We start from the raw sequence: 1,153,433 nt of genomic DNA on the forward strand, positions 1-1,153,433 counted from the left end.
TTATATACTCCACTCTCCAACCCCCTATACAAACTCCTCTCCTCCCATCAAAACTCCACTAATAATTTCCTCCAGATATATATTAAACATTGTTGGTGATAAACAACAACCTTGTCTTACACCTCTCCCCAGTTCAATTTCTTCACTCATCACACCTCCTATTCTTACTCTTGCTGTCTGGTTCAAATATAAACTTCTAATTAGCCGTCTATCCCTCCAGCCAACTCCATGTTTCCTTAGGATATCCATCAGTTTGTCCCATCTGACACAGTCAAAAGCCTTCTCAAGATCAATGAACACAACATACACCTTCCTTTTCTTCTCCATGTACCTCTACCCTATCACTCTCAGTAGCCCAATGGCATCTCTAGTTCCCAGTCCTCATCTGAAACCAAATTGTTCATCTCCTATTATGCTTTCCAATTCAGCTCTCCATATAGCCTTCTGTTGAGCGTCCTCAGCAAGACTTTAGCTGCATGCGATATCAGGCTCACTGTAATATGTTCCTCATACTTTTTGCTGCTCTTTTTCTTTTCTATAGGTATTAAGATACTTTCTGTAAAGTCCTTTTGCCATTTTCCTGTCATATATTTGATTACACATTTCCCTTCTATCTCCAATGACTTTAACAGTTTCGCAGGAATCTCATCAATTCCCATTGCTTTCCATTTGCCATCTCCTTCATAGATTCTTCAATCTCACTAGTTAGTATTGCATTTCCTTTGTCATCATCTGCAACTTTATCTTTTTCTTCTATCCCAAGGTATTCTTCACTTGGTCGGCTGTCTACAGCGTATAGAAATTCTATACATTCTTCCCATCTTCTCATTATTTCTTGGGGTTCACTCACCATTTTACCGTCTGCTGCCTCTACTTCCTTTAGTCTATTGTCGTTTCTCTTTCCCCTGAATGTCAAATCCATTGCTTCTTTGTACATCAAATCATATTTTCCTTCGTTCTCTAATTTCTCTATCTTGTCGCTCTTTTCTGTCAGCCATTTCTCCTTTGCTTTTTCTGTCTCCCTTTTTAAATCATTATTCATTATTTAACCTCTTGTTGTTGCGCTTCCCTTCTTCTTGTTTGAAGTTTTCCATTTCCTGCCTTGGTTACCACATCTGGTGTTACCCATTCTTTCTTTACCTTTTTCCTCTCCTTGACTCCAAGCGTTTCCTTAGCTGACTTTTTGATCCAATTTTTAATCGATCCCATCTTCCTTCTGTGCATTCCGTCTCCCGTCCTTCCATCATGATTTCAGAATATGCGTTCTGTAATTTTCAACAATTACCATTGTTTTTCAGTTTCTCAGAGTTAATGTGCTCTCTCTTCGGTCCTTTCCAGGTTCTTTTCAATAAAACTAGAACCTCAGCTACTACTAATATGCGACCTGAATTTAATATCTGCCACAGGATAGCTTATGACACTCTTTAGGAAATTTCGGAATCTTTGTTGTATTATTACGTAACCAATTTGATATCTTTTGTTGCCAAATCGAGATATTCTAGTATTCCGTCGTAAGAGAATTAAAAATTTGTAACTTTCTTTTCGCACCGGAGCTTAAATTGCGGAAATGTACTACTTAGCGTACAATGCGCCTTAAGACATCGTCAGCTGGAACAGAAGATGAGCCAGTCATGACTTTCAAGCTTCTTTGTTCGCCGTGACGATGTAATTCAGATATTTACGCTCTTAAAATATAACCTAAAGAGGGTGCAGTTCAGATCTATTGAATATACATGGTACAATCAGATTAATGTGACCAGGGCCAACTTTCGACGTCAATGTGCAGTAGGCACTGATATACGGCTGGTGGCAGTACTAGCAGTGGAGGGTATATAAAGCGTGTCCCGGAATGCACGAAACAGTGCAGTCGTTGTAACAATACGGAAACGGTGTGAGATATCTGATGCCCAGATGGGCATGATAATTGGACGAAGAGTGGAAGCATTTCCGAAAAGGCTATGTTGTAAACTTTCCGCACGCCACCGTGATTAAAGTATACCACGCATGGCAAAATGGCGCTATTTAAAATAAGCATCGAGGCATCTGTGTTGCAACACGATCCGTTGATGACAGGGCTGAACGACGGCTGCGGAGATGTGTGATGGCGAATAGACGTGTAACTGTTGACGAACTGAACCAAAGGCTATCAACAGCGTCTCCTCAAGGACTGTTCAGTGAACGTTGCTCCGAGTAGTAGGGCAGTGGGTTTAAAAGCACACTTTTGATATCAAATTGGTATGTAAATTAATTAAATTGATCAATTAATCACCCCCACACCCGACCACACCCACCCCCACCCCCCAGATCACGTCACCTGTTTTTCTCAGCTGCATGTGTGCCCCAGCCTCCTCAACACCCCTCAACACCCCCAGCAGTCTGGAGGGGAAAAATGGCTGGAAGAGGACTCATATAGGTACAAAAAGGGGGTCACTATACTTTCAACTACCTGGTTTCAACTACTTTTCAAGGTCATCCGACTACCCACTTCATACAGCCGAAATATATGCCCATGGATCATTGTATGTAGAAATGTCTTAGGACTTTTGGTAGGTTTACGAATAAGACAAGCAAATATTCTAGTACCAAATCTATATTAACTTTTGCATGTACATTTACACACAGAAAACAACTCTTTCCTTGATTTTGTTAGATGTAGTTTTAATAATGTCAAATTTAATTTTTAACTTATAACTTAAATCCACATATGAATCATATATTTCTTTCTCCAGCCAGTAATTTGACAAAGGCATAGAGGGTATGTTTTCGAACTCCAGAACATATCAAACTTTTTTTCTGTAATCTACCTCTTTTATGGCTTTAACAGTTAGTTCTGTTCCTCCTGCCGGTTCTTCTACACGATAGCATTCGAGAATTTTAATTTTTTCTCGTATTTCCTGCATGACACTGTTGTTATAACATCATACATCCTCCAGGGCGTAGGCTGTCAGTTCTTCTGCTGCAGATTCTTGTGGAGTTTCTGTATAGAGCTTTAAGTTTATCCGTTTCTTTTAAACTCTGCAAACGGTTCTTCTGTTGCTAAGTGTATGACAGCAAGCCCACCACATTTCAATAGAATGTATCCCTCTTTTTAAAGCACATCCAAGGAGGAATGGAGTTTGATAAACAGATTTTTCGTGCGTCCTTTAACATAGTAAACATGCTCCAGTCCATCGTTTCCGGCCAGTAATCCAACATATGGCCACTTACTACTGCTCTTTACAGTAAACGCTATTATCTTGTATTCCCCAGCCGTAGCTAGATGTGTCCATACACTGTGTTTAAAACCATACGTAAACCTAGCCTGCACATCTGCTATAGCTTTTCCTTTTCAATTTGCAGGTTACATTCTTCCTTTACAGCAGTTGTCTTCTCTGCATACTCTAGTTTTCTTTTCTTTACTTCGATGTCTTCCATTTCCAGTTTCCTTTTCTGCGCACATAACACACTAACTGTACTTAAAGATGTGATTTCTTTAATGGGAAATTGTTTAAGTCTGTGGGATACATTTAATCTTTTTCTTAGAACTTGTGGGATAACGTTGCTCGTGTCAACCAGTCCCAATTCTGCAATACCTATATCGGACAGTATTATGGGGAACAGTATTAAAGACTGAGAAAAATAAGCTTCTCCTGCTGTAACATATCACTTCTGTATAATAGTTATATTGTCTTTATTGGAATTAGGGTTAAGAATCTCCATGTAGTTTATAAGTAGATAATTAAAACTGTATGCGAACAGAATATAGGCGATAAGCTTTTCTCTGTCTGGAGTACCTGGAAGACTTACTTGTATGACCTGTTCAATACGAGTGCTGGTTTTTTCACGACAGTTTCGAAGTGTAATTGGATATGTGATGTATTTTTTCCATCAGCTGTGATTGCGTGTATTGGCTCCGATTAGCTGGGATGTAGAGTGATTTTTAGTAGGCGTCTGTAGCGGACTCCGATGTCAAACAATGACAGATACTGTATGCTTGCAGGTAATACACATTTTAAACTACTCTCTGCCCAACACCAGCATCTAAGTCAGTTGAACGTATTTCCTACCAATAAATAAATAAATATAGTACCTTACACCCCAGCCTTTTTCCCGCCAGCTTGTATGTGTAGGATAGAGCTTGAGTGTTTCTGTTGCTGGTTTCGAGTGATATTGCGAAATTTTTTGCCAGCAGGATAACACCAGTTGTATGGTATCGTCAGTTTTTGTGGCGTATTGCGCTTTTTTGCCTTCGTTGTCTAGCGCTATGCATATAGTTGTGTAACTAGGCCCGATCTTTATGATTAATTACGTAATTAGGATCGATATTTGGGTCAGTTTCGAGTGGTATTGCGAACTTTTTTTCCCAACAGGATAACACCAGTTGTATGGTATCGTCAGTTTTTGCACTGTATTGCGATTTTATGCCATCCTTGTGCAGCAGTATGCATATAATTGTGTAATTAGGACTGATCTTCGTGATTAAATATGTAATCAGGATCGATCTATGCGTCAGTTTCCCGACGAAAATAGATAAAGTATACTAATATAACCTTCCTCTCCCGCATCTGGACAGTTTCCATGTCTTAGGAGTTGCATTTGGGCTTTCCATCCAGTCGAATCAGTGTTAGAGTCCAGGAGAGTGCACCGCCACTTTTAATTTCCTGCCAATTCCAACCGCCTCTGGTGATTTAGTTGTGTTAGGGGGGTGCACTTTGGCTTTCTGCCCAGGAGGACCAGGGTTCGAAATCTGGGAAAGGTTCTGCCAGTTTTTAATTTCCCGCCAATTTCCGGGTGAGCGGTGGGAAGGGATGGCAGCACAGCATTAGGGCAAAGAAATTCCCGCCAAAATTCGAAATTGCCGCCAAAATTCAAAGTATCTGCCATTAGGTAGGGTGGGGGAGGGGTGGCGGAGGGGGGATGAGGAGGCTGGGGCACACGTGCAGCTGGAAGGAACATGCGACGTCACCTGTGGGTGAGGGTGGGCGTGATCGGAGGTGGGAGTGGGCGGGGGTGATTGATTGGTCAATTTAATTCAAAATTGGCTCTGAGCACTATCGGACTTAACATCTGAGGTCATCAGTCCCCTAGAACTTAGAACTACTTAAACCTAACTAACCTAAGGACATCACACACATCCATGCCCGAGGCAGGATTCGAACCTGCGACCGTAGCGGTCGCGCGGTTCCAGACTGTAGCGCCTAGAACCGCTGGGCCACTCCGGCCGGCGGTCAATTTAATTAATTTGCATATCAGTTTGATATCAAAATTGCGCTCGAGCCGCCTACTCCCTACTACTGCTCCGTATGGGCCTCCGCAGAAGATGGCTCTTTCATGCACCCATACTGACTGCTATCTTCGGCAACGAAGGCTGGAATTTGCACGCCAATACCGCAACTGGACGTCGACAGACTGGCAAAAGGTGGACTATTCAGATGAGTCACGTTTTATGCTCCATCGGATGTACAGCCGTTGGCGTTTACGGCTTAAGACGTATGCTAAAATCGTCGCTAAGGGTCCAGATCGGAGGTGATCTCGTCACTGCGCAGTGAATCAACAAAAGTATGAATCTATCCTTGAGGACCATATCCACCCTTAATAGTTCGCTTCTCCTCGACACGATGACATGTACTGGTAGAACAATAGAATGTTAACTCAGAGCTCACTGTGGATGATGTGGTTCGAAGGGCACCAGGACGAGTTTAACGTACTCCCCTGGCCACGAGACACGCGAAATTTAAACCTAGTCGAGAATCTATTGCTGTTGAATTTATGGCCTTTAGATTCGACTGATTTACCGTGAAACCGAAGTTTAACGGATTCCTTTTAGCACACATACGGATGACCTCACACTAATTGTAATTTAGTGTCAACTGCCAATTATTAAGGCTTTTGACAGGTGGTACCGTTTTACTGATTGTACAGTGTAAAATGTGAGTGAAAAACCTACAATAAATACCGCATCGACGAGTACGATATGAAAATATCAGTTAACATAAGACATCCGGAATGTAGTGTAGTAAACTGCAATTAGTGCTGGAAATACAGGTGATCAAAATTAATGTCAAAAGATTACGCACACGTGTAAAGCAGTAGAATGCTCAAAATGCGTACTGAACAGTGCTGCGAATATTCGCCAAGGTTTTCAAAAAACCGTAGTTCTGCTATGTGTGTATAAAGAGACGTTTTCCTACTTGAAATAGCGTACGTGATTCGAAGTTAACTTTCCACCCACACTCACGCAATCCGCGTTTACCCTTTCGCTGCTAACAAAGCCCAGTATCTTGGTAACTGTTAGAAAACAGTGCCAAAAAGATGTAATTTATATCCTGTTTTACAAGGCAGCAGTACTGATGGAATGAATATGAATCCACATTAGAAAATCTATGCCACATTCATATACACTTCTCACTATACGTCTTTGCAATGAAGATTCAGCATTTCTGAACGCTTGAGCTGATAGAGATAGAACACAGACGAAGGAGGAATATACAAGAAAGATGTAATAATAGGGATAACACAAGAGAAAGAACTCTTTTTTCAATTAAAAGACACAGTAGCGAAATACATAATTCCTTAGATTTAACAAATGGTTCAAATGCCTCTGAGCACTAAGGGACTTAATTTCTAAGGCCATCAGTCCCATAGAACTTAGAACTACTTAAACCTAACTAACCTAAGGACATCACACAAACCATGCCCGAGGCAGGATTCGAACCTGCGACCGTAGTGGTCGCGTGGTTCCAGACTGTAGCGCCTAGAACCGCTCCGCCATCCCGGCCGGCTTAGGTTTAGCAAATTTAAGATTCTCTCAACTACGAAGTCATTAGTAAGGTAGCGGAATAATCATCTGTCATCGTCACTCACGTGGAAGTTTTATAGTAACCGAGGGTAAGATCGTATTTTTTTTATGATGGCACCGTGATGCACAACGCCTTTCTTGCAGTGTCTGCCACTGGAATTTCATGAGCATTTCCGTTACACTTTGGCGTTTGTTAATCGAACATATGAGTAAACGTGTAGGTCTTTCAGGAACTTTCTCTATTTACTCTACAAGTTCTAAATGGCAACATTTCATATTAAAGAGCAATAGCGAAGTATCGCTCGAACGAGGGTTTCGTAATGTTTACCTTTATGGGTGGACTCTACTCCCCAAAGGCTCTTCAAGTGAATTTCAGAGTAGCATCTGCCTTCCATATTACTTGGTCCTTCTGCTATAATCCGTTCAGTACGTATACTGCCAGATATATAATGGATCTGACTATTTCCAACGACTGTTCGGCAATGATCATACAATAGCGTGTCTTTACCCTATTTATGAATACGTCTGTTCATGTTGAATGTCAATTGTCAGTCCCTACAACGAGTGCTTGGTACATGACTGCAAGTTGGGGGAACATGATGGCAAAAATCGTAAACGTAAGCTTATTTAGTATGGGTGACGCAAATGAAAGGATAATGGCCGAATTCACTACCTTTTAAATTTACACTTATAGCTGTCGCCTCGTTTTATGTTCATAAATTGGCGCTCTCGCAGTTTATAGTTCTATCTACTCTGGAAATATCTATTTAGGTATGGATCCTCCTGGGTTAGGGTGAACGTTCGGGCTTTTACGTGACAATTTATTGCGGCCACTTGAGTAAAACAGAATCTACCGTGCTAATAATTTCCTTTCGCCAGGAAGTGCTGAATGCACGTACTCTATAGCGTTACGCCCACCCTGGCCATTTTGTGTTGCTGACGTGCATACGGGCTACATTTTGGACGCGGTCCAGATTATCCTGGCTGTGTTCCATGCTGGAAGTAGGAATGAATGTACGGCCACAGCGGGCAAACACCCTCCCTTCGATGCATAATTTTCTCTCAGCACTGTATGTTTTTTTTCGTCTAATGCGCGGACAAGCAATTGTAGAAGCTCCCGAAACTCGGTGACGCAGATGTTGCTGTGGCTGGCATCCGGCATTGAACAAATCAGTAACAACATAAAAAAAAATTACTGTAAGTTCCCCACCTGTGTTTGCCGTCTTACTTTCGTAAAATTTTGGAACCATACTGTTTGAGTAGTAATGGGTCTCACAACTGCCGATCATATTTGTAGCTAGCAATGACTTTATGCCTTAAGAAATACAATATCGGTTGGAGTTCTTGTACAGGATTTTATATTATTATTGAGAGGAAAAATTGAAATGAGGTAAGTTTAAGAATTTAGTTTAACTATTCTTTGGGTTGTATCATGCAGATCAGTGTAAGAATGACAGTTCTGATTTTTGTAATGGCCGGATCGTGAAAGGTTGCCAGAAAAACGTAAATAATCAAAAATTTTGTGAGTATTATCTGTAAGCAATGCAACTTAGGCAGAGGCGCACAGTGCAAGCCGCTTTCATCAATCCATGAAGGGGTCACACGCATTGAGAAACCGCTGATTTCATGCGCACTGATTGCGCATCATCCATAAGCAAACAATCTCAGCGCCGTATATAGATGCCTCCAAACGTCAAGCAAAGCAAGGATCGGCAGAGTTGGAAAGTTCGAGAGTTCCAGCAAACAAGATATCCAGCGACAGCCTACGGCAGACGCTATGTAAGTGAGCAGTCACTCAGTTAACTTTGTGCACTAAGACGGAACTTGCAAAGCTGGCTTCTGCGGGCTTCTGGGCTAGGGTTATTGGTCTCCTCGCACATTTGTCCACACGTCCATGCGTCTGTATCTCACATTGTGACGACTACTTGAACCTAATGGTTCAAAATGGTTCAGATGGCTCTAAGCACTATGGGACTTAACATCTGAGGTCATCAGTCCCCTAGACTTAGAACTACTTAAACCTTACTAACCTAAGGACATCACACACATCCACGCCCGAGGCATGATTCGAACCTGCGACCGTAGCAGCAGCGCGGTTCCGGACTGAAGCGTCTAGAGCCGCTCGGCCACAGCGGCCGGCTTAAGGGTTCCACTGGAAGAATAGAATATGTCAGCTCCATACTTCGTGGTCTGAAATACCATACACCACTGTGTATATTCGAATCTTAACAAAGACTGAGGCCACGTGGTCATTTTTTCTGGTAATTGATAGAATCTAGTAAGCCTACTGTGTATTTATAACTCACTGTTTGTGCTCTTCTGCCTGCTCCCTCGTCACTCGTGCAAAAAAAAAGCAGGCCAATAAGCCAACTCAGAGTATCATTTTACGATAGCCACCATATGTACTTCCTTAGTCTAACATCCGAGTCATTCAGAACTGTCTCCAACCACAGTGACCTGAAAAATTACAATTTGACCCCATCGCTGTTCACTCCTGCACGCAGCCGCTAGCGTACCAAGAGGTGGACGGCCAAAAATCTCGCTTCACCTCTCATCTGAGCGTGAGAGTGTAAAGTAAGTACATCGTGACCCACTTCGAGCTACGATACTTTCTAACTGCGTAGTCAATTACTCTAGATATGGGGTTATTAGTCATCTCATAATCAATTTAACGTCAGTTCGATTTGATACTCCAATCTCTCGTGGTCACAAGACTGCAGAGTAAATGTTCCAAATCTGTTCAACAGTCGCAGTATGTCCGTCACAATTGTACTCCGGTACATAAGAATTTTGAATCAAATCCGGTAAAGCGTGACACAGCCGTAATAATATGCGGTATCTCAGTTCGTGTTATATTTGAAACAGTCGGAAGTATAAACTTTCACCCGAGGCTAACCATTACAAAAATGCGTCTACCCTCATTCTGTATCTCTCACATATATCGGCCGTATTCTAAGATATCACTTCCCAGGCATCACTCCTCTAACGCGACCACGCATCTAGCACTCAAAAACAACAAACCATCAATGTCGTTACTTGACGACAATACCCGAAGTCGCACTAGCCTTATGGTAGCTCTAAAGTGGGTAGAAGAAGTATTGCGCCTCAATTAAGTGTGACCGAATGCGGTGCGCTTAGAATGTCTATGAAGTGGCCGTGCGGTTCTAGGCGCTACAGTCTGGAACCGAGTGACCGCTACGGTCGCAGGTTCGAATCCTGCCTCGGGCTTGGATGTGTGTGATATCCTTAGGTTAGTTAGGTTTAAGTAGTTCTAAGTTCTAGGCGACTGATGACCTCAGACGTTAAGTCGCATAGTGCTCAGAGCCATTTTTGTCTATGAAGTGACCAAGGATAGTAAATAATGTTGGGCAGTAAGCGCTCTGCGCTGCCCCGGACTGACGTTGTGACGTCAGCGTAGGAACAGGCGCTCACAAGCTTATATAAAACTTTAGCTGTCTAAACTGATATTCTGCTGCTAAAATGTTACATGTAAAACTGATTTGTTATATTCTAAAGTATCTTGAGCCTTACGCATCGGTACAATATCAGATCACAAGCACACTGACACACACACTTGAGATGAGTAACGTTGGCTCAAATAAATCAGAAACTATTAGTTTAATCACACTGACATAAATTTACATAAGAGCATAGCTGCTGTAAAATGCGATTATATACATAAAAATCAAGTTTACATACCAATTCTCCTCTGCAGTGAAGCTACCAAGCAGTGTTGTAAATACGAAAAACCATTCGTAACATTAGTCATGTAAAGACGTGAAAAAATTCGGGATATGTTTACAAACATAATATAACACGCAACTACACTCTATATACAAGGGTCCAGTCAAAAATGTATGCACCTACATACACGACTTTTATATACAAAGCAGTTGAGACTACTACTGAACTGATTATTGTGCTGACATATGCCGTTTTCTCCCTTTTTTTGATGACATTCTTACTCCTCTTTTAATGAAATCTAGCGCAAACGAGTAAATGTGCAAGTTCTAGTGTAAATTCTAATTATCTCTTAGTGTACGTTGGCGAACCGCTCACCAAGTGTTGCACGCAACTTACTAATAATGCCTCTTTCTCTAGACAAATGAAGATGAGCATAAGTCGATTCGAATTCGCTTATTGTCTCAAGCCATGTTTCTGAAGGCATAAGTAAACTTCCCCTAGTAATCATGTACAACCAGCTGACAGACTTTCCTCTTTCCCGGATGAGCTACATATACGGCAGTGTACGGAATTCCCTCCTCGGTAAAGTCCGAACACACGGATACTGAGGAACTCTCATAATTTTCTGCATTCAGAGGTATCCCCTCAATTTCTTTCTGCCCTTCAACCGCTGAAAGTGTTTCAGACAGATCGGGAAGAATTCTGCTGAACACTGCTACAGTCACAAATGTTCTTCTTCATCAGGTTCATCAAAAGAGGCGTTAGACGGAGGAACATCGAAAGCACTTACACTTAACAATAATAGCCTATCTAGTTTTTATACCTACTGGAGTTGGATGGTTGTAAAAATATCCCAGACCCCTTACTAGAGAAAAGAAGTTTTCCAGACAGTCCTGATTCAGCCTGGCGGTAAGTATATATTTGTCATCGTATTCTATTAAGTCACTGAACAGAACTAAAAGTGACCGAATACATTTCATGAATCCTTTCTGAAAAGATAATGTATGTTTTGATGATGCAACGCGTAAGCTCTCACAGTAATTGCAGAACTTGCGCAGACATTGTTCTTGTGCTTCGCAATGAATTCCGAATTCACATGCTGGAGGTTTCTTACTTTCTAATATCCTAGAGTTGAGGACGTGTCCTTCTGATTTGTACCGAACGTCCTGATAAGTCGTGTGAGATAGCAATTCGGCTGTTAAACGCACTCCCTGTTGGTCTCTGCCCTTAACAGTCATGTGCTGCTGAGTTCACTTGGGCACATTTTCATCTCGCCACTGTCTAGAATCAAAAGTCTCTCGAATACGGATTTCGTCACTGCCTTATTTTCTACAATAACGCCGCCGTTCAGCAAATGATTCCGTAACAGCTTCAGCAAGTGTGGGACATCAGCGAACCCCTACACAAGATTCCGTGTGTCGCTAGGATAAGAGGAACAACCGTTTACGCGTGTCACGCTATGCTCGTTCCAAACGGAAACCTTTTTTGTTCCCATGTCGGCTACGCAAGTTACAACCGTAAGGCGGCAATGATTTTATTCAAGAGGGCAACCGTCATGCGAATATCAAAATCAAAATAAACGGGCTGTTTCCAACTTGCAAACAGCCCATGCACTATGAGAACTGAAACGTTACTATGAGGTCCTTGTTGATCATACCAAAGCCTGCTGTCAATGTTAATTTCACCGAAGGACAAAATACAAACACGTTCCCGGTCGGTGAATGTTTTAGCCAGCATTTTCATCATAATTAAAACATCTTTCGAACTGCCAGAACTGCAACGATAAGAGCAGTTTATCCAGGCCCTTTAACTTTAACTATAATAACGAAGAACATAATATTAACATTGAGGTTTGACCCAGTACTCCATTTTAAATATTATAAGGCATCTCATTAAAACCGGCTCTACGTATTGAGGATCACACGTTACAGTTATGAGTTTTAATTCGTATCCAGATAGAATTGGTAAATCCAAAACTCAGGTATGCCCATACATTAACCTACACGAAAAATAAACCACCTGTCCTATGCAAAAACATGCGTGGTCTTGGTATAGGCAAAGCAAAAGCTGCAACTGATCGCACTGTTCTAGGCGAAGAACTGAATCGGTACTTCACATTAGCTACAACCGCTACTGAACCATAACTAAACATAGACTCATTGATTACTTCATGGGGATAAAAGATCGTAGCCAAGATAAATTCTATCTAAAGATGTTACCTGCAGTAGTCCAAACGACCACACTTGTTACTGACCCACTGTTGCCCACTATAACATGTTTCTTCAGCCACTCTTTAACCACAGCCTTTTTCCTCGGGCCTGGAAACAGGCCACTACCAAAACAAAAGTTGCCAAAGCACCCTCCGATTATTGACCTATTCGCATTCTTTCTGCACGCTCAGAGGCCTTAGAATATATTGTGCACGAACAGCTAACAAACTACGAAACTACAAACAACCTACCTGACGAATACCAGTCAGGACTCCGTAAACATTACAACACAACGTGTGCCTTAATAAAGGTAACAGACGATATGAAGCTTGCCATTGGTGCACAAGACCATCACATACTTCTTAGACTTCAGCAAAGTCTTTGACAGTGTCGACTTCGACATTTTATTTGCCAAAGTTAGCAGCCAAAATTTCTCTCAAAGTGCAATGCAATGGTTTCGCCCATACCTGACTTCTCATTAGCAATGCATCATGTCCAGCAGCATACAGACACAGTCGTGGCAGTTGTTATCAGGCGTTCGCCAGGTTTCCGCATCAGGTCGTATAGTCTTACCGTTGTATACCAATTTGTACTACTGCAAATATCGCACATATGCTGATGAGCTTCAGTTGTATCTAAGTGCAAAATTAAAGAACTTGAAGATAGCTATCAAGAATTTCAGTACCGACCTATATGCACTATCACAATGCGAACAGTGTATAGGGTTGTAGCCCGACCCATCCCAAACTCAAAGGCTCAATAGCCCAAAATATCGGAAATCCCTACCATATTTAAACCTCAATGGGAAAAATAACAATTTTTCTCCCTCAGCAAAGAGTCCAAGAGTAACAATAGCTGAAAATCTAAATTGCACTGAGCACCTAACTGCATGGTGCAAGAAGATATCAGCATCTTTCTAAACTCTACAAAAGTACAAAAAGCTCCTCTCTCTCTTGACATGAAAAATAAACGTGTACAGACACTTATCCTTTCAATAATTGATTAGAGCCATATTATCCTGCAAGGTCTTACTTAGGAAAGTTCACGGCGCTTGGAACTGGTTGTGAATGCCTGCGTTCGTTGTAACTGTGATGTTTGACTCATTTATCATATTTCACCTTCATATGCACATCTATCCTGATTGCAGACAAGTGCAGAGATTTCCATGCTTCCTGTCTTCTGTAATGTTTTATCAACGTGCACTGTGCCCCACATCTCTCCTTGAACTTAACGTTCTTGTCTGAATAACGTGGCAGAAACACCCGTTCCCATCAGAGCAAAATCTTTTCTGTCCCACTCTGTCTTTCAGTCACTTTCTACGCAGGAGGAACTCGACTCTGTAATAAGCCCCCATATTATATTAGAAAACTGAAGAATATCTCCAGTTTCAGAAAACAGTTAATGAAATGTCTATTAAGGCAACAATAATGATTACCATTGTCACTGTACGCTCTGATTACCCTTGCACGCTTCTTCAGCCAGACTTTCCCCATTTCCCAGTATTCCTAGCTGGTGCAGTACATTTAAATTTGCCTTCCCCAAAGCTCGCTGCGTCAGAAAACATTCTTTTTCTATCTGCCACATTATTATTGTCATCTTTATTCTCATTATTATTATTATTGTTATGACTACTAGTGGCAGCAACAAGAGGTAGTACAATATTAACTTATCAGTTCATAGTCAGTATTATTTACTCACACCATCAATATAGACACTCGGATAATTTCAGTACTATTTGTAATATTAAAATCGTTATTTATTCGATAACTATGATGTAGAAAAGGTACTGTACATGTAAAACCTTGATCCGATGTAAGATATTGCCAGATGGCGCTGATCTGACCAGGCTAAATAAGTAAATAGTAAAAGCGTAATTTGTGAAATCCCAGGAAAGGAAGAGACGAAACTGGTTGCAGCTGAGGAAACTTATGCACACCATACCGTGAGCCACAACACAGCTACAGTTCTATGGATACCACAAATGCCTTTGGATACATTTTGGTTGTCAATAAGCAGTGAATCCCCAACTATCTCCATGATGGCAGTTAACGTATTACTACCAGTTTGAACTACGTATTTGTAAGAAATTGGCTCCTCGACGTTGACTGAAATTAAAGCGCCAGAGAGAGAGAGAGTCAAATCTATCGATGAAGAAATGGGGATTGCTTTTCCAACGATTCTGCGACGAATCAGGCGTCCGTGTGCAGCTAAGAAAGCTCAAATATCACATTGTAGGTGAGAATAGTTATTTACTCTGAAATTCCTATTATAAATGACAATAATAACAATAATAATTATTATAATAATAATGGATTAAATAAACATGTAATAATTCCCAATTATATTAAGTTCCACGCAATTTTGAGGGGGCTGACATTTTGGTGTAACGTGATAAGGTTAGGCCCGTCTCAATGTACCGTGAGTAATTAAAGCTTCCTGAACACTGGTGCTACAATCGAATTACGTGTTTCCAAGTTTAGGTAAACACGTTCTCTATTTCTTGCTCCGCCAACCGCTTTTCTTTGGATTGACTTATTTCGACAACGGCACCTCCACACCGGCTTTCTTGATTGTGCACTTCTCGTTGCAATTTTTGTGTCGACTGTTAAGCTCAGTAGTAACTTAAGAGGTAGCAGTCCACGTATTAGATATAATAAACACTCATCACTACCTCCGAAAGTTCAGTTTGTCTTTCACTATTAATAAACCCCGAGTTCGATCCCAAGCCTGCCGCGAATATTGGTCTCCCAGCTGACAATCATGGCATTTCTCGGGTATTCATTTTGTTAATTTTCTTGTAGAAACGAAAACAAAAAGTGAACCGTGTTTGTTGTGCAAATCCCGGATGGTTTCTGTACGCTGGGCGCAGTTGTTTCTCGTGTCTACGACGCGATTTTGTAAATGTCTCTGTGCCAACGTCTCTTCATAGCTCTGTAGATGGTGATCGTTTTCGCCTACAGCTGTTTACTCTTCGCAGTTGGAGGCTGTCAAAAGCGCAGCCACGTGCGAGGGGATTTCCGTAAGTTGAATCGACTGATGGAGTGTCTTTGTAGCAAAGAAAGCATGTATTAAAACTTAATGCATTATGTGGCATTTTTCCACGTATATCAGTGTTTATGCCTTCATCTCTTGAACTAAGTAGTGTACAATGATATATTTCTGGAGGTACATTTACTGGAATATATGGATACAGTCTGCAAAATGTGTTGCGAATAGAGTTATTAGCAGAGAAATAATAAATTTAAACATCATACAAAATGCGGCAGTTTTTCGCGTATATCGGTATTTATGACGTTATTTCCTGAACTATGATACATGGTTCTTACCTGACAGCGAATTTTTATCATACAGTAAGGGATATCTGTACCAAGTTTGGTTGAAGTCGGTTGAGAAGTTTAGGAGGAGACGTGGAACACACACACACACACACACACACATCAATTTTTATAACTTTTATAGATTACGGATCACAAGGACACTGAGCGATGGAAGGTGGTTGATTTTAGTATATGTAAGAGTGTATTCTAGTTTTATTAAACTGAAAGATTGAAAGACAAAGCTGTAAATGAGTGTAAAGTTATTGGGAGTGGTGCAACACCGCAAACATAACATGCACCGCCTGCGGCAAGGCTATGATCAAATTTAGTGGTTCTCAGCATGGGTGGAATCACTCCCTGAGGTGTAAAATATTTCAGAGGGGTAAAAATAGAACGATCATTACTATTATCATAATTTATTAAGACTTTAATATTAATTACGTAAGTTAAGATTTTTTTTTCAAATTCTAGCATTAATGCTGGACAGAGTACGAGGATCTTACAACTTGTGAAATGAATGTATGATCATGATCCTCAGTGAGTCCATCCACAATACACTTACTTTATATTTTGCACCATGCATCTGTGACACTAAAATTGAGACATATTCGCGACATGTGCTTAAATATCTCAAGAAAAAACCTTATACAAATTGTAGCTACTTCCATCAATGGATCAGAAATTGAGTCACTATTCACTTTGCGACAGGTAAACGAGCTAAACGATAGTACAGCACAACACGACAGTAACTATGTAATGACTGCTTAGTGATGGGAACAATAGAATGAAAAGCCGGCCGAAGTGGCCGTGCGGTTAAAGGCGCTGCAGTCTGGAACCGCAAGACCGCTACGGTCGCAGGTTCGAATCCTGCCTCGGGCATGGATGTTTGTGATGTCCTTAGGTTAGTTAGGTTTAACTAGTTCTAAGTTCTAGGGGACTAATGACCTCAGCAGTTGAGTCCCATAGTGCTCAGAGCCATTTGAACCATTTGAATAGAATGAAAACAATCGACTCATTCGGTTGTAGTTACATGTATTGGTTGAATTATTCATTCATTCTTTTCAGTGAAACTACTCTGTGGGAGCAACCAAAGGAAAACAATCGTTCAGTTGCTCGGACAACTCATTCATTCTTGTGAATGAAACCTGTATGTGGGAGCAACCGAAGAAAACAATAGTGTAGGTCGGTTCTAATTTCACCTCTAGGTTGGATTATTATTCATTCACTTTTTTCGAGTTAAAGCAGTCAGTGGTAGTAATCACCTGAAAAGATTCGATACCGTTGTAGCATCTTAGAGTTTTAGATGGCCAACCCATCCATTCATTTTTCTGAGTGAAACCAGCCTGCAATAATTTAATTAGATGTACTGACAGAGGGTGGTCCTAAGTGAAATATCTCAGGGGCATGCCAAAGTTAAAATAAGCAGGGTACACGTTCATTTAATTATGTTCTGAATTGAGTAATTTTTCTTTTCATCTTTTAAAACTAATTCACGTATTGTTGAGGATTAAACTGTTCCAGGTGCCATTAACATATAACTAATTAACCCCACGTAACACTGAGGTAGGCCTGGAATCACTTAAATTGCCAATCCTAGACAAAAACTTCGAAAACTCTGCCCATCTGGGTCAAATCGGATTATTCTCCTGGACACAAACAGTCTGTAAACGATAAGTTGGTCGATGGCCACGATGTTACGAGGGGAGCTGGGACACGAGATGAGAATGTTTTCTCGCTTGTGTCTCAGTACCGACAACGTCAGCGGGCGCACGTCTCCATCCGACCGGCAGATGTAAATTACACATGAGGGTGACAAGGATTTGTGAAGGTGCTTTATAGAGACGTTCATGCTCAGACATAGTGCTAATTTGCAATAACGTATACGAACACAAATGAAATCAGTTTTATACAGATCAATATGTAGAAGGCAAACAACTTTCAGGATATTCAGTTGTCCGGCGGGCGGGGAGATGCTGCGGTGTATGCTATCGCCCTATGTGCGCGGCCTCTCTCTGTCTCAATAAAGTAGTAAAGAAAATACAGTGTGCTCCAAAATTGTCTTTACAACTTTGATCGCATATGTTTCAGAAATGAGGATAGGTGGAAAAGCGCGGTTTGCGGCATAATCTACTTACATACGTGAGATTCTATCTAGTAGCAGCTCAACAGAGTTCATTATGTTAAGGCGACCATATTTTCTGGAGCCAAATTCGGGACACAATAAATATTTTGATATTGCAAAAAAGTCTTAATTGAATGTAACAAATGCAAACTATCACATTAATCTGTTATAAAAAAATCATTAATTTATATTTTATTAGTACCTTGTGAGATGAAGGAGTGCGAGCAAACGTGTAGTGTTCATCAGTGCTGTAAATTTTCTTCAGCATGTCTGTATTCTTCAACAGCATTACGATAACATTCAACTCAAGTTTCATCATAATTTATTCTAATCACTAACATTGCTTTCGTAGTTTCTACAACAAATTGCGTTTTGACACTGCTCCATACGTTACTCAGCTGGGAAACTATCCTTTCAGCATCAGCATACCAATACAGGTGAAATGAACGTATAAATATGGATAAATCATTTCATAATTGTTCAATCCAGGACAAACAGATCTCCCGAATTACTTTCGAAAATATTCGGGACAGAGCTAGTAAAATCGTGACTGTCACGAAAAAAGGGAGGACAGAGGGATGGATTGACACCTCAAATGCGTGGGCCGTCTGTAGCACACAGGTTATCTAAACGATATTCCAGTTCCATGTACGGCCTGTGCAGTATGCTATTGCTGCTCCCATGGGAGTTCACAGTTCGAGCAAGTCCTGCACGAAGAAAAAAAATGTAATCCGGTTCCGCACGACCCAGGGCTCTATTATGGTCTGTACGACCATTCCACACATTGTGCAGGGTGGGGAATCAAAAATTAACATGTGAAAATAAGAAAAAAAACAGTTTTACGCGTGTGTGAACATTCTGCCGTAAAACGCACTTTTCTACCAATTCCCATTTCTAAAATATTTGTGTCAGAGTTGTAAAGATCATTTTGAAATATACTGTATGCTTACAGGAGAGTGTCTTATAGTGCTTGCTGCTGCGTTTTTAAAAGACTAAAACGAAGACACTACCTACTGTTCGGCCCTCCTTTACTGCATTTTAACTAACGTTTATTACAATCTATTTCGAATCAATCGAATTTCCACAGACACGAAAAAAATCCATGTTTACCCAAGACTGTTGCATAAAAATCCCTCGACACGTCTCTGGACGTCCTCAAAATTAGGACCAGTCCGGGGAAATCCGGATGTATGGCAGCCATAACTGGGGATGTATACAAGAGCGCAATGGTTCACTTAATGATATATGGAGAAGAAAGGAATCTTGACTCGTTTTAGCGACAGTTTGCATTCCTTTTTATAGGCAATGTCTGATGATGTCCACAAATTCATAGTCATTTGAATATTGAGCCATTTATAGGTTTGGAAGGTAAATATTTTGTACAGAAAATTACGTCGCCAGCTATATATGAGACACCGACGTTTTCAGTTTTACGGGTAGCGGGTAGTGTCGTCGTTACTAAACATTCACAAGCACAAATTTTCGGGACGTTAGGAATCTGGATGGGGCTAAGAGAGGTTATTTAATATTTATTTGCCCGTTTTAAAATCGTTTTTATTAAAAAGTTGCTGTGTTTAAATACTTATTTTCTGCTTTGTGAAATTTTATGTGTGCGAAATTTTTCAACTGATTTAAAACATTATCATGAGATTACAACAGACATGTGGTAAAATTAAAGTTATTTCTGTTTCTCTTCAACTGAGCCAACCAATATATTGCTTCCTCATAGGAATATCTCGTGAAAAGACCGCGAAAGTAAAAATGAGAGATAATAGAGCTCACAGGGAAGCTTCGCAGCAGTCGATCTTAATTGCGAAATATTCGCGGCTAGCACAAGAAAACACGGAAACAGAAGTGGTACACCAAGTACATAAAATCTACCTCTCACCAGAAGAGAAGGCTAGTTAATATTGCATTTTCATCCATTTCTGGGTTAAGTTGAAAGTTTAGAGTCTGTTGCTTGTAAGGAAGCTAGTTTAAAATCCATTGCAAAATTTATACCGAACACACAGACGGACAGACCGAAAAACAAAGTATCCTCCGCCAAACATCAGACTCTAAGGTTAGCTAATATTGCAGTGTCATCCAGTTTTGAGTCTCTGGCTTATCGAGAAACTAGTTAAAAATCAATTGCAAGATTTGTACCGAAAAAAACAGACGAGAAACGGAGCAATTAAAAACGTGATAATAAGTCATAATTCATTTATATATACACAAATCTGCAGTGCACCACGAGATATTAAACTTTTAAAATGAACAAAAAATTCATATTTAATGCCACAAGTACAATAATTCGTATTTAAGTAAGTAAATACCTACATTTTGAATATAATTTATTTTTAGAAATATTATTTTCAGTCTCATCTCCTTGAAATAAGATACTTCATTTGTCTCTAAAAATGTTGTCAACCCTAGTCGTGGTTCAAATATAACTGAAAAGGCTGAAAAAGATGTAAGTAAAATCATTGAAACCCGATGAGCGAAGGAAAATATTCATATAACTGTCGCAACCGACAGAGACCTGTTTCAGTCGGTTGTCTCGCATTTAGTAAAGCAACTCAAAGCCGTGAGTGAGTGAAAACGTTCATCTACAGTATCTGACATGGCCACAGGCACTAGTTTCATTTGGTTATACAATGAAGGCTTTCACGACCGAAAGTTTCAGCTGCCGAGAAGTCTTCCAGGTTATAAGGCCGTGGTCCATGCAACTCTTCTATCCCTGACGTTTCGTCCAAAGCTACGGTGGACATCTTCGGAGGCGCTCCTGGTTGTGCTGAGTCTCGCCAGTCAGCAAGTGCCGAAAAAACCGACTGATCGAAAAAAGAATCGACTGACCATTCGATTGTTATAAGGAGTCGACTGCCCCATCACATTGAGCCAGGGCCTTCACAGTATCACTATTATTATTAATGGGGGTGATCAGACACACTGTCAGCCTAAGCTCTTACGATCTCTGCCAATTCGGAGGTGAGGGTTCAAGCAATCAAACATTCAAACAGTAAGTGTAGTGCACGCATTTTAACTTGGTTAATCTTAAATGTCAGTGCAGGATATTGGTGAAGCTATCACCGTTAGGGCGAAGAGCGGTCCAGAGAAAGAATGTGTCTAACGTCAATATGGACTGTTAGCTTTCTTGTCTAATGTTGATGATGGTGACGGGAGCGGTGGGGCTGCTAGGTATTTCCTCATCTTTCTCAGGGTAATGGTCTTAGAAAAGTTCGGAACTACTGATCCAATGAAAGGTGGGTAAATTACATATGAAACCAGTAGGCGCAACATGAATAATACCTCCGGACAGTAGTGCATGAATCGCCCAGTGGAGAACTTATCGACAGTGGGTGTCAAATGGTTGCTGATGACGACAATGATGATGATCAGTCCAACCTTAGGGTTGATAACCAAAGCAAAGAGAAGACCCAGCACTGGAACGACTTTGTAATTAGCATCGCTCTTGGTTTACTCACGAAGTAGCTACATTTTTCGGTGTCTGACAAGTTCCTGTTTTTCATTAGTCGCTTTTGGTTTCATGGGCATACAGCGATTTATGATTTACACACTAACGATAGTCAGCTGTGTCTTATCCTAACTAACAATATGAGTGCCATTACTGAAGAAAAAGAGACCAAATACATTTATATGATAAGTAGTATAATGTTCATAAATTAGTAGTAAAATATGTGTATACATGCACTACAAAATGAATGTCCGTATCATTTTCCTTTTTGACAGGCCAGTAAAAACGATCCAAAGACGGGAATGCCCAAAAAATATTGGTGGTTTTCTGGAAACTGTTTTAATCTCTCAAGCTTGTCTCCTTCATGATTAACCTCGGTTTTCCAGATTTCCAAGTGGTGCTTCCATAGTCATGTTGAAAAAAACATCGACATTTTCATACATTTTACAATTTTCATCCATTTCTTAACACCACTATGAAGAGAGGGAAGGCAGATGTTCCTCTCTGAATTTTAGTCTGTACATCCGTGTTCCGGTACGAATCAGTTTCTGCTCGCAAGTAAGCTTGCCGCATTCTGGAGCGCCCATGACCGCCTTTTGGTGTACCTTCTCTTTCGTCCGCCACTACCTTGATGTGAAGTTATGCCTTTTTTACAGTTTACAAGAGACGGTTGGACTTAATGTCAAACTTACTTGTCAAAACTTGACTGTAGTACAGACCCTGATGCGTTCAGTGAAAAACTCTGATTGCTGAGCACACGGTAGGGGATTAGCACATGGCACTCTGGCAAAATGGATTGCTTCCATGACTAGGTGTTGTTGGCGTTCTAGACTATGGAAACAGCGATCGTGTGAGACCCAACTCGCCTTATTTGTTCATGAGACCCAGAAAATATTAGATACAGGCTCCCAGGTAGATGCTATTTTTCTTGACTTCCGGAAGGCGTTCGATACAGTTCCGCACTGTCGCCTGATAAACAAAGTAAGAGCCTACGGAATATCAGACCAGCTGTGTGGCTGGATTGAAGAGTTTTTAGCAAACAGAACACAGCATGTTGTTATCAATGGAGAGACGTCTACAGACGTTAAAGTAACCTCTGGCGTCCCACAGGGGAGTGTTATGGGACCATTGCTTTTCAAAATATATATAAATGACTTAGTAGATAGTGTCGGAAGTTCCATGCGGCTTTTCGCGGATGATGCTGTAGTATACAGAGAAGTTGCTGCATTAGAAAATTGTAGCGAAATACAGGAAGATCTGCAGCGGATAGGCACTTGGTGCAGGGAGTGGCAACTGACCCGTAACATAGACAAATGTAATGTATTGCGAATACATAGAAAGAAGGATCCTTTATTGTATGATTATATGATAGCGGAACAAACACTGGTAGCAGTTACTTCTGTAAAATATCTGGGAGTATGCATACGGAACGATTTCAAGTGGAATGATCATATAAAATTAATTGTTGGTAAGGCGGGTACCAGGTTGAGATTCATTGGGAGAGTGCTTAGAAAATGTAGTCCATCAACAAAGGAGGTGGCTTACAAAACACTCGTTCGACCTATACTTGAGTATTGCTCATCAGTGTGGGATCCGTACCAGGTCGGGTTGACGGAGGAGATAGAGAAGATCCAAAGAAGAGCGGCGCGTTTCGTCACTGGGTTATTTGGTAACCGTGATAGCGTTACGGAGATGTTTAATAAACTCAAGTGGCAGACTCTGCAAGAGAGGCGCTCTGCATCGCGGTGTAGCTTGCTCGCCAGGTTTCGAGAGGGTGCGTTTCTGGATGAGGTATCGAATATATTGCTTCCCCCTACTTATACTTCCCGAGGAGATCACGAATGTAAAATTAGAGAGATTAGAGCGCGCACGGAGGCTTTCAGACAGTCGTTCTTCCCGCGAACCGTACGCGACTGGAACAGGAAAGGGAGGTAATGACAGTGGCACGTAAAGTGCCCTCCGCCACACACCGTTGGGTGGCTTGCGGAGAATCAATGTAGATGTAGATGTAGATGTATGTCCAGCAATTTTGAGGCGTATCCTTTGAGACTACTAAGAAGCACATGGCTGACAGATCAGCAGTACTACAGAGAAATGATCCAGATTCCCGGAAATTGTTTGATTTATTATCGTCCGCTGATCCTTATCCTGTTGAGGGGGCTGTAATGTCCTTTAATTTTGGGATTATATGTAATGAAAGTATTAATTGCCACAAATCTGGTGAAACTGGGAAGTCACGTATTAGAGGGACTTCCATAGTGTGGAATTTATAACTACAAAATGAGTTACACTCATAAAAACTATGAGTTCTCAAATCAAAATTCACGATGGATTTGTCGCTTCTAATGCTGGAAAGATATTTCGCATACTTGTTCCAAAATGGGAGTTTTGAATCAGAGTAGATTTAGATGAGAATAAGCAATGAAAAGCCACCCACTCTAACCTACGAGGTCACAGATCGTTCTTAGTTCACATATCGCCTTCTGTATCAACATCTATAGTCAACAACCGAGTTTACATAATGTGGCGGAATTTTCTTCTGGTACCCTCAAGCCTTCCCTGTTCCATAGCATTTCAAGAGCGATTGTCGGTAAACTTCAGTATGAAGTCTACTTTCTCAGATTTTCTCATTGTGGTCATTTCGAGAAACGCATGTTAGAGAAAGTAATGTGTTATCCGAATCTTCCAAAAACGTATACTCTCGGAATTTCAACAGTAAACTTCCGCGAGATTCACAACGCCTCGCTTGTGACGTCTGCCACTGAAGTTTGTTGTGCATCAACTAAACGATTCCGTAACGAAACGCACTGCTCTCCTTTGTATCTTCTCTATCACTTCTATTAACCCAGCCTGGTAACGGTCACAGAGTGACGAACAATACTCAAGAATCTGTGGAACAACTGTTTTGTGAGCCAGTTCTTTCATGGATGAGTTACATTCCCTACCATTCTGCATTCTATAGCTTGAATCTGCCTTTTGTACGACTTGTTTTGTGTGGCTCGTGGAAATGATGGTGTGGCTGGCCAGGAGACCCCATCGGAGCTTTATGACCGCCTGGTTCAAGTCTTTCTATTAGACGCCACTTGGTGACTTGCACGACTTTTGTGATGAAGAAGAGATGAAATGATTAGGGCAGCACACCCAGTCCAGAGCGAAGAAAATCTCCAACCGAGAACCCCACAATCTAAGCACTAGACCACTAGCTGCAGACTTTATGTGATCGTTCCATTTTAGGTCTCTGTGGATGGTGTTCCCACTTATTAGACGGCAGCTATCGCTTTGAGTGACGGTTGTAAGAAGTGTGTCAGAACTCTTCATTACATTGACTGAATATTACACTGAGCATCGAAAACAATATAGCCAAGTTAAGGCTATTCTTTGTATTGTGTAAGATTCTGCGATTCTCTACGAAAATAAATAAGCATTCAGATATCGATGGTAACAGTACGAGGGCGAAACTTGGGGGCCCGATTCTAATCTTTGTTGTGAGACGAGGTCTGTCTGCGAGAGTAAAATTTCAGTAGTGTTGGTCGACAGCTCGGAGACAGAAGATATGTCACGCTGCCCTCACGTCGGTGATGGCAAATTTTACCACACTCAAGGCCTGATTTCATTTATATAGCCAGTAGAGATTTAGATGGCTAAACTACGCTTGAAGATGGAATTCAAGAAAAAATTTGCAATCATAGCGTAATAATTTGTTAATGTGGCACTTAGCCACTATTGATACGTGTAAGGTCATTGTCAGGTGTTTCGCCATTATTAGTACTTAAACTATTATTGGTCATGAGGATTTCTGAAGTTTCTAAATAGACTTCATTTATGAAACCCTTTCCATATTCACAGACAAACATAGGTGTTATTAGTTGTAGGTATGTTGCTTGACATGGACCTCTACTCCTGTTTATGCGCAGTATGGTTATTTACGAGTACAGTGAGGGTCTATTGCTAGTCCCTGCATCAGTCAAACCCTTTGCAGGCGTTTCTTGCGTTTCGCTGAAGTCTTCTGACGTTGCAACTTTCCCAGAGACAGCTGCGTCTTCTGTGAAGAGCTTCATAAAATTTCCTGTGTTAACCGCTACCTTCTTTATATATAACGAAAACGGTCAATATAAAGTCTGTTCAAAATTAATTAAGGATGCACACATCGGAGGCAGCACGTGGAGGCGTGAGGCGTTGTTGCCACGTTCCGCGCTCAACAAATTTGTAATCTTCCGTTCGTGCAACTCGCTCAAATACTCAGGCAACTCACTTTACAAATATGGAATTTGCATCAATGTGTTCTGCTGTGCTATGTTTTCATTCTAGTTTTATTTGTGCCTAATTATTAAGAAGATACAAGGAATAGTCTATGCAACTGAGTTTTTCAACGACTTTTCCGAATTTTCGACATGTGGGATATTTTTTTGTTATTGAAGTTAATTCATCACATTAAGCGAATTAAACACTAGGAGTAAATTAAATTTTCATCCATTCCAAACCGGAACTCTATCATAGTTTCCTATTGTTGTTGTGGTCTTCCGTATTCATCTCTGAATAACTGCTACGACCTACAACTTTCGCAGTCTGCTTACTGTATTCATCTCTTGATTTCTCTGTGCGATTTTTATCCCTCACTCTTACCTCCAATACTAAACTGGTGATCCCTTGACGTCGCAGAATGTGTCCTATCAAGTCAAGTTTTGCCGCAAACTTCTTGAATCCCTATTCTGTCCAATACTTCTTCGTTAGTTGCAAGGTTGACAGATCTAATCTTCAACATTCTTCTGTAGCACCACATTTTATTGTTTATCGTCCATTTTTCATTTCCACACATGACATCCCATCGTTGAACTTCTGTAATTAGTGTATGATTAATTCAATACTGTAATGAATTGTAATCTCTGTAATACGCAAAATATGAGCAAATGATATGTTTTGTCTTTCTCACATAATCTCTTTGGTTATCTTTGAGGTCGAATAATTTTGTTTAAATAATTTTTTATAGAAATGTCAATATGTGCAAAGGTTCTGTTTTATTTAATATGTTTGGTTGTTGTTAAGTAAACTGCTGACCTTCATCTAGGGTTCTTAGTTATTTTGTATGTAAAGGGTGTTGTGATTCCCCTCGGGAATGGAAGCATGTAGTGCGTGCAAAATGTGGTGGGCATGGATAAATGTCATCACACATGACTGTCAACAGTTGCAGTTCTGAACTTTTACTGCAGTGAAACACAAATTTGAGATATTTGTAAGATCCTTTCATCAAACAATATTTATTTTAGCACACTCTATTGCCATATTAATTTTAATATGCCTTTAATAAAGGACACTCGGTAAACACTTTAGCGTGGGAGTGACCCTAAGTGGAAATGTGATGGAGGGATAAAAAATCAAGGTAGGTACATAAATCCAGTTATAAATTACCTTATATTTTAGCACACTAACACATCCAATGAGCTGATCCTTCACTGTACATTACAATAGTTCTTCTGTTTTATTACAATGATTGCGCAATGTGGTAGCGATTGCATGTTGGTAGGTGTGATGTCCAATTTATGATTCTACAGTGAATCTTAATAGTAATGTTATAAAGACTATGCAGTTTGAATAAGCCCTGAAAGTAATAGTGTGTATGGTTATCTGTTTTATTTATGCAAAATAGTTTGTTCTGCTCTGTAAGATCCAACCTTACCGTGAACATATGCAGGTGTCAGATTTCATCGCACTCTCGAGTGACAAAAGTATAGGCTGTATTTGCCCATTGAAGTTAATTATTTTCAGTTCTTGAATAAGAATGTTACTCATTCTCTAGCCTAATTAGGTTGGCGACCGTTTTCTTTATTCTTTGAACAGTGAAGATAGGTAAAACATTGTTTGTTACTGTTTAAACAATTACGTAATTTTGACTTACAGTTCCGATAAGCCACCACCGTTAGGTACTACACGGTGAACATAACAAATTTCCTCTCCGAGGGTAACACTGCTCTGCTCCTTTATACTATAGTTGCTTGAATAAAAATAATTTCATTATACAAACTGTCTCCAGCTTTGAGGTTATAGTATAGTAGTAGCGGACGGTAGTGTTATACATGGCTTTTCCGTGACAGGACTATTTGTTCTGTTCGGGCATAGTGCGTAATAAACCAAATTTGGTATTTGATTGCACAAGTTACGTTAATCCAGCTGCAGTGCTATAACTTCCTAACACTTAAATCTACAGCCTATGTTAACAATTTTCTTTAGAAATGCTTTTCTTTCCATTGCCAGCCTACAATTTATATCCTCTCTACTTCGATCATCAGCAACTATTTTGCTGCCCCAATAGAAAACTAATCTATTGCTTCAAATGTCTCGTTTCTTAATCCGATTCCCTTAGCATCACCTGATATAATTCGACTACATTCCATTATCTTTCCCTCCAGGGAGTCCACAACTCTTTTGTTGACACATGTGTGCCGAGCACGGGATCCCGAGCTAGTGCAGCTCTTTCCTTTCTGGGCCCCCCGCCCATTCCCTCCCCCTTCTCTCTTTCTTTGGGAGTATGTTTTGTGCCTACGTCCGGACACTGTCGCTTGTGAACGTATGATGTGCTTTCTCTTCTTTTGTCTCTAACGCGGAAGGTCTCTGTCCTTACTTTGTCCTCTTTTCCTTGATTCTTCTCTTTACATTCTTCTCCACTGCGGTGTTTGAAAATTCTTTTCTTTATTCCTCCCTTTCTCTTCCTTTCCTCCCTGTGGGTGTCTGAAGGCCGACCCACGAGTTCCCACGCGTAGCCGGTGACGGGGTAACGCGTAATTCCCTACGCTGGGTTGACAAGAAGGAGACGTACCACCTGGTAAAGGCCAGGCCCAGGGAGGTGTGATTACCCGAGCTGGTACCTTCTGAACGTGCCGATTGGTCCCTCTGTCCGTTTCTCAGACGGTATGACCTGAGGTGTGGACAGTCACCTAAGGCCGGAGTGCCCTCAGAGAGGACCCCCACTAGGAAGGAACGCATCATCAGAGACGCCAGTAATGAAGGGGGATACTTTCTCTATGGTTTCTTCTACTTCTACAACTTCTGCCCACAAAAGTAAGCTACATGAGTCTCAGCAACAGAAAATTCTTCCCTCATTGCAGTAGTTCCTAGTTGTTTCTCGTTTGATAAAGGTCACGACTTCACAACAGCAAATCCTTTCATTATTTAGAAAGATGTCGACGCAATTGCAGGTCCTGTAAAGTCTTGACCCCGATTTCGAAATGGCACATTGTTGTTAGAAACAGCCCTCCAGATACAAAACTTGCTGCGAACTACACTTGTACACACCTCCCCTGTCTGGGTGGAAGCGCACCAGAAGTAAAACTCATCGTGCGCGGTGGTTCATACCCAATCACTCGACCGATTATCAATTGAGGACTTTCAAAATTACCTGTCTGATTGGGGAGTAACGGCTGTACATCGAGTAATGAAACGGTTGCAAAAGAACTGACACAGATCCGCACTCTCTTCCTGATGTTTGCCAGACTTCAGCTTCCATCGAAAATAATTTCAGTTCGCTCTTAATCCCCAACCCTACGCATTGCTATCAGTGTCAGAGCCAGTCAGCCAACTAGTCATGTTCCATTACAGCCAAATGTTTTACCTGTGGCAGGTATGCCCATGAGAGTAATTGTCTACCCTCATCCCCTAGCTGCATCAACTGTATGGGCGACCACGCTGCTTCCTCTCCTTTAGAGATTGTCCTATTTTTAAAGATGAAAGAATAATTCAGGAAACCCGAGTGAAGGAAAAGGTGTCTACCTTTGCTGCTCGTAAGTTATCCGTCAGTAGAAAGCACACTGAGCTCCCAGTGGGTAAATAGATCACTGTTTTCCCCTCTCTTCAACCTACTGAGGAGGTCACCACACAGACTTGCTATCTCACCTTTAGCGCCATGGTCATCAGATCGGCCAGTCCACACATCGCCCATTCCACCTCCCCACTATCACCCACTCAATCTAAGGCTCAACCTTCCTCAGCTCCTGCTAAATCGTGGGCCCCAAAATGGGACGCTCTGACTTCCAAAAAACATCCTACTAGTGAATACTTTTACATACTGAGGCCTCACAACCCTCCACTCCTCCTTCATCTCAATGTCCTGCTTCCAGGAAGGATCATAGGAAACACAGTTACCCTCCTTCTCCGCCACGGCGTGTCTCTTCTATAGCGCCACCCAGCAATAGCCACTGTTGGTTATCTTCCATGTGGCCAAGACCCACCACTGGTGGATGATCAACCAACCAATCACTGGTGGCAGGAGGTGTTCCCAAACAACCAATGGATCAGGATCTTCTGCCATTTTACACTGTTGGCTATTGGCTCTCAGCGGTTGCTGAGTTGACAGCCACCATGGTGAGATTTTTCCTTTTTCATCCACCCTATGACAATTATCCACTGGAATGTCCACAGCATTCGCGCCAATCGAGATGAACTGTCGAACCTTGTATGATCCTACTACCCAGTCCTCTTCTGTCTTCAGGAAACAAAGCTACCTCCCCAAAACCGCTTTCTCTTCCTTCATTTCCAATCAGTCCAGTCTCATCTCTCCTCTGTTGCTAGCATTCTGGCACACAGGGGACTTACGATTCTCCTCCATGACTCTATCCCTTATCACCCAGTCCACTTACACAGGTTCTTCCAAGCTGATGCTGTATATCTCTTTCTGGATTCACCTTCTGTCTTTGCAGCATTTACATTCTATCATCCACACCAATGGCAAGAGCGGATCTCCTTCATATCCTTGGTCAGCTCCAGCCCCCTATTTGCTTGTTGGGGACTTCAACACCCACCACCCACCTTGGAGATCTCTGCGTCCTTGTCTGAGAGGCTCCCTAACTGACCTCTTCCACCAAGTGGATCTTGTTTTCCTCAGCACTGGAGAACTTACAGTTTTGTCTGCCTTCACGTCAATCTACTCTCATTTGGACCTTTCATTCGGTGCTGTTCAGCAAGCTCAGCACTTTGAATGGTTTCCTTTTGCTGATTTATACTCAAATGACCATTTTGCATATGTGTTCATGGATTACAGCTATGACTGCCGTCTATACGCCCAAGATGCTGGAAGTTTTCCAAGTTGATTGGACACTTTTCTCCTCTCTAGCAACATTTGATGACTTTCAGTTTCCTAGCATCGACAATCAGGTCACGCATGTTACTGAAGTTAATCTTACAGCTGCCCAACGTTCATTACCCCAACCTCCCCTTTGCCCCAGCGCCCCCAAGTTCCTTGTGGAGCAAGGCGTGCTGTGATGCAATACATGAGCAAAGATGCGCTCTTCGCGTTTTCCGCCATCATCCTACATTGGCCAACTGTATCCACTATAAGCAGTTACATGCGCTATACCGTCACATCATAGGCGATAGCAAGAAAGCAAGCTGGGACTTCTTTACCAGACGCTCTAATAGCTTCACTCATTCATCAATCGTTTGGAGTTGAATCCGACGGATATCCGGGACATCCAGTTATTGCCCGATCTCTGGGCTAACTGTCTTGCAGGATATCTTAGTGGATCCAGTCGCAATCTCTAGCTTATTGGGCCGACACGTTGCTGAGATTTCGAGTTCTTCTAATTACCTACCAGCCTTCCTCCCAAAGAAACGGGTAGCGGTAGAGTCACCACTTGCTTTTTCCTCTCAAAATCGCGAAAGCTATAATGCAGGAGATCACACATGTACTCACCTCCTCTCACTCTTCTTCTCCAGGACTGGATGGTATTCACATCCAAATGATGCTGCATCTATCATACTTTAGTGTGTGCTACCTCCTTCGCCTTTATAAGCGACTTTGACAGTACCTTTCCCAGAATATGGCAGGAGCCTATTGTCATTCCTATTCAGAAACCCAGAAAGAACAAAGATCTCCCCTCCAGCTATCGGCCAATTTTTCTCACGAGTATTGTTTGTAAGGTTTTGGAGCATATAGTAAATCGTCGTTTAGACCAGGTTGGAGTCCTGAAACCTTTTAGCAACTGCCCAATGCGGTTTCCGAAAGCATCATTCCATAGCTGACCATGTTGTTGCTCTCTCCACTTACACCATGAATAACTTTCACAGAAAATGCCAAACGGTAGCAGTATTTTTTGATCTGGAGAGGGCATATGATACCTGTTGGAGGACAGGCATCCTCCGCACACTGTTCTCTTGGGGATTTCGAGGTCAGCTACCACTTTTCATCTGAGAATTTATGACAGAGCGCACGTTTCAGGTGCAGGTGAACACTACTCTATCCCACACCTTTTCCCAAGAAAACGGAGTGCCCCGGGCTCCGTGCTAAGTGTTGTACGATTAGGCATCTCCATAAATCCAATTATGGATTATCTCCTTCCCGATGTCTCAGGCTCCCTCTTTGTCGACGATTTTGCGATCTACTAGAGCCTTCTTGAACGATGTCTTCAGGGATGCCTCGATCGCCTCCACACATGGAGCATCAAAACCGGCTTCCGATTATCTCCCAGTAAGACCGTCTGTGTAAATTTTTGGCGTCGTATGGAGTTTTATCCACCTTCCCTACACCTAGGTCCTGTTGCCCTTCCATTCACCGACGTCGCTAAATTCTTGGGACTTATTTTTGGTAGAAAACTATGCTGTTCTTCACACGTTTCATATCTTTCGACTCGCTGTCGGCGATCCCTCAACACACTCCATGCTCTGAGAGGTACCTCCTCCACCTATATCACGCCTTAGTGCCCTCGAAATTGGACTATGGAAGTATAGTTTATTCCTCTGCACGGCCCTCTATTCTTTGGCGTCTAGATTCTGTCCACTACTGTGGATTGCATTTAGCGTCTGGAGCTTTTTACACCAGCCCCATGGAGAGACTGCTTAACTTCCGCTGTCCAGTGGGCGAGCTGTCCTTCTGATTCGTTTCATTAGTCTCTTCCATGACTGCTCATCTGACCCATGCCTTTTTTCCGTGCTGTGTTGGATTTAGCCATTTCTCTCTGCTATCACTGGGAGTCCGCTTCCATCAACTGCTACATTCCCTTTCCTTCCAGTTTCGTAAAACCTCCTTGTCAAATGGGAGTACGGCGCCACATTGGCTTCACCCCCAGATCTGCCTTCTCCGTGACCTCTGACACCTTCCCAAGGATAGTACCCCTCTATACTTTATCGTCAGGCATTTGCTGATCTATGCGCACAAATAGAGGTTGCCACATTTATTTACACTGACAGCTCCAAGATCACCTTTCGTGTCGGGAATGCCTACATTGTTTGCGACACCTCTATTAGATTTTGGTTTCCTTACCAGAGTTCGGTTTTTACTGTGGAGCTTTACGCTGTTCTCCAATCTGTCCAATACATCCGTCGCCATCAGCGGATACATTATATTATATGCTCGGAATCGCTCAGATCTCTTCTCAATCTCCAAGCTCTTTATACCGTCCACATTCTCGTCAAGAGAATTCAGGACTGCCTCCACATGCTCCACTTGTGGGGCACCTCTGTGGCATTCCTCTGGATCCCAGGACATGTTGATATCCCCGGTAATGAGGCAGCCGATATAACGGCAATAGATGCTGTCCTCTTCCTCGGCCTGGTGTTCGCATGGTTTCTCTTTGCTGATCTACAGAGTGTATTATGTCGTCCGTTGCTGTTTTATGGCACAAAAATTGTTCTGCGCTTCCCGATAATAAATTACGGGACATATCGTCTCTTCCCTGTGCTTGGACCTCTTCATCCCGGCCTCGTCGTCGGGAGGAGGTAATTTCAACTACACTCCGGATTGGGCACTGTCTTTTTAGCCATCGACATCTTTTAACTGTCGATCCTCCCCCGGTTTGTCCCCACTGTTCCCCGATATGGATGGTGAGACATTTTTCTACTTCAGTGCCCCTACTTTAATCGGCCACGCACCCGTTTACAGCCGTCGCCAGATTTATGTTCGCTTTTGGCAGATGACACGCTCTCAGTCGATCGCGTCCTTCAGTTTATCAGTTTTAGTGAGATGATATCGGTCATTTGAAGCTTTTTTTGGGGAAAACAACCCCCCTTGAATAGCAGTTTTCTAATATTTCCTTCCGTTTTTAGTTTCCCTCCTTCTTGAGTTTTGCTCCCATTGCTGCTGATTCAAATTTCGGTTTTTTACCCCTCACTAACACTCAGACGCCCAGACTTTGCCTGTCCCCTCGAACGCCCAGAGGGGTCATTTTGTTTGTGGAGCTTTTTCCACATTTGTATTTATGGTAACGCTAGGATGAAGGGAAGACATTACTAGCAAATTTTTTGCTTTCTTTTCTTGATAGACTGTCGAGGAAATCTCGTCTTGTTTTAAAACTTTTGTTGAATACAGAGGACTCTTCAAGGACTTCAGAGCACGTGGTCTTTCTCTTCTTTTTCTATTTACTGTTCCTACTATCGAGGCTGATTTTTCTTTCAATTTTTTGGCTAGTTTGAGTGAAGTGAAGTAATTGTCCTTACAGACATTTCTACCTTTGCCCAGAAATTGTTCCATAAGACACATCACTATATAATCTGGAATACTTTCGTCTTGGGCTCGTACAGTATTCTTATCATGACAAGAGAAACCATTGAGTATATACTTGCTTTCAACATCTACAGATAACCTGTATTTTTGCCCATACATCTCAGGCTTTGAAGCCATGAATTGTGTGGATGGGCACCTAGTTTTCCTTGAGAAGAACTGCTTGTCTATTGCTACGTCACTTCAAGGTTTGTAACACAGTGTATAGTTTTCTATGAATTGTTTCCAGACAGCAGAAACCAATGCAAACTTATCATTCTGTAATCGTACAGAGTATGTAGACTTGTCGTTTAACCTCAGGCATCTCATAATGCTACAGGATCTATTTCTGCTCATGGTTTCCTTACAAAATGGTGGGTCCCAGAAATCTGACCATCAGCTGTGAAGGTCTGTACTTCGGCAACCACTCATACCACGAGCGTAGATAATTGCAATAAATGCTTCTAGTTCTTCCATGGTCATTGACCTCGGCTGCGAGAGTTCCGGAACCTGTAGATAAAATTGGAATAGAGATCAACCCAAACATCATTTGCGCCCTTTCTATTGCTCATGATAGCCACACATTGCGTGTTGTAGGACCATACAGCGAGACCTTCAGAGGCGGTGGCTCAGATTGCTGTACACACCGGTACATCTAGTTACAGTGCATTAGAAGATATGTTTGATTATATAATTGTGTATGAACAAGTGCCAAGCACTTGATACAAGTTCATCGCTTTTTGCATGTGGTGCAGGTCCTGGACATTCTCTCAAAATATTGTGATGAGGAAGATGCCCACCTTCTGAATTAGGCACTGCAGCTATCCAGACTGTTCCATCTTTATGTCTTTCATCAGACGATGAAGAAGCAGTCACTTGTTCTACACTCTGAAGAACTGGATTATCTCCTCTTCTGTTGCACGATTCTTTTCGATTTATAGAGCACGAATAGTAGAACAAATGTAAGAAGGCCACCATAAAATCTTAATTAAGTACAGAAACACTATACATAGATAAGACTATGGTGATTATAAATTAGCACCAATAATAATAATAAACTTCCATTATCTGTATCTGAAGAATCAGAATTACTAGTATTAGATGATTCGTTTTCTCTCTGTGTCTGTGGTAAAAATTCTTCCTCTGAACCGTCAGAAAAAAGTTCGACATCATCTGAATCACACTCCATAACTCTTTGCATCTCTTCAACTAGTAAATACTCTTTCCGATTATTTTCAGTCTTCAGCTCAGTATCACCTTTGAAAGACTGATTCTTACAAGGGAATGACAAACAATGGTGAACCGAGTCCATTGTTGTCATTTCATACGGCCATAATATGAGCGAAAGTAAATTTTTGCACTACAGAGTAAAGTAGCCGAGGCTTGAGGATGCATGAGATACATGTATGGAATAACTTCTTTCTAAATGGAATAGCTTCTTTCTAAAGGGGTCAATATGACTCTTCTGGGCATTAAAGGTAAAAACGGAAAAAGTGATAATGAATTAGGCGAAATGCCCTGTTTTTTTAACATAATGAAACGACAAGTCAAATAAATAGATGTCACGAAAGTAAATGTCGCTTGAATCATTCTTCAAAACATTTTAACCCCTCTGGGGGTTCGAGTGCTAAACCACAGCATGGCGCTAATGACTGCAGCAGTTTTGCGCCCTAAAACCGTAACAAAAAATTCCATTATCTTTGATTTTCCTTTGTTGATGTTCATCTTATATCTTCCTTTCAAGACACTGTTCATTCCATTCAACTGCTCTTCCATGTCTTTTTCTCAGTTTGACAAGATTACAATATCAGCAAACCTCAAAGTTTTCGTTTCTTCTCCCTGCAGGTAAAGTTAAGAATTTCCTAACATGAGATAATTTCAGATAAATATGACGCAGAATTGTCCGCTCCCACATCAAGTACTAAGTGGTCGGCCATATGATTTCGTTACAAGAAGGGGATCGCTACTTTTATACAGTAATTAATCTGTAATTAATTTTTCTGATCCACTTACATGTTTCTCGTTCAACAAAATATAACAATTACGCGTGTTTATCGCAGTCAGGAAAGTATGATAAATAGGCCAGCCACTATTGGGAGAAATAACAAAAAATACAAAAAATTTACTTCAGTACTGCACCAATTATATAGTAAACAACAATATTTATTTCGCACTAGGTATACGGAATTCCTGAGACAAACTTCATTGCTTGCTGATACCGCCTTCTTATTAAAATGTCAAAACTTACGAAATTATAATTTCTTATGTAGCTACTTAGCATGCGAACTGAGCAATTAAAAATGCAGATGTTTCCACCTATACATCATTTCTGTGGTGATAAAGGAGAAAACTCCTCTTATATCACTCTCGTTGCTATGACAGGTGCTTGAAATATCACTATTCCTGTTTTATGTAATAAAATGAGAAAACTGGGCCTTGGAAACTTCCTGATTCTTTATCGGTTACTAATAACAAGCTGAGTGTGGGAATTTCGTTTCTGCGATTGCAATCATAAAGATGACACTGAATCGCACTCTCGACAATGAATCTATATTGGTGATACGTTTATCTATACAATATTCTTCAAGAGTTTGAAGCGTCGATGTTATTCCAGCTTCTTCTTATTTCTCGAACATTTCCTTGCCAATCTTCACAACAGCCTATTTCGTTTATGTTGAGAACTGCAGCAGTTCCATCGACTGCATTGTTAACAGAGAGCAGCGGGCCGCTATTAGGTTATTCAGCCTCCAAGCAGGCACTTAATGCGGAAAACATTTCTCTTGACTGACATCTTTCGGCAATCGCCTGGCCAAGAAATACGCGAAACTTTTCGACTTAAAACTTTCGACGAACTCTTTGCTGACATTGATTAGTACCCCACAACATGAAACAGTAATAAGAAATAAAACAATAACTCGTGTCGCGTAGATCATAGAGTCACATGTGAAATCCATTAAAACAGGATGGGAAGAGAAGGAAAGCGTGGAAGGGCTAACATAGAATAGCAGCGTCATTTGTCGTTTGAATAGTTAAATTTCTTTAACCACCACTAAATAGCGTGAGTAAATAAATACAAAAGTCACAAATAATTACGAGCGACAGGGTAAAGATAATTAGTTGCTTACAGGAATAATCGGCTTTAAAAATGATTTTATCTTAACAGGCCACAAAACACACTGCCAGAATAAATATAAAACAGTAAAAAGAAAATTTTAATCAAACTGACCCTTAACACACCAGAGGGCAAATAAATTGCTCAAATCAACATATAATCTACTGTCAATTTTAGCAAGCACCAAAACACCATAATAGATTAAGGTTGTCCCCACTTGAGGCAATTACAATCCCAATTTATGATGAAACCAGTAATTATGGTTAAAGTATTTGGAAATATTCGCATAACATAATAACCAAGACAGTACCCTGTGCTTAAGCAAGCTTAGAAAAAAAAAATTAGGCGCCCGAAATTCATAATATGGGGAATACAAGCATATTCCAAAAGGAGATGTACAACTTTAAGTAAAAAATCAGAACATCAAGTAATATAGTCAGCACTTAACGTAAAATTTATTAGCAGGCAGCGTGCACCGGCAGACTAAGGCAATCTCGGACGCACCGCAGAGCCAGCCAATGAACACCAAGGCGGTGCATAACAGCAACAAGCCTCCGCGGCCAACAGCCACTCAGAAACAGAACACAAAGCTCAGAAGACTAAGTAGGGCTGTTAACAAACAACACTTAGCTGAAACATAGGCCAAACAAACAATTTGAGAAAGTATTAATAGCCACCTTCTCCAGAAATGCCCAGTATGAGGCCTCTTAATACGCTACGAAATTTCAAAAAATTTTCTTCAACCAAATTTACAAAAATCAAGAACGCATTGTAATGGTTAAGGTAATGTCTCTTAAACTAATCAGCTGAATAAAATGTGATACAGGAAAACTTAATAAATTCTCAGAGAACAAGAGCTGGTAGTAATTTAGCCAAACCACACGACAAGGAACCTTGCGTGAACCAAATGGTTACATAAGGAAACTGACAAGCTTACCTCTACCAGGCGGAACTTAATAATCAGATCTTACAAGCAATGCTTCCTGATATTTAGACATGGAAATGTACAACATAATTTTAACATATATATTAAACACAGGAAATTTCTGTTAGAGTAAAAAGTATGAAATAAAAGATTAAATTCAAAATCCTTAAAAACATTTCAGATCATAATTAAGCCTGCAACATTTCGGCCACCGATTATTGTCACAACACTTTTCCAGTATAATGCGGCGCAAGAAAGCAGACAGCCATAACAATGGGAAAAATCTATCATTAAGTTTAACCACTGAATTTAGTTTTTCGAACTGTGTATAGCCAACACAAATGCACCACAATGACTCTCTCAGTAGTACACAGAAATCCCCATCACAGGCACAGTCATATATACAGCCAAATATTCTACTGATCATAAATATAAGTAATGTGAAGCAAAAGCAATCATATAGTTACACTCAAACAAATAATTCAGTAAGCCACAATGAACAGGCAAAGAGGTGGGCATATAGTAGTGCGAGAAATACTAACCACAAACACACGATGTAGCAGATACTTGATAATCCCGGAAATATCCAGTCTCGCTCAGCATGGAACAACAAAGTCGAACGAATCAGCAGGTACAAACAGTGCCATTTACTCCAATTTCACCAGTTACACAAAGTCTTCACATAAGCAGAGACGATATATCCGGTATGTAAGGAGATCGGCCTGTAATGCCTTCTATTCCGCTGTTTGGCTCTTACTGCCCGCCAAAGCTTCTCAAGGCGTATTTTAGGATTCACTCCGCCAGAGATAATCAGCGACAAGCTACGATGGATTCACGCTGCCAATAGTAGCGCCAGTGGATAACGCCCGAAATCAAGGCACGCGAAATCGATCATAAGCCGCCCATGGCTCAACATGGTGCAACGATTACACCCGATAGCAAACTGCCTGAAAATGAAACACAGGGCAAACGGGAAATGTTGTGGTGGTGGGCTGGAGGTCTGTTAACTTCGGCATGTTCCTGCGGCTGCAGATATTATTGTGTTATTGTGTGATTAGCGAAATGCTGTGATGTCTTCCGTACGGGCTCCTCCCTCCCCCTCGCCCCCCACCTCCACCACTACTACTTCCGCTGTAGCTGTCAATATTAAAGGTAGTTTTGTACACACCACTCTACGGCACTTCCTTGGGTTACGCCTGACATCACATTAACATTTGTCGATTTCGTTCTGTTAAGAATGGCGTGTTGAGTTCTATCTGTTAGGAAGTTCACAAGAGGAAGAACCAATTCTGAGGAGGAGTGGAGGAAGTAAGCTCCGCCCATCGATTTCAGCAAAAAGGCTGTCGAGTGATAAGGGGCAGTGAAGGAGGAACAAGTCACGCTTGCGTCAAGTAGTGCTCCCATTACAGTTGCGCTCGCATGTCAGTTTATGCTCGAAGTGGTGTTGACAATGCCATCTATTGCCCGCCGTACTACTGTCAGCTGCTGTTCATTCCATGTATGCGAAAGTAAAAACTGAGACAACGGCCTAACTAAAGTTTACAACATTCGTAAAATCGGAACTGGCAGTTCAATGTTGAATAATCGTGCTCGAATCCCGTATCGTTTCTCATAAACAATTCGGAATTAACAATAGCCAGTAGTGAGACATACATTGTGGCAATAATGACCGTTGTTATTGCTGCTTTAGTCACGTGATGGCTCATAGGAAATTCTTTATCACTCATAAACGACTAACTGCCCACCAGCGTAAAGGATTGTAAGACGTATTAATAGCTGGGACTAGAACCTAAACATCTGCATGTGTGGTTTCAAAACGTCTCCTCATAAGGGAAACAGTACCAGAAATTCCTCCAGTCAATAACGGCAGTTTCAGACACACACATAAGATAGCCACTTTAACGTAATTCAGAGAAAGGGGAAGAAATTCAAAGCACTGTCGACCTGAATAATTTGAATTGAAATTTACCTCTTTTATTGCGAGTTTATGGTGGTTTCCCAGCATTATTTTAGCAAAGTTGCCAAATTCTTCTCACAGTGCTGAAGCTTGCTTCTGTGTACATCACTGTTCGTTTCATTGACTGAGAAAGAGGGCGGAGCAACTCTTTATTGTTGCTCCTCTGCTCACAATTTTCACTGACATTAATAATTATTGTAATTGCTGCACTCCGTATCGTTCGCTTGCTCTCTTCCGACGAGTGGAAAGTGCATCTGCCGCTACCAGTGATGGGCCAGGAACCGCTTCGTCACTCGGCAGTAAATATACTAACATGCGACATAGCACAATACGGCGCAACAATCACATCACAATGGCTGATTACGCATTGTTCTGTATTAAAATCGCTGACGTTGGCCACAGCCGCACACAAAACATTAGCGGGCCGAAGTCGATCGATTTCTACCACCGTCTCACGAATGAGAAGCGGGAGCTCCCGTTCTCCTCCTTGCGAACCAACTATAATCTGTGTCACATATCTCGTCCGATACTCACTAAGCTATTACTTTAAACGGCAGTGTGGGACTTTATGGAATGCCTTCTGTAAGTGTGGGAAATATCACATCAGCCGGGGCCCCGTTGATTGTGTAATTCATGTTGATTGCTATAGAGAAAAAATTCATTCCCCAAAATCGTCTTAGCAGGGGAGCATCACTCACGTTTCATACCTGTAGTTCTGATTGTATCTGTCAATCCGAAACAGTTCTGATGCTGATGCCATAGCACACTACAAGAAATACTGCAAAATATTAAAGACTGTAATACGAACATCAAAGCAAATGTGTTACAAGGAAAATATAGTCGTATCAGATAACAAAATAAAGACAATATGGTGAAAGAGGAGACCGGTAGAACCAGACATGAAGAGGGATAAATAGCATTAAGAGTAAATGATACATTGGTGACATATGTGTATAGTGTTGCAGAACTTTTCAACAAACATTTTATAACTGTTACTGGAAAGATGGGGTTGTCAGGTTCTGTAGAAGCTGCTATGGAATACCTCAGACCAGACATTTCAAGTAACTTCCATAATATGAATTTGAACCTCACTACCGCAGCAGAAATAATGTCCATCATAAAATCTTCAAAATCAAAAACATCTAATGGGTATGATGAAATATCAACAAAGATAACTGAAGAATGTGATCCTGAGTTAAGTAACATATCAAGCTATCTGTGTAACCAGTCGTTTATCAGTGGAATATTTCCTGAATTGTTGAAATATGCTGAAGTTAAGCCACTGTTTAAGAAGGGAGATAAAGAAATAGCATCAAATTTCCATCCAATTTCACTTTTGCCAGCATTCTCAAAAATTGTAGAAAAGGTAATGCACAATTGGCTTTATAACCACCTTATCTCAAATGACATACTGTCAAAGTCGCATTTCGGATTTCAAAAGGGTTCTGATATTGAGAAGGCTACCTACACTTGCAGTGAAAATGTGCTTAATTCACTAGACAAAAAATTTCAGGTTATTGGTATATTTTGTGATTTGTCAAAGGCATTTGACTGTGTAAAACACAATATCCTTTTAAGTAAATTAGAATATTATGGTGTAACAGGAAATGCTGCATAATGGTTCAAATCTTATACCTCTGGCAGGAAACAATAGGTGTTATTAGGAAAGAGACATGTATTAAGATATCAGGCATCATCCAACTGGGAACTAATTACATGTGGGGTTCAATTTTAGTGCCCTTACTTTTTCTTGTGTATATCAATGACCTTTCATCAGTAACATCATCAGATGCCAAATTCATTTTGTTTGCCGACGATACAAACGTTGCAATAAATAGCAAATCAAGTGTAGTCTTAGAAAGATCGGCTAATAAAATATTTGTGGACATTAATCATTAGTTCCTAGTCAATTCTTTGTCACTAAACTTTGAAAAAACACACTACATGCAGTTCAGAATTTGTAAGGGGTCTCCCATGAGTATATTCCTAACATAAAATGACAGGCAGATAGAAAAAGTGGACAGTGGTAACTTCTTGGGATTACAGCTTGATAATAAATTCAACTGGGAGGAGCACACCACAAACTGCTGAAGCGTCTTAACAAGTCTCTCTTTGCAATGCGAATTGTATCAGACATAGGGGAATACTATGCTTACTTTCATTCCATACTGTCATATGGAATTATTTTTTGTGGTAATTCATCAACCCAAGCTAAAGTTTTCCAGGCATAAAAACGTGTGGTAAGAGTTATATGTGGTGTGAACTCAAGAACATCCTTCAGAAGACTGTATAGGGAAATAGGGATACTAACTACTGCTTCCCAATATATTTATTCCTTAATGAAATTTGTCATTAAAAATATATCACTTTTTTAAACCAACAGCTCAATTAATGGAATCAATACTAGAAATAAGAATAATCTTTACACTGATTTAAAGTCACTTACTCTTGTACAAAAAGGTGAGCATTATTGAGGAACACACTTTTCAATAACTTGCCAGCAGCCATAAAAAGCTTAACAACCAATGAAATTCAGTTTAAGAGAAGCCTAAAGGATTTATTGGTGGCTATCTTCTTCTACTCCACTGATGAATTTCTCAGTAGGACCAACTGATATATATATATATATATATATATATATATATATATATATATATATATACACAAAATAACTTGTGCACCATTTCAGTGCAGTGAAGTGTTCTTTGTGAATAAGTGTATGTGTGTGTGTGTGTGTGTGTGTGTGTGTGTGTGTGTGTGTGTGTGTAAGTACAAACTAACTACTGCACCATTTCAGTGTAGTAATGTGTTAAAAAATCTAGAAACCAGCCTCGATTGCGAAAAAAGCACCTAGTGTTAACCTAGGTTTCGGCGTAGATAACTACACCTTCTTCAGAACAATAAAACCCACAAGTGCCTAAGAAGACCTTTGTCAATGATTAAAAGAACACCATAGCTATACATTTATAAACGAGAAAAAGGAAAACACAAACAGTACATATGTACAAAGTCAAAACCACTACTTAACTTAATGGTGTACGCTCCACCTCACACCGGCCTATGTTCGATGGGCCATGACCCGCCATAAACTGCAGTTTATGGCCCATCGAACATAGGCCGGTGTGAGGTGGAGCGTACACCATTAAGTTAAGTAGTGGTTTTGACTTTGTACAGATGTACTGTTTGTGTTTTCCGTTTTTTCGTTTATAAATGTATGGCTATGATGTTCTTTTAATCATTGACAAAGGTCTTCTTAGGCACTTGTGGGTTTTATTGTTCTGAAGAAGGTGTAGCTATCTACGCCGAAAACTAGGAAAACACTAGGTGCTTTTTTCGCAATCGAGGTGGGTTTCTAGTTTTTTTAATGTATTGACCAACGATTTCTGACGCGCTGCGATGTTGAAGGTTATTAGTAATGTGTTCATTGTAAATAAGTACTGTAGTAGTTCTATTACATGTTTATTACCTCATAAATAAATAAAAAGATTTTTTATTTTAAATTCAGTGCATTAATGTTTGTAAAATCACTCTTTCATATAGCGTTCACTAAAAAATGACGATCATTCCACTTGGGACCTGTGGAAGGTACAGTCGTGCTCAAAAGTATCCGAACGACCTGAATTGCATTTCGCCTGATTCGCATGCAACCCACATAACGCAGCTGTCTAGCAGGTCCTCTCATCGCTCCTTGGTACAGTCGTTTGACTATTGAAAATGGCTCCAACTACTCATCACTAGAAAACTCGGCTCTGTATCGCAATCATTCAAGATGTAAAGTAATACCACGATACTACAAATATCAGGGAACGCCTTATCACAGATAAGACTGTCCTTAAGGCTTGTAAGCTCACATTTATTGCAATAAATGACATACCTGAAATGTTACCACTCTCATTATTACGTCAGATAGGTAATGCACGTAGTAAGTTCGTCGTATTCATGATTTCCTCTTCAAAGCAACATACAGTACTTGTTATTTAACACAAAATGACACTAAAAATTTAAGTTATTCACTGGCAGCTTGTTGAGAACATGTATGAACTTTAAATGACACGACGAACCGTCTCGTTCTGCATTTGGATTCAAAACCAGGTCATGCAGACTAAGACTTCGACACTGACGGAAACTAACATTCATTCCTGACTAGGCATAAAGAGAGTGATATACTTCGATTTTAGACAGTATCAGTTAGCAAATATCAACTTTAAATTACAAAACGTAAGCATTTTTAACGGACGCGAATTCCTACCCAGCATCTATTGTTCCTGTTAACGAACTACGAGAGATGTTAAATTTTGCTTCTTCACAAGTAACTTACTTGAAATGCCTTGATGTAAAGCTTTGTGTTGGACAGTGATTCGAACCCAGAACCTAATCGGATTGTTATCCAAGCACAATAAACTGTGACATATCGGATTTTCTCGGCAATAGCTAGATGTATTAACTGAAATGACGAGAAGAAATATTAATTTTTTCCTTCCCAGGACTGTAACCCGGAACCTATCGCTGTTATTTATTAGAGAAGACGAACGTTAAATATGGGTTTGTTACATCAGCAGCGACATGTGAGCATGTTTGAACTAGAAATAATATGACGAAGAGTTCAATGCTGACTGGGAATCGAACCCCACACATACCGTTGTTGACTACACACAAAGAGACGTCAGCTACAGAATTTTTCTCCACCAGCAGCTGGGAATAACATCCTTGAACTTAGAGTGATCTCTCAAATAGTTCTGTGTCCCACTGGGAGTCAAAAACGTCAGATATCGTTAGTGTTGACAACGAATGAAAATGCATTAAAAATCAAAATTATTATCCATCAGCAGATAGGTGTTCTCATACTAGAACTTGATATTACATAATGAAAGCTTTAGTGCCGGGCCAGCATTCGAACCCATTTACGCGCAATATGTGGAGATGTTGAGGAATCTGCGGTTTTGAACAAATTGTAGTCGAGTTGTATTGTCACGAAGGGAACAAATTCCGCGTTAAGGGCGGTCTGAGTTGCATTCCAAGTTCAGAACCAATTTTATCGACATACAGAAACTCAAATAAAAGATGGAATAAGGGTCCTGTGACCCTACATAGCGTTTGTTTCGTCACTATAAATAAATAATTAGTATGAGAAAGGTTACTGGTGACAGAGTTCCCACATTTGTCCAGTCCTGACTTTATTGTGGTGAAACCTAACGACTACTTGGTAGATAAGGAATATCATGTTTAATGTGAATTTCAGACCATAATGCCATTATATCTTCTTCACTTGGCGTAGCCAGAAGAGAATAGAATCTGTCTCTCCCTATTAAAAATCATGGGCGGAAGTCGGAATCGAACCCAGACCATCATCGTAGGAACTTATTATCAAATCAACTTGTTATTATTTATTTTTTAATTTTTTTAAATTTTTCGGGCCTCCTTCCTCCCCTTCAGCCCGTCCTTCCGCTCGCCATTTGTGCCTTCTTCGGCTAGCTTCTGTGCTATGATTGTTCCATAAGTGATAGTTGACCGACGAAGTAAATGTATACAAGTTGTAACCTCCCCACAGAAATTTCGAAAGACAGAAATATAATAAAAGAGAGCCAAGCGTAACCTCCCTAGCAATTAAACTTAATGACAATAAAAATGAGAATCGCAATCTGACTCAAGGTGTAAGCTCTCACGAAAATAATGAAAAACAATTCAATGCTAATGAGACTTCAGTGACAATGTAAACTCAATTAAACCGAAATATCGGTCTTTGGCCCCGTGCAAAAAATCATAATTAATTTCTTACCGCATTCGAAACTGCATGTCAAAGTTCTGCTCTTATTGTTGGCCACGGCTTGGAGGAAATGCATTGCAAGTATTATTTTTTATTATTTTTTTATTTTTTTGAAATTTAACTGAAACTTTTCTTTAAAGGAAATGGAAGGAAATCGTTGGTTCAATCAAATGGTTCTTTTGTTAAAAATTGCTTTGAAATCAGAATTATTATTGGGGCACTTGTTGAAAATTAATTGCAATAAATAAACTTTACATTATCTGATGTGCGCAATGCAGCTAGGTTACCTTAATTAACAATATACCTCATTCAGCATCTTGACCAGAGACCCATGTCGACGCCTGCGACTGCGTCCCGCTCGCGACCATACTCGACCACTAGTGCTAACTGACTGCCATTCGCAACTGAACTCGACTACTGCTACCGACAGAGTGCCACAGACAACTGCACTGGCGACAGACTACCCACAGACTACCGCTCGCAAAACTCGCGCGGTCAAGCGCAGGCTAGGAATGACAAATAGCTCTCTGGTCAGAGACTCTGCAATGCCTCGCCATCACCGCCACACAACATACGTGTTTCATAACCCTCCACTGGGGGGGCAAAAATTTGGAAGCGATGGTGAGTCATTTGGACTTGCCATCGCAAGAAATTTTTTTTTAACTAATTAATTTTACAGTTACAGCATATATACAGATATAGTACATGAATTAAATGTGGTGCACATGCACCGAGTACAAAACATATTAGACAATGACAAAATGTGAGTCCAAAACATATTAGCAAATCAGAAAAATGTATATACAAATTATTTGATAGGTAACAAAAGTGCATACGCACTGAATAACTCTTTAGCATTTTCAGAACAAATAAACAGAATGGCAAAAAATCATGTTGACAAGTGACATGAGTGCACATGCACTGCAGTTCAGAACATATCACCAAATGAGGAAATGTATATACAATAAGTAACAAATGACATAAGTGCATACGCACCGAAGTATTGAACATATCAGGAAATCACAAAATGTATACAGAATGAGTACAAATCATATTGAAAAATGAGAAAAGTGCACAGGCACTGAAGTTCAGTAAAAAGCATATTAGCACATGACATAAGTGCACATGTACTGTAGTTTAGAACATATCATCAAATCAAAAAAATGTATAGGTCATGAATATAAATGATGTTAGCAAAAAATGATCTTCACTATGTGACAAGAATTAGGATAGGAAAGGGAAGGATTGCATCATGGTTGTAGCACTTTAGATTGCACATAGCTGCTCTGAAAGTCCATATCTTTCCACAGAAGTACAACACCAAGTGACACAATTTGAAGTTCTTTTTCCATTAGTATTTATCAGCGTAGCCAAGACACTGAAATGTCGTAGTAATCCTCCATGTTATCATTTTGGCAGTACATCAGGTACACCAAACAGTGGGACCATAATAACGTCTTCATCGCTCACGGTGGTGGACAGCATGTCGTGTCAACACCACGCTCTTACAAGTCACACCAACGTAGAATTAGTGCAGAAACCAAATATAGTGCTCCATGATCATGAGGATGGACAAGGCAAATGGATATTACAGTAATTACAGGTAGTTAGGTCAGAAGGTGAAGGACATTAAGTCACAGACTAGTCTTGATTAGGAATTACATTAGTAGTTTGCGGCATTCATAGCCCAGTTATTGAACATTTCTATACCATGTATTTAGTATTACAGAAAAATGTTCATAAAATTAAATTATTGGCATCATGGGTAATCGTATTACAATAAATAGCGGCAGTCTTTGGCCAGTTACAAAGCATATTTAGTATGACAGAATAATGTTCATCAGAAGTCTTCATTAAAAAAAAAGTCAATTATTGGCCTAGCATTAACATAATACATTGGGTTATACAAATTATTGGCACTCATTGGCCAGTTATAGAACATGAAAAATCATCATTGAAAACAGGAGCTAATTAATGGCATAATTAATAACATAATTCATTTAGTGACATTAATTATTGGCACTCAGTGGCCAGTTAGCAAAATATGAAAAGTGATAATTCATTAAGTTATATTAATTATTGGCACTCAGTGGCCAGTTATAGAACATGAAAAATCATCATTGAAAACAGGAGCTAATTAATGGCTTAATTAATAACAGAATTCATATAGTGACATTAATTATAGGCACTCAGTGGCCAGTTATAGAACATGAAAAATCATCATTGAAAACAGGAGCTAACTAATGGCATAATTAATAACATAATTCATTTAGTGACATTTATTATTGGCACTCAGTGGCCAGCAAGTATTGAATAGTATAAAACATTGTTCATCATTCAGTATTATTCAGATCATTAAGAAGTCATTATTAAAAATCAATTAATTACAGTCATAGCATTAATAATCATGGGCATTATAAGTAGTCTCATTACAATAAACAGTGGCAGTTATTAGCCAGTTACAAAGTATTATTTTATATATATTTTTTGTATCATTAAGAAGTCATTACTGAAGTGACGTACTATTCAGAGCTGATCAGCATTACTCAGAGCTCTCTTAAACTAGTAACATTATTTGGGACTGGTAATACATTTTGTTTTTGTGCTAGCAATGCATTGCTTTGGGTAATTATAAGGGAAAACAAGAAGAAAAAAATTTGTTTCTGGTTTGTTGGTATAAATGAAAATGTGTAACGTCATCCGTCATAAGTCAGCTCTGGCAAGATTATGAAACAAGTAGAGTATATGTAATCACATTCATAGATTTAATGAACAACTGTTTATAGCACATTAATCTCATAAATAATGTCTCCTGCAAATCATACACTCCTGGAAATTGAAATAAGAACACCGTGAATTCATTGTCCCAGGAAGGGGAAACTTTATTGACACATTCCTGGGGTCAGATACATCACATGATCACACTGACAGAACCACAGGCACATAGACACAGGCAACAGAGCATGCACAATGTCGGCACTAGTACAGTGTATATCCACCTTTCGCAGCAATGCAGGCTGCTATTCTCCCATGGAGACGATCGTAGAGATGCTGAATGTAGTCCTGTGGAACGGCTTGCCATGCCATTTCCACCTGGCGCCTCAGTTGGACTAGCGGTCGTGCTGGACGTGCAGACCGCGTGAGACGACGCTTCATCCAGTCCCAAACATGCTCAATGGGGGACAGATCCGGAGATGTTGCTGGCCAGGGTAGTTGACTTACACCTTCTAGAGCACGTTGGGTGGCACGGGATACATGCGGACGTGCATTGTCCTGTTGGAACAGCAAGTTCCCTTGCCGGTATAGGAATGCTAGAACGATGGGTTTGATGACGGTTTGGATGTACCGTGCACTATTCAGTGTCCCCTCGACGATCACCAGTGGTGTACGGCCAGTGTAGGAGATCGCTCCCCACACCATGATGCCGGGTGTTGGCCCTGTGTGCCTCGGTCGTATGCAGTCCTGATTGTGGCGCTCACCTGCACGGCGCCAAACACGCATACGACCATCGTTGGCACCAAGGCAGAAGCGACTCTCATCGCTGAAGACGACACGTCTCCATTCGTCTCTCCATTCACGCCTGTCGCGACACCACTGGAGGCGGGCTGCACGATGTTGGGGCGTGAGCGGAAGATGGCCTAAGGGTGTGCGGGACCGTAGCCCAGCTTCATGGAGACGGTTGCGAATGGTCCTCGCCGATACCCCAGGAGCAACAGTGTCCCTAATTTGCTGGGAAGTGGCGGTGCGGTCCCCTACGGCACTGCGTAGGATCCTACGGTCTTGGCGTGCATCCGTGCGTCGCTGCGGTCCGGTCCCAGGTCGACGGGCACGTGCACCTTCCGCCGACCACTGGCGACAACATCGATGTACTGTGGAGACCTCACGCCCCACGTGTTGAGCAATTCGGCGGTACGTCCACCCGGCCTCCCGCATGCCCACTATACTCCCTCGCTCAAAGTCCGTCAGCTGCACATACGGTTCACGTCCACGCTGTCGCGGCATGCTACCAGTGTTAAAGACTGCGATGGAGCTCCGTATGCCACGGCAAACTGGCTGACACTGACGGCGGCGGTGCACAAATGCTGCGCAGCTAGCGCCATTCGACGGCCAACACCGCGGTTCCTGGTGTGTCCGCTGTGCCGTGCGTGTGATCATTGCTTGTACAGCCCTCTCGCAGTGTCCGGAGCAAGTATGGTGGGTCTGACACACCGGTGTCAATGTGTTCTTTTTTCCATTTCCAGGAGTGTATATTAAAAAATGGATTATTAAGCTGAAAAGAGAAATGCATTTTATGCTGAAAAGTAGTGAACTTCGAATTAACAGGTAGTCAAATGTGTATAAAAAATGTGATCCATAGCTGTCCTTTCCAAAACCTTCAGTCATTATACTATGCAATATAACACCTGCTGTCAAAACGAACTGCAACAAATACTTAATTAACTACATAGCATAAATATAACTTCAACATTATCCTCATCTGCAAAGAAAACTTCATTATCCATATCATCATAACTCCATTATCATCATCACCTGTAAAGAAAAACTTCATTATTCATAGTAGCATATCCTTCATCATTACTCTTCATCAGCATCCATTATCATCTGCAAAAATCACTTCATTATTCATTACACAACTATTCCTTATCTCTAGCATATTTCATCACTTAAAACTAAGATGTGTAGTTCTGTCTGACAGCTTGCATCAATCACCTTGTATTCTGAAAGAAAAAATCAGTTAAGACTGCTATTCTACGATGTGTATAGTATATTCTTGTTAATGCTTGTTAATCCTGATCCATTTACTCTTCCTCGTAAAGTTATTGCATCTTCTTTCGATCATTCCGTAGGTGAAGTTCCCATTTCTGTGTAATTTATTTCCTTTACACGTTATTTTTTTCTGAAAATGATGAACAGAGATTAATATCGTGCATTTACATCATATACTCACTAAATAATGGCTGGTTTAAGGTAACACAATTAAGCATACAGCATAACATGACAGAAAACGTAATATGTCAAAAGCATAGACAGTGTTCAAAGGCAAAAATGTACAGAGAATATCACAATGCAGCAGCAAAAAGAAAAATGTAAAACAGTCACGATGTTGAGATATCATAGGGCAAAAAATGTCAAAGTCAACTGGTGTGTGTTATACCTTAACTATTTCACAGTGCATACAAACAAAACATGAAAACAATCGTACATACATAAGAAAGACAAAATGTGACGTTCGTTGTGTTCAGCTTGTGTGCACAGTCTGATATATAACAAGAAAAGCGACCTGCTAACCTTACCTTGCCGGGCACTTGCCAAGAAAAAAATACGATAATCATCAGTAATTAGTCATATGAATATAATTGCATAAGTGGTCATAAAGATTAGTAAATGGCATCATAACATGTTACATCATAAAGTGGTTTCATTCAATAAACGGTTTAATGTTTGAGATATGGTGATTGCCTTTGGATTTTCTGGTTCTCAAAGTTTCGACGTGTACAACATTGGGGTGAGGAATGCTGCGAATCCGATATGGACCTGCGTATAGACGTTCAAATTTACTGCACTTACCTTTTATTCTGCTGGATAAATAGTGTGTACGTACTAATATCTTCTGTCCAACGTGAAAGTCACGGCGTGTACAAACCTGTTTTTGCTGTCTTCTCCGGCGCTCTGCGGCACGTTTGATGTTGTTCAGCGCAATGTTAATTATTTCATGGTGACGTAGGCGACGACTGGTAGGGAAGTTTACTAATTCTTTAATTTTGTTTGGTGGTTCAACGTTTTTCAGTATATCAGACGGAGATAGCATAGTGGACTCATTTGGAATCGAATTAATTACATCTTGGAATGAGAATATGTGTGTGTCCCAATCAATATGTCTTTTGTGACAGTATATTCTACACAGCTTGCCAATTTCTTTCATTAATCTTTCACAGGGGTTCGAAGAAGCATGGTACTTGGATATATAAATCGGAGAAATGTTTCTAGCTCGTAAGATACGTGTCTGTGTAGCAGAACGAAATTGTGATCCATTATCGGAAATTACTTTCAACACATGCCCTACATGAAATAGAAAATGTTTTACAAATGCTTTCGAAACAGTTTTAGCTGTAGCTTTGCGTAACGGAGTGAAAGTAACAAATTTTGAAGTGAGCTCAACAGCGACAAATATGTAGCAAAAACCTCTGTTAGTTCTCGGAATCGGACCAAAAATGTCTACAGCTGCCATGTGTCTTAATTTAACAGGTACAATTGGATATAAAGGAGGAATATGTGAAGTGGTGTCTGACTTAGCTTTCTGGCAAATTTTACAGGACGCTAAAAGTCGTCGTATACGTTTCTCCATGTTGGTAAAATAACAGTTCTGTCTCAGTATAAGAAAACATTTTCTTGCTCCGTGGTGTGCGTAACTTAAATGAGTGTACCAAATTAATTTGTTAATCAGTTCGTCAGGAATGCATAATAACCAATTGTTGCTGTCAGGATGAGAGCGGCGAAACAGAATGTCATTGCGTACAGTGTAATGGTTTCTAATCGTAACATTATTCCTATCTTGCCAAAGGTGTTTAATTTCTTTCCACACGTTGTCTTTATTTTGCTCTTTTGCTATGTCCTGTAATGACGACGAAATAAAATTTTCAAATGCAACTTGCTGAATGTACATGACACTGAAATTTGCTTTGCAGAAGTTGGTTGCTACGTCTTCCTGATTGTTGCTGAGAGAACGCGATAGTGCATCTGCTATAACATTTTGTGTGCCGGGAATGTAAACTATTGTAAAATTAAATTCTTGTAAATAAAGTTTCCATCTACTTAACCTGTCGTGAGTGAATTTAGCCGAAAGTAAAAATTGTATCGCTCTGTGGTCTGTGTAAACGGTGGTGTGTCTGCCATAAAGAAAATGCCTAAATCTCGTGAAAGCCCATACAACGCATAATGTTTCAAGTTCTGTAACAGAATAATTTCGCTCAGCAGGTGACAGAATGCGACTTGCAAATGCGATGTTTTTAATTACTGTTGAGCCATCTTCTTCAATTTCCTGGAAAATATGTACGCCTAAAGCGGTGTTGGAACTGTCGGTGGCAACGGAAAAATTTCTGGTAAGGTCTGGGTGCGATAAAAGTGGTGCATTCAACAAAGCATGTTTCAGGTTCACGAATTCATAGTGTGCTTGCTTATCCCATGACCAAATAGTGTTTTTACCTGTTAAATGGCCTAATCTAGGTGTGTCTAAAGCAGAATGATGAATAAATTTGCGAAAAAAGTTAATTAAGCTCAAAAAACTGCGTAATTGCTTCTTCGTTGTTGGAATAGTAATGTCACATAGAGCTTGAAGTTTTTCCGGGTCAGGCGCAATGCCTTCTGCTGAAAGTACGCGTCCAAGAAATTTTATAGAAGTTTTGCCAAAGTGCGATTTACTAAGATTAACTGTGAGTCCTTGTGCATGGAAAGTTTGTAACAGACGTTCAAGAATCATATTGTGTTCAGTCCAGTTAGCTTCTGCGATAAGAATGTCGTCTACGTACGTCGTGATTCTGTCCTTAAGTTCTGTCGGAAGTATAGTGTTCAAACGGCGAATAAAAGCTGCAGAAGAAATAGTTAAGCCGAACGGTAATTTACAAAATTGATAACAGTCGCCAAAACAGAGAAAAGCTGTATATTTTCTGCAATTCGGATGAAGCTGAATTTGCTAAAATCCCGATTTCAAATCTAATGTGGAATAAATAGCTGTACCGTGAAATTTCTGTAGGAGTTCCTCTAATGTCTGGGGTCGATCAGTTTCATTAATAATAATGTCATTAATGTGACGTGAATCAAGTACAAGGCGAAGTGACCCATCTTTTTGCTTAACAATATGTAGCGGGTTTATGTACGGACTAACTGCTGGCTCTATAATTCCTTGGTCGAGCATATCCTGCAATTCTTTTTTAACTTGTTCTCGGTGGATATATGGAATGGGATAATGCTTTGCTTTAAATGTATCGTGCTGTTTGACTTGAAATTCATACATAAATCCGGACATGGTACCAGGAATGTTGTCAAAAACTGGAGCTTGCTGTAAAAGAATTTTGTTTAGCTGCGTGCGTTCGTCGTCTGTATTTGCACTGCTTTGTGTAACTTTATCAGAAATCATCTGTATTACGTCGTAGTCAGCTTCGTCTGGAGTGTTATAGTTGTGTACATACGTATCCGTGAACAATGTGGGATTACAGTCTATGTTACGTGACACGGAAATGACCTCTGTGCGATTAATTGTTTGCTCTTCCGCAGATAAAGAGCGCTGAAATTCTAAAGCCAATTGTACATTTTCATCCTTTAACATTAAATAACAATTCTCAAAATCAATGACTGCGTCGTGTTGTACCAGAAAATTCGTACCTAAAATAACGTCTGTCGTCAATAAAGAAACAATCCAAAAATTTGAGTGAAATGTGTGACCTGCAATACAAAATGATAAATGCGTCTGTAATTTAACGTCTACTCCTTTACTAGGTACTGCTCCTTTCACTTTTGTTTTGCCTAACGGTAATGTCGGATACGTATTCTTTTTATTGCACTCGTTGAAAGTCTCCTCATTTATTACTGATATAGGTGATCCGGAATCAATTACTGCTGAAAATTTCGATGAACCAATTTTAATTTCGATGACAGGATGTGAAATGGTTTTTTGAACAAATGGTCTTTCCTGCAAAAGAGTGTCTCGGATGTCGTCAAAGGTAATAACATTTTCGTGAATAACATTCTGTGTGTCTAAAGTAGTGCTTGTATTATTGGAAGATGCGACCTGTACAGTATCTAGTCAGATTCTATCTGATGTGTTACTATTTTCAGCTGGATGTTGTGGCATTTCTACTATTTGAACTGTTCTATTACTTCTTCCAGACGTATTACGTTCTGTATGGTACCTACTGTCGGGTTCATTCATGAGAATATGTTCTTGTTGATTACTTTGTTGCTGGTAAGACCGACTGTTATTATATGTACGCTGATAATTGTGCTCATCGTTTTTACGTCTGTCGTGATAGTCATTCCTATACGGTGCATTGCGATAGGAATTGAAATACTGTCTTCTCTGTACGTAGTTGTTTCCTTGCTGCCGTGCGTTAGTATTTGTTGGATCTGGGACTATACGTGCACGCGGCGGAACTTTAAAGCCTGGTTGACCCTGTGCATTACATTGTTGGTTAGGTATGCTAACCGGCTGGTTTTGATGTTGTTGTTGTGAAACACCTCTATTGTTACTAAAGTGTGGTTCCTGTTGCTGAAAATTTTGACGATATTGATAATTAGAATTTTGTCTGTTATTAAAGTTCTGGTAGTTATCGTTCCTAAAGCGTCTGTTACTTTTACTATTGAAATTACGTGGCTGATCGTAATTGCTGTACGTTTGTTGGCCTTGGTTGTTATATGTGAAGTTTTTGTTTACAAAAGAATAATCAGATTGTTGTACTTCCAAGAGCTGTAAAAGATCTCTAAATGCTGAAATGTTTTCTTTTTACTGGCCCGTTAGAAGTGACACTCGTAATGACCGTGGTAATTTGGAAATGCATAATTGTATAAGTGCAGATTCACTGTACGGTTCACTCAGGTATTGGTTTTGTTGCACCATGTGCTCAAAAAATTGCGTCACACTGGGAAAATTTGAGTTCTCGTAATTCGGCAAACTAATTAACTGATCTTTAATTCCGCGCTGTGTCGTTTTCGACCAATACGCAGACAGAAAAGCATTCTGAAATTCCTCTACTGAGTAGCATTGCCTCGCGATCGGTCTCATACGAGTTGCCGGTTCTGGTATGATTTTTTAGTAATTTCATTGAAAGCTTTGTTGCTTTGGTAAAAATAAAATTGGTTCTTTTTGTCGTGACAGAATAAATTACTGTTAATCACACCAGATTTGTCGGAGAACAGCAGCAACATGTGTAATTGATCCAGCTTTAAGAAATTCTATTACCTTTTAGCGGAAAATTCGTGCGGTACTCTCCGACGTTAGAAAAGTCGTGGTGTTCCGTTCGGAGCAGGAGGCGGCTGTCTTTTCTCCTTCGCGATATCGAAAATTACTAAAAAAAAAATGAACAGAAATTTTTTTTCGGAGGAAGATCGCGCGGAGAAAACAGACGGAAGTTACATGAAAGAAACCTAAGGGACCAACTAATTGGATTTGTACGAACATATAAACGGAACTGAAAGAACTTGGAATAAATACTATAACGATGTCGTCACGACAGCCTCCTGTTCCGACAGAACACACGCTGGATCATAAGCTGCATAAATCTTTTAAACAGAAAAGATTATCACAAGTATAATTAATGAAAATAAAGTTGAGAGATTTTCTTTGAAATTAAATAAACTTCAAGGCTTCAAGTATTATATTATGAAACGGAAACTTACATTAACATGGCCACCCATTGTGGCGGTGGAGCGAATTTTTCACGATATACATTCTCGCTTGTTTGTGGCTACATATATTTTTAATCACTTAAACTCTTAACTTTACAATAAAATGATTATATCAGTATGGAGCACAATACTTTTGCGTCCGACTCGCAACACATTCACAGAACAGCTAGAGAGCGGCGCGGCTCCCTGCAGAAGTAAAAAATTGGCAATTGTTATTTTGAAACATAGGTGCATCGGGGTTTTTTTACTGATCGATAGCAGCGTATAACAGTTTATAGCTATCGTGATATTCTGCGCTTTTCAGGAGCGCGGCAAAGATATCTGGTTACAACATTCATTGGTATATGTTAGAAGTTCGCACATACTGACGCGAATACAGAAAAAAAACTTTTACATATTAAAAATCGCAGTGATAAAGGCTGTAATGTCACAATGCCTCCCATGTGAGGCATGATGATTCCGGAAGGATCATCAGGACTCACATGTAGTTTCAAGACATTACTGTGTTTTATCATCTGTTTACTTTAGTTCTAACATAAAATTGGAATGAGTTTGTCATCTAGTTATTTTATGCTTCCAGTACAGTTATGAAAACAAATGTCTTTCAGTGTCTTTTGTGCACTTTGGCACTTCTCTCAGTTCATTGTAAGGTGTCCTTGCACTGTCATCTTAATTGCTGTTACTGTGAAACAAAATATGACAAAAAACAATCTTAAGTCTAACACACACAAAGATAAGTGAATAATACTCTACATAGAAAACAAAACATGTCAGTAGACAAACATACACAGATACATTGAAATAATTACTTAAGCAGTCCTCTAAAATTGTCTGTGACCTGTTTGGTCTCGTAATGTTTTTTTTTTATCCGTTTCATTAGATTCTTTTAGAATGTCGTTGTTAATCAGGACGTTTCACTTGACACTACACTGTACACTTTTATTTGTCACGCGCTCACTTAACCGGAGTCTGCAACGTCTATTCTCGTTCGGTGAGCGGCGTCGTCCGAGAGGTCACGACCCTGGGTAGCGTCTTTTTTGTGTTCGCTCGTGTTGCCTCTCTAGTGTCTCGCATCAAGCGTCATGTCGTTTACATGCAAATAAACAGAAAGAAACCTGTGTTAGGTTCGTGCTATAATGTAGACTTACAGGTAAAGGTTTTATAGGATTCTGGACAGGATTGATAACCTTCCCTTCCAGTTAACGTTCAGTGCTCAGTAATGCCTTGTCTTTATTTAACTATCTATCGCAAAATATCCGACGTGACTGATTAAATGGAAATTAATTTGAAGCTAAGACTTCTCTTTTTACAGAATAAATAAAGTTCATAATTAAGTTTCACTGTGATAGCTTTAGCAATGTCTCTTGCGTAGTTGTGAGACGGAAAACATTCTAAGGTCAATGACACGCCTCCACAGCGCGCGCGTCGGTTGTGTTTCAAATGTTAATTGTTGAATTCAACTGCAAGTAGCTCCGAGCTGTTGCCGGTTACTAGTCCAGTGCAACACGCGCTCGTGTATGCTCGTATGAAGTTTAACGTGTGTCACTCGCGCTCTGCTAAAATGAGAACACGCGGAAAACACACGTCTAGTGTCCTTTCTCCGTCGTCGATCGGCGTATCGAAAACTTGGTTAGAAAATACCACCGTCTGTTTCGAGGATTTCACACGACAGTCCCTGCGACCTGCCATGCTGCTTACACACAGGTCAGTGAAGCCAACGTTTTACATATAGTTTGCAAAATGTTTTGCTGTGATCGCTGTCACTACCTGCACTTGCGTGTACACATGTCACTGCACACGTATTTTGTACACTTTATCACTCGCATTTTGTTTAGAACGTCTTAGAGTGTCTGCAAATTCACATCTCCCATCTCGCATTGTGATTTCACAGTTCACAGTTCAAGTTACTCACAGGTAAATACATTACAAGATTAAACAATGTCCATAAATTACATACATACATTTCTTAAGTTTGCTTACAGTCACAAAATTCTGTTAACCTTTTCAGTCACGCCACGCCGGATTAGCGTATTGAATACCACTACTTGTGCATCAAGGCACGATTATTTCGGTTATTCTCTCTCCCTTTTACAAAGGTAAAATTTTTTTTTTAAAACAAATCTTTTAAGCAGCTTGTTATTTCGTTTCTCTTCAAAATTTAGTATCACTGTTTATGTAGAGCACAGATTGAACAAATTCTGTCTCTACTGGTCGAGCATACTCATGCATTTCTCTCCGGAAGATTCATGCTTCATAAAGTTACTGGCTGCAAGTACTACTCGCGGAATGTATTATAATCTCTCAACATTGCTACTCGCGATACGCGATTGGAACAAAACTTTCGCTAACGGATCTCTCCCACTAATTTCGTTTCCACTTCAACCGTCTAAAGAGCACTCAGATGAGCCTGTCAAATTCTAATCCTCACTTTTTTTTTAAGGGGGTAGGATGGGGAAGTGGAAGATGAGAGGATCAAATATGAACATAAATACACTATATACATATACAAATTCTAGCACAACTACACTAGGATATTTTTGTGCTTAGATGCATGACATGCGTCACGTGTGCCTTCAAGTGGTTATTCTTTAATCTAATATCAGATCTTAGTTTTATTATTATAATGTGAGTCATATCTGGTGACAGCTTTCTAGTTTCTCACGCTTCCTTCTGGGCGATTGTCGGGCTTGGCTGTGAAATAGCTAATTACTTTAGTGCATCTTACATGTTTGAAGAAGAAACGTTTACCATCAGGAATACTTCAGACTTGTCAGTACGACGTATAGGTTTCCATGTAGTGGCACTCTCGACTATATGACCTAACAGCTGTTGTAAAACAGAATAAAGGAAATGCTTTGTTGCTTAGCTATTAAATCTTTATGAGGCTTACTGTTCGTAGATGATACTTTGAATCTGAGATTGAATCTCCTGAAAACTATCAAACACTACGTGATACTCTCTCTCTCTGTTATTTACTGCTTTTGACAGTTCAAACACTTGGCTACACAAATCTGTTTAATTCTGAAGATCGCGCTAACAAAAGGTATAGTTCATGGCGGTGTTACAATAACGCACAGTTTACACGCAATAAGCTGTACTCTGTACACTTAAAGACTAACATTCCATCTTGAGGGCTGAAAAAGAAATTGCTTAACCTAATATTTCACATACATATATATATTCATTGGAGTTGGAAGGTGGCAATCTGCTACTTCCTTCCGTATCTCCTTTCACCAATAACGGCATTCCTCAATGCCAACAGCCAACTTGGACTGCTTACACCTATGACTAACTTAAAACTAACTGAGAATCTGTCCTCTCAAATGGAATGTGCTTTCCTTTTCGTACGCCATAATAAATCAAATCTTCAATTACCTCCATAGTTTTTCGCCAAAGTGTGAGTACTCGTATTGGTGTGTTTGAATACCGAAGTGTTTCACAGGTTAAACCTTAGGCTAATGTTCCTTTGCTCGTTACTTTGCCTCGTTATACTTCTTGAGATCCTGGTGGTGATACAATCAAAAATGGTTCAAATGGCTCTGAGCACTATGGGACTCAACTGCTGAGGTCATTAGTCCCCTAGAACTTAGAACTAGTTAAACCTAACTAACCTAAGGACATCACAAACATCCATGCCCGAGGCAGGATTCGAACCTGCGACCGTAGCGGTCTTGCGGTTCCAGACTGCAGCGCCTTTAACCGCACGGCCACTTCGGCCGGCCGGTGATACAATCCTTTAATTCTGCCAAATGCTGGATCCGCTATTAGATAACATCCTGTATGTGGTTTTCTAATTACTACAAATGGTCCGTCGTACAATAGCCTCCATTTCCGATTTCTTTTCAACAACTTCGATGGCTTAAAATGTGTCCGTAAAAGCACCTTTTCATTAATATCATATGTAAGAGCCTTAGATACTTTCTTGTCATAAGACTTCTTGCGTAGATTCGCCTGTACAGCTAAGGATACCAATGCTTGCCTAAGTTTTGCATCTAAATCTAATTCTGGTTCTACAATTTTAGGTATGGGATCTAACCATTCATTTCTTTCCCGATGACTCGTCATTAATCCGCAGCATCCCCAAGGAGGCGAAAAGGTGCTGCCTTTAGTTTTCCGCTTTCTTGTGATGCGACTGATTCGATTCTTCTGTCACATCACTTGACCACTCTCGCTGGTTTTTTACCCATTGTGTTTGTTGATTTGTATCAAACCCTTGTTGGTAATGCACTTGATTACCAGGCTGAAAAATCGGTACATTACTTGCCTGCGTAAAATATACCGGTGGATTGTATTGTTTTCTTGGTTTATTGTTATTGTATCTAAAGTCCTGTTGTGGTGGCGTGTACTGTTGTTGTTGCATGAATGGTTGTTGCTGAGGCGTGTATTGCTGTTGTTGCTGATGTTGTGGCTGCCCATAGGGTTGTGGTGGAGGTAGCTGACCTCCGCAATTTTGATTGTTGCAACGTTTACCCTTGTATTTGTTCCCATTCTGGTAGAAGTTACTACCGTTATTGTTTGATTGGTATGGGGCATTCCCGTAATACTGTTGTTGCGTGTTGTATATTGGATTGTACCGTTGGTTGCCGTAATGCTTGTTTTTGTGTTTACCATTACGGTAACCATTGTTTCGGCCTCTATTGCGGTTATTATACTGTTTGTTTCCGTATTGTGTTTCGTGTGAACCATTTCCATTACTACCGTTTCCATTCGAATACGTGCCTGCGTTGTTGTTCTTACGGTTAGCATTCGCACGCGCGTCTTCGTGTATAAGATCGAGCGAATCAAGGACGGATAAAAATGCGTCCTGATCTTCCTCTGACACGTTCACTAATTTTTCGCGTATGGAAATGGGTAGTTTTGACTTAAGGATCATAATAACATCTTTTGTTGTTATGGGAGTGTCCCAATATTGTATCTTTCTCAAGTACTTTTCAAAGTACCGGCGAAGTCCGCCACTGTTCGAATGGAAAGGTTCGGCGTTATAGACCTCTTTGCGTAGGCGTTGCTGAACACCTGCGCTCCAAAATTTGCTTAAGAAGTTTTTCTCAAACTCGCTAAATGTTTTGCACTTATCAACCATCTCGGTTCCCCATATAGCACTTTCTCCTTGCATGTATCCGGTAATGAATTGTATTCTCTGTTTGTCATTCCAGGCAGCTGGAAAGACTCCTGAAAAGTTCTTTAGGAAAACGACTGGATGAATATTTCGCTTTTCCGGTTGGAATGGTTGAAAAACTCCGTGTTTCAATACACTCTCCTCTTTCATGAGGGTTGTGAGTGTCAATTGTTCAGTGTTGTTGTTGTGTGAATCGTTAAATTCATTTTTCAGTCGCGGAATGTACTGTGGTGTGTTGTGTTGTAGTGTTGTCTGGTATTGATGTTCATCTGGCTCAGAAGGTAGTGAGTGTTTCCCGTCACTCTGGTTATCATACTGTAGTGTTTGAATTTGCTGTTTCAGGTCGGATATCTCATCTGTTACTTGCTTCCGCCATTCCGGCAAATCCCGGGTAAACACTCGTCTAATTTGGCCTAGTTCAGTACAAACAGTGTCTCCTGAACTGCCGGGTGCAGATAATATGTCTAAGGTTGCGGATTTAACAACATCTTTCAAGTCACGTGTAACCTTCTCCTCAACTAGCTTCTCTTGTACATCAATCCATTCTTTGTAATGTTCGGTAAGTGCTTTAGTGTGCGAAGCAACACTACTGTTAACTCTTTCGTCAATAGTTCGGTCCGAAATGTCATTCGCCATTGCACTTACTTTTGATTCTACAGTGGCTACCGCTGTCGCTAACTCGTCTACCTGTCGTGCAACTGTTTTATACGCAAGTTTTACCGAATCGGTTTCTTTGCGACACGCTTCGATTTGAGTTGTGAGATTCTGACCGATGTTCTCAATTTTGTTATTCAGAGTGCTTATCTGGGTTGTCAAAGTGGTTACTTGCTCCGTGACGTCACCCTTAACCGAATCTATCTGTGCCGTGACGTCACCCTTAACCGACTCTATCTGTGCCGTGACGTCACCCTTAACCGAATCTATCTGTGCTGTGAGAGAGCCTACTTGCGTAGTGAGGGTACCTACTTTCGTATCAATGATGGTATTTACATCATTCCTAACTGAGTCAATCTGTGTTGTCATATCCGTTTTCAGCTCTCATAAAAACTTGTCTCTGTCTTTCTCACGTTGTTCGCGATCACGTTCGCGCTGTTCCCTCTCCTGTCTGTCTAGTATCAATTCCTGTAACATTTTGACAATGTCAACTGATACCGTTATCGGGGAGGTGGGTGTTTCCTGCTGAGTGTCGTCCACGTTAGCTACCTCTTGTCTGTCGTCTGTCCTGGCCGTCGTTCCGCGTGAGCGGAGTCGGTAATGTTTGTTAACAGTGCCGTCGCTTTCGTCTGCAGAGTTCGCGCTCGATTGTCCGTCCGCCATAATGAAATTCAACTATTGCCAACTTAAAATGGGTACTGCCAACTGAAATTCTGATTGTCAATTATTCTTGCCGCGCAAGTTAAAGTCGCGGCGCGTTCGTCAAATGTCTAATGTTACGTGGGTAATAACTGACACACGTCTGTAGCAAAAAGACAAGATGGAGTCAACGCCGTTGAAACAATTGATTGCCAACGCTGTTACACAGAAAAGACTGAAATGGCATCCATCTTGAACTTACACGAGAATACTAACTACAGTATAAAACAAATAGGCCAAGCAAAAGGTTACAGAAAAATGTTCAAATATTTACGTAGAAAAAAATGGTTTTTTACGTTAAGCTACAGAAAGGATAGAGTGAGGTCGAATTTGAAGGTCAATGAGCTACTCTTTAGGCAGAACTATGGCAAACGAAAATTTGGTACTCACTCGGCGTTGTCTTCAAAACTGCAAATCTGCGTCTTATTAAATCCCAAGATATTTGTGTAAATACCGCGTCCTTCAAGATTGCGTATATTTATTGCTCATCCGTAATTTTATGTAGCATTGGGTTCCAAAGAGCGATACATGAAATAAGACAATCATATATCAGTACCGTGACACTTTCAATATTTTAGTCAAGTCCCTGTTCGGGCGCCAGATCTGGTATGATTTTTTAGTAATTTCATTGAAAGCTTTGTTGCTTTGGTAAAAATAAAATTGGTTCTTTTTGTCGTGACAGAATAAATTACTGTTAATCACACCAGATTTGTCGGAGAACAGCAGCAACATGTGTAACTGATCCAGCTTTAAGAAATTCTATACCTTTTAGCGGAAAATTCGTGCGGTACTCTCCGACGTTAGAAAAGTCGTGGTGTTCCGTTCGGAGCAGGAGGCGGCTGTCTTTTCTCCTTCGCGATATCGAAAATTACTAAAAAAAAAATGAACAGAAATTTTTTTTCGGAGGAAGATCGCGCGGAGAAAACAGACGGAAGTTACATGAAAGAAACCTAAGGGACCAACTAATTGGATTTGTACGAACATATAAACGGAACTGAAAGAACTTGGAATAAATACTATAACGATGTCGTCACGACAGCCTCCTGTTCCGACAGAACACACGCTGGATCATAAGCTGCATAAATCTTTTAAACAGAAAAGATTATCACAAGTATAATTAATGAAAATAAAGTTGAGAGATTTTCTTTGAAATTAAATAAACTTCAAGGCTTCAAGTATTATATTATGAAACGGAAACTTACATTAACATGGCCACCCATTGTGGCGGTGGAGCGAATTTTTCACGATATACATTCTCGCTTGTTTGTGGCTACATATATTTTTAATCACTTAAACTCTTAACTTTACAATAAAATGATTATATCAGTATGGAGCACAATACTTTTGCGTCCGACTCGCAACACATTCACAGAACAGCTAGAGAGCGGCGCGGCTCCCTGCAGAAGTAAAAAATTGGCAATTGTTATTTTGAAACATAGGTGCATCGGGGTTTTTTTACTGATCGATAGCAGCGTATAACAGTTTATAGCTATCGTGATATTCTGCGCTTTTCAGGAGCGCGGCAAAGATATCTGGTTACAACATTCATTGGTATATGTTAGAAGTTCGCACATACTGACGCGAATACAGAAAAAAAACTTTTACATATTAAAAATCGCAGTGATAAAGGCTGTAATGTCACACGGTTCGCCGTCCAAAAAGCTGCAAATAAATTCAAGTTTATGCGTAACAGGCCAAGTCGGTGGAAAAGCAAAGCTAAATTGCTGTATCCAATCCAATGGGTGAATCTGTGTTCTGTCATTCCTAAACACTTTAAATTTCCTCACTGATAGAAAATGTTTGTAATCGAAATTATCATCTCTGTATGACGGAACAGGTTCATGATTGTAAGAGAATCTGTTGAACTGTGGTTGCTCGCAATCTAAGTCCCGTACTCTCTGAAGATTACCCAAGTTATACGCGCTGCGTGAGTCTGACAAATGTTCACTAACTGGCGTCTGCTGTGATGTGTTATTAACTGAAATATTTTTTATCTCTGTTACCTCATGCTGTAAATCTGACAAATTTCTCCGTAATGAGTTATTAGCTGAACCGATCTCATTGACTGTCTGTTGTAGATTTTGGAATTCCGGTGTTTGACTGAATGAAACCGGTGAAGTATCAAAATGGCTCTGAGCACCATGGGACTCAACTGCTGAGGTCACTAGTCCCCCAGAACTTAGAACTAGTCAAACCCAACTAACCTAAGGACATCACAAACATCCATGCCCGAGGCAGGACTCGAACCTGCGACCGTAGCGGTCTTGCGGTTCCAGACTGCAGCGCCTTTAACAGCACGGCCACTTCGGCCGGCGGTGAAGTATCGTCTGATTTGTTGTCATTACCACTTTCTATAACATCAATACGACTGGCCAATTCATCATATTTTTCAGTCAGTATTTTTACCTGCTCATCAGTTTTAGTGTCAGAGGCATTAATCTGTTTTTGCAATTTACGCGTAGTTTCATTCAGTTTTTTAACGTCAGTTTTGACGACATCTGAATCCTGTGTTAGTTCTAATTGTTCGAGTCTATCGGTCACTGTTTGAAAATCGGTTGTGTATGTGTCTGTTTTCGATTTAAGGTCAGAAATTTCGTCACGTAATTCTGTGTTCGACTGTTTGATGGAATTAATTTCGTCGGACACTGTAGCAATATTGTTGTCTACATATGTCTTCGCTTTCGCGAACATTTTACGTTTGTCTTCTTGTCTCTGAGCAGTGATTGTTTCCATGACTTGACGTTTTACTTTATTTTGATCCTGAATAAATTTGCGGAAACGCGTATCACTGTTTTGTATGTGGTGACTAAATCGCTCGTCAATTTGAGTGTTCTCCTGTTCGAATTTCGCGTCAATCTTTTCATCCATTGTGCGCGAAAGTTCTGCTGTCATTGCTTTAAACTCGTCGCGTAATTATGTAGCTTTTTCAGAGCATTGTTTAGCGACTCCGTTAATTTCGTCTCTAAGTGTTTCTGTTGCGGCTGTTTGCATTTCCCTTAATTCCTGAGCAACAGACCTAATTTCTTCGCTACTTTTTCTTGAACAAGCCTCAATTTCCACGCGCAACTGTTCCTTAGTGTCATGACACTGTGCGGCAACGGCTCTAATTTGTTCACTAAGCTGTCTGGAATTGTCGTCTAATTTTTCATTTAACTGTCTGGAATTGTCGTCTAATTTTTCATTTAAGTGTTGTTTGAGTTTTTCGTTATCTTGTTTGACCTGTTCACTAAGTTTGTCTTGTTTTTCATTATTTTCATTAAGTTGTTTAGTCATTTGTAGCAACAATGCCATAATTGGATTCGACACAAAATTAGCATTTCTATTCTCTGTGCTGTTTAATGGTGGATCTGGAATTGTCTCGCTTTCTGTAACCATTTGGTTATTCTGAGATTTACAAAAAGGTTTGCCAGTCAAGTGTACACCGTCAGTCACTGTTTCGGAATTAAATAAATCCGTCCTACTTTCAGTACACTGTTCATTTTCACTAGAAAAATTTATCTGTACATTATTTGAATTTTCCAAACCGGTTGTGTTAAGCTGGGCAGCACTCATTACAATAGAGCGTCCCGCGTCATCAATTGTCGTCAAATTAACAGAGGAGACAATTGAGTTCGTTTGTTCATCATTAAGATAAAAGTCATCATTAGTGGTTGGAATGCACTGATTGTTAGTGAACGCAGGATTGTCATCATTACACTGCGTGTCACATGTCCTATCGGTAAAGTTGTTTGAGTCGGTAATTTCATTCATAATACCTCGCGATACACTATTCACAGTCTTTCGCGGCATTTTTACAATAGTCACAATTATTTACAAAACAAATATGCAAAAATGCAAAAGGCAACAAACACAAATACAACAGAGCAACGAATTGCCGTTGACGTGTAGAAAGAAAGTCACAAGATTAGTAAAAGCGTTGCGCCAAATCCTAATTATATCTAAGCAAATAAGAGCAGATATCTGACTGTTTTCCAAAAGATTCTCAACGAAATACGATCCTGGACTGGGTGTCGCCAAGTGTAACCTCCCCACCGAAATTTCGAAAGATATAAATATAATCAATGGGAGCCCAGCGTAACCTCCCTAGCAATTTAATATAATGACAATAAAAATGAGAATCGCAATCTGACTCAAGGTGTAAGCTCTCACGAAAATAATGAAAAACAATTCAATGCTAATGAGACTTCAGTGACAATGTAAACTCAATTAAACCGAAATATCGGTCTTTGGCCCTGTACAAAAAATCATAATTAATTTCTTACCTCATTCGAAACTGCATGTCAAAGTTCTGCTCTTATTGTTGGCCACGGCTTGGAGGAAATGCATTGCAAGTATTATTTTTTATTATTTTTTTATTTTTTTGAAATTTAACTGAAACTTTTCTTTAAAGGAAATGGAAGGAAATCGTTGGTTCAATTAAATGGTTCTTTTGTTAAAAATTGGTTTGAAATCAAAATTATTATTGGGGCACTTGTTGGAAATTAATTGCAATAAATAAACTTTACATTATCTGATGTGCGCAATGCAGCTTGGTTACCTTAATTAACAATATACCTCATTCAGCATCTTGACCAGAGACCCATGTCGACGCCTGCGACTGCGTCCCGCTCGCGACCGTACTCGACCACTAGTGCTAACTGCCATTCGCAACTGAACTCGACTACTGCTACCGACAGAGTACCACTGACAACTGCACTGGCGACAGACTACCCACAGACTACCGCTCGCAACACTCGCGCGGTCAAGCGCAGACTAGGAATAACAAATAGCTCTCTGGTCAGAGACTCTGCAATGCCTCGCCATCGCCGCCACACAACATACGTGTTTCAAAGTAAACAAAATCCCTTCTTTTGGGGTTGTGGAACGAAAATAGGTCCGCTACATTCTTCCATCATTGTGCGGGATCGATTTTTATAGGAGAGCCAGGCGTACTTTAGCCTGCTGGCGTATCATGTTTGCGTCAGCAACCTATTAGTGCTGCTACACGAGGGCAAAGGGTAAACGAAATAGCCACCTTGTTGGCGTAAAATTAATGAGAAACTTAATAGATGATTTCATAAAGGAAAAAAAAGGAATCCTGAGATTGAACAAAATATCGTTTTGATTGTTCTTCGGCTCTGTCGGTAAGACAATGTTCGGTTCAAGAAATTTGCGTAATTTTCTTTGTATTTCTTTTGTCGTTCGAGCTTTTGATGTTCTGTTATCACGTACATCCAATAATTTGCTTCACTCCTCGTCATAACCGTTGAGATGTAATGGACTGTCAGTCCTTTGAGCCAGTTGGCTGACCTTCTTTTAGTGTTAGGATATGGCACGTCATCAGGCAGAAGGACGTGTGTCGGTGTAATCGTGTTAGGTGACGTGCGGAGCACATGTGCTAGTTTTTGCCTAAAGAGATTCCACACGTGTTTCACATCGTCCCAGACGAAGCGATGTTCTTCAGTATCGGCGACATTGCAGGTGGAACAGTTTGGTGTGTGTGCCAGACGTATCGCGTGCAATTTAGAGTTGTTGGGGACTTTTCTATTGACTGCGAGGTACCACGTCGATCGCACATTGGATGGTAGATGGGGGTCAGATATGTTTTCCCATATGTTTTTCCAGTTATAATGTCGAAACTTGTTTTCTATCCGATTGCGCAATTTTCCTTCGAGCAAGGTGTTGTAAACCTCCTTAACCTGATATATGTCCTTCTCCGGTATTCTATGGCGTACATAGCTGTATTCCACAAGAAAATGTTTATAGTGGTACAGCTCGTGGGAGATGCGATGCACATCGATTGGTGGATCTCTGCTGACTGGGGTGATTTCACGTAAGAGATGAGTCACTAAGGTCCGCGGTGATCGTTGCCACTGTTTATAAGTTTTGCTAACGTATAGCGCTTGCGCTTTAACGTAGATGTCTGTCAGATGTAGCCCTCCATTGCGTGTCGGTAGCGTAAGGTATCATATGAAACCTTAAATATCTGACCTCTGCTGACAAAATAACCAAGCGCTGCTTGCATTTAGTGTGCTATGGTTCGTGGCAGAGGCAGCACTTGAGCAACATAGTTGACTTTGGAAGTTATGTAGGTATTGGCTAGTTGCACTTTTTGTATTGCATTTAAATTACGCAAGCTGTGTTGTTTTATGCTTGCCCGTAATGTGGCAAGTAATTTTCTATAATTGAGAGCGGCCGTGCGGCAGATATTACTCGTATATTCTATTCCGAGGCATTTTATTTTTTCCACAGTGTTGATACGTCCAGCGGCTCTGATCTCTATACCCCGACCAAGATTCATAATACCAGATTTATTGCGGTTGAGTTTAGCTCCTGACGCCAGTTCGTAGGTCGCCACAACTTCAAGAACTTTTCCCACCTCGCTTTCATCAGTCACAAGTACCCCTACATCGTCCGCGTTGGCTTGACATATGATCTTCTGTCCGTGTATATGTAGTCCACGGAGTTGCCGAGTCAGGGATACTAAGAGAGGTTCAAGCGCAATCGCGAAAAGCGTCATGGACATGGGGCAACCTTGTCTTACCGAACACTCAATATTGATCGTCTGACTGAGTTGTCCGTTGACACTGATTCTTGACGTGCTATACGTCAGTATGTTTTTCACGGAGGCTATAATTTTCTGTGGGAAGTGCATGGATGTCATACACCTGAACAGGTACGAATGATTAACTTTATCAAAAGCTTTTTCAAAGTCAAGCGACATCAGAGCACAGCGAATGTTGCAGGCTTCCGATATCGCTATAACGTCTCTGTAGTCGCATAAGGTCTGAAATATCGTTCTATCCTTTCCCACACTTGTCTGGTAAGATCCTGTCACTGTACGAATAACTGAATTGAACCTTTGCATCATGATACGGGCGAAGATTTTATAATCACTGTTGAGAAGTGTTATGGGTCGAAGATTCTCCATGGTTCTGCCTCCTGGTGTTTTGGGGACTAAGACCACTGTACCTTCACAGAATTCCTTCGGAAGGTCAGTGTCGGCATTTAGTATTTCATTGCAGACGAGTGTCAATTAGGCAATTATCTGTTCGAGAAAAGCTTGATAAAATTTTGCGGGCAGCCCATCTGGTCCAGGTGATTTATTCTTTGGGCTCCTCGAGATGGCATCTTCGACGTCTTCGTCCGTTATTCTTGCTGCGAGCACATCAGCTTCTTCTGGAGTGAGTCGCTCTGTCGTCCTAGCAGTGAGAGCTTTCTGCGCTGTTTCATCTGTCTGTGTATTGGCCAGCAATTCACGAAAGTGTCGATGGATCTCGTCTCGTATTGCAGCTTGATCTGTCAAGAGTCTCCCGTCTGAAGTTTTGAGTTCCGTCAGAATTTTCCGTTTTTGTCTTTTGCTCTCTTGAAGGATGTGGTACATCTATGTTGTTTCTTCTCGTGTACCGTTCTGAAAACGCGTTCGTATTTTACAGCCTTCGAGATGGTGTCTCTGCAGGGTGGGCAATTTTGCTTTTATTCTGTTGATTTGCCCATAATTTGTTATGACTATAGCATCCCGAACGCACAAGTTGTAACCTCCCCCTCACTTATCGACCATAATGACAGTGAAAAATTAAACCACGTATACCTAATGGAAATTTGGGAAAAGCAATCGTCACCGAAGTTAATCTGTCGGTAAAGAGGGAGGAAAGGGTTACATCTAAATGAAAGGAAAAATGCAAATGAAACTGGTGGAAATTAATTTTTAAAAGGGGTAAAGTTAATGAAGAAAGTAAATGTGCGGCCGTTACGTTAACAATTATCTAGCGGTAATTAGATATTTGAGATTTGGGGGAAATTACGGTCGCCAGTCCTAAGGACAATTACTATAGTAACTGAAAAAGAAAGGTAATTACACATATAATTAGCACTAGAAGCGTGGCAACTGAAGGTTGACACGTGTAGTGTGAAAACTGAAAGTTTGTCAGAAGTAATAACTTTCGCTGCACTGTGACTTAATTTAGCAAAAGAATTAATAAAACCGGAAAACTGAAAGTTAATTTAGTGACTGAAATTAATAAGAAGCTTTCTTTCTTAAGCACATCGAAATTCAGTAAAATACGGTTAGTCTTGGACTACCTCAACAAACATTTCAAAAGCTACTTGAATCTACGCAATTTAGAAATAAGAGATTTAGCTTTGAACTTGAATTAAATGATTCTGAACAATTAACAATAGTAAAATTTAGTACGTACCAAGCTGAGCTGCAGTCACAGGCAAGCTAAAATACGGTAACAAAACTCGCACTCTTAATTTGTGCTTGCGTAATCTAAATATTGTAGCCAGCTATGAATACTTAAACTGAACTTTGAAATTAAAGCAGATTGTACTTTAATGCTGGCGTCTGAATTTCAACGACACTCGGGTTCATTTCGGAAAAGGAAGGGACCCTGCTTGGTAATGCAATTGGGACAATGAGCAACAAAAGTTCATGCTAAGTTGCTGTAGTTTTGCGAGGCAAATGGAACAGTTTGAAAAGCTTAGGTCTGCCATACAGTTCTGAAACTTAACGTGCTTTTAGTCTTCCCTGTTGGTTGATTGAGGGTTTGATGTCGTCGATCGAGGAGGTGGCGACAGTCACTCATTGTCGGCCGTCACTGTTGCAGAAGCTAGATGCTGGCGCGCCTTCTTCTCGACACGGTCACCAGGCGAAACGGGCTCTAGATGTCCGCCAGCTAATGCTTCCCGTCCGCGACACCATGTCAGAAACTATCATCGCAAGTCGAGGGCAATTACATGCTGCTGCACCCGGAAAGCGCGGCAACTCGCGGGAGCGTCACACAACACCTCCTCCACTCGCTACCCCAGCCAGACTCCCCCTCATGCTCTGCCCGCGCTCCACGCGGCAGAGTTAACACCACCAAAGATCCTACACACTTTGATTCTTCACACGACCTATCGATGTAATCGTTCGTTCGATAGCAGTTTTCCCTAGGCAAGACCCAGCGTAAAAATACAAATAATATTTACGAAACAAACCAATTATACATCGACATAAATGCATAAATACATATATATATATATATATACAAATAGTAAAACAATTACAATATACGAAGACACAGAAATGTTATATATTCAGGTAACAAATATAAGGAAAACAAATTTATAGTACAATAGATGGAAATAGGAGGATATGCATTTCCGGCGTTACACGTGCCCCACATTGTCTGAGGATGTTCGTGTAACCAAAATAGACTCAGAAAATGTCCCAAAAAAGAAACAGCGGAAATGTATATGCTCAAAACATCATCAAAATTTAGCATTCGTCTAATTAAGCATAAATCAATTTTTAGACCATAATAATTGAGTGGAGACATTCCTAATCTTATACCACTCTGTCATCTTGCACAAACTAAAACAGGTTGACAACATATTAAAATCCATAGAAAACGTAGAAATTGGTTTAGCTATTCCAAAATCATTAAAATTCGTAACACTATCAAGAAATGGAATACTATTTACAAAATTAACCAGAGTACATGGTCATAAAAAACAGGTAGATCAAAATACGCAAATTAATTATTAATTACATAGAATACACATTTTATATAACCTTTTCATAATAATTGTCTCGTCATAAGAGTCCAATTAAAATAATATTCAGCAGATCGAAAAAACCATAAATATTGACAGCAGAATTCTTTCAGCTGTCCGGGAAGAAAAACAACTCCGCCTTCCGTACCCGGCAAGTACAAAGACTGCCGACAGCGGCACAAGAGCCGACAGCGACTCCGCCTCGCCAGTATTGTTGCGCCCGCCTGTGTGACACGCTTGATCTCACTCGCCTGTGTAACGGCATTTCCAAAACGTCCGTTTAACTGAACTCTTTCGGAAAAACTCACTCCCGAGTAATCTCAAGGAGTCCATTAATACTATCACAGTGGATAAATCAACACTGTCCATCATCACACGCTTGTATTAGCCTGAAACTTAAAACAGCGTCTAAGTACATTGCCAATGACTAGTAAAACACATATTCATGGAACCTTACAGCTAGTTACAAAATCATATTTACATTGCTTAATCTACTGTGACTCAGCTGAAAAATTAAACTAGCAGCTTGGATTTTTAAATTGATTAATATTCAGTAACTCTTAAATCATTTAATCAACATAAATTACTTATTAATTACAACTTCTTTAATGACCTCTAGGTCAGGCAAAAGCATCGCCACATGGCACATCCTTAAATCTTACACTCTATATCTACATACTGTACAAATTACCCTATCTGTGGTACTAATCAATCCTTGGTTGGTACAATTTCAGGTCTACAATGTTCCGTATACCTAATAGCTTTCCAGAGCTTGGATACTCTAAGCAATAAGCATTTGTGTGAGGTATACCAATGACTTTATATGGTCCATTATAAACAAACTTAAATTTAGAGATTTCATTGGCTATCTCGCTCGATTTCTCATGAGCTTTTACAAGTACTAAGTCTCCGATTGCAAACTTAGCAAAACGCGCTTTAGCGTCATGACGACGTATGCGAGCATCGGCTTTAAGCTTCATTACTTCTCGCAAACGATCTTTTTTCACGCCAATACTAATGTCAATCCGTGGAGGGAATTTGATTATCTCTTCCACTAAACTTTTACTTCTGTCATCCAACAGGATTTCCTCTGGAGAAAATCCCGTCGATTCATGTCTCAAGGTGTTCATAATTCTCTCAAATACTGCTACATATTTGCCCCATGCCCTATGGTTGTGATGGCAATAGGTACGGCACAGTCGGCCTAGCTCGCGCATATACCTCCCAGCGGGATTCCCAGCCGGACAATAAGCTGAAATATGGATCACCTCGACCTCATTACTTTCCATGCCTTCATTCCACAACTTTGTAACCTCCCCACAAAAATTTACATGACAGAAATATTATTTAGGAATGCCAATGGACATTGCGCTAAGTGTAATCTCTCCACTGAAATTTTAAAGACAGAAATAATAAATGAATAGGAGCCAAACATAACCTCCCTAGCAAATAAATTTAATGACAATAAAACTGAGAATCGCAATCTGACTCAAGTATAAGTTCTTCATAAAAATTAAGGTCCATTCAGTGATAAGAAAATCTCAGTGATAATAATGATTCAATTAAACCGAAATATCGGTCTTTGGCCCTGTGCAAAAATCAAAATTAAATTCTTACCTCATTGCAACACCTAGTCAAATTTCTGCTCTTATTGTTGCGCACCGCTTGGAGGAACTGCATTGCAAATAATAATATTCCCTTTTTTTTTTTCTTTTGTAATCTAATTGAAAACTGAAACTTTTGTTTAGGGGAAGTGGAACGAAATAGTTACTTCAATTAAATGAAAATTTTATGTAAAATTGCTTTTGAAATCAAAGTTATTACTGGGGGCACTTGTTGAAAATTAGTTACAATAATTAAACTTTACATTATCCGATGATTATCTTAATTAACAGTATACCTCATTCAGCATCTTGACCAGTGTTGCCGACAGACCACATCACACAATCCCACTGGACTGCTACCACTGACCGACCGCTCTGCATGACGACTACTAGCGTACTGCACGCGACGACTACTGACAGAGTACTGCTCTCAACTAGACAGAGCTACAGACTCGCAACGACTGACTGACAGACTGAGAACCGCTCGCAACGCTCGCGCGGTCAAGCGCATACTCTCTGGTCACAGATGCTACAATGCCTCGCCATCGCTGCTATGTTACATACGTGTTTCAACTTAGAAGTAAATTGTGCCCCATTGTCTGATAGAATCGCCTTGGGCTTACCAATATGAACAAAATAATCGTTCACAAGCTTGCTATAGACCGCTTTGGCTGTAGCTTTCCTAATCGGGTATAGTTTGATGAACTTGGAAAAAGCTTCTAGCACTACTAAAATGTAGGCAAAGTTTCCTGATGACTTGGGCAAAGGTCGGTACAAGTCCACGCACAGTAACTCAAAGGTGTCGTTAGGCCTTATACTTTGCATAGGACCACGACTCGTACAGTTGGTAACCTTCACCTTCTGACATAAATCGCAAGTTTTCACTCTGTCAGTAACTCGTTTTAACATGTTGTTAAAATGCACTACTTCACTCAGCTTTTCCGTACATTTCTTAGGTCCACAGTGACCATACGCCAAATGGTAGTAGTCTATTATTTCCGTGACGTATTTGGTGGGCCAGCATACCCGCCAAATATTACTATCTTCACCTTTACGTATGTACAAGATCTGATCGTATATCTTGTAATACTTCCTTAATTTCTCTCCTTCTGGACTCCTTTCGTCATATCGGGTTTTCACCAAATTTAAACAACCGTCCTCGTTCTGATGACGACGTAGATTCTTACAGACGTTCATTATTAATTTACGTTCCTCAACTTCTTTAAAATAGTATAATTTGACCACTCCATCTGACTCATCTTTCAATATCTGTTGATTAGACTCGGGCAACCGCGACAGCGCATCCGCTACACAATTGTCGGTCACTTTTACGTAACAGATGTCATAGTTAAATTGCTGTCAATACAGCGACCACCTAGTCAGTCTTTCGTGAAGTAGTTTACAATCCTTCAGATAAGTGAGCGCCTTATGGTCCGTATGAATAATCGCCTTACGGTCCCAAAGGTAGCCCTTGAACTTCTTGAATCCCCACACGATAGCGAGACACTCTTTCTCAGAAATCGTGTAGTTTCGCTCACTTTTTGATAAAGTTCGACTCGCGAACACTATCGTCCGGTGTTCCTTATCCTCTCCTTTACCAACTTCTTGGAACAGTTCTACCCCCACCCCGTAATTCGCCGAATCCGTTCCCAGATGGAAGGGTAGCGATAAATCAGGATGAAATAGTATGTTAGATCTTAACAACTCGTCTTTTAATCTCTCGAAAGCGGTCTCACACCCGTCAGTCCACACAAATGGAACATTTTTGCGTAAGAGGTTATTCAAATTTTCATCATTAAACACTTGTCCTTTTACAAATTTACGGTAAAATTCTGCGAGCCCTAGAAAACTTTTTAACTGTTTCCTAGACTTGGGTGGAGGACAATTCCTTATTGCCTCTAGTTTCTCTGGGTCTTTCGTAATACCAGCAGTGGTAATTACATGCCCTAAAAATTTCGGTTCCTGCTTCACAAATTCGCATTTCTTTAGCTTTAGAGTCATTCCGCCACGGCGCAATGCTCTAAAAACTTCATCTAACAGGTCACAATGGTCATGCCAAGTGGCATTGGCCAACAATAGGTCGTCAACATATACAGTTAATCTTGAACTCAAAGCTGGTCCTAGCACTTTATCTAGGGCCCTGATGAATACGGACACAGATATATTAAGTCCAAACGGCAGTACTCTATACTGATAACACCTGCCCGCAAACAAGAAGGCGGTGTATGGCCTAGATTCTTCTTCGAGTTCTATTTGCCAGTAACTAGCCGTCAGATCGAGGCTAGTCATCAACTTAACGTCACGAAAACGTTGCAAAATCTCCTCCATACTCTCTGGTCTGTCTGTTTCGCGTTGAACGACCCTATTCAACGTGCGTGCGTCAATCACAATACGCACACTACCATCCCGTTTTGCTACAATGACCAAACCGTTATTGTATGGACTCGTACTTCTTTCAATCACTCCCCATTCGATCATCTTATCTGTCTCCCGTTGCACTGCTTCCTTTGTGGACAGCGGTATAGCATACGGTCTCACGAAGAATGGTTCGTGCGGAATTACATGCAACTTGCATTTATATCCTTCCACAAGTCCCGGTTTGTCTGAAAACACACTCTTATTCCTCATTATTACTTCATACAGGCCTCGTCTTTGTTCGTGTGTTACGTTTGACACACCGGCTACAATACTTTCCAATTCACTTCCTACACTATTGTCAATGCCGAGATTCCTCACATTACAGTAGTTCAAATTCATACCTACGTCAATACCATTCGGCCAGTTAACAATGTGTATAGGCTGGTATTGCCTATGCACACCGTCTCCTGCCTCGTCAAAACTAACTACTATTGTTTTATCTTGGGACGTACATGTCAAAGTTTTGCTTTCGCAATTAATCACTGCACGGTACTTTAATAGCCAATCTAACCCGATAATTACTTCCGTAGTTAAGTCTGGCACGACGACAAACTCTTGCTCAAATCGTGTCCCACATATCTCGAAGTTGACAAAAATCTGTTTTGTGACCTGTTTACTGGCCTTCCCAGTAGCACCGATAATTTTCACTCCTGTTACTGGCATAACTACGATGCCGGGTCCGTCTTTCAGTAACTCAAATATTTTCCCAGATACAGCACTCAATTCTGCACCGGTGTCAATCAACTCGTTTAGTTGTAGGTCGTGCATATTAACAGACACTACTATCTGTCTACACTTGTCCTCGACTGTTTCATTATTTTCCCACAGTAAATCCTCGTCTATATCCAGGTCATTCCAGAAAAAACCATCCGGCTTTGATCCTAAATCCGGTTTATCTGGCGGCTTTTTCAGCCTCTGTTCACATACAGTTTTAATTTCAACACGTCTGTCCTGAGGCTTAGTCTGTAGCTTCGCCTCCAATACCGAAACCTTTTCCTGTAACTCGTCAACTAGTGAGTGTTGCTTTGCTATCAATTCACTAATTGTCACCTTCGTTGATTCCTCTTTAGTCAGATTGATCTCATCTGCCAATCTACCTGGAGATATATGCCCAGTAGTATCTGCAATTACTTCCTCTAGATCTGCGCAACCCACACTGCTATCGTCTGACCGTATAATGTCAGCTCTAACCTCATACACGCTGTAATCTATGTGCTTTTCTACCAATTGTGTCCGGCTATCACTAAAATTTTCGTAATCTTTCTCCTTAATACTCTCGCAATGTTTAAACTGGAGGTTTGCGTCGGATGGGTCGGCTACTTCTACCACTATAACTTTCGGTAAAGTCTGCCGGTTAGGGCCAGAACTTTCCGTTACTACTTCAACATCTAACTCCTGCGGGACGAAACACGACGAATCTTGCTCGTGCTCCCCATTAACATAAACTATTTCTGGTAAAGTCTGCCGGTTAGGGCCAGAACTTTCCATCACTTCACAGATACTATCTTCCTGTGGGACGAGACGCGGCAAATTCTGCCCGCGCTCTCCATAAATACTTATCCCGTACAGGCCCCTATAATCTCTTAGTTCGTCGTATAAGCGACCGAACTGCCGTAACCAGACCTCATCCCTCTCTGCATCCCCTCGCTCAATGACGGACGTGTTATCCGACATCTGATCTTCTCTCAACAATTGCGAATCATTCTTAAACTCAATCTCCAGTTCCGCAGTGGGTATTACAGCTGCCACTTTATAATCGATTTCCGGAACACTACTTAAATTGTTCTCACTGACACTGAATGTATTTTCTACTTCCGTGTCTACAACTGATCTACTACTTGTGGGTGCATTCCTTTCTCCCAACACTGGCACACTCTCCCGCCGTTGAATATTCCATACGGAATTTTCATAACGACGACACCTGGGTTTTCTACTGTTATTGGGCCGCCAAAATTTCTCCACGCCCGGTCGGCCCCTCACCGGCGCGGCTAATGGTTTCCCCGTCTCGTCCCAGCAGATACGCTCCCCGGATGCTGCTGAGGCGGCTGATCACACCCTCTGGCGTTATTACTATTCTGTGAAGCCCGTATCACGTTAGTATGATACTGGTTTCCGTCAGTCCTGTTATTATTTGCATTGTACCGATTGTTATTACGGTCCGAAGCATTATTGTTATTGCTGCCATGGTTGCGGTATGCATTATTCCCATGGTTATCGTGGTTGTGGTTGCTGTGGTACCCGTTGTTGTTACCACGGCTTCTACCACTGCCGCGATTATTGCGCCAATTGTCCTCGTCCTCCACTCTTTCCAGGAAATCATTTATTGTCCTGTAATTGCTTCCTACGTAGCGTTTTGCATCATCTGGAAGCCTTTTGTAGAGTTCCCAGACTATTTCGGATTCCGTGCGGCGATCGCGCAAATATTCCAACTTGCGGATCCAGCCCTCACAAAACTCCTTCATCGAACCGCGCGAATTCGCATCGAAAGGCCTCGATACGACAAATTCGCGCGACACTTTGCTGTTTTTGCTCTGACCAGTATTCAGCCAGAAACAAATTTTTAAATTCGTCAAAAGTCAGGTTCGTAATGTTGAGGTTTAAGCCCCAACGCTTGGCATCACCAGCCAACACATCAATAATCGCATTAATTTTTCTCTCATTAGTCCATGATCTGGGTAAAACTCTTTCACAATTCTTAATGAAATCCGTCGCGTGTATACCGCCCTTTTTCAAGGGGTCGAACCGCTCCTCTTTCGTCAACAATTCCGAACTATGTGCATAGATTGGCACATAGCTCTGTTTTTCGTCAAGTTTCTTTTCTAATTCCGACACTCTCGTAATTACTTGGCAAGTGGTTGTCGCAAGCGTTTCTACTTCCCTTTTTTTTTTTTTTTTTTTTTTCCTGCAGGTATTGTCCGCCGCTCGTGGTCTCGCGGTTGCGTTCTCGCTTCCAGAGCACGGGGTCCCGGGTTCGATTCCCGGCGGGGTCAGGAATTTTCACCTGCCTCGAGATGGCTGGGTGTTTGTGTTGTCCTCATCATTTCATCATCATCCAGGAAAGTGGCAAAATTGGGCTGAGCGAAGGTTGGGAAATTGTACGGGCGCTGATCACCGCGCCGTTGAGCGCCCTACAAACCAAACATCACACCATCATCATCGCAGGTACTAGCCTGCTTCGTCACTTTGGTATCTACTTCGGATACTAAAGCCTTTAAAGTTTCCACCTTCTTTTGATCCTCTTTTTTCACTAATTGAATTTGTTCCGTCACCTTATTCTCGATGATCGGAGCAACTGATTCTCCTACACTTTTCTCGATTCTGCTAATTTCGGAGTTAAAACGAGTATTTATGCTCGCAATTTCCGCCTGAACGCCTATCATTTCCTGTTTAAGATTACCGATTTCGGTATTAATTACAACAATATCTTCTTTGATTTTATCAACTTTTGTGTTAACCACTCCAACATTGTTGATAACAACGTTTATAGCTTTGTTCTGATTGTCTAGCATCCGTTCAAATTTTTCAGACTGAGCTTCTTGCTTGGCAGCCCGAGCTTCTTGCTTGGGAGCCTGAGCTTCTTGTTTGGCAGCCTGATCTTCTTGCTTGGCCGATTGACTCTTGATTTCGTTAATCAAAACATTCAATAAATCTGTTACATTCCCGGAAACTACCGGTTTTACTTCCGTAGCGGCTTCCTCTTTAACTGTCCCCCCGTATTCGTCATCAAGGGATTCAGATTTGATTTTCACTTCCGATTCCGAAACATTTTCTAAAGTTTGGAATTCCATTTCTGCTCTTTGTTGCGTTTCGGCGGTCGCGTCTTTCATGCTCGCCGCCTGCCCCTGAACAATGGGTACCGCGGTGCGCGTTTCCCACTGTTCGACCGATTGTTCCGTATCAAAGTCTACCAAATTTTGGCACTTGTTGCCTTCACTCATTTTAATAATTTTCAATATAAATGCCAAATCTAAAATATAATTAGGATTACTCCCACTACTTATTGTCGCTGACGTAACGGCCTGTACGTAACCAGTACTTTGTTACGAGATTTGCACCATACAAAATTCGTGTCCAGAACAACCTCAAAACTGAAGATTGTCCTGTCACGGTCGCCACGTGTAACCTCCCCCTCACTTATCGACCTTAATGACAGTGAAAAATTAAACCGCGTGTACCTAATGGAAATTTGGGAAAAGCAATCGTCACCGAAGTTAATCTGTCGGTAAAGATGGAGGAAAGGGTTACATCTAAATGAAAGGAAAAATGCAAATGAAACTGGTGGAAATTAATTTTTAAAAGGGGTAAAGTTAATGAAGAAAGTAAATGTGCGGCCGTTACGTTAACAATTAACTAGCGGTAATTACATATATGAGATTTGGGGGAAATTGCGGTCGCCAGTCCTAAGGACAATTACTATAGTAACTGAAAAAGAAAGGTAATTACACATATAATTAGCACTAGAAGCGTGGCAACTGAAGGTTGACACGTGTAGTGTGAAAACTGAAAGTTTGTCAGAAGTAATAACTTTCGCTGCACTGTGACTTAATTTAGCAAAAGAATTAATAAAACCGGAAAACTGAAAGTTAATTTAGTGACTGAAATTAACAAGAAGCTTTCTTTCTTAAGCACATCGAAATTCAGTAAAATACGTTAGTCTTGGACTACCTCAACAAACATTTCAAAAGCTACTTGAATCTACGCAATTTAGAAATAAGAGATTTAGCTTTGAACTTGAATTAAATGATTCTGAACAATTAACAATAGTAAAATTTAGTACGTACCAAGCTGAGCTGCAGTCACAGGCAAGCTAAAATACGGTAACAAAACTCGCACTCTTAATTTGTGCTTGCGTAATCTAAATATTGTAGCCAGCTATGAATACTTAAACTGAACTTCGAAATTAAAGCAGATTGTACTTTAATGCTGGCGTCTGAATTTCAACGACACTCGTGTTCATTTCGGAAAAGGAAGGGAGCCTGCTTGGTAATGCAATTGGGACAATGAGCGCATTTCCGGCGTTCAAAGTCACTCAGACAGCTGAAGTAAAAGTCTAATGTCCGCTTCCGACAGGTGACTTTTTCTCGTGGGGAAAGTTTTCATTGTCTTTATTATTGCGGGCTTCGCGCAGTTGCGCAGTTTAGCCACCAATTCAGCGCCGTACCGTACAAGTGGAACTTCCTTTCACATTCTGCCCAAGTGGTGTGGAAGGCGGCGTGACATCCATGATCCCAAAGATGAGCAACGTTTAGCTTCCACTGACCTCTCGCCCTGTCAGTTCCTTGTTTCTCTAAATTTATCGTACATATGTACGCGATATGATCAGAGAAAAAAGTGGGCCATAGCTCGGACTGCAAAACGTGTCTCCTTAAATTGGATGTTGCGTAAATCCTGTCGATACGACTGGCAGGATGGCTGGTGATATAGGTGAAACCTAGCTTATTACCATGTTTTAGTTCCCAGGTATCAAACAGATGAAAGTCTCTGACGATGGTCTCCAGCTCCAGAGATTTGTTAAAATTTGGCGTCTGATCTTTGGGACTCAGCACGCAATTAAAGTCTCCCGCAAATTTTATTTGTTCAAATCGCACCGCGAAAAGGGGGGCGATGTCCTCCTTGAAAAATTTGGCCCTGCGGCGCTTGTTTCCGGTTCCTGATGGAGCATATATGTTGATAAACCTGGTGTTGTTTGGGTCAAATGGTTCAAATGGCTCTGAGCACTATGGGACTTAACATCAACGGTCATCAGTCCCCTAGAACTTAGAACTACTTAAACCTAACTAACCTAAGGACATCACACACATCCATGACCGTGGCAGGATTCGAACCTGCGACCGTAGCAGTCGCGCGGCTCCGGACTGAGCGCCTAGAACCGCTACACCACCGCGGCCGGCTGGTGTTGTTTATCGTGACAGCGAGACTTGTACTGTTCGGAAGTTTCGCCACGTCTGTAAGTAGGATCCCCTCTTTAGTCATAATCGCTGTGCCGAGGTTATTGTCATTGCCAGGATTGATGACGGCGTTGTAGCCAGTGATGTCGTCCAAACGGATAGCCGTTACTTCTTGCAGCATTAAGATGTCAACATCAGCGGCGTACAGAATATCTTGGAGATTTCTCAGATTGAGGGTGCTGCTAATTCTATTTATATTCAAGGTCGGAATTCTGTACGCCTGCAAGGACGTCATGAAGACTATACCGTGTCAGGTGGGATACTGTTTGCCAGGTGAAGTGGATGTTTGCTCCACTTAGAAGAAGTCGGCATCATCATCTGCTGCACGAGCGTCTTTGATGGTGGTTTGTTGCCGGGTGGCCACATCTTGTCGACGGTCGGGTGCCGTCCGTCCTGAATGTTGTGGTATGTCAGCCATCTCTGCATCATGGCTTTGCTCCTCCATGTCATCCGCCCAGTCTCGCGTGCACGTAACTTCCCTCGTGTCCGTTTTTGGTACAGGTGGAGGATCCTTCGGACTAGCTGTACAGTCTGGAATGTGGATTCCACGGTCGGGTTCAGTGTCCTCATTTCCGGTCTTCTTTTTTGTTGTTCGATCTTCCAGAGGAGTTGCTTGTGTCGTCTCCGCCAGTTCTTAGCCTATCTGTTTCGCCTTTTCACGCAGGATTGGCGCGATTTCTGCTGCTCCCGACGGGCTATTCGACGTTTCTTCCGTTTCCTTGGCGAAACAGTTGTAGGCTGCTGGTCATTATCCTCCGACGTTGCAACCGTGTCCTCTTTGTGTTGCCCGACTTCTTCAAGTGGTTTGCACATGCCTTCTTCTGCCGTCTTAGCCTGGTATTGTTCTGCACGCCTGTCAGTTTCCTCGTCTTGTGAGTGTGCTGGACCTGTAGCTTCTGTGCTGCTAGTATCCATGGCTACGTTACCATCGGAAACGTCGGCAGAAGCGACTACCGCCCTGTCGAAACACGTCTGGGGCGACGTCACTGCGAATGGCGGCGGCGTACGTCACGGGTAGCGTGGCCATCTGACCAGGCGGGTCTCGCTCCCCAGTCGGCAGTTGCGTCACACGCCGTTGAACACACTGCGCGCGGACGTGTTGGGTCGAACCACAACCCGAGCGGGTTCTCGGCTGGCCATCGTAAATGATGATCGCTCGATAGCCACCAATCCAATCTTACCTTGCCTGACTCCATTTCATACTGGATACTTCTGCAAGCTAGACCATTTTTCGGCGACATTGCTGATAATGGCGCCATAGTCTCTCAGTTTGTTGTTAACCTCCTCGGGCGTTATTTCACAGGGGAGCTCAAAGATACGAACCGTTCTTATCCCCATTCCTGCACGCGAAACCGTGACCTGCCCTACGTGTCCGTCTGAATGCTTGAATTTGGCCACCTCACCACATGCTTCTACAATTTGGTCGCACTTGTCAGAACCGGATAACTTAAGGAACACAGTCGGACTGACAATCGACAGGTGAATTCCAATCAATTCATCCACTTTGATCTGAAAAGTTTCTTCGATAAATGCCTCAACTTCGTAAGATTTAGGTCGGGCGTAGTTCGGATCGAAAATCAACTTCATAATATCGCGTCGCGTTGTCTGTTCCATTATGTCATTCTAGAAATGTGTTTGTGGACTATGACTAACGCAGAGAGCGCGCACTCACCACACAGCGCCGGCCGCTCACAGCGACGATGTAAACACCGCGACAGCCGCTCCGCGCGTCCGCACAGCACGGCCGCCGGCGGCGGAAAGGACCAACAGACCACCAAATAGTATTCTGCGAGACTCATTTTTCTTTCATAAAACCGTTGCGGCACACTCGATGAGAATTCTGACACACAGGCTCCTGTTGTGGTTTGCAGCATGTTCAGTATATTCATTTACTTGGCTGACCGAATCGCCATGAACTAGCTGTCTCGGCTACCCAGTGCATACATTCGACTCTATTTTGCTCAAAAAAAAATGGTTCAAATGGCTCTGAGCGCTATGGGACTCAACTGCTGTGGTCATCAGTCCCCTAGAACGTAGAACTACTTAAACCTAACTAACCTAAGGACATCACACACATCCATGCCCGAGGCAGGATTCGAACCTGCGACCGCAGCAGTCGCACGGTTCCGGACTGCGCGCCTAGAACCGCGAGACCACCGCGGCCGGCTCTATTTTGTAATCACCGATATAAAATCATGTAACTGCCAACTACACAGAACTGCCAACAGTGTAGGATGCAGAAATTTAAATACGAAGTGTTCCTTTCCATTTGAGATACTCTATTGCGCTATCTGTTTGTTGAAAACGTCGTGCAGTGCAAAAGAAAAGCTATAACTGTCTGTCTCTCAGAAGTCTAGATCTGGCCATATGCATTATCTCACAGCACTGTGGAATGCGGAAATTCTGGAGGAACTATTGTTGACTTCTGGAGGTGCTGCAGGTAGATGACAGCTAGTAGCGTCACGGTAAGTCTCACGCACTGTAGATAAGGTGTCGCGAGTTACATTTCATTCGCTGCTACATTTTTTACAACGCAATTCTGCTGTCTGCTGAAGTTACCAATTTAATGGAACTTTGAACATAATTACCTTCACTTCTAAACACAAAGTAGCCGCATGTGGAAATAGGGCTAACTTCTGCGACATTTTGTTCTTTTCAGGTTTAATAGACGGCCAGGCAGCAGATGCATCTCGAAGCTTTTGTATTATGTATAGGGAGAGCGCATCGTGCCAAAATAGTCAGAAAAGTGTTTTTTACATTAGCTGTCGTCTGGTAGCGGCATTTTATTCTTCTTCAAACCTTGTTTGACAGCTTTAACTCAGAACAAGTTTTCTACCTGCAGTCTGGAACCGCAAGACCGCTACGGTCGCAGGTTCGAATCCTGCCTCGGGCATGGATGTTTGTGATGTCCTTAGGTTAGTTAGGTTTAACTAGTTCTAAGTTCTAGGGGACTAATGACCTCAGCAGTTGAGTTCCATAGTGCTCAGAGCCATTTGAACCATTTTTTGAACCAAGTTTTCTACATGCTTGTAATCAATAAACTGCATGTGCAATATCAGACTGTTACGTATCACATCAGAGAATTCGCATATATCATTGATGATTAGTTTCTCTCTCATGTTCAGTATTGTTTAAACAACACTAAAAGAAACCTTACTAAAATTGTGCCCGGCCGAAGTGGCCGTGCGGTTAAAGGCGCTGCAGTCTGGAACCGCAAGACCGCTACGGTCGCAGGTTCGAATCCTGCCTCGGGCATGGATGTTTGTGATGTCCTTAGGTTAGTTAGGTTTAACTAGTTCTAAGTTCTAGGGGACTAATAACCTCAGCAGTTGAGTCCCATAGTGCTCAGAGCCATTTGAACCAACTAAAATTGTGCACTGTATTAAAAGAAATGAAATAAAACTACCCACGATAACCTTACGACGAAAGACTGTTTTGATAAAACAGAGCATCTGTACACAAGCGTGCCTGTATCGTCCCGAATTGGTAAAATACTACTCACTTAGATTTCGATTGGGTCTGTGTTTGATTGGTATGCTGTGTCATACTCAACAGGTATGCAAATGCGGCATTTCATAAATAAAGTTATGTATTCCTAGAGACCCAAACTTTGCTTGTCAGCAGGGGAACGAGGCGTTAGCTGTTGTGCAGCATTGTAAGTTTTTCACCATTGCACTATGAGCTGAAAGTATTTTCTTGCGATTTCCTAATCGATGTTCGATCTAACTGCTTGTAGCTCTTTCACAGAAGGGATAAAAACGTCACATTCAGCGAGACTTGAACCGCGAACCAGAACAGACGCTTTTTCAGAGGTCAGCACGTCGCCACAGAGCTAGCGAAAATGTATGTGTTGCCCATTTCCTTTACGAGACCAATACTTTCTAGAACTCGTAAACCGCTATTTAAAGGACGAGTTTAGTTGCGATTTACACATGCAACGACTTTCCTGGGCTGAAAACCGCAAATTAACAATCTTTTGTTACGCCTGAAGCGATAATAACTCAGATTAATCAATGGAAATGACAGGAAAAATCAAGTGAACTTTGAGGCTTAATTCCGTGCACACCAGGAAGCAACTCGTCGATCACAGAGTTGCCAAATATACCTTGCCTTGTTGCCAAATCTCAGTTACAGTACTAGCAGAAAGAAGACGAACCGATGTGATCCTACAGCGGGCTGAGAAGTGACCACAGCTGGCCTTTCAAAGACACGGCTGCGACGGCCTGGAATACATAATGCGTCTGATTCGCATTTCTGTAACCAGGTTTAGGGACTGGAGCGTAGTTACTAATAATACTCAGAACTGACTGCAAACTAAGCATCATATATTAGTAACTCACATAGTTGTTTTTATTTTTCTTTCGTAACTGTACTCAAACCTAAGAAACTCATTCACGAACGTTTTCGTGCCTCGCCGATAGTCGAACACACCAAACAAATAAAAATAAAATAAGAATCTGTGTGTGAGTGTGTGTGTGTGTGTGTGTGTGTGTGTGTGTGTGTGTGAGTGAGAGAGAGAGAGAGAGAGAGAGAGAGAGAGAGAGAGAGAGAGAGATAGAGAGAGAGAAACAGAGAGAGAAATAAACATAAAGAAGAATGAGAGAGAGGGTAAAAACTTTTTGTAAAGAAATTGAATACCGGTATGTAAAGAAATATTTCATTAAAATAACACTTTCCACATCATTACGAAGTGTCGTATTCATGATCTGTTGTTGTTGTTGTTGTTGTCTTCAGTCCTGAGACTGGTTTGATGCAGCTCTCCATGCTACTCTATCCTGTGCAAGCTTCTTCATCTCCCAGTACTTACTGCAACCTACATCCTTCTGAATCTGCTTAGCGTATTCATGATCTATGGAACAAATATTAATCCAATCTAATCTAGGCAATCATATTGCTCACTAGCCGTGAAGAGTCATGAATTACCGAAATTTTCGCCTATATCAGTAACCAAATCTAAAATAGCTCTGAGCACTATGGGACTTAACATCTGTGGGCATCAGTCCCCTAGAACTTAGAACTACTTAAACCTAACTAACCTAAGGACATCACACACATCCATGCCCGAGGCAGGATTCGAACCTGCGACCGTAGCAGCCCCTCGGCTCCGGACTGAGCGCCTAGAACCGCTAGACCATCGCGGCCGGCAGTAACCAAATCTAAACTTGAAAATAAAAGACGACAGTGTTTGTAATAAACCGGGATTCCTATCAAGACCCTTTCATCCCTGTTAACTAACCACGAAAGATGTCTCATATACCTCCATTCGGAAGTAACAAAGTGTGTATGCATTTAGAGATGAAGCGCATGATGTGAAGTTCTGAGACGGAGGTACGAACTCAACACGTAATCGGATAATTAACTAAATAAAATCAAAAGTTACGTATCGGTTTTTCTTACCAGCTGCTAGATGTTTGATCTAAAATAAGGGTACAAATTTTTGTGCCTGAGCGATAATCGAACCGCGCACCTACCGTCCGATCTAAAATAAGGGTACAAATTTTTGTGCCTGAGCGATAATCGAACCGCGCACCTACCGTCCTTCTTTATCATCCACGAACATAGCTTAAGTAACACTTGCTTACTCACCAAAAGTAAGATGTGTGCGTGTTTGACCAGAAATAACGACACCTATTGCGATTGTTGGCAAGACATGAACAGACATTAAAAATGCACGTTAATGTTCACTAGCAGACTGGTATGCATGTGATAGGGCTTGAAATGAAAATATGGATATTTTTGTACTGGATCGGGAATCAGACCCACATACTTTACCTTTGGAGGAGACCTAGAGAAGACTGCAGTCTTGGAAAAAGGAACGAAATGATTGAGCTATCCTGTTCCGAGAGATTCAGATCCTCGAAAGAGGAGATACGAATTCGAATCATAGTCCAGCACCAAATATTTCAACGTCTCTAGTTCAATAAAGTACAAGTAAAATAAGAGCGCTGTTCCTTTAAATGGCTATCGGTTCATCAAATAAAATAAAATTTGGTAATGTCAGTAAGTTCACTGGTGACAGTATTTCTGTTTACAGTGACCTCCGCCTACGTCATTTCCCAAAGCAAACCGGCTCTGTCCAGCTGGGAATGAAGGAACGTGGTTTTTAATGTGGATTCTGGATTATAACGTGTTTCTCTTGAGGTTACCATAGGTAAAGTAAATCTGTTTGTGCCTCTTAAAAGTAAATGCTTGTACCCACGCATTGCACTTGTGATAGTTCGTTCCACCAGACCACATTTCCCAAGCCCAGGGTGTGTTGTAACGGATGATGTGCTTAGCTTACAAAATTAGTCACGGTGGAAAAAATGCGAGTCTATTAAATGGTTAAGTAGAAGGAAGCTTCTGACGCGGAGATTATGCTGTTCTCACGTCAGCACTATGTAAAGACTCTTCTAGGCATCATAGCCTCGATGTGAAGCCATTTTGAAATTTTCACTAATTCAGGAAATATCTTAGTTCGAGAAAATCCACTGTGAAGTGTGAAGTTACCGGATAATTCAGTTATTACCGTAATTATTACTATCATTTTCTTCATACAGCTGCTGGAACACATGTGCTTGAGGATCATTTAATGCCTTCTGGTCATTATGGAAGTAGTTGCCCAAGAACAGGTTCTTTACCTGTCTACGGAATCCTTTTCATGTTAATATCAAACAAGAGCAATTACTCGTAGATTACATTAAAACTAAAGTAATTGATGAAGACGTTACTTGATAACAAAAAAGGGCTGCCTTTCTTAATTTACTTGCGCCTAGAAATGGCTGTCGAATACTGCCAAACCAAAAGCCAAGGGATCTTACTGCCTTCCGAAGTACGTTGCTGTCAGGAACTCGCGACACCTTATCTACGGTGCGTGAGACTTACCGTGACGCTACTAGCTGTCATCTACCTGCAGCACCTCCAGAAGTCAACAGTAGTTCCTCCAGAATTTCCGCATTGCACAGTGCTATGAGATATTGCATATGGCCAGATCTAGACTTCTGAGAGACAGACAGTTATAGCTTTTCTTTTGCACTGCACGACGTTTTCAACAAACAGATAGCGCAATAGAGTATCTGAAATGGAAAGGAACACTTCCTCTTTAAATTTCTGCATCATACACTGTTGGCAGTTCTGTGTAGGTGGCAGTTACATGATTTTATATCGGTGATTACAAAATAGAGTCGAATGTATGCACTGGGTAGCCGAGGCAGCTAGTTCATGGCGATTCGGTCAGCCAAGTAAATGAATGTACTGAACATGCTGCAAAACGCCACAGGAGCCTGTATGTCAGAATTCTCATCGAGTGTGCCGCAACGGTTTTATGAAAGAAAAATGAGTTTGATAGAAAATGATTTGGTGGTCTGTTGATTTGATAATAACTTCTTATGATGATGGTCTGGGTTCGATTCCAACTTCTGCCCATGGTTTTTAATAGGGAGAGACAGATTCTATTCTCTTCTGGCTACGCCAAGTGAAGAACGTATAATGGCATTGTGGTCTGAAATTCACATTAAACATGATATTCCTTCTCTACCAAGTAGTCGTTAGGTTGCACCACAATAAAGTCAGGACTGGACAAAAGTGGGAACTCTGTCACCAGTAACGTTTCTTATACTAGGTATTTATTTATAGTGACGAAACAAACGCTATGTAGGGTCACAGGACCCTTATTCAATCTTTTATTTGAGTTTCTATATGTCGATAAAATTGGTTCTGAACTTGGAATGCAACTCAGACCGCCATTAACGCGGAATTCGTTCCCTTCGAGACAATACAACTCGACTACAATTTGTTCAAAACTGCAGATTCCTCAACATCTCCACATATTGCGCGTGAATGGGTTCGAATGCTGGCCCGGCACTAAAGCTTTCATTATGTAATATCAAGCTCTAGCATGAGAACACCTATCTGCTGATGGATAATAATTTTGATTTTTAATGCATTTTCATTCGTTGTCAACACTAACGATATGTGACGTTTTTGACGCCCAGTGAGACACAGAACTATTTGCGAGATCACTGTAAGTTCCAGGATGTTATTCCGAGCTGCTGGTGGAGAAAAATTCTGTAGCTGAGTATGGGACTTAACTTCTGAGGTCATCAGTCCCCTAGAACTTAGAACTACTTAAACCCAACTAACCCAAGGACATCACACACATCCATGCCTGATGCAGGATTCGAACCTGCGACCGTAGCGGTCGCGCGGTTCCAGGCTGTAGCGCCTAGAACCGCTCGGCCACCCCGGCCGGCTAACATCTCATTGTGTGTAGTCAACAACGGTGTGTGTGGGGTTCGATTCCCAGTCAGCATTGAACTCTTCGTCATATTATTTCTAGTTCAAACATGCTCACATGTCGCTGCTGCTGTAACAAACCCATATTTAACGTTCGTTTTCTCTAATAAATAACAGCGATAGGTTCCGGGATGCAGTCCTGGGAAGGAAAAAATTAATGTTTCTTCTCGTCAATTCAATTAAAACATCTATCTACTGCCGAGAAAATCCGATATGTCCCAATTTATTGTTCTTCGATAACAATCCGATTAGGTTCTGGGTTGGAATCCGTGTCCAACACAAAGCTTTACATCACGGAATTTCAAGTAAGTTACTTATGAAGAAGCAAAATTTAACATCTCTCGTAGTTCGTTAACAGGGACAATAGATGCTGGGTAGGAATTCGCGTCCCTTAAAAATTTTTACGTTATGTAAATTATAGTTGATATTTTCTAACTGATACTGTCTAAAATCGAGGTATATCACTCTCTGCATGTCTAGTCAGGAATGACTGTTAGTTTTCGTCAGTCACGAAATCTTAGTCTGCATGACCTGGGTTTGAATCCAAATGCGGAACGAGACAGTTCGTCGTGTCATTTAAAGTTCATACATATTCTCGACAAGCTGCTCGTGAATAACTTAAAGTTTTAGTGTCATTTTGTGTTAAGTAACAAGTACTGTATGTTGCTTTGAAGAGGAAATCATGAATACGACTAACTTACTACGTACATTACCTATCTGACGTAATAATGAGAGTGGTAACATTTCAGGTATGTCATTTATTGCAATAAATGTGAGCTTACAAGCCTTAAAGACAGTCTTATCTGTGATAAGGCGTTCCCTGATATTTGTAGTATCGTGGTATTACTTTACATCTTGAATTATTGCGATACAGAGTCGAGTTTTCTAGTGGTGACTTGTTGGAGCCATTTTCAATAGTCAAACGACTGTACCAAGGAGCGATTAGAGGACCTGCTAGACAGCTGCGTTATGTGGGTTGCATGCGAATCAGGCGAAATGCAATTCTGGTCGTTTGGATACTTGTGAGCACGACTGTACATTTGCTTATTTGTTTTAGTTGTAAATATTTGTCATGTATTACTGTTTTTCTGACATCTTTTACGTCCTGGAGGACCTCCTCACTATGGATCAATTTTAATGAAAGTAAATCTAATCTAATTGACGTCAGCGATAAAGGCCTATAATGATGTGCATCTGACAGCCAACACCTCTCGAAAGCGTCGCTACTGGTCTGCCATAAACTGCTGCTAGAATCGAGAGGGGGTACGGGGTGAGCCCTGGGAGCATCGCTCACGGTCACGAGCAGAGTTTAGCTTCCGCGCCGCCCCCGCTGCTGTTTACCCGCTCACCCCCCCCTCCCTGCTGCTGGAGGGGCGGCAGCTCTCAGCTCTTTGCGGCCACTCTGGGCACTTTCTGGCAGCGCCGATCCGTCCATTCCCCTCTCCCCTCCCCCCTCTCTTCACCCTTCCTGCCTCTTCGCCGACGATCAGGCCGATAGGAGGCAACAGGTCCCAGAGAGAGTGGACTGCTCTGCAAGGCGGCCACTCTGCACTGAAAGCCCGGCCAGCTACCAGGAAAGCCCCTGCTGAGGGACTTTGGCCTTACCGTGAATGATGGGATCCCCTCTTACCCTGGTCCTTTCACTATCTGCAAGTCAGCGGACGAGCAGAGTGCGTCTAATAAGTGAAATGTTTTCTTCTTAAGCCAGTTTAAATTTTTATTCCTCGTCGAAGACGGAACAATCAGCGAATTTCTGTCAGTGAGAATGATGAGTATGATGAGGATGATAATTCTTTTATTCGTATTTTATTCCTTGGAAGTCAGATCACACATTCATACACCATACAAGCTGCTGTTGTTTCGATTCATAACAGTTTGGAAGGGGAGCCGTTACGGAAGGATACTGTTACTTTCTTCAATTAATCATCGATCTCTGTTGCATTGCACCCTTTTAGCCGGAGAGTGCAACCATACAGTCCCTACCATAACAATATCACGCAGCTTATCGTGAATAAGCCACCAGGCTGAGAACATACAATAGCGGAATCGGTAAAGAACTCAGCCTGAACTGTCCTCTACAAGACACAACTCTGCATCACAGTCACCGTGTATCTGACACATTTGCGTCATCTCTGAACCCAGTCATTCAAACCACTTGGGAAAAATTTAGGGTTTTGTTTCTTGAGCACTTATTTTAAAGGACCAGATTTATAATGTTATTATTACAGCCCACGCATTTGTAATAATTTTCTTCATAGTAATGCCTATTATAATTGGTGGATTTGGTAATTGACTTGTACTATTAATAATTGGTGCACCAGATAGAGCATTCCCATGAATAAATAATATAAGTTTTTGATTACTACCGCCCTCATTAACCCTTCTTCTTACGTCTTCTATAGTAGTAACGTGCTGATACCTCGAACCCAAATAAAACCAAAAGATATAATAGCAAGCTTAATAAAAAATATAAAAGAAAAAGTTCACCGCCTAAAAAAATTAAACCTAATAACATTCTTACAAAAAAAAATTCTAGTATACACAGCTAAAAAAATTAAAGTAAAACCACCTGCACCGTAGTCAATATTAAAGCCTGAAACTAACTCAGACTCACCTTCAGCAAAATGAAAAGGGGTACGATTAGTCTCGGCTAAACAAGAAGCAAAACAAGAAGCTAAAGCTAAGGAAAAAGAAATAATAATAAATAAGCAGTAAAGTTGATAATTTATAAAATCAAACATGTTAAAACTACCAATTAAAGTAATTAAAGACAATAAAATCATAGCTAAACTAACTTGATATGAAATTGTTTCAGCAACAGAAAGGAGGGAACCTAATAAAGAATAATTTGAATTAGAAGATCAACCAGCAATTATAACAGTATAAACACCTAATCTAGTACAGCATTAAAAAAAACAAAAACCCATAAGAGAAAGAACACATATAAGTTAAGTAAGGGAAAATTACTCAAACAGCCAAAGAAATCATTAAATTAAAAACAGATTGCGTTGCGCTAACAAAATATTGTGTGTCAGCTTAAGCACAGTCATGTATAATTGTTCAAAAAGGGGACGTTACATATGTTAGCGCAACGCAATCTGACTTTCAATAATTCGTACAAAAGAATGGGCCCTGACTAACATTAAACTATACCTTTCACAAATCACTTACCTCACAAAAATCTTCGCTACTCAAGCTACTGCAATACAGCGAGCGCCACTACTGCCAGCTAAATAAAAGATTCAAACTACTGAAGGCACTAACTACTGATAGGGATAGTTAGCAAATGAAAGATATTAATAGAGAACAAACAATGTATTTACCTTGATATCATCATATATAAATATAGCAGTTCATGACAAATTTCAAAACTCCGCCATCTCTCTCCCCACATCCACCACTGCTGGCGGCTCACCTCCAACTGCGCAACGCTACGCGCTGTTCACATCCAGCTGCCGCTGCCCAACACTACAATGGCGAGTATTACAACAATGCAAAGCAGCCACAGACTGCACACAGCACATCCAGTGATTTTCATACAGAGGTGGCGTTACCAATAAAAAAACCTAAACAGCCTACTTACAACGTGTCTGGCGGAATGGCTTCACATGCAGATGAGATGTACTGCTTAGGCTGTTCCATTGCTTCTGAATTCTGGCGGTACACCTGGTCTTTCAAGTGTCCCACAGAAAGAACTCACAGGGGTTCATGTCTGGCGAATAGGGAGGCCAATCCACGACGCCTCCTGTATGTTTTGGATAGCACAAAGCAATCACACGATCATCGAAATATTCATTCAGGAAATTAAAGACGTCGGCCGTGCGATGTGGCCGGGCACCATCTTGCATGAACCACGAGGTGTTCGCAGTGTCGTCTAAGGCAGTTTGTACCGCCACAAATTCACGAAGAATGTCCAGATAGCGTGATGCAGTAATCGTTTCGGATCTGAAAAATGGGCCGATGATTCCTTTGTAGGAGATGGCGGCCCACGCCAGTACTTTTTGAGGATGCAGGGACGATGGGACTGCAACATGGGGCTTTTCGGTTCCCCATATGCGCCAGTTCTGTTTATTGACGAAGCCGTCCAGGTAAAAATAAGCTTCGTCAGTAAACCAAATGCTGCCCACATGCATATCGCCGTCATCAATCCTGTGCACTATATCGTTAGCGAAGGTCTCTCGTGCAGCAATGGTCGCGGCGCTGAGGGGTTGCCGCGTTTGAATTTTGTATGGATAGAGGTGTAAACTCTGACGCATGAGACGATACGTGGGCGTTGGCGTCATTTGGACCGCAGCTGCAACACGGCGAACGGAAACCCGAGGCCGCTGTTGGATCACCTGCTGCACTAGCTGCGCGTTGCCCTCTGTGGTTGCCGTACGCGGTCGCCCTACCTTTCCAGCACGTTCATCCGTCACGTTCCTAGCCCGTTGAAATTTTTCAAACAGATCCTTTATTGTATTGCTTTTCGGTCCTTTGGTTACATTAAACCTCCGTTGAAAATTTCGTCTTGTTGCAACAACACTGTGTTCTAGACGGTGGAATTCCAACACCAGAAAAATCCTCTGTTCTAAGGAATAAATCATGTTGTCTACAGCACACTTGCACGTTGTGAACAGCACACGCTTACAGCAGAAAGACGACGTACAGAATGGCACACCCACAGACTGCGTTGTCTTCTATATCTTTCACATCACTTGCAGCGCCATCTGTTGTTGAAAATTGTAACTACTGTAATTTCGAAAGTTTGTCCGCCTGAAAATGTACTGTTGTCAAAAGCATATTGCAACAAACGGTGTATTTCTATCGCTGCTCGTTTAGTTTTTATTGCCGTTTCAAATATACCGGTCATTTTTGAAACACCCTGTATAATTGAGCTCATCCATGAAGGAAGAGTATGGGGACATTGTAACGGACATCAGCAAAGTGCGTCGTTGGGCGAAGACGTTGGGAAACGGAGAAACGGACGTTGCAGACAAATTGCACAGACGCTCTTCTACAACGACTACCGGGCGTGAGCCAAAGCCGCATTCGTCGGTGAAGGGAATCCGACGCCTTTGTCCCAGGTACGATGCCAAATGTCACTTCATTCATCTTCTTAATCCACCACCATGCACAGGAGTTGTATTGTTGCCCGTAATGGACGCCTCGGAGATAAGCTCATCTTGTGGACACAGCTACGAATTCAAAATTTCTGGCAGATTGATACTGTGTGCCAAACCGGGACTCGATCCGTGGGCCCTTTCACTTTTAAGACGAGTTCGGTGATATACTGTTTGGGTCGACACAGACCGCACAGTTGCCTCCAAAAAGGCAGCTGCCAGTTGTACTGCGTTCTCCAGCTTCTACCTACAAGTCATGTTTATGAGGTATCGGTCACCATCTGGTGATCTGGTGTTGTTCAACGCGTGAGACAACTAGGAGGCAATGTTTTGAACTGTTGAAATGACACTGGTCTTGTGTACGCAGATTCGGCTAGCAACTTCCCGTTCTCACAACCCTTACTGCCCGAATCTGGTTGGGCGAGCACGGTGGGGAAAGCGGTTATAGTTCAAACAACCGGTTACCGCCTTTGTGGGTTTTTTTCCACTCCAGATTAACCTGACTGTTAAAACCGCCTAAATAATCCGTTTCTCAAATAACCGATTTTCGTTTTTTATATTCCAGTTATTTCCTGTAGTAAACATACAAACCTAACGTAGATGAAAAACTTATGATTCTCACAGTTTCAAGATACATAGAATTAAAACATTAAATTAAATTGGCAAATAAAAAACATCTTGGTCAGTCCGCTGTTCGCTGCTTATCTCGAAAAGTGATAAGTCAGTTTATACTACAAAAAAAAAAAAGACATGTATTCTCCTACTGATTCTAATTTTTTGAAACTCTGCTCAAAAATCATGTTGCAATGGAGTATCGTACCACCATTTGGGTACTGTTAATAGACAGCGCTGAAGGGTGAAAATTGAGGTCGAAAAACGCTGTTTTCTTTCGTTAATCTGCATATACAAGCATATTACATAGACATGGGCTTCAGATCACTTAATTTATATTTTTATTGTATACTGTGAATAAGTTTTCGTATATACTGTAACCAAGTTTCCTTCGCCTTTTATTATTTCATAGAAAAGGCAGATAAATCTAGACTAATGTGATGAAAGTCATTGGGATAGCGATATTCACGTATACAAATGGTGGTATACAAGTTATGAAGGGGCAGTGCATTGGCGGCTAAAACTGGTCCGATCATTGTTCGAACACGCAGCTATGTTGTGGGAAAGGCCTCAAATTCGCTCATCGCAACGCTGCGAAGGATCCAGAACCGAGCTCTGAAGACCGCTCTACGTCTTCCAAGGGAATAATCCACTCGCCTACTGCACAGTTACACAGGTATCCCGTTCCTGCAGGATCATCGCGAGGTCCTTTCAGAGAAGGCTGGACAATCTCGCAACCGGCTCGTTCGTTAACTGGGCCACCAGCCGCACCACAGGCCAACCACACGTCGGTCTGAAGCGCTGCGAGAATAATTCTCTCGTGGAAGACACACCAAGGACACACAAGGACACCCAAGGACAATCCGTATAAGTAGGGCTTAGCAGGAGCAGCATTTTCAAGCTTACACTGCTCAACATGCCGAGCAAGGAAAGCTTGCCACTGGAGCTTCAGCGTCAGCGGAGCTATCATTTGTGCTCAGGTGATTCGTATGAAAATGTTTCCGACGTGATTGTGGCGGAACGACTGGAATTAACCGACTTCGAACGCGGATGGTAGTTGGAGCTAGACGCATGGGACATTTGATTTTGGAAGTCGTTAGGGAATTCAATAATCCGGTATCCAAACTGTCAACAGGTGCCGAGAATACAAAATTTTAGGGATTACCTCTCACCAGGGAGGACGCAGTGGCTGATGGCTTTCACTTGACGATCGACAGCAGTGGCATTTGCGTGGAGTTGTCAGCGTTAACATACAAGCAACATTAAGTGAAATAACAGTTGAAATGTATGTGGGACATGCGACGAACCTATCCCTTAGGACAGTGCCGCGAAATTTGGCGTTAATGTTCTATGGCAGCAGACGATCGACGGGAGCGTCTCTGCTAACAGCACGACATCATCTGCAGCTTATCTCCGGGGCTCGTGACCATATCGGTTGGACCCTAGACAATTAGTAAACCGTGGCCTGGTTAGATGAGTCCCGATTTCAGTTGGTAAGAGCTGATGGTAGGGTTCGAGTGTGGCGCAGACCCAACGAAGCCATGGATCCCAGTTGTCAACATTGTGCAAGCTGGTGCCGGCTCCATTTCTTGTCGGCTCTGTTTACATGGTGTGGACTAGGTTATGTGTTCCAGCTGAAACGATCATTAACTGGAAATGTTTCTGTTCGGCTCCTCGGAGACGATTGGCTGCCGTTCGTGGACTTCACGTTCCGAACAACGAAGGAATTTCTGTGGATGGCAATGCAGCATGTCGCTGGGCTACATTTGTTCGCGACTGGTGTGAAGAACATTCTGGACAGTTCGAGTGCATCATATGGCCGCCCATGTCACCCGACGTAAATCCCATCGAACGTTTATGGAACGAAATCGTGAGGTTAGTTCCTGCACAAAATCTTGCACCGGCAACACTTTCGCAATTATGAACAGCTATTGAAGCAATGTTTCTGCAAGGGAATTCCAACGACTTGTTGAGTCCATGTCACATCGAACAGCTGCACTAGACAGGGAAAAGGAAGTCCGACGCGATGCTTACAGGTATCCCATGGCTTTTGTCACCTCAATGAATAATCTTTCGAAGCAGATGAAGCATTTTACCTCTTTCCTACTTGACTCCGTAAAAATATCTCCTAACGAGGGTTCGTGCCATTCTGCAATAAAATGGATGTCCAGCAACGACAGCGGGAAGCTACCGTGGAGGCCAGGTAGGGCAGGTCTGCACGCTGCACGTACACGAGCGACTTGACCCACGACACACGGGAACAGGGACATACTTGTGTGAACAATGCTATACCAATTCTCACGCCTTGTATTTGTTGCTCGTTTCTGTTGGCATTGCTATTACAATAACACTGATCGCTTTTTCCATGCTCTATAATAAAGCAATATTTCAAACCAATATATATTTAACGAATAAAACTTACTCTTTTTTGAAAACAGCATTTAAAAACGGATTATTTTAGCACTGATGCTATGGCTAACATATTAAGTTTCTTGCTGGGTTATTAGTAAAAAAATTTAAAAAAACCTTGTTATAAAGGAGACCACAGAAATACCGTAGAACTCAGCACGCGGTCTGGGCTTGAAATAATCCGACGAAGCAGACCGGGAGGTATGTCCAAGGAGCATTGTCCCATTCTCTATTGGACGTACAGTACTTTCTGCTAGACTGCCCGGAGATAGCGATGACTTCCGTTCACCTCCATTTGACAGATGTCTGTGCTTAGACATTTCTTATGCTGAAATAAGTATCGAGAGAGATGACTTGTCCATTAAAAACTATACGAGTCACGTGTGTGGTACAGAACATTCTTGTTTGTATAAAACAACGCTCTTCGCCTATTTATAAGTTACGAACGGTAGTCAGTCTAAGGAAAACAACAGATTTTTATAAAATGTGTTATTTCACGTGCATCCCAAAGAAGGTCACGAGGATCTCAGTTCTCGAGCATTCCATAAAATAATTCCAAATACTATACATTTTTATTCTTTCATAAACGATTTCACTGATATTTTAATCACCTTTTGATTATAATTCTTTTTAAACATGAATTTTCAGAAATCTTTTAAAATAAAAGGTATAATATTTTACACTTACGCGGTATGAAGGAAGGATTTGCATATCATCTTAGTGTTCTTTATATATACGAGTTTGGAACAAATTGCACATATGTGAGTAATATCTGGCGTTTCCCAAGGGGGTGTTATTGGCCCACTGCTGGTCCTAATCTACGTTAATGAATTAGGGGACAACCTGAGTAGCCCTCGTGGATTGTTTGCAGATTATGCTGTTATTTAGCGTCTAATAAAGTCATCAGAAAATCAAAAATAATTGAGATATTATCTCCATAATATACCTGTATGGTGCGAAAAGTGATAGGTGAATGTAAATAAGGGAAAGTGTGAGGTCATCCACATAAATTCTAAAATGAATCCGTTAAATTTCAGCTACGTGGTAAAGACATAAATCTAAAGACGGTCAATTCAACTTAATACATAGGATTACGATTAGGATCAACTTAAATTGCAACCATCATATCCAGAATGTTGTTGGGAACGCCAACCAATGGCTACGTTTTATTGTCAGAACATTAGAAGACGCAACAAGTACTAAAGTGATTGCTTACACCACGTTTCCCCGTCTTCTGTTAGAGTACTGCTTTGCAGTATGGGATCCTTACCAGACAGGATTGACGGAGGATTTCGAAAAAGCTCTTTTTGTGCTATCGCGAAATAGCTGACAAAGTGTCCGGGGAAAGATAAGCGAGTTAAGGTTGTAACGCCGGAAATGCATATCCTCCTATTTCCATCTATTGTACTATAATTTGTTTTCCTTATTTTTGTTACCTGAATATATGACATTTCTGTCTCTTTATACATTGTAATTGTTTTACTGTTTGTATATATATATTTATGCATTTATGTCGATGTATAATTGGTTTGTTTCGTAAATATCATTTGTATTTTTACGCTGGGTCTTGCCTAGGGAAAACTGCTATCGAACGATTACATCGATAGGTCGTGTGAAGACTCAAAGTGTGTAGGATCTTTGGTAGTGTTAACTCTGCCGCGTGGGGCGCGGGCAGTGAGAGTCTGGCGGGAGTAGCGAGTGGAGCAGGTGTTGTGTGACGCTCCCGCGAGTTGCCGCGCTTTCGGGGTTTGGCAGCATGTAATTGCTCTCGACTCGCGATGATAGTTTCTGACATGGTGTCGCGGACGGGAAGCATTAGCTGGCGCACATCAAGAGCCCATTTCGCCTGGTGACCGTGTTGAGAAGAAGGCGCGCCAACATCCAGCTTCTGCAACAGCGACGGCCGACAATGAGTGACTGTCGCCACCTCCTCGATCGACGGCTTCAAACCTTCAATCAACCAACAAGGAAGACTAAAAGCACGTAAAGTTTCAGAACTGTATGGCAGACCTCAGCTTTTCAAATTGTTCCATTTGCCTCGCAAAATTACAGCAACTTAGCATGAACCTTTGTTGCTCATTGTCCCAATTGCATTGCCAAGCAGGGTCCCTTCCTTTTCCGAAATGAACCCGAGTGTCGTTGAAATTCAAACGCCAGCATTAAAATAATATAATTAGATTTCACTGCTTTAATTTAAAAGTTCAGTAGCTGGCTACAATATTTAGGTTACACGAGCACAAATTTAGAGTGCGAGTTTTGTTAGCATATTTTAGCTTACCTGTGACTGCAGCTCAGCTTGGTACGTACTAAATTTTACTATTGTTAATAGTTCAGAATCATTTAATTCAAGTTCAAAGTAAAATCTCTTGTTTCTAAATTGCGTAGAGTCAAGATGCTTTTGAAATGATTGTTGAGGTAGTCCAAGACTAACCGTATTTTACTGGATTTCGATATGCTTCAGAAAGAAAGCTCACTATTAACTTCAGTCACTAAATTAACTTTCGATTTTCCGGTTTTATTAATTCTTTTGCTAAATTAAGTCAGACTGTAGCGAAATTTATTACTTCTGACAAACTTTCAGTTTTCACACTACACGTGTCAACCTTCAGTTGCCACACTTCTAGTGTTAATTATATGTGTAATAACCTTTCTTTTTCAGTTACTATAGTAATTGTCCTTAGGACTGGCGACCGTGATTTCCCCCAAATCTCAAATATCTAATTACCGCTAGTTAATTGTTAACGTAACGGCCGCACATTTACTTTCTTTATTAACTTTACCCCTTTTCAAAATTAATTTCCACCAGTTTCATTTGCATTTTTCCTTTCATTTAGATGTAACCCTTTCCTCCCTCTTTACCGATAGATTAACTTCGGTGACGATTGCTTTTCCCAAATTTCCATTAGGTACACGCGGTTTAATTTTTCACTGTCATTAAGGTCGATAAGTGAGGGGGGAGGTTACAAGGTGACAATCATTAAAACAAAGGTGATTCTGGACATGGCGAAATTCCATGTCAACTTTCTCCTCCAAATGTGAAAATATTGTGTTGACGCCCATTTACATAAGGAGAAATGATCATCGTAATAAAATAAGAGAAATCAGAGCCCGCATGGAAAGATTTATGTGTTCGTTTTCCTCGCGCACTGTTCGAGACTGAAATGGTACAGATATAGTCTGAAAGTGATTCGTAGTCATCTAGATGAAGATACTCTGTAATACTTGTTGTCTCTTGCACATGGATATGTGTGACGCCTTGCTAGGCGGTGAAAGCTGTTTCTTTTCCTCACTTTCCAGCATACTGGCGCCAGTTCCTTTCCCTGATAGACAAAGCTTTATCGGCAGTCGTAGATTTCGATTTACATCGTGGGGTCTCTTTATTTTAAATTAATAATGTCTCTTATATTTATAATTAATTATTTCTATTTTATTTAGCTTTTGTTTTACTTGAAATATATGCAGGGTGTTTCACAATTCACGTTACACGCTTCTAGATGTTGTGAGGGGACTTAGTACCTGACGTTTTACATAGGGACTCATGTCCAGAAACGTCATCCAACGACGCTACAGAGCGTCAAACCTATAGGCGCCGGCACCTGCAAATGTGTACTTGTATATACAGGGTGATTCCGTGATGACGTTAGAAACTTTCTAGGATGATGGAGGATAAATGTATCAATTTAGGTGTGACTCCCTGTACCTGAAACGAACAAGTCGAAAGTTGTAAACGAAAACAGATCTGATACCTTTTACAGTAATAGTACTATTGTTGCTAAGACTTTAGGGCAGGCAACTTTCAAAGATGGTGGTATGGACGAAAACAAGGAAAAGTAGCTCAGTAAACATTGGCCCTAAAATGCATTCCTGAGGAGCTATGGGCAGTTGTTCATCTTCGGTATTGTGAAACACATCTCTTCTATCGAGCTGTTTGTTAAAATACTTTTAATTGTTGTCTTGTTTTGTTGTTGAGTTCGAAAAGTGGCAAGGGTAAGATCTTATAAGTCACCAGAAAGAGGAAATCCCTCAATAATTGTTAGGATCAGCTTTCTTTCCTTTTTTATGTAGCAGATGTATTAATGTCGACGTCCATTCTGATGGTATGCTGTTTGTTTCTGTAATTCCGTCATTTGTTCAGTGGTACTATCCAGTGAGCAAGCAATTACAGCAATGTCATCTACAAAAGCTAGACAGCCTATGACGATTTTATTTGGAACGTCGTAATCGAGTATTCCTTCAGAAGACAATATATGTCTTCTGATCACAATGCGTCTGATTTGCAAGAAGCGGCGAAGTAGTCAACGTCTGTTCACCAAAGCTGAGACCGAAAAATATTTCTTAGAGCTAACAACCCTTTAGGGGACTTGTTCCCTTAACTCAACAAGCAATCAGCAATGAAGATGCACTCTGTTAGAGATTTTACACCCTGGAGCACCCAGTCTCCCACCTCCTAGGAAAAGAACAGCAGGCGTTCGAATCCTGGGGCCCTACGGCATCGTGCAAAGAATGAGTCGGAGCGTTCTGAAACCTGGCAGAAACAACAAACCCATAAAATGAAACACAGAAACATAAATTACCTATCAAAACTTAAATAATTTTTCTAAAGGAAAACGACTCAGTTAGAACATCACATGAAGGTACAAGACTTACGGACGATGTAGATGGATTTCGGATATTTAAGGGAAAACTAAGAAAATGAGTTATGATGGATGTCTCCCTATTCGGAACAGCCTTCACTGTAAACAAAAACATATTAAAATTAATGACAGAATTTAAACCAATTAATAAAAGACTTTCCACTTTAATATTTACATCATCAAACAAAGTTTACACTATTTTAAATACACGTACACCAACAAAGGAGAAAAAGAGAAAATAGACAGAGCATACAGAAAATTTTTGGCTAAAATCTGCTTAATGTGTGACTCAATTGACGTTTACTGATCTTTTGTATATTGTACTCTGATATTTTTGAAACATTTTGATGCAAATTTACTTGCATCAATAATTTTTTCCTGTTCTTGTCCATTCTATTTGCGTTCCGGATATTCCAACCTCGTTTCCTCTCGTAATTAACTCATCATAATCCTTATTTTACCAATTTTGTTCCATTTCATTTTAAGAGGGATCGTTTATACTGCCGTCTCAATAATGTCTTTTTGAAGTTGTTTCCTACATTTAAGTATTCTTTTTGCAACTGCATTTTTTAAACATTTTCTCTAAATAAATTCTGTATCTTAAACTTTCCGGTTTGGTTGTGGTTCTTCTTCCTAAATAGTGGTCTAACCTTGAATTTAATGATACGTAGGTCTGAATCGAAGTTTGCGCTCTTGGAAATTTTTACACTGAGTACCTTCATTGCAAAGTGTCTACTGATAACAAAGTGATAGAGTTGTTATTCACCAGAAATCGGATTTGGTGATACCGACGTAGTTTGTTCTCTTGGGTGTTTTTTGAAGAATGTAGGTTTTATTACTATGTTATGCTACCTGCATAGACTTAAGAGTCTTTCTCCGTTTGCACTGGTTTTTCTATGTGCAGAGAATTTTCCTACTGTTGATATATGCTGACATTCATTTCCAATTTATGCCTTAAAGTCTCAAAGTAGTAATACTGTGTTTTTCTATGGAATGTGGTCTAGGATGTTGGACACATTTTGTCAAAAATTTTCTGCTTGCTCTTTCTATGTTCTGTTTTTCTCCTTTGTTGCTGCATGTGTATTTAAAATAGTGTAAACTTTGTTTGATAATTTAAATGTTAGTGTGGGAAGTCCTTTATCAATTGATTTAAATTCTATCATTAAATTTAATATGTTTTTGCTTACAATGAAACCTCTTCCGAATTGGGGTACATCCCTCGGAACTGTTTTTCCTGGTTTCCCCTTAAATTTTGAAACATCGCCTTAGAAAGATTTATAAATGACAGTGCTGGAAAACCTCTTACGTTATTTGATTTTCAGACAGCTGAGCAAAACTGAACGTACTTAGACATTTATCTCTTTACTTATTCTGATCATGACTAAACTGACACACAGTATTTTTAGCGCAACGCAATCTGCCTTTCAATAATCCCTACCAAAGAATGGCCCTGACTAACAATAACCTATACCTTTCATGAATCACTTACCTCACAAAAATCTTCGTTACTCGAACTATTGTAATACAACGAGCGACAATACTGCCAGCTAAATGAAAGATGCTAACTACTGAAGGTACTAACTACTGATAGGCGTAGTTAGCAAATGAAAGAATTTGATGGAGAACAAACAATGTATTTACCTTAATGGTGTTCAAAAGTCATAATATATATATCATTTCATTACATTCAGTCTTACAAATTTCCTTTTTCTGACGGACACACGTCCAGATCGTCCGCTCTTAAAACTCTGCCATCTCTCTCCCCACATCCACCACTGCTGGCGGCTCACCCCCAACTACGCAACGCTACACGCTGTTAACAGCCAACTGCCCAACACTACAATAGCAAATGTGCCAACAATGCAAACCAGCCACAGACTGCACACAGTACAGTCAGTGATTTTCATACAGAGCGCTACGTGGCGTTACCAAAATAAAAACCTAAACAGCCTACTTACAATTTGCGGAATCCATCTGTATCGAAAGGATGTTCTTCAGTAAATCTTGATTCTTGTGCTGCTGTTATGATTCTATCTTTTTCCTTTAGAAAGTTTATATAAGTTTTGTTAGGTAATTTATGCTTCTGTGTTTGATTTTATGTTTTTGTTTGTTTCTGCCGGGTTTCAGAACGCTCCGACTCATTTTTTTCACGATGTCGTAGGGCCCCAGAATCCGAATGCCTACTGTTCAGTACCTAGGAGGTGGGAGACTGGGTGCTCCAGGGCATAAAATCTCCTACAAAGTGCATCTCCATTGTTGATTGCTTGTTGAGTTAAGGGAACAAGTCCCCTAAAGATATTACTCAGGGTTGTTAGCTCTGAGGAGTATGTTTCCAATCACAGCTCTGGTGAACATACGCTGACCAATCCATCGCTTGTTGCAAATCAGACGCATTATGGATTATTCCTTGTGTTGCTTCTTCCACTGGTTCCACCGTTTCGAGATCCGTTCTTTCCGCCTTCACAAACGTTGAAGACTTTAGTATAAACCTAGCATGAAGCTCTCACAGGCAGCTGTCACCCAGGCCAGGTGAGCCCTGGTCTTTCTTGGGTTGTTTTGTGCTCTTCAAATCATGGAACATCTTCTTAGACCTCACTTCATGAACACGCTAGAAGAGGAAAAGTGATTACTAGGTCAAAATTAACTTACGTTACCCTTATTTCTCAGAGAAAATTTCTGTGGGAAGCCAACAAAATATCATCGCGTATGTTACTGGCTTAGAGGCTGGAGCCGCGTGGCTGGTTCGAACGCACTGATAGCAGATAGGCGCATCTCTCGGCATGGATCATAGCGAGAGCCTGTATGACGGTGCGTACCCGCTTATCTGCTAATCCCACGAGCTGCATAATACCGACGCTTTACGGCGCTGCCGCATACTAGCCTCATCTCAACCCACGCACGCACGCGCGCTCACACACACGCACACACACAAAGAAACGCCCGAGCGTGTACTAGATAGGGCCTTGGGAAGTTGCATGTGGCGCTGAAAATCCCCTTGGGAATATGCATGTGGCGCTGGAAATCCCGAAATACAGCCCACAACAAGAGTTTTTCGAGCCTTACTCATTATATATGCGCCAACAGGGAATGCAGAAATGGAGGAGCGTAGATTTTGTAATGTAAGTTCGGCCTGATCTGCGAGTAGATGAGCCAGTGGTCTGTGCCTGCTTATGTATGTGAGAGAGACAGTGAGTGAGTGGATACAGAGGTGGCGTAGAAGCGTCAACAGGTCTGCCTAATACGCATTTTGCAACAGCAGCTTCTGTTTATAATGAAACCGTATTTCTCCTATATAATCACGCAGACCGTTCGCTGGGTGCAAGTCTTCCGATTTGACGCCACTTCGGCGACTTGACGGATGAAATGATGACGATTAGGACAACACAACTCCTCCAGTATATTGACATGTTTTTATAAAACTGATCTGAAGATGGTCATTACAGGCCGAAACCGTTAGTCTGATGACAAGAACTTTGTGACCATAGACGTGAAGTAAAGTAAATTTATTGTAAGGACACACTATCTGTCCAGAAGTATCCCAGAACATATTAGTGGCCATTAATATGGTGTGTAACAACCGCCGGCGGTGGTGGCCGAGCGGTTCTAGGCGCTTCAGTCCCGAACCGCGCGACTGCTACAGTCGCAAGTTCGAATCCTGCCTCGGGCATGGATGTGTATGGTGTATGATGTCCTTAGGTTAGTTAGGTCTAAGTAGTTCTAAGTTCTAGGGGGACTGATGACCTCAGATATTAAGTCCCATAGTGCTCAGAGCCATTTGAATTTGTAACAACCCTTCGTCTTGATGACGTTTTGAACTCTGCTGGGGACACTTTCAATTAAGTATGTGAATCTTTGTGGAGGAATGGCAACCCATTCTTCCTAAGGGCCAGAGAAGGCAGTGATGTAGAGCGCTGGAGTCTGATGGTCAGTCAACTTCTAACTCATTCCGGTGCTGTTCCACTGGACTGAAGTCGGTCTTCTGTGCAGGCCAGTCCATTTCAGAAATGTTGTTGTCCACAAACCACTGCCTTGCAGATGCTGCTTTATGACAGCGTCCATTGTCGTGATGATACAAATAATCCTCGTCTCCAAATTGTTTCTCTGCTGCACGCAGTTCACAATGCTGTAGAGAGTGTTTATGTTCTTCTGCATTCAGCGTTTACTTTATCAGAATAGGGGACCACATACCAAACACGGGAAATATCCCTACACCTTAAAATTAACTCCTCCCGACTTTACTGTTGGCACCAACATTACGGCAGCTAACATTCTCCAGGCATTCTCCAAACCAAAATCATTTCCCTCAGGATTTATCGTTGTTCTTCACTCCACATCACCCGTTTCCTCTCATCGGTATCCTGTGGCGTCATATAACACCATCTCAAGTGTGGCTTAACATTGACTACAGTAATGTGTGGCACGTGGAGAGATGCCCAATAATTTTACCGCAGTGATGTACCTCGTTGCGCTCATTTATTGCCCTAGATGGGCTGCTGGTAGCACTTTGGAACTCACGAGTGATTTACCAGCTGATTCCAAGCGATTTTTACAAGAACCCTCCACATTGCTCTACAGTTCCTGTCAGTCGATAGATGAAGCCGGCCTGGTCATGATTTGGCCGTGGTTGTCCCTTCGCGTTTCCCCTTCGTAATCGCAAGACCAACAAACCACTTGGGCAGCTTTAGAATGGTTGAAGTGTCCCTAATGGATTTATCACTCAGGTTACATTCAATAACTAGTCCACGTTCGATGTCACTGAGATTTCCTGAGAACCTATTTTGCTATTACTGTGTCTATTGATAACGCAGTACTCTCTGCCTGCCTCCATTCTGATGTGTCCACCTCTCGTGACATCTAGTCGTCAGTTCCTCATTATATAGTGGTGCTCGGATACTTTTGATCAGGCAGTGTTCGAGAATCACTAAAATTTACTCTTCCCAGCTGTAAGTTCAGTTTCAGTGACAGCAGAAAGTAGCAATGGATTTGGTCGTCCTCACTGGAAGGAAATATCTTCTTGTTGGATTTTATTAACCATGCTTAACAGTAGTTGAAAGGTGGCTACACTGTGCCACTGCGCCAGAGAGTGCGCCAAAGAGTACTATTAAGCCGCCTCCACAGTGCGTGTTACGAGATCGTAGAAGTCAGTGCTTGTGAAGAGATCGTAGAGGACAGTTTTGTCGAGAGCTCGTGGTTGTTGTGAAGTTGGAGCAAGATGTTGTAGTAAAGAGTATAGTTCCATGTCTTATGCAGTTATTTGATGGGAGAGATAGCAGGTGTTATTGTAATGAGTGCATTTCGTCAATATATATGAAGGTAAAATTTATAATGTTCCTTTATTAGTTGTGTATCTGAAATAATGTGTCACTACAGGTTCAGTCAACAAAGCATCTGGCTCGTGTTCTTGTATTAGAGTGAATTTTGGTTTTCTTGCGTAATTATAGTTTTTCTAAATTTCTTTTGTCACGTCGGTATAATTGGTATTTAAGAATTCTTGTCTTGTTTGAGAAGAACCGTGCCAGATGTGGACGTTGAGTCACACTCCCACATACAGAACAGTTACTTTTGTGCTTATTGGTTTTGTTGGTTTTTTTAGTTGCTGGGGACTTAATTAATTAACTGTGTTTACTGAAATTTTCTTACATTGTTCTCTGCAGTCAGATAGCGTAACAATTCTAGTCAGGGCCAACCGATTACGAGACTTACGTAATCGGACAGACAGCTACAAAAATCATTTTCAATTATATATATTAAAATAAGCCCCCATGCACGTGGCGACCCTGCCAGGATCGTCCCTTGGAATTTTTCTGATTGTGAAAATTGTAGACTGTAGTATTGTTGTAGTAATTTTGAGTTTAGTGATTGTAGTCTGTATTGAGTGTGTAGATTTGGTAATTGGCATTCTTCTAATGGTATTTTTCAAAATTTAATTTTTATTGCCTTGTATACGCGTTTGACAATTTTGTGTAATTATTTCAATTGTTCGTTAATCGTGTTTGAGGGAGACATCTAGTGTGAATAGTATTGTTGGAGATAAAGAGTCATTGTGTGTAATTTTCGTACAGTGACGAATCTTTCGTATATTTTGTAAATGATTACGCGATCTATGAAAAAGGCGAAAATGATGAATAGTGAGAATAACGAAATTGTTGACATGGCGAACTCGCCAACACAGGAAAACAGTATGGTGGATGATGGAGTTGAAAACAATGTAATAAGTCGGGAAAATAGTCCAGAACCATTTCAAAATTTTTCTCAATCAGAAAATTTGCAGAATACGAGATTAATGACAGAAGATTCTGGAATAGTATCGAACACAGATAGCCTTATGGCTATGCAGAAGGAAGTTAGTTTTGAGGGAAATGTTAGGGGCGAAAGGAATTTCGAAAAAGTTAGTACGGAGCAGTTGATGAGTGCAATATTAAATTTGGGATCACAGTTACGATCTGAATTAAAAACAGAGATAGGAACAATTAAAACACAGATGGGAACAATGGAAACACGGTTTGGATCTGAATTAAAAACAGAGATAGGAACAATTAAAACAGAGATGGGAACTTTACGATCTGAATTAAAAACTGATATGGGAACAATGGAAACACGGATAGATTCACGAATAGGGACATGTTTCAAAAATATGAAAGATGAATTAAAGAAAGAAATCAGGGAAGAAGTACAACCGATTCTGAATTCTCACAATAATAGATTAATTGCAGTAGAAATCAGACAAAGGGAACAGGATAGAGAACAGGAAGAAAGAGATCGCGTGATAGTACAGAATTTTTCAGAGTTAAATTTACAACGTGCAAAGGATAAGGAAGAAATATTTGAGAGAATCGAAGGATCCGTACCAAATGACAGATTAAATAACCTAACACAACAATATGAACAGCTAGCTACCAAATGTGACAATACTGAAACCCGAGTCGCGACACTTACAGAAGACGTAAATAAACAGAAAGAACAATTTGGTGACTTATCGGAAAGAGTGGAGGAAATTTCAGATAAACTGACAAATCTTAGTTTACATGGGGACAGAGATTCGGATGATACAGCTCCATTACCATTTGCAGAAACCGAAGAATACCAGAACATAAATAAGCATGTTGAAAATCAGGGAAAATTTAATGAACGCGTGAAAAGGGAATTTGAGGCATTACGAAAGCAAGTCAAGCTGATCGAAGGGGAAATTGTAGGAAAAGATAGCAGAAGAAATTTGGAATCACAGGTAGCAGAGGGGTTTGAAGAAAATAATTTGTTTCATTTACGGGATGCAACAAGAGAGCGCCAGGCGCGCGAACTTTACAATAATCGACATTCGGACTGGGACAGACGCGGTAGGTCTTTGTCGCCACGAGGCGAAAACTTTGACTATAAACACTTTTTGACTGTTCGGAAATTTAAGATCTTCCGTAACTCTAAGAATGACATACATCCATGTGCATGGCTAGATCAATTTATGTACGCACTTCCACCAAATTGGCCACTAAGTCACAAACTAGAATTCATGTGTGGATATTTAGAAAACGAACCGGCGACGCGGATGCGCGCACTCATTAGAGATTGCAATAATTTAAATGATTTTTATCATGCATTTCTATCGGCATATTGGTCCGAAAACACACAAGACAGAGTCAAACATAGTCTGATTATGCAGCGTAATTTTAAACAGTCTGAGTTCCGCACGCCGGCAGAGTACTTTGAAGACATGATTCGAAAGAATCAGTTTCTGTCCAACCCTTATAGCCCGACTGAATTAATTCGCATTTGTTTAACTAAGTTGCCACAATCCATAAGACAAATTGCTTTGGCCGGAAGATGTAAAGATGACATCGAGACTTTTAAGACTTTGTTGCAAGAACTTGAGTATGACAACGATGACGGGACCTCTTGTAACTTTTTCTGTAACAGTAATTATAATAGACTTTCAGAGAAAATTGATAGTGGTCGGAACGGACGTTATAGCGGTAATTTTGAGAACGATAGACGTAACAGACAGGACAATAGATACCAGCCCTATGACAATAACAGACGTTCTAACAGAAATTACACAGACAATAGCGGTAATTCGTACCGGAATGATCAATCATACGGAAACAGTAATCGGTATCATCAGGACAGAAATCATTCATACAGTAATAGAAATTCTTACTACAGAAATAGTCAGGGTAGTAGATACAACAATAATTTCAGAAGTGACAGTCGAAATTACACAAGGAGTAGTTATGCAGACAGACAGGAAAACAGAAATTTTAATAACAGACACAGCCAAGAATTTGCATCTGACAGACAGGAGGGACCTAATTGGCATCCTCCACGTGACAGAACTTCTGAGAGACAAGTGCAAATCGTTGAAATTGATCCGCGAAATGACGCGAATAATCAAAGACGTGACGTAAACAATCGACAATGACTTGTAGCTTCGGCTTCTGGCAGCAATATAGACGGTTCAGAAAGTAATGACACTACGACTTTACACTACGTACGCCTGGAAGACATGAGAGACATTTTATTAGACGAAAAGGAAAATAATGTAGACGCATTTTTACACCCTGTTATTGAAGTATGTGTGGGTAAGAATAAGTTCACTGCAGTATTAGATTCTGGGAGCCCACTGAATGTCATTAGTGAATCAGTTTTTCGTATATGTGAAAGAACTATTGCCTGTCCTGTGTTACCTATTTCTAAAACTACAATTCGAGGTGCTATTTCTGGAAAAAGTGTGGAGGTCAAACAACAGACCAATTTAAATTTCATTTGTCAAGGATACGAATTTTCTGCTAATTTTATTATTGTTCCATTACTCAGTACACAAATTATATTAGGTATGGAGTTTCTTAACGCACATAAGGCAATTTTGAACTTTAAAGAAGGAAGTGTAAATTTGACTGTTGCTGGAATGCCGAAATGTTTAAAATTTTTCGAGTGTTTAACAAGATCTGAACCAGATGCAAAATGTTTAAGGTTTCTTACTTCTGATGTTTTCGTTGAGCATTATGACGACAATGTGTTTATTCATGATAATGACAATAGATACAGAGACGCGATGGATGATATAATTAATAGCGAAGAATTAATTAATGAAAAGGTTAAGAAAGCTGAAGTGCCAGATGACGTTGCAAGAGAAGAGCTGCACCACATTTTGACTTCAAATGCTACAGTGTTTAGTCATCACACAGGAACTATAAAAGGCTTACAATATTCATTTAAAGTAAAAGAACACACACCATTTCGCGGAAAAACGTACGCTATTCCTTTGGCTTACAGAGACAAGGTTAAGAATGAACTTCAGTACATGTTAGATCAGGGCATTATTGAGCCTGCAGTCAGTCCTTATACTAGCCCATTACACGTTGTTCTAAAAAAGGATGGGTCAATTCGTTTGGTTCTGGATTCCAGACAGATAAATAACATCATCATTCCTGAAACTGACCGCCCACAAAATTTAGATGAACTTCTTCAACATTTTCATGGAATTAAAGTTTTATCCACGATTGATATGCGCGCAAGTTTTTGGCAAATAGAACTCCACCCTGATTGTAGAAAATATACTGCCTTTTTAGCTTTTGGTAACTGTTACCAATTTCGGAAATTACCGTTTGGACTTACTGTATCTTCAGCAGCATTCATTCGTAGCTTAAATGAAATTTTACCTGTTTATCTTCGTGACAATATTACTTCTTATGTTGACGACATTCTTATTGCTAAACGTTCTTGGAGTGAGCACAACAAAATTTTGGACTCATTATTACGTATCTTTGCAAAAGTTGGCATGACAGTGAACTTGGAAAAATCTGAATTTGGTCGTTCAAAGGTGAAATTTCTCGGTCACATTATATCTACAGAAGGTATTCTTCCTGATCCAGAGAAACTAGATGCTATTCGTAATTATGCTGTTCCTACCACAAAACGTGATGTTCGTAGTTTCCTTGGTGTCTGTAATTTTCTTAGACGCTTTGTTAAATTGGACGATTTGGCCACACCTCGTTTATGTGAACTATCTGGAAAGAAATCTAATTGGTGTTGGGATGAGGAAGCTCAGTCAGAATTTGAACAGCTTCGTGATGCTTTAGTTGCTGCTCCACTTCTTTCACATCCGGATTTATCTAAAGAATTTTGTTTGGCGACGGACTCATCATACAAAGGCCTAGGTGCACATTTATTTCAAGAAATAGAAGAAAACGGCGTTGTAGTCCAGAAAACTATTGCATTTGGAAGTCGTGTTCTTTCTAAATCAGAAAAGAATTATTCGATTACAGAACTTGAAGCTTTGGCTGTTGTTTGGGCTTTCACAAAATTTCGCACATTTTTGTTTGGCAGACATACTAAGGTTTACACCGATCATCGAGCTCTGGAATTTCTTATGTCAACAAAATTAACTCACGGCAGATTGTCACGATGGGCGTTGTACCTACAGGAATTTGACTTTAGTATTGTTTACATACAGGGTTCTTCAAATACTGTTGCTGATGCTTTATCACGTGCACCTATGGGTTTGAAACAAAGTGCTGAAGAGGACTGCAAAGAAAACAATTTTTGTTTGATGTATATTCAAGGTGTTGCTTTTGAGAACTTTATTTCGTCTTCGCTCCAGGATATCGCTAAGGAGCAAAATAAGGATCCAATCTGGAAGGACATTAAGGAGAAGTGGAGGAGAAAGGAGAGCGTGGCGATTAGACAGCATTATTTAGTTCGCAATGACATTCTTTTTAAACGAAAATCGGTCGACAACTCCGTTTGGTTAGTTTGTATTCCTGATGAGTGGGTCAATAAATTGATTTGGTATACGCATCTCAGTTATGCACACTTTGGTCCCCGAAAATGCTTTCACAAATTACGAGAAAATTGTTACTTCAGTAATATGGAAAAACGTATTCGATCTGTTCTGGCCAAATGCAAATTATGTCAAATGGCTAAGCCTCCAACGATTTCTCACAGAGCACCGTTGTTTCCCATTATTCCAGCGAAATTAAAGGAGATGGCTGCAGTCGATTTGTTTGGTCCAGTGGTTCGTTCTACTAATGGTTTTGCGTACATTTTCGTAGCAGTGGAACTGACATCAAAATATGTGTGTTTTACACCTTTACGCAAAGCAACAGCTCGTTCAGTATCTAACGCTTTCATCAAACATTTTCTTAAAGAAGTTGGTCATGTTGACAAAGTTATATCAGATAATGGATCACAGTTTCGCTCTAAAATTTGGCTTCGTACTCTACAGCGTCGTAAAATTAAACCAATCTTCATCTCACTTTTTCACCCTCAATCTAACGCTTCAGAGAGATGGATGAAGGAAATCAATAAATTGTGCCGTCTTTATTGTCATCAGAATCACAGAACTTGGGATCAGTATCTTCATATTTTTCAAAACATTCTGAATGAACTCCCTAATGATTCAACTTCTTTACCGCCTATAATGATATTAAAAAACAAAGCACCGACAAATCGCATATCTGAAATCGTTCCTTTTCCGCCTTCACGGAAACTGCGGCATTCTGAAGTTGTCAACCTGGCTCTACGAAATATTGCGTCTGCGGCTGCAAGAAGAGAGAAATCAGCAAAACGTCCTGGTCGTTTAAAAATCTTGTCAGTTGGTCAAAAGGTGTTAGTTAAGTCTCACCGTTTGTCTCATAAAGGAAAAGGCTTGTGTCGCAAATTTTTTCTGCTTTATAACGGTCCATATAGAATTCGCAAAATTATACATGATAACACTGTTGAAGTAGAAACTCTTAAATCACGACGCTCTAAAGGAATACATCATATATCAAACGTTAAAATTTTTGTGGAATGACATACTTGTGAGAAACTAACAGCTACATGTAAACATGCGGAGAGTACAAGGATACCGCGCTGTGTTTTGGCGGCGGCACATACTCAAAGCAACAGTCAAGTCTGCGCGCCGCACAAGGCCGTCGTTGACCGAGAACAATAGCTTCCTATGTCACGCGTCTACAGCTGATCGAGCGCTCAGTGCGAATGCACTGACAGACGTAAACAAATACTCAGTCTAATTTCTCCGACTAGATTCTGTATAAAGCTATAAGGACTTGTTGAATTGTGTTATTAACATTCAGTATTTTTCAGGATACGGTTGTATAAAGTATTTAAGACCTTCAGGTAAATTTTGTGCGTGTCCGACGTTAAGACGACTTGCTATCGAGAAAATTTCAGGAAGAATGTAATTTCGAAGAAGAAACTAATAAACTAAAAAAGGGTAACTATTAATTGAGTTTATTTTTCAGGTAACAAATTTCCACTTAGGTACGTACTTTAGACGTAATTTGCTGCTCGCGATTACGTGATTCATACTTTGTGCTAATTTCATGTTCTATGAATTTACTTGTGAAGCGACATGCTTGCATACATTTACTGATTTTGACAATTATTGATTAATGAACTGGGTTGTAACTTGTGTATATTATGCATCGCTTGGCTGCTATGCTTTTTCACTGATGTCATATTTTTCTATTATGTGCCTGCTGTGCTTATTTATTTAAATTATAATTGTTATCTGATTAATTGTGCTGACTATGATTATGTATGTATGTTGTACTTTGTGATTTATCTGCTTGCGCCTCCATGTTTACTTGCTAAGATGACATATGAACATTTATTTGCTTATGCTGATATGATGCTAATGACTTGTTTATTACGTAAGATATATGTTTACTGCTATGCGTATGGATTAAATATTTACACATTTCTGTTTTGTTGCCATAACTGCTCTTTAATTTGGTGTATAGAAATGCTGATATACTGTGTATAAGCATAGAGTTTAGGTTACACTGTGGTATTAATTATAGATTGTTCGGTTGGCAGAGCCTCGTTGTAGGAATTGTGCTGCATCCACTTGTTGACATTTTGTTCTCTACTGGTATATTTACTCGCTATTGCAAGTTTTGCTTACGCTCAGTGCCATATATTTTTAAGATAAGAAAATTAACTGCTATAATTCGACGAACGACATTAGTACAAGAAAGTCATTCAAGTCACATGAGCTAAAGTTTTATGGAAGCTGTATAAATTTATGCAAATAGGAAGGAGGCTAACGACATGACAGACCTGAAACTAGGTTTGGACCATTAACAATTATTAGACTGCATTTTTCGTAAGCAATTGAAATAGGAAGTGACACTTGACACAAAAAATACTCCACATGTTTGCTTCTGCTATGATTCTTGAAGTGGGTACACACTGTGAAATATTATGATCATTCACACTCCGTAATCGTACTTAATTACTGAGAGTTATTCGAACTAAGTCTGTTAGAGGTCAGGTATGCATTTCTTTTATTTAATGATGGACAAGGAACCAAAATGTATCTTATAATTTATAATGAGTAGAAAATTTGGGTCAGATGGATTACACAGAGGTTGTGTGTTGGCAATGTGTCTTCAGATTGTATGAGATGATGAGGTTTGCATTAGGATTTTATCTGTACTTGTTCAAGGAGACTGACTAGAGGAAAGAGTTGTTATGGAAGTGAAATGATATTGGTGCTGAGGTTTATATGTAGCGACGTATTATTGAGGTATTGAGAGTATATTAAGTTGTTGATTATTGGAGTTTTTGTGGACAAGAGGTAAGATAAATGATATTGATGATAAGAGTTATATGTATCGACGTATTGAAGAAGTATTAGTGACGTATTGAGATTATGTGATGCTGTTGATTATTGGAGTTTTGGTGTATAAGAGGTAAAGTAAGTGAGGAGCATATTTTTTTTGTTTGGTCTTATGGAACAAAGAGGATGAAAATAGCAGACTAGAACACTAAAATAGAAGGAAGATAGTCTATACACACACTTTGTTAAATCACTAAGCAGTATATACTTTTTTTTTTGGAAAAAGGAAGTAATTGCATATCGTGGCTCACTGACAGTTGTTCAACAACAGTACATTTTGATCTGGCTTGGCAAACATTGGTCTTGACATGATGACTATGACATTGACTAACTATTATTGACTTATACATTGCTGCCACTACTACTTGATACACATGATGAACATCAGATTTTGACAGAATTACATTTACACAGTTAACACTATTCAATTACACAGTAGTACTTAAGGTGGATGAGAGATGAGTGAGTGTGTTCTGTGTGTTTTCCTTTCCTAATCCTACCCACCTATCTCCTAATTATTATTTTATTTGTTTGTAGTGGCTTGCACTGACACCCATAAATATTATAGGTTTACTGGTATTTGTGTATTGTAATAGTTAATAGGACAATTATCTGACATCATTTGTGTGTTTGTTATGATTTGTATCTTACTGTAAAAGCATTTGTATGTGCATTCAAACTATTGTTCATGCCTGAACTGTCTGATTAGTGAAGATAAATATTCTGAACTGTTACCTGCACTTTTCAACATGATGTGTGACATTTGGTCGTGTTTAATTTCTGCTGATGAACAGAGTGATCAGTGCTAGTGAATTTGATGGAATTGCTTCTGCTGAGAGATGTGACTTTTTGCTATCTGCACCTGCTCAACATTGCTGGGTGCTAATGATGGACTGCTTCTACTGAAATAATGTCACTTGTTGCTGTCTGCACCTGCTCAACATTGCTGGGTGCATCTAATAAACTGTTTCTACTGAAATGAAGTCACTTGTTGGTGTGTGCACCTGCACTCAACATTGCTGGGTGCAACTGATGAACTGCTTCTACTGAACTAATGTGACTTGTTGCTGTGTGTACCTCTTGAACTTTACTGGGTGCCACAGATGGAACTGCTTCTACTGAAATGATGTCACTTGTTGCTGTCTGCACCTGCTCAACATTGCTGGGTGCAACTGATGAACTGTTTTTACTGAAATGATGTCACTTGTTGCTGTCTGCACCTGCACTCAACATTGCTGGGTGCAACTGATGAACTGCTTCTACTGAATGGTGTCACTTGGGGTGTCTGCACCTGCTCAACATTGCTGGGTGCAACTGATGAACTGTTTTTACTGAAATAATGTCACTTGTTGCTGTTTGCACCTGCTCAACATTGCTGGGTGCAACTGATGAACTGCTTCTACTGAAATGATGTCACTTGTTGGTGTCTGCACCTGCTCTCAACTTTACTGGGTGCCACAGATGGAACTGCTTCTACTGAAATAATGTCACTTGTTGCTGTCTGCACCTGCTCAACATTGCTGGGTGCAACTGATGAACTGCTTCTGCTGAAATTATGTCACTTGTTGCTGTCTGCACCTGCTCAACATTGCTGGGTGCAACTGATGGACTGCTCCTACTGAAATTATGTCACTTGTTGCTGTCTGCACCTGCTCAACATTGCTGGGTGCAACTGATGGACTGCTCCTACTGAAATGATGTTACTTCTTGCTGTCTGCACCTGCTCAACATTGCTGGGTGCAACTGATGGACTACTTCTACTGAAATGGTGTCACTTGTTGCTGTCTGCACCTACTCAACATTGCTGGGTGCAACTGATGAACTGTTTTTACTGAAAAGATGTCCCTTGTTGCTGTCTGCACCTGCTCAACATTGCTGGGTGCAACTGATGAACTGTTTTTACTGAAATAAAGTCACTGGTTGGTGTCTGCACCTACTCAACATTGCTGGGTGCCACTGATGAACTGCTTCTACTGAATTAATGTGACTTGTTGCTGGGTGTACCTGCTAAACTTTACTGGGTGCAACTGATGGACTGCTCCTACTGAAAAGATGTCACCTGTTAGTATCTTTTTTTTGTATAAACTAATCATTGAAAGCATTTTATGTGAACATTTGTATAAACTGATTTTTTGTATATTGTGTAAACTATTATGTAAAGTCACATGTATGAAAAGAAGTTGTATTGCTTACTGTATTTCATATATTAGGTTAGTAAAAGGTCAGTGCAAAGCCAAAATTTTAACTAATTATGTGATGTTTAGGTATTAATATTATCTTTATTTTTGTCTGTATTATTGTGGACGAATTTGGTGGTATTTTCACCACCAATGCTGGCAAAAATACCATCAAATTCTGGCCTGTGGAGGAGGGGCATATGAAAGGTGGCTACACTGTGCCACTGCGCCAGAGTGTGCGCCAAAGAGTACTATTAAGCCGCCTCCACAGTGCGTGTTACGAGATCGTAGAAGTCAGTGCTTGTGAAGAGATCGTAGAGGACAGTTTTGTCGAGAGCTCGTGGTTGTTGTGAAGTTGGAGCAAGATGTTGTAGTAAAGAGTATAGTTCCATGTCTTATGCAGTTATTTGATGGGAGAGATAGCAGGTGTTATTGTAATGAGTGCATTTCGTCAATATATATGAAGGTAAAATTTATAATGTTCCTTTATTAGTTGTGTATCTGAAATAATGTGTCACTACAGGTTCAGTCAACAAAGCATCTGGCTCGTGTTCTTGTATTAGAGTGAATTTTGGTTTTCTTGCGTAATTATAGTTTTTCTAAATTTCTTTTGTCACGTCGGTATAATTGGTATTTAAGAATTCTTGTCTTGTTTGAGAAGAACCGTGCCAGATGTGGACGTTGAGTCACACTCCCACATACAGAACAGTTACTTTTGTGCTTATTGGTTTTGTTGGTTTTTTTAGTTGCTGGGGACTTAATTAATTAACTGTGTTTACTGAAATTTTCTTACATTGTTCTCTGCAGTCAGATAGCGTAACAATTCTAGTCAGGGCCAACCGATTACGAGACTTACGTAATCGGACAGACAGCTACAAAAATCATTTTCAATTATATATATTAAAATAAGCCCCCATGCATAGTCCTCCCCCACCTTCATAGTTGAAGTCATTAGCGCACATTTACAAGATGACGCTCGTTTCTGAGATATACGAGGGTAATCCCAAAACTATGGTCTTCTATTTTTTATAAGTTTATAGACCTGTTTATTTCTACAATGGTTTACAGCAGTTTACAGCTTGAACATTTATCTATTTTACGACATAATCACCAATTCTGTCGATGCATTTTTGTAGACGCTGTGGCATTTTTTGTATGCCCATGTCATACCAGCTCGCCGCCATGCTGTTCAGAAAGGTATGAACCTCTTCTTTCACCTCGTCGTCGGAGCTAAATCGCTTTCCGGCCAAATGTTTTTTTAACCTAGGGAACAGGTGATAGTCATTGGGCGCCAAGTCAGGACTATGGGGTGGTTGGGTGATTATGTTCCGCTGAAACTGTTGCAGGAGAGCAACGGTTTCACGGGTGATGTGTGGGCAAGCGTTGTCATGGAGAATGTGTACGCCCTTGCTCAACATTCCTCTTCTCCGGTTCTGAATTGCCCGTTTAAGTTTTTTCATAGTCTCACAGTACCTGTCAGCGTTAATTGTGGTCCCAGTGTGTATAAACGCGACCAAAAATATTCCTTTCCTATCCCAAAAAACGGTTGGCATGACTTTGTGGGCAGATTGTGTTTGTTAGTATTTCCGCGGCTTTGGCGAAGAAGGATGCCGCCACTGGCGTGATTGTTGCTTGGTCTCAGGTGTAAAGTGGTACGCCTAGTTTTCGTCCCCCTTGACAACTGAGTCAAGAAAGTTGTCCTGTTCGGCTGCAAGGCGGTGAAGAAATGCGCGGAAAGCATCAACTCGTTGTCGCATGTGATCTTCAGTCAGCATTAGTGGTACCCATCTTGTGCACACCTTGCGGTAGTTCATTGTTTCCGTTGAAATTCTGTGAGCGGTGCTTCGGGAAACCTCAGGAACCAACGCGCAGAGATCATCTAGGGTGATCCGCCGATCTTCACGCATTCTTTGCTGAACCTTCAACACTGTCTCCTCAGAAATTGACGGTCTCCCGCTCCTTTGTTCATCGTGAATTTCGGTCTGAGCAGCTGCAAACTCTCTCCACCACTTACGAACATTTTTGACATCCATGCACCACTCACCATACATTTCCGTCAATTGGCGATGGATTTCAATCGGCGCAGTGTCCTTTGCGTTCAAAATCTCAATAACTGCGCGCAAGTCGCACTTGGTAGCGGTAATATCCAGCGGGAGCTCCATTCTCAACGGCTGCCAAGCCAAGACTGAGCGCCTCAGCGCGGCGTGTGCCACGTTTACACAAAGCGCGTGAAGCACTCTTCATAACAGTGAGACCAACTGCCGCACAAACAGAGTTCTGTACTTACTATGATCTGGTCACATACGAGTGGGTTTTAGCTACGAGCTACGGAGATTTACGGCGGATTCCTGAAGACCTGCAGCCCCGCCTATACGTTAGTGGAGAGACAACCTTGAGACTACGATCCGCAGCTCTGGAAACTGCCGATCCGGCCTCTCAGCAGGTATATGCAAAGTGGGATTTCTGCGACAACGTGTACGGCAATACCCCCTAAACCATTGCTGAACTGAAAACAGCAATTCAGGAGGTCAGCGACAGCATCGATGTTCTGACGCTTCAGCGGGTCATGCACAAGTTCTCTATCCGTCTTTGTGACATCATCGACAATGATGGCACCCGTATAGAACATGCAATGACCTAAATGCGAAGATCTGTAGTGACGTGTATATGTCGAATAAAGTGTGTGCACGCCGTAGTTTGCAACTAATTTACGTTTTTTTCCATAGACGAGTAGTTCAATAATTGTCACCCTGTACTTTCAGTGAGACGCAGTCGCAAATCATTAAATCCGTCGGCCATGGCCTCTGGCCTATCGTCTATGGACGGCAGTCCTGGATCCGCGGATAATTCACGAAAGCCCGGTGAGCTGCCGGAACGGATCCGGCCGGCGGGCAAATTGGAGAGCTAGATCCGACGAGCGAGGACTGCACGTTGGTGGGAAACTACGGACCTCAGGTCGGCGGGCCAGATCCATCCTGATTTAGGTTTTTCGTGATTTCCCTAAACCGTTTCGGGTAATGCCAGGATGGTTCCTCTGAAAGGGCATGGCCGACTTCCTTCCCATCCTTCTCTAATCTGGTGGGACAGATGACCTCACTGTTTGGTCCCCAACGAACCAACCAACCAGATTCATCAGAGATACCCCTGGAACTGGTACGTTGTTCTGGTACATGGCACAAATCTGCTCGTATGCGACCAAGTGATAATTGGCATTTGGTCGGCAAGGGTAAGCACTCATAGCATGGAATTGCTAATCACAAGAATGACCTTGCAGTATCTCGCGGAATGAGGACTTATGAGACTATTTGATGATGGTCCGTCCGTTGGATTGGCGCTAATACTCAATGGAGACAGTCCCATGTCGCGAAGAATAAGTTCCGATGAAGCAAAGCCCTTCCAAACTGAGCGTTTATGTCAACCCATCGAGCCCTCTCAGACATCAGTTGTTACATTTCCACTGGATGTCTGTTCCTGGATTAGAATTCATACTGGGCTTCCTACAGACCCATTGTACACCTGAGGAGCTTGTGGAGCAGACATCACAGACATTATGTTAGGCAAATTGTTCGGTTGTTGTTGTTGGCGGTGTATTTATCTTCAGTCCTAAGGCTGCTTTGATCCAACATTTGAAGCTAACCTACCCAGTGCAAGCCTCTTCATCGTTGGATAACTACTGCAGCATACATGGAATTGCGCCCCCTGATCAACTTTAACTCCTCCACATTTTCTTTAAAAAAAAGTGTATGAAATGTTATGGGACTTAACTGCTGAGGTCATTAGTCACTAAGCTTACACACTACTTAACCTAAATTATCGCAAGGACAAACACACACACCCATGCCCGAGGGAGGACTCGAACCTCCGCCGGGACCAGCCGCACAGTCCCTGACTGCAGCGCCTAAGACCGCTCGGCTAATCCCGCGCGGCTAAATATTTTCTTCCATAACCAAAATAACCATAGGCTGACGGCCCATAATGTTTCCTATCAACTGCTCTCTTCTTTTACTCACGTTGTACCAGAAAACTCTTATTTCCCCAATTTGTTTCAGTATATCTTAATTACGAATTTGATTAGCTAATGTGATTTTCTGGATTCTTCTGTAGCACAACAACTCAAAAGCATTTCTATTCTTTTTTCTCCATTAGTGTGCATCGTCCAAGTCACATTTCAACAAATACATTCAGAAAAAACTTCCTAACACTCAGTGCAATGACTCCAATCCTGCATGTATTCCACAATGCTGATATAATATCTCCATACTTAGCAGTCATACACAACTGCACGCTCGACGGAACATCCATTGCTAAGGACGGGTAATCTGCACAGGCCACGCCAATCAACAAAGAAATCAATAGAAAGTAATCCGCTGGAAGTATCATAGATGTCGATTTGAAGTAAGATTTTGGAACACATACCGTGTTCGAACATCATGAATTATCTTGATAGGAAGGATCTACAAACAAATAGCCTCCACGATTTAGGAAATATCGTCTTGTAAAACACAATTATCTCTTTATCCAGACGTTGTAATGAGTGCAATCAAAAGGGGACCTCAAACTGATTCCATATTTCGAACTATCCAGAACGCTTTTGACACCTTTCGTTGCAGGTGGCATCTAATCAAATTGCGTGCCTATGGAGTATCGTCTCAGTTATGCGACTGCAGTAGCAATAGCAGTACTAAAAGTTCTTAAATCCCTTTGTATAACGGCACTGGATGTCTTAACATTACAATTTACGAACAGAAAAAGTAACGTAATTCTTACAGACAGGCTTTTACATACTTACAGGTCAAGTGTGACAAGGATGGGACAGGGAGTCGGCCGTTTCTTTACAGTAGGAACCATCCCGGTTTTTACCCGAAGTAATTTAGAGAAACAATGGAAAACCTAAATCGGATGAAGACCGGAGGCTGCACCCTCTCGAATACCAGGCCAGCTTGTTTAAAGCAGTATACCTTACTCCACTTGTCCCTAGTATACTATAATGTTTTACAAAGAAGTTATTTAATCATGTATGATGCTAGTCATTTCTCACTCCCAGCCACTGCACACATTGTACTCTCATTGTTACGCTACACACATTATCAGCTGCTGTCAGCATCATAGCATCTATGCGTGCTTTCCACTTTGTGCATCGCAACTTCCCAGTTGCGTCACTGACAAACTGAGTCAGAATCTCTTTATAAGAAATGACATGAGCGCAGAAAGTGGATGTGTTCGTGTTTTACATTGCATAGCGTTTGGAGCAAGCTTTTGCAGAAAAGAAAAAAAAGAAGGAAAATAACATAGTATGGAAGTTACTGAGTAAAACAGCCTTGGTTGCGAATATATTGCTTTAATGACGTGTTTCGTCTTTGCAGGGCATCATCTGATCATCAACAAAAAGAATAGAGAGAAAATAATAGTTAAAGTGTGGTCCTATCATGCACGGCTGTAATAAAATATCTAAGGAAAGTTTATGCAACATTAAACGAAAGACATCCGTATGCTTCATGCTGTGCAGTAACCATACGTACGGATCGAAATAACCGGAGCATGTGCCTAGACAACGACCAAGCATTGCTAAAGAAACCTTAAAAAAAAGAATAAATGACGTAGTGGTAAGTCAAATAAAATGTTAAAATACAAAACAATATCTTCGGTTCAGTCATCACAGTAGGTGCAGTGGTGCAGCTTCAGGATCGCACTTACAGAATGGTGCACATCTTGTTTCTGTAAGCATAGTGCAGGGAAAACCACCTATCACAGCAGAATACGTCGAACATATATACAGTTGAGCGAGTGCCACATACATTTAAGTAGCGGCACAAGCAGATGGTGTTCATAAACAGTTCCCACACCACAATTAAAATTTACAATAAAATTCCAAAATTAAACTGTAGAAGCGCAATGGATAAAGAACAGTTTTGAAATAATGAGTGCGACGGGGTATATATTAAAAATTAAAAGAATTTAAAAGAAACAAATTTGTATAACATACCAACAATTTCCGCAGATACTTTCTTATAGCCTTGCATCATACAGCCACAGCTTAACTATTATTTTCCCTTTATTCTTTTTGTAGATAATCTAATGATGCCCTACAAAGGCAAAAAGCAGCATTAAAATAATATTTTCGCAACCAAGACTGATTTATACAATAATAATCTTTGTACAGTTGCTGTACCAGTCGACCAGACGAAGTGGGAGATTTTTTTATGTTATGAAAGTTTTATGTGGGATGTTAGATGTTTCATTATCAATATTACATTTTTTACCTAACCTCTGCTCTAAGCAATCCTTGAATGTGTAGAGTGTAACAGGTACTTTGTAGCTGCTTTTTAAGTAATCTCTTCATTATCCTTCGGCAATTTATTGCGCAATTGCACTCCTTGATAGGAAATACTGTCTTGAGTTTTATTTTTATTCTTTCTTGATAAATGCACGTTAAGTCTAGCTTTTGTTCCATGGTCAGAGACAGAATTATTTGTGCAATAATTATCAATGTTATTTTTTATGTATACAGCTGACTAGGAAATGTTCTTACACGGTGTAGTTAAATTATCCAGTGTTTTGAAAAGATCTTTACAATGAGCTTGAGTACAATTTTTTGTTATTATTTTTACGACCCGTATGTATAGCTTAAAAACTTCGTTCATATTTTGTGCTTTTGTCCACAGAAAAGCTAGCATAGCTAAGAACTGGGTATACATACGAATAGAAGGTCACTAAAAGGCACTGATTGATTCACTCTTATGACAAGACTCTAATAGGGACATAACATTGTGCCGAAATTCTGTTTGCAAGTTCCTAGATTCGTGATTTCCTATCTGGAAGTTCATAGTAGATAGTAAACGACGAAAGATCATCGAGTAAAACAGGAGTGTTATTTGGTGCTCACGAAGTACATGGTAAGCCCTCTGCTATTCTTAATCTAACCAGGATGTTTCCATGGTTATGTTACAAAATTACTTAGGATGATGGAGAAGGATAAATGTTTCAATTTGTGGTAAGATTCGGAAACGACCGAGTCGAAAGCTATAAGAAAAATCGTTCTCGTGCTTCTCAGAGTGGAATACTTGTGCCGGTATTGTTGTTGCTAAAATTGTAAGCTAGGCGTCTTTCATAGGTAGTACTATGGACCAAAAAAGGAAACAAACGTGTAGTAAACATGGGTTCTAAAATGGATATCTTAACCCTCTCGGTCATGGTGTCCTCATGTAAGGACATATTAAATAAATGCTTAGTATATTAAAATTAGTTAAATTTTACCATTTGTAATTGTTGTCCTCATATTATCACACGCAGAGATTTTTTTGAGAACAGTATTGGCATTTCCAGTCAATCTGTCGTAGCACAAAACAAAACTGAATGTGTAGTGTCACATGGGCACTTCACAATAATCTTTGTACCTCCCATCAGCCGGTTAATATCTTCTGAGTTTAGATAAAAAAATGTATTTGTGCTTAGAAATGTGCATTTTTGAAGGTGAAAACCAAAGATGTCTTTCAGAACGAAAGATAAGTGACATAGTGATTAAAATTCTTCTGGGTATTATGCCACGTCATTGCTAAAAACTAACAACAATAACAAACTATGCCGGCCGCGGTGGTCTAGCGGTTCTGGCGCTGCAGTCCGGAACCGCGGGGCTGCTACGGTCGCAGGTTCAAATCCTGCCTCGGGCATGGGTGTGTGTGATGTCCTTAGGTTAGTTAGGTTTAAGTAGTTCTAAGTTCTAGGGGACTTATGACCTAAGATGTTGAGTCTCATAGTGCTCACAGCCATTTTAACCATTTTTTTTAATAAACTGAAACCGACGTTTCGGCCGAATTGCAACGGCCTTCCTCAGGGCACGACTGGTTTTGCATGGGGATAGGTGCTTCTATTTATTACAGACTATCGATGTCTGGCGTCACTGTTGTAAAACTTTTAATTGGTCCTCTAATATGATTGGCTAGTCTTGACGTAAGGGAAGATGGAAGGAACGAGGCTATTCGTGGATGTCCATGTCGTCAACGATTGGTAGATGTCCGCCAATCAGCATTCGGCTTCTGGTCGGCAAGATTTCCTCCTGGTGTGCACGGAAGTGGACTGACAGTTGCTCTACAGCTGTTTGTGCAGATACATCCGTGTCCAGTGGAGCTTCTGCCCTGCGACCGCTCGCGGCCCGTTGCACTGGGATGGGCGGCAGCCTGGACGCCGGGACTTTGTAGCCATCTTCTCTGTTGATGTTGTCAGGCTGCTTAATAACTTCGATCGCCTCCCGTATTTTGCGTTCACGCATCCACGATTCTTTTGCCAGTACTCGAGCTTCCTGGAACCTGATACGTTGTCCACAGTCACAGTGGTCTTCCGCTATCGCCGATTTATTATGTTGTTGCAATCGTACATAGCGTTCGTTTTCTGTTACTCGTAAGCTGACAGGTCTCCCTGTTTCTCCTGTGTCTGCAGCTCCGCACTCACGCTGTAGTTCGTAAACACCTGAACTGTCAAGATTGTTGACTACATCCTTGGTGGAACCTATCATTTCGTGGATCCTGTGACTGCTTCGAAAAATCGGCTTGAAACCTCGTGTTCTGCTCCCTTTGGTTTTAGCTACCTTTCTTATGATGTCATCATAGCCGTTGGAACGAAACGTGTGTTGTACCTGCTTTATTTCTTTTTTGATGTTATTTTCATCGCTTATCCGGTAGGCTCAGACAGTTATCGTATGCAGAACAGAATACTTTCGAGCTGGGTGGTGGTGTCTCTCCGCGTGCAGGTACCAATTAGTGTGCGTTTGTTTCCGGTTCACTTTGTGTCCCAGTTTACCTTCGGCAGCTCTGTATACTTCCACAACCAGAAATGGCAACGTACCATTGTTTTCAGTCTCATGTGTGAACTTAATATTTTTGTTCAGGCGTCACTCCACCAAGTACAACGTGTCGAAGCAAAAAAGGTAAGGCAGCAAACTGTAAGAATTTTACAAACAGCAAACCCACCCGGAGCCAATATTGGGAAACTTCCTCCAGCACTTAAATAGCACCTATCCCCATGCAAAACCAGTCGTGCCCTGAGGAAGGCCGTTGCAAATTGGCCGAAACGTCGGTTTTAGTTTATAATTGTTGTTACTTTTTAGCTATGACGCGGCATAATACCCAGAAGAATATTTATCACTATGACACCGGCCGCGGAAGCCTACGTTCTTAGATAAGTGACATGTTTATAACTTCACACATGTCTCCGAATGAGTCTATTGTGATTGAAAGATTGTAATAACATAGAAATGTAGGGCATTATTTCGCTGTCTTTATAGTCATCTTTCGGTGATTTCACAGTTCAAGACAGACACGGCCACATACACAAGAAGAAGTTACAGAGCTCCTTAAATCACATGAAATTGACAATCCATCCGATTATCCCGGCGATAATTTTGAACAAGAGGACAATGATGGAGGTAATGTTAGACTTTTATATCATACGGTATATTGAAAGCTGAGTAGCCTGGCTGCAAAGCCCGCTAACTGCATAACTATCCCCGAGATAATCACAAAACACTCGTCCCATTCAAACGACAATGCATTGGCAACGAGCATGTCATAGTTGCTAGTGAATTTGTTACAGCGCAGCCAACCTAAAGCTCAACAAGAAACGTATCTATTCTAATAGTAACAGACTGAAAGATAGCTTTGAATGTCCGGATTGGTAACCTGATGTCTGTTCACGTGCTTTGCATCCGGACATGACAATGCGACAGACACGCCTATTGGGCACTGGGCTTGCACCCGAAGAAAGCATGCAGTTAGGTGCTTTTGAAACCGAACACGACTTTTGACAGCCGTTTTCGATGGTTTTTAGCCGGTTTTGAAACATGAAGCATATTCCATCCTGTAGACCCTGAAAAAAATCTGTACGGCCGTGTGCTCACTTCAAAATCGACATGAATTTTTCAATGTCAGTAAACTTCACCAAAAGCCGTATACTTTAAGATATTTTAGTTCATTCTGGAAGCAACTAGTTTCGGCAATTCATTTTGTCATCTTCAGGCCCCATATGCTTTTATTCAAATAAACGAACTTATCGTATAGCGCTATAAAACACTGGGTATCATGAATTCCAATCGTTATGCAAATGCTTCATTTGTGTAATTTATGTATTTCGGTGCAATAAAATAAAATAAAACACTTTGATTTTTCGACTTATACTGCACCCACTTGAACACAATGTCCTCATTTTGGGGACGCGTTATATACCCCCCTTGGGGGGGGGGGGATCTTAGAATATTTTATAAATCTGAAAAATCATAAATTAATTCGAAAAACTGAATAGCAAAGCCATGACTTTTTCTTCAAGAAAAAAATTATTCGTGAGCGAAAGGGTTAATAGCTATAACGTTTTCGGACCACAGTCCCTTACCACAGACTGATACATTTTCCCTTCTCCATCATCACTGAAAGTTTCTAACATCACGGAACCACCCTGTATAAGCGATATACGACACAACCTGAGCAGCCATTTAGTATTTGCAGCTAGTGCTGTCATTTGTCGTCTAGTAAAATCAGAATATCAAAGCCAATTTCAGAATGATTTAGACAAGATACCTGCACTGTATGAAGTGGCATTTGAATCTAAACCGTGAAAACTCCTTTTATGAAGTACTGCTGCGCAGTATGGGGCCCTTACAAGGTAGGATTGACGGAGGATATCGAGAAAGTTCAGAGAAGGGCAACACATTTTGTAGTATCCAAAAACAGTGGAGAGGGTGTCACGAATGAGGCAGGCGAGTTGGAGTGGCAGTCATTATGACAAAGGCGTCCTCTTTTATCGAAATTCTAGTCCCCCACTTTCCCATTACAATGCGAAAATATTTATTTGATGTCGGCCTACACAGGGAGAAATTAACAGCGCAATAAAACAAGAGAAACCAGAGCTCGCCCGGAAAGATTTCATGTTCGTTTTTTGTGCGTGCTGTTCGATAGTCGAACGGTAGAAAAACAGTCTAAAGGTGGTTCAATGAACCCCTTGTCAAATACTTAAATGTGACTTGCGGGGTAGCCACGTAGATGCAGTTGAAGGATATAAAATTGTACTCTCTGTAAGTTGCTCTCTGTATTTTGTTTCTGTCTGAAATTTAACCCAACTTTATACAACCTAATATGAACTGAACTGTAACTTATCTGAATGCAGCTTGACTTTGTATTAAATGCACAACGGAAGTAAAACAATTATCTGGCCCCAATCAAAATATCCACTTACCTCACTTATTGACAGCATTGTCGCAGACGTCTCGAAAGAACAACAGCAAACAGTTCAAACTGTTGCACGTGGTAATCCGTAATGACAGACAGTGGGGTGGGGAGATTAACTATTGCTATGAAAAGATATGCCAAGACAACGATTTTAGAATGAACTAAGTATATTAAAAAAAGACTGAGTAATACTTCACGTGATCTTTACACACAACATTGGTCTGAACAATACTATCCTCACAAAGGAACCATGATTTAAAAATGGTAAAAACTTAACAGAGAATTTTTATAAAAATTAAACAGATTAATCAATTAATAAGTTACTCCATGATTCTGGGAAGTGGGGTGGTCTTTCTTCAGGTCCGAGCAAGGTAACTAGCTGACAATAATCATTCCTAGCTGCGCAATGCTGCAGTCTTACCTCAAAATTATTCTCTTCAAAAATAATAACATTGTTCAAAATATATATTCCTTTTACCTTTCAGTGTCTATATTATATTCATCCTTGCTTTCCTTTATTAACCTAACAGATACAATCACAAGACCACACAGCAGCACTGAATACATCCATCATTTACCACACTTCAGTAAAGAATGTATCAGACTGCACAGAGGCAAAGATTATGCCACAAGAGCAAATATTGTTTAACAGTAACGTAACGTGCTCTGTTTTCGACGTGCACATCGATGACAAACAAAAACGAAATGACATCACCAGCTCTCATATCCTCCACCGTCCCCCTGTATAATTCTGTACAAGGGTCATTTCAAACTGGAATGGGACGAGAACAAAATTCTGAACATTATGGATACAAACATACAAAATATGTTACAAATACAAAGAGAAAAATAGTTTTACAAGAATATGAGTTAAAGAACTACAAGTAAAAAAATGTATACCAAAGGCAAGAACATGCGAATGGTTAATCGATAGAATGCACCACTGGTTCAGCCATTCACGATGTGTACGAGAACGATCTGCACAGGAGTATTTTGAAAGATTGTATGTCATATGCTGTATTGGTGATATACACTGTTTTTGTAGCACACAGGAAGTATGTCATAATGTCTATATCAAGACGGACAGTTCTGAAACACATTCACATGTGCCAGTATTAATTTGCATGATGCAAGTAGGTAAAGAGTGTCCTTGTCGCAAACGACCAAATTTTCTTTAGCTCGTTGCGATAATGTCAATGTTGAGGGAACTTGTGTGGAAGCAGACTCAGTAAGTCTAAGCACAGTTCTCAGCTGACAACCCGCCCCCCTCCCCCCCCCCCCCCCACACACCCACACACAAAGAGTAAAAATGTCGTAGTATCTGCCTGAAGCAGACTGTAGATTCATTGATAACTCTACAGCCATTTTGTAGTATCGAAGAGTTATTTATGAAAGTCAGTTGCAGCGTGTATCAGTGAAGTATGCCAACATGTGATACACATTATTTCAGTATACAGGGTGGAGAAAAATTGTGTCACGAAATTTTAACACTGGATAGCTGATGCTAGTGGGAAACAAAATTACTAATGTTGGATAGGTTGACAACGCACGGTTTTTAAACTACACAAATTTGCCGCCACGCCCTCCGATTGGCCGCGGGATTGCCCCGTTTCCGGATGTTCTGGACAACGCATAACTGCGAATGCTTTGCCTGCCGGACATCGCGATGTACCTAAGGCGGCCCACAGGCTCGCTGGTCCCGCGCCAGCCTTCCACTCTGGGGTCGAATCCGCAGGGATCCCGACACATCCACTGTATGTAGTTTCGTGATAAGACATACCGGGAACAAACCCGTCAACAGCTGTTAGTTCGTGTACAGAACGTCTTTTACAAATTGTGTAGCAGGCCGCTGGTGGCCGAGCGGTTCTAGGCGCTTCAGTCTGGAACCGCGCGACCGCTACGATCGTACGTTCGAATCCTGCCTCGGGCATGGATATATGTGATGTCCTTAAGTTAGTTAGGTTTAAGTAGTTCTAAGTTCTAGGGGACTGATGACCTGAGATGTTAAGTCCCATAGTGCTCAGAGCCATTTGAACCATTTTGAACAACTTGTGTGGGCCCTGAAAAAGAGCCTTTTTCGTAGTGAGGACATTGTTTACTTAAAACAGGTGCTCGAACTGGCGACCCCCTGATGCGACACAGGATTGGTAACGTCGAACGGTGTTTTTCCGAAATCTTTTAAAGATTGCTCGCGTTGCCCTGATGTGATTGGCAGTATGTTGAAAGCGATCCATTAATTCCTCTTCGTTTCTAGGTGGTTCGCGTCCAGATGGGTGAATGAGAACCATGAAGAATTCCCACAGGAAAAAGTTCGGTGGCGTGAGGTTGGTGATAGCGGGGGCCATGTCGTACGAACACCCGGCCGTCGAAGAGTTCATTTAAATATCTGCCCACAGAACGACTGTTACTTGCGGGCGCCCCATCATGCTGTAACCACATGCGTAGCCGTATGTCCAGGGGAACATCTTCCAGCGGACAGGGTAGAGTTTCTTGCAAAAAGTGAAGGTAATTGCCCCAGTAGGTCGAGCAGGTAGACGGACCGGCCCAATCGGATAGTCACCCACAACGCCTGCCCAAATGTTGAGCGAAAATCGTTCCTGATGTCCGTGGACGCACGTGACGTGAGTATTTCCCCTTGCCCAGTAATGAACACTCAGAGTGTTGTAAAGGCCACCCCAGTGGGAGGTGCACTTGTCAGTAAACAACACAATGGCGAGGAAGTCGGGATCCCGTGCAACACGTCGCAGAAACTACCAGCAAAACTGTAGCCTGTGTTCATAGTCCGCCACAGGATTTAGTTCTTGGACAGGGTGGAAACTAAATGGATGCTGGCGGTCATCCCTCAAAACCTCCGAAATGGAAATGTAAATGATATGTGACTAGGGCCTCCCGTCGGGTAGACCGTTCGCCGGTGCAAGTCTTTCGAATTGACGCCACTTTGGCGACTTGCGCGTCGATGGTGATGAAATGATGATGATTAGGACAACACAACGACCAGTCCCTGAGCGGAGAAAATCTCCGACCCAGCCGGGAATCGAACTCGGGCCATTAGGATTGACATTCTGTCGAGCTGACCACTCAGCTTCCGGGGACGGACAAAACCTCCGAAACTAACCGATGACTGACCCCCACGTCATGTTCAACCACTCGAGTACTTGTCTTGTAGCAGGTGCTTCCTCGAAGTGCTCGAGAACAATCCCTTCTAATGCAGCATCCCGTCGTGTTCCAGGTCTTCCAGCATCACCATGATAGCCCGCTAACGAGCCTGTTTCGCCAAGTCCAGGGTGAATTGCTGTAAACGTTTGGAGGTGTGGGTGGCATCTTGGTGGGTACCGTTCCTCATTCGGCTTAGGTCTTTCAGTGCTCTGTTAAACTCTTCACGCAGTATCACATCTCCCATTCATCTTCGTCTACATCCTCTTTCATTTCCATAATATTGTCCTCAAGTACATCACCCTTGTACAGACCGTCTATATACTCATTCCACCATTCTGCTTTCTCTTCTTTGCTTAGAACTGGGTTTCCATCTGAGCTCTTGATATTCATAGAAGTGGTTCTCTTTTCTCCGAAAGTCTCTTTAATTTTCCTGTAGGCAGTATCTATCTTACCCCTACTGAGATATGCCGCTACATCCTTACATTTGTCCTCTAGCCATCCCTGTTTAGCCATTTTGCACTTCCTGTCGATTTCATTTTTGAGACGTTTTTATTCCTTTTTGCCTGCTTCATTTACTGCATTTTTATTTCTCCTTTCATCAATTAAATTCAATATATCTTCTGTTACCCAAGGGTTTCTACTAGCCCTCGTTTTTTTACCTACTAAATCCTCTGCTGCCTTCACTATTTCATCCCTCAAAGCTACCCATTCTTCTTCTACCGTATTTATTTCCCACATTCCTGTCAATCGTTCCCTAATGTTCTCCCTGAAACTCTCTACAACCTCTGGTTCTGTCAGTTTATCCAGGTCCCATCTCCTTAAATTCCCACCTTTTTGCAGTTCTTTTTTGATTCTTGAACCAAATGTTAGCTATGATTAAGTTATACTCTGTGCAAAAGTCTGCCAGGCGGCTTCCTCTTTCATTTCTTAGCCCTAATCCATATTCACCTACTACGTATCCTTCTCTTCCTTTTCCTACTGTCAAATTCTAGTCACCAATGACTATTAAATTTTCGTCTCCCTTCACTACCTGAATAATTTCTTTTATCTCATCATACATTTCATCAATCTTTTCGTCATCTGCGGAGCTAGTTGGTATATAAACTTGTACTACTGTAGTAGGCGTGGACTTCGTGTCTATCTTGGCCACAATAATGCGTTCACTATGCTTTTTGTAGTAGCTTACCCGCTCTCCTGTTTTTTTTTCATTATTATACCTACTCCTGCATTACCCCTATTTGATTTTGTATTTATAACCCCGTATTCACCTGACCAGAAGTCTTGCTCCTCCTGCCACCGAATGTCACTAATTCCCACTATATCTAACTTTAAGCTATCGATTACCCTTTTTAAATTTTCTAACCTACCTGCCCGATCCGTAGAACGCGAGTTTTCTTTCTCCTGGATATTTGCCTTTGTGGATGGTTTAAAGGCGAAGTCTACAAAGAAAACATAAACTCAAGAGCCGATTTGATCGTTCGGATTATGAATAGTGCAGCCATCATAAAAGAACGCAAGGACGACCTCAGAAGTGCTACACGTGGTGTTATCAAGAGAAGTCAAAAGTGCATTGAAGTTGGTGGGGGAATTTTTGAAAATCAACTTTGAACGAACTTATTTGCCTTTGCTTTGAGTTTGTAAGGGTTACATACTAACAGGTGTATCTCTGTGCTTAATAAAAAGTGGACACATTTATATGGATTTTTTTTTTTTTTTTTGCAATTCGTCTATACCACCACCTGCTAAAACATCTACTGTTCATCCTGAAACTCCCTGTACATGCATATACGGGTGCTGTCTGTTCTTCCAGACATGTCCGAAAGAAAAGACACTACGAACCGGGTTCGAACCCGCTCAGGCACAGATTTTCATCTGCCGCCGTAGCTGTGTTTTAACGCGCTGTGACAGCCTGGACATCTGTCCTTCGATATTTGATTGATTAACAAGGCTGTGTATTTCGTTCGTAGTGTCTGTTCTTCCGGACACCGGACATGTCCGAAAGAACAGACCCCCCACCCGCCTCCAACACACACACACACACACACACACACACACACACACATACACACACACACACACACACATATTTCTATCTTAAGTGCTATTCGGAAACTGTTTGGCAACTCAGTGGTAGTGACGGACTGGAGCTGCATTAACCTTCTCATTTCACCAGATATAGTTGTAACTTTGCGAAAAATTCATGTTTAATAAGTGACAGCGATTCGGAAAATTTACGTTTGCGAGATGGTTACTTTATGACTTAATTAATGTGTCTCTCATCGTTTACTTTGTGGGAAACATGCTTTTTTCTGCCCTAGCCTATACTACAGCAAAGAGTGAATGCTCACACTCATCCCGCTGGAAAAGTATATTTCAAGTCAGATGGTTTTGCTCCTCCTCTGTTGTCATTGATAACAATCACAAGGAAATTAAGCAAAGAAATCCTACGAAGCCCTTGAGTACATACTACTGTGCTGTACAGATGAAAAAAGTAATTCTTCACAGTTATCAGATGACAGATGGAGTTTGTCAGATTCCACTAATTATGACAGCATTATTAATTGTTGGTTCACAGGCGCTTTTCTAGCGCTTATTGTAACTACAGGGTGTTTCAAAAATGACCAGTACATTTGAAACGGCAATAAAAACTAAACGAGCAGCGATAGAAATACACCGTTTGTTGCAATATGCTTGGGACAACAGTACATTTTCAGGCAGACAAACTTTCGAAATTAAAGTAGTTATAAGTTTCAACAACAGATGGCGCTGCGGTCTGGGAAACTCTATAGTACGATATTTTCCACATATCCACCATGCGTAGCAATAGTATGGCGTAGTCTCTGAATGAAATTACCCGAAACCTTTGACAACGTGTCTGGCGGAATGGCTTCACATGCAGATGAGATGTACTGCTTCAGCTGTTCAATTGTTTCTGGATTCTGGCGGTACACCTGGTCTTTGAAGTGTCCCCACAGAAAGAAGTCACAGGGGTTCATGTCTGGCGAATAGGGAGGTCAATCCACGCCGCCTCCTGTATGTTTTGGATAGCCCAAAGCAATCACACGATCATCGAAATATTCATTCAGGAAATTAAAGACGTTGGCCGTGCGATGTGGCCGGGCACCATCTAGCATAAACCACGAGGTGTTCGCAGTGTCGTCTAGGGCAGTTTGTACCGCCACAAATTCACGAAGAATGTCCAGATAGCGTGATGCAGTAATCGTTTCGGATCTGAAAAATGGGCCAATGATTCCTTTGGAAGAAATGGCGGCCCAGACCAGTACTTTTTGAGGATGCAGGGACGATGGGACTGCAACATGGGGCTTTTCGGTTCCCCATATGCGCCAGTTCTGTTTATCAACGAAGCCGTCCAGGTAAAAATAAGCTTCGTCAGTAAACCAAATGCTGCCCACATGCATATCGCCGTCATCAATCCTGTGCACTATATCGTTAGCGAATGTCTCTCGTGCAGCAATGGTAGCGGCGCTGAGGGGTTGCCGCGTTGAATTTTGTATGGATAGAGGTGTAAACTCTGGCGCATGAGACGATACGTGGACGTTGGCGTCATTTGGACCGCAGCTGCAACATGGCGAACGGAAACCCGAGGCCGCTGTTGGATCACCTGCTGCACTAGCTGCGCATTGCCCTCTGTGGTTGCCGTACGTGGTCGCCCTACCTTTCCGGCACGTTCATCCGTCACGTTCCCAGTCCGTTGAAATTTTTCAAACAGATCCTTTATTGTATCGCTTTTCGGTCCTTTGGTTACATTAAACCTCCATTGAAAACTTCGTCTTGTTGCAACAACACTGTGTTCTAGGCGGTGGAATTCCAACACCAGAAAAATCCTCTGTTCTAAAGAATAAACCATGTTGTCTACAGCACACTTGCACGTTGTGAACAGCACACGCTTACAGCAGAAAGACGACGTACAGAATGGCGCACCCACAGACTGCGTTGTCTTCTATATCTTTCACATCACTTGCAGCGCCATCTGTTGTTGAAAATTGTAACTACTGTAATTTCGAAAGTTTGTCCGCCTGAAAATGTACTGTTGTCCCAAGCATATTGCAACAAACGGTGTATTTCTATCGCTGCTCGTTTAGTTTTTATTGCCGTTTCAAATATACCGGTAATTTTTGAAACACCCTGTATGTTTTAATGTTAGAGCTGGAAGAATTGAAACGTCAGATTTTCGCCAAATGGAATACTCGAATTCACCTTCAGTCTTCTCGTTTCGATCAGTGGCAGAATATCCTTCAGAAGAGATGACAACAGGAAGCCAGGTCACGCCTGTCTTCTGGTGGGTGTGCCAATGGCGGTAATCTCAATAACAATATTGTATAGCAAAGATAAGTTGCCAACTCATCCACTGGAGAATCTCCAAAATTCTGACTCGCGTCTGGTGAATACCCTTTCAAGAATTCGGTCCAATTAAGATAGTAAAACACAACTTGTTGTCGCAGTTATTAATTTATAGCGTTTCGTTTGCACTAAGTGCATCGATGTATTACAAGTAATTATACTCTAGCCCCTTAACCTAGTTACAGAAATGAGAATAAGACACACTGACGGCCGGCCGGTGTGGCCGAGCGGTTCTACGCGCTTCAGTCTGGAACCGCACGACCGCTACGGTCGCAGGTTCGAATCTTGCCTCGGGCATGGATGTGTGTGATGTCCTTAGGTTAGTTACGTTTAAGTAGTTCTAAGTTCTAGGGGACTGATGACTTCAGCAGTTAAGTCCCATAGTGCTCAGAGCCATTTGAACCATTTTTGAACTCTGTGACCGACTAGGTACTTCCTTGATGGCACAGAACCATCCTACTAAATTCACTTGATATTATCGTGTCATTTCAGTTGAATAATGTGAGTGATTTTCTCTTGGGATGTGATACATCAGTTGATGCTTTTGATTGCACGAAACTCTTTCCATACGGGAAATAAAACTACTCTCGTCTCTATGTTACGATTTATCTGCCACAGCAGCCAATAAGTGAGACGCATATATCGCACCTCTTCGTTATCTTCGAGGTAACGTGTTTGCCTATTAGATTTCACCTGGTTTCGTTCGCCTTTCGAGACTCGCTGAAAACCAGTTTTTTATTTCTTCTGTAGCAGAGCTACAAGCAAACAGATAGAAACTCAGGAAGACAACGCTCGAGCAAAATTCATGTTGCTACTTTCAGTACCCCTTAGTATCAGAGCGAAAACCTTATGGTACTGCAAAATTTATAATGCCACTGTTGTTTTCTGGCGACATATTTTTTGTTGTTGTAAATACATAATATTATCCATAAACTGCCACATTTTCATAATACCGGGTGATCAAAAAGTCAGTATAAATTTGAAAACTGAATAAATCACGGAGTACTGTAGATAGAGAGGTAAAAATTGACACACATGCTTGGAATTACAAGGGGTTTTATTAGAACCAAAAAAATACAAATGTTCAAAAAAATGTCCGACAGATGACGCTTCATCTGATCAGAATAGCAATAATTACCGTAACAAAGTAGGACAAAGCAAAGATGATGTTCTTCACAGGAAATGCTCAATATGTTCACCATCATTCGTCAACAATAGCTGTAGTCGAGGAATAATCTTGTGAACAGCACTGTAAAGCATGTCTGGAGTTATGGTGAGGCATTGGCTTCGGATGTTGTCTTTCAGCATCCCTAGAGATGTCGGTCGATCATGATACACTTGCGACTTCAGGTAACCCCAAAGCCAATAATCGCACGGACTGACGCGCACAAGAGATCTTTCAAGCGCCTAGCAATATGGGGTGGAGCGCCATCCTGCATAAACATCGTACGTTCCAGCAGGTGTCTATCAGCCAGGCTGGGGATGATGCGATTCTGTAACATATCGGCGTACCTCTCACCCGTCACGGTAGCAGTTTTACTGTTCAGCACCATCTGTCGGACATTTTGTGAACTTTGTTTTTTTTGTTCTAATGAAACCCCATGTAATTCCAAGCATGTGTGTCTCTTTTTACCTCTCTGTCTACATTATTCCGTGGTTTATTAAATTTTCAAATTTATACTGACTTTTTGATCACCCTGTACTTGAGTATGATACAACACATGAACTAAATACAGAACTTTTCGAAGTAAAAAGTCGGTAATATCCTATTAATTCGGTTAAAATAGGCACCATCGTCTTACAGACATTTAATTCTTTACTAAGATAGACTGCCGTCATGATGTTACTGTAGTAAGTTGAATTTAATTTGTATTAATACAGTGAATATTTTAATCGAGTTTTCTAGTGGTCTACTGAACACAACGGAAGTAAAGAAAAATTAATCAGAAACAGTGTATTCGTTCACGTTATCGAAAACAATCTGACAATGCTAAAGTGGTTTACAAATTTTACGCCTGTAGAAACCTACTGGTTCCAACGATGTCATTAAACCAATATAGTTTGAAGAGCATTTTCGTCTAGAAATGAATTGCCGTGACGGTTTATCGATCACGAGTGGGAAAGGTAAAGTTTTACGAGTATACGATCTGAAGAACAAGTGCCTGAGATATGACTTCCCTATCAGTGCAAGTGCCTGAGAGATGACTTCCCTGTCACTCTCCTGAGTAGTTTTGTTTATCAAATCAACAGAGTGCGTTATTATGCAGTAGCACACGTGAAGCAGTTTTGTCGGTCAATTTTCTTACACTGACCGACAGGTGTCTCAATTGTCGGCAACACTTCCAGCCGTGATGGACACACCCTTGGGGAAGAATTTGTAGTGCAGAACACAATTTTGGAGCTATCAGATGGATAATATTATGTTCACACTGTTCTTTACTCGAGTTTACGTCTTTTGGTAGGACTCAGTCTTCCATTTCTTCTTAGTAAGTTAACGGTAAAGGCATAATAAATTGTCACCAGTAACAGTATTGCACAGGAATGTTGAATGACCGACCTGACGACATTCAAGCAAAATTGCAGTGATAGTCACTTCGTTGATTGTCGTTGTTTCGAATTAGAGCATGCAGTACTCCTACACCAGACTTCTGAACCTTGCCTGTTAAATGCAAATGTCGCAAGATGTCAGTAGTCGAGTCTTTTGTAATGTGAAAAATCATTCATGCCAGAACGATCTTTATTGAAACAATAATGTCTGCTTCTGGCGAGTATTTTTCCCAAAAGCACTTGCTCCACAAACAGTTCTAATCTTTCGAACTGCTGCCTCTCCATTCACCCCTCTGTTATACCAAAAGTAAATATTGTATTGCAGATGTTACACCTTCTGCCACTTGTCACCCAGTTTCACAACGCCTGACCGTAGTTCATGATTTTCAAGTACGCAAAATCCAATACATAACTGCAATATGAGAACTACAATTTCAAATTCGAAAACGACAGTTGATACACACACTGACAACGTAGCGCCGCGTTCACCTGGGCGGCGCCCGATTTCAGGCGGCGGGTGGCGTCTGGTCGGTGGCCGGTAACCGGTGCAGCGTGAGGGAACGCTCGAGCGTAAGCTGTTCTGATCTTTGATGTAGCCACGAACTGTCCTGCGGAATAGTGTCTGGAAGTATTTGTTGTTACTGGTGCGTAGAATGTGAAGAGAATTATCTTCGATGCTCAGTCAAACTCATAACCTTAGACAAGGGATGAAATGCGTTAAAAAATGGAAATACGTTTGAACGCGAACACGCAACTGTAAGTTTATAATGCACGATGATTATCAGTTTTTTTATCTCATTTTGTTCTACATTGTTCGTTGGATTTGTTTGGGGTGGATGTCCGATGACACTCATTTAAGTTCTCCGTTGATCTATTCACTTAGTTTTTGGTTACACAGGGTAGCTAACCCTATGACCGAACACGCTGCGCCACCGTGCCGGCTCAATTGACTAGGGTCTGGTACAGTGCGACAACATGTCGGAAGTAGAGAACTCTTCCTCCTGACATTTGCGCATATTACAGTGTTGCCAGATTGTGCGGATGGCGGGACTTAGTATTGTCAGGGGCGGTCGGATTTATTGGCCTCCTTAAGTAACGACTCGGACTTAGTCTCTGTGGCGGCCGGCCGGCGGTCAGTTTTTATGTCTAAGACTGTACATTCCATGTAGACTTACCAATCGGACGACAGGGGCGAATAGCTTGCCTTCTCCCGACCGTCCGAGTAACAAATGACCTTCGCAAACTGAGCTCGCGTGCTTTCCCACCCCAAAGACAGCCGCTTCAGTTCGGTGTCAGTTTGAAAAAAGCCGGAACATATAATGCATATAATCACTAGTTGCAAGTGTGCCCGAAGGCATTCATTTTCACATCGGAAAACTATTTCCGCGTTCGCCAGGAAACTAATGTTCAAATGGCTCTGAGCACTATGAGACTGAACATCTGAGGTCATCAGTCCCCTAGAACTTAAACCACTTAAACCGAACTAACCTAAGGACATCACAGACATCCATCCCCGAGGCAGGATTCGAACCTGCGAGCGTAGCGGTTGCGCAGTTCCAGACTGTAGCGCCTAGAACCGCTCGGCCACTCCGACCGGCGAAACTAATGTGAATTGACCTCCAAGGTCACATTATCTCTGAGTAAATGACTCGTTTTTGATGAGGTCTGAATGACTGTCTACGTGACCACTCCCCCTCCCTCCGTTTTTTAACAGCTTGGGGTGAACGACGACGCCAGAATATTATGGGACGAGTTTGACTGTCGTCTAGATGTTCGTTGGCGTCATGGAACATTTATGAAAGGAAAATGAAAACTTTGATCCTAAACGTAATTGTTAAATGTTTCCCCAAACTTGTATGCATCTGGATGTAAAAGGCTGATACGTTTTTAAAAATTCTCGTTCTCCCCTTTGCACTACCTTCTGCAAGTCTCTTCAGTTCAGAGTGTGTTGTCAGTCTTAGGTCTCGCTTTATCCGTCTGTTGTACTGAAGTCTTCGTCTTCCTCGTGTATTCTACCGAATCAGTTTTCCTACTAATACTTGCACAGTATCAACACTATTATTCAATCAGTCAGCTAATTTATAAAAATTCTTGGTTTTAAAGTTTGTTGCAATGTAACTGTGATATAAAATTAAACTAAACTAAACCTCCGGTCGACCAAGCCATGAAGTCCCAACGGTACCGACCGGCCGTCGTGACATCCTCACCAACACGCATCACTGGATGCAGATATGGAGGGGCATGTGGTCAGCACACCGCTCTCCCGGCCGTGTTGTCAGTTTACGAGATCGTAGCCGCTTCTTCTCAATCAAGTAGTTCCTCAGTTTGCTTCTTAACAATTGAGTGCACACCGCTTGCCAACAGCTCTCGGCAGACTGGATGGTCACGTATACAAGTGCTTGCCCAGTCCGACAGCGCTTAACTTCGATGATCTAACGGAAACTGGTGTTATCAATGCAGCAAGGCCGTTTGCAATATTACTGTGCTATGCCATGTTTGTAACTTATGTTTTAAAATTAATGTGAAATGTATAATTTACTAAATAATATTTCGTCATGTATTAAGAAATGAAAATGTTCGTATATGTAATTTTATATATTTGTGCAAGCTGTCATTTGTACACCCTTAGGGACATTGTGTGGTATGTGTTACATAAAAGATGAAGTGCTTTTGGACTGTACGGAAGTTACTAAGGGAAGCGTAAAAGGCGACTTGGGTTTTTTGCGCGCCACCAGCAGAGCGAGTGGGAGAGAGAGAACGCAGTCTTTTGGCAGCAGTGAAAGAGGCAACATTCGGACGGAGCAGGCAATGTCTTGCCTGGAGCCTCGAATGAGCTATAGTGCAAGTTGTTGGACTGTGTTATGAACTTCAAAACGACGCCAAGAAGAATTAATTAGTCTAGAGTTCAAGAAACATGTACGCTGCACCACGGGTAGTGTAGCCGCCGTTACTGTCTGCCATACCCAGTGACTACAGCAAGCAGGTTACGAACTGCGTAATTAGAATTCTACAAGCTTGAAACATTCATTTAAAGTTAATTTTTTTAAATAATTGTTGTGTTAAGAATAGAATTAGGTTCACCCTCTTATTTTATTCCTAATCATTCATCTACATAGGGTCCTGACCTGGCGTTTTATTATCAAAATGGCTCTATGCACTATGGGACTTAACATCTGAGGTCATCAGTACCCTAGAAGTACTACTTAAACCTAAATAACCTAAGGACGTCACACACATCCATGCCCGAGGCAGGATTCGAACCTGCGACCATAGCAGCAGCGCGTTTTATTATCCCGAGTAAATCTATTACAAAACATTTGAAGTGCTTTATTCAGTGTCTATAAGCACTTATTTTCATCTTTGAATAAATGTATGAAAATAATTGTTGTGGACTAACTTTTAAAGTGCACGTAATCGTACTGTTTGATATACGCAGTAGAAGTGCTGAAGTGAAATTTTGCCTAAGTATTGAAGTATATGTTTTGAAACAAATTTAACGATTTTAATATTGTTACTGTCTTTGTGGTATTAAGTAAAGTGAAAGTGAGTAAAAAGGTTTTGCTAAAAAGGTGAAATTGTTATGCATAAATACTGAGGTTTTGCAAGTTTAAGTTTTAAGTTAAGTAAAGATAAAATTATTTCAGTTCTAAACGAAATTTAGTAAAGTAAAAAGAGCTATAAAAAGAAAATTGCTTATATGGCAAAAAAACTGACGTAGGGTTGCATAAAATACTGAATGACAATATGGAGTGGCCACACCCTGTGTTTGGTTTTTGACAGATCATTTGTTAAGAGAAAGGTATAAACAAAGCGTCTTAATGAAATTAAATATATGTATTATGCTGTCAGAATATTTGAGTACTTTACTTTCTTGGCTGTAAAAAATGTAAACATGTTAGTCAATTTTTTTTAGGAAATAGTGATGATTAAAAATTTGTGGCCTTTCTAGGTCTATATATGTACGTGGGTGTAGTAGCTAAGAGACTTCTGTGTCTTCCTCAGAACCATATCCTGAAAAGATATATTTATTTGTGAAGTTATATTAGCGAACAGCAGGAAAGTAGGCCAGAATTCCTTCTCTTGCTTTTCCGAAACTTAACCATTTCTTGGTCTAGACAGCCTGTCAACCGTAAATCCATTGGACAAACCACTTAATAAACTTGGTACAGAAAGGTCCTAGATTCAGTATCAGTATTATTCCATTTTTACTGCGTTTCTTTCTAACAGCTAGGAAATTCTTAGGAAAGGAACTGATAGTCTGATTTTCATATCCGTTAGTCATACATCACGGTCAAAATCTGTAAAATGGGTAACATTATACTACATTTGTGGAAAGTAGAGATGTTCATGACGTGTATACTACATGCACAATTCCACGTATAAAAGTGTTACACGTGGCTTTTCCTGCGAAAGGACTATTTGTTCTATTGGGGTATAGTGTTATAAGTGGATAACATATTTTAGACAGGATGCTCTTAATTAATTATGCAGTGTGCCTTTTAGTGCTCCTTCATTATGACCCAACAAACAGATGTAGAAATTTGTATTACAGACCTTCTTAATCAGCGCCCCAGCGTGCTTCTGGCAATATGTTATGGAATTTCTTCTAACAAAAAAATTTATGAAGTGTGATATACGGACAGATGTCGGACATCAGGCCGCGTAACACCAGAAAAAATTTGTACGTATACTCACCGGGGATAAGTAGGGTGGCGAGAGTAGCATACGAGGTTATAAGCCTGCTGCCTGCGCTGTCGGAGGTTTTTCGAGAATCTGTATCACAGGAAACTCCTTGCCGTGCGCATCCTCTTTTTATTCTCCTTTGGCGTTAGTGCGCAAAACAGCTGCCTTAAGAGCCCAGATGATGACTTAAAATGGGCCCTTTTTCTTCGGAGAGCACTCCATGGTTCCTGAAGTTATGTAACGCATTGTAGCGTAAAGAGGATTAGCGAGCGTGTAAAACTGTGCTAAATACTGCCAGTGATACTTTAACTCTCTGTTGAAAAGTAACAAACAAAGTAGAAAGTTAAATTAATGAACACTTACAACAACCATCCTGTTTAAGTAGGCCGTTCGTTAAGTGTTTCTAGTACTGCCTGTGTCACAGCCAAAAACTGAATCCCTTTCACTATCTTACGACGGCAAATAGAGAGTAGAACACATTCTATACAGGTGTCTACCATATCCTGTTATAGGTCAGCCGACAAACACACATTAAAGCGTAAGCGGTTAAAAAGCTGAGATTGGGTTACGTAGCGACCGCCGTCAGTGTTTCATTACAGTGAGAACAATGCTGCGGGGTTGCCACATAACAGATGACGCTGGCTGAGACGGCAATGCCCTATATGTACTGTAGTTAGAATTACCTGCTCGCGACGAAACGGACGACACGAAAGCCAAAAATGGTTCAAATGGCTCTGAGCACTATAGGACGTAACTTCTGAGGTCATCAGTTCCCTAGAACTTAGAACTACGTAAACTTAACTAACGTAAGGACATCACACACATCCATGCCCGAGGCAGGATTTGAACCTGCGACCGTAGCGGTCGCGCGCTTCCAGACTGTAGCGCGTAAAACCGCTCGGCCACCTCGGTAGGCTGAGTAAGTCCCCTTGGGCTTGTTTCCACGGAGACAAGACAGAGATTTCCCGCATTATTAGGATTGAAAAAAGCATTTTACCACGTAGAGACAAATGGTTAGAAGTGTACTGCCGAGGCCCTCGCATTTGTAATGGGACTGGTAGTGGGATCTTACACATTCTGTCATATCTTCTTTCCTTTCTACCTACTCAATCTGTAGTTATATTCTTCTAATTTCTCCAGTATTGTTTTCAAATTTTTATTTGTTTCTTAAAATCATCAGTGTGTACTAGGAGACAATAAAAACGCCTTGTGTACTACTTCTAAAAGAATCTAATGCAAAAAACCGTCTAGGTGATAGATCATCATTAATGATATAATATGTAAATACAAATTTCTCCGGGTTCCCGGGTTCGATTCCCAGCGGGGTCAGGGATTTTCTCTGCCTCGTGATGGCTGGGTGTTGTGTGATGTTCTTAGGTTAGTTAGGTTTAAGTAGTTCTAAGTTCTAGGGGACTGATGACCTAAGATGTTAAGTCCCATAGTGCTCAGAGCCATTTGAACCATTTGAACAAATTTCTCGCATGCCGTGGCAGCCTAATCTGCCTGACTTACGCGGATGTGTAGTTTTCGCTTCAACAGTGGTCCTGCTTCCCAAAATTTCGATTGTCTTCTATGGACAGGAAAGGAAGCCAGCTATCTGGAGAGCTACTGGAGACAGGTGTGGCGGTTTTGCACCGCAGTGCAGTGAACTTTCGTTGCAAATTCCGTATGTTTCCTTGCGTTATTATTATGTTTTATGTTTCACTTATTTATGACCACAAACGTATGTATTTCAATTCTCATATGGATTCCAGTTTTGACGTATGATAGTCTTTGACTTCCCGTAATGCTGCTATTATACCGGTGTCGATGGTAGTAAAGCTAGACATTCATAGACATATTAGAGTGGACACACGTAACTGTTCTGTACAGGATCCCACAGAAGACAGTATTTACCGCCTTACTGGAACAGTTGCCGTAAAACGGACCTTTACCACGTAATTAACTTGCAGCACTCCACGTTGCCTTACCGTATTCTAACCCTGGTAGCGTAATGTCCTCAGGTCCTTATGAGAGGATTTACAAGCATAGACGTTATGTAAGGCTGTAGTTTTCCCTTTTGTTGATAAGTAAAACTCGATGATAAGATCATCTTTAATCAAAGTTATCACAGCTGTACATCACTTTCGGGCATTGTTCGTCTTTTATTGAATATACTGAAAGGAGTCCGTTATTTTCGCACCTTATTTCATAATTTTATCTTTCCCTGACTTATTTCTCCTACACAAAATTTATGTCAGGTATATTTTTGTCGGTCACATATCGATGTTTTAAGGAGGGTTTTCTGCTGGATATCTGATTTTATTACACAGGCTGAGCACAAAGTGTTGCCCTGAATATAACAATTTATAACAGAATAACCGTTTGACACAATAATTTACATTTGACGCCGTTACATAGGTTAGTGTTACTAGGTTTTAAAGATCACTTACGTTAGTAAACCTCAACGTGTGCTCCCTTGGTAGCTCGAATATCGAAGCGGTATTTCAGTTCCCGCCAGGTGTTTCGTAACTTGTGTTCTCTCGCAGTACCCACAGCGGCTTGTATCCTAGTCTTCAGTTAGTCGACATCAACAACTAGTCTTACGAAGACTCTGTCCTTGATATACCCCAGAAAAAAAAGGTCAACGGGCGTAATGTCTGGAAAGCGGGGTCGCCAGGGTGTTAGACCGTTCCTCCCAATCCACCGATCCGGAAATGTTTCATCCGGGAAATCACACACTATCAAAGCCCAGTGTGGGGGGGGGGGGGGGGGCTCCATCTTGCTGGAACACCAGTTGCTGACGTCGACGAACCGAAGGTTATGGCTGGCCGTTGTGGCCAAGCAGTTCTAGGCGCCTCAGTTCTTAACCGCGCTGCTGCTACGGTAGCAAGTTCGAATCCTGCCTCCGGCATGGATGTGTATGATGTCCTTAGGTTAGTTATGTTTAAGTAATTCTAAGTCTAGGGGACTGATGACCTCAGATGTTAAGTCCATAGTGCCTAGAGCCATCTGAATCATTTTGAAGGCTAGGATACAAGCTGCTGTGGGTACTGTGACAGAACGTATGTTACAAAACACCTGGCGGGAACTGGAATACCGCCTCGACATTTTCCGAGCTACCAAGGGAGCACACGTTGAGATTTACTAACGTAAGTGGTCTTAAAGAAACTAATAACACTAACCTATGTAATGGCATCAAATGTAACTTATTATGTTCAAATGGATATTCTGTTATAAATTTTTATAATCAGGACAAGATTTTGCGCTCACCCTGTACACACAGAGTGATTCAGTTGCCCCTACCCCTAGTTTTATGCACCTGCAACACCTTCAAATACCACAAGCAAATGTTCGTATTCTCTTGCTCACTACATGCAAATTTTGTCCCACAGAAATTATGAACAGGACCGTTTTGCAGGAAAGTTAATATTTTCTACTGGAATACGTTTCCGCTAGAGGCCATAGTTTTCAAATTATTCACGAAGATGTACAGAACTTAGCTCCAAATGCGTTTTTTAATAACTCGAAAACCGTGGCCTCTGGCAAAAACGCATCCCAGTAACAAATTTAACTAAATTAAACTTCCGACGAAAACGCCCTATACATTTTCCTATAGGACCAATATTATGAATGTGGGACGCAAGAAAATAGGGAGATCTCGTATGTGGATTTTGAAGGTGTTGCGGCTTGCATAAAACCTGTCGGTAGAGGCAACTGTATCGCCCTGCTTATATATCATGACCCAGAGCAGTCTCCTGCAAGAGATGATAGCATTGCAGCATATCTTCCACTTACAAGAATCCCCACTCTTTCGTACCATGAACTCCGCCGAGAAGTTCGTTGGCTTTCTTTATGCCTGCGAAGTACGATTATGTCTCAGCGGCAGAAGCGAGCCTTTCTTCCGATTTTAATTCCGAGTCTTTTGATTGGCCCTGTAGAATCCCGCACAGATTCTTCTAGAACTTTCTGGGAGTTTCCTCTGTTCAGAAGGACCTAAGGGCAATGGCCGACCGCGCTTATTCAGCCCCCTGGTTGGCTTAGCGGTCCACGCTTTTTAACAGGCACCAGGAAATGAAAGTTGCCCCCCTCCATAACCAAGTGATTCTGGATACTGTGTTTTAGAGATGTCGTAAATTTTTTTCTCCAGAAACACTTGTACACGTGCAGCCGGTAAGCGCACACGTTTCTGATGGTGTTAGATATCAAGTACAGTTGATATTTTGTAAGTTAAAGTACGTATCAACACCCTCAGGCGTAAGGAGAGATTGGTTTTACTTATTTTTACTTTTGCGAGTGAAATTTAATTGTTTCGAATTATGAACTCGAATTTTTACGTGACTTTGTAACAAGTCGCGTCATCGCTATGAAACCAGTGGGTGATTTTACGCTAGATCTCTTTTGCGATCCTCGGACACAACTAGGTGGTCGTAGTGCCAATGCCATTTGCTCTAATTTCAATGCTGAGCGATAGCTATGATTTTTCTGCTGCCATGGTATCGTGCACCAGGTGGCCACTAGCCATTCACATTTTCGCAATATTATCCATAGACGGAAGGACGTCAGGCCCGTGAGTCTATCGAAGCCCAATAGTCGCCTTATCAAGTGAATAATCCGTGGCTCCCTGGAATTTAGTGTTATCACCATGGGCTGTCCTCTCTTATTAATTTTCTTATCTCTGGAATCCCCATGTGAGTGCATGATTATAGATTCATTCTAAAGGAGATCATTCTTCAAAATGTATGAATTCCCCTGCTAAATTAACGTGGTCCCTCCTTTTTGTGTACGTAAGATACTAAAATAGAATGAGCTTATCTCTGTCTTTGCCTATACCCAATACGTTATCAAGTTTGGTAATAAATAACCAATTTTCTGATCACAGCCACTTTAAGTCTGTTTCGTTTCATTTTCCTTACAGTTTTGATAATTATGCATTATTGGCCGGATCTTAGAGTACCCATTGTGTTTATCTTGTTGATTTTGATCCTTTGGATTAAATTAATTAGTAAATGTACGTCCTAAATATGTTCCTTTAATATATTGGAATCTTGTACGACCCTTGCACATACAGTGAACGACTTATCCGCCCACGAGACAAGATATGGCCAATGAAACCTAACGCGGTGTACCAGCTTAAATACAGTAATTCCATTTTTTTCCCGCAACGGGTATGGTCGGGTTTGTCAATGGAATTACAGAGCAGCACTCGACGGAAAATTAATACTCACTCCCCCTTTCAACGTTTCGCTTCTAAACAACCTGCAGAGGGGCAGCAGCGCTTTCACTACGACTGTCTGATCTGGCTATGATATATTGGCATAAACTGTCATGTCTTGTTGGTATTGTAAATGGCTGAAAGTAAACCACACCCCATGTTTTTCCCGAGGACATGTGGCTCTATTGTGTGCTTATATATGGAAGGATTCTCTTGGTTAAAATATTTCGGAGACAAAACAGTCACCATTCGGAACTACGGGCGGGGAATATTCAAGAGCATGTTGTTATCAGGGAGCCTACGCGTCGGAGTGTGGGATGGTAGATCCCTTAGACAAGTAGGGCTTCTGGTTGATTTGATGCGGCCTGGCATGAATTCCTCTCCTGTGCAATTCCCTTCTTCTCAGACGAGCACTTCCGCCACACGTTCCCAATTACGTGCTGAAAGTATTGTAATATCTTTCGTCCTCCACAGTTTTTACCTCCAAAGTTCCCTCTAGCACCATAGAGGTTGTTCCCGACGCCTTATCACCCTGTGCCTTCTTCTTGTTAGTCACATCTCAAACGTGTCGATTCTCTTCTGTTCCGGTTTTCCCACAGTCTCTGACTCTCTTTCATACAATGTTGTGCTCCAAACGTACATTCTCAGAAATGTCATCTTCATATTAAGGCCATGTATGATACCAGTCAGTTTCTCTCCGCCAGGAATGCCTTCTTTGCCTGTGCTAGTCTCCTTTTTATTTCGTCCTTGCTTGGTCCGTCTTGCTTCTGACGTAGCAGAATTCCTTAACTTCGTCTACTTTCGAGGTTAAGTTTCTTGATGTCCTCATTTTTACTACTTCTCGTTACTTTCATCTTTCTTCGATTTACTCTCAGTCCACATTCTGTACTCATTTGACAGTTCATTCCATTCAAAAGATCTTGTAATTCCTCTTCATTTTCACTGAGGACAACATTGTAATCACCGAATCTTGTTGGTATCCTTCCACCCTGAATTTTAACCCCACGCTTGAACCTTTATTTTACTTTCGTCATTCCTTCTTCTATGTATAAATTTAACAGCAGGGGAAAAATAGTGTCCCTGTCTTATACCCTATTTAATACAAGCACTTCACTCTTGGTCTTACAGTCGTATTGTTTCCGAATGGTTCTTGTACATATTGGTCCTTACACAAAGGTGCTCCGTACCAAAAAGTTGCAAAAACGGCCGCGCGAAGATTCTATTATTCAGGGGGTCATACCTTGGGTTCTACTGATCGCAGAGGTAAGCAGTTAAGAGTTTTGAGTAGCCCTTGGTCTAGTGACCACTTGTATATATGTCGGGGGAACGCGCGTACTGTAGGTATCTTACAGCATTGGGTCGAAACTTAAACATTACACACTTGCTCCAGCCCAGGCAAATAGAGAAAATCGCTTGGTTCGCTTGCATCGTCTATGGTAGACCATAGGAGGCTTATAAAAGCCATTTCTTCTTGGGCGGTTCCTGAGAAAATCCCGAAAAACTATGACTTTTGGGTACGAGAATTACCAATTGTGGTGATGGCTTCTTCTATAAACTGTCTAAATTTTTGCCATATGTTCTTAAGATGATGTTCTCGAGGAATCTTGTCACATATTTCAGTATCACCATGGGTTACCAAGATCTACAAGTTAAAATTTACTGTACTTACGCATATAATTTGCGACCTGAGGCGTAAACACAATTTAAATTGACTTAGAGAACACATGACAAGTATTACAGGGTCATCCAAAGGGTTCTGAAGTCACCAAACTACGTTTTTAGTCAGCATTTTTCCATCGATAAAACTTCAAAAAAATGGTTCAAATGGCTCTGAGCACTATGGGACTCAAGTGCTGAGGTCATTAGTCCCCTAGAACTTAGAACTAGTTAAACCTAACTAACCTAAGGACATCACACACATCCATGCCCGAGGCAGGATTCGAACCTGCGACCGTAGCGGTCTCGCGGCTCCAGACTGCAGCGCCAGAACCGCGCGACCACTTCGGCCGGCGATAAAACTTCAAGCTTCTTGTGTCTGTATGATGGGAAATTCAAACAAACCAAAACAGACACCTTCCAAACAGACCAAATGATTACGACCGGCCGCCGTGTCATCCTGAGCCCTTAGCCATCACCAGATGCAGATACTAAGGGGAATGTTGTCAGCACACGATTCTCATATCCATTGTCAGTTTTCGTGACTGGTGCCGCTACTTATCAATCAAGTAGCTCCCCCATTGGCCTCACAAGGTCTGAGTGCACCCCGCTCGCCAAAAGCACTCGGCAGACCCGGACGGTGACCCACCCCAGTGCTAGCCAAGCCCAACAGTGCTTAACTTCAGTGATCTGAAGGGAATCGCTGTTACCACTACGGCAAGGCTGATGGCAATGGGATCTTCTCGCCTATATAAATATACCTGAACGGTGCTGTAGCGACAAGAATGGACTAAAAAGGATTTTAATATTCCAGAAAATAACTGAAAATAACTGCTAAAATTCTGTAAAACTGGAAAGAGTGCAAATTCAGTAAACTATTTGTAACAAGTTGTTCACTATCTTAAGATACAGATCATAAGGCGGGAGTTTTCAACGATTTGTGATCGATAATCGAAGTGTCCAGAAAAAATGGAAAGCAACCGATTTTGTGTTAATCTTATTTCATGGATACTTATTTGTTGCCTATATGTGTCGAAGTATATAAAAGTGCCAAAGTATATAATTAACTGTCAAAACGTTGCTCACCTAAAGAATTCGTTTTATACAAGCATCACATCGTGTAGGAGGGAAAAGAAGGCAATCAGAGAAAAAATTCTCCTCCCGGAGCACAAGAAAGGCGAATATATTCCTCTTTAAGAGTGAAAAGTGGGCAGCTAGCTGCCTCATTCCTCTTTCCGCCGTCCCGACTAAAAGTCTGGCATGCGAACATATTCGCATTTCTTATGCTGTAAGAGAGCAGGAGAAAGGAAGTGATGATGAAAGAGAGAGAGAGGAGATAGTGACAGTGGAAGAGAGAAAGTGGGAGAAGAAGAGAAAGAGAGATGGATGAAGACAATAACTGCAGGATCCAAAGAGAGGGAAAATATTGATGGCCGGTGAGAGACAGCGGCACTAAAAGAGAAAGAGAGGTGGACTGGGAGAGAAGCAGTGGGGTCAAAAGAGTGAGGAGAAAGTGGAAATGAAAAATACAGATGAGTGGAGACCATACATGGGCTTGGGGGTCTGAGCCTCCCAGTCGGGAAATAAGTAAGGTCGCATTTTGGACAGAAATTTTAAGCATGAGTATGTAGGAGAAAAGTAAGTTGGACCCGGCCAAGAATTTTTGGCAGCCACGGTATGTTGCAGAAAGGGGAAGTGGTAAAGAAAGATAAAAGGAAAAAGTGTAAGTGAGAGAGCAGACAGTGGTAGTCTGTCGTATTTTATGCTGAAATGTACAAAAAAACTACCGTAATGAAAAATGTTCCTATCATAGCACAAACAAAGGCGAGTATGTCCAAGGCAGAGTAAGGTATGTGAAAGAAGGGAATCAAAGTTATTTAAATCTAAGCATCTTGAGATATTCGCGCTTTTTTACTTGTTGATATTAGTGTTACTACCCAAGGCATGTAATATAATGCATTGTGTCGAGTAAAGTATCATGATACATGATGTCATGTCATATTACACTTGCCATCATGTTATCCATCACGGCATTTGTCATGTCGTGCAATGTTACACAGCATGTCATTTAAGTTTTGAATACATGCATCCCCTCTCTGGGATACTTCCTATTGTAGATGCACCCTCACTCTAGGATAATTCCTGTTGTAGATGCATCCCAATCTCTAGAAGCACATAAATGTGTGCCTGTTTTTTCTTACAGCCCTCAATATACATGTAACATGCGGAGAAATATTCCCCTCGATGGAAAAAGTAACCTCTCCCCTCACCCATAAATAGAAAAAACTATTTTAGCGTCGCCCCCCCTCCAGGATAAATTCACCCCCAGAAATTTTATTCCCCCAGAAAAAGTCTTTATGTTGATACATGTATGTTCTTAAACCACATGGTATTATATACAGCTGCTGAATCTTCTGGCTTTTGGGCACAGCATCAGGGATTTTAGCCAATAGATTACAAGAACCAGGTGCACCGACAGCTTCCAGCTAAGAGAGCTCACTGCACCGGGGAAGTAGGGATAACTCGTAAAAAAGCGCGAATATGTCAAGATGTTTTGACTGAAATGTCTTTGAAGCTGCCAGATAAGTCGAGAAGCTAGTTCTGTTATATCCATAACTCTACCCAGGACATACTCGACTTTTTGATGCTATAAGAGCGTTTTTCATTCTGGTTCCCAACTTATACTCTACCATAATTGACACATTAGGCCGCCATATCTTGGGAAACAATATGGACTCCGGTGACGACGCATCCGGTATAGGTTTTTTAATTTTCTTTCGAACAATGTTACTTGATTCCAGAATGAGATTTTCACTCTGCAGCGGAGTGTGCGCTGATATGAAACTTCCTGGCAGATTAAAACTGTGTGCCGGACCGAGACTCGAACTCGGGACCTTTGCCTTTCGCGGGCAAGTGCTCTACTGGCAGAAGTAAAGCTGTGAGGACGGGGCGTGAGTCGTGCTTGGTAGAGCACTTGCCCGCGAAAGGCAAAGGTCCCGAGTTCGAGTCTCGGTCCGGCACACAGTTTTAATCTGCCAGGTAGTTTAATGTTACTTGAGTTGGGATTGTTAAACTGGCTCCTCTACGGTTGCGTCCATGGTGTGGTTAAACCTGTACAGTATAGCTTATGTCTGCGCAGAGTACACAAACCTCACCACCACGTCAAGGTTACATACTTGTGGGAAGTTTTTTTAATTTTTTAATTTTTCATATTTTTGTTTGGTGTAATTTTTATTGTATTGTTTTATATTTTTACTTTTGTTTATTTTTTTAATTATTTGTTTTATACATTGGTGTGCAAAATTAAAGCAACAAACGTAATGGTTGCGTTTATTTTGCCACAAAACAGTATAAACAGGTGACATAAAGCAGAAACAATGTAAACAACACAGGTCGTGAACTACTGTAACATGCATAACGGAATACAAAAATGTTCTTCGTTTTTTCCATGTTAACGGATTTGCACACACATTCCGACAGTTGGCTAATGTGCTCAGTGTGGGTTTGACAATCTCTGGCAGCAATGTAGGTCTGACAATGATAGGGCTTGCTGTGAATGTTATCAACCTCATGTTGATGCAATAACGCCCATTCTTCAAAAATGGTTCAAATGGCTCTAAGCACTATGGGACTTAACATCTGAGGTCATCAGTCCCCTAGACTTAGAACTACTTAAACCTAACCAACCTAAGGACAGCACACACATCCGTGCCCGAGGGAGGATTCGAACCTGCGACGTAGCAGTAGCGCAGTTCCGGACTGAAGCGCCTAGAACCGCTCGGCCCATTCTTCCCGCAGAGTGCTCGCATTTCTTAGAGAGTGGTTGGTGGATGGTGACGTGGTGCAGCCCGTCTACCAAGTGTTCCCCGGACATGCTCTATGGGAGTCAAACTGTGAGAGCGAGCAGGTCACGCCATGCGTCGTTTCCAAGGAAACGTCAACCACCCATGCTCTAGGAGGTCGAGCAGTATCGTCCATTAATACGAAGTGTGGGCCCACAGCATCTCGCAGTAACCGCACATGAGATCCCAAGATCTGACAGCAATTAAACTTTGCTGATTCACCTGCACAATTTCATGACGATGTGTTCGAGTGGGCAACATAATCCCTACTCACACCATTAGCGATCTTCCTCGATATCGGTCTCTTTACACAATGTTTGGCTTCCAAAATCGTGTTCCACATTCCCTCCAGATGCGAATCCGTCAAGAATCACTCTCCAGACCAAATCGGGACTCATCTGTGAAGAGAAGATTGGCCTACTGTTCGACCGTCCCGGTGACATGTGAAGGACTCGACTCTAGACATTCCCTTCTGTGAAGACAGGTCAGAGGTACACATATAGCAGGACTCCGACAGTAAAGGCCACTCTGTCGAAGCCTTCTTACACCGTTTATCTCGATACAACAGTCCAGTGGATACTGGAAGGTCAGATGCCAGTTGCCGTTCAGTACTAAGGTGGTACCGTCGTGCCTTTACTGCAAAATAACGGTCCTCTCTTTGTGATACCACACGTGGCCGGCCCTGCCCTGGTCTTCGGAATACAGTTCCGGTCTCTATAAACCGTCGCCACGTCCGAGAAACAACAGAACGATTCACATTAAGCCATCGGACCACATCAGTTTGCGAGTGTCCTGCTTCCACTCTTCCTATGACAATCCCTGTGCCATACTGCACCGTCTTTGACTGCACACAGCGACTGTGGATGTGGGGCTATACGGCAAACAATACCCGGTTTGATAGATGCCTTGATGCCATCGTTGTTGTGGTTGTCCGTTGACCACAATGCCATCTTCCATGCAGAACGCGGTCGTCCTGACATCTATTGACAGTTTGTGTGATTATACCGTGAATTAGACACAGAACGGGGAGATAGCGGTTTGTTGCTGTAATTCTGGAAATTTTTGTAGTTGCAAACATTTCATTCATGAACGCATACATTTGAAATATAACCGTAAATACTCACTACAGCGCTAAAAATAACATCAAACGTAAATTGTTTATTTAGTGTGTACAGTGATAAAAATTGAAAATTAATAAACCGCTGCTGGAAAAAATCTCGTGAATAACTTTGGCGCGAAATGCTGCAACAAGCAATCTCAATTAAAATGAGTATGATTGGGTGAAATAAGCAGAACAAATGCAAAACGTTGTAGGCACAACAAAATACCATCAACTTTTCAATCTTGTTCGACAATTGGCGAACTTAGCTTGTTTTGATGGAAAGTAAATTTTCCATAAGATAACATAGTAGTTTATGTAGAAAACGCAGTAAAACATTTTCTGTTGGTTAGAAATAAGGCGATATTTCTTCCGATAATTATTTTTATATCACTTTTCCTGTCACTTGAATCTTCTGCTTGGTCGTCGATAAAGCTTTAAATGCTCGAACAATGTATCACTCTGTACCGGGCTGGACGTCATTCTGGTTTGGTGCATGCATTGTTTTGCGCGTCCAAGATTTTTCAGTGACTTTAAGCGACTGGTGAAAGAAATCTTAACGTATAAACAACGGAACGATAATCAACTGTAATAAACAGTTTTTTAAATTAGAACCAAATGCAGCGCCTAAAATGCAATACCTTTCTACGAAACGCTGTTTCATGTGCAAACAAGGGATTTTTCGCACTGAAAACCCGTACGATGAATGATTTTTGGAAACGTTTCTTATATTTACGATCACATTGTACTTCTTACTATCATCTGTTTCATTTTAAAACGTCTCATAACATCCGATTCGCGTAAGACTGGATTTTACTGCATTTTGTGGGCAACTTTAGATCGCTATATCGCGGCAACGGATCAAAGTTTGACAAAACAACAGAGCGATCATTAGTTACATGCATTTGCCTACCTTCTTATAAAATTTGAAACGATTCGCAGAAGTCTGAAACATAGAAGCGGCGCGCATAGAAGTACCGACAAAAGCCTTTTGTTTGGCACAAAAAATCCGAATGAAGCTAGACTTTTGAGAAAGTGTTTCAAATTGTGTGGTAAAATTGCATTTTTTAGTTATTTGATTCGCTTTAAACAGTTTCAGTTCATGTAAGAACGAATTTTACGTGCTTCATTTAGCTCGACTTTAAACCATCGTAGCCGGCAGCGGTGGCTGATCGGTTGTAGGCGCTTCACTCTGGAACCGTGCGACTGGTACGGTCGCAGGTTCGAATCCTGCCTCGGGCATGGATGTGTGTGATGTCCTTAGGTCTAAGTAGTTCTAAGTCTAGGGGACTGATGACCTCAGATGTTACGTCCCGTAGTGCTCAGAGCCATTTGAACCATAAACCATTGTATCTCGTTGGTAGATAAAAAGAAATTCTTTTTGACTTTATCCATTTGTCTACTTTTGCGCAGAGTTTGGACCTGTTTTTACAGGTTTAAAGGGTTCAAGTGGCGCGCTTCAAAATCCCTTGAGTAAAACGCATTTATGCACCTAAAATCCAAACGACCGAAGATTTTTTCAAACTGTTAAACTAATGTTAGATTTTGGTCCGATACGCCGGTGGACCAAATTTGAACCATCAGTCTCGCTCCAGTCCAGAGTTATTCAGGGGTGACTCTTTTTGCATGGAAAATCCTAACGGTGCACGTACAAATGGTGCCATTAACTGATCATTAACTTCACCCCCGTTAAAATCTTTTACCAAAGAACTTAATCGATTCGCACAATGTGTTCTGGGCACCAGCTCCAGTTCGTCTGGTCCGGGATGTATCAAAAACTTTCTACCCCGCAATTCTACGCGCTGTAACTATAAAATTTGACCGTGTCCAAAATTTACCGAACAGTTGCTTCGCTTGTTGTAGAAAAATCATTAACACACATCAACACAAGCAAACACGTTCCCTCAGTGACTCTGGAATACTTGCAATATGGTAAAGTTCCTACACGTAAGGAAAGTTTTTTCTGCAGGAATCTGTCCAGTTTCAACCTCTCCGCTGCCTTTAGAACTCTGCCAATGAAAATCCACCTACTCTGGTGCGATTTGTCCAAGTTGACTGGCTCTGTGTCCGCTCCGTAGCTGAGTGTTCATTGTAGATGAGTGCCATGCGTAAGATCCAGCTGCAATTCCCGGCACTACTAAGGATTTTTCGTTGGTGGGAGGTCAGGAACGGGATGCACTCAGACTCGTGATGGCAGTTGATTGGCTACTATCTGGAAAGTCGGCAAACTGGCGGAGTGAGCGGTGTGCTGACCATGGGTCCCTCCACAATGCATGCGTATAACGCTGCAGAGGATGACACGGCAACTGGTACACATCCTTTGGGCACGGCGATGAGCCGATGAGCAGATTCTTGTTTTTTTTTTTTTTTTTTTTTTTTTTTTTTTTTTTTTTTTTTTTTTTGGCTCATCATTCGCCTGACTGGTTTCATGCGACACGCTACCACGAATTCCTCCCTCTTCATCTTCATCTCGAGTTGCGCTTGCGAACTACGCCATCAATTATTTGCTGGATGTATTCCAATCTCTGTCTTCCTCTACAGTTTTCGCCCTCTACAGCTCCCTCTGTTACCATGTAAGTTATTCAGTGATGTTTTAAGAGATTCCCTACCGTCCTGTCCCTTCTTCATCTCAGTGCTCTCCATATGTTTCTTTTCTCACCGATTCTCCGCAGAAACTCTCATTCTTTACCTTCACTCCACCTAGTTTCCAACATTCTTCTAAGCACTACATCTGAAATGCTTCGGTTCTCTTATGTTCCGGTTTTCCCACCGTCCACGTTTGACTACCACCCAATTCTGCGCTCCTAGCGTACATTCTCAGAAATGTCTTCTTCAAATTAAGGCCTATGTTTGATTGAAAATTTGCGGTAAGTTCCTATGGAACCAAACGGGTGTGGTCACCGGTCCCTAGGCTTACATTCAACTTAATCTAACTTAAGCTAACTTACGCTAGCGACAACACACACACACACACACACACACACACACCCATGCCGGAGGAAGGACACGAACCTCCATCGTGGGGAGCCACGCGAACCGTAGCAAGGCGCCCAAGACCCCGTGGTTATCCCTCGCTGCGTTTGGTTGACTTCTCTTGGACAGGAATGCTATTTTGCCATTGCTAGTCTGCTTTCTACATGCCCCTTTTTTGGTCATGAGCTATTTTGCTACTAAGGTAGCATAGTTCCTTAACTTCATCTACTTCGAGATCACCAATCCTGATGTTAAGTTTCTCGCTGTTCCCATTTCTGCTACTTCTCATTGCTATCATCTTTCTTCGATCTACTCTGAATCCATATTCCGTACTCATTAGACTGTTCATTCCTTTCAGCAGATCATATAATTCTTCTTCACTTTCACTCGGACAGCAATTTTATCCGCGAATCTTATCATTGACATCCTTTCACCTTGAATTTTAATGCAGCTCTTGACCCTTTCTTTTGTTTCCGTCTTTGCTTTTTCAATGTATAGGTTCAATACTAGGGACGAAACACTTCATCTCTGTCTGATATACTTTTTAAACCGAGCACTTCGTACTTGGTCTCCCACTCTTATTGATCCCTCTTGGTTCTTGTACATATTGTATATCATCCGTCTTCCCCTATAGCTTACCCATACGTTTTCAGAATTTCGGACTATTTAACATCGTCGAACGCTTTTCCCAGGTCGACAAGTCCTATGAACGTGTCTTGATTTTTGTTTAGTCTCGCTTCTATTATCTACCACAACGTCAGAATTGCGTCACTGGTGCCTTTCCGTTTCCTAAAGCCAAACTATTTATCATCTAATACATCCTCAATTTTCTTTTCCATTCATCTGTATATTATCGTTGTCAGCAATGTGGATGCATGAGCTATTAATCTGATTGCGCGATAATTCTAGCACTTGTCGGTTCCTGCAATCTTCGGAATTGTGCGGACGAGGTTTTTTTCGAAATTCAGATGGTATATCGCCAGACTCATACGTTCTACACACGAACGTGATCAGTCGTTTTGTTGCCACCTTACCAAATGATTTTAAAAATTACGATTTAATGTTGTCTATCCCCACTGCCGTACCTATCTTAATCTTTAAAAGCTCTTTCAAATTCTGATTCTAAGACTAGATCCCCCATTCCTTCTACAAGGACTCCTATGTCTTCTTCTATAACGTCACCATGTTTCAACGTACTCTCTGCTCCTATTGTAGCTTTTCGAAGTGCGTGCTTTGCTAACGCGTGGAGTGAAATATTGTATAATCCAATGCAGACTATACGCTAATATAGAGAAGAAAGAGGAAAGCGTATAAACCCTGTTTATGTCATTTAATATATAAGGAAAAACAAATAAAAAATATATTTTTTTATACTACTGCAGGAAGTCAATTACGCGTGCAAGTGTTATAAGAATTGTAAATGGTCAGATATTATTTGCGGTAACGGTTTTCTGAGAGAAGTATTATGCTGTGAAGGCAATTTTAGTTCAGTATTTGCAGTTACTGGAAAAGTTAAGTGTTTTTGTTACTTCATGATGTTGCGTGGATAACAATGAGAAAATTTGGTATGAACTCCACAGTTTTATCCAAGGAATAGTTTTGAAAAACATAACAATCGGAGGAGACATACCTAACAAACTTCGGTGAAAGAAAATTGGGTGTGAGAAATAGCGGATAATTATCCCCATGTGGGCTACTCACAAACGTATTTTTGTGGCTGTAATTTTGTTAAATATTTTCACTGTAGTCTGCATGTTCAAAGTCATGGGTGTTACACGGAACAGCCAAAGAAACGGTACACATGTCTAATATCGTGTAGGGCCTTCGCAAACACGCAGAAGTACCGCGACATGACGTGGCATGCATGGACTCGACTAATGTCTGAAGTAGTGCTCGACGTAATTGAATTAATCCTGCAGGGCTGCCATAAATCCGTAAGAGCACGAGGGCGTGGAGATCTCTTCTGAACAGCACGTTGCAAGGCATCACAGATATGTTCAATAATGTTAATGTCTGGTTAGTCTGGTGGCCAGCGGAAGTGTTTAAACTCAATTCTGGACGTGTGTAGCATTGTCCTGCTGGAATTGTCCAAGTCCGTCGGAATGTACAATGGTCATGAAAGGATGCAGGTGATCGGACAGGATGCTTACGTACGTATTACATGTCAGAGTCGTATCTAGAACTACCAGGGGTCCAATATCATTCCAACTGCACACGCCCTACACCATTACAGACCCTCCACCAGCTTGAACAGTCCTCTTCTGACAATAAAGGTCCATGGACTCGTGAGGTTGTCTCTATACCTGTACAGGTCCATCCGCTCGATACAATTAGTCCGACCAGGCAAGATGGCGAGGCATAGAGACTTATGTCGTGCAGTCATCAAGGACACACGGCTGGGTCTTCGGCTCCGAAAGCCTATATCGATGATGTTTCGTTGAATGATTCGCACCCTGACACTTGTTGCTGACCCAATATTGAAATCTGCAGCAATTTGCGGAAGGGTTGCAGTTCTATGACGTTGAACGATTTTGTTCAGTAGTCGTTTGTCCGTTTCTTGCAGGATCTTTTTCCGGCCCCAGCGATGTCGGAAGTTTGATGATTTACCGGATTCCTGTTACTCACGGCACACTCGTCAAATGGTCGTACGGAAAATCCCCACTTTATCGTTACCTCTGAGATGCTGTGTCCAATAACTGGTAGGTCGACTATAATACCACGTTTAAGCTCACTTTACTTGATAACCTGCGATTGTAGCAGCAATAACTGATCTAAATGCACCAGACACTTGTGTTATGTAAGCGACGTCGACCGTAGTGCCGTATTCTGCCTGTTTACATATCTCTGTATTTGAATACACATGCCTATACCAGTTTCTTTGGCGCTTCAGTGTATGAAGATGTGATAGCAAATACGTGTCGTTTTCTTGTTAGGTGAACCGCTGGTCGTCGACAATGTAGAACAAAAGTAATTCGTACTGATGGACGTAATGTTTATTATCGTCTCTGCCTGTAATAAACATTGGGAATGGCTATTCGGATATGGAACACGATTCTGAATTTGTGCACTGGGTTGAAATCACTCTTATAATCATTGTTTTCATATTTTTCCCCAATAAAAGGCACATTAAGACTGGTACACAGTTCGAAGTTCGAACCTGATTTTAAAATTAGTTCACTCTGTATCTCTGTATTTCTTCAGTCACCGCTTTGCTATTTCTCCTCGATACACCAGTTCACGACAGGAAGCACATCGACACGTTGGAATTTTTAACCCTGTGGTTCGCGCTATCTCTCGCATAGTCTCTTTAGTAGACGGTTTTCTGCAATATGTTTTAGTCGCAGGCCTTTAAGTTGTTGCGTAGCAACTTAATCCTGGGTGTATTACATTTACATACATTTTGTTCACTGTTAGGGTTCCGTAATCGGTCGGTAAAAGCTGATCCTTCATAGGATCGCTCACTCGTCAAAACCTAAGGTGGTTCTTCTCGTTGATCTGCAATGAAGAAATTTTAGCAACAAGTAAAGTTTCACAGTACAAGTAAAGGAAAAAAATCCTAAAGTCATTAATTTGTAATTATAAAAATATTTATTTTGTCATTTGTTATAGACGTCAGACTTTAATTTAAAACCATGAGTAGTCCTGCATTCAAGCTGACGGGATCACAGTGGTGAAAGTCGAACACCAGGGAAGGAATTACTTTATTACACAAATAACGCATTTCGGAATTTATGTCATCAGGTATCCAAGAGCGATTACTGCCCGTAGATAAGGCGTTTCAAGACTTCTGTAAAACGAATATTCACAGACGCGCATAAGTGCGGTAACCGCTCCGGGATATCTCATGTCGGATAAATTACAAAACGTATCAAATGAGCAGTAAAGTCATTCCTGGCCTTACGGTTAACTTTTACCATTGTCACCCAGTCAGACTTAATGGAGCACTGCTGATCATAATAATAATCGTCGCCTGTCTGCTGCACGACTTTATGTCACATTTATATTACACGAATCAAAATATTCTCTAAAGCCTTGGAGTTCCAGGGACTGATATCTTGCCAATATCAATATCGATAACAGACAAAAATGGTCAAGTTTCCCAGAATGGATGAACTATCTTAAACGTCCCCTTAGAAAAATTAGTGAATTACTGTGCTGAGAAACCTCTTACGTTATTTGATTTTCAAACACCTGAGCAGAACTGAACGTACTCAGACATTTCTCTCTTTACTTATTCTGATCAACACTAAACTGACACACAATATTTTTAACGCAACACAATCTGACTTTCAATAATCCCTACAAAAAATGCCCCTGACTAACAACAAACTATACCTTTCATGAATCACTTACCTCACAAAAATCTTCGTTACTTGAACTACTGCAATACAGCGAGCGCCAATACTGCCAGCCGAATAAAAGATTCTAACTACTGAAGGCACTAACTACTGATAAGCATAGTTAGCAAATGAAAGATTTTGATAGAGAACAAATAATGTATTTACCTTAATAGTGTTCAAAAGTCATAAAATATATATCAGTTCATGACATCCAGTCTTACGAATTTACTGTCTCTGATGGACACACGTCCAGATCATCCGCTCTCAAAACTCTGCCATCTCTCTCTCCACATTCACCACTGCTGGAGGCTGACCTCCAACTGCGCAACGCTATGCGCCGTTCACATCCAACTGCCCAACGCTACAATAGCAAATATTCCAACAATGCAAACCAGCCACAGACTGCACACAGCACAGTCAGTGATTTTCATATTGAGCGCTACGTGGCGTTACCAACATGAAAACCTAAACAGCCTACTTACATATGTACATACACAATTAAGTTTGTTTGAAGCTCTCAGTACACCAGTCCTATGCTACAATATACCGAAAAACAGTCTATAAGTCCGCAATTACAAATTCGCCATCCATGCCCGCGCACCGGCCAGCAACGAAATCTTCCGTAACAGCCAGCCCTGTTACAGCACAAGTCGCACCCTATCGATTCACATCCAAACGCTCGCTCGCGCAAAACATTATTATAGTTAAATCTTACAATATGTTTTGAATTTAAACATATACAAATGAGTTTCAGAGTAACTAAGAATCAACACACATTGTAATAATGCACTGTGTTTGTGCGTGTGTGCTTGTATGTTCCGCAACCCCTCCTAAACCACTGAATTGATTTGAACCAAACTTTGTACAGATATACTTTATCGTCAGGAGACAATCACTATGGGAGTAACGACCACCTACCTAGCAAAGTGGTTTGTATGTTCCGCAACCCCTCCTAAACCACTGAATTGCTTTGAACCAAACTTTGTACAGATATACTTTATCGTCAGGAGACAATCACTATGGGAGTAACGAACACCTACCTAGCAAAGTGGTTTGTTTGTTCCGCAACCCCTCCTAAACCACTGAATTGCTTTGAACCAAACTTTGTACAGATATACTTTATCGTCAGGAGACAATCACTATGGGAGAAACGACCACCTACCTAGCAAAGTGGTTGGGGTGAGGGTGAAAAAGTAGCGTAGCCCGCTCCGCCTAAATTCGCAATCTTCAGTCACCCAGTACTTGAAAATAAGAGCACTTGGCGACTTGTAATTAACTTTACACATAACTTCAAATCTCTATGAAATTTTCTCTCGCTGACAGCCCGTACCAAATGATGAAAGGAAAAAGTCTATCGCTTATTACTTTTTCTCTGTTCACGCATTAAAAGTACCGCATGAGGCATGACATTACAATTTATTACTTCTTTACTACTACCTAAAATGACGACATATTTTGCGAACGGTATGCATATGTACCACTGAATGTAAATGGAAAATTATATGATTGTATGACACGTAGTTCCGGAGATATGAACGCATAAACGATGAGATGCGTGACAAACTACCGCATCATGCATGACGTGTAAATTTATTACTTCCTTGCTACTAATCCTACTCGCAATAAATTTCGCAGACAGTATTCACTAAGCTGTTAAATGTACCTACAATATTATATTATTGTACGAGAGATAGTTTAGGAGATGCTAAGTTATAAAAAGTGACATGCTTGACAAACTGCCGCATCGTACATGATGTTTAAATTTATTACTTCGTTGCTAATAATTCCATTTAGCAACACATTTTGCACAGTGTCTCCACATATGCCACTGAATGCAGTTACAAAATTATACCATTGTAAGACACCTTTTTGAAGAGATATAACCTCATAAACATTAAGCACAAGGCCAGACGCTGCCTGGGAAGGCAGCTCAGCTGTAAGTAAATAAATAACTGGACAGCGACGGGTTTCTTCGCTAGTACTAAATAAAAAACACTGAATAAAACAAAAAACCCATTCATTCTCTGGCAGTTACAGAGAATACGGAAGTTGTAATGCATTACATTATACTCAAATATTATTAGACGAAAAAATATATCTAGAAATTTAGATCTGTAGTGTTACCTTCACAAGTGGCAGCAGTATTGTAACATTTTTTCCGTTACAGAAAATTTCATGGTTTTGATGAACTCAAAGTTAAGTGCTGGAATTTAAATTAACTATTTTATACCTCTCATATAAGTTCGCTGAGTCAGCACGAAACATAACGATGTGACTACAGCCTTGTTTAGGACACTCGACTCACGTTCGAGGGGGGGGGCAACATTTACCTTTTACCTTTTAACGTGGTAGCAGTAAGTTATGAGAACATTTCTCTTGCAGGGCATCAGCGTTCTCCATAAAAAATTTAAAATTTAATTAAAAACCGTCTTGAGTGCAATAAAATATTTATTGGTAATGCTAACGACTTTCGGTCAAAATGTGACCGTCTGTAGACCACATACACTGAAATAAAAGCATGGAATGGATTTAGAGGAAATCTGATAATAGCAGTAAAATATAAAATGCATAAAATACAACCGAAGTTAAAAGAAGAAATGATACCCTTGGTAACAGGCAGTGTCGGTGAACGGAGCAGGTATCGTGGATCCCCGAACGTCAACTGCTGAAGAGAGTAACGGAGTTGTTGATTAAGTAAGCGATGTTGTGTCCACCGCATTGCGTCAGTATAAGACAGTCAGCCTTTCAACAAGTAAAACTGTCATTACAGTAAGATATACGCAGAATAGTTATACAAAAGCTAATTACAAATTCAGAAATGGCCATATCACGTTATATTAAATAGTTGCTCTAAACGCGACTCGTCAAAATGTGATAAAAGTATATACAAGAGAGACAACCTATGTCAATCGACTACAAAACGTAGATTCTATGTGTGAGGATTTGCAGAAAACTCAGATCGCGTGCCAGCTTCAGTGACGTCGATGGTTTCTATGAAAATTGCGTGGTAGTACGGTATGCAACATTCAGGGCAAGACGATTTGGAAGTGCTCACATTCAAATAATAAATCTTATATTTCAGCGTATATGGCCCGAACATGGTCACATTTTGATCGAAACCGGTTACCATTGCCAACAAATATTTATATTTTTAATTCAGTTTTAACGTGTTATCCCTGTATCGTTCAACGGAAAGTATACTGCATGATTGTTTCCTCGTCTTTCTCCCACTTCGAGCTTGTCAGCGTCTCTAATGACCTCGTCGTCGACGGGACATTCAACCCTGAACTCTCTCTCTTTTCCGGCATTACACAGGAATGGGCTAACTTTACCGCTACCATAAAACTTGAATTGCACGTGTGAGGCAGCAGGTTACTATTATCCCTATTAGTGTGCCATTTAATGGGTAGCTGGGCTGCTAGAGCGCGAACACTTGTGCTGTCGTGGTGGTTCGCGGCGCCGCAGTTTCCTGCCCTGGTGCTAACGAGAGAAGGGGAGCCGTTCTTCACCCTCGTAACGAGGGCCGTACTGTCTTCCCCCGTATGCCTCTGGCAGCCAGTAGACATTACGTCTGCGTGTGGCCACCTCACACCCACCCACGCACCCACCTACACACACACACACACACACACACACACACACACACACACACACACACACATATGCGGACCACTTCCTACGCCCCCTGTTCTGCGGCCGTGCTTCCAACTCCAGCTAGCAGAGACGCTGCGTATACAACCACGCTTTCGATTCGTACCTTATAACTAAAATAAATCGAGCTTTGGTACATCTTTATGTTGTTTGTGAGGATCCACGTCTAAAGTAGTTCAAGAACCCATTGCGTATGTTTCACCACAACCACTCTTTACGACCTTTCATATTTTCACCAAGGAACACAATTAAGGGGTCACTTTTTCGAAACCCCGTAACTGTCTCCCGTTGCGACGCAGAGGTTTGAACTTTGACCCAGTGGTACCTACAACCTTCCTGTGTAATGGCGTAAGGGTGCGGAGGCCTGCGACGTCACCCATGGGTTCGGCGATGCTACGAACAGCAAGGTGTTAACACACGCGAAAATAAAGGCAATACGTAGGTAAGAGATTCCTGTGAGCAGTAAAGTGGGTTAATGATGTCACATTGACACCAAATTTCACCACATTTCTGCCCAATGCCCACTGTGGACGTGTCACACGATGGAAAGGTCGTTACATCCCCTCTTAGCGACGTTTTTCCCCGTTCTTTTGACGCCTCTGCGGTGGAGGTCAGAACCGCGAAACTCAGCGTTGAACGTTAAAATAACGCTGTTTTCTTATGGGTGGCCGAGAAAAACGTTTCAAACACACCCCAGCGCAGAACAAACACGAAAATGTCTGAGGGTGTGGCATAAAGGGCGTCAGTGGAACCATACCTTTCCTTGGGGCGTTGTTTATCAGTCGAAAACGACGGTTTGCAGTCCCATAAGCAACAGGACGCCGTTCTTGATAGCCTTGAGACACTGAACCTCCACCTCGCCCCCCCCCCCCCCCCCCCGGACGATTCAACGCTTTTGCCCTGCGACCCCAGTGAAATTGATAATACCTTTTCCAGCGTAGCCCGACTGCAAGCTTGGCTCAGCTTTACAGCGTGAAACCACTAGGGGTTGTTGGAAGCGATTCGACGAAATTTAAACTTAATCCGAAACATCGAAGGGAATTTATGCTTTTATAGCTCTCCCACCCCCTCCTCCCCTGTTTCGCGCCCTCCTCTGGCGTGATGATGGGGTAGGGACAGGAAAGAGGGGGGGGGGGGGGAGGTTGTCCCACATTGACACATACATGAATACAATTCCCTTCCCCATTTCGGCAAAACCCTCAGTGCTCCACTCCCACCTACGTTCGGATTTTTAAAAATGTTTGTGTACGGAACAGTCATTCACTGATTTCTAGCCGCCGACGTGCCAGGCAACCTTTGCGACATCCTTTAGATTATCCACGCGACCAGCAGGTGCCAGTTTAGCGACGTAGCGCCATTCACCTGAGCAATTTCGAAATGGATTTCTGTCCCGCCGGTGCTTAGGAATCACTGAATGGCTGTCCCTGTACAGGAACATTTTTAGTGCCCAACAAAACTGCGTGCGTGGCACTGAGGGCTATGCAGAACTGGTGTGTCTTAAACCCACACGTCCATATGTCAGATCGGTGTCAAACGTTGTATGCTGATAGAGTATCAACCAAAATTCCGATTTAGTTCGAACGGGCGTAAACGGTAATTAAAAGTAACACCAGAAGTATGGAGAATATCAAAAACATAATTGTCAACAACTCGTTCGTGTTGCTTCCGTGGGGAAGTGATTGACCGTTAGATTTTCGTATAAAGGTTCAGGAGTTTTATCCCCACAGAATACGATTTTTTTACTGTATTATACGTGAATGGTGTTATATGAGAAAACGTGTTTATAATGTGTAAAAGCACTGTTTGGAGTTTACAGCAATGTTCTCTTGGCGGTCTCCTTTCGCTTCGCGCCGGCCGATGTGGCCGAGCTCTTCTAGGCGCTACAGTCGGGAACCGCGCGACCGCTATGGTCGCAGGTTCGAATCCTGCCTCGGGCATGGATGGGTGTGATGTCTTTAGGTTAGTTAGGTTTAAGTAGCTCTAAGTTCTAGGGGACTGATGACCTCAGAAGTTAAGTCCCATAGTGCTCACAGCGATTTTGAACTTTCGCTTCGTTGAAAATAGTAACGTATACAACGCATTTGCACTTTCACAAATGCATCACACGTGCAGAAGTAATAGTAAAAATAATAATTAATAATAAACAAAATAACAAGATCAATAATAAGTCCATAAGGTTCAACTAACGAAAGCAGCCTGCCAAAAGAACATTGCTACAAACTCTGAAAAGGCCTTTTACATCTCCGGGGAATGTTCTCCCATGTAACAGTTTCACACGTAAACAGTTAAACAAAATTGTCATCATTGGCGTATGAACAGCTTAATCTTCTCAACCACGTGAGAACAGCAACACAACATCTTACATACGTTCTTTTCCTGTGCTCCGATGATACTTTTAATTACCGTTTATGCATGTTCTACTCGATGACGGCACACAGCATGAACTAAATCGGTATTTTAATTCATATTCTATCAACATACAAAGATTGGTACCGATCTGAGTGTCTGACATCTGAAGTTCGGGTGTTAGACACGTTGCCGTTTATTCACGCATGTTTGAATACCCCAGACCCACATTGTAACGCCACAAGAGGGCGCGAAACATGAGGGCTGAAAAAGCACAAACATCCTTTGATGGTTCGGATTACGTTCAAATTTCGCCGAATGGTTTTCAACAGTCCCTGATGATTCCAAAAATTGCAATCGCGCGACTCTCGAAAGGGGAGAGACCACGTTCCATGAGGCTGCAGGTTCACGATGCCCTTAGAGAATCGTTTAATCGTCTATGGAGTATCAGCAGTGTCAAAGGTTGTCCAGAACGCCGTCCTGTTGCTCATATCACTACGATCTGTCATTTTCGATACCGAAATGTATGGTAATCAGTGCCCCAAGAAAAGGGGTGGTATCGTTGACGCCCTTTATCCAACTCGCTGATGCCTTTTCTTGTCACTTCTGCGCGGCGGTGTGTCTGAAATATTTTCCTCGGCCACCCATAACAAATACCGCGTGATTTCAACACCGGGTGTCGCCGTTCTGATCTTCATCGTGGAGGCGTCAAAAGAAGGCAGAAAATGTGAAGAGGGGATGTGGCGGCCTGCCTATCATGTGACACGTTCACGGTGGGAATTGGGCAGAGTTGTGGTGAAATGTGGTGCCAATGTGACAACATTAACGCACCTTACAGCTCGCTTGAAGTTCTGAGCTGTGCCTTCTCACATTTGTCGACACCTTGTTACCTGAAGCATGGCCGATCCCGAGGGTGACGGTAGAAAGCTGTAGACACCTTTGAGCCAAATTTCAAATTTTTACATCGCAATAGGAGACAATTACGGGGTTTCGAAATGTGACCCTTTGACCTTTTAAAGTACGCTAGTTACGCTGTCTGATATTTCCTGAACAGTTTAATATATCGTATTTCTCTTTACACCTAATTGAATTGTGAAAAAAATCCTAACTAAATGACGCAAAGTCGCTAATCATGGCTATATTAATTACATAGATGTCGGTACCAACTTCCCTTTTTCAAACGGAACCATAATTATCAATGCTGTGAATATACTAGTTCTAAAGGAGACAAAATCAATAGCATTTCAGATTTCTAAATCTCATTAGGTGTTTTTACACTGTAACTTACAAAGTAGGAACTGAATATTTAATTAGATAGAAACATTAGTCAAAAAATGGTTCAAATGGCTCTGAGCACTATGGGACTTAACATCTGTGGTCATCAGTCCCCTAGAACTTAGAACTACTTCAACCTAACTAACCTAAGGACATCACACACATCCATGGCCGAGGCAGGATTCGAACCTGCGACCGTAGTGGTCGCGCGGTTCCGGACTGAGCGCCTAGAACCGCTAGACCACCGCGGCCGGCGAAACATTAGTCATTCTACATTTTTACGATCTTAGTTTAGTTATTTTCCAGAGGGATAAAGGAAGGAGTTTTGCTCTTTTATGTACAGCTGGAACATTTCGTAGTTCCAATTTCAGCTTGTACATCGAAGAAGCTATGAAGAAAATGAAACTAGAGTTTAGAAGAGAGATAGAAGTGCAAGTAGGGCAGACGCTAGTGCTACGTTTAGAAGACTCTGGCATAATGTAAGAAAGACCTTTCAAAATTCATTGACAGCATACTGACTACAGAACTTAGCTTAAGTTTGGCCAACACGTAGACAAATGTGATGAAGGGTGATAGTAAAAAGGAATAACTACTTATTTAACATTTACTCTGTGAACGATATGAAACAATTTTTGTGTGCGGGAAGCAAGATCACACAGAACTGCACATCAGAAGTACGTTAGCACAGAAATACAAAGTTTTCTTCAATATTAGATGTTGATAAGTAAGTGAGGAAAAGGTACTGAAAGTATTGCGTCTCGAATAGTGTATGAAAGTGAGTCGTAGACTACTGGAAAGCCGGATAGGACGGATCTGAGAGCATTTACAAGAACAGGTAATGAGAGACCCTTACAAGAAGAAGGAACAGGTCGGTTGGTTGCCTGTTACGGCAGCCAGCTTACGCTGGAAACTGGAAGGAATAGTGTAAGGGAAAAACAGTAGTTTTTGTGGCTGAAGTTGACGATACCGCCACACTCACAATGACTGTTGTCTGCTACTACGATTAGTTCCGCCGTTGTGCTTGATAACGGTGTGGCGGTGGCAGCTATAGTACATTGTCAGGAGCGTCCCACCGAGTGTGATAGGACAGCCACAGTTCTCTATGTACATAAAAAATGTGATGGACAGACTTTCACAACAAATCTCTGTGTCGAAATTCAGTGGAAAATCTAAGGAGATTCCGGCTTTGTAAAGAACACCACCGGCAGGACCTTCACTGTGCAGTAGCAGCGGAAATGCACAGAGATGAAAAGATTAGAAAAAGAAATGAAAGAAATGTACGACAGCATTAAACCAGTGAAAAAACTGATTCGTTACGGAGGAAACTTGTACAGAAGCGCTGTGTGTAATGCAAGAACAGCCCACTCGGCCTGTTACTTTCGTCTCCATATGACTGTTATCCAAAATGAAACATCAAGAAAGGCAACCAAAATAAAAAGAAAATGTTTTCAGAATATGAAGACGAAAGAAAACTTTATTAAAGATGTAATGCTATTATTAGTCTTACAACAAAGAAAGAACTCTGTTGTGAAAATGTAATAGTGTACATGTAACGAAATCAAGGAAAACTTCCAATACGAAATTTAATTAAAGAGGAGGTCAAGAGGTTCCGAGACTGATTTTATTTCTGGTCAACAAGAGACGTCAGCGCCGTAACTACGGTAGAAGTTTGAACTAACAACCGTAAACAACAGCTATGTATTCGACCAGTATATTGTGAACATGCAGTGTGAAGTGGTGGTCGTGCGACCGCAGCGTCAACATTGCTGTGTCATGAATCGGAATGAAGCAGCGAGCCAAACATCCCCAAATCAAGTGTTCAAGATATTCTCCAGGGTGTTTTGAAGAAGAGAAAAGTTGTGCAACGTCTGTTCCACACACTTTGACTTCGGAACAAAAACGGCGTGTGTATGCCAGTCGCAGACATTTTTTTCCGTAAAAGTCATCACGTTTGACTTAGTGATATCAGTACGAACCTACCACAAGACGATAAAGTGTAGGACGGGTCTCTGATTGGTCGCCAAGACCGAAGAAGGTGCGAATGTGACACGCGATTTGACAGCATCCCGAAGGACTTTTCTGACAGTATCGCATTGCTGCGTGAACGTTCTCTGCACTACACGCATGTCGGAGGAACTACGTAGGACACCTGAAACATTAAAACCACCATCTCCACATTCCTCTGGTTTTTAAACCTCCAGTAGTCGCACGCGGACTGATAGTCGTCGTGAATGTATCTTTTCCCTAGCTTGTCATCCCTCTGAATCTAGGAATCACATGACCCGTGTACCTTACCGTTGTCAGCAGTACTACATTGCTGCTTTATTTCATTTTGAATAGAGCAGGGGTGGTGAAATGATCAATGATTGCGGACTCACAGACCCATGCAACCAGCGGCGTTCGAATAATTTTCATTGTTGACTATAAGAGGAACAGTAAAAGGGTAGTCATTGTAACCATATTATAGTCTGTTGTCAAAGGGTTTCTTATTATTGCGGTGTTATTTTCTGTTACATTGTTGTTTTTTTAAACAGTGAGTTAACTGTTCTCTTTATATAGTTTTGCGGAAAGGAGTTTCCACTTGCAGTCACGAAGCCAAGTAAGCGTTCAAAGCGTTCAGATTTGCCTTCGGAAAACCTTGTACTCTTGTACCATCCATTCGGAAGAAAGGAAAAAATATTGTACTTGTCTCCAGTCTCCACCATGATGACAGCGTTCATGAAGACAGAGACAAAACAGAAATGATAGTTACGTACAAGACGAAAGGAGCTACAGACATGTGTGGCAAAGGTATGCTACCCACAACTACGCAAGACATACTAACGCATTTCTTATGGCCATATTTTATAACCTGCTGAAAGCTGGGGTTATCAATGCTTTAGTATTTCATGCTGCTAACAGCCCAGACTAGACGAAGAGATTTTCTGCACCTGTTGTCTCATCAGCGTGTTTCAGGACAGAGATGTTGTTAAAATTTAAACATATAAATCATATATTTATAATTACACTGCTTATTTTTATTTGTAAATCTACATTTATCTCCATGAGGACCGACGGGTCCGCAGCGATTACTAATGGTACAAATCATAGCATGACTACTGCAGGGGTAATCCAGCCTCGAAACTTTATGGAATTACTGAGTACATGAATATATTCATCACCATTAAAAACACAGTAATTAGAAGTATAATATGACAAATGCAGCTATTAGAAGCCTTCCCTCAGAAATGGCAGTTCCAGTGAAATTTGAGTCAAATCCTTCCGGGAACGGGGCAGCCATGGACAACTTACGTAGGTCTGCAAATCGCGGAGGAGTCGCTTTCGCCGGCGCCCACTTGAATTGCGCGACTAATTACGGCTTCTCTGTCTGTCAGCAGTCGTCTCTGCCTTCGTTGGCATTAATTAGAGCTAAAGAGGCGCGCATTTTTCCCAGTAGGTCTCTGGAGTTCCGCCGCTGTTCCCCACCTAGATCAATTCCCGCTCCGGGAACCCAGGAAGGGAGGAATCCAGTTACGTCGCGCAGGGAGCACCTACCTCCCCTCCTTAAACTACCGCTGAATTGCAGATATGGTGGAGGCGATATTGGCATACCCACCGCGGGAAATATGCGTTTCATAACGCATCTTCCAGTGGCTCCCATTTGCCCTCAACTGGACTTCCGTGCTCTGGCAGACACGGGACAAATATCGTGTGGGGGCTAAAGCACGCAGGTGAGCTGTATTTATCTCTAATTCATTAACAGGGGAGGATTCACTTTAAGATTGCCAAGCGGATTCGAAAGTGAAGTTTGTAAATGGGCTGAACCGTTGGGTCGACAGTCGGCTCTGACATTGCCGTACAGTTCCTTCCTGCCTATAACGGGGAGAACACGGCAAGTGCCATTGCCCGCTTTCCCAGTAACATAGCTCAGTGGAGAAGGAGTCAAAACAAGCGAATACGTTTCTCGGCTTATCCGTAGATACTCTACAGTTTCTGAGAGAACGACGGTACAAGCTCTTGAGAGACTTAATACGCTTTTCAGCGGACAAATACATCTTACGAAGCTGTGCCACCGTGGCCAGCGCTGGAGCTTCGCGATTTTGCGCTCTATGTTTGAAACTCCATTATTATCTTTGTTTTTAATTTATATACCCATGTCCATAGAAGATTACTACATCTACATCTACGACTACATACATACTCCGCAATCCACCATACGGTGCGGAGGGTACCTCGTACCACAACTAGCATCTTCTCTCCCTGTTCCACTCCCAAAAAGAACGAGGGAAAAATGGCTGCCTATATGCCTCTGTACGAGCCCTAATCTCTCTTATCTTATCTTTGTGGTCTTTCCGCGAAATATAAGTTGGCAGCAGTAAACTTGTACTGCAGTCAGCCTCAAATGTTGGTTTTCTAAATTTTCTCAATAGTGATTCACGAAAAGAACGCCTCATTTCTTCCAGAGACTTCCACCCGAGTTCGTGAAGCATTTCCGTAACACTCGCGTGATGATCAAACCTACCAGTAACAAATCTAGCAGTCCGCCTCTGAATTGCTTCTATGTCCTCCCTCAATCCGACCTGAAGGGGATCCCATACGTTCGAGCAGTACTCAAGAATAGGTCGTATTAGTGTTTCATAAGCGATCTCCTTTACAGATGAACCACATCTTCCCAAAATTCTACCAATGAACCAAAGACGACTATCCGCCTTCCCCACAACTGCCATTACATGCTTGTCCCACTTCATATCGCTCTGCAATGTTAACGCCCAAATATTTAATCGACGTGACTGTGCCAAGCGCTACACTACTAATGGAGTATTCAAACATTACGGGATTCTTTTTCCTATTCATCTGCATTAATTTACATTTATCTATATTCAGAGTCAGCTGCCATTCTTTACACCAATCACAAATCCTGTCCAAGTCATCTTGTATCCTCATACAGTCACTCAAGGACGACACCTTCCCGTACACCACAGCATCATCAGCAAACAGCCGCGCATTGCTATCCACCCTATCCAAAAGATCATTTATGTAGATAGAAAACAACAGCGGACCTACCACACTTCTCTGGGGCACTCCAGATGATACCTTCACCTCCGATGAACACTCACCATCGAGGGCAACGTACTGGGTTCTAATACATACTACACGAACGTTTTCCATTATATATTGAAATCTTATTGTCTTTCTTCGTCAACTAATTCTATATCTGGCGAATGAATTAAAAAGAACAATAAACGAATGAGAATATTATTTGAAATTATTTTCGATGAAATCCCGTAGAGTATCTTGATTCATCATCAATTGCAAGTGCCAGTTTTCGGAAAAGTGATCAGTTATGAGTGGTTTGTCGCGAAGTCATGGCCAACGTGTCAAATCTTCGGCTGTATTAACGACATTCCTTTCCCGAGTAAGGTTCATGAGAAGAAATGGCACTGTGGCAAGCCTGCCTTGGTGCGATGCTGCCTGTGTTTCGAATTTCTGTGTTTCATATGTTTCTACGATCGTCATCATATAAAGGAGTGCACCAAATCTTCCTGAAGAATAAACATAAGAACGTCACATAAGAATTGATACTAGAATGAAATACAAGAATATGACAATTTTAAAAAAATTGTAACCCATGGAAACATTGCAACTGACATATATTACACAATAAATATGTGACACTGTGAAATCCAGCCGTAATTTCTCAATTAATATTAACTTTATAAGAAACATCCGTGTAGTAAAGTTCTACGGACATGGGTACAGAAATGAGAATAAATAAATAAATAAATAATCGGGTTTCGACAAGGCTGAGCAAAAATGAAAGGTCTCGATGCTATCCGGTGTGCCAAGATTGCAGCTGACATTTTCGTGCGCTAAAAGGAACCTAAGTTACGTCGAAAACTTTGACCGTCGTTTTCTTAGAAATGGTTTAGCATTTATAGATAAGCCGAGGCAGGTGTTTGCTTATTTTGACTCCTCCTCAACTGAGGCAAATTTCTAGGAGCTCGGGTTATGGCACTTACCGTGTTCTCCTCCTAAGTTGTGCAGGCTACATGGTTCTCACTGTTCCTGCGTTTCCTGGTTTGTTGTGCCTTCCATATTAACCTAACGTTTCCATATTTCTTACGTGTTAGCATGTTAGAGTTTCGGCCTACTCAGCTATGACAGTCCTTTATTGCCAGAGCAGATCCGGGCACCGCGTGGTACTCCATCTGTGCGGTTGGTTACCTAGGTTTGATACTAGCCTATTTACAGACTGCTGCGACTTGTCATAGAACAGTTGTGCAGTTAGTTCGCTCACATATCTTATCACAGAGATGCCAGTGAGCTCGTATAGCTCCCGCGTCGGGAAGCGGCGCGGAAGATGCTTTGCTAACCCTAGTACTCCACCTTGCATCTCTTGTAGGCGGCGGATGCCGCAGTCAGCTGTTTATCCCCATACCACGACCGCATATTCACCACTGAACGAATCAGCGTGAGATATACCAGATGTTGCAGTGTGAGGGTTGGCCAATTCAGGGTTTAGTGTTGGGTATATCGGCTGCAGTCTGCCAAGCGCTTTGCCCCTGACTTCTCTTATGTGTCGTCCCGAGGCGAGGTGCCTAACGACAGTCCCGCCAGAATATTCTGCAATGCGAGACCTTTGGATGGGAGCTCCCATGATCCGGACTGGCTGAAGGCAGTAATGCATCTATTTCTCTGATATTCATCGTCGTTTGAAATTCGTGATCCTTACTCCGTTTGTAAAACTGAGGACCAACAAAAATTCCAGCTTTAGAAAGTGTTCAGATGTGTGTGAAATCTTATGGGACTTAACTGCTAAGGTCCCCAGTCCCTAAGCTTACATACTACTTAACCTAAATAATGCTAAGGACAAACAAGGCCGGCCGCGGTGGTCTCGCGGTTCTAGGCGCGCAGTCCGGAACCGTGCGACTGCTACGGTCGCAGATTCGAATCCTGCCTCGGGCATGGGTGTGTGTGATGTCCTTAGGTTAGTTAGGTTTAAGTAGTTCTAAGTTCTAGGGGACTGATGACCACAGCTGTTAAGTCCCATAGTGCTCAGAGCCATGTTTTTTGAACAAACACACACACCCATGCCCGAGGGAGGACTCGAACCTCCGCCGGGACCAGCCGCACAGTCCATGACTGCAGCGCCCTAGACCGCTCGGCTGATCCTGCGCTCCAGCTTTAGAATTTTCTTGACTGATGAAGGTAAATTTCTTAGAAAGATTAAATATACTTAAAGCAGAATCCAACCTTTGCGAGAGCACGTACAAAGCGCTTCATGAAGTCCTGTTTGACAAGTAGCATTAAACACTGCTTACACTTCTCATACAGCAGGTAACAAATAACGATCTAGTCACTGTCGTGAATTGCTACCGGTGCAACGTGGTATACTTCATCGTGCCTTAAAAACATTTAAAACATGCTGGGGAGTAGATACACCTGGAAAAAATCGGAAGATACAGGAAGGTTCTAGTTGCATTACACCACACTCAGACAGATGGTCAGAAATCAGACGTTGCATTGTAGAGTGTACGCAGGAGCACATACACACTCGAATCACGATATGGTAATGATGAAGAGATGACTGAAGTTTAAGACACTAGTCTGGAAAAATCATTACGCAAAGACATTGGATTCTGCAGTGCTAATGGATGATAAGGTACTGCGGTAATGAATACCTCATGCGGCAGGCCAGTTGAAAAGGAATGGACATCTCTAAAAGGGCAATGACAGAAGATAGACAAACGTTCGTACAAGGAAGGTAACTGCGAAGAAATCTTGACTACCAATAGCGATACTTCAATTCAAAACAATGAAGTCCTGAAATATCCCAGAAAATTCAGGAATACAGAAACAGAAGGTACCGTAGTTAGGAAAGAAATGAAGGGGAAGTGCAGGGAAGCTAAGGCGAAATGGCTGCGAAAAAAATTGCGATGAAATCGAAAAAGAAATGTTTGTCGGAAGGACTCATTCACCATGTGTAAATATCAAAACAACTACCGATGAAAGTAGACATTACGAGTGCAATGGGAATTCCATTGTCAAATGCAGAAGAGAGAGCGGATGGGTGGAAATGGTAGGGGTGGACTTGTTTGGTGACGTGACAGAAGAAGATATTGGAATCAATACGGAAGAAATAGCGGATCCAGTATTAGTCAGAATTTAAATACCTATGGAAGACTTGGTGTCAAATAACGCAGAAGGCATAAATAACATTCCATCAGAATTTCTGCAATTGTTGGGGGAAATGGCAACTGAAGTTGGTGTGTAGATTCTATGGGACGGGCACGCACCATTAGAAAAAAATGGCTCTGAGCACTATGGGACTTAACATCTGTGGTCATCAGTCCCCTGAAACTTAGAACTACTTAAAGCTAACTAACCTAAGGACATAACACACATCCATGCCCGAGGCAGGATTCGAACCTGCGACCGTAGCGGTCACGCGGTCCCAGACTGAGGCGCCTAGAACAGCACGGCCACACCGGCCGGCGTACCATTAGATTTTCTGCAAAATAATATCCACATAGTTCCGAAGATAGCAAAGACAGATAAGGGAGAACCATCGCACAATCAGTTTAACAGCTCCAAGCTGGTGACAAAAATGATTTACATAAGAGTGAAAAAGAAAATCGAAGATCTGTTAGATGACGATCAATTTAGCTTTAGGAAAGGTAAAGGCAACGGTCGAATAATGCCCCACTATCGGTCGAACAAGGCTTTTCAGAGTGGACTACACTTCCTGAGGATTTTTCTAATGGCATCTGCCTTACCTGCGAATAATTTTATGTGGTCGTTCAACTTTAAATTGCTGTGGACGATTACTCTCACATATTCGATGAATGTAGACACTTCCAGTGACGGTTGTGGAACAATGTAATCATACAGTGATGGGCATTACTGCCTATTCATGTGCAATTCGTTACAGATGTTTATGTTGATGATCAATTGTCAGTTTTTGTACCAAATGTCGATCGTCTGCAGGTGTTTATGCATTTCGCTGCAGTTTTCTGGTTATACGGCTTATGTATATACAGCAGCATCTACACTATGTGATGAAAAGTATCCGGACACCTCCAAAAACATACGTTTTTCATATTAGGTGCATTGTGCTGCCACCTACTGCCAGGTACTCCATATAGTGACCTCAGTAGTCATTAGACATCGTGAAAGAGAAGAATGGGGCGCTCCGCGGAACTCACGGACTTCGAACGTGGTCAGGTGATTGGGTGTCACTTGTGTCTGTACGCGAGATTTCCACACTCCTAAACATCCCTAGGTCCACTGTTTCCGATGTGATAGTGAACTGGAAACGTGAGGGGACACGTACAGCACAAAAGCGTACAGGCCGACCTCGTCTGTTGACTGACAGAGACCGCCGACAGTTGAAGAGGTTCATAATCTGTAATAAGCTGATATCTATCCAGACCATCACACAGGAATTCCTAACCACATCAGGATCCACTGCAGATACTATGACAGTTATCCGGGAGGTGAGAAAACTAAGATTTCATGGTAGAGCGGCTGCTCATAAGCCACACATCACGCTGGTAACTGCCAAATGACGCCTCGCTTGGCGTAAGGAGCGTAAACATTGGACGATTGAACAGTGGAAAAACGTTGTGTGGATTGAAAAATCACGTTACGCAATGTGGCGATCCGATGGCAGGGTGTGAGTATGGTGAATGCCCGGTGAACGTCATGTGCCAGCGATGTAGTGCCATCAGTAAAATTAGGATGCGGTGGTGTTATGGTGTGGTCGTGTTTTTCATGGAGGGGGCTTGCACACCTTGTTGATTTGCGTGGCACTATCACAAAAAAATGGCTCTGAGCACTATAGGACTTAACTTCTGTGGTCATCAGTCCCCTAGAACTTAGAACTACTTAAACCTAACTAACCTAAGGACATCACACACATCCATGCCCGAAGCAGGATTCGAACCTGCGACCGTAGCGGTCACGCGGTTCCAGACTGAAGCGCCTTTAACCGCACGGCCACACCGGCCGGCCGGCACTATCACAGCACAGGCCTACATTGATGTTTTAAGCACCTTCTTGCCTCCTACTGTTGTAGAGAAATTCGTGGATGGCGACTGCATTTTTCAACACGATTCAGCACCTGTTAATAATTCACGGCCTGTGACGGAGTGGTTACACGACAATAACATCCCTGTAATGGACTGGCCTGCACGGAGTCCTGACCTGAATCCTATAGAACACCCTTGGGATGTTTTGGAACGCCGACTTCGTGCCAGGCTGCACCGACCGACATCGATACCTCACCTCAGTGCAGCCCTCCGTGAAGAATAGGCTGTCATTCCCCAAAAAACCTTCCAGCACCGGATTGAACGTATGCTTGCTAGGGTGGAAGCTGTCATCAAGGCTAAGGGTGGGCCAACACTATATTGAATTCCAGCATTACAGATGGAGGGCGCCACGAACTTGTAAGTCATTTTCAGCCAGGTGTCCGAATACTTTTAATCACATAGTGTACTTCGAAAAATCTCATGGAATTTTCGTCGTTGTCTACTAGGTCATTTATATACACTGCCGGAAAATAATTAGTATACCTTTTGTGGTTTTCCAGATAACTTATGATAGTTGTTGCAATAGTGCTTCTTAAGTACATGAAATGATGATATTTACACATCAATAGCACAAGCGGGTCGGTGGTACCAGGTATCGATTCACGCTGAAACACCCATAACAGTACGTTTTTCATCCTCCACTGGCGGAAATGCGGTCGCTAACTCTGACATCCAGTCGATCATACAGATTGCGAATATTAAACTGGTATACGTTACGCCACGCCCGCTAGACCCGTTTACGTAGTTCTGTCAGAGTTGTTGGTTGACGAGTGGCAGTAGTAACTTCTCGTCCGATCATATCCCACAAGTGCTCGACTGGAGGCAAATCCTGAGATCGTGCTGCACGTCTTTCAGAGCACATTGAGTTTCATGGGAATTATGTGGGCGAGCGTTATCCTGTTGTATCATCACATCACCTTCTTGTTGCAAGAACAGCAAGAGAGCAACTCTAACAACAGTCTGCACGTACCGAGCGCTGATTAGTGAGGCCTCTAGAAAAACCACGGGTGAAGGAGAGTTGTAGCTTATCGCACGCAAGACCATAAAGCCTGGTTGGGGCCAGGGTGTCTTGGACGAATACACTCTACGAGACAGGGCTCACCCTGTCTATGTTGAAGGCGCAAACGACCATCACTCGCGTGCAGGTAGAACCTGCTTTCATTGCTGAACCACAGCGCGTCATTCCCTCATCCAAGTTATGCTCTGTAGGCACCAGTCGACCCGTAGACGTCGATGCTGTGGCATGAGTGCAAGATGGGCTAGAGGTGTGTGTGCCTGTAGTCCCAGTCCTAATAACCGGTTCGCAATAGTCTCTGTTGGCACGTCTGGGCTCACAAGTCCTCTTATCTGTACTGTGGTAGCTGTACGATCTGGCACTGCTGCCAATGCAGTGATTCTGGTTGACGTATGTGCAGCGTTGACATACAGATCCTCATCTGCGGGGGTGAGAATGAACAAGTGACCACTGATACATAGTCGTACAGCCGACTAAGCAAATCCAACTTATGTGGCTCTTCTCCGAAAAGACCATCCTGCCACTCAGAAGGCCACAATTTGACCCCTTTAAAACTCTCCCATTTGGCTGTAGGAAGCGCGAGTGCTTCTGTGTGGTGTGGTTGCCTTCTTGCTTCACACTTTTGAACCACCCTGAGCCTTCCTTCTGTGACCTTACCGTATTAAAGAATAGACAGGGGGCGCTCTGGTAGCTAAGTCAATACGCTATCTGTTGGCGGATGAAGTTGAAACCATTATCAGTACGTCTACTGTCGACCATGTGGCATATGCCGTCATCAGATCAAAATCCTACGTCGTATTTCCAGGTATACTAACTTTTTCTCCAGCAGTGTATGTTGTGAAAAGTAATGGTCCTACAATAGTCCCTTGGGGTACGCCAGAATTTAATTTTAGGTCTGAAGATTTCTCTCTGTTCAGAAAGACATACAGTGCTCTGTTTGTTATATGCTCTTCAGTATCTTCATTGCAGTCACAAAGCTGCTCTGATATTCCGTGCGCTCATATTTTGTTTGTTAAACAGTCGTGCGGAAATGTATCTAACGCCTTCCGCAACTTAAGAAATATGGTATCAATCTGGGCACCTGTATGTACTGATTTCTGGGTCTCGTGGACGAGCATAGCGTGTGTTTCACACACACACGCACAAAAATAAAAAAATAAAAAAATTCAAATGGCTCTGAGCACTATGGGACTTAACATCTGAGGTCATCAGTCCCCTAGAATTTAGGACTACTGAAACCTAACTAACCTAAGGACATCACACACATCCATGCCCGAGGCAGGATTCGAACCTGCGACCGCAGCGGTCTCGCGGTTCCAGACTGAAGCGCCGAGAACCGCTTGGCCACTCCGGCCGGCGTTTCACACAACCTTTGTTATCGGAACACATGTTGTTCCCTACGGAGAGTCTTTTCTATCTCCAGGAATGTCACAATTATGTGAACATAAACAGGTTCCTAAATTCTACAACAGCGCGACGTAAGTGTTTAAGGCCAAAAGTCTTTTGCATGTATTCGACGACCCATCTTGAAAACGGTAATGACATGTGGTCTTTACCCAGTATGAGTTTTCGCTATTGGTTCCGATACACCTTGCACAATGAAGCATCCCTTCAGAGCTGCTTGGCGTGTACTGATATGCAGGTGCCAGCAGCAGGCCGGGCCAGGAAGGTGGCGCGGCCTTAGGGGACCCTGGTTCCCTGACCAGGCGCTGGTAGTGTCCCTGGTGCGGGGACGCCTTTGGACACGGCCCGCGGCGGGCTCGTTGGCTCGAGAGCGTCGCCTGCTCCTCTTTTAGGCCGCCGCACGCCGCGACGCTAATTACCGTCCGCGGTGACGTCAGCAGCGGGTGTCACACGCCACGGCGGCGGGGCGACTACCGGAGCCGTGGGCGTCCCCGCGCGCAGGGCCGCCAACCTCATCCCACTGCGGCCGTAGCCGGCGGTGCCTTTCTGGTGCACAGTCATTAGGGCGTCGTTTGTGGCCAGCCTGTTTGTCCTCCCTGCGGGGGCCATTATGGCAGGCGAGGCGAGGCGCGGTTTTAATAACGCCGCCCGTCCACCGGTCCACTGCTGCCGCAGAGGACGGAGTGAAGACGACGCAAACACCGTTGTTCGTACAGTGACCAGGTGACTATTGTCTGGAGGCTGCAACATAACGATGACCGACCAATGCCGCACTTCTCTTCCTATCGACTGCTTTGCTGGCGGCTCCCTCCAACGCTCTCTGTCCTGCAGATGTAATTTTCTTCTGCAATTTTAATCTTTCATTCTTGTTATTGGCTCCCTGACGAAAATACTTGCCGGCCGATGTGGTCGAGCGGTTCTAGGCGCTTCAGTCTGGAACCGCGCCATCGCTACGGTCGCAGGTTCGAATCCTGCCTCGCGCATGGATGTGTGTGATGTCTTTAGGTTAGTTAGTTTTAAGTAGTACTAAGTTCTAGGGGACTGATGACCTCGATTATTAAGTCCCATGGTGCTCAGAGACATTTGAACCATTTTTTTGAACGGAAATACTTGTATAGTACATCATGTGATAAGAAGTATCCAGGCACTGAATTGTTTCCTTCTGTGCTACTAGTTAATTTTTGAAGTACTGATAAATTTTAAATTATTTAACAAAGCGATCCACTACAGCATCCATGGAACCAGATTTCCGTATCTTCTGCTTTCACTGGGCCAACTAAGTGAATTTGCTTCCGTAAGTTTTCCGATACATTATTTTTGAATGATTTGGTCATCAGTGTGCTTGGTGAGACGTGTCTGCGTTTAAACATTGTGTACAAGTTTATCGGAGTTCGTAATGAAAATGAACCCTTCAGTAAATGAACAACGAACGATAGAGGGCTAATGCCGCTCAATCATGGAGTCATCAAACTAACCTCCTCTAGATCGGTTACAACGGGCAAGAAGTATTTCCATAATTCAATTAATATTAGAAGAATAATAGAGAGATGCAATTTTGTGATATGATGATGTGGTTGGAGACCGTGGCTGTTATTTGCAGATAAATGTTGATGGTGTCGAGACAGCAACCAGCAACAAATTTATTTTAAGTTCCTTTATTCAAAAGGTATCGTTACCGGTTTCGAATCATTACAATTCATCTTCAGATGGCTTTCATGCCTTCATTAGAACTTGTGGAGCGTTTTTCATTGATTAGTTGTCGTGAAACGTCGGTCTGGAGTATTTGTTCTCATAGTTTTCGTCCAACATTGATGTTCGTAGTTTCCTCCACATTATCTTCTTTGTGCACACAAATTTGTATCATTGAGCACTTTAGATTTGTCACACAATGCATTTCCGCCACGTTCTTATCGTTGCACACGTAAATTTGTATTATTGTGCACTTCAGATTTGTCACAGAATATATTTCTAACATGCATCGCATGTTTTGATAGATTTATCTATCACTTTAGACTTGTCACAGAATACATTTCTAACATGCAACGCATGTTTTGATAGATGTATCTATCGCATATTTTGATAGATACATCTATCAAAACATGCGATGCATGTTAGAAATGTATTCTGTGACAAATCTAAAGTGCTCGATGATACAAATTTACGTGTGTAACGATAAGAATTTGGTGGAGATGAATTCTGTGACACATCTAAAGTGCTCAATGATACAAATTTGCGTGTGCAAGAAAATAGTGTGGTGGAAACTACGAACATCATATATTGGATGAAAACTATGAAAACAAATACTCCAGACCGACATTTCACGACAACTAATCAATAAAAAGCGTTCGACATGTTCTAATGAAAGCATGAAAGCCATCTGGCGATGAATTGTAATGATTCGAAACCGGTAATGGTACCTTTTGAATAAAGGAACTTCAAATAAATTTGTTGCTGGTTGCTGTCTCAACACCTTCAACATATATCAGAATAATAGATTGTTTAGTTACTGAAATAAAAAATGTTTCAGATTACATACAACATCATTATTCACAAAAGTGACGCAGTACAATGGCTTACATTGTCCAGAAAGGAAAGAAAGATAATTTTTGAAAAAAAAAAAACAAAGAACGGTTCTCTGTTACGAAGATTGTTAGCGTCTGAAGACGAAATGTAAATTTGTCATGTACCGAAGGACCACGGTTTTAGGAAGACTTTGTAAGGGGTTGGAACCACTCGTATTGCAATGAATGACGACAGCTGAGATATTTATTGGTTATTGGCAATTAGGTTAATAATTACAAGTCAAAATACATTTGCTGTTTTACGGTACACGTCGCGTAGCCACGAGCTAAGGACAGCCGACCGGCCGAGAGTCCATTCACAAATTGTCCTCACCCTTGCACCGGCGAGTATACCGTTAAGTGCCATTGGAGGAGTGGCCTACCGCCAGTTGTCCCTTTGGTACAAATATCCCCAGAGAGGGCAGCACTTTCCAGTGGTTCAGTCGAATATAGCGACCGAACAGATAATTTTCATTTGAAAGCAATAGATATAACATCGCTGTTTTATATTTACTTCACTTTAATAAAATGACATTACGCTTCGCATACTCTGTGTCTTAACCATTAGATAGTAGCTCACAAATAACAATTTATAGAACAATGTTGTGTAGCAATAGATCAGTGTTCGACATGATGGGGGTCATACCAAAGCAAAGAAACGCTATATCACTTCTTACTTGTAGAATCAGCACACCCTCCAGAATGGAGGATACGGGTTGTGTCAATTCATCGCCTTTGTCAGGGTTGAACTCTGCTGGGGACACTTTGAATGATGTGCTTGAATGTCTGTGGAGGAATGACAGCGCACTCTTACTCGAGAACCGAAACCAGAGAACCTAGTGATGTTGGAACGGTGAGGTCTGGAGTAAAGTCGACCTGTACGTAATCCCAGAGACGTTGCATTGTGCTCATTCTGAGACGGTGGGCAGGTCAGTCCATTTCAGGAATGTTACTGTCCAGAAACCATGATAGTATGCATTGTCATGTTGACACAATCATAGCCTTGGACCTGTTCTACTATATGCACTACACAAAGCTGCAAAATGTATCTGTATCCATCTGCATTTAGCGTTTTATTAAGTGCAATAAGGAGAACACAAACTACGAAAAACACCAGCTACTCTGTAGGTCTGTGTTGGCAGGCTACGTTCTCCAGACATTTGTCAAACCCAAACTCTTCCATCGGGTTGCACAGTGTATAGGGTGATTCAACACCCCATACCACTCTTTTCCATTCATCCTGTGTCCAGTGATGTCGCAGTTTATTCGACCTCAAACGTTGCCTAGCACTGAGTACTGAAATGTGTAGCTTGTGACAAGCTACTCGACCATTGCACCCTATTCTTTTTAACGCCCTACGCACAGACATTGTGTTAACTTGATTGCTGTTAGCACATTGGAACTTACGATTGATTTCCTCCCCTAATTTCATCCAATTTTAGACATCCACCCTTCGCAGTACTCGAAAATCCCCGTCCGTTAGCCTGCCTGTCTTTGTTTAGCAGTGATTGTTCCTTCGCGTTTCTACTTCACAATGACATCATCGTCGACTTGAGCAAGTGTAGAATCGTTGAGATGTCCCTGATGGATTTGTTCTTTGGTTACATCCAATGACCGATCCACTTTCGGAGGCACTCAGTTCGCTGCTTACAACACTATACTCCTCGTCTCCTTTAACTCGTATACTGGCGCACCTGTCTTTCTTGACATCCCGCATTCCGACATCCGACACAGTCTCCGTTCATCGAGTAGGCAGAAACAGCAAAGGAAGAAAAGACGACAGGAATCAAAATTACCGGTTTTCATACTGAATGCATATTATTTGTCGATGACGTAGCAACCGTGGAAGACTCAGAGAAGGAACTTAGGGTCTTAAACGAAGAGATAATAAAACTCAAAGTAAAAATCAACAACCTCTAGAAGAAGCTGAAGTTTATTGCGCCTTCAGATACATATTGAATTAACAAACAGAGCTGGGAAATAAAAATGTCCTTGCTTGTTTTAGATATTTAATGTAGTATGTTATAATTGCACACTTTTACTGTCACCCTTTCGTGATGTATACAATCCACTACAGTGCGTGAAACGAAATATTGACTAGTATCGCTGAATACTTGATCTCCGACATGTATATTACGTTGTAATCTCCGTTTAATCTGAACCTCTATGTCAAAATATAGCAAGTATAAAATGTTAACAAACTACAGAATTTGGTTGAAAATATTGTTAATCCCAGTTTACATTCTTCTCATTACGTTGTATTACGTTTTGTGGATACTTGAGATATCATAATGGCGAAATTGCGATCCTAAAGTGAAACACTAATAGCCGACAGCAAGATGACTTAATTTAATTTTTTTTATATATGTTGTACTTTTTGCACATCCATCTTCGGAGATAGTTATGAAAAACAATATAGTTGGTGGCTGCTCTTAACCACACGCTCACAACTATCCTACAAACTGGTGTTGTCTGCAATGTTGTTTGTCTACATTCACCTGTGTCAGTTTCGCTATTAATTATGATAATTTCTGCATGGAGGCAATGTATCGATTTGTGAAGGTTGTACGCTCTGGTAAGGGTGCCATGTGCTAGAGATTTACAGCTTTTCCCCAATGCTGTCCTCGTAATAAAGCCATTTCATATATCGGTTGCTTCCACCAGCTAACGTTGCTTCTTGCCTCGAATAAGTCGTGAATCAACAGGCATCTACAGAAGGACCTTATGCTAAGCCGTGTTAAACATTCCGAAACTCTGCCATTCTGCTCAGAAACGACGAAATAAAAAGAAAGGGGAAAAAGAGGTAAAGAAACGAGTGGTCCGTCCTCCGGTGGCTGGACCCTTGGCAACTGTCCCGGGAGAGCAGTTCTGCCGCCAGCGAGCGAGTGCAAGGGGAATTTATCTGCCAGCCGTAAAAGTGCTTGCGACGGGGCTAACGAGGGGACGAGGGCTGCGACGGCCGAGTGCCGATTGGTCAGACAGACTCCGGCGCTGGAGACGCGGCTGGAAGCTCTCCAGCGGTCATGGCGGGTCACAGCTGTCGATAACAGCGGAGGCGACGTGGGCAGCCCGCAGCCACTGCTCCGCCCCGCTCTTTGTAGCCGATCGATAGTCAGCTGTTCACGCGGCCGGCACTCGACCGAAACCTGCGGGGAGGGTCCCAACAGCGGGGGCCGACTACCTCCACGAAGTATGGTACAGCTAGTAGCCATGTCCATATATTCCACTTTTCAAGAGCCGCTAGAATATTTCATACTGCCGCTGCTCTCACGCTGTGCGGTACAGAACCAAAAAATATAGGCGCTTACACGTGCCTAGATGGTAAACTGCTACCATACAACAGAAAATATAATTATTTATTTACAGGAGTTATCGAAGAGCTAATCTGTTAAGTGAAAAAATTATAGTTCTGAAAATAATATATGGTAAACTAGCTGAGTACCCGGCGTTGCCCGCCTGGATGTCTTTTTATTCTAATTTTCTATTGGTCCATTCTCTTCTCTCTGTCCATCTCCACAACCCTCTCTCTACGTCAGCCTCCACCACCCCATACTCTTTGTTCTCCTTCCTCTCTTTTCGTTCAACTCCTCCATCTTCCTGCGTATCTCGTCCTCCTCCTGTCTCTGTCCAACTCCTCTTTCATTTCTCAGGCCATCTCCTCCTCTCCCCTCAATTTGTCCACTTCTCACTCCCATATCTTTGTCCACCTCGTCCTCTTCCTCGTATGTCTACCTGCTTAGCTGAGTAGTTACGTGCTTGCCTCCCATGCAACGAGCCCGGGTTAGATTCCCGGCCGGGTTGGAGATTTCTTCCACTCGTGGACTGAGTGACACGTTATCCTCGTCATCGCCGACGAGCACGTCACACAAACTAGCTCCACCTGCAATAAAACCCGCCGGTCGAACTTCCCTGGTTGGGGCCTCCTGGCCAATAATGCCACACGGTCATTTAATTTCCTCCTATCTGTGCCTATATCCTCCTTTCCTGGCACTGTCTGTCCATCTCCTCGTCCTTCCTTTTCTCTCCACGTCATCACACTCACCCCACAAGGAGGCTGATGATTCTTGTTCCTACACTATTTATTTCCGTGTTTAACATACATCACGCGTATTGTACACATTTTTCACCTGTATCTCTAGCAAATTTCACCCTCCAGTTTCGTTTTCATGCAGCTCAAAGTTTATGACGATTTACCTTCTGAATTATGTGCTGTGCAGTGACATAATTTTGCAGGTAAATCCAGCGGTATATGTGCCTAGTGTCTGCAAAATATTTTGTAAATATAATTAATACTTAAGAAGTGATAAACTGTAACGTCATGCATGATGTAGCAGTTTCTTAGGAATCTCGCTGTTTATCGCGTCATATCTCCTGTTCAAATGTGTGTGGGTTCCTAAGGGACCAAACTGCATAGGTCATCGTTCCATAGAATCACGCACTACTTAAACTAAGTTAAACTAACTTATGCTAAGAACAACACACACACCCATGCCCGAGGGAGGGGAAGTGGGCGCGTAGCCCGTGACAGGACGCCTCAAACAACGCGGTCACTCCGCGCGGCCATATCTCCTGAGCTATATGTCGTACAATTATATATTTTTATAGAAACGTTCTGCAGAATTTGTGACTACCGTCTAAGAAATTTGTTGCTAATACAGTTAGTAGGAAGGAAATAATAAATTTAAACCTCTTGCGCCATACGGCCGCTTTTCACCCATCTATGTGTTTATGGTGTCATGCATAAAAACTAAACCAAGTGTCTTGCAATGACGTAATTTTCTGGTTCATTCAGTGGTATGTGAATACTGCCTGCAGAATGAGTCATGAATACAGTTAGCAATAAAGAAATAACAAACTAAAACTTCATACTTCATGTGGCAGGGTTACTGAATGAACAGTGAAAATCTACACATGTCAAAAAAAGTTTTGCATCACCCAGGTTCCCAGAACTCCTGAAGATAGACGTTGACTTTGGATACTGTATCACAGACACAGTCAATTTGACTATTCACAGATGTCCCTAAACCCCTCCAAAGATGTAAACAACCATGCGTGAGCAGCGCCTATTAGACGGAGGGGGTCCGACAGCCGGTCAGTTCCAGTCATTCGACCAGGAACGAGGTACACGGCTCGTGTTGTTTGTACTCCAACCATGCCTAGACGGTCAATACTGCGTTTCTATCGCGTCCGGATTCTTACTTTGTGTGAGGAAGGGCTCTCAACAAGGGAAATATCCTGCCGTCTCGGAGTGAACCAAAGTGACGTTGTTCGGACATGGAGGGGATACAGAGAGACAGGAACTGTCGATAACGTGCCTCACTCACGCCCCCCAAGGGCTGCTATTGCAGTGGATAACTGCTACCTACGGATTATGGTTCGGAGAAACACTGACAGTAACGCCACCATGTTGAATTATGCTTTTCGTGCAGCCACAGGGCGTCTTGTTATCACTCAAACTGCGCGCAATAGGCTGCATGATACGCAACTTCGCTCCCGACGTCCATGGCCAGATCTATCTTTGCAACTACGACACCATGCAGCGCAGTACAGATGGGTCCAACAACATGCCGAATGGACCGCTCAGGCATCAAGTTCTCTTCACCGAGTGTTGCATAGGTCTTCAACCAGACAATCGTCGTAGACGTGTTTGGAGGCAACACGGTCAGGCTGAAAGCCTTAGACACCCTGTTCAATGAGTGCAGCAAGGTGGAGGTTCCCTGATGTTATGGGGTGGCATTATGTGGGCCAAACGTACGCCGCTGGTGGTCATGGAAGGCGCCGTAACGGCTGTACGATACGTGAATGCCATCCTCCGGCCGATAGTGCAATCTTATCGGCCGCGTATTGGCGAGGCATTCGTCTTCATAGACGAAAATTCACGCCCCCATCGTGGATATCTTGTGAATGACTTCCTTCAGTATAACAACATCGTTCGACTAGAGTGGCCAGCATGTTCTCCAGACATGAACCCTATCAGACATGCCTGGGGTAGATTGAAAAGAGCTGTTTATGGACGACATGACCCACCAAACACTTTGAGGGATCTACGCCAAATCGTCGTTGAGGAGTGGGACAATCTGGACCAGCAGTGCCTTGATGAACTTGTGGATAGTATGACAAGATAAATACAGGCATGCATCAGTGCTAGAGGATGTGCTACTCGGTATTAGAGGTACCGGTGTATACAGAAATCTGGAGCGTCGATGTCAGTCACAGAGTCCTCATAAGTCAGGGATGTTGTGGAGAAGTGAAATTGTGCAACTGGTGTCTTTGATGTAACCCGACAGGTAAATATTCCACAGTATTAGGTCCGATCACGCGGGCGCCCGTGCCCGCAACTGGGGATTGGCAGCTGATGCGTCAGGGTAGCTCAATATCCAAGAAGAACTCATGAGCAACGTTTGGGCGGTGCGTTTGTATGCCCCCTCTACTATTATACTGCTTTTTTGAAGTACATAGGTGATTAATACTGGTTGTAGTCCGACTCCGGACACTACTAAGTAGCCAGTTATTGAGGGCGAACTTACTCCCGTGGCACATTCGCTAATAATTAAATTTCTGACAGTGCGCCTAAGACATATGCTGTACCTATTCTCCCGCACTATTTTATGCTTCTGTCCCTTCCAAACTATTCGTATTAATAATGAAGTGGTTGTAATACGTAAACACTTCTATATGACACAGTTAATTTTATTCCACGTCGAATTTACGCAACATCTCCCTACTTGTTCGGACTGCTCTCACTCTACAATTGCAATCACTCATTTATCACGAGCCAGTATCAATTTATCATTGCCGGTGCAATGCTGTACGATCGCCTTTTCATTACGTAACATGACGATATTTAATTAAGAGCTTCAGAATTCTCACTTGGCTGAAACACCGAAGCACTCGACTCGCGTTTTAACTGTAGTGCGACTATTAACATAATCTTCCCAAAATTTAGTTCACTTTTATGCGCTATGTCCAGAAGCGCAGGCGCTCGAGATCTGTCCTGTAAGAATGCTCCGGGAGAGAGAGGTTTTCGGGAAGAATGCTCCGTATCGTCTGACTTATTCCTTAGAGCCAAAATATCTCCAGGCGCCAATCTCTCCCTTCGGAAATGATGGAGCATCCACGTCAGCAATTCCGCTGCGCCGTAGGAAAAGAGCGTAACGGTAGAGTCGATCCTTCAAATATTGGATCGATGTCTATATCCTTAGACGGTGGAATACCATTCCCTTGAAATATGAAATTACCACTGTCCCCTTGCAATTGCGACACGATCCACAACTGAAGCATGTCTAGAGAAACAATGTCCACTGACCTTTGGGGCCCCACGACATGTTCAACGACAATGGGCAGGCTCTCTCCTCTCCATGTTCACACTTTATGCCGGGAAAAAGGGAGCTTCACCACTGAAAATCAACCTGCGGGTGAAATCGCTCTCTTCCACTTTTTCCGTATCTGTGCAGAACTTTTTCCTCAAGGGTATGTCACCATGTGTAATGACTTTGAGCAGTTGGATGCGATGTGGCCCCATTGTGAATGTATAAAATTTTCCGACCTTTTGCCCACTATTGCAAGTGGCCATCCTCAGGGCTATGTGCTGAGCTGACGGGTAGTGGCCGGAACTTCGGAGAGTTTTATATACTGAGAGTGCGGTCAAAAGCCCAGAAGAATTTTATTGACAGTGACAACTGCCGTGGAAGCCTACGTTTACATAAATGCGGTATGGTTTCTTTTTCAGGCGTTTTCTCAGCAGTTAGCTGTGGAATGCTGATAGTAGCCCTAAGTATAAAACATCGATCAAAATTATATTATCCTTGAAACTTCCTGGCAGATTAAACTGTGTGCCCGGCCGAGACTCGAACTCGGGACCTTTGCCTTTCGCGGGCAAGTGCTCTACCATCTGAGCTACCGAAGCACGACTCACGCCCGGTCCTCACAGCTTTACTTCTGCCAGTATCTCGTCTCCTACCTTCCAAACTTTACAGAAGCTCTCCTGCTAACCTTGCAGAACTAGCACTCCTGAAAGAAAGGATACTGCGGAGAAGTGGCTTAGCCACAGCCTGGGGGATTTTTCCAGAATGAGATTTTCACCCTGCAGCGGAGTGTGCGCTGATATGAAAGTTCCTGGCAGATTAAAACTGTGTGCCGGATCGAGACTCGAAATCGGGACCTTTGCCTTTGTAAAGACTGGAAGGTAGGAGACGAGGTACTGGCAGAAGTAAAGCTGTGAGGTCCGGGTGTGAGTCGTGCTTGGGTAGCTCAGATACGCCGGCACGGTAGCTCAGCGTGTTCGGTCAGAGAGCCGGTAATAAAAAAAACTGAGTGGAAGGACCAACCACCGAACTTTAACAGGATGTCTTGCGACGTCCGCAACGACCAAACACAACGATCAATAACGAACAACATGCAAAAAAAAAAAAAAAAAAAAAAAATGGTAGAGCACTTGCCCGCGAAAGGCAAAGGTCCCGAGTTCGACTCTCGGCCGGGCACACAGTTTTAATCTGCCAGGAAGTTTCATATCAGCGCACACTCCGCTGCAGAGTGAAAATCTCATTCTATATTATCATTTCCCCTAAAATTATTCTGAGCAACTCTATGTGTGAATGGTTGCGAAAGCATACTTGACATTTTAGCAACAAATAGTCCCTAGAAAATAGGGAGCATCATGACGGATGCAAGGATTAGTGGCTAGAAGGTCATTGTAGCGAAAGTCATAACAGCCAAATCCACCAAAACTAACCGCAAACTGTATCTACTTAAAAACTGAATGACACTTTCCTAAGACACGATCTCGATTCTTTCCGAACTAACTACGAACGTATAGAGTAGATGTGGCGCAAATTCAAAGAAATATTGTCTACAACGATGGAGATCTCTATACCAAATAAATTAATGAGGGACGAAACAGAACACCCCCCCCCCCCCCCCCACCCGCCACACACACGCACAAACCAGGTCAGAAGAGTTTTGCAGAAACAACGGAAAAATAATGAAAAATTAAAAAAAAACAAAAAAAAACAAAAAACACAAAATCTCCAAGATTGACGAGGTTTTACTGAACCTAGAAATTTAGCGCGGACTCCAATGCGAGACGATTTTAACAGTTTCTACATCGAGGCAGTGTTTGGAAACCTGGCAGGAAATCCAAAAAGATTCTGGTTCGTATGTACACTACACCAGCGGCAAGGCGCAATCAGTACCTTTACTGCGCGATAACAATGGTGACGTCACTGATGATGATAGTTCCACTAAAGTTGAGTGACTGAACACGGTCTTCTGAAATTCTTTCACCAAAGAAGGCAAAGTATATATTCCAGAACAAGTACTTACATGACACCTAGATATCCTTGATGTAGCGAAGCAAAAAAGCAATAAAGACAAGGCCTCCAATCCAAACTGTATACCAATTAGGTTCCCTTCAGAGTATTCTGATACAGTTGCTCCATACCTAGCAGTCGTGCACCACCGCTCACTCGACGAAGATCCGTGCCCAAGACTGGAAAGGCACGGGTCACACTAACGCTCAAGAACAGAAACAGGAGTAGTCCGCTGAATTACACACTCCTTTCACTGACGTCGATTCCCAGTAGAATTTTGGAATGTATACTGTGTTCGAACATTATGAATAATCTCAAAGAAAACGGTCTATTGACACATACTCAGCACGGATTTATAAAATATCGATCTGACGCAACACGATTAGTTATTTGTTCTCATTAAGTAATGAGAGCTTTCTACAATGGATCTCAATCTGATTTCATATTTCTGGATTTCCAGAAAGCTTTTGATATTGTTCCTCACAAGCGTACTGGGTATCGTGATTTCCTGTGAGAAAGGTCACTGTTCGTAGTAATTGACGCAAAGTCACAGGAATATTATAAGCCACATGCTGTTCCTAAACTATATAAATGATTTAGGGGGCCATCTGAGTATCCGTCTTAGATTGCTTGTGGATGTTGTTGTCGCTGACAGCCTAGAAAAGTCGTGAGAAGATCAAAAGTAATTCCAAAATGATTTACAAAAGATATATGTATGTAGTGAAAAGTGTCACTTGAGTTCAGAATGCATGAGGTCATCTGCTTGAGTTCTACAAGGAATCCGTTTAATTTCGGTTACACAATAAATCACACAAAATCTAAAGGCTGTCAGTTCAACCAAGTACCTAACAATTGTGAACAACTCAAAATGGAACTATCACACAGATAATGTCTTGCAGAAGGCGAACCAAAGGCCGCGTTTCATTGGCAGCACATTCAGAGGATGCAAGAAAGTCTACTAAAGGGATTGGGTACTCAATGCTTGTCCGTCCCTTGCTAGAGTATTACTGTGCGGTGTGGGATCCTCACTGTATAGGACTGACGGAGGCATCGAAAAAGTTCAAAGAAAGACAGCTCAGTGGAGGGAGTGTCACGAATATGATGCGCGAATTCGTTTGATATTCATTAAAACAAAGGTGTTCTACGGTGCGAGGAGATCTTGTCACGAAATTTTTATCTCTAATTTCTCATATGAATGCAAAAATATTTTGTTGATGCCAACCTATATACAGGGTGTTTCAAAAATGACCGGTGTATTTGAAACGGCAATAAAAACTAAACGAGCAGCGATAGAAATACACCGTTTGTTGCAATATGCTTGGGACAACAGTACATTTTCAGGCAGACAAACTTTCGAAATTAGAGTAGTTACAGTTTTCAACAACAGATGGCGCTGCGGTCTGGGAAACTCTATAGTACGATATTTTCCACATATCCACCATGCGTAGCAATAATATGGCGTAGTCTCTGAATGAAATTACCCGAAACCTTTGACAACGTGTCTGGCGGAATGGCTTCACATGCAGATGAGATGTACTGCTTCAGCTGTTCAATTGTTTCTGGATTCTGACGGTACACCTGGTCTTTCAAGTGTCCCCACAGAAAGAAGTCACAGGGGTTCATGTCTGGCGAATAGGGAGGCCAATCCACGCCGCCTCCTGTATGTTTCGGATAGCCCAAAGCAATCACACGATCATCGAAATATTCATTCAGGAAATTAAAGACGTCGGCCGTGCGATGTGGCCGGGCACCGTCTTGCATAAACCACGAGGTGTTCGCAGTGTCGTCTAAGGCAGTTTGTACCGCCACAAATTCACGAAGAATGTCCAGATAGCGTGATGCAGTAATCGTCTCGGATCTGAAAAATGGGCCAATGATTCCTTTGGAAGAAATGGCGGCCCAGACCAGTACTTTTTGAGGATGCAGGGACGATGGGACTGCAACATGGGGCTTTTCGGTTCCCCATATGCGCCAGTTCTGTTTATTGACAAAGCCGTCCAGGTAAAAATACGCTTCGTCAGTAATCCAAATGCTGTCCACATGCATATCGCCGTCATCAATCCTGTGCACTATATCGTTAGCGAATGTCTCTCGTGCAGCAATGGTAGCGGCGCTGAGGGGTTGCCGCGTTTGAATTTTGTATGGATAGAGGTGTAAACTCCGGCGCATGAGACGATACGTGGACGTTGGCGTCATTTGGACCGCAGCTGCAACACGGCGAACGGAAACCCGAGGCCGCTGTTGGATCACCTGCTGCACTAGCTGCGCGTTGCCCTCTGTGGTTGCCGTATGCGGTCACGCTACCTTTCCAGCACGTTCATCCGTCACGTTCCCAGTCCGTTGAAATTTTTCAAACAAATCCTTTATTGTATCGCTTTTCGGTCCTTTGGTTACATTAAACCTCCGTTGAAAACTTCGTCTTGTTGCAACAACACTGTGTTCTAGGCGGTGGAATTCCAACACCAGAAAAATCCTCTGTTCTAAGGAATAAACCATGTTGTCTACAGCACACTTGCACGTTGTGAACAGCACACGCTTACAGCAGAAAGACGACGTACAGAATGCCGCACCCACAGACCGCGTTGTCTTCTATATCTTTCACATCACTTGCAGCGCCATCTGTTGTTGAAAATTGTAACTACTGTAATTTCGAAAGTTTGTCCGCCTGAAAATGTACTGTTGTCCCAAGCATATTGCAACAAACGGTGTATTTCTATCGCTGCTCGTTTAGGTTTTATTGCCGTTTCAAATATACCGGTCATTTTTGAAACACCCTGTAGACAGAAATAATCATGGCAATGAAATAAGAGAAATTAGAGGTCCCGCGGAAATACTTAAGTTTTCATTATTCCGCACGCTGTTAGAGAGTGGGATGGTAGGGAAACAATGTGAAAGTTGATTGATGAATTCTCTGTCAGGCACATAAATGTGAGTTGCAGAGTAGTCCTGTAGTTGTAGATACAGAATTCATAATTCGCATCTGGCACAAGACACTGATTTTTCTGGGCTTCTGACGGATGTTTCACTGATCCGATCAGCCTTTTCTATAGGTGACGGTAGCCACCCACTATTTTTCCCTCTACTAGGACATACTGCTTCCCTAAATTTCCGTGCCTAATCGTAAGTCGATTGTCTGATAGGAGCATTTTGTTGAATGTGGTCCTGATTCCGCTCTTACAGGAACTTCATCAAGCAAAAGGCCTTCTACGGTGGTCCGGCCGCTGCGTTGCTGGAAATCACATGGAACGCAACAGATCAGTTTAGATAGCAAATTGAATGGTTCGACACCACAAATCTTAGTTCAATTAGGACGTGTAGTCACCCAGATTACGTTGTGGAACAGTACTGCAAATAAAATGTCAACTCCAGTATTCTCTATCTTGTGAATGTTACGTAATGTACATTATCTTTAGACAACAATGCACAACGTCTAAAGAGCTCGGTTATTTGGTAGGAACTGAAATTGTGACAGTCTTTTTACAAGCTCCTCATTTTCAATTGTCAGGCAAAGTACCTCTGGTAAAGTTTAGCTTATCTTGTTGGCTGCTACTACTGATCTGCATGATGTATTTGTGTACCGATGTTCTCTAATGTTCGGGATTATTATGAAACATTATAAGTTATTGTGGGTCAGGAACTATAAGCAAACGACTAAAACCTACTTTCTGGTTTAAATGTCTGGTAATACTGATAAAAAGATCTGTTCAGTCCTAAAATGTAGTAGGAGTCCTGTACTTAATTATTTAGTGTGTAATCAATAAAACTGTAAAATACACTTTTTGTGTTGCATATTTGATGTAAATTCCTGTGATAACTATTATCTAAATTTTGTATATTGGTGGAATAACAGCAGTTGTAACATTTCCAACGGTATGTTATATTAACAAGATGTGATGATATTTAATAATAAAAAAAATTAAAATCGTAAAATCAACGATATCAACAGTGTTCCTATTGTCATGAAATATATATAGCAGGCCTCGATTTATGAGAGGTGATGGTCCACTATTGATCCGACTTCCGCAATGTACGATCTGTGTCGCATTCTGGATTAAAAAGTTTCTCTGCGTAACTTGACACGCTATATTGACTTCTATTTCTATATCCAATACTCAAAACGGGTCCACTACATAAAGCAAGACAGAAGTTACGTAGCTGAGGCACCTCTCACATCAATGCTGACTATATTTCGTCTAGTTAAAAATCGATTACAACACGTGAGAGTCTTGTTTTATGATAAAAAACCGTTACGTCGCACACTGTAAAAAATGTACTACTTGAGTTGCTGTTTCCATTCATATATCGTCTGCGTGTTTAGAGTTTGTCTGATTCAAAAGGTAACGTGAAGCTCGGATACCAAGCTACACGCAGCTTTAATGTAATCACAGGAATGGCACACGTAGATGATGGGTCATTGATATTGCTCAGTCTGGCTGCGGAGAAGATAAAGAAGGAAGCTTTCAATACGAATTTGGAAGGCACCGAGGTCTGAGAAAATCACACGTCTTACACAGACCTAAGGGACGAGCGACCGCGTGGAGGTGGAAGCGGCAAAGATCGGTTTCTTGGTGAACGAAACGAAGCCGCGCATCTCGTGATGAACAAGACTCTTACCTGTTCGAGAGAACCATTCCAGCTTCTGGTAGTCGGAACCTGATCTTACAACAGCGTTCATTATTTTAAATATCTGATAATGATCTTTATTGAGGACGCGTTGTGTGAGGCTCAGATCAGAGAGAGATTTTTCTAGTCGAACACAGATCATACTTCAGTCTGAGTCAGATTTTTTTAATCACGCAGCCCGCTAAGGAATTTAATACTCCAGCTGTACAAAACGCTGATCCAGCCCGTAGAGTTATATGCTTGCGAAATTTGGAGTGTCTGGATAAAAGACTTAAATAATCTTCTCGTTATCGAGTAGAACTTCTTGAGGAATATCTTTTGTCGGTTATAGGACAGAGCGGGGAATGGAGGATCCGGAATAGTTGTCAGTTGAATGAGATCAGCAGCAACATATATATTGTAGTTTTGATGAGAATCAAAAGGTTTGTATGGATAGGTCATATCGATCGATGACCATTGAAATCCTATTATTTCACACCCGCGGAACAAGGTCACTAGGCAGACCAAAGAAAAAGTGGAGAGACGGAATCCATGAAGACTTTCTGCTGATTCACATAGGTGGTGAGTGGCGGTAGAAAGCAGGAAACAGAATCTGGTAGGAGGGAAATCTTGAAGCTCGCTCGGTCGTCTGGACCTGATCGTGCAAAGGAGAAAAATTTATAAGAGGTTTGACAAATGTGAAAGTGGGGAAATAAGCAAGGAAGAAGGCAATTTATCACTGAACGAAACGATAAAAGGATTGATGAAGTACACACACAGAATAACGATTTGATGTTGACTTCCACAACCTGATACTGGAACTGGAGACGCTAAGCAGAAGTAAAACAAAAATCATTCAATCAGTTCGATGTCAGTCCATCTTCTTCCAAGGAAATCACAGGCAACGCGGTTATGTCCCATCGGTCAGATCACGGAGCGACCGATGTTGCCTAAAGCCAAAATAACTAACATTAAAAAAAGAAAAGGACAAGAACAAGTCGGGGCTCTCTCCCGTTGGCGCGAATAGGAGCGCGAATAAATTATTCTACGATTCTATCTGTGCAGTGTGAGTCAGTATCTTCTTTTTTTTTATGGTGACCTAGTGGAATCTAGAAGGCAATGGCTAACTCAAGTGAAAATGTGAACAGTGTAGACTGCATGTACTCTGAATGAATTTTATATCTACGTAACGACATTTTCATGAACACAGAATAAACCCTTTGTTATTTATAAAATGTTTGGAGGTCACTTTTTTTATCGTACTCTCCTGCCGTGCAAAATTAAGAAGGAAAATAACTTTCGCATGATATGATATTTGCAATAAGCCGCTAGATGAAACTGGGACCATAGATGGAACTTTCTACTGCAGGACAGTAAAGAAGGTAAGTGGAAGAAATACATAATGGGACGAACAGAAATGACACTTTTTATTCAAAGATAATAATTACACTGAAGTCACTGCGATTCATTATGGTCCCGGGCATTACGAAAGGCAGGACACGGTTCTTAATAGCGTATGTGTGTGATCACCACGGACAGCAATGCATGCTCTGCAACGTGCTCTCATGCTCGCCATAAGGTTGGTAAGGAGCTCTTGTGGTAGTGCGTTCCATTGCTCCAGCAGTATGGTTGACAACTGGTGGAACATCGTGGGAGCATTAGCACGTCTCACCAACGCATCCACATGTGCTCGGTGGGATTGAGGGTCAGGGAACGTGCAGGCCGAACATCCCCTCGTTGCAAGAGCTCATTGACCTACTTTGTTGGAAAACAAAAAAAAAAAAAAAGTCGGGACCAAATGCACGCCGGAAAGGACACACATGGAGAAGGTGTACAGTGTCACAATAACGTTGACTGCTGACTGTACCCTGTTCAAAGATTTGATAGTCAGTAAACCCCTGTAACTGTAGGTCTCCCCACACCATAACACATGGAATTCCGAATCGATCATGTTCTATTGTGTTCCTGGGTGCATTACGTTTTCCCATCTCTGTCCATATGAGGGTACGCGCACAACCACGATGGAGACCAGTGCCTGTGGTTTGGAATGCTCTCAATGCACGTGAAACAAAGAAATGAGCAATACTAAACGGCTGGACTATACTTGTCACACTTTGTCCTATTCCCGATGGTTCTTCCCCGTGTGAGTGCATCCAATTACTGTCTTTGGGCCATTTTGTAATGAGGAACACCTCTACAGTCCACCGTAGTTGCTATCTGAGTGACACATACTATCTCTTTTCGTTTCTTCAGCTGCCTCTTGTTGCGAAGCCTGGCTCATTGCCGCTATAGTCAAGCTGGCTTCACAGCATGTAGTATTCAGATATCTGTGCGCGACTGGAAGACCTCTAGAAACATGCTCATACATTTTCATTTATTTGCAGCGAGTTATGTCACTTTACCTATTTCGTCCTTAAATTTTGCAGAGCAGTGTGTGTTCGTTCAGACAGTAGCAGATTCAGAAGAAGAGTGTCTTATAAATACACTGTTAGAGGTTATTATAGTGACACATCTGTCGCGGGAGTAAGTTTCGTATATAAGCTCCCAGTGTTACAGTGTACTTACGGCGTATGTATGAGTGGTTGCCAATGTAGTTTCCGCAATGGAAATATCACGATTATAAAAAAATTAGGTTAGTTAGATTTAAGTACTTCTAAGTCAAGGGGACTGATGACCTCATATATTAAGTCCCATAGTGCTTAGAGCCATTTGAACCATAAACAAACTAAAAGCAGCCCTGCCATTGACAATTTACACCTAGAGGAATACATTATATGAGATATCTAGTCGTAATGATATCCTGCTCTATCTTAATTAGGATACTCGTAATGTTGACTGGCTATCCAACTAGAACGAATAACACTAGATACCAAAAAGTTATCTCCAAACAACAGAGGAATGAAATAAATGTATATAGACATTGTAACCTTCATCTAGTTTTGAGATTGGGAGAACATCGGTGACTTTTCCCCACCACCACCACCACCACCACACCCACCCACCCATTTATTACACGGGAACACTAGGTTGGATCTTCCCCGGTAGCTGAGTGGTCAGCTCGACAGACTGTCAATCCGAAGCGCCCGGTTTCGATTCCCGGCTGGGTAGGAGATTTTCTCCGCTCATGGACTAGGTGTTGTTGTCCTAATCATCATCATTTCATCCCCATCGATGCGTAAGTCGCCGAAGTGGCGTCACATCGAAAGACTTGCAGCCGGCAAACGGTGTAACCGACGGGACGCCCTAGTCACACGACTTTTTTTTTACTAGTTTGGATGAAACTGATTAGCCCAGGGAAACAGAAGACTTCCACCATGACTGGCACTGACAGTAAAGAACTCAGAGAACAAGCAAATGGAACACAAGACATTTACTGTGTCTGTTTCCCTACCTGCAGAGCCGTGGTATGTATATCACCGGATACAATGCCGAGAGACGTGGTTCAGCAGTGTCGATCTGCTCGGTGCCGTCGGTCGCCGTGCAGAGGATGTACGTTGTGAACCTATACAGGGTTATTACAAATGATTAAAGCGATTTCACAGCTCTGCAATAACTTTATTATTTGAGATATTTTCACAATGCTTTGCACACACATACAAAAACTCAAAAAGTTTTTTTAGGCATTCACAAATGTTCAATATGTGCCCCTTTAGTGATTCGGCAGACATCAAGCCGATAATCAAGTTCCTCTCACACTCGGCGCAGCATGTCCCCATCAATGAGTTCGAAAGCATCGTTGATGCGAGATCGCAGTTCTGGCACGTTTCTTGGTAGAGGAGGTTTAAACACTGAATCTTTCACATAACCCCACAGAAAGAAATCGCATGGGGTTAAGTCGGGAGAGCGTGGAGGCCATGACATGAATTGCTGGTCATGATCTCCACCACGACCGATCCATTGGTTTTCCAATCTCATGTTTGAGAAGTGCCGAACATCGTGATGGAAGTGCGGTGGAGCACCATCCTGTTGAAAGATGAAGTCGGCGCTGTCGGTCTCCAGTTGTGGCATAAGCGAATTTTCCAGCATGTCCAGATACACGTGTCCTGTACCATTTTTTCGCAGAAGAAAAAGGGGCCGTAAACTTTAAACCGTGAGATTGCACAAAACACGTTAACTTTTGGTGAATTGCGAATTTGCTGCACGAATGCGTGAGGATTCTCTACCGCCCAGATTCGCACATTGTGTCTGTTCACTTCACCATTAAGAAAAAATGTTGCTTCATCACCGAAAACAAGTTTCGCACTGAACGCATCCTCTTCCATGAGCTGTTGCAACCGTGCCGAAAATTCAAAGCGTTTGACTTTGTCATCGGGTGTCAGGGCTTGTAGCAATTGTAAACGGTAAGGCTTCTGCTTTAGCCTTTTCCGTAAGATTTTCCAAACCGTCGGCTGTGATACGTTTAGCTCCCTGCTTGCTTTATTCGTCGACTTCCGTGGGCTACGCGTGAAACTTGCCCGCACGCGTTCAACCGTTTCTTCGCTCACTGCAGGCCGACCCGTTGATTTCCCCTTACAGAGGCATCCAGAAGCTTTAAACTGCGCATACCATCGCTGAATGGAGTTAGCAGTTGGTGGATCTTTGTTGAACTTCGTCCTGAAGTGTCGTTGCACTGTTATGACTGACTGATGTGAGTGCATTTCAAGCAAGATCATACGCTTTCGCGGTTCCTGTGGCCATTTTGTCTCACTGCGCTCTCGAGCGCTCTGGCGGCAGAAACCTGAAGTGCGGCTTCAGCCGAACAAAACTTCATGAGTTTTTCTACGTATCTGTAGTGTGTAGTGACCATATGTCAATGAGTGGAGCTACAGTGAATTTACGAAATCGCTTCAATCATTTTTAATAGCCCTGTATATTCTGTCTACACAGTGGGAGTAATACACCGTCTGCAAACTCCTCGCGCTGAAACTAGTTCAACGCGACACAGAACACAAGTCGATATTTCTGTTTTCTCATAAACCACGAACAGAAGCTCAAATCTTTGTCGTAAAGAAGCACTTTAGTATGCCTCAGACTCCACAGGGAAGCAAAGAATCGTCTCTGCCTACAGAGAAACTACTTAACTCGCTCCTAGTGGCAAAACCGATACTCAGAAAATTCTTGTCAACGAAGTCTCTAAGTCGCTCCCTGTCGACAACCGCGAGACAATTCCCTTACACGCCGTAGGCCGGATATCAGCTAGGCTCGCGGCGTCTGTGTGTGCTCTCCCTGCAACTAATCTCTGTGCCCGTTACGAAAGCAGGCCTCCCACTACACTGGTCATGAAGCTTCCAGCCAGTCGCCTGCAGTTCATACTCCGTATAAAACACTGTTTTAGAACATCATAAAACTTCCCATATAAGAAGATCTGCGAAAGGTCAACTCGAGTCAGCCGTTTGTGACCCCTCGTATTCCTCCGTATTAAAAGCAGGCCCTCTTCTCTTGTCAGACGCTATCGCTCTTCTCTCCCGGCTGCTGCCTCTGGCTTTTTTTTAGCGGCAGGAGTGCGTCTATCCTCATTTCGCCAGACTCGACCCAGGGAGACCGCTGCCGCCACACTGTTCTCTGTAGAGCGGTAAAACATCCCTCTATGTGGAACATAACATGCCTAATTTGGCAAACGCCTTTGTGTCGATGGCCGCCTCCTCAGGAATGTGTGTCGGTCACCCCTCCCTGCTACCAGCGTCCAGCTCAAATTACGAGGATAATCCCAAAAGTAAGGGCCGGCCGATGTGGCCGAGCGGTTCTAGGCGCTACAGTCTGGAACCGCGCGACCGCTACGGTTGCAGGTTCGAATCCTACCTCGGGCATGGATGTGTGTGATGTCCTTAGGTTAGTTAGGTTTAAGTAGTTCTAAGTTCTAGGGGACTGATGACCTTAGCAGTTAAGTCCCATAGTGCTCAGAACCAAAAGTAAGGTCTCCTATTTTTTATAAGTACATAGACCTGTTTATTTCTACAATGGTTTACATCAGTTTAAAGCTTGAACATTTAGCTATTTTTCGACATAATCACCATTTCTGTCGATGGACTTTTGTAGACGCTGTGGCAGTTTTTGTATGCCCATGATATACCAGTTCGCCGCCATGCTCTTCAGAAAGTTATGAACCTCTTCTTTCACCTCGTCGTTGGAGTTGAATCGCTTCACGGCCAAATGTTCTTTTAACCTAGGGAACAGGTGATAGTCACTGGGTGCCAAGTCAGGACTACAGGGTGGGTGGATGATTATGTTTCACTGAAACTGTTGCAGGAGAACAACGGTTTGCCGAGCGATGTGTGGGCAAGCGTTGTCGTGGAGAATGTGTACGCCCTTGCTCAACATTCCTCTTCTCCGGTTCTGAACTGCCCGTTTGAGTTTTTGAGTCTCACAGTACCTGTGAGCGTTAACTGCAGTCCCAGCGTTTCAGCTCCGACGACGAGATGAAAGAAGAGGTTCGTAAGTTTCTGAACACCATGGCGGCGAGGTGGTATGACATGGGCATACAAAAACTGCCACAGCGTCTACAAAAATACATCGACAGAAATAGTGATTATGCCGTAAAATAGCTAAATGTTCAAGAAGTAAACTGATGTAAACCATTCTAGAAATAAACAGGTCTATGTACTTATAAAAAAAATAGGAGACCTTAGTTTTGGGATTAACCTCGTAATTCTCAGCGTATGCAACACTACAGAAAAATGTTAGTGCGTGGTGATATCCATTAGCAACCACAAAAATGATCAATCATCCGATCACTCGTTGTCAATCGCGATCTCGTATCGAATAAAATGCATGTACGAGATGGTATAGTATTACATTTATGCAGGCAAAATATTGTGGCCTTACACGTTTGTCCGGCAATGCTGTTTATAGAGGGTCTGATGGGGAACCAATACGACAGCAGATAACAGGTCAAACAAATGAACAGTTAACAAAATGATCACTTACACTGTTATGAAGTGCACCGCTCTCCCTTGGATCCTCTATATTTCCTTTATGAATCCCAGCTGGTAATGGACCCACGCAAACGGCAAATACTTAACTGTGTGCAGAACAAGGGAGTTGTGAGCTACCTCCTTCGTCGGTGGATTACGTTTGTTGAAGATTCTTCGAACGAATGTCAGCCTGGCATATGCCTCTTCTGCGATTAGTTTCATGTGTACGTTGCACTTTACATCGAACCGTGCGCATACTCACTCATGCTTGTTGAATGTGACTGCATCCAACGATAGTTCGGCGCTTGTGTAACCATACAACGATGGGTATTTCTGCACATTTCTGAGCAACGCCTTGCATTGCTTTATACTGAAGGCTGCCATTTTCTGCACCATCCATCATCTGCAGGTCTTCCTGCATTCGTTTGCAATTTTCCAATTCTACAATTTCTTATTATAATGCAACTTCATCAGTGAAGAACCTCATGGATCTTCTGGCGTTAGGCAATAGGTCATTTGTACTGACAGACAAAGAAAGTCAAGCATCCAGAAGACACGGTCATATGCCAATGTAACTTCGTACACACCATCGGCATGCACGTACATGCTTAAAATTCTAAATCTCTGTGATAGGTAGAACGGTCACCAGAGTGCGTTAGCCGGCAGAAGTGGCCGTGCGGTTAAAGGCGCTGAAGTCTGGAACCGCAAGACCGCTACGGTCGCAGGTTCGAATCCTGCCTCGGGCATGGATGTTTGTGATGTCCTTAGGTTAGTTAGGTTTAACTAGTTCTAAGTTCTAGGGGACTAATGACCTCAGCAGTTGAGTCCCATAGTGCTCAGAGCCATTTGAACCATTTTTTGAAGAGTGCGTTAGTGTTGTTTGTGACTGGCCTGCTAGGGTTTATGAGACGCGTATGAGACGCGTAAAGAGCGTTATATGTTGAGTCATCACTGTTAGGAGCACGGTGATACCACGTATTCATATGAGTCAGCGTTCTCAATACGTGACAGAGTTTGAAAGGAACCTAAATGCGGGTCTCCAATTGGCTAGCTGGTTGGCTAGATTTGAGGGGTATTCGGATGTAACAATGGTCCGATGTTGGACTGCATGGAACCAGCGAATGGGCATGCTCGTCGTGAAGGCTCCGGTCGACCACCACGCCTGATCATCACAAGGAAAGACCGCCGTATTCTGCACCAAACACATCGTAACACCTTCACATAAGTACCTGCTGCCTGAAAACAATTACATTCTCTTTTCCTAATAATTTCCGGGTAAGTAGCCGGATCCCGTCGACATTCTGTCACGATATTTCGGCCCAGAGACGTCCGGCCATCATCGGGTGAGTACACAACTACTGAATAGCCCAGGTGCAGTCACGGTATTTATGCCGAATCTCGCGCATGCGAAATGTACTGGCATCCTACAGCGTATGCGACAGGTGATGACATGCGCGGCATAGCCGAGTTGTACGTGCTACCGTCGGTGGTGAAAGTAAAAGATCATCTAGTCATTGAGTATCGAATGACGCCGTCGATTCCGCTGTGATTGTATAATTTTAGTAACTGGATTCGAATTTTTATCCATCTGAGAGCCGTTGTCACGATTTATAAGATTATCTGCAGAGGACGCACTGAGGACGCTGATGACGACTTTAAATCAACTGCGTTCCTTCCATACGCCGGGAATGTGTCGTCGAAAATAGGCAGATTACTGAAGAAAAATAAAATCAAGGTTATCTTCCGTCCACCAGCAAAGAACCAGGCCGTGGTTGGACCCGTTAAAGACGATTTACAACTGAAGAAAGCAGGCGTCTACAAAGTTCCCTGTGATAGTGGCTCTGCATATATTGGCCGGACGACAAGAACTGTTCATGAACGATGTACAGAACATGAAAGATACACCCGTCTGCGGCAACCGTCAAAATCGGTAGTAGAAGAGCACTGTATTTCTTTGGGACATTCAATGGAATACAATGGAACAAAAATTTCAGCTGCGGTTTCCGGATTTTGGGATTCTGTTACCAAAGAATCAGTGGAAATACGTCTTGCCGATGATCTTATAAATCGTGACAACGGCTTTCAGCTAGATAAAAATTGAAATCCTGTTATTAAAATTATATAATCACAGCGGAATCTACGGCGTCATTCGATACTCAATGACTAGATGATCTTTTACTTTCACCACCGAGGGCAGCACGTACAACTCGGCTATGCCGCGCATGTCAACACCTGACGCATACGCTGTTGGATGCCAGTACATTTAGCATGCGCGAGATTCGGCATAAATATCGCGCCTGCACCTGAACTCTTCAGTAGTTGTGTACTCCCCTGATGATGGCCGGGCGTCTCTGGGCCGAAATATCGTGGCTGCATACCCGGAAATTATTAGAAGAAGAAATACGCCGGGAAAATTTCAGAAGTCACATTAATTACAGTCTCCTTGAACGTTCTGTGTCATCGTGATTACCATCCCATATTTAGGCTGCCGACAACACAAACGGAGTGGTGCCGTAACTGGGAAGCATGAACTGCTGATGAATGCCGTTGCATTTTGTTTAGCAATGATTCTGCATTACTCGGAATGATTATCGGTTGCATTTCCAGTTCTCGTAATGCTTTCGAGAGGTGCAGTAATGTGTTGCTACTGGAGTCATGGTGCGGAGGCCATCGGGTATGATGACTTCTCGGATGCTAATGACTGAGAGAACTTTAACGGTGCAACGCTACGTCACAGATATCGTGCGTCTTCGCGTGTTACCTGTAATGCGACAGTACTGTGGTGACATTTTCCAACAGTGCAGTGGTCGTGCACACAGGGCACGTGTCTCTATCAACTGTCTGCGTGATGCTGAGGAGTTCTCGTGGTCATAAAGATCCCCACATCTGTTCCAGATAGAGCGTTTGTGGGACCAGCTCCGGCATCAACTCCGTCCCAGTGCCATTTACAACAGTTGTGGGCCAGCCAGCCTCAGGAGAAGATACAGCGGCCTTAGGAAACCCTTCCCAACCGAATCGGTGCACGCATCCATGCCAGAGGGGGTGCAGCTCATACAGGAAAGTGGACTCATACCGCCAAGTTCTTTGCACAGGGTGTTCCAGGAAACATGGTACAGAGTAAGCTGTCGTCGTGGAAAAAAGACAACATGCAGCAACATGAACCCTCTTTTATTGAATAAAAATATGAATGACATTTAATGTTCAATGCGCTCGAAATACGAGGGCTATCCACAAAGTATTTTACGTTTTGGAATTAAAAATAAATAAAGTATTGGAAATTTTTTTATTATATACAGATGAAAGCCACACTTAAATACTAATTTTCTACATAGTTGTCATTTAAATTAATGCACTTATCGTAGCGATGGACGAGCTTAGAAATTCCTTCGTCGTAAAATTCGGCCGCCTGCGCCTTCAACCACGTGGCGACTGTCTTTTGGGACAGAAAAGGTGTGATTTTTGTGGATTTCCTGGAAAGAGGCACTACAATAAACTCTCAAAGGTTTTGCCAAACTCTGCACAACCTCAGAAGAGCAATACAAAACAAGCGGAGGGGAAAGTTGGGCACAAAGATCATGCTGATTCACGACAACGCCCGGGCCCACACGGCAAATGCCACTCGTGAAGTTCTCGAATCTTTTATGTGGGAGTTGTTTCCTCATCCGCCGTACAGTCCCGACCTGGCACCGAGCGACTTCCACTTATTCCCAGCAATGAAGAAGTGGTTGGCTATGCAGCGTTTTGATGACGACGCACAGCTTCAAGAAGAGGTAACCATGTGGTTGAAGGCGCAGGCGGCCGAATTTTACGACGAAGGAATTTCCAAGCTCGTCCATCGTTACAATAAGTGCCTTAATTTAAATGGCAACTATGTAGAAAAGTAGTATTAAAGTGTGGCTTTCATTTGTACATAATAAAAAAAATTTCCAATACTTTATTTTTAACTCCAAAACGTAATGTACTTTGTGGATAGCCCTCGTATCTACCATCCTCGGCTACAGTGGTATACAGCCGGTTTCGGAACTCTGTCATAACGCGCTGGGGTGTGACGGGACCAAGCGCATCAGTCTCGCTTCTCATGTCCGATTTCAGGTTCCCCAGTGACTTATGGGGATTCTTATAGTTTCTGACCTTGATATAACCCCATAAGAAGAAGCAGCACGGATTGAGGTACCCCATCCTGGGCCCCGCCAATTTCTCTGCGTCCAGTGCAATGAAACGTTCACCAAACGTCGTTTCAAGCCACGTGAAGACTTCAGCAGTTCTAAGGGGACGACCCCCGTCCTTCATGAAACAGTACCTATGAGTAATATTGTGACGTTCCACTTCTGGGCTAAAGTGCAGTTCCAGCAACTCTCGATACTTCACTCCCGAGACGATAATGTCGATGAATATCGGACCATGATACGCTTCCACGATAGGGCATACCATATCGTGACCCTTTTGGATGCCGTGGCGACACGACACTGAGATGCTGATTTTCCGTCCCCCAGTGGCACTAGTTTTGTTTGTTCACGCAACCGTACAACTGAAAATTGGCCTCATCACTGAGCTAGATCTTGAATTCGCTGATGGCACCATTTTCAAGTTCCTGGGTGATGTGGTTTGCTCAATCTCTCCGCCGCACAGTGTCCTCCACCTTGAGAGACTGGCACATTTGGATTTTCTAAGGCGCAACCCCACCACTTTCGTGAGCCTTTGTAATGATGTTTTGGATGTGCTTAATTGTTGACACGCTTGTCGAGTGGATGTGACTGGCTGAACCTCAAAGAATGCGCGGACACGCTCCCTATTGCCATAGGTAACTTTTGTATCCCGCCTGGATAGGCGGCGTGTGGATCTGCTCCTGTGAACTACTTCTGCAAAATAGGCCTAGAGTGAAGGACGCGAGTAGGAGGAGGAAAGGGTGAAGTACTTCGGCACTGCAAGTAAAGTTGAAGCACCTTTACTGGTGTATTAAAATATACAACACGTTACTTAACTTTTGGCACAGATGAGCACGTAATTGCCAAGCCGTTCATGTATCGAAGCTAACAGTTTCTAGAAGTTACAAAGGCAAAGTCTGTAATGGCTAGCCCCCCTACAAGTAGAAGCTAAGTTGCTAGGTCGTCTACTCTTGATCAAGTGGCCTGAATCTGGAGCGGCGCTCGTTGAGCTCCACAGCGTCAGCTAGAGAGCGCTGTGGTCGGTGCTGTTCGTCCGCTTTCGTAGTGCCAACCTACGAGAGCTCACCTACGTTGTCGCATCGTAGCTATCGATGCCACAGCGGATTTTCGTCCAGACGCCTTGCTTCTTGCATCCCAAACACTCTCAGGACTGGCCATCAACCTGTCAACAATGAAAATCAGTGTGAGGTGATGACCAGAACATCGACCAACTAATGGTTTCAAAACCACTGCGACTTTCGGGTACTGTAACCTACCGCGCGATAACCACTTCACTAGGTGTCCTTTTCTTTCTGAACTTTGACAGATATGCCCGTCGAGTGGCTATTTGCATAAAATTTTCTTACGACAAATAATCGTTCTTCCAAAGTCAGTGATTCCATATTTCCGGTAATCAGGTATCCACCTCAAATGTCAGTATGTGTGCTATTACAATATGGAAGAATTATACTTATATCAGTACATGTGAAGTCAGGAACTTAACGTACTATCTATCATGTTTTTTGGACCATTCCATAAATTAGAGAAGATTTAGTAATCGATGAAATAAAATCACATCTCTCTTAGCCTTTGAGCTTTCATTACGTACCTTTCTTCCCTCCTAGTTGGTTCACTGTATTGTCAGGTAGTATATCTCCACCCACAGAAATTCTGGGATTGTTCCGGGATGTTGTCTGGGTATTCTGGTACAAGGGACCCGTGATCTTCGATGGATTACATTTCGTTTATCTTTGTGTTTGAACTGTATTGAAAATATATGCACAACAATGCAAATATCGACGGAATTCGCTATCGTCTTATCTGGAAACAAGTCACTCGCTGTACTTGCTGTTTAGAACAGTAATTCCAACATTATTTTTCGTCTTTAAGCTTGTATTCACTACTGCCCGGTTGCGTCTTGAGTTTGTTTTCCTGATATTGTCAGCTGTACGCTAACTGTGATACACGACATTATGGAGACATCTACTGACGAAGAGTTGGCCAGTGTGCACCTTGTGTGTAGGCGTTCACTGAATGCAGTGAACTGTTCCCGCAGCGATGGCAACCACCTCACAGAACTTTTGCATCTCTCTGACCGCCCTTTCATCACTCTGCGTTTTCGGTCGAATATTAACCCCATTGTGCAGTTGCGCATGGCAGTGGACAGCTATTAATGTCGCTTCTTTGGAGCTGTTAATCAGTCCTGATGCTGCAAATGCACGCAGTCCACTCCAGTGGACCCTGCGCGCATTTGCAGCCTTTCACACAAACACTGGTAACTGGATGGAGATACTGGACACCACTGGTCCTTTATAGCAAAATATCACTGAACAACCGTCGAAAATTCTGTCTTTGAAATTAAAATTTATCCTTTATAGAAGGCTAAATTCCTTCGTTTTCAGCTTTTCAGCTGTTTAATACGTCATTAATATCAGATCTCTAACCTTGGTGTTCTGCAATTTCTCGTACTTTTCGTCTAAGGCGAACTCTAGATTGCGGTTTATTGGTAGAATTCTGAAGCGATACAGTCCTTCAACAAAGGAAATAGCTTACAATACATTAGTTGGACCAGTCTTAGAGTATTGTTCTTCTGTTTGAGTTCCCAAAGCATCTCCGTAATACTTACATGTTTTTCGAACCTACCGCTAACAGTTGAGTCTGATTCAAGAGATTTAGAAGGCAAAAAGAAGAGCGGCAAGATTCGTGACTGGTACATTTAGCCATCACGAGAGCGTTGCAAATCTCGTAGAAAGTTTGAAGTGGGGCACACTTGCAGATAGACGACGCGCTAAACGGAAGGGGCTGCTCACTAAATTCCGAAATCCTATCTTCGCCGAGGATGTAGAGCATATTATTACCACCAACTTTCAAATCGCTCAATGATATCCATTCAAAGATGAAGGAAATTAGAGCTCGTACTTTCAGACAGTCGTTTTTCCCTCGCGCGATCCGCGAGTGGAACAGAGGGGGGCGGGAAATCTGACTTTGGCGCGGATTGTGTCCTCCGCCACACACCACTTGGTGGCTAGCTGAGTATATATGCAGATGTAGATGTAGATGTTATGTCCATTTGCCACCGTTCATTGGCATCGAAGCAATTCAGAAGCAGGCTGCTAGGTTTGTTAGCGGTAGGTTCGAAAAGCACGTAAGTATTACGGAGATGCTTTGGGAACTCAAATGGGAATCCCTGGAGGGAAGGCGACGTTCATTTCGAGAAACACATTTGGGAAAATTTAGAGAACCGGAAACTGAACCTGACTGCCGAACGATTCTACTTCCAACAACATACATTGCGCGTGAGGGCCACGAAGATAAGATACGAGAATTAGAGCTCATTCGGATGCATATAAACAATCACTTTTACCTCAGTCTATTTGCGACTGCAACAGGAAACGAAATGACAAGTGGGGGTACAGGGTGCCCTCCGACGTGCACCGTACGGTGGCTTGTGGAGTATCATTGTAGATGTAGATTCAGTTTAAAAAGCAGGAGACTTCTTATCAATCTCCTACTAGCCTGGACGAAGTTTTATAGGCGATCAACAATCCTAGAAGTAGTTTTTGGAAACGCACATTCTTCTAAATTACTCATTTAAATCAAATTCCACAACATAACTATTTTTTAAAAGCCATGTTAAGAGAAAAAACCTCTTTTACAACACAAGTCTGAAACAGATAACGCGATATGAGGATTCATGTAGCAACGTATCAGGCACGAAATTCCATCGAAATGTCTGTGCAGACACGTTATCACAGTACACTCACGCGTATTTGAGGAAACTAATGTAACTGACTAAACTGCATAACATCAATAAACCCACTACACAAAAAAACCGGTTGGTTTTATTCAATGGCCGGCTCGTGTGGCCGAGCGGTTCTAGGCGCTTCAGTACGGAACGGCGCGACCGCTACGGTCGCAGGTTCGAATCCTGCCTCGGGCATGGATGTGTGTGATGTCCTTAGGTTAGTTAGGTTTAAGTAGTTCTAAGTTGTAGGGGACTGATGACCTCAGATGTTAAGTCCCATAGTGCTCAGAGCCATTTGAACCATTTTCTATATCCAGGAAGGCCCGTACAGGACCTCCAACATGCGGCCGTGCATTATCCTGCTAAAATGCAGGGTTTCGCAGGGATCGAATGAAGGGTAGAGCCACGGGTCGTAACACATCTCAAATGTAAAGTCCACTGCTCAAAGTGCCGTCAATGCGAACAAGAGGTGACCGAGACGTGTAACCAATTTGCAACACATACCATCACGCCGGCTGAGACGCCAGTATGGCGATGACGAATACACGCTTCCAATGTGCGTTCACCGCGATGTCGCCGAACACGGATAGACCATCATGATTCTGTAAACAGAACCTGGATTCATCCGAAAAAATGACGTTTTGCCATTCGTGCAACCAGGTTCGTTGTTGATAAACCATCGCAGGCCCTCCTGTCTGTGATGCAGCGTCAAGGGTAACCGCAGCATTGGTCTCCGAGCTGATAGTCCATGCTGCTGCAAACGTCGTCGACCTGTTCGTGCAGATGGTTGTTGTCTTGCAAACGTCCCCATCTGTTGACTCAGAGATCGAGACCTGGCTGCACGATCCGTTACAGGCATGCGGATAAGAAGCCTGTCTTCTCGACTGCCAGTGATACGAGGCCGTTGGGATCCAGCACGGCGTTCCGTATTATCCTCCTGAACCCACCGATTCCATATTCTGCTAACAGTCTTTGGGTCTCGACCAACGCGATCAGCAATGTCGCGATACGATAAACTGCAATCACGATGGGCTACAATCCGACTTTTATCAAAGTCGGAGACGTGATGGTACGCATTTCTCCTCCTTACACGAGGCATTACAACAACATTTCACCAGGCAACGCCGGTCAATTGCTGTTTGTGTATGAGAAATCGGTTGGAAGCTTTCCTCATGTCAGCACGTTGTAGATGTCGCCACCGGCGCCAACCTTGTGTGAATGCTCTGAAAAGCTAATCATTTCCATACCACAGCATCTTCTTCCTGTCGGCTAAATTTCGCGCGTCTGTAGCACGTCAACTTCGTGGTGTAGCAATTTTAATGGCCAGTAGTGTATTACTGCATAGCTGGTGGTCACCTTTTATTGATAGTTTAGTATATACATGATCACAGCTGTTTTTCTCAAAGAATATAGTTACCTACGTCTGTGACCACAGGGACCTGTTTTACAATTCACTACAACTTGGCCTCTGAACTCCTGTTATTTGTCATCCACCTTTACAAAGAACTCAGTTATTTACTATGTAGTTAAAAAGAATTTTCAAACCTTGCTTCTAGATCATTTCAAGATGGGTTAGGTAATGAGGTAAGTTCTTGATTCTCTTTTGAACTGGTAAGGACTTCCGATTTCTTACGTTATAATCAGCAACAATAACCATTAAGGAATAAATGTACTGAGAACAGAACTTAAGAATTATCATTCATTTACTGTAAGAACTTCGTGACCCAGCGTCCAGACAGTATAAAGGACCATACATTGCATGACGGGAAACAATGATTGTCACAATAACAAAATTTTACGCAATTACGATATACAACAACGGTTTCTGTATACCATGTGGTTTTAAATGTAGATAACAATTTGAAGAATAACAGTTATAATAATAGTTTTCACACACCACTACTAATAAATCAAAATTATCTGGTTTTGGAAACTGTATATAATCTTCAAGATGTATGGAGAATCTGACTGCCTATCTGTGAACTATCGTGAGAATTATAATAGAAAAACAGGAAGGTAGTACGAATGGATGACAAGCGAAAAGCGGCAAGGACTGTATTCCGAAGGCTAAACCAACGACTGAGAGCTGCAAAATGAATCACAGAACCGACAGAAATTGCGAAGATTGCATCAGCACAAGTAAGGTTTACAATTTATTCATGAGGATCTTGCCGCTGCAAGTGTGTAAGATAAGTACAAGACAACATATAAATTTGATAACAATGCAAATCCGTTTCCGCTTGCGTAACAATATGTACATGATAAGGCCTCTGAACTGGCCAACATACCTCAGAAGTCTATTGTTTACTGCTATTCGAAGTAAATTTTAGAGTTTATACACAACATCGTTCAAGAGTAGTGAACAGCACCTGTAGGTATCTTAAACACCACGGTACCTATGTGAAACTTCAGAAAAGTCTTTATAAAAAATCGCACAGATTTAGAAACAAAATCAAGAGAAAATACGTAAGCTCGGTAAAGTACATTGGAATTCGATTAATGGATTACCTTCTTAAAAATTCACCTTCACGCATGATAACGTTTTGGCTTTTGCAAGGACGGAAGAAACTTTATCTCTCCTAATAGTAACATTTTACTCGTACCTTTAGGTGAGTTTTAAAGGTAACTATGTTCTTACGTTTCATCGACAAGCGTTAAAAACGAACATCTCTGATGCGGTGTTCTCCGATACTGTGTATCAAAAATACTGAAATTATTGGACTAATGCACAATACAACATCTAGGAGTAAGTCGCTGAAAATAAACCTTGAAATAAATGACATTTTGCTTTAATGATATTGGTACACGACTTCCAGTAAAAACGTACAGTTTTATTTATATGTCTATTTAAGCCGGCCGGTGTGGCCGAGTGGTTCTAGGCGCTTCAGCCTGGAACCGCGCCACCGCTACGGTGGCAGGTTCAAATACTGCCTCGGGCATGGATGTGTGTGATGTCCTTAGGTTTAAGTAGTTCTAAGTTCAAGGGGACTGATGACCTCAGATGTTAAGTCCCATAGTGCTCAGAGCCATTTCAACCATTTTGTCTATTTAAAATAGTAGTGACTTTTGTGTTTCTATAAACGAATATACTGTAAAATAGCGGTAGCAAAAGTTTTTTGTTATTAATCGTCTCTGAAAAATCATCTTATTACACAACAGACCAGTTTTAGCAGAAAGTGATGAGAAGTAGTGGGGAAGCCGTAATAAAGCACTGCATTAACAAGTGCATGTTGATAGCTGCAAAAAAGGCGACACGTGGTACAGAACAAAATACACCTAAGGGGAATTCGACACTAGGCTAGCGCCTCACTAAGCGGAAAACTGCACCGCACGCCACTAATCACCGTAGCAGGAGGGTCGATGTTACCACACTAGGGCAAGTCTCTTGTTATGGATGATGTGATTGGGGGCCAGTTCTTAGCGAAAAAATGCAATATAAATATACATGATGAACTGAAATAAATTCTCAAATCAGCCGGAATTGGGCACTGATAAGAATTCAGTGGCATCACGTGAAAATTTGTTGCAGACCAGAATTCGAATCTGGATATTCCGCTTTACGCGAGCGAGCACTTTAATCACTTTGGATATTCAAACGTGCTCTCCATCCAACCCAAATTCCCACCTTGTCGCACACTATTTATGTAGCGCCTTCTTTCCACCAAACTCATTGCTCACCACCTCACGTTGAATTCCTGAAAGATTTCAGAAGAGAGAGTCCATCCGCATTGAAAAGATACTGGTGACCGTCAAGCCGTACATATGTGTGGAGTCTGTTCTTTAGGACATATCCAAAAGAACGAACACCACAAGTATGTTAATACAACTATGTTGATTTTAAGGTGGAGGGTAGTCCCTCATCGCCGGAGTCCAGCAGCACCACCATGACGCCGAATATCTACGCTGGACAGTGAGACGATTGGGCAAAGCCCGTAGCAGCCGTTGGTTCGAGGCCAGACAGCACCTGCTGCTGCCAGAACTAAACTCTTCACGGGACTTGGTGGCACAGCCCCGCCAGCCTGCCACCTATGCTTACTGCCACCAGCACTAAAATTCTAGTGGAACTTACAATGAACCCCTCGAGTGCAAGGTCGCAAAAGACCAATTATGTTTACGGCATTCGACGCCGCACATATTTTCTGTCATGCAACCACAGTATTGGCTGTTAATGACAACAGGGGAGCCAGATTGAGCGTGTCCAAAGGTGAGCACAGCTTGAAGCAACGGAGCATAGTTGAAATGCTTAGTCGACGTTTAACTCACAACAGTGCTACAGTGCTAGTGGTGTTGATACTAAGCAGAGCAATGGCAACGATAAATAAAGCTGACATTGCATTACACCTGCAACAACAGTTGCCGAAGTTGACATTTAGTCAGAAAGGAATCCAAGGAATTCCGCAGAGCGAGAAAGAAGTGGCACATGAAATATTAGTGTTTCCACCAGATCAATCAGTGGAATGTCTGGTGTCGTATATGCTCGACTGTGCAGAGAATGTACGTGAGGAGTACAATGATGACGATAGTTACTTAACAAGAGAAAGTGATACTAAAACAGGTGTCAAATCATGTAGTTCATCGTTCATGTCGGACAGGTAGCCACAAATCCCATCTCCAGTGAAACGTAGTAAAGGACAATCTTTGTCCAGGGAGCTGGAACTCAACATAATTACGTACATGGAAGATCACCCACAGCGTAGTAAGAAAACAACTGTGAACAGATCTCGGATAAGTCCGCAGCAGTAGCACCGCGTACTGTATAAGAGAAATTGCAGATATTTATGAGAGGACGAGGCGCACTTGTTACAAAAAGTAGTGTTTGAGCGTTTCAGGGATGCTTGATATAATTTATAAAATGTGCATGAAAGTGACCTACTACTATACACACATCAAATAGCGTGCGACGTAGATTACAATGATTTCAAGGAAAGCAGTGGATGGTTGCATAAATTAAAACAGGGGTATAGAATTGGGATACAGAAATTTCAAACAAAGCGTCAACTTGATGATGCACAGCAAACTGTGGAATCGGCCCAAAAATTTGTAGATGAGATGAACAAACTTAGCCATCTTTCTATATGGAATTTTTTTGCAACTGCGACCAATCGGGATTTGAAGAGGAAATGCATATGAAAGGAACCCTGGAAATAAGAGATACCAAGAGACTTGTATCCAGGTCAGCAAATATCAAAGGCTTAACACATTCGTACACAATTATACCCGTTGTTACTCTGGATGGTAAACTGGTTGGAAAGTATGTTGCGAGAGATTGGATGTGCTGTACCCCTATGATTCTTTCTCATGTGCGTGATCGTGCATGGGCAGTAGGGAATATTTACGTCACAGCAAGAAAAGCGGGAAAACGGGCGTAAGAGAACTACTACTATGGTATGAGTACTGATTCTGGCTAAAAGCTGAGCTAAATAACTTGCTTTTTCTTGATTCCTGGTCTGCATATAAAGGTCATACTCCTTTACAGCAAGCCAACCCTCCTCAAAAGTGTCTGACGTCGTCATTCATAATACCTGAATCCACTGGAATAATTCAGCTTCTCGATGTTTGTTTTTTCCATGCTTATAACGTTCTACGAGTCGGGGCGTGGAAAGTCAGAAGCTTGAACGTGGTAGGGAAACTAGAAAATCTGAAAAGGGAAATGCAAAGGCTCAATCTAGATACAGTAGGGGTCAGTGAAGTGAAGTGGAAGGAAGACAAGGATTTCTGGTCAGATGAGTATCGGGTAATATCAACAGCAGCAGAAAATGGTATAACAGGTGTAGGATTCGTTATGAATAGGAAGGTAGGGCAGAGGGTGTGTTACTGTGAACAGTTCAGTGACCGGGTTGTTCTAATCAGAAACGACAGCAGACCAACACCGACAACGATAGTTCAGGTATACATGCCGAAGTCGCAACCTGAAGATGAACAGATAGAGAAAGTGTATGAGGATATTGAAAGGGTGATGTAGTATGTAAAGGGGGACGAAAATCTAATAGTCATGGGCGACTGGAATGCAGTTGTAGGGGAAGGAGTAGATGAAAAGGTTACAGGAGAATATGGGCTTGGGACAAGGAATGAAAGAGGAGAAAGACTAATTGAGTTCTGTAACAAGTTTCAGCTAGTAATAGCGAATACCCTGTTCAAGAATCACAAGAGGAGGAGGTATACTTGGAAAAGGCCGGGAGATACGGGAAGATTTCAATTAGATTACATCATGGTCAGACAGAGATTCCGAAATCAGATACTGGATTGTAAGGCGTACCCAGGAGCAGATATAGACTCAGATCACAATATAGTAGTGATGAAGAGTAGGCTGAAGTTCAAGACATTAGTCAGGAAGAATCAATACGCAAAGAAGTGGGATACGGAAGTACTAAGGAATGACGAGATATGCTTGAAGTTCTCTAACGCTATAGATACAGCAATAAGGAATAGCGCAGTAGGCAGTACAGTTGAAGAGGAATGGACATCTCTAAAAAGGGCCATCACAGAAGTTGGGAAGGAAAATATAGGCGCAAAGAAGGTAGCTGCGAAGAAACCATGGGTAACAGAAGAAATACTTCAGTTGATTGATGAAAGGAGGAAGTACAAACATGTTCCGGGAAAATCAGGAATACAGAAATACAAGTCGCTGAGGAATGAAATAAATAGGAAGTGCAGGGAAGCTAAGACGAAATGGCTGCAGGAAAAATGTGAAGACATCGAAAAAGATATGATTGTCGGAAGGACAGACTCAGCATACAGGAAAGTCAAAACAACCTTTGGTGACAGTAAAAGCAACGGTGGTAACATTAAGAGTGCAACGGGAATTCCACTGTTAAATGCAGAGAAGAGAGCAGATAGGTGGAAAGAATACATTGAAAGCCTCTATGAGGGTGAAGATTTGTCTGATGTGATAGAAGAAGAAACAGGAGTCGATTTAGAAGGATAGGGGATCCAGTATTAGAATCGGAATTTAAAAGAGCTTTGGAGGACTTACGGTCAAATAAAGCAGAAGGGATGGATAACATTCCATCAGAATTTCTAAAATCATTGGGGGAAGTGGCAACAAAACGACTATTCACGTTGGTGTGTAGAATATATGAGTCTGGCGATATACCATCTGACTTTCGGAAAAGCATCATCCACGCAATTCCGAAGACGGCAACGGCTGACAAGTGCGAGAATTATCACACAATCAGCTTAACAGCTCATGCATCGAAGCTGCTTACAAGAATAATATACAGAAGAATGGAAAAGAAAATTGAGAATGCGCTAGGTGACGATCAGTTTGGCTAATAATGGAAGCAAGGCTAAAGAAAAATCAAGACACTTTCATAGGATTTGTCGACCTGGAAAAAGCGTTCGACAGTATAAAATGGTTCAAGCTGTTCGAGATTCTGAAAAAAGTAGGGGTAAGCTATGGGGAGAGACGGGTCATATAGAATATGTACAACAACCAAGAGGGAATAATATGAGTGGACGATCAAGAACGAAGTGCTCGTATTAAGAAGGGTATAAGACAAGGCTGCAGCCTTTCGCCCCTACTGTTCAATCTGTACATCGAGGAAGCAATGATGGAAATAAAAGAAAGATTCAGGAGTGGAATTAAAATACAAGGTGAAAGGATATCAGTGATACGATTCGCTGATGACATTGCTATCCTGAGTGAAAGTGAAGAAGAATTAAATGATCTGCTGAACGGAATGAACAGTCTAATGAGTACACAGTATGGTTTGAGAGTAAATCGGAGAAAGACGAAGGTAATGAGAAGTAGTAGAAATGAGAACAGCGAGAAACTTAACATCAGGATTGATGGTCACGAAGTCAATGAAGTTAAGGAATTCTGCTACCTAGGCAGTAAAATCACCAATGACGGACGGAGCAAGGAGGACATCAAAAGCAGACTCGCTATGGCAAGAAAGGCATTTCTGGCCAAGAGAAGTCTACTAATATCAAATACCGGCCTTAATTTGAGGAAGAAATTTCTGAGGATGTACGTCTGGAGTACAGCATTGTATGGTAGTGAAACATGGACTGTGGGAAAACCGGAACAGAAGAGAATCGAAGCATTTGAGATGTGGTGCTATAAACGAATGTTGAAAATTAGGTGGACTGATAAGGTAAGGAATGAGGAGGTTCTACGCAGAATCGGAGAGGAAAGGAATATGTGGAAAACACTGATAAGGAGAAGGGACAGGATGATAGGACATCTGCTAAGACATGAGGGAATGACTTCCAAGGTACTAGAGGGAGCTGTACAGGGCAAAAACTGTAGAGGAAGACAGAGATTGAAATACGTCAAGCAAATAATTGAGGACGTAGGTTGCAAGTGCTACTCTGAGCTGAAGAGGTTAGCACAGGAAAGGAATTCGTGGCGAGCCGCATCAAACCAGTCAGTAGACTGATGACCAAAAAAAAAAAAAAAAGAGAGAGAGAGAAAGACATATTATCGCACTATCTTCAGCTACACCTTAAAAGATAGCCAGTTTCACGATAGGACGACAGACTGTTTCGCATTCAGTTGTTTGCTGTTGCATTCCATCAGTTCTCACCACCCCATTACACCAATATGATTCTATACTGTTGAACCAAAACATTATGAGCTCCTGCTTAATAGCTTGTGTGACCGTCTTTGGAACGAAACACATCACTCATTCTACATGTCAGGGGTCCGACAGTTAGTTGGTAGGTTTGTGGAGGTATGTGACATTAGATGTCTACACACAGGTCATATAATTCGTCCAACAATGGGCCGCTGACTTGAGTACGCGGTGATGGCGCCCGATAGCGACCCAGATGGGTTCCATAGGATTTACAGCGGGTGAATTTGGTCACCGAGACATCAAAGTGAGTTCACTGTAATGCTCATCAATCCACTGTAGCACGTTTCTGGTTCCGAAACAGAGACAATTATACTGCTGAAACAAGGCATCACCGTTGGGGAAGACGTGAAGCATGAAGGGACGCAGGTGTTCACAGCTGTCAGTGTGTCTTCAATTGTATTGTGTATTGTGTATTAAACCGGAGACTTAGAAATGACGGAGAGGCTTCGTCCCGCGATAGCCCTGAGTGATTCACAACCCCACCACAGACTACAGCAGTCCACCCACCCCACTGCCGCATCACACCGAATCCAGGGTTGGTAACCCCACATGTTTGTGTGTAGACAATGTATGATGTACGCGTACGTGGAGACAGTGTTTGCGCAGCAATTGTCGACATAGTGTACCTCAGGCGGAATAAGGGGAACCTGCCCGCATTCACCAAGATAGAAGATGGAAAACCGCCATAAAAACCATCCATAAGCTGGCCGGCACACCGGACCTCGACACTAATCCACTGGGCGGATTCGTGCTGGGGAAGCAGCACGTTAGACCACTTGGCTAGCCAGGTGGGCTGTGTCTTTAATTACTACCACAGGTCCGATGCAAGTGCAGAAGAATATCTCCTATAGCACAATACTGCTCCTACCAGTCTGTGTCCATGGCATGCTGCAAGTTTCGAGCCACTGTTTACGTCGATGATGGCGTTTGTGGAGACGATCATTGAATCAGGCTAGCAAAAATGTAATTCGCCTGAAGAGCCGACACGTTTCCATTGATCGACGGTCGAATCCCGATGGTCTCATGCAGACTACAATAGTAATTCACGATGTCGTTGGGTCAACATGTGAACAAATATCGGTGATACGCTGTGTAGCTCCATGTTCAACAACATATGATGAATGGTTTGCTCTAAAACAATTGAGTGTGCACCAGCATTGTGCTCTATTGGAAAGGATGCCACAGATCATCTTCCATCCTACTTTACAGAGCAGACAATCCTCCGAACCCCTCATTTTTTGAAAAGTCGTTGACGTCCAACCATTACCATCTAGTGGTAGTTTCACTGTCCTCCTATCACTTTTCATAGAACACGTGAACATTTGATCAGCTTCGCTGTTTGTTCACAGGCTCTGTGTAATAACAACTTGCCATTTCTAAAAGTCGCTTATCTCAATGGATTCCCCATTTGCAGCTCATATCTTGGCTAGGGTGACACCCCATCCATATCTGTTCTGCTTACACATTTTTGTTACCACGTCACGTGCTCGCAATGTCACCAGGCGGCATCCAGCATCGCTGGGCAGTGGTCATAATGTTTGGGCTTATCAGTGCATATGCATTCTTTAGGACTCATTACCTAACTGAACATCCTGCATGGTCTGTTACTCCTAAGGATTTTGATGGTGTAAACCTTTGTGATCACTGTAGCAAAGAATTTTTCATTTGGTGTCCACTGTGCAAGTTAATGGTTTCTTTGAACATTTCTTCACTGTCGACAATGTCCATTATGAGAAGTGTAATACATACATCCCATAGATGGTCATGTTCGGGGTGAGTTATTAGCAGTTAATATTTTTCCTGTTGTAAGGCGTCCAGATTTTATGGACCTTACATGAGCTTGATCCATAATGACAGAACGATACGGTATGATATCCTCAGAAAATAATAATTACATTATATCAACAAAAGGCAATTGCAGTTGATCTCATGTACCGAAAACTAACAAACCTATCTCCACCAATATGGACATTGGCGTGGAACAAACAAGTTAAAGTGAAACGCATTTTGGAGACAAACTGAGCAGGTGGCTAATGATATCGTAAAACACCCATTTAGCAAGAGAACGGCGACCTTTAGCGCAGAAAGGGATCAGGCCAGAACAATACATTATTCCTTATAATGTAAATAAGACTAGGACTGAGGGTAAGTGGCTGCACGTCATTAACAGGGTTAGGCTGCGACCCAGCAAGAAAAATAAAACTGTTTATTCACCCCTAGGAAGACGGTGATTGGCTGAAGCCATACTTGGTGACGCAGATGAGACACGGTGGGGCTCGGCTCTGAGCACTATGGGACTTAACATCTGTGGTCATCAGTCCCCTAGAACTTAGAACTACTTAAACCTAACTAACCTAAGGACATCACACGCATCCATGCCCGAGGCTGGATTCGAACCTGCGACCGTAGCGGTCACGCGGTTCCAGACTGAAGCGCCTAGAATCGCACGGCCACACCGGCCGGCCCGGACACGGTGGGGAAATCCCTACTCTATAAAAGCATTTTGAGACCTAAAATTTCTATCTCCCTCTCATCTCGCGGCAGACCGCACAGGTGTGTGGAAATAAGTCAGGCCGTTAGGAGCTTTGCTTTCTACAAAGTGAGGACGATATACTTTATGTATCATGGCGACACATAGCAAAGCGGCAGTTAAGTATTTCTGCCAGAATTTTTGTGGGCAAAGAAATTGTGTACGTCGCTCCAACCCATAGCGAGTGTGCAACAGCCATTATTTAGTCTAGACGGTTCTGCGAAACACGGGAAAGTTGGGACTGAGCGAACTCAGTCAAGGCCAGGGTAGGGAATTAGTGTTTCAGATCAGCATGGAGACAACGCCATTGCAGATGGCGCTTGGTAAAGTACCATCGTGCATTAGGCCACAGTAAATGTTGAGTTTAGATTTTGCTCACTCCAACTTGCGTATGCTTTGACCATTGAATATCAAAAGCTAGGATACTAACCTACCCTCACATTGAGTACATGATAGCTTTTTCATACGTTCAAAAAGTAATTTATTCTCCACCAACTCAGTGCATTGGCCAGCTATGACAACGTAGATTTAAATGAGCTGATGAGGATTTTTAATAAGCATTCTTTCCTGTGATAAAAATTGTCATGTGTAGAGATAACGATTAATAATCATCATTTCAGTATGCCCAAGAATTAAATATTTTGTTATTTAGTGACAAAATTAATAGAACATGATTGTTGTGTATCACTTGGCCCCTGAAAGCAACAGTTGATAAATTATATGTAGAAAAAAAGGGAATAGCTGTGTTGTCTTTCTAAAACACGGAATAGCTGTGTCGCCTTTCTAGAATAGGCTCCAGACTTTCACTTTTATTAATTCAAGCATTCTAGGTACGTGACAGCAGCATTTATAATGATTTTTGTTACGATTCACAACTGATATTAGCTGCCTTACAGGGCCAGGTTCATATTTATTTAGAATGTCTGTTTGACACCCTGGGCTTGAGAAAACAGTTCAGGTGTTTCATCCATTTGTGTGCTAAGTGGTTAGCTAAGTTTGCACACCTTAGTACACTCACTCTGCGGATACAAAGGTCGGACATACGACACTGTTATAATTGGTAACACACTTGCAAATGAGCCTTACTAAAGACTAAACTTGTCATCTCGCACTCAAGGGGTTCCTTGTTAGTATCTTAGTGCCAGCCTCCATCTGACTCCTGCTATAGGGCTGCAAGTCGAAGCCAGCACACAGCCCGCTCCCTGCGCTGTGGATGTAAAAGCCTGCAGGGCCAAGGAACTCCCAGGCTCAACGTCATTGACAGTAGCAGGACGCCACTGATGTTATGTCCATCGTCTCCAGAGGCTACCGTCCTGCCACGGGTCGCCTGTCAGCATCACATGGTGCCTAATCAGCATTCAGGGTGGGAGCCGCCACCCATATGTCATTGCCTGCCCCGGGCCACAGCGTGAGGCGCATTTACCTCAGTGAGCTGCGAAACATAATGTTATGGAATTACAGCAAGGTGTTCTTTATTATCACAAGTGTTTCCAGTGGGCCTACTGGCCTGTCATTACCACCCATTCACCCACTTGAGTGCAACAGCACTCTTCAGAGTGGTGTCACAGTGGTTGTCACCTCCAGGCACTCTTCAGAGGGGTGCCATTGCCGCCACAATCAAGAGCAGAGTGTGGTCCACCGCACAGAGGGCAATGTGTGAGCTGCAGCCTACAGTATCGTCGTTAAGGCTGAGTGCGATCATTTTCGTTCTTGTGAGGTGACAGTCATGGTATCGAAATTTAGTTGGCGTGATTGTACAAGAGTTACCTTCGTAAAATTCGAGGAAATAATGAGTATGTCGTTGCTTAGGGGCAATGTTACATATGAACGGTTAGTGACTGTGTGTTTTACACAGAGTAATCTCCTTGGGCATTCTATGTGGACCGAGCGAGGTGGCGCAGTGGTTAAACACTGGACTCGCATTCGGGAGGACGACAGTTCAATCCCGCGTCCGGCCATCCTGATTTAGGTTTTCCGTGATTTCCCTAAATCGCTCCAGGCAAATGCCGGGATGGTTACTTTGAAAGGGCACGGCCGACTTCCTTCCCCATCCTTCCCTAATCCGATGAGACCGATGACCTCGCTGTCTGGTCTCCTTCCCAACCCAACCCCCAACCCCATTCTATGTGCTGTGCTGAAGATGTAGCAGTGATGTGGTTTGCCTTACATGTAATTGGTTTTGGCACACAGGTGGACAATGGGGGAAGACCATGTGGTTCATAATTATGCAGAAGTACACTGGAAACACAAGAAGATGCGGAGTGTTTTGTCTGTGTTAGCGATAATTATTGTTTTTGTGTTATTTTTGATTTATTATGAGTCGTAAAAATTAGTAACTGTGAGAGAATAGAAAAACTATAGGGTCATTAGTGAATCGCGTAGCTAAGTTATGGGGAGATCGAGTGACAACAGATAATAAACTGGCAGAGAAAAATCGGAATATAGAATTTGTGAAGTCAAAGACTCTTCGAGTGGTTCCAGCTGTTGCTAACCTTGTTTTTCCCTTCTCTGGTAGATCGTCTAAAGATGTGTTACCATTTGTAGAGGATCCCGAGTAATCTGCTGACATAGGGATTGGCTGAATAAACTATTATTGCAGACTGCAAAGTTGTGTTTAATGGGAGAGGCGAATTTGTTCCTATGATGCACGGAAGCGTTAGCAGTGCAGAAACAGCAGAAACAGGTGTCGGAGCAGAGATATAGGAAAAAACTGCCACCACAGCACCATGCAGCGCCGTACAGATCAACCCCACAGTGACACCGAGGTGGGTACTCGCGATGGATGAGGTAACCACATGTGGCCAATGCGGAGCCGGCAGAAGACAACAGATTCCCTGCGAGAGGACTGCATGGAAGACTTCCACTCATTCGTTGTCTCCTTAATGGCACGCAGTTTGTTGTGTGTACTGTTATGACATTCCGTATCCCAAAGCCGAAAAACCCTGTGGCGTAAGACAGAACGCAGATCGGTTTCAGAGATGCCCATCTCCAGAAGCGGTTTCCACGTATCCTGTTTGGCCAGCCTGTCGGCAAGTTCGTTACCTGGGATTCTGACGTGTCCTGGGGTCCACACAAACACCACTGAACGACGGGCTATTCCAGGGCATAGAAGGAATCCTGAATGTAAGTAACCAAAGGATGGCGAGGGTAGCACTGGTCGATTATTTGTAGGCTTGTAACAGTTTCATGTCGCTGTGCTCTTTGCCCATTTATTATTGCATATATACTTGCTTTTATCTTTATGTAAATTTATATGTACACGATGAACGAATTAATTTGTTTATTTTGCTATATAATCAATTATGTATATTATGTAAATGTTGTTGTTCTTGTTGTTGTGGTCTTCAGTCCTGAGACTGGTTTGATGCAGCTCTCCATCCTACTCTATCTTGTGCAAGCTTCTTCATCTCCCAGTACCTACTGCAACCTACATCCTTCTGAACTTGCTTGGTGTATTCATCTCTTGGTCTCCCTCTACAATTTTTACCCTCCACGCTGCCCTCCAATACTAAACTGGTGATCCCTTGATGCCTCAGAACATGTCCTACCAACCGATCCCTTCTTCTAGTCAAGTTGTGCCACAAACTTCTCTTCTCCCCAATCCTATTCAACACTTCCTCATTAGTTATGTGATCTACCCATCTAATCTTCAGCATTCTTCTGTAGCACCACATTTCGAAAGCTTCTATTCTCTTCTTGTCTAAACTATTTATCGTCCATGTTTCACTTCCGTACAGGGCTACGCTCCATACAAATACTTTCAGAAACGACTTCCTAACACTTAAATCAATACTCGACGTTAACAAATTTGTCTTCTTCAGAAACGCTTTCCTTGCCATTGCCAGTCTACATTTTATATCCTCTCTACTTCGACCATCATCATTTATTTTGCTCCCCAAATAGCAAAACTCCTTTACTACTTTAAGTGTCTCATTTCCTAATCTAATACCCTCAATGTCATCCGACTTAATTCGAGTACATTCCATTATCCTCGTTTTTCTTTTGTTGATGTTCATGTTATATCCTCCCTTCAAGACACTATCCATTCCGTTCAACTGCTCTTCCATGTCCGTTGCTGTCTCTGACAGAATTACAATGTCATCGGCGAACCTCAAAGTTTTTATTTCTTCTCCATGGATTTTAATACCTACTCCGAATTTTGCTTTTGTTTCCTTCACTGCTAGCTCAATATACAGATTGAATAACATCGAGGAGAGGTTACAACCCTGTCTCACTCCCTTCCCAACCACTGCTTCCCTTTCATGCCCCTCAACTCTTATAACTGCCATTTGGTTTCTATACAAATTGTAAATAGCCTTTCGCTCCCTATATTTTACCCCTGCCACCTTCAGAATTAGAAAGAGAGTATTCCAGTCAACATTGTCAAAAGCTTTCTCTAAGTCTACAAATACTAGAAACGTAGGTTTGCCTTTCCTTAATCTAGCTTCTAGGATAAGCCGTAGGGTCAGTATTGCCTCACGTGTTTCAATATTTCTGCGGAATCCAAACTGATCTTTCCGAAGGTCGGCTTCTACCAGTTTTTCCATTCGTCTGTAAAGAATTCGCGTTAGTATTTTGCACCCGTGACTTATTAAACTGATAGTTCGGTAATTTTCACATCTGTCAACACCTGATTTCTTTGGGATTGGAATTATTATATTCTTCTTGAAGTCTGATGGTATTTTGCCTGTCTCATACATCTTGCTCACCAGATGGTAGAGTTTTGTCAGGACTGGCTCTCCTAAGGCCGTCAGTAGTTCTAATGGAATGTTGTCTACTCCCGGGGCCTTGTTTCGACTCAGGTCTTTCAGTGCTCTGTCAAACTCTACACGCAGTACCGTATCTCCCATTTCATCTTCATCTACATCCTCTTCCATTTCCATAATATTGTCGTCAAGTACATCGCCCTTGTATAGACCCTCTATATACTCCTTCCACCTTTCTGCTTTCCCTTCTTTGCTTAGAACTGGGTTTCCATCTGAGCTCTTGATATTCATACAGTAGTTCTCTTTTCTCCAACGGTCTCTTTAATTTTCCTGTAGGCAGTATCTATCTTACCCCTAGTGAGATAAGCCTCTACATCCTTACATTTATCCTCTAGCCATCCCTGCTTAGCAATTTTGCACTTCTTGTCGATCTCATTTTTGAGACGTTTGTATTCCTTTTTGCCTGCTTCATTTACTGCATTTTTATATTTTCTCCTTTCATCAACTAAATTCAATATTTCTTCTGTTGCCCAAGGATTTCTACTAGCCCTCGTCTTTTTACCTATTTGATCCTCTGCTGCCTTCACTACTTCATCCCTCAAAGCTACCCATTCTTCTTCTACTGTATTTCTTTCCCCCATTCCTGCCATTTGTTCCCTTACGCTCTCCCTGAAACTCTGTACAACCTCTGGTTTAGTCAGTTTATCCAGGTCCCATCTCCTTAAATTCCCACCTTTTTATGTAAATATCGCTAAGTAATCGCTGAGGGAATGTTAGGGAAACGGTAGGTTTCTGTCAACGAATAAGTATCGTTGGGGTAGCGGCGTCTCTGGACGCGGGAGGATGTTACGTCAGAGCGCGCGGTACACAGAGAGAGAACTCTAGTATGAGACTTGGTGAATTGCGAACGCATGGATGGCGTGCACTGTACTGGAGGAGTGATTGTTTAACGGCACGTTGCAAGTGATGAGCGTGGGCGGTGAAAATATTGGCTGCAGCAATGTCAAGAACCCGCCACGCCAATATCATTGCCAATAACTCCAGTGCTCGTTAATTATCATGGAAGGAGCCAGCAGCAGTATCGTTGTCAGCAACTTCGTCACGGCGAGAGTGGACTGAAGTAAGATTGCTGCATCACAGCTTATTGTCAACTAGGTTTGTAAGGGCGTTACTCAGCTTTGTGGTGTTTTGCGAGTGAGTAATTACCATAGTTCAATCAAAACTGTTTACCCGTGATTATCCTAAAATCATTCACCAAGTAGGTTCCTGTCCTGTCCTATTGTTACAATAATCCGGGTACCGTTTATGAAAAATGAAAATTGCAGTGCCAGTTAATTTTGCTTATGAACTAAATGATTCTGTTAGATTAAAGATTTGAACTTAAAGCATTCAGTAATTTCAGTCTCACTAACTTTAAAATTGAGCTTTAATCTTAGGCGATCTAATTGTTGCAAACAGTAAATCAACTAATCAAATTAAAATGATTCCTGGCACTATGAACCAAAGCACTAACTAGAATTAATGAGTGAGTGCAAATGTCAGTGATTATTGTAATTTGTTGTTAGTAAGGTTCTGGTTCACATTTTGACTTGAAGTCGTGCTAAAGTATAATAATTACCTTTTGATACAGTAATTATCAATTTCTACTTCCCTGTTCAGAAGTCAATAGAGTTTCTTTTAATTATTTTTGCCATTTTCCAAAATTCATATGAAAATAGCAGTCGTTATTGTGAGGTAGCGCCATTGTCATTTCTTTTGGAACACGGTCTAGATGTAATCTTGTATGTTTTCAAAATTTCAGCTCTATTAGTTAATGATATTTCTAGTGCGAACTATTTTCTTTCTCGCTTTATTACGTACATGTTTCAATTGCCTTTTTTAACGTGCTTGTAGCCCTCTGTTGCCGCGCGTGTTCGAGTAATTCTTGACATTGACTGTTCGGCTCATTAATTCACCTACCAAACAGAAATTTTGCCCAATTGGGTTGGCGACCGTATTTCTTTTAGCTATAATTATTTCAGTAACTCTTATTATTCTGTTCCAATCCACGTGGTATCCCTTCTCGTTGACACAGTACGTGAATGATAGCATAAACCTTTCGACCAACCATACTATATTTTACAGTAATTAAGTAGGCGGTATAAGTTGTCCTAGAAGGCATCTTGTTGTTAACCTCCTCCTCATTTATCGCCTTTATATTGAATCTTCGGACGATAGCCTTTTGAAAATTTTATTCCAATTGTTTGGGCACATGCTTACACGGTCATATATTTCTAACATTGTCGATATAAGGGAAGGGGGACGTTACAGGCTGCTCAAGGAGTCAGTACACAGGAGAAATGACTTGCCAGGGCATGAGTGTATGTGCGCAAGAGCACGAGATATTGCCGCCAGCTCTGCAGTGACACCACTGCAGCCATCTGGCAAGGAGTGCTGTTCAATAAGTCCTCTATGAACATACGCAAAGCCTACATGACCATCAGCCATCGAGCTCTCGGTGTAAGCCACTTCATGGCCCCAGTACATGTCGAGAATCGAGAGAAAGTGATAGCGAAGAGCCGCAGGGTTAACAGAGTACTTAGGGCCATGGGAAAGGTCCAGAAGAATCTGCGGCCTAGATGTACACCATGGAGGTGTATGTGAATGGACCTCGAGGAGAGGTAGTAACGGGAAGGACTCCAGTTCAGGCAGAAGGGATCGGACTCGAACCGCAGTCGTAAGCCCTGATCTGGGCCGACAATGCTCCTACGTACGTGCATGTATTGGTCTAACCGCGGACTTCTAGTACTCAGCCACACACAACTGTTGTCATCAAAGTGTATGGGCCTGCAGATAACGTTGATGCAACGTCGAAACTAGTAGCCAAATAAATATGAAATCTTAAATACAGCTAGAAGAGTTTCATTTTCAATAAAAAAATTATACCAGCTGATGTCCCACCATTAATTTTATAATGGATGTACGAAGAATAATGCTTTTCGTGCACCCACAGTACGTCGTGTTCGGACTCAAACTGTGCCCAATAGGCTGAATGATACGCCACTTCACTGACAACGTTCGTGGTGAGGTCCATGTTTGCAACCACGACGCCATGCGGCGCGGTAGAGATGGGCTCAACAACATACCGAATGGACCGCTCAGGGTTGGCATCACGTTCTATTCGCCGATGAGTGTTGCATATGCCTTCAGCCAGACAAACGTCAGAGACGTGTTTGGAGGCAACCCGGTCAGGCTGAACGCCTTAGACACATTGTCCAGCGAGTGCAGCAAGGTGGAGGTTCCCTGCTGTTTTAAGGTGGCATTATGTGGGGCTGACGTACGCCGCTGGTGGTCATGGAAGGTACCGTAAAAGCTGTGCTATAAGCGAATGCCGTCCTCCGACCGTAGTGCAACCATATCGGCAGCATATTGGCGAGATATGAACGACAATTCGCTCCCCCATCTTGCAGATCTTGTGAATGACTTCGTTCAGGATAACGACATCGCTCGACTAGAGCGGCCGGCACCAGACATGAGCCGTGTCTAACACGCCTGATATAGACTGAAAACGTCTGTTTATGGACGACGTGACACGTCAACCACTCTGAGGGATCTACATCGAATCGCCGTTGAGGAGTGGGACAATCTCGACCAACAATGACTTGAACCTCGTGGATAGTATGCCACGAGGAATACAGGCATGCATCAATGCAAGGTATTAGAGGTACCGGTGCGTACAGCAATCTGCACCACCACCTCTGAAGGTCTCGCTGTATTATGGTACAAATGCTCTGTCCGCTCAAGATCTTTTACACAGATTAGCTGCATCTCTAAAGCTGGAGAGCATTTGAAGTCCAATAAAGAAATTCCATCGGCCGCAAAGGAGGGGTCTTCGGACTTTCCAGGATCGCACCTCAGGGACGATATAAACCAACTGGGAAAAACGTTCGTTAAATTTTGTTGAGCCAAAGTAGAGCTCCATTACTAAATAACTGCTACTAACACTGAATACAACGATTTGCCATTCATAAGTAATTTCCCCCCCATATTTGTAAATCTCTGTCCAGATTGACCTGTAATAGTTATAACTCGAAACTTTCAGTCAGATTAAAACTCTTTGAAGGACTTGGACTCGAATCTGGAACCTTTGCCTTCTGAGAGCAGAGCTCATACCAACTGAGCTATCCGGGTACCATTCACGACCGCCTCACAGCTCCACTGTCTGACATTTAGGAAGAACGGAAGCTGTGTCGTACTTGAACCGAGTTTGAACAACGAAATCATTTGTCCCTGGATGACATTCGGTCGGCTACAGCTGATCGCACAATATGTCGATCTTTACGGACGTCTGTAATACGTGAGCGTACAGATCCTCGTCTACAGGAGTATAAATACTCTACAGACCACTGTCGAAATCAGCGGCACACCAACTATAAATTCTGCATAACAGGTGCAGACATAAGTCAGTGCGTCCATCCTGCTTCCAGCATACACACAGCGTGATCCCTTTCAAATGGCTGGAGCTTTTCAACAAGATTCTGTAGTCGTCAGTGGGGCACAGCTGTACCGTAGAATGAATGTCATGAACACCGTTCACCTGTAAATTCAGTCACAGTTAAAGTCTGAAGAGCCAAAACAGAGAATTAACAGAGAGTCCTGATCGTCGATGACATATTGTACCCCCTTACAAATGAAAATGCTCCTTGGGAGTGATGCTTTTTTTCCGACTTTGTACATAAAATATCTACTGAATCTAGTTCTTCGTCCAGATTTTGTTAGGAAAACACAGCTGTATATGATTAAGTATTTCACAGCATCAATCCCCTTGTTACTCAAATTGATACTGTTCATTATTAAATAGTAATTTGGCTGTAGACTGTGGGCAGCGCAGAAAAGTTCACTTAATAGGCTCATGTTAAGTTTTTGCGCAGATAACTGTACAAGATTTGTATCTTTCTGGAGTGATTTGTAGGTGTACAGAATTTAATTGTATTATATAAATGATCCATTTGTTAACGGTCACATCCAGGCAACTTATAAAAGTAGATGTGTGTGTGTGTGTATGTATGTTCCACGTCTCCTCCTAAACCAGTGGTCTAATTTCAATCAAACTTGGTACACACATCATATACAGTCTGGAGAGGAACACTGTGAGGTAAGAACCACCCATCTGTCTAAGGGATGGAGCTGGGGGTGAAAAAGCAGTGTAGCCCACGACGCGAGAATACCTATATTTCAGTCGTGCAATATTTGAGAGAGCCGCGCGGGATTAGCCGAGCGGTCTGAGGCGCTGCAGTCATGACTGTGTGGCTAGTCCCGGTGGAGGTTCGAGTCCTCCCTCGGGCATGGGTGTCTGTGTTTGTCTTTAGGATAATTTAGGTTAAGTAGTGTGTAAGCTTAGGGACTGATGAAATGGTTCAAATGGCTCTGAGCACTATGGGACTTAACATCTGTGGTCATCAGTCCCCTAGAACTTAGAACTACTTAAACCTAACTAACCTAAGGACATCACACACATCCATGCCCGAGGCAGGATTCGAACCTGCGACCGTAGCAGTCGCGCGGTTCCGGACTGAGCACCTAGAACCGCTAGACCACAGCGGCCGGCAGGGACTGATGACCTTAGCAGTTAAGCCCCATAAGATTTCACACAATTTTTGAATATTTCAGAACGAGGACACTTAGAGACTTGCAACACACTTTACTCACAACTTTTAAATTTTATGGAACTCTTTCTCACCGAAGAACACCACAGAATTTTGACTACAGTTTCACTGTTCATGTGTTAAAAGTGCCACATGAAGCACGACGTTTTAATTTATTACTGCTTTACTACTAACTGTATTCGTGACAAATTTTGCGGGCGGTATTCACATATACCAATGAATGTACCAGAAAAATTAGATCACTCGACAACACAGTATCCAGATATTCCGCTGAATGTAACTAGAAAAATGCATCATTGTACGACACATAGCTCAGGAGATATGACTTCATGAACACTGAGATGCGTGAGAAACTACAGCATCATGCACAACGTTTCAATTTTTTACTTCTTGCTACTGAATCTGTTAACAACACATTTGAAAGACAGTTGCCAATATACTACTGTTAGTAAGTGAAAATTTACTTATCTTATCGTACAGAACGTAGTTCAGGAGACGCAACGCCATACACGTTGAGGTGTGTGAAAATGAGTGAAAAGGAATTGCAGAGCGAAATTCGCTGGGCATAAATGTGGCTGGCTCTGAGCACTATGGGACTTAACATCTGTGGTCATCAGTCCCCTAGAACTTAGAACTACTTAAACCTAACTAACCTAAGGACATCACACACATCCATGCCCGACGCAGGATTCGAACCTGCGACCGTAGCAGTCGCGCGGTTCCGGACTGAGCGCCTAGAACCGCGAGACCACCGCGGCCGGCGGCATAAATGTGAAATACGTGTACACATTCGCGTGAAATACGTTCAATGTTTGTGAAATATAATTAAAATATGCGTATTTGAGCAAAGCAACGCGTAAAAAGCTCATCCTAAACCCCTCAAATTTGGTACAATCTGGAAACAGACAGCTAGCGTGGGGGAAGGAGAAGAGAGGCATAGAGAGGAAGAGGTGGAGATGGACAGAGGGAGGGAGGGGAGGAGATGGAATTTGGGAGGAGGAGATAGACAGAAGAGAAAGGAGGAGATGGACAGAAAGGAGAGGAGCAGACTGACAGAGAAAGGGGGAGTGGAGAGGTGGACAGACAGAGGGGGAAGGAGATGAACTAATACAAGATTGGAATTAATAGATACTCGGGCAAAACCGGGTACTCAGCCCGTATATGGCGGTCAATTAATATTGCCAACATAGAAAAGAAAAGACAACTTGTGGGGCGGCGGTTAAGTTGTAAAAATAAATGAATTGCTGTATAAATGCTTGCATGTTGAATCAGTTTCAGGCTTTTAGAATGTTGTTAATGCTATCTTTCGCCGTTCTCAACACTGGCTCTCTATTTACTTTTTAGCACCCAGAAAGTGATTTAACAAACGTGAAGCCTGTAACTAGAGTTCCTAGTGCCCACTTCATCTGAGAATACGATTATAGCTGCAGCTTATAGCTCTGAGGAATTAGGAGATTGTCCGGGATTTCTAATCAAAAACGGTTTTCCAAAATAGTTGAGTATATTCTGAAATTCACTGATAAAAAACACAAGTATCCCTACAACCTAACTAACAGAGCAGTTCAGAGTCTAATGCGCTGATGCAACTATAAATGTCCGAATTAAATGTTAAAAAGAATGCTCGCCATAATTTGATGAAAATATTTCATCAAACGCCACGCTAAATATTTGGTAGAATGTCTGTCCCGCGACAGCACGTGAAAATACGACAGTACGCAAACTGAAGCTAGATAATGAATATCATCCCAGAATTAACACTTCACTTGAAATGTTTTCATGGTTCCGCGTATCTCTAGTAACTTAATACGGCACCCGAGGCTGTTTGTAGCAGTGATACCGATGCGACGCGACTCCCGACACAGATGGAGTGTCATTCAGCGTCTGGAGAGAACTGGGCCCTTCTTCCTCCCGCAGCGTTCTTATATATAAAGCCGCGGTGCGGACGGCTAAGGGAACGCCTGATCAAATCGGCTCTACCGACTAGCCGCTGGGCTAGTAACGCACCACTTCAAGTTACATAATAATTTATAGCTTCTTTTGCTGATGGCCGATGAAGCTCTTAATTTAAACGTGCATTCAGCACGCAGGTAAGTATTGATAATAAAATTTTGACGTGGCTAAGTTAAATATTTTGAGCGAGAGAATTAATTAAATTACACTGCATGCAGTAGATGAGCTCTGAACTGACCCTTTTGAGATCCGCTATCGCTATAATTTTATAGGTATTCAAAAGAAACTTTACACATCTTCATAATCATAGCGGACCTCCAACCTATTTAAATCTAAACATCCTAGCCTTATTTATTAGCCTACTTAATCTATCTTGCTTCCTTCAGTTTTGAGACGAAAACCAGAAAATCATGAATTTCCACTAAAATCTTAACTTGTGAAATCCAAAGTACTGTTTTTATTAAATCATTATGAAAGATGAATCTAAGTATAAATTTTGAAGTCTCTAGCTCTTTTCTGTTGCGCCAATGATTTTTTCAGAAAAGCGTCCAAATTTCGAAAATGGCTGAAGTTATCGAACTGATATTTAATACACATTAATTTAGTATTATTCCTGACATGCTAGAAAAGTTTTAGGTCATTTGCTTGATTTTTAAGGTATTGCGCAACATTTATGACGTCAGAGCTAGTTACAGCAGACTGGCTGGCACACAATGGAAACTGATGTGAATTTACTACAGCGTGAGTAGGCTGCTTCCCTACAAGCTCAGTCGATAAGAGGTTTGCCCACGAAAACTAAGGTTTCGCTTTCGATTTCGTGTCTGAAAATATTTTTTATCTGCGAGGAAGTTCTTAAACAGCATGCACATGTTTTTTTTCTCAGTGTATGATTGTAAAAGTGACGTCTGAGTCAGCAAACAGTTGCTCCTGTGTGACGGCGAGACCGGACAGTGTTCGTGGCGCAGCGGGCTGTTCAGTTATGCAGACAGGTAACTAGGGTCGGGTTGCCCGTGGACGCGCAGGACGTCTGGTGGGAGGGGAAGTCCATTCAGCTGTCGCCGCCGTGACAGTCCGGCCTGATGTACGGCCAGGCGTGTGCTGTAGGCTACACTGATCCGACCCAACGTAGGGAAGGAGGACGTGGGGGTTGTCGGATCCTGTCGTTTCCTCCGTCTGTTTATTCGCTTGACTTGTGTTGTATCAGAAGCGGGAAACGAAAGCCATTCGACAGACACCCAATTTTTTGTCTGCAGTGGGAACATAGAGCTCGTAATTTTTGTGTCACATTATTTATCAACAGTGAAAAAACCTTCGATAATGCAATATCTGCGCTCTGAAACAAGATTTTCTTTCTCGTTCTTAATCCTGAGCAACATTTCTTCGTGACACGTGGTCATTCTTTGCATTCACTCAAGAGTACGTACATGTCGTCTTATGTTTATACTTGAAACACTGAAAGTCACATGCTTACCATTTACGACGTCCCTAACTACAAATTTAGTAATAAGTGAGAAGTATAAGTGAGTATTTAAAGTGACTTACGCAAGCTTCAGCTTATACAGCGTCCGGAGCGCGCTAAAGTGTAATACAAGATAAATAATTTGTCGGAAATGTAGATGCCATACTGAGATTTAGCTTAAGGAAATGTAACTCGTCCACGAAGGAAGTGACTTACAAAACGATTCGGCAGTATGGTTTGTCAGTCCGGGGTCCTAATGAAGTCAAATTAATGGAAGAGGGACATCAACTCAAAGAACGGTGGCGCGTTTCGCCACGGGGTCGTTCAGCCCTGCGTGAGACCGAACTGAGACGCTCAAAAAACACTAATAACAGACTTTATAAGAGAGGCATTCTGCATTAAGGAGGTTTACTAATGAAATTCTGAGACATTATGTTCGAAGAAGAGTGTCGCAACACATTACTTTCTCCCACACAGGTTTCGCGAAATGACCATAACACGAGAATCGGGTAAATTATTGATGATCCAAATGGCTCTAAGCACTATGGGACTTAAAATCTGGGTCATCAGTCCCCTAGACTTCGAACTACTAAAACCTAACTAACGTAAGGACATCACACACACCCATGCCAGAGGCAGGATTCGAACCTGCGACCGTAGCAGCAGTGCGGTTCCAGACTAAAGCGCCTAGAATCGCTCGGCCACAGCGCACGTCGGTAAATTATTGGCTATACAGTCTTTTGAGAATAACCATTCTTCCCAGACGCCCATTGTGAATCGAGCAAGGGGTCGGGGGAAGAGACAAGTGTTCCTCAATTAACAGTCACCACATACGGTCCTTCCTTGGCGCTGATCAAAAGTATGTGGACACCCGTGTGTAATGTCCGCTCACACAGTGAGTGGTCAGCGCGGCGGATTGCAAGGGGCCTGGATTCGATTCCCGGCTGAGTCGGAGATTTTCTACAATCAGGAACTGACTGTTGTGTTGTCTTCATCATCATATCATCTTTATCGAGACGGAAGTCGCCCCAGTGGCGTCAACTTAAAAGCAATTGCACCAGGCGACCGGTCTACTCGACGGGAGGCCCTCGCCACACGACATTTCTTTGCCCCTATGTAGTGCGTACTTGATCATGACATTTCACGAGAGGCCGGTATAAAAGGAAGCGGCGAGTACAGTGTTGTCAGTAGAGCAGCAGTAGCATCAGAATTGGTCGGCCAGGAGAGTTCGGTGACTTCAAACGTGGACTAGTCACTGGATGTCACCTGAATAACACATGCGTCAGGGACATTTAAACCCTTCCGAAGCTACCTAACACGTATATAGGTGATGCGATTGTGAAGTGGAAACGCGAATGAACGGCCACAAATAAAATAACACCAAGCAGACCTCATGTACGTACTGATGGACAGGTGCCGTCGAGCATTCCGGGAGCTGCTAGGAAATATCGCGTGGAATCAGCGGAAGAAATCACTCATAGCTTCGAAAGTTTTACTAGCGCAGTGACTCTTCATAGACAGTCAAAAAGAATAGGGCACAATGATCACACAGATCCTCATAGCCACATACAGACATCAAAAAAAGTTTTGCATCACCTCGGTTCCGAGAGTTCCTGAACCTGTACAGAAAATTGGAATAGAGATCAACATAAACATCATTTCTGCCCTTTTAATTGCTCATGAAAACCACGCATTGCAAGTTGTACCACCATACAGCGAGACCGTCAGAGGTGGTGCTCCAGATTGCTGTAAACACCGGTAGCTCTAATACAAAGTAGCACGGCCTCTTGCATTGATGCATGCCTGTATTTGCCGTGGCATACTATCCACAAGTTCATCAAGGTACTGTTGGTCCAGATTGTCACACTCCTCAACGGTGATTCGGTGTAGATCCTTCAGAGTGGTTGGTGGATCACGTCGTCCATAAACAGCCTTTTTCAATATATCCCAGGCATATTCGAAAGTGTTTATGTCTGGTGCCGGCCACTCTAGTTGAGCGATGTCGTTATCCTGAATAAAGTCATTTGCAAGATGTGCACGAGGAGTGTGCGAATTGTCGTCCATGAAGACGAATGCCTCGCCAATATGCTACCGATATGGTTGCACTATCGGTAGGAAGGTGGCATTCACGTATCGTACAGCCGTTACGGTGCCTTCCATGACCACCAGCGGCGTACGTCGGCCCCACATAATGCCACCCAAAACAACAGGAGCCTCCACCTTGCTGCACTCGTTGGACAGCGTGTCTAAGGCGTTCAGCCTGACCGGGTTGCCTCCAAACACGTCTCTGGCTGAACGCATATGCGACACTCATCGGTAAAGAGAACGTGATGCCAATCCTGAGCGGTCCATTCGGCATTTTGTAGTTCCAAAGATGGGCCTCACCATGGACGTCTGGCGTGAAGTTGCGCATCATGAAGCCTATTGCGCACTGTTTGAGTCGCAACACGACGTCCTGTGGCTGCACGAAAAGCGTTATTCAACATGGTGGCGTTACTGTCAGGGTTACTCCGAGCCATAATCCGTAAGTAGCGGTCATCCACTGCAGTAGTAGCCCTTGGGCGGTCTGAGCTAGGCATTTCATCCACAGTTCCTATCTCTCTGTATCTCCTCCATATGCGAACAAAGTCGCTTTGGTTCACTGCGAGGCGCCTCAATTCCCTTGTTGAGAGCCCTTCTTGGCACAAAGTAACAATGCGGACGCTATCGAACCGCGGTATTGACCGTCGAATCATGGTTGAACTACAGACAACACGTGCCGTGTACCTCCTTCCTGGTGGAATGACTGGAACTGATCGGCTGTCGGACCCCTTACCCCTAATAGGCGCTGCTCATGCATGGTTGTTTACATCTCTGAACAGTCAAAGGGACTGTGTCTGTGATTCAATATCCGCTGTCAACGTCTATCTTCAGGAGATCTGGGAACCGGGGTGATGCAAAACCTTTTTTTATGTGTGTGTTTCAGTAGTCATTACTAAGCGGAGCTAGGAGTATGTGACGAAACACACATATCATTCAGTCGCAATCCCATTAGTTTTTATTATAGACCCAGTCATAAAGCAATATCTGTAAGGGAATGGTTTGTGATTCGTGTACAAGAACATTTTTGAAGTGGACTGACCTGCCCAGACTCCCACCCGGAAACCAGTGGCATACCTTCGAGATAAATTGACTTCGCTCCAGAACCCAGCGTCAAGCATCTCTAGCTTCTCGGGTTTCTGGTCCTGACGATGAGTGGAGTGTCATTACTCGACAGGCAATCAAACAGCTGATTGAAATTGTCTGCACCATAGTTCATGCCGCCAAAGGACGAATGGTAGATAAGTTCTACATTTATGGCCACTAACAAGTGTCCATATACTTTTGATCAGATAGCGTATATTCGCTCTTGTTTGCTGTCTAGGAAATATATTGTGGCGTTGAATTTTAATAAAAGAAATACAATGGTTGTCCTTGTTCACTGTGGCCCTGCCCGATGGAAGCATCTAATGAATTAGTGCTTCGGCAATTTTGTACCAGTCGTACTTGTTTTACTTCGGCACTTGCGCTGAGGATGTCTTCGATCCGGGAAGCGCATATAACGTCTACATACTCCTGTCACCAACATCCCGTTCTTTTCGGACTACTGTATCCCTGACGCAACTCTTGTCAACAACAAAAGTAGTTTCCTTGCAAATCAGGAGACGAATGCTCTCTCTGCTGCCAGCAACGAAGCGGCAACAAAGCAAACTTCCTTTGATGGTTGGGTTAAAGATAAAAAAAAGTGGAAGCGAACGAGCACCAGCGACTGTGAACCAAGGACGACCGAATGCTCCCGCTCGCGCTCACCTGCCATTTTCACCACACGGAATCCTCGTTCGTCTGTGTTCGATTCAGCGTAAACTAGGGTAGGCGAATGGGCTGTAACGTTTTCTGATTGGTTCGGAAGAGGAGGAAAATTGATAACGACTTCTCTTTCGGAAGTTGAATAGTCAGTTAATTCATATCGGAATTTCCAGTAGAGACAGGAAAACAAATAGGTAAATCAGAAGACAGACTGTGGTGGAAAGTGTGATTGTGAAAATCGAATCGGGGTGTGTGGGAAAGGGGCATGCAACCAGAGAACGACCTAATCGAAAATTAATATTATAAAAACATATTAAAAAACTAAAAACCCGCCTCGATTGCGAAAAAAGCACCTAGTGTTAACCTAGGTTTCGGCGTAGGTAACTACACCCTCTTCAGAACAATAAAACCCACAAGTGCCTAAGAAGACCTTTGTTTTGTGGGTTTTATTGTTCTGAAGAAGGTGTAGTTATCTACGCCGAAACCTAGGTTAACACTAGGTGCTTTTTTCGCAATCGAGGCGGGTTTTTTTAGTTTTTTAATATATTAACCAACGAATGCTGACGCGCTGCGATGTTGAAGATTATAAAAACATTCAGATTAGAGATGGCGAAACTCGTTCATCCTTGAGAACTAGTACACTGGTGATCGAACTTTTTTGGGAACTGTTCATTTTTAGTCCTTCACTATTCATTTGTGTTTGGTATATGGTTCTTATGAAAAATTGAAAATTAGTAGCATAGGTGACTGAAACTGGAAGGCGCGAAGAGGGGGCACTCCCCTCCCCCCTGGAGTTTTCATTCATAACAGAATTCTCACACACTTGTAATTTTCGTGATTCTGCAAAACCTATTGTGATATCAACTGTAGCGTTATGTGGCTGATCGAAGTGAAATAATATAAGGTGGCACACGAAAAACCAGCCCCGAGTACAGTCTGCCCGCCAATTACACACGATTTGTTGACCGCTACGAACAGAATAAGTAAACATGTGATAATTCGGCAACAAAGCAATAACAAATAAGCTAATTCAAACAACAGCTTCGAAACAATAGATGACGATTGGCAGTCTAGTACTCGGGACCGATTTTTCGTGCGCCGCCCTGTACCACTGAAATAATATTGTAGAAGTTATCATATTCTGTTAGCAAAATGTGGCACCAAACGCTCGAGTATGGAGCGTGGGCTTCATTCGGTTGTACAGGGTGTTTCAAAAATGACCGGTATATTTGAAACGGCAATAAAAACTAAACGAGCAGCGATAGAAATACACCGTTTGTTGCAATATGCTTGGAACAACAGTACATTTTCAGGCGGACAAACTTTCGAAATTACAGTAGTTACAATTTTCAACAACAGATGGCGCTGCAAGTGATGTGAAAGATATAGAAGACAACGCAGTCTGTGAGTGCGCCATTCTGTACGTCGTCTTTCTGCTGTAAGCGTGTGCTGTTCACAACGTGCAAGTGCGCTGCAGACAACATGGTTTATTCCTTAGAACAGAGGATTTTTCCGGTGTTGGAATTCCACCGCCTAGAACACAGTGTTGTTGCAACAAGAAGAAGTTTTCAACGGAGGTTTAATGTAACCAAAGGACCGAAAAGCGATACAATAAAGGATCCGTTTGAAAAATTTCAATGGACTGGGAACGTGACGGATGAACGTGCTGGAAAGGTAGGGCGACCGCGTACGGCAACCACAGAGGGCAACGCGCAGCTAGTGCAGCAGGTGATCCAACAGCGGCCTCGGGTTTCCGTTCGCCGTGTTGCAGCTGCGGTCCAAATGACACCAACGTCCATGTATCGTCTCATGCGCCAGAGTTTACACCTCTATCCATACAAAATTCAAACGCGGCAACCCCTCAGCGCCGCTACCATTGCTGCACGAGAGACATTCGCTAACGATATAGTGCACAGGATTGATGACGGCGATATGCATGTGGGCAGCATTTGGTTTACTGACGAAGCTTATTTTTACCTGGACGGCTTCGTCAATAAACAGAACTGGCGCATATGGGGAACCGAAAAGCCCCATGTTGCAGTCCCATCGTCCCTGCATCCTCAAAAAGTACTAGTCTGGGCCGCCATTTCTTCCAAAGGAATCATTGGCCCATTTTTCAGATCCGAAACGATTACTGTGTAAGTGGCGTGAATAAATGGACGCTATGTGCAAGAAGCATGAAGCGCCCTTTGAATGTATCCTGATAGCTAAAAGAGCCACGCGCACTTTGAATAAGAAAATGCTACTTGACACTGAAATCAATATAAAAGGTAGGGTCGCCACCAACTCTAGCCACACGACAAAGAAGAAGTAGCACTGAGTCGGAAAATTACTTAATTTATTAATAAGGAAAACTCAGAAAAGAACATTCATTGTAAAGTCATTGATAAAGAATGGGATGTAGTTATTAATATGATCCAGGCATTCTTCCCGTGAATCAAATATTGAGTAAAGTAAATAGGTCGTGAACACCATGCGTAAGTGCAGCCTGCAGCAAGATTCGTGAAAACACGATCTATTCCAGAGCATTTGTTTCAGATAAAAAAAAGGGACACTAATCACTACACGTGTGCACATGGAAACGCTATAGGTGGGCCAACAAGGAAAACTACAAGGTAAATGGCGAAGGTAACGGCGACGTAACATCGGTACACAAGATAAGATTGAAGGCAAAATTATTTATTCCTTAAAACATTGATGTAGTGCATCTATAGACTGCTGTTGCATGCTAACTATGTACAATTGCTTGTGAAATACTATACGTTTCATAACAGACTCGCGTGCCCACTCGGTCCGCGGAGACAATTTCTATGGACCGTGGCCAAATTTTAATCACATGAGACAAAGAAAATTCACAAATACACAAAAATTACCAAGATCCGGAAAAGATTAGAAGCATACACACACAGTTGTAGGCACATAAACACTCACACTGAACCGAGGGCACTTCAACATATGCAACTCCCTTGTGCTGCGTTCCTCTCACGGATCAAAGTCAAGACTGCATTGGGAATCAAACTGAAAGTCTACAAAAGCCTTGCATTCCCTGCTGCAACCCAGCAAGTAAATCTTTATAAGACGAAATTCGAGACCAAAAGCTAAAAGCTCCCCTCTCTATGTGACAACGCGCCACGCGGTCAGTCCAACTCACCCTTCTTCAACTGGAGCACAGCTGTGTACGCTTCCCGTACCGGCGGCAGACTGCCTCCCGCTTCTCCAGCCTCTTCCACGCTCCGCGTGGACCGGAAAACCCCAGGATGCCATTTCCGCCACCAACCTAACGCAGGTGGATTTCTCCCAAGTAGCGGAAACCTCTTTGCCGACTTGACCACTACGGAGTTGGCAATGAAAGGTGGCTACAGGACCCTTTCATCACCCCAAACGTCCCGGAGAAGACTGTGCCGCGAATTTTCTCGCCATGCTAGGATATTCGCCAACAGTCTTCGAAACAAACATACCCTAACGAGTAACAATTGCAACAGTAAATAGCAGCACAAAGGAGTTGATTAATCTCTTATATCCAAGTGAGCTTTATCTGACCTTAGTCAATAATTGTGACCTCATGCGGTCCGCAAAGCAAACAGAACAAATTAAATTAAGCGTGATATACTACGCTAACAACATGTCATCTGACCTACTACGACCACAACCATGAGATATTATTTTAAAATTGCTTTAACCAACTATCAAAAGTTAACATAGAGACATAGGTGAACAGGTACATAATATATATAAATATATAAACAAATACAATGATGCAAAATCATTATCACGAACCAAAGCAGTATCATCTGGTGCTGACATATATAAAAACATGCAAGTGAAAGTGCAAAATACAATATTCACAACAAATACAGTGATACAAAATCATTAATGAACCCAGTGGTATGACAGCTGGTAAATAATCACCTATGGAAAATAAGACATGAGTACAAAAACACATCCAGAAATCAACTCGTTGACACGCTGTCATTTTTCAGTTTCGCCACATGGTTGTTTCACTGGGTATTCTCATTAGGTGCTGGGGTGGGCGTCTCTTCTAAAGGCGACTTGGAGGATAAGCTACTAGGGGACCACAACGCTGAACTGGGGAGGTCGCAGCGGCGTTGATTGTAATGTCCGTTGTAACCCAGGTTGTTCATCCTAGACAGCACCCCGCGACGTTGCCTCGTGCCCGTTTCCACCCTCTGCGTCCATACTGTGGGATGGTTCGGCGTTGCAGATTTGCAGGACATCGCCACTTGTGGGCCCTGCCTCATCATCGAGAAGGCGGCTTGGCGGTCGTCGTCCGTGTGTTGTGGAGGAATATGTTTTACCGACACACGCCCCCGTCTCCTGTCGTGTCAATGGGGAGACACGCGCTCTTCTGCGTCGCATCGAGGTCGACGTAAACTCGTGCGGGTGTCGGGCTTGAGACCCGCTTATCACCTCTTTGCACCGTCTCAGCTGATGCGTCAGTGGTGGGACCCGCGTCCCTCCGGGCAGTGGGCGTTACCTCATCGCAGCAGCCGTCTGGACTAGCGGCGCTCAGGGATCGGCGGCCTCGCCTGGTGTGCGTCATACTTTCCCTTTCGCTTGTCAGATGACTAGCGCATGGGGTGGAACGCCGGCCATCAGCTGGCGCTGCCGTGGTGACACGCCTGCGGACTCCGGTGTGAGCATGCGCCTGGGGGAAGACCAGCATCCCCTCCCCTCTGACGGGGAAACAGCTGTGACCGCTCGCCGCATCACTGCTTCGCCGTTGATACCAGGGTTCGGCAACGTCTGCCGGTGGACCAAGCCCTGTGCTTTCTGATGCGAAGGCTCCCTAGGCGGCCTTGCACCCACTTAAGAACTGCGCTCACAGGGATCGTTACAAAATATCATGTGTACAGATTACCACAAAATCTTCGGAGTTTCTCACTCCTGATCAATACATGGAATAGTGCCCAAAATTAACTTGACAAAAAGGGCCTTCTTAACATTACTAATAAAAAAAACAATGAAGAAAATTAAATAACCAATATTCAAACAAACAAAAAATCCTTTTTATAAAATATAGTTCCAGCATTACATCTGCTGTCAATCATTCAGGGTAGATCTTGTACAAGGTTTGGTCAGGATTTGGATAGGATTTGGCGCCGCTGCTAGCTACAGACACAAAACTCTACCTGCTCCTAACTACGCTCTCACACACAATCTACACAGCTCGTACTAGTCACCATCACCATATAGCCCGACTACAATTCCCACATATAAACAAAATATTCCTTTCAACACCAATACCCATATCGTTGTTCATTGACTGCTCCTCCAAGGTTTGCAGAACATGTTTGCTGATCTGTGAAAAATTTCTACGGACATTGCATAATAAAAGTTATGATTAATGAGACACAGAAGGTTCATTCAAGTCACATCTGGAATGGTAAATGTTTCAACATCTATTCATCAGACTAATGCAAAAGGTCAGTGGGCATAAAAATGAAAATAAAAATCATCCTATCCTATTAGCAACACATAAACACTTCGTCCTATAAGTACATAAAAAAATACTGTCAAAAGAAATCCATTGCCCAGGGCCATGAGTACCCAAATTACTGCTATCATAAGATACTCATAATGATTACACACTTACTCACCACATGTCCCCAGGGGTCCTCACCTACCGTCATGTTATTTTAGCTTGGAGGTAGTCGCATTGATTCTCTATTAAATTTCAAGCTGCTTGTGGTTATAAGCTGTTTCCATATACATCTTCTGGGGTTTCACACCCTGGTGTCCTCAACCGTACCTGGTAGTATGTGACGGCAAGTTACACTTTCCAAATATCTTATAAGATGGCAACTCTGAAAATCAAACACTATTAATCTCCCTTCATACACAAGTCCTTCACCTACAAGTCACCAAGTTGCATCATTAACATCGCAGTACATTTGAAAAATCTCACTGAATCATGCTCACCTAAGGGGAATAAGAACACTAAAACTGTAATTTATCATCAAGAATTACCTTACGACCATTGACTCGCCACGCCAACACACCCGATACCTTTTTAGTCATCAAAGAACGAAAGCCATCTTACTGTAATAGGAAACGCTTCATATGAGCCTCATAATCATTCACATTCAGATGTTTTGAAACTGCACAACACTACTCCTTTCTGCTGACAAGAAGAAATAACTACACACATATTGGGGGACCCTTTACAATACACAGAAGATATACACTTTAATTTTAATCACACCAGTGTGAATCAAAACATTGGAAAATATGCACTGTAATTTTACTCACAAAAGAATGAGTGCGAAAAAGCATATGGGCAATACGTCATTCCGACCTCCGAGGGGCAAGATCTTCTGCTTCTTATTCAATGTAAGGTTTTACGTTGGAGATGTGGTGCAGGCCCTTCGACTTTCGAGAGCGGAGTGTTTCTACTTCAAGCGCATTCGGATGTGGAATCCGCTTGATTCTGTACGGCCCGTTGAATAAGAAGAAGAACTTCTTTGACAACCCAGCCCGTTTATTAGAGAGCTTGTGCGAGCGTACAAGTACTTTCTGGCCCACGTGAAAAGTTATATTCCGCACCTTCTTTTTGTAGGTTCTTATCCGAGCCTCGGCGGCACTCTTTATATTTTTCAGGGCAAGCTCCACAATTGCAGATCTTCGTAACCTGGGTCCTACTGGCCAGGGAACCACCTCTTTTATTTTACTCGGAGGCTCCTTGTTTTTCAGGACCAGAATCGGTGGCAACGTCGTCGAGGAATTTGGCAACTCATTTAGTATGTTCTGGAAACCGGCTAGTTTCGTGTCCCACGTCCGGTGGTCACGGTGGCAGTATAACCTACACAATTTTCCAATCTCCTTCGTCCACCTTTCACAAGGATTTGCTGAAGGGCAGAAAAGGGATATAAAGATCGGTTTCACTCGCTTTCTCCGAAGCATATGCTCCCAGTGACGTGACCTGAATTGTGGCCCGTTGTCCGAAATCACACGCTTCACAGTGCCAACCTCCCGTAAGAAGTGATTTGCGAACGCGGCAGCTACTGCCTTCCCGGTGGCCCTACGCAGCGGGGTGAGGCAGACGAATTTTGACGTCAGCTCTACTGCCACAAAAATGTACGCAAATCCGTTCCTAGAACGCACTAGCGGACCGAATAGATCTACGGCTGCGAGATCCCTGAGTTTATTGGGAACGATCGGGTGTATTGGTGCGGCAAACGACACCGTGGGCGGCTTGGCTTGCTGACAGGGCTTGCATACCCTAATTACTTTACGTATACGCCGAAGCATATTATTAAAGCAACAGGTTTCCCGCAGCTTCTCCAAGCATTTCCTCGCACCAAAGTGACCGTAGCTCAAATGCACGTACCACACGAGCTTGTTCACCAGTTCCTCCGGAATCGCTAACAGCCACCTGGAGTCATCCAGAGCTCGCCTCTTAAATAGGATGCCATTCCGGATAATATAATACTGCCTGATGGGCGGGTGGGATTTATCATGCCATTTCTCTTTGATGTCACGCAAGACTTCGTCCTTGTCTTGTTCCGCCCCGATATTGCCTAGTGACGTAGTGACATAATTCTCGAATGCCACTTTTGGAAGGTATAACACACTGAAATTGTTTTCATCAATAGCGTTATCCTCAGCATGGGTGAGCCCGATAGGCATCCGAGATAGAGCATCAGCAATGATGTTCTTGTGCCCCGGAATGTACTCTATCGTGAAGTGGTATTCCTGGAGGAACACCGTCCACCGTCCGAGTCTACCGTGATTGATTTTGGCGCTCATTAGGAATTGTAGTGCTCGGTGGTCACTGTACACCCTGGTCGTGCGCCCGAACAAATAGTAACGGAACTTCTTGAGAGCCCAGACAATCGCCAGAGCTTCAAGCTCCGTGACAGAGTAGTTCCGTTCACTCCGCGAGAGCACACGGCTGGCGAACGAGATACACTCCTGGAAATGGAAAAAAGAACACACTGACACCGGTGTGTCAGACCCACCATACTTGCTCCGGACACTGCGAGAGGGCAGTACAAGCAATGATCACACGCACGGCACAGCGGACACACCAGGAACCGCGGTGTTTGCCGTCGAATGGCGCTAGCTGCGCAGCATTTGTGCACCGCCGCCGTCAGTGTCAGCCAGTTTGCGGTGGCATACGGAGCTCCATCACAGTCTTTAACACTGGTAGCATGCCGCGACAGCGTGGACGTGAACCGTATGTGCAGTTGACGGACTTTGAGCGAGGGCGTATAGTGGGCATGCGGGAGGCCGGGTGGACGTACCGCCGAATTGCTCAGCACGTGGGGCGTGAGGTCTCCACAGTACATCGATGTTGTCGCCAGTGGTCGGCGGAAGGTGCACGTGCCCGTCGACCTGGGACCGGAACGCAGCGACGCACGGATGCACGCCAAGACCGTAGGATCCTACGCAGTGACGTAGGGGACCGCACCGCCACTTCCCAGCAAATTAGGGACACTGTTGCTCCTGGGGTATCGGCGAGGACCATTCGCAACCGTCTCCATGAAGCTGGGCTACGGTCCGGCAGACCGTTAGGCCGTCTTCCGCTCACGCCCCAACATCGTGCAGCCCGCCTCCAGTGGTGTCGCGACAGGCGTGAATGGAGGGACGAATGGAGACGTGTCGTCTTCAGCGATGAGAGTCGCTTCTGCCTTGGTGCCAATGATGGTCGTATGCGTGTTTGGCGCCGTGCAGGAGAGCGCCACAATCAGGACTGCATACGACCGAGGCACACAGGGCCAACACCCGGCATCATGGTGTGGGGAGCGATCTCCTACACTGGCCGTACACCACTGGTGATCGTCGAGGGGACACTGAATATTCCACGGTACATCCAAACCGTCATCGAACCCATCGTTCTACCATTCCTAGACCGGCAAGGGAACTTGCTGTTCCAACAGGACAATGCACATCCGCATGTATCCCGTGCCACCCAACGTGCTCTAGAAGGTGTAAGTCAACTACCCTGGCCAGCAAGGTCTCCGGATCTGTCCCCCATTGAGCATGTTTGGGACTGGATGAAGCGTCGTCTCACGCGGTCTGCACGTCCAGCACGAACGCTGGTCCAACTGAGGCGCCAGGTGGAAATAGCATGGCAAGCCGTTCCACAGGACTACATCCAGCAACTCTACGATCGTCTCCATGGGAGAATAGCAGCCTGCATTGCTGCGAAAGGTGGATATACACTGTACTGGTGCCGACATTGTGCATGCTCTGTTGCCTGTGTCTATGTGCCTGTGGTTCTGTCAGTGTGATCATGTGATGTATCTGACCCAAGGAATGGTTCAATAAAGTTTCCCCTTCCTGGGACAATGAATTCACGGTGTTCTTATTTCAATTTCCAGGAGTGTAGTTTTCCAGGTGGACGGGTCCTTTCCACCATCCGTCTGGAACAACACCGCTCCCAGCCCCGTCAGTGAACTATCTGTCATCAGGCAAAACTCCTGATTCAAATCCGGATGGGCGAGCAATGGAGCGTTAACGAGTGCATTCTTTAATTCGTCAAATTCGCTCTGTGCTTGTTCGTCCCACATCCAAACGGTGTTCTTACCCGTCAGTGCACATAAACGAGGGGTGGACAAAACATTGAGATTTATAAATCTCTTGTAGAAATTGCAAAGCCCCAAATAACCCCTGAGCTGACGCTTTGACGTGGGCGTTGCGCACTCCGCAATTGCTGAAATTTTTTCGGGATCCGGATGAATTCCATCCGCCGACACAATATGACCCAGAAACTTTATGCTTTCACGCCCGAACTGGGATTTGTCCAGATTCACGGTCACCCCCGCTTTCTCGAATACTTCGAGCAATCGATTTAGAACCCGGTTGTGTTCCTCCCATGACTTCTCTGCAATTAGAATGTCGCCCACATACACAGTTACGCGCGCTCTTAGGTCGTCAGGTAGTATGCTATTCAGGCCTCTTATGAAGGCGGCTGAAGAAACATTCAACCCGAAAGGGAGACGTTTAAACTGGTAGCAGCTCCCATAGCAGAGGAAGGCAGTGTATTGCCTGCAAGACGGATCGAGCATAGTTTGCCAATAGCTGTTTCGGAGGTCAACGGATGACAAAACTTTCACGCCATGAAACCTTTGCAGCAGTTCCTCCAATCCTTCTGGCCTATCTGTCTCAGACATGATTACCGTATTTATTTGCCGCGAGTCCAACACCAAACGCACGGACTTGTCCCGCTTTGGCACAACGAGTAATGGCGAGTTGTATGAACTCCTAGCTCGCTCTATTATACCCTGCTCCAGCATCCAACTTATTTCGGCTTCCACACTGCTCTTGTGCACCAGTGGGATTGGGTAGGGCTTAACAAAGAAAGGAAGATGCTCGCGCACCGTAAAGCGGTACAGAAATCCATCAATTGCCCCCGGTGAATCCGAAAATATTCGGGAATGGCTTCTCAGAACGCGACACAGTTCCATACGATTCGCTTCCGAGGCTCCCGCACCAGCAATACACCTTTTCACCGCGCTCGTGAAAACATCGTTCCTACCATACTCATTAGGTTGTGAATCTAGGTCACTAATCAGATTGACCAAAACCTCCTGCCCAGGTCGCGACTCAGTCCTAACGTGAAATTTCAGACAGCTCACCTCAGACTCCTTGCGCAAAACACATTCCTCGAAAATTAGACTGACAGGGTTGCTCCCGGCAATGATAGTCATAACACCGCCAGCCACGTCGATTACGGCGCGGTGGGCATTCATGAAGTCAGTCCCCAATATCATCGCCACGCTCATCAGCGGCATCACAAAAAAATTGAATTCACACTCATGTCCTTGACAGACGAAGTTTACTCGAGTCTGAACTTTAATTTTAACACTTTTTCCACATATCGCGCCCCTGACTGTAGTTCCTCTCACCTGGAAAGTTGGCCAACTCCCCGTTTCCTCAGACTTCCGAAACGCCGCCTCACTAATCAGCGAAAAGGGGCTGCCTGTATCGAGTACACATCTAAGACTGACTCCCCGAATGTAAACAGACACCACTGGGTTTACCGCGGGCACACCAATACTGTGGTCCTCCCTCAACAAATCTTCCCTAATATCGTCTTCCTCTATCAAATGCACATCAATATCACTGGTCCTCATTAAGTTGTCGCCAACCGAGTCAGCCGGTAGTCATTGATCCCTTTGATTAGGGTCATGTGGCGGATTGTGACGCGGGTTTGCGGGACGAATTTCAACACCCAATGGCGGACCACCCGTACTGTTTACAGCACCCCTGTTGTTGCTTGTTCGATAATTATTCTGTGGTCGGTCACGACTACCGTTCCTAGGTCCGCTATAATTACTCCAATATCTCTGCTCATTACCATATCTTCTAAACTCCCGGGGGTGTCTTTGATTTACTCTCGGCGAATGATGACGATTGGCATCGTTCGTTCTGCCCGCGTTCCGTGAGGAATCGCGACGCTGCCAACGCTCGCGCGCCCTGTAAGTCTGAGGCGACTCGTTACGTCTGGAGTGCCACCTGTCTCTACGGCTGCGGCTTCGCTCGCGCGGCCGCTGCTCGTAGGCGCTCTGACCGTAATTCTGCGTGGTGCCATTCGCATCGCACTCAAGCTCTAAAAGGAAATTGCGAAACCCCTCTATGTCATCCTTACACCGTCCTGCAAGGATAACGTGCCGCAACTGCATTGGAAACTTTCCCAGGCAAATACGAATAATTTCTGCAGGTCCATAAGGATCGTCAAGATGTTCATTCGCCTGCAGCATGTGCTCGAACATCTGCACAGGGCTGGAGAATTTTGACCTGTTTAACTCTGGTAGCATAATGAGTCCGTGTTTTACACGACTTTGCGCTGCCACTGACCAATATATCGACAGGAAGTGTTGACGAAACTCCCCAACAGTGTAGCAATTGCGTGCAATTGACCTCATCCGCGCCGCTGGCTCACCTTCGAGGTAGCCGCACATATACTCTATCTTGTGCGCACTGGGCCACGTAGGAGGGAGGGAGAACTCGAACTGCTGTAACCAGGCCCGCGGGTGAATCCCCGTAGCCGAATTACGGAAGACTTCAAACTTCCTCATGGTCAGAAAATGTTTAAAGTCAAATTCGTGAGTTTCCCTTGGCGAACGTTCCTGAGGAGATCCGCGCCGTTCCCATCTGGTACGAGATCCGTGATCATGACGATGATCAAATTCGCTATCGTTCCCGGAATCATCGTCGGAATAATGGCCCTTTCGTTCATTTCTTTCAACTTCATGGGCCTTTAACCCTTTTAGGTGAAGTTCTAAACGGGCCATGCGCTCACATATTCCCTCGGTAACCCCTCTTTGTTCTATTTTTATTTCACACTGTCCACGCGGACATTTCGTTATCGACCGTATTTCGTCTGCATCCGCTGATGACGAGGTAATCGTTTCCCTATTATTGTCAGACTTACGCGCCACTGCGTCTGAGATCCTGGCTATTTCTTCTCGCATCTCTCGGTGGGCCTTGTGTTGTTTTGTTTGCATAAGCCCTTGCTCTCGCTCGAGAGCTATTATCGCCTGGCTGAGGGTTTCTACCTGCGCGCTAAGGTGGACCGTGCACTTAGCCGCAGTGTCCTCTATTCGGGACACAAGAGCCGCGTGGTCACTCTGGCATTGTTCTGCTAACGCGCGGAGATCCCTGGCGGAATTTCGTCCTACTCGGGACTCAAGAGCCGCTTGTTCACTCTGGCATTGTTCTGCTAGTATACGTATATTCCCAGCGAACCTTTCTTCTTGCTCCATCACCTGCTTGCTAATGACTTGGTGCCCCTCTTCTAAGGCGGAGATGCGTTGGTCAATGATCTCCAGTTTCTCCCCAACACCCTGTACTATTTCACTACTCAATCTTTTATTTGCTTCCTCGATATCCCTTTTATTACTGTCTAGTAATTGCCGTAGCATAGTCTGTAATGAATTTGCATCTATCGACTGATTCGAAAACACGACAGCGGGCTCAGGACTGACAACACTTGTGCTTGCGTTTTCTGCGTTTCGTTCCTGGTCGGACTCGACGTTCTGATCTCGTCCTTGTTCAGAGTTGTTGTCTGACTGGTTTTTCCGATCGCGGCTCCCTGAACAGCTACGCGTCTCCATCATAAGGATAGTTACTCCGTGCTCCAAAATACAAGAATAGTACCAAAGTCTCCTAATGGACTCACAGTCCCCACAAAGCACCCAAGATTTACTATATGACACCGATACACGCCACAGGACAAGAGTCAATCCACACTTGTAACACAATTGAATACTAAATCACAATATCTATACAGCAATACATATACAAGATAAAACATGTAAGAAAATGCACACCTATATCATAAATTCACGTAAATTCTGTATCACAGAAAGACAAAATACCAATTAGCACATCCAACCGAAAATAACTAATCCTCACTGCGCATCAGAAGATCTCTGGTTTACCGAAATCCGTGAGCAGGGTAAGCCATGTGTAAGTGGCGTGAATAAATGGACGCTATGTGCAAGAAGCATGAAGCGCCCTTTGAATGTATCCTGATAGCTAAAAGAGCCACGCGCACTTTGAATAAGAAAATGCTACTTGACACTGAAATCAATATAAAAGGTAGGGTCGCCACCAACTCTAGCCACACGACAAAGAAGAAGTAGCACTGAGTCGGAAAATTACTTAATTTATTAATAAGGAAAACTCAGAAAAGAACATTCATTGTAAAGTCATTGATAAAGAATGGGATGTAGTTATTAATATGATCCAGGCATTCTTCCCGTGAATCAAATATTGAGTAAAGTAAATAGGTCGTGAACACCATGCGTAAGTGCAGCCTGCAGCAAGATTCGTGAAAACACGATCTATTCCAGAGCATTTGTTTCAGATAAAAAAAAGGGACACTAATCACTACACGTGTGCACATGGAAACGCTATAGGTGGGCCAACAAGGAAAACTACAAGGTAAATGGCGAAGGTAACGGCGACGTAACATCGGTACACAAGATAAGATTGAAGGCAAAATTATTTATTCCTTAAAACATTGATGTAGTGCATCTATAGACTGCTGTTGCATGCTAACTATGTACAATTGCTTGTGAAATACTATACGTTTCATAACAGACTCGCGTGCCCACTCGGTCCGCGGAGACAATTTCTATGGACCGTGGCCAAATTTTAATCACATGAGACAAAGAAAATTCACAAATACACAAAAATTACCAAGATCCGGAAAAGATTAGAAGCATACACACACAGTTGTAGGCACATAAACACTCACACTGAACCGAGGGCACTTCAACATATGCAACTCCCTTGTGCTGCGTTCCTCTCACGGATCAAAGTCAAGACTGCATTGGGAATCAAACTGAAAGTCTACAAAAGCCTTGCATTCCCTGCTGCAACCCAGCAAGTAAATCTTTATAAGACGAAATTCGAGACCAAAAGCTAAAAGCTCCCCTCTCTATGTGACAACGCGCCACGCGGTCAGTCCAACTCACCCTTCTTCAACTGGAGCACAGCTGTGTACGCTTCCCGTACCGGCGGCAGACTGCCTCCCGCTTCTCCAGCCTCTTCCACGCTCCGCGTGGACCGGAAAACCCCAGGATGCCATTTCCGCCACCAACCTAACGCAGGTGGAATTCTCCCAAGTAGCGGAAACCTCTTTGCCGACTTGACCACTACGAGAGTTGGCAATGAAAGATGGCTACAGGACCCTTTCAACTGCATCACGCTATCTGGACATTCCTCGTGAATTTGTGGCGGTACAAACTGCCTTAGACGACACTGCGAACACCTCGTGGTTTATGCAAGATGGTGCCCGGCCACATCGCACGGCCGACGTCTTTAATTTCCTGAATGAATATTTCGATGATCGTGTGATTGCTTTGGGCTATCCGAAACATACAGGAGGCGGCGTGGATTGGCCTCCCTATTCGCCAGACATGAACCCCTGTGACTTCTTTCTGTGGGGACACTTGAAAGACCAGGTGTACCGCCAGAATCCAGAAACAATTGAACAACTGAAGCAGTACATCTCATCTGCATGTGAAGCCATTCCGCCAGACACGTTGTCAAAGGTTTCGGGTAATTTCATTCAGAGACTACGCCATATTATTGCTACGCATGGTGGATATGTGGAAAATATCGTACTATAGAGTTTCCCAGACCGCAGCGCCATCTGTTGTTGAAAATTGTAACTACTGTAATTTCGAAAGTTTGTCTACCTGAAAATGTACTGTTGTCCCAAGCATATTGCAACAAACGGTGTATTTCCATCGCTGCTCGTTTAGTTTTTATTGCCGTTTCAAATATACCGGTCATTTTTTAAACACCCTGTAAGTCGGTCTGCCTTCCACAATAATGAACATGTTCTTTCACCTTGGTTCAAAGAAAGACGGAAAATGGCCACTCGTGCGTGCCGTGCCGACTTCCTTTGCATGTGTAATAACCAAAAAATCTTGCCTTTTTACAAGTATTTCTTCTGTTGTTTATCGAAATAGTGGAGTAAGCTAATATGCCGTTTTGTTACCTGAAAAGATGTATGTATTACATACAACGTAATTTTTATATAATTTACGTAATTATAAAATACATTTTAATTACTAGTCGTGGACGCTCAATACAGTACGAAAAGAACAAGAAGTTCAGAGTTCAACAAAGGTTTGAAACTGATCTAGAATGGGCGTGCGCAGCGAACGAAACGAACAACAACTCGATAATGAACTAACTATGAGCAGTTGGCAATGGAAATGCGTGCGACGCACCCGAAGAAGGAGTCCGGCCGAGTGAGATCGAGACCGAGACATACGGGATTGGGACGGAGGCTGGAACGAGACCGGCCTACGTGCCGTTGCCGGAACAAGACCGACCATTTCCCGTTCCCGGGAACTATAAGTAGAAAGCCGCGGCCGAAGTGAACTCTGAAAGACCGTTCCTCAGAAATAGTTCCTCGCTCGTTCCGTTCATCTTGGTGAACCGTTCCTTTGGACCCGTTAGTTCGCGAACGACCCATCTCTAGTTCAGATAGTAATGCTACTTTTCTATGTGTTTAAGGTTTATTAATTTCTGCCTGAAAACTGTGGAAAGAAAATCGTTCTTTTCCTTTTTGTGTAAGCGTGCTACGTCCACTTTCAGTGATTATTAATAAGGAACTGAACTCCGACTGCCCTGTCATGCTCAGCCGATAGGCGTCAATTGATACATAATAATATACATTTCTTTCCTTCGCATCGGTTTCGAGAAGGTATGAACAGCTAAACTAGACGTTATCAACTTTACTTGAACGATTTCTGTGTGTATTTCTACACCATCAGCTTAATAAATCATGGGTCCAAAATACTGTTGTGAATTTGTACAGCACTTGTGCAGAATGGAACGGCTGGTAGAAGCCGATCTCGGCGATGATCAGTTTGGGTTGCAGAGGAATCTAGGGAAACGTGAGGAAATACTGTTTCTACGACTAATTTTAGAAGACAGAATGAAGAAAGGCAAACAGACATTTACAGCATTTGTACGGAAACCAAACTGCTCTTCTGGTAGTTGAAGGACATGAGAGGAAAGCAATAGCTGAGAACGCAGTGACATACGGTTGTAGTCTCAAAGCAACATTACTCACTCTATATATTGAGCAAGGAGTAAAGGAAACCAATGAAATATTTGGAAAGCGATTATAGTTCTGGGCGAATAAATAAAAAGTTTGAGGTTGCCCACGACATTTACATTCTGTCACAGAGTGGCACCATAAGTTGAGACTCAACAAAAATAAAATAAGGGTTATGGAGTGTAGTGGACGATGCTGAGGTTAGTAGATTAGGAAAGTGACACTGAAATTATTAGATGCGTTTTTGTGGCTCAAAATGGTTCAAATGGCTCTGAGAACTATGCGACTTAATTTCTGAGGTCATCAGTCGCCTAGAACTTAGAACTAATTAAACCTAACTAACCTAAGAACATCACACACATCCATGCCCGAGGGAGGATTCGAACCTGCAACCGTAGCGGTCGCTCGGCTCCAGACTGTAGCGACTATAACCGCACGGCCACTCCGGCCAGCCATGCGTTTTTGTGTTTTGTCAGTAAACGCCTATAGTGATCTCATACGAAAGAGAGGAGGAAGACTGGCAATACCAAGAAGAGCATGTCTGAAGAAGAGAAATGTGTTACCAGCGAATATAAACTTTTAGGAAGTCTTTTCTATGACAATGGAGGGAAGTGTAGAAGGTAACAAATACAGAGGGATGTCAATGTTTGACTACAGCAAGCTGATCATGTGATTTCCAGTAGATATGAAGAGATGAAAAACCTTGCACAGTATAATGTACTGCGGTTGGCAACAACGAAGCATACTTCGGACTCAAGACCACAACAACAACGCATATTTGAAATAATAGTAGTTGAAATTTCAGGCTGGCCGCGGCGGCCGTGCGGTTCTAGGCGCTCCAGTCCGGAGCCGCTCTGCTGCTACGGTCGCAGGTTCGAATCCTGCCTCGGGCATGGGTGTGTGTGATGTCCTTAGGTTAGTTACGTTTAAGTAGTTCTAAGTTCTAGGGACTGATGACCACAGCAGTTGAGTCCCATAGTGCTCAGAGCCATTTGAACCATTTTTGAAATTTCAGACTGCGAAAGGGTAAAGGGAAATATCCTTAGCATCATACGCTATAAAGCAGTTCAGCTGATTAGCATAGCTGCCAGGACATGAGTGCCAGTCACTCCAGTAGATGTGGGTGGAATACAGACTTCCAGCGCTGACAGCGGGGATAGTAGGCCCCTGTGGGCACGGAGCTGTACCACTCACACGCAAACGCACTCAAGAGCTCTGACAGCTGTGCAGCTGTGGGGGCGTGGTCGCCAAGCACGCTCTTGCTGGAGTCCATACATCAGAAGGGAGGAGATGGCTCACTGCTCGGCCTGCACGCGGCAGTACACGTCACGCTGGTGTCCAAAGCGAGTTTCTGGCAGGCGTGTCTCTCGAGGTAGGAGGGGGGGCAGGTGGCGATACCGTTCTCGGTCCTTTGTGACCTCTGCGATCAGTGAGGTAAATAATCATCACAGAGAGGCTGTTTATACGTTGACAGTGCTCTGGGTAGCAGGAATAGCTAACATTGGCCGCCATGTCTGGCAATTTCAGCGCACTGAACGTACTAATTAGGTGGGTGCAACACAAGCTTTGTCCTGTGATTAGAATCTAACGTCAAAGTTTTTTTCCAATCATAAACCATGCCCAGCGTAAGTTCGTAGTGATAGAAAGGGCAGTAAGTAATTATAAAAACGTCAATAGGGACGAATAATTTTCTCTTGAGATTGTACGTTGACGTATTCACAATATTGGGACCTACACCGAGTTTATCTACTGGTATTCATCTTTTGGATCTGCAGCTCTCGTCCTTCCATTCCGCATTTGCAGTTAAATTATAGGATATGAGTTCCGCCTTTTTGGAAACACACTGTTTTTTCTTTCTTTTTACCCAACAATGTTTCAGCACCTCTGTGCCATCGTCAGAGGGTCTTTTGTTTATTGAAAAAAGTGATATTGCATTATATAGTTTTGCAGGACCAGCTCTATAGTGGCCTGCACTGATAGCTTCTCTTGTTTTGTTGTGACTGACCTCTATAATTTACTTACTGGGTTTGAAAACCGGATTGTTTGCTCTGAACCTGGGGAGCAATGTCAGTATTAAATAGTGACAAAACTGTTTTTATAACAGTACTTCACTTGTGGGACACATCAGGTGTGCAAAACTAGGTGAATGGAAAACAGAGAGAAAGAGATGAGACAAATTTACACAAAGTTAACATTTTTTTTAAAGGATAATGATGGGTTTCCTAGTAATTTGACCCACATAATGTGGTAACATAATCTCAGCTATAGTTTGATCTTGAATAACTGTAGGTCCAGTTAAGAGGTCACTTTTATTACTAAACTTGTAAATTACTGTATACAATGAATGTGTGTTATTTTAACGGTCTATTGATAACTATTTTTTTGGGACCGTCTAATTGCAATTGAATATAACACTTTCTGTGCCACACGCATTTCGCCTTTACTGTTTGCAAGTTATATTTACTGGCCAGGAATTTGTACATATTTTTGTTTATGTTATTTACTTTACCTTCCCGTATATAAACAATTCTCGAATATCCTGCTGTTCTATGACGCAGTGATAATTTGAAGTCCTACTTGCAGGTTTAGTGCATGCTCATCTACATGTTGTGTTTCAGTTCCTTTGTTGTAGCTGTCCATCTTTTGATAACTGACATTTGAAATTTCGTTTATACACCACTGGGAACTGAATTCATGTTTTGATGTTTTGTTTTGTATGGTGGTGTCAACTGTCGAATGTTATTACTACTGAGTGTGTTTTTGTGCTGTCAGTGATCTGTGTGTGTGTGTGTGTGTGTGTGTGTGTGTGTGTGTGTGTGTGTGCGTGGGTGTATGAAATGGTAGTTGTTTTGCTGTGGTTGGGTGCGGATAAATAAGGGTGCCTCCCCTAAGTGTCGCTAAGTGAATTTTCTCCAGTGTTTCGGTAGATATTTGGAAATCAGTTTTTGCATTCTGTAGCCCAAGTCAGCTCACACAAATAGTGCTCCTCACGTCTTTATGCGATGTCCAGTGTCAACAGAAAGAGTCGGTTTGTTCCCCATTACAAACAGAATTATTTTTAAATGGGAATTTTACGTGCCCTTTGGCTGTTGCGTTCTGTTCCATTAATTTCTGATTATGCATGTTTACTATGTGATTCACTGCTGTGTATGTGTGTTCATTTTTATCTATAAATGCAATGAGGATTGTGGGATTTTCTATGTTCTGTGCTGACTCTAAATGAGCCGCATGCAGTATCATATTCAGGTACTATTTTTTTCGAATAAGGCATCTTAATTTCGTTTAATAACGAATACTTGTCTCCGCATAATTTCGACTTTTGTACCAATGTAGGACTGTTTTTGACATTTGTATTAATGTAATTTGGAATTAAGTTGCTCTCTAGATGCTGTATCGTCTTATGCACCCTCAGATGTGTTTTCTTAAACTTGCTGCACTTGTTGACGGGGAATGATTCATGTAACTGCTATAACATCTTCAACTTCTCTTGTCTGTCACCCTCAGCTGCGTATAATACTATGGTATGTTCATTACTACTACTACTACTACTATTACTACTATTACTTCTACTACTACTCTGGGACCGTCTAATCACAACTGAATGAAACACAATTTTTTTGCCTTTATTCTTTGTAAGGCATTTTCCATGGGCTGTAATATGTACATATTTGTAAACACACACACACAAACACACACAAATCGCAACACCCACATGGAGTTGCGCGGCATAAATTTCGCTTCAGTTACACTGTGAGGACGCATATCAGGTTTGCTTTAAACACACGTTATAATGGTCGTGCGTGTTAATTATCTTTGAGATTAGACATTGGGAGTTGATGTTACCCAGGAATTCGTTTATCAACATCTCATTGAGTTTGAACGAGGTCCTGTAATATGGTTGCAAGGAGCCGGAAGTTCCTTCTGCGATACTGCAGAAATAATTGGGAGGAAAACAGTCAATGTACATGATTACTGGCAGCGGCAGTCACGATAATGTACGGTCACACGAAGACTGGACTCGCGGCGGCCACATGGCACAGCCTAGAGTTAAGACCATCGTTTTCGGCGTAAGGCTCTTGGCGAATCGCACTGCATGTGCAGCAGCAACCTGAGCAGATGTCGACACCACAGTGACACAACGAACTGTTACACACTGATTACTTCAAGGATAGCTCCCTACCAGAGTACATTCCACCAACTCCAAATCACCGCGCCAAGCGAGAGCTCTTTGGAGGGCAGGGTGCAGGTCTGTTGCGTTTTCTGATAAAAGCTATTTCTGCCTTGGTTGCAGCGATCGCCATGTTTTGGTTAGGAGGAGGTTAGTTGAGGGCCTGCAACCAGTCTGTGTATGTGTGTGTGTGTGTGTGTGTGTGTGTGTGTGTGTGTGTGTGTGTGTGTGGTAGGCACGCTGGACCTACAGCTGGAGTTATGGTTTGTGGAGCGATTTTGTACAACAGCTCTTGCTCTCTCGTGGTTATTCCACGCACCCTGACCGCAGATTTGTAAGGTGTGATGACTCGGCCTCTTTGCTGCCATTCATGAACAGCATTCCACAATGTGTTTTCCAACAGAATAACCTCGCCCACATACCGCTGTTGTAAATCAACGTGCTCGGCAGAGTGACGACGGTTTGCCCTGGTCTGTTCGATCACCAGATCTGTCTCCAATCGTACACATACGGGACATTGTCGGAGGATAGCTCCAGTGTCTCCACAAACAGCATTAACCTTCCCTTCACTGACCGATTAAGCGTAGTGGGCAAGGGACTCCATCCCACAAACTGACATCCGGCACCTGTATAACGCAATGCATGCACGTTTGCATTCAACTTTCTGGCGGTTACACCGCTAATTAATGTACCAGTATTTCTCATTTGGAATGGCTTATATTGCCCTTGAATTAGCCTGTGATCTTGTAATGTTAATCACTTAAATATGTTATAGGCAAATGTATTCCCGAAATTTCATTACATTAACTATTTTTAGTGGTGCGTTTTCAAATAATAACAAAAAATATCATTGGCATTTTTTCCGATCTGTCTGTGGTATCTCACTCGCTGAATCACAGTGTTCTCCTAGATAAATGGAAGCTTTGTGGGATTGATGGTACAGTCAACCAAAGGATAATGTCATGTCTAACCCAAAGAGACCACAAAGATGTTGTTAGTGATTCAACCAATATAGTCTGGGGACATTCTGCTGACTGGGGAGGGATCATGTATGTGATTCCCTAAGGCTCAGTGTTAGGTCCACTATTGTCCCTCATTTATGAAAACGATCTTCTGTCTAATGTACATCAAGCAGATTACTTCTTTTTGCAGATTACACTAGTAATTAATCCAAGCATACACAAAGGAACAGAAGAAATGGTAAACACTAATTTTAAAATTATTATTGACTGGTTTTCTGCAAATTATCTCACCCTATATTGTTTAAAGGCACAACATATTCCTTTCTGCACCTCTACATGGTGAGGTAACAATACATGCATGGAAACTTAAAAATTCTTAAGTGTCCACAATGATGAGAACTTACACCAGAAAAACCACGTTTTGGAACCCCTAAAACAACTTAGTTTAACCACATTTACGCGTAGAATTACTGCAATTCTTGGGGAGAGACAAATCAGTAAGCTGATACATTCTACGTATTTTTATTCCATAATATCATTTGGAATATTATTCTGTGGTGACTCATGTTTAGGAAAGAAAATCTTAATTTACTCAAAAACGTACTCTAAGAATAATATGTGGTGCTGACACGTGATCTTCTTGTAGCCATCTGTTTAAGAAGTTGAACATTCTGACTACTACTACTAAAATGTAGACTTTCACGGCCAGAAATATCATGTCCATTATAATTATCCGGGCTGTTGTGCCGTAGTCGGTTGATGAATTCTGTGTCGATTCCCAGCGTTTCCTCTCCGACTTCGGGAGACATCTTCAAGAGGGTCCGTAGCTCGATGGAAGGTCCAATCGAGCTACGGACCCCCTTGAAGTTGTCTCCCGCAGTCGGAGACGAAACGTTGGGAATCGACACGGAATTCATCAACTGACCACGGCATAACAGCCTGGATAATTATAATGGACGTTCTGACTACTGCTTCACTGCATATTTATTCCCTCATGAAGTTTGTTGCAAACAATCAGTTGCAGTTCAAAAGGAATAATGATATAGATAACTACAATGACACAAGGAGACCTGACATTCATTACTCCTTATTGAGGTCATGTGTAGCGCAAAAAGAGTCGATAATGTTGCAGCTAAAAATTTTGATCGCTTAACCAGGGATATGAAATCTCTGACCGCTAAATAAACTTTAAAGATCAACTGAAAAATGTTCTGCTTGACTACTCCTACTGTTTTGTAGAAGTATTTTTATTATTGTATTGTATACAAGGAGGTGTGTAGGAATTACCTACCTATTTAAAAAAAACTATAAATACTCAGCATGTAAGTATTTTTACAAATTGTGACTCAATCCACATCATTATATTTTATTTTGCATGTGATCCATGGAGTGTGAAACTAACTGCTAAGTGACTAACAAACTTTCACACCCATACCCACTCACCCACCCACCCACACATCCATCCACCCACACGTCTACCCACCCACCCACCCACCCAAACACACACACACACACACACACACACACACACACACACACAGCAGGTTACACAAATGTATGAATACGTGAAGTAACCAAAATGATTGAGCAGACTGCACATCGCAAAGAATACGCTTAAGATGATGTAGTGCATGACAGGCACATTTCATAATGCGAATTAATTCCCAAAACGCATCGTTTCTATGGCAGCAGTAAATGCTATTGTATAACAAAATCACTTGTTCCTGATGGAAACGAATCTGAGCAAAATCATATGATTTCGTGCTGGCAGACGACTAGTGGCACCCGAAGTGATGTTGGAAGCTGTGCTGACTAAGTTTCTAGTTAGCTTCAAGTATAGTGGCACGATGGCCAGTCTATGTTGTTTATGTAGCAGTAGTAGTAGTAGCAGCTTTATTCATCCGTAGATCTCTTTTTCCAAGGATGTAGGACATGTCAAAGTATTTTCAAGCTAGACCAATTTAAAATAAGCTAATTCGTATACACATATATTTACGGACTTCTAGTTAGAGGTAATCATCAGATTTTACTCCTGGTATACAATAAATTTTTTTTTACAAATGACTTATTAAATAACGTAATGCCACACTGTTCGCTCATATCTCACTATCAGTCACTGCACACAATATACACACATTGTTTCATAACACTTCACTCACTACACACACACACATACACACACACAAACACACAAACACACACACACACACTGGTGATCTCTGGGCCATTTTCTCTACCCCAACTTTCCATTTGCTATCCTGAAAAACTGAGTCAGCGCACATCCATAATGAGTGAGATGTTGAGCTCAGAAAGAGAAAGAGGTGTTAGTATTGTGCTACGCATAGCTTGAGGGGAGAGTGTTTCTAGAAAGGAAGAGAGCAGAAAAAATATAAAGTGAAGGTGTTATGTGGAATGTTGGATGTTTTATAATCGTTATTATTATTATTATTATTATTATTATTTATTTGTGTAACATTTTTTCATCAAACCCCTACTCTGTTTTATGTAAGTAATCCCTCAATGTATAAAATGTATGGCATAACAGGTACTTTTTAGCAGCCTTTTTAACTAAGTATAGTTTTGCAATTTCTTTAATCTTCTTCGGTAATTTATTGTACAGTTTTATTCTTTGATAGAAAATGCTGTTTTGAGTTTTATATTTATTTTTTCTTGGTAATGTAACGTGATTCTATCTCTTGTTGCATGGTCACCGACACGATAAGACACTGCATGTTACACACTGATGGTAGGATTCTAAGGGCATAACGTGCTGATGATATTCTGTTTGCAAGTACCTTTGTGTGTTCACACCACTTCAACTGAGAATAAATGTTCGTTCCTAGAAATTTTTCATTTGTCACTGAGTCTTTAGAGCTTCCATCTACATTTCATTTAACATTGTCATTTTTCCTATTCAAAATGAAATTCATGGCATTAGTTTTCTTTATGTTTAATGTCACTTTATTGCTTATTGACCAATCGTAAACTTCCTTTAGAGTTTCATTTGCTTTCTCAGCAAGGAGTTATCTTGTTTTCTCAGTGACTATAATATTGCTGTCATCAGCGAAGACAATTTTTTCACCATGAGTAGCACTACTGGGAAAGTTATTGATGTATATTAGGAATAGTATTGGTCCTAATATGCTACCTTGCAGAACCCCTATATTTATCTATTTTGGATCTGGTAAGTGTTTTACCAAATGTCTGGATATATTTGAAGTATGTGTTATCTCTGCTCTTCGTACCCTATCTGCTAGGTATGATCGACACTAGTCATTAGCTACCCCTCTTACTCCTAATGCTTCTAATTTATTTAATGGAATCTTGTGATCGACTGTATCAAACGCCTTAGAAATATCCAAAAATATGCCTGTGACACACACATCTTTTATCAAGAGCATCAAATACAACTTCTGTGAATTCTACTATGGCTGACTCCATATTTCTGACACTTTAGAAACCAAACTGGGATCGCTTAAAAGATTTATTTATTCAGGTATTTCATTAATCTGTCTTTCATAATTGCTTCTATTATTTCTGAGAACGCAGACAGAAGGGAAATGTGCTGGTGATTCCTTTCTTAAGCAAAGGTACAACTCTTACCCGTTTTAGGTGCTCTGGAAATGTCCCTGATGTGAAGGATTCATTTATTATATTTGTTAAGGGGCCTTGTATAATCCCAATACATTGTTTCAGTACACACAGTGGTACTTCAGCTAAACCTACTCACTTCTTATTTTTTAGTTTTTTGAACAGTTTTATTGACTTCATTCTCTGTGTTTGGAAGTAACATCATTGTATTTAGTGCAACATTACTTACAGGTGTTATTTGTTGTGGGGAATTTTTGCTGTAACTTCTCTGCAATACTTGAAAAATGTTCATTTACATAGTACACTAAGTGTTGTGGATCATTTATTACCTTATCCACCTCCCTTAGGAGTATGTTATTCTGCATTTGTTTACCTTTCCCTATTTCCTTTTTTATAACATTGGCGACTGCTTTGCTTTTATTCTTTGCATTATATATTATTTTGTCATTAAATGACTTTTTGCAGCAATCTGCACCTTCCTGTCTTTTTGTATCTAGCCGGCTGCAGTGACAGAGCAGTTCTAGGCGCTTCCGTCTGGAACCGCATGACTGCTATGGTCGCATATTCGAATCCTGCCTCTGGCAGGGATGTGTGTAATGTCCTTAGGTTAGTTCGGTTTAAGTAGTTCTAAGTTCTAGGGGACTGAGGACCTCAGATGTTAAGTCCCATAGTGCTCAGAGCCATTTGAACCATCTTTTTGTATCTATGATAGAAATTTAAGAATTCTGGATCATTGTGACTCTTTTTCATGGAACTGAGATGTTTGGGAGGAGTGTTTGGCAGGAGTTCTTAATACCTGCTGTTATCCATCTGTTTTAGTGAGATGTTGACAGACACATGCATACTTTTGGAAATGGTTTTTCAAAGTTCAATTTGAACAATGTGGGGAATTTAGAGAATTTATATTCACATTGATTACCTTTCACACTTCATCCAAGCTTTGTTTTTCTAGTTCTTTTGAAAAATCTTTTATTTTGATTTCTGATAGATGTTTTTTGTAGGCTTGTAGTTTAGGGAATGATTCGATGCCTGATTTTATTGTTGTTATTTGACAGAGATGGTCCGATAGTCGGAGATCTTTTGCAGCTACATCACATTTTTCTCTGTCCATATTTGTGGCTACATGGTCAATTGCTGATGCAGTCATTGTAGTAACCCTTGTTGCACTATTGACCAATAGGGACATGCCAAAGTATTGAAGGATGTCTATGAAGGTGCTGTTGGATTCAGTTATGATATTAGTGTTGATGTTAATGTCCCTACACTGATTGTATTGACCTTTGTACTTGAGACTTTATCTAGAACTTCCGTTAATTTATTGAAAAAAGTGTCCACACTACCACTGGGAGATCTATACGCACACAAAATCATTACTGTCTTGGTGATATCAAGCCCTGTTAATTCAATATCTGATAGTTCAAAGTGTTTCTCTTCACTTACTGTAATGAGGTCATGTATTGATTTTAAATGTGTTAATTTTCTGATATAAATGCATTATCCTCCACCCCTTGAAGTAGTTCTGCAGTATTAGTTTGCCCTTTCATACAGTGATAATACTACATGTTGGATTTCTGTGTCTCTACACCAGTGTTCAGTAATACAAACTACGGTGCAGTTCAAAGATTGGAGCTCAACTTCTAATAGTTGTATTATTCCATGTTTTGATGGAGGATTGTTAAGTTGTGAATTGCCCTATGTTAGCCTTTCCAATGGTTTGCTTTTCATTGTGACATCTGGTACGTGTGATATTTGAAGTGTGAAAATCTGTCTTGTGAGTGATTGTTTCAGTATTTTTTAAAGTGCTGGAGATATTCTGAACCTGTTGTCTGGATATATCCTACATTTCCTACCTATGACAACAGGTATTTGACCATGTGTGGCCCAAGATCCACCCCTATACTTTCATTAATCAGCTGTACCAACCATCCCTTGCCAGTCCTGTTTAGGTGTAGGCCATACCTAGTGAAACCCCATCTGTTGATAGCTCCCGCAGGTACCAGAGAAACATGAGCAAAATTGGCTGTCCTCAGAGCCATCCCTAACCCCCTATTGGTTCGCCTCACAGCTCCATCAAGGTGTGGTCAATCATGACGCTGGAACAGCTCAACAAAGTGTACATTGGTGCCATGAGTCAGGGAAGCTATCTTGTCCAGATCACCACCTACGTCATATACCCCATTCCTGTCCAAACTGTTTCCCACCCCACCCACTATCACTACATGGTCCTCTTTTGTAAAGTACTTACATGAAGACCCTAGGTCCTCTATCACATGTCTTAGCCATGCATTTGGCTTGAAGATACTGGTGGCCTGGTACGCTGCCCCTGCACTATCCTGTAATTGAGGTCCTGCAACTCGCCCATCGATGCTAAAGCCTATCGATGTACCTAGCAGCAGCACTTTCTTCTTCCTAACACTTTGTACATGCCTAGGTTTCTTCGCCTCTGTTGAAGTGTGCTGCACATTTCCTGCTCCTCGTTCTACCTCTTCTCCACTTAACACTGGCAGTGATATGTATGACGTTGCCTGCTACAGGGTGTTGCTGTATGATTGACACTTTAGAATCAGAAACACAATATAAAGCTCCTAAGGTGCCATATCTTTGTAAAAATTAAGCATATAAGATGAAAGTACTCAACGAGACGGAAAAGATATGCCTATGCTGAACCTTGTAGCACCGTTTTTTTAGGGGCCATAAATAGGCATGTATCATAATAAATTAAAAATATTGATAATATTGATTATATTAATGTACAGAGCTGTGCGATGGCCCATAAGAAGTGTAATGCAAAGTAGAATGACAGGCAGGTACCAAGCATTAGGAATTAACATTTATTTTTGTGTTATTGGTACTTGCCACCTGTTGCATGTAATTTTAGTAAAAATATTGTTAACATTGGAAATGGAAAACTGATGCATAATGATAAAGTAAGAACAATAAAGGTCGATTGATATGCTGCAATCCATGGTGCATTTAATATGGTTCAAGAACATCAGTATTTAGCCATATAAGGAAAAGTGAAGCTGGTGATTTACCCTTCCCCTACGTGTGATACTATAACAACTTTATACTATTTTAAGTGAAGTTATTTTCTGTAAACTTCTACACTGCAGTACATAATTTCAGTGCTGTACAAACCGTACAAGAGGGATAAATCACGGATTATTTATAAACACACGATAAGATAGCATATGGGAGCACTCATAATTTGATATGTATGACATATATGTCAAGTGAAACACTTTTAAGCGCCGAAGCTAAATGTGATTTAAACGGTACTGGGGAACAGTCACATGAGCTGTAGGTAGGGTAGAAAAGCACTTACGCAGGCAGTCTTTTGCTATGGCAACAGTTGTTGGCGGTCATGTTTGCGCCTTGAGATGAGTGGTGAATCAGTCTCACCTCTGGAATCAGAGAAATTCTACTTGCTTGGTAAGTTACGAGACACAGAAATATTACAGCTGCTGTTGGACTTTGCAATATTTTTTAAAAGTCATTGGAGAAATCCTGATAGTTGCTAGGTCGTGGGACATAGAAATATTTCTACTGTTGCTGGAATTTGAAATATTTTCGAGTCTCACTGGACTTGGAACCAATCCCGACTGTCGCCAGACTTTGAATTACTTCTAAGAGTCGTCGAACTTCGAGATATACGAAGTTAGTTAGTTAGTTACATGTCCCATTGATCAATAGCACGGAAAACCGTTATGATGTGGAATGTGTCAAATGCACAAGGAATGCGCACAGGAAACAAGGTTTTTTTGTTTACATTATAGTGTTATACCCAAATATTTCTATTATCTATCCCATTCCCTTAAATGGCACAAAATGCATACATTATATCTCCAGATTTATTTACTCATAATCAAGAATTCATCTATGGTATGGAAGGAGTTGTCAAGGAGGTATGATTTCAATTTGTTTTTGAAACTATTACTGCTGTCTGTCTGACATTTTATTTCATCTGGTAATTTATCAAAAAGTTTTATAGCAGCATATTTTACCCCTTTCTGTGCCAAAGATAGTTTAAGTAAAAGATAGTGTAGGTCTTTCTTTTTTCTGGTATTGTAATCATCTATGTCGCTGTTGATTTTAAACTGGTCCATGTTATTGAGAAAAAATTTCATTACTGTGTAAATGTACTGTGAAGCAGTTGCAATAATTCCTAACCTTTTAAACAGATGCCTACAAGATGTGCGATTATGAACCCCACATATTATTCTAACTACTTTCTTTTGAGCAGTGAATACCTTTTGCTTAAGTGTTGAGTTGCTCCACAATATTATTCCGTATGACATCAGAGAGTGGAAGTATGTAAAGTATGTTAGCTTACTAATTTCTACATCCTCAAAATTGACAATTATTCTGATTGCAAAAGTTGCTGAACCTAGTCACTTTAGGAGATCCAAAATATGAATTTTCCAATTAAGATTCTCATCTATATGTACATATAAAAACTTAGTATGCTCTACCCTGGCTACTGACTTCTTTTGATGTGTTATGTTTATTGAAGGAATTAAACTTTTTACAGCAGAAAACTGGATGTACTGTGTTTTTTCAAAGTTCACAGCAAGCCCATTCTCAGAAAACCAATTAATAACTATTCCAAAGACCTTATTTGTATCATTTACTATCAGATTTTCTTTAAGTGGATTAATAATTATGCTCGTATCATCAGCAAACAGTGTCAGTTCAGCATCTTGTTTCACATAAGAAGGGAGCTCATTCACATATATCAAGAACAGGAGGGGACCCATGATCGAACCTTGTGGAACACCTAATGTAATTTCACCCCAGTTAGATGAAGTGGCAAACTCCTTTGTATCACTTGAAGCACTTTTTGCTTCCTGTTCTGTAGGTATGACTTAAACCACTCATATACTGTTCCATTTATACCATAGAATTGTAATTTCTCTAACATAATGTCATGGTTCACACAATCAAATGCTTTGGATAAGTCACAGAATATTCCTACTGGTGACATTTTACTACTTAAAGAGACTATTGTGTGGACAGTGAAATTGTATATTGCTGTTTCAGTGGAACAGCTTTTCAGATATCCGAACTGTGATTTACTAAGTATCCCATTACTGTTGAGATGGCTAACCACTCTTGAGTAAATTACTTTCTCCAAGATTTTTGAAAATGCTGCAAGCAAGGATACTGGCCAGTAATTATTGACATCTGCGGATTCCCTCTTTTGTAGAGAGGCCTGACAATGGCATATTTTAACCTGTCTGGAAAAATACCCTGAGTCAGTGATGCATTACATATGTGACTCAAAACATCAGCTGTAATTGCTACACATTGTTTGAAGAACTTGTTAGAGATGTCATCTACTCCAACAGAACATTTATTTTTCAAAGATTTAATAATTTTCGTTATTTCACAAGAGTTTGTTAGATGAAACTTAATCTGATTAAAATTTTTGAAAACTGACACTTCCGTTTACTGCCTGGGTTTTTCTTTTGAACTACTCTCACCAATTTTTTCTCCTACGCTTAAGAAGTGATTGTTAAATACATTGGCTACCTGTGTACTGTTGGTTAAGATGGTCTCATTCTCCTTAACAGTAACACGACCTACCCTAGTGGTTACTTTTCCTGTCTCCCTTCTAACAACATTCCATACTGATTTGATTTTATTGCTGGAGTTGTTAATTTCTTCTCTAACATACATATATCTGGATTTCTTTACAACTTTTCTCAGTATGTTACAATATTTTTATAGGGTAAATCTACTTCTGGATCTTTACTAGTTCTTGCTGTCTCATACAGTTTTCTTTTTCTTTCTGAAGACACTTTAATACCTGTAGTAATCCAATGTTTCTTTGAAAAGTTTGTGGTGTTACATTTAGTAATTTTCTTTGGAAAACAGTGTTCAAAAAGGGACATAAATTTATCAAGAAATATGCTGCATTTATCATTAGCAGATGGCTGATTATATACATCTTCCCAGTTTACATTTCCTAAACTTTCTCTGAAGTGATCTATTGATACCGGGTTGAGAACCCTCACACTTTACGAAGTGGGAGGGGGGGGCTTCGATTTTATGTAGGCAGCTCTGAACGTGGAAATATTTCGGACGAAATTGTGACCGTCAGTAATTAATATGAACTGGGAATGTTACAAGGAACAGAACGATCGTGTATTGACCACTAACCATTGAAACTACATACGATTTGCGCTGCGCTGTTGTGTTGAGGTATTAATTAACCGTTTTTTATTTAGAGATGCTTGTCACTACATTTTATTAAGAAAGGCATGACAATTACAATAACTGATAACTTCATTAAATTTCGGTGAGGATGAAAGTGAAAGCTTCATAAAGTACAAAGAGGGAATCACGTTGCCAATGTGCTGGAGGGATCTCGGAAATGTCACGTGTGGCCTATGATATTATCTGATTCGCCTTTATGTCGGCTCTGATGTGAATGAGAACAGTACTGCCTCCTTCTTGCACGTTCACGAATAACAGAGTACCTTAACACAGGTAATGGATAAACTCTGTTGTGTAAACGCCTGGCTACGCGCACAGTCTGTCGAACAATTCTTTTACACACGATTGCTTTCCCGGTTTTCAGTGCACAAAACTTCGTTACTGCCTGCTAAATGGGCTCTAAAAAGCGCTAATTAAACACGTAAATCTCGCGTGCCTGTTTTACGGCTCCTGTCGCCGGACAGAGCCAATTGCATTCTGGCGGACACGTGGTCACATTGAAGGAGGTTAACGTTCCCCGCACGGCACTTCCGCCGTACTTGGGCAGATTGGGGTTTGAAAAATGGCGGGATTAGCACCCGTTAGCCACGCCCAAGGAAGGACATAAAAGAAGCGATAAAAAAACAAAGTAGGACTATCGCGGCCAATTAAACTGAAAGGACAGACAGTAATTTAAAACATAATGACATTAGATCGGCGCCTTCTGTGAAATTTCAGGACAGGGAAAGAGCACAGAACGTTTTAAAGACTCATCGGTTACGATGTATTAAAAATGGTTCCACATTTCTTGCTTCAATTGAACTGCTAAATGATTAAGGGCATGTACTCGAAACAGCTTAACTTCAGTTTCCTATAGTCGGGTACGACGCAGCTCAGAAGTTCTCTGTCGAACATCTTGATTAGCAGCTAATAGGAAGAACTGTAAAGTAATTAAGTGATAGCCGTGTGACTTTTCCGCAATGCCTACTTTGTATTAATACTTCCACCATAACCTGCCGGTGTGAATTTTCTTCTAACATCTACAACGGTTATAAGGTTTTCCGAAAAAGGTAAAAACCTTTTCATAATTAGTGAAGTATTTTCCCGTAACATAAAAAGTATCTCAGTCAAAAGAATTAAGCAATGATTTTGTCCCATCAAAAATTGAGGCGTTGACATATGAAAGGCAGTAACTGCCAAAAGGAAAACTTTTCAGAGAAACGAAATAACAAATTTATGACTTCGTTTTCACTAACATTATTACAGAAACTGCTTCGAGCAGAAGACGTACACTCATTACGTATGACATTTTTGTAAATGAAATCTCGCTTTCTGTACATAAAACATACAAAATCACTGCTTATCCAAGATCATAATTACTGTTATGTGTATTTTATGCACAGAATTTGCGGCAAAATGCATGATATTTCTCATCAAGGAACTTCAACATATTCAGAACAAGTTTTTTTCTTTCCTATTTTATTTTTACTTCGGAGATGAGCGGTGATATTGCAAGATTTTGCAAAGACTGTTAACTAGTGATAGACCTGAATGACTGTTCTTTCTTGAAAATTCTGTGCTCCGTCCACATTTGAATGACATTCAATGACTGTATTGTTTTTTGCTTGAAAACCATTTCTTGACAGTCTAATCCAACTGAGGGAGCTGATTCATAAAGGAGTTGTGTTCAAAAACTTACAGCATTCTGCAGGAAATTCAAAGATGGACTCCGCCTTCATCATATTAGGTCTTACATCTTTAACACTTCGAATTATTTCTGCTACGTGTTCATTGTCATGTGTTCCTTTTTTCTTTTCTCAGTGATGCCGAATGCCTTATAACAGAGCATGTAGAAATGTACTGAGACTACAAATTTCAACTTTTTTTTCGTCGGTATACTGAAAAACACAGGTCTGTATCGCAACAAACACCGCTACTTGTTATTATATCGTGGCAGTTTTAGGTGGGGAGTGATTTGAACTACGCTTGCTTAAGATACCGGTGGAGGTCGGGTCTGAACTACCACTGCCAACCACAGCAAAAAAAATGGTTCAAATGGCTCTGAGCACTATGGGACTCAACTGCTGTGGTCATAAGTCCCCTAGAACTTAGAACTACTTAAACCTAACTAACCTAAGGACAGCACACAACACCCAGCCATCACGAGGCAGAGAAAATCCCTGACCCCGCCGGGAATCGAACCCGGGAACCCGGGCGTGGGAAGCGAGAACGCTACCGCACGACCACGAGATGCGGGCCCAACCACAGCAAACAATTGCGCTGTAACCACTACCAAATACACTATTAGCCATTTAAATTGCTACACCAAGGAGAAATGCAGATGATAAACGGGTGTTCATTGGACAAATATATTATACTAGAACTGACATGTGATTACATTTTCACGAAATATGGGTGCATAGATCCTGAAAAATCAGTACTCAGAACAACCACTTCTGGCCGTAATAACGGTCTTTATACGCCTGGGCATTGAGTCAACAGAGCTTGGATGGTTTCTACAGGTGCAGCTGCCCATGCAGCTTCAACACGATACCACACTTCATCAAGAGTAGTGACTGGCGTATTGTTACGAGCCAGTTGCTCGGCCACCATTGACCAGACGTTTTCAGTTGGTGAGAGATATGGAGAATGTGCTGGCCAGGGCAGCATTCGAACATTTTCCGTATCCAGAAAGGCCCGTACAGGACGTTCAACATGCGGTCATGCATTATCCTGCTGAAATGTGGGGTTTCGCAGGGATCGATTGAAGGGTAGAGCCACGGGCTGTAACGCATCTGAAATGTAACGTCCACTGTTCAAAGTGCCGTCAATGTGACAAGAGGTGACCGAGACGTGTAACCTGTGACACCCCATACCATCACGCCGGGTGATACGCCAGTATGGCAATGACGAATACACGCTTCCAATGTGCGCTCACCGCGATGTCGCCAAACACGAATGCGACCATCATGATACCGTAAACAGAACCTGCATTCATCCGAAAAATGACGTTTCGCCATACGTGCACCCAGGTTCGTCGTTGAGTACCCCATCTCAGGCGCTTCTGTCTGTGATGCAGCGTCAAGGGTAACCGCAGCCATGGTCTCCGAGCTGATAGTCCATGCTGCTGCAAACGTCGTCAAAATGTTCGTGCAGATGGTTGTTGTCTTGCAAACGTCTGCATCTGTTGACTCAGGGCTCGCCGACGTGGTTGCACGATCCGTTACAGCCATGCGAATACGATGCCTGACATGTCGACTGCTAGTGATACGAGGCCGTTGGGATATAGCACGGCGTTCCGTTTTACCCTCCTGAACCCACCGATTCTATATTCTGCTAACAGTCATTCGATCTCGACCAACGCGAGCAGCAATGTCGCGATACGATATACGGCAATCGCAATAGGCTACAAGCCAACCTTTATCAAAGTCAGAAACGTGACGGTACACATTTCTCCTCCTTACACGAGGCATCACAACATCGTTTCACCAGGCAAAGCCTGTCAACTGCTGTTTGTGTATGAGAAATCGGTCAGAAACTTTCCTCATGCCAGCACGTTGTAGGTGTCGCCACCGGCGCCAACCTTGTGTGACTGCTCTGAAAAGCTAATTATTTGCATATCACAGCATCTTCTTCCTGACGGTTAAATTTCGCGTCTGTAGCACGTCATCTTCGTGGTGTAGTAATTTCATTGGCCAGTAGTGTACTATGTGTACTCCAATTTATTTTGTGTTGTGGAATGGTTGTTTTCTTTTCTTTCTTTGAAATGAATGGAGACACTAATCCTGGTTCATAAGGAGATTCGAATGCGTCTCTCACCAAAACAAAAGGAATCAGTGATCCATATGACCGTTACGTCAGTCCTGCTTTCGTCGAAGTGCAGAAGACGGGCGTAGGGTGACAGCCCTTCGATAGGGGCCTTATTGCCAGGCACCGCTCCACGCCCCTCGAGCAATCTTAAGTTCTCGTTTGTTTACGATCGGAACGACCGCCACGATATACTGTCCGTATATACACACTATTGTCGAGGCACTGTAAAGCGAGCTACTACCTTGTCCACGCCAACAATTCTGCACGTACGACTTACACTATGTAGGGACTATGTTTTCACCTGTTATATCTAGACATATTTCCATCTCTGCGCCTTTTGCATGGCCCCATACTACCTTCTGTGTAAAAACTCAAATTTGGAATTTTTGACAGTTAGGAACTTCCCCATGTCAGCGTCGCAAGTGTACACTTTTCCGCTATGCAAACAGGAAGTAAGCAAATGAAAATATTCCTGATAAACCCTTTTGGTGACGTATCGCTGCTCATACAACCAATAAAACTGTAATGTGTATCACAGACAGTATTTCTCGCTGTGAAGTGTACTTTGAGCGATTTGCTTAATACATCTAGATTTCCATCTGCTTTTGAACATTGCCTAATAAAATCTCTACCACGGAACGATGAATTATGTTTTTAGTACCCCACTCCATGGGTGATGCACGCTACAAGAAGAGAGACGTGCTTAGGTAATCAAGAACAATAAAACTTTATTACTGTCACACAGAATACAGAATAATGTTAGGTACTGAATGGCGATTGAATACCCTGAGGCATAGCGCCTCACCTCGTACTTACTGTGAGCGGGCAGAAGCCCTGTGAATAGCGTGCAGTATGAGTCACGTGCAAGACACATGGTGTCAGATGCCCGAGTATTCGAGCTGCAGTCAAAATACTGTCATTTTTATTTGCAGTTATGTTTGATTTTGTTATCGTTTATTAATTACTGTTATCATTGTGCTTAGTCATGAGAGTGGTGAAGGTTTGGATGTGAAATAATGTTTTATGTGAAGTTTTTATGCTATAAATTGAAGTAACTGGTCTCGTGAGGAATGTTCGAGAATGGCGTATGTGTCAGTAATTAGTACTGGGGAACTTGTTATAAACTATTTCGTCAGTTCATGGTACTGGGGAAATGAGATAATGATTTCAGTAAAGCACTTTTTTTTTAGAGGAAGTTAATTTTATATTTGTGGGTTTTCAAAATTTATTCACGCTAATTTACTGTTCTGATTCAGTGACAAATTTTGATTGGTTCTGTGTACATGCGCGGGATTGAGCGGGTTTGGTGCTGCTTTCCAGTTGTCTATGATGTTTCTCTGCCAATCAGAAATTAGCTTATTCGCTCGTATCTTCGGAACTAGAAACTTCTTTCGTGTAGAGAGATGAGTAGAGTGGTGAGATCTATTGATAGGGGCTCCCATGAAAATTATTAATATTGCGATATTGAGGTACCAGAATCTTTGAGAAGAGCCGTAAAGTGTGGAAGAGAGTTCGATTTAATGCACGGTGTGAAATTCAGACTTTTGGTGACATTTTAACTAAATCCCGCGTGCCGTGTTGCTTACTCACGAACGTGAACATTTTGTTACGTGAGGCTGAGTATAGCAACCTTTGACAGAGCTATTCTGGAAGAAACAATCCGTTTGTAAACTCTCTGTTGAGGATAACTAATAATTACCATAAACTGGCTACGGCTATGAATGATGTGTGTGTGTGTGTGTGTGTGTGTGTGTGTGTGTGTGTGTGTGTGCGTTTCAGACTTCGTACAGCTTTAGTTTAAAGTCCTACATTTCGTGTATGTTTGTTTCTTAATCAGGCACAGTTCTGCGTTTTATTAACTGTCTACAGCGTATTTCCACTGTCTTTAGTACGTATAGGAACTGTGATTGCTCTGTTCACGTGTGAGCTGAGTTGGTGATCCTTTGCTCAGAGCTGCAAGCGGTGTTGTCTTTGGTCATGCAGCCGGAGGCTCTTACCAATGGGCACCACAGATGGGGAGGCCGGACGTATTCACCAATGAGTCCACAGCTGTGGGCGCCCATATCTGATATTGCCCTACACCCGTGGTCGAGAGGGAGATCGTTCTAAGTTGTGACAGTCTGCAAAAGGCTTTCCAGGGGGCCGATCGAACAGCCTCCCCAGTTCGCCTGATGAACAGGTTTCGGGTGCTATTTGTGGCAGAAAAAGATGCAGCCGCTCGCCCTTTTCCAGAGGAGGCCTCTAGGTCCACATGGTCTGAGCATATACGCAGGATGAGATTACGGGTAGTTATGAGTGCCAACGTATGGCACGTAGTGCGGCCTCTTAGGGATGCTTCCGTGGTGGAGAAGGAATCCAATGTGCACTCTGTGTGCGTACTGCGGGGTGTCAATCGAAATGTGGAATGGATGCTCCCGGATGCTGTGAAGAGCTCAGTGTGCAGCCAGTTGTAAGTGGTGGCTCATGTCGGTACTAACGACGTGTGTCGCTCTAGTTCCAGCTGGCTAGCTGAAGTGATAAAGACCTCCAGGTTTGCTTGCGAGATGAAGGCGGGACAACCATCTGTAGCATAGTCTGCAGAATTGGCTGTGGTCATTTGGTACAGGGCCAAGTGGAGGGTCGAGGCTCAGACGGTTCTGCGACTATGTAGGGTGCTGATTCCTTAATTTGTGCCTTAGGGTCGTAGGTTTTCAGGTTCCGCCTAATAGGTCAGGGGTCGACTATACGCAGGAGACGGCTGAACACGGCTAGGAAGGGCTGTGTGGAGAGGACTGGGCGGTTTTTTTAGTTTGAGGGTCTTGGAAAGCTATAGAAAGGTTTCAGCCTAAATGGGTGCAGGACAGTCACAGGAACGAACACCTAGAAGCAATCTGTATTGTAATTGTAAATTAGCGCTAATAGAAAGCAATGAAGCACAAATCATTATGGATACAGAAACCTGGGTAAAGCCGAAAATAAGTTCAGCCGAAATTATTATGAAGTATCTAACCGTATTCAGAAATGATAGGTTAAATACAGTTCGTGGTGGAACGTTTATTGCTGTCAGAAGCAGTTTATTTTGTTGTGAAAATGAAGTACGTAGTTCCTGAGAGTTAATATGGATAGAGTCTATATTGACGATGGAAATAAATTAATAATTGGTGGTTTTTACCGACACCCAACTCAAATGAATCAGTTGGTGAACAGATCAAAGAAAACTTTAGTCTCTTTTATAATAGGTTCACTGATCATACAATTATGGTTGGTGTTGACTTCAATCTATCCCCAGAATATCGGCGAAAATATGTGCCTAAAATCGACGGTAGGCATATAACGTCGTCCGAAGTCGTATTGAATGCTTTCTCAGGAATTTATTTTGAACAATTAGTTCAGGAGCCCACTAGAAATGTAAATGGTTACGAAAACATACCTGACCTCTCAGCAAAAAATAATCCTAAGCAGATAAGGAGCACCATGATTGATAAAGAGATTAATAACCACAAGATTGTTGTAGCAGGGCTGAACACCGTAACATCCAAACCCATCAGATATAAATGCAAAACAGATGTATTAAAAAAAGATGAAAATTCGCTTGACCCCTTTCTAAGAGACAGTCTCCTCTCCTTGCAATCTTGCTATGTAAGTGTAGGCCAGATATGATTCGAATTCAGAGAAATAATATCGATGGCAGTTGAGAGATGCATGCCAAAGAAATTAATAGGAGATGATACTGACCTCCATGGTACACAAGACAGGTCAGAACACTTTTGCAGAAGCCATGAAAAGAACACACCAAATTTAAAAGAATGGAAAGCCGCCAAGATTTGCGACGTTTTACAGGAGCTCTTAATTCAGAGTGAACGTCAATACGAGATGCTTATAAGGGGAGTTACTAAACACGGTTTTCTAAAATTCTTTCACAAACATGACGATGTATATATTCCAGAATTCCAATCAAGAACTGCCAACGTGAGTAACTCAGAAGTAGGTGTCCTCGGTTTAGCTAAGTAGCTTCAGTCACTTGAAAATGCGAGGCCTATGGTCCAGAATGTATATCAGTCAGGTTCCTTTTAGAGTATGCTAATACATTACCTCTATACTTAGCTATCATATACAACCGCTCACTCGTCGAAAGATCCGTTCCTTAATAGTGGAAAGTTGTACAAGTCACATTAATACCCAAGAAAGAAAATACAAGTAATCCGCTGAATGAGAGACCCATATCACGATTGTCATTTTGCAGTAGGATTTTGGAACATATGCTGTGTTCGAATATTAAGAATTACGCCAAAGAAAGCTATTTATTGACAAACAGCCAACACCGATTCAGAAAGTATTGTTCTTGTGAAACACACATCTCCCGAAGGGGATGTCAAATTGATTCAAGTTTTTGGATTCCCAGGAGGATTTTGATACAGTTCCTACATCGAGTGAGAAGTGAAAAGTAAAAAATAAAAAAAATAAAAAATGATACAACTGTTCCACCTCACACCGTCCTTCCATTGCTGTTCCTCGCAGTTGTTTCACAGTGTTCACGCAGTCGCTACCTTCGGTTCCACAGAGAACAATAGTCTTACTCATCATTTGACCTTCATCATAACCATCACCATTTTCATGCATCATCAGCATCACCGTTACACTATAACGACGTTCGCATAATCACTGGCGGTTTTATTTTAGTGATAATACGAAATCATCTATGAAGTTTTAAAAACCGCTAGTAATGTCCACCAGATGGTTTTTAATAACTTTCTTTGTTATCTATTTTTTTTTGTAAAAAAAGTGTGTTTCACAAGAACGATACTTTCTGAATCCATGTTGGCTATTTGTCAATAAACGTTTTCTTCGAGGCAATTCATAATCTTAGAAGACAATATATGTTCCAAAATCCTACAGCAAATCGACATTTGTGATATGGGTCTGTAATTCAGCGGATTATTCGTATCTTCTTTCTTATATTTTTTAAAGAAAAGTCATCACTTATTGTTATCTATTTTTATGTATTTTAAGCATCTTTTCAATTTTTGAAGCCTACCGCTGAAGAGCACTTTTATCCACTGCCAGCCGGACTCTTCATGAGGCTTCAGATTGCGATAAAGGGAAAAAAGTGGCACAACGGTGGTTTGGCAATGTCCAAAGCATGTTACTGCATGTTTTAATAGCTGTCCTCCATCCTAAACATAATTTTTTGTGGTGAATTTTATAAATGTAGAGCCTAAATCCTTTTGTCTTTGGCTCCAGAGCCACTGCACAATCCTTCACTCAGAAGGATGGATGTGCTTCAGTACCTTATAAATTTTCTTGCAGAATGAATGTGTTGACTATTGTTCATTTTAAACTCAGTAAATGTTGAATTTCCCACCATGTTCCAACTGGGTTAAAATATAATTGTCCCTCTTGCATTTTCAAACTTCCTCGCCTTTTTAACTTGCGTCATATAGGCTGCGATTACAGCGCTATCAGAAACAGCATACTAGTGGCAGAAATTGGAATAACAATACTGCACTTCCGGTTAGACAGCCGAGTCGGCTGTATTTGTGCGGTCCCCTCGAGCGCGGCGAGATAGCTGTTGGCTGTTGCGGGGGCACAGCAGTCAGTATTCCACTGAGTGGGACTCGGCGCTCGCGGTCTGACCCTCTGTGGGGGGTAGTGGCAGTGGTGCTGGTGAATCAGCTGCGCTCGGCGTGATGTGGGACCCAGGGTCCCTCCTGGTGTGGTATTTATTTGAATAAAGGTGTAAACTTTCCTATTCTATTCCTACTACAAATCACGCAGTTCTGAAGTCAGAGCAAGTTAGTTCTCGGGTTTCAGCCCTAGGGTGAATATTGTTTAAACTGTGGTGTGCGAGAGGTGACGGTGGGGACAGGGGATAGTTTAAGCATAGCGCAAGTGGATTCTGAGTCAACTAGATTCTCAACTGTAGTCACAGGAGTGGAGAAAACCAGTGATTTTTCGATTTGTCGCTGTTTCAAACTTAGCACAAGTTACCTGCCAAACATGCAGGCTGCATGCACCTTGTGGAGAAAACGGTTCTCAGGAGTGTACTTTGCGAGATTATAGATCACGTATTTATACGAGGTTTTGTGGAAAATAACCTATTGGAGTTGACGACAGGATATTTTCCCACAGAAGAACTCGTTTTACTTCCGAACTGTGTGGGCGTGGAGAACGTGATTTCACCTAGTCAGTAAATTATGTAAATCACACACAATGCTCTTTCTAATCCGTACGGCTGGTCCCCGCGAGGTTCGAGTCCTCCCTCGGGCATGGGTGTGTGTGTTTGTCCTTAGGATAATTTAGGTTAAGTAGTGTGTAAGCTTAGGGACTGATGATCTTATCAGTTAAGTCCCATAAGATTTCACACACATTTGAACATTTTTGTACTAATCCGTAAACATTGTAGGATTAGACTGTACATTTTTCCACATATCCTTGTAATCATCAATAACCAAGCTGTTACGCGTAAAAGTGTGGTAACTTGACTAAGTGCGATATAAATGTAACTTGCGTGGTTTGATAGCTGTCCTATTCAATTTATGCTCGGGGCAAAGCTTAGACCAATAATGAATAAGAAGCTTTAATTCCATTGGTAGGAGATGAGAAACTAATGGCGGACGGCGCAATTTACGCGCACGACGCTATCAGACATTTAAGTACGCCAGCTCATTTTGAAATTAACACTGCACGTGCCATTCTAACAGTTACCTCCAAAAGACCTAAAAAAACATGCAACTGCAGCAGAATTAATTTAAAACAGAAACAGTTTAAGTACAGGAACAATGATGAGTCAATAAAGCGACATTAAAAATCATTGATTCACTTCCAGCTATTTTATTTGCGTAGCGAAAACTAACAGAAGAAAATGAAAGAATAAATGATTTTATAATGAAACAACCAATCTACAATCCGAACTGCTGAATTCTGTTACTAACTGGGGAGAACTCACAGCATTGCAGCTTATCTGTTCGTTGTGGAGAGGTGTGGCGGAGTGTTGAGACGATGGCAGCGCTCGTGATATTGCAGGCAAAGTTATTACAGCGACTTCGTTTGTCGTACTTTCACGGCGAAGTATGCTGGTGAAGTCTCTTCTCTGTTATGCTGCAAGGTCAGTTGCGGTGGCGCTTAACAGGCCACTGGCTGAATAGACGTAATAATTGTTGGTCATAATCCACAGGATTACTACGTGCATGTCATTATACACATCGAGGTCTCGTTTCACTACATTACACACTGTCCGTGATGATTTCCGACCGCGATACAATTGATCGTCATGTTTGTATATAATTAACGCGATCGCGAACTTGGTCAGTAAAACCGTTCTTACACCTGATCCACGATTGTAGTTATTTTCCCCACGACAGTTACGGCTTCAAACGCTCGGTTGCTAGCTGAGAAGACAAATATATCAGAGTTTTATAGAGTCTTGGCTCTCGCGATTTGGTTAATTGTAAATGGAGTGTAAAAGCAGTTTCACTCACCCGGAATCGGTAACTACAGTAATGGTCATTAAAATTGCTACACCACGAAGATGACGTGCTACAGACGCGAAATTTAACAGATAGGAAGGAGATGCTGTGATATACAAATGATTAACTTTTCAGAGCATTCACACAAGGTTGGCGCCGGTGGCGACACCTACAACGTGCTGACATGAGGAAAGTTTTCAATCGATTTCTCATAAACAAACAGCAGTTGACCGGGGTTGCCTGGTGAAACGTTGTTGTGATGCCTCGTGTAAGGAGGAGAAATGCGTACCATCACGTTTCCGACTTTGATAAAGGTCAGATTGTAGCCTATCGCGATTGCGGTTTATCGTATCGCGACGTTGCTGCTCGCGTTGGTCGAGATCCAATGACTGTTAGCAGAATATGGAATCGGTGGGTTCAGGAGGGTAATACGGAACGCCGTGCTGGATCCCAACGGCCTCGTATCACTAGCAGTCGAGATGACAGGCATCTTATCCGCATGGCTGTAACGGATCGTGCAGCCACGTCTCGATCCCTGAGTCAACAGATGGGGACATTTGCAAGACAACAACCATCTAGACGAACAGTTCGACGACGTTTGCAGCAGCATGGACTATCAGCTCGGAGATCATGGCTGCGGTTACCCTTGACGCTGCATCACAGACAGAAGCGCTTGTGATGGTGTACTCAACGACGAACCTGGGTGCACTAATGGCAAAACGTCATTTTTTCGGATGAATCCAGGTTCTGTTTACAGCATCATGATGATCGCATCCGTGTTTGGCGACATCGCGGTAAACGCACATTGGAAGCGCGTATTCGTCAATGCTATACTGGCGTATCACCCGGCGTGATGGTATGGGGTTCCACTGGTTACAAGTCTCGATCACCTCTTGTTCGCATTGACAGCACTTTGATCAGTGGACGTTACATTTCAGATGTGTTACGACCCGTGGCTCTACCCTTCATTCGATCCTTGCGAAACCCTAGATTCAGCAGGATAATGCATGACCGTATGTTGAACGTCCTGTACGGGCATTTCTGGATATAGAAAATGTTCGACTGCTGCCCTGGCCAGCACATTCTCCAGATCTCTCACCAATTGAAAGTGTCTGGTCAATGGTGGCCGAGCAACTGGCTCGTAACAATACGCCAGTCACTACTCTTGATGAATTGTGGTATCGTGTTGAAGCTGCAGGGGCAGTTGTACCTTTACACGCCATCCAAGCTCTGTTTGACTCAATGCCCAGGCGTATCAAGGCCGTTATTACGGCCAAGGGTGGTTGTTCTGAGTACTGATTTCTCAGGATCTATACACCCAAATTGCGCGAAAATGAAATCACCTGTCAGTTCTAGTATAATATATTTGTCCAATGAATACCCGTTTATCATCTGCATTTCTTCTTGGTATAGCAATTTTAATGGCCAGTAGTGTATAATTGTCAGTGCCGGTTGAGAAACCGTCTATTTAGTAATACTCAAACCGTACGATCTTTCTGTTGGTAATGATCACTTCTACTTTCATTACACACTGCGACGGCAATCCCAACCGTCTGTCGTTAAGTTTCGCGATGCACTGTCTCGGCAAATTTTTGCATCTCAAATCAACAGCTAGCGTCTCGCCATATTACCGCACACACGCTGACTGACTAATATTCCGTCACATGCTGCTCCACTGTCACCCTCAATGCTTTCACGCCCACGATTTACATAGAAGTTCTTCACATCACAGTTAGTATTAAAAATGCATATAAAATAAGCAAAGAATTAACGTACTTTCCATATTAAAGTAATAATAAGGAAACAAATTTCTCCTTTAGAGAAGAGGAAATAAACCGCAGTTACGTCTTAATATTATCCAAGCTTAGCTATATTACTCTGACCAAGATAAGAATCAGTCAGAGAAAGCAAAAGAAATGATAGAAGATGGAGAAAAAGTTTATCTATCGCTTGTGGCTATATCTTCACAACTGGAATCCATCAGATCCTCCGCACAGGATACCCACGTCATAGGGCTGGGGTTGTATAACAACCACTCAGGCTGCATCGGAGCCCTCAGATCCGCCATCTTGGATTCTGGCGTCATAGAGCTGGAGAAAAAGCAGGAAATTCGACAACCATGCAGGCTGCACCTGTATCCTCAGATTCACCATCTTGGATCGTCGTCTCGGTTTCTTTGAATTTCACCCCAACAGGACAAAGTTGCATCACCCGATCGCTGCCTTTTTAACTGGACTCCTAGCATTGACGTCATAAGAGAGGGAAGAAACCTTGTAATTTTCTGGAATTCTTGCACTTTATACATATGGCAAACCCCTGTGTCAAATGGGTGTAGGAAAAACGTGGCAATAGTGTATGACATCATAAGGGGAAGGGGGATGGAGGGGTGGATGAGGAGGTGTAGCGGATGATGATGCAGAGCGAGGGGAGAATATGGCAGCAATGCAGATGGCACCTGTACTGGCCCAGCACACTAACAACTTCTGTAGGCCTTGAAATCTGTGAGAAGTATTATGCCGTAAATCTATTTTTTTTTTCTTTTTTCGTGTGGCTGGGGCCTCCCGTCGGGTAGACCGTTCGCCTGGTGCAGGTCTTTTGAGTTGACGCCACACTTCGGCGACCTGCGCGTCGATGGGGATGAAAGGATGATGATTAGGACATCACAACACCCACTCCCTGAGCGGAGAAAATCTCCGACCCAGCCGGGAATCGAACCCGGGCCCATAGGATTGACAGTCTGTCACGCTAATTATAGATAACAGATATTGCCTGATTATTACGAAATCATAAATATATGTAATTATATGGTATTTCTTACTTGATGATAAGGTATTAACGCAATAATATATTATCATAAGAAATGTTCCTATAGTATACTAAAATAACATAGGCATATGGTATCCTCAAATTTTTAAGCGGAGAGCACATGCAGGCAGTAGGTCGGAATTCGATATCAGCGTGAAAGTAAATAAAGTACCGGTATATTAATGATTACCGAGATTAAGAAGACATAAAAATTATCGACCCTTTGCGTATTTTCCCAAAACATTGTTCTCAGCTCTCGAAGAGTTTATGAAATATGAGTGCACGCGACGCGTAGTGCCCTACTTTAGCGAAGTAGAACCCTCTTGTGTGTCGAGTTTAGATGCATACGGACAGATACCACACGAAGGAACAGGACCGAACACTGGGAATCATAAAACATGTACAGCAGCTTGCTGTCCGTGTGTGTGTGTGTGGGGGGGGGGGGGGGTATGTGTATTTGTATGTGCGTAATGTCGTATATGTATGTGTAAGGCTAGCACTGAGTGTCCCGCTGTGTGGCTGTTTCCCACTGTTTGTCGTCTGTCGACGGGTGGGGTTCAGTCTCCACTTCCTGAGACACCAGAAACATCGTGCGACTGCTGCGTCTACCAGAAATATAGGCACGAGCACACCAGCATCTTCAGAATTGGTAGCTTGCTTCACCGCCATTTGCCCGGCCCGTTGAAATTATGAGAGACAGAGATAGACAAAGAAAGAGAGAGACACATTCAATACTGTTGATATTTCTACCTGAGTTCTTAGTAACATTCCACTGATGACTTTTAGCTTACGTATGTATATGTTAATTGCAGTTGTCCTGTTGGCTGAGTTGTTTCACCTTAATTAATCGAGGCGTTTTCAGTGACCTGAGAAACATGTACATTCTCATTTACATGCAGCACAGTTTCTTGTGCTTTTCGGCTACAAATAGTTCTGATCCCAGAACTTTCTTGCTGAATACACATGTTCTGATATTTGCAGTTCGTGTTGGTTTCGTCCATATTTGTGCTGCCTGTTCTTACGGTGAAGCTATTCTCAAATGGTTCAAATGGCTCTGAGCACTATGGGACTTAACTTCTGAGGTCATCAGTCCCCTAGAACGTAGAACTACTTAAGTCTAACTAACTTAAGGACTTCACACACATCCATCCCCGAGGCAGGATTCGCACCTGCGACCGTAGCGGTCGTGCTGTTCCAGACTGTAGCGCCTAGAGCCGCTCGGCCACTCCGGCCGGCGAAGCAATCTTTGTCAGCGTAACATACAAACTGTAGAATGTATTTATACTATTTCTATGGTCAGGATTTGGTAGTGAATTGTTTATTTGTATTTGATCATTTATCGGTTATTTCCTATTTGCTGTTTCTTTCTGGATGTGGTAGTACTATGCTAATGGAATGAAAAGTTTGTTATGATTTTTCATGCTCATAATTTCCATGATTTGCTCTATATTTATGGGAACTGTGGTTACGTTGTTTTAAATGTTCTAGAAATGTGGAATGACTAATATCACACTGGGATCTGTCATTTCTCTCTCCACAGCTTCAAAAGTTCGATTCCGATTAATACCTCTGTGTAGCCGCACTAAATTGTTAATACGTTTGTTTTAATGCCACCAGCAGCTTCTATAGCCATTATTACATTGAATTCCTCCGTCTTAAATGAAATACGAACTAAGCTTGTCATCAGACGCTTTTCCCTGATTTGTCACCTTATTCGCAATGTAACATTCAGAAAGTATAACACATCTGTGTCTTTCGATTAGGATAGTACTACCACACCCAGAAAAAAACAGCAAATAGGAAATAACCGATAAATGATCAAATACAAATGAACAATTCACAACCAAATCCTGACCATAGAAGTAGTATAAATACACTCTACACTTTGTACGCTACTGCTATATTTTAGGGATACAGGGTACTTATAAATGGTGGAAACATGGACATTTTTTATGATTTTATTAAATTCTATAGTCTTTCCAGATTATATATATATACACCAAATTTTAAAGTTACGCTCATGTATACCGCCACGCTCCCTTTATTTCTGTTACAGAAAGCAGTATTATTTTGAAAAGAAGTGTGAACTTTCTGCAACCAGCGGTTGTAGGTATGACACATTATTTATGTTGGTAACAGTGCAGGTTTCTAGTGTCTGTAAATGATTATCTTTGCTTGTATTTACTTCTTTTACACTGAAGCAGTTTGTTCACGTGTTACTGAATTTTGTTTTGCCCAAGTGCAACATATATTTGTGGAAGTACATATCCTTTAGTGTCCAATAAATACGAACTATGCCTCACATCAAGAAATTCAATAAAAGGAAATTCCGTGGTAACCAGTTCACAAACAAAGCAAGCCAAACTGTTGGAAGTATCAATTCTTCAGGGAATAAACTCCCACATGGCACGCCACCTGGTGATTCAAATTTTTTGTGTTAACAATGACGATGTTTGTAGTGGATTTGTTGTTGTTGATGTGGGCATTTTATCTTCTTCGATAAAGGGAGTGGCGAAATGTAAACAATGTGATGGTGTAGGCTGTCTGGAAATAACTGAATAACAAGCAGGAAGGGTTTAGCGTCAAAATTAGTTGTTCTGTGTAGATCCCATAATAAATCTACCTCGAAAATGACTTCGAACATTGTGCATAATTCATATGATGTGAATTTGAAATTAGTGTATGCGATGCATGCAACAGGAAAAGGAGGAAAGGCTGCTCAAACATTTTGTGGTTTGATGGACCTTCCTCCTCCTCTCAGTAGGTTCAGAAAGTACATAAAAATACTTTTAGGTGCCTTGATGATTGTGTCTAAATCATCAATGAAATGTACAGTAGAAGAAACTGTAAATATTAGTGGAACCAGGAACACTGGTGTTGCACTTGATGGGACACAATAACGTCGATTACATCGTTGTTGGTGTTGTAAGTGCTACTTCTCTGGAGAATGGAAAAGTTGTTGATGTTGAGTGCTTATCTAAATACTGCAACACCTACCATGGTAACACTAAAGAACATATTGAACATCAGTATTCAAAGAATTACACTGGAGGTATGGAGTGTGGTGGAGCTCTAGAAATATTTCAAATGTCGGTGCCCGTTTATAACGTTAGATATACGATGTACCTAGGTGATGAGGAATCTAAATCTTTCAATAAAATTAATCAGTTAAATTTTGAAAGTGATATCTTGGTAACAGAACTGGAGTGTTGTGGACATGTGCAAAAGAGGATGGGTGATGGATTGAGGAAGCTACGAAGAGAAATGAAAGGAAAGTTGCTATCTGATGGAAAATCTCTGTCTGGCCGAGGCAGATTGACAGAAACTGAAATAGACTTTCTTCAGAGTTATTATGGACTGGCCATTAGACGAACTGCTCCTTTTAATGATGTTACGGCAATGAGAAAAGCTATATGGGCCACCTACTTTCATACATTGTCCACAGATGACCACCCTGTTCATGGACTTCGCCCTAAAGGAGTAGATTCTTGGCATGGTTACCAAAAAGCAAACGAAAGTGGTCAAATATACCATCATAAGCATTCACTTCCTGAGCCTGTTATGAATTAAATAAAACCAATTTTTAGAGACCTGGATTGACCTTGTTTTGCTTAGTAAATGTCTTCATGGGGGCACTCAGAATACAAATGAAAGTTTCAAGCATTGCAGGTTGGAAAGATTACCCAAGAACTTTTTTGTAGGACTAAATACATTAAAGGTTGGTGTACTACATGCAGTGGTATGTTTCAGTGATGAGGTGATAGGAAGGTTGGAAGTCTTGAGAAATTTAAGCATAAAATGTGGCTTTAATATGGAAGATCAATTGCTTGCGTGTGACAGACAATGAGTGCATGAAGCTGAAAGATTCGCTCTTCAAGTTACCAAAGAAGCAGGAAGTGCTAAAAGGAATGCCAAGAGGAAGCATGAAGATGAAGAAATGCTGCATGCTGAAGACTATGCTTCAGGAATGCTCTGAAGCACAATTTAATTGGACTCATATCTTCATTCACAATTTCCCACAAGTTGTATTTTTGAGAATTCAGGTACAAATATTTCCTGAAGTTTATAAAGGATTCCAAAAGTCCGTACTTATGTAGTAGACTTAAGCTTTATTGCAGAATCAACTAAATTCGAGAAAAAATAACATTTTTATCATCAAAAAATTATGAAAATTAATATGTAAGATGTGATTCTTTTTATCCTTGTAAAATACATAATAGGTGGAATTAAATAGGTCAGCCATCATGTCATGCATACCATGTAAAAATATGGTGTCCTTCAAATGTATAACATTGAATTAAATAGTACCTCAATTTGAGGAAGCATTTTGGGAAAAAATTGCATCAATTTCTTTGTAATTTTTTAATAACCCTAAGTAGGTTCAAAAATATTCAAAATTTTTCCAATTTGTTTATAAAGTGTGTTGCACTACCCGATATCACGAAAAATCTGTAAAACATATACATTATAAACAGTGCCTGAATGAAATAGGTGTTGATTTTTACATAATATAGAGCCGGAAAGGTACCCTGTATCCTTAACTCGATATTCGTCGAAACATCAAAAAGTATTTTATTTAGTAACGGTTACGGTGTCACAACTGAGATGTTTTACCAACGTAAGCCAAAGCCGACAGGCACATACTTTCTCAGTTTATAGTACGTATGCGATAAATGAAAATTAAACTGTGAGTTAATATATTAGGGAGCACGTGCGACGACACTACGAAAATTTAGTAAAAGAAACAACTGAAAATAACAAAAATACGAGGAAAACACACCTGTGTTGAGTAGTCATCACATATCATCACTTAAGAGGACACGTATTGCGGTTAATAAACGTAAGGAGGAAATTGTAAATTCATTTCTGCAGTTCAAGACATGATCAGAAACACATATACTTAATAGCGAATATAGTAACATTCAGGAAGTAAAATCTGATTAGGTGTGGAAAGCCTTTCGATGTATATGGAAAAGAAAAGACGAACGAGATGGTGTTTCAACAGAAATAATCAAAGCTAACGAAAGTTTATCCGAAAATTGTAAAATTATTGGTGAATGTTTTTGAAAGATGAAAATTCCTAAAAGCTGACCAGTGCTATAATTACTCTACATAAGGAGACAGCAGCATGCAAGAAATAAGTAACTGTGGACCTGTCAGTCTTTTTTCCGTAATCTACAAGACATTCACTAAAATTGTTACCAGCCCGTAGAAGAAACGTTATGTTTTAGCCAGGCGAAAGGAGAAGTTCGTTGTGGAAGCAAAGTTTTAATATGTCAGTAGGTTTCAAAAGAGTGAACATTCCGCAGCTGAGTAAAGGACTCGTTATGAAAATCTGTCTGAATAGCCTTGGAGGAACAGGGCAGTTGTACGTCAATACTACAGCTACATAGTTCCATATCTGGATAGTGAGAAATTCGTAACTGAATTATTGATCAAGCATAGAGTTTCCGAATCATTAGATCTATTCAACCAACACCAGGTGAAGTTTTCAGATCCTTAAACTGGGAAAAAGTAAAAGGAACACGTGTCAGTGGAACTCTACGAACGAACTTGATTTTGGTGATAACGTTGTATTGATTTTCCTTAGTGCAGAAAACCTCACCAACAAATAGACGAACCTCCGACTAGTCTGAAAGTAGGTCTGATATTAAACATTTATATTACGAAACCGCTAGCCTGTAACCGAATCCTAGTTGAAGGTTGCCTATCCAATGGCTCCAAGGGGCAAGAAAAATTAGAATTTCGATATTTCGATTATTGATCGAATGTAAGAATTTAAAATCCTGTGGTGTTCTAATTATTAAGAAGTAAAATTAGCAAAATACTATTGTTAGTAAATGTGTGTGTGTGTGTGTGTGTGTGTGTGTGGAGAGCACTTGGCGACTTTCAGTAAAGGTTACACGTAATTGAAAATCTTAATCAATCTCTTTCTCGCTGACACTCACCAAGAAATGATGAAAGGAAAATAGTTTACGCTTTCTTCATTTTTTTTCCCGTGCAGTCAAACTTCAATATCAGGCATTACGTTGTAATTTATTACTTCTTTAGTGCAAACTGTATTCGCCACATACTTTGCAGGCTGTATCCACACATGCCACTGAATGTACCTGTAAGGTTTTATCATTGTACGACAAGCAGTTAAAGAATATGAAGTCATAAACAATGAAATGCGTGAAAAGCTAGCTTTTGCTTAAAATGGGGCGCAGTGAAAGTTCAACACCAGGCACTACTTTTTAATTCATTACATATTCACTAGTAACACTATTCGCAACACAGTTTGGAGATAATATACACAGGGCGAGTCAAAAGTCCTTGGACAGCTTCGTAAGTTGGAAGATTAAAGGGAAAATTGAAATGTGATGATGGGAACATAGGTTTGACGTGGGGCCGCAACTTGTGGAGTGAATGTCATTCATGACCGCCATCTTGAAATCCGCCATTTTGGATTCAAGTCATTTTCTTTAATGGGAATGACACATCAGATAACACTCGCTTGAGCTCTGGAATTGAGTGTTGTAATTTGTTTTTGTTCAAAGTTAATGTTCAAAGTTACCCTGATACCGACTCATGTCTCTTTGTTCCAGGTGATCTGAAATGGGTGTGACACGTGAACAGAAGATCGAAATCATCCTTATACCAGGGGATCGCAGCTACCGAACAATAGCAGCTGACTACAGCAGGCGGCACCCAGACAGAGAACTGGTATCGCACAGCACGGTGGCTCAGGTGATCACCAAATCCCGGGAAACGGGACGTAGTGGGCGACCAAGGACTGCCACCAATAAGGAAACTGCAACTGCGGTTTGTGAAAAGTCCTAAACGAAGTACCCGCCGTGTGGCCCTAGCATGTGGAATAAGCCAAACCTCCGTTGTCCGGATATTGCACACCAATAAGCATCATCGACTTAACGAGGATGACCCTGATCGCCTGTTGGAGTTCTGCCTGTGAGCTACTGAACAACACGAACTGGATCCTTCGTTTGCTAAGGGCATACTGTTCAGCGACGAGGCGTATTTCACTTTGAATGGGGAGGTTAATCAACATACGAGGGCAGTTCAATAAGTAATGCAACACATTTTTTTTCTCGGCCAATTTTGGTTGAAAAAACCGGAAATTTCTTGTGGAATATTTTCAAACATTCCCGCTTCGTCTCGTATAGTTTCATTGACTTCCGACAGGTGGCAGCGCTGTACGGAGCTGTTAAAATGGCGTCTGTAACGGATGTGCGTTGCAAACAACGGGCAGTGATCGAGTTTCTTTTGGCGGAAAACCAGGGCATCTCAGATATTCATAGGCGCTTGCAGAATGTCTACGGTGATCTGGCAGCGGACAAAAGCACGGTGAGTCGCTGGGCAAAGCGTGTGTCATCATCGCCGCAAGGTCAAGCAAGACTGTCTGATCTCCCGCGTGCGGGCCGGCCGTGCACAGCTGTGACTCCTGCAATGGCGGAGCGTGCGAACACACTCGTTCGAGATGATCGACAGATCACCATCAAACAACTCAGTGCTCAACTTGACATCTCTGTTGGTAGTGCTGTCACAATTGTTCACCAGTTGGGATATTCAAAGGTTTGTTCCCGCTGGGTCCCTCGTTGTCTAACCCAACACCATAAAGAGCAAAGGAGAACCATCTGTGCGGAATTGCTTGCTCGTCAGGTGGCTGAGGGTGACAATTTCTTGTCAAAGATTGTTACAGGCGATGAAACATGGGTTCATCACTTCGAACCTGAAACAAAACGGCAATCAATGGAGTGGCGCCACACCCACTCCCCTACCAAGAAAAAGTTTAAAGCCATACCCTCAGCCGGTAAAGTCATGGTTACAATCTTCTGGGACGCTGAAGGGGTTATTCTGTTCGATGTCCTTCCCCATGGTCAAACGATCAACTCTGAAGTGTATTGTGCTACTCTTCAGAAATTGAAGAAACGACTTCAGCGTGTTCGTAGGCACAAAAATCTGAACGAAGTTCTCCTTCTTCATGACAACGCAAGACCTCACACAAGTCTTCGCACCCGAGAGGAGCTCACAAAACTTCAGTAGACTGTTCTTCCTCATGCACCCTACAGCCCCGATCTCGCACCGTCGGATTTCCATATGTTTGGCCCAATGAAGGACGCAATCCGTGGGAGGCACTACGCGGATGATGAAGAAGTTATTGATGCAGTACGACGTTGGCTCCGCCATCGACCAGTGGAATGGTACCGTGCAGGCATACAGGCCCTCATTTCAAGGTGGCGTAAGGCCGTAGCATTGAATGGAGATTATGTTGAAAAATAGTGTTGTGTAGCTAAAAGATTGGGGAATAACCTGGTGTATTTCAATGCTGAATAAAACAACCCCTGTTTCAGAAAAAAATGTGTTGCATTACTTATTGAACTGCCCTCGTAATTGTCGATACTGGAGTGACACAAATCCGAACTGGGTTGCTCCGTCTCGAGAACATAGTCCAGCGAAGGTGATGGTGTGGTGTGGCATATGGGACACCATCATCATTGGGCCATTTTTCATTTACAACACGTTAACTGCCCCACAGTATCTGATGCTGCTGCAGGACCTTGTGTTCCCTTCCACACTGAACGCTGCCGGCATTTTCCCACCTTATTTTCAGCACGATGGAGCCCCTCCACACTATGGCATTGGTGTCCGTGAATGGTTGGAGTAACAACTGCCAGGGAAGTGGACTGGTCGCCGTGGTCCCGTGGAGTGGCCGCCCAGATCCCCTGACTTAACGCCCCTTGATTTTTATCTATGGGGACATCTTATGCAGATAGTGTAGGCTGAGAGCATCCGTGATTTGAGACACCTGGAGGAACGCATACGACACGCCTGTGACCAAATTGCAGGAGACACTCTCCTCCGTGTGCAGCGACTACAGTAGTGAATTGCACGGGATGGACAACACGTAGAACATGTGTTGGAGCAGTCGGTATGAAGGTAATTTCACAACTTTGAACATTAATAACCTCTAAACTGTACAAGACAGATAAAAACAAATTACACCACTAAATTCCAGAGCTCAAATCTCAAGCATAATTTCACATCTTTCTTAAACTTTTTCTCTCTTACGTGCATAAAGTCAAATATTCAATACATTAACTCACTTACAAAGTAATCATATATTTGAAGCTGTTTTATCCGTTAGAGTTAGTAGATTCTGTAAAAATCGGAGATTTACTGGCAATAACCCTGAAGTAATGGACACACACAATAGAAAAGTATGTGTTTTCCTATTTAAAACAGTGAAAAGATGTATATCGTTGTTCGCTGGGGTTTCTCATGGAGGGAATTCAGTCGTCTAGAAGAAAGGATGTTCACCCTCAGCGCACATTGGGCCCTCTGCGCATATGTGAGAGTCGTGTCGTTTGTGTGCATTGGTGGAGAGTAGGCGGATAGGTGTATAATGGAGCCTACTGTTTTTGTTCATTGACGATGATGAGAGAAGGGAAAGAGGGTGAAAGCCGGTGCCGGTACATAAAGTATTCCTCCCGAATAGCAATTAAGGGGCCACCGAGCCTAAACGATACTATCAGGCGTATGTATCACCATCAACATTGCAGCATGCGCTCACTTTTGGAGAGCCTGCGGAGAGGTTAGAAATTTAATCCAGAGCATGGCTGGCAAGACTGGTGACCAGGAACATTACGCCACCATCTCTCCTCCCCTTGCCGTCCAAACACTGGTAGTGGAAAGTTCATCCACCACCAGGATTCGAAAGGGGCTATGAGTGTCACCGCACAAACTGCGGGACTGCTACGGTCGCAGGTTCGAATCCTGCCTCGGGCATGGGTGTATGTGATGTCCTTAGGTTAGTTAGGTTTAAGTAGTTCTAAGTTCTAGGGGACTTATGACCTAAGATGTTGAGTCCCATAGTGCTCAGAGCCATTTGAACCATTTTTTTTGTCACCGCACAGGTATGGGTTTGCGACTTTGTCTACGGAAAGACGTTTTAGTATCGTTAAGCATAGAGAATGTTTATTTTGATGAAGCAAATAGCGTTTTGTAAAGCACCCTTTCACTTGACTGAACAGAATACTTACGAATAGCGCCAATTTGCAGTTTCGACGCAATGGCAGTGACACGTGGACTTCCAGTGAGAAAACCGTTCATAAAGTGAAGGTCTCTCAACCATAGAGAGATGCGTGTTATGAGTTGTTTGGAGGATCAGGAAAATGAACGAACAGACGAGAAATCAGTCTGAAGGGGAAGACTTTACCGCACTCTTCAAATAGTTGGGGGGGAACACGAGTATGAACGTCCGGTATGTTAAATCTGTTTTTGATACTGACATTACCAGTGGTCTTATTGCATGTCTTTAGATCTTCGCTTTCAGTGCCGGCAACAACTCAAATCATTCGCCTTCTAATGGCTGTGTTATGCTTTACAGCGTCAGCTGACCTCAGAAGGTAGCGAGTATCGGTCTCCCAGTGTTCTCTAGTGAGGTACTCAGGTGGCAGTTGTCATCTGTAAACGGTGTATTCAACGTAGCACATGCAATGCGACATCTTAATGCAGTGCAAGTTGTAAAGGCGGTCTGTTTGATCACAAAAGGATGGACTTCTAGTGGTGTTGCTGCGGATTACAGTGCCTCTGATTGTGTCACCGATAGGCTACATGGAGATAAGTCACTTCCCTATGCGAGTTCGGCAGGGTCGTCGATGCGTTATAACACCACGTGAAGACCGATGTCCGGCCATCTCTGCGTTGCGGCGTCGTACGGATATCCGCACTGCAAGGCGGTCTGAGAAGGGCCGCAAGAGTCGCTGTGTCCGATCATACCGTAACGAACAGGTTAAGGGAAAGGAGCTTACGATCCAGACGTCCTGTTCGAGTACCCTGCTTGACACAACTACAGTTCGCCTTTAGTTCTGCCGTGCCAGTGTGAACTGGAAACTTCGTCCCTGACGAAACTTGTTTTTCACAGACGAGTCCAGATATCCTCTGAAGCAAGGTGACGACTGTGTGTGTGTGTGTGTGTGTGTGTGTGTGTGTGTATGGAGACCCGTTCTAAGGAATACCTGCCGAATATTGTACAGGAGATCGACAGATTTCCAACGTTGTGAGATGTTACGGGGAGGTTTCAGTGTTGGCTGGTTACGGTTCTCGCCGTTGTCCATGGTCGTTTTGCGGCCAGGCAGCACATCGAACAGGTCCTGTTGGACCATGTGGTGGCTGTTGCATACGGTGGTGGCCTTGAATTCCTTCTAATGCCGGGGCCCGTGTGGCGCGAGTCAACCTCGACATTGAAGTAATGCAACGGCCGCCAGTAAGTCCCGACCTAAACCCAATCGTACGTATGTTGGACACGCTTGACAGACGTGTTCGTGGTCGTCCTGTCCGGTCAAAGCCTCTCCAAAAACTCTCATTGGATCTCATCGAAGAGTAGGAACGGATGCCACAAGGTGACCTCCGTACACTTGCACGGAGCGTGCTACGTAGGTTTCAGGCAGTGATGTACAGTCACGTAGAGGACACATGTTATTGAAGCTATCAAAGTATAATGAAAGGCACCCAGGATGGCGGGATGAATGATTGTTTCCACTCTATTTTCGACACGTGTCGGACATTTCAGTTCTTTTTATGTAAACAATCGAGGATGTAATAATGTCTTGTTCTGAATTTAATTTTTGAAAGGTAAAGGTATAATTTGGCAACATACCCAATCCCCAATTATTGCTCAGTGGAGTATAGCGGACGCTACCGAATTCATCTTTCCCTAATTCTTTTGAACGCTGTGTTACCGTAACGACAATACTCTGGAGGATGGCTGGGGATGCTGGCAGACGAACGGGTGGCTGAAAAATTATGAAATTCAAGAAGCAAAAACGACAAAGAGGATGACGTAATGGAATCTAGCCAGGTGACATTAGACAAAAAGTAAGCATAGCGTAAACGCAAATAAATGAAATGGGTATGTTGTGACTTGGCAAGACAGCCAAGCCAGTAGGAGGTGAAGCCTAAAGGCACGCGTTTAAGCTCACGCAGGCTGGCGTGAGGTCTGGAACAGGTAAAGTAATTGAGACTAGCAAGTAAAGTAGGTAGCTTCTTGAATACTTAACTTTAATCCATAATTGGTGAACATCTGTCTGACGGTACATGCATCACAAGATAAATAGCAAATGATAATGGCGCCTTGCTAGGTCGTAGCAAATGACGTAGCTGAAGGCTATGCTAACTATCGTCTCGGCAAATGAGAGCGTAATTTGTCAGTGAACCATCGCTAGCAAAGTCGACTGTACAACTGGGGCGAGTGCTAGGAAGTCTCTGTAGACCTGCCGTGTGGCGGCGCTCGGTCTGCAATCACTGACAGTGGCGACACGCGGGTCCGACGTATACTAGCGGACCGCGGCCGATTTAAAGGCTACCACCTAGCAAGTGTGGTGTCTGGCGGTGACACCACAGGGTAATGAATGAAACCGTTTGGAGCAGACATTTAGTAGAGGACGGTAGTCACCTCATAATGAAGACTTATACGTGGCCGGCACATAGGATCATAATTTAGCTACCATTTCGTTTTCGATGAGAACGAAACTGAAGTTATGTAACAGCAGCGGCCATCATTGCAAACAACCTCTGCGAACGTCATGTAAAATTAGACCACAGAGTGCATGAACTATTTAAAAGACGTCCTGTTGCGCTCATAACTGAGCAGGCTTTTCCCGTTGTTGCAATTGAAGCGCTACGTCATTGTCAGGTGTAAATAACTGGCACCGTCGCACAGTTATAAGTTCCAAGTAACCCAACGAACTTTCCTCTAGTTACAACTTACATCTGTGCCCTGACAGGGCACCAATTATTAATTCTTGATAACCAGATAAGGGCTAAACTGCAATAGCAAAATAAATCCTTCACAATGATTAGCGGAATACGATGTCATGTCACAAAAACAAACGTGTTAATAAAATAACAAAGTGAAGGCACCTCACTGCTGTCACTTAGGCACTCGATAAGTACCGTTTTTAAATGACATCATTCAAAGAGAATGACATTCAGAAACACAGAATATAAAAGCAGAGGAAGTAGCAGAAGGAAAGTGTTAAATTTAGAAGGATTCGAAATCAGCAAGAATAAGAGAACATCTGTGGTATGAAGGAAGGGGAAGGGGACTTGGTGGTAAGATTAAAGATTATTGAGGAAAATATAACACAAAATGAGAAGATATTGAGATTGTCACGTGGACACTAGTTGCCCAAAACGGAAAGAAAATGTGAAGGAAAAGCTAATGTATGTAGTTGTATTGTTTGGACTGTTAAGCTAGTGGCAGGAATGCCGCGCATTTTCTGCACACGGATTTGGAGGTAAAACGTAGGAGCTGAAGCAATCACATCATAGTACCACCTACCCCTTACGCTCTACCAATTCATACGCGTACATCCATCTACCTAGTCGGCTAGCGCCGCAACTATAGGGAGGCCAGCTTTTGGAAGGCCACTTCTCCCGCACGGTCTGCGTCCACATTCAGTGACTGATTTTTCCCCACAGTCTGGAGCCGTTTCAGTAAAATGAAATCAAGACCCACTGGAAAGCAGAGGCCTGTTTTACGACACGTAGGCCTCCGAACCGTCGCTCAGCTCGCATGGTAACACAGCGCTGTGTCATGTCAGATATGAGAGCATCTCTGTTTGCAACTGATTGCATCCTATTACCACCACATGTCGCTGTCCTTAAAAATACGCATCATGCTCCACACTGTTGCCTTCTATTAATAATGGTGAAACTGACGAGAAAAAAATATACAGTAAACAAGAGCTACAAAAGGCATACCATAGTTAAGCTATGAGTACTTGTTCATCATGGCTATTGTGAGACACATCCCTTCAACTGAACAAGGGTTGTAGTTCTGAAGTTATACATTTTGGAGCCACATTTAATCGACGTGTTTGTCTTGTTTGGCCTACAGTACTAAAAAAAATGTTCAAATGTGTGTGAGATCTTATGGGACTTAACTGCTAAGGTCATGAGTCCCTAAACTTACACACGACTTAATCTAAATTATCCTAAGGACAAACACACCCACCCATGCCCGAGGGAGGACTCGAACCTCCGCCGGGACCAGCCGCACAGTCCATGACTGCAGCGCCCTAGACCGCTCGGCTAATCCCGCGCGGCGCCTACAGTACTATCTCTTAAAATATGGAAGACTTTATTAATACCTTGTATATCATTTGAAAAGCATCTACCTGACAATTTGAGGAATAGATGCGCCATAAATATAAATTTAGATCTATGAGACAAACGAAGTCTCATAACTCTGACGTTGATTTAATGGTTCAAATGGCTCTGAGCACTATGGGACTCAACTGCTGAGGTCATTAGTCCCCTAGAACTTAGAACTAGTTAAACCTAACTAACCTAAGGACATCACAAACACCCATGCCCGAGGCAGGATTCGAACCTGCGACCGTAGCGGTCTTGCGGTTCCAGACTGCAGCGCCTTTAACCGCACGGCCACTTCGGCCGGCCGTTGATTTAATTTAGACTAAATAAAGTCGATGTATCGACTTCAGTTACCAGTATTTCGCTGAGTTCTAAGACTGCGAACCCAACTTAGTAGACTATGGGTATGCGAGTGCGTGACTTAGGAAGAACGTTACTTCTTTTACTCGTTGCTATCCACGTTTGGGAAGTCAGTCTCCCGTAATTTCTTTTAATTTAATGGAGGGTCTTTCCACTTCTATCTTCTCTTACTCAGCTTCTCATGGTTTACTGATTCTACTTGAGGACTTAACAGTCGTGTCGCAATTGCTGTTCACAGCAGGTATCGTCAGTCTTTACAAGGCTGTAGCCGCAAGTCCAACCATGTGGACACTTCCACGCACAAGCAACATAAGGGATGATTCAGCTGTCTCTACTGATGGGTTTTGTGCAACCCACAATTCCTTCAAATACCACATGCGAGATTTTAATATTCTCCCACTCGCTACATGCAAGCTAAGAGTCAAACAGAAAAAAGTAAGTAGGACCTTTTTGTAGGAAATTTAATGTAGTTAAATTGTGCAAAGGGACAAGTTTTCGCTAAAGATCGTAATTTTCGAATTATTCAAGAAAAACTTAGAAAAGAGACCTTCAAATGTGTTTTTCTTGAATTATTCACCCAGCGAGGTGGCGCTGTGGTTAGCACACCGGACTCGCATTCGGAAGGACGACGATTCAAACACGCGTTCGGCCATCCATATTTAGGTTTTCTGTGGTGTCCCAAAATCGTTCTAGTCAAATAGTGGGATGGTTCCTTTGAAAGGGCACGGCCAATTTCCTCCCCCATTCTTGACACAATCCGAACTTGTGCTCTGTCTCTAATCACCTCGCTGTCGAGGTGACGTTAAACTGATCCTTCCTTCGCTCCTTGAATAATTCTAAAACCGTGGCCTCCAGGTAAAACGTATCCCAATATTATATTTAACTTCATTAGATTTCCTACAAAGAGGTCATCTTCATCTCTTGTGTGGGATTAATAATTCGCATGTAGCGATCGAGATTATATAAAAATCTCGCGCTAGTTTTTGAAGGAGTTGCAGGTTGCATAAAACACCGCGGCAGGAGTAGCTGAATCAGCCGAAATAAAATGTTCAAACGTACCTACGTTCTGTATTTTAATTTAAAAAACGTACCTGTTACCAACTGTTCGTCTAAAATTGTGAGCCATATGTTAGTGATTATTACAACGCCATCTATCACAAAGCGAAGAATGTGGTCCAACTAAAACATTCATATTTCTTTACATACTACACGAATATGTAATAAAAATGGGGGTTTCTATTTAAAAAAACGCAATTGATATCCATTTGACCTACGGTAGCTCCATCTAGCGGGCCAACCATAGCGTCATCTGGTTTCCCCCTTCAAGCTAGACGAGTTTCGTTCTTTGTAGTTTCTTCGTTTGATGCTTATTTCGTGAGATATTTGGCCCGGTCACGATCAATAGACCACCCTGTATACAACCGCTCGCTCACAGAAAGTTCCGTACCTAAAGACTAGAAAGTTGCTCAAGTTACATCAATAGCCAAAATTGAAAATAGGAGTAATCCGCTGAATTACAGACCCATATCTATAACGTCGATTGGCAGTAGGGTTTGGGAACATATACTGCGTTCGAAAAAGTATGAAGTACCTCTAAGAAAACGGATTCAGAAAACATCGTTCCTGTGAAACACAACTAGTTCTTTATACTCATGAAGTAATGAGGACAGGGGATGTCCATATTTTTAGATTTACAGAAGGGTTTCGACACCTTTCAACACAAGCGCCTTCTAACTAAACTGCGTGCCTATGGAACATCGCTTCAGTTGTGCGACTGGATTCGTGATTTCCTGTCAGAAAGGTCACAGTTCGTAGTAATAGACGGAAAGTCATCTAGTAAAACAGAAGTTATATCCGGCGTTCCCCAACGAAGTGTTATAGGCCCTCTATTGTTCCTGATCCATATTAACGACATAGGTGACAATCTGAGTAGGTGCCTTAGAATAATTGCAGATGATGCTGTCGTTTACTGTCTTGTAAAGTCTTCAGATGGCTTAAATGAACTGCAAAATGATATAGATAAGATATATGTGTGGTATATATATACCTGGATCAAGATAAGTGTGAAGAAATTCACATGAGTGCTAAAAGGAATCCTTTAAATTTCGATTATGCGATAAGTCACGCAAAAATGAAGGCTGTAAATTCAACTAAGTACTTAGGGATTACAATTACAAATAACTTCAATTGTAACGATTACATAAATAATGTTGTTGGTAGAGGAAACAAAAGACTACGATTCATTGGCAGAACACTTAGAAGGTGCAACAGGTCTACTAAAGAGACTGCTTACACTACAGTTGTCTGCTCTATTCTGGAGTATTGCTGTGCGATGTGGGATCCGTATCAGGTGGGACTGACGGATGATATTGAAAAAGTTCAAAGAAGGGCGGCTCTTTCTGTATTATCGCGTCACACACGCTTGCAACAGCCGAGCAAATCGCTATTACAGAACATTGTCTTAACACCGGTCATCCTATGGAATACAACAACACGGAGATTCTGGATTGCACTTCCAGTTATTGGAATACTGTTGTTAAGGAAGCTGTTGAAATCAAACTATCAAGCAACTTTATAAACAGAGATGGTGGATTTTGTTTAAATGCTGCTTGGAATCCGGCTCTGTTCCTCATCAAAAAACAGAGGGACAGAATTAGTGCTACCTCACCTGTTGATTAATAATCACTAGCGATATTCTGATGTTGGTTATCTTTGTTTGTGTTGACACTTGTTCTGTGGGTGGTATCTTCCTTGTTTCTCCTCTGTGAACCGAGGTATTAAATTCCCTTTCACGTTTCCTCCTCCTTGCATTTGTGCCTTGAGAATGGCAAGGTGTGCTCCTGTCGAAATATCGGCGGTGGTCGACGACGTCACCCGGCAGCAAACCCGTAAGTTATTTGAACATTCAATTTGCCGGAAAAAGTTAAGGTATCACAATTCCCGTGATGGTTGACTTAAACTGGGATTTCTTCCAGCATACACGATAAAAAAAAAAAAAAACTTCATTCTTCCTACACTTCCCGTACACCATGAGCATGTCAGTTTCTTCAGCATCCGTAAATCCTATCGTCCACTCACGACCTGCTGCTTGGACATTGCCTAGCAAGTGGCAGTGCTCTCGAGGAACACACGAGCAGACTGTATGCAAACATTACAACATTATACCTAGCAAAGGCAGGTTGAATGGCAGAAACAAGTGTCAGTGTGGGAACTTTTGAAAGAAAGATATCTAGTAAACGACTCGCTCTAGAATCCTGCAACAAACACCATTGACATTATACACTACTGGCCATTAAAATTGTTACCCAAGGAAGATGACGTGCTACAGACGCGAAATTTAACCGACGGGAAGAAGATGCTGTGATGTGCAAATGATTAGCTTTTCAGAGCATTCACACAAGGTTGGCGTCTGTGGCGACACCTACAACTTGCTGACATGAGGAAAGATTCCAACCCATTCCTCGTACACAAACAGCAGTTGACCGGCGTTGCCTGGTGAAATGTTGTTGTGATGCCTCGTGTAAGGAGGAGAAATGCATAACATTACGTTTCCGACTTTGATAAAGGTCGGATTGTAGCCTATCGCGATTGCGGTTTATCGTATCGCGACATTGCTGGTCGCGTTGGTCCAGATCCAATGACTGTTAGCAGAATATGGAATCTGTGGGTTCAAGAGGGTAATACGGAACGCCGTGCTGGATCCCAACGTCCTCGTATCACTAGCAGTCGGGATGATAGGCATCTTATCCGCAAGGCTGTAACGGATCGTGCAGCCACGTCTCGATCTCTGAGTCATCAGATGGGGACAGTTGCAAGACAACAACCATCTGCACGAACAGTTCGACGACGTTTGCAGCAGCATGGACTATCAGCTCGGAGACCATGGCTGCGGTTACCCTTGACGCTGCATCACAGACAGGAGCGCATGCGATAGTGTACTCAGCGACGAACCTGAGTCCACGAATGGCAAAACGTGATTTTTCCGATGAATCCAGGTTCTGTTTACAGTATCATGATGGTCGCATTCGTGTTTGGCGACATCGCGGTGAGCGCCCATTGGAAGCGTGTATTCCTTAGCGCCATACTGGAGTATCACCCGGCGTGATGCTATGGGGTGCCATTGGTTACACATCTCGGTCATCTCTTGTTGGCATTGAAGGCACTTTGAACAGTGGACGTTACATGTCAGATGTGTTACGACCCGTGGCTCTACCCCTCATTTGATCGCCGCGAAACCCTACATTTCAGTAGGATAATGCACGACCGTATGTTGCAGGTCCTCTACGGGACTTCCTGGATACAGAAAATGTTCGACTGCAGCCCTGGCCAGCAAATTCTCCAGATCTTTCACCAATTGAAAACGTCTGGTCAATGGTGGCCGAGCAAGTGGCTCGTCACAATACGCCAGTCGCTACTCTTGATGAACTGAGGTATTCGGTTGAAGCTGCATGGGTAGCTGTACCTGTACACGCCATCCAAGCTCTGTTTCACTGGCCAATGCCCAGGCGTATCAAGGCCGTTATTACGGCCAGAGGTGGTTGTTCTGGGTAGTGTTTTCTCAGGATCTATGCACCCAAATTGCGTGAAAATGTTATCACATGTCAGTTCTAGTATAATATATTTGTTCAATGAATACCCGTTTATCATCTGCATTTCTTCTTGGTGCAGCAATTTTAATGGCCAGTAGTGTTATTTACCCCACTTTTAGTCTGTTAATGTCAATAGGCAGTGTTCGATTTTAAAAAAGTATGTTTACACAAAAAGTACACTTTCTAAGTATTATTACAGGCGGTTGATTGGTAACCAATACGAGCCCCTGACTTCCAATCCATTCTGTGAAAACCGCACATCAATAGCAATTTCCATTCCCGCAATATTTGCGGTGCAAGTTTTAGGCAATTCGCCCTGCATATTGGCGAATAGTTTCCTCAAAATCGAATGGGAAAGACTATGTATGGAGAACACGCGCGAATCCCAAAACAATGATTTTTATTTCCTTATGCGAAAAGTAAAAGCTATACCGGTAAACTAACTACAGGCAAAGATTTAGCTTTGCTTCAGCAAAATCAAACAGTTTTTTTAGGCAAATGGGATGACTTCAAATTTAGGTCACGCTTGTCGTACGATATGAGTTGCATGGAGCGACCAGCACTCCGTGTTGCGCCGGGCAGTACGACAGAGGTAGGTGTCGCTGTCGTCCCAGTGTCAACTAGTTACGTGTACATCTACATCTAGATTTATACTCCGCAAGCCACCCAACAGTGTGTGGCGGAGGGCACTTTACGTGCCACTGTCATTACCTCCCTTTCCTGTTCCAGTCGCGTATGGTCCGCGGGAAGAACGACTGTCGGAAAGCCACCGTGCGCGCTCTAATCTCTCTAATTTTACATTCGTGATGTCCTCGGGAGGTATGAGTAGGGGGAAGCAATATATTCGATACCTCATACAGAAACGCACCCTCTCGAAACCTGGACAGCAAGCTACACCGCGATGCAGAGCGCCTCTCTTGCAGAGTCTGCCACTCGAGTTTGCTAAACATCTCCGTAACGCTATCACGCTTACCAAATAACACTGTGACGAAACGCGCCGCTCTTCTTTGGACCTTCTGTATCTAATCTGTCAACCCGACCTGGTACGGATCCCACACTGATGAGCAATACTCAAGTATAGGTCGAACGGGTGTTTTGTAAACCACCTCCTTTGTTGGTGGACTACATTTTCTAAAGACTCTCCCAATGAATCTCAGTCTGGCACCCGTCCTACCAACAATTAATTTTATATGATCATTCCACTTCAAATCGTTACGTACGCATACTCCGAGATATTTCACAGAAGTAACTGCTTCCAGTGTTTGTTCTGCTGTAATATAATCATACGATAAAGGATCCTTCTTTCTATGTATTCGCAATACATTACATTTGTCTATGGTAAGGGTCAGTTGCCACTCCCAGCACCAAGTGCCTATCCGCTGCAGATCTTTGCATTCCGCTGCAATTTCCTGGTGCAGCAACTTCTCTGTGTACTACAGCATCATCCGCGAAAAGCCGCATGGAACTTCCCACTCTATCTAGTAGGTCATTATATAAATGAAAAGCAATGGTCCCATAACACTCCCCTGTGGCACGCCAGGGGTCGCTTGCATTATGTTTCTACGCCCTCCACCGATGCGGTTTGCCTCTGAATCGTATCGCACATCGTATCGCCTCAGTGTGAACCGCGCGTTATAGGTCACAGAGCTCCCACGGCAGTGAAGCCGGGCGAGTGAGTGTGGGCCGCCCATGCCTTGCTTTGTGCCCGGCCGGCGACGACCCCCTCGGTGTCAAATTCTCTGCCGCCGGTCGCTTCTGCGACAGCCACGGTGAGCCCCACACGAGCAGCACAGAGCAGGGGCTGCCGGCGGCGAAATGAAAAGGATACCATCCAGGCACACACACACACACACACACACACACACACACGCGCGCGCGCGCCGCGCGCGCCCAGGCTGGCAGGCTGGCTCCATTCACAGCGCGGCCTAGGAGAAGGTTTCATTTCGCAGCCACCTGCGAGAACCGCTTTCAGCGTACCGTGCTGCTCAGCGGAAATCACGCACCTCGTCGTCCCACACTTTCTTCTTTCTTTTCTTTTCTTTTCTCCATCCAGAGCCAAGCACTTCAAGGCTTAGAGGGATGAATTTCAGTTGCCGTCTTCACAGCTGCAACTACGAGAAGCAGTTATGGATTCAATAGACTACTAGCATCGGATGAAGTTTGATCGGAACATCAGTGCAGATATCTAGATAAAAATGTCAGGTCGCTACGAAAGTGTCGCCTTTTGCACCGAGCGAAGCGTCACAGCAGTTAGCACACTGGCACTCTTCTTCCTGTGCTGACTAGCGTTTCTCTTGTTTGCCTGTCTCATTCTATGGACGTACTGAACCGACTGTCCCATCTACTGAGTGGTTGTTCAGGTAGTCGTTTCCCTTGCGGTCGTGAGCTGGTGCTCTGCTAGCGCGTCTCCATCGATTGTAATCCCGATCGTTGTGAGTCGATTTTCGATGCCTGCTTCGCATCTTTGGCGGAAAGCTATTTAATTGCGGTGCGCGCACTCTGCAGGGGTACCCTTCCTACCAACCCTAACCCCATCTTCCTGCCTCCTCCTCAGGGGTCCCTCTCCTTCCACTCCCTTCTCCTGAGCGGCTTCCCCCTCCTACTCCCCCTCCCTCTCTTGTGCCCCTTTCAGTGTCTCTGCACTCCCTCCTGCCTTCTCTTCCCTCTTCATCTCCTGCCCCACCAATCTCTTGCCTCTTAGTGTACTCGCTGACGCCCCTACTCTCTTCATTCCGCCGCTTCCCCTGCTGCCCCTTGCTCTCCCCCCTTTTCCATCCTCTGTGGCCTTTCCCTCGGCAGGTCCCACCTGGCAGTTTTATTCTTCATCGTGTGTGCTCCGTGTGGGTTTTAAGTGTGTTGTTGTGGAGTGTTTTTAATACTGTGGCCGACTTTTAACCTGTGCATGTGCATTCAGTGTCTTCTCTGTGTTTTATGAATCGCCAACTGTGTTTTTTTATCTTTCTGGTGACTTTTTTAAGTGTCCCCCAGGAACGTCTCCATGTCAGTGTATCTTTTTTTCTCCCCTTACTCTGTTTTATATTCCCCTTTTTTTATCGCCTTATGTATGTAACATTTTATTCTTGTTTTAGTTGTCATGTCACTCGGATGAAGAGCAGCGGATTGTGCCGCTGGCAGCCCTACCCTTCCCATATGGGGCAGGGGAATGAAATCGCAATAAACAAAGGAAAAAAGCTCTGCAGGGGCTTGCTTGCGTTTGGGTGTCAGCTGCATGAGCGACAGTGACTATGGCGCTGGCAAGTGGCCGAGTCAGTACAACGGAGGAGCGTGGGCAGCTGCTGCGGTGTGTTTAGGCGTTTGAATGCAGATCCGTTGCCGACGTTGTTTGGGATGTCCTTGAGATTTGAAGTACAGATTTCCTTCTCATCTGTTACACATTACTCAAAGTGAATGAACTGGAGTCGTCGAATTGTTCCTTGGTGGGTTCTGTTAATTGAATACCCGATTGCACTGAAAACTATCTTGATTGTTTCAGTTACTTGTCACTTATTTGGTCTGGCCGCTTGATATGTTGACGGCATTTACGGGAGTGCTAGCTACGCACATAAAATAGACATGAAGCTGTGCTTACTGTGTAGCTAGAGGTCATCCCAAGTACTACTTAAGTCTGTGCCTGACGTTCAAGAGCCGGCCGAAATAATTTTCCTATATCCTTTTTCTTTATTATTACTTTATTTGTTTGTCTGCATCCCTTCCATATGATACTTCTAATTTATCTTCCTTGTTTTATACGCATTTGAGTATTAGTTAACGGCTATTGTCCTACATTGTTGTTACTAATGATGTAAAGAGAAGTATGTGAAAGGAAAACCAGTGACAGTTTATAAGCATGTACAACAAATATATAATTGTAAACGCCATAGTGATACGAGGCACTTTATATGTTGGAAAAATATGAAGACAAGGTATTATAAAGTATTTCACTGTAGAGCAAATTTCTGGGCCTTTTTGGCCATGTCCTCACGAGATCAGCACTAGCTGAATTTGCAAGTATGTCCGAGTAAACTGTCAGTCAGTATATACATATTCGTGCTATGTTCATTTGCAGATAAAATTTGTATGTGACAGTCTTATTAACGCCATCCAATTTATGCAGGTTCCCAGGCCCTTGTGTGTATCTAAGTACTTCTTCATGGCTGGCTCTAAGCACTATGGGACTTAGCATCTGAGGCCATCAGTCCCCTAGACTTAGAACTACTTAAATCTAACTAACCTAAGTACATCACACACATCCATGCCCGAAGCAGGATGCGAACCTGCGACCGTTGCGGTCGCGCGGTTCCAGACTGAAGCGCCTAGAACCGCTCGGCCAACTTATTCAAGGAAGAGTTTTCTACGTTATGTGATCTTTGTGTTCTATTTTCCCGAAAGATGATTGAAGATAAAAATGGTGCAAATAAGTGCTATGATTAGCTTAATTACTGTAAAAATTTCGTAGTTATAGATGCATTACCATTTTGTGACATTTTGGCACTCCATACAGTGTCATTTAACGTAATTAATTAGAAGGGAGATTAGACAATACGAATAAGGGCAACAGAAGACGTAAAAAGTATTGTTGGATGTCACGTCTTTCCATAACTGAAGAAAAAAACGAAATAAAGTGGAATTTGAGCTAAGACACTGTGGCGAAGAAGCACAACACTCGTTTTCCTCACATCTTTAAGCTAATTTCCGTTACGTTACTTCTGAAGGTGATCTGTCTCGACCAGCGAAGTAATAGTGCTCAATATACCCTAAGCGCTACATAGACTAAAATGCACCACCCAAAAATCACCTGACTTGAACTGCACGAGATGTTGCGGATAAAAGTTCTGTTCTGCGCATCCGAATGCTAATTCCATAGATATTTATACGCTATGAGTTCACATTGTTCCCTTATCGATGCATTTGATCGTTTGTCCCACATGTCCGTCCCTTGGATCTGTCTTAGTACCATCATTTATCCCGCCGTTAAATTTTCTTTTATCTTTTCCGTTTCTGTTCTAGTTTCCGCTGCATACGTCATAACAGGATGCACCATTGTCTTACATGTTTTTATTTTGCTCTCAGTTGTCATAAATTTGTTTCTCCATACAGTATTTTGCAGGCATATAGCTCCTCTTACTGGCTTTGTCACTTGATCTTTCCCTTCCGTGATTAAGTCTTTGTAACCGGTGATAACACCCCATAGATAATCAACGCGTATCACTTGTTCAGTAGACGCGCCATCTACTTCTAATTTACATTATTCAGGTGTTTCTGATATTATGATACTCTTACTTCTTGTAGATCATATTTCCATGTTATATTACTTAGATGTTTTATTAAACTGATGAGGTAAACTTTGTAAATTATCGTCATTACTTGCTTGCAGCACAGCATCATTAGCTCAATATTTACTATTTACCATTTCTCATTTTATAGTCCGGTTTCCTTCTTTCGGCATCAATGATGTGGTGCATTATTAAGATGAACATGGGTGAGCTTAATGGGCCTCCTTGTCTATTTCATTTATCTAGTACAGTTTCGCCTGTGAGTCTTTTGCATGTTTTCCTTCTTGCTTTATTACCTGTATATGCGCTGACGGAGAAAAAATCGCAACACCAGAAACATAATTAATGTACAGTAATGAAATTTCGGGATTACAGTTGTGTAGGTAACATATTTAAGTGAGTAACATTGCAAGATCGCAAGTTAATGTACGCATGAGATAAGCCACTGCGAATGTGAAATGCTGGTACATGTTATGTTATGTTGACCGGGGACCTAGAAACGACGGAGAGGCTCCGTCCCCGCCGCAGCCGCAGTGGTCCGCAACCCCACGATGACTACCGCAGTCCACTTCACCCCTCCGCCGCCCCACACCGAACCCAGGGTTATTATACGGTTCAGCCCCCGGTGGACACCCCCAGAGAACGTCTCACACCTGACGAGTGCAACCCCTACGTTTGCGTGGTAGAGTAATGGTGGTGTACGCTTACGTGGAGAACTTGTTTGCGCAGCAATCGCCGACATAGCGTAGCTGAGGCGAAATAAGAGGAACCAGCCCGCATTTGTCGAGGCAGATGGAAAACCGCCTAAAAACCATCCACAGACTGGCCGGCTCACCGGATCTCGACACAAATCAGCAGGGCGGATTCGTGTCGGGGACCTTCCCACCCGGATGCCGGTACATAATAACCGGTGTAGCCGCCAGAATGTTGAATGCAAGCACGCATGGTGCATGCATTGTGTATTACAGGTGCCGCACGTCAGTTTGTCAGATGTAGTTCCATGCGTGGAGCTCTTGGTCGGTCAAACCGGGACGGTTAAAGCTGGGCGTGGACGACGCTGGAGTTGTTACCCGATGACGTCTCATATGTGCTCACTTGGAGACAAGCCTAGTGATCAAGGAGGCCAAGACAACGTGTCGACACTCTGTAGTGTATGTTGTGTTACAACAGTGATATGTGGTTGAACGTTATCCTGTTGGAAAGTACCACCTGGATTGCTGTTCGTAAATGGCAGCACAGTAGACCGAAAAAGCAGACTGACGTACAGTTTTGGAGTCAGGGTACGTGGGATAGTGCTCCTGCTGTCATAAGAAGTCGCTGCAGATCGTAACTTCAGGTGTAGGTCCAGTGTGTCTGGCACACATACAGGCTGGTTGCGGGCCCTCAACTGGCCTCCTTATAACATCCACCGGCCATCATTGGCACCGAGACAGAACCGGTTTTCATCAGGAAACGCGACAGATCTCCACCCAGCCCTCCGACGAGGTCAAGCTTGACACCACGCACGTCGCAAATGGCGACGGTTTGGAGTCAGTGGAATGCACGTTACAGGTCGTCTGACTTGCATCTCTGCTTGAAGTAACCGCTTTGTAAATGTGGTGCCCACAGCTGCTCAAATTGCAGCTGCCAGATGAAGCAAAATGCCCTAGAGCAATACGCCGAACACAATGGTCTACCCAATGGGTAGTGGCACGTGGCCGTCTGGAGCCCGGTCTTCTTGCGACCATACACTCTCGTGACCACCGCTGTCAGCAATCATGTACAGTGGCTACATTCCTGCCAAGTCTTCCTGCAATAAAGTAGAAGGAACATTCAGCTTCTCGTAGCATTACTACACGACCTCGTTGAAACTCCTGACGTTTTGTCACTTTTGAGGCATTCCTGACTAAGAACAGCTCACCACGTCCAATCTCAAATCTAACTAATGCTCACGACTATTATAGTGTGTATTTAAAGGAGACTTGATTTGTATCCTCAAAGTGGCGCTATTAGTGCCACTGCCGCGCATGGTAGCCGCGTGGTCTAGGCGCCTTGCCACGGCTCGCACGGCTGCCCCCGTCGGAGGTCCGAGCCCTTCCTCGGGCATAGGCGTGTGTGTCCTTAGCTTAAGTTGGTTTAAGTTAGATTGAGTAATGTGTAAGCCTAGAGACCGATGACCTCAGCAGTTCGGTCCCATAGGAACTTACCACAAATTTCCAAACGAGCTCCACTCTCATGCCACTGAACGAAATCTGAAAGGACATCAGCTTTCAGATCTAGAAACACGCCTACCAACTTTCGTTTAAGTCGCACAACTCGTTCTTGCTGCTGCGACCTTTTTCCCTCACTGTATATCTTCAAATGGTCCAAATGGCTCTGAGCACTATGGGACTTAACATCTGAAGTCATCTGTCCCATAGACTTAGAACTACTTAAACCTAACTAACCTAAGGACATCACACACATCCATGCCCGAGGCGAGATTCGAACCTGCGACCGTAGCAGCGGGTTCAGGACTGAAGCGCCTAGAACCTCTCGGTCACAGCGGCCGGCTGTATATCTTCCATGATTTTCACAAACCCAGTGGTACTGTCTTAGCGATTAAGGTTTGAATTCTACCCTTTTTTTTCTAATCCTGTCAGAGGCTTTTGACAAGTCAACGAAGCGCAGGTAGGCTGGGTTATTAAATTCTGGGGATTTCTTCACAATCTTAAAGCGAAAGCAGCACATGTGGTGCTCCTGTTTTTCTTCAATCCTTGCCGTTATTCTGCTATTTCTATATCATTTTGCATTCTGTCTGTAATTAATGATGTGGTGGCAAGTACAGCAATTCCCGGATAATTACATAATGCTTATTTATATTCTTTACATAAACTGGAATTTTAATGCTTTCTTTTCATTTTCTTGGCATCCTGCCTTCCTTCATGACACACTGAAATAAAGTATGAAGCTATTGATAGAACACTTGCTCACCATATTTTATTAATTCATTGTATATGCCACATGTCCCTGGAGAGTTTCTATCTTTAAGTCTTTTTACTGCAGTGCATATTTCCTCCAAAAGAAGTATATTTATTTGTAATGTTTTGTGCTACTTTCACTGTGCGATAACAATGGTAATGTCACTGATGACTGTGCCACTAAAGCAGAGTTATTAGACACGGTTTTCCGAAACTCCTTCACCAAAGAAGACGAAATAAATATTCCTGGTTTCCAATCAAGAACAACTTCGAAGATGAGAAACATAGAAGTAGATATCCTCGGTGTGGCAAAGTAGCTCAAATAACTCAATAAAGGCAAGGCTTACGGTCCAGATGGTATACCAGTCAGGTTCCTCTCAGAGTATGCTGACAAAATAGCTCCATATTTAACAGTTATATACAAACGCTCGCTCACAGAAAGTTCTGCACCTAAAGACTGGAAAATTGCTCAAGTCATACGAATACTCAAAAAGAGAAATAGCAGTAATCAGCTGAATTACAGGCCCATATCACTAACGTCGATTGGCAGTAGGTTTTTGGAACATATACTGTGTTCGAACATCATGAAGTACCTCGAAGAAAACGATTTACTGACACATAGCATGGATTCAGGAAACATCGTTCTTGTGAAACACAACTAGCTCTTTATACTCATGAAGTAATGACGACAGGTTATGTCAAACTGATTGAGTATTTTTAGATTTCCAGAAGCGTCTTCTAACTAAACTGGGTGCCTATGGAATATCGCCTCAGTTGTGCGACTGGATTCGTGATTTCCTGTCAGAAAGTTCACAGTTCGTAGTAATAGACGGAAGGTCATCGAATAAAACAGAAGTAATATCCGGCGTTCCCCAAGGAAGTGTTATAGGCCCTTTATTGTTCCTGATCTATATTAACGACATAGGAGACAATCTGAGTAGTTGTCTTAGACTGTTTGCATATGATACTGTCATTTACCGTATTGTAAAGTCATCAGATGACTAAAATGAATTGCAAAACGATTTAGATAAGATATCTGAATGGTGGGAAAAGTGGCAGTTGAACCTGAATCAAGAAAAGTGTGAAGTTATTCACATGAGTACTAAAAGAAATCCTTTAAATTTCGATTACGTGATAAGTCACACAAATCTGAAGGCTGTAAATTCAACTAAATATTTATAGATTACAATTACAAATAACCTAAACTGGGACGATCACCTAGATAATATTGTGGGCAGAGCAAACCAGAGACTGCGATTCACTGGCAGAACACTTAGAAAGTGCAACATGTCTACTAAAGAGACTGCTTATACTGTTGCGACGGGATTTTCTCATGAAATTTAAATCACCAGTTTTCTCCTCCGATTGCGAAAACATTCTGTTGGCACCCACCTACATAGGGAGAAATGATCACCACGATAAAATAAGAGAAATCAGAGCTCGCACAGAAAAAATTAAGTGCTCGTTCTTTCCGCGCGCCGTTCGAGAGTGGAAGAGTAGAGGAACATCTTGAAGGTGGTTCATTGAACCCTCTGTCAGGAACTTTATTGTGAATAGCAGAGTAATCACGTAGATGTAGATGCTATGGTAAATTTCCACCTTTGTTACGTCCTTTTACTGCAGTTTAAAATAATTTTCCCACAGAATTTTGCTCGCATTGTATATCTGAATGTGTTCGTTAATGGGGTTAAAATCCATATCCTACTATCCCGATTTAGGTTTTCCGTGAATTCCCTAAATCGCTCCAGTTAAATGTCGGGGTGATTTCTTTGAAAAGGGCAGGAGCGATTTCCTTCCTCATCCTTTCGTAACCCGTGCTTGTGATCTATCTCTAATGATCTCGCTGTAGACGGGACGTTAAGCTCTAATCTTCTTCTTTGAAACGTAGCCGCTTGCTACTGAAACCAAAGTAACGTAATTTGAACACGAAGTAACTCTGATATAATTAGCGGTCAGACTTCGAAACTAGGTGTGTATTGCGTCATTGACAGTACCCTCAGTAATTGCCAGGTGTTAACTGATTTTACAGAACTGTCAGGACGACGATATTGATGGGAGCTATTTCGAAACGTGCTCCAGACGAGCGGAAATGTATACACTTCTTATTTCTTTCAGGCACAACTAGAGAAGAGTTTATTAATCCAGACTGGATTCGGCGATATGCGGAATATCTTCAGAATTCTCCAAGGCAACAGGAATTTCCAGAGCTATATTAAAATCTTAATTTGTCATGTTTATACTTGTATATTTAGAAATAAACCTGATTCTAAGCGGTTCTTGTTAACACGAATTTAAGCCTTTTTTACGACGATTGAAAGCCTGTTCTGTAATTTTCTCTAAATGAAATAAGAATACTTGTATAATACGTCTAGGTGACTTTCTTACAAATACGTAAACCTTCCTTATGTGCGCGAAACTTTACACTATTGTTCGTGCATAAGTTTGTAAACATTTTCTGAATCGCTATTTCATTTATTTTCGAGGGTCCGCAGCATGATGTTTTAGTAGCTACATGTATCGGGATGCCTACAACTGGTTACACATTGTATGTTGGCTGATTCTTGAAGTTGCTGATGTTCTGATTGGTTTTATGCAGCTCTGCGCCCTGGATTGTGCTATGGAATCCTCTTCATCCCTTCAGAGCTCCTGCAACAGCCATCCTCTTGAGCCTGCTGACTGCCGTGATGCCTTTGCCTCCTCTACAACTTTTACAGTTGACACTTCCGCCCATCACAGAATTAGCTGGTGCTTGTCTTATGGCGCATAGTGTCGGTGCCAAACGATATGTTTCCGAGTGCTAGACATGCGTACTAAAGACTGTTCTTCCCAGGAAGGTGCACGGGAACTGGAGCACAAATCAAACGCCGACCGGAGTGGCCGTGCGGTTCTACGCGCTACAGTCTGGAGCCGAGCGACCGCTACGGTCGCAGGTTCGTATCCTGCCTCTGGCATGGATGTGTGTGATGTCCTTAGGTTAGTTAGGTTTAAGTAGTTTTAAGTTCCAGGGGACTGATGACCATAGATGTTAAGTCCCATAGTGCTCAGAGCCATTCTTTTTGTTGTGTAGCAGAAAGTCTGTCGCAACCTGACGGGGGCGCAACATACCCATCTGAACCCCTCAATCTAGTAGGAAGCGATGTGGTATTTTGCAGGTCTACCGATTCTTTGGCACGCGAGCGGCTTCGTGCAGGGGAAAAAGTCGGCGACAGGATGCAGCTGAGATTTGTCAGGAGTCTATGGTTGGAGACAGTACAGAAAGACTCGGGCATCAGGCTATGGAGGCAGAAGTGAAGAAACGAGCTTCTGGTCTCGCATCTTTGTCTTATTTTATTGCATCTTTCAGAGTTTACATCAACATGCCGAAGAATACAGACATTGGGTCGTAATTTCAATGAGCGTAGAACATAGATGAGGCTTACCAGATAGTCAAGTTACTAAACAAATAGCTTATCTGCCCTGTCACTTTGACTCGAATCATGAAAAGAAGCCAGTTTCTTATTGCTCAAATCGAAACCTCAGGTTCCGTTACACGCCACACTGTAAGTGACAATCAGCAGTAATTAAAAGTAAGCCACAACAGACAAACTACCCACAGTCCAGTGATGCGTACAGGCAAGACTGCAAGTCCTTCTTAGTGTAAAAGCTTCACTGAATAGATTGTTCCACTCATATAATTTTCTACTGTCGGCTGACGGACTCCAGAGGCTCGTCTGCTGGCAGGAGCTCTCGAATTGTTGAACTCTGGCCTGATCGTCAACTGGTTGCCTCTTTACACTGTGTTGGGGTTGTTTGCTTATAGACAGTATGTGACCGCGTCGCATTCTTACCCGCAATTTGCAAGTAGCCACCTTGAAGTCAGCGATTTTTTAATGCGACCTCGTATTGGTAATGCGCTGTACCACTCCATCTAGGTTTCCCGGCTCTACCTGTTAAAATTCTTAACAAAATGACTTGTTATTTTTTGTCGTTGTTGGCAATTGGCAATCCTTTCATGATTCGGTCATTACAAGTCCTTCGTCTGCTGGTAAGGCGTTGACATGCACAATTCCAATTCTCTGTACAGTAGTTCCGTTGCCCGTGACTGAACTCAAAGTTCCACAAAGCTAACTCTCCTAGCCGTGAGCTGACGTCTCTGAAGCGATGTACATCACTGTACTGTGAAGTGGCCCCGCTGGCGTCGTCGTGACATAGGACTATGACTCGGAGAGAGATGACTACTGCAACTAGACTCGCTGGGCCTACTAAAAGTAACTCAGCTGCCGCTGCAGATGGTGCTTCTATATAATACGGTCGAGTCTCACGTCCTGGTGTCGTTCCACGCAGGGACAGCGGACCTGGCGCAGCTCGGGACACAAAGGCCACTGCACTTGCGTTGCCAACTTCGGAGTCTTCGACAATGACGGCCCCTCTGTGTGGTATCGATTGTGCAACGATACCACACATCATTGCCATACTATGTGCCTACACTCGGAACGAACCTTAAAAAGAGTATGTGAAAACATATTCCAGACTAAACGAGTCTCAAACAAGAAAATAATAGATTAACTTCTCATGGTCGGGAGTTCACAGCCATATAGAATCTTTTGAGACATCACATTCGCCGTTAAGTGGAGAAATTATTTATTTCTACATTCATCGGCGAACGCCGGCCGCGGTGGTCTCGCGGTTAAGGCACTCAGTCCGGAACCGCGCGACTGCTACGGTCGCAGGTTCGAATCCTGCCTCGGGCATGGATGTGTGTGATGTCCTTAGGTTAGTTAGGTTTAAGTAGTTCTAAGTTCTAGGGGACTGATGACCACAGATGTTAAGTAACATAGTGCTCAGAGCCAGCCACCGGCGAACAGGATGTCCTTCGTAAAAACAATACTTACATAAACAAAAGCATTGGTATTCGTAGGAGTTTATGTCTTTAAATTAAGAAATTCCTGAAATGCTGTATTTGCATGTGGATTGTCTTACGCATTTTCTTAATGCTAAAAAATAAAGGGGAAACTTTTAGTTACCATTTTCAATAGTTTCAAATAATTATTGAATGAAATAACAAATTTTTCTGTTTATTTATATCCACAATGCGTTTCAAAAGTTTAAGCATGCGTCATGAGGTGGATTTATGTGTGTGAATACGAAATGTATGTGTTGTGTTACGACTTTGGGGTAACCTGTGTCAGTGTCTAATGGAGAAACGGAAAACAATTTTTGTAGAACATGGTTTTGGGGGGGACTTCTGACTAAAAACTAAACGTAAATGTAAAAACAAAACAACTAAAGGAGAGTACGTGCAGTGGTCACATGCTCCTTTTTCTGTCGTAGTACGTAATATACAAACGGTCATATTTTGTATACAGACATGGTGTCTGGAAATTATTAGGTGCAAAGAACATACAGGATATTCTAAACTTGCCGCTACAAACTTCTCGGACTTGTGCGGAGGAATGAGTACATAATATTTTGAAGAGGAACCCATGTACGGAACGTCAACCAAAGACGCTACAGGGTGTCAAAGTTATAGGTGCCGATGCCTGTAAATTAATGTATATACAGGGTGAGGGTATCACAAACTTTCTAGGATGATGGAGGATAACTGTTTCAATTTGGGGGAAGGGTCTCTGTACCGAAAACGAACTAGTTGAAAGTTACAATCGAAAATCAATCTGATATCTCTGGCAGTGGTTCAAATGGGTCTGAGTACTATGGGACTCAACTACGGAGGTCATAAGTCCCCTAGAACTTAGAACTACTTAAACCTAACTAACCTAAGGACATCACATACATCCATGCCCGAGGCAGGATTCGAACCTGCAACTGTAGCGCCTAGAACCGCTCGGCCACTTCGGCCGGCTCTCTGACAGTGGAATACATTTATGGGTACTGTTGTTGCTGAGATTGTAGGGTAAGCAACTTTCAGAGGTGGCAGTATGGACCAGATCAAGAAAAAATGACTAGCCAAATAGGCTCTAAAATGCCTAACACAAGAGCGACGAGCATTTATGCAATAAAGGAGATGTGTTTCACACTTTCACAGATGAACAAGTACTCATGTCTGGTATGTGTTCTAGAGCTCATGCTTACTAGACACGTTTTTCGTTGTTTTGATCCATACTAACACCTCTGAAAGCACCGTGCAACAATAGTACCGATAAATCTATTCCACTGTCAGAGGTATGTAGATTTCGTCTCGTTCGTTTCCGAAACAGGGACTCTTACCTGAAATCGATACATTGATTCATTCATCCGTCTCCTTCATATTTGAAAGTTTGTAACATCATCAATCAATTATCCTGTGTATACATACATTACAGGCGCCGGCTCTTATAACTTTGACACTCCGTAACGTCGTTGGATGACGTTTACGGACATGGGTTACTATTCAAAATATTATGTTCTCACTCCCCTCTACAAGTCTTAGAAGATCGTTACGGGAGTTTCCGGGAACCCCGTGTAGCAAATACAGAAACATTATCTTGAAGTACAAAGACCTTGAAGCAAAACAACACTATTACTTCGGAGTAAGTTTCAAAGCATTGTGGAGATGTTCGGTTGAGTTGATGAATACATACGTTAGAGCTAATTTTTTTAGTGGTGTACACGTGTACATTGCTTAACTTTCGTTCTCGTTTATGTTATCAGGTTACATGCTGCAAACCTTAAGTGGAATAATTATACTGCCAAGAATGGTAAAATTATACATAAATAATAATTTTGGCCGTGATACAAAATGAGATTGTTTGTAAGAATTGCGAAAAGAGAGCTAGTTTTTAGTCAGAAACATCATCAAAACCATGTTCTGAGATGGTGTTTTGTTTCTCCACTGCACAGTGCCACAGGTAAGCCCAAAGTCGTAATACACACGTCGTACTGACACATATAAATCCACCTTATTATAGAGACTTAAAACTTTCCAACCCATTGCGGATATAAATATACAGTGAATAGTAACAGCAAACTTGTTTCATTCGATATCAATAACAGTCACGGTACAACCTGACGTAAAATGTTCAAATAAGTAATTTGATTACCAGAGACGCGTAAGTCAGCTTGGAGCCCTGACAGTGTTTACTTGCGAGTACGTACACGTTGGTCGTTACGGTCACGAGTGCTGCTCAGCGTTGTTCAGTCGTAGTATCTGAATCGACGTTGATTTGTCGTTTGCCTTCTAAGGCAGTTTTATTGTTTAGTGCGCGCCCAGTTGTACTGGGTCCATACAAGCGACAGGCATTAGTGTATTTTGTCTGCCAGCGCCCGGGCTACGTCAGTCGGGTCGAGTCAAAGCATGATTAAGGCCAAGGACAGGAATCCGCGACTCTTGCGCCGCCCCTTCGCGCGGCAATGTGACATCGGCCGCTCGACGGCCGTCCTGGAAAGCTGCCGACTGCAGCTGATACTGACACCAGCCAACGGGCTAAGGACCGAGCGCATCGTGCCGCCCGCCACAAGTCACCTCTAACCGCTGACAGTGATAACCGATTCACGTGAACCGTGTCCACAGCCTCGCTTGAGGAACCGATCTTCCTCTTCGTCATCCGACGATTCCCATAGCTGACTGGTGATAGACCTCTCACCTAGTTATGGTCAAGCCATGTTGGCCCCCAGCATTGATACAACCGACCGCCACGTCGACGCCCCGCCGGGTGCTGTTTCGTCTACACCATCTCGTCGGCCCAACGGGCCTTCTGGGGATTACAACGCTGTCAGTCCCCCCTGTGATCGAAATTCTAAACGCTCTACCACTCGCACCCGTCGCAGCGGCCGGGGTTCTGATTCAGATGCCCTGGAGCAGCCGCACCTGTTGGTGCCATGGACCTGGATATGGGCCCCCTCCCGACCCCGCTTCTCAGAATCCACCGCCAGCACCATCAAAAAAGGAGAAGATTCCTCCTATCGTTGTTTACAATCCCACAAACTACATTAAACTGAACACTGAACTGCAACGCCTTATTTCAGGCCACCTACGGGCATTTTACCAGAAATACCACGTCACTGCTTGACACAATCGGTGATTATCTCTGAGTAGTCTGTGAAATCTAGGGCTATGGACTACTACACTCATGAGGCTTCTGAAACATTAAAAAATCGTCATTAAAGACCTTCCCTGTGAAGTTACAGAAACAGACGTCAGGAATGAATTACTCCATCTCCAGTTCCTGGACCCTTTGGCCCACCAATACAACAAGAGGAACAATGACACCTGGAAATTAATGCCTATGTCCAACCATGTTGTCTCCCCTATTAAGAGGGAGGACATCGAATGCATTTACCTGATCAGGTATCTCCTGTGTACCAAGGTACGTATTGAATCATATGAAGGCCGCAACGGCCCCTCCAACAGTTGTATGTGTCAACGTTTGTGACACACCAGCAATTACTGCTCATTGCCTTTTTGGTGTGTCAAGTGTGCCAGCTTGCATGTGTCAGAGGACTGCAAACTCCCGGCCTTAGAAAGACCCACTTGTGATTGCTAATTGGGCACCTCTCACGATCCCCACCATCTAGCTTCCTGGAAGGGTAGCTCTGTACATCAGAAGGCTATGAAGTCTTCCCAAGAAGGCAACCAAGGACGCATATGCCGCCCCTTCCATTGTAGGACTGCACCCATTTCAGCGTCTTGAGGGGTAAGCCTGTCAACCATAACACCACTGATGCTCAGGCGCCTATTGCATCTGCGACTCAGGAGCCTACTCTGATTCCAACCCCAAAGACTACATTCACTGCTGCAGCTCAGTCTCCTCCTGCCAATCCGTCTTCTGTGATGCATACCAACGCCCACCAAACTGAAAGACTGTCTACAGCCTCCTCACACCCACCTGCCAAAGTGCCACAGTCCTCGATTGCAGCACCTTCTCTACCAGCCACTATGCCCACCCCTGACTGCTGCAGGGACTAGCAGCCCACACAGGACATTCCCGCAGTGGTGGAAACAGAGTATTCTTTCAGAGATGACATGCGGTTGATCCTCCACGTCATCTTTCTGTTCACGCAGCCCAACATCAGGGTTGTCATTCGTGAAACAGCTCAAAAGATCCATTGGCTGGAGGACAGGCTCACTAAGGTCATTGCCCTTGCTGACAGGCTCAGCCAGATTTTATTATAATGGTGAATCGCCCACCACACAACCATCAGCCCCCTCAGATCTAGTTGTCTGTATTTTTAATGCTAATGGTCTTAAAGGTATGGATACTGAACTGAACACATTCCTCTACAACCACAATGTGGACATTTTACTTGTCTCAGAAACGCACCTGAAACCCACCGACGATTTTCGTCTCCACAAGATGGTTTGCTGTTACACTGACCGAATCCATCGCTGTGGTGGGAGCACAGCAATGTTCCTACATAAGACACTTGTCCACAGTCGCGCGACGTTCTCCAATTACTAGAACATATAGAGGCTATACAGCAGGCCCTATTTCCACCCACCTTGGTGCTTTAACTTTTGCTGCAGCGTATTTGAGCCCTAACCTAACACTTCTTGAAGCAGACCTTGAAATCATTTGATAAACTCATTGTTGAGGAAGATCTCAATGCCAATCATCTGGCTTGGAATTCTCACATTGCTAATCCCAAGGGTAGACTCCTCCTTGACCTGGAAGATCCTCTGGTGCTGTTGGTCTATGGCACACACGCTCCCACCCATATACCAGTCCACTCTGACTGCCAGCCAGACATTCTGAATGTGGTCATTTTCAAGAACATTGTGGTGAAATTTTCATTGGAAACACTCCCCTGATCATGACCCCTTGCTCCTGCACCTTACTGACATTTCTCTGTCTTTAGACATCCATTCTATCTTGACCATCACAGATTAGGACAAATTTTCCTCGATCCTCAACAAGACCACTCGGCAACAACTCAACCTGACAACACCTGCCAGTCTGGTTAGTGCTCCTGATTACCTAACCACAAAAATCCAGAAGGCAATGGAGGCCTTTACTTCCATCGTGTCAAAGGCTTTAACTCCACTAGATGACTTGCCTCGCCTATAGTGGGAACTCAAAATCCAGAAGACCCGCTACCACAGGCTGTAGAAGCAGTTTCGTGATCTGTGGGATAAGCATCAAATGAAGCATCTCCAACGTGAATCTTGCTACTGGCTCACCGATTGGAAAACATAACAATGGGAGGGTAAGATGTTTGCCTTGCGCCTCCAACATAAATCCGAATGGGCTTTTGTCTCAACCCTATGGAGCTCTATAGTGAAGACCAACAATCCCATCAGCACAGCCGGCCGTTGTGGCCGAGCGGTTCTAGGCGCCTATGTCCAGCACTGGGCTGCTGGTACGGTCGCAGATTCGAATCCTGCCTCAGGCATGGATGTGTGTGATGTCCTTAGGTTAGTTAGGTTTAAGTAGTTCTAAGTTCTAGGGGACTGATGACCTCAGAAGCTAAGTCCCATAGTGCTCAGAGCCATTTGAACCATTTGAACCATTTTTTTGAACTGCTCTGCCATCGACATGCAGAATACGTCACCTACTCCAGTGCCTGCAGAATAAGGTGCTTCGGTGGAGCCTACATGCCCCTCCCCTCATGACATGGTCACTCTGAAGACGTCCATTCCAGAGAAGGCCAGCTGTCTCTATGCCAAAGTGGATGCCCTGTGCGACACGATCGCTGGCTTACAAATCATTGGCGCCATAACTCCCCGGCACTGGCAACCACCGCCCTGTTTCTTTCACCATCCTTGAGGAATCAGATTACAGCCATTGCTAACGATAGCCCTGTTGCTGCCACTAATGGAGAGTCACTCGATAGGTTTCGTCCATCGTAAACCACCGATGATGGTACCTAATGTAGTGTCACCTATTGCCTGCAACTTGAACCGCCACCGTCCGAGGGTGGTATGTGATTTCAAATCCCACATCAAACCATCAACATGCACTCCAGAGATGTCTTTTACCATCCACCAAGCCAGTAAGACCTTGATCTGCCGGTGACGCTGTATTTCAACCTCCCACACAAAAAAACTAAAGACACTGATGTTGTATGCACATGAAATAAGATGTGAATAGTGTGGCTGTGTTGTGTAAACAGTACTGATTTCCATTCCATGTTTGACTTCAACTGGGAAAACGAGCGCTACACATTCCACAAGACTACTTCTAGTGATCAATAAAAATGTGTTGGCTTCCCTAAAATCATTGAATACTGACTGCCAACAGCCAATTTCTAGTGCCACTTTTTACAGTGCTATCAACAGACCTAGTATTATAGAAGACGTAAAATGAGTGGGAAGAACATTCGGGACGTGCGTCGTAAGCGTACAAGTCCACCTGCAACGCCAGCGTGAAGTGTATGGTTACAACAAACTAATCCAGCATAACCAAGTTCCCGGTACTAGCGTGGGCAGGAGGTGTTACAAAGACTACAGTATATTGTAGTCGTTGGGCCTATTACCTACTTTTGCGCTAAATACATGTTCCTAACAAGTAGATCACTTCCACCAGTAGGTGTGGGGCGAATGGCCTGAATGCTCTTAAACGCAGTTGTCTGTCATTAGAAAAGGCGGTTATAGCTGAAACAACCGGTTGTGGGCTATACCGGTTGTTTTGTCTCCAGTTTAACCTCACTGTTAAGACCGCTGAAAATAACCGGTTTGAGAAATAACCGATTTTCTGTTTTTTATTGCTATTATTTCCAGCAATAAACGCAGTCTTTGAACAAAGACTGAAAAATCTGAATGAAGGCGAAGGAATAGGAGATCGATATGAGACTGAGGCTGCCTCATGGTCTCCAGTACAGGCGGCGAAGATGGAGACGGACGCGGCGGCGGCGAATGCGGAATGTCAGAAGTTGATTTGGTTCCTGCATTGTCATTTTTGGATGGCAACAATGTTTTCTCCTTATATGACTGTAAAATGTGATGGAACAATGTTTTCTCCCTATATATGATGCAACTCTTCCACCTGGAAGACAAGGAATCTATAGGAGGATGAACTGCTGAAGGACAACCACCAAAGTGCACGTGATCGGAGGAACATTGCTATGTCTCTACATGATCTGTAGGTATCTGATCACCAATATGTGCGTATGATGTCGGAAGTTTGCGTACCTCCTACCGTTTTTCATCTTACAAGGGAATGGAGTATTGTTGCTATACTTCTTAAAATACACAGTGAATCAAAAAGGACTTTACAACTTGAGGAATCGATAGCTGTGTCATTCTGTAGCAAACAAGCTTACGTTTGATCACGTGTTGCGTCAGTACCCCATTCCGCCACCAGGAGCGCAGCGTAGTGCACAGTTGGAATGGCCACTATCAAAAGTACGGAGCGTGATCGCTGTGTCTTTTGATTTCATGAAACGAACTCTCAGTTACTGTTCGGAATAAAATTTCGCACCTAATACGCTAAAAAAAAAAACTCCAATCAGGTCTACAATTTATTCTTGGGCTCAGAACTTTGTGCAGACGGGTTGATCACTGAGACGTGATAAATCACCAAGTCGCACGCATGTCACTGATATTGTGTGTCTGGATATGCTTGTAAACTTTTTAATTCCACAGGTCGACGAAGGTTACCTAGACGGGACGGTGCAACCCCTCATTTCCACACGGAAGCTTGAGGTTTCCTCGATAATCGCTTCCCAGGTCGGTGCATTGGCCCTGAAGGGCCAATCGCATGGCCGCCTCGCTCGCCTGACTTGACGCCACTGGATTTCTTTCTCTAGGGTTTCATTAAAGACCGGTTTATGTTCCTCCTCCACCAAACAATTTAGCCGAGCTGTAAAACCAACGATGTCCGAGAACGACAGCGAGGAACTAACGTGTAGACCAGCTGGGGGCAAGTGTTGCGCGTACACTTGTACAGTCTTACTGGCCACGCCACACGCCAACAGGTAAAATATTGTCTCTGCAATGCTGTACCGATTCTTATGTCAAGTGTCTGCTTCTAGTTCCTAACACGGATCCATTTTGCCATTTTCTGTAACACCCCCAATACTTCAAAGCATTGGGAATTTTGCGAATAAATATTACTCGTTCCTAAAAGAAGCTTTATTTAAAAAATAAATATTTTAGCCCTGCTTCTAAGGCAAACTGACGTGCCAGTTCTCTTACAGGGTTATTAGTAGAAAAGTGACTGTTGTAACCGTGATCAAACAAATACCGAAAGATATGGGTTATTCAGAACTTAAACGCCGTTTTCAGTTTCAAACAATGGGTTTTTTCCAACCTTGTCTCCCCACCGCAGTATCTTTTGAGTACCTGTCTTTCCCTTGCATCGAAAGGAACTCATCAATCAGCTATCCAGAATTACGAATACTTCCTTTCCGAACGAATAACATCTAATTTCTACCTGTCTCTCGTATTCGATGCAATAGGAAATCATTATGCAAATTTCAATAATTAATATTTTACTCGTCAAACAAAAATCACATTTATATTAACCAAAAGTCGTTATATTTTGGTTATTCTATTATATTAAAATCTCCACCACTTGGGATGTCATGCTGCATGCTGTTCGGTTACTGGGGTTCCGTGTTAAGTCCTGTCTGTTTGTCCGAGATGTTATTCCTAAAGTTTTTCCAAATTCATGACAATCAATTTTAGTGAACTGCCGTTGTTTGACCGTGCCATTATTTTAGCCACGCGAATTATTTTGTTTATACGACTAGCTCTTATAGCCTTGTTGTAATTCGGTAAACAAGACAGGATATTTTCTGTGTGGCATGCAGTCTTTCGGAGACCGGTGAGAGAATGCGTGGCAGTTAGAGATAAGACCCATCGCAGCGAAGGGCCTCCACATGGCTGTTGTGATGTCCTAGTTAACTTCCGAGTGCGCCGTAACTCCAAAGTCTTGCTTACGCGACACCGCTCGCTGTTATAATTTAGAGCTCTGTTGTTCTTTTGACTTCCATGTCTTAGTGGGTTGGCGACGGTTCTAAAACAGCTAACTGTCGTTACGTAAATGTCTTTTCTTGGTTCGTTTGGAAACTAGAACACACTTTCAACGTTTGAAACTTCATGAGTTTCATAAGATAAATTGGTTCAAATGGCTCTGAGCACTATGGGACTTATCATCTGAGGTCATCAGTCCCCTAGAACTTACAACCACTTAAACCTAACTACCAGAGGACATCACAGACATCCATGCCCGAGACAGGATTCGAACCTGCGACCCTAGCAGTCGCGCGGTTCCAGGCTGAAGCGCCTAGAACCGCTCGGCCACAGCGGCCGGCTTTCATATGACAGGAGGAGGATATTCATTCATTTGTTTTCTCGTCTTCTATCTCTCAACAGAAATATTTATCTTCTGTGTCCGTGTTGAAGTGAAATGCCCCTACCTGAAAGGGGGCAGCAACTGAAATAACTCAGCGTTTCCAAGTGACACTGTGAACCACAGTTCTCCAGCAGCAGAAGTGTTTGCAAACAAAGTTATAAATCTGTGCTGTAATCAATCGAGTATCATTTCACTGAAATCATAAATCCTGCACATGTCGCAAGTTTAGTGTTGAACATACTTGCTAAAGGTGTTACTGGAGCCCACATATAAACCGTTTTTTGCATGTCTATCTTCAAGGGAAAACATGCTCACGATGAGAAGAACGGCGTAACAGACTATGGTAAGCCGTACGATCAGATTCTGAACATTCTACAAATCCTAAACAACTAACTATTATTTAACAATGTGTAGAATAATAACAACTACCCGTCACGATAGAAAGTGATTACGACCGGTGGTTCACATTCATATTTGTGTTTCCGTGCTGGAGATCGCTGTTTAAATCAAAAACAAACAATGTGATGACAACTAAACAGGCATAAATGAAACATCAGTAAGTGGCTAAGCGACGAGAATTGTGAAATATTACAGTACTTACAAAACTGGAAATTTGTGGTAAGTTCCTATGGGACCAAACTGCTGAGGTCATCGGTCCTTAGGCTTACACGCTACTTAATCTAACTTAAACTAACTTATGCTAAGGACAACACCCACCCACCCGCCCGCCCACCCAACCGCCCGCCCACCCACCAACCCACACACACACACATACACACACGCACACACACACACACACACACACACACACACACACACACACACACACACACACACTCACACACGCACATACACACACACAGGCCCGAGTGAGGACTCGAACCTACGACGGGGTGAGTCGCGCGAACGACTGCACGGTTACCACGCGCGCCCACAGTACTTACATATAGCTGGTGTATCCATATCGTTTTCACATTGCATTTTTCACATTCTTTTCCACACATTGTATATTAGTCACCATGCTAATCACTGGTGTTTCCATATTATTTGTTAGATGAAATAGTGACCCTTTCGCTGTTAGTAACTTCAGAAGCACATGCACTCACAACATGGGACGTGTTTGCAACAGATGTCGCTTAGCCACTTCTAAACGCTTCATTTATATCTATTTAGTCATTATCATATTACTTGTTTTTCATTTAAAGAGTGATATTCCACACTGAGTGTGCAAATGTGTACATGAATTTAAACCACCTGATAACTGGCAAAAGCCCGAAGTCGGTAGTGTGTTAAATAAAATCACTTTCTATTGTGACTGGTAGTGGTTATTATTTAACGCCCTGTACAGGAACAGTCATGGAGTTCGACTGCATCCATTATGGATAAAATACATATTAAGTTACATATCAGTGTCGTGAATATCCAGTAGTGATCACACCATTGTATCAAAACATCTTTCACATGAACAGTCGGATCCTGATGCAATAACACTGAACCATATTTTACACCTGAATAATGGCGTGCTAATGAATTGTTTCTTGATATACAACGTTTTATCCTTTCCAGGAAGCTTGGCTAGCTCAGCAGTATATTAGCAGTACAGAAATTCGCTTTCATAACGCAACAGTTGTAAAAGTCGTTCGGATAGCACCCTAAAAAATACTACTTCTGGCGTATTTTCCTGTAATGACAGAGGAAAATGTGACGATCAAGATCTGTCGGCGAAGAAGGAATACCCACTCGTTGGGAGTAGCTACACCGCCTACTATAGTTTCAACATGTAGCAGTATACCCTTAAAAGTAAGTAGAAAACTACCATTACGAGGTGCGGCTAGAAAAAAACCGGGCTGATGCTGGAAAACACATTTATTTACAATTATTTACAATTTCATGTTATCTCCTTCAATGTACTCTCCTCCTCGGTCTCTACACCGCTCCATACGAATTTTCCACTGTTCATAGCAATGCTGCAGATCATTTTCGGTAAGTCCATACATTACTTCCGTCGCTTTTTCTTTTACTGCTTCAACAGTCTCAAATCTAGTTCCTTTCAAAGCTGACTTGACTTTAGGGAAAAGAAAAAAGTCACAGGGGGCCAAATCAGGTGAGTAGGGTGGATGATATAAGATGGGAATGTTGTGTTTTGCCAAAAACGTCTTCACTGACAACGCACTGTGAGCTGGGGCATTGTCTTGGTGAAGGATCCATGACTTTTTTCTCCACAAATCGTTCCGTTTTCTCCGTACTCGCTCACGTAGGGTAGCCAGGACGCTAATGTAGTAATGCTGATTCACTGTTTGTCCCTCTGGTACCCAATCAATGTGCACAATCCCTTTGATGTCAAAAAAAAAAAAAAAACATCATTGCCTTGAATTTCGATTTTGACATTCGTGCTTTTTTTTGTCGTGGAGAACCAGGAGTTTTCCAATGCATCGATTGGCGTTTAGTTTCGGGATCGTAAGTAAAAAACCACGATTCATCGCAAGTAATAACATTTTGTAAGAAGGCGGTATCACTTTCAATGTTTTCCAGGATGTCAGAACAAATCATTCTTCGGCGTTCCTTCTGTTCAATTGTGAGACACTTTGGAACCATTTTTGAACACACTTTGTTCATGTTGAAACTTTCATGAAGAATCTGCCTAACACTTTTCTTGTCAACTCCTGTTAACTCAGACACTGCTCTGATTGTTAAACGGCGATCTTGTCGAACAAGTTTACCGATTTTTTCGATGTTTGCATCAGTTTTTGCTGACAATGGTCTGCCAGTGCGAGTGTCATCACTGGTGTCTTCGCGGCCATCTTTAAATCGTTTAAATTACTCAAACACTTGTGTTCGCGATAAACAATCATCGCCGTACACTTGTTGTAACATTGCAAACGTTTCACTTGCAAATTTTCCTAGTTTGAAACAAAATTTGATGTTAAAACGCTGTTCTTTCTGTACACTCAACATTTTTCGACGCACAGACAAAACGTCAACTACTTAAAACAGACGCCACGGGCAGACTGAGTGCAGGAGGCAGATGAAACTCGAGCAGTAGGCGGAGCGAGAGTCACGTGACAGGCCACGCGACTTTCAGCCTTATTGCATTCGTTTTATTGTTTCACCAGTACTAGTCCGGTTTTTTTCTAGCCACACCTCGTATCTGTCTGTTAGCAGTATTTTCTGTAATGACATCATTGCTGTGTCCGTCCTCAAGTTGGCGGCTGCCGGCTGCTTCGACCACTTAGCTACAAAGAAAGAAAGAAGGAGAGAGAGAGAGAGAGAGAGAGAGAGCTGGGTGGGTTGATGCGGAGGAAACATGATATGTTCTTATCCAAACCGTTTCATCCACTATTTTGTACTGTTAAATAAGATTTAGGCCTGAAAACACCTGCTGGCAAAACACTTACTAAATCAAATTAGTTGTTATGGATAACAAGCTGGAATGTTGTCGTGAAATACTGTGCCGCAGGCTCCAACTTTCCGATGCAGCTTAACTGCGGATGGTGCGGAGAACATGATAAACGAGATCAGAGTTTCAGTTTAATCAAAAATCCGGTACTCAGTTTGTTAACAGCTCCTTCACCAGATAACACGCAGTGAATAATTGAATCATTGTGTCAAGAAGTTGATATTAAGCGCAGATTTAGAAAGACTTAACTTTAAAGGGGATGCTTATTTTCGAAGAGAAATTTTCAGCACAGATTAATTGATAAAAGGTAGCAAAACAAAAGATAGCTCATCATTTTGATGTGCAGCTCCTTCTGTTGGCCGTGTCTGCAGTTAAAATTGTTGGATGTGAGGCCCGCCAGTTATGCAAAACACCGTTTTTCTCAGTACCCAAATATGTTTCGGCACCACTGTGCCATCATCAGTAGGTTTTCATTTTTATTTATTCTGTAATGTGAACATTTTTGTTAAATGATTAAAAAATTATCCGCATCTCTTGTTCAAACAATTCATGCACACCAAATGTAAAGGTATTTACAAAAAGAAACGATCTATTGTTTGAACTAAAGATGAACATAGTTTTATAATCATTTAATAAAAATGTTCACGTTACAGAATAAATCAAAACTAAATCACACTTATGATGGCACAGTGGTGCCGAAACATGTTTGGGTACTGAGAAAAAACGGTGTTTTGCATAACTGGCGGACCTCACATCCAACAAAAGATAGCTCTCTTACACCTCTACTTGACGTCCAGGAGGAATGGCCACACTATTAACGCAATGGACTCGTTTTCAAGAGGAGCAGATTTGACAGTCTCTTCCTACTATCCTGATTTTAGGTCTCTTGATTTGCCTAAATCACTTCAAGCGAATCCAGGGATGGTTCCTTAAAAAGGCCACTGTTAGTGTTCTTCGAAGTAATGTTCAGCTCACAATTACGCTGCGCCTTCAAATATCTCGACCTGGACTAGACATTAAGTCATAATCTTTCGTCTTTGAATCAGTAATACTGCCAATCCTCTTCTGAAAGAACTGCCTCTTTGGTTTATCAGTTAAAAAACCAGTCAAGATCGCAATTATCATTTATTTAAGAAGAGGACCGGTTTCGGCTTCTATGCTGGTCATCTTCAGATGTAACGAACCATAAAGCAGTAAACGACTGTGAATTAACGCAACTGTTCCGCGCACCATTGGGTAGAGCCATATGGTGTGTTATATCTGAAGATGGCCAGCATAAAGGTCGAAAACCTTCCTTTTTTAAAAAATGATTACTGCGATCTTGACTGTGTCATTGACTGATAATTTGAAATAGCTCGCTTTCAAATCTTCTAACCATGTTTCGTAATATTAACCTTCCTTTATCTCTGCATCACCTTCATTTTTAAGGTATCGAACTTGTTACTTAATTTAATTCAGTATTCCTCCTTATTCTTACATAAAGTCTCACAATCTAAATTTCTGGTATCATGACTCATGAAACCGTTTCTTTATACTTTTCGGTATCTGCTTTTGCTGTACATCTTTCTCGTTTAAGATCAATTGGAGTTATAAACTGGTTTAGGACACTCACGTACTGTATTTTTTTATTGTTTGGTAAAACACAGTCGCTCTCATTTATGGTTTCATTGGTCCGCTCATACCAAGGCAATTTCATACTTCTATTCTTCTGGAAGGATGTGGTAAAACCAAACCAGTTCATTTCGTCCAAAACATACGCCAGGTAAACTGAAGAATCACATCATGGTGCTGTTCTCTGTCTTTTCTGGTATCTTATAAGAAGTTTCTCATAAAAGATCTCTTCCGTAAGTTTTGTCGTACTTCTTCAGGATTATCGCTCACATTCTCTAGATGTGGTTATCGCCTTCTGTATCCCTGTGTGGAGGTATTTTGTTTCCTCATCACAACGTGCACAGACCGTAATTATTGCAATAGAGTATCTTTTGTTTGTCTTTACAAAAGATCTTCCTCTTCTGCCTGATATTTCTTCAACACTAATAATGTTGTATAGGGTGAACCAGAAATGTACCGACAAACTTTCAGAAGTATTCCTGAGTATTTTGGTGTACGGTACACAACAGTCTCGGGCAGCTCATTGCAGAGTTATTACATTTTGTTTGGTTTGTTGCTCCAGTTAACGTTGCATCTATATTGCAATGAAAACAGTACAGAACGGGGCGAATGGCAACAGCATGCGCTTTGTATCTTGTTTCCATTCGCTCACGGTGCCTGCTGTTGACAATAATAATTCACTCGGTGAATTGTGACTGGAGGAACATACCGAATTAATCATATTTTCTAACGAGCTGCCACAGACCATGGGTACCTTACACCAAAACACTCAGAAAGTGTTCACGAACAACTTCAGAAAGTTTACCGGTAGAATTTGGGTTCACCCTGTAAAACACTGTAAGTTTTGGAGCACTATCTGGTGGAAAAGGAGACCTGTGGTAAAGACAAACAAATGATATTTTATTGCAAAAACTGTGGTCTGTGCCCATTCTGATGAGGAAACACAATAGCTCCATGATGAGTTGCAGAAGACTGTAAGGCGTCTGCATTTTTCGGACCTTACATGAGCTTCATACTTACGATACAGAATAAAATCCCCAGAAAATAACTATATACTGTTAACGGGAAGCAATTGTAATAATCTCGTGTACCGAATAACAGAACAATATCTACCCTTATAACGACAGGGGCATGCATAAATGAGATAAAGTGAACGCAGTTTGGAGGTGGACTGTGCACATGGCTAATGGTATTGGGAAACCCCAGTTAACATTAAGAAGGCTCAGCTGCAGCGCAGAAAGAAATAAAGGCGAGTACAATATAATACCTTTTAAATAAACACAGCTGAGATCATGGGTAGGTGGCTAGACAGCTTTAACAAGGCTGGCGGCGACCCGGCAAGAAAGATAAAAATTCACCTATAACGAGGAAGCGGTTGGCTGAAGCCGTACTTTGTGACATAGAAGAGACACGGCGGGGAGAGTCACGTCATATAAAAGTACGAGGGCGGTTCAGAAAGTAACCTCCGATTGGTCACAGTGCGGGTTGTGGGGGGAGTAGCGACGCCATCTGTGCGTTCACGCACTCAACAGGTCAGTCGGCATCAAGCCGTGGTCGAGTGAACGTCGTACCTGCGCTAGTTTAGTTTTTGTGGCAGTTTGAAATGTGTGCTGCAATAGAAAACCTCGCCAAATGTGAAGTGCGTGCTGTCATAAGGTTTTTTACAGCCAAAGGAACCATTGTTAAACAGAATCGTGACCGGTGACGAAACCTGGATTAAGTACGTGAACCCTGAGACAAAAGAACAATCAAAGATGTGGGCACATTCAAATTCGCCTACCAAACCAAGAAAACCCTCGCAAGATTTTTCTGCCAGAAAACTGATGGCAACGGTGTTTTGGGATGCCAAAGGGGTGTTGTTGGTTGAATTCATGGAACGTGGTACGACCATTAATCAAGACGTGTACTGTGAAACAATAAAAAAGTTACGACGGGCTATACAGAACAAACGCCGTGGTATGCTGACTTCCGGTATCGTTTTTTGCATGATAACGCCCGTCCTCACTCTGCTCGCAGAACAACGGCCCTTCTTGAGTCCTTCAAGTGGGACGTTATCAACCATCCACCTTACAGCCCAGACCTGGCGCCAAGTGATTATCACCTCTTCATGCATTTGAAGAAATGGCTCGGGTCACAGCGGTTTGATGACGACGAAGACCTCAAAGATGCGGTCACAGGCTGGCTCCAGGCACAAGCGGGTGATTTTTATGCAGAAGGAATTTCAAAGCTTGTGAAGAGATACGATAAGTGCCTCAATCGCTATGGAGACTATGTAGAAAAATAGTGCAAAGATGTAGTTGTAAGATGTATATATTAAAACATTTTTATTTAACTTGGTGTATTTTTTTAAAACAACCGGAGGTTACTTTCTGAACGGCCCTCGTATTTTTGAGAACTAAATTAACAGAGCTCTCTCGTCTTGCAGCAGGCCGCACCTATGTGTGGAAAAATAGAGTAGACGTTGAGACCTTTACGTCTGCGAAGTGAGAGCGGTACGCTTCACGTATCGTGGCAACAGATGTAAAGCGGTAGTTCATATTCCTGCGGGAATTTTTGAGGGCAGAGCATTGTGCACGTAGCTCTATCCCTTAGCGAGTGTGCAATAGCCATTATTTCGACTAGGGAAAATTTAACGTTCTACAGAACGCAGGGAAGTTGAGCCTGCGTGATTCAGTCAAGGCTAGAGTAGGGAGTTAGCGTTTCAGATCCAGCACGGAGACAACGCCGCCGCAGTTCCCGATTGGTAATGTACCAACACGCATTAGGCGACATTAAATGTTGAGTCGACAGTTTGCTCACTCCAACCTGTGTACGCTTTGAATATAGAATTTCAAGAGTTGGATACTAACGTACCGTCCAATGAGTGCATGTGAGTTTGATTAGTTTAAAAGATAAAATTTCATTCTCCACCAACTTAGTCCATTGAACAGCCACAACAAGATAGCTGTAAATTTCACTGGTGAAGATTCAATTGTTTTACTGGTTATAACATTCTCATATACATAGGGATAAAGACTCAATAATCACATATTCAGTGTCTAAATGTTAATTATTTTGTTGAGAGTTCAAAGTAATTGAACTTGCTTATTACGTATCACTTGAACCCTGAAAGCAGTGATAAATTAAATGTAGAATGAAGAAGGGAGGGGTTCTGTTTTCATTTTAGAAAGAAACTCAAACTCTCATACATTTCAATTTGTGCATTCTTGTTATGTCACAGCAGATTTTCTAATTAATTTGAGACGATCTACACCTAACATTAGTGGTATTCCAGGGCCAAAATTAATAGCTGTGTAGAATGTTTGTTTACCACCCTGGACTTGAGAAGACAATAAGATACGTTATCCAATTGCACGCATTGACAAAATAGCTTTACCTACCAGCATGTTACACAAAAAATGAATACACCTTACAAGACCATAACCACCTCAAGATAATGTGTGTGGTAATCCTGAAAAAGTAGGACAAAACTTACGGAAGATATCGTTTATGAGAAACTTTATATGAGATACCAGAAATGATAGAGAACAGCACCATGATGTGATTGCTCAGTTTTCCTGGCGTATGTTATGGACGAAATGAACTGTTTTGGTTTTAACATATTCTTCCAGAAGAAAAGAAGTATTAAATTGCCTTAGCAGGAATGGACCAATGAAAAAACAAATAAGAGTGACTACGTTTTACTAAAAGTAAAAAAAAATACAGTACATGACTGTTCTAAACCGATTTAGAGTTTCAACTGATCATAAGCGAGTAATATGCGCAGTAAAAGCAGGTACCAAAAGTGTAAGGAAAATTTCATGAATGACGATACCAGAAATACAAATTGTGAGACTCTACCCAAGAGTAAGGGGGAATAATGAATTAAATTAAGTGACAAGTTCAACAAATTAAAAAATGAAGGTGATACAAAGCTAAAGGAAAGAGGCAATTTCTTAGAAGATGGTTGGCTGTATTAGTCATTCTAAGAAGAAACATAACGGTGTAATGTATGATCAAGGTCCAGGTAACTAGAGACGCAGCACAATTCTGAAGGGGACATAACTGTAAAGACATCTAACAGATGGCTTTCTTTAAGGAACCATCCCTGAATTCGGCTCAAGTGATTTAGGTAAACCAAAAGACTTTAAATCAAGGTAGTTTGACGATACTAACAAATCTATTTGTTGGGTCTTGCCCACTTGTCGTTAATAGGGTGCCTACGTGATGCAGCACTCTCAGAATGCTATACAACGATTCAAACACATAACATTAGTAGCTTTATTTATATAAAGTAATTGACAAGACTTAAGTTTGGAGATTTACAAGTAGTAGTCGCAAACGAGGGGCGACAGGCAATATAATTTAGAGTCCATATTATGTCAACTGCCCAGGCAAGTTGACACACGTCACTGATAACTAACGTCCGCGATCCATTGCCGATCTGAGCGGCCGAGGCTATTTTTTTCCCTTCATTGTAATTTCATGCCTCAGCTGAGGCGGGCCGGTAGCGTCCTACATACGCCGCTCTTCGGCCATGCCGAGGCTAGGAGGAGCGACGTTTATATTCACTTGTACCAGATGTCGCTCCTGGCGCGGCGAGGTCCACTTCACGCACCATTGACCGAAGTTTCCTCACCACCTTTTTTTTCTGCTCTTGCGTTCCACATCTTCGTTCCGGCACTTGTGGTTACGCCAGAACACTGTTCATCCTGAGCGCTTTGATAGTGTCGCCATTCCTATCAGATGCCAAGTCGATGTGGAATAGAAGCTGTATTCTATTTTTCTATCTGTTATCTTTTTGGCTATCGGTGGAACTCTGGTTCATGCCGTGTAAATAGTTTCTGCCCCCAGTCGGCTCCTTTTTAATAAAACAAGTATCCAGATGTCGACCGACTTGTCTTTGTTTTTCTGTTACAGTTCTCGTATCTGTACTACACGGTCCAGACACATTAATGCGATCACGGCCTATATTCGACGTCAACATGAAATAACATAGGTCTGCAACATAAAAATTGTTTCAAATTTATCAAGTGATTTTTATAGTTTTTTCAACGCTGATTTCTGGAAAAATAGTGAAAAAATTCCATCACGTACAGTTATTTCACAAACTGTTTGTCTAGTTTTAGCTTTTTTCGGTGTTTCAGAACTCTTGTGAGTTTTAATTTTGGTTTTTAGGATCTCCATAAACTGTTATTTAGCCGTTTTTATACTATACATACGTAAAATAAAGAGTAATTAGGAGAAACGAGCAGTATTTTCATGGCAGTGCCTGTCTGTCGCGCTGTCCCAGTACCTCTCCACTCTGTGCTGTTCACGTGTTGTTCTTCAAATGGCTCTGAGCGCTAGGCGACCTAACTTCTGAGGTCATCAGTCGCCTAGAACTTAGAACTAATTAAACCTAACAAACCTGAGGACACCACACACATCCATGCCCGAGGCAGGATTCGAACCTGCGACCGTAGCGGTCGCTCGGCTCCAGACTGCAGCGCCTAGAACCGCACGGCCACTCCGGCCGGCGTGTTGTCGTTACTAGTGCTTTAAAGTAGTGACTGTTTTCTTGTGTTGTGAAGTTGTTTTATGGACAATGGACAATGGCTACCAGAGGATGTATAAACTCGCCAGATTTCGTCTGCTACAATTGTGGCAACTATGCCTTTAAAAAGCAACAAAGAAACATTTCCGATTTTGTTGAAACAGAATTTTTCGCCTATTTCGGTATTAGGCGATCAAGATAAGCCTTGGGCCCCCCACAAAGTATGTTCAGTGTGTGTTGAAGAACTGAGACACCGGTTCAACGTAACAAGCAGTCCTTACGTTTTGCAATACCAATGGTTTGGAGGGAGCCCAAAAATGATAGTGATGACTGCTATTTTCGTTCTTACAATCTGAAAAACAAAAAGGATATTTCGTACCCTAACATTCAGTCAGGCATTCGCTCTGTTCCTCATGGACCTGAAGTACCAATACGCTTGGCCGAGCGGCTCTAGGCGCTTCAGTCTAGAACCGCGCTGCTGCTACGTTCACAGGTTCGAATCTTGCATCGGGCATGGATGTGTGTGATGTCCTTAGGTTAGTTCGGTTTAAGTAGTTCTAAGTCTACAGGACTGATGACCTCAGACGTTAAGTCCCGTAGTGTTTAGAGCTATTTGAACCAATACACTCTCCTCCATATTCTTTGGATGATATTGATGATCGCGAGCCACTGGCTCAGCAAGGTGATAGTGAAGAAGAAAGAGAATGCTACGATCCTGGCACAACCGATCCCATTCCATTCTCGCAATCTGAACTGAACGATTTAGTTACAGACTTAAGCTTTCAAAAGAATCGGCAGAGGTTTTAAGATCTAGATTGAAAGAGAAACATACGTTGGCTATGGGTGCACCATTTTCTTCGTATCGATCGAGGGAAAAGGAATTTGTATCTTTCTTCTATCAGGAAGGTGACCTGGTGTTTTGCAATGATATTCCTGGACTTATGGCACGTTTCAAAATATAATATCCTCCTGATGAGTGAAGACTTTTTATTGATTCTTCAAAAAGAAGCCTTAAAGCAGTACTTCTACACAGAAAGCGAAAGCTTTATTATAAGGACTTTTGAGCTTAAAGAGAAATAGAAGTGTACTGGAAATGTAGTTTATAACATGATTTATAAATAAAATAATAACGTTGGAAAAAATGTTATAAATGCTTAAATTTTGTTATTATACCCAAAAATACTCCATTTTTAGTGAGAAAACCTGACGTGATAGAAAAAATAGATTTCATTTTTGAAATCAGAGCTGAAAAATGTCAAACAACTTTCAAAAATATTTTGTTTGCAGACCTGCGTAATCACTCAGAGACGGCACGAGGCAGCACTAGAAGTGGAAGGTATATAAAGCATGTCGGGGTTGGGTGGGGGGGACTCTCCAAACATGTCGTTGACACAATGCGGAAACGAAGCGGTTTATCTGACGTCCTAAAGAACATGATCATTCTCTGTGGGTACAAGGGTGGAAGCATTTCCAAAACAGCTAAGTTTGTAAATTGTTCGCTTCCCACCATACTTAAAGTACATCGTGCACGGCAAAATGGGACTGTCCAAAACCGTTACCGAAGCTGCTGTGGTGCAGGACGTTCCATAGATGGCACTGGTGAACAACGGCTGCGGAGACGTGTGTGGGCGAATAGAAGTGCAACTGACGAGCAACTGACAACTGAGATGAACGAAGGGGCTACCTACAGTGATTTGTAAACGACTGTTCAGCAAACGTTATGTATGGACCTCTGCACCACGTGCATGGTTCACACACCCTACTGACTGCTTTTCATCGGGGACGAAGGCTGCAATTTTCACTCTAATGCAGCAACTGGACGTCCACTGAGTGACGACAGTAGTATTTCCAGCTGAATAACGAAAGCTCCGGCTCGTACGGTGTGAAACTTCTGAAATCAAAACACCATGCGACAATCGTTGAAAGGGCCCAGGGTTGAGGACATTCCTTGGGTGATCTCGACATTCTGGAAGGCACCATGGATCAACACAAGTATGCATCTGTCCTTGAGGACCATGTCTACCCCTGCATGCAGTTTGTCTTTCCTCGTCACGATGGCATCTACCAACGGGTCAATCCAACGTGTCACATAGCTCGCAGAGTACGCCCGTGGTTTGATGAGCACCAGGATGAATTTGCCGTATTACCCTGAGCACCAGACTCCTCGGATTTAAACCCAGTGGAGAATCTGTGGGGCCGCCTCGATCGGGCTGTTCGCACCATGGATTCTCCACCCAGAAACCTGGCACACTTTACGGCCAGAAAAAGGGAATAAAAGTGAGATAGTGTTAATACTTTCACCCTTCTTTACCTCCTCTGCATTACTGCAGATGACGTCTCACTGAGCACATTTGTACTGTTCATGCAGTACACGTGAGGCGCCTAGTTGTTTCCACTGCACTGTGTGGAATACATAAGTTCTTGTACACTTCACTAACCTGCTGTCTTCATGATGATGATGTCCCCAGCGCAGAAAACAGCACGCAGGTCGTGGATTCTTTTTCTTGAGGCTGAAACTAACTTCGCAAGGAACTGCTGCTACGAGTAAACTATAACTCATTTGGGCTGCCACTCGCGTTTCTATTGATATAGACACGAGAAACTATTCTTGATCACAACGTATTGTTGTAGTTCTAATGGAATGTTGTCTACTCCCGGGGCCGTGCTTCGACTCAGGTCTTTCAGAGCTCTGTCAATCTATTCACGCAGTATCATATCTCCCATTTCATCTTCATCTCCAACCACTTCCATTTCCATAATATTGTCCTCAAGTACATCGCCCTTGTATAGACCCTCTATATACTCCTTCAACCTTTCTGCTTTCACTTCTTTGCTTAGAACTGGGTTTCCATCTGAGCTCTTGATATTCATACAAGTGGTTCTCTTCTCTCTAAAGGTCTCTTTAATTTTCCTAAAGGCAGTATCTATCTTACACCTCGTGAGATAAGCCTCTACATCCTTACATTTGTCCTCTAACCATCCCTGCTTAGCCATTTTGCACTTCCTGTCGATCTAATTTTTGAGACGTTTATATTCCTTTTTGCCTGCTTCATTTACTGCATTTTTGTATTTTCTCCTTTCATCAATTAAATTCATTATCTCTTCTGTTACCCAAGGACTTCTACTAGCCCTCGTCTTTTTACCTACTTGATCCTCTGCTGCCTTCACTATTTCATCCCTCAAAGCTACCCATTCTTCTTCTACTGTATTTCTTTCCCACATTCCTGTCAATTGTTCCCTTATCCTCTCCCTGAAACTCTGTACAACCTCTGGTTCTTTCAGCTTCTCCAGGTCCCATTTCACTATATTCCCACTTTTTTGCAATTTCTTCAATTTTAATCTACAGTTCATAACCAATAGATTGTGGTCAGAGTCCACATCTGCCCCTGGAAATGTCTTACAATTTAAAACCTGGTTTCTAAATCTCTGTCTTACCGTTATACACTCCTGGAAATGGAAATAAGAACACCGTGAATTCATTGTCCCAGGAAGGGGAAACTTTATTGACACATTCCTGGGGTCAGATACATCACATGATCACACTGACAGAACCACAGGTACATAGACACAGGCAATAGAGCATGCACAATGTCGGCACTAGTACAGTGTATATCCACCTTTCGCAGCAATGCAGGCTGCTATTCTCCCATGGAGACGGTCGTAGAGATGCTGGATGTAGTCCTGTGGAACGGCTTGCCATGCCATTTCCACCTGGCGCCTCAGTTGGACCAGCGTTCGTGCTGGACGTGCAGACCGCGTGAGACGACGCTTCATCCAGTCCCAAACATGCTCAATGGGGGACAGATCCGGAGATCTTGCTGGCCAGGGTAGTTGACTTACTCCTTCTAGAGCACGTTGGTTGGCATGGGATACATGCGGACGTGCATTGTCCTGTTGGAACAGCAAGTTCCCTTGCCGGTCTAGGAATGGTAGAACGATGGGTTCGATGACGGTTTGGATGTACCGTGCACTATTCAGTGTCCCCTCGACGATCACTAGTGGTGTACGGCCAGTGTAGGAGATCGCTCCCCACACCATGATGCCGGGTGTTGGCCCTGTGTGCCTCGGTCGTATGCAGTCCTGATTGTGGCGCTCACCTGCACGGCGCCAAACACGCATACGACCATCATTGGCACCAAGGCAGAAGCGACTCTCATCGCTGAAGACGACACGTCTCCATTCGTCCCTCCATTCACGCCTGTCGCGACACCACTGGAGGCGGGCTGCACGATGTTGGGGCGTGAGCGGAAGACGGCCTAACGGTGTGCGGGACCGTAGCCCAGCTTCATGGAGACGGTTGCGAATGGTCCTCGCCGATACCCCAGGAGCAACAGTGTCCCTAATTTGCTGGGAAGTGGCGGTGCGGTCCCCTACGGCACTGCGTAGGATCCTACGGTCTTGGCGTGCATCCGTGCGTCGCTGCGGTCCGATCCCAGGTCGACGGGCACGTGCACCTTCCGCCGACCACCGGCGACAACATCGATGTACTGTGGAGACCTCACGCCCCACGTGTTGAGCAATTCGGCGGTACGTCCATCCGGCCTCCCGCATGCCCACTATATGCCCTCGCTCAAAGTCCGTCAACTGCACATACGGTTCACGTCCACGCTGTCGCGGCATGCTACCAGTGTTAAAGACTGCGATGGAGCTCCGTATGCCACGGCAAACTGGCTGACACTGACGGCGGCGGTGCACAAATGCTGCGCAGCTAGCGCCATTCGACGGCCAACACCGCGGTTCCTGGTGTGTCCGCTGTGCCGTGCGTGTGATCATTGCTTGTACAGCCCTCTCGCAGTGTCCGGAGCAAGTATGGTGGGTCTGACACACCGGTGTCAATGTGTTCTTTTTTCCATTTCCAGGAGTGTATATACTATCTGAAACCTTCTAGTATCTGCAGGGTTCTTCTGTCTATACAAACTTCTTTCATGATATCTGAACCAAGTGTTTGCTATGATTAAGTTATGCTCTGTGAAAATTTCTATCAGGCGGCTTTCTCTTTCATTTCTTAGCCCCAATCCATATTCACCTACTATGTTTCCTTCTCTCCCTTTTCCTACTATCGAATTCCAGTCACCCGTGGCCTTTAAATTTTCATCTCCCTTCGCTACCTGAATAATTTTTTTTATCACATCATACATTTCATCTATATCTTCGTCATCTGCACAGCTAGTTGGCATATAAACTTGTACTGCTGTATTAGGCGTGGGATTTGTGTCGATCGTGGCCACAATAATGCGTTTAATGGTTCAAATGGCTCCGAGCAGTATGGGACTCAACTGCTGAGGTCATTAGTCCCCTAGAACTTAGAACTAGTTAAACCTAACTAACCTAAGGACATCACAAACGTCCATGCCCGAGGCAGGATTCGAACCCGCGACCGTAGCGGTCTTGCGGTTCCAGACTGCAGCGCCTTTAACCGCACGGCCACTTCGGCCGGCATAATGCGTTTACTATGCTGTTTGTAGTAGCTTACCCGCACTCCTATTTTCCTATTCATTATTAAACCTACTCCTGCATTACCCCTAATTGATTTTTTATTTATAACCCTGTATTCACCTGATCGAAAGTCTTGTTCCTGCTGCCACCGAACTTCACTAATTCCCACTATACCTAGCTTTAACCTATCTATTTCCCTTTTTAAATTATCTAACCTACCTGCCCGATTAAGGGATCTGACATTCCATGCTCCGATCCGTAGAATGCCAGTTTTCTTTCTCGTGATAACGACGTCCTCTTGAGTAGTCCCTGCCCGGATATCCGAATGAGGGCTATTTTACCTCCGGAATATTTTACCAAAGTTGATGCCATCATCATTTAATCATATAGTAAAGCCGCATGCCCTCGGGAAAAATTACGGCTGTAGTTTCCCCTTGCTTTCAGCCGTTCGCAGTACCAGCACAGCAAGGCCGTTTTGGTTAGTGTTACAAGGCCAGATCAGTCAATCATCCAGACTGTTGCCCTTGCAACTACTGAGAAGGCTGCTGCCCCTCTTCAGGAATCACACGTTTGTCTGGCCTCTCAGCAGATACCCCTCCGTTGTGGGTGCACCTACGGTACGGCTATCTGTATCGTTGAGGCACGCAAGCCTCCCCACCAACGGCAAGGTCCATGGTTCCATGGTTCATGTGCCGGGGGGGGGGGGGGGGGGGGGTGCAGTACAGGTAGGTTGTAGAAAATGGTCGCAAGTGTCAGTCGGGGGACCTCGACTTTGAAACTGTTCATCTGCGGATAATAAAGAGTTTTCAGAAACAGTAGTTCATCGCACGAAACGGTTAAATGTTTAATTAAATTACTGATAAGATAGTTTGCTTAAAGTCGCTGGCACGTAGTATTCTGTGAACTTTGACTACAGCCTGTTTGACACTTCCTATTCGAAGCGTCCAGAGGTTATAGAATGGACTTGAGACCCTTATCAAAACTTTATCTAGTGAGTCAACAACCCATAGAAGCCGGCAATAGGATCTGCGGAACAGCAACGATTAATGGTTATTGTCGTTAGGAGCCCTCGTGTAGGACAGTTAAATTCAGTTTCCCGAACTGTACCGCATCCAGATTCAAGACAATGGCCGGGAAAGGAGATCTACGAGACGGCGAACAAAGAGAGTGTAAGGGAGGGGAGGTTATAAACTACGTATCCCTGTATTATTCCATACAATGTATTATTCCATACAATCACGGATACCCAGGCAATGTTCTCCAGTTGTAGATTTGGTCTGGTTTTAGTTTCCGAATGGCGGGTGTCCATCGTATCGGCTACATATGCGGGATGTCATACGTCGATCTGACTCTTAGGATGTGGAGGACTGTTATACAGACTACAGAGCATAAGCGTCCCATTTTCTCATAACAACCACGGCGAGGTTTTAACTTCCCGCGAGATCAACCTGTCGTAGCGTTTGTACGTTGAAGATGATGTGTTGTTCAACTCACAAAATATCGGTGATTTTCGAAGACGTTATCCAGTTATCGAGTTTGAGATGGTTCTTTATAAAATGTACATCTTTTCCTTATTGAATTTAACGGTAGAGTCTAGCTCCAGTGCATATGTGCACCCTTCCTTCTTTAATACTAGTACGTATCACGAATTTCCTTTAAGTCGATATCGTAAAATGCGGATATCTTATAAAAGATGGGAGATACGAGAGATGTGTATATCAAATCAGAACTGTTGTGACACTCTTAGAAGTGTTTGCTAAAGCAAATGGCTCGAAGCAATATGGGGCTTAACATCTGAGGTCATCAGTCCCCTTGACTTAGAACTACTTAAACCTAACTAACCTAAGGACATCACACATATTCATGCCCGAGGCAGTATTCGAACCGGCGACCATAGCAGCAGCGCGGTTCCGGACTGAAGCGCCTAGAACCGCTCGGCCACAACGGCCGGCTGCTAAAGCAAGAACATGTATAAATTCTTCTACAGTTTTGTAGGCGCTGGTTCAATTTGTCTTGTCTTCCGACTTCTGCTCTGAAAAGTTGACTTATTCTGTAAGTGTCTCTGGTGTACGTAATTTTTTGCTGGCTGTAGAGATAGAGCTTCAAATCCTGAACAGTCAATAACGCTTTGGACCACCTTTGGCCCTTACGAAAGCTGTTATTCGGCTTCACATTGGCTGATAGATGTGTTGGATGTCCTCCTGACAGATATCGTCCCAAATTCTGTCCAATTGGCTCTTTAGACCGTTAAAATCCTGAGGTGTTTGGAGAGCCCTGCCCATAAAGCTCCAAACGTTTTCAATTGGGGAGAGTTCCGGAGGCTTTGTTGGCCAAGGTAGGGTTTGGCAAGCACAAATAAAACCATAGAAACTCTCTCCGTGTGGGAGCGGCTATTCTCTTGCTGATCTGTAAGCCCCCGATGGCTTGCCACGAAGGTGACAAAAAAGGGCGTGTAATACCGTCGACTATTACGCCTGGTTTTCGGGCCGTGTGGCGGGCAACAGTCACACTGGTATGCCATTACTGGTATGACATATGTCTCCAGACATATCGTCGCTGGTCATCGGCTCTCAGTTCGAAGCGCTACTCATCACTCAAGACAATTCTACACCAGTCAATGAGATTCCAGGCTCAAGACGTATCTGGAGACGCTCCAGGCAAGAGTAGGATACCAAACTGATTCGCCCGCCATACGTCCCAACAGCTAGGAGTGATGTGGTGCCATTTCATTTACAGCAAGACCCCTTTGGTTGTCATCTGTGGCCCCTTGCAGCAGAGTGGCACATTGACGGTATTCTATGCCCCGTGCTGGTCCCCTTCATGGCAAACCATCCTGGGCTTACAGTTCAGCAAGAGAATACCGGCCCAAACTTGGCGAAAGCTTGTATTCCTTTGGTGCTTGCGAAACTGTACCGTGGCTGGCAAGATCTCTCTCCCGAACTGAGAACGTTTAGAGTATTATGAACAGGGCTCTCAAACCAACTTGAATTTTGACGATCTAAAGTCCCAATTGGACAGAATTTATGCACGATATCCCTAAGCAGGACATACAACAACTCTGTAAATAAATGCTAAGGCAAATAACTGCTTGCATAAGGGCCAGAGGTGGACCAACGCGTAGTTGACTTGCTCACTTTGCCATCATCTTGAATGAAGCATTCATTTTTTCTGAAATTGTAATCATTTTTTTGTCTGCGCATATACATCACATTACATCTATCGATTTCCGTCCCTTTCTGATAATTCCTTAGTGGTGCGTCATTTTTTTGTGTTAGAGTGTATTTATTCATTATTTTTCAGAAACGCGTACTGTTTTCAATCAATAATTCGTCTATGAATAAAACACTAGGTGGCTTTAAGACAGATCGTTGGTCTTTTAAAGTATCTTGCAGTAATTTTGTGCAAGCTATGCTGTAATGCATTCCGTCATTGGTCTCCATACAATGACTGTTTCGATCTTCAATGCCAGTCAATCACAGGCGCCGCTATACTAATTTAATCGATGGTGGTAAAAGAAAAGGAAGAAATATTCTCATACAACGCTCAGTGCCGAATGTATGTACTTTCTTTTAGAAGCACGAATTTCGTGCGCTAGCAGAAAAGCACTCCACAATCAAATGAAGTGTTACCTTCGCGTGGCGACTGTTGTCGACGTGTGTTGTACATGTCATTTGATTTAATTAAGTCGATTAAATCGCCTCTCTGAAAACTTTCATTACTTCATAGAAAGCGGAGGAAAGGAACTCTTCATGTTATTTTAATTTTCAGAACGAAGAAAAAAAATCAAATTTCACATTTATACACAGAGCTTCACGCACATCAACACCACACTGACATTGAGTCTCACAGAAGTACGCTACTAGTCATTAGAACTGAAGACCCGACGCAACAAAGTGAAACTGGTGTAAGTGCACGAATGCTTCTATTTGTAAATGATCAGCATTTCCACAGTAACCGCACACAGCAGGTAAGGGTGACACTAGATATTTCCTGTTCTATGTAAAGATTATGTACCGCATTCGAAAGCTAGTTGTTACGAGAAGACGGCGTTACACCTCATGTAGGAAGCAGAAACTCATACGAGCACACGTCGGAGTTCGACAACAGCAGGATCGTGACCTAACAAACACACACAGCACACTCCGTCTTCAGGCCACAAGTGGCCCGTCGGGACCAACTGACCGCTGTGTCCTCCTCAGTTGAAGATGCGGATAGGAGGGGCGTGTGGTCAGCACACCGCTCTCTCGGTCGTTATGATGATATTCTTGACCGAAGCCGCTACTATTCGGTCGAGTAGCTCCTCAATTTGCATCACGAGGCTGAGTGCACCCCGAAAAACGGCAACAGCCCATGGCAGTCCGAATGGTCACCGGCGCAACCGCAGTGGTCCACATACCCACGACGACTACCTCAGTCCACTTCACCCCTCCGCCGCCCCACACCGAACCACTCTTTCAGGGTTATTGTGCGGTTCGGCCCCCGGTGGACACCCCAAGGGAACGTCTCACACCAGACGAGTGTAACCCCTATAGTTTCGTGGTAGAGAACGAAACAAATTCTATATCAAAAGATATCTTCTGTACTAATAACAAACTGTAAAATCATCGCGTCCATCTGTTTGAAGACGATAATCTCCAAACCTACTACATGAATTTTCCTGGTGTTTTCACAGGTAATTTGAGCTTAGCTTGGGGCAACGTATCAGCTTTATTTCATCATAATAGAATCACGGAAAAAATATTACAATTTAAAATTTTATCAAAAATTGTCTGCTCAGCCTACAGTTAGTAGCACTGATTTTTGATCCTCACAGCGTAGTTCACCAAAGAACCACTAGATGGCTAGTTACTTTTCTAATACACCAAAGCGCCAATACATGGCGTTGTCAGCGTTTTATTCAGTGGCAGATGAATTTTTGGAAGTTTACAGAATTAAGTGCCGCAATCTTATCTTCGCGAATACAAACTAACCGCCAACTTATTTGAGTAGCATATACAGATTTACTGATGATGCTTTCTGTATTAAAAGCTTAACGATAAAGCTTTGCGTCTTTATTTATGCTCTTTGCTAGAAAAAACGAATTTATCAAGTTTTTTGTGGTTATGGTGCCTACTTATTACATTTTTACTTAGTTTTGTTTACAAACAAACTTGCGTAGAAAATGATCATGTTTTTCTGAATGAAACAAAATGACTAAAAGACTGAGGACTATGGGGTCTCAAGAATCTAATGAAGATCGTGAGCCGACACCTGCTGCAGCTCCATAACATCAGCTTTAACTTGCTCTTAGGAAACTCCTTCCGAAAGCGAGGCGCGACTTGTGATCGAGAGCGTCATGCATTATCTCGCTCCTCAGAACCCTTCACTGATGGAAGCTTGAAGTTACTTCTCTCCAACACAATACCATTGAAGAAGCAATTTTGATCCGAAGTTGAGCAGGTTATTCCTAACAGTTTACCATTTCGCTTTGAATGTACACAATTCCTGTAGAGTTTAGGTTATGCCATGACCATACGCAAAGCGCAGGACAAGATGCTACATTTTGCTGGTGCGGACCTCATTGTCAGTGTCAGTCGCTTTTCACGTGGCGAACTTTACACAGGTTGCTGGCTCACATGTTGGTGAAGCAGACACTTCATTCACGTCTCCAGTCACAGCACTTCAAACGTTATGTACAAACATGATTTATAAGTCAAAAATAAATTCCACCCATAAGATGTCTTGGGCACAGCTATAAATGAATATCTGGGCAAAGCTAGGTTTCTCAGCTAGTTTAAATTGTATTATTGTCTACACCATCAAGAAACAATGGAGCTGTAAGCTTGTCTAAGGAAATCCGTATTAACATGGGTAGGAGGTGGACCATAAATTCAGTTCCATTTACAGATGCACTTCAAAGAAGTATTCAGCTATTGCTGGTTCACTGACACAAACCGTGCCGCAAGGAGGTCCAGAGGGAATTAAATAGTGCAAGGCGGGTTCCCACGTAATAGGGGGGAGGGGAAGGGGAGAATATTTACTTCAGTAATATAGTTTAACGGTTTATTAATTTTTTTTGACGAAAGGATATCGTTACCCATTTACCACCGCCTCAATTACCAGCAAGACTTCCGTAAATTTCGGTCATGCTGGTAAACAACATATGGACCACATGGACGATGCCCACCAAAAAACTCAGTCTCTCGAAAGATTACAAAACTGGCAGCATTTCATCTACACAGCCCGGTGCAGTACTAATGGAACCAGGGAAAAAAAGACCTGGGTGATTATCTACGTTAAAATGAATATGAATTACATTCACAAACACGTGGAGTTAGGACGTCAGTGACGGATCGAGTAATGAATTTACATTACTTTCATAGAATAGTGTAGTTCAAACTGTTCACGGTGCATCAGCGAACGTAGCGGTTGATGCTTCAGCTAAAAAATGGTTCAAATGGCACTAAGCATTATGTAACTTAACATCTGAGGTCATCAGTCCCCTAGACTTAGAACTACTTAAGCCTAACTAACCTAAGGACTCAGACACATCCATGCCCGAGGCACGATTCGAACCTGCGACCGTAGCAGCCGCGTGGTTCCGGACTGAAGCGCCTAGAACCGCTTGGCCACAACGACCGGCTTCAGCTGAAACGATTTAACTGAATTATAAAACGTGGCTGGGAGTATATGGCCTTTGGTCGCACTAATATATCTCATCACAACCTGACTTAAATGCGCGGATAAACTGATTAGCATATACGGTCGTTCAATAGAATGAAACTAGCAACAGGAACGACCTGAACTAGTACAATGCCCGGAATCCTTGAAGCAGGCCGGCCGATGTGGCCGAGCGGTTCTAGGCGCTTCAGTCTGAAACCACGTGACCGCTACGGTCGCAGGTTCGAATCCTGTCACGGCCATGGATGTGCGATGTCCTTAGGTTACTTAGGTTTAAGTGATTCTAAGTTCTAGGGGACTGATGATCTCAGATGTTAAGTCCCATTGTGATCAGAGTCATTTGAACCATTTGAACCTTAACGCAGCAACATGAACAAACCAAAGTTCAAAAACCTGCTCTCACAACTGAAACTTACACCAAATTGATTAAGTAAATCAATATGCTCCATCTGAGCTACTTCATAGCAATACAACTAATTATTAACACAATCAATCTGATTCTGATATACAAAGGCGTTGTTCAACAGCACAAAGCGGAGCGTGACAGAATCGTGCTTTACTCACCACGACCAGGGCACCGTTGTCGCCTCCGTTTGGTGCCTCAGCCAGGGTAACCTACACGGGGGAAGAGGACTGAAAGCCGTGGCTGCCACTACCTGCGCGTTTCATAAGGTTAGGTGACCATACTGTGTCCCAAAGCAACATCTCTGAAACTTCCCTTAAGACTGAAAGAAGTTAAGTTGGCACACCAAGTCTAAGGCACTACACTAGTATCTAGCTCGGAGAGTATTTGAAGAGTACTAGCAAACACAGCTATTCAGTTAACTGTCATATAAGATGGTCATGGAAAGAGAAAAGCGGACTGCAATGAGCAAAGAAATAAAGATACATCAAAGCATATTCCTTCGCCATAGGCTGGACAATCAAGCTGCAGCGATAAAGAAATTTGAAAGCAATTTGCTGCTGACAACAAGTTGTGGCACAGGTTGCACATCAAAAACCATGTGAGCGGGACACACTCTCCCCTAGCAAGATTTGTAGATTTTCAGATGTTTCTGATTTTTTTTAATTATATTTTATATGCCATAGTTAAACATCTGTCTGTAATTTACACAGTCGGTTCTTGTTCCTCTGTTAGAAATGGGTGTATTTTGTTTCCTCTAATTAGTATTCAAAGAAAACGATAGTTGGATTATCAGTTTCAGAAGCTTTTCTGTTTTTACAGCTTCGTAAGGCCTCTTGAAATTTCCTTAAATTCTATGTTATTAATTTTCGAAAGACATCTGTTCATTTCTCGTACTTTCTCATTCTCCTCTCCTTCTTCTTCTTCCGACGACAAATTTTTACACAACTCTGTCGAGTCTGCTCTGTTTAGAAGATGTAAGATTTCCACTGATGTCTCCACCGCTAGCGGGCTCAATTAAACAGCTCAGCTATAGGGACAAACAAAAGTTTATTGAACACATTTTCCAGAAAAACATTCTGCACAGTAAAACCAAAAATAGGACTGTTCTTCAATGAGTGACACAAAATGAGACTAGTCCTTCAGTACATGAAACGAAATACATGGTGGTTAATAAATAACAGATAAATAACAGAGTCACTTAAACTTTCAGAATTACAAATAAATAAGGTGCGTTGTACCTGAAGGAGTCCCACATGCTTTACTGCACAAGATTTTAAAGTCGTATGAACTTTGCCCTCCCCACATGAACCATGGACCTTACCGTTGGTGGGGAGGCTTGCGTGCCTCAACGATACAGATAACCGTACCGTAGGTGCAACCACCACGGAGGGGTATCTGTTGAGAGGCCAGACAAACGTGTGGTTCCTGAAGAGGGGCACCAGCCTTTTCAGTAGTTGCAAGGGCAACAATCTGCATGATTGACTGATCTGGCCTTGTAACAATAACCAAAACGGCCTTGCTGTGCTGGTACTGCGAACGGCTGAGAGCAAGGGGAAACTACGGCCGTAATTTTTCCCGAGGGTATGCAGCTTTACTGTATGATTAAATGATGATGGCGTCCTCTTGGGTAGAATATTACGGAGGTAAAATAGTCCCCCATTCGGATCTCCGGGCGGGGACTACTCAAGAGGACGTCGTTATCACGAGAAAGAAAACTGGCGTTCTACGGATCAGAGCGTGGAATGTCAGATCACTTAATCGGGCAGGTAGGTTAGAAAATTTAAAAAGGGAAATGGATAGGTTAAAGTTAGATATAGTGGGAATTAGTGAAGTTCGGTGGCAGGAGGAACAAGACTTCTGGTCAGGTGACTACAGGTTTATAAATACAAAATCAAATAGGGGTAATGCACGAGTAGGTTTAATAATGAATAGGAAAATAGGAGTGCGGGTAAGCTACTACAAACAGCATAGTGAACGCATTATTGAGGCCAAGATAGATACGAAGCCCACACCTACTACAGTAGTACAAGTTTATATGCCAACTAGCTCTGCAGATGACGAAGAAATTGATGAAATGTATGATGAAATAAAAGTAATTATTCAGATAGTGAAGGGTGACGAAAATTTAATAGTCACGGGTGACTGGAATTCGGTAGTAGGAAAAGGGAGAGAAGGAAACTTAGTAGGTGAATATGGATTGGGGCTAAGAAATGAAAGAGGAAGCCGCCTGGTAGAATTCTGCACAGAGTACAACTTAATCATAGCTAACACTTGGTTTAAGAATCATGAAAGAAGGTTGTATACATGGAAGAACCCTGGAGATACTAAAAGGTATCAGATAGATTATATAATGGTAAGACAGAGATTTAGGAACCAGGTTTTAAATTGTAAGACATTTCCAGGGGCAGTTGTAGACTCTGACCACAATCTGTTGGTTATGACATAAGGAGATGGGACCTGGATAAACTGAAAGAACCAGAGGTTGTACAGAGTTTCAGGGAGAGCATAAGGGAAAAATTGACAGGAATGGGGGGAAGAAATACAGTAGAGGAAGGATGGGTAGCTTTGATGGATGAAGTAGTGAAGGCAGCAGAGGATCAAGTAGGTAAAAAGACGAGGGCTAGTAGAAATCCTTGGGTAACAGAAGAAATATTGAATTTAATTGATGAAAGGAGAAAATATAAAAATGCAGTAAATGAAGCAGGCAAAAAGGAATACAAACGTCTCAGAAATGAGATCGACAGGAAGTGCAAAATGGCTAAGCAGGGATGGCTAGAGGACAAATGTAAGGATGTAGAGGCTTATCTCACTAGGGGGTAAGAGAAAAATTAAAGAGACCGTTGGAGATAAGAAAACCACTTGAATGACCATGAAGAGCTCAGATGGAAACCCGGTTCTAAGCAAAGAAGGGAAAGCAGAAAGGTAGAGGGAGTATATAGAGGGTCTATACAAGGGCGATGAACTTGAGGACAATATTATGGAAATGGAAGAGGATGTAGATGAAGATGAAATGGGAGATACGATACTGCGTGAAAAGTTTGACAGAGCACTGAAAGACCTGAGTCGAAACAAAGCCCCCGGACTAGACAACATTCCATTAGAACTACTGACAGCCTTGGGAGAGCCAGTCCTGGCAAAACTCTACCATCTGGTGAGCAAGATGTATGAAACAAGCGAAATACCCTCAGACTTCAAGAAGAATATATTAATTCCAATCCCAAAGAAAGCAGGTGTTGACAGATGTGAAAATTACCGAACTATCAGTTTAATAAGGCACAGCTACAAAATACTAACACGAATTCTTTACAGACGAATGGAAAAACCAGTAGAAGCCGACCTCGGGGAAGATCGGTTTGGATTCCGTAGAAATACTGGAACACGTGAGGCAATACTGACCTTACGACTTATTTTAGAAGAAAGATTAAGGAAAGGCAAACCTACGTTCCTAGCATTTGTAGACTTAGAGAAAGCTTTTGACAATGTTGACTGGAAAAACAATTTGTACAGAAACCAGATGGCAGTTATAAGAGTCGAGGAACATGAAAGGGAAGCAGTTGTTGGGAAGGGAGTAAGACAGCGTTGTAGCCTCTCCCCGATGTTATTCAATCTGTATATTGAGCATGCAGTTAAGGAAACAAAAGAAAAATTCGGAGTAAGTATTAAAATCCATGGAGAAGAAATAAAAACTTTGAGGTTCGCCGATGACATTGTAATTCTGTCAGAGACAGCAAAGGACTTGGAAGAGCAGTTGAACGGAATGGACAGGGTCTTGAAGGGAGGATATAAGATGAACATCAACAAAAGCAAAACGAGGATAATGGAATGTAGTCGAATTAAGTCGGGTGATGTTGAGGGTATTAGATTAGGAAATGAGACACTTAAAGTAGTAAAGGAGTTTTGCTATTTGGGGAGCAAAATAACTGATGATGGTCGAAGTAGAGAGGATATCAAATGTCGACTAGCAATGGCAAGGAAAGCGTTTCTGAAGAAGAGAAATTTGTTAACATCGAGTATAGATATAAGTGTCAGGAAGTCATTTCTGAAAGTATATGTATGGATTGTTGCCATGTATGGAAGTGAAACATGGACGATAAATAGTTTGGAAAAGAAGAGAATAGAAGCTTTCGAAATGTGGTGCTACAGAAGAATGCTGAAGATTAGATGGGTAGATCGCATAACTAATGAGGAAGTATTGAATAGGATTGGGGAGAAGAGAAGTTTGTGGCACAACTTGACTAGAAGAAGGGATCGGTTGGTAGGACATGTGTTGAGGCATCAAGGGATCACCAAATTAGTATTGGAGGGCAGCGTGGAGGGTAAAAATCGTAGAGGGAGACCAAGGGATGAATACACTAAGCAGATTCAGAAGGATGTAGGTTGCAGTAGGTACTGGGAGATGAAGAAGCTGGCACAGGATAGAGTAGCATGGAGAGTTGCATCAAACCAGTCTCAGGACTGAAGACCACAACAACAACAACAACATGAACTTTGCGTTAACAACCACGAATTAAGTATCTGTTTAAGTATCTGTTTAAAATCAAAGTCCAGATCCAAGAACTTTTGAGACCCGGCAGCAATGTAATATCTAAGTCCGACAAGGATAGAAGCTTTCAGTCTGACAATATGTTGTCAGCTAGAAGAACAACAGTGCAGTTGTACCAAGTCTCAACGAGCACGTCGCTTACCACTTAGATTTCTAGCTGAGCAGCCAGCGTTCTCTCGAGAAGTCGATGGCCCAATTCTTGGCGCGGCGTAGTGGAGCTCTTCAATTTGCTGGCTGTGACGGAACTCCTATCTGAAGTTCGTAAACCGGCCTTAATAGCCAACTCGCGGTGGATACGTCAGGACCTGTTTTCGCCACGTGACACGGCGGCTGCACGTAGAGGTGCGGTTTCTCAGTTACTTCTACTGTCGCCGTGTGCGCCACCTGGTCACTGTCAGTTTGGCTTTAGGACAGAAAAGGCACAAGAGAGCAGTTCTGACGTCGCGGTTGATAATGGAAACAAGACTAAAGAAAAATCATACACGTTCATAGGATTTGACAACGTGGAAAAAGCGTAAGACAGTGCCAAATGGAGCAAGATGTTTAAAAAATCTGAGAATAATGGGGATAAGTCATAGGCAAAGATGAGTGACATACAATACGTACAAGAGGTAAGAGGGAGCAATGAGAGTGGAAGACCAAGAACAAAGTGTTCGGATTGAAAAGGATGTACATTGAGCAATGACGGAAATAAAAGGAAGGTTCAACAGTGGGATTAAGATCCAATGCGAAAAAATATCAATGACAAGATTCGCAGATGACATCGCTACCCTCAGTGACAGCGAAGAAGAATTACGGAATGTGCTGAATGAAATGAAAAGTCTAATGAGTACAGATTATGGATTAAGAGTAAATCGAAGAAAGACGAAAGTAATGAGAATTAGCAGTAATGAGAACACCGAGAAACTTAACATCGGACCTGCGGATCATGAAGCAGATGAAGTTAAGTAATTCTGCTACCTAGGCAGTAAAGTAATCCGTGATGGACGGAGTAAAGACATAAAAAACAGACGAACAATGGCAACTAAGGGACACCTGTCCAAGAGAAGTCTGCTAGATCGTAGGGTTCGAGTATGACGCAGACCCTACGAGAGCCATGGACCCAAGGCACTGTACAAGCTGGTGGTGTCTCCATAATGGTCTTGTTTGTGCTTACGTGGAATGGACTGGGTCCTTTGGTCCAACTGAACCGATCATCGACTTGAAATGTTATTTCCGGCTATGTGGTGTGACCATTTTTAGCCATTCATTGACTTCATGTTCCCAAACAACTATGGAATGTTTATGGATGACGTTTGAAGGGCATTCTGGATAATTTGAGCGAACGATCGTCTGACATGAAACTTAATCGACAAGTCACTTTATGCACCAAATCCTGCACCGGCAACACTTTCGCAGCTTTGGAAGGGTATAGAGGTAGCGTAGCTTACTATTTCTGCAAGGACTTCTAACTTCTTGTGGAGTCCATTCGGGGTAATAGGAGCTCCGACACGGTATTAGGAGGTATCCCATTACTTCTGCCATGCTGTTCTGAACTACGTCGATACAGAGGGTATTCGACTGTTCCCTGGATAGCACTTTCTCTGGATCTCTCACTCACTGAAAACATAATGCCTGCCACGCCGCCTATTCGCAGCCACTACTATTGATGAACTCTGTCACAGAGCTGAAACAGCGTAGAATGACGTACTCATTGTGTCTCAGTTCCATTAGGACTGCCAAAATGAAATTCCAAGCTGAAATTCTACCTCGTGGCGAATTGTGGTGTTACGACCCTTGCAGGTTCAACAAAAGTCGCGAAGAACAGCAACCGCCCCGGCTGCGAATGTAACAGCATGAATCTGACACTCGTCAGAAAAGGACGATGGAACAGCAAGATAACATCAAGTTTTGTGTTAAGTTCTTTGTTTGCCGGCGAGAATGCCTAGAGCCAGGGTCGTGGTCGCTCCTTCACGTCAACGACCCAACCCACCAAGCGAGATCGTGTGCGAGATTTTGGTCTGTAAACGGATCATACTGCTGGATCACCCAGTCGACTTATGGTTATTCCCCCGAATGTACTTATCAGTGGTAACACACCGTTCCGCACATCCGAGAAAATTGTACTGCAGTACTAAATGATATTACAATAAAGGACTGCAGCGATTTATAAAACTTTGAACATAGCTGCTAAGGTTCAGTGACCGTGTCAGAATTATATTAGAACAAATAAGCCCTCGCTCACAAATATTACGTCAAAATTGACCAGGTTTCGACGCTACTATGAGCGTCGTCTTCAGAATAAAACTAACTGTTCTAAAACATATTAGGTATATAATACATTAATAAAATTAAAGTTTGTACTGACTGGAAAGAGATGTAGTACTTACAAGTCACATTTTAAAAAGTCTTGTTGCAACCATTGTTTACTCAAGTGCGAGTAGCCTTTAGCGGCTCGCCATCTTATTTACAACTATTCATGACGTCACCTTTCCGGCTTAGATTTTTTTTTAAATGTGACTTGTAAGTACTGCATCTCTTTCCAGTCAGTACAAACTTTAATTTTGTTAATGCATTATATACCTAATATGTTTTAGAATAGTTAGCTTAATTCTGAAGACGACACTCATAGTAGCGTCGAAACCTGACCAATTTTGACTTAATATTTGTGACCGAGGGCTTATTTGTTCTAATATAAGACTGCAGTGATTGTTTGAATACACTTTTAAAGAGATTTCAGCTGTTTGTTAATTCACGGGGAGACTAGTTCGAATAAGTAGAGTGATTTTGTGAACATAATCCATGACTTATTTTCCTAGCCTTAGGCCTAATACGTATTAGCCATTCAACCGCACTTTGACTCGATACCAGCCGGGTAAGAGCCACTGTAGACGCCAGATTCGGCAGCTGTGTGTGCTAAATTTCGCACCCAGTATACACCCAAATCACGAACAAGTTTAATGTGCCATGCTGTCTACGAACAGTATGGAAATGTTACGTTACTTGCTATCCCTTCAGTTGCTGCAATTGTAATAGCCTCCACGGCATTGCCAGAATGAGTCCAGACGTCATATGGTGTCTGAGGAAGCATGCAGAACTGCGCTCAGCTGGAAGAAGCCGAGCCGTGCCGTGGCCTGACAGGCGGCACCTGAGGAGGAGTCCTCCGTCAAGGCAGGAAACGCCGCCAGGAGGCGCGCCGCTCGCTTATCGGAAACTCTGGCGGTTTCCGTCCAACTCGGCTGGGCTGAGCAGCTTGCGGGCGCCTCCCCAGCAACAGCGGCAGCGGCTGTGCGCAGACCGCGGAATGCCGCCAACACCTGCTACCGGGCCGAGGGCCTGCATGCCGCCACCCAGCCGCTGTCACAAGTTCCTCATCACGCTCGACTTTTCATTTACACCGGAAGATCGGCGTGAGTGGGAAAGGGGACACTCACCAGAGCCTTTAGAGTCAAGACAGCCAGCACTGCTCGAAGCCAATATATCCTGCATATGCTACATACACCGCTGAAATGGCAGAAAGCGCTTAGTAGCGTTAGAAAAGCGAATTTGGAAAAGACTAACGAGGACCAACAGGCCAGGAAAGAAAGTAATGAACAGAATCTTAAAGAAATCAATCATCAGAGAAACCTCGGAGCAACTATGAAACGCCGGCCACTGTGGCCGAACGGTTCTAGGCGCTTCAGTCCGGAACCAAGCTGCTGCTACGGTCGCAGATTCGAATCCTGCCTCGGACGTGGACGTGTGTGATGTCCTTAGGTTAGTTAGGCTTAAGTACTTCTAAGTCTAGGGGACTGATGACCTCAGATGTTAAGTTCCACAGTGCTTAGAGCAATTTGAACCATTTTTGAGCAACTGTAAAATAAAGGAAAATATTACTTTTTGGTCACTTACTCGTATGTTAGACGCAATGAACTTTCTAACACATTTTGGGAGGTAAAATTCGGGAAAGAAATCGAAGAGAACCTAAAGAAGGAAACAAGTCACAGGTAAGTGGGAAGTAACAAAGTGCTAAAATTATCAAGACATGAATAGGACGGCACAGAATAGGGGAGAATGGTTACAGCTAGGAGGATAGAGTTCAGAAGAATACGATGATGATACTGATGCTACACATCTGGAAGTACGTAATTACTCATAGAGGCTCAGTTCTTCTCAAAGATGTGATTCGTTTCATTGGACTCACTTTCTCAAAACCCCGCCATGAATCTCATCGACAGTCTTGGGCTTTAGTTACAGATTTGTTCATGAACCATATCAATTCCAACAATACGCAACACTAAGCGCTCATCAGTCTCCAGAGAAACTGCTATCATTACCAGATTCAGACTGAGAACTCAGAGAGATTCTTTTGGTAAGCTAAATAGTGGTAAACATACCAACAAGACGCCCTGCTGGATCCACATCCTTATAAACTACACATACTAGGGCTATTCGGAAAGTGTGGAATGATCGGTAGCGAAATGGAAACCACTGCGAAAATCCGACGAGGCTTTTCACAGACTTTGGCAAGTGTCTCTAGCGTACCCGTCCATTGCATGAAGATGCTCTTTTCAGTTGTGAGCGGAGTGTGAGTGAGTAAAGGTGTCTGGATCACCAATGTCTCCCGCCAAATAGGAGAGCCCGCTGAGAGGCTTCGCCTTAATGAATGCAACCCGCCTAACACAACTGCCACGCACTTCCTTCTTCGTGGCAATTCCCAACCACACTCAGCAGGGGCAGTGCAGACGCTCCTGCAGCCTTTTCGATGGGAAGTGTTCGATTACTCACAACACAGCCCTACTAGCCGAACGGCTCTCGTATTAGGTGGCTGCTAATTTAAGACGTCAGGACGTCAAAGGACACTGCTTTTAGCATTGAGACAGTTGTTTTGGTGCCCCCTCCTCCCCTCTCAAGACAAAGCGTTGACCCAGACAGACAGAGCGTCACACTAGAGAGCGAAGCAACTCTCGCTTAAGCCCAACTGTTCTGGTGAGGTGTCCGAAGACTTTTGGTACACACTTGGTTTTAATGAGGCAAGAATGAATCCTTGCTAAAAATTACCACTGCTTAGACATTATGTCACTGAATGTAAATGTAAGTCATTGGTGAATTATTTGTGGTTCTATATTAAAAAATAAATCAAATATCTGATTTCAAAAGTTCTAGGCAATATATCTGTGATTGTTTAGCCGTGTCGACTACTTATTTTATTGCAATATCTTTTATAATTACGAGTAACGGGATTTGAAATGTTGTGTTACAGAAGGATGATGATAATTCTTCATGTCTATACCCTGATAGCGGCGTTTTTTTGTGCTGTTTATAAGCAAGGCGGGACGCCGCCATCAGCTGCATTCTTTGAAGTATATTTTTCATCTGGCATTCCTTAATGAGAACTAAATGGCTTATTATGTTCCCCAGCATCCTCTTTGTTTCCACAGACTAACTCATTACGTTTTACTAGGGGCTCGGTGCCTGAAATACAGTCCTGATCGTTTCATACCTCGTTCAGGAGGTGACGACTAGCCCTCAGTTACATCAGTCGTACGTTCTGATATTACAGTGATCTACTTCACAAATGACATGAAACTGAATGAATCTCCTATTCAGAGCATAATTCAGACCATATGAGACGAAGCTCACGCCGTAACATTCGTAACATTGAAGAAAGGGGAAGAACGAGATCCAGCAGTCATACATGGTAAGGGTCATATATCGTAGACACTGCAACAGTTCTGGTTGTTTATGTTAACGTCGCTATTCTAGTGAAAAACGTGTTTCGTAATGACTAACTATACTACGATCTTTATGGATTTCTCGTGTGATAAAATGACGAGATATACGAGTCGCGCTCAATAAGTAATGCAACACTTTTTTTTCTGAAAGCAGGTGGTTTTATTCACGATTCTAATACACTATATGATTCACCACTCTTTTTCCAACAAAACCCAGGTTAGCAGGAGAGCTTCTGTGAAGTTTGGAAAGTAGGAGACGAGGTACTGGCGGAAGTAAAGCTGTGAGGATGGGGGCATGAGTCGTGCTTGGGTAGCTCAGATGGTAGAGCACTTGCCCGCGAAAGGCAAAATTCCCGAGTTCGAGTCTCGGTCCGGCACACAGTTTTAATCTGCCAGGAAGTTTCGTATCAGCGCACACTCCGCTGCAGAGTGGGACTCTCATTCTGAAAACCCAGTTTCTCAACATAGTCTCCATTCAATTCGATAACTGGTCAAGAAAAAAGGGTATTGCATTACTAGTTGAAAGCCCCTCATGTCACGACAATAGTTTGGAAAACGAAACTCTTTTTGTTATCGTCTTGTACCAGATATAATAACGTAACAGTTCCGACCGTAGAAAGGGGATCTGCGTATTCTTCTGTGGTCTACTGGTGGAGTAAAATTCCTGCCGACGACAGTCACTCAGTGTTGAGGCTGTAGGCAACAAAAAGCTCTCACGACTGGCGATGAGCGAACTGCGGACGTCCTTCGACTCCATTTTTAAGTATTCGTCTGTGTGGGGGGAGAGGAATGGCAGCCCCTCCCTCGCCCCCGCCCCCTCGCTCCCATGACCTACGTGATTACAAGTGGCATTACACCACGTAAAACTTGAGAGATTCTGTTCAGCACTGCAGATCACCTTAAACACCGCAAAGCAAAGCTCCGAGTTCTGGTCCTAGACGGGCCAATCAAGGCCGACCGACCGCCGCGTCATCCTCTGCCAATGGGGTCGTGAGGACGTGGTACGGAGGTGCATGTGGTCGGCACATCGATCTCCTGATCGTTATCGGTTTTCTTGACATTATAGCCGCTGCTCCTCTATTAAACAGTTCAAAGTGGCTGAGAGCAACATGGTAGTACCAGGAATCGAACCCTGATCTTCCACAAAACAACCATACTCACGTAACACTGAGCTTCAAAAGTGGACTGCTGTGACAATCGACACTCATGCTATAACGGACACTCGACTTGTCATAAGAAGTTAAGTCAAAGTGTCATTAGATGGTTGGTTGGTTGATTTAGAGAAGGAGCCAAACAGTGAGGTCATCAGTCCAACCGGATTATGGAAGGATGAGGAAGGAAGTCGGCCGTCCCCTTCAACAGGAACCATCTGAGCATTTACCGGAAGCGATTTAGGAAAATCACAAAAACCTAAATCAATATGGTCGGGCGAGTGTTTGAACCGTCGTCCTCCCGAGTGCGACTCCAGTATACTAACCATTGCGCTATCTTGCTCTGTCTGTCATTAGAACTAGAGACAGTAATTATCTGTTGTGGTTGTGATCTTCTGCATTATCTCTGCATAACTACCACAACTATAATCCTTTGAACCTCGTCGGTGTATGTCAATGTTTATCTCCCTCTACAGTTTTTATCCCGATTAAGTTTCCTCCATTACCAACTTGACGACTCTATGATGTCTGAGGATGTGTTCTGTCAACTAACCCTTCTATTAGTCAGGTTGAAGCATTATTTTCTTTCTTCGTCAAATAGATTCAATATCTTGTCATTAGCTACTTGATCTACACATATAATCTCTGGAGCACCACGTTTCACTGATCTTTTCTTGGCTGATCCGTTTATCACTCGCATTTCGACTATCGCTCTCCGGATAAATATGTTGAGAAAATATTTCGTGACATTTGGGATATTAACAAATTTCTCTTTCTCAGAAGCGTTTTTCTTGCTATTGCCAGACTTAATCATATACACTTTGTATTTCGGATATCATATGTTACTATGCTTCCCAAATAGCAAAATTCGTCTACTCCTGCTTTCTCTCATATACTCATAGCCGCATGGTGTATCTATTGTACTCAAAAAGTTAGGAATATGTATGTGTGTCTCAGTAGTAAGTTATAAAATTTGGCACAATTATATTCTGTGATGGGGTTTGAGGAGCAATATCGCTGTGTTCTCCTGTACACGAAACAACAACGGAATGAAAAAGTAATGAATCATAAACAAACACATTCACACATATATGAATGTGAATAAAATGGCAGAAAACATGAAAGTGTTTCCAAACTACGTTGGAAATTGAGCATACTCCTCTGACACTACAGTGGTTCATGACAACGCACACGGTTTTAAATATTTTTTTATTCACATTAGGTTTTAAGTATGTTGGGCGTGTCATTCCTTTACGTTGTTGTGTAAAAGGCAGCCTTCCTTAGCCCGGAGATTAGCACTTGTCTGACAGTAGTTGCCCCATTTAATACGGACCCCGAGTACACTTCAACTCCCGATGTCTGCTGCCGACCCCAACAGGTTTTGTGCTTTGTTTGTGGCTGGCGTCCTGCTGATATGACCCAGTCACTGCTCACAGGCAACCTTCAGTCTCTCAACAAAAACGACTTCTTCGACGTCATGTACTTCACTCTGTTTCCGCTGACAAACACTTCGACTGGTAGCTTTTTACATCCATCTTTCTTGTTAAAATATATTGCTCTATATATATTAAAATTCAGGGAGAAGGAATAAAATGTTTGAGGTTTGCCAATGAGACGGTAATCCAATCAGTGACAGCAAATGAGATATGTAGACCAACTTAACGGGTGTTAATTAGTTAGTTGTACATTCATCCAAAGGTCGTTTAGAAAATGCTAACTAGACGTGTTAGATTACTTGAAAAACGAAACACTTAATTCACGCCTACAATAATATATCATTTATGCTATTACTTTGCACTACATCACTAGTTACTGTTATCATTCCGCAGAAACACATACATACACACACAGACACACACACACACACACACACACACACACACACACACTAACACACACGCACACAAACAGAAACAAACAAACTTACGCTTTCGGTTGGCATCATAACCTTGTGGATACACGCATTCTGTTGAACTGTTAGTATTATCTCCATGGCCCACCCGATCAAGATAAGTCGGCAACACAATGAGTGACGTGGTGAACTCAAGAAATTGAAGAGAGTTTATAATTGTGCACTACACATCCTGGGGATAAGATTTTGCACTTAGATGCATTAAACTATGACAGTTTACTGTAGAATGACAGTCATTTACTATTAGATATTAGTAACGTTTTGCCATTCCAAGCTCTGTTTTTAACACCCAATGCAAACGGAGGGGTGACGTAAGTTTAACGTGTGTGCCTGTGTGTTTGCATGCACCATCGTAGCCCCCAAACGAAAGGTTCGATTTTAATGCAGGTTTTTTATTAGAAAGATGGTTTGATCAGGAGGTTTCTTAGCTATGTTCCATGGACATTTGTTCAATCATTTAAATTTCATAAACTAAGTAAAAATGTTTTCCGCTAGCGCGATGTCTTGATATACGTTATGGAATACATAAGAGCTTCATCAAGTTAAGTAGTACCACATAGCAGAGCACAAAAAAGATCTAAATTAAATTCCGCAAGAACATATATTTATCTTGCGCGGTTGACCAACAATGATGATTTTTGTCATTTGAAGTCGCCCGTTTCAGCAACTACAAAGCAGAAAGTGGTTGATTGTGACTCAATTGTTAAAGATAAACATATGCTCTCGCAAGAATTTACTGTATTTCTTTTTGAGGTCTACAATTCGGTACTAAATTAAATTATTTTGCTCGAATAGTCTAGGTAGCCTGTAGCAAAAGAGATCAATGGCAGCCCACTTTCTTCCAACTTCATTCACAATTATTAACGCTGCTTTTGCATATGTTCCCTAAATCAGCTAAGTACATACTAAAACAAAGTCAATGAACGTATGTGTGAATTTAAAAAAAAAGGAACTACGTAAATCTAATAAGTGAAAAATATTCGCGTCGCAGTTTCGTGTTCCGCCGCGGAATCTATTTGTGTGAATGTGGGAACAGAGTGTCGATCGTTCCGTAATACTAGTAAAAAAGAAACCTCAAAAAAGTAAATAGCCAATATGTATTGCTCCATTAATATAAGTAGTAATATTTTGCGTCGGGTGACGGGTAATCAAATAAAATAAAAACAATAATTACCTCCAGAAATCATACAGCATGAAATTGCAATACAAGTAAGCTACCTATCCAATACAGGTAAATACCAAAACAACAACATCTAATCGTTGAGCCTAAGTCTTCATTAATTTACTCCGAAAAATTCGCACTACAGACACAACCAACAACGACGCGTGCCCTCACGCGATTGCCTGTGCGGGTCGCTACACTTATTCATGCTCTACATACCATGTAACTTGCACCGTGCCAATTGTGCTGTCCGTTTAATGAAGCGTGAGTTAGTACGCTATCATCAAACCGCTGCACGACACAGGCCTCGTAAGGTACACTAATGCATGAAACTAAGTTCGCATGTAATTATGGAAAAATATGGTGCAAAGTAAATAGGTAAGTCTGTTCTGTAGCTACGTAAGACTAATTGAAGACAGACTGATTTTCATATATTACATATGAAGTAATTATAACTTAAATAGCTATTCTGAGATGTGGATGCTGGACGGTCACGACTGTAAGAGATGATGTCAAACAGAAAAAGCTTATAACCAGCAATAACGAAAGTATGCTGTTCCAGAAAGAATAGCTGCTGTTAATTTTTTGTTTACTTAGAGCGGTCCCATCGACGCGACGACGCTCCCGTCAAATTATTACTTCTTGTCTTAAACTCTAAGGGCAATAAAATGTTTTTTTTTTACTTTTCGAATTTATTTGTGTCGGCTTTTTTAAATTATTAATTTACGTTTTATATCCAAATAACCCCAGAATTTTTAATATAAGTTATTTAAGGCGTGCACGCCAACAAACGTTTTGAATATTTGAAATGTATTTGTCTGTTCTATCTCTGTGGGCAATTTACTGTATAATTTTATTCCTTTCTATATATGCTGTTTTGTGTTTTTTGTTTGTTTACTTTTTGGTAAATGTAAGTTTAATGTGACTCTTATCTCATGCCCACGAATGCCTCCTTTCGTGAGACAATGTCTTCAGAAGAGGTTGTAAGATGGATGTGGATAAAAGTAAAACAATGATAATCGAATGTAGTTGAATTAAATTTGATGATGGCGAGGGAAACAAGTTATTATGCCAAACATTCTGTTTTGCTATTTGGGTAGCAAAATAGGTGATGTTGGTAGAACTAGAATGGTTATAAAATACAGACTAGCCATAGGATGAAAATAGCTTCGTAAAAAGGAAATTTGTTGACAACGAACATAAATTTAATTAACTGGAAGTCTTTTCTGGAGGGTTTGTATGAAGTGTAGTCTTTTGCGAATGTGAAACGTGGACGATAAACAGTTGAAACAAGAGGAGAATAGACAGTTTGAAAATGTGGTGCTACAGGAGACTGTTGAGGATTTAATGGGTAAACTGAATAACTGCGGACAAGGTATGGAATCGAATTGGGTAAAGAGAAATCTGTAGCCAACTTAACTAAGGGAGGTGGCCGGTTCACAGACCAAATCCTGAGGAAACAAAGAACCATTACTTCGTTAATGGAGGAAAGTGTTTCAGGAGGGGTGCGAAAATGAAACAGCGAAATCAAGGGGTAAATACAGTAAGCAGGTTCAGAACGATATAGGCTGCAGAGATGAGGAGGTTTTGCACATAGTAGACTAGTGTGGAGAGCTGCAAGTCAATCTTAGAACTGAAAACAACACCGACTACAACATATTAATCCCTCGTAAGCTTCATATCCTTCGGACATGTTTTGCTTCTTTATATAAATGTATTATGATGATCTTTATATATATACATATTGAATAAAGTGTGTGCATACCGTAGTTCGTAAGTAATTTACGTTTTTTTCATAAAGTTCACCACCGTAATTTATTTATATAAAGAAACAAAACATTTTTGAAGGATATGAAGCTTATATCTTTCGAAAATGTTTTGTTTCTTTATATAAATAAATTATCACGTTCTTATATATATTGATCCTCCAGGATATCAAGCACTCTCCTGCTTCGATGGAGTCCAGCTCTGTCTTGCATGAACCACATCTCGTCGAAAGCAGGGTCACTCTAGATAATTTGGATGAAATCATCATCCAAAGCCTTCACGCAACGTTCGGTAGTCACAGTGCCATCAATTAATATCGCACCGATTATTCCGTGATTGCACACTGAACACCACACAGTCACTTTTTGAGGCTGAAGAGACTTCTCGATCGCCAAATGCGGATTCTGTCTCCCAAATTGACGAACCCATCCAAATGAAAGTGGATTTCGTTGATAAGCCAATCCATATTATTCCCTATCAAGCCCCACAGCCAAATGTGCAATTTGAACAGCCTAATGCAAACCGTTCAGATAGGCTGTTCAAATTGCACAGTTGGCTGTGCAGACTGGCCATCAAAATTCCTACACCAATAAGAAATGCAGATGATAAAATGGTATTCATTGGACAAATATATTATACTAGAAATGACATGTGATTACATTTTCACGAAATTAGGGTGCATAGATCCTGAGAAATCAAAATCCAGAACAACCACCTCTGGCCCTAATAAGAGCGTTCATACGCATTGCCATTGAGTCAAACAGAGCTTGGATGGCGTGTACAGGCACAGCTACCCAAGGAGCTTCAACACGATACCACACTTCATCAAGAGTAGTGACTGGCGTATTGCGACGAGCAAGTTGCTCGGCCACCATTGATCAGGCATTTTCAGATGGTGAGAGATCTGGAGAATGTGCTGGCCAGGGCAGCAGTCGAACATTTTCGGTATCCAGAAAGGCCCGTACGGGACATGCAACATCCGGTCGTGCATTTTCCTGCTGAAATGTAGGGTTCCGCAGGGATCGAATGAAGCGTATAGAGCCACGGTCGTGACACATCTGAAATGTAACGTCCACTGTTCAAAGTGCCGTCAATGCGAACAAGAAGTGACCGAGACGTGTAACCAATGGCACCCCATAACATCACGCCGGGTGATACGCCAGTATGGTGATGACGAATACACGCTTCCAATGTGCGTTCACCGCTATGTCGCCAAACACGGATGCGCCCATCATGATGCTGTAAACAGAACCTGGATTGATCCGAAAAATGACGTTTTGCCATTCGTGCACTCAGGTTCGTCGTTGAGTACACCATCGTAGGCGCTCCTGTCTATGATGCAGCGTCAAGGGTAACCGCAGCCATGGTCTCCGAGCTGATAGTCCATGCTGCTGTAAACGTCGTCGAACTGTTCGTGCAGATGGTTGTTGTCTTGCAAACGTCCACATCTGTTGACTCATGGATTTAGACGTGGCTGCACGATCCGTTACGGCCATGCGGATAAGATGCCTGTCATCTCGACTGCTAGTGATAAGAGGCCGTTGGGATCCAGCACGGCAATCCGTATTACCCTCTTGAACCCACTGATTCCATATTCTGCTAACAGTCATTGGATCTCGACCAACGCGAGCAGAAATGTCGCGATACGATAAACCGCAATCGCGATAGGCTACAATCCGACCTTTATTAAAGTCGGAAACGTGATGGTACGCATTCCTCCTCCTTACACGAGGCATCACAACAACGTTTCCCAAGGCAACGCCGGTCAGCTGCTGTTTGTGTATGAGGAATCGATTGAAACTTTCCTCATGTCAGCAAGTTGTTGTTGTGGTCTTCAGTCCTGAGACTAGTTTAATGCAGCTCTCCATGCTACTCTTTCCTGTGCAACCTTCTTCATCTCCCAGTACCTACTGCAACCTACATCCTTCTGAATCTTTTTAGTGTATTCATCTCTTGGTCTCCCTCTACGATTTTTACCCTCCACGCTGCCCTCCAATACTAAATTGGTGATCCCTTGATGCCTCAGAACATGTCCTACCAACCGATCCCTTCTTCTAGTCAAGCTGTGCCACAAACTTCTCTTCTCCCCAATCCTATTCAATACCTCCTCATTAGTTATATGATCTACCCATCTAATCTTCAGCATTCTTCTGTAGCACCACATTTCGAAAACTTCTATTCCCTTCTTGTCCAAACCAGTTATCGTCCATGTTTCACTTCCGTACATGGCTATGCTCCATACAAATACTTTCAGAAACGACCTCCTTACACTTAAATCTATACTCGATGTTAACAAATTTCTCTTCTTCAGAAACGCTTTCCTCGCCATTGCCAGTCGCCATTTGATATCCTCTCTACTTCGACCATCATCAGTTATTTTGCTCCCCAAACAGCAAAACTTCTTTACTACTTTAAGTGTCTCATTTCCTAATCTAATTCCCTCAGCATCACCCGACTTAATTCGACTACATTCCATTATCCTCGTTTTGCTTTTGTTGATGTTCATCTTACACCCTCCTTTCATGACACTGTCCATACCGTTCAACTGCTCTTCCAAGTTCTTTGCTGTCTCTGACAGTATAACAATGTCATCGGCGAACCTCAAAGTTTTTATTTCTTCTCCATAGATTTTAATACCTACTCCGAATTTTTCTTTTGTTTCCTTCACGGCTTGCTCAATATACAGATTGAATAACATCGGGGATAGGCTACAACCATGTCTCACTCCCTTCCAACCACTGCTTCCCTTTCATGCCCCTCGACTCTTATAACTGCCATCTGGTTTCTGTACAAATTGTAAATAGCCTTTCGCTCCCTGTATTTTATCCCTACCACCTTCCGAATTTGAAAGAGAGTATTCCAGTCAATATTGTGAAAAGCTTTCTGTAAGTCTACAAATGCTAGAAATGTAGGTTTGCCTTTCTTTAATCTAGCTTCTAAGATAAGTCGTAGGGTCAGTATTGCCGCACGTGTTCCAATATTTGTACGGAATCCAAACTGATCTTCCCCGAGGTCGGCTTCTATCAGTTTTTCCATTCGTCTGTAAAGCATTCGCGTTAGTATTACGCATCCGTGACTTATTAAACTGATAGTTCGGTAATTTTCACATCTGTCAGCACCTGATTTCTTTGGGATTGGAATTATTATATTCTTCTTGGAGTCTGAGGGTATTTCGTCTGTCTCATACATCCTGCTCACCAGACGGTTGAGTTTTGTCAGCACTGGCTCTCCCAAGGCCGTCAGTAGTTCTAATGAAATGTTGTCTACTCCCGGGGACTTGTTTCGACTCAAGTCTTTCAGTGCTCTGTCAAGCTCTTCACGCAATATCATATCTCCTATTTCATCTTCATCTACATCCTCTTCCATTTCCATAATATTGTCCTCAAGTACATCGCCCTTGTATAGACCCTCTATATACTCCTTCCACCTGTCTGCTTTCCCTTCCTTGCTTCGAACTGGGTTTCCATCTGAGCTCTTGATATTCATACATGTGGTTCTCTTATCTCCAAAGGTCTCTTTAATTTTCCTGTAGGCAGTATCTATCTTACCCCTGGTGAGATAAGCCTCTACATCCTTACATTTCTCCTCTAGCCATCCCTGCTTAGCCATTTTGCACTTCCTGTCGATCTCATTTTTGAGACGTTTGTATTCCTTTTTGCCTGCTTCATTTACTGCATTTTTATATTTTCTCCTTTCATCAATTAAATTCATTATCTCTTCTGTTACCCAAGGTCTTCTACTAGCCCTCGTCTTTTTATCTACTCGATCCTCTGCTGCCTTCACTACTTCATCTCTCATAGCAAACCATTCATCTTCTACTGTATTTATTTCCCCCATTCCTGTCGATTGTTCCCTTATGCTCTCCCCGAAACTCTATACAACCTCTGTTTTGGTCAGTTTATCCAGGTCCCATCTCCTTAAATTCCCACCTTTTTGCAGTTTCATCAGTTATAATCTACAGTTCATAACCAATAGATTGTGATCAGAGTCCACATCTGCCCCAGGAAATGTCTTACGATTTAAAACGTGGTTCCTAAATCTCTGTCTTGTTGTTGTTGTTGTTGTGGTCTTCCGTCCTGAGACTGGTTTGATGCAGCTCTCCATGCTACTCTATCCTGTGCAAGGTATTTTCATCTCCCAGTACCTACTGCAACCTACAGCCTTCTGAATCTGCTTAGTGTATTCATCTCTTGGTCTCCCTCTACGATTTTTACCATCCACACTGCCCTCCAATACTAAATTGGTGATCCCTTGATGCCTCAGAACATGTCCTACCAACCGATCCCTTCTTCTAGTCAAGCTGTGCCACAAACTTCTCTTCTCCCCAATCCTATTCAATACCTCCTCATTAGTTATATGATCTACCCATCTAATCTTCAGCATTCTTCTGTAGCACCACATTTCGAAAACTTCTATTCCCTTCTTGTCCAAACCAGTTATCGTCCATGTTTCACTTCCGTACATGGCTATGCTCCATACAAATACTTTCAGAAACGACCTCCTTACACTTAAATCTATACTCGATGTTAACAAATTTCTCTTCTTCAGAAACGCTTTCCTTGCCATTGCCAGCCTACATTTTATATCCTCTCTACTTCGACCATCATCAGTTATTTTGCTCCCCAAATAGCAAAACTCCTTTACTACTTTAAGTGCCTCATTTCCTAATCTAATTCCCTCAGCATCACCCGACTTAATTAGACTACATTCCATTATCCTTGTTTTGCTCTTGTTGATGTTCATCTTATATCCTCCTTTCAAGACACTGACCATTCCATTCAACTGCTCTTCCAAGTCCTTTGCTGTCTCTTGACAGAATTACAATGTCATCGGCGAACCTCTTACCATTATATAATCTATCTGAAACCTGTCAGTATCTCCAGGCTTCTTCCATGTATACAACCTTCTTTTATGTTCCTTGAAGCAAGTGTTAGCTATGATTAAATTGTGCTCTGTGCAAAATTCTATCAGGCAGCTTCCTCTTTCATTTCTTAGCCCTCATCCATATTCACCCACTACGTTTCCTTCTCTCCCTTTTCCTACTACCGAATTCCAGTCACCCATGACTATAAAATTTTCGTCTCCCGTCACTATCTGAATAATTTCTTTTATTTCATCATCCATTTCTTCAATTTCTTCGTCATATGCAGAGCTAGTTGGAATGTAAACTTGTACTACTGTAGTAGGCGTGGGCTTCGTGTCTATCTTGGCCACAATAATGCGTTCACTATGCTGTTTGTATTAGCTTACCCGCACTCCTATTTTTTTATTTATTATTAAACCGACTCCTGCCTTACCCCTATTTGATTTTGTATTTATAACCCTGTATTCACCTGACCAAAAGTCTTGCTCCTCCTGCCAGCGAACTTCACTAATTCCCACTATATCTAACTTTAACCTATCCATTTCCCTTTTTAATTTTCTAACCTACCTGCCCGATTAAGGGATCTGACATTCCACGCTCCGATCCGTAAAACGCCAGATTCTTTCTCCTGATAACTATATCCTCTTGAGTAGTCCCCGCCCGGAGATCCGAATGGGGGACTATTTTACCTCCGGAATATTTTACCCAAGAGGACGCCATCATTATTTAACCATACAGTAAAGCTGCATGCCCTTGGGAAAAATTACGGCCGTAGGTTCCTCCTGCTTTCAGCCGTTCGCAGTACCAGCACAGCAAGGCCGGTTTGGTTAGTGTTACAAGGCCTGATCAGTCAATCATCCAGACTGTTGCCCCTGCAACTACTTAAAAGGCTGCTGCCCCTCTTCAGGAACCACACGTTTGTCTGGCCTCTCAACAGATACCCCTCCGTTGTGGTTGCACCTACGGTACGGCTATCTGTATCGCTGAGGCACGCAAGTCTCCCCACCAACGGCAGGGTCCATGATTTTTTTTTTTTGGGGGGGGGGGGGCGGGGGGGTAGATATAGGCAGTAATTACAATCATTACAAATTGTATTTTTTGGGTTGGCTGGTACCTGCGAATATCTGTCGCAGAAGCAAGCCATTAAAGTTTATTTTTCCCTTGGAAGTGGGTCAGGTACTGAAATGTGGACATGAGGGGGAGTTACGACCAAGCAGAATACCTCAGGCAGTAAATTATGTGACGTGTTTGTGGGAAGACTGTTAGACACAGAGAAAAAGCGCCTAACACACTCAAGTTGGTATACAGGGTGAGCCATTGGTAGTGACTGGGCCAAATATCTCACGAAATAAGCATCAAACCAAAAAATTACAAAGAACGAAACTCATCTAGCTTGAAGGGGGAAACCAGAAGGCGCTATGACTGGCCCGCTAGATGGCGCTGCCATAGGTCAAACGGATCTCAACTGCGTTTTTTTAAATAGGAACGTGTAGTACGTAAAGAAATATGAATGTTTTAGTTAGACCATTTTTTTCGCTTTTTGATAGATGGCGCTGTAATAGTCACAAACGTATAAGTACGGGGTATCACGCAACATTCCGCCAGTGCGGACGGTATTTGCTTCGTGATACAATACCCGTGTTACAATGGACCGTTTACCGACTGCGGAAAAGGTCGATACCGTTTTCATGTATGGCTATTGTGATAAAAATGCCCAACGGGCGTGTGCTGTGTATGGTGCTCGGTATCCTGGACGACATCATCCAAGTGTCCGGACCGTTCGCCGAATAGTTACGTTATTTAAGGAAACAGGAAGAGTTCAGCTACATGTGAAACGTCAACCACGACCTGCCACAAATGATGATGCCCAAGTTGGTGCTTTAGCTGCTGTCGCGGCTAATCCGCACATCAGTAGCAGACAAATTGGGCGAGAATCAGGAATCTCAAAACCGCCGGTGTTGAGAATGCTACATCAACATCGATTGCACCCATACCATATCTCTATGCACCAGGAATTGCATGGCAACGACTTTGAACGTCGTGTACAGTTCTGCCACTGGGCACAAGAGAAATTACGGGACGATGAAAGATTTTTTGCGCGCGTCGTATTTAGCGACGAAGCGTCATTCACCAACAGCGATAACGTAAACCTGCATAATATGCAACGGAAAATCCACGATGGCTGGGACAAATGGACCATCAGCCACCTTGGCGGGTTAATGTATGGTGGGGCATTATGGGAGGAAGGATAATTGGCCCCATTTTATCGATGGCAATGTAAATGGTGCAATGTATGCTGATTTTCTACGTAATGTTCTACCGATGTTGCTACAAGATGTTTCACTGCATGACAGAATGGCGATGTACTTCCAACACGATGGATGTCTGGCACATAGCTCGCCTGCGGTTGCAGCGGTATTGAATAGCATATTTCATGACAGGTGGATTGGTCGTCGAGGCACCATTCCATGGCCCGCACGTTCACCGGATCTGACGTCCCCGGATTTATTTCTGTGGGGAAAGTTGAAGGATATTTGTCATCGTGATCCACCGATAACGCCTGACAACATGCGTCTGCGCATTGTCAATGCATGTGCGAACAAAAAAAAAAAAATGGTTCAAATGGCTCTGAGCACTATGGGACTTAACATCTATGGTCATCAGTCCCCTAGAACTTAGAACTACTTAAACCTAACTAACCTAATGACCATGTGCGAACATTACGGAAGGTGAACTACTCGCTGTTGAGAGGAATGTCGTTACACGTATTGCCAAATGCACTGAAGTTGACGAACATCATTTTGAGCATTTATTGCATTAATGTGGTATTTACAGGTAATCACGCTGTAACATCTATGGTCAGAAATGATAAGTTCACAAAGGTATATGTGTCACATTGGAACACCGAAATAAAATGTTCAAACGTACCTAGGTTCTGTATTTTAATTTAAAAAATCTACCTGTTACCAACAGTTCGTATAAAATTGTGAGCCATATGTTTGTGACTATTACAGCGCTATCTATCACAAAGTGAAAAAAGTGGTCCAACTAAAACATTCATATTTCTTTACGTACTACACGAATATGTAATAAAAATCGGGGTTCCTATTTTTAAAAAAACGTAGTTTATATCCGTTTGACCTATGGCAGCGCCATCTAACGGGCCAACCATAGCGACATCTGGTTTCCCCCTTCAAGCTAGACAAGTATCGTTCTTCGTAGTTTTTTCGTTTGACGCTTATTTCGTGAGATATTTGGCCCGGTCATGATCAACGGACCACCCTGTATATTATGGTTACTAACTGTTGCAGCATCTGGACCTATATACCTATTCTAGTTCCAAAAGAATCATCCGATTTTTGAAAAAAATCATAACTATTATCTTATTTGAGATATGTGCGTGAAGAACGAACTGTCGGAAAGAGCAAACTCTCGAGTTTTACATGGTTCCCGCTAGGTATCACCAGTGTTCACCCACTTCAGTTCTAGTAAAAATGGTGTCGGGACAACACAAAGCGTTTTGTGTTCTACGTTTTGCGCAGTGCTGGTCAGTATTAACTGTTGAGTGTGACTTTCGTACTACGTATAGTGTGGATCCTTCTACAGAACAGAGCATTGGACGACGACATGAACAACTGCGAGTAACAGATTATTTGTATTAAGATAAATCGCCGGGCCATCTACGCGTGTCTGATACAGACGTTGAACGCATCCGCCATAATTTCGCAAAGAGTCCGCAGAAATCTGCTAGCTGTACAGCTCGATAGTCCAACAGGCCCCTGATGTCCGTCTGGCGTGTGTTGCGTCGACAATTGCACAGGAAATCATACAAGATTCAGCTACTGCAAGCTCTTTGTGAAGGTGACAAAGAACAACGTGTGGAATTCTGTAATTTCGTTCTTGGTAAGATGCAAGATGACAGTTTATTTCCATGCTTAGTGTTTAGTGACGAGGCAACTTTCCATTTAAATGAAAAGGTGAACATTCATATTGTGAGAATATGGGGTACGAAACAAGCGATTGAAGTTGTACAACATTAGAGGGACTCTCCAAAATTTAATAGGTTTTGTGCAGTTTTGGGGAAAAGGTGTATGATCCATTATTCTTTGCCGAGACCACTGTTACAGGAAGCACATATCTCGATATGCTTGAGAACTTTCTTTTCCCACAGTTGGAGATTGAACACCTATGAAAAGGTTTGAAAAAATGTTTTGAGTTCCCCGTTAATCAAAAAACAAATTTCATTGTATATTTTTGTTAGTTTCGGAAATATAGATGTGGCAAATCGGATAATTCTTATGTATAGGGTGGCCAGAATCAGTCTGAACAGCTCGAAAATGTGTTGGAGATAGGTTGTGCTGAAGAATAGATGTAATGGAAAAATTCTGTACGTTGCACCGTTTCCAAGTTAATTATTATTTAAGTTAGCCAATCCAACCACAACACACGCAGTAAGAAGAAAGCAACCGATTTTGTGACATTTTACAAGTTCCTAACCAGGAGCGAATTATGTATTTTCATATGTGTGCTTTGATAGTTTAATTCTTGAGTTCTGCATGTTAATTTAATGTTTAATAGACACAGTTCTCGCGTTTTCGTTTGGGTAGGGGAGTAACCGATGTTGTGTTCTTTTACAAGTTCCCAACCAAGAGCGAATTATATAGTGTCACCTGTGCGCTTTGGTAGTTCTTGAATCCCTGCGTGGTAATCTAATTTATTATACACAGTTGCTGCGTTTCAGTGTCTACAGTAGAGTTCTGAAGTATGTGTTTCGATCGTCATTTGTTTGTCTGTGTAGTGTAGTTTCTCCAGTTCCCAGTATGGATAGGGCCTGTGACTGCTGTGTATGGAAGTGTGCTGAGTTGGTGACACATCGCTATCAGCTCCAGATTGCGTTGGCTTCGGTGACACAGATTGAGGCTGCAGTGGACTGGCATCACTGGTTGACCGTGCGGATCCAATGAGCGTCCAGCTCGGTTCATGAGTCCGTTGATCCTCCGCGCCACTGACTGACCAGTGATTGCTCGCCTTGAGGTTGAGCCCTAACCAGCGACCGAGTGGGAGGTAGCCTCGTGGAGGGGGAGGGGATGCAGGCAGCGAAAGAGTGCCGTAGGGGCCACGTTTAAGGCCTCCCTGGTTAGTCAGACAAACAGGTTCCAGATTCTGTCTGTGGCTGACACTATCCCTCATTCGGGTGGAGTGCAAGATCTGGGTAGTCATATAGCATGGGATTATTGGTAATTGGGAGTAATTGGGAGCACCAACATTAGGGGGTTATGGGGTTTCTTAGGGACATGGCTACCAAGGTTGAGGTTGAGAAGAAAGCCAATGTGCACTCTGTGTACATACCGGCTGGAGTCATTCCAGACGTAGAATAGGTTATTATGGATGCCATGAAGAGCACAGGGGGCAGCCAGCTGCAAGTGGTGGCTCTCGCCAGTGACATGTGTCGGTTTGGATCGGAAGACAACTCTCTTTCGTTTTGAGCAGCTATCTGAAGTGGTAAAGGCTGTTAGTCTTGCTTGCGAGATGAAAGTAGAACTCATCTTTTCCAGCATAGTCGACAAAACCGATTGCGGACCTCTGGAACAAAGTTGAATGGAGGGTCTGAATCAGAGGCTCAGGCAGTACTGCGACCGGGTTTGGTACAGATTCCTCGACTTGCGCTATCGGGTGGCGGAGTCTGGGATTCAGCTAAATAGGAGTCCATTACACGCAGTAGGCGGCCACACGTGTATCGGGGGCTATGTGGCGTGGATTGGTCGTTTTTTTAGGTTAGAAGGTCTCAGACAAAAACAAAAAAGGCTTCAAAGGGTACTGATCGAATACAAGAAGAACGTAGATCCAGAAACCCTCGGTATAATAGTTGTAAACTGTCATAACTGTGTTCGGAAAATAACAGAGCTCCAAGCGCTAATAAAAAGCCCTGATGCTCAAATCGTTATAGGCACTGAAAGCTGGCTGAAGCAGGAAATCAGGTTCAGCCGAAATTATTACGGAGGACCTAACGGTGTTGAGAAAGGGTAGGCTACATGCGGTTGGAGGTGGTGTGTTGATTGCTGGTAGAAGTAGTTCATCGTATAGCAAAATTTAAGTAGTTAAAAAAATGGTTCAAATGGCTCTGAGTACTATGGGACTTAACATCTGAGGTCATCAGTTCCCTAGACGTAGAACTACTTAAACCCAATTAACTTGAGGACATCACACACATCCATGCCCGAGGCAGGATTCGAACCTGCGACCGTACCAGCAGCGCGTTTCCGGACTGAAGTGCCTAGAACCGCTCGGCCACAGCGGCCGGCTGAAGTTGGTACTTCCTGTGAGTTAGTACGGGTGGAGCTCATTCTTGCCAACCGGAATAATCCTTTTGCCAGACTTCCCAGCTCAGATGATACAACTGATGAAAGGTTCATAATTTTATGTGTTTTGTGACACTCAGCTGTCACTGGAAGGTAGTATAAGAAGTTGGAACGTGGTTCGTGGCCAAATAAACATAATTTTTCGGAACATTATGACGTGTTTCCAATGTACCACTGTTAATAATTTAATCCTTTAACGTAATAACAGAAGATTTGGATCTTAAATTTGCGTCCCAGTGTTTCCCCCAATGGCACCTTTCATCTTGGTTTGAGAAATCTCGTCCATCTATATGTGCATGTTATTCATAAGACACTGTATGATTTCCACCTTCGTACCTCATAGTGATGCTGCGCAGAGTTAAGTACGGAAAACTTTTGAAGCATTTTAATATACTATGAGTGCAGGAATGTTAAAACACCTGGAGAAAAGATAAGAACTGTTCTTTGTTGAACTTAACAGTTCCCTTTAGTCATTAACGCCATATTGAAGCACTGTCCAATCCTTGAGCACCCCATATAATTTTTCCGTCGTCTGAACACTGTGCAAAAAAAATTTGTCAAAGCATGATCACAGCACAGATGTAGTACCATGAAACGTAAAGAGATCTTACGATGTACGTACGATAACTTTCATTGAAATGTAACCACTGCCTGGCACTTCACAGTAATTTCTAGGGTACAAATGTAGACGCGGCTCTTCTCGCTTCCCGTGGCGTCGCTCGTCGCCCACGTAGCATCACAGACGCACAGAGCGTCGCCCTGTGAACGACTCCACCCAAACCCTGGAGCTGGAGCGCAGTCTGATAGGAGAGCCAGGGCACGGCTGGGCAATATATTACAACTTGTGGAGAGCGTGGCAAAGGCGCGGGGGGATCGTTACGCTAAATGGCTGGCGTGTAGGAGTGGAGCGCTGCCAGTCCGAGCGGCGGTGCGTAATGTGCAAGCGGTGTGTAGGCGGGTGTGTCTGTAGGGGGGGGCGGGGCAGAGGGGGAGAGCAGGGAGCATAAAAAGCGCTACGGCAGGGGAGAGGTGGGTGCGGCGCAGGTGAGCGCCACTCGGCCTCCGCATACAGATGAGGGCCGCCGCTGTCCGATGAAGCTAGCTGCCCGCGTAGCTCTCACATACTGTCCAGACACACATAGGCTCCAACTATAAGGTGCTACGCTACATTCCTGCAGATCTGAATCACCTTACGTGAGTTTATGTTGCTTCTAAGTAGTGCACCAAGTAGTAAATGAAACTAATTACATTTATTTTTTCTGTTACATATGAGGGTCATTTTTTTAAAATCTCCAGTCAGTCGAGAAATTACAACCACAGTGAAAATCCGGTGTAACTGTGGGCAGATCCATGTGTGGTGTGTGAAGTATACCTGTGTATCGCCTAACGTCGCACTTTCCCAATGTGAGCACACAGTCAGCACATAAAGATGCCTAGAACACCAGTATCTCACGCAGTGCCTGCCGAAAGGTTTCGCCTGATTTCCTGCAGCCCACATAACATGACTGTTATGCATTTACCTCATAACCTCTAGAGTCCTGAGGGTTAGTCCGAAGTCTGATTTTATTGAAACTTTCACAAGCGATAAGGACACAAATAAGTCAAAAATACAGAGAAAAATTTTATTTTCATTTTTACATATATTTTTCTGATGGTATCATATGTGATACCTGCTGTCTATGTTAATACAAAGTAACACATAAGAGTGTTACAACAAAATTATTCTTAACATATAAAATAATCATGTTTTTGTGTGAGAAACGTAACATAAGTTCAAATTCAGTTCTTGTGAAAAAGAGCAAAACAATTTCTTTCAGATGTAAAGTACAGGAACATTTGACAAGTGCTACATTGCACAAACGTTAGACCTCTACAACCCTCTAACATGCATTTTGATCCATTTCTCTGTATGTTGTTCATCATCTGAGGCATTTAATACCCTGAATGGCGAAGATGGTAAAGCTTTTGGTGCTCTTGCCTGTTGTGGTGATGGGCCTTCATCAACATCAACCTCGTTGACATCGTTACTCGAGTCTGATCTTTGCTCATTTTCTGGCACACCATAGAAAATAATATTTTGTGCAACATCAAGCTTGAAAGCTTGATATTCCATGATGTCTTTTCTCATAAATTTATTATTTTGCTTTGCTTGGCTATAATCTAGACAAGCAGCTGCAACATCAAAATCTATGAAGTGGTGGATCACATGCACTGTCCATTTGTTAGTTCTGCATCTCATTGGGTATTTTCCCACTACACTATCCAGGAGATCCACACCACCCATATATTTGTTATATTTGGTAACTGCATTTGGCTGAGGAATTTGGACATTAACCTTACCTTTCTTTGACCAACGTTGAATTTGGACAATGGGATGAACACCAGAAGCAGAATATGTAACGCAAATTGTTTTGTTGTCAAACCACTTCATTGCTGATATTTTTTATCACTCCTTACAAACTGGTCAAAAGAACCTCTGCCCCACCTCTTAAAATCTAAATCTCTCTCGAAATTTACAGAATTTGGAAGACGATTAGCCATGATAGTTCCTGTTGCTAAGATTGGCCCATGAGTTAGGAGATTATCTAGTAAGGGGACAGATGTGAAGTATCTATCAATGTATATTAGTCACCGAAGGTGGTAAGGAATCTGAAAGCCTTAGAACAACACGCCCTCCAATATCAATGTTTTCAGGAACTGGAATTTTTCAAGACGTGATATCTTTACCCTTTCCTCGGTCAAAAAGTCAAGTGGTATACCGTTGGATGTAGCTAGCACGAAGTTCTTCAAGCCAGCTGGGGAGGTTTACCCCTAGCATACTGTTTTGTTCTTACTTGACCTGTAAAGAGTATCATCTGCTCATCTATACATGCATGAGTTGGTCTGTGATGATTTCGAAATATAATTCTTTGTCTGTCAAAAAGTAGTCATATCTTCCGATAACTGTCACTTCATTTGGTTTCCTGTAATACAGCATTCTCATTAACCAGTTTCAGATTATTTCTTATCAGGTAAAACTTGTCCCTGCTAATTGTATCTGCAATCAGTGACCAACGTGTTCGCCTTTCCCAACACATTCTCAATTTAGGGAACCCCAGTAATGCAGTCAGTATACTAACTCCCCAAAACTTTCTTAATTCTGCTCCACTGTAGTCCATTGACTTTCCTGTTAGCCTAACATGACGTAAATGTATATAATAAGCCGTATCAGCAAACAATGTTTGGTCAAAATATAGAGTGAAATATTCAAACTGTGACTTCACAGTTGGAATTTCAGGTGTTGAAATTTCTGGTACTTCAAGCTTAAATCTAGAAATTAAAGTAAAATAACATAAATGTTTGCAAACTATACGTTAAACATGCCATACAAATATTTATCTAACAACAACTTACTCTGTCGTGTGTCTCCATTTTGCACCTCTGTGTTGTATCTCACTCAAAGGTACCCCATTGTCATCTGATTCGAATGATGACTCATCAGTTGCTGGAGTTTGTGAGCTGACAGCTATATCAAGCTCATCTTCTTCTTGAGACACTTCAAATTTAGAAATATTTTGATCTTCCACTGCCAAAAGTCCGGTATTTCTTCATCAGTTAGGCCTACAGCAGAGAAAAATGGGATTACTGGGTTCATTATTTTCATTGAAATAGTACAATAAATACCCAATATATTTACATGTAGGGGAAATACGTAATTTAATACAGGATAGCGACAGCAAACAGAAGAAAATTTAGCAATAAATGAAGACACAAAAACAAGTGCTACTATAACCAAGTAAACAATGACAGGAGTCCCGAGATATAAGGGAAGATACCTGCAATGAAGTACAACATTCTGTTAATGGAGAGTAGTTTTTCGGTAGAGGTATTTATTTACAAGATAAATGAATCATTTGCGAATATAAATATGCTTCTAAAGGTGTGAAATTGCAAAAGATAAGAATATTTACCATTTTTAATTCCCGACATGGTCTGCATGCCATCGTAATACTCACTTTCCAGCTGCTGCTGCTACCTACTGATGGCGTGAAGAAGTTTAAACAATGGACGAAAAGACAGACGCTCTCGCTAAAGCGGCCGAAGAACGCGTAAAAATATTTTAGACTAGAGGTATCACATATGATACGTACGGACGCTAGGGTTTAATTATAATTCTAGGCTGCACACTGCATGCACCAAGACGACGATCCTTCAGTGTTTTCGATGGAAGTTTTGATCACTCACCACTGGGGAGGGAGGATTCAACTGAATTCATGCAGCCCACGTAACGCAATTATGTGCTCTCCTCTTTACGACAGGTCTTGCCCACACACTGCAGGTGTAATGACGACACTCCTGCAGTGTTTTCGATGAGAAGTGTCTGATCACCCATCATGCAGTCAGGCCGGACTTAGCTCCCTCTGAGTTTCACCTCTTCGCTCACATAAACTGCTGACTATGAGGACATTGACAAGAAGCTGCAGAGCAGCAAATTTTTGAGAAGGCGATGTATTCTAGAATAGTATCTCACTCTGGCAACGATAATATCCTAAGAAAATCACAGTTTGGGTTTCAGAAGGGTTGCTCTACTGAGAGTGCCATTTACATGTCCACACACCAGATATTACAAGCATTAAGTAACAAAAAAGCACCAGGAAGTATTTTCTGTGACCTATCCAAGGCATTTGTAGCGTGTTTTATAGAATACTCCTAGATAACTTGAAGTTTTATGGGATTGATGGTATAACCAACCAATGGATCATGTCATCACTAACCAAAAGAATGGAGAAAGTTTTACTTTTTTACTTAGTAGTAATTCAACCAACAGAATCTAGGAATATAATTCTGACTGGGGAGAAATCACGTTTGGCGTTCCCCAAGGAGCAATCTTAGGTCCACTACTGTTCCTCATATACGTAAATGATCTACCATCTAATGTACAACAAGCAGAATTAGTTCTTTTTGAAGATGACGCCAGTATTGTAATCAGTTCCAGTATACACACAGAAATGGAAGAAATGGTGAACAAAGTTCTCAAAAGTATCATTGACTGGTTTTCTGTGAATGGTCTCACCCTGAATTTCACGAAGACACATCATATTCAGTTCTGCAGATCTAGGGGTACTGCACCAGTAATAAGTGTAACACATGATAAGGAAATAATACATAGAGTGAAAACTTCAAAATTCTTAAGTGTCTATATTGATGAGAATTTAGCCGGCCGAAGTGGCCGAGCGGTTATAGGCGCTACAGTCTGGAGCCGCGCGACCGCTACGGTCGCAGGTTCGAATCCTGCCTTGGGCATGGATGTGTGTGATGTCCTTAGGTTAGTTAGGTTTAAGTAGTTCTAAGTTCTAGGGGACTGATGACCACTGCAGTTAAGTCCCATACCTGAACCACTGCAGTTAAGTCCCATACTTGAACCATTTATCTAGAATTTAAATTGAAAAAAAAAAACACATTTTGGAACTCCTAAAACTACTTAGTTCAGCCACATTTGAACTTAGAATCATAGCAAATTTTGGGGAGAGAGAAATGAGTAAGTTGACATATTTTGCTTATTTTCATTCAGTAATGCCATATGGAATAATGTTCTGGAGAAACTCATCTTTAAGAAAGAAGGTCTTCATTGCCCAAAAACGTGCTGTAAGAATAATGTGTGGTGCTCACCCGCGGTCGTCTTGTAGACGTCTGTTTAAGGAGTTGGGCATTCTGACTACTGCATCACATATTTATTCCCTTATGAAGTCTGTCGTAAATAATTCTCTACAGTTCAAAAGGAACAATGAGGTACATAATCACAATATGAGAAGAAAAAATGTCATTCATTACTCGACATTAAGGCTGTCTTTAGCACAGAAAGAGTTGCACAACGCTGCAACAAAAATTTTTGACCGCTTACCCTGTGATATGAAATGACTAACAGACAGCAAGGTAAAATTTGAGAATAAACTGAAAAAGTTTCGCCTTGACAAATCCTTCTATTCCATTGAAGAATTTCTATGTTTGTAATGTCTAAAAGGTGGTGGGTAGGAACTGCTAACTCAATCTGTGTATCTTGTTTTCATTTCGGTGAAATATATGGTGATGTATAGAGTACAGATAGATGTACAAATAAATTTGCGATATGAATGTAAAATGACTCGTCCCACATCATGACGATTTATCATCCAAAATGATCCATGGAGCATGAAAGTAACTAACTAACTAACTAGCGTAGGGAAGTGGCGGAAGTCACAGGTGGCTGCCTTCTATGACGAGGGTGCTGGAAAGTTGGTACCACTTTATGATAAATGTCCTAGTCAAAGCAGCGATTATGTAGAGAAGTAGCTGGATGGTGTAATTTAATGTTACAAATAACACATTTTCGGGTTCTCCCTGTGATTTCCACTTCGCGGCCGATCGAAGGCTGAAAAGAATGTAACAGTTTTTTTCTGAAAGCAGGTTGTTTTAGTCAGGATTCCAATACATCATATTAGTCCCCACGCTTTTGGCTATACAACCCTATTTTTTACCATAATGTCCATTTAATGCGACAGCCTTACGCTACTTTACTGGGAGTGACTACGTGACCTCATGGTACCATACTACTCCACTTCGAAGTGTTCATATTCGTAACACGCAAGCAATACTGTACAGAACGTTCTTTGTTGCTCTTTACGGTCTTCTCTTAGGCGACAAGGAGCCCAAAGGGCACAAAATTTTGAATACCTCAACTGTGGATCAGCACTACCAACAGAGATGACCCGATGTGCAACATGGTATTTGACTGTGTCAATCAATCACTTCGAATGAGAGTGTCCACACATTGCGACATTGCATGATTCTCAGCTGTCCTGGGAGATCGGACAGGTTTGCGCGATCTTGTTGCGATGACAACAAACATCTCGCCCAAGGACTTAGCATACTTTTGTTCACTGCCAAGTCTCCGTAGACATTCAACAAGGGCCTGTGAGTATCTGCGATGCTCTGATTTTGCGCCAAAGGAAACGCTGCTTGGAAGGGATTTCCGTTATAATCATTCTGAAGGCCAGCTATGGCAACTTCGTATATCTATAGGGGTTGAAACGAGAATATTCCACAATGTTTCACCATTAATTCCGCAATGTTTCAACCAAAATCGACCGAGAAAAAATAGGGATTTGCATTACTCATTGAACACCCCACGTATTTTGGCGCCAACACTTTTTCTGCTGATCTTTGACTCAGTCACGAGAAGAGTCCCAGCAGGTAGCAGAAGAGGAATCCAGTGGGGGGATCCATGATTGTCTGGACGATTTGTTCTTTCTGGATGACATTGTTCTTTTTAGTTCAGGTAGATATGGAAAACAAACTCTCTAAAAAAAGAAGCATATATTCCTGGCCTCAAGATAAATATAGATGAAACAAAGAAAGTAAGAGTAAATTCTGCGAACATGGAACAGCCCCCTTTGGCGGCGGAGTAGCAGCTAAAGACTGTCAAATAATTCTTGTACGTAGCTAGTGGACACATGGCGGAGCAGGAGAAGGTATGAAGAACCACATAAACAAGGCAAACACTGTCTTCACATCATCATATCCAGTATGGCGGAACAGAAATATCACATGTAACACAAGAATTGGTATTTCTTAATACAAACGTGAAGGCTGTCCTTTAACATGCTAGTGAAAATATTAAATTGCACAAGAAACCACCATAAGAGTTATTTAGCTTACTAAATAGATATCTCCGGTGCACAATGAATATGTGTGCGAGTAATGAGGAGCTTTGAAGGAAAACGAACCAATGCATATAGAAGACCAGATACGTGAGAGAAAATGGAGAAGAATCGGGCACACGATTAAAAAAGTCAGATGGAGCAATCGACAAGAAGGTGTTATAATGGAATGACAAGGAAACAGTGAAGAGAGGCAGACCCAGAGGCACATGAAGGAGGACGACGAAAATGGGAACAGAGAGAGTTGGCAACACATGGTCTGAACTGTGAAGTAAATGACAAAAAAAGATGGCTGTTGGATTTTTCTGGATGCCCTTTCTCTTTAAGTCAAGTAAGCGCATTACTAAAAGATTCTAAAGCAGTCACCAGGTCATCTGTTCCCAGTTACAGGTTGCCAGGGTGAATAAAAATTTTATTTTCAATTTTTTACATAGTTATCGACAGAATTTAATATATGGTTCAAAAAATGGTTCAAATGGTTCTGAGCACTATGGGACTCAACTGCTGCGGTCATTAGTCCCCTAGAACTTAGAACTAGTTAAACCCAACTAACCTAAGGACATCACAAACATCCATGCCCGAGGCAGGATTCGAACCTGCGACCGTAGCGGTCTTGCGGTTCCAGACTGCAGCGCCTTTAACCGCACGGCCACTTCGGCCGGCCAATATATTAAAATACTGTCATAGTCTATGAGGTGCAATGTCAAAGATTTGAGACATTACGTGAAGTGAAGTTAGAAAATTTGTGTACGAGATCTGTTAGAAAAGTTTTTGCGAACACCTGATGGATTTGGATCTAGCGCACTTGCATGAGCTGACACTGAACCTTCACGCGTATGCGTGAATTGTTTCCTACCTATCGGTATCGTCGGCTGCTGGCAGGCAGCAGTTGAGTGAGGCAGTGTACCGTGCTCGCGTCGCTTTTTTATTGCATGAGAAATAACAAAACGACTGGAGCAGCGCTACAGCATCAAATTTTGACAGAAACAGGGCGAAAGCCAGGTGGAAACCATTCGGAAGATTCATACGGCTTTCGGTGATGATGCTATGAGCAAAGAGTGATACAACTGGTTTAAAGACGTCTGCTCATCTGTGAAGAGTGAACCACGCTCTGGTCGGCCATCAGCAGGCCGAAATGACCAGGTCATTGCCAAAGTGGACGCTGTGGTGATGCGGGACCGTAGTGCGACAGTCAGAGAAGTTACGGAAGAGTTGGGCATCAGCACTTTCCATTGTGACCGAAGATTTGTCGGTGAAGAGAGTGTCGGCGAAATTCGTGCCAAAGCTACTGATGCTAAAGCAAAAGTGTCTTCGTGTTGATGTGTCACAGGACATGCTGACTCCACAAACAGTGACCCCGACTTCGTGAACACCATATTCACTGGTGATGAGTTCTGGGTGTACAAGTACGATCCAGAAGCCAAATCCCAGTCATCACAGTGGAAACATTCCTCGTCACCGAGACCAAAGAAGGGATGCCAAGTGCACATCAACGACAAAACTATGCTGACCGCTTTCTTTGACTCCTGCAGTGCAGTGCACAATGAGTACACACCATAGAGTCAAAGAGTCACCAAAGAATAGTACAGGGATTTCCTCCGTCGCCTGTGTGATGCTGTGCTGCGGGCGGAAGAGATCGGACTTGTGGTCACAGAAAATTGTCGCCTTCATCACGACAATGCTTCATCACGTTCCTCGCACTTGACTCAGATTTTTTTTTCCCAAAAACCAGATTCCTGTGTTTCAGCTTTCCTGATTTGGCCCCCTGCGACATATTGCTATTCGGCAACCTCAAAAGGGCATTGAAAGGAATGTGAGTTCAGACAAGAGAGGACATTGTGGCAGCCACGAGAGCCGAGCTACACGCCATTTCGAAAGAGGCTTTTTCGGCATGCTTCCAACAATGGCAGCACTGCAGGGAGAAGTGTGTGGAGTTTCAAGAAGACTACTCTGAGAGTGATTACGTATCCAGTGCTCCAGGTAACCAGTTTTTCCCCGACCAAAGGTCATACGTCTTCGGATAGCATTATTTACAGCACCCAAGTTACCCACAATATATTCATCCAGTTTTTAAGAATGAGAGCACTTAGCGACTTCCAACAAATTTTAAACATTTTTCACATTTTTTGGAAACATTTTTCTTGCAGACACCCTCTCACATAATGATGAAATGGAAAACATTTATTGATAGCTCCAGTTTTGCTGCTGATGCAGTAAAACTTTGGTGTCAGACATGTACTTCTGTAATACTAAAACCGTCCATGACACATTTTGGAGACATTCACATATTCCCCGGAGTATACCCTCAAACTTATATCGTTATGCAACACATAGTTCAGGAGATGTGACGTCATACACATTGAGATGTGTGCAAAACTAGTTTTCCTTAAAGCGGTGCTGTTTCACACATGGGAGTCCCATTATTTGAAGAATCAGACGTGGAGTTACTGGTTGTTACAGAAATATGAAATGTATCACTCTAAGTGGATGGCTGTAAATCAGTTAGTCCATGTCCATCTGTCAAATTATAAAATCCATTGTATGTGTCAAGTTCTTAAGCACACCGACATTTGTACATTTTACTGAGGCAGAAATCAATTAAGCACACTGAAATTGATGCATTTTACTTTGGTAAAAATTCATTGTATGTTATGTGTGATTAATTGTGAAGAATATAATGAAGTTATTTCATAAGATTATTGCTACACACGATGATCAGCAGAGGAGTTTAAATATTTAATAATTGATCAGAGAAGGGATTGGACAACTATTAACAAACATTTCTGGAGAACTGATTTTACGTAATATTACGTGGCCATTGTTCCAAAACTGTGCATAACTTATGTAAAACCTGAATTAAAAAGTCAAATAAAATTAAAATAAATTTATCTCTACCAGTAAATTAAATGTGAAATAGTACCATATTTTTCCAGTATTTAAGTACCGTAAATTACAGTTTAGTATACTGAACTGCATGTACACCTAAGTACGAAGCCTCTAAGAAAGAAAGATGCATCTCGCCGAAGGCGAGGGTCTGCGCCGTGGCTCATAAAACCAGCGGGGGAAACAAGGCCCACCCACACACGCGTGCAAGCGACCAAGCCAGGCTGTCCGCCTGGGCAGAGCTTTTAAGGAAGCTGCTTGGCTAGACGCCGCGAAGTCACAATGCAGAGTATATCTCCAAGCTGTGTGGGAAAAATGGGAATTGTTCTCAGCGAGCCGTGTGCAGTCGGCGGATGCGTGCCATTTTTGGTAGAGTCCTGCGAGAGCAACTATTGTGGACAGAACTCCAGGGTCTCAGAAATGCATGGGCCGTTAAGATAGCAAGAGAGTGGAATGGCACCAGCAAAATTTACGGTACATTTCAAAACAATGACACAATGACACTGAGCTCAACTTCAGCAAGACTGAACGTCTAACGAAGTGTAACAACAGTTGCCATTGTAACCTGAATAACTTAGAAATTCATGGAGAAGAAATAAAAACTTTGAGGTTCGCCGATGACATTGTAATTCTGTCAGAGACAGCAAAGGACTTGGAAGAGCAGTTGAAAGGAAAGGACAGCGTCTTGAAAGGAGGATATAAGATGAACATCAACAAAAGCAAAACAAGGATAATGGAATGTAGTCTAATTAAGTCGGGTGATGCTGAGGGAATTAGATTAGGAAATGAGGCACTTAAAGTAGTAAAGGAGTTTTGCTATTTGGGGAGCAAAATAACTGATGATGCTCGAAGTAGAGAGGATATAAAATGTAGGCTGGCAATGGCAAGGAAAGCGTTTCTGAAGAAGAGAAATTTGTTAACATCCAGTATTGATTTAAGTGTCAGGAAGTCATTTCTGAAAGTATTCGTATGGAGTGTAGCCATGTATGGAAGTGAAACATGGACGATAAACAGTTTTGACAAGAAGAGAATAGAAGCTTTCGAAATGTGGTGCTACAGAAGAATGCTGAAGATTAGATGGGTAGATCACATAACTAATGAGGAAGTATTGAATAGCATTGGGGAGAAGAGAAGTTTGTGGCACAACTTGACCAGAAGAAGGGATCGGTTGGTAGGACATGTTCTGAGGCATCAAGGGATCACCAATTTAGTATTGGAGGGCAGCGTGGAGGGTAAAAATCGTAGGGGGAGACCAAGAGATGAATACACTAAGCAGATTCAGAAGGATGTAGGTTGCAGTAGGTACTGGGAGATGAAAAAGCTTGCACAGGATAGAGTAGCATGGAGAGCTACATCAAAGCAGTCTCAGGACTGAAGACCACAACAACAACAACAACTTAGAAGTGGGAGTAAGAAGCACAGCTGCGCTTCCAGAGGTCCACCCTTAGAGACCAGCACACAGACATAGATCTGGAGGGCGAAGACTAGTACACTGTTTTGGAGAGCCAAGTATAACGAATTTTCTAGCTGATTTACTACATGAAACGACATGGCTCCAAGCACTATGGGACTTAACATCTGAGGTAATCAGTCCCCTGGAATTAGAACTACTTAAACCTAACCAACCTAAGAACATCATACACATCCATTCCCGAGGGAGGATTTGAACCTGCGACCGTAGCAGCCGCGCGGTTCCGGATTTAAGCCCCTAGAACCGTCGGACCACAGTGGCTGGCTACCTGAAACGAGAGTGAGGGCGGAAGTGTAGCATCTTTTAAGCAAACATTTTACTGGTTGGAACTATCAATATTTAGGGACCCGAGTCTGCAGAAAGTTTTCGGATTTCTGTGACTTCATAGACCTACTTCCCCGGCAAGGTTCTCCAAGACTTCGAAGACGAGAGGCTGTCATATACCTGGTTTGAACATAGATGTAGACGCACGTTATTGGTACATAGACAATAACCGATTTCGCAGCTGCTTCAGACTCTATCTGCAGATCATGGGTGTGACGAGATCCAGTCACAACAGCTACGCTAATTGTAGGGAAAATCTAGTTATTTTTAAGGACGTTCAGTAAATTCTACCTCCACTCTGAAGGCTTATTTTAAGTTACAAGTTCAACATGCTTTCAACTCGGTCACAGATGCTAACTTGCACCCTATTGAAGCGCTTCCTATCTTTATACAGTAACCCTTGGCAATTACTGTACAACTTACCAGAATATAATTGTTTCATCTAGATATGCGTTCATTTTAGTCACATACCACATTCTTATTCAGTTTTGCCAAGGCATTAGCTTATTATTGTGAATGGTTGCTAAACCGTATCTTTAGCATTTATATGTAATGATGTGAGTTAAATCCTCCATTAATTTCGCAGTAGAATGAGCTCCTCTCACATTTGTTTGCTAGGTAACGATTTACTTACGTCAAATACACAGGGTTACAGTAATATATGCAATTAAACATTCAAATACCGAGTGGTTATAATTAAACTTTTCCTATTTAAAACGTTATAACACGGAAACTATTTACCTTACGAGTACCAAACTTGATAGCATTAATGTCAAGAACATGTGGAACAGAAATAATACAGATTCAGTTCAATTGAAACACTTTCAATGGGCTGCTACGGCACATCATACCATTACACCCGGTACATTTACTGCTACAAAAGGGGTCAAAATTGCGCCCATCAGTCTCCAGAAGAGTCTGAAAGAGGAGGATTACATTCTGCACAGTAGAACGAAGCATGTCCGTAGGTATACTGGCTAGCTCTCTTGATAAACTGCGCTTTAGATCAGCACATGTGTGAATCTTCCTCTGGTAAACCCTGTCCTCAGGTAGCCCCAAAACCAGAAATGACAGGGGGTGATATCAGGTGGTCCTGCCGGCCAGACGTTTGGAAACCATCGGCTGATAATACGATCGTTTCCAAATTGCTTCGGAGAAGCAGGTCGTGATGACCGGGTGTTGTGTGCTGTCCTTAGGTTAGTTAGGTTTAAGTAGTTCTAAGTTCAAGGGGACTGATGACCGTAGATGTTAAGTCCCATAGTGCTCAGAGCCATTGGAACCATTGGAGAAGCAGGTGATGTGCCGTGGGGCCTCGTCTTCCTTGAAAACTGTTGAGTTCCATGCGCCCTGCAGGGCGGGTATGACATGCTGGCGAAGCATTCCGCAGTAAAGCTGGCCTGTCACACTGCACGTCTTTGGTCCTTGACCGCCAACCTGCCTCCGTTCTGCCTGTGATGCTCGTTTTCTCACAGAGAGATGGTCTGATATCTGGTGCTTCGTTATTCAGAATTGTATGACGTCACTGGAATTGTCTGCTGCACCTATCCCTTTTGTCATACCGTGGATCAATGTGGACTTTTTCTTTGGGCTCATCTAGCACTGCGCTGCGGTACTGTAGCGCGGTTTCAGTGTGTACCATACCTGCAGCCGTGTACGTGAAAACAAACAGAAAATTAAGTACAGCAGTATTCTTCCAAAGTACTAACTAAAAGTTAATGGTTAAAGTACGAAAAAATTTATGTGTTGAAGGCAGTCGTGGTACTACTTCTTTATCCCACACGTTACAAAATTAGTGCACTTGGTACTCGAGGGACTGTATGACGTCGAAGTCGACCTTCCGCCACATATTCTGTACTCCAGAGTTGCTTTCTGGTTGGCCAACAGTTACACCGCAATAAACGGGCGAATGCAATGGGACTAAATGCAAACCGTCGTCGCAGTGTTCATTACGTGGTCACTATTTTGAGATACCTTTTATGCCAATTTTCTTCATAGTTATACCTGTGTCCTATTTTATTCAGCCATCACCACCAGTTCCTCTCACGCTCTCGTAAAGTATATATCATGGAATTAGAAAACTTCTTATCATCAAAATTTATTTCTTTGCCGTATTGAGTTTTCTGTGGCTATGCGAACGTATAGTGATTCTCTGATCGTGCTGCTCCTAAGGCATTCCGTTATCAAATATTGCTGCTGACATGTTATTGCTGAATTTTGGGTTATACAAATATCGTTGTTAGCTACGCACTTTGCTTGTTAAATACGAATATGTAAAGTGATTATTCGCTTGCCATCTTTGGATAAAATTGCTTTATTCACTCCACTGGCAGTGTAAGTTTTCTGTGAGCCGTCAGTAGCTGGGCGGTGCTTTATACCGGGTGGTTATAACTGAACCATCTCTATTTAACACGTTATAACACGGAAACTAATTAACGTACGATTAGCAAACTCGGTAGCTTTAATGTCCACAGTATGGGGTGCATGATTTCCATGCGTCACAGCGCCGTCGTTCAGTTCCAAATTTGGGAACCAGGTGCTGTGATCGGTCATCGTAATTCATAATCTCACACATTCAAATGCACTTGTTGACGTGTCAACATGAGCTTGGACATAAGGAACAGGGTATTATTGTTGAAGCTCTATTATCAAAACAAGAGTAATTCTGCAGATGCACTTCGAGAATATAGCCGGCTGAAAGGATTCCGGAAGGGTCCTCTTTCTCCACCTGCTTTGCGGAGCATGATGAAGGAGGTAGAATCAACCCGAGAACTGAGCGTCGCTCCGGGAAGAAGCCGACGACTAGTTGCACCACAAATGGTTGATGTAATCGCTTTTGCTATGGCACCAACGCTCCGCGCAATTCTCGATAGTCAGGCAGTGCGCGTGCTGTGTCACGACAGCTGAACATCCGGTGGTCCACTGCACGGAAGGTGCTTCGAACCATTGTCATGTGGTATCCGTACAAGATCCATATCATACAGCAGTCTGCACCACAGGACGCACATCGACGAGTTGACATTGATCTCCACTTTCTCACAAGGATTGAAGTTGACGAGGGCTGGCCCTGGACCATCCTATGGACAGATGAAGCTCATTTTTCTCTGGCGCGTGAGTTGAGCGCACAGAATTACCGAATGTTGGGACCTTCAGCTCCATTCACTGTGCATGAAGTTCCTCTGTATAGCGTCACCGTATGGCATAGCTTCACGACTACGTTCGTCATTGGCCCATTTTTTTTTAACAGGTTGGCGATCAAGGACCAAAGACGTGCAGTGTGACAGGCCAGCTTTACTGCGGAATGCTTCGCCAGCATGTCATACCCGCCCTGCAGGGCGCATGGAACTCAACAGTTTTCAAGGAAGACGAGGCCCCACGGCACATCGCTCGTGGAGTTCACCTGCTCCTCCAATGGTTTCAATGGCTCTGAGCACTATGGGACTTAACATCTACGGTCATCAGTCCCCTAGAACTTAGAACTACTTAAACCTAACTAACCTAAGGACAGCACACAACACCCAGTCATCACGACCTGCTTCTCCGAAGCAATTTGGAAACGATCGTATTATCAGCCGATGGTTTCCAAACGTCTGGCCGGCAGGACCACCTGATATCACCCCCTGTCATTTCTGGTTGTGGGGCTACCTGAGGACAGGGTTTACCAGAGGAAGATTCACACATGTGCTGATCTAAAGCGCAGTATATCAAGAGAGCTAGCCAGTATACCTACGGACATGCTTCGTTCTACTGTGCAGAATGTAATCCTCCTCTTTCAGACTCTTCTGGAGACTGATGGGCGCAATTTTCACCCTTTTTGTAGCAGTAAATGTACCGGGTGTAATGGTATGATGTGCCGTAGCAGCCCATTGAAAGTGTTTCAATTGAACTGAATCTGTATTATTTCTGTTCCACATGTTCTTGACATTAATGCTATCAAGTTTGGTACTCGTAAGGTAAATAGTTTCCGTGTTATAACGTTTTAAATAGGAAAAGTTTAATTATAACCACTCGGTATTTGAATGTTTAATTGCATATATTACTGTAACCCTGTGTATTTGACGTAAGTAAATCGTTACCTAACAAACAAATGTGAAAGGAGCTCATTCTACTGCGAAATTAATGGAAGATTTAACTCACATCATTACATATAAATGCTAAAGATACGGTTTAGCAACCATTCACAATAATAAGCTGATGCCTTGGCAAAACTGAATAAGAATGTGGTATGTGACTAAAATGAACGCATATCTAGATGAAACAATTATATTCTGGTAAGTTGTACAGTAATTGCCAAGGGTTACTGTATAAAGATAGGAGAATCGAAGCGATAGTGCAAATGATGAATATGTCACGCATCTATTTCCAACATTTTGCTCGAAATTTTAACCCGTGAAATATTGTCGCCCAGCGGGTTACGCGACCGCTTACACCAGTTCGAAAAGCCCGCCGAACTAGCACAGTAGTGGAAATTTTGCAACTGTGTTATCCCAATCCATGTGACTCCTTTAGCTGCCTGATCACCATGGAAGAGTGTTGGGTGCATCACTATGTCCCTGAGACAAAGGTAAAAGCGAGCAGTTAAAACCCAGCGATTATCGTGTAAGCTGATGCTGAGTGATTTTTGGTGCTACCTCGGTGTGGTGTGAATAAACTGTGCTTGTGAGGGGAATACTGTCACAGCTGAATGCTATCTGAATCTTATGACGAGGTGTCAAGGCGAATCTTTGTGGGAAGCCGTACAAGCGACTGTTTTTGCCTGACTCCAGTACCGCAGCTCATTCTGCATAAGACAGTCAGACATGCGACTTCCGTGGGTTGCCAGATGTTGTCTAACATGGCGCCCACTGAGCTCTTCCTCTTTCCTCGAATGGAGAAACCACTGCGTACCACGCATATTTAGAGTTACAGTGAGGTGGTAAGTTTCCCGAAGAATCGAAACGCAAACTTCTACAATCAAGGTCCCCGCCAAGTCATCCATCGTTGGGAAAAAATGTGACACACAGGAAGGTGAATACGTAAAGAAGGTTTATAACGTACCTATACTCTCCGTGACACGTGTACCGAATATTCCGCAATTAATGGAAGTAAGGCGCACGTTCGGAAGAACGATGTTTAATGGAGGAATATACGTAGTTGCATTATTATCGTTATCTTACGGTGTTTTGTTAAGTACAACAACGTAGAAAATACATACAAAGTGATAATATGTTAATGATTCACTATAGATAGTAATAATTTTGAATAATTAAGTGGTTGCATAAATTTAGATTGCACAATAGTTACGATCGACAGCTAGAGCTGCTCTCTACCGAAGCATCGTGTTAGTAATTTTGGTACGCCGTATAAATGACGCAGCAAATGGTAGGATTCTGGGTAGTACTGGTAGCATTGGTAGGGAAGACAACGTAAATACTTGTGTAAGAGGGAGACTGGGAGCCGACGACTTCTCCTTTGTTTTGTTGTTTGTTTGGAACCTAATTAGAGCCGCAAGTCATTCAGTGTTAGTTCGTTCCGTATTTTATATACATGCAGAATATAAATTGAATTTTATAAGTTATAAAAATTTGGTCATCGCGTAAGTTCTGCACCTTTATGTAACCAGAGCAGTCACTTTTGATTGCACAAACATAAAAAATATGTAACTATTGTTGCTATTTTGTACTCAGTGGAACATTCTTCATCATGATCAAAGGCAAGAGTTTTCTGATATTATTGATGAACGCGAAAATTGTGTATGAATAACAGAAATATGTTTTATAAGAGTTCTACAAACTACTGATGCAGTGTTTGATATAGTTCTGTTTCAAGTACTTTTTATTTTACCTTTTTATTGAAGAAATTGAGTTTTCTAGCGCTGTATGATAAATCTGTATTCTTTTTTTCCTTCTACTACAACATCCCTCTGTTTCAAGTTGCAGTTCAACAGTTTTCGAATAAGCCCTGAATTACATACTAACAATTTCGGTTTTGCTATAAACCCTGAATTAAATACAAACAATTTTGGTTTTGCTATAAATACTGTCTACTTTCAAGTGATAGACAGGAGGATAACTACACAAAACAAAAATGTTCCGTAGGTTACCTGGCCCACATGCTCTCACTCAGTTTCTAGGCAGTTAATCGCTTCTGGTCTTTAGGGGGAATCTAGTAAGACACTGATCGCAAATGCAAAGAAAGCGATCGTCATGAGGTACCACCTGTAAGGTATGCAACGCACCTCATCTACAGATAAGAAGGGGACGATCTGAACTGACCAAAGCTCCTAGATAAACTACTGTAGTCTAGACTTGCTTACGGTAGCGTACGGTAGTCTTACAACTCTATCGCCACCGTAGAAACGAGAAAAAGCTAGATTTGGTTAATGAATGATGTGACTTTGAAGTTACCCAATAACGTGGAGTAAATAACAATGCAAAAGATGAAAAAATGCACTAGTGTGAGCTTAGATGTTAAAGACACATGCATAATGAACAAATTAATGTAAACTTGGAATGCACTGATACTATAATTATGAACACCAACATATGTAGTGAACAGCAGCACTTCATGAAAGCTGGCCGGAGTGGTCGAGCGGTTCCAGGCGCTACAGTCTAGAACCGCGCGACCGCAACGGTCGCAGGTTCGAATCCTGCCTCGGGCATGGATGTGTGTCATGTCCTTAGGTTAGTTACGTTTAAGTAGTTCTAATTTCTAGGGGACTGATGACCTCAGAAGTTATGTCCCATAGTGCTCGGAGCCATTTGAACCATTTGAACTTCACGAAAACAGTACTGAACCGCATTTCTCACGGTAATGCTGTCTGTTTGAAAATTTGATAAAAAAACACTAAAAATAATTATTGTTCCTTAGGGGTTACTTCTCAAATTAAGTTCGTAAATTGTTTCATTTATAGCAACAAGCATTTAGCAATACTAATCCAACGAGGATATAAGCACATGAAATCACTTGCAAAACACAGTATAAAATCACAAAGTTACTTTTGTCATTGAAATATAAATCGCTTTTAAGCAACATTTGGTATGACTGATTATCTGCAGTAGTAATGCAACACTGAATGAATAACTAAAATTAATTCCGCCTTTGATTCCAATAACTATTTCAATGAAAGTTAACTGTAAAATTAAATCAGTTTTTCTTGTTTTAGTTATTTCTTTCACTTGCGCCTTTCTCGGAAATTTTGGTGAAAGGGTGGGACCCTGGTGATGGCGAATGACTTGGGTCAATTAGTTGTCCTCCCTAAGTTTATGATTTGAGTGAACAGCACTATAATTTAAAAAAAAATCAACTAATACTCTAGCTAGCCTTGTGAACAATTATAAAATAACTGCCTTAACCTTACGTTGCGACAAGTTGCTTATGGGGTGACATAATACTTTTTATGGTATAAATTATTGGTAACAGGATCTGCTAGATTAGGTAGCAACTTGAGTAATCTTGGGCCACATGGTAATCTTCCAGAATTACCAGATCTTCTTATAACCATACGTTGTGCCCATACATGTGCTCGCTCACTTATATATTTTGCCTTCCCACATATTAAAAAAAACCTTCATAACAATCTCCATTTGCCCTTACCGCATCAACACTTCACTTTGTCATCCTACTACAGTTGATTCGCAACTCTCTCCTTTGCTTCTACTACTATATTTGTGCTCACGCCAACAACGTTATTGTTACATTAAACGATACTCTTTGGGCTCCTGGCAGTGCGAATTTCCCTTACTTGCAAGCATCTTTACTAAATGGCTTTGACATAATTATTTCTTAAAAGTACCAGCATTATATTACAGTTCCATAAATAGTAATTACTGACAAAACTCATAAGTAGATCTAATAACAAGAAATATCGTTAAAATGGTAGACTCAAGTGACTGTAAAATACGTCAAGCACTGCATTGAGTGTTACAAAGAAGTTTAATGGTTACAGCTCGATTTTTTTGACATTGGAATTGAAACTTTTGCCCTTGTATGATTACCGTATCTACCATGGCCGGATTCTGCAGTAGCCACCTGGACTTCCGTCAGGCACTGTTTTATTGGTAATGTGGGTTTTTCAATCGAGCACATTTGCTTTTATAATTTAATTTATTGCTGTTATTTATTTTCGTCTGTGAGTCGACTGACTCGAGTGATGGCAGTCACTATTTTTAGGTGATTGTTAGAGAAGTGGAGTTAAGTGGAACAGTAATTGTGAAGGAAGGGGAGATTAATGTATACAATGAGTGAAAAATTTAGAACTTACTGGAATAAAATTTAAAAGTGTAATGGGATGTTGCCAAAGAAATACTTTTATCACAAAGAGTGACTGGAATAATTAAATAGTGGTGTCACAGTCAGATGTCATCTATGCTATGGCTTGCAGTATGGTAAATTACCATATGGTAATAATGAATCAGCTGAAAATGGCTACAGAGTCTAATTGGCAATAGTGTACAAAAGAACATTATAGAGCATTATAAAGGGGAACACATTATTCTTTAATAAATTTAGTTGGTTAAATGGTACTTTTTTACATTAAAATAAAGATTAAACTTGTATCAGTAAACAAAAGAGGCAAACAATCTTGAATTGTATTAATCACAGCGAAAGTGTCAAAACATTGTGATTATTATTGTGTATCTGACTTGTAGTGACCATATTTTACTATGTTCCAAATCGAAACTTAGAGAAATGAAAATAAGATGGTGAAGCTTTTATCCAGGATTCTGTTTGAATGTCACTGCCCTGAGCTGCGCTGAAATTAGTCAGACTCCTTTAGAAAAAGTATTTAAATCCCTATAACTAAGACACTATTCTGATTTGAACTCAGCATTATTTCGATGTACAGATATAATTTCTTGAAAAGATTCGATGTTAACATGAATTTACTATCAAAATCATGTCCTGAATCTGAAAATCTGTCCCTTTAGACCTCTGATTATGCACAACAGACGTAGTCTTTGTTCTGTCTGTTATGCATCCCACAATCTTGTTCAGTGACAAGCTTAGCTAATGTACTGCAGGAATAATATACTCCTGTTGGCAGCATACATGAGTCAGTTTGTTAGAAAAGGGGAGACTGTGGTCTTGAGAAATATATGTGCAAATGTGGGCTTGTGTTAAGGTAGCCTCTAAACTATTCGCAATAAATTGTTATATATTGTTAGTCATGTTACAAAAGGAAATTGAGTTTTAATTACAGAGACCACATGTTACTGAAAGTGCAAGCTTCACGAACTCTTACACGAATTATAATTATACAAGGCATAGAAGAATTCACTGAGAAAAATCATAAAAGACTACAAACAAATAATGTAGAAAGAATAACATCCATTTGGGTCAGAGCATGTGTCAAATAATGGATTAGCCATTGTAGCTTAAGATTCAAATTTCGGTCTTGTAAAACCAATTAATCGAAATTCTGCAACCATATTACGTTCAGAATGTAAATACTAGGCATTCACTCGCTCTTCTAAAGTTTGTCAAACAAAGAGAAATTTATTTACTGACTTTGCTCAGCCTGAATTAGGTATAGAATATAGACCCTTCTTCTACAATTGATGATAAGATTTATTTTGACTGATGATCAAATAGTAGTTAAACAGAAGCAGGTAAAAATGCAGGGTCACTAGTCAAAGAATCACATGTTTCAATCTTCCCATATTTACCTGTATGTGACCTCTACCCTCCAAATACATTCTTCATTACTTTTAATTGCTCAGAACTATGATTTTTATATTGAAATATCTACAGATCTCCAAATTTTTTCAGTCATCAAATTAGAGAGAAATACTGAAGGTTATGTATGCTTATTACTTTGACTGAAATAACGTGAATGCAGGTAACGAACTAGATTTATTTTATGCATTTGTTTCAATGCTTATTTATTCACTGGTCAGACCAAAGACGTCTTCATTTGCATGTTATCAAATTGTATTCTGACTTTTCAATTTTCTTGTTAGAGTTTGGTGTTCGTAGAGTGGAGCCAGTACCTTACTACACACGTGAAACATCTGATGATTGTAATACATTGCATAAGAACGTAAAAAGCAAATGATAGGTGATAACAACTAATTATGTCACATTATAGTAACTACAAACAAGTATCATATTCTTTTAGGCTATCGAGAGAGAAAAGGAGATAAATTATACAAGTAAACTGATCTTCACTGAACTGAAAATGATACGTCATCTTAAGGTTAAAGAATAAAATATTCATTTCTATCGCATACACCTTATTCACATACGAAAATACCCACGTATGTCAATCAAAATAAATTATTCATTATGTCACTATGTACTGATTACGACCCATCTTTCTCTCGTTAACATAAACAGAGAGCTATTTGTAGCTGAGTCATAACAGGAGTATCAGCAGCCATAGTAATACTGAAAACGGAAATAACAAGGACACCCTAGTGAAGACTGTGGAAAAGACGTTAATTAGAGAAATATGAACATAAATCTGATCAAAATATAAAATGAGAGACTAATAAATTTGAGGAGGGACAGAGGATGAAAAATACGGAAAATATTGATAAAAAAGGGAAAACAGTCTGAATTTTGTATTTGGTGGAATAGTTTACCACCGCACGAGAACCAAACAACAAAGAAGTAAGAACACGCTCGAAAAAACTGGAAACTGGGACGCAAATACAGTCTTCAAAGACAGGGTAGTATTTTAACAACAACTCGAAACGAAAATGACTAACTATGAACAAAGAAGGCCTTTACCAACTAAGGTATAGATCTTCATAAACAACCCATTGTAGAACTAAAGTTAAAATGAAGCTCTTGATATTGCCACAATAGCAGTGAAATGTTGAATCAAAGCTGGAAAACGAAGAAGTTGTAGTTTGCTCATGTCTGTGTCCTCAAAGTACTTAAAGATAAGGGAGGATGGAGGAAGAATGTGGTTTCACATTCCGTGAAAACGATGTCATTGAAAACAGCAGAAAAAACTTTGATTGGGAAAGGATGGGGATGAGATAGAAACGCTGTACCTTTTTGGTTGGATGTGATTTGAATCCGGGACTTACAGAATGTGCGGCCACTGTCTCAACTGTCCTAACGCCTCTATGTTTTATTGTTCCGGAAATACGAACTCAAGTAGAGATCCATTAGAAACATCAAGATGAGCGTGACAGAAGGACAAGCTGTACTCAGTAAGATTAATTGTGAACAGTGATTTTGTTTCGCTAAACTCATAAAGTAAAATTCATGCTCTGAACGGGCACTGATAACAATGCTATTAAGTGCTCTAATTCAACATCATCATCAACTGGGATCGAAATGCAACTCACTGTCTACCTTTAAAAACATTTTTCATCGGTTACCGAGTAACATAGGATCTGAATTTTTATAGAATATCGATCGCTAGAGGCCGCAGAACCAGTTGTTATGCTTCTCCTGTAGAAATCACGATCAGTTTGAATCTTTCTAATTAGGTCACCACCCTATAATTAAATTCTGGATTTCGGGACGAAGTTACACATCAACTGCTGAAAAAATCAATGTTTCTCAGCCATCATCTGCGTGTTCTTCCCGTTCAGTCGATCTGCAGAGGTCATGATGTTGCCATTGCCGAAATTGAGAAGTCCACGTCAACGGCGCTCGAGTAGCATACGTACACTCCTGGAAATTGAAATAAGAACACCGTGAATTCATTGTCCCAGGAAGGGGAAACTTTATTGACACATTCATGGGGTCAGATACATCACATGATCACACTGACAGAACCACAGGCACATAGACACAGGCAACAGAGCATGCACAATGTCGGCACTAGTACAGTGTATATCCACCTTTCGCAGCAATGCAGGCTGATATTCTCCCATGGAGACGATCGTAGAGATGCTGGATGTAGTCCTGTGGAACGGCTTGCCATGCCATTTCCACCTGGCGCCTCAGTTGGACCAGCGTTCGTGCTGGACGTGCAGACCGCGTGAGACGACGCTTCATCCAGTCCCAAACATGCTCAATGGGGGACAGATCCGGAGATCTTGCTGGCCAGGGTAGTTGACTTACACCTTCTAGAGCACGTCGGGTGGCACATGATACATGCGGACGTGCATTGTCCTGTTGGAACAGCAAGTTCCCTTGCCGGTCTAGGAATGGTAGAACGATGGGTTCGACGACGGTTTGGATGTACTGTGCACTATTCAGTGTCCCCTCGACGTTCACCAGTGGTGTACGGCCAGTGTAGGAGATCGCTCCCCACACCATGATGCCGGGTGTTGGCCCTCTGTGCCTCGGTCATATGCAGTCCTGATTGTGGCGCTCACCTGCACGGCGCCAAACACGCATACGACCATCATTGGCTCCAAGGCAGAAGCGACTCTCATCGCTGAAGACGACATGTCTCCATTCGTCCCTCCATTCACGCCTGTCGCGACACCACTGGAGGCGGGCTGCACGATGTTGGGGCGTGAGCGGAAGACGGCCTAACGGTGTGCGGGACCGTAGCCCAGTTTCATGGAGACGGTTGCGAATGGTCCTCGCCGATACCCCAGGAGCAACAGTGTCCCTAATTTGCTGGGAAGTGGCGGTGCGGTCCCCTACGGCACTGCGTAGGATCCTACGGTCTTGGCGTGCATCCGTGCGTCGCTGCGGTCCGGTCCCAGGTCGACGGGCACGTGCACCTTCCGCCGACCACTGGCGACAACATCGATGTACTGTGGAGACCTCACGCCCCACGTATTGAGCAATTCGGCGGTACGTCCACCCGGCCTCCCGCATGCCCACTATACGCCCTCGCTCAAAGTCCGTCAACTGCACATACGGTTCACGTCCACGCTGTCGCGGCATGCTACCAGTGTTAAAGACTGCGATGGAACTCCGTATGCCACGGTAAACTGACTGACACTGACGGCGGCGGTGCACAAATGCTGCGCAGCTAGCGCCATTCGACGGCCAACACCGCGGTTCCTGGTGTGTCCGCTGTGCCGTGCGTGTGATAATTGCTTGTACAGCCCTCTCGCAGTGTCCGGAGCAAGTATGGTGGGTCTGACACACCGGTGACAATGTGTTCTTTTTTCCATTTCCAGGAGTGTATGTTCTGATAATCCGCAGCGACCGCACCGTCTTGCAAAAGTCTGAACACAAGATGTGACTGATCGAACTGGCGCCATACACATGGAACTTCGTTAACAGTCAGTTGCCACATGGATGTACTATACGAACTGCAGAGACATAATTGGGACTAAGACTAAGTGCTGATAGCGTCCTTTCTTTCACAGCATCGTGTGCCTCCTACTACAAACTTATATTTAAATGGACTACCGGTAATTTAATACAAGGTAATTCAACACTATGTGTTTTTTATATTTTTCTGAATTTTAGTACAAAGCTGTTAATCACAGGCTGAATTAGAGTGTCTTATTCTACTATAAATTACAATTATTAGACTATGGAGTATAACATAGAGAAGGTTGCAACACTATATCTAATTACCTTTTGTTCTGAATTCAGAAAAAAAAAAAACCATTCCAATTTGTCTCGATCAGTGGAATAAAAGCAATAAGTTACTATAAATTCTCTTTGAAGATCAGCTGTTATTGTGCACTGTATGAAATGTAAAAAGGCGTGTCTTCTCTGTTAATGAGTCGTGAATGGAGACAGCTGTTACTATTCGAATATCTGGTAAAAATTTGGTATGGAATTACGAACTAGAACGGTCAAACAGGCACAGTTGAACGTAGAACAAATTGCAGTACTCTTTGTAGGTACAAAATTGGAAATCTATGATTTCTCTGTGACAATTGTCGATGAGATATTTGTAGGCCATAATAAGGAATAAAGATAATGAACGTGCAACCAATATCAGGTCGGATTAACCAGGAAGATTGAGAGTATGCAAAGAGGGGAAGAGATGAATGGAAATATTGAAAATCACAAGTCAGACTCTGAAAGAAACAAGCATTTACCACTTGAAAATCTGTTTATCGAACAGCAAAACCGATTTTAAGTAGACGGCGGTGAGGCAGGGGGTACTTTTCTCCATCTCCGGATGTACTCATATAACGGCAGCAAAGACTTTGAGTATAACACTAAGCCGGTAACAGGTTGCACAGAAGCTTATTGTAATCAAAAACAAATGAGGCCCCTAGAACCATTAGGGATTAAAGCACATTGTAGCCAATCTTGAGACTGTAGCTTGTATGCACGCTCCTGAAATCTGTTCATCTTACGGTGAATCCGGTTTAAGAGCTCTGTACCCCTACATCATATATATGAACATTTGCGAAAAAGCTGTCTCTAATATTCACTTCCATCCGGGCCCAAAGCACAGATTTCCATTTCTGTAAGAGCGCTCACTGGCTACACTAACGCCCATTTCTTCATAAAAGCTGGAAGGCCTTGAACACCATCATAACCTCATCTTCCATGGTTTCATATTTGTAGTCCGTAAAATGGAGGCTGAGAATTTCATAATAGAAGTGTTACCCATGTCACTACAAAACCAAAACTAGGTGTTCTTGGTAACAATGTATATTTCAGAACAACAAGTTGTCACGGACCGCAGTTTTAGGTTTCACATTTTTCACTCGTCTCGTGGGAGGCTTCCATTTTCTTCCATTCACATCAAGACCACAGCATTTCATTTCCACACATTTCGCAGATGTCTTGCAAAGTCTAGTGCCCAAATACTTAGGTGAAAAGCAAGTATCAATGTTGAGACACAAAGTCTTGACAAAACGACTACATCAAACTTGCAATACGTAGACTCAACAAAACTACTAGATTTCGATCTTAAAGTGAACCGACAGTTTTATCTGAACCTCAAGCCAGAGAAAGTGCTTCATGAAAATGACGATAACGAGAACCAAGAAGTATTGGGATTGGTTGTAATTGAGTGAGTGGTGCATGTAGTATGTGTTCTCTATGCTCCGATTCTAGTTTCACTTTAATTGCAAACTACACAAGAGTCAAAAAGACATTGTTGCCACTAGCCTGTGTATAAAAATTTTGTGAAAATAATAATGACAATAATAATAATAGTAATAACCCTAAATATGAACTGAAGTTGCATAGTATCAAAAGGGGAAATGATTTTTTTCGTAGCAAATACAGGACGCTGAGACTTAGTTAAAAAACAAATCAAAGCTATGGAACTGGTACTTTGCCTACAAATTTCTTTTTCACAAACATCTATTTTTCTCAAAACTTTGATTCTATGCTTTGGGCCCTTACGGTTGTCAGTGCCACAAATCATTTTTCCCGTACTACATTTGTGAATGTGAAGAGAAGAAATCGTATTACAGTGTAACAATAGCACACGATGTGTCTTCTTCTTATGTACATGAATGCTGTGTAGCCTTTCAGTACCACAGGTAGGCCTTAGAGTCGAGTGACGGTAATGTAACCTGTCTATTGAAAAAGTAAAAAATCTATCGATAAGAAGAAGCAGTTCAGACTAACTCCCGATGTCGGGTGACTCGAACTGCGTCCACTGCACCTAACAAGCAAGAGGAGACAATCACGTGTGCATCCGAGTATCATCGCATATGGCTAAAATCTAAGTATCACTATATTCCTTAGTAAGATTTCTTACAGAGGTAGGATACATCAGTTGATTACATGTAAAGTCGCCTTGTTGCAGTCTTGCTATTACATAGAAAATTCTTACAAAACCTACTACAAGCAGAGGTTTTATGCAGGGTAAAGATAGAAATTCATATGAAAAAATTTGATCTTCAACTACACATGTATACTGTGCGATATAAATTTCCTATAAAAACCATCGAAGATTCTGTGAGCCCAAACATTATAGCCACCTACTTAATGGCGTGTCGATCCCTCTGAGGAACGCAGTACAGCAGGGTAGCTGATTGGATTGGATTTGGCGAGTACTTTCCAGGTATAAGGGGAGTCGCGGCACCTCATGTCTACCCGCATATCAAACACTTACCGTAAATTACTGGCTGGTTGCTCGTGGACGCGGAGTTGGCGACCGATAGCATCACAGATGCGTTCCATCGGGTTCACATCAGGCGAATTTGGTGGCCAACACATCAACATGAGTTCACTGCCGCCGCACCACTATAGCACTATTCTGGCCTTGTGACACGGACAGTTATTCTGCTGCAAGCTGATGCCGCCGTCAGGGTAGACATGCATGAGTGGATGGAGCTGATCCAATATACTGTTCAGTCCACAGCTGTCATGGCGTATTCGATTACTATTGCACGACCTACCGAAGCTCAGGGCTTATCGGTACGCATGCGACACTATGAAGTATACGTACGAAAATATAACGCACAAACCGGAATTTTTCCGAGACTTATACCTTGATTATATTGGTGACAGAAAGGTAGGGCAGGCGTGTTGGATAGCCCTTGCGCTGTGAACCGTTTTTATACCTAACACGAGGATAGTCTTAGTGTAACTATCCTACAGTACAAAGTCAAATTTTGAGTGTTACACCCTTCCTCCGTTTTAGGTAGATAAAGCAAATCGGTTGATTCTTTTTTCACTATATGTGGCCTATGATACACCTTACGAGGCTTATGGTGACTCCTGAGGAAACATGGTTTTTGGGTACCAAAATCGAGTCGCAGATTTCAAGACGGCTGTACCCAGCAAATGTCTGAAATTTTTACGATATAGTCCTAAGACCCCGACCTCAAAAAACCTTGAAAATGTTCTTGATATCATTATCCGTCTCCTAGATACAGAAGTTCAAATTAACCATTCTTTTACACGTAAAATACGCACTTAAAATCCGGTGCGAAGCGAAAACGTAGTTTATAAAGTGACGTAGCACAAAGAAATAGGCTATAAAGTGTCTCCTCTATCATCAGAAGAGTTCTTGGAGCCCTATATTGAAGTGTTAAAGCATATCAAAAAATTTTCTGCACGAAAAATCCAATCTGAGACGTAAAATTTGTCTTGCGATATTTCAATTTCACACAAGTTAAGAATCGAAATTGCACTGCTCCAAACAGTTCTTTTCGTATCAATGACATGTCACATTGTAACAGAAAAAAGGAACAAACCAGCGGAAAAATACTCCAATCGGATCACAAAAAAGGCGACTATCATCCTGTTTCAAAAGACTGACTGAAATGTGGGGCACCAGCTGCCTCATCCTACCCTCCTTAGTAGTTTCAAAAATTTTCCCAAAAAGTTTTGCTACCGAACATATTAGCGCTTTTTATGCTGAGACAGAAGGAGACAGTGGCACTGGGAAAGAGTCGGAAAAGTAATAAATGCCGAATGTTAGTAGACAGTGACTTGCTATAAAGAGAGTGACGGGGACAATAGAAATGTGAGAGAGAGGGACACAATGGCAGTCGAACATTGTTGACAGTGACAGAACAGTCATAGGAAAAGAGAGAACGACACAGTGCCAGTGGAAGAAAAATAAACAGAAGCAGGAAGTGGAAGTGGGTAAGAGTCAGTGATAATGAGAGACAGAGTATGTGACAGTGACAATGAGGAAGAGAGAGAGCGACATTGGAAGGAGGCAGTAGCCGTGGGAAGGAATGAATAAGACAGTAGCAGTAAGAGAGAGCAAGAGGAAGGCAGCGACAGTGAGAGGAGGCAGAAATTGTAGCAGAGAACGAAGGCGTTGTCACTGTGAGACAGAAGACAGTGACAGAGAGACACAAAGAAATAATTACGAGTTGATCTCATTGAATGAGTGAGAATGTGCAACTGAGAGTGAATGGGTATTAGCGACTTTCAGCCATGGACTACTGGGTGTGAGCGAGTTACAGGTAGGGGAGGTTGCGGGAGTAAGATGTGAGTTGGGTGTCAAAAAGAGCGCGAATATGTTCGCATGCCACAATTTTTGAGAACAACTTAAAAGGTACTGAGAAAGGTGAATGAGGTAGTTGCTACCCCACTTTTCAGCCTGTCTTTTGAAACAGGAAGATATTAGCCCTCTTGTGGTCCGACTGGAGAATTTTTCCGATGTGCTGCAGTGCATAATACTACTGCCCACATTGACAAGCGTCCGCAGGGCGGTACATGTTTAGAGAAGTCGTTCACTTGGACGCTGGCGCATATGGACACGATTGTCAACGTGGGGTAACAGTAAGCGTTATTCATCCGACTAGGAGGCAAGTTTCCATAGATCCGCGGTGGAAACTGTGATCTGGCCCTTATTAAGATCGCATTGGACGGTGTCGCTGGGTCAACATGGGAACACGTTGGAGCATCTGCTGCGGGGCACCGTGTTCAAAAATATGCACTGAACACTGTGCTCTGAAACACTTATGCCTGCACCAGCATTGTACTCTGTCGTCAGATCTGCCACAGATCGACACCTATCCTGCTTTACAGAGTAGGAAAGCCTCCTACCTCCACGCTGTGCAATCAGGAGTGGACCTTCAACACCTGGTCCCCAACTACTGGTTTCACTGCCCTTCAAAGTCTTTTCGTTAACCCTCACGACTGCAGAACGTGAAGAGCCGTCGATATACGCTGTTTCCGAGATGCTCGTTCCTAGATCTACATCTACATCTACATTGATACTCCGCAAGCCATCCAACGGTGTGTGGCGGAGGGCACTTTACGTGCCACTGTCATTACCTCCCTTTCCTGTTCCAGTCGCGTATGGTTCGCGGGAAGAACGACTGTCTGAAAGCCTCCGTGCGCGCTCTAATCTCTCTAATTTTACATTCGTGATCTCCTCGGGAGTTATAAGTAGGGGGAAGCAATATATTCGATACCTCATCCAGAAACGCACCCTCTCGAAACCTGGCGAGCAAGCTACACCACTATGCAGAGCGCCTCTCTTGCAGAGTCTGCCACTTGAGTTTATTCAACATCTCCGTAACGCTATCACGGTTACCAAATAACCCTGTGACGAAACGCGCCGCTCTTCTTTGGATCTTCTCTATCTCCTCCGTCAGACCGATCTGGTACGGATCCCACACTGATGAGCAGTACTCAAGTATAGGTCGAACGAGTGTTTTGCAAGCCACCTCCTTTGTTGATGGACTACATTTTCTAAGCACTCTCCCAATGAATCTCAACCTGGTTCCCGCCTTACCAACAATTAATTTTATATGATCATTCCACTTCAAATCGTTCCGCACGCATACTCCCAGATATTTTACAGAAGTAACTGCTACCAGTGTTTGTTCCGCTATCATATAATCATACAGTAAAGGATCCTTCTTTCTATGTATTCGCAATACATTACATTTGTCTATGTTAAGGGTCAGTTGCCACTCCCTGCACCAAGTGCCTATCCGCTGCAGATCTTCCTGCATTTCGCTACAATTTTCTAATGCTGCAACTTCTCTGTATACTACAGCATCATCCGCGAAAAGCCGCATGGAACTTCCGACACTATCTACTAGGTCATTTATATATATTGTGAAAAGCAATGGTCCCATAACACTCCCCTGTGGCACGCCAGAGGTTACTTTAACGTCTGTAGACGTCTCTCCATTGATAACAACATGCTGTGTTCTGTTTGCTAAAAACGCTTCAATCCAGCCACACAGCTGGTCTGATATTCCGTAGACTCTTACTTTGTTTATCAGGCGACAGTGCGGAACTGTATCGAACGCCTTCCGGAAGTCAAGAAAAATAGCATCTACCTGGGAGCCTGTATCTAATATTTTCTGGGTCTCATGAACAAATAAAGCGAGTTGGGTCTCACACGATCGCTGTTTCCGGAATCCATGTTGATTCCTACACAGTAGATTCTGGGTTTCCAGAAATGACATGATACTCGAGCAAAAAACATGTTCTAAAATTCTACAACAGATCGACGTCAGAGATATAGGTCTATAGTTTTGCGCATCTGCTCGACGACCCTTCTTGAAGACTGGGACTATCTGTGCTCTTTTCCAATCATTTGGAACCCTCCGTTCCTCTAGAGACTTGCGGTACACGGCTGTTAGAAGGGGGGCAAGTTCTTTCGCGTACTCTGTGTAGAATCGAATTGGTATCCCGTCAGGTCCAGTGGACTTTCCTCTATTGAGTGATTCCAGTTGCTTTTCTATTCCTTGGACACTTATTTCGATGTCAGCCATTTTTTCGTTTGTGCGAGGATTTAGAGAAGGAACTGCAGTGCGGTCTTCCTCTGTGAAACAGCTTTGGAAAAAGGTGTTTAGTATTTCAGCTTTACGCGTGTCATCCTCTGTTTCAATGCCATCATCATCCCGTAGTGTCTGGATATGCTGTTTCGAGCCACTTACTGATTTAACGTAAGACCAGAACTTCCTAGGATTTTCTGTCAAGTCGGTACATAGAATTTTACTTTCGAATTCAATGAACGCTTCACGCATAGCCCTCCTTACGCTAACGTTCACATCGTTTAGCTTCTGTTTGTCTGAGAGGTTTTGGCTGCGTTTAAACTTGGAGTGGAGCTCTCTTTGCTTTCGCAGTAGTTTCCTAACTTTGTTGTTGTACCACGGTGGGTTTTTCCCGTCCCTCACAGTTTTACTCGGCACGTACCTGTCTAAAACGCATTTTACGATTGCCTTGAACTTTTTCTATAAACACTCAACATTGTCAGTGTCAGAACAGAAATTTTCGTTTTGATCTGTTAGGTAGTCTGAAATCTGCCTTCTATTACTCTTGCTAAACAGATAAACCTTCCTCCCTTTTTTTATATTCCTATTAACTTCTATATTCAGGGATGCTGCAACGGCCTTATGATCACTGATTCCCTGTTCTGTACATACAGAGTCGAAAAGTTCGGGTCTGTTTGTTATCAGTAGGTCCAAGATGTTATCTCCACGAGTCGGTTCTCTGTTTAATTGCTCGAGGTAATTTTCGGATAGTGCACTCAGTATAATGTCACTCGATGCTCTGTCCCTACCACCCGTCCTAAACATCTGAGTGTCCCAGTCTATATCTGGTAAATTGAAATCTCCACCTAAGACTATAACATGCTGAGAAAATTTATGTGAAATGTATTCCAAATTTTCTCTCAGTTGTTCTGCCACTAATGCTGCTGAGTCGGGAGGTCGGTAAAAGGAGCCAATTATTAACCTAGTTGGCCATATCAGTCTGCCTTTTGTCGAAGTCGCTTATGTCGGTGAATTTTCTCATTTTAAGGCCATGTCGCTGCTAGAATGAGTCCCCATTCGTCTCTAGTCCACCTGTGCACTTCCCTTAGCGCGTCGCGTGCTTCCAACGTCACCAGGCGGCGTTCAGCTTCGTGCTGGGCTGTGGTCTCAAAGTTTCTGTTTACCGGTGTATACCACTGGCTCCTGCTGAACGATGGGTATTATTGAATCATCAGTTTTCTTAACATCCTGTCCCTTCTCCTTAACAGTGTTTTCCACATATTCCTTTCTTTGCCGATTCTGCGCGGAACCTCCTCATTCCTTACCTTATCAATCCACCTAATTTTCAACTTTCGTCTGCAGCACTACAACTCAAGTGCTTCGATTCTCTTACGTTCCGATTTTACCACACTCAATGTTTCACTGCTATGTAATGCTGTGCTCCAGACGTACATTCTTAGAAATTTCTTGATCAAAATAAGGCGTATGTTTGATACTAGTAGACTTCTCTTGGCCAATAATGTCCTTTTTGCCAGTGCTAGTTTGCTTTTGATGTCCTCCTTACCCCATCCGTCATTGGTTATTTTACTACCTAGGCAGCAGAATTCCTTAACTTCATTTACTTCGTGACAATTTTTATATTGAGTTTCTCGCTGTTCTCATTTCTGCTACTTCTCATTACTTTCGCCTTTCTTCGGTTTACTCTGAATCATTATTCTATACTCTGCAGACTGTTCATTCCATTCAGCAGATAGTGCAATTCTTCTTCACTTTCAGGCAGGATAGCTATGTCATCAGCGCATTGTATCATTGATATCCTTTCACCTTGAATTTTAGTTGCATTACTGAACCTTTCTTTTATTTCCGTCATTGCTTCTGATTGAACAGTAGGGCCGAAAGACTACATCCCTGTCTCACACCCCTTTCAATCCGAGCACTTCGTTCTTGACCGTCCACTCTTATTATTCCCTCTTGGGTCTTGTACGTATTGTATATTACTCATCTATCCCTATAGCTAACCACTATTTTTCTACGAATTTCGAACATCTTGTACCATTTTACATTATCGGACGCTTTTTTCAAATTGACAGTTCCTATGAACGTGTCTTGATTTTTCTTTAATCTTGCTTCCGTTATCAACAGCAACGTCAGAATTGCCTGTCTCGTGCGTTTATTTCTCCTAAAAACAAACTGATCGTTATCTAACACATCTTCAGTTTTCTTTCTCATTGTTCTGTGTATTGTAAGTAACCTGGATTCATGAGCTGTTAAGCTAATTGTGCAATAATTCTCGCAGTTGTCAGCTCTCGAGTATTCGGAATTGTGTGGATGATGCTTTTCCTAAAGTGAGATGGTATGTCACCAGACGATTCATCCTACACATCAGGGTGAACAGTCGTTTTGTTGCCACTTCCCCAATAACTTTAGAAATTCTGGTGGAATTTTATCCATCCCTTCTGCCTTATTTCATCTTAAGTCCCCAAAAGGTCTCTTAAATTCTGATTCTAATACAGAATCCCCTCTATCCCCGATATCCGTCCAAAGATCTAGAGAGAGTTCAGTGAGTTCGAGCTCGGCTGTAAATAGCAGCTAACGACCAACAGTGGCTCACAGTCTGGTTGAAGCCCAGCAGAGTATTCACATAACAACAGAGCTCACTGGACATGAAGAAGACGGCTGGGTCGGTCTTCGAAATGTTGTGGAGAAAATGGAAATATCGACTCGACAAAACACCCGGAAGCATGCTATTAATGTTATGGTGTGTCAGTCATGCATCACGGTTTGGTACTGGCATAGGTGCGTGTGCAGATAATACGAGCCAGATGGGAAGTGTTAACCTGCGTATGTTTCGGTGTATATGCAGTACTGTGATGTGCAGTTATCTCTAGAGTCCGTCCCCTCACTTTCGTGTTTTAATGTGTGTTCCCATATTGTGGTGACCGTTACCTTCAAGTTATCGGCGTATTAACTATTCCCCATATGGAGACACTGCATCTTATGGAATACTCTCTTAGAATCACCTTATTGAAATATAAGATTATTTGAGCGCCGTTTGTGTGATACAGCAGTCGGCTCATTAAATCAAGGCAACTAGTTCAGTTACAACAGAAACAAAGTTCATCATTATGGAGTCAGAAACATGTGGCAAATTTTTCACTACGCTGGAGCAGTGGAGTGCCCACACGTAGTTCGTTGCATTCTTATTGTATTTGTAACAGACAGAAAATAGTGTCCAGACCCTGCCGACCATGTAACACATAGTGTGTAGCGTCTAGCTACTTACCCGTTAAAGATAATTTGCTGTCTCATTTCACCACAGTCTCGCAAAACGAAGAGTAACAAGTCTACCTAACTTCACGTAGCTTCATTAACCACCGAGATACAAGCGCTAACTTGCTTGTACGTTATTTTTGATAAATCCATGTTTCTTGTGCCAGAATATCAGATTTTTATGAGACAAATTCAGTGATACAGAGTTTATTAAATTCTGAGAGTGTGGCGGAGTAAAAATACTACACCGAGATGACAAAAGTCGTGGGATAGCGATACGCACAAGTTACAGATGGCGGTAGTATCGCTTACACAGGGTATAAAAGGTCAGTGAATTGGCAAAGTTGTCATTTGTATTCAGGGCATTCACATGAAAATTACAAATTCCGAACGCGGAATGCTGGTTGCCAATAGATGTATAGAACATTCTACTTCGTAAATCGTTAGGGAATTCAATATTGAGAGATCCATAGTGTCAAGAGTGTGCCGAGAATACCAAATGAGAAGCAGTACTTCTCATCACGGACAACGCTGTTACCGACAGCCTTCACTTAACAACCGAGAGCAGCAACGTTTGCACGTTGTTGTCAGTGCTAAGAGACAAGCAACACCGCGTGAAATAATTGTGGAAATCAACGTGGAACGTACGACGAAAGTATCCGTTAGGTGAAATTGTAGTGGTCCATATGCGTTCCGACCTGATCAACCAAAGCATTTTAGCCAAGAGAGTATTTGAAAGGCTGTGGCAAGTGCTGAAGCCTTGTGTGATACCAATGGATGTTAGCTGTTTCGACGTTGGCATCGATTCGTGCTACTCGCGAACCACAGGATAGGTCTGGAGACGAACGACGTGAGTGCCTTTGCTAACGGCACGACATCATCTGCAGCGCCCCTCTTGCGCTCGTGACCATGTCGGTTTTGACTCTAAACGACTGGCGAACCGTGGTCTGGTCGAATGAGCCCCGATTTCGGTCGGTGAGAGCTGATGTTAGGATTTGAGTGTAGTGCAGCCGCCAAAAAGACTTGGACCCCGTTTGTCAACAAGCCGCTGTGCAAGCTGGTGGTGTCTCCACAGTAATGTGCGCAGTGGCTACAAGCAATGGACTGGGTCCAATTGAACCGATCATTGTCTGGAAATGATTGTGACCATTTGGACCCATTCATGGACTTCATTTTCCCAAACAACGATGTCATGACACGAGGCCTAAACAGCCCGCGATTGGTTTGAAGAACATTCTAGACAATTCGGGCGAATGATTTGTCGACTCGGTTCACCCCACATGAGTCACATCCAACATTTATGAGACGTAATCGAGAGGTTAGTTCGTGTATGAAATTGTGCACCGGCAACACTTTCGCAATTATGGACGGCTATAGAGCCAGTAGGACCCAATATTTCTCCAGGGGATTTCCAGCGACTTGTTGAGTCCATGCTACTTCGAGTTGCTTCACTAGGCGGAGCAGAACGTGGTCCGTCGCGCTATTTGGTGCCGCATGACTTCTGTTACTTCAGTGTACATGGATTTTTGTGCTGATTGATTGACTCTCCAACCGGAAATTCACTCTGGTCTCCACTGAAACCAGAGCCATCGACGTAAGCCACACATGATGTTTACGCCACTTTCAACGGAGACAGTTCACTGAACGACTCAAGTATTTACTGAACGGAGAGTCTCCTTCGATAGCTTATCATACTTGCACCTTTAAACGTGATTGGGAAGTATTTCAATTGTAGAACACAAGACTGTCCGTGAAAAGCGTAATATATACTGTGCGATCTCTTGCTGCAAATAAATTGTAGTGGTCCATATGCGTTCCGACCTGATCAACCAAAGCATTTTAGCCAAGAGAGTATCTGAAAGGCTGTGGCAAGTGCTGAAGCCTTGTGTGATACCAATGGATGTTAGCTGTTTCGACGTTGGCATCGATTCGTGCTACTCGCGAACCCCAGACACCATGTGTCAATATACAGTACATATACCTACCTGTCAAAAGGTAATTCTGAGTAATTGCGCGAACATGACATGTACATCATAACTCGATTTCCTGGTGCTCTATGCTTCAGTCTGCAGGTCTGTGGAAGCGTATGAATACTTTTTCTTTCAGATAACGTACACGTGTAATACAACATGGTTTATTTTCTAACAATTAGTACAGTAAAACGGAACAGACAAACGGAACAACAGTTTACAATATATCATGGCTTTTCCATGCTGCACGATAATTTTCTGTTTCATTCATGCAGTCAGACGCGTTTCGTCTTTTTAACAAGGCGTCTTCTTTGCGAGTCCCAGTATGTAACATGTTTTTTTTTCGTTGTCAGATATTGGTTATAAATTTTATAAAAAGTTCATTGAAGTTTTTTATGTAATGAAACGGAAAAATGCTTCCAGTAATTCCATTTTTGGAAACAGTGTAACCTTTCTTCAGGTTGAAAGTTCAGGATGAAAGCCTCCACATTTTCATGAAGTCGCTGTGATTTCGTAACAAAATATTTGTGGACCATTTTCTGTGTGTAGACTGTCACTTTTATCTGTAGCCCACTTTCTCGGTTTTTATTTTCACTGGTTTTTGTAATACTGTGTAGCTGTGTGTGTGTGTGTGTATGTGTGTGTGTGTGTATGTGTGTGTGTGTGGATGTTTGTGTATGTGCGCGTGTGCGCTTGTGTGTGTGGGTGTGTGTGTGTGTGTGTGTGTGTGTGTGTGTGTGTGTGTGTGTGTGTGTGTGTATGGGTGTGTGTGTGTACATTTTTTATACAATCCCTGCTTAAGAGAACACTGGGATTTGTGGTCATCTGTAGGGATGCTTGTCTACTGTTGGTGTTGTTGTTGTTGTTGCGTTCGATGTTAATAAATTTGTGTTCTTTAGGAATGCTGTTCTTGCCGTTACCAGTCTGCATTTTATACTATCTCTACTTCGGAATAATCAGTTACTTTGCTACCCACATAACAAAACTCATCTCCTACTTTTAGTGTCTCGTTTCCCAATCTAACTCACTCAGCATCACCTGATATAATTGTTTTGCTATTGCTGATGGTCATCTTATATCCTCCTTTCAAGAGGCTAACCATTACGATCAACTTCTCTTCCAAGTCCTTTTTTCTCTTTGACAGAATTCTAATGTCATCATCAAATTTCAAAGCTTTTTCTTCACCCTGAACTTTAATTCCTACTCCAAATTTTTCTTTGGTTTGGATGTTTCCATAGCTTCAGACAGTGCTGCATAGTTTGAAGAGGTAAGATAGCAAAATTTCAAACAAAGCGCTAACTTGCCGATGCATGATAAACTGCGGAATCGAACCCAAAATTTGTAGATGAGACAAACAAACTTATTCCATAATTCACCCCAAAGAATTTGTTTTCAACTCCGACCAATCGGGATTTGAAGAGGAAATGCATATGAAATGCACCATGGACGTTAGAGATACCAAGAAACTGTATCAATATCAGTTAACCTCAATACTTTAACACATTTCCATATAATTGTACCGACTGTTAATTTGACGGTAAATTGAGTGGAAAGTTACTTACTGGTCTGCGAGAAGTTGGATGTGCTTTGGCTCCTAAGATTCTTCCTCGAGTGCGTGATCTTGCAAGGGCAGCAGCAAATATTTACTTTACAGCGAACAATAGTGGCAAAATGGATGTAAGAGAACTACAACTATGACATGAGCACTGCTTTCGGTCAATAGCTGGTTAAAATAACTTGGTGTTGCTTGATTTCTGGCCTGCGTATAAAGATCATACTCCTCTACGACAGACTATCACTCCTGAAAAATTATGTGACGTTGCAGTTCGTATTACCTGGAATCTTTGGACAAATTCAGCATCAGGACGTTGTTTTTTTTTCCTCTGTGCCTATACAACACATTATCCCACAATCTGCAGCTGCACCTTAAAGGATAGCCAGTTTCACGACAAGCTCATGACAGAAAGTTTCGCATTTGGTAATACGCCATCACATTCCATCAGTTCTCATCACCCTGTTACTCCAATATTATTCGATATGCGTTCTTTAAAAGTGGATACCTAGCTAATCGCCCTGCACGGTTTGTAACTCCAAAGGAGGTGCGAACCTTTATGATCACTGCGGTGTGGCATTTTTCATTCGGTGTTACTGGTGCAAGTTAATGGTTTATTTTGTACATTCTTGGATGTCGACGACGTCCATTTTGTGAAGTGTAGTACATACATTCTACAGAAGGTTGATCTCTGCACCTCCCGGAAACTCATTTTCTGTTGCCCTCCTGATGCATAGCGTGCGTCACTAGTAGCTAATAATTTTCCTTTCATAATTGTTCACACGACACTTTAAAATTAGCCTATCTAAAGACAGAACTTGCGACCTTGCAATCAAGCCGTTCCTTGTAAGATAAGAAGTAGGATTAATATTGCCTCACGAGTCCCTACATTTCTCTGGGATTTAACTTGGTCTTCCCTGAGATCGAGTTCTACCAATTCTTATATTCCTTTCTAACAAATTCGTGTTAGTAGTTTGCAACAATGATTTATCAAACTGATAATTCGGTAATATTCATTTCTGTTAGCACCGGAATTCTTTGGAATTGGAATTATTACGTTCTTCATGAAGTGTGATGATATTTCACCTGTCTCATAAATCTTACACACCGGATGGAAGATTTTTGTCATGGCTGGCTATTCCAAAGCTATCAGAAGTTCTGACGGAATGTCGTCTGCTCCCGGGGCCTTGTTTCAACTTGGATATTTCCGTACTCGGCCAAATTCTTCTCGTAGAATGGTATCTCCCATCTTATCTTCATCTACGTCCTCTTCCATTTGTATAATATTGCCTCTCAACTTCGTCTCTCTTATAGAGACCCTCTATACATTCCTCCTGCTTCTCAGCTTCTCTTCTTTGCTTAGTACTGGTTTTTCATCTGAACTCTTGATATTCATACACCGGCTTCTCTTTTCTCCAAAGTGCAATTTAATTTTCCTCTAGGCGGTATCTATATTTCCCCTAGTGAAATATGCTTCTATATCCCTACAAGGCCTCTAAACGATTAGCGCTTAGCCATTTTGCATTTTCTATCACTATCATGTTTGTATTACCTCTCACCAGCTCCATTTGCTGCATGTTTTTATTTTCTCCTTTCGTCGACTAAATTCCAAATCTCCTGTGGTATCCAGGGATATCTGCTAGGCTTTGTCTTGTTACCTATTTAATCTTCTGCCCCCTTCACTATTTCGCCTCTAAAAGCTGGCGATTCGTTTTCTACGATGTTCCTATCCCCTGTTCCAGTCAATCGTTGCCTAATGCTCACTCTAAAATTCTCTATAACCTTTCGTTCTTTCAACTTTTTCAGGGTTCATCTCCTTAATTTCCTCTCTTTCTCCAATTTCTTTAGTTTTAATCTACAGTTCATAACCAATACATTGGTGTTAGAATCAACATCGGCCCCTGGAAACGCCATACAATTGAAAATTTGGTCCCGAAACCTCTGCCTTACCATTATAAAATCAATCTGAAAACTTCCAGTATCTCCAGGTCTCTTCCATGCGTAAAACCTTCTTTCATGATTCTTAAACAAAGGGTATTATGTTCTGTGCAAAATTCTACCAGGCGGCTTCTTGTTTCATTCCTTTCCCCTAGTCCATATTCACCTACTGTTTTTCCTATTCTTGCTTTTTCTACTATGCAATTCAGGTTTCCCATCACGATTAAATTTTCCTCTCCCTTAACTGTCTACTATATAATCATTTACTGTAAACAGTGAGGGGTTAGTCATATTCACTTGGTCGTTTGGTAGTGTTTTTTCTGCATTTGTTGCGCATATGTGATAATTCCTTGTAAAGTTAGCAGGGGTCTTCCACTATTTATTCAAACTATTTTTATGTCTTTTTTTCACTAATGTGCAGCATGCAAAAGTAGTTTTTTAGTAAACTATGCCAATTTATCTACAGCTGCTGCAAAAAATGGTCACAACAAGACGTTTGTGATATTGGGCGAAGTGCTCTTCTGCAGAGAATATGCCCTGAGATCCTAGATTTGCAGCATAGCACTCTGCCCAGCCTTTTCTACAGGTAACTCCCATCAAAACTTTTAACAATAAATTGATGGTTCTGCTAGTAATCAAGACGTATTATAAAAGTTTGTGTTTGTATGTATGTCCTATATTCCATATCTCCTCGTAAACAATGGATCGATTTGAATCAAACTTAGTACACATACCACTTCTGTCTGGAAAGAACCAATATGGCCGTAATAACCACCTACCCCTCCAAAGGGTGGAGGTGACTGTGAAAAAAAAAAAAAGGGTAGCTCACGACGCGCAAACAGCCACATTATGTTCATCCAATGCATGAGAATGAGAGGACTTGGTGACTTGGAACAAACTTTAAACACAATTTCAAATTCTTACGAGACTTTTTTGTAGCTGACACCTCCCACAAAATGGTGTAAGAAAAACCATTCATCGCTCACTACATTTTCACTGTTCATGCAGTAAAACTGCCGCATCAGGCAAAACCTTTTAGCTTATTATTCCATTACTATGTACTCTATTGATAGCACATTTTGCAGAGAGGATTCACGTATACCACTGAATGTACCTGTAAAAACATGTCTTTGTACAGCCCGTAGTTGAGGCGATACGTCATAGACACTGAGATGCTTCAAAAACTGCCTCATCGTGCATGACGTTTTAGTTTATCACTTCGTTAGTGCTATATGTATTACCAACGCATTTCTCACGCAGCAACCACACATACCAATGGATGTACGTGAAAAATTATATCATTATATGACACATAGTTGAAGAGATGTAACGTCATTAACACTGAGCTGACTGGAGACCAAACAGCAGAGTGATATTCGATAGAGATACAGGTGAAATACTATTTTCTGTTTTTTTCTTTAGGTGTTAACCACAAAGTACCCACACGGAAATATTGTTCGGCGGTTGAGACGTTCATTCCTTGATATTTGGAAATTTGAGTACTTGTTGGAGGGAGAGGTAAGTACTGATTGTTAATGAATCAGTCACGTCTAATCTGCGTCTAGCTTTCGCCATAACGATAGCGGCAATGCGTTGCGCCCAGGCTTCCATAAGATACAGAAATCATTTAGCTCAGCTCTGCTGTTCCATGAACGTAAGTCAGAAAGATTGTGTGGATCTAGATACAGGTGTAAGCATCTCGTTACGTGTAATCAGTGGCAGTGAGATCAGATTACCGGTTGGGATTGTGTGTGTGTGTAGGGGGGCGGGGGAGAGAAAAATTTGGAAATTTGTGGTAAGGTCTTATGGGACCAAACTGCTTTTCCCTAATCTTACACACTACTTAATCTAACTTAAGCTAAGGACCACACACACACCCATGCCCGAGAGGGAGGACTCGAACCTCCGACGGGGGTCGGTGGAGAGAGAGACACCTGTCTTATCACTGTAGTGCTCCGTAGACAAGTCTCACAGAATTTGAGAGCGATCAGGTGCTGCACTGCGTTCTGCGCTTCTGAAGCTTTTAGTATTACTGTCTGTGGCCGCCAGTATTTTATCTTGCTAGAAGCTCGCCTTGATGCAGCTTGTTACACGTGCAGTAGCACATGGTACAAAAGTAGAGTGAGGTACAAGCAGCAGATGGTAAAGTACGTATCATTCCCGTGGAAGAGTCCGCCAGTTGTACTGAACTTGCTTCTGATTGGTGGGCACATTCGGGTGTTAGGCGCCAAAACGCCTAACTTGTCTAATTGATTATTTATGTACTTTTCATTGTATTTAATCCAGTTTTCCGTATGACAATCTCTCATGGTTACCCTACGAGTCTAGCGTTTTTGTTTATTAAATTTCACTAGTTTTTAGAACCATTAGAGTAATGATATTGCAAGCGAAGTGCTTCAGACACCTTGGGGTCGCTTTGGCGTGCCTGGAGACCAAGTACTTCCGCTGCGCTAGTCATTCTGTTTCGGGCGTTCTGGAGAGCCGCACGTGTTTCTCTGTATCGGACGGACATATCGTACTCTGTATCGGAAGTTGTCAGAAAAGTTACCGTACTATGAAGATAGCTATGTCGAGTGTTATAGAAAACAGTGTAAAAAGTGATATTTTAAAATATAAACAAACAGGATACATTAATGACAGGTGTCGCCTACATTCATTGTGAGTACTACAGATCTTGGTCTCTGTAGATACAGACACTAGCCTGGGCAGAGGCATCCCATAAAAAGCACAATCGAAATAAGTGTCCAAGGAATAGAAAAGCAACTGGAATCACTCAATAGAGGAAAGTCCACTGGACCTGACGGGATACCAATTCGATTCTACACAGAGTACGCGAAAGAACTTGCCCCCCTTCTAACAGCCGTGTACCGCAAGTCTCTAGAGGAACGGAGGGTTCCAAATGATTGGAAAAGAGCACAGGTAGTCCCAGTCTTCAAGAAGGGTCGTCGAGCAGATGCGCAAAACTATAGACCTATATCTCTTACGTCGATCTCTTGTAGAATTTGAGACATGTTTTTTGCTCGCGTATCATGTCATTTCTGGAAACCCAGAATCTACTGTGTAGGAATCAAAATGGATTCCGGAAACAGCGATCGTGTGAGACCCAACTCGCCTTATTTGTTCATGAGACCCAGAAAATATTAGATACAGGCTCCCAGGTAGATGCTATTTTTCTTGACTTCCGGAAGGCGTTCGATACAGTTCCGCACTGTCGCCTGATAAACAAAGTAAGAGCCTACGGAATATCAGACCAGCTGTGTGGCTGGATTGAAGAGTTTTTAGCAAACAGAACACAGCATGTTGTTATCAATGGAGAGACGTCTACAGACGTTAAAGTAACCTCTGCCGTGCCACAGGGGAGTGTTATGGGACCATTTCCTTTCACAATATATATAAATGACTTAGTAGACAGTGTCGGAAGTTCCATGCGGCTTTTCGCGGATGATGCTGTAGTATACAGAGAAGTTGCTGCATTAGAAAATTGTAGCGAAATACAGGAAGATCTGCATCGGATAGGCACTTGGTGCAGAGAGTGGCAACTGACCCTTAACATAGACAAATGTAATGTATTGCGAATACATAGAAAGAAGGACCCTTTATTGTATGATTATATGATAGCGGAACAAACACTGGTAGCAGTTACTTCTGTAAAATATCTGGGAGTATGCGTACGGAACGATTTGAAGTGGAATGATCATATAAAATTAATTGTTGGTAAGGCGGGTACCAGGTTGAGATTCATTGGGAGAGTGCTTAGAAAATGTAGTCCATCAACAAAGGAGGTGGCTTACAAAACACTCGTTCGACCTATACTTGAGTATTGCTCATCAGTGTGGGATCCGTACGAGGTCGGGTTGACGGAGGAGATAGAGAAGATCCAAAGAAGAGCGGCGCGTTTCGTCACCGGGTTATTTGGTAACCGTGATAGCGTTACGGAGATGTTTAATAAACTCAAGTGGCAGACTCTGCAAGAGAGGCGCTCTGCATCGCGGTGTAGCTTGCTCGCCAGGTTTCGAGAGGGTGCGTTTCTGGATGAGGTATCGAATATATTGCTTCCCCCTACTTATACCTCCCGAGGAGATCACGAATGTAAAATTAGAGAGATTACAGCGCGCACGGAGGCTTTCAGACAGTCGTTCTTCCCGCGAACCATACGCGACTGGAACAGGAAAGGGAGGTAATGACAGTGGCACGTAAAGTGCCCTCCGCCACACACCGTTGGGTGGCTTGTGGAGTATCAATGTAGATGTAGATGTAGAATCAAAGGTTCAAATTCGAGATGACAGCATAGAAGCCTCCCCCGAAGAAGATCCGACGACCGACGAACTATCTTACAAGAAGAAGACGACAAGTTGGTGGAAAGGAAGGTTAGGGACTCTTATTCAATCTTTACAGAACTCTCCAGCTTCCAGATCTGACTTCCAACACGACAACGTATAAAGTTTATAAGCTACACCTCACTTATGATGTCCTGTAGGCAAACGAATGGAAGCAGGTGAACAGCCAGTGGCAACCTGTTTCGTTCGCTGCTGAGAAATGATGACGGATATTAAAAGGTGGCTGTAGTTTTCATTAAGCTTATATCTTTGGCTTTACGCCGTCAACTATCGTCTGCTAACTCAGTCAAACAGCCCTACACCTAACACATGATTAGGATAGACCTCTGTGGCACCCAAGCTTAAGCTGGTATCAGCTGGCGACAGGAGTCTTGAGTATCACCTTGGAAGGAATTTATTGACTTCAACTCAAATTTGACATCATTTTGAGATGTACATGCTGTAGCGAAGTTGAATGAAACTGTACATCGACTTTCGTAATTGTTCGAGGTGCTAAATAGCAGTAGCCGTTTCAACAGAAAAATTAAAGGAACAGCTCATTATATCTTCAGCGTGTATATTTGTTACAGTTGTGGCAGGAATTGCTTTCTTTTGTTTTTTTGTAAGGCGAGAACCTGCCAACTTTAAATAAAGCATCTAAGAATACCGTTTGTGAACAGTGTATTATAAAGATGTAACGTTATTCCATTGTGGCTTATTGTGCAGTTCTCAAAATGAGAGAAAACTTTACTTCCATTCGAATGCAATTCAAATAAGAAATTGATATCGATGTTAAAAATAAGACACTACGTACATTAGGAATATCTGTGCACATTTTCAATAAAAGAACTTGGACGTTACGGTAACTTAACCCTGTCGGCAAGTGAATCCTCATTTTTACAAAATATATGTTCTGTGGTATGTACAAGGCCACTCCGAAGAACTTTTGTAGTAATATCTTGGCCATTTTATTTCTTCTTCTGATGGAAAAATAAACATGCCGTGACACTGTGTTGTTTTCGGATGTACTACACATGGAAATATGCTAGTGCACACACGCACTCCACAGTCTGGTATCTACAATTTGTCCTCATCGGGTTTAGCATTGAGATGGAGTCTGCACCATGATGCAACTTCGAGTAAAGAGAAAAAGAAGTGAAATTCCCAAAAGGTTAGACACAGAACATTTACAATTGTACATCAGCGTTTCAGCAACGGAGCCACAGTGACATATCCCTGAATGTTGACACTATACGATTCACAAACCGTATTGTTGGGTGCTTTTCGTAAAGTTGGCTCAAAAATTGTAGTGAATATACTCATTAAATGTATAATGGGCTGCTTCTTTAATCGTGTGCTAAAATGGCTACCGCAGTTTAGTGCCTCGAGCGGTCACAAAAGTCGATACACGACTTCTGTCGTCTTCAGTAGACCCCGTACACGTCATAACGACATCACACTTGCGTTTGAAGACATGGAAATAACTTTCTCCGCCACATTAGTGGCAGGTAGATCCTTTGGCAGTCCTGCGCGGGCTCTTGTTTCCTGTTGGTGCGTGGAGCAGACTGGACCACCGCTGTTGCCACCGCCGGCGTCTATGTACTCAATGTACTAGCGTGGTTGATAACTTTTGCGTGAACGCCCGGATTTCCGGTATTCTGTAATATGCTTAGGACACTGTAATAAAGACGCAAGTTTTTCGTTGTAAGCCAGATTATTCGTTAGAAGAATATCATTGATTTGGTAGCTGCTTCAAGTAGCCATATACTGCTAAGCACTGGTTTGGGCATGGCTATCTGGGTCTGCAGATGCATTTTCTACATAATCGCATCGTACTTATCATTGTAAACACCCAGAGAAATGGGTTGGTGTATACAAACTATGGTTGTGTAGTGTAGACTCGTGATCTTAGTGCACGAAGAGCCTAGGATTTCTGGCCACGCATGTGTTGAGGAAGCCATTATATCAGCCTTTTTCTGCTGAAGATGATACTGCGTCACCGATAGTCAAATCGCACAGTTGTTATTTTGGTAGATTTCGAAGAAGCCTACTAGTCAATGGATGACAAAAAACTTCACTGTTCGAACACAACTTGATAGACACATTCGCTAAAGTAAAAGTGATGGGCAAAATCTCCAAACGTGCTCAAATTAGAACTGGAGTAAGACAGGGTGATGGACTGCCCCACTCCTGTTCAATCTAGTACTCGATAAGATCATAAAAACTTGGCAGAAACAAATACCTGGAATAAGTACAGGAACAAAAGGTGAACTAATTAACATTAAGTTGCTTGCTTTTGCTGACGACCTAGCAATAATTACCCGGACTCCCTAGGAAGCCAACCAGTTTTATGAGATCGTCATCAAGACCAGACTCAAAACCTCTTACGAAGACTCTAAGAAGCCAAATCTAATATCAGTTGCAACCAATTCTGACAACATCGCACAAGTTAAACACTTCAAGTATCTGGTTGAAATTATTCGAAAAGCTAGCAAAGAAAGAGTATGCTAGCAAAAATTTGCAGAAGGGTTGCATAACCCTTTCCACCCTGAACATCTTTTTTTTTAAATGGTGAATAAAGTTGAATTCTCTGTACACTTGGGCATAGTAGACACTGGGAAAAATAATAAAAAAACTCCTCCATAAAAAATGTAGCGGGAAAACAACTAGCACAATCGTGAGGGTCAGGTTTTATTTCACCAAAATTATTCTCTGACTTCCTGCTATTTGTTTGATATTATGTTACCTGAGGAACAATTATGAATAAAAAATTATTCTTTCATTAATTTTATTTATCAGTTATTATAAAAAAATGTTACATAAATTGCAAATCATATTCTGTGACAAAAAAATTAATAATAAAATTTTTTTAATTTATTTTGTAGCACGAAGCCATGGTTCAGACTGCTTCACTTCTTGTAAAATGATTTGAAACAATCCTTTCCTTTTGCAAGACGTAAGTGCTGGATGCATTTTATGCACTTTGTCTTTGTTCTAGAACAGCAGCGCTCATACTGACATGTTCATAATGACAAAAATATCATCCACTGTCGGCCAGTGATCATACCCATCATATCGCTTGTCCAAACCTGGTTTCGGATGGCGTTCATAATCTTTTGCCTTTGTGGAGGTACTTAACGTATCATCTAACGGTGTTTCAAACTCTTCATCTCCCCTCTTTTTGTCTAGACATGACAGAAGAGCCTCAGCTAGAGACATTCTAAATTTCAACAGATCCATAATGTTCTTTTTGGCAGTCTGGTTTTCGCGACAGTGCTCTCTGTAGAGAAACCAGCAGTTGACCACTGAAAGGTCTATGAAATGCAGCAAGAACTTGAGTGTCCATTTTCTGATTCTGAACCACGTTCGGTATCACTCAACCTGCTGGTCATGAATGGCTACGCCAACCATATTGGCATTGTACTGCTGAATTACAAAAGGGCAATCTACATCAAGATAGTGACCCTCCTGCTTACACCACCTTTGAACTTTGCATTTTGGCTCAATGCCAGCACAAGTGGATGCTATCACGACCCTCTGACTGTCCTGCCATTCAGTAATTACTACAGCTTCATCTGCTGTAACATATGAATGACACTCTCCTCTTTTCATTCTTCCCTCTTTCAAATTAACATTCTTAATTCTGTTTACCATTATTGTGCCAGTAGCCTCAATTCCTTTCTCCTTAAGCTTTGCTAAGAGAGGAATTGTGGTAAAGTACCTATCAAAATAAACAGAACTTCCTTGTGGGAGAGTCTGTGTTAGTCGTAAAATAACAGAAGGGCCTAATCCTAATGACTTATCACCCAGAGGTGTAGTAGCCCCCTAATAAATTTCAAAATCCAACACTAAAACTGATCCTGCGGTCATGATAAAGTTTTTAAGGCCTACAGGCCTTGGTTTTCCTTTAACATATTGCTTCAGTTTGCAACGACCAGTAAAAGGGATTATTTGCTCATCAGTACTGTAGTAGTTAAAGCTACGAGGCAAACTGTGACATCTTCTTCTTACTGTGTTGACCACTGGCTGAACTTTCCACAGTCTATTAGTTTTAGCCTCTTCAGGTGGTTTTATAGTATCAACAAAGGGCACATTATTCCTGAGTGCAAGGAACCGGTCTCTAGACATAGTGTCACTAATAGCTGATAAAGAAATAGATTTCTTCCAGTGCATGGGTAGCCTAGGATTGATTATGCACCCTACCATCAAATTTATCCCAAAAAATACCTTCAGTTCATGAGCTGTAGTTCCTAGGGATTTCCCTGTCTTTGCAACACTACACATATTTGTATATTTCGCTGCCTCTTCAAAAAACTTTTCACTGAAATATTCACAGAAATATTCAGCAGGGGTTCCAATCGGTGAAGGACTCTAGAATTAAAAAGAAGATATTTTAGTAAGAAAATGGGAATGATACACGAAATTGGTACCTCAGATCGCACCTCTTTGTCACTGACCTCAACAGCACTGTAATTAATGTTTGGTGGATGAAACTTCTGAACAAAATTTGATCTCCGAAAAAGCATTGGTCTGACACCTTCTGGGACACTGTGTGAACTCCTGCGCTCTTCAGGAACTTCTTCGGCACTCAAATCAGCATCAGACGAGTCGTCTGCCTGCTGAATATTTAAAGGAGAAGGAAGAAACACGTCGTCTTCATCTGACGAAATGCCACTCAAATCCGAATCCTCTAATAGAGAACGGATTTGATTGTCTAATAAACCTGCATACAACAACGGGAATGTGCATAAAAACTCTCCCATTCAAAACAGTCTGAAAAGCAGTAATATAGGGAAGCCAATGACACAATCAACAACACCCACTCGAGGATGAAGTTTCACAGTCAACACCTAACCCGCCCAATCGTGCTAGTACAAATTTATCGCCCAATTACTGTACAGAGATATGAAGTTACTAATACTTATCAATATCAAAAAGTTGTACACACTATTACAAATAACCAGATCCAGCAAATCGCCGAAACAATTCAATTTAACTTAATTATGAGCTACTAAGCAGACGCCGGCATAATGCTCACTTCTCGATCGACTTAAACAACATGTGCTGCAATCTGTTGGCGCCTAATGGCAACATAAACATGAGAAACGCGTAGCGCACAACCTGCAAGATCGTTGCAGGTCGGTTGGAAGCAAGGCAAGAGATTCAGTTTGTCGTAAAAAAATTAAAACCGAACTCGCACGAACGTGTGGGTTCCGGTGGAAAGGGATAAGGCCTACAAAATTGGTCAGAATATGTTCAACAAGAAACCGCTGTCCACCAAAGAAAAACTTTGTCTCTACCATATAGTCGTTCTTGCAGAAGCACTGTACGCTACGTAGACGTCATCACTAATTACCAACATCAAAGACATGGGAAAAATCGGAAGGCAAATAATGAGAAAAGTATTTGGATTCAAAATTCATAATGGTATCGGGATGCCCAAAAGCTGAGAAGAACTGTATTCACCGACTGAGCGGTAAACCTCACTTGCACGGAAAAGATGTATGGAATAATACGGCACTAATGGACGACTCGCACTCGACAAAGAAAACGTTCTCAATTATCAAAGGAACTCGGCAGTCCAAGATACAGTGGCTGGTAGACACCCACAGTGACCTCAAAGAAATCCTCAAAGAAATCGGCTTTGACCCAGCTGCGACTGCACGGGCTATATAAGGCAGAAATTCAGTACACGTAACTTAATACCCATTATCGGGGCCCATGCATGTTTTATTGTTGATGTTTTCTAAAAAACTTCTCAGAAATGCAACAGAAAAAGCTATATACGAGGGTATGTCGAAAAGTTTCTAGCCTAACAAATAAAGAATGGCAGAAATTTCATAATTCCAATATATTTTTCAATATAATATCAGTATACACTAATAAAGCTGCGGGCGCGCTCAGATAACTTCTGCAAACTATTCAAATGCAAGGTCTTCGATTTCGACTCCAACCAAGCGTTCACAGAACCAGTCCTCCATCACCACTGTGAAATTATCGTCCTTTGAGGCCTTTTTTTAGGTTTGGTAAAAGAAAAAATCCGATGGAGCGAAATCTAGAGAATATGGCGGATGACGTGGAATTTCGAACCCGCTGTCACGGAGAGTTGCGAGGGCTTTGAGCGCCGGTGCGTTGTACTGATGCAAAAGAACTCCTCGTGCCAATTATCCGCACCTGTTTTTCTTGATCTCTTCTCCCCAAAGGGCGCAAGAGGGTGCAATAGTATGATACTTTGACAGTTATGCCCTTTTGCTAGTAGTCCACCATAATTACCCCTTCTACCATTACCGATGCCATCACCCTACTGGCTGATTTTTGCACCCGGAATTTGTTTTGGGTGGGGGATGAACTATGTTTCCATTGTAGTGACTGTTGTTTTGTTTCAGGATCGAAGTGGTGAACCCACATTTCGTCCTTTGTCGCATACCTTGAAAGAATGCCGTCTTCATCCGTTTCAAATTGCCAGACGATTTCTTCACAACACTGCACACGATTCCGTCTCTGATCTGCATTTGAAGTCTTTTAGGACCCACCGAGATGAAATTTTCCTCATTTCCAAAATATCTAAAACAATGTCATGAGCACGCCCATAGGAGACTCCAAATGTGCTTTCAAAGTGCTGCAACGTTGTTCGACGATCCTGCAAAATCGTATCGTGAATTTCAGTCATTGTTTCATCAGTGGCATGGGTGACAGGCCTTCCGCTCCTTGCCGCATCTTCCACATTCGTGCTTTCACGTTTGAAGTCGGAATTCCGGTTTTTCACTGTTGCATAAGACGGACGCATGTCCTACGCAATTTTCGTGGGCGTCCTTCCCTCCAAATGAAGATATTCAATCACAGCACGGTTCTTGATTCTCTCGATATTCGCCGGTTTGCTTACACTACGGTAGACAACACATCCTAGCGGCTAAAATAACGGAGCTGTAGCAGCGAAATTTGACTAGCGTACACACAAAGGATCACCATCAAAGTAGGTAGCGTTGTTTGTGCGAGACGTTTCGGTAACTATGTCGGGATAGAAGCTCTTGGTCCGCCCCTCATAGTTACAGTATGTGGTCAAAAGTATCTGAAGGCACCCCAAAAACATAAGTTTTTCATATTAGGTGAATTGTGCTGTCACCTACTACCAGGTACTCCATATCAGCGCCATTAGTAATCATTAGACATCGTGTGAGAGCAGAATGGGACGCTCGGCGAAACTCACGGACTTTGAACGTCGGCAGGTGACTGGGTGTCACTTGTGTCATACGTCTATACGCGAGATTTCCACACTGCTAAACATACCTATGTCTACTGATTCCCATGTGATAGTCAAGTGGAAACGTGAAGGGACATGTATAGCGCAAAAGCGTACGGACCGACCTCGTCTGTTGACTGACAGAGACCGCGGACAGCTGGAGAGGGTCGTAATGTGTAATAGGCAGACACCCAACGAGATCATCACACAGGAATTCCAAACTGCCTCACTATCCACTGCAAATATTATGATAGTTAGGCGAGAGGTGAGAAAACTTGGATTTCGTGGTCGAGCGGCTGCTCATAAGCCGTACATCACGCCGGTAAAAGCCAAACGATGTCGCTTGGTGTAAGGAGCGTAAACAATGGACGACTGAACAATGGAAAAACGTTGTGTGCAGTGGCGAATCACGGTACACAATTTGGAGATCCGATGAGTATGGCGAATGCTCGGTGAAAGTCATCTGCCAGCGTGTGTAGTGCCAACAGCAAAATTCGGAGGCGGTGGTGTTGATGATGTGGTCGTGTTTTTCATGGAAGGGGCTTGCACCACTTGTTGTTTTGCGTGGCACTATCACAGCACAGGCCTACATTCATCTTTTAAGCACCTTCGTGCTTCCCACTGTTGAATAGCAATTCGGGAATGGGGATTGCAACTTTCAACACGGTCGAGCAACTGTTCGTAATGCACGGCCTGTGGCAGAGAGGTTACACACTAATAACATCCCTGTGATCGACTGGCCTGTACAGTGTCGTGACCTGAATCCTACAGAACACCTTTCAGACGTTTTGGAACGTCGACTTGGTGCCAGGCCTCACCGACCGACATCGATACCTTTCCTCAGTGCAGCACTCCGTGAAGAATAGGCTGCCATTCCGCAAGAAACTTTCCAGCACCTGATTGAACGTATGCCAGCAAGAGTGGAAGCTATCATGAAGGCTAAGGGTGGGCCAACACCATATTGAATTCCAGCGTTACCGATGGAGGGCGTTGTAAGTCATTTTCAGCCAGGTGTCTGGATATTTTTGATCACATAGTGTACATCAGAAGGAAACAAGGTCGGTACAATTCGGCAACTATAAACGATAAAAATTACTTGCGAACGTCAGGAAATTCACCATATTGTCCGCTATACCTTGTCGAAAACCGCTTTTCGATTTATTTATCCATTCTTGATGTATTTCGGGAGACCTGTCTTAGTTGCTTCATGCCGTTTAGGCTGTCACAATCTATACAGTCAGCAGCAGTTGTCGTGAACAACAAGTGGTTGCGCCGTTGTCCACGGCAGCTGTTCCCCGTAATCTAAGTAGTGTCGGCTCGCCCTTAGCAGACCGTCGCGTGAAAATCGCCGTCCCCAAGGGTGGAGTACCCCTAGCATCAGACACGTGACATCTGCTCGCGACCAAACGCTCTCACGTCACGCGTCTTGCCCATACTGGAGGTGACTGTCACACCGGCAACCAGAACGAAGTGTGACGTCCTCTCAACTACAACACATGTTGAATTCTTCCATGAGCACCCTTCAATGCAGCTGCTGTCTTTAGTTAAGTTACGAACTGGAGGCAAAGAAGTCATATCTAGCAGAGGAATTCTTCGTGCTAGGAGCCACAACTAGCGAGTTTGCTCTTACAAAGCGGGACGGTGACGAAGCAATAGAGCCAGTGTAACGAAATAACAGGAGTCGTTTGTGCGAATCAAAGGCCCTGTTCTGGAAGGGGTAATGCGTCCTGTCAGACACCTTTCATGCTGAGTATTTGTGTGTGTGTGTCTGAAGCCTTTTGTCTGCCTCGAACGTCTGTTGTTGGCATGCTGCGGTAATCCATGAGGGGGTGGAATCTGTAAGCTATATCTTAGCAGGTGGGGAAATTTGGCGGCAGAATCGCTCACGAGCCCCCTGGCCGTCAGGCAAAGACCTGCCTTCGTCTTCCGCTTGCTGCTGTTATGTCAACGGGCCTATTCTACCTCGGAGTATAGACGCTTTGTCTTATGAGAGGGAACTGGGCGTAATCAACCAACTTCGTTATGGATTATTGTGAGACGGTTTTTGGCTCGCGTGTTTACGCTGCAGTTCCTTAGCTGTACATCACAAGATTTTCTCGATTTAAGAGTATTAGTTTTCGTTTCACGATATATTTTGTAATTGCGTTTAACGTGGGAAATGTAAGGTCTTTCTTCGCACATTCAACTGATATGGGATCCATATTGAATTTTACTTCAGCCATTCAAGACTTCAATGGCTCTGAGCACTATGGGACTTAACATCTATGGTCATCAGTCCCCTAGAACTTAGAACTACTTAAACCTAACTAACCTAAGGACATCACAAACATCCATGCCTGAGGCAGGATTCGAACCTGCGACCGTAGCGATCACGCGGTTCCAGCCTGAAACGCCTAGAACCGCACGGCCACACCGGCCGGCCTCAAGCTCCTGCACTCATCAAGTAATGTTTCAGGCATTAATGTTAACATCTGGCGTTTTTCATTTGTCTGTTGTATTCGGATGTAATGTAAAGACACATGATCTGTTGAATTGGATTTGTACATGAAGTATCAGTTCTTGTACTCAGATATTTGTGAAGTGATGTGTTGGTGGTGCTGTATATTAAACAATGCCGCCTTACATCTCTCCACGTCAAGCAGCTAATAATTTGTTTTCCGTGACAGTAACGAGTCCGACTGAGAACATTTATTAGGTATTCGTAGGCTGTACGGCTTACTACCGAAATTATTACTCATTTCAAACTATTCAACTACACCCAGTTTTAGCAACGTGCCGTACGCCAGAATATAACCTTAATCGCTTCACTCACTGAAACTTTAGGACTGCCAGAACGCTGTGCGGATTAATTAGTCCGAGAACACAATAGTGAGTGCGGCCGACCTTCGACAGAGAGCAAAGATTATTCTAAAATTTTGGACTCGATTAAACCAGGAACAATGCACAATCGGCGACAGGGGCGAAGTTAGCTGTTGGTCGCCCATAGTTGAGAAAAATACCTGCGTCCTTCATTTCGACATAATTAGCTTACATCTGTACTTAACTGAATACTAAGATACTAGGGCTGCTGCTGCTAATATTAATACTGATATTAATAATAATAATAATAAATACATGCACACTGAACTCACCACATTCACAGGCAAAGTTGTCTACGGCAGTCTTTCGTTGCAGCAAAATCGTCGATTACATCTTCACACTCTAGTTGTTATGTTAGAATTCAAGGAGAGGACGGCAAAACTTTTGACTGGATCCTGCGACATGGACTTCCTCACATAATATTTGAATCTTTTGAGGAGTTAGAAAGAACGCTTGACCGAACAACTGATATCAGTGGTTCAAAAAATATTGGTAGCTCTGTTTCCAAATCAGGAAACAGTTCTCGCACGTGGTTTTCAAATGTGTGTGAATTTGTAAGGGACCACACTGCTAAGGTCATCGGTCCCTAGACTTACACACTACTTAAACTAACTTATGCTAAGTACAACACACACACCCATGCCCGAGGGAGGACTCGAATCTCCGGCGGGAGGGACGCCGCAGTCAGTGACATGGCGCCTCCAAAAAACGCGGCCACTCCGCGCGGCTGTGACTTTCATGGAATACTCTACAGAAAGTATAGAAATAGAAGATTTCTATTTCGTTACGCTTCACGTATGCTTTAAAATGAATAAACTTATCACTCAAAAATTCTTCGAAGTCATTTTTGTAACGTTGTAGCAGTTTGCTACTACATTTCAATACCTCAGGGTTGTCTCGTCCAGGACGACGTCGATCTGCCGTAGAATTTTAGAACATGTTTGTTGCCCACGTATCATGTCGTTTCTGGCAACCCAGAATCTAATCTGTAGTAATCAACACGGATTCCGGAACCAGCGATCGTGTGAGACCCAACTCGCTTTATTTGTTCATGAGACCCAGAAAATATTAGATACAGGCTCCCAGGTAGATGCTATTTGCCTTGACTTCCGGAAGGCGTTCGATATAGTTGCGCACTGTCGCCTGATAAACAAAGTAAGAGCCTACGGAATATCAGACCAGCTGTGTGGCTGGATTGAACAGTTTTTAGCAAACAGAACACAGCATGTTGTTCTCAATGGAGAGAAGTCTACAGACGTTAAAGTACCCTCTGGCGTGCCACAGGGGAGTGTTATGGGACCATTGCTTTTCACAATGTATATAAATGACCTAGTAGATAGTGTCAGAAGTTCCATGCGGCTTTTCGCGGATGATGCTGTAGTATACAGAGAAGTTGCAGCATTACAAAATTTGAGTTAAATGCAGGAAGATCTGCAGCGAATAGGCACTTGGTGCAGGGAGTGGCAACTGACCCTTAACAAAGACAAATGCAACGTATTGCGAATACATAGAAAGAAGGATCCTTTATTGTATGATTATATGATAGCGGAACAAACAATGGTAGCAGTTACTTCTGTAAAATACCTGGGAGTTTGCATGCGGAACGATTTGAAGTGGAATTATCATATAAAATTAATTGTTGGTAAGGCGGATACCAGGTTGAGATTCATTGGGAGAGTCCTTAGAAAAAGTAGTCCATCAACAAAGGAGTTGGCTTACAAAACACTCGTTCGCATACTTGAGTATTGCTCATCAGTGTGGGATCCGTACCAGGTCGGGTTGACGGAGGAGATAGAGAAGATCCAAAGAAGAGCGGCGCGTTTCGTCACAGGGTTATTTGGTAAGCGTGATAGCGTTACGGAGATGGTTAGCAAACTCAAGTGGCAGACTCTGCAAGAGAGACGCTCTGCATCGCGGTGTAGCTTGTTGTCCAGGTTTCGAGAGGTTACGTTTCTGGATGAGGTATCGAATATATTGCTTCCTCCTACGTCCGAGGAGATCACGAATGTAAAATTAGAGAGATTCGAGCTCGCACGGAGGCTTTCCGGCAGCCGTTCTTCCCGCGAACCATACGCGACTGGAACCGGAAAGGGAGGTAGTGACAGTGGCACGTAAAGTTCCCTCAGCCACACACCGTTGGGTGGCTTGCGGAGTATAAATATAGATATAGATGTAGAGGATAATTACTTACGAGCTCAAAATTGCTATAATACTCTTCCAACGATATTTTTCTTTTCTCCAGTACAGATGTCAGTCTGCCTGTAGTAAGCAGGCATGTATTCACCCGAAGATCTTCCGTTTCTTCAAAAGTATAGCCCAGTAGGCTTTAAGTTGATCCTAACAGTTAACAGTGGGCTGGGTGCGACAGCTTCACGCGCCATACTTAACCAATAACGTAACGCGATTTTGCGAACGTCTCTGTGGCAACGCCTCAGCGCTGTCTCAGCTCTGTAGACGGCTATTGTTTTCTTCTGCTACCGTCAGCGCTTCGCATTTGGAAGCTGTCAATAGCGCTGCGAGCTGTCAGGGAACTCCTTGCGCCGTCCCGAGTGCAGCAGCGAGCTCAGCTGCTTCATCAGTTTTCAGTTTTCTTGATTTCTTTCCTTTCTGTGGATATTTTGTACGTATTTATCTTGCTCTTTTCGATGTTAACATTTTGATATGTGTCGTACATAGAACGATTCACTCGGATGTATTCATTTAAAGATTCGCACAGCTTTGTTATAGTCCCAATATCGGTGTCAAAACCTTGCAGCAACATCACTGACCAAAAATTTAGTTAATATTATTGCAATTTCCATACCTTGTAGATTGCTGTAGATCGCCTTGCACCTTCAAAAACCTTTCGGGCTTTATCATCCTGTATAACTTCCAGAGCTGATATTATTTCTAACCAGCTAACATGGAGCCACTATCAAGTATCGTCATTGTAATAGAACATTATGAAAGAGAATTCTCAGTCTCCCAAGATGTGAGTGATGTAAAAAATTGTAAGCTCCGTGTAAACATTGAGTTATGCTTTTGACTTAAAACATTTTCTGGGACTTGCTCAGATTCTTATGTCTTCCCTTTCTAGCCTCTCCTGTATTTGCTAATTCATTACTAAATTTACTAAGTAAATATGATTTGAACATTCAGTTGTGCATAGTCAAATGACAATGCAAGCAACGTGGCTGGTACTTACTCTGTTCTACGGGATTTTTAGGTAACTTGAGTTAATTATATCTGATTTATCCGAGCTTGTGCTCCGTCTCTAATGACCTCGTTGTCGACGGGACGTTAAACACTAGTCTCCTCCTATATCTGATTTAAACTGTAATACCTTTATTATCATCACTCTGTGACCTAATCTGGATTTTTAAATGTTTTCACAATGTTATAACGGTGAACAACGAACGAAATTGGGAATTGCTAATACTGTGATGCTATTGATCGACCGCCATTGCTACAGTCTTAAACACAAATTGCATGCCCAATAAAAGAATCTGCGTTTATTCAATATTCGTTTCACGAACTCCGATCCTTTTAAAAGAAGCATTGTTATGCAACTTATATACTTGCTTTGAAAGACTTATATTTCTTTCCACGGTCACGCATCTCTCTGTTAGTAAGGAACCGACAATTACTGTTTACGCTGATTTCCATTACCTCTTCCGTCATAAAAATGTTGCCGCTTTCTCTTCTTGTTAGCCAGTTAAAATGAATACCGTTCAATCTTTCACTCAAGAGGAGGAGGTAATAAATGACACCCTGGATAGCGTGCTTCTGAAGGTCGTTTTATGCGGATTGAACTATTTTATTTTGACTGAGAAATACTTCAGCGGCTCGTCGAATCAGAGAAGAAAGTGTAAATTGGTTGCAACAAATGGAAAAATGAAGCCACTTGAGGACAACACACAGCTGCCCGCTATCCTCCTAATTTAAGGGAGAGAACAGCACACAGAGCACAGACAGCAGGAGGGCTGATTTGCTCCATTCCATTTTGGAGAACAGAGTAAGTACCAGCCACGTTGCTTCCATTGTCATTTGACTATGCACAACTGAATGTTCAAATCATATTTACTTAGTAAATTTAGTAATGAATTAGCAAATTCTTCTGATTTGTGCCCTGAATTTGGGACAAAACGGATAAATCTTTCAAAAGAAAATCCATCTTTTGATAATACCTCATAACAAAAGACAGTCAACCCACATATGTAACATCGAGGACGGAGTCTAATATGGTTGAAAAATAGTTTTCTTCACTTCATCTACAACATACTTCACCACCTTTTTCTGCCAGAACTGATATAAACATTTGGTACGTTTGAAAAGAAGCGTATTATGAGCTCCTTTTCTTTGTTTCCGTAAAGTTTGGCTAGAAAATGATCGAATTGTACTATTAGCTGGAGCGAAATCTCGGAATTTCTACGATTTGTTGCCCAAACCCATAGCTGTGACTCCATAGAAAAAATTTTGATCACGGCATTAAGTCGTTTTAACACGTCCCTCCAATATTTTACTTCTGTTCAAGCTGACATGTTGGTTTCCTATCTATTCTCCCTGTGATTTCTCCTCTAGCATTTCAGTGGTTAGACACTGGACTCGCATTCGGGAGGACGATGGTTCAATCCCGGGTCCGGCCATCCTGATTTAAAAAAATGGCTCTGAGCACTATGGGACTCAACTGCTGAGGTCATTAGTCCCCTAGAACTTAGAACTAGTTAAACCTAACTAACCTAAGGACATCACAAACATCCATGCCCGAGGCAGGATTCGAACCTGCGACCGTAGCGAACTTGCGGTTCCAGACTGCAGCGCCTTTAACCGCACGGCCACTTCGGCCGGCCATCCTGATTTAGGCTTTCCGTGATTTCCCTAAATCACTCCAGGCAAATGCCGGGATGGTTCCTCTGAAAGGGCACGGCCGACTTCCTTCCCCATTCTTCCCTAATCCGATGAGACCGATGACCACGCTGTCTGGTCTCCTTTCCCAAACAACCAAAATCCTCTAGCATTTAAAAATAATGTCACATATTTCCCACGTTCATCCGGATTTTCATGGACAGTTAATCAGTTATTCTAGTCATTAAATCCCTCATTCGGTTTTGCAAACTGTGCTGTTCCATTGAACAATAACCAAGGGGCGCAAAATACACTACCCTTCCTTTGAGAGTATACTAAAAATAAAATTACAATGAAATCCAGGCCATTACCTGCTTACAGACCTTGATAAATATCAGCGGGGACAGTTGCAAATGTGTGCACCGCCGGGACTCTAACCCGGGATCTTCCATTTACATGGCAGACACTCTACCAGACTGAGCTATCGAGTACACAAAAGACAACCCCAATGCAGGGACTTATCTCTCGCACTCTCCACGTGAGATCTGCATTTCCAACATTCTGTCCACACACTACATTTGCAGTGCCCCTGCCCACTATACTCACTTCTCGTGGCAGTCAATCTACCGATTCTCTTAAGAGTTTGAGTAATGTGAGTGCATCCGCACTGAAGAAGATCATTGTCAGGTAAGTCTTATCCATATGAGGATGGTATCTGTTCTTCCGGATATATCCAAAAGAACAGATACCATTAGCCCGCATCTTGTGGTCGTGCGGTAGCGTTCTCGCTTCCCACGCCCGGGTTCCCGGGTTCGATTCCCGGCGGGGTCAGGTATTTTCTCTGCCTCGTGATGGCTGGGTGTTGTGTGCTGTCCTTAGGTTAGTTAGGTTTAAGTAGTTCTAAGTTCTAGGGGACTTATGACCACAGCAGTTGAGTCCCATAGTGCTCAGAGCCAGAGCCACAGATACCATTGGTGATCTTGCAGTTCTCGAAGAATTAATGATCTGGATTTCATTGTAATTCCATTCTTCGAGAGTTGCAAGATCACCAATTGCATCTGTTCTTTCGGGTATGTCCGAAAGAACCGATACCATCTTCATATAGGTAATTCTTACCGGCCAATGATCTTTTGAGTGCGGATGCACTCACTTTGCTCCGAAAGAACAGATAACATCCTCATATACTAAAAATAGTCTTTGTTGTTGGCCGGCCGGAGTGGCCGTGAGGTTCTAGGCGCTACAGTCTGGAACCGAGCAAACGCTACGGTCGCAGGTTCGAATCCTACCTCTGGCATGGATGTGTGCGATGTCCTTAGGTTAGTTAGGTTTAATTAGTTCTAAGTTCTAGGCGACTGATGACCTCAGAAGTTAAGTCGCATAGTGCTCAGAGCCATTTGAACCATTTGAACCATCTTTGTTGTTCACATTTTTCATGGGTTTGAAAAACAATCTTTATTTAAGTACATCTGACAGTCAGTATAATTCCTGTATGAACTACTGAAATTACAATCCACATTATGTGCCATATGAGCGTGTTTAGAGATTTTATCGTGAAGGAGTTTATTTATTATCCAGTTCGCAGAATCCTCAAAAACTGAATCATTATCAGCATTTGAGTCAACTAAAGTGATTGTTTCAGCTGTATTTTTATTTCTGATGGTGCAAACTCCTGACTCAGATAAACCACATGTTGCGCTTTTCTCGATACTATTCACTACACCATTGCACTCCGACGTCTCTAAATTCGAGCCCGAACTGTAACGTCTTCCAGAATATGTTGAGTTTCATATCATGTTGGAATAAATCATTACCATCCTATTGCAAGAACGGCAAAAGAACTGGTCTAACAACACACTGCACGTGCCGAGCGCTAGTCAACGTCCCCTCTAAATTCACCAAAGGTGAGCGTGAGTTGTGTTCGCCCGTGGCAGCTGAGTGGTACCGGCACGGTAGCTCAGCGTGTTCGGTCAGAGCTGGTTGGCATCTGTATTAAAAAAATGAGTGGAAGGATCAACAAAACCGAACTTTAACGACTGTCAATCCTAAGGTCCCGGGTTCGATTCCCGGCTGGGTCGGAGATTTTCCGCCCTCACGGACTGGGTGTTGTGTTGTCCTAACCATCATCATTTCACCCCCATCGACGCGCAAGTCGCCGAAGTGGCGTCAAATCGAAAGACTTGCACCCGCCGAACGGTCTACCCGACGGGAGGCCCTAGTCACACGTCATTTACATTTTACCGTAAGTTGTATCTTATCGCATCCCATACCATAAGACCTGGAGTGCGGACAGTGTGCCTTGGACGAATGCAGTTTACAAGACAGCATTAACCAGGTCTACATCGTACGAACATCACTTACGTGCATGCAGAATCTTCTTATATCGCCGAAGACCATGGCGTGCCATTCTAGTTTCCAAGTGATCCTCTGATGGCACCAGTCGAGCCGGGTATGTCGATGCTGTGGTGTGAGTGGAAGACGGACTAGAGGAGAGCGTGCCCATACTCCCACTGCTAATAACAGGTTCGCAACATTTGGTGTTGACACGTCTGGGTTCACAAGCCGTCTTATCTGCGCTGTAGTAGCTATACGATCTGCCACTGTTGCACTCACAATACAAGGAAACTGGCGGTCGTCTGTGCTGCATGGACGTCCAGAACCTCGTCTATGTGAGAACGTTCACATGCGCAACTGACACAGCATGTCCAACTTGTGTGGCAATTCTCAAAAATCATCCCACCACAGGGAAGACCACAACTTCATCCTATTTAAACTCGTTCAGTTTGCTGTACGAAGTACGAGTGCGTCTCTATGCTATGGTTGCCTACTTGCTTCACACGTTTGCATCACACTGAGCCTTCTGGCTGTCAGCATTCCCTAAAACTATTTTTCCAGCAATGTATTTAAGACGGCAATACAAATCCATCAGACAGGTGCATTAATTTGCCTTTGCTGTCAGACCAACAATGACCCTACCTTCAGCGGTGCATGATTCTTTTGTAATACTGGCTTCTAAGATCATAGTTATGACATCATTCGAGCTGTGAGTCATAACTGCCACTGTTCTCTTACTTAAAATGACCACGTATAAAATTTCAAATGCAGCTGAAATACAGTTGCATGCAATATTCACTGTATCATAATAAAAATCTGAGACTCCCACAGATTTCCAGATCCCTCTACATCCAAATAAAATTTATGACACTGTGCCGGTTGGTTTCCTCCTCCGGCAATTTGCATTACGCGCCGTTGCGGTTCTGTCACCGTTCCTCTGTATTCCACAGAGTGCTGGATGTGCATAGGTGCGCGAGGGACAGTGCGGTGTCGCTAGCGGCATCAAAGGTGACAGCGGTGAGTAGTGCAAGCTAGGCCCGGCGCTCAGTTGTTGACAGCCGGTGTTTACGGTCGCAGCGTTGCAAAGGGGGCGCCGCAACGAAGAGGCAAATTGCGTTGGCCAGGCAGGACCGTAGCTGCCGATAGTAAGTGTGTCCGTTGGCTTTAAGCAAGCTCTGTGGTAGTTTAGTTCTACGTTGATGTTCATCGTTTTGTTTACTAGTTGGATGGTCAGGATACTGTAGGAGTAACTCGTAGCCAAGATTTGTGGTTGGGCTCGGCTGATCGTTGTCGTTGTCCTCCTTCAATGTCTCCAGCCGGGTTCGGTAAAGTGGTGAAACAATCTACATCTATGTAGATCACAGATGCACCGCAAGCCACCGTACAGTGCTTGGTGGAGGGTACTCTGTACCGCTAATTCTCACTTCCTTTCCTGTTCCAGTCGCAAATAGAACGAGGGAAAAACGACTATCTATACTCCTCCGTACGAGCCTTAATTTATCGTATCTTATCTTTGCGGCCCTTATGTGTAGTATACGTTGCCGGCAGTAGAACGGTTCAACAGTCAGCATCAAATGTCGGTTCTCCAAATTTTCTCAATAGTGTTTCTCGAAAACAATGTGGCCTTCCTTCCAGAGATCCCCATTTGAGTTCCCGACGCATTTCCGCAATACTTACGTGTTTTTCGAACCTACCGGTAAAAAATCTAGCAGCCCGCCTGCGAATTGATTTGATGTCTTCCTTCAATCCGACCTGGTGCGAATCCCAAACACTCGATCAGTACTGAAGAATAGGTCGCACCAGCGTCGTATAATATGTAGTCTCCTTTACACATGAACCACTCTTTCATAAAATTATCCCAATAAACCGAAGTCGACTATCCCCCTTCCCCACCACAGTTCTGACACGCTCGTTGCATCTCATACCGCTTTTCAACGTTACGCCCAGATAATTAAACGACTTGACTATGCCAAGCAGGACACTAGTAATACTGTATCCCCAACATTACAGGTTCAATCTTCCTACTCATCCGCATTAACTTAGGTTTTTCACATTTAGGGTTAGCTGCCATTCATCACACCAACTGGAAATTTTGTCTAAGTCGTCTTGTATTTTCCTAGAGTTACTCAACTTCGACACCTTACAGTGCACCACGGCATCATGAGCTAACAACTGCAGATTGTTGCCCACGCTGTCCGCCAAATCTTTTGAGTACGTAGAGAACAACAGCGGTCCTATCACAATTTCCTGGGCCACTCCTGACGATACCCTTGTCTCTGGTGAACACTCGCCGTCATGGACAACATAGTGTGTTCTATTATTTAAGAAGTCTTCTAGCCACTCATGTATCTGTGAACTTATTCCATATGCTCGTGCCTTCGTTAACAGCCTGCAATGGGACACCGTGTCAAATGCTTTCTGGGAATCTAGAAATGTGGAATCTGCCTGTTGCCTTTCAATCATAGTACGCAGTACATCATTTGAGGAAAGGGGAAGCTGAGTTCCGCACGAACGATGTTTTCTACAACCATGCTGATTCGTGGACATAAGCTTCTCAGTCTCAAGAAAGTTTACTATATTCGAACTGACAATATGTTCAAGGATTATGCAGCATACATAAGTTAGGGATATTGGCCTGTAATTTTGTGCGTCCGTTATTTTATCCTTCTTATATACTGGAGTCACCAGCGATTTTTCCCAGTCTCTTGGTACTTTGTGCTGGGGGAGAGATTCACGAAAAATACAAGCAAGGTAAGGCGCCAGTGCCGTGGAGAACTCTTTGTAAAATCGAACTGGGTTTCCACCGGGACATGGTGATTTATTTGCTTTCAAATCTTTCAGTTGTTGCTCTACGCCAGGGATGCTTTTTACTTTGTCGTCCATACGAGAGTCTGTTCGATGGTCAAATGACGATATGTTTGTACGTGAAATTTGAAACTTCGGTTTTTCGTTTTGCCATCTTCAAATGACACACCAGACTTGTCAGCATTGAGCTGTATGGAACTCATAAATTCACTTAGCGATTTTACGTAGTACCAGAATTTTCTAGGGTTCTCTGCCAAATCTTTTGTTAAGGTATGAAGGTGGTAGTTATTGTGTGCTTCGCGCATAGATCTTTTCACAGGCTCACGAATATCTAGTAACCTTCGCTTGTCGTCGTTTGTGCGTCCCCTTTCGAAACTAGAGTGCAGCAGCCTCTGCTTCCTCAGCATTTTACAAATTTCGTTATTAAATCATGATGGGTCTTTTCCATCCCCTATCAGCTTACTAGGCACATAACTCTCCAGACCACGATATACAATCTGCTTAAACTTTGCTTATAATTCCCCCACATCCATCTTACTGGTACTAAGTGATGCCATTTACTATCTAAGTAAGAGTTTTTAGCAAACAGAACACAGCATGTTGTTATCAATGGAGAGACGTCTACAGACGTTAAAGTAACCTCTGGCGTGCCACAGGGGAGTGTTATGGGACCATTGCTTTTCACAATATATATAAATGACCTAGTAGATAGTGTCGGAAGTTCCATGCCGCTTTTCGCGGATGATGCTGTAGTATACAGAGAAGTTGCAGCATTAGAAAATTGCAGCGAAATGCAGGAAGATCTGCAGCGGATAGGCACTTGGTGCAGGGAGTGGCAACTGACCCTTAACATAGACAAATGCAATGTATTGCGAATACATAGAAAGAAGGATCCTTTATTGTATGATTATATGATAGCGGAACAAACACTGGTAGCGGTTACTTCTGTAAAATATCTGGGAGTATGCATGCGGAACGATTTGAAGTGGAATGATCATATAAAATTAATTGTTGGTAAGGCGGGTACCAGGTTGAGATTCATTGGGAGAGTGCTTAGAAAATGTAGTCCATCAACAAAGGAGGTGGCTTACAAAACACTCGTTCGACCTATACTTGAGTATTGCTCATCAGTGTGGGATCCGTACCAGATCGGTTTGACGGAGGAGATAGAGAAGATCCAAAGAAGAGCGGCGCGTTTCGTCACAGGGTTATTTGGTAAGCGTGATAGCGTTACGGAGATGTTTAGCAAACTCAAGTGGCAGACTCTGCAAGAGAGGCGCTCTGCATCGCGGTGTAGCTTGCTCGCCAGGTTTCGAGAGGGTGCGTTTCTGGATGAGGTATCGAATATATTGCTTCCCCCTACTTATACCTCCCGAGGAGATCACGAATGTAAAATTAGAGAGATTAGAGCGCGCACGGAGGCTTTCAGACAGTCGTTCTTCCCGCGAACCATATGCGACTGGAACAGGAAAGGGAGGTAATGACAGTGGCACGTAAAGTGCCCTCCGCCACACACTGTTGGGTGGCTTGCGGAGTATAAATGTAGATGTAGAAGATGTTAACAACTGCTTATCTGCTCTGTCTAACAGAAACACTCTCCTAGTCTTCTTGACTGATTTACTAACTTTGATAATCATTGTTCCTGTAATGACAACATGATCGCTAATAACAGTTTCTATAATGCTTTATCAATAAGAACTGGCGTATTTGTAGCTACAAGGTCTAAGATATTCCAATTACCTGTTGTATACGAGCTAACTGCTCAAGACAGCTTTCAGAAAACGTGTTCATAAGTATTTCGCATGACTGACTGTACCATACGCAATGAATCCGTAGACATTCCAATCTATACTCTGTAGGTTAAAGTCGCCTCCAACTAATATTGCATGATCTGAGTATTTACGCGCTATTGACTGTAAAATTTCTTTGAATGACTCTAGAACTGCCACAGCGGAATCGGGTGGCCGTTTCAACAATTAACATGGTTTCACCTACACCTGTTATACGCGAGCAGATGTCTTCACTGGCACACTCAATTACGTCCTCAATAGACACAATATTTTTGTCAACTGCAATGAACGTTCCCCTTCCAATGGCACCTAGTCTGTCTTTCCGATGTACGTTCCACAACTCACTAAATATCTTAGAGCTTTCCACTTCGGCTTTCAGCCAGCTGCGGGTCTCAAGAATAATTTGAGGAAGAAAACTTTTCTGGAGGGCAGCAAATTCTGGAACTGTATTACAAATACTTCGACAGTTAACTGATAAAATTATGCCCACCAAATCGTCTTTATTCTGAACGCCGTTTGACTTCCCTGCATATCAACTGTCTAGTGTTCATCATAGCACCTCAAACTACTGCCTAGCCTCAAATTCCGTCATGTGCACTGCACAAGTACTCTGCTACCTGAGTAGCTGCTTCCTTTGTGTAGTGCACCGCTGACCTATTAAGGTGAGTCCTAGAAATCCCCACATGATAACGAAGGTCTAAGAATCGGCAGCCAAGACCGTCACAGAGTCGACGAAGCTTTTGGTTGAGACCCTTCAGTCGGCTCCAAACCAAAGGATCTCCATAAACTCTGGGACCGATGCTGCAAATTGCGAGCTCTGGTTGCACCTGGCGCGTGAGGCCAGCAGTCTTCATCATCTCCGCCAGCAGCCTGCACGAACTGAGGATCGCCTCAGGTCTTCCTGGGGGAGGGGGGTGGGGGAGGGATGGGGAGGGGAACGATAAGGATCCATCCAGAGCTCCATCAGGACCGAGACGGCTTTCGCTTCCTGTCGTCTTGCAGGGGCCGACCGGTGTTGGACAGCCGAGAGAGCTTGTTTTTTTATTTGCTGAAACCCATTTGAAAAAAAATATATATATTTATTCCTATCTAACCTCGACACTTAATAATCCAGTCCTCCAGTCCTACGATATCGGGAGTAACACGTCGACTGAACAGGGCGGACATGAAAATAAAAGCCTTAAAATCTAGGGAAACAAAATTAACTACGAAAATATCAAAATATGAACTGTACAAAAAGTTATGTATAATAAGTTATTCAGTTCGATAGGGGATAGTACAAATGTGAAATGGATCCTATCAGGCGAAGTCTTTTTTGACGTTTTAATTAATTACTTGACTCGTTAATAGTACTAATTAAAACATAACCTTCCAGGTAATACTAGCTGTCTGATTCGAGGAATTTTTGTTCTACTAAATCAGCAGATGCACTTAAATTACTTCAAACGACATTTTTAAAAATAAAGTGTGAAAAAATAACTTGGGTTGTAATTTCGTGTCACACATGATTGAATTAGTTCATGTAAGCTGTACGTAACAAAACCTGTTGTTATTGTTGGTAAGAGGTGGTTCTGACTTTCAACAAAACTTAGTGACACAGTTTAAATTACGTCGTTTTCTGCTTTTAGATGTAAATGTGTCTACTGCTCAACCGCAGTTTCAACCATCCAAACCCGTACAATATCCGGCCGGATTGGCCGAGCGGTTCTAGGCGCTACAGTATGGAACCACGCGACCGCGGCGGTCGCAGGTTCGAATCCTGCCTCGGGCATGGATGTGTGTGATGTCCTTAGGTTAGTTAGGTTTAAGTAGTTCTAAGTTCTAGGGGACTCATGACCTCAGAAGTTAAGTCCATAGTGCTCAGAGCCATCTGAACCCGTACAATATACCGAGAGAAACATAATCTGAGAAAAACAATATGCATTAAAAATTTGTAGTCTATAACGATCACATACTCTAAAGTTTCGATGCCATACTATGGCGTAGAAGCATGTTAAAAGTAAATCCCTGGGCAGTCTGTAAAAACTGGGTGTGCAGATACAAGTGGCCTGGACGAGTGGATACGATTGGACGGAATTTGTGTCAGCATTAACGGAGGAGTAAAATACCTACAGTTACTTCCAACAGGATGGAACAACTGCCCACGCAGCTAGCCAAACATTGGAGCACGTTTACACAATCTTCACTCCTGACGGAGTCGTTAGCGGAGGTCAGTCAGGTTGTGGTCCTATCTGGCCCAGGTCACCTGACATGCCACTATGTGACTGCTTTGTGTGGTGAGCCTCCAAGTCTAATGTGTATCACAACAACTCTCATAGTCCTGAAGAACTGCAGCAGAACATTTCGGATGAAATTGCAGCAATTCCCGTAGCCCAGCGTCGATCCACCTTCATCAATCTGCTGACCAGGGTCCAAAAGCGCCAAGGGAGGAATGGTGGTCACTTTCATCGTCTGCTATTGTCAAGTTAGTAGTGTATTTCCTTTCTCTGCTGTGAGTTTGTACCCTCGAACTCTGTTCTTCGGGCTACTTTCATTTGTATCAGCTTGTATATCGTAGTTAGCCTACACACGTCAGATATAGTGCCAAGGATTCAAACTGCATGTGAGCACAGGGTGTCATTGTGCAATACACAATGTTTACAATAGACAACGATTATTTCTGTGATGTGACTAACCCGAAGCGTGAAACTGTGTTATTTACATGGAGGTTGACATAAAACCCTGGCTGTACAAGGTCAGTCAATACGGGACAAATAAGACAACGGTGAACGCACGTATTTACATCAAACAGAAACTACCATTGAAAGACACTGGGCGAGGAGCTAAGAGCGGAAGTGCCACACGACGAAATGAACATATTCACGAAAAAAAAGCAAATTTTTATTTGCTTAGACCAAGACTACATTGACTTAATTAAACGCCTATGTAACACAAATAGCCGTCAAAATTGTACAATAAAACCAAGTTGTTGAACGAACCAACAAGGTCCTTTACAATAAGCTGATGATTTGACCTGCAAGAAGTCGACACCGGCCAACACTATTGGAAAAAATGGAAATGATCGTATGGCGCCAGTGGTCGGGAGGTGCCAGACGGTAAGTTCGTCCGCCAAGTGCAAGACTTATTGAGTGCGACGCCACACTGGGCGACTTCCACGTCGACCTTGGGGATGACAGGATGATGAGGACAGCAAAACACCCAGTCCCTGAGGGGAGAAAATCTCCCACCTCAGCAGGGAATCGAACCCGGGCCCCCACGCGTAGAACTATTGGAGATGCAGCCCAGCAAGTTCGCGCTGCCACTGGCCGTACTACAACTTCCAGCCAAGCGCTCATTAGATTACATACAAAAATTTTACATAAGAACGAGTGCATTTTCTCCGGTGATTCTTAAGCCCCAATGATTAAAAAACATAAACCGCCGGAAACACTGACAACACAAAGAATTCGACAATATGATAATTACTCGAGTGAAAGGAAACAATTGAGCTTAATACAGTCTGATAAAATGAATAAGATAATAATTTACTGTTTAAATGGGGCTACTAGTTGCTTATAATGGTTCAAAAACTTCGTGAATGCCGTAAAGAAGTAATAACTGGCTAGCAGAGGTCTTCAGAACTCAGTATCTTAATAACAGTAACAATCTGAATGTCTTTGGCAGGGAGCCGACAGTCTTAGTCAGATGAATCCATCGTCTAAGGCAGTATAAATTAAAAGAACCTTTCAACATGAAATAAAATATAATTTAACTCGTAAAACTTTAAGCGGTAAATAAGTCGATAGAAAATTCCAATTCTCAATTTGCGTTGTGACATAAGGACGGCAAAAAATACTTCCAGCGATTCTCGCCTAAACTTGCTCAAGCAACAGCCATAAGCGTGCACCCCAGAACACACATATATTGTGTACAAATGTTGAAGAAGATGCTCAACAAATTAACTTGCTTCTTGTGTCGGCCAGGGTTACATAAGGTGGACTCCGAAAGCTTCTGCAGCCAGTCCACCAGTGCATCCGGCGGCTGCTTGCGACCGACTGTGCCACTTAAACTCAAACTTTCCAATTTCAGACACTTAGATCGGTATCAAACGTTTCGATAAAGTATTAACGAAAGAACCGATACACTTCGTGCTATGTGCTGACGTCCAGGAGAACAGTTTGTGTTATGTCCTGCCATCCAGGAGAACACGTGTAAACGATAATAAGTACCACATGACCTACGAAGTACAGGTAAAGCAAAATTGCGAGCATTTACTCTGTGTACGTCATATGGGGAAGTCGATAGAGCGTCTTACGAAGGGCCCCGGGTTTGATTCCTGGTACTGCTAGATTTTGTACTTAGTATCTAAGACACTATTATATGGCGCAACACGTTCCTGACATATAAAAGGACTGTTCGTAATTTATAGCAATTTTCTATCGGCAATCCGCTTTTGCTTCGTTTATTTGAAAGTAGCAAACCTACAGGGCACATTTTTAGTTTTACAGAATAAACACAAAGAATCGGAACAGAAGAATAAAGAAACAATTACATCAGTAGCGCAGAGGTATTAATAGTAATAATAATAACAACGGCGACAATAAGTGTAGTAATTGACTGCTAGATAGCAACACCGCAGTGCATCTATAAACTCTGAACAGTCCTTTTATATGTCAGGAACATGTTGTCCCATATCAAAACCTTCACACATATTGCAGTTCAAAAACTAGCATGACCATTGCTCGAAACCAGTAAGTTGTTTTTCATTCTGTTGTTAGTTTCTAGAAGCATACCATTATATGAGGACTGTTCAGAAAATAAGGTCCTATCGGGCGCGAAATGGAAACGACACTGAAAGTCCTATGAAAGAATTGCACAGATATGTTGGGTAGTGTCTCTAATATGCCCACCGATTGCATTACGTCACTCTTTTCAGTTCGGAGCGCGAAGTGAGTGCGTAAAGGTGCATGAAACAACAGTGTCTCCCGCCAAGTATGAGCGCCTGGTGAGAGATTTCGCCTGATGTCATGCAGCCCACACAACACACCTGCCATGCGTTTCTTTTTGCATTGCAGTTCTTGGCCACACGCTGCCGGGGCAGCTCCTGCAGCGTTTTCGATGGGAGTGTATGATCACGCACAATACAGCCCATAATTGGCTCGTCTTGAGTTACATCTCTACTCATATGAACCGCTGGATTTGAAGAGAACATTTTGGTAAGACAATGAACTGCAGACCAGCATAGGGAACTGGCAGAAAACACAGGCAACTCCTTTCTATCACGAGGATATTGTAAAAGTTGGTACAGCGGTACGAAAAATGTCTGTGTCGTATTGGCTTCTATGTAGAGAAGCAGCTGGTAGCTGTTGTTAACTGTTGCAAATAAACAAATAAATACGCTGGTTTCTATATGGTAACCGATCGGACCTTATTTTCCGAACAGCTCTCTTAAAATACAGTAGGGAACCACGGGCCGTAGAAATACTTGATTCTTGCTGCATGCGGCCCACAGGTCACAGTTTGACGGCCAATGAACTAAACGAAACCGGAAGAAGTATGGCATTAATAGAAGCAGGTAATTTGAAGAAGTTTTATCTTGTATCCAGAAGTGCGTATTACATCACAAGCAAACGCTTTACTAGCTAAAATTTTATGTTGTAATAAACAAAGAGCTTTGCATCTGTAGCAAGTGATGACGTATACGTCTGGTGCTTACAACTGGTCTTAGAATGATAATTAACAAATGAGCAGAGGATTCAAGAGAATTGTATACAACCATACGAAGAAGTAAATTCTAAACTAGGCTGCATTTGAATAACAACGTTTTATAAACACGGGCCCTGCCAGGAAGTTATCACTACCCCTGCCGTTCGCAGTGCAGCCTCCACCTCTGCCGGACACCTTGTAAATCGCCCCGCGTTCACCATGTACTGCACAGCGCCGGCACCTCCTCCCTCCCTCCCCCCTCTTGCCAGCGGCCAGAATCGCTTTCCAATACCCGACACGCCCGGCACATCTACTACTGCACCCATTTCGTAATAGACGACCCTCTTCTGTCTCCTGTACTACTCACAGACAGCGCCAATCTCGTAAAGGCCAACAATAGCTCCCGCTGTCCTAGTAACTTGCTGATGCACATCTCACAGTCTAGAAAGTAATTTTGTTTCTCAAGGTTTGGTAGAACGTTGAAGTGCAAAGTAGGATGTAAAGTGGGAATCATTTCTCTCAACAGGTCTGGACGAATGTCCACAGATTGGTTTGACCCGTGAGAGTGTTGTAGCACCGATAATGCAGATACAATACCTTCTGCAACATCCAAAATTCTTAGGCGTTAATATCCGGTTATAAGTTGTACTGTACTTCTAATTCTGAATCTGTAGCCTTTTGTACAGGAACTATGTTTAATTTGTAATTGTGTACTTGTTTCTCATCATCCGCTCATCAACAAATGGTTCAGATGGCTCTGAGCACTATGGGACTTAACTTCTGAGGTCATCAGTCCCCTAGAACTTAGAACTACTTAAACCTAACTAATCTAAATACGTCACACACATCCATGCCCGAGGCAGGATTCGAACCTGCGACCATAGCGGTCGCGCGGTTCCATACTGAAGCGCCTGGAACCGCTCGGTCACTCCGGCCAGCCACTCATCAACAACATCGTATGACTGTTAAGTAACAAAATATAACTAATACTGTAGAGGCATTGCCCAGTGACATTTCTTTCATAAAGTATGATTGACCTGATAAATAACTGCAGTAGTTAAAACTTGTGGGACAGTTGTGTTTTCATCGTCCTCAGACATTACCAGCCATGTCCCTTTCCTTTACATGCAATCACCGAGTGTCGTAAAAATATGAAAACTGATTAACTATTTACTATCAGTTTTGTTTGTTTGCTGATGACCAGTTTCAGTCTAAATTTCCTGCCTCAGTAACTGTTCATTGTCGTACTGCATAACAGAAGCATAACTAATTTACAGTTTTGAGTATTAACTTCAGTCACTTAAAGTAACGAAAAATTTCACTGAAGATGCAGCACAAATTAAAAGTGTACAATTTCTTTTACTCTGTATTTAGCTCATCGAGTGACTTCTGCTGTTTTGGTACGTATTTTATTGTTGTTATATTAAAAGTAAAATCAGTTGCTCATTTGCTTGGAGTAAATTCAATTCACTGTTTCAAAAATCAAAAGTAAATTGTTTGCCTTTATCTAAATTTTGCGTTATGTTACACTGAGGACACTGAAAGTCACTTTTTACATGACAGAGTTAAAGTTACAGCCTGTCATTTATTTACCGAGTACGTTCATTTAACTTTACTTGCACAATTTAGTCTTCCAGAATAAGTTACTGCAAACTCAGTACTTTCGAATCCATTTACTTTTTCGTGAACTTTTGTGCTGTGGAAAAGCGTGACAGCCGTCTGTTGCCACGCCAGTGATTATTTCCTTACATTTCTTTGCCATTACACTTCTCAACATTCTGCAGATTCATTGCCCTAGTGCGCTGGCGACCGTTCAATTAGTTCCTTTTCAGCTAATAAGTATATTTTGTATTGTTAGTATTTTTTGTATTAAATATTTCGCGGTACCCCTTTCCCTCCTGTGTGGTTCGTAAGCGACTGCACTATATTCCACCCATTTCAAAATCATCATCAGTATTTAGATTAGGTTTAGAAGAGATTCTTCCTTCAGATGGACCTGTTGTACACTTCCCTCCTATTAGCCTATATTAGTTTCCTTCTTCAACGATAGACTTACAGGTAGGTTACAGTGTATCACAAAGATGCTGAAAAACTGAACTGGCGAACTCTTGAAAACAGACGTAACGTATCCCGAGAGCGCCTACTTACAAATTTTCATATACCGTCTTTAATGATGACTCTAGGATTATACTACAACCATAGCCAACTTCTCACAACCCAGAGTCATCTGACAATGTCATAACGTCATGCAGCTGTCAAATAGATGACCGGCTTTCCAGAACGGCCATCCTGTTGTACGTTAAGAGCAAAACTGTTTTACTTGTTAACAAGTGTAAGTGTATGATTATAGCAGCAAAACTATTTTACTTTGTAACAAGTGTAAGTGTATGATTATAGCATGCACGCAAGAAAGAATTGAATGTTCTTCGTGTTTAAATTGCCATTAATGCAATTTTAACAAGCGTTGTAAAATTTAACACACAAAAACAGAAATGGTATAGAAGTCAATTATACGGTAAGACGTGTGGCTCAAAATGGTTCAAATGGCTCTGAGCACTATGGGGCGTAACATCTGAGGTCATCAGTCCCCTAGAACTTAGAACTACTTAAACCTAACTAACCTAGGGACATCACACACATCCATGCCCGAGGCAGGATTCGAACCTGCGACCGTAGCGGTCGCTCGGCTCCAGACTGTTGCGTCTAGAACCGCTCGGCCACTCCGGCCGGCTAAGACGTGTCATATCCACATCAATTAGGGCAATTTTGCTATTAACAGAACGAAGAGGTTACTATTATTCTTCCCTTTTTAACGTAGAGAGAACTTATTATATATACACGAAAACAAAATTTTGTGCAGCTCTAGAGGGCAGCATGACCAGTATGTACATACATTTTAAAAAGCAAGTTCTCCAATAATTGTAGAAGATGACAGTAGCTTCCTACTAGATGTTAAATTAAAAGTGCATCGGGTGGTTTGTAACATTATTACATAGTCGCTTAATTCATTAAAATTTCAATGGAAGTTTTCTGTGTGTTCACTTTAGGAAGCACTAACCAAAAGCAGCTTACTTTCAATGAGCTATTTTGACAGATTTCCTGGTGTCTGTTCGTCCATCTGCAATTACTCAAAACTAAGGCTCACAAATTAGAGAACCCAAGGAAAAAGTGCTACGTAAGTTCACTGATGAGCCTAAACATTATGACTAGCTGCTTAATAGCTTGTTTGTCCGTTTAGTGGTTTGTGGAGGTATGTGGTATTAGATTTCTATGCACAGGTCATGTAATTCGGTTAAATACGGGCCGCTGATTTGCGTACGTGGTGATGCCGCCCGATAGCTATCCAGACGGGTTCCACAGGATTTACATCAAGCGAATTTGGTCGCCGAGATATCAACGTGAGCTCATTATAGTGCTGTTCAAACCACTATAGCACGGTTCTGGTTACGAGATAAGGACAATTATCCCGGTGAAAGATGACATCGACGTCGGGGAAGACATCAAGCAGGAAGAGATGCAGGTGGTTCGCAGCGGTCAGAGTGTCTTGGATTACTACCACAGGTGCCATGCAAGCGCAGGAGAATGTCCCCCGTAGCACAATACTGCTTCCTGCATCTGTGGCACACCGAGCGTTTCGAGCCGCGATTCACCTCGATGACGGCCTTTGAGGAGACGACCACCGACCTAGTGTAGCAAAAAAGTGGCTCACCCGAAGAGCCGACATGTCTCCATTGAAAGACGATCGAATCCGATGGTCCCGTGTCCATTGTAATCGGAAATGTTGAGTCAACATGTGAACGTGTAGGGGTGATCTGCTGCGGAACTGTGTGCTCCGAAACACTTGTGCGTGCACCAGTTTACGGTAGAGATGCCACAGATCACCGTCTATTCTATTTAACAGAGCAGACAAACTTCTGAACCTCACGGTCTGTAAAGAGTCGTGGACATCCGACCATTTAGCGCCTATTGGTAGTTTCACTGTCCTACCTCTTTCCGTAGATGCTCACGATAGTAGCAGGTGAACAATCAACCAGCTTATCAGTTTCGAGATACTCGTTCATAGGCTCTGCGTTATAATAATCTAACTTATATCAAAGTCGTTTATCTCAATGGATTTGCCCATTTTTAGCCCATATCTCCGCTAGGATGACCCCCATCCGTGTCTGCTCCTCATACATATTTTTGTTACCGCGTCACGTACACGAAACGCCACCAGGGACCATCCCACATCGCGGTGGGCAGTGATCATGTATTATCAGTGTACATCTTCAATTCAAATAACTCCCATGGGAACTATATAGTAGAAAAAATTCCAACAGTACAGTTTGACATTAGTATAACCTGTATGCTTTTCTTATATCACTCTTCTTAAATCAGGAGATTCAATGAGCATAAACCAGAATCAGATACGTAGGAGCAAAATATAAAATTACTTGGAGACAGGATTGCAATACAAGTAAAACATCCCTATGTAACTAAATCTTTATTTTCCTTGAAATACATTAATCTTCCTTGTATTTTTTTTTTTGCTTTTTTTGACTGTTTGTAATAATTTTTTCGTTTGGTATAGTTTTTCCGCAGAATACTGAAAATGTATTGGCTAAATCATCAGACTTGTCACTCAGAGCATCACCACACCAACATTTATCATGAAGAAAGAAGTTTAAACTGGTTTCTGACAAAACTACTCCTTACAAAATTAACTTCAGACCCTAGCTTTGGTTACACACTTTTAAAAAGTGTGCTTCTCATGACTCTGCTATCGTTACACAAACACTACTCCAAGCCAGGTGGCACAACTTTATAAGTGCTGAGGATGGCAAAGTGGAGAATATCAAAATAAAGGCTCTAGCATTTACTTGACTGTACAACTGCAACACAAGTTTCACATGACTTTTTTTGTAAAGCCTTCTGTGATAGATACCCAAAAACATAAACAAAAGCAGGGTCATATTATTTTTGTTCATTACTTTGATACATGAATCTTCAAATTCTAGGTTTTGCTAGAAAAATGCAGTCATCCACGTCACCACAATCAGACATGAACATTCCAAAATCATCATTCAGAATCTGATGATTGAATGAAATGCTTCTACATCTACATCTACATATGTACTCCGCTAGCCACCAAGCGGCGTGTGGCGGAGGGCACAATTCGCGCCAAAGTCATATTTCATCCCCTCTGCTCCACTCGCGGATCGCGCGAGGAAAAAACGACTGTCTGAACGCCTCATTACGAGCTCTTATTTCCCTTATCTTTGAACGATGATCATTACGCGATTTGAAAGTTGGTGGTAATAATATATACTCTACGTCCTCGGCGAAGATTGGATTTCAGAATTTAGTGAGCAGCCCCTTCTGTTTAGCGCGTCGTCTACCTGTAAGTGTGTCCCACTTCAAACTTTCTATGAGAATTGTAACGCTATCGCGATGGCTAAATGTACCAGTCACGAATCTTGCCGCTCTTCTTTGGACCTTCTCAATCTCACGAATCAGACCCAACTGGTAAGGGTCCCATACAGACGAACAATACTCTAATACTGGACAAACTAACGTATTGTAAGCCATTTCATTTGTCGAAGGACTGCATCGCTTCAGGATTCTACCAATAAGCCGCAATCTAGAGTTCGCCCTACCTGTTACTTGTGTAATCTGGTCATTCCATTTGAGATCATTTCGAACAGTCACACCCAGATACTTGACTGATGTTAACGCTTCGAAAGACTGATCATTTATTTTGTACTCATACATTAATGGGGATTTTCCGCCTTGTCATACGCAGTAGGTTACACTTAACTAATATTGAGAGATAAGTGCCAGTCATTACACCACGCATTTATTTTCTGCAAATCCTCATTGATTTGTTCACAATTTTCGTGTGATACTACTTTCCTGTAGACCACAGCATCATCTGCAAACAGTCTAAGGCCGCTGTCAATACCATCAACCAGATCGTTTATGTAAATCGTAAAAAGCAGAGGACCTATTACTCTGCCGTGGGGCACACCTGAAGTTACTTTTGTTTCTGTTGAAGTTACCCCATTCAGGACAACATACTGCTCCCTGTCTGTTAGAAAACTTTCTATCCAACCTCATATGTCACTGGATAGACCGTAAGCGCGCACTTTTTGTAGCAAGCGACAGTGCGGAAGTGAGTCGAACGCCTTTCGAAAGTCGAGAAATATGTCATCAACCTTCGAGCCGGTATCTAGGGCCTGTTGTATATCATGCACAAAGAGGGCCAGCTGTGTTTCACATGACAGCTGTTTCCTAAAACCGTGCTGGTTTCTGCAGATGAGCTTCTCAGAGTCTAGAAAGGTCATTATGTCTGAACCCAAAATATGTTCCTTGATTCTACAACAAATCGATGTCAGTGAAATTGGCCGATAATTATGTGCATCCGATTCTCTACCATTTTTATAGATTGCTATGACCTGGGAGTTCTTCCAGTCCCGTGGAACTTCCCGCTGTTCCAATAATCTCTGATAGATAATGGATAAGAATGGTGCTATAATTATAGCATAGTCAACATATAATCTTACGGGATACCGTCTGGGCCAGATGCCTTCCTGACGTCTAAGGATCTTAACTGTTTTACAATCCCAGATACAACTAAACACTTTGTCAGCCATCCTTGCGTTTGTTTGATAATTGAAAGGGGGAATGGTGCTGCAGTCCTCTACCGTAAACGAGTTTTTGAAAGCTAGGTTTAGAATTTCGGCCTTCTGTTTATCATCATCAGTTACATTACTGTCAGCAAGAGAAGGTACTAAATTATTTGTAGCGTTCAAAGGTTTACGCTCGACCAAATTTTTTTGGGGTTATTTTTAGAATCTGCAGATAAAATACTGCTTTCAAATTCGTTAAACGAGACTCTCATTGTCCTTCTGACAGCTGCTTTCATTTCTCATAATTTATGTTTGTCAGCGGGGCAGTGACTACGTTTAAAACGACTGTACAAAATTCTCTGCTTTCTCAGCAACTTCTTAATATGTTTGTTGTACCAAGGTGGAGCCTTTCCCTCCCCTATACTTTTGCTAGGCACATACTTCTCTAGCACATGGTGGAGAATACCTTTAAATTCCGACCAAAGATGCTCAACATTTTTGTGTCCCGTGGTGATTGCTTGGAGCTGACTATGAAGATAATCATTAATGACACTTTTATTTGCTTTCCCAAACAAGAAAACTCTACGCTTTTTTTTAATTTTTTAGCGGCTTCCACTGACATAGAAGCCACAACGACATTATGACATTATGGTCGCTAATACCTTCTTCTAGATTAACTTCCTCAAAAAAATCAGGTCTGTTTGTCGCCAAGAAAGCCAATATGTTCCAATCTCGAGTTGGTTTTCTAACCAATTGCTCAAGGTTGTATGTTGAGAGCGCTCCTAGAACAACTTCACACGAATCTTTGCTTCTGCCCCCTGTGATAAAAGTGTAATTTTCCCAGTCAATGGACGCTACATTAAAGTATCCACCCATAACTAATGGATAATTTGGATATTTACTTCGTGTGTACTCAAGACTTTCCCTGAAACGTTCTGCGACGTTTGTTGCGGATGCTGGTGGTCTATAAAAACATCCTAATACATTGGTCAATACTTGTCTGATTGACAGCTTTATCCAGACTATTACACAGTCCGACGCAGTATCGATCTCAACTGCGTTCAAACAGCTTTCAACTACAATGAACACATCACCTCCAATAGCATCAGTTCTATCCTTCCTAAACATTTTCCAATCAAAGTTCAAAATTTCACTGCTTTTTATGTCTGGTTTCAACCAGCTTTCGGTACCTAACACAATATTTACATTGCTACTGTTTATTTCAGAGATTAACTCGGGGATCTTGCTACAGATACTTGGACAATTTACTAACATGAGATTAAGCATATTTAAATTCTTTGGAAAGACCTGTTTGGGCGAACTAACAATTTTTACAGTTGGCACACCCACATCAGTATCATGAACTGGTAATTTTTCGGGCCAGCGGTTTGTTTCCCATGGGGAAGAACCTAATCTAAAAAAAAAAAAAAAAAAAAACATGTGCACGCCACAAGTACTGTGCTACCCATGTAGCTGCTTCCCGTGAGTAGTGCACCACTGCTATCTAGGGGTGTCCTACAACCTTACACCCCATAGCGTAGGTCGAGGAATCTGCAACCATTTTCGTCACAGGGTCAACGTAGCCTCTGGTTTAGATTCTCCACTCGACTCCAAATCGGAGGACCCAGGTCCATCCTGAGTACGGTGCTGCAGATCGTCAGCTTGGCTTCCACTCCTCGAGAGATGGAGGCCACCTTCACCAATTTAGCCATCCGTCGGAAGGACCCAAGGATTTCCTCGGAACCCCGACAACAGGCATCGTTCGTTCCGACATGCGCAACAATCTGCAGCTGGCTGCACCCCGCACGCTCGATAGCCGTCGGAAGAGCCTCTTCCACATCCTGGACAAGACCCCCAGGCAAGCACACCGAGTCGACGTTGGACTTCTTCCCCGCCCTAGCCGCTATGTTCATGAGGGTCTCCATGACCCGCCTAACATTGGAGCTCCCCATAACTAACAAAACTCTATTCCCACGTACCTGTCCGGACCTTGCTGAAGGAGCAGCCACTATCCTGGCAGAAGGTGCAGTCTGATCCGGCTCAGCCTCCCCCCCCTCCCCCCAGCATCAGATAGCACACTGAATTTAGTAGCAAAGTGCATGGGATTTGGCAGGAGCCTGCGTCCCCCACACAGCCTTCGCCTTGAGGCTCGAGACCTCGACACAGTCTGCCACTCACACCGAGGTGAGAGTGGGCCAGCCGGCTCAGTGGCACCTGAGATCGGCTCAGTGAGAGAGAGCTGTGACATCCCCCCCCCCCCCCCCTGCACATCTAGTGCAGCAGAGGCTGCCCCAGGCACCCCATCCCCACCGCACCACAAGGTGGCACTCTGGAGCTTGTTGACTGTGGCCAAAAAAGCTTCCAGCTGCGTTTGGACTTTGGCCAACTCCTCCTGCATCCGCATACAACAGACACAGTCCCTATCCATCTAGCTAATACCTGATTTACTATAAAAAAAAATTATGGAAACCTACTGTCACACAAGGTTAACAGCTACACTCTAGTTGGCAGAATCGACACTCAATAATGAAAATAAAAAATTTATAGTAGAAGCGAGATCTGGTGCTTATTTTCCTGCTATGGGCTATTTAGTGAATACTAAATAAGAATAAGACAGTGACCTACAGTAAACTACTAGGGGCTATCTAGTGAATATTATAAACGAATTAAACAGTGACCTACGGTAAGCTGCACCTACTGATTATCCCTCGTATTTGTAATTTAAACAAGCGTTTACGTACACGCGAAAGTGATCTAATAAAACTATACAAAAGTATTACCTTAAATGTATCAAGTTTAAATGACACTAATAAACATAAACACTGGGTATTGTACACTGATAGATGCAGGTACAAAACAAAATCTTTACCTAACAATAAGAGTTCAGAATGTAAGGCACAAATACAAATTCTACTTTATAGGAACCGATGGGCTTACAGTACACGATTACTAAAGCCCACAACAAGCTAAGGAATTTAAGCAGACGGCGAGATGAGTTTTAGCTTTCTGCTAACTAAATCGTATGTAATAAGGGCTCAGACGTTGTATTGTAACACTGATTTACTCAGATATTGTAGTGTAATTTACCACGTATTATACGTTTGTTTAACTGTTAACGGTCGCAGGTTGCGCTAGTCAAACGTATACGAGTGAAGTTAGAAATCACTGCCAATATCACTGTTCCTAATAAAACGTATAAAAACTGCTACCTTCAATGTATCGAGTGTAAATGACACTAATACAGGTGAAAACTGAGTATTGTACACTAACTTAAACTGATTAACCCTAGTATTGATCATGTAAACAAACGTTTACGTTCACGAGAAAAATAACCTAGTTAAATGTATAAAAACTGCTACTTTCAACGTATCGGGCCTAAATGACACTAATAATCGCAAATACTAAGTATTGTGCACTGAAATAATTCATAATCCCGCGTATTCAACGTCAGTTAAGAATGTAAACAAACGTTTGCGGACGGCCGCTGTGGCCGAGCGTTTCTAGGCGCTTCAGTCTGAACCGCGCGACCGCTACGGTCGCAGGCTCGAATCCTGCCCCGGGCACGGATGTATGTGATGTCCTTAGGTTAAGTAGGTTTAAGTAGTTCTACGTTCTAAGGGACTGATGACCTCAGATGTTAAGTCCTATAGTGCTCAGAGATATTTGAACCATTTTTGAACCAAACGTTTGCGTACACCCGGAACTGTCCTAAATAGAAACTTCGCTTATCTTATTGAGACGCAAATAAAACTGAAACTTTTAATTTATCACGTGTATGTGACACTAATGCACGTAAATACTATAGAATAGACAACAAAAACAATTAATTACCAGCTAAATTACTTATCTTGTAACACAGCATGCGAAAAGCGCTCCCCTGGGTGCCGTGCAATTGCTACTGTCACCCATCAATTGCCAGCTCTATTCTGATCATTATTTTGTAGAGTGTAATGAAGCACTCCTCCACAAAAAACAGATGGGCCATGCAAAAACACCGGCCCACTAACATTATGAACATTAATGTCAATGTTGTCTACATATTTATAAACTGTATGGCGTGAACGCCTGCTCCTCCTGTAGTAACACTGATTCACTTCCGGTTGCGCAAGCGTTTACTGATATCGCGCGGCAGCAGGATGTTGATCATGATAGAGACATTATTGCCTGTCGTACATATCATATAGCTGAAGTGTTTAACAGAGATATGGGATCGTCCTACTTTATCTCTACAATGCCTCTTTTTCTTAAGGACTAATTCAGTAACGTAAAGCCCATAAACAAAATAAACTCTTGACACGAATGTGTCTGCGGACTGTATAATGCCATATATGACCTTAAAATGCAGTAAGCGTTACCATCTGGGAGGAATTTTGCTGTTTGACCGTCCTTTAATCTAACGGGCAGAGGCAATCAAACATAAATTTCGTAAAGATAGCAATTAGTAGAAAGCAGAAAGACTATAATTTAGAAAATAATGGAAGTAGAAAAACTTTAAGTAAATGAAACAAACTCTTGCAAAAGGAACTTTCATTAATTCTTTCTTAGTAAAGTGCAATGAACACCATAACGACCAGATGAACTGTGGGTAGCAGTAATTATCAACAGTATAGGTTAGCAAACACAGAAATGTAAAATAGGCTCTACCCTTGTTAACTACAATTATCACTTCAAACTTTGACTAATTCAGCACAAAAAATTGTTCCCAGAGACAACACGAGATTAAATAGTACCTGACAAGAGATCATGTTCAACTAACATACATATACACATCACATATGTAATAATATGACACTGAAATAACACATTTCATGTTCATACCACAGTGGCTATGTTACAGGTTCATTTGCAAAACCCAGATTCAAATTGACTTTCCCCTTCAAGTAAAGATTAAAGTGGGACCCCTTAAACTCTCCCTTTCTTTATAAGTAACTATGCTCACATTTCAGAAACACTTTGCATTACATAAATGCTGAACTACAACTCCACTTTAGATTATTTAGCCCTCAATGCTTTAAAACAATTAACACTAGCAATATTCTTATTAAGCTTTGGAAATAATTCAAGTTCAAGTGAAGTTTCAAATACGATCAAAATTTAAATACCTCATAACACCACTTGTGGAGAAAGTCATTCCAACTAACTACATTTATTACATTACATTTATCGTTTTCCATGGATCCCTTGGAGAAGGGTCCTTGGGATGTGGAAAGAGTCAAAGTCTTTTTCCCTCAGATACATGGAAAAAAAACCTTTGACTCTTTCCACATCCCAGAGACTCCTCTTCAAGGGATCCATGGAAAACGATAAATGTACTGCAATTATGTTCATTAGTACTAAAATTTGGCACTTTCAAATTAAAGCAGTTCATTGAAAATTATAACTTTTCGTCAGTTAAATATTATGTGCCTCTCTATTTGTCTGTGAAACAAATGATTTAACTAGCAACTTTTATATGCTTTAAAACTAAACTTAGACACGTTTAAATGAAAACAAATTAGCATTTCTTCATAATTATGATGCTCTGTTTTTAGCACTATTAGGATATGACCCTACTTGGTGTCATGAAGAGGTCAGTTCAAAGTTTAAACATGTATTTTGCAACACTGATTATTATTGCAAAAGCACTCACAAGCACACTGGTTCATACTGACATACGTATCTGTTTTCCAAAGTTGTTGCAGCAGTTGCGCAATATTGGTGGCAAACACGTGGTGGCTATCAAGTCTCATTCTGGCAGTTTTAAGCTCTATTTAATACTTCTTGGCAGCGTATTCACCATCTTCAGAGCTTTTTCAAATACGAAAACACGCCTTTTACAGCCGGAACCACATCCGAGGCCATTCCATTATAGATCTGGTTACAGAACGCCTCACTTGACACCTGCAGTGTTGACTATGCAACTGTTGGCCACTGAATGCCTAACGTGCTTCCTCTCTAGCCGCCCAGACAGACCGCCACTTCCACCTTTTCTTGCGCACCAAGCCTCTTCCGTAATGGATGGGGTTCCCTACGCCTTTTAAGTTACATCACATAATTTCCCTAAGTATGAACCAGTTTTTTACGTACAATTGTGTTTTTACAAACATACATATTTTATAAAATTCCATTATTTAAGCACACTATTGATTTAAACAAATTATACAACATAAAGATCCATTTCCCCACAACAATTCAAAGATTTAACTCCTACAGAATAAACACTCCGTACTTTTTATACACTTGATTACACTCTACTAACTTCTCACAATCGATAATGGTGTATAAAACTTGATAATATGCTTCAGATAGTAGATCTTTGAGGTTCGCCGATTACATTGTAATTCTGTCAGAGACAGCAAAGGACTTGGAAGAGCAGTTGAACGGAATGGATAGGGTCTTGAAAGGAGGATATAAGATGAACATCAACAAAAGCAAAACGAGGATAATGGAATGTAGTCGAATTAAGTCGGGTGATGCTGAGGGAATTAGATTAGGAAATGAGACACTTAAAGTAATGAAGGAGTTTTGCTATTTGGGGAGCAAAATAACTGATGATGGTCGAAGTAGAGAAGATATAAAATGTAGACTGGCAATGGCAAGGAAAGCGTTTCTGAAGAAGAGAAATTTGCTAACAGCGAGTATAGATTTAAGCGTCAGGAAGTCATTTCTGCAAGTATTTGTTTGGAGTGTTGCCATGTATGGAAGTGAAACATGGACAATAAATAGTTTAGACAAGAAAAGAATAGAAGCTTTTGAAATGTGGTGCTACAGAAGAATGCTGGAGATTAGATGGGTAGATCACATAACTAATGAGGAAGTATTGAATAGGATTGGGGAGAAGAGAAGTTTGTGGCACAACTTGACCAGAAGAAGGGATCGGTTGGTAGGACATGTTCTGAGGCATCAAGGGATCACCAATTTAGTATTGGAGGGCAGTGTGGAGGGTAAAAATCGTAGAGGGAGACCAAGAGATGAATACACTAAACAGATTCAGAAGGATGTAGGTTGCAGTAGGTACTGGGAGATGAATAAGCTTGCACAGGATAGAGTAGCATGGAGAGCTGCATCAAACCAGTCTCAGGACTGAAGACCACAACAACAACAAGTAGTCTGTACAATCCAGATCTTGCTTGTAAATTATCTGTCCGAAATTTCCAGTCAGAAAATACAGCATTTTGAAGTTACTGAAACATAACTGAATAATGCGAAGAAGATCTTCATTAGTGTGATACAAAGCTTTGAGTGTTTGTCCTGAAAGCGATGAACTCCTTACATTTAATCACTGCCACGGGCTTAACCAACGTTCAACATTTTCCAAAAATTGTAATCTAGAATCATTACCAACAGAACAGTGAACTGGGTTTCTCACGTTGACTGTCTTCCACTAGTATGTAATTATCAGTACAATCTAGGCTGTACCTTCACTCTGCACTTCCAAACACATCAAAGCAGCCACAGTTGTGTCATGAGAAACATCGTTTGCCAAGTTTACATTTTGACGTTCATTTGCAGTTAGAAACAGACGTCTGTAATTGAGCTTTAGAGTTGCTTTTATAGTGGTTGTGCCTAGATTCTACTCTGTGTAAGTTCAATACATCAAATAACTTAGCTTCTAATACTTGTTGGCAATTGTGATCAAATCAAAGGAATATATAGGTCTTCTCTGCATCTGCTAATTTTATCCAATTGTTTCTTATGTTCTTAAATAGCTGCATAGTACCATACATGACATATATGACATTATTCTTACTGTCAAAAGAAAAATGGAAGTCATAATTTCTTTCAGAGTTTTCTGCCAATTTCATAAAGTTTCTATTTACAGCACTGTTATCACAGAAGACAGTTATGACTTTAAGTCATAAGACGTTACATGCTGTCAAATTCCAAGCGTTTTTTCATGTACCTCCTGTCCCGATACATGTTTCACTAGAAGCAATGAAACAGTTTCATTGATGTTCCCCACAAATGCAGATGACTCTAGAAAAGCTAGAACTGTTGTAGCTTTAGTTCTTAATGAATTCTCAGCAACAACGGTTATAGCGCCTCCCTTGAACTGAAATTCTGCATTAACATAAATTTTGTCCAACTGTAAAATGGGTATTCTTTTCTCTTCAAGCAATCTGGCTGCCATAGTCTCATGAAACTGACAATTACTTGTTTTCTTCCGAAATGTTTAAGGAAGCAATAAGTTTTTGTATTTGATTTTGATGTGGTACACATAGAACAGAGTTTGATAGAAGATCGCTATATGCTGCACTGAAGTTTTCAGATATTAAGAAATAGTATAGCAACATATTGACCGAGTACCTTTCCTTTTTCATATCGCATAACATAATTTGCGCAAACAAAAAATTGACACAAGTACCGTTTCTATTGTCGTCAGTAAAACTTTACTCCAAATATTCAACGAAGTATTTTAATTTTCTGACACTATCACGCTCACAACTTTTACTGAATGCTTTATTGGCTACATACCTCTGTAGAATATTCTCTAACTGTGACGACCGAGTTATTTTGAAGTTTAGAGGCACTCTCCAATTCAGATCGTGGGCCCTTACAATATTATTGCCAACACACACTTGGACACATACAAACAACTGTCAATCTTTACGCTAACTTAAACTTTTGCACTGTCGTCCACTGATATTCTTTAGAAACATAACTTCTCACTTCGAACAATTCTAATTACGTTTTCACACAAGTCTGTAAAAAATTTAATAACGTCTGCTACAAGCCGTTATTTATTTCTCTTAAGGAAGTTCTTCCTCTTGCTTCCGACGTCTTTCATCTGGATCTTTTCTTGAGTCAGATTTATACGGTTTGCTATAATAATGCGGAAGATTGACGAAAATTCTTGTTATTCGGTCGTCTTTTAATTTTGGTCGAAATTTGGGGTATTTCTTCTTGTTTCCTAGCATATCTCTGAGAGCATTATAGTTTATTACATACCCTTCTTCGAAATGGTTAGCGCAGATCACAGATCTCTTGGAAGATAACGAGTCTTGGAATGGCTTTTAATCATCCTCTGTGCATATCAGTATCTGTTAGGGACCGAAACACCATGATATAGCTTTTATTACCAGTGGATCGGTAATTGCTTGAGCATCCTGGAACGCAATACTTACCTGGCATCTAAAAATATCGTTATACTATTGGTAATACATATTTTCTGTAGATAACAAACTACTATTCAGAAATGGCTCTGAGCACTATGGGACTTAACTTCTGAGGTCATCAGTCCCCTAGATCATAGAACTACTTAAACCTAACTAACCTAAGGACATCACACACGTCCATGCCCGAGGCAGGATTCGAACCTGCGACCGTAGCGGCCGCGCGGTTCCAAACTGTAGCGCCTATAACCGCTCGGCCACTCCGGCCGGCTAACTACTCTTCACTAGCATGTTTACCAAATGGCTTCACTCTCTGCATTATATTCACATATCGTTTCTATAAAAATATATCAGTCTCAAAACTGATCTTTGTAAACAGACCACCGATCATTCTTCGTTTAGGGAACAAGTTTATACAGTATCAAAAGTAGTAGATCTCATAGCAAATGAAGTCAAACATTCGATGTACACAGAACTGCAGCAGTTAGTAGGGCGTCTTCACAGCGTTGCCACTTCTCAATACTCCAGCTTGTGTCAAGTGGGCTATGCTACAACTCCCTAATCGCTCGATATGAGATCGTGGGAGCAAGATCAAATTACACTACAACCCACACGGAGACATTTAAACAGAAATTGTAACCTCCCCACAAAAATTTTAAATGACAATATTATATAGAAATGGAGCCAAGAAGCAATATCGTCCCCACAGAAATATTTAAATAAAAAATATAATAATAAATGGGAGCCAAGCGTAACCTCCCTAGCAATTAAATTTAATGACAATAAAAGTGAGAATCGCAATCTGACTGAAAGTATTAGCTGTCACGAAAATGATGAAAAACAATTCAGTGCTAATGAAACTTCAGTGACAATGAAAATTCAATTAAACCGAATTATCGGTCTTTGGCCCTTGTGCAAAAATCAGAATTAATTTCTTACCTTATTGAAACTGCTTGGCAAATTTCTGCTCTTATTGTTGCGCACGGCTTGGAGGAACTGCATTGCAAATAATGTTTTTTTTTTTTTGAAATTTAACTGAAACTTTTCTTTAAGGGAAGTGGAACGAAATCGTTAGTTCAATTAAATAAATTTTTTTTTTGTAAAAATTGCTTTGAAATCAAAATTATTATTGGGGCACTTGTTGGAGATTAATTACAATAAATAAACTTTACATTATCTGATGATTACCTTAATTAACAATATACCTCATTCAGCATCTTGACCAGTATTGCCGACAGACTACATCACACAACCGCACTGGGCTGCTACTACTGACCGACTGCTCTGCATGACGACTACTAGCGTACTGCTGGACGCAACTGAACTGAGCTACTGCTACTCGCGTACTGCTCGCAACACTCGCGCGGTCAAGCGCAGACTAACCACGGTAATAGGCTCTCTGGTCAAAGATTTTAACGTGCCTCACCATCGCTGCTACGTTACATACGTGTTTCATAACCCTCCACTGGGGGGGCAAAAATTTGGCAGCGATGGTGAGTCATTTGGACTTGCCATCGCAAGAAATTTTTACAATTTACAGAATATTCAAATTTAGTACATAAATTAAATGTTGTGCACATGCACCGAGTACAAAATATATCAGACAGAGACAGGATGTGAGTACAAAACATAGTAGCAAATCAGAAAAATGTATATAAAAATTATTTGACAGATAAAGTGCACAGGCACTGAAAAAATTCTTTAGCATTTTCAGAACAAATAAACAGAATGGCAGAAAATCATGTTGATAAGTGACATGAGTGCACATGCACTGCAGTTGAGAACATAATAGCAAATGACGAAATGTATATACAATTAGTAACAAATGACATAAGTGCATACGCACTGAAGTATTGAACATACAGAATGAGTACAAATCATATTGAAAATGAGAAAAGTGCACAGGCACTGAAGTTCAGTAGACAACATATTAACACCTAACATAAGTGCACATGCACTGTAGTTCAGAACATATCATCAAAATAAAAAAATGTATATACAATATAAAAGACAAGAGTGTATATATACTGTACTTCAGAACAAATCGAAAAAATGTCTTTAGCATTTTCTCAATAAATAAACATAATGGCAAAAAACTCATATCGACAAGTGACATAAGTGTACTCGCACTGGAGTTCAGCAAATCCAAAAAAATGTATAGCCCATGAACATAAATGATGTTAACCAAACAATGATTTTCACTATGTGACAAGAATTAGGATAGGAAAGAGAAGGATTGCATCATGGTTGTAGCACTTTAGATTGTACACAGCTGTTCTGAAAGTCCATATCTTTCCACAGAAGTACAACACCAAGTGACACAACTTGAAGTTCTTTTCCCATCAGAATTTATCAGCGTAGCCAAGACACTGAACTGTCGTAGTAATGTTCCATGTTTTCATTTTGGCAGTACATTAGGTACACCAAACAGTGGGACCATAATAATGTCTTCATCGCTCACGGTGGTGGACAGCATGTCGTGTCAACACCACGCTCTTACAAGGCACACCAACGTAGAATTAGTGCAAAACCAAAGATAGTGCTCCATGATCACTAGGATAGACAGGACAAATGGACATTGCAGTAATTCAGGGTAGTTAGCTCATAAGGTGAAGGACATTATGTCACATACCATTCTTCATTAGTAGTTTGCGACATTCATAGCCCAGTTATTTAACATTTCTGTACCATGTATGTAGTTTTACAGAAAAATGTTCATTAATTGTTTTACATAGAATCAGTAACTTTCTTTTCCTAGTTACAAAGCATTATTAAATCATCGCATTCTTTTCCAGTTACAAAGTATAGCATAGTTAATTAATCATTCGTCATTCCAATATAGTAAGAATCATTAGCCTTCTCCTAATTACAAAGCATTATTAAACAGTCGCATTCTTTTCCAGTTACAAAGCATAATTAAGAATCATCAGCCTTCTTCTAATTACAAAGTATTATTAAACAATCGCATTCTTTTCCAGTTACAAAGCGTAATTAATCATTTGTCATTTGAATATAGTAAGAATTATTAGCCTTCTCCTAATTACAAAGCATTATTAAACAATCGCATTCTTTTCCAGTTACAAAGCATAATTAAGAATCATTAGCCTTCTTCTAATTACAAAGCATAGCATCATTTGTCATTTCAATATAGTAAGAATCATATTCTTTTCCAGTTACAAAGCATAATTAAGAATCATTAGCCTTCTTCTAATTACAAAGCATTATTAAACAATCACATTCTTTCCCAATTATAAAGCATAGCATAATTAATTAATCATTTGTCATTCCAATAGTAATAATCATTAGCTTTTTCCTAATTACAAAGCATTATTAAACAATCACATTCTTTTCCAGTTACAAAGCATAATTAAGAATCATTAGCCTTCTTCTAATTACAAAGTATTATTAAACAACCGCATTCTTTTCCAGTTACAAAGTATAGCATAGTTAATTAATCATTTGTCATTCCAATATAGTAAGAATCATTAGCCTTCTCCTAATTACAAAGCATTATTAAACAGTCGCATTCTTTTCCAGTTACAAAGCATAATTAAGAATCATTAGCCTTCTTCTAATTACAAAGCATAGCATCATTTGTCATTTCAATATAGTAAGAATCACATTCTTTTCCAGTTACAAAGCATAATTAAGAATCATTAGCCTTCTTCTAATTACAAAGCATTATTAAACGATCACATTCTTTCCCAATTATAAAGCATAGCATAATTAATTAATCATTTGTCATTCCAATAGTAATAATCATTAGCTTTTTCCTAATTACAAAGCATTATGAAACAATCGCATTCTTTTCCAATTACAAAGCGTAATTAATCATTTGTCTTTTGAATATAGTAAGAATTATTAGCCTTCTCCTAATTACAAAGTATTATTAAACAATCGCATTCCTTTCCAATTACAAAGCATAGCATAATTAATTAATCATTTTCCAAGTGACATATTATTCATTGCTGTTCAGCATTACTCAGAACTTTCTCGAACTGGTATCACTATTTGGGACTGTTAATACATTTTTTTGTTAGCAATGCATTGCGTTGGGATCGATAATTAATTGCTGAGGCATAACACTATTTGCTTTTGACCTATTGCTGCAAATGAGGATAGTTAACGTCATCCGTCATGAGTCAGCTGTAGCAAGGTTATGTGACAAGGCAGTATATGTGATCACATTTATAAATGATAGACACAAATGGGTAAAAAAAATAAAAATGCAAGTACTAGAACAGGTATAATAAGTAACAGGTTTAGTAAGTATCATGAAAAACTTCTCCTGAAAAAAAAATACAAAATGGATTATTGAGCTGAAGGAAGAAACGCATACTATGCTGAAAAGTAGTGAACTTCGAATTAACAGGTAGTGAAATGTGTATAAAAATGTGTTCCATAGCTGTCCTTTCCAAAACTTTCCGTCATCCTACTATGCAATATAACACCTGCTGTCAAAACAAACTGCAACAAATACTTAAATAACTACATAGCCTAAATATAACTTCAACATTATCCTCATATCATCACCTGTAAAGAAAAACTTCATTATTCATAGTAGCATATTCTTCATCATTATTCATCAGCATTCATTATCATCTGCAAAAAAATCACTTCATTACTCATTATACAACTATTCCTTATCTCTAGCATATTTCATCACTAAAACTAAGATGTGTAGTTCTGTCTGACAGCCTGCATCAATCACCTTGTATTCTGAAAGAAAAAATTAGTTAAGACTGCTATTCTACGATGAGCATAGTATATTTTTGTCAATGCTTGTTAATCCTGATCCATTTACTCTTCCTCATAAAGTTATTGCATCTTCTTTCGTTTATTCCGTAGGTGAAATTCCCATTTCTGTTGGATTTATTTCTTACACGCATCATTTCTTTCTGAAATTGATGAACAAAGATTAATGTCCTGCATTTAAATCATATACCCACTAAATAATGACTGGTTTATGGTAACATAATTAACCATACAGCATAACATGACAGAAAATGTAATATGTCAAAGACATTGATAGTGTTCAAAGCCAAAATGTACAGAGAATATCACAATGTAGCAGCAAAATGTAAAACAGTCACGATCTTGAGATGTCATAGCGCAAAAAGCATGTCAAAATCAACTGGTGTGTGTTATATCTTAACTATTTCACAGTGCATATAAACAAAACTGGAATACAATCATACACAAAAAGACAAATGTGACGTTCGTTGTGTTCAGCTTGTATGTAGTGTAGTTAATCGAGGCGAGAATTAAAGACTTTAATGGAGAGAGAATTTGATAAAATTATTACGTCATTACATAGAGTTGCATAATTATTCATAAAATACGTAAGTTCATCTGGAAAAATATGCACGGTCTGATGTGTAACGACAAGAAAAGCGACCTGCTAACCTTACCTTGCCGGGCACTTGCCAATAAAAAATACGATAATCATCAGTAATTAGTCATGTGAATATAATTGCATTAGTAAATGGCATCATAGCATGTTACATCATAAAGTGGTTTAATTCAATAAACGGTTCAATGTTTGAGATATGGTGATTGCCTTTCGATTTTCTGGTTCTCAAAGTTTCGACGTGTACAACATTGGGGTGAGGGATGCTGCGAATCCGATATGGACCTGCGTATAGAAGTTCAAATTTACTGCACTTACCTTTTATTTTGCTGGATAAATAGTGTGTACGTACTAATATTTTCTGTCCAATGTGAAAGTCGCGGCGTCTACAAACCTGTTTTTGCTGTCTTCTCCGGCGCTCTGCGGCACGTTTGATGTTGTTCAGCGCAATGTCAATTATTTCATGGTGTCGTAGGCGACGACATTTAGGGAAGTTTACTAATTCTTTAATTTCGTTTGGTGGTTCAACGTTTTTCAATATAACAGACGGAGATAGCATAGTGGATTCATTTGGAATGGAATTAATCACATCTTGGAATGAGAGTATGTGTGTATCCCAATCAATATGTCTTTCGTGGCAGTATATTCGGCACAGCTTACCAATTTCTTTCATTAACCGTTCACAAGGGTTCGACGAAGCATGGTACTTGGATATATAAATCGGAGAAATGTTTCTAGCTCGTAACATGCGTGGCCATATGCCACACCGAAATTGAGATCCATTGTCAGAAATTACTTTCATCACATGCCCTACATGAAATAGAAAATGTTTTACAAATGCTTTCGAAACAGTTTTAGCAGTAGCTTTGCGTAACGGAGTGAAAGTAACAAATTTTGAAGTGATTTCAACAGCGACAAAGATGTAGCAAAAACCTCTGTTAGTTCTCGGAATAGGACCAAAAATGTCTACTGCGGCCATGTGACTTAATTTAACAGGTACAATGGGATATAAAGGAGGAATATGTGAAGTGGTGTCTGATTTAGCTTTCTGGCAAATTTTACAAGACGCTAAAACACGTCGTATACGTTTCTCCATGTTAGTAAAATAACAGTTCTGTCTCAGTATAAGAAAACATTTTCTTGCTCCGTAATGTGCGTAACTGAAATGAGTGTACCAGATTAATTTGTTAACCAGTTCGTCAGGAATGCATAATAATCAATTGTTGCTGTCAGGATGAGAGCGGCGAAACAGAATGTCATTGCGTACAGTGTAGTGGTTTCTAATCGTAACATTATTCTTATCTTGCCAAAGGTGTTTAATTTCTTTCCACACGTTGTCTTTATTTTGCTCTTTTGCTATGTCCTGTAATGACGATGAAATAAAGTTTTCAAATGCAACTTGCTGAATGTACATGACACTGAAATTTGCTTTGCAGAAGTTGGTTGCTGCGTCTTGCTGATTGTTGCCGACAGAACGCGATAGTGCGTCTGCTATAACATTTTGTGTGCCGGGAATGTGAACTATTGTAAAATTAAATTCCTGTAAATAAAGTTTCCATCTGCTTAATCTGTCGTGAGTGAATTTAGCCGAAAGTAAAAATTGTATCGCTCTGTGGTCTGTGTAGACGGTGGTATGTCTGCCATAAAGAAAGTGCCGAAATCTCGTAAAAGCCCATACAACACGTAATGTTTCCAGTTCTGTAACGGAATAATTTCGTTCAGCAGGTGACAGAATGCGGCTTGCAAATGCGATGTTTTTAATTACTGTAGAACCATCTTCTTCAATTTCCTGGAAAATGTGTACGCCTAAAGCGGTATTGGAACTGTCAGTGGCAATGGAAAAATTTCTGGTAAGATCTGGGTGCGAAAAAGTGGAGCATTCAACAAAGCATGCTTCAAATAACATTCTCGTGAACAAAATTCTGCGTGTGAAAAGTAGTGTTTGCGTTACTGTAATATGCAATCTGTGCTGTATCTGGTTAAAATCTATCGTACGTGTTATTATTTACGGGAGAATGTTGTGGCATATCCACTATATGAACTGTTCTGTTAACTCTTCCTGACGTATTACGCTATGGATGACACCTATTGTCTGGATCATTCATGATAATGTGTTGTTGCTGATGTTCTTGCTGCTGAAAAGATCGACTGTTATTAAATGTACGCTGAAAATTGTGCTCATCATTTTTTTTTACGTCTGTCATGATAGTAATTTCTATACGGCGCATTGCGATACGAGTTGAAATAGTGTGTTATCTGTACGTAGTTATTTCTTTGCTGCCATGCGTTACTATTTGTCGGAGCTGGGACTATACGTGCACGCGCCGAAACATTAAAGTTTGGTTGACCTTGTACACTGCATTGTTGGTTAGGTATGCTAAGCGACTGACTTTCATGCTATTGTGGTGAAAAAACATCTATTGTTACAGAAATGTGGTTGCGACTGCCGAAAATTTTGTACGTACTGATGATTACGATTTTATCTGTTATTAAAGTTATGGCGGTAGTTGTCATTACGGGAGTGCCTACTGAAAATTGTCACATTCGGTAAAAGATTTGTCATATCCGGTTTTCATTACATATTCTTAATCCTAGATAGAGCAATAGTTAAAGAGCAGTTTTGATAGATATAAAGGATAGTAGAAGAGAAGGCAGCAGTGCAGAAAACTAAAGATGAAACAGCACTACTACAGCTCGGGGCCCTATGCTCGCTACGGCACATATTCATTAAAGCGTAATGAATCCCCTGAGGTCATTTACGCACTGCAAATAAATTTTGGCTTTTGCGTTACAGGCAATTGCGGTATAAATTCAAAAGCAAATAGTTGTATCCAAGTTAATTCTAGTTTCTTCATTATAGGCAATGCTGTTGTAAATACAAAAATAAATTGTCGCATCTGGTTCAAAGCTAGCTTCTGCATTACAGGCAATAGCGGTGAAAGCATAAAAACAAATTGTCGTATACAGCTCAAAGCGTGTACCTGTGTTCTGTCATTATTAAATTCCTTAGATTTTCTTACAAATGCAAATTGCTCGAAATCTACGTTCTCGTCACTCAGTTTGATAACACGTTCAGGTTTGTGTGTGAATCTGTTCGTCTGTGTCATTTCAGAGTTCAAGTTGCGTAGCTTTTCAGATTTTAAGTCGCGTGGCTTTTCGGATTTTAAGTCGCGTAGTTGCTGTAAATTACTCACATTATACACGCTGCGTAAGTCTGACAAATGTTCGCAAAGTGGCGTCTGCTGTGATGTGTTATTAACTGAAATACTTTTCATCTCTGTTACTTCTTGTTGTAAACTCGACAATTTTCTACGCAACATGTTATTAGACGAATCGATCTCATTAATTGTCTGCTGTAAATTTTGAAGATCAGGTGTTTGGTTAAATGAAATCGGTGCAGTATCGTCTGATTTATTATCATTATTACTTTCAATAGCATCAATACGACTGGCTAATTCATCATATTTTTCAGTCAGTATTTTTGCCTGATCATCGGTTTTAGAATCGGACGCATTAATCCGTTTTTGCAACTTACGTGTAGTTTCGCTCAGTTTTTTAACATCAGCTTTGATGACATCGCAATCCTGTGTTAATTCTAATTGTTCGAATCTGTCAGTCACTGTTGGAATATTTACTGTGTGTGTATCTGTTTTTAATTTAAGATTGGAAATTTCATCACGTAATTCTGTGTTCGACTGTTTGATGGAATTAATTTCGTCGGACACTGTAGCAGTATTATTGTCTACATACGTCTTCGCTTTCGCGAACATTTTACGTTTGTCTTCTTGTCTTTGTGCAGTGATTGTTTCCATGACTTGTCGTTTTACTTTGTTTTGATCCTGAATAAATTTGCGGAAACGCGTATCACTGTTTTGTATGTGAAGATTAAAACGTTCGTCAATCTGAGTATTCTGTTGTTCGAATTTCGCGTCTATCTTTGCGTCCATAGTGCGCGAAAGTTCTACCGTCATTGCTTTAAACTCATCCCGTAATTGTGTAGCTTTTTCAGAGCATTGTTTAGCGACTCCGCTAATTTCGTCTCTGAGTGTTTCTGTTGCGGCTGTTTGCATTTCCCTTAATTCTTGCGCAACAGACTTAATTTCTTCGCTATTTTTTCGTGAACAAGCCTCAATTTCCACGCGCAACTGTTCCTTAGTGTCATGGCACTGCGCGGCAACGGCTCTAATTTGTTCACTAAGCTGTCTGGAATTGTCGTCTAATTTTTCATTCTGTTGTCTGACCTGTTCACTAAGTTGTTTGAGATTTTCGTCATTATTGTCAAGTTTCTCATTTAAGTGTTTGTTATCTTCCCTAAGTTGTTTGACCTGTTCATTAAGTTGTTGTTTGAGATTTTCGTTATCTTGTTTGTTATCTTCCCTAAGTTGTTTGAAATTTTCATCAATTTTATTAAATTTTTCGTCCTGTTCACTAAATTGTTGTTTGAAATCTTCACTCTGTTGTTGTAGCAATCTTGTCATAATTTGTTCAAAGCCAAAGTTAGCGTTTATACTCTCTGTGCTGTTTAGTGGTGGATCTGGAACTCTCTCGCTTACTGTAACCATTTGGTTACTCTGAGATTTAGAAAAAGGTTTGTCAGTCGAATGTACACTGTCAGACACTATTTCGGAATTAAATAGATCCGTCGTACTTTCAGTACACTGTCCATTTTCATTAGAAATATTTGTCTGAACGTTACTTGAATTTTCCAAACCGGGTGTGTTACGCTGGGCAGCGCTCATTACAATAGAGCGTCCCGCCTCATCAATTGTCGTCAAATTAACAGAAGAGACAATTGAGTTCGTTTGTTCATCATTAAGATAAAAGTCATCATTAGTGGTTGTAATGCACTGATTGTTAGTGAACGCAGGATTGTCATCATTACACTGCGTGTCACATGTCCTATCGGCAAAGTTGTTTGAGTCGGTAATTTCATTCATAATACCTCGCGATACACTATTCACAGTCTTTCGCGGCATTTTTACAACAGTCAATTATTCACAAAACAAATAATCACAAATGCAAAAAGCAACAGTCACTAATACAACAGAGCAAACGAATTGCCGTTGACCTGTATAAAGAAAGTCACAAGATTAGTAAAAGCGTTGCGCCAAATCCCAATTATACTTAAGCAAATAAGAGCAGATATCTGACTGTTGTTCAAAAGATTCTCAACGAAATTCGATCCTGGACTGGGTGTCGCCAAGTGTAACCTCCCCACAAAAATTTTAAATGACAATATTATATAGAAATGGAGCCAAGAAGCAACATCGTCCCCACAGAAATATTTAAATAAAAAATATAATAATAAATGGGAGCCAAGCGTAACCTCCCTAGCAATTAAATTTAATGACAATAAAAGTGAGAATCGCAATCTGACTGAAAGTATTAGCTGTCACGAAAATGATGAAAAACAATTCAGTGCTAATGAAACTTCAGTGACAATGAAAATTCAGTTAAACCGAATTATCGGTCTTTGGCCCTTGTGCAAAAATCAGAATTAATTTCTTACCTTATTGAAACTGCTTGGCAAATTTCTGCTCTTATTGTTGCGCACGGCTTGGAGGAACTGCATTGCAAATAATATTTTTTTTTTTTTTTTGAAATTTAACTGAAACTTTTCTTTAAGGGAAGTGGAACGAAATCGTTAGTTCAATTAAATAATTTTTTTTTTTGTAAAAATTACTTTGAAATCAAAATTATTATTGGGGCACTTCTTGGAGATTAATTACAATAAATAAACTTTACATTATCTGATGATTACCTTAATTAACAATATACCTCATTCAGCATCTTGACCAGTATTGCCGACAGACTACATCACACAACCGCACTGGGCTGCTACTACTGACCGACTGCTCTGCATGACGACTACTAGCGTACTGCTGGACGCAACTGAACTGAGCTACTGCTACTCGCGTACTGCTCGCAACACTCGCGCGGTCAAGCGCAGACTAACCACGATAATAGGCGCTCTGGTCAAAGATTTTAACGTGCCTCACCATCGCTGCTACGTTACATACGTGTTTCAACATTCTTCCGACGGTCCACACGTGAATGATAATGGAAGAAGGCATAATAAATGGTACAACGAGATGTATCCTGTGCCACGCACATTGCAGATGTTTGTAGGAAATAGAAGTAGATGTAAGCGTAGATGTAGACACTGTGAGTGAACGTAACTAGTTTTTCTCTCTAAACAAGGCCCAAAGTGCATACCGTCCACATTCAGACTTTCTATACTTTTCAGTCACCTTTAGAAGTTTCTATTACACAATCCACTAGTATATCCTGCAATTTTGTGTCCTGTGGGAACATGAAAGCAATGCGCCTCAACAACAATTAATGCAAAACTTAATTCAAATCCATTGACTTATATTCCCTAAATGAACATCCAACTGATCTTTTGCAAATAGGGCTTTGACATGGGGAAGGGAGCAAGTCACGAAAAGCGAATTTGACAGAACCAAAAAAATAGTTTTGACAACACGAAATACGAAGGTGTATTTACAAAATTGCTTCAGAAACTACAAAGTAACTTAAAATTACATTTACAGCGAACTGTCACATTTGTGTAAGAGATATAATTATGGTGTTCACAAACCGCGGTAAAATGCTTGATATTTGATGCCCATGATGTAGTGCAACGTCGCCAGGAGGTGTTTTTTTTTAGGATCACTATCATGGGCGTAATCTTAACAATGCTGAATGGTTGTATATTCCTTGTTATTCTAACGACATCAGCTATTTCGTCAAAAGTGACTGGTTGTGAAACCTTCTTCCTGTTCTCTGTTATGCTGAATTCTCGGTCACAAGGCACGTAATGAATGTCCCCATACTAGAAATTTCAAATCGACATTATCAACCATTCCGTTTACCACTGTGTGGATTAAAGTCATGAAAACTGTCCGATCTTTATTTTGGTCGGCGCAGTTTTCACACCATACAGTCAGTGACAGATATTTGTCTTCTGCTCAAAGCAGGATCGTCGATATTGCGCAGTCTTCTTTGTTATATCTACACTATGTTGATTAAACCGAAAAGGAAGTCACCTTGCGTTATCCAGTTTTGGTTCTAAAACTTTGACTGCAGCTTCCGTACGTCATTCTCTTCAAAACTATGGCAGTTATTTTTGGATTTACAAGCTGCCTGCACGAAGGAAATATACAAATCGGTTAAGTGACAAGAAACTACAAAGGTAGGCAATACCACTTCATGTAATCAAGTAAATTTCACTACAGACTAAAAACATGGATTACCAGTTTTTGCGGAACTAGTTTCGGAGTCATTTGTCGTATTAACATTTCCTGGTAACATTGCTGCCGAATCAAAAACATTGTAATAAACGGTTGGTCACAGAATAAAATCTAGTAACCCAGTGACTTGATGACTTACTCCCACATACGTGCAAGGTCACGTGATGTTACTACAAGTTTCCATTGCGTGTCGTTTGTAGGGAGGCAACCGCTCACAACTTTGAAATTCTACTGGTTCTATGCCTCTGGCCACATGCCTTACTACCCTTCCGATAAAAAAAAATAAAAAAATAAAACAACAAACGCACAGTCACCGGGCTCACAGTTTCTCGGTGTATGATGTATTCCGAGAGTCACAAAACGACTTATCGTCCGCTACTGGATCAATTGAAAATGTACGGCTTGCACCCGTCAGTCCACTAGGACGTCACAGCGCTCCAAGTCCTACTGCGGACGCTGGCCGAGCGACGTCGTGTACACATATCCACAGCAGTGCTTTCCAACATCTGAGTGGGGTCAGCACACATACAGAAAGCTAGATTAACTACATCGGAAACCTCACTGCAAGTTTACAAACTTGCGTTTCGCTGTATGAAAGAGCAGCGACAGGATATATCTCTTAGTGCCTTTGTTGATTCCGAATTGCCGTATTTTATTTTAGTGAATTGTAGTGCTCAGGCTACTGTCATTTATTCTGTGCATTATCAAGCAATTTTTTTGAGTCATCAGTCTTTTGACCGACTTGATACGGCCCGCCACGAATTCCTCTCCTGTGGCAACCTCTTCATCTCAGTGTAGCACTTGCAACCTACGTCCTCAATTATTTGCTGGATGTATTCCAAACTCTGTCTTCCTCTACAATTTTTAACCTCTACACTCCTCCAGTAACACGAGAGTCATTCCCTGATGTCTTAAGAGATGTTCTATAACCCTGTCCCTTCTCCTTATCAGTGTTTTCCATATATTCCTTTCTTCTTCGATTCAGTGCACAGGGCCCTCATTTCTTACCTTATCAGTCCACCTAATTTTCAAAGTTCACCTGTACCACCACATCTCAAATCCTTCGATTCTCTTCTGTTCCGGTTTTTCCACCGTCCATGTTTCACTACCATACAATGCTGTGCCCCAGACATACATTCTCAGAAATTTATTCCTCAAATTAAGGCCTGTGTTAGATACTAGTAGACTTCTCTTGGCCAGGGATGCCCTCCTTGCAAGTGTTAGTTTTCTTTCATGTCCTCCTTTCTCTGTCCGTCATTGGTTATTTTGCTGCCTAGGTAGCAGAATTCCTTAACTTCATTTACTTAGTGACCATCAGTCCTGATGTTAAGATTCTCGCTGTTCTCATTTCTGCTACTTCTCATTACATTCATCTTTCTTCGATGCACTCTCAATCCATATTCTGTACTCATTATATTATTCACTCCATTCAGCGTATCATATAATTCTTCTTCACCTTCACTTCTTTTATTTCCATCGTTGCTTCCTCGATGTACAGACTGAACAGTATGGGGGTAAGACTGCATCTCTGTCTTACTCCCTATTTAATCCGAGCAATTTGCTCTTGGTCATCCACTCTTATTATGCTCTCTTGGCTCTTCTACATAATGCATATTACCCGTCTCTCCCTATAGCTCACCGCTGTTTTTTCTCAGAATTTCTAACATCTTGCACCATTTTACATTATCGAACGCTTTTTTCATGTCCTATGAACGTGTTTTGATTTTTCTTTAGTTTTACTTCCATTATCAGCCCCGGTGTGAGAACTGCCTCTCTGGTGCTACTGCTGTTCAAAAAAATAGCCTAATAACTTCGTCTAACTTCCTACTAACAATACTATTTTCCCAGAAAAGGGTGGTATTAACTATTTCATTTCATTTGCTTTTGATATCTTTGACGTCAGCTTAAAGTCTCCTAAAATTTAAGTAACATGATTATAGTATCTCCAAAACTCTCTAGTAAACTATTTAAATTAAAGCACACATTAAATGACGTCATCACAAATTTCCCTTACTATAATGTGATTCCAAAGTCTAATTATTGCTCACTGGCGAGCATAGATACTTGTTACACCAGCAGCTTCGCAGATTTGCGTTTTGGTTGTGGTATTCCTTAGGCAATGCTTGAGCGCCTTTAGGTCGGCAGTCCTGCAGTTGCGGACGTCGCTTCACGCTGAAAAATATGGGTGATTTAAGAAAAATGCAGATCTCAGTGGTAATTCGGGATCGAATCAAGTTCAGTGGCGACAAGTGAGAACTTGTTTAGTACTGGGACTCGAACTCGGATTTCCCGCTTTTACGAGAGTGCTTCCCTTAACTGGCTTTCCATCCAATTCAAATTCTCTACATGTCACACACTACACATGTAGCGTCCACCGTCTGCCGTCCATTATCCTCATTTCTCGTACTGTTACCTAATTCCCGCAAGAGTAGTATTTTTTTCACTGGCTACCATTTTTTAAGTAGAAAGTAAATTGGTCAGTGGAAGAGAAGGAGCTGTCCAGTAGAAATAATATTAAATTAAATTTGTCAAGTACGATTCAGATCAGCTGTGTGTAAAGATAAAACTTGCGTTTCTGTAAAAGAGTATTATGATCTACATCATCGAAGCCCTTGCAGAGATCACAAATAATACCAAATGGTGGTATATTTTTAGATGTTGCTGAGCAACAGTCATATATTTTTTGAAGGAACACACTGTCATTTGACTGTTTTAGTGTTTCAGTGAGTACAACCCAGGTTTCGGCCTTCTATGTCATTTTCGAGTATTGGTTTTATGTCTTTCTTAAGGCTTATAAATCTGTCAAGAGAATGTACCAACAGCATTCTCAGTTGAGCAACGTTTCTGGAACCCAAGCTGTGATGCGTTAAGTAAACTGCTTGCACTTCAGTGTCTGACTACTCTTGAGAATAAAATCTTCTCCGTTTTCAAGCGTCGCCAGTTCCAATGATATTTTCGAGCTTTCGATGGCTCTGAAGCAACGGCGGACGTTTAACGCTTGTAGGAAGGCAGGGGCGGCAGTTTCAAACGTGGCGCCGGCCCCTCGCGCGATCTGACGTCACTCGCTTCCAAGGCGGGCCGGAGCTGCTATGAGCTGACCAACTCGTCGGTTCGGCCCTCTCAGATTGGTGTCAGCGGCCGTAATCATAGCTGTGAAAGCGTAAAATCGTGCCAGCCCCGGCAGTTAGCAGTTTTACTCCTAACAACGATGGCCGAGATGGCCATCGAAAGCCCGAGAATTTTATTCGAATTGACGCAGCTTGAAAACCGAGAATATTTTATTCAGAAATGCCGCCGCGAAAGACTCCGAGGACACATGCACTTTAACACGTCACCTTTCCAAATATTTTGGAAAAAGATATCCATAAGGTAAATGGAAGATAATTGTTTGTCTTGTCGCCTTTCTTGTGAAGTGGTTTAATAATTACATATTTTAACCTGTCTGAAAAAACTTCCTGTGGCAGTGATGCATTGCCCATTTCACTAAGGACATTACTTATTAAATTGGAACATTTTTTTTATAGTTCTGTTTGTAATTCCATCGATCCCACAAGAGCTTTTCTTTCTTAGAATTTTTATTTTTGTACTAATTTCAGAGAAGGATGTTGGTGGTGCTTCTAGTTGCTAGAAGGTTTGTGGAATGTCATTTGTAACATATTCTCTTGATTCTTCAACTACACCGTTTTATCCTATAATTGCTGCTATATTTAGAAAGTGACTGTTAAAAGTAAATGCAGCTTGTGAATTATCTATCATATCATTGTCATTTAGTTTGTTGTGCAATCTTGTATACTAACTGGCTGTCCTGCCTCCCATGTGAGAACAACGTTTCATATAGTTTTAATCTTATTATCTGCTTTGTTTATTTCTGTCAGTGCATGCGTACTTCTGGACATCTTAATGACTTTCTTAAAATTCTACAGTGTTTCTGGCAGTATGCAAGTAATGTATCTTGACTTACTCTGGCCTCTACGTAAATTTCCCTCTTCCTCTTAGATGACGTTTTTTTCCCTAAATTATCCATGTTTACTTGTTTTTCTATTGGATGTTTTCGATAATTTTTTAGGAAAGCGACTTTAAAATATTGACCCAAATTTTCTATGAAATAATTTGAATTTGACATTAGATTCTCTTTCCGCATATAACTCATCCCATACCACCCCTATTAGCTTACTTTTACAACATTGTATCTTCTTCTCATTAATAAGCCTCACTGCCTTGTATGAACCTGCCTTCAGATTGTAAGGTACCATACGGTTTCTTTCCGCTAATTGTACATCAAGATCAGATTGTCTGTTAAAAACTGGATATACATAGATTGTCTCAGCCTGAGCATTGTCTATAAAAACGTTATCGATTATTATATGCAAACACCCAAATAATAATTGTAGTTCATTTTTTGTCTATTTCTATTAAGAAATAGACATTCAATTTTCCACAAACTATTATTTGCATCTTTTTGTTTGATAGATACATCAATAATGAATCTAGATTTCTATAAACAGCTGAAAGTTTCCTAGAGGGAATTTGTAGACTGTTACAGTTATCAGAGAAGTATTCTGCATTAACAACTCATTATCATCAAGGTGCATATATATTTTTATATGTGTGGTGTCTGTTGTGTCTGACGTGTCTGAGAAAACAGGCACCACACAATAATGATGTATTAGTTTTGTATTTTCATAATGTGAGAAATTATTTTAATGTGTTTTTACTGTTCCCTAAGCCGTAAGGCAAATCTGTACACAAAGCGCGACCTGTAAGACAGATACGTATGCGCGTAAATGAATAACAGCTGCAGCTGTGGAGACTGATTGCATAAAGGGAGATCCTTACTGCACCATGACGGCTCTCCTCAGAAGCACATCCGTAGCGTCTCCATCCGGCCCGTCGGGGAATTTATTGGCCCAAGTATCGGATGGATGCCTGAGATGTTGGTCTCTAGTGAGGAGCATATGTGTGCATGCGTGGGCGAACTGACTGATTCGTGAATTCATCGACACTGTTCTATATCCACTTCCATCACCACTAAGCATTACATCTATCGCTGTCGCACTGTCTATACACTTTCCTCTTTCTTGTTTCCATCTCATTACTAAAATAGTCTACATGGAGAGATCTATAGGTATTAAAAAAAAGAGAGAGTCAAAGATTGAAGGTACACAGTTAATTACTTGTCAGTCTAAAAGGGTGCTGGGCGATCACAATAGGAAGGTAGACCTAAAATATTAGATATTGTAGCTGTAAATTCTACTAACTGTGTTGGGAAAAAAACTCCAAGCTCTTATAGAAACCATAGAAGATCAGATCTGTATAGATATGGAAAGCTCGCTAAAGCCAGAGATAATTTCAGTCGAAATTTTTACAAAAGATCTAACCATGTTCAGAAGGGATAAATTAAATACAGTTGGTGGTGGAGTGTTTACTTCTGCCAGAAGTAGTTTACCTTGTAGTGAAATAGAGGCAGATAGTTCCTGTGAGTTAGCATAGGTACACGTTATATTTGACAGTCGGATAAATGAGTAATGGACTTATTTTTACTGCACCCCCCCCCCTCGAATCCAGTGATATAATTGCTGAACAAAACAAAACTTGAGTCTCATTTCACACAAGCACCCCACTCGTATAATTATAGTTGGTGGTTACTGCAATCTATCCTCGACGTGTTTAAAGCCGGTGGAAAGCTTAAAACATAGCCCGAAATCGTACTGAATGTTTTCTCCAAAAAGTATTTTGAACAGGTAGTTCAGGAACTCACTCTAAGCGTAAACCGTTGCCAAAACATACTTGACCTCTTTGCAACAAATAATCCTTAATAAATAGGGAGCCTCACGACGGATGCAGGGATTAGTGATCACGAGGTAATATTAGCAAGACTGAATACCATAGCATCCAAAGCCATGTGGTCATTCAGATACTTTTAGTAATTTGGGTAACTTGCGGGGTGCATTTGATCAAAGGGTGGGAGGCTGGTCTGTTCGCTGCAGGGCACAGAATCCGAATAATTCCTGCTGGATGAGGGGAAGACAGGGGCTGGAGAGATGGAGCTCGATTCCAATTGGTCTCACCTCCCCCTGCCCTCTTCCTCTCGTGGGTGCCCCAGTGACCTCGCCCCTAGTCACCAGCAACCTTCAATATGACATGCACAGAGATAATGAGAGAGCAAAGGTCACTTGGAAGTTGTCTCGTGCGTCCACCGACCTTCTACTCGCATGGCTGCCTGCTAAGAGATCAACGCCATCTACAGCGTTAGGACAATTTTTTAAAACCACTATTCCGGAGTTCTCCAGAATTACAGAAACTGAGAAAATGAAATTGTAATATAGGGATGGGCAAAATAAAACTGACCCACAAAATATTTACAGTAAGACTGACGTGGAATTGTTCGTTATTAATGAACGTCAGAGAAGGTGCTGGAAACGACCACCGTTGATGTTGATGCAGCACTGTACTCTGCTTATAAAACTGAGAGACATGCGTAGCAGCTCTGCTTGAGGGACAGCAGCAACAGCGTTTTCTATGTTCTGCTGTAGCTGTCTGTGGCAGAGAGCCATCTGAGTACACCTGACCCTTTAATCTGCCCCACCGGTAAATGTTATTGGGAGGGAAATCAGGCAATCGAGGTGGTAAGGAGACTGCACTGCCTCTGTTGTTTTCTCGCCGAACATCTCGTGCACTCGTCACAAGGCTGTGGAGGCGATGTGCGCTGTTGCTTTGTCTTGATGAAAATATTCATACAGTCTTTCAGGTTCTACGAGTTGCTCCACATCTGACGCCCGTTATATACGATATGAGCAGAGAAAAAAAATAGGAAAAATCTTTCTGACTACATAAATAATGTCCAAGTCACACCGCTTCATTAACGAATCGTGCTTTCAGATAAAATGAGCGTCACATCAGTGACAGAGAAGACTACTTTAAAATTATTAATTACAGATATCGTACTTAGAAATATCTATTTCTCACACTGTAGGGTAGTAGATTTAGCATAAACTATTTTATTTTGAACTGGAAGGCTTAGTTAAAAAATGGAATGATCATGAAATTTCTGTTCGCACAAGATAATTAGCCTGACAAAACGAGCAGGTTCCATGTAATGTATGTAAGAAAATGTAATATTGTGATTAAACTAGGAGACCAGAATGCAATGGATTCCTTTTATCTTAACTTATTATTCAGTAAGTAGACATTCATAGATTATATGTCTGTACCGATACAACCAGAAGCAAAGCATAAGAACTGATAAGAGAAGAGTGTAAAAACGTGTGACAAAAAATGACAAAGATTTACGTTTTTATTCTGCTCTCGAAGATGAGAATTAAATCAACGTTATTCTAAGTCCAAGTAGCATGTGAGTCCTTTTCTTGTAATAACAAATCAACAAAACATCATCCTCTTTTCAAATTAACTTGTGCAAGACAAGGAAGAAAAGAAAACATATCATTGAGTCTTTTCAACATACTGTTTACGATCAACACAATTTGATGAAAGAGTAGTTATATGGTGCGGGCAGCAGACATTGCGCAGCAAAACACTGTTCTTGAGATTCTGAAGGGCTCAACTCTCTGCGAAGCACTGTGGAGTGCACGGCAGAGGGTACGTTCCACTGTATCATTTATTAGGGCTTCTTCCCGTTCCATTCTAGGCGCTACAGTCTGGAACCGCGCGACCGCTACGGTCGCAGGTTCGAATCCTGCCTCGGGCATGGATGTGTGTGATGTTCTTAGGTTAGTTAAGTTTAAGTAGTTCTAAATTCTAGGGGACTGATGACCTCAGAAGTTACCTCGTAACATACAGATACCTTATCTAATTAACTTTGCATTTCGTATTGGTCATCTGATGATTTTACAAGACGGTAAATAACAGCATCATCTGCAAACAATCTAAGACGGCTACTCAGATTGTCTCCTATGTTGTTAATATAGATCAGTTCGTACTTTGGGTAATAACCGTAGGTGTGGTACTGAGCCAAATGCTTTTCGGAAATCGTGAAATACTGCGTCTACCTGACTGCTTTGATCAGTGGCTTTCAGGATGTCATGTGAGATAAGTGCAGGTTGGGTTTTACATGATCGACGTATTCGAAATCCAAGCTGACTGGCATAGAGCAGGTTGTTCTGTTCGAGATACCTCATTATCTTTGAGATGAGAATATGTTCTAAGATTATACATCAAATGGATATCAAGGATATTGGACAGTTGTTTTATGGATCACTTCCATTACCCTTCTTGTAGACAGCTGTAACCTGTACTCTCTTCCAGCCAATGCTCACTGTTTTTGCTTCTGGAGATCTGCGATTAACAGAGGAGAGAATTCACGTGTGGTCCTCTCACTCACTCAAACCTAGTAACACAGCGAAGTACTCGAGATGGAGTGTGCAGGAGGTGCGCATGCGTAGATTTTTGACTGAAATGGGTTGGTGAATTTAACACAGAGTTTGCAACATTTCCTGTTCATAAATAAGGGTCAATCCTTGCCAGTCTTATAAATATTATCCGAGCCAGTTTTCCTTTCCCCACCCTGTACATTCGGTTCATAACGGACTGGATTGAAGGCGGCTGTAGCTGAAACGATAAATGCAGCCTCAATATACGTACGAATGCCTTTCTATAGGCGTAATGATGGACGCTAGGAGAGCTGAGATGGAAAATACAATACACACCGACTAGCAATTATCCACGTCTTTCGAAAATTTACTTCTTTGTTGTGTGCGAATCGTGCTGAAGCAAGAGTGCGTCCCATAGATCAGGGTTCAACGACCTCCGTGGTCGAACTGCGACGGGAGTCCAACAAAGGCCGCTTTCGCCGTCGCTACGGCGCGCTGGCGACGCGTCCGGGCCTCATCACAATGGAGATTCGTTGCGGACGTTGAAAGGCAGATTAGTCTTCGCTGATCGGTCGATAGGCTGCGAGAGCAGACGGACAGGGGCTTTAGGAATGTGTGCCGAGGTGGAGGGAGTAGGGGGGGAGGGGACTTGCTGGGGTGGACGAACGGAGAACAGGAAAGGCCGACGACCCTGGCGTGACAGCACTAGACAAATTGTTCACCTCCCCACTGCGTCAGACACCTGGTCTACACGCCTCTCACACTTTTTGCCAGTTTTAGAGGTACAATCTACGTGCAGTAGGTGGACCAGTCACCTTATCTCTCACATAAGTTTACTGTGTCGCATCCGTATTTTCTAAACTGTTTTGTAGACAATTTTCGTTTATGGTTTTCCCTCAGTTGCACATTTTTAATTAGATTGTGTGTGCGGTTCCTCTGGATCATGTTCTAATCGAAAACAACTAAAAGTAAATATCTACCGTTTAATATTTCACAATAAAGTGGAAAGAAAAGAATTGTACATAAATGTAGCGTTTACCTAAGTAGTCGTGTCAACAACCCGTCTCATCTGCTCACACCCAGAACCACAATCAGACTACTGTGTTTTGCAACTGCGGTCAGTTTTTAAATAGGAGTGTGTTGGATATACGGGACAGCGGATGAAGGCGAAATGGAGTCAGGCTCATGGGGGGGGGGGGGGGGAGGGAGGGGGGCCGGAAGCAGGGTGGGTATGTCATGAGTTTAACAAGAGGGGTCAAGCTAAAATTATGGAAAGTATGATTATGTAAAAATTCTCCTTCAGAACAATGGGTATGTAAATTGTAAACAGCACAAAATAGTGAAGTTATAGAATGGAGCGAGATGGACTGGGAGTGGGCAAGGAATAGTGGGAGGAAGGGACAGATTGAAGCGGGGAAGTTATGGGTTTAACAAAATAGGGTCTTATACTAAAATTGCAAAAAACTACAATATGCAAAAAATTCTTTTAAAGTACCACTACAAATGTGTAAAACCGTAAAAGCGTATAAAATAATAAATTGCGGAAGTGGAAAAAAGGTAGTAAAAACTAAATTAGTGTCTTAAGATATTCAAAGTGTGACACTTCTGAAGTATAAAGTCATTAGGTCTTACTCTGAAAGAATAAAAATAAAAACTGTGTAAAAGTTTTTCTTTCAAATATTAAAAGTATAGCCTTACAATAATGGATGTATAAATAGTGAAATACATAAAGATCATAAAATAACAAATTTGGAATTGTGTAGAGGACCTACAACTGCGTGAAGTGTCATTAAATGTCATAAATTTTAAAAATACTGGAAGTATAAAACCTACTTAGGTAAATTCTACATTTAAGTCAATTCCTTACTTTTCTACTCATTGTAAAATATTAGACGGCACATATTTAGTTTTACTTTGTTTTAGATCTGAAGATGATCAAGAGGGATCGAAACATGTAAAATAACTAAGATGTACAACTGACACGGAACAAAAAGTGAGAACTATTTTAAATTTCGATACAGGTCCTGAATCTCTCAAGACTGCTATGTAGGCTGTAGTAACTCGTTTTTATTTCCTAAACTCTTCTCTGAAACAATTACAGGATTAGCTCGAAATATCGGGGAATCGCTACCGTCTTTCTGATGTTCAACTCTTTGATCACATTTCACCATCATACGAACAACTATCTTGGCAGCATGCAGACGAGAGCAGAGATTTCCATGCCCTCTGTCTTCTCTGCTGTGTTATCAATGGACGCTGTCCTTCACATCTCCCTCGATATTAACACTCTCGTCTGAACAACACTGCAGAAACACCCATTCCAATCAGAGCAAAATCCTTTGTCTCCCACTCCATCGTTCATCGACCTTCTCATAGTCCTTTTCAGTAGCAGGAACCCGACTCTAGAATAACGTCCGCCATTATATTAGAGAACTAAATATGATTTCTAGTTTCAGAAGGCAAGTAATGATGTATCTACTAAAGCAACAATAAACATTACCGTTGTCCTTGTTCGCACTAGTTACCCTTGTTCATCCTTCTTTCCAATATGGTCTTGCTCATTTCTCAGTATTCTTAGCTGATGTACTCTCCCTAAATCTCCTTTTTCCAGAACTCGCTATATCAGGAGTAGTACAAGTAATGCCAATATTAAATTTGTTAGTTCATAGTCAGTATAGTTTCCTCACACTGCCATGCCACTTCAGACGCTCAAATCATTTTAATACTAGTTATCATACTAAAAGTATTATTTTTCAGGTAGCAGTGATGTAATAGATACTGTATGTGTGAAACCCTGGTCCGGCGTAAGAGAGTTTATAACACTCCCGTCTGCTACTACTGTACCATAACCTCAATGCTAGAAACAGGTTGTGACATAAAACTATTTTGTAAAAGCAACTATGGCACAAAGCAACAGAGCAGTGTTACCCTCTGAGAGGAATTTTGTTATGTTGACCGTGTTGTACCTAACTGAGGTGGCTTATCGGAAATGAAAGTCAGAATTACGTAAATATTCGAACGGTAACAAACAAGATTTTTGCCTATGTGCACTGTTTAACGTATAAAGAAAACGGTCGCCAGACTAACTAGCCAAGAGAATGATTAACATTCTCGTATAAGAAAGTAGGTATAAGTAACTATAACGGACAAACACAACCTAGACTTGGCCACACGCGAGTGCAATGAACTCTGACACACATATGTTTTAAGATTGAAGCTAACAACTGGAGCAGCACAAACTATTTGCAAAATTATAAGAGATACCGAAACACCCTATTACTTTCAGGCTTACATAAAGTGAATGGCCTTTATAACATTACTATTAATATGCACTTCTAATACACAAGATACACAAACACTTAGCAAACATGAGTATATAACGTTTCACAACTGCAGCTTTCTCACTTTTACTACAGCGAAACACAATACTGACCAAATTGCAAGAAACTGACTCACCGTTTAGAATTTACTACAGACAACAATGTGATCATTTGCCTTATAAGCCTCAGTCTTAAGAACTTTTAATTTTGAAGTTAGCAACAGCACTTTAAATAGCAGTTTTAATAGGAAAATTGTTTTCAGCAAATAACATTTACTTTAACTCACTCCTCACTCTCTTGCCACATTAACTTTAACTTTCTTTTTACTAAGTTCAAGAGACATTAATTAGCAAAACTCTAGGTTTTAATTTCTTTTAGTAAGGACACTCGGAGATCTCTTTAATTCAAACGGGGAGGAACCTGAGAGGTGTTACGATAATGAGAAAAATCAAGGTAGGTACAGAAATTCAGATATAAATTACCTTATATTTGAGCACAATAACACATCCATTAATCTGATCCTTCACTGTACATCATTATAGCATTACGATGCAATGATTGCGCAATGTGGTGGCAACTGCAAGTTGGTAGGTGGAATTGCAGGTAGAATTGTTGGACTCAGTCATTTCTTGGTGACGATGATAGATACAAATTCCAGAATAGTTCCAGCTATTTATCCATCCATCCGAGGCATTGAAAAGTAGCAGAAAAATCCTCTCTCGGAACCAGCACAATATGCATCTTTTACATGGCAGTGCACGGTTTGGACTCGTCTCCGACTCGTAGCTTGACCCCGACTGACTATCAGTTCCACCTTTTCTACATAGGCCAACCACAATTTGCGCGCGCTATACAGTTCCGTTCCCGAGGGGAACCACTACACCTTTTACATACAAACTAACTAAGAACCCTAAGTGAGGATCAGCAGTTTACATAACAGCAACCAAATGCATTAAATAAAACAAAACATTTGCACATATCGACATTTCTACCAAAAATTATTCTCACAAAATTACAATCATATACAGTAAGTTTTGTTCCCTCCAAATGGGTCAAAGCATTTAAACGTGAGATATACTACATCGCATAGAATCAAACCATGACTCAAAGTTTTTACAAAGAAAGGAGTATTCAGTTTCGTTTTATCTATTCAAACAAACACATTTACAGAAGCACAGCAATGTAACATTAAATGAAACAAAAGCAAAATAAATCAGTACAGCATTAGAGCTATGGTGTTACACATGCCCCATGTTTCGTTGAAGTTTCCTGTAAGGGATACTTCAAGGAAACATCCATAGCACCTACGTGGTGTTGGCAAAAAAAAATTATTCCATCCAACTTCAGTTGGGACCAAAAAATTACATATTACAGACATACAGTATGTACACTAAGAAATTTCATAGATTACTTCCCAAAAAATTTAAAAAAGTAAGACATTTACAGGAATTTCATTTTCACACTGGTTTAAGGAAACTAATTTTCATTGTGACACTAGATATCTTTAAGCATGTTTATTTCATACACACACAGTTCAAATAATTGACAAACAGTACACAAACCAATCTACATATTAGTAGAATAGGTAAAGCCTTTAAATAAAAAAAATAAACACATATACAATAGCACAGAACATTTTAACTTAGCAAAACAGAAGACTATCCCTCAATAATTTTAAAGGAATGTAAATTTTCACAGGCACACAAGCATACTCATGGTCACAGTACATTTTGCAATTAATGAAATGTTGAAAAGTTCAGTTTGCATCCACTTATGTACTAATATTTACAAAAAACAGCAATGAGAACTTTTTCCAACTGACTCTTTTAATACAAAAGTAACTTTTCAAGGTTTTCTAAAACAATTAACTTTAAAGCTGCTCTTCATTAATAGCAGTCCAAAATGTTTGCTGCACATAAACACATTAACCTATTCAGACCCTACCTTTAATCATTACTGCTGTATTTTTAAAACAAGGCAGTCCAAAACAAACATCTACATCCATTTGAATAAGAATACATATATATTTTATAATAACTTTTCACTGACTTCAATAAGAATAGTCAGTTCATAACACACTGATCAAAAAACCTAACTTACTTCACTGCTTGCCTCAGTGCTAGCAGTCCATGTTACACATTCTGCCCACTATTGGTTTGGCAGTCTTTATCTATAAACATTTAGGCACAAAAACACAATCTAGATTAAAAACCACTAAAGAAAACACATTTTTAAATTGACACACTGCCCCATCCTCTAGGTCTGGCAGTTCGTGGTCTAGTATGATAAAAACAATTATTATTATTATTATGTTAAATATATTTCAATTCTATCAATTTAAATCTTTGTTTCATACTAGAATGTCGTGTTCCCAGTTTGGCACAGCTTTGCCACAGGAGACACGAAAGCGGTCGAAGACGTCCGTCTTCTAGTCGGCTCCTGATCGTTGTCAGAAGGAGGCTAGTTTTTGATTACGCAAAGACTTCTATTACTTGGAAAAGAACAACCCGGATTTCTTTACGTAATCAGTATGAATTTTATAATTACCTAAGGGACCTTTAACAATGAACAGTAAAAAAAATGCATTTGCAAATGAAATCATTCATAAATGGGGCTGCTATGAGTTGTATAAAAGACAAGGGGCGGCCTTCTGTACACGACCAGGCTGCCGCAGTATTTTCTGCTGTAGTAAGGGCTGTTTGACATTTCTAAAAATAATATGGCATGGAGGTTAAAAAAAAGTATAAAGGAAAAGAATAGAATAAGAAATCTGGTAAACACTAAATATAGTCTAATAATTCTCACAAGCAATTAGAGCTACTTTATAGACAGCATAACTTACATAAGTAATTATCTAACTCTATGGTGCGATCACATTTCAGCCTGTCCTTTACTAGCCCCTACGTTCGCGTTTTTGTCACAAAGTACAGTCACTTTTCTCCTTCGTTAAAGACAATTCTTGCACTGTTCAACACCTCCGATAACAATAGCTTGCCGAGTTACAGTTTCGAACATAAATTACTTGAATGTTATTAATTAATAATGTTGTCCGCACGCTGGCAAGACCGCTCACTTTTTTAGCTTAAAGTCGACCTTCTTCTCGCTTTCACACCACAAGCAGAAATACATTTAAAAAAATCTGAAGATCAACCCAAGGTTTTTTTTTACTGTCATCTTTTATTTAGATCGAAGCGACACGTCGTTCAGCTTCTGTTAAAATGTGTCTTTGACTGCGCAATCGATGTATTAGCGTCCGCGCTAGATGCGCATCTTTACAGTAATGTTAATTATATAAAATAAATGTCTTTCATGTTAATTTATAAAATAAATGTCTTTCAAATAATATGTCTCATAAGTTGATCATTTAATATACAAATAGTTGAATGCCTTTCCAAGGGTACTCAAAGTTTTCATAGGACGGAAATACCAATAATATTACATCGCTTCCCGCGTGAGGAGTAATGAGTCTGAAAGATCGTTACGACTCACGCGCAATCGTAATATTATTGGATTCACGTACTTAGTGAATGAAGTATTTAAGGATCTCTCCTTGTAGGGTGCAAAACAAACATGACATAAGGCACATAGAATTATATACGTTTCACACTAAGTCGTCAAAACTAATCACAGTTGCTTGATCATTAACAAACTTGGTTGTAGCCTGATGCCATCATAAGTGTTCAAGGATTTAACATAGGTTCCTTTTCTGCGTGTTCTCAAGAATTACTCTCATTCAGTCAATTGAAACATTGAAATACTAACATAGATACCAGTATAAATTAAATACACATACAGATACATATATACATAAATACTGACAAGAAGAAAAAAAAAATCCTATTACAGTATTGGTGCATTTCCGCCAATTGTGAACAGAACATAAAACTTTTATCAGTCTTTCTCGTAGCGACGCCACTCTTCACTTTGTAGTTGGGAGTATTTCCTATGACTCGGATGATTTTCACAGGGGAATTCTTTCATCACCTGTCACTTTTCACTGCACTAAAACTGGGGATCACCTTTTCACACTCTGGTGGAAAACACTGGGGATTTCACTATGTGAAGCGGGAAGTGATATTTCTTGACTCGACAATCCATCGGGTCATGTCGGGAATCAGGAAAGTTGATGACTGGTTCAATGACGAATGAGTCAGTTTGGTGGCTGTCTTAAACTCATTCCAATTCATGTTTCAGCACATGAAAATACAGAAAAAAAATCTGTATTAGGACTTGCTCATTAACTAGCATCTTAATCTAAGGGAGTACAGAGTAAGAATTTAAGACAATAAAATTACTACATAGACTATGTACATATACATTATACGTATTATTCATATTTTGTGTCTAGGTTTTATATTCTTTCGTTAGCAAATATTAGCAAAACACGTTTCGTCTTGTACAGGTCTTTCTTAAGCAATGTATTTAGTAATATTGCCGTAGCAATTTTCATAGTTACGGAAAAGTCATCATTAGTGTCCTTTTAATGTAAATATAGTAAAATCGTGCGTAGTTTATCAACGTTTTATTATTTTTATGTCCATTTTCATCTCAAATCTTGAGCACGCTTGCGCCCGTTATAGAGAGGAATGCTTTAATTGTTGAGTGCGATCCAGCGAGCAGTCATTGAATGTTGCCACAGTGTTTCAAAGTCACGTGGTAACGAACTGGCGGTTTAACAGCGTTGGCAGTCCGCGTCCTGCACGAGGCAGATAGTTCAGTGGCTACCAATCGTTTTACAACTTGTGCATTTTGTTGAATCATGGGTACTGGAGCAGCTCGTCAAGGCGACATGGTCAACCTGGACGGTAAATTGACTGCACCAGCGACGAAGAACAGTCATCGATGAAAATGACTACTGTCACCTATTTCAGTGAGTACAATAGCTTGTCTATCCTTTGACTGATAGTCACTGTATCGTCGCTGCAACGTGAGAATACTTGTAATGCTACTTCACACGCGGAACATCACTCGTGTCCATAAGTTTATTACAGTTTTGATTCACACAAGAGATAACTAGTTTTCGTGTCCATACCTGTGTCAAATTACGATTTTACACACGTGTCTATCATTTTGTCACTGAGTCACACGCAGCAGTCCATACGTGTCCATATAGGTGTCTCTATACCACAGAGTAGCACAGGTAACGCTAAAATTACTTATCATAAAAGGATCATTTACAAAACATACATCGTTTTTTTTAATTACTGTCCAAGACCTAACGAGAAACGTGTTTGCTATTCTGAATGGTGCTTCTGAAGCACGTTAGATTTTATATGTATTTTAAATCTGATTCTTTTCCTTTTCTTATTGTTCTATAACAGCTTTTTTTTGTTTCTTTGTTCATTTACTCGGTTACATCAATAATCAGTAGAATATACCCTCTTTGGCGTGCCGAACAGTTCACGTTTAAAACTTCATCTAACAGAAATCGGGAAAATTATTCATATTTCCTAGGATGCTTTTGCTCACAGCAAATCAAATTTACATCACGTTTCGATAATTAACCGCAGATACGCATTAACCAACGAGCCACGATCGTCAATACACACAATATACACACGTCAAGTCTTTTGAACCAATTTCCAAATTTATTCCCCTACCGGGTAGGGTAGAGAGGTAAAAATGCTAAAGAAGAAAAATACAATAGGATAGTGCAAGGAAATGAAAGATACGAAGATAGATAATAGGTGAAATAATCAGTTAAGCAAATTCATTCTTCGGCTCCACCGTTTTTAGTGTCATCCACGTGGCATAACTTGACTTCAGTATTAAAATGTCGCACATCTCCGCTTCCAAAGCATCTTCAAATATATCTCAAAATCACGGCATGTGGACATAGCAGAAGAATATTAGCAGATTATCTCAGTCCTCAACTAGGTGTCTTAATATCGAAGGTTTCTGTATAATATTCGTGACATAGGAATAGTCTCTCTAAGTTTCTCCAATACAGGACCTAATTATTATTATAAATGCAAATTTCTTAACTGGTTGACTCATAGTAATAAATAAATTAAAGTTGTTCTCCAGTTGCGGGTACCATTATTCATTTCTTTGTACATTAACTATATGTTGCTGCTTATACTCGGTGTAATCTACAGATTACAATGTATCAGTTTTGCATCGTACATGGTTCTAGCGACTTAAAATATCAATCCTTTGAAAGCTTAACTTAGGTTAATACTTCACATATACGGACATTCTGGTCCGAATGAGGGATTTAATGAAAACCTTTACTACTTGGTAAAAAGTAGATTTGCCATAACTTAAAACTAAAGCAGTAGGTGGCACTTTGGCACATCCCTTACTCAATTCAACGACTGCAGTCTTCTATTGCTCAAGAAACTTAAAACTACCTTAAAACTAAAGCAAATCTTATTTTCCAAATACGTAGAGTACCTTCTTCAATCACTTCATATCTTTCAAGCTCCATCATTACTTTGTGTCCACCTCACTCAAATGATTACGTCACCTGCAGAATACATGTACATGCTGTTGACTCACATACTTTCTAAACAGATCACACTCATGTTTCAAGTTGCAGCTTAACATAATAAAAGATATTTTTTGTAATGTTTTTCATGGTACTTCTTTAGGTCTACATGGTGGTAAAGTCCTTTTATTCGTCCACTAACTGGATCTGCCAACACGTAACAACAAATATGCGGCTTCCTGACTACAACAAACGGTCCTTCGTATAGGTGTTGCCACTTACGATTTTTACGTAAGATGAGAGATGGTTTGAAGTGTGTCCTCAGAAGAACACGCTCGTTCAAACGATACGACAGAACTTTATTGACATGCCTGTCAAATGCCTTTTTTCTTAAATTGGCATGAGTTGTGAGAGAGTTCAGGGCTTGTCTTAACTTATTATCTAGGTTGACTTCTGGACCTTCTATCTTGGCGATAGGATCAGTCCATTCATTGCTTTCCCTTTGCCTTTGATTAGTTCTGAAGGTGTGAAATCGGTAGAAGTGTGCTTTTAGTTTTCCGCATGATCACTAGGTTGACTTTCGCTCAAAATTACCTTTGAAGTACCGGGCGGTACGCTCGGTACGAAATTTGCTTCCGTATTCCACCTAAGTTGCGAGCTATTTGCCGGAATTTCAGTCGAGATGGTGTGTGTTGGCGGGGTTGCTCGGGCATAATAGATGCGAGAATTTTGAGGTTCATGATTTTGACTTTGATAGTTAGTAAAAGGTGGAGGACTATTCCTAAAGTTTGGAGCATACTGTTGTTTGTATTGCTTGGAAGGATCTGGAGCATTTCTCCCTTGAGAACAGTGCTGGAATCTAGGCTGGTTACCATACTGCTGTTTACTGTTGGTGTTAATCCAACGTCCCTTTCCATTGAAATTATTATTATTTTGGCGATCGTTATTGTAGTCATAGCGATCATTGTAATTAACTGTTGAATTACCGTATTGCTGTTGTGTTGTCTGGTATATGGGGTGGTACCTGTTTTGATCCTGGAATTTATGTTTCTGCTTCCCGTTACGGCGACAGTAGTTGTTATTATCACACGGAACGTCGTGTCCTTTACTGTTGTTGGGTTGGTATGACATACCTGAGTCTGCGCCTACACCGTGCGGCTGTGTAGTGTGCAGGCCAAGATTACAATTACTCCGCGCACTAGCACGCACGTCTTCTTGAATCATGTCAAGGTTGTCAAGTACTGACAGAAAAGCCTCCGTGTCGTCGTCACTGACATTTACTAACTTCTCCCTGATTGATACCGGTAGCTGTGACTGAAGGATCATAATTACGTCCTTCGTGGAAACGGGCGTGTCCCAATATTGTATTTTTTTCAGGTATTTCTCGAAGTACCTACGGAGACCAGCACTTCTCGTGTTAAGCGGTTCAGCATTATATACTTCCTTTCTAAGGCGTTTTTGTATGCCTGAACTCCAGAATTTGTTCAGAAATTGCTTTTCGGAGTCAGCGTAATTATTACATCTGTCAATTACTTCTGTTCCCCTGACAGAACCCTCTCCTTGAATGTAACCTACTATAAAGCGCATACGTTGCTTGTCATCCCAGCTCTCAGGAAAAACACCATTAAATGACTTCAGAAAAACCATTGGGTGGATGTTGCGTTTCTCTGGCAGAAAAGGCTGGAACACGCGGTGCTTGAGAACGCTTTCTTCTTTCATTAGCTCGACAAGAGTTACTTGATCATTCTGGTTGCGTACTAACGGATTCTTACTGCTGTGTCCATGTACAAGTGGAGAGAATTCTACACGAGACACGGGATTATTATTGTATTCATGTTCTGAAGAAAGCAAGTGTGAATGCTCACTTCTATTGTCATTAGGAAAACCATTGACTTGTTGTTTCAACTGCTCGATTTCCTCAGTGAGGTGTCGTTTCCACTCGGGAAGATCTCTGTGAAAAACTCTACGAATCTCTCCTAATTCAGTGAGAATCGTATCTCCTGGTGTACCTGGAGCAGCTAAAACTTCAACTGTGGCTGACTTAACGGCTTCTTTTAAGTCGTGTTGAACCTTGTTTTCTATGTACTGTTCCTTAGTCTCGACCCATTCTACAAATTCTTTTCCTATCGTGGAACGTACGTTTGCTGCAGCATCATTCACTCTCTTTTCAATGTTTATTTCGGATAGCGCCTGTGTCAGGTCATTGACCTGGCCTTGCAGAGTGACGACATGGTCTGCAAGCTTGTTTACTTTAGTTCCGACCTCAACGGACTTTTTTGAAACTTCTGTTGTAACTGCCTGGCAACTTTCGATTTTTACTTTGATGTCTTTGTGCACGTTACCTACTGTGCTCTCACATGCATCTACCTTCTGCAGAATACCTTCTACCCTTTCATTAACTTTAGTACTTAATTCCGAGATATATTCCACCGTGACTGTCCTTATTCTTGCCTCTAGGTTGGCATCAATATTATCTAATCTATTTTTCATTGTACCAATCATGGTATTTAGGTCAAACCATTTTCGCTCTGTCTCCCGTTCTTTTTCCCTTTCTTTTTGTTCCCTTTCTTTTCTATCTCGTTGTTTTTGTAATTTATAAGCTTCCCTTTCCCGTTTCTCCTGTTCTCTTTCTTGAAAAAAAAATTCTCATCATTTCAACCATCAAATTTTCTCCCGCTTGCTGTGACGATGATTGCTGTGACGATACGTCACTCACATCACCATCGTCTGCCGTTCTCTCCATTCGCGAATCGGGTCTGCCTGTTCCCGTTCGCGAACGTAGTGGGTATGACTTGACAACTGTGTCATCACCGTCATCCACACTGTTTGTCGGCTTTCCTTTGTCATCTGCCATGTTTATTTTCAAGTTTGTGACGTAATTGCTCAAAGAAATATTTCGCGGCACGCCGATCGTCAACTCTCAGATGCGCGCGCTGATAGTCAAACGTTGTCCGCGGTAGCTGACAATTGCAGAGCTATACCGGGTAGAAGACAAGATGGCAGCTAACTTTGAAAATAAATGACAAACACCTAAAGACACTGAATCCAGCTATTATGGCATCCATCTTGTGTTCTTAACCATAGCAACAATGAAGATGCTCATAATACTAACAAATAAACTTTGCATGAAAAGATGATCAGAAATGAATTCTAACTACGTAAATAAGCAACTCTGCAAGGAAATAACAGCGATAGGATAAAATGAAGCAGTAAGGAAAGAAATTCCAGAAATCAGTTTTTTTTATACAAGACGCGAGATTTTATGCGTATGAAAACCGTACTTACATCAGTCGTTTTGCGCACTGCTGTTATTTTTCGAAAAAATTTCTTTTTAATACTTCCACGGTTTCGTTCAGTACTTCCTTTACGGCTTCCCGATGTCCACCGGATGATGTCATGAAAGAATAACAGAACAGATTAAAAAATTTTAACAGGTCCCTGTTCGGGCGCCACATCTAGTATGATAAAAAAAAAATTATTACTATTATTAGGTTAAATATATTTCAGTTCTATCAATTTAAATCTGTGTTTCATACTAGAATGTCGTGTTCCCAGTTTGGCACAGCTTTGTCACAGGAGACACGAAAGCGGTCGAAGACGTCCGTCTACTGGTCGGCTCCTGATCGTTGTCAGAAGGAGGCTAGTTTTTGATTACGCAAAGACTTCTATTACTTGGAAAAGAACAACCCGGATTTCTTTACGAAATCAGTATGAATTTTATAATTACCTAAGGGTCCTTTAACAATGAACAGTAAAAAAAATGCATTTGCAAATGAAATCATTCATAAATGGGGCTGCTATGAGTTGTATAAAAGACAAGGGGCGGCCTTCTGTACACGACCAGGCTGCCGCAGTATTTTCTGCTGTAGTAAAGGCTGTTTGACATTTCTAAAAATAATATGGGATGGAGATTAAAAAAAGTATAAAGGAAAAGAATAGAATAAGAAATCTGGTAAACACTAAATATATTCTAATAATTCTCACAAGCAATTAGAGCTACTTTATAGACAGCATAACTTACATAAGTAATTATCTAACTCTATGGTGCGATCACATTTCAGCCTGTCCTTTACTAGCTCCTATGTTCGCGTTTTTGTCACAAATTACAGTCACTTTTCTCCTTCGTTAAAGACAATTCTTGCACTGTTCAACACCCCCGATAACAATAGCTTGCCGAGTTACAGTTTCGAACATAAATTACTTGAATGTTATTAATTAATAATGTTGTCCGCACGCTGGCAAGACCGCTCACTTTTTTAGCTTAAAGTCGACCTTCTTCTCGCTTTCACACCACAAGCAGAAATACATTTAAAAAAATCTGAAGATCAACCCAAGGTTTTTTTTTACTGTCATCTTTTATTTAGATCGAAGCGACACGTCGTTCAGCTTCTGTTAAAATGTGTCTTTGACTGCGCAATCGATGTATTAGCGTCCGCGCTAGATGCGCATCTTTACAGTAATGTTAATTATATAAAATAAATGTCTTTCATGTTAATTATATAAAATAAATGTCTTTCAAAGAATATGTCTCATAAGTTGATCATTTAATATACAGATAGTTGAATGCCTTTCCAAGGGTACTCAAAGTTTTCATAGGACGGAAATACCAATAATATTACAGTGGCCACTTATCAACTTCTTGCCCCACAATGGCAAGTCCTTTGGCTACTGCTCACACAGCATATTTGGTAGCCCTCAACTTCAGGACCACATAATTTTTATTCTTTTGTCTTGTTTTGTTGCCCAACAACATATTTTTGAGCAGTTCATAATCATCATCTCCAAGTTTTTCATCATTCTATCATACTTTTGGTACAAATTGCCTTAATGGGATAAAACACAAAACCTGCAACTTTGAAACAGCAATTAGACACTGGTAATATTAAATTTTTCTTTTCAAATGACAACATCAGGTAACATATACATTAATCAAGAAACAATTAAATGTCATACTTGGGATCAAGTCAGGAATAAGAATTTCTTACTACTCCTTTACCATTGCTTTTCCACACACAGTTAGGTCATTACATACATCAAGTCCAGGACAATAATTTTATATCGTATTGCAAGTGCTTTTTGCCTTTGGCGGCACTAGACATATACATCTCACATCCATCTTACACACATTTGACAGGTTCATCTACACAGTTTTTTAACACACAAAGTTTTTCAACATCATATTTATCCCTATTTTCAAAAACATTTACATTTAGTTATAATATAGTATTCATTTAGTCTGTTTTCAGTATTCTTACCTTTTCTCATCTGTACTTCTCTTTCCAATTACTTTTCCATTACATTTTTTCTTTTGCAGTACTCACTATACTTTCATTATTCTTGGTCATTTTCTAGTGTACCCAATGTAATCATTCATTTCTATTTACAGAAACATTCACCTTTAGTCATATTATACAAGGAAAATTTAGCATTATTAATAATTTTTATCATCATTCAAATCCACTAAAAAAAATTAAATAAATATATATGGTTTGGGAACCACACTTTAAAATAACCTTCAACTAATGCTAATTTTCAAGTCTGAAGCAATTGGTTAGAATTGTGGCTTGAACACTGGGAGTTAGTTATTTTAAAGTTGAATTTACATTTTGTAAAACATGATTCAATATAAAAAGGGAAGAAAGAAAGAAGATAGTCAAAGTTCCGAATGAAGAAGGGGAAGGTTGCCAACACGAAAAGAAACGGAAGTAGTGCTGTCAACGACTCTGGTCCCTGGTGCTCGTCAGGCACCTGACAATGCAAAGAGTGCATGTCCCCTGAGGGTCAACAACCCTCATCAGAGGACATGTACCTTTAAACATACAACATGGTGCAAACATAAGCCCTTTTCTGGTCTTTAAGTATAATAGAAATTAATTATTGTCATATGGAGTTCTTTGCACTCTCATAGTTACCATAAGCATCATAATTCATAAAGTTTACAGGTTTCTCACACTACATGGCCCTCTCTTCATAATTAGACTGGCAACAATAAGTATCCAATTGAAAATGAAAGAATTTCTAAGCAAAGTCAAACAGTACACTACAGTAAATAAGCAACACCTGCCCCAGGTCTCAACTTCAACAAAACAATAACTCACTTTCAGGGAACACCCAGATACAGTAATAATGAAGTCATGCATTATATTAATAATATATATACATACATCCTGCCCCCAGTCTCTTTATTAACGAGGCAGTCTTTTATGATTCATAAAACAGGTACTCAAGTCTGGTGGCTTTTTAGGCCTCCTATCTTCTACATCTTTCACTATGCTATTCAGATCTTGCCAACGTTTTGTTTCATCGGGTGGCTTTTTAGGTTTTGTAATTTCAGAGTCTTTAGCAAGGCGCAACATCTCCTGTTCTGCTATTATTTTATCAGGTGGTTCTTTTTGTTCCTGTAATTCACACCCCTTCAAAACATTTGTTAAGGCTTGCCCCAGTATAGTATCATCTGGAGGTTCCTGCAAATTATGCCCCTGTGTTACATTGCTGAATAATTCATTCCGTTTTGGCCCAGTCCTACTTTCTGTATTTTGCTTTGGATAACTGTCACTAATTTTCTCATACCCTCTCTCAGTGAAAGTATATTCACTTTCTATCAGCAATTTATCGTAGATCGCTGGAAGAATGTAAAGTACCTAGCGACTGGAAGAAAGCGCAGGTCGTTCCCATTTTCAAGAAGGGTCATAAATCAGATGCGAATAATTATAGGCCTATTTCGCTTACGTCAATCTGTTGTAGAATAATGGAACATGTTTTGTGTTCTCGTATTATGACGTTCTTAGATAATACAAATCTCCTTCATCATAACCAACATGGATTCCGCAAACAGAGATCATGTGAAACTCAGCTCGCCCTATTTGCCCAAGAAATTCACAGTGCCGTAGACACTGGCGAGCAGATTGATGCCGTATTCCTGGACTTCAGGAAGGCATTTGATACGGTTCCGCACTTACGTTTAGTGAAAAAAATATGAGCTTACGGAATATCGGACCAGGTTTGTGATTGGATTCAGGATTTCCTAGAAGAAAGAACACAACATGTCATTCTTAACGGTTCAAAATCTGCAGATGTAGAGGTAATTTCGGGAGTACCGCAGGGAAGCGTGATAGGACCTTTATTGTTTACAATATACATAAATGACTTAGTTGACAACATCGGTAGCTCCGTGAGGCTATTTGCAGATGACACGGTTGTCTACAAGAAAGTAGCAACATCAGAAGACTCGTACGTACTCCAGGAGGACCTGCAGAGGATTAATGCATAGTGCGACAGCTGGCAGCTTTCCCTAAACGTAGATAAATGTAATATAATGCGCATACATAGGGGCAGAAATCCATTCCAGTACGATTATGCCATAGGTGGTAAATCATTGGAAGCGGTAACGACCGTAAAATACTTAGGAGTTACTATCCGGAGCGATCTGAAGTGGAATGATCACATAAAACAAATAGTGGGAAAAGCAGGCGCCAGGTTGAGATTCATAGGAAGAATTCTAAGAAAATGTGACTCATCGACGAAAGAAGTAGCTTACAAAACGCTTGTTCGTCCGATTCTTGAGTATTGCTCATCAGTATGGGACCCTTACCAGGTTGGATTAATAAAAGAGATAGACATGATCCAGCGAAAAGCAGCGCGATTCGTCATGGGGACATTTAGTCAGCGCGAGAGCGTTACGGAGACGCTGAACAAGCTCCAGTGGCGGACACTTCAAGAAAGGCGTTACGCAATACGGAGAGGTTTATTATCGAAATTACGAGAGAGCACATTCCGGGAAGAGATGGGCAACATATTACTACCGCCCACATATATCTCGCGTAATGATCACAACGAAAAGATCCGAGAAATTAGAGCAAATACGGAGACTTACAAGCAGTCGTTCTTCCCACGCACAATTCGTGAATGGAACAGGGAAGGGGGGATCAGATAGTGGTACAATAAGTACCCTCCGCCACACACCGTAAGGTGGCTCGCGGAGTATAGATGTAGATGTAGATGTAGATGTTTACACCTGAGAATTCATCTTCACTGGAATCATCACTACTCTCTTCCTCACCATCAGATTCACTTAAGTACTCGACTTTTGAACAACAGAGAAAGTTAGTATATTCATTCTGATCTGTATTCATATACCCTTCATCATCTGAACTATCACTGATTTCATTTTTGTCATCAGATTCGAGCAGGAAAGCAACTTTTAAACAGTGAGGCAGATTATCACTAGATGTTTCAGCCACTTCGTTTTTCGACTCATTTTCTACACAATGCATATCGTTTGGACACTCAGGCACTTCAGCTGCATCACTTTGAACGATTTCAGCCTTAACTTCATACTTAGTATAATCGTCATATACTTCGATAACCTTCATTTCATTTTCTTCCATGCTATCAGTTTCAGACAATCGTGCGAAATTCGTACTAGACCCTTCTGCATCAGAACCACAAAATACCTTTCCATCAGCAATAACTTCACCTGCACTGCTTATAATGTCATGTTCACTAACGTCCTCCTTTACATCATTTTCACCTATTATTAATTGTGCACACGTTTTTTGCGTGGCATATTGTGCCTCCCTTTCCTCTTTATTCATCATAACCTCTCCCACATCTACTTCTTTTACCTCATACACATCATTAACAGTGCCAATATTCCCCTTTTCACTCGCCTTTTCTGTCTCCCTTTCATTCTTTAATAAAGTCTTTTCGCACGATTCCGATACTGAGTTATCTTTATCATATGACATATTAACTTTATTTTCATTTCTACATTCATCTACTACTGAAACCGGCCAACGGAAGTGTCCGATCCCGCCTCTTCTGTTTCTCTCTACGGCAGCCGTCTTGTTCTGACGTCTGCCATTTGTGTGTGCTGCCAAGTGCAATGTACGCTGCTCTGGCAACCGCTGGCCCGAGCACGAACGGTCACGTGACTTCGCACTGGGAACGCCACTATGTATCACTCCGCGCCCGTCTGCTATAGGCGCGTCCTTAACCTTCCTGCCCCATAGTTTACATCTTTCCTTCTCGAATCTATATTTGACATCTTTTCTTTGGGCCCAAAACCAGTTTCCGCGTGAATCCGGCCCGTAACACACGCGATTTTCAGTTTTCCCTTTCGTCTCTAGTTTGGAAATTCCGCGCCATGTATCCTCTGCTGCGCGTCGTATAATTTCCTCTACCTCTCGCACGACCTCTTTGAACCGCGTTTACACGATATCTTTCGTTTTCAGGTCGTTCATTTTGGTCATTACTTTCTCGCAAATAATTTTTGTTATTGTGGGGACGAGATTCGCGATTTCTTCGCCAGTGATCTTCATCCTCGACCCTTTCCAAAAAGGCAGAAAAACTTCTATGGGTACTCCCAACATATCGTTTAGAGTCCTCAGTCAATTTCTGCCAAAGAACCCAAACGATCTCGGCTTCAGTTCTTCTTGCTCTTAGGTGTATTAGTTTTCTGTACCATGATTCGCAAAACTCTTTCATGGTTTGCCTACCTCTGACTTCATTCAGTCTGGCCATTAGAAATTCACGCCACAACTGGTCTTGTTTTTGTTCTGACCAGTATTCATCAATAAATTTTTGTTTAAAGGTTTCAAAAGACATGTGGTTAGTATCAAGATTCAACCCCACCTTTTTGCTTCTCCCATTAATGCAGTGATTACAACATTAATTTTTTCCTGGTCAGACAAATATTCAGGAAATTTTTTTTCGCAATTCTTTACAAAGTCTAGAGGGTGCCATCCGTTATGTCTCTTCGCAGGGTCGAATTTTTCCTCGCCCTCTAATATTTTACTGAAAGGGATTTTTTCAGTAAAATGTGTAGGGCCTGATTGTATTTTTCTTTCCAAGTCATACATTTTGTCTTGGATTTGTGAAGTGTTATGTTCACACTTATTTTGGCAAGTAACAATCTGTTTGGTTAATTCTCTACTTGTTTCTGTTACAGATTGTTTAATCTGTGCAAATTCCACGTTACATTCTGTTTGTATTTCGGATTTAATACCGAAAACCTTTTCATCCACTTTAGTACAGACTAAGGGTTCTATTTGACCTTGAATTTTAATTACTTCTGTGTCAAATCTTTCGTTAATGTCATCAATTTGTCCCTGTATGTTGGCAATATTGCCATTGATGACAGTAATTTCGCTTTTGAGGTTTTTAATTTCATTACTCACAATGTCTACTTTTACATCAACCTTCTCAATCTGTTTATTAAGATTCTTGCCCTGCTCTTGCATTTGTTTACTAATATCACTACCTAGTGCTGCGTTTTGCGCTGCATTTTGTTGTCCCAGTGCTGCAATTTGTGTTGCAAATTGCGCAGACAACATCCAGAACAAATCAGTTACATCTGGTGTCTTTTCACTTTTATTTTCTACCGCATTTTCGTGTTCGGGTCCTACTTCCCTTTCAGTTTTTGGTGATTCAAACATATCCCGCGATTCATCAACATAGCCACTGTCCTCCACAACATCACTCATATTGTCTTGCTTAGTACGCGCGACACACATAGCTTCGATCTGTTTATTGACGTCTGCGTGATAACGTACGTAATTTAACTCGCGCGTAATCCCATCTGTTGGTGCGCTGCCTGAACTACTCTCGATTGCCATCTGCTCTCGCGTATCTAGATTCATTTCTAGTTTCCTGTCCATTGTAATTACTGTTAAGTACCGATACCTTTTATTTTCAATTTAAGCTGAACTTTAATTATCCGTTCTCTCAAATAAGTTACAGGTTCGTGCCGCTGGACGTTTTGTGTTCACTCTATGTTTGTAAAATGCTAACTACTTATAATTTTTTCCGTCTGTAGGTGCAAACTGAACAACGTCCTGTCACGCGGCGCCACATATAACACTGCAACAGCATTTACGTAGCTTACGTAATCAAATACCAAATTTGGTTTATTACTTATTATGCCCCTACAGAACAAATAGTCCTGTCACGGAAAAGCCACGTATAACACTGCAACAGCATTTACGTAGCTTACGTAATCAAATACCAAATTTGGTTTATTACTTATTATGCCCCTACAGAACAAATAGTCCTGTCACGGTCGCCACATATAACACTCCCGTCTGCTACTACTGTACCATAACCTCAATGCTAGAAACAGGTTGTGACATAAAACTATTTTCTAAAATCAACTATGGCACAAAGCAACAGAGCAGTGTTACCCTCTGAGAGGAATTTTGTTATGTTGACCATGTTGTACCTAACTGAGGTGGCTTATTGGAAATGAAAGTCAGAATTACGTAAATATTCGAACGGTAACAAACAAGATTTTTTCCTATCTGCACTGTTTAACGTATAAAGAAAACGGTCGCCAGACTAACTAGCCAAGAGAATGATTAACATTCTCGTATAAGAAAGTAGGTATAAGTAACTATAACGGACAAACACAACCTAGACTTGGCCACACGCGAGTGCAATGAACTCTGACACACATATGTTTTAAGATTGAAGCTAACAACTGGAGCAGCACAAACTATTTGCAAAATTATAAGAGATACCGAAACACCCTATTACTTTCTGGCTTACATAAAGTGAATGGCCTTTATAACATTACTATTAATATACACTTCTAATACACAAGATACACAAACACTTAGCAAACATGAGTATATAACGTTTCACAACTGCAGCTTTCTCACTTTTACTACAGCAAAACACAATACTGACCAAATTGCAAGAAACTGACTCACCTTTTAGAATTTACTACAGACAACTATGTGATCATTTGCTTTATAAGCCTCAGTCTTAAGAACTTTTAATTTTGAAGTTTAGCAACAGCACTTTAAATAGCAGTTTTAATAGGAAAATTGTTTTCAGCAAATAACATTTACTTTAACTCACTCCTCACTCTCTTGCCACATTAACTTTAACTTTCTTTTTACTAAGTTCAAGAGACATTAATTAGCAAAACTCTAGGCTTTAATTTTTTGTAGTAAGGACACTCGGATATCACTTTAATTCAAACGGGGAGGAACCTGAGAGGTGTTACGATAAGGAGAAAAATCAAGGTAGGTTCAGAAATTCAGATATAAATTACCTTATATTTGAGCACAATAACACATCCATTAATCTGATCCTTCACTGTACATCATTATAGCATTACGATGCAATGATTGCGCAATGTGGTGGCAACTGCAAGTTGGTAGGTGGAATTGCAGATAGAATTGCTGGACTCAGTCATTTCTTGGTGGCGATGATAGATACAAATTCCAGAATAGTTCCAGCTATTTATCTATCCATCCGAGGCATTGGAAAGTAGCAGAAAAATCCTCTCTCGGAACCAGCACAATATGCATCTTTTACATGGCAGTGCACGGTTTGGACTCGTCTCCGACTCGTAGCTTGTCCCCGACTGACTATCAGTTCCACCTTTTCTACATAGGCCAACCACAATTTGCGCGCGCTATACAGTTCCGTTCCCGAGGGGAACCACTACACCTTTTACATACAAACTAACTAAGAACCCTAAGTGAGGATCAGCAGTTTACATAACAGCAACCAAATGCATTAAATAAAACAAAACATTTGCACATATCGACATTTCTACCAAAAATTATTCTCACAAAATTACAATCATATACAGTAAGTTTTGTTCCCTCCAAATGGGTCAAAGCATTTAAACGTGAGATATACTACATCGCATAGAATCAGACCATGACTCAAAGTTTTTACAAAGAAAGGAGTATACAGTTTTGTTTTATCTATTCAAACAAACACATTTACAGAAGCACAGCAATGTAACATTAAATGAAACAAAAGCAAAATAAATCAGTACAGCATTAGAGCTATGGTGTTACATGGTCCTCATGGCCCTAATCAGTTCGGGTTAAACAAATAAACAGAAAATACAGGAAATACGCGATATTGCCTATTCTCCTATTCGGAGATTAGATACATTATATGCTCGACGTAGTCTTTAAAATGCTTCACTGTCATATCCGTGATGCTCTTGTACAAAAACATACGGTTATTCTGAATTTATGATTTCTCGTCTCTCTTCGATCGTAACTTCTGAAAAAATGGTGGCATTATTCACTGCGTAGTGTTATTAGTTCTTCGCTCGTTGTGACTGTCACAGTGTATATAACACTACCACGTAACTATCCACACATTTGCATGCATTCATCGTCTGACTGGTGGTTTCTTAATGCACGTGAACTCTCATTAGGCCAAGGCAAATGTTCCACTCTTGGACAGTGGTGACGTTGGTTACTTCCGGCGGAAGCTGACCACCTTGTCGTCTGCAAACTTATCTGTCTGCCCATTACTTTTGATAGACACATTCGTTAGTTAGTTACATGTTTCATGGATCATAGAGACGATAAACGTTACACTCATTTAAAAAAGAGTAAAATTTATTTGTACTGCTACATGCTGCCAGTTACATAGATTTTCTGCATAATTGACTAATTATTCCTATTCAAGAATTCCTTTACGGGACAAAAAGATTCGTTAAGGAGAAACATCTTTAATCTATGTCTGAAAACATTTGTACTGTCTGTCACACATTTTATATCAATACGTAGATTCTCAAAGACTTTTATAGCTGCATATTTCAACGCTTTTCTGTACCAAAGTTACATTCGTGAAAGTGTAATGCAGATCATTTACCTTTCTAGTGTTGTATTTGTGAATACCTCTGTTGCTCTCAAGCTCATAGGGTAATTGGGCAATTCCACATGTCAGAACCTATCCTGATATTTTTCACGCATGAAAAATAACCCGAAAGAAATGCACTGTCAAAATTTTAACTGCAAAGGCGCACTGCATGTATTTTTTTAATGTTAATACTACTGATTTTTGCTCCGCGAAGACTCGCTTGTAACAGATTTATAAAGGCCTTTCTACCTAGCCCACGAATCGGAGAATAAACAAACGCTAGAGAACGTAGCGCCGTGTAGTTCGAAGTCCGAAAGGCACACATGCGAATTTTAAGCACTTGCACCATACCGAAAATGTCTCATATCATTAGTTTTTTTAATAACTTGTTCATATCATCAGCTACACTGCTGCAGATGTAACTGCTGCATAAGGTACTAGCAGGGGAAAGAAAATCAAGGCAGTTCATGTTGTTAAACTACAGACGACTTTCACCAATCGGGAATTTAATACGTTGATATGAAATATTTTATAACAATTTCTGTAGAACAGCTCCTACGATAATTTTTCAATAATGTATATTTTACCAGCAATGAAACTATACTTTGATTATTTCCAGTAGTTGTCACAAAAATGCGAAGTATCTATTGGATGACGCAAGGCTGAAAACATGAATTGGATTCCACGTTACTGTGAAATTGTGGAATCTGCACAAAGACAGATGCTATTAGCAAGCATATATGGGGAAAACACAAAGAAAATTAATTCAATTTCATCTCCTTTGTTAACGCTTTGCGAAACCGCAAAGGCAATTGCCAATATTATGGATACTAAACGAATTGCAAATTAGAGTTAATAGTAAATGTAAGCAACTGTGTCATGGAAGCTTTCAAAGGAAACTGAAATCCAATTTACAAAGTCAAATCGCGTTGTGCCGTGTTATCTTTTCACTGATGTGCTGTTGACCAGGGATATACGGCTGCCGTGTTGCACATGTGCTGTCTGCTACGGCTACGGCGGGAATGTACAAAGTACATACCTCTAGCCGCCTGGTAAACTACGAATTTGACGATTTCCAACACTTTTTAAGTACTTGCAGTGTGTCGTAGCAGCTGAACTTTTGACATTGTGTTTCTTACGGTGTATTCTTCTTGTATACAAAACTTCAGGGCAAGTTTCGACATCTCAGACTGGATCATTCCCTTTTCAGATGGACTCGCGCTAACAAAATGAATAAATGTACTGTCACGTTATTGTTAATACTCTCAGTTACTTAAAGAGATGCCTACACCATTTTACGCATGAGCCGAACACATAATTCCAGTCACTTTCTTTTGTGTTGTGACGACTTTTTGCCTAAGTAAGTAGTTACCACACAATATTATCCAGTAAGACATCAGTCAATAAAAATACATAACTGGTGATAAATCACTTAATTCTGTAGCCACAAAGTTGACAGTTATTCTTATGGCAAAAGTAATCGAACCTGAACGCTTTAGTAACTCTGCTGTAATGTTTTCCAGTGTAAGTTTCCATCAATATGCCCACCTAAGAACTTTCTAGGTTTTGACGGTGGAATACTGGGCTGGCTGCATTTCTTGATACTTCAAAGCAAGCTCATTAGTGCGAAACTAGCTAGTAAGTTTCCGAAAACGCTAGGTCTGGTGGTCTGCAGTTTTCGTTGCAGTCAGTTCCTTAGTTTTGCCCTGCGCTACCACACCCCCTGTCAGTTGGGTGCACCACGTTCCACATGCTGTTTCGCACGTAGGCCATAGGGCAGAAATGTTGCACGAAGTGCGGGTTCGAAACAGCTAAGCTGATTTCCAAATATCTTTGGAGAAAACAGACAATACCCCAGATTAAATAGGTAAATAAAGACAGGGTTAAAATAACAATAAGCTGTAAAAGCATAAATTATTAGGCTGAAAATATGGAAATTCGTAGGATTGGATATTAGGAAATGGAAGAAGACTGGAGCTAAATGTTCGGTGGAGAGGATGAACGCAAAAGCAAACACTGAAAGTTTGAAGAAAGGCTGGAGCAGGCGAAGAAGATAAGCTGAGGATAGAGGATTGAAACTGTTCGAGGTACTTAAGACGCAGGAACGGAAAAAACACTGAATTATTTTTCATAATAATGTTTATATAATAAGGAAGGACAGCGTCTGGTGGACCACAAGGGTCCTTAATAGCTTTGACACACAAACAAAAACAAAAATTGCGTACGAGAAATGAGCGCACGAGTAGAATACGCTCTTAACTGAGACTTCTTCAAAGAAGCCATCATGACTTTTGGGATTAACTAAGACGACAAACGCTGAACTGATCCGAAATGAACACAATACGTTGATGGAAAGAGACCGACAAATTGTCATCAGGATGCTAAAAGAAGATTAGAGTTTATCCTATCTAGACGATTAGCAAAATTAAGAAAAACCACTAAAATTGATTTCGTTATTCTAAGCTTCACTATTTTCCAATAAAACGAAAGGAGTCGCATATGTCCCACTGGTAGGAAGCCAGTTCCATTCACCAGCAATGATATGGGTATCTGTAAAATATGATGACTGGGTACTTCCACATAAAGATTATCTCCTTATTTCCAATTTATGTGAGCGAGTCGCGGCTACCATAACACAGTAAATTGAGTTTAAGATATTCGTACAAGGAAAGGTGCTTCGGCGGGAAGAAGCTTCCAAATTCCGCTTTAAACTTTGTAATATTATTACCTTCAACCTCAGATACGTGTGGTGAGTCTATTGAAAAATATAAGTTACTGAATACTGCCCGCAATTGGATCTATCCTTCACGCTAATTTTTTGCAGTACAAAACCCGTTCTTTTACCTTTCTTTCGCTGGAGGGATGCTGCTGATTCTTTTAAACGATTTGATCTCGTCAGCAACTAATCTCCAGAAGAACTTAAGTTTAATGTAATTACTTATGACCACTGACAAGATTACGGCACTTACATCTAAACAGACATCCTCTGTGAGTCAACGATACAATATGTGCAGTACATTTTAGTATTGATAATAATTATAGTAATGGCAATACTAGCAATAATAATAATAATAAAAGAACTGAGTCGTGGCGAGGTTGCTAGTGTCGGCTTTCGAATTCCTGGCGCCGGTAGCTCGATCTGTCGTATTATATCGATCTGGTTAGAGGCCACTAACATATTTGCTCGAGGTTGTTGATGGAGGACGGGGCGAGTTCGAGAGTGGTAATGGAGCGAGGGGGACGATGCGAGAGGTCCGCCCGGCGATTAAAACGAGCATTTCTGCAAGTGCTGATTCAATGCGACTTAACATCTGAGGTCCCCTAGAACTTAGAACTACTTAAACCTAACTAACGTAACCACTTTACACACATCCGAGGCAGGGTTCGAACCTGCGACCGTAGCAGTCGCACGGTTCCGGACTGAAGCGCAGAGAACAGCTCGGCCACCGCGGCCGGCATGTGCAAGTGCCTTGGGTGCCGGAGTCCAGTGAGTGGTTGCTGGGCATACTTGTGGGCCGATTTGAATCCGTGGCTGACTTCGAGTGCCGTTTTCGTCCGTAGCCTGGCCAGCCAGCCCTGAACGTGGCACCCCGATAAGAGAGTTGAAGCCAGTTTCGCTGTTCTAAATTCTGGGCCCCCTTTGCAACCCGCAAGCCTGATCTTTAATTCGTGAAATTCAGTTAAGTTTTGGATTTTGAGGTCTTAACTGTCATTTTCTTATTGATAACTATAGGTACGCAGCGATCATTGCGATTTCTTAGCTGATCTATTTCACCACCAGTTGGTACCTAGAATTGTGGCAGTTGGCCCTGTTTCAATTTGGTAATTTTACTTAATTGAAAGGTCTGCCTATTTTCTATTTTGTAATCTTACTTAACCTAGTTCTAAGCAAAGAAGGGACAGGAGAAAGGTGGAAGGAGTATATAGAGGGTCTATACAGGGGCAATGTTCTTGAGGACAATATTATGGAAATGGAAGAGGATGTGGATGAAGATGAGATGGGAGATACTACACTGCGTGAAGAGTTTGACATACTGAAAGACCTAAGTCGAAACAAGGCTCCGGGAGTAGACAACATTCCATTAGAACTACTGATAGCCTTGGGAGAGCCAGTCCTGACAAAACTCTACCATCTAGTGAGCAAGATGCATGAGGCAGGCGAAATTCCCTCAGACTTCAAGAATATAATAATTCCAATCCCAAAGAAAGCAGGTGTTGACAGATGTGAAAATTACCGAACTATCAGTTTAATAAGTCACAGCTACAAAATACTAACGCGAATTCCTTACAGACGAATGGAAAAACTGGTAGAAGCCGACCTCGGGGAAGATCAGTTTGGATTCCGTAGAAATGTTGGAACACGTGAGGCAATACTGGCCCTACAACTTATCTTAGAAGAAAGATTAAGGAAAGGCAAACCTACGTTTCTAGTACTTAGAGACGCGCAAGTCGCCGAAGTGGCGTCAAATCTAAAGACTTGCACCAGGCGAGATGTCTAACCGACGGGAGGCCCTCGTCACACGACATTTCATTTCATTTCAGATGAACATCAACAAAAGCGAAACGAAATGGAATGTAGTCGAATTAAGTCGGGTGATGCTGAGGGAATTAGATTAGGAAATGAGATAATTAAAGTAGTAAAGGAGTTTTGCTATTTGGGGAGCAAAATGACTGATGATGGTCGAAGTAGAGAGGATATAAAATATAGACTGGCAATGGGAAGGAAAGCGTTTTTGAAGAAGAGAAATTTGTTAACATCGAATATTGATTTAAGTGTCAGGAAGTCGTTTCTGAAAGTATCTGTATGGAGTGTAGCCATGTATGGAAGTGAAACGTGAACGATAAATAGTTTAGACAAGCAGAGAATAGAAGCTTTCGAAATGTGGTGCTACAGAAGAGTGCTAAAGATTAGATAGGTAGATCACATAACTTATGAGGAGATATTGAATAGAATTGGGGAGGAGTTTGTGGCACAACTTGATTAGAAGAAGGGATCGGTTGGTAGGACATGTTCTGAGGCATCAAGGGATCACCAATTTAGTTCTGGAGGGCAGCGTGGAGGGTAAAAATCGTAGAGGGAGACCAAGAGATGACCATACTAAGCAGATTCAGAAGATGTAGGCTGCAGTAGGTACTGGGAGATGAAGAAGCTTGCACAGGATAGAGTAGCATGGAGAGCTGCATCAAACCAGTCTTAGGAGTGAAGACCGCAACAACAACAACAATCTTACTTAACTGAAGCTGCTATGATTGTAGGGCTGCCTGTGTTCTATTCGGTAAATTTACTTAATCGAAGCTGTTGTTTTTATTGAAGACCTGCCTGTTCCCTTTTAATCAAGTTAAGAGATATTTAATAATGTGGGTTAGCTGAAACTCTCATTAATCAAGGTTAAGGTTGTGGGAAATCTTATGGGACTCAACTGCTAAGGTCATCAGTCCCTGAGCTTACACACTACTTAATCTAAATTATCCTAAGGACAAACACACACACCCATGCCCGAGGGAGGACTCGAACCTCCGCCGGGACCAGCCGCACAGTCCATGACTGCAGCGCCCTAGACCGCTCGGCTAATCCCGCGCGGTTATTAATCAAGGCCTACCTGTTTTATTGCCGTTTTATTGAGATCCGAAATCTGAATCAATCTGAAATTGATTGCCGAAGGCCTGTTTCAAAGGTATTTATGTCAATAAGGTAGTAACAGGAAATGACACATGATGGTACATGGGCCCTAACAACACAGGTTTTCCTGGGGTTGTAGCGTACACCCCTGGCTGAAGGGTATACAGAAGACACAATATCTGATAATATGGATGAAATAGATTATTATTATTATTATTGCTTTTGTTGTTGTTGTTGCTGTATCCAGGACTGTACAGGTATTTACGAATTCAAAACAAATCTGCAACATATTCACAAGACTTTCTATGTGTCTAATTGATTTTGAGGCCCACAATTCGACAGCCTTGATGACTGAAACATCTGTTGTAATCATGTCGTCCAGTGAGCACGCTTGGAGCAACTTAAGGCGGACCAAGGTGTGTTCAGCACCTTGAAGTTCTCCACATTTGCAGGTTGCATTTCCAGTAAAGTATTTTGCTCCATGTCTCTCCAGTTGGCAGTCCGTTCAGAGTCTTCCGCGTCTTACAATAGTTGGACACCAACAGTGAGCTCTTCTTTTAGGTTTCGGCTTTTACTTCTAGTTGCTTTCTTTCGCCACAGTGCTATTATGCGAGTGGCAGGCGATGATGTAATTGTTTCAGTTGTTAGACATAAGCTCTTTCTCGACAGGACGCATTAGTTCCAAATATGCGATGCCCTGAATCAGTATTATTGCTATTATTACTATGCGAATAATGCGTTTTCAAAGAAATTACGTAACAGACCCTACAAACATCGTACAAGAAACCAAGTAAATCATAAAAAGCGCGGCGATGAGATGAACTCATTGCAGCTTCAAATATGACTCGAGGAACATTATTATAAAAGTTACTACTGTTTTTAATTGCAGTAGACTACAAAATTAATAACAACTAAATAAGTGCAGCAATCTGAGCACATAACGTGTTATACGAAAACTGACAATGACAATAAACACCACAGCAATATACTTTTCAAATTTGAACGTATGTAAATAATGGCAGACGATTTTATTAAAGGCTTATATACAAATCTGTTAATACTACCAATCGTCTACATTCACACATAGCATGATGGCAGCATGAGTTTCCGAGAACCTTACCTTACTGTTCCTAGTGGATGAGTAACCAAAATCTGCTATTTGACAACTATTTATAATTTTCCCCTAAGCTTTGTCATGTAGAAAACCAGGATGCAGACTTGCTACATGAATTTCTTTAATACTGTATTTTTAATTTAATAAGTAGCTGGAAAAAGACTGCAATAATTTTCTCTGCTTCTTATTACCGTAAGAATTGGCTTTAAATGTGAATGGTAGTCTTTACAGTATTTGATGTGGATTTTGTGAATTACTTAGCAGTTTAACCGATTCTGGTCATACGTGTTTCTGTATTCAGTGTTCTGGTCGCACTGCGTGACTACATAACTAATTATCGTTTAATTCAGACGAAGAGAAAAACTTTAATAGAATAAAAATTCACTTCAGTTGTAAGTAATTTGTCTCTTTTATTGCATGATGAATTTCAGAAACTTAAAGCTTCATCATCATGTGTTACCAAATAATTAAAAATGCATGCATGTGCAGCAGTCGGGCCAGTCACGTAGGAGGGATCAAACTCATGCCAACGCCAATAACTGACAAGGAAGAGACCTCTTGTCGGCTGTCTAGGCGAAAACCCCAGTTGCTGTGCCTACGCTCCTATGAGTTGTTTGACGATGGGTTTGAGTCCTCGTAACTCAATGGCCAGACCGCTACATATTCATATTTTTCAAGTATTTCGATGCACCTGATGATGCAGCTTTAATTTTCCAAATCCGGCCGTTCAATAAAAGACGAATCATTTACAACTCAAGGAGATTATTATTCCATTACTATTGTTTAATTGTTCTCCGTCTGAACCCTCAGTGCATATGACTTCACCGTTATGAAGTGAATGAACTTCAGTTCATAAATATTTCTTTGGTTTACACTGTAACTATCTGAGTTTGTCGATTGCCACTCACCTAGTATTTTCTTATTTACAGTCTAAGACAAGAAAAGAAAGGGGGAAAAACCACGCATCACGAAGGAACTATCCGAATGGGACGGAAATCGGCAGATGTGATGTACATGAAGAGACAAACAAAAAATTACAATTTCAGAAAAATTGAATAAGTCAATAGCACAGAATGAGATTTTCACTCTGCAGCGGAGTTTGCGGAGATACGGAACTTCCTGGTAGATTTAACTGTTTGCCGGACCGAGACTCGAACTCGGGACCTTTGCCTTTCGCGGGCATGTGCTCTACCATCTGATCTACCCAAGTACGACTCAGGCGCCGTCCTCACAGCTTTGCTTCTGCCAGTATCTTGTTCCCTACCTTCCAAACTTCACAGAAACTCTTCTGCGAACCTTGCAGAACTAGCACTCCTGGAAGAAAGGATATTGCGGAAACATGGGCTAGCCACAGCCTGGGGGATGTTTCCAGAATGAGATTTTTACTCTGCAGCGGAGTGTGCGCTGATATGAAACTTCCTGGCAGATTAAAACTGTGTGTCGGACCGAGACTCGAACTCGGGACCTTTCAAGTCAATAACACGTTGGTCCGCCTCTGACCCGTATTCAAGCAGTTATTTGGCTTGGCATTGATTGATAATGTTGTTGGGTGTCCTCCTCAGGGACATCGTGCCAAATTCTATCCAACTGTCGCCTTTGAAGTCAAAATCCTGACCTGGTTGGAGGGACTTGGCTATTGAAGGGCCCTGCCTATAATGTTCCAAACGCTTTCAACCGAGGAGAGATCTTGCAACCTTGCTGGCCAAGGCAGGGTTTGCAAGCACGAACTCAAACCGTAGGAACCCTCGCCTTGTACGGGAGGGCATCATCATATTGAAATGCAAGCCCAGGGCGGTTTGCCATGAAGAACAACAAAGAGGGGCGTAGAATATCCTCGACGTACCGCTGTGATGCAAGGGTGCACCGCCGAAGGGGTCCTGCTGTTTAAGATGTGGCATCTCAGACCATCAGTCACGGGCCGCATGGCAGGCGACAGTCTGATATAAATCAGACCACCACTGTGTGGCGTGTCTCCAGTCATGTCTTCGCTAGTCATCAGAACTTAGTTCAAAGTGGAACTAATCACTGAAGATAATCCTAGTGCAGTCAATGTAGCACGCCGAACACTTGTCTGGAGGTGACCCAGACAGCGGTGGTCGACCTAACAGCCCAATTGGACAGAATCTGGCACGGTATCCCTGAGGAGGATATCCAAGAACCCTCTTAATCAATACCAAGCCGTATAACTGCTTGCATAAGGACCCTAAGAGGACCAAAGTGTTATTGACTACAGTTTGTGAAGCTCTTTCTTTTTATAAATCATCCAATTTTTCTGAAATTGTAATTATTTGTTTGTCTCTACATGTTCATTACTTCTACCGATTGCCGTCCCGTTCGTATAATTCTTTCACCATGCGTCTTTTCTTTTTCTACTCCTCTTAGAGTATATTTATAATTGCTCCTTCACTAATAAATAAGGTTTAAGGATTTGTTCTGTGTTAATTGTATGGGCCTTAAGGCGACGATGGAATACCGACCCGCTCATACAAAAAACAAGTGAAGCCAGCAATTAAGACGTGCGTTGCCCACATCTGCAACGATATATGAATCCGCACATACGGAACCGCAGTCGTGCTCGTAAAGTGAGGAAGAATAACTACAAATACTAGCAGCTTGTACGTCTGTTACGTTTGTGTGTATCGTTTGCAAGTATTTTAAGAAAAAAAAAGTTCTAACAAAGGAATTTTTTGAAAAAGCGACATTTTGTCAATGGAATGAGTATTTTATAAAAATGTTTTGTTTATTTATAGACCCAATCACATTCTTATGACACAGTCATAGCCGGTTTTGGCCATACAGTGACCATCTTCTGCAACAGACGCGTACTTCAACATTTACGGCGATCTGTTCACCTGAGCGAATCGTTTTTGCTACATACGAGCTTCAGCTGAGGATGGAGCCTTCCGGCGATCGAGTGTAGTGCGGGCCGCAGCAGATGTCAACAGCCTTTAAAGCGAAGGATCGTGCCATCCACCTCCAGCAGAGCACTACACTCGTCGTCCTGCCGCGTCGTCCCTGCCGTACTAATGGACAACGGCATAAACAGGCAATAGCCGGAAATACAGCGCCATGGGGCGTCAGAAATACACTCTACAAATGCTGCTACTTTTTTCATCTGTAGTAATGTTTTCTCCTTGTCCTTAAATGTTATTTCACTGATTTAACGATCTATTCTGTAATTTTAAATTTTATGTACATTTGACCTAAATAATAATAGTAAATTTGTCATATTTTAGACTTTTGAAAAATAAAGACTAACTTGTAGAGGACGCGTGCATCTCTCGCAAAGAGGGGGAACATAATCCAACAAACCTTTATGTCTATATACGACCGGTGTTTTACATTTTATAACTAATTTGACAACGCATGAACCTGTGTTCAGTGTATGCCGCCTTTAGCTACAGTCTGGAACCATGTGACCCCTACGGTCGTAGGTTCGAATCCTGCCTCCGGCATGGATGTGTGTGATGTCCTTAGGTTAGTTAGGTTTAAGTAGTTCTATGTTCTAGGGGACTGATGACCTCAGAAGTTAAGTCCCATAGTGCTCAGAGCCATTTGAGCCATTTGCCACCTTTAGGTATCAACTACATGTATTTCGCATACATTCAGTTAGATTACTAGTAAGCATGGTTAAATATTACACTTATTTTTTAGTTTTAATGTATATTTTCTTTCGCGTTGTTATAGAATCTGAAAATGGTCACTGTACGGCCGAAAACGGTTATGACTGTGTCATAAGAATGTGATTGCGTCTATAAATAAACAGAAAATCTTTACAAAGGTAATTTTGGTGATCACAAAAGATTAAGACACTGTCACCGACGTGAATGGTGTTGTAAATGGAAAGCAAACGCCTTGTAGCAGACCGGCGCAGAGCACTAGGTCAAGGGGCGGGAGTGAAGGCGAGGTCGGGGGCGAGAGCGCCCAAGCAGGCGCGCCCGCACAGTGCGGCGTCGAGGGCAGCGTCGCCTACGCTGCATCTCGCACTCGGCCGAGCTGAATAATGCAGCGAGTTTCCTCTCACGACTTCGCTGTGGCCGACAACACCCTGAGCGGGGCGGCGACAGGTGGGGTGGGAGTGGCGAGTAGACGGTAGGGGGACACACACTATTGTCTGCTGCCAGCGCAGTCTCGGAGGACAAAACACTGAATCGGCGAACTCTCTGGTCTTTAAACCGTTGTCCCAAGTTCGTTAGTTATACACAGTGTAGTCACATTAACGAGACCACCACCTATGTTCGACGTGAACGGGAAATAACAAATGACACACGACAGGGGGCTGCACTAGCAGTGAAGTGTATATAAAAACCAAAGATTCAGTGTAGAATTTTCTTGTTTGGGAAAGCAAAAAGCAGTGTCATTAATGAATATATTCATAGTCAGCTTCAAGTATTCACCGCAGGCCACAAAGATATTTAGCATTTTTTGTCGGAATTTAAGGGTATTGTCCACCATGTGCTAGAGAAGTATGTGCCTAGCAAAAATACAGGGGAGGGAAAGGATCCACCTTGGTACAACAAACATATTAGGAAGTTTCTGAGAAAGCAGAGAATTTTGCACAGTCGTTTTAAACGTAGTCACTGCCCCGCTGACAAACAGAAATCATGCGAAATGAATTCAGCTGTCAGAAGGACAATGAGAGATTCTTTTAATGAATTTGAAAGCCATATTTTATCTTCAGATTATAAAAATAACCCCAAAAAATTTTGATGGTACGTAAAAACTATGAACGCTACAAATAATTTAGTACCTTCTCTTGCTGATAGTAATGTAACTGATGATGATAAACAGAAGGCCGAAATTCTAAACCTAGCTTTCAAAAACTCGTTTGCGGTAGAGGACTGCGGCACGATTCCCCCTTTCAATTATCGAACAAAGTCAAGGATGGCTGACAAAGTGTTTAGTTGTATCTGGGATTGTGAAACAGTTAAGATCCTTAGACGCCAGGAAGGCATCTGGCCCAGACGGTATCCCCGTAAGATTTTATATTGACTATGCTACAAATATAGCAACATTCTTATCCGTCATCTATCTGATATCATTGGAACGGCGGAAAGATCCACAGGAGTGGAAGAAGGTCCAGGTCATAGCAATCTATAAAAGGGGTAGAAAATCGGATGCACACAATTACCGGCCAATTTCACTGACATCGATTTGTTGTAGAATCATGGAACATATTTTGAGTTCAGACATAATAACCTTCCTAAACTCTGAGAAGCTCATCTGCAGAAACCAGCGCGGTTTTAGGAAACAGCTGTCATGCGAGACACAGCTGGCCCTCTTTGTGCATGATATACAACAGGCTCTAGATACCGGCTCCCAGGTTGATGCCATATTTCTCGAGTTTCGAAAAGCGTTCGACTCAGATCCGCACTGTCACTTGCTCCAAAAAGTAGTCGCTTACGGTCTATCCGATAACATATGCGGTTCGATAGAAATTTTCTAACAGACAGGGAGCAGTATGTAGTCCTGAACTAGGTGACTTCAACAGAAACAAGCGTAACTTCAGGTGTGCCCCAGGGTAGCGTTATAGGTCCGCTACTGTTTACGATTTGCGTAAACGATCTGGTTGATGGTATTAACAGCGGCATTAGATCGTTTGCCGATGATGCTGTAGTCTACAGGAAGGTAGTATGATACGAAAGTTGTGAACAAATCAACGAGGATTTGCAGAAAATAAATGCGTGGTGTAATTAGTAAGTGTAACCTACTGCGTACAACAAGGCGAAAATCCCCATTAATGTACGAATACAAAATAAATACCCAGTCTTTGGAAGCGGTAACATCCATCAAGTATCTGGGTGTGACTATTCGAAATGATCTCAAATAGACTGATGAGATTGCCGACCGCGGTGGTCTAGCGGTTCTAGGCGCGCAGTCCGGAACGGCGCGACTGCTACGGTCGCAGGTTCGAATCCTGCCTCGGGCATGGATGTGTGTGATGTCCTTAGCTTAGTTAGGTTTAAGTAGTTCTACGTTCTAGGGGACTGATGACCACAGCAGTTGAGTCCCATAGTGCTCAGAGCCATTTTTTTTTTTAGACTGATGAGATTACACAAGTAACGGGTAAGGCAAACTCTAGAATGCGGTTTATTGGTAGAATCCTGAAGCGATGCAGTCCTTCAACAAAGGAAATAGCTTACAATACGTTAGTTCGATCAGTCTTAAGAGTATTGTTCGTCTTTATGGGACCCTTACCAAGTGGGTCTGATTCAAAAGATTGAGAAGGTCCAAAGAAGAGCGGCATGACTGGTACATTTAGCTATCACGAGAGCGTTACAAAGCTCATAGAAAGTTTCAAGTGGGACACACTTGCACATAGACTGCGCGCTAAACGCAAGAGGCTGCTCACTAAATTCCGAAATCTGATCTTCACCGAGGATATAGAGCATACATTATTACCTCCAACTTTCAAATGGCGCAATGATCACCATTCAAAGATAAGGGAAATTAGAGTTCGTACTGAGGCGTTCAGACAGTCGTTTTTCCCCCGCGCGATCCACGAGTGGAACAGAGGGGGGAAAATATGATTTTTACGCGAATTGTGCCCTCCGCCACACACTGCTTGGTGGCTAGCGGAATATAAATGTAGATGTAGATGTAGAAAACGTTGTCGTAATGAGGAATTGTAGCCATTTACCTATCTGACGTCCAAACGAACAAGACCATTGGTTTTCGGGTCAGGTGTGGAAGCATTTGCGAAACCTAGAAGTTTGTAAACCGTTTGAGAAGGACGCTACCGAAAACTGGTGTCAAGGCAAGTGTCATGCGCCACGGGCCATAGAAAATAGGGGTGAACGACTGCTGCGGAGATGTGTACAGGTGGATAGACGCGCAACTGTTCAGCAGCTGACCCCCCAGATGAACCAAGGAGATACCAGCAGTGGCTCCTCAACGACAGTTCAGCGAGCGTTGCTGTATATGAGCCTCCACAGCAGGCGCCTGGTTCGTGCATCCATGCTGGATCCTTTTCATTGGCAACGAAGGCTGGACTTCGCAAATCAGTGCTGTAGCTAGATGTGAACTGAGTGGTGACAGATGGCCTTTTCAGATGGACCGCGGTTTATGCTCCATCTGACAGATGTATGTTGGCGAGTACGTCGTGAAATGTCTGAAAGCAAATACAGGAGAGGGCGTTAAGGTCTGGGCAGTGTTTCCGTGGAATTCCCTGGGTCATCTCGGCTTTCCTGAAGCCACAGTGGATCGTCTGCTACTGGTCTATGTCTACCACTACATGCAGTTTGTTTTTCCTCAGTGCGTTGGGATCTACGAGGAGGAGGTGACGCATAACACAGCTCACAGTGAACATGCTTGGTTCGTACTTTCCACCAAGCTCCCCAGATTTAATCCAATCGAGAATCTGAGGGACTACCTTTATCGGGCTGTATGAATCACGGATCCTCGAGTGCGAAACCTGGTGCAGCTGACCAAGGCACGGGGGTCGGCGTGGCTGCACATCCCAGAACCTCACTGACACTCTTCCTACACGTTTCGCACAGTCCGCGCTGCAAAATGTGCTTATTCAGGAGTTTGACAGGTGGTCAGATTAATGTATCTGGACAGGGTAACAGTACATATCGCCGCTCAGAACCAGAGTATAGACGCTTCACCAGTCCTTACGAGCAGCTGTATGCTAATCGTCCTCCGAAAATTGGCGTCTTGATGATAACTGAGTGGGATTTGAACAGAAACACCAGCTTCAGTTATGTACTGACCAAGGTGGTTTACTCTTTACTCGATAGTACTTGTATCATTCACACACACCCATTACAAAAAAAGTCCACCCCCTGTAGCTGAGTGGTCAGCGCGACAGAATGTCAGTCCTAAGGGCCCGGGTTCGATTGCCGGCTAGTCAGAGATTTTCTCCGCTCAGGGACTGGGCGTTGTGATGTCCTAATCATCATCATTTCATTCCCATCGACGCCGAAGTCGCCGAAGTGGCGACAAATCGAAAGACTTGCACACGGCGAACGGGCTACCCGACGGGAGGCCCTAGTCACACGACACTTCATTACAGAGAAGTCTCATTTTCCACATTGGCCAGGATATCTCTTTGGGAGTTCGGCCGCCGTATTGCAAGCCTTTTTAGTTGACGCCACTTCGGGGATTTGCGTGTCAGTGATGACGAATATGATGATGAAGGGTACAAACCACCCACTCCCCGGCCAGGAATCGGACCCGGACTCCCATGCTTGGTAGGCGGTAACGCTACCGCTGCTGACGGGGTTCAAGAGAAGACGTCGGAATGAGTTTTGATAAGGAACCCCTTCTGTAAATGTACGAGTTGGTTACAAACAAAGTTTGAATTTCGCAGAGGCAATGATGTCTGACCTGTGCGGTCTACTAGAGCCCATGGCACGAGCAGTATTTCGTGTAGTCGGTAGATTCTCTCCATCTTCTTCAAAGACGAGAGAGTGGCGCGTTATTGGAGCACCACAGTCAGACTTGGTAGAGGCGAATGTATCAGTCCCTCGCAGTCGTTGTTGTAGTCGGATGAAAAGGGTACCTGATGTCACAATTAGAACAGACACTACCGACCGTGCCTCCATCTCAGTCCGTGTGTGTGTCGTGAAGCGACAGATTTGAAAGTGATCTGATCTTCAAACTTATTTTATATCCAAATTGTACACCTTTGGGCATGGGTTCCTTATCAAACCTTTATCTACTGAGTCACCTCTACAGCACCTAGAAGAGTGCAGTAGGGATTGTATATAAATTTTGTTCATATGTGGGTGCACAGTCTACAAAAATTTTGTTGAAGGGAACAGACTGTACAAATATCTCATTTATTCGTTGTGCGATTGGCCAGCTTCGACGCAAGGTCACCTTGCATATATTGTGCAACTGTTTAGTGTCTACATCCATGCAGTTTCACAGCCACGTTTGATGTAAACAGTTTCTTGTTTCTTCAGTTTTTCCCAGTTGAAAATACCTAATCTTCTATGACACAGGAGTCAGCTACAGAGAAAAAATTCCAGAAAGTTATCTAATCGATTGAAACAGCAAAAACAGCATAACACAGTAGGTACGCTTCTGACACAAATCGAACATTGGCCATCCCCCCTCTCTCCACAAAATGGTGGTAATTTCACAGTTTGAGCATCAGGTCTATAACAATTTTATTGTTCTTAGGTTGTGATCTTACAAGGGGAGGCCGCCAATTGTGAAATTCAGATTCGATTCATACTGCGCATAATAAAAGCTCATGGCCAGAGGTGTAATGTGGCAAAGCACCAATATGCACTTCTCAGCCGTTGTCGAGAAAATCGACAGTTAAAAGAAACCGTTGCGGTGAAATACTCTCGACGATTAATAATTGTCTACAGCGTCGTGGCGCAGCGGTAAGCGCTCGGGTTCGTAATCCGAAGGTCGCCGGATCGAATCTCGCGATATGCAACCTTTTTTTTAGTATTTGTTTTTTAGAATTCAAATATATATAATTCCCGGCAATCAGTTGCAACAATTATGCATATAATAAGTTGTTGAAAGTCGTTTGTCGTGGAAAAACTGGCGACATCATTATGTTTTCCGCAAACAAAGTTGTATTTCACAAATGTTATTAATTGTCTTCATAATGTTAACCACGTATGGTTAACGGTAGACGTAGAAACGATATTCCGAAACGAATACGTATAGCGTAAGTCAAACGTTCGAATTAGAATAGAGACCCCACGAACACAAATTTGCTGTGGCAGGTATGAAATATAAACTCCGTTACTCGCTCGTTACACTTGAATGACAGATGTTGAATGGGCCGAAACGAGCCGCCGCATAACAGCGTAGTTGCCTGCTAACTTCGAAAGAAGGTGGATGCGGTCCCTAGCGCAACTTATAACATTGTCGAAAATCAGTGCGGACGGGAGGGCTTTGGTACATCCTGTTAAAAAAAACGGAAAAATGGAGGCGGTACAATTGGAGAGCGATCCGCTTTCACCAACATGCATAAGCAATTCATTAATACTTTATATATATGTATATATATATATATATATATATATATATATATATATATATATATATATATATATATATATATATATATATTTGAATTACAAAAAACTAATAATAGAAAAAAATTGCATGGCGCGAGATTCGATCCGGCGACCTTCGGATTACGAACCCGAGCGCTTACCGCTGCGCGACGACGCTGTAGAGAATTGTTAATCGTCGATAGTATTTCACCGCAACGGTTTCTTTTAACTGTCGATTTTCTCGACAACGGCTGAGAAGTGCATCTTGGTGCTTTGCCACATTACACCTCAGGCCATGAGCTTTTATTATGCGCAGTATGAATCGAATCTGAATTTCACAATTGGCGGCCTCCCCTTGTTAGTTACGAGAAACATACGGAAACAGTGGCTACCACATGTACAGGCCAACAAATGATTACAATTTCAGGAAAACAGGATGATTTATTCAAGAGAAAGAGTTCATCAAGTCAATAGCGCGTTGGCCTAGCCCTGACCGTTATGTAAGCAGCTATTCGGCTTGAATTGATTGATACAATTATTGGATGTTCTCCTGATGGATGTCGTGCCAAGTTCTATCCAGTTGGGGTGTTACATCCTCAGAATCTCGATCTGGCTGAAGGATCCTGCCCACTATATTACAAACGTTTTCAGTTGGGGAGAGATCCACCAACCTTGCCGGGGAAGGTAAGGTTTGGCAAGAGCAGCAATAGAAAGTCTCGCCATTATCTTGCTGAAATGTCGGCCATGGATGGCTCGCCAGGAAGGGCAACAAAAATGAGCATAGAAAATCGTCGGCTTACGGCTATGAAGTACGTGTGCTACGGATGACAACTACATGGGTTCTGTTATGAGAAGAAATGGCATCCCAAACCATCACTCCTGGTTGTCAGGTCGTACGGCTAGCGACCGTCAGGTTTGCATATCACTACTGTTCGGGGCGTTTCCAGACACATCTTCTGCCTGGAATCTCATTGACTGGACTATAATTGCCTTTAGTGATGATTCCCACTTCGAATTGAGACCCGACCAGAGATGCCGTGTCCTACAGTCAAAAAGCCTTTACAGTTCTCAGTAAATTCAACTAAGGCGTTGAAAGTTTATGTCTATTTTTTTATACAAAATTTTCTTTTCTACTCCCAAGCATCAATGTTCTGTAAATTAGTCCACATATTTGTTCAACTGTATTAACTTTATTTTCAACGTGACAGTCTTCTGTTGGATGTATGTAGACATACAAAGTAACTGGGTATCCGCTCCAGAATTCATCTCTAGCGTAGCTCTCCTTGGCTCTTCTCCCCCCGCAAGTTTTTAAAGGAACCACCTGTGCTTCAATGAAATACGATAAACACGGTCTCACTTTCAGCAAAACAGAGCTATTTTTTTTAACTTACCTCAGTATGTTGCAGTGCAGTTGTGGTGACATCCGCAGGCTTTTATTTACTTCCTCTGAATATATAAAAGAGAAATTCTGTGAATTTGAATTTTGAGGTCACGAAGTTAATGCTATATGTCTACCGTATTTTGCGCTTCGGCTAACGCTCTGTTAAAAATACAGTATGACACACACAGCCCAGGCATGTTTAGACAATATCCTTATTGCAAATTAAGGCCCAAAATGTAATATCGGATAAACGTTTTTGAGGAAATAAACGTCAGACTACATCAACATTGATACACACCTCTTGTAGTGCGCCTGCTCTGAACCTTGAGAGACATGGTTTTATGTCTGTGCAACATCTTTCATTAAACCTTCTGTATTTTTTAAGAGTTGGGGAAGTCCCGCAATTGCGTGTACTTAGCTCACTGCGGTAAACAGTTTGCCATATTTCTACATTATCATCTTGTGCGTGTAATAGGCTTTGAATGTTGCTCCTACTTAAAGAGATCTGTTTAACTCCTTCTAACTCAGTTTGACTCTCCCGATGTTTGTTCATTCTTTAAAGTATTTTTGGTAGTCTGGCTTCCTCCATCCTACTCACATGCTCTTTAAAATTCCTTTCGTATTCTTCTACTCGTATTTGTTCGTTTAGAGACATAAATCCTAATTATGCTCTTATTCGTGTACTTCGCTTTCGATCTTGTTTTGTGTGTCCTGCTTGGTGTCTGAGATATCTCACGTTCACTCTTCGGATTCTTAGTGTACTTTTTTCTTTTTGTTGTCCAGGTTCTGCTTCCATTCATTACAATTCTAAGTGACCATATGTTGTAAAAAATTCCTGAGCGTCAATTTCTTTACTATTGTTTGTAAAGTTTGTCTGATAGTACCATTTATAATGTTAATATCTCTGTTATATTGAAAATCAGTTTCATCTTCATGTGATATAATTCACGCTAAGTTTTGAAAATGTGCTGCTTGCTCTGGTAATACCCACATTTGTACACTTTTGGACCAAATTATATCTGTCCTATAAAATACAATCAACCCTGTATGCTGCATGTTGTATGAAAAACTTATTTTTTCGTACATTATATGCTGTTCTTTATAGGTCATCCTCACTCTTTACAATAGTTACTTGGTTATCTGTAAACAGTGTCGTAAATATATACTCAGGATTGTTGAAATTGGAAGTGTACAATTGTAGTTAATTTCAAAATGTTTTCGCTTATGTAGATGTCAAAAATCCTGGGGGATAAATAGCGCCCTTGAAGATCTGTGCTGATATTCTCTATATATTAATCTCTATTGCCTTTAGCAGGTATATGTAAGCCGTCCTGCATAATGTTTACGACTTCTATTAAACGGTTAGGGAAAACCTTGCTGTAAGTATCTAGAACAGTTTTCCTCATTTAACACAATCAATGAAATTAACACGAGTAATGAATCAGTGAGGCTTATGTGTATTTTCGTATTGTGGTGCCTACTTTTTCAGCATATTGCTTCTAGCTCCTTCATCCCCTGAATCCTGGTTGATTTTATTGATTTTCGTCGTATTCAATAAGATGACCCCTCAATACTTTTCGCAATTTGCTCAGGCTCCTCTGTTCATTACACGGAGAATTTCTGCATGCTACCACTACAGTTGTTTGTTTTCCTTTCTCCATCATATGTTCACTAATTTTGTAAATCTTTTAATCCTCTTTCCTAGTAGAAATTTAGTAATGCACCACCAATACTCTGGCTGCCTGTACATTGTTATTGTTTTTGTATTTTGAAAATTGTACTGCTTCTTCCTTCTCCAATATTTTCTTCTCTACCTGCTCTTAGTCTTCTAGACAGATGTTTACAATATGCCAGCTAGTGTTCCTGCTGTATTATTTGGGATATTTGCTATGTCTCTTCCCTGAATGTTAGATGTTTCAGTTACGTTAAGCTGCTTTCTGGCCTTTGTGTACGTCTGCTTCAGTGTTAGACATTACGTATGTGCCCAGCTTTCTTGCTGACGATTACTAATTATTGGCTTAGCCACAAGTATCATACTTCTATAGAATTCTTTGTTCTTAGATGCTGGTTTTTTGTAGCATATTGCGAAAGGCTCATTCTGGCTGCTCCTTTTATTTCTTGATTCGATAACTTCATTCTCTCTCTCTTTCTCTCTCTTTTTTACAGATTGTCAGGAGGGTCTCTCCAGTTGCTTTTGCAATTGTGTGTCTGATATTTTTCCACTCCTCTACAGTGTCATTAACTGATTCAACTGAATTGTTGTTCGCCGACCGGAGTGGCCGTGCGGTTCTAGGCGCTACAGTCTGGAACCGAGCGACCGCTACGGTCGCAGGTTCGAATCCTGCCTCGGGCATGGATGTGTGTGATGTCCTTAGGTTAGTTAGGTTTAATTAGTTCTAAGTTCTAGGCGACTGATGACCTCATAAGTTAAGTCGCATGGTGCTCAGAGCCATTTGAACCATTTTTTGAACTGTTGTTCGCTTCCGACATAAATCTCGTAGTTGTTTTTCTTGAACAATATACGTTGTACAGCATGTACACTGATTTTCATTTCTGTTCTTTGCTCCTTGTTTGTCTTATTTTTTCAGTCACGCTTGGTAACTGTAGCTGTGTTGACATACGTTTTCCTAAAACAGCTGAAAATATCGAGTACTCGTTCGTGCTCGCGCTTGTCAGTTGTTTTAGGAAGCTACAAGTGAACGGATATTTGCTACATCTCGGATGTAGGCAGTAATCAACGAGACGGAAGATTCCCCTGTGGGTGCCCGCCGAACTGACTTGTCTCGCCCCTTGCAGACTGAGTGCTGCCATAACTCACGGGGGAGGTGCTGACGACGCACACACGCGGCACTAATGTGTGCTAAACTGGGCTGTACCGAGCTCAGCTCTCTAATATGTGCTCTGCTGGTCGGTGCTGAGGCAAGGTGTCTGTGACAACGCGCCCGGCGCAGCGCTTTCGAACGACAAACAAAAATGCGTAATATGAACAAACGGAATGAGAGTGAGGTAATCTCCCTGAGCCTTCGGTGCCGACCGAAAACACGACACAGTCGAAAGTGGTCCTATTTTTACGGTCATCTCAATAGTTGTTTATCTGTTAGTAAATCGGGTTTCAGAACATAGCAAAGAATGTTAACTTGCTGTTCTCAGTCATTTCCAAACGGCAGTTTAATACCACCAAATGCTCCGGGCGAACCAGGACTGTCCGATTTGCCATGTCAATTTTCGAGTAATTTTGGTCATAACTGTTAATGAAGTTGCGAATTTGACAAATGTACTCAACCCCCCTCGTATCGATATAACCATATTATTTCTAAGTCTGTTCTTGAGATCAGAGATGTTGGTCCGAGAGGTTCCTTCTTCGGTAGAGAGTAGCAGTGAGTCAATGTGTTGGACATTCCGGCAATGTACTTGGTTTGGAAAGGATGGATGCTGGGCTTCTTTGCAGTGGAGACAGCAGTACTTATAAAGGATTTTGCCATAATATGTTTTTGTCAAAAATGCTGAGTAAGTGGGATTGTATTAATGGAGGAATTATGTAAGCCAACATGTAAGGTGATCCAGTTGTTTTACATTTGTAGTTTCCTATCGTCAGAACAATGCATGGGATTGTAGTTTGGTGTAGAAATTTTATAATGCAATAAATAATTTTGTCTTATTATTGAAACAAGTGTCAAGGAAAGTAATTGTGCACAGGAAAATTATTAACGAATATTTTGCTAACTTGTCTAGTTGTGAGATCTTTATGAAAATATGTATTGTTGTTCTGGCTTAAGGAAAGATAGCTTAACTTGGAGTCTTGTCCTCACTTATCAGTCGATAATTGTAGTTCCTCATTTTTTCATTCTTTACGTTTGTGAATGCGTTTTGTATACTCCCGTCGCACATCGCGACTTGTATGCTGCAGAAGCACTTTTATGAAAAGTGACAAGATACCGTCTTGCATTTCAGATCGCAAGTGTGGTAAATGAAATTTGTTTTTCAACTGTTTCATCATTATCTTAATAGCAGCTGGTTGCGGAACAGACGAGCTTTCCGTTCGCACAGGTAGGCTAACAAATTTAATTATCGTCAAAATTCCTGTCCACTGTAAGGTAAAGGCATTTGTAAAAATATATCATATAATTTCAGAGGTTCCAAATCAGTTAAGGATTTCAGAAAAGTGCTATCTTGTGAGTTTTCGAAAATCAGATGCGTTAAATTTTATGTTCATTTACAGTGTAATTAAATTAACACTTCTAATACAGTCACTGATTGCAAGACTAAAGGTAAAGATTAATAATATTCAGGGCCAACATTTTAATCTGCTTACATCTATTGCTACATTTTCTAACTATTTATTTATCTTCTACCATACGTTTTCCCCCTTCTCCGATAATATTCCGTTGCAATTTGACGTTATTCTGACCAGTGGTGTTATTTCTACAGCGGTTTGAAAGTTTAACTTTAATTATAATCACCCTGTATATAAAAATTTATAAGATTGCTTTGGACACCACAGAAAATTATATTTAACCTTTATTTACATATTAAAATAAACATAAACAACCAGACAATCTCGAATATATATAAAAAAATTTACGATGCTTTGGACAGCACAAAAAATTATATTTAACCCGTAATTTCTGCAAAGTTTACAAAACTGCAAACTTTGGCGTATGTACGTAGTTAGGTGTTTTGACGCTATTTGGAATTGAGCGTATCTGTTTCAGCAAACAGAAATGTGCGCTTGTCGGTCAGTCCACATCATTTCCTTAAATTAAGTTAACGTTCTATTTATCATGTTTTGTTGGCGCCGCTGCGCCCATAAATTTAAACAGGATATGCTGACAAAGGCAACCACTTCGAGTGATGGAACACTTGTTTATTCCTCTTTTCTGGCGCATAAATTGCTACTGAATACATGCTTACACCCGGCACATTGGGACGTAAGCGCTAATGTTATGCCGACAAATGTGAATGGCTTGGGCGTTACTGTATCTGTTTCACGTTTTGTTTACGCACTCAGTGTAATGAAAACCTTCGAAAATAACCCCATGGACAGACAGTGGCTGACTGTGTTTAAAAAAAGTAATGAAGGAACAGAGCTAGTTTCCTTTACCAAGATTTCCTTCTTTAATTAACTTCGTATGAGCAACTAATCGAGTGGGAGGATGAGCGCAGCGTGCTGCGCATAATAAGTCGATATTTGCACTTAAGTATAAGATACTAGAAGATATCAGATAGATTATATAATGGTAAGACAGAGATTTAGGAACCAGGTTTTAAATTGTATGACATTTCCAAGGGGCAGATGTGGACTGTGACCACAATCTATTGGTTTAGAACTGTAGATTAAAACTGAAGAAACTGCAAAAAGGTGGGAATTTGAGGAGATGGGACCTGGATAAACTGAAGGAACCAGAGGTTGTAGAGAGTTTCAGGAAGAGCATAAGGGAACAATTGACAAGAATGAGGGAAAGAAATACAGTAGAAGAAGAATGGATAGCTTTTAGGGATGAAGTGGTGAAGGCAGCAAAGGATCAAGTAGGTAAAAAGACGAGGGCTAGTAGAAATCCTTGGGTGATAGAAGAAATACTGAATTTAATTGATGAAAGGAGAAAATATAAAAATGCAGTAAATGAAGCAGGCAAAAAGGAGTACAAACGCCTCAAAAATGAGATCGACAGGAAGTGCAAAATGGCCAAGCAGGCATGGCTAGAGGACAAATGTAAGGATGTAGAGGCTTACCTCACTAGGGGTAAAATAGATACTGCCTACAGGAAAATTAAAGAGACCTTTGGAGAAAAGAGAACCACTTGTATGAATATCAAGGGCTCAGATGGAAACCCAGTTCTAAGCAAAGAAGGGAAAGCAGAAAGGTGGATGGAGTATATAGAGGGACTATACAAGAGCGATGTTCTTGATGACAATATTATGGAAATGGAAGAGGATGTAGATGAAGATGAAATGGGAAATATGACATTGCGTGAAGGATCTGCTAGAGCACTGAATGACCTAAGTCGAAACAATTCCCCGGGAGTAGACAACATTCCATTAGAACTACTGACAGCCTTGGGAGAGCCAGTCCTGACAAAACTCTACCATCTGGTGAGAAAAATGTATGAGACAGCCGAAATACCCTCAGACTTCAAGAAGAATAAAATAATTCCAATCCCAAAGAAAGCAGGCGTTGACAGATGTGAAAATTACCGAACTGTCAGTTTAATAAGTCACGGCTGCAAAATACTAACGCGAATTCTGTACAGACGAATGGAAAAACTGGTAGAAGCCGACCTCGGGGAAGATCAGTTTGGATTCCGTAGAAATATGGAAACACGTGAGGCAATACTGACCCTACGACTTATCTTAGAAGCTAGATTAAGAAAAGGCAAACCTACATTTCTAGCATTTGTAGACTTGGAGAAAGCTTTTGACAATGTTGACTGGAATACTCTCTTTCAATTTCTGAAGGTGGCAGGGGTAAAATACAGGGAGTGTAAGGCTATTTACAATTTGTACAGAAACCAGATGGCAGTTATAAGAGTCGAGGGATACGAAAGGGAAGCAGTGGTTGGGAAGGGAGTCAGACAGGGTTGTAGCCTCTCCCCGATGTTATTCAATCTGTATATTGAGCAAGCAGTAAAGGAAACAAAAGAAAAATTCGGAGTAGGTATTAAAATCCATGGAGAAGAAATAAAAACTTTAAGGTTCGCCGATGACATTGTAATTCTGTCAGAGACAGCAAACGACTTGGAAGAGTTGAACGGAATGGACAGTGTCTTGAAGGGAGGATATAAGATGAACATCAACAAAAGCAAAACGAGGATAATGGAATGTAGTCGAATTAGGTCGGGCGATGCTGAGGGGATTAGATTAGGAAATGAGACACTTAAAGTAGTAAAGGAGTTTTGCTATTTGGGGAGCAAAGCAACTGACGATGGTCGAAGCAGAGAGGATATAAAATGTAGACTGGCAATGGCAAGGAAAGCGTTTCTGCAGAAGAGAACTTTGTTAACATAGAGTATAGATTTAAACGTCAGGAAGTCGAATCTGGAAGCATTTGTATGGAGTGTAGCCATGTATGGAAGTGAAACATGGACGATAAATAGTTTGGACAAGAAGAGAATAGAAGCTTTGAAATGTGGTGCTACAGAAGAATGCTGAAGATTAGATGGGTAGATCACATAACTAATGAGGTAGTATTGAATAGGATTGGGGAGAAGAGGAGTTTGTGGCGCAACTTGACAAGAAGAAGGGATCGGTTGGTAGGACATGTTCTGAGGCATAAAGGGATCACCTGCTTAGTATTGGAGGGCAGTGTGGAGGGTAAAAATCGTAGAGGGAGACCAAGAGATGAATACACTAAACAGATTCAGAATGATGTAGGCCACAGTAGCAATTGGGAGATGAAGAGGCTTGCACAGGATAGAGTGGCATGGAGAGCTGCATCAAACCAGTCTCAGCACTGAAGACCACAACAACAACATGAATTTTCTTGTACGAATTTTATGATACAGATGAAACATTAATTTTATGCGTATTTTAACTATTACACATGCCCATTCATTACTAATAGCATCTGAGACTAAATGAGCTGCTATGGACATAAACAGAAATATGTCAGTGCATATAGAGTTACTTTTCATAGCTAAGTACTACAAGGGTCTAACTATGATTATTCTACTTGTAAGAGGCGATTTAAGCTCTGAAGAAACATCGATACGTAGTATATAGAGAGCTTATATAGTACTACTGATTTATGTCACCGTATGGTCGTAGAAAATAGAATGAAAGGATATCAGTGACAAGAATCGCTTAAGACATTATTATTGTCTGTGAGAGTCAAGAATAACTGCGGGACCTCTCGAATGGAATGAACAGTCTGATAAGTGTAGATTATAGATTGAGGGTAAACGGAAATAATGAGTAGCAGTAGTGATATTATGGATAAACTTGACATATACACTGACTTAAAGAAAAGCCACCAAGATGGAGTTGTGCGACATAAACTAAAGTTGACAGGCGTTTTTCTACATCTGTAAGATGAAATATGTTCGAATTTGGCACCAGTCGCATAATATTGGTGCTAGTAGCGTCACTATGTGAATGCAAATGAGGTTTGTTTTAAATACGCGCTGTAACGGCTGTGAGTGTTAATAACCTTTTCGATTGGATGTGGCGTGCCGATGTTAGCCAACAATGCCTTTAAGGCGACAAAGACACCAATGTCAACATCTCGCAGGCTTTGAACTAAGTCATGTGATAGGGCTACGAGAAGCTGATTTTTTTGCGATATTGCAGAAAGATTTGGCATGAATATAGCCACTGTACATGATTCCTGGCAGCGGTGGTCACGAGAATGTACGGCCTTAAGAAGACGGGCACTGGAAGGTCACATGTCACTACCGAGATGGAAGACCATCGTGTTCGGCTTCTGTCTCTGGATCATTGTGTTGCATCTGCAGCAGCAATTTGGGCAGCAGTTGCCACCACTGTAGCACAATGAACTGTTACAAATCGGTTACTTCAAGGAAAACACCGAGCCAGATGCCCTGTAGCGTGCATTCCAATGACCCAAAACCACCGCAGTTAGCGACTTCAGTGGTGTCAAGCGAGATATTGGAGTGCAGGGCGGAGATCTGTTATGTTTCCTAATTAAAGCTGGTTCTACCTTGGGGCCAGTGATGGCCGCATGTTGGTTAGGAGGAGGTAAGTCTGCGTGCTAGGCACACTGGAGCTACAACTGGAGTTATGCTGTGCGATTTCGCATGGCAGCAGTAGCACTCACGAGGCTATACCAGGCATCATTACTGGAAATTTGTACGTCAGGCTCATGATTCGACCTGTAGTGCTGCTATTAATGAACAGCATTCTGGGGGGAAGGGGAGGGGGGTTCCAACAGCTTAACGCTCGCCACATACTGCTGTGGTAACCCAACATGCTCTACAGAATGTCGACGTGGTGCCTTTGCCTGCCCGACCACCAAGTCTGTCTCCAGTCGCGCACATATGGGACATCATGGAACGACAACTCCAACTGTAAGTAGGCTGTTTAGGTTTTTATATCGGTAACGCCACGTAGCGCTCTGCTTATGAGAGCGGAGTTTTGAGAGCGGACGATCTGGATATGTGTCCATCAGAGACAGTAAATTTGTAAGACTGGATGTCATGAACTGATATACAGGGTGACCCAGCTATCTTGTCCACCCAAAATATCTCTGGAACAATAACAGCTATTGGAAAACGACTTTCACCGGTATCAATGTAGGGCTGGGGCCCATGAATGTACATATTTGGAAACATTCTAAAACGAAAGCATATGTGTTTTTTAACACAAACTTATGTCCTCCAAACGTAAATCCGCAGTAATTATGTCGTCGAATTAAGACCTATGTTTGATACTAGTGGACTTCTCTTGATTAGGAATGCCCTTTCTTCCAGTGCTAGTCCACTTTTTATGTCGCCTTGTTCCGTCCGTCATGATTTATTTTGCTGCGTAGGTACAGAATTCCTTAATTTCGTCTACTTCGCGATCCTCAGTTCTGATGTTAAGTTTCTCGCTGTTCACGTTTGTGGTTCTTCTCACCTTTCTGCTATTTACCCACAATCCGTATTCTGTACTCACTATACTGTTCATTCCATTGAACAGGCCCTGCAATTCTTCTTCATTTTCACTCAGGATAGCATTAGCGAACCTTAACACTGGTATCCTTGAATTTTAAGCCCACTCTTCAAACTTTCTTTTGTTTCCGTCACTACTTCCTCGACGTATAGATTGAACAATAGAGGACAAAAACTACGTGCCTGCCTTGCAACGTCTTTAATCCGAATACTTCGTTCATGTTCTTCCAGGCTTACCTAGACATCTTTTTTGCACCATCGCCTTCAAAGTAGACTTATTGGAAGGGAATATATAGATCTCAAAGTTTCTATAACTTTTGGAAGTATTCCTTTGTTGTAATGTTTAATACCCGCTGCGACTTCGCTTGACTGTGCTCCTCTGAATCATGTTTCCGCCCCTTCAACTTAATTTTGTCCTTGGCGAGGAGGAAGAAGTCAAACAGAGCCAAGTCTCCTGAGCACGGTGGGAAGCGAACAACTGCCATATTCAGAATGAGATTTTCACTCTGCAGCGGAGTGTGCGCTGATATGAAACTTCCTGGCAAATTAAAACCGTATGCCCGACCGAGACTCGAACTCGGGACCTTTGCCTTTCGCGGGCAAGTCCCGAGTTCGAGTCTCGTTCGGGCACACGGTTTTAATTTGCCAGGAAGTTTCAACTGCCACATTTTTTCTTGTCTAAAGTTCGTAAATAAAGTAGGAAGAATGTGGTCGTGCGTAGTCATGGTGGAGTGAAGTAGTTCGTGCACTACCTCTGTGGACGATACCTCCTTGTGTCTTGCCTCAAACGTCTTAGAACATAGTGAAACTACTCATTATTGACTCTACCAGCAGAAGGGACGAATTATTCAGAAATAGTTCCGTTAATATAAAAAAAACAGAAAAAGGACTTAATGCTACTCTTGACTTGATTAGAATTTTTTTGCTCCAGATGGTAAAGAACTTTTCCACTGCAAAGGTTACTGCTTAGTTTTAGGATCATACCCGTAAGCCCAAATTTCGTCACCAGTACCACCCTTTGAAACAAAATATGAAACGTTTTGAGGCAGGAGTTTTAGTTCTCTGCAGTCTTCCACGTGACGTTGCGTCTGATATTCTTGAAGCATTCATGGCATAGACTTCGCATCAATCATTCCGATAGAAAAAGTTAAACGTGTACGTTATCTTACTCCCAAGGTGTGGCAAAAGTTTTGGGTGATCAGTGTACAATTTTACAGAATCAGATCCCTCATTTTCTGAACATTTCCTGGTACTATGGCAGACCGGCACGTCGTCATTATCAGTCTATATTCGCGTCTTTTTAAACGTGTATACCGGTCGTAAGTCTGCGTATGACGTAAAGCTTTGTGTGTCTTCCACGTTCGTTGCGTTTCTGCACCCAAGCTTTGCAAATTTAAAACAAAACTTTATATAGACACGCTGATCTTTCTCGTTAGCCATCTCAAGCTACAAACTCACGGGAACACGACAGAGGTAATAAGCTCAGCAACAGCTAAACAAACCACTGAGCTCGCAACCGCTTGGGGCACTGATTGAAGAATGATGTATGGGAAAAAACCTAGTGGGATTCCAGTGTAATCGTAAGCATTTGTGCGAGAAATTCAGATTTCGAGGATTTATAGAGAGCACCGAGTGATTTACCGTCAACAGCCTGACAGTCAAATTAACACAGCCAGCGAAAAGCTTACCAGTCCCGGGATGCGTTGCGTTGTACTTGACAGTGCTAAACCTACAGCTGAAATAATTATTTCTAGAAATTCGTGACAAAAACTCAGGTTCCTGGAGAGGCGAGTGTTCCATCATAACCACACGTACTCCCTTCCTTCCAACATCTCCCCCACTCTTTGTCCGAGGGTCTATATTTTTGTCACAAGGAAATGAAATAATATACTTAATTCTCTCGTAACCGTAGATACTGCTCCAGTTCACAGTATGTTTCGGTTTTGCCCAGTGGCTTGTTGTCACCCAGACGAAATGTAAATGCAACAAGAGAATAATCCCTGAGGCGCTGCGGTGCCTCCGCCGCCGGCAGCACGCAGGGGGAATAAAATTCAAACAGTCGCGTATTTCATCTTCCCTGTCATTTCAGTTTATGAACGTGGGGTGGTAAAGCTGCGTCAGGGTATTCAGAGCAAGATTTACAGCAGCACTCTGCGCTCCTAAAGTTAGTGCCAGAATTACAGTATACCTCCAAGGAGTCCGTCACTCCACTACGAACAGGTTCACCACAACGACGATTTTAATCGGAATTGAAAATACGAGGTGGCTTTTACTGCTATTACAATCTCTGTCACACTTCTCCACGTTACTGCCCTTGTGTTCAGTACAGTAGTAAGCACTTGTTTGCCTCTAGAAGATGACCTTTCTTAGACGTTTAAATTCCAAATCATCCATCGAATGTGCTCCATTCTCACGAACTATCATGTTTTTCAAAACGGGGAGGATAGGTCATAACACTTTAAAAATCATAATTAAAGACTATTCGTTAAATCAAGAACTCTAATCGTATATAACTCAGCACCACGGAGAAGTCTACAGCACTTCGACGTTACGAGTAATTCAGTTAAAGAGTGTTCGTAGTGTAAACAAACTTGCATGCTACGACAATAAGAAGTATTTTGCAAGCTCCAAGTTACGTAAGACTTTTATGCTGTGTTTAACTAAGAAGATTGTTGAAACTTATTTTGGCATGGGTAGCTGCCGGAGATGTTTCCGAACTTGGTTCCACAGTGGCTATTTTAAGGAGGCTGATGTTCCTCATTCCGTTTTGATCATCCGTGGAGTGTGTGTTTTAAGTGATTTTCATGCAAATTTTAACTTGTTTTAGGTCATATAGTCCGCTTTGGGACTGGCTGCGGTTGTGTTCGTGCCCGGCAGCCGTAGAGTTAATGGTTTAATCATTTGTCACGAAGAAATTATCTGATTGGTGAGGAAATCGGCATATGTCATGTATGAACCGTGGGACTACCCAATTATTTAGAAAACCAGAATTGCAATTTCACCACAGTTATTTAAAGGAAATAGGAAGCCCGGGATCACTGGTGATGGACAAGCTTGTGATTGTTTTACCATTTTAATTTGACTCAAAACAAACTTTATTATAAACTTCAATTCGGACATTTGCCCTCTTACTGACGCAATATACAAATCTTCAATTTGGCTGAATTACATAAACACGAATAAGAATCATTATTTTGCGTCCGCGACCAAAATCACTGATAGTAGGCACGGTGAAAAATCAATCGCACACAATAGTTCTTGTTTAACCATGTCTGAAGAGACTAATAACACTATATAGTTCCAACCAAAGTTACACAGCCACATAATACCATAACTTCATAAAGAACAAAGAGATCTTAATGCTTAATAAAACTGAACTGCCCACATAAAGGTCCACAGTGAAACATGCTTATACTAAAAATACAAAGTGGGCCAATCAAGGTCGCAAAACTTGCACACAGGAATAATAATAAGTTGCACGTTCATTAAAGATACACAAATGATTAACATAAGTCTTAAATAAGAAGGGCTAATAATAATTCAACCAATAAAATGACTTACAGAAACGTCAATATTAACAAGATGGCCTCACTTAACTAATGGGCATAATGACTCAGAATCATTCCCAAAGTGCACTTAACTTTGGAGAACAGCATTAAGACCCACAGCAGGGTTTGGAAGCAATAACGCTACGTTCGGCAGGCAATACGAGCGTTCACTCCCCACGGCTTGTGCACAAGGTCACATAGCAGGTGGTATATATTTGTATATAATCCGACCGACCCCACAATGAGCAGTCCTGACAACAATCTATAACCGCGCCGACGCCAGGGAACGAGCAGTCCTAACAAATGGCCTGCAGCACAAATAGATTACAATGAAGACACGGTCAAATCACAGCCACACTGGAATATATAATAAACACGCCCCCAAATTCTTAAGGAGCAATACTCTAACATTACCCGTCTCCCAACAAATTAGCAGGAAACTTAGAGATCACTTCCAGTTGCCTTAAGGCACTTTCAACATTAAATAAACATACCAAATGCTGCCGTGACAAATGATTAAACCATTAACTCCACGGCTGCCGGGCACGTACACAACCGCAGCCAGTCCCAAAGCGGACTATATGACCTAAAACAAGTTAAAATTTACATGAAAATCACTTAAAACACACACTCCACGGATGATCAAAACGGAATGAGGAACATCAGCCTCCTTAAAATAGCCACTGTGGAACCAAGTTCGGAAACATCTCCGGCAGCTACCCATGCCAAAATAAGTTTCAACAATCTTCTTAGTTAAACACAGCATAAAAGTCTTACGTAACTTGGAGCTTGAAAAATACGAGCTGGGAAGCTGTTCGGCGTCAGACGACGAACCCACCACAATTTTGCACCTCAAGGCGCCCAGTGATGGGCACCGTACATCCGGCGCGCGCCAAAGGACAAGGGCGGCGAGCACGGCGCGGCCCGTGCACCACGGTTAGGGACGCGGGCTTGTTTTCAACACAAGTTGACTCGTTGAACGCCGACCGAAGGGTCGCTCGTCACACGTTCACCCGGAAAACCCGCCGGGGGAGCAGTCAAAGATAGCAGGACAGCCGAATATCGATATCAGCGATGCAAGTCGAGCAGCCTAGCGTCAGCCACCACAGCTCAATGTACATGTACAGGAAAACAAATGCTTAGAATTCCAGAAAAACTGGATGATTTTTTCAAGAGAAAGAGCTTCATAAATCGAGCAAGTCAGTAACTCATTGGTCCATCTCTTGGCCTTAATGAAGCAATTATTCGGCTTTGTATTGATTCGCAGAGTTGTTGGATGTCTGCCAGAGGGATATCGTGCCAGTATTTGTCCCGCTGTAGCATTAAATCGTCAAAATCCCGAGCTGGTTAGAGGGCCCTGAGCATAATAAACCAAACGTTCTCAGCTGGTGAAACATCAAGCGACCTTGAGGCCATGGTAGGTTTCGGCAAACGCAATCACTAGAAACACTAGTCGTGTGCAGACGGGCACTATCTCCCCCAGAAGGGCTTGCGATGAAGCGCAACAGAACGGGGTGTAGAATGGAGTCGATGTACCGCTGTGATGTAAAGGTACCGCGGATGACAACCAAATGGGTCCTGCTTTGAAATTAAATGGCTCTGCAGACTATCACCCCTAGCTGTCAGGCGTTATGGCGGGCGACATTCAGGTTGCCACCACACCGCTGTCCAGGGCGTCTTTGCTGACCATCGGGGCTCAGTTCGAAGCAGCGCTCATCACTAAAGACAATTCTACTCCAGTCAATAAGATTCCATGCCCATTGTGGTCGACACCACTGCAAACGGGTTTCTTCATGTACTGAGACCAATGGCAGCCGGCACAAGGAACGCCGTGAGCTCAGCCCCATTTTTGTGGGTCGCCTGTTAATTGTCCTTGTTGTCACTGAAGACCAGTTGAACGTCGGATCGATGATAATGATGAATTCAGGGTTCTGAGTGCGTCTCTGACGATTGCTCGGTCCTCACATTGTCGTCTCTCTATGTCGACCGCTTCCATCTTGACGCTATGTTCGCCCATGGTTCACCAATTCCTGCCAACATCCTCGAATAGTGGCATCGCAACTCTTCAAATCTCGAGCGATTCCCCAATTACTCCAATCGGCTTCTTTGAGCCCAGCTTCACGTCCTTTCTCTGAAAAGCTGAGCCGGCCGGGGTGGCCGAGCGGTTCTAGGCGCTACAGTCTGGAGCCGCGTGACCGCTACGGTAGCAGGTTCAAATTCTGCCTCGGGCATGGATGTGTGTGATGTCCTTAGGTTAGTTAGGTGTAAGTAGTTCTAAGTTCTAGGGGACTGATGACCTTAGAAGTTGAGTCCCATAGTGCTCAGAGTCATTTGAACCATTTTGAAAAGCTGACATCTACGTACGAGTGTATTGTTCGTGCACCTATCTGCGAGGTAAAGTTACTATCCAGCTCAGTACACAGAATGAAACTGGCAGACTTTATGCCCCGGTATCGACATGGCCCCTGTTTACTATCCTTGCAGCTAAGTCGTGAAATTGCGCTGCAGCGTCAGACATTCATCAATCGGCCGCCAAAGTTTGACATTTCGCGTGTTCCGCCGGTACCTGTAGGAATATCAGTCTGTGACCAATTTATATAACTACTTCGTGGTGCTTCTTTCTTTTTGTCTTAGAGAATATTTTAATTATGTATCATGTGTTGCTTCGTACTGTTTTTCATTATGTCAGTCTGCAGGAATATCTTTGTGTATTTACAAAACGTCGTCGGTTGAGGTCAATGACCCGATTCATTCCCTGATGGGAGCCTCATGGCTCTGTCACTGTCAGAGTTGGTATGACGCTGAATATGTCTCACCTTCACAGTGCTAACCAAAACTCGGCCGCCAGAATTGGAAGTGGTTCAGGAATATTTTCTGAGTATTTTGGCATAAGGAACCAATGCTCTCCACGGGCTAGCTACAGAATATTCATGTCGTTATGATTTGTTCGGGTTGTTACTCCAATTACCATTTTCTCTCCGAAAATAGTTCCACAGCTATGAAGACGTTGTACTGCACAAGGAGGCTGTAATGTTCAATGATCACATTTATTGCGCTCTTCACAGAATCGTCAGTTTTTCAGATCCAGGCGTCTACAAACTTTCTTATGAAGATTGCAATAAATTTAATGTGCGACAAAAGGGCAGAAATTTCGGAATCAGATTTAAACAACATAAGAGAAAGCAATCAATCCACATTTTAATTGCATTTAAAAAGCTGAGAACACAAAGCAAAAAAAACTTTCAGCATACAAATTTTACACAAACTACGTGAAGGACACAGAATGAACATTTTAGAGTAAATAGAAATTTACACTCACGCAAAAAAATACGCAGAAGGCATTCTCAACAAACAAACAGATGTTAAACATAAGAAATACCTATGATATTTTATTAATTTTATAAAACAAACAGCGTAAATTATAGTGATAAGCACCAAACAATAGAAAGTTAGTCCTTTACTTAAAACCACAAAAATACTACATCCGAGAAACTAAATGTAATAAAAATTACATTTGAACATATAGCATCCGTTTAGACGAAGCTATCAAAACAGTCGTCAAAAGTAACTTTGTAAGATCAGGCAAATAAAATCTAATCCTACAAATAAGGTGGTCATATCATATCAAAGAGACAACCGACATTTTCGCTCCAAGATGCCACATTGACCTTTTCATACCAGCTAAGACGTAAGCAAAGCTGCCATATGTAGACATAGACTAATATAGACGTAAGGAACAATATTGTATCTATTACATCATCTTCACAGGTATTCTTTATAATGGCAAAATACCCTGTAACTTTTATCCCTAAGAGTATGTAAATAAATAGTGAAGTAACAAATGTACTTAAAACATGTCGTTTATAGTTAGTGTGCTGTGTCAATCTTACTGTACAACTGAGATTATCGAAAATAAATCCGAGGCAGAAAAGGATTACTCTTGTTAATAGCAAGTGCCATGACTGAAGGAAAGAAGTTTATTTGCAAATAAGACACACGTCGCCCAGTTATTGTTTTTGCAATGTTGTGCAGGTAGTTTCAGTGCAGTACAGATACAAAGATAAGTGGAGGAAAGAAATCAAACGAAATGCAATTACTCTGTAAATGGCCACCAGAGACCGTATACCAAAGTAATCAAAAATTACCTGAACAGTCTCCGAAATTTTGTCGGTGGAGTAGAATAAGGCGAGATCTCATATAGCCTACCCTATACGAATTGAAGAGGAGTACAAAGTGTAAAACCTAATTAGATAAGAAAAACACTGAAGCAATCAACTTTTGATTTTTCTGAGTGATCGGTATGCTGACAGGTACGCCTTACTCCAAAGACCTAATCCGAGAATCTTCATCTTCATCTCACATCCTCAGGTAACTCCTTCGTCCGTGCAGTTTATCTTTCGTCAGTGGGATGAAATGGAATTTTAGCTTGTTGCACATACTTATACTGACAATGGTACATCTACGTCTACATGACTACTCTGCAATTCGCAATTAAGTAGTTGGAAGAAGGTTCAGAGAACCTCTCACAGACTGTCTTTCTACTGTTCTGCTCTCGAATAGCACATGGAAAAAATCAATCTTTCACTGCCAACTCTGATTTCTCTTATTTTATTACGCTAATTATTTCTCCCTGTGTAGCTGAGCGTTAGTAGAATATTTTCGGATTCGGAGGAGACAGTTGCTGACTGAAATTTCATGACAATACCTCGCCGCAACTAAAAACGCCATTTTTTAAATAATTGCCTCTCCCCTATCGCGTCCTGTCTATCACACTTATTTGGGTTCCCTATGGTTAACGTAAACCATTCCATCCCAACTCCAGGATTAAGTTGACAGGACGTGGTCACCATCTTGCCCTTTGATTGCCTCCTTGTGTGTGGTGCACTAATTAGGGCCCCCTTGAGACACCAGGTGGATGACAGTTCAGTTCCCCATCGTATCAGTCATATCTAGGTTTGCTTTGTTTCACCTTTGTTAGAGCACTTGTGATGCTCCTCGTGGATGGCGGTTCAAATCCCATCCTACCGCTCATACCTAGCTTTGCTTTCTTTTACTTTTGTTAGGGCACTGGTGACACAAGATGGATGGCGGTTCAAGTTCTCATCCTACTATTCATATCTAGGTTTTCTTTGTTTTACTTTTGTTAGGTGATGCACTGGGTGGATGGCAGTTCAAATCCCCATCCTACCACTCATATCTAGGTGTGCTTTGTTCTACCTTTGTTGAAGCAGTTGTAGTGCACTGAGTGGATAACGCTTCAGATACCAAACCTATCTTTTATATCTAGGTTTGCTTTCTTTTGCGTTTCTTACTGCACTGGTGAGGCACTGGGTGGATGGCAGTTCAAATTCCCATTCTACCATTCATATCTAGGTTTCCTTTGTTAGGGTATGGATGATGCACTGGTTGAATGGCAGTTCAGATCCCCAACCTACCATCGATATCTAGGTTTGCTTTGTTTTACCTTTTTTTAGGGCACTGTTGACGCTCCAGCTGGGTGATGGTTCAAATACCCATCCTACCATTCAGATCTAGGTTGGGTTTGTTTTACTTATATCGCCTACGTTTCTCACATAAACATAAGGCCAACATTCATCTCCAGTCGTAATATGTGCTCCATCTCTAATGAACCCACTATCGACAGGACAGTGAATCCTATTCATACTTCCCTTTCTTGCCAGTTATTAAAGCACTCTTAAATGAATTATATTCAGATTTTTTCATCTCTAGTACTGCAACACTTGCCTAATTTTTCTCCATAAATTCTCGAAGTATAAAGAAACCAGGTAAACAATGCTTCTAACAAGGCACAAAAAATACGAATATGTTCCTCTTATTTTAAAAGAATCTAACTGAAATGTGGGTTACTAGCTGCTTCATTCTACCTTCCTCAGCAGGTTCAAAATTTTTCCTACAAATTTTGCCATGCGACCATATTCGTGCTTTTTTTAACTTGCGACTCACCTCTCACTCCCACAAGCTCCCGTATCTCTAACTCACTCGCACCCACAAGTCCATCGCTGTAAGTCGCTCATACCCATCCACTCCAAGCTGCCTATACTCACTCACTCATTCAGCCCAACTCATTGTCACTATCTCTTTGCGTTTCTCTCACTGTCACTGCCTCCTGTTTCACAGCCACAGTCTGCTTCATTCTGCCCTACGACTACTGTCTCGTCTCACTGTCACTGTTTTCTTCTTGCTCTCTCTTACTGTTACTATCTCATTCGCTCCTTCTCACTGCTGCTGTCTCTTCCATCACTCTCTCTCTCTCTCTTCCTCGTTGTCATTGTCACAAACTATGTCTCTCATTATCACTGCCTCTCAACCACTTCCACTTTCTTCTCTTTATCTTCCCCCCTCCCTCTGGCACTGCCTCATTCACTCTTTTCCTGGAACTGCTCTTTCACTGTCAACTATATTCTACTGCCACTGTGTCTCTCTTTCTCTCCACTGCAGTTCTCTTCTACGCTCTTTCTACACGACAACCAGTGTTACTATCTTCCAGTATTTCTTATCTTTCCCTCTCTTTCTTACTGCCACTGTCTCCTTGTCTCTTAGTATGAAAAGTGCGAATGTACTAGCATGCCAAAATTTTTGTGAACGTTTTTAAAGGCACTGAATAAGGTAGACTGAGGCAGATGGTGCCCCACTTTTCAGTCAGTCTTTTGAAACACGAAGATAGTAGCCTTTTTTTCTACTCGGATAGGAGCATTTATCCGATGTTTCCCTCCTCTCCCCTGCAGCAGCAGAACATGGAAAAAAATGTATTGGCACGTAAAATGTAGACTGATTACTTATGTGAAACTGAAATAGCTGGTACCTAATTTTACACATCAGACCCTATTTTGCGTGCAAAAAATTTTTGCATGAGCTTCAGTATTACAATTTCAGGTTCCCACATGATAATGGAAACACTGTACAGCATATTCCTTCCTGCTGCGTCATTCTGTAAACAGTGTTTTCGCCTCACGCCAGATTTCACGTGCGTATTTTAAGTGTACAAATAGGGTAATTTTGAACATCTGAAAATCGGGAACGGATTAAGATATGATGAATATGTTCAAGGCTGTTCGAGATCAGCATCTTAAGAAGACATCGTAGAAATTACAGCCATTTGCTGTGCACAGTCGTCTAGGAATCCTCGGTTGGGTTTTGATCGGCTGGTGACGCCGAAAATATAGCAAAGAAACCCCTTTTTGTGGGGTTTCCCGACGAATAACCCATGAACTAATGGTGTCTCCATTATTTTTCCTGTCTCTGTCTTCCTCTACAGTTTTTGCCCCCTACAGCTCTCTCTACTACCATGGAAATCATTCAGGGTTGTCTTAACAGATATCCTATCTTCCAGTCCCGTCTGCTTGCCAATGTTTTCCACATATTCCTTTCCTTTCCGATTCTGCTCAAAATCTTCTCATTCCTTACCTTATCAGTCAACTTGATTTTCAACATTCGTCTATAGCACCACATCTCAAATGCTTCGATTCTCTTCTGTTCCGGTTTTCCCACAGTCCATACAACGCTGTGTTCCAGACACACATTCTCAGAAATTTATTCCTCATATTAAGGCCTATATCAGATACTAGTAGACTTCTCTTGTCCAGAAACGCTCTTTTTGCCAGTGCTAGTCTGCTTTTGATGTCCTTTTTGCTCTACCCGTCATTGGTTACTTTGCTGCCCAAGTAGTAGAATTCCCTAACTTCATCGCTTTCGTGACCATCAATCCTGATATAAAGTTTCTCGCTGTTGTCATTTTTGCCACTTCTCATTACTTTCGCCTTTCTTCGAATTACTCCCTATCCATGTTCTGTGCTCATTCGGTTGTTCATTCCATTCAGCAAATCATGTAATTCTTCTTCACTTTCACTCAGGATAGGAATGTCATCAGCGAATCGTATGATTGATATCCTTTCACCTTGCATTCTAATTCCGCTTCTGAACCTTTCTTTTATTTCCATAATTGCTTCCTCTATCTACAGACTGAACAGTAGAGGTGAAAGACTACATCCCTCTCTTCCACCCTTTTTAATCCGAGTGCTTTCTTCTTGGTCGTTCACTCTTATTATCCCCTCTTGGCTCTTGTACATACTGTATGTTACGCGTCTCTCCCTATAGCTTACCCCCATTTGTCTCAGGATTTCGAACATCTTGCAAAATTTTACATTGTCGAACGGTTTTTCTAGGTTGATAAATCCTATGAACATACGTGCCACGAGTGTCTGGACTCTAGTGATCAAGGAGAACATCCTCTTCGTTTTTTTCCGTGGTGTAATGGTTAAGGAATGGAGAAGTGAACTTAAAATGCATAGCTTTCTTATTGTTTCACCATATGATTTCACTGCAAAGAAAAGACGACGAAATTTAGGAGATTGTTTACCTCGTCTATGAATCGGTTGTGAGAGTCGCAAGATGTGCGTCTCAATGCATATCGCTACACTGTAATCCAAATATTTTTCTTCTTCAGAATGTAGCGAAAGATATAGCGTCTTATTTCAAAAAAAAATTGTGTCAAACAAGTAAAGGGAATTTCCGGAGGGTGGGAGCATTATTCTTAAAGAGAGAACCGAACTTTAACTTTTTATCACCCTCCCCCCCCCCCAAATTCTCTCTCTCTCTCTCTCTCTCTCTCTCTCTCTTACACTTACCACTCCCTCACCTTATGATGCCATCCTCCAAAACATTGTAAAATATCAAACGGCTGTCGTTTAAATTATACTTTTTACTTCAGTTTTTCTCTCTCTCTTCCACTCGTCTTTTGTGTTCCTCATCTATAATTCCTCCAACACCTGAGAGTTCAGTCTTAAATCTCTACATTTTTGATTTTCAAAACATCTTGTTTTCTATCCTTTTTTGTCTCTTCTCTAGCAGAAATTGAACTATCACATGCATAGCTTTCAGTTTTACTTTTCTTATTTTGCAATCTTCCATTTTGCATCTACGCCCTCAGTCATGTTTCATGTTCTGCCACAGTTCATCCGTCCCATCCTTCTCTCTCTCTCTCTCTTCGTGTGGCTCTTTCTTCGTTCTCTGTCTGTCAGATGTAAGCAGAGACGAACACAAGTCCATATTCACTTATTATTTCTTACACAAAGACGCGCACACACACACACACACACACACACATACACACACACACACACACACACACACACACACACACAGGATTCGAGGGTGTAATTGAGGTCATATCATTTAGAACACAAATATTTATTTCTGTAGCACATCGGTTTCTTAAGAGAGACTTTCGTGATCCAAGGGGATTGGACAAGTTACTTTTGCGGTATGGTCAGACTGCTGGATTTTATGTTATGTTCCTGTGGCTATATACTGATGTTCGTCAGCTGTTTACGACTTTTGCAGGCTTGCGTTGTTATTTCGTGCAGAGGTGCGAGACTTCGTGGCAGCAGCTTCCTGTGGCGATGGCTGACCGTAAGTTTTGTGTAGTTGAAAGTAGAGACTGGTTGGACGTAGAAGAAACTACTGATGAACAACTATCATCGGAGGATTCTTAAAAGAAAAAGGTACTATATTTTTTCTGTGAAAATTGATGTGTTTGATTTTCCGTGGCTGTTGGCTCTTTCGTGTTGTGGACATTGGACCTGAGAACTTTTCTTTGTTGAGTTTTTGATGTTATTGCAGTCTTGTGGTTTGGAGCTGAGTGGAGAATGGTAGAGCCGTATGTTTCCAGTTCATTGGTAGCAGTTTGGAATAGAACGCATTTTAATTAGTTTCTTGTTTACGTATTTTAAAAGACAGAACCATAATTAACAAAACTATTTAATGTGAATATCATGAATCCTCAGACTGTAAAAATACGACTTTAAGAATTTCCCTACAATTTAGTAAAGGAAAATAAAATTACACTTACTCTTACTCTAAGTTAAGAAAGAGAGGAAAAAAGAAATTTAGTTACAAGGAAAACTATAGCTTTTAGCAAAAAAACTGCAAATTAACGAAGATGTTGAAGAACAACAGTGCCGGAGACCAGAGTACATGCTAAAGTGTGCAGCACCTTCCATAGCAAGGTGAGTCATAAGTGACGCAGCAGTGTGTTTATGCATGTCACACGCCGTAGTATACGCCGACCACCAACCCCACGGCCAGCTAACGTGATAAACACATCCAGTTACGCGGAAAGATGACGAACACCAGGCATTGGCACACCTTCGGAGAACATCATAATAGTAAAGAGAGCATTAAGGGAAAATTCATTCTGTTCTTTAAGTTCTGTCGGGGTCTTTTCTTTGGCAGCATAAATTTCTAGTTTTTCAAGCACGCCGGATTACCGTCCCTTGTTTATTGTCAGTACTAGTGACTTTGCGGTTGTGTGTTGGCAAACGTGTACCAAGTGCATTTTACTTTTGGTGAGTACATGTTCATTCAACTGAGTTTTAAACATTCGACGCGTATCTCAAATATAGTTCTCTTGACAGCGATTGCATGTTATCTTTTTCGTCTTTCAGTTCAGACCTGAAGATGATCTGCAGTACAGACACCGGCCGGGGCAGCCAAGCGGTTCTAGGCGCTACAGTCTGGAACCGCGCGACCGCTACGGTCGCTGGTTCGAATCCTGCCTCGGGCATGGATGTGTGTGATGTCCTTAGGTGAGTTAGGTCTAAGTAGTTCTAAGTTCTATGGGACTGATGACCACAGATGTTAAGTCCCATAGTGGTCAGAGCGATTTGAACCATTTTTTTTTGTTAAGTCCCACAGTGCTCAGAGCCATTTTTTTGCAGTACAGACTGAAGCCGGTGGTCGGAAATATACGATCGTATAAGATGCATGACACAGTGCTGTTTCTTAATTTCGTATTCATTGTGATGACTGCCGCCTAAAAAAATTATTGGTAATAAAAGAAGTTGTGATCCAGAAGGCGTTTATTTATTGACACCAAAGATAACATGGTGAGAGATGCCATCTCTTGACTGGCTCAAAGAAACTTTCGTTGTGTTAGTTGATGAGGGGACAAGAGCGCCCACACAAGACATATATTGTCAAACATGTGCAGCTGATAGACTGAGGACACTAGTTTGCAAGCTCGCGTGGCCAGTGCACTCGGGATACGTTTGAATCTGATATATCACATCACTGGGGGGAGGGGGGTGTTGTGTGCACTGTACCGATTACGTTGCTCCATTGGCATTGGTTTTCCCCATTAAGGAACAGTTTGTGGCCTAGGTACTTCAGGGTAATTGGAAATTTGAGGTAAGGTTCAAATGGCTCTGAGCACTATGGGACTTAACATCTGAGGTCATCAGTCCCCTAGAACTTAAAACTACTTAAACCTAACTAACCTAAGGACATCACACACATCCATGTCCGAGGCAGGATTAGAACCTGCGACCGTAGCGGTAGCGCGGTTCCACGCTTAAGCGCCTAGAACCGCTCAGCCACTTCGGCCGGCTTTGAGGTAAGGTCTTATAGGACCAAACTGCTGAGGTCATCGGTCCCTAAACTTTTTTTTTTTTTTTTTTTTTTTTTGGTGATCAGTCTACTGACTGGTTTGATGCGGGCCGCCACGAATTCCTTTCCTGTGCTAACCTCTTCATCTCAGAGTAGCACTTGCAACCTACGTCCTCAATTATTTGCTAGACGTATTCCAATCTCTGTCTTCCTCTACAGTTTTTGCCCTCTACAGCTCCCTCTAGTACCATGGAAGTCATTCCCTCATGTCTTAGCAGATGTCCTATCATCCTGTCCCTTCTCCTTATCAGTGTTTTCCACATATTCCTTTCCTCTCCGATTCTGCGTAGAACCTCCTCATTCCTTATACCATACCCAATGCTGTACTCCAGATGTACATCCTCAGAAATTTATTCCTCAAATTAAGGCCGGTATTTGATATTAGTAGACTTTTCTTGGCCAGAAATGCCTTTTTTTCCATAGCGAGTCTGCTTTTGATGTGCTCCTTGCTCCGACCGTCATTGATTATTTTACTGCCTAGGTAGCAGAATTCCTTAACTTCATTGACTTCGTGACCATCAATCCTGATGTTAAGTTTCTCGCTGTTCTCATTTCTACTACTTCTCATTACCTTCGTCTTTCTCTGATTTACTCTCAAACCATGCTGTGTACTCATTAGACTGTTCATTCCGTTCAGCAGATCATTTAATTCTTCTTCACTTTCACTCAGGATAGCAATGTCATCAGCGAATCGTATCATTGATATCCTTTCACCTTGTATTTTAATTCCACTCCTGAACCTTTCTTTTATTTCCATCATTGCTTCCTCGATGTGCAGATTGAAGAGTAGGGATGGAAGGCTACAGCCTTGTCTTACACCCTTCTTAATACGAGCACTTCGTTCTTAATCGTCCAGTCTTATTATTCCCTCTTGGTTGTTGTACATATTGTATATGACCCGTCTGTCCCTATAGCTTACCCCTACTTTTTTCAGAATCTCGAGAAGCTTGCACCATTTCATATTGTCGAACGCTTTTTCTAGCTCGACAAATCCTATGAAAGTGTCCTGATTTTTCTTTAGTCTTGCTTCCATTATTAGCCGTAACGTCAGAATTGCCTCTCTCGTACCCTTTATTTTTCCTAAAGCCAAACTGATCGTCACCTAGCGTATTCTCAATTTTCTCTTCCATTCTTCTGTATATTGTTCTTGTAAGCAGCTTCGATGCATGAGCTGTTAAGCTGATTGTGCGATAATTCTCGTACTTGTCAACTCTTGCCGTCTTCGGAATTGTGTGGATGATGCTTTTCCGAAAGTCAGATGGTATGTCGCCAGACTCATATATTCTACACACCAACGTGAATAGTCGTTTTGTTGTCACTTCCCCCAATGATTTTAGAAATTCTGATGGAATGTTATCTATCCCTTCTGCCATATTTGACCGTAAGTCCTCCAAAGCTCTTTTAAATTCCGATTCTAATACTGAATCCCCTATCTCTTCTAAATCGATTCCTGTTTCTTCTTCTATCACATCAGACAAATCTTCACTCTCATAGAGGCTTTCAATGTATTCTTTCCACCTATCTGCTCTCTCCTCTGCATTTAACAGTGGAATTCCCGTTGCACTCTTAATGTTACTACCGTTGCTTTTAATGTCACCAAAGGTTGTTTTGACTTTCCTGTATGTTGAGTCTGTCCTTCCGACAATCATATCTTTTTCGATGTCTTCACATTTTTCCTGCAGCCATTTCGTCTTAGCTTCCCTGCACTTCCTATTTATTTCATTCCTCAGCGACTTGTATTTCTGTATTCCTGATTTTTCCAGAACATGTTCGCACTTCCTCCTTTCATCAATCAACTGAAGTATTTCTTCTGTTACCCATGGTTTCTTCGCAGCTACCTTCTTTGTACCTATGTTTTCCTTCCCAAATTCTGTGATGGCCCTTTTTAGAGATGTCCACTCCTCTTCAACTGTACTGCCTACTGCGCTATTCCTTATTGCTGTATCTATAGCGTTAGAGAACTTCAAACGTGTCTCGTCTTTCCTTAGTACTTGAACTTCAGCCTACTCTTCATCACTACTATATTGTGATCTGAGTCTATATCTGCTCCTGGGTACGCCTTGCAATGCAGTATCTGATTTCGGAATCTCTGTCTGACCATGATGTAATCTAATTGAAATCTTCCCGTATCTCCCGGCCTTTTCCAAGTATACCTCCTCCTCTTGTGATTCTTGAACAAGGTATTCGCTATTACTAGCTGAAACTTGTCACAGAACTCAATTAATCTTTCTCCTCTTTCATTCCTCGTCCCAAGCCAATATTCTCCTGTAACCTTTTCTTCTACTCCTTTCCCTACAACTGCATTCCAGTCGCCCATGACTATTAGATTTTCGTCCCCCTTTACATACTGCATTACCCTTTCAATATCCTCATACACTTTCTCTATCTGTTCATCTTCAGCTTGCGACGTCGGCATGTATACCTGAACTATCGTTGTCGGTGTTGGTCTGCTGTCGATTCTGATTAGAACAACCCGGTCACTGAACTGTTCACAGTAACACACCCTCTGCCCTACCTTCCTATTCATAACGAATCCTACACCTGTTATACCATTTTCTGCTGCTGTTGATATTACCCGATACTCATCTGACCAGAAATCCTTGTCTTCCTTCCACTTCACTTCACTGATCCCTACTATATCTAGATTGAGCCTTTGCATTTCCCTTTTCAAATTTTCTAGTTTCCCTACCACGTTCAAGCTTCTGACATTCCACGCCCCGACTCGTACAACTTTATCCTTTCGTTGATTATTCAATCTTTTTCTCATGGTAACCTCCCCCTTGGCAGTCCCCTCCCGGAGATCCGAATGGGGGACTATTCCGGAATCTTTTGCCAATGGAGAGATCATCATGACACTTCTTCAATTACAGGCCACATGTCCTGTGGATACACGTTACGTGTCTTTAATGCAATGGTTTCCATTGCCTTCTGCATCCTCATGTCGTTGATCATTGCTGATTCTTCCGCCTTTAGGGGCAATTTCCCACCCCTAGGACAAGAGAGTGCCCTGAAGCTCTATCCGCTCCTCCGCCCTCTTTGGAAACGCCGTTGGCAGAATGAGGCTGTCTTATGCCGGAAGTCTTCTGCCGCCAATGCTGATTATTTATCAAAATGTAGGCAGTGGCGGGGATCGAACGCGGGACCGAAGACGTTTTGATTATGAATCAAAGACGCTACCCCTTTTTTTTTAATTTTTTTTTAAATGGAACTAAAAAAAAAACAAGTGCCACCGCCACTTTTTATCCTATAACAAAAAAAAAAAAAATCTGGGCCACTTCAGGCGTTGGCTCCTGACTAAACCTACCCCAGAGAGCTGCCTATATACCAGGGGAAATATGGGAAATCAAGGTTAGGGCTATCCTGAAAAACAAAACATAATCTTCCTTTTTCTGAATTTTATTTTAATTTTTGTTTGTTTTATATTTATTTTTTTTTTTTATTTTATTTTTTTTTTTTTTTTGTGTAATTGATCAGAGGCCTTCTGCGCCCCGCTGGTAATATGTTGAGTCACGTCTTCTCGAAATTGATGTGTTCCGTTCAATTGTTCAGAAATGTTCATTGGTCCAAACAGGAAACCTTCTTCTCTCTTGGCTTAACACATTCCAGCTGCGAGGCGGGTCGTGGAAAGCACTCCCAAGGAAGTTCGAGAAAAATTGTCTGTATTTTGGGTGACGGACAACGACATAATGACGGTCATTGAGGTATGTCCAAAAATAGAGTGCAGAGTCTACAGTTTGTCCAAATAAGTAGTGAATGGCATGTCCGCGAATCCAATTCACAGCATTGGTCTTTGTCCGAGGAAAATAGTCACGTTCCGGAAATAATAATGAAAGGGGAGTAATCCGATCCGGAATGTCCCGCGTTAGAAAAGCCACAATACGTCGAACCAAGTGCCAAACCTCCGCCGCCGGTCCGCAAACAAACCGATGTTCATCATTGTCTGGCACTCCACACGTGGAGCATAGAGGTGATTGGGCGAGGTGGATACGATGAAGGCGAAATTGGTTGATTTGCTTACCATTGACAGTTATGTACCAGACAGATTGAACATTCGTGTCAAGGTAACAGGTGAACACCGCGCGCCATACATGACGCCAGTCAACCTGGGGGAACTTTTGTTCAATCGGGTGGACGACCTAATTGGAGGACATTGTATACTGTCTTTGTCTTGAGCAAAAGCTGTCTTGGTAAGATGAGGCGTAGATAACTGAGTTCCAGAAAGAAGTACCGCATATAATGGAACTGGGCCGGAACATCCGAGATCATCACTGGGGCTGACAGTGAGACCGGCGAGTATGCCGACAGGAGGAGACCAGTGAGGCTCGTTGGGCAACGTGTCCATACCGTCATCTGGGAGCTGACAAATAGGGCGCGAGCTCTATCCGGCACGTGAAACAGACCTATCCCACCTCGTTCACGGGGAAGAGTAAGGGTCGCATAGTTAACTTTGAACAACATCCCAGAGCTGACGAAAGATGCCATCGCTGCCAACATGCGACGTGCCACAGTAAGCGGGAAAGGTAGAACTTGCGCTACATGGGGAACTCGGGATGCGATATATGTATTGACATAACGAGCTCGTTGGAGAATATCTAGGGATCGAAGGCGATGGTCCATAAGACCTGCTCTGATCATTAAAAGGAGGCGTCGGCAGTTGATGGTGACTGAACGCCGGAGATCAGATGAAAAATCTATTCCCAAACAACGAATGGTATCAACGGTGGTGAGAGGTGTAACGCACTCCACGGGAAGTCCCGTGCCAATGAACATAACTTGTGACTTACGTACGTTTAAAGAGCTACCCGACGCCTCACCATAAGTCGCTACCCACGTCAAAACAGCTCGAACTTCGTCGGCATTACGTAAACAGATGACGACATCGTCAGCATAGGCCGTGCAACAGAATCGGTAGCGATCTATGGACAACCCTACCAAACGTTGTCTTAGTCCACATAGCAAGGATTCCAAGGAAAAGGCGTACAAAATTGCTGATAGAGGGCAACCTTGACGTACGGATCGACCTATTATTATCGGTGGAGTGAGTCTGCCATTGTACAGAATCCTGGATGAGGCACCCCGCAGAAGGTGCATCACTACCGTGATAACGGCGACCGGGAAACCCATATGGTGGAGAACGGCCGTAAGGAACGAATGGTCAACCCTATCAAAAGCTTGACTGAAGTCCAAAGACGCAAATGCCCCAGAGAGGCGTTGTGCCTGGGTAACGGCGATCATATCCCTGTAGCGGCATAAAGCCGTGCGAATATTGTTGTCGCCTCCCAAAGATGCTTGGTCTGGCGACACAACATAGCGGGCAACGTTTTTAAGTCGTGCTGCCAAAAGGCGAGTGAAGATTTTCATATCACTGTTAAGGAGGGTGAGGGGCCGATAATCACTGATATTGTTGCCACCGTGCGGTTTATGTACAGGAATAATAATTCCTTCCATGAAAGCGTCCGGCACAGGTACTTCCGGAGACATCAGTTCCCGACAGATGGAGGTGAAGGTGGACTCTAACAAATCACGGAAGGTGCGATAAAATTCGAGGGGAAGACCGTCGGGGCCCGGGGAGCGATTGATGGTTCCTGCCCGGATCGCATCGCGGACTTCCTCATCAGTCACCTCCGACATCAAGTCAATCGCCGCATCTCCTGGGATACCACCGAAGTTGAGCTGTGAGACTTCCTCGATCAACTCTGGGGAATGTGGAACTGCGGCGTAGAGCGGCCGGTAGTGGGCGTGAAGCTCATTCCCTATGGCAGATTGGGTTACGTAGCGACGCCCTTCTTGATCCGTTAGGACGTGAATCAATTTTCGGCGTCGATTTTGTCGTTCTTGGATGATATGGTACATCGACGGATGTTCATGAGGCATGCGATCAGCAGTACGAGATCATACTATCGCCCCTTCCAAATGCCGTCGCATGAGATTGGAGATTTGGGCCTTAGCTTGGTTCATCCTTGTATGGCGCTCAGGGGAGGCTGGCATCGTGGAGCATTCTCGTAGGATCCTGTAGTAAAAGTCCATAGTGCTCTTCCTCCAGGCGACAACATCTTTGCCATACCGGATTAAAGTTTTTCGAAGAGCAGGTTTTGCACACTGGATCCACCAGGATATGGTAGACGGATACGTGGGTCGGCGTCTATTACATGTGATCCAAGTGTCTTCTATTAGAAGTCGACAGTCAGGTGAATTAAGAAGTGCCGTGTTCAGTTTCCATAAACCACGTCCGTGCCATACTGCCTGTCTTGTGAGAACAACATTACAGAAGTAAGTCTCATGGTCTGAGAAAGCAACAGGCCAGATTTCAGCCTGTCGAGTGTGTTGAATTAGGGATCGCGAGATGTAGATGCGATCCAGTCGGCTAGAGGAGTGCGCAGTGTGGTACGTAAAGCCCAAAAGATCACCGTGAACATGTCTCCACGTATCGACAAATTGTAGCCGCGTGACGACTGTTTCCAGAGCTGCGCATGGTGAGTGACGCGGCAATTGATCCTGAGGTCGCTGGATGCAGTTGAAGTCTCCACCCATGAACCAGTCATCGTGTGGTCCCATAAAAAGGGGTGTGACTTCATTCGCGAAGAAGGCATTGCGTTCACGACGGTAGCTGGAGCCCGACGGCGCATAAATATTGATGATGCGTACACCAAAGAGAGTAAGGGCCATACCTCTGCCGCTGAGGAGGTATAGGACATCTTCGGCAGGAAGACCTTCGCGTAAGATGATGGCAACACCACTACCGGTGTCCGAAGCGGGAGAAAGATGCACCGTGAAGCCATGTGGTGGTGAAAAATCGGCGACATGCACTTCCTGAAAAAGCGCAATATCTATGTCCGCATCATAAATCATATCGCGGAGCAGCGCTAGTTTGTGGGGCGCACGAATGGTCGCGAGGTTAATCGTTGCGACACGATAATGCTGGTGTTGGAGTCCCACAGGCACAGGCGGGGCTTCTTCTTCAGGAGCGAGAGGTCGTCGATCTTGCCGGTCCGCTGAAGAGGCTGCTATTGTGGAGAGTTTGCGGGCGCGGGCGCAACCGATGGGGGTGCCCCATCATCAGCAGCATCCGCCCCAGTCCCTTCGATCTCCACGTCGTCCGCCCAGGAGACTGATGCTGCGGTAGGGCATCGGCTGTGCACGTCATCCACGTGGAGAGGAGACGTAGTTTTCGTCTCATCGGATAGGCTCTCTTCAACGTCGACCTGTGGGGGCGACGGCGTCAGTAAGGAAGGGTGTTCGTTGCCAGTGGTCGCCTGTGGCGGGTCTTTCGCATCAGCCTTTCGGTCATCAAAGATCGGTTTGTCGTCCATCTTCGGGTCTGCATCCCCGGTATCCATCCGTAGAATGGATTCATCAGGGGGTGTACGGCTACGTTTCTTTCTCTTTCGTGTCGACCCTTGTTTTCGAACAAGTCGTTCAGAGTCCGATTGCGGGTGGCTTTCGTCTGACTCCAGACCAGTCTGAAGGAAAGCAGAAGTAGGTACCACTCCCGGATCAACGTCCATCTCAGTAGCATTTCCAGTCACAGTGCTGCGATGATTCGGCAGGTTAGGATCTGGCGTCTGGGGCACCTCAGAAGGAATCTCAGGAGCGGTTGCATCTACCTGATGAGACGACGTCAACGGAGCAGGAAGACTCTGTGTAGACGTGCTACCTTCCTGGGCAACCTTGGCGTATGTGACAGGGATCTGAGTCATCACCGCTGGGGGCGCTTCCTCGCCGACCGGCGTCTGGATCAGGCGCCGTCGCATGCAGGCGGATCTGACGTGGCCTTCTTGTCCACAACCCGCACATGTTCGGGGTTGGCCGTCGTACATGACAATGGCTCGCACCCCGCCAATGGTCAGGTATGATGGAATATGTTTTTTCAGTTCAATTTTGACCTGACGCACACCATTAAAGACATGGTAGGTCGTGAAGGTTTGCCATTATTCCTCTACGTAACAGATGACGTTACCGTATGGTTGTAACGCAGAGACAACTTCGTCCTTCGGCACTTCAAAAGGTAGTTCAAACACCCTAATCGTGCGTTGACCGTACTCTGCGAGTTCAAGTGTTACAGCTCCGACGTGACCATCAGAGTATTTGAACTTAAGTCCATTGGCGAATAACATCTTCACACACCTCGGTGTTTGTCATTTTAATATGAACGACACTACTCGTGATCGAAAAATGGATTCCGATAACGTGGTTAGGATCTAAACGAAATTCTTCACGTATGAACGTTTCAACTTCATGTGCACGAGGTCGCGCATGTTCAGCTGGGAAGGAAACTTTAAGGGTCGCACGGCGGTAAGCGCTCGACATGTTGTTCACGGTGGACGGACGCAAGCCTGAAAGCTACGACGCGGAAGTAAACAACGCCTGCAGCGGAGCACTGGCCGGCGCGCGGGGCCGTCCGCACGCTGCCACGGCTGAGAGCCGACTGACCGGTGTTGAGTGTGACAGTGAAGTCCTCAGGTCGCGTATAACAGGTGTAGGTGAAACTAAGTTAATTGCTGAATGTTTTTACTGGCCATCCGATTCCGCTGTACCAATTCTAGAGTCATTCAAAGAAAGTAAACATTCAGAGTAATACACTGCTAGTTGGAGGCGATTTTGGCCGGCCGAAGTGGCCGTGCGGTTAAAGGCGCTGCAGTCTGGAACCGCAAGACCGCTACGGTCGCAGGTTCGAATCCTGCCTCGGGCATGGGTGTTTGTGATGTCCTTAGGTTAGTTAGGTTTAACTAGTTCTAAGTTCTAGGGGACTAATGACCTCAGCAGTTGAGTCCCATAGTGCTCAGAGCCATTGAACCATTTGGAGGCGATTTTAACCTCCCTAGTAGACTGCGATGTCTATGGATTCATTGGGGGGGGGGGGGGGGGGGTACAGACAGACAGTCATGGGAAATACTTTTGAACACTATAGCACTATAACAACCATGATTACGAAAGTTAATGCATCAGTCAGGAAGGCTAGGAGAGTGTGTCTGGTACATATGAGCAGATAAGCAGTTATTAATATGTTAATTAGTGAACTGGCATCACTTAGTACTGGTAAGATGGGCGTAGATGAATTATGGGCAAAGTTTAAGCAGATTGTAAATCGTCGCCTGGAGAGTTACGTGTCTAGTAAGTGGATAGAGGATGGAAAAGACTCACCAAGGTTTAATAAAGAAATTCGTAAGGTGCTTAGGAAGCAGAGCCTGTTGCACTCTAGGTTCAAAAGGGGCGCACAAACGACGACAAGCGAAGGTTAGTAGAGACTTGTGCGTCTGTGAAAAGATATATGCACGAATCACACAATGACTACCTCCGTCACACCTTAGCAAAAGATTTGGCAGAGAACCCTAGAAAATTCTGGTACTGCGTTAAATCACTAAGTGGGTTTAAGACTTCCATTCAGTCCACTGTTGACCAGTCTGGTGTGGCAGTTGAAGATAGCAAAACAAAAGCCGAAGTTATAAATTTCACGTTCAAGAAATCGTTCACGCAGGAGACTACAAATATAACGTCATTTGACCTTCGGTCAGACTCTCGTATGGACGACATAGAAATAGGCATACCTGGCGTAGAGAAGCAACTTAATGACATGAAAAAAAAAAACAAATCATGTGGTACTGATGGAAACCCAGTTCGATTTTACAAGGAGTACTCTACGACATTGGCCCCCTAACCGAGCTTACATTTATCGTGAATCTCTCGCCCAGCACAAAGTCCCAAGCGACTGGGAGAAAGCGCAGGTGACTCTAGCATATAACAAAGGTAACAGAACGGACCCGTAAAATTACATATCAATATCCCTACATTCTGTCTGTTGCAGAGTCCTTGAACCCATTCTCAGTCCGAATACAATAAACTTTCTTGAGGCTAAGCAGCTTATGTCCACGAATCAGCATGGTTTTAGTAAGGCTCGCTATTGAGAAACTCAGCCTCCCGTTTCTCACATGATATACTGCGAACTGTGGATGAAGGGCAACAGGCAGAGACCATTTTTTAAGATTTCTGGAAAGCATTTGACACTGTGCCTCGTTGCAGGCTGTTAACGAAAGTACGAGCTTATGGAATAAGTTCACGGATATGAGAGCGGCTCGAAGACTTCTTAAATAATAGAACCTGTAAGGGGTCGGTAGGCCCTTACTATAAGTTTGCACTCGGCACAGGTCGACAGGGCAAACAATCGATAGTGTGTCGTGTTGCGAGAGCGAGTGTAGAGTTGAGTGAGTTCCCAGGTTGCGGGCCGAGCCGTGCGGAGGCCTGTTGCTGTAATGCAAGGCTTTACCGACAAAGGGAGTGGCCATCGCCGCGGTTTAACCCCTTTGTGTTAGAATAATACGGGGAAGTGAAGAAGTATAACTGCGAGAGTGATCAGTGATATTCTGTGCCGATATTTTTGGTTTCGCGTCTACCGCGCTGGCATCATTTGGATTGCAGTGTTGGATTGTATTAGCGTGTGACGATTATGAATAACGAAGAAGCCTGTGCTGAGATTAGCCGTTATTAAATAAGTATGACGAAGGCAGTGGCTGTCTCCTTCTTTTTGGTGTTTTTTTTTTAGATGAATTTAAGTTCTTGATTAGTGAAGCTGTGTTGTTGTTCTTCTTGTTACCAGACATTACATTATTACAGCATTGAGAAGGACAAAATGGAATGTAACAACTCCACAGCAGTCCATTCCGATTGCCAGCTCCATTAGGTACACGGTCACATTAACTAATATTTATTTCGGCTGCTATTCAGATCCCGATCGAGCAGGATACATATATTGGAGGTGTTACACCCTTGGCTTACCGTGAAAGGACAAGTGCAATTTTCGGACGAATAGTAAGAACAATAGGTAATTTTACCTTGCTTAACGCAAGAAAATATTTTTTCGATGTTGGATCGGGACAGAGCACAAACATTTGAAATCGCGACAAGAATCAGTGCATTTTTGAACAATACGAAGTAATAAAATCTTACGATTGTGAATAAACTGTTTTTTTCTTGCCATATTAGATAAGAATAATAGTGTCAATAAACTGTGTTATAATGTGCAAATGCGTAAATCCGCGCGAAAAACTGTGAAAAGTGGACACTAAAGAAAGACACGTGTGAACATTAAAATAGCAAAACGAGCCAAGAATTCGTCACGAAAGTTTTAAAGAAGTGTTTAGTGTAATATTTTGACTGAAATTGCTCTTTGAATTGTGAAAATCGGACAGCTTCTTGTGGACCTATAAACTGTTATGCAGACGGCAATTTATTGTGGCGACGCAATTGTTGAGTGACGTCACGCAGACCAGTGTAGCAGTTGCGCCAAAGAGCTTCGATCCGCGAGGTGATTTCACACGTCATCCCGACTACCTGTGCAAGGAGTAGGTCAAGCACAGACGCACTACACCGACGGTCTTCAGCGCGACTTAGAGACACCGAGCGCCGACCCGGCATCTAGCGGCCGAACTACAAACTACGCCCGCCTGCAGCGCCACGGAGTGGCCGCCGGAGAACCACGATGACTCGCCACAGATCTTCAGCGCGACTTCACGCGGCTCCGGCAGCAGTACAGCGCCACGGCCACTTCAAACGTCAAAACATCGCGGCTCGTGGTAACGTCAGTTGGTGAGTGAAGACGACTGGTTGACATAACATTAAATTGTAGTGTGCAGTCTTCGCGGTAAATAAACATTTGTAAACTGAGTTTGCGTTAGGAAAAGTGCCCAATTACAGTAATTTCCGAAAAGTTTGCGAAATATACTCTGAAATATAGCATACTTATTTATGCATACTGTGCAGTCTAAATGGTGATTATACAAATATGCTTATTGTTCTTGGGGATTTTACATTTATAGATTTTATGAGTGGTTTGATTTATCTTGTTTAGAACATTTTACATAAGCTGTGTATGTGAGAATTGATATTTGAAGTTATTAGGTTTTGAGAGTTGTTATGTTCGGTATTCATACGTATTGTATCAATTTTGGGATTAACTGAAAATACTGCAGGTACTGTTGGGTTAGTTTCATGGTAATTAGGAGTGTTTTGAGTTACTAGAGGTTATTTTGTGTTACTTGCCTGTGCATTAAAAATAAACCAAACATGTCTACTGAAGATAAGCAGGTTTGTGAGGCAGTAGTTGAGAGGAAAGGGATAGGACAGGAAGACAGAGAGAATTCGGGAATCAGTGATTATGGAGTGTCATTAGATAGCCCATTAGCACATTCAACTAGTTATCCCAAGACACCGGGACTAACGATGAGAAATAAGTCAGTTTCAGAGGATGCAGATAAATGGTCGATGTTGGTAGACTTGATAAAGGAGACTAACGCATCATTAGAGAAAGGTCTTAGAGAATCATTAGAGAAAGGTTTACAAGAAACAAGAGAATCACTAAAGGGTTTACAAGAAAATAACGCATCATTAGAGAAAGGTTTACGAGAAGCTAGAGAAAGGGAAGAAATATTCCGCAAATCATTAAAGGAAGATTTACAAGAAACTATAGCACAAGAGATCAAAACATCGCAGATTGAAGATGGAATGTAATCTGAAGAAGGAAATGCAGGAGTTACAAGAACGACTGAAGATGGACATCGACGAGAGAGAGAGGAAGCCACAGAAGAGCGTAGACCAAGTCCAGGGAGACGTGGAGAAGATGGAAGAAAAGTTGATAAAAAAGATAGAAGACGATGTTGAAGAAACTAAAGCCGAATTGGGAGAAAGGATCGCCGAGGTGACGCAGATGCAGAAACAATGCAATGATGCAGTTAAGGGGATAGGAGATAGGCAAAACCAACTGGCTGTCAATCTGAGAAATGCTATAGCCGTGCAACGAGAAGAGGATAACAAGAGGGTTGCAATGGAGGTCAGGCAATTACAACAGGGAGTGCAGCAATTGGAGAGCAAGACAGAAGAAATTGATAAACGAATTAGCAATGCCACTTTAACCGTTGGGGAAGGTAGAGTCGTTACCTTGATGGGCAATGATAATCGGTACGTCCAAAATAATACAGGGCAGAAATTTAGACCGAAAGGAGGGTTGCACCCAATGATATTTATGAAATGGTTAAAAGGAGTTTTCCCAGCACAATTTAAAGACTCAGACAAGATTCAATTTGCAATAGATAGAATGGAAGGTGCGACCTTCCCTTGGGGAGTCAGGAAGAAGGAAGGGACTACCTGTTATGACCAGTTTGAAGAGGAATTCTTGAAGAAATACTGGTCCAAAAGTCATCAGTGTGCAGCAATTGAGGACCTACTCCACTGCAAGTCACTTAGTACATGGAGAGGAACGTTGAGAGAGTTTGCCGAACATTTGTGGGAATTGAACAAGACCTTGGAACAACCCCTGAGTGATGACGTAATGATATCAGCGATAAAAAGAAGAATGAGCCGGGGAATGCAAGAAACTGTATCCGGGAGCCTAATTAAAAAAAGGGAGGCCTTGATGGAAATACTGGAACAGTTGGAATCTGTTCGATCACAGGAACACAATCAAGCTAATGATCAAAACCGAGGGGGAAGTAATGACCCAAGGAATCATTTTGGTAATTCGTCTAATTATAATTATAGACGAAGAGGTGGTGGTCATAGGTATAGGAACCATGGTGGTGAACGGCAATGGAGAAATGATTGGAGAAGGAATGAAGAACCAAGAGATCATGAGAGAGGATGGGATAGGCAAATGAATGACACAGTGTATATAGAAGAGGCGGAGAGACTGGAAAACTGAATGACACTCCAGATGAGGTCCAGTCAGGAGTGAGAGCTACAAGGACCAGAGTAAACCTATTAAGACACGACAATGGTGGAGATCTGAGAGAAGATCTACTGGAAGAGAGAAGTAGGATTCCCAAAGAACCCATGCTACCCATGATAGGAATCAAGCTATGTGGACTGAATATCAAGGCATTAGTCGATACGGGACGTGAAGCATGTGCAATATCCAAGAGATTATATGAACAGGTACTAAAAGCAAACATTAGCTTGCCTAGTTTCCCGGTGAGTGGAGTGAGAATTGTGAATGCATTGGGTGCAAGGAGTAAACCTATTAAAGAACAAGTGCTGATTATCTTCGAGATAGAGGGAGAAGAATACGAAGCAACATTTTTGGTGGTGTCTGGATTGAACACATCAATTATTTTAGGGATAGATTGGTTGAATGAAGTTGATGCAGTAGTGAGTTTTGATGAAGGTACTATCAAGGTCAAAGGAAGAAAGGGAGAAGAGAAGAGATTAAAGTTTGCTGAGGGGAGTGCAATCGAAGAAGAGGAGGAATTCAGAAGGATAAATTTGTGTCATGAAGAGGAACCCACCATGGGATACGGGGAAGAGGAACTAGAAGAAGAAGTGTTGATATACCTTGAGGGATTACCACGAGAGGATAGACATAAGAGGATAAGATCAGTAAAAAGTTGGAGGAGATGACACACCTAGATGAGGGGACTAAAAGGAAATTAGCCACAGTATTATACAGGCGTTGTAAGGTATTCTCTCAATGGCCAGGTATCATGAAAGGGGTGGAGTGTAAGCTGAAGATAAAGAACCATAAACCGTTCAATATAAAACAGTATTCCATTCCCCTGGCGAAACGAAGAGCAGTAGTTGAAGAGATACAGAGGATGATGGACCTTGGTGTTATAGAAAGAGCCAACAGTCAATATAACAACCCCCTATTTGTTGTTGATAAGAAGGATGGAAAGGTGAGGATAGTCTTGGATGCACGAACAGTGAACAAAATCATCGAGCCGGAGTGGGACAAACCTGAGACTATAGAAGAACTGATTCAAAAATTCTGAGGAGCAAAGGTGCTTAGTAGTATCGACTTAACTGCTGGTTACTGGCAAATACCATTGGCCACAGAGTCCCGCCAGTATACAGCATTTACTTATGGAGGAAGGTGCTATCAATTTAGAGTGTTGCCATTTGGGCTTAATGTGTCAGTGTCTGAATTCATAAGAGCGATGGATAAGATACTAGGCGAGGAGTTACTTAAAAAGGTCACCGTCTATGTGGATGACCTCTTGATAGCAAGCGAATCATAGGAAGAACATTTGAATAGATTGGATGCGATCTTGGCAGCTTGTGAAACCACAGGGGTAACTGTAAACCTGGACAAGTCGGAATTTGGCAAATCAAAGATAAAATTCCTGGGCCATATAATATCCGAGGAGGGTATCTATCCTGATCCTAGTAAAATGGAGGCTATTAGAAATTTTCCGACCCCCCATAGTAAGAAACAGTTTCGAGCATTCTTTGGGGTTTGTGAGTTTTATAGAAAATTTGTCAAAGGATCTGTACTTAATGCCCCGAGTATGAGGGAATTGACCAAGGCGAGGATGCCGTGGCATTGGAGTGCAGAGTGCCAAACCGAGTTTGAGAATATCAAGGAAGCACTATATAGTGCAGACATATTGTACCACCCGGATTTTTCCAAGGATTTTTATTTAGGAGCAGACAGCTCTGACTATGGACTAGGAATACATTTGTACCAAATGGAGAGGAGCGGAAATGGTGAGAGTGTAAGAACAATAGCATTCAGTAGCAGAAGTTTAAATGCTTGGGAAAGGAAATATTCGATTACTGAAAGTGAGGCATTGGCAATTGTGTGGGGGTTTAACCATTTCCGGTATTATTTGGCTGGGAGGCATGTGAAAGTAGTGACTGACCATAAGGCCCTTACATTTCTGACAACAAGCAAGTTGAGGCATAGCAGACTAATGCGGTGGGCCCTGGCATTACAGGACTGTGACTTAGAGATATTTTATGAACCAGGAGCAACACATATAATACCTGATGCTTTATCAAGATTACCAGCTGACTCGAGAGGAATGTTGGTGGACAGGCCAGAAGGAGAAGGAGTTAGAATTAACCTGATGAAGGGAGTACAGTATGAAGAATTCATAAGGAAGTTCCTAAAGAATGTGCGCAGGGAACAGAACGAGGACGAGAAATTAAAGACAGTTAAAAACATATACAGGTGTGCAGGAGAGGAAAGAATTCGCACATTTTATTATATTCATAATGGGATACTTTATAAAAGAAACAAGGAGTGTGAGGTGAACTGGAAACTCTGTGTGCCTGAGCATGTGGTAGAAAAATTAATTTGGTATACACACTATAGTAATGCGCATTATGGACCAAAAAAGTATCTGGAAAAGTTGAAGATAGACTGTGCATTCAACAACATGGGATGGCGTATACGTAAGATACTTAGTACATGTGACACCTGTCAAAAATCTAAAACGACTACAGTACAGCACAAAGGATATATGCATCCAATTGTACCAACAGCAATTAAGGACATAGTTGCAGTGGATCTCTTTGGGCCACTTCCTGCCTCACGAGGGAATTACACACAAATCTTAGTAGTGGAAGAACTGGTTTCCAAATACATAAAATTTTACCCGTTGAAGAAAGCCACTAGTAGAGCCATCATTAACCATTTTGAGAAAGACTATTTTCAAAAGGTGTGTATTCCTAAGCGAATTTTGAGTGATAATGGGTCACAATTTAGGTCAAAGGAGTGGACAGAGATGCTAAATGAGCACAGAATAGAGCAAATTGCCATTTCTAGGTATATTCCAGCTTCTAACCCTGCAGAACGAACAATGAAGGAATTGAACCGTTTATGCCGAACGTACTGTCATAGGAAGCATGGTTCATGGAAAGAATATCTGGAAGAATTTGAGCGGGTCAGGAATCACCTCCCACATGATTCTACAGGGTTTGCACCATGTGAAGTATTGCTCAATCAAGAACCCGACAGTATTTTTCGTGAGTTGCTAGTCTACCCACCAGGAAGTTCAATGACTTGGGAAAGGAAATTGGAGCTAGTGGAATTAAGTATGAAGGAGAAGGCTAGAAAAAGACAGGAAAGACATGACAAGCTAGTGAAACCGATAACTTACCGAGTGGGAGACCTGGTACTAGTAAAGGTTCATGCAAAATCAAAGAAAATAAACTCTGAAATACATAAATTTAACCACGTTTATAAGGGACCGTACAGGATCATAAAAATTGGTCATCCCAACACTGTGGAGTTGGAATATGCACGGACAAAGAGAGTGCATGGTAAGGAACATGTGGAAAACATAAAAAGGTACTACTCACACGAGAACAGGGATAACCCAGATGAGGAAGGGGAACTCGCTTAGGGCAAATGTCTGAAATGAGAGTGTTCAAGCTCCTTGATGTAGTTTGGTAGGACATGTTTAGAACATTTAGTTGTTAAACGGACATATGGATAAGGAAAATGTTTATTTACATTTTGTTTCCTGATGTATTATAATTAGAATTGCATATTTCATATCGACAATTACCTGAGAATGGGTATAAAACCTGTAACAACTAATTTGTAGTATAATGATTCATATATCATGTGTTCAAGTAATAATTTTTGATTGTATGTTGTGTGTTTCATTCAATATGGACTATAGAGGATTATTGCTGCTTGATAAAAAAAATTGCAATTTGGACAATGCCATGTTTATGAGATGTAATAACCTTTTGTAGAATATTATTGTGGAGGCAGCCCACTACCGGAGTCGAGGGATTATTTGGTGAATTGTAATTTCATTAATTATTTACACTATGTGTTTTGTTCAGATGTAGCAATGTCTAATTCCCTTGCCGATTCTTATACGCCAGTGGCTCCAAAGACGTTTTCGAGGGCGGGGATGTAAGGGGTCCGTAGGCCCTTACTATAAGTTTGCACTCGGCACAGGTCGACAGGGCAAACAATCGATAGTGTGTCGTGTTGCGAGAGCGAGTGTAGAGTTGAGTGAGTTCCCAGGTTGCGGGCCGAGCCGTGCGGAGGCCCGTTGCTGTAATGCAAGGCTTTACCGACAAAGGGAGTGGCCATCGCCGCGGTTTAACCCCTTTGTGTTAGAATAATACGGGGAAGTGAAGAAGTATAACTGCGAGAGTGATCAGTGATATTCTGTGCCGATATTTTTGGTTTCGCGTCTACCGCGCCAGCATCATTTGGATTGCAGTGTTGGATTGTATTAGCGTGTGACGATTATGAATAACGAAGAAGCCTGTGCTGAGATTAGCCGTTATTAAATATGTATGACGAAGGCAGTGGCTGTCTCCTTCTTTTTGGTGTTTTTTTTTTAGATGAATATAGGTTCTTGATTAGTGAAGCTGTGTTGTTGTTCTTCTTGTTACTAGACATTACATTATTACAGCATTGAGAAGGACAAAATGGAATGTAACAACTCCACAGCAGTCCATTCCGATTGCCAGCCCCATTAGGTACACGGTCACATTAATTAATATTTATTTGGGCTGCTATTCAGATCCCGATCGAGCGGGATACATATATCGGAGGTGTTACAAACCCGGTACGTTGTCCTCGACGGTGAGTGTTCGTCAGAGACAAGGGTATCGTCAGGAATGCCCCAGGGAAGTGTGATAGGACCAACTTAAACAAAATTTCCAGTTGGTGTGATGCTAAATATGAAAAAATGTAAGGAAATGAGTAGGAAGAACAAACATGTAATGTTCGGATACAGTATTACTAATGTCCAGCTTGACACAGTCAAGTCGTTTAGTTATCTGCGCAAAGTGATATGAGGTGGAACTAGCATGTGAAAACCGGGGTAGGGAAGGCAAATGGTCGACTTCGGTTTATTGGGAAAATTTTAGGAAACAGTTGTTCACCTGTAAAGCAGACCGCATATAGGATGCTTGTGCGACCTATTCTTCATTACTCCTTGAGTGTTTGGGATCCGTACCAGGTCGGATTGAAGAAATACTTCGAAGCAATTCAGAGGAGTGCTGCTAGATTTGTTCAAAAATGTTCCAATGTGTGTGAAATCTTATGGGACTTAACCGCTAAGGTCATCAGTTCCTAAGCTTACACACTACTTAACCTAAATTATCCTAAGGACAAACACACACACCCATGCCCGAGGGAGGAGTCGAACCTCCGCCGGGACCAGCCACACAGTCCCTGACTGCAGCGCCTGAGACCGCTCGGCTAATCCTGCGCGGCTGCTAGATTTGTTACCGTCAGGTTCAAACAAAACATGTTAGAGAGATGCTTCCGAATCTGAAATGGGAATCCATGGAGGGAAAGCGGCGTTCTTTTTGGGAAACACTATTAAGAAAATTGAGAGAACTAGCATTTGAAGGTGAATGCCGAACCATTCTACTGCCGCCAACACACATCGCGCGTAAGGACCAGGAAGATAAGATACATGAAATTAGGGCTCATACGAAGGCGTAGAGAGAGTCGTTTTCCCTTCGCTCTATTTGCGAGTGGGACAGGAGACGAAATGACAGGTAGTGGTATAGGGTATCCTCCGCCACGCACCTTAGGTGGGTTAGGGAGTATCTATGTAGATTTAGATGTACCACTGTGGGAAGGCAGTTGGCTCAGGTTAACTGAGGAAATTTATTATACGTCGTTCGCGACAGCATTATTTAACAAAAACGTACAACTGTTAGGACTCGAGCTCTGAGGGGCCCGTGCAAACTTAATTATGAATATAAGTTCACAGGACAAAAAATTAGTAACCTCAAGAGAAATCATTACAAGTATCATTTAGTACTGTGTAATTAGAAACCTGGTCTTGATAACAGTCTGGATTCGGTTAGGAAATGAGTCCACAAAGTTGTGTAGGTACGTCACATCCAGGTTAAGCCATCCAGAAGATTTGATCGCGTAATTCCACCAAAATGCGGGGATGCTGTTTCAAGGTGCCCATAGAATTTCTACGTGGGTTCAGTCATGTGATTTTGCAGGCCAATCGAGAAGTAGTTACGTGGGGAAGTGTTCACAAAACGTCACATATTCTTCCAGCCAAGCTTCGCCGTTGTCGTCTTTATGGACCCGTCTGAGCATGGTCTATTGCGAGGTGACGGATTCCAAATGTTCATTGCATATAGTTACCGTCGAATTGTTCACTCACGACAACTTTGGAATGGACCTTCATTTAGTGCCTGCAGCAGTGGGCTATTTTCCTATGTTAAAAATATGCTTCGGGATGCTGTCATCCTGATTGATCATAATATTTAAGTAGCATTTGCGGCCAATGTCCTCATAAAATATCGTTATTTTTATGTAATGAAAGGCTGAAAATCATTAAATATGAAGATCTGGTCAAGTGAACGAAAACGCTCTGTTACCTGTTGATTCTCTCGTGACGTCACAGACTAGGAGTAAGACGAAGCTATACTCGTGGTATAGAAACGTTAGCAGAAGTTACTAGGTTTTTACGCAACAGTTTGGCTATTTAGTCATGGGAAACACAATTACAGCTTTTGAGTAACAATAGAAAGGAATTTTGTGAACAGTGATAGTGGAAGCATTGCGAAAGTTGATGCGTTTATGCCTCACCCATTTAGAGCGGCGATATGGAGGTATGAGGAACGACGGACATACTTTTCCCTGCTCACTGCAACATCATTTAACTCTTTCAAACCCAAGGAAATGCAGAACTTTTGCAAATGGGTCCGTATAGTATCACTAGATTATCGACTGTCAGTCGTGAGCTCTAACTCAAAACACAATAAAGTTATTCTTGGCAAAACTCAGTACTGATTTCCTTCTAAAGGACGCTTAACAGACATTCTATAGCCTGAAGGCATTCGATGGCGTAATCGATAGCGCATCCGACTGCAGATAAGGAGGTTACATGTTCGAAATGCGGGAGGGTTATATACTTTTAAACGTTTTAGACGAAGTACGAAAATAATATTAGCAAGAACTGATTGTAGCAGTTGTTTTGCTTGCGGGATGTGTTACATATAGCTTCACATTATTCTTAATCTGAGAGACGGACAACAGAGAATAAACGCATTTACTTTGTGAACAAACGATTCACTTCTTTGGAAAGCATTGCTGACCACACGCCCACAGAAAACGAGGTGTAGAACGATGAGGTTATACAGACAGACATAAAGCCTGTACAACATGCAGGTGACACAAACGTAAGGGCTGTCATGTTTGTGAGTGTACGAGTAAACTAACATTAGCGTGTGAAGCAGACTTACTTCATCTTTATGTAACATGATGAAACTGCCAAAGTTTTACCAAAAGGGATCCTAGCTGGAGAGTACGGAGATAAAAACATTATTTCTAATAAAGTAAAACGTGTGTGGTCACATTAACTAGAAAATATCTTTTTGAACTTGACGTGTGTGAACAGCAATTGCAAATGTAAGCGCATGTAAACAGCAAGGAAAACACAATAATATTCTGTTTCTGATCGGTGTGGTGAGGTTTTACAATTGTGATTCGTTTTCATATGTGAGTACTGTCGAGTCATTTTACAAGTAAGTTAAAATGTTCTATCGGGTCAGATTCGAACCAGCGATGTACGGAAATCATTTTATAAAACTCGATGGTCTACCGCTCTAAGAACTGATTTAGTTTTAGTCGGATGAAACGACAATTTTCACTAGCAGTTTAATGTCGTTGAATGACGCTATCCACCGTCGTAACATTGGGAGAGCGTATCTCGGAGGTAAGTTAATATTAACTTCACAGTGTAACCTATTTTCAAGTAAGTTAGTGAACTTGTGCGTCGACGTGGTGGTAGTTTGTAGGTACAGTGCAACCACATTTTACACATCTTCTCATTCTCTGGAAGACTCAAACAGAACTTTTCAGGAGCTTTTACAGATGTATTTGTATAGTATGGTATTAGAAACTATTTTCACGTGACCGTGAATTGGCATTATGACAGTAGGAGCAGCGAGTTAGCCAGTGACGTCACAGGCATCAAATGACTCGAATCGAGAGTTTTAGCTGGCTTCCAAATTATTTGAATTTCATTTCCGTTTTTGGAAAATAATACTGAAATTCAAAGCATGTTTGTTGTTGTTGCTGTAGTCTTCAGTCCAGAGACTGGTTTGATGTAGCTCTCCATGTTACTCTATCCTGTGCAAGGTCCTTCATCTCCCAGTACCTACTGCAACCTACATCCTTCTGAATCTGTTTAGTTTATTCCTCTCTTGGTCTCCCTCTACGATTTTTACCCTCCTAGCTGCCCTCCAGTACTAAATTGGGCATTCCTTGATGCCTCAGAATATGTCCTACCAACTGATCCCTTCTTATAGTCAAGTTGTGCCACAAACTCCTCTTCTCCCCAATTCTATTCAGTACCTCCTCATTAGTTATGTGATATACCCATCTAATCTTCAGCATTATTCTGTAACACCACATTTCGAAAGCTTCTATTCTCTTCTTGTCGAAACTATTTACCGTCCACGTTTTACTTCCATCATGGCTACACTCCATACAAATACCTTCAGAAAAGACTTCCTGACACTTAAATCTATACTCGATGTTAACAAATTTCTCTTCTTCAGAAACGCTTTCCTTGCCATTCCCAGTCTACATTTTATATCCTTTCTACGTCGACCATCGTGAGTTATTTTGCTCCCCAAATAGCAAAACTCATTTACTACTTCAAGCGTCTCATTTCCTAATCTAATTCCCGCAGCATCATCCGGTTTAATTCCACTACATTCCATTATTCTCATTTTGCTTTTGTTGATGTTCCTCTCATATCCTCCTTTCAAGACACGGTCCATTCCGTTCAGCTGCTCTTCCAGGTCCTTTGCTGTCTCTGACAGAATTACAATGTCATCGGCGAACCTCATATACAGATTAATAAAATCGGGGGTAGGTTACAACCGTATCTCACTCCCTTCCCAACCACTGCTTCCCTTTCGTGCCCCTCGACTCTTATAACTGCCATCTGGTTTCTGTACAAATTGTAATTAGCCTTTAGTTCCCCGTATTTTACCCCTGCCACCTTCAGAATTTGAAAGAGAGTATTCCAGTCAACATTGTCAAAAGCTTTCTCTAAGTCTACAAATGCTAGAAACGTAGGTTTGTCTTTCTTTAATCTATTGTTAGGAGCATAAATCATGTTAGGAGCATAAAATCACATAATTAGTCATTTAAGACAATTTCCAGGAAACAGTCAAATACCCTATTCCTGTCGGATTTGGAAACAATTTTGAGATGAAAAGTGTCTCCAGTCCCTCACAGTCCACTGTAAAACACCAACTTCAGATACCGTATAGCCGCGGGCACTGCCAAATACAATTGCCTTTTTTAGCCCCTCTTTCGCGTCTTTACATTTACACATGTTTACGAAGAAATCAGCTTCAAACATAAATATGTCACTTATCGCTGCTGCTTTTTGCCCACGCAAAAGCTGTGTGCGTGCGGCGTAGCACACGACTCGATCGCTGCGGCATCTGTAAAGGTTTAACAGTTTACCTACGGGTGCGGACGATATAGAGTGAATGAGTCTCAAAACGTGTAGCAAAAATGGCCGTATTTTTTCACTGCGTTAACTTCCAAGCATAAATTTTTTACAGTGCGAGAGGGCTCTATAATTTAATATTTGGCATAAATGTCAACTTTATTGCCGGCCGCTGTGGCCGAGTGGTTCTAGGCGCTTCAGTTCGGCAGCACGCGACTGCTACGGTCGCAGGTTCGAATTATGCCTCGGGTATGGAAGTGTGTGATGTTCTTAGGTTAGTTAGGTTTACGTAGTTCTAAGTCTAGGGGACTGACGACCTCAGATGTTAAGTCCCATAGTGCTCAGAGCCATCAACTTTACACCTCTACCCCTTCCTGAGAAAAAAGGGCTCTTAACAGACAGACAGACGGACCGATAACAAAGAGACTCTGTAAGGGTTCTGTTTTTACCGACGGAGGTACGGAATTCTAAAAACAGTATCATTTCGATCTTATTCTGATTAACCGTTATGTCCCTGTTGTCGTTGAATCAGACGCTGTATGCAGTGCGGTGTACGATAGTGCTCAGACGTGAAGGTATCAGTGTCGGTCAACTGTGTCTTAGCAGTGCAAAGTTGATCCCCATCATCCGGTTTGCGCAGGTCGCGGAATCCCCCCGCGCAACGACCGGCAATACTTGAAAAGGTCTGTACTGTCGCAAGATCCATCCCTGTTCTACGAGCGTTTATTTGCGTCGAGTGAGGAAAGGACAGAAGTGAATCGGACAGTTTTACGTCGCCGGCACCGTCATCGTCACCACGTCACATATCCCGAATGGCAGAAACGTCTCAACCCATCAAAGAGCAGGACGCAGAGAGTGATGCTTTACTGCTGCTCATTTCGAGTGCGCGCAAATCTCTCTGCTCGTCTCTCTCGCCGTGCCACGGGAAACGCGATCGCCGTGTGTCATATGAAAGCAATCTCAGTTCCCGAGGGCAGCCGGCGTGAAACAAACCACAGTCGGAGTGCGGATTACACCGCATCGCTAGCAGAACGGCGCCGCACTGGCTGCCGCTAAGTCCGCGCCTTTTTACGGCCTCCGCTTCCGGCGCTCACTGAGCCCATTTATTAGCTGCGTCGATTTATAACGGCGGGGAGTGAGTTACGGCCCGCGATATGAGAGCGATACACATGCATATCGGCGCGGAAACGAACCGGTGGCGGCGCGTGCGTAAGCGCACGCATGTACGCACTAACACGCACGCACAACCACCTAAGCCCTCTCCTCCCACGAGTTTTGATGCTGATACGCATCTGCGTTTCGCGAGGCAGCGCACATCGGTGTCAGCCAATCTTCTCACAGCGTGTCGAAGAACGCTGCCCAGTCATATTATCACATCCGCCTGCTAGGTGTCACTTTTGCGCGAACGTCGCGGAATGTTGAAGTGTGGCACCCGAAGTACTGTAGATTTTAGTGTAGTTGTACGAGCAACTATCAAATACACTCAATTAAATTCATACGGCTGCTGATATATTGTTTACAGAATAAATCATTGATTTATAAATGTAAGAAATCTGAATAACCATTTTCTATGTCGATCACACACGAGAGAGATAGAGACAGAAATTTACAGCAGTCGGTTACGTTTCGTGTACTCTCTGAATCTGGAGGCACATCTACCAATTTGCTCCACAAAGAAACATACACCACATTTCATTCTAAAAATTCCTCCCTTGTAAATAGTTTTGATTTGTGGTTTGTGTGCCTGATTATTTTTCCCTTTATCTTGTCCTACAAATTTGCAGAACAAAAATCACAAAAAAGATAAAGAAGTAACAATTCCGGAACAAAAACTACAAGCTAGGTAAAGAAATCACGTTGACAAACCAAGCAGTTCCAGAAAACAGCAAGTACATTGCTTTGTCCAACTATGATCCTCCGTCATACAGAACGGGCCGTAATTTTCGTAAAACTAATGTGCCAGATAGCTTCTGCAAGGTCAAAAAGGCAGAAAAATAGTTTTTAATCACTACGGTGTCTTTGAGCTGTTGACTTTAATACCACTGAACTAAATTGCCGAGTATGCTCAATTCAGACATGGAAGGGTCGTGGACACAAACGAAAATAAATTGCACACACTTATTTAACGGTAAATTAGAAATAAAACTTTCATTTAGGGTAAATCAGGGTGATATAGTGAACAAAAAATTTGGGCATCGTACAAGACAAGAAATTGTTTATTTGAACAAAATAAAAATACTCTCCTTTCACAAAATACATAAGTAAGACATAACAGTACCACATCCTATTTATGGCACTACAAAAGTTAAAATAAGTATTGTTATTATTTTAACTTTTGTGGTGCCATAAATAGGATGTGGTAATGTTACTGTGCCCTTAGGGTGAAATGGTGAACTTATTTCCCCTGCTTTTTGCCACATACGTCACACATAGATTCATATTTTGAACAGTCTTCATGCAGCCAACTTTGGCAGCTAATACATTTGATCGAATCCACATCCTTTTTAGTGAAACTGGACAGTTCACCGCACCCTACACAACAACACTCTTCATCATGCGCGTCGTCATCATCGTTGCAATTGGATATCTAGCGAAGAGTCAGATTCGGCGTCAGTGTTAGACGCTTTTCGTTTCTTAGGCTGCTTCTTTTTGATAATTCCTTTGGTAGTCTCTTTGGTTACGATTCTTCGTTTGGTTACGGTTTTTCCTTTGGTCCTCTTTTTAGCATTGCTCTACTCTTCACTGACTCATTTTGTCGTTTTCTGTTCCGCAGGGCCAGCCGGTGTGGCCGTGCGGTTAAAGGCGCTTCAGTCTGGAACCGCGTGACCGCTACGGTCGCAGGTTCGAATCCTGCGTCGGGCATGGATGTGTGTGATGTCCTTAGGTTAGTTAGGTTTAATTAGTTCTACGTTCTAGGCGACTGATGACCTCAGAAGCTAAGTCGCATAGTGCTCAGAGCCATTTTTTGTTCCGCGGGTTGTCGATGTTTTCTGGACAAGTCAAAACCTCAGCTAAAGCTCTGGACTTCTTCCTTGCAGATGCAACTTATTTATCTAGGATAGGTATCGGCGAAATATGGTCAAAGAGTTTGCCAGGGGTTATTTGAGCTTCTTCTGTTGCCACTGTCGAGGACATATCTGTTGCTTCTGATGAAGACTGCATGTTTTCCTGTGGAATTTCCGCCCGTTGCGAACAGCCCAGTTGTGGTGAAGCTTGTATGTGTTCAAGTCCCTGATCGTTATCTACGTCTGCAGTCGCTTCTTCCGAGGGATAAGGTATCTCCTGCCAGTGCGAACAACTTGGTCGAGGTGAAGTAGTTCTTTTTTCACGTCGTTCGTTGTTTACCTGATGTTGATCTAAAGCTGATATTAAAAACGCGTATTCGGGGATAACATCAGGATTAAACGGGATGGTTCCTGTGCTTCTGAACTCCGATATTGCATTCTCCGTCGTGGCTGCTTTTACCCATGCCTTTGTAAGCAGTCCTCCGAACACTAGTCTCAAATTTTTCTATTTGGATTCATTTTAATGTACGAATTGCAAGCACTGTAATAATAGGATTTCAGAGCTTTAAAAAATTCTCTGTCTGGCGGCTGCAGATAGTGTGTGGTGTGGCTGGGTAGACAGAGCAAAATTATGTTTTTTCTTCTGCAAATTCTACTGCATCCACGCTGCTGCAATGAGAGGTATGTCCATCCAAAATAAAAACGATTGTTCCTTCAGGCTTCCTCGGTGCAAAATGGTTCCTTAGCCACAGAAGAAAAATATCAGTTGTTGCGTACGCCGACTTTTGTGACATGAAAATCGTGGAACCCGGCGGCATACCGTCTTTGTACTCAGCCTTTTCATTTTTTCCCTTTAAAACACAAGCTGGGGGTAAAAACATGCCCTCTCCATCGCAGCAAACGATTACAGATATGGTTTCACCCTTTTCACAGGATGTTATCGCTGGAACGCTCTTAGACCCCTTCGCTGCCAACACGTAACTTGGTCTGTTATTCAGCTGAAATCCGGACTCATCTACGTTGTATATATTTCCCGGCTTATCAAGGAGGTTATGCTCTACCAAGGTGTTCTGCAGCAATGAAAAATAGTCTGAAGCGTTTTTCATACTTAAACCCCTTGACCGTGCTTGTGAAACTCCTTCCGAGTTGCGGATTGAAAGTTCCGGATTTCTTTTTAAGAATAAATGTAACCTGTCCATTCCAGCAATTTCCTTTTCTCGGTTAAATTTGTGATGTTGGTTATATTTCTCAGCTACTTTATGTGCCATGGTACGTACTTCTGTCCTTGTTGGTGCAAATCCGAAATTTTGTTATTTTATGATATGTTTCACCGACTTTTTCTCACATTCTTGTGTTAGTACAGGTGGCCCACCCAAAGGTTTTTTCGTAAAGCACCCGTTTGCTAATCGTCTCTTCAGCGTTTACCATGGAACGTGAAACTCCTTTGAGGCTTTATTCAGGCTCATTCCATTTTGCACCGCTTTTACGGCATCGTTAAGTTCCTCCTCTGTCCAATCAGCACGGCTGGATCCTTTTTGTCTTTTGAAATATGTAGGCATCTTTGCCTGGAACAATGGCGGTAGTAAGAACATTTACTTTTTTAATCACTGACAAACCAAACTGTACTCGCAAAAAAATATATAAAAACCATTTTTAAATTAACGATTGTATTGAGACGTCGGATAAAACAGAATATAACTCTCGCGTAGGTTAGAGAACGCTAACATTTCATGACTTGTCAAAAACCCTGCTTGGGATGTACCTAAATAAAAGCTTTACACTTTACACATAAGAAAAGTCCTTCACCGTATCACCCCTGCCCGAGTTCATCATTTCTCCCATTTGCAATGGGTGAACCGGTGAATAGCACGGCAAGAAGTTCAAAACACTAGACGCAACAATTTCTAGAAGCAGTATAAGAAGGCAGAATATATCGAAAAATACCTCGCGGCCTACGCTACCTGAAGTAACATCTGCAAATGCATGCTGCATATCAAAAATATTTAGCATCGAAAACAGTTTTGTACACAGTACTTACTGTTTTTAAAACGGAGCTGGTTTTCAACACGTGCACACTGCACAGATGATCTGAGACCGTTGGCATGCAGACATATAGAGACATCTGTTTAACCAGTAAAGAATTAAAGCAAATTCACCATTTCACCCGATTCACCATATCACCCTGACTTACCCTATAATAAACAAATGTACCATATCGTAACTCACTCGACCAATCTTGCAATAATAAAGAAAACTGTAATTTAAAAAATTATCAATCAGTGAATGAAGCGTATAATCTATAAAAAAAGAATTGTGCGAAAGACTGCCGTGACATTTATCAGAAAATTAAAGGTCTTTAAACAGAAAATCCTACGAACGCTTTCTCTAAAACAACTTTTAAAATGCAAAGGTTAACCAAATTAAAAACCACTAAGTAGAATCTTACGGTAAGACTTACTTAAAACACAGCTATGGAGAACTAATTTAATTCTCATCGCCCTGAGTGGCGGTTACAGCAATATTAAGGTTACTAGAGTAAGTGAGCCAGGAAATGAACAATTTAAAATATCACACTAAACAAAACACACAATGGAACATGAAGCGGGTTTTCTGTCATTCTTGAAACAGACAAAATTCCTAAGTATGCGGCGCCTTGTGCCCACGCAATACACAAAACTAATGGCAAAGTCATGCACTGCAACATCGAGCAAATAAGTGAGCCACTTCCCGCTCTCCATGTCATGCACTGAAGCGTTGGTTGTCCTGCGCCCCCGGCCAGGGTGGCCGAGCGGTTCTAGGCGCTTCAGTCTGGAACCGCGCGACCGCTACGGTCGTAGGTTCGAATCCTGCCTGGGGCATGGATGTATTTGACCTCCTTAGATTAGTTAGGTTTAAGTAGTTCTAAATTCTAGGGGACTGATGACCTAAGAAGTTAAGTCTGATAGTGCTCAGAGCCATTTGAACCATTTTTTGTCCCGCGCCATAAGAATCCATCAGTCATGTATCGGGAAGCATACACAAGTGCAACTAGTACAGACAGTGGTTGGCAGCTCCGACTTATCCACTGATCACCCACAAATAACACCTCTGTTAAGGGACCGTATTTACCAACCGTGCACTGCAGCTACCATGACTGGTCCCCTTCAGAGTGCACTGTGTCGACCATCAAACGACTACGTGCCCATGAGGCTACAGTGTCGCCGCATAGCCCGCACAAGCTCTTCCCTCCGAAGGAGACAGCAACAACAACTTACTGTCCAGAGAAGGCACTATACAAGCCCCTCTTAGATAAGACAATAGTGGATAGGACACTCGGAGACTTCTCGCTCACGAGGAGAACACGGCAAGTGCCATAATATGATGTCCCAGAAACTTCGAAGAGTGGAAGAGAAGGAAAACAAGCGAACACGTGCCTCTGCTTATCCATAGATATTTTGACCGTTTCTGGCAAAACGACCGTCAAAGTTTCGACGCAATATAGATTCCCTTTAGCGCAAGATATCCTCAGCAGAAATGGTGGCACAGTGGCTAGCGTTGAAGCTTCTCACATTTGCACCCTGTGTTCGAAACCTGATTATTACTTTTATTTACTTTAGTTTCATTTATCTGCTCATGTCTGTAGAAGGTTACTACACGACTGTTTCTTATCAAGGTAGTGTATACTAGGACGTTATATTAATTGTAAAATTACAACTGTGTTCCACAATAAGTGTCTTACATCTATTATATAATATATACGTGTGTGTGTGGTATTTTCAGGGGTCACAATCTTTTTAAATTCTCCTAGTCTTGTATTTCATTCTTATACCAATTCTTTTATTAATTGTTATATTTTATTCTTATTTTTATTAGTCGCGAAGATTTGATGCGTTCGCTTGCGTGGTACCGTTCGTAGAAACATCGAAACATAGAAATTCCGAACACCACGAGGATCGAACGAAGGCACGTCTGACATTTCTTCAGTTGAATGTCACTCGAGAAAGAAACTCGCTGACATTGTTGAAGATTTCATGCGCTGGCGATAATTTCGCAGCATATCATCCATAACAGATTACTTTACCAGAATCTGTCACTTAACAGTGGATTACTAATCAAAATGCACTACAGGAATTTCACCGAAAATAATTTCAGATCACTTTCTCATTAATTTATTGTTCTTTTTTTAATTCAACCACAGTCATAAGACGAACAAACACGAACTTATTTCAGTATATAACGGAAAACATTCACGTAGTAATCTTCTAAGGACTTTCGTAGATTATAAGACGAACAAATACAAAGGTACGAGGGTCACTCCAAAAGAAATGTACTCTATTCTTGTAAAAATACAGTTTTCATTCTGCATGTGTGGCAGTTTTACAGTGTGTAGATACATCCTTCCCGCATTGTTTTTCAAACTTAGTTCAACCTGTTCCCGTGAGTGGCGCCGTCACAGCATGTCTTCAAGATGGCTGCTACACTTGCCGTTCGTCAGAAGCAACGTGCTGTCATAGAATTCCTCTGCTGTGAAAACGAGACAGTGGGAAACATCTACAACAGGTTGAAAAAGGTGCATGGAGATGCTGCTGTCGATGCAGTACAGTTAGTCAGTGGGCAAGCAGGTTACGTGATGAAAGCGGACACGGCAATATTGAGGATTGTTCTCGGAGCGGCAGGCCTCCTACTGCACACACTCCAGAGAATGTGCAGAAAGTTAACTAACTGGTGACTGCTGACAGACGAATCACAGAGAACGAATTGTCACACTACGTTGGGATAGGGGAAGGAAGTGTTTGCAGAATACTGAAAGTGTTGGCGTTAAAAAAGATTTGTGCCAGGTGGGTTTCCAAGGGTGTTGACAGTGGCTCACAAAGAAACAAGAAAAACGGTATGCAGCTAACTTTTGGAACAGTACCAGAATGGTGGAGATGAATTTCTTAGAAGAATTGTGACAGGTAATGAAACATGGTTCCATCATTTTTCACCAGAGATGAAGAGGCAATCAATGGAGTGGCATCATGCAAATTCACCCAAGAAAAGAAATTCAAAACTCACACGATCTGCTGGAAAAGTTACTGCTACAGTGTTTTTCGATTCCGAAGGACTCTTACTTGTGGACATCATGCCAAGTGGAACCACCATTAATTCTGATGCATATGTGACGACATTGAAAAAACTTCAAGCTCGACTGAGTCGTGTTCGACAACATCGGCAAAAGCAGGACGTTTTGCTGTTGCACGACAATGGACAGCCACATGTCAGTCAAAAAACCATGGAAGCGATCACAAAACTCGGATGGACAACACTGAAACACCCGCCTTGCAGTACTGACCTGGCTCCACGTGACTATCATCTCTTTGGAAAACTGAAAGACTCTCTTCGTGGAACAAGGTTTGAAGGTGATGACTACCTTGTGCACGCTGCCAAACAGTGGCTCCAACAGGTTGGTCCAGCATTTTACAGTGGGGGTATACAGGCGCTGGTTCCAAGATGGCGTAAAGCAGTTGAGAGGGATGGAAATTATGTGGAGAAATAAAAATATTGTTCCTAAAGGATGTATATACACACTGTAAAACTTTCAAACTTGTAGAATAAATGATGGATTTAAAAAAAATAGTGTGCATTTCTTTTGGAGTGACCCTTGTATTTCTGTGTAAAATGGAAAACATTCATGCAGTAATCTAAGGACATGGGCAGATAAATGTAAACCAAAATTAAAAATAATAACTTGGCTTGGAGCACAGGGCGCAAAGCGTTCGAGTATCTATGGATAAGCTAAAACACGTGTTCACTTATTTTTATCTCTCTTCCACTGAGCGAATTTCTGGGAAATCTGGTTCTGGCTCTTGTCGTGTTCTCCCCGTCAGCTGGGCCGCGTGCGATTCCGACTCACGCACCTCGGCCACCTCCTAAAGAGGCGCCGGGGTAGTGTAGCTCCTATCGCGGCCACAGATCATTGACTATCGACAGCGAACCGACTGGGAGGGAGTGGAGATGGGGGGAGAATGGTTGTGGTAGCCGTTACCGGCCTGTGTCATCCCCATCATCCTTATTATCCAACTTAAGTCGGCTCAAATGGACCTATATGAGTTTCTTAGTTTTAGGATTCTGGACCCAGTAAGCTGACTGTGGTAATCTTTCGGAAGACCTTACATTGTCCTGTAAATCGCAGTAACATCTTCTCCGTAATGCCTTACGCACCTTTACTATGCACCCAAAGGTTCTTCACGTACACCAAGTCTCAAGGCTAAGGGAAAGCCCACACGAGCCCCACCAAATTTCTTCGTCATACTTCCATCTTCTCGAATAGGAGGTCGCCGATATTTCACACATTACTGAGTGGGAAATGACCTTCTTCCATTGCTCCACAGTCCGGGTTTTGTGGCTTCGGTACCATACTCTCCTGACACGGGCATTCGCCTCAGTTATGAGCGGTATTGGAATTCCAGTTCGCTCTCCAGTTCCCTACTTCTCGACCTTCCTTCGTGTTGTTTTAGTACAGACAGGGTTCGCGAATGCGACATTCAGTTCAGCAGTGATTTTCGCAAGTGCCTTCTCTTATCTTTCTCACAATCCTCTTCAATGATCTTCTGTCATGATCACTCGACAAATGCAATTTCGTTCGCGTTGTATCTCAGCGATGATTTTTCTCCGTTTTCCCTGCATGCGGTTTAAATATTCGATACAATATCCCTTGAAACATTAAACACCTGGACTACCTTGATTACGGAAGCACCAACAATTTGCCCCTGCTCGAAATCACTTAGCTGCAACATAATGCACTCACAAGTACATAACACTGTTCTGGTCACGACTGGTTTTTGCAACGCACTGAGGACATTGCACAGGTACTGTTCGTGCTCAGATGCAACAGCGCAACCCCCAGGCTTGGTTAGCATCTGCATTTGTGTTCAATCAAGCATTTATCACCGTGTTTTCATATTTTATCAACCCCTGTATGTTTGCTGTAATATTATTTGTATATCTGTTATCATTCACAATTAAACTATCCGTAAATCCCATCGCTTCTTTATACTGAAAGCGTTCTCTTTAATTATGGTCGTCGTTTGTAATCTCTAGCTGCATTATCTTGTCCATCGTATCAATAGATATACGGTCCGGTAGCGTATTCTGGCAGCTTAGCCTTGGCGCGAATAGTTCACGGGTGTTGCGTCATTTGCTGCTGCGTAAACCGCCCAATGTTTCCACGACGCTGTTACTCACCATTTTCAGCTGCTAATGTCGCATCGTTCCTGTGGCTCGCCGATTTATGGCCCGGCTCCCTAATAAGACAGCGCATAAACTGGCCAGCCACGGGAGCGATGAGTCATTAGCACCTGAAAATGATGAGAGATTGTGTCGTGGATATTTGTGCCAGTTACACAATATCATCCGACACAACGCCCGTGTTCCATTCAAGCAGTTATTACGTCAGGAAAGCGTCAGACAGCTCACCTGGTACCCCCACGGGGAGGAGATGGTCGACACAATACGTGAGTTCGCTAAACCCCGTGACAACATGAATAGCTGTGGTGCTCTCTCTCATGTTTACTGTGCTGTCTGGACCATCAGGCTACACCTACGTTCGCCGAGTATACCGACTATACCGACTCTGCGGCCGCTTAGAGGATTTAACAATGAGTCAGCAGGACACCGATGAGAGAAAGAATCCCTTATAGAAGGCGAGAATTAGACAGTCTCCAACAGGTTTTGCATCTGAATATCTTGCCGTGCCTGTCAATAGATTCCTGGGAGTGGGTGGACCGCGCCGAGTGGTCACCTTCAGACAGCATGCGACATCAGGTCATTGCATGTCAGATTCCCATCCCTTTACACGCTGACTTTTGAAAGAAGATAATCTACATGTACATCTACATATATACTCCGCTAGCCTCCAAGCGATGTGTGGCGGAGAGCACAATTCGCGCCCAAGTCATATTTCCCCCCTTCTGTTACACTCGCGGATCGCGCGAGGGATAAACGTCTGTCTGAACGCCTCAGTACGAGCTCTTATTTCCCTTATCTTTGAATAGTGATCAATGCGCGATTTGAAAGTTGGTGGTAATAATATATGCTCTACATCCTCGGTGAAGATCGGATTTCGGAATTTAGTGAGCAGCCCCTTCTGTTTATCGCGCCGTCTATCTGCAAGTGTGTCCCAGTTCCCACTTTCTATGAGATTTGTAACGCTCTCGCGATGGCTAAATGTACCAGTCACGAATCTTGCCGCTCTTCTTTGAACCTTCTCAATTTCTTGAATTAGACCCAACTGGCAAGGGTCCCATACAGACGAGCAATACCCCAAGACTGGACGAACTAGCGTATTGTAAGCTATTTCCTTTGTTGAAGGACTGCATCGCTTCAGGATTCTACCAATAAACCGCAATCTAGAGTTCGCCTTACCCGTTACTTGTGTAATCTCATCATTCCATTTCAGATCATTTCGAATAGTCACACCCAGATACTTGACTAAGGTTACCGCTTCCAAAGACTGGGCATTTATTTTGTACTCTTACATTAATGGGGATTTTCGCCTTGTTATACGCAGTAGGTTACACTTACTAATATTGAGAAATAACTGCCAGTCATTACACCTCGCATTTATTTTCTGCAAATCCTCACTGATTTGTTCACAACTTTCGTGTGATACTACTTTCCTGTAGACTACAGCATCATCGGCAAGCAGTCTAGGGCTGCTGTCAATACCATTAACCAGATCATTTATGTAAATCGTAAAAAGCAGAGGACCTATTACGAAGCTCTGGGGCACACCTGACGTTACGCGTGTTTCTGTTGAAGTCACCCCGTTCAGGACAACATACTGCTCCCTGCCTGTTACAAAACTTTCTATCCAACCGCATATGACATCGGATAGACCGTAAGCGACCACTTTTTGTAGCAAACGACAGTGTGGAACTGAGTCGAACGCCTTTCGAAAGTCGAGAAATATGGCGTCAACCTGGGAGCCGGTATCTAGAGCCTGTTGTATATCATGCACAAAGAGGGCCAGTTGTGTCTCTCATGAGAGCTGTTTCCTAAAACCGTGCTGGTGTCTGCAGATGAGCTTCGCAGAATCTAGAAAGGTCATTATGTCTGAACAAAAAATATGTTCCATGATTCTACAACAAATCGATGTCAGTGAAATTGGCCGCTAATTGTGTGCATCCGATTTTCTACCCCTTTTATAGATTGCTAAGACCTGGGTCTCCTTTCAGTCCCGTGGAACTTTCCACAGTTCCAATGATCTCTGATAGATGATGGACAAGAATGATGCTATATTTGTAGCATAGTCAACATAAAGTGTTACGGGGATACCGCTGGCCCAGATGCCTTCCTGGCGTCTAACGATCTTAACTGTTATACAATGGCAGATACACTAAACACTATGTCAACCATCCTTTCGTTTGTTCGATAATTGAGAGGGGGAATGGTGCTGCAGTCCTCTACCGTAAACGAGTTTTTGAAAGCTGGGTTTAGAATTTCGGCCTTCTGTTTGTCATCATCAGTTACATTACCCTTACTGTCAGATGCACTGTATTTACTTTCACATAAAAACCACTCAGTACTCTGCGATATCAGTGTTGGAAAAAGGGAATGAAGTTTGCGCACTCTCCAAAGACTTTGCACATCGAAGATATTATCAGCACCGTAGGTCAGGATGGCTTGAAACTCTCCCAGTGCGACTGGCCAAGAAGTAAGGCTCGAGATCTGAGCGTCTTAACTAGAGCACCCGCGCCCAGTTAGCCATATGACACAACTAACAATGCAAATCCTGCAGCGCATAGTCTGAACGTTCTTTCTGTAAAGTTGGATAGCCATACGTTAGATAGTTTTCCATCTACACCGGCAACCGTCCTGCATTCAAGAAGCTGGTTTCTGTCATCCACCGTGAGGATTGGACACTATCTATTTTCCCTGCAGGACCATCTCTGATAAAGTGGGTCTTGAAGTTAACCCTATGGCGATGCGAGAAACGGATGAAAAACATTCATAATTCCACTAACAGCTAAAGCCGTAATCATAAGTATCCTCTTTCAGCAGACAATACCCGCCCTATTAGATGATATCCCCTTCGAGCAACTATCCGGTCAGGCCTCGGACTGTACTGATTCCAGTTTCATCTACATTCTAGGGGTGAGTTCCAATCTTGTCGAAACATTGCTCGACTCATCAAGAAACAAGGCACGAAACGAGAGTGTCGGATGTCGCTCAAAATTGGGTTACTTTATGTTGACAGGCAAATGCATAGGTATAGGAAAATCACTTATTTTTTTTCTTTAAAAGGTCAAAGTATATGTCAGTATCTTTGGTAAGGTACTCAACAGGTATATTTTCCTGCATTGCACATGATCTGGACTCGACGACGATGGACCTTTTACAGTTAATTGTTAGATCTAACTACACTGATCTATTTGCGGAAATAAGAGGTTATTGTTGCTACAGCCTGCTTGGTTGTGGCGTATTGTAGAGCCAGTTAAAAAAAAAGAAAGAAAAAAAAGAAAAACCTATCGACCTTCACGCCCCTACGGCCAATGTGTCCCGGTCTCCACTACTTCAGGAACGGACACATGAATTTCTGTTACGGTCTTAGAATTAAAATTCCTCCGTAACTGATAGGTACACACACTAAGATAAAAAGAAAAACCCTGCACCACGGTGGAATTATCGGAATGAGACGGAAAATTGTCTTCGACTTGGGATATCGTTGACTGGAGTAGAAATGCCTTCAGTGATGAGTCTCGCTTTGACACGAGCCTCATTGACCAGCAACGATGTGTCTGGAGGCGTCTCGGCCAGACGGTGCCATTTCATTTCACTGCAGGACTCTTCTGGTTGTCATCCGGGCCACGCTCACAGCGCAACGGTATGTCAACGATATTCCACGCCTCGTTGTGTTGCCCTTCATGTCAAGCCATCCAGGGCTTACATTTCAGCAAGATAATGCCCGTCCGCACACGGCGAGAGTTTCTACTGCTTGTTTTCGTGCTTGCCAAACCCTACCTTAGCCAGCAACATCGACAAATCTCTCCCCAGTGGGGAACTTTTGGAGCATTGTGGGCAGGGCCCTCCATCCAGCTTGGGATATCGACAATCAAAAGCGCCAACTGCACAAAATTTGGCACGATAGTCCTCAGGAGGACATCCGACAATTCTGTCAATGCCAGGTCAAATACACTACTGTCCATTAAAATTGCCACACCAAGAAGAAATACAAATGATAAACGGGTTTTCGTTGGACAAATATATTATACTAGAACTGACATGTGATTACGTTTTCACGCAATTTGGGTGCATAGATCCTGAGAAGACAGTATCCAGAGCAACCACCTCTGGCCGTAATAACGGCCATGATACACCTGGGCATTGCGTCAAACAGAGCTTGGATGGCGTGTACTGGTACAGCTGCCCACGCAGCTTCAACACGATACCACAGTTCATCAAGAGTAGTGACTGGCGTATTGTGACGAGCCAGTTGCTCCGCCACCATTGACCAGACGCTTTCAGTTGGTGAGAGATCTGGAGAATGTGCTGGCCAGGGCAGCAGTCGAACGTTTTCTCTATCCAGAAAGGCCCGTACAGGACCTGCAACATGCGGTCGTGCATTATCCTGCTGAAATGTAGGGTTTCTCAGGGATCGAATGAAGGGTACAGCCACGGATCGTAACACATCTGAAGTGTAAGGTCCACTGTTCAAAGTACCGTCAATCCGAACAAGAGGTGACCGAGACGTGTAACCAATGGCACCCCATACCATCACGCCGGGTGACACGCCAGTATGGCAATGACGAATATACGCTTCCAATGTGCGTTCACCGCTATGTCGCCAAACACGGATGCGACCATCATGATGCTGTAAACAGAACCTGGATTCATCCGAAAAAATGACGTTTGGCCATTCGTGCACCCAGGTTAGTCGTTGAGTACACCATCGCAGGCGCTCCTGTCTGTGATGCAGCGTCAAGGGTAACCCCAGCCATGGTCTCCGAGCTGATAGTCGATGCTGCTGCAAACGTCGTCGAACTGTTCGTGCAGATGGTTGTTGTCTTGCAAACGTCCCCATCTGTTGACTCATGGATCGAGACGTGGCTACACGATCCGTTACAGCCATGCGGATAAGATGCCTGTCATCTGGACTGCTAGTGATACGAGGCCGTTGGGATCCAGCACGGCGTTCCGTATAACCCTCCTGAACCCATCGATTCCATATTCTGCTAACAGTCATTGGATCTCGACCAACGCGAGCAGCAATGTCGCGATACGATAAACCGCAATCGTGATAGGCTACAATCTGACCTTTATCAAAGTCGGAAACATGATAGTACACATTACTCCTCCTTACACGAGGCATCACAACAACGTTTCACCATGCAACGCCGGTCACCTGCTGTTTGTGTATGAGAAATCGGTTGGAAACTTTCCTCATGTCAGCACGATTTAGGTGTCGCCACCGGCGCCAACCTTGTGTGAATGCTCTGAAAAGCTAATAATTTGCATTTCACAGCATCTTCTTCCTGTCGGTTAAATTTCGCGTCTGTAGCACGTCATCTTCGTAGTTCAAATGGCTCTGAGCACTATGGGACTTCTGAGGTCATCAGTCCCCTAGAATTTAGAACTACTTAAACCTAACTAACCTAAGGATATCAGTCACATCCATGCCCGAGGCAGGATTCGAACCTGTGACCGTAGCGGTCGCGCGGCTCCAGACTGTAGCGCCTAGAACCGCTCGGCCAACACGGCCAGCCGTCTTCGTAGTGTAGCAATTTTAATGGCCAATAGTGAAACTGCTTGCGACAGAGTGAGAGGTGTACCAAAGAGTTATTGACTTGCTTAATTTGTGAAGATCTTACTCTAGAATAAATCATCCAATTTTTCTAAAATTGTAACTATTTGTTTTTCTGTATATGTACATCACATACACCGATTTCCGTCCCATTCGGGTAATTCGTTCGTGGTGAGCCAGTTTTTTTGTGTTAGAGTGTATTATTCAGCCGGCCGGAGTGGCCGAGCGGTTCTAGGCGCTACAGTCTGGAACTGCGAGACCGCTACGGTCGCAGGTTCGAATTCTGCCTCGGGCATGGCTGTGTGTGATGTCCTTAGGTTAGTTAGGTTTAAGTAGTTCTAAGTTCTAGGGGACTGATGACCTCAGACGTTAAGTCCCATACTGCTCAGAGCCATTTGAACCATTTTTTTGTATTATTCAGGAAACAGTAACTTAATTTAACTCTTGTTACTTAAAGAGAATATTATATTGAATTTCTCTTTGAAAGTTACTACACGGAAAATTAGAGTGTCAGAATACGTAATGATGTGTCTGTGTAGTTACTGTCCAGCCATACCTAACGTTATCTTGATAACTGCTTGATCTGGTAAGAAAGGTAAACTTCACAAGCGCTTTCTCTTTTTAACGATACGTCATGTTGAACTGTATAATTAACTTAATATAGTACACAATTTGAAAACATCGAAAGCAAAATTTCTCAGGTTACAGAGACGAACGCAGCGAATACACTTAATTTGTTTTTGCTACAGTATTTCTAATATCACTTTGTGTGATAATTTATTTTTGTGTTCACTTACCTTGTACGATGCATGCGAGAGACCAAGTTGTACAGTAGCCTCACTTTTTGTTTCGCCCATGCGCGCTCCGCCGGCGCGATACGGGCGGGTCATAAATATTGTGGATTACGGCGGACGTATTCAGGGGGCGGGCCTGCTGTTGCTTTGGCTGTGTTGTGTACAGGGGTCAGTGTACAGTGCAGCACTCCGACCACTGCCCAGCCGCGCATAGCCCATTCTTGTGAACCCAGAAGGCACATTGCGATATTCCCTTCACAGCCCTTTTCAGCCATTCTAACGGGGACTTCGCGTTTTCGAAATGAGGTCTGCGACGGTTAGCCATAAGGTTTTATTTAGTACCTCAGAAAAATAAATTTGTGTAATTAATGTCTAGTTCATTTTCAGTTACATTTTAGCAGCATTGGTGCACATAGCAAACCCAGTGCTATATTTGTGGTGTCACCGCCAGACACCACACCTGCTTGGTGGTAGCCTTTAAATCGGCCGCGGTCCGTTAGTATACGTCGGACCTGCGTGTCGCCACTGTCAGTGATTGCAGACCGAGCGCCGCCACACGGCAGGTCTAGAGAGACTTCCTAGCACTCGCCCCAGTTGTACAGCCGACTTTGCTAGCGATGGTTCACTGACAAATTACGCTCTCATTTGCCGAGACGATAGTTAGCATAGCCTTTAGCTACGTCACTTGCTACGACCTAGCAAGGCGCCATTATCAATTGCTATTTATCTTGTGATGCATGTACCGTCAGACCGATGTTCACCAATTATGGATTAAAGTTAAGTATTCCAGAAGCTCCGTACTTTGTTACTAGACTCAACTCCTTTAACTGTTCCAGACCTCACGCCAGCCTGCGTGAGCTTAAACGCGTGCCTTTCGGCTTCCTCTCCTAGTGGCTTGGCTGTCTTGCCAAGTCACAACAATATTAACAATAAAATACCACATATACCATGAACAAAAAACTGCCCAGCGATTGGAAGAAAGGCCAGGACACACTTGTCTACAAGGAGGGCAACAGAAGTGATCCACATAAATAACGTTTAACTTCATTGGCGTTATAACGTAACAAATTATTACGAGTTGTCACTTCGCACTGAAAGCGTAGCTCGCCGTGGAGCAGGGAGGAGAACAGATTTTGGTTCTCAAGATGGCACAGCTGACGCCGGCTAGTGTGCCGAGCGAGCTGTGTACTTGATTAACCCTGGATGGTATAAGTTATACATACTCTCTATGATCCTGAAGGAGTACTATTAAATACAAATCGATCTTTATCATACTTAGTGCACCAAATTCTATGGGTAACGAAACCATATTGCTAAAATTTCAAATCGATAACTTCCATACTTTCGGAGAAATAGATCTGTACCCAAAACACAGCATAACCGCGCTGGTATTGTTAAACTGAGTTAGGCACTGTAAGGTGTTCGTCTAAGGTATCAATTGAAATTACAGCTTAGAGGATACGTTTATGTAAGCTAATTTTCTGAAGTTTTCTTTAGTTTCATTACCACAGATTTCTGACGAAATAAAAAATAGTTTGGAAAATAATTATTTCATCGTGTTTTGATTATGTGTGTGATTTTGGAGAGACAGAGAGAGAATGGAGGACCTGCGTAAAGGAAGAGAGTGATATTGTATTAAAACTATGTAAATGTATGCGTGAGAAAATTGTTTGCAATAGGGGAATTAGTGACGTATGTCCGAGTGAGATTGATTTCGTGAAAGGCAGCCAGAAGGGGTGTTGAGTGTTAAATTTATTAGTAATTTATTTCGTGGAGAGGAATTGTACTTAGTTTTCATTAAATTGTATTTCGTTTCGGAACTACGAAATTTCTAGTCTATATTACTTGTGGTACTGTAATTGGCTGACATAAGTAACACCGCCACTATAGCGCAACACGAGATGTTCTGAATGGCTGTTTAACACACAAGCCAATTGAAATTCAGCGTTTCCCGCGCGTTTGAGACTCGATATAGTCGCTTGGGAGACAACATCTGGTAAACACCTATGTTAAACCGCGCTGATCAAATTTGTACCAAAATGAAGAAATTCGTGCGATTGATCGGTTCTCACGTAGTTGACGAAAGGCGATTACAGTGTCGACTATTTGGTGAGAGTTTGAGCATAGTGAGTGGTTTATTTTATGAGATATTCCTGTGGGAACCTTTCATGTCGTAATAAACTCCGCGCAGCGTGCTTCATACAGATTACGAGACATTATGGCGTCCACTTCTTTATAGGATGTCTACTGAACGACTGAATGTGTTGACTCGCAAATAGTTGTAGGTCTGTGACTGTTTAGGTCGTTTAAAATATCGGGTCGGACTATATATCTTCTGGCTACATTTGGGTGTAAACCTGTTACAGTGACAGTCAGTAACATTGCATAATTTACTACCTCCCCCCATGAACCATGGACCTTGCCGTTGGTGGTGCGGCTTGCGTGCCTCAGCGATACAGATAGCCGTACCGTAGGTACAACCACAACGGAAGGGTATCTGTTGAGGGGCCAGACAAACGTGTGGTTCCTGAAGAGGGGCAGCAGCCTTTTCAGTAGTTGCAAGGGCAACAGTGTCGATGATTGACTGATCTGGCCTTGTAACAATAACCAAAACGGCCTTGCTGTGCTGGTACTGCGAACGGCTGAAAGTAAGGGGAAACTACTGCCGTAATTTTTCCCGAGGGCATGCAGCTTTACTGTATTATTAAATGATGATGGCGTCCTCTTGGGTAAAATATTCCGGAGGTAAAATAGTCCCCCATTCGGATCTCCGGGCGGGGACTACTCAAGAGCATGTCGTTAGCAGGAGAAAGAAAACTGGCGTTCTACGGATCGGAGCGTGGAATGTCAGATCCCTTAATCGGGCAGGTAGGTTAGAAAATTTAAAAAGGGAAATGGATAGGTTAAAGTTAGATATAGTGGGAATTAGTGAAGTTCGGTGGCAGGAGGAACAAGACTTTTGGTCAGGTGGATACAGGGTTATAAACACAAAATCAAATAGGGGTAATGCAGGAGTAGGTTTAATAATGAATAGGAAAATAGGAATGCGGGTAAGCTACTACAAACAGCATAGTGAACGCATTATTGTGGCCAAGATAGACACAAAGCCCACGCCTACTACAGTAGTACAAGTTTACATTCCAACTAGCTCTGCAGATGACGAAGAAATTGAAGAAATGTATGATGAAATAAAAGAAATTATTCAGATAGTGAAGGGAGATGTAAATTTTATAGTCATGGGTGACTGGAATTTGAGTGTAGGAAAAGGGAGAGAAGGAAACGTAGTAGGTGGATATGGATTGGGGCTAAAAATGAAAGAGGAAGCCGCCTGGTAGAATTTTGCACAGAGCACAACTTAATCATAGCTAACACTTGGTTTAAGAATCATGAAAGAAGGTTGTATACATGGAAGAACCCTGGAGATACTAAAAGGTATCGGATAGATTATATAATGGTAAGACAGAGATTTAGGAACCAGGTTTGAAATTGTAAGACATTTCCAGGGGCAGATGTGGACTCTGACCACAATCTATTGGTTATGACCTGTAGATTAAAACTGAAGGAACTGCAAAAAGGTGGGAATTTAAGGAGATGGGGCATGGATAAACTGGAAGTACCAGAGATTGTACAGAGTTTCAGGGAGAGCGTAAGGAAACAACTGACAGGAATGGGGGAAAGAAATACAGTAGAAGAAGAATGGGTAGCTTTGAGGGATGAAGTAGTGAAGGCAGCAGACGATCAAGTAGGTAAAAAGACGAGGGCTAGTAGAAATCCTTGGGTAACAGAAGAAATACTGAATTTAATTGATGAAAGGAGAAAATATAAAATTGCAATAAATGAAGCAGGCAAAAAGTAATACAAACGACTCAAAAATGAGATCGACAGGAAGTGCAAAATGGCTAAGCAGGGATGGCTAGAGGACAAATGTAAGGATGTAGAGGCTTATGTCACTAGGGGTCAGATAGATACTGCCTACGGGAAAATTAAAGAGACCTTTGGAGATAGGAGAACCACTTGTATGAACATCAAGAGCTCAGATGGAAACCCAGTTCTAAGCAAAGAAGGGAAGGCAGAAAGATGGAAGGAGTATATAGAGGGTCTATACAAGGAAATGGAAGAGGATGTAGATGAAGATAAAATGGGAGATACGATACTGCGTGAAGAGTTTGACAGAGCACTGAAAGACCTGAGTCGAAACAAGGCCCCCGGAGTAGACAACATTCCATTGGAACTACTGACGGCCTTGGGAGAGCCATTCCTGACAAAACTCTACCATCTGGTGGGCAAGATGTATGAAACAGGCGAAATACCCTCAGACTTCAAGAAGAATATAATAATTCCAATCCCAAAGAAAGCAGGTGTTGACAGATGTGAAAATTACCGAACTATCAGTTTAATAAGCCACAGCTGCAAAATACTAACACGAATTCTTTATAGACGAATGCAAAAACTAGTAGAAGCCGACCTCGGGGAAGATCAGTTTGGATTCCGTAGAAATACTGGAACACGTGAGGCAATACTGACCGTACGACTTATCTTAGAAGAAAGATTAAGGAAAGGCAAACCTACGTTTCTAGCATTTGTAGACTTAGAGAAAGCTTTTGACAATGTTGACTGGAATACTCTCTTTCAAATTCTAAAGGTGGCCGGGGTAAAATGCAGGGAGCGAAAGGCTATTTACAATTTGTACAGAAACCAGATGGCAGTTATAAGAGTCGAGGACATGAAAGGGAAGCAGTGGTTGGCAAGGGAGTAAGACAGGGTTGTAGCCTCTCCCTGATGTTATTCATCTGTATATTGAGCAAGCAGTAAAGGAAACAAAAGAAAAATTCGGAATAGGTATTAAATCCATGGAGAATAAATAAAATCTTTGAGGTTCGCCGATGACATTGTAATTCTGTCAGAGACAGCAAAGGACTTGGAAGAGCAGTTGAATGGAATGGACAGTGTCTTGAGAGGAGTATATAAGATGAAGATCAACAAAAGCAAAACGAGGATAATGGAATGTAGCCGAATTAAGTCGGGTGATGCTGAGGGAATTAGATTAGGAAATGAGACACTTAAAGTAGTAAAGGAGTTTTGCTATTTGGGGAGCAAAATAACTGATGATGGTCGAAGTAGAGAGGATATAAAATGTAGACTGGCAATGGAAAGGAAAGCGTTTCTGGACAAGAGAAATTTGTTAACATCGAGTATAGATTTAAGTGTCAGGAAGTCATTTCTGAAAGTATTTGTATGGAGTGTAGCCATGTATGGAAGTGAAACATGGACGATAAATAGTTTAGACAAGAAGAGAATAGAAGCTTTCGAAATGTGGTGCTACAGAAGAATGCTGAAGATTTGATGGGTAGATCACATAACTAATGAGGAAGTATTGAATAGGGTTGGGGAGAAGACAAGTTTGTGGCACAACTTGACCAGAAGAAGGGATCGGTTGGTAGGACATGTTCTGAGGCATCAAGGGATCACCAATTTAGTATTGGAGGGCAGCGTGGAGGGTAAAAATCGTAGAGGAAGACCAAGAGATGAATACACTAAGCAGATTCAGAAGGATGTAGGTTGCAGTAGGTACTGGGAGATGAAGAAGCTTCCACAGGACAGAGTAGCATGGAGAGCTGCATCAAACCAGTCTCAAGACTGAAGACCACAACAACAACAACAACAACAACATGTCGGGATATTAATTACAGACTTGACAGACATTTTCCATGTTTTAAGGACAATAAAGCAACTAAAAGGACATTTTAGATATCTTTTCAATCGAGTCATACAAGAATTTCGAAGGCATGATGGTTAAACTAACTTGCAGGTAGTGCCCATGGACTGGAGTTATGTAGTTTTGCGTGGTATTTAGTCGAATTTTAGTCAACTCTGATTTTGGCGGCTAAACCAGTATCAGAGTGAAGGGCAGAAGCCTCTCCAGGCAGGTGGACAAATTGTTTAAAGGCTAGTGAGAGACCAACCCGCACATCCGTAACGTCAAAGTTTTGTGGAATAGTGGAACATATTCTCACCTCAAATACACTACTGGCCATTAAAATTGCTACACCAAGAAGAAATGCAGATAATAAACGGGTATTCATTGGCCAAATATATTACACTAGAGCTGACATGTGATTACATTTTCACGCAATTTGGGTGCATAGATCCTCAGAAATCAGGACCCAGAACAACCACCTCTGGCCGTAATAACGGCCTTGATACGCCCGGGCATTGAGTCAAACAGAGCTTAGACGGCGTGTACAGGTACAGCTGCCCATGCAGTTTCAACACTATTCCACAGTTCATCAAGAGTAGTGAATGGCGTATTGTGACTAGCCAGTTGCTGGGTCACCATTGACCAGACGTTTTCGATTGGTGATAGATCTGGAGAATGTGCTGGCCAGGGCAGCAGCCAAACATTTTCTGTATCCAGAAAGGCCCATACAGGACCTGCAATATGCGGTCGTGCATTAGCCTGCTGAAATGTAGGGTTCCGCAGGGATCGAATGAAAGGTACAGCCACGGATCGTAGCACATCTGAAATGTAACGTCCACTGTTCAAAGTGCCGTCAATGCCAACAAGAGGTGACCGAGACGTGTAACCAATGGCACCATATGCCATCACGCCGGGTGATACGCCGGTATGGCAATGACGAATATATGCTTCCAATGTGCGTTCACCGCGATGTCGCCAAACACGGATGTGGCCATCATGATGCTGTAAACAGAACTTGGATTCATCCGAAAAAATGACGTTTTGCCATTCGTGCACCCAGGTTCGTCGTTGAGTACACCATCGCAGGCGCTCCTGTCTGTGATGCAGCGTCAAGGGTAACCACAGCCATGGTCTCCGAGCCGATAGTCCACGCTGTTGCAAGCGTCGTCGAACTGTTCGTGCAAATGGTTGTTGTCTTGCAAACGTCCCCATCAGTTGAGTCAGGGATCGAGACGTGGCTGCACGATCCGTTACAGCCATACGTATAAGATGCCTGTCATCTCGACTGCTAGTGATAGGAGGCCGTTGGGATCCAGCACGGCGTTCCGTATTACCCTCCTGAACCCACCGATACCATATTCTGCTAATAGTCATTGGGTCTCGACCAACGCGAGCAGCAATGTCGCGATACGATAAACCGCAATCGCGATAGGCTACAATCCGACCTTTATCAAAGTTGGAAACGTGATGGTACTCATTTCTGCTACTTACACGAGGCATCACAACAACGTTTCACCATGCAACGCCGGTCAACTGCTGTTTGTAGGTGTCGCCACAGGAGCCAAACTTGTATGAATGCTCTGAAAAGCTAATCATTTGCATATCACAGCATCTTCTTGTCGGTTAAATTTCGCGTCTGTAGCATGTCATATTCATGGTGTAGCAATTTTAATGGTCGGTAGTGTATATTTTGAGGTCTAGAACAGAATGGCTCCATCATTGGATTCGAGAAAACTGAGCCCTGCTAGGTCTCAAGCTTATGTCAGATGATATCATGAAAGCCATAGATCAAGGGAATCTGGTATATTTACAGAAGGCATTCGACCCAGTACTACACCTGCACTTACTGTCGAAAGCAACATCGAATAACGTATCAAGCGAAATTTGTGACTGGGTTAAAGAATTGTTGATAGTGAGGAGGCGGCGTGTTGTCTGCAGAACAACAACTGCAATCAACGTCCTCAATTATTTTTTGTATGTATTCCTATCGCTCTCTTCCTCTACAGATTTTCCCTCCGCAGCTCTCTCTAGTACCTTGGAAGATATTCCCTGATGTCTTAAGAGATCTTCTATCATCCTGCACCTTCTTCTTGTCAGTGTTTTCCATGCATTCCTTCCTTCGCCGATTCTGGTGGTAACTTCATCATTCCTTACCTTATCAGTCCACCTAATTTTCAACGCTTTTCTGTAGCATTACATATCAAAGGCTTCGATCCTCTTCTCTTCCGATTTCCCCGCAGTCCGTGTTTCACCCCAATGCAATACTGACCTCCGAACGTACATTCTCAGCAATTTCTTCTTCAAATTAGGGTCAATATTTGATACTAGTTGACTTCTTTTGACCAGGAATGCCCTTTTCGCCACAGCTAGTCTGCTTTTTATATCCTCCTTGCTGCGTCCATCGTGAGTTATTTTACTGCCTATATAGCAGAATTGCTAAATTTCATCTACTTCGTGACCATCAACCCTCGTGTTAAGTTCCTCCCTGTTCTCATTAGTCTTACTTCTCATTAGTTTCGTCTTTGTTCTATTTACTCTATATTCATATTCTGTACTCATTATGCTGTTCATCCCATTCAACAGGAACTGTAATCCTTCTTTACATTCACTCAGGATAGCAGCATTATCAGCGAATCTGATGATCAGCGTTCTTTCACACTGAATTTTAATCCCACTCTTCAACCTTCCTTTTATATCTATCATTGCTTCTTCGATGTATAGACTGAACAGTAGAAGCGAAAGATTACATCCCTGTCTTACACCGTTTTTAATCCGAGCATTGCGATCTTGGTTTTCCTCTCTTACTGTTCCCTCTTGGCTTTTGTACGTACTGCATATTACCCGTCTTTTCCTACAGCTTACTCCTATTTCTAACAGAATTTCGAACATCTTACACCATTTTACATTATCGAACGTTTTTCCAGATCGACAGATACTATGAACATGTCTCGATTTTTCTTCAGTCTTGCTTTTATCATCAACCGTAACGTCATATCTGCCTCTCTGGTGCCGTTACCTTTACTAAAGCCAGACTTATCGTCATCTAACATATTCTCAATTTTCAATTCCATTCTTTTGTATGTAATTTCTGTCAGAAACATGGATGCATGAGCTGTTATGCTGATTGTGCGATCATTCTCGCACTCGTCGGGTTTTTCAGCTCTCGGAATCATGTGAATGATGTTTTCCCGGAAGTCTGATAATACATCGCCAGTCTCATGGATTGTACACACCAACGTGAACAGTCGTTTTGTTGCCAGTTCCACCAATGATTTTAGAAATTCCGATGGAATATTCTCTATTCCTTCTGTTATATTTGATCTTAAGTAGTCAAAAGCCCTTTTAAATTCTAATTGTGGATCCCCTATCTCTTCCTCGTCCACTCTTGTATCTCCACTGACGTCATCGGAGAAGTCCTCCCCCTCAAGAAGGCCTTCAGTGTACTCTTTCCATTCATTCGCTCTCTCCTCTGCAGTTAACAGTGGAATTCCCATTGCACTATTAATTTTAGCGCCATTGTTTATAATTTCACAGAAGGTTGTTCTGACCTTTCTGTATTTTGAGTTAGTCAATCCGACATTCTTTTCCGATTTCTTTACATTTTTCATGCTGCCATTTCGTCTTATCTCTCCTGCTCTTCCTACTGATTTCGTTCCTAAGTGACTCGTATTTCTTCATTTCTGAATTTCATTGCACATTCCTGTACATCTTTCGTCGTTCAGCAGGAGTATTTCTTCTGTTACCACTTGATTTTCTTTCCAACCTCTGTGTCTGCCCTTTTTAGATATGTCAGTTCCTCTTCTGCTGAACTGCCTACTGAGGTATTCCCTGTCACAGTATCTATAGCCTAAGAGAACCTCAAGCGTATCTCTTCATTTTTAAGTACTTCTGTCTTCCACTTTCTGCTTTGATTCTATCTGACAAGTCTCTTAAACTTCAGCCAACTCTTAATCATTACTAAATTGTTATACCTGCTCCTGGGTAAACCTTACAATCCAATAAATGATTTCGGAATTTCTGCCTGACCTTTTCCAAGTATACCTCCTCGCCTTGTGGCTATTGAACAGAGTGTTTTCTATTACCAACTGATATTAATTGCGGGACTCAATTATTCTCTCTCCTGTTTCGTTCCCACTACCAAGCCCACATTCTTCCACAACCCTTTCCTCTATTCCCTCCCCTAGAACCGCATTCCAATCTCTCATGACTATTAGATTTTCATCTCCCTTCACTTACTGCTTTATCCGTTGAATATCCTCATATATCTTCTCTGTCTCTGCATCCTCTGCTTACGACGCCGGCATATATACCCGAACTATCGTTGTTGGTGTTGGTTTGCTATCGATTCTGATGAGAACAACAGTATCATTGAACTGTTCACAGTAACTCAACCTGTGCCTTATCTTCCTTTTTGTAACGAACCCTGTTCCCGTTATACCATTTTCTGCTGTTGTTAATATTACCGGATACTCGTCTGACCAGAAATCCTTGTCTTGTTTCGATTTCGATTCACTGCATTTCCCTTTTCCGACCTTTTTACCTTCCCTACCACGTACAAACTTCTGACACTATACGCCCAAACTCGCAGAAAGTCACCCTTTTATCAATTACTCGATCTTTCTCTCGTCTCCCCCTTACCGCTCCCGGAGATCCGAATGGGACTATTCCGGAATCTTTTGCTAATGGAGAGATCATCGTGACTCTTTTTCAATTACAGACCACAAGTTCTTGGGATACATATTATGTCTTTAATGCAGTGGTTTTCATTGCCTTCATTGCCTTGATCATAATGATTATTCCGCCTTTTATGGGAAGTTTCCCACTCATAGAGCAAGAGGATAACCTGAACGTTCCTCCGACCTCTTTGACAAGGCCATTGGCAAAAAGGAGAGTGACTTCTAAAGCCGGAAGTCTTCAGCCATCAGTGCTGATGATTTTATTCTAAATTTAAGCAGTGGCAAACCTAGGAATAAGGGCATTTTAAACACTAATCAAAGACACTACCCTTTTTTAACAAATATATTTATTTATTTATTTCATTTTTTTCCACCAGATCCTACTACCGTCATGAGAAACTTCCGAGTCGCCTTGGCGCAAATTAATGGAGGAGGTGCTCCTCTAAACCTTTTTCTCGAAGGATCAAGTATGTTCCGTGAGTCCTCTTCAAATGTACCTTCTGGTACTCGGAATTCCCCAGTGGGCAGGACGATCCCAGAATAATGCGTCTAAATAGTTCGCTAGTCCTGTCCGGTACAAAGCAAAGTGGCAGAACGGCTCATGAGTCATCGTCAGTGCTTTCAGGCGAGGCTTACAAAACGTAATACAGCTCCACGCCCTTCAGCCAGTTGACGGCGTTCATTCTGGCGGTGGGAAAGTAAACTGTATCTGGGCATAGGAGTTTGTCCGGCATGATAGTCTTCGAATGTCTCCGCGACAGGAGCGTCATCATACGCTGTATATAATACCAGCAGCTACCCGTCGCAGCACATGTCAAGTAGTGCATGGCCGAATCGACGAATGCGCATTGCGGGCACAAAGCATCGTCCTTAAGATGGATGGAATGGAGGCGCTGGTGTGTGGTTAATTTGCCATTCACCACCACATGCCGCAAGTAACGAGTATACGTTGGGAGGTATGGGGTGTGGATGGCCCGCCACAACGTGTCCCAGGTGATTGCCAGTGTTGGTGTTCGACCTTGTTGCAGGCTTGTTGTGCTTGATAGAGGTTGTGATAGTCTCTCGTGCTGGGCGCTCTAGTCACCGGTAGATCCTCGGCGAAGTAGCCCAGTTTGACCGGGAAACCTCGCATGTGGTAGAGAGACGGTTCTATGTGGCCCACGGCGACCGGCAGTCGAAGATCTTGGGCCGCGATGATCTGAAGCAGCGCCCCTGTCGAGCTAGTGCTGGCCGCGTTTCATGCGAGTCGCGTCGTCCATAGGTATAGCGCCCGCGCGCGGTTATGGACATGAGTCAACCCCAGAACTCCCAACAGTGGTGACCTGGTTAAAGTAGTGTAGCGGACTTCGAATATTTGGCCTGTTCTCACAAAATGTGCGTAAACCGCATCAAATTATGGACCTTGGTAACAGTTAAGGGGAGAATGTGTGCAAAATAATTAAGTTTAGACGCTACGTAAGTGCTGACATAACAGAGAATCGTATCCATGTGGCGCAATTTGCTGTTACAGAGCAGCGAACGTGTCCATTGTAGTAGCCGGCGATATGTGGCTGTCGCAGTTTGGCGAACTTTACTGGGGAACTGGACTCCCATTGCGTTCAATGTGGGAACATTCTGAAAGCTGACCGCTGTCGGGCGGAGAAGATCTCTTCGGACATTCATGTAAGTCGTCTTGTGCGCGTTGACGACCGTGCCTGATACCGTTCCGAAGTGACGCAACCACTAAAGCGTCGTTTGGATTTCGTCACCCGACCACACCACGTCGTCAACGAAGGCACTGCATCGGAAGATCACGTCTCGAATTCAGATGTCTTCCAGTCGTAAGTGAAAGCCTTCTAGCGCGGGTTCGAGGGCCGCCTCGAGTAAGACTCCTGATAAGGGACATCCCTGTCGCACCGACCGCCTAAGAGTGATGTGCTCAGTCCAACGGCCATTGACCATAACCAAGGAGCGAGCCCCGTGGATCAAACGTAGGATCACCCTTGCTGACGCCTGTGACAGGCCCATACATTCCTGCACTGGGCAAGGTAAACTGTGATCGATACGATAAAAGGTGTGATCAAAACCGACGGGAGAAGGGCGCGACGGAGGCGCCAGGCTGCTGCTAGTGCCGTGACGTCGTGGTAGGCTTCATGTGCCTTGTGGCTGTTCTCGTCACAACCTAAACATGTCTGGTCACGATAGATCACGTGTCTGAATGTGGCCTGAAGATGTGCCCGAAGGATACGGGCGACAAGTTTGTAATCCACGTTCAGGAGCGTAGGGGGATGACAGTCGTGACAATGGTGTGAACTGTTCAGTTTTGGAACCATAATTGTGATATCTTTGAGGAAATCCGTAGGGTAAAATGTTCGTGGAAGAGGTCTTGAAACATCTGAAACCACTGACCGCCCTTCAGGGAATAGCAGGCGCGGTAGAATTTCTTCGGTAAGCCGTCCAGTCCCCGTGATTTGTTCGCTGTGCCGCGCACCAAGGCTGGTGGTAAGTCCTCAGTAGTTATGGGAGCCAGCAGGTCGTCAACCCGGAACACTACTCTCTGGACGGGCAGATCGCACAGGTGGCCTTCGTACTCGAGGACAGTCCAAGGGTCCTCAGAATAAACAACCTGTAATGCTGGACGAACCCTGCAGCAAAGGCCATTGCGTGTCGACGTGTCCACCTACTGCTCTCTCTAGTGTTGCGATAAGGTGGCGCTTGCGTTACCACCTCTCTTGGATGACGTGGTTACGGACACCATTTCAGTGGGGACGGTATCCTGTCCTGCCCCTCGCCTGGGGTCCCTCAAGCTGTTCTTTGGTGAGACAGATTTGGCGAGCTTTGAGACGATTAACCATTGTCTGCTGGTCTCGTGATAGCGGCTGTGTCATTTGATCTCTTGGCGCTGTGTTATAAAATTCCGACGTTGCCTGACACAGCGCGCTCTGTCATGGCTATATCCCATGAGCGTCTGTTGGAGTGCCAGCTTCGCGCGGTCGAGTCACCAATGTGAGATGAAAGGATGTGCACGGTGATTCTGGAGGCAATGATCTCTCACTGACATGCGTCCTCATACTGTAATGGCCAGGCCTCACGCAGGTGGCAGTAATGTGACGTCCGATGTCTTGATGCTGTTGCGTAAGAGTGGTCCTGTCGGCACAGTTGCTAGATGGAGTGCTCTAAGCTGTGTACCTGTAAATGTGCAATCGCATCTCTAGGGGACTTCTTGGAGCAGGCTGATATCCAGGTCCACCGTACCGATCATGTCATGGAACATGCATGTTTTGATGACATTGCGTAAGCCGTTGATGGTGACTGTACCTGCACGGCAGGATTGGAACATCTTAAGGCTGAATGTGTAGGTACTAATGGCGACTCCTCAGTGGTAATGGGGCATCTTGGCTACCTAGCCTTGTGGCACGAGTGTTCAAGGCGGCCGTCCTGTGAGTGTTAGACTCCCCCCAAGTGGGACGCCAGCCCCTTGTGGTGGAGAAACATCAGGAGTGTCTGGTGCGCCTTATGCCTCCGTTTCTGCAGCCCAGTCGCCGAGCGGGGAAGGGGTTGGTGAAGGCGTGCCGTTACTGGCAGTGGGCTCCATCACCTGGTCTTTATCCTGAGCAGAGTTGGTCGCCTGGGGTGGTCGGGGCTGCCGTCCTGTCTGCAGCGTCGGATGCCTGCCTCGGATTGGTGTTTGTAAAGTCCATTGGAAAGGATGAGTCAAATACGATGTGGCAGCCTGGTCTCTGTCTCCACGTCGCTGGCCATCATCCGTCGTGCGGCGGCGTTACTTACGACGCTTCGGCGACCGTTGTTTCCGGGGCTACGCGTCCACCCACAACGAATGGCTGGGGTCAGCACCTTCGGCCGTGAAGCCGACGTCTGGAACCGGTGCCTGCGGGACAATGACAGCTGTAGTGATCGTGGGCGTCGTGTCCTTCATGGGCGTCTCTTCGTTTGGCGCCGTCGTCACTGCATCATCGGCGGTTGCGCTCGCGTTCGGATGAGGCTGCTTCATAGGCGCGGCATCTGTGCACACTGGCCCCACCACATCGAGGTACGTAAGCAGCAACGTTGTCGGCGCCACTGTCTGCACTGGTTCCGCACGTGGCGCCTGGACGAGGCGACTCTGTAGGCAGTTTGATTGGACGTGGCCTTCCTGTCCAAAGCCGGACTACGTCAGCGGTTGTCCATCATAAATAACGGTGGCTCGGCAACCGCCGATGAACACAGACGACGGCACTTGTTTGCGGAATTCGATGTAAGACCGTAACGCGTCAGTGACGATCGTGGTCAGAACTTCGAAAGGCAGTTCGAATATGCGCACCGTTCCCACGCACCCCGCAGAGTGACCGCATGGTTCTAGGCACCATGTGACGGATTGAACAGCCCCTCCCGCCGGAGGCTTGAGTCTTTCCTCGGGCATGGGTGCGTGTGCTGCTGTTAGTATAAGTTAGTTCAAGTAGTGTGTAAATCTAGGGACCGATGAGGTCAGCAGTTTGGTCCAAATGGCTCTACGCACTATGGGACTTAATATCTGAGGTCATCAGTCCCCTAGAACTTAGAACTACTTAAACCTAACTAACCTAAGGACATCACACACATCATGCCCGAGGCAGGATTCGAACCTGCGACTGTAGCAGCCGCGTGGTTCCGGCCTGAAGCGCCTAGAACCGCTCGTCCACAGCGGGCGGCAGTTTGCTCCCCTAAGAATTCACACATATTTGAACTGAACGCTCGCCCATACCCATGTGGTCCACGGTTATTGAGCTGACGTTACCGTCGACGTAGCGAAAGCGGTAGCCGTTGGTGGAACGTCAGATTAGGTTGTAACACGCCTCTTCGTTCTTCATCTTGAGGTACACTATACTGGAATTGATAGACTGGTGGATGCCTGTCAACTCGTGGGGTTCGACATGCATGTCGTCTCTCAAAAACCGTTCGATACTAATCATGCTGTGTAGTATAGCCGAACGTCATACTTACTTTTTCAGCGCAGAAACCAACTTTAAGGCCCCTAACAGAAGCTGAAATAGAGACAATTGTCAGTGATCCACAGTTTTCCGATTCAGATGATGGAAGTGATGCTGGAAGAAATCGACTTATCGCCAATGATTATGATTCAGAGTCTGAGGCGTCCTCAGACTCTGCTATGCTTTGTTTATCCTTTTAGGAGGTGAAAATTGATAATAACCTTTTGTCCCCATTACATTATGGTTTACAAACAACATTTTTTATTTATATTTTCTATATTTTTTCGTTTGGTTTATATAAGACCAAATCAGCATATTAGCGCAAACTGGAAACCCAAGCACATTTAAGGGTTAAAAGTAACCTCAGACAATTTTGAGATGGTGGAGTTATTTAGATTGTAACGCTATATGGAAGGAGCTGTGCAGCTATTTAGTCAAATATTGATAAGATTTCAAAGTGACCTCTTACTGGCAGTTTCATTTGAATGTTGATAAATGTAAAGTTCTTCAGAAAACCAAAAAACGAGTCTCCTAAGGCCACAATCGCAACGAAGTAGACAACTCAAACAATTCTCTAGGTGTAACAAGTTGTATAGGTATGAAATGGAACGATTATATACGCTCATTCGTGAGTCAGGCAAGTGACAGACTTCGGTTCATTGACAGGACGCTGGTAGCATGCACAGAGTCTTGTACAAAGGAGACTGCTTACGAGTCAGTCATGTGTCCCGTGTTGGAATACTTCTCAAGTGTGCCGCACCAATTGTACATACGGCTACCGCAGGAAGCTGCACGTATAAAAATATGGGCATCACGAATTTTCACAAGTTTGTTTGACTCTCGGAAGAGCATCAGGGAAATGTTTAAAAACCTGAAATAGCAGACTCTTGACGAAAATTGTGGCGCTAAAGCCTGCTTACTAAATTTCAAGAACCGGTGTTGAGTGGTGAATTGTTCTGCCCTCTGCTTATCGCTTCCATAGGGATGGTGAAAACAATATGAAGCTAAGTTACAGCATGTCGAGAGGTATTTAAATAGCCATTCTTACTGCTCTTCATTCACGGTTGATAAAGGAAGAAATGGTAACATGTAGCCCCATGCTAAGTATTCCCTACAACGTAGTTTGCAGTGGTTTGCAAAGAGTGGGTGTAAATGTAGACCAGGGCCTGCCACGGCGTGCCAAACTTCACGGATGCTAGGTGTGCGCGACCGTGGGCATTCCACGGCTCAGCCTGTCACTCGACTTCGCTCGTTCCACCCCAAAGTACTCGGTGCAGCGCGATGTTTAATTGAGTAACGCGGCGTGGCATTTTTCGGTTGGTACAACTCTCTTGTGCTCTGCAGAATCATGGTATCAGTGCTGATCATCTTTTGCTATTTGTTCATGATATGAAGCATTTTCACAGGTCCAGTGGTTCTTTGCACGAAAAGAGGCTATCTGGCGTTCTATCACTACAAGCCTTCAGAAATGAATGTGAGTGACAGAAGCCAGAGATGAGACTTCCCAATACATATTATGCAGTCGTATAAGCGACGGGTACTGCAGATTCGTATATAGAAAGATATTACAATACTATGCTGAAAGAATTTAAAGATTTAAGTGGCAATGAAAGAGCAAGAAATTACAACTATCGACAGACGGAATTAATTTTTCTGTATGTTGTGAAGCACTTGGTGCTAAATTTACAGACATGTAACACGTGAAGAATTGATAGTACGAACAGTGAAATTTCTGATGTCACACGCACTATTCCACTGTCAGCTGCAACAGTTTTCGATAGAACTGAACAAAGGGTATGGAGACTTTATATATTACTGCAAATTACGTTGGTTAAGTCAAGGGGCACGCCTGGAACGGTTTTTCGATTTAAGACTTGCATTATTGAATTTATCAAGGAAAAAAGAGTGAGGAAAGAAAATTTGTGCATCCGGAATGGATTGCAGACGTCGCGTTTTAAGTGGACTTGACTGCACACTGCCCACAATGAGTTGCTACAAGGAAAAAAAAAAACGTATTTCTGATTTCACAGGGATGCATTTAAAATGGAAATTTCGTTGTAGAAAGGACATATTCTGACACAGTGAGACCTGAGTTTCTCTGGCGTACACAACTTTCAAATAACTTCCGGAAATTCAGCCAGGTAACAATTTCAGCGACCGCCGATATTTCGGCGGGAGAACACCCCGCCATTTTCAAGGCAAACTGCAACGAACAGGCGACGTACATGCAAATTTAAAACCTCGGTTCTCGGACTGAAGCAGGAAAGATAACACACACACTGAACACTGGTGCCACCAAAGATGACCAAAGTCAGAGTTATCGATAGTGAGACTATGAATTCGCAGGTGAGGTACCATTGACTCTGTCCCTCTGTTTTTTGACAAGGGAGAGAGCCGGATTCCAAACAGAGTTTAAACAGAAACATTCATCCCTGTTAACGAGGTTCAAACTTTGCCAAATTCCGGGCAGTACGGAGTTGTATTCCCTGTCAGCTACAGTCCATGAGGCACCGTCCAACCAATCCCAAGTGAAATCAGAAGTTTGAACGTTTTCATCGCGCGGAGTCGGATGTTATATCTCGACGTTCTGTGATAAATCTCACAGAGAAATCTTTTGGTGACGCAACCTTATCCTTGCTAGGGAAGGGTATAAATTTTGCACCCACTCCGAAGAGTTTGCCGGTAGTTGATTTTATTAGTTCAATTGAACAGGCAGTTTGTAAACTACCTCTTGACGCTGCAGAGAAGGTTAGGAGGGAGGCATGCCGTGTTTTGACTAGGGCTCGTCCACCCAAGAGTAATGTAACAGCAGCAGAGAGGGCTGTTTTACGCTCTCTCAAAGCTGATCCTGATATTGTTATTTTACCTGCTCACAAGGGCAATGCCACCGTTGTTTTAAATAAACATGATTATGTACAAAAGATGCAACGTTTACTATCTGATTCAGCGTATCGCAGAATCGATGCTGACCCCACAAAAAGTGTTGAGAGAAAGACCAACAGCCTCCTGAAGAAAAGTGGTTTGTCGCAGGACACTCTCGAGTCTTAACACCTGTAGTGCTGTTCCCCCTAGGTTTTATGGCCTTCCGAAGGTTCACAAGGAAGGGGTTCTTTTCCGTCCTATAGTGAGTATCGGCGCTCCGACATATCGTGTAGCCAAGCATCTTGCTTCTCTGTTGAGTCCACAAGTAGGTCGGTGTGAACATCATATCAGGAACTCAGCTGACTTTTTACGTCGTTTGGGGGGACTACGGTTGAATGACTCTGATATTTTAGTGCGCTTCGATGTGGTCTCTTTCTTCACTCGTGTTCCTCTGTCTGATTCGTTGCGGTTAATTGAAGCTAGGTTTGGTGCTGAATTAACTAATGTCTTTCGGCATGTGTTGACATCCACTTACTTTCTATTTAATGACCAGTATTACGAGCAGACAGATGGAGTTGCGATGGGTAGTCCGTTGTCTCCTGTGATCGCAAATTTGTTTATGGAAGACTTCGAGGAGCGTGCATTGGAGTCAGCGCCTTTGAAACCCGCCTGTTTCTTTAGATACGTTGACGATACCTTCGTTGTTTGGCCTCATGGTAGGGAAAATTTGAGTGTCTTTCTAGAACATCTGAACTCGATCCACCCGAACATTCGTTTTACGATGGAGGTGGAAGAGGACGGTTGCCTTCCCTTTCTCGACGTGTTGGTTAGGAGGAAGGATGATGGATCATTGGGACATGCAGTCTACAGGAAACGTACTCACACCGACTTGTACTTACAGGCTAATAGTTGTCACCATCCGGCTCAGCGTGAAGGGGTACTTCGTACCTTGGTACTCAGGGCACATGTCGTTTCTGACGCTGAGACTTTGCGAGCTGAGCTGTCCCATCTTGAAGTTACATTTCGTCAAAATGGTTATAGTGATAGACAGATTGAACGTGCATTGCGCTATCGACCAACTGTACATCGGGTGATTGATGATAATTCTGAGTCAACACCTAAGTCTACTGCCTTTTTGCCTTATGTAGGAAACACGTCCAAGAAGATCGGTCGTATTTTACGGAAATACGATGTGAAATGTGTTTTCCGACCTCCATCTAAAATTAGAGCACTTTTGAGTTCCGTTAAGGATGATCTTGGACTGCATAAGGCGGGTGTATATCGTATTCCTTGTAGCTGCGGCATGGCATATATTGGTCAAACTATCAGGACCTTGGAGGACCGATGTACTGAGCCTAAACGGCACACACGATTACAGCAGCCAAGTAGATCTGCTATTGCCGAACATTGCTTGGATACTGGTCACCCCATGTTATATAATAACACCGAGATATTGGCATGCACGTCCAGCTACTGGGACAGTGTTATTAGGGAGGCAGTTGAGAGTAAATTAGCGAGCAACCTCGTTAACAGGGATGGATGTTTCTGTTTAGACTCCGTTTGGAATCCGGCTCTCTCCCTTGTCGAAAAACAGAGGGACAGAGTCAATGGTACCTCACCTGCGAATTCATAGACTCACTATCGATAGCTCTGACTTTGGTCATCTTTGGTGGCACTAGTGTTCAGTGTGTGTGTTATCTTTCCTGCTTCAGTCCGAGAACCGAGGTTTTAAATTTGCATGTACGCCGCCTGTCCGTTGCAGTTTGCCTTGAAAATGGCGGGGTATTCTCCCGCCGAAATACCGGCGGTCGCTGAAAGTGTTACCTGGCTGAATTCCCTGAAGTTATTTGAAATATTCTGACACAGTCCAATTTCGTCAGTTTCCTGTCGTTAAGGAAAACGCGAAGTATGAAGAATTCATTGTCGCCTAGAAATAATTGCAAGGATAGTTTCCTAATCGTTTTGATGACGTAGCCAGTCGCACGTCTGTTTCCGAGACCGTACGCTATTTAACTTGAGAGCGTCACTGTACATGTGGAGATGTAATTGAGGGATCTGCAATGTAATTCACGTTTTAAAGACAGATCCCTTTAACATTAAAACTGTCCAGTACGGCCGGCCGGAGTGGCCGAGCGGTTAAAGGCACTACAGTCTGGAACCGCACGACCGCTACGGTCGCAGGTTCGAATCCTGCCTCGGGCATGGATGTGTGTGATGTCCTTAGGTTAGTTAGGTTTAAGTAGTTCTAAGTTCTAGGGGACTTATGATCACAGCAGTTGAGTCCCATAGTGCTCAGAGCCATTTTTTTTGTCCAGTACGTCTATAATGATTTCCTGTGGTAAAGTTTGCACGTCTCCACAATAAGGCTGTGAAAGTGCTACAATATTTCGACCGATATATGTGTGTGAAAGACTTGTTTTGGATACGAAACTACTCGTAAATAAGCCATGGTTACGTGGCTACCTAAGTGCGGAAATTTGTAAAACTGCCTGCGTCCGTCCGTATGCCGACAGTTTCTACAGCAAAAATTACATGTCTTAAGCACGCCAAAGATAATTAACTAATACTGAAAACCATCAGGTTACGTTCCATTAGGAACGTGGGTGCACCAAGCAGCTGTGATATAACTTTCTAATGATAGAGCACAGGAATCAATCGCCATTTTCTTGCAGGTTTTATTCGGCAAATCTAGATTTGGCTAGCGCCTAGTCATTATCAATGAACCATTTTGTAGTACCAGTGCATGTTCTAATACATCAGTCCACTGTTGTTCGGGCTTCTGAGTCTTGAAAGAAATATTACAGAAGCCCGAACAACAGCGGGACGATGTATTAGAACATGCATGCTATGCTATACTATAAACTGGTGCATTGATAATGGCTAGACACTAGCAGAAATCTAGATCTGTCGAACAAAACCTCCTATAAAAGGACGACTGGTTGCTATGCTCTATCATTTGAAAGTAATACTGAAAATTTGTTTTGTTTTTGATCTACGTTGTTGAGAAATGTGAAATATGAAACCAGGTCGTACGCATTTCGACTGCATTGCCATTTAAATGAGACAAGTTCGCTTTTCCGCCTCTCCTCGCGCTCAGACAGCTTGGCGTGGCGGTGGAAAAAATGTGCCAGCAAGGCTGGGCGCTACGGCTCCCGTGCCAGGGCATGAACTGCGAACCGAATTCTTGGCCACCTCTGGTGTTGTTGCAGATGTAGATGCAGTACTGTGCACAGCGTTAGAGTAAACAAATCAAGATGGCGCAGCTACTCCACTTGCGTAATTGGTCTGCGTGCTTTCTTTCTGGTCCCTCTAGCGGCGTGCTGCGGTGCTACAACGCTGCGTTTTCACTGTGTACCACAACCGCAGACGTGTACATACCGCTGGTTGGAACTTTGTAACTACAACTACAACTCTCATAGCCCTACATCCAAAGATGATAACACGACGACTGTGACTGACATGGACGGAGACGGCGTTCTCTGAAAGACTCCAAGAGTCTATGGCTGCAACCAACTAGCACACACTTCTAACCTCCCTTTATTCGGTGGTGTAGTGAGGGGCAGGGTCGTTTATAGCTGTTTTGCTGCCCTAGACGAAAACTGAGAAATGACGTTTACTTTATTTTTTTACCAACGGTCTCCACAATATCGTTCCTGTTGCCCCCCAGCCGCCCATCCGCCACTACCGCCATCCAACGGCACAGCAATGCACATCCCTATTACTATTTCAATCATTAAACTAATGTGACCAGAGGTCTTCATTTTCTGAGGACAGCTGTCAATTTGTCTTCAGTTCCTTTAAAACTGATTGAGATCAAGAAATGTCCTCAATTTCTTATTCCTTGTCCTCAGGTTTTTAAATTTCCCAAAGCAATTGAAATAGGGAGAATGTGCTGAACTTTTTAAACTTAAACTCAACTGAAAGTACCAGTACAATCAAATTTGGCACCAATTACTTACTTGCAAGAAATTGGACTAATAAAGGTGTGGAACTATTTCCTGGTGCGAAAGAATTTTAACCTGAATTTAGAAATTGTGCTATACGGATGGGAGACGTGCCGAAGCATCGAACTAAGATAATCGTGTGCTATTTCATTTCTGTTTCACCTGAAATATTTTTAGAATGAGAATGAATCTCATCTTTTTTTCTGCATCCACGTTCGTGAAACTGAGTAAAGACTTATTAAGTAACTGTTCTGTTTGCTTTTGAAAACAATTTGGTGTTTTAATTTTTCCCCTTTTTCATTTTTTCTCCTCATTTACTCAAATTTTTCGCTGTTTGATTTGAAATTATTTTTTTACGCTCTTGACGCGCTTAAAAGTTTGCCGCTCTAGGCGGCCGCCTTGTGTTGCTTTATGGCAGAAACAGCCCTGGTGAGGGGCGCTCAAGACCAGGAAGCAGCGAGCGTAGCCACTCAGCGCTATGTGTTATGGTCCTTCCTTCACTGATACCCGAAAGGGCACTGAAACATCCAGTAACAGCCTCCTACAACTGTCTACTTTCACTTGAAGGCAGCTGTACAACTTTTAAGTAGGGATTTTGCCTGCACGAAGACGTGCATCTTCAGAGTTTCAACTACTAGCTTTCAGTGTAAACAGAATCAGAACTCTGGAACTGGAACAATGAATGAAGTTAAACTATGTAGTTCATTACAATTAATCAAGAACTCCCACCGTAACACTGCCAAAAACTCAGTTAAATTTCGTAATTTGTCCATTAAAGATTTTTCATTCTGTAGTTTGCCATCGCTTCTGCTTTTTGTATAATCTAGCACTTACATCAGTGATGTCAATTCTTGGCCGCCGCCCTTGTCAAACTAACCCAGATGTTACGTTCACTTTTATTACACAAATGTGCTGTTAGGGACAATATGACTAGATATTAATATTTCGAAAAAACTTCTATTGACATATTTCGTACATTTCTTGCCACAGCTCTATACCCATATGTTGTTGAAAATAATAACAATAATATTAATTATAAAAATAATACTCAGAATTTCATTTTTTTAAATCTTATAATAATAACAATAAATGTGAGTAGCGTTTACGTGAGTGTGTGCGTGTATACATTTCCGACGAAGGCCTTGTTGGCCAAAAGCTCACTTTCTGACAATCGTTGTTTTCTATCTCCTGCTCAGAATCTCTGCTATATGGTGAGTAGTAACGATCCTTGTCATAATATGGTAACAATAATAATAATACTAACATAAAGAACCTTTTAAGAAACTTTCTGATTTTAAATTTCCATAGGGTAAATTTGGAGCAACAGAGTGTTTTCAATAAGGCAATCTTCTTAAAAAGCATTACATTATATTTCTTTTGATACTTTTTTGTTGTTTTAATGATTGAAATTTGGACACAAGTAGTCACATACTCATAGTCGAAATCATGAATACCAAACAAATGTTTTCTATACAGGCATTATTTTTGAAAATATAAAGATTTATTTTTTCATTTTTATTCTTACTCGACTGCAATTTGGACACAAGAAGGTGACATGTGTTTTTTAAACGTATTTATCACACGTTGCAGAAAATATATTTGTGATGTTTAAAGCTTTCCCGGCGTGCTGATGTTCCATAAAAACACGGGAGAACTAACGGATATCAGTAATTTGTATATTGTAATTGTTTTCTAGACCCCGTTTACAGTGTGCACGTTTCTGTAGGTTTTGATACACTTACCACACATTCAGCATTTTCGATTCACAGGGAATCTTCCGTTCTTGGGAAATACTTCCTTGATCCAGCGTGTAGTGCTCCCAGTTTCTCGAAGAATATTCTGCGCCTCAGTACTTGAGGTCTTTATTATTTCATTTTGAAGCACTCTGCGAAATTTTACTTCTAATGAGCTTTTTATGTCACTTATTTTGCTGGTTCTACTCGTCGTAAATGCCAGGGAACTTTTAGTGGTATTTGAATATGATAGGCGGTCATATTGCACTGGTGGATATAAGAACCATTCTGCAGTCCTATTTTTAACAAGATGTGTCTACAGTATTTTGTACACGCTCTGGACTCTCGTCAGTAGCATCAGAGAACTAGCATTCAGATATATTACTTCTAACTTGAAAAGTGTTCCATCATCTGTTGAGGAATCTGAACATCAGTCTGTGATCTGATTCCCATAGTCCCACAATTCAAACTAGGCGGAAAAGATAAAGACTCGTAATTGAGAAGTGTTAAACTTTCTTGGATAATGCAAGGAGAAAGCCAATTGTTTCAAATGTAGAGGATAAAGTACAGCTGGCCGGTCTGGCCGAGCGGTTCTAGGCGCTTCAGTCTCGAACCGCGCGACCGCTACGGTCGCAGGTTCGAATCCTGCCTCGGGCATGGATGTGCGTGATGTCCTTAGGGTAGCTAAGTTTAAGTACTTCTAAGTCTAGGGGACTGATGACAGCAGATGTTAAGTCCTATAGTGTTCAGAGCCATTAAAACCATTTGATTAAGTGCAACAGACAACTAAAAAGATATTTGACGCTAGAGTAAAAATATTTTTGTCGGGGTTATAAGAACCAAACGTTATATATGCCACTATTAAGGTTTATGGTCAAACTACTTAAAATAATTAAAATAGTTTTATACATTTATGTCTTACGCATTATCAGACAATGTCGCCAAATTTCATAAAATTATTATTTTATTAAAATTAAAAGAAATGAAATTTATTTCGAATCATGGGCTAGAAGTGAATAGCAAGAGTTAAACGTGATGCTTCAGTGAGACAATGGTTGCTAATGAAGACGGTTCAAACCCCGCATCCGGCCAACTTGATTTAGGTTTTCCGTGATTTCTTTAAGTCGCTTCAGGCAAATGCTGGGATGGTTCCTTTGAAAGAGCACGGCCCACTTCCTTCCCCATCCTTCTGTAATCCGATGAGACCGTTTATCTCGCTGTTTGCTCCCCTCCCACATATGAACCAACCAACTAAAAACAGCTACTAGTGAAGAAAGATTGCATGCAGTTACTTTCTCCTTCGAAACTACACAACAGCACGACAGAATTCACACACAGTTACGTTACTTGTAAGTTCAACCTTTCATGTCAGTGCTTCACAGTGAGATACACTCCACGGTCCATTATGATACACACTTCTCGCTAAGCTATTTCACTCAACGACTACCGATACGCCACTGCTGCTGAAACGGGGCACTGCCCTTTGCCTGTTGTTGTTGTGGTCTTCAGTCCTGAGACTGATTTGATGCAGCTCTCCATGCTACTCTATCCTGTGCAAGCTTCTTCATCTCCCAGTACCTACTGCAACCTACATCCTTCTGAATCTGTTTAGTGTGGTCATCTCTTGGTCTCCCTCTACGATTTTTACCCTCCAGTACTAAATTGGTGATCCCTTGATGCTCAGAACATGTCCTACCAACCGGTCCCTTCTTCTAGTCAAGTTGTGCCACAAACTCCTCTTCTCCCCAATTCTGTTCAATACCTCCTCATTAGTTAAGTGATCTACTCATCTAATCTTCAGCATTTTTCTGTAGCACCACATTTCGAAAGCTTCTATTCTATTCTTGTCCAAACTAGTTATCGTCCATGTTTCACTTCCATACATGGCTACGCTCCATACAAATACTTTCAGAAATGACTTCCTGACACTTAAATCTATACTCGATGTTAACAAATTTCTCTTCTTCAGAAACGCTTTCCTTGCCATTGCCAGTCTACATTTTATATCTTCTCTACTTCGAACATCATCAGTTATTTTGCTCCCCAAATAGCAAAACTCCTTTACTACTTTTAAGTGTCTCATTTCCTAATCTAATTCCCTCAGCATCACCCGACTTAATTCGACTACATTCCATTATCCTCGTTTTGCTTTTGTTGATGTTCATCTTATGCCCTCCTTTCATGACACTGTCCATTCCGTTCAACTGCTCTTCCAAGTCGTTTGCTGTCTCTGACAGAACTACAATGTCATCGGCGAACCTCAAAGTTTTCATTTCTTCTCCATCGATTGTAATACCTACTCCGAATTTTTCTTTTGTTTCCTTCATTGCTTGCTCAATATACAGATTGAATAACATCGGGGATAGGCTACAATCCTGTCTCACTCGCTTCCTAACCATTGCTTCCCTTTCGTGCCCCTCGACTCTTATAACTGCCATCTGGTTTCTGTACAAATTGTAAGTAGCCTTTCGCTCCCTGTATTTTACCCCTGCCACCTTCAGAATTTGAAAGAGAGTATTCCAGTCAACATTGTCAAAAGCTTTCTCTAAGTCTACAAATGCTAGAAACGTAGGTTCGCCTTTCCTTAATCTAGCTTCTAAGATAAGTCGTAGGGTCAGTATTGCCTCACGTGTTCCAACATTTCTACGGAATCCAAACAGATCTTCCCCGAGGTCAGCTTCTACCAGTTTTTCCATTCGTCTGTAGAGAATACGCGTTAGTATTTTGCATCCGTGACTTATTAAACTGATAGTTCGGTAATTTTCACATCTGTCAGCACCTGCTTTCTTTGGGATCGGAATTATTATATTCTTCTTGAAGTCTGAGGGTATTTCGTTTGTCTCATACAGCTTGCTCACCAGATGGTAGAGTTTTGTCAGGACTGGCTCTCCCAAGGCCGTCAGTAGTTCTAATGGAATGTTGTCTACTCCCGGGGCTTTGTTGCGACTCAGGTCTTTCAGTGCTCTGTCAAACTCTTCACACAGTATCGTATCTCCTTTGCCTATACACTTGAAGCTCTCCTCGCCGCAGACATCACACACAACACTTAGACTCAAGTAGACCAGCGATAATTACTCTTTTATGTCGATGTTAATAAAATTTCTCTTTTTGTGAAACATTCTATCTGATATTCTTAGTGTGTATCTTAAATATCTTAAACTTCGTCCATCTTTTTCTGCTCAAATAGTAAAACTCGTCCACTACTTTCAGCGTCAAATTTTCGATAGTAATTCCCACTTAACACTTTATGGTTGGCATAGAGTTCGCATAGGGATGAGCAGCTTTCTTGATGTTGCTAGATATGTATAAATTTCTTCACAAGTTTATAACCTTATTGCAAGTGTTCCACATATTAAAATTATCAGCAGTAATTTCAATCTCGGATCCGAGAATACTCTGGGCTCTGTGGCTAAATACCCGTGTGCTGTTCACAGGAGTTGGACACAAATTTCGAAACGCCGCGAGATATACATTCTTGAACATAAATGCAGATATTAGCCAAGCCTGCAAATGGCGCTATTGTATTTGACCACTAACTGGACCTGTGCAATGCGCCCAAATTTTCCTGGAGAATAAAGTTAAGAATGAAATATAATATGAGATTTTAAATAGACTGTAACCCCTTAAAATACGATGACACATATATTATTCAATAAATGTATGAGACTTGTTGTGGAACACAGTTCTAATTGTGCAATTAATATAACGCCCTTGTATCCCATAACTTGATAAGAAACATTCCGTAGTAACGTTCTTCGGACATGAGTTGATAAATGAAAAAAAATTAAATAAATAAAAACAATAATCGGATTTCAACACAGGCGGAAAAGCAGGAGACTGCAACGATAACCACGGTGCCACTAGCTGGGATGAGCTCATCTCGCCCTAAAAGGCATTAAAGTTACGTCGAAAACTTCAAGAGCAGTTTCTGTGAAATCGGGTTATGACACTTGCCGTGTTCCCCTCGTAAATGAATTTGAACGTGGGAATATTGTTTCTGGCATGGTGAGTGCTTCCGTGACCAAGGTAGCCGAAGTGTGTTGGTGTTTTCAGAGGCACCACGTCGAAGATTTATACTGCACGCATGGAAAGCGGAGAAACATAATCCGCCGAACCACAAAACGGAGGAAGATGTTTGATGAATGATCGTGATGGATCGTCGTTGAACAGTACTGTGGCGAAAAATAAGAGGACGACAGCAGCAAAAGTCACTGCAGAACTGGTGTCGCACTGGCAGACCCTGACGGCACCAAAACAACACGAGGGGAACTACACAAGCAGAGTTTTGTAAAGCGAACTGGCATTCCAAAACCACACATCAGTCTATGCTAATGCCCATAACAGGAAGACGTGGTGTCGAAGACATTAATCCTGGACTATGGATACGAAGAGTCTTGTTCTAACTTCTGGCTGAGTTTATGTCCCAAGAGTGAAACATGGATGGAGTCGGTGAGGATTTTGGCTACATATGGTTGTGTTCCATGGGCCCATGGTTACGCAACATGGTTACATTACTGCCAAGGTTTGTGTCCATTTGGTCTGATCAGATACATCTCATGGTACAACGTTAGTTCCCCAAGGGTGATGTTCTGTTCCAAGACGACAGGGCCACTGTTCAGATTCGTTTTGAGAGCACAAGTATGAATTGTCGTATTTCTTCTGGCCACTACAGATTTTAATATAATTGAGCCTTTGTGGTCTGCTTTGGATAGAAGGGTGTGTGATCGATATTCGCCTCTATCATCGGTATCTGAAATTGCTACTATTTTGTGGTACAGGATTCCCTTGAAAACGATATAGAACCTGTAGTTATACATTCTGAGATGAGTGGAAGCTATTTTGAACGCCAACGATGTTCCTACTTCTTTCGTGAGATCGTGTGTGGAGCACTTGGGGCACTGAGCTGTTGCAGCCCATTCTTCCTTACCCATGCCCCTTCCTCATTATCCTCGCGTCTTCCCCTCTGTCCCCTCCTTCGCTCTCTCAGAGTTCTCATTTATGTTAACCTAGCTATCCCCATGGTTTGCTATAAGCCTTGTGGTTTTGTTCCCCTTCCCTTTTCTTTTTCGTCCTTCCTTTTTGGCGTTTTTGGTGCCCCTTTGGCGTTTGTCCTCCTCTTCTAAATTTTCTCTCTGTAGTGTGAACTATTTGTTAAAGAACTCCCTGCTTAGCATCTGTGAGCCCAAGGTTGCGAGATTTTGTAGAAGTTCGTGCCCTGCTCTTATCAACCGACGAAACAGAAGAAGAAGGAACGTAAGATTCAGGACAAGGCACTCCTCGTGCCCACAAAGGTGAGATCTCTCCCCCCCCCAAACCCCCCCCCCCAAAACTGACCTTATTTATGGACGTCACCCTGTCCTCCTTGGCCATGAATGGTGACCCAGAATTATGATTGGCAACCAGCCCATTTGCCTCCCATCTGGATACCCACACCGTGCTTATTCAGCAGAACTATAATGGATACTGTTGTTACATCCCAGAGGAGCAATCTCCTATTGCCTTTTACTTTGCAGCTTGTGTCGTTGTCCAGGAATCTCATTTTACTGATGCTCACTTACTGACTCTTTGTGGTCTCTGTGCTTTCTGTCACAACTGGGCTTCAGGTGGGGTTTGTATGTTGGTCTGCATGGACGTTGTTAGTACATGGACCCTCTTGATACTAAATTGGTAGCAGTTGCTGTCTAGGTCCACTTGGACTCTGCAGACATTCTTTGCGATCTCCATATACCTCCTGACAGGCCACCTACACCTGCTGCCCTAACTGCTCCTCTTCAGTAACTCTCCCCTCCCTTTTTCAGCCTCAGGGAATTTACTGCCCATCACCCTTTGTTAGGCAGTCCTTTTTTGTCTATTTGGAGGCTCCTCATTGACCAGTTTCTTACAGACCATGACCTGTTCCTTCTTAATGATGGTTCCCCTAATTTTAGTGCCACATATGGTACTTTCTCTGGCCTTGACCTTTTGTTCACTTTGCCTCCTCTTCTTCCTTCTTTACACCGGTCGCCACACAATGACCTCTGTGACGATGACCACTTCCCATTGATTCTCTCGTTCCCTTCCCACCTCCTGACAACCACGTTACTCCACTAGGTTTTCCATCATGCTGACTGGCCTTTATGCACGTCTCAGGTTGTGTTTGCACCTTCTTTGTCAGACTGTATTGATGAGGTCGTATCTTCGCTGTCTGATAAGATTATCCACGCTACCAGCATTGCTGTTCCCCACACAATAGGCCCTGTTCGCCGTCGGCCAGTTCCATGACAGCACAGCCATTGCCACCAGCAACTGTGATCGCTGTTGCTCCCCAGTATCTTAAGTGGCACCCGTTCTCTGCCTGTCTTATCACCTTTAAAAGTCTTCATTCCAAAACCTGTTACTTAATCAAACAGAGCATTCAGGTGTGTTGGGAATGCTTTGTCTCCTCTCTGGGTTCTCCTGTCCCTTCATCATGGATGTGGGCTGTGCTCCACACCCTCAACGATTGTCAGTGGCAGTCTTCCATTCCAGGCCCTGTCCTTCCAGGTGGCCTTTGTGCAGATCCATCAGTTCTCACCAACATGTCGTGACACATTTTGCAATGGCATTGGCATCATCTCTCTATCCAGCCACCTTTCTCCTCGAGCAACAGTTTCCTGAAGCTTCCTGCTTATGTTTTACTGCTTGCCAGGTGGAGTCCTGAATGAGACCTGCTTCTGGTCCTCCCTTGTTTCCATGATCCAGCCCCTGGCCCTTAATCCATCCATAACCAATCGCTTCAACTCTTCAATCCTTCACAACAACCATATCTCCTCCAAGTCTTTGACTGCATTTGGCTGCAAGGCATTTACCCCTCTCAGTGAAGAGATAGTATTGTGGTTCCCCTCCTTACACCTGGCAAGGATCTGTTATCACTTGATAGTTACTATCCAATCAGCCTGACCAATGTCCCGTCCAAGTTATTAGAATTTACAGTGGCCTGTCAACTCATCCGAATCCTTGAATCTTGGGACCTTCTATCTCCTTACCAGTGTAGCTTTCAGGAGGGACAGTCTCCAATTGATCATGTGCTTTGACTGGTAACTGCAGTTTACCAAGTCTTTTCTCAGTGACACTATCTTGTAGCGGTTTTCTTTGAACTTTGTAAGGCCTACGACACAACTTAGCGCCAGCATATACTCCTTACATTCCGTGAGTGTGCTCTTCGGGCCCCTCCCGACTTTTACTTTCCACTTTCTGTCCAACAGGTCGTTCAGAGCTTGGATTGGCACCATTCTCAGCTCTCAGTGTTCCACAGGGCTTTGTAATAAGTGTCCTTTTTCTCATTGTTGTTAATGGACTTAGGTCTTCTACCAGACAGTTAGGCACCCTTGCTCTGCATGTGGATTTTTGTATATGGGCTGGCTCAGACTTGGTGGCTTCTGTGGAATGACAGCTCCAGGGTACCACCTGGTGCACTTCCAAGTGGACACTCCTGCATTGTTTTCGATCCTCTCTCCTTAAGTCAAGGGTAGTGCATTTCTGTCACTATCCACTCTTAGCTGCTCAACACTCCCTGCCCTCAGCAGGGTTTACCATTAGGGCTCTGCCTCATTTCTCTCCGCCATGATTTCCATCTCCTCTCCTTGTCTTCTTCCTCATGTTCTCTCCCAGTTATCCCCTTCTCCTCGGTTGGTTCCTCGGTGCCACATTCGGATGGCTCTCTTCTGTGGTCCAAAAGCTTCCAACTCTCCAATGGTATTCCATTGTTTGTTCCAAATGCTCTTATGGAGTTTAAGGATGTCATTATTTTCTTGCACTGATGGCTTGAAATCAACCTATCATGTGAGGACATGCCTTCATACCTTGTACTGGCATGGAACACCATCTCTTGCTTCCTATGTGTGGGGTATTTACTGCAGAATTTATGGCCAACTTTTGGGCCCTCTGCTTTGTTAAACAGTCCTGCCTCACAGGAGTTTTGTTATGAATGGATGCAATGAGTGGCCAGGCTATCGCTCAGTGTTTTTCCCACACCTTGGTCTCTGTCAAACATGATCTTTTTGCTGATCTTGGTGATGCTGCTTGTTCGATTGATTTCCTCTGAATTCCCAGCTATGTAGATATCCTGGGTAATGAACTTGCTGATCTTCTGACTGGGGGGGGGGGGGGGCTACCTGCCGTTCTCTGTGACCCCTCCAGGGGCGGCTTTACATCAAATCCATTTTTGCTCAATCGTGGGCCAACTCTTGGGAGATTACCCCCTGCCTGATCAACTTCATGGAATCAAGGAGACTCCAACCACATGGCGTTCTTCTCTTGTCTCTCCTAGCAGAAATCTACCATCCTCCGCTGTCTTTGTATCAGCCATACTCTTTCAGGCAATGGCTTTTTACTCCACAATGAGCCATTGGCCCCTCTCCCACTGTAGCTGCGGCGCTCCCCTCCCAGTGATCCATATTTTGCTGGACTGCTCTGCCTCTTGGCTCTTCACCGTTAACATGCCCTGGAATCTTCATTCTTCTGGGTGTTTATACACCAACAAGGTCCTTCACAGTTCTTCCCAACGTTTTATTTGGTCATTTGTGCAGTTTTTTTTCCCTTTCGTTGTGCCTTCTTCCTCTGGTATTGTCCCTATCATATCGTCATCGTGGAATGGTGTGGGGAACAGGATAGCTTGGTGTTGCCACTGGTGCACCAACGTACATAGCATTCCTGGGGCATCCCTGCTATCACCATTTTCCCCCAACACCCTCCCGTTCTTTCCTCTTTTTTTTGTTGTTGTACATTTTCCCTTCTCCTTGACTTGATTGTGCTGTTTGTCTTGTTCCTCCCTTGATTTCTGCCACCTTACGTCATGGGACTAGTGACCTCGCTGTTTGCCCCCCCCCCCTCCTCATTCGACCAACCAAACAACGTATTAAGCATAGTAATGACTAACTAGGATTCTTGGTGTTTCCATATTTTTGCCCACTCCCAACAACACTTCGGTCATGTTTCGCTGCTCATATAGCAGAACCCGTCTACTACTTTCAGCGTCACCTTTTCCACATTAATTCCCTTAGTATGTTCCATGGTTGTCAAAAGCTTGGGACGGCGAAGAGTACCTTTTTTGGTGCTAAGTGATATTTACAAGTATCTTAATATGCCTATACCATTACTGAAATTATTTCCCCTTATTTAAATTACTTGAAGTAGTTGTAATAAAAATGTAGAATATTGTAAGGGCGTACTTGGCAACGGAGAGTCGAAAATGATTATCTAACGATAGAATACAAAGTATGTCACAGCACGTATCTCCCGGAAAAACGAGTACAGGCGGTTAACAACCTGTGTACAGTTAATGGTGGCTAGTGTTACGTATGATGCTCATATTCTAGAGTGCACGCAGGTAATTTGCCGAGTGCGCCCAGTGGCGGTATCATCATTAGACAGAGTGCAGAGGCAGTATCACAGTAGCTCTGATTTTACTTTCAGTGAATGTGGAATGCCATGAGCACACCCAGTGAAAGTGAAACGAGTTGTAATGGCAAGCGCAGTCTCTGCATGCCGAGAAACCAGCAAATAAGGATAATTAACTTACGCGTTTCTGTAGCTCGTGTAAATGCGCTTGTTTAACCAGAATAATAACCAGCGGAAGAACAAAAGGCGAATACGATCATCTTTAAAAGACAGAAAAGTGGGGGATAACTGCCTCAATCCTCAATGGCTTTCCTCGCCAAAATGGCATGTGAACATAATCGCGCTACTTTAACACAGAACATTCTAAATCCTTTTACTCAGTCTCTCTTTGTACTTAAGCCATGATACTCAGCATCTACCTCTCACTGTCGCTGTCTAAATATGTCTCTCTTCATTTTCTACCATTGATTTACATCATATCCAACTGTCATTTTATCTTCTCTCTCTTACACTGATTGTTCCCTTCTGTCTTTCTTTCTCACTGCCACTGCCTCCACCATACCTCAGCAGCTCAAAAGTTGTGGGGGTCAAACTTGTTTTTTCCCCTATGTTTAAAATTTCGGTCCAAAACGCGCTCTCCCTGTACCTACATATTGCAGTCCGGCTGTGTGTGTGTGTGTGTGATCGGGACCTCAATTCCACTGTCACCTCTCTCTTTCGCTACCGCTGCTAATACAAAGTTTAGTCACACTAACGTGACCGCCTCCTATGTTCGGCGTAAACGTGCAATAACCACTCACAGACGGGAGGTGGCCGCACTAGGTACACAAAGCGTGTCGGGGGACGCAATTAACAGTGCAGTTGAAGCTTCCTGGCAGATTAAAACTGTGTGCCGGATCGAGACTCGAACTCGGGGCTTTGCCTTTCACAGGCAAGCGCTCTACCGATTGAGCTACCCAAGCACGACTCACGCCCCGCCCTCACAGCCTTAGTTCCGCCAGTACCTCGTCTCCTACCTTCCAAACTTCACAGAAGCTGTCCTGGGAACCTTGCAGAACTAGTACTCCTGGAAGACATTGCGGAGACATGGCTTAGCCACAGCCTAGGGGTTGATTCTAGAATGAAATTTTCACTCGACAGCGGAGTGTGCGCTGATATGAAACTTCCTCGCAAATTAAAACTGTGTGCCGGGCCGAGACTCGAACTCGGCTAAGCCATGTCTCCTGCAATATCCTTTCTTCCAGGAGTGCTAGTTCTGCAAGATTCGCAGGAGAGTTTCTGTGAAGTTTGGAAGGTAGGAGACGAGGTACTGGCGGAATTAAAGCTGTGAGGACGGGGCGTGAGTCGTGCTTGGGTAGCTCAGTTGGTAGAGCACTTGCCCGCGAAAGGCAAAGGCCCCGAGTTCGAGTCTCGGTCCGGCACGCAGTTTTAATCTACCAGGAACTTTCATATCAGCGCACACTCGGCTGTAGAGTGAAAATCGCATTCTAGAAACAGTGCAGTTGTTGTAATGCGGGAAAGGAACGATTTGTCTAACGTGTTGGTTTTCGAACCAAAGGTGGAAGCATTTTCTAAACGGCTAAGGGTGTAAACTTTTCGTGTGCCGCCATGGTTAAAGTATACAGTGCCTGGCTAAATGGATCTATTCGAAAGCGGCGCCGAGGCTACTGTGGTGCACCATGGGCCACAGGTGACAGGGGTGAACGACTGCTGCAGAGATGTTTACGGACGAATATACGTGCAAATGTTGATCAACTGCCCGTCCAGGTGAACCAAGGTGCTACCAACAGTATATCCTCAACAACCATCAGCGAACATTGCTGCCTATGGTCTCCCAGAACAGGAGCTTGGTTCATGAATCCATGCTGGCTGCTGCTCATAGGTGACGGCGACTCGAATTTTCAGACCAGTACCGCTTCGTAACTGGACGCCCTCTGAGTGTGGTCAAGTGGCGTTTTCAGATGAATCACGTTTTATGCTCCATTGGTGTGAACCATATGAAAGGAACCATCCTGCAACAATCGTAAGAAGGTTCAACCAGGAGAAGGGAGCGTTATGGTCAGGCGAATGTTTTCGTGACATTTTCATTGTGATATTACCACTCAGGAACGTACAGTGGATCAAGTTAAGTCTGCACCTCTCCTTGGGGACCATGTCGACCCTACACACAGTTTGGTTTTCTTCGGCCTGATGACATCTACTAGCAGGACAATGCTACGTGGAAGACAGCAAACAGTCTACGTGCGTCGCTCGAAGTGCACCAGGCTGGGTTTACCGTAATCATCTGCCCACGAGACTCACCGGATTTAAACCCAATCGAGAACCTGTGGACCACCTTGATCGGACTATTCGCACCATGGATACTCACCCAAGAAACTTAGCGCAGATGGCGACCGCACTGGAAACGGCATGGCTCCACACTCTTGTCGACACCTTCTAGAACTTCGCTGACTCTTCCTACACGTCTCGCAGCGGCCCGTGCTACAAAAGGTGGCTATTCAGGCTTTTGAAGGATGGTCACATTAATATGACTGGACAATGAGTCTCTTTCTCTTCAGCTGCCATTCTCTCTTACTGACCATCGCTGTCTCCTCTCTCTTTGGCTACCACTGCTATGGTCTTCATCTCAGATTCAAGAGCCGGCCGCAGTGGCCGTACGGTTCTAGGCGCTACAGTCTGGAACCGAGCGACCGCTACGGTCGCAGGTTCGAATCCTGCCTCGGGCATGGATGTGTGTGATGTCCTTAGGTTAGTTAGGTTTAATTAGTTCTAAGTTCTAGCCGACTGATGACCTAAGAAGTTAAGTCGCATAGTGCTCAGAGCCATTTGAACCACCAGATTCAAGAGAAATAAAAACCTATTTGACGAACAAAAGCTGAACGAAGTGAAAATGAGCGCAAGAAGAGCAATGACAGAAGCATTCTATGACTTTGAATGTAAAATTTTGTCAAGCGATCTGAGTAATACGTGTAATAGGCTTAGGGTCGTATGTAAAATCGGTAAGTGGGTCAAAATCATCTATTCATTCACAGTGAAGATCACAGTGAGAAGATCGAAATACTGAATTCGGTCTTCCGAAATTGTTTCACCGTGGAAGATCCTTCTTTCAATCGTAGTACGAACGTCAAATTGATATTGAGATAACCGAATCAACATGGATTCCGCAAACAGAGATCCTGCGAAACTCAGCTCACTCTGTTTCTCTATGAGAATCACAGTGCTGTAGATAACGACGCTCTGGATGATAGCTTCTTCCTTTACTTCAGGAAGGCATTTGACACCGTCCCGCACTTTCATTTACTGAAAAAAAAGCGAGCTTATCGAATATCAGACTTGCGACTGAATTCAGCACTTCCTTGCAGATAGAGCTCAACACGTCTCTGTTAAGAGGACAAAATCGACAGATGTAATTTCCGGAGTACCCCAAGGAAATGTGATAGGATCGTTACTGCTTACAGTATATATAAATGATCTAGTAGAAAGCGCCGAATGCTCTTTAAGGCTGTTTGCAGATGATGCGGTTGTCTATAACAGAGTAACAACACCAGAAGATAGTAACGATCTGCAGAATGTCCCCCAGAGAACTGATGAATGGTTCAGGCTTTGTCAGTTGACCCTAAAGGTAAATAAATGTAACGTATTGCACATACATAGGAAAATAAATCCACTACTGTACAACTGCACTATTGATGACGAAGCCGCTGCAAACACTACCTACCGTAAAATATGTAGGAGTAACTACCCAGAGCGATCTTACGTGGAATCACCACATAAAACAAACAGTGGGAAAGGCAGATGCCTGACTCAGATTCATAGGAAGAATCTTAAGGAAATAAATCTCATCCACAAAGAAAGTGGCCTATATGTCGCTTGTTCGACCGATTCTTGAGTATTGTTCATCTAACTGGGATCCCTACCAGGTAGGACTGACAGAAGAGATAGAGAAGATCCAACGAAGAGCGGCGCGTTTCGTCAAGGGATCGTTTAGCTGGCGCGAGAGCGTTACAGAAGAACTCAAAAAATTCCATTCGCAGACGTTACAAGAGAAGCGTTGGGCGTCACGCAGTGAAATTACGAGAGAGCACTTTCCGGGAAGAGTCGGACGATATACGAGGGTTGTCCATAAAATAAAGTTCCCATGGCGCTACAGTCCTGAAAAGCGCTGTTTCGGTGGATCCCGCGATTCTGTAGTGTACCTTGGTTCCCCCACTCCAAAACCCCTCCCTAGCGAGCTGTCTGCGGAGCTCAGTCTTGGCTTGGTAGTCGTACGTGATGGATCTCGCCCTTGCTTCGCTCGCCAGGTGTGAGCTGCGCTCGCTGATCCCTTTCCTGTCTGCAAAAAACATTGCGCCGGCAGAAATCCATTCCCAGCTATGCGAAATCTATGGAGACAAGTGTACGAGCGTACAACATGTCCGCAAATGGTGCGAAGAGTTCAAGACCGGGCGTACTGACGTAAATGATGAGGAGCGTTCCGGACAGCCATCTGTTTCTGCCGAAACAATCGCAAAAGTGGAGGAAGCGGTGCTCTCAGATCGAAGAGTGACGGCTCGTGAGCTCTCTGAAATGATCCCTGATTTCAGCAAAGCCTCTACTGACAAGATTTTGACGGAGCATCTAGGGTATGCTAAGGTTTGCACGAAGTGAGTGCCAAGAATATTGACCGAAGACTACAACCGTCATCGCGTTGAAGCGGCTCAAGAACTTCTTCAAGGTCACGGAACTCATGGCGCGGAATACCTCGACTCCATCGTCACTGGAGACGAGACTTGGGTGCACTACCGCACACCCGAAACCAAAGAACAGTCCAAACAATGGAAGCACCCAGAGTCGCCGAGATCGCGAAAATTCAAACAAACGCAAAGTGTCGGCAAAGTGATGGCAACAGTGTTTTGGGACAGGAAGGGGGTATTGTTGTGCCGGTTCTTGCCCACCGGTACAACAATCAACGCTGCCGGGTACGGCGATACACTGCAAAAATTGCTTCGTGCAATTCAAAACAAGAGGAGGGGTATGCTGTCCAAGGGGGTGTGTTTGCATCAGGATAACGCTCGACCGCACACCGCTAAAGTCACCAACGAGCTCATCGCAAAATTTGGATGCGGTATTGTCAAACACCCACCCTACAGCCCGGACTTAGCCCCAAGTGACTACCATCTCTTCCCTGACATCTGGGTGGAACGCATTTAGGTGACAGAGAAGAACTGAAAGTAGCGGTTCTCAGGTATCTGCGCGGCTTGGCGGCAGATTTTTTTTTGACTCGGGCATTCAAAAGCTCGTACACCGCATGCAAAAATACATTGACTTCAGTGGCGACTATGTAGAAAAATAGGTTAAAGCCTATAATTTCCAAAAATGTACGCATTCAGGAAATAAACACGTTTTACTCTGTGAAAAAAAATTGGGAACCTCATTTTACGGACACCTCTCGTATTACTTCCCCTCAATACGTCTTGCGTAATGGCAGGGAGGAGAAAATTCTAGGGATTAGAGAAAATGAAGAGGCTTGCCGATAATCATTCTTCCCATGCGCTTTTCGCGAGTGGAACAGGGTTGGAGGCTTCCGTCAGTGGTACGAAAGTACCATCCACCAAGCACCATTAGGTGGCTTGCGCAGTATGATGTAGATGTAGGTGTCATCTCCATCTCTCTCTCTCTCTTTGACTGTCACTTCCTTTCTCCTGGTATCACTGTCTCCTCTTTCTTTATCTGCCACTGGCCCTCTCCCTCTATCGTGCACAATCATTCTCTTTCTGCTGTTGTCTTTCACCACAAAAAAGCGCGAATATGTTCGCAAGCCAAAATTTTTGCGAGGAAGGCGGATGGACGACTGTGGCTGCTGGTTCGCCACCTTTCTGTCAGTCTTCTAAATAGGCAGATATTCAACGATTTTGTGCCCCGGAAGGGGCATTTTTCTGCTCGTTGCCTTTGTTTCTCTGTTACAGCTGCGTGTGCTTCTTACGTAAAACGACTTCTATAGCCCAGTAAAGTTTTGACAGTTTATACTTATACTTCGTCACATTTAAACAAAAAATAGGCACGCATAATATCGTTGACTTTTCATTTTTCTGGATACATCGCAGACCATCGAAAACGCCGAGTTTACGATTTGTATCTTAAAAGAGTAAACATGTTATTATAAATCAGATGGTTCAAATGGCTATGAGCACTATGGGACTTAACGTCTGAGGTCATCAGTCCCCTAGAACTTAGAACCACTTAAACCTAACTAACCTAAGGACAGCACACACATCCATGCCCAAGGCAGGATTCGAACCTGCGACCGTAGCGGTCGCGTGGTTCCTGGCTGAAGCGCCTAGAACCGCTCGGCGACAACGGCCGGCTATTATAAATACTTTACTGAATTTGCAGTCTTTCGGGTTTTATATCACTTTTGCCAGTCATTGTATGTTATTTTCGGATATGTTAAAGACTCTTTTTAGCCAATTTTTTGTCACTGCAGCACGAGTTTGGGCATATTTGATTGGCGTGAAGTGCCCATTATACACAGACATCTCGTCACGTCATGAAGTTTTACTTGTGAAAAAATGCCGACTAAAAACATAGTTTCGTGTCCTCATAAATCTTGCGGCGATCCTACAGGCCTTGCCATGTGTTCACCAAGTCAGTCAAAACCACATTTACGCCTCAGATCGGATATTACGCGCATATTTTGTGTGCATAAATATGGTAACTTTCAACATCTGGATCTCGGTAACGGATAACAATGCCGAAAAAAGTTTGAAGGTTCCCATAAAACATCATCTTAAGAAAATATGGTATAAGTTTCGACGCTTTTTCATGAATAGAAATTATTGGTCATCCACAGACATGGTACTTTTTGTACTCGAAAATAATGTTTTTTCGGGTCTGTTTTGATATGGGGTACAGATTTTAGGAAACGGGAAAATGGTGTTTTTAGATTGTCTAAAAATGTACAGTTAAAATTTGAGAGATTTTCTATGGTAATTTATTTAGATGATTGCAGCCCACCGTGCGCTTTTCTGCCTAAGTACTGTAACTTTAAACCTCTGGATCTCAGTAACTGGCAAAGGTAAGGAAAATAAAATTCGAAATTCCCCTAGAACATCGTCTTAACAACATATGGTTAAAACTTCTATGGTCTGCCACAAACAGAAATTGCGTAGGTGGCCCTCCTCACAATTGGTACTTTTCAAACCTAAATATCATGGTTTTTCTGGGTTCTCTCAGGAACCGCCCGTGAACAGATGGTACTTTTATAAGCCGCCTCACGTTCACTCTAGACTAAACATAATGCAAAAGAACCAACCGATTTTCTCAATTTTCCTGGTCTGGAGGAAGGGTGTAATGTGTTTTATTTTGGCCGGCCGAAGTGGCCGTGCGGTTAAAGGCGCTGCAGCCTGGAACCGCAAGACCGCTACGGTCGCAGGTTCGAATCCTGCCTCGGACATGGATGTTTGTGATGTCCTTAGGTTAGTTAGGTTTAACTAGTTCTAAGTTCTAGGGGACTAATGACCTCAGCAGTTGAGTCCCATAGTGCTCAGAGCCATTTTTTTGTGTTTTATTTCGACCCTGCACTATGAGGCAGCTATAGTACGCCCGATCGTCAAATAAGTGTTCAAATGGTCGCTAGGACAACGGCTATCAAAAACACTTGACTCCTTATATCTGTGATGAACATGACCCGAGATATGTCTCCCTGATAAATCGCATTTTTTCATGGGCCTTTTTCAAACATTTTGGTACCGTGCATGACAGAACGCAGCTGCCAGTAATGTCCTCAACTACGAGCCACCGCATTGGGAAGACTTTGCCTCATTAGAAACAGCGAAGTGAATCCGAGCCAGGTCCGTTGAATCCCTACATCCGACAGACTGGATAGTTCTCGCCCCGCATTTTATTGAGAAATAACTTCGTTATTGAACACACAATTCCTTTGACTGGCTCAGCGAGAACTGCGAAGAGGTACGTGTCTCTGAGGAATCGCTTGGGCAGGGGGTGGGGGGTCGGTGTCCTTGCGTTGTCGCCTTCGTATCCCGCGTAGAATGGGCGCCGCAAGCGGAACGCGGCTGCGAAGAATACTGCGCCGGATTTTCCGTTGTTGCGAACAGACGCCGCTGCAGCGAATAAGGAGCAGTGGCAATGTCAGCAGGGGACGTTTCTGAAGAGGTTCGATCGTTTTCGTAACACTACGTCTATACCTGTACCCTACAAACCACTGTGAACAGTGTGGGGGAGGGTACATCCTACGTACTACTTAGAAGGTCGTCTGTCCATGCCATCAGTGTAAGCAGCATGGGAAGAATGTCTACAGTGTGCGCACTAATACTCCAACCTTATCTTCGTGGTACCGAAATGCAGAATACGAAGAGGGTTGTAGTAAATGTATCCTACAAGGAACGCATCTTTTGAATGCATAATAACAAAAAAAATTTGCTGAAGTTACGTAATTTGCATCTTGCTTGAGCGTATGTTATCTGTGAGTCTTCACTCTCAAGAAGTAATGATTACTATCGACAGTGGAGTCATATTGATTCCATATTTTTAAATTTTCGCAAGGCTTTTGACACTGTTTCTCACAAGCGAATTCTAATTAATTTTCGTGCTTGTGGAGTATCGTTTTAGTTGTGTGACTGGATTCGTGACTTTCTGACACAAAGGTCACAGTTCGTAATAACAGACGGAAAATCAACGAGTAAAACGAAGTTGTATCTGGCGTTCCCCAAAGGAGTGTTATGGGCTCTCTGCTGTTCCTGATGACGTAAACGATTTAGGAGAGAATCTGAGCAGTCCTCGTAGATTGCTTGCGGATGATGCTGTCATTTACCTTCATGTAAAGTCATCAGATGATCAAAAGGAATTGCAAAATGCTTTAGACAAGATATCTGTATGGTGCATAAATAGGTAATCGACTCTAAATCAAGAAATGTGTGAAGTCATCCACATGAGAACTAAAGCGAATACGTTACATTTGAGTTGTACGATAACTCACACAAATCTAAAGGCTGTAAACTCAAATAAATACATAGGGATTACAATTACGAGTTACTTAAACTGGAACGATCACATGGGTAATGTTGTGGGGAAAGCAAACCAAAGACTGCCGTTTATTGGTGGAACAATTAGAAAACGTAGCAAATCTACTACAGAGACTGCACACACTACGCTCGTCCGCCCTCTTCTGGAGCATCGTTGTGCCGAGTAGGATCCGTATCAGTTAGGATTCACGGAGGACATCGAAAATGTTCAAAGAAGCGCAGCTCGTTTTGTATTATCGTGAAACAAGGGAGAGAGTGCCACGAATACACTACAGGCCATTAAAATTACTACACCAAGACGAAATGCAGATGATAAACGGGTATTCATTGGACAATACATTATACTAGAACTGATATGTAAATACATTTTCACGCAATTTGAGTGCATGGATCCTGAGAAATCAGTACCCAGAACAACCACCTCTGGCCATAATAACGGCCTTTATACGCCTGGGCATTGAGTCAAACAGAGCTTGGACGGCGTGTACAGGTACAGCTGCCCACACAGCTTCAACACGATACCACATTTCATCAAGAGTAGTGACTGACGTTTTGTGACGGGCCAGTTGCTCGGCCACCATTGACCAGACATTTTCAGTTGGCGAGAGATCTGGAGAATGTGTCGGCCAGGGCAGCAGTCGAACATTTTCTGTATCCAGAAAGGCCCGTACAGGACCTCCAACATGTGGTCGTGCATTATCCTGCAGAAATGTAGGGTTTCGAGGGATCCAATGAAGGTTAGAGCCACGGGTCGTAACACATCCGAAATGTAACGTCCACTGTTCAAAGTGCCGTCAATGCGAACAAGAGGTGACCGAGACGTGTAAACAATGGCACCCCATACCATCACGCCAGGTGATACGCCAGTATGGCGATGACGAATACACGCTTCCAATGTGCGTTCGCCGCGATGTCGCCAAACACGGATGCGACCATCATGATGCTGTAAACAGAACCTGGATTCATCCGAAAAAATGACGTTTTGCCATTCGTGGACCCAGGTTCGTCGTTGAGTACACCATCGCAGGCGCTCCTGTCTGTGCTGCAGCGGCAAGGGTAAACGCAGCCATGGTCTCCGAGCTGATAGTCGATGCTGCTGCCAACGTCGTCGAACTGTTCGTGAGGATGGTTGTTGTCTTGCAAACGTCCCCATCTGTTGACTCAGGGATCGAGACGTGGCTGCACGATCCGTTACAGCCATGCGGATAAGATGCCTGTCATCTCGACTGCTAGTGATACGAGGCCGTTGGGACCCAGCACGGTGTTCCGTATTACCCTGCTGACCCCATCGATTCCATATTCTGCTAACAGTATTTGGATCTCGACCAACGCGAGCAGCAATGTCGCGATACGATAAACCGCAATCGCGATGGGGCACAATCCGATCTTTATCAAAGTCGGAAACGTGATGGTGTGCATTTCTCCTCCTTACGTTTCAACAGGCAACGCCGGTCAACTACTGTTTCTGTATGAGAAATCGGTTGCAAACTTTCCTCATGTCAACCCGTTGTAGGTGTCGCCACCGGTGCCAACCTTGTGTGAATGGTCTGTGTGGTTTCACCGTCGGACACGCGTGTCGCCACTATCAGTGATTGCAGACCGAGCGCCGCCACACGGCAGGTCTAGAGAGACTCCCTAGCACTCGCCCCAGTTGTACAGCCGACTTTGCTAGCGATGGTTCACTGTCTACATACGCTCTCATTTGCAGAGACGACAGTTTAGCATAGCCTTCAGCTACGTCATTTGCTACGACCTAGCAAGGCGCCATATTTTTCAAGAATGTATTCTGAACTGATAATATTGTGAATCATGTACCGTCAAGAGCGACGTTCATCATTAAGTATCAAACTAATTACGTCCGCTTTCTGCTCATTCCCAGACCTCACGTCAGTATAGTTCTTCCCACCTCACGCCGGCCTGCGTAAGCTAAAACGCGTGCATTTCGGCCTCCTCTCGTAACACGGTGTTGGCTCTTCTGCCAACACAACACTCTGAACAGCTAACCATTTGCATATCACAGCATCTTCCCCCTGCCGGTTAAAATTTCGCATCAGTAGCATGTCCTCTTCGTGGTGTAGCAATTTTAATGGCCAGTAGTGTATAATACATAAATTGGGGCGGTAGTCACTAAAATAAGGTCATTTTCCGCTGCGGCAGGACCTTCTCAAGAAATTTCAGTCACCAGCTTTCTCCTAAGAGTATGAAAATATTTTTTTGGCGCTCACCTGCAAAGGAACAGATGATCATCACAATAAAATAAAAGAAACAAGAGCTCGCACGGAAAGACATAAGCGTTCGTTTTTCGTGCGGGAGTGGAACGATAGAGAAGTAGCTTAAAGGTGATTCGATTAATCCTCTGCCAGGCAATTAATTATGAATTTCAAAGTAATCATGTAGGCGTAGTGATTATGTATGAAATATAATATTACTGAAATGTCATCTACGACTCTGCAGGCACATTCTCGCTCTTTTGATGAAGTTTTCCACAATTTTTCGGCATACTTGCATCTATAGTTCTGAACTTACGCGCTCAATCTCCAACTTGAGCTCTGGAAGTAATCGCAGGTTTTTGGCATACACACGATATTTCAAACACCCCCACAGAAAGAAATTGCATGGTCTCAAGTCTCAAGATCAGTATCGCCATTACACATTAACTAAACTCTCTCGTAACAACAGATTTGTGAAAAATTACACCATCGCCCGGACACCAAACGTTTTCAGCATTCACACTATCCTTTGCTTTCCACTGGTAACGCGTTTCTAGTACCATCTTCGAAGGAGTAGGCCCATTTACGCCTTCAGCCTAAATGCGACAGCACGCCATTTTTCACGGATGTAATTTTTTCTCTGTAGTTACCCAAGGATTTTTAGAGCCCAAAATACTGTAATTTTGCTTGTTCACGTAGCCATTCAATAGACAATGCGTCTCACAATTGGACGTTTTTTCTTGGTGGATGTTATCCGCTCTTTGTTTGCATAGCACCCAATGGGGAAATGTTTTGCGCTTTTCGTGATAGTTTGTCTTTAGTTACTTTGTCAGTTGGGTTTTATAGGCCCAAAGATACAGACCTGCTTTCAGAAATCGTTGCAAGCTAGGTTTGGGAGCATCCAGTTTTACCGAAGTAACGGAAAGATCATAACTCAAGATGGCGATATTTTCCGCGAAATGACTAAGAGGAGGAGACCCTTAATGTTTAATGTCTACAACTCAAACGATTTTCTCAGATTTACCAATCACGCTCACCACGGTCGATTTATTCGGTGCATTTCGTCGACCAAACACTACACGGAGTTTGTTATCAGTCTCTGCATAACATTCACCACAAGTTTTCAGTATGACAACACGCTGTACCGTCGTGAAGCACTTCACTACCAATAAGGAATAAAATGGATGAGATCGTGCAAAGTTCACTGCTCCAAACATACTAGAACAAAAATGGAGTGGCTTTCAAAAGCCGGCCGCGGTGGCCGAGTGGTTCTAGGCGCTTCAGTCCGGAACCACGCGACTGCTACGGTCGCATGTTCGAATCCTGTCTCGGGCATGGATGTGTGTGATGTCCATAGGTTAGTTAGGTTTAAATAAAGTCTACGGGACTCATCACCTCAGATGTTAAGTCCCATAGTGCTTGGAGCCATTTGAGTTTGGATTTCAAAAGCTGGGCTGTTTATGCGACACCCATTGTACTATATTTCTGTATTGCTCACTTGTTCTCTTCTTGTCTGATCTGTGTATCGTCCAAGTATCACTTCTGTGGAAGGTCGCACTACAGCAAGTATTTTCAGGAAGCACTTTGTAACAATTGAATTTACATTGAATGTCAAAAAATTCTCAGTTTCAGAAATGATTTTCCTGTTATTACCACTCTGCATTGTACACAGTGTTCTAAAATTCCCCTCACAAAATTCTAGAACTTGAAGAGGGGACTGTACTCGAACCGTTGTCTTTCCGTGCTACAGCCGTTTCAATACATGTGTGGTAGGTAGATGTGCAACTAGATAGTCACCGTGAAGAAGGGGTGCTTACGTTGGATCGGATGATGTCATCTGACGTCTGCCCAACCTCTCTGACCTGATTCAATCATCATTCGAGTGTCTTTGAGTGTCAGAGCAACATAGTTGAGTACACATTTGCACAATACATCGACGTAATCTTTCTGCATGGCGAAGCTCACGGTAAAGGAAGAGCTGCTCATCGCCTTTACCAAGGTCGTCCTCCAAAACGTCCGACTTGACCGTATATTCTTTTCGCCACAATTGCAAAACGGATTCGAGAAAGGCTTATCTTCAGCAGGCATAACTGTCGTGCTCCAAGGAGACACCACCAACCCGAAATGGAATAGGCTGTACAGCATCACGTTGAAGAGAACCCGTCAACGATTACACGAGCAATTGCGCGTGCAATGGACGTTGTTCATAGCACCGACTGGTATGTTGTGCATCACCAACAATAACACCCACACCACCTCTAGAGGAATTTTCAGATGGCTATACGACGGAAACAGTAGGTTTGCGGACATTGGTTCCCATTTAAAATATTATCTACTCAGTCCCCTCTATAAGTTATAGAAGTTTTAAGGGAAATTTTAGATAACTCTGTATGTCCTCTCTACTTCGTCCATCGTCCATTACTTTGCTGTCCAAATATAAAAACTCGCCCACTACTTTTACCGTCTCTTTTCATAGTCCAATTCCCTTTGCATTGTCTATATTAACTCGACGATCCTCCATTACTTTATTTTTGTCGATATTTATGTTGTAGCAATTTTTGACGACACTATCCGTTCAATTAAACTGATCTGATGCTACTCGTATGTACAAAGGACAATCTAGAAAAAACATACGATATTGAAATGCCACGCTTATACCAGTGGGGTTGGGTCTTGACTAACCCATGTTCCCTCCCTGATACTAGTAGTGTAAGTATACGAAGAGCCAAAGTGAGTGCGATTAATTCTCCTCCGCGCCTTCCCCGACGGCTGACAGGGCCAGCTCTTGGTCGGCAGAAGACGGAGCCATGTCGGCGCCACTCAGGCCGGCAAGAACATATTGACGTGCCGCTGATGGCCTATCGGCTCCAGAACTGGAGGAGAGGATCTTCCATGCCGAGGGCGGAAAATGAAGTTTTTACCCCGGCCTGTTTCCTCCTTGTGAAAGATGGAGTCCGCTCTTCGGCTGGCACTTCTTGTAACACAGACTCCCGGAGGGGAACATAATATTCTTCAGGCTGGTGGCTCCCCAGAGACTAGCACGTTGTTTCCGTGTTGTCCGCACGCGAGAGGAAAAACCAAAGTAACTACATGTCAGAGCTGCTTACTCCCCAAACATTAAGACCTTTAAAACCTACACTGCAACTCGGTAATTGTGGTGTGCGTACTGTAAGACCTTCAGTACACACACCATCAGATTATTGGACTTGTCGCTCTAACGAAGTAGGCGAGTGTCAGCAATATGTCTCGTTGTCTTATCGTGGCGTGTTTATCTTCTGCCGTTTGGTCAGACGATAGAAATGGCACTTGCCCGCTTAGAGCAGCAGATTGATGGTGACCAACTTTAAACAGAACTTGATTAATTTTCACACACATTTATTAAAATAATAACAAGCATAAAAATTACTTAACTTGTTTCTGGATGCTATTTACAATTGACAGACTGAAGTTCCTTTGGTATTGGTACGTTAATCTTATTCTCACATATATCTCTGATAATTGACAAAAGTGTCTATACATTTATCTTCATGACTATGTACCGGAATATGGTAATCTTATTAGAAGCAGACTGAAACTTGACTATAGACTGGTACAGACAAACGCAGAACTCGAACAGACTGTTTCGGACTAATGCAGACTGGTACAGACTGGTCCAGACAAATGCAGACTGACTAATTGGAGGTCTGTACACTCGTTATAATACCGCGCGCGTTCATGTATCACTGCGCGAGTGTGATCCACGAGGAGAAAAGGTTCTACGTAAGCAGCAATCTCATTGGCTGCGTTACATATTAATACGCGTTTCGGCGGAAGCAGAATTTGGTCCGTCTCTATGGCAGCGCCCTCTCGCAGTGCGGAGACGGACGAGTGCTGTGCCTGCACTGTTGTGCTTAGCGGGGCGCGCTCTAGTGGGAAAGTTGTGTACGTGCTGACTATGCGGAACTATGTACACAACAGTAATAAATTGGTTTGGGAGGATAATACGATACACCTCTGAAAAGTCTAATACAGGGTGTACATAAAGTCTGGGAACATTTTCAATTATTTATTGCACAAGAACTAAACATTGTACAGATGTCATGCATATTGCATTTTGAAGAGAAACTCTGAAAGCTTTTTTTACAAACATTCGATATGCGGACCATGAGTGACCCGGCAGACGTCAATAGGGTAATCCAATTCTTGCCATACCTGTCCCAGCATGGCATCGTCGAGTGTGGCAGTCACTTCCCGTATTCTCTCCCGGAGCTCTGCTACATCGCGTGGTAGAGGCAGTACATACACCACATCTTTAATGTGTCCCCACAGAAAAAAGTCACACGGAGTGACATCTGGTGATCGGGCAGGCCATTTCATGAAATAGCTGTCCCCTTCTGTAGCACGGCCGATCCATCGATGCGGCAGCTCCGTGTTCAGGTACCCACGAACTTCAGGATGAAAATGGGGTGGAGCACCATCCTGTTCAAAGATGAACAGAGTGTCCGATTGCAATTGAGGCATCGGCCATTGCTGCAACATGTCCAAGTAATGACATATGAGTGATATCTGTACAATGTTTGGTTCTTGTGCAATAAATATTTGAAAGCGTTCCCGGACTCTATGTACACCCTGTAAATGTTTCCTTTCAATGCAAGTGTTACTAGCCGGGTATTCCTTCCTTCTTCACTACCGTTGTTGCTCTTGGTTTTGTCATTCCCGGTCCAAAGACTTGATTGATACAGCACTTCCCTCCAGGATATACTGTGCACGCTTCCTTTTATTCATAACGAGGACAATGTACATCAGTCTGAACCTGCTTACTGTATTCAAGCGTTTGTTTCCCTCTACAGCTTTTATCCCCTACACTTTGAGGTGCATCATATAAAAATGTTTTTTTTATTGCTTCTATGAAGAAACCATTAACCTGTAAGAAACCATCATATCACAAAACGTATACGTAATATCAGTGATGTTAATTGTAACTCACAGATTGTGTACACAACGCGTAACAATAATCCCTGTATTGCATTCAGTTTCTTGAAAATCAAACGACGTATTAGGAAGCTGAGACATTCACTTCTGGCTACTCACTTATGTTTCAGATCTGGATGCATTAGGAGGTACGTGTTGTTAGCTCTGGGTCATATCTGATCAATCAAATAGTAATCATTTTATCCATAATTACTGGTGTCTGCAGTTACTAAAAAGACCTTTGTAATTATCTTATTAATTTTATTTAATGATCTCATACGTTTCAGGTGGATGTGCTAGGAAATTGTGCACACATTGCCTGAAGGCAGAACGACCGATTGCCTAGCACGTCGCGTCGTTTGAGCATTGTGTTCTCCACAAGTCGAACCAGCAGATCAATTTTACAAACAAAAGGTTAACAAATTCCTCTTTTTGAGAAGCAGTTCTTTGCTATTGGCAGTTTCAATTTTAAAGCTTCTCTACTTTGGCCATCATCAATTATTTTCTTTTCTGAATAGCAAATCCCAACGACTGTTTGTAGCGTCTCCCTTCCCAATCTATTTTGTCGGCATCACCTGACTTAGTTCGACTACATTCCATTACCGTTGTCTTAGTTTTGTTGAGATTCATCTACACTCCTTTTTCAAGACAGTATCAGTTCTACTCACTTGCTATTGCAAGCTCTCTGCCGCCCATATCAGAGTTACAATTACATAGGCGAACCTCGAAGTTTTTGTTTCGTCTTCGTAACGACAACATCCTCCTGAGAAGTCCCCACCCAAAGATTCGATTGAGGGACCATTTTCCCTCCTGAACATTTTACCCAGGAGGTTTCCATCACCGTTAAACCATACAGTAGGATGCATGTCCTCAGGAAATACACCGTGTTTCAAACAGAATAAACGTATTTCTTACGCATATATTTATTAAACTGAAAGACGTAGTACTATGAAACCTGGGACACATGTTTACGAATCTCTCAAGTTTAGATTACAGATGTTCGATATGTGCTCCACCATCCACCCAAACAACACCACATCGATACTCGAATTCCTCCCATACTTGCGTAAGCATGGCCATTTTCACTGATGTTAAGGCTGTACCGATCCGTTTCCTCAACTCTTCTCTCCACAGGAAGACGTCACTGAGGGTCAAATCCAGTGACTGTGGAGGGGCCGGCTGAGGATCTGCTAAGTCGCGGGCTGTTTGACGACCAATCCAACGGCTCGGTAGAGTTTCATTCAGATATTCACTCACAAGGGGAATCAAAGGAACGAAGGAAGGAAGATTGGGTTTAATAACGTCCCATCGACGGAGTGCAGGATCGGGTCGTGTCAAGGATGGTGATGGGGGGGGGGGGGGTTGTTCCTGCCCTTTCGAAGGAATCATCCCGGCAATTGCCTGAAGCGATTTAGAGAAATCACAGAAATCCTAAATCTGAATGACCGGACGGGGGTTTGAAGCGTCGTCTTCCCGAACGGGAGTCCTGTGCGCTGACCAATGCGCCACCTCGCTCGGTTTGGGGATTCCAGTGGGGGATTGTCCTATCTAGTGAAAAATTAAATTTTCCTCGTTCAGCGCCGAAAACAACCAGTTTCGTAACGTAGCGTGGTACTCCTGACTGTAAAACCGTGCTTCCATCAAATGAGAATGGGTCGTAAGCAGATGAGTGGGCTATCATACAAAATACATGACTTTGGGTGAAACTCGTCAATGTTCAGTTGCGAACGTAGATTCAGTAGGCCCTAAATTCGAACAATGTGTTTATTTTACCGCTTAGGTAGGACGCCGCACCGAACACGATGCACTGTGCGAATCTGTTGGCATTCTGAAGCCCGTCAAAAAACGCCTCACGTTTGCCTTTGTCGTCATGACATAGACTTGTAACAATTGTAACTTTTACGGTTTCATAACGGACCGACGTCTCAGAATACTCCAAATTATTGTTGTAGGAAGCAATAAATGCCGACAGGCACGACCAGTTGCTTTTGTGGGACTACTTTCGAAAGCGATTTGAATTCGTGTGACATTTTCGTCGACAACACGAGGGCGGCAAGAGTTCTGTGTCTACAAACTGTCGATACCAGGATCAGTTTGGTATGTCAACCAGAAACGTCTCTGTTCTGTAATCACGGAATTAGATTTCACTAACGCTAAGACACAAAATGATTTTTGCTACTGTGTTGCCATTTTGCAACATGTGATAGTAACCAAGCGAGCAGAGGACAACCGACATTTAGCGTCGGTGAGTATAAACTACACTACGTATTCGTTTCTCCCTTAAACGAGCTGTGGCGCAGCGATCGATAATTTTGACAACACAATACTTTATGGTAAGTGTATTCTTTTTGAAACACTCTGTATAACGGCTGCAGTTTCCCCTTGCTTTCAGGTGTTCGCAGTACCAACACAGTAAGGCCATGCTGGCTGAAGTTACAAAGCCAGATAAGTAAATCATTTAAACTGATGCCCCTACAGCTACTGAAAAGGTTACTGCCCCTCTTCAGGCGCTACATGTTTTCCACCTTTTTAGAGGTACCCTTCTAATACGGTTGGTGCTATCGGTACGGCTATCTGTATAATATGACGTTCATGTTTGAAGTCATTAGAGAAGAATTCTGGTAAAAGCCAACCTCAGGGAAGATCAGTTTGGATTCCGGGCAATACTGAGCCTACGACTTATTGCAGAAGATAGGTTAAGGAAGGGCAAACCTAGGTTTATAGCATTTGTTGACTTGGAAAAAGTTTTTGACAGTGTTGACTGGAGTACTGTTTTTGAAATTCTGAAGGTAGCATGAGTGAAATCTAGGGAGCGAATGAATTAACAGACTGTGCAGAAACTAGACAGCAATTATAAAAGTTCAGAGGAATGACAGGATAGCAGTGGTTGAAAGGGAGTGAGACAAGGTTGTAGCTTATCTACAGCGTTATTCAGTTTTGTACACTGAGCAAGCAGAAATCAACCAAAAAAAAAAAAAAAAATTTGGAGTGGGAATTAAAGTTCAGGGAGAAGAAATAACAACTTTGAGGTTTGCCGATGACAGAAACAGCAAAAGACTTGGTAGAACCGTTGAACGGAATGGATAGTGTTTTGATAGGAGGATATAAGATGAACATCAACAGAAGTAAAACAAGGATAAATGAATATACTCAAATTAAATCAAGTGATGCAGGGAATTAGGTTAGAAAACGAGACACTTACAGTAGTAGATGAGTTTTGTCATATGGGCAGCAAAATAACTGATGATGGCCGAAGTAGACAGGATATAAAACTGGCAACAGGAAGAGAAGCGTTTCTGAAGCAGAGAAATTTGTTAACATCGAATGAAGATATAAGTGTTCGGAAATCTTTTCTGTAGGTATTTATACGGTGTGTGGCCTCACATGGAAGTGAAGCATGGACAATAAACAGTTCAGACATTAAAGAATAGAAGCTTTTGAAATGTGGTGTTACAGAAGAATGCTGAAAATCAGATTGGAAGATACGTTAGTAGCCAGAACGTACTGAATAGAATTGCGGAGAAAAGGAACTTGTGGCTGAATGGTTATGTTTACAGAACTCATTCCGAGAAATCAAATGATCACTAGTTTAGTATTGGAAGGAAGTAGGAGGGAGGGGACGGGGGACAAAAATCGTAGAGAGGGGCCAAGAGATGGATACAGTAAGGAGACCAATAAGGATGTAGGTTGCAGTAGTTATTCGCATATGAACAGGCTTGTACTGGATAGTGTAGCATCGAGAGCTGCATCAATCAGTCCTCGAACTGAAGATCACAACATCATCTGTATCATATCACCACACGCACATCTCGTCTCGTTACTACTAGAATTACAACTATTACTATTTAACTGTTCATGTGCAAGGTGCAGGTGTGTATTCGGATCTGATCTCCCGATTATCAGCAATGTGCAAGTGGGTACTTGATGAAGAGCACTGGTTCGCCAAGAGCAACAATAAATCTCTTCAGTCAAAAAATGTATAGATCTCTGACTTAAATTGTAAAAGTCAAATGAGTAGAAAAATGGTTCAAATGGCTCTGAGCACTATGGGACTTAACATCTATGGTCATCAGTCCCCTAGAACTTAGAACTACTTAAACCTAACTAACCTAAGGACATCACACAACACCCAGTCATCACGTCAAATGAGTAGAGCCTGTAACAGAACAGATTGATTGGTTCTAAAAATACTCAAGCCTGAAATGGAAATAGCAGCGATGAACATGTGGAAAGAGAATGGTCCATACCCAAAGTCATATAAAAAACTAGCGCGTCCTTTTCATAAGCATATATTCAAGCAAAAGCATGGTAATACTGGGAACACAAACTACCGTGTGTCTGATAAAACATAAACATGAGTTGTCATTAGCTGACAGCTTACGTTAATCAAACACAAGTGTGTTTACTGAACTGTTTTAACAATTATGGAGGCTGACACAGCTAATCCAACAATGATATGAAGCAGGTGTTGGTTATTAAAGAACACAAATGAATTGATTAACAGGGTAGGTAAAACTCTCTGCATCAAATGGTTTGTCTGGAGAGATCGTTATAGGTTAAACACAATGGAAATCTCATCACCCCTATGCAATCCGCAACAGCATCGTCACATCAGATACTATGTGTTAACTGGACCACCAACAACACTCTCACGTGAGCATAAGTTATCATTTAAAATCAAACTTTAATGCTTTGAAGTAGTGAAACACCAGAAGTAGCGCATTAGAGAAATCAACAGTATATTAGCACATATGTCATGAGTCAGGAAAACGCGAATTACAACCAAAGCTCAGCAGGTTAATTAACTGCGATGCATATGCTCTACAGATATTGTTCCGACGCATTTATAATGTAAGAACCGTATTCGAAGTTACGGATAAGATTAGACTTCGGATGTGCAATTTATTAGTGACATATGAAAATTTGTCCGAGATCGGAAATCGAACCTTGATTTCCCGCTATACGGCAATGGTCGCCTTAACAATTCCAGCTGTCTGAGCACACTCAATTGCTCTGACCCAAACCTCCATATGTCACTGTGTGTCCACGTCATGCGTTCGCAATTTACACGTGATTTCCGCACAGAGAGAGAATTTATTATTATTGATGAGGCCTGTCTAGGCATGTAGTACTATTTTTCAGCGCCTGTGTTTTACAGTGTACTGTGCAAGCCCTTCAGACAAGCATGCATGTCTGAAGGAACAGACGCTGCTACAATCTAGAGCTGTATGAAGAATATTGCGTAACACATTGTAAGACAGAGACAGGCCGCGACAATGATAAATAAGTCTCTCCCTGTGGTGGAATCACTGCAGCTGGGCGCGTGTAGTTGATAGAAGGCGACATATGGGGACTTGGGTCTGTCTGGGAAGCATGTTTGGGTAGCCGAAGTGGCTAAGGCTACTACTCGAGTAAAGCAGGAACTCTGGATTTGAGTACCGGTTCGGCACAATTTTCATGTCACTAATAAATTGTGGAGCTGTAATTTAATCGTGTTCCCAACAGGGAATGTATTTATTCTGTTTCGTAAAACTATAGTCCGTAGCAGTACCTGTTCCCTCGACATGCATGAATTTCTGGAGGACATTGCACAGTACACCTTAAAACACAGACACAACAAAATAGCATTTACAATAATCACATAAGTGAATTTTCAAATAAGTTAACAAAATCTATCTTACTCCTCCATCGTGGCTTCAAAAAGTTCTTGTCTCGTCCTCGAGTTCCCGGTGTTCACACAAACCGATCTCGCTTCTCGCTTCACAGTTCTCGGCTTACGATTGTCGCATCTCAGCTGTTGCTCTTTACTCCTCGCTTATCGGTTCTCCGCTCTCTGTTCTCGCTTTCCAGTTCCCGGTTGTGTACTCGTTTCTTTTTTGTGCCTGCTATCAGTTACTGCAATGTAATCGCAACATTTGTGATTCTTTCACTTGTTATGAAAGTATGTATTAAAATCATATACAATATCTGCAACAAGAATAACTTTCAAAAATGATCATGAAAATGCTAGAGGGTAAAATATTTTGAAACTAACTAAGTTGGAACAAACCTGAAAATTATATGTAGTTGAATAGAGCTCCTTAAAATGCAATGCAAATGTTTAGAAAAGAACTCAACTCTTCTGGAACTTGTATAAAGAAATGAAATTCTAGACATCAGTTGTGCACCCTGCCACAGTTTAGAAAATTATTCATTGTCACTATACACGTAAATCCATAAATGATCGTTTCTTTATGGTTACAGAAGGGGTCAAAAACTACATTAAGCATCGCAGCGGAAAGGAGTTTGTGATGGGGTTTGAGGCTCCTGTATACGTTGAAGTTTTCGGGTGTGTATTCGATTTATTCTCGTCTTGAAAAACTGAAGTCTCGGTTCCTTCAGGTTTTCAATTACTGCCCACTGCCGGCGTGCTCTATTGAACAATGTAATCGCAACAGAAGTTCTCTGGCGTCACATAAAGCACCCACAACAGAGCAAGGAATTTCTGCCAAAGTGTTTGCAGTTTCCAGCCTCTCATGTGTTCCGACTGTTGTCTGCTACTTCGTACTCAATGGTAAGGAGAAGTGGGCTACAGAGAGTTGCAGCAGCTGTCGTCATAGGGAAGCTTGACAGGAGCAGAAATGATTAGCGAAAACGAAAATAAAGTAAACAGAGGTTTTAGTTATAGCTTTCTCCAAGCATTGCAAAGAAACTTTGCAAAAGAACAAACAACTGTAAAGTCCAGCTATTACTGAAGAGCATCGTGCAGTCTGAGGCTCCCAGTACTAAAGCGTGAGAAGACTGTCAAAATCTGACTAAGGCTGACTGTCGAAGACTGCGACTGAGACTGGACCGTGTAGCTGCTGCCAGCCAACCTACATCGCGGCGCCAGAGGGCGCTTCTAGCCAAAAGCCGTGGAATGTGCGCACATCATTGGACCGACCGGTTCCCGGGCAACCGCTATCGGCCTCTGTCGCAAACATGCGTTTCCGTTGCCAACTACGGGATACCGGTGAGGGTGGTATCGATCTATGGTACCACACCAACCGAGGATGCAGTAAGCTTCACAAAGGTGGGGATTGCAAGAGAGCCATCAACATCATATACACGTTATGACCACTGACCAACTATCGATATAAACCCGTCCAGGTGATAGCAGTATCACCTGGCTAGGAATGACTGCAGACACACACTTGGTGCTTGTAGTAACAGTGCATGTACGAGGGCAGTTCAATAAGTAATGCAACACATTTTTTTTCTGAAACAGGGGTTGTTTTATTCAGCATTGAAATACACCAGGTTATTCCCCAATCTTTTAGCTACACAACACTATTTCTCAACGTAGTCTCCATTCAATGCTACGGCCTTACGCCACCTTGAAATGAGGGCCTGTATGCCTGCACGGTACCATTCCACTGGTCGATGTCGGAGCCAACGTCGTACTGCATCAATAACTTCTTCATCAGTCGCGTAGTGCCTCCCACGGATTGCGTCCTTCATTGGGCCAAACATATGGAAATCCGACGGTGCGAGATCGGGGCTGTAGGGTGCATGAGGAAGAACAGTCCACTGAAGTTTTGTGAGCTCCTCTCAGGTGCGAAGACTTGTGTGAGGTCTTGCGTTGTCATGAAGAAGGAGAAGTTCGTTCAGATTTTTGTGCCTACGAACACGCTGAAGTCGTTTCTTCAATTTCTGAAGAGTAGCACAATACACTTCAGAGTTGATCGTTTGACCATGGGGAAGGACATCGAACAGAATAACCCCTTCAGCGTCCCAGAAGACTGTAACCATGACTTTACCGGCTGAGGGTATGGCTTTAAACTATTTCGTGGTAGGGGAGTGGGTGTGGCGCCACTCCATTGATTGCCGTTTTGTTTCAGGTTCGAAGTGATGAACCCATGTTTCATCGCCTGTAACAATCTTTGACAAGAAATTGTCACCCTCAGCCACATGAAGAGCAAGCAATTCCGCACAGATGGTTCTCCTTTGCTCTTTATGGTGTTCGGTTAGACAACGAGGGACCCAGCGGGAACAAACCTTTGAATATCCCAACTGGTGAACAATTGTGACAGCACTACCAACAGAGATGTCAAGTTGAGCACTGAGTTGTTTGATGGTGATCCGTCGATCATCTCGAACGAGTGTGTTCGCACGCTCCGCCATTGCAGGAGTCACAGCTGTGCACGGCCGGCCCGCACGCGGGAGATCAGACAGTCTTGCTTGACCTTGCGGCGATGATGACACACGCTTTGCCCAACGACTCACCGTGCTTTTGTCTACTGCCAGATCACCGTAGACATTCTGCAAGCGCCTATGAATATCTGAGATGCCCTGGTTTTCCGCCAAAAGAAACTCGATCACTGCCCGTTGTTTGCAACGCACATCCGTTACAGACGCCATTTTAACAGCTCCGTATAGCGCTGCCACCTGTCGGAAGTCAATGAAACTATACGAGACGAAGCGGGAATGTTTGAAAATATTCCACAAGAAATTTCCGGTTTTTTCAACCAAAATTGGCGGAGAAAAAAAATGTGTTGCATTAATTATTGAACTGCCCTCGTAGAATAGGGGAAGTGCATGATGTCTCTAAATTTGACCGAGGGCAGATTGCGATATCTTGGAGGGTCAGTACAAGAACAAGCATTTTGGAAACAGCACGACTTGTCGGATACTATAAGAGTACTGTGGTGAGTGTCTTTAACACGTGGCGAAACCATGTCGACACAACATCCAGACATCATGGGACAGGGCGGCCACCACGCCTTACAGATATGGTACGTCATAGGCTGGGCAGACTGATAAGGACAGGCACCAAATTGTGCAGGACGTTGATGTTGGCAGAGAACAAGTGTGTCTGAATACACAGTGCACCGAACACTCCTAGCGATGGGCTTTCACAGTTAACGACCCATGCATGTGCCAGTCTTAACACCCCGACATCGGAAACTAAGAATGAAATGGGAACGTGACCGTCGGTCCTGATAGTTGGCGCAGTGGCAGATGGTCTGATGAATCCAGATACCTTCTTCACCATGCCGGTGCCGGTGTGAGGGCGCGAATCTGTCGCCTTCCGAGGAGACATCTCATTGACATCTGAAATGTGGAATGGAGACAAGTTGGCGTTGGCTCCGTTATGCTCTGGGAAACATTCACGAGGGCATCCAGTGGAGCTCGTGCAAGGCCCACGACGACCAACGAGTATCGTACATCACTTCATGACGATCGTGTTTCCCGACGGCAGAGGTATTATTTTTCGGCAAGATAATGCGCCATGTCACAAAGCCAGGAGTTTGATGGGGTGGTTCGAGGAACACAATGGCGAGTTCTGATTGAGATGCAATCCCCCCCCAACTCTCCAGATCTGGGATGTGATTGAACGTGCCGTCAGAGCTCATAGCCTCCATCCCCGGAATTTACGGGTATTAGGTGACTTGTGTTTGCAGATGTGGTGTCAACTCCCTCCAGCGACCTACCTAGAACCATGGTTTCCATGCTACGACGCGTCGCCGCTTTTATCCGTGTCAGAGGTGGGCATACCGGCTATTGGGTACGTGGTCATAATGTCCTGGCTGATCAGTGTATGTGAGTGGTGAGAGTCGACTGCAGCAAAGCGCTGAGATGTCTAGATAATCTTCTACTGCAAGGAAACCGTATCCAGGTGTTAATCATTTTCCAATTATGCAATGTTTTAGATGATACATCTACGTTTCAATGTCCTCAGACACAGTGACGAAGCGGGTGGTCTCTGAAAGTAAATCATTTTCGTTTTAGAGAATTAATTAACTATGAGATGATCGTAACACGCAGTTGTACGGTATTGTGCGAGGTAGTAACCTTTTCACACAATACTACATAATACACTAGATTTTTAAGCGCTTTCATAATAATAAACAATGCTGTTTGTTCTGTTTACTTACGAGTTTTGCAACAAGGACGTCTACTACATTACTAAGAAATAATCTCTAGAAATATGTCTGCGTTACTTTTATTGTCCGGAGTACCTTAGAGGAAAATAATTTCACGAGATACCACCTTATTATCTGCAGGATATTTGCGCCCGCTGTTGTCGTTCCAGCAAAGCCGAAACGTAAAGCCAGCCAGCGTCAAGCGAGAAGCAATTAGGGCGGTTGTCTGTGCCTCGGCTTTCCTCTAATCTTCTCTGTTTGTCCGGTAATGACGACTGCGGTCGGTTTGTTCTCTGGTCCTCGTTAAATCTAAGAATTCTTGCCGCAAGGGCATAGGGAACTTCACCACAGGGAGGTCTTATTCCTTGAACAGTGAAGGCACGGCATCAGATATGAGGTATAACCGCTTTCGTAACCTAATTTACTTACTGTTCAGTGTGCAACTATTTCAGGCAGATGACAGTGTGCCAGACACCTTATTACCCATAACATAAGCCGTGCAAAAATATTACCAGCACCATCAATTCTGTGGGAAGATGTATGGAAGCGGGGGAGGGGGAAGGGGCAAGAGGTGGACGGGGATTGGGGGGGGGATAAAGAACTCACTGGACAAAAATTTGTCACAGTACCCCTTTACAAAAACTGATGACAATAACGTAACTCTTAACCATGTTTTCTAGCTTGTAATGTAGATAAAATGCACAAAAATACTAGCCTTCTAGTTACACCCGCAGTCAACTTCTCTACCGGTCTTGGTTTCATCCCTGTCAGCATTTCTGTCACACAGGTGACATACAGTGACTAATCCTTGATCAGGGTCATTGTGATCTTCTGACCGTTCCTTTCTGTTGTCACCGCTTCGCTACCGACAACACAATACGCCCTTCCTCATTTTATACTCCCAGGTCCACGTTTCGTAGTAGAATTACTGAATCACCTAAATAAGACTGTATTTTCAGTGAGAATGATATCAGATGTAAGAGATTTAAATACAAAAAAACTTTCATACTTTGCTGACTTTCATTCTATTGCTCCGTAAGGGATCATATTCAGGAGTAACTCGTCTAACCGACCAAAAGTTTTTAACTTGCAAAAGCGTGTTATAAGACTCATTTGTGGTGTAAATTCAAGAATGTCGTATGTAAACCTGTTCTAATATAAAAATACGTAAACTGTGGCTGATTTGAAAACATCCAGCTGCTCGCCACGAGGAAGTGGTGTTACCGAGTGGGGATGATTTTCGTGGTTTATTTCGCTTAAGAAAGTAACAAATGCGGGCGTATATGAACACGTTTTACAGCTTTGTATACTGCGTGCAGTAGAGAAATAGTTCTGAGATAATGACTGATTGCATGAGAATGGCGATGCGCTCTGTCATACAGCAGCAGCTGCGAGGTCATGATTTGAGGACATCCCTGAAATGGATTGGTCTGCCAAGAGCTCCGTCTTGAATCCAATCGAACGCCTTTCCGTTGAGTTAGATTGTCGATTTTGCTCCAGGCCGCAGCATTTGACATGATTAAAGTCTCTAGTATCTGCACTTGAGGAAGACATTCATTGAATGTGTGCCCAACAGAGCTGAAGCCGTGATAACGACGAAGCTTGGACACACCCTTCTTTATTGATCCCTTATAGGTGACTGAACTCTTCTGAGCAGGTGGTGGACGTTGTTCTCACTACCATCCACGCTATTTGAGATCCAGCACTCCTTGAACCCTTTCGTGATACAATCTGGTATGCTGTGCGCCATGAAGTGAGAATAGCCTCCTACATAACAGTGATGGCCTTTTACGTGAGACCCTGTTCCCCAGCTAAATAGATATAATGACTGGGTCCATCTCCAATGCAGCAAATCCTTCAGATGTGTAGTGAAATAGAAAGGCATCCAAAACTAGCACAGAACTCTCCATGATCAGCGCATCGGCTCTGAGATTCCAAGTTCTCGTAGCAGCTACACTGTGCGATGTAACATATCTACAGCACCAAAACAACCAGCCTAGTCCTTGAAAAATCAGAAATTTGCAATACTGTTTGTAGAAATTTCCCAAGCTCTTATCTTGGACAGACCGGCAAAAGCTTTGGTGTAAGATATTGTAAACATATGGATGCCTTTAGACTAAAAAATTTAAATAAATCTACTACAGTTACACACATTAATCATTATGGATACACTGTTTCTGACTTCAATGATAACTTACATTCCACTAACAAAGGCAATAAAATCGACCTCCTAGAGAAACTAGAATTGTCACACCCTCAGTTCACCACAAAACATTCTAAATGAGCATCTGGAGCTAGCCAATAAACAATTTCTAAATAATTTCCTTAGGCTCCTTTCATATAAATGAAACACAAACTGGACCCGATCAAAACTCCGCAAAAAAAGATGACATGGCTAAAAACAACTTGTCCTATTATCTTTTAATAGTAAGTTTGCTCTTAGAGTTCTAACACATTCTGTTATTAACATGTTGCAATTTGCACATCCCAGGCATCATCTGTGCTCTGTTTAGTTTACATCCTTGGTCAGTAGGAAGTGAATCAGATCTTTGTGTATTTTGGAAATTTGTGGTAAGTTCCCATGCGACCAAACTGCTGAGGTCATCGATCCCTGGGCTTACACAATACTTAATCTAACTTAAAATAAGTTACGCTAAGGACAACACATCAAACCAGTCTCAGGACTGAAGACCACAACAACAACAACAAGGACAACACACACACACACACACACACACACACACACACACACACACACACACACACACACACACAGGCCCGAGACAGGACTCGAACCTCCGACGGGGAGATCAGCGCGAACCGTTGCAAGGCGCCTGAGAAAGCTATCCCGCGCGGCTTTGTAGCTTTGCTTAATGATGATCTTTGTATTGTAAACAAAAACGTAAAGTGTACAGCGCATGTGTGATGCTCTACAATGACATTAAGAATATTATAAACTGTGCCACAAAAATTTACTTACAATATGTACACTGTTTGCATTTCAACAACGCATGCATCGACCTTGAAAACCGCACTGACTACGGTGGTCAATCGGAACAAATATAAATAAATTAAAACTATCTCACATTACCTATACAGGGTGTTACAAAAAGGTACGGCCAAACCTTCAGGAAACATTCCTCACACATTCCGGAAACGCTTACTTTCCATGTTGGAGCTCATTTTATTACTTCCCTTCAAATCACATTAATCATGGAATGGAAACACACAGCAACAGAACGTACCAGCGTGACTTCAAACACTTTGTTACAGGAAATGTTCAAAATGTCCTCCGTTAGCGAGGATATATGCATCCACCCTCCGTCGCGTGGAATCCCTGATGCGCTGATGCAGCCCTGGAGAATGGCGTATTGTATCACAGCCGTCCACATACATTTGGTACCGGGGTTGCGTAGACAAGAGCTTTCAAATGCCCCCATAAATGAAAGTCAAGAGGGTTGAGGTGAGGAGAGCGTGGAGGCCATGGAATTGGTCCGCCTCTACCAATCCATCGGTCACCGAATCTGTTGTTGAGAAGCGTACGAACATTTCGACTGAAATGTGCAGGAGCTCCAACGTGCATGAACCACATGTTGTGTCGTACTTATAAAGGCACATGTTCTAGCAGCACAGGTACAGTATCGCGTATGAAATCAGGATAACGTGCTCCATTGAGCGTAGGTGGAAGAACATGGGGCTCAATTAAGACATCACCAACTATGCCTGCCCAAACGTTCACAGAAAATCTGTGTTGATGACGTGATTGCACAATTGCGTGCGGATTCTCGTCATCCCACCCATGTTGATTGTGAAAATTTACAATTTGGACACGTTGGAATGAAGCCTCATCCGTAAAGAGAACATTTGAACGAAATGAGGATTGACACATTGTTGGATGAACCATTCGCAGAAGTGTACCCGTGGAGGCCAATCAGCCTCTGATAGTGCCTGCACACGCTGTACATGGTACGGAAACAACTGTTTCTCCCGTTGCACTCTCCATACAGTGACGTGGCCAACGTTACCTTGTACAGCAGCAACCTCTCTGACGCTGACATTAGGGATATCGTCAACTACACGAAGAATTGCCTCGTCCATTGCATGTGTCCTCGTGGTTCTAGGTCTTCCTCAATCGCGAGTCATAGGCTGGAATGTTCAGTGCTCCCTAAGACCCCAATTAATTGCTTCGAACGTCTTCCTGTCGGGACACCTTCGTTCTGGAAATCTGTATCGATACAAACGTACCGCGCCACGGCTATTGCCCCGTGCTAATCCATACATCAAATGGGCATCTGCCAACTCCGCATTTGTAAACATTGCACTGACTGCAAAACCACGTTCGTGATGAACACTAACCTGTTGATGCTACGTACTGATGTGCTTGATGCTAGTACTGTAGAGCAGTGAGTCGCATATCAACACAAGCACCGAAGTCAATATTACCTTCCTTCAATTGGGCCAACTGGCGGTGAATCGAGGAAGTACAGTACATACTGACGAAACTAAAATGAGCTCTAACACGGAAATTAAGCGTTTCCGGACACATGTCCACATAACATCTTTTCTTTATTTGTGTGTGAGGAATGTTTCCTGAAAGTTTGGCCGTACCTTTTTGTAACACCCTGTATAAATAAAAATCACTTGCTGCACGTACCAAAGATCATCACCTGAGAACTACTTGACCGATTCGGTTGCCTTTTTTATTTGTTTGTTCGTTGTGGTCAGCATAAGGTTTGATTGAAGAAACCTTTTTGTAAAATCCAACGGAAAGTCGGAAATTAATATCAGTTGCCACATGTATGAAATATTCTAGATTAAGAGCAGCTCGACAGAACGGCTCGACCGATCCGGTAAATTTTTTTAAAATTGTGTATGGTAATGATATTTCAGTATTAAACAGAAATTGAAAAAAAATTGCGTTCAGCTAGAAAGTTATATGTATAATATATAAATGTATTCATAATATATAAAGAGGAAATGCCGTTACCGAAAATCTCTAAAAGTCCTTGAAGGATTTACTTCAATTTTTTACTTGTTACTCTACTGAAGATTGAGACGGAAATGGGCGTACAGAGGGCGGGAGGAGATTTACAGAGAGGGGTAGGAGGAGGTGCAGTATAGAAGTAGACGACATGCTATTGATCAAAACATGTATGTAACTGCAAATATTAGCGAGCTGAAGATAGGCGTGGTAAACCGAATCATTTATGGAACTGCAATAAAACATTTAAAAAGTACTTGCGGCTGGTTGCATCATTCACCAACTATCATTAAAGGCCGTGGAGTTAGCAAGATCCATCATGGATAAAATAAAATAGAATTCCGTATCTGTGATGTCTTTGTTTATAATCGAACCAGAATTTTATGTTCTCAGCTTTCAGCGGAGGACCAGAAGTGAAAATAAGTTGTTCTGTAAGATTCTCACGCTCATGAAAAGAGGTGTCATGGTGAGTTAATTGTTTAGTAATATTCACAAACGTGGAACTCGAGGCAGTACCAAAATTGGATAATACATAAATTTCCCGAACGAGAAGGGGATGATAACAGTGATCGTCGATCGCTTTACCTAGAAAATACGCTTACTTTCAGTCTGTCGATCGGTTTGGTTATCTTAAGTATATACGACTTTAAAACTGGTTGTGATTCTGAAGGACAGGTTACCGTGTAACTAAAACAGATCTCAAGATGTGTCAGAGTGCCTGAAACTGCTAATCAGGTAATGATGAAGTACAGAAAACCTAGTTAATCTGACCTCGTGTGGTCCGACTCCCCGGACCGTCCCATTTCCGGTGTTTGTTTACATAAATGGGCAGCTGCTGCAGTTAGTCATATGTAGACTCGTCTACATGACTCAGTAGGCAGTTAATGTTGCCAGGTGCGACAGTTCGATCAGCCTTAGAACGAAATTACTCGATCAATAACTATTATTGTGCACTTATTTGCTTTATAAGTTAGTGATAGTGTTCCTTTTACATATTAAAGTGTGTAAAACTAAATTATGGCAACAGATAAACATAAACATGTGACGCTGTCTTTACAACCGGATGTTGAGCCCCTTTGACATAAGTGAGCGGAGCAGTACGGCTGACGTTGACTGCACCACGGAGGCAGAATTAAATGACGACCAACTCAGTGACACTGTAACTCGAACATCAGACGAAACGAGAAAGACGATGACAACGGAGACAATGAATCTTCGGCTCGAGTGTCACATACAGATGCTAAAAATACATTTGATATAGCCCTTCAACACATCGAAAAAAGCTCAGCGTCTACCCCAGTAAGCATTTTGTGAGCTAGGAAAAGCCGGAACGTCGCGGCAAAATCAAAATTGTCGTCTGCTAAGCAAAAAAAGTTATACTTTTTTTCACCCTAGTTAAGAATAGTAGATTTCATTACCCTGTGATTTCTCACGCTTTAAACAGTTTAATAAATTTTAGTTACGTGTCAATGGATTACTGTAATAAGGTATGTACAGCTGTTAAACTTTCAGTCCACCCCGATAGCTGAGTGGTCAGCGCGATGGAATGCCACGCAAAGGGGCCCAGGTTCGATTCCCGGCTCTGCTCAGGGACTGGGCGTTGTGCTGTCCTCGTCCTCGTTATCGTGTTGTGTTGCTTTCATCATCATCTCATCCACCGGGGTGGCGACAGGAAGGGCATCCGGCCACCCCTTAAATTAACTTAGCCAAATCGAGCGTAGCCATGCCGACCTTGCGGCATTACGGGACACAGGCACAAGGAAAGAGAGAGCTGTTAAACTTTCACTCGCAGTAACATCATGTCAACTTACGATATAGACATATTTTACAGTACTTGCACTACTGTACATTACACTTTGTTATAAAGTTTTTTAGTGTTTGAACTTTTTCTTTGCGTTTTGTTAATATTTTAACATGGACCAATATTTCATACAGTATTTCCAGTTGAAAATTAAAGTTGTGCTGTACTGTACTGTGATGTTATGGGTCAACAAAAGTGTTCCGCTGATAATCCGACCTATTTTGCGTACCGACGATGCTCGTGGTCCCGTAGCATGGTTCTACTGTAGCTAGTACAGAAAATGTGTATTTTTTAAAAATTACTGCAACAAATTCCGATGGTTGTTGTTAATTTTTTTCGACGTTACCACTCACTGATGAAGACTAAATCTTACTCTTTGGATAGTGAAAAGAACTGTGCCTTTCCTGTCGTGTTAAATAACGGAACTATGGGCATGATTATAGTCACAACCCAAAGGAAACCACTAGAGTGAAGTGAGATGATCCTACTGAAGTACTGGCCGGGGCACCTCATCTGGGGCTTTTCGGCCGCCTAGTGTAAGCCTATCTATTTAAAGCCGCTTCGGCGACCTCCCCGTCGATGTTAATGAAATGCTGATGAGGACAACCCAACACCCGAGCAGTACCCGAGCGGATAAAATTTGCGACCCAGCCGTTAATAAAACCCGTGAATCCGCAAGCTAGGGACGAAAAAGTTAAACACTAGAACACGAGCTGTGGCAAGTCAACAATGGAAATTGGCTACAATGTCGTCTGAAATTACACGATTAATCTCTTCACACTAGGTACACTGCCAGAAAAACAAATTTGTACACCTGGAAAGACGACGTTGATTTTGATCCGATGATGGCGTATGCTACATAAAAAAATGGAAATGTCGTGTGGCTAGGGCCTCCCGTCGGGTAGACCGTTCGCCTGGTGCAGGTCTTTCGATTTGATGCCACTTCGGCGACCTGCGCGTCGATGGGGATGAAATGATGATGATTAGGACAACACAACACCCAGTCCCTGAGTGGAGAAAATTTCCGACCCAGCCGGGAATCGAACCCGGGCCCTTAGGATTGACATGAGGGGCAGTAGATGTAGTGATAATGGTTTCAACTTCGTCCACAGATAGCTTAGTTACATAGCTACCAAAGCGCCATATGGGTCCACCCTTTAATAGGAGTGCTCAGAATCCTCAGTGTGTCGCAAATGTGCGAATCAAGCAGAAATCTATGCCATGCAGTTGCTCTCGTGCTTCGTACGGTCAACTGAGCAAGTTTGAAATGGGTCAAGCTGTGGCCTTCCCAATGGCAGGATGGTCCTTTTGGAGAAATGGCATGCAGTTGCTCTCGTGCTTCGTACGGTCAACTGAGCAAGTTTGAAATGGGTCAAACTGTGGCCTTCCCAATGGCAGGATGGTCCTTTTGGAGAAATGGCATGCAGTTGCTCTCGTGCTTCGTACGGTCAACTGAGCAAGTTTGAAATGGGTCAAACTGTGGCCTTCCCAATGGCAGGATGGTCCTTTTGGAGAAATGGCATGCAGTTGCTCTCGTGCTTCGTACGGTCAACTGAGCAAGTTTGAAATGGGTCAAACTGTGGCCTTCCCAATGGCAGGATGGTCCTTTTGGAGAAATGGCATGCAGTTGCTCTCGTGCTTCGTACGGTCAACTGAGCAAGTTTGAAATGGGTCAAACTGTGGCCTTCCCAATGGCAGGATGGTCCTTTTGGAGAAATGGCATGCAGTTGCTCTCGTGCTTCGTACGGTCAACTGAGCAAGTTTGAAATGGGTCAAACTGTGGCCTTCCCAATGGCAGGATGGTCCTTTTGGAGAAATGGCATGCAGTTGCTCTCGTGCTTCGTACGGTCAACTGAGCAAGTTTGAAATGGGTCAAACTGTGGCCTTCCCAATGGCAGGATGGTCCTTTTGGAGAAATGGCATGCAGTTGCTCTCGTGCTTCGTACGGTCAACTGAGCAAGTTTGAAATGGGTCAAACTGTGGCCTTCCCAATGGCAGGATGGTCCTTTTGGAGAAATGGCATGCAGTTGCTCTCGTGCTTCGTACGGTCAACTGAGCAAGTTTGAAATGGGTCAAACTGTGGCCTTCCCAATGGCAGGATGGTCCTTTTGGAGAAATGGCATGCAGTTGCTCTCGTGCTTCGTACGGTCAACTGAGCAAGTTTGAAATGGGTCAAACTGTGGCCTTCCCAATGGCAGGATGGTCCTTTTGGAGAAATGGCATGCAGTTGCTCTCGTGCTTCGTACGGTCAACTGAGCAAGTTTGAAATGGGTCAAACTGTGGCCTTCCCAATGGCAGGATGGTCCTTTTGGAGAAATGGCATGCAGTTGCTCTCGTGCTTCGTACGGTCAACTGAGCAAGTTTGAAATGGGTCAAACTGTGGCCTTCCCAATGGCAGGATGGTCCTTTTGGAGAAATGGCATGCAGTTGCTCTCGTGCTTCGTACGGTCAACTGAGCAAGTTTGAAATGGGTCAAACTGTGGCCTTCCCAATGGCAGGATGGTCCTTTTGGAGAAATGGCATGCAGTTGCTCTCGTGCTTCGTACGGTCAACTGAGCAAGTTTGAAATGGGTCAAACTGTGGCCTTCCCAATGGCAGGATGGTCCTTTTGGAGAAATGGCATGCAGTTGCTCTCGTGCTTCGTACGGTCAACTGAGCAAGTTTGAAATGGGTCAAACTGTGGCCTTCCCAATGGCAGGATGGTCCTTTTGGAGAAATGGCATGCAGTTGCTCTCGTGCTTCGTACGGTCAACTGAGCAAGTTTGAAATGGGTCAAACTGTGGCCTTCCCAATGGCAGGATGGTCCTTTTGGAGAAATGGCATGCAGTTGCTCTCGTGCTTCGTACGGTCAACTGAGCAAGTTTGAAATGGGTCAAACTGTGGCCTTCCCAATGGCAGGATGGTCCTTTTGGAGAAATGGCATGCAGTTGCTCTCGTGCTTCGTACGGTCAACTGAGCAAGTTTGAAATGGGTCAAACTGTGGCCTTCCCAATGGCAGGATGGTCCTTTTGGAGAAATGGCATGCAGTTGCTCTCGTGCTTCGTACGGTCAACTGAGCAAGTTTGAAATGGGTCAAACTGTGGCCTTCCCAATGGCAGGATGGTCCTTTTGGAGAAATGGCATGCAGTTGCTCTCGTGCTTCGTACGGTCAACTGAGCAAGTTTGAAATGGGTCAAACTGTGGCCTTCCCAATGGCAGGATGGTCCTTTTGGAGAAATGGCATGCAGTTGCTCTCGTGCTTCGTACGGTCAACTGAGCAAGTTTGAAATGGGTCAAACTGTGGCCTTCCCAATGGCAGGATGGTCCTTTTGGAGAAATGGCATGCAGTTGCTCTCGTGCTTCGTACGGTCAACTGAGCAAGTTTGAAATGGGTCAAACTGTGGCCTTCCCAATGGCAGGATGGTCCTTTTGGAGAAATGGCATGCAGTTGCTCTCGTGCTTCGTACGGTCAACTGAGCAAGTTTGAAATGGGTCAAACTGTGGCCTTCCCAATGGCAGGATGGTCCTTTTGGAGAAATGGCATGCAGTTGCTCTCGTGCTTCGTACGGTCAACTGAGCAAGTTTGAAATGGGTCAAACTGTGGCCTTCCCAATGGCAGGATGGTCCTTTTGGAGAAATGGCATGCAGTTGCTCTCGTGCTTCGTACGGTCAACTGAGCAAGTTTGAAATGGGTCAAACTGTGGCCTTCCCAATGGCAGGATGGTCCTTTTGGAGAAATGGCATGCAGTTGCTCTCGTGCTTCGTACGGTCAACTGAGCAAGTTTGAAATGGGTCAAACTGTGGCCTTCCCAATGGCAGGATGGTCCTTTTGGAGAAATGGCATGCAGTTGCTCTCGTGCTTCGTACGGTCAACTGAGCAAGTTTGAAATGGGTCAAACTGTGGCCTTCCCAATGGCAGGATGGTCCTTTTGGAGAAATGGCATGCAGTTGCTCTCGTGCTTCGTACGGTCAACTGAGCAAGTTTGAAATGGGTCAAACTGTGGCCTTCCCAATGGCAGGATGGTCCTTTTGGAGAAATGGCATGCAGTTGCTCTCGTGCTTCGTACGGTCAACTGAGCAAGTTTGAAATGGGTCAAACTGTGGCCTTCCCAATGGCAGGATGGTCCTTTTGGAGAAATGGCATGCAGTTGCTCTCGTGCTTCGTACGGTCAACTGAGCAAGTTTGAAATGGGTCAAACTGTGGCCTTCCCAATGGCAGGATGGTCCTTTTGGAGAAATGGCATGCAGTTGCTCTCGTGCTTCGTACGGTCAACTGAGCAAGTTTGAAATGGGTCAAACTGTGGCCTTCCCAATGGCAGGATGGTCCTTTTGGAGAAATGGCATGCAGTTGCTCTCGTGCTTCGTACGGTCAACTGAGCAAGTTTGAAATGGGTCAAACTGTGGCCTTCCCAATGGCAGGATGGTCCTTTTGGAGAAATGGCATGCAGTTGCTCTCGTGCTTCGTACGGTCAACTGAGCAAGTTTGAAATGGGTCAAACTGTGGCCTTCCCAATGGCAGGATGGTCCTTTTGGAGAAATGGCATGCAGTTGCTCTCGTGCTTCGTACGGTCAACTGAGCAAGTTTGAAATGGGTCAAACTGTGGCCTTCCCAATGGCAGGATGGTCCTTTTGGAGAAATGGCATGCAGTTGCTCTCGTGCTTCGTACGGTCAACTGAGCAAGTTTGAAATGGGTCAAACTGTGGCCTTCCCAATGGCAGGATGGTCCTTTTGGAGAAATGGCATGCAGTTGCTCTCGTGCTTCGTACGGTCAACTGAGCAAGTTTGAAATGGGTCAAACTGTGGCCTTCCCAATGGCAGGATGGTCCTTTTGGAGAAATGGCATGCAGTTGCTCTCGTGCTTCGTACGGTCAACTGAGCAAGTTTGAAATGGGTCAAACTGTGGCCTTCCCAATGGCAGGATGGTCCTTTTGGAGAAATGGCATGCAGTTGCTCTCGTGCTTCGTACGGTCAACTGAGCAAGTTTGAAATGGGTCAAACTGTGGCCTTCCCAATGGCAGGATGGTCCTTTTGGAGAAATGGCATGCAGTTGCTCTCGTGCTTCGTACGGTCAACTGAGCAAGTTTGAAATGGGTCAAAGCTGTGGCCTTCCAATGGCAGGATGGTCCTTTTGGAGAAATGGCATGCAGTTGCTCTCGTGCTTCGTACGGTCAACTGAGCAAGTTTGAAATGGGTCAAAGCTGTGGCCTTCCCAATGGCAGGATGGTCCTTTTGGAGAAATGGCATGCAGTTGCTCTCGTGCTTCGTACGGTCAACTGAGCAAGTTTGAAATGGGTCAAGCTGTGGCCTTCCCAATGGCAGGATGGTCCTTTTGGAGAAATGGCATGCAGTTGCTCTCGTGCTTCGTACGGTCAACTGAGCAAGTTTGAAATGGGTCAAAGCTGTGGCCTTCCCAATGGCAGGATGGTCCTTTTGGAGAAATGGCATGCAGTTGCTCTCGTGCTTCGTACGGTCAACTGAGCAAGTTTGAAATGGGTCAAGCTGTGGCCTTCCCAATGGCAGGATGGTCCTTTTGGAGAAATGGCATGCAGTTGCTCTCGTGCTTCGTACGGTCAACTGAGCAAGTTTGAAATGGGTCAAGCTGTGGCCTTCCCAATGGCAGGATGGTCCTTTTGGAGAAATGGCATGCAGTTGCTCTCGTGCTTCGTACGGTCAACTGAGCAAGTTTGAAATGGGTCAAGCTGTGGCCTTCCCAATGGCAGGATGGTCCTTTTGGAGAAATGGCATGCAGTTGCTCTCGTGCTTCGTACGGTCAACTGAGCAAGTTTGAAATGGGTCAAGCTGTGGCCTTCCCAATGGCAGGATGGTCCTTTTGGAGAAATGGCATGCAGTTGCTCTCGTGCTTCGTACGGTCAACTGAGCAAGTTTGAAATGGGTCAAGCTGTGGCCTTCCCAATGGCAGGATGGTCCTTTTGGAGAAATGGCATGCAGTTGCTCTCGTGCTTCGTACGGTCAACTGAGCAAGTTGAAATGGGTCAAGCTGTGGCCTTCCCAATGGCAGGATGGTCCTTTTGGAGAAATGGCATGCAGTTGCTCTCGTGCTTCGTACGGTCAACTGAGCAAGTTTGAAGGGTCAAGCTGTGGCCTTCCCAATGGCAGGATGGTCCTTTTGGAGAAATGGCATGCAGTTGCTCTCGTGCTTCGTACGGTCAACTGAGCAAGTTTGAAATGGGTCAAGCTGTGGCCTTCCCAATGGCAGGATGGTCCTTTTGGAGAAATGGCATGCAGTTGCTCTCGTGCTTCGTACGGTCAACTGAGCAAGTTTGAAATGGGTCAAGCTGTGGCCTTCCCAATGGCAGGATGGTCCTTTTGGAGAAATGGCATGCAGTTGCTCTCGTGCTTCGTACGGTCAACTGAGCAAGTTTGAAATGGGTCAAGCTGTGGCCTTCCCAATGGCAGGATGGTCCTTTTGGAGAAATGGCATGCAGTTGCTCTCGTGCTTCGTACGGTCAACTGAGCAAGTTTGAAATGGGTCAAGCTGTGGCCTTCCAATGGCAGGATGGTCCTTTTGGAGAAATGGCATGCAGTTGCTCTCGTGCTTCGTACGGTCAACTGAGCAAGTTTGAAATGGGTCAAGCTGTGGCCTTCCCAATGGCAGGATGGTCCTTTTGGAGAAATGGCATGCAGTTGCTCTCGTGCTTCGTACGGTCAACTGAGCAAGTTTGAAATGGGTCAAACTGTGGCCTTCCCAATGGCAGGATGGTCCTTTTGGAGAAATGGCATGCAGTTGCTCTCGTAGCTTCGTACGGTCAACTGAGCACGTTTGAAATGGGTCAAACTGTGGCCTTCCCAATGGCAGGATGGTCCTTTTGGAGAAATGGCATGCAGTTGCTCTCGTGCTTCGTACGGTCAACTGAGCAAGTTTGAAATGGGTCAAGCTGTGGCCTTCCCAATGGCAGGATGGTCCTTTTGGAGAAATGGCATGCAGTTGCTCTCGTGCTTCGTACGGTCAACTGAGCAAGTTTGAAATGGGTCAAAGTGAGGCCTTCCCAATGGCAGGATGGTCCTTTTGGAGAAATGGCATGCAGTTGCTCTCGTGCTTCGTACGGTCAACTGAGCAAGTTTGAAATGGGTCAAGCTGTGGCCTTCCCAATGGCAGGATGGTCCTTTTGGAGAAATGGCATGCAGTTGCTCTCGTGCTTCGTACGGTCAACTGAGCAAGTTTGAAATGGGTCAAGCTGTGGCCTTCCCAATGGCAGGATGGTCCTTTTGGAGAAATGGCATGCAGTTGCTCTCGTGCTTCGTACGGTCAACTGAGCAAGTTTGAAATGGGTCAAGCTGTGGCCTTCCCAATGGCAGGATGGTCCTTTTGGAGAAATGGCATGCAGTTGCTCTCGTGCTTCGTACGGTCAACTGAGCAAGTTTGAAATGGGTCAAAGTGAGGCCTTCCCAATGGCAGGATGGTCCTTTTGGAGAAATGGCATGCAGTTGCTCTCGTGCTTCGTACGGTCAACTGAGCAAGTTTGAAATGGGTCAAACTGTGGCCTTCCCAATGGCAGGATGGTCCTTTTGGAGAAATGGCATGCAGTTGCTCTCGTGCTTCGTACGGTCAACTGAGCAAGTTTGAAATGGGTCAAGCTGTGGCCTTCCCAATGGCAGGATGGTCCTTTTGGAGAAATGGCATGCAGTTGCTCTCGTGCTTCGTACGGTCAACTGAGCAAGTTTGAAATGGGTCAAACTGTGGCCTTCCCAATGGCAGGATGGTCGTTTTGGAGAAATGGCATGCAGTTGCTCTCGTACTTCGTACGGTCAACTGAGCACGTTTGAAATGGGTCAAACTGTGGCCTTCCCAATGGCAGGATGGTCCTTTTGGAGAAATGGCATGCAGTTGCTCTCGTGCTTCGTACGGTCAACTGAGCAAGTTTGAAATGGGTCAAGCTGTGGCCTTCCCAATGGCAGGATGGTCCTTTTGGAGAAATGGCATGCAGTTGCTCTCGTGCTTCGTACGGTCAACTGAGCAAGTTTGAAATGGGTCAAAGTGAGGCCTTCCCAATGGCAGGATGGTCCTTTTGGAGAAATGGCATGCAGTTGCTCTCGTGCTTCGTACGGTCAACTGAGCAAGTTTGAAATGGGTCAAGCTGTGGCCTTCCCAATGGCAGGATGGTCCTTTTGGAGAAATGGCATGCAGTTGCTCTCGTGCTTCGTACGGTCAACTGAGCAAGTTTGAAATGGGTCAAACTGTGGCCTTCCCAATGGCAGGATGGTCGTTTTGGAGAAATGGCATGCAGTTGCTCTCGTGCTTCGTACGGTCAACTGAGCAAGTTTGAAATGGGTCAAACTGTGGCCTTCCCAATGGCAGGATGGTCCTTTTGGAGAAATGGCATGCAGTTGCTCTCGTGCTTCGTACGGTCAACTGAGCAAGTTTGAAATGGGTCAAGCTGTGGCCTTCCCAATGGCAGGATGGTCCTTTTGGAGAAATGGCATGCAGTTGCTCTCGTGCTTCGTACGGTCAACTGAGCAAGTTTGAAATGGGTCAAAGTGAGGCCTTCCCAATGGCAGGATGGTCCTTTTGGAGAAATGGCATGCAGTTGCTCTCGTGCTTCGTACGGTCAACTGAGCAAGTTTGAAATGGGTCAAGCTGTGGCCTTCCCAATGGCAGGATGGTCCTTTTGGAGAAATGGCATGCAGTTGCTCTCGTGCTTCGTACGGTCAACTGAGCAAGTTTGAAATGGGTCAAAGCTGTGGCCTTCCCAATGGCAGGATGGTCCTTTTGGAGAAATGGCATGCAGTTGCTCTCGTGACTTCGTACGGTCAACTGAGCAAGTTTGAAATGGGTCAAACTGTGGCCTTCCCAATGGCAGGATGGTCCTTTTGGAGAAATGGCATGCAGTTGCTCTCGTGCTTCGTACGGTCAACTGAGCAAGTTTGAAATGGGTCAAAGCTGTGGCCTTCCCAATGGCAGGATGGTCCTTTTGGAGAAATGGCATGCAGTTGCTCTCGTGCTTCGTACGGTCAACTGAGCAAGTTTGAAATGGGTCAAACTGTGGCCTTCCCAATGGCAGGATGGTCCTTTTGGAGAAATGGCATGCAGTTGCTCTCGTGCTTCGTACGGTCAACTGAGCAAGTTTGAAATGGGTCAAAGCTGTGGCCTTCCCAATGGCAGGATGGTCCTTTTGGAGAAATGGCATGCAGTTGCTCTCGTGCTTCGTACGGTCAACTGAGCAAGTTTGAAATGGGTCAAGCTGTGGCCTTCCCAATGGCAGGATGGTCCTTTTGGAGAAATGGCATGCAGTTGCTCTCGTGCTTCGTACGGTCAACTGAGCAAGTTTGAAATGGGTCAAAGCTGAGGCCTTCCCAATGGCAGGATGGTCCTTTTGGAGAAATGGCATGCAGTTGCTCTCGTGCTTCGTACGGTCAACTGAGCAAGTTTGAAATGGGTCAAAGCTGTGGCCTTCCCAATGGCAGGATGGTCCTTTTGGAGAAATGGCATGCAGTTGCTCTCGTGCTTCGTACGGTCAACTGAGCAAGTTTGAAATGGGTCAAGCTGTGGCCTTCCCAATGGCAGGATGGTCCTTTTGGAGAAATGGCATGCAGTTGCTCTCGTGCTTCGTACGGTCAACTGAGCAAGTTTGAAATGGGTCAAGCTGTGGCCTTCCCAATGGCAGGATGGTCCTTTTGGAGAAATGGCATGCAGTTGCTCTCGTGCTTCGTACGGTCAACTGAGCAAGTTTGAAATGGGTCAAAGTGAGGCCTTCCCAATGGCAGGATGGTCCTTTTGGAGAAATGGCATGCAGTTGCTCTCGTGCTTCGTACGGTCAACTGAGCAAGTTTGAAATGGGTCAAACTGTGGCCTTCCCAATGGCAGGATGGTCTTTTGGAGAAATGGCATGCAGTTGCTCTCGTGCTTCGTACGGTCAACTGAGCAAGTTTGAAATGGGTCAAGCTGTGGCCTTCCCAATGGCAGGATGGTCCTTTTGGAGAAATGGCATGCAGTTGCTCTCGTGCTTCGTACGGTCAACTGAGCAAGTTTGAAATGGGTTGTGGCCTTCCCAGTGGCAGGATGGTCCTTTTGGAGAAATGGCATGCAGTTGCTCTCGTGCTTCGTACGGTCAACTGAGCAAGTTTGAAATGGGTCAAAGTGAGGCCTTCCCAATGGCAGGATGGTCCTTTTGGAGAAATGGCATGCAGTTGCTCTCGTGCTTCGTACGGTCAACTGAGCAAGTTTGAAATGGGTCAAACTGTGGCCTTCCCAATGGCAGGATGGTCGTTTTGGAGAAATGGCATGCAGTTGCTCTCGTACTTCGTACGGTCAACTGAGCACGTTTGAAATGGGTCAAACTGTGGCCTTCCCAATGGCAGGATGGTCCTTTTGGAGAAATGGCATGCAGTTGCTCTCGTGCTTCGTACGGTCAACTGAGCAAGTTTGAAATGGGTCAAGCTGTGGCCTTCCCAATGGCAGGATGGTCCTTTTGGAGAAATGGCATGCAGTTGCTCTCGTGCTTCGTACGGTCAACTGAGCAAGTTTGAAATGGGTCAAAGTGAGGCCTTCCCAATGGCAGGATGGTCCTTTTGGAGAAATGGCATGCAGTTGCTCTCGTGCTTCGTACGGTCAACTGAGCAAGTTTGAAATGGGTCAAGCTGTGGCCTTCCCAATGGCAGGATGGTCCTTTTGGAGAAATGGCATGCAGTTGCTCTCGTGCTTCGTACGGTCAACTGAGCAAGTTTGAAATGGGTCAAGCTGTGGCCTTCCCAATGGCAGGATGGTCCTTTTGGAGAAATGGCATGCAGTTGCTCTCGTGCTTCGTACGGTCAACTGAGCAAGTTTGAAATGGGTCAAACTGTGGCCTTCCCAATGGCATCATGGTCCTTTTGGAGAAATGGCATGCAGTTGCTCTCGTGCTTCGTACGGTCAACTGAGCAAGTTTGAAATGGGTCAAAGTGAGGCCTTCCCAATGGCAGGATGGTCCTTTTGGAGAAATGGCATGCAGTTGCTCTCGTGCTTCGTACGGTCAACTGAGCAAGTTTGAAATGGGTCAAGCTGTGGCCTTCCCAATGGCAGGATGGTCCTTTTGGAGAAATGGCATGCAGTTGCTCTCGTGCTTCGTACGGTCAACTGAGCAAGTTTGAAATGGGTCAAGCTGTGGCCTTCCCAATGGCAGGATGGTCCTTTTGGAGAAATGGCATGCAGTTGCTCTCGTGCTTCGTACGGTCAACTGAGCAAGTTTGAAATGGGTCAAAGTGAGGCCTTCCCAATGGCAGGATGGTCCTTTTGGAGAAATGGCATGCAGTTGCTCTCGTGCTTCGTACGGTCAACTGAGCAAGTTTGAAATGGGTCAAACTGTGGCCTTCCCAATGGCAGGATGGTCCTTTTGGAGAAATGGCATGCAGTTGCTCTCGTGCTTCGTACGGTCAACTGAGCAAGTTTGAAATGGGTCAAGCTGTGGCCTTCCCAATGGCAGGATGGTCCTTTTGGAGAAATGGCATGCAGTTGCTCTCGTGCTTCGTACGGTCAACTGAGCAAGTTTGAAATGGGTCAAACTGTGGCCTTCGCAATGGCAGGATGGTCCTTTTGGAGAAATGGCATGCAGTTGCTCTCGTGCTTCGTACGGTCAACTGAGCAAGTTTGAAATGGGTCAAAGTGAGGCCTTCCCAATGGCAGGATGGTCCTTTTGGAGAAATGGCATGCAGTTGCTCTCGTGCTTCGTACGGTCAACTGAGCAAGTTTGAAATGGGTCAAACTGTGGCCTTCCCAATGGCAGGATGGTCGTTTTGGAGAAATGGCATGCAGTTGCTCTCGTACTTCGTACGGTCAACTGAGCACGTTTGAAATGGGTCAAACTGTGGCCTTCCCAATGGCAGGATGGTCCTTTTGGAGAAATGGCATGCAGTTGCTCTCGTGCTTCGTACGGTCAACTGAGCAAGTTTGAAATGGGTCAAGCTGTGGCCTTCCCAATGGCAGGATGGTCCTTTTGGAGAAATGGCATGCAGTTGCTCTCGTGCTTCGTACGGTCAACTGAGCAAGTTTGAAATGGGTCAAAGTGAGGCCTTCCCAATGGCAGGATGGTCCTTTTGGAGAAATGGCATGCAGTTGCTCTCGTGCTTCGTACGGTCAACTGAGCAAGTTTGAAATGGGTCAAGCTGTGGCCTTCCCAATGGCAGGATGGTCCTTTTGGAGAAATGGCATGCAGTTGCTCTCGTGCTTCGTACGGTCAACTGAGCAAGTTTGAAATGGGTCAAGCTGTGGCCTTCCCAATGGCAGGATGGTCCTTTTGGAGAAATGGCATGCAGTTGCTCTCGTGCTTCGTACGGTCAACTGAGCAAGTTTGAAATGGGTCAAACTGTGGCCTTCCCAATGGCAGGATGGTCCTTTTGGAGAAATGGCATGCAGTTGCTCTCGTGCTTCGTACGGTCAACTGAGCAAGTTTGAAATGGGTCAAAGTGAGGCCTTCCCAATGGCAGGATGGTCCTTTTGGAGAAATGGCATGCAGTTGCTCTCGTGCTTCGTACGGTCAACTGAGCAAGTTTGAAATGGGTCAAGCTGTGGCCTTCCCAATGGCAGGATGGTCCTTTTGGAGAAATGGCATGCAGTTGCTCTCGTGCTTCGTACGGTCAACTGAGCAAGTTTGAAATGGGTCAAGCTGTGGCCTTCCCAATGGCAGGATGGTCCTTTTGGAGAAATGGCATGCAGTTGCTCTCGTGCTTCGTACGGTCAACTGAGCAAGTTTGAAATGGGTCAAAGTGAGGCCTTCCCAATGGCAGGATGGTCCTTTTGGAGAAATGGCATGCAGTTGCTCTCGTGCTTCGTACGGTCAACTGAGCAAGTTTGAAATGGGTCAAGCTGTGGCCTTCCCAATGGCAGGATGGTCCTTTTGGAGAAATGGCATGCAGTTGCTCTCGTGCTTCGTACGGTCAACTGAGCAAGTTTGAAATGGGTCAAGCTGTGGCCTTCCCAATGGCAGGATGGTCCTTTTGGAGAAATGGCATGCAGTTGCTCTCGTGCTTCGTACGGTCAACTGAGCAAGTTTGAAATGGGTCAAACTGTGGCCTTCCCAATGGCAGGATGGTCCTTTTGGAGAAATGGCATGCAGTTGCTCTCGTGCTTCGTACGGTCAACTGAGCAAGTTTGAAATGGGTCAAAGTGAGGCCTTCCCAATGGCAGGATGGTCCTTTTGGAGAAATGGCATGCAGTTGCTCTCGTGCTTCGTACGGTCAACTGAGCAAGTTTGAAATGGGTCAAACTGTGGCCTTCCCAATGGCAGGATGGTCGTTTTGGAGAAATGGCATGCAGTTGCTCTCGTACTTCGTACGGTCAACTGAGCACGTTTGAAATGGGTCAAACTGTGGCCTTCCCAATGGCAGGATGGTCCTTTTGGAGAAATGGCATGCAGTTGCTCTCGTGCTTCGTACGGTCAACTGAGCAAGTTTGAAATGGGTCAAGCTGTGGCCTTCCCAATGGCAGGATGGTCCTTTGGAGAAATGGCATGCAGTTGCTCTCGTGCTTCGTACGGTCAACTGAGCAAGTTTGAAATGGGTCAAAGTGAGGCCTTCCCAATGGCAGGATGGTCCTTTTGGAGAAATGGCATGCAGTTGCTCTCGTGCTTCGTACGGTCAACTGAGCAAGTTTGAAATGGGTCAAGCTGTGGCCTTCCCAATGGCAGGATGGTCCTTTTGGAGAAATGGCATGCAGTTGCTCTCGTGCTTCGTACGGTCAACTGAGCAAGTTTGAAATGGGTCAAAGTGAGGCCTTCCCAATGGCAGGATGGTCCTTTTGGAGAAATGGCATGCAGTTGCTCTCGTACTTCGTACGGTCAACTGAGCACGTTTGAAATGGGTCAAACTGTGGCCTTCCCAATGGCAGGATGGTCCTTTTGGAGAAATGGCATGCAGTTGCTCTCGTGCTTCGTACGGTCAACTGAGCAAGTTTGAAATGGGTCAAGCTGTGGCCTTCCCAATGGCAGGATGGTCCTTTTGGAGAAATGGCATGCAGTTGCTCTCGTGCTTCGTACGGTCAACTGAGCAAGTTTGAAATGGGTCAAACTGTGGCCTTCCCAATGGCAGGATGGTCGTTTTGGAGAAATGGCATGCAGTTGCTCTCGTACTTCGTACGGTCAACTGAGCACGTTTGAAATGGGTCAAACTGTGGCCTTCCCAATGGCAGGATGGTCCTTTTGGAGAAATGGCATGCAGTTGCTCTCGTGCTTCGTACGGTCAACTGAGCAAGTTTGAAATGGGTCAAGCTGTGGCCTTCCCAATGGCAGGATGGTCCTTTTGGAGAAATGGCATGCAGTTGCTCTCGTGCTTCGTACGGTCAACTGAGCAAGTTTGAAATGGGTCAAAGTGAGGCCTTCCCAATGGCAGGATGGTCCTTTTGGAGAAATGGCATGCAGTTGCTCTCGTGCTTCGTACGGTCAACTGAGCAAGTTTGAAATGGGTCAAGCTGTGGCCTTCCCAATGGCAGGATGGTCCTTTTGGAGAAATGGCATGCAGTTGCTCTCGTGCTTCGTACGGTCAACTGAGCAAGTTTGAAATGGGTCAAGCTGTGGCCTTCCCAATGGCAGGATGGTCCTTTTGGAGAAATGGCATGCAGTTGCTCTCGTGCTTCGTACGGTCAACTGAGCAAGTTTGAAATGGGTCAAGCTGTGGCCTTCCCAATGGCAGGATGGTCCTTTTGGAGAAATGGCATGCAGTTGCTCTCGTGCTTCGTACGGTCAACTGAGCAAGTTTGAAATGGGTCAAAGTGAGGCCTTCCCAATGGCAGGATGGTCCTTTTGGAGAAATGGCATGCAGTTGCTCTCGTGCTTCGTACGGTCAACTGAGCAAGTTTGAAATGGGTCAAACTGTGGCCTTCCCAATGGCAGGATGGTCCTTTTGGAGAAATGGCATGCAGTTGCTCTCGTGCTTCGTACGGTCAACTGAGCAAGTTTGAAATGGGTCAAGCTGTGGCCTTCCCAATGGCAGGATGGTCCTTTTGGAGAAATGGCATGCAGTTGCTCTCGTGCTTCGTACGGTCAACTGAGCAAGTTTGAAATGGGTCAAACTGTGGCCTTCCCAATGGCAGGATGGTCCTTTTGGAGAAATGGCATGCAGTTGCTCTCGTGCTTCGTACGGTCAACTGAGCAAGTTTGAAATGGGTCAAAGTGAGGCCTTCCCAATGGCAGGATGGTCCTTTTGGAGAAATGGCATGCAGTTGCTCTCGTGCTTCGTACGGTCAACTGAGCAAGTTTGAAATGGGTCAAACTGTGGCCTTCCCAATGGCAGGATGGTCGTTTTGGAGAAATGGCATGCAGTTGCTCTCGTACTTCGTACGGTCAACTGAGCACGTTTGAAATGGGTCAAACTGTGGCCTTCCCAATGGCAGGATGGTCCTTTTGGAGAAATGGCATGCAGTTGCTCTCGTGCTTCGTACGGTCAACTGAGCAAGTTTGAAATGGGTCAAGCTGTGGCCTTCCCAATGGCAGGATGGTCCTTTTGGAGAAATGGCATGCAGTTGCTCTCGTGCTTCGTACGGTCAACTGAGCAAGTTTGAAATGGGTCAAAGTGAGGCCTTCCCAATGGCAGGATGGTCCTTTTGGAGAAATGGCATGCAGTTGCTCTCGTGCTTCGTACGGTCAACTGAGCAAGTTTGAAATGGGTCAAGCTGTGGCCTTCCCAATGGCAGGATGGTCCTTTTGGAGAAATGGCATGCAGTTGCTCTCGTGCTTCGTACGGTCAACTGAGCAAGTTTGAAATGGGTCAAACTGTGGCCTTCCCAATGGCAGGATGGTCGTTTTGGAGAAATGGCATGCAGTTGCTCTCGTACTTCGTACGGTCAACTGAGCACGTTTGAAATGGGTCAAACTGTGGCCTTCCCAATGGCAGGATGGTCCTTTTGGAGAAATGGCATGCAGTTGCTCTCGTGCTTCGTACGGTCAACTGAGCAAGTTTGAAATGGGTCAAGCTGTGGCCTTCCCAATGGCAGGATGGTCCTTTTGGAGAAATGGCATGCAGTTGCTCTCGTGCTTCGTACGGTCAACTGAGCAAGTTTGAAATGGGTCAAAGTGAGGCCTTCCCAATGGCAGGATGGTCCTTTTGGAGAAATGGCATGCAGTTGCTCTCGTGCTTCGTACGGTCAACTGAGCAAGTTTGAAATGGGTCAAGCTGTGGCCTTCCCAATGGCAGGATGGTCCTTTTGGAGAAATGGCATGCAGTTGCTCTCGTGCTTCGTACGGTCAACTGAGCAAGTTTGAAATGGGTCAAGCTGTGGCCTTCCCAATGGCAGGATGGTCCTTTTGGAGAAATGGCATGCAGTTGCTCTCGTGCTTCGTACGGTCAACTGAGCAAGTTTGAAATGGGTCAAGCTGTGGCCTTCCCAATGGCAGGATGGTCCTTTTGGAGAAATGGCATGCAGTTGCTCTCGTGCTTCGTACGGTCAACTGAGCAAGTTTGAAATGGGTCAAAGTGAGGCCTTCCCAATGGCAGGATGGTCCTTTTGGAGAAATGGCATGCAGTTGCTCTCGTGCTTCGTACGGTCAACTGAGCAAGTTTGAAATGGGTCAAACTGTGGCCTTCCCAATGGCAGGATGGTCCTTTTGGAGAAATGGCATGCAGTTGCTCTCGTGCTTCGTACGGTCAACTGAGCAAGTTTGAAATGGGTCAAGCTGTGGCCTTCCCAATGGCAGGATGGTCCTTTTGGAGAAATGGCATGCAGTTGCTCTCGTGCTTCGTACGGTCAACTGAGCAAGTTTGAAATGGGTCAAACTGTGGCCTTCCCAATGGCAGGATGGTCCTTTTGGAGAAATGGCATGCAGTTGCTCTCGTGCTTCGTACGGTCAACTGAGCAAGTTTGAAATGGGTCAAAGTGAGGCCTTCCCAATGGCAGGATGGTCCTTTTGGAGAAATGGCATGCAGTTGCTCTCGTGCTTCGTACGGTCAACTGAGCAAGTTTGAAATGGGTCAAACTGTGGCCTTCCCAATGGCAGGATGGTCGTTTTGGAGAAATGGCATGCAGTTGCTCTCGTACTTCGTACGGTCAACTGAGCACGTTTGAAATGGGTCAAACTGTGGCCTTCCCAATGGCAGGATGGTCCTTTTGGAGAAATGGCATGCAGTTGCTCTCGTGCTTCGTACGGTCAACTGAGCAAGTTTGAAATGGGTCAAGCTGTGGCCTTCCCAATGGCAGGATGGTCCTTTTGGAGAAATGGCATGCAGTTGCTCTCGTGCTTCGTACGGTCAACTGAGCAAGTTTGAAATGGGTCAAAGTGAGGCCTTCCCAATGGCAGGATGGTCCTTTTGGAGAAATGGCATGCAGTTGCTCTCGTGCTTCGTACGGTCAACTGAGCAAGTTTGAAATGGGTCAAGCTGTGGCCTTCCCAATGGCAGGATGGTCCTTTTGGAGAAATGGCATGCAGTTGCTCTCGTGCTTCGTACGGTCAACTGAGCAAGTTTGAAATGGGTCAAGCTGTGGCCTTCCCAATGGCAGGATGGTCCTTTTGGAGAAATGGCATGCAGTTGCTCTCGTGCTTCGTACGGTCAACTGAGCAAGTTTGAAATGGGTCAAACTGTGGCCTTCCCAATGGCAGGATGGTCCTTTTGGAGAAATGGCATGCAGTTGCTCTCGTGCTTCGTACGGTCAACTGAGCAAGTTTGAAATGGGTCAAAGTGAGGCCTTCCCAATGGCAGGATGGTCCTTTTGGAGAAATGGCATGCAGTTGCTCTCGTGCTTCGTACGGTCAACTGAGCAAGTTTGAAATGGGTCAAGCTGTGGCCTTCCCAATGGCAGGATGGTCCTTTTGGAGAAATGGCATGCAGTTGCTCTCGTGCTTCGTACGGTCAACTGAGCAAGTTTGAAATGGGTCAAGCTGTGGCCTTCCCAATGGCAGGATGGTCCTTTTGGAGAAATGGCATGCAGTTGCTCTCGTGCTTCGTACGGTCAACTGAGCAAGTTTGAAATGGGTCAAAGTGAGGCCTTCCCAATGGCAGGATGGTCCTTTTGGAGAAATGGCATGCAGTTGCTCTCGTGCTTCGTACGGTCAACTGAGCAAGTTTGAAATGGGTCAAACTGTGGCCTTCCCAATGGCAGGATGGTCCTTTTGGAGAAATGGCATGCAGTTGCTCTCGTGCTTCGTACGGTCAACTGAGCAAGTTTGAAATGGGTCAAGCTGTGGCCTTCCCAATGGCAGGATGGTCCTTTTGGAGAAATGGCATGCAGTTGCTCTCGTGCTTCGTACGGTCAACTGAGCAAGTTTGAAATGGGTCAAACTGTGGCCTTCCCAATGGCAGGATGGTCCTTTTGGAGAAATGGCATGCAGTTGCTCTCGTGCTTCGTACGGTCAACTGAGCAAGTTTGAAATGGGTCAAAGTGAGGCCTTCCCAATGGCAGGATGGTCCTTTTGGAGAAATGGCATGCAGTTGCTCTCGTGCTTCGTACGGTCAACTGAGCAAGTTTGAAATGGGTCAAACTGTGGCCTTCCCAATGGCAGGATGGTCGTTTTGGAGAAATGGCATGCAGTTGCTCTCGTACTTCGTACGGTCAACTGAGCACGTTTGAAATGGGTCAAACTGTGGCCTTCCCAATGGCAGGATGGTCCTTTTGGAGAAATGGCATGCAGTTGCTCTCGTGCTTCGTACGGTCAACTGAGCAAGTTTGAAATGGGTCAAGCTGTGGCCTTCCCAATGGCAGGATGGTCCTTTTGGAGAAATGGCATGCAGTTGCTCTCGTGCTTCGTACGGTCAACTGAGCAAGTTTGAAATGGGTCAAAGTGAGGCCTTCCCAATGGCAGGATGGTCCTTTTGGAGAAATGGCATGCAGTTGCTCTCGTGCTTCGTACGGTCAACTGAGCAAGTTTGAAATGGGTCAAGCTGTGGCCTTCCCAATGGCAGGATGGTCCTTTTGGAGAAATGGCATGCAGTTGCTCTCGTGCTTCGTACGGTCAACTGAGCAAGTTTGAAATGGGTCAAGCTGTGGCCTTCCCAATGGCAGGATGGTCCTTTTGGAGAAATGGCATGCAGTTGCTCTCGTGCTTCGTACGGTCAACTGAGCAAGTTTGAAATGGGTCAAACTGTGGCCTTCCCAATGGCAGGATGGTCCTTTTGGAGAAATGGCATGCAGTTGCTCTCGTGCTTCGTACGGTCAACTGAGCAAGTTTGAAATGGGTCAAAGTGAGGCCTTCCCAATGGCAGGATGGTCCTTTTGGAGAAATGGCATGCAGTTGCTCTCGTGCTTCGTACGGTCAACTGAGCAAGTTTGAAATGGGTCAAGCTGTGGCCTTCCCAATGGCAGGATGGTCCTTTTGGAGAAATGGCATGCAGTTGCTCTCGTGCTTCGTACGGTCAACTGAGCAAGTTTGAAATGGGTCAAGCTGTGGCCTTCCCAATGGCAGGATGGTCCTTTTGGAGAAATGGCATGCAGTTGCTCTCGTGCTTCGTACGGTCAACTGAGCAAGTTTGAAATGGGTCAAAGTGAGGCCTTCCCAATGGCAGGATGGTCCTTTTGGAGAAATGGCATGCAGTTGCTCTCGTGCTTCGTACGGTCAACTGAGCAAGTTTGAAATGGGTCAAACTGTGGCCTTCCCAATGGCAGGATGGTCCTTTTGGAGAAATGGCATGCAGTTGCTCTCGTGCTTCGTACGGTCAACTGAGCAAGTTTGAAATGGGTCAAGCTGTGGCCTTCCCAATGGCAGGATGGTATTTTTGGAGAAATGGCATGCAGTTGCTCTCGTGCTTCGTACGGTCAACTGAGCAAGTTTGAAATGGGTCAAACTGTGGCCTTCCCAATGGCAGGATGGTCCTTTTGGAGAAATGGCATGCAGTTGCTCTCGTGCTTCGTACGGTCAACTGAGCAAGTTTGAAATGGGTCAAAGTGAGGCCTTCCCAATGGCAGGATGGTCCTTTTGGAGAAATGGCATGCAGTTGCTCTCGTGCTTCGTACGGTCAACTGAGCAAGTTTGAAATGGGTCAAACTGTGGCCTTCCCAATGGCAGGATGGTCGTTTTGGAGAAATGGCATGCAGTTGCTCTCGTACTTCGTACGGTCAACTGAGCACGTTTGAAATGGGTCAAACTGTGGCCTTCCCAATGGCAGGATGGTCCTTTTGGAGAAATGGCATGCAGTTGCTCTCGTGCTTCGTACGGTCAACTGAGCAAGTTTGAAATGGGTCAAGCTGTGGCCTTCCCAATGGCAGGATGGTCCTTTTGGAGAAATGGCATGCAGTTGCTCTCGTGCTTCGTACGGTCAACTGAGCAAGTTTGAAATGGGTCAAAGTGAGGCCTTCCCAATGGCAGGATGGTCCTTTTGGAGAAATGGCATGCAGTTGCTCTCGTGCTTCGTACGGTCAACTGAGCAAGTTTGAAATGGGTCAAGCTGTGGCCTTCCCAATGGCAGGATGGTCCTTTTGGAGAAATGGCATGCAGTTGCTCTCGTGCTTCGTACGGTCAACTGAGCAAGTTTGAAATGGGTCAAGCTGTGGCCTTCCCAATGGCAGGATGGTCCTTTTGGAGAAATGGCATGCAGTTGCTCTCGTGCTTCGTACGGTCAACTGAGCACGTTTGAAATGGGTCAAACTGTGGCCTTCCCAATGGCAGGATGGTCCTTTTGGAGAAATGGCATGCAGTTGCTCTCGTGCTTCGTACGGTCAACTGAGCAAGTTTGAAATGGGTCAAGCTGTGGCCTTCCCAATGGCAGGATGGTCCTTTTGGAGAAATGGCATGCAGTTGCTCTCGTGCTTCGTACGGTCAACTGAGCAAGTTTGAAATGGGTCAAAGTGAGGCCTTCCCAATGGCAGGATGGTCCTTTTGGAGAAATGGCATGCAGTTGCTCTCGTGCTTCGTACGGTCAACTGAGCAAGTTTGAAATGGGTCAAAGTGAGGCCTTCCCAATGGCAGGATGGTCCTTTTGGAGAAATGGCATGCAGTTGCTCTCGTGCTTCGTACGGTCAACTGAGCACGTTTGAAATGGGTCAAACTGTGGCCTTCCCAATGGCAGGATGGTCCTTTTGGAGAAATGGCATGCAGTTGCTCTCGTGCTTCGTACGGTCAACTGAGCAAGTTTGAAATGGGTCAAGCTGTGGCCTTCCCAATGGCAGGATGGTCCTTTTGGAGAAATGGCATGCAGTTGCTCTCGTGCTTCGTACGGTCAACTGAGCAAGTTTGAAATGGGTCAAAGTGAGGCCTTCCCAATGGCAGGATGGTCCTTTTGGAGAAATGGCATGCAGTTGCTCTCGTGCTTCGTACGGTCAACTGAGCAAGTTTGAAATGGGTCAAACTGTGGCCTTCCCAATGGCAGGATGGTCCTTTTGGAGAAATGGCATGCAGTTGCTCTCGTGCTTCGTACGGTCAACTGAGCAAGTTTGAAATGGGTCAAGCTGTGGCCTTCCCAATGGCAGGATGGTCCTTTTGGAGAAATGGCATGCAGTTGCTCTCGTGCTTCGTACGGTCAACTGAGCAAGTTTGAAATGGGTCAAGCTGTGGCCTTCCCAATGGCAGGATGGTCGTTTTGGAGAAATGGCATGCAGTTGCTCTCGTACTTCGTACGGTCAACTGAGCACGTTTGAAATGGGTCAAACTGTGGCCTTCCCAATGGCAGGATGGTCGTTTTGGAGAAATGGAGATAAATTTGACGTGCTGAGTCAGTGGTGCAACGATACTGGTATCAGTGGTCACGTGGAAATTCACACTTGTAGGCGAGATTCTGGACGTCCATGCAGCACAGATGCCTGCCTGGATCGTCGTGTTGTATGGGCAGCAGTGGCAGACCGTAAAGCAACCACAGTACAGATTAGAGGGTTTGTGAGCCTAAACGTGACAACACGAGCTGTTGTGAACTGCTTATTAGCATGGGATTACAGGCACGCACATCTCTAGTCCGTCTTCCACTCACACCATAGCATCGCCATGCACATCTCGACTGTTGCTGTCAGATGATCACATGCAAGATGGAATGGCTCGCCGTTTCAGCGATGAAAGGAGATGCTGCCTGTACGCAAATGATGGTCGTTTCCGCATACGAGGTAATCCTGGCGAGCGCTGTCTCGTGGAGTACATTCGTCCCAGACACACTGGCTCCACCTCAGGCCTTATGATCTGGGCCTGCGATGTGCTACGACTCTGGTTTGGCTTTAGCGTATCTGGGCGGTGTGCTAAGCAGCACTCGGCACGTGAAGAATGTTGTTATACCCTTTTTTCTGCTGTTCTTGCAACAGGAAGGTGAAATGTTGTTCCAACAGGATAATGCTCGCCCACACACTGCCCGTGAAACTCTGCAAGACGTTCAGCAACTTACCTCCGGACTTGTCTCCAATCGAGTGTGTGTGGGATACGATGGGACGAGAAGTGACTCGTGCGACTCGTCAACCAACAACTCTTACAGAACTACGTGACTGGGGCGAGCAGGCTTGGCGTAACATTTTCCAGGACAGTAATCGTCATCTATACGATCAATAGTATGCCAGAGTCAGAGCCTACATTGCCGTCGATGGAGGCTACACCACGAATTGGTATGGGTGTTTCAGCATTGGTTGATACTGGGTACTTCAGAACCGCTTCTGCTATTGATCTATAAAGATAATCATTTCATGTACTCCGTTGCTCTGCTGCAATAATAAATCTTGCGTGAGCTGGAAACTCCTAAACGGGTGTACTGATCTTTTCCGGTAATGTATATTAGTCATTTCGAATTAAGAAACATGTGACGTCTTTATGTTGCGAAATATACGGCAGTTTTCCTGTTGTTGCGCAGATAAGACGTATCCTGAATTTTCGCAGCAGAAGTCTTGGGATATAAGAGCGGTTATATTCTGGCCTGTGCAGTAAGTAGCACTGTGCCTCAAGCGATGCCCCTTTCCCAGATAATTTTTACAGGTGTAACACTAAGTCAAGGCCATACATTTCAGAAGACATTTCAATTCGTCCGATTGTTAAAACGCTGCTCAAGTTTATGTGAACGTTTTCAGCAGTTCGAGAGCATCCAGAAGTGAACAAAACCTAGATATAATTTCACAAGAAAATTGTAACTTAGTCTAAGTGTAGATCCTCAATTGTAAATGGGACAAGTAGAGAATAAAAAATTTCCACTTCTTATGCTTACTGACTTCTAACTTCAGTACACTGGTAGAAGCGGACCTCGGGGAAGATCAGTTTGGATTCCGTAGAAATGTTGGAACACGTGAGGCAATACTAACCTTACGACTTATCTTAGAAAAAAGATTAAGAAAAGGCAAACCTACATTTCTAGCATTTGTAGACTTAGAGAAAGCTTTTGACAACGTTAACTATTACTCTCTTTCAAATTCTGAAGATGGCAGGGGTAAAATACAGGGAGCGAAAGGCTATTTACAATTTGTACAGAAACCAGATGGCAGTTATAAGAGTCGAGGGGCAGGAAAGGGAAGCAGTGGTTGGGAAAGGAGTGAGACAGGTTTGTAGCCTCTCCCCGATGTTATTCAATCTGTATATGGAGCAAGCAGTAAAGGAAACAAAAGAAAAATTCGGAGTAGGTATTAAAATCCATGGAGAAGAAATATAAACCTTGACGTTCGCCGATGACATTGTAATTCTGTCAGAGACAGGAAAGGACTTGGAAGAGCAGTTTAACGGAATGGACAGTGTCTTGAAAGGAGGATATAAGATGAACATCAACAAAAGCTAAACGAGGATAATAGAATGTAGTCAAATTGAATAGGGTGATGACGAGGGGATTAGATTAGGAAATGAGACACTTAAAGTAGTAAAGGAGTTTTGCTATTTAGGGAGTAAAATAACTGATGATGGTCGAAGTAAAGAGGATATAAAATGTAGACTGGCAATGGCAAGCAAATCGTTTCTGAAGAAGAGAAATTTGTTAACATCGAGTATAGATTTAAGTGTCAGGAAGTCGTTTCTGAAAGTATTTGTATGAAGTGTAGCCATGTATGGAAGTGAAACATGGACGATAACCAGTTTGGACAAGAAGAGAATAGAAGCTTTCGAAATGTGGTGCTACAGAAGAATGCTGAAGATAAGGTGGGTAGATCACGTAACTAATGAGGAGGTATTGAATACGATTGGGGAGAAGAGAAGTTTGTGGCACAACTTGACTAGAAGAAGGGATCGGTTGATAGGACATGTTTTGAGGCATCAAGGGATCACAAATTTAGCATTGGAGGGCAGTGTGGAGGGTAAAAATCGTAGAGGGAGACCAAGAGATCAATACACTAAGCAGATTCAGAAGGATGTAGGTTGCAGTAGGTACTGGGAGATGAAGAAGCTTGCACAGGATAGAGTAGCATGGAGAGCTGCATCAAACCAGTCTCAGGACTGAAAACCACAACAACAACAACAACAACAACTTCAGTACCTCAGACAAGACGTATAGACCTTGACAGACGTGCAGGTTATGCTTTTTATTTGATAACCTATATGACAGAGCACTGGTGCAATAGAGAAAAAAATAGGGTAATTGAGTTAATTGTCTCTTCAGTTAGTGGTTGGTACAATATTTCATGCATTATGTGCGAAAAACTCATGAGACTTGTATAACATTTTACAACGTTTGCAAACATGTTGCCTTTCATTCAATGATACGTCACCCAATATCCATAACCATGAGTCATCAGAACTTCCAGACGGAATTAAACACAATTAAATGAGTAGCATAACAGTGGTTACTCTCCTACCTTGTTAAACGCCATACAACATAACAAAAACAAAAAAAGTAAGATCTCCACTGTTCTGTTTCCCGTGTGCGATCGACCAAGTCAAGATCTCATCAAATATTGTATAGTCCCATATTCAGGAAAAGTCGCTCATAACGCCGCCAGAAATCTTAAATCTAGGAACCGGGAAATATGATTGCGCGTACACAACGCTACTGGACACATTTCTCTCAATGGTAAGGACAGCAAACAAGCTTTCGAAACGAATGGAATATACAAAATCACTTGTGATTGTGGCAGTAACTACTGTAGGTAGCCCAAACTGACATGGCAATATCAAATCGTCTGAAAGAACACGGCACTCCACCGGCTTAACAGAACGGCAGATATAAGGTGATACGTGAAACATCCCGAGAGGGAAATTAGTAAACATGTAGCTATTTGGTCAGTCTTACTACTGCATGATCAGCACTTACTCACCAAAAACTGCAAATACACCAATCAACTTTGCTTTGTACACCCGATATTTTGCTTTATGCCTGTTGTTGCGGTTTCACTTACCTTATAACATTACTTTGAATTGAACTGTTGCAGTTGTTTCACTCACCAGCATGGACTCAACATATCTCGTTTGCAGTTCTACACTTATTTAAGACATTATATATCTTGTTCAGTCATTCTTGTCAAACATGTCGCCAAAGTTTCCTGTATTTTGTTTAATTTATTTTTCTTTTCTGAAGAGTTGTTGCAATTTGTCATGCAGTACGTTAAGTCAGTGTCAAATATTTTATCTAAGCTAAATATTATTACTTCGCGTTTAAATGAAATGTTTCGTCCCACTTTAGTCTTATATCGCAGGTTAATAATTGTCATTTTTGTCAGGAACTGAGAGACTTTTCGGATACACCTCGTTTAAAATCTTTGTTCTCACGAAATCCAAAGCCACGCATATTTATCTCTGTACCTGATGAGGGCCTAATGACCGAAAAAGATTAGTTAAATAATGAATACTGCAGAATATTATACAAATGTCATGTGCTTTTCCCTCAGAAATAGAGTAATGCTTCAGTGCTCTGCAGCATGAAGTTCGTAGATTGTCCTCAGAGGAATAAAATTCCCCGTAAGTCGAGCAATACTGTGACAGTCCCACTTTGCAAGAAAGGAGACAGAGATGATATAAAAACTTCAGACTTCACATCCTGCTTGCTATTATATATAGTACAGTTACTAAAACTGTCACCAACTGCGTGGAAAAGTAGTTTAATCAGGCAAACGAACAAATTGGCATCAAAATCGAATACAGCACAAATGGCCGTATTTACTTAATACATTTCTTTATTTATTACGATATTTCGGCTATTACCATCACCAAATTAAATCTTAAATGAGTTCTAAATTTTGATATGATGAGGGTCCCTATAAGCAAACAAATCCACAACGATCGCAGATGGTATTTGAAAGGTACGGGGGAAAACCGGGTATTCATTTTTCTTTTCTAAATGAGTTTCAAGTGCCATTAGATTCTCCATCGAAATGCCTGTGTTTTAGAGATACGAAACAGATATAGAAACAGATTAGTTATGAGTTTACTTAACATTCGGCGTATAGGGAACGAAGAAGAGTAAGTCATCTAACTACAAAAGTGGAAATGCGATAGTTGAAATGCTCCGTTCGGGGTTATCCATTCGGTTTCTTAATGTAGGTTCTAATTTGAATGTTGTGTAATAAAGTGTGTTGTTCTGTTGAGATGTACACTTTGGAAAATTATGAGCTTGGTATTCTACAAAATGAGCCCAAAAATATGGACAAACTGGCTGGATGATAGATGGTGGCAAGAAATTGGGATTAAATTTACATGAAATGGGGAATGCTTGCAAATGTCCCTGTCTTAAACACCGTGAAGTCGCCTATGAAGCCGAAAGATTTGAAATAATACGCAAATTCAACAGCCTAGAAACATACAGTAATCAGAATGTCTTATTTTGGGAAGGTTAATAACACTCGTCAGTGTTAACAATCGAAGAGCAGGTCAGAAAAAAGAAGTTGCAAAATTATCAGGTGCTGTAGCTGCTTATAGGGTTCGATTTTCTGTGGGATCCGACCATAAATTCTGTTGTGGCGTAACAAGCCTGCTACGCCACACTGGGAAGGGAGCCGAAAGAAAGGCACGCGTACACACACGCCGACCGGCTCAATTCTGGAACAGGATAACTATTGAATGGTAGCAAGAAAAGTACGTAGCTGCTTTATACTTAACTTTTAATCTTTGTTGGTTTACACGTTCATCTGGAGACATTTATACGATAACTCTCAAAGTAGGTAAGGCTAATGGCGCCTTGCTAGGTCGTAGCCATGGACTTAGCAGAAGGCTATTCTAACTGTCTCTCGGCAAATGAGAGGAAGGCTTCGTCCGTATTGTCACTAGCAATGTCGTCGTACAACTGGGGCGAGTGCTATATCGTATCTCGAGACCTGCCTTGTGGTGGCGCTCGGTCTGCGATCACACAGTGGCGACACGCGAGTCCGACATGTACTAATTAGACCGCGGCCGATTTAAGCTACCACCTAGCAAGTGTGGTGTCTGGCGGTGACACCACAAATTCTGTACACCAATTTGTGCAAAAGCGTATTGTGCAGTACGTGGTATCACGATAAACAAATTGGAATATGCACCGAAGTACCAGAAAATGAAATAGTCAATTAAAGGTTCTTGACAATATTCGTTGTCAAAAATATGATATTGCCGATGATTATGATGATGTGATTAATTTCTTCTTAGCTATGCAAAACGCTCCTTCATTAAGGCAGCTTTAATAGTGCCTGTTGTAAGTAGGCTGTTTAGGTTTTTATGTTGGTAACGCCACGTAGCGCTCTGAATGTAAATCACTGACTGTGCTGTGTGCAGTCTCTGGCTGGATAGCATTGTTGGAATATTCGCTGTTGTAGTGTTGGGCAGTTGCATGTGAACAGCGCGTAGCGTTGCGCAGTTGGTGGTGAGCCGCCAGCTGTGGTGGATGTGGGGAGAGAGATGGCACAATTTTATGAGCGGACGATCTGGACGTGTGTCCGCCAGTAAGTAAATTTGTAATACTGGTTATCATTTTTGAAACACCCTGTATATACAGGGTGTTACAGAAAGGTACGGCCAAACTTTCAGGAAACATTCCTCACACACAAAGAAAGAAAATATGTTATGTGGACATGTGTCCGGAAACGCTTACTTTCCATGTTAGAGCTCATTTTATTACTTCTCTTCAAATCACATTAATCATGGAATGGAAACACACAGCAACAGAACGTACCAGCGTGACTTCAGACACTTTGTTACAGGAAATGTTCAAAATGTCATCCGTTAGCGAGGATACATGCATCCACCCTCCGTCGCACGGAATCCCTGATGCGCTGATGCAGCCCTGGAGAATGACGTATTGTATCACAGCCGTCCACAATACGAGCACGAAGAGTCTCTACATGTGGTACCGGCGTTGCGTAGACAAGAGCTTTCAAATGCCTCCATAAATGAAAGTCAAGAGGGTTGAGTTGAGGAGAGCGTGGAGGCCATGGAATTGGTCCGCCTCAACCAATCCATCAGTCACCGAATCTGTTGTTGAGAAGCGTACGAACACTTCGACAGAAATGTGCAGGAGCTCCATCGTGCATGAACCACATGTTGTGTCGTACTTGTAAAGGTACATGTTCTAGCACCACAGGTAGAGTATCCCGTATGAAATCATGATAACGTGCTCCATTGAGCGTAGGTGGACGAAACTAAAATGAGCTCTAACATGGAAATTAAGGGTTTCCGGACACATGTCCACATAACATCTTTTCTTTATTTGTGTGTGAGGAATGTTTCCTGAAATTTTGGTCGTACCTTTCTGTAACACCCTGTATATACAGGGTGTTTCAAAAATGACCGGTATATTTGAAACGGCAATAAAAACTAAACGAGCAGCGATAGAATTACACCGTTTGTTGCAATATGCTTGGGACAACAGTACATTTTCAGGCGGACAAACTTTCGAAATTACAGTAGTTACAATTTTCAACAACAGATGGCGCTGCAAGTGATGTGAAAGATATAGAAGACAACGCAGTCTGTGGGTGCGCCATTCTGTACGTCGTCTTTCTGCTGTAAGCGTGTGCTGTTCACAACGTGCATGTGTGCTGTAGACAACATGGTTTATTCCTTAGAACAGAGGATTTTTCTGGTGTTGGAATTCCACCGCCTAGAACACAGTGTTGTTGCAACAAGATGAAGTTTTCAACGGAGGTTTAATGTAACCAAAGGACCGAAAAGCGATAAATAAAGGATCTGTTTGAAAAATTTCAACGGACTGGGAACGTGACGGATGAACGTGCTGGAAAGGTAGGGCGACCGCGTACGGCAACCACAGAGGGCAAAGCGCAGCTAGTGCAGCAGGTGATCCAACAGCGGCCTCGGGTTTCCGTTCGCCGTGTTGCAGCTGCGGTCCAAATGACGCCAACGTCCGCGTATCATCTCATGCGCCAGAGTTTACACCTCTATCCATACAAAATTCATACGCTGCAACCCCTCAGCGCCGCTACCATTGCTGCACGAGAGACATTCGCTAACGATATAGTGCACAGGATTGATGTCGGCGATACAGATGTGGGCAGCATTTGGTTAACTGACGAAGCTTATTTTTACCTGGACGGCATATGGGGAACCGAAAAGCCCCATGTTGCAGTCCCATCGTCCCTGCATCCTCAAAAAGTACTGGTCTGGGCCGCCATTTCTTCCAAAGGAATCATTGGCCCATTTTTCAGATCCGAAACGATTACTGCATCACGCTATCTGGACATTCTTCGTGAATTTGTGGCGGTACAAACTGCCTTAGACAACACTGCGAACACCTCGTGGTTTATGCAAGATGGTGCCCGGCCACATCGCACGGCCGACGTCTTTAATTTCCTGAATGAATATTTCGATGATCGTGTGATTGCTTTGGGCTATCCGAAACATACAGGAGGCAGCGTGGATTGGCCTCCCTATTCGCCAGACATGAACCCCTGTGACTTCTTTCTGTGGGGACACTTGAAAGACCAGAAACAATTGAACAGCTGAAGCAGTACATCTCATCTGCATGTGAAGCCATTCCGCCAGACACGTTGTCAATGGTTTCGGGTAATTTCATTCAGAGACTACGCCATATTATTGCTACGCATGGTGGATATGTGGAAAATATCGTACTATAGAGTTTCCCAGACCGCAGCGCCATCTGTTGTTGAAAATTGTAACTACTGTAATTTCGAAAGTTTGTCTGCCTGAAAATGTACTGTTGTCCCAAGCATATTGCAACAAACGGTGTATTTCTATCGCTGCTCGTTTAGTTTTTATTGCCGTTTCAAATATACCGGTCATTTTTGAAACACCCTGTATATGATGACTTTTGAAAATTATTAAGGTAAATACGAAGTTTGTTGTCTATCAAAATCTTTCACTTGCCTTCGTAGTTAGAATCTTTTATTTAGCTGGCTGTAGTGGCGCTCGCTGTATTGCAGTAGTTTGAGTAACGAAGATTTTTGTGAGGTAAGTGATTCATGAAAGGTATAGGTTATTGTTAGTCAGGGCCATTCTTTTGTAGGGATTTTTGAAAGTCAGATTGCGTTGCGCTAAAAATATTATGTGTCAGTTTAATGTTGGTCAGAATAAGTAAAGAGAGTAATGTCTGAGTACGTTCAGTTTTGCTCAGCTGTTTGAAAATCAAATAACGTAGAGGTTTATTTGCGCAGTAATTCATTAATTTTTCAAAGGGGATGTTTCACTGTTTACAATGTTTGAACTTGGATTTTTAAGGTCACGGTCTACAAACACGACGCTGTTTGTCTTCTCTCGATAACGTAACGAGATTGCTATGGCACTGTTTTTACGCTGCGTTTTCACCAATCGCCACGGCTGGAGTAAACACACAAAGGCTGCATGTTTTCCTTTCCTCTTCGGTATCAGGCCAACGTGGGGTCGTTCAGATATGGGAGCAGCCGTTTAGTGACGAGATGTGCCGTCGTGCTGTCGGACGCACGGGTAGTGGTTGACATGCAAAGTGAATGTGTGTGTGTGTTTGTGTGTGTGTGTGTGTGTGTGTGGTGGGAGGTATCTGAGTAGCGGAGGGCGGACAGAGATAATGGTGCGGGAGGTAGAAGAAAGGGAAGGGGATGGAGTGACGTGTCCTGGCCTGGACGTTCAGGTCAGGTTTTCGCTGGATTCATACCGTCAATTCAGCGATTTCCATCCTTTTTGCCTGTGCAGTTCCGGTTCATTTGTTGAATTTTCCATCGCTCTGATTCCTTACCGGCATAGCCTGCTTGCTGGCCTCAGCAGCGTATAGCGGTTAGTTGGAGATAATCTAATCCTTTTTCCTCTACCGTTGCACTCACAGTTTATGTCCACATTCGTCTTCTGCACTTTCTGAACTGCTACTGTGCTTAATGGGTATCCTGGGGAGTAGTCGCCCCATTTTTATAAGCGGTGTTGCAACGGGTTTCAGTCATATGTAACAAACGGAATGCAAAAATTTGTGCTGAATAATTCAGACAATGTTGGAAGGGTAGAAGCGTTTAGTGACTGGGGAGAAATCACAAAAGGAGTCCTACAGGGTGCACTTTTATTCCTTATATATATAAATAATCTTCCACATAACATTCAACAAGCAGAATTTTTTTTTTCAGACAATGCTAGTGTCGTAATACATCCTATCAGAGAGAAAGCCACAGAAGAGATTGTTAACGACGTTTCTGAAAGAGTAATCTGCTGGTTCTCTGAAAATGGGTTCTTCCTAAATTTTGAGATAACACGTTGTATTTAGTTCGTTGCAACAAATTGTCGTACCAACAATTGATTTACAACATGAACAGGAGTGAGGATATAGCGAGGAATGTTCCAGATTTTGTGTGAACACGCTGAACTGGAAGAAGGAAATTACTGATCTTCTTAAACAGTTAAGTTGAGCTATTTTTGCTCTTCGTTTTATTGCTAGTCTTGGAAACAAAACGAACGAACCTCCTTACGTATTTTGCTTATTTCCAATCAATAATATCTTATGGAATAGTTCTCTGGGGTCACTTAGCCCTTATAAAGAAAATATTGGTAGCACACGAGCGAGCAGCAAGAATGATGTATGGTGTTCCCCCGCCGTCGTCATGTAGATACTTCTTCAAGTAGTTAGGAATTTTAACTAGATCGCTACAATACATATTCGCCAATGAAATTCGTCGTAAATAATTCATCACAGCTCGGGAAGAATAGTAATATCCGTAGCTACAACACTAGAGGAAAAAATCGCCTTTATTTCCCTTTGCTAATGCTGCCAGTGGATCAACAAGGAAGTCAATATGCTGCAACAAAAATTTTTAGGTTATTTGCCAAGTAACATAAAATGTCTGACAGGTAGAAAAGCAAGTTTTAAATCTACACTAAAAGCATCTTTCCATGACAACCCCTTCTATTCCATGGACGAATTTCTGTTTAAAACCTGGTGACCTAAAAAACATCTTGTCTTTAAGTGTAGTTGCATGACTAGGACCAAACACAATCACATATACAATTTCTATACGAATAAACGTATATAGCAATAAAGGAAACAAAAGAAAAATTCGGAGTAGGTATTAAAATCCATGGAGAAGAAATAAAAACTTTAAGGTTCGCCGATGACATTGTAATTCTGACAGAGACGGCAAAGGACTTGGAAGAGCAGTTGAACGGAATGGACAGTGTCTTGAAAGGAGGATATAAGATGAACATCAACAAAAGCAAAACGAGGATAATGCAATGTAGTCGAGTTAACTCGGGTGATGCTGAGGGAATTAGATTAGGAAATGAGACACTTAAAGTAGTAAAGGAGTTTTGTTATTTGGGACGCAAAATAACTGATGGTCGAAGTAGAGAGGGTATAAAATGTAGACTGGCAATGGCAAGGAAAGCGTTTGTGAAGAAGAGAAATTTGTTAACATCGAGTATAGATTTTAGTGTCAGGAAGTCGTTTCTGAAAGAATTTGTATGGAGTGTAGCCATGTATGGAAGTGAAACATGGACGATAAGTAGTTTGGACAAGAAGAGAATAGAAGCTTTCGAAATGTGGTGCTCCAGAAGAATATTGAAGATTAGATGGGTAGATCACATAACTAATGAGGAGGTATTGAATAGAATTGAAGAGAAGATGAATTTGTGGCACACTTGACTAGAAGAAGGGATTGGTTGGTAGAATATGTTCTGAGGCATCAAGGGATTACCAGTTTAGTATTGGATGACAACGTGGAGGATAAAAGTCCTAGAGGGAGACCAAGAGATGAATACACTAAGCAGATTTAGAATCGTGTAGGTTGCAGTAGTTACTTGGATATGAAGAAGCTTAAGCAGGATAGAATAGCATGGAGAGCTGCATCAAACCAGTCTCAGGACTGAAGACCACAACAACAACAACAATTTCTACGAACTGTCTCGTTCCACGACAGTTCGATAAAAGAATCGTTAAAATGGTCTATGGAACAAGTAACTAAATAAGTAACTAAAGCTGATCAGTTGCCTTCTTGAGGTGCTGCTGCTTGTGCTGTTTTATTTACTCGCTGCCTGGACCCACACCACACCGGAATGGTGGGGTCGGGCCGCTATTTACAACCGTTTAAGACTCCCGGAGCACTACGCTCTTTGATCCTCGTTTGTCGTTCATTTGTTTTTTTACGAGTCCTCTCTGTCATTCTGTAAGACGCAAGTGCTCTCAGTGTTTCCCATGAGACGATCGGCGAGATATAATCTATGCCTGATCCGAGCCTTACTTGAATTGAAACCTCTGTCGCGGTTTATTGTGTGTTTCTACGTTTTTTTTTTTTGCTATCATCATCATGTACATTTTCACGTTAGACGTCTTTGCCCGCAGGTCAAAGCAGATTGTGCCATCCTCTTCGTGGTCGTCCTACCCTTCTTCTACACTTTGGTCTGTAGGCATTGATTTTCCTAGGAATCCGGCTTTGACGCGTACGTAGTACATGCTCATGTCATTCCTTTCTAAGCTGTTGAATCTTTTCCTACTGTGCCTAGAACACATAGCGTCAACGGCCTTTCTGCAACACCATTTACCGTCAGATCACTGAAGTTAAGCGTCGTCGGGCTTGGTTAGAACTTGGATGGGTGACCATTCGGGTCTGCCGAACACTGTTGACAAGCGAGGGTGTGGTTGGTGGTTGTGAGGCGAATTGATGAGCTATTTGGCTGATAAACAGCGGCTCACACAGAAGCTGACTATGCTTGGGAGAGCGATGTGCTGATCACATGGCCCCCCTCATCCGCATCCAGTAAAGACTGTGGTCTGACGATGACACGGCGGACGGTCGGTATCACTGGGCGTTCAAGGCCTGGTGGGAAAGAGTTTGGCTTAGAACGTGAAGCTCCTCCCTTACAATTATTCATCTTTTGGTTTTTCAATTTGTATCCTGACAAAAGTCTTAGAAGTCTTATCTCTGCCGCTTCAATTCCAATAAGCTACTCTCGATTATAATTTTAAATCTAACAAGGAGACATCACTAACACGACCTCATATTTTAAGGGGGGATACGCATATTTACAAGATACCAGCCGCAGCAATCAACCCCGCGCTACAATGTGAGGCGTAATTTAGATAATACGCACTTAGGACCTTCTGAATGTACAGCACTTAAATTCTGCTCCTGCTGTGACAATAGTAACATGCTTCCTTCACTGTGTCAAATTGCGCGGTTTCCAACCTCTAGCCAATGCCAGACACATGTTTTCTTTGAACATTTTTACGTTGTTTTTCACAAATGTAGTGTACATGCGTGAAACGAATGAGTGTGTCATTAAAGGAATAGCGAAGAGCTACGTCATTATCAACACCACTGATGTATGTCATTTTCTTTGAATTTTAAAGCTGGAAGTCTTAAAGGGAAGTACATATGCAGGAGATGTGCTACTCTTCAAAGGACACGATTAAATTGTAAATCGACAATAATTAACTTCACTCAAACTAACAAGATTTGTGAGTCAGTAAAAACTGGAAAAAGTTGAAAGAAGAATTCTTAAGTAAATACTGGGACCTAGAACTAATAGTGGTGTCAACACAAATTGAGATCAGATAACTCTGTTTGAAAATGAAAAATGTAACTGACGTAATGAGAAAAAGAAGATTGCAGTTTTATGAACGCACATATCGAATGGATAGTAGCAGACTAACCAAGCAGATCTTCAACTTGCTAAACAGTTGCAAATTCAAACCAGCATGATTCACCAAATTTTACAAAGATATGAAAAACACAGTAGTCAGAATGGACATAAAAGATAACAGCACAAAGACCAGATTTCAGAAAAGAGGGTTGTACAGAAAGGAGGAAATGGATCCAGGAAGAATAGGAATTAGATGGAACGTAGTAGATAACAGAACAGTTTTTAGCAAGCAACACAAAAGACCGGATTCCAGAACAGAGAGTTATGCAGAAAGGAAAAGTGGACCCAGGGAGAAAAGGAACGACACTCTAGAAAGACGAAGGAATCTGGGGGCAACGAGAATTAAACACAAAGACGCAAAAAGCAAAGTTGATTTTTGTACCCTCCAAAAGGGTTATTCGAATAAATAATAATTCTTCAGTTGCCTAGGTTTACTCATTTTGCTTTCTAGGCATATATATAGTTTCAGAATATCGATGCGCGAATATTGTCAAATAAAATTATTCGTATATGTTCGTGAGGTTGGTATATTACGTACCGTACTTGCATTATGTACCAGTTTTTTGCGCAAAGAAACATGCGTTCGCTAACAAGATTTCGTAACAAGATTGGCAGATGCGTTCTCCTGCTCCCTTGCTCTAAAGATCCCGCGTGTGGGAGGCCTCTAGTTGCCACTCGGCTGTTCAGTATTTCGCGATCGAGCGTTCGCCTGTTGCAAGAAGGGGAGGGGGGGAGAGGGCAAAGGGAGGGGAGGGGATGGAGCGAGTGACAAACAAATGGTGCGCTCGAAATGTAAAAACTGTAGCCTACATACAAAACGTCAGAAATACGTACTAGCAGAATTATGGCCCAAATTTTCGAGCGTCGTCGATTGCTGGAACTGATATCTTGCAAGAGTACTTTTTTATGCTTAAAATATGTCTAATTGGTGATGTTTCCTTCTAAAATGTTCTTTCCAACTAATGGCAATCACTTCAGTTTTCTTGTCGCTCTGGTCAAATTATATTGCTTTGTGGTTACATAAAAGGTCCATACAGCTCATCGTAGGTTGTCTCAAGTATACACCGGTAGCAGAAAATTGGGGTTTGCTCCAAGATTCTGATCTTGTCGTATTTCATTTCGTGATAACACCCGAAGCAGTGCTCGGCGATAGCTCATTTGCCCGGTTGTTAACGTCAAGCGTGTCGCTGATGTTTTCGTTTTTCTCCTCATCTAGTTTAATACTTCATGGGCCTCCATTTTGACGTTCAGTTTATTGTAAACCTTATTTTTGTTACTTATTACTTTTTTTGTTGACTCCCAAGGCAGATTCTTTACTCATTAAATTTGTCATTCCGTTCCACACGTTTTGTATTTCTTCCATATTTTCATTGAGAACAGCAGTGTCATCAGTGAATCATATAAGTAATATCCTTTTTCCTGGATATTAATATGTCCTTGAATATTTCTTTCATTTCTTTCATTGCTTCTTCAATGGAAAAGTGGAGTATAAGACCTCACCCTGGACTGTTTACTGTTTTTAATCTGAGAGCATCGTTTTGGTTCAAATGGCTCTGAGCACTATGGGACTCAACTGCTGAGGTCATTAGTCCCCTAGAACTTAGAACTAGTTTAACGTAACTAACCTAAGGACATCACAAACATCCATGCCCGAGGCAGGATTCGAACCTGCGACCGTAGCGGTCTTGCGGTTCCAGACTGCAGCACCGTTAACCGCACGGCCACTTCGGCCGGCCGATCATCGTTTTGATCTTTGTTTCCTATTCGTTCTTATACACGTCGGACCTCATGCTGCTTTCGCTATAATCTGCTACTATTTTTCTTTTCAAAAATCTCGCACCAGTATACGTCGTCTAACGCTCTTCTAGATCGACAAATCCTATGAAGGCCTCTTGATTCTCCTGAATTCTTGCATCCATTATGAAGCACGTCGCCTGAACAGCCTTTCTGGCACCTTTAACTTTCCTACAATCACCATCTGACAGTTCCTCACTTTCCTGTTCCATTCTTCTGAACATTACTTTGTCAGAAACTTGGATTCTTGATATGTTAAGCTGTTTATGCGATAGTTCTCGCACTTACCTACCCTTGAAATCTTAAAGATTGTGTGGATTATGATTAACTGAAATTCTGATGGTATATCTGCAGTATCATAGATTCTAAAAACCATACTGAATATTTGTGAGGTTTCTGCTTCCCCAAGTGGATTTTGATATCCAGGAGGAATGTTATCCAACCCATCTTCCTTATTTGGTCATGAGTCTTCTAAAACCCTGTCCACCACTAATACTAAGCCCCCTACGTCTTCCAAATTGAATCTAATTTCTTCTTCTCTCACGTCATCAAATAGTTCCTCTCCAAAGCAAAGACCTTCAATTTAGTTTGTCCACCTATGTGCCTTCCCTTCCGTGTTTGATAGTTTGATTGCTTTTGCACTCTTTATGTTGATTTCTTTGCTTTTAATTTTACCAAAGATTATTTTAAATTTTCTAAATGCTGAGACTTGCCTTCCTTTTCGATTTCTTCACATTTTTAGTGTAGCGGTATCGCTTTAGCTTCGCTGCACTTCCTCTTCATTTAGTTTGTAAGTGATTATCCAGCTATATTACAGCGTTTTTCGTAATCTTTTGTGGTTTATTCTTTCATTAATCATTTAACATATTTCGTCTGTTACTTCGCCGTTAACTTTCTTGCCAGATGTGCACAGAATTTATGGGGTTATATTACATCAAACCATTAAGGACACAATGCCACCGTAATGGTACTACTGATCATAGGCAGAGTGATCCATTTATCTTGAACATCCCAAATAGCTTTTCGTCCAGAAGCAAAACAGGAAATTTTTCTTGTGTTTCTATTTACTGAACGTCATCTCTGGTAAAGTGAGCAGTTACTTTACCGTAGCCAGAGCCAAAGTCAGTTTTGTGTTACTGTTTTAATAACCACATGTTTACTTGAATGCTATATTGTGATTCTTCGTGAACAGATCTTGATGAGAGGAAGTGGATTACCCGATAAAAGTACTGCTATTTAAAAAAGACAATGGTTCTTGATATATCCATAAGGAACAAAGTTATAGTAGTAGTAGTATGGTATTCTGCCTTACGGCAGGTCTTGTCACGGGTTGAGCCTCTTCCACTTTTGTCTGTCCATAGCCAGTCTTTTCATTTCTGTATATTTGTCTCCTTTGATATTGTCCACTATTTAATATCTTCTTTTTCCTCTTCCCATTTTTCCCTCCACTATTCCTTCTATTCCTTCCTTCAATAAACAGTCGCTCCTCAAATAATGTCCAATTCAGTTCCGTTTTCTCTTTCTGATTACTTTCAGCATGTTTCTTTCTTCTCCAACTCTTCTTAATACTTCTCCATTCCTTAATCGGTCTTCCCATTTCACTTTTTCTATCCACATCTCTAGTGCCTCCAATCTTCTTTCATCCTCCTTCCTCAATGTCCAGGTCTCCGCACCGTACACTGCAAGGCTCCAGATGTAACGCTTGGTCTTTTCCTCAGATCTTTGTTTAGTGGTCCACAAAGTAATTTCTGTTTCCTCTTCAATCCTTATTTTGCCATTGCACATCTTTTCCTAATTTCTGTTGAGAAATACATATAATCCATTATTAAACTTCCCAAGTAATTGAAGTTATTCACTTGCTCTATTTCCTCTCCCCCTATTTTCATAAGGCTTTTTCTCCGCTTTCCTCTAATTACCATTCTTTTCGTTTTCTTCTTGTTAATCTTCATTTCAAATTCTTCTAATTTTGTGTTTAGGTCATTTAACATTTGTTCCATCTCTCTTTCACTCTCTGCCATCACAACAATGTGAGCTGCAAATCTTAGACACTCAACAAAGTTACAAGAAAGGCAATAATGATCCTTATTTTCCACCTGGTGCCTGAACATTTCCTTGACGCATTTATTTTGGTCCTAAACCGAATAGTTATTTCAGGTGGTCAAGGTCATATGATGCCCTGTTTTATACCTCGCGAAACACTATTTTGGGAATAAAAGTATGAAAATAATATCTCATTTACATGTATAAAAACAAACTACCACACTAAAATACATTGACGAAAAAAATTACAGCACCAAAAGATAATTATTGTAGAGTAATGAAATTTCGGGAATAAATTTATCTAGGTGACTTATTTAAGTGATTAACATTTCAGGGTCAAGGGTTAATGTAAGAGCGAGACAAGCCATTGAAAATCTGAAATGCTGGTATGTTAATGACCGTGTAAGTTCCACAATGTTGAATGCGAGTATGCAAACGTGCATGCTCTGTGTCGTACAGATGCAGTATGTCAGTTATGGGATAAATTTCCATGCCTGTTACACTTGGTATATCAGCACACAGACTGTTAATGCTGCTTGTGGATGACACTGTAATTGTAGAGAATGTTGAGGTACAACGGCGGTATGTGGGCGACCGTTATCCTGTTGGAAAATATCCCCTGGAATGCTGTTCATGAATGACAGCGTAACAGGTCGAATCACCATACTTACTACAGGATGAATGGGATAACCACCATACGAAATCGCAACTCATGGCATAACTCCAGGTGTAGGTTCTGTGTGTCTAGCATGCAGACCATTTGGTCCTCAACTGGCCTTCGCCTGACCAACACACGGCGATCACTGCCACCGAGGTAGAACCAGCTTTCATCAGAAAACACAATAGACCTCCATCCTACCTTCCAATGAGCTCTCCCTTGACACTTCTGAAGTTGCGAAAGACGGAGGTTTGGGGCCAGTGGTATCCATGATACAGGGCGTCAGGATTGGAGCTGTCCTTGAAGTAACTAATTTGGAACATTTCGTTGTGTCATTGTGGTGACAATTGGAGTTCAGTTTTCTGCTGCAGACGCAGTAAGATGCGCCAGAGCCACACCACAAATACGATTGTCCACCCTCTCGGCAGTGCCATGGGTCCGTCCAGAGCCCGGTCTTCTTGCGACCGTACATTCTCGTGCCCACCGCTGCCAGGAACCATGTACAGTGGCTGCATTCCTGCCAACTGTTTCTGCAGTATCAGAGAAGAAACATTCAGTTTCTTGTAGCCACATTACACGACCTTGTTCAAATTTAGTGAGGTTTTGTCGACTTAAGGGCATTCTTGACTAATATCAACTAAGCACGTCTAATCTCGAATGTAACGTACTCTCACGACCGTTACCGCATGTATCTACTCTTATCGACTGGTGCTAAATTTTAATTGACATTATCTTTCAGATGTAGAAACACTCCTACCAACTTTTGTTTACGTCACGCAATTCCTTCATGGCACTGTGATTTTTTTTCTCCGTTGCAGAAAGAACGATGCCCTAGAGTGCGTAAACGCGGGTATCGTATGCTTCATTTTGTCACGGTATCAGACAATTCACTTGTCAAGGCATCTACATCTCACAGTGTAGATTAGCAAATCCTTGTTGAAAGCCGGAGAGACAGACAGGGTGTGGATGGACCGGCGCCGCACTGCGGGCAGAGACCATCAGATTCGAATCGTGGTCCCCTAGCGCCGGCCGCGCGGTCATCAGCGGGATCTCATCGGCGTGGGCGGAGTGCCAGCCGGGAGGCAATCCATCACGCAGCTCCCGCTGCCGGACACTGACCGCGCCACGCCACTCTGCAGCACAGCACGCCGCGCGCCGCGGAAATGGAGCGCAGCCGAGATGCGATCAGCGTGGCGCCCTTCACACAACACAACACAGCACAATAGAGGCTTCGGCGGGCACCGTGTGCAACGTCCATTAATACTGCAGCACCAATAACGAATAACGAAATGTTACTTACTGTGCGAGTACAGTGTGGTAGGAAGAATACAATGAGAAATTTGTAGGTAGGGCAGTAGCAACGACTCTAATCAAGCCGAACTAAGCTTGAACGACAGATATGGATATAACAGGCTTAACCGGTCGCATTGGCTGGGGAGAGGGATGGCGGACCAGACGAGATATTTCCAATGTGTGACAGGTATGAGGGTGTAGGTTGGCAGCCCTGCGAGAGGGTGGCGGCGCTAGTTCCCCTGCGCGCACCTCACTACACCCCGCCTCACCCCTGTGGCGGCCAAAGTTCTCGTTTGTTTACGCTCGAGACCGAGTGCCACGTTGTATAGGGGACTTGTAGAGAGGACTGAGTACATAATATTTTGAACAGAATCCCATATCCTGAAACGTATCGTTTCCATTCTAAGACCATTTCATTTGAGATGTGTAACGCGTCCACGTCTGCTGAGGGAAACAGAAAAGTCTCAGAGCTGCTTGTCCTGCTATGCTGTAGGGTACACAGGATGATGTACATTACAACAGACGGTCACGTGATGTCCCTTAACGCCTGCCTTGCTGCGTGACCGATTCAGTGGCTGTGCGTCTCCGATACAGTAAATATGGTTCGGTTCACGTTTTCGGAAAACACAGATGAAATCTGGAATCGCAGGACAGAGCGGATCAGGTTGTGGAAAGGGGCCAAGATCAGTTACTGTTATTTATACAGGAACACACACAACTTTATTCCACAGACCAATGCACAGCTTTCTCTTTAAAACAACGAAGATCAGTTCACGGCTGAGGGTCCAAGTAACTTCTCCAGAACAAGTTTAAATGATTCCTTTTAAAACACCAGGATTTAGAGCAACGGCTGAAGGCCTTACTTGAGTAAAATTGCAATATCTTCTCGGTTTGAGGCCGAAATAATATTTCAGATCAGTTAAGGAAATTCCTCAGAAGCCGAGCATTTACAGTTTTCCGCTAAAGACCATATAAAGGAAAATTCTAATAAATTCTTCGGTTGAAAGTCCAATAACTTTTTTTTCACGTAATAAAAGAGAGGCTTCAAAAATAAGCTTTTATACAGTACAAGAAAAACATCTTAAGAAAACCTAAAGTATCTTGTCGGCCGAAGGCCCAAACAATTCCTCAAGAATAATTAAAGACCACCTTAAGATAAACATTTACAGAATATTGCTGAAGGCTGTTGCAAGAATTCAAGACAACTAAAGTGAAACCTTACAAACAAGGGTTTACACATTAAAACCACAGATTCTGAAACAAACACTGTTGAAGGCCTAATTACACAGCAACAAGAATTTCAAATAAAACACGGCTGGAAGCTTAATCTTAAAATAGTTGTCAAGATGTCGGCTGAAGTCCATGTAATAAACGTAAAACAGACAATATTAATACACGGCTGAAGTCCTGGCACAGTACCTGTGACCAAATAAAATGACAATCACAAACAACAAACAGTGGTGCTCCGAAGCTTTCCAAGGGTCGTCATGGGGAGGAAACTAACAACAGTTTAGGTGAGACAGGCAACCAAGCGTAACACTAAATAATCAGGTGGCAGCACAACCTAGGGACTGCTGAAGAACCAACCACCAACCTAATCAATTCCCTCTGTCGCAACCGACCAACTGCCAACTTTAGTCCGGAGACAGCATTCATTTGCTCAGTGGAAATCACAGAAGCTACACACCGTTCCACGTAAACACACTTGCACAAGAACTCGAACAATCGTAAAAGCAATCACTGAGGAACAACAAGGGCGAATCAATTCGACACACAGAGTGTTTCCACAAGCGGTCGGCGACCACATACACGTCGTCTGATGAGAGAACCGAGCGAACGACCGACCCAGGTCGTTCCCACTAAAGTTACGTGTGTCGGAAACGGTCAGGCGAGTCTTGGCTGTCCGAAGCTGACTGCAGCTCCAACCCGACTCAAGTCAATGCACGTTCGGAGACACGGCGACCTAGGCACACTGGCTCGGACCCAACCATGCAGAGGTAACTCGTACCCTTTGGCCACGACATCTCTGCCCAAGGAAGGAACCGACCCACGTCCGGAAAGATGACCAACTGACGAGGTCCAAATACACGTCGCCCGATGAGACGACCAACCAACGGTCGTCCCGCTCCAGTCTCCTTCCATCGGACAGTTCATGTATGTCGCCAGCGGTCGGTGAGCACTGGGTGTCCTCACCTCACTGGCGCTCCGTCCTCGACTTCACTGCTGGTACGTCTCCCGACTGACTCCACTGCTGGTTCGTCCGCAACTGACTTCCAGACACACGACGACCCGGAAATACTACCGGTCGCTCCAGAGACAGTACGGCAGTGCACTTATCGATAAGCGCTGCTGCTGCCACTCACGGGCAGGTAAGGCAGGAAGTCAGTGACGCCAGTAAATGGAATAAGAAAATGAGGCGGCAGTACGGTAAGAGGAGATAACAAACAATAAACGGGATGAATGCCAGCCGCGCACAGCTCGACAGACATGTTCCTTGTGTAGGGTGAAGCTCGAGGTAAGGGGAGGAAGAGCAGTGAGTCGTCTGTATCGTGAACGTTTTCCTCAACGCAGCACGCCATCGTACATGCTATGAGTCCAGCCGATTTTCAACAGTGCGTTGTCTACTCCACGTGTTTCCTGCACTGCTGCACCGGCGCACCCCAGTTTCCACGTCGCGTTCTGTTCACAGATGAATGCAAGTTCACTAGGGCCTGTGTTCTGAATTCGTGGAACAGTCATATCTTAGCAGACGAAAACCCTCGGGACAAGCATGTTCAGAGATTTCAGCATATTAACTAGCGGGCAGGTACTCTGGACGGTCATTTGACTGGGTCATACCTCCTTCCTCTCAAGCTAACTAGTCATGTGTACTTGATCTTCCTACAAAACGTGTTGGACCCGTTTTTGGAAGCTGTGCCACTGAATGTACTAAGAAAATGTGGTTTCAGTATGATGGTGCTCCACCTCACATCTCACTTGCAGTTCGGAGACATCTCGGCAGATGATCTGGTGAAAATTGGATGGCCCGAGGTATCCAACCGAAAACCTCCGCTATCCCTGGATTTAACTCCTATACACTACTTCTTGTGGGGTCGTATGCAAAGTTTAATTTACGAAACTTCTGTAGAGATAGATGAAAGATCTACTGGCACATCCACTGTGCTGGAAACTGAAGAGAAACTAGGTGGGTAGAGAGTGTGTACCAGAAAATGCTTTGTAGGTACAATGTATGTAACAACGTTGGAGGTTGACAAATCGAGCCGCCGTTGTAATGCAACAGTATTGTGTACGTACAGTATGCTGACTTATTTTTTGTTTTGGAATAATGTAAACGTGTGATGTTTAAATAATAATACGAACAAATATGCTTAAGTGATAAATGGATGTTACATTATGTTTCCTTTCGAACTGTTACCTAATAGCTGTACTGCATCATGCATAATTCATTTCGTCAAGCAGGAGTGGATGATTTAAACATATTAACTAAAACCGTCGTAGAACGGAAACGGTATGTTTACAAACATGGTTTCCTATTCAGACTATTATATACTCACCCCCCTCTACAAGTGCTAGAACTTTTTGCCTTGAGTCCAAATACTGATTTGAAGCAGCCCTCCAACCTACTTTCTCCTGTGCAAGTCTCTTCACGTCTGGGTAACTATTACAACCTACGCCTTTCTCTGAATCTGCTTACTTTATTCATCTCTTGATCTCTACGATTTTTACTCTCTAGGGCTAGACTGATGATCCCTTGATGCCACAGAATGTGTCCTACCAACAGATCGTTTCTTCTAGTCAGGTTGTGTCACAAATTTCTCTTCTCCCCAGTTCTATTTAGTGCATCTTCATTAATTACCCGATCTATCCATCTAATCTTCAGCATTCTTCTATAGCACCACATTTCGAAAGCTTCTATTCTCTTCTTGTCTAAACTGCTTATTGTCCATGTTACAGTTCCATACATGGCTAAACTCCATGAAAATACTTTCCTAAAAGACTTCCTGACATACATATGCTCGACGTTGACAAATTTCTCTTCCTCAGAAGCGCTTTTCTTGCCTTTGCCAGTCTACATTTTATATCCGTTCTAGTTCGAACATTATCTGTTATTTTCCTATCCTAATACCAAAACTCATCTACTACTGTAAGTGTTTCATTTCCTGATATAATTCTCTCAGCATCATTGATTTAATTCGACTACATTCCATTACTCTTTTTTTCCTTTTGATGATGTTCATCTTATATCCTCCTTTCAAGACACTGTCTATTCCGTTCAACTGCTCTCCCAAGTCATTTGCTGTCTCTGATAGAATTACAATGTCATCGGAAATCCTCGAAGTTTTTGTTTTTTCTCCCTGAACTTTAACTCATAACACGAATATGGAGTGCTAGAAGGTCGTAACGGGAAATTCTGAACATGTTGTAGATTCTGCACTACACGGTATCAGGGCATAATCATCTTGTGGGTGTTGTAAGCTCTTGATTACCTATTTTCCGTGTCTGTGAATTAAATTTGGAATTTAAGCTCCGTCTTCTGCAGAACACCTTGTATTTCTTTTTACGATTCCATACGTCAGCCGGTAAAAACGGAACGCTTACAGCATCACTTTTTCTCCGTTTCTCTATCTTTCCGTATGTTAAGACCCCATTTTTCAGGAACGAGTAGAGATATCAAGTTGAAATTTATGTGAAACAATTGAAGTTTCTAAGTAATGCAATCAAAGGATATACCTGTAACATCTTCTGATACAGGAAAGAATGATCAAAACCTACAGGTTGTAAGGGGACACCCTCCTTTAGCATTATTTTTCCTCAACGGAAGTAGTCGATACCAGAAATATTTTCGAATTTTGAAGAGGTTAATATTATCTCAGCTGTTTTTCTCAGAAATTTCGTATGATTTTGTACACAACGAATTATATTTCAAGCTAAAATGTATAGAAAAGAATTACTATATTTCCTTTGTTCCAATCGATATGTACTAGCTCTGAATGTAAAATTAAAATTATTTTTTTAGAAACATTTGAAATTACGAAATACATGGCACGCTTAAAATTTCTAATATTAATTACGCAATTTGGTGCTATTTATTATGTTTAGTTTTGGATTCATTTATAAAATAATACTATGAATAAATAGAAATTCATTTGTCAAGGAAATTTGTAAACTCTTTGCAATATTGTTATTACTGCAGAGTGAAGTAGTACTGGCATGCCTTTGATGTGATCGGACATGTTTTGGTATTTTGGAAGAACAATGTAATTTCGGTTGTGTTAATGTGAAAATTCAAAAGACAGAGGGATACAGAAAAATGTGAGAAAATATAGTGAAAAAATTGCAAAGGCTTACTTCGAAGTAAATTATGTCAATTGAAACCCTGAGACCCTAAAACATGAAAATTTCAGCTTCAAGAATTAGCCCCTAGACATGAAGAACTGGAGCCAACTACCAGAACAGAAGATAGAAAATAGTAACGACAACAACAACAAATTGTTAGAGGGGGAGATTACAAGGTGAACTCTTTATATACACATGTCGGGCCTGGAGGTCCAGCGTTAGTTTCGCCCCTAGTACCGAGCGTGAAGGTTGCGAGTCTACCGCCTCACCCCAGCGTCCCACTCGCCTGGACAGCTATTCCTTCGTGTTGTTTGTGTCTCCGTATGTGTGAAATCTTCGTTTGGTCCACAGCCTCAGTTACTGTGTGTGTGAGTTGGTAGTGGCGTATTCCTCTCATAACGACAACCACGGGTTGCAAGTGTGTTCTGAGAAAACGTACAATCACCTTTAGTTTCGATAAATCCACGCATTCTGTGCAGCCCCCATCTTTGGAGATTCATGACTGACTCGTTGATACTACTCACATAACGTCTGATCAGGTTGACATTGCCTACTTTGATTCTGATAACTATGTCTATTTCGTCAAGTTTTTGGGTCCACTCGGTTGATAAGCTGTTTTATCATGACGGTTTCCAAGTTCCGTTTAAGCACCACGATGTTTCGATAAGTATGGTGCTCCTTTCTATCACGGAACTGTATTATGTGGCTGTCAGAGTGCTGAATCCCCCGCCGGATTGTGGTGACATATTAATTAAGGAGGTTTTGCTCCCTTATTGTGATGGCAGCGGTATACGATGCGAACACTGGTCCACTTAACAGTGGTTGCAACATTACAGCGGAATCCGTTCAGCGGAGACGATAGTCAAACGTAGCATTCCTTCCCGTCTCCTGATCTGTGGTTACCGTATTCACCTAACGTATGGTGGTAAAGTGGGAACGTGCTTTCACTGCAACTAAAGTGGCAGCCTTCGATCCAGTTGCCCTTGGTGGGTAGTTATAACTGATGCTAGCTGATTTTGTTTCTATGCTCTCTGGCACCATGTCTTCCACAGGTGCAAAGGAACGACATAAGGATGCAAGGCTTATTGCTCCCAAATTTCTACCATTAGCCTCGCAGCACGGTCCTGAAATTGTTGCTGCCAAGCCGCAGCGTCTGCAGTGCAACATGATAGACGTCGTATGCAGGATGGTTAGGAGTCAGATACGTCTGCTTCTCACCCTCCCCTCCCTGAAGTAATTTTTGCGATTGCTGTATCTTGCAGTGCTGAGTCCTGCATGTGTGATGGGGCCAGTGGTTCGAAAATATCTGCTGAGGGCTCTACTGTTTCTCCTAGTGCTCCTCCAGCCGTTAGGTAACTCCTCCAGACCCACTTAAGGATCGAGGAGGTAGTTGAGCCTTCTGGTGGTCCAATGATTCAAAAGGACAGCTCCCCTAAATTTACCTGTTCCCTTGACATCAGCCATTCCAGTGACGTCGGAACGACCTACTGTTGTTACTCTCATGGAGGCGATTGGTGGCCAGGAAGTCCTACCTGTCCTGTCACCCCAGGTGTTGTGAAGCCTAGCCCCTCTCTTGCGCTGCGTTGCTGTGAACAATGCATCCAACCTGAGTGCGTAGTGGCTCATAGAAAGAAAAACATAAAACTTCCAGAGGCGGGGTTGCAAGGCTCCCGTCTTTGGTCTCGACACTGGTGTCGACCCTAGTGTCGAAAGGTGTGTCGACATAACGCTGCTGACGTAATAAAGTTGATCAGCGGATCTAATTTTGTTTCTTGTCGTTAAAATATACAGATTTATTCCTTTCTTTCTTTGAATGTTAATTAGATGGAATCAGAGCTGCGGCTCGCTTCGTTGTGCCAGTTTATCTATGATACCCGTGCAGATGTCGTATTTATACAAGGAGTTCTGTTTACTCGCTTCTCTCTCCCTTGTTTTCACATTGTGTTTATTGTGGCTCCCGAATGTTGCACGGAGACTGCCTTGCTTTTTATAGGGGCGGCATTTCCATTGAAGGGACTGATAATGGTGGAGCAATAGCATTTAATTTTCTTCACCTGAAGTTGATTCTCCTTTATTCGCCATTCTGTACTGGAAACACTTTGGACCATTCCTGATTTTATATGGAAGAGGTGGTTTATTTGTTACAGAAAAGCCTGCAGGGTATTATTTTGATAGGTGGTGATTTTAACAGTTGGTTTGTTTAAAGGAGGGGGGAAAGGGAACAATCTGTAAGGTCATCGGCCCCTTGTTCCCGGTAAAATAAATACACAAGAAGAAAAGGAAGGAAATGTGCAGCACAATAACAGGAGAATAGAAGAACGAGAATAACGACAGAAGGACAATCCACACTACTATGGACAAAACAGATATAAGCAAGAAACAGGTATGGTCGAAACATATCTCTCCCTGCAGTCCTGGTTCCTTAGTGTGATAAGTTGGCGAAAGCGAGCACGGAGACATTTAAAGGCTATCAGGCGGGGAAGTGGTCACTACAACACAGGTCGTCATGTGCTCTCCGGTGGATAGATGGGAGAAGTCCTGGATTGCAAATTGATAAATTAATGGCCGAGTAACTACCATGAGCGACAATGAAATGTGCGGCGGCCCCAGTATGTAAGAGGCGCACTTTAGATGGCGCAGATGAGGGGACTGATATCCCAAATGGTTGGGGGGGGGGGGGGGCGGGTATTGCTCCTGAAGTAGGTGGTTCAGGAGCAACAGGCAGGGAAGTGATCCCCACCATCAAGGAGGCAGGTGTATTCTTCTGGCTCTGAGAAGTGACTGGGGTTGGCGGAGTTGGTGGGGCTACAGCTTTTGTAGCAGCATTGTAAGAGGATGTAATGGGATGTAGGCGTTGAAATTCCCTCTTAGCCTCAGTGTAGGTCAGTCGATCCAGGGTCTTATACTCCATGATTTTCCTTTCTTCCTGGAGAATCCTGCAGTCAGGCGAGCAAGGCGAATGGTGCTCTTCACAGTTGACACAGATGGGAGGTGGAGCACATGGAGTATTGGGATGTGATGGGCATCCACAATCTCGACATGTGACGCTGGAAGTACAGCAGGAAGACAAATGGCCGAACTTCCAGCATTTAAAGCACTGCACTGGGGGAGGTATATAGGGATTGACAACACAGCGGTAAACCATCACCTTGACCATCTCAGGTAATGTATCACCCTCGAAGGCCAAGATGAAAGCACCAGTAGCAACCTGATTATCCCTTCGACCCCAGTGGACACGCCAAATGAAATGTACACCTCGCCACTCAAATTGACGAGCAACTCATCGTCAGACTGCAAAAGAAGGTCCCTGTGAAATATGAAACCCTTGACCATATTTAAGCTCTTATGCAGCGTGATGGTTACAGAAACATCCCCCAACTTGTCACAAGTTAGTAACGCCCATGGTTGGGCAGAGGATGCTGTTTTGATCAAGACTGACCCAGATCTCATTTTGGACAAACCCTCCACCTCCCCAAACTTGTCCTCTAAATGCTCAACAGATAACTGAGGCTTCATCGTCATGAAAGATTGCCCATCAGCTGTCGAAAATAAGGGTACTGGAGCGAATAAGAGCTGCTGCCGCCCTTAGCATGATGTTCCTCCCATCGCGTGGCTGGGGAGGGGAAAGATTTTGGGTAGTACTTCTGTGTGCTGAACTGAGCCCGTGAATGGTTAGAGACTGCTAGTGTTTGACCACCAGCAAGAAATGATGTACTACACTTCATCGCATGTCATCCACCCTGTTGCCACCGACTATGACCAGGGGCGATCCCCACGGGCGCCACCTGGCCACAGCAAAGGCCACCTGGCAGGATGGCTATTGCTGCGAGTCCCAATGCCCCAGGGTCTCCTCCTCAGCATACGTCGGGAGTTGACGGCACAGGCATCAGCAGAGCGATCCTGTGTAGTTAGGGAGCTACAACCAAGAGGGTATATGGCGGCCCCATCACAATAGACTGGCTACCGTGCAGGATATCAGGTGCAACTAAGCAAACAAGTCCATTATCAACGTCAGCGTAGGAAACGCCAATGCGCAGTTGATCCAGGAGTGTGACCTTGCCCAACAGTTGGAGAATAAGCAGAAGTGCAGATCCACGTCGACGAAGGATGTGATAGCTCTCAGCGCTTGATGGACATATTGCACCATGTAAGGCGCCCTTCCCCAAATGGCTCGCTCTTCGGGAAAATTTTGAGAAATGGAGGTCAAACCCTACAGAGGACCATCACATAAAGGCCGAAACGAGTAAGACTCCTTTTAGTCGCCTATTACGACAGGTAGGAATACCTCAGGCCTATTATAGCCTCTGGACCTGCAGGGGACGATATTACCTGTGTTTTGCATCCTGTAGATCAGTATCCCAATTTTAATTTCTGTCTGGAATTGCAAGATTTGATTCGTTCCTTCGGATTGCAAGATTTATGGGTCTGTAAATATCTGACTCTTGTCAAATTTATCGATACTATTTTTAGCAGTAGGCTTGACAGATTTATTTATTTTATGGGATGCGTGATAGGACTTTGGCTGTCGGCGTCATCCCCGCCAGCTTCAAATGTTCAAATGTGTGTGAAATCTTATGGGACATAACTGCTAAGGTTATCAGTCCCTAAACTTACACACCACTTAACCTAAATTATCCAAAGAACAAACACACACGGCCATGCTCGAGGGAGGACTTAAACCTCCGCTGGAACCAGCCACAAAGTCCATGACTGCAGCGCCCCAGACCGTTCGGCTAATCCCGCGCGGCCCCGCCAGATTCTCGGACCACTGTGCAGTGATGATGTACTACACTTCAGTCACAGTGGGTGAAACTGTTTCGATCGCCTTGGATGCTGGATGTGGCGCACTTGGAGGATCCCTCTCTCGGTGTAGTGTATTGGGAAGTGTCCATTCAACTGCGCGATACGCCTCCATTTTGGACTGGTGGGTTCAGCTGGCAAAGCTGAGGCTCTGACAGACGTTGATATGATTCTGCGCCAACAGAGAGCGGGAATTTCGGGGGACCCAAGAATTTAACTGCTGTCTTTTACGTGACATTTATGGAAGTGCTCACAACGGTCCCCAACGGACTGCAGACGTCAGGAATGTAAAGGCGCAATTGTTACGGTTGGGGCAATGCCAGATGCAAGGATTAAGGATATGATCCAAACCATGCTACTTGGTAGTGGAAAAACTGATTTCGCTATACCATCTGATTCGACATCAGAGCCGGCCGCGGTAGCCGAGCGGTTCTAGGCGCTTCAGTCCGGAACCGCGTTGCTGCAACGGTCGCAGGTTCGAATCCTGCCTCGGGCATGGATGTGTGTAATGTCATTAGGTTTAAGTAGTTCTAAGTTTAGGGGACTGATGACCTCAGCTGTTAAGTCCCATAGTGCTTAGAGCCATTTGAACCATTTCGACATCAGACTCGTCGTCGACGTGCGTGTATTGTGTCTCTCAAGAGCGACGACGGCAATATTGTGACGGCATAGAAGGACATATTGCATGCTCTACATCAATTCTACGTAGGGCTGTATGAGATACATGTTGCTATCGATACGTCATCTGGTTTGTTTGTTCGGGCTCTGCATCGTACTAGACCTACACCTGCTCATAATACTGCATTTTTAGATGCTTTTTAATGTGACAATATCTATGACTTTATTGTCACATTTCCTTCTCGTAAGTGGCCGGGTCTGAATGGCCGGCCAAAGAAGTTTTTGGTGTGTTTTTGTCCTTTGCAGGGTTCTTCTTTTACATTGCTTTTGAACGAAGTTTTGAGAGGGGGTCTTGTACCCAACTAATTTGAAGTTGGTTAAGTCGTCTTAATTACTAAAAGTTCTGGCCAGGCAACACATGATAAATTTCGCGTCATTAAATTTTGATGAGACTGCGGAGAGGGCGGTGAATAGTCAGCTGTCTGCATTGTTGGAGACAGTTGTTGCTGGCCATCAGAGTTGTATATCTGGTGGTACTATACTGATCAAAGCAGTTGAATGTCGTGATGACTTATCGATGGACGCTGTTACTTCTGATCCTGGTGCTATGGCATTGTTCGATCGACCGGGTCAGCCACAGCTTCCTGTTGCAAGTACTGGAAGCCGTTAGGATCACAACTGACGCGCTCAGAGTCTTGTCTAACTTGTTTATAGGAGTCCAAGCTTCAGTGGCTGTCAGTTGCCAAATGACGTTCCTGATTAACATCTGTAGGGATTATCCTCAGGGAATTACACTTTCATTGTCATTTTTCTATCACGTGAGTCCTCCCTTCTTCGAATGACGATGGACATTCTTGGGCGAGACGATAAGGTTCGTGCATACGTGGACGATGTGATGGTGCTACTCCGTTCTTGTGCTGAGGTTCCGTTAGTCAAGGCTACGTTGGATGCCTTTTGCCTTGTATCTGATACCCCCATCGGCGAAGGCAGATGTCGGTTGGTCAAATTACTGGGTTTTAATAATGTTGCCATTTCTTGTATGTGTAATAAAACGTGGCGATAATGTTTATGTGAAGTTTGGGATGTTACCATAGATTAACACAAAAGAAACAATGTTCATTCACAATCTAATTATTTCATACCACGTTTTACAACACGTTACCAGCATTCGGATAACCTTCCTCCAGTTTGTTGATTGTTTTTTTACCGATTTAAGTGCAAAATATCGAAAATTAAACAAAGTGCAATTAGGCTGGTATACGTTTTGCAAGTAATTATACGTATTATATACCGGAACTTCAAGCGCTGATAGAAAGCACCGAAGCTGAAATCGTTATAGGTACAGAAAGCTGGCTTAAGCCAGAGATAAATTCTCCCAGAATTTTTGCAAAGGTAGAGACGGTGTTTAGAAAGGATAGATTGCATGCAACCGGTGGTGGAGTGTTCGTCGCTGTTAGTAGTAGTTTATCCTGTAGTGAAGTAGAAGTGGATAGTTCCTGTGAATTATTATGGGTGGAGGTTACACTAAACAACCGAACAAGGTTAATAATTGGCTCCTTTTACCGACCTCCCGACTCAGCAGCATTAGTGGCAGAACAACTGAGAGAAAATTTGGAATACATTTCACATAAATTTTCTCAGCATGTTATAGTCTTAGGTGGAGATTTCAATTTACCAGATATAGACTGGGACACTCAGATGTTTAGGACGGGTGGTAGGGACAGAGCATCGAGTGACATTATACTGAGTGCACTATCGGAAAATTACCTCGAGCAATTAAACAGAGAACCGACTCGTGGAGATAACATCTTGGACCTACTGATAACAAACAGACCCGAACTTTTCGACTCTGTATGTACAGAACAGGGAATCAGTGATCATAAGGCCGTTGCAGCATCCCTGAATATGGAAGTTAATAGGAATATAAAAAAAGGGAGGAAGGTTTATCTGTTTAGCAAGAGTAATAGAAGGCAGATTTCAGACTACCTAACAGATCAAAACGAAAATTTCTGTTCCGACACTGACAATGTTGAGTGTTTATGGAAAAAGTTCAAGGCAATCGTAAAATGCGTTTTAGACAGGTACGTGCCGAGTAAAACTGTGAGGGACGGGAAAAACCCACCGTGGTACAACAACAAAGTTAGGAAACTACTGCGAAAGCAAAGAGAGCTCCACTCCAAGTTTAAACGCAGCCAAAACCTCTCAGACAAACAGAAGCTAAACGATGTCAAAGTTAGCGTAAGGAGGGCTATGCGTGAAGCGTTCATTGAATTCGAAAGTAAAATTCTATGTACCGACTTGACAGAAAATCCTAGGAAGTTTTGGTCTAACGTTAAATCAGTAAGTGGCTCGAAACAGCATATCCAGACACTACGGGATGATGATGGCATTGAAACAGAGGATGACACGCGTAAAGCTAAAATACTAAACACCTTTTTCCAAAGCTGTTTCACAGAGGAAGACCGCACTGCAGTTCCTTCTCTAAATCCTCGCACAAACGAAAAAATGGCTGACATCGAAATAAGTGTCCAAGGAATAGAAAAGCAACTGGAATCACTCAATAGAGGAAAGTCCACTGGACCTGACGGGATACCAATTCGATTCTACACAGAGTACGCGAAAGAGCTTGCCCCCCTTCTAACAGCCGTGTACCGCAAGTCTCTAGAGGAACGGAGGGTTCCAAATGATTGGAAAAGAGCACAGATAGTCCCAGTCTTCAAGAAGGGTCGTCGAGCAGATGCGCAAAACTATAGACCTATATCTCTGACGTCGATCTCTTGTAGAATTTTAGAACATGTTTTCTGCTCGCGTATCACGTCATTTCTGGAAACCCAGAATCTACTATGCAGGAATCAACATGGATTCCGGAAACAGCGATCGTGTGAGACCCAACTCGCCTTATTTGTTCATGAGACCCAGAAAATATTAGATACAGGCTCCCAGGTAGATGCTATTTTTCTTGACTTCCGGAAGGCGTTCGATACAGTTCCGCACTGTCGCCTGATAAACAAAGTAAGAGCCTACGGAATATCAGAGCAGCTGTGTGGCTGGATTGAAGAGTTTTTAGCAAACAGAACACAGCATGTTGTTATCAATGGAGAGACGTCTACAGACGTTAAAGTAACCTCTGGCGTGCCACAGGGGAGTGTTATGGGACCATTGCTTTTCACAATATATATAAATGACCTAGTAGATAGTGTCGGAAGTTCCATGCGGCTTTTCGCGGATGATGCTGTAGTATACAGAGAAGTTGCAGCATTAGAAAATTGTAGCGAAATGCAGGAAGATCTGCAGCGGATAGGCACTTGGTGCAGGGAGTGGCAACATAGACAAATGTAATGTATTGCGAATACATAGAAAGAAGGATCCTTTATTGTATGATTACATGATAGCGGAACAAACACTGGTAGCAGTTACTTCTGTAAAATATCTGGGAGTATGCGTGCGGAACGATTTGAAGTGGAATGATCATATAAAATTAATTGTTGGTGAGGCGGGTACCAGGTTGAGATTCATTGGGAGAGTGCTTAGAAAATGTAGTCCATCAACAAAGGAGGTGGCTTACAAAACACTCGTTCGACCCATACTTGAGTATTGCTCATCAGTGTGGGATCCGTACCAGATCGGGTTAACGGAGGAGATAGAGAGGATCCAAAGAAGAGCGGCGCGTTTCGTCACAGGGTTATTTGGTAACCGTGATAGCGTTACGGAGATGTTTAATAAACTCAAGTGGCAGACTCTGCAAGAGAGGCGCTCTGCATCGCGGTGTAGCTTGCTCGCCAGGTTTCGAGAGGGTGCATTTCTGGATGAGGTATCTAATATATTGCTTCCCCCTACTTATACCTCCCGAGGAGATCACGAATGTAAAATTAGAGAGATTAGAGCGCGCACGGAGGCTTTCAGACAGTCGTTCTTCCCGCGAACTATACGCGACTGGGACAGGAAAGGGAGGTAATGACAGTGGCACGTAAAGTGCCCTCCGCCACACACCGTTGGGTGGCTTGCGGAGTGTCAATGTAGATGTAGATCATGTATAATCCGGGGTGCTGCTTCTTGATGCTGCCGTAGGTTCATTTTGGAGTTACTCCATCGTCACATGGATATTATGAAATGGTCAAAATATGTTTTAGTAGAATATTTTCTTCTTTACAACGGTTTTTATTTCGCACTGTAGATGCTCGGTGGCGAACGTGTTTTTCATCGTAGAATTTACATCTTTCACTTATAAAACAGTTTACACTGTGACAAAATAAAGTCTGACTGCACGCTGTTGATACAAAATTTAGCATAATACTGAGGTATGGTGGCGTACAAATCACCTCCGTTTATATAATTTTTAACAATTACTATCATTGTTACGTATTGAATTTTACATAAGAACAATTAAAGTTTTTACATACATCTTCCCGAATTACATAGAAATTTACATATAATGGAAGTGAATAATCCCATACAAAGACAGGAAAGAATCCGTTTCTGTTAAGACTACAAATTACTTTTTTTTATCATTGCAACGATATATATTTTGTCGGTTTGCGTATAGTATTTAATTGACTCAAAAATCATGCTAACATTTTCAGCTGTACAGAGTGCTTAGTTTTATTGAATGAAAGGCCTGGATGCAACTAATTAATTTTTGTAAGAGTAAAATTTATATTTCTATATGATTGCAATTACAGTTCAAGTCATTTTTAATTAACTAACACCAATTAAAACATGAGTATGATTCTTATCGAAAAATTATCGTGTCATATATTTATTATGTATTCAAACAATTTCTGGCTTCAAAAGATAAAAGTATCTGTCTCTCTATGAATTGGAAATATCGGAAATTCAATCGTTAACTATTCCATAATTACAATAGAGAAATCATTCATACAATGCGCCTCAAGATTGTATTGTGTGTAAACTCTGATGGTACATTAGTTTTTAATCCGACATCTTTCCTTCATCCCAGTTACTGGTGAGACACAATGTAAACAATGTCAAAACAACAGTTTAAATTAGTGTGAATTATTAATATTATTTATACACGTTCTCTTCGGGAGAGTGGAGTATGAGATTGGAATAGGATATAGGGTTCCAAGGGGTTGTGGTATTACAGATGGTGGTAGTCGATAGACGCAATATATCTTTGGGAGTCATAATTGGTCGTTCTCCACTTCAAATGCATACACTTAATTGGAAATCGGTTACGAAGAAGATACAAGCAGGAATCCTGGAACATGAACAGTGTTCCCTTAAGCCTCTTCAGAAGGTTCGGATCCTGAATACCTGTGTCTTGTGGAAAGTTTATTAAATCGTTTAGCACATTATATGGCTAGGAAGCTCAAACAGGTGGCAAGTCGTCTTTTTTATGGAAGCATCATATTTTTTGATTATGATACGAGGTGGTTGCGCGTGGGCGTTCCCTCTAGGGTTTGGGACTTTCCGATATTCAGAGGAAGCGTCTGTGTTATTTGTTCGGCGCCCCTTGTTGACTCTCTCTCACGCAACCCACACATTCACTTCTCGGTACTGTACTGTCTGCACTCTGCGGCCGGACAGTGTTGATCTATCTGTCGATGCTGGTCGACTGAATTTCCATCTGAAACATATCCGTAAAATTTCTGTTGCTGTCAGTTATTTGGGGGCTGATATTCTACAAAGGCAGCATCTCGCTACCGTATTTTTTTTTTTCAATGCGCGTAGGAGGGATTGACTGTACGGCGCCTGTTGAACAGATATCACTGCAAACTTTTTGGAAGACAATGTGGTTCCATCATTTCCTACTCTACCAATGGCGGTAGCGTCCTCGAGCGCCTATTTCGTAATGGACATAGTCACGGATTAGCGCAGTCGCTTTCCCGCCAAAGACGCGCTACAACATAGGTTTACCTGTTATGGTCGCGAAATGAACTGGAACTGGCGAAATGAACTCGATGCATTGATCTGTCTTTTCGGCCGATGTGCTATTGAGTCCAGACTCCTCCTGATTTCGGAGAGCAAAGCCCAATACATTTGTATGGCTGCTAGGACACTATGTTCATTACACTGTAGGAGGGGACGATACGGACCCATCTGCCTTCCAGCAATATATGGCCACTGTGTACTGGAAGTGTTACGGTATCACAACGGTATCACAACGACCAGTATGTTGAACCTTCCATTTCTTCGTTGAGTGAGGCTTTGTGACTCTGCTGACCTTTAAAAAATAAAAAAAAGATACATTCAGAAACGACTGGTAAGGGATAAAAGTATCTTTTAACTCCGATTTTTTAAAATTCTTTCTTGAGGAGCAAGTGAAATTTGGAAAAAAATTTAAAAACAGTGAAGCAAGTGTCTTAAAAAAAAGATGAAAATAAGAAGCAGTAAATACTTTGAAGAGGAGATATTGTCTCGCTGTTGAACCTTCATTCTTTGGGCTTACTCGTAATGACTTATGAAGAGTAGCAGTACAATCAGGAGAGAGAACTAATACTGAAATCCTTTTCAAGTACGAAATAGCTGGGAAAAAGTGAGATGGTCGTTTTCTTAAACCTCCCAAAACCAAATTGTCAGAAAGAAAACATATAGGTACATCCTATAGCAGCGCCCTTGGGTTCAGCAAGTGAAACAAAGATAAATTCTACAACATTCTGGAAGACGTTATGTGATACTTTCTTTCAAACTAGGTTATGTTTTCTGTGATATAATAGATTTTCCAATTTTATTCAGTGTCATTTTAGTTATTTTTAGAATGGATCCGGTTTCAGCAGCTATTTTTCAGACTCGCCAAGTGTAAGTACTTGAGAGTAATTTTTTCCGTGGTAACTTTTAATTGTATTTCATAAGAATATGATGTAAATGGTGCATAACATTATAAAACAAATATTTATTCTTTCAAAAAATAAAGTTTTTGTTATTTTATGTTTTTTAGAAATCAAAAACTGGATGTGGATCCAGCCTTCGCCAGTTTCCTCTGCACTTACCAGAAAGTCAAAAATGAAATGAGCGTATGGTATCGTTGGCAGGGAGGCCCCAACCGGGGATATTCGGCAGCCAAGTGCGTCTTACTTCAGTCAATGCCACATGGGGCGACTTGGCTCGCCCATGATGAGGACGAAATGATGATGAGGAAAACAGAACACCCAGTCCCCCGAGCGGAGAAAATCTCCAACCCGGCCGGAATGGAACCCGGGCCCGTGAGCAGGTTACCACCCTGCTAAGCAGGCGGACACCAGAACGTAAATGTTTGTATATAATAGAGCTTGTTTCCGACTATCAAAACTGAACAGTCGCACGGCAGGGTGGTGACGAGGAAAATACTGATTGTTGACTTAATGGCGTGGCTGGTGGGTAGTGTAATGCCACTTGCTAGATGTTTCCAAAGAGGAACACTTAAGATAAAAAAAGGAAGCTATGCGCTGCAACATAGATTCTTGTAAACGAGAGAAATGTGACTGTCACTTTTTTAAGTCGGCGGAAAGAGTGGAGTCTGTGGTGTGTCTTGAGGAAGAGAGAACGTGAACATTTTTATCGCTCTTCCTGTTCTAACCATTTTGTTAGTAAGATTGGATTTTGGGTTAATATAAAGAACGTAAAGTGAGTTACGGTGTCGGTGTAACTATTTGCCAAACAGTTCATCTCACGGCATCGAAAATGAATTTCTTTTATTAGGTGACACCGTCAACAATTAGAAACTTCTATAACGGCTGTAGTCGACATGACCTTCGCAGCAGAAAGAAGAAGCAAAGTTTCAAATACGACTATGAACATTTACTATTAACTTTCGTGTAAAGTTTGTTGCAGATATGTTTGATGCCGGCAGTAAAAGCACTTCATTAACTTCCATCTTTGACTTCTCAGTTAAAACATTTCCATTTCAAAAGCTCTAATTCATAATCCAGCCAATAGTAAAAAGTAGAATAGAATACAGTTTGGTTTCGAACGTAAAGGCGTACATCAAATCTTTGAATCAGAATGTAAACGGTATTGAGTAAACTGCAGGAAGACAGCGATTAATACTGAATAAACTGCGAACCTTACACTCTATGTTTATGTGACGGTGAACTATGACAGCTATGGACGCAAAACGGTGGACCACTGGTGAAACAATGAGTGTGCGCAATATCAAATTTAAAAATTTCCAGGATTGTACTTTCATGTGAGTATGCCTTGAATTGCGCCATGCCAGTGATTGAACTGAAACTGTTTAGCAGGTGTAGATAATTATCTGTAAATGCTACAGCACCGCGTATTTCACTTGTGCACACTGGAACTTCAATCCCACAACATCAGGCTCACTACGACAGCTGCGACAATACAGTAGTCTCCTCATTACCTGCAAAAGGTTTACACTTTAAGACAAAAAGAAAAACACAACACATGACGAAGGAATTGTCCGAATGGGGCGGAAATCGGTGGATGTGATGTACAGACAAACAAATATTTACAATTTTAGAAGGATTGTACCATTTATCCAAGAGAAAGAACTTCACAAACTGAGAAGGCAGTAACGCGTTGATCCATCTCAGTCCATTATGAAAGCAGTTATTCGGCTTGCCGTTGGCTGGTAGAGTTGTTGGAAGTCCTTCTGAGGGATATCGTGCCAAATTGGCGCCTTAGCTGGTCAACATCTCGAGATGTTTGAAGGGTCCTTCCCGTAATGCTCCAAACATTCTCAATGGGAGAGATCCGGCGATCTTGCTGGCCAAGGTACAGGTCGACAAGCACGATGACAAGCTGTAGAAACTTTCGCCGTGTGTGGCGGGCATTAGCGTGCTGAATTGTGAGTCCAGGATGGTTTATCACAAAGAGCAACACCGTTGTGGTTTAAGGATCGCGCAGATGACAACAAAAGAGGTCCTGTTATGAAACTGAATGGCATCCCAGACCATGATTCCCGGCTGTCGGGCATCGGGCCATATGGCGGGCGACAGTCAGATTCTCATCCCACCGCTGTCTGGGGTGTCTCCATACACGTATGAACTGGTTATAGGAGCTCAGTTCGAAGCGGGGCTCATCACTGAAGCTTCCAATACACGCAATCAGATTCGAGGTCGAATGTGCCCGACAGCACTGCAAATGGGCTTGTTGGTGTCAGATGACAATGGTAAGGGGCGCAGTTATCTCAGTCCCCTTTCTGTGAGTCGCCTATTAATGGTCCCTGTGGCCAACGGAGCGTTAATTACAAGTCGGATCGCTGACAGTAATAGATCAGGGGATCTCGTGCCCCTCTCCCGATTGTTTGGTCCTCAGGTTCCGTCGTCTCCTTAGGTCGACCTCTTCTTTCTTGACGCTGTGTTCGGCCATGATTCACACATTCCTGCCAACATCGTCGAATAGTGGCATCGTCCTATTCACGCGTCGAGAGATTCGCCGATTACTCCAACTGGCTTCTTTGAGCCCAGCTACGTATCCTCTCTCAGATGTTGATATCTGCACATGTTGCCCACACGCCTGTCTGTCTCACAGAGTACACGGCATGAATTTCACAAAGACTTTGTATCCTGGTATCGATATGCACCCAGTTTAAAATGGTTCAAATGGCTCTGAGCGCTATGGGACTTAACATCGGAGGCCATTAGTCCCCTAGAACTTAGAACTACTTAAACCTAACTAACCTAAGGACAGCACACACACCCATGCCCGAGGCAGGATTCGAACCTACGACTGTAGCGGTCGCGCGGTTCCAGACTGAAGCACCTAGAACTGCTCGGCCATAACGGCCGGCGCCCCCTTTTACTATGCTTGAGAGCTATGAGGTAAAATTGCGCTGCAGCGTCACACATTCACCCATCGACCGCTAAAAATTTACAGATTTGCAATCTCCAACGAATATCAGTTTGTGACCAATTTTAGTAGGCTCCCTCGCGGTCCGTCGTTATGTTTTGTTTGTCTTCGAATATAAGTCGATGTTGCGTTTTTGATCAAGTTATGGTGGACAATATGGCGCACTTTTGTCTTCGAATGTAAGTTGACGTTGCGTTTTTCATCAAGTTATAGCGGACAATATGGCGAACTTACTGACATTCACAAGTAATATTTATCGTTTGTAGTCGCCGAATTACGACACCGACTTCGTTTTTTTCTAATGCAACTATATATTTTTTCTGCGTCATTTGAAAGAAGCTTCTAAAGAAACTTTAGTGACACAAAATGTATGGTAACTGATTAAATAGTATCGGGACATCGCGCCACAAACCACTGTCTCCCCGTTAAGAGAAGAGGTTCCACAAACGTTTGCCCCATTATACTAAATGTAAGTAAACATGTAACTTAGGTAAGCTTCTCGTGTTTACCTGAGAGCCCGAAGCGCACCGTTCTGTTTTCTACTGTTATAGCAATCAGATAACTTGTTCGTAAAGCTGTTGAGACATTGACAATGGATACAACAGCCGAAAAAGTGAATATCGTTTATGACGAATGCCGCCAAACTACTAGAGCAGCAGTGTGGTTGTATGTTAAAAAGAGTGCAGATCATACCAACATGCACTCACGATCTATCTGTGAAGGCATTAAGAAAAAAAGTTCTAGAAACTGGATCTATGAATAGTAAAATAGGCAAAGGGAAAGAAGGAACAACTGATGAAATAAATGATACTAACATTAACAGAACTAACATACAGTGCAAATGCGACCTAAGAGGCATCTCAGAAGTATGAGATGGATCAACCAAATGAGTATTCTACGAACACTACATTCCATCATATTTCAGCCTCTTCACATTTTTGGTGTGTCTACAGCTTTATGGAAGTGACTTCCAAAATTGGTTAGAGTTCTCCAGATGTTATCTATGATAGGTACAAAGTGATACGGCGTGTTGATGCGGCATATCTGTGCAAGATTTTGTTTGAGGGCGAAGCATCCTTTACAAACCATGAGCAAGTCAATCATGGTAATATGCACTAATCGTCAGTTGAAAATCCACGCTGACTCAAAGAAATGGATAAAAACAATCGTCTTGGTCTATTAACGTCGGGTGTGTGTTACGCAAGACTGCCGTCACATTCAATGTTTTATTGACGGCAATCTAAATACACTCAAATATCTCCAGTTTCTAGGAAATGCTGCTGCCGCAGTTACTGGAAGATATACCACAGCAAATAAGGCACTCAGTGTGGTACAAACATGACGGATGTTCCTTCTATGGCGCACATGTAATGGCATACCCTATTAAGAGAACATATGGAGAACAAATGGAACGGGCGACCAGAAAACCCAAAGTGGTTTGCACAGTCACCAAGCGCAACACTTCTATACTTGTATCTGTGACAAAATGGAAACAAGAGGTCTCCTAGGAAACACCGACGACTCCCGAAGGCATGAAATGCCTTATAACACGGGCCTGTGCTACCGCTAACTCCAGATGAAATTAAACGTGCAGTATTGTTCCTCGAGAATCACTTTACAGCAGATAACAGCGCCGAAAAGTCAACATTTTGAACACTTTTTATAATAACCATCATAATAAACATACGAACCGTGTCTGATTGTGAGTTATATGTTTGCTTTCATTTGGCATAATAGGGCAAACGATTGTGGAACCCCTTCTCCTGAGGAGGCACAGCGGTTTGTGGCGCTGTTGTCTTGACACTATGTGGTCAATTAATTCTGGTCACACTGGCTGCATTTTGGAACTGCGACTGTGTCGAATAATTATTTATTTTTATTTTCTGCTACCAGTCACTTTTGTTTTACCTTTCATTTAACAAAACGCAACGCTTTTCGGGTATATTCTCTCGATTTCTGGCGTATATGGATACATAAAATTGTTGCCTAAAAATAAATTCTCGTGAATATTTTTAGTATTTTTTTTAGTATTCGCTGCTCCATATACCCCAACAGCCTCGCCAGTGGCAAACTATGAACAAAAAGTAATGTATTAATCCACTCATAGTTGAAGATAATTTATATTTAAGCAAAAGTTTTCTGTATGTATAAACGCCAGAAGAAAGACATAACTTACTCGAAACGCGTTGCGTTGTATTAAATTAAACATAAAACAAAAAAAAGTGACTGATAGCAGCAAATACAAATAAGTAACTATTTGATCAACTCCCATACAAATTTTTGTATCCCACCTGGATAGGCGGCGGGAGGATCTGCTCCTGTGAACTGCTTCTGCAGAATAGGGCGAGAGTGAAGGACGTGAGTAGGAGCAGGAAAAGGTGAAGTACTTTGGTACTGCCTGTAGATTTTACAAGTTTGCTACTTTTGTTCTTTATTGTCATTTTACACCTTACACAAGGTGGGCTGGCAGCGGCAACATTACGCCGCTCTTCAGCCACAGGTAGTACAAGGAGAAAACAATGAAGACACAGAATTAACAGAACATAACGGTGGACAAAAACAGTAGACACAGTAATTAAAAAACACAAAGCCGTTCACACGCGAAGAAAAACAATATACTGTCAGCAATGTACACGAACACTGATGACGGAGATGACACACGTGAACGATGGAGCGTGGGCGGCGAAAACACTGAAGCAAAACACGACGGCTCACACACAAAACCGATGGCGATGATCTCCGGCGCGCTAATGTCCATTTAACGTGTGCGAGTCCAAGTTTAATAAAAAAAACATGAGTACGTAGACGGTTACTTAACTTTGGCTGAGATGAGCACGTAGGTGCGAAGCCGTACAGGTATCAAAGCTAACAGCTACTAGAAGCTACAGGGTGTTTCAAAAATGACCGGTATATTTGAAACGGCAATAAAAACTAAACGAGCAGCGATAGAAATACACCGTTTGTTGCAGTATGCTTGGGACAACAGTACATTTTCAGGCGGAAAAACTTTCGAAATTACAGTAGTTACAATTTTCAACAACAGATGGCGCTGCAAGTGATGTGAAAGATATAGAAGACAACGCAGTCTGTGGGTGCGCCATTCTGTACGTCGTCTTTCTGCTGTAAGCGTGTGCTGTTCACAACGTGCAAGTGTCCTGTAGACAACATGGTTTATTCCTTAGAACAGAGGATTTTTCTGGTGTTGGAATTCCACCGCCTAGAACACAGTGTTGTTGCAACAAGACGAAGTTTTCAACGGAGGTTTAATGTAACCAAAGGACCGAAAAGCGATACAATAAAGGATCTGTTTGAAAAATTTCAACGGACTAGGAACGTGACGAACGAACGTGCTGGAAAGGTAGGGCGACCGCGTACGGCAACCACAGAGGGCAATGCGCAGCTAGTGCAGCAGGTGATCCAACAGCGGCCTTGGGTTTCCGTTCGCCGTGTTGCAGCTGCGGTCCAAATGACGCCAACGTCCACGTATCGTCTCATGCGCCAGAGTTTACACCTCTATCCATACAAAATTCAAACGCGGCAACCCCTCAGCGCCGCTACCATTGCTGCACGAGAGACATTCGCTAACGATATAGTGCACAGGATTGATGACGGCGATACGCATGTGGGCAGCATTTGGTTTACTGACGAAGCTTATTTTTACCTGGATGGCTTCGTCAATAAACAGAACTGGCGCATATGGGGAACCGAAAAGCCCCATGTTGCAGTCCCATCGTCCCTTCATCCTCAAAAAGTACTGGTCTGGGCCGCCACTTCTTCCAAAGGAATCATTGGCCCATTTTTCAGATCCGAAACGATTACTGCATCACGCTATCGGGACATTCTTTGTGAATTTGTGGCGGTACAAACTGCCTTAGACGACACTGCGAACACCTCGTGGTTTATGCAAGATGGTGCCCGGCCACATCGCACGGCCGACGTCTTTAATTTCCTTAATGAATATTTCGATGATCGTGTGATTGCTTTGGGCTATCCGAAACATACAGGAGGCGGCGTGGATTGGCCTCCCTATTCGCCAGACATAAACCCCTGTGACTTCTTTCTGTGGGGACACTTGAAAGACCAGGTGTACCGCCAGAATCCAGAAACAATTGAACAGCTGAAGCAGTACATCTCATCTGCATGTGAAGCCATTCCGCCAGACAAGTTGTCAAAGGTTTCGGGTAATTTCATTCAGAGACTACGCCATATTATTGCTACGCATGGTGGATATGTGGAAAATATCGTACTATAGAGTTTCCCAGACCGCAGCGCCATCTGATGACAAAAATTTCTTGCGCACGTCAAGAAATTCGCCATATTACCCTCTATACCTTGGCGAATCCACTCCTCAATGTATTTATTCTGAATGTATCTGCGGTATCCTGTCGTCGCTGCTTGACCCTGTATACTTGTGGCAACTCAGTAGAAAGCCAATTTTCTCGATCTTGGTTATTGCATGTTTGAGTAAAGATACAAAGTGAGTATATCAGTACACTTTTATTTCTTTTAAATTCTACAACAAACTTAATTTCATTCTTTTGGGTTAGAAACCCACATGTGTAATTAATCGCTGTTAATTAACACACCTAAGTTCGTTCAGTGTAACATAACGAAGTTAGGGGACCACTTGATTGTGTTATTTTTAATACTATCTAAATATACTTGTAGGTTGATTGTTCCCGTCGTGTTGTAAGTTCCCCAATTAAAAGCATAATTCCCTTCGACAGTTCAGCGCCGTAAGCTGAAACCGTCGGCACACGGACCGTGCATTCGAGCGTTGAATGCACCGAATTTCTGACGTCAGAACATGGAAAAGCCGCGTTGGGGAGTCTTTCCCTACTTGCTGAGCAGTATCTAACACGCCAGATATTCTAAACGTGTGCTTGAAGATAGTCCAATGAGATGGAAGAACGCCACATGTACGCCATATGCATGTCATCTGTCTTCATTATAGAGTCGCGAAACGCCATGCTGGCTTTCAGCTGAAGCCCAAATGTATATAAACCGGTATCCCGTTTCTGAACACCATAAAATTAAACATTTGTCGAAATACCGTCGTTAATTGTATGACTTATTGTAATAAAATGATGTGAAACGTCATATTCGTGATTAAAGAATTATTGTAAATTGCGTACTACGAAAGTATGCCATTTCAAGACAACAGTACATTTAGGGTTCATCAAAAACGGATTTCTGCGTACAGTGTCGTATCTGAATGTCAGTTAATAACATTAAAGCTTTCTGGCGAAGCTAAGTATGGTCATAAATCATTCATGGGCGGTGCAGCATGATGAGTACAGTCGCAAAATTGTATAAAAGCGAGTGACGTGTTGCTGCTTGGCTTGTCACTGGATCGGAATATATTTTTTCTAACGTTTACGTTTTCTAATACGTTCTTAAACTTTCGGCACCATCCTCGTCTTCAAGGATTAGGCCTTTTGGCCTGCTCTGCCTCAGAATTGTTCACACCATCTCTTTAAGAGACGTCCAAGGTTCGTCTTGCCTGTTGGGTTAATCCCGTTTCCACTTTAGTTATTTCATCAATTGAAATACATTGGACTTTCCAGTTCAGTCGGTATTTTTCAATTATATTTGTGATGGGCTCAACTTTTAGTTCTTGTCTAACATCGGTATTTCTTTTATAGCCCAACAATGAGTATACCGCTACAAAGTGGAAGAACTTCATGTGTGATGAATCCATTCGTTGTAACTGATCACATGTTGGGGGCCAACATCGGCTACCATATACCAGCAATGGTAACACTATTACTTTGTAGAATATATTTAACGTTTATTTCTGTACGTTATGTTTTAATGCAGGGTATATAGTTTCCCAGAGATGTGAGAACCTGTCAATGCTACCTCTACAGAATCTGACTCGGGAAATTTAAAACTGCGCCATAAATACTTAAACACTCTTACTTGTTCAATTATACGTCTGTCTGTAACAATTTGGGCTCTTATGAGTTCTATTCCTTGAAATGCCATCACTTTTATCTGCTGATATTCTCGTTCCATATTTAGCGGCAGTTTAACTCAATTTGTGTATTGAATTTTGAACCTTTTCTTCGGGTTCGTCTAGTATAATATGATCATCAGTAAACAGCACCGTCACAAAATTAAAATTATCAGTTCCTAATGTGTCATTCAATAAAGTCAACCAATTACGAATGATATGGTCAACGTAAACATTAGAAAGGCGGAGGGGCGGTGGACAGTGGGCAGCCTTGTCTGATTCTTTGATTCATCTCTGCAGATTCTGCCCCAGTCCTCACAGTACGGATCCTCTCATTATTATTTTTGTGTGATGACTGAATTGCCGTAAGCAGATGTGCTGGAACTCAAAGTTCCTTGAGTGATTCCCATAGCATTTTCCGCTTTACCTTGTCAAACACCTTTTTAAATCGATAAAAAAAATAGTAAGTTGGCAATCGAAATTTCCTTCTTTTCTAGGTTACTTGTGCCAAAGTGGAAAAACAATTAGAACATGATCTACCTTTTCTAAAACCATGTTGCACCTCTAACATACTTTGTTATTGGTCTGATAAAAGTATGTTCTATAATATTCGATGTTATGGAAGTATAAGTGCGCACTTTCTCAGGAGAGGTTTGTTCGATTGGCTTAATCTACAAGAAAGCTAACTCTACTGGCAGTAAGATATTCTGCACTTTCTTGTTTTAAGTTTCGTATTTCACATGTTGTAAATAGGAACAGTAATCTAATACGAGCGGCATTAGGTTTTTACGAAAAATGTGAGAATGATGACATGATTTTTATCTTATTTTGTATCCCGCCTGTTCCTGTGGCGAAGCCGTGGTTTACACAAATGAAAGTCTTATAGCGAATGGTGGGAGCACTTGAGAGACAGTCTCTCAGGCACACGGGGATATCACAAAAAAGCTAAAGCAGAACCGAGCAAAAAAGGAATTGATAGGAGAGGAAAAAAAATTGTAATCAACGTTCGTCGCCAGCTTTTGTATCCCGCCTGGAATGCAGCGCGTGGGTCTGCTCCTGTAAACTGAGGGGTAGGTCGAATGTAGCAAGTGAGAAGGAGCAGGAAAAGGTGAAAATCTCTCGGTGCTGCTCTTAGAAACGGTTTTACTATATCGCAATATTAACTGAATACATAATAACTTTGCACTGAGGAGCACGTAGGTGCGAAGTCTTAGACCCGTCGTAAGTAGTGCAAAGTTTCTATATAAAGCGAAGCTGAAGCGAAGCATCCCGGCCGTCTGCTCTTGATCAAATGGGCTGAATCTGGAGCGGAGCTCGTAGAGCTCCACAGCACCAGCTTGAGGGCGCTGTCGTCGGTGTCTGTCGTTGTGCCAACTTACAAACTTGCACCTACGCCGTGGCATCGTAGCTATCGATACTACATCTTATGTGGAGCACTATTGTAAATTTTTGTAGCACTATTTGCGAAGAAACTTTCATAAGCCGATGTCCTTATTTACTGAACGTGATTCTTTCCTTTCTGCCTTATAAGAAATGTTCATGGATATTGAACTATTTATCTATACTACAAACAGAAAAACATGGCTAGCATATGGATAAGGGAGGAAATTTGCGTTTTAACAAATCTCCCGTAGGTATTTTAGCCCATCCATTTCATAAATAGTGCGTGCCAGATAGTCTCGTCAACTGCCGCTGGAGCGCGCTGTGATCTGTCTACAACACACGTGTCGTGTGCCCAAGTCGCATCGTATCCGTTCGTTCAGCAGCACGTCGGAGTCGGCGCGCTCAACGTTGACGTTCGAAAACACGGTCCCTGCGCCTCAAATGCTGCAGGGGAAATTGCTACTCCCACGCCGTTGCGGGGGCGACTTGCCGGCCATGTTTATGCGATCTGCTCTTATTTATTGCTTTCCGTGAGAATTACGCGTTGCCGACGCGTCCAGGCAATATCCCTGCGGCGTAGGCGCGAATGGCGCGCCGCGGCGAACAGCGGACCAGAGAAACAAGAAAAAGGAAAGGAGAACGCAGGAGGACGTAACAGGACGGATCGTTATTGAGTTTTAGCGCCATCTGGCTCGTCCGCGTGAGCTAAGCCCAGGGTGCTGGCGCCAGAAATCGCTCGTGTATCTCAAACAAACAACTTTAATAGTGTTGTCTTCGACCCGGCACGGCCAGGACTAGAGGAGCAACAACTTACTGTGGCTGGCGTCGCGAGGCAATTCTCGCACTCCGTCGATAGAAAAACCCAGCAGAAATACGACCGACTACCTCAGGGCAAACAGAGCACTGCGCGATGTTATGGCCGCTGGACATATATATGCGACGTAAACGAAAGTTGGTAGGCGTCTTTCTACGCCTAAAAGACGACATCTATTCAGTTTTCTCGCCAATCGCAGTCGAATGGCGTTAGTAGCGCCATTATGAGGATTCTAATCAGGTTTGCTTTAAATAACGTCGTGAGCATTAGTTGCCTTTGGGATTGGACGTAGTGATGATTGTGGTGTCACCGCCAGACACCACACTTGCTAGGTGGTAGCCTTTAAATCGGCCGCGGTCCGTTAGTATACGTCGGACCCGCGTGTCGCCACTGTCAGTGATTGCAGACCGAGCGGCACCACACGGCAGGTCTAGAGAGACTTCCAAGCACTCTCCCCAGTTGTACAGCCGACTTTGCTAGCGATGCTACACTGACCAATACGCTCAAATTTGCCGAGACGATAGTTAGCTTAGCCTTCAGCTACGTCATTTGCTACGACCTAGCAAGGCGCCATTACCAGTTATATTCAGATTGTAATAATGTGTAAACAAGAGCGATGTTCTCCAATTATGGATTAAAGTTAAGTATTCCAAGAACTACGCTCTTTTCTTCATAGGATAATTACTTTACCTTGTAATGTTCCAGACGTCACGCCAATCTACGTGAGCTTAAAAGCGTGCATTTCGGCCTCCTCTAGCAACACGGTGTTGGCTCTTCTACCAACACTTCAATGATGATAGCAAGAACTCCGCTTACAGCTGGTAAAATTGTTGTTTATTAAAACACGACTGCTTTCGCTTCTTTAAGTCGCATCATCAGATAAACAAATCGCTCCTAGTCAAAATTTACTATTTATTCTCCTCAGTATCGTGAATAGTAAATCTTGACTAGAAGCAATGGGTTGAACTGATGATGCTGCTTAAAGCTGCTAAACCAGTCGCGTTTTAATAAACAAAATTTTACTAGCTGTAAGCGGAGTCCGTCCTAACGTCATGCCTTTCAACAGGTGCGGATGGCCGGAATATAAAATAGTTTGTGGACGTCGTGAGTTGATGCTAGGCAAGAATGCCTTCGAGACGAAAAAATCTTTATCGACCGCTCACTGAGTTTGAATGTTTCGTGCGACATGGCTACGAGAAACTGAATTTTCCTTATACCATATTGCAGAAAAAGGTGACATCTGGAGATGAGCTTGGGCAGCGGTGGCCACGAGAAAGTACGGTCGCAGGTATACCGTGCTCTGGATGGCCACATGGAGCTACCGTGAGGGTAGACCATTCTGTTCGGCGTGTGGCTCTGGCGCATCATACTGCATCTGCAGCAGCAATTTGAGCAGCAGGTGGCACCACAGTGACGCAACAATTTGTTAGTAATCGGTTACTTAAAGGACAGTTCCGATCTAGACGCCCTGTAGCATGCATTCCACTGACCTCCAGCCATTGCCACTTGCGACGTCCGTGGTTTCAAGCGAGAGCTCGTTGCAAGACAGTGTGAAGATAGTTGTGTTTCCTGATGAACGCTGGCTCTTCGTTCATGCCAGTGATGACCGTGTGTTGGTTAGGAGGGGGCCAGTTGAGAACCTGCACCCAACCTGTCTGCATGCTAGACACACTGGACCTACATCTGGTATTACGGCCTGGAGTGCGATTGCGAATGGCAGGAGGAGCATTCTCGCCGTTATCCGACCCACCTTGACTGCAAAATTGTACGTCACTCTGATGATTCTATCTTTTGTGCTGCCATTCACGGAAAGCACTCCAGAGGGTGAAACTTCCTGGCAGATTAAAGCTGTGTGCCAGACCGAGACTCAAAATCGGGACCTTTGCCTTTCGCGGGCAAGTGCTCTACCGACTGAGCTACCGAAGCACGACTCACGACCCGTCCTCGCCGCTTAAATCCCGCCAGAACCTCGTCTTCTACATTCCCGAGTTCGAGTGTCGATCCGGAACATACTTTTAATCTGCCACGAAGTTTCACATCAGCGCACACTCCGCTGCAGAGTGAAAATTGTATTCTTATTCCAGGGGTGTTTTCCAACAGGATAATGCTCACCCACTTACCTGTCCTGTAACCCAACATCCTATGCAGAGTGTCGACATGTTACCTTGGTCTGCTCGATCGCCAGATCGGTCTCCAGTCGAGCACATGTGAGACATCCGACGACAACTCCAGCGTCGTCTGCGAACAGCATTAACCGTCCTTGTTGTAAGTAGGCTGTTTAGGTTTTTTTATTGGTAACGCCACCTCTGTATGAAAATCACTGGCTGTGCTGTGTGCAGTCTGTGGCTAGTTTGCATTGTTGTCTGCCATTGTAGTGTTGGGCAGCGGCAGCTGGATGTGAACAGCGCGTAGCGTTGTGCACTGGGAGGTGAGCCGCCAGCAGTGGTGGATGTGGGGAGAGAGATGGCGGAGTTTTGTAATTTCTCATGAACTGCTATACATATTATGACTATTAAGGTAAATACATTGTTTGTTCTCTATTAATATCTTTCATTTGCTAACTATCCCTATCAGTAGTTAGTGCCTTCCGTAGTTTGAATCTTTTATTTAGCTGGCAGTAGTGGTGCTCGCTGTATTGCAGTAGCTCGAGTAACCAAGATTTTTGTGTGGTAAGTGATTTGTCAAACGTATAGGTTAATGTTAGTCAGGGCCATTCTTTTGTAGGGATTTTTGAAAGTCAGATTGCGTTGCGCTAAAAACATTGTGTGCCAGTTTAAGCACAGTCTTGTATACATTGTTGTAAGGGAAGTTTCATATGTCGACCCTTAGCCGAGGATACCTCACTGAAATCTTCTGATTTTTTTCTTGTAGTTTGTGTAATTAGTGTAGATTTTGTTTATTGCTAGCGCGTAATTGTAGAGAAAATCTCCTTTGAAGTTGCAGTCTTTCATTGTTGTACGGTAAAACAGTTGTGGCATGCATGTAGATTTGCACCAAGTATTTCGCAGCTGCAATTAACTAGATATTATTTTCAGTTCTATGTTAATGTGTTCTCTTATTTTTGCTCTTAAAATTGTGCTTTTCTGTCTTGTCGTGTGAAATATTGTGACAATAATGGCGTGTGAAAAACGTAATACTAGGCTCCAAAGTAAACTGAGAAATGACAGTGAAAATGAAAGCAGTGTGTTAGCGCCACCGAGTAATGAATTAACTAATGTTCAAAGTAGTAATTTGGTAATTGTACATAGGGAAATGGAGCGGGCTGCAAACAATGGTGTAGACAGTGAAACAATTAGTGAATAGGGAAGCATTATCGATCGATCGGTCGGCAACAGCTCGCCTCAGGGATCCGAAATGACAGGACACAATCTTGCAAATACTGTAGATTCAGGTTTTGCGTCCTCACCCTTTTCTCAAATAAGTCAAGACACATTTTCTGCTATTCAAACTGCGAATATTGCCGGTTCAAATGTGTTGCCGAATAGTACTGAGGAACATGTTTCAGACACCAGTGCACTGTTATTACAGTTAATGCAACAAATGGGACAAAGGCTACAAAAGTTAGACACAATAGAACAGAATCTTCTAAAGTTGGACACAATGGAACAAAATCAGAGACAAACACAGCAAAAGCTTCAAAAGTTAGACACAATGGAACAACACCAGAGACAAACACAGCAACAGTTAGACGCAATGGAACAAAATCTTCACACCACGTTTGAACAAACACGTGAAGATTTAACTACTGAGTTACATAACATTGAATCGAAATGTCAAAAAGTCTGTAATGACGTAAAAACATAAATTTGTGAGCATTTTCAACCTATTTTTTCGCGGCATGAAAATGCATTACAGAATCACGAAGCAGCCATAAAAGAACTGCAGACCATTGTTCATGAAAATCATGAGACCTTGTGGGCTAAAATTGACTCAGTTGCATCTACCGATTCGGTTACACAACTTGCAAAAACTCAGGGAAACTTAAAGGACACAGTAGATTCGATTTCAACACAAATGGACACTCTGAAACTTGGTTCAGAAAAACACACTGAGGAAATGTGTTCACTATCGGAGAAAGTAGCCGAACTTTCGGATCAGGTCAGTAACTTATCTACAAAGGTAGATGATGATCTGAATGACACAAGACCCGTAGCCATCACTGACACAGAAGAGTATGAACAAATAAGAAAATTCAAACAAAATCAAAATCAAATCAATACACAGTACAAAAGAGAAATCCGGGAAGTACAAGATCAGTTGACGCAGGTGATACAAGAATTACATATTTCAGAGGACACTCGCATTCCAACACGGGAAGAGGAACTTAGAAATACGGAAAAGCCACAAAATAATAACACAGGGCATTTCGGTAATTATGAAAGGAATTGGCAAGGTGGACCGAATTTTGAGATGGAACCGCCGACACGACGTAACAATGACCGATATGCTACTCGCCTACACGATGACTTTGACTATAAGCTGTTCATTACTACACGTAAATTCAAAACATTTAAGAATTCTGCCAACGACATTCATCCACAAGCGTGGCTCCATCAATTCTCTCATTGTTTTCCTCCCAACTGGTCATTAGAACACAGATTAGAATTTATGTGTGGCTACTTGGAGAATGAACCAGCTGTAAGAATGCGATCGGTCATTCACGATTGCCACAGTGAAGGAGAGTTTTACCATGCCTTCCTCTCAGCATATTGGTCTCAAGCCACACAAGACCGCGTAAAACATAGCATCATAATGATGAAACGTTTCGAACAATCTGAATTTTCCAATCTTATGAAATATTTTGAAGACATGTTGCATAAGAATCAGTATCTTTCAAACCCATACAGCCCCTCAGAACTCATACGCATTTGCTTAATCAAACTGCCTGAACATCTACGACATATTATTTTACCAGGACGTTGCAAAGACGACATTGAAGCTTTTCAGGGACTGTTACAAGAACTAGAAATTGACACTGACAATCGCGTAATGCGAAAACAGGAACACAACAACTACAGGTCACAACCGTCGCAATTCCGCGATGAAAGAAATAATAACAGGACACGACAAGGCTATTCTCACAACACAAATCGTGACCAAAACAGACACCACCCGTATGACAACCGTTGGCAGAGTAGTAATAATTACAGGGAAAGATCACCTCTCTGCGGTAATGACTATCACAGAGACAATCAGAGAAACAGACAATATGGGAACTAAAACAATTATTATCAAGGGAGACAGAATAACTTTAGACGCAACTGTCCAGCGTGCAGTTACGACTCAGGGAGAAATTCTCCACCACGTGACCGACAAGAAAGAAACTATGGAATCTACCGACATGACGACAGACGATATGATCGTAACGACAGACCTGAATTGCATCAGAACTGGCGGGATTCCAACAGAGCAGGGCACTTTCGACAACGTGAATTTGTAGAAGCTAGGTCTCCTAATCCCAATAACGACGCGCGCCAACAAAGGAACAGACAATGACTCGCGCCGCAGGCACCCACGTGCGCCGGCTGGCTCAAAGAAAAATAACATAGAAGCTAACCTTGAGAAAAATTCCAGTATTCTTTACCGATGTATACAACATGATAATTGCGTTGAAGTTGAAACTCTGCGTCCTAGGAAGAGTAAAGATTTACACCACATTTCACATGTAAAACCGTTTATTGAAAGATAATCTGCTTTTTAACTTTGTCTTTGCCATAAAACGTTTCACTTCACGTTACTAGTATGCTTCAGAAACTGTTACCATGCAACAATGTTTGAAGTTAAATATCCAGTCAAGAACCAAGAGAACTTATTTAAACAGAAATTACGAATGCATTGTTATTGCGAACAGACGACACAATGTAATTGTGTGTGTACATTCTTGCTCGTTAGTTGCACGATTAGAACATTTACCAGTACTGCTAATGAGATTTTAATGCAACATTTTGGTTTACTTGAAAATACATTTGGGATTTAAAGTACTTTCTGTGAGATTAAAGATGACTTAGCATTTAGTTTCTTTGACAGCTACACGGTTATATTACGACACTACTAATGTGTGACATAATTTACATTGTTGCTTTTGCGGTGTATCTGTTTTATATCTGCACAGTTTTTCTGAATTCTTCTGGAAAGCAAAACATGTTTTATTAGTAACTTTTGTGGTATAGCTACAAGGAGACAGCCTTTTCCATAGCACAACAATACGTTACACCACAGTACTTTCATCATCACAACAATAAGCGTAATAACTAAGATATCTCTACGCAAAGCATTTCACTTTTGTTTATCATAAAGTAAGTACATTGGCTTCTGCAGAACTTAGCTTTCGGAGGAAAATAACTACGACACTTCCACAGAGATTATCTTACAACAAGATGCACATTTAGCGCTACATGACACGCATTTCAGTGATTAATTTTGTACTTAAACCATTTATTTTTCAAGATTTTTGAATTACAAAGAAAGTTTTCCGTGATACATTTCATTCCATTGCTGTAATCTGTAACACCTGAGGGTATAATTACATTAATCCTCAGGGGGTACACGCCTACTTTGTGTACCATGTGTTTGGCAAGCACAAGGAGCCTTAGCTAATATGGTATTTGCTTATACAACTTTACACATCGGTACCATATTTCTCTAACACACAAATTACACAGCTATCTGATCATGTAACTGAGAGATAAACTTTTTTTATTACATCAGTGACAGATGTTTACGCAATTACACAGTTGGATAACTTCACACTTATGAAATTGTATTTTGTCTGTACTTTGTGAAATGCTCATATTTTTTCGGAACCATTGTGATACTATGAGAGCTTTGAATGATATATTTGGTAAGGGAGCATGATTTTAAAGTACGTTTGAGGTAGATGACATTATTGAAATGAGCAGAGAATATTTTTTAGGGTTTGAAATTATTGCAGAAAGCTACGACGTTTTTGAGATTTGACTGAGGTGTTACGATGTTATTATTACGACGACGATGTGTATTATGTTGTTGAGGAATGTTTATTATGCTACGTATTTCTCATGATGAAATATTGAAGAAGTGTCGTTGAATATGTATATGTATAATGAGGTAAGGAATAATGAGTAGTGTTTAGGGACTCTGATTTGTGGAAAAGGTTGTTGGAAACCAAGAATCGAACTTTAAGAGTTACGAAATGTGTGTAAATGCGTGAATGTATCACAATGCTGACGAAAACTTTTTGGACACTGTTTATTCATAAGATTTTGTATCTACACATTTGCAACGCAAATTCTCGACCTCTGAAATTTTTTATATTTCCGTAAGAAAGTTAAGTGACCACATGCACGTAATTCGTTCTGAGCGGCCAGGTGTGCCAGCCGCCTTGAGAAAAAGCCATTAGGTGGTAGAAAAAAAAAGGGGAGGCCATTATCCTCGCTATTGACATTTCCTTGTTGAAAGCATACTGTGGAGCTCGTAATTTATGATATTTACTGAAATGCCTAATGAAATGACGAGAAATATTTTTACATCTGCACACCTGATTACGACAAGCGTCTTTCTACGAGAGTTGAGAGAATTTCTACTAACTTATGAAATGTCACATGACTATTGAATGATATTTTTATGCTTTGGTTTGCGTAACTGCTTATTTCACTTGATACCTGTTTTCCAGCTGTGTTACAGCACTAGTTTTATAAAATAAACTTAGATGCATTTGCTAATGTGAACACTTTCTGTCAACAGATCTATTAAATGATAATTTTGTAATCCACATTCTTTAAAAAAAGGAGCACTTGGGAAGGAAGGAACAATAAGAAGGGACTAGTAACAGTAACTGGACACATAATTTTCTTTTCAAGTACATGGTAATATTTTTTTTACAATAAGTTGTTGTGGTGCACCACTTTAATTACATAGACATTAAGATGTGAATATACATTTCCCTTGTCTGCATTGTTATCTTTAGTGTACTATTTTTTCTGCTTGAGCTTTGTCATGTTTAGGTACTAGTTATATCATTTACTGCTGCTGTTTGCCAGGCATAGTGCTACTGAATTTTAATTTGTGTTACTCTGCTAAGCCAGTTTTACTACTGATTTATTTTTCTTGTTTGCTGCTCGTTGCCTTATATTAGTTGTAATATTGCAATTGCTTTGCCAGTTTGAATTTTTTGTCATTGATTTTTATATTAATTGTTTTATGCTGCTGCATTGCCTCGTCCCTTAGTTTAGCATCTGAGCTCAGTAGATTTAAGTTAGCTTAAGAGGGGGTAGACTATATAAGAAACTAACTATGATGAATTGGAAGAAATGCATTGCGAAGCTATAAGAAAATGGTTTGGCCAAAAAAAAAAAAAAAAAAAGAAAAAGAATTTAGAAAGAGGATATGAACCAAAAAGGTAGGATTTAGGGCCCACAGGTTTGGGTAGGATTTTCTTGGAAATAAATGATGAGGTAAGATAATGGCAAATAAATAATGAGGTACGAAATGTGTGAACATATAAATACAGAAAGCATGCTTAGATAGAATTTTTTTGGTGGAAACAAAGGATGAAATAAGAGGAAAGATATATGAAGTTTTGGGTTGGACTGCAGTACCAAATGTTACACTGAAAACAAACCCTTTCCTATTGGTGTTATCCCACTATGTGTTTGTGTACCCTTGTGTATTTGTTTTCTTCCTGTCTCTGCGTAGTTTCATAGAATTTTTCTTCTTTTAATATTAAGCTACATTCACTATGATGAGGAATACTGTTATCCTCGAATATAATTGGCGTTAATAATATGTTATTTACTTTGTAAATATGTTTAGACATTATTTATTCTGTTTTGTTTTAATGCTCATGTGTGAAGTTCATGTTTCAAAAGTTATTCTGATATTTTATGTATTTACTTATGTCATAATTCCTGTGACACTGATGTATATATCTATTTCTATTCTTTTGTAAAGCCTGTATTACTACAAATGTTATCTGTATTATTATGTCTTTAATGATGTATTTTGTACCTTTGTAATTGTATTCTTATGTTATAAAATTGTAATTGTTACCAGTTCTTCAAGTTAAGTATGATTTCACTGCACATGTTTCTGTTGGCCATAATATATGCACAGTATGTGAGAAGTAGGGACTGTTAGTGTTTGCACGTGTGTTGATAATTCAGCAAGGGACTGGATAACAGCATTGCTCGTTCTAAGGACAATTCCAAAAACTTTGTGAGTGCACAAGTAGTGGTTTATGGACTTGCTATATTATCCATAAGACTCTTCAGTGGTGATTGTGCAATTGCACAGTCACAACTGATGGCTGCTGGCCATCTCTTCAAGGACTATAGTGGGTCTACATCTTTGATGATCCATCAATACCATTATTTCTACAAGGACTGCAGTGGGTCTGCACCTTTGATGACCCACCAATACCGTAATCTCTACCAGGACTACAGTGGGTCTGCTCTGTGATGACCTACCCACCAATATTCTTCAAAATTTCGACTGACTCTGCTGTGGGTTTGCTCTGTTGTGGCGCATTACCTGTCTGCATGTCGAGAGTCAGCACTGTCTTTCCGTTGGAAGGACACCACTACTTCTTCAAGACTGCATGGAAATCCACTACTTCCGTGTGCATTTTCTTCTACTGCTCAGACTTTGAGAAAAACACTACTATTTTACCGTGATGAATGATCAGGACTGTCTTTATGGACTGTGACAAAATTTTAGCTTTTGACCAACATTGTATCAATAAGTGTGTGCATTTGATTCCCTTGTTATTGTAATTATGAAAAATTTTTTCAAATCTGTATTGGCCACTGCCCAAACCAATTTGTAAAATTTTTTGTGGGGAGCATGGGGGCTATGTAAGTAGGCTGTTTAGGTTTTTTTATTGGTAACGCCACCTCTGTATGAAAATCACTGGCTGTGCTGTGTGCAGTCTGTGGCTAGTTTGCATTGTTGTCTGCCATTGTAGTGTTGGGCAGCGGCAGCTGGATGTGAACAGCGCGTAGCGTTGTGCAGTGGGAGGTGAGCCGCCAGCAGTGGTGGATGTGGGGAGAGAGATGGCGGAGTTTTGTAATTTCTCACGAACTGCTATATATACACTCCTGGAAATGGAAAAAAGAACACATTGACACCGGTGTGTCAGACCCACCATACTTGCTCCGGACACTGCGAGAGGGCTGTACAAGCAATGATCACAAGCACGGCACAGCGGACACACCAGGAACCGCGGTGTTGGCCGTCGAATGGCGCTAGCTGCGCAGCATTTGTGCACCACCGCCGTCAGTGTCAGCCAGTTTGCCGTGGCATACGGAGCTCCATCGCAGTCTTTAACACTGGTAGCATGCCGCGACAGCGTGGACGTGAACCGTATGTGCAGTTGACGGACTTTGAGCGAGGGTGTATAGTGGGCATGCGGGAGGCCGGGTGGACGTACTGCCGAATTGCTCAACACGTGGGGCGTGAGGTCTCCACAGTACATCGATGTTGTCGCCAGTGGTCGGCGGAAGGTGCACGTGCCCGTCGACCTGGGACCGGACCGCAGCGACGCACGGATGCAAGCCAAGACCGTAGGATCCTACGCAGTGCCGTAAGGGACCGCACCGCCACTTCCCAGCAAATTAGGGACACTGTTGCTCCTGGGGTATCGGCGAGGACCATTCGCAACCGTCTCCATGAAGCTGGGCTACGGTCCCGCACACCGTTAGGCCGTCTTCCGCTCACGCCCCAACATCGTGCAGCCCGCCTCCAGTGGTGTCGCGACAGGCGTGAATGGGGGGACGAATGGAGACGTGTCGTCTTCAGCGATGAGAGTCGCTTCTGCCTTGGTGCCAATGATGGTCGTATGCGTGTTTGGCGCCGTGCAGGTGAGCGCCACAATCAGGACTGCATACGACCGAGGCACACAGGGCCAACACCCGGCATCATGGTGTGGGGAGCGATCTCCTACACTGGCCGTACACCACTGGTGATCGTCGAGGGGACACTGAATAGTGCACGGTACATCCAAACCGTCATCGAACCCATCGTTCTACCATTCCTAGACCGGCAAGGGAACTTGCTGTTCCAACAGGACAATGCACGTCCGCATGTATCCCGTGCCACTCAACGTGCTCTAGAAGGAGTAAGTCAACTACCCTGGCCAGCAAGATCTCCGGATCTGTCCCCCATTGAGCATGTTTTGGACTGGATGAAGCGTCGTCTCACGCGGTCTGCACGTCCAGCACGAACGCTGGTCCAACTGAGGCGCCAGGTGGAAATGGCATGGCAAGCCGTTCCACAGGACTACATCCAGCATCTCTACGATCGTCTCCATGGGAGAATAGCAGCCTGCATTGCTGCGAAAGGTGGATATACACTGTACTGGTGCCGACATTGGGCATGCTCTGTTGCCTGTGTCTATGTGCCTGTGGTTCTGTCAGTGTGATCATGTGATGTATCTGACCCCAGGAATGTGTCAATAAAGTTTCCCCTTCCTGGGACAATGAATTCACGGTGTTCTTATTTCAATTTCCAGGAGTGTATTATGACCATTAAGGTAAATACATTGTTTGTTCTCTATTAATATCTTTCATTTGCTAACTATCCCTATCAGTAGTTAGTGCATTCCGTAGTTTGAATCTTTTATTTAGCTGGCAGTAGTGGTGCTCGCTGTATTGCAGTAGCTCGAGTAACCAAGATTTTTGTGAGGTAAGTGATTTGTGAAACGTATAGGTTAATGTTAGTCAGGGCCATTCTTTTGTAGGGACTTTTGAAAGTCAGATTGCGTTGCGCTAAAAACATTGTGTGTCAGTTTAAGCACAGTCTTGTATAAATTGTTCAAAGGGGAAGTTTCATTGTATTGACCGACGAAGTGCAACAGGCATGAAACTCCATTCCACTGACTGACATCCAGCTCTTGTGCAACACAATGGATGCTCGTTTGCATACTTGCATTCAACATTCTGATGGTTACACCTGTTATTAATGTACCAGCATTTAATTTTTGCAATAGTTTATCTCGCGCTTACATTAAACTGATATTGTAATATTAAGCACTTAAATTACATGCCCCCCTACACAAACTTATTCCCGAAATTTCATTACTCTACATTAATTACTTGTTGCTGTTGCGATATTTTTCCGTCAGCTTATATATATATCGACCGGCAAGCCGCTGTACAGTGCGTGGCGGAGGGTGCATCGTTCCAGCATTACCGATTTTCTTTTCTATTCCATTAGCATCCTAATCGAGGGAAAAATGGCTGTGCAAGCAGCAGTAATCACTTTCATCTTGTTGTTGTTGTTGTTGTTGTTGTGGTCTTCAGTCCTGAGACTGGTTTGATGCAGCTCTCCATGCTACTCTATCCTGTGCAAGCTTCTTCATCTCCCAGTACCTAGTAGAGCCTACATCCTTCTGAATCTGTTTAGTGTATTCATCTCTTGGTCTCCCTCTACGATTTTTACCCTCCACGCTGCCCTCCATTACTACATTGGTGATCCCTCGATGTCTCAGAACATGTCCTAACAACCGATCCCTTCTTCTAGTCAAGTTGTGCTACAAGCTCTTCTTCTCGCCAATTCTATTCAATACCTCCTCATTAGTTATGTGATCTACCCATCTACTCTTCAGCATTCTTCTGTAGCACCACATTTCGAAAGCTTCTATTCTCTTCTTGTCTAAATTATTTATCGTCCACGTTTCATTTCCATACATGGCTAGGCTCCATACAAATACTTTCAGAAACGACTTCCTGACATTTAAATCTATACTCGGTGTTAACAAATTTCTCTTCTTAAGCAATGCTTTCTTTGCCATTGACAGTCTACATTTGATATCATCTTTACTTCGACCATCATCAGTTATTTTGCTCCCCACATAGTAAACCTCCTTTACTACTTTAAGTGTCTCATTTCATAATCTAATTCCCTCTGCATTACCCGACTTAATTCGACTACATTCTATTATCCTCGTTTTGCTTTTGTTGATGTTCATCTTATACCCTCCTTTCAATACACTGTCCATTCCGTTCAACTGTTCTTCCAAGTCCTTTGCTGTCTCTGACAGAATTACAATGTCATCGACGAACCTCGAAGTTTTTATTTCTTCTCCATGGATTTTAATACCTACTCCGAATTTTTCCTTTGTTTCCTTTATTGCTTGCTCAATATACAGATTGAATAACATCAGGGATAGGCTACAACCCTGTATCACTCCCTTCCCAACCCATGCTTCCCATTCATCCATTCATACCCCTCGACTCGTATGACTGCCATCTGCTTTCTGTACAAATTGTAAATATCCTTTCGCTCCCTGTATTTTACTCCTGCCAGCTTCAGAATTTGAAAGAGAGTATTCCAATCAACATTGTCAAAATCTTTCTCTAAGTCTACAAATGCTAGAAACGTAGGTTTGCCTTTCCTTAATCTTTCTTCTAAGACAGTATTGCCTCACGTGTTCCAACATTTCTATGGAATCCAAACTGATCTTCCCCGAGGTCGGCTTCTATCAGTTTTTCCATTCGTCTGTAAAGAATTCGCGTTATTGTTTTGCACCTGTGACCTATTAAACTGATAGTTCGGTAATTTTCACATCTGTCAACACCTGCTTTCTTTGGGATTGGAATTATTATACACTCCTGGAAATTGAAATAAGAACACCGTGAATTCATTGTCCCAGGAAGGGGAAACTTTATTGACACATTCCTGGGGTCAGATACATCACATGATCACACTGACAGAACCACAGGCACATAGACACAGGCAACAGAGCATGCACAATGTCGGCACTAGTACAGTGTATATCCACCTTTCGCAGCAATGCAGGCTGCTATTCTCCCATGGAGACGATCGTAGAGATGCTGGATGTAGTCCTGTGGAACGGCTTGCCATGCCATTTCCACCTGGCGCCTCAGTTGGACCAGCGTTCGTGCTGGACGTGCAGACCGCGTGAGACGACGCTTCATCCAGTCCCAAATATGCTCAATGGGGGACAGATCCGGAGATCTTGCTGGCCAGGGTAGTTGACTTACACCTTCTAGAGCATGTTGGGTGGCACGGGATACATGCGGACGTGCATTGTCCTGTTGGAACAGCAAGTTCCCTTGCCGGTCTAGGAATGGTAGAACGATGGGTTCGATGACGGTTTGGATGTACCGTGCACTATTCAGTGTCCCCTCGACGATCACCAGTGGGGCCAGTGTAGGAGATCGCTCCCCACACCATGATGCCGGGTGTTGGCCCTGTGTGCCTCGGTCGTATGCAGTCCTGATTGTGGCGCTCACCAGCACGGCGCCAAACACGCATACGACCATCATTGGCACCAAGGCAGAAGCGACTCTCATCGCTGAAGACGACACGTCTCCATTCGTCCCTCCATTCACGCCTGTCGAGACACCACTGGAGGCGGGCTGCACGATGTTGGGGCGTGAGTGGAAGACGGCCTAACGGTGTGCGGGACCATAGCCCAGCTTCATGGAGACGGTTGCGAATGGTCCTCGCCGATACCCCAGGAGCAACAGTGTCCCTAATTTGCTGGGAAGTGGCGGTGCGGTCCCCTACGGCACTGCGTAGGATCCTACGGTCTTGGCGTGCATCCGTGCGTCGCTGCGGTCCGGTCCCAGGTCGACGGGCACGTGCACCTTCCGCCGACCACTGGCGACAACATCGATGTACTGTGGAGACCTCACGCCTCACGTGTTGAGCAATTCGGCGGTACGTCCACCCGGCCTCCCGCATGCCCACTATACGCCCTCGCTCAAAGTCCGTCAACTGCACATACGGTTCGCGTCCACGCTGTCGCGGCATGCTACCAGTGTTAAAGACTGCGATGGAGCTCCGTATGCCACCGCAAACTGGCTGACACTGACGGCGGCGGTGCACAAATGCTGCGCAGCTAGCGCCATACGATGGCCAACACCGCGGTTCCTGGTGTGTCCGCTGTGCCGTGCGTGTGATCGTTGTTTGTACAGCCCTCTCGCAGTGTCCGGAACAAGTATGGTGGGTCTGACAAACCGGTGTCAATGTGTTCTTTTTTCCATTTCCAGGAGTGTATTCTTCTTGACGTCTGAGGGAATTTCGCCTGTCTCATACATCTTGTTCACCAGATGGTAGAGTTTTGTCAGGACTGGCTCTGCCAAGGCTGTCAGTAGTTCTAATTGAATGTTGTCTACTCCGGGGCCTTGTTTCGACTCAGGTCTTTCAGTGCTTTGTCAAACTCTTCATGCAATATCATATCTCCCATTTCATCTTCATCTACATCCTCTTCCATTTTCATAATATTGTCCTCAAGTACATCGCCCTCGTATAGACCCTCTATATACTCCTTCCACCTTTCTGCTTTCCCTTCTTTGCTTAGAACTGGGTTTCCATCCAAGTTCTTGATATTCATGCAAGTGATTCTCCTTTCTCCAAAGGTCTCTTTAATTTTCCTGTAGGCAGTATCTATCTTACCCCTAGTGAGATAATCCCCTACATCCTTACATTTGTCCTCTAGCCATGCCTGCTTAGCCATTTTGCACTTCCTGTCGATCTCATTTTTGAGACGGTTGTATTCCTTTTTGCGTGCTTCATTTACTGCATTTTTATATTTTCTCCTTTCATCAATTAAATTCAATATTTCTTCTGTTACCCAAGGGTTTCTACTAGCCCTCGTCTTTTTACCTATTTGATCCTCTGCTGCCTTCACTATTGCATCCCTCAAAGCTACCCATTCTTCTTCTACTGTATTTCCTTCCCCCATTCCTGTCAATTGTTCCCTCATGCCCTCCCTGTAACTCTGTACAACCTCTGGTTTAGTCAGTTTATCCAGGTCACATCTGCTTAAATTCCCACCTTTTTGCAGTTTCTTCAGTTTTAATCTACACTTTCATCTTACTCTGATAATTCCTACACCAGGCATACGATAGCGGTAAATTAACAATTACACAGTCTCCTACGAACACAGATTCTCTGAAAGTGTCCCACGGTGTTTTGTGAGAACCACATCGTGTTTTTTCCTAGGATTCTCATTTATGTTCCTCGAGTATTCCTGTTACACTTTGGTATGATCTATAACGATCTGTTACGATACTAGCAGTGCGGCTCTAAATTCGATTACGTAAATTGAAGAGGGTGGGGGTGGGGGGGGGGGGGGGAGAAAGGAAATAAAAGCGGAGGAAATCGTAATATCAGCTCCACCGGCACTTTGCGGGGAATCAGCGGCGACGAGTGAAAATATGTGCCAGGTAGGGATCCGAACCCAGGACCTCTGATTACGAGGCAGTTGCGTTAACGACTGCGTGATCCGCTGATTACGCGCAAAGTCCCGATGCAGATGATATTATTAGTCCCTTCCTTTCCTTTCCTTTCTCCCCCCCCCCCCCCCCGCCCTTCCCCTTTAATTTACATAATATACATCACAACTGCGGATCTCGCGTGATGTCTGTTCTTTCAGACACATCCAAAAGAACAGACACCTCTCATTCATATAACAGGTTCGCCTTGGTGGGTAATGAATCTATTAAACCTTCAGTGTACATGCATATTTACGTTCGACCTCCTGCAGGAGTTAAAAATTAGCAAGCATGGAGGATATAGACGGGAACTGTGGATAGGTGGCGAAAGGTGCAAATGTGAGTTGGCCATGGAGCCTGCCGAGATAGTCCGCGCATTTGCGATGTCTAGCTCGCGTAGTGGTTAACGAACTGCGTAGCAAGCAGAACATCTCGGGTTCGAGTCCCGGCGTGGCACACATTTTCTTATCGCCGCAAAGTACCAATGCAGCTGATATCATTAGATCCTTCCCTTTCGTTTCCTTTCTGCGCCCTTCCCCCTTAATTTACATAATATGTATCGCAGCTGCGGATCTCGTGTGATGTTTGTCGTTTCGGACACATCCAGAACATTCACCTAAATTGGGTGCCTGTTGTTGCACGTACCTGATGAGTACTGAAATCATAGGAACAACACTGTAGAATTCGTTGCACTAGCGTCTGGTATGAGGCCTCTTTTAGATGCATTGCATTTTCACACAGCCTTTCTCCTATTTACCACCACTAATACTGATTTTACGTGATCTTACCACTTCGTATCGCTTCTTACAAGGGAACCTCCCCATCACACCCCCCTCAGATTTAGTTGTAAGTTGACACAGTGGATAGGCCTTGAAAAACTGAACACAGATCAATTGAGAAAACAGGAAGAAGTTGTGTGGAACTGTGAAAAAATAAGCAAAATATACAAACAGAGTGGTTCATGGGAAGATAGACATCAAGGACACTGGGGACGCAGGAGTCCCGTAGTCTTGTGGTAACGTGAACAGCCGCGGACGAAAGGTCCTTGGTTCAAATCTTCCAACGAGTGAAAAGTTTAATTTCTTTATTTTCAGTTTATGTGACAAACTCTTATGTTTTCATCACTTTTTTGGGAGTGATTATCACATTCACAAGAAAACCTAAATCGGGCAAGGTAGAAGAATCTTTTTACCCATTCGCCAAGTGTACAAGTTAGGTGGGTCGACAACATATTCCTGCCATGTGACGCACATGCCGTCACCAGTGTCGTATAGAATATATCAGATGTGTTTTCTGTGGAGGAATCGGTTGGCCTATGACCTTGCGATCAAATGTTTTCGGTTCCCGTTGGAGTGGCACGTCCTTTCGTCTACTAATCGCACGGTTTTGCGGTGCTGTCGCAAAACACAGACACTAAACTTATTACAGTGAACAGAGACGTCAATGAACGAACGGACAGATAATAATTATGCAAAAATAAAGAAAGTAAAATTTTCACTCGAGGGAAGACTTGAACAAAGGAACTCTCGTTCTGCAGCTGCTCACTCTACCACGGGGCCACGTCGCTCCTGAACAAAAACTGTCCGTGATGTTGCCTATGTGGCCCATGGACTACTCAGTTTGTATATTTTGCTTATTTTTTCACAGTTCCACACAACTTCTTCCTGTTTTCTCAATTGATCTGTGTTCAGTTTATCAAGGCCTATCTACTGTGCCAACTTATAACTAAATCTGAGGGGGGTGCGATGGGGATGTTCCCTTGTTAGTGCTCCCTCTACATACGTATGTGAAATGACGCTCTTAGTACGTTGGCCAGTCAACTTGTAATCAGATGTTATACGGTTCCTTCTCTTCGTTACGTGTATCCACAGTTAACGGCAGCTACCATTCATTACACCGAGTGCAAATTTCGTCCTAGTCTTTCCTACATACGTCCACTACCGTCATACGACGATTCTTTCCTGTACAAAGCAACATCGTTAGCGAACAATCTGTAGTGCTAATGATCCTCTCTGAGGAATCTGGGGCACATTAGAGGACTCAGGCGTCATACTATGTCGTTTTTGGTCTTGTGGAACATTCACCGTGCAGCATAACGTAATGGATTCTACACGATCCAGCCACTTTACTGTGAGACTCTGTGTTCGTCGCAAACCACTCACAGACGACAGGTGACAGCGCTGGCGGTAGAGGGTATACAAAGGGCGTCGGGGGGACGTGGAAAACACTGCAGTTGTTGCCGTAATGTGGAAATGTAGCGTTTTATCTGACGTCCAAAATAGTATTGTCGTTGGATTTCGGGCCATGCGTGGAAGCTTTTCACAAAGAGCTGCGTATGTAAATTGTTCCCGTGCTGCCATGGTTAAAGTATACTGTGCATGGCAAAACAGTGATATCCAAATATGGCGCAGAGGTAACGGTGGTGCACCATGGACTGTACAGGACAGGGGTGAACTACGGCTGCAGAGATGTGTGTGCCCGAATAGACGTGCTACCGTTAAGCAGCTGGCTGCCCACATTAACAAAGGGGCTACCAACAGTGCATTTTCAACGACTGTTCAGCGGACGGGCCTCCACAGCCGGAGTCTGGTTCATACAGCCATGTCACTGCTGGTCATCAGCAACGAAGGCTGACATTTGCATGCCAGTACTGAAACTGGATGGCCACTAAGTGACGACAGTTGAGCTTTAGACATTAATCATGTTTTATGCTCCATCGGACAGCTGACCGTTGGCATGTATGGCGTAAAACGTCTGACAGAAAACACCTGGCAATTACCGCCGGAAGGGTCCAGGCCGGTAGAGGGAGCGCCGTGTTCTAGGGACTGTTTTCGTGGCGCTCCCTGAGTGATCTCGCCATTCTGGAAGACACAATAGATAGACAGATTGAGACGTGCATGGCTTGTGTTCGTGCCATTTATTGTTTGTCATCTTCTATTACGGTACTGCTGCCTCATTTTCTTACTTCATTTACTGGCGTCACTAAATTCTTGCCTTACTGCCCGTGAGTGGCAGCAGCAGCGCGTAACGATACGTACCATCTCTGGAGAGACCGATAGTATTTCCGGGTCGTCGCGTGTCGGGAAGTGAGTTGGAGATGGACCAGGAGTGCAGTCGGGACCCAGCAGCAGTGAAGTCGGCGATGGTGTTACGGTGAGGTGCGGACAGCCAGTGCTCGCCAGCCGCTGGCGACATACGTAAACAGTCCGACAGAGGGAGATTGGAGCGGGACTACCGTTGGTTGGTCATTCGGTTGGTCGTCTCATCAGCCGAAGTGTATTTGGTCCTGTGACCGTTTCCAGGCATAGGTGGTCGGTCGGTTGGGGCAGAGCAGCGAAGAAGTCTCCATGGTGCGTGGTCAGGCCGGATCTGCTGGCGGCGTGCATGCGCAGTTGGAGTTGTGGGGCGCTTCTTGCGAGGGTTACAAAGTTCGTTGCCCACCGATCCTGGACACTAAAATTGTGTGCTCACTTAACCTACTATCAAGACTCAACTGGTATCTCATCTCTTCGTTTGATCCTGGTTGTCCCTTTCTGGGTGATTCCTGTGAGCAACAATGTGTGTGCATTGAAGTCAGCTAGAATTGCAACCGTCTTCCTGTGTCGTGTTTAACTTAATTTAATTCATTCCTTCATTAATGAAGCGTACCAGCAGTATCTTCTGCTTTGTGCCAGTTGACATTCCGATGACCTGCCCTGGTCGTTTTCAGCAGTGTATTTTCCTCGCTGTGTTGATGCTGTCCAGCATGGCGTGTAGGTCGACAGGTGAAGTGTTGTTGGTAGTTTTGGGCATTTATTCTGACTTGACCGGATTGGGCACCAGTATCCAGAACGTTGTGCTATTGACATTTTGTTGTCGTTCTGCTGGTCAGCTGGAACAGACCTAATCTTGTTGGTCGGTTCGTCGGCTGGCTTTCGGTTGGGTTGCCTTCTGATTAAGAAGTTGTCACTCTTACGGTCTGTCTCACCTAAACATGCTTTAATGTTACCTTCCCAGTCTGATCCTTGGAATCTTCTGAGCGCTGGCCCTTGTGTTTTACATAGTGATTTCCTTTTTAGCCTTAAGTACTCTGTGCGGCCTTCAGCCGAGTTTTAGCTTATTAAAATTTCAAAGCTATTCTTCTTAGGCCTTAAGCTGTAAAAAACATTGTTTCTTGTTTGTTTTGTGGCCTTCAGCCGAGTTTCAGGCTTTCAAAATTAAAATTCAAAGTTCCTTGTGCCTAGGCCTTAACCATAAATTTGTTTCAATTTAGTATGAGACCATCAACCGAGTTTCCAGCCTTTTCAAATCAAAAGTTGAAAATTTTGTCTAGGCCTTAAGTCATAAGAAATATTTTCTAGTTTTTATGTGGCCTTCAGCCTAGTTTTCCAGCTTAAATTAAAAATTGAAATTTATTTGTCTGGGCTTTAAGCCATGAGATTGTTTGGGTTTCGTATGTGGCCTTCAACTGAGTTTTAAGATAAAACCTTTAGCGTGTTTTAATTGAAATTAGAAGCTCTTCCCTTTAGGCCTTAAGGCATAAAATTGTTTTCTGCATGGTGTGCAGCCTTCAGGCGAGTTTTAATCTGTCTTAAATTAAAAATTCAAAATTCTTGTCTTGCCTTTAATTCATGAGATTGTTATTCTTTAGTATGAGGCCTTCAGCCGAGTTTTACGTGAAGTATTTCAAGATAAGGCCTTCAGCCTTTTCAGATGGAAAGCTCTTCTTCCTAAGACTTGGACTGATGACCATCGATGTTAAGTCACATAGTGCTCAGCGCCTTCCTAAGACTTAAGCCGTTAAATTGTTTTGTTGATATGCGGCCTTCAGCCGAGTTTTCAGCCTATTTAGGTTATACATTGAAAATCTTTGTCTCGGCTTTAAGCCGTAACACTGTTGTTGATTAACGTGAGGCATTCAGCCGAGTTCTATGGGAAAAATTTAAGCTAAGGCTTTCAGACTATTTATATTGAAAATAAAAAAAAAATTCTAAAGAAGTGAAACCTCCAGAAGAACTCCTGTACCTCAATCCCTTGCTTAGGCCTTGTGCCTTGGATTTTCGATGTGGCCTTCAGCCAATCTAAATTAAATCAAACGAGGTCTTTCGTTAAAACTCTGAGAGTTTTGATCCTTGCCTGTATGATTGTCTGTTTTAAGAAATAAACTTTATATGTTGAGCGCAAGTGACAGTAACTTATTTTGGCCCCTTTCCACAAATATAACCTCATCCGCTCTGTCCTGCCAGCCCAGGTATTTCACAGATGTTTGCTTTTATCTTTGCGGTTTGTTCTTCCTGGGCAAGATGAAATCCGCCAGCAGGACAATGCAACGCGTCACAGTTCGCAGTGTACGTGCGTCGTTCGAAAGCACTGGGATGAGTTAATTGTAATCCCGTAACCACTAAGCTCCTCGGATTTAATCCCAATCGAGAATCTGTGGTACCACCTCTATCAGTCTGGCCGCGTCACAGATCCGCAAACGAGAAACCTAGCGCCGCTGGCCACGGCTCTGGAGTGGTATGGCTCCTCATGACCGTCGGTAATCACTCTCTTCCTTCACGTGTTACAGAGGTCCGCTCTGGGAAAGGTAGTTATTCAGGCTTTTGACAGGTGGCTAGGTCAACATGACTGGAGACTGTTTTAGCGGAATATTCTCCCAGCCAAAGTTGTCATGCACACATCAAGCTTTTCCTAGTAGTTTTATTACTTTGCACCTTGACAATACATATCGTTTATCTGGATCTTGATAAGTTTGGAGTACAGAAGCTAGCCTAAACGAAGACGGGGGGTTGTCTGAACAGGAGAGACATATCCGTCTCAAACAATACAACAAATCGGCGGTGGCAGAACACCAGGAACAGTGCAGGAAGAAGATCGAATTTCGAGAGGCCCGCATACTGGCAAAACAGCCGTTTAGCTTGAGAGGAAGATCAGAGAGGCTATAGAAGTAGCCAAGCGACCTGACAACGTGAATAGAGAAGACGGGTGCTGATTCCCGGCGTCTTGGGTGCAACCAGTGACAGCTTTGCGATAGGACAACTTTCATAAAGCAACAGGCGCGAGGTGGGCCACAGCGGTGGAGGGTACAAAGAGTGTTGACGCGCCCTAGTCGATACTAGGCAGTTAGTAAACAACGCTACGCTGCAGTAGCCGCTCAATTCCCTATTCGCCGATTTCCACCAATGGCAAACCATAAAGGAAACTGCAGTCAAAAACGCCTATTTCCGCCAATGACAACACGCAACGCAAAGATCGATAAAAGAACACCTAATACCATTCCTCCTCATCCGCATATCCAATGACAGCATTCCTCCGTTGTATCTAAGTAACCAAACTAGCGCCCATTCAGCAGTTATCAATACAGCCTGAGGAAGGCGTCTTGCAATAGTCACCGAAACGTCTGAATTTTATAGTTGACAATGCGGTCCCAACCCCATTTTATTGACTGTGACAACGCCCGAGGAAGCCCACGTTTACATTAAACGGAATTTGTTACTATTTTTCTCGTCGCTAAACATTCTAGTATTTCAGTACATGCCATCCACATATTACAGTCCAAACAGGTAACAAGGCAATGTATTTCGATGGGCCGTGCCACATAAGCCACAGGGGAGGAGGAGATTAGTGTTTAACGTCCCGTCGACAACGAGGTCATTAGAGACGGAGCGCAAGCTCGGATGAGGGAAGGATGGGGAAGGAAGTCGGCCGTGCCCTTTCAAAGGAACCATCCCGGCATTTGCCCGAAGCGATTTAGGGAAATCACGGAAAACCTAAATCAGGATGGCCGGAGACGGGATTGAACCGTCGTCCTCCCGAATGCGAGTCCAGTGTGCTAACCACTGCGCCACCTCGCTCGGTAAGCTCGGTAAGCCACAGGGAGTAGCATTCTTAACTAGGATTTGATTCCACATTTCACCGCATTCCCCTGGGCGAAATACTAAAAAATTCATATTCGATAATCGCAACGTGGTAGGAAAATGTAGCGATGCATGATCACATTCCACGTTAAAAGCTGAACGGCATAGCTCCCGGGTTGCATTATAACTCTTCGAAGCAAAAGTACCACATTTGGTCGTTCCAGTACTGGAATTTACGTGCTATGAAAGTGTGCTGTTTTATCACACCAGCCCGTAAATGATACCAAAAAATTGCGTTTTTCTCTGTACGATATTTTGCAGTAGAAAGTATGGAAACTGCGCGGTCCAGTCGCATTAATGTGACCACCGCCAATGTTCGTCGTCGAAGTGCGGTAACTCGTCGAAGTGAAATAACCATTCGTAGATGGCGAGCGACATCAGAAGCAGTCGAGAGTATATAAAGTGTGTCGGAGGGAACGCAGAAAAAGGGTAGTCGCTGTTGTAACGCGGAGACGGAGCGATTTATCTGTCGTCCAAAATGGCATGATAATTCGATTTCGTGCCAATGGCGGAAGCCTTTACAAAACGGTTAGGTCTGCAAACTGTTCGCGTGCCGTCGTGGATAAAGTATAGTGTGCATGAAAAAATGGCGCAACCCAAAACTGGCGCCGAAGTACCTGCCGTGCCGTGGATGAGAGGAATGAACGACGGCTGCGAAGACGTGTACGGGGAACTGACGTGCAACAGTTAGGCAACTGATCGCCAAGATGAACCAAGGGGCTACCAGCGGTGTGTCTTCAACGACCGATCAGCAAATGCTGCTGCGAGTGGGCCTCCACATGATGTGTCTGGTTCATGTACCTATGTGGACTGCTGGTCATCGGCATTTTATTTCTTGCATTTGGTTTTAAAAGAAAACCTGTACATTGTTCATTAAAAAAATATAGACTATGCCTGTTTCAGTGCTATATAGTATATCATGTAAAAATTTGAAGCAAATCGATCAAGAACTTCCTGAGATTTTTGCAATCTACATTTCCCCTTTATATATTGGTATATAGACATTTATATATCATATCTATTAAAAATATCCAAGCTGTAAATTTGAACTAACTCGTTCAAGAAGTCTTGGAAACTTGTTAACAACGCTGGCACTCCTTATAGTATGTGTATATTTACGTACAGCGTCCATTAAAGAGATGTGTACCCTATGACCATCAAAACTATTGTTGTGGTACAGTGTAAACATCTATAGTAAATCGATCAAGAAATTTTCGAGACTTTTGTTATCAATGTTTATCTTTACATATTATATGTACATATTTACATACCATAGATGTTGAAAAATATGAAAGATTTGTATCCCAACGTTTATTAGGATTCTATGTAAAAATCTCAGGTAACTATTCAAGAATTTTTTGAGATTTTTGCAAACAATGTTGTCCACCCACTGCTCAAATTTTTAAACATGTGTCTATGTTGTCATCAGTAACGTTTAATTCCTGCAGTAACAGCAAAAAAAAAATAAATAAATAAATCATTTAAGCGTATGTTAGGCTTCCTGAAGAATCAGTGTATTAAAGATCCTTTTGTTTTTCTGTGCAATTCTGAGTGAATTAATTTGTTATGGTGGTTGTTAAACAGCTTTCTTTGATTTAGTTCACAGATTGTACACCACCTAAACTTTTCATGCTAATTAAGACAACAACAATTAAGACCATAGAAGCATAATCTTTTCCGAATGTACTTCTGACCAAAAAGCTGCTCTGGAGTAGAAACTTTTTCTTAATCCTACCTTTTGAGTTCTTGTGATGATTATTCCATTTAAACTTTTATCCCCTAACACGTATTTATATCTAACCAGGAAGTCAAGTATCATTTTTCATGCCATTTTCATACCATAAAAAAGGGTTTTAGTATACAGCGATATTTTCATAAAAATTTTCATCCCATATTTATCCCTGAGAGGGGTTGTGATTCAAAAAAATTGTGATTCAAAAAAATAACCAAGTATGTATTCTTTATTTCTAACTGAGGTGCCAAATAAGAATGTTCATAATTTACCTTCAAATATGCTTCCATAAGGAAATATTTCCGCAAAAAAGTTCATCCCCTATTTCACATTTTTAGAGGTGAATTTAGAAAAACATGAAAACACGTATTTTATTTATTTGTAACCTAGAAGCCACACGCCAATTTTCATAAGTTTATGTTTAAAAATGCATTCATAACAAAATTTTCCATAAAACTCTTCATCTCTTATTTCACCCCATCAGAGGCAGTATTTCAAAAAATCCCTTCTTAAATGATGTTTTCTGTATAAGATCGATGTCACCCAAAAAATTTCAAGTTTCTGTCCTTAACGTTTTGGTCTGGGTGATGATGAGTCATTGGAGCAGTCAACCTGTGTTTGAGTGAACGTTGATTAGACTCAGGTATTTTCGGGGTTTTCGATAAGAGCTTTAAATAACAACTTGCCTTTATGTTGTAGTAATAGATATAGATGTTATTGATAGGACATATCGGAGAGTCTGTACGTTATTTCAGCTACACTGGTGCAGGTGAAAGTAACTATACTGAACAAGAAATTTAAAATAGTGAGCTAAACATCGTGCACCGATGAGACATTACGAAAAATTGATAGTTGGCACTGAAAAAATTTATGTGGTATTGCTGGATTTGGAGTTTTCTGTGGCGCTAGGAGTGGTAGTCATAAGATTTGAATTACTGATTCGAAAAAATTGTTTTTGTTTATTGTTTTTGTTTATCTGCTGGTACTCGCCTACAGTCCTGGTGTTTGAATCCAGTAACGTAGCACGGAGCTAAATGAACCGAAACAAAACGCGTCACCATTGTGGTTATCAACAATGAAAGACAGAAACTAGTTACTTAATTGTATGGATTTTTTTGTGTGTAACACGAAGGTAATAGAGGTGCTCTACATTCCTCTTGTTAAAACATTAAGCACAAAACATTTTGTAAAGATGTTGTTTATAAAAAAAATACTCTTATTAGTTGCAGGATGCAGGAGTACATTGTTTCAAATCCTCAAATGTTAAAAAACTAAGTTCAAAAAGATTTTCTTAGTCACATAAAATACTTAGAAGACGTTGCTACAGTAATGCGAACTATTTCGCTGGTTTTTATGTATTTCATTGCCTTCTTGGAACCTAACCACACCGGACATAAAAATAATCACCTCTCCTCCTCCTCCTCCCCCCCCCCTCCTTCAGGGTAAATTACACTGATATCCTTTGTCACCTCCTCCAACCCTAGTACTGGTTCCAGTTCCGCGAGACACAGAATTCACAAGTTTCTTCAGGTATGCCATACCTAGCTGAAGCCAGGCATTCAGCAGATCCTTTAGGGCTACCATACTGTGAGGAAGTTAATTGTTACTTTTCACTAGCAGTATGAATTTACCCCAGATATTTTCTATTGGATTAAGAGGGGGCCTTGAGGTCTCGTAAATATAGTTCCGGCTGAGACTTCCCAGGTTAGAAATGTATCTCAAGGGTGTCCATCCATAAAAGTTGTAAAGCCCACTAGCCAGAAGATTCCGAGGAAAAGCGCTCTAAAGTTTAACACGCGGCTCATATACCAGTCAATTTATACAATAAGGCAGCACAGCAAAATTCCTGTGTCTGTAACTGACCCGCTTGCCGCTTGCGATTCAGGTTTGACCCTACCTTAAGGTAACTTTTTATTTCATTTGTTTTAAAAATTATAGCAGAAATTAAACAAGTTAAGCACGTAAAGTATTAGCAGTTAGATCACAAAGAATTTTTTTAATTTGTGAAATCGCTGTTACTATTGTCCTTATGATGTTATTACAAATTTGACGATATTATGAACTGTGGAGAGATTGTAAGCTTTTTCAAAAAATTGTATATGAGAGTACCTAATGTAGAGACATCAAAAACCTTCTCACGTAACGTGTGCATTAGATATCGTATTGGACTGCTGAGCAAAACTGACTAGTGTTGTACCTGTGTTGCACACGTGAACTAAATCGTGAAATAAAACTAACGTTTATGAAATGCAAAGAAATAAAAAAAATGGATCTAATTAAATGCTAAGAGAAACTGGTTGCTCTTTGAAGACCATATGACTAAAACTTAGTACCGAAGTACATCATGAACATTACTTGATATGAAAGGCAATGTTTGACTTGGAAAATCCACAAAATTAAGTTAATGCTCTACTTGGAAGAGAATAACAGTTTGAAGTTACCGACACTGTTCACTGAAAATTACTGCACTAGCTAGCACGACACCTGATAATCCTGACTACACACTGTTTATTCAAGGCTGCCCTGAAAACAGAGTGGCTTACCTCTTGCTCAGCATGCTGTTTTGTGCCTGATGTACTGACGTTATCGAAAGCAAATACAAATCAACAAGTGCAGCAGCTAAAGATAAATAACCTACTCTACTTCATGGGGCGTAAGGTGCAATGCACACACAGACTGTAGCCCCTAGAACCTCTCGGCCACCCCGGCCGGCTATTTTTGACATTGTTCCGAAATCTTCAATGAAAAAAACAAGGAAGTATAAAAAGAAGGAAGTATTATAAATGAGTTATCATCTCCATAATAAAGTATTATGTAGTGTCTCCCAGATTCACAAATAACATTCTTTTTCTGACAAACTCAGTAATTGCTCGCTACTATTCCTCAAACGTGAATGACCCATCGCTGCACAACTGACTGACTAGCAAGTCAACTACAGATAAAACTAAACCCACTCATGCAATGCTCTCACTCATCTCTGTCCCAGTAGAGCAAAGGTGAATTATTTACAATCGCGTAAAACATATGAAACCTTTACATGTTCAAAATACTCTTCGTAAATTTCAGCGTCTGGTCTATGCCTGGAAGAGCAGAGTATACCAGTTTCCCTATTGTACATACTGAAACGGGTTCGTATTACCTCGTCTTACCGCTGCAACCGCGTGATCAGCAACAACCTAAAGTATTTCAAAAACAGTACTGCAATCTGTGCAGTATGCAATGCATGGACATAGTAATTTGCAACTACTGCCCTACTTTTATGTACATATAAAAATTGAGTGATCAGTAGCAGTTTAGTCAACTAGCTTTAAACGGTGTTAAAAAGCTAAAGAAACCAGTAAAAACTATAACCTACTGTATTTGAAGTATTTATATTATTTAAATACTAACAAACTTCGCGCAGACTTAATTATTCCATAGCGTCTATACTCAATATGCAAGTTTCTGGCCACAACAAAGATACGAATGTTACTCTCATACACAAATCTGACAAAATACCTCCAGCGCGCAAACGACCAACAATTACGTGTAGCAAAAAAGGCATTTATCAAAAACTCCTCAACTGATCCCAAAGTCTCCTCCGGTGCTACTAGCACGACTACGTCAGGCTGCGACCTCTCATGTCGCACTGCTTCTCTCCAGCGCAGGCAGCGTCCGACCACATCTGATTTCTCTCAACAACTGTTCGCTCAACTGTTCGCCCTCTACTACTCGCGGCAGTAATATCTCAGACTCAATCATTGGTCAACTTCCCAGAGCAGTATTAATGTCCAACTTCGATAACCCTCAAACTCACTTATAAGAATTTTGTGTCGGTGGTTCTTGCCTAACATGTTGACAAGGAGCAAACGCAAAATTCTTACATAACGAAATTGAGAAAAATAACATCAGATGTTTTCAAAAGTGATAGAATACATAGACATAAGCATAAGGACACATAAGTGATGTATATAAGAGGAAATTAATAAGCTGCACAATGCAGTCAAGAATAAATAATAAACAAGTATTATTTTATGCATGTAAACACTCATCTCCAGCTGACATTGATAGAATCTAATTTGACGGGATAACAAAATAATATGTTTAGTTCTCCAAGAGTGTAAAAATGTCGTTCATTTGTGTATATAATATTATTACATGGAATTGCAAATAGTGCCAACAGAGAGAAAATAAATATACAAGTACCATCGTGCAGGTGAGCACTCAAATCTACATGACATTGGCGTTAGTTCATTTGACAAGACAACGAAATGCTATTTACAGTTCTTCAAGGTAATAAAAATTATCTGGCAATATAAAACCGGGTAAAGAAACATGAGTTTTAGGTGCAGCAGACTCAGGGACAACTCACAATTTGTCCACTGACAACCACACCAAAAGACGACACAAAAGATTGAGGTGAAATCTGACTCAGGGACTCATTACATACATTCTCTCAACCGACAGCCACACCAAAATATTTTAGTCTGTCACTCCTTTTCATGTTCAGATAAAGATACAGTACAGAATCTGTAGTAATTGCATAAAGCACAAGTATACCTTACTAAGAACCAAAGAATTCATGAAGATCGTAAAAGCATTGACATTGTACCCGTTTGAGAAAACAGGTTCTCATAATTGACAATAGAGATATGACACAAGAACAGAAGCGAATCACAGAAGTGAATAAATGAATAATAGTAGGTTATATGGACTTTAATATAAAAGTCAACGTTATGTGAATAGGTACATAAGCTCAGAGCTGAGTAAATGACTCAAAATATGTATAACCACTGATAATTACGTAAGTGTGGCAAGTTCCTATAAGTACAGTTGTAAATATGAAGTTTAGGCAAATTACTTAGTGGTAAAATTGTTCTATGTAAATACACTTTCTAATGGTACAGTACGTACCATAAAGTACAGTGTTGATCCAAAACATGCAAAATGTGTGACACATAACATCATTGAATGACATACAGGCTTGTCCAAAGACTTTAGTGATTACATACCTAAAAAATGTTACAGTTTATCATAGAGCTCAGAGTTGACATATACACATATTAATTAAATGTCATTTAAACTATCATACAATAGAAAATTTGCATTGCTCGAAGATAAGCTTACATATACAATAAAATTACAAGTAACCAATCAAAATATGGAGTTCACGTAATCCAGTTTCTGTGATAGATACCCAAGAAAAATATATGCTGGTACCAATGTAATTCCTTCTTATGCAGTATAAGTGACTTGATATCCAGTTAACTTAAATTAGTAAAGAATGTCATTTCTTATTGACTGCATATTCAGTTTAGTTCTCATAACTTATTACACATTGAATCATGAGTCCGAATGATATGGAGTCAGAATTGTATGACCGTACATATCACAACAACAAAATAAATACAGCATTCAAAAGACACATCTTATAAAGTAACTAATAATTACATAACTTACCCTAAGATGCACCTCAAAAAAGATGTATCCTCGAATTGTTCAGTAGTAGCTGGAACAGTTGGATTATTAACCGAAAATGAAGGAAGTAACTTCTGTTGAGCTTCAGGGTTGCTTAATTACAAGAGAAAAAATCATCATCTTAGAATCATTAACTTAACGTAACAGAATCGGCACTGCATCACTGCTGTAGCAGAACCATAAGAGAAAGTCTAAAATAAAATTGTTTCAATAAAAAGATGCCAATGTTTTGAAGCAATTTATTTTTCGCAATTATTTACAACATGAATAGAAATGTAGCTGATCAACCAGCATCAAGGTGAAAAATGCTACATACTGAAAAGAAAAAGTTGTCAAGATGCATGACATATTCATGTACAAGACATAGATGAATGGTTTTAGCACGACTTGGTACTTCTGGAATGTCTAGTTCTCCATAACAGACCACCGTAACATTCGTATTGTTAGAATGTAACCCACTCACTACGTAAGTTATACTCAAATCTGAAAAAAAGACTTAGTTCCTACAAACGCATAGATCTCTGTGTTCTTTTTATTACTTCTAAACTAGAGAAAAATTCAATTATGATCATGTCACATACAAAAAATATAGTTAGTGTAAACAGTAATAAGTAGAAAAACAAAATTTTTATTGAGATAATTTCATTCCACAACTTCGCAAAGCTAGATAATTCATTTCACACGTACCTCACACAATTTAGCAGTAGGACAAAAATCTTTGTAACACTATCTATGCTCATTACTCTAAAGATACGTCCACGTATGTCTCCAAATACGTGAAAGGAAAATGTGTCATCTGCAAGCGCTGATGTTTCATACAGGTAAAGGTTTCATGTTCTCTAGATTTTACAATGTTTATAGCACGTATGATTGGTGTCTCAAACTGTAATTCGTTCTCTTTCCATAATCGATAGCTATTAACGTCACAATACATCTCGTCAGTAGCAACAAAACTTCAATAGTACTGTCCTCTTAGAAATCCTCTTTTGACAAATTAAATCTCTTTTGAAGATGACTGTGAATCTACCTTCGAATAAACTGTGCTCAAACAGAACCTCCATGTACCTTGTACAGCTGTGAGTTGCTTCGTTTAAAGTTTGTTCATTTGTTACCCTGTCTTGTTACATAGTAGTCTCAAAAAATGCTTTCTCACCAAATCGTATGTAAGGACTCGTCTGTCTTCTCCAGAACAACATATTTCATTAACTTTCAGCCTAATAGCCTATGAATCTTAATCTACTTCACGTAATATAACATAATTATCATTCTTCAAGATACTTCATAAATAACAGAACAGGCATCAGTCAGAAATGTTCCTAGTTAAACTACTGCCCATCAGAAATACCTTTCTCAATTCAGAACCATTTATACACAGTCTCTCATTCAAAATAAAGTCAACAGTTACACCTCTAGAATTCATGACCTACTTCACAATATGTGTACTACAGAAAAAGTCATCTCATGCACATTCCTCAAAAATAAAACACTAGTATGTCTGGTAAAGGTAAAGCAAAATGTATATCACAAGTTACCACAAGACACAAGAAACTTCATGCAAAGTATCTTCCTGAAGAAAAAAATGAATATCTTAGAACCTCATAACCGAGTCTACTCTCCAAACGACCAACAACTACGAGCAGCAAAAGAGGAAATTACCAAAAAATCCTCGATTAATACCAAAGTCACCTCCGGCGCTACTAGCACGATCACAGCAGGCTGCGACCTCTCACGTCCCAAGGCTTCTCTCCATCGCAGGCTACGTCCGACCACTTCCGACTTCTCTCAACAAGTGTTAGCTTTCTATTACTCGCGATAATGAGATCTCTGACTCAGAGTTTGTGAATTCTCACCATAACAGAATCACTGGTCAACCTTCTAAAGAAATGTTAACTTCCTGCTTTCACTGCAAATGGGCACATGGTCAGGAAGTGTCAAGACTCTCACGTAACTAATCGGCCAATGGTCCTTACCTGCTGCAGTACGATATATAGTTGCACCCATCCTTATTCCTGTAGAAACTCGAACTAACGTGCCAGTTCGTTATTAACTCGCATAGAGACTGGAGTGGACAATCAAGGCCTGAATTATATAACGATTTGCCGGCCGAAGTGGCCGTACGGTTAAAGGCGCTGCAGTCTGGAACCGTAAGACCGCTACGGTCGCAGGTTCGAATCCTGCCTCGGGCATGGATGTTTGTGATGTCCTTAGGTTAGTTACGTTTAACTAGTTCTAAGTTCTAGGGGACTAATGACCTCAGCAGTTGAGTCCCATAGTGCTCAGAGCCATTTGAACCATTTATATAACGATTTATTTTTCAGGCGGACGAAAAATCACCGTCATGTGCAATTAAAGTGATTTCTCTACATTCTAGTGCTCTTGTCCAACCTTGTGGCGTCTGTTTTTATGAATAGGTAAAACGTCTAATGAAACATGTACAAAATTGCTCTTACCTGTTTGAAAATGAGAGAAATATAAATTCGCGTGAGGACTGTACAAAAATACAGTCAACAGTTCATCATCAACTGTCATTGCTAATTTTTAATGATAAGATCCAGTATTTCCGATACGCTTCCAGGTTTTCTGCTAAAAGACAAGTTTTCATGAATGTTAACGTAGTATGTTTTCCAACAGATCTTTTAAAAGTTTTTTCATGTAAACAATCGTCCTTCATAGATTGTGCAATATGTCAAGGTATTTGTTGTTTTCAATGTTTTTATGATCATTATCATTCTAGCGCATGTTTATAAAATACGGTACTGACAAATAAAGACGATACTGTAGAAAAAGTTATACAAATGAAATCCTACCCGAAATTTTGTTACAGTGGTAATTAAAGCAATAACAAACCTCCATTAAAATGCATTTGAAATTATTCTACAATTTAAAAAGAAAATAGTATTTGTAAATCATGTTTTATGTTAGTTTGTTGCTACAGTCATTTCATAAATGCAATAAAATTCATTATTCTTAAATGATAGTATTTTAGATCATTTAATTAATTTTTAAAACAAGTGGCAAGTGAGTCCTCTATAAGAGCAGCCACTGCCAGATCTTCTAAACTGACAGGTGTATGAGTTGCGCGTAAAATTTTAGACTCCTTTTTCTCGGAATCTTATGGCTAGGCCGCTTTACTGCGAAGACTAATCCCGAAGTGAATTTCCATTATCGTAAGGTTGCTTTTTGAGCTCGGTGATTTGATAAGCCAGTCGAGATGCTATATGTTCGTCAAAGAAGGAATACACTCGCCCAGTGTATGATAAACACCCACAAAATGTTATGAAGCACCTCCGGCCTCGCCTACACTCTCCACACATAGCAGGTTGAATGCCTCACTGGTCCGTCGTACAAACGGACTCGTTGTATCCATATTACCAAACGCCTAAAATGGTACGTTTGTCACTCAGTCACCTGATTAAAGCAGTTGGTTGTTATGTAGCGTCTCCAAGGGAAAACAGAATCTTCATTAACAGTATTTCATATCATTATTGATCTGTTCCAAAAATTAAAAATTCTGACACGGTCCATTATTAATCTTTCGCTAAAGGCTTAGGAGAAAAAATCATACATTGAAATTAGAAACTTACGTAGAAGTATGCATCTTGCGACACGTAAAATATTCCATAGGATTCATGTCGGGCGATCTGGGTGGCCAAATCATTCGCTCGAATTATCCAGAATATTCTTTAAAACGGACAACTGTGGTCCGATGACGTGACATCGTTGTTTGGGAACATAAAGCCATGAGTGGCTGTGAATGGTCTCCAAGTAGCCGAACACAACCATTTCTAGTCAACGAGTTGTTCAGTTGGACCAGAGGACCCATTCCATTCCATTATGGAGCTGCCAGCAGCTTGCACTGTGTCTTGTTGAGAATTTGGGTTCACGGCTTTATGGGGTCTGCGCCTCACTCGAACCATACCATAAGCTCTTAAGAAGTGAAATCTGGACTCATCTGACCAGGCCACGATTTTCCATTCGTCTAGGGTCCAACTGATGTGGTCACGAGCCCAGGAGACGCACTGGAGGCGGTGTCGTGCTGTTAGGAATAGCACTGACATTGGTCGTCTGCTGCCATACCGCATAACGCCAGATTTCTCCGCACTATCCTATCGGTTAAGTTGATTTCTGCGGTTATTTTACGCAGTGGTGCTTGTCTGTTATCACTGACAAGTTTACGTGTAACGTCGCAAATGCATATCCTCCTATTTCCATCTATTGTACTATAAATTTTGTTCTTATTTTGCTACCTGAAGATATGACATTTCTGTGTCTTTATATATATTAATTGTTTTGCAATATATATATATATATATATATATATATATATATATATATATCGATGTATAATTGGTTTGTTTTGTAAATACTATTTGTATTTTTACGCTTGGCCTTGCCTAGGGAAAACTATGCTATCGAACGATTACATCGATAGGTCCTGTGGAGAACCAAAGTGTTTAGGATCTTTGGTAGTGTTGGCTTTGCCGCGTGGACCGCGGGCAGAGCAGAGTCTGGCTGGAGTAGGGCGGTGGAGCAGGTGTGTTGTGTGGCGCTCCCGTGAGTTGCCGTGCTTTCGGGGTTTGGCAGCATGTAATTGTGCTCGACTTGCTATGATAGTTTCTGGCACGGTGTCGCGGAACGAGAACAGTAGCTGGCCCACATCAAGAGCCCGTTTCGCCTGGTGACCATGACGAGAAGAAGGCGCGCCAACATCCAGCTTCTGCAACAGCGACGGCCGACAATAAGTGATTGTCGCCATCTCCTCGATAGACGACTTCAAACCTTCAATCAACCAACAAGAAAGACTGAAAGCACGTAAAGTTTAGAACTGTATGGCAGACCTAAGCTTTTCAAACTGTTCCATTTGCATCACTAAAATACAGCAACTTAGCATGAACCTTTGTTGCTCATTGTCCCAATTGCATTACCAAGCAGGGTCCCTTCCTTTTCCGATAGGAACCTGTGTGTCGTTGATATTCAAACGGCAGCATTAAAGTAATATCATTCCGTTTCACTGCTTTAATTTCAAAGATCATTTAAGTATTCATAGCTGGCTACAATATTTAGATTACACAAGCACAAATTTGCGAGTTTTGTTACCATATTTTAGCTTACCTGTGACTATAGCTTAACTTGGTACGTACTAAATTTTAGTATTGCTAATTGTTCAACTTTATTTAATTCAAGTTCAAAGTTAAATCTCTTATTTCTAAATTGCGTAGATTCAAGTAGCTTTTGAGATGATTGTTGAGGTAGCCCAAGACTAACCTTATTTTATTTAATTTCGTAGTGCTTCATAAGCAAAGTTGACTATTAATTTCAGTCAATAAATTAACTTTCAATTTTCCGGTTTTATTAATTCTTTCACTAAATTAAGTCAGAGTGTAGCGAAATTAATTACTTCTGACAAACATTCAGTTTTCACACACCACGTGTCAAGCTTCAGTTGCCACGCTTTTAGTGCTAATTATATGTCCATTAACCTTCCTTTTTCAGTTATTATAGTAGTTTTCGATAGGACTGGCGACCGTAATTTTCCCCAAATCTCAAATATCTAGTTAACGCCAGTTCATTGTTAACGTAACGACCGCACATTTACTTTCTTTATTAACCTTATCCTTTTTCAAAATTAATTTCCACCAATTTCATTTATATTTTTCGTTTCATGTAGATGTAACCCTTCCTCCCTCTTTACCGACAGATTAACTTCGGTGACGATTGCTTTTCTCAAATTTCCATTAGGTACACGCGGTTTAAATTTTCACTGACATTAAGGTCGATAAGTGAGAGGAAGTTTACATACGAAAACGCCGCTGCTCTCGGTCGTTTGCGTTGTCCGTGGTGAGAGGTAATGCCTAAAATTCGGTATTCTCAGTACGTCTCGGAATAATGAATTCCCCAATGATTTTTGAAATTTAATGTCCGATGCGTCTAGCTCCAACTACCATTTCGCGTTCAGAGTCTGTTAATTTCCGTCGTGCAGCCATAATCATGCTGGACTCCTCTTCACACGAATCACCTGAGTACAAGTGACAACTCCGTCACTGCACTACTCTTTTATGCCTTGTGTACACGGTACTACCGCCTAAGTATATCTGCTTATCACTGTTCCATGACTACTGTCACCTCAATGTATTAACCCAGTATTTGAGGGTGACGGCTCATTGCGATCTCCAAGAAACTTAACACGTAACTTCAAAGTTTTTACGAAATTTTGCTCGTTGACAGCTCTTTTGTTTAAATTTTTTTTGGTCATCACTCTACTGACTGGTTTGATGCGGCCCGCCACGAATTCTTTTCCTGTGCTAAACTCTTCATCTCAGAGTAGCACTTGCAACCTACGTCCTCAATTATTTGCTTGACGTATTCCAATCTCTGTCTTCCTCTACAGTTTTTGCCCTCAACAGTTCCCTCTAACACCATGGAAGTCATTCCCTCATGTCTTACCAGATGTCCTATCATCCTGTCCCTTCTCCTTATCAGTGTTTTCCACATATTCCTTTCCTCTCCGATTCTGCGTAGAACCTCCTCATTCCTTACCTTATCAGTCCACCTAATTTTCAACATTCGTCTATAGCATCACATCTCAAATGCTTCGATTCACTTTTGTTCCGGTTTTCCCACAGTCCATGTTTCACTGCCTACTACATCCTCAGAAATTTCTTCCTCAAATTAAGGCCGGTATTTGATATTAGTAGACTTCTCTTGGCCAGAAATGCCTTTTTTGCCATAGCGAGTCTGCTTTTGTGTCCTCCTTGCTCCGTCCGTCATTCGTTATTTTACTGCCTAGATAGCAGAATTCCTTAACTTCATTGACTTCGTGACCATCAATCCTGATGTTACGTTTCTCGCTGTTCTCATTTCTATTACTTCTCATTACCTTCGTCTTCCTCCGATTTACTCTCCAACCATACTGTGTACTCATTAGACTGTTCATTCCGTTCAGCAAATCATTTAATTATTCTTCACTTTCACTCAGGATAGCAATGTCATCAGCGAATCGTATCATTTTTATCCTTTCACCTTGTATTTTAATTCCACTCCTGAACCTTTCTTTTATTTCCATCATTGCTTCCTCGATGTACAGCTTGAAGAGTAGGGGCGAAAGGCTGCAGTCTTGTCTTACACCCATCTTAATACGAGCACTTCGTTCTTGATCGTCCACTCTTATCATTCCCTCTTGGTTGTTGAACATATTGTATATGACCCGTCTCTCCCTATAGCTTACCCCTACTTTTTCAGAATCTTGAACAGCTTGCACCATTTTATATTGTCGAATGCTTTTTCCAGGTCGACAAATCCTATGAAAGTGTCTTGATTATTCTTCAGCCTTGCTTCCATTATTAGCCGTAACGTCAGAATTGCCTCTCTCCTCCCTTTACTTTTCCTAAAGCCAAACTGATCGTCACCTAGCGCATTCTCAATTTTCTTTTCCATTCTTCTGTATATTATTCTTGTAAGCAGCTTCGATGCATGAGCTGTTAAGCTGATTGTGCGATAATTCTCGCACTTGTCAGCTCTTGCCGTCTTCGGAATTGTGTGGATGATGATTTTCCGAAAGTCAGATGGTATATCGCCAGACTCATATATTCTACACACCAACGTGAATAGTCGTTTTGTTGCCACTTCCTCCAATGATTTTAGAAATTCTGATGGAATGTTATCTATCCCTTCTGCCTTATTCGACCGTAAGTCCTCCAAAGCTCCTTTAAATTCCGATTCTAATACTGGATCCCCTATCTCTTCTAAATCGACTCCTGTTTCTTCTTCTATCACATTAGACAAATCTTCACCCTCATAGAGGGTTTCAATGTATTCTTTCCACCTATCTGCTCTCTCCTCTGCTTTTAACAGTGGAATTCCCGTTGCACTCTTAATGTTACCATCGTTGCTTTTAATGTAACCAAAGGTTGTTTTGACTTTCCTGTGTGCTGAGTCTGTCCTTCCGACAATCATATCTTTTACGATGTCTTCATATTTTTCCTGCAGCCATTTCATCTTAGCTTCCCTGCACTTCCAATTTATTTCATTCCTCAGCGACTTGTATTTCTGTATTCCTGATTTTCCCGGAACATGTTTGTACTGCCTCCTTTCATCAATCAACTGAAGTATTTCTTCTGTTACCCATGGTTTCTTCGCAGCTACCTTCTTTGTACCTATGTTTTCCTTCCCAACTTCTGTGATGGCCCTTTTTAGAGATGTCCATTCCTCTTCAACTGTACTGCCTACTGCTTTATTCCTTATTGCTGTATCTATAGCGTTAGAGAACTTCAAACGTATCTCGTCATTCCTTAGTACTTCCGTATCCCACTTCTTTGCGTATTGCTTTTTCCTGACTAATGTCTTGAACTTCAGCCTACTCTTCATCACTACTATATTGTGATCTGAGTCTATATCTGCTCCTGGGTAGGCCTTACAATCCAGTATCTGATTTCCGAAACTCTGTCTGACCATGATGTAATCTAATTGAAATCTTCCCGCATCTCCCGGCCTTTTCCAAGTATACCTTCTCATCTTGTGATTCTTGAACGCATCCTCATGTCGTTGATCATTACTGATTCTTCCGCCTTTAGGGGCAATTTCCCACCCCTAGGACAGCTCATACAAAACAATGAAAGGAATAAAATTCTGCCGCTTGATAAGTTTCTGTAGTTCATGTAATAAAACTTCAACATCGGGTACGACGTTTCAATTTATTAATTCTTTTCCACTAACTCTATTCGTGCCGGATTTTGCGTGCAGTGTTCACGTATATCACTGACTGCACCTTTAAAATTATTGTTAGATACATATCTCTGGAGCCATTACGTCATACACATTGGACACGAGAGAGATTACCCTTTTTTTTAATTAGAACCCAAATTACTTACAGTGCACTCATCCATTTTTTTATAACTGTGTGTGTGTGTGCGCGTGTGTGTGTGGGTGTCTGGTTAGCTGGGAGGGGGAGGGAGGAGAGGACTTACTCGTCATTTTATGAGGCTCATTTTCGATTCGTCGACCCGTACAACACGCCTCCGGTCTGCTATTGTGCAGGTAATGAGCCGTTTCGCCCGCTGAAACGGTGTATTGCTGTTAGCAGTTGCCCTCTGTGTGGTATCCGAATCCATTGCATGTGGACCCCTTCGCAAAACAATCGCCAGCGGCCAGTTCTACACATCTACGTTGCTCCAGAGCCACCAGAGCGCTCTTTCAAGGGGGGTGTTGATAAATATTTTGTCCAGTGATTTTATCTGTTAATTAGTAGAGTTCTAGAACAGAATACAGGGTGTCCATAAAATCCCGCTTTCATTTGAAAACTCGGAAATTTTTTAAGAGAGACAATGATGGTTTGTTGCAAAACGGTTAGCGGCTCTCATTTTCTGTTATGCCATTATTTTAATATATGCCCCAGACGTCGATCGCAGAACATCAAAGCAATATTTGAGTTTTTCCCTCGTCCGGGTTAACAGCGCAGCATCAACAGTTCTGACTGCTTCATTGATTCGTACACGAAGGGTAGCAATATCATTAACTGTTGGTGCGTACAACCGATTGTTGACGTAATCGCACAAATAGAAGTCTAACGGCGTGACTGCAGGAGAGAACGGTGACCATGCTTTGGGACCATCACGGTACATTCATCTCCCTGGAAATGTATCATCAGCACATCTCATACGCTCAAACTGAAATGTTAGGATCCAACAACATGCTCGAAGATGATGGAGCGCATCGGCTCCTCGATCTATCATAGCAGTTGCTGTTCGAACATATCCAGGTAAACATTTCCCGTAATCATTTTCTCTGGGAAGAAAAACTGCCCTATCACCCTATCGTGGATTAAGCCACACCAAACCATAGTCTTCGGATTACGGCGGTTGTATTCATGTCTGTTGTGTGGATTTTCAGAGCCCCAAATCCTAATGTCACGGAGATTCAAATGTCCAGAAATGTGGAACGTTGCTTCAATTGAAAACAGGCACTTCTTCAGGTATTCATTGTCAACATCTGTCGAGGCCAGTACAGTACCCACGAATGGATACCGTGGAGGACGATCGTTTAGCTGCAATGCATGCGTTATTTGAAGTTTGTACGGAAAAAGACGTAATTGCTCATGCAACACTTCATGGAGGGCTGATCGTATTTTCTGCACTTCGTGTGTTACACGACACGGAGGCTACGTAACAATGCATCTTGCACTCTGTGAACACGTGTTTCGGACACAACAGGACGTCCACTTCAAGGACATTCTTCGACCTGCCTCTTTAAAGTGTTTGAACCATCTCATCATGCTTCTTCCTGCCGGGTGCGGCCCCCCATACTGGCGTCCATAGTTCTGCAGTTCCACTGTCACAGGTTTGATTTCTGCATACCAGATCACACACTGAGCCTTATCCTGATATGTCGCCAATTTGATGCACTCTAAGTCACATCTGCAACAAATGACGAAGGGAAAAACTTTGAGAGCTTTTAAGATGACGAACATGAAATTTCGTCGTCTCTTCTTCCGGCCACCTTCGGTAGCACGGCAGTCTGTAGTAGCGGAACTAAAAATCTGAAGGAACAGTGGATAGTGTTTGCTTCATAATGTACACAACACCACAATTTTGCTGCTACTTTTACACACATTTATTATTCTCTATGTCCTATTGTTGGGACGTTGACAAGTTTCTCAACTTTGTGCGAAAAATAGAGCATGAATCATGTTAACTCTCACAAACAACGAGAGTCTAGTGGTAGAATTCATCACATAAATTGTAGCGTTATTGAAGCAAATATTTTACAAGCGTTGTCCGAGAAACAATAGTGGTTGTAACAAACCATCAAAAGAAAATAATTAATTTTTTTTTGCAATAATCTGTAAAAAATAAAATAAAAGATGCAGTATCTCACTTATTGAATAAATCGTTGCAGACAGTGTTGGTCTGGCCCTTCTACCATTCGCAGCACAATTTAGACCGCTTATTCGCAGCATCGAATTAAAGAAACCATTTGTGTTAACATCTTCAACTTTTGTAGTCCTGTCTTCCTCAGTTGCATGGAATATTACGGTAAACTGATAATTTTTACTTTTGGACCGTCTAACAAATTACGAAGAGGGATAAATTCCAGGGATCACAAATATATAAACTTGAATAAAGTTGTGATGCAGTATAGATAGGCATACCATGCAGGAATTTTAAAACACGGTGCAAAGAACAAACCATTCCACATTTGAAGAGCATTTAAAATAACATAACCACCGTCTTACAAACATAGAACAAGAAATGAAAATAATGAGAATAAACAACCATGACAAATACCTTACACAAATACAAGAAAACTTCCACATCCAGAAAGCCATCGCTAAAAACAAATATGTGATAAATGAGCAAAAGAAACCATTTCTCTCTCTCTCTCTCTCTCTCTCTCTCACACACACACACACACACACACACACACACACACACACACACACACACACAGCTTAATAGCTTAATAAAAAAAGGAAATAAGTTAATAATAATAACAATAATAATAATAATAAGGCTCACCAAAACAAAAACTCATAAGTATAATTTAAAATATTACTAAGTCATAGAAAAACCAACCACCAGAACTGTTTATGACCTCTAACTACATTGCCCAAAAAATGTAAACTAAAGAGCAAAAATATGTACACGTTTCAGGCCACTGAAAGTGCCTTGCAGAGAATCAACGCGAAATACGTATGGCGCAAAAATTGAGTTTCATTCAGTTGTAGTTAGACTGTACAAAAGTAAAAATTGCCGCTATACCGTAAAAACCACTTGTAAGTTCTTACAAGTACTTTTGTGGCTACCGATATGTGTATTTTCGCGGACAGGTTCATATAGCTATAACGGCGGCAGACTCGACATTGGTGCTTCTCGTTTACTCCTTGACTATTTTGGATGACGTACTACCTAAAGACTGGCATGTGAACACATCGTTAATGCGAGAACTACACTGTGATGTGAAAACCAGCTAGGGTAGATTTTACAACTCAGAATGAGCCATAATTATTAACCATAGATTCGTTTCTGAAATGTTTGGTCGCCTCGGATATTAGAGACGTTTATGAAGCCATTTTATGCATCCATGCTGCGAATACTCTGTTCACAGCTAATAAGTATGCTATTGAAAATTACAATAAGTCATGGAAAAATCACCGAGCTAGGTGGCGCAGTGGTTAGCACACTGGACTCGCATTCGGGAGGACGACGGTTCAATCCCGGGTCCGGCCATTCTGATTTAGGTATTCCGTGATTTCCCTAAATCGCTTCAGGCAAATGCCGGGATGGTTCCTTAGAAAGGGCACGGCCGATTTCCTTCCCCATCCTTCCCCAATCCGAGCTTGTGCTCCGTCTCTAATGACCTCGTTGTCGACGGGACGTTAAACAGTAATCTCCTCCTCCTCCATGGAAAAATCTTAATTAATTGATCAATCATTGAATGAAGTATGCCACCTTTTGCATAAATTTTAGGTCAGTAAAAGTATAACGGCACAGGCTGGAATGTAACAAGCTCAGAGGCAAGATCTGCGATAGGAAACCTAACAAGTTCTGAATTTACTGTTTATTATTTTGTAATTTAATTAGTATAATAGAATTTGAATCACTTTGTTGAAAATTCAGAATGTCAATCTTTACAATGTGTGGTGCTACTACACCCATAAATATGTATTAGCTCATACGATATTTGCTATGACGTGTGCAGCAAAAAGTTTAGTTACGCATATATTTTGATTAGCAGCACTTCCACGAAAACTACATACATTCGTAGAATCAGCACATTAAAAATAACCGTGCGAACTATGAATCCATGTGGAACTGAGTCCATACAACGTTTTTAAATGTATGTCATAGGTAAATTACGTAAGTGACTGTACCCGGTTAGGATAAAGATCAGCAAAGACTTAATTATTATCAGGGGCTGAAGTCATAAAAGATGGGGTAATTCCAGCTTGCTATGTCTCAAACCACGATTCACTATCTCTGGTACACTAAGGTGAAAAAACGACAGGGGCAGGCGATAGGCACATATACATATGGTAGTAGAATCGCGTACACAAGTTATAAAACAGGAGTGTTTGGCGGAGCTGCCATTTGTATTCAGCTGATTCACGTGAAATGGGTCCGACGTGATTACGGTTGCATCTACATTTACATCTACATGGATACTCTGCAAATCACATTTAAGTGCCTGGCAGAGGGTTCATCGAACCACCTCCACAATTCTCTATTATTCCAATCTCGTATAGAGCGCGGAAAGAACGAACACCTGTATCTTTCCGTACGAGCTCTTATTTCCCTTATTTTATTGTGGTGATTGTTTCTGCCTATGTAGGTCGGTGGCAACAAAATATTTTCGCATTCGGAGGAGAAAGTTGGTGATTGGAATTTCGTGAGAAGATTCTGTCGCAACGAAAAACGACTTTCTTTTAATGATGTCCAACCCAAATCCTGTATCATGTCAGTGACACTCTCACCCATATCTCGCGACAATACAACGCGTGCTGCCCTTTTTTTAACTTTTTTGATGTACTCCGTCAGTCCTATATGGTAAGGATCCCACACCGCGCAGCAGTATTGTAAAAGAGGACGGACAAGCGTAGTGTAGGCAGTCTCCTTAGTAGGTCTGTTACTTTCTCTAAGTGTCCTGCCAATAAAACTCAGTCTTTGGTTAGCCTTCCCCACAATATTCTCTATGTGTTCCTTCCAATTTAAATTGTTCGTAGTTGTAATACCTAAGTATTTAGTTGAATTTACGGCTTTTAGATTAGACTGATTTATCGTGTAGCCGAAGCTTAATGCATTCCTTTTAGCACTCATGTGGATGACCTCACAGATTTCGTTATTTAAGGTCGACTGCTACTTTTCGCACCATTTCGATATTTCTTCTAAATCGTTTTGCAGTTTGTTTTGATCTTGTGATGACTCTATTAGTCGATAAACGACAGCGTTATCTGAAAACAACCGAAGATGGCTGCTCAGATTGTCTCCCAACTCGTTTATATAGATAAGGAACAGCAAAGGGCCTATAACACTACCTTGGGGAACGCCAGAGATCACTTCTGTTTTACTTGATGACTTTTCGTCAGTTACTATGAACTGTGACCTCTCTGACAGGAGGTCACATATCTAGTCACATAACTGAGACGATATTCCATAAGCACGCAATTTCACTACGAGCCGCTTGTGTGGTACAGTGTCAAAAGCCTTCCGGAAATCCAGGAATACGGAATCGATCTGAAATCCATTGCACGTCGGGATTTAACAGACTCTGAAAGCGGAATGGTAGTGGGAGCCAGACGCATGCGACGTTACATTTCGAAAATCGTTAGGGAATTCAACATTCCGAGATTCACAGTGTCGAGAGCGTGCCGAGATAGCTTTTTTTTCAGACATTACTTCTCACCATGGGCAACACAGTGGCCGATGGCCTCCACTTAACTACAGACAGCAGCGGTACAGAAAGGGCAACAGCCTCAAAGGGTGCGGGGCAAAGTCAGGACATGCGGGGACCAAGCAGCAATCGGTATTGTAATTGTAAACTGTCGAAGCTGCATCGGTAAAGTACCGGAACTTCAAGCGCTGATAGAAAGCACCGAAGCTGAAATCGTTATAGGTACGGAAAGCTGGCTTAAGCCAAAGGTAAATTCTGCCGAAATTTTTACAAAGGCACAGACGGTGTTTAGAAAGGATAGATTGCATGCAACCGGTGGTGGCGTGTTTGTCGCTGATAGTAGCAGTTTATCCTGTAGTGAAATAGAAGTGGATAGTTCCTGTGAATTATTATTGGTGGAGGTTACACTCAACAACCGATTTAGGTTAATAATTGGCTCCTTTTACCGACCTCCCGACTCAGCAGCATTAGTGGCAGAACAACTGAGAGAAAATCTGGAATACATTTCACATAAATTTCCTCAGCATGATATAGTCTTAGGTGGAGATTTCAATTTATCAGATATAGGCTGGGACACTCAGATGTTTAGGACGGGTGGTAGGGACAGAGCATCGAGAGACGCTATACTGAGTGCACTATCTGAAAATTACCTCGAGCAATTAAACAGAGAACCGACTCATGGATATAACATCTTGGAGCTAATGATAACAAACAGACCCAAACTTTTCGACTCTGTAAGCGCAGAACAGGGAATCAGTGATCATAAGGCCGTTGCAGCATCCCTGAATATGGAAGTAAATAGGAATATAAAAAAGGGAGGAAGGTTTATCTGTCTAGGAAGAGTAATAGAAGTCAGATTTCAAACTACCTAACAGATCAAAACGAAAATTTCTGTTCCGACACTGACAATGTTGAGTGTTTATGGAAAAAGTTCAAGGCAATCGTAAAATGCGTTGTAGACAGATACGTGCCGAGTAAAACTGTGAGGGACGGGAAAAACCCAACGTGGTTCAACAACAAAGTTAGGAAACTACTGCGAAAGCAAAGAGAGCTTCACTCCAAGTTTAAACGCAGCCAAAACCTCTCAGACAAACAGAAGCTAAACGATGTCAAAGTTAGCGTAAGGAGGGCTATGCGTGAAGCGTTCAGTGAATTCGAAAGTAAAATTCTATGTACTGACTTGACAGAAAATCCCAGGAAGTTCTGGTCTTACGCTAAATCAGTAAGTGGCTCGAAACAGCATATCCAGACACTCCGGGGTGATGATGGCATTGAAACAGAGGATGACACGCGTAAAGCTGAAATACTAAACACCTTTTTCCAAAGCTGTTTCACAGAGGAAGACCGCACTGCAGTTCCTTCTCTAAATCATCACACAAACGAAATAATGGCTTACATGGAAATAAGTGTCCAAGGAATAGAAAAGCAACTGGAATCACTCAACAGAAGAAAGTCCACTGGACCTGACGGGATACGCATTCGATTCTACACAGAGTACGCGAAAGAGCTTGCCCCCCTTCTAACAGCCGTGTACCGCAAGTCACTAGAGGAACGGAAGGTTCCAAATGATTGGAAAAGAGCACAGGTAGTCCCAGTCTTCAAGAAGGGTCGTCGAGCAGAAGCGCAAAACTATAGACCTATATCTCTGACATCGATCTGTTGTAGAATTTTAGAACATGTTTTTTGCTCGCTTGTCATGTCGTTTCTGGAAACCCAGAATCTACTCTGTAGGAGTCAACATGGATTCCGGAAACACCGATCGTGTGAGACCCAACTTGCTTTATTTGTTCATGAGACCCAGAAAATATTAGATACAGGCTCCCAGGTAGATGCTATTTTTCTTGACTTCCGGAAGGCCTTCGATAAAGTTCCGCACTGTCGCCTGATAAACGAAGTAAGAGCCTACGGAATATCAGACCAGCTGTGTGGCTGGATTGAAGAAATTTTAGCAAACAGAACGCAGCATGTTGTTCTCAATAGAGAGGCGTCTACAGACGTTAAGGTAACCTCCGGCGTGCCACAGGGGAGTGTTATGGGACCATTGCTTTTCACAATATATATAAATGACCTAGTAGATAGTGTCGGAAGTTGCATGCGGCTTTTTGCGGATGAAGCTATAGTATACAGAGAAGTTGCAGCATTAGAAAATTGCAGCGAAATGCAGGAAGATCTGCAGTGGATAGGAACTTGGTGCAGAGAGTGGCAACTGATCCTTAACATAGACAAATGTAATGTATTGCGAATGCATAGAAAGAAGGATCCTTTATTGTATGATTATATGATAGCGGAACTAACACTGGTAGCAGTTACTTCTGTAAAATATGTGGGAGTATGCGTGCGAAACGATTTGAAGTGGAGTGATCATATAAAATTAATTGTTGGTAAGGTACGTACCAGGCTGAGATTCATTGGGAGAGTCCTTAGAAATTGTAGTCCGTCAACAAAGGAGGTGGCTTACAAAACACTTGTTCGACCTATACTTGAGTATTGCTCACCAGTGTGGGATCCGTACCAGGTCGGGTTGACGGAGGAGACAGAGAAGATCCAAAGGAGAACGGCGCGTTTCGTCACTGGGATATTTGGTAAGCGTGATAGTGTACGGAGATGTTTAGCAAACTCAAGTGGCAGACTCTGCAAGAGAGGCGCTCTGCATCGCGGTGTAGCTTGCTGTCCAGGTTTCGAGAGTGTGCGTTTTTGGATGAGGTATCGAATATATTGCTTCCCCCTACTTATACCTCCCGAGGAGAGCACGAATGTAAAATTAGAGAGATTCGAGCGCGCACGGAGGCTTTCCGGCAGTCGTTCTTCCCGCGAACCATATGGTAATGACAGTGGCACGTAAAGTGCCCTCCGCCACATACCATTGGGTGGCTAGCGGAGTATAAATGTAGATGTAGGTATTTGCGAAGAGCAGTCAGTACTAACAGACAAGCAACACAGCGTGAAATAACCTCAGAAATCAATTATTCAAATGGTTCAAATGGCTCTGAGCACTATGGGACTTAACAGCTATGGTCATCAGTCCCCTAGAACTTAGAACTACTTAAACCTAACTAACCTAAGGACATCACACAACACCCAGTCATGACAAGGCAGAGAAAATCCATGACCCCACCGGGAATCGAACCCAGAAATCAATGTAGGGCGTACGAGGAACGTATCCGTTAGGAGAACGAGGCGAAATTTGGCGTTAATGGGTTATCGCAACAGCCGACCGGCGCGAGTGTCTTTACTAGCAGCATCACATCGCCTGCAGCGCCTCTCCTGGGCCGGTGGCCATGTCGGCTGGACCCCGGAGACTGGAGAACCGTGCTCTGGTCAGATTTCAGTAGGTAAGACCTGATTAGAATTATATATTAATACCCTTATTTGCTGACGGGCGTCGATATATATCAACGGGGACAGGTGAAAATGTGTGCCCCGACCGGGATTCGAACCTGGGATCTTCTGCTTACATGGCAGACGCTCTATCCATCTGAGCCACCTTTTTTTTGACCGATTTTTTTAAATTTTACTTTTATTTGAATCATACCCCTTTTTTTAGCGTGTAATTACCCAGTGGCAGGTCGGTGGAGGCGCGGTGGGCAGGGGTTGAACCCCGAGGGCTGGCGCCGACGTCTCCCCTCCCCTGCACTGAAGCACAGTGTCACAAATGCGTTATATTTGTCCTTGTAGGGGATTCTTATGATACTTATATGTTGACATGGGGCTGAAGAAGCGTTGTTGATCCAGACAGGTGAAAGGATGTCAGGATGACAAATAACTCTGAGCTGGCGAGAATGTCTCCTTTATCATGAAGCCATACCGATATGCCCCACTACCGGTGCCATTGAAGAAGCCGGAGCAGGAGTGAACAACAGAAATGGAAACTTAACCGACCCCATGTTTTTCGAAGACAATACTAAGCATATTCGCAAAGTCCCTCCTAAAATGTGGGAAAGACTGTTGCTTCCAGTACTCATGATGCATGTAGCCAGTAAACGAAATAAAATCAGAAATACCATCACCATCAACCACTGCAAAAACATAACGGCCAAGAAGCCACATAAAGGTGTTGTTCTTGGTCCGGGGATAAAAAACCGTGTCCGGCCAGCAGAGAATATCAGTTGTGAATGCCGATTCCGAACTCCTGGTAAGGCCAATTGTCGACGCAGCCAGTACCACATGCGAAGACGGTCGGTGCAGGTAAATCGGTGGTGGAGTGTGTCAACACAACCACACCTTTGACAAAGCTGAGAGACACACAAACCTATACGATGAAGTCGTTCGTTCGTAGGAATCAGCTGATTAATTACTTTATACCAGAGGGAGGCAACAGTTGCTGAATGAATTGGTAAGCTAATATTCGTCCATATGTTACGCCAATTAAAGCTAGGAAATTTCAATCGAGTTGGAAGAAGACCTGTGCCATTTGTCAAGCAGTGTTTTCGTAGTAAAAACAGGACGACGTTGTAATTGGAGATCCAGATAACTAATCTCAATGTAGAAGTCCCGAACATGCCGTAGCTTGGCATTGAGAGGCCCAACGTTAATAGGAGGTAACAAGCTCGCAGGACGAACGACATGGAATAACCGCGAAGTAACATTCGGGGACTCAGGAAATAACGGATGGAGGGTCCGCTTAACATAAAGGACAGCAACCTTGACACGGACATCGGTGAACGACAAGCCGCCCGCAAGACACCACAACGTAATTTAAAAATGTGCCCCCTCCAAATATATCTGTTAATAAGCTGGACCATTTTTGCGCCCTCCATCGGGGAAGCAGAAACAACTGAGCAACGTAGTACACTTTACATAAAACATAAGTGTCTAAAATACGGTTTTTTTTGCAGTAGCGGTATCGAGCGCCATGAGTGTTCTAATAAAACACCTTGGAGCTTCGAGATGGCCACCTGCCAATTTTTTGCAGCCATACTAGGAGGACACCGTTCAAGATAGATACCTAAATGAATATGGTGTTCAACAAATGTAATCCACGGAACAACCACATGTTCAAAGCCCCGCAAATTCAGGAGTTTGCTTTTATGCGGGTTGATACGAGAACCTGAAGCCACAGAAAATTTATCTAGTTCCATTTTCAACTTCGGCGCTTCTGCGGCGAACGAAGCAAAACAACCAAATCATCAGCATAAGCTGTTGCTGTCTGGGTAATCCCAGAGATTGTAAAACCACTAAGTTTGGAGTTAAGACGTTTAAGGAGTGGTTGAAGGGAGAGAGCATAAAGGGTCATGGATAAAGGGCTACCTTGCGGAACGCCACGTTTAATATCAATGACCTTCGTTAGCTGGCCATTAATGTCGATCTTAGCAGAAATGCCAGTCGTCATATTCTTAAGTACCAGCAGAACCTTCTCATTAAAACCTAGTCTGCGCAGCAGAAGCTCTAAAAACGAATGGGACACGCGATCAAAAGCATTACTTAAATCAACGAATAAAAGAGCACAAGAAATATTGGTGACAGCGACAATCGACACGACATCACGATACCCTGCCAAAGGCGTCAATATGGAACGCCCTGGAAAGCAGCTTTGACAAGCAGTTATCACAGATGTAAGCAAGAGGGATAGACGTGCATTAACAGCCCTAGCAGCCGTCTTATAATCAAAATTTAAAAGGGTTAAAGGACGAAAGTCACTAGCTGTCTTCAAACCAGCAGATTTTGGTATCAGTACAACCGTCCCTCTTTTGAAATCGGCTAAAAATTCGCGATTATGGTGGTTCTCTGTGAAGACTGATGGGATAGCAGTCGGATCAGAATCAGCCACAGCATATAAGGTCTCATAGTGGCAGGTAAGTTCATGGGTTATTTGATTCTGTAAGGTAAGCCGGCGACCATCAACTGTCCTAAGGCCGTCAATCAATACACGTCGACGGTTCTTTTGGTGACGAAACAGATGGTACATAGAAGTCATTTCATTTGCTAAGACGGACTGTGGTTTAGATTTAATCTTCAATCCTTCCATCTGAAGCCGTTTAATACTAAGGAGTTTTGCTTTAATTTTCCTAATCTCAGAAAGGTGGGCACATGTCACTCTAGAAGTATCATAGAGTTCGCGAAGCACCGAATAATAATACTCAAAAGTCAGTTTCAGATCTCGCGCTCTACTATAACTGTAGGATATTGAAGTGCGACGTAGTTTTGGTTTCGCACAGTGGATCCACCAGTGAAGCTTAGACGGGAAGGATCGCAAAGAACGTAAACAGGTGTCCCACGCCGCCTGTATTAAAGGTTCGACGCCAGCGTCGCCGAGCAAGGAGACATTTAATTTCCACAGCGGCCTATAAAGTTTAAGAGGCTGACGCTCCAAATTAATTATAGCCGCAAGAGCACAATGATCCGTAAAACTGGCTGGAATAACATCTACATTTAAAACAGAAACACTAAGGGGATCAGAAATATACAATCGGTCAAGTCGACTACTTGAGGTGGCAGTAAAAAATGTAAATTTAACTAAAGTGGGGTGTTTAACCTCCCACGCATCGCGTAGTCGTAGTTGAATTACAAGAGAATGTAACTCGAAACAATAATTAAAATGAGGGGACTGGTCCTTAGCTTGTAATACACAAGTAAAATCGCCCCCCAATATCAAAGTTGCAGGATTTTTGCGTAAAAGATAAATCACATCCTCTTTATAAAAGCGAGACCTTTCCTGCCGTTTGCTGGAACCAGAGGGGGCGTATATATTAACCAAGATTGTGTCAAATAACCGACAACCAATGCCCCTTCCCGAGTCTAAAAGCTCAATTTCGGTAATGGGGATACCGTCACGAATTAGAAAAGCAGTACCTGCGGAAAACTCAGGGGCAAAATTTATAATAGTGCGAAAGCCAGGATCAAACAGGTGTGCAACGGAGACTTCCTGTAAGAAAGCAATATCAGCTGCAGAGTCATAAATAAACTGCTGCAGAGATGCTAACTTCAGAGCAGATTGAGTGCCATTTATATTTAAGGTAATTAACGTGTACGCCTGCAACATCAACCAAAAAAGAGGAAATGAACATTAATTACACCACACTAGGTCTAGCGGTTCTAGGTGCGCAGTCCGGAACCGCGCGGCTGCTGCGGTCGCAGGTTCGAATCCTGCCTCGGGCATGGATGTGTGTGATGTCCTTAGGTTAGTTAGCTTTAAGTAGTTCTAAGTTCTAGGGGACTGATGACCACAGATGTTAAGTCCCATAGTGCTCAGAGCCACACCACACTAGAAGCAACTACATCCATATCATCAGCATCAGACATGGCAGAGGGCGATTGTCCAGAATCAACGGAATCAGAATCGTCCTTTGCATGCTTATGTTTTTTCCGCACCGCGTGGAGATTGGGGGGCACTTTCACCCGACGACGTAGCTGATGCACACCAGATTCAAGAGCAGGTGGATTGGGGGGGGGGGGGGGTTCGAGATCAGGCACGTCGACCAAAGCGTCCGAAGGATTAGCACGGCGAGAGGAATCAGAAGAAGGAGCCATCAAGGGGAAACCTGCATCAGGAACATCGTCACCGGCATCAGGAGGAATAGGTATCGGAAGCGTAGGAGTCGGAGAGATAGGTTTGAAATCTTCTGAAGCGGAGCGCGCAATTCTAGGAGCGATTTTACGTCAAACAGCTGTCTGCACCGAAGTGTCGTCAACATGTTCTAATGCCTGCAGCGGGGGGGGGGGGGGGGGGGGGGGAGGGTGTGGGCCGGGGATTCAACACCACCTCGACCGAATGTTGTGATGTTGTGGCTCTTGCGCTGACGTCGTGGCGGCAAGTTTGACGTCATCAGGCAAAGCAGGAGACACAGTGGTAACGGAATCCGAAACAGGCAAGGGAGATTCCGGAATTCTTTCGTCAGATTCGCAAACCTGCTGCAAAGCATCAGCTTCGTCATCAGTGCTACAGGTATCACTAGCACGACGGCGTTTGTTATTCGAAACAGAAGGAATCGGAATATGAGCCGCCGATACATCTTGGCGAGGAGATAAAGGGGGAAAACCTGCATCAGAGGAGGGTGACACCTGTTGTGAAGAAGCTACTGCAGAAGGCTGATGGGAAACAGTGGAGGAAGCCGCTGGCACAAGATCGGCAACTGTTAATTTGCGGCGCTGTGCTAGGCCATTTTTAAGCACAACTCCCCGCTTAGGGCAGTTAGCACGAAATGGTCATTCTCATTACATAGAAAGCTAGTACCAACTTGCCCCTCATAAGTAAGATGAACACGATAACCACAGATAACCAGATGGGACGGTATATTAGACTTAACATGCATTTCAACCGATCTGACACCATTATAACACTGCAGTTTATGTTGTGCAGACCAACGTTCATTGCGAATTGACCGAACGGTACCATAACCAAGCGAAGCTTCCTTGAGATAACTGTTTCCAACTTCAGAGGGTAAATTATAAACCCGAACTGTGGTATATGTAATTTCAGCATTAGAAACAGTAACACTGCTAACAGAACCATCTCTATGACGGAACGACACTTGCTCACCATGCTTAAGCAAAATCTTATCTAGCAAAACCGGGCTCAACAATTTCACAAAAAAAGCAGTAAAGATCAGTATCAAAATACGCCGTATGTACCCGCTCCGATGTAATGCCAATCGTGTCCACAATCTATTCATGAATTTCCAACGAAGTCGGTTGAACATTCCTGGTGGCCTTGTTAAACTGAAAACTGAGCGTACACTTCCGCGGAAACAACCGGGAAGCCGTAACACTTAATTAAAGCAGCAAAAGCCGCTATACAACACAAGACACAAAACAAACACTAAGGCGACGAAACAGCGAAGAACAGAAGACAAAGAAACGTCACACACAGAAAGTAAATATTCACAACTCGGGGTAAACGGCGGATCGAATACACAGTACGTCCGATCGCTGTCACGTCTCAAGCGGAACTACCGAGCCACCGAGGGTACAGAGGATAGTGCAATTCCAGGGACTATCTCGCATATGCCTCCCGCGTCACCCACATTCTCACCTTATATGTCCACACACTAAATTCGTTGTGTGCCCGCCCAACACACTCATTACTCGTGGAAGACGTTCTTACCAACTCCCGTAAGAGTTCTGGAAATAAGCGTGCACCCACACAGAAGAAGGAGGTCATGGCCGGTACTGCCAAAACTATACAGGGTGTTACAAAAAGGTACGGCCAAACTATCAAGAAACATTCCTCATACACAAATAAAGAAAAGATGTTATGTGGACATGTGTCCGGAAACGCTTAATTTCCATGTTAGAGCTCATTTTAGTTTCGTCCACCTACGCTCAATGGAGCACGTTATCATGATTTCATACGGGATACTCTACCTGTGCTGCTAGAACATGTGCCTTTACGACACAACATGTGGTTCATGCACGATGGAGCTCCTGCACATTTCAGTCGAAGTGTTCGTACGCTTCTCAACAACAGATTCGGTGACCGATGGATTGGTAGAGGCGGACCAATTCCGTGGCCTCCACGCTCTCCTGACCTCAACCCTCTTGACTTTCATTTGTGGGGGCATTTGAAAGCTATTGCCTACGCAACCCCGGTACCAAATGTAGAGACTCTTCGTACTCGTATTGTGGACGGCTGTGATACAATACACCATTCTCCAGGGCTGCATCAGCGCATCAGGGACTCCATGCGACGGAGGGTGGATGCATGTATCCTCGCTAACGGAGGACATTTTGAACATTTCCTGTAACAAAGTGTTTGAAGTCACGCTGGTACGTTCTGTTGCTGTGTGTTTCCATTCCATGATTAGTGTGATTTGAAGGGAAGTAATAAAATGAGCTCTAACATGGAAAGTAAGCGTTTCCGGACACATGTCCACATAAGATATTTTCTTTCTTTGTGTGTGAGGAATGTTTCCTGAAAGTTTGGCCGTACGTTTTTGTAACACCCTGTATAGTTATATGTTCTCAGAATGAGATTTTCACTCTGCAGCGGAGTCTGAGCTGATATGAAACTTCCTGGCAGATTAAAACTGTGTGCCGGACCGAGACTCGAACTCGGGACCTTTGCCTTTCGCGGGCAAGTGCTCTGCCAACAGAGCTACCCAAGCACGACTCACGCCCCGTCCTCACAGCCTTCCTTCTGCCAGTACCTCGTCTCCTACCTTCCAAACTTAACAGCAGCTCTCCTGCAGAACTTGCAGAACTAGCATTCCTGAAAGAAATGATATTGCGGAGACATGGCATAACCACAGCCTGGGGGATGTTTGCAGAATGAGATTTTCACTCTGCAGCGGAGTGTGCGCTGATATGAAACTTCCTGGCAGATTAAAACTGTGTGCCGGACCGAGACTCGAACTCGGGACCTTTGCCTTTCGCGGGCAAGTGCTCTGCCGCACTTGCCCGCGAAAGGCAAAGGTCCCGAGTTCGAGTCTCGGTCCGGCACACAGTTTTAATCTGCCAGGAAGTTTCATGGTGTCTGTTCTTTCGGACATGTCCGAATGAACAGACACGATATCCATATAAGTAAGATCCGATGGTCGGGTTCCAACGTAGCGCAGAGCCCACGAACAAAAGGACCCAAGTCAAATCAAACACCTTTCAGTAGTCTAGTTTCCAAAATTATTTTATTTGGCTACCACTTTCAGCGATTTATTACCCCATCTTCAGGCACCTGACCGACGTTTAGGAAGATTCCACCTCGCTTCTGGTAAAAAAAGGGGCCAGCAATACTGGTTGCTATAGTGATCACTTCAGTCATCATCTGCCGGCCAAAGTGAAGTGATCGCTATAGCAAGCAGAACTCCAGTAATAGCAGTATCGCTGGCCTCTGTTTTGACCAGAACCGAGATGGAATCTTCCTACGCGTCGGTCAGGTGCCTGAAGATTGCGTAGTAAATCGCCGAAACTAGTAGCCAAATAAATTAATTTTGATACTAGACGGCTGAAGGGTGTTTGATTTGACGTCCAGTATCAAACAAGCGAGTCCCGCAACCATCTCTGAAAAGATGGACAGACACGGAAGGACCCAAATTGTCAACGGCGCACTGAGCAAGCTGATGGTGGCTGGTGTGGGCTGCCTTTAAATGGAATGGATTGGATCCTCTGGTTCAAATGAACAGGTCACTGATGGGAAATGGTTATGTTCCGCAACTTAGAGCCATCCATGGATGTCGTCTTCCCAGAAAACGATTTGTGGATGGAAATACGCCACATCACTGTACCACAACTATTAATGTTTGGTTTGGAGAACACTGTGGACAGTTCGAGCGGATGATTTGACCACCCAGATAGCCAGACATGAAACCCATAGAATATTTATGGGACGTTATCGAGAGGTCATTCCGTGCACAAAATCTTGCACCGACAACATTTTCGCAATTATGAACGGCTATAGGGGCAGTATTACTCCATATTTCTGCAGGGAGCTTCCAACTACTTGTTGAGTCCATGATACGTCGATTTGCTGAACTACGCCAGGCAAAAGGATGTCGGACACGACGCTATTATGAGGTTTGCCATAATTTTTGTCAAATGGTTCAAATGGCTCGAAGCACTATGGGACTTAACATCTGATGTCATCAGTCCCCTAGACTAAGAACTACTTAAACCTAACTAACCTAAGGACATCACACACAGCCGGCCGGAGTTGCCGTGCGGTTCTAGGCGCTACAGTCTGGAGCCGAGCGACCGCTACGGTCGCAGGTTCGAATCCTGCCTCGGGCATGGATGTGTGTGTTATCCTTAGGTTAGTTAGGTTTAATTAGTTCTAAGGCGACTGATGACCTCAGAAGTTAAGTCGCATAGTGCTCAGAGCCATTTGAACCATTTTTGACATCACACACATGCATGCCCGAGGCAGGATTCGAACCTGCGACCGTGGCAGCTGCGCGCTTCCGGACTGAAGGCCCTAGAACGTTCAGCCACTGTGGCCGGCTGACTTTTGCCACCTCAATGTATTTTCCAAGTAACGATTTCTTTAAATGATGACGGTACTTGATGGACACCCTGCACATGGCTGTCGCTGGGATGCCATAACCTACTATTTGTATTTAATGGTTTAGCCCATCGCTACTTACGTCCAACCTGCCACAGGCCGCGCAAGAACCTCTCATCGCCGCCACCACAAGCGTTATGTCATGCGGGCAGTACATGAGCTCGCCGTGGAATGTGTATTTCGCTTCCGTGTGATGTCGCCGGAAAACGTAGCCCTTCCTTAGATCTGTCGCGGTCCCGCAATGCGCCTCGGTCCACACCGCGGACAGGGCGTCAGAGAAGCAGACAGACAATGTCCTCTGTCCGCTGTCCCGGCGACAGCTCGGGATTTCATTACGACGTCCGCATCGGGCCGCTTCCTCCGACGAGCACTAAAGATGGCGATCTACGCGTCCGGAGGGCGGGATATCTCGTTTAAGGCAGGCAGCTGCGGCGTAACCCAGTTCCGACCGCTTTTACCGCCGCCGTCGCACCGCACACGTGGCTCCCCTCACAAGCCGTCACGTGGACCTTGTACTGCCCGTCCTTTTCATTCCTTTGCTCTGTAGTCTCTAGAGTATCTGGGTTCCTGTGGCAAAATCATTTCGTAACTGAACTGCATAAAACGCGGCTTCCTTCAGGGTTCAATTCCCTTCTCCTTTCCTTATTTACGCCTAGAGTCTTTCGTGGCGAAAACAGAAGTACTGCCAATATAGTAATGAATTAAGGATGGGTCTGTCTTTTTGCAAGTACTCAAATTATTGTTTTACTTTATCACTGAAATGCGTTTCGCCACTGTAGCGGCATTCTCGATGGGGTGCTTTATTTTATTTTCCTGAAATTCGTACCTACACATCATGTCTAGGTTACTTAATATTATACATCAGATTTTTTGTTATTTAAATTAGATATCCGCTTCACCTTTTATTTTAAACTGTTTCTGTCCTGTGGCTGCCAATCAAAACCCGCCACAGGTCTAGAAAATTTCGCTGCAGACATGAGGCACGTTATACAATTGTCTGCCTTAAATTTTTGTTTATTATGCAAGTTTTACAATCTATGTTCTAGTAAAATTCGTGGCGTATGCCCGTTTTTAGCGTTACCGTTGTAGTATTTGGTTACTCATGAGCTGTGACAAGTTTGTTTTTATATAGGAATTGTGTTTTTGTTTAACTAAGCTGGACCTGTGGAGATCGGTAAAAGTATTGGGAACTTTTTCGTGTGGTTTGTCATTCATGTATTATGTTTCATGTATTGCCAGTGTTTACTCACTGTTTTCACTGCTCGTTTGTAAATACTGCGTCTTGCTATGTTGCTGTGGCTTGGACACACGTTTCACTGCACAAATTTACGTCTCTAATGCTTTTCCAACTGTCATTTGTTCACTGTTTTGTTTTGGTTTGACGTCCGCCATCTTTGAATCTGTTCCTTTTGTTTATATTCGCTCGCTCTCTCTCTATTTGTGTGTGTTTGTGTGTGTGTGTGTGTGTGTGTGTGTGTGTGTGTGTGTGTACCTGCATGTGTGTGTTTTCGTGTGTTGTGTATTTCTTTATTTTGTGTCTTCCGATTAATCGTTTACAGTGATGAATCACTGTTTGGTCATTTATAGCTTTTTACCCTATGTGATAGCTTTCTGGAAGTGGTAAATTTCTTCTGTTGTTAAAAATTGATACAAATGCTTACTGTGTTTTAAGACTGGAGTTCTGTTTCTATGCCGCTGGGATGTTGATTGTTTTTGATGAATTGGTCTGCATATGTCGAATGTGTGCTGCCACATTTTAGTGATCTTAAATGTTCTATTTATCTGATCCTGAAATTACTACTTGTCTGTCCGATGTGTACTGAATCACAGTCTTTGAAAATTATCTGATATACTGGGTGAACATTAATGAAATCGATAAACTGCAAGGACGTATTCCTTACTGGAAATGGAGGATAAAAGATCCTCTGAACATGTGTCCAGAAATGCATCATTGCCACAGTAGATGGCGCTAACGAATAAAAGTTCCTTTGACTACTTGTCGTGCGTCCCTTTTGTGTTGCAGGCTGTGTGAATGACACAGCATACTGTAAGCAGCTGAATGGTTCGGTATTCATTTCGGGAACAAGCTGAGATGTTGTTTGCGTACGGCCAAGCAAATGCAAATGGTCGAGAGGCAGCACGGCTATACCAAAACAAGTAACCTCACAGACACCAACCACATCACAGAACATTTCAAGCGTTTTGGGGCGTTTGTGTGATCATGGGTCCTTTCAGACAGAAGAACGTGCAGGGAGGCGGCAGACGGTGCCTACAACATATTTGGAGGACCCGCTCTTACAGGATAATCAGACGAACCCTAATACAATCTCCAGGCAAGTGGCCCACCAGCATGGTGTAAGGCAAAGTACGATTGTGTGCCCTGCATGACAACCACAACTATCCCTATCACCTGTAATCCCATGGAGGTGACTTTGAACATCTCTTGTGACGTGGATGCGCTGCTGCTCTTACTGTGCTCCAGGACGATTTGTTGTCGTTGACCGTCCATTTCCAGACACATTTTCATAGGACCTCTTTTCTTCCACTTCCAGTCACGAATCTGTCCCTGCAGTTTATTGGTTTTATTACTGTTCACCCTGTATAACTGCTATGTTGAATTTATCTATGGTTGTGTTGGGTATTTTCAATCTTTTGTGCAGAGTGTTGTTGGTCTTATATGACACACTTATATCTTGTTTCCACATGATGTTTTCTATTTTGTGTTATTTTGTTGTCAAATGTCAGGTTTTGCCATGTTTCCTTGTAACGGTTTCTGCATTTTCTGTGTCTTGTGTGTTCTCTGTTGTGCTCTTGTTGCTGATGTGTTGTCTGTGTTCCATGCCAGACGTGTTTTTATTATATGGTTTACTTTGTCAACAGCGTTCTTTTTGTAACCATTGTCTGTGGCAATCTTCCTGATTATATTTAGTTTTTGTGAGTAGCTATCTTTGTTCATCGGACTTCTGTTCAGTCTGTGTAGGAGATATCTGATGCTGGCCTACTTGTAGGATTTAGTGTGGTTTACCCTCCTGTCAAAAACTGTACGGGTTGATGTAGGTTTTTGGTATACTGACAACTGGTGTTCGTGATTTTTATTTTGTCTTGCGATGTCTAGGAAATTTATTTTTTTACCTCTTTCAGTTTCACGGATGAAGTATACTTCTGTATGATGTCTGTGCGTAACTGTAGCATCCAGTCACCTGTTTCACCTATCCAGCAAATTATGTTGTCAACTTAATGGTATCAGTACTGACTTATTATTTTTCGTTTTCAAGATGATTAAGTAAGTTGCTGGCCAGCAGGCCTCTTTGGGTGACCCTCCCTGTTGGATACAGAATTCATCTTTAAACCTGAAATGATTCTGTCCTGTGATTATCTTCAAAATAATTGACACTTCTTGTGGGATAACGTTTTTTTGTCTTAGTTGTATTTCATTATTTTGATTATTTCTTCAGTTGGTATGTGGGTGTACATAGATGTGATGTTAAATTAGGTTCGAGTAGCTGTATTGGGTACATTCATATCTTTGATTTTGTTGATTAGGTCATTAATGTTTTCTTAGCTTGTACTGTTATTAGAAGTGTAGTGTTTTTGTAGTAATGTGTGCATGCAGTTATGAAATCAGTCATATGTCTGATTGGAGTATCAGGGTTGCTATTTTCTCCTCTGTGGTTATCTTGTTATCACTGATGGCATTTTTATTCTTTCCGATAATTTGTCTGGTTTCTTCCGCTATTAGTTCTCTTGTTATCCCTGCATTAAAATTTCCTGTGTCTTTCGATTCTTCCTTTTTTAATATAAATTCACTTTCTAAAATGATGTTTTCTATCGTTGTTTGCGTGTCATGTGTGTTTAGATTGTGCTTGGCATCCCTTTTGGAGTAGTTCTTCTTTCTGTGTTGAGAACTTCACTTCAGTTAAATTGGCAACTCTTTCATAGAATGTATGGTTTGCATGCTGGTGTCCGTTGTTTCTATTGTGTGGGTTTGTTTCAACAGTCTGTGTAGTTTCTGGTCTTTTTTCTCAAGCTTCTATTGTATTTCGTTTCTATGTTTGATTTCCACCTGTTCAGCAATATGACAGAGTCTTGCAGACTGTTTAATTTGGTTGCCTGGTTGTAAGTGTGTTTTGTATGATATTGGGTTGAGCAGTCGTTTCTTCGAGTGCAGTTCTTAGGTTTTCTTAGGAAACCATGCGGATTCTGCTTTCCTTTTTGCATACTCTGCAGCAGATGACACTTTGTTTAAATTCACCTTGGCTTTGTTAGTAATAAGATTGTTAGATATACATATTTTGTTAAACGTTATATTCAGTGTGGTTTGATGGACTGAGAACATTTAAGAGCTCGGAAATATTAATTTCCCACATTCCACATTTGCAGTGCAATTCATGAAAATTAATCAACAGATCTCCAAATCTTAAACCATTGAAATCATCTGTACCAATCTTTTATAACAGAAGAAATTTACCACTTTCAAAAATCTGTCACATAGGGCAAAAAGTGATAAATGACCGAACAATACTATGTAACAAAGTATTATCCAACACTCTAAACGAATCATCAGAGTACACAAAATTTAAAAAAAAAACGGCACACGCCGAGAATGGAAACAAATGGACCGATTCAAAGATGGCGGACTTCAAACCAAAACAAAACAGTGATTAAACAACAGTTGGAAAGCCATCAGAGACGTAACTTTGTGCAGTGAAGCGTGTGTCCAAGTCACAGCAACATAGTAAGACGAATTAATTACAAACAAGCAGGAGACAATTTGAGTGAACACTGGCAGTATACGAAACACAATAGATCAATAAAAAACCACACAAACAGTCCGCCATACCTAAGCTTCACAATACTTTTACCAATGTCCACAGGTTCAGCTCAATTACACAGAAACGCATTTGGTATATAAAAACAAACTTGTCACCGCTCAGGACTATCCAAATAGTACAATGTTAAGGCTAAAAACGGGCATACGCCACGAATTTTTCTAGAACATACATTTTAAAGCTTAGATAATAAACAAAAATTCAATGCAGAGAATTTCGTAACATGCCTCATGTTTGCAGAGAACATGCTATACTAATTTAGACCTGTGGCTGATTCTGGTTGACAGCTACAGCACACACACAATTGAAAACAAAAAGTATGGTGGATATATAGTTGAAATAATAACAAAATCTGATGTATCATATTCTGTAACCTTAATGTAATCTGAGTATGTGTATTTCAGGAAAATAAAATAGAAAACACCACTGATGATGCCACTACTATGGTGAAACATATCTGAGTGATAAAACAAACCAACGTTTCTGTACCTGGAAAAACTCAGATCTATTCTTAAATCATTATTTTTTTTTCTGCAAGCGTGAGAACTGAGCTCAAAACTCCAACATGATACTGCCATGATACTTCACACCTTACAACGTATGTCAGTTGAGTATACTCTATGGCAATGTGATGACAGATTGCTCTCCTGGGTTACCTCAGATAGATCAACTCTTTCTGGAATCCTGTAATGGAGTATTTGGCATTCCGTTGTTGGCGAAAACACAATTAAATTGATTTATACTATAGCCTAAGCGAAAATCCAGACTACCACCACTCAAAAGATAACAATTATTCTTATACTAAGTTGTTAATGAAACACTGCAAAATACAACATAATATCTTTCATTCAATCAAAATTATGTTTAAAACTTCCAAAAAAATATATTCATCACAATCCATTAAATACAACCAACACCCTGCACACATCAACTCAAAAACCTCTTAAGTTCTTCTATTTTTCTCTTTTATTGAATACTACTCCCTCTGTAATGTGATAATAACGTTAGGTAAGTTTCTTATTTACAATAAACTTCAGATCATGGTCTTCCAGATCGGTAGGTTATTAATTGGTGTAATATGCTTCTCGTCATGAATTTTAAATTCGACAAGTTAAAATAATATGAGAGACTTTCACTGTTATATTAACCAGTCCCGCGTTTTCTTAGACAGTAATCACAACTAGAGAAGAAAAAGCTCCATAATTGTTACAATTAACAAAGATTTTCATTTAATGATTTTCGATAGTATTTAATGCCCATAAATATTATGACAATATTTAATGGTATTAAATTAAATTTAGTTACATTCACTTTCTTGTAAAAATGTAACTACACGAAAATCAGAATCATGATGCAATACACATCAAATGACAATCTTAGTTCCTAGCATGCATTGCTTCCAGCAACTTCCACCTCGTTATCCTTCCCCTCGATGCTATAGTCTCTCCACAGATATCTCGATAGATATGCCTGCCCATTTCTGCTCATCATAAGGCACTGCTCTCTAGCGACGAAAACGGTAGCCATCCGAGTGAATTACGATTATCCTTTTCGATTTAAATCTGTTCTCACTGCACCTTCCTTTTTACAAAACACACACACACAGACACTCACACACACATATATACACATACACACACAGACACACACAGACACACAACACTAGCATTATATCTAACGCCTTGCTGATTAGAACACCAACCCAGTGTTAATGCAACCACGTCTCTGTTGTACCAGAAACGGGCTGCGCTTAGTTATGTGGAAGGAACGAACCTTCGCACTTAGAAACCCGTCGACATCAAGCTGATTAGACTCAGATTACAATAACAGACTAGAAAATCGTGGTCTTGTTAAAAAACTTTAACAAAATACCCTTGATGTCCATTTGAAGTAATTTAATGGAACCACATGAATGTGTGTGGAAAACTCACTATCGCTAGTTTAATAGAAACGTATTTCTTACTACATCTCTACTGTTAAAGGATTGCCAGTGCGCATGGTGCATGATGCTGGTGTACAGTCCTCTTAGAGGAACTGTCAGCTTATCATTAGTAAAGAGTGGCTCTTCAAGTAATGTTCTAGTTAGTTGTTCAAACATGCTTAAATTCATCACCTACGTTTTGAAAGCACGTTTGTGTAATTTTTACTAACTCGTGAAGTGATTCGGTATTGTATGTACAATAACCTAAGTGGACCAATTGTTAGTTTTATTTTCATTAGCTGCGTTTTTTCGTTTCTCTGGAAAAGTAATTTATTTTCTCATCAGACCCTTTTCTCTTTGTTAATGATACGACTGAATATGATGTAATCGGCTAAACAAGTGTAGTTTACAGGTTTATCTTGAATCCTAAACATAATTTTAATATCATTCTGCCGATATAAATATTGCCCGTTTTGCTTGTACGTTTATGTATATAGAACAGTGTTATCAGTCTCCACCTCGCTGCAGTAAGGGACCTAGTGAAGTGCCAATTCAGATGTATGAAAACCTGAGGACTCAAATATGTGTTCAAATTCGCAATACACATAACACTAACGTAATTCAATTTGTAGTTTTCGTTGTATTAAGAGAGTACCATCAGTGCGTGGAGCATTATTTCTTCAAACGTCGCCTAAAACTATAAATCACTTGCGACAGTCAAATTACCACACGGATCAATGCAAGACCTTATTAGGAAACCTAGATGCTGCGTTATTATTCTCGCCGAACGCAAGTAAATCGCCAAACAAAGAAAAGCAAGTTTTATAAACGGTGTGCCGAGATGCACTCTGTTTTCCGGGACTGACATATTCGATGGCTTTTAGAGCAAGTAGAAACTACTCTTGAAACTTTCAGCCTTGTTGGGTACCTGGCGAACGGAAAGGCACGGCAAAACCCAACTAGCCTTCTTGGTTAAGCCAATTGTAGCGGAGAAAACTTCTCAGCTTTCAGATATAACGGGCAGTCTAGGTAACACAAAGCTACCTGTAAGAGGCGATGCGAGTGGACAGTGGAAGAACTTTCTGTCTAACCCACTTGTCTTGTCACGATGTTTTGAGAGCGGGAGACCACTGGAAGTCCATACATCTGCGAACAGGAGAAATTTTCTACAGACACCCAGCGATATCAAACGCTAAATCACTTTATCTGGCAACTGTACTATATTTAAAAGTTATTCTGCCCGCATTCAGATGTATCTCGCGGTTTTTGGTTTCAATTTTCGTAAATATGAAGCATAAAAACCATTCTTGGAATTAATTAACAATGTTTGTTTCCGTCAGTTGTAATCACAAGAACAGACAACCTCACATCCTGGTTGCTCTGCTAATGCACACTTAATTCTACTATTTACCATATTAAAAGTATCTATTATAGTATGTACAACGAAGTCTTCAGATAGTATTAATTTTCACATTTAACTTGTAGCGAGTGTTAAAAATTTTAAATTGTACTTTCATTTCTCAATTCCAATAAACGTTTCGTCAGATCAGTGATGTTAGCTCTCATAAGTGACTATCTTATTTAGCGTGAAACGGATTAAGTATGTTTCTTCCCTGTTGAATTTGCTTAAGTAAAATTATTGATTTGACTGCAGCACCATCTTTTGAACAAAACTGCCTCTTTTGCAAATCATCAATGAAAATTAATATTTATAGAAGTTTTTGAAAGGGAAATCTACAAAATAAGTATATTGACGAAAGCTTTTCCTTTTCTTTTCGAGAAACAATACCATTATTTACTGCAGCTCTTTTTTATATACATACAGTTTTTTTTTATTTTTGTAGTTTCCCCAAATTAATCTATTAGTTTCCATAAAAGAGCCAATATAAATACTAATTATTATCATCACTTTTCATCTTATTTGAAAATGAAATATTTAAACGACCTCAGATATTTGCTTCTACCAAACTCAGTCTCATGGATGAGCTTGTTACATGTGAGTGTGGAATCTCAAGCCAGTTCTCTTTAAGGCAAGAATAATGCTGTTCAGTTCTTCTTAAAGTTCAGTCAAGGAGCCCGAAAACTCACGCATCCTAGGTTTCTGTCTATTCTGTCATCATTTTAAGTCAACGCCTTACTGATGTAGCCAGTTTCCCATGTATCCCGCCATCTGTACCACTAGTTGCTGCGGGTCATTTCACTGATAACTCTTCGTGTCGTGATATGGATGTCCTGGGTCCGCCTCTTGACTTTTTTCCCGTGATTTCCCTTTTAGATACGTTATTTATGAAGCGTTTATGTCATATCATATGTCCAAATAAATTTTTCATCTCTGTATCATGTTAATCAATGTCCTCTTCTCTTTAATTTTGTCTAGATTTGTTTATTAGATTTTCTTTCAGTCAAGGATGTTCTTATGGCTCTTCTCCATACTCACATACCTGTTGCCTCTAAGTTTTTTTTCTTGTCTCTGCAGGGTCCACCCTTCACAATCATACCTTAAAAGGCTCCAAACTGATTAATTCCTTTCTTGTTTCTGCACTAAGGTGGATATTGTTAATAAATTATTCTTACTCCTGAATGCTTGTTTAGTCATTCCAATACTTCTTTTGGTATCCATTTTACCTCTGTTTACGCCTTTATTATACCTCCCAAGTAGCAAAACTGGTTTATCGGCATCAGCATTTTAATTTCTACACTCCTGGAAATGGAAAAAAGAACACGTTGACACCGGTGTGTCAGACCCACCATACTTGCTCCGGACACTGCGAGAGGGCTGTACAAGCAATGATCACACGCACGGCACAGCGGACACACCAGGAACCGCGGTGTTGGCCGTCGAATGGTGCTAGCTGCGCAGCATTTGTGCACCGCCGCCGTCAGTGTCAGCCAGTTTGCCGTGGCATACGGAGCTCCATCGCAGTCTTTAACACTGGTAGCATGCCGCGACAGCGTGGACGTGAACCGTATGTGCAGTTGACGGACTTTGAACGAGGGCGTATAGTGGGCATGCGGGAGGCCGGGTGGACGTACCGCCGAATTGCTCAACACGTGGGGCGTGAGGTCTCCACAGTACATCGATGTTGTCGCCAGTGGTCGGCGGAAGGTGCACGTGCCCGTCGACCTGGGACCGGACCGCAGCGACGCACGGATGCACGCCAAGACCGTAGGATCCTACACAGTGCCGTAGGGGACCGCACCGCCACTTCCCAGCAAATTAGGGACACTGTTGCTTCTGGCGTATCGGCTAGGACAATTCGCAACCGTCTCCATGAAGCTGGGCTACGGTCCCGCACACCATTAGGCCGTCTTCCGCTCACGCCCCAACATCGTGCAGCCTGCCTCCAGTGGTGTCGCGACAGGCGTGAATGGAGGGACGAATGGAGACGTGTCGTCTTCAGCGATGAGAGTCGTTTCTGCCTTGGTGCCAATGATGGTCGTATGCGTGTTTGGCGCCGTGCAGGTGAGCGCCACAATCAGGACTGCATACGACCGAGGCACACAGGGCCAACACCCGGCATCATGGTGTGGGGAGCGATCTCCTACACTGGCCGTACACCACTGGTGATCGTCGAGGGGACACTGAATAGTGCACGGTACATCCAAACCGTCATCGAACCCATCGTTCTACCATTCCTAGACCGGCAAGGGAACTTGCTGTTCCAACAGGACAATGCACGTCCGCATGTATCCCGTGCCACCCAACGTGCTCTAGAAGGTGTAAGTCAACTACCCTGGCCAGCAAGATCTCCGGATCTGTCCCCCATTGAGCATGTTTGGGAGTGGATGAAGCGTCGTCTCACGCGGTCTGCACGTCCAGCACAAACGCTGGTCCAACTGAGGCGCCAGGTGGAAATGGCATGGCAAGCCGTTCCACAGGACTACATCCAGCATGTCTACGATCGTCTCCATGGGAGAATAGCAGTCTGCATTGCTGCGCAAGGTGGATATACACTGTACTAGTGCCGACATTGTGCATGCTCTGTTGCCTGTGTCTATGTGCCTGTGGTTCTGTCAGTGTGATCATGTGATGTATCTGACCCCAGGAATGTGTCAATAAAGTTTCCCTTTCCTGGGACAATGAATTCACGGTGTTCTTATTTCAATTTCCAGGAGTGTATTTTCATGTCGCCCTCACTGGGATGTTTAAATTGTCTGCGAACATTATTTTACGGTTATTTTTGTTTATTTTCCGTTTGTGGTTATCCAAGCTGTCAGACAAAGTTTTTAATATATTTTTATGTCCTCTTCAAAAACTTTTAAGATTAATTATCAACCACAAGTCAAATACAATGTGTCTCCGCGGTCCCTCCCGTCGGAGGTTCGAGTCCTCCCTCAGGCATGGATATGTGTGTGCTGTTGTTAGTATAAGTTAGTTTAATTAGTGTGTAAGTCTAGGGACCGATGACCTTAGCAGTTTGGTCCCTTAGGAATTCACACATATTTGAACAATGTTTCTTTTTAACATTGAGTTTGTTCCCTTTGGTGCTGTTTTTCATTATTTGTACTGCACTATCTGTACTTAAATTAAATACATGAGGAGAAACAGAGGATAGGCTTGTCGGATACGTCTTCCTATTCTTGCCTCTGTCTTCATGGCATTTATATCCATGTTTGGACTCTGATTTATATATACATTGAGAACCTACTATTTGTCTCTCCAGTCCCTTCCAGTTTTATTCAAGTTTCCACACTGTATCTTCACCGAGCGAGGTGGGGCAGTGGTTAATTCACTGGACTCACATTCGGTATAACGATGGTTCAAACACGCACCAGACCATCCTGATTTAGGTTTTCTGTGATGTCCCTAAATAGCTACAGGCAAATTCCAGGATGGTTCTTTTGAAAGGGCACAGCTGACTTGGTTCCTCATCCTTCCATAATCCTATGGGGCTGATGACTTCGATGTTTGGTCCCCTCCTCCAAATCAACCAACCAACAAAACGATATCTTCCAGTCTTCTCTGTCAATAACCAATGACTGAGGCTTACGTTTTCCTTTGAATCTGAAATCGTCTATCAAAGATGATTCATTGTGGTATTATAGCTTCCCTTGTTCCTTTCCCTTTACTAAATCCAGACTGTTCAGCAGCTAAGTGTTGGTTAATTTTAGCTTTTACTCTTTGCTTAACAATACCGATTAATTATGCCAAATTTCGGTAAGCTGAAGAATCATTGGCATTTACTTTCTTAAGTATGGTAATTGTTTCACTTTTTATCAACTTCATTGGCAGCGCTACACCCTCATAGTAAAGGAGCACAAAAATGTAGATTTGTTCTTTAGCCTAATCTGTAATATTCTTTAAAAACTTAGCAGGAATATTTTGTGTTCCAGTCTCTTTGCTGTTGTTCAAGTTGGTTTAAGTATTGTTGAATTCTGACCCGGTAGTTCTTTAATTAAGTGTTTAAACTAATATCATTTCTAGCTGCAGGAAGAAAACCCGTACCATCTGCTCTACTTTCTGGTACCTACCACATTTGTAACATCCCAGCAATCCTCTTAGAACAATTTGCCATCTACATGTACTCTGGTCCGTAGCCACCTTCACATCGGAACATAAAACTGAAAGGAAAGTGATGCAGTGCTATTTCTTGTAACAAGTAATCGTGCAGTGCACTAGATTTGTCCTCACCGTATGATTACTAACAATCATGTGATCAAATGTTCTTTTACTAATGCTGCATCCGAAACAATGTATTAACCTAAACATGAATGCGCCGTTTTAACAAAAGAGACCTAAACCGCGGACGTAGATGATATGTGACGAACGAGTACAACGTATATCTTTCTCGGCAGAAATTAATAATATCCGAGTAAAGGAAATTAAGAATGCATTATTCTCTGAAATGGTTCAGATGGCTCTGGCACTATGGGAAGGAGTATCTGTGGTCATCGGTCCCCTAGAACCTAGAACTACTTAAACCTAACTAACCTAAGGACATCACACACATCCATGCCCGAAACTGAATTCGAACCTGCGACCGAAGCAGTCACGCGGTTCCAGACTGAAGCGCCCAGAACCACTCGGCCACAGCGGCCGGCCATTATTCTCTCTCTTCAGTTTTAGACTCGAATTACGTTGAGCTATGTGTACATACACTCATCACTTCTTGCATATAGTGTGCCCTAGGACAAAAGTATTGCGGAATAAAGGAAATGCCAATCTAGTAACAAACGAAGTCTACGCCTATGTTAATTGCATATTCAAAAACTGAATAAATAACAGAAGAAGTTACACAATATATAATATACAGGCAATACGATAAATCGGGCCTAAAGACGCTCCGTTAAATTCTGCACACTCCACTGCGTTACGAACATGCCACTTATTTCAAAATAAATAATTGTTTATTATTTACGAAATACACGTCCGAGAATCGGTCACGGTCACAGTAACGACATGCGAACTCACGCAAGAGAACGTGGCAAGAAACTCGATCTAAGATGTTGAATCGGCCGCTGTGGCCGAGCGATTCTAGGCGCTTCAGTCCGAAACCACGGGGCTGCTACGGTCGCAGGTACGAATCCTGCCTTGTGCGTGGATGTATGTGATGTCCTTAGGTTAGTTAGTTTTACGTAGTTCTAGGCCTAGAGGACTGATGACCTCAGATGTTAATTCCGATAGTGCTTAGAGCCAAGATGTTGAAGAAATAATTCACGAAGTGTTACGGACAGAAACAAGCCATGATAAACAATATTACAAGGTAAAGCATGTGTACGATGAATAAGCGAGATAGCGTGACAACTGATTGGTCGGCAGAAAGACACGTTGGCTAGAATTATGCAAGAATTAAGGAAAAATTCTACTCATTAATTTCAGTAATGAAATTTGCCAGATAAATCCTAGTAGTTAATGTGAGAATAGATCGGTAATGACAAAACACAAGTTAATTCTCTCTCACATGCACGAAGCCAGCAGGACACAGGAAACATCACCCAGATACTTTGAGCAGCGGTGGCGCCTTCTACACAAGTATATCTGTAAACCAGTACCTCTATTGTTCCCGCGTTTCCGCTAAGTCCTCTGAGTACCATAGATAAACCACTTCCTCTGAGGTCACAGATTCTTGCTTGTCGTAAGTTCCATAGTTAACATATCTTTGACCAACAAGAAAGCCAGAATATGGGAAATGAATAACAGTTTCCGACAAATGGAAAGCTTTCTCTGATTACGCGCATGGTAAAGCCATATTCAGCTAGCATAAAAATAGATACGAAAACTATTATGCATCATAGAAATCTGATAATACCCTGTTAATCAGTCAGCGCCACATTGCAGGAACCATTCCACAGTAATTTTCGGCACTCAGTATGCGAATGGACTTGGAAAGGAGATGGATGCTATTGGTATGATGCACCTTTCGTCATACAATGTGCAATGGGTACACAGTATCTGGTCAGATATATCCGGACATCCTTAATTAATGCTGAATTTATCACCAGGTGCCAGAAGACCTGGACCTCACAGTATCAAAGAAGGCGGAAAGTACTATGCTATCAACGGAGAAGCAGTGACCCCAGAATGGGTCGGTCACAAGAGCTCGGTCTCCTTGAACGAGGACTAGTCACTGGATGTCCCGAGGAACAGATCTGTTAGGGAGATTTCCACCCTTCTGATGGTGGTCTGATAGTGAAGTGGAAACGCGAAGGAACAACCACTAGTACACTAAGACCAGATAGACCTAATATAGAGGGTCTATACAAGGGCAATGTTCATAAGGACAATATTATAGAAATGAAAGAGAATGTAGATGAAGATGAAATGGGAGATACGATACTGCGTGAAGAGTTTGACAGAGTACTGAAAGACCTAAGTCGAATCAAGGCCCCAGGAGTAGACAACATTCCATCAGAACTACTGACAGCCTTAGGAGAGCCAGTCCTGACAGAACTCTACAATCTGGTGAGCAAGATGTATAAGACAGGCGAAATACCCTCAGACTTCAAGAAGAATATAATAATTCCAATCCCGAAGAAAGCAGGTGTTGACAGATGTGAAAATTACCGAACTACCAGTTTAAGAAGCCACTGCTGCAAAATACTAACACGAATTCTTTACAGACGAATGGAAAAACTGGTAGAAGCCGACCTCGGGGAAGATCAGTTTGGATTCCGTAGAAATACTGGAACACGTGAGGCAATACTGGCCCTACGACATATCTTAGAAAATACATTAAGGAAAGGCAAACCTACGTTTCTAGCATTTGTAGACTTAGAGAAAGCTTTTGACAATGTTGACTGGAATACTCTCTTTCAAATTCTGAAGGTGGCAGGGGTAAAATACAGGGAGTGAAAGACTATTTCCAATTTGTACAGAAACCAGATGACAGTTATAAGAGTCGAGGGACATGAAAGGGAAGCAGTGGTTGGGAAGGGAGTGAGACAGGGTTGTAGCCTATCCCCGATGTTATTCAATCTGTATAATGAGCAAGCAGTAAAGAAAAGAAAAATTTGAGTAGGAATTAAAATCCATGGAGAAGAAATAAAAGCTTTAAGGTTCGTCAATGGCATTGTAATTCTGTCAGAGACAGCAAATTACCTGGATGAGCAGTTGAACGGAATGGAAAGTGTATAGAAAGGAGGATATAAGATTAACATCAACAAAAGCAAAACGAGAATAATGGAATGTAGTGGAATTAAATCTTGTGTTTCTGCGGGAATTAGATTAGGAAATGAGACGCTTAAAAAAGTAAATGGGTATAGCTATTTGGGGAGCAAAATAACTGATGACGGTAGAGAGGATATAAAATTTAGACTGGCAATGGCAAGGAAAGCATCTACCCATCTATTCTTCAGCATTCTTCTGTAGCGCCACATTTCGAAAGCTTATATTCCTTCTTGTGCAAACTACACTCCTGGAAATGGAAAAAAGAACACATTGACACCGGTGTGTCAGACCCACCATACTTGCTCCGGACACTGCGAGAGGGCTGTACAAGCAATGATCACACGCACGGCACAGCGGACACACCAGGAACCGCGGTGTTGGCCGTCGAATGGCGCTAGCTGCGCAGCATTTGTGCACCGCCGCCGTCAGTGTCAGCCAGTTTGCCGTGGCATACGGAGCTCCATCGCAGTCTTTAACACTGGTAGCATGCCGCGACAGCGTGGACGTGAACCGTATGTGCAGTTGACGGACTTTGAGCGAGGGCGTATAGTGGGCATGCGGGAGGCCGGGTGGACGTACCGCCGAATTGCTCAACACGTGGGGCGTGAGGTCTCCACAGTACATCGATGTTGTCGCCAGTGGTCGGCGGAAGGTGCACGTGCCCGTCGACCTGGGACCGGACCGCAGCGACGCACGGATGCACGCCAAGACCGTAGGATCCTACGCAGTGCCGTAGGGGACTGCACCGCCACTTCCCAGCAAATTAGGGACACTGTTGCTCCTGGGGTATCGGAGAGGACCATTCGCAACCGTCTCCATGAAGCTGGGCTACGGTCCCGCACACCGTTAGGCCGTCTTCCGCTCACGCCCCAACATCGTGCAGCCCGCCTCCAGTGGTGTCGCGACAGGCGTGAATGGAGGGACGAATGGAGACGTGTCGTCTTCAGCGATGAGAGTCGCTTCTGCCTTGGTGCCAATGATGGTCGTATGCGTGTTTGGCGCCGTGCAGGTGAGCGCCACAATCAGGACTGCATACGACCGAGGCACACAGGGCCAACACCCGGCATCATGGTGTGGGGAGCGATCTCCTACACTGGCCGTACACCACTGGTGATCGTTGAGGGGACACTGAATAGTGCACGGTACATCCAAACCGTCATCGAACCCATCGTTCTACCATTCCTAGACCGGCAAGGGAACTTGCTGTTCCAACAGGACAATGCACGTCCGCATGTATCCCGTGCCACCCAACGTGCTCTAGAAGGTGTAAGTCAACTACCCTGGCCAGCAAGATCTCCGGATCTGTCCCCCATTGAGCATGTTTGGGACTGGATGAAGCGTCGTCTCACGCGGTCTGCACGTCCAGCACGAACGCTGGTCCAACTGAGGCGCCAGGTGGAAATGCCATGGCAAGCCGTTCCACAGGATTACATCTAGCATCTCTACGATCGTCTCCATGGGAGAATAGCAGCCTGCATTGCTGCGAAAGGTGGATGTACACTGTACTAGTGCCGACATTGTGCATGCTCTGTTGCATGTGTCTATGTGCCTGTGGTTCTGTCAGTGTGATCATGTGATGTATCTGACCCCAGGAATGTGTCAATAAAGTTTCCCCTTCCTGGGACAATGAATTCACGGTGTTCTTATTTCAATTTCCAGGAGTGTATTTATCGTCCATGTTTCACTTCCATACATGGCTACACTCCATACAAATACTTTCAGAAACGACTTTCTGACACTTAAATCTATTGTTAACATAGAGAAATTTGTTAAGATAGAGTATAGATTTAAGTGTCAGGAAGTCGTTTCTGAAAGTATTTGTATGGAGTGTAGCCATGTATGGAAGTGAAACATGGACGATAAATAGTTTGGACAAGAAGGAATATAAGCTTTCGAAATGTGGCGCTACAGAAGAATGCTGAAGATTAGATGGGTAGATCACATAACTAATGAGGAGATATTGAATAGAATTGGTGAGAAGAGAAATTTGTGACACAACTTGACTAGAAGAAGGAATCGGTTGGTAGGGCATATTCTGAGGCATCAAGGGATCACAAATTTAGTATTGGGGGGCAGCGTGGAGGGTAAAAATCGCAGAGGGACACCAAGAGATGAATACGCTAAACAGATTCAGATGGATGCAGTTTGCAGTAGGTACTGGAGATGAAGAAGCTTGCACAGGATAGAGTAGCATGGAGAGCTGCATCAAAACATTCTCAGGACTGAAGACCACAACAACTGACGAACAGGGACGGTCGAGTAATGCGGAGGGTGGCTGTAAAATATCGCATCGCATGAAATCGGTGGAAGGAATCACTCGTGAATTCCAAAGTGTTGCTAACAGTCCAGCTAACACAATGGCTCTGCATAGGAAGTTGAAAATAATGGGGTCTTTAGTCTAGCAGATCCTCAAAAGCCACCAATTTCTGTAGACAGTGCTAAGCAAAAACACTTGGAAATTTGTGATACGGTCTTATGAGACCAAACTACTGAGGTCATCGGTCCCTAAACTTCCACACTACTTAATCTAACTTAAACTAATTTACACTAAGGACGACACTCAAACCCATGCCCGAGGGAGGACTCGAACCTCCGACGGAGGCAGTCGCACCGTTCTAAGCGACACCTGAGGTGGAGTGAAGAGGGACACCGCTCGTAAGTGGATTACTGGAAACGAGTGATTTGGAACGGTGAATTAGGCTATATCCTGTGAGAAATCAGCGGATGGTTTGGGTCTGACAAATACCTGGAGAACGTTACGTGCCATCACGTATAACAACAACTGTGAAGTACAATGTGTTGGTGTTACAGTATGGGGGTGTTACTCCTGGTTAGGGTCTCGTCCCCTTATTGTGTTGAGAAAACGCTAAATACGGAAGAATAAGAAAACATTTTACAGCACTGTGGTCTGCATACAGTGCAGGAACGGTTCGGAGTCGATGATTGTTTGGATCAGCATGGGGTTGCACCCTGTTGTAAAGCAGCATTCGTGAGGTAATGGTTTGTGCACAAAAACGTCCCAATAACAACACTGAAATGGCCTAGCTAGCCCAAGTCGCGAGTTGAACCCAATGGAACACTTTTAGGATGAGTTAGAACGTCGACTTCGCTCCGACCCCAGCGTCCAGCATCATTACCTGCCATTCCTCCCTTTCCTCCAGAGACATCCAGATACCTCATTGAAAGTCCCCGCAGCAGATCTCAAGGCACCATAAAGATGAAAGTTAGACACACCTCACATTAATGTCCATTAGTTAGTATCTGGGTATTTTTGATCATTTAGTTTACATGTAGATGTATACGTGGATAAATAAGGTAAAGTGGCTGCCGAATCAGTTGCACTGGCGCAACATCGATGTTTGTGTACCAACTCAAGTAGTCATCAACGAGGACTGAGAGCATTAATGCGAAAACTACCGCACTGGGATCACCCTTTTCGCATTTTTCTCATTATTTATGTTTTGGTGCGACGATGTAGAAAAAGGGCTAATACTAAACAAGCTTGTAGTCTCTACGAAAATGTAACCAGAGTGTGTTAGTAAATAAATTTCTCAGACTAGAGTGTCTGTACTACCCTATTCACCAGCCATTTATAAATTCTGTGACGGCGTACGTGGTGTTCAGATTTATCTGCAGCGGCAAGCGGCAAAATTCCAAAACAAATGAATGTCTGACGTACAGAGTTCTAGCGGAACTCTGGCTCGTAATTAGCTAAGCTTGCAGGGCCTTACTCTGCAGGTAGCAATAAACTCGAGCCGACAGCAACTGCGCAGTAGCTATATTACACAGCCTTTAACTAGTTCAGACGGTGACCGCAAATAGTTCGCATGCGGAGGCTGAATGTCATTAGGGCGGGATTACTTCCAGGTGTAGACCTGCCCTAGAATGTTCTGAGTAAGGCCGGGAGTTGAGCTTCGTGTTAGGCAGCTAGTTGACTACTATAAAGTTGTCTGCACACTGTTTCGTTACTATATACTGATTCACCGTGAGCAGATTTCTTAGACAGCTAAATAAGTAAACATAGAGGCCGTTCCTTTATCGTATGGTAATTCGCCATGGTCTGCCATTAAAGCTGCACCGTAGTGAAGGCGGCATGCAAAAAGCGTCAGATTGGCTAGAAATGTACCGCATTCTTCTGTACCGACAGAGGTGGCGTAGTGGTTAGCACATTGGATTTTTATTCGGGAGGACGACGGTTCAAATAGGACTGCAGCCAGTAACTTTTAGGTTTTCCGCAATTCCCTAAATCGCTCCAGGCAAATGCGGAGATTGTTCCTTTGAAAAAGCCTATCCGTTTTTAAACTCCGGCTTGTACATTGTCTCTACCTCTGCACCTATATATATATACATACTGTGCAAGCCCCTGAATGGTGTGTGCTGGTGAAAACCTTGATAGACTAATAAACAATTCCTTTTCTGTTTCACTCGCAAATAGAAAGAGGAAGAAACGACTGTGCGTAAGACTCCGTAGGTGTCCTAATTTCTCTTATTTCCGTGACCATTACGCGCAACGTACGTTGGGGGCAGTATACTCGTTCTGCAGTTGCTTCAAATGTCGGTTCTCAAAATTTTCTCAATAGCGTTGTTCGAATAGAACCAGGCCTTCCTCCAGGAAATTCCATTTAAATCCCTGAAGTATCTCCGTATTACTTACGTGTTTATCGCATCTACCGGTAACAAATTTAATAGCCCACTTCTGAATTTCTTCGATTCCTTCAATCCGACCCAGAAAAGGTCCCAAGCATTAGAGCAGCATTCAAGAATGGGTGGTACTAATTTTGTATATGAGATCTCCTTTACGGACGAACCACACTTCCCTAAAATTCTCCCAGTAAACGGAAGCTGACCACGCATATTCCCTACTGCTTTATGTCATCGTTCCACGTCCTATCGCTTTGCAACGCTTCGCCCAGGTATTTAACCGACTTGCTGTGTCAAGCAACACACCAGTAATGCTGTATTCTAACATCACAGGATTATTTTCCCTACTTATCTGCATTAACTTGTACTTTTCTACATTTCCAGCTAGGTGCCGTTCATCACACCAATTAGAAATGTGTTCTAAGTCATCTTCTGCTCTCCTACAGTCACTCAACAACGACATTTTCCCGTGTACCGCAGCATCATTAGCAAACAGCCACAGATTGCTGCTTAACGTGTCCGGCAGACCATACACGTATACAGTATAGAAAATAAAAGGTCCGTATCAAACTTCCCTGGGCGCTCTTGACGATACACTTATCTCTCATGGACACTTGCCGCCGAGGTCAGCGCACTGCGTTATATTACATAGGTCTGCGACATAAAAATTGTTTCAAATGTATTAAGTGATTTTTACAGTGTTTTCAACGCTGATTTCGGGAAAAATAGTGAAAAGATTCCATCACGTACAGTTATTTCACAAACTGCTTGTCTAGTTTTAGCTTTTTTCGATATTTCAGCACTCTAGTGAGTTTTAATTTTGGTTTTTAGGATCTCCATAAACTGTTATTTAGCCGTTTTTTTACACTAGATATACGTAAAATAAACAGTAATTAGGAGAAACCAGCAGTATTTTCATGTCAGTGCCCGTCTGTCGCGCTGCCCCTTACCCCGCCATCATCAAGCAGTGAGCTTCTGCTGTTGTCCTTCAGTTCACAGCATCTCTTCACTCTGTGCTGTTGTTACTAGTGCTTTAAAGTAGTGACTGTTTTCTTGTGTTGTGAAGTTGGTTTATGGACAATGGACAATGGTTAGCGGAGGATGTATAAACTCGCCAGATTGCTTCTGCTACATTTGTGATAACTATACCGTTAAAAAGCTACAAAGAAACATTTCCAATTTTGTTGAAAAAAAATATTTCACCTATTTTTGTATAAAGTTAGGCTATCAAGATAAGCCTTGGGCTCTACACAAAGTTTATTCAGTGTGTGTTGAACAACTGAGGCAATGGTTTCTACGTAAAAAGCAGTCCTTACGTTTTGGAATTCCAATGGTTTGGAGGGAGCCCAAAAATCATAGTGATAACTGCTAGTTTTGTTCTTGCAACGTAACGAGGTTTCAATTTGAAGAAGAAAAAAATATTTCTTACCCTAACATTCAATCAGCCATTCACCCCATTCTTCATGGACCTGAAGTACCAATACCCCCTCCTTCAGATTCTTTGGATGACATAGATGATCACGAGCCATTGGCTCAGCAAGGTGATAGTCACAGGGGAGTCTCGTAGAACCGTTGCGATTCACAATATACATAAATGACCTTGTGGATAACATCGGAAGTTCACTAAGGCTTTTTGCGGATCATAATGTAGTATATCAGGAGGTTGTAACAACGGAAAATTGTACTGGAATGCAGGAGGATCTGCAACGAATTGACGCATGGTGCAGGGAATGGCGATTGTATCTCAATGTAGACAAGTGTAATGTGCTGCGAATACATAGAAAGAAAGACCCTTTATCATTTAGCTACAATATAGCAGTCAGCAACTGGAAGCAGTTAATTCCATAAATTATCTGGGAGTAAGGCATTAGGAGTGATTTAAAATGGAATGACCATATAAAATTAATCTTCGATAAAGCAGATGCCAGACTGAGATTCATTGGAAGAATCCTAAGGAAATGCAATCCGAAAACAAAGGAAGTAGGCTACAGTACACTTGTTCGCCCACTGCTTGAATTCTGCTCACCGGTGTGGGATCCGTACCAGATAGGGTTGGTAGAAGAGATAGAGAAGATCCAACGGAGAGCAGCGCGCTTCGTTACAGGATCATTTAGTAATCGCGAAAGCGTTACGGAGATGATGGATAAACTCCAATGGAAGACTCTGCAAGAGAGTATCTCGGTACGGGCCTTTGGTTGAAGTTTCGAGAACATACCTTCACCGAGGAGTCAAGCAGTATATTACTCCCTCCTACGTATTTCTCACGAAGAGACCATGAGGATAAAATCAGAGAGATTAGAGCCCACACAGAGGCATACCGACAATCTTTCTTTTCACGAACAATACGAGACTGAAATAGAAGAGAGAACCGATAGAGGTCCTCAAAGTACCTTCCGCCACACGCCGTCAGGTGGCTTGCGGAGTATGGATATAGATGTAGATGTAGAAGAAGACAGAGATTGCTACGATCCTGCCACAACCGATCCCATTCGATTCTCACAATCTGAACTGAACGATTTAGTTAGAGACCTGGGCCTTTCGAGAGAATCTGTAAAAGTTTTAGGATCTAGATTGAAAGACAAACATATGTTGGCTCCGGGTGCATCCTTTTCTTGGTATCTTTCTTCTCTCAAGAAGGTGACCTGGTGTTTTGCAGTAATGTTCCTGGAATTATGGCACGTATCAAAATAGAATATACTCCTGATGAATGGAGACTTTTTATTGATTCTTCAAAAAGAAGCCTTAAAGCAGTACTTCTACACAATGTCAATAAGTATGCTTCTATAGCAGTTGGACACTCGGTTCACTTAAAAGAATGTTACGAAAACCTTGAACCGGTTTTAAGCAAAGTTTGCTATTCAGACCACAAATGGACACTATGTGGTGATTTAAAAGTGATTTCAATGCAACTTGGTCAACAAAGTGGCTATACAAAATTCCCTTGCTTCCTCTCTGAACGGGACAGTAGAGACACAAAGCAACACTACATAAAGATTACACATTGTAAAAGAAGTGACGAATATGCCCTATTTTCATCTTTTCGTAGAAATCATCATTTTACGACGAATTTGTAGATAATTTGAATACAGTACATGAATGAAATTCTGTGTTCCACTTCCTTATTAAGTATTAAGTTTAATGATCAGTATTAGAAAGTGGCACATAACTGGAACTTTATATTTGAGAATCATATGGTGTTACATTACAAAATGATAAGTTTCACGTTCGTCATACCTTCAGTCCTCGAAATTTAAGAAGCCAAACTTTGAACTTTTTCTGGGGCGCTGATTTTTTCGGGCGATTTGTCTCAATTTTTCTGCCTGAACATCGCTAGTAAAAATCCTTTTATTATTATTATTATAATTGAGAGAACGCTTAAATTAGCACAATAAGACCACAAATAATTTCTGTCAACAAAATATTGTCCAAGATCTAACAGCTCAAAGTCGCCAGAAATTTACGCTAGCTCTGCGTCAAGTCAAACAAGTGACTGCACTAATGGCCATTAAAATTGCTACACCAAGAAGAAATGCAGATGATAAACGGGTATTCATTGGACAGATATATTACACTATAACTGACATGTGATTATATTTTCACGCAATTTGGGTGCATAGATCCTGATAATTCAATCCCCAGAACAACCACCTCTGGCCGTAATAACGGCCTTGATACACCTGGGCATTGAGTCAAACAGAGCTTGGATGGTGTGTACAGGTACAGCTGCCCATGCAGCTTCAACACGATACCACAGTTCATCAAGAGTAGTGACTGGCGTATTGTGACGAGCCAGTTGCTCGGCCACCATTGACCGGACGTTTTCAGTCGGTGAGAGATCTGGAGAATGTGCTGGCCAGGGCAGCAGTCGAACATTTTCTGTATCCAGAAAGGCCCGTACAGGACCTGCAACATGCGGTCGTGCATTATCCTGCTGAAATGTACGATTTCACAGGGAACGAATGAAGGGTAGAGCCACGGGTCGTAACACATCTGAAATATAACGTCCACTGTTCAAACTGCCGTCAATGCGAACAAGAGGTGACCGAGACGTGTAACCAGTGGCACCCCATACCATCACGCCGGGTGATACGCCAGTATGTTTATGAAGAAAACACGCTTCCAATATGCGTTCACCGCGATGTCGCTAAACGCGGATGCGACCATCATGATGCTGTAAACACAACCTGGATTCATCCGAAAAATTTACGTTTTGCCATTCGTGCACCGTGGTTCGTCGTTCAGTACTCCATCGCAGGCGCTCCTGTATGTGATGCAGCGTCAAGGGTAACCGCAGCTGATAGTCCATGCTGCTGCAAACGTCGTCGAACTGTTCGTGCATATGGTTGTTGTCTGGCAAACGTCCCCATCTGTTGACTCAGGGATCCAGACGTGGCTGCGCGATCCGTTACAGCCATGCGGATGAGATGCCTGTCATCTCGACTGCTAGTGATACGAGGCCGTTGGGATCCAGCACGGCGTCCCGTATTACGCTCCTGAACCCACTGATTCCACATTCTGCTAACAGTCATTGGATCTCGACCAACGCGAGCAGCAATGTCGCGATACGACAAACCGCAATCGCAATAGGCTACACTCCGGCCTTTATCAAAGTCGGAAACGCGATGGTACGCATTTCTCCTCCTTAACGAGGCATCACAATAACGTTTCACCAGGCAACGCCGGTCAACTGCTCTTTGAGTATGAGAAATCGGTTGGAAACTTTGCTCATGTCAGCACGTTGTAGGTGTCACCACCGGCGCCAACCTTGTGTGAATGCTCTGAAAAGCTAATCATTTGCATATCACAGTATCTTCGCGTTTGTAGCACGTCTTCTTCGTGGTGTAGCAATTTTAATGGCAAGTAGTGTATATCTCAGCCAGCATTGCTTCGACGAGAGTCAAAATTTACCATTGTTCATTGAGATCATGCGCGAGTGTTCACATAAAACTTCACAGAAATCTGTGATGGTGTAGCAGGAGAATGTTCCGAAACCAGAATTTTGACATGGATTCACTCAACTTAAACAGATGCCGCTCGCGCTTAAAACATTAATTGTCGCCATGAAATTTTCAAACTCTTTACTACGAGTGGTACTGTTTTCTTCAGCTCTGTAATTTTGGGATCCTCGAGTGAAAGTGAATTTTATACCGTTTTAAAACTGTGTACGGCATCTGGATAATGGAATCGTGTATCCAAAATACGTTATTATCGTGCACATACGAATGCGAATCTATACAGCAACAACTACGTCTAACCAGCCTGTGAGCCAGCTAGGAGAAACATGTAACAAGTAATAGGAGGCATTCCCTGCAGTTTCACAACTGACGGAGCCATTTTAATTACTCTGCCAGCGCTGTTAACAACATAACGCATCGACTACAAAAAGATAAGCTGTAGCGCAGGACGCTCTCCCCGTGTAGAGACTCAAAAGCATTCCATACAGTTCCAGCTGAAATTTCTTTGTCTACTGTGACAAGCTTTTCCTAATATTTACTTTTCATAAAGGTAAACGTAATTACACTGGAGTGTGTTTGCTGTGTATGTTTACAGTATTGGTTCCACCTTCAATAGTAGTTATTATTATTTATCTTCTGTCTATTCTCTGTTTATTGTAGCTGCTACTGCACGCATAGAAACGTATTCCATTGGAAGTACATCTTTTTAAGAATGTGTGCATTGTTTTTTCAGGCGCAATTACATACACTGCCAGATCCAAACTTCCATACACCATTTGATCAAAATTATCCGGACATCTCGCTGAAAATGTTTTAGAAGTTCGTGGCACCCTCTATTGGTAATGCTAGAATTAAATAGGGTGTTGGCCTACCCTTAGCCTTGGCCTTGATGTCAACTTCCATTCTCGCAAGCATACGTTCAATCAGGTGCTGGAAGCTTTCTAGGGGAATGACAGCCCATTCTTCACGGAGTGCTGCACTGAGGAGAGATATCGAAGTCGGTCGGTGAGGACTGGCACGAAGTCGGCGTTCCAAAACATCCCAAAGGTGTTCTATAGAATTTAGGTCAGGACTCTGTGCGGGCCAGTCCATTACAGGGATGTTATTGTCGTGTAACCACTGCGCCACAGGCCGTGCATTATTAACAGGTACTTGATTGTGTTGAAAGGTGCAATCGCCATCCCCGAATTGCTATTCAACAGTGGGAAGCAAGTAGGTGCTTAAAACAAATATAGGCCTGTGCTGTGATAGTGCCACGCAAAACATAATCAGTGCAAGCCCCCTCCATGAAAAACACGACCACACCATAGCACCACCGCCTCCGAATTTTACTGTTGGCACTATAAGCGCTGGCAGATGACGTTCACTGGGTAATCGCCGTACCCACACCCTGCCATTTGATCGCCACATTGTGTACCGTGATTCGTCAATCCACACAACGTTTTTCCACTGCTCAATCGTCCAACGTTTACACACCTTACACCAAGCGAGGCGTCGTTTGGCATTTACCGACGTGATGTCGGTGGATCCTGATGCAGTTTGGAATTCCTGTGTGATGGCCTGGATAGATGTATGCCTATTACACACTACGGCCCTCTTCAACTTTCGGCGGTCTCTGCAGTCAACAGACAAGGTTGGCCTGTACGATTTTGGTATCCCTTCACATCCACTAACCTAACCTCCTCCCTTCCCCCATCATATCCCCACCCCCAGAAAAAGACAGGAAGTTCAAATTCCAGCAGGTCAATGCAACACTCCACGACTACCTCCACTAACCAAAGCAAATGGCTGGAAAAGGACTCAGCCTGTTCTGGGTTGCTGGAGAGAGGAAGAAGTGTACTTTATTTATTTTTGGAACAAGTTATTTAGGGAAATATTTCATCTAGTTTATTTATTACGTTGCTACAAAACACTTGCCCTGACGTGCTTAGGGTCACAATATATGATTTACAGACCTTGAAACTAATCGTAAATTACCGAAATAATGTCCGCCCCGATAACTGAGTGGTCAGCGTGATGGATTGCTCTCCTACGGGCCCAGGTTCGATTCCCGGCTGGGTCGGAGATTTTCTCTACTCAGGGACTGGGTATTGTGTTGTCTTCATCGCCATTTCATCCCCGTCCGGCTCGCAGGTCGCCCAATGTGGAGTCGAATGTAATAAGACCTGTACCAAGGCAGCCGGTCCTACCCCGCAAGGGGACTCCCGGCCAATAAGACAAACGCTCATTTCATTTCCGTTACCGAAACAATACAGTACAGTGATGTACAGACCCGAAAACAACTCGTAAATTACCAAAATAATGCATTGCACAGCCTGCAGACACGTTCACAAAATAAAGCAGTACACTGACGTGCAGGAACCTTCACTAGGCATAAAATTATCAACATAATGCATGTATAATGCTCTACAAACATGCTCACAACGCTTAAACAGCCGAAATAATGCAGTCCACAAACACACACTGCATGCAGAAACGTTTTCGAAGCACCGTTAAGAAATTCAACCATGATGTATCAGCGATCTGTTTCCCACAGAGGCGCAAGGTGGAATGATGACCAACTGTGTCAGGCGCACGCACCAGCTCTGTCCGCATGTTCCACAGGCGAGAGACGTCTGGGCGCGCACGCCTGGAGAGGATATTTACCTGGTCACCATGGCTGCAGCACTGACATATCGCCTTTGCAAATAATTAAAAAAAAAGTTCAAATGTGTGTGAAATCTTATGGGCCTTAACTGCTAAGGTCATCAGTCCCTAAGCTTACACACTACTTAACCTAAATTATCCTAAGGACAAACACACACACCCATGCCCGAGGGAGGACTCGAACCTCTTCCGGGACCAGCCGCACAGTCTATGACTGAAGCGGCCTAGACCGCTCGGCTGATCCCGCGCGGCTCGCCTTTGCACCTGTGAGTCCAGGATGGATTAGTGTTAACACTAGGAGACACAATCCTCTAATTGCTATGCATACCAGGCTGTCCCACAGGAGTGACGCATCTGACTGACGCCCGTGACGTGAACGAGGACACATCTAGAGGCTCTATACATGACAGCTCTATGACATGGCCTAATTGCCGAGCAAGATGTTTTCCTAGCGACCCACTCTTCCAGGCACGGCGAAAAGTTGACAGTGTTATACTGACATCTCATGTCTACGTAAATGGCAGTCAAGTCTTCGTCTGGACACACTACAGAAATCTTTTGCACTGCTTTCAGAGACTATTTACGAAAATACCCCAGAATAACACAGGACCCATTCTTCCTAGCGATCCTAATGAGAGAACCTGTCCATTACACATCACCCCTTCCCATAAATCATAAATTGCTGCAGAAATAGTTAACGATCGCTTTTGTTGTATGAGCTTTCGTGACGCCTCAGCTAGTCTCCATGGAAATTCCTGCCCTAACGGGAAAACCTGTTCAAAAAATGGATCAACACACATTATTAACGTCTGTGGCGACCTGCCTTCGAGGAACAAAAGCATGGTACAGATAAAAGGTTGTCAATGTTATACACATGTCTCATCTTGATGTAGCTGACAGCCATATCTCCCTCTGGGAAAATGCATGCTATAGAAATCATTTGAACTGCTTTCAGAAAATGTTTACCAAAATATCCCAGAATAACACTGAATGCATTTTTCCCATGGTCCTAACGAGATATCACATTGATCCCTTCCTGGAAATAGTGCCGTCCTGCTGTCAACGTACGTCTCAGAAACATTAAACGTTCTCACCGCTAAAAGCCTTCAACATGTCTGTGCACGCACGCGAAAACACCGTTAATCATAAAAGCACTCCTGTTGCTTGGAGAGAGAGAGAGAGAGAGAGAGAGAGAGAGAGAGAGAGAGAGAGAGCAAGATAGAGACGATGGTCACATCAAGCCCTCCCAGAAATAGTGACGTTCGATAAAAGCTGCTGATTGGCTCTCCATTCAAATGAAGCTCCTTCATTGGTCGCCTCGGTCTATATAGAAACCCACATGCAACCTCGATCATCCTCAGTCCGCTGCTGTCACCCTTGTTGTGCATTCCATCGTGTCTGTGTGTTTACTTGTTCTTTTCTCTCCGCAATATGAAGAGAGGTAGCTGCAGCAACGATTCAGAGTGTAGTGGCAAGAGGCTGAGAATTCTGGAGACAGGATTACCAAATGAGTAAATAATTTCTATATTGAGTGTAAATTTTCGTGTGTATGTTAAATTCGCCTAATTAATTCCGTCTTCTCGTTGTAGTACAACTCCAGGACTTTGTCTTGGAGTGTGAGGAGAGACAGGAGGGGGCTGGAGCGCGGCAGACTCTGAAAGTCCAGCTTCCTGTGTTGGGTTTATAGCCAGAATTGCCTTGTGAGTATAATTTTCATTGCAATTTGTTCTTGTATACTAGAGATTGAAATTTTCTTATTTCATCCTTTTTTTATTTGTTCCTCTAGCTCACTTGAAGCAAATGCAAAATGAGCTGGAGGCAGAGTTGGGGGCTGAAAACAACTATCTACTGCATCAGCAGTAACGCTACGTGGAACAGCCTCCAGCTGTGAATAACCAACAACAACAACACTCACGTAAGTATATAAAAAAAATCCATGTGCGATTGATCTTTCTGTCTAACTCGACATACAAAATAAATAAAATTATGCCTCATCCTGTCACAGGAACAGCTTAGAGTACTTCGATTTGTTGGACAGACAGCTGGAGGCTGTTCATCAGAAGATGCAGGAACAGCCTCCAGCAAATAATGAGATGCCCAAGCAGCATATTTGTAAGTTCAAAAAAAGAAGCCTCTAGTAGTAGTAGTGGCAGTAGTATAGGGAGATTTTTTTGTGTGTAACAAATCGGTTTATATATCTTGTTTGGCGTTGTTGTAGGCGAGACATACGAGGGCAGACCAAGGTGCTCCGATCTGGCTCTAGTAAATGATGATTATGGCGACTTTTTTGAGCATGCGGTGGAATCGCCTGACCAAGTATTAATGCCCAGGAGCCAAAGCGAAAAATGTAATTATTCACTCTGCTTATAACCATGTGATCGTCAGAATTCTTTCTTTCACTGCGACAGCAGCGGTAAACAATGTATTTAACTATTATTTACTTTTGAATGCATTACGGGAACAGCAGTGATCAATGTCTTATAAATATTTACTATTAAAAACAGTCTTGATCACGATTTACACTCCTGGAAACTGAAATAAGAACACCGTGAATTCATTGTCCCAGGACGGGGAAACTTTATTGACACATTCCTGGGGTCAGATACATCACATGATCACACTGACAGAACCACAGGCACATAGACACAGGCAACAGAGCATGCACAATGTCGGCACTAGTACAGTGTATATCCACCTTTCGCAGCAATGCAGGCTGCTATTCTCCCATGGAGACGATCGTAGAGATGCTGGATGTAGTCCTGTGGAACGGCTTGCCATGCCATTTCCACCTGGCGCCTCAGTTGGACCAGCGTTCGTGCTGGACGTGCAGACCGCGTGAGACGACGCTTCATCCAGTCCCAAACATGCTCAATGGGGGACAGATCCGGAGATCTCGCTGGCCAGGGTAGTTGACTTACACCTTCTAGAGCACGTTGGGTGGCACGGGATACATGCGGACGTGCATTGTCCTGTTGGAACAGCAAGTTCCCTTGCCGGCCTAGGAACGGTACAACGATGGGTTCGATGACGGTTTGGATGTACCGTGCACTATTCAGTGTCCCCTCGACGATCACCAGTGGTGTACGGCCAGTGTGGGAGATCGCTCCCCACACCATGATGCCGGGTGTTGGCCCTGTGTACCTCGGTCGTATGCAGTCCTGATTGTGGCGCTCACCTGCACGGCGCCAAACACGCATACGACCATCATTGGCACCAAGGCAGAAGCGACTCTCATCGCTGAAGACGCCACGTCTCCATTCGTCCCTCCATTCACGCCTGTCGCGACACCACTGGAGGCGGGCTGCACGATGTTGGGGCGTGAGCGGAAGACGGCCTAACGGTGTGCGGGACCGTAGCCCAGCTTCATGGAGACGGTTGCGAATGGTCCTCGCCGATACCCCAGGAGCAACAGTGTCCCTAATTTGCTGGGAAGTGGCGGTGCGGTCCCCTACGGCACTGCGTAGGATCCTACGGTCTTGGCGTGCATCCGTGCGTCGCTGCGGTCCGGTCCCAGGTCGACGGGCACGTGCACCTTCCGCCGACCACTGGCGACAACATCGATGTACTGTGGAGACCTCACGCCCCACGTGTTGAGCAATTCGGCGGTACGTCCACCCGGCCTCCCGCATGCCCACTATACGCCCTCGCTCAAAGTCCGTCAACTGCACATACGGTTCACGTCCACGCTGTCGCGGCATGCTACCAGTGTTAAAGACTGCGATGGAGCTCCGTATGGCACGGCAAACTGGCTGACAGTGACGGCGGCGGTGCACAAATGCTGCGCAGCTAGCGCCATTCGACGGCCAACACCGCGGTTCCTGGTGTGTCCGCTGTGCCGTGCGTATGATCATTGCTTGTACAGCCCTCTCGCAGTGTCCGGAGCAAGTATGGTGGGTCTGATACACCGGTGTCAATGTGTTCTTTTTTCCATTTCCAGGAGTGTATTTATCAAGGTGACCGGTTTCGACTACTACTGTGGTCATCTTCAGACCATTGAGTAGGAACCTCTTTCTGCTGGAGAATCACTGCAGTAGTGATTCTCCAACAGAAAGAGGTTCCTACTCAATGGTCTGAAGATGACCACAGTAGTGGTCGAAACCGGTCACCTTGATAAATAAATCGTGATCAAGACTGTTTTTAATAGTAAATAACTATTGTTTATTTTATCTCTTCTTCTACAGCGCTCGCGTCTCAACAACGTCAACACGGAGTGGCGTGCATAACGGTGCGGATAAACCATCTTCCTCGCCAAAGCGGCGCCCGGGGTGTGGAACGCCTCGCCTATATGGGCGCCGCTACTCGCTGCGCGGGAAGCCGCTGCCGCTGTTGCCGCCGACATCCCGGCACCGCCGATCTGGCGTCCGTGTGCCGAGCAACGAACCAACGCCCCACAAGTTACCGGGTCAGGTCGACAACAGCATCAGGAGCCATCGTCGCAGCCTGGCTGTTCCCATCACGCTGACCCGGTAACGCCGCAACATCCTCCTCCGTCATCATCATCATCATCGTATGAGCCTTGTCAGAATCGACGTACACACGAGGTAGTAGTATTATTAGAGCCTTTGAGAGGCGTATCTCATTTAAAAGAGTAGAGAATCCAGCTGGAGGGGGGGGGGGGGGGGGGGGGTATCGTGACCCAGCCAGGTTTCTAGAAGTGTGCCTCCCGGTGTTAAAGGCAGAGCTCCTGAAAGCCCTAGACAATCCGAGATATATTGCCATTAAATGTAAAGCATTTCACTGCTGTGAGTTGACCTACCCGCCCAAACAGCAGGGTGCTGCTGAGGGGAAAAGCATACATTACATCTGGTGTGATAATGGCGTTATATGTCGGAGTACATCAATTGCCGAGTGGTATCGCGAATCCACCTGGGCTGCTATACTGGCCCGGTTTCCCGAGATGGAAGTAAGAGGGTCAGCTAAAGCACTCAGCCAAATACCACACGTCGACATCCATATTCGTGTCTATGATCCGTTAAATGGAGCGGCCAATGATATTAAGATGAAGCGGGCTTGAATTAACGTTGAAAATGAATAAGATAATGCTTGTTTTGCAGGGTCAATCCTTGCGTGTGAAAGAAAAACTAAACAGCATCTCGATGCGGAATACGTCTTAACATTCGTGGATGTTATAAATGTGATGGTACTGAGTTCCTCTTAACGTTTCAGGACATATGAAAATTTGAGGCACAAAATCCCGGAATATCAGTTCACGTTTATGGTTTGAAGAAGAAGCAAAAAGCAAGCCAGATGAGCAGGACAAGCATACTATAGTTGGACCACTCCATTTTTCGAAATATTCAGATGAGCATAATCTTCATGTAAACATCCTGCTCTTTTCCGAAGATGATAATCAGCATTATGTATGGATCAAATACATGTCACATCTCCTTTACAGCCATTTGTCGAACCATAAAGATAAGAAACACATTTGCTTCAGGTGTCTAAATAACTTTTCAGAAGAAAAGGCATCACGAGGACTGCGAATCCGAGGTACTTGTTATTATGCCTACAGCAGATAACAAGTACATTGAATTCAAGAATGCTCATCACCCGGAACGATGTCGGTTTGTTGTATACGCAGACTTTTAATGTATCCTTGCCCCTATTACCCGCTGTGAAGGGAACCCCTTAGCCTCACATACCACCTTCATGCAAAAACACGTACCGTATGTGGCGGCATACGAAATTGCATGTTCATATGATTCAAGTCTTAATCTCTATGAATCTTACCTCGGGGATAAACCTGCAGTTTGGTTGCTCACTGAGCTTGAAAAACTCTCATCGGATGCTGACAGGCTTTACAGCACCATCATCCCCATGACCGAATCCGAGGAGGATAAAAATTATACAATGATGTGGATAACTGTCATATCGGTGTGCTGCTATTAGATAGAAAAGCTCTGTGAAGAGATCATTGTCATCTTACAGGGATGTTCTGCACTGCACCTCAGAATGCATGCAATTTGATGTATCAGTTACCATGAAACATACCCGTTTTCTTCCATACGTTAAGTCGGTATGACGGTCACTTTCTTGCTGATCAATTGGTTAATTTCGGTTGGGAGAAAAGTCAGGTCAGTGTCCTGAGTGACAGTGTTGAGAAGTATATTTCATCCTCCAAACGAATGATGCCAAAAATTACTCCCCACTTCCTTGACACGCCACGTTTTATGCAGGCGCCACTCCAGAAACTCATTAAAACTCTTCCCTGAGAGGATATGCATATCACCCAATACGCCCACCCCGACGAGGAAAAGTTTCTACTTCTGTCTTGGGAAGGAGTTTTCACTTATGAGTATCTGGATATTAAGGTCAAACTCGACGAAACCAGGCTGCCTCACATTTCTGCATCTACCAGTACTCTCACAGGTAATGCCACAACTAGTGTGGATTATGAGCATGCCGTGAATGTCTGGCAGGAATTAAACATTCCAAATTTGGGTGAATACACAAGACTATACATGCACACCGATGTGTGCTTGCATGCACATGTCTTTGAATAGTTGCGTAGTGTATGTATGGGCACATACTCCATGGGCCCCGCCTTTTATTACATGGCACCTGGGTTAGTCTGGGATGCAATGCTCAAGAAAATAAGGTGCAGCATCCAACTTTTGACTGATGCTGATATGCTTAATTTCTTTGAGTGCGGGATCTGTGGAGTATTTTGTCAGTGTGTCCATAGACATGCCAAGGCAAATAATCCACATATGGCTGTGGGGTTTAATACATCTCTCGATTCAAGTTACATATTATATTTGGATGTGAATAACTTATACGGGCAAGCTACGATGCCGCCACTGCCGGTTGGTGGGTTTCAATGGGTGCCCAAAAACGAATTAGAAGGACTGGGTCTGGCGGCTGATTCTGATTTGTGGTATGTGGTGCAGCTAGACCTCATACACCCTGTTAGTTTGCATGAAATGACAAGTGACTTGCCGTTATGTCCAGAGCAACAAGTTCTGAGAGGAAGCACTATCCCTAAACTGAAGACCACTGTTGGACACAAGCAGAGGTATGTAATTCATTATCATTATCTCCAGCAGTGTCTCAGCTTAGGCATGGAGCTAGGTAGAATCACCTGGGCTATATCTTTCAGTCTGTCCCCATGGTTGAAGGAGTACATTGAATTAAACACCAAAAAGAGGGCGGTAGCGACTAGTGATTTCGAAAAAGACTTTTAGGGAAAATTGAATTATTCATTAATTTGTAAAACCATGCAGAATGTGAGAAATGAACGCGATATTTTGATTAGGACCGAATGGGATGGGCGTTGGGACGTAAGAAACTGCATCGCCAGACCAAATTTTAAGTGGGTCACTATTTTCAATGAGAGCTTTGTTGCTGTGGTGTCGTCGAAAGTTTCAGTTGAGTTTACGAAACCAATCTGTTTGGGTATGTGTATACTGGACATCTCCAAACTCCACATGTACCGATTCCACAATTAGTTTGTTAAAACTCATTTCACAACGCCAACATTACTTTTATGGATACAGATAGCTTCATCTACTGGGAGAAGAACTGCAATCCATAGTAATTAGGCATCACGGTAATGAATTCGACACATCAGGATTCATAGCCGATAATCCTTATGGTATTGTTACTCAGAAAAAGAAGGTTACCGGCTTAATGAAAGATGAGGCGGATGGATTGCCGATTGTGGAGTTTGTGGGTCTAAGATCCAAATGTATAATATATCGTACAGCAGATGGAGCCACCCAGAGGCGGGCTAAGGGAGTGCAATGTGCGACATCACGTGGCCTCACAGTCGAAGACTACTTGCATCGCCTGTACGGTGGCGTTCACAGTGCTCCGCCACAACCGCCACATTTGGTACAGCAAACCAGTATTGGATCGTGAGGCCACGAGGTGTACACTGTGCTGCAATCTATAGTCGGACTGTCACCTCATAACGATAAAAGAGCCATTTGTGATGACAGGATCGAAACCCTCCCGTACTCACACTATTTACTTGTTATCGTGAGGGAGTGGGGGACTCCGACGGTGAGTGAGTGAGCTGAGTGAGAGCTTCTCCTAATAGTATGGCTCTTTTATCATCGTTTCAATATTGTATGTGTGATGTATGGCATGCCTGAATGTGTGTGTACTTATGTGCATCTATTTGTATGCTTGTGAGTGCGTTTGAGTGTGGATGTCTGCGTAAATATGTATGCCTTTGTGCGAGTATATACAGAGACGTCCATTGACAGTGATCGGGCCAAATATCTCACGAAATAAGCATCAAACAGAAGACTACAAAGAACGAAACTCGTCTAGCTTGAAGGGGGAAACCAGATGGCGCTATTGTTAGCCCGCTAGATGGCGCTGCCATAGGTCAAATGGATATCAACTGCATTTTTTTTCGTTTGATACTTATTTCGTGAGATATTTGGCCCGGTCACGATCAATGGACCACTCAGTACCATAATATCTAGTCAGGATGATATACAGAAAAAATTATAAAAAAAATGAAAAATGTGCAATGAATATAAAAGATTTAAGAAATTGAACGAAAGTCATCAAAAAAAATGTAAATGAAGGAATGGAGTGGATGAGTGCATGTGTAACTAGATTAGTTATTAAGTTACAATTATTAGCTATTCAAGTCATACTAGTTTTAAGTGTGAGTTCCACCCAGTTCATTTTAGTGCAGCTAATTGGGATGAACATTTTAGGACCATCCGCTTCATTGTATTATTAAATTATTTCAGCCGCTTGAGCCACCCAGTTCAAAATATAAATTAAGTGTTCTGTTTGGATGGAATTTCACTAGTAATAGTATTAGTATTAAAGAAACTATACCCCTGCAATAGCTGTAACCAGTATTACAATATAAAGTACAGAAAATTTTTTTCAATCTGTACTATTATTTAAAAAATTATGAACTAAAAATAAAAAGATTCAAGCAGTTACAAGAACTTCGAATTTAAAAGCAGTAGTACTTCGTGTACTGTAAAAATAACAAGATTTGTGGACGTAAAGCTGTATTACTACTTTGAGTGTTTATGTCTGAATAAAAATTTGTTATTCGTTACCACAAGTCTTTGTTGTTATTTCACACATCCCTACCCTTACAAATGAATATAAAGACTGTGCCAATGCACAAGATATTAGTTTAAAGCATGAAGGGGGGGGGTGATGTTTAAGATAGAGGAAAACAAAATATACGTAATGATTGCATGGGATTTCGCCTATCGTGCTACACTTATAGGTTTTTGGGAACAGGCGCCTCTTCCGTTTCGGGAGAGTCAATACTTCATGTGGAATATCTCGACCGTTTGTTCATGTGAATGAGAATGTATCAGTTTCGACATGCATCTTGGCTCCATCCCCCTGCATTGTCGTAATCTCCTGAACAGAATTCTTCTGCTTTTTCCTCCTCCACTCTTCCATTACCGTAGTCTTCCATTCCTCGTGTAGTGAACTGTGGCTACAGATCTCCTTCGAATGTGTACAAGTAATGCAGCTATTGAAAGTTGTTCTATCCTTCACATACATCTTGTTGATCGAACACATCACGAGGGTTCCAAAACGACAGCTCAGCTCAGCTGAACGTGTCCCACCAATTCTGGTGGAGAAAAAAAAACCTCCAAAATTTGTATTTCCCGCCAATTCCCAGGTGGGAGTGGGGTTGGGGGGTTGGGGTGGGAAGTAAGTACAGCCATGGGGCAAAGCAATTCCCGCCAAAATTCAAAATATCCTCCAATAGGGTAGTTTGGGGGCATGGTGGGAAAGGGGGAGGAAGCTGGGGCACATGTGCAGCTGGGAAAACACGTGACGTCATCTGGGGGAGGGGGTGGGCGTAGTCGGGGGGGGGGGGCGTCGGCGGGGGTGGGGTGATTAGTTGAGAAATTTAATTAATATGCATATCAATTTGATATCAAAAGTGGATTGACAGGCCCACTACTCTATTACTCTTATGAGTGTCACTTTTCCCCTACCAGCTGATGGATGTGACGTGCACATGGCCTTAAATTGTTGGATGGAAGATGAAAAGGAAAACATTTTCCTTCTTGTGTCCGACACCATATGTGGCACATCTGCTTTACCCCTGCTTCTCACATACCCTCGTGTAATCGGTCAACTTTTCGTGCGATTATTGTGGGTACAATACTGCTAACTTCCGATGTCGCCCTTAACAACGGTAATAGCACAGTTAATGCGATAAGCTAAAATTGGACAGATTCATTCAATAAGAGTTTGAGGAAATCTCGTTTAATAAGTCTGTGGGATCACAGAGTAAAGTAATACAGTGATTAGAGCCTACTATAGTTAATAGGAAGTGAAGGACACACTTCGTTCATTTCGAACCATGCAGATCGTCCCCACAGTACAATGTATGTGCTTAACAGTATGTAAATAATAGGGTAACCAGTGTAAGTTCGATCTTACCCCAAATTTTCGTAAATCCCTGTTAAAATAAAATAGCCTAAACCACACATAATATGAAATGTTTCGCCGTAAAAAATGGCGAAACCCCTACACTGTGTCAAACTCAACTTTGGTCCAGACGTGATGTCACTACCGTCGCTGCAACTTGGACAATGGCCTAGTAAGCTTTGTACACATTTGCGCATGTGGTGCATAACCAACTGAACTTACAGTGAAGAACGATAAAGAAGGTAATAGAGCAGAGTGAGACTATTTAGCTGATACGTAGATCGACTCTGCAAATGACAAATTTAATTAATTATTGAGTCAAGAATATATCTGTAACGAACTTTGTCTTTCAATTGTAGTAATTCATTTACAAAAGAGACCGACATAGTGTAGAACAGCACTTGTCAAGATACATCAAGTGAGCTACTTCCATGTGTATTTATGGTATAGAGCAAGGATTTAAGTTGAGAAGTAAGCGTCTAGGCTAAGGAAATGTTTAACAAACTAAACTGTCTCTTCATTGAATCAATGCACAAAGAAGGCAACAATCTAATTACCAAATTAAGCATTTCATAACAGGAAAATTTGGAAATTTGTGGTAAGTTCCTATGGGACCAAACTGCTTACACACTACTTAATCTGACTTAAAATAATTTACGCTGAGGACAACACAAACACCCATGCCAGAGTGAGGACTCGAACCTCCGACGGGGTGCGCCTAGGTCACGTGGCTACCCCGCACGGCTCATGACAGGAAGAAGACTTCAAAATCAGTTTTACAGTAACGCAATTCGGAGCCTCAGAGAACGGATTCCCTGATTGGTCCCTTGGACATTTAAAGCACTGCTAAAACAGAAGGTACATTGTAAAAGATACGCAACCTAAAATATTAAGGCCAGCCAGAATCGGCCATAATTAACCTACTAAGTGAAATTATAAGGATTCGTTTTAACAACTGAGCAACAGGATCTTAAGTAATAAAACTTTAAATTTAGCTCCAGAAAATTAAAAATAAATCTTTAAACAAGAAATCTTAAAAAACTCAGCAACAAGTACATTTTTTAAATTAGCTCTAGATAATGAAAATAATCTTTAAAACAAGAAAACTTAAAAAAACTTCAGCAACAAGTAAAATTTAAGACTTGTGATCGTAACTGTGGGCAATGAACTGTTTAAGAACATTTGAATAACACTGACTAGAAAATTTCTTCTTCATGTATTGAAATGACGTGAACTTTACAGCAAATTCAATAACTCTGTTGTTGCACCACAGCAGACAAATGATTTACAGCAAAAAGCTTACATACTTGTGATAGTGCACAACAGTTGGCAACGAAGTAAACAGGAGGTTAGAGGCTAAGCAGAGAGCAAATGGCCATGAGAAACTGATAATAAAAACCACAATAAAATATACGAACGGTACGCAAGGTGAATCCTTAGGACAATAACACGAGGAGAAAGTGGCCCAGGTAAACTGCTAGTTTTCAAGTGAACAGCTCGTGCATCGACCACATGCGATGCTCAACTTTTCCGAACAGCACCGTGCCAGACGATGCACCCAGCGGCTTTCTTTAGCAGTTTCCAAAAACGACCCCTCATCTGCGGCCACCGTACTGCAGAGTGTACTAGGACACACCTCGACCGGAAATAACCAAGTACGTTCGACGTCGAACAAATGACTCAGCTCTACCAAGGCACCATCGCGTCCCCTAATTCACAAGTGAGCCGGGCACTAGGATACCCAGGTTTCCCTTAGGTAAGTGAGAATGTTTGCCCCTTGCACCTAGTAGACTCGGATATCAGCGTTACCACGGCTGTGAATACATTCCTTCCGGACTCTGCACGCAACTCCACAGATAAACAAAACAGTGACAGAACTTCACTGTTTCGTTTTCCAGGCCAACTCTACTCAAGCGCCTCTGTTCACGGCTACAAGATAAGTAGTGAAGACCCATGGCGGCACCATCAAAGCGACGACCACTGCCAACTTTGCCGGCCGGTGTGGCCGTGCAGTTCTAGGCGCTTCAGTCTAGAACCGCGTGACCGCTACGGTCGCAGGTTAGAATCCTGCCTCGGGCATGGATGTGTGTGATGTCTTTAGGTTAGGTAGGTTTAAGTAGTTCTAAGTTCTAGGGGACTGATGACCTCAGATGTTAAGTCCCATAGTGCTCAGAGCCACTTGAACCATTTTTGAACTGCCAACTTTAGACGAATGACAGCAGACGTAAAATCAAATGGACCTATTGCACTCCATATCATGCCACCACAAAACTCACTCAGTTTCTATAACTAACCACCCTATGAGAGGCTGTTGAACCAGATGTGTAATTAATTGCATGACATCTACACGAGTAGCATGGCAGCATGTCGTGAATACAATAGACACACTTGACAAACAAGCTTAGATCATAAGATTGCTTTGTTTAATTACTGACTTTAATGAATTAATCATAATTTTTCACAGTTTCATTAGTAATACAAATTTAATTAAATACACTTAAATTTGGATAGAAGCAATTGAAAGAGATCATTTACTGAAAACTGATGTGCCATTTATGTGTCTACCATAACTGATCGAGGAAAGGTCAACAAACACTGAATACTGAATTCTTCCTAAGAAACGGGTGATCTTAATAATGCAGATTGTGGGCGAAAAAATTAACTTATTTTTAGCATAATACATTATTTTAATCAGCTTTGCAACGTATTTATTCTTACGCTCTAGACTTAAGATCACACCTCTGTATCAAAAGTTATAATTCAGACTGGTGATTTCTCTTAACTTGTTGAATGATGTCAATTCTCGAAAATTCTAAGCCTAGGGGAACCGAACTTACAAAAGGGGGCCGCCATCTTTGGTTTTAGTCAACAGAGGCAGGGTCGCTGCCCCTCCGCAACGTAGTTTTAAACGTTCTATTTCGAGGACTTTTCAGTACGGCAGTCAATACCTAGAATAATTTCGTCGGTGATGCACTTGAACTTGTGATTTACTAATAAAAGGCTGGTCGTGGCTTAGAATAAATTCGTAACATGTTGGAGTCTAACTCAGTTCAGTGAGGACTCTGAACATTTTTCGTCGGTCGACACTGAGGACATTTTCGTCGAGTGTCGGAGGATTTGTGTTTATCGCGATTGGTGATGGTCTCGACATAGAACATTTTGGGAGAGTCAGCTCATACACTTTAAGTTTTGAATGTTACAAGATTTATTTAAAATTTACAATGAGTTTATAATCGCTTTGTCGGACCTCGCACTATTTTTGATCAGTTTATCTACAGTACGTAGACTGTCACCAATCTGTCCTTTAATATCCGCAATTAATGAATAGACTGTGTTTCATACTGAACTACAAACTCGTTGTTGGGCTATATTATTTGTACGGAGCACTTAAAAACCAATCTATAGTTTTATATTTTGATTGTATGCATTAGGGAAAATTAATTGGAATTTTATTAAGAAATCAACATGCACGGACTCTAAACCTTACGACAACAACAAAAATCAAAAGAGATTTTTGTATATATTGTAGTTTTACTACCGTACGGTGCATCCAGCACGTGGTGTGAGAAGTTGGTATGAGCTGTCTTTGAGTACACAACATTATCACCTCTGGTCTACATAGCCAATAACGTGGACGGCAGCCGTTACATTTCTGATGTTTTAAGGCTAGTGGCAGTGCCCCAGCTTCGAGTTCTCCTTAACGATGTCTTCCAACAAGATAACACAAACATCACTGGAGTTACATAGTGATTTCACTGGAACTCGTGTAAAAAATTTTAATTTTTCCTCCAATCTCTATTTCATCTATTGAGATGTATCTGATGTTACAACTTTAACTTGCGAAACCCATTATACTAATGAAGGATTTTTCAACAGCTGCTGCAGTGCTTAACAAGAAACTAAAATTTCTTCCTGGTACTACAATTTTAATGACAACATGCTTATGCACAACAATGGGGCAGTAGGTAGAAATATAAGAACTAAAATGGCATGGCTGTATGAGACGTAGTGGAATACCACAGAAAAAACACATAATTCGTCCTGAATAGCTCTTCTGGGAACACAATGGTCGGGCACATTGAGCTGCTTTGGTGTGTGTGGACAACATCATCAATGATGGTATCGAATGAATTGATTGTGCAAGTAGCTCTCCTCTGAATACGTCTAGGGCTGGTCGAAATGCATCCCAAAGACCGCTGCAGAGAATTTTTCCAGATTGTCTACAGCTGTTTTCCACGAATGGGACCATGTTTCATCAGTAGTTTTGAATCGCTTGAGAGACAGACCATGTCATATCGCTTCCAGTCGAGGAATCCATATAGCAGTCTAGAGCCTTGCAGACAGGTAGCTATAGTACCTATCACGGAACTGAATCTGATGCTAACGCTAGTGTGACGGAATTAATGCTGCGAGCTGTTTGTTGCCATGTGAGTGCCGAAGAGCTGGTGCAGAAGGAGGCAGTGTAATGAATGGACGTCATATTCCCTAACTATCTATTGTAAAACCACATCAGCTGTATAACGAAACAATGGAAACACCTGAATAATAATTAAGTGGTGTAGTGCCTGAGAAACCGTTTCTTCATTTATTTTCTTCGGGAGACGTGGCTTACTTGACGAAAATATTGTCGTTTTGTGCAATTTTGAGCTGATGTGTAGCCTTAGTCATATCTGGTGTTATACACAAAGATTCCCACAAAATAATCATTCTATAGCTTTTTCCTACACTTGGATTAAATATCTCATTTTCGCATTGTGCTAGGATTTTCCGTCATTTAGCTATTACTGCAACTCTTTCTAGAGATGTGTACCTCTTCAGGATGCGAGCACATTACCCTACTGATTTAAATTCATTTTCTTCTTTCTTTAAAAAAATACTTGCCAATATATATGAGATTCCTTCAATATCTGTAATACTATGCTTCTTGTTCTCTTCTTTACAGCAAAACCCACAGCCAAACGTCTTTTCTGTTCTGTTTCCCTACAATGAAGTGAAACTACGTCCTGATTTTAATTCTATTTGAGCCTTATTTGGTTGCTGTACTTCTGATGACACCACCAGATGCAGTTTGACGTTATTTAGCTTCTCTGCCAACTTCGATAACCTCAACTTATTAATTTTCCACATAATGGTATTTGACTTCTGCTCGCCTGCTTAGCATTTTATGGTATCTACCATATTTGATATAACTGTACTTCCAAATTCGTCACTTCAGATTTGCTTATTGTCTTACGCTCCTTTATTCCCCACACTCAACGGCCTGTAAATATAGCATTTCAGTTGTGAGGATAAACTGACAATCAGCACACGCAACTGAGCGAATTCTGCTATTAACATCCAATTCTCCTCTAGTGTTACCGTTCACTAACCGAAGGAAGTCATCAGCCTAAGTCGACTCCTCCAGAACTGCGTAGCTCGCATTTCTACCACGAAACCTTTTGCGAACGCGTCAAGTCGATTGTGTACTCCGAGCACGCGTAACGTGGAGATTTCAGATCGATAGAGCGCGCTCTAATGGCCGATTGGGAGGCCAAGACACGTCGCGGGTGGCAGCAGCGAGCGGGGAATCCCCATATTACGGGGTAAAGCTGGCAGCCGTGGCGTGGCTGGCTACCCACCCAGTGCTGCCAATCCCTCCAGAGCTGTGTCGATTGAAAGTAGCTGACAGTAAGCAGGTCAGTTATTACGAAAATGACTCACACATTTAAAACTTAGCTTCTGTTACATGACAAGAATAATTTATGTGGTCAAAACTACGTTTTCCTCTCGAATCAAAATTAATCAGAGATTACAGGATCATAAACAGAATGAGGTAATGAAGTATGGAATTTCATTGATAAAAGGACAAAATATAGGAACACAGAAAGTGATGCAGTCAAAAGGGAAAAGTGATGCAGTCAAAAGGGAATACACCCATCTAAAAATAAAGGAAGTCAAAATGGCAATGCAGGAATGGGTAGGAGCATGTATGAGTATTAAAAAGATAATAAATTAAAGAAACATTTGAGGAAAAAGGAAGGAGCTTTATGAATATCATGAGCTGTAATAAGCATAGAAGGGAAGACTGAAGGGTGGAAGGAATGTAGGCCTGCATTGAGATGACAAAGCTGATAGGGTACCTCCTAATATCGTGTCGAATCTCTTTTAGCCCGGCATAGTGCAGCAGCTAGACATGGCATGCGCTCAACACGTCGCTGGAGTTCCCTGCAGAAATAGTTACTCATGCTGTCTCCATAGCCGTTCATAATGCGAAAGGGTTGCCGGTGCAAGATTTTGTGCATAAAGTGACATCTCGATAATGTGTCATGAATCTTCGACAGGAATAATGTAGAGTCATATGGGAGGCCAAATCATTTTCCCGAATTGCCGACATTGTTCTTCAAACCAATCGCAAACAGTTTTGGCCCATGACGAGGCGCCTTGTCGTCCCCAAAAATTCCATAGTTGTTTGGAAGCATGAAATCCATGAGTGACTACAAATGGTCTCCACGTAGCCGAACGTAACCGTTTGCAGTCAATGATCGGTTCAATGTGACCAGAGGACCCAGTCCACTCCGTATAAACACAGCCCACACCATCAGGGAGTCACCACCATCTTTCACAGTGCTTTGTTGACAACCTGGGCCCATGGTTTCGTGGTATGTACGCCACCATCAGCTCTTAACAAGTGAAATCGGCACTCATCAGGCCAGGCTAAGAGTATCCAGTCTTTTAGGGTCCAACCAATATGGTCACGGGCCCAAATGAGGTGCTGCAGGCGATATCTTGCTGTTTGGAAAAGTACTCACGTCGGTCTTCTGCTCCAATAACCTATTTACGCCAAAGTCCGCGCCGCATGGTCTGACAGATACGTTCTAGTACGTCTCACATTGACTTCTGCGGTTACTTCCATTCATTAGTCGCTCTAATCCTGTAACTGATTATGTCCTAACTATTCATGGGACGTACGGCCAGACTATATAATTTTATTTATTGACTGTTAATATGTTGTTTAAGCAATTTAGGGAAATCATGAAAATCCTAAATCAGGATGGCAAGACAAGGGTTTCAATCTTCATCCTCCAGAATGCGAGTCCAGTTTGCTAACAACTGCTCAATTGGTTCAAATGGCCACATGGGATTAGCCGAGCGGTCTGAGGCACTGCAGTCATGTACTGTGGCTGGTCCCGGCGGAGGTTCGTGTCCTCCCTCGGGCATGGGTGTGTGTGTTTGTCCTTAGGATAATTTAGGTTAAGTAGTGTGTAAACTTAGGGACTGATGACGTTAGCAGTTCAGTCCCATAAGATTTCACATACATTTTGGTTCAAATGGCTGTGAGCACTATGGGACTTAACATCGGAGGACATCAATCCCATAGAACTTAGAACTACTTAAACCTAACTAACCTAAGGACATCACACACATTCATGCCCGAGGCAGGATTCGAACCTGCGACCATAGCAGTCACGCGGTTCCAGGCTGATGCGCCTAGAACCGCTCGGCCACCGCGGCCGCTAACCACTACTCTGCCACGCTCGGTCTTCAGATCTAAATCACAGAAATACAGATGCTATGACTGGCGTCGGCTGATTCGCATCGTTGGAATTGATAATGAAGCGCATTAGCTGACGCCGGTGGCAGCAAACATAATCCTGTGGTTTCGATCTTAGGGTGTACAAATTCATCTGAAACGGATTATCACAGTTAAATAAAAATCTGATGTAGAGTTTTCTGTTCACGTAGCTAAACGGAATAATGAAGCAAAGAAGTCAAGAACTGCCGACGAACTGTCAAGGGCGTCAGTTATCGCATCAGGGAAACACTGATGAGTAAAAAATTTCGACGGGACTGTTAACAGCAGGGTGGGTCAACCTTCGGAACGGAATACAGCTGCGATTCTGTGTGGCAAGGATTTGACAAGTATTTCTTTCCACAGATATATGCCATCAGATGTCTACTCGAAGGTCACGCATTTCTTTTAAATTAAGACGAGCTGTCGCCAGAAAGCGTCCCAGATGTATTCGATCTGGTTCAGATAAGGACAGTTTGGTGGCCAAGACATCAACATGAGCTGCCATGTTCTTTAAAGCAGTATAGCACGATCCTGCCTTTGTGACACTGGTAAGTATCCTGCTGGAAGATGCCACCGCCACTGGGGAAAACGTGAAGCATGAAAAGATCTATGTGGTCAATAATAATGTTCAGCTAGTCCACAGCTTTCATGATACCCTTGATTACTACCACAGGCACTGTGGATGTCTAAGAGAACATCGACCATTGAACAATACTGCCCCATAGTCCTCCATCTGTGGGGAAGTGCGTGTTTGGAGCAGTCGTTCACCTGAACAACAGTGCGTCCGGAAACAACCATCGACCTAGTGTAACAAGAAACGTGAAACATCTTACCGGAATACACACTTACACTGAAACACCGTTCCATCCCAATGATTCGGTGCCAACTGCAATTGTAATTGACGATATCATATAGTCAGCATGGAAACACATGCTTCGGGGCCACTTGTTCACCAGTGTCCCCTGAACTGTGTGATCTGAAACATTTCCGCCTACATTAGCATTGTTCTCAGTCCTCAATCTGCCATAGGTCGCTTTATGTACTTAGCAAACAGAGCAGGAAATCGTCCGACCTGCACGTTCTGTGGTGAGGCTTGGACGCCCAACACCTTTTCGCTTGCTGATAGTGTCAATGTCCTTCAACCAATTTGCAGAGATGTTCACGATAGTAGCGCGCAAACAGCCGAGTAGCTTCACCGTTTCCGAGATATTAATTCGCAGGATATTTATTAAAAAGTCGCTGATGTCAGTGGATTTTCCTATCTGCGGCGCATATCGTTATTAGAGTGGTTCTCCATTCGTCTATGGTCTGCTCGACTTCTGTTCGTCTCTTAAAACGTCCCTTGTTCGCAACGCCTCCATGTAGCACTGAATCACGTGATTGGCAGTGGTTATAAAAATTTAGCTTTTCGCCATACCTTTCGCTCGATGTGCTTGCAGCAGCTGTACTTTTCTGAGCAACTGCGTAGGCAGTCCTCGCAACACCAAACAAAGAGAAGTAGTGTGATTGTTGAAATACTCGTAGATTTATCGAACAAAAAACCGTGCCCACTTCCTGGAAAAAGGCAAAGGTCACACCCAGTTACAAAAAGGATAGTAGAAGTGATCCCCAAAACTACCACGATCACATCAAGTGAAATTTGTGACTGGACTGAGGGCTTTATGATAGGGATGACACAGCATGTTATCTTGGATGGAGAGTCATCGTCAGATATACAAGTAAGTGAGCTGCGATCGTCGCTGTTCATGTTATATATTAACGATCTTGCAGAAAACATTAATAGTAAAATCAGTCTTTTTACACATGATACAGTTTTCTATAATGAAGTACGATCTGAGAGAAGCTGCATAAATATTCAGTCAGGTCTTGGTAAGATTTCGACATGGTGCAGAGATTCGCAACTTGCTCTAAACGTTGGGAAATACAAAATTTTGCACTTTGTAAAACGAAAAAGCATAGTATCCTATGACTATAATATCAGTGAGTCACTGTTGGAATCTGCAAACTCATACACATACTTGGGTGTAATACTTTGTAAGGATATGAAATGGAATGAACACATAGGTTCTGTCGTGGGTAAAGCAGGTGGTAGAGTTCGACGTATTGACAGAATAATGGGAAAGTGCAATCAGTCTTGAAAAGAGATTGCTTACAAATCACTTGTGTGACCCATCCTAGAATATTTATCAAGTGTGTGACACCCATAGCAGATAGGACTAAAACGGGGTATTGAACATATACACTGAAGGGCAGCACGATTGGTCAGAGGTTTGTTAAATCCATGGGAGAGTGTCGCAGAGATACTGAATGAAGTGCATGGGCAGACTCTTGAAGACAAACGTAAACTATCCCCAGAAAGTCTATTAACAAAGTTTCATGAACCAGCTTTAAATGATTACTCTATGGGTATACTACAACCCCCAATGTATCGCTCATACAGGAAGTATGAGAATAAGATTAGAATAATTACTGCACACACAGAGGCATTCAAACAATCATTCTTCCTGCGATCGATACATGACTCGAACAGGAAGAGACCCTAATAACTAGTACAGTGGGACATACCCTCTGCCATGCATTTCACAATGGTTTTCTGAGTGTAGATGTAGATGTAGAAATACGAGTAAGATCCTTATCACAGGTGGAAGAAAAAATGGTTCAAATGGCTCTGAGCACTATGGGACTTAACTTCTGAGGTCATCAGTCCCCTAGAACTTAGATCTACTTAAACCTAACTAACCTAAGGACATTATTATCCGCCAACCACGTTCTTCCTCAATTTGATCGATTTACAAGAAATATCAAACCAGTAATCGGGAGATGCGATGGACGTGTGGTTGCATCCTATACACGAAACGAAGCTCAGGTACCTAATCATATGTGATCCAGTTACAAACTTTTATTTAGTCAATTCAAAACACGTACTATAATTATGGTGTCATTACAGGCTCTGAATGGAAGTTGTGCATCACATATAAGCATATTTTTGAAATTCTGGAGCTCACCTTCCTAGGAAGCTCATGAAACATACGAGACATTATCATATAGATTCAATTATCACATCGAAAAATCAGGCTGTGGTCATGAGACGTGGTGGCAGTGCTATACGCTCTCTCTGTACCCACCCTTCATTGCTACAGAGTTTCCTCGACGATGGATGACACAGCAGATGGTTCAAATGGCTCTAAGCACTATGGGAATTAACACCTGGGGTCATCAGTCCCATAGACTTAGAACTACTTAAACTTTAATAACCTATGGACGACACACACATACATGCCCGAGGCAGGATTCGAACCTACGACCGTAGTAGCAGCGCGGTTCCGGATTGAAGCGCCTAGAGCCGCTCGGTCACAGGGGCTGGCTGACACAGCAGAGATCTTCGTCGAACAAGTAGCACTTTGGCTTTAGAGGGAACGTCCCCTTCTCCCTGTCTTTCTGCAAACGCCTGCCACGCAGCGGCTTCTACATCTGAGGAGACGGCAACAAGGCAATGGGTGACATTTCAGGAGAATACAAAAGGTTAGACAAAACCTGACAGCCAAAACAAGCGCCACGTATGACCTCATGCAGCTTCCCGTGACGATTTGTATTGGCAACCTCCTGTAACCTCATCAGGAGATTTTGGTAGGCTGCTCCTGTGATGGTTTGCTCTTTACGAGCACAGTCTGTTAGCAACATACCATGGCAGCTCCACATAACACTGAGCAGCACCTCTCCCAATGATGGTGGCGTCTTCGCCTTATTCGGAGGAGCATTCTTCCTGCACTGTCCAAGGCCTTAGAATGTACAGTCGACGACCAGCTAAAAAAGTACCTACCCACGAAGAACTACTGGACGAATACCAGTGAGGTTTCCGTAAACATTGCAGCACAACTTCTGCCTTAATAACGGTAACAGACGACCTGAATCATGCCATGGGTTCACTCTCACGTTCTTCTTAGACTTCATCAAAACCTTTGACCTTGTCGACTTCTACATCTTACCTTGCAAATTTAGCGGCCTAGAATTCACGCCCAGTGCGCTGGAATGCATTCGCTCGTACCTGACATCTCGCCTGCAACGTGTCATGCCCAACACCATAAAGCGATATTCAAGGCACGTAGTATCAGGCGCCCACAGAGTTCCGTATTACGTCCTACAATCTTTCATTGTATGTCAACGATAATTCATAAGCTTTGTCCTCTTGCAAACACCCCATTTACGTTGATGACCTCCAGTTGTATCAAAGTGCAAAACCTACAAACGTGAAGACAGCTATAGAGAATCTCAGTACCGACCTTTGTGCACTATCAAAATGGGAGCTCAAAACCCAAGCGGTACTGGTTGGTCACGCTAGGCTCATTAGCCCGAATTATAGGAAACCCCTACCATCTTTAACTCTGAATGCTACAAATGTCAACTTCTGTCCCTGAGGAAAGAGCCTAGGAATACTAATAGATGAAAAAAATCTAAATTGGACTGAGCACGTAAGTACAATGCACAGTAAGATATCAGCATTGCTCCATGCCTGTAAAAATGTAAAATGTCCTTCCATTTTGAGGTGAAACAGAAACTTGTACAAGGATTTACACTTCCAGCTATTAATTACAGCGATGTTACCCTGAAAAGTCAAAAATGGTTCAAATAGCTCTGAGCACTATGGGACTTAACGTCTGAGGTCATCAGTCCCCTAGACCTAACTAACCTAAGGACATCACACACATCCATGCCCGAGGCAGTATTCGAACCTGCGGCCGTAGCGGTCGCGCGGTTCCAGACTGTAGCGCCTAGAACAGCTCGGCCACCCCGGCCGGCCCTGAAAAGTCTTTCATAGGAATGCTCACGGTGCCTGGAACTGGTTACGAATGCCTGCGTTCATTTTATCTGTAATGTTCGACTCTTTGACCACATTTCTCCACCATATGCACAACTTGCAGACAAGTGAAATGATTTCCGTGCTTCCTATCTTCTCCACCGTCTTGTGAACATTCTCTGTCCACCATATCTCTCTTCGACCTAAACGCTCTCGTCTGAACAAGACGCTCCTATCAGAGTGAAGTCCTTTCTGTCGCACTCCATCATTAAGCCACTTTCTCGAAACCATTCTCAGTAGTAGGAACCAGAATCTGGAACAACCTCCCGCATTATATTAGAGAACTAGATAACGTCTCCACTTTCAAAAGACAGTTCAGATCTATCAACTAAAGCAACAATAATATTACCATTTGAAACTTCCCCTTTGAACAATTTATACAAGACTGTGCTTAAACTGACACACAATGTTTTTAGCGCAACGCAATCTGACTTTCAAAAATCCCTGCAAAAGAATGGCCCTGACTAACATTAACCTATACGTTTCACAAATCACTTACCTCACAAAAATCTTGGTTACTCGAGCTACTGCAATACAGTGAGCACCACTACTGCCAGCTAAATAAAAGATTCAAACTACGGAAGGCACTAACTACTGATAGGGATAGTTAGCAAATGAAAGATATTAATAGAGAACAAACAATGTATTTACCTTGATATCATCATATATACATATAGCAGTTCATGACAAATTTCAAAACTCCGCCATCTCTCTCCCCACATCCACCACTGCTGGCGGCTCACCTCCAACTGCGCAACGCTACGCGCTGTTCACATCCAGCTGCCGCTGCCCAACACTACAATGGCAGACAACAATGCAGCACAGCCAGTGATTTTCATACAGAGGTGGCGTTACCAATAAAAAAACCTAAACAGCCTACTTACATAGCCCCCATGCTCCCCACAAAAAGTTTTACAAATTGGTTTGGGCAGTGGCCAATACAGATTTGAAAAAAATTTTCATAATTACAATAACAACTTATTGATACAATGTTGGTCAAAAGCTCAAATTTTCTCACAGTCCATAAAGACAGTCCTGATCGTTCATCATGGTAATTACAGTTTTTTTTCACAAAGTCTCATTAGTAAAAGAAATTTCACACAGAAGTAGTGGATTTCCATGCAGTCTTGAAGAAGTAGTGTTGTCCTTCCAACGGAAAGACAGTGCTGACTCTTGACATGCTGACAGGTAATGGGTCACAACAGAGCAAACCCACAGCAGAGTCATTCGAAGTTTTGAAGACTATTGGTAGGTAGGTCATCACAGAGCAGACCCACTGTAGTCCTAGTAGAGATTGTGGTATTGGTGGGCCACCAGAGGTGCAGACCCACTGCAGTCCTTGTACAAATAATGGTATTGGTGGCCCATCAAAGATGCAGACCTACTGTAGTCCTTGTAGAGACGGCCAGCAGCCATCTGTTGCGACTGTGCAGGTGCACAATCACCATCGAAGAATCTTGCAGAGAATATAGCAAGTCCATAAACCACCACTTGTCCACTCACAAGAAATTTGTTTGACATGTCCTTAGAACCAGCAATGCTGTTATCCAGTCCCTTGCTGAATTAGTAGCATACGTGCAAACACTAACAGTCCCAACTTCTCACATATTGTCCATATACTATGACCAACGGAAATGTGTGCAGTGAAATGAATGCTTACAAGTTACTTAGTTTGATAAACTGGTGTCAATTACAATTTTATAACATGAGAATACAATAACAAAGGTACAGAATACATCATTAAAGACATAACAATACAGATAACATTTGTAGTACAGGCTTTACAAAAGAATCGAACTAACATATACATCAGTGGAATTATGACATGAGTACAGACATAAAAGATCACAATAACCTTTGAAACATCAGCTTCACACGTGAGCATTAAACAGAACAGAATTAATAATGTCTAACATCTTTACAAAGTAAATAACATATTATTAATGCCAATTATATTCGAGGATAACAGTATTCCTCATCATAGTGAATGTAGCTTAATATTAAAAGAAGAAAAAATTCTATGAAACTACACAGAGACAGGAAGAAAACAACTACACAAGGGTACACAAACATGTAGTGGGATAATACAAAAGGAAAGGACAGGGTTTATTGTACTGCAGTATTTTGCAAACAAAACTTTCTTTACTTCTTGGAGATCTCCCTTCATTCATCATTATTCCCAAAAAGTCCTATCTATACCTGCTTTCTGTATTCTATTCATATTTCTTTCAATATAATTGTTTCTCAATGTACAATACTCATTTTGGCCCAAATCGTTTTCATATAACTTCTCAATGCATTTTTTTCCTATTGTCCATAGTCAGTTTCTTATATAGTCTACCCCCTCTTAAGTTAACTTAAATCTACTGAGCTCAGATGCTAAACTAAGGGACGAGGCAATGCAGCATCACATAAAACAATTAATATAAACAGCAATGAAAAAAAAGCAGATTTGCGAAGCAAGCAGCATTAAGAAATTAGCAAAGCAATTGTAATATTACAACTAATCTAAGGCAATATGCAGCAAACAATAAAAATAAATCATTAGTAAAACTGGCTTAACAGAATAATGTAAAGTCAAATTCAATAACACTATGCCTGGCAAACAGCAGCAACTTATACCTAAACATGACATAGCTCAAGCAGAAAAAATATTACAGTAAAAACAACAATGCAGATAAGGGAAATGTATATTCACATCTTAATGTCTATGTAATTAAAGTGGTGCACCACAACAACTTATTGTAAAAAAAAATATTACCATGTACTTGAACAGAAAATTATGTGTCCAGTTACTGTTACTAGTCCCTTCTTATTGTTCTTTCCTTTCCAAGTGCTCCTTTTTTTAAAGAATGTGGATTACAAAATTATCATTTAATAGATCTGTTGACAGAAAGTGTTCACATTAGCAAATGCATCCAAGTTTATTTTATAAAACTAATGCTGTAACACAGCTGGAAAACAGGTATCAAATGAAATAAGCAATTACGCAAACCAAAGCATAAAAATATCATTCAATAGTCATGTGACATTTCATAAGTTAGTAAAAATTCTCTCAACTCTCGTAGAAAGACGCTTGTCGTAATCAGGTGTGCAGATGTAAAAATATTTCTCGTCATTTCATTAGGCATTTCAGTAAATATCATAAATTACGAGCTCCACAGTATGCTTTCAACAAGGAAATGTCAATAGCGAGGATAATGGCCTCCCCCATTTTTTTTTCTACCTGTGCTTCCGGAAAGGCACACCCTAATGGCTTGTTCTCCAGGTGTCTGACACAGCGGTGTGCCGACGACGCACATGCAGGTGGTCACTTAACTTTCTTACGGAAATATTTACGACAGCAGTTTCCGCTACAGTGACAGTCTCATATAAAAATTTCACAGGTCGAGAATTTACGTTGCAAATGTGTAGAAACAAAATCCTATGAATATAACAGTGTCCAAAAAAATTTTCGCCGGCATTGTGATACATTCACACATTTACACACATTTCATAACTGTTAAAGTACGATTCTTGGTTTCCAACATCCTGTTTCACAAGTCAAGAGTCCCTAACTTCTATTCATTATTCATATACATCTAAACACGTAATCACATTCCTCATATATGGTAGCATCATCTTATTGACATAAACATACCTCAACAGCATAATACACATCATCGTCGTAAAAATAACATCATAACACCTCATTCAAATCTCAAAAAGGTCGTAGCATTCTGCAATAATTTCAAACCATAAAAAACATTCTCTGCTCATTTCAATAGTGTCATCTGCCTCAAACGTACTTTAAAAATCATGGTCTCATACCAAATACATCATTCAAAGCTCTCATAGTATCACAATGGTTCCGAAAAAATATGAAGAGTTCACACAGTACAGACAAGATACAATTTCGTAAGTGTGAAGTTATCCAACGGTGTAATTACGTAAACATGTGTCACTGACGTAGTAAAAAACATGTTTATCTCTCAGTTAAATGATCAGATAGCTGTGTAATTTATGTTTTAGAGAAATATGGTACCGATGTGTAAAGTTGTATAAGCAAATACCATATTAGCTAGGGTTCCTTGTGCTTGCCAAACACATGGTACACAAAGTAAGCATGTACCCCCCTGAGGATTAATGTAATTATACCCTCAGGTGTTACAGATTACAGCAATGGAATGAAATGTATCACGGAAAACTTTCTTTGTAATTCAAAAGTCTTTAAAAATAAATGTTTTAAGTACAAAATTAATCACTGAAATGCGTGTCCTCTAGCGCTAAATGTGCATCTTGTTGTAAGATAATCTCTGTGGAAGTGTCGTAGTTATTTTCCTCCGAAAGCTAAGTTCTGCAGAAGCCAATGTACTTACCTCATGATAAACAAAAGTGAAATGCTTTGCGTAGAGATATCTTAGTTATTACGCTTATTGTTGTGATGATGAAAGTACTGTGCTGTAACGTATTGTTGTGCTATGGAAAAGACTGTCTCCTTGTAGCTATACCACAAAAGTTACTAATAAAACATGTTTTGCTTTCCAGAAGAATTCAGAAAAACTGTGCAGATATAAAACAAATACACTGCAAAAGCAACAATGTAAATTATGTCACACATTAGTAGTGTCGTAATATAACCGTGTAGCTGTCAAAGAAACCAAATAATAATCATCTTTAATCTCACAGAAAGTACTTTAAATCCCAAATGTATTTTCAAGTAAACCAAAATGTTGCATTAAAATCTCATTAGCAGTACTGGTAAATGTTCTAATCGTGCAACTAACAAGCAAGAATGTACACACACAATTACACTGTGTCGTCTGTTCGCAATAACAATGCATTCGTAATTTCTGTTTAAATAAGTTCTCTTGGTTCTTGACTGGATATTTAACTTCAAACATTGTTGCATGGTAACAGTTTCTGAAGCATACTAGTAACGTGAAGTGAAACGTTTTATGGCAAAGACTAAGTTAAAAAGCAGATTATCTTTCAATAAACAGTTTTACATGTGAAATGTGGTGTAAACCTTTACTCTTCCTAGTACGCAGAGTTTCAACTTCAACGCAATTATCATGTGGTATACGTCGGATTCTGTAAGGTCCATTGTAAACTAGAAAGAATTTGTGACTCAAGTGTTACTTCTTATGTGACAATGAATGAGCTTTAATGAGAACTTTCTGACCAATATACAATTTCTTTGCATTTGCTTTACCGTGTAGTTTTCTCCTTTTGTCTGCTGCAGATTTTATATTTTTAAGAGCCAAATCAATTATGTCTTTGTGTCGAAGTTTACGTGTATTCGGGAAAGGTACAAGCTCTCTGATTCTGTTCGGTGGTTCTTCATTCTTCAGTACAAGAATAGGTGGTAAAGCAGTGGAATCATGAGGCATTTCATTCAGCACATTCTGAAATAAGTGTAAATATCTGTCCCAATGCTGATGCTTTCTGTGACAATAAAGTCTGCAAAGCTTATTGATTTCTTTCATAATCCTTTCAGACTGGTTGCAATGTGGTGAGTACAATGAAATAAAAACAGGTTTGATTTTATGATTCCGAAGCATGCGTGACCAAACAGCAGATCTGAATTGAGGTCCGTTATCTGAAATGACTTTACTAACGTGTCCAACTTCACGTAAGAAATTTTTAACAAAGGCGTTGGATACAGACCGTCCAGTGGCTTTACGTAACGGAGTGAAAGAAACAAATTTTGCAGTAAGTTCAACAGCGACTAGAACGTACGAAAATCCATTCGATGTTCTGACAAGGGGTCCCAAGAGATCAACAGCAGCAAATTCTTTTAATTTAGAAGGAATAATAGGAAACAACGGAGCACGATGTGAGATAGTAGATGGTTTCGCCTTTTGACAAAGTTTACAAATAGACAAGACTCTTCGAATTCGCTTTTCCATATTGTTAAAATAACAATTCGTTCGAAGAATATGATAACATTTTCGTGGGCCAAAATGTGCGTAGCTGAAATGAATGTACCAAATGAGCTTATTAACAAAATCGTCTGGAATGCAAAGTACCCATAGCTTGTCATCAACAGTGCAGCGTTTGAAGAGTATGTTGTTTCTAACCAGGTAATAATGCCGAATCTGAGTGTATGTCTTTTCATGCCATTTACTTTTGATGTCTTTCCAAATCGGATCTTTATCTTGTTCATGAGCAATGTCCTTTAAAGATGTGGTGATGAAGTCTTCAAAGGCGACTTTCTGAATGTAAAGAATACTGAAATTTTTCTCGAGGTTGCCTTCTGTGTTACTTTTCTCAAGCCCAGCCGGTGCGCGTGACAGCGCGTCCGCAACAATGTTCTCCTTGCCGGGAATGTAGACTATTGTAGAGTGGAATTCTTGCAGAAACAATGCCCAACGTTTTAACCTGTCATGATTTAATTTTGAAGACATAAGAAATTGTAATGCACGATGATCACTGTATACTTTTACGTGCTTACCAGAAAGAAAGAAACGGAATTTGTTAAATGCCCAAACGATAGCCAAAGCTTCTAATTCAGTAACGGAATAATTTTTTTCAGATTTTGTTAGCACTCGGCTAGCAAAAGCAATGGTTTTCTGAACAGTAATGTCATCTTCTATGGCTTCTTGAAATAAATGGGCACCAAGACCGACTTTGGAAGAATCCGTGCTAAGGGAGAAATCTTGTGACAGATCTGGATGAGCTAGTATTGGCGCGTTAAGTAGCGATTCTTTCAAAGAATTGAATTCCAACTGTGCTTGTTCGTCCCAGTTCCAAATAGTATTTTTTCCAGTGAGAGAACAAAGTTTTGGTGTAACAAGAATTTGCATATTCAGAAAACGTCGGTAAAAATTTACGAGACCTAGAAAACTGCGGACTTGTTTTTTTGTGGATGGAACTGGAATGGCTCTGATTGCTTCTAACTTTTCAGGATCCGGCTGAATGCCTTCAGAAGAAATAATATGTCCCAAAAACTTCACCTTTGTCCTACCGCATTCAGACTTTTCCAAGTCAACTGTAATTCCAGATTCTGCAAAAATACGTAACAAACTGTTGAGGATGCGATTATGTTGTTCCCATGAAGCTTCTGCTATCAGAATATCGTCCACATATAAGGTGATGTGACGTTTTAAAAACTCAGGTAATATGGAATTTAACCCACGAATGAATGCTGCCGAAGAAATGTTCAAACCAAAAGGAAGTTTCCGAAACTGATAACAAACGCCGAAACAAAGGAAAGCTGTGTATTTTCTACATTCTGGATGAAGTTCGATCTGATAAAAGCTGGATCTGAGATCAATGGAAGACAACACTTTTACACCATTAAAATTTTGAAGAAGTTCTTCCATCGTCTGCGGCCTGTCTGTTTCAGGAATGATGATAGTATTGATTTGTCTCGAATTTAAAACAAGCCTGATCGATCCATTTTTCTTCTCAACAACATGTAATGGGTTGTTGTATGAGCTTACTGCAGGCTCAATAATGCCCTCATTAAGCATAGATTGTATTTCTGTTCTAACACGGTCCCTATAATGCGCCGGAATTACGTATGGTCTAACACAAAATTTAGTATGCTCACGAACACGAAATTGGTATTGAAATCCCTTGATTGTTCCTGTTTTGTGAGTAAAAACTGTGGAATGTGCTTGTAAAATCTCAAAAAGGTCCTGCCTATCAGTGTCATTACAATTCTCAATTGTTTGAATTTTATTCTGAATTAACTCATTAATTTCAAATATGCCGTCGATGTCATCCCTGTCACTACTTGCAGAGCGATTGTTAGTGTCTAGTTCCGTACAAAATTCCGAACTGTTGTCTAACAGAACGTAAAGCCGATTAATTTCCTCATCATGGTTTGAGAGCCAGTCTTCAAATTTCAAAGCTATTGACTTACCTTCTTCTTCTAAACTTATTTCAGCATCGTGAAAGCTTAAGACTGCTTTGTATTCATTCAAAAAGTCTACTCCCAGTATAATTTCCGTCGACAATAATGGAACAATAAGAAAGTTCATAGAGAAGCTGTGGCTTTGGCAAAAGAATTCTAAATTGGTTTGTTGGCGTACATCTACACTTTTTCCAAAGATTGCACCTTGTAATTTAATCTTACGTAACGGTAGTGTGGGGCAATCGTTCGATTTGTTGCATTTGCTAAAAGCTGTTTCACTAATTACTGAAATGGGACTGCCAGAGTCAAGTACTGCCGTAAATTTTACGTCATTTACTGTAATGTGAATCACAGGATATGCAATGTTGTTATGTTTTACGTCGTGTTCCTGGAGTAAGACGTCTCTAATGTCTTCCATTCTTACGTAATTACTAGCTACAGCAGCTGCGTCGTCAGTTTCATAAGTATGTTTTGTGGCTGCCTGCTGTGTGAGTCATTGCCTATTGTCTCTTTGTTGGCGCGCGTCGTTATTGGGATTTGGAGACCTAACTTCTACAAATTCACCGTGACGAGAATCCCGCCAGTTCTGATGCAGTTCAGGTCTGTCGTTACGATCATATCGTCTGTCGTCATGTCGGTAGATTTCATGGTTTCTTTCTTGTCGGTCACGTGGTGGAGAATTTCTCCCTGAGTCGTAACTGTGCGCTGGACCGTTGCGTCTAAAGTTATTCTGTCTCCCTTGATAATAATTGTTTTGGTTCCCATATTGTCTGTTTCTCTTATTGTCTCTGTGATAGTCATTACCGCGGAGAGGTGATCTTTCCCTGTAATTATTACTACTCTGCCAACGGTTGTCATACGGGTGGTGTCTGTTTTGGTCACGATTTGTGTTGTGAGAATAGCCTTGTCGCGTCCAGTTATTATCGAGGAATTGTGACGGATGTGACCTGTAATTGTTGTGTTCCTGTTTCCGCATTCCGCGATTGTCAGTGCCAGTTTCCAATTCTTGTAACAGTCCCTGAAAAGCTTCAATGTCGTCTTAGCAACGTCCTGACAAAATAATGTGTCGTAAATGTTCAGGCAATTTGATTAAGCAAATGCGGATAAGTTCTGAGGGGCTGTATGGGTTTGAAAGATATTGATTCTTATGCAACATGTCTTCAAAATATTTCATAAGACTGGAAAATTCAGATTGTTCGAAACGTTTCATCATTATGATGCTATGTTTTACTCGGTCTTGTGTGGCTTGAGACCAATATGCTGAGAGGAAGGCATGGTAAAACTCTCCTTCACTGTGGCAATCGCATTCTTACAGCTGGTTCATTCTCCAAGTAGCCACACATAAATTCTAATCTGTGTTCTAATGAACAGTTGGGAGGAAAACAATGAGAGAATTGATGGAGCCATGCTTGTGGATGAATGTCGTTGGCAGAATTCTTAGATGTTTTGAATTTACGTGTAGTAATGAACAGCTTATAGTCAAAGTCATCGTGTCGGCGAGTAGCATATCGGTCATTGTTACGTCGTGTCGGCGGTTCCATCTAAAAATTCGGTCCACCTTGTCAATTCCTTTCATAATTACCGAAATGCCCTGCGTTATTATTTTGTGGCTTTTCCGTATTTCTAAGTTCCTCTTCCCGTGTTGGAGCGCAAGTGTCCTCTGAAATATGTAATTCTTGTATCACCTGCGTCAACTGATCTTGTACTTCCCGGATTTCTCTTTTGTACTGTGTATTGATTTGATTTTGATTTTGTTTGAATTTTCCTATTTGTTCATACTCTTCTGTGTCAGTGAAGGCTACGGGTCTTGTGTCATTCAGATCATCATCTACCTTTGTAGATAAGTTAGTGACCTGATCCGAAAGTTCGGCTACTTTCTCCGATAGTGAACACATTTCCTCAGTGTGTTTTTCTGAACCAAGTTTCAGAGTGTCCATTTGTGTTGAAATCGAATCTACTGTGTCCTTTAAGTTTTCCCGAGTTTTTGCAAGTTGCGTAACCCAATCGGTAGATGCAACTGAGTCAATTTTAGCCCACAAGGTCTCATGATTTTCATGAACAATGGTTTGCAGTTCTTTTATGGCTACTTCGTGATTCTGTAATGCATTTTCATGCCGCGAAAAAATAGGTTGAAAATGCTCACAAATTTGTGTTTTTACGTCATTACAGACTTTTTGACATTTCGATTCAATGTTATGTAACTCAGTAGTTAAATCTTCACGTGTTTGTTCAAGCGTGGTGTGAAGATTTTGTTCCATTGCGTCTAACTGTTGCTGTGTTTGTCTATGGTGTTGTTCCATTGTGTCTAACTTTAGAAGATTCTGTTCTATTGTGTCTAACTTTCGTAGCCTTTGTCCCATTTGTTGCATTAACTGTAATAACAGTGCACTGGTGTCTGAAACATGTTCCTCAGTGCTATTCGGCAACACATTTGAACCGGCAATATTCGCAGTTTGAATAGCAGAAAATGTGTCTTGACTTATCTGAGAAAAGGGTGAGGACGCAAAACCTGAATCTACAGTATTTGCAAGATTGTGTCCTGTCATTTCGGATTCCTGAGGCGAGCTGTTGCCGACCGATCGATCGATAATGCTTCCCTGTTCACTAATTGTTTCACTGTCTACACCATTGTTTGCAGCCCGCTCCATTTCCCTATGTACAATTACCAAATTACTACTTTGAACATTAGTTAATTCATTACTCGGTGGCGCTAACACACTGCTTTCTTCACTGTCATTTCTCAGTTTACTTTGGAGCCTAGTATTACGTTTTTCACACGCCATTATTGTCACAATATTTCACACGACAACACAGAAAAACACAATTTTAAGAGCAAAAATAAGAGAACACATTAACATAGAACTGAAAATAATATCTAGTTAATTGCAGCTGCGAAATACTTGGTGCAAATCTACATGCATGCCACAACTGTTTTACTGTGCAACAATGAAAAACCGCAACTACCAAGGAGATTCTCTCTACAATTACGTAGTAGCAATAAACAAAATCTACACTAATTACACAAACTACAAGAAAAAAATCAGAAGATTTCAGTGAGGTATCCTCGGCTAAGGGTCGCCATATGAAACTTCCCCTTTGAACAATTTATACAAGACTGTGCTTAAACTGACACACAATGTTTTTAGCGCAACGCAATCTGGCTTTCAAAAATCCCTACAAAAGAATGGCCCTGACTAACATTAACCTATACGTTTCACAAATCACTTACCTCACAAAAATCTTGGTTACTCGAGCTACTGCAATACAGCGAGCACCACTACTGCCAACTAAATAAAAGATTCAAACTACGGAAGGCACTAACTACTGATAGGGATAGTTAGCAAATGAAAGATATTAATAGAGAACAAACAATGTATTTACCTTGATATCATCATATGTAAATATAGCAGTTCATGACAAATTTCAAAACTCCGCCATCTCTCTCCCCACATCCACCACTGCTGGCGGCTCACCTCCAACTGCGCAACGCTACACGCTGTTCACATCCAGCTGCCGCTGCCCAACACTACGATGGCAGACAACAATGCAGCACAGCCAGTGATTTTCATACAGAGGTGGCGTTACCAATAAAAAAACCTAAACAGCCTACTTACACATTATACCTGTAGGCACTCATTACACTTGTACTGCCTTCTTTACGACCAGACCTTCGCCATTTCCCAGTATTCTTAGTTAGTACATTCTCAAATTTCCTTTCCCCACATGTCGCTCTGTCACAAAATATCTATTTTGCATATCTATAAATTCTTTTTATGTCTGCTGCTGTCATTATTATTATTAGCCGTCAGTGATAATGCGCTGCTTCCTGGACTCGGTTAGAAGCGCCGGCCCCAATTAGAATACACCCGGCGGATTAACGACGAGGGCCGGTGTGTCGGCCAACCTGGATGTGGCTTTTAGGCGGTTTTCCACATCCCACCAGGTGAATACCGGACTGGTCCCCATGTCCCACCTGTTACACCAATCGCAGGCATTTCCAAACGTCCACACTATTTCATGGCTTACACTAGATGCAGAAAGCTGGGGTACACTACTTCTGTCCTGGGGGTTACGGGGTGGCGACAGGAAGGGCATCTGGCTACCCTCCAACACTACCATTGCCAAATCCATAGTAACAGGGCCGACTCCAGGTTGAAGTGGGACAAAGGCCCAGGAAAAAGATTATTATTATTATTATTATTATTAGTGACAGCAGCTGCATCAGTACATGTACTTCCGGTATTAACTTTATTAGTTCGTAGTCAATATTATTCACTCGCATTGCCACTTCAGACACTCAAATTATTTCAATATCATTTACAATATTAAAATAATTGTTATTTCTTAGATAACTACTATGTAAAAAAGATACTCTTTGAGTGAAACCCTCGTCTGGTATTAGAGAGGGCCTGATGGCTCTAATCAGAACAGGTAAAACAAATAAATAACCCACATTTCTGCAATGCTTGCTCTGCTCCTTTGTCTCTGGTCATCGTAGGGATATTCTGTTTACTCTCCCGTGGTGATTAGGAGGCTAAAGAGGTCACCTAGACTGTCCTGAAACATGTGCAACATTTCCGCTGCTGCCACGATTCGGTGGGCTCATTGAATGTGTGTGAACAGTCGCAGAACCCAGCGTGCGCCGACCTTTGTCAGCTTCATGTCGTGCAAGGTATCGAAAACTGGTAAACGACTGATTTTTACTTTTTGCACCATTACTTCGACTGTGATAAGCAGGTCTTCGAACATCAGGACCTGCTATTCTCTTATGATTCATTGCTCTTCACAGAGAGATGGTCTGCGACTTGGTGCTACCTCATTCAGACTTGTTTGAACACACTGGAAATGCCCGTGCCGCCTGTTCCCTGTGTCGTATTATGGTAGACTGCAGTCGTACACTTACACCGACTCTTCATTCATTATTGTGGCGTTGTTCCCCTCCAAATGCAGAAAACGAATTACAGCACGGTAGATCGATTTTTCAATGGGCTACAGCTTTTAATTGTAGCTCCACTACTGGCTGTGATACTGTGTTGCAGAATTTCAGTGCCTACCAGGATTGCAAACGAACAAAAATTATGTAACTGCTTTAGAGATGATAATTACAACCTGCCACAGGTTATCTCACCAAGTTGTATGAGAACAGCGAAATAAAAAAAAGGGGGTAATAGTAGAGCTATTGACAGCTGTTCTTTTGTCGTTCTCCATAAAAGGATCTGGTGGAGGTACGATTTTACCAGACAAAGGAATTTTTCACATGTATGACCTGCGTATTAATGATACAGCTGCGTATGTAGATACAGGCTGAGTCACGAAGAAAGGCACCTGCTTTGAGGCGTGTAGTATTAGTGATGCTGAACAAAAAAGGTTATACGAACATATGTCCTATTCTAACAGTTTCCGAGAAAACTAATCAAAACAGTGGGGAATAGGGCAATGGAACGTTATATAAAGGACATATTCTGATCTAATGTTCTGTTCAATTTTGAACATATCTTCACAAAAGATGTTCAAAAAGTCCACCGTGAACGGTAGTGCATTCTGCACCTATTGTAGACATTATCTGTGCTGTTAATCCGAGCTCATCCGTACGGTTGCAGGGACATCAGTCGCTTGTCCCTCTCCACCAGCACTCACTTGTCAATACAACGAAAACGATATTAAGGTACGCAGTCTCATCTTTACTGACCATTTCAATGCACATTTCAACTGGCCATGGGGCGACGGACGCATGTGAAATACGAACAGAAAGGTCTTCCTTTGTGTCCACTCTGCGGTCGTAGACCCCACAAAGAGTAATCTAATGGAATAAAATCGGTTGACACCGGTGACTCCACGGTGACCGATCCTACGCCCAGCATACTTTTCACTGACTTACTGTGCCGTCGGCCGTACGGATTTTCAAACAGCTGCATGTTGGATACGGTTAACAGAAGAGCAAATTTTTTGTTCGGAATCACCAATAGTATTACCACTCAAAGCATGTATCTCTCCTCTTCACTCACCCTGTATACTCTAGCTATCACCTACTTCAGCAGTGCCACAGCAGTGTCCTGTAGCTGCCCGGAGGTACAAGGGAGTGCTTTTACGTTATAACGGAAGAAAAACGAGATGTGAACTTCTCTTCCGCATTACTTGTATCGTTGCCTTGGAGTTGAGCCCGTGGTTGTATCTTCGGCCACAGCTGCAACTTGGATCTGTCGCCATCTGCTGCTCCAGCGGCCTTGGGGAGAACTTGCGCCAGTTGCGCTGCCGCCAGCGCACCGGCTCTTTGCAGCCGCCCCGCTGCGCCAGTAATGAAGTCGCGGAGGCAACAGCTGCGCGCAAACTTTGATTACTCCGCTGGCGGCGCACAGCGGTGACTTATCACAGCACTCGGCGTAATCGCCGAGCCATCACCTGCTGCAGCGGCCGCCTACCCTCTCAGCCCCTTCCCGTTACCCACTCCCACACATCAAACACTGTACTCTAGGATAGCGTGCCGCGCTACTTTCTGAAGCGATAGTCGGCGCTCAGTTTGCGTGGCGGCGTTACCCGCTCTGCTCTCGATCAGCCGCTAAAAGCAGTCACCCCCAGCTGCCACCGGGTGTCAGCGAACGGGTGAGGACACAGTCGCCTATCGGAGTAAGCATTTGCCAAGTGACTGACAAGAAAACGCGTGCGACATCATTACTATCTGGATTGGAAATAGAAGTTCCACAGGTACCCATTTTTTATTCATAAAATTTCCATTTTTTGCCACAAGCTTCTGGGTCACAGACCAGTCCTCAAGTGCTCATTCGTCTAACAAGCCAACCTGTCCAGCTCGAATCTGCCATCATCACTTGTCACAGCAGTGGGTAGTAAAATTCTGAAATCCGCTATTTCGAGCGTATCCACTAACACAAGAAGAAACATTCTCTTTTTCCAAGCTGCCACTGAATCTATTCCACTTTCTGGGCTGATGACCAAATGATAAAATTTTTTCGACTCACGTTTGTGAAACTCTACTTAGGCAGATCCCACTGAGCCGTGCACGGCTCGCGTTGATCCCATTTATTGTTTGGCATCTTCTATTACGGTACTGCCGCCTCGTTTTCTTATTCCATTTACTGGCGCCACTAACTTCCTGCCTCACTCGCCCGTGAGCGGCAGCAGCAGCGCGCATCGATCAGTGCACTGTCGTACCATCTCCGGAGCGACCGATAGTATTTCCGGGTCGTCGTGTGTCTGGCAGTCAGCTCAGGGCGGACCAGCAGTGCAGTCGGGAGGCAGCAGCAGTGAAGTCGGGGGACGGAGCGCCGGTGAGGCGCCGACAGCCAGTGCTCGCCGACCACTGCCGACACACATGAAATGTGGATGGGGAAGATTGGAGCGCGACGACCGTTGGTTGGTCGTTCGGTTGGTCGTCTCATCGGCCGACGTATACTTGGTCCTTTCACTGTTTCCGGGCCTGGGCAGTTGGTCGGTTGGCGTGGAGCAGGGAAGAAATCTCACCGGCGCGTAGTTTGGCCAGGTCCGTTGGCGGTCTCTATGCGGTGTCGGAGTGTGTGGTGGTGTTCCCATTGTTAAGAGGTTCGTGGCTCACCGATACTGGCTATGAAAGTTCAGTTTTGACTTAATCTACCGGCAAGTCACGACTGTTCACATTATCTCGCTTGGAATTCGTTGTCGACTGTTGGTATATTCCCGCGAGCAACAATGTGTGTTTTCAAGTTGGCTAATTTTAGCCACCCTCTGGAATTTAACTGTACTTGGTTATTTGAATTGAAGTGCACCAGCGGAATCTTCTGCCTTGTGGCCGTTAACGTTCCGGTTACCTACCCTGGCTGTTGACGTAAATTCAGGCAGTGTAATTTCCTCATCGTGTTGTCGCTGTCCAGTACGGTGCGTAGTTTGACAACTCAATGTATAAGTGGTTGTGGGCGCCAATACCTTCTACGTTGTTCCATTGCACTCCCCGTAGTGTGCTGGTCGGGTGGAGCGGAGGTTATCTTGTCGGTGGGTCCGTTGACTGTCTGTCGGTTGAGTTGTCGTCGGATCGACAATGGTTGGGCCGACTGCCTGATTCACCTCAGCGAGCGTTAGTGTTTGAATTCCAGACCGACCCTCGGAACATCTGAGCCCCTTTGGGTTACTGCCTTTTCTTGTTTGTTCTTATTGTTTGTACCTGTATGGTTTCTACCTGATTTTTGAGATTAATGTTGTTTTGCCCTTAAGGCGTCAGATGGTTTGGGCCTTCAGCCTAATTTAAGAACTGTTTTACGTAAGGACTTTGGCATTTTTAAAATTAATGTTATTGAGTCTTAAGTGTAGGGCTTTCAACCGATTTTGGATTTAAGTTGCTTGCTCTTAAAGTGTCAGATTCTTTGGGCATTCAGTCTAATTAAGGAGCTGTTTTAAGGTAAGGCTTTGCCTTTTAAATTTCTGATTTTGGTTGAGCTTTAAGTTATTGGTTTTAACCGTTTTTAAATTGAAGTGTTGTTGCCCTTAAGGCATGAAATTGTACGGCGCATTCAGCCGCTAATTAAGTTCCAAAACTAAAACTGTTTTTCTTTTTTTTTTCGTGGCTCTTGTGATGTTTGATCAAATAAGAGATTATATGTTCGAGTGTAACTGACAGCCGCTTATTTTGGCCCCTTCCCACAACTGAAACTACCCGTCCTGTCCTCGGGTTTAGCAGGACGTCTCACCCTCCTCTGCTTATTTTTAGACCTCTTTAAGATTCATAATCATTCGCCTTATTCCATCCTTCTCTAGCCGTGGTCCCTTCTAGGTCACAAGCCGGCCGGAGTGGCCAAGCGGTTCTAGGCGCGTCAGTCTGGAACCGCGCGACCACTACGGTCGCAGGTTCGAATCCTGCCTCGGGCATGGATGTGTGTGATGTCCTTAGGTTAGTTAGGTTTAAGTAGTTCTAAGTTCTAGGGGACTGATGACCTCAGCTGAACCATTTTCTAGGTCACAAACAATAACACCAAATGTCATTTCTTCAATTAAACTGCACTGGTTCCTCAAGGCTCATGTCCTACAACTCTCACTATATCAAAAATGTTTTTCCAAATTTTTATTAACAATCCCATTGATATATTGTTTATGAAAGCAACTCAATATGAGCTTCACGTCACTCCTGAGCAGTTAAATCTTTTCTTTTTTGGCAAGATGAAAAAGTATTCATCCATTGTGATGATTGCTGCTTAGTTTCATCGCCGCAGCCTTAAACCTAATTTTCGTCACCAGTGACAAGCTTACAAAGAAAGTTGGAATAGGCTTGTAGAAGTTATACTGAAGCGCTAAAGAAACTGGAATAGGTATGCGTATTCAAATATAGTGATATGTAAGCAGGCAAAATACGACACTGCGGTCGGCAATGCCTATATAAGACAACATGCGTCTAGCGCAGTTGTTAGATCGGTTACTGCTGCTACGATAGTAGGTTATCAAGATTTAAGTGAGTCTGCACGTGGTGTTATAGTCGGCGCACGAGCGATGGGACACAGCATCTCCGGGGTAGCGATGAAGTGGGATTTTCCCGAAACACCATTACACGAGTGTGCCGTAAATATCAGGAATCCGCTTCTGGGCTATCAACAAGTGTCATCGTAAAAACCATTCAGCGAAACATCATCGATATGGGCTTTCGGGGCCGAAGGCTCACTTGTCTGCCCTCGATGACTGCACGACACAAAGCTTAACTCCTCTCCTGGGCCCGTCAACACCGGCATTGGACTGTTGCTTCGTCGGACGTATCTCGTTTCAAATTGTATCGAGCGGATGGACCTGTATGGGTATGGAGACAACCTCATGAATTTTTCGACCGTGCATGTCAGAAGGGATTGTTCAAGCTGGCGGAGGCTCTAATGATGTGGGGCGCATCCAGTTGGAGTGATATGGGACCCCTTATACGTCTAGATACGACTCTGACAGGTGACACATGCGAGTACGTAAACATCCTGTCTGATCACCTGCATCCATTCATGTCAAATGTGCATTCCGACAGACCTGGGCAATTCCAGCAGGACGATGAGACACCTCTCATGTCGAGAATTGCTACTGAGTGGCTCCAGGAACACTCTTCTAAGTTTAAACACTTCCGCTGGATAGCAAGCCGCCCATTCATGAAGATTATTGAGCATACCTGTAATGGCTTGCAGCTTCAGACAGTCGAGTCCATGCCACGTCGTACTGCGGCGCTTAAGCCTGCTTCCAGGGACCCTACACGATATTAGGCAGGTGTACCAGTTTTTTTGGCTCTTCAGTGACTTTATGTTCCTTGTAGTCTTCTAAACGATGTTGCTTCTGATCGTCTTCATGCAGTCGTACCAAAAACTCGTCTCTGATAAAAGGAATGAAGGAAGATCTACCGGGGCATAGAGCGGATGACAGCAAGTGTTCCCTTGGCCTTCGGCTGCAACCGTATATAAAAACGGCCTGAGAGGCAAAGAGCACACAGCTACCGTAAGATCCGCGTCGGTCAAACGCCGGAGTACGCGCTGCCTCGGATGACATCACAGACAGGCTGTTAATAAACGCACATTTCCAGTAATAATAGAAAGTGAACCCGCGAGGATTGAACACCGTCCTGGATCGCTTATATTTCGCTGAGGTAACTGTTTGTGTGCCGCCCGTAATGTTAACAGATCCATGTGGCAAGTGGTGATAATTACACTGCTGGCCACCGTAAATGCAACACCCTGAAGGAAGCATCCGAATCAAGTGAAATTTACACCATGGGTTTGCAGCGATGAGATATGCAACTGATTAGAATTTCAGCGCAGACGCACATCACGCGCGCCTGTGGCGCCACCTCATAGCGCCATTTAAGGCTTGGCGATTTCGACGAGTGTACGTTCGGCACGTGTGTTTACCTTGTGGTTGTTTCATAAGACGATCAGTTATGCCTCGTAGACAACAGCGAACATCGTTTGATCAAGTATCCGAGTTCGACAGAGGAAGGATAGTGGCTTACCGAGATTGTGGATTATCATACAGAGAAATCGCTAGTCGTGTTGGACGAAACCAAACAACTGTAATGCGGATATGTGACCGTTGGATGCAGGAGGGTACGACGGACCGACGTGGTCGATCGCATTCACCTCGGTGCACCACTGCACGCGCTGATAGGCAAATTGTGCGCATGGCAGTGACGGATCGCTCAGTGACATCTCGAACCATAGCACAGCACATTGCGTCTGTAACGCATCATCCAGTGTCTGCGCGTACCATTCGACGCCATTTACAGCAAAGTGGTCTGTCCGCAAGACGTCCATTGCTTCGTCTACCATTGACGCAGAACCACAGACGTCTCCGTCACCAATGGTGTGATAACAGACGGATGTGGACGGCAGAATGGAATGACGTTGTCTTTACTGACGAGGCACGCTTCTGTCTGCAGCACCACGATGGTCGGATTCGAGTGTGGAGACACCGTGGAGAGAGGATGCTGGACAGCTGCATTATGCACCGCCACACTGGTCTTGCACCGGGTATTATGGTATGGGGCGGTATTGGATATTACTCTCGCACGCCTCTAGTACCCATTGCCGGTACTTTAAATAGCCGGCGCTACATATCCGAGGTGCTGGAGCCAGTTGTCCTTCCTTACCTTCAGGGCTCGGCCACAGCCATATTTCAACAGGATAATGCGCGACCACACGTGGCATGCATTGTCCAAAGGTTCTTCGTCAATAACCAGATTGAAGTGCTTCCCTGGCCGGCTCGCTCTCCGGATCTTTCGCCGATAGAAAACATGTGGTCCATGGTTGCTCAACGAGTGACCCAGATTACATCCCCAGCTGCAACACCAGATGATCTTTCGCAACTTGTGGAAGCTGCTTGGGCTGCTGTACCCCAGGAACACATCCAACGTCTCTTTGACTCAATGCCGGGACGTGTGGCAGCGGTGATCTCCAACAATGGCGGCTACTCTGGCTACTGATTCTGGCAGGAACCACATGTCACAAAAGTCTGTAAACGTAATCATTTGATACTTGGTCAACATGTTATCTACAAAATAAATTGTGTTGTGCTACCTCTTGTCTTTCTTGGTGTTGCATTTACGGTGGCCAGCAGTGTATTTTCCTCTTTTGTGGCGAGCAAGTATTTTGATTATCAGAAGTCAGGGTGAAAGACCATTTAATGGGAACTTACCGTAGAGGTCGCCTCTGAGCTGCTCATAGTGCTGTTTATGATAGAGACATTTATTACTAGTGTTATCGTCAGGAATATTACTATGTTGTGCTTGTGAAAGTTCATCTAATATGTCTATCAACTATAACCCAAAATCTTCATTTATAATCATAGTTCCTGATCCCTCTGATTAAACAGAGGACAGAAATATTTCTTCCAGTGAGCTGGACAAGAACGTGGACTTGCAGACTGGAAACTATGGTCAGTATGTTCTCCATCGCTTTCTGGCTGACCACTGAAATAATTTTCAGGCTCTCGTAAAAGACGGACCCGCCGCCCCACAAGAGGAAGCGTTTTTAAGGTAAGATTCTATAAAAATTTCAATTGCACTTCTTATATTTTCACATTTCTACTTGACAACGAGATCTTTTCATTACTCTTCATAATTGTTACGCTACGAAGAAATTATGTAATTTTTCTGTCTTAAGGAGTAGTGTCCGCCTTGAAAAATTTATCTTCTGAGTACTAAATGTCTGATACACTTTACGTAATAAATTTCAGCGAGCAAAAAAGACGAACATATGAACATTCGAAATATGTTTCTAGTCGATATTAAATATATTTTATGTAGTCATATGGCACGGAGATTGAAACGTAAAAACCGCACTATCCGTTGATTACTAACTAATAGTATTACAGCATAGATTAAAACGTTACTGCTCTGACACGCGTCCCACTGTATTGCCCTTAATAATTAGTACATCATTTTAAATTGATAGGAGCAGTACGACCAAAAACAGCCTTGCAACATATGATAGAGGGTGCCCGGGAAGTAGAAGCGAATATTAAAATGCTATAGATCATACAAAATTTATTGAAAATGTAGTTTCTTTATAAACACATTCAGTTCCTTCTCCCATTTATGCATGAAAAATTGTATCCTCCACACGACCACTCAAAGTCGCCCGGCAACAAGCAATGCGTTTACTGAATTTCTCGATGACGTGTTCACAAATATCTGGTGGCGTGCCGTTAATAACCCTTTTAATTTTGTCCTTCAATTGTTGTACTGTTTGTGGTTTGTTCAGATACACTTTGGTTTCACCAATCCCCACAAAAAAGTCACAAAGCATATGATCGCATTATCTGGCAGGGCATTCCTGGTTGTCACGCAAAGTGATTATTTGTAGAGCAAACTTTTCATTCAGATGAGCAATCGTTTCACGGGATGTGCGACATGTCGCACCAAAAGTCAACATTTTTATCAATAAGAGAGAAAAACCAGTCAGAAATCATGTTTCGGTAACGGTCGCCGTTCACAGTGACAGCAGCTTCCACATCATTTTCAAAAAAAGTACAGGCCAATCACACCTTCTGCCCACAACCCACACCATACAGTCGTGCATTGTGGATGCCTCTCATCTTCTACAGTCACTCGTCCATTTTTGTTACCTTAATTCCGCAGTCCTACAGAGGGCGTTCAAAAAGTTTTGCACAGTCGCCTCTAATTTTTTTTTATTTTTTGCAGGAGGAGAATGACATTTTTTGTTAACATACTTGGAACATTATCTGTAAGATGGTATATAAAAATATTTTCTTTTATTTACAGGTGATCCATAATGGACCGTGAAGTAGATGTCAGGTTGCGACGACGGTCGGTGATGGAGCTCCTCTTCAAGACCGGCGATGTCTCTGCCACATCGATTAACAGGAAGTTGCTCACTGTTTACGGGGAGGACACAGTGGATCGCAGCAGTATCAAGCGGTGGTTGCAGAGGTTTAAAGAAGGTGATTTCTCTCTACTGGACAATCCACGATGCGGTAGACTATCGACGACAGTGAGTGATGTGAATAAGGAGACCATTGATCACATCATCCAAAATGACAGATATGTGACGACACCACAGCTTGCTGAAATGACTCGTTTTGTCATTGGGTAGTGTGGTATCACTGGTGCACTCACTAGGGTACAGAAAAATCTGTGCACGTTGGGTGCCTAGATTATTGACAAGAGAAATGAAAACTATGAGGAAGAATGTGTGCGAGGGTCTCATGAAGACCTTTACTGAAGAGTGGAAACAGTGTTTGGCAGCGTCATTACCCAGGATGTAACGTGGTTGTTTTTGTCCGAACCTGTGAGCAAAACTCAATTCATAGAGTGGCGTCATTCAGTCTCCTCTCGGAAGAAGAAACCAAGACTTTCACGAACAGCAGGCCGAAAAGTGATGGCCTCCTTCTTCTGGGATCACTGTGGTGTCATTTTCATTGACGTTTTGGAACCTGGCTCCACAATTAACCGGGGCCGTTACTGTTTGTCATTGGAGAAGCTGCGATGTGCCATCAAGACCCACAGACCACAACTTCAGGGTCAGCTCATCAGACTACACCATGCCGAACCCCATACAACCCTTATGACGCAGGAGAAAAATCAGTAAAATGAGTTGAAAAATTGTTCCTCATACTCCCTGCAGTCCAGACTTGGCTCCGTCTGATTTTTACATCTTTGGTCGTCTGAAGGCCCACTTGCGCTGTAAAACATTTGATATTGAGAAAGACCTCATTTCCTGTGCAAAGCGATGGTGTAAAAGTCAATCCCCAGAATTTTACCAAAGTGCATTTACAGCATGGAAAGAACGTTGGGCCAGATGCGTCATAGTTGATGGAGGCTACATTGAGTAGGCTCAATAGCTAAATGTTCCAAGTATGTTTACAAAAAATTTCATTCCCTGCTGCATAAAATAAAAATAGAGACGAATGTGAAAACCTTTTTGAACGCCCTTTGTGCTTATTGACGTACCCAGTGCGGTGGAAGTGCGCTTCATCTGAGAAATTTATTCTGTTTGTGAAGTTCTCGTTCTTCGCTTGTCGAACCAATACCCAGTGACCAAATCGATGTCTCTTTTCATGATCTCCACGCTTCAGCTCTTATGTAAGTTGAATCTTGTACCCATGCATTTTCAGATATTTGAATAGATTTCGTCCAGTGAACTTGACGAAAATTCAATTGTTGAGCTCGTCGGCGAACCGATTTTCTGGGGCTTACGGTCAAATTGTCACACACGACAGCAATGTTTTCTTGTGTTCGAACAGAACGCGGTCGTCCTGTTTTCTTAACATTTGAAGTAGAACCCGTGGTCTCAAACTTCCGAATCAACTGCCGAACTTATGATTCGGTTGGAGCAGCATTACGTCTGAGAGTCACACGCAAGTAACGAACGGTTGCCGTTGGACCTTCACTGTTTTTGTATTAACTTTTTATCATTTGGATACGTTGCTCAGTTGTCACATGCCCCATGACGAAAATAACCATTAAATAACTATGCTCACCACACAAAAGCTATCAGGCTACTAATGGGAAGGATCGCAGATAACAAGCATGAAAAAACCACGGCTGCCAACCTAATATGACAATAGGGCGCAAAATTCAAATTCGTTCTTAATTCCCGGGCACCCGTTGGAACGAACTGTCTGCAACAGTAATTGAGGGAATAACAGAGATGCGTAATCGATTGATAAAGGAGACCTACCATTTTGCTCTTCGTACTTGTAATTTACCATCACGTCCTTTTTCTATTAAAACTTATCTGATCTAACTTGGTCAGGAGTCGTTCTCACACTACGCTCCAACTTGTGTGGCGTAATTAATCTTTGCATGAGCACAATTCAGGAAGAGGTTCGTACACCATAAAATAAATAAAAAGCCACTGTGGTATAAAAACAGTGTTGTTGAGGCCCTATGTCCACTGATTACTTTAGTGAAGTCTCAAAAACAAGAGAAGAGGAAAAATACAATCGTCATGCATCAGCATTTCGGGAGCCTATATAGTAGCGCTGATTTCAACCGACAAGAAGCACTTCTAAATTTAATTCACTAGGGACTCCCATTTGAGATCACACTAATAGCTGCCACACGGGAAATGCAAAACGAAAAAAGAAAAGGTTAAAATGGCTCTGATATTTGAATAGATTTCGTCCAGTGAACTTGATGAAAATTCAATTGTTGAGCGCGTCGGCGAACCGATTTTCTGGGGCTTACGGTCAAATTGTCACAGCACTATGGGACTTAATATCTGAGGTCATCAGTCCCCTAGATCTTAGAACTACTTAAACCTAACCAACCTAAGGACATCACACACATCCATGCCAGAGGCAGGATTCGTTATGCCAGTAAGTAAGGAAGAAACAAGATGGCTCTCGATGTGACAAAATGCCAAAGAACAAACGGCATGAACGCGAGCCGCACACGGCTCAGTGTTAGAAAGGGATCTACCCTCCGAGTTTGCGTGCTCACATTCTTTGGGTGGTCAATCGTCGACTTCCTGATCTGGACCTGACGTTGCATCACCAGCCACTGCACCATTCTACCACCAGGGGGCTACAGAGCATAATAAGTGTTAACATTAGGAAGAGTCGCGAATCTGACACCATATGTCGGTAGAAAAGTTGTAAATAAGGGTCAAAGACCACTGTATGACGCCCAACATGTAGTATGTTGACAGAGGGAGAATCTGCAGCTAATGACAATTCCAACTCAGTAGTGCCATAAGCTTTGTAGTCGTTCGTCTAATGTTGAGAAAGTCAAAATGTGAACAATTGTGTATGCAGTGACTTCAGTTGGTGTTTTGAAGATATAATTTTTTTGTCATAGTATCTACAGTTTTAGATGGACAAAGGTTTTGTCACGTCCTTACGTCATCTGTCGGACGATGCCTATTATTTGGTTGTGACTTTTTTCGGTTTTGTCTTGACCTCTTTGTCACGACTGTGTGGTTCAAATGGTTCAAATGGCTCTGAGCACTATGCGACTCAACTTCTGAGGTCATCAGTCGCCTAGAACTTAGAACTAATTAAATCTAACTAACCTAAGGACATCACACACATCCATGCCCGAGGCAGGATTCGAACCTGCGACCGTAGCGGTCACGCGGTTCCAGACTGAAGCGCCTTTAACCGCACGGCCACACCGGCCGGCCACGACTGTGTGGGTCAACTTTATCGACTTGCAGGATAACGTGCATCTTGTTGCCAATCAGATTCATAACTAACCTGCCGTTGGATTTTGCGCCGGCTGCGGTGACCGAGCGGTTCTAGGCGCTTCAGTCCGGCACCGCGCGACTGCTACGGTTGCAAGTTCGAATCCTGCCTCGAGTATGGATGTGTGTCATGTCCTTAAGTTAGTTTGTTTTAAATAGTTCTGAGTTGTAGGGGACTGATAACCACAGAAGTTAAGTCCCGTAGTGCTCAGAGCCATTTCAACCATTTTTTGAGTGTGCCTGTGTGCCTTTCCTCGTCGTGTTGATGCTGTCCGGCACGGCGTGTAGTTCGACAGCCTTTTAAGTTGTTTGGTTCATATTTGCTTAGAGTGGTTACTGTTCCTTTGGCTGTTTTTAAACGCCAATTTCTGAAGACGTAGTGCTATTCATATCCTCGTCCTCCGCCGATGTTTTCCATCGTTGTGCCGTTGGTCGGACGGAAGGGAATTGGTTACATTGTTGGTCGGTCCTTGGGCCATCTCTAGTTTGGGTTTTCATCCGATTATTTGACTTCAACTCTTGGCTGCCTGTCTCACCTGGCCTTACGTTTGAGTTACCTTTCTCAGGCCGATCCTTGGAACACTTTTGAGCACCACTTGTTCTGTTTGTTTAACATTATGATTTTCATTTTAGTTTGAAGTATTGTGAGAGGCCCTTGTCCGTTTATTAATTCAGTTCTTTTTATATTTTACATAAAGGCCTTAAGCAGTGTTAAATTACAATTTTGAAGATTGATTTTATTTTAAGAAAGAAAAAACTTTTTTTTCCTTAAAATTGGTTCTATCTGAAATTGTATGTAATCCAGACAGTAGGCCATTAGTTGTTCGATGTGTTGTGTGTGGCCTTCAGCCGAGGATTTGCGTGAACCCCTTCTAGTATGGCCTTCAGCCATGTGTATTTTTTAATGGAAATTTTTATAGGAAGGAAGGGGTTTATTTTAAATTGTTTGTCTGACTTGTTGTTTAGGCCTTCAGCCGTTTTTTCAAATTTGTTTTTGGCCTTCAGCCAAACAATAAGTTAATATTTCTTTAATTAGGCTTTCAGGCGTTCTGTAGTAAGTTTAAAAAGAAATTTCTTGGTTGGAAAAATTGTTTATTAATGTGTTATAATTATTGTTGTCCATCAGACGTGTAATGCAGGCCTTGAGTCGCAAATTGTTTTCAAGTACATTTTTTTAAAAGGAAAAACAATTTTACCATTTATTTTTAATTGGTTTTGATTTCTAAGCCAGGCCTTCACCGGTTCTTGTTTATGATGTGGTTTTGGGCCTTCAGCCCAGAAAGCATCTCAAGTTCTTTAACTAGGCCTTCAGTCGTATTGTTTAGTTGTGATCTTTTAAAGCAATGTGTAAATGAGTGGTTCTTAGAAAAATAAAGTCGTGTTTTTGATTGTGCAACTCACAGTAACTGTTTAGGGCCCCATCCACAATCATAACCTTATCTTGTGCGCTCTCTGAGTACCTACCAACTTGGTTTAAAACACCCAAACGCGTTATTAAAATATCATTACAAGATTAAATATTTATTGACCACAAAATACAACAGCGATGTATGGACATTCAGGCACCCAGCGCTGACAGTACCACAATCCATAAGTGCCCATCTGAGATGTACTAACTAGGTTGTGGCAGAGTCAGCGTGTCAGCACCAGTGTTGTGTGTTCCAATGGAGTTACCACATATCACCATGCGCCCTGCCCAAGGCAGCCAACAGCTTCCTGAGGAAGACGACCAAGGCATCGACGATCCTGTCAGAGATTGTATGCCTGCTCTGCTCAGTGAGGCAATTTCCATGGCCTCCCTTCAGGAGAGAAATACTGCACTGTCCAAGTCTACCACGGTAAATGAGGTGGGCAGCAGCAACAGCAGCAGCATGCGCCCACAACGACGGATGACGATCTTCCAGCACGTCCTGCTATTCAGGCCTCCAGAAAACCCAACAGATATTGATGGCCACCTCACCATCAATCTTGACTTTGTAATAGGCGCTGCAGACAGGACTTACTGCCCTATAGAAGTTTAAAGACTACCAAAGGAATAGAAGGTCTACCAACGTAGGCCTCCCCTCTCGACAGGATGGCTGCAAACTGAACTGAGCTCGACCACAATGGAAGTAGTATTTATGTGGTATGGGCTTATGTGCTCTGTTCGGGCGAGACAGAATTGACATCATGCACCCTGATTTCCTCATTTGATCAATACACTGTTTTACCTTCGAGACACTCTTACTTCTATGTCAGCATTCTGAATAGTTACTGTTACGACAAATTTAACTCTACTGGTGACACTCTGCCTTTACACCATTATGAAGACATCTTTCGGTCACCATGATGTCATTGTGCTATCTCGCTGGCTGGTCCACCGAGTTCGTCCAGTGTGTCGCCACTCCTTCCGTGTTTTGTGCTGCCCTCTTAGTGGTTCTTCCTCGCTCCAATTTCGCTTTGTAACTGACCCAATCTGCTCTGAATCTGGCGTTGATAGTGAAGATCTTTGAAATGTTTCTGGCTTCCCCAAATATACTCTTCTGGTATGAATGTGTGGTGTCTGTTCTTTCAGACATGTCCGTAAGAATAAACACCACGCGAAATCCTCAGCTGTGATACATTATATGTAAACTGAAGGTGGAGCTGGGAGAAAGATGAGGAAAAAGTAGGGATTAGTGACCTCAGTTGCCTCGGGACACTTCGTGGAATCAACGGCGACGAGTGAAAATATCTACAGCAGTAGGATTCCAGCCCATCTCTTGTTTACTAGGCAGGTGCCATAACCAATGCGCTATCCGGGACACAGTGTTATCGCAACTGCGCGGCCTATCTCAGGACCCATCGCGGCCAACCTACACACCAACCGGGCGCCACCTATCTGCAATCCCTGTCCATTTCCTCCATGCTCGCTACTCTGAGGTTCCCACAAGAGGTCGGACGTAATTGTGCATCTGCAGTGAAGAACTGAAGAACGTGGAACCATTGCCCAGCTAGGTGAATCAATTATACACATCAAAAAAAGCTTTGTATCACCTCGGTTCCGAGAGTTCCGGAACCTGTACAGAAAATTGGAATAGAGATCATCATACACATCATTCCCGACCTTTTTATTGCTCATGAAAACCACACATTGCACGTTGAACGACCATACAGTGAGACCTTCAAAGGTGGTAGTCTAGATTGCTGTACACACCGGTATCCCTAATAGCCAGTAGCACGTCCTCTTCCCTTGGCTCCAGGGTATTCGTCGTAGCATACTATCCATAAGTTTATCAAGACACTGTTGGTCCAAATTGTCCCACTCCTCAAAGGCGATTCGCAGTAGACCCTGAAACGTCCCCTTTGAACAATTATTCACGACTGTGCTTTTACTGACACACAATCTTTTTTTTTAGCGCAACGCAATCTGACTTTCAAAGATCCCTAAAAAAGATTGGCCCTGACTAACATTAACCTATACCTTTCACAAATCACTTACCTCACAAAAATCTTCGTTACTGGAACTACTGCAATACAGCGAGCGCCACTACTGCCAGCTAAATAAAAGATTCAAACTACGGAAGGCACTAACTACTGATAGGCATAGTTAGCAAATGAAAGATTTTAATAGAGAACAAACACTGCATTTACCTTAATAGTCATAATATATATAGCAGTTCATGACAAATTTCAAAACTCCGCCATCTCTCTTCCCACATCCACCACTGCTGGCGGCTTACCTCCAACTGCGCAACGCTACGCGCTGTTCACATCCAGCTGCCGCTGCCCTACACTACAATGGCAGACAACAATGCAAAGTAGCCACAGACTGCACACAGCACAGCCAGTGATTCTCACACAGAGCGCTACGTGGCGTTACCAATAAGAAAACCTAAACAGCCTACTTACATAGCCCCCATGCTCCCCACAAAAAAATTTTACAAATTGTTTTGGGCAGTGGCCAATAATGATTTGATAAAATTTTTCATAATTACAATAACAAAGATATCAAATGCACACACTTATTGATACAATGTTGGTCAAAAGCTAAAATTTTCTCACAGTCCACGAAGATAGTCCTGATCATTCATCATAATAGTAATTACAGTTTTTTTCACAAAGTCTCATTAGTAAAAGAAATTGCACACAGAAGTAGTGGATTTCCATGCAGTCTTGAAGAAGTAGAGTTGTCCTTCCAACGGACATGCAGGCAAGTAATGGGCCACAACAGAGCAAACCCACAGCAGAGTCAGTCGAAGTTTGGAAGAATATTGGTAGGTAGGTCATCACAGAGTAGACCCACTGTAGTCCTTGTAGAGATTACGGTATTGGTGGGCCATCAAAGATGCAGACCCACTGTAGTTCTTGTAGAAATAATGGTATTGGTGGGCCATCAAAGATGCAGACCCACTGTAGTCCTTGTAGAAATAATGATATTGGTGGGCCATCGAAGGTGCAGACCCACTGTAGTCCATGTAGAGACGGCCAGCAGCCATCTGTTGCGACTGTGCAGGTGCACAATCACCATCGAAGAGTCTTGCGGAGAATATAGCAAGTCCATAAACCACCACTTGTCCACTCACAAAAAATTTTTTTTTGAAATGTCCTTAGAACCAGCAATGCTGTTATCCAGTCCCTTGCTGAATTTTTAACACACGTGCAAACACTAACAGTCCCAACTTCTCACATACTGTGCATATATTATGGCCAACAGAAACATGTGCATTGAAATGATACTTAATTTGAAGAACTGGTAACAATTACAATTTGATAACATAAAAATACAATAACAAAGGTACAAAATACATCATTAAAGAACATAACAATACAGATAACATTTGTGGTACAGGCTTTACAAAAGAATCGAACTAACATATACATCAGTGTTACAGGAATTATGACATAAGTAAATACATAAAAGATCAGAATAACTTTTGGAACATCACCTTTGCACATGAGCATTAAAACAAAACAGAATAAATAATGTCTAAGCATATTTACAAGGTAAATAAAATACTATTAATGCCAATTATATTTGAGGATAACAGTATTCCTCATCATAGTGAATGTAGCTTAGCAATAGAAGAAGAAAAAATTCTATGAAACTACACAGAGACAGGAAGAAAACAAATACACAAGGGTACACAAACACATAGTGGGATAACACAAAAGGAAAGGACAGGATTCGTTTTCAGTGTATCATTTGCTATTGCAGTCCAACTCAAAACTTCATTCCATAGATCTTTCGTCTTATTTCGATATTTGCTCCAGCCAAAAAAATCCTATCCAAGCATGCTTTCTGTATTTTTCTCGTATAACCTCTCAGTGCATTTCTTCAAATTCATCGCAACTCATTCTCTTATAGGCTACCCCCTCTTAAGCTCACTTACCTCTACTGATCTCAGATGCTAAACTAAGGGATGAGGCAATGCAGCAGCACAAAACAATTAACACGAACAGCAATGACAAAAAAATTCAAATTGGCAAAGTAAGCAACAATATTACAACTAATATAAGGCAATGAGCAGCAAACAAGAAAAATAAATCAGTAGTAAACTGACTTAGAAGAGTAACACAAAGTCAAATTCAGTAACACTATGCCCGGCAAACAGCAGCAGCAAATGCTATAACTAATACCTAAACATGACAAAGCTCAAGCAGAAAAAATATTACACTAAAGACAACAATGCAGATAAAGGAAATGTATAATCACATCTTAATATCTATGTAATTAAAGTGGTGCACCACAAAAACTAATTCTACAAAAAATTACTAAGTACTAGAAAAAAAAATTATATATGCAGTTACTTTTATTAGTCCTTTCTTATTGTTCTTTCCATTCCAAGAGCTCCTTTTTCGAAGAATGTATATCATAAAATAATTATGTAATAGATCTGTTGACAGAAAGTATTCACATTAGCAAATGCATTTAATTTTATTTTATGAAACCGATGCTGCAAGACAGCTGGAAACCAGATATCAAATGAAATAAGCAACTATGTACAAAGTAAAGCATAAGAACATCATTGAGTAGTCATGAGGCATTTCAAAAGTTAGGAGAAAAATCTCTCAACTAGGAAGACAGTAGTCATAATCAGGTGTATAGACATAAAAATATTTCTCGTCGTTTCATTAGGCATTTCAGTAAATATCATAAATTATGAGCTCCACAGTGTTATCATATGTTTCCAAGTTTGAGCGTGTCGTATTTGCGATGCTTTCTACAAAGGAATGTCAATAGCGAGGATAATGGCCTCCCATTTTTTTTTCACCTGTGCCTCTGAAAGGTTTTTTTTCCAGGCGTCTGTCGCGCAGCTGCCTACATGATGCATCGTGCCCATGACGCATTATGTGAAGGTCACTTTCTTGCCTAAATATTTACGACACCGGTTTCCACTACAGTGACAGTCTCATATAAAAATATTTCACAGGTCGAGAATTTGCGTTGCAAATGTGTAGAAACAAAATCCTATGAATATAACAGTGTTCAAAAAGTTTTCGCCGGCATTGCGATACATTCACGCATTTACACACATTTCATAACTCTTAAAGTACGATTCTCGATTGCCAACAACCTTTTTCACAAACCAGAGTCCCTAACCACTACTCATTATTCCTTACCTTATTCGTCGAAACTTCTTCAATATTTCATGATAACAGATACATAGCATACTCATATAGCATCAGCTTATTGATCATAAACATACCTCAACAGCATAATACACATCGTTGTCGTAAAAATAACATCATAACACCTCAGTCAAATCTCAAAAACGTCGTAGCTTTCTGCAATAATGTCAAAACCTAAAAAAAATTCTCTGCTCATTTCAATAGTGTCATCTACCTCAAACGTACTTTAAAAATCATGATCTCATACTAAATACATCATTCAAAGCTCTCATAGTATCACAATGGTTCTGAAAAAATATGAACAGTTCACAAAGTACAGACAAAATACAGTTTCATAAGTGTGAAGTTATCCAACGGTGTAATTGCGTAAACATCTGTCACTGACGTAGTAAAAAGAATGTTTGTTTCTCTGTCAAATGATCAGATAGCTGTGTAATTTATGTGTTAGAGAAATATGGTACCGATGTGTAAAGTTGAATAAGCAAATACCATATTAGCTAGGGCTCCTTGTGCTTGCCAAACACATGGTACACAAAGTAAGCGTTTACCCCCCTGAGGATTAATGTAATTATACCCTCAGGTGTTACAAATTACAGCAATGGAATGAAATGTATCACGGAAAACCTTTGTATCATTGTACTTCAACAATCTTTAAAAAAATAAATGTTTTAAGTACAAAAGTAATCACTCAAATATGTGTACTGTAGCGCTAAACTGTGCGTCTTGTTGTAAGATAATCTCTGTGGAAGTGTCGTAGTTATCGTCCTCCGAAAGCTAAGTTCTGCAGAAGTCAATGTACTTACCTCATCATAAACGAAAGTGAAAATCTTTGCATATAGATATCGTAGTTATTACATACCTGACCGTAATCAAGAAAGTACTATAATGTAATGTATTGTTGTGCTACAGAAAAGGCAGTCTCATTGTAGCTATACCACAAAAGTTACTATTAAAACATGTTTTACTTTCCAGAAGAGTTCAGAAAAACTGTGCAGATATAAAACAGATACACCGCAAAAGCAACATTGTAAATTGTCACTCATTAGTAGCATCGTGATAAAATCGTGTAGCTGTCACATTAACTAACCACTGTGTCATCTGGTATATCACAGAAAGTACTTTAAATCCAGAATGTATTTTCAAGTAAACCAAAATGTTGCATTAAAATCTCATTAGCAGTACCAGTATATGTTCTAAGTATGTAAGCCTTATAGTCGTTACGTAATCGTGCAACTAACAAGCACGAATGTACACACACAATAACACTGTGACGTCTGTTCACTATAACAATGCATTCGTAATTTCTGTTTAAATAAGTTCTCTTGGCTCTTGATTGGATATTTAACTTCAAACATTGTTGCATGGTAACAGTTTCTAAGTCTGACAATGTATACTAGAAATGTGAAGAGAAAAGTTTTATGGCAAAGACAAAGTTAAAAAGCAGATTATCTTTCAATAAACGGTTTTACATGTGAAATGTGGTGCAATCCTTTACTCTTCCTAGTACGCAATTATCATGTGGTATACGTCGGATTCTGTAAGGTCCATTGTAAACTAGAAAGAATTTGTGACTCAAGTGTTTCTTCTTGTGTGACAATGAATGAGCTTTAATGAGAACTTTCTGACCAATATATAATTTCTTTGCATTTGCTTTACCGTGCAGTTTTCTCCTTTTGTCTGCTGCAGATTTTATATTTTTAAGAGCCAAATCAATTATGTCTTTGTGTCGAAGTTTACGTGTATTCGGGAAAGGTACAAGCTCTCTGATTCTGTTCGGTGGTTCTTCATTCTTCAGTACAAGAGTAGGTGGTATAGCAGTGGAATCATGAGGCATTTCATTCAGCACGTTTTGAAATAAGTGTAAATATCTGTCCCAATGCTGATGCTTTCTGTGACAATAAAGTCTGCAAAGCTTATTGATTTCTTTCATAATCCGTTCAGACTGGTTACAATGTGGTGAGTACAATGAGATAAAAACAGGTTTGATTTTATGATTCCGAAGCATGCGTGACCGAACAGCAGGTCTGAATTGCGGTCCATTATCTGAAATGACTTTACTAACGTGTCCAACTTCATGTAAGAAATTTTTAACAAAGGCGTTGGATACAGACCGTCCAGTGGCTTTACGTAACGGAGTGAAAGAAACAAATTTTGAAGTAAGTTCAATAGCGACTAGAACGTACGAAAATCCATTAGATGTTCTGACAAGCGGTCCCAAGAGATCAACAGCAGCAAATTCTTTTAATTTAGAAGGAATGATAGGAAACAACTGAGCACGATGTGAGATAGTAGATGGTTTCGCCTTTTGACAAAGTTTACAAATAGACAAGACTCTTCGAATTCTCTTTTCCACATTGTTAAAATAACAAGTCGTTCGAAGAATATGATAACATTTTCGTGGACCAAAATGTGCGTAGCTGAAATGAATGTACCAAATGAGCTTATTAACAAAATCGTCTGGAATGCAAAGTACCCATAGCTTGTCATCAACAGTGCAGCGTTTGAAGAGTATGTTGTTTCTGACCAAGTAATAATGCCGAATCTGAGTGTGTGTCTTTTCATGCCATTTACTTTTGATGTCTTTCCAAATCGGATCTTTATCTTGTTCATGAGCAATGTCCTTTAAAGATGTGGTGATGAAGTTTTCAAAGGCGACTTTCTGAATGTAAAGAATACTGAAATTTTTCTCGAGGTTGCCTTCTGTGTTACTTTTCTCAAGCCCAGCCGGTGCGCGTGACAGTGCGTCCGGAACAATGTTCTCCTTGCCGGGAATGTAGACTATTGTGAAGTGGAATTCTTGCAGAAACAATGCCCAACGTTTTAACCTGTCATGATTTAATTTTGAAGACATAAGAAATTGTAATGCACGATGATCACTGTATACTTTTACGTGCTTACCAGAAAGAAAGAAACGGAATTTGTTAAATGCCCAAACGATAGCTAAAGCTTCTAATTCAGTTCAAAATGGCTCTGAGCACTATGGGACTCAACTGCTGAGGTCATTAGTCCGCTAGAACTTAGAACTAGTTAAACCTAACTAACCTAAGGACATCACACACATCCATGCCCGAGGCAGGATTCGAACCTGCGGTTCCAGACTGCAGCGCCTTTAACCGCACGGCTACTTCGGCCGGCTCTAATTCAGTAACAGAATAATTTTTTTTCAGATTTTGTTAGCACTCGGCTAGCAAAAGCAATGGTTTTCTGAACAGTAGTGTCATTTTCTGTGGCTTCTTGAAATAAATGGGCACCAAGACCGACTTTAGAAGAATCCGTGCTAAGGCAGAAATCTTGTGACAGATCTGGATGAGCTAGTATTGGCGCGTTAAGTAGCGATTCTTTCAAAGAATTGAATTCCAACTGTGCTTGTTCGTCCCAGTTCCAAATAGTATTTTTTCCAGTGAGAGAACAAAGTTTTGGTGTAACTAGAATTTGCATATTCAGAAAACGACGGTAAAAATTTACGAGACCTAGAAAACTGCGGCCTTGTTTTTTTGTGGATGGCACTGGAATGGCTCTGATTGCTTCTAACTTTTCAGGATCTGGCTGAATGCCTTCAGAAGAAATAATATGTCCCAAAAACCACACCTTTGACCTACCGAATTCAGACTTTTCCAAGTTAACTGTAATTCCAGATTCTGCAAAAATATGTAACACGCTGTTGAGGATGCGATTGTGCTGTTCCCATGAGGCTTCTGCTATCAGAATATCGTCTACATATAAGGTGATGTGACGTTTTAAGAACCCAGGTAATATGGAATTTAGCCCGCGAATGAATGCTGCCGAAGAAATGTTCAAACCAAAAGGAAGTTTCCGAAACTGATAACAAACGCCGAAACAAAGGAAAGCTGTGTATTTTCTACATTCTGGATGAAGTTCGATCTGATAAAAGCTGGATCTGACATCAATGGAAGACAACACTTTTACACCACTAAAATTTTGAAGAAGTTCTTCCAACGTTTGCAGCCTGTCTGTTTCAGGAATAATGATAGTATTGATTTGTCTCGAATCTAAGACAAGCCTGATCGATCCATTTTTCTTCTCAACAACATGTAACGGATTGTTGTATGAGCTTACTGCAGGCGCGATAATGCCCTCGTCAAGCATAGATCGTATTTCTGTTCTAACACGGTCCCTATAATGTGCTGGAATTACGTATGGTCTAACACAAAATTTAGTATGCTCACGAACACGAAATTGGTATTGAAATCCCTTGATTGTTCCTGTTTTGTGAGTAAAAACTGTGGAATGTGCTTGTAAAATCTCAAAAAGGTCCTGCCTATCAGTGTCATTACAATTCTCAATTGTTTGAATTTTATTCTGAATTAACTCATTAATTTCAAATATGCCGTCGATATCATCCCTGTCAGTACTTGCAGAGTGATTGTTAGTGTCTAGTTCCGTAGAAAACTCCGAACTGTTGTCTAACAGAAGGTAAAGCCGATTAATTTCCTCGTCATGGTTCGAGAGCCTATCTTCAAATTTCAAAGCTATTGACTTACATTCTTTCTCTAAACTTATTTCAGCATCGTGAAAGTTTAAGATTGCTTTGTATTCATTCAAAAAGTCTACTCCCAATATAATTTCCGTCGACAATAATGGAACAATAAGAAAGCTCATAGAGAAGCTGTGGCTTTGACAAAAGAACTCTAAGTTGGTTTGTTGGCGTACATCTACACTTTTTCCAAAGATTGCACTTTGTAATTTAATCTTACGTAACGGAAGTGTGGGACAATCGTTCGATTTGTTGCATTTGCTAAAGGCTGTTTCACTAATTACTGAAATGGGACTGCCAGAGTCAAGTACTGCCGTAAATTTTACATCATTTACTGTAATGTGATTCACAGGATATGCAATGTTGTTATGTTTTATGTCGTGTTCCTGGAGTAAGATGTCCCTAATGTCTTCCATTTTTACGTAATTACTAGCTACGGCAGCTGCGTCTTCTGTTTCATAAGTACGTTTTGTGGCTGCCAGCGGTATGAGTCATTGCCTATTGTGTCTTTGTTGGCTCGCGTCGTTATTGGGATTTGGAGGCCTAACTTCTACAAATTCACCTTGTCGAGAGGGATCTGCTCTGTTTGAATCCCGCCAGTTCTGATGCAATTCAGGTCTGTCGTTACGATCATATCGTCTGTCGTCATGTCGGTAGATTCCATAGTTTCTTTCTTGTCGGTCATGTGGTGGAGAATTTCTCCCTGAATCGTAACTGCGCGCTGGACCGTTGCATCTGAAGTTATTCTGTCTCCCTTGATAATAATTATTTTGGTTCCCATATTGTCTGTTTCTCTGATTGTCTCTGTGATAGTCATTACCGCAGAGAGGTGATCTTTCCCTGTAATTATTACTACTCTGCCAACGGTTGTCATACGGGTGGTGTCTGTTTCGGTCACGATTTACGTTGAAAGAATAGCCTTGTCGTATATTATTTCTGTCATCGCGGAATTGTGACGGATGTGATCTGTAATTGCTATGCTCCTGTTTCCGCGTTCCCCGATTGTCAGTGTCAATTTCCAGTTCTTGTAACAGTCCCTGAAAAGCCTCAATGTCTCCTTTGCAACGACCTGCTAAAATAATATGTCGTAAATGTTAAGGTAATTTGATTAAGCAAATGCGGATGAGTTCTGAGGGGCTTTCCCGTATTTCTAAGTTCCTATTCCCGTGTTGGAGCGCGAGTGTCCTCTGAAATATGAAATTTTTGTATTACTTGTGCCAACTGATCTTGTACTTCCCGTATTTCTCTTTTGTATTGCGTATTAATTTGATTCTGATTTTGTTTGAATTTCTTAATTTGTTCATACTCTTCTGTGTCAGTGATGGCTACAGGTCTTGTGTCATTCAGATCATCATCTACCTTTGCAGATAAGTTAGCGAACTGATCCGAAAGTTCGGCTACTTTCTCCGATAGTGTACTTATTTCCTCAGTGTGTTTTTCTGAACCAAGTTTCAGAGTATCTACTGTGTCCTTTAAGTTTTCCTGAGTTTTTGCAAGTTGCGTAACCGAATCGGTAGATACAACTGAGTCAATTTTAGCTTGCAAGGTGTCGTGATTTTCATGAACAATAGTTTACAGTTCTTTTATGGCTGCTTCGTGATTCTGTAATGCATATTCATGCCGCGAAAAAATAGGTTGAAAATGCTCACAAATTTGAGTTTTTACGTCATTACAGACTTTTTGACATTTCGATTCAATGTTATGTAACTCAGTAGTTAAATCTTCACGTGTTTGTTCAAGAGTTTGTTCCAATGAGTCTAACTTTTGAAGCTGTTGCTGTGTTTGTCTCTGATTTTGTTCCATCATGTCTAACTTTTGAAGATTTTGTTCCATTGTGTCTAACTTTTGCTGTGTTTGTCTCTGGTGTTGTTCCATTGTGTCTAACTTTTGAAGCTTTTGTCCCATTTGTTGCATTAATTGTAATAACAATGCATTAGTGTCTGGAATCTGTTCCTCTACGCTTTTCGGCAGTGCATTTGCACCGGCAACATTCACATTTTGACAAGCAGAAAATGTGTCTTGACTTATTTGAGAAAACGGTGAGGACGCAAAACCTGAATCTACAGTATTTGCAAAATTGTGCCCTGTCATTTCGGATTCAGAGTATCTACTGTGGCGAGTTGTTGCCGAGCGATCGATCGATAATGCTTCCCTGTTCACTAACTGTTTCACTGCCTACGCCATTGTTTGCCGCCCGCTCCATTTCCCTATGCACAATTACCAAGTTACTATGTTGAACATTAGTTAATTCACTACACGGTGGCGCTAACACACTACTTTCGTCTTCACTGTCATTTCTCAGTTTACTTTGGAGCCTAGTATTACGTTTTTCACACGCCATTATTGTCACAATATTTCACACGATAACACAGAAAAGCACAATTTGAAGAGCAAAAATAAGAGAACACATTAACATAGTACTGAAAATAATATCTCGTTAATTGCAAGCGCAGCAGCGAAATACTTGGTGCAAATCTACCTGCATGCCAGAACTGTTTTACTGTACAACAATGAAAGACTGCAACTACAAAGGAGATTCTCTCTACAATTACGCGCTAGCAATAAACAATAGCTACACTAATTACACAAACTACAAGAAAAAAATCATCACAAGATTCCAGTGAGGTATCCTCGGCTAAGGGTCGACATATGAAACGTCCCCTTTGAACAATTATACACGACTGTGCTTAACCTGACACACAATATTTTTTTTAGCGCAACGCAATCTGACTTTCAAAGATCCCTAAAAAAGAATGGCCCTGACTAACATTAACCTATACCTTTCACAAATCACTTACCTCACAAAAATCTTCGTTACTGGAACTACTGCAATACAGCGAGCGCCACTACTGCCAGCTAAATAAAAGATTCAAACTACGGAAGGCACTAACTAGTTAGCAAATGAAAGATTTTAATAGAGAACAAACACTGCATTTACCTTAATAGTCATAATATATATAGCAGTTCATGACAAATTTCAAAACTCCGCCATCTCTCTCCCCACATCCACCACTGCTGGCGGCTCACCTCCAACTGCGCAACGCTACGCGCTGTTCACATCCAGCTGCCGCTGCCCAACACTACAATGGCAGACAACAATGCAAAGTAGCCACAGACTGCACACAGCACAGCCAGTGATTCTCACACAGAGCGCTACGTGGCGTTACCAATAAGAAAACCTAAACAGCCTACTTACAACCCCTCAGAGTGGTTTGTGGGTCACGTCGTCCATAAATAGCCCTTTTCAATGTATCCCAGGCATGTTTCACAGGGTTCATTTCTGGAGAGCACGCTGGCCACTCTAGTCGAGCGATGTCGTTATCCTGAAGGAGCTCATTCACAAGGTGTGCACGATCAGGTTGCGAATGCTTCGCCACCTGAAAGCCAGTATGCTGCCGATATGCTTGTACTATCGGTCGGAGGATGGCATTCACGTATCGTACAGCCGTTAAGGCGCCTCCCATGACCGCCAGCGCCGTACGTCGGCCCCACACAATGCCACCCCAAAACATCAGAGAACCTCCACCTTGCTGTACTCGCTGGACAGTTTGTCTAAGGCGTTCAGCTTGACCGCGTGGCCTCCAAAAACCTCTCCGACGATTGTCTGGTGGAAGGCATATGCGACACTCATCGGTGAAGAGAACGTGATGCCAATCCTGAGCGGTCCATTGGGCATGTTGCTGGGCCCATCTGTACCGCACTACGTGATGTCGTGGTTACAAAGATGGACCTCGCCATGGACGACGGGAGTGAAGTTGCGTATCATGCAGCTTATTGTGCACAGTTTGAGTCGTAACACGACGTCCTGTGGCTGCACGAAAAGCATTTTCAACATGGTGCTGTTGCTGTTAGCGTTCCTCTGAGCCACTTATTGCCCGAACTGCCCGTTTCTGAGCCAAAAATATCCTTTTAGAATGGAAAGAGTTACCCCAAAATATAATACCATACTACATAAGTGAATGAAAATAAGCAAAGTAGACTATTTTTGTGTCGAGAGATCATTTACTTCAGATACTGTTCGAATGTGGCAGCGTCCTGAATATTGGCTTTCCAAGGCAGTTTACTATCTGAACACCTAAAAATTTGAACTGTTCAGTTTCACTAATTACATGCCCATTCTGTGAAATTAAAATAGTTTTGTTGAATTGTGGTTTTAGAAACTGTAAAAACTGAGTCTTACTGTGATTTAGCGTTAGATTGTTTTCTACAAGCCATGAATTTATGTCATGAACTGCACTGTTTAAAATCGAGCCAATTTGCACGCAACATCCTTTACTACCAAGCTAGTGCCATCAGGAAACAGAAATACTTTAGAGTTACCATAATGCCAGAGACCATATCATTCATATAGATAAGGAACAGTAGTGGCCCCAACATTGATCCCTGGGGCACTCCCATTTGACCATTCCCCACTCACACCCCACATCGCTGTCATTCCAAACACTGTGAATAATGACTTTTTGCTGTATGTTGTTAAAGTATGAAGTGAACCAATTGCGAGCTACTCCCCATGTTCCGTAATGGTCCAACTTGTGGAGCAATATTTTCCGATCAGCACAATCAAACCCTTAGTTAAATCACAAAATATGCCTAGCGTTCGAAACCTATTAACCCATCTAGTACCTTACAGAGAAAAGAGAATATAGCATTTCCAGTTGTTAAACGGTTTCTAAAGCCGAACTGTACATTTGATAGCAAATTATGTGATATAAAATGATCAATTATCCTTACATAAACAGCCCTTTCGATAACTTTATCAAATACTAATGGCAAAGAAATAGGTCTAAAATTGTCTACATTACCCTATTCTCCCTTTTTATAAAGTGGCTGTACTACTGAGCACTTTAACCATTCAGGAGACTGACCATTTCTAAAGAAAAAATTACAAATATGGCTGAATACAGGGCTAACATCTGCAGCACAGTACTTCAATGTTCTGATAGGCACTCCATCATATCCATGAGAGTTCTTAGTCTTCAGTGATTTAATTAATGACTTAATCTCCCTCTTGTCAGTATCATAGATTGGTATTTCAGACATCAATCTCGGAAAGGCATGTTCCAAGAGAGTGATCTGATTACCTGTAGAAACTAAATTTTTATTTAATTCACCAGCAATGTTCAGAAAATGGTTGTTAAGTAGTGATTTATCAGCAACAGAAATACTTTTACCATGAACTGACTTTATATTGTCAGCCTTGTACTGCTGACCAGACACTTCCTTCACAATTGACCATATGGTTTTAATTTTATCCTATGAATCAGCTGTTCTATTTGCACATCATATACTCTTTGTCTTGCTAATAACATTTTTAAGTACCTTACAATACTGTCTGTAATAGGCAACTGTTGCTTGATTGTGACTACTTCTGACATTCTGATATAATTCCCACTTTGTTCTACATGACATCCTTATCCCACTAGTTACCACCCAGGCTGCCTTTTACAGCTAGTACCCCATTTAGAATGCTCTAATGGAACAACTCTCAAAGAGCATGAGAAATATGTTAATGAAAGCATTATATTTGTCATCTTTGTTATCAGCACCATAAACATCCTACCACTCTTGTTCCTTGACGAGTTTTAAAAAGCTCTCTATTGCCATTGGATTAATTTTCCTACATCATTTGTTATTATGTTTGACATTTGTTTGAGTACAAAAGCCTTTTAGTGTTAACATTTGTGCACCATGGTCTGAAAGGCCATTCACCCTTTTACTAACAGAATGCCCAGCCAGTAATGAAGAATGAATAAAAATATTGTCTATGGCTGTGCTACTATTCCTCTACACCCTAGTTGGAAAAAACACCGTCTGCCTCAGATCATATGAATTTAGGAGATCTACCAACATCCTTTTTCTTGCACAACCATATACGAAATTAATATTAAAGTCACCACATATAACTAATTTCTGGTACTTCCTATAAAGTGAATCAAGAACCCTTTCTAGCTTGAGCAGAAATACTCAGAAGTCAGAGTTAGGGGACCTATAAACAACAAAAATTAGAAGTTTAGTTTCATTAAATTCGACTGACCCTGCACAACATTCAAATATCTGTTCAGTGCAGTGCCGTGAAACGTCTATAGACTCATATGGAATGTTACTTTTTACGTACAGGGCCAATCCGCCACCCCGTGAGGATCTCCTTGAAAAACAGTCAGCTAATTTGTATCCTGGTAATGGAAGCCTCTGAAATCTCAAATTATTTAAGTGGTGCTACGATATACCAATAATTTCAGAGTCAATAAGCAGTTCACTAACTTTATCTCTAATACCTCATATTTTGATGAAAAATGCTAATTCCTTCTCTTCTTGGAAACCTGACGTCCTCTGAAGATGATTCCATAGTTAGAGGGACTTTCTTTAAGCAGGTACACCTACCTGCTGACTTCAATCTAAAAAATGTGCAGCTCTAACACCAACTATTACAGGAATTTTGCATTGAGTAATCCCACCACCCTCCACCAAACACTGTCACCTAGCTTTGCTAGCCTTCCCTTCCCATAACTATTGAGGTGCAGGCCACGCCTAGTGAAACACAATCTACTGGTAGACCCAACTGGCACCACTGCAATGTGACGGACCTTCAGTTAAACGCACTTACCAAAGCACTGCGCATCACCAGGGTGACTAGAGGGCTGGGTCCAGCAAGACCTACCTGTTTGTAGTTTTCAAAAGTCACATTTATGCAGTATATGCTGTAAATAATACTGTTGAAGACGCGAAAGTCAATAACTTTTGTTAGGAAATTTATATCGGTAGGATAATCAGAACAAATGAAACTTTTGTAAGGTGCGCATGTCATTCTGATTTTTTTTAAGTTATCGATGTGCACATCACACATAGGACAAGTTATGTTATTGTTAAACAATCTTCGGTATTGTTGTGGCACAGTCCTTGACTCTGCGCAGTCTGATACATTCTTAGTTGAAGTCTGGTAGTTGATGGACGTATTCAGTATTGCTGTGTTTACTTGTTCTTGTATCTGCCACACAAAGAAAGATTTATTGTAAAGGATAGCAAGGATGAATTTGATGTAAGACTGCAGCACAGCGCAGCTAATTTGTCAGAATGGTTATCGTCTGCTAGTTAACTTTGTTCACTTGCTTAGAGCCGAGAGATAGACCGATCCTCTTCCCTGAGTCGTGCATTAACTTAAGAATAGATTAAGCTGTTTGGATTTTATAGTAATTCTCTGTTAGCACGGTACCTTTTTAAAATCATTGTTCACTTTGTTAAGCATAATACTGTTGAGACCAATGATATGTGTAAAGATCACGTGAACTCTTACTCTTTCTTTTTGAATACATACTTCATTCTAAAATCGTTGTCTTGGAATATCACTTCATAGGTAAAATTACTCTCCCCATCCCACTGTTTAAAGAAATTTTATCATTATGCATGATCATAGTGCACCTTGTGGTATGCAAAAGTTTGAATATTGTTTGGAAGCTTTGTTTGGAAACAGAAATCTGGCTTGTCCGCTGCCTGCTTGCTGTTGTACTTTCGAGAAGTCTGCAAAAATATTGTCAAGATGCGAGGTAACTGGAAATATTGATTAGGACCAGATAATTGTTTTACTTCAGTTGCGCATTTAATATAAAGACAATCTGTATTCAGAACAGTTACTGTCCAGTTCAGATTAGGTTTAGTCAAAGGTTAGCATACGAGTCCAAGTTGGATAACAGTTAGTGGGTACATAGACTTTTTGTAGCGTGGGAGGTAAATATGAGCTAAATTTGATACAGAAACACATTGTGGGAACTTACACTTTTCGTAGGAAACCATTTACTCTGAAGCAGGGTAGCTTCTTGAAACGATAAGTACAACAAAGTCCTTCCCCAGTTTCCACGGTATGTGGCGCCAAAGCATATCGAGCCAAATATTCGTCCTGCCACGTGCTCCTCCACTCCATCAAAAACTCTCCTGCTTTGATGGGGTCGAATTCCCTCTTGCGTGAACCATATCTTGGCGAAATCAGAGTCACTTTGGATAATGGGGATGAAATCACTTCCCAAAACCTTCACGTACCATTTGGTAGGTCCTTGCCATCAAGGAATACCGTACCGATTATTCCATAACCGCACATTGCACACCACACAGTCATCCGTTGAGGGTGAAGAGAGTTCTCGAGCCGGCCGGAGGATTCGAACCGGCTCTAGGCGCTACAGTCTGGAACCGAGCGACCGCTACGGTCGCAGGTTCGAATCCTCCCTCGGGAATGGATGTGTGTGATGTCCTTAGGTTAGTTAGGTTTAATTAGTTCTAAGTTCTAGGCGACTGATCACCTCAGAAAGTAAGTCGCATAGTGTTCAGAGCCATTTGAACATTTTGAAGAGTTCTCGATTGCTAAATGCGAATTATCAGTCCCTCAGAAGCGCCAATTTTTCTTATTAATGATCCCATCCAAATGAAAGTGGGTTTCTACAACAATGTGCCTGAGAATGCGTATACTAATTCTCTTCTGCATGTTCATTCTAATTCCCACCATGCCCCGCGGCCAACAGTGCAATTTGAACGTCGAAACCCAAACAGTTCAGAAGTTATGGCGATTTCATTTCATGTAGTCTTACCAATACGTGTTTTCTGCCGACGGGCAACTGTTAGAGCACTTTACATTAATACCGCGAACCAGAAGCCCTTAAAGATTTTAATTACTGTCAGGTAGACGTGAGCTCGAGGTGCTAGCACTTTGAAGACTTACTCGGGACAGAACGCAAACTGCTCAGCAGCATCGTCATCGCTAACACCAAGGGGTGGCGTTAAAGTTGGCGCTTGCTCGAAACTCCGTTGATTACGCTGCTGCCGGTGTAATACAGCACTAAGGAGACTCTGGTGGAGAGTGCATAGCTCTTGTCAAGACTAACTTCACAAAAGCTTTTCATCTCTGTCGTTGTTTTCATATAGTACTCACACAGGTTCCGTGGAGCACTCAGTCCCAACGCCTTCGCCCCTGAAACCGTATGACCTCAGTTCACTGAGGAGTAACTATTAGTTTTACTGCATTTTTTTCTGCCAGTATCTTTGTTGCTTTATTATATTAATTCCTACACCTTACGACAGGTCCTGCTGCCTTGAGAACTTGTTTGATCTGCAAAGGCTGCTTCTTACTACTTTGCGTCTCCCCCCCCCCCCCCCACCTGGAGAAACGGAGATTCCATTGTTGGAGGTAAAAGGTATCTTCGCAGGTTATCTACGAGGGTTGTCCAGAAAGTAAGTTCCGATCGGTCGCGAAATGCACACCACAGTGAAAACCGCATGAAGCACAGATGTGTTGTGCAGTGTCTCTAGTATGCCCGTCGATCCCATCAAGACGCTCTTTTCAGTTGTGAGGGCACTGTGAGCGAGTAAAGGTGCCCAGAACAACGATGTCTCCCGCAAAGTAGAAGGGCCCGCTGAGAGGCTTCGCGTTAATGAATGCAGCCCACCTAACACAACTGCCACGCACTTCCTTCTTCACGGAAATTCTCAGCCGCACTCTGCAGCCTTTTCGATGGAAAGTATTCGATCATCCACAACAGAGCCCTAATTGGCTCGTCCTGAGTATCATTGCTGTTCACATGAAATGCTGGATAAGAAGACAACACTTCGGCGCAGGCTACGTGCTATAGAACAGCATAGAGAATTATCGGAAAGCATAGGCGGCTGCCTTCTATGACGATGGTGTTGGAAATTTGGTATAACCCCCTGACAAATGTCTAAGTCGGAGCGGTGACTATGTAGAGAAGTACCTGGAAGGTGTAGCTAACTCTTGCAAATAAAATGTTTCTGATCTTCACTGTGGTTTCCATTTAGCGACCGATCGGAACTTACTTTCTGGACAACCCTCGTATGTCGCAACTTTAGAAACTGGCAACTGATTCCTCCGCCTCCACGTCTAAAAGATTCACGATAATCGTGCATCCCTTTTCGGCGGGAATACGACATAAAGTCGGTCATTTTGGCTTTCAGTGCTTTATCACTAATGCTTTCCTCTGAGGCCTAATTAGCTCAGCATATTAACGAAGGATATTAATTACATGCAAACAGAATAAAAGCTTCTGTAAGCATCGTCGTTTATGAACTAGACTAAATTCAGCTTGTATTACCAAAAGAAATCAATCACTCATTAATCAATGAATGAGGCAAAATGAATGTGGACTACATGTTGATTACGCATTTCATTACCAGCCCTCATCTAAGGTCTTAGTGGATGGCTCCCATCATCATGACGCCTGAAGAACATTGTTGTGCCTTTTCAAAACATTGGAAAAATGGTACTTCGTCTCAGGTCGTCGCATTACTGGCACATAGTGGTCATCCAGGGTAGTGCAAAACCACAATTTATTGCTCAACGCAGTGCGATGCCATTGGTCAGCAATACATACTTCTCGACGATCGCGTCACGACAAATGCAGGCGTTGGTGTTGTGGTCTTAATGGCAGCCTACGAATAGGATGATAATTCCCTACTCTGGCTGCTGCTAGTCCCCGCCGAATAATGCAGGATGATACACAGAGATGCAAGGAGTCATTATTTGTTGTCAGATGATAGGTGGTAATGTAAAGGAGTTAAGGTGTGCTTCGTACACAATGTGACGGTCCTCCCATGGGATGTTCAGATGTGGTTGACTGGAACCGTTCTCAATATTTCTCGGTTATTCAGCGGGGTGGCTCGTCCATAAGGCACGATATTTCAGCAAGCCTACTCCTTGTCAACTTTAGGCATTCCTGATAACTGAGTGTCTTGTTCCGCGCACCGCCCTTATATTCCCCCTTCCCCAGCTCATATTTGCAGCTCACTTGTGTACAACCTAAAATGAAAGACACCTTTAGATCCAACACCCTACCGTTTTTTAGAAAACCTCCTCCGTATTTCATGGACCACAGTCGACCCAAAATTGCAGGGATCGACAGATAATTGAAAACTGAACATTTTTCACCATCGTATATGGGGTCCGCAGACGCATATTTTCCCAGAAATTTAGGAAAGAAACGGTTATAGCTGCCCTTACGTACCAATAAGGTACATGTTAGTGAACTAAAGCGGCGCTGGCATAACGACCAAGGCATTTGGATGGGAAGCGCAGAACACATGTTTGATTCTCAAACGAGATCTGCAGTTTCTTAAATTGTATTTTTTACCTTTCGAAGTCGGTTGAAATATGAGAGTTAATAAGATAAGTAAATCAATAAGGCAAAATAACAAGGGAAATTAATAAATATCTCAAACGACTTTGTTTAGTGAAGAATCAAAATTTTAAGACTTGTTGTATGAAAACAATTCCGAGTAAGACTCTTGCGAATTTGTCACGAGGGACCACAGACAGTCAACAGCAAGATGCTTGTTTACTGTAGGCGTGGGACAGAATTTTAGTTTGCGACTTCAAAACTGTAGTGTTTTCCTGGACACACAGGGGGATTCGTCCAACAGTGCGGATGCAATAAAGATCCATAGCATACTTCGTGATCAGCTGTCAGCACCGATTTTTCAGGTGATGTTATCGTATGTATTGTCACATGTATGGTATGAATCAAAATTAATTCTCCAAAAAGAAATACTTAAAATGTAAACCAAGTCCGTTCTTCGCCGAATTTTCAGAAAAACAATGTAGTTTGTGGGGCGGTGGGTGGAAAATTTTACGGTGGTATAAATGTTTGAATGTTGAAACACTTCCCGGCCGATTAACCATATGTGGGGCGGCGGGTGGAATTAATTGTTACATAAGTGTTCCTATTATTTATGCTGTTGTTTGCCGTTCTCAACACTGGCTCTCTAACTACAACATTGGCAACCAGAAAGTGATTAGCAAAACGTGAAGCCTGTAATCAGAATTCCTAGTGCCCACTTCATCTGAGAAATACACTTATAGCTACAGCTTATAGCTCTGAGGAATTAGGAGATTGTCTGGGATTCATAATCAAACGATGGTGAAAAAAAAAACGTTCGATATATTCTGAAAGTCACAGATGAAAAAAAAAATAATCCACACAACCTGACTAACAGAGCAGTTCAGAGTCTAATGCGCTGATGCAACTATAACAGTCCAAATTAAATGTTTAAATGAATGCTCGCCATAATTTGATGATAATGTACATCAAACGCCACGCTAAATAATGGTAGAATGTCTGTCCCGCGGCGGCACGTGAAAATACGACATACGCAAACTGAAGATAGGTCATTAAAGTCATCCCAGAATTAATACTTCACTCGAAAATGATTTCATGGTTACGCGTATCCCGAGTAACTTAATACGGCATCCAAGGCTGTTTATAGCAATGATACCGACATGACGCGACTCCCGACACAGATGGCGTGCTATTCAGCGTCTGGAGAGAACTGGGGCCTTTCTCTCTCGCGCAGCGTTCTTGTATATAAAGCCGCGGTGCGGATGGCTAAGGGAGCGCCTGATCAAATCGGCTCTCCCGACTAGCCGCTGGACTAGTAATACACCACATTAAGTTATTGAATAAATCATAGCTTCTTATGCTGATGGCCGATGAAGCTCTCAATTTAAATGTGCATTCAGCACACAGGTAAGTAATCATAATAAAAGTTTAACGTGGCTAAGTTAAATATTTTGGGCGAGAGAATTAATTTAATTACACTGCTCGCAGTAGACGAGCTCTGAACTTTCCCTTTGGAGGTACGCTATCGCTATAGTTTTATAGTTATTCAAATGAAACTTCTCACATCTTTATGATTATAGCGGATCTTCATTCTACTTAAATATAAACATCCTAGCCTTATTTATTAGCCTACTTAATCTATCTTGCTTCCTTAATTTTTAAGACAAAAACCAGAAAATTATGAATTTCAAAAAAAATCTTAATTTGTGAGATCCAGAAGACTGTTTCTATTAAATAATTATGAAAAAGGAATCTAAATATAAATTTTTAAGTCTCTAGCTCTTTTCTGTTGCGCCAATGATTTTTACAGAAAAACGTCCAAATTTCGAAAATGGCTAAAGTTATCGAACTGATATTCAACACATATTAATTTAGTATTACTCCTGACATGCTAGAAACATTTTAGGTTATTTACTTGATTTTTAAAGTACTGCGCAACATTTATGACGTCAGAGCTAGTTACAGCGGACTGGCTGGCACACAATGGAAAGACTGATGTGAATTTACTACGGCGTGAGTAGGCTGCTTCCCTGCAAGTTTACAGAAGATTGTATTCATCAGATGTTCTTGATGCTACCAGTTCTTTTCTTCGAGTGTTTATATCCCAAGTACCATGTATGTGGCTGTTCGAAGGAAAGTGACGACAGGTAACAGGGTGAGTGACAAAGTCGTTGTAAGGGAACCAGGATTAAAATGTTAATTCTTTACTAATCAAATTCGTTTGACAAATTTGTTTCGCTACCTTGTAATTATTCCTTAGTGTTTTACTTTCCTTATTAACCCTCCTACTTCTGCCAGTCTTGATGCGGCAGAGAATACAATTTTAAAAGGAACAACGGCATTCGTTCGGGAGGCGAACGTGGATCCTCCACTCCTCGGTCAAATGCCTTGGTCACTATGCCATCAGCATTCACGTAAGGAGCAATGGTAACAGTTTCTTTCCTCAATTTTTTTAGAAAAATAAGCGTTTTCGGATCCCACATAATTATGAAAATGGTGAATGCTCCATTTTTCCGATTATCTATCGATTATGCCAATTTTGAATCGATTGTGCGCCATCATATACAGCGATAGTTTTATCAAAAACGGGGAGATGTTGAGCCAAAAAAGGATCTTTCATTTTAGGTTGTGCACAAGCGACTTGTCAAATAGTCCAAACGGTTGGCTGTGTCTGAGGCCTTACCCTTCTCATTGCATCTGTGCAGTACTATGCAGATTGTCCAACCTACATACATTTTTGCGGACAGGCAAGGCGTACAGCGGACTCCCGGTTTCCTGAGTCTTACAGCATCCTTGAGTGATCTCGACATAGCTTTCGTCTTGGTTGGTGGGCAGCTTGTGCACTTGAGGGCTTTTTCAGGAGTATTATGCTGATTTTTGCTGGTGTGTTCCCGACGTATGGGATAATCACCGACGCGACGGACCTCGACGACCAGTATGCCTGCCGTCACAGGCCTACGATGAGGCTTCTTCCATACTCTGTCAGGCCTTGATAACGCTGTCTCACACGAGTGTACAGTATCCATGCGTCCTTCACAGTGATCACTCAATAGCTGACGCTGTTCAAGCCTCTTATATATCACAGCAGTGATACCCGCCCACGGTGTGGACATGTGGAAAGTTACACTGACATCCGAACATATCTTGGCGCTTCACATTTTTTGCCAAGCAGTACAGCAACAGTTATGGAAAAATTCAGAGGATTTATATTCCCCTTCACTCGTTAACATTACAAAGTTCCCAGATACGGTGTAAGTGTCTGAGGTTAACCTAATGAACGAATAGATGTTATATTTATTTATTTTTCGTATCAGAAAATACGTATGATACACGGTTATGAGTACATTATTTTTGCCCAAAAGTTGGCCGCCTCTCGTGCATTTTCTGTATCTTAATGTAGTTCAACTTCTGTGCAGGAGGCTGGACACAGTCGCCAGTGAATCATATGATGAACAGTGTGGTCTCCTCTATAGTCACACTGTCTGACATCTTGATCAGTATGGTCCCATCTTGCCAAAGGGGGCTGACGACCGCGCACTTGAGCGCCCCACAAACCAAACATCGTCACCACCATCTTGCCAAGTTAACCTTTGATCTGCCAACTCCAGATATTACTCTATTCATGGATTTCCAAGTCGTCTCTTCCTCATCATAGAAAGGAGGCAAAGTTTCAGAAACTCCTTTCCAGCCAGTGGGAAGGTAGGTCGTAGCCCTCTACGGTTGGAACATAGCTTTATCAGCATGGTTCCAAGTACCATCGATGTTCTACGGAAAGTCTTCTTTGACTTCAGTCATTGCGGTGTCGTTCGCGCCCATACAGAATGTAAAGTAGGTGGGTTATTTTAATTTTTGTAAGTTATCGATGTGCACGTGACAGAGAGCAAGTTATGTTACTGTTGAACTATCTTTGGTCTTGTCGTGAGACAGTCTTTGCCTCTGCGCAGTCTGATACATCCTTAGTTGAAGTGTGGTAGGTGACGGATCTATTCATTAGTGTTGTGTTGTCTTGTGATTGTTTCTGTTAGGTGAAGAAACATATATTGTAAAGGACAGCAAGGACGAATGTGATGTATATACTGAAAGGCGAAAACAATATAAATTTTGAATAATGCTATTTTTTTCCGAAAAGATGAAGTTTGAGGTAAGACTGCAGCTCGGCGCAGCTAGTTTGTCGAAATGATTATTGTTAGCTACTTAACTTTGTTCACTTGCTCAGAGATGAGAGAAAAACCACCCACTTCCATGTGTCATGCATTAACATAACAATTGATTAAGCTATTTGGCTTTTATAGAAATTCTCAGTTAACATTGTACTCTTTTCAGATCATTGCCGACTTTGTTGAGCATAAGCCGGCCGAAGGGGCCGAGCGGTTCTAGACGCTTCAGTCCGGAACCGCGCGACCACTACGGTCGCAGGTACGAATCCCGCCTCGGGCATGGGTGTGTGTCATGTCCTTAGGTTGGTTAAGTTTAAGTAGTTCAAAATTCTAGGGGACTGATGATCTCAGATGTTAAATCCCAGCCGCGTGGGATTAGCCGAGCGGCCTAAGGCGCTGGAGTGACGGACTGTGAGGCTGGTCCCGGCGGAGGTTCGAGTCCTCCCTCGGGCATGAGTGTGCGTGTATGTCCTTAGGATAATTTAGGTTAAGTAGTGCGTAAGCTTAGGGACTGATGACCTTAGCAGTTAAGATTTAACACACATTTGAACATTTTTTGTTAAGTCCCATAGTGCTCAGAACCATTTGAACCATTTTTTTGTTGAGCATAGTATTGCTCAGACCATTGTTATGTGTGAAGATCATGCGAAATTGTAGTCTCTCTTTTTGAATATGTACTTCAGTCTAAAATCGCTGTCTTGGAATATCTTCCCCATCCCACTGTTTAAAGAAGGTTTATCATCACTCTTTATCACATTGCATCATGTGGTATGCAACAGTCTGAACATTGTCAGGAAATTTTATTTAAAAACATGTATCTACCTTATCCGCTGCCTGCTTGCTGTTGCCGTTGTGTTTTAGAGAAATATGCAACAGTGTTGTCAAGATGCGTTGGTTAGGACGAGATAACTATTTTACTTCAGTTACGCTTTTAATATAAAGACTAGTTGTATTCAGACCAATTCAATCCAAATTAGGTTCTGTTAAGTCAAAGGTTAGCATAAGAGTTAAAGTTGGATAACAGTTTGTGGTTACATACACTACTGGCCATTAAAATTTCTACACCAAGAAGAAATGCAGATGATAAACGGGTATTCATTGAACAAATATATTATACTAGAACTGACATGTGATTACATTTCGACGCAATTTGGGTGCATAGATCCTGCGAAATCGGTACCCAGAACTACCACCTCTGGCCGTAATAACGGCCTTGATACGCCTCGGCATTGAGTCAAACAGAACGCGGATGGCGAGTACAGGTACAGCTGCCCATGCAGCTTCAACACAATACCAAAGTTCATAAAGAGTAGTGACTGGCGTATTGTGATGAGCCAGTTGCTCGGCCACCATTGACCAAACGTTTTCAATTGGTGACAGATCCGAAGAATGTGTTGGCCAGGGCAGCAGTCGAACATTTTCTGCATCTAGCAAGGCCCGTGCAGGACCTGCAACATGCTGTCGTGCATTATCCTGCTGAAATATAGAGTTTCGCAGTGATCGAATGATGGGTAGAGCCAAGGGTCATAACACATCTGAAATGTAACGCCCACTGTTCAAAGTGCGAACAAGAGGTGACCGAGACGTGTAACCAATGGCACCCCATACCATCACGCCGGGTGATACGCCAGTATGGCGATGACGAGTACACGCTCCCAGTGTGCGTTCACCCTGATGTCGCCAAACACGGATGCGACCATCATGATCCTGTAAACAGAACCTGGATTCATAAGAAAAAAAAGACGTTTTGCCATTCGTGCACCCAGGTTCGTCATTGAGTACACCATCGCAGGCGCTCCTGTCTGTGATGCAGCGTCAAGGGTAACCGCAAACATGGTCTCCGAGGTGATAGTCCATGCTGCTGAAAAGGTCGTCGAACTGTTCGTGCAGATGGTTGTTGTCTTGCAAACGTCCCCATCTGTTGACTCAGGGATCGAGACGTGGCTGCACGATCCGTTACAGCCATACGGATAAGATGCCTGTCATCTCGACTGCTAGTGATATGAGGTCGTTGGGATCCAGTACGGCGTCCCGTATTACCCTCCTGAACCCACCGATTCCATATTCTGCTAACAGTCATTGGATCTCGACCAACACGAGCAGCAATGTCACGATACGATAAACCGCAACCGCGGTAGGCTACAATCCGACCTTTATCGAAGTCGGGAACGTGATGATACGCATTTCTGCTCCTTACACGAGGCATCACAACAACGTCTCACCAGGCAACGCCGGTAAACTGCTGTTTGTGTATGAGAAATCGGTTGGAAACTTTCCTCATGTCAGCACGTTGTAGGTGTCGCCACGGGCGCCAACCTTGTGTGAATGCTCTGAAAAGCTTATCATTTGCGTATCACAGCATCTTCTTCCTGTCGGTTAAATTTCTGTTCTGTAGCACGTCATCTTCGTGGCGTAGCAATTTTAATGGCCAGTAGTGTAGTTTTGGTAATATGTAGATTTTTTTATAGGTTGGTAGGTAAATTTGGGCCAAATTTCATACAGAAACAAATAGTGGGGATGTTACAAGAGGGTGGGTTCTCTGCAGCTTCACTGTCTCTCTTTCCTCATTCTCAGCTGTTTGTCTTGGAAGAGGAGGTGGTGCTGTTTCTGTGACGTGGTAAGGATGAACGCGCGGCAGAAGTGCAAGTGACCTTGGCAGGAGGAGGATTTTGGTGCAGCAGGCTGTGGACGCGGGAGCTGGCCGCAGGCATTCCGCTTGCCGACCGCTCGGCTGCCTTCACCGCTGGTCGCTACACAGTGCAGTGCCTCCTGCTGCCGCTCAACCCTTCTGCATTTGCGGGCGCGCCAGCCAACTGCGGCGTGTGAGGGCGGAATGCCCGCGACCGGACCCGGGGAAACGGCCGGGAAAATCGCGCAGACCGCGTGTCCGGTGCCCGAGCGCCCGGCTGGAATGTCCGAAGGCCGCGGCGAGACACTTGCCGGTACTGGTCGTCCGCGAGAGCGATGTCGCCAGCAGCAGCGCCAGCCACAACCCGGCCCATACTCAGCCCGTGTGTTCTGGAGCCAGCTGGCAAGTGTGAAGAAGGGCGCGGACTTCATCAACTGGTCTCATACGGGGAGTTTCAGGTATGTTGCTCTTTCCTATAACTAACACAATAATAAGACAAATGAACATTTATTTACGAGGGATATTTGAAAAGCAAGGAGCGATCTGTTGCGAAATGGAAACCACACTGAAAATAAAAAATGTTTCATTTGCAACAGTTGGCTACACCTTCCAGCTACTTCTCTGCGCAGTCGCCACTCTGGCTTAGACATTCGTCGTGGCATTGAACCAACTTTCTAATATCCTCGTCATAGAGGATAGCTGCCTGTGCTTTCTGGCACTTCTCTGTGCTGTTCGTTGTCTGTGCCAAAATGTTGTCTACATTGCCAGCAGTTCATGTCAGCAGAGATAAACATCAGAGGGAGTCAAGCACCTTCATTGTCCCTGCAGAGCGCGGCCGAGAATTGTCATGAAGAAGGAGAAGCATGACAGTAACGTTATGTGGGCTGCGTGACATCAGGTGAAATGTCTCGGCACCCACACTAGGCGGGAGTGACTATTTTCTAGGCATCTTTACGTGCTCACTGTGCCCTCAGAATTGAGAAGAGCGTCGTGACGCGATGGACAGGCATAATAGAGACACTGCCCAACAAATCTGTCTAACGTTTAATCGGATTTTCACAGTCGTTTCCATTTCGTGACATATCAGACATTACTTTACGAATAGCCATCGTAGATAGGTAAATGTAAGAAACGTTTCTGTGCGGTTATGAACATAATTTAATTAGTTACTTCCCACAGAATTACAGCAAGAGGCTACATCTTTTAAATGGAGCTGATGTGTGCAAACTAATTTGAATAAAATTCCTATGAATTTCAGTTACGGAGCTAGAATCGTTCAACATTTCATGGTTAAATGCAATACACTGTACATAAAGTTGCTAGTCTCACGAAGCAAACAGTTTCCTCCATGAACTGTTTGAAGTCATCTGGTCCTGTGCGTTGTGTGACGCAAATACGATTCCTTAACGCAAAGAAAGAAATCTACTGTTGTTAAATCCGATGGCCCTGTGGCTAATTCCTGAGGGTCACGTGTAACGAAACCGGCTCTGAAGAGATTTAAATATCGAATTTTGACACTACATATTCAAATCGGAAATGTCATGAAGTAAAGTTTAATAATTCTAGACTCGAAAAAAAAAATCGTTTTGCTACCAAAGATAATTTCAACATTATATTCGAATTTAGTAAACAACAGACCAAAACGATATAAATGGGAAAACTCCTGTGAATACTTTTGAATAAAAAATGATCAAACAAATTTTAATACAGCCCAATGTTGTCTACAAAACCATGTAAGCTCACTCATGGCTTTGACAATGCTGCGGTATGATGAGTTCAAGGCCGTTTCAGCCCTGTAGTCGTACATCTGTCAAGTTCCAAGCACACATCTTACAAAAATAAGAAATTATCTATTTTATTGCGATAGGTCAGAGACCGGAAACTAATGGTGAACGCCACACATCACACAATTTATCTTACGTGACGTTTAAATACGGAACATTACCTAACAAAATCACTGCACACACGTACGTGGAACAACATCTTCCAAAAGGTAAATTTAATGGCTATCAGAAAGCAAAATGAGGGAGGCGAAGAAATGCTTTCAGAGACTCTCTCTCTTCCTCTCTCTCTCTCTCTCTCTCTCTCTCTCTCTCTCTCTCTCTCTCTGTCTCTCTCTTTTGGGTGAATTTTGCGACAATGCTCACATCTGCATGGGAGGTGATGTGCGATGTCGTTAGCAACTAGACAGCGAAATAATAGCACATACGTCTTACATCTTAAGGCCTGGTGCAGTCTGCGGTAATGTTACTGTTCTGTCATCTTCCTTTTGGTTCAGTGTGGTAGAAAGCAAGAAGTATTACAGGCTGGGACAAATGAAAGTGGCCAGAGTTCAGGGTACAAAGAAACACAGCAGAGGAAAGGAAGTACAGATGCTCCAAGTAATGATCACTTGTTTGCAGATGGCGCTGTCGTTTATCGACTAATAAAGTCATCAGAAGATCAAAACAAACTGCAAAACGATTTAGAAAAAATATCTGAATGGTGCGAAAAGTGGCAATTGACCCTAAATAACGAAAGTGGGAGGTCATCCACATGAGTGCTAAAAGGAACTCGTTAAACTTCGGTTACAGGAGAAATCAGTCTAATCTAAAAGCCGTAAATTCATCTAAATACCTAGGTATTACAATTACGAACAACTTAAATTGTAAAGAACACATAGAAAATGTTGTGGGGAAGGCTAACCAAAGGCTGCCTTTTATTGGCAGAACACTTAGAAAATGTAACAGACCTACTAAGGAAATTGCCTACACTACGCTTGTCCGTCCTCTTTTAGAATACTGCTGCGCGGTGTGGGATCCTTACCAGGTAGGACTGACGGAGTACATCGAAAAAGTTCAAATAAAGGCAGCACGTTTTGTATTATCGCCACAAATTGGAGGCAGTGTCACAGAAATGATACAGGTTTTGGGCTGGAAATCATTAAAAGAAAGGCGTTTTTCGTTGCGACGGAATCTTCTCACGAAATTCCAATCACCAACTTTCTCCTCCGAATGCGAAAATATTTTGTTGACACCGACCTACATAGGGCAGAACGATCACCACGACAAAATAAGGGAAATCAGAGCTCGTACGGAAAGATATAGGTGTTCACTCTTTCCGCGCGCTACACGAGATTGGAATAATAGAGAATTGTAACGGTTGTTCGATGAACCCTCTGCCAGGCACTTAAATGTGATTTGTAGATTATCCAAGCAGATGTAGACGTAGATCAGACTCACTACAAAATTTTTCAACGTCAAAATGCTTAAAAATAAAATTGAACATGTTAATAAGAAATTTACATCAAACATAAAAGAAGTAATATTTTCTAACAGTCGACATGACACACCCAACTAGAATTTTCGGTGGGTCAGTAATCCAATTTAATGACGGATCACTGCATCATAATGTCTGAACGTGGATTCATCAAAGAACATAACACTTTGTAAGGCATCCAGATGGAAATGAGTCACGGTCTATTCGCAGGAAGTAAATCTCCGATTGGAACTGTTCTTGCGCGGCTCTCGTGACAGTGGCGTACGATGAGAATGAAACTTCTGACCATGAGCTATTCTTACTTATAATCCGTCTTGATTGCAAAATTTTTGATACAATCACTGATTGCTGCTATCCCATCAGACATTATGTCTGCTTTTGCATGAGCTATTCGCCACACAGTTGTAAGGCTGATAAAAGTGATTGCAATAAATTCTTATAATCTGAGACGCGGATTGCGGTGTATTGCATCCAAAACAAAGACTTGCGCGTCCTCACCTCTTACTGGTCTTCGTTTAGTACCTCCGTGCCCGCCGGCCGAAGTGGCCGTGCGGTTAAAGGCGCTGCAGTCTGGAACCGCAAGACCGCTACGGTCGCAGGTTCGAATCCTGCCTCGGGCATGGATGTTTGTGATGTCCTTAGGTTAGCTAGATTTAACTAGTTCTAAGTTCTAGGGGACTATGACCTCAGCAGTTGAGTCCCATAGTGCTCAGAGCCATTTGAACCATTTGAACCTCCGTGCCTTCTAAGAGCTGTTGTACCTCGAAGCCATTCTTCAGCACGTAAGAACGTAATGGCTTGTGGCGCTCTTCGACCAGGATATCACACAGACTGCTTGAGTGGTATGGTGTCGTCATCAGCAGCATGCGAAGGTACTCCTCGGATGTGTATGCAGTATTTATTGCACTTCTGTATCTGTGGAAGACCGAAACACGTTTGTTTGTGTATTCAGACAGGCCTCGTACACGGCGGTAAGGATGTGGTCTACGATTTAACCGAACATGACTGCAAACAGCGCATCAACGAAGCTTTCTCCGTGACGCCAACAACTTTGTGTACAGCAGTGGAGGATTTAGATGCAGCAACGGCGTATGTACGAGGGTTCGAACTTAAGTAGTGGCAGCTATTTATTCACAACCGATACAAAAGAGTTACATGTTTGCATCTATTACTGTCCTTCAAAGTAGTCACGAGCGTTGTGCAGAACCCGTTGCCAGCGACGTGGAAGGCGTAGTATATCGTTAGCAGAGCCTGTTCTGTTGATGGTGCGAATGGAGCGGTCTACTGCCTGTCGAATCTCTGGAACAGTTCTGAAGCGAATGCCACGAAGCGGTTCCTTCACCTTCGGAATCAAATCAAAGTCACAAGGACTCAAGTCCGGTGAGTATGGTGGATGGTACAGTACTTCCCAGTCCCATTGACCGAACAGAGCAGCCACAGCTCGCGCTGTATGCGCCCGTCCATTGTCGTGCAAAATGATGGGTGGGTTGCGCAGAAAGTGTCGCCACTTCTTTCGCAGGTGATGCTCCAGAAACTATCAGTAATAGTATGCACTGACGGTCTAACGTGGAGGAACGTAATGCGTTAGGATAACACCATCACACTCGTACACGAGAATCACCATACCTTCAGACCGTTCCATTCTCACCATCAACGAGACAGGCTCTGCTAACGGTATACTACGCCTTCTACATTGCTGGCAACGGGTTCTATACAACGGTGGTGACTACTTTGAAGGACAGTAACAGGTGCAAACATGTAACTCTTTTGTATCAGTTGTGAATAAATAGTTACCACTATTTAGGTTCCAACCCTCGTAGATATAGGTTTTTTGTGGAAAAAGCAAGGTAACGTTTTACACTTTGAACAAATGACCAATAAAGAGTAAAAGAAAGTTAAATGCTATTCACATTCCATCCTAAAGACAACATAACTTGCAAATATGTTTCCAATCAAATTTATGTAACATATGCAGCTGTTACAGAAAATGTAAACTGTTCTTACCACTGGCATATTGTTACAAGTCAATATGGTTCTACTATAACGTCGGTTAAAGGTTAAAATTACATTTCTATATCGTTAACCCATTACAGTTTCATTAAGTTTTACCAGCATTATTTTTCTGTTCTCACTGGTCAGACACATGAGCGTTCGCAAAAGTTTTTCCAAGAGAGGGAGAGATTCAAAACTTGTGATTTTGATTTAACTAATTCGGTAAGTTTGAAAACGTGTCGTGCCCCAAGAACTAATTTTGACAAGATGTAGTCACAATTTATTGCATCTCAAAAGACTGACAGTTACCTCCTTACTACCCTTAACGTACATTCCTTTGGTACGTAAACGACAAGAACATATCAATAGTACAGGCAAAGTGAATTTTTTATGCTATTAATATGAATATGAGTGCCACTTTTTGAATCAACGATCTGAAGTTTCATCCTCATACGATAAAATCCCAAAACATCCAACGTGTTATGAAATAAAGTTACAGACATCCAAAAAAATGAATGAGATTTTCACTCTGCAGCGGAGTGTGCGCTGATATGAAACTTCCTGGAAGATTAAAACAGAGCTCATCCAATAAACAATTTGTTGTCCCATGTTAGGTTCAAACTGAAAATTAAAAATCTAAAATCGGAAAGAAGAGTAATTTCGAAGAAGCGGTATCAACGACAGAATGCAGAAAAATTCTACTGTCAGCAACGTACATTTCGAGTAACGACCACGAAGACAGGACAAGAGAAATCAAGGCTCGTATGTAAGCATGTAGACAGCTGTTTCTCCATCACTGCATCTGCGAATGGAAGGAGAAAGTGTATCACTATCAGTGGTACAAGATGCTTTCCTTCATGCACCGTATGGTAATTCGTGGAGAATATAGGTAAATGTATATGTAGATGAGGGCCACCGCAGCTGGTAAACGTTCGTATGGTCCGCCACGTGCAAGCGTTCTTGCGTGTGATTTTGTCTATTTTGTTCACGAGATACTCTCCAGCTCATGGAAGGACGAACAGAATCTCTCTTTAGCAAAGGCCAAAGTTTACGATAGCGGATGGAAATCTCTGGCCCTGTAATCCGAAAAGAATGGCACAAATAATGTGCTTGACAAGTCGAAGATTCTTTTATTTTACTCCTCCGTACTATCGACTGTCTTCTGCTTCCAGCACAGATTTTGAAAACGCCAAATTTCAAGCATCGCAATTACACTATGAAAGGATAACTTCTGGTGCTTTGGCAGGAATGAGTCTTTTGGAGGACATCATCTTTCCGCCGTTGAGGCTGACAAGTTTTATTATTGGATACACGTTTGCAGTTTCAGCGCTTTGACTATGTAAATTTCTCAGAACAGTCCCTTAGAATAAGCCAAAAATATCCACCCATCATACAACAATCGAGATATTCGAGGCAGTTATCAAGAATCTCAATCTGACTTTTAAGTAAAAAGCCGCTTAAACAGGTGTTGCTATACTTTGTCACATGGTGGTGATATCAAAGGCACCTGTTTGCAAGATTTTTTATCTGAAGATCACATTATGATGATAATCAGATTTTCTTGACAACGGCCCAGATGGTCCTATAATGGCTGGATATTTTTGACTTGTTCTGAGGCATTGTTTTAACCACTTGAGTGTTCCAAGCACTAAAATCGGAATCTTATACTGAAACATAAAGCATGACAGACAACTGCGCAAAAAAAAATCTCCTTTAAAAGCTCGACTTAACCACTGAGAACGGACGTCATGGCAAATTTGCTCTTGATTTCCATGATTTCACTCTGGTAATAAGCGTGGGACGTAGCTATGATTAATCTCTTTTCCGTATTTCATTAGTTCGACCGGCGCTAACGAAGATCCTTTTCCTGTTGTTGCGTGTCCTGTGATCTCCTGAAGGCGAATGGCGGGATGTTTCCTTTCAAATTACACGGCCATTTTCTTTCCCCAATCCCAGCTTGTGCTCCTTCTGTAGGCCCTTCATCTTTTCCCAAGATTTGGTTCGTGGTAATGTGACACTTTTTTAGATGAACTCGTCTGTGCCTGGAGGGGTTTCATGAACTGTGGCAGTTGGTGGTCTACGAGAACGTGATTAGTTTTGGACACTGAAACAACCATGCAGAACTTTCTGGATTAAGTACTGTTTCTACTAGTTGTGTTGTCGCCACACTCTGACAACAGCTTAGTATTTTATCGTTGCACACCATCACGGTGAGCCCCCCCCCCCCCTCCGTAACTGACGTGAAAGAAAGGAAGCGAAAATTGCTTCTCGTCCGGAGAACAATGCTTCTACCCAAAAATCTCATATCCCTAGCATTTATCAACACGAAGCTATATTGGCCTGTATGTAGCTTTTTGACAGAACTTACATCGATTCAGCCAGTGATTAATTTAGTATTTCTTTTGGAAATCATGAATTTCATGCAAATACTTTCATCATAAAGTAAAGTTTAAGGCTGTAATGTACACCCATCGTTGTCTTCCTACATTTTAAGACGCACTGTACTACGAGGAAATAACATTAGTTTTAACTTTGATTTCGCGATATTGTCAAGTATAACCCCATGCATGTGTTACTAATATACGCCCTGTAGTCTAACCCAATATGAAAAGCAGTAAAATACTGTCGTGGAACTGGAGTTCGTCCCTCGCGAAGGCAGCCACATATTTCAGCTCACTATTCTATTACGTTCTGCTTCACTTATTTCAAGCAGTGTTTTTGTCAGTTCTTGAGAGCACTAATAAGGAAATATTTCCTCTTCTTCCTTTGTGCCTTACAAGTCCGTTAAAAGTAGCCATTACGACCAATTTCCAGAGTGAAGGAGCATCAGTCTGCTGGAAGCAGAAGGATGGAGAAGCACCGCAGTTCGTCTCTCAGTTAAGAAGAAATTTAAGGAAGGAGAAGCTGAAAGCGCGAAACTTTTATGTTGTACGAAAACTTTTGCAGTAGAGGTCCATCTCCTTGCGGTACTTATGAAAGAGCTCCTCCATAAGAGTTCTAATACGTTATTATGTAATCGGCAATATTCATTTGATGCCTGGTATAGTGAACATCACTTTTTTTTCGCGGTGTTCCTCCACATCTAACAGAATCTGCCAGGGAAAATTCGGTAGGAGAAATATCTGTCTCTCTCTCGCTCAGTTACACACGCACACACACACACACACACACACACACACACACACACAAGCGCGCCCGCGCATTCACGCATTACATGTAATGCGTATATGCGTCAGATCTTTCTGACACAACAACATGGTACTCTATTACTCTCAATTGACAGTCAAGAATGAAACTTGAATTTTTCGAAGCGTGTCGAAAAAACTTACTGGCACTTGCAGGAATGGAACAGCGCGACGTTTTCGGCTACCGGCGATATTCCGACAGGTTGTGACAAGGCACGGACGCAGCAGGAGGGCACAGAAAAGAAATTCAATCCATCGGTAGGGGGCTACACAGCCCAGGGACCATACAAACAATATGACATAAGCAGAAACACAACACACAAGCAATTCCGAGAAGAATTTAAGAGAAACGCCCGTCTTTTTTCATGATATTTCTTGTTAATTTAATCTCGCTGGCACTTTAATAGGAGTATCTCAACAGCTGGAGGTACACTCCAGAATCTCTGTGTTGTTTTATTCCACAGGATAACCGGTACCAAGGCAATGTTCTGCAATAGCGGATATGCTCGCTGTATAAGCGTGTGTGACGCTTATGGTCAATATACCGATTCTCCTCAGTCGTGTTTGTCTGAGCAGTGTATGACCGGCAACAAATGCGTGGGACACGGTGGACACGTGACTTATACAAACCAAGATCATTCTTTAAATATCTTAAAAATGCCACAATCTTAGATGGTGGTCGAGAAACTCAAGTCACACTCTATTTGAGCATAATACGACGAGTCCTGTTGCAAATGGTGCTTGCGTGAGGTACAAAGCCCGTAGAGTTTGGTTCCATATCATTACTATCATCAGTCATTCTGTAACGACACTATCAGTTTCTTTTTTATTCATGAAGTACCGTGCTCTGTGATCGTCTTATGTTACGTGTTTTTTGTCATGCATGAAGAGCTATGTCCCGAAATTTCCAACTTTCGACTAGCAACTGAAGCATCAGTATAAACAACTTCAACACTACTTTTCCACAATCTTACTGTAATTCACAGCGTTAGCACGTCTTTGAAACTTAACTACAATATGTCTCTGATGACGATCTGCAAGGTATAGTGGATTATGTGTCACTTTCTGACTGACTGTTGTACCATAGCGCTACAGTACTAACGTGTGACAACAGTTACTAATTTTTTAAATAATTATATACTCAACGGATAAAGTTCAAAAATGTATTCCATATTCTGTTAAAGGGGTTTACTGTGTAAATCTTTGTAAATAAACAGGACTGTACACCGTCACTGAACAGGAAAGCGGTCTATGTCGATAGCAGTTATCCAACAGGGAAATGTAGGTAGTGTCTCACAAGGTTCCATCTTAGGACCCTTACTCTTTCTTGCATTTGTTAATGATCTTTAAATCGTAAAGTTATCAGAAGCCAAAAAACACCAAAATGCCTAATAGTAGGTTTGGATACTTGACAGAGTAATGTGAGCTCTGAATTTGTATGGACACTGCGCAAAACAAAGGGTCACTTTTTTGAAACCAATTCATTTTACTCCACTGAGATGCAGAAGTGTAACATTTCGCTCAAAGCTGACACGTTTACGGTGGCGTTAGGCACAGTTGTGATGAAATTGCTATCATTACTGTTCCGCAAAACGCCGCATCTTCAGTCTCTTACGGAGCGAGGTGGCGCGTTGGTTAGTGCACTGGTCTCCCATTCGAGAGGACGATGACTCGAATCCTCGTCCAGCCATCAGGATTTAGGTTTGCCGTGATTTCTCTTAAGGCAAATGCTGGGTTGGTTTCTTTTGAAGAGGGAAGTCGATTTCCCTCCCCATAATTTCGAATTTCGCGGTTGCGCTCCGCGTGTAATGGTCGCGCCGTTTACGGCATTTTAATCTTCCTTTTGTCATTGTCTTTGGGGGTGACGCTGGAATGCTTATTTGACAGGTCGATACGTACGGCTGTCATGAAGTTGCTCACGGCCGTCTGGGTTTGAATCCACACGATAGTAGAGAGACGCCGGTAGGACAGTGTCGTTTCCATTAAGTGTCAGACTGTTACAGCAAAGCCTCTATGTTTGGTCGAACTGAATCGACCAAAATGTGAAGCAAGAAGGGAGTTGTTATTGGACCCCGTTTTTGCTTTACGTTTCCAGGCCTTGCTGTACCCGTGGCCTATCAGGACTGTTGGATCTCAGGCTGTCAATGCTGTGTTACTGAATGTTGGTAGGACACAGCAGCAACCAGCCACGATTTGGTTTTACGAGGGCAAATCAGAAAGTCTTTGTCCCTACATTTTTTAGCCACATTACAGGGGAAATGCGAAATCAATGCATCCATTCCTAGCGTTGGACCCTCCTTAGTTCCAGCCGGCCTTATCAGCTGTTAGCTCCGCCGCAGGCTCTGCTGCCAGTTGTTAAAGATAGCGCGTGTGCTTCACTCGTCCATGGCGTTAAACCAGAGAAGTGTGATTAGTTTTCTATTGAACGAGGAACGAAATCTCGTTGAGTTCTACACGGGAATGCAGCTCACATATAGGCAAAACCGTCTCGCTTTGAGGACTGTGAAGTGGTGGTGGTGGTGGTGGTGGTGGTGGTGGTAGTGTGAGTTCGGCAATGGCACGAATTCTTACATGACAACGAGAGGTCGGAAGGGCCGCGTTCATAGCTGACTGACGACAACATTTCCCGCGTGGATGCAGTGATGAAAGCAGATCGGCGGGTTGCACATCACGGCCATTTCCTGGGAGATTAGCGTATCGCACGGGAGCGCTTATGACATCGTTCAAGAGTTCTTAGGGTGCCGGAAGGTTTCATGTCGATGGGTGCCTAAGCAGTTGGATGACATGATGAAACGCAAGCGAATTATGTCTTCACTGAGTCATCTGGAACTGTACTCCAAGGCAGGTAAATCCAAGCAGCAGAGCCACCTGTTGGGAAAGTGATGTTAACTGCTTTCTGAGATAGACGTGGACCTCTCCTACTGGATTACATGCCACAAGGTGCAACCATCAATGCTGACAGTTATTGTTCCAGACTGTCATGTCTGAGGATTGCCATCAGGCGAAGGCGCAGAGGGGTTCTCGATGTGGACAACGTGACTCTGCCCCATGACAATGCCAGAGCACATGTGGCAATGAGAACTGCCGATAAGCTCCAGACATTTCACTGGGAGATTCTGGACCACCCATCATACAGTCCAGACCTCGCCTCTAGTGATTTCCACGTTTTTGGACCGCTGAAGAGGTTCCTGGAAGGAATTGCGCTGAGACAAATCTGTGAACCGATGTGGGGACTGTAGTGTCACCGCCAGACACCACACTTGCTAGGTGGTAGCCTTTAAATCGGCCGCGGTCCATTAGTATACGTCGGACCCGCGTGTCGCCACCGTCAGTGATAGCAGACCGAGCGCCACCACACGGCAGTTCTAGAGAGACGTACTGGCACTCGCCCCAGTTGTACAGCCGACGTTCATAGCAATGGTTCACTGACAAATACGCTCTCATTTGCCGAGACGATAGTTAGCATAGCCTTCAGCTACATTTGCTACGACCTAGCAAGGCGCCATAGCTTGATAATTAATATTATGAAGCATGTATCATCAAGAGCGATGTTCTACAAATGTGGATTAAAGTTAAGTATTACAGCAACTGCGTCCATTTTCTAAGTTCTCATTTCCTGTTAACTGTTCCAGACCCTACGCCAATCTGCGTGAGCTTAACGCGTGCCTTTCGGCTTCCTCTCGTTGTGACTTGGCTGTCGTGCTAAGTCACAACAGGAACTATGTGGAAAAATAGTGTAAGGTACGTAGGAAAGGATGTACTCTATATTTGTCATTACCTGTGGGTACGTTACTTTGGCTAATAAAATATGGGGGAACGATTTTCTGATTTGCCCTCTTAGTCAACCTTATTGAAAAATCACCTTTACGGTAGCGAAGTTACAAATTCATCGTAAGACGGCTTAAATGTTTTCCTCTTGGTACGTTCCTTCATCCTGTAGAAGTCAGTCAGAACACATCGTGCACCTATATAATTTGTGCTGTTGCCCAGCGAGCGTGAATAGTAGTGAAGACCATATATGCAAAAGTATAAGCGTTAAACTTGATGTCATCCAGGCGTATCGAGTGTTCAGGTAACTTACTAGAATGCAACTGGATAACATACCCAACATCCGTAGACGTTTCGGCAAGTGTACACCAAGTCATTTTCAGGGCACAAATTGAACGGGATAGCCGTGCGAGCCGGCCGGAGTGGCCGAGCGGTTCTAGGCGCTACAATCTGGAACCGCGCGATCGCTGCCGTCGCAGGTTCGAATCCTGCTTCGGGCATGGATGTGTGTGATGTCCTTAGGTTAGTTAGGTTTAAGTAGTTCTAAGTTCTAGGGGACTGATGACCGCAGAAGTTAAGTCCCATAGTGCTCAGAGCCATTTTTTGATAGCCGTGCTTCACTCGGCGAAAGCAGTCAGGCTCCGACAGATGTCCACACTGACGCCAGGCTGTGGAGAGACGCTGGACACCGTAGCCACCTACGATGGGTCGGCAGGACTGAGCGCAGACAACGGCAGTGGCAGCACCAGCGGACTCTTCGCCGAGCGCTGGCAGCCCATCCTGGGCCTCACAGCAGCCCGGGCTCAGCGCCGCGACTGCTCGGCTGCACTTTGAGGATGACTGAGTGATGGTCAAACACTGGAAAATAATTGAGTTTGAAAGGGTACAGTACCACCCGATATTGAAAATAGGTACAACATTCTTCGTTATTCTTGTCAGAACAACATATTTTTTGTAATAATAACTCAATTTCACTTAATACACTGATGCCGGATACCAGCGTAGGACAATTTATTTATTTAATTGATCACATGTGCACTCCCACAAAATAAATCCCTACATCCAATTTGGTGAGATCTGTGAAATGAATGAATGTATGGTCGTCCGCTAACCGCAGATAGTGAATGTGAATATATGATCATCTTTGAGACGGTCCTTTGGTCACCTTTGGTGGAACCAAAGAGATTAAATTTACCTGAGCTTTGAGCGCCTGAAATGTGGCTGACCAATACGGTAGCATGGTGCTCCCCAACCTTGGCGGAGGTGCGAGATCGGCCATGTTTCAGCACTCTGCCGCTGGATCTAGTGTTGGTAAGACCTGTCTTTGGTGTGCTCCGTAAAGACAAAAGAGTGGAGACATGGTATGCATGTGAAATACTTGAGAGTAGTTTGGAATAATAATTTCTCTATTTCAGGAACTTTTGTGGGGAGAATTAAATGTCAGGCAGGTAATATTAAGGGGATCGTAGTAATCTTCGGAAGTGACCAACGGTCACAATGAAACCACGTGTAGCAATAAGTTGAAATACTTCCGAGTGCTTAAGTTAAGCTGAATTACTAGCGTGTGTGCTATAAGTTGGAAATATTTAAGAAATGGCGTGTGCAGGACTTGAAATTAGAGACGAGTACTTCCACGTGGTGAGTACTGTGTGAGTCTCAATCTGTGTATGAGACAAAGGATAAAGAGAAGTACTCGTCCATGGTATCAGTTGAGGACTCGCGTGTGTGATGAATATGTTCTTAATATTACTTTGCGTGTTATGTTTCCGTGTGACGCTTGATTCAAACTATAATACTCTGAGAGAGAAACAAGGTGAGTCAGCCGTCTATCCAGCAACGCCACTTGGCTTGCATTGCACAGTAAGGCGTGCATATATCCTCCAGAGTTCATAGTAGGAAAGAAAAGTTACGAAGTGGGGCGGTGTCGTGAGAAACTGGGATAAATACTAATTGAAGTGGGAAAGCTGAAAGTGATGTGATTATAATGTTGTGACTATTCTTTGTATTATATATTGCTAGTGTGATGTATTTCATGAAATTTAAGTATGTGTGGTTGGCATGGGAGAGTAACAAGATAGTTTCAGAAGCAGTGGGTTATGCATGTTCCCTTTTGTACCACTCGGTCTGGAGGAAATTTTCGTGATGATGGGTGTGAGAGTCGAAGTGTGAGATATAGCAAAAGATCCACCATCCTATCCAGAAAGTGCACTGTAGCGTTAAATAATTACGAGACCATAAGATAGAGAATCACCAATGTAAATCCATGCCCAGTGGGCGGAATTTCTCATGTGTTATTGTTGTAGGTTATAGAATTTGTGTGTTTAGGTTATAGAATGTATCGGAATAAATAAGATACTGAAAAGAAAAAGATTGGTGGCCTTTTCCTTCGACTAGTGTGTCGTCATGATACCCAGAATTTATAATGTGTGCGCCACTCATATTCAGTGCGATGGCCACATGTTGATCATAGCCGTTAAATAAGAAAGAAAATGTGGTATTGCCAGTGTGTAGTGAGCAGTCAGAGTTGTGTAAATTACTAATATTCAGAAGTGCGTTTCCGTTTCCGTTGCGTAATATTCAAACAGGAGGATAACTTGTAATTTAATTGTGAGTACTAGAGTTCATGTTACTCGATAAATAAGAATGGGTCCACTCGCTTGGCAGACCACTCATGTTGCAGGCCTGACTGCTTGATGCCACAGTATGAGCAAGGCAGGTGGGTGCCTCTCAAGTTACTTGAATGATGTCTAACGTCTCATCGCTCTATAGGAACATACCTCTGTACCTCCGCACGACTATTCTACACCCACGCAGAACATAGGAGCCGACATGTGATGGGCTCTTACAATAGTTTTTCACAAAAAGAACATTGTAACACCTATTCTGTATATCTAAGACGGAACATTGGCAACAATTCATAACACACAATAGGGTATCTCACCTAACTCTGCCGCCTCAAATATCTCTGGAACAAATATAGATATTCAAAACCGGTTTTCATCATCATGAACGTACAGCAGGGGCTTAGGAAAGCAAATATTGTGCGAAATTTTAAAACATAAACAAGTACTATTTTCGACACAAACTTGTGTATTTTTAAATGGACACCCCCTATTATTTCGTATGAAATCAATAGCATGAAAAATCACAAAAATCATGGCATTGGTTGCATCGCGATACGTCAATTACATCCCGAGAAATTGCGAAGCGAAGTTGACGCTTGAAATAAATGTAGTGCACAGCTTGCGCACGTCCTGAGACTCAAGCGTGCACCTCACGCTGCCGGTAAACGTGATGTGATTGGCGTACTACGTCAGTGGAGTGTTAATGTATGGTGTGGTATTGTATGACAACACAGCACTGGACCATATTTCATTAATGGCACATCCTAAAGGGGGATAGTTATAGCCCCTTCTTAAGCTATACCTTACTCGAACCGGCCCACCTCTTATAATGTGTCAAATAATGCGGTATCAGAATGAGAGATGTCCTGCGCATAACGTTTATTGTTGCGAAATGGGAACTAGAGGTACATTTAGTGATAACACACTTGGTTTCACGTTTCTAAACCTAAATTCGGAGAATGTGGCTTGTAAAGGATAGCAACGGCCTCACAGTTTCTGACGTAATGCATCGCATGTAATACTGTATTGCACTGGCGCCTATATCCAGCCGTAAACATACCAATATTACCACGTCACGCTCTACCTTCAGTATACAAGTGTCTCCTAATCTGGTCTGCTGAACCGCTCTCGTACAGTAACGTAGTTCACACACGTTGCCACATTAAGTCCTGTTCTCTGGAGGCTTGTTACATTTTCCGTCATGTAGTCGATATGCCGGCCTACAGTAATGAAGAAAAACTAGATATTATTTTAATTTGTGGCGAATGCCACAGAAATGCAACCGCAGCTGTGACGCTATATGCTGAACGCTACCCAGATCGGCGGTGTCTGTCACGTCGAACCATTGACAACATCTGCAAGACACTCACGGAAACAGGAAGCTGGTCTCCCACAAAACGTCGACGTACAACCCCAGCGACTGGCAATGGAAACGAAATTGCTGCTCTGGCTGCTGTAGTGCACAATCCTCAGGTGAGTTTACGAGAAATTGCACGAGGTGTAGGAATAGGGCACAGTAGTGTGTGCAGAATCTTGCATCGGCATCGGTTTCATCCGTTCCGTATCTCACTGCACCAAGAACGGAACGGGAATGGCTTTGAATCCCGCATTGCTTGTTTACGGACGAAGCTTCATTTACAAATCATGGTAATGTGAATCTGCGGAACATGCACTACTGGTCCGTGCAAAATCACCACTGGATTGGCCAAGTTGTTCATCAACGACAGTGGAGTGTCAGTTTTTGGTGCGGTATCATTGATAACTGTATTGTAGGTCCCTATCTTTACCGTGGAACATTGAATGGATAGCGATATTTTCTTCAACACACACTAGCGCTCCTCATGGAGGATCTAGGATTGGAAACTCGTCTATGAATGTGGTTCCAATATGATGGATGTCCCGCACACAACGCAAAAGTTACCAGAGACATTTACAAATAGGTGGATGGGACGGGGAGGTACTGTCCGATGGCCAGAACGGTCCCCCGATTTGACGTCATTAGACTTCTTTCTCTGGGGTGCAGTGAGAGGTAGAGTGTATCAAGAACCCCCAACGACAGTAGAGGATATGAAACATTGTATTACTGCGACGTGTGCGGCAATATCTGTAGAAACTCTACAATCTGTGCAACACTCTCTCGTTACCCGTCTGCAAACGGGTATTGATGCAAACGGATAGCACTTATGCTGACGTGACAGAGTTTCATTGGTCAAGATGTGGGTGTATTTTCTATGCTGGGTGTAATGCACAACAATGCAGTTTCTGTAGGTGACAGGACACTGCGTTTAGCAAAGTGAATTCAAGTCTGTTATCTCTAATTGTAGCTCTAGTTGTCATTTCGCTAGAAATAAAGATACATTTACAATTTGAAAAACGTAACTTTGATTTGGACGTGTTACTTGTTTATTTTTGTGGATTGTGCATACCTTCCCATTGTGTGAGCCCCTGACACAAGCAGAGTGAGTTGCACACTTAAGTCTCACCGAACGAGGCGGCGCAGTGGTTAGCACACTAGACTCGCATTCGGGAGGACGACGGTTCAATCCCGCGTCCGGCCATCCTGATTTAGGTTTTCCGTGATTTCCCTAAATCGCTCCAGGCAAATGCCGGGATGGTTCCTCTGAAATGGCACGGCCAACTTCCTTCCCTGTCCTTCCCTAATCCGATGAGACCGATGACCTCGCTGTTTGGTCTCTTCCCCCAAAAACAACCAACCAACTTCAGTCTCAGGACGCGCGCTAGCTGTACGCTTCATTTATTTCAAGTGTGAACTTCGCTTCGAAATTTCTCGCGATATAATTGACGTATTGCGATGCAACCAACGCCATTATTTTTGTGATTTTTCATGCTATTGATTTCATACGAAATAATACAGATGTACATTCAGAAATATACAAGTTTGTGTTGAAAATAGTATTTGTCTACGTTTTAAAATTTCGCACAGTATTTGGTTTCCTAAACCCCTGCCGTATGTTCATGATGGTGAAAACAGTTTTTGAATATCTATTGTTGTTCCAGAATATATTTGAGGTGGCAAGTTAGGTGAGACACTATATATATAGATAGGTGTAACAAAAAAGTGTACAACGCGTAGTATTGCAGGACACATTCCTTGCAAGCCGACAAAGATATATGTGATATGAACATGGATACGCTTTGTTTCTATGTTACAACTCATTTCTTCCAACTACTTTAAACGGTATTTGATTGCAAATTTTCACGATCGACGTGTATGACCATTCGCAATGCTCAAAGCAACCATTAACGCATCCGAGATTCACTAGGACGGTGGGTCGATGCATGTATCAGTGCCCAAAGAGGGCATATCGAACATCTCCCGTGAGAAGGGTTTGGATGTTGTATGCTGGTGTGTTCTGTTCGTATCACTTTCCCATGATTAATGCGTTGCAGAAAATGATTTGTAACGTGGAAACAAATCGTTTCCAGGCCCATGTTCATACGACATAATTTCCTTGCCTAAGTGTGAGGAATTCGTCCTGCAACTTGTGCCGTACATTTATATTACATCCTATATACAGGGTGGAGAGTCCGCAGCTCGTGGTCGTGCGGTAGCGTTCTCGCTTCCCACGCCCGGGTTCCCGGGTTCGATTCCCGGCGGGGTCAGGGATTTTCTATGGCTCGTGATGACTGGGTGTTGTGTGATTTCCTTAGGTTAGTTAGGTTTAAGTAGTTCTAAGTTCTAGGGGACTGATGACCATAGATGTTAAGTCCCATAGTGCTCAGAGCCGTTTGAACCATTTTGAACAGGGTGGAGGAAAAAAATGTGTAGTGAAATTTTAACCCTGGACAGCTGACGCCAGTGTGAACCAAAATCACTAATGTTGTGCCGGTCGATATCACACCATTTACAAACTACGTGAACCTGGCGCCACGGGCTCCAGTTGGCCGTGAGATTGCCCTGTTGCCGTTCGTCCCTCGCCCCGTCACTACCCCAACGTGTCGAATAGGTCTTGCAGTTTGTCTCCACCTCACGTCAGAGGCATTCAAACGTAGCTTCGCTTCGGAGCACACACACGTCACCTGCAATTTAGCCATACAGGAAGCATGGCGGCACAGTATTCGTTTGAAGAACAACGATATATGGTTTTTGTTTATGGACTATCCGATGGTAATGCGCATGAAGCTTGGCCTTGTATGAGGAACGGTACACAGCAAGACGACACCCACAACCGCAAACGTTTACAGCAGTTCACCGACGACTTGGCGAAACAGTCTCGCTTGCGGGATATCATGATGATGCTGGAAGACCTCGAACACGACGGGATGCTTCATTTGAAGAGAATGTTCTCGAGCGCTTCGAGGAAGGACCTACGACAAGTACTCGAGCGGTAGGACACGAGGTGGCGGTCACTCATTGTTTAGTCTGGGAGGTTTTGAGGAATGACGGCCAGCATACATTTAGTTTCGACCCTGTCAAAAACCTAAATCATGTGGTGGACTATGAACACAGGCTAGGGTTTTTCTGGCGGTTTCTGCGACCTGTTGCACGAGATCCAAACTTCCTCGCCGTTGTCTTGTTTGTCGACGAGTGCACCTTCAATTGGGATGGCCTTCACAGCACTCGAAAAACTCGTTACTAGGCAAGGGTAAATCCTCACGTCACGTACATCCACGGACACCAGGAATGATTTTCGCTTAACATTCGGGCAGGCATTGAGGGTGACCATCTGATTGAGCCAGTCCGTCTACCTCCTCAACTTACTGGGGCAAATTGCCTTCACTTTTTGCAAGAAACTCTACCTGGCCTGCTGGAAGATGTTCCCTTGGACATACGGCTACGCATGTGGTTGCAGCATGATGGAGCGCCCGCACGTAACAGTCGTGCAGTGCGCGGATATTTAAATGAACTCTTCGACAGCGGGGTAACCGGCAGAAGTGCTCGTAGGACATGGCCCACGCGATCACCGGATCTCACGCCACCGGACTTACGCCTGTGGGTATTCTTCAAGGTTGTAGTTCACCCACCCGGACGCTAACCACCTAGAAACGAAAGGAATTAATGGATCGTATTCAGCATGCCGCCAGTCACATCAGGGCAATACCAGGAATTTTTGAAAGAGTTCGGCAAAACACCGTTCGACGTTACCAAGCTTGTGTCGCGTCAGAGGGTCGCCAGTCTGAGCACCCTGATTATTATGCTCTCAAACGAATGTTCTATGAGTTCCCCTATGGTCACACAACACACGCCCATGTGGCAATCAAGTTCGTTCCATACCTTACAGGGTTATTACAAATGATTGAAGCGATTTCACAGCTCTACAATAACTTTATTATTTGAGATATTTTCACAATGCTTTGCACACACATACAAAAACTCAAAAAGTTTTTTTAGGCGTTCACAAATGTTCCATATGTGCCCCTTTAGTGATTCGGCAGACATCAAGCCGATAATCAAGTTCCTCCCACACTCGGCGCAGCATGTCCCCATCAATGAGTTCGAAAGCATCGTTGATGCGAGCTCGCAGTTCTGGCACGTTTCTTGGTAGAGGAGGTTTAAACACTGAATCTTTCACATAACCCCACAGAAAGAAAACGCATGGGGTTAAGTCGGGAGAGCGTGGAGGCCATGACATGAATTGCTGATCATGATCTCCACCACGACCGATCCATCGGTTTTCCAATCTCCTGTTTAAGAAATGCCGAACATCATGATGGAAGTGTGGTGGAGCACAATCCTGTTGAAAGATGAAGTCGGCGCTGTCGGTCTCCAGTTGTGGCATGAGCCAATTTTCCAGCATGTCCAGATACACGTGTCCTGTAACGTTTTTTCGCAGAAGAAAAAGGGGCCGTAAACTTTAAACCGTGAGATTGCACAAAACACGTTAACTTTTGGTGAATTGCGAATTTGCTGCACGAATGCGTGAGGATTCTCTACCGCCCGGATTCGCACATTGTGTCTGTTCACTTCACCATTAAGAAAAAATGTTGCTTCATCACTGAAAACAAGTTTCGCACTGAACGCATCCTCTTCCATGAGCTGTTGCAACCGCGCCGAAAATTCAAAGCGTTTGACTTTGTCATCGGGTGTCACGGCTTGTAGCAATTGTAAACGGTAAGGCTTCTGCTTTAGCCTTTTCCGTAAGATTTTCCAAACCGTCGGCTGTGGTACGTTTAGCTCCCTGCTTGCTTTATTCGTCGACTTCCGCGGCATACGCGTGAAACTTGCCCGCACGCGTTCAACCGTTTCTTCGCTCACTGCAGGCCGACCCGTTGATTTCCCCTTACAGAGGCATCCAGAAGCTTCAAATGGAGTTAGCAGTTGGTGGATCTTTGTTGAACTTCGTCCTGAAGTGTCGCTGCACTGTTATGACTGACTGATGTGAGTGCATTTCAAGCACGACATACGCTTTCTCGGCTCCTGTCGCCATTTTGTCTCACTGCGCTCTCGAGCGCTCTGGCGGCAGAAACCTGAAGTGCGGCTTCAGCCGAACAAAACTTTATGAGTTTTTCTACGTATCTGTAGTGTGTCGTGACCATATGTCAATGAATGGAGCTACAGTGAATTTATGAAATCGCTTCAATCATTTGTAATAGCCCTGTATGTAGCGACATCCTGCCAATGGTAACTACAGCAGCACTGATGGTTCCCCGAACTGTTGCAGTGTTCTTGGCGTTACACGTATGTGAACACGATCCTTGATGTACCCCAGAGGAAAAAGTAACCAAGCGTTAGGTCGCGGGAGTTTGGGTGCCAAGGAAACGGGCCCACATCATATTCACCAGTACGCCCAATTCAGCGAGCGGAAGTTCGTCGTTTCGGTAGCGATGAACATTGATGCTCCAATGACTGTGTGCCCCGTCTTGTTGCAAGATTAAATTCGCGGAATCACTAGTCGGTTGTGGAAACGACCGTGACCGCGACATCGAAGGTAAGAGATATTTCTTGCTGTGTCGCCATTTTGTCAAGGCACTGCAGTGGTAGCGCCTGCTGGTGGACACAATGCAAACTTTGTGAGGGTACGGTCCCGTTAATGCTTCAGTAATATTTTTACTTATAATTCTTTGAAAAATGTAGAACTTTGAAAACGAATGATTAACTTCTAGTGGCCTGGAAAACTGTTTTCTTAATTTTGTATGTTTTGCGATTGTACAGTATATTTTTAATGAATTTTATTCTGAACTCTATTCTTTTGTATGAAATGGACGAAATTTTCATGTAAATGAGCTGGTAGATACTTAGGAAATTAGAATAGTAAATGAATACCTTAGCGCCTTCTGCTTCGTTCGGGTAGATTAAATGGCCTGAACAAATTTTTGTTTTTGTTTAACCGAATTTTTATGTTGTTCACACCTTCTAAATTTTTCACCTTATTTAAGGCCATAGAAGCATGGTCTTTTCCGAATGTACTTCTGACCAGAAAGAGATTCAGGTAGTTGGAGTTTCAGATTCTTATTAATCATGCCTTTGCGTTCTTCTGCTTATATTTCCATAGAAATTTTCACCCCACAGCACGTATTTCCTTAAACCTAACCAAGAACTGAAATGCTAATTTTCATAGATTTAACTTTAGAATATTTTTAATATAACGAAATATTTTCTTAAAAATTTTCATCCCTTCTTTCACCCCCTTAGGGCTTGATTTTCTCTAAACAGTGGAACGCGCATTCTTTATTTCTATCAACGAAGCCAAAAAGAAATTTTCATAGATTTAGCTTTGAAAACATTTTTATGATGAAATAATTTCATAAAAATTTCATCCCCTGTTTTGCTCCTTTGGGGGGTTGAATTTCTAAAAACAATGAAACACTTATTTTTTATTTCTAACCAAGAAGTTAAGTACCAATTTCCATTGATGTAGCCTTAAAAATCCTTTAGTAGTTCTTTAGAAATTATTTATTTTCAAAACAATTTTCACTCACTATTTTACCCGCTGAGTGGCTGAATTTGTAAAACTGTTGAAACACGTTTTTTATTGCTGACAGGAACCAAATAGCAAATCTCGTATTTCTGTCTTTAAAATTGCCTTATTAGCAACATATCTTCAAAAGGCCTTTCATCCCCTATTTTACCCCCTTAGGAGTGGAATTTCGAAAAATCCCTTCTTAAATGATGCCTACAGTGTAAAATCCATACCCTCTCCAAATTTATTGTTTCTATCCTTCGCTGTTTGCGCTGGGGTATGATGTGTCAGTGAATCATTCTGAATTTCAAGCAATGGTGAAACACCTATTTTTTCGTTTCCAGCTAAGAAGCCAAATACCAATTTTCATAGATCCAGATATAAAAAAGACTTTCACAATGAAATATTTTCATAGAACATTTCACCCTCTACAAGTGGTTGAACTTAAGAAAACAGTGAAATAATTTTTTTATTTCTAGCAGAGAATCTAAGCACAAATTTTCATAGATTAACTTAAAAATGCTTGCACAGTGAAATATTCCCAAAAAATCTTTCATCCCCTATTTCGCCTCGATAGGGGCTGAATTCCCAAAAGCACTGAATACTTGTTTTTTGTTTATTTTTAACGTAGGAACCAAATTGAAATTTTCATAGGTTTTGCTTTAAAAATACTTTCATAGTGAAATATTTCCTAAAACAGTTCATCTCCTATTTCAGCTCCTTAGGTGATGAATTTCCAAAAAACACTGAGACACATATTTTTTATTTGTAACTGAGAAGGCAAATTCAAATTTTCATAGATGCAGCTAGCTTAGTAGTTCTTTAATAATTTGTTTTCTAAAACCAATTTCACCCACTATTTCATCCACATATTTTCAAAACAGCTTTCATCCCTTAATTCACCCCCTTAGGGGCCACAGAATTAACGAAATCATTGAAAAGGAAATTGCAAAACCATTCCCAGCATACAAGAAAAGAGAAGCCCTTACACGTACCATTAAGACTAAATTAAACATGAATAATGCAATAACTGTAGAAGCTGACAAGGGCAACACAACTTTTGTAATGGACAGAACAACATACATAGAAAAAACTTTAGACTTTTTCCAAACCAGCAACATAACTAAAATACATAAAGATACAACAGCCAGAATACAAAAGGAGATTAAACACATTTCAAACAACATTAACTTTCTACTCACCATCCAAGAAGCAAGAAACATTGTAACAATGAGCCCACAAACACCTTGCCTTAGGTCACAACCTAAGATACACAAAAATGGGACCCCCATCAGGCCCATAGTGAACTGTAGGAACAGCCCAACATTCAAGCTCAATAAAATACTCTTCAGAATTCTCAAACAAGCATACACATTCAATAATGAGAGAACACTTAAAGACAAAACAGAATTCACACAATATGTCAAAAACATACAAGTACCTGATGGAGCCACACTTGCCTCATTCGTCATACAAAACATTTACTCATCTGTGCCAATAGATCCCACACTACAAATAATCAATGCCAACCTACATAAACACAAAAAAATCCCTTCAACTCACATTAAAGAACTAATGGACCTGCTTGAATTCACACTTTCACACAAACATTTTAAATTTAACAATAAAATCTACAAACAAACAGATGGTCTGGCAATGGGCTCAAATCTTTCTGGATTGTTAGCAGAAATATTTATAAGTAACCTAGAAGACAAAATTCTGAGTTCCAATCACCACCTCCTCAAAAATATCATCTACTACTACAGATGATACCATAATTTTAATCAAAGGCACTAAAGATGACATCAGTGAGTTGAATCAGTTTTTCAACAACTCCCATGAAAGCATAAAATTCAAAGTTGAACACCAAAAAGATGACAGTACAAATTTCCTAGACCTTACCATTACAATAAAGAATAACAGACATCAGTTTGAAATTTATCGGAAGCCTACCACAACACATACCACAATCCACAACTCCTCTTGCCACCCCTCAGCACACAAAATGGCAGCATACCGGTACATGATTAATAGAGCTATCCAACTACCACTCTCAGAAGATAAATGTGATCAAGAAATTGAAATAATGAAACAAACAGCTATTGAAAATGGCTATAACAGCTCCATAGTAGACACTCTAAAACACTCAATAATGGCAAAGCAAATACAACACAAAAAACAAAAAGAAAATAACATCTTCCTTACAATCCCCTTTCTGGGTAACATTTCATACCAGATTGCCAATGTCTTCAAACGGAAAGGCATAAGCATATCCTTTACAACAGACAACAAGATTGGACAGAAGTTACCCCACAACATCGGCACACGAAACCCACTTCATCACACAGGTGTGTACAAAATTGAATGTTTGGACTGTGACTGCTTCTACATAGGCCAGACAGGCAGATCATTTGAGATTAAGTTCAACGAACACTAAAAAACAAAAAATACCACACATCAGCAACAGCTACCCACCTGCATGAAACAAAACACCATGTTAACAACACAAGTATTAGCATCCTACACATCCAACCAAAAGGCAGAAAACTAGACATCCTTGAAACACTCCAAATACACAAACACCAAATGAAACAACCAGAATCCATCTTAAATGACGAAAATGACAATATTCACAATAGTATCATCTCTGTTTTCCGCAACTGCCTACACTCTTAAAAATACACACACACACATGTGCACACATCCTAATATTTACCATAAATATTGACAGCCACCAAGAGTACAAGAGATTGACCTCATTCACAGATAATTCATCACACCAACAGCTTGTACCCCTCGTCAGCTTAAAACTGTATGTACATCAGCTACTGGCACAAACGTATATCTATCTGCATATTTTATAGCATTAACCAGTGTATTACCCCAACCTTTAGGCAGCTAATATATGTAACATGTAATCTTAAGACTCCTTGCCATGTAAATGTTTGCTCTCATATAATCACTCTTTCCTCGCTCTCTCTCTCTCTTTCTCTCTCTCTCTTTCTTCAAAGAGTGTCATCTATGTATGATTTTACTGCTGTAGCCAATATGATCATTTTAATTCAAGCCTGTAACATTTCACCTAATTGTTGTTAGCAAGTATGAAGTTTATTAAGCCATTTTAACATTTCACCTGATTGTATAAACGAGTACGAATTTTTAGCTGTTTTAACCTTTCAAAATTGGATTTATATACCACCTGAAGTACACACACATATATTCGACACCTTAAAACAAACACCTCCAAATGCTTTAAACGACTATTCTGTAATAATGTTGTTACGATGTATATTCTTTGCACTTTACGATTATGTCTTCTCTTCTGCTGTACGAACCTTGCACCCAGCTGATTCCAGACGCCATATTTGTTTACAAATGTGGCAGTATACATGTGAAGTGTTACGACAGAAAAAGGAACCTGTGACCACTGGAGGTACTCTAGTTTACTTATTAAAGTTTACCGTTAGATACCAGTTTAATTTTTTGTCAAAAGTTATCCAAAACCATATTCCGAAATAGTGTCTTGTTTCTCCACTAGGCAGTGCCACAAGTTCCTCCAAAATCTTAACACAACATACACACATATATAATACTAACTAATATAAATCCACCCGATGATGGAGGTTTAAACCTTCGAAACGCGTCGTGGCAAAAAATAAAACAGTGACTGGTAACAGTAAACTTGTTGTTTCATTTAATGTCAGTAACAGTCACGGTAAGGCCTAACCTAAAACGTTCGCATTTAAAATTCTCCGTCTGTTATGAAGATGAATATATTTGTTCATTTCCATAACGTATCTACGCCAGTAAGCAGCACATAGTTGAACCATTGGCCGAATGCTGTAGATCTTTTGTGATATGTGTTATTCTTCTAAGTTCACCAGAACAAATAACACGTTGTCATATAATACCAACATACTAAAAGCAGAGAATGTTTTTACTCCATAAATTCATGAGGCACTCGTTATTTCCGCCATATCTGCAACATTAATTATTGGTGGCAACGGACAGAAAACAATTCAACGATATAAATGGTCAAGGGGGCTGGGGGAAGGAAAAATGGGAGGGGATGTGTGGCAACTAATGGCAGACTAGCCGTTGGCGTTTCTCCACAGAGGAAATTTATTAGGAAGAGAGATTTTCAATTACCGCCCAGGCAGATGGGAAATGCTGTGGCAACGGCAGATAACGAGAAACATTTGTCAGCCCGCAGAGAGGAATAACTGACGATCCGTCCAGTCCTATTCCTTTGGTGCCAATGACAGCTAATCTCATCAAACACATTTTACAAAAAAGAAGCGGAAGGCTAGTGCTCAGACTTTGTCTTCTAGTAATTCGTTGCGATTTCTGCCATCACTTGTTCAATACAAAACTGTGATACGTATTTGCGCTAGAGGCATTTCGCTTTTCGTTTACAAAGACAAGACATAATATTACACCTTTACGTAGTAATATTACTTTACTTTTTCTGACATTCGTTACCTTTTTAGATTCTAAATAATTATTTTGGTGTCTTAACACGGAATATACCCGATAATGGATTCGTGTTTACAGCAGTGAAATATACGAAAATCTCTAGTGACGTCAGTACAGAACCGGAACGCGAAATCATTTAGGTGAAGCTAAGTGTTAAAGGTACTGTAACTGTGGCAGAACTTTAACGGAAAACTTGCAGAAGGTTCCACTCAAATGTTTTGCTTTTGTAGTTGTATTAAGGGGAGATTTCAGCTCACCGCCTGCAGATTAGGAGAATCAACCGGTCGGAGCGAATAGCAGGGACAGGATCATTTGAAATTGTTGTAAACGCCTTTTCCAAATATTAACTGGGGGATTTAGCTAGAGACAAGACTCGTGAGGGTAACACCTTAGATCTCCCGGTTAGAAACAGGTCCGAACTCTACGACGCATTTAAAGAAGAACAGTGGACAATAGTCTTAAAGCCGGTATAGTATCACCCATTACGGCTAACGAATTCGGAGGAAGGTAGGAAGATACGAGGGCTATTCGGAAAGTAAGGTCCGGTCGGTCGCAAAATGGAAACCACAGTAAAAACTCAAATATTTTTGTTTGATGCAGTTTGCCACACCTTCCAGCTACTTCTCTACATAATCGTCTCTCCGACTTAGACATTTTTCGTAGTGTTGTACCAACTTTCCAATACCCTCGTCATAGAAGGCAGTCGCCCACGTTTCCCGCCACTTCTATGTGCTGGTCTGCAGTTCGTAGACTGTGCCAAAATGTTGTCTTCATAGCCAGCGGTTCATGTGAGCAGAGATGAAGCTCAAAGGCGCCGAGTCCTAGCTGTATGGTGTGTGATCAACCAATTCACACCCAATACGTTGCAGGAGCATCCTCGTTACCCCTGCTTCATGAAACGTCATGAAGAAGGAAATGCATGACAGATACGCTAAGTGTGGTTGCATGAAATCGGGCGAAACCTCTCAGCGGTCATCCATACTTGGCGGTAGTTGTTACAGGCATCTTTACGTGCTCACTGTGTGCTCATAAATGAGAGCGACTTGACACGATCAATAGGTATACTGGAGACACTGCCTAACACATCCGTGCAAAACTCCATCGGACTTTCACTGTCATTTCCATTTCGCGGCCTATCGGGATTTACTTTCCGACTAACCTTCGTATTTCTGCTCTTTAACTGCGAAAGGCAATAGATTTCATATTACATGAGCAATCAACATGAAACTTTCATCCTTGACATTGAAGGTATTGAATATAAATTCACAAAACTCAAGTGTATTGTACACAAGGCCTGAAACATATACGTGCGGCGGCGTCCATGACAGCGTGCTGTGACTGGCGCGCACAGCAATGTGTCAGCGAATAGAAAGCTTCTGAACTGTGTCGTTATTCTGAGTGAAAGACGGAACCAAGGTGCGGTTATCCATTTACAACTGGTAAATTTATTTTGATTGGAAATACTAACCGTACTATGTGCTTGTTTGTAGAGGTATTTACAACCTGTAAGTGAACATTTCCATATAATAATGGGTAGCAGATACATTCCAATGCGTAAAGTACAAGACATTTAAAACAGGGATCTGTCATCAGGAATCAAGGCACACTGTTGTACCTTGAGCGTAGTGCACATAGGAACACGTGATGTCCCCTCATCATTTATCTAGTGACTGATTTTATAATCACATGAAGGAATGCACAATCAACAGCACCATAGCAGTACCCAGCATTCTTTTCTCATTTTCCTGTTTTGAGAGATTAGTTTGTGTTTTGTGCAGCATTTGTCAAAATTTGTACTTCTAAACATTGAAGTTCCGTATGATGTATTACGTCTATTTGAAAGATACTTTTAATTCTTCAGTTTCAGAATTTTGTGCTGAGTAAAATTTTATACAACTTTAAAGTATTCATATCGTATTTAGACAGTTCAACCATACTTTGTCAGTCATGCACCATCCTGCAACTTGAAATGGAGGAAGGTCTTGTGCAGTAGATACGTGAAATTGCAAATACACTAAGTTTCTGTAACTCCTTAACAAAAAAACGACTTAAAAGTTTGTTTTTAAAGTGAAAATCCGTAATAGTTTCCAATTGCTTCTGTTTTGAAGTGGATTCAACTTTTAACTGGAACACTGCTGTTAAACCACGGTGGGTGTTTCCCATCCCATGCAACCTTGATCGGAACATAGTTGTCTAACGCACACTGAATGATGTTTTTGAATTTGAAACTTCTTTATTTAAGTTTTCTTTGCGTATATTGCTGAGTGATTTTGAGTGTATTGTCTCTTTGCTATTCTTTATCATTTCAACACTGACCCACAATATCCTAGCGCAACACAATCTGACTGCTCAAAAATGATACTCTAACTTCAAATAATTAATACAAAAGAATGGCCCTGAGTAAGAAGAAATCCTAACAATAACCTATACATTTCATAAGTCACTTACATCACAAAAACCTTCATTACACGAACTACTACCATACAGAAAATGCCAATACAGCCAGCAAAATAAAAGACTCAAAATACTGAAGGCTGTAACTTCTAATAGGAATGTGATTAGCAAAGGAAAGATTTTGTTGCAGAGCAAACAGTGTATTTACGAAATTTTACCTTAATCAACTGACAACCAGTTCAAAAAAAAATCATCAGTAATAAATCTCAATGATGGATATACATTCAGACCGTCCACTCGCGCTAATACTGCAAACCTCCAACACTGCTAATTCTAAACCTCTAATCCCCATCACTGTTGACTACTCACTCCCAACTTGCATCACTGCTGGCTATTCACCTCCAACCGCCATCACCACTGACTGTTAATATCCAACTGGAAGTCGGACCAGCCACAGTCTCTTCCAGAGTGCACACAGTGTTGTTAGAGTTATTAATGCGGAGCGCTACATAGCGCTGCCAACATACAAACACATAAACAGCCTAATTACATAGCCTCCCTGCTCCTGTAAAAAATTTTTAGAAAATAGTTTGGGCAGTGGCCAAGACTAATATGTTAAAAGCACACAATTGGTAATATACTGTTGGTCAATAAATCAAAAAATTCACCTCACCGTCCCTAAAGACAGTCCTAATCATTCATCAGAAGAGTAGTCTATGACAGTTTTACGCACAAAGTCTGAGCAGTAAAAGAAAATGCACACGTAAATGGTGGACCTCCATGCAGTCTTGAAGAAACAATGTTGGCCTCCCAACGGAAACACAGTGCTGACTCTTGACATGAAGACTGGTAATGGGCCACAACAGAGCAAAGTCACAGCAGAGTCAGCCGAAGTCTTGAAGAAAATTGGTAGAATTGGTAGGTCACCACAGAGCAGACCCACAGTATTTCTTGTAGAATTTATGGCAGTAATGGGCCACCAAAGGTGCAAGACCCACTGTAGTCCTTGTAGAGATGGCCAGCAGCCATCCGTTGCGATTGTGCGGGTGCACAATCACAGCTGAAGAGTCTTGTGGATCATATAGCAAGCCCATAAACCACCACTTGTGCACTCACTAACTTTTTGCAATATTCGTAGAAACAGCAATGCTGTGAGCCAGTCCCTTGTTGAGTTATCAACACACATGCGAGCACTAACACAGTCATATAACCACTGACGTTTTATACATATACTATGACCAACAGAAATGTGTACAGTAAAATGAATCCCTACTATTTACTTAACTTGAAATAGTGTGTCTATACAATTACTATTTTCCAGCATAAGAATACAATTACAAAGGTAAAGAAAACATCACTACAGTCAAAAAGAAGATAATACTGATAACATTTGTAGTAATACAGGCTTTACAAAAAAGAAATAGAAATAAGTGCATACATGAATATTACAGGAATTGTGACGCAAGTAAATAAATGAAACATGAGAATATCCTTACAAACATTAACTTGACACATGAGCATTAAAAGAAAACATAATAGAGTAAATAATGTGTAAACATCTTCCCAAAGTAAAGAATATATTACGAATGCAAATTAGATTTGAGGATAACAGTATTCCTCATCATAGTGAATGCAGCTTAATATTAGAAGAAAAAAAAATTCTATCAAATTTATCCTATCAGGTAAACACACATAGACAGGAAGAACACAGACACACAAGGATACACAAACACAGTAGAATAACACAAAATAAAGGACAGGGTCTATTTTCACATGTAATATTTAGTACTGTAGTACATGTGGCACTTCATTTCAACTAAAATTTCATTTTATTCTCGGAGATCTCCCATAGTTTAACATTGTTCCCAAAAAAAGCCCTATCTAAGCATGCTTTTTTGGAGTCATACATTCACATATTTCTTACCTCATCATTTGTTTCCAAGAAAAATCCTACCTAAACCTGTTGTCAGTATTCCCTACTTACACCTGTTCATTTCCTTCTTCAAAATAAGTATTCCTCATTATAGTGAAAAAGTGTAATGGCAAACACTAAGAAAGTAAATTGTTTCTCAATAATCGGTTTTACATGAGAAATGTGGTGTAATCTTTTTTTTTAATTTGTACTTTAATGACCAATTATGAGGAAGCAGTAAGTAAATTGACAAAGCCAAGCCTGTGGATGTATATCATTAATAGAATTCTTGAATGTTTTGAATTTTCGCGTAGTGATGATGAGCTTATAGTCAAAGTCATCGAGTCGCCGATTTGCAAATCTGTCATTCTTATATCGTGTCGGCGGTTCCATCTCAAAGTTCGGTGCACCCTGCCGACGCCTTTCAAGATATCCAAAATACCAAGTATTATTACTTTGTAACCTTTCCATATTTCTAAATACCTCTTCCTGTGTCGGAGCGTGAGTATTCTCTGAAATGTGTAACTCTTGTATCGCGCGAGCCAACTGTTCCTCTACTACCCGCACTTCTCTTTTGTATTGTGCATTAATTTCATATTGATTTTGTTTGGATTTCCTAATTTCCTCATACTCCATTGTGTCAGTGAAGGCTACCGGTCCTGTGTCATTCAAATCATCTACCTTCGTAGATAAATTAGTTGTAAGTAGGCTGTTTAGGTTTTCTTATTGGCAACGTTACGTAGCGCTCTGTATGAAAATCACCGGCTGTGCTGTGTGCAGTCTGTGGCTAGTTTGCATTGTTGTCTGCCATTGTAGTGTTGGGCAGCTTGATGTAAACAGCACATAGCGTTCGGCAGTTGGAGGTGAGCCGCCAGCAGTGGTGGATGTGGGGAGAGAGATGGCGGAGTTTTGAAATTTGTTAAGACTGGATGTCATGAACTGCTATATATATTATGACTATTAAGGTAAATACATCATTTGTTCTCCATCAAAATCTTTCATTTGCTAACTATGCCTATCAGTAGTTAGTGCCTTCAGTAGTTGGAATCTTTTATTTAGCTGGTAATAGTGGCGCTCGCTATACTGCAGTAGTTCGAGTAACGAAGATTTTTGTGAGGTAAGTGATTTGTGAAAGGTATAGGTTAATGTTAGTCAGGGCCATTCTTTTGTAGGGATTATTGAAAGTCAGACTGCGTTGCGCTAAAAATATTGTGTGACAGTTTAAGCCCAGTCACATGTACAATTGTTCTAAGGGGACGTTTCATAGTTAGCTGATCCGAAGATTCGGCTACTTTTCCGATAATATATTAATTTCCTCCATGTGTTTTTCTGAACCAAATTTTAGAGTGTCAATTTGTATCGAAATCGTATCTACTGTGTCCTTTAAGTTTTCGTTATCTTTTACACGTTGCGTAGCCATATCGGTAGATGCAATAGAGTCAATTCTAGCTTGCAAGGTGTAGTGATTTTCGTACACAATAATCTGCAATTCTTTCGTGACAGTTCATGATTCTGTAATGTGTCTTCGTGTCACGAAAAGATAGGCTGAAAATGTTCACACATTTGTGTCTTTACATCTTCAGAAACTTTTTGATATTTCGATTCGATTTCGGGTTTCTCAGCGGTTAAATATTCACGTGTTTGTTCAGATGGTTGTTCAATTGTGTTACAGTTTTGAAGCTCATGGTTCATTTGATTAACTTTTTGAATTAATAGCAATAACAATGCATGAGTGTCTGAAACATGTTCTAATGCTCTTTTCGGCAATACATCTACACCGGAAATACTTATATATCGAAAAACAGAGTGTATCTAGAGTAAATTCAGAAACAGTTAATAACCCAAAATCTGAATCTATGGAATTTGCAAGAATTTTTTCTGTCATTTCGCATTTGTGAGGCGAACAGTTACTGACGAATCGATCAACAGTACTTCCCTGTTCACTGACTGTTTCCATTTCTACACCATTATTTACTGCCTGATTCATGTGCTTATGCACAATTATCGAATTACTGTCTTGAAGACTTATCACTTCTTTACAAGGTGATAGTAACATGCTACTCTCATCTTCACTGTAACTTCTCAATGTAATGTCAGCCTACACGCCATAGTTGTCACACTGTTTCACATGACAACACACAAAAAACAGTTTGAAAAGCAAAAGTAAGAAGACACACCAAAATACTACTGAAAATAATCAATACCTAATTAGTTGCAAACGCGACTGCGAAATACTTGGTACAAATCCACATGCATGCCACAACTGGTCTGCTCAATACAATACAGTACAACAATGAAAACGACAACTACAAAGGAAATTTTCTATACGATATGAACTAGCAGTAAACAATAATTAATTTTCTTAATCGTGCTCTATTATTCAAACTATTAGGAAATCGGAAGATTCGAGTGAGATATCCTAGCAGGGTCGACAGGTGAAACTTCTTTATTTAAGTATTCTTTGATAATATTGCTGAGTAACTTTGACTGTACTGTCTCTTTGCTATTCTTTATCATTTCAACACTGACCCACAATACCCTAGCGCAATGCAATCTGACTGCTCAAAAATGATAACCTAACTTCAAATAATTAATAGAAAAGAATGGCCCTGAATAAGAAGAAATCCTAACAATAACCTATACATTTCATAAGTCACTTACCTCACAAAAATCTTCATTGCACGAACTACTGCCATACAGCAAGTGCCAATACAGCCAGCAAAATAAAAGACTCAAAATACTGAATGCTGTAACTTCTAATAGGAACGTGGTTAGCAAAGGAAAGATTTTGTTTCAGAGAAAACAATGTATTTACGAAATTTTACCTTAATCAAGTGACAATCAGTTCAAAAAAAAAATTATATAATCGTCAGTAATAAATCTCAATGACGGGTATACACTCAGACCGTCCACTCGCGCTAATACTGCAAACCTCCAACACTGCTAATTATAAACCTCTAATCCCCATCACTGTTGACTACTCACTCCCTACTTGCATCACTGCTGGCTGTTCACCTCCAACCTCCATCACCGCTGACTGTTGACTTCCAACCGCAAGTCCGACCAGCCTCCGAATCTCTTACAGAGTGCACACAGCGCTGTCAGCGATGTTAATGCTGAGCGCTACATAGCGCTGCCAACATACAAACACATAAACAGCCTTCTTAGAAATTTTTCCCGTTTCTGCTCCACACCTTTGTCCTCACCTCTGAATATTTGGTGCTGACCTCTCACATACTCCGCAGTTTGTATCTGGCGTTTCTCAACTGATTTTGCTTGACCACTATAGATTCCAGCGACATCGGTGGTCAATGACTTGTGGAAGCATGCGCCACGGTGTGTAAAGAAACTTAATGATTTTTTCCTATTGTTAAGTGTATGGATAATTATTCGACTCTCATACCAAAGATTCATGTCAAAAGTATTTAACACTGACGAACAAAAGAAGATTTAGAATCCTCGTTTATTAGTTTTAGTAATAGTTACCTTTCGTTGTTCTCATGTCCTGATGATACGGCACATAAACAAAGTGCTCTGTAATTTAATGTGAAATTCTGCTAAATAATGTAAGCCACTTCTGAAACTGTACTTTTTCTCATTTACGATACCATGGATCCCAGCTCCTGCAACTCTGGTAGATTATTAGTATTTTGTTGTTGTATGGAGAATTAAGATGGAGGAGGACGATCTTCACGACGGTGAAGAGGTTCATGACTGTGTTCATCTCTTCCCCTTCTTGGCCGTCAATTTCAATATGTAGGTCATTTTTGCTCCGACGTTCAGAACCTGCAATCTTTCTTTTCATTTGAGTACGAAGTCCAATTACTTTCTTTCTCAGATGAATAAATACTTTTTAACCACAATTATTTTTACCCAGGCCACGGGGAATGATATACACTACTGGCCATTAAAATTGCTACACCACGAAGATGACGTGCTACAGACGCGAAATTTAACCGACAGGAAGAAGATGCTGTGATATGCAAATATTAGCTTTTCAGAGCATGCACACAAGGTTGGCGCCGGCGGCGACACCTACAACTTGCTGACATGAGGAAATTTTGCATCCGATTTCTCATACACAAACAGCAGCTGACCGGCGGTGCCTGGTTCAAATGGTTCAAAGGGCTCTGAGCACTGTGGGACTCAACTGCTGTGGTCATCAGTCCCCTAGAACTTAGAACTACTTAAACCTAACTAACCTAAGGACATCACACACATCCATGCCCGAGGCAGGATTCGAACCTGCGACCGTAGCGGTCACGCGGTTCCAGACTGTAGCGCCTAGAACCGCACGGCCACTAGGTCTCGTTGCCTGGTGAAACGTTGTTGTGATGCTTCGTGTAAGGAGGAGAAATGCATACCATCACGTTTCCGACTTTGATAAAGGTCGGATTGTAGCCTATCGCTATTGCAGTTTATCGTATCGCGACATTGCTGCTCTCGTTCGTCAAGATCCAATGACTGTTAGCAGAATATGGAATCGGTGGTTTCAGGAGGGTAATATGGAACGCCGTGCTGGATCCCAACGGCCTCGTATTACTAGCAGTCGAGATGACAGGCATCTTATCCACATGGCTGCAACGGACCGTCCAGCCACGTCTCGATCCCTGAGTCAACAGATGGCGACGTTTGCAAGACAACAACCATCTGCACCAACAGTTCGACGACGTTTGCAGCACCATTACTATCAGCTCGGAGACCATGGCTGCGGTTACCCTTGACGCTGCAGCACAGACAGGAGCGCCTGCGATGGTGTACTCATCGACGAACCTGGGCGCACGAATGGCAAAACTTCATTTTTTCGGATGAACCCAGGTTCTGTTTACAGCATCATGATGGTCGCATCCGTGTTTGCCGACAACGCGGTGAACGCACATTGGTGGCGTGTATTCGTCATCGCCATACTGGCATATCACCTGGCGTGATGGTATGGGGTGCCATTGGTTACACGTCTCGGTAACCTCTTGTTCGCATTGACGGCACTTTGAACAGTGGACGTCACTTTTCAGATGTGTTACGATCTGTGGCTCAACCCTTCATTCTATCCCTGCGAAACCCTACATTTCAGCAGGATAATTCACTGCCGCATGTCGCATGTCCTGTACGGGAGTTTCTGGATACAGAAAATGTTCGACTGCTGCTCTGGCCAGTACATTCTCCAGATCTCTCACTAACTGAAAACTTCTGGTCAATGGTGGCCGAGTAACTGGCTCGTGACAATGCGCCAGTCACTACTCTTGATGAACTGTGGTATCGTGTTGAAGGTGCATGGGCAGTTGTACCTGTACACGCCAGCCATCCGAGCTCTGTTTGACTCAATTCCCAGGCGTATCAAGGCCGTTATTATGATCAGAGGTGGTTGTTCTGGGTACTGATTTCTCAGGATCTATGCACCCAAATTGCGTGAAAATGTAATCACATGTCAGTTCTAGTAAACAATATTTGTCCAATGAATAGTCGTTTATCATCTGTATTTATTCTTGGTGTAGCAATTTTAATGGCCAGTAGTGTACTTAGAGCCTATGTGCCTCTATTCCGATCGTACGTTCGCCTGAGAGTGTACCGATGTAACTAAACTTGTGACCCATCGCAACGGCCCTTCACGCGAAATATTTATTACGCGACATTCATACTAATTCTCATTTGAAAATTGCGAGACCGGCTGCCTAGGTTTTTAACAATTTAACTGGGCGGTTGCAGGTGGAAGTTTATCTTAAGCAGAGAAAGCGGGATATCTTACGGAGCGAGGAGCGAGGGCCGACCGGGGGTGGCCGAGAGGTTCTAGGCGCTACAGTCTGGAAACGCGCAACCGCTACGGTCGCAGGTTCGAATCCTGCCTCGGGAATGGCTGTGTATGATGTCCTTAGGTTAGTTAGGTTTAAGTAGTTCTAAGTTCTGGGGGACTGATGACCTTAGAAGTTAAGTCCCATAGTGCTCAGAGCCATTTGAACCATTTGAGGAGCGAGGTGGCGCGGGAGACTGGTGTTGGCAGTGGCTTGGTGGCAGTACGGAGTATGCGCGACATACGACCACCAAGCGAGCACTGCGCGCCATATGAGACGTCTTGTTTTGATGAGATGGAGCCTCCATGTGAGGTGCGGGGCGTTCTGTAGTAGCTTTGGATAACAGTTACTTTGAACTGGAACACTGAACTGTGCAGGACTTTGCTGGAGCTTCGGCATTTTATAAATGTTATACAGTGTCTTCACTGCAGCCGTTGAATTTTGAATTAGTTCTTCCGAACATTCCAAGATTTTAATTGACGATGTCAATCTCACCTTACGGCCGGTTCAAGTGGTCAAGGATACTTTTCTTTCCCAAGTTTTGAAATTCAGAAAGTAGTTCTTTTGGCAAGTTTAAATTTGTAAAAATAATTGTAAGACTGTTCTTGTTCCGTGTGTTACTGTCCATTGAGCAAATTCCAGCCTTTAGTAAGTGTACATATGGAAGTGTATATCATTTCAGTGAACTAATTTCACTTCTTTGTTTGTTGTAGGCTCCTGGTTGCACTCTGTGCATTGGTTCCCGTGATAGCACGGGATTATTCGTGATTGCAAGCGGTCTGGGGCGGGTTTGACCATTCTTGTCCAGGCAACGGAATGGTGCATTTTCTGGCTTCAGTTCTGTAACCCTGGTACCCAAATTTTTCGAGATTAAAATTTCTAGAAAGATTTTCTTTGATGTTATTAGAACTATTTATCAATGATTAGATGTTTTGATTAATTTCATATACAATTCTCAGTTTTCTATTTATATTTTGCATCTCTAATGTAAAGTATTACTTAAAGGATGACTGATACTTATCTCACGAGGTGGATGTTTACTGACGATAAAAAATTTGGGTCAATGGCTTGAATTTCTGACAGTAACTTTATATTACGGACGGAGATCCCTGGAAAGTTGTTTTATGTTACGATTTCTTATGTGGTAGAAGCAGTTAAACAGAATATTCCTTTTTATTGAGAAAAGAGGGAAAGATAGCCGTAGGCTAATAGTTTTTTGATTATTTTATTGCCTTTTACATTGGTGTTGGTATTTGGTCCATTTGGTTCACTATGTTTCCTTTAACTGAATAATTTTATTGAGCTGAAGTTTTTCTAATGTGTACCTTAAGTACCAAGAAACGAAAGCTTTATTGTAATAAAGGCTGTATTAATAAATCTAATATCTCGAGAGAAGATTAAAAGAAATACCGGCTATTCAGGACCAAAGTATCGGTATCTCTTTAAACCGGTCGGTTTTTTCCGTCCCTTGACAGCAAAACCAACAGGGGAAAACAAATTTTAAGAAGTGTTTAAAAAAATATGCGAGAGGTCTTTTGATGTTACTGCGTCTCTGAGAATCAGACGTTGGACATTGGAACAGGAGAGAACGGTGCAGTATGGTACCGACACCGATCGCATTACACTAGGTTTAAACAGACGTTTGAAGGCGACACCATTGCTTCTCATACAAGAGGAATTCGTGGCTGGCCAAGTAAGAAGTCGGATGACTCCTCCACGCACTGTCCTTGTACTTTGACGTAACTTTTTTGGTTTTTCAGTTTTCTGAATGGTATGATGCGGCCCGCCACAAATTCTTCTCATGTGCCAACCTCTTCATCTCAGAGTATCACTTGCAACCTACGTTGCCAATTATAAGCTGGATGTATTCCAGTCCTGTCTTCATGTACAATTTTTACCCTCGGCATCTTCCTCTAATACCAGGGAACTTTTTGCCAGGTGTCCTACCTTCCTGTCCCTTCTTTCTTTTCCAGATATTCCATTCCTCTCCGATTCTGCCGAGGACCTCTTCTTTCCTTACCTTATCAGTCCACCTAATTATCAACGTCTGTAGTACGACATCTCAAATGCTTTGATTCTCTTCCGCTTCGGTTTTCCCATAGTCCATGTTTCACTACTATACAATACTGTGGTCCCAACGTGCATGCTTAGAAATTTCTTCTTCAAATTAAGGCCTATTTTTGATACTAATAGACTTATCATGACCAAGAATGCCTTTTCTGAGAGTGCTAGTCTGCATTTGATTCCTCCTTGCTCTGTCCATCGTGGGTTATTTGCTACCTAGGTAGCAGAATTCCTTAACTTCTTATGTTAATCATCCCATGTAGGCTTTCACGGCCGGCGTTTTTATCAGTAAACACTTCCGGGCTAAGTTGCCGTGGTCGATCTGTAGAAATTCTTCTCCCTGACGTTTCGTTCTCAACTACGGAGAACATCTTCCGAGGTGAGTCGACGACTGGCTGCTAGGAGCTGGGGCCGCCGCTTATATGGAGATCGTAGAGGGCGCCACCACACGTCACGTGGCGTCGATGTGTGGCTATCTGCGGGGAGGAAATGTCAACTAGGGTACGACGACTGGAGAACCTACGCAAGAAGAAAGGTCAACAACTTTGCTCACTCACTTTTCTGCTACGTTGTCGTGATACCGGTATAGTTCCCAAGTTTTTAAAAGTGAGAAGAATGTTTCATTCGGCACAAGCTAACCGTATTTATTCTCGTATGGAACTGGCATTACTACGTGAGTGGATACATCAGACACGACGAGGACTGGCGGTATGTGATAGTCAACTGCTAAATCTTCATTTACTTATTAGCAATAGTTTGCAGTTTTGTCATTGGAACAAATTGGACAGTTTAACATTTAGATCTATGGAGATTAGTGCAGAAGTGTCTTCCAATAGGCAGAAGGAGAAGTTTGATCGTCTACAAGAGGGTCGACAGGAAACACCGATTCCAAACATTTCCCAAACGGTTATTAATCTTTCGGAAAAAGAATTGTCTAAGGAAGAACTTTCTGTTCTGTCTAAAGGAGGGAATTTTGCAATCACTCCATCCAAGGTTCCTATGGAGGACATTATTGCTAATATAGAAGCAGGAATTCGTTAGTTACCATCATATTCTGCTGATGAAATTAGGATGGAGACGTTCAGGATACTACGTAAAGCTAAGCCACCCAGCAGCAATCTGTCTCAAGGAGAAAGGAAGGCATTGCGGGAGATCAATGCAGACAAGAATGTTATTATAGTTGCCGCTGACAAGGGAAATGTTACTGTTTTAATGAATACTGAGGATTATCACAAAAAGATCAGTGATCTCTTGGAACTCAGCACATATAAGAAGTTGAAAAAGGACCCCACAACGAATGTGCTGAATGCCACCAATCGTCTGATAAAACAGTCCTCCATTCCTACAGAAGTTAAAAAGTATCTTTGTAAAACGGAGGGTTATCCTCCGAGATTATATGGATTACCAAAGATACATACGCCTGATGTTCCTTTGAGACCAATAGTCAGCGCAATTGGAGCTCCTACCCAAGAACTAGCCAGACACCTTGCCTCTTTGTTACAACCTTACATAGGCAAAAATGAGAGTCATATTAAAAACTCTCTACACTTCATTGAGAAATTGAGGGATATTACTGTCGGTCCTAATGACATCCTTGTCAGCTTTGATATAGTGTCTTTGTTCACTATGGTTCCAGTTGATGAAGCTCTCTCTCATATAGCCGATATGTTCCCTACTGATATAGTGGCCTTGTTCCAACATTGTCTATCCTCGACCTATTTTCAGTACAATGGTGAATTTTATGAACAGATTGATGGGGTAGCCATGGGAAGCCCCCAAAGCCCCGCAATTGCGAATTTATTCATGGAATACTTTGAACATCAAGCACTGCAGTCGGCAAAAAAAAAGCCCCTCGAAGTTGTATCGGTATGTTGATGATACCTTTGTAATATGGAACCATGAGGAAGAAGACTTGAATGATTTCCTGGTGCACTTAAATAGCATCAACCCAAAGATCAAATTTACTATGGAAAAAGAGAAGAACGGACAGCTTAACTTTTTGGATGTATCAGTAATCAAACGGGTGGATGGGATCTTAGGCCATAAGGTCTACAGGAAAGGTACACATACTGATCGCTACCTCCATAAGAACTCAAACCACCACCCTAGGCAAAAGAAGGGGGTCATAAAAACACTAGTGGATAGGGCCAATAATATTTGTGAACCAGGCTACTTACAAGAAGGAGTAAATCATTTACAAATGGCTTTTGCGAAAAATGGTTACGCGAAAAACGAGATTAACCGAGCACTTCACCCAAGTAGAAAAATGCCTAAAAATAGGAGACAGCAACAACCATCAGCTGGAAAAGTATTTCTTCCGTTCATCCATAACATCACTGATCGCATTGGAAAAGTACTAGCCAAGTTTAAGGTGGAGACTATTTTCAGACCTACTAAGAAAATTAGTGAATGCCTAAGATCAACAAAAGATGCTCGTCACCCCCTAGCCACCCCAGGGGTACATAAAATTCCGTGTAGTTGTGGCAGGGTTTACATAGGAACTACAAAAAGAAGCATCAACACACGGTTGACGGAGCACAAAAGAAACTGTCGCTTGGGACATATCAACAAAGCGGCAGTAGCGGAACATGTTTTTAAGGATGGAGATCACGAAATAAAATTTGGTGAGACAAGCGTGCTAGCGAGGACGTCGCACTATTATACACGTATGTATAGAGAGGCAATTGAAATCCACAAACATCAATACAATTTTAATCGTAAAGAAGAAGGATTAAAATTGAACAATATATGGCGGTTGACGTTGCATCAATCACGTGACAATCGATTGCCTGCAATCGAGAGAACAGACGATAGCCAGAGATAGCCACACATCGACGCCACGTGACGTGTGGTCACGCCCTCTACGATCTCCATATAAGCGGCGGCCCCAGCTCCTAGCAGCGCCGATGACACCGCCTTCCTTGCCCTTGCCCCCACCCTGCAGCGCTCCCAACACCTTCTCCAATCCCATCTTGACCGGTTCACCGCTTGGTGCAACCAGTGGTTGCTCAAGGTCAATCCCTCCAAAACCCAGGCGATCATTGTAGGCAAAACCACCCCTTCCTTCCGCTTTCTTGATTTCTATCTCACCATCTATGGCCGTCCTATCGCCCTCACTCCCACCCTTAAGTACCTTGGCGTCACCCTCAACCGTCGCCTCTCCTGGACTCCCCATCTCCGGACAATCCAAGCCAAGGCATGCTCCCGACTCCGTCTCCTCAAACTCCTTTCCGGCCGTACGTGGGGTCTGGACCCCTCCACCATCCTCCACACCTATAAATCCCTCATCCGCCCCATCCTTTGTTATGCCCATCCAGCCTGGATCTCCGCCCCCCCCCCTACCTTTTACAAATCCCTCCGAATCCTTGAACGCCATGCTCTCCGCCTCGCCTATCGCATCCGTCTCCCCTCCCCCATGCGGATCCTGTATGATCTCATCCCCTTCCCCCACCTCCTCCTCTTCCTTGAAAGGATACGGATCCTGTACACCTCCCGCAAACTCGATCCTCCTCATCCGCTTGTCTCACCCATCCTCTCGCAACCCCGCCCGCTGCTGCGCCTGTATTCCCACGTCCCACCCAGTCTCCATCTCTCCACCCTCCACATCCTCTCCCAAGGTGGCTTCCGCCAGCTCCCCCTCCCTGATGATGTCCTCCACCCCTCCATCTACCCCTCCTATCAACTTTGATCCTCCTCCCCCTCTTCCTGTGTACTTTCCTTTAGGCACCCTCCCTCCTTTCTCTTTCCTTTTCCCCAATCCCCTCCCTCCTTCCCTCATCCCCCGGGCTTCCCCTCCACCTTCCTCCCTTCCCCCTATCTCCCCTGCCCGTGGCATGTGCTCTCCCCTCTCCCTCTCCCACCCCCCTCCTCCTCTCTTGGCATGTCCCCGGACTCGTACACGATTAGTGAACATTAGCACGCCAGAGATCAACGCCTCGTGTTCTGTGTGTGCCGTCGTTTTGTGCATAAGTGCTTCAGTGTTATTCGTTTTGTGCACCTACGTTCACGTGTGACAATTTTCGTCTCTGTCTGTGTCCAAGTGTATGAACAATTTTATCTTGGACTCTACGTCCGTGAACGGCACCTTGTATTTTAAAAAGTGTTTGTCTCCGTTTATATGTCCACCATGTTTATTCTCGAAATGTCTTCATTTGTCTATTTGTGTTTCTCTGCGGCCCAAGAGCGGCGTAGTGTGCTGCTGCAGGCCTGCCTGTAATACAGGTTTCAAAATGACAATAAAGGAAAAAAAAAAACTCCTAGCAGCCAGTCGTCGACTCACCTCGGAAGATGTTCTCCGTAGTTGTGAACGAAACGTCAGGGAGAAGAATTTCTACAGATCGACCACGGCAACTTAGCCCGGAAGTGTTTACTGATTCTTATGTTAAGTTTCTCGCTATTCTCATTTCTACTACTTCTCTTTACTTTTCTCTTTCTTCGTTTTTCTCTCAATCCATATTTTGTACTCAGTAGACAGTTCATTCGATTCAGCAGATCCAGTAATCCTCCTTCACTTTCATTCATGGTATAAATATCATCAGCGAAACTTATCACCCATAAACTTTCACCTTGAATTTTAATTCCACTCCTGAACCATTCTTTTATTTCCATCATTGCTTCTTCGATGTACAGATTGAACAGTAGGAGCCAAAGACTAGATCCCTGTCTTAAACCCTTTTTAATACGAGCACTTCGCTCTTGGTCTTCCACTCTTACTACTCCATCTTCGTTTTTGTGCATTTTCTGCATTACCCGTAACTCCCTATAGCTTACTCCTATTCTCCCCAGAAGTTCAAACATCTTGCACCATTTGACATTGCCGAACGCTTTTTCCAGGTCGCCAAATCCTTTGACTGTGCCTTGATTTTTTTCTTTAGTCTTGCTTCCATTATCAACCGCAACGTCAGAATTGCCTGTCTCGTGGCTTTTCCTTTCCTAAAGCCACAGTGATCGCCGTCTAACACATACTGAATTTTCTTTTCCATTCTTCTGTATATTATTCTTGGTTCAAATGGTTCAAATGGCTCTGAGCTCTATGGGACTTAACATCTATGGTCATCAGTCCCCTAGAACTTAGAACTACCTAAACCTAACTAACCTAAGGACAGCACACAACACCCAGCCATCACGAGGCAGAGAAAATCCCTGACCCCGCCGGGAATCGAACCCGGGAACCCAGGCGTGGGAAGCGAGAACGCTACCGCACGACCACGAGATGCGGGCTATTATTCTTGTCAGCAACTTACATGCATGAGCTGTTTAGCCGATAGTGCGATAATTCTTATACTTGTCAGTTATTGCAATCCGGAATTTTGTGAATGGTATTTTCTGAGAGTCAGATGGTATGTCGCCAAACTCATACACTACACACACCAACGTGAATAGTCATTTTGATGCCCCTTCCTCCAATGACTTCAGAAATTAGAATGGAATATCTATCCCTTTTGCCTTATTTAATCTTAAGTCTTCCAAAGCTCTTTGAAATTCTGATTCTAATACTGGATCCTCTGCATCTTCTATATCGACTCCTGTTGCTTTTTCTCTCACATCAGACTACGTCTTCTCCCTCATACAGGCCTTCAATGTACTTTTTTCCACCTATCCGCTCTCTCCTCGGCATTTAACAATGAAATTCCCGTTGTTCTCTTAATGTTACAAAGTACCACGCTCTTATTGCCAGCCACTGCCCGACGTAGCCGTGTGGTCTGTTGTCAGTAGACTGTTGGCTTCGGTTCATTGCACTCACTAGCCGGCTCATTAAACACGAAGCTGCCGCAATAACTCATGCCCGGGCGCTGACAGGTCGACACAAGACAATGGAAACTTCTGTAATAACGCCAGCTACGTGCAGCGATGCGCAAACTTGCAGTGGCCGAGAAGCCCCGCGATAAAAGATCGCGGTGTATGTAAACTATGTCTGAGCAAGCGACCGTATTATCTGCGTACTCTGTGGAGACTATGAAAGATTATATCTCATGGACACAATAGGACAATAAGAAGCGATATACCACGAAGAGATTATCCGAATGGGACAGAAATCGGTAGATGTGGCGTACATGTGCAGACAAACAAAAGTAATAATTTCAGAAAATATTGTATGATTTATTCAAGAGAAAGAGCTTCACAAACTGGGAAAGTCGATACGCATTGGCTCATCTCCGGGCCTTATGCAATGAGTTTTTCGGATGGGAATTGAGTAATGGAATTGGATGTCCTCATGAGGGATGTCGTGCCAAATTCTGTCCAACTGGCGCGTTAGATCGTCAAAATTCCGAGCTGGTTGCAGGGCCTTGGCCATAATGCTCCAAATGTTCTCAGTCATGGGCAGATCCGGTGACCCTCCTGGCAAGATAGGGTTTGGCAAGCACGAAGACAATCCTGCTGAAATGTAAGCACTGGGTTGCTTCCCATTATGGCCAACAAAACCGCGCGCAGGATTCTTCGACGTACCGCTGTAGTGTAAAGTTGTCGCGGATGACAACCAAAGAGGGCTTGCTATGAAAAGAAATGGTACTCCAGACCATCACTCATGGTTATAGTGTTGACACTCAGATTGGTATCCCACCGCAATCTGGGGGCGTCTCCACACACGTCTTCAGCCTGGAAACTCATTGACTATAAATGTCTTCAGTGATGAGTCCCGCTTCGAACTGAGCACCGATGACCAGCGAATACATGTCTGGAGACGCCCCAGAGAGTGGTAGATTCAAATGGTTCAAATGGCTCTGAGCACTATGGGACTAACATCTGAGGTCATCAGTCCCCTAGACCGGAGCGGTCGCACGGTTCTAGAGCGAAGCTCCTAGGACCTCTCGGCCACACCGGCCGGCAGAGTGTTACGATACCAACTTGACTGTCGACCGCCCTATGGCCTGGCAACCAGGAGTGATGGACTGCGGTGCCATTTCTTTTCATATCAGAACCCCTTTGGTTATGCTTCCGCGGCTCCCTTGCAGCACAGCGGTACGTCGACGAGATTCTACATCTCGTTTTCTTGCTCTTCATGGAAAGCCGTCTTATGCTTATATTTGAGCAAGCCAATTCCCACCGGCTTTGGCGATAGTTTTTACTGCTTGTTTTCGTGCGTGACAAACCCCTACATTGGCCAGCAAGGAACTGGATCTCTCCTCAGTTGATAATGAAGTGTAATGAGCAGGGCCTTCAACCATTTCAGGATTTTGACGATGTAACACACCAACTGCACAGAAATTAGCACTATATCACTCAGGAGGGCATCCGACAACTATTTCCCTCAGCGTCAAGCCGAATAACTGCTTGCATAATGGCCAGAGGTGGACCAACACGTTATTGGCTTGCTCAACTTACGAAGCTCTTTTCCTTGAATAAACCATCCTATTGTTCTGAAACTGTATAATCATTTGTCTATCTGCACATGTACGTCATTGCAACCGACACCTGTCCTATTCGGATAATTCCTTCGTAGTGCCTCTTTTTTTGTCTCAATGTGTGTATTAGTAAAATGTGAACAATAGGCTACCTTCTGACATTTGATCTTTCGACGAGTGTCCTTATCTACACTGACACTGTTGTAAACAGCCAGGGGTTAAAATAACAGTATTCTCGCGTGTGACTGCAGCGCAAAGTTATGTAAGACTCAGGCCCGTGGCTTGGAAATTTTAGGACCACATACCTAAATCACAAGCTCCTGGCTCTCTTCTAAGCCTGTTTTCATTATGCTTCCATCGCTAATTGTAGCTAAACCTCTGAAGTTCACGAATAAGTAGTAGGTCAGGGTGCATTCACACAATGAGGTCATCGATTATCTGGTAAAATTCAATTGTCTTCTACTTTTAAAACGCTGGAAAGTGAACCGCACTGGCCTCAACTAATCTACGTGTTCATTAACTTGCACTTCAGCCACGTTATGAGTTCGAGTATATTGATGTCTACTGTAGAAAGGTTAATCACTCAGTTCGGTTACTTGGAACACAATCACTCAGCATTCACTGTTCGAGTAGGCAGTTGTAAATTTTGTCTGATAACTCAGTTCTTGCAGTTAACATTAATCCCTTCTGGTGCTCTTCGAGAGCATACGCTCATTCGCGAAGCGACTGGCTGATAATCTCGCGGCGATAAACCCGAACAAAAAGTATCTCTCCCCATGAAATTTAGTCAAACTAATTATATGTTCCTTTCTTTCAGATTAATCATACAAAGTTTGTCAACTCCGCGCTGTTGGTCTCGCAACCGTTGCAATATGGCTGATATTTGCCTCTCGAACAATGGCGTTCATACGATAGCTTGTAGGTCGGTGGGGACCTACGACTGCGGGTATCGACTAATCAACTATTTTTAATCCAGAATGAGATTTTCACTCTGCAGCGGAGTGTGCGCTGATATGAAACTTCCTGGCAGATTAAAACTGTGTGCCCGACCGAGACTCGAACTCGGGACCTTTGCCTTTCGCGGGCAAGTGCTCTACCAACTGAGCTACCGAAGCACGACTCACGCCCCGTCCTCACACCTCTACTTCTGCCAGTATCTCGTCTCCTACCTTCCAAACTTTACAGAAGCTCTCCTGCGAACCTTGCAGAACTAGCACTCCCTTGCCCGCGAAAGGCAAAGGTCCCGAGTTCGAGTCTCGGTCGGGCACACAGTTTTAATCTGCCAGGAAGTTTCAACTATTTTTTAATATTTCGAAAGACGGTTGGTAACTTACAAGGAGCCGTAAGAAGGTTCCAGTTCTATCCCTGTGGAAAACCTGATAATACCGGCTTTTAAATCATTTTCTTGAAAGAAAAATATATGACTACACTATATTTTTCCCTTTCCCTGAGAGCTAGGAGGGCTGACCGCCTCCCCCACCCCATCCCACTCCCCTCACTCTAGCCATTGCTCACGATACGACACACTGGTTCAGAATTCTCATTGCTAAAATAACTTACTGATACCGAGCTGTCGACATTGATATAAAATACGTAATTATCGTGGTAAAAACTTTAATTATTACATCAAAATTCAGTTATTTGCGTTTTACAGAGATGGAGCACCCCGCGGAAGCTGGCTCACGACTCCGTGGCAATTTCACTCTGCACTCTCCACAGAATTCTCACGGGATGGGCAACGATATTATAGTATGCTTACAAGATCAGGCAAAACCGACTGAGTGAGGTGGCTCAATGGTTAGCACACTAGACTCTCATTCTGGTGGACGACGGTTCAAATCGAAGTCTGGCCATCTCGTGATTTCCCTAAATGGCTCCAGGCAAACGCCAGGAATGTTCCTTTAGAAAGGGTACGCGGCCGATTTCCTACCCCATCCTCGACACATTCCAAGCTTGTGCTCCGTCTCTAATGACCTCGATGTCGACAGGAAGTTAAACGCAATCTGCCTGCCTTCGGGCAAAACCGAGACCAGCTAACCTTTATGGGAAGCTGTAAGAGCTTCTACGACGAGCCCACACCAGGCTAGAAATGGCAATTGACCGAATAAGGGGACTAAATCCTCCATCATCCATACATACAAGACATACTGTCCGCAGCTGAGAGAAATGCGCGTATCACAAACGCGGCTGTCAGTGTGTCCGCCACGATACTGCTGTGCCTGTATTGTTCAGAAGTACGAGGCAATGTTCTTTCGGACTTATGGAAGTTTTCATCTTGCGGCGAGTCGTTCTCGGCTAACCTAATGTAAGGCTACCGCTGGCGATAAACTGGGAATCGGAGTTCGAGACCGGGTCGGTAAGAAATTTTCACTGTCATTATTTCAGTACGCAGGTAACGAATTGTCCATATTCGAAACTGCGAATACATTTCATGTAAGTCCCAGTGTCGCTCACAATGTGCTCTAGAACAGAATAGTGTCCGCCATCCCATACAGATTTTCATGCATGCAGTTACGTCAGCTCTGCATATGTGACTGATCTAAAGACGTTGGTATGGCATAAGTATATTAAGTCTTCACCGTATCGATACTTCAGAAATAATATCATTGCGTGTGTGTGTGTGTGTGTGTGTGTGTGTGTGTGTGTGTGTGTGTGTTTGTGTGGGAAGCTGGGGAGGGGGGGGGGGAGATTGGCTGGAGATCATGAGTCTTCTGACACGGGACGTCGCCCTACTGTGTCAATGTACCACAGTCTTCTCAAGGTTTCAGAGTAGCACATACACCGAACGTACTCGATTATTGGATGAGTATATTCTACAAATTATCAGGTAGCTGCTGTAATGTGTACACAATTACTGAAATGTGTGTTTTAGTCACCATATGTGTTTCATTGTAGACAGGTAAAATTTCGCCAGTGTTAGGATTTTCTCATCCGATTCTTGTATTCGATGCGGATGTGATGTCTGTATGCATATTTCACTTTAACTTTCTCCCTTTTCACTGGCGCTGCACATGAAAGAATAAAAGAAACCGGGAGCCCACAACAGTGACAACAGGCAGCCATAAGGCGAAAGGTAGCGATGGGAGGCATTATTTCCCCTCTCCCCGCCTCACTCCTAGCAGCCGCGACAATGAGCTGCCTACTATAGACACAGAGCAACCTGTTCAAACAAATTTCGGGCTTGCAGCCGGTCGTCGTTCAATACTTCGCAAGATATTTCAACTGGGCACCTGCCAGTCATCTTCAGGTGAGCCGTCGCAGACTGGCGAAAACGTCCTCCGTTCCGCAATATATAGCGTACTGTAACTATTCTGCACATGCATCGAAAACTTGATAGTTGAACCATACTGCCCGCCGGCAGCGCCCTCGATGGTGGAATAGCGGAACTCAGTCGCCCTCTGCGACTTCTTTCTTAGCTTTTCTTCCTTTCGTTGGCAACACTTCGTTTAAAATAGCAAGAATCCTCCGAAAATTTCAGGTAAAAGTGGTTTGCGGACCTTGTGGGATCAGTTAAGGACAATCTGTTACTACGAAAGGCCGGAATTTACAAGATACCGTGCCAATGTGGTATGGCTTACATAGGTCAAACCACATGCACCGTGAAAGAACGCTGCACTGAACATCAACGTTACACCCGCCTTTTGCAGCCAAGCAAGTCCGCTATTGCTGAACATTGTAATTCTACTGGACATTCAATGGAGTATGAGAAAACAATGATTTTGTCCACAGCAACGTCTTTCTGGGACTCCATTATTAAGGAATCCGTAGAAATACGACTGGCGGAAAATCTGTTAAACCGTGACAGCGGCTACAAGCTGGACAGTGCATGGAATCCCATAATCTCCACGATTTGCTCAAATCGAACACGACAGAGTGCGTCGACGGCCGTGGCAAACACCAACGCAGAGGGCGACTGAGTTCCGCTATTCCACCAGCGAGGGCGCTGCCGGCGGACAGTGTGGTTCAACTATCAAGTTTTCGACGCATGCGCAGAGTAGTTACAGTGCCTTATATATTGCGGAACGGAGGTCGTTTTCGCCCTCCAACAGATATCCCTCGCCGCCCGTTCCGTTTTCCAACTAAAAATGTAGGCCACCTACTCTAACAACCAGGCCCATTTCACCTTCTGCCGCCTTGACACCCTCGTCTAAATCCCTGTCATGGCGCTACAGCACCGTATCCTTTTCCACAATATCCGCTCCCTTCCCGCCAACAAGAACCTCTTCCTGCACACCCTTGCCACCCACCGCGTGGATGCCTTTGTCCTCAATGAAACCTTCCCCCAACCCCACCACACCGTCCACACTTCACCCTACCTCCTCCACCGCTCCGATAATCCCGTCCTGAATCCAACTCCACTCCCGATGTTATCCTTTCCCCCCCCCCCCCCCAACCTCCTGGGCCGCATAACGGTGGATGTCCTGGAGCCTATTGGTAGCGACCATCTCCCTGTCCTCCTCACCGTTTCAGACGATCGCCGCCCCCCCCCCCCCGCCCCCGACCCTCGTAATGACCCTTCCCCTAAGTACGTCCATGACTATTCCCGCGCCAACTGGAATGCCTATCGGGATACCCTCTCCACCCAGGTCGATAGCCACCCCTTCACCTACCACCACCCTGACGATGTAACGCATGGCGCCTCCTTTCTCCAGCAGACCTTGTCTGAGGCCGTGGAGGCCCACGTCCCTACTGTCGCCATCCACCCCCACCATCCTACCTTACCCCCACAGGTCGTCCTCCTCCTCCGTGAATCCCGCCGTCTCTACCGTGACTTCCTCCACACGCGTGACCCGGACACACTACGACGTCACCGGCAACTCCAGCGACACATTCGTAATTTGCTCGCGGCTAAGAAACGCCGGGACTGGCGACAGACATGCACCCATTTAAATGCTACCCTACCTATCAACTCGTCCAAGTTCTGGTCAGTCTTCCATCGCCTTACCAGAACTAAACCCTCCCCCTACTATCCTCTTCTCCATGATGATCACCTCTTCCCTGACACCCTTAGTAAGGCCAATCACTTTGCCTCCTACCTCTCTGATATGTTTTCCATCCCCAATGATCCCCAGTTCGATTACTCCCTCTTCCCGGATGTCCGCGATCAAACTGACACCTCTGTCCCTCCTCTCGCTCCTGGTTTCCAGTACTTGGACAACACTGCACACACGGAACTCAATGCCCCTATCACTACACAGGATCTCATTGCTACACTCCGCACAAAACGCAACACCGCTCCTGGTCACGATCGTTTCACCTACCGTCACCTTCGTGAAGCTCCTGTCTCTTTCCTCTCCACTCTGGCCAGGCTCTACAATGTAGTCCTGTCCACCGGTTACTACCCCGACCTGTGGAAAACCTCCTGTATCCTGGTGTTCCTTAAATCTGGCAAACCGCTGTCGCCTCCTACCGTCCCATCAGCCTTACCTCGGTCTTCAGCAAGGTCCTGGAGTCTATCCTCACCCGACGCATCCACCAGCATCTCCACCAACACCGCCTCCTTCCTGTTACCCAGTATGGCTTTCGGCCGTCCTTCTCTTCCGACGACCTTCTGCTTCACCTCACTCATCTCCTTTCCGACCAGCTTAATTCCCATCGCTCCGCCATCTTCCTCTCCCTGGACCTCGAACGTGCTTATGACTGCGAATGGCATTGGCGGTCTCCTCTTCAAGCTCCAAACCTTCGCTCTTCCCATTAACTACGTCCATCCGATCGGCTCCTTTCTCTCCCACCGTCCTTCCTACGTCACAATCCATAACACAGATTCCTACACCTTTTTCCCCTCTGCTGGCGTGCCCCAAGGCTCCATCCTCTCCCCCCTTCTGTACCTTTTGTACACGGCGGACATGCCGCCGCCGTCACCCCCCGTCCACCTTCTCCAGTTTGCCGATGACACCACCTTCCTTGCCCTTGCCCCCACCCTGCAGCGCTCCCAACACCTTATCCAATCCCATCTTGACCGGTTCACCGCTGGTGCAACCAGTGGTTGCTCAAGGTCAATCGCTTCAAAACCCAGGCGATCATTGTAGGCAAAACCACCCCTTCCTTCCGCCTCCTTGATTTCTATCTCACCATCTATGGCCGTCCTATTGCCCTCACTCCCACCCTTAAGTACCTTGGCGTCACCCCCGACCGTCGCCTCTCCTGGACTCCCCACCTCTGGACAATCCAAGCCAAGGCACACTCCCGACTCCGTCTCCTCAAGCTCCTTTCAGGCCGTACGTGGGGTCTGGACCCCTCCACCATCCTCCACGCCTATAAATCCCTCACCCGCCCTAACCTTTGTTACGCCCATCCGGCCTAGATCTCCGCCCCCCCCCCTACCTTTTATAAATCCCTTCAAATCCTTGAACGCCATGCTCTCCGCCTCGCCTATCACATCCGTCTCCCCTCCCCCACGCGGATCCTGTACGATCTCATTCCGTTCCCCCACCTCCTCCTTTTCCTTGAAAGGATACAGATCCTGTACACCTCCCGCAAACTCGATCCTCCTCACCCGCTTGTATCGCCCATCCTCTCCTGCCCCCGCCCACTGCCGCGCCTGTATTCCCACGTCCCACCCGGTCTCCATCTCTCCACCCTCGTTACCCTCTCCCAAGGTGGCTTCCGCCAGCTCCCCCTCCCTGATGATGTCCTCCTCCCCTCCATCTACCCCTCCTATCAACTTTGATCCTGCCTCCCCCCCACTTACTGTGTCCTTTCCTTTAGACACCCTCCCTCCCTTCTCTCTCCTTTTCCCCCCATCCCTCTTCCTCCATCCCTCTACCCCCAGGCTGCCCCTCCCCCTTCCTCCTTTCCTCCTATCTCCTCTGCCCATGGCATCTCTGCTCTCCCATCTCCCCCCCCCCTCCTCCTCTCTTGGCAGGTCCCTGGACTCGCACACGCTCCTTGGACTTTCGCGCGCCGGAGATCATCGCCATCGGTGTCTCATGTGTGCCGTCGTGTTTAGTGTTCAGTGTTCACCGTCGCACTCCATCGCTCACCTGTGCCATCGCCATCTTCAGTGTTTGTGCGTCGTGTCAACAGTTTGCAGTGTGGATTATCGTCGAGTGTGAACGGCTCCGTGTTTGTCTTTATGTGTCCACTGTTTTATTGCCCACCGCTCTGTAACTTAAGTGTATTCTTACTGTTTTTTCTCATTGTGAATTCTATGGCTGAAGAGCAGCGTAGAATGCTGCTGACAGCCTGCCTGTTGTACAGGTTTTAAAATAACAATAAAGTAAAAAAAAAGACGTTTTCGCCAGTCTGCGACGGCTCACCTAAGATGACTGGCAGGTGCCCAGTTGAAATATCGTGCGAAGTATTGAACGACGACTGGCTGCAAGCCCGAAATTTGTTTGAACAGTCAATTCGCCGGGAAAATTTTAAAATTCACACAGCGCAACCTGTCCTACCCAAACGTACTATGGACGTCCGTCTCTTCCAAGTCTTAACGCTCCATCTCAACCAGTGGCTCAACAGCCAATATTGTCATTGTGGGAAGGCACATCGGGCCACATATGTAGGCCCTACCCATCTTATAAATCAGTATATTGCGAGCACTCAACAGACTAGCTGTAATAATGGCACGATAAGCTGGCTGCTGGCCGCCAAGTACTGATCGTTAACTGTCGACAACAATCGAACACTTCATGTCGACTGTTCTCCGAGCCAGATTGTCACCACCCGTAGCGATCTCTAAGTTGTGACAGAACAATTACCTAACAAAGAGTTGTTGTGTTGACTGTGTGAGAAGAAGATAATTGATTACTAACAGTAACTGTGCTGACATTTAAATGTCTTATGAAGTATGAAACACGATCAAAGATGTTTACTAAATATTTTGAATGTCACTTTTCTTCTACTCATTGCGTTACATTACAACATACACAACTTAACTTCATATTCCTTGCTATAAATATGTAACAGTGTAACTTTCATTTGAATTCTGTACAATAGGAGCCGGTAGTTAAGAGTCGCGTACATCCGTGAATTCTTTGTACTTGAAGAAAAACACCTCCTCCCACTGTGGTCGCGCTACTTACTCGCCTGTCCCCAAGGTTAGCGGCCAACGTTTTCGTTTTTCACTTAGCTTACGTCCAAATTCATCAATGTCAATTAAAATTAGACATATCTTAAAATATTACCGTCTCTGTAAGAATTTTTGTTCGTGTCGGAGCAGGAAACCTACATTCTTTGACAAGCTCTGTTCCTCAGTGGACGTTTCTGGATTCGGCTGTTAACTGCTAGAAGCATATTATAATAAAGTACGTCTGAGAACCGTGGGCCGCATGAATACTTGATTAGGGCCGCATGTGGCTCGCGGTCCACAGTTTGACGTGCACTGATCTAAACCATAGAACACCATGGATTACCCTTCGGTTTCCATATCTCACCACTTTCTCTCTCGCGTATCGTCTACCAAGTAATCACGCTTTTACACCTACTCGAACATAAAACACATTCTTCTTCCCAACATTCGAGTCAATTCGACTGCCACCAAGCTGTTTATTTTACGTCCCGGTTGTGAGAACCGTACTGTGCTGCAGCGTCTCCGCCAGCACTTCCCACCTTCTCGACCACGTCAAAACTCTCCTCATCCTTTTCCAGCGCAGTTCTAATGCCTCCCCTTCTTAGAAGACGAAATCATCCCCGAGATATATCCTTGCTATCAGCTATTACTCACCGTACTCCTTTCACTCTGAACAGAACCCAGTGGCATAACTTATCCTCGTCCATCCCCTCTTCCAACACCAACGAACCATTCAATAATTCTTTTCCAAAATACATTGCCGGAAAAAAATCACAACACAAAAAAATATTTCATGTACAGTAATAAAATTTTGGGAATAAGCTTTGTTCAGGTAACATATTCAAGTGATTAACATTGCAATATCACGCATTAATGTAAGCGCGAGATATGCCATTGCAAAATGCAAAATACTGGTACATTAACAACCGGTGTAACCGACAGAATGTTGAATGCAAGCACGCAAACGTGCATGCATTGTGTTGTACAGGTGCCGGATGTCACTTTGTGTGAGGGAGTTTCTTGACTGTTGCACCTCGTCTGTCAATACAGGGACTGTTAAAGCTGGTTGTGGATGACACCGGAGTTGTGGTCCGATGATGCTCCATATGTGCCCGCTTGCAGACAAATCTGGTGGTAGAGTAGGCCAAGAGAACATGCCGATACTCTTTAGAACATGTTGGTTTGCAACAGTAAGTCACCGAGCGTTATCCTATTGGAAGACACCCCCTGGAATGCTGTTAATCAACGACAACACAACAGGAATCACCAGCCTGACGCACAAATTTACAGTCTGCGTACGTGGGATAACCACGAACGTTCCTGTTGTCATCCAGAATCGCATCCCAGACCATAACTCCAGGTGTAGGTCCAGTATGTCTAGCACGCAGGCAGGTTGGTTGCAGAGCCTCAACAGACCTCCTAACCAACACATGGCCATCACTGGCACCGAGGCAGAACCAGCTTTCATTAGAAAACACAACAGCTCTTCCACCCCACCCTCCAATGAGCTCTCTCTTGACACCACTCAGTTTGCTAAGGGCGGCGGTTTGGGGTCAGTGGAACGCACGCTACACGACGTCTGGCTCGGACTTGTCCTTGAAGTACCCGATCTGTAATAGTTCGTTGTGTCACCGTGGTGTCGACTGCTGTACCCGTTGCTGCTGTGGATGCAGTACGATGTGCAACAGTTCCACGTCGACCACCATGGTCTTACCCATCTGTAGTGCTACGTGGTCACCCCAACCCGGTCATCTTGCGACCGTACCCTCCTGTGACCACCGCTGCCAGTAATCATGTACAGTGGCTTCACTTCTACCAAGTACTTCTATGCAGAAGTAACATCCAGCTTCTCGTAGCCCTAGTACACAAATTCGTTCAAACTCAGAGAGATGATGATAATGGCGCCTTTATCGAGTTAAAGGCATTCTTGACTGACATCAACTTACCACGTCCAATCTCAAAGGTAACTATCGCTCACGACCGTTGTATTTGAAGCAAACCTGATTTTCATCCTCACTAGCGCCACTCTGAAACGTCCCCTTAGAACAGTTATATAAGACTGTGCTTAAACTGACACACAACATTTTTAGCGCAACGCAATCTGACTTTCAATAATCCCTACAAAAGAATGGCCCTGACTAACATTAACCTATACCTTTCACAAATCACTTACCTCACAAAAATCTTCGTTACTCGAACTACTGCAATACAGCGAGCGCCACTCCTGCCAGCTAAAAAAAAGATTCAAACTACGGAAGGCACTAACTACTGATAGAAATAGTTAGCAAATGAAAGATTTTAATAGAGAACAAACAATGTATTTACCTTAATAGTCATAATATATAGCAGTTCATGACATCTAGTCTTACAAATTTCAAAACTCCGCCATCTCTCTCCCCACATCCACCACTGCTGGCGGCTCACCTCCAACTGCGCAACGCTACGCGCTGTTAACATCCAGCTGCCCAACACTACAATAGCCAACAACAATGCAAACCAGCCACAGACTGCACACAGCACAGCCAGTGATTTTCATATAGAGCGCTACGTGGCGTTACCAATATAAAAACCTGAACAGCCTACTTACAACTCTTACGCCACTGGCGCGAAATTTTAACAGACATCATCTTTCAGATGTAGAAACACGCCTACCAAATTACGTCTATGTCGCACAACTTGGTGTTGTGATTTTTTCCCGTCAGTGTATACTGACTGAAATAGAGATTGCCACACTGGGAATACCTTACCTGAAAGCTACCAAACTTTAGTACTCCCATGCCTGCGGGAATCTGCGATTAAAATTTCATTCTTACAAGAGCTTAATTTCATTAAGGAGAAATCCACCCCTACACGTGAAGAATAGCGTGAGTACGTCATGGCTATTGAGTGCTCCCAATTTTCCTGGGACTTTTGAAATGGGTATTACAACACATCTGATCAGAGGACGTGCACGCCAGCTTATCGCCATATTTCGGACTTTGAGGAATGTCGAATCATTCGCATGAGGGACATTGGAGGATCAGAAATCGCTCAGACTGTTGTCACCAGTACGATGATGCAGAACGAGTGGCGACGATCTGGACCCAAGAAAACAGTGCCGTCACAGGTCCTTCCAGAAGGGCTGCACCACCAGAGGACTGTGGGATTGTTCGACTGACTTTCGCGGATGGAAACAACTGAAATAGGGGCAAAAGTCACATGTACCTCTACATACATACACCGCAGGCTACTGTATGGTGCTTGGCGGAGGGTATCTTGTGCCACCACTAGTCGTTTCTTTTCAGTGTTCCATTCGCAAACAGAGCGAGGGAACACTCAAAGCAGGAATTGACCTGCCGTGGCGCGCCCCCTAGGCGACTTGGTCATTCACCGCATGTGCAATGACCGTACTGAGTCATAACAATCTGAAACGTCCCCTTAATACGATTATACAGGACTGTCCTTAAACTGACATACAATATTTTTAGCGCAACGCAATCTGACTTTCAAAATTCCCTACAAAAGAATGGCCTTGGCTAACATTAAACTATACCTTTCACAAATCACTTACCTCACAAAAATCTTCGCTGCTCAAGCTACTGCAATACAGCGAGCGCCACTACTGCCAGCTAAATAAAAGATTCAAACTATGGAAGGCACTAACTACTGATAGGGATAGTTAGCAAATGAAAGATATTAATAGAGAGCGAACAATGTATTTACCTTGATATCATCACAAGTCATAATATATATATCAGTTCATGACAAATTACAAACCTCCGCCATCTCTCTCCCCACATCCACCACTGCTGGCGGCTCACCTCCAACTGCTCAACGCTACGCGCTGTTCACAGCCAGCTGCCGCTGCCCAACACTACAATGGCAGACAACAATGCAAACTAGCCCCAGACTGCACACAGCACAGCCAGTGATTTTCATATTGAGCGCTACGTAACATTTCCAATAAGAAAACATAAACAGCCTACTTACATAGAGAAAACATAAACAGCCTACTTACATAGCCCCCATGCTTCCCACAAAAAATTTTACAAAATTTTTTTGGGCAGTGGCCATTAATGATTTGATAAAATTTTTCATAATTACAATAACAAAGAAATCAAATGCACACACTTATTGATACAATGTTGGTCAAAAGCTAAAATTTTCTCACAGTCCATAAGGATAGTCCTGATCATTCATCATAATAGTAATTACAGGTTTTTTTCACAAAGTCTCACTAGTAAAAGAAATTGCACACAGAAGTAGTGGATTTCCATGCAGTCTTGGAGAAGTAGTGTTGTCCTTCCAACGGAAAGACAGTGCTGGTTCTTGACATGCTGACAGGTAATGGGCCACAATGGAGCAAACCCACAGCAGAGTCATTCGAAGTTTTGAAGAGTATTGGTAGGTAAGTCATCACAGAGTGGACCCACTGTAGTCCTGGTAGAGAGTATGGTATTGGTGGGCCACCAGAGGTGCAGACCCACTGCAGTCCTTGTAGAAATAATGGTATTGATGGATCATCAAAGATGTAGACCCACTGTAGTCCTTGAAGAGATGGCCAGCAGCCATCTGTTGTGACTGTGCAGGTGCACAATCACCATTGAAGAGTCTTGCGGATAATATAGCAAGTCCATAAACCACCACTTGTGCACTCACAAAGTTTTTGAAATTGTCCTTAGAACCAGCAATGCTGTTATCCAGTCCCTTGCTGAGTTATTAACACACGTGCAAACACTAACAGTCCCTACTTCTCACATATTGTCCACATACTATGACCAACAGAAACGTGTGCAGTGAAATGTAACTAACAAGTTAATAATGTCATGAACTGGTGACAATTACAATTTTATAACATAAGAATACAATTACAAAGGTACAAAATACATCATTAAAAACATAACAATACAGATAACATTTGTAGTAAAACAGGCGTTACAAAAGAATAGAAATAAACATATACATCAGTGTTACAAAAATCGTGACATAAGTACATACATAAAATAATGAGAATAGTTTTCGAAACATTAATTTCACACATGAACATTGAAACAGAACAGAATTGTAAACAACTTTACAAAGAAAATAACATATTATTAATGCAACTTATATTTGAGGATAACAGTATTCCTCCTCATAGTGAATATAGCTTAGTATTAGAAGAGAAAAAAAATTCTATGAAACAGTACACAGAGACAGGAAGAAAACAAATACTCAAGGGTACACAAACACATAGTGGGATAACACCAATAGGAAAGGACAGGGTTCGTTTTCAGTGTAACATTTGGTACTGCAGTCCAACCCAAAACTTCATATATCTTTCCTCTTATTTCATCCTCTGTTTCCACCAAAAAAAATTCTATCTAAGCATGCTTTCTGTATTTATATGTTCACACATTTCTTACCTCAACATTTATTTCCAAGAAAATCCTACCTAAACCTGTTTTATGTACTTTTTTCGTATTAATTCTCAATGCATTTCTTCCAATTCATCGCAACTCATTCTCTTATATAGTCTACCCCCTCTTAAGCTAACTTAAATCTACTGAGCTCAGATGCTAAACTAAGGGACGAGGCAATGCAGCATCACATAACAAATCAACACAAACAGCAATGCAAAAAATGCAAATTGGCAAAGCTAGCAGCATAAATGAGCAAAAGTCAAATTCAATAACACTATGCCTGGCAAACAGCAGCAACTTATACCTAAACATGACATAGCGCAAGCAGAAAAAATATTACACTAAACAACAATGCAGATAAGGGAAATGTATATTCACATCTTAATGTCTATGTAATTAAAGTGGTGCACCACAAGAAGTTATTCTACCAAAAAGTTACCAATTACTTGAAAAGAAAATTATGAATGCAGTTACTAGTTCCTTCTTATTGTTCTTTCCTTTCCAAGTGCTCCTTTTTTAAAGAATGTGGATCATAAAATAATTATTTAATAGATCTGTTGACAGAAAGTGTTCACATTAGCAAATGCATTTTATTTTATAAAAGCAATGCTGCAACACAGCTGGAAAACAGATGTCAAATGAAATAAGCAACTATGAAAAGCAAAGCATAAAAATATCATTCAATAGTCATGTGGCATTTCGTAAGTTAGTAGAAATTCTCTCAACTCTCATAGAAAGACGCTTGTCATAATCAGGTGTGCAGATGTAAAAATATTTCTTGTCATTTTATTAGGCATTTCAGTAAATATCGTAAATTAAGAGCTAGTGTAATCATATGTTTTCAAGTTCGACCGTGTCGTTTTTGCGATGCTTTCTCTAAAGGAATGACAATGGCCAGGATAATGGCCTTCCCTTTCTTTTTTTTTTCTTTCTTCCTGTGCTCTGAAAGGCACGCGCTAATGACTTTTTCTCCAGGCGTCTGACACAGCTGGGTGCCCGCGACGCATTACGTGCAGGTGGTCACTTAACTTTCGTACGGAAATATTTACGACAGGAGATTCTGCTACCGTGGTAGTCTCATATAAAAATATTTCACAGGTCAAGAATTAGCGTTGCAAATCTGTAGAAACAAAATCCTATGAATATAACAGTGTCCAAAAAAAATATTCGTCAGCATTGTGATACAGTCACACATTTCATAACTCTTAAAGTACGTTTCTTGGTTTCCAACATCCTTTTCATAAATCAGAGTCCCTAAACACTACTCATTATTCCTTACCTTATTACACATATACGTATCCATCGACACTCGTCAATATTTCGTCATTATAACCAAATAACTCATATAGCCTCAGCCTATTAATCATAAACATACCTCAGCAGCATAATACACATCGTCGTCGTAAAAATAACATCATAACACCTCAGTCAAATCTCAAATCGTCGTAGCTTCCTCCAAGAATTAAAAAATTCTCTGCTCATGTCAAAAGTGTCATCTGCCTCAAACGTACTTTAAAAATCATAATCCCTTTACCAAATACATCATTCAAAGCTCTCATAGTATCACAATGGTTCCGAAAAAATATGAACAGTTTCACAAAGTACAGACAAAATACAGTTTCATAAGTGTGAAGTTATCCAGCTGTGTAATTAAGTAAACATCTGTCACTGACGTAGAAAAAAAATGTTTATCTCTCAGTTAAATGATCAGATAGCTGTGTAATTTGTGTGTTAGAGAAATATGGTACCGATGTGTAAAGTTGTATAAGCAAATACCATATTAGCTAGGGTTCCTTGTGGTTGCCACACACATGGTACACAAAGTAAGCGTGTACCCCCCTGAGGATAAATGTAATTATGCCCTCAGGTGTTACAAATTACAGCAATGGAATGAAATGTATCACGGAAAACTTTCTTTGTAATTAAAAAATCTTTAAAAATAAATGTTTCAAGTACAAAATTAATCACTCAAATACGTGTACTGTAGCGCTAAATGTGCGTCTTGTTGCAACATAATCTGTGTGGAAGTGTCGTAGTTATCGTCCTCCGAAAGCTAAGTTCTGCAGAAGTCAATGTACTTACCTCATAATACACAAAAGTGAAATGCTTTGCGTATAGATATCGTAGTTATTACGCTTATCGTTGTAATGAAGAAAGTACTGTACAGTAACGTATTGTTATGCCACGAAAAAGGCTGTCTCATTGTTGCTATACCACAAAAGTTACTACTAAAACATGTTTTTCTTCCTAGAAGAATTCAGAAAGCTGTGCAGATATAAAACAGATACACTGCAAAAGCAACACTGTACATTGTCACTCATTAGTAGCGTCGTGATAAAAATCGTGTAGCTATCACATAAACTAACCTCTGTGTCATCTGGTATCTCTCAGAAAGCACTTTAAATTCAGAATATATTTTCAAGTAAACCAAAATGTTGCATTAAAATCTCATTAGCAGTACCAGATATAATGTTATTTTTCTCGGAGCCAGCCGGCGCACGTGGGTGCCTGCGGCGCGAGTCATTGTCTGACTCTTTGTTGGCGGGCGTTGTTATTGGGATTAGGAGACCTAACTTCTACAAATTCGCCTTGCCGAGAGGGCCCAGCTCTGTTAGAATTCCGCCAGTTCTGATGAAATTCACGTCTGTCGTTTTGTTGGTAGTTTACATAGTTTCTTGTTTGTCGGTCATGTGGTGGAGAATTTCTCCCTGAATCGTAACTCTGCGCCGAACTGTTGCGTCTGAAGTTATTCTGTCTCCCTTGATAATAATAGTTCTGGTTGTCATATTGTCTATTTCTATGATTGTCTCTGTCATATTCATTACTACGGAAATGCGATCTTTCTCTGTAACTATTACTCTGCCAATGGTTGTCATATGGGCGGTGTCTGTTTTGGTCACGATTTGCGTTGTAAGAATAGGCTTGTCGTGGCCAGTTATTGTTTCTGTCGTCACGGAATTGTGACGGATGTGACCTGTAGTGATTGTTTTCCTGTTTCGCATCCCGCGACGGTCTGTGTCAATTTCCAGTTCTTGTAACAGTCCCTGAAATGCTTCAATGTCGTCTTTGCAACGTCCTGCTAAAATAATATGTCGTAAATGTTCAGGCAATTTGAGTAAGCAAATGCGGATGAGTTCTGAGGGGCTGTATGGGTTTGAAAGATATTGATTCTTGTGCAACATGTCTTCAAAATATTTCATAAGACTGGAAAATTCAGATTGTTCGAAACGTTTCATCATTATGATGCTATGTTTTACACGGTCTTGTGTGGCTTGAGACCAATATGCTGAGAGGAAGGCATGGCAAAACTCTCCTTCACTGTGGCAATCGTGAATGACCGATCGCATTCTTACAGCTGGTTCATTCTCCAAGTAGCCACACATAAATTCTAATCTGTGTTCCAACGACCAGTTGGGAGGAAAACAATGAGAGAATTGATGGAGCCATGCTTGTGGATGAATGTCGTTGCCAGAATTCTTAAATGTTTTGAATTTACGTGTAGTAATGAACAGCTTATAGTCAAAATCATCATGTCGGCGAGTCGCATATCGGTCATTGTTAGGTCGTGTCGGCCGTTCCATCTCAAAATTCGGTGCACATTGCCAATTTCTTTCATAACTTCCGAAATGCCCTGTGTTATTATTTTGCGGCTTTTCCGTATTTCTAAGTCCCTCTTCCCGTGTTGGAGCGCGAGTGTCCTCTGAAATACGTAATTCTTGTACTACTTGTGCCAGCTGATCTTGCACTTCCCGGATTTCTCTTTTGTACTGTGTATTGATTTGATTCTGATTTTGTTTGAATTTCCTAATTTGTTCATACTCTTCTGTGTCAGTGAAGGCTACAGGTGTTGTGTCATTCAGATCATCATCTACCTTTGTAGATAAGTTATTTAGCTGATCCGAAAGTTCAACTACTTTCTCTGACAATGAACTAATTTCCTCCATGTGTCTTTCTACTGTGTCCTTTAAGTTTTCCTGAGTTTTTGCAAGTTGCGTAACCGAATCGGTAGATGCAACTGAGTCAAATTTAGCTTGCAAGGTCTCATGATTTTCATGAACAATAATTTGCAGTTCTTTTATGGCTGCTTCGTGATTCTGTAATGCATTTTCATGCCGCGAAAAAATAGGTTGAAAATGCTCACAAATTTGTGTTTTTACGTCGTTACAGACTTTTTGACATTTCGATTCGATTTTATGTAACTCAGTAGTTAAATCTTCACGTGTTTGTTCAAGTGTGGTGTCTAACTTTTGAAGATTTTGTTCCATTGTGTCTAACTTTTTAAGATTTTGTTCCACTGTGTCTAACTTTTTAAGCTTTTGCTGTGTTTGTCTCTGATTTTGTTCCATTTGTTGCATTAATTGCAATAATAATGTATTAGTGTCTGGAATCTGTTTCTCTACGCTTTTCGGCAGTGCATTTGCACCGGAAACATTCACATTTTGACAAGCAGAAAATGTGTCTTGACTTATTTGAGAAAACGGTGATGACCCAAAACCTGAATCTACAGTATTTGCGAAATTGTGTCCTGTCATTTCGGATTCCTGAGGCGAGCTGTTGCCGACCGATCGATCGATAATGCTTCCCTGTTCACTACCTGTTTCACTGTCTACACCATTGTTTGCAGCCCGCTCCATTTCCCTATTCACAATTACCAAATTACTACTTTGAACATCAGTTAATTCACTACTCGGTGGCGCTAACACACTGCTTTCGTCTTCACTGTCATTTCTCAGTTTACTTTGGAGCCTAGTATTACGTTTTTCACACGCCATAATTGTCACAATATTTCACACGACAACGCAGAAAAGCACAATTTGAAGATCAAAAATAAGAGAACACATTAACATAGCACTGAAAATAATATCTAGTTAATTGCAGCTGCGAAATACTTGGTGCAAATCTATATGCATGCCACAACTGTTTTACTGTACAACAATGAAAGGCTACAACTACAAAGGAGATTCTCTCTACAATTACACGCTAGCAATAAACAAAAGCTACACTAAATACACAAACTACAAGAAAAATCAGAAGATTCCAGTGAGGTATCCTGGCAGGGTCGCCATATGAAACGTCCCCTTAATACGATTATACAGGACTGTCCTTAAACTGACATACAATATTTTTAGCGCAACGCAATCTGACTTTCAAAATTCCCTACAAAAGAATGGCCTTGGCTAACATTAAACTATACCTTTCACAAATCACTTACCTCACAAAAATCTTCGCTGCTCAAGCTACTGCAATACAGCGAGCGCCACTACTGCCAGCTAAATAAAAGATTCAAACTATGGAAGGCACTAGCTACTGATAGGGATAGTTAGCAAATGAAAGATATTAATAGAGAGCGAACAATGTATTTACCTTGATATCATCACAAGTCATAATATATATATCAGTTCATGACAAATTACAAACCTCCGCCATCTCTCTGCCCACATCCACCACTGCTGGCGGCTCACCTCCAACTGCTCAATGCTACGCGCTGTTCACAGCCAGCTGCCGCTGCCCAACACTACAATGGCAGACAACAATGCAAACTAGCCCCAGACTGCACACAGCACAGCCAGTGATTTTCATATTGAGCGCTACGTAACATTTCCAATAAGAAAACATAAACAGCCTACTTACATAGAGAAAACATAAACAGCCTACTTACAAATCAAACTGAAACATTAGGCCCTACACCTCCCTCCTAAATCTGTGTGATAAAGGAATAAACACATGCAACGGAAACGCTAACAAGGAACCCCTTGAGTGCGAGGTCGTGAAAGGTCGGTGATGTTACGATATTTGGCATCCAACATATTGTCTACCACGCACCTGCGATATAAGCTGCCAATGGCAACAGGGGGGCGGGACTGGAGATATCCAATGGTGAGCACAGCATGAGGCTGCGGAGCTTATTTGAACTGCTTAGTCGATGAGTAACTCACAACGTGCTGCAGTGCTAGGGTGTTGATAGAAAGCAGAGCAACGCCAACGATAAACAAGGCAAGCATTGCACTGTATCTACAACAGCCTGACGAACTTAACATTTCGTCATAAACGAACCCAAGGCATTTGTAGAATGAGAAAGAAGTGGGAAATCAAATATTAGCGTTTCTGTAAGATGACTCGGTGGAATGTATGGTTTAGTATGCGCTCGACTGTGCGAACAATGTACATGAAGAGTACAATCATGACAATGCGTGCTTAAAATGTGAAAGTGGTATTGAAACAGGGCTCGTGTTATGTAGTTCATCATCCTTGTCGGGCAGGGAGCCACAAATCCCGTCTCAAGTGAAACATAGTAACGGAAAATCGTTGTCCAAGAAGCGGGTGGTAAAGATAATTACGTGCATGGAAGATCATCCGCAGCATAGCACAAAAAAAAAAAGAAAAATGCAATGAACAGATTTCGAATACGTCCCCAGCAATATGATCGTGTACTGCATACGAAAAACTACGGATATTCAATGGAGGACAGTGCGCACTTGTTGCAAAAACTAGTATTTGCGCGTTTCAGGGACGCTCGATGCATTTTACAGGGTGTGCTTGATAGTGACCTAGTACGATATGCACATCAAATTGCGCTGACATCGATTATAGTGATTTCAAAGGAAGCAGCAGCTTCAAAACCGTAACTTCAAACAGTGGTAAAGAATTGTAAAACGTAAGATAACGAAATTTCAAACAAAGCGTTAACTTTACGATAGACAGAAAATTGCGCAATCGGCCCGAAAATTTGTAGATGACGTTATCAAACTTATTCCATCGTTAGGTAAGGAATTTGTTTTCAACTCTGACCAATCGGGATTTGAAGAGAAAATGTATATGAAAGGAACCCGGAAATTATAGGTACCACGAGAGCTGTATCAAGATCAGCTAATATTAATGCCCTATCGCATTCTTATATAATTATGTCGACTGTTAATCTGGCTGGGAAGAAGTTGCAGGTGCTCTGCCCCCTACGATTCTTTCTCGTGTGCGTGTTTTTGTAAGGGCATTACGGAATGTTTACGCCACATCAAGGTAGAGTGGGAAAACGGGCGTAAGAGAACTACAACTATGGTATGAACTCTGCTTTTGGACAATAGCTGGTGAAAATAACTTGCTTTTGCTTGTTTCCTGATCTATGTACAAAAGTCACACTCCTTTATAGCAAACTGTCCTTACTGAAAAGTGTGTGACATTGCAATTCATAACGCCTGGAACCACTGGACAAATTCAGCCGCTGGATGTTTGCTTTTCCGTGCCTATATACATATTATCGCACTATCTGCAGCTACGACTTAAAGGATAGCCAGTTTCACGATCAGCTCCACGACAGACTGTTTCGCATTAGGCTGCACGCCAACAAATTCCATTAGTTCTAATCACCCCGTTACACCAATATGGTACTACATATATTCTTTAAAAGTGAATACCCATTTGAACGTCCTGCACGGTTTGTAACCTCGTAAGAATTGACATTCGATCTTAACGGTGAGATCCTTTGTGATCACTGTGGCGCGCCATTTTTCATTCAGTGTTCATATTACAGGGTAATGATTTGTTCTGAACATTTCTTGAATGTCGACGATGTCCATTTTGTAACGTGTAATACATACATCCCATAGAAAGTTGATCTCTGTACCTCCCGGCCATTCATTTCTGTCGCCCACCTGACATACATGGTGAGTTCGTAAAATAACACTTTAAAATGAACCTTACTGAAAATTGAACTTGTGACCTCGACTCAAGATGTTCGTTGTAAAAACCCAGTACAACAGTGCAATGATAAATGACAGTGAGTGTACATTTTCTTTCATATTCGTTGAAACGGCGATTTTATACTCTGTCATGGACTGAAATGTGCTATTATCTATCACAGCAGATAATTTCGTGTTCGACTCATCAACAGTTTATTACAAAAATACAGCGTAATTCTTTACATTTATTAAATAGCAGTTACCTACTATAGTCGCTTACTATACTGAACAGTGCACTGTATTTTGGTTGCCAGAAATCAGTGCAGGATAGCCTCATCATGTACAAGGAACTTGCGATAGTTAATCGGACACGTACACAACAAAAGCGTACGCCACAGACAGAAACTAAGAAGGCAATTGGTCTTACTACCAACTCCAAACGACTACAATGAAGCCGTGAATAAAATGATTGACTGATGAGAAATTTGCATTATTTACACGGGCAACGAGTGCCACACTTAAACAGCGCGAACTTCGACCATTATTACAACGTATATGGTCCCGTGGCTGTCGAGCCCGTATTACAACAAATACAGACTCACTTGACTTTAAATTTCAAAAGAGAAAGTAAGGAAAAGAGTCAGTACCAGACGCTCCTCTGACTTCCTGTTAGGACGAAATGGGTGGTACGTGACAAACATACGAGCCATGTACTCGATCTAAATCTTCGCACGAAATGATTAAAATACACCGCCAAAGCGCAAAAAGAATAAAGTAATTCAGTGCCTACTCCTGCTGGCGCTGACGCCGTCAGGTTTGGACGGGAACTAACTTATAAATTTCCTCCCGAATTTATACCTAGAAACGCGTTCTAGCAGAAACGTCTGCACTCACTAAAGTCTGAACACGAGTCTCTCGTCACATAATCTAACACCCTGCGCTAGACGCTACGTCCGTGGGTATAATGTTACGGTGGGGACGATCTCCGTCTATATCCACAGTGCGACGCAGTGCCAATGAGAGCGACTGCAAAAAAGCGTGGCATGGTAATGGCCTCAGAGCCTTGAGGACAGAAGACTTTCTAGCACCTTCTGGAAGCTTCCACACCAGATCTGCCCCGCACCAATCGAAACAACAGATTTTGGAAACAGCGGGAAAATGCGTTAGCGCCTATGTGACTCGCTCCCGCCGACCAAGTTTGAAGAAAGCCACCAGGTTTCCCTTGTCACCGATGCAGAGCAAAAAAAAATAAATCGTCTCAAACTCGTCCCATAGACGTCATATTACTGTTTTCATGCAAGTAGCTACATAAGGAATTACAATATGGAACCGAATGAGGGCGATTTTTTCATCTGTCATATGACGAAATCAAAATAAAAAGTACATTGTCCATTAGAAATTCTTCCCAAGGTGTCGACATGTATCAGGACATGTGAATTATGTCAAGATTAAATATGAAACTGTGTAAGACGTGTATATTTCTATTGTCTATTGTCAAACCACAATTTATGAAAGATGTTTATATTTTATTAACAGAATTAAGTAGGAACAATTAATATTTGTCATGTTGGAAATAATTGTGGTAGCAGGGAATGTCTGCACCAAAGTATTGTTGGCAAGAGAGACCAGACATTGATATAATTTTAAAAAGGGCGGGAGAGATCGCGTATGGATACATTTTAAGACAAGAGTGGGAAAGTCCGCGCATTGATACATTTTGTAATGGTAGCAGGGATTGTCTGCACCAGAAAGCATTGTTGGCAGGAGAGACCGCACTTTAGCGTTCGTAGGAAGTCAGTAGTAAGCGAGATGTGAAGCGTGTCGGTAGCAGGTCTGAAGCGAGAGGTTGAGAGGAGCGGTGTGCTTGCCAGCCACTAACTATGATTTACAAGAGATTATAAACCGATGTACAGAGACATCAGCTAACTATTATCATAAGGGGAACTAATATTATTGAATTAATTTTTTGCGAAACTCAAGACTACTGAAGGTATGTTTGCGCATTGCTAGTTGTAAGATTATTGTAAAAAGTAAGTCCCATTTGAACGTTTTTAAAATCATTTAATTCAGAATATAATTAATTTTTGGCAGCAATATTGCATTACTGATTATAATCCATCTCAAAAACCACCCACGTAAAACTTCGCAAAATTTTATTGTTGTCAAGAAAAAGTTTAACTATGAATTACGTACCTTCAGTCAAATTAATTAAAGAATAACGTCAGCTATGCTATTAAAGAATAACGTCAGCTTTGCTCTTAAAGAATTTGGTAATAAATACAGCCACTTATTGTGACAGCCCACTAGCAGCTAATAGAGTATAGTAAAACAGAGTAAGCATCTTCATGTCGCAGTTCGATGTAGCAGTCAGATAGCGATCCAGTAACAGCAGTAAATTAAACGAACAGTTTTGGGTTATTGCACGTAACGACTGTTGGCAACGACGACTACACATTCTACACTCCTGGAAATTGAAATAAGAACACCGTGAATTCATTGTCCCAGGAAGGGGAAACTTTATTGACACACACCTGGGGTCAGATACATCACATAATCACACTGACAGAACCACAGGCACATAGACACAGGTAACAGAGCATGCACAATGTCGGCATTAGTACAGTGTGTATCCACCTTTCGCAGCAATGCAGGCTGCTATTCTCCCATCGAGATGATCGTAGAGATGCTGGATGTAGTCCTGTGGAACGGCTTGCCATGCCATTTCCACCTGGCGCCTCAGTTGGACCAGCGTTCGTGCTGGACGTGCAGATCGCGTGACACGACGCTTCATCCAGTCCCAAACATGCTCAAAGGGGGCAGATCCGGAGATCTTGCTGGCCAGGGTAGTTGACTTACACCTTCTAGAGCACGTTGGGTGGCACGGGATACATACGGACGTGCATTGTCCTGTTGGAACAGCACGTTCCCTTGCCGGTCTAGGAATGGTAGAACGATGGGTTCAATGACGGTTTGGATGTACCGTGCACTATTCAGTGTCCCCTCGACGATCACCAGTGGTGTACGGCCAGTGTAGGAGATCGCTCCCCACACCATGATGCCGGGTGTTGGCCCTGTGTGCCTCGGTCGTATGCAGTCCTGATTGTGGCGCTCACCTGCACGGCGCCAAACACGCATACGACCATCTTTGGCACCAAGGCAGAAGCGACTCTCATCGCTGAAGACGACACGTCTCCATTCGTCCCTCCATTCACGCCTGTCGCGACACCACTGGAGGCGGGCTGCACGATGTTGGGGCGTGAGCGGAAGACGGCCTAACGGTGTGCGGGACCGTAGCCCAGCTTCATGGAGACGGTTGCGAATGGTCCTCGCCGATACCCCAGGAGCAACAGTGTCCCTAATTTGCTGGGAAGTGGCGGTGCGGTCCCCTACGGCACTGCGTAGGATCCTACGGTCTTGGCGTGCATCCGTGCGTCGCTGCGGTCCGGTCCCAGGTCGACGGGCACGTGCACCTTCCGCCGACCACTGGCGACAACATCGATGTACTGTGGAGACCTCACGCCCCACGTGTTGAGCAATTCGGCGGTACGTCCACCCGGCCTCCCGCATGCCCACTATACGCCCTCGCTCAAAGTCCGTCAACTGCACATACGGTTCACGTCCACGCTGTCGCGGCATGCTACCAGTGTTAAAGACTGCGATGGAGCTCCGTATGCCACGGCAAACTGGCTGACACTGACGGCGGCGGTGCACAAATGCTGCGCAGCTAGCGCCATTCGACGGCCAACACCGCGGTTCCTGGTGTGTCCGCTGTGCCGTGCGTGTGATCATTGCTTGTACAGCCCTCTCGCAGTGTCCGGAGCAAGTATGGTGGGTCTGACACACCGGTGTCAATGTGTTCTTTTTTCCATTTCCAGGAGTGTATGTTTCGTCGAAGTAATCAGAAAATAACATTTAATAATCAGCATTTAAATTTGTATGCGAAGATTGAGAAAGAGAGTTAATTTCGAAGGGAAGATTTCATTTGTTATTATTAAGCAAGAGATAGAAATCCTAAGGGAAGGTTTAATAGGATATTGTAGAAGGGAAGGTTGCGTAACAAAAGAGATATAGAGGAGATGGGAAGATTTCAACTGCAACAGTGAAATTACTGAGGATACATGTCAGTAATATCCACCTTATGTGTGGTACACGCAAGTAACGCCTATATTTCATCGTTCCTCGATAACCTAGCACGCAAGTAGCCTCTCAGACTCTTGGGTTTAGTAATATACTTTGATATTCATCAAAGATTGACCAATTATCATCTTTGTTTTTAAATACCACACATGCAAAGAAAAATATTCTGTCATACATTTTAGTTTCTGATGAAAAATAAACGCTATAGCAATCGCCCAGCAAACGTGTCGGGCGTTACGAATTTTTATGACTAATTTTGATTTTTTTCATGTTTTCTTCTGCAGTACTGAGGAACCAACTATTGTCGCCTTGTAGCCGAGCACAACCATCGCCTCAGCAGAAGCTCTTTGTTCCCGCATGATATGCTGATCGAATGTCCCCACGAGCTGCATTGGAAGTGGATGATCTCGACCGCACGCACATTAAAATTTTACTTGCTCTTGAAGTGGTGAACTGCGCACGTGGTCAGTTTTCGAAATAGGTCAGCTGTGCGTGATGGCCAATTTTTGAGTTAAGTCAAATGCGAGTGGACGAGAACACAAGTTAAATTGTCACTAAAGCATTTTCCTTCCAGTTTTCATGAACTACTACGTTAGACCGGCCTTAGGTGTGGTAAAAAATGCTTGATAAAATTTTATCCCCATATGGAGCACTCATGAAGGTATTTAAAGAGACATGAAAACTATTTTCATCCCTCTTCATAATAACAAGAAAGTACAGGGTGATTCAAAAAGAATACCACAACTTTAAAAATGTGTATTTAATGAAAGAAACATAATATAACCTTCTGTTATACATCATTACAAAGAGTATTTAAAAAGGTGTTTTTTCACTCAAAAACAAGTTCAGAGATGTTCAATATGGCCCCCTCCAGACACTCGAGCAATATCAACCCGATACTCCAACTCGTTCCACACTCTCTGTAGCATATCAGGCGTAACAGTTTGGATAGCTGCTGTTATTTCTCGTTTCAAATCATCAATGGTGGCTGGGAGAGGTGGCCGAAACACCATATCCTTAACATACCCCCATAAGAAAAAATCGCAGGGGGTAAGATCAGGGCTTCTTGGAGGCCAGTGATGAAGTGCTCTGTCACGGGCTGCCTGGCGGCCGATCCATCGCCTCGGGTAGTTGACGTTCAGGTAGTTACGGACAGATAAGTGCCAATGTGGTGGCGCTCCATCCTGCTGAAATATGAATTGTTGTGCTTCTTGTTCGAGCTGAGGGAACAGCCAATTCTCTAACATCTCCAGATACTGTAGTCCAGTTACAGTAGCACCTTCGAAGAAAAAGGGACCAAAAACTTTATTAGCTGAAATAGCACAGAAAACGTTCACCTTAGGTGAGTCACGTTCATACTGGGTTGTTTCCCGCGGATTCTCAGTGCCCCATATACAGACATTGTGACGGTTGACTTTCCCGTTAGTGTCATAAGTTGCTTCATCACTAAACACAATCTTTGAAACGAAAGATTCATCTGTTTCCATTTGAGCAAGGATAAAATCACAGAAATCGATTCTTTTAATCTTATCAGCTGCAGACAGTGCTTGAACCAATTTCAGACGATAAGGTTTCATAACTAACCTTTTTCGTAGGACTCCCCATACAGTTGATTGTGTAATTTGCAGCTCTCTGCTAGCTCTGCGAGTCGATTTTCCTGGGCTGCGAACAAATGCTTGCTGGATGCTTGCTACATTTTCATCACTCGTTCTCGGCCGTCCAGAACTTTTCCCTTTGCACAAACACCCATTCTCTGTAAACTGTTTATACCAACGTTTAATACACCATCTATCAGGAGGTTTAACACCATACTTCGTTCGAAATGCACGCTGAACAACTGTCGTCGAATCACTTCTGCCGTACTCAATAACACAAAAAGCTTTCTGTTGAGCGGTCGCCATCTTAGCATCAACTGACGCTGACGCCTAGTCAACAGCGCCTCAAGCGAACAAATGTACAACTAAATGAAACTTTATAGCTCCCTTAATTCGCCGACAGAAAGTGCTTAGCTCTGCCTTTTGTCGTTGCAGAGTTTTAAATTCCTAAAGTTGTGGTATTCTTTTTGAATCACCCTGTATTTTTTTTTAAATTCAGACATGTCGTAGTACCATTTGTGTACTTTAAAATCAGTTCCTGCATATATTTCATATGTTTTTTATGTTTATTCTTAGATCTGTGAGTCCTAACCGCATAATTCATTTTAATATAGGTGGTTGTATGAGTTTCAGCGATAGTGTCAGTAAAATGATATACGTATATCTTCACGTGCACTCTGAAAATTAAGGCCGAAACTCCTGAGAAAGGCCTCACAAACGCTGGTTGTTCTTTCATAATTTGTAGTGTTAGAGACCCAAGTCTCTGACCAAAACCCTCGATCTTAGTCTACCAAGTTCGTTGTCAGATAATAAGCAAAACATGTAACATTTTCATTTCCAGGTTTGATGACCATTAAATCTTCGGCAAAACCACCCGCATCAACTGTGCACTTACACGCCAGCCCACGTTGTATTTCTCTATCTTTCCGAAATTTAATTCTTACAACAACGATTAACTTGTTGCCTCTTTCAGTTGTCATATGCTCAACAGGAACGTTACAATCCATTTCCAACCTACTAGTCACATACGAGGAGTAGGAGCAGATACACACAGCGCAACACATAGAGCAAGTAAGTTATGGTAACACTTATCAACAGTTTAGTGCAACACTACCAAGTATCAAATGAAACACTCGTGCGTAGTTGCCCTATTTATTACGTAATGCTTGGGGTAATGCACGACCTGCTCTCGCACGAAATCGGTACCTTCCCGTTTATACGGCCAACGAGGAGTGTGGGAGATGAGCCACACGCTGGTTGCAGGACGCGGTCAGAGCGTCTGACTACGTAAGGACGTTATCTCTGGTTCTGACTTGCTGTCAAGTACGACGCACAACCTCTCCTCTCTCTGCTGATTGTCCTCGGACTTAATTCCGCTGCAAAATGACATCCCATCATGATCATCTGGACTGTCTATGCGTCCCTAAGTACAGGGAGAGTCACCTAACGTTACCGCTAGATATATTTCGTAAACCACATCAAATACTAACGAACCGATTCCACAGACCGAACGTGAGGAGAGGGGCTAGTGTAATTGCTTAATACAAACCATACAAAAATGCAGGGAAGTATGCTTTTTAACACAAACGTACGTTTTTTTTAATGGAACCATGTTAGTTTTGTTAGCACATCTGAACATATAAACAAATACGTAATCAGTGCCGTTTGTTGCATTGTAAAATGTTAATTACATCCGGAGATATTGTAACCTAAAGTTGACGCTTGAAACCTCCGACGTTCAGTTGCGTGTTGTAACAAACACGGGCCACGGTCGGCGAGCAGCATCTGCAGGGACATGTTTACGATGACGACCGTGTTTACGAGTGTGTCTGTAGTGTACTGTTGTGGTTTGGTCTAGCTGTCGCAGTGTCGGCATGTAGCGCTTGCTGCTGTTGTTATTCTGCATTCGTCTCCGCACGCTAACCAACTGTAATACACCGTGTTACCAGACGTCTGTGGCAGTGTAGTGTTGTAGGAACTGTGACCATGGTGTATTCGAACTCTGAAAAGGCGGAGATGATACTCATCTATGGCGAGTGTCGACGAAATGCAGCTGAAGCCGGAAGGGTGTATGCAGAACGGTACCCGGACAGAGAGCATCCAACGTGCCGCACATTGCAAAACATCTACCGCCAACTGTACGCAACAGGTATGGTCGTAGCACGCAAACGGGTCCATAACAGGCCCGTCACAGGAGAAGCGGGTGCAGTTGGTGTGTTAGCTTCTGTTGCCATGAACCCACACATGAGTACACGGGACATTGCGAGAGCCGGTGGACTGAGTCAAAGTAGTGTCATGCGCATACTGCTTCGTCACCGCTTTTACCCGTTTCATGTGTCGCTACATCAGCAATTACATGGTGATGACTTTAATCATCGAGTGCAATTCTGTAAATGGGCATTAACAGAGAATGCCTTGCAGTTCTACCTGTTTACCGATGAAGCGGGTTTCACAAACCACGGGGCAGTGAATCTACGGAACATGCATTACTGGTCCGTGGACAATCCTCGCTGGCTCAGACAGGTAGAGCGACAGCGACCGTGGACTGTAAATGTATGGTGCGGAATCATTGGCGACCACCTCATTGGTCCTCACTTCATTGCAGGGACCCAAACAGCTGCAACATACATCGCGTTTCTACAGAATGATCTGCCAACGTTGCTCGAAAATGTCCCACTGGAAACGCGTCGACGTATGTGGTATTAGCATGATGGTGCACCTGCACATTCCGCAATTAACACTAGGCTGACCCTTGACAGGATGTTCGACGGGCGTTTCATAGGACATGGAGGACGCATAAATTGGCCAGCCCGTTCTCCTGATCTTACACCTCTGGACTTCTTTCTGTGGGGTACGTTAAAGGAGAATGTGTACCGTGATGTGCCTACAACCCCAGAGGATATGAAACAACGTATTGTGGCAGCCTGCGGCGACTTTACACCAGATGTACTGCGGCGTGTATGACATTCATTACGCCAGAGATTGCAATTGTGTGCAGCAAATGATGGCAACCACATTGAACATCTATTGGCCTGACTTGTCGGGACACACTCTATTCCAGTCCGTAATTGAAAACGGAAACCACGTGTGTACGTGTACCTCACCCCTCATGGTAATGCACATGTACGTCAGTGAAAAAGACCAATAGAAAGGTGTTAGCATGTGGACGTAATGTGCTGTTCCAGTCTCTTCTGTACCTAAGGTCCATCACCGTTCCATTTGGATCCCTACGTAATTCGGTGCTCTCCGATACACACGATCGAACAGCGGAGGAGTGGTACTCAAGCGTCAACTTTAGGTTACAATATCTCCGGATGTAATTAACATTTTACAATGCAACAAACGGCACTGATTACGTATTTGTTTATATGTTCAGATGTGCTAACAAAACTAACGGTGTTCCATTTAAAAAAAACATAGGTTTGTGTTAAAAAACATACTTCCGTGCATTTTTTTATGGTTTGCATTAACCAATTACATTAGCCCCTCTCCTCACGTTCGGTCTGTGGAATCAATTCGTCAGTATTTGATGTGGTTTACGAAATATATCCAGCGGTAATGTTAGGTGACTCACCCTGTATATATCGTACTGAGAGAATATCTCTTATCATCGTCATCAATGTTTTGCTCTTGGGCAGGTCTTCACAAGCAGTCCTGTCATTTGCTACCCTCTTAGCTTTCTAATAACTGTTTTCTTTCCTTATACTATCCACCATCTGCTACCTACTGCGTCCTCCTCTTCTTCTTCTTGTTCCGTATCATTCATCACTAAACCATCTCTTCTCATCCAGTACCCAGGTCAACTGTGTTTCCTCTTCCTGATTACCTTTAACATTTCTCCCTATTCCCCCACTCTCTCATTATCTCGTCATTCCTCACTTTGTCTACCCATTTTATCTCTTCCATACTCCTCCAGGTCCACATGCTTTGTCCCTGTTCACGCACCCACAAAGAAGACTCTTCTTCATATTAAATGCCTCCTTTGCAATTGCTGTAAGCGTTTTCATCTCGTTACTGCATCTCACGTCTTCCGTAATTACGCTTCCCAGATATTCGAAAGCACCAATTTGTTCCACATCTTTTCAGTTGTTCTTACTTTTCTTGCACTTGTCACCATACATTTTGTCTTCTTGTAATTAATTCGGACTCTGAATTCATCACAAGTCTTATCCTTTTTACATTTCAATACAGTTCTTTAGCTCTCTGCCAATAACACCATATCATCCGAAAATTGAATACATTCTGTTCTCCTGTCATGAACCCGCACTTCTTTTTTTCATTTCAAACATTTATGAATGATATGCTCCAAATATGTGTTAAACAATACTGGAAAGAGAGAGCAGTCTTGCCTCACTATCGTTCCAATTTTGATCCTTTATCAGCCTTCTATCTCTGGAGCTGACTCCAGTTTTCCTTAGAGTGTACATTCATTTATTTCACTGTACTGTATCAAAGGCTTTCTCCAAGGCAATGAAAACAGCATAAACTTCTCTTCCTCTTTCAGTGTATCTATCACCTATAATTCTCAACAGTTCAATAGCAATCTTGTACCTTTCCCTCTGTTCCTCTGCAATACTTCTTTCCAGTCTTGTGTAAAGTCCTCCGTTGATCATCCTTGTTTCTCACCCTCTAATAATTTGTTAATCACCCTTTTATTTAAAAAGGCTTGCCCCCTGACCATTCTGACACTTGGACAATTCTTTTTCAGGGCAGTCGCACCTGAAACTAATATCTTGTATATTAGGGACAAGAGTTTTGTGCGAAATGGTTGCTTAATCATTTAATGCCCTTGTCTGCCGAAAACTTTCACAAAGTTGAAAGTGAATTTCTGAATGATTCCTTCGGAAGGGTACTACCGATTTCCTTCTTGTTGACCGTGTATAATGATCGCGTTGTCGACTGGACATTAAAATACTTATCTTCCTTTCCGTCTTCCGAAACACACATCTACTATCTTTCCTATATTATACTCTCCAATCTAACATTCCCACTCAAAGCTCTTAGTAGTATTAGGAACTCGCAACTTCATCATCATCATCGTCATCGTCATTTTACGCATGCCCCTGGCTGCGACATAATGCTGTCCATTTCGTTTCACGGATGAAAGTAACGTTATACACACATTTTCTGTCGTCTTGTATGTTTTGCAGTCGATTAATACCTTCTTCAGCAAATTGTATCTCCGTTGCCGAGTCATCTTCACTCATGAAGGATCGAGTAAACGAATGCCGAGAAATAATAATGTAATATGGGAGCACGTGTATAATTCTAACAGATCAGATAGCGTTAAAGGTTGGGTTCGTCGTAAATTTGCATTGCTTAGATCATCCTGACACTGTTCGAAATTCGGAAGGCAGCTGGGATAAAACGCAGGGAGGGAAAGATTATTTACAACATGTACAGAAACCATACAGCATTTATATCAGTTGTAGGGCATTAAAAATAGTGGTTGAGAATAGAGTGAGACAGAATTGTAGCCCATCACCGATGTTATTTAATCTGTACATTGATCAAGCAGTAAAGGTGTCCAAGGAAAAATTTGGAGTGGGAATTAAAGTTCAGGGAGACGTAAAAATTTTGAAGTTTGCCGATGATGTACTACTGTCACACGCAGCAGAGGACTTGGAAAAGATTTTGAGTGGAATAGATAGTGACTGAAAAATAACTATGGCTGAACTGGAGAGGATATAAAATATACACAATTCTAGAATGAATTTTCACTCTGAAGTGGAGTGTGCGCCGATGTGAAACTCTCTGGCATATTAAAACTGTGTCGCATTGGGACTCGAATCTGCTTTTCACGTGCAACTAATCTACCATCTGACCTTCCCGAGCACGACGTACGGCCCATCCTCACAGCTTTACTTCCTCCAGTGCGTCATCTCCTACCTTCCAAATTTCAAAGAAGTCTTCCTGAAAACCTTGAAAGACTAGCAGTCCTGAAAGAAAGGACACCGTGGAGACTTGGCTTAGCCACAGCCTAGAAGATTGTTTCCACAAAGAATTTTCGCTCCACTGCGGAATGTGTGCTGATATGAAACTTTCTGGAACATATCCTTTCTTCAAGGAGAGCTAGTCCCTCAAATTCTGCAGGAGATCTGCGAAGTTTGCAGTACAGCAGACGACGAAGTGGCCGAACTGAATCTGTAAGAAGAGGTCGTCAGTTGTACTCAGGTAGCTCAGTTGGTAGAGCATATGCCTACAAAAGGCAAAAGGCTGTAGTTCGAGTCCTGGTTTCATCTCCTAGGAAGCACAAAGAGGATTTCAGACTAAGAGAAATTTGTTAACACCTACTATATATTTAAGCATTGGGAAGTCTTTGCAGTGTTATGAGTATGTGGTAGAGTTATTGGTCCACCTCGGGCTGATACTGAGGAGAGCTGAATTTGCTTGCTTGGCTGGGTGCGAGTTGGCGGTACGAGAGCGTCTTGCAGCTGCTCCAGGAGAGCTCAGGTGCAGAGAAAAAGAGAGCGTGGCCGGGAATCGGTAAATCCTGATACGGGGAATTTTGGCGCTTAAGAGGGCGGATAATGTTCCAAGAAATGGCGGAGTGTCAGACAAGCTAAAAAAAAGATGGCTTCTTACAGCTCTTCAAGAATCTATAATAATTCACAGCTAGGTATCACAGCAAATCTGAATACACATGCAGTCTCAGAAAAATGAGGCGTATCGAATGGCTCAACAATATTTCAAAGTCTTCAAAAAAATAGAAATTAATATTTCAAATCGAATAAATATTTTCGCACTGTACGTCTGAATTACCAACTTTTAAATGCTTCATCCGATTTCAGCCTACAATATATCAGATGATAGCGTTGCATTACAGTTATCATCTCTGAAAGCTAAATATCTTATCTACTTTATTTCTTGATTTGTTACGTTTTTACATCTGTTTATTATGCAAATGTTTGTCAGACCATTGTATGCTCCATAATGACACAAAATCTGAATGCAGTATGAATACTTCACTTCTTGACAGACTTGTGTATTATTTAATGAACTGTTTACCATTTTGCCAATAATTGTATTTAAATGTTGACTTCAAGTACTATTAAAAAAGCTGTTCTAATTTGCAAGTTGCCAGTAACATGTGTTAGATGACACCACATTTGAAAAGAGAACCAAAAGACGTTTCTGTGAAGAAGACATAAATTATTGTTTAAACAGTATTTAACGACAGTGTATTGTCATTTATTGTGTAAACACTTGTACAAGAATACTGGCTTATATATTTATGAACCAGCTGTTGTATTTGTCATAAATGATCTCAGTGTTACTGAATATTTAGGACACTATTTTATTTAAATATTGTTGTATTATATTACTTGACTCCAGGAAGTGATCAAGTTGAGTGAAATGAAGTCTGTGGAACTTAAGAACGATGTATTTTGATGGTGACAGCTTTCAGCCGATGAAAAAGTAAACAGAAGTCAAGTGTAGAGGGACACTTTTCCAAGCGAAGAGTTCGAGGGAGCGATTCTGGACACGTTTACGCGAGTTCCGAAAGGAGGCAGACTTGCCTGGGTAATGAGTAGTATTTGATCGTGTGGGTGACAGATTTTCAGCTGTTAACGCCGCTACAATAATCTAATTTCTGAGGGGACTTTATATTTCGAGATGTCTGAATGTGCTCCTGTGTCGGACTCTAGCTTTTTCCGCTTGTACTAAGGAACTGAGGACACACAGGGCATGAGGCACTGTTCCTTGCATCGCATATGATTATGTCTAAACCATCACGTTGAGCTCTGAACTGTTCTGAACTGGTGAATCTTTCGCGTATTGAGATTAAGAAATGGACTTAGTTTCGCATACCTTTCATTGCAATTTAGTTTGATGATTTTATCACCATTCTCGTAACACTCTCAACGTAACTTTACTGCATTTGATAACGGTATATTCTGTCTGTATTTTAATTGAATATTGAATAGGTCAACATCCCATTTATTTGAGATGCTCTCTCTTGAATAAACATTATTCAACATAATTCTCTGTTGTCTTCGTCAATTACATACGGTAGAATAGAACCTTTGTTTTAAATTGTTCGATTAACTTTTATTTTGTAGTTCTGTGTATTCTATTAACTGGCAATTCCAATCAGTGTATAGATTGTTTGGCTGCAGGATCACAGATACAGGTTATTGTTTGCTGCGAATTAGCTGCGGGGCTTGAAAGTAGACGTGCGTGGCTCGACACTATGGCTACATCGGGCTATTCTTTTTAAACAGTGCCATGCATAGCACAAGTATCTGCAATACAGGCAACAAGAGGTAAAGATGCCAGTGGTTTGTTCGTATGGGATGCTGTTTAGAAGAGGAACTCAGCAATACAAAAACGTAAAGTACCGTCGCATCTTTTCTGAAGGTATCTGACTGTATGGAAGTGAAACGCGGGCGATAGGCAGTTACCATAGGAAGGTTTTGAAATGGGGCGAGGCAGAAGAATGCTTAAGATTAAATGAGTGGATAGAGTAACGAACGATGAAGTACTGAACCGAACTGACAGAAAACGAAATTGGACTAGAATTGGGGGTCTGTTGACGGGGTGTATCCTGTGGCATGAAAGAGTCGTGAATTGATAAATGGAGGGAAGTGCTGGGGGGTAAAAATTGAAATGGAAGACCGAGAGACGAGTACAGTAAGGAAGTTCAAGTGGATCATCTTCGCAGTTTTACCTCAGTGAAGGTTATGTTTCAATCCACCGGCAGTTTAGTCTGATGCAGCAGGCCATTGGCAACCAGCTGTCACAGACCAGGTAGTCAGTAGGGAATAAATAAATAAATAAATAAATAAAGCTTAGGAAAAGATTTATTCATGGACAAATCTCGAGTCAACCGGTTCCCACCAAGCCTTAGAGACAGTTTAACAGGAAACGTTGGCGGAGTTAAAAGATTACCACAGGAAAATACTATCATGTAGCAGGTGGGGGTACTACGTAAAATGGAAGCAAAGTCGAGTGAGATTTTGTAGAGCTGACGTTTTTTAGTGCCCACAAAGTTGATGGGTGTGCCTTCTGTATTTTAAGATACAGAAAGCGACCGCTGTCCCTGATCGCATACGCCTAGGGCATAGAATTTATAGTGCATGGTACAGGGTACATGCTCGTCACATAAGAGATGAGCGCAGAACTTTTGGCCCTTGGCAACAGCTGTTTCCGCCGTATGTGGCAGGACAGCAGAATCACAGCAACTTCTAGGACCAATGAAATAAACTAGTGCGAAAGTTCTGAGACTTACAGCGATCGCTCTAGAGGTATGAAATGTCGAGCGTTCCTACAGCTTGTAGTTCACCCATCCTAAGGTCGATTGCACTGCTACAAATAGCGATCTCTCTCTCTCTCTGCAACGGCCGCCCTTTGAGTTTTTATATACGGGGTATTTCAAAGCCTTCGCATCAAACGTCTAGGGCAGTGGATCTCAAAGTGTGCTCCAGGGCAGTGGTGCACCCTAGAACATTTACGGGTGCGCCCTGTAATATTTTAGGAAAACATACGACCAACTACAAAAGAACGTATAGCTACTCAATTTTATACATTTCACTACAGGTAGAATACAGAATGAGTCCTTATGTTTTGTAGAATAATTGGGTTTGGTTAAGGAAATAAGGTGGTTTATTCTCCTTGTAGTGTCGACAGTATTCGGAACGTTTCATGCCGACTGTCTTCTCTCTTCCACTGCTGCTAATCTTAGCTGTCTAACAGTAGCGGCTGTTTGGAAACTGGGCAAAGGTATTTCAAAATAATGAGTGATGATAAAGCCATTGCTGGCCCATCCAGGTCATCCCTTACACCATCGAGAAGTGTAAGGAATTCTAGGGAAAGTGTAATTCGCAGTGGGGCGAGAAAAATAATTATTCAAATGGCAGAATGCTGCTGTCTGGAGAAACAGAATGGTCAGATAATTGTCTCATTGCTACAATCATGACAGTAAGCAGTGGTGGGAGTGATTAATTCATTTAATAATGAATGTAACTGTTTTTATAAATGTAACATTTTATCCATGGTAAAGTTTGGTGTCGCCAACACAGTAACTTATATGATATGTTGTACTTCAAGTTTCTTACAACATAATGCTTCATAGTCATTCATAATTAATATATACCTCAAATGAAATTTCCTTCAACTCCTGCCTTAGAAATGCATCACAACAGCCTTACCTTAATTTCACAATTTTTGGTAGAAGTAATGCGCTTTTAGGGAACCGCATTTTACTTTTGTGTGTATAATATAACTATTTTAGTCGCTGGTTGGTACCAGGCGCACAGGCATCCGTGCACGTCCAGCACTTGTCGTGAAATTTTCCTAATCATCGCCACTCTCACCACCCTTCACCCTGAAGCACTCCGTCTTCAGGCTACAAGTGGCCCATCTGGACCGTCCGACCGCCGTGTCATCCTCAGTGGAGGATGTGGGTAGGAGGGGCGTGAGGTCAGCACATCGCTCTCCCGGTCGTTATGATGGTATTCTTGACCGAAGCCGCTACTATTCGGTTGAGTACCTCCTCAGTTGGCATCACAAGGCTGAGTGCACCCCGAAAAATGGCAACAGCGCATGGCGGCCTGGATGGTCACCCATCCAAGTGCCGACCACACCCGACAGCGCTTAACTTCGGTGATCTCACGGGGACCGGTGTATCCACAGCGTCAAGGCCGTCGCCCTTCGCCCTGAAGGCGCCGTGAAATTATTTTCGCACGCCTCGCTCCGTGCCTTTTTTTCCATAACCAAACGGTACGACACTTGGCGTCACGCTTTAAGTTTGTAATTAAACATTGAGTTAACCCACATTGTTGTCAAGCGTTAATGGATTTCTGGTCAGATCCAAATGTTCAGAATCAGGAGAAAACGGTGAAAAAATATTTGACGACTGACGGATTTTTCCGACGGGAACTCTTATGGATATTATCTGATCGTGTCGTGCTTTTGTTTCGCAGTTGATTTGCCTATGGACGTTTTTATTTTATGATGGTAGCCATGCTGAAATTGAGCCTTGTGTGCTATGCATATGATCACAACTTGTCCATAGAATTCGGAGGGCTTCGTGTCGTTCCCAATGATTGCGAACCTATTCCACCTAACTCCAAGTAGCGCTGCAACAGCACGTATGTTATTATTATTGGCCATTATGACCTATTTAGGCACCGCGACAGTGTATCACAAAATTATAAATAACATCATCAACCAGTTACTTTTTAATAATATTTCATTGAAAATGCATGCCTTTCTGTTGTCAAAATATTATTGAAAAGATAAAATTATATATGATAGCTGCATATTGTTTGACCTCGAGATGCCTGTGACTAAAAGAATTTCATTTCATGTTCTTTGCTACAGATGAGTAGCACATGTCAACATGATCGTCGTTGTTCATGAAGCCTGCTACTTCTGAGCGTCAGTTCCAGTGTAGTTTAGTGATCCAGCAGATTCATGACAGAAGCTTCCAGCAACGTTAAGGGAGCTTGAAAATTATCGGTGGCAGCACTGTTAATCCGTGGAGGCACAAGAATCCAGGGTCAGGAGGAAAACGCGTTTCCATTGACGTTATCGCAGAGCTTTCAGGCGCTATCTCAGTGATGTGTTGTTAGTGTACGTGGGGCTCGTGTCTTGTGTTCAGCGTACTGATTATTTTCAAAGCGCTAGAAGTGAATCTTATATGCAAAACACAACCGAATAAAATGGACGGACTTCTGAGAAAGAAGCATGCCCTCGAAGAATCCGATTCTGGAAGTGAACAAACGCTAAGCGCAAGTAAAAAATCAAAACAGCGGCCTACTAGTAAGTACAGTGAAAGCTACTTAAGCTATGGTTTTAATTGGACTTGGAGTGAAGATTATCCTTTTCCGATATGCTAAGTGCGTGGGTATAAAATGACAAATGAATCTCTACTTCCTAGTAAACTGAGCAAACACAATAAAACAATGCAGTCACATTTGCAAGGTGAACCTGTAAGCTATTTCAAGACATTGTCTGAACAGCAAACAAAGGCAGAAAATTCTTTTAAAAGTGTAATGTCTGTTCCTGATAAAGCTCTGATCGCTTCCTACCAAGTCTCTGAACTAATAGCAGAGAGTATGAAAGCCCATACTATAGGTGAGTTACTTATTTTGCTTACCTGCAAAAAAAAAAAAAAAAAAAAAGATCATGACGATGTTAGGAAGTGAAGCAGCTATGAAAATAAGAAAGATTCCTTTGTCTGATGATAGAAGTAACAGACGTATTATAAAAATGTCTACTGATATTGAGGAAAATGTTTTTTTTTTTTTTTTGGTCATCAGTCTACTGACTGGTTTGATGCGGCCCGCTGTGCTAACCTCTTCATCTCACAGTAGCACTTGCAACCTACGTCCTCAATTATTTGCTTGACGTATTCCAATCTCTGTCTTCCTCTACAGTTCTTGCCCTTTACAGCTCCCTCTAGTACCATGGAAGTCATTCCCTCATGTCTTAGTAGATGTCCTATCATCCTGTCCCTTCTCCTTATCAGTGTTTTCCACATATTCCTTTCCTCTCCGATTCTGCGTAGAACCTCCTCATTCCTTACCTTATCAGTCCACCTAATTTCCAACATTCGTCTGTAGCACCACATCTCAAATGCATCGATTCTCTTCTGCTCCGGTTTTCCTACAGTCCATGTTTTACTACCATACAATGCTGTACTCCAGACGTACATCCTCAGAAATTTCTTCCTCAAATTAAGGCCGGTATTTGATATTAGTAGACTTCTCTTGGCCAGAAATGCCTTTTTTGCCATAGCGAGTCTCCTTTTGATGTCCTCCTTGCTCCGTCCGTCATTGGTTATTTTACTGCCTAGGTAGCAGAATTCCTTAACTTCATTGACTTCGTGACCATCAATCCTGATGTTAAGTTTCTCGCTGTTCTCATTTCTACTACTTCTCATTACCTTCGTCTTTCTCCGATTTACTCTCAAACCGTACTGTGTACTCATTAGACTGTTCATTCCGTTCAGCAGAACATTTAATTCTTCCTCACTTTCACTCAGGATAACAATGTCATCAGCGAATCGTATCATTGATATCCTTTCACCTTGTATTTTAATTCCACTCCTGAACCTTTCTTTTATTTCCATCATTGCTTCCTCGATGTACAGATTGAAAAGTAGGGGTGAAAGGCTACAGCCTTGTCTTAGACCCTTCTTAATACGAGCACTTCGTTCTTGATCGTCCACTCTTATTATTCCCTCTTGGTTGTTGTACATATTCTATATGACCCGTCTCTCCCTATAGCTTACCCCTACTTTTTTCAGAATCTCGAACAGCTTGCACCATTTTATATTGTCGAACGCTTTTTCCAGGTCGACAAATCCTATGAAAGTGTCTTGATTTTTCTTTAGCCTTGCTTTCATTACTAGCCGTAACGTCAGAATTGCCTCTCTCGTCCCTTTACTTTTCCTAAAGCCAAACTGATCGTCACCTAGCGCATTCTCAATTTTCTTTTCCATTCTTCTGTATATTATTCTTGTAAGCAGCTTCGATGCATGAGCTGTTAAGCTGATTGTGCGATAATTCTCGCACTTGTCAGCTCTTTCCGTCTTCGGAATTGTGTGGATGATGATTTTCCGAAAGTCAGATGGTATATCGCCAGGCTCATATATTCTACACACCAACGTGAATAGTCGTTTTGTTGCCACTTCCCCCAATGATTTTAGAAATTCTGATGGAATGTTATCATTCCCTTCTGCCTTATTTGACCGTAAGTCCTCCAAAGCTCTTTTAAATTCCGATTCTAATACTGGATCCCCTATCTCTTCTAAATCGACTCCTGTTTCTTCTTCTATCACATCAGACAAATCTTCACCCTCATAGAGCCTTTCAATGTATTCTTTCCACCTATCTGCTCTCTCCTCTGGATTTAACAGTGGAATTCCCGTTGCACTCTTAATGTTACTACTGTTGCTTTTAACGTCACCAAAGGTTGTTTTGACTTTCCTGTATGCTGAGTCTGTCCTTCCGACAATCATATCTTTTTCGATGTCTTCACATTTTTCCTGCAGCCATTTCGTCTTAGCTTCCCTGCACTTCCTATTTATTTCATTCCTCAGCGACTTGTATTTCTGTATTCCTGATTTTCCCGGAACATGTTTGTACTTTCATCAATCAACTGTAGTATTTCTTTTGTTACCCATGGTTTCTTCGCAGCTACCTTCTTTGTACCCATGTTTTCCTTCCCAACTTCTGTGATGGCCCTTTTCAGAGATGTCCATTCCTCTTCTACTGTATTGCCTACTGCGCTATTCCTTATTGCTGTATCTATAGCGTTAGAGAACTTCAAACGTATCTCGTCATTCCTTAGTACTTCCGTATCCCACTTCTTTGCGTATTGATTCTTCCTGACTAATGTCTTGAACTTCAGCCTACTCTTCATCACTACTATATTGTGATCTGAGTCTATTTCTGCTCCTGGGTACGCCTTACAATCCAGTATCTGATTTCGGAATCTCTGTCTGGCTATGATGTAATCTAATTGAAATCTTCCCGTATCTCCCGGCCTTTGAGGAAAATGTATGCAGTAATAAACTCGAGCACTCAGTCTTTGCATTGCACGTTGATGAATCAACAGACATTACCAACCAATCGCAACTCTCTATCATTTCTCCGTTTCATTGATCAAGATCACATAATACATAAGTTTCTTTTTTTGCAAAGAATTAAGTGTGTCTGCTAAAGGTGAGGACGTTTTCAACATTTTAAATGTTTATCTTAATAAGTGGCAGTTAACGTGGAAGTCATGTGTAGGTATATCTACATATGGTGCCCCTTCAATGGTAGGCTGCGTTAAGGGCCAAATTTCTTTTGTAAAAAAAAATAAGTGATCGTAACTCACTACTTTCTTCATACGGAGGCCTTAATAGCAAAAACATTGGGAGAAAAATTTAGAGAAGTCTTAGAGCAAACTGATCAGATGGTAAATTTTATTAAAACAAGACCTGTCAAAACCCGTTTATTTGAAAAACTTTGTATCGATATGGAGTCATAACACAGACGGTTGCTTTTACACACATAGGTCAGATGGTTGTCGAGGGGGAAAGTACTTACCCGCGTGCATGAGCTATGACTAGAACTTCTCATGTTCTTCCAAGAATAGAAAGATTTACATTTTTGCAACCTCCGTCGGAGTGAATTTTGGATTGCCAGATTGCATGCAAGGAAAAGAAGAAAATATCCTCACATCCACCGACAAAATTAAAACGTTTCACAGAAAACTACAAATATGGAAAAGAAAAGCTGTTCACGCTAACGGAAATGTTCACGTTGGTATGGAATACATGCATAAACGAAATACTTCCAAAAGTAGTAGAAGAGAAACTGAGTTCATATTTTCCATCCCTCAACAGTGAACAGCACGATTGGATTCGAAACCCATTCTTGGAAACTTCAGGTGATTTCCGCTTAAGATTAACAAAAGAAGAAGAACTGGCAGCTATATCTGCTGATCGTGGACTGATGATTAAGCATGAGGAATTGTCTCTTCAAACCTTTAGGATTTCTACAAAATAAGAATATGTGTCGATATCAAAAAAGGCTTTGAACATTTTACTTCAATTTTCGACGTCATATTTATGTGTATTAGGATTTTCTGCCCTCGCCACAATTAAACGTAAAAAGAGGAACTCTTCAGTGTACTGATGCGGAAATGAGAGTTTGTCTTTCAAATATATCTCCAAACATTGAAGAAATCGCGAGCACACATGAGGCCCATGTTTCTCATAAACACTAGAAAGAATAGAGGTAAGGTACGTTTCATTTGTCTTGTATTATTACTTTTCACTATAACTTGAATTAATCGTTACTTTTATTGCATTATTTCATTTCAATACGTTTCACTTAATAGTTTCTCTTGTCTTTCCTCTTGACAGGGTAGGAGGCAACACGGTGCTCGGTCCTCCCATTTGGGTGACAAACGTGCTTCATGAAGCTCTCATTTTTATACAAAATTTATTCGTTCATATTGTGAAAATGTATGTTTTTATTAGTAATGTTGTATTTCCGGTAGTCTGGACGCGACATTCAAAATAAAACGACTTAAATGTTATTTTATCACAGTATTTATTCCCTTTGTTGACTGTTGTAAAATATTCCTCAGAAATGTGTACATATGGCGCGCACAATTATTTGCGGGCTTTTAAATGCGCCCGAGCTCAAAAAGTTTGAGAACCACTGGTCTAGGGTGATAGATCACATCATAGGGAACAACTTTCATTAGACACAAAATGTTAGCTTACGCTTCCCAGCGATGTTAAGCGTCCTTTAGTATTCCCTAAAACTGAACTAAGACGGTGTACTTCTAGGTGTGTTGCATACTGCCTACTCCAGTAAATTAAGAGTTATTTTCAACGATAAAACGTTAAGAATCTGTGTCTGTAAGCGGGGAAAGATATTTTAGAAGCGCAATAGGAACCTTATTTTTGATGGGCCTACCTGCTTTCACATGGAGCCGACGACTAGTTTATAGACAACACGAAAGGCATACACACACCCCAGTGTGCCTACGCCCTGCTACCTCTCAGGGGCATAATAAATGCATATGGACAACTGGCGTTACAGGAAAGTGTCAGTCAACATTTTGTATTTACTAAAAGTTGTTCCATTTGATGTGACCTATCACATCTAGATATTTGATCCAAAGACCTTGAAACACCCTGTATATACTGACGTAAGCTGCCCAATAGACATTATTTGAATGTGTTTATTACTTGCCAGACCAGTATCAGCTGCACGCCCATCATCAGCGCTCAGTAGCATCTACATTACGGAAAACAATGTTTTTCAAAATATATTTATGGCTATTGCGTAAAGTTTCGTAATATTTGAAGTAGTGCTATTTTTTCACATAATAATTTTCCTTATATTTTGTTTCTTATTAGCGTATCTCAGAAATGTTTGCTAACAGTCATATAATTATACATTTATATGACTGCTTTAATCAGCATATTAATTTTGAAAACTAGACCTTCTGTCGGCGATGTTTTCAACCTCTATGTTGACTGAACTGTTTATTTCATACATTACGTAATTTCATTTCTAAATTCTATTACCTGTGTTTTCGAAATTCCTATACAAAGGAATGTTCCTCACCATTAAAGATTTATGAAAATATCGGTGCGTTTTCGATGAATTTTTCGTTTTTTGTGTCGTGATCGTTCAAAATTGTTTCATCACAAGTGTGAAAAATCTGTATTTCTTACAAAATATTTAGCAGGCTACCTTTTTCGACCGTGAGTACGATTTACAAACATTGTGTTATCTCACTGGTTAAGTGTTTTTGTTCTCTCAATGTGCGCCAAGTAAAGGTAGATTTATGCCATCTAGATTCAGGTGTTCTGTGAATATCTTCTGGTAAACCTTCCGGGATGTAAGGTCGTGGTCCATGAAACTCTTCAGCTCATAACGTTTCGTCCAGAGCTGCGCTGGACATCTTCAGAGGGGTGTTTCTCCTCCGGTGAGTCTTGCCGACTCAGCAAGACTCACCGGAGGAGAAACACCCCTCTGAAGATGTCCAGCGCAGCTCTGGACGAAACGTTATGAGCTGAAGAGTTTCATGGACCACGACCTTACATCCCGGAAGGTTTACCAGAAGATATGTCATCCGGTCGTGAAAGCCTTCATGTTCTGTGAATGTTGTTTGTAACTTGCTTGCTGTAAGTCCTATGTATGTATTCTCACAGCTATTGCATTTTAATTTATAAACACCTGGACAGGTACATTTATAGGGTCGTCATAGGGAATGACAAATTCTCGAGCGTGCTGTGTGTTGTGTATTCTGAAACATATTCTGAGATCGGATTTTCTTCGAACTGCAAGTGTGATTTTATCTGAAATTTGATGCGACAGGTAAGCTTTTTCTGTACCATCCACCATACTCCACGCACTTAGGTCCTTGTGACTGATTTGATTCCGAAGATGAAGGAACCACTTCGAGGCATTCGCTTCAGAACTGTTCCAGAGATTCGACAGACAGTAGACAACTCCACTCGTACCATCAACAGAACACTGTCTGCTAACGGTATACTACGCTTTCCACATCGCTGGCAGCTGGTTCTACACAACGCTGGTGACTACTTTGAAGGACAGTAACTGGTGCTAACAGTAACAGTAACTTTTGTATCGGTTGTGAATAAATAGTTGCCACTATTTAAGTTCCTACCCTCGTAAATAGATAAATAAAAGTAATATGCATTCAGCGACTTATGTAAATAGATGTATTTATATCAAAATCACAATATTTTGAAGCTGGTTCAAAACGTATGTTTTCACGAATGACACCTATGTTGCTCTATTGACATGTGATACTATCGTTGATTTGTAATTTGTTGTCTGTTATTACTAAAACAATTGTGGGTCAGAAACTGTGAGGGCAGTTTCTGCATAGTGTTGTGAACGAAAAAACGGAAAGTTCGCTTAAAGCTTTTCGTTGCATGTTTTTTTTTAAGATTGTAGTAAAGTCCTAACTCAACATCAGTCTCTCAGTTCGCACTGTTGAGCTTATGGAAACCAGCCGCCTCCGGAAAAGACTGTATATACGAGGGAGGATCCTAAAGTAACGCAAAGTAATTCTGTTCCCTTATGGTACTGCAGCTTGAATGTTGAAATTTCACGACCATATAGTTTTAGGTTTATGCTGCCCTAGCGAGACAAACCTGTACTAAGAAAAAGACATGGCACTCATGTTACTGTCGTCAATTTGTCAGTTTGTGAAGAGCAGAGTTGTGTAGTTTGATATTTGTGGGCCAAAGGATATAAACCTATCGAAATTCACAGGGACATGCGTGGCGTGTATGGGGACGACTGTATGGACCGTAGCAATGTCTCCAGGTGGTGTGCATTATTCTAAAAGGGCCGTGTGAGCCTTAGTGGCTAGCCACGCTCCGGGCTGCCGCAACGGCTGCAACCCCGCGGAATGTCGAACCCATTGTGGCACCAATTTTGAACGACCGGCGTGCCCAGCTGCGAACCTTATCGCAGCAGTTCAACAGTTCCTATGGTGCGGTGTGCGATATTGTTCACGATAGGATGAAATTTCGTAAAGTTAATGCTCGATGGGTGCCCAAGAGTCTGACAGAAAACCACAAGGGCCAGCGAATGATGATAGGCTTGAATCGCTTAATTTTGTGAAAGGAATCGACACTGGCGATGAGTCGTGGATGTATCACTAGACGCGCGAAACCAAGCAGCCTCTATGGAATGGAAACATGCTGGTTCCCGAATAGGAAAAAAATTCAAAATGACTTCGTCTGCTATCAAATGCTTGTGACAGTGTTCTGGTAGATGCATGGCGTGTTATTGGTGGACTCTGCTGTACACGGGACCTTTATGAATGCTGCAGCCTACATTAAAACTTTGGTTAAGCTACCTCATTCACTTCGTGACAAATTCCACATCAATACAGATGTTGTCGAACTTGTTCATGACAATGTTGCTGCTCCTGATAATGAGAAAACCGCCATATATGGGTGGGAGGTGCTTCAGCATCCACCATATAGTCCGGATCTTGCACCGCCGGACTTTCATCTGTTTCGTCCTATGAAGAAATTCCTGGCTGTCCAGAGACTTGCGACAGTTGCGGAAGTGAAAACAGTAGTCCACAGATGATCACATTCAAACCAAACTTACTTCTACAAACAGAGCGTATTGAAAATGGTACCACAGTGAGACAGGTGTGTTGAAAACGTTGGTGACCATGCAGAAATGCAGAAAAGCAGAATAGAGATGTAAGTTTAATTGCGATTTTCTTTTATTTTTCTAGCTGTTAAACTTCTCGGTAGTAAAATTATTCTGCGTTACTTTTCAATGTTCCTCCGTAAATCGGTTTTGTACAGTTTTGTAGTGATCATTCTTCCATTAGGGATGAAGTTCTTGAAGGTCGACCAAAATTGCTGTGAGGAACACAAATGGAGCCGAATCGCTTGTGACTTACCGTGACACAGACGCATCATCATGCAAATCGAAGCGTGCAGTACATTCTCAGGTTATCAGTCGAGTCATATATTCCTGATGAAACCTTCTCAGATTATGGTCGAGTTGTAGCGTCATGTTATCGCAACGTTTAGATACGTTCCCTGCTCGAAGTCCGACGATAACAAGTGGGACACTAGTCGAAATGTGACTTTACCTGAATACTATGAGCAGGAAGTTCTTCGAGACGTCATGAAAACACGACGCCTCACAGACCGAGACATTCTTGTCGCCGATACCCTCCATGTAAGCCTGCATTCGCATACACAGTGCATTCCATTTTACACGAATATTTAGCTATGTAAAAGATTCCTGTCTATTGAGCACAGTTTCACCAAAAATCAGAAAAGAGACTGTCAGTTGGTGCAGGGTAGCAGCCGGTCTGAGAAGAAAGTAAGACTTAACACTTCCGACTCCTTGTGCAGCCTTTCAAGTTCGTACTTTCTGCATCCCACAGGGCACTGAGGCTGCATGCGCTACAACAGCGTTATTTGGGTTGCCTACTCAGTAGGCGTTAAGTGGTAAGAAGGCGTACGGCTAAAGCACAAGTTTCGGTCTGGTTTACAAAGGCCGACATCTTTGCCACCCTACTTCGTATCGCCTGTCAAGTAGCGGAAATAGAGCGCTTCTCGGTATCTGCACGGCTCGATAAGTGGAGTCGACTAGAGAGTAAATCGATGGGTGCACTTACTCAAGTGAAGCCCAGCCACTAGTTACAACGAGCGCCAGTGGATAACAGCCTGTAACCAACGTTAGACGATCACTGCTTATCCACTAGTTCATCGCTTCGCTATTTCCCTTACAGCGGGACCGCCCCTGCGGATCATCACCGATTTCGTCCAAATTTATGCTGCTTGCAGGGATCAACCAGAAATTGATATGACAAGTGACAACTTCAGATGGATACGAATTTTGAAAAAATACCATTTCTGGCGCGGATCGGACGAGGCGGCGGTCATTTTCTGTTAGTGTAGTTACCAGGCAGCGCTAGGCACAGCGGGAAGAGTACAAAACGGTGATCCGAGGGCCGTGGGGTCGAGTCTATGCAGAATCTTTTTTATTTTAAATTTTTACATTACTTACACGGCAAAGACACCGAAATAATGCTCAGTATATAGTATTTATTATTATTTTCGTAAAAGGCATGAAAAAGAAAGACAAAGCACATTCTGGGATTGCAAATAAATTTAGAAGAAGGGATTGTGATGTCTACACTCGAACTTCGTACATGAGATAAGATCCTTTTATTATTTTGCAGTTGATGATCTACACATGTTGGAATGATATCCACCGTAAAAACAAGGGGACCTATTCTTCACGTGCATCTGCCGATTGCTAATCGAAGATCAAAATGAAACTAACGAAATACGAAGTGTTATACGCTTTCATTACAACCCTTCCTTGATAAGCTATTTGTGTTGTAAAACAATCCTTTCTTTAAAATTCTTTACAATCCCAAATTGTCTTGTGCCTTTCCTCTTCGCGCCTTTTATGAAGATATTAATAAGTACATCAGTATCTGCGTCTACATGGCTACTCTGCAAATCAGACTTGTGTGTCTGGCACTGGTTTCATCGAATCACCTTCACACTAATTCTCCATTATTCCAGTCTCGAACAGCGCGTGAAAAAAACGAGCGAGCTCTGATTTCCCTTATTTTATTGTAATGATCCTTTTTTGCTCTGTAGGTCGACATTAACAAAATATTTTCACTTTCGGAGGAGAAAGTTGTTGATTGACATTTCCCGAGAAGATCCGACTGCACGAATAACGCCTTTGTTTTAATGATATCCACCCCGAATTCTGAATCATGTTCGAGACACTCTCTTCCGTATTTCTATATAAAAAATGTGCTGTCCTCATGTGCACTTACTCCATGTAATCCGTTAATCCCATGTGGCAAGGGTCCCACACCACGCAACAGTACTCCACAAGAAGACGAAAAAGAGTAGTGTAAGCAGTCTCTATAGTAGATCTGTTGCATCTTCTAAGTGTTCTGCCAATAAAAGGCAGCCTTGGGTTCGCCTTTCTATGTGTTCTTTTCAATTTGAGTTATTCATAATTGTAATTCCTAGGTATTTAAGGGATTCCTTTCAGCACTCATGTGCATAACCTCACACTTTTCCTTTTTTACGGACAGTTGCCAATATTCCTACTGTAGAGATATCTTATCTAAATCGTTTTGCAATTGGTTTTGATTTTCTGATGACTTTACTAAACGATAAATGACAGCATCATCCCCTAAGAACCTACGATAACTGCTAAGATTTCTCCTTGGGGAACGCCAGAAATCACTTTTGTTTTATTCGATGACCTTCCGTTAATTACTACAAACTGTGACCTCTGACAGCAAATCACGAATCCAGTTGCCTAATTGAGACAATATTTCATAATCACATAATTTGACTACAAGCTGCTTGTGAGGAACGGTACCAAAAGCCATCTGGAAAACTAGAAATACGGAATCGAGTGAAATCCCTTGTCGACAGTACTCAACAATTCGTGTGAGAACAGAACTAGTTGCGTTTCACAAGGACGATGTTATCTAAATCCCTGTTCACATTGTGTCAGTAGACCATTAGCTTCGAAGTAATTCATGACCCTCGAACACAAAAATTTTTCCAGATTCTTGGCACTCAACGTTAATGATATGGGCATGTACTTTAGCGGATTACTCCTATTTCCTTTCTTGCGACCCGTGCAACTTTCCAGTCTTTGGATATAGGTCTTTCGTCGAGGGAGCAGCTATAAATGATTATTAAATATGGAGCTATTACATCAGTGTATTCTGATAGAAACGTAACTGGGATAGAATCTGGACCAGAAGATTTGCTTCTACTAAGTGTTTTAAGCTGCTTCTCTGCCAGAGGACTTCTACTTCGAAGTTACTAATGTTGGCAGATGTTCTTGATTTGGATTCTGGAATATTTACTTCGTTTACTTTGGTGAAGGAATTCCGAAAGGCTGTATTAAGTAACTGCTTTAGCACCACTGTAATCGATAGTATTTCCATTGCTGTCGCAAAGAGAAGGCACTGATTGTGGCTTGCCACTACCATACTTTACATACGACCAGACTCTTTGGATTTTTTGCTAGGTTTCGAGACAAAGTTTCGTTGTGGAAACTGTTATAAGCAACTTGCAGTAGTCCGCGCTGAATTTCAAGCTTCTGTAAAAAGATCTCCATTCTTCGGGGGTTTGTGTGTGTTTAAATTTGGCATGCTTTTCTCGTTGTTTCTGCAACAGTGCTCTGACCCGTTTTGTGTACCAAGGAGGATCAGCTCCGTCGCTTGTTAATTTATTTGGTATAAATCTCTCAACCGCTGCCGATATTATTTCCCTGAATTCAGTTCACATCTGGTCTACACTTACATTATTAATCTGGAAGAAATGGAGCGGTGCGGAATTAGCCGAGTGGTCTAAAGCGCTGCAGTCATGGACTGTGTGGCTGGTCCCGGCGGAGGTTCGAGTCCTCCCTCGGGCATGGGTGTGTGTGTTTGTCCTTAGGATAATTTAGGTTAAGTAGTGTGTAAGCTTAGGGACTGATGACTTTAGCAGTTAAGTCCCATAAGATTTCACACCCATATTCTTTTTTTTTTTTTTTTTTTAAGAAATGGAGATTGTCTTTCAGGAAGGCATCAAGCGAATTTTCGTCTGTTTTTTTTGAGTAGATACATTTTTTCGTTTGTTTTTCGTGGATTTCAGAGTTATAGTACTCGGCCTGCCTACGACAGCCCAGTGTTCACTAATCACTGTATCCGTTTTGATGCTCATTATCAACTAAGGATTATTTGTTGTTTTGAAATCAAGTGTGTTTTCACAACCCTTTATTATTCTAGTGTGCTCATTAACTAATTGCTCGAGATAATTTTCAGAGAAAGCGTTTAGTACAATTTCAGATGATGTTTTATGCGTATATCTGGATTTAAACATGTATTTTCACCTAGGTATCGAGAGTAGATTAAAGTCATCACCAACTGTAACTGTTCAAGTCCTGTATACGTTTGAAATTAGACTCAAGTTCCCTTTGAGCCTTTCAGTAGTTATATCATCTGAGTTAGGAGGTCGGTAAAAGTATCCAGTTATTACTTTGTTCAGTTCTGCCAAGAAAGACCACTAACCATACTAACTCAAAGGAAATATCTACTTCAATTTCGCTACTACTTCCAACAGCAACAAACACGTCACCACCAACTGTACTTGCAAGCCGTCGCTTACTTTAATCATAAATATGCGTCCGAGTGATGCTAAATGTTATTATCCCTACACAAAGAAAAGTATTATCTTCTCAATAACCTTCAAACCGTGTGCTACAGCCTTAATTTTTTTACATATGAAGTTAGTGAATTTACTCATGGTACTTTTGTTGCCTGTGTATGCGGTCACTTTCAGAACTAAAAATTAATGGTCAAATTAACTAATTTAAGGAGACTGAATCTTTTATTAAATGAAACTACAAGTTTACTGTGAAAGTGTCTGGTAACAGTAAACTTGTTGTTTCATTTTATGTCAATAACAATCACGGTAAAGCCTAACCTAAGATGTTCGCATTTAAAAAATCTTGAATTGCTGGTGTGCCTATGTATCACCACAATAAAATAAAAGCAGTGAATAGTTGAGAAAGTATGAATGAGAACAGTAGGGTTTTTAAGTTTACAAAAATAATAACAAATTTTTGTTCATCCATTTACAACTCCAATGAGCTGATAAATCTTATCACAAGTGACAAATACAAGTCATAAAAGGGGTGGTGCTTGATAGGCAAATCATTCACTACAGTGGAAGCAATGCAAATGCTCCTCTGAACTAAACCCTTTACAACGCAATCTGACTTCATTTATATGAATCCACTCTGAGGCCCTATACTGTCTAATGGAATCAACTTCGACCAAGTACACCACAAACTATGGTTCACGAAGAACATGGACCTGCGAATATCATTTAACAACCATACGCCGGTGCAGCAATACTTTACCCTTTCACCTTGATTCAGGCGGCGGCATAAATCGGCGCGCCGTTAGCGAGGTGCGGCGCGCGGTGGCAGCTGTAATGTTCTGACGCGACCACGAAAATTTGCCAACTATGCGGACTGGCGTTCTGATTATTACAACGCTGGATACTTCCCTACCGGAGCCCTAAAATCCTGGCATATTTCAGTGTGAAGTTCAGCCGTTTTCTGGTCTGGCCAAACCAATTTCTGGAATTTTCAAACGTGAGGCAGCCGACTGAAGACGAATAACTTCACCCTCGTGCCCCACGATATGTCCGATATGATATGCAATCACACTGTCGGTACAGTTTGAAACTGCCACTGGCTCTTAGTCCACCACAAATTAGTATCCACAAGACTCACCCACTAGGGAAAAGACCTGAAGTTCTCCACCAGGGTAGGACCAGAAGACTTTCCACCAAGCTTCCGTATGCGTGCCGAATTAGCAAAAACGAAACAACCTTCACAGTGTACAAACTAATCGAACTATCTTCTACTCATTGAATCTCCCCTCTTGACTGTACTGTTGACCTGGTAGCCAATCCAGACACAGCACCGGCGTTACCACGCTGGGGGAGCGAGTCTCTGCTTTGCATATACTGAGAGGAGACAATCAGTGACTCAGAATCTCTCGTGACTGAAAAAGATTTTAAACAGGGGAGGCATCGTACTCACGGTAAGCACGGCCATGTTTCGGCAAAAATGTCTATCTCGACGTGACCAAAGTCATTTATGAAAAGATCTAATCTTTCCAGGCCAACCATTTCCAGTTTCTGGAAGAAGGCTGTTAAATTTCCCAGCCTTTCATGCCCAGAAAATAATTGTTTTTTCCATTCGCTAAAAAAAACCTGGCGACTTTCTGCCATCAGCAAGTTACATTCTTGCCTCCACTAAACACGTACACCAGCCCTCTGTCCATACCATTCCAGCTTCTAACACGAGAATACTCTGAGTTTTATGACCTGCCCACCATTTGCACAAAAGTTCAGATTACAGTAGTCGCTCTTGAATTGCTTCCACTTTCCGCCAACTGGCCACCTTAGCGACAGACTGTTGCCTGGCCTAAATGTTTTGTGAACCGGCACCCTCCTGTTCCGATCCTAAGTAAAGAGAGGGGAGAGCCATGGTCCGAAGTTCCTCTGCAGGTACAGTCCACAGAGTGCTGCTTCCCTGAATCGCTCGCACAGCCAGGTTGCTGGACTCAGCATTTATGGCCTGCAATCCAACACTCCCCATGTTATCTGTCGGCTCCACTATGGTCCCTCAGGTACAAGTTCTCTACAGGTTACACATGTAGTTACATGAACATTCTGCTCACAATTTCCTCATGTAAAAAAGTCATAAACCACACACACCAAATGTAGTACTTATAATACTAGGGAACCAAGATCATGACCTAAAATATGAATATTAATCTGACTGACAGTATTGTTAAAGTGAGAGAGTGGCGTGCCAGCACTCATATTTAGCCTATCCTTTCTGAACACCGATAGCTCCTTCGCGAAACTTTCGGCTGAACTTATCTCCACTTCTGGGCGGCTTTCAGTGTCAATAACGATTTAGCATGAGTGCTTTCAACTAGCGCTTGGAGCCCCGGTTGGTTTCCAACACAGCTACGACAAATTATAACTACAACACTGGTTGTTTCTATGTCAACTTTTCGGTGTTTATCCTTTTAGACTGACGCCCTTTTTCTATTTTCTCGAGACCCTCTAACTTAAAAAGGTGCCCAGTCCCCTCCACAAAACCACCGCTACCCATGTAGTTGCTTCCTGCGTTTAGTGGAGTCTGTAACCTCCCCCTCACCTATCGACCTTAATGACAGTGAAAAATTAAACCGCGTGTACCTAATGGAAATTTGGGAAAAGCAATCGTCACCGAAGTTAATCTGTCTGTAAAGAGGGAGGAAAGGGTTACATCTAAATGAAAGGAAAAATGCAAATGAAACTGGTGAAATTAATTTTGAAAAGGGGTAAAGTTAATGAACAAAGTAAATGTGCGGTAGTTACGTTAACAGTCAACTGGCGTTAATTAGATATTTGAGATTTGGGGAAAATTACGGTCGCCAGTCCTGTGGACAACTACTATAATAACTGAAAAATAAAGGTTAATGCAGATATAATTTGCACTAAAAGCGTGGCAACTGAAGGTTTGTCAGAAGTAATAAATTTCGCTACACTCTGACTTACTTTAGCAAAACAATTAATCAAACCGGAAAATTTAGTGACTGAAATTAATAGTGAACATTGCTTCTGAAGAACAGACGAAATTAAATTAAATAAGGTTAGTCTTGGGCTACCACAACAATCATCTACTTGAGTCTACGCAATTTAGAAATAAGAGATTTAACTTTGAACTTTAATTAAATGATTTTGAACAATTAACAATAGTAAACTTTAGTACGTACCAAGATGAGCTGCGGTCACAGGTAAGCTAAAATATGGTAACAGAACTCACACTCTTAATTTGTGCTTGTGTAATCTAAATATAATTCTGTTTGGTTATGGTAGCCACCAGCTATGAATACTTTAACTAAACTTTGAAATTATTGCAGTGAAACCGAGTGATATTACTTTAATGCTGGCGTTTGAATTTCAACGACACTCGGGTTCATTCCGGAAAAGGAAGGGACCCTGCTTGGTTATGTAACTGGGACAATGAGCAACAAAGGTTCATGCTAAGTTGCAGTACTTTTGTGATGCAAATGAAACAGTTTGAAAAGCTGAGGTCTGCCATACAGTTCTAAAACTTTACGTGCTCTCAGTCTTCCTTGTTGGTTGATTGTAGGTTTGAAGTGGTCGATCGAGGAGGTGGCGACAATCACTTATTGTCGGCCGTCGCTGTTGCAGAAGCTGGATGTTGGCGCGCCTTCTTCTGGACACTGTCACCAGGCGAAACGGGCTCTTTATGTGCGCCAGCTAATGCTTCCCGTCCGCGACACCGTGTCAGAAACTATCATAGCAAGTCGAGCACAATTACATGCTGCCAAACCACGAAAGCGCGGCAAATCGCGGGAGCGTCACTCAACACACCTGCTCCACCGCCCTTCTCCAGCCAGACTCTGCTCTGCCCGCGCTCCACGCGGCAGAGTTAACACTACCGAAGATCATAAACACTTTGGTTCTCCACATGACCTACCGATGTAATCGTTCGATAGCACAGTTTTCCCTACGCAAGACCCAGCGTAAAAATGCAAATAATATTTACAAAACAAACCCACTATACATCGACATAAATATATATATATATATATATATATATATATATATATATATATATATATATATGCACGGTAACCAGGCATGCATATATATATATATATATATATATATATATATATATATATATATATGTCGATGTGTAATTGGTTTGTTTTGTAAATATTATTCGTATTTTTACGCTGGGTCTTGCCTAGGGAAAACTATGCTATCGAACGATTACATCGGTAGATCGTGTGGAGAACCAAAGTGTTTAGGATCTTCTGTAGTGTTAACCCTGCCACGTGAAGCGCGGGCAGAGCAGTCTGGCTGGAGTAGGGCGGTGGATATATACAAATTGTAAAACAATTACTGAAAGGTCTCTGTTGGATTCCTTTCATGTTAATTTCTTAAATCTGTTGTCATTTACGGCATAAATTCCTCTTATAAATTTACTGTGGCGTTTCTGACTATCTGAGAGGAGACTGAGTAGTGGAACATGTTACTTTTACACATAAACAAGAACGATCTGTCACACTACTACACTTTAAAACACAGTTTATATGTAATTCATGTCACACAGTCTCATACGGAACCTACATCCGCTTTCTTTTGTATGCTGTATATGATAAGATACTGTCATCCCCCTTCCCTTCTGTGTGAGAGGATGAATGAGAAAATGTATTTCTAGTTGCATGCTGGATGGTAGCAGACAAGCCTGTCTGCTAGAGAACAGTAGGACCAACGTCGGAACAGGTAGCTACGCTTTCTAAAAGCAAAGAGGTTTCTATCCTTAGTATGGTCCTGTCCGTCCCTTGTCATGTTGGTATAGGAAGCTGCCTCTCTGGTCACTTCCGTTTTGTATACGGAAGCACCCTTGGTAGGAGGCCAGGTCAGTCTGTCCGTGGCGAGCGTCTGAAGTGGTAAGATCTCCGGCTAAGTGCGTGTGTGCTAAGTCCTTAGGACAATGGATTTCTTAAGATCAGCCTAACTGAAAATTTAATCACCTTTATTTCAGGTTTAGCTCTAAAATATCTAATGTTATCTTAAATTGCAACGCAGTGTAATTCGAGTGTGAAGTTCAGAATATATTCCGGTAGTTGCTTTGTCACTACTTTGTGAGTAAAGTGGAGCCACGTGTTGATCAGTAACTCTAACTAAGATCATCAATCTTAAATGCGAATGTGCGTGAGATTATAACGTCTCGTCTTGACAATATTTTTCAATATAGCAACTTTTCTTTATGTTCAACCCACGTGGGGTGTACTTTGTGAGACCAGTACCACGTGCTTATACAGTTGTTTAACCCATCAGGTTAATAGTAAGACGATAGTAACTAGTTCGAAATTTTTCTTTTGTAAATTGCTTTTCGATCTAATTTATTTTAATTATCAAAATTATTGTGGAGTACACTCTTTGTGTAAACCAAGTTGACCACGTGAAGCATGTGGTGTAATCATCAAAGTATCCCTCAGCTATTCTTTTGGGGAAGATTTCACAGAGAGTTAGTATGAATTTAGTATACCAGTGTGTGGTAATTACATGACGGACAAGATTGTGCTATGACCGTAACTTCTTTGGTTGTGGTTAATTTCCTCTTGCATATGTTTCAACGTTCTTCATGTGTTATTTTATGAATGCAGTGTTGTATGCAGTCTCCCAATCTTGGCTCCATATTTGATGTGTTCCGTAAGATTACAATCTCACATTTTCACAATCCTAAATAAGGCACCAGCTTAGTTATGAATCGAGTTTAATATGCTGAAATTTCAATGATCAATGTTAAAATAAATTTCCAGATATAAACTGATTTATTTCTTTTTATTTAAATTCTCTTTTTTTATATACATATCACCGGTTGTCATATGACTATTAAAAGATTATAATTAATATTAGTCTGGTTGGGAATTTGGTAAGCTAGACTGGATACCTGGTGAAACAGTTGCTCAGTAATGCAAGGTTAACGTCCCCAGACAGCTCACAGCTTTTAACCCGCTTTTATTGTCTATCAGCACCGCTTTCATACCAAATTAAAGCAACAACGTTACACATGGCGACCCTGTTCTGTGATTCCGCTAGACTCTGGAATCTCTGAAACGTTAGATTGCGAGCATTGTATAATCTTAATTTTTTTCCCTGCAGCGCTCAAACAACTTCTGCGTTGTTTCTGAGCAGACTTTCAAATGATTCACGGCGTTGTTGAGCGGCATTGTGTTGTTTGTCTTGTTGTTTTGTTTTCTATATTGTGTGTTTTATGTGTGTGTGTGTGTTTTTTTTCTCCCTTGTAAATTGCACTGCTTCGATCAAAGTTAAAAATTTGTTTTGCGTTGAAAAAGTGCGTACTAGGTTGGGTACCTTTTGTGTAACTGTCGTAATTTTTGGGGGATACATTTACTTTAATTAGTGTGTTGCGTACCAGGTATAAATTGAACTAATGCAGTCACGTAACCAAGCTAAAAGTAGGCGGTCCAACAACTTAAGCAACATGGACCAAGGGGATAATTTGATTTCGAATATTAACGCGTCGGACGGTTCCGAAAATGCAATGGGGAATACTTGAGAGGAAATGCAAAACAGGACGAACAGGCTCACAGCAGAGCCAGAAATTAATTTGCCCCCTACTAACCAAATTGATTTGGCAGAACTCATGAAAGCCTTATTGCAACAAAATAAAGAAAACGCAGAGAAATCAGGAAAATCGTTCTGACAACAAAAAGAATCATCTGAAAAATCGATCCGCAAACTAGGCGAACAAATAGACGAAAACTAATCCAGCAGACAAATAAAGTCGACAAGTCGATGCAGAGAGTGTCCGATAATATCTCACAAAGAATAAACAATCTGGCAAGTGAAATAAAAAGTGATATTATGAAGGAATTAGGCCGTACATTTGAACAAATCGATGACCGTCTGCAAGCCTTAGAACAAGGCAAGCGGAATCGCGATGCGGAATCTAAAGAGAGCGAAGAACAGCTAATTAGGAATTTCCAAGTGCTGAGAGAAGAATGCCAAAGAGAACACCAGCAGGTACTCTCGAGGGTCCAGGAGGCGGAAACGCATTGTCCAGCATCCGTTAGCAACACAGTAGCGGACAACAGTCAAGCGATTCACGCACTCGAACAGCAAGTAGAACAACTGAAGCTGACTGGGGCGGAGGACAACAGACAAATACCTGATAAGATTGCGGCATTAGTGGACATCGTAGGCACGATGAAGGTGATGGAGAGCGATAACAATTCTACACCGGTAGCGGTCGTAGAGACCGAAGAAGTGCGTTCGCTTCTTAGATTTCAGATGGGACAGTTCGAAGTGAACAGGCGGCACAAAGCTGTAACAGGTGAATTACAAGAACGCGTGGCGCATCTGGAAAGCCGCATGGGGTGTGAGTCCGAACTCGCCAATATCACTAAAAATAGCCGTACGCACAGTGCAGAGAGGGACTCTGGCCACAAGGGAGATTTTGACGACAGGGAAGAATGTATTTTGAGGGGCAGACATGAGAAAAATAGAAACATTCAAGGGCCTCGCCGGGAGGAAATGCGGGGATTTGATTCCAAACATTTCCTTACGGTGAGAAAGTTTGAGATATTTCGAAATTCGCAAAAAGGAATACATCCACGAGCATGGCTCGAACAATTTGAGTTCTGTCTTCCCCCCGACTGGTGAAGGCTATTTGGAAGGCGAACCGGCGATTCGCATGAGGTCGGCAGCGCGTCACTGCAACTCCACTCGGGAGTTTCGACAAGCCTTTCTGTCCGCCTATTGGTCGGAAGCGGCACAAGATAGGGTCAAGCATGTCATAATTATGCTGCCAAATTTGAACCAGTCTGGTTTCGGCAGTCCAGCACGCCTATTCGACCACATGCTGCAGGCAAATCAATTTCTATACGACCCATACGGGCCTGCGGAACTAATTGGGATATGCATCACCAAATTGCCGATGCACTTGCGCCACGTCATTCTTGCAGGACGATGCAAAGAGGACGTGGAAACGTTTAAGACACTTCTCCAAGAGTTCGAATATAATACAGCAGAATGCCCGCCTAATCAGGCACAAAGTTATTACGGGGCGCAGCAGCGCGATCGCAGTCGTGGCCGTAGTACTAATCAACGGCGTGACTTGTCGTCGCGACGCGAACGGAACAATAATCGGAACTGGCCGTATAGAAACTGGGGTAACAGTCGCGAACACAGGTGGAACAACGGAAATGATCGAGGACGTGGACATGATCGTGATCGCAACAGTTACGGCAACCAGAATCGATACTACGATGAATACGGTGGGAATAGGATTGCCGGCGGAGCACCTCATGATGTTGAAATTCGGCCGGCTAACCCTAGACATAATCCAGCAAATGGAAATGAACAAAAACGACAATGACAAACGATCAGCGCAGAAGGCGCCCAATCGGAACAAATGAGCGAAATGGCAAATGAGTAGAAAGGACAGTGGGAAGTAGAGAGGACGGTGAGGAGAATGAATTGATTAGTTTAAATTTGTGACGTATGCATTTTGAATAATATGTTGGGAAAAATAATGATAAAGATGTTTCTATGAGATAGATTGAAGTGACGTTTTTAGTTATTTTTCGTTCCTTGAGTTATTAGGATTTAGGTTGGTTCAAATGTGAAGATAAAAGTATTCTTTATGAACGAGTGAAATGCTGTTTACGGTTTTTTTTTGTGTAAATCGAAAAGAGTTGCTCCTGAGAGAAGCAAGATCTGTGTTGAATTAATGCAAAACTCAGGGGAATATCCGGTCTGTGGGTATTATGGGTCTGGCAAACCCAGGTCCCCTGCTGTTAGTAGCCTTGATTCCGACTTTCTGCTTTCAGTGCTACTATCTATCTATTACTATTCTATATCTGTCAGTATAAATGAGGATCTCTTACTGTAGTACGCGTGCTGTATGAATATTTTAAGATAGGAGAACTCTGAGAAAGGAATGAGTAAGTTTGGAATTTTGAAAACAGGATGCGATAATACGATTGTTTAACCATTGGCTTCCCAATATGCGATGATATGTTAATATTGATGATATATGTCTTTTTTGTTCTTTATAGCTGAGTATGTAAAGTGCTGTCTGTGGATTTCGTCAGTATATTGATTCCCTTCAAGGTGAAAGAAGAATTGTGGTTTGCGTAATTTACGTGGCCCTGAAATATTATTGTGGTAGTCAAATACGAGTAGTTTTTCGGCAAATGGAGAATGGAACAGAAATATGGATCCTTTCTGTAGTCTTGATTGATGTTGAGCCAAAGTCTGAAAAATTATTCTGCGTTAATACTTGTCCTAGAAAAGCGACGTTTATGTGTTTTGCTGATGCTGTGAGCATTACAGCTTACTGTTTTCGCTGGTGCGGGGTGCACTGCAGCCTATATGATTTGTACTGAGGAAATTTCCCTCTTGAAGGTAGAGGAAGATTAAATAATTTTGATTATGGGGCCGAAGGAAAGCTTGGTTTAAGGTAATAAGGATGAAGCAAAACATTTGTCTTTTAAACTACAGGAGGATTCGGATCTTTTGTGTCTGTTGTAAGTTCAATATGTTAAAATGAAACTGTTTTACAGAATAGAGGTGACCACAATTTTGCCATTCATGAGAAATGAATCCAGAATAACCACCACAGGCGAAATAACTGATTTGGAAGCGAAAGGTAACTTAAAGAAGGAACGAAATGGGTAAGAAAACGTAGAATAACCTGTATAAGGAAAATATTTTTACCCCGCTCAGAGTCATCTAGGTGATTAATTCTTGCGATAACGTAATTTTAGATGAAATTTTCTTACTGTTTTATGTGTGAATACATGAGTATGATAAATGTATAATTGCGAGTCTCTTATCAGGTGTGTCAACTGATGTAAATGTTTTGGTGTGTAAATAACCATTGTTCTTTTTACTGTGTATGTTTAAGGAAAGTTTCTCCATATTTATCATGTGACAAGACATATGCGGCGAGCATCAGGAAGAGGACGAATTAGAAGAATGTTGTAGTGGTGTAAACACTTTGTTGAAGTAGCATTGAAGCAGCTTGTTGGATTAACTAGTAGTGGATAAAAGTAGAATTTTGAGTAATACATGTTTATGGGTAGTTAGTTTGTAGTATAGACAACAGGTGTGCATGTGTGTGTGTGTGTGTGTAAATAACATGTGAACCCTATGCTGCCCTGACCTATACTTGCACAAGGCATAATCCTATTCATTTTAGTGAATTAATAAGTAGCATTTGACTTATTAAAACGCAAGTGAACCACATTAGTGATGTGGATTTAGATATTATACTGTCAGTTCATTTAATTTTTATTTTTATACTGTCAAGTCATTTCGCTTTTATTTTTTATATTATCAAGTCATTTAACTTTTATTTTTATATTGTCGATTCATCTAACTTAATTATTTAAAAAAATTTAAGTCTCACATTTGTTCTTAAAAATTGTGAAAGACAATACTAAGTGGTATTATGTATGACATTTTGTAATCACATAACTATGATGAACAATTTCTGTGAATGCAGTTGAGAACGTGAAAGCGAACCGGGTAAACTCTTACGTGACAGCATGAGCAGCGAGGAGGAGGGCTAGTTGTGAACTGGCGGGTTTCCCAGCAGGACACACTGTCAACCGGGCCACTTCGGGAGCGCGGTCGTCACAAAAGAAGGGTACGCGGGAAACACTTTCCCTTGCACCCGGAGCTTATTGCCGGCCGCACCAGTGCGACCCTCCGTGGAGCCGATGACCTGAGATGGCCGAGCGGTCCACCGTGCGGAAATCCATCTGCTGGCAACGCACCACACGCACGCGATCGTGACGAGACGGCCGCGGTGAAACGACAAAAAACAGGAGATAAAGGGGCGTGGAGCCTTTTGACAGGTACTGCCCAGAGAAACTTGCAGACGTCAACGACGACTATCAACATTTCCTGGCGGATGCCCACTGTCAAGCGACAGTAAATCATAGTTTGATGTTCTCTGGTCGCTAAGGGTGGCACAAAGAAGACCCATTAAGTGTCATCCTTGCCCAGGAATATCAAACCGGCGAGCCAATTGAGGATAACTCAAGAATGTAACAACACAAGGGGCGTGGAGCCTTTTGACACATACTGTCCAGAGAAACTGGCGGACTTCAACGACGCCTATCAACATTTCCTGGCGGATGCCCACTGTCAAGCGACAGTAAATCATAGTTCGATGTTCTCTGGTAGCTAAGGGTGGCACAAAAAAGAGCCATTAAGTGTCATCCTTGCCCAGGAATATCAACCTGGCGTGTCAAACGAGGATACCGCACGAATTTGACAACACAAACATGGAACCAAATCGAGATGTACGTGACACGGGCCACCAAGAGAAACTTCATGAGAGGGCAGAGACAGTGGGATTGCACGCAACAGATGGACAAAAATCCCTACTGACAGCTGCGGCGACGAACCCCCCCTCCCCTTATATTGTGCCTCGGAACAGTTGAACTACTGAGTGTGTCAGTGAACAGTGATTATACGGTTCTTAGTTCAATGCATATACGTGTGTTTCTGTCAGAGAAACTTTGACTCGTGTGTTTTGCAGGGGTTCGATTTATTGGTGTTTATTAGACTGACTCTTGTATTTTGCAGGTGTTCTATTTATTGTTTTTTTTAGACATTGACTCTTGTATTTTGCAGGTGTTTTATTTATTGATTTTTTTATATGTTGACTATTGTACTTTCAGAGCTGTTTTATTGATCAATGTTTGTTCTTGTGTGATGTATTAGATTTGTGGTATTTTGTTTCGTAAATTCATTCCTGTGGCGTTGCTTCGTTTATCAGTCAGATAGCTATTCATTCTCATTGGACTGTGATCGATTAGCCTTTGCATGGGACATACACTCCTGGAAATGGAAAAAAGAACACATTGACACCGGTGTGTCAGACCCACCATACTTGCTCCGGACACTGCGAGAGGGCTGTACAAGCAATGATCACACGCACGGCACAGCGGACACACAAGGAACCGCGGTGTTGGCCGTCGAATGGCGCTAGCTGCGCAGCATTTGTGCACCGCCGCCGTCAGTGTCAGCCAGTTTGCCGTGGCATACGGAGCTCCATCGCAGTCTTTAACACTGGTAGCATGCCGCGACAGCGTGGACGTGAACCGTATGTGCAGTTGACGGACTTTGAGCGAGGGCGTATAGTGGGCATGCGGGAGGCCGGGTGGACGTACCGCCGAATTGCTCAACACGTGGGGCGTGAGGTCTCCACAGTACATCGATGTTGTCGCCAGTGGTCGGCGGAAGGTGCACGTGCCCGTCGACCTGGGACCGGACCGCAGCGACGCACGGATGCACGCCAAGACCGTAGGATCCTACGCAGTGCCGTAGGGGACCGCACCGCCACTTCCCAGCAAATTAGGGACACTGTTGCTCCTGGGGTATCGGCGAGGACCATTCGCAACCGTCTCCATGAAGCTGGGCTACGGTCCCGCACACCGTTAGGCCGTCTTCCGCTCACGCCCCAACATCGTGCAGCCCGCCTCCAGTGGTGTCGCGACAGGCGTGAATGGAGGGACGAATGGAGACGTGTCGTCTTCAGCGATGAGAGTCGCTTCTGCCTTGGTGCCAATGATGGTCGTATGCGTGTTTGGCGCCGTGCAGGTGAGCGCCACAATCAGGACTGCATACGACCGAGGCACACAGGGCCAACACCCGGCATCATGGTGTGGGGAGCGATCTCCTACACTGGCCGTACACCACTGGTGATCGTCGAGGGGACACTGAATAGTGCACGGTACATCCAAACCGTCATCGAACCCATCGTTCTACCATTCCTAGACCGGCAAGGGAACTTGCTGTTCCAACAGGACAATGCACGTCCGCATGTATCCCGTGCCACCCAACGTGCTCTAGAAGGTGTAAGTCAACTACCCTGGCCAGCAAGATCTCCGGATCTGTCCCCCATTGAGCATGTTTGGTGTTTGGGACTGGATGAAGCGTCGTCTCACGCGGTCTGCACGTCCAGCACGAACGCTGGTCCAACTGAGGCGCCAGGTGGAAATGGCATGGCAAGCCGTTCCACAGGACTACATCCAGCATCTCTACGATCGTCTCCATAGGAGAATAGCAGCCTGCATTGCTGCGAAAGGTGGATATACACTGTACTAGTGCCGACATTGTGCATGCTATGTTGCCTGTGTCTATGTGCCTGTGGTTCTGTCAGTGTGATCATGTGATGTATCTGACCCCAGGAATGTGTCAATAAAGTTTCCCCTTCCTGGGACAATGAATTCACGGTGTTCTTATTTCCATTTCCAGGAGTGTATTTATAGTGAGGAAACCCTTAAGGGTAACAATCACATAATTCATTGTAGTTTCAGTATAATGACACAGTGATCATTGTTTGCTAACTAACTGAAATATAGTAGAGTGATTAAAATAGTGTCACAAAGTTATTTCAATTCTACAAATTATTAGTTTTATAAGATATAGAATTTTTTTGCGATAATCATTTTGTAAAACATGTTTTTTTCTCTTATCTTTTTGTTTGCTTTTGCGGATTGTGCATTGTAATGTTCTGCTTTATAATACTGATGTTATTTTCATGTTTTTTTCTAATTGCTGTGGCACCTTTGCTATTTTCAAAAATTTTGCTTGTTAATAAACAGTCATAAATTTTCCTGTGATCAGTTGGCTCTTGCAATGAGCAAATACTGGTGAACTCCATAAGGGTAACAACCAGAAATTGTTTTCATATTAATGACACAGGAACCATTGTTTGTACTTGCTGACCGAATTAGGTCTACACTATCTTTTAAATAGGTGTCACAGATTGTTTTTTTCTCTTTGAAATTGGTAGATTCTAAAGATGTGATGAAATTATTGTGTTTTAGCAAGTAGCTGGTGACTTTTTGCTTTTCTTTACATTTTTGGTTTAAGTTGGGTGTGAGAAGCCTGCTTGGGAATGTCCTAGCATGGCCAGAAAATTCCCTGCACAGTCTCTTCCCGGAGCGTTGGGGTTATGAAAGGTCTCTGTTGGATTCATTTCATGTTAATTTCTTAAATCTGTTGTCATTTACGGCATAAATTCCTCTTTTAAATTTACTGTGGCGTTTCTGACTATCTGGGAGGAGACTGAGTAGTGGAACATGTTACTTTTACACATAAACAAGAACGATCTGGCACACTACTACACTTTAAAACACAGTTTATATGTAATTCATGTCACACAGTCTCATACGGAACCTACATCCGCTTTCTTTTGTGTGCTGTATATGATAAGATACTGTCATCCCCCTTCCCTTCTGTGTGAGAGGATGAATGAGAAAATGTATTTCTAGTTGCATGCTGGATAGTAGCAGACAAGCCTGTCTGCTAGAGAACAGTAGGACCAACGTCGGAACAGGTAACTACGCTTTCTAAAAGCAAAGAGGTTTCTATCCTTAGTATGGTCCTGTCCGTCCCTTGTCATGTTGGTATAGGAAGCTGCCTCTCTGGTAACTTCCGTTTTGTATACGGAAGCACCCTTGGTAGGAGGCCAGGTCAGTCTGTCCGTGGCGAGCGTCTGAAGAGGTAAGATCTCCGGCTAAGCGCGTGTGTGCTAAGTCCTTAGGACAATGGATTTCTTAAGATCAGCCTAACTGAAAATTTAATCACCTTTATTTCAGGTTTAGCTCTAAAATATCTAATGTTATCTTAAATTGCAACGCAGTGTAATTCGAGTGTGAAGTTCAGAATATATTCCGGTAGTTGCTTTGTCAATACTTTGTGAGTAAAGTGGAACCACGTATTGATCAGTAACTCTAACTAAGATCATCAATCTTAAATGCGAATGTGCGTGAGATTATAACGTCTCGTCTTGACAATGTTTTTCAATATAACAACTTTTCTTTATGTTCAACCCACGTGGGGTGTACTTTGTGAGACCAGTACCACGTGCTTATACAATTGTTTGATCCATCAGGTTAACAGTAAGACGATAGTAACTAGTTCGAAATTTTTCTTTTGTAAATTGCTTTTCGATCTAATTTATTTTAATTATCAAAATTATTGTGGAGTACACTCTTTGTGTAAACCAAGTTGACCACGTGAGGCATGTGGTGTAATCATCAAAGTAGCCCTCAGCTATTCTTTTCGGGAAGATTTCATAGAGAGTTAGTATGAATTTAGTATACCAGTGTGTGGTAATTACATGACGGACAGGATTGTGCTATGACCGTGACTTCTTTGGTTGTGGTTAATTTCCTCTTGCATATGTTTCAACGTTCTTCATGTGTTATTTTATGAATGCAGTGTTGTATGCAGTCTCCCAATCTTGGCTCCATATTTGATGTGTTCCGTAAGATTACAATCTCACATTTTCACAATCCTAAATAAGGCACCAGCTTAGTTATGAATCGAGTTTAATATGCTGAAATTTCAATGATCAATGTTAAAATAATGGTTCAAATGGCTCTGAGCACTATGGGACTCAACTTCTGAGGTCATTAGTCCCCTAGAACCTAGAACTAGTTAAACCTAACTAACCTAAGGACATCACAAACAGCCATGCCCGAAGCAGGACTCGAACCTGCGACCGTAGCGGTCTTGCGGTTCCAGACTGCAGCGCCTTTAACCGCACGGCCACTTCGGCCGGCTGTTAAAATAAATTTCCAAATATAAACTGATTTATTTCTTTTTATTTAAATTCTCTTTTTTTATATACATATCACCGGTTGTCGTATGACTATTAAAAGATTATAATTAATGTTAGTCTGGTTGGGACTTTGGTAAGCTAGACTGGATACCTGGTGAAACAGTTGCTCAGTAATGCAAGGTTAACTTCCCCAGACAGCTCACAGTTTTAACCCGCTTTTATTGTCTATCAGCACCGCTTTCATACCAAATTAAAGCAACAACGTTACGTTCCAATATATAAAGACACAGAAATGTCATATCTTCAGGTAACAAACTAAAGAAAAATAGATGGAAGTAGGAGGATATGCATTTCCGGCGTTACAGGTCCTGACCTGTTAAGTGGAATATGGAAACCCACTACCCTATAGCCTAAGTGGAGGAATCTGAAGCCTATACAGCCATAGAACTGTCTGAGCCTCTGATGCAGACACTCCATTCGGCTCCGTACCGCAGTCGGTCCTGTCGACTATGCTGTAAATGGTGAGTTCTGCTTACATCTCGCAAGCATAATTGGCAGCCTTTACCACTTCAGAAAGCCGCTCAAAACCAAAGAGAACATCTGTCAATCGAAAGCGACACACATCATTGGTATTGATGTCAGACACCAACTGCAGTTGCCTGAATCCTGCGTTCTTCCTTGCATCTGTTATAGACACAGATTACACACTAGATTTCTTTCCATCCTTGGCAGCCATAACTTGCCCCATAACTTGCCTGACGTTGGAGCTCCCAACTGCCAATAAATCCACCCCCTGTGATTTCTCCGATCTTGCAGACAGAGGTTCCCTCTGAAACCGTACAAGCAACTGCATCTGGCTGAGGGACATTGTCAGCCTCAGATAGCACCTGGAATCTGTTTATCAGACAAACCAATGAGGCCTTATGTTCGGCATTCAGAGAAATCTTTCGCATCCTACCACGCCACGAGGCGACACACTCGCCACAGGTGAGGGGTCAACCTCAATGCCAGCAATAATTTGGTTGGGCAATGGTGCGGACCTATTGACGGACTCGTGGTTCGTGCTGGACGTCCGCTAGATCCCTATGGACGGCCCACAACAGTGATGCCCATCCACTGCAGGCTCAAGCTGTGTCACCGAAGTCAACAAAGCCTGGAGCTGAGAGCGAAGTGTCACCAACTCATCTCACATCAGCACACAGCAATCACAATCCCCATCCATACTGAAAGCGGTGTAAATCTCCACTACACAGACAAACAAACGATTATCGACACGTTCTGCATAGACACTAACGAAAAAGCAGGAACTGGGTCCAGTAAATTAGTAAATTATATTACCACTCCGAGATTCAAAAACTAAACTACCAAAGCACACAGATTAAACTATACAGGGTGATTCACCAGCTATTTCCACTTAGAATAACTCCGAAAGTATGATAGTAGCTGAAACGTTTGTGGGACAAATGTTGCATGGGACAACGGGGGCCATAATATGACGTCGGTTTTCGTTTATAGGTGGTGTCGCTTCAGGTCAACTTTGTTTTTTTAAATGGGATGCTATAGTTTGGTACTTAGTATCTGATAGCAGCTATCGAGACGAATCCAATGATGTGTAACAGTAAGGTCTTTGAAGGTCAACGAAGGTCAAAAAGGTGGCATGAACGTCCGTTAACAGAAAATGTTCGAAGTGATGACCATTGGTATCATCCCAGTGCTGAAATCATCTTATCATGGACTGAGTGTTATTCCTTATCACTTCGGCACTTACGGAAGAACATAGTCTGACAATTGTCTCTCATATATATCGTGCAAAAAGTAAATATTCGCCGAATACGCCGTATCCACCTAACGTGCCATTGACATGTAGACACCGTTCGACGGTTCCGCAATACAACACTAATAGGATCGGTAAGACTAGTATCGTCGAATCAAGCGAATGTGAATGATGTAATTCTTCGAAGAATAAATCGATATGTTCTTCATTTACGGAGAATGCCAACGAAATTCAGTTAGAGCTAGAGACTTATACGCTGAAGGATATCCTCAACGTACTCACCCTACACGTCGTACATTTAAGTGTGTGTGATAAATTGAGAACAAATGGATCTTTAACGCATCAGAAACATACCCGGCAAACGAAAGTTACTAACGAGGAAACGGAAATTGGTACTCTTGCCACTGTGGTTCAGAACTACTTAAACCTGACTAACTTAAGAACATCACACACATCCATGCCCGAGGCAGGATTCGAGTCTGCGACCGTAGCAGTCGCGCGTTTCCGGACTGAAGCGTCTAGAACCACTCGGCCATAGCGGCCGGCTGTTCATGTTCTGCATCTCCATAAATATCATCCTTACCGTATCAGTCTCCACCAAGAATTAAATGGTACGGATTGCATGCGTCGTACTGACTTCTGCCGATGGGCTCAACTTCAGATTCAGAGGAATGACACATTTATTAATTTGATTTTATTTACTGACAAGGCTACATTCACGAATCGTGGAAATGTTAATTTGTATAACATACATTATTCGGCAACTGAAAATCCATGTTGGCTGTGGAAAGTTGCACGCCAAAAATCGTGGTTGGTGAATGTGTGGTGTGAGATTCTGGAGCACAGAATTAAAGGTCCCTATTTCATCGAAGGAAATCTGAATAGCAGGAAGGCGGGAAGTACACCATATTCCTGCAAGAAACATTAGGTCTGTTATTGGAAGAAATGCCTTTAGGAACGAGGAACAGAATGTGGTATCTACACGATGGGTGTCCGGCACATTTTTCGCTGACGGCTAGAAATGAGTTGCAGAGGCAACTCCCCAAATCGTTGGACTGGACGCTGAGGAGATGTGTCGTGGCCGGCTCGTTTGCCAGACTTGACGTGTCTGTATTTTTTCTTCCGGGGATTCGTAAGAGACAGTGTTTATAAAGACTTTCCAACTACGCCTGGAGACATGCGAGAGAGATTGTTTTTCGATAAGTGATAAGGAATACCACTCAATCCATGATTAGAATATTGCAGCACTGCATTGATACCAATAGTCATCACTTCGAACACCTTCTGTAAATGGACGTTCATGACACCTTTTTCATCTTCGTTCACCTTGAAAGACCATCATTGGATTCGTCTCAATAGCGGCTATCAAAAAATAAGTACCAAACTATAGTATCCCATTTAAAAAAACAAAGTTTACCTTCATATCTCTAAGACGACCTCACCTAGCAACAATATTATGGGCCCCGTTGTCCCATGCAACATTTGTCCCACAAACTTTTCAGCTCCTATCATACTTTCGGAGCTGTTCTTTGTGGCAATGGTTAGTGACTCACCCAGTATAATTCACTGCTGCTTAGGAATTCGTAAAGTCACAAAATCGGTTACTTCCCCGTTGCTCGGCCGCCGGCTTATGCCTGGCAATATGTTGAGGATTATTTCGGTTTATTGGCAATGAAACTAAACTAAAAATAGAACAGAAAAGAAAAACGAACAATGCTTCGTCATAGGGACTTGGTCCCACAATATGGATGGCGGTTATCGCTAAAACAACCGGTTTTCGGTAATATATGTAGTTTTTTATGGCTGTGTAACATGAGCGTTAGAACCGCTCAGAATACTGGGTTTCTGAAATAACTGATTATAAATATAATATTACATATATAAAATATATATAATATAATATAATATAAAATTTTTCAGCCCTATTACTTAATGTAATAAACGTAGAAACCGAACAAAGACTGAAAAATTTTGACTTTGTAAGTTTCAAGATACATACAATCAAAATATTAAATAGGCAAATAAAAGAAAAGTTATTATGTCCACAGTGTGCTGCTTTTCTCGAAAAGCGGTAAGGGGTTGAATACTACAAAGAATCACCAGTTTTCTCATATTGATAGGAATTTTTTTGAAACTTGTCTCAAAATGATGTTGGAAACGGCGATCATACCACTATTTAGGCATTACGAATAGTCAGCGCTAATGCCTGAAAGCTGGGGCTGAAGAACTCTTTAGTCATGTTAACTTGTCTGTTTTCAAGGGCTATAAGTAAATAGAGGCACATTATGTAGACACACTCAGGAGATCAGCTGTTTTCTATTTTTATTGTCTAGTTTGAATGAATTGTTAAGTTATTGATTTACTACAGTTACGGCAATTTCCTTCCTATTTTATTATACTACTGGACATTAAAATTGCCACACCAAGAAGAAATGCAGGTCATAAACGGGTATTCATTCGACAAATATATTATACTAGAACTGACATGTGATTACATTTTAACGCAATTTGGGTGCATAGATATTGAGAAATCAGTACCCAGAACAACCCAGCTCTGGCCGTAACAACGGCCATGATACGCCTGGGCACTGAGTCAAATAGAGCTTGGATGGCGTGTACGGGTACAGCTGCCCATGCAGCTTCGACACGATACCACAGTTCATCAAAAGTAGTGACTGGCGAATTGTGACGAGCCAGTTGCTCGGCCACCATTGACCAGACGTTTTCAATTGGTGAGAGATCCGGATGATGTGCTGGCCAGGGCAGCAGTCCAACATTTTCTGTATCCAGACAGGCCCATACAGTACCTGCATGCTGCCAACATGCCGTCGTGCATTATCCTGCTGAAATGTACGGTTCCACAGGGATCGAATGAAGGGTAGAGCCACGGGTCGTAACACATCTGAACTGTAACGCCGACTGTTCAAAGAGCCGTCAATGCGAACAAGAGGTGACCGAGACGTGTAACCACTGGCACCCCATATCATCACGCCGGGTGATACGCCAGTATGACGATGACGAATACACGCTTCCAATGTGCGTTCACCGCGATGTCGCCAAACACGGATGCGACCATCATGATGCTGTAAACAGAACCTGGATTCATCCGAAAAAATGACGTTTTGCCGTTCGTGCAGATGGTGGTTATCTTGCAAACGTCCCCATCTGTTGACTCAGGGATCGAGACGTGGCTGCACGATCCGTTACAGCCATGCGGATAAGATGCCTGTCATCTCGACTGCTAGTGATACGAGGCCGTTGGAGTCCAGCACGGTGTTCTGTAATACCCTCCTGAACCCACCGATTCCATATTCCCTACGCGAGCAGCAATGTCGCGATACGATAAACCGCAATCATGATAGGCTCTAATCCGACCTTTATCAAAGTCGGAAACGTGATGGAACGCATTTCTTGCCCTTAAACGAGGCATCACAACAACGTTTCACCAGGCAACGCCGGTGAACTGCTGTTTGTGTATGAGAAATCGGTCGGAAACTTTCCTCATATCAGCACGTTGTAGGTGTCGCCACCGGCGGCAACCTTGTGTGAATGCTCTGGGAAGCTACTCATTTGCATATCACGACATCTTGCTGTCGGTTAAATTTCTCGTCTGTAGCACGTCATCTTCGTGGTGTAGCAATTTTAATGGCCAGTAGTGTATTTCATAGGAGCGGTAGACAGATCTTCCATCTTTTAAAGCAAATGAAACATAGTACCTCATTGCTACGTCACGTCGTAAATATATTTCTTGACTATAGTTCGAGCTATTCTGCAATACAACGGGTGCCTGATGATGACAGCGAGAAACTGCCATATAGACCCGATGGAGAGGTCTGTCAGACTGCTCCTACACACGTACGTTAATCCGCGACACACGTCAAAAAAGACATTACTGTCACAGCAATGCTGTACCAATGCTATGTCATGTGTTTGTTGCTCGTTTGTCGGCATTGTTACTAAACTAGCACTAATTGCTTTTCCCATTTCCTATAAGAAGGCAAGATTTCAGACAAATGCAAAACAAAAAATTATTCGTTTGAAAGCGAGAAATTTTAGCACTGCTGATATGGCTAATTGATATTTCAGTGTTTTTGGTCGGTTAATAGTAAAAAATAAAAAAAACACCTGTTATAACCGGAACCAACAAATTACCGACAAATACCTGTTATTCAGAACTAAAACACTAGTATCGGTTTTGGATTTCCTCATCCCTTCGCCACGAACCTGCTGTACTCTTTCTGCTGCGTCACCCGCGCTACGCTACCAAAAATGGCTTGTGCCTCCACCGGCTTGCACCAAGAATTGTATTATTTCTGCACTTATGGCATTCCGTAGAAATGTTAGAACACGTGAGGCAATACTGACCCTACGACTTATCTTAGACGAAAGATTAAGGAAAGGCAAACGTACGTTTCTAGGATTTGTAGACTTAGAGAAAGCTTTTGACAATGTTGACTGGAATACACTCTTTCAAATTCTGAAGGTGGCAGGAGTAAAATACAGGGAGCGAAAGGCTATTTACAATTTGTACAGAAAGCAGATGGCAGTTATAAGAGTCGACGGTCATGAAAGGGAAGCAGTGGTTGGGAAGGGAGTGAGACAGGGTTCTAGCCTCTCCCCAATGCTATTCAATCTGTATATTGAGCAAGCAGTAAAGGAAACAAAAGAAAAGTTCGGAGTAGGTATTAAAATCCATGGAGAAGAAATAAAAACTTTGAGGTTCGCCGATGACATTGTAATTCCGTCAGAGACAGCAAAGGACCTGGAAGAGCAGTTTTACGGAATGGACAGTGTCTTGAAAGGAGGGTATAAGATGAACATCAACAAAAGCAAAACGAGGATCATGGAATGTAGTCGAATTAAGTCGGGTGATGCTGAGGGAATTAGATTAGGAAATGAGACACTTAAAGTAGTAAAGGAGTTTTGATATTTCGGGAGCAAAATAACTGATGATGGTCAAAGTAGAGAGGATATAAAATGTAGACTGGCAATGGTAAGGAAAGCGTTTCTGCAGAAGATAAATTTGTTAACATCGAGTATTGATTTAAGTGTCAGGAAGTCGTTTCTGAAAGTATTTGTATGGAGTGTAGCCATGTATGGAAGTGAAACGTGGCAGATAAATAGTTTCGACAAGAAGGGACTAGAAGCTTTCGAAATGTGGTGGTACAGAAGAATGCTGAAGATTAAATGGGTGAATCACATTACGAATCAGGAGGTATTGAATAGTATTTGGGAGAAGTGGAGTTTGTGGCACAACTTGACAAGAAGAAGGGACCGGTTGGTAGGACACGTTCTGAGGCATCAAGGGATCACAAACTTAGCATTGGAGGGCAGCGTGGAGGGTACAAATCGTAGAGGGAGACCAAGAGATGAATACACTAAGCAGATTCAGAAGGATGTAGGTTGCAGTAAGTACTGGGAGATGAAGAAGCTTGCACAGGATAGAGTAGCAAGGAGAGCTGCATCAAACTAGTCTGAGGACTGAAGTCCACAACAACAACAACAACAACAACAACATGGCTATCTGCAGTTTCCACTTCTGTCTGTTTCATTTCTTGCCAAGACCTGCATATAGCACCATAAATTTGGACGAAATTGGTGATTACGAATGGGTGCGGTGCCATTGTCAGAAGAATTTCTTTGAGGCGTCTACCAATCTGATCAGGACTTTGATTCAGAGTAATTCTTGTCTAGTATTTTACCTGACATGGGATTTGTTTCAAACATGAGTTAAGTATTACATATAACTGATTAAATAATAAATAGTGTGAACTTTGAAAAGTCACTCTTAGTCACCGTGGCTTAACTGGTATAATCAGCTCACGCGTGTTAAGTTTTGTTGTAGGCTGAGTCCCAGCAAACCTTGTTGCTAATGCGTATTCTACAACATATCAACAGCAGACAGTTATCTCCTTTATCTGTGTGAATGCCTGACTCTTTACCAGGTTCACTTTCTTTTCACTCTTGTACTTTTCAACATTTAGTATTGTGTACAAAATATGCTGCAGGAGGGCACACTCTTTAACAGCCCAAATAATATTTCATTTCCCAAGGCAATCGTACAGTAACTGGGGATAAACAGATATTGTTTATGGATACCTGGGATGTCCTGGCAGTGTGACAACCCAGTGTATTCCTCTCTGGCTTGCATCCCTGCATCAGGGAACTTCAGAGAAACGATACAGGAGGCTAAGTCCACCATGCTGGACTAATGTTCCCCCAGCCTGCCGTGTCATATTAGGTAATGCAAACTGGGCTGTAAACAAAAGAATGAAGGCCATCACTATTCTCACTGAAATGGTTCTTTACACGAAAATACTGATTTAATGTTGCAATAGGCCTCGTATTTTCATTCATCTCCTTGAAAATTATACGAATGCCAAGCTCCATAAAAAAACTGTTGAATTACAGATTAATGGGACATATATGTATCGCTTTGGCAGAATCTGTCACTGTCAACCGTTTGTACATCGTGCCTAAATCTTATGAACTGTCTGTATTGCGTAAGCAAGGAATAAACTTTCTTCTCAGACTTCACGAACAAATTTCAGCTTCGAGAAGGCAAATTACACATCTGTACAAATTATTGTAACATTTTTCAGGAAAGGTAACCAGAGGCGTTACTCAGCATAATTATAAGACTGATTGTAAGGACTCAGAATTGATCGCTCTATTCTGACACGAAAACTTTAAATAAGTAACGAGTACTCATGAAACAAATTGACAACCCACAAAAGTGCAACAAAAATTGTCAATATACAAATCATCTACGATAGTAAGATAATTCAAAAGATGGCTGGCTATCACTTGATCATGAGGCTTTAAAAACTTAAAATTTTACTATGAAATATTCACACTCTGGTTATCTCCGTAGAACTGTAAATTAACAAACGACCGGGTAGTTCAGTATTTTTGTCTCTGTATACTTATCGGTTAATTCAGAATGAACTGTGAGTCATGCAGTCTAGTATTGTAGCCTCCATGGCAATGAATGTTATTACCATAGACTTAAGGATACTAGTATATCATTTATATCTGTTTGGAAATAATGGTTATTTCCATGGCCGTATGATTATCGCGCACTCAGTGCTAATTTCGGTAAATGAATTACATGCAGCGTGGGCAGTTATTAAAATAACTACCCAAAGCAGGTAACAAGTTAGTGCAATTACTGTGAACGCTCAGTAGCTGATTATTTATTCCAGTTTAGTTATTTTTCAGCAGATCTACTGAATCCGCAGTATGCTGCAAAAGAGAGCAAATGCCCCAGGCCTCAAAAGTAAATTAATATCGGGATTCAAATTAACATTACTGCAATCAACATTTTTAAAGCACTACTGCCTGTAGTAGAAAGCATAATTATCTCTGGCGCACGGTCCAGCGTGCCATGCAATGCGACTGAAAACAGTAATAAATGGAATGTCAGTTATATCGGTAGACAGTTTGTATAAAGTAGCACTCCGATGTTTCTCGTAAAAAGCGTCGTACTCAAACATATTGTGACGTCATCGCATGCAGCGGAGAAGTAGCTATCGTAATCTCTTCAATAGACGAGAAGTATTTTCCAGTTAGAGATCGTTTTAGACGTTAATAATCAGTGAACGCCATTTCTGATGAATGAGGTGCAGTTGGCCACGAACCGTATTTCAGTTTCCTCAGTTCTTCACGTTGTAGAGCAGTTTTCTTCAATCTAGGCCTCTTCCCTCCCGTTGATGCAAAATCATCTCCCCGTCTACTCCTGGGAAATTATTGGGTACCGGCTGCTTCAACAGCTGTATCCTTCCTCGACTAAAGTTAATAAATCCATGTTTGCTCCATAAAGAATCAGGTAAATCCTTTTTCTTTTTTTTATTAAATGGTCCACATACTAGTGAGATACTCGATTGCACGTCTGCTTTTGATCAGCGCGCAACAAAAGCTGCAGACATCTTTCACGAAGTTCTCTCGCAGGTATACTAGTAGAATTTCCCATCCAGTTTACACACTTTCAATTAATGCTGAGTGCCGAATACCACACCAACCTTACTCCTGGTTTTCATTGGTGGTTGCAGTTTTACGAATTCCCTTCAAGTGGCTCATCATCAAGAGAAGTATTTAACTTACCCGTCCAGTTACAAACTGCAGAAATTTCAGGAGAAGAAACTAAGGCTTACCAATTCAATAGGGAGCCAACTCGATTTTAGCAAAAACAGACCTCTCTTTCACTATCAATTACCATGACATATCCAGTGACGTGTCCCACCAATAGTACCCCGTAGAAGTTTACGCAATAACTCCACTTCCCACTTCTTATACGGTACTGGGCAAATGATCAACAATACTCGTTGCTGCATACTGAACTCATTTCAGATCCACTGACAGCTTTAATAATGGATAATGCTGGTCATTTTTTCATCTAGTTCTGTAGGTGTGAATATCACACTTCTTTCCAAATTATTATGGGTTGTTTATGACGAATTTCACTAGCGAATATATGTATTGTGATGGTGCAAGTAAAATAGCTAACTTCTTGAAGAGGTACTTACATGGCGACCACGGATGAACGTCACATATTACTGTACTGCTTGCTTTTGTGTAGTAAATACTTTCTTTCTAAGTGATGTCTTGCCCCTGAAAGCTATTCCACAAGAGATTACTGATAGAGTAGAAATATGAAAAATGTGTCAGGAGACGGATTAGCTTGTTTCAAAGACAAACAGCAGCACGAAGGGCAAAAGCAGCTGAGCACAGTTATTTGAGGAGCTCAGTAATATGCTTTTTTTCCAGTTCAAGTTTTCATTAATATGAATATGTACACCCAAAAATTTGGAGAATTCTACGCTGTTTACTGAGTCCTGTTCGTGTACTACATAAAGTGTCGGTTATATTCTGTTTGTCGCACAGAACTGAATATACTGTGTTTTGTTAAAATTTGGGGATAATCCATTTTCAGAGAACCACTTAATAATAGTTTAAAAATGTCATTAACAATACATTCTGTTGCTTTCTCTATAGTGATATTTATTAGACCACTAGTGCCGTGAACAAAAAAGCAGCCATTCTGTTAGTTGGTTGTTGTGTGGAAGGTCATTCGCATATGTAAGGAATAGGAGTGGGCCCAAAACTAAACCCTATGGCAATGGAATATTCGATACACTCCATATATTTACTATACAATGCAGATGAGTTCTACATTTAATTTCGCATTCCGTATAGTTTTAATGACATCAATAAAATAGTTTTGTGTCCTAACGTGCAAAATATGTGCTGAAACATGGATGTAACACAAATAATACCAATTTCATTATTTTTGAAAGAAGGCCATTATTTCTCATATATTAGATTTCTTTCAAAATTTACTTATTCAATTTTATTTCCGTGTTACGTCATTGACGTTAAAATGTTTAATTATTAACATGCAGATAACTTGAATTTATGTAACAGTATTTCTTTGGCACACCTATAATCTTAGTTTTTCTTAGTGGTTGTGAGTAGTTGCTGTCGTACTTAGCTGGCAGGAAGTGAAATGTGAAAGTTGGCTTTGTTTCACGGACATTTTGCGGTGTCTGTAATTGATTACCTGAACGATAATCGTTTGAAAATTATGGAATAAATATGTTAACAGTGAATATGAACAGTTGCGAGTTATTACTAATATCAAAGTGCAACACTAGACGAATACGATAGCTTTCTGCATCCATAAAGAATCTTAAGTACCTCTAAATTATTGTGCCGACAATGTGACGAAAATGTATTCAACGTCAAGGAACAAGATAAGCCAAAGTAATTATTTACAATTTTCATATTGGAAGTGATATACTACATTTCTAACATGTCTCAGCTGTTCCTCAATTCCTTAAGAACTTGGAGAAAATTGATCTTAAACAGTCCGTTGTGAAAAACGAGGTTTGGGAAAACAATTTTAATTTTTGATGATATTCAGAATATTTGAGGTGGTGGGCATTAGATAACGGAAAGCAAACAGGTCGTTCCCTACTACATAGGCAGCCCGCCCTACTCCCATGCCTGTCGGGTGAACTGCTAACCTGGCGGTCTGTGCCACACAGTTCGCTCGCGGTGTAAATAATAGACAACCTGGTTCCTGTTTTGCTAAATTCAGGCAACTCTACAAAAAACTCCTCCCGAACAAGCCATGAAGGCCCAAAGGTACCGGCCGGCCGCCGTGTCATCGTCAGCCCATAGGCGTTTCCGAGATCGGAGCCGCTACTTCTCAATCAAGCAGCTCCTCAGTTTGCCTCACAAGGGATGAGTGCACCCCGCCTTGCCAACAGCGCTCGGTCCACTAACCACTAGCTACCATTTTCTGCGTATGCAGCAATACGGCAGCGATAGGCTGACCCGCAAGCACGCCGCAGCTTACCGAAATTATCGAGAAGAATCCTGAGTTCACTTTAATACTTCATATCTTCAAGTGACCCTATTAGTACACATCTTGAGGTTGAATCTCACCCTTGTGTCCGTCTTTGCTTCCAAATAAAACACATAGAACACAAGCACACGTAAGTAAGAAGCATCCACGAAAACAAGGAAACGGTACATTCCCACAACAGGAAAGAATCCCGCAGGATAACAACATACTCAAAAAACAAATCTAAAAATAGACTATAGAATAGCTAACTGTATAACGAGAAAACTGAGGACAACCAATACAACCACAGATAACACATCTGGTATTTACGAACTGACATGCCGGATTGCAATCAACTTACATTGTAGAGGTAACCAGAAATGTTAATACTAAGTACACAGAACACAGAACAGTATTAAAAAATAACAGCTATAATCCCACATTTGCTGGACGTATGTAAGCTTTCTATAAAATATTGTCTGTATGAGAAAAAACTGAAAATATAGATTTCTAAAACTTCTTTCTCATGTATCGTGTATTTAGGTATCGTGTATTTAGGTATCGTATTCTATTGCTGAGCAAAACTGATTGTTGGTTGGCCCTGTATTGTGCATGTGAACAGTGTCGTGATATTCAACTTCAAGTTTCATGAAATGCAAAATTTGAAATAAAGAAAATGAATGTAATTAAATGCCCAAAAAAACTAATTATGTGCTTAACGAAAATTATTACCGAAGCACATTATAAACACTGCGTGATATGATGTACAATGACTTAATTTGGAATATCCACAAAAAATAAATTATGCTCTACCCCGAAGAAAATGACTGAAATTACCAACATACTTCACAGAAAATTAATGTATTTAATAATACAACATTTGACAATCCCGATTACACATCGTTTGCACAAGAATGCAAGGTGAGATCTGCCCTGAAATAAAAGTGATTTACCTCTTGCTCAGCATTCTGTCTGTTGTGTCTGGAGTATTGACGTTCTCGAAGGCGAATACAAATCAGCTGATGCAGCATCTAAAGATAAATAATCTGATCTTTTTTTTTGTCGGAAAAAATCTGTCGCTGCATGTCGTAAGGTCCAATGGACACGTGACAGAATATTTAGAACTTTACTATGAATCATGGAGGAGGATTTTACTTTAAAGAAAATGGTTTTTGGCAAGTGAAACGCTGATTTTTGAGAAAAATCCGACAAAACATAAGAGGTCTGTAATAATTACAAAAATCTCTTTACCAAAATTACGAACATAGCATTAAAATTTCTCCAAAATTTTCTCCACCAACATAAATAAAAAGAAAGTATTAAATGAGTTGTGATCTTTGTAGTAAAGTACTCCATATAGATTCTCCCATATTCACAAATAACAGATCCCTTTCTTTATAATAACTCAACTGCTCGCTACTATGCCTCAAATAAGAATATCCCAGCGCTGCACAACAGACTGGCAAGTAAGTCAACCACGGATACAACACAGAGTCAAGGATCTTATTGACTACTAATACAATGTGCTCGTTCATCTATTGAATGAATTATTTACAATAGTGGAATAATATGAGGACCTTCTACATCTTATGGACATCAACCACAATCCAACAGACGTCAACACTGTCAGGAAATTCTCAAGTGCAGGAACAGCTGCCACAAAAAATAATAACTGAAGAAAATTATCAAATTCAGAAATCCGTGCTAGATGGAAAAGAAATATATATATATATATATATATATATATATATATATATATATACACCTCACAAAGCCTATCATCAAAGGAAAATTCAGAACTCCGGCCCAGAACACTTTCAACTGTTCACCTTTATTTTTCGTATATTGTGAACAGTGACACCGCAAGTTTTAAAGTGCAGTTTCACAGTCAAGATAATGAGGGAAACCTGGAAAAGTAAGTGCAAACATTTTGCATACACAGACACAAACATCCACACAGAATAAAATAACGCAACCCGTAACAGTCTAATATTCTCAGTTGTAATATTTCGAGGTAACTTTTCTACATAAAGTGATCTGTGGCTTTAGATGACAAATTGTCCAAGGAATACAGCAATAACTCAAATTACAGAAAGGCACAGAAACCACAGCATGTAGTACCAAGGCATATATAAAGAAAATTGTCTATTTCGATTTTGTGAATACTCCAATTAAAAGCTGAAATTTATGTGTACAGATAGTAATAACCACTTAATTCAACACTCAAGATCACAAATAACAAATATAACGGTGGCCGGTTTTGGCCGTTATGGAGGCCATCTTCAGATCTAAAGCACCATAGGACTGAAGGCTGCGGTGCACAAAACAGTTGCGTGAAATCACGGTCATTTAGTGCGTGACTTTACGCCACTGTTCTGCGCACAGCCGAAGTCAACTATATCGTGCGTTGGATCTGAAGATGGCGACCATAAAGGCTAAAACCGGTCACCATTTCTAAATGAATGGTTATTTACGTTCTTGACTCTTTTATTAAGTGATAACCTGTAATAGATCGATATTTTATCTCCAATCATGTTATCTAAAATAATAGACAGTAATAAACAATATGCTCCATTATTTAATAAAAAGGAAATAAAAAACAATCATTGACGATGCCGTAAGTTCAGCGTAACATATGTGGGTAGAAAAGAAGAAAAAATTGTGTTTTCTGTACGAGGATCCCATCCATAGACAAATATCAACTATAACTACAATATGTCCAAGATAAAAGTGGCACATCCAACCATAGAAAAACATTTTGTTTAAATATACGATAACTTTAAAAAATACAACAGTTTAAAAAACTACAGCTATGTTTAAAATGTTCGCCTTGCACCTCTACGAATATTTGTGCTCGTGAGATCGCTGTCAGACGCGCTTATGCAGATCTGCAACATCAACTGCTTCAATAATCTACCGTCTACCGTTTTAGGCTCATAATAGTTGTGGGGCGCGTAGCTCCACGTTGCTGGGCACAAAACTGAGCAGAGTTAACTTTGTCGAAGCACTGAACATAGGCGTCTGTACTGACTGTGGTTCCACACAACTTCTGGCCGGTAATTCGACTGCTAGATATCACGCACCAATTTTTTTATTGTTTTTATTGTGAAGAGGAATATAGCACCACTCGCAGAACTTGACTCTCTTTTGTCTATTTAGATCTACATCCAGATGACTATTCTGCGTTTCACTCTTCAGCGTCTGGCAGAGGATTCACCGAACCGTCTTCAGATGCTTAAATTTTTCCGTTCGAGCATTGACTTCTCGTATTTTATTACGATGATCATCATTAGCTGGACGAATGACTGAACAGATAAAACTCCATTAGATTTGAAGTGTAACGACTTAACAACTGAATGACATCCATTTCGAAAGCCGCGAAGAAGATTTTCTCGAGCTTAGACTGATTCTCTGAACCACCAGTTGCTGAGGTTAGCCCTTACACACTAACATAGAAACGCGGCGGAGAACTTTAATTTATGCATGTATAGAAGTGTCACCATCGGAGTCGGCAGGATAAGAGAATACTGAAGATCTCTGGACAAGAGTGGGAAAGAAGGAAAAGGATGACGAGATTCTGGAAACATATTGAGGAAATGCAACACATGAATGGACTACCAGCTGTGCCGTAAAGAAAGAAGAAGCAGTACGATCAGAAAAAAGAAAATAATTAAGGTATATTGTATGGTAGAAGAATGAGGGCCCATGACCAGAACAGAAACGATAAAGGAGGAAGCAAAACACTCCGTTCTTTGAACCCATTTTTAAATAGTCAGCATATCACTTTTCTGCCGACAATGTGAATAATTTGTAAAAGCTGTAGCTGTTACGAAGTGTTTGTAACCACTTTGGAAATTCGGACTGAGGATTATGATTTGTGATAGAAATAAAGATCTCGCCACTCGATGCCATTTTGTTATCAGCTTCTGAAGACTACTGGAGTTCAAAAACCACTCTTAAAAAATTTCTTGAGTCTTCATAAATAAACAAGTACAGATATTGAACTTCAACTATACGCACCATGTTACTCACAATACGCAGCTACTTTGCTGGAGTAACTGAGAAAATTACTAATTAATTTTCACAGCACTTTCAAGCAACAACTAGAGGCCTGACAATTAAGCATGACTGCCACATCATAGGAAGATACGACGACTGTAAAATCATGTTTTGCTTACAAAGCGAAGCCGCTTCTATCTGAGACGCAATTGTAGAAGTATTTTGGGTCCAAGACTGGGCATTTGTGCAGCCAGTCTAATGACCGACCTAGACCGATATAACGTCCGGGTACGATGAATTCTGACTGCCTTCTTGTTCGACTCAATTTCTTTGTGCTCCGTGTTTAACCGTAGGCTGCCAACGTCCTGTTACTTTATACACCTACAAGTATGAAGTAAAGTGAATTCACGCGCATCTGGTTTACAACGGATGGGAAAATTTTGTCGTATCGACGAAGCACTGCTGATACGTTACAAGCGATTCAACACAATATATGAACCGTGTCCATCAAATGCCTTGATGCTCGGCTCGATGAAAGACATTGTAAAGAAATAATGGATTTGGCTTCAACTTCACGCAGTTCTAAAAGGCGACTTCGGCGCCAGTTTATACGGTAACGAGAACAAACGAAGCAGCGAATGTGGCAGCAATAGTTCTCAGCTTAACAAGTGTGCTTTCTGAGAACAGCGATATTAGCCAGGATGTCAGTTCACTCTCCATACACGGAACTAGTGCGGGTAGCCTATATACCAGGCATCCATGTACTCCGTTTCCATATTACAAATGTTATATCCTATTTAGAAACGCAGATTACTGCTTACGATGAAGAATACAATTTTTATTGCTTATTGTATCCTGCTTCCCAAGACGTTGTACAAACTTGTAACAAGTACACAGTGTCACAGAGCTGTAAGTAATTTCTGTGTTGGAACCTTAGTGCAATCTTTGCAACACTTATGGTAAAGTGCGATACCAACGGTCAGTCCATGCAAATTGTCATCGTATTATCAAGGTGATTTTCAGTTTCTCGTTGACTCTTTTTGAAATAGCAGCTATTTGGACATCTAATACCATCAAAAATCCTTTCTAGGATTTATATGGCACATATGTTTAATTATTTATTTGTCACAGTGAACCTGTTCAGTGTGGGTTGGCATGTAATAATGAAAAACCCTCTTAACTGCTTACCGTCCCCAGTCCGTGCTTTTGCGCAATTCATACATTGTATACAAAAGTGAGGTCTAACGGAATACCACTCTGTGTGGTTATTTCATTGTTAAGAAGAGGCTTTTCTTGAGTACTTAGGTAACGCAGACTATTCTTTTCGACGATTTGCATGGGGACAAATGTACCGTAGGCTGTATACTTGAGCCGACAAAGCCATACGTAAAGGGCTAGTGAAAGTTGAGGCTATAGGGGTGAAAGGACGAACAAAAAAGTTGGCTCAGTGCTGAAATGCACTAATACGGAACCAAAGGTCTTCGCGTGTCCATCACAGCTACGGAGAGCTGTTTTAAAATAACCTGGCAATACTCTTACCGAACTTCACAGAACTATTTCGTCGCAGTGAATCGTAAACAGCAAATCAACACTGTCGCTATTCGCGCTTCCGATGTACGAGGTGCGTTCAATAACTAATGTGGCACTTTTCTTCCTCAGCCAGTTTTGGGGGAAGAAAGGCGGAATTTGTTGTGGGACATCGTAAAAGTACCCGCTTCAGCCCCTTTAGTTTCATGAAGTTCCGGTAGGTGGCGGCGCTATACGGAGCCTTCAAAGTGGCGTCTGTAACAAAAAAATGGCTCTGAGCACTATGGGACGCAACTGCTGAGATCATTAGTCCCCTAGAACTTAGAACTAGTTAAACCTAACTAACCTAAAGACATCACAAACATCCATGCCCGAGGCAGGATTCGAACCTGCGACCGTAGCGGCTTGCGGTTCCAGACTGCAGCGCCTTTAACCGCACGGCCACTTCGGCCGGCGCGTCTGTAACAGCGGTACGTTCCAACTAGATACCTGTCACAGTTTCTTTTGGCGGGAAAAAAGAGATTCATCCGTAGAAGCATGGCATTCTGGATCTGATCTTCGGAACGGGATGGTCTTGGGAGATAACCGTACTTTTTCGGAATCGTTGTGGAGCACGACTTTGTTCATAGTCCATTTTCATTCTGCGACATAAGACCCAGATTTTTACTCTGCGTTTTCGCACTTGCACCGACAGGGTGAGTGTAGGCGGTTTTGCTGCGTCTGTACCTGCAGATACATTCTTGTGCATGCAGGAGCAGAATTTAGGATTCTGGGACAGCATTTGAGGCCAAGGGTTGAAACAGAGTTGCTGCGCAGCAGGTGTCGGCTCCATCATCAGAACGCTGCCTACCGACAACGTGCTGCAGGTTTCAGAACTGGTACAGTATTTTGTGGCTCCGGCATTGTAGGACCTATCATTTTTATGCTGAAGTCCTCATCAGCGCACGCGCTCACTTTGCTACAAGTCCACCTTGTTTGTTTCTCCATGTGTTCCCATTTGAGCTCGCACTACTAATTGCGATGCTGCATTATAGTCGGGTGGAGTAATATTTGATTCATTAGGACCTCCAGTCATTATTGTCAATGTATTGCATCACAGAGAGTAGGCGCCCCTTGTTCTCGAGTCCGCAGTGGTTAGCACACTGGACTCGCATTCGGGAGGACGACGGTTCAATCCTGTCTCCAGCCATCCTGATTTAGGTTTTCCGTGATTTCCCTAAATCGTTTCAGGCAAATGCCGGGATGGTTCCTTTGAAAGGGCACGGCCGATTTCCTTCCCAATCCTTTCCTAGCCCGAACTTGCGCTCCGTCTCTAATGACTTCGTTGTCGACGCGACGTTAAACACTAACCACCACCACCACCATTTTCTCGAGTCCACTCTCATATTCATAATAGTTCTGTATACCCTATCCTTTAGCCTACTATTTGTATCGACAATCGAGTACCTGTGTGTTCTGGTTTATAATAAATCACATTGTAATAATTAATCAGCATATCGTTATCCTTAGACAGATGCAGAATCCCATTTACTGTCGTTTATTATGATAAAATATCCTTTTTTAACTGAGTACATTAGGATTTTTATTAAATTATTGTGAGTGTACGCTCCTTTTTTACCAACTAGCAGGATCCTCCAATTCCTTTCGTTACCGTAGTGCGCATAATTAATTAGGTGGTAGGTAAGGGAGTCGAATGCATGTCTCGTTCTCATGCAAAATTCGCCAGAATTAAAGAGGTACAAACCCTTCTCCACCCCGGCTCCTCGCTCCGTCAGAGGATCACTTGGAAGGTGGAATTTGGCGCCGTGGTCCTTCACGATGAAAGAAGATCCTACCTGCAAGTGATGATCGTTTGCTCGTACGACCTAGACCTGGTGGGTATTGTCTCGTACAGTGCATTCTTCCAGACCACACTAGCGCATCCCAGGGCTTATGGTCTGGGGTACGATAAGCTACAACTCTCGTTCACCTTTGGTGTTTCTGGAGAGCACGCTTATCAGCGATCTGTATGTGCAGAATGTTGTTGGAGCCGTTCTTTTGCCATTCTTGCAGAATGAAGGAGATGTCTTGCTAGCACAGGATGATGCCCACACACTGCTTATGACACTAACGTGCTGTGCAAGACGTGCAGCAGCCTCCCTGGTCAGCACAATCTCTACACTTGCTTCAGTCGAGAATGTGTGGCGTCTGACTGGCCGTCAGCCAACAACTCTTACAGAACTAATTGCATAAGGTGGAGGGGGCGTAGCATAACGTATACGACGACAGTATTCGCTACACAGGGTGTTACAAAAAGGTACGGCCAAACTTTCAGGAAACATTCCTCACACACAAAGAAAGAAAATATGTTATGTAGACGTGTGTCCGGAAACGCTTACTTTCCATGTTAGAGCTCATTTTATTACTTCTCTTCAAATCACATTAATCATGGAATGGAAACACACAGCAACAGAACGTACCAGCGTGACTTCAAACACTTTGTTACAGGAAATGTTCAAAATGTCCTCCATCGCATGGAATTACTGATGCGCTGATGCAGCCCTGGAGAATGGCGTATTGTATCACAGCCGTCCACAATACGAGCACGAAGAGTCTCTACATTTGGTTCCGGGGTTGCGTAGACAAGAGCTTTCAAATGCCCCTATAAATAAAAGTCAAGAGGGTTGAGGTCAGGAGAGCGTAGAGACCATGGAATTGGTCCGCCTCTACCAATCCATCGGTCACCGAATCTGTTGTTGAGAAGCGTACGAACACTTCGACTGAAATGTGCAGGAGCTCCATCGTGCATGAACCACAGGTTGTGTCGTACTTGTAAAGGCACATGTTCTAGGAGCACAGGTAGAGTATCCCGTATGAAATCATGATAACGTGCCCCATTGAGCGTAGGTGGAAGAACATGGGGCCCAATCAAGACATCACCAACAATGCCTGCCCAAACGTTCACAGAAAATCTGTGTTGATGGTTGATGACGTGATTGCACTATTGCGTGCGGATTCTCGTCAGCCGACACATGCTGATTGTGAAAATTTACAATTTGATCACGTTGGAACAAAACCTCATCCATAAAGAGAACATTTGCACTGAAATGAGGATTGACACATTGTTGGATGAACCATTCGCAGAAGTGTACCCGTGGAGGCTCATCAGCTGCTGATAGTGCCTGCACACGTTGTACATGGTACGGAAACAACTGGTTCTCCCGTAGCGCTCTCCATACAGTGACGTGGTCAACGTTACCTTGTACAGCAGCAACTTCTCTGACGCTGACATTAGGGTTATCGTCAACTGCACCAAGAATTGCCTCGTCCATTGCAGGTGTCCTCGTCGTTCTAGATGTTCCCCAGTCGCGAGTCATAGGCTGGAATGTTCCGTGCTCCCTAAGACGCCGATCAATTGCTTCGAACGTCTTCCTGTCGGGACACCTTCGTTCTGGAAATCTGTCTCGGTACAAACGTACCGCGCCACGGCTATTACTCCGTGCTAATCCATACATCAAATGGACATCTGCCAACTCCGCATTTGTAAACATTGCACTGATTGCAAAATCACGTTCGTGATGAACAGTAATCTGTTGATGCTACGTACTGATGTGCTTGATGCTAGTACTGTAGAGCAATGAGTCGCATGTCAACACAAGCACCGAAGTCAACATTACCTTCCTTCAATTGGGCCAACTGGCGGTGAATCGAGGAAGTACAGTACATCTCCATGATTACTCTGCAATTCACATTTAAGTGCTTGCCAGAGGTTTCATCGAACCACAATCATACTATCTCTCTACTGACCAAACTAAAATGAGCTCTAACATGGAAATTGAGCGTTTCCGGACACATGTCCACATAACATCTTTTCTTTATTTGTGTGTGAGGAATGTTTCCTGAAAGTTTGGCCGTACCTTTTTGTAACACCCTGTGTGTACGATCGACTGGATGCAAGAGTCAGCGGCTGCACTGCCGCCCTCGGAGCCCACACCACGTACTAATACGGGGGTTTCAGCAAGTCATACCTCAGAACCACTTCTGCTATTGAGCGGTAAATATAATCATTTCTTGTACTCCGCATACACTGTTGCAATAGTTATTGGGTAAATTGGAAATTTGTAGAAGGGTGAACTAATTTTCCCGGCAGTGTATTATTGACTCCTCGCCTCCTGTTTCATTACATTGCTCACAGAGCGCGACTCTACCACGTAAAAACAGCATCGCCTGCTCATGCGCAATTACTTACATATCATAGAAAATAGCAGTTTTAGATTGTTACAATATTTTAGGTTATTCACTCTTAAATCATTTCTGTTACGTTACAAAATACGCTAAAGGAAAGAGGCAAAAAAAGAAAAAAAATACGTTGGGTCAGTTATATGAGGGCAAAGCAGGATTTTTGTAGTGATCCAGAATACAGTATAAAAATCGCTACTGGTTCCACAAGCGTCAACGATATATGATGAGTTCGTTTTAGGAATAATGTGTCAGTGAGAATGGAAGTTTTTTGCATTCAAAATCGTGTTTACACAATTTGTTATTTCTTTATTTCACTGGAGGGACGGCAGCAACTTGGCAGCGAAGTGCTTCTTCGGGGGCGCAAGAACTCAAAGCAAAAACCAAGTACACAGTTCCGTCTCCTAGTCGGCGGATGTCTATTGAAAGTAGATATCTGGAGCGCAGAATACCTTTCGTGGCCTTTACACTTTACAAATAAAAATAACAGACATATGAATTTGTAATTCTGAAAAGAGCAATTCCGTACTTTTGACATCTTAACATCCATACATGAAATGTGTATTGTGTAGACGCACATGGTGTACGTATTACATTAATAAAACTGTGATGAAAAAGTCTTTATAGAAAATCTGTCAGTATCAGTATTGTGATTTATGAGGAATTTTGAAAATATCATAACTGAGAAATTTATCGCCATATGGAATAACAATTCAAGCTTCAATTTGAGTGATGGAAAAGGTGCAAGAAGATCTTTGGCGATAGAATATCCAGCAATCTAGTGACCAAATATTAAAGGTTTATTTTGCGGAGACGCAACTACGTTTGTGGCAGGCAACTTTAAGGATAAAAAGAGGACAGTGATGGGCAATAGATGTTAACTAGTTTCTTGTGAAATTGACTTAATCTTAAACTTAACTTTTTGCGAAACTGACATTTTGGTTATGTAGGCCAGAGGTGAAAGGATTTAACGGCTATGAGGGGGTGATTAAAAAATGAATTTAAAAAAGTTTTTTTGTGGAGAGGTTTAAATGCATCGATACTAGCAAACACGTTTAAAGCTATCGTATGACGGTAAGTTACTGTGGGTGTATAACGGAAAAGGAGAATCTATTTTATAAACTCCGCCAAATGAGTAACATTGCTTCTCAGAGAACAGCAATTGGCAGTGAAGGATCAGATTATAAAATCTCTGGTGAAAAGCAATTATGCTAGAGAATAAGCCAGTTAGTTTTTACGTGAATTTCATTGACACGAATCACTTAATTTCGGTAAAGCAATGAACGAAACAGACTATTTTAAAAAAATTGCTACACCACATGAACGCCGACTAACAATACGTTGAATGTTAGTTGAGAAGAGATCGCTGCTGATTGACGTAGCAACGCGAATCAACTTTACTGAGACAGATTTGGGTGACACTCATTTCACAACAATTGTAAACTTGACGTCATTTTGACGTCACATTCAATATCAACAATTGCAGGAACTGGTATCGACTTTCATTAGCGTTTGGTGCGAGCCTCTCTGGCAAACAGCTCACATACTTTGTCAGCGACATGGATATACCAATTGGAATTTGCACTGGTTTCAGAAAATCTTGTGAGATTAATGTTACCCGCAAAATATTTATGACAAGAAAGAATGCTACTGCTCCTTGTTTCACTAGCACCAATTTGAGCTGTCCTCTTAGGTTCCTACCTAACCACACACTGGGAAGTCGCCACATATTCTGAACTAAAAAGCCAAATACACACATCATAAAAAGTTTTGCATCACCTTGGTTTCAAGAGTTTCGGAACCTGTACAGAAAATTACTGAGATTAACATAAACATCATTTCCCCCCTTTTTATTCCTCATGAAAACCACAGTTGCATGTTGTATTACCATACAGCGAGACCTTCAGAGGTGGTGGTCCAGATTGCTGTACACACCAGTACCTATAATGCCCAGCAGCACGCCCTCTTGCATTGATGCAAGCCTGTATTCGTCGTGGCATACTATCAACAAGTTCATCAAGGCACTGTTGGTCCATATAGGTCCACTCCTCTCCTCAACAGCGATTCGGTGTAGATCCCTCAGAGTGGTTGGTGGGTCACGTCGTCCATATACAGCAGTTTTTAATCTATCCCAGGCACGTTCGATACGGTTCATGTCTGGAGAACATGCCGGCCACTCTAGTCGAGCTTTGTCGTTATCCTGAAGGAAGTCGTTCACCAGACGTGCACGATGGGGGCACGAATCGTCGTCCATGAAGTCTAATACCTCGCCAATATGCTGCCGATATGGTTGCAAATATCTGTCGGAGGATGGCATTCACGTATCGTACAGTCGTTACTGCGCCTTCCATGACCACCAGTGGCGTACGTCGTCCCCACATAATGCCACCCCAAACAGCAGGGACACTCCACGTTGCTGCGCTCGCTGGACAGTGTGCCTAAGGCATTCAGCCTGACCGGGTTGCCTCCAAACACGTCTCCGACGATTGTCTGGTTGAAGGCATATGCGACACTCATCGGTGAAGAGAACATGATGTCAATCCTGAGCGGTCTATTCTTCATGTTCTTGGTCCCATCTGTACCGCGCTGAATGGTGTCGTGGTTGCAAAGATGGACCTCACCACGGACGTCGCGAGTGAAGTTGCGCATCATGCAGCCTATTGCGCACAGTTTGAGTCTTAACACGACGTCCTGTGGCTGTACGAAAAGCAGTATTCAACATTATGGCGTTGGCGTCATGGTTCCTCCGAGCCATAATCTGTAGGTAGCGGTCATCCACTGCAGTAGTAGACCTTGGGCGGCCTGAGCGAGGCATGTCGACAGTTCCTATCTCTGTATCTCCTCAATGTCCGAACAACATCGCTTTGGTTCACTCCGAGACGCCTGGACACTTCCCTTGTTGAGGGCCCCTCCTGGCAAGAAGTAAAACTGCGGACGCGACCGAACAGCGGTATTGACCGTCTAGGCATGGATGAACTACAGACAACACGAGCCGTTTACCTCCTTCCTGGTAGAATGACTGCACCTGATCGGTTGTCGGACCACCTCCGCCTACTAGTCGCTGCTCATGCATGGTTGTTTACAACTTTGGGCTGGTTATTGACATCTCTGAACAGTCAAAGGGACTGTGTCTGTGATGCAATATCCACAGTCTACGTCTATCTTCAGGAGTTCGGGGAACTGGGGTGATGCAAAACTGTTTTTGATGTGTGTATTTATTTCATCCTTCTCTAATCAGACGGAAATGTTAAATACCGCTAATATTGCAGAACATACTTTTATTACAGTCATATACTGAAGAGCTAAAGAAATTGGTACACCTGCCTAATACTGTGTAGAGCCACCACGAGCGCGGAAGTTCCGCAACACGTCGTGGCATGGACTCGACTGATGTCTGAAGCAGTGCTGGAGGGAACTGACACCATGAACCCTACAGGGCTGTCCGAAAATCAGTAAGAGTACGAGGGGGTGGAGATCTCTTCTGAAAAACACGTTATAAGGCATCCAAGATATCTTCAATAATGTTTATGTCTGGGTAGTTTGGTGCCCAGCGGAAGTGTTTAAGCTCAGAATGGTGTTCCTGGAGCCACTCTGTAGCAGTTCTGGACGTGTGAGTTGTCCCATTGTCTCGCTAGAATTGCCGAAGTACGTTGGAATGCACAATACACATGAATGGATGGATGGATGCAGGTGATCAAACAGGATACTTACGTACTTGTCACCCGTAAGAGTCGTATCTAGACGTATCAGGGGTCACAAATCACTCAAACTGCTCATGCCCCGCACCATTACAGAGCCTCCACCAGCGTAAACAGTCCCCGAGTGACATGCAAGTCCATGGATTCATGAGGTTTCTCCATACCCGTATACGTCCATCCGCTCGATACAATTTGAACGAGACTCGTCCGACCAGGCAACATGTTTCCAGTCATCTACAGGCCAATGTTGGTGTTGAAGGGAGCAGGCGGCGCGTAGAGCTTTTTTTCGTGCAGTCATGAAGAGTACATTGTAGGACCTTCGGCTCCGAAAGCCCATATCGATGATGTTTCGCTGAATGATTCGCACGCTGATACTTGTTGATAGCCCAGCACTGAAATCTGCAGCAATTTGCTGAAGGGTTGCACTTCTGTCACGTTGAACGATTTTGTTCAGTCGTCGTTGGTCTCGTTCTTGCAGGATTTTTTTCGGGCTGCAGCGATGTAGTAGATTTGACCGTTTTGCAGGGTTCCTGATATTCACTGTACACTTTTGAAATGGTCATACGGGAAAATCTGCGCTTTATCGCTACCTCAGAGTACTGTGTCCTATCACCGATCTAAGAGCTGCGCCAGACATTTGTTGTCTCATATAGGCGTTGCCGACCACAGCGTCGTATTCTGCTTATTTACATATCTCTGTATTTGAACACTCATGCCTATACCAGTTTCTTTGGTGCTTCAATGTAAGTTCCAGAATGTGTTAATAACGCTAGGGTGAAAGGAAAATATTAGCTTGCCGCAGAATGCGAACGTGCACTATAGTAAACCATGACGTTATCGGTTTCGATTTTTTCCCAATTATTTTACTGTACTAAAACAGAATGAATTGCAATGTTATACAAAAGTTAATACATATTCAATCACCATTAAATTCTATAAACTGTTACGTTAATGATAGAATTAATTTTTCAAAAATAAAATAAACAGAACAAATAAAATAATGGGCAATCTCGATCAATAATCATATCCACAGTATGAGCTGATTTTATCTACCTCTTGCAGAACATGTCCACTGTTGTATGTCGATGTGTTGCTTGATCTATTTTTAGATGTAAATTAGGGAACAGAATTTTGAAAATACCACAGATCATTTCACATAAGGTTTTTCTTTTTAGGTTGCTATTATCCTATTCCCATTCTTCAAATACAATTTTAAGTATATCTGCACAGTTCTTTTTGTGGTCTGTGTATTTCATAATTTTATGCAATTCGCACCTCATATACATGTGAAATTCAATTATATTGCTATCTCCCATTAACCATTGAATGACATTGTTTTTTAAAATGGGAAAGTATGGAGCCTGTGGGTACGAAAAGGTCTGTTGAAGATCTTGTAAGAAAAGCTACCTGATCTCTGAGGCTTTCCACAGGTTTGTTTGGCTAATCCCAATTCCATTCAACCCTCCATTTGTGTTGACTGAAGCTTAGTCATTTAGTTTCAGTCTCATGTTTTGGTTATACAGTATCTCTTGAAGGCTTATATCGTTGATGTGTTATTAACTTATATTTAATTACAAGGCTGACGTGTTTGTTACACATTTTCAAGGCGAGATTGCCTTGAAACGGCATACTGCAAGTTACAATACAAAACAGCTAAATGTGGCCCAGTGAATACGTCGCCTGCCGCATCGATTGTCAATGCGCAGGAAATGTAAGACGAATCTTACCCTACAGCTTTTAACATCGGGTAGTGAAACCGAATTCATTTCCTACATTCAGATCTGCGCAAGCAGATCAGTTCCTGTTAACGTACACAGTTACTTCGGATATGGCACGAGTACGACTTCACTTAAATGTAACTCACAAACACGACAAATAAGCAAGATAGGTCAGCTACAAATTATTAGCAGGCTAACATGGTTACGCTACGTCATCAACAAATGGTAACCCTGTACCTGATGAGAACGCAATTGGAGGGGCTGCTCCTCGTCCAGTCCCTGGCGCTGCTCACTAGACTGCAGGAAGCGCTGTGCTCCAGCATAATGCCCACGGCCAGCCCTGTGTGGATGCGGCGAACACCGCGCCCTGAAGCCACAGGCCTAACTTCTGCCGCGGGCGAAGCGCCGGTCGGAACTCTGCGGCAGTCTTAATGGAGGCGCAAAATCACCACCTGCCGACGCCACAAAATGGGCGCCCATTAGCCGAGCCGTGTGTAGAGCAGCTACATCCTGTCCGGCCCACGATCACCGGACGCACGGGTCCGGCAAATTCGGATCACAGCAACGGAGATGACAACCAAACAACTTCAGAGAATGCTAAGCGCCGAATGAGGCACTGAATTGTTCAACTGCTGGATTACTCTAATGTCGCGTCTCAGGTTTTTCTGGGCGTGACTGTTCATTAATGGTGCACTTTTCCTCTGTGTCCAGCAGGACCGTCAATTTAATTTGGTGCATAAATTTCGATTACCATCTTATTTCGCTGTTGTGAGTTCTGCCGCCATGTGCACTCGCTTTCTACGCTCCAACCACATCACAGAACACCAAAACATCACAAGTGCAAGGGCTGTTTTACGACAGGGAAACCACAGTCTAATACATACAATCGTGGCACTCTCTACTGCGAAAGTTGTTACGGTTTGACAGCTGGAGCGACACTAGCGCTCCAAGCGGTGAGAAGCCAGTCTGTCATATGTGTCGTAAGAATAGGTCTTTTAAAAAAATTATTTTTCTACTTAATTAACGAAACAGTAGTTACTCGTACATATTTCCGTTCCATGTATTACTACATTAACAAGAGACATGAATTATCGTGAAATAAAGGCAAAATCAGTAGAATCTCGCTGATTCACTGACAAAAGCTACAACTTATTCATGAAAAAATACTTTCGAATATGTGTATATTTGTAGCTTATTCTTCCGAAAACAAGAGAATCCATATTTCGTGCATGAAGAGCATTTATTTCTGTTTTTGTATGACCTTATTGCGATAGGCACTTCCCTTGACACGTGAAAATTGTTTAGAGAGTTAATGATTCCTCCATAGCTATACATCAGTCGACTTCCTAATACACGAATGTTTTGATAAATGTGATTACTTTCGATTCAGAAACAAATGTCTTGAAATTTTTTGCCGTTTTTGACTCAGAGATAGCAACAATTGTGGAACTGCTTTCATCCCTGTTGGAAACAGTTGTATCGCTTTTGACGATTTATTACCACGCGCATGTGGTTTTCCGTTCAGCTAAAGATGTTTTGGCATATTCACTGCATCAGATACTGTAGGTAGGTGTCCTACGTTTCATATTCACAGTTTTGCCTAGAACTTATAGCGAACAAAACTTCGCTTTGGCGTGTGGACGTACGACATCTTTCTGCAAATGTTGAGAACTCCTGGTATTTACTAGCAATTTTAGCTATTAACGGAGAACGACATACTTCGCCGGCCGGAGTGGCGCTACAGTCTGGAACCGCGTGACCGCTACGGTCTCAGGTTCGAATCCTGCCTCGGGCATGGATGTGTGTGATGTCCTTAAGTTAGTTAGGTTTAAGTAGTTCTAAGTTCCAGGGGACTGATGACCTCAGCAGTTAAGTCCCATAGTGCTCAGAGCCATTTGAACCATTTTTGAACGACATACTTCGTAAATAAATCGTTCTTTAATGTACCATTTTATAACTCCTAGGATCTTTAGGAAAGTAAAAAATAATGAATTTGGAGTAACTTTTTAGGTATTGTCGATGTTTATGGCAATACATACGCACTCCACTGTAAAAATTATTTTGCACATCAATATAAAGGATAGTATTCGCACTCATCCGTTATCATATTCAGAAGTGTCGCTTGCTGGCCGCTTGGCGCGCTGCTATCGCTGTTGGTAACAAAAACTAGACGAAGTGTCGTGACTTTGGTAGACTGTGGAGAAATAGAACAAAAGCAGCGCTCCCAGTGGCGTGGCAGTGAACTCTGAACTCGAGAAATGTTGCGAGGAAATCCGTATTAATGCTTTTCGAAATATGAGTACTAAATGATAATGTTTTACATTTATACTTTTTGAGTAGGTGTCCCCCTATTATCTTGATAGAATGTATTTACTTGTAAAAGCCAATATCGCAATTTCGACCTTGCGGCTACTAACAAGGACTGCAGTATTTGAATTCAATATGAATACGTTGCTAGTATTTTGCTTAATTTTCGCTCCCATAAGTAATATTGGATGGGGTAAATGATTCTATATTTGTTCTTGTTTCATGTGAGATAGAAACTGGTTTCGTCACATGGTCTTTCTGCTTATGAATCCGAGTGTGAACTGCTCGATTTAAATGCACTGTAAGTATACTGCTCGCATTCTGCGTTATTTTTGATACCATCCGTTTTTCGAACCCTCGCATTTAAAAGAGGCCACCGAAATTTTCCTTCACTTCTACTCAAATGTACTCTTGGTACTGCAAGTTAATAACGTGTGAAAGCATTTCCGGACGGCCGGTGTGGCCATGCGGTTAAAGGGGCTTCAGTCTGGAACCGCGTGACCGCTCCGGTCGCATGTTCGAATCCTGCCTCGGGCATGGATGTGTGTGATGTCCTTAGGTTAGTTAGGTTTAAGTAGTTCTAAGTTCTAGGGGACTGATGACCACAGCAGTTAAGTCCCATAGTGCTCAGAGCCATTTGAACCAACCAAAGCATTTCCGTAACTACTGTCTCATTTTTAGCATTTGCAAGGAAGAATGCTCTAATTACCAACAGTACAAAGCATCAGGGCTACTCATCCAATCTACATCCATACTCAACAAGCCACTGTGACTAGCATGGCACTAAGTGCGTAACCTCCCCCTCACTTATCGACCTTAATGACAGTGAAAATTAAACCGCGTGTACCTAATGGAAATTCGGGAAAAGCAATCGTCACCGAAGTTAATCTGTCGGTAAAGAGGGAGGAAAGGGTTACATCTAAATGAAAGGAAAAAAGCAAGTGAAACTGGTGGAAATTAATTTTGAAAAGGGGTAAAGTTAATGAAGAAAGTAAATGTGCGGCCGTTACGTTAACAATTAACTAGCGGTAATTAGATATTTGAGATTTGGGGGAAATTACGGTCACCAGTCCTAAGGACAATTACTATAGTAACTGCAAAAGAAAGGTAATTACACATATAATTAGCACTAGAAGCGTGGCAACTGAAGGTTGACACGTGTAGTGTGAAAACTGAAAGTTTGTCAGAAGTAATAACTTTCGCTGCACTCTGACTTAATTTAGCAAAAGAATTAATAAAACCGGAATACTGAAAGTTAATTTAGTGACTGAAATTAATAAGAAGCTTTCTTTCTTAAGCACATCGAAATTCAGTAAAATACGGTTACTCTTGGACTACCTCAACAATCATTTCAAAAGCTACTTGAATCTACGCAATTTAGAAATAAGAGATTTAGCTTTGAACTTGAATTAAATGATTCTGAACAATTAACAATAGTAAGATTTAGTACGTACCAAGCTGAGCTGCAGTCACAGGTAAGCTAAAATACGGTAACAAAACTCGCACTCTTAATTTGTGCTTGCGTTATCTAAATATTGTAGTTAGCTATGAATACTTAAACTGAACTTTGAAATTAAAGCAGTGAAATGCAATAATTGTACTTTAATGCTGACGTCTGAATTTCAACGACATTCGGGTTCATTTCGGAAAAGGAAGGGACCCTGCTTGGTAATGCAATTGGGACAATGAGCAACAAAGGTTCATGCTAAGTTGCTGTAATTTTGTGATTCAACAATTTTAAAAGTTTGAAAAGCTGAGGTCTGCCATACAGTTCTAAAACTTTACGTGCTTCCAGTCTTCGTTGTTGGTTGATTGAAGGTTTGAAGTCGTCGATCGAGGATGTGGCGACAGTCACTCATTGTCGGCCGTCGCTGTTGCAGAAGCTGGATGTTGGCGCGCCTTCTTCTCGACACGGTCACCAGACGAAACGGGCTCTTGACGTGCGCCAGCTAATGCTTCCCGTCCGCGACACCATGTCAGAAACTATCATCGCAAGTCGAGCGCAATTACATGCTGCCAAACCCCGAAAGCGCGGCAACTCGCGGGAGCTTCACACAACACACCTGCTCCACTGCACCACCCCAGCCAGACTCCCACTTGCTCTGCCCGCGCTCCACGCGGCAGAGTTAACACTACCAAAGATCCTACACACTTTGATTCTTCACACGACCTATCGATGTAATCGTTCGATAGCAGTTTTCCCTAGGCAAGACCCAGCGTAAAAATACAAATAATATTTACGAAACAAACCAATTATACATCGACATAAATGCATAAATATATATATACAAATACTAAAACAATTACAATATGTAAAGACACAGAAATGTCATATATTGAGGTAACAAAACAAGGAAAAAAATTATAGTACAATAGATGGAAATAGGAGGATATGCATTTCCGGCGTTACAAGTGGCAAGAAGCAACACAATTCAACGCAGAATTCCATACTCATTCCGTGGCAAGATGTAATGAAGCTGAACACCAATACTCTCAAAACCTTTTAAAAGGGAGTTATCAGCCGTTCTAGGTAGCCGCGCGGTCTTGGACCCCTTGCAACGGTCTGCGCGGCTCCCCCTGTCGGAGGTTCAAGTCCTCCCTCGAGCATGGGTATGGGTGTGTGTGTGTGTGTGTGTGTGTGTGTGTGTGTGTGTGTGTGTGTGTGTGTGTGTTGTCCTTAATGTAAGTTACTTTAAGTTAGATTAAGTAGTGCGTAAGCTTAAAGGAGCTATCCATGAAATGCGAGAAAGTGCGGAAAACGAATGCAAACAAAAATAACGTAGAGTATGAGCAGTACGCTTACAGCGCATTCAAATTGAACAGTTCAAACTCAGATTCGTAAACGACAACCAGTACGTATTGTGATAAGTATTTTTTTCTAAATTAATTGTAAAATCGACCGCTCCACAGATGGAACGATGGAACTCATGTAAAAACAATCAGTGCAATAAATGATTCTAATTTCTTTAACGAAGGATCTTGTCTTCCTATATTTTTCACCCGCCTTCTGTCTCAGCCTCCTGTGTAAACTAGGAGATGCGGAATTTTTTCATGTTTTTATCTTTTATGACAATATATACGCTAAACTTTGAAATGTTCTTATTTAAAAAGGGTTATCATATCTACCTTGACCTAACTCGTCGTTCTCTGTTTTAGAAATGGTCAGGTGATGAAATTGATAGGCCGCCGTTGTAGCACCGTATATGCAAATTTGCATGATCAGTCATATATTGTAATATTGTATTGAACTGGGACCTAGAAACGACGGAGAGCCTTCGTCCCCGCCGTAGCCCTCAGTGGTTCACAACAACCCCACAACAGGCTACAGCAGTCCATTTCACCCCACCGCCGCCCCACACTGAACCCAGAGGACCCCCCCCCCCCTCCGAAACGTCTCACACCAGACGAGTGTAAACCCCACATTTTTGTGCGGTAGGGAGTAATTATGGTGTACGCGTACATGGAGACAGTGTGTTCGCAGCAGTTGCCGACGTAGTGTAACTGAGGCGGAATAAGAGGAACCAGCCCGCATTCGCCGAGGCAGATGGAAAACCGCCTAAAAACCATCCACAGGCTGGCCGGCACACCGGACCTCGACGCTCATCTGCCGGGCGGATTCCTGCCAGGGACCGGCACGCCTTCCTGCCCGGAAATCAATAATATAACTCGCCTGTATTATCTCTTTCATGATTTACGACGTTCGATTATAGTTTGTTGTACGCATTTTCACGCACGTCAGCATTGGCGACAGTGATCTGTTACCGATACACCGCGTAGCATCACCCTATTAATGACTGACCACGAAAACCAGCTACGCCGATCATTTCATTTTCTTTGTCACAACGTCTCGACTTCCCTGTAATAATAATAATAATTATAATAGTAATAATAATAATCATCATTTAAGACTGGTTATGCCTTTCAGCGTTCAGTCTGGAGCATAGCCCCCTTATAAAATTCCTCCATGAGCGATCATGGATTCAGTGCTAACATTGGTGCCTCTTCTGATGTTAAACCTGTTAGTTCAAAATCATTCTTAACCGAATCCATGTACCTTCTCCTTGGTCTGCCCCGACTCCTCCTACCCTCTACTGCTGAACCCATGAGTCTCTTGGGTAACCTTGCTTCTCCCATGCGTGTAACATGAGCCCACCATCTAAGCCTGTTCCCCCTGACTGCTACATCTATGGAGTTCATTCCCAGTTTTTCTTTGATTTCCTCATTGTGGACACCCTCATGCCATTGCTCCCATCTACTAGTACCTGCAATCATCCTAGCTACTTTCATATCCGTAACCTCAACCTTGTTGATAAGGTAACCTGAATCCACCCAGCTTTCGCTCCCATACAACAAAGTTGGTCGAACGATTGAACGGTGCACAGATAACTTAGTCTTTGTACTGACTTCCTTCTTGCAGAAGAGAGTAGATCGTAGCTGAGCGCTCATTGCATTAGCTTTCCTACTGTTGTGGTTGGCAGGAGAGCCAACACCGTGTTACTAGAGGAAGCCGAAAGGCACGCGTTTTAGCTCACGCAGGCTGGCGTGAGGTCTGGAACAGGACAAGGAAATTAGAATTTAGAAAAAACGGACGTAGCTGGTGGAATACTTAACTTTAATCCATTAATGGTGAACGTCGCTCTTGACGGTACATGAATCAATATCAATAGTAACTGATAAGGCGCCTTGCTAGGTCGTAGCAAACGACGTAGCTGAAGGCTATGCTAAACTATCGTCTCGGGAAATGAGAGCGTATTTTGTCAGTGAACCATCGCTAGCAAAGTCGGTTGTACAACTGGAGCGAGTGCTAGGAAGTCTCTCTAGACCTGCCGTGTGGCGGCGCTCGGTCTGCAATCAGTGATAGTGGCGACACGTGGGTCCGACGTATACTAACGGACCGCGGCCGATTTAAAGGCTACCATCTAGCAAGTGTGGTGTCTGGCGGTGACACCAAAGCTACACCTCGCTTCCATTTTTTTCACTATGTTGCCATCCTGTGAGAATATGCATCCTAAGTACTTGAAACCGTCCACCTGTTCTAACTTTGTTCCTCCTATTTGGCACTCAATCCGTTTATATTTCTTTCCCACTGACATTACTTTCGTTTTGGAGATGCTAATCTTCATACCATAGTCCTTACATTTCTGATCATGGTGTGGGTTTCTGTAGTCATGTCCTAGTTCATGAACCACGAGCAACGTATGAGTGGCCAAGTAAGTGGTCCCGACAGTCGGGATACCAGTTACTTTGGAATAAGGCTGGGCATCTCGGACATATTCTGAGTCGTGGTCACCTTTGTGCTCATACGGCAAAGACTACCAAATCCACCGGTTAGTCCCTGAGCCGTTAGGGTTAAAACTCAATGGGACTCGGGGCAAGTAAGGCTAGCAACCTGCTTCCCTGGTACTTTAAATATGATGCCGGCAACAATCAGAGCAAAATAATAATAATAATAATATTTCTGGTCTTATTAATCCTGTTATAAATCCATTTTAACAATATTAATAATTATTATTATTATAACGTAAGTCCGCAGAACATCATGCAACGAAAGCAGCACCTGTTTTATATTAAACAAAGAATATTTGAAATCACTTACCCCATCCAATATTACGGATAAGAGAAGAACGCCATAAGAGTATCAAATAACATACACTCCTGGAAATTGAAATAAGAACACCGTGAATTCATTGTCCCAGGAAGGGGAAACTTTATTGACACATTCCTGGGGTCAGATACATCACATGATCACACTGACAGAACCACAGGCACATAGACACAGGCAACAGAGCATGCTCAATGTCGGCACTAGTACAGTGTATATCCACCTTTCGCAGCAATACAGGCTGCTATTCTCCCATGGAGACGATCGTAGAGATGCTGGATGTAGTCCTGTGGAACGGCTTGCCATGCCATTTCCACCTGGCGCCTCAGTTGGACCAGCGTTCGTGCTGGACGTGCAGACCGCGTGAGACGACGCTTCATCCAGTCCCAAACATGCTCAATGGGGGACAGATCCGGAGATCTTGCTGGCCAGGGTAGTTTACTTACACCTTCTAGAGCACGTTGGGTGGCACGGGATACATGCGGACGTGCATTGTCCTGTTGGAACAGCAAGTTCCCTTGCCGGTCTAGGAATGGTAGAACGATGGGTTCGATGACGGTTTGGATGTACCGTGCACTATTCAGTGTCCCCTCGACGATCACCAGTGGTGTACGGCCAGTGTAGGAGATCGCTCCCCACACCATGATGCCGGGTGTTGGCCCTGTGTGCCTCGGTCGTATGCAGTCCTGATTGTGGCGCTCACCTGCACGGCGCCAAACACGCATACGACCATCATTGGCACCAAGGCAGAAGCGACTCTCATCGCTGAAGACGACACGTCTCCATTCGTCCCTCCATTCACGCCTGTCGCGACACCACTGGAGACGGGCTGCACGATGTTGGGGCGTGAGCGGAAGACGGCCTAACGGTGTGCGGGACCGTAGCCCAGCTTCATGGAGACGGTTGCGAATGATCCTCGCCGATACCCCAGGAGCAACAGTGTCCCTAATTTGCTGGGAAGTGGCGGTGCGGTCCCCTACGGCACTGCGTAGGATCCTACGGTCTTGGCGTGCATCCGTGCGTCGCTGCGGTCTGGTCCCGGGTCGACGAGCACGTGCACCTTCCGCCGACCACTGGCGACAACATCGATGTACTGTGGAGACCTCACGCCCCACGTGTTGAGCAATTCGGCGGTACGTCCACCCGGCCTCCCGCATGCCCACTATACGCCCTCGCTCAAAGTCCGTCAACTGCACATACGGTTCACGTCCACGCTGTCGCGGCATGCTACCAGTGTTAAAGACTGCGATGGAGCTCCGTATGCCACGGCAGACTGGCTGACACTGACGGCGGCGGTGCACAAATGCCGCGCAGCTAGCGCCATTCGACGGCCAACACCGCGGTTCCTGGTGTGTCCGCTGTGCCGTCCGTGTGATCATTGCTTGTACAGCCCTCTCGCAGTGTCCGGAGCAAGTATGGTGGGTCTGACACACCGGTGTCAATGTGTTCTTTTTTCCATTTCCAGGAGTGTATTTACAACACAATTCAAAGAGTGCAATACAAACGAGAAGTCGTGACCAGAAGCGCACAGTGAAGAAACAGGTTTCTGTTAACTATGAAACGAGAACAAACATGGAAGACTAAAAATCAGCCAATAACAAAGCGAGAGGACGGTCTGATAAACTTACAGGGCCCCAACAGGCGTGACAGCGAACCAAGTACGTGTTACCAGTTACATTTTGCACAATAGATCATAACGATGCGATTTTTTTTACAAAAAAAAAGAAATATAGATGTGAGCTAGTAATTTATACCCACCACTTTTAAAACATTACAGTAATAGACTTTCTTCAACGCGATAGAAGGAGCTGTCAATGGGATGTTTTCTCAATTTGTTATCAAATTTTACTTTGCTGGCTGTCAGACGTTTTATATTACTGGGTAAGCGATCAAAAATTTCTGTTGCAACACTGTGCACACGGCTCACCTGAAGATGACTGGCAGGTGCCCAGTTGAAATATCGTGCGAAGTATTGAATGACGACCGGCTGCAAGCCCGAAATTTGTTTGAACACTGTGCACACATTTTGTGCTGAAGACACCCCAATGTGGCGTGATGGATGTCATTTTTCCTTTTGGTCTTCTGGTAATTATGTACCTCATTTTTAGTTGTGAACTTCAGTCGTTTATTTTTCACGAGGAAATAAATATACTATGAATCACCAGTCAGAATTCCAACTCCATAACCAGATAACTACAAGATGATCGTGGATGAGCACTACTAATTATTCTTACAGCACGTTTTTGGGTATTGAAGACATTCTTTCTTAAAGACTAGTTATCCCAGAAAATTACTCCACATGGCATTACTGACTGAAAATACGCAAAAATATGTGAACTTACCGATTTGTCTCTTTCCAAGATTTGCAATGATTCTAAGCGCAAATGAGGCTGAACTAGGTTGTTTTAGAAGCTCCAAAATGTCATTTCTCCAATTAAATTTTCATCCATATGGACCCCTAAGAATTTTAATTTTTCTACCCTAGTTATTATTTCCTCGTCATGTGTTACAGTTATTGTTGGTGTAGTACCTCTAGATGAGCTGAACTGAATATGTTGCATCTTTTTAAAATTGAGGGTGAGACCATTCGCACAAAAGCAGTCAATGACATTTTTAAAAACTTTAACATTTTTTTCTGTTTCTGTACGTCTGCTGGATTGATTACAATACTAGTGTCATCTGCAGTGTCTTTGTCACAATGTCTCGTCTTCCTTACAATTGCTTGTTTTATACTAGACGGTCGTTCTTTTACATATACGAGGAAAATTAGTGGACATAAGACTGAACCTCGGGGAATCTCATACGTGGTTTCTCCCCAGCCAGCTTTATATTCCTGGACCATATTGATTGAATTACTAAGTACAACTTTCTGCATTCTTTTGGTTAGATATGACATTATCCGTTGGTTGCTATACCACCAATCCCATAAAATGTTAATATGTCTAGGAGAATACTGTGATTGACGCGGTCAGATGCCTTACAGAGGTCGCATATAATACCAATCGGTGCTGTTTTATTATTTAATGTTTGTAAAATCTGGTTAGTGAGCATGTAAATGACATTCTCAATAGAGCAACCTTTCTGAAATCCAGGCTGTGATTTACTAAGGATAGTATTGTTGCTAAGGTGAGATACTATTGTAGAATACATCATCTTCTCAAAGATTTTGAAGAATGATGTCAGCAGTGAAACAGATCTGTCGTTATTTTTATCTCTCTTATCAATGTTCTTAAAGAGCGGTTTAACAAGGGCATATTTCAGTCTCTCTGGAAAAATGTATAGAGTTAGTGATACGTTACACTTTTCATATAAGACTGGGCTTATTACATGGGACAAATCCTTAGCTCTCTATTGGAAGCACCATAAAACTCAGATTAGCTTTTATTTTAGAAGAAGTTATAATTTTCTTAATTTATGAAGGAGAAGTTGGTGATAGGTTCATGTGATTGATTTTTTGAAAATTACTTTATCGACCTACTACTGTGATTGTGCTCTTTAACTGTTTGTCTCTATGCTTTCTACTATATTTAAGAAATGATTATCAAATACATTTGTTACCAGTGGCTCATCATTTATAGCCCTGTCATTCAGTTCAATAGTGATGTTACACTGTTCCGTGGCTGGTTGCCCTGTCTCTCGTTTCACTACATTCCATATAGCCTTAAGTCTGTTGTCGGCGCATGGATGTGTGTGATGTCCTTAGGTTAGTAGGTTTAAGTAGTTCTAAGTCTAGGGGACTGATGACCTCAGATGTTAAGTCCCATAGTGCTCAGAGCCATTTGAACCATTTTGATTAGCCGAGCGGTCTTAGGCGCTGCAGTGGTGGACTGTGCGGCTGGTCCCGGCGGAGGTTCGAGTCCTCCCTCGGGCATGGGTGTGTGCTGTTTGTCCTTAGGATAATTTAGGTTAAGTAGTGTGTAAGCTTAGGGTCTGATCACCTTAGCAGTTAAGTCCCATATGATTTCACACACATTTGAACGTTTTTCTGTTTTCGGAAGTACTGATTACTGACACTGTCTGCATGTTCTTTGATTTCTTTATAACCTTTCTTAGTAATTTCGAGTAGTTTTTGTAGTATGCAATTACAGCAGGATCACTGCTTGTTCTTGCTAAAAGATACATTTACCTTTTCCTTTCACAAGATACTTTAATCTCTGTAGTGATCCATGGTTTTTAACATGGCTATTAAGTCTCCTTTCTGATTAACTTCATTCCCATGAATCACACTGTCAGCTATTGTTGGCTCCCTTCTCCCCCTCCCCCCCCCCCTCCCCGTCCCACCACCTTTCCATCCGACGCCCGACGCTCTTTGACTTTTTTTATTGCCGAGATCACACACAATGTGAAAAGCAATTTTGCTTGGCGTTTCCCAGCTCTGGAGCATGCGATGGCCGGCGAGATTTTAATAACTTGAGTGACATACCCAAATCTTGTTTAAAATGCTATCTCTGTTCCTGTTTATCACATTTTCCTGCTTTTTTTATTTCGTTAGACTCCTTATTTATTAGCGCTTTTACCACGACACTGATCTGGTCGTATTCAGTTCATGATGACATTCTAAGAAATGGTCGGCGGACAGCTTATTTGCTTTGCTGTTGCAGTCATGAGGTGTTACCGATGTTCCTGTACCTCCATTCGACTGTTCTATCACTCTGGCCCACATAAGACATTCGCATGAAATGCAGTACTCACCCGTCTTTCTTGCAAAGATCAAATTTTATGTCTGTTAAAAGCAGCGGAATAAGCTCACCAGACAAAAATTAGTCACCCAAGTGAAATAATTACAAGCACCGATGACACCGTGTGATTCTGTCCCTGGACTTGATATCGGCTCGGATTCCGTTAGTAAGTGTGTCCACAAAGTTGCACAGGTACTACACGTCCACTTTAAGGCACTCGCTGAGGATTTCATCGCGTAGTTCCACCGAATTGTAGAGTTACTAATGTCGGCGTTTTACCCGCTGTTCGAACATGCTTCACAGATTTTCTATGGAGTTCAAGTCACGTGATTCTGCTGGCCAGTAAAGGTGCACTAGGGTTGGGGAGTGTTCAGAAAACCAATCACATAGCCTTCCTGCAAGATGAACTTTCCTGTTACCGTCTGTAAGAACCTGTGGCGGCAGTGGCCTATTGCAAGGTGACCGACTCCAATTGTTTATTGCATGCAATGTTCTCTCGCTAACAGGTTGGGATGGACCTTTATTCACTGCCTGCAGCAATTCCTGTCGGGTTAGGAAGCGATTTTAATTCACAAGCCGTGAAACGCGTTCCCGGTGGCTGTCAGTCAAAATCTTTTTCCGACCACAATTCTGACGTCGTATTTCGTGGCCTTGTCTCTTACACAACTGTTTCTACACGCGTTGAACAGTTCGCCGTGAAACGCCAACAAATCCTGCAACTTCACACACCATACGGTCATGAGTACTGCTAAACACGATTCCCTCTTTTTGCCACTCTGTCACGATCTTGCATTGACCCATGTTAACGTGCAATGTCCAGATAATGGTTTCAGATGAAGCACAGTCTGAAAGGCTTTTTGATTGGCAACTCCATCTACTCTACAGCTGAATATCTTAACAGGGACTGTTAGACCAGCTTAAGTAAAAATGTCTGTTACATTTCAGTTTTGACAGCATTTGGTCACAACAGTCAAGATTAAGTACACTCCTGGAAATTGAAATAAGAACACCGTGAATTCATTGTCCCAGGAAGGGGAAACTTTATTGACACATTCCTGGGGTCAGATACATCACATGATCACACTGACAGAACCACAGGCACATAGACACAGGCAACAGAGCATGCACAATGTCGGCACTAGTACAGTGTATATCCACCTTTCGCAGCAATGCAGGCTGCTATTCTCCCATGGAGACGATCGTAGAGATGCTGGATGTAGTCCTGTGGAACGGCTTGCCATGCCATTTCCACCTGTCGCCTCAGTTGGACCAGCGTTCGTGCTGGACGTGCAGACCGCGTGAGAGGACGCTTCATCCAGTCCCAAACATGCTCAATGGGGGACACATCCGGAGATCTTGCTGGCCAGGGTAGTTGACTTACACCTTCTAGAGCACGTTGGGTGGCACGGGATACATGCGGACGTGCATTGTCCTGTTGGAACAGCAAGTTCCCTTGCCGGTCTAGGAATGGTAGAACGATGGGTTCGATGACAGTTTGGATGTACCGTGCACTATTCAGTGTCCCCTCGACGATCACAAGTGGTGTACGGCCAGTGTAGGAGATCGCTCCCCACACCATGATGCCGGGTGTTGGCCCTGTGTGCCTTGGTCGTATGCAGTCCTGCTTGTGGCGCTCACCTGCACGGCGCCAAACACGCATACGACCATCGTTGGCACCAAGACAGAAGCGACTCTCATCGCTGAAGACGACACGTCTCCATTCGTCCCTCCATTCACGCCTGTCGCGACACCACTGGAGGCGGGCTGCACGATGTTGGGGCGTGAGCGGAAGACGGCCTAACGGTGTGCGGGACCGTAGCCCAGCTTCATGGAGACGGTTGCGAATGGTCCTCGCCGATACACCAGGAGCAACAGTGTCCCTAATTTGCGGGGAAGTGGCGGTGCGGTCCCCTACGGCACTGCGTAGGATCCTACGGTCTTGGCATGCATCCGTGCGTCGCTGCGGTCCGGTCCCAGGTCGACGGGCACGTGCACTTTCCGCCGACCACTGGCGACAACATCGATGTACTGTGGAGACCTCACGCCCCACGTGTTGAGCAATTCGGCGGTACGTCCACCCGGCCTCCCGCATGCCCACTATACGCCCTCGCTCAAAGTCCGTCAATTTCACATACGGTTCACGTCCACGATGTCGCGGCATGCTACCAGTGTTAAAGACTGCGATGGAGCTCCGTATGCCACGGCAAACTGGCTGACACTGACGGCGGTGGTGCACAAATGCTGCGCAGCTAGCGCCATTCGACGGCCAACACCGCGGTTCCTGGTGTGTCCGCTGTGCCGTGCGGGTGATCATTGCTTGTACAGCCCTCTCGCAGTGTCCGGAGCAAGTATGGTGGGTCTGACACACCGGTGTCAATGTGTTCTTTTTTCCATTTCCAGGAGTGTATTTTGTATATGATAAATTTATTAAAACCACATAACTACATATTCCGGAGGTAAAATAGTCCCCCATTCGGATCTCCGGGCGGGGACTACTCAGGAGGACGTCGTTATCAGGAGAAAGAAAACTGGCGTTCTACGGATCGGAGCGTGGAATGTCAGATCCCTTAATCGGGCAGGTAAGTTAGAAAATTTAAATAGGGAAATGGATAGGTTAAAGTTAGATATAGTGGGAATTAGTGAAGTTCGGTGGCAGGAGGAACAAGACTTCTGGTCAGGTGACTACAGGGTTAAAAACACAAAATCAAATAGGGGTAATGCAGGAGTAGGTTTAATAATGAGTAAAAAAATAGGAGTGCGGTTAAGCTACTACAAACAGCATAGTGAACGCATTATTGTGGCAAAGATAGATACGAAGCCCACGCCTACTACAGTAGTACAAGTTTATATGCCAACTAGCTCTGCAGATGAAGAAATTGAAGAAATGTATGATGAAATAAAAGAAATTGTTCAGATAGTGAAAGGAGACGAAAATTTAATAATCATGGGTAACTGGAGTTCGGTAGTAGGAAAAGGAAGAGAAGGAAACGTAGTAGGTGAATATGGATTGGGGGGAAGAAATGAAAGAGGAAGCTGTCTGGTAGAATTTTGCACAGAGCACAACTTAATCATAGCTAACATTTGGTTCAAGAATCATAAAAGAAGGTTGTATACATGGAAGAAGCCTGGAGATACTGACAGGTTTCAGATAGATTATATAATGGTACGACAGAGATTTAGGAACCAGGTTTTAAATTGTAAAACGTTTCCAGGGGCAGATGTGGACTCTGACCACAATCTATTGGTTATGAACTGTAGATTAAAACTGAAGAAACTGCAAAAAGATGGGAATGTAAGGAAATGGGACCTGGATAAACTGAAAGAACCAGAGGTTGTACAGAGTTTCAAGGACAGCATAAGGGAACAATTGACAGGAATGGGGGAAAGAAATACAGTAGAAGAAGAATGGGTAGCTTTGAGGGATGAAGTAGTGAAGGCAGCAGAAGATAAAGTAGGTAAAAAGACGAGGGCTGGTAGAAATCCTTGGGTAACAGAAGAAATATTGAACTTAATTGATCAAAGGAGAAAATATAAAAATGCAGTAAATGAAGCAGGCAAAAAGGAATACAAACGTCTCAAAAATGAGATCGACAGGAAGGGCAAAATGGCTAAGCAGGGATGGCTAGAGGACAAATGTAAGGATGTAGAGGCTTACCTCACCAGGGGTAAGATAGATACTGCCAACAGGAAAATTAAAGAGACCTTTGGAGAAAAGAGAACAACTTGTATGAATATCAAGAGCTCAGATGGAAACCCAGTTCTAAGCAAAAAAGGGAAAGCAGAAAGGTGGAAGGAGTATATAGAGGGTCTATACAAGGGCGATGTACTTGAGGACAATATTATGGAAATGGAAGAGGATGTAGATGAAGATGAAATGGGAGATACGAAACTGCGTGAAGAGTTTGACAGAGCACTGAGAGACCTGAGTCGAAACAAGGCCCCAGGAGTAGACAACATTCCATTAGAACTACTGACAGCCTTGGGAGAGCCAGTCCTGACAAAACTCTACCATCTGGTGAGCAAGATGTATGAAACAGGCGAAATACCCTCAGACTTCAAGAAGAATATAATAATTCCAATCCCAAAGAAAGCAGGTGTTGACAGATGTGAAAATTACCGAACAATCAGTTTAATAAGCCACAGCTGCAAAATACTAACACGAATTCTTTACAGACGAATGGAAAAACTAGTAGAAGCCGACCTCGGGGAAGATCAGTTTGGATTCCGTAGAAACACTGGAACACGTGAGGCAATACTTACCTTACGACTTATCTTAGAAGAAAGATTAAGGAAAGGCAAACCTACGTTTCTAGCATTTGTAGACTTAGAGAAAGCTTTTGACAATGTTGACTGGAATACTCTCTTTCAAATTCTGAAGGTGGCAGGGGTAAAATACAGGGAGCGAAAGGCTATTTACAACTTGTACAGAAACCAGATGGCAGTTATAAGAGTCGAGGGACATGAAAGGGAAGCAGTGATTGGGAAGGGAGTGAGACAGGGTTGTAGCCTCTCCCCGATGATTTTCAATCTGTATATTGAGCAAGCAGTCAAGGAAACAAAAGAAAAATTCGGAGTAGGTATTAAAACCCATGGAGAAGAAATAAAAACTTTGAGGTTTGCCGATGACATTGTAATTCTGTCAGAGACAGCAAAGGACTTGGGAGAGAAGTTGAACTGAATGGATAGTGTCTCTAAAGGAGGATATAAGGTGAACATCAACAAAAGTAAAACGAGGATAATGGAATGTAGTCGAATTGAGTCGGGTGATGCTGAGGGAATTAGATTAGAAAATGAGACACTTAAAGTAGTAAATGAGTTTTGCTATTTGGGGAGCAAAATAACTGATGATGGTCGAAGGAGAGAGGATATAAAATGTAGACTGGCAATGGCAAGGAAAGCGTTTCTGAAGAAGAGAAATTTGTTAACATCGAGTATAGATTTAAATGTCAGAAGTCGTTTCTGAAAATATTTGTATGGAGTGTAGCCATGCATGGAAGTGAAACATGGACGATAAATAGTTTGGACAAGAAGAGAATAGAAGCTTTCGAAATGTGGTGCTACAGAAGAATGCTGAAGATTAGATGGGTAGATCACATAACTAATGAGGAGGTATTGAATAGGATTGGGGAGAAGAGAAATTTGTGGCACAACTTGACTAGTAGAAGGGATCGGTTAGTAGGACATGTTCTGAGGCATCAAGGGATCACCAATTTAGTATTGGAGGGCAGCGTGGAGGGTAAAAATCGTAGAGGGAGACCAAGAGATGAATACACTAAGCAGATTCAGAAGGATTTAGGTTGCAGTAGTTATTGAAAGATGAAGCAGCTTGCACAGGATAGAGTAGCATGGAGAGCTGCATCAAACCAGTCTCAGGACTGAAGACCACAACAACAACAACAACTACTTTTCATTCTGACAGTGTTTTAATTCCTTACATATTATCAGTTCCAGTTTACAGTAATGTATTGACATATTTTGACGATCTTCTGACAAATGATCAGGATAGTGAGTACCATGTTCAAATTTTTATGTTAAGCTTTCTCGCTTGATCCACACCCACTAAAATCATCTCATTTTTGGATCTATGGAACGAAAATTGAATCTAATCTGATCTAATCTTGAAACATAAATGTCTCACGGACCGATACTTCCTTATGCTCACGTAGAGGCAGTGCGCGCGTGGGTGAGCACGTGACCCGATCGCTGCTCCATCTGTAAATGCTCATCGATTCATCTGTGCGTGCGCACTGTGGTGAGTCATTTTGGTCAAGTGAGCTAACTTTGGATTTCATGTTTGCATGTTCCCATAGACGTCTAAGGATCTCCACGTAGGTTGCGCCAGCGTAAAGCAGATAACAGATTCTTAACTTTCCTTTTTCTGGCTCAGTCTCATCCATTCCTTCAGACGTTATTGAGTCTGACCGCGACGGCTGCTAAATTTGTCCATCTGAATGTAATCATAAAATGGAATACGACCTTTTTTATCGTAGTATAAATACCAAGATTCTGGAACAGCATAATCAAGAACAGTACCGAAATAAAGATGTCGCAAAACTCCATAAATAGGGACGAAGATTTAAATGTAAAAACAAAGCATGGGGCCCAGCACTCAATTTACCAGTACCTCGCTGGCCATCTCGTCTTCCAACGCTGGAAAACGTTGACAGAGCGGGCGTTTCACGTAATAACGATCAGAGCTCTGAAAAACAAAGAGCATAGCAAATGCCGGGACACGAACTCGGCTATAAAATGCGTCGCTAGGCGAAATAATTCACAGTCTGTTTGCAGTGCAGCCACCGAGCAGACGTAACAGCAAACCTCGCAGCAATCGGTGACTCGACTGCGCACCTGTAACTGCTCCATTAAATTAATTCTATCAGAGACTCATATATGTGAATAATAAATAACCACAACAGATGCCGTGAGAAGATTTATTGATCTCCTATTGATTCACAATTAGTCTCGTGGCTATAAAGTCACATCTTTGGATGCAACCCAATTCACCTAAAGAAGATGAAAATAAAACTTCTGTTAACCTACACAGGCTAAACTACATGATATAGTTTATATTATATTGTCGCAGAAGAAACTGTATAGCCCCGTGGTGTAGTGGGTAGGATACTAAACTGTTGCATTGTGGGTCGTGATTCAAAATTCACGTACACTGCACAGTTTTAATTTCTATATTCGCTTCGAGTGCATTCTAGAGGAATGCGCAAATGGCAATAATCATTGTACTGGAATGTTCTATAGCTGTATACATACCATATGTGTTCTGGCCGGAGGCAGTTCACTCCGCGCTCTTGTATGTGCAAATGCTGAATAAACCTTCGTTAAGTGAAGTTAGTGTTCGTCATTTATCTAACATCTTCCTCTACGTGACAATATTTTAAATAACAAAAGAAACACCATGGGCCTTTCCTGAGATGGAAGCCGTCCCTAAATAAAACGCAGATATGCCCTACGCACATGCTGATCACAGCGTCAAAAACTTGACAGTAAATTACCTAGGTAAAACAGGGATACTAAGAGGCCAATTAAATTATAAAACAAACTCCTGGTTCACGATTCTTAGGTTAGACACTTAATATATTCGTTTATCCTGCTTCATTTTTGCTCTTCTAAGTACAAGTACATGCCAAGTACATGTACCCCGGCTATGGTTTCCCTCGATGTTGTAACACTTTGCTCACAAAAATATTTTCGGAGTTTATAGCCCCTACTGTTTAGATATTTGCCTAATCTTTGCTAATCAGTGATTTTTGTAATTTTTGTAACTTGTATTCTTTCTATTTCCACTGATATTTTGTATGTGACAGCCTCATTTTAAAACAGTATATGGTTAGTTCCGATATATTTTGCAATAATACTCGGTTAACTCGACTGGAATTTGGTCTTTTATGGCCACTTACGCTGGACACAGTCCTACTGTTATACGAGGGTCGTTCAGTAAGTTATGCAACATACGTTTTTCTCAGCCAGTTTCGGTTTAAATATGTGGAATTGATTGCGGAACATTGTGGAATATTTCCGCTTCAGCGCCTATAGTTTCATGAAGTTCCGACAGATGGTGGCACTATGCGTAGCCTTCAAAATGGTATCTGTACTGGAGGTGCGTTCCAAGCAAAGAGCTGTCATTGAATTTCTTTTGACGGAAAAGTATAGCATCGCAGATATTCATAGGGACTTGCAAAATGCCTTCGGAGGCCTAGCACTGAACAAAAGCACGGTGCGTCATTGGGCGAGGAGTCTGTCGTCATTGTAAGAAGGTCCCACAAATCTGTTCGATCACCTGCATGCTAGTCGGCCGTACAGAGCTGTGACTCCTACAGTGTTGGAACGTGCGGACACTCTTATTCGAGGTGATCGACGGATCACAATCAGGCACCTCGCTACACAGGTGGACGTCTCTGCTGGTAGCGCTTACACCCTCGTTCACCAGTTGGGGTACTCAGAGGTGTGTGTCCGCTGGATTCCGAGCCACCTAACAGATCGTCTCTGCAGAACTCCTTGCACATTACAAGCCTGATGGTGACAGTTTTTTCACGACCATCGTCACTTCGAAAGGGAAACCGAATGACAACCCACGGAGTGGCGCTGCACCACCTCACCTCGACAGAAGAAGTTCAAAGCGGCACCCTCATCCGGGACTCTGAATGGCTTATTCTGTTTGATGTCCTTTATTGTGCAACAATCAACTCTGAAGTGAACTGTGCTACACTCAGGAAATTAAAGAAATACACTCCTGGAAATTGAAATAAGAACACCGTGAATTCAGTGTCCCAGGAAGGGGAAACTTTATTGACACATTCCTGGGGTCAGATACATCACATGATCACACTGACAGAACCACAGGCACATAGGCACAGGTAACAGAGCATGCACAATGTCGGCACTAGTACAGTGTATATCCACCTTTCGCAGCAATACAGGCTGCTATTCTCCCATGGAGACGATCGTAGAGATGCTGGATGTAGTCCTGTGGAACGGCTTGCCATGCCATTTCCACCTGGCGTCTCAGTTGGACCAGCGTTCGTGCTGGACGTGCAGACCGCGTGAGAGGACGCTTCATCCAGTCCCAAACATGCTCAATGGGGGACAGATCCGGAGATCTTGCTGGCCAGGGTAGTTGACTTACACCTTCTAGAGCACGTTGGGTGGCACGGGATACATGCGGACGTGCATTGTCCTGTTGGAACAGCATGTTCCCTTGCCGGTCTATGAATGGTAGAACGATGGGTTCGATGACGGTTTGGATGTACCGTGCACTATTCAGTGTCCCCTCGACGATCACCAGTGGTGTACGGCCAGTGTAGGAGATCGCTCCCCACACCATGATGCCGGGTGTTGGCCCTGTGTGCCTCCGTCGTATGCAGTCCTGATTGTGGCGCTCACCTGCACGGCGCCAAACACGCATACCACCATCATTGGCACCAAGGCAGAAGCGACTCTCATCGCTGAAGACGACACGTCTCCATTCGTCCCTCCATTCACGCCTGTCGCGACACCACTGGAGGCGGGCTGCACGATGTTGGGGCGTGAGCGGAAGACGGCCTAACGGTGTGCGGGACCGTAGCCCAGCTTCATGGAGACGGTTGCGAATGGTCCTCGCCGATACCCCAGGAGCAACAGTGACCCTAATTTGCTGGGAAGTGGCGGTGCGGTCCCCTACGGCACTGCGTAGGATCCTACGGTCTTGGCGTGCATCCGTGCGTCGCTGCGGTCCGGTCCCAGGTCGACAGGCACGTGCACCTTCCGCCGACCACTGGCGACAACATCGATGTACTGTGGAGACCTCACGCCCCACGTGTTGAGCAATTCGGCGGTACGTCCACCCGGCCTCCCGCATGCCCACTATACGCCCTCGCTCAAAGTCCGTCAACTGCACATACGGTTCACGTCCACGCTGTCGCGGCATGCTACCAGTGTTAAAGACTGCGATGGAGCTCCGTATGCCACGGCAAACTGGCTGACACTGACGGCGGCGGTGCACAAATGCTGCGCAGCTAGCGCCATTCGACGGCCAACACCGCGGTTCCTGGTGTGTCCGCTGTGCCGTGCGTGTGATCATTGCTTGTACAGCCCTCTCGCAGTGTCCGGAGCAAGTATGGTGGGTCTGACACACCGGTGTCAATGTGTTCTTTTTTCCATTTCCAGGAGTGTAGCTTAAGAGTGTTCGTCGCCTCAAAAATGCAAATAAACTTCTCCTTTTCCATACTACCGCAAGAACTCGCACAAGTTTGCGCACCCGAGAGGAGCTGACAAAACTTCATTGGACTGTTCTTGCTCGTCCTCCCTACAAGCCGGATGTCGCAACTGCCGACTTCCATTTGTTTGGCCCAACGAAGGATGCACTCCGCGGGAAGCAGTACGTGGATGGTGGGGAGGTTATTGATGCAGAAAGACGTTGGCTCCGACGTCGATCAGTAGAGTGGTACCATACGGGAACACAGACCCTCCCAGTAAGGTGACGTAAGGCTGCAGCATTGAACGGATATTATGTTGAAAAATGAGGTTCTGTAGCCAGAAGAGTGAAAAATATTTTTGTGTACGGGAATCCCGAATCAAATGTATCTGCTTTACAGAAAAAGGAAGATACATTACTTATTTAAAGCCCCTCACACTTTAAGAAGTTCTTGTAACGTTGGTAAGCACAAGCGACGACAAAATTATATTAAAATTATTTGAATAAAACAGTGTAGATTGCATGTAATTTGTATATGTTTACCTTTGTGACCAGTTCCCGTCTCTGATAAGACTTTATTTTTTGGCCGTCAGTCTTGACTGGTTTGTTGCGGCCCGCCACGAATTCCTCTCCTGTGCTAACCTCTTCATCTCAGAGTAGCACTTGCAACCTACGCCCTCAATTATTTGCTGGATGTATTCCGATCTCTGTGTTCCTCTACAGTTTATACCCTCTGCAACTCTCTAGTACCATGGAAAGCATTCCCTCATGCCTTAACAGATGTCCTGTCATGTCCCAGTGAAACTTCCCGGCAGGTTGAAACTGTATGCCGGATCGAGACTCGAACTCTGGACCTTTTCCTTCCGCGGGCAAGTGCTCTACCATCTGAGCTACCCAAGCACGACACACGGCCCATCTTAACAGCTTTACTTCTACCAGTACCTCTCTCCTACCTTCCAAACATTACAGAACCTCTCATGCGAGCCTTGCAAAACTAGTACTCCTGAAAGAACGCATATTGTGGAGACATGGCTTAGCCACAGCCTGGGGGATGTTTCCAGAATGAGATTTTCACTCTGCAGATACCAAATGGCCTAAGAAAGAAATCTGTTTAGACAAGGTGAGGCCAGCCGAATGCAACCTTAGGAAAACCTGCTCCAGGTGAACAAGGTGTTCCTGAAAGGTGCGATTATAGATAACTACGTCATCTAAATAGTTGTAGACACAGACGAACTTCAAGTCCCCTAAGACCACACCCAACAGACGGGACAACACAGTCGCACCAGTGGCCAACCCAAAAGGGATCCGGTTGATCTCAAATACCAATCTGCGCAATACGTTGTCATAGGCTTGGATGACTCGGCAAGGGGGGATCTGGTAATATACCTGTTTGAGATCTAATATGGCGAACGCATTAGCACCTGCAAACCAGGTAAAGCAATTGTTCGAATCAGGCAATGGAACTGACTCCAACACCATCTTTTTGTTAAGCCTCCGGTAATCAACTACCATACGAAAATCGCTACCCTGGTCTTTGAGCACTAGAAGTGCGGCCAGCCGGAGTGGCCGTGCGGTTCTAGGCGCTTCAGTCTGGAGCCGAGCGACCGCTGCGCTCGCAGGTTCGAATCCTGCCTCGGGCATGGATGTGTGTCATGTCCTTAGGTTAGTTAGGTTTAAGTAGTTCTAAGTTCTAGGGGACTGATGACCTCAGAAGTTACGTCGCATAGTGCTCAGAGCCATTTGAACCATTTGAACCACTAGAAGTGCAGACGAAGCGTAGGGCGAAGTTGATGGTCTAATCACCCCCTCTTGTAGAATCTCATCGATTTTGGCTCTCAAAATCTTCATCTTCGGTGGAGACAACCTATCAGGGGCCTGACGGACCGGCACACGATCAGTTAACTTAATGTCATACTTAAGAACTTCAGTCTCACCCTCCTTATCCGATAAGACCTCAGGATAGCGCTCCAAGACCTGGTTGAGAGCGGGCACTTGATGCGCCGTAAGACAACCCGAGTCAACCTGCACATTACACACATAGCTCACATTCCGTGCACAAGGCTGCTGGCACGAACACAAAGAGAGACGGTGGTGGGGTGCAAACTTAAAAGACACTCCCGGCATAATCGAATACCATGATGGATGAAATCGCACTCCAGCAATAAAGGGATCCTCAAATTCTTAGCTATGAAAAATCTATGAGGGCATGAGAATTTATCGACTTGCAACCATCCCCACCCCTCCCATACTAGAGGTAACTCTCGGCCATCGGCGACCCGACATCTCTGAACCGCAGAGTGCGGCGACGAAAACCTGCACAAATGTCTATATTCTATGTACCAGTCATAATCAGACAAGGATACAGAATTACTCGAAACCTGCATTGCACACACTGGTTGCTGTCCTACCCTCGCACAGACAAAAGGGAGTGCCCGAACAAGCGTAACCTAAAAGGCTTTACAATTCACTGGCCAGTCAATATACTCACCCCCTCTGGCGTCAGCTGTTTGAAAGAGGGTTCCTAAGTACCGGACAATCCCGTACTAAATGATCAACTGCATTGCAACAGTACCAATACCGAACTACTGAATTAGAACTGGTATTAATAGAGTTACTACACGTTGGTGTCTCAGATATTGCATTCCCTTGTGCGGCGGAACGCTGTTCATCCGCCCAAGAGATAGCATGAATGCAATCAACCAAATGTTGAAGCTGTTCCATAGAGCAAGGGCGCTGTACAAGGTTCAACCCGGCGCAGTCCTGTGCCCGCATGCCTTCCAACATATGTTCGATACAACCCGGGTCGGAGACACGCATATCCAGCGTCACTACGGCCGTACGTACCCTCTCAAAATACTGTGCTAAGGTTTTGTTACACACTTGGACCTTCCAATAACACTCCCGCTCTAATTCGACGCGCATGCGTTCCGAGAGCCTTCTATTAATAATACGCTGGCGGAGCTGAACTAAGGTACAATGTTGTTCCAATTCTTCGGCTATCATGCTACTAAGCACACCCATAGCCATCGGATATACAGGGTGTTACAAAATGGTACGGCCAAACTTTCAGGAAACATTCCTCACACACAAATAAAGAAAAGATGTTATGTGGACATGTGTCCGGAAACGCTTAATTTCCATGTTAGAGCTCAATTTAATTTCGTCAGTATGTACTGTACTTCCTCGATTCACCGCCAGTTGGCCCAATTAAAGGAAGGTAATGTTGACTTCGATGCTTGTGTTGACATGCGACTCATTGCTCTACAGTACTAGCATCAAGCACATCAGTACGTAGCATCAACAGGTTAGTGTTCATCACGAACGTGGTTTGCAATGTTTACAAATGCGGAGTTGGCAGATGCCCATTTGATGTATGGATTAGCACGGGGCAATAGCCGTGGCGCGGTACGTTTGTGTCGAGACAGATTTCCAGAACGAAGGTGTCCCGACAGGAAGACGTTCGAAGCAATTGATCGGCGTCTTAGGGAGCACGGAACATTCCAGCCTATGACTCGCGACTGGGGAAGACATAGAACGACGAGGACACCTGCAATGGACGAGGCAATTCTTCGTGCAGTTGACGATAACCCTAATGTCAGCGTCTGAGAAGTTGCTGCTGTACAAGGTAACGTTGACCACGTCACTGTATGGAGAGTGCTACGGGAGAACCAGTTGTTTCCGCACCATGTACGGCGTGTGCAGGCACTATCAGCACCTGATTGGCCTCCACGGGTACACTTCTGCGAATGGTTCATCCAACAACGTGTCAATCCTCATTTCAGTACGGATGAGGCTTCATTCCAACGTGATCAAATTGTAAATTTTCACAATCAACATGTGTGGGCTGACGAGAATCCGCACGCAATTGTGCAATCACGTCATCAACACAGATTTTCTGTGAACGTTTGGGCAGGGATTGTTGGTGATGTCTTGATTGGGCCCCATGTTCTCCCACCTGCGCTGAATGGAGCACGTTATCATGATTTCATACGGGATACTCTACCTGTGCTCCTAGAACATGTGCCTCTACAAGTACGACACAACATGTGGTTCATGCACGACGGAGCTCCTGCACATTTCAGTCGAAGTGTTCGTACGCTTCTCAACAACAGATTCGGTGACCGATGGACTCAAAGCTCTCCTGACCTCAACCCTCTTGACTTTCATTTATGGGGGTATTTGGAAGCTCTTGTCTACGCAACCCCGGTACCAAATGTAGAGACTCTTCGTGCTCGTATTGTGGACGGATGTGATACAATACGCCATTCTCCAGGGCTGCATCAGCGCATCAGGGATTCCATGCGACGGAGGGTGGATGCATGTATCCTCGCTAACGGAGGACATTTTGAACATTTCCTGTAACAAAGTGTTTGAAGTCACGCTGGTACGTTCTGTTGCTGTGTGTTTCCATTCCATGATTAATGCGATTTGAAGAGAAGTAATAAAATGAGCTCTAAGATGGAAAGTAACCGTTGCCGGACACATGTCCACATAACATATTTTCTTTCTTTGTGTGTGAGGAATGTTTCCTGAAAGTTTGGCCGTACCTTTTTGTAACACCCTGTAATAATGGTAACAGGACCGACTGTGGAACATGCAACATATTAGAGTTAATCGGGAGACGGACTAACAACCACAGGAAAGATTGACACTGGTTCAAATTTTCGATATACGAGACAGATATATCTTTCAAGACATTCATAACTGGATTAGGTAACTTCGAAAATAAACTCAAATATTCTTCGTTACACTTAACAAATGTGACCTCACATTTTCAGGCTTAGAATTAGTACAGAAACCTCCCCCGCTTAAAGCAAGCGCTACGGCGTGTGAGTGCAAAACTCCGGCGACACCAAGCAACTTATGACGGAGAGCACGCATTGCATCATTGAGGTCGACTGAAGCTATATCCGATAAACAATTACAGTAATGGGCTGCACGCGACAAATTTGTTTGTGCGTCGGCTGACATACAGCGATGAGGGAAGTAAGACGGCCAATTACGTCAAAGGAAGCGCGAATACCAGTAACTAGACAGCTGAACAACCGTCGTCGCTTAAAGCTGTTTAGATATTCGAACAAGTCACTTACCACGCTAACAATGTTTGTCGGTAGGGCAATGGGAGTGTCGACCGCTGCACGAAGCCTGGCCACCAAATCAGACACATTTCCGTCTACCGACAGCCCGACCACACGGTGTTCATACATCAACTGCTCTTTCCGTAAATAAGTTATGCCGGGACAAGCTCGGAGACTCATGTTACGTAACTTCCTGAAACAGGCAGACAAGTCTCAAAACACAATAATGAATTTTACAACTTACTAAGCAATGACTACGAACCAGATGAGAGGATAGGAAAAGCAAAGCCCCCCCCCCCCCCCCCTCCCTCCCTTTTGTCGCTGAGATACCATAAAAGAGGAAGCGGGGTGGAATCATGGTTGGTAGGCACAGTTTATAATTAAGAAAGTTAATTCACATTACGCCTTTTACGGAATTTGACAGTTACAAACTGTGGACAAGCCAGTAGATAAAGTTTTGCAAATACAGTTAGAAACCCAACGTACTCAGTACTCAAACAGTCCCTAAAGAGAAAGTTATAAAGAACTTACTGTACCAGGCATTTATAGAAACCTTATGCGTAGCAGTTAATTACTTCACATAGCCACTTCACCAAACTTCTTAAAACCATTTATTACATTAAGATGGCCACACTTAACATTCTTCACTAAAATACCTTTATAAGCTTACTATTTCAATCCGTTAAAGAAGCACTTGTTGAAAGATCAATTACAAACTTAACGTTGCCGGGCACTAATACCCTCGCTTTATTTTCCCCTATTAAGAAAACAGAATTAATGAAAAACTTCAGAAATTCAAACTCCCATATAGGATCTCCCTCAAACTACATATAATGAAAACAGTTACCAATAAAGGGTGACTTAATGACACTTCAACACTGGTGCCAAGCTAAGATCCAATTACATAACATAATAGAACCACTTACATAAAAAACTACAGCAGAAACACTGATCTTTAAAATGAATGTTCACGTGTTCAGACGCGTTAATACAAGGATCTACGCAAGGAACTCAGCAGACGCTATGCAATTTGAAATTTAGCCACTTGCCAGTTGCTAATATTTAAGGGAACAGGTTCGTAAAACAACAGATTACATACAATATATATTTATATATCTACCAGTTTAACCCGCCCCTCGTGATGGCTGGGTGTTGTGTGCTGTCCTTAGGTTAGTTAGGTTTAAGTAGTTCTAAGTTCTAGGGGACTAATGACCACAGCAGTTGAGTCCCATAGTGCTCAGAGCCATTTTAACCCGCCTTGGCGGAAGGAAGATAAATACTAGACGTTGGACGGCAGTATGTGAACAACTCCCGGTATTGGCCAGGTTCTTAAACACTGCCAGGCCTAGACCTCAGACGACAGATCACTCCCCGCCAAGACGCTGGCACAATCAGAGGTTCTTGCCCGAATCACAAAGACATTCGAATAACTTAAACACGGAAACACACAGCAGAACCTCTGACTTGATATATGGGTAAGCGTGTAAAGAAACACGTTACACTACTGACAAATTCGCAACTTCGACCTTAAGCATTTTAGACAAGGACAAGTATATTAATGGAGTGAAGGCTTTGAAAACGCCAACATAAAATCATTTGATTACAAGAAACACAAAGCACTAGTAAAACTTCCGAGAAAACTTTCAAATAACAGCCACTATTTAACTAGGCCAACTCAACTCTTCCACACCATCTTGAAGTTCGATTGTAAAAGTCTCACCATATTAATAAAATTTTAATGACTGAGTGCATCGGTCAACAAAACAATTACGACCACGTAATTCATATCACGTACACAGTACGAAGTAGCGGGTTCCACAGCTTCACCGCTTCACTTCAAATTTTGTTCAAAAACGGTTCAAACGGCTCTGAGCACCATGGGACTTAACATCTGTAGCCAGCAGTCCCCTAGAACTTAGAACTAGTTAAACCTAACTAACCTAAGGACATCACACAACAGCCAGTCATCACGAGGCAGAGAAAATCCCTGACCCCGCCGGGAATCGAACCCGGGAACCCGGGCGCGGGAAGCGAGAACGCTACCGTACGACCACGAGCTGCGGACTCAAATTTTGTTCCCAGCGAAGTCACAGAACTTTTATCTCAAAGCTGCCCATGTCGCCAAAACGCCCAACCAATTTCACACCACAACGTATAACGGTCATCACGCTCGTTCGGCAGCCATCGACACTCGTCTCCCAGCGAATGTCACGAGATATCAAGAGTTAACCATCAAAGTCTAACAACTAAATCGTTCCGCCCGCCAACCCGAAAGATAAGACACGCGAAAAGCAAAGATAGCTTAGCTCAACCACAATCGATCTCAACGATACATGAACAAAATAACACTGGCGCCAGCTCGCCACGGCTCACCTCTCCTGGAGATCTGAACGGGGGACTACTCGACTACTCCAGAATCTCTTGCTAATGGAGAGATCATCATGACACTTCTTCAGTTACAGGCCACATGTCCTGTGGATATATGTTACGTGTCTTTAATGCAGTGGTTTTCTTTGCCTTCAGCATCCTCATGCCGTTGATCTTTGCTGATTATTCCGCCTTTTGGGGCAGTTTCCCATCCCAAGGACAAGAGAGTGACCTGAACCTCTGTCCGCTCACCTGCTCTCTTTGACAAGGCTGTTGGCAGTATGAGGGTGACTTCTTATGCCGGAAGTCTTCGACTACCAATGCTGATTATTAATCAAAATTTAAGCAGCGGCGGGATTCGAACCTGGGACCAAAGACTTTTTCTTTTGAATCCGGGGCCTCCTGCCTACATTGCAGATGCTGTATTCGACTGAGCCTCTTTTTCTTTTTTTTTTCTCCCTCCAAAGCACTTATTTAAGGCAACCAGTTTAAAAATAAAACAAAAGAAGTCATTTCAACAAAAACAAAGGGTTAAAGCAGAAAATCGTATATGAAGGAACATGGCGTTAATTGTAACGTGCCTACACCTGTTTTCCTCCGTCACTTCTACACCGTGTAACATTTACAGGGTGTTTCAAAAATGCCGGCCGAAGTGGCCGTGCGGTTAAAGGCGCTGCAGTCTGGAACCGCAAGACCGCTACGGTCGCAGGTTCGAATCCTGCCTCGGGCATGGATGTTTGTGATGTCCTTAGGTTAGTTAGGTTTAACTAGTTCTAAGTTCTAGGGGACTAATGACCTCAGAAGTTGAGTCCCATAGTGCTCAGGGCCATTTGAACCATTTTTTTGTTTCAAAAATGACCGGTATATTTGAAACGGCAATAAAAACTAAACGAGCAGCGATAGAAATACACCGTTTATTGCAATATGCTTGGGACAACAGTACATTTTCAGGCGGGCAAACTTTCGAAATTACAGTAGTTACAATTTTCAACAACAGATGGCGCTGCAAGTGATGTGAAAGATATAGAAGACAACGCAGTCTGTGGGTGCGCCATTCTGTACGTCGTCTTTCTGCTGTAAGCGTGTGCTGTTCACAACATGCACGTGTGCTGTGGACAACATGGTTTATTCCTTAGAACAGAGGATTTTTCTGGTGTTGGAATTCCACCGCCTAGAACACAGTGTTGTTGCAACAAGACGAAGTTTTCAACGGAGGTTTAATGTAACCAAAGGACCGAAAAGCGATACAATAAAGGATCCATTTGAAAAATTTCAACGGACTGGGAACGTGACGGATGAACGTGCTGGAAAGGTAGGGCGACTGCGTACGGCAACCACAGAGGGCAACGCGCAGCTAGTGCAGCAGGTGATCCAACAGCGGCCTCGGGTTTCCGTTCGCCGTGTTGCAGCTGCGGTCCAAATGACGCCAACGTCCACGTATCGTCTCATGCGCCAGAGTTTACACCTCTATCCATACAAAATTCAAACGCGGCAACCCCTCAGCGCCGCTACCATTGCTGCACGAGAGAGATTCGCTAACGATATAGTGCACAGGAATGATGACGGCGATATGCATGTGGGCAGCATTTGGCTTACTGACGAAGCTTATTTTTACCTGGACGGCTTCGTCAATAAACAGAACTGGCGCATATGGGGAACCGAAAAGCCCCATGTTGCAGTCCCATCGTCCCTGCATCCTCAAAAAGTACTGGTCTGTGCCGCCATTTCTTCCAAAGGAATCATTGGCCCATTTTTCAGATCCGAAACGATTACTGCATCACGCTATCTGGACATTCCTCGTGAATTTGTGGCGATACAAACTGCCTTAGACGACACTGCGAACACCTCGTGGTTTATGCAAGATGGTGCCCGGCCACATCGCACGGCCGACGTCTTTAATTTCCTGAATGAATATTTCGATGATCGTGTGATTGCTTTGGGCTATCCGAAACATACAGGAGGCGGCGTGGATTGGCCTCCCTATTCGCCAGACATGAACCCCTGTGACTTCTTTCTGTGGGGACACTTGAAAGACCAGGTGTACCGCCAGAATCCAGAAACAATTGAACAGCTGAAGCAGTACATCTCATCTGCATGTGAAGCCATTCCGCCAGACACGTTGTCAAAGGTTTCGGGTAATTTCATTCAGAGACTACGCCATATTATTGCTACGCTTGGTGGATATGTGGAAAATATCGTACTATAGAGTTTCCCAGACCGCAGCGCCATCTGTTGTTGAAAATTGTAACTACTGTAATTTCGAAAGTTTGTCTGCCTGAAAATGTACTGTTGTCCCAAGCATATTGCAACAAACGGTGTATTTCTATCGCTGCTCGTTTAGTTTTTATTGCCGTTTCAAATATACCGGTCAATTTTGAAACACCCTGTAAATCTAAACAAGAGTGTCCACTAAAAAGGGGGGATTTCAACTCATCCAGCCCCCTGTCTATGAAAAACAAGATACAGCATATTAAAAAAAAGCTCTCGATAACGTGGTATCCTGAGCCACGTCCAATGGGCTGTGGCCATATATTGGGAAAAGGCACTCGGATCTGCGTCATATCCACTCACCATCACGTAGTGGACATGTCCAACAAGCCACATGATAGCATTGTTCTCCGATCGGGGAAAGAAGGTTGAATCGGGACCCACGAGAATCTCCCTCGAGATAGCCGCCTCTGACTTCCCGAGAAGAAAAGTCAGTTGTCGGCGAAGTCATCCCCAATGGCCATGACCGCAGGAGAACGACCGATGATATAATGTATCAGTTTCAGGACAACGAATGTAGTGATCCGTTGCACTGAGGCCAATACGAAAAAGTCGCACGTTAGTAGGTACAATATCATGAACAACTTGATACCATGAGGACGCCACTCTAATCGGAGAAATTGGGAGGCTAACGTTAGACCAAACAATCTTCCAATTCGTTTCTGGCGACAGGGCATCCACAGAGGGAATACTATGAGGAATTGTCCAGCGGTGTAACAGCATTTTAAGGGAGAGCTTAGCTTGGGAAAGGATATTTACTCCTAAATAACTGTCTTCAAGAAAAAATTCCAATATCTACTGGTGGTGTTTAACTCGCCGGTCGGATACAGTCATGAAGGCGAGCTGTAAGTGACTGGGGCGTCGGTGGGGGAGGGGGGGGGGGGGGAAGGCACGTAGACATGTTAAAACGGTGCGACGGATGAATGAGGCAGAAGCCTTAACTCGAATCTCAGGGAGGCCCAAACCTCTCAGCAGACGGGGGCGCACCATTACCCCATAACGCACGCGAAATATAGAGTTGCGCCAGATAAACCTGCCAGTTAAACTTTGCAACTTGCGGTACATCATCGCAGGAAGTGGAAAGATTTGCGCAATAAATCAGCCTTACTTAACACATACGTTTCCATGACCTGGACGTTATGAAGAAGTGAGAGAGCGACACGCATGTTCAATGATTGCTCCCTGAATCTTACCCGTGACAGACTTCCGGTTTATCGTAGCCATCTTTAGCGGAAAACTGTCAATTATAACACCTAACGATCGATATCGAGTGACCTTCAAAGCCCATGGAATTTCAACAACGTCAGATCCTCGAAAACTGAGTGAGCAACATTTCTGGTAATTAATCCGTGCTCCCGTAAGACGACAAAAAGCATCCAAAACTTCCTTCAGCAGTGCTATATCATCAGGCGTACGGAGAAGAACCATAACGTCATCAGAATATGCACTAACGGTAAACCTTTCTCCCAACAGCGACCAGGCCCCCAAACGAGGAGCCATAGATCGCAATAAGGGTTCCAGAAACAGAACGTAGAGCGACATAGATAATGGACTCCCTTGAAGGACGCCCTGACATACAGCGAAGAGGGACGTAAGACGGCCATTTACGTCAATGGACGCGCGAATACCAGTAACTAGAGAGCTAAACAACCGTCGTCAGAATCTTAAAACCAACAGTCGTCATGAGCCTGCTCCCCTTCGACGCAAAGCCGCGCAACCAGTCGCGGACTGCCGCGAAAGAGCTTCGGCTCGCAGCTCCCGGTAGCCTCTGGTTACCCAACGCCCCCAACGTGATTCTCACGTTCTTTTAGGGACTCTGAGGCAGTACCAGGGCTCCTTCACGGGACCAAGCCCGCGTGCTGCAGGCCATTCTTCTTCCGCACCTCCTTTAGGTGCCGCGCTTGCACGAACAGCGCATGTTAGCGTAAGTAGGGACCACCCACTTCCATAGGGAACAAGTTACACTTCTCTCGCCTTTCGAGAAAAGTAAAATTGTCGTTTCCCCCTTCCCACCCAATAAACAATCCTAAGTGCGAAATGGCGGACGCTACTAGCACTTCCCCTGCTATCACCCGCAGCAAGACTGCAACACAAGAGGCGCGAGGATCGACTGCACCCGCCGAAACCCGCGCCCCGCCAGCTACCGAAGGCAAGGGAGCGGCTGGCGACGCTCGACAGCTTGGCGCGAAAGCGCAAAAGCAGCTCGAGTCGCGTCGGCTAATCACCGAACTTTTCGGGGCGGACGTCTCTCCCACCAAGACAACTACACTAAACATTACCTTACACTCCCCTGTCACTGGACAGTCATGCACCATTCTCCCACCGGCGTCGCAGCCACAAGAAACCGAGGCAGCGGCGGCGGATGAGGATACAGAAAACCACTACACAGAGCCCTGGCAGGTGGAGGGCCCAAAACGCAAACCCAAAAAAACACCAGCACAAACAAGCGAGCAACCAAACTCGCTAGGCAACCGAAAGGCGCTGTTGCCTACACCCACTAGCTCATCTCAGGCTAGCAACATTAACACAAAACAAAACGCAAACACAGCTGTGGCGAACAACAACAAAGCACACAAAGCCACAGCAGTGCCCACACAACACAAGACTGGTTTCCCCCCGGTTGTTATACAAAACTACGGGAACCTTAGTGCCCTTAACACTGCATTCGCGGAGAGGCACATAAACAGCACATTACATGCAAAGTACTCGGGGGATAGGGCCTCACTGTACGTTGCCACAGACAAAGAATATAAAGATCTTCTGACCTTCCTCAAAGATCGGAAGATTGAACATTACACGTACAGAACGCTGGACGAGAGAACCCAGCAGTACGTGATCAAGGGAGTGGACCCCAGCACCCCCAACGAGACAGTACATGCGGCCCTTTGTTATCTGGGATTCGACTGCAAAAGTGCCTCCCGGATGACAGGGTTCCGTACACACGCACCGTTACCACACTACATGGTTGAGTTAGCCGACACGGCTGATTCCCGCGCCATCCTGCAGATAAAGAGCTTTCTGCGGATGGACGTACGTGTAGAACTCTACGAACCACCCAACGTCCCCCAACAATGCAACAACTGCCAGCGGTTCGGCCACTCGGCCCTCCGCTGCGGCCTGGCAACTCGCTGCCGCGGATGCGCTGGCAACCACAGATCCAACACATGCACACAAATACAACCAAACCAGCGACGCTGTGCCAACTGCGGTGGGCCCCATGCGGCAAACTTCAGACAGTGCAACTCATACAAACAGGCGCTGAAGCGAAAGCGAGACATAAGTAGGGTACTGTACGACATACCACGTCCAAGGCCAGCGCCGAACCCAGTAAGGAACGGCGTAACGTTTGCCACGGTTGCACGCCCTGGCGGGACGGCACAGGCTGCGGAACCTCAGCGCCCTACACACACACGTGAAACAACCGCTGCAACAGCCACACAACAACCACAGGCAACACCTGAAACCCAGCAAGCATCGGTACCAACACCTATGCCCCCAAACAACACGACCCCACGCAAACACAGGGCGGGGAACACGAAACCACCACAATAGGCCACACAGCAACAACAGAACAGCAACACACAGGAAAACAGTCAACAAGACACCGAGACTGTAATTCACACTACCATCACCCTCACCACAGAAGTAACACAGGCGCCACAACCTCTGCCACAATGCACAAATGCCGCTCCTAACAACACACCAATACCCGCACAAGCGGCCGCTAACTCCACAACAGCACCTCAGGCTGCCACACCCAACACCAGCACACCACCTGGGGGAATACTGGAAACACTATTCCCCCGACACACGACCGTTCAAATCCTTACCAAGGTGCTGATGGCCGTCACTACACTCATCACCCAGCTCATGAGCGCCGAACCCGGGCAATACTGGGCTGTCATACACACTGCCATCACAACACTCTTTCACACTCTTACATGAATAATACACCACACCCGGCCCATAACGCAGACCCGCATACACTATCACGGATCCTGTTCTGGAATGCAGGCTCGATCCACAACAAAAGGGCAGAATTTGCCGCGTTCATGGAGCGCAAGGGAATCCTTGTCGCGCTACTGAACGAGACTAAACTTAAACCGCACAAGCAATTGAACTTTCCTGGCTATTGTGTCTATCGTACCGACCGACCGGGCGACGCCGTGGCAGGTGGAACTGCAATCGTCATACACAAAGACATTGAGCACACAAACATAGAGCTCCCTGAACTGGAAAAAATTGAGGCTACGGCCGTCAGAGTCAAGTTCAACGGAGCCTACACCACGCTGATATCGGTATACAACAGCCCTGTAGGCATCTCAACACGCGATATCAGCACATTACTCAACATTTCACCGCGAGTAATAGTCGCTGGAGATCTGAACGCAAAACACCCAGAATGGAATTCACGCATACGAAATCCCAACGGCAAAAAACTGTACGAACATTCGCTAGGTAGAAACTACATTACACTAGCGCCGGCTGAACCGACGCACATTCCCTATCAGAGGGGACACAGGCCAGACGTGATAGACATGGCCCTCATCAAGGGCATTACAGCGACACTCAACGTTGCCGTTGAAAACGATCTGCCCTCAAACCACCAACCTGTAATACTATACATCGAGGAAACACTGCAGCACACAGAACAACGCAAGATGTTGGACTACGGGCGTGCGAATTGGACATTGTTCAAGCAAACGCTTGATAGCCACATCCCACCTATACACGAAATTAACGAAACAGGACAAGTTGACGAGGCAGTGGAAACCCTCACTAACGCCGTCCGGGACGCTATGGCAGGCACCATACCTGATCGCACCTCACAACAACGCAGTGCGGCCCTGCCCCAGGATATCCTGGGCCTAATCTCAATGAGGAATCGCCTCAGGAGACAATGGCAGCGCACCAGGCGTCCGTACTTCAAACGGCACATTAACAGACTACAGGGCATCATACACGATAAAATACAAACACATAGAACACAACAGTGGAATCAAAAACTCGAAGGGCTGGACACCGCACGACCTGGCGTGTGGCAGCTAGCCCGACATTTCACCAGGGAGAAAATATACACCCCAACGCTTCAAGGGCCTGACGGACCTGCATACTCAGCGGAAGAGAAAGCAGAACTAATGGCTCGAACACTCGCAGCGTCATTCACACCGAACCTGGTACCATCAGATCCAGTGTTCACACTTGCTACTGACCAAGAGGTTACACGCATTCTAGCCCAACCATCGCGCGACGACATTCGACATGCTAGCACAGCCGAAGTCTCCTGGGCTATAATGCATTCCGCTGCTAGGAAAGCCCCTGGTCATGATGGCATTCAAAACCGTGTCCTCCAGGAGTTCACGGATAAAGCAACTGAGTACCTAACACACATAACGAATGCCATACTAAAACACCAACACTTCCCCGCCTTTTGGAAGACGGCCAAGGTCCTGATGTTCAGGAAGCCGGGGAAAGACCACAGCCTCCCACAAAATTACCGACCCATCAGCCTTCTGAGTTCGCTCAGTAAGATTGTTGAGAAGGTGATTCTCAAACGCATCACTAGGCACTGCATAACAAATGACATCCTGAGACCGGAGCAATTCGGCTTCAGGAATCACCACTCCACAACACAACAACTCCTACGGGTCGTTGAACATATAACACATGGCTTCAACATAAACAAAGCTACAGGGGCAGTGTTCCTGGACATCGAAAAGGCTTTCGACCGTCTATGGCACAACGGCGTCATCCGCAAACTCAGCGACGCGGGATTCCCTGACGGGCTGCTGCGTCTAATACACTCATACCTCACAGACAGGAGTTTCAACACTGACGTGCAGGGAAAACAATCAACACAACACGGTATACACGCGGGAGTACCCCAGGGAAGCATCCTAGGGCCCCTGCTGTTTAACCTCTACATAAACGATCTCCCAACCACACACAACACAATGATGGCAATCTACGCGGATGACACAGCCATCCTTGCGCAAGATTGGAAACCATCAAACATTACGTCACGCCTACAGACTGCACTCAGAGTGGCCGAGCCTTGGTTGGAGAAAAGGCGTGTTAGAGTAAACGTCGACAAGTGCGAAGCCGTTCTGTTCACTAGAAGACCGAAGCAACTGCGCAAACACCGCTACTGCAGACCAATAACTCTACATGCACGCCCAATACGTTTCCGTGAGAAAGTCAAATACCTCGGTGTCTGGCTGGACCGGAAATTACTCTGGAGGGACCACATACAACACATGACCAACCGAGCTAGCGCGAGGCTCAATCAGCTCTATCCTATGCTCAACAGGCGTAGCACACTGAACAGAAGGGTGTCGAGGTCCATGTACATGACACTTATCCGACCCCTGATGACGTACGCAGCTCCTGTCTGGGGATACGCTGCGCCTACACGTCTGCGCCGTCTGCAGCTCATACAACACAAAGTACTCAAAATCATAAGCAATGCTCCACGATACACACGCATCGCGGACCTTCACCGGGAATACCGACTTGAGACTCTCACGGAGGTAATCCACAAACTCACCACAAGACTATACAGAAACTCCAGACATTCGCAGAACCCGTTTATTCTGAATCTGGGGAACTACGACCACAACCATAGATGGAAACATAAAAGACCAAAAGACATACTTGTAAGGACATAACATCTATGGCCAAGCATACGCAAACACAACGGCACAGGCGAGCCCCTGTTTATCAGACCCATTACTGGATATCCAGCTGGATTGGAGTACACTGCCGAATAACTGGCACCACACAGGGAAGCCGTACCGTACACTGCATGCAAACAAGCTCCACACATCCCCCACACAGTGAGATGATCTATGGCCGATCTCCCACTACTGTATAACGATCTTGATTGTTCCAGGAATGCAGCAGCAGCAACAACTGGGACACATCGCCATCGCTTGTCATGGTAATGATGCATGATACCTATACTAACAAATCCAACCTTGCATGAACTATCGCAGCTAGTAAGCCACTACTGCTCTTACTACCCATCCCACTGTCGCAGAGGTTTTTTTCCCACGGCACGAGCCATGGCACTTTTTTTCCTCTGCTCTTCAAATCGCTACCCTCACTCGCGTTTCGTCCACTATCTATCACCTGATGGACCGTGTTAATGCGTAGCCTTACCCAGACGCACGGACAACGTCACAGCCCAGCATCCTGTGATCCACATACTAGACAACTAACATGTTTACGGAGGTGACAGTAGAACTTTTGGTTTGGTCACCACGTTGGTGCGGGCGTGGAGGGGCCCCATCTCTTTTTTTTTAGTCGTCATTACTCGCATGAGAAACCCATGATTAACGCTGTCGAACGCATGGTGAAATCAATGAAAAGCAAAGCGCTTGTCACGGGAACGGTGGAAGCAATCGAAATTAGATGACGACATTCAGCAACGGATGGCTCGCGATGATGGTAGCCAACAACACCGATCGTCTGCTATTTACTGCTCGCGTCACTATTTTATAAACATAGTTGAAGAGGGTTTTCGGGCGGGCCTGGTCCACACGCAAACGTCCCGGCTTCTTGGGGATCAGGACAATTTTAGCAACCTTAAAGCTGGGCGTGATAAGGCCTCCGTGGAATACTACATTCACCATAGAAGTTATCGTATATCCTATCAGGGGCCAAAATCTAATATAAAATTCTTTGGGAAGACCATCGGGGCTAGGTGATTTATGGGAGGGAGAACGAGCCACAGTATTAAGTATATCATCGCGATGGAATACAGAGAAAAACTCTTCCTGGAGAGCTGGCGTAACAACCCTATCAAGGAGGAGGAATCCTCGTTTCTCTTTTTACGACGCGCCGCTGCAGGTTGTAGGTTGAAAAAGCCGCTTCATACCACTCCGTGAAAACACACACTCTTGATGTGGAAGGGTTGGGGGCACGTCAAGCTCCGATTTCATAGAGGAGCCATCTCCACTGCACTCATCAGAAACTGGGGAGCACAACTCAGAACGACTTACAGCAACATCGGGTACAGAAGAGACAGGTAATGCAGTGCCGGTGTCGGATAGCATCACCTGATCATCAGGATGCGAACCCGTAGAATCCCGTTTCTCGACCATGTCAGCATGGAGGAGGGATGGTATTTCACTGTAACACTGTAAGGACTGGCCAGAAGGCAACGTCTCTGCGGGAATATCTGAACTCACGGGAACCGTCGCGTCTACAGGTGAAGTGGGGCACGCAGATACAACACACATTTCAACATCAACAGAAGCAGCTACATCATCTCTGGCAATAATGGAACCACAATTAACATCAGTAGACAACTCAGTACCGCCAGAAGGTGCACCCTCCGTCAACGCCGTATCAGAAGAACGAGACTGGAGAGGGACGCTCTCGAAATCTGTACCGTCCTCAGCCCGCCGGGGTTTGACTTGCGTTGCAGGAGCCGTCGTCCCATCGTGGGCAGTCGCCGCACCAGGACGCGCGGGCAAAGGTGGAAATTCGCGAGGAGTAGGGGCAATGTTGCCTCAGCATCGCTTAAAGCTGGAGATTGACTGTCAGTAGACAGCTAAGACTACGTCTGCTAATGTTAAAGGAAGAAATTTTGGTAAGACGTCAGAACAGTAGTACGGACTTAGGAGACTCGACAGACACCATGGCGCGGGCAGAAAACACCGCCGCCGAGAGAAGAACAACAAACTCCGCTACGCGACTACAATGTGACTCCGGCCGATACACCAACAAGGCTGAGCAGCTTCGACACAAGCGGCGCTGTGGCACAGGCGGAAGTTAACTACGACCTGCTCGCTCGACGCGCAAGGCGACACTATTATGAATCAAAGACGCTACGCCATTAGCAGACCATTTTGTATTGCTCTGTGGCATTAGGAGGCAGTGGCGTTGAGCAGGGCGCTCTGAAGATGCGTGTAGTAGAACATTGCTCAACCGATCAGCAAGTTCTAGGCGCTACAGTCTGGAACTGCGCGACCGCTACAGTCGCAGGTTCGAATCCTGCCTTGGGCATGGATGTGTGTGTTTTCCTTATGTTAGTTAGGTTTAAGTAGTTCTATGGGACTGATGACCTCTCAAGTTAAGTCCCATAGTGCTCAGAGCCATTTTTTGAATGATCAGCAAGTGAAATATACACAACTTACATTCGATCTAGACTGTTTTATTGAAAATTGTAATCTAATGGAAATACTTGTTTCACTCGAATGTCGATCCTCTCTGGAAATATCGTTTGCTACGACCTACTGGAGTCCGGGAGAGAGTTAACAACTTCCTGGTTACCTGTAGTGGTAACTCCCAGAGAACAACTGCGAATGAATATTAAAACTCACAGAAAAATATTTATACTCACCTACTGACAGTTATATCCATAATCGGACGTTATATAGGACAGAACAGAGGTACGCGCTTATATAAACAAATGGCGCGCAGTTGACAGTTATTTTCGTGAGTAATAGAGTACCTTGCAGACGGTCCGTTCCCCTGCGCTGTTCATTTATCTGCTGTCAGGTCTCATGTGACGTTAAAGGGCAGTACGCGCTTCAGTAAACACATGGTGCCACGCTCTAATGGCAGTTATTAAAAAACTGCTACTAACAGATGAGGGGTTGTTAAAGTAACTGCTAGTTCTCAGTAACCTGTTATTTCTATCAATTAGTTTTCGCCACCTCCACTCCACACACAGAAGATTTCATTTCTCACTGGGCCGCCGGTGCAGTCACGCCTTGCATTATTTGAGAAACCAGTTCAGCCACAACCTATACCTGCGGTAACACATAAATTCTCTTTGCGATCGGCAGAATTGGTTACTGAAATCAAAAGAACACCAATGAGCTGGCAGTGTGTTGTTCAAGCACGACAATTTGTGGCTCGCTTTAGGCGACAAGTTTCATACTTCATAAATTATTAGGAATTTTGAATGTTTATACTTGTGACGTGGTCCCTGTACATTTTAGCTGTCAACCGTCACATCATCCAAACCTATCATTCCTTGGAGGATGGTATTGCCTTTTGAGGTGGTTGAAAGGTAAAATCCATGAAAAGAAAAGTAAACATGGAGACGACCTGATCGTTTGGATTCACAAAAGAACGGCAAGACGGCCTAAGACAAGGGGGTAGCCCAAGGGCGAAGCCCCCTATAATCTAAGTGAAATTACATACGACCTAGTTACCATGTAGTGAAATCGAAAGATATTTTGATTTTCAATCCTACAGCGACAAAGGGATACATACTATCGATAGTCAGCAAGGTTAACGATGGATTTAAACTATTCATACATCCATAGCACTATAGGCTAACGCCCATCCCTATTTTAGTGAAGACCAATTGTTGGCCTTGCTTCAGCTCAGTTGGTTTGTTAACCAAGTCAGTTTTTACTTGCAGTTGAAACTAATGTAAGTGCCACAATTTACTGGTTTTGTGCTATGTGCTGTTGTGATAGTCTCTTATTATAGATAAGTCTGTAACAAGAAAGAAGAGGAAAACCGATCTTGACTCATTCTCTAGCACTATGCTAAATCAAAAATGTGTACGAATTACTATAACAGTCTAATTATCTATCCATAGACCTAAATGTTGTAGCACTGGACTCGTTACTTGGAGGCTGGTAAAACTTTAGGCTTGCAATATTCCAGAATTCCACAAGGCAGCGGAGCGATAAATATAATTACAAATAACATAAACTACAATCAGTTCATAAAAATACATTTAGATTTGCCTGTGTCGTCCAAAAATCGCGTTGATCAACAAAAATATCTTGGGATTCTTTAGTTTCTCCCGGCGTATTTCTTGCTCGAACGGTCCACGGGTGGCCGGCCGCGGTGGTCTCGCGGTTCTAGGCGCGCAGTCCGGAACCGCGCGACTGCTACGGTCGCAGGTTCGAATCCTGCCTCGGACATGGATGTGTGTGATGTCCTTAGGTTAGTTAGGTTTAAGTAGTTCTAAGTTCTAGGGGAATGATGACCACAGATGTTAAGTCCCATAGTGCTCAGAGCCATGAGCCAGTCCACGGGTGTACTGCCGGTCCATAGTGTTCAACGGGCACAATATTTCGCCCATCAGACATGCTACAATCGTCAGGTGCGCTGACGAACTGAGCTCCTGAGGGCGGGCGGCCGTCTTAAATCCCCTCCCCTCGCGAGACGTTCTCTCCGAGGTCCGTGCCTGCGGCCGAATCCCCTCCCCTCGCGAGGCGTTCTCTCCGAGGTCCGTGCCTGCGGCCGCGCGTCGGCAGTCGCTGAGACGCTGGCGTCGGCGTCTGTGGTGGCGCCGGAGTAACTGCCTCGTCCGCCCTGGTCGTCCGTTCGTTTTCCTTGCTGAGCGCCTTTTTAATTAGACTCAATGCTGGTTCCCACGCCTTGCTGAGGTTATAGCAGCATTCTCGGTTGATGAGTCCGTCCCTGGTACGAATTTCGATAGCCTCTTTAACGACGCTGTCCCAGTATTTCGATGTCTGTGCCAAGACCCTGGTATGTTGCTAGTCCATTTCGTGATTTTCGGACAAACAGTGCTCTGCGACTGCCGACTTGTTGGGGTACCTAAGTCAAGTGTATCTCCGATGTTCTCGACAACGATCTTCGATGGTGTGCACTGTCTGCCCAATATAATTCTTCCCACACTGACACGGAACCTGGTATATGCCGGCCTTCCGCAAACCGAGATCGTCTTTGACACTTCCCAATAATGCTCGTGTTTTACTGGGTGGGCAAAAGACAGTTCCGCGGACCGTAGTGTATTTGGATACTGTATGCTAGAATTATTGCCGATACAGTAGGTAGCAAGAAGTAATAACTTTAAACGTCATCCAAAATACGGCAGTTTTTCACGCATCTCATTGTTTATGACGTTATGTCTCCTGAACTATGATAGGTAGGTGGTTTCTATTCCCACAGCGATTGTTGTCTGACAGCTATAGATATGTGTACCAAGTTTGGTTGAAATCGGTCCAGTGGTTTAGGAGATGTGAAACATACACACGCACAAAACATCCATTTTCATAATATGTGTGGTTGTATGGATTCCTCACGGGACGTCTTGTATAGTATGGCTGGAACAGGAGAATACTGTTTTCGGCCGTGGAGGAAGTATCTGTAACCAGTTGTGAAGGGGACACATGTGGCCTAGTACAGCTGCGAAAATTCATGACTGCAGATTGCGTTGGCCTGTCCAGTTTCCTACGGGGAGTGAGTAAGACCTATACGTAAGCCTGCTGCTCTGCAAGCGATATGTAGGCTTCTTCACTGTATTTTTTAGGAAGAACTATATTTTTAAAATTTACGAGCCACGTTCAACCTCTAATTTCGGACTTTTCTTGGCACTGCAACCTTTAAATCTGCGGCTACACTCCGTAAGCTACCTTACAGTCTGTGGCGGAGGATCCTTTGGTACAAACACTATTTCTACCCCTTCCCTGATCCGTTGGCGAATAGTCCGAATAGTGCGTGGGAAGAAGAGATCAAGTGTCGATAAACAATCGTATGATATCTGAATTCTTCATCCTGGTCATTTAACGACAAAGATTTCACAGCAAAACGTTGCTCGACTCTTCCTGAAATGTACACTCTCGGAAGGAAGAAAGAAAGATTTGAGTTTAACGTCTCGTCGACATCGAGGTCCTTAGAGATGGTACGCCCTCGGAATTTCGACTGTAGACCTGTCTGTGATGCGTGACGCCTCTTTTGTAGCCTCTGCCATTGGAGTTAATTGAATACCTCCACAAATCTCTCCCGCCCCTCTTCTAACAACGCAACTTGGTTAGGTTCCCACACCGATAATCAACGCTAAAGAATCGGTCTTACAAGTGTTTTGGAAGGCACTGCTTCCGTGGCTAAATTACACCGCCGGCCGGTGTGGCCGAGCGGTTCTAGGCGCTACAGTCTGGAACCGCGCGACCGCTGCGGTCGCAGGATCGAATCCTGCCTCGGGCATGGATGTGTGTGATGTCCTTAGATTAGTTAGGCTTAAGTAGTTCTAAGTTCTAGGGGACTTAAGACCTCATCAGCAGTTAAGTCCCATAGTGCTCAGAGCCATTCGAACCATTTGAATTACACCTCCTTATTTTTCTTCAATGAATCTCAATTTGGAATGTGCTTTTTCTGTAATTAGTTTTATGCGATCATCCCTCTATAGGTTGCTCCTGGTATTTTACAGTCGTTACTGTTTTCAGTATTTATTTATTTATTTTGTTTATTTATTTGTGTCAGAAGCATTTACGATGTACAAAATAATGTACAATATTTACATGTCGTGTGTATATATATTTACAAGACAATTAACTACACTTTTGCCGCCCAGAAGTTAGCGATCTCTATTGCATTTGGCGTTGCATGCAGCAGGTCTTCTGTAGTGCGTGTTGCTGGACATTAGGTACACTGGAGCACGTGGAAAGTCGTCTGCGTTGCTCCAGACTCACAGAGTGGCGGCTCCTCTAGGAAACCCCATTTAGTCAAACTGCTCTTACATTTCCTGACACCTGAGCGTAGTATGTTGAGGGATCTCGATGTACTCCAATTCTCTGTGTAGCCAGGTGGTAGTCTTTCGCTTGGTGTAATCCATCCCACAGTAATGGTAAGCCTTGCACGCCATAGTTCGATTCCGCATTGCTGTGGTGCCCCAACTAGAGCCTTGGTAGATCTGAGGAAGCTCTTTCTGGATTTTAGTTGTGGCTTTGCTGGTTTATAGCCATATACGGGGTGAGCTTCAGAAGTTTCTGATTTTTTCTTCTCACTTTTTGCTGCTACCTCTCGGCGGATGTCGGGGGTGCAGTTCCCGCGAGGCTGTACAGTGTATCCAGAGGAGTAGGCTTCAGGCACCCGGTGATGGTACGAAAAGTATCATTAAGAGCGACATCTACTGTTTTGGCATGCCAAGAATTGAACCACACTGGGCTTGCGTATTCTCCGGCAGAGTAACACAATGCAAGGGAAGAGGTTCTCGAGGTGTTGGGATGTGCTCCCCAAGTTGTGCCTGTTAGCTTTCTGATGATATTGTTCCTGGCTGCCACTTATTGCTTGGTATTTAGGCAGTGCCTCTTATATGTTAATTCACGGTCAAGGGTAACCCCTAGGTATCTGGGATACGTACAGTGTTCTAGTGATGTTTCTTCACAGGTGATTTTGAGGGCTCTAGCTGCCTGCCAGTTTTTAAGATGGAAAGCGCAAGTCTGTATTTTTCCAGGATCTGGTCTCAACTGGGTTTCCCTGTAGTAAGCTGACAGTTCTCTCAATGCTTTGGACAGATTCTCTTCGACAGTTTCAAAGCAGCGGGCTTGGGCGATGATAGCGCAATCATCTGCATAGACGAAGCTCTGTGTTGCTTCAGGTAGTAATTGATCATTTGAGTAGATGTTAAACAAAGCTGGAGCAAGCACACTTCCCTGGGGTAATCCGTTTTTCTGTGATCTCCATCTGCTTCTCTTGATCTGGAATTAAAGAAAAATCTTCTATTTTCGAGGAGATTCCTTATGAAACAGGTTAGCTAGTAGTCTCTAGTGGCATTGTACAGCTTCATAAAATGTCTTCTATGATTAACTGTGTCATAAGCTGCTGTTAGATCTATAAATACAACTCCTGTGAACCCTTCCCTTTCAAAGCCATCTTCTATGTGCTGTGTTAGTTTCAACACTTCAGATGTGCAGCTCTTTCCCTATCTGAATCTAGCCTGCTGTGGAATGTACAGGGTGTTTCAAAAATGACCGGTATATTTGAAACGACAATAAAAACTAAACGAGCAGCTATAGAAATACACCGTTTGTTGCAATATGCTTGAGACAACAGTACATTTTCAGGCAGACAAACATTCGAAATTACAGTAGTAACAATTTTCAACAACAGATGGCGCTGCGGTCTGGGAAACTCTATAGAACGATATTTTCCACATATCCACCATGCATAGCAATAATATGGCGTAGTCTCTGAATGAAATTACCCGAAACCTTTGACAACGTGTCTGGCGGAATGGCTTCACATGCAGATGAGATGTACTGCTTCAGCTGTTCAATTGTTCCTGGATTCTGGCGGTACACCTGGTCTTTCAAGTTTCCCCACAGATAGAAGTCACAGGGGTTCATGTCTGGCGAATAGGGAGGCCAATCCACGCCGCCTCCTGTATGTTTAGGATAGCCCAAAGCAATCACACGATCATCGAAATATTCATTCAGGAAATTAAAGACGTCGGCCGTGCGATGTGGCCGGGCACCATCTTGCATAAACCACGAGGTGTTCGCAGTGTCGTCTAAGGCAGTTTGTACCGCCACAAATTCACGAAGAATGTCCAGATAGCGTGATGCAGTAATCGTTTCGGATCTGAAAAATGGGCCAATGATTCCTTTGGAAGAAATGGCGGCCCAGACCAGTACTTTTTGAGGATGCAGGGACGATGGGACTGCAACATGGGGCTTTTCGGTTCCCCATATGCGCCAGTTCTGTTTATTGACGAAGCCGTCCAGGTAAAAATAAGCTTCGTCATTAAACCAAATGCTGCCCACATGCATATCGCCGTCATCAATCCTGTGCACTATATCGTTAGCGAATGGCTCTCGTGCAGCAATGGTAGCGGCGCTGAGGGGTTGCCGCGTTTGAATTTTGTATGGATAGAGGTGTAAACTCTGGCGCATGAGACGATACGTGGACGTTGGCGTCATTTGGACCGCAGCTGCAACACGGCGAACGGAAACCCGAGTCCGCTGTTGGATCACCTGCTGCACTAGCTGCGCGTTGCCCTCTGTGGTTGCCGTACGCGGTCGTCCTACCTTTCAGGCACGTTCATCCATCACGTTCCCAGTCCGTTGAAATTTTTCAAACAGATCCTTTATTCCATGTAGGCTTTCACGGCCGGCGTCTTTATCAGTAAACTCTTCCGGGCTAAGTTGCCGTGGTCGATCTGTAGAACTTCTTCTCCCTGACGTTTCGTTCTCAACTGCGGAGAACATCTTTCGAGGTGAGTCGACGACTCACCTCGGAAGATGTTCTCCGCAGTTGAGAACGAAACGTCAGGGAGAAGAAGTTCTACAGATCGACCACGGCAACTTAGCCCGGAAGAGTTTACTGATAAAGATCCTTTATTGTATCGCTTTTCGGTCCTTTGGTTACATTAAACCTCCGTTGAAAACTTCGTCTTGTTGCAACAACACTGTGTTCTAGGCGGTGGAATTCCAACACCATAAAAATCCTCTGTTCTAAGGAATAAACCATGTTGTCTACAGCACACTTGCACGTTGTGAACAGCACACTCTTACAGCAGAAAGACGACGTACAGAATGGCGCACCCACAGACTGCGTTGTCTTCTATATCTTTCACATCACTTGCAGCGCCATCTGTTGTTGAAAATTGTAACTACTGTAATTTCGAAACTTTGTCCGCCTGAAAATGTACTGTTGTCCCAAGCATATTGCAACTAACGGTGTATTTCTATCGCTGCTCGTTTAGTTTTTATTGCCGTTTCAAATATACCGGTCATTTTTGAAACACCCTGTATATTGTCTCTAGCTTCTCCGTTAGTCGGTGTAGGGTGAGTCTTTCAAGAAGTTTATACAGATGACATAGGAGAGATATAGGGCGGTTGCTTTTAGGACCATTTCAGTTATCTATCTCCATGAAGTGGATCTGTTCGACTATTTCTGCGCAATAGCTTACATTTAGTTACTTTCACAAACAACTGCCACTCCGTGTGTAAGTAGTAAGTCCTCTTCAGGTCTCCTCGCATTTCGTTTCAACTTTCTGGAGTGGTGGTTGCGGCAGCCGATGGAGCGTGTTGCGATAGTTGAGTGTGCCATCCCCCTGTACGGTGTCACCTCGCTGCTGAGGTACGCGGCCCTGGCGTGCCTCCTACGAGCCACGCAGACACTATGAGGTCCTCCTCTCGTCTTTGCGTTTGACACAGAACCATGACGCATGGCTCCTTACTACAGAGACGTGACCCTCCATTGTGTTGTACTTGTGGCGTACGGATCACGGTGCATCACATTTTAATAGTCTCTCTTTTATATTCAGGTGAGTGAGCAACAACCCATGGATTTGTTATCTATTTTAACGGACATTCAAACGAACGTGGTATGATTTTTGAAGTTCTGTGAAATGTCCGAATTGTTCCCTCTACTTTTAGACACACGTTTTTAATGTGTTTTCATGATAGCTGGCTCATCAATATTTTTGTAAGTGACCAGCGAGTCACATTTCCATGTCTAATTGTTTTAGATTTCCTCTTATCTTTGTTCTGCTTTAATGGCTAGTTTTAGAATATCAGCACACGTTTAAGCTGTCTGAAGAAATGTGAACCAGTGTGAATGCGCGAACAATCGTGAGGGAGGTTCGGAGAGAGTGGGTGCATTTGCGAAAGACTTTCTGTTGACCACATTCGTTGCTGTTTGTAAGGGTGCTGATGTACTCGCCATTGAGTGGAACAATTTAACACACAGACAAACACGGAGCTGTAACAGTCATACACAAAACAGTGAACAGCGTACGTTAAGTATTGTGCACAGCAATGCTCCCTTGGGTTCTGCTGAAGTTTTCTTCACAATGTCGATTTCTTCTCGTTAGGAAGAACATGTTGAGAGCTACCTGCTAGGAAGACCTAAATCTAGTCACGAATCTGGTCCGATACTCCGCATGTTAATATTTTGTTCCACTAAACTGCAGTGCATAACTACATCAAAAATCTTTCTGAAATCAAGGAACATGGCATCAGCATGAGCGCCAATCCTTACATGGCCCGGCCGCTCCTGGACAAACAGCGCGAGCTGAGCTTTTCAAGATTTGTGTCTATTCGATCTTGATTTTTGTGGAAACTGTTATTACGTATATTGCAGAAAAATAAATGTAAACCTATCATTTAGATGGATGCTGCATTAAGCTTCAGTGCAGGCATGATAAATGTAAGTACGATGATTATATGCTTGCATGTTTGTCCAAATTATTCGCAATATCCAGTATTGCTACGTCTTTGTTGCAGCATTGCCGTATGTGACGGAGGATCGTGATGGTGCAAAGTGCCTAAAATACCCGTTTGGTCCCATCTCTACGTCTGGTTGGTTGTTTTTTGGGGAAGGAGACCAGACAGCGAGGTCATCGGTGTCATCGGATTAGGGAAGGAAGTCGGCCGTGCCCTTTGAAAGGAACCATCCCGGCATTTGCCTGGAGCGATTTAGGGAAATCACGGAAAACCTAAATCAGGATGGCCGGACGCGGGATTGAACCGTCGTCCTCCCGAAGGCGAGTCCAGTGTGCTAACCACTGCGCCACCTCGCTCGGTCTACGTCTGATGTCGATCACGAACATCGACAGCACTCGCCCATTTCCACAGAGAACTTTCTTCTGAGAGGTCCAACTAAGTACAAAAAATCATATCAGATTTAGTAAAAATTGTAGTGGTGACCATATTAATTAGTACTCCGGTAATGACAATAATTCGTAAAACGCACGGGTTTTATTTGAACTTCATTCTGCAACATAATCAAGCTAGTGTGAAGGCTTAAACTGGCTCGCTATGGTTCGCTTGTGTAATCGACTGATTCTGCTACATAAGCAGCCCAGTTGCGTTAGCCGGCCGGAGTGGCCGTGCGGTTCAAATGGCTCTGAGCACTATGGGACTTAACATCTGTGGTCATCAGTCCCCTAGAACTTAGAACTACTTAAACCTAATTAACCTAAGGATAGCACACACATCCATGCCCGAGGCAGGATTCGAACCTGCGACCGTAGCAGTCCCGCGGTTTCGGACTGAGCGCCTAGAACCGCGAGACCACCGCGGCCGGCACGGTGCGGTTCTAGACGCTACAGTCTGTAACCGAGCGACCACTACGGTCGAAGGTTCGAATCCTGCCTCAAGCATGGATATGCGTGATGTCCTTAGGTTAGTTAGGTTTAATTAGTTCTAAGTTCTAGGCGACTGATGACATCAGAGGTTAAATCGCATAGAGCTCAGAGCCATTTTGAACCAGTTGCGTTACACATGTGTAAATGAGTTTATAGATATAAACCAAACTGCGCACTGTCTGTAGTGGCTATGATTCGTTTTAGGTCGAACAAACTGTGACGAGAATGATTCACTGTATTCCATTTACAGAGTATCTATTCCAACGCTTTGATTATAATTTCGTGCAATATGGCTACTGCAGAGAAAATAAGATTCGAAGTATTAGTGTCAAATTTTATTGTCTCACTTGCAAGTGTTGAGAAAAAAAGCGGTATGTTATCAGGTGATAAAAGGCGCCCCTGTGAGAAAGAGACAGAACTAAACAGCCGTCTCGTTCCACATCCCAGCCTATTACGGCAAACCCATCAGTTCCCTGATTAAAAATCCGATACCTCATTCCGATATCTGCGTGGCGTGTCAATTCAATTCTAAAGCGACAGTCAGCTGTCCATTGTATTAGTCCATCACGCAGAGCATGTAGACGAATCAAACGGAACAACAGCCCCCCGAATTCCACGGAAATTTTCATTTGCTTTGCGAAAGCTTCCTTTCATTAAATGTTCGCTTCAGGAACTGATGTAGCCATGGGCATACCCAGCGAGGGGCAGGGGGGAGCAGTTGCCCCCCCCCCCCCCCCCCAGAAGATATTCGAACTCATTCGTGCAGATCCGGGAGTAATTTTTTCGTCTTCAGCACGTTACTGTCGGCAGGGAAGTTTATAGAAATAATAAATTTAGCGATAAGCGATCCGCTCTGCTATTCGCAGGCATGTTGTGTCGCCAAGGAACAGCGTATTCACTTGTAGGCAGTAAGGGATCATGTCTATGTGAAGTTTCTAAAGAACAACACCGTTTCTCCTACCATATTTAAATGTAAAATGCTTTTCTGCTCCTAAACTATTAATTTTTTGGTTACAGCTGACGCTAACTGTAGATTAATAGCAGTTGACGTGCAGGTTATGACAAGCAGTAGACGGCGAGACATTTAGTGCAAGTGATTTATAAAATAATTTTTAGAACGTTCCACAAAACTGGCCATCACCGAAAAAAATACTGGGCATTTCAGTAAAAGACCCATTAGGGCTGCCTGAAGCCCTTGCTCACTTGCATAATTTAATGAGTCCATTTTCTGGATTGTTACTAAGTGACGAAGAAAGATTATTTGCCAAGAAATTATCGGGGGCTAGAGTGCTAGTGGAACGCACGTTCGGATATTTGACGAGCAAGTTGCATATTCTCCCAAAGAAAAAAAAAACTCCTTTAGAACATGAAGACATTGTTATTCAGTGCATCTCCTTCTTTCACAACATATTAATCGATAAAGGTAGACCCAAAATCTCCCTTCAGTTGAGACCAGTATGACCTGCCCCCCCCCCCCCCCCCCAATTCAGATCCTGGGTACCCCCTTGGATGTAGCCATTTCGCGCAAACGCAAGAATTCCTCCTGCCGTTCTCTTAACAGCGACCATTCTACTGCCTCCACGGGGCACCTTTTTTTTTTATTTCTCAATTACATTCTCTTTTTTTTACCGATGACTGTCGTTATTTTCGCTGGTAACATCTTTGGTAAGAGTTTACTGTCCCTCCGCTGTCTCCTGTTGTTATGGAGAGACATTACGATGTAATTCATTAAGAATTCGTTATGAACAGTTGCACCACAACCGCTGTAGGAAAGTAGACATACAAGCATCTCATGCAAGATTCACGTTCAAAAAAAAAAAAAAAAAAAAAAAAAAGTAAATATTAACCATTTGTAAATGTATTAGAGATCAACTCATTAGCCTTGGTAGTTTCTAAGTTGGAAAAGTAATGTTTCGCGACGACATTCTTGGATACAACTCTAATTTCTTGTCGTGTTACTTTTAAGTCCGCTTTACACGTGGTAGTGCGCTGACGTGCAGAGTACTTCGGCTTCCAGCGTTCTAAGCTTTGTGTTACCTTCGCTTGCATTTCGTTTGTGTGTAATTCTCTTGTTCTGTCTACTGTGTTATTGAGTGCTCATTCGCAATTATGTGATGGGTTTAATTAGAAAAATCGTCTGTCTGAGTTCCAAAGAAAAATTCCCTGCAATTTGAATTCGACAAGTCTACATGTGCTGTGCAACTAAGTCCACTATAAGTACACCATTGGATAGTGGATGCAGTAGGAATTGCCGGTGGTTAAGTTCACACGCCTTACTATGACCTGGAATAGTACAGTCTTTTCCTACAACTATTGACTCCTGTGGTATTGTACCGGCTATTGCTGAAGCACGCAGGTGGAGCTGAATTCCATCAACGCAACGGAGCCGTAAGCACCGTTTCTGTTACCAACGCAGATGTTGTTTATGAACTATTCGTGTCTTCAAACTGCCGCCTAGATAATGGCTATGAAGGAACTGATAACCAAATAAGGTGAAGTTAAAAACAATGGAAATGAACGCTGGTCCAGTCAACAAGGGCTGCAAGTTTTAAGTGGAGTGCGGTCTTTACAAATGCAGATAAAAGTCAATATACCGTCACATGTTATGGTTGCAGGACAACAGGTGCAGATTTCATACTCAGACCAAGTTTTTACGTGTTTTGTACAGGATCTTAGGGGTGTAAGGGCAGATATTGTGATCAATGGTAACTTAATATGTCCCCACTTCAATTTGTTGTTTTTTCTGTTCGTCTAATAGTCTCCCTGTCACATAAATTGCTACCTGATGTTTTCTGCACGGTTTGTCGTAACTTTCTTCTTACACCCCCAAACATCCTATCACAAAGCAGGAAAGAGCTCCCCGGATAGCAAAGCATTGAAAAATTTTTTCAAACATACCAGTTACAGTAATGGTAGTTAATGTACGCTTCTCCTCGTAATCCAACCTTCTATATTATGATGTGTTTGTATTTATCATAATGCCGTATGCCTTTCGTCTTGTTATGGCTGTTACCTTCTTCATTTGAGTCCATCCTCTCTTTTCTGATTAAATTGCCACTACTAATGACACAAACAACAACCACACAAGATTTGTCTTACAATGTGGTGCCAACAATAGATCATGAAATCGGTAGTGGCAAAATTTTATTGTTGCTAATGTAGAAACATAAACCATAGGCTACTTCCGGTGAATTAAAAAAGTTACATAAAACTAATGAGAAGGTGTAGTATGAGAACGTCATGAATCCTGGACTCATGACATTTTCATACCAACTAAAAGTTCTGGCAACAACTTTCTTGGCTTCAAAGGCAGAAACTCATGGCGTTTTCAACACAGATACATGCGTCTACAGATGGAGAAAGCAAAAGTACTCAAATCTGAATTTGTGAAAAATTGGACTCATGACCTTTTCATAATAACTGATTCAATTGTTGTTGTTATTTTGTACTCAATAGGACGTTCTTCACTTTAATCAAAGGTAAAACTTTCCTGTTATTATTGATAACTGCGAAAGTTGTTTATGAATAACAAAAACATGTTTTCTGTAAGCTTGAGGAAGTATTGATGCAATGTTTTGTTTTGAGGTTTTTCAGCTTACATTTTTTGAGCAAACTGCGTTTTCAAGCGCTATTAAAAAATCTGTATTGTTTTTATTGTTCTTACTACAACATCTTTCCGCTTCACATAGCAAATCAAAAATTTGCGAATAAAACTAGATTTAAACATTGACAATTTAAGTTTTGTTATGAATATTGTTTATTTTTAAGTAAGAGACAGCAGGATAACTACGTGGAACAAAAGCATTTCGTCGGTTACAGGGCCCTTTGTAAATCCCCTCTCAGTTTCTAGACAGTTCGCCGCTTCCAGTTTTGGAGGAATTTAGTAAGGCACTGATCATATACACAAAAGAATAGGTCGAAATTATGTAATGCCTGATAGGTACGCAACTCACATAACGTACAGGTAATGCAGTTACGACATTAACTAATCAAGGCCACTAGGTGAACTACCGTAGTCTATGCTTACTTACGATAGTCTACAGAAGCCTACGGTAGTTTTACAACTCTAGCAGGGCCCCAACGGCACTGCCATTTTTGACGACGCTTATGCCTCTGGCGGCAAGGCTGACGCCAAATAGTACAGCACAGCTGCTGGAGATCAGTTGTAAACAACCTGGGATGACTGAGTGCTTGTCAGATTGTTTTCGCTCAGTCTCTAGAGGAAGTGTTGTTAGGTCGTTGAACCGGCAGGAACCTACGGTAGAGGACTGTATAGTTAGTAGCTGTGTTGCAGGCGATAGCTAGGAGATGCAGAACACCTAGCGATGTTCCATTAAATCCATATGCAAAAAAATTGAGCTAAAATCAGACATGTTACGTGACAAAGCTTTTCCGCTACTGGCAAACAAACCCGACGTTGAACAACCTGCTCTTAAAAACATAGCTTAAGTGATAACTTCTTAGAGACAATGAATGTACGAAGGGAACAGTTCTGATGAACGCGTTACTGAAATGGAACTAAACTAAACCAAACTCCGTCCGAACAGGTCATGAAGGCCCAACGGTACCGACCGGCCACCGCGTCATTCTCAGCCCACAGACGTCACTGGATGCGGATATGGAAGGGCACGTTGTCGGCACACCGTTCTCCCGGTCGTATGTCAGTTTACGAGACCGGAGCCGCTACTTCTCAGTCAAGTAGCTTCTCAGCTTGCCTCACAGTAGCTCAGTGCACCCCGCATGCCAACAGCGCTCGGCAGACCGGATGGTCACCCATCCAAGTGCTAGCCCATCCCCAACAGCTCTTAACTTCGGTGATTTGACGGAAACCGGTGTTACGAGTGCGGCAAGGCCGTTGGCACTTAAATGGAACAGTGGTCTAAAAAGGACACTCAAGGACCTGCGCCTGACGCCGTGTTAGATGACAAAGTTGGCAATGACCCAGCGACACAGGAATTTACTCAGTTTCCGGAACGACAGCGTTAAGTGGCGCCTCAGCTTACAGACGTATTGCCTGCATCCATATGCCCCAGGTTCTGCAGACCACGTGAATAAGTTCTCAGTGGCGCATACGGCGTACTCAAACAGGACGTAAGTGACAGTCATAATGTAAATACGGACCAGCTGAAAGAACAGCTACCTGTTTAGCATGCACGTGACGTCACAGACGACGAACAGTGTCAACCCGTTAGTATGTCTCTTCAGTCATCTTCACCTGCAGATTGAGCTAGCACCAGTTTCTGTAGTCCTACAAAAATACAACCCAACGTAAATGTCACAAAATAAGAAAAGTTTCTTGAATTAAACGCCCATAGCTGAAAATAATGAATATAATAAATCCGATACTGCAAGTGACACTCAAATGGAGTGGTCCGAGGATTTACAATAATTCGAGAAAATACAAACAAAATAATTAAGTAATGTAGCAGGCACATAAAGTTCTTACCATTAACACTAATAGAACCACACTCGATTTAAAAATAACTGTACTGCAGCAACTCATACGTCAGTCTAACGCCGACATCATTCTCTTACAATGCGTGACACGAATGATTTTAAATGTATTGGGTTCCCAACAGTCGTCAACTTCGCACTCGAAGAAAACAGACACAGACAATCTTGTGCGCCGAGGTATCCCTGTAGCATGTGTTGAGAAACTAGAATCTGGTAGAGGAATCGCATGCAGAATTTACGATACCACCATTCTCAAGATTTACATCCCGTCAGGCAGAAGCAAAAAGGAGGATTGAGCTGCATTCTTTAAGGATGAGATAATTTATCTTCTCAGACCAAACACGTATATCTACTTATAGGAGGCGATTTTAACTGTGCACGAGGGGCGTTCGATAAGTTGTGGAACACATTTCTTTTTTTGGTCAATTTCGGTTAAAAAATGCGGAATGTGTTGTGGAACATCGTGGAATATTCTCGCTTCACTCGCTATAGTTTGGTGAATTTCCGATAGGTGGCAGCGTTATACGTAGCCCCCAAAATGCCATTTGTAACGGAGAGGCGTCCCAAGCAGAGAGCTGTCACTGAGTTTCTTTTGGCGCAAAACCAGAGCGTCGCAAATATTCATAGGTACTTGCAGAATGACTACGTAGACCTGGCACTGAACAAAAGTAGTTGAGTCTTTGGGAGACTCGTCTGTAATCATTGCAACAAGGCCGCGCAAACCCGGCGGATCTCCCATGTGCCGGCCGGCTATGACTCCTGCAATCGTTGAACGTGCGGAGACTCTCATTCGATGTGATCGAAGGATTACAGTCAAATACCTGGCTCTACAACTAGACGTCTTTTTGGTATTACCGAAACACTTGTCCACCAGTTGGTGAACTCAAAGGTGTGTGCCCGCGCCGGCCGGGTTGGTGGCTGAGCGGTTCTAGGCGCAACAGTCTGGAACCGCGCGACTGCTACGGTCGCAGGCTCGAATCCTGCCTCGGACATGGATGTGTGTGATGTCCTTAGGTTAGTTAGGTTTAAGTAGTTCTAAGTCCTTAGGGGACTGATGACCTCAGATGTTAAGTCCCATATTGCTCAGAGCGATTTGAACTATTTTTTGTGTGCCCACTGAGTTCCTCACCGGCTAACAGTAGAGCATAAGCAGCAACTAGGGACCGACCGTAAGGAATTGCTTGTGTGTTACGAGGCTGATGGTGACAATATTTGTCGAACATCGTCACAGGCGATGGAACATGGGTTCATTATTCCGAAGAAAAGTTGTTAACCGCAACCACAGCCGCTAAAGTCAGGTCCACTGTTTTTTATGATTCTGAAGGGTTTATTTTGCTTGATGTCATCCCTCACGATAGAATTTCAACTTGGAACTGTATTGCGTCATCGTTAGGAAACTGAAGAAACAACTTCAGCGTGTTCGTTGACACAAAAATACCGTCGAACTTCTCTTTCTCTGCGAAAAAGCAAGTCCTCACTGAAACCTGAGCACCCAAGAGGAGGTCACAGAACGTTATTGAGCTGTTCTTCCCCATCCGTCCTCCAATCCGAATCTAGCACCTTCCATCTGTTTGGCCCTATGGAGGATGCAGTCTGCGGGAAGTAGTAAGAGGGTGATGCGGAGGTTATTGATGCAGCACGACGTTGCCCTCGACGTTGATCAGAAGAGTGGTGCAGTGCGGGCATACAGGCCGCCCCCGTACACTGCCGTAAGACCGTCGCTTTGAACGGAGATTACGTTGAAAAACAGCGTTTTTTGCCAAAAGTGTGGGGAATAGTATGGTGTATTGAAATGTTGATGAAGACCAATCTGCTTTCAGAAAAAAAATTGTCATTGATTACTGGCTCTGAGCACTATGGGACATAACATTTGAGATCAACAGTCCCCTAGAACTTATAACTACTTAAACCTAAGTAACCTAAGGACATCACACTCATCCACGCCCGAGGCAGGATTCGAACCTGCGACCGTAGCGATCGCGCGGTTCCAGATTGTAGCGCCTAGAACCGCTCGCCACCACGGTCGGCGTCATTGATTACTGCGTGCCTCTTGTACATAACAGTAATGGTACATAACAGAAATGATATATATGTGACTGAACTGAAATCTGTTAGGTAACAGCGTGGTCGGCATTACATGCAGATGGTAAACCTTAGTTCTTTCACAGCCCAACAGAGGCAAGGTTTGTCCTTCATGCAATGTCCATATATCATTAGTTTACATTGCGTTCTTGACTGAGACGCACAAGAAGAGATGTGAGTGCAGCTTACGCGTCGTCTATATTAACACTATTAGATGCCGACTGCCAAACGTTGATTCATAGGCAAAAATGAAGATTGGATGCTGCTGGAGAACAATGATCTGAATCACCGCAGCAGACTTTGCAGAGACTGGAGAAAGGAGAAAGATGTGCAGGTACTGGATTGGCCCTCACATTCGCGTGACGCTAAGCCTACTCGAAATGTATGGTCTTACATCAAAAACAAGTTGCAAGGAAAATACATCTTCACTCTGAAACAGTTGTCAACACAGATTTGGCGCATTTGGAGGTCTCTTCCACGAGAATAAGCGAAACACTTGGTTGCAAGAGTGGCTCGGAGACGCCAAGGAGTTATCGACGCTGCGTATTATTATTAATTGTAACAGAATTTTTCTATTGTTCACATATGATGTAACTACGTGTTTCAGTTTATTTTCAGATACATTATTCTACGGATCAGCCCAACCACGATCTTACTTAACATATCGTAATTGTTTCCTGTATGAAATGGTCCAAATGGCTCTGAGCACTATGGGACTCAACATCTGTGGTCATCAGTCCCCTAGAACTTAGAACTACTTAAACCTAACCAACCTAAGGACATCACACATATCCATGCCCGAGGCAGGATTCGAACCTGCGACCGTAGCAGTCGCGCGGTTCCGGACTGAAGCGCCTAGAACCGCTTGTGTATTTAATGAAAGAAACATAATATAACCTTCTGTTATACATCATTACAAAGAGTATTTAAAAAGGTTGTTTTTTCACTCAAAAACAAGTTCAGAGATGTTCAATATGGCCCCCTCCAGACACTCGAGCAATATCAACCCGATACTCCAACTCGTTCCACACTCTCTGTAGCATTGCAGGCGTAACAGTTTGGATAGCTGCTGTTATTTCTCGTTTCAAATCATCAATGGTGGCTGGGAGAGGTGGCTGAAACACCATATCCTTAACATACCCCCATAAGAAAAAAATCGCAGGGGGTAAGATCAGGGCTTCTTGGAGGCCAGTGATGAAGTGCTCTGTCACGGGCTGCCTGGCGGCCGATCCATCGCCTCGGGTAGTTGACGTTCAGGTTTCATAACTAACCTTTTTCGTAGGACTCTCCATACAGTTGATTGTGGAATCTGCAGCTCTCTGCTAGCTCTGCGAGTCGATTTTCCTGGGCTGCGAACAAATGCTTGCTGGATGCGTGCTACATTTTCATCACTCGTTCTCGGCCGTCCAGAACTTTTCCCTTTGCACAAACACTACCTATCAGGAGGTTTAACACCATACTTCGTTCGAAACGCACGCTGAACAACTGTCGTCGATTCACTTCTGCCGTACTCAATAACACAAAAAGCTTTCTGTTGAGCGGTCGCCATCTTAGCATCAACTGACGCTGACGCCTAGTCAACAGCGCCTCAAGCGAACAAATGTACAACTAAATGAAACTTCATAGCTCCCTTAATTCGCCGACAGATAGTGCTTAGCTCTGCCTTTTGTCGTTGCAGGGTTTTAAATTCCTAAAATTGTGGTATTCTTTTTGAATCACCCTGTATATTGATAATTGTTTCAACGTCGTGTGACTACAGATAGCATAGTGGCGTACCTGCCAGAGTTCCATCGAGTCTACCCTTTAATTGGGAATGCTAGAAGCCTGAAGGCTCAGTGTGGTCCAGCTGTGTAAAGCAAGCAGACAACCAAGCCACAGAAACGCACTCGTGCTTCCTACAGCCAATTAATAGAGTTTGAAAGCGATCAGATTGTGGCCTTCTGAGTGGCGGGGCGGTCCTTCCGAAGAATTGCCACACAGGTTGGACGTTCTGCGTCAGTTGTGCAACTATGCTGGTATCAGTGATCACGTGAACATCCCCACACGCCCGCCAGGATCGCCGTATTGTAAGGACGACAGTGACAGACCGTGCAGCTCGAACAGTACAGATAAGGTTTGTGGGGCCAGATGTGTCAACACGAACTGTTGCGAACCAGTTATTAGCGATGCGACTACGGGCACGCACGCCTCTACCCCGTCTTCCACTCAAGACACAGCATCGACGTGTGCGGCATCACTGGTGCCGTCAGAGGATCCTTTGGAAGGTGAAATGTCGCGCCATGGCCGTTAGCGATTAAAGCATATTCTGCCTGCACACAAGCGATGGTCGTTTGTTCGTACGAAGTAGACTTGGCAAGGGCCGTCTAGTAGAGTGTATTCATTCAAAACGCGCTGACCCTACGCCAGGTCTATTGGTCTAGAATGCGATAAGCTACAACTCTCATTCACCTTTGATGTCTATGGAGGAAACGGGTAACACTATTGTAAGATGAGAAATAGTTTTCTACTGATTAATTATATTTGACATGAAGTGTAATCTCTGTAATATGTGTTATGTGATATGCTATAATACAGATGTTTTGTCTTTCTTACACAATCTCTTTGGTTGTATTTAGAGATGAACAGTTTTGATTAAATAATTTTATGTTGAACTGCCGATGTGATCAAACGATATGTTTTCTTTAAAATGTTTGTTTGCTACTCTGTAGTTGCTGATCCTCACTCAGGGTTCTTAATTCTTTGTGTATGAAAAGGTGTTGTGGTTTCCCTCTGGAACGGAAATTAAGTAGCGCGCGAAAAGTGTGATTGGTCCAGGTGAAAGGGTGGACAAGGTAGTCAGTCGGAGACTAGCTACCGAACAGTTGGCAGCTAATGATTGAGAAGTGCATTTTGCTGGTACAAAGGGAGGCTTTTAGTGCTTGTCTTCACAATGCCAAAGCCTCGAGTGGACTGATGGATTAATTATTATGATACTCGAAATTATCTTAAAAATCTGAGGAACGTCGCTATGAAGAAAATGATAGAGCATATCACTTCCAACAACAAATCCATATGCCATGATATACTCGCCACCACATTTCGCAATCACTGCAACGGATTGGAGGAATTATAGGTTTGTAAAGTGTTGGATCAGCATATTTAATGTGTTAAAAATACAAGGTAACTCATAAAAAAATTCATAGAATTACCTTGATTTGTTCCCAATCATAAAACCTCTTAGGATCCTCTTCGTTTGAACTATGTTTTCCGAGTGTCCGTGTTGTGAGAAATGAAAGTCACAAAGTAAAATAGTTATTTAATTAATTTTGTTTGATATTAAGTGAAAAAGAGTCTTAAAAGGTACTGTGGATTTTGGTAAAGTTCGGGGAGGTAGTAAGTGTAGCTTTGTGAAAGACTCCCAGTATTTGAGACATTTCAATTTAAAGTTTTGTGGACTTTTAAAATCATTTGCTTAATTACTGACTTTAAAGTAAAAGACTGCGATGTAAACGAAAGGCAACAAACCATTTTGATGTTAGCTACGAATTAAATGTCATTAAAGATTAAAAAATATACCAGTTTGCTTTATAACTGTTGCAAAGATTAAAGACCCCCTGTTGAACGTTGCTCAAAATATACAAAGTTACTATATAAAAGAAAATGTTAACTGGTCTCGAAATTTATGTTGAATTTTATGCTCATTGTATGTGTGATGAGGTGTAATACCAGTTTATGAGCACCCACTTGTTGTTTTGTTCCGACTGAAGGTAAACTTACAAGAAATAACATTGTCTATGAAATCAGTTATTCATTACTTTAAAGAACAGTGTGATTATCTATACAAGTGAACTTTATTTAAATTTGTATCCGATAACATAAGACTAGGCCCATGCACAAAGTTCAGTCTGGTATTGACTTGCATTTATAGTGTTAATGAAGTTGCTCAGATTGACCAAGTATTTAGTATTGAAGAGTGTAATAGTATCTGTTGTGTTCGTGAGGACAGGTTTGTTTTACTATGACTGTTAGCACCCACTTTACCATTTTTCTATGCTTGTGACTGGGTTCAGTGCACTTTCGTTTGAGAGAAGTATATGCTGTGTCTTTCATCTAAAGTGGCTTATATCTTGTTTTTTGAAAAGAAATGTTACATATTTCTATTCCCAATTAGGCTGGCGACCGTATTGTTTATCATTTGAGCAATTTGACTAATGAAAACAGTTTCTAAATAGGGTCTGTTTCTTGTTGTGTATTTACGTAAATGAAATTAAATGTCCGATAGGCTACACCCTTTAGGCATTTCACGGTCAAAACTTCAAAATTCTTACACAGGGTAACATTGTACTGTTTCTATATACCATAATTGGTTAACAAAATAGTTTCAGAACACATACGGGAAGCAATGATAAAGTTATACGTGGCTTTTTCCGTGAGAGGACCATTTGTTCTGTTGGGACATGGTACGTGGTAAACCAAATATGGGTATTTGATAGATCCCATACTTGTGATTACATCGTGTCACACAGAAATATTGTTTGATACATTTATGTATCAATAATTTGTACGAGCTTAAAACTGCGTACTAAAGGTAATCGTAGGCAAACCGTTATGTATGTCCCCGCTAAGCTGGGTCAATCCAGACAAACCAAAAGCTGGCTCAATTGAAAATACTGAGGTATTCAGGTGTCAGGGGGGCATTGTCTTATATAACATGTATGTTACAGATACCACCCATTCTTATTATTATTAATAGTACACATTCCAACAAATTCACTAGCCTAGTACTCGTAGAAGTGGGTGTTGTTATTCTTTAACCAGTGAGTACCTTTTCTTGCAATATCTTTGCTTATCATACACACGACCGGAAAAATTAGTAAACCCTTCTAGAGGTTTCCAGTTATCTCAAGATTTATTGTTACAAAAGTGCATATGAAATGATTACGTTCACAGGTCAATAGCACAAGCGGTTCTGAGATACCCGGTATTGGCCCGTGCTAAAAGACCAGTAATAGTGAGTGGCATAGCCTCCAGGGGCGGCAGTGCAGGGGCTGACTCTGGGTCCAGTCGATCGTACAGATGCGAATACTGCTCCAGGATATGTAATGCCACGCCTGCTCGAACTGTTCACGTAGTTCTGTAAGAGTTGTTGGTTGACGAGTCTCACCAATCACTTTTCGTCCCATCTTACCCCACACGTGCTCGATTGCAGACAAGTCCGGAAATTGTGCTGCTAGAAAATTGTTTCACGTCTTAAGGAGCATGTTGAGCCTCACGAGTAGTGTGTGGCCGAGTATTCTGTGTGACACGATGTAATCACAAGTAGGGGATCTATTTGGCGCTAATTGGTTATGAAACTGTCATATAAAATGTATAGCGACTACAAGCAGTATCCAAGAGCGCTGGAAGAAGAAGTAGTACGTGGCCTCCATTGCATGCGCAGTGACTGCAGGGCGACACTCACCATGTGCGTCTTTTCAGTGGTGCATTCGGCTGTGACATCATTTTTACGGGTGATATTGCGGCACCGCATGACAAAGTGCAGATGGAGGTGCTCTTGGGGCGAGACGATATTCGGCGAATGGACGACTGGACGGACCTGCCTGTTCCCCGACTTCAATCCCTTTCAGCGTGCTTGTGACGCATTGAGGAGACATATTGCAACAGACCGTCCAGTAGTTGTCAACCGCGCTCGTGGAGGCATGGAATGCCCTTCCACAAGAACTTCTTACTATCCTTGTGGCCAGTATGGGATCACGTTGCAAAGCATGCATTTCCGTCCGTGGTGATCACACACCCTATGAAGAATGTATGCCATCTTTTGTAATGTCCAGGGATCCATCGGATACAGCGGTGCTTTCAGTGCAATTACTGTCTTTGAATTAAACAGTCATTTCTGTTAGTTTCAGTGCATATTTCATTCATATATCTTCTCAACTATGCTGTAGCAGTTCCTTCTATGAATGGACCAACTTTCACCGAATCACGTTACTTAGCAGTGACAGATCATATACAGGGTGGTCTATTGATCGTGACCGGGCCAAATATCTCACGAAATAACCGTCAAACGAAAACACTACAAAGAACGAAACTCGTCTAGCTTGAAGGGGGAAACCAAATGGCGCTGTGGTTGGCCCGCTAGATGGCCCTGCCATGGGTCAAACAGATATCAACTGCGTGTACGTACAGAAAAATGAATGTTTTAGTTCGACCACTATTCCCGCTTCGTGATAGATGGCGCTGTAATAGTCACAAACGTATAAGTACGTGGTATCACGTAACATTCCGCCAGTGCGGACGGTATTTGCTTCGTGATACATTACCCGTGTTAAAATGGACCGTTTACCAATTGCAGAAAATGTCGATATCGTGTTGATGTATGGCTATTGTGATCAAAATGCCCAACGGGCGTGTGCTATGTATGCTGCTCGGTATCCTGGACGACATCATCCAAGTGCCCGGACCGTTCGCCAGATAGTTACGTTATTTAAGGAAACAGGAAGTGTTCAGCCACATGTGAAACGTCAACCACGACCTGCAACAAATGATGATGCCCAAGTAGGTGTTTTAGATGCTGTCGTGGCTAATCCGCACATCAGTAGCACACAAATTGCGCGAGAATCGGGAGTCTCACAAACGTCGGTGTTGAGCATGCTACATCAACATCGATTGCATCCGTACCATATTTCTGTGCACCAGGAATTGCATGGCGACGACTTTGAACGTCGTGTACAGTTCTGCCACTGGGCACAAGAGAAATTACGGGACGATGACAGCTTTTTTTTCACGCGTTCTATTTAGCGACGAAGCATCATTCACCAACAGCGGTAACGTAAACCGGCATAATATGCGCTATTGGGCAACGGAAAATCCGCGATGGCTGCGACAAGTGGAACATCAGTGACCTTGGCGGGTTAATGTATGGTGCGGCATTGTGGGATGCCAATCTAAGTGGTCCAATGTATGCTGATTTCCTATGTAATGTTGTATCGATGACACTGCGTGACAGAATGGCGATGTACTTCCAACATGATGGATGTCCGGCACATAGCTCGCGTGCGGTTGAAGCGGTATTGAATAGCATATTTCATGACAGGTGGATTGGTCGTCGAATCACCATACCATGGCCCGCACGTTCACCGCATCTGACGTCTCCGGATTTCTTTCTGTGGGGAAAGTTGAAGGATATTTGCTATCGTGATCCACCGACAACGCCTGACAACATGCGTCAGCGCATTGTCAATGCATGTGCGAACATTACGGAAGGCGAACTACTCGCTGTTGAGAGGAATGTCGTTACACGTATTACCAAATGCATTGAGGTTGACGGACATCATTTTGAGCATTAATGTGGTATTTACAGGTAGTCACGCTGTAATAGCATGCGTTCTCAGAAATGATAAGTTCACAAAGGTACATGTATCACACTGGAACAACCGAAATAAAATGTTCAAACGTACCTACGTTCTGTATTTTAATTTCAAAAACCTACCTGTTACCAACTGTTCGTCTACAATTGTGAGCAATATGTTTGTGACTATTACAGCGCCATCTATCACAAAGCGAAAAAAGTGGTCCAACCAACACATTCATATTTCTTTACGTACTACATGAATATGTAATAAAAATGGGGGTTCCTATTTAAAAAAACGCAGTTGATATCCGTTTGACCTATGGCAGTGCCATCTGGCGGGTCAACCGTAGCGCCATGTGGTTTCCCCCTTCAAGCTAGACAAGTTTCGTACTTTGTAGTTTTTTTCGTTTGTCGCTTATTTCGTGAGATATTTGGCCCGGTCACAACCAATGGACCACCCTGTATATCGCTACACCAACGAGTAGTTGTGCGCCGTGAAAGAATGTTAGTAGGCGTGTTTCTACATCTGAATCATGATGTTTATTCAGATATCGCGCCATTCGCTTAATAGTGGCGCTAGTAGCCGCCGATTCAAATGAGGCTTGCTTTAAATACACGCTGTATCGCTCGTGAAGGTTAGTTATCTTTGAGATTGGACGTTGTGAGTTGATATTAGGGAATAATGGCAGTCAGGCGACAAATACACCATTATTATCACATCACTGAGTTTGAACGAGGTCGTGTAATATAGCTACAAGAAGCTGGATGCACCTCCTGCGATATTAAAGAAAGACGTGGCAGGAGTGTAGCCATTGTACACGATTTCTCGCAGCGATGGTCACGATAATGTACGTCGGAAGACGACCAGACTTCAGACAGCCACGTGGCACCACCGAGAAGGATGAGATCTGACGCCCCAAAGATGTTCGGGCTCACATGCGGTTCCTCTTCGTCGAGGGTTGAACCTCACGTGGTGCTTTACACGCCCTAGAGGCTTGTGACTCTTTGGTTAAACTGTCTGGCTGATGGCAAGTTTGCGAAATACAAAGTTAGCATAAGATACAATAACAGTAATAATAATATCGAGAACTAAATTAACGACCCATAAATGATGTAGGCCACACAGTTGCGATTTCGTTAGAATAATCTATTTTCAGAAAGCAAACTAATAGCGAAAGTGGTCACATTTACAGTTACTGTTACACTAACTTGACACAGATCGGTCATTCAAAATCTCATCGCCAAATGCAAGTTATCTACGCGAAAAGTTAAGAGTTCACACCAGGTGCGCGGCTGCTCACTGCTCAGAGACCGAGTCCAGCGATACCACACAACGCGACATTTTCTAAGTCGTCTAACTTCCTAGCTGTCGAAAGACCAACTGTCCGCTTTCGCGTCTCAATCCGAACTGTTCACTTTGGTGTCTCCAGCCGAACTGTCCGCTTTCCAGTCTGCACCAGCACTGCCTGTGCCCGACCCCGGTCGCATTTCCCGCGCGCCGAATATCCTCGCTCAACTGACTAGGGCAGTTCCCTTTCCTGAGGCCGTCCATCTGATTGGCTGCAGCTTATTCTACATTATTTTACGTTTCAACATATTTAAATATCCAAAGCTTGACCACTTTCATGTTCTAAATAAAGTAACAATAATATCCATTACTTAATAAACGTTTAATTCTTTTACATAAAACCAAATCAATTTTCTTCTTTAAATGTCACGGCCAGTAGCCTTGCACCAGTGTGCTTCCTGATAAATAAACAAATAATAAAAGTAACTATTATGCACTAAATTTTATGACAGATATTCTGATACCTAACTATTCAATACTCGTTCAATGTGTTATGTGTGGAGGAAACGATTATTTGATGCCTAACTGAAAATACTGATGATTTAAATTTACTATATCTTTTAAACAAATAAAGCTACAGAGTTTGTCATTTTAATGATTCGCTTCTATACGAAATGTCAATCGTTCAGATCAACCAAAGCGTTCAAATTTTAGCATTCAGGTCTTTGTTACAAAACTTGTTAATTTCGCTTTAACAGTAAATCCTAAACTATTATAGATATGATCAATATTCAAGTTTTATTGGGATAACCATGAAAATTTATGGAGGATGGCAGATAAAAATTACTGTGTCTTGATTCCCTGCATTACTATAGAATTAAATAGTTTTCATAAATGTTTCCCTTTATGGCCGATCTTAGGTCCACCATATTTAACACTGCTACGTCTCCTTGACCACAAACGGCATCTACTGGGTTTCCCTATGACGTAGGTTCTCGTCTGTCTCACTCGCACACTATAGCGCTTAGGCCTCAACAGACAATAGACGCCTGTGAGTTTCCCCATCCGTAGTGAATCTGCACCCTTTGTGGCACGCGGACCTGGACGGCAGGGTTCGTTTCACGGTTCCTGCAGGCTGACCCTTTCGGCCATATATTTAAATGAGAGCGCAATGTTCGTTAACTCACAGGGACGACCATCGTTTTTCTCGTGGGGCTCTGACGCATCGTACTGCACCTACAGCAGCAATCCGAGCACCATTTGGCGCCACTGTGACACATCTGTTAGAAATCGATTACTTCAAGGACAGCTCAGAGCCAGAGGCCCTGGAGTGTGCCTCCCACTGACCCCAAACCATCGCCATTTGCGAGTGGCGTCAAGCGAGAGCTCACTGCAGAGCAGGGTGGGGGTCTGTTGTGTTTTTTGATGAAAACTAGTTCTTCCTCGGTGCCAGTGATGGTTGTGTGTTTATTATGACGGTCACTCCAAAAAAATTCACACTATTTTTGTAGAAATAAAGTTTTCATTTTGCATGTGTGAAAGTTTTACAGTATGTAGATACATCCTTCCCGCTTGTTTTCAAACTTAGTTCAACCTGTTCCCGTTAGTGGTGCCGTCACAGCATGTCTTCAATATGGTTGCTACACTTGACGCTCGTCAGAAGCAACGTGCTGTCATAGAATTCCTGTGCTGTGAAAACGAGACAGTGGGAAACATCCACAAGAGGTTGAAAACGGTGTATGGAGATGCTGCTGTCTATCGCAGTACAGTTAGTCGGTGGGGAAGCAGGTTACATGACGAAAGCGGGCACGGCAATATTGAGGATTGTCCTCGCAGCGGCAGGCCTCGTACTGCACACACTCCAGACAATGTGCAGAGAGTTGCTGACAGACGCATCACAGTGAACGAATTGTCACGCTGCCTTGGGATAGGGGATGGAAGTGTTAGCAGAATACTGAAAGTGTTGGCGTAAAAAAAGTTTGTGCCAGGTGAGTTCCCAGGATGTTGACATTGGCTCACAAAGAAGCAAGAAAAACGGTATGCAGCGAACTTTTCGAACAGTACGAGACTGGTGGAGATGAATTTCTTGGAGGAATTGTGACAGGTGATGAAACATGGCTCCATCATTTTTCACCAGAGACGAAGAGGCAATAAATGAAGTGGCATCATGCAAATTCACCCAAGGAAAACAAATTCAAAACCACACTTTCTGCTGGAAAAGTTATGGCTACAGTGTTTTTCGATTCCGAAGGACGCTTGCTTGTGGACATCATGCCAAGTGGAACCACCATAAATTCTGATGCATGTGTGACGATACTGAAGAAACTTCAAGCTCGACTGAGTCGTGTTCGACCACATCGGCAAGAGCAGGATGTTTTGCTGTTGCACGACAATGCACGGCCACATGTCAGTCAAAAAACCATGGAAGCGATTACAAAACTCGGATGGACAACACTGAAACACCCGCCTTATAGTCCTGACCTGGCTCCATGTGACGATCATCTCTTTGGGAGAATGAAAGACACTCTTCCTGGAACAAGGTTTGAAGATGATGACTCCCTTGTGCACACTGCCAAACAGTGGCTCCAACAGGTTGGTCCAGAATTTTACCTTGCCGGTATACAGGCACTGGTTCCAAGATGGCTTAAGGCAGTTGAGAGGGATGGAAAAATATGTGTAGAAATGAAAATATCGTTCCTAAAGGATGTATCTACACGCTGTAAGACTTTCAAACACGTAGAATAAAAGACGGATTTTTTTTTTTTTTTTTAAATAGTGTGCATTTCATTTGGAGTGACCTTCGTAGAAGGAGGCCAGTTGAGCGCCTACAGCCCACCTGTCTGCTTCATCGACACACTGGACCTATACCGGGAGTTATGGCCTAGGTTGCGATTTCGTATGATAGCAGGAGAACTCCCGTGCTTACCCCACGCACCCTGTCTGCCAATTTGTACGTTAATCTAGTGATTCGACCCGCTGTGCTGCCATTCATGAACGGCGTTCCTGCGAGTGTTTTCCAACACGACAGAGTGTCGATATGTTGCCTTGGTCTGCTCGATCATGAGAGCAGCCTCCAACCGAACATATATGGGACATCATCGGATAACTCCATCGTAATCCACAACCAGTATTAACAGTGCTTTTATTGACCGACCAAGTGCAATAGGCATGAAACTCAATCCTAAAAACTGACATCCGGCACTTGTACAATACAATACATGAACTTTTGCGAGCTTGTATTCAACATTTTTGCTGTTACACCACTTATTAATATGCCAGCATTTCATATTTGCAATGGCTTATCTCGTTCTTACACTAACCTTCGATCTTGCAATGTCAACCACTTAAAAATATTACCTACACAAATGTATTCCAGAAATTTCATTACTCTACATTAATTACTTTTGGGTACTGCGATTTTTTTCCGTCAGTGTATATTCTGATTAGCACTGGTGGCGTGGTACAGACTGGAAAAACCATTTTTGAAACATTAATTTATTTTTCCTCATAAATCACTGACTTTGATTTGATGGTAGTAAATTATTTGTTGTAATATTTCTGGTTTAGTCAGCCATCATATTAGGCTCCAAGAAGCTGTTCCCAGAGCAGTGGAGATGCAAGAAGTATGTAGTTGACGAAATGTGGTGTGAGGTACCTGTGACAGATGTTAGATTCGGTACCATTCCCGTGAGAAAGACCGCCTGCATAATGCTACTGCTCTGTGATTGGCTGCTGTGTTCGGAGCAAGGGCGCCAAAACGTTAATGTGTAGTTATTATTATTAGTTAAACTACTCATTGGAATGAATTCACCTTTCAATATAAATATCTCTCAACAGCTGACTATCAATCAGTCATTTTAGAATTATTAAAAACAATTTAAATCAAAAATAAAAGACTGACGAAATTGCAGGCGAAGCACTTCGCAAGCGTTCGGGTCACGCCTTTTCTGGTATGACACGTGGAGTGTTTCGGGCTGTTAGTCACTCTGGATTAGGCAGTCGAGAAGAACAGACTTGTTGTCTGTCGTTGGATGTGTTTCCAATTTTTATTTAAGTTCCTATTCGTCACGCTGGATTAGGCAGTAGAAGTGTACAGTCATGTTGTCTGTGGCAGGATGTGTTTGCCAGCATTCAGTATTAAAAGATTCACTCCGGTAGTCATGAGGCAGACATGTGCCACAAATAGTGTAAAGATACATTTTCGTAAACATTGTGTTTTATCATGTACTTCGTTGTATAAGAAAGTGATGTATTAAGATCATGCAGTCTTCTCGTGTGGCTATATTAATATACAAGAGTGGCATCCCAAAGAAGTGATACATTACTTCAGAACAGAACCTCGCTAAAAGTCAGTTTCAGCCTCAAGATACAGAACCTACGACCTGCGTGCTGTTTTCTGCGCTAGGGACATCAACTTGAAGACAGCGGGTTAGTGAACTATAACAGAACCTTCGTATTCCACACAGTGCAGTGGAAACAACTAGGTGTCTCACGTGTACTGCATGCACAGAACAAATGTGCTCAGTGACCCGTCATCTGCAGTAATGCAGAGGAGGTAAAGGAGGATCATCGTTATTAACACCAACAATCAATTCATTCTTTCTTTCTTGCCGTATTTTGTAACGATAAGTATTTTGATTCATAATTAACACTACGAACTAATAGATTTGTTCTAACGGCTCAGTTAAGGTCTCCAACTCCTCAAACAAGTCTTTCGTGCTGTCGCCGCGGGGACACCGTGTCGTGCCTGAGGACTCTGGCGCCGTAGAGGCAGAATTCGGCAAATACTATTCCACCCGCCCATTGGGAGTGCGTTCGCACAGCCCGCTAAAGAAGACTGGTGCATTCTCCGATAACTGGCCCACAACTCGTCCCGCTGTTTCGGCGCAGAAAGTCCGCCCTCCTATCCGGCGCAGACAGTCCGCTGTTTCCCGTAATGCTGTCGTAATAGTGCGCGGGGGGCGCGCAGTAACGCTCTTTCTGTTCCAGCTATACCCATGTTCTTCATCCCACTAGTGTCATTTTGCGCGCTTCAAGTGCACGATCCTCAAAAAATGTCGAGTACCCTTTTTGCATACAGCCAACAGAGCCGGAATATTCTACCAGTACATGCGCGCCCATAAACGTGGAAATATCGCATTTTGTAACACACTCAGCACACCACAGCTTCCCCGCGTATGCCAAACTGCTTCTCACAGAGCTGCATTTAGCACACGTCCTACCATTCTGTCTCTTCTTAGTGTTTTCTCGAGGATTCTGCAGAGAATTCTTTCTGCAAATACGTAACTATCGTTCTTATTTATATACTGATTGTCCTTGCGATTTTATTAAATTTTTATCTATCTTCATTATTACTGAATTGTAATCTGAATTCCACTGACGAAATTTTTGAGGTTGTTTAGGGATATTTTCTGAGCATTTTATTATCAGCTGAAAAATGCTACTGACGCAGCACAAAAAAGGCGAGTTTGTTACTCTCTGAAAGACTCTGACGAAAAGTGGGGAACCTCAGTTTTCATTCCCGTTAACTCACCAAAGTTCTAGCATGTGAACACATTCATGCTCTTTTAACGCAGAACATTCTAAATCCTTATCACCCAGTCTCTCTTTGTTGTGAAGCATCCATACTCAGCACCTTCCTCTCATTGCTCCTGTCTATAAGTGTCTCCCGCCCAATCTCTCTTTTTTATCCCATTGGCTCTTTCTCCTGTCTGTGTCTCCCACCGTCACTGTTTTCAGCCTTTACTCTGTCCCTTTCTTACCACCTTCTCCTTCTCTGCCACTTTCACTGTCTCTCTGTCTCTCCCACTCAATTGTCCTTGCCACGTCACGTTTCTCTCCGGATGTCCGCCCTCTCTCTTTTTCTCGCTTACGGTTTCCTGTCTTTCTCTTCAACCACTTTGTCTCCTCTCCGCACATGACTTTGGAGGTGGTTTTCTCGGGGTTCTGACTCCCAGGCCACGACACTTTAATATGTAGATGTAGAGGGTGGGTCTAACGCACGGCTTTCCGAGCGGGGAGGAGCGCCTGGTCCCCGGCACGAATCCGCCCGGCGGATTTGTCTCGAGATCCGGTGAACTGGCCAGTCTGTGGATGGTTTTTAGGCGGTTTTCCGTCTGCCTCGGCGAATGCGGGCTGGTTCCCCTTATTTCGCCTCAGTTGCAATATGTCGGCCATTGCTGCGCAAACAAGTTCTCCACGTACGCATACACCAACATTACTCTACCACGCAAACATAGGGGTTACACTCGTCTGGTGTGAGACATTCCCTGGGGTGTCCACCGGGGACCGAACCGCACAGTAACCCTGGGTTCGGTGTGGGGCGGCAGAGGGGTGAAGTGGACTGCGGTAGCCGTCGTGGGGTTGTGGATCACTGCGGCTGTGGCGGGGACGGAGCCTCTCCGTCGTTTCTAGGTCCCTGGTTTACGTCCCCGGTTAACATACAATACAAAGGAGAGCAAATTTTTTCCTGTTCAGTTGCTTCCACTGCTACTAACTCCATCTGTGTCTCCTTCACTGACACTGTCTCTCGCTGACCATCACTATCTCCTCTCTCTTTGGCCCCACTGCTGTTGTCTTCATCTGTCTCGCTTTCTCTTTTAGTCACTTTCCCTCTCCCACCATCATTGTCTACTCTCTCTTTCTCCCCCACTGCCACTCTCTCCTCTCTCTTGCACCATCACTATCTCTCTCTGCTGCTCTCTTTCAGCACAAAAAGCGCGAGTACGTTCGCGTATCAAAATATGAGGCGAATGAGGTTTGACACAACTGGTTCCCCATTTTTCTGTTAGCGTCCTTTAAAGAGGAGCATATTCACCTTTTCAGTTGGTTCCCTCCTTTTTCCTGTTACAGCAAGGTGGGCTGCTTTACAGAAGGAATCCAGTAGCACAGCATAGTTTTGATAGTTTATTTAAGTACTTCGACACATTTACAATCTTTGACACAATATAGACAACAGATAAGTACGCATAATATAAAGTTAATACAAAATCGTCTCCCATCCAACGAAACTTCACTTTACACTACTTTACATAAAAGTACAAGACAATTTTAGGCTACACTTACGATATAACAAAAAATATGTTATTTGATTTGCAAGTACAAAGAAATTCGTATGGAAAAATTATTTTGTGTGAGGTGTTTATGCCACCATTTGGCACCATCTAATAGTTTCCGTGTCAAGACAGCCTGTGTAGGCGGAAAGTACCCATTATGCAGAGACGGTGAGTCATTTACTTATACTCGTGAAAAAATGGCGATTAAAAATATAGCTTGGTAACGGGGAAACGTTATCGCGGAGTCTGCAGTTACTGCAAATTACGCAAATATCTCGAAGCAGGGTGCTTAGTGTGTGCATTACGTCAGTTAAAACTACATTTACGCCTCATACCAGATATTATCCACGTAAATATGATAACTTTGAGCCTATAGCTGTCGTTAAGGGCTAATGATATCGAAAAAAGCTTCGAATTTCCCTGAGATTATCATCCTAAGAACATACGGTAAAAATTTCAACGATTTGACACGAACAGAAATTTTAGATGTGGTCATCCCCATTATTAATATTTTTGGTACCCGAAAGTCATGGTTTTTCACGATTTTCTCAGAAAATGCCCATGAAAAAATTGTGAGTTTATAATTCGTTTAAGGAGTACCCTAGACCACACCTGATGCAAAAGAACCAATCGGCTTGCTCCGTTTGCCTGGACTGGAGAAAGCGTGTAATGTTTATATTTTGTCCCTGTACAGTGAGATAGCTAAAGTATTCCCGTTCTTCTGATAGGTATACAAATGGTCACTAGACCTTTAGCTATCCACAGCACTTGACCCTTTATCTCTGTGATCAATAGAACGCGAGATATGGCCGCCTGAAAAGTCGCATTTTCCGCGCAGCTTGTTGGGACATATGGGTTCCAGGCAGGGACCGTGATCTCTGATGGCTGGTTATAGAGCAATTACACTTACTTGTTTATTTGGTTCCCTACCCTCATTTATTTTTGTGTCTATACAGCACTGTAAACATCTTCAAATCAGTACAACAAAGTCGCCAGCCTGCACTGTATGTGTCTTATTTGGTTGCCAAATGTTCTATTCATTCACGGTTCCCCTGAAGACAAAAGTAATGCCCACTTTTCTCCTTCAAGCTTGCAGTCAGTACTGCTCGGTTCTGACCTAGGTTTGCCGTTCTGTCAGTGTTTTTGTACATCAACAGTGATACATTGCAGTCTCGACACGATTACAAACTGAGTAATTGCTGATCTGTACCTCGTATACGAGTTCACTGAATGCAGTGGAAGAACAGTACAACAATACTATGCTGAGGTGTTCTCGCAACGAAGGCAACCATAGCACAGTATTTTCTCATCTGAGCCGAGGCACCTACGAAAAGTGGAAGATACTGGCTGTGCAAAGTATGCCAGAGCATCCGATCTGGAAGAGAATGGTATAAAGCAGTGCAAGTGCAGACCAGCGGCTTCGCCTAGCTGCTGCTGCTGCTTGATGCGGCTGTAGTGACTTGGTCGTAAATTTGACCAATGACTGGCACGCAGACAGAGTGCCGCACAAGATCTGAAGGCCAAGAATGAAGGCTGCTAACAGCTGAGCGGGAGTATTTGCACTCGCTCTGGCCCGCTTCCCATCATGTCGGCTGTGAGGCGGCGGGATTAGCGCGCATTGCCTGCGTCAGGTAGCCTATGGTAGAAAGGACAGGGCCAAAGGGAGACTTAAAATCATTCGTGTTATGTACTTTCTCTTTATTTTAACATAACACACTAACAAGGGGAGGCCGCCAATTGTGAAATTCAGATTCTATTCATACTGCGCATAATAAAAGCTCATGGCCAGAGATGTAATGTGGCAAAGCACCAAGATGCACTTCTCAGCCGTTGTCGAGAAAATCGACAGTTAATAGAAACCGTTGCAGTGAAATACTCTCTACGATTTATAATTTCCTACAGCGTCGTGGCGCAGCGGAAGCGATCGGGTTCGTAATCCGAAGCGCACCGGATCGAATCTCGCGCGATGCAACCTTTTTTTTTAGTATTTGTTTTTTGTAATTCATATATATATATATATATATATATATATATATATATATATATATATATATATATATATATATATCGTGGGGTCTCTACTCTAATTCGAACGTTTGACTTACACTATACGTATTCGTTTCGGAATATCGTTTCTACGCCTTCCGTTAACTACACGTGTAAACATTATGAAGACAATTAATAACATTTGTGAAATACAACTTTGTTTGCGGAAAACATAATCATGTTCGAAGTCGCCAGTTTTTCCACGACAAACGACTTTCACCAACTTAATATATGCATAATTGTTGCAACTGATTACCGGGAATATATATATATATATATATATATATATATATATATATATATATATACTCCTGGAAATGGAAAAAAGAACACATTGACACCGGTGTGTCAGACCCACCATACTTGCTCCGGACACTGCGAGAGGGCTGTACAAGCAATGATCACACGCACGGCACAGCGGACACACCAGGAACCGCGGTGTTGGCCGTCGAATGGCGCTAGCTGCGCAGCATTTGTGCACCGCCGCCGTCAGTGTCAGCCAGTTTGCCGTGGCATACGGAGCTCCATCGCAGTCTTTAACACTGGTAGCATGCCGCGACAGCGTGGACGTGAACCGTATGTGCAGTTGACGGACTTTGAGCGAGGACGTATAGCGGGCATGCGGGAGACCGGGTGGACGTACCGCCGAATTGCTCAACACGTGGGGCGTGAGGTCTCCACAGTACATCGATGTTGTCGCCAGTGGTCGGCGGAAGGTGCACGTGCCCGTCGACCTGGGACCGGACCGCAGCGACGCACGGATGCACGCCAAGACCGTAGGATCCTACGCAGTGCCGTAGGGGACCGCACCGCCACTTCCCAGCAAATTAGGGACACTGTTGCTCCTGGGGTATCGGCGAGGACCATTCGCAACCGTCTCCATGAAGCTGGGCTACGGTCCCGCACACCGTTAGGCCGTCTTCCGCTCACGCCCCAACATCGTGCAGCCCGCCTCCAGTGGTGTCGCGACAGGCGTGAATGGAGGGACGAATGGAGACGTGTCGTCTTCAGCGATGAGAGTCGCTTCTGCCTTGGTGCCAATGATGGTCGTATGCGTGTTTGGCGCCGTGCAGGTGAGCGCCACAATCAGGACTGCATACGACCGAGGCACACAGGGCCAACACCCGGCATCATGGTGTGGGGAGCGATCTCCTACACTGGCCGTACACCACTGGTGATCGTCGAGGGGACACTGAATAGTGCACGGTACATCCAAACCGTCATCGAACCCATCGTTCTACCATTCCTAGACCGGCAAGGGAACTTGCTGTTCCAACAGGACAATGCACGTCCGCATGTATCCCGCGCCACCCAACGTGCTCTAGAAGGTGTAAGTCAACTACCCTGGCCAGCAAGATCTCCGGATCTGTCCCCCATTGAGCATGTTTGGGACTGGATGAAGCGTCGTCTCACGCGGTCTGCACGTCCAGCACGAACGCTGGTCCAACTGAGGCGCCAGGTGGAAATGGCATGGCAAGCCGTTCCACAGGAGTACATCCAGCATCTCTACGATCGTCTCCATGGGAGAATAGCAGCCGGCCGAAGTGGCCGTGCGGTTAAAGGCGCTGCAGTCTGGAACCGCAAGACCGCTACGGTCGCAGATTCGAATCCTGCCTCGGGCATGGATGTTTGTGATGTCCTTAGGTTAGTTCGGTTTAACTAGTTCTAAGTTCTAGGGGACTAATGACCTCAGCAGTTGAGTCCCATAGTGCTCAGAGCCATTTGAACCATTTTTTTTTTTGGAGAATAGCAGCCTGCATTGCTGCGAAAGGTGGATATACACTGTACTAGTGCCGACATTGTGCATGCTCTGTTGCCTGTGTCTATGTGCCTGTGGTTCTGTCAGTGTGATCATGTGATGTATCTGACCCCAGGAATGTGTCAATAAAGTTTCCCCTTCCTGGGACAATGAATTCACGGTGTTCTTATTTCAATTTCCAGGAGTGTACATTTTTCCGTCCGTCCCCAGGGCAGGTCGGTCGCTGAAGCACACAACACGCTCCTTACCTCGGTACGCGCCCCACACGTCCAGAGGTTTGCAGCCGGGCGCAGCCGAGGTAATAATGGTTCGCGACCCAGGAAGCCGCCAGAGTGTCTCTCCCTGGTGTCGCTGCTATGCCCATAGCCGGTGACTGTTAACTACCCAACTTGCACTAGCAACGACTGCCGGCACACTACAAGCCTCGCCGCGAAGTTCCAACTTGGCCGCCTCGCCTCGAGCGAACAGTTTCACCTTCCCAGTCTCACTGTCACTGCCCTCGCGCCTCCGACCTCCGCGCGAACCACGCCCTCCTGAGGCAAAGATGTTCTCCTAGAGACCTGTCGAACGCGCAAACATTCAGGGGTAAAGGTTTTGTGATTGCTTGGTGAGATATTCTTTATTTCTGGTGCATTTAGTACGCGTTTGTATGATTTTAAATACCACTACCACTTACAAGAGCCCGAAAATTACACTACTGGCCATTAAAACAGCTACACCACGAAGATGACGTGCTGCAGACGCGAAATTTAACCTACAGGAAGAAGATGCTGTGATACGCAAATGATTAGCTTTTCAGAACATTCACACAAGGTTGGCGCCGGTGGCGATACCTACAATGTGCAGATACGAGGAAAGTTTCCAACCGATTTCTCATACACAAACAGCAGTTGACCGGCGTTGCCTGCTGAAACGTTGTTGTCATGCCTCGTGTAAAGAGGAGAAATGCGTACCACCACGTTTCCGACTTTGATAAAGGTCGGTTTGTAACCTATCGTGACTGCGGTTCATCGTATCACGACATTGCTGCTCGCGTTGGTCGAGATCCAATGACTGTTAGCAGAATGTGGAATCGGTGGGTTCAGGAGGGTAATGCGTAGCGCCGTGCTGGATCTCAACGGCCTCGTATCACTAGCAGTCGAGATGACAGGCATCTTATCTGCATGGCTGTAACGGATCGTGCAGCCACGTCTCGATCCCTGAGTCAACAGATGGGGACGTTTGCAAGACAACAGCCATCTGCACGGACAGTTCGATGACTTTTGCAGCAGCATGGACTATCAGCTTGAAGACATTGACTGTGGTTACCCTTGACGCTGCATCATAGACAGTAGCGCCGGCGATGGTGTACTCAACGACGAACCTAGGTGCACGAATGGCAAAACGTCAGTTTTTTGGATGAATCTAGGTTCTGTTTACAGCATCACGATGGTCGCCTCCGTGTTTGGCGACATCGCGGTGAACGCAAATTGGAAGCGTGTATTCGTCATCGCCATACTGGCGTATCACCCAGCGTGATGGTATGGGGTGCCATTGGTTACACGTCTCGCTCACCTCTTGTTCGCATTGACGGCACTTTGAACAGTGGACATTACATTTCACATGTGTTACGACCCGTGGCTCTACCCTTCATTCGCCGGCCGGAGTGGCCGTGCGGTTCTGGGCGCTTCACTCTGTAACCGAGCGACCGCTACGGTCGCAGGTTCGAATCCTGCCTCGGGCATGGAGGTGTGTGATGTCCTTAGGTTAGTTAGGTTTAATTAGTTCTAAGTTCTAGGCGACTGATGACCTCAGAAGTTAAGTCGCATAGTGCTCAGAGCCATTTGAACCATACCCTTCATTCGATCCCTGCGAAACCCTAACTTTCAGGAGGATAATGCACGACCGCATGTTGCAGGTCCTGCACGGGCCTTAATGGATACAGAAAATGTTCGACTGCTTCCCTGGCCAGCACATTCTCCAGATCTCTCACCAATTGAAAACGTCTGGTCAATGGTGGCCGAGCAACTGGCTCGTCACAATACGCCAGTCACTACCCTTGATGAACTGTGGTATAGTGTTGAAGCTGCATAGGAAGCTGTACCTGTACACGCCATCCAAGCTCTGTTTGACTCAATGCCCAGGCGTATCAAGGCCGTTATTACGGCCAGAGGTGGTTGTTCTGGGTACTGATTTCTCAGGATCTATGCACCCAAAGTGCGCGAAAATGTAATCACATGTCAGTTCTAGTATAATATATTTGCCCAATGAATACCCATTTATCATCTGAATTTCATCTTGATGTAGCAATTTTAATGGCCAGTAGTGTATTTCTGCGGATATCCGGAAAGTATTCGAGAGACTTGCTGCTCTTAATCTCCAATTCACAGTCCGTTTCGCCAAACTGGAATAAAATGTTCTAATTCGCTATGTATAGTCAAACGCACTCGGGAACTACGGCGATAAATGAAAGTTTACTGTGTTAACGAATCAGTACCAGGTCATTCAAAAAGAAAACAGATTTCAATTGTTTGTTATAGGCAATGTATAAAAGATATAAACACATTGCTCATGTCACTGGATAGAGGAAGGTTCAATGTTTTGAAACTGCTGCACTCCTCTTTGTAACAACATGGCGACTACACCACAAGGGAAATAATTTCGTGTTTTCTATTTACGCGAAGTCAGTCCATTGTTCAAGTGCATCGTGCATTCCGTCATCGATTCAGCAAGAAGTCGCCTCTGCACAAGAAGATTTACGAATGGCATTCAAAACTCTTGCAAGCTGAAAATGCAAAGGGAAGAGCACTGGTCGGCCACACACGTCTCATGAAAATGTCGAGCGTATCCAAGATACGTTCACTCGGAGCCCGCGGAAGTCCACAAGACGGACAGGCCAGGAACTCCAGTTTCCTCAGACAATGGTGTGGCGCGTTCTAAAATGACACTTGCATATAAATTCTTACGAGTTGCATTTACTGCAACAATTGGGTCCCGGTGACAGAAAAAAAAGGTGGGAATTTTGCATTTCAGTTCTCCAGGATATGACAGAGAACAGCTTTTCCAAAAAATTCATCTTTTCGTACCAATCGACGGTTCATTTACCGGGTAAAGTAAACCACCATAATGTGAGAATTTGGGGCTCACAAAATCATGTCGTCATTGTCCATGAAAGCGACTCACCGAAACTCATTGCGTTTTCGGCCGTTTCTGTTCACAGAGTTTATGATGGCCCCTTCTTTTTTGCTGAGGAAACTGTGACAGGAATGTCACACTTTGACATGCTGCTAAACTGATTGTTTTCTTAACTTCACTAAGACGCCATTTATATACTTGACGGCGATCCGTCTCACTTTCAGCTTGTGGTGCGGCGTTATCTTAGAAACACCATCCTACAACGTTGGATTGGAAAAGGTGGACAACAAGTTCTTGTTCATTGCTCTCGGTCTGCAGGGTCAACAGATCTTACAGCTTGCTATTTTTTTCTGTGGGGTACATAGAAGGCAGGGTCTTTGTCTCACCAACTACTCTTCAAGAGCTGAGAAATCCAACTGTTGAAGCTGTCGATTCAACAAACAAGGAGCTGTTGATTCGTGTGTGGCATAGGCTACCGTTTCGTTGTTTCTTGATAAACGCGTGATGCTCATTTCGAGTGTATGCTGTACTGCTTGTGCAAACGTAAAACTTTGAATCTTGTTCTATCCAGTGGCATGCTCAATGTGATTCCGTCTTTCGTGGTTTGTCTGTAATAAACAACTGAAATCTGTTCTTCCTTTTTGAATCATTCTGTATATTCAAGAAATGTTCACACACTTTTTAAATTCATTTAAGTTTTCCTAACCTAATTAGCACTCAATAAAGTTCAGAGACGAATCCTACTCGAAGCTACAAATATTGATAGTTGTTGCTTCATGTGTTAAGTACAGTGGTTTCCTGGAACATGCCGGGCAACGCACAAAATGAAAATATCCAAACCAAAACGTAGCCTTTCCAGTAAACTGTCAATGCATGAAAGTTCACCTCTATATACTTGCAACAAAATGCGCAATAATGAATTCGATCGGTAAAGACTCCAGTCAGCCGTCTTCAATGTCACATCCTGAAATGGAGCGATATACATCACGGGCTACTGACGGCGATCGAATGAAAGAATATATAAACCGCTACGGCGGTCCTTTTATACCGTTGGTGCCGTTTCGACCGTAGGGCAATCAGAACACCTGAAGATAGAATTCCTTAAGCCAACAGTTCCCAAGCTGTGTAGATAATCTGTTTTGTAAAAATAAGCCGGCCGGTGTGGCCGAGCGGTTCTAGGCGCTTCAGTCTGGAAACGCGCGACCGCTAGGGTCGCAGGTTCGAATCCTGCCTCGGACATGGATGTTTGTGATGTCCTTAGGTTAGTTAGGTTTAAGTACTTCTAGGGGACTGATGACCTCAGATGTTAAGTCCCATAGTGCTCAGAGTCATTTTGTAAAAATAAGCTTACAGCCCCTGTTACTAAATACACAAATAAAAAATATAAACATTCGTACACAAACACACAGTCTAGAACGCGCGTGCGGGTGTGTGTGTGTGTGTGTGTGTGTGTGTGTGTGTGTGTGTGTGTGTGTGTCTGTGTATGTGTTGAAAGGTGGCTACACTGAGTCACAGCGCCAGAGAGTGCGCCAAAGAGTATTATTCAACCGCCTCCACTGGCAGTGCTTCTTGAGATGTGGTAGTGGAGAGTGCTTGTCGTGGAGTCGTCGTGGAGAGTGCCTATTGAGATGTGGGCAGTAGGAGTTCCGATGTAGCCGTGACTAGTTGTGAGCATGTTGTATGCAGTTGTTCTGATGGGCGAGACAGCTGATGCTGTTCGATTGCCGATGTTGTAATGATCAGAGTGTATGTTTCGTCAATATATATGAAGGTAATACATTTTTTAATTTTTATTTCAAATGTCTTAAACAATAATGCCTCTTGGTCACAGGTTCAGCCAACAAAGCATCTGGCTTGTGTTCATGTATTAGAGTGTAATTCTGGTTTCTATGTGCGAGTATAGTATTCCAGTTTTATTTAATTAATTCAGTGTAAATGGTATTTAAAATATCTTGTCTTTTTGAGGAAGAACCGTGCCAGATGTGTACGTTGAATAACATTTCCACACACAGAACAGTTACACTTGTGCTTTGTTGTTCGTAGTTTTTGTTTCGTAGCTTTATAGTTGCTGGGGACTTAATTAATTAATTGTGTTAACGGAAATTTCCTTTCATTCTTGGTTGTTATTTTATGCAGTCAGATTGCGTACTAATACTAGTCAGGGCCAACCGGTTACGAGACTGCGTAACCGGACAGACAGTAAAATTATTTGCACTCTATGTAATTAAGCCCCCATGCACGTGGCGACCGCTGCTTCGGATCGTCCCTTGGAATTCTTCTGATAGTAAAAATAGCAGACAGTAGTATTGTTGAAGTAATTTGTAGTTTACTAATTGTAGTCTATATTGCATGTGTAGATTTGGTAACTGAACATTTGTAGTTGTCTTGTCGTTCTTCTAATGGTATTTTAGGCAGAATGTAATTTTTGATGTTCTATATAGGGGTTTGACAATTTTGTGCAATTATGAGGATTTCAATTGTTCGTTAATCGTGTTTGTCGGGAATCATTTCGTGTGAATGATATTGTTGGTGATAAAGTGTCATATTGTGTGTAATTTTCATATAGTGACGAGTTTTGTATGTTTTGTAAATGATTACGCGGTCGATGAAAAAGGCAAAGATGATGTACAGTGAGAATGACGAAATTGTTAACATGGCGAACTCGCCAACACATGAGAACGGTATGATGAATAATGAAATAGAAAACAATTTAATAAGTCGGGAAAGTAGTCCGGAACCAGTTCAAACTTTTTCACAATCAAAACATTTTCAGGATACGAGATTAACGACAGAAGATTCTGGAATAGTATCGAACACAGATAACTTTACGGCTATTTCGAAGGAAGTTAGTTTTGCGGGAAATGTTACGGGTGAAAAGAATTTCGAACCAGTTATTATGGAGCAGTTGATGAGTCCAATATTTAATTTGGGATCTGAATTAAAAACAGTGGGATCACGGATGGGAACAATGGAAACACGGTTAGACTCATTGGGATCGCAGTTAGGATCTGAATTAAAAACAGAGATGGGAACTTTGGCAACACGGTTAAAAACTGATCTGGGAACAATGGAAACACGGTTAGACTCACAAATAGGAACAATTAAAACAGAGATGGAAACAATGGAAACACGGTTAGACTCACGAATAGGGACATGTTTCAAAAACATGAAAGATGAATTAAAAAAAGAAATTAGAGAAGAAGTACAATCGATTTTGAATGCTCACAATAATAGATTAATTTCAATAGAAATCAGACAAAAGGAACAGGATAGAGAACAGGAAGAAAGAGATCGCGCGATAGTCCAAAAATTTTCACAGTTAAATTTACAACGTGCACACGATAAGGAAGAAATATTTGAAAGAATCGAGGAATCCGTACCAAATGACAGCATAAATAACTTAACACAACAGTATGACTAATTAACTACTAAATGTGTCAATACTGAAATCCGAGTCGCGACACTTACGGAAGACGTAAATAAACAGAAAGAACAAATAGGTGACTTATCGGAAAGAGTTGAGGAGATTGCAGATAAATTGACAAGTCTTAGTTTAAATGGGGACAGAGATTCAGATGATACAGCGTCATTGCCATTTGCAGAAACAGAAGAGTACCAGAACATAAATAAACATGTTGAAAATCAGGGAAAATTTAATGAACGCATTAAAAGGGAATCTGAGGCATTAGGAAAGCAAGTCAAACAAATTGAAAGCGAAATCGTAGGAAAAGACAGCAGAAGAAATTTAGAATCACAGATAGCAGAGGGGTTTGAAGAAAGTAATTTATTTCATTTACGAGAAGCAACAAGAGAGCGCCAGGCGCGCGAACTTGACAATAATCGACATTGGGACTGGGACAGATGCGGTAGGTCTTTGTCGCCACGAGGAGAAAACTTTGACTATAAACAGTTCTTAACTGTTCGGAAGTTTAAGATCTTTCGCAATTCTAAGAACGACATACATCCATGTTCATGGTTAGATCAATTTATGTACGCTCTTCCACCAAATTGGCCAATAAGTCACAAACTGGAATTTATGTGCGGCTATTAAAGTCCTCAGGGGATTCACTACACTAAGTGAATACGTGCCGTAGCGTGCACAGGGCCCCGAGCTGTAGTGGTGCTATTTCCCTTTTAGTTTACTGCACCGCTGCCTACTCTTTTACTATTCTTTGTATCTATCAAAATAACTCTTCAACTATTAATCTATCTAGCGAGTCGGTAAATGATAACCGGATATGACTATTTTACCCAAAAGTGATTTCGGAAATTACCGTTTGGACTTACTGTATCTTCAGCAGCATTCATTCGTAGTTTAAACGAAATTTTACCTGTTTATCTTCGTGACAATATTACTTCATATGTTGACGATATTCTTATTGCTAAACGTCCTTGGAGTGAGCATAACAAAATTTTGGATTCATTATTACGTATTTTTGCAAGAGTTGGCATTACAGTGAACTTGAAAATATCTGAATTTGCTTGTTCTCAGGTGAAATTTCTTGGTCATACTATTTCTACAGAAGGTATTCTTCCTGATCCAGAGAAACTAGACGCTATTCGTAATTATGCTGTTCCTACTACAAAACGTGATGTTCGTAGTTTTCTTGGTGTCTGTAATTTTCTTAGACGCTTTGTTAAATTGGACGATTTGGCCACACCTCGTTTATGTGAACTGTCTGGAAAGAATTCTAATTGGTGTTGGGATGAGGAAGCTCAGTCAGAATTTGAACAACTTCGTGATGCTTTAGTTGCTGCTCCACTTCTTTCACATCCGGATTTATCTACAGATTTTTGTTTGGCGACGGACTCATCATACAAAGGCCTAGGTGCACACTTATTTCAAGAGATAGAAGATAACGGCGTTGTAGTGCAGAAAACTATTGCCGATCTGTTCTTGCCAAATGCAAATTATGTCAAAAGGCTAAGCCGCCAACTATTTCTCATAGAGCACCGTTCTTTCCTATCATTCCAGCGAAATTAAAGGAGATGGCTGCAGTCGATTTGTTCGGTCCAGTGGTTCGTTCTACTAATAGTTTTGCGTACATTTTCGTAGCAGTGGAGTTGACGTCAAAAATATGTGTGTTTTACACCTTTACGCAAAGCAACAGCTCGTTCAGTATCTAACGCTTTCATCAAACATTTTCTTAAAGAAGTGGGTCATGTTGATAAGGTTATATCAGATAATGGATCACAATTTCGTTCTAAAATTTGGCTTCGTACTCTACGGCGTCGTAAGATTAAACCAATTTTCATTTCGCTTTTTCACCCTCAATCTAACGCTTCAGAGAGATGGATGAAGGAAACCAATAAATTATGTCGACTTTATTGTCATCAGAATCACAGAACCTGGGATCAGTATCTTCATATTTTTCAAAACATTCTGAATGAACTCCCAAATGATTCAACTTCTTTACCGCCGATATTGATATTTAAAAATAAAGCACCGACAAATCGCATTTCTGAAATCGTTCCTTTTCCGCCTATACGGAAACTGCGGCATTCTGAAGTTGTCAACCTGGCTCTACAAAATATATCGTCTGCGGCTGCTGGAAGAGAGAAATCAGCTAAACGTCCTGTTCGTTTAAAAATCTTATCAGTTGGTCAAAAGGTGTTAATTAAGTCTCACCGTTGTCTCACAAAGGAAAAGGCTTGTGTCGCAAATTTTTTCTGCTTTATAACGGTCCATATAGGGTTCGCAAAATCATTCATGATAACACTGTCGAAGTAGAAACTCTTAAATCTCGGCGCTCTAAGGGAATACATCATATATCGAACGTTAAAATTTTTGTTGAATGACATACTTTCGAGAAACCAATAGTTATACGTAAACATGCAGAGAATACAAGGATACCGCGCCGTGTTCCGGCGGCGACACATACTCAAAGCAACAATCAAGTCTGCGCGGCGCACAAGGCAGTCGTTGACCGCAAACAATTACTTCCTACGTCACGCGTACCTACAGCTGATCGAGCGCTCAGTGCGAATGCACTGACAGCCGTAAACAAATACACAATGTAATTCCTCCGCATAAATTCAGTATAAAGCTATAGTGACTTGATAAATTATGTTATTAACGTTCAGTATTTTTCAGGATACGGTTGTATAAAATATTTAAGAACTTCAGGTAAATTCCGTGTGTGTCCGACGTTAAGAGGACTTACTATCGAGAAAATTTCAGGAAGAATGTAATTTCGAAGAAGAAAGTAATAAACTAAAAAGGTAACTATTAATTGAGTTTATTTTTCAGGTAACATATTTCCACTTAGGTACGTACTTTAGACGTAATTTGCTGCTCGCGATTACGTAATTTATACTTTGTGTTATCTGATTTTGACAATGATTGATTAATGAACAGGGTTGTTACTTATGTATATTATGCATCGCTTGGCTGCACTGCTTTTTCACTGATGTCATATTTTTTTATTATGTGCCTGCTGTGCTTATTTATTTAAATTATAATTGTCACCTGATTAATTGTGCTGATGTGGTTATGTATGTGGGTTACACTTTGTGATTTATCTGCTTGCGCCTTCATGTTTACTTATTAAGATTACATATGAACATTTATTTGCTTATGCTGATATGATGCTAATGACCTGTTTATTACGTGAGATATACATTTGCTGCATTGCGTATGGATTGCATATTTACACATTTCTGCTTTGTTCTCATAACTATTCTTTAATTTCGTATATAGAAATGCTGATATACGGTGTACAAACATGGAGTTTGGGTCACACTATGGTATGAATTATAAATTGTTCGCTTGGCAGACCCTCGTTGCAGGGATTGTGCTGCATCCACTTGTTGACATTCTGTTCTCTACTGGTATACTTACTCCCTATTGCATGTTTTGCTTACGCTCAGTGCCTTATATTTTAAGATAAGAAAATGAACTGCTACAATTCGACGAACGACGTTAGTACAAGAAACTTCATTGAAGTCACATGAGCTGGAGGTTTTATGGAAGCTGTATAAATTTATGCTGATAGGAAGGAAGCTAACGACATGAAATACCAACACTAGGTTTAGACCATTGACAGTTATTACACTGCATTCTTCGTGAGCAATTGAAATAGCAAGTGACACATGACACAAGAAATACTCCACATGTTTGCTTCTGTTTTGCCATGATTCTTAAAGTGGTGTACACACTGTGAATTATTGCTATCATTCATACTCTGTACTCTTACTTACTTACTGAAAGTTATTCAAACTGAAGGCTGTTAGAGGTCATGTATGCATTTCTTTTATTTTATGATGGACAAGGTAACCAAAATGTATTTTATAATGAATAATGAGTAGAAGATTTGCTTCAGATGGATTACACAGAGGTTGTGTGTGGACATTATGTCTTCGGATTGTATGGGATGATGAATTGAGGTTTGCACTAGGATTTTATCTGTACTTGTTCGAGGAGACTGACTAAAGGAAAGAGCTGTTATGGAAGTGAAATGATATTGGTGATAAGGTTTATATGTATCGACGTATTGAAGAGGTATTATTGAGGTATTGAGATGGTGTGAAGTTGATGATTATTGGAGTTTTGGTGGACAAGAGGTAAGGTAAATGATATTGATGATAAGGTTTATATGTATCGACGTAAGAGGTATTATTAAAGTATTAAGATTATGTGATGATGATGATTATTGGAGTTTTGGTGGATAAGAGGTGAAGTAAGTGAAGAGCATTTTTTTTTGTCTATATGGAACAAAGAGGATGAAAATGGCAGACTAGAACACTCAAGTGGTAAGAAGATTGTCTACACACACACTTTGTTAAATCAATAAGCAGTATATACTTTTTTTGGAGAGAGGAAGTATTTGCATATCTTGGCACACTGACAGTTGTTCAGCAACCGTACATTTTGATTTGGCTTGGCAAACATTGGTCTTGACATGATGACTATGACGTTGACTAACTATTATTGACTGTTATACACTGCTGCCATTACTACTTGATACACATGATGAACATCAAATTTTGACAGAATTGCATTTACACAGTTAACACTATTCAATTACACAGTAGTACTTAATGTGGATGAAAGATGAGTGAGTGTGTTTTGTGTGTTTTCCGTCCCTAATCCCAAATAATTGGTACCGACCTATCTCCTAAATATTATTTTACTTGTTTGTTGTGGCTTGCACTGACACCCATAAATATTATAGGTTTACTGATATTTGTGTATTTGTAATAGTTAATATGACAATTATCTGATATCATTTGGGTGTTTGTTATTATTTGTATGTTTAGTGTAAGAGCATTGATATAATTTTGTAAAAGCAATTGTGTGTGCCTTCAAACTGTTGTTCGTGCTTGCACCTATTCAACATTGCTGGGTGCCACTTGGAAATGTTTAATTTCTGCTGATAAACTCTGATGAACTGTCTAATTAGTGATAGTGAATATTATGGACTGTTACTTGCACCTGCTCAACATTACTGGGTGCCACTGATGGACTGCTTATACTGAGATGATGTCACTTGTTGGTGTTTGCACCTGTTTAACATTGCTGGGTGCCACTGATGGACTGCTTCTACTGAAATGATGTCACTTGTTGGTGTCTGCACCTGATCAACATTGCTGGGTGCCACTGATGGAACTGCTTCTACTGACATAATGTCACTTGTTGGTGTCTGCACCTGTTCAACATTGCTGAGTGTTACTGCTGGAACTGTCAACTACTCTGAGGAGTTCTACTTGTTTATTGAACTATTGAAAGGATTTTATGTGAATATTTGTATGAACTGATTTTTTGTGTGTTTACTGTTTATGAAATGTTATGAGACTCTTACCTGCACCTGTTCGTCATTTCTGGTGCCATTGATTGAATAATACTTGTGTAAACTATTATGTAAAATCATATGTATGCAAGCATTTATATTCCTTACTGTATTTTATATATTAGGTTATTGAAGGGTCAGTGCAAAGATAAAATTGATTTAGTTATGTGATATTTACTTATTAATATTACTTTTTAATTTTTGTCTGTATTTTTTGGACGAATTTGGTGGTATTTTCACCACCAATGCTGGCAAAAATACCATCAAATTCTAGCCCGTGGAGGAGGGGCATATGAAAGGTGGCTACACTGAGTCACAGCGCCAGAGAGTGCGCCAAAGAGTATTATTCAGCCGCCTCCACTGGCAGTGCTTCTTGAGATGTGGTAGTGGAGAGTGCTTGTCGTGGAGTCGTCGTGGAGAGTGCCTATTGAGATGTGGGCAGTAGGAGTTCCGATGTAGCCGTGACTAGTTGTGAGCATGTTGTATGCAGTTGTTCTGATGGGCGAGACAGCCGATGCTGTTCGATTGCCGATGTTGTAATGATCAGAGTGTATGTTTCGTCAATATATATGAAGGTAATACATTTTTTAATTTTTATTTCAAATGTCTTAAACAATAATGCCTCTTGGTCACGGGTTCAGCCAACAAAGCATCTGGCTTGTGTTCATGTATTAGAGTGTAATTCTGGTTTCTATGTGCAAGTATAGTATTCCAGTTTTATTTAATTAATTCAGTGTAAATGGTATTTAAAATATCTTGTCTTTTTGAGGAAGAACCGTGCCAGATGTGTACGTTGAATCACACTTCCACACACAGAACAGTTACACTTGTGCTTTGTTGTTCGTAGTTTTTGTTTCATAGCTTTATAGTTGCTGGGGACTTAATTAATTAATTGTGTTAACGGAAATTTCCTTTCATTCTTGGTTGTTATTTTATGCAGTCAGATTGCGTACTAATACTAGTCAGGGCCAACCGGTTACGAGACAGCGTAACCGGACAAACAGCTACTAAAATTAAATTATTTGCATTTTAAATAATTAAGCCCCCATGCACGTGGCGACCGCTGCTTTGGATCGTCCCTCGGAATTCTTCTGATTGTAAAAATAGCAGACAGTAGTATTGTTGTAGTAATTTGTAGTTTAGTAATTGTAGTCTATATTGCATGTGTAGATTTGGTAATTGTCATTCTTCTAATGGTATTTTTTGCAGAATTTAATTTTTGTTGTCTTGTATACGGGTTTGACAATTGTGTGCAATTATGAATATTTCAATTGTTCGTTAATCGTGTTTGAGGGAAGCATTTCGTGTGAATGATATTGTTGGTGATAAACTGTCATTGTGTGTAATTTTCATATAGTGACGAGTTTTGTATGTTTCGTAAATGATTACGCGATCGATGAAAAAGGCAAAAATGATTAACAGTGAGAATGACGAAATTGTTAACATGGCGAACTCGCCAACAGAGGAAAACAGTATCATGAATAATGAAGTAGAAAACAATTTAATAAGCAGGGGAAGCAGTCCAGAACCAGTTCAAAATTTTTCACAATCAAAACATTTTCAGGATACGAGATTAACGACAGAAGATTTTGGAATAGTATCGAACAAAGATAGCTTTACAGCTATGACGAAAGAAGCTGGTTTTGCGGGAAATGTTAGGGGCGAAAGGAATTTCGATCCAGTCAATGTGGAGCAGTTGATGGGTGCAATATTAAATCTGGGATCACAGTTGGGATCTGAATTAAAAACAGTGGGATCACAGTTACGATCTGAATTTAAAACAGAGACAGGAACAATTAAACTGATATGGGAACAATGGAAACACGGTTAGACTCACTGGGATCACAGTTGGGATCTGAATTAAAAACAGTGGGGATGCTGTAATGATCAGAGTGTGCTTTTCGTCAATATATATGAAGGTAAAAAATTCTTTTTTTTTATTATTTCAATGTCTTAAACAATAATGCCTCTTGGTCACAGGTTCAGTCAACAAAGCATCTGGCTCGTGTTCTTGTATTAGACTGTATTTCTGGTTTCTATGTGCAATTATAGTATTTCAGGTTTTTTTTTATTACTTCAGTATAAATGGTGTTCAAAATATCTGGTCTTATTGAGGAAGAACCGTGCCAGATGTGTACGTTGTATCACACTTCCACACACAGAACAGCTACACTTGTGCCTTGTTGTTTCGTAGCTTTCATAGTTGCTGGGGACTTAATTAATTAATTGTGTTAACGGAAATTTCGTTTCATTCTTTGTTGTTGTTCTATGCAGTCAGATTGCGTACAAATACTAGTCAGGGCCAACCGGTTACGAGACTGCGTAACCGGACAGACAGCTACTAAAATTAAATTATTTGCATTCTAAATAATTAAGCCCCCATGCACTGTCTCCATTTTACCGTCTGTACCTGTGTATAATTACGTACAGTAATTATTTTGCAGTTTGGTACTCCTCCATCATTACTTACGGTGAACGTACTCTCTGATTTTATCATTGCAGCTTACTTCTAAAGGCTAGTTAAACTATCATTATTTTACAAATTTTAATACAAAAGCAAGTTTTTACTTAATAACATGAAAAATAAAAGAGGTAACTACACAAAAGCCTCTACAGTAAGTTTTTACAAAAAATGTTTTGCACTTCTGAAATTTTGTAAAAAGTGTATTCTTGTGGAAACTAATTAACGTATAATGCTGAAACTCAGATATGTAACACTGGTGTGGTTGTACATGATCTGGCAAAATATTGTGACTCTTTTACTTGCAGTCCTGGATGAACAGACATTTTTGACGATAGACAGCCGACAAAATTAATTCGAAATAAACTCGATAAATACGAATAACGTGACATTAGCTGTCTTATGTATAGACGTGCTACCTGTTGGTCACGTATGAAAATTTGTGTCGGACCGGGACTCGAACCCGAATTTCCCGCTTATCACGAGCGGTCTTTTTTTTCTTCTTTTTTTTAGGCTGTCAAAATGCTTTCCAGATCGACCCAAGCTTCCAAACGAAGGGGTATTAAGGAAAGAAGGAAACAGAATAACACTGCGGCCAGCGGAGCTTGTGTAGTGAGCACTTCTACTGCTAGGCGTGTATAACGAAACTCATTGCCAGTTCAGCGCCGCCTGTGTTGTCGACCTGGCTTGCTCTGACTATCTTCAGTGATTGTCTTTGTTAGCGATGTGTTTTGTTCTTGTTTCGTTTTCTATGAAGACAAGTTTAAGTGAACAACGTGCAGCTGTGAAGTTTTGTTTTCTGGTCCGTAAAAATGCTGCCGAAACTGTTTTAATGCTGAAAACAGCTTACCAACATGACGCAACGGGAAAAGTTCAAGTGTACGAGTTGTTTGCTCGATTTAAAAATGGCGGCATGTTGCTTCATGATAAACCTCGTTCTGGACGTCCGTCAACTGCCCGAATCGACGAAAACATTGTAAACATTCGAGAAATTGTGCTCAGAGATAACTCCTCAACTCTCAGAGATTAGTGGGTTATCTTGGAGCTCTGTTCAACGGATTTTAAGGAAAGATTTGGGAATGAAAAGGGGTGTTGCCGAGTTCGTTCCTCGGGTAGTAATTGACAGTCAAAAGGAACGTCGAGTTGAAGCTCGTGGTGCTTTGAAACAACAGCTTCTAACTGATCCATATTTTCTGTCAAAGGTCGTTACTGGTGATAAGTCATGGTGCTATGGTTACGACCCAAAAACAAAGCAACAGTCAAGCCAATGGAAGACGTCATCGTCACCTCTTCCAGTAAAACGTCATCAAGCCAAATCAAACATCAAAACAATGCTGATTTGCTTTTTTGATGCCACGGGCGTAGTTCATTCAGAGTTTGTCCCCCCAGGTCAAATCATCAATCAAACCTTTTATTTGGAAGTTTTAAAAAGATTGCATAACAGTTATCGTCAAAAAAAAACCGATTTGTGGCAGACAGGAGACTGAATCTTCCACCACGACAGCACATCTGCACACACAGCCAATGTGCTAGGCAGTTTTTGGCTAAAAATGGGATGGTTCTGCTCCCTCACTCGCCTGACCTGACTTCGTCCGACTTTTTCTTATTTCCACGCACGAGAAGGGGCATGAAAGGACACTGATTTGACAACACTGAAGAAGTCTAGAAGAAAACTAGGGAGGAGCTGTTCTAAAGATGACTACAAAAAAGTTTTGAAGAGTGGGACAAATGTATTAGTTGTAGTGGAGAGTATTTTGAAGGTGATAAGGTTGTTTCATAAACAATTTGAGAACATATAGCTTTTAAAAAATAATTCCGTTTTCTTTCGTACCCCCTCGTATGTCAAAATGGTTCAAATGGCTCTGAGCACTATGCGACTTAACTTCTGAGGTCATCAGTCGCCTAGAACTTAGAACTGATTAAACCTAACTAACCTAAGGACATCACACACATCCATGCCCGAGGCAGGATTCGAACCTGCGACCGTAGTGGTCGCTCGGCTCCAGACTGCAGTGCCCAGAACCGCACGGCCACTCCGGCCGGCCCCTCGTATGTCATTCTGTGTACATTCCTAGACCATTTACCCCCACATTCATCACCAAACGCTCGCAGCTACACGGATAGACTCTGTATTCCCACATCAGCGACAGGTGTGGATGGAGAGCCTACTGGTCAAGGCGTCCGCTCACGATAAGTGGAATATCCGGATTCGAGTTCCGCTCTGGTGCAAACTTCATAGGTCATCAGAAGCTGAAACCGAGTTATTCGCATTAAACTATTTTACACTGGCGGAAAAAAAATCTTAACATCGAAAAAAGTAATTAATGTGCAGTAATGACATTTCAGGTATGCGTTCGTCTAGGTATCATATTGAAGTGATTCAAGTTGCACGAGCACAAGTCAAAGCGCGAGATAAGCCGTTGCAAATGTGAAATTCTAGTACATTAATAACCGGTGTCACCGCCAAAATGTTGAATGCACGCGTGCAAAAGTCCATGTATTGAAAGCTGTAAGTTTTAAGTTCAATATTTATAATTATTATTTTTTCTCGTTAAAGACATACAGATATGTCCGTCGTTCCATCTCTGACAATATTAGTATTCTGTTTGAGAAGAAAATAAATTTAATTACTCTTCACACAAATCCAAAAAAGATTGTGAGTTTTAAGATATTCCGTAACGTCTCATGACAGCTATACTGCAACGCACCTGTACGCAACAGACGACCTACCTCGTCTTGTCACTGCAACTGCGTGACTAGCAACATGCGAAAATAATCAAAGAAATACAGCGAGTCATGCAGAGTGCAATACATGGTCACAACTACTGAAACAAGTAGTGCAATTTTTTTTATAGAAACTGAATCATTGGGATGGGTTTGATCAAAAAGCCTTGAGCGGTAATGGGAACGCGGTGTGGCTAGGGCCTCTCGTCGGGTAGACCGTTCGCCTGGTGCAAGTCTTTCGAGTTGACGCCACGTCGGCGACTTGCGTGTCGATGGGGATGAAATGATGATGATAAGGACAACACAACACCCAGTCCCTGAGCGGAGAAAATTTCCGACCCAGCCGGGAATAGAACCGGGGCCGTTAGGCATGACATTCAGTTGTGCTGACCGCTCAGCCACAAGGGGCGAAAAGCTTGAAGCGGTATAAAATTGAAAGAAACCAATAAAAACTTCGACTTACTATATTCACAAAATTCGTGATTTAAACACGACAACCTTTATACACACCTTTCACTTTGTTCGACTGTATGATTAGCAACAACTTTAATTATTCCACGACGTCTATAATCAATAATCACATCTCTGACCATAACAAAGATACAAATGTATTCTGAATGTTTGCATATAGAGATCTGACAAAATCCCTCCAGTGCACAAGCAAGTAACAAGTACGTGCAGTAAGAGAGCCCGATTACCAAAAGTCCTCCAATTAATACCGGAGACTCCCCCGGAGCTACTATCACGGTCGCTCCAGGCTGCGGCCTCTCGTGTCGCGCGGCTTCACTCCACCACACGCTGCGACTCCTCTCAACAACTGTTTGCTCGCTGCTACTCGCGATAATAATATATCACACTCAGTGTTTGTGTACGCATACCACAGCAGAATCAGCAGCCAACTGTCCAAAGAAATTAACGTCCAACATTCATAACCCTAACCCTCACTTTTAAGAGTCTTGTTGGGTTATTCTTGTCTAACACGTTGGCAAGGAGCAAACGCAAAATTCTTGCATGATGAAATTGAGAAAAATAGCGTCAGATGTCTTTGCAAAGTGGTAAAATACATAAACATTATCAAAATATTACATAAATATTCTACTCAACAGAAAATTGAGAAACTGTACAATGTAGTCAAGATAAATAATATACAAGTATCATCTTGTGCATCGACTCACTCATATCCACCTGACATTGATAGTGCATCGTTTAACACGATAACAAAACGTTTTTATAGATCTCCAAGAGAGTAAAATACATAATTCAACACTAGAGAAAAAATCTTTGTATAAACATTCATGCTCATTACCCGACAGATACATCCACATTTGCACCCATATCACCAAATAGATGAATAGAAAATGTGTCATCTGCAAGGGCTTATGTTTCCTACAGGTAAAATTTCGGTATTTTCTGTAGTTTGGAATGTATGTAGCAAGTGTGAGTGGTATCTCAACCCATAATCCGTGTGCGTTCCCTAATAGATAGCTCTTACACGTCATAATACACTCCTAGAAATTGAAATAAGAACACCGTGAATTCATTGTCCCAGGAAGGGGAAACTTTATTGACACATTCCTGGGGTCAGATACATCACATGATCACACTGACAGAACCACAGGCACGTAGGCACAGGCAACACAGCATGCACAATGTCGGCACTAGTACAGTGTATATCCACCTTTCGCAGCAATGCAGGCTGCTATTCTCCCATGGAGACGATCGTAGAGATGCTAAATGTAGTCCTGTGGAACGGCTTGCCATGCCATTTCCACCTGGCGCCTCAGATGGACCAGCGTTCGTGCTGGACGTGCAGACCGCGTGAGACGACGCTTCATCCAGTCCCAAACATGCTCAATGGGGGACAGATCCGGAGATCTTGCTGGCCAGGGTAGTTGACTTACACCTTCTAGAGCACGTTGGGTGGCACGGGATACATGCGGACGTGCATTGTCCTGTTGGAAAAGCAAGTTCCCTTGCCAGTCTAGGAATGGTAGAACGATGGGTTCGATGACGGTTTGGATGTACCGTGCACTATTCAGTGTCCCCTCGACGATCACCAGTGGTGTACGGCCAGTGTGGAGATCGCTCCCCACACCATGATGCCGGGTGTTGGCCCTGTGTGCCTCGGTCGTATGCAGTCCTGATTGTGGCGCTCACCTGCACGGCGCCAAACACGCATACGACCATCATTGGCACCAAGGCAGAAGCGACTCTCATCGCTGAAGACGACACGTCTCCATTCGTCCCCCAATTCACGCCTGTCGCGACACCACTGGAGGCGGGCTGCACGACGTTGGGGCGTGAGCGGAAGACGGCCTAACGGTGTGCGGGACCGTAGCCCAGCTTCATGGAGACGGTTGCGAATGGTCCTCGCCGATACCCCAGGAGCAACAGTGTCCCTAATTTGCTGGGAAGTGGCGGTGCGGTCCCCTACGGCACTGCTTAGGATCCTACGGTCTTGGCGTGCATCCGTGCGTCGCTGCGGTCCGGTCCCAGGTCGACGGGCACGTGCACCTTTCGCCGACCACTGGCGACAACATCGATGTACTGTGGAGACCTCACGCCCCACGTGTTGAGCAATTCGGCGGTACGTCCACCCGGCCTCCCGCATGCCCACTATACGCCCTCGCTCAAAGTCCGTCAACTGCACATACGGTTCACGTCCACGCTGTCGCGGCATGCTACCAGTGTTAAAGACTGCGATGGAGCTCCGTATGCCACGGCAAACTGGCTGACACTGACGGCGGCGGTGCACAAATGCTGCGCAGCTAGCGCCATTCGACGGCCAACACCTCGGTTCCTGGTTTGTCCGCTGTGCCGTGCGTGTGATCATTGCTTGTACAGCCCTCTCGCAGTGTCCGGAGCAAGTATGGTGGGTCTGACACACCGGTGTCAATGTGTTCTTTTTCCAATTTCCAGGAGTGTAAATCTCGTCAGTAGCAACAAAACTTCAGTAGTACTGTCCTCTCAGAAATCCTTTAACGACAAAACAAATCTTTCTTGGAAATATCACAAATTGTGAAGAAACACAACCTCTATGTATTTAATATAGCTGTGGGTTGCTTCGTTTAAGGGGTGTGCATTCCTTACCTTGTCTTGTTCCATAAATATCTGCAAAAATTAAAAAATAAATAAAAAGCTTTCTCCTTGCATCGTATATAATGGCTCGTGTGTCTCTTTCAGAACAACATATTTCATTATCTTCAGCATAATATCATACAAACAATAATCCGCTTCACATAATATACCGTAATTGCACCATAATATACCATAATTGCACCATAATAACAGAATCAGCAATTAACTTTCCAAAGAAATATTAACGTCTAACGTATTGTGTTGTGCAAGTGCCGAATGTCAGTTTATTCGATGGATTTCCATATCTGTGGCTCATGGTAGGTCAGTACAGGGACGGTTAAAGCTCTTTGTGGATGGCTCTGGAGTTCTCTAATGAAGTTCCATATGTGCTCGATTGCAGACAGATCTGGTGATCGAGTAGGCCAAGGCAGCATATCGACACACTGTTGAGCATGTTGGGTTACGACAGCGATATGTGGGCGAGCGCTATCCTGTGGTAAGACGCTCTTTGCAATGCTGTACATGAAGGGCAACACAGCAGGTCGAATCACCAGACTGACGTACAAATTTGCAATCATGATGAGTGGTAATACACACGAGAGTGTTCCTGTTGTCATACGAAATCGCACTCCAGACCATAGGTCCAGGAGTTGCTTGAGTGATTGTAGCACTCAACAACAAGAAGAAAAATTTGTGAACATCGACATTGGTTTAAGTGTTACGAATTCTTTTCTGAGGGTATTTTTGTGGAGTGTAGCCCCGGATGGAAGTGAAACGTGAACGGTCAACAGTTTAGACAAGAAGAGAATAGAAGCTTTTGAAATGTAGTGCTACACAAGAGTGCTGAAGATCAGGTGGGTAGCTCACGTAACTAATGAGGAGGTACTGGATGGAATTGGGCAAAAAAGAAATTTGTGGCGCAACCTGACTAGAAGAAGGGGTTAGTCGATAGGACACATTATAGGGATCTTCACTTACTATTGGGGTGAAGTGTGTGCGTGTGTGTGGGGGGGAGGGGGGGGAGGGGGAATCTTGGAGACCAAGAGATGAATACAGTAAGCAGATTCAGGATGTATGTTGTAGTAGTTATTCGCAGATGAACGGGCTTGCACATAGCAGAGTAGCATCGTCAGCTGCATCAAGCCAGTCTTTGGACTGAAGACCACAATAACAACGACAAATATTTTAATGAATGTATTTTATAGACTTTCTCACAGTTGCAGAGGTTTTTACACAGAAATCTAAATAGCATAACAAATCCAACAAATCATGACTACGTCATTACTTTATAATGAGCAACCAGAATCTATTGGTTCCTTACATCAAAGTACTCTAAAAATATTCTCTGCAGTTTTGCATTTGGAGTTCAGGTTCATGCTATATATCTGATCCAAGGTATGTCTCACAATCCAGTATCTGATTTCGGTATTTCTGTCCCACCATCATGTCATTTATCTGGTATCTTCCTATTCCTCAAGTGGTATGTCCACCGGCTATGGATAGAAAAAGAAGGTTTAATCACTTACAAGGATTTTTTACAAGTCTAACTGTCAACCAAAGAGATTCTTCAGACACGTAGAATAACCGTTCGACTAGGCACTTCTGAGGCCTCAATAAAGAAAGTAAATAAAAACGCAAGACGTATGTTCGATCTTGCCATAAAAGTTAATCACCAAAACAGTCAATTGAGTAAGCTTGGATTAGCACCGTTGGAGGTCACGTAACCGTCTGAGTTGCTGATGACGTTAAGTTCTCCAGTTGTTGACGTGTCGACTATCGGCGGACTGTGGACGACGCCTCCGCTGCTACCAGGAGCGGCTCACTCGTTGTGAACACCTCCCGCGCCTCGGTGCCGGCCTATATAGTACGCCCGCCCCACGATACATTGCTGACCATGTCACGCTACGTGGTGTGCGGATGAAAATAGGATCGACCTCTGGTGGCGCAAGTGAGGCCGCCTAGTGCCCGCCGATGAGAGTTTTCGTAAATTGGGGGACAGGCAAAGCTAGCTCCTAGCCGGTCAGGGGCCCGCTTTACAGACACGTTCAGCGGGTGGCCGGAGTTGCAGGCGCTCAGCGTAGAGACTGTATCCAGATCTTTTCCAATCATACCTGCTTCTTTTGTAATTCTTGAACACTGTATTCACCATTACTGGCTGATATTTATTGCAGCACTCAATTAGTCTTTCTCCTTTCTCATACTTACTACCAAATATTTATTTACCCCGTAACTCCGACTTCTGTTGCATCCCTTACTGCAGCGTTTCACTCAGATATGATTTTATTTTTCGTTTATATGTCCAACATCTTTACGAAAGATGAATGTTTTAACTTAAGACAGCTAAATATCTCGAAAACGGGGCTCCGTTCTAAAAAACCGTTCTAGATGAAAAGTTGATATTAGTACCACGGACGTCTGTTCGTGCTACAGCTGGTCACCTCCTAACCCTCTTGCATGGGTGGGGTCAATTTGTAGTTTCAAATGGTAGTCCCTCTTTTTAATTGCATATTCGGATTCTATGCCAAAAAACCTACGCTCTACTCAAACCATCGTTTTCCGTTGGTGGTAGATAGCGCTGTAATCGGCAAACATCAAGGGTGCCTGTATTTGCATTTCATTTACAATGTACATATAAACAGAGCGTTTTTAGGTGATCATCTACAACTGTTAAATAATTTGGAAAAAGCATACTTGTGCCATCCACTGTACAATTTTATGTTTGTTCTCTACCGGTTTTGATCGTCTAGTGTGATGCTGGAGCAATGACGTTGATGTAATATTTTTCTGTTCCCATCAAACCGAAATCAAGCGCCCAATTGACGAGAGGAGAAACGACTCACCAAATCAAGCATCCCGATGGTGAGAGGCAAGGGAACTCTCCGAAATCAAGCAGCCCAATCTTGAGAGGCAAGGAGACACCGAAATCAAACATAGCGATGGAGAGTGACAAACAGACTTACCGATATCAGGCATCCCAATGGGAACGGAAAACTATTATGTTCACAACGCTGTCTCTGTATCACGCAAATGTACTTTCTAACGAGCCATTGAAAGGGATAATCATATTGTACTGTACAAATTTGCAATACAACAGTAAGTTTCGAACATAAATAGTAACCGTTGGAACATAAAGCTTTACATTCACATCGTAAGTGAAATGTAGAATCAAATGTGCCGGTTATTAATTGGAAGAACAGGCACACTTTATATTTGTCGATTACAGCGCCATATACCACGAATGGAAAACAATACTTTGAATAAACCGTATGTATTTTATTGGCCTAGGGTCTGAATATGCAATAAAAATTGGGGGTTCCCGTTCGAAAACATAAAGTTGACCCCGCCCACTCGGGAGGGGTAATTTGGAAGTGGCCAGCTGTAGCGCAGACAGATGTCCCCTTCACTAATATTAATTTTTCAACTAGAATATTTTTTTCGTACGATGCGTTGTTTTCGAGATATTTAGTTGTCTCAAGTTCAGACAAACACCCTGTATACTTCCTCCATCACATCACTCTGTGGTAGTGACGTCTGACCCTACCTTGTTTATATTTCAATTCATTTACTCGTACTACATCCTTATTAACCATCTGCATTTCTCCATTTCCCCTATTAGATTTCCTACCTTTACTACCAAATTCAGGCTCCTGACACTCCACTTTCTGATTCAATGAGTTTTCAACCTATCACTGACAATAGCAGCAAATGATTGTGTTTCTGAATTCTACTTTTACATACGACGCTCTGGTGGGGATTTTGAACAGACTTGCCAGACCCTCTGGCGACTGCCAGACTTATCTCTTTCCTGTTCGTTTCATTATTAAATATCGTCATTTCTAGAGGAGATTAATCTGTCCTACGAATATTATTCTCGACGGATACTGAGCAATAACACATGAAGGAAATTGTGCACGTGGTAACACTCTTTTTTAAAAAAGTTAGCTGCGATGTACAGCTGAACCACTAAGTGTAATGACGGCTAAGAAACAGCTGTAGCTTTACTGATGTCATAAACTCAAGTGGCGAAAATCATTTAATGCATTATATTATAATACTAGCGAATCCGGCAATGCTACACACGTACTGGAACTGAATGTATGTACCAATCTGCGGCATCCATTTGAATCGTGTTGAAAACGCTAATTTCAGGTCTTCGTGTCGACTTCGTCAACTGTAATGATATGGAACTCGAAATTATAAAAAATAATATAGAATATGATTGAGATATCGAAAAGTCTTTACCGATTTACTTCAAATTTTTCGCGATACTATGATAAACATTATGATGGACATAGGCTATACTTTTTTTTTTCAACCATGTACAGGTTTTCTGAAAAAACGGACTGCGAGGGAGAAATTGTGGCGTACTTTGATAATGAGAGGTTTCGTTTTCTTTCTGGCAGACGATCTGCACCACATCTCAAATGCTTCGATTCTCTTCTGTTCCGGTTTTTCCACAGTCCATGTTTCACTACCATACAATGCTGTACTCCAGACGTACATCCTCAGAAATTTCTTCCTCAAATTAAGGCCGGTATTTGATATTAGTGGACTTCTCTTGGCCAGAAATGTCTTTTTTTGCCATAGCGAGTCTGCTTTTGATGTCCTCCTTGCTCCATCCACCATTTGTTATTTTACTGCCTAGGTAGCAGAATTCCTTAACTTCATTGACTTCGTGACCATCAATCCTGATGTTAAGTTCCTCGCTGTTCTCATTTCTACTACTTCTCATTACCTTCGTCTTTCTCCGATTTACTCTCAAACCATACTGTGTACTCATTAGACTGTTCATTCCGTTCAGCAGATCATTTAATTCTTCTTCACTTTCACTCAGGATAGCAATGTCATCAGCGAATCGTATCATTGATATCCTTTCACCTTGTATTTTAATTCCACTCCTGAACCTTTCTTTTATTTCCTGCGTCTGGCAGGATCTGCGGTAGCAGGGCATTAATGCCATTTGGCAAATTGCTTCTTCCGTATATAACGTTTCTCTCCGTATATAACTGTAAACAAAAATTCTATATACAGCATTGTACACTTTTGTTTTCTTCCTCGTGGTCGGTTTAAATAGGAAACCTGTACATACACTACTTCACAAGTTAAACCGTCCGAAACTTGGTAATGCTGCCCGTTCACAGACTAAAACCATTTAAAATTGTGCGACGTGTCACTGAATCTACTATTCCAATCGGTTCACCCATTCAGTTTAAGCTATCTTACTTAAAACTGACTGCAATAAAGATAACGAACCCGCACTTTTTCACAGTACAGCATAGCATTTTCCTGCCCGCAGTCGGTTTTCGCAGAAATACTGCACGTATCTTAAAAAAAAAAAAAAAAAAAAAAAAGTAATCTATGTGCTTGCGATTTCTTAAGCATCGTGTACAAGGCGTTCAAGTACTTTATGAGAATTTTGCTAACAATTCTTGCCGTTTATATATTATTATAGATTACAGACCACATTCACTAACCGCTGATCATTTATTACAGCAGTGAATTTCATGTATCAACATTTGCTCTACTCCAACTTTAGTCTTGGCACACGAATGTTTTATCGCAAAACAGATTGTGTCCCTCTCACACACATTTGAGGGTCATGCTACTGTGATCCAGCGAAGAAGAAAAACATAAGATAAACAGAATATAGTGACTTCCAAACGATTTTCCTTTGACAGGCTCACAACGCAATTCCGCAACTACTTGAAATACGACGTACCAGTGGTGCGGTGTTTGCAGCGAAGTGCAGGAAGCTCTGAGGGGAAAACTGCTGGACCGTCCCAGTAACAAAAGAAGAGACACGAAGGAGGAACGCGCAGGGAACGGCTTGGTAGGATTTATGGCCACACCGCCGCAATTGCAGAACACACGGAGCGTAACAACACAGACTTCACGAATTTATGAGTTTACCTCGGCGGCTCTTCGACAAGTAAAGCAATTCTCTTGGTTACTAGACAGACAATGAAGATGCTGCTAAGGTATACTTAACTAAATAAAAAAAAAGGACACGTTCTGTGTATGCCGAAGCAATGATCCATCAGTGGCCTTAAAAATACAGGGTGAGCACAAAGTCTTGCCCTGTTTATAACAATTTATTGCAGAATAACCGTTTGACATAATAATTCACATTTTATGTCGTTACATAGGTTACTGTTACTAGTTTTTTTAAGGCTCCCTTGGTACCTCGGAGAATGTCGAGTCGGTATTGCACTTCCCGCCAGGTGTTTCGTAACATGTGTTCTGTTACAGTACCCACAGCAGCTTGTATCCTAGCCTTCGCTTCGTCGACGTCAGCAACTGGTGTGACGAAGACTCTGTCTACTGACTGGTTTGATGCGGCCCACCACGAATTCCTTTTCTATGCTAACCTCTTCATCTCAGAGTAGCACTTGCAACCAACGTCCTCAATTATTTGCTTGACGTATTCCAATCTCTGTCTTCCTCTACAGTTTTTGCCCTCTACAGTTCCCTCTAGTACCATGGAAGTCATTCCCTTATGTCTTAGCAGATGTCCTATCATCCTGTCCCTTCTCCTTATCAGTGTTTTCCACATATTCATTTCCTCTCCGATTCTGCGTAGAACCTCCTCATTCCTTACCTTATCAGTCCACCTACTTTTCAACATTCGTCTATAGCACCACATCTCAAATGCTTCGATTCTCTTCTGTTCCGGTTTTCCCACAGTCCATGTTTCACTACCATACAATGCTGTACTCCAGACGTACATCCTCAGAAATTTCTTCCTCAAATTAAGGCCGGTATTTGATATTAGTAGACTTCTCTTTTTTGCCATAGCGAGTGTGCTTTTGATGTCCTCCTTGCTCCGTCCGTCATTTGTTATTTTACTGCCTAGGTAGCAGAATTCGTTAACTTCATTGACTTCGTGACCATCAATCCTGATGTTAAGTTCCTCGCTGTTCTCATTTCTACTACTTCTCATTACCTTCGTCTTTCTCCGATTTACTCTCAAACCATACTGTGTACTCATTAGACTGTTCATTCCGTTCAGCAGATCATTTAATTCTTCTTCACTTTCACTCAGGATAGCAAAGTCATCAGCGTATCGTATCATTGATATCCTTTCACCTTGTATTTTAATTCCACTCCTGAACCTTTCTTTTATTTCCATCATCGCTTCCTCGATGTACAGATTGAAGAGTAGGGGCGAAAGGCTACAGCCTTGTCTTACACCCTTCTTAATACGAGCACTTCGTTCATGATCGTCCACTCTCATTACTCCCTCTTGGTTGTTGTACATATTGTATATGACCCTTCTCTCCCTATAGCTTACCCCTACTTTTTTCAGAATCTCGAACAGCTTGCACCATTTTATACTGTCGAACGCTTTTTCCAGGTCGACAAATCCTATGAAAGTGTCTTGATTTTTCTTTAGCCTTGCTTCCATTATTCGCCGTAACGTCAGAATTGCCTCTCTCGTCCCTTTACTTTTCCTAAAGCCAAACTGATCGTCACCTAGCGCATTCTCAATTTTCTTTTCCATTCTTCTGTATATTATTCTTGTAAGCAGCTTCGATGCATGAGCTGTTAAGCTGATTGTGCGATAATTCTCGCACTTGTCGGCTCTTGCCGTCTTCGGAATTGTGTGGATGATGCTTTTCCGAAAGTCAGATGGTATGTCGCAAGACTCATATATTCTACACACTAACGTGGATAGTCGTTTTGTTGCCACTTCCCCCACCGATTTTAGAAATTCTGATGGAATGTTATCTATCCCTTCTGCCTTATTTGACCGTAAGTCCTCCAAAGCTCTTTGAAATTCCGATTCTAATACTGGATCCCCTATCTCTTCTAAATCGACTCCTGTTACTTCTTCTATCACATCAGACAAATCTTCACCCTCATAGAGGCTTCCAATGTATTCTTTCCACCTATCTGCTCTCTCCTCTGCATTTAACAGTGGAATTCTCGTTGCACTCTTAATGTTACCACCGTTGCTTTTAATGTCACCAAAGGTTGTTTTGACTTTCCTGTATGCTGAGTCTGTTCTTCCGACAATCATATCTTTTTCGATGTCTTCACATTTTTCCTGCAGCCATTTGGTCTTAGCTTCCCTGCACTTCCTATTTATTTCATTCCTCAGCGACTTGTATTTCTGTATTCCTGATTTTCCCGGAACATGTTTGTAATTCCTCCTTTCATCAATCAACTGAAGTATTTCTTCTGTTACCCATGGTTTCTTCGCAGCTACCTTCTTTGTACCTATGTTTTCCTTCCCAACTTCTGTGATGGCCCTTTTTAGAGATGTCCATTCCTCTTCAACTGTACTGCCTACTGCGCTATTCCTTATTGCTGTATCTATAGCGTTAGAGAACTTCAAACGTATCTCGTCATTCCTTAGTACTTCCGTATCCCACTTCTTTGCGTATTGATTCTTCCTGATTATGTCTTGAACTTCAGCCTACTCTTCATCACTACTATATTGTGATCTGAGTCTATATCTGCTCCTGGGTACGCCTTACAATCCAGTATCTGATTTCTGAATTTCTGTCTGAACATGATGTAATCTAATTGAAATCTTCCCGTATCTCCCGGCCTTTTCCAAGTATACCTCCTCCTCTTGTGATTCTTGAACAGGGTATTCGCTATTACTAGCTGAAACTTGTTACAGAACTCAATTAGTCTTTCTCCTCTTTCATTCCTTGTCCTAAGCCCATATTCTCCTGTAACCTTTTCTTCTACTCCTTCCCCTACAACTGCATTCCAGTCGCCCATGACTATTAGATTTTCGTCCCCCTTTACATACTGCATTACCCTTTCAATATCCTCATACACTTTCTCTATCTGTTCATCTTCAGCTTGCGACGTCGGCATGAATACCTGAACTATCGTTGTCGGTGTTGGTCTGCTGTCGATTCTGATTAGAACAACCCGGTCACTGAACTGTTCACAGTAACACACCCTCTGCCCTACCTTCCTATTCATAACGAATCCTACACCTGTTATACCATTTTCTGCTGCTGTTGATATTACCCGATACTCATCTGACCAGAAATCCTTGTCTTCCTTCCACTTCACTTCACTGAACCCTACTATATCTAGATTGAGCCTTTGCATTTCCCTTTTCAGATTTTCTAGTTTCCCTACCACGTTCAAGCTTCTGACATTCCGCGCCCCGACTCGTAGAACGTTATCCTTCCGTTGATTATTCAATCTTTTTCTCATGGTAACCTCCCCCTTGGCAGTCCCCTCCCGGAGATCCGAATGGGGGACTATTCCGGAATCTTTTGCCAATGGAGAGATCATCATGACACTTCCTCAATTACAGGCCACATGTCCTGTGGATACACGTTACGTGTCTTTAATGCAGTGGTTTCCATTGCCTTCTGCATCCTCATGTCGTTGATCATTGCTGATTCTTCCGCCTTTAGGGGCAATTTCCCACCCCTAGGACAAGAGAGTGCCCTGAACCTCTATCCGCTCCTTCGCCCTTTTGACAAGGCCGTTGGCAGAATGAGGCTGACTTCTTATGCCGGAAGTCTTCGGCCGACAATGCTGATTATTTATCAAAATTTAGGCAGTGGCGGGGATCGAACCCGGGACCGAAGACGTTTTTGATTATGAATCAAAGACGCTACCCCCAAAACCACGGTGACCTGCCCCTGTCCTTGATAAAGCCCCAGAAAAAAATGTCAGGGGGTGTAATGTATGGAGAGCGGTAATGGATCTTTCCGATAAGAAAAACGGTCCAGCAAACTTGTTATGAATAAGGCCACACCAAACATTCACTTTTTCGCTGTCTTGCTGTAACTGAACACTAGCATGTGGAGACTCCGAACCCCATATACGGACATTATGCCTATTTACCATTCCACTGACATGAAAGGTCGATTCATCGGTAAAGCATATGCGATTTATGTAATCGTTAGCGCCCTCAATTCTGTTGAGGATCTCAGTTGGAAGTTCAGCACATGGCAGCAAATCATTCGGTTGCAAGGCCTGCAAGATTAGCATTTTGTAAGCATGCAACCTAAGCCTTTCATGAAGAATCTTCACCACACTTGCTTGCGGTATTTTAAGTTCACGTGATGCTCGACGAGTTGATTTAGACGGACTCCGTTGACACGATTGCCGAACACGATCAACAGTTGCATCACTCACACGAGGCCTGCCACTTCGAGGACGATCTTCAACGCTGCCTGTTTCGTTAAACTTTTATTGATGTAACGTCAGGAGTGCTGCGTCCATAAGAAGCCCGAAATTTACGCTGAGCACTGATGGGTGATTTCGTTTCGTGAAACAAAAGCACACATTGCGCTTTCTCCTGCTTCGTCGCCATTTCGCCAGCAACTAACGCGGCCCATCAGATCGCGTCTGTGTTGTGGAGCACTAGCGCCATCTATCGGTCACAACAACTAGTAACACTAACCTATGTAACGGCATCAAATGTAACTTATTATGTCAAACGGTTACTCTGTTATAAATTTTTATAATCAGGGCAAGACTTTGTGCTCACCCTGTATGTTATTTTAATGAGCCGAGTTTTTATAATTTTAAAATTATTTTGAAAACTCAATATTTGGCACAACAGCTGCATGCCATTTTATTAAGACCACCAGTATCGATCAAACTGTAAGCCGTCCTCAGGAATTAAAAAAAGACATTAATTGCAGCACGTGCACCCAGTCATGATCATTTGTATGTATACCAGCAGGATACAGTAACTGCATCACCTGTCAGAATGCAGAATCCGATATCGGCTTAACGATATACATTAACTGGACGAGGCATATGGCCAAACTGAAGTGCCATTTGCTTATGTATCGACACAAGAAACTAATAGTTTTAGTGAAACAACACACAACAATTTTTTCAAAACATGATTTTTCAGGAAAATAAAACATGTCTTGCAAAATTGTCATCAATACTTAAAGCTATAAAGCAATGTGCTTCGGTTAAGTAAATTAACGCTGCTTCGTTTACGACTAGCGGATGATGGACTTATTGCAGCTTCTGGTCATACCGTCTTGGAAGCTCTCGTAGTGTAATAGAGCGGAAAATCGCGGAGAAAAAGTATATTATTGTATGTAATAGCAGTTTTAGTCCACCAGCACAGCTACACTGTCTGATCAAAAGCATGTGGATACTCCTAGGTAATGAGGAACAGACCATTACAAGACACGACAGGTGGGCCCCATAGTATCAAAGGAGACGGAGTGTATTGTTTTGTTAGTAGAGGACGGGGAAGAGCTGAGTGAGTCGCTCAGGAGATATCACTGACTTCGAATATGGATCAGTCACTGGATCTCACCTTAGAAAAAAATCCATTGGAGACATTTCAACCCTTCTAAAGGTGCCTAAATAGACTGTTGATGACGTGATTGTGAAGTGGAAACGCCAATTCAAGACCAGGCAGCCCTCACGTACTGGCCTGTGAGCGATGGAGACGATGGATATAAAAGTCGCATGAAATCTACCTCTAAGAAGATTCCATCCAGCACGATGACCGTGCTTGTAAAAGAACGGTGTACAGTGGTGGAGCAGCTCCTCATGAGCCACATATTTCTTTCGGCAGTGCTAAGTGACTCTTGAGTTGATTAAATGAAAATGTCGTGTGGCTAGGGCCTCCCGTCGGGTAGACTGTTCGCCCGTTGTAAGTCTTTCGAGTTGACGCCACTTCGGCGACTTGCGCGTCGATGCGGATGAAAGTATGATGATAAGGACATCACAACAGCTAGTCCCCGAGCGGAGAAAATCTCCGACCCAGCCGGGAATCGAACCCTGGCCGTTAGGCACGACATTCCGTCGCGTTGACCAATCAGCTACGAAGGGCGGACGCTTTAATTGGTTATAAAGAGCGGCACCACTGTAGAGTGGACGACTGGAAAGGAGTGATTTTGATGATGAATCACGCTATACGCTGTGGCAATCCAGTGTAAGGGTGTGGGTCTGACGAATGCCTGGAGAACCTTACCTGCCATCGAGTGCGAATGAAGAGTTGATGTTATAGTATGGGGGCGGATCTTCATGGTTAGCGAACCCTTATTGTGCTTAAAAAAACGTTGCATGAAGCGACACGAAATTGTAATAAAGCGTAGAATCTGTAATAGGGGAGTCGAAATGGAGACTTGGATTTGTACAGGACGCTGGTGCGACAAGTTCTGTATTCTGATTAAATTTACTTGATAGTTGACACTTCACGGTCCACGGCAGATTTCGTCTAAACAGAGAGCTCAACATCACGCCCGAGCCGTTCGGCGTTGCCAAATTTCCACAACAATTGGTCAGTTCACCTTGTCGGGCTTTCTTTTGCGTTGTGTTTGTATCCCGAATCTTGGATTTGAACCTTTAATTTCGTATTTCATCACACATGATAATCATAAAACAAAAACACACACACACATATACACACACAAAACGATATACACACGTTTCACACAAAGCACTAACCAAAAACTACTAGATCCTTTCGCACAAAATGCAACTCAGAGTCACATATACAGTTATTGCAATAACAGAAATCGGCTTTCATTACAAAACTATCGCATGACATTACATGAAGCCAAATTTTTCAACGTTGCAATTCATCATTAAAATGTAGTAACATTAACAATGATAGTGTCATGGAGTAATGATTGGCTAATTAACTTGTTGTATCGTTCGAAACTCGTGGAGGACAACAAAACTTTTTTGTTTCTAAACCTTATCGAATGATTTTTATTATTATTTTTATTCAGTTCATTAAGTTAAATGTAATTGTCTTAATTTCTATGACTTTGCCGCGTCATTTTCACTGTCGTATTGACTTTCTTATTCGCCCTTATTATTCTTCCTATCATTCTTTGTTCATTTGGAATCTCCCAGTATTGTCTATAATCTGTGACCAAGTGTTAAACAGGACCGCTCATCGGTTGTTAAAGCGGCAGTTCGTGCAGCCAGTGTAAGGATAGTTTCAGGTAACCAGTGATAGATAGCGAGAAATTACAGTTCGTTTTTTAGCGCTGAAACTAAAATTTTTCTGTCTTGAGTTTGCTCGTAGTTGTTACCTTTAATTGCCGTGAACAAAGCGTTCGTGAGTTTGGTTCTGTCGCAGACTTTTCACCGCTGTTTTCTCGGATACATTGCACATTACGAGGTAGAGTTTAGGTAAGGAGACGAGTTTCAATTTAGGGCTGCAAAACGCGTCCCCAGCCGCATTTCAGTCATTGTTCACTTGAAATCAGCTGTCGACAGGGCATCTCGCATTCCCGTCATGGCTCGTGGCGGCCGCTTGCAACATTGTTGCGTGTTAACACATTAACAGCATTTGTGAAATGGTCCACCGTTGTTCTCTGTCACCTATAAGCGAGCGGTAGTCGACAGCCGATGTGTCAACACTGCAGTGGCAAGTGAAAGACGTCCACTATCAAGTAATTTTAATCAGACTATAGACAGCTTGCGTAGTGTTGGAGTCCTTATCGAGCAGGCATGGCAACAGGCATCGAACGAATTAGAGGACGCGCTGCTAGGAGAGTAGCACTAAAGTGTAATTGAGATGCTAGAGTAAGTAGGAGGATCTGTGACAGATAGCTGACATTGTTCTCGCGAAACTTTGTTGTTTACAGAAAGCGTAGTAAGGAAGTTTGTGGGACAATTCTGCTGACACAGTCATTTATATCACCTAGGAATAAGAGGCATTATGACACGAACGGAGGCGTATAAAGTCCTTTTCCCTCGCAAAATGCACGTATGTATCGTGGCAGTAATCACTAATATTAGTATGAAATACATTCTGTCATGCACTGTTCAGTGTTTTCTGGAATATATACAGTATAAGGTGCCTCACTTCTTTACGTCACATTTAAATGGAACTGTGCTATTTTTGTAGTCAGAATAGCACATACCGATGAAACAGAGTCTGATGCAACTCTTTTGCAGATCTAGTAATAAACCATATTGAGTACTGGGATTTTTGAGCTGTTGTTGGAGTCGTCGAATGGTTCGACACTTGAAAGTTTAACGCCACTCTTCAATAAGCCAGGAGGCTGTCCCACCTGAAAAAAAAAAGAAAACGAAAAGAAATAAAAATAGAAAAGTAATATAAAATAATTCAACTCCGCCATAGCCAGTCCCAAGCCCGGTAGAAAAAGGAGGAGGTGTAGGAGTAACACCTCGCAATAAAAAAACCTTGGTTCACCTGGCCCTGGTGATAGTACCTCGTGAGGGCCCCTCGCCAGGGATACGGTGAAGACCTCAACGGCAGCGAAGGCGGAGATGAAGATCATATGTACGGCGGAACTGGTGGAAGAGGCAACCTTGCTTTTTTGGAATACTATAAAAGCTATCCTCCAGAGTTATTTGGACAAAGGGCACGACGGTTCCACAGGTTAGTGGCAACCCCTACAGCGTCTGTTCCACATGTTAGTGGCTGCTGATCTATAAAACTCAGAAGTCGAACTCTGAGCTTAACCAGACTGAAATCTCAATTTCAGTCACAAACCAATTCCAAATAAATTAACATGGATACAGCACCTTCAAAGACAAATTACCCCAGTGGGTCGAATCCCACGGTTGAAAAACGGTGAGTGGTCTATTCGGATTCTGGGGAGTCAACAGAAGTGTACATGGAGGTAAATCGGAGTGTCTCAAAACCCCGTAATAACAAAATCAAACCAAAATCGAGAATTTGGCTAATAAAATTTAATGTAAATTCTCTCTTAAAAATGGGAAAACTAAAAAACATCCTGGAAAAATCCAGAGAAGGTAAAATCAAAATTATCGCATTTCAGGAATCACGATATACAGACGAAAATCCTTTTGATTCGGAAGGATACATGATACACAAAGGAAAACCTGGAAAATGAGCCATGGCAAATTGTCCACAATTTGGAACTGGGTTTGTTGTAGATGCGTCAATACTTGATTCAGTCATGACTTTCAAATCTTACTTGGGTCAGCTCTCCACGATGACAATAAAATCAGCTAGTAAGATATACACTCTACGCAATGGACGTGAACCAACTAATATCACTAACAAAAACAAAGTACAAGAAGTAGAAGAATTGCCGGCCGCGGTGGTCTAGCGGTTCTAGGCGCTCAGTCCGGAGCCGCGCGACTGCTAAGGTCGCAGGTTCGAATTCTGCCTCGGGCATGGATGTGTGTGATGTCCTTAGGTTAGTTAGGTTTAAGTAGTTCTAAGTTCTAGGGTAGTGATGACCACAGATGTTCAGTCCCATAGTGCTTAGAGCCATTTGAACCATTTGAAGTAGAAGAATTCTGGGACCAATTAGAATATATTCTCCAAAAAATCCCAAATAACCATGTCATCCTTATGGGCGATTTCAATGTACACATTGGTAAAGAAACGAAGTATCGATGTTGGCTAGGTAAATGGTTAGGACATACACAGACCAACCGGAATTGCATGCGACTCATTGAAACCTGCAAAAAAGATGACCTATTTTCCAATTCGACATTTTTCAAAAAAAGAGCCTCGAAAACCAAAACTTGGATCTCACCTAATCCATTACTAGGTGAATATCAGTTGGATCATGTAATGATCTTCCGTGTAAATACCGTAGAAATCATGAAACTTGAAGTCCTTAACGGACTAGACCTAGATTCTGACCATTACTCAACAAAATTCTCCCTAGATATCATTCCAGGAAAAAGAAAATTCACTAAGAAATCTCCACACCGTAAATATGATGAACAAAAGGTAAATGGTAATGAACAATTTACAAAAGAAACATAAAATTTAAAACCACAAAATTGTGGACAACTGCAAGCAGGACTTTTAAAAGAAGCTGAAACTCTAGCACCGCAAACAAGAACACGTAAACACCTATGGTGGACAGATGAGTGTGACCAACTGATAAACCTCAGACAACAGGCGTGACAAAATTGGTTGTGCAACAGGATACCAGGAAAACAGTCACAAAAGCAATACGAACAGCCCCTAAACAAACGAAGACAAAAAAATGGTTCAAATGGCTCTGAGCACTATGGGACTTAACATCTGTGGTCATCAGTCCCCTAGAACTTAGAACTACTTAAACCTAACTAACCTAAGGACATCACACACATCCGTGCCCGAGGCAGGATTCGAACTTGCGACCGTAGCGGTCCCGCGGTTCCACACTGAAGCGCCTAGAACCGCAAGGCCACACCGGCCGGCAAACGAAGACAAAAAACTGCAAGACATAGAAGATGATTTCAAGAAAAACACATCCCGAAATTTCTACAGAGTATTCAAACAAAAATTAACAAAGTATTCTCCTCCATCACTCCAATTCAAAAATGAACATCGGGAAATTGTCCATACCAACACCGAAAACTGTGAAATTTTTGCAAAATACTTTTCTAAATCACTGAATTGTAGAAAGCCTGCAGAATAATTTGAGTTCCGTCATACACAGCGAAACCCAGACTCAAAGCCACCAAGTTTACAGGAGATTAAAGAGATAATTCAGTCAATGAAAAATAACAAAGCATCAGTAGAAGACCAAACCATCGCAGGATTATGGAAAAATGCAGGAGAAAATCTTAGTGCAAAACTCAAAGTAGTTATGGATGAAATCAGGAAAACTCAAAAAATCCCCACAGTTTGGAAGACGGCAATCATACATCCTCTGTACAAAAAAGGAAGTAAAACAGACCCCAAAAACTATCGTGGAATCGTTTTATTGTCAATAACATACAAAATTCTCTCTAAAGCCCTACTAAACCGAGCAGTACCGCAGCTGGATTCAAACTAGGTTAATACCAAGGTGGATTCAGAAAAGTTCTATAACGCGTAGAACAAATCCTTAATTTGAAAAACTCGATGAAATATTTTCACAGTACTCCAAACAAAAGATATGTCATCATGTTTGTCGACTTTAAATAAGCATATGACAGTATGAACCGAGAATCCCTTTTTGAAGTGTTAGAAAAATTTGTACTAGATCAAAAGACAACAAACATCATAAAAGAAACACTCACAGAGACCAAATCCAAAGTAAAATGTATGGGACAATTGAGCATAGAATTCGAAGTAGACTCAGGATTATGACAAGGGGATGGACTGTCCCCAGTGCTCTTCAATTGCGCTCTTGAAAAAGTTGAGAATGGAGTAAAGCAGGTGCACCAGCACACAGATTGGGACCAAAACGTAAGGGCATAGAATTAGACTGTTTAGGATTTGCTGATGACATGGCACTGATCGCCCAAGACATTACCGATGCACAGAAACAGCTAGAATTATTACAAGAGCTGGCAGCAAAAAAAGGGTTAGAAATTTCATTTGAAAAACAAAATTTATGACTGACATCAAAGGTGCACCTTCTGATCTCAAAATTGGTAATAACTACATCTCTCGAGTAGACAGCTTTTCAGTTAACAAAAAACGTTTAAAACAAATGAGTCTCTCGTAGAACTGCAAAATACGCCATTACACAACAGTAATTAAACCCGAAACTCTCTAGGCATCTGATTTACTAAATCTTCAACACAGAACACTAAAAGGGGAATTAGAAGTGAAAGAACGTAAAATAATGAGGAAAATCATAGCACCAGGAACTAAAGATGGTGTTCATTATCCAAAACCCAATGCAGAAATATATAAAAATATCTCCAAAATAACAGACACAATGCGAATGAGAATAATCCAATTCATGGGGCATTTAGAAAGAATGGATTCAAACAGGATAACGCACAAAATCTATACATTTTTAAAGAACAAAACTAGAAGACCGAACTGGTACAAAAAGACGGAAAAAGACCTGAGAGATTAGGGTCTCCAAATCTACATGCCAAAAATGAAATCAGCAAAATCACAAACACACGAGATTTTGAGGAAGAAGAGAAAAATCTAACCGACATACGTGGTCTGCGCAACGAAAACTAGCCCATTCGTTGCGTATGAAGGAACACTGGGCGAAAAGGAAGGCCAACAAATGTTGATTACGGGTGGTCCTAACTGACCCATCCGCTAAGAAGAAGATGAAGAAGAAGAAAATAATTCATGACTGCTATCAAAACAGCACTGAGGGGGTCATACGTAACGAGGAAGGAATACTTCGTTATTGTCAAAGACTGTAACTATCTAGCTGAACGAATTACTGAAAACTGATAATGAAGATAATTCTATCAGACCGACCTAGGCTGTAGAAAAGAGAAACCGCATTTCATGTGATAGGACACGTAATATAGGTACAATCTTTGGTATGCTAATGACTAACATCTTCAATCAACCTGATTGTAGCACTAAAAGATGGACACATTCTACCTTTAACTCTTCCCTAGTAAGTATCAGAATTAATCAAGGGACTTCAGCGTTTAGACAAAGAAAATTAAGTCAGCCAACAGCACAATAAGAAAGTCGCTCAGAATACGTAAGAGCGTACCACTGATTACGTTATCTATTGTTTACAACAACCTTGATTACTAATTTGTAGGTCAATCAACACTGACTGTTTATTCAGATCAATTACGCAAAGTGATGTGGGATGGGGCGACGTGCTGTTTGGTCTGGCGCCATTGATAATACGACAGATATATATTGTCTTAATCCATTAGGCAGGAAAGTCTAGTGAAAATTGTCGGATCAGTGACATGAGAAATATTCCGGATATGTGGCGCGTTGAAGTAAATTCCGATACTGAACAGTGGTGAAACGCTTCAAGGAAACCGCAAGTGACAACAGAGAAAACTAGAAAACGCTCAGATTTCAGGCGCTAGAAGGCGTCAAACAAAAGAGTGTGAATGTTATTTCGCGAGATAAGTCTAAAATTATACTGTGTATTGAAAAGTTCAGCACCATAATCTAAGCTCAGTCTACTATCAAATTTCGGTAGAATGTATTTAAATACTCTAAGCACAGCGACATTTTCCTAAGTTTCGTCAAAATATTTGAAGTACCGTATTATTTTCGTGTGACAAGGTGAATAGCTATTGCTATGCTACATCCGATTTTAGTTATTTTTCTGTTTTTATTTTACACAAAAAAATGGTTCAAATGGCTCTGAGCACTATGGGACTCAACTGCTGAGGTCATTAGTTCCCTAGAACTTAGAACTAGTTAAACCTAACTAACCTAAGGACATCACACACATCCATGCCCGAGGCAGGATTCGAACCTGCGACCGTAGCGGTCTTGCGGTTCCAGACTGCAGCGCCTTTAACCGCACGGCCACTTCGGCCGGCTATTTTACACATGTTCAGGAATTTTCCACTTACTCAATGAATTACGTGTTCAATTACTCAATTAAACAGACTCGCAACAAATACATTTTAAAGTGAGTGGAAAATAAGAAATTGTAGGCATATCACTTTTTCTGGCTGAACATCGACACAGGTAACAAAATATAGGAACCAGACCATATTCTGTCACCTTGTAATACAGAGACTTTCCAAAGACGTTTAGAGCACGTGTCGAAGACCCTGTACCGGTTCAGCTCAACACGTATACAAAGAGCAGGCGTAAAATAAAATTAAAAATGCTGTTCCAATCACATACCCGACTTGCTTATACAATTGCGACTTCAATGGCAGTAGGGTCAGGATTGCACCCGCCTTTATTAAAAAGACGATGAATTTAATTCACTTAGTTGTGCATTAAAAGAAATTTTCTGAAGCCATCTGTAACCACAGATAGCTTGCCTCAGTACAGGACTGGTGGTGGTGGTTAGTGTTTAACGTCCCGTCGACAACGAAGTCATTAGAGACGGAGCGCAAGCTCGGGTTAGGGAAGGATTGGGAAGGAAATCGGCCGTGCCCTTTCAAAGGAACCATCCCGGCATTTGCCTGAAACGATTTAGGGAAATCACGGAAAACCTAAATCAGGATGGCCGGAGACGGGATTGAACCGTCGACCTTCCGAATGCGAGTCCAGTGTGCTAACCACTGCGCCACCTCGCTCGGTCAGTACAGGACTATCAAAGAGTGGGGACGGAGAAATTTCTCGGTTCACCTGATTAATAAATTCCTAAAAATATCTTCGAACTGCAGAATTTCCAGTGGCCGTTGGTTTCAAAAATCTACGACCAGGCGACGTTTGGGCGGAGGGACAACTTGCCACTTCGACGGCCTGCCGCCTTGTGACTCCCCAGCAACGCCAGCGTGTGCGTGGGAGGGCAGTACTGCCCCCGCGCATGCCGACAGCAGGGACCTTTTGCTTTCGGAGGATGTATACAGTGTGCGAGGATCCGAGTTTTCAAAACTACGGAGAGGCGCGTTTTCCAACTTATTTCGTTGCTGTACTTGGTAGACTCATTTCGTGCCAGTACATTGAAGGCTTTATTTCGTGACCAATAGTCGCACGCCAGGCTTTCAACGATCTTTTCCACCTCCGTGAAATGAACCAGGTACAGTTACGCTCAGTTCTTATCCATTGATTCGTATAACTCTCACAGAAGACCGTGTTTAAGACCCAAATATTCGGTTTGCACCTCGAGAGATCAGCCTCACGGTTTAGCAATGTTAATTCGATAGTCTGTCATCCTGTCCCTGTCGGTGTGTTCGCAACGTGTTTCCACTCACGATTATTTACCATAACTGGAGTTAATCTTTCTTAAGATGCATCACAACTGTTCCTAAGGACTGGAGTTGTTATCGTTGTCTTCGTTCGTAATTTGTGTCTTTCCATACAATTATAGCTTAGCCCACAGCCAGCCTGAAAATCACCTGTGTAGTGCGAAATTACTTGTGGACTGGCTAGTTACCATGTATTTGTATCGAAACTGCCTCTCATTTCAATTTCTTTACGAGAATACATCTGTTTTTCTTTCAGTAGTCTGTTACCGGTCAGTAGACTCCCCCTGCTCTCTTCATCCATCAATTACATTCAACGAGCAATCGATATACCTGTAGTATATGAAGAAGAATCCAGCCTCAACACGGTCCGGAGAGCAACAAATCATCAGGTGAGATCCTTCTCGTCATATGAGATGCGTAAGCAATTGAATGGTCTACAGAGAGTGTAATATTTGTGCTAGAAGCACATAGGTATCATAGGTACTTGTGGTATGCAACAATAAAAATGGCTTAGGAAAAGTATTGCTAGGAATTAGCTGAAACACTCTAAGGCGCGTGAGAAAGACGATAAAGTCGTTACATTGACGCCTCAGGCGAAAACGGTTTGAACAAGCACAAGGTTCAAAATTATTGTTATTAAAAAGAAAAAAGGTTCGAATCTTGCCACGGGCATGGATGTGTGTGATGTCCTTAGGTTAGTTAGGTTTAAGTAGTTCTGAGTTCTAGGGGACTGATGACCTCAGAAGTTAAGTCCCATAGTGCTCAGAGCCATTTTTTTTTTTTGAGAGATAAACACGCTTATACTCATTTACAAATTGAATTTCAATCATCAGAAACGTGACAACTGTATGTGCATAAAACGAATGACACTTCATCACAGTAGTGGTTGAAAACCTTCATGTGCATAGCATTTCAACATGAAAAACTGTCAGTGGTGTAATGGCAAGACCCCAGTTCAGCCTCTTCAATGACTGCTGAACACAGCTGTCCAGTGGCAGAGAGAAACATTACATGGAAGAATGCATCACTCGGTCAGATAGCTGTGGAGACATTGTGTGGTGCTGCTGTGCCAAGTACTGACGGCCCACGTAGTGAAGCCCTACGCAGGCCCGGCTGACTTCCCTCTACCAATCTCACACCATGCATCTGTGTAATTGCATACGCGATCTCCCTGAAATGCTACTGATCTTAATAGTTAAGTAAGACTATATAGTAAATATGACCTCAATACAATTTGAAAGATGTGGAGTGACATAACAGCTTGTTAATGTTTCTTGCAATCAAAGTTGTCAGAAAATGTAGCCTTCAATACACCAGTTTTTACGTCTGCTAAAAAACACGGTGGAATTTCTGACGAGACAGTCTGAGGCGGAAAAAAAAACAAAAAAAAAACATGGAAACAGTTCAGAGTCGAAATCACTGAATTTATTGATGAAATCATTGAACTGTACACGGAAATTGATGAATTTTAAGCTGAAATCCGCGAATAGTTTACGAAAATCATAATACATAAGTGAAACTGCGTGTCACAGGACTCTGATAGGTTTCGAGAGATATGTAATATGAAACGTTTACAAAATGCAATTCCATGTCCTATTCGCTAGTTGTGACTTTTTCAATCTTCCAGACAGAATGCGTATTAAACTCGAAATGTTCGAGGAAGGACTTCAGTAAAATGTATTTACTGGAGAGGAACAGACACAGAAGCTGGAAATTACTAG

The sequence above is a fragment of the Schistocerca serialis genome, chromosome 8, assembly GCF_023864345.2.
Source record: "Schistocerca serialis cubense isolate TAMUIC-IGC-003099 chromosome 8, iqSchSeri2.2, whole genome shotgun sequence".
In the NCBI taxonomy this organism is placed as follows: domain Eukaryota; kingdom Metazoa; phylum Arthropoda; class Insecta; order Orthoptera; family Acrididae; genus Schistocerca; species Schistocerca serialis.